Source organism: Pan troglodytes, chromosome 18 (assembly GCF_028858775.2).
Source record: "Pan troglodytes isolate AG18354 chromosome 18, NHGRI_mPanTro3-v2.0_pri, whole genome shotgun sequence".
Classification (NCBI taxonomy): domain Eukaryota; kingdom Metazoa; phylum Chordata; class Mammalia; order Primates; family Hominidae; genus Pan; species Pan troglodytes.
This window is the reverse complement of record NC_072416.2, coordinates 19,067,366-20,220,798: the sequence shown is the minus strand read 5'-3', so window position 1 is coordinate 20,220,798 and position 1,153,433 is coordinate 19,067,366. Positions and strand designations below refer to the sequence as shown.

General features: G+C 43.6%; 2 protein-coding genes and 1 long non-coding RNA gene across 4 annotated transcripts; 2 read left to right on the top strand and 1 right to left on the bottom strand.

Annotated features, from left to right (window-relative positions):
* The first annotated feature begins 243,714 nt into the window (after positions 1–243,714).
* XYLT1 (xylosyltransferase 1) lies at positions 243,715–610,853 on the top strand. 2 transcript variants are annotated; one of them, XM_009430383.5, is made up of 12 exons: positions 243,715–244,148; positions 357,252–357,290; positions 453,923–454,433; positions 512,710–512,882; positions 514,952–515,154; positions 554,517–554,597; positions 571,953–572,169; positions 574,771–574,947; positions 578,502–578,764; positions 585,310–585,505; positions 595,218–595,551; positions 604,190–610,853. In XM_009430383.5, exons 1-12 carry the CDS (start codon positions 243,789–243,791, stop codon positions 604,510–604,512), a joined length of 2,877 nt encoding a protein of 958 aa, XP_009428658.3. In that variant the 5' UTR covers positions 243,715–243,788; the 3' UTR covers positions 604,513–610,853.
* LOC104002540 (uncharacterized) lies at positions 574,925–968,240 on the bottom strand. The gene is made up of 4 exons (XR_001710243.3): positions 968,143–968,240; positions 688,342–688,423; positions 578,687–578,771; positions 574,925–575,060 (listed from the first exon to the last, which is right to left on the bottom strand). It is a non-coding gene; the product is annotated as an uncharacterized LOC104002540 (long non-coding RNA).
* LOC100614392 (SREBP regulating gene protein-like) lies at positions 760,760–761,663 on the top strand. The gene is made up of 3 exons (XM_016928949.2): positions 760,760–760,834; positions 760,987–761,169; positions 761,481–761,663. Exons 1-3 carry the CDS (start codon positions 760,760–760,762, stop codon positions 761,661–761,663), a joined length of 441 nt encoding a protein of 146 aa, XP_016784438.2.
* Positions 968,241–1,153,433: the final 185,193 nt, after the last annotated feature.

Genomic DNA, 1,153,433 nt, shown 5'->3' with positions numbered 1-1,153,433 from the left:
AAATACAAAAAAGAGGAAACATTTCTATTTCACCAAAGAAATGAAAGGAAGAAAGAACATTTGACCAATTAGCTAGAATCTAGAAAGGGGAACCCTCAAGAGATGTAGAAGAGCAGACAACATAAATTAAGATGACAGAAAGAAAACTAACACACAGTGATTACAGTAAATATAAATAACTTAATTTCTTCTATTAAAAGACAAACACTGTTAGGATTTTTAACAGGGAAATTTAACTATATGTTGCTTAGGAGACCATAGGGAAAAGTCAGAAAGAAACCTTGAAAGAAAGATATAAATGTTGAATTAGATTGGCAACTATCTTTTCTAAGGAAGAATTTTCTTTGCTTAAAGATAAAATGTCCCACTATTTTTTATTCTTGCTCTATTAAAATACTCTTGTTTTATGAAATGTTAACCTTAGGTCACTTGCTAAATTATTTTGAAATTTTCACTCTTGTAAAAAATTCTCAAAGTCTAGCCTCAGGGACATTAGGGCTAGAATAATACATCAAGCTCATGTCAGGAATTCCAAAAATAATAAAGCCTAGTAGTCCAGGGTCATAATTACATTTAGTCATTTTTTTCATATTATTCTATATCTTTTTAATATTACAAAATCAAACTTAGCAGTTGGAAGAAATTCAAATGATTGAATGTTATGAAGAACACATAACTCCTCTCTCTCACACACACACACCCAGACACACACACACACACACACACATTGCTACCAATTAACTCTTCAAATATTGAAATGTGTGGAGAATCAGCTCTTCCTACCAAACACTTCAAATATCCTTTTCCCTTTCTGCAAAGACTTCTTGATACATTTGCTCCAATCCATCTATTTTTCCTGAGGGCCTAGATTCGGGATGTTCTGCCTGTCTCCTCTGACAAAAATCCATATTTGAAACAATAATTCAGTGCAATACCCTAGAATGCCAAAGCTCAAATATCTGCCTCATCTAATGACTTCATTTCATAGATGAGAAAACCTAAATTTAGAGGAATAAAGAGGCTTGCTCCACGTCATGCTGTTAGTTTGTGGCAGGACTTGGACTTGAACCTAAGTGTAGAGCTCTTTATTTTGTTTGTTTCAGGTGATAGAGAACCAACCCTGACTGGGTCTTAATTCCTATAAATGAAAGTTTGAGGACCAGAACTAGGTTCAGGTGAGGCCTGACCAAGGTGTTCAAACTATGTAATCAGAATGATGTCTCTCTTCATCTGCCAGAATACTTTCCTCTGTGTTGGCTTCGTTCTCAGACTCCGTGGGATGGCAAGTTTAATTCTAGATTCAATACAGCTGTGGAGAACCTGTACCTCCGATCCTTTAACCGTGACGTGTATTTATATCTCATTGGTTCAACTTGAATCATGTGACCATCCCTGAACCAATCACTATAACCACAGTAGTGCATGCTAGGATGGGTTTGGTTGGAGCCACATGCCCATCCCTAGAATAGGAAATGAATTCAACTCCACCCAAAGGATATGAACGAAGAGTCAGAGAGAAGTGATTACATGAAGGAAAACATGGACACCCTAAACAGGAAAAGGATGAATGTCAGCTAAGTGGCCCAGTCAACTCTCCTTCCTCCTGGTCTGGTAAGTTAACAATGCACAACCATTAACATGTGTTAATTCATCCTTTATTAAAGAAAACAACTGTTACTGAATCTAGTCACCCTATTTCAGGGGCAGGAACAGCCAGGCAAGAGAACTCGGAGTTTGTTGTTGTTGTTGTTTTTGAGCGCTGCCTGAAGGGCAGTAGTGAAGGATCACAACACTAAAGCTATCGTTCATTATTCTGTCATCCTCTAAATCATCCAAATCAGGAAAGGCAGCAGCTGTCTGGAATGACAATCCTTTGATAAATTGAAGCCTCCCAGGTTGCCGAGCACTCACCTTGTTTCAATCATTGGTTGTGTAAAATCAATGGAGAATATGGAACCTGAGATAGTAATATTCTCAATTCTATACACATTCAAAATTGGCTACCAGAGTATTAAATTCAGGCAGCTGCTGATGCCTCTAGCTGCTGCTGATTACAAGATAGTCTTTAACTTGTGCTGGTCCATTAGAGGACAATAAATCAGAAGGGTAGAGAGAGGTAACCCAAACTCTCTTGAACTTTGGGATGTAGTGGGAAATACCATCAAGATAATATTCTCAGCTCTATATACTTTCAAAATTGACTTGCCAGAGTATCAGTCAAATTCAGACAGCTGCCAGTCCTGCAGATGTTGCTTATGGAATCATGTTTAAGTCTTGATGGTAGACTTTAGGAAGATATGTAAGAATGGTGATGCAAGATATCCCAGCGTCTCTTGGACCTGGGATTGTAGTGGAAGACCTCTATAGTTTGTGACTTCTTAACAGTGATGAGGTGGTTCTTCTGGGGAAACGAAATACCCTCCCTTTCAAATTCCTTATTTTTTTTTCCTAATTACAGTCATGTGTCTTTCTTTCGATTTTGTAGCTTGTATTTTCTAAAGTTTTATGTTAATTGATAAATATATAATGGGGTACAATGTGATGTGTCAATACATGTATGCATTGTGGAATGATCAAAAAATACAATCATGTACTTTGAATGAACTTGAAAATTATAGCATCTTGCCTACAGAACATACAGCCCAGGACTGGACAATCTTAAATTTCTGTTCCTCCCTCTCACAGTGATTGGACCCAAGCTAGGCCAATCAGAAACTTATCCTGGAATTTTTATATGGCGAGCTGATAGAAAAAAAAACTCTTTTCTTCTTTCTTTTTTTTTCTTTTTTTGAGACTGAGCCTCACTCTATTGCCCAGGCTGGAGTGCAGTGGCACAATCTAGGCTCACTGCAATCTCCACCTTCTGGGTTCAAGCGATTCTCCTGCCTTAGCCTCCTGAGTAGCTGGAATTACAGGCACCTGCCACCATGCCCAGCTAGTTTTTGTATTTTTAGTAGAGACGGGGTTTCACCATGTTGGCCAGGCTGGTGTCAAACTCCTGACCTCAGATGATCTGTCCGCCTCGGTCTCCCGAAGTGCTGGGATTAGAGATGTGAGCCACTGTGCCCGGCCTATCTTTTTTCTTTAAATGTGAGGTTGTATATATTGGATCCCATGGATAATTATTTGTTGGTGATTGTGGGGTGGGGAAGGAATGGAAGAATAAGACCAAGAGAGAAAGAAAAAGCACAGTGCCAAGCACACAGTTGATACTCAGTACTTTTGCCATGGATATTTTGTAAATGAATAACACATTCTCATTGCAGGAAATAATCTGGAAATTACAGGTGGAAAAATGTCATCCATAGTCCCATCATCCAGGCAGCTGCTCTATGGCAATCAAATCTTCTCCCAATATTAATTGAACTTCAACATCAGGCAATAAATCCTGATCAAGAAAAGGGTTTTTAAGGCCAAATTCTTGTACCTAAATAACAGGGCTCTTCTGACAAAGAGAACAAGTCATAGTGAACTAAATTGCCAATGTGAATTGCCTGAATGGTATTTTACGTAGAGTCCCCAGCTATGTCCAAGTTAATGAGGCTTAGTTTTCTGAAGTGACGACCCCTCTAATCCCAACCCCAGCTCCCACCCCTACCCTTACTTCTGCCACCCAGGTGAAAATTTGAGTGTTCTCATTGTTAATGATTGTTGCCTGAAACATGTTGAGACTTTGAAATCTGTGAATTCAAGGCTTTAGTCAGTTAAGGAAAGTCATCTTCTGTTGTATCTCTGATTACTGTTTCTGTAGCATTTCTGGCTCTCTGACATGTTAACATATAGGCATATAAAAAACAAACTCTCTGCATGCACTGCTACAATGGCTAATAATCATTGAAATATGTTTCTCAGGAATAGTTCACATTATAAGATTTTCTGTTCACCATCTACTCTCATCCTTGTCATCTTTTTTGTCTTTTCTCTCTCTCTTTTTTTTTTTTTTTTTTGATACACGGTCTCATTCTCGTCGCACAGCCTAGGGTGCAATGGCTTGATCACACCTCACTGCAGCCTCGACTTCCCAGGCTCAGGTGATTCTCCCACCTCAGCCTCCCTAGGAGCTGAGACTACAGGCCATGCATCACCACGCCTGGCTAATTTTTTGTAGTTTTAGTAGAGACATGACTTCTCCATGTTGCCCAGGCTGGTCTTGAACTTCTGGGCCTAAGCGATATGTGCACCTCAGCCCCTCAAAGTGCTGGATTATAGGCATGAGCCACTGTTTGGGCCTTTTATGTCATTTTGTCAGTTTCTTACAGTTTGTCTCCAACATTTCTGATCTCATTTCTCCACATTGTCAATCCTGGTTGTTGCAACATTAAATGTGTTTTTTAATTTTACTATTGCACTTCTAAATTTCCGTATTTTCTAACTACACAAACTCCATTTTTATCACATTCTGTGTTTCAGCTTAACCTAGTGTCTCTCTTGATGTTTTGCTCCTGTTTCATAATGACTGTTTGTCAAATAGTTTTATATATTTGCTTTTCTTTTATAATAAACCACATTGAGAAAACTCCACTATTTTCTTCCAAGTGTTCATGGTGGCATTTTCTTTTCTGTGTCCTGCCGTGGTTTTTTATGGGCTCATTGTGAATGGCTTTGCTTTTCTTGCACTCGAACATGGAGGCAGTGATCCGAATTTAGTGGTCGCAAACAGAAAGAATGTGTGGATTTTTTATAGATTATTTCTCTCTACTTGGGTGCTGTTGAATCAATTTTCCAGAAAAATGTTTTTTATCTAGCTTGGCTATACTGAAGGTTCTAGCATCATTTACTCCACTAGTTCTTAAACATTACTGTTACTAGAATCACCTGATGTGGGAGATTGGCCGGAGTGGTAGGAAAAACTATAGGGAAAGGATGCAAACCTTCTGAAAGGTCAGAAGGTTCTGCAAATCCCCGGGGGAGAATAGCTAAAGGCAGCTGTTCTATAATCCTGAGACAGAGGGCAAGAAGTAGGTACAACGGAGTGTGGGGGAATTTATCTTAAACAAGCTTGTTTACTTATGTTGACCAGGAACTGACTTTTGATTATTTGTGTGATGTTCCCTGAAAGGGGAACAATAAATGTTAATTACCTACAGGTTTTGTGGGCTCCAGGTTTTCAGCAATGTGCCTGCACTGAATAAAAGCAAGTAGCTCCAGCTTCTCAGGGCTGCTCTCTGGCCACTAGAGCCAGGCAGTCACCTAGCTGCTCTTACACTGCATACCTGTGTCTGAGTACTCGTTTCATCCATGGGCTGGGTTATGCAGGACAGACTTGGAAACCTGGGAGGTGTTTTAAACTAGAATGCTAGTCTTTATCCAGAGAGTTTCTGATTGACCAGGTCTGGGGTGAGGCCTGAGGATTTACATTGCTAACAACTTCCCAGGTGATACTAATGCTGCCATTGCAGGGACCATACTTTGAGAGCCACTGTTCTGTTTACATTTCTGACCTTCTGAAAAGTTGAAACAATAAGCATAAGAAGAAAATAGAGTTTGCAGCATGTACTGCTACAATGACTCTATCTGGCTGAGAGTGTGGTGTGTGTGTGTGTGTGTGTGTGTGTGTGTGTGTGTGTGTGTAGACACATCTCTTAGGATTAAGAATGCTGCTCCTCCTACCTTCTGGCCAGTACTTTTCTCCAAGTTAGATTATTTGATTGGATGTAAAAGAATGTTATTGATGATAGCAAAGACTTGGAACTAACCCAATGATAGACTGGATAAAGAAAATGTGGCACATATACACCATGGAATACTATGCAGCCATAAAAAAGAATGAGTTCATGTCCTTTACAGGAACATGGATGAAGCTAGAAACCATCATTCTCAGCAAACTAACACAGGAACACGAAACCAAACACCACATGTTCTCACTCATAAGTAGGAGTTGAACAATAAGAACACATGGACACAGGGGAACATCACACACCGGGGCCTGTGGGGGTGGGTGGGGGGGTGGGGGCGTATAGCGGAGGGAGAGCATTAGGCCAAATAACTAATGCATGTGGGGCTTAAAACCTTGATGATAGGTTGATGGGTGCATCAAACCACCATGGCACATGTATACCGATGTAACAAACCTGCATGTTCTGCACATGTATGCCAGAACTTAAAATAAAACAAAAAGAATGCTATTGATGGATGTGGCCTAGACAACACTAAATCAAGTGTCGATTCTGAAGAGTAACAGTTTCTTTCTGCTTGGCAAGTACCTTACATGTCTGAGACAGTGGTAAGGTTGTCGAAGAGATGTGTGCAGGAGATACAAGAGGCTGTAGGGAGAGTGAGTGTCCTACAGTATGTCTAGTGAGACATTTACATGCCCATTTTCAGTTTTTATCCATCAGTCTTGTTAGTGGAAGCTTCTCCCTGATTTTGATAGTAGGTGCATACTGAGTCCCTGTGGAGTGGAATAGCCAAACCAGATTTTTCCCTTCTTTAGCTAAAGAAGCTGCCAGCTGCTCTTCATTCTGGTGGGGAAAGAAGGTCAATTGAGAGCAGCTGTCTATGCTCTTTAATAAGCAGATATAAGCTGAGCAGACCTAGATTTGGAAACTATTATAATGAGATCTTCGATTTGACATAGAGGCCCTACCTACACACTTCTCTTTGTCTGCAAAGGGGAGAAGGGCGCTTTGCATATAGAGGCCAGGGGTTTTCTAAGAAGAAGACGCTAACATTCCCACAATACTTGATCCCGATTATTTTACTTAAGACGTTCTACTAAGAGGGCTGGAGGGTACCTAACTAAGAGTCAGTGGAAGAGCAGAGTAATGGGATAATCATAATGAAAGTAATTATAAGCATAGAGAGAAACTAGACCAATGGTCTCTTTTTGGCACTGATCCATAAAAACATAGCAAATGGTGGTTCTGGGCATCTAAGATACATAGACCTTAGGAAGACTTCTCATCTTGTATGTCTGCAGTTAGCTTATGGCAGGAAGCAGCTGTGTGTTAGCTAAGTGCTAAGGTCGAAAGCATCTAGGTTTCAACCTATGAGAAGGCTTCAAATATGTGGATAGGGCTATCCCCCCGTGGCCTGTTTTTCACCAATGCTACAGTTAGTAGACTCTAAACCAAGCCATTCTGGGGGTGCCCGAGGATCTCTACATTTCTAATTTCTCATACTAGTAGACCAAGAGGTGGCCCAAGTGAAACTAGTCCCAACCCAAGGAAGTTTAAACTTGCATGAAATGGGACTGTGCCCAATCATGACTACTACAATCTTTCTCATTTTCTAGAATACAAGATAAGGGAAGTTGTATGCGTGTACATAAGTTTGTGTTTTTCTTATTACAGAATATGCCAAGTGTTCAAGTTGTAGTCTATTATTAAAACTTAACAGTTTTTAGTAAACTTTTGTAATCTATAGGGCATGTTCCATAGGGGTTATTGGCTTTCGACTTGAAAACCAATACAGTGTCTGCAAACATGTAAACAAACTTGCCTGTGGGATAACTTTTTGCACTATGGTTAGACTATATTGGGTGGTGTGTGTAAATGGTTAAGTGAGGGAATCAAAACACTTTTAACCTGAAGGACTGGGCTTATTTAGATTTGGAATCCTCCTAATCAGCACACTGTCAAATAATTGTTTTTTCTAAGAAAAGATTTTTGCCTAGTACCTATGACTTCTAGAGGACCAATGGCTTCTCCTAAGCTAGCATACTTTGGACATCACCTACAAGACCAGCCTCTACTAAGCAACTAACTTCCCTTGCAATGGTCCATACACTGAAATCGCTCTAAATTGAACCTGGGCTTCTTCATACCAAGAAGGTGGTAATCACATTTTTAGATGCATCAAGAGGAAAGGATTGGGACTTTTGAGAGATACAGATTTGATTTTTGGACTGGCCCACTAATAGCAGTGTGTGAGACCTTGAAACCAGCAACGGTGTTGGAGCCATCTCCTCCTACCAGATTGAGGGAGCTGACTATGCATATAACTTCCCAAATCCAAGCTCAGTGATGTCATGGTAGTAGCTTGAAATCAGGCTTTGTATGGGTGCTTTCTCCATAGAAATTGGCAAATGCTACAGAATCTTGGCTTTTTGTTTCAGAGATCCATCTGTTAAAACATTTATTAGGACACCACTGCCTTGAATATTGTGATATGGGGCCAGACAGGAATTAAGGACTCTGCAGTTAAATTTATGTTTTATTCCTCTCTCCTCTCCTTATCTCTTTTTCTTCCTTCCTACCTTCTCCCTCCTTTCCTCTTCTTTCCTTCTTGTGGTAATTTTAATGAGATGCATTACAGGCCTGCAGAAATTAAATTAAAATCTGAAGTCTTTCCCTCTTTAAAGTTTTCCCCCTTGCCATCTTCAGAGACTAAGCCTTCAGAATGATCTTTATTCTATTGTTACTAATGAAGTCAGCTGTAGGGCTAACTGTAAATCTTTTGAAGGTAATTTTTTTCTGACTTCTTTTATGTTCTTCTCTTTGTAGCTAGTATTCTGCCATTTCAGTCTGACATGTCTAGATGAGGGGTTTCATTGTTTGTTTTGCTTTTCTTCCTGCTGGATATTTATTGGGCTCCTTGACTCTGTGTTTACTCTCCTGTAATCATTCTGAAAAATTCTCATGATATCATCATAGGTTTGCTTTTCTTCATTCTTTCTGCCTTCACCTGCTTGAATTCTGATTATAAATACGTTAGAATTCCCTGGTCTGTTTGGGTCATCTCTCAACTGCTGCTTCATAATTTCTTTCGACTTGTCTTCCAGTTCCCCGATTCTTCTACATTTGTATCTAATCTGAAGTTAAACCTGCTCATTGACTTTTTTAAACCATTTATATATGTTTTATCTTTAGATTTTTGATTTCTTGTCATCTATTTAATAGTCTTCTGTTTAATGAAGGCTGTCTGAAGCCTGTATTTTATTTCATTAAATGTCATAATTATAGTCCTAAGGCAAAACACAGATACAGAAAAACACACAAGTCAATTGTATGGCTTAATGAATTTTTATAAAGTGAACATTACAGCTGGGCACGGTGGTTCTTGCCTGTAATCCCGGCACTTTGCGGGGCCAAGGTGGATGGATCACAAGGTCAAGAGATGGAGGCCATCCTGGCCAACATGGTGAAAACCCATCTCTACTAAAAATACAAAAATTAGCCAGGCATGGTGGTACACACCTGTTAACCCAGCTACTCTGGAGGCTGAGAGAGGAGAATTGCTTGAACCCAGGAGGCGGAGGTTGCAGTGAGCCGAGATCACACCACTGCACTCCCGTCTGGGCAGCAGAGCAAGACTCCATCTTAAAAATAATAACAACAACAAATAAATAAAAATGTAGTTTCAAATTGTTTTTTTTTTTAAATTTAAGGAATATTTTCTTGAAATAGCATTTTTAGGATTTCTTCTGTTCCCTTGCTTTGGTTTTCATCTGCACAAATTCCTGCTATCCCTGTGTTCAGCCTCTGTTGCCTGTTTTCAGTATTTCTTAATCTCTCAGCCTTTTTTCTGTTTCTTTTTAATTTTTACTTTTAAAATTGTAACATATTTATTTATTGGTGGTTGCAAAATGTTGATTGTCTTATTTTCTTTCAATGGCTGTGGTAACAAATTGCCACAAACCTAGCTATTTAAAATGACACAAATTTATTCTTAGAGTTCTATAGGCCCAAGGTCCCAAGTGGGTTCATTGGGCTGAAACTAAGGAGTTAGCTCCCTTAAGAGTCTCCAGGGAATAATTTGTTTTCTTACCTTTTCCAGAGTTGGGAATTGGATTCCTTGGCTCATAGCCCCTTCACCCATCTTCAAAGGCAGCAATTTAGCATCTTCAGATTTCTCTGTGCTTTCACTACTGTTTTGTCTTTCGTCTCTCTGATTCCCTCCTATAAGGAACCCTGAGATTACATCTAGCCCATCAAGATCACCTCCCTATCTCAGGATTCTTAGTCACACCTGCAAAATCCCTTTTGCTGCCATATAAAATAGCATTCATAGGTCTAGGGATTAATATTTGGACAATTCAGGGGGCTCTTATTCAGCCTAACACGATGATGTTCTGATGCTATGATTTGTGTTTCACTTATCAGTCAAGCACTTTGACAGAGGCCGTTTATTTCGTTTACTATGTGATTACCCAGTATGTTCACATGAAAAATGCAGAATATGTGCTTATTTTTCTTTATTTACCAGTTTTCAATATAATGAATTGGTTTCTTGTCATCCCCAAAAGGTATCAGCTTTTTTTTGTTGTTTGTTTGTTCTTTTTACAAATTGCATTATGAACTCATAGGCTTCAACATACTGGAATTTTAATTCACTACCCCTTATTATCTTTGTTGAAGTTCAACTTCTCCCATCTTTGCCAATGCAAGCCTGTTTGAGTTTGCTACTGGGCCTTTTCTATGTGACCCTTGTGGTCTTTGACAGCTCTAATCCTGTCTGGAATTATACTGTATTCCAGGCTAGTCCTGTATATTTCTGATCCCACACTTGGAATCAGCTATTTCTCCAAGAAGCCCTGGTGTCTTTTAGATGAATGGTATTTCAAGACCATAACTTGGGCACTTAGGGATATTCATTGCTGTTGAGTTGGTTGTTGTCTCTAGAAGTTTTTAAGAAACAAATTATAACATAATATACAAAATATCTCATGGATTCATATTGATATTTCTAATTCTAAGTCAAGATTTCTGAGGTTTTATTTTAAACCTCATTTCTATTATATCAATAAGTACTCTTCCATTCCAAGAAACTTAGTTTTCAAGGACCTAGAGGATGATAAAATTATAATTCCTCATTTTATCCAATTTTACGTATATAACAGTCCCTGAATAGTAATAATATAATAATAATCATATCATCTCCATTATGATTACTTAAAACACTTAAAAATTTTTTGGTGTATGTTCTTCTTATCCCCTTCTTTTTTTCAAGTTCATTGAGCTAAAATTTAGGGTAACAGCAAAGTTATCCATTTCAGGTACACAGATCTACGAATTTTGACCAACCTATATAGTCTCACTATTCTCTTTTTTTTTTTTTTTTTTTTTTTTTCTGAGACGGAGTCTCGCTCTGTCGCCCGGGCTGGAGTGCAGTGGCGCAATCTCAGCTCACTGCAAGCTCTGCCTCCCGGGTTCACGCCATTCTCCTGCCTCAGCCTCCTGAGTAGCTGGGACTACAGGCGCCTGCCACCACGCCTGGCTAATTCTTTTTTTAATTTATTTTTTATTTTTAGTAGAGATGGGGTTTCACTGTGCTAGCCAGGATGGTCTCGATCTCCTGACCTCATGATCTGCCCGCCTCGGCCTCTCAAAGTGCTGGGATTGCAGGCGTGAGCCACCGTGCCCGGCCTAGTCTCATCATTCTTAATAGCTGTACTATATACACATTGCCAGAGCATATAGCCTTTCATAATATTTCCTTCCCCTCTTTGTTTTCATTTTGTCTTAATTCTATTTACCTTAATTGATTTTTATTTGATGCTCATTAGCAATCATTATGTTATTTACCCTTAAGTTATTTTGATTGTCTAAAACTCATTCTACAGTAGATTACTCAGGAAGGGCTTAGAAAAACAGTATTTCTTGAGTTCTTGAGCTGTGATAAGTTTGTCTCTGCCTTTTGTACTTGAAAATCAATTTCTGCTGGATATAAAATCCTTGATGCTCTCTTCCTTTGAGTATCTTATATATATTACTCAATTTTCTTCTGGCATAAAGTATGGCTTTCAATGCCTGATACTCATCTAATTTTCTTTCCCTTAAAAGTTACATGTTCTTTTCTGCAAGATGCTGAAAGAATATTTTAAGTCCCATATTATATTAGGATATGTCTAAATATTAATTATTCCAGGTCAATATTCTCATGTTTGCACTGTGTACTTTAAAAATGTAGCTTCAAATAATTTCTTTTTAATTTTAGGAATGTTTTCTTGAAATATCATTTTTAGGGTTTCTTCTGTCCCTTTGCTTTGGTTTTCATCTACACAAATTCCTGCTATCCATCTGTTCGATCTCCATTGCCTATTTTCAATGCTTGTTACTCTCTTTTTTCCCCTCTACATTTCTTTTTAAAATTTATTTTATTTTTAAAAACTATGTTAAAGTATACAAAACATAAAATTTACCCTCACCATTTTTAAGTGTACAATTCAGTAGTATTAAATACATAATGTGCATCCATCACCAGGATCCATCTCCAGGACTTCTTTGATCTTGCAAAAGTGAAACTCTGTACCCATTAAGCAATACTTCATTTCCTACTCCTCTCAGGCCCTGGCAACCTCTATTCTACCTTCTGCTTCTCTGAATTTGACTACTCTAAGTACCTCACGTGAGTCAAGTAATACAATATTTGTTCTTTTGTGATTGGCTTATTTCACTTAACGTGATGTCCTCAAGTCTCATCCATGTTGTAGCATGTGTCAGAATTTCATTTTTTTTAAGGCTGAAGAATATGTCATTGTATATATACTGTGCTTTTTACATTATTTATTTATTCACTTATTTATTTTTGAGACAGAGTTTCACTCTTGCCGCCCAGGCCGGAGTACAATGGTGCCATCTTGGCTCACTGCAGCCTCTGCCTCCCAGGTTCAAGCGATTGTCCTGCCTCAGCCTCCCGAGTAGCTGGGATTACAGGCATGCGCCACCATGCCCGGCTAATTTTTTGTACTTAGTAGAGACAGGGTTTTGCCATGTTGGTCAGGCTGGTCTCGAGCACCTGGCCTCAGGTGATCCACCTGCTTTGGCCTCCCAAAGTGTTGGAATTACAGGCATGACATGATGGACATGTGGGTTGCTTCTACCTTTTGTCTATTGCAAATGATGCTGCTATAAACATGGGTGTACAAATATCTGTGTTCTTCATTTCTTTTTGTCTTCTTAATATTTCCTCCTCTCCACTCTCTAGGCATTGTTTCTTTGGTTCTTTCTAGTTGGCTACCTTGGGGTTCACTTTTTTCCAAGTCCATCATATTTTGCTTTTATAACTTCCTTCTTTCCCATGTTCTACAGATATCAATACTGTGTGGGCCTTGTATCTGTTAGTGGTCTGTCCCCACCCTCTTGTAATTTGGGGTTCTTGGTTGTTTAGATGTTGGCCACGTGTTTTTAGTTTTTCTATATAACTGCTCTGCTTTCGGGTAGGGGTTGAAAGAGATTGAAACACGAAGTTGCCATTGCTCCCATCTTCCAAGAATCTCCCGTGGTTGTTTCTCTATGTCTCTTATGCTCTGCTCATTGTGCCTTTTGTCCTTGTGTGCTTAAATATTTATTACCATGTGCTGCTTATTTTCCTTGGATTTTTATATGTGATCATCCCTTGAGGACTGGGGGGAATTCACCTTCTTCTGAGAGCATTTTCCTTTGCCTCTACTGGACACCTGGGGCAGAGTCTGCAAATGTGTTAAACTCGTTCACAACAAACAACAGTTTGTTGGACCCTGTGGGTGGCTCATTTTGGGCTGTAACCCCCGTGGTTATGTCTTTTTAGAGAAGGTGTTTTCCTCCTTGCTCTGCTTGTTGTGAAACAAAATTTTCTTATAGACTCTGGGGCTTGGGACCTATGTCTGGTTCATCCTCACACTGATATTATAACCCTTGGGGTCCCATATTTGGTAGAATCTTGCATTTAACTTCCCACTTTGGGAAGGCTTTAGGCTTGGTAATAAGTCACTTGTTCCCCCATGAAGTCTAAGTTCATCAGATTTGGGAAATACTTTCAGGACGAAAGTGGATCAGCACTCTGTTTATCTTTCTGAGTTCCTGCTTTTCCTTAGATTTAGGCCTGATAATTTCTAACTATCGGCATTTTTAGTTGTTTTCAGGGGGATGGTAGGTCATCCATTTGATTAGAAATGGAAGTCCAAATGATCTTTTAATATGTAGGTTTTTGTAGAAATATTGTCCCTCTATGCAGTCATAAGAATGGCTCCTCTTTCTTTCAATTAGATATCAGGCACCAGGCTGGGTGAGGCTGGGAATCTCACCCAGGTTGGTGCCCAGACCTAGTCTGGGCATCCAAGGGCATCTAAGATGGCTCAAGGAAGCCAGATACAGTCCCAGAACCCGGATAAGATCTACATCCATGGCCAGCCCTGTTGGAACAGTCCTTCCTTACCTTTCTCTCACACAATATAACCTATATCCTGGCTACAGGAGACTCAGGCTCAATATCTGAGCTGATACTAAATGAATTTTTCTTGGTTGATAAATCTTGGACAGGACAAGGGTTCTGGAAAAGACTGCCTAGGTTTGGATCTTGGCTTCCCTGCTTACAGTATTATGACCTTAGCCATGTAACTTCATCTCTCAAAGTCACTTTTCCTATTTTCAAGGGAGATCTAAAAATAGTACATATGTTATTGGAATGTTTGAAGGATTGTCTGTGATAAAGTATTTAACACAATGCCTGGCACATTTATAATCCCTCAGTAAAAATAGCTATTTTAATATGCTCAAAATGAAGGTGTTGTGGCTTTTCTTTTCTCCAATTGCTTTTTCTTCTGTTGAGCCCTACCCAATCATCCCTCATACCTTCATACCATCTCTTTGGTTTATCACAGTTACTCTTTGCCATAGTAGAAATTTGGAATCAAAGTTTTAAGCGTTGAGATGGGAAAACAATTTGGTACCACGAGGAAAGAGAATTTTCTGAGTGAATGGAGGAGGAAGACTGATGGAGCAATAGAAGCTACAGTACAGGGACCAAGTTCTGTTGCATCCATAAAAATATTGGCGCCGAAAAGAGAGGGAAAAGATAAGGCTGAAATGAGGGGTGGAGGAGAAAGATGGAAGTGGACAAGTCCGGTGCATTTGAGAGACTGAGCCACTGGTTGACTAACGCTGGAGTATTTACTGTGCTATTGATTGCAAGAATTCTGCAAACAGTAGGATTGAGTAGACTTCAGGGAACTGACCCCTGAGTATCTGGGTTTTCAGAGTTCGTGAAATTTGCTTTTGGCTGCTGTCTCTTCTTTTCACTTTACCATCAAGAGACACAGAGCACTTTGGGTAGCGCTGCTGTGATTGTCCTGAACAACACAAGCTTTTCTGAACTTCTCCCACTACATCCCCAACAAAACTCATCTCTCTTGAGATCCATTCTTCCTGCATTTTCTCTGCCTTGCTAATCTGACAAATATATCCATTCTAAAATATGGTGGTGAGCTGATGGATTCATTTCTTCTCCATCTAGGAACATTCTAATGAGAGTTTCCTGGAAAGTTCCTCGTTGCTTTAACACAAGGATAACATATTGATTCTGTCCAGTATGCCAACTCCAATCTAGTGCTGGTGAAAATGTGGAGAAACTGGATCACTCCTATATTGCTGGTGGGATTATAAAATGGCACATCCACTCTGGAAAACAATTTGACAGTTTCCTAAAAAAGTAAACGTGCCACTACCTTACAACCCAGCAATGGTACACCCGGGCATTTGTCCCAGATAAATGAAAGCAGGTTTGTAGAAAAACCTGTGCACAAATGTTTATTGCACTTTTTTTCTTAATATCCCCATGCTGGAAACAACTCAGATGTCCTTCAGTGGGTGAATGGATGAAATGTGACACAGCTGGATGGGCACGGTGGTTCACGCCTGTAATCCCAGCACTTCGGGGGGCTGAGGTGGGCAGATCACTTAAGGTCAGGAGTTCGAGACCATCCTGGTCAACATGGTGAAAATCCGTCTCTGCTTAAAATACAAAAATTAGCTGGATGTGGTGGTATGCACCTGTAATCCCAGCTACTCCGGAAGGCTGAGGCAGGAGAATCACTTGAATGAGGGAGGTGAAGGTTGCAGTGAGCTGAGATCACACTACTGCCACTGTACTCCAGCCTGGGTGACAGAATAAGACCTGTCTCAAAAAAAAAAAAAAAAAAAAAAGGAAAAGAGAAGAAAGAAATGTGGCACATCCATATCATGGAATACTACTAAGTGATAAAAGGAACAAACTATTGACGCATGCAACAATCCAAATGAATCTCCAGAGAACTGTGTTCAGGGAAAAAATGCAGTCTCAAAAGGTTACATACCATATGATTTCATTTATATACCATTTTTGAAATGGAAAAGTCATTGAAACGGGGAACAGATGAGTGGCAGCCAGGGGCTAAGGAGGGAATTGGGGTAGGAAGTGTGAGTGGCTCTACAAGCACAATATGAGGGATCCTTGTGATGGAAATGTTCTGTATCTTGACTATATTAATGTCAATTTCCTGGTTGTGCTATTGTGCTGTAGTGCAATACGTTGCCATTAGGGGAAAATGGATAAATGGTACATGGGGTTTCTCTATTATTACTTACAACTTCATGTGAATCTACACTTATCTAAAAATAACAAGTTTAATTTCAAAAAGTGCTAATATCCTTGAAATACTCTGATTGGCACAAGGCTAAAGCTATTTCAGTGTTTGCTGTTATTAGTAGTGACAGTATATTAATTTGTTGGCCTTTTAGGTTTCCAGCTTCATGGATGATAGGAGGTGAAATCTCTACCCCTGTGGGTTGAAAGTGAGGCAGTGGTTAGGCGGGTCAGCCCCTGCAGAAGCACCTAGAAGAAGCCTTTCTGACCTCTTGAACTTCCCTGTCTCAGTGTCAGGGAGAGCTCCTTCTTGGCCTCCAGAGGACTTTACACACTGTTACAAACTAATTTTAGCTTTCTCAGAAAGACACAGATCTCTAAGATGCCAGTTCTTCCCAGGAGCTGCTGTTTGAATCCTGCAGCTACAGGACTTACCTAGCTTTGGAGAAACAAGTCTCCTCCCCAGTTCTCTCTGGAGGGATTTAAGCAGAACCCATGGCCTCATTTGCTTCCACCTGCACATGGATGACATCAAGGTTAGACCTGTGATTGGAGGAGAAAGATGTCTCATTCATGTTGCCATGCTTTCCAGATGCCCCACAGTACTTTCTTTCTTGGGAATGTCACTAGGATACTGTATGTCCAGTATCTCTCAGCTTTCTCTCTGGAATATCAGTATGGCACCACATCCCAGAACCCTCCATTGCCCTCCCTCTGGAATGCCATTAGAATATTCCCAGGTTTCCCTTTGGCCCTCTGTCTGAAGGCCCTCGTGCCTCAGTGATGTTTGCATTTGGGCTAGTGGTTATCAGCGAGGGATGATGCCATCCCCTAGGGAGTGGGATGTTTGAAAACAGTCCCAGACTATTCACAATTGCAAAGACATAGAATCAACCCAAATGCCCATCAGTGATAGACTGGATAAAGAAAATGTGGTACATATACACCGTGGAATACTATGCAGCCATAAAAAGGAATGAGATCATGTCCTTTGCGGGGACTTGGATGGAGCCAGAAGCCATCATCCTCAGCAAACTAACGCAGGAACAGAAAACCAAACACTGCATGTTCTCACTCATAAATGGGAGCTGGACAATGAGAACACATGGAAACAGGGAGGGGAACAACACACACTGGGGCCTGCCGTGGGGCAGGGAGGGAGAGCATCACGATAAATAGCTAATATATGTGGGGCTTAATATCTAGGTGATGGGTTGATAGATGCAGCAAAACACGATGGCACATGTTTACCTATGTAATAAGCCTGCACATCCTGCACGTGTCCCAGAACTTAAAACAGTGCCAGATATTCGGTTGTCAACATGAAAAGCCACTGCCTCTGCCACAGTGTGTCTGGCACATAGAAAACAGTATTTTCCTTCTCCTGCTCCTTGGCATTCCTGCATGGAGTGTTTTCCTCTAGCTTTTATCTTCGTTGTAACCACACTACAACATGATTTTAAAAGCCATGAAGTCTAAACATGCATGACGGAATGTAGTGTTGACATCAAGAAAAACTTCTAACGAAGGTGATCCAGCACCTATTTAATGATAAGCATCATTGTTGCCATGCTTCAGGGTAATTAGGCACACATTGCATATGCTGCATGCTCTTCACATAAATGAAAGCAATTACTCTCTCCAAATGCCAGGCTAAGTACTCCTAGAGTTAAGGGAATGCCGGCTGGGAAGAAGAAATTGGGACTCAACAAAGCCTCCATTCTTGCTGGAGGAAGGCATTTCCCTTCCTGGTCTCCATCTGGGTCTGATTCTCACATTCCTCAAACTCATACCAGAACTAACACCAACACAGGGGACTCAACTGTTAACTGTCCTATATATCCTACACTTATACTTGCCTTAAGAACCATCTTAAAATTCAGATTCTTACCCAGTTTAGCCTGGCCTATCTCCAAAATTAGCAAGATTTTATTCTGGTAACGGAAAATTGCTCACATGTGTGGGTTTCCAGCTATAAGTATTTCCCACATTCAGCCCCGGGAACTTGCTCTTCTTCTAAAGTGGTTGGAAAGGACAGTTTAAGCAGATACGAATTCACTCCCACAAGACACTGAAAGGTAGTTTGTCTCTGGAGCTGGAGAGATTTGGGTTCATCTTTTAGCTCTGTCACCTAACGCTTCTGTAATTTGAACATGTAACTTACCTCCAAGGCCATTAACTCTCAAATGTGGACATACTCATCTCGCTAAGTTTGTTTTGAAATTTAAAATCATACATATTCAGCTCCTGGTACCTATTAGACACTTGGTAGCTATGAACTATAATGATCACAATTCAGACAGAAGTAGAGAGATGACAGCCAAAGCTCCATGATCATTGCTGACATGTGTAAACTTGATGTCCGCTGGGGTTACCTTGTCCCTTGAAATTTAAGTGAAATTGACTCTACCTTTACTCCATATATGGTGGGAGAGCCAGAGTCTCTTCCCATCCCTCAAGGACTCTCAGCAGTATGGTGCAGACCAGCTTCTATGAATTAGGCTTCTCGGATCACTCTGCATTTGTGTTTCTCCTTTTGTGAATTAGATCAGTTTTGGGGTCACTTGGCTGTTTTGCAAGCACTGGCCTGAGTCAAGGTTATATTTGTCAGATTGGTGGTAAAGCTTTAAGGCAACAGAAGAGATTTGTGTGATAACCTCCCTAAAACCTAAACTGGAATATTAGACATCCTTGTCAAAAAAAAAAAAAAAAAAAGCCCTCTGACCACCTTGCCATCAGGAACTTATCACTCTACAGGTGCCATCTTCCTGTTACTTAGTTCCCTTTTCATTTCTCATTCCTCTCCTCTTATCTCAGCCTAACCATCCTCCACCTGCCTCCTACCAAATTCCTGTTAACCAGAGAGAAACTCTACCTATAAAGCCATCTTCTTCCATGAGGGGTCTTTCTGCACATAAAGTAGCCCATCAAAGCATTTTCCTAATCAAGCTTGGTTCCTAAGAGGGTCTTTGATGCCAATCTGTTGAAATAACTATTCCACAATATGTAGAAATTCAGAAGCACAAAAATCTTAGGACTCTGGATCAGGGTTGCCATATATGGTTTTGCAGGTCGTGCACTGAACAAAGATGTCTGGCCAAGAAGGTAAGTAGTGGCCCAAAAGGTAGCTGGTTCTCTACTCCCCAAGCCATGTACCCTTTGATATTAGGTACATCCAGAAGGGTAGTTATTCCTGTGTTAGCCACTGAGATGGGAATAGCTTTTTCTAATTTTCTACTAGGCAGTGGGGGAGTGGTGATGGTGGTACTTTCTTCTAATTTATCTGTCCAGAGGAAGCACAGTTTTCTAATTCTCACAAAGGTGTTGTATGTGCTAACAGTGGCCTTTTTTTGCTGGAAGTCAGTGCATTTGCAATGAAACTGGGTATATCAAAGCTCTGAGTTGAAGCAACACAGTGTCAGTAACTGAGTGCGAGCAGCAGTGAGGCTGTGTCATTTTCAGGGAAAGACATCTGCAGTTTCCCTGGAGCTGTCATTGGGAGGTATTATTTGCATATTAAACAAATATTTAAGATTAGCCATGCAGCAAACAATCAAAAGTGACATCACAAACATCACTCCCTCAAGCAACAGCGGAGACGAAAATATCCCTCTAGGTGTGCTCATCTGGATGGCAGTGGTGTGATTTGAGCCGGAATCAGTTTCTTTGACAGGTGGACTTTTCAGGTAAGAAAGAAAAAATTAGAAAACAGTAGAATAGGATAGGGACTTTATATCCCCAATCTCAGAAAGCTATTTTGAGGGCTAAATACTTTTAGAATAGTGGCTGGCCACTGTAAAAGCTCAATAATATTAGCTGCAACTATTATTCCCAGGATGACAGCCGAAATATTTACAAACTGACCCATCAGAATAGACAACACCTATACACAATCGGGTTTTCTGACCCTATTTTTCTCCCTTGATCAAAACGTATTATTGAAATAATAGCCCAATGTCTTTTGAGCAGGTTAAGAGCTTTACACATTTTATTATATCGTATTATTTATTGTGAGTCCTTTATCCAGTAGGGAATACCATTACACCCACCTTACAGATGAGAAAACTGAGGCAAAAAAGGTAAAGTAAGTTGGCTAAAGGTCACATTGCACGTGGTAGAACTCAGACGAGAGCTCATGTCTTTGACCACTGTGCTATACTGTTTCTTTCTTTCTTTCTAGGCATGGTGTAAGAAGATACTCATCTTCTTTGATTTCACAGGAAAGCCCTTTTTCTTTTTTTTTTTTGAGATGAAGTTTTGCTCTTGTCACCCAGGCTGCAGTGCAGTGGTGCGATCTCGGCTCACTGCAACCTCTGCCTCCCGGGTTCGAGCGATTTTCCAGCCTCAGCCTCCCGAGTAGCTGGCATTACGGGTGCCCACTGCCACGCTCAACTAATTTTTTTGTATTTTTAGTAGAGACAGGGTTTTGCCATGTTGGCCAGGATGGTCTCGAACTCCTGGCCTGGAAAGCCCTTTTGATGATGTAGTCATTGTACCTGGATAAGTAACATTTTTTAACCACTTTATGTTCTTTTCCTATTTTTCACTTGTTCCACCATTGTCATAGGATTTTTATAGTTGGGAAAAGAGTGATAAATAAATTAAATGTTAGTAAAATTTAAAGAAGAAAATAAATGAAAGCCTTCTACCCAACCCATGAGACTATTGATTTATGTCATTAATTAGAATGCTCTCTTAGGCATGAACACTGCATATCCATTAGCTCATTTCTTTTTCACGGTGTGCCAGGAGGGAAGGGGGTTCATGTCTGTATTTAAATGAGGTTAAACATCCCCCACGGGAGTGGATGCAAGATGCAAGGAGCGTACTGACGAGCAGACTCGGTGCTAGAGCCCCTGGTCCTCCAGAGCCTCCATCATTCATGCTCTCTGTGTTCAGAAGAACCTGCCTATGTAGACAGAGCAGCAGCACCCCGTTTTTGTGATGTGAGGTGCCTGTTTATTTTTTCTCCAACTGCAGCAATGTTTATTTTTAATTAGTGAATATAAGAATGATGTCGGGTGCTTGTTTAAAATGTAAATTCTCGCCCTGAGAAATATTGACTTATTTGAAATAGGGTGGGTCCCAGGAGTCTTGCTTCCTATAATGCATCTTAGAAAGTTCAGTTAGAGTTTTCCTTTTGGTTTGTTTTGGATGAGGAATGGGGAGATACAGACTTACTATCTTTTCTATGTCAGGTCTGAGCTAAGCATTTCAGAAATATTTTCTCAAATAATCCTCACAAACGTCATCATTAGAACCATTTTACAGGTGAGTAAAGTGAGCCTCAAAGATTAAGCCAGTGTCAGAGCCAGAGTACTGACCCAGACCTGCCAAACTGCAAAGCCTACCCTCTTGCCCGGCATGTTAACAGTCATTTCCAAGTTGAAGTCACTGAAGACTTTTGCTAATGTACCTATTCCCAGACTCAGCCTAAAATCATCGAATTTGAATCTGAATGTAGGACATAGAATCTGATTTTTTATCAAGTGTCCCAGGTGGCATCAGATGCACAGACAAGCTTACTCCCAATGCTTTGGTTCCAGAAGGGCTGTTGCTCAGCTGGTGAGCACTAACACAGTCATCTAACTTAGTTACAGATTGAAATACCTCCATTCTGATTGGTAAATACCTGCTCTCCCATCTCTCTAGTGCCCCCTTCACCTCCTGTATCATCCCAGCCACTCACCCAAGATTTTCCGGTATCTTGCACATAGAATGCTGTTGCCTGGGTCACTGAGTCTGCAGGGGTCTGCTCCAGTGCTGGAAGCCATTGTTTGTTCTGATTTGTGGGTGTTATGACATACATGTTGCCAAGGATTTTAAATAGCACACTGGGTATGGGTGCATCTTCCTCATTAGATTGCCCACCCTAGACAACAGGAAACTTGACTTATGTGTCTTTGCAGTGCAAATGAGGCCCTAGACAGAGTTAAATGTTCATTAAATTTAGGGTTTTTTTTTTCTTTTTTTTGCACGATGACTGTGATTTTTGTTCTCACTGCATTGTAACGCGGGCCTGCATAGAAGGGGCTATGGCAGAGGATGGGGGTGGCGTGGGGAGAATGAGGGGAGTAGGACCCAGAGCTGATTCCTGGAGGCTGCATATCAGGGTGGACCTGGGACATTCAGGACAGAATAAGGTCTCCCTCTAAACTTTCAGGGATATTGGAAGACGAAAAAGCAGCGAAAAGGCTGAAAGAGAAAATGGGGTACTTGGCAGACAACAGATCCTCAAAGAGACATTTGCTCAGTGTTAGGTGAGTGAACATAACGAGAGAATTGCAATTGGGCACATTTTTCATATAATCTACAGAGAAGAAAGGGACCTGTGGGTAGAAGTATGTCAGTTTCAATTCCACTGTAGCCTGAGCAGGTGGAAAAGACATCAGATTCTCAGGAAGGAACCCATTAAGCCAAATAAACGTCACAGTAGCCAAACATTATTGGCTCCCTGACTTCCACAGATAACTCTGGAGATGGTTATTTCCTTAGCTGAGGAATCATGGCCAGATATTTTCAATGTAAATGAGTTTTGCAACCTCTAACATGTTTGAGGAAAAGAAATATTTTGACACTCCATTCCAATAATAGATAATGCAGAATAATCTCTTGGGTAAATCAGCAATGTGGAACAATTTGCTTTGTCATCAAAAAGCTGTTTTTTCTCTCCCAACCCTTGCCTTTTGTTTCAGAATATTATCTCCCATACTACTCTTGGCGCTTCGCAAACATACTAAGAAATTTAGGATAATATAGTGTACATGCATTTGTAGCAGAGAGTTGTGTTTCTGCCCTGCTGGCATGTCCACCGACTTCCTTGGCACCAGTCAGGTTCACTGATCAGAGTGTTGCAGTGGAATCTGAGGATGCCTATCTAATTAACCCCTGATTATGGCAAAATGAGGTTTATAATAGAGGAGAGTGTGCCAAGACTACATTTGGGAGACATGGAGGAAAAATGAAAAGTAAAATTGTAACCAAGCCAACTCAGAGCATGAGAAAGAAATCAGGACAGAATGCAAGCGGACGACCAGACGACTCCCTGCAGCTCAGGGCCAGGATTTCCAAGTTGAGGTCAACTTTGAAAATAAATTCTCCAACCTGGCCATCCCCTGCAAGCTCCTACCCATCCAAGAGCTTCCTGGCAGGAAAATGAATGCAGTATCAGTTCTTTCCTGGAGGGATGATTCCCAAGGCAACTGTGGGGAGTCGGGGAAGCCCCTGGTCCCCAAGGAAAAGCAACAGTGGTAGAGACAGGGAGTTGAAGCCCTACATCTCTGCTTCTTCAGTTACTGTTTCCACTCCCCAGTGGAAAAACTAAAAGGTATGAACCATTTTGGCAAGGAAGGTTTTCCATTCTTTGTTGCAAAAATGAGCTGTTTTCATGTCCTTTCCACAGCAGTGGCCTGTTGCTTGAGAATGAAGTCACAGGGCTTGCAGATGTCTTTGAAACAACATAAAGAGATTTCTTAACACAGAGAGCCACACCTAAGTGCCCAGAGAAACTGATGTCAGGGAGATACTAACTAAAACAACAACAACAACAACAACAACAACAACAACAACACAGAACCCTCTCTTGTTTTATTCCCAGTTCCCCAAAATACCATGGTTTTCTATCTTGAAATGAGCAGAGAATTTGTTGTTTGGAAGATCTGGGTTTAAATCCCAGCTCCATCCCTCCTTGCTGAGTGATGCTGGGCTAATCTCTGACTTTATCTGAGTCTCAGCGGTGAAATGGGGATGGCTATTTCTGATCAGTGCTGCTCCAGAGGTCTCAGATCAGAAGGGAGAATGGGCTTCTCCCCAGTTGTACCTTATACTTTATCATCTGCCCCTGAAATAGCTCTGAAAATATCCAAAGCTCAAAAATCCCCTAAGACAAGGTAGTTTGTACACTTTTAGCACATGCAAGAAATGTGCACTCTAAGAAGGAGAAGGTAGACATCAAGCGGTCCCATCCATGGTCAAAGAATTTCTCCTGCTGGCATTTTATCTAGCAACACATCTGCCCCCCGTTATTCCTTGATTCTAAAACAAAAGCCTCCATGTATATCAATAAATGCACACAATTCCTGAAGGGAAAAGAGAAAAAGTTACAACATCCTGTGTCTGACAGCAGTTGGCCCAGGTGTCCTGACACTTCATCATCATCATGGTCATCATCATAATTATTTATTATTAATGTTTTGATTTAAAAAATATGCCTCCACCTTGCTTTTGGCTAAAAACTGTTGCAAACTTTCAGAGCAAAGAAACGTATTGATCTTCACAAAAAGTTCCATTCTTCAATGAACACAGAATGAACGTGAACATATTTTATATTTTCACAGTGAATTTTATAAGAGAAGTCACCAGAACAATACAGCATCATGCTGATTAAATGAGAGAGCCTAAAATAGTGGTTTTTACACCTGGCTACACATTAGAAACAACTGGAGAGCTTAACAAAAATTTAAAAAAGTCCAGGCATATACACCATGGAATACTATGCAGCCATAAAAAATGATGAGTTCATATCCTTTGTAGGGACATGGATGAAATTGGAAACCATCATTCTCAGTAAACTATCACAAGAACAAAAAACCAAACACCGCATATTCTCACTCATAGGTGGGAATTGAACAATGAGATCACATGGACACAGGAAGGGGAATATCATACTCTGGGGACTGTGGTGGGGAGGGGGGAGGGGGGAGGGATAGCATTGGGAGATATACCTAATGCTAGATGACGAGTTAGTGGGTGCAGCGCACCAGCATGGCACATGTATACGTATGTAACTAACCTGCACAATGTGCACATGTACCCTAAAACTTAAAGTATAATAAAAAAAAAAAAAAAAAAAAAAAGTCCAGGCACTTCCTCTACCTTGAGATCCTGATTTAATTAGTCTGGGGAGGGCCCCAGGCATCTGTGATATTACAGCTTCTAAGATGATTCTAACATCCAGACAGGGTTGAGAGTTACTGCTCTAAAACAGTATCTGGTGGGTTTTTTTTTTTTAAGGTGTCAGATGTTGACATTTATTATATGTGAAGCTCTGATATCCAGCAAAAGCTAAGTATAATGCCCTGAGCCCCAAGGAATATTGGGTATAATTTCAGATTCAGACAGCCCGACATAGGTAGTAAAGATCATTTAACTGAGAAAGTTGTGCATGCAGATTTGCTGAGATAATCTGGGTGAATTAGCTCGGCAAATCTGCATTCACAACTTCCTGACATAAATGATGGGCCATCTACCTTTGTTCATGGCTGCATTCTCTGGTGGCCAAGAAAAGACTAGAAAGGCTCCTTCAAGAAGCAAGAGGTGAAATTGACAAGGAAACACAATCCTTCTGAATCACTGCATGCTTCCTTTAAAACTTGACCCTGACATAGCCCAACAGAACACAAATTTAATCATCTCTTGGGCTGGCTATGTTAGATCCACAGTAAGGCGATCTGAGGATCCTTACTCAGGAAGAAACCTAAGTCTCAATCTATAACCTCTACCATTGCATCTTTACTAGTTTATAACTGGCCTGAACACAATTTCAATTGAATCTTGAGTAATTTTTCCCACTGAGCTACCTTAGAAATAGCCATGGCCCATCTAGTGATGTCCATCAAGACCTGGGAAAAGCATCCCCGCCTCCCCCTATTCTCCTCTGCCATTCTCTCATATACCTCATCACCTTGACGGGTACTTCCCCAGTCTCCTTCTCCAATGCCAAGGACACTGCCTCACACCTTGCTTCCTTCTTTAGGGTAGACCCTTATATCACTGTAAAACAAACTCTGTTTTTCTTTTGGGCCTGTATGATATGGTTTGAATGTGTGTCCCCCCTAAATTTCATGTGGAGATGAGACCTCCAGTGTTGGAGGTGGGGCCTCATGGGAGGTATTGGGTCATGGGGGTGGATCCCTCATGAATGGGTTGGTGCCATCCTTGCAGTAATGAGTGAGTTCTTGCCCTGTTAGTTCATATGGGAGCTGGTTGTTTAAGAGCCTGGAGGCTTCTCCTTTCTCCCTTGCTCCCTCCCTTGCTATGTGACCCACCTGCTCCCTCTTCCCTTCCACTATGAGTAAAAGCTTCCTGTCACCTCACTAGAAGCAGATGCTGGTGTCATACTTGTATAGTCTGTGGACCTGTGAGTCAAATAAACCTCTTACCCAGGCTCAGGCTGGATGCAGTAGCTCACGCCTGTAATCCCAGCACTTTGAGAGGCCAGGGTGGGCAGATCACTTGAGGTCAGGAGTTTGAGACCAGCCTGGCCATGACAGCGAAACCCTGTCTCTACTAAAAGTAGAAAAATTAGCCAGGTATGGTGGTGCATACCTGCAGTCTCAGCTCCTTGGGAGACTGAAGCTGGAGAATCGGTTGAACCTGGGAGGCGGAGTTTACAGTAAGACGAGATTGTGCCACTGCACTCCAGCCTGGTTGACAGAGCGACTCTGTCTCAAAAATAAATAAATTAATTAAATTAAATACATTACCCAGTCTCAGACATTCCTTTATAGCAATTCAAAATGGACTAATGCACTAGAGTAGATTTAGTTGTTAGTCTTAATTACTTCCTCTCCTAGGATAGTATCAGGACTAAATCTACCTTCCTTGCCATATCCTCATATACGGCACACAGTGTCCGATGTCTTTGAGGTTGGCCATATGAGTTGGTTTTGGTCAACCAAACTCATATGGTTTGGTTGGTTGAAATACGCTAGTATAAACTTGCTTTTGTCAATGCTGTTACATAAGCCTGCCCTGGCTTTCCTGCTGGTCCGAAGAGGATGAGAGGTATGTAGAATGGATCTGAACCCAGTTTGCTGCTTCGAGCAGAGCATAGCCTAGATGTGCTGAACCCCAGCTGGCCCACAAATCTGTGAACAAGAAATGAATGTTTGTGGTTGGATGCTACTGAGTCTTGGCATGGTTTCTTACCTAGCATTACTATGACAATGACTATCTAGTACAGTACCCCTCTATCTAAGTGCATAGCCTTTAACCATCAGACTTTTCTTTAGTTGATACATTAAAAAAATCATCCTTTGGTGCCCTCTCATTGTTTAGTCTCCATTCTGAGCTGGTATCTTCAGCCCTTCCGCTCCACTGGCTGACATGTCCACATCTTCTTGCCCTCTGATCCTTGACTGTTGATGGCCTTATCTTGCTCTGTGGAAATGGTGCTCTTGGCTGCCTCTCTGATTCTAACTCCAGTCCTCTTCAAGCATGAATTGTATTTGGTCTGTTGTCTGCTTTGCTGGCATGAGTTAGGCATCTTTTGTGAATACTGTGACTCTACAACTCTCAGAGCCCCAAAGGCAGATCCTGACCGGGACTCACCAGTTCCTATGAATGGATCCAAATTCATTTCCATTTTCCCAACTTTGTCTTAAGCACACAGTGGAGAAGCAGTACAATCTACTGGTGAGAGCACAGACTCAGGAACCAAGGTGTATGAAGTTAAGCTAGCATTTCCATTTCATCACCTGTAAACTGGGTATGGAAATGAGGATTAATTCATGGAGATCACTTAACACAGCCTGGCACGTAGCAAGAACTATGAAAGTTTTTGCTATTAGCATCATCATCATCACACTACACTTCCCTCAAACCGCTGCATTCTACATCCAGTTCTCTCAATATCCTACCCTGTGACCACATAAAACACATGGATATTCAACCAAGAATTCGTTTAAGCAAATCATTGAAAAAATAATTTTCCCTGAAATGTAAATGGTGGCTTCATACTTTAATGCCACACTTCTCAATCTAAAGTATGCATATCCCTATAGTATATATATGTGTAATCCTGTGCTAGCAAGTTCTAGGAAGCCATGGAACAAATATGGTGCAAAGTTCTAGAATGTTCATTTTGCTTGGCAATAAGTTATTAGAAACACTACTTTTGTCTAGTGGGGTTAAAAATGTTTTACTTTATTAGTTTGAGGAGAATCTCTCTTAGGGAAGAAATTACCTATCTTTTACCCAAAGGCTTGATTAGCCTTGGAATGGAAAGTAAGGCCCCTGAGCTTAAGAGTCAAGACAAATATAAAAGTTAAGGATCTTTTTGGTTCCAAGTGATTGAAAACCCAACTCAAATGGGCCTTAAAAACAAAGGAGATTTATTCATACTTGTACCTAAACCCTGGAAGATCTGGTCAGGTAAAGCTTCATCTAGTAGCTCAAGTGATTTTACCACAGACCTAGGTTGTTGTCTATTCTGTTTATGTTCTATGGATTTGGCTTCATTCTTGGGTTCTGGTGGTTTCTTTCCCTTCAGCTCTTAGCTCTCTTCCTGTGATAATAAAATGGATAAAGTTGTTCCTATCTTATAATACATTGTCCAGAGAAATCTCATAGTTCTCTTTTAATATTTTCAACTACAATTTTGAGATTTCCTCTCTCTCATTGGCCCAAATTGGGTCATGTGCTCAACTCCACAGCAATCACTGTGGCCAGAGAGCTGGAACCCACTGATTGGCTTAAGCTTGCAGAGCCAATTCCTGTAACTGGAGAATGGAGTTAAATCTACCCAAACAATAGGACTGGGAATGGAAGAGGGATATAACGACCAATGAAAGATCAGCATGCTCTTGATGGGAGAAAAGGACATGGAGGTTTGGGTGGGAACCTGCAATTATCTAGTAATCCAATGAAAGAGATGACTAAACAGCTTGCAGAAGATGAAGGGAATTAGTTTTTGTACCTGATAAGGAGAAGAACAATTACCACCAATGAGGTGTGAAAGCATGTATGTATATCAAAGGACATTTACTATTCAATATGTTTATGTTGGTGTAATATAAACTCTTGTGGGAGACTGGTAAATGCTTAACAACTGGGTCTCTGGGGAAACATATTTAAGTTTCTTAGAAACTTTACTGACCTAAAGAATATGTAACAAACAGTTTATAATAATAAATTTTACCGTATTCTTTGTCATATAGCCAGCTGATACTTACAGAACACTTTCTTGGTTTTTGCAGAATTCTTATATGTATAACTGATCTAAGATTGCAATTCAACCATCACTTGATAAAATCAGGCTACAAATCTTGAATACAAGTGTAGTTTCAACATGAATGTTGGTTAATGTTTTATATTAATGAATAAGATACAAGGGAAACAAAGAAAACATATATTAGAACTTCACTCATTTGTCAATGATGTGGATGACTTCTTTGCTGAGTCAGCAAGAAGTTTTTAAATGCTGAAAAAATGTCTTCAGTTTTTATACTATTGACAATGCAGTGGCTATAGACATGACACATTTAAGCTTAATGGACATTATTAACATATCATCCATTAATTTTTAGGTCCAGGCAATCAGCAGAGCAATAAATCAAGCCTAGATTTGTAGCATTTGCCAATTTCTGTGATGTAAATACTCTTGCTATGGCCAATCTCAAGTTACCCATGTATAATCACTAAACACAGAATTGGGTAGAGATGGGCAATAGCAACACATGTAATTGTATTTCTACTACACAAATACAGTAGATACAAATAACTTCAAGGGCATAGGTAAGAATAAAATGTAGTAAAACAGCTAGTAAGTGATGAGCTTCTAATACTTACTACCTTTATTAATTGTACAACTTAATTACAACCTTATATAATATTTAATCATGGTTTTGCTTAACAACTGGATTGCAAAATTCCTAAAAATTTAATGGGTGGCTCTCATGGCCCTGTATTAGCCAGATCCAGCACATCACTGCCCCTCACCCATGCATTTCTCCCCAAAATACTCTTTATGAGAATGTACTGTATAAAACAATACCTTATGAGAATGGATTTTAGTGGAAATCAAATGCAGGCTCACTTTATGTGCATGAAAAATTAGAGATGATACCCATGAAATGGTGAAAGGATCTAGAAATAGAACAAACAAATAGTTCTGCATGGCTGGGAAGGCCTCAGGAAACTTATAATCTTGGCAGAAGGGGAAGCAAACATATCCTTCTTCACATGGTGACAGGAGAGTGAAGTGTCGAGCAAAGGGAGAAAAGCCCCTTGTAAAAACCATCAAATCTCATGAGAACGCACTATCGCGAGAACAGCATGGGAGTTACTGCCCCTATGATTCAATTACCTCCCACCAGGTCCCTCCCGTGACACGTGGGGATTATGGAAACTGTAATTCAAGATGAGATTTGGGTGGGGACACAGCCAAACCATATCAGGATATAAGTACTCACACGTTCAACCCCACCAGGGATTTGTAGAAATCTTGGGAAAGACTGTATATGTCCTCTGACTATAGCGTGGGCTGTTCTAGGCAATGTAACAGATACACACATACACACAATTGTACATACACATATATACACACAGATATATATGTATGAATATGTATAAGAGTATCTGTATATGCGTGTATATACATCTATTTGTATATATGTCACTGTTAGAATGGAATCCAAAATTATATCAATTTTTAAGACCAACGAAAAGATTCCAGAGAAATTCCCCTTTAGGAAGCCACCTTGGCTAAAATCTCCAGTTTCTTGGGAGTATGTCTCCTTCTCTGCTATTTGGAATACCTAGTGTGTTCCCCTTCCCTGAAAATTAGTGTTTTGCAGCTAGTCTTACTATTTTAATCAGATGACTCCTGGGCCTTGCTAGTCATCAGAATCTCCCTGAGGGCTTTGAAAAATACAAATTCCAGGATCCCACTCATAGAGGTTCTGATTCAGTAGATCTAGGACTGAGATGAGAATCTGAATTCTAAACACCTTACCCAGGTGGCCCAGCCATGTTGGTAGAAGAACTGCTGGGCAGGTCCAGGGTCCAGCTTTGAGGTGGAGTTCTGCCCTGCATCGTGTTACCCGGTGGTAGGTCACATCTCCTCCTCGGATAGTTTACCTTTCAAGCTCTGACCTTCAGGTCAGTAATGTGCGTCTTGTAGGGTAAGAGGACCTCTCACTCTCTGAGTGGGAAGGTTCTTTCCATCTTCACATCATCACAGCCCGGTCTGCATGGCTGGATTCCATTTGACAGGGAGAAAGAATTGAACTCCCTTTTTGCAGTGAGATGTCCTGATTGGAATAAGCTTTTTAATTTTTTTCTCTAACAAGGAAAACATTGGCTCAATTTGCCTGAACCAAAGGGGCTCTGTGAGTCAGATTTTATTCCAGATAGAAAAAAAAAACTGGGTGTGAACTTATAAATCAGTTAAAAAAATGATTAATCTGCCTCACGGGATACACCATACTCTGACTGAATGCAGGGAGGGTAAGAGAGCCCCAAGCATCTAATTTAACACCTGCAAATTCCCAAGAAAGATTATACCATGGAAAGAAGACATATTGAGGATTTTAAGAAAAGGTTTAATAAAAAAAATGTAAAAGCAAAGGCCATAAAATTCAAATGAGGCTCATTCCCCAGGTTATAACAAGCTCTGTGCTCAGACCTTGTTAATAGCTTTTTTTTAAAAAAAAAATTTATTGTAGCTTCTATTTTTTCTGTCAATGTAATTAGAGCTTAATTAATTCTCCCTAAAGGGGAAAAAGAGGACAAAATGGTATTTGATCTGAGACATGTACAACGGGCAAAGTAATTAGGATCAGCAAGTTACCTTCTGTTACTTTTTTTCCTCGTTAGCTCTTCTGGGAGGAAGACAGCTCTGGACAGAGACTCCCTGTGTCTCCCCGTGGATCAGAGATTTGGCAGTGTCAGGACAGCCATTAGGGCGAAAAGATTTTATTTACATAGAGACCACAAAATAAAAGAAAAAAAAAGAAAAGAAATCATAGCTGTCAGAGTGCTGCATCAATTCTCTGGTGATAATGAGATAATAATAGTTAAGTTTTGAGTGTGAAATACAGTGCAGATTACCAGAAGCATAACTCACATAGGATTGCAGAAAGAACTTAGCCATGGACTAGGATGCCAACTCTAGCACTGATGCTGTGTGACTTCCACAGACCTCTCTGGGCGTAGTTTCTTCATCTGAAAAGGAAAATAGCAATACTGCCTAATTGAAATGTTGGTTTTAAGAAGTAAATGAGGTCATGAAACAAAAAGCACCAGGTATAAATGGTAGTATATAGTTTTTTGCCCTGGTTTCACAATATAGTTTAGTGGAATTAATCTAGAACAGTTCCAAATTTTAGGATCGATTGCCTTCAGCTTGCATGGCAATGACTTATTATACCAAGACTGTTAATGTGACCTCCTGTGGCTCCATAGGCTCAGGAGAAGCCACTGGCAGTACAGGTATACTGCCTAATTAGAGAAAAAATAATGTGCTCAAGAATGTCAGTCAATTCACATGCTAGGGGCCAGCGGACTGAATCCAGGCACCGGTTGGACCCACTGCGTGGCAGAAACTGATCTGGGTTGGGGTGAGAGTCAGAAGAGGATAGAGAGACAGACATTTGGCTTCCAAAAGCAAGCAAGCAAGCCCCCCATGACTCCAGCATCATGTCAAGACCTCCAAGATCATGGTGACAAACAAAGATCTCTTCCTCCAATCCCCCAACATGCTCTGGGATGAAAATCTGGAGTCAGGACTGAAATCAGTTTCTTGCTTCCTGGCCTATGCGTGGTGGGTACCTCTGCATGAAGTGTTGACCTCACCTGCTTCATTGAATTAATCCCTCCTTTTTCTTCCACATTTCTGCTCTCTGAGCAAGTCACTTTGTTATCAACCTCCTCCCCCCCCCCCGATATATTAAATCTAGGCCATCTGTTTGTTATAAGCTCTTGTATGCCCCTGTAGCACTTTTTAAATAGGAAAGTTTATTTAATTAAGGTCTGTAAGCTCTACTGGGGCAGGGATTGGTTTGTTGCTGTTGTTGCTATTTAGTGAGTTGGTTTTGTTTACCTCCACATCCTCCATTTCCAGTGTAATTTTGTTGAATGGTTAAACAAATCAGAAGATGGAAAGAGAGAATAGGAAAGAAAGGGCTGAATCAGCAATGAGAAAAGAGTTTAAGGAGCTGAGATTATTCATTACTTTCTTCCTCTTCTACTTGCCCCTACCTACTCCCATTGAGACCCTGTCTACTTTATTCCTTACATATTTCCCAGTTCTCCAGGGAGATTTCTGAGATTCTCCACCTCCTTATTCAGATCGAGGTCTTTTTTCTGAAAGATCAATGGACTTTTTTTGGAATTCACCAAAGAAGATGCTGAGGCTAGAATTTTACTCTTCATCATCATTTGAAAACATATCCCAGATTGGTAAGGTTCACATATATCTTCATGGCCCCTCCCATGGCCTAACTATGCCTCAGTTCAGCGATCAGATGATCAGTTGAGGTGGGCTTAGAGAAAGGGAGAGAGAAAAGAATCACAGTTACTAGATTAGCTTCTTGGCTTGCATGGTTTGTGTCCTCCACCTTATCCTTCTGTAAAAAGACAACTTTTCCTCTGTTGATAGCTGCTAATTCTTGTTGATGACTCACTAATTTGTTGTTGTTGTTTGGATGCAGTGCACTAACAGAGATTGAACAAATAGCACGCAGACAGTTGTCTTTTTTTTTTTTTTTTTTTTTTTTTTTAGGCTGAGTCTCGCTGTGACACCCAGGCTGGAGTGCAATGACATGATCTCGGCTCACTGCACCCTCCGCCTCCCAGGTTCAAGTGATTCTCCTGCCCCAGCCTCCCAAGTAGCTGGGACTACAGGCACGTGCCACCACGTCCAGCTGATTTTTGTATTTTTAGTAGAGACAGGGTTTCACCATGTTGGCCAGGCTGGTCTCAAACTCCTGACCTCAAGTGATCTGCCCACCTCAGCCTCCCAAAGTGCTGGGATTACAAGTGTGAGCCACCATGCCCAGCCCAGTTGTGTCTTATGAACTATCTTTAAAATTTATTTTGAACATCATCAATTCTTCATTCAAACAAGATAAAATAACATTAATACGATTTAGTTTGAAAACATCTAAAACCAACAAGAACAGAACCAGACACAATATATGCAATGACAAAATAGTCAATAAAAATTGTCCATGAGGAAGCCCGAATGTTGGGCCTACAAGGCAAACACTGTAAATAAGCTATCTTGAGTATGTTCAAAGAACTGAAGAAAACCATGCCTAAAGAAATAAAGGAAAATATGAAAGTAGGATCTCACTACAGAGAGAATATCAATAAAGAAAGATCAATATAAAGAATTAAAATTCTTGAGCTGAAAGTAACTGTAACTGAAATGAAATATTCAAAAAGAAGTCAATAGCACATTTGAGCAGACAGAAGGAATAGTCAGTAAACTCAAATACAGTAATAGTATTAATAGTTTAAATGGGACTATCCAGTCTGAGGAACAGAAAGAAAAAGGAATGAAAAAAAAGAAAGAAAAAAGACTTAGAAACCTGTGGAACACCATCAAATATACCAACATGCACATACTGATAACCCAGAAGGAGAGAGAGAGAGAGATGCAGAAGGAACGTTTAAATGTATCATGTTCTTAATTCACACATTGTATGAAAAACATACATTTACATCCTTCCACGTCCTGGAGATTTGGTGAACTCCAGCTAGGATAAACACAAAGAGATACACACATAAAACATTATCAAACTGTTAAAAGACAAAAACAAAGAGAATCTTGAAAGTAACAAGAGAGAAGTGACTCATCACATACAAGGGATTCTCAATTAGATTAACAGCTTATTTCTCACCCGAAACCATGTAGTCCAGAAGGCAGTGAGGTGACATTTGAAAATACAAAAAAGAATGTCAACCAAGACTTTTACATCCAGCAAAACTGTCCTTTAAAAATGAAGGAGAAATGAAGACATTCCAAGATGTACAAAAACTGATAGACTTTGTCACTAGCAGATCTGTCCTACAAGAAATACTAAAGGGAATCTTTCGGGTTGAAATTAAACACATTAAGCAGTAACTCAAATCCACATGAAGAAATAAAGAATGCTGATAAAAGTAACTACATAGGTAAATATAAAAGACAATATAAATGTGTTTTTGTTTGTCAGCCTTATTTTCTCATATCTGATTTACAACTTTATATAGCAATAATTATAAATCTGTATTAACAGGTATAGAAAGCATAAAGATGTAATTAGTATGATAACACAGCAAAGAAAGTGAACCAAACTATATAGGAGCAAAAGTTTTATGTGCTATTATAATACATTGAGGTTAATCTAAACTATATTATTATAAATTAAGATATTGATTATAATCTCCAAGACAGCCACTAAGAAAATAACTAAAATGCATGTAGGTATATGTTTATGTGTTTGTGTTTGTGTGTGTGCAGCGGTGGGGGGTGTGTAAAGAAATGACAAGGGAAATAAAATATCGTGCTAGAAAATAACGATTTCATGTGAGACAGTAATGGAGGAAATTTAAAAATAAAAGACATAAGCCACATAAAAAACAAATATCAGAACGGTAGGCATAAATCTTACTATAGCAATAATTACATTAAAAGGAAATATTAATATTAAAAAGCAGAGATTGGAAGAATAGATTTTTTAAAGAGCATTATCCAACTATATGCTGAGAATAAGATACATACTTGAATTCAAAGACATGGTATGTTGAAAATAAAAGAATGGAAAAAGATATGCTTTGCAAATGTGATCAAAAGATAGCTGGAATGATTATGCTAATATTAGACAAAATAGACTTAAGGCAAAAAATTGTTACTAGAGACAAAAATATTTTATAATGATAAATGGGTCTATCCATCAAGAAGATATAAAAGTTGCAATACATATATACCTAACAACAGAGACCCCAGAAATATATTTTAAAACTAATAGAACTGAAAAGAGAAATTGACAGTTCAGCAATAATAGTTGAAGAATTCAATACCCACTTTAAATAATGGACAGGGCAATTACACAAACAATCAATAAGAAAACAGAAGACTTGAACAATACTAGTAGATAGTATAGAATGTTCCACCCCACAGCAACAGAATGCACATTTTCCTTAAGTGCAGATGAAACATTCTCCAAGATAGACCATATGTTAGGCAACAAAACAAGTCTCAATAAATTTAAAATGATTGAAATAATACAAAATGTTTTCTGACTACCATAGAATGCAGTTGGAAATCATTAACAGGGAGAAATTTAGAAATTTTATAATACTTGGAATTTTAAAATATACTCCTAAAACAACCAAAGAAGAAATCACAAAGGAGATTAGAAAATACGTTAAGATGAGTGAAAATAAAACCACAATGTGCCAAAACTTATGGGATAAACCTAAATCAGTGCTCAGAGAGGAATATATGGTATGAACAGCTATTCTTGAAAAAAAAGGGTGTTGTTCAAGAGGAGAAGAGGATGTCCAGTTAAAAGCCTAACCTTCCACCTTAAAAAGCTAGAGAAAAAAGGAGTGTCGGGGTAGAATTCAAGGAGTTTCAGGGCTGTCCATGACAGTAACACACAGGCTTTATAAGGTGGTGCTTTGACAGAATTGCCTAGGAGAGGAAGTTGCTGGCAGCATGAGACATTCCCGAGGTTTAATCCTAGGAGGCCACCATTCTAAAGGAAATGGGGGCAAGGTTACTTCTAGGGAAGAAGGGGGTTGGGGAGAAAGGGTTTACATATGTAGGTAACATCCTCAGTATTATAGCGGGGCGTCTTTACATCTGAAAGCTCCCAAGAGCAGTAGCAGCTTGGAGTCTTATAACTACAAGGCTTTATCTTATCCATTGCTAGCAGATGTAGGTATTAATTTGCTAAGGCTGCCATCAGAAAACACCACAGACTGAACAGCTTAAAAAACAGAAATGGGCCGGTCGCGGTGGCTCACGCCTGTAATCCCAGCACGTTGGGAGGCTGAGGCGGGTGGATCATGAGGTCAGGAGATCGAGACTATCCTGGCTAACACGGTGAAACCCCATCTCTACTAAAAAATACAAAAAATTAGCCGGGCGTGGTGGTGGGCGCCTGTAATCCCAGCTACTCTGGAGGCTTAGTCAGGCGAATGGCGTGAACCCGGGAGGCGGAGCTTGCAGTGAGCCGAGATGGCGCCACTGCACTCCAGCCGGGACAACACAGCGAGACTCCGTCTCAAACAAAACAAAACAAAACAAACAAACGAAACACAGAAATGTATTTCCCAGAGGTTCTCGAAGCTAGAAGTCCAAGATCAAGATGTTAGCAAGTTTGGTTTCTTCTGAGGCCTCACTCTTTGCTGGGCAAATGGCTGCCTTCTCACCATGTCCTCACATAGTCATTCCTTAGCCTGTTCTGTCTGTATCTTAGTCTTCTTTTCTTATAAGGATGACGGACATATTGGATTAGAGTAGAGTTTACCCTATGACTTTATTTTACCTTAATCACCACTTTAAAGGTGTGATCTCCAAATACACTTGCATTCTGAGGTATTAGGGGTTAGGACTTAAATATATGAATTTTGGGAGGACATAAATTAGCCAATACCAATGCAAAATGAGATTTCATAGGGCATGCAAAGCAAACAGACCCTAAATAGCTACAAAGCTATTTGTTTGGGCTATTTTTAAAACAAATGGCTACGTAAAAATTTGAGTTTGATGCTGGAGGGGTTTTGAGCTAACAGGTCTCAGCCTGTAGTGAAGAAACAAACAACCTAGGGGCTAATATGCAGAGGCCATCTGTGGCTCATTCATTTGACAAAGAGCAAACTAAACCTAAAAAAGCAGAAGGAGAAAAATAGCAAAGATGAGAGTATAAATAAATAACACAGAGCATAACAAAAACAGTAGAGAAAGTCAATAAATCAAAAATTGATTTTTGGAAAGATTAAAAAAATTGGCAAGCCTTAACTTTGACTGACCGAGGAAAAAGGGGGTAGACTCAAATTGCTGAAATCAGGAATGAAACAGGGAACATTACTACTGAGTTTACAGAAATAAAAAGAATTCAAATATTGTGAACATATGTATGACAACAGATTAGATAATCTATGTAAAATCTACAGATTCCTTTTTTTAAAATACAAAAATGAACCAGGTATGGTGGCAGGAGCCTATAATCCCAGATACTTGGGATGCTGAGGCTTATAAAAAAAAATCCTACAAATTAAATCCTGGGACCAGGTGGTATAGTTTGGGACTACATCACTCTGATATCTACTTCCTCATTACATCTCCTTCTCTAAATCTACCGTTCTTTCTCCCTCTTATAAAAGACACTTGTGATTACATTGAGCCCATCATGATGAACATTCTCAATCACATCTACAATGTTGCTTTTGCCATGTAAGATAACACATTCACAGTTTACAGAGTTTAGGACATATACTTTTGGGGGTCATAATTCTACCTACCACACTCTCCAAAATGATCTAAAGATTTCATTCAATTCTCACTGATACAGACAGGAGACAGAGGTAGAAGAGGACAGTTCCCCGGCAAAGGCCCCACCCTCAAGCCTGGAAACCTGTGGCCCTAAATGGGAACAGGCATTCTTATTTTTGTACCCAAATGTTGCCTCTTGGCCCACCATACCCCTCTATCCCATACCCGCATAAACCCCAAACCCCAGGCTCCAAGCACAGATGAGCAAATGAACAGAAGAGCAGAAGAACAGAAGAGAAGGAGAGAAGAAAAGGAATGTCTGAACATCAAGAGGAGTTCAGCTGGGGATGGTCAGAGAGGAGATCGGCTGCTGGACAGCCAATGTGCAGGGGAAGATCATCTTCTCCATCCCCTTTCCAGCTCCCCATCCATCCCACTGAGAGCCACCCCCATCACTCAATAAAACCCCTGCATTCACCATCCTTCGAGTCCTTGTGTGACCTGATTTTTCCTGGATGCTGGACAAGAGCTCGGGATACAGAAAACTGTCGCACTGGCCCTCTGCCCTCGTGAAAAGGCAGAGGGTCCACTGAGCTGTTTAACACCTACACCATCCGCGGATGGCAAAGCTAAAAGAGTGCACTATAACACATGCCCACTTGGGCTTTGGGAGTTGTAGGCACCCACTCCTAGATGCTACCATGGGGCCAAAGCCCAGAAGTGCTCACCCCAGCTCCTGCACCTGCCTGTCTGCATACTCCCCCTCCCATAAGGGGTTTGAACAGAGGTGGTGGCTGAAAAGACGAGTCACACCCCTGTCACAGGTCCTGAGATGGGGCGGGGGTCAGGGAACTCCCCCATTTCATTATCACTATACCAGTGGGATTTTTTTTTCAGAAATTGACAAGATAATTAGAAATTTTATATGGCCCAGAATAACCAAAACAATCTTGAAAGAGGAAAGTTGGACTTAACACTTCTTAACTTCAAAACTTGCTTCAGAGCTATAGTAATCAAGACAATGTGGTACTGGCATAAGGCTAAACATATAGATCAATGGAATGGAATTGACAGTCCCAAAATAAACTCTTTTTTTTTTTAGATGAAGTCTCGCTCTGTCACCCCAGGCTGCAGTGTAGATCTCAGCTCACTGCAAGCTCTGCCTCCTGGGTTCACACCTTTCTCCTGCCTCAGCCTCCTGAGTAGCTAGGACTACAGGTGCCTGCCACCATGCCTGGCTTTTTTTTTTTTTTTTTTTTTGTATTTTTAGTAGAGACGGGGTTTCACAGTGTTAGCCAGGATGATCTCGATCTCCTGACCTTGTGATCTGCCCACCTCGGCCTTCCGAAGTGCTGGGATTACAGGCATGAGCCACTGCACCCAGCCTCAAAATAAACTCTTACATTTATAGTCAACTTACTTTTTGATAAAGGTGCCAAAATAATTTAATGGGAAAAGAACAGTCTTTTCAACGAATGATGTTGGACAATTTGATACTCACAGGTAAAAGAATAAATTTTGCATACCATATGCAAAAATTAAGATCTGTTATCAACCTAAATACGGGAGTTAATATAAAACTCCTAGGAAATATATAGGCGTATATCTTTGTAACATGTGGTAGGCAAAGCCTTCTTAGATATGACACCAAAAAAAAAAAAGATGAGTGACAGAATAGATAAATTGAACTTCATCAAAGCTAAAAACTTTTGTGCTTTAAAAAAGACCATCGAAATGGGTAAAAGGCAAACCACAAAATGGGAGATAATGTTTACAAATTCTGTATCAGATAAGGACTTTGTATCCAGAATGTATAATAAAAAGAAATCTTTTGACTCAACAATTAAAGCAACTCAATTCAAGAATGGAGAAAGGATTTGAGTAGGCATTTCTTCAAAAAAGATAAATGGCCAATAAGCACACAAGAAGTTGTTCATTATCATTAATCATTAAGGAAACTCAAAACTAAGCTATAATGGAATATTACTTCACACCTGTTATGATGACTGTTTTTTAAAAGACAGACAATAACAAATGTTGGTGAGAATGTAGAGAAATTAGAACCTTAATTACTGATGGAATTGTAAAATGGTGCAGGAACTTTGGAAAGCAGTTTGATAATTTCTCAAGCTGTTAAACGTGGCTTTATATGACAGCATTTCTACTCCTAGGTACATATCCAAGAGATCTGAAAACATATGTACACACAAAAATGTGTACATAAATGTGTATAGCAACATTATTCACACTACTTAAAAAATTGAAACAACCTAAATGTTCATCAACTTATGAATTAAAAAAGTAAAATGTGACCTATCTATACAAAAAGGAATATTAAGGAATGCAAATAAAAAATAAAAGGAATACAAAAAGGAAAGGCATGAAGCACTGATACATGCTATACCACAGATGAACGTTGAAAACATTATGCTAAGTAAAAGAATACTGTCACAAAAACTCACATATTTTATGATTCCATTAATGTAAAATATCCAGAATAGGCAAATCCAAAGAGACAAAATGTAGAATAGTGGTTGCCAGAGGGGATAAGGGGAAAAGAAGAATAACTGCATAATGGGTATGGGATTTCTTTGGGGGATGAGAAAAATGCCTTGAAATTAGATAGTAGTGATGTTGAGCAAGTCTGAATTTAATAAAACCCACTGAATTGTACACTTAAAAAACTGAATTTGATAGTATGTGAGTTATATCTCAATAAAACTTATTTTATAAAAAATGAAGTTGTAAAATACTCTTAAGGAATAAGGTTGTAGATGTGTGGCATTATTTCTGAGGCCTCTGTTCTGTTCCGTTGGTCTATATATCTGTTTTGGTACCAGTACCATGCTGTATTGGTTACTGTTGCCTTGTAATATGGTTTGAAGTCAGGTAGCATGATGCCTCCAGCTTTGTTCTTTTTGCTGAGGATTGTCTTGGCTATATGGGCTCTTTTTTGGTTCTATATAAAATTTAAAGTAGTTTTTTCCTAATTCTGTGAAGAAAGTCAATGGTATCTTGAGGATAGCATTGAATCTATAAATTGCTTTGGGCAGTATGGCCATTTTCATGATATTGATTCTTCCTATCCATGAGCATGGAATGTGTTTCCATTTGTTTGTGTCCTCTCTTATTTCTTTGAGCAGTGGTTTGTAGTTCTCCTTGAAGAGGTCCTTCACATCTCTTGGGAGTTGTAGTCCTAGGTATTTTATTCCCTTTATAACAATTGTGAATCGGAGTTCACTTATGATTTGGCTCTGTATTTTATTCTCTTTATAGCAATTATGAGACAGAGTTCACTTATGATTTGGCTCTGTTTGTCTATTATTGGTGTATAGGAATGCTTGTGATTTTTGCACATTGATTTTGTATCCTGTGACTTTGCTGAAGTTGCTTATCAGCTTAAGGAGATTTTGGACTGAGACGATGGGGTTTTCTAAACATACAATCATGTCATCTGCAAACAGAGACAATTAGACTTCCTCTCTTCCTATTGAATACCCTTTATTTCTTTCTCTTGCCTGATTGCCCTGGCCAGAACTTCTAATACTATGTTGAATAGGAGTGGTGAGAGAGGTCATCCTTGTCTTGTTCTGGTTTTCAAAGGGAATGCTTCCAGGTTTTGCCCATTCAGTATGATATTGGCTGTGGGTTTGTCATAAATAGCACTTATTATTTTGAGATACATTCCATCAATACCTAGTTTATTGAGAGTTTTTAGCATGAAGGGCTGTTGAATTTTGTCGAAGGCCTTTTCTGCATCTATTGAGATAATCATGTGGTTTTTGTCATTGGTTCTGTGTATGTGATGGATTATGTTTATTGATTTGCACGTATGTTGAACATCTGATCTTTGACAAACCTGACAAAAACAAGCAATGGAGAAAGGATTCCCTATTTAATAAATGGTGTTGGGAAAACTGGCAGACCATATGCAGAAAACTGAAACTGGACCCCTTCTTTACACCTTATACAAAAATTAACTCTAGATGGATTAAAGACTTAAACGTAAGACCTAAAATCATAAAAACCCTAGAAGAAAACCTAGGCAATGCCATTCAGGACATAGGCATGGGCAAAGACTTTGTGACTAAAACACCAAAAACAATGGCAAGAAAAGCCAAAATTGACAAATGGGATCTAATTAAGGAGCTTCTACACAGCAAAAGAAACTATCACCAGAGTGAACAGGCAACCAACAGAATGGGAGAAAATTTTTGCAATCTATCCATCTGACAAAGGGCTAATATCTAGAATCTACAAGGAACTTAAACAAATTTACAAAAAAAAAAAAAAAACAACCCCACCAAAAAGTGGCTGAAGGATATAAATAGACACTTCTCAAAAGAAGACATTTATGCAGCCAACAAACATATGAATAAAAGCTCATCATCACTGGTCATTAGAGAAATGCAAATCAAAACCACAGTGAGATACCATCTCACACCAGTTAGAATGGTGATCATTAAAAGGTCAGGAAACAACAGATGCTGGAGAGGATGTGAAGAAATAGGAACGCTTTTACACAGTTGGTGGGAGTGTAAATTAGTTCAACCATTGTGGAAGACAGTGTGGCTATTCCTCAAGGATCTAGAACCAGAAATGCCATCTGACCCAGCAATCCCATTACTGGGTATATACCCAAAGGATTATAAATCATTCCACTATAAAGACATGTGCACACGTATGTTTATTGTGACACTATTCACAATAGCAAAGACTTGGAACCAACCCAAATGTCCATCAATGATAGACTGGATAAAGAAAATGTGGCACATACACACCATGGAAAACTATGCAACTATAAAAAAGGATGAGTTCATGTCCTTTGCAGGGACATGGATGAAGCTGGAAATTATCATTCTCAGCAAACTAACACAGGAACAGAAAACCAAACACCACATGTTCTCACTCCTAAGTGGGAATTGAACAATGAGAACACATGGACACAGGGAGGGGAACATCACACACTGGGGCCTGTTGGTGGGTGGGGGGTTAGGAGAGGGATAGCATTAGGAGAAATACCTAACGTAGATGACGGGTTGTTGGGTGCAGCAAACCACAATGGCATGTGTATATCTATGTAACAAACCTGCATGCTGCATATATACCCCAGAACTTAATTTAAAAAATTAAAAAAGGAATAGAAGGAAAGAGAAACAAATAACAAATAGGTCTAATGAAAAACAAATAGCAAGATGAGACATTAACTACATTAATAATCATATTAAATGGTCTGATCATCCTTATTAAAAGGCAGCAATGTCAATGTGGATATTTTCAAAAACAAGACCTAACCATCTGCTGCCTGCAAGAAGTGCCCTTTAGATGTAAATACACAAATAGGTTAAACATAAAAGGATAGAAATAGATATGCCATGCATATACTTTTTATAAAAGGCTGGAGTGGTTATATTAATATCAGAGAAAGTAGATTTCACAGCAAGGAATAAAGAAGGTTCCTTAATAAGGGGATCAATTACTTGGAGCTTGAAAATGCATGAAACAAAAACCAATAGAAATGCAAAAAGAAAGTATTTTACAATTATAGTCAGAAATTTCAAACTCTTGTCTCAGTAATGGACAGAAAAGTCAATGGAAAATCAGCAAGGATATAGAAGACTTCAGTAATACTATTAACCATCTTCACTGAATTAACATTTGTAAAACACTCCCTTCCACAGCAGTGGAATATACATTCTTTTCAGTGTGTTTTGAATGTCTCCACAGAACACTTATCAGTATAGACTATATCCTGGGCCAGAATACAAAAGCCAAAATACAAGCACCAATATAGTTAAAAGGATTCAAGTCATCCAAACTGTTTTCTGACTATAATGGAATTAAATGAGAAATCAATGACTGAAAGATCCCTGGAAAAAAACAAATATTTGGAAACTTAATTGCGTCATTCTAAATAACCCATAGGTCAAAGAAGAAATCAAAAGGGAAAATGATACCTTTAAGTGAATGTACATGAAAATACAACAAAAGGTGTCCATTGTCATTAAAGCAGTACTTAGGGAGATATTTGTAGTACTAAATGCCTACCTTAGAAAATTATAAATGTATCAAAACAATGACCTCAGTTTCCATCTTAGAAAAATAGAAAGTGAAAAGCAAGGTAAACTGAAAGCATACTAATTCAAAATAAGCAGAAGAATAGATATAATAAATATCAGAGCAGAACCAAAAGAAATAGAAAAAAAGCAAATAGCTGATTCTTTGAGATCAAACAATTGATAAACATCTAGCCCTACTGATCAGAAAAAAAGAAGGAAGACACAAATACCAATATCAAAAATGAGACAGGTAATCTCATTACGGATTCTACAGATATTTAAAAGGATACTTGGGTGAATATTATAAACTTTGTGTCTATAAATTCATTGACAATTGAAATTGATAAATCCCTTGAAAGATGTAACGATGAAACCTCACTTAAGTGAAGTAAATCACCGGAATAGTGCTGTAGCCATTAAAGAAAATTGAATCGTAGCTTAAAAACTTTCCACAAAGAAAATTTTTGGCTCAGATGGCTTCACTGGTGAATTCTTCTACACATTTTAAAAATAATTAACAGCAGGCCGGGCGTGGTGGCTCACGCCTGTAACCCCAGCACTTTGGGAGGCCAAGGTGGGCGGATCACGAGGTCAGGAGATCGAGACCATCCTGGCTAACAGTGAAACCCCATCTCTACTAAAAATTAAAAAAATGAGCCGGGCATGGTGGTGGGCACCTGTAATCCCAGCTACTGGGGAGGCTGAGGCAGGAGATAGGTGTGAACCCAGGAGGTGGAGATTGTAGTGAGCCGAGATGGCGGCACTGCACTCCAGCCTGGGCAACAGAGCAAGACTCCGTCTCAACAAAAATAATAATAATAATAATAATAATAATAATAAACAGCATTTCTGCACAAACTCTTCCAGAAATTTGAAAAGGAAAACACATTTCCCAATTTCTTGTATGAGTCCAGTATTTTTCTGATACCAAAACCGATAAAAGACATTACAAAAAAAATAAACTGGAGTGGAATTTAGGTCACTCTTATAATAAAGTGTGAAAATGCAAATATGGAGGATTCATCTGAAAAAAAAAAAAACGACAGGGTTTACAAGGGATCATTTGATCAGCCAAATCTCGGTTCCAAATTCTTTCTCTGCCACCTTACCAGCTGTGTGATCTTGGGCAAGTGATTTTACCTCTCTTTCTCTCGATTTCCTTATCTATAAAATTGATGTAATAACCTTGGGCTGAGAGTTAGGGTGAAGATTAAATTAGATAATATATTTGCAGTGCCCTTAAATAGTGCCTGGGACATAATGGGTAATCCAATAACTATTAACTGTAACAAGATAATATTCTCGTTAAGATAAAAAAGACTTTTGCCTTTTGTGGTGTGAATACATGTTTGTACTCAGTTATTTTTCGATCAATGAAGCAATTTTAAAATTATTATTTTTCTTTGCATTTAAAGGAAGAATTATCCTTTATAACTACATATGAGGCTTACCTCTTAAGAAGCATTGGCCTTTTCTCTCTCTCTCTCTCTTTTTTCTGTCATAGGAAGAAGCAGGATTTTTCTGCTCCAATCCAGCATAAAAATTCCCTTTGGCCATCTGTTTTTTGGCTTGAGGACCTGACTTGCCCATATAGCAGTCACTCAGTACAAGCTGAGATAGAGTCCCAAGAAGTCTTGTTCACTGCTATCTACTGTAGGTTTCTCCAAGCCCCTGTGGCTTACAGCCTTACTTAAGGTAAAGCTCTACTTAAGGTAAAGCTTTACATGGCTGCAACTAGAGCCTTGCCCTCCCCATGGCCTGGAAGACATTATAAAAATCAAGAAATGACCCTGAGTGCTGATCCTTGTTTATGCTTCGCACTCAAGTTACCAATACACCAAAGTGCAAATCACAGCAAAGCATTCAGAACTGGTTTGGAGCCCTCACTTTCAGGCCCTTTAAGTTCAGGCTTCAGTAATCAGTGAAAGGCAATCTCCCCTCACTCCTCCTGTCCTCAGCAGGAGCGTCCTGCTTATTATTTTTGCTGCATGGGCAGGCAATAGGATGGGAGAAGGAAGACTTGCTGTGTGCGAGGGCAGACAAGACCAGAGGAAGCCCTTGTGTTTGAAGCTTTGGAAGCACAAAGACAGACCCTGCCTGTTTATTAATGTGCTGCAATAATAGTCCCAAATCTCCTACGGAGAGGATCAAGTAAATTGGTAGGGAAAGAGACTAAACTTATTGCAATGTTTTTTCCTGCTCTTTGGCCCTAAGTCAGGATTTCTTAACAGAAGCGTTAGTGTTGATTTGGACCAGATAATTCTCTTTTGTAGTCAGGGCGGTGGTCTGTGCATTGTAAGATGAATGTTTAGCTGTATCTCTGGTCTCTACCTGCTAGAAGCCAGCATCAATCCCCTTCCCAAGTTGCCACAACCAAAACACCTTCAAGCATAGCCAAATATCCCTGGGGAGGTGGGGGAAGCCCTTGGGGATTGAAAACCACTGACCTATGCAGATCATGGGGGTAAAGATATTTCTCACTGGAGCCACTCTATCTTTTACTTTGAAAAAAAGGAGAGGACAATAAATCCCTACAGCTCACACAGCAAAGCAGTGGGAGATGAGAGGGGAGAAATGGGTTTGTAAATGAGGCTTGGGTACACAATTATCTCTTCTGAATGATTAGATATTGTCCAAGTAGGAAATAAAGCACCAACTTATCTAGCTGAAAAGTAAAGATTTGTTTTACAGGGGTCTCTGGTAAGAGCTGAGTTGGAGGACAAAGATGATGGAACAGTATTTCCAAATATCCTATAAACCTCCTCCCCACAAATGAAGGAGGACCAGGAAAGCAACACAGCCCTGGCAGACACAAGGCAGGTAGGACGAAAAGGAAGTGCCCACAGATGTATATCAGTGCTGAAGGTACTGCTCGCACCTCTGGTAAGTAGGACCTTGTATGGTCAAAGGGCAGCACCTCTTTCCTTGCTAGCAAAACTAGGAAGGGGCTCTGTTAAAAAAATAAAATAAAATAAAATAAAAAACCAAGTTGGAGAAAGGAGACAGAGACAGAGTCCCTACCTCCTCAATAGTAGTCATCAGGGATTTGTGAAGGAACAAAAGCAGGAGCTGAAACCTAGCAAATTCATGCCTGAAAGGGTGAAAATATACAACTGTGGTGTGCTGAACAAGGCCCTCCCAGAGATGCCTATGTCCTAATGCCCAGAACCTGTGAATATGTTACTTTAAAAGCCAAATGAGACTTTGCAGATGTGATAAAGTTAAGAATCCCGAGATGGGGAGATTATCCTGGATTACCCTGTGTGCCTGATGTAATCACAGGCTGCCTTTTTTTTTTTTTTTTCTTTTTGAGATTGAGTTTCACTCTTCTTGCCCAGGCTGGAGTGCAATGACATGATCTTGGCTCAGTGCAACCTCCACCTCCTGGGTTCAAGCGATTCTCCTGCCTCAGCCTTCCGAGTAGCTGGGATTACAGGTGCATGCCACCACACCTGGCTAATTTTTTGTATCTTTAGTAGAGACAGGGTTTTGCCATGTTGGCCAGACTGGTCTCGAACTCCTGACCTCAAGCTATCCACCCACCTCGGCCTCCCGAAATGCTGGGATTACAGTCATAGACTTCTTAAGAGAGGGATGCGGGAAAAGTCAGTTAGACAGAAGGCAGTGTAACAACAGAAGGAGAGGGGGAAAGGGAATAATCTGAAGATCCTGTGTTGCTGGCTTTGAAGATGGAGAAAGGGCGTTGTGAGAAAAAAGATGGTGGCAGCCTCTGGAAATGGGAATGGGCAAGGGACTAGAATCCCCCCCAGAATCCTCAGGGGGAACGCAGCCTCACAGACCCATTTTAGACCTCTGACCTGCACTTCTCTAAGCTAATACATTTGTGTTGTTATAAGCCAGTAAGTTTGTTACAATGTGTTACAGAAGCCATAGGAAACAAGCAGGGGGCCCTACAGAGTCTTGCCATTCAGGGTTAGACACCCAGCTTTTAGACCAGGTTGATCACCACGTAGCTGGGGCCCTCCCATCATTTCTGAATCACATTTTCCTAGTCTGTAAATTAGCCAATCACTAGGTACCTCCTGCTCTGACCAATATATTCTGCTCTTTCATCGCTCAGAAAACACCTAGTCGGATTGCTGGAGTGACAGAAAAAAACAAGCGCTATATATAGTGTCAGCCTCTGCCTTTATGGTATGATTTTTTTTTTTAAATCTGATATTTGTCCCTGGTTCCTGACACAGAGCTCCTTCAAATGCCTTTGGAATTTCTTACGTGTTAGGAGTATATTTTGTTATTCAAAATGAGTCCCTTTTTACTAAACCTGAGTTTATCCTAAAGAGGTGACTCATGGTGGACCCTAATTAGTTTTGAAGGAGAAGTTGGCCATGCCAGAAAGACTAAGTGCATGATTAGAGGACTGGAATTTTCCGCCCCAACCTGTGGCTAGGGGTGGGGAGGTGGAGATGATTGAGTTCAGTCATGTGGCCCATGGTTGAATCAATCATGCCTATATAATGAAAGCTCAACAAAAACTCTGGGCAATGAGGCTCTGAGAGCTTTCTGGTTGGTAAGTGTACTGATGTGCTGGCAGGGAGGTGTGTTCTGACTCTTTTTTTTTTTTTTTGAGACAGAATCTTGCTCTGTCACCCAAACTGGAGTATAGTGGCACAATGTTGGCTCACTTCAACCTCCACCTCCCAGGTTCAAGCAATTCTCCTGCCTCAGCCTACCAAGTAGCTAGAATTACAGGTGCCAATTCCAATTACAGGTGGAATTACCACCATGCCAAGTTAACTTTTTCTGTTTTTAGTAGAGACGGGGTTTCACCACTTTGGCCAGGCTGGTCTCAAACTCCCGACCTCAAGTGATCCGCCCACCTTGGCCTCCCAAAGTGCTGGGATTACAGGCGCCAGCCACCATGCCTGGCCGCATCATCACTCTCTAACCTCTCGATGGGTTCTTCCTGCCCACTGCACAGGCAAACCCAATTCACTGAGACCGCAGCATCACAATAAATAAAGCATTTAGCTAACATGAGGCCGGTCATGCCCCTGGGGGATGGAGTTATTACAAATCAAGCTCCCTGAAAATTCAGAGACTGGGATTTTTCAAGGATAATTCTGGCAGGAACGGGGCCAGGAAGTGAGGAGTGCTGATTGGTTGGGTCAGGGATAAAATCATACATAGTCAAAGCTGTCTTCTTGTGCTGAGTTGGTTACTGGGTAGAGGCCACAGGACTGGTTGGCAGGTCTGGTAGAGTCCTTGGTTATCAGAAATGCAAAAACCTGAAAAGACATCTCAAAAGGCCAATCTTAGGGTCGACAATAGTGATCTTATCTGCAGGAGTAACTAGGGAATTGAAAATCGTATGACCTCCAGAATAATGGCTGGTAATCATTTATGTCTATATCTCAGCAGAATTCAGGCTCTTTTCAACCTCCTCACTTGGTCATTTTCATTAGCTTTAGAAAGATGATTTATTTTGGGGAAAGGGCTATTATCATTTTAACTATAGACTCAATGTCTCCCAAACTTAGCTTGATCCAAGCCCAGGAATTATTAAAGGCAGTTGCGAGGTTAAAGGCAACATGAAGGTTGATTAGCTCAGATCTCTTTTACTGTCATAATTTTCTCACCATTATAATTTTTGCAAAGGCAGTTTCAACTCCACAGCACAGAAACACCTTTATCAGGAGCCTTCCAAACCTTGCCACTCTATATATTACTTCACCCGGTTTGTATTCTTTATAATAAAAGACCAATTGTAAGTATAGCACGTTCTGAGTTCTTCCAGCTATTCTAGTGTGGGGACCATAAGCTCTTGGCCCCTAAAGGTTCACTGAAAAATCACTGACATGAGACAGATTGATTAATAGGAGAAAAGGCATACAGATGTGCTTAATGTGTATACACAGGAGGCTTCAGAATGAAGACCTAACCCAACAATAAGTTACAGAAGCTTGAGATTACAGAAAGAATGTGGACTTAGAGCATGGCCAAAAACAGGCTTAGTGGCAAGACAGGTTTACGGGAGGAAGAGAGGAAGAGGCTTGGCTAGCAAAGGTGGCCTTGTTATGTGGAGGAGGCCTCCCTCCAGGAGAATAGATGGTAAAAATTTCTTTTTCGACTTTTTTTTCAAGTTAAAGTTTTTTCTTTTTCCTTTTCTTTCTCTCTCTCTCTCTTTTTTTTTTTTTTTTTTTTTTTGAGACAGAGTCTTACTGTGTTTTTCAGGCTGGTCTTGTACTCCTGGCCTCCAGTTATCCTCCCACCTCGGCCTCCCAAAGTATTAGGATTACAGGTGTCAGCCGCCATGCCCAACTCTTTTTAGACATTTTTTTTCCTTGAGACAGAGTCTTGCTCTGTTGCCCAGGCTGGAGTGCAGTGGTGTGATCTAGGCTCACTGCAACCTCTGCCTCCTGGGTTCAGGCGATTCTCCTGCTTCAGCCTCCTGAGTAGCTGGGATTACAGGCATGTGCCACCATGCCTGACTAATTTTTGGGGGTTTGTTTTGTTTGTTTGTTTGTTTGTTTTTAGTAGAGACAGGGTTTCACCATGTTGGCCAGGGTGGTCTCAAACTCCTGACCTTGTGATCAGCCTTTCTAGTCTTTTAAAGGTGTCAGACTCAGTCTCTCCTACATCTTGGAAAGGTATAGAAAAGACCTGGCTACATTAATGGAGATTCTCTACAGATGCAAATTTACCCCCACCTCAATCTGCTAGCTCTGAGAAAGCCATTTCAAAATATGTCAGAGAAATATATTTCAGGGTAAAATATTTTAATTTGCTTCAGTAGCAAATTGTGAACCTGAAAGGGGGTCATGGGAATCCCCAAATTTATGGCCGCATTGGCCAAGCAGAAGTGTAGATGGCCCCTGGGGCTTGCGGCAGCATCTGAAGTGCAGGCAGGTTTGTGGTGCTGAGCCCCCTAACGTGTGAAGTTGGACATTAATTTCAGGTAATTAGTGTCAGAAATGAAATGAATTCTTGGGCACCCGGTTGGTATTGGGTTGTGACCCTTAGCTGGTTGTGTGGCCTTGGGGACATCTCCACGGAGCCCAGCTTTTCTCGTCTAAGTGAGTAGATTAGTGGCATTCATGGTTTTTAGCAGTAGAAGCCTTTGTTATATCTTAATATTAATGTTAATAATATCTTACCCCTAAACCTGATATATATAATAAATGATAGCAAATTTCAGGCCGTGAATCCCTTTCAAGCCTTCCTTCTCCTTCCTCTGAGATACCTTTGTGAAGACCTAGGGCCCTATTAGCGATTGGAAAGCCACTGACCCAGGTGATCTGAGATCCCCTCCCCTCTCAGAAAATTCTCTTATGTGTTCCCAAAATCTAATAGAGATCAGATTTCCCCAAAGCCCTGAAGGTCTCTTTAGAGACCCCTCACTCCCTCAAGCAGCTATAAGGGGAACCAGCGATTTAGTCAGCATGCCTGTTAGCTCAGTTGGAAAGGAGCCCTCATGCTTGCAAAAGTTCCCAGCCTGGGATCCAAGGTCAAACGTGTGGTCGCACAGCCCAGCTCTTTACTATCAGAAATAAAATAAATTCCCACTCCTCTCTCTTCTCCCACACAAGGCAGCAGGATGCTCAGGCCCTATCTCTGGTAATATCAGGTTTATAAGAACAGTTTCTCACTTTTATTCATTTGAGAATTGAATTAGCTTTCACATTTGCCTTCACAGCTTCAAAGAACATCTCCCAGCCATCATTTACCACGCTATTAAATTGAGGAGCATCTTGTTGGTACATCTGATAATTTGCTTCTGAGTGATGTTTGTGTTGTTGCTAAGCATTTTAGCCAGCAACAATGATGTTACGAATGTGTAGCTGGGCCTTTTAACTACCAACTCAAAAGAGATTTCGACAACTGGATGGAACACGGTAATGAAGAGACTAGATTACTTTAAAAGTTATTATGTTTCAATAGGGCAAACTGGATTCAATATAAGATACTCCCAGCTCTGGCCCAAGTAACATCTTTAGTTTCTCACATGAAACTAGGTAAAATCTGACGTGGAGGCAACTGGAAATTGTCAAGTCCCAGCATATTAAGTAGGTTTAGGATTGTTACCATGAACTTCTCCATTTAGTTCAACCTTATAGGCAAGACCTGCCAGGAGTGATAGAATAGAGGGTGAACGCCTAGGGGTTAGACCCGAAAGACTGAGGGTTCAAATTCCAGCTCTGCTACTTGGGCAAATTCCATATTTCTCAGTTTCTGCTCCTGGAAAATCAGGAAATGTACTTCCCCTCCTACTGCTGACACGTTTCATGACCCATTTCTCCTCTCTCATCTCCTGCATAAAATGATTTTTCAGTGAACCTTTAGGGAACCAAGAACTTACGGCCCCCACACTAGAATAACTGGCAGAACTCAGAAAGTACCATACTTATAATTACTGTCTTATTATAAAGGATACAAATGAACAACTGGATGAAGTGATAGGTAGAGGGGCAAGGTTTGCAAGGGTCCTGATAAAGGTGTTTCTGTGCTGTGGAGTTGAAACTGCCTTTGCAAAAATTATAATGGTGAGAAAGTTATGACAATGAAAGAGATCTGACCTAACCAACTTTCATGTTGCCTTTAACCTCCCAACTGCCTTTAATAATTCCTGGGCTTGGACCAAGCTAAGCTTGGGAGACATTGAGTCTATAGTTAAAATGATAATAGCCCTTTCTCCCAAAATAAATCATCTTTGTAAACCTAATGAAAGACCACCAGGTGAGGAGGTTGAGAAGAGCCTGAATTCTACTAAGGTAAACATTATAGTAAGAATAGGGTTGTGGAAGGGATTATCTTAGATTTCTCAACCTTGGCACTTTTGACATTTGGGGCTGGACCATTATTTGTTGTTGGGGGCTGTCCTGTGTATTATGGGATGTTTACTGGAATCCTTGGCCTCTACCCTCCCCACCTAGATACCAGCAGCAAACCCCTTCCAGGATGACAATCAAAATAGTGTCTAGACATTGTCAAATATTTCCTAGGGGGCAAAATCAGCCCTGATTGAGAACTACTAGTTTAGAAAATGTTTCCAAAGCTCTTAGATGGTGCCTGGTGCACCATAAGGGCTCAGTAGCTGGTAACTGTTAAGATTTTTTTGTTTTGTTTTGAGACAGAGTCTCGCTCTGTTGCCCAGGCTGGAATGCAGTGGCGTGATCTCGGCTCACTGCAAGCTCCACCTCCCGGGTTCGCACCATTCTCCTGCCTCAGCCTCCCGAGTAGCTGGGACTACAGGCGCCCGCCACTGCACCCGGCTAATTTTTTTGTATTTTTAATAGAGACGGGGTTTCACTGGGGTCTCGATCTCCTGACCTCGTGATCCTCTCGCCTCGGCTTCCCAAAGTGCTGGGATTACAGGCGTGAGCCACCGCGCCCAGCCAAGATTTTTTTAAATGCCTGTGAAGAGCCTGCGCTACTCTCTGTATTACTGGGTTGAGTGTGCTGTTCTTGAGCTTCTGCTATCCTTGGTGGACCAGGAGACTCTGTGACCCAGCTCTGGAGAACGTCAAAGGAGATGTGAATTCTGGTGGCCTTTGTGGGACCTGACAGCCTGAGCTTTCTGTTCTTCAGACTCACAATGCGAAAGTCATTGTAGCCACTATTTGCTGAGAGGAGGATCCCTCCGTGGACAAGTGAGGTTGGCCCACACAATGTGTCTTTCATCAGTCCATTTATTTAACAAACATTTACCAAGTGTCTGTTATATACCAGGTTCTGTGCTGGGCATCTGTAATATGAAGAATAAGCCCTGGTGTCTGCTTTCTAGATGTTACAGGGTGACTGGGAGCTTACCTGTAAGCAAAGATGCTTACGACCCAGAACTACTACAGAAAAGAAAAGAATTTGGTCATTAGATACAACCTGGAATGTCAGAGAAAGAGTCCTCGATGAGGCCTCAGTTTTGACAATTTAGGACCTGGTGTTTCCCTTCCAAAACTGGTTGCGAGGATCTAGCTCATATTCAGGCTCTTCACTTTTCAAATGAAAAAAGCTCAAGGACAAAGAAGAGATAACTCTGTTCAAGGAAGACCCATAAATTTATACCAGATTTGAGGTTTCCTAATACCGTACGTCTCCATTTGCAGGCCCGTCAATACAATACAAAAGTGACCTTGGTCAGCTAAATGTTTTATTCTGCAGGAGAAAAGCAGTGTTTTCTCAATATCTAGTAGAGATTCTGGCCTTTGTGTGTGTGTGTGTGTGCACGCACGTGCAATTGCACATATATGTGCATGTGTGTATGTGTGTCACTATTGAGAGATTGGGATGATCTGTCTGCAATTTGTCTGTGCATTGCTGAATATTTCAAGGAGAATAGATCTCTGAACAGGAGGAATCATTAGTGTGAAGTGGTCTGCAAGCTCCTGCCCACTATTAAGTGGGACTGAGCACCTCTCCGGCCAAGGCGTTGATGGAAGACTATGAGTGGATGTGTCTGTGCTTTAGAGATGTGTCAGTGGCCGGGCACGGTGGCTCACACCTGTAATCCCAACACTTTGGGAGGCTGAGGCGGGTGGATTACCTGAGGTCAGGAGTTCAAGACCAGCCTGGCTAACATGGTGAAACTGCGTTTCTACTAAAAATACAAAAAATTAACCAGGCATGGTGGCATGTGCCTATAATCCCAGCTACTCAGGAGGCTGAGGCAGGAGAATCGCTTGAACCCAGGAGGCGGAGGTTGCAGTGAGCCGAGCTTGCGCCATTGTGCTCCAGCCTGGGCAACAAAAGCAAAACTCCATCTCAAAAAAAAAAAAAAAAAAAAAAAAGAAAAAAAAGAAAAAGAAAAAAGAAATGTGTCAGCAGTAGGAGGGGGGAACTTTGATTCACACTAAACTCAGAAAATGGCAGGAAGTACTTCAGTAAGTATTTGAATGAATGAATGAATAAGGAGGAGAAGAATAAGTGAGTAAAATTCAAGACCAGAGAGTCCTCCTGTGACCACCCCCAGGAGAGAGGTGTAGCGTTCACCCATTGTTTTGTCTCTCCAACCTGGCTCTTTTTCTGGAAATTCCTCCTCCACCTGCAAATCTGTTTGGTTTTCTTTTGAGGGACAATTTTCTCAAGTAGTCTACATCTCTAGCCAATATCAATTGGTCCATGAGTAGGTATCTGACCCAGAATGGGTCACCACGCTGCACTGGAAACAGGTGACTGGCCCAAGAATGGGCACCTGACCCAAGCTAAGCCAACAAGTCCCTCCATCAGGACTTCTGGGCTAAGCATCAAGGGAGTAAACTCAATATCCCTCTGAGGACTGACATCATAAATAGAAAACTCAGAAGCTACTGGGATCAGAAGAGACACTTTTTTTTTCTTCTGTATAGCCAAAGACCATTTGTAATGAGAGAGATTTAAAAAAAAAGAAAGAAAGAAACAGACAATTGCTACAAGAAATGGAAAAGAATGCCAGTATGTCTGAGTCTTTGGTTTTATAGTTCCTGAGCCCCACCTGCATTCCTGCCCTTTTTTGGTTTGGTCATTCCATTCTTGCATGAGATTCCTCCATGCCCTTATAATTCTCTTTTTCCTTAGCTATTTTAATTTGCCTGTCGCTTGCAATCTGAAGAGTCCTGGCTAAACAAACAGACCCGGAGTCAGGGCAAGTTAATTTCTTTTGCATGATTTGTCACTTCTTTAGGCGATATTAGGCAGGCAAACACCACCATATTGTAAATCATAAACACAAGGCCCTTGGTCTGTAATAAAGCACCATTCTCCTTCAAATGCATTCACTATACCTCCAGAAGGGAAATAGATCAGAAGTTGCTTCATAACAAAGATGCCAATATTATAGAAGCTCAAGATGGGGAATTTACTGGAGAGAGGAGCAGTCTATTGACCTGCTACAAATGTTCTGGCTGTGCTGTTATTCAAATATTTCTATTGCCTGGAGTCCTGCATTTTTTTCTGTATCCTATAAACATCCATCATAAGCAAATGGGAGAGCCTTTCAACTAAACCTTCCCCACATGCACCATTTTGAATTAATGCTACATCGTGGACATGGCTGTTCATGGTGCAGTTTTTTTGTAGCAGCAAATAGCTTAAGCTGGTGATTAATCTATATAGTTTAGATACCTTCATTCAAAGGGAGAAGAACACCAGTCCTTATTCACTGCTGATATGGTTAGGCTTTGTGTCCTCACCCAAATCTCATCTTAAATTGTAACCCCCAGGTGTTTAGGGAAAGACTTGATGGAACGTGATTGGATCACAGGGGCAGTTTCCCCTATGCTATTCTCATGATAGTGAGTGAGTTCCCTTGAGATCTGATGGTTTTATAAGGCAGTTTTCCCTGCTCTTGCTCACACTCTCTCCTGCCTCCATGTGAAGAACGTCCTTGCTTCTCCATCACCTTCCACCATGATTGTAAGTTTCCTGTGGCCTCCCCAGCCATGTGGAACTATGAGTGAATTTAAACCTCTTTTCTTATAAATTTCCCAGCCTAGGATATTTATAGCGGTGTGAAAACGGATGAATACAATGGCCAACCACTTTTCTAGGCACTGTCCAAGTATTGTTTGTTACTTGATTATCACAAACACATAGGGAGATAGTGGCATTGCCGTTTTGTAAAGGAGGAAACTGAGGCTCAGAGTTGTTAGGGAAATTATCTAGCTGGTCAGTGGTTGGGAAAGGATTGGAAGTCAGATTAGACTGGCTACACAGCCCGTATTCTTTTCTTGTTGAGTTTCTTCAGGGACACAGAGACCAACTAGGAGAATTTCTTGACTTCCTAGAGTTTAAAGGAGTACTGATTGATTTACCCAGGTTCTCCTTACTGAAGCACAGGCACCTGCAGGCAGGCAGGGATCCATGCACAATATGCAGGGCCTGGAATGATGCACAGCTCTTTCCACTCTCTTCCCAACATGGGGACCTTGTGCCCAGAAAGTAAACACTTTTGTAAAATGGGAGAAAATGTTCAAAGCCTTCTTGTCCCTAACTCTGGTCACTGGCTGCCTCTCTGCATTGCTGCTCATGTCACATTTCTCTTTCCAACTCAGGTGGCGTTAAAGCCTTGGAAACATTTTGCCAGCTTCTCTCTTCATCCACGTTTCTATTTTATATTTCACAGCCAAAAGGAGATCTGAAAAAAATGCAAATCTGGATGATGCTTCTACTTTGCTTAAAACCCTTCTCTCTGTGGGTTATTTCGACTCTTAACGGAAAGTCTAGAATCCTGAATAGGGCTTACGAGGCACTCCACCATCCTCCTGGGCTTCTCTTGCTCATCTGTCACTATTTCACTTTGCTCTTGACCCTCCCCTATCCATTTCTCTTTTCCTAGTTCCCGTACCTCCCTCCCTCACTCTTCCAGCCCACCCCCTCCCTGCTGGGAGGTATGCTAACTTATAGCTGCTTCCCTCTGAGAAGTGTTTTCTGAACCCTGAGACCAGGGGAGGCACCTGCTCCAGCCCGTGGAACCTTCTGCTTCTCCCTTACTGATACGACATTAGTAACTGTTTTTCACTGTCTGCCTTAGTTACTAAACTAAGAATGACAGGGACAAGGCTGTGTCCCCAAAAGGCAGTCTCTGCACTTGTCAGGGAGTATAATCACCAGGTTATCTTGCTGTAGGGAATCTTTGGTGTTTGTTGTTTCACTTTTATTCTCACCACTCTCAATTATTTCATATAATGCAGTTTATTCCCAGGTCTTTCCACCCTGGTTTATTTTGTGCTGGGTAACACACTCGACTTCTTAAAACACTGCTTTGAACTTGAAGCATCCTTGCTCTGAAATTTTTGTTGGCTTTGCATTGCTTACCCCAGCTACAACAAAATGATATTCAAAGCTCTTCAAATGTGCTCGCAACTTAGGCCTCCAGCTTTCATAACCAGGTTCTTTTTGTGAGTCCTCGTCTAACGAGAAACATTGGTTTTCCCTTCTTTGGCTTCAATTCCTTTTCTTTCCTCCTTCTTTCTCTCCCTTCTTCCCCTTTTTGCCTTTCTTCGCTGCATCTCCTCCTTTCTCATCTCACCCCCTCACTCTCTCCATCCCTCCCTTATATTCATTCAACAAAGCTTCCAACCATGGATGCCTGCTTCTGAGATTACCAACCCTAGCTGCAAAAGAGATGTACTTAGGAAGTTTTCTGCTTTGTTTGTTTTTCCTTTGGACGCCTGGGCTTCAATCTCCCCACTCCATCTTTCTCAGAGATTCCTATTTATTTGATAGAGGGTCAGACCATGCAGCAGAATGTTTTTAAAGTTCTCTTGTGATTCTACAGTGCAGCTGGAGTTGAGAGCCTCAGGTCTACGTTTATCAGGCGTTGGACTGATTTCTTTCCTCATGGACTTTATAGTATAGATTATACAGCAGTGGCCGGGTGCAGTGGCTCATACCCTGTAATCTCAGCACTTTGGGAGACCAAGGTGGATGGATCACATGAAGTGAGAGTTCAAGACCAGCCTGGCCAACATCGTGAAACCACTTCTCTGCTAAAAATACAAAAGATCAGCCTAGCATGGTGGTGGATGCCTGTAATCCCAGGAGGCTGAGGCAGGAGAATCACTTGAACCTGAAAGGCAGAGGTTACAGTGAGCTGAGATCTTGCCACTGCACTCCAGCCTGGGTGACAGAGCGAGACTCTGTCTCAAAAAAAGAAAAAAATTATACAGCAGTAGTTTTCAAGGTGGGAGAAGCAATGTTACTCACCTACCCAGGGAGATGTTTGGGAAACATCCAGAGGCATTTTTGCTTGTCACTGCTGGGGGAGGGTGTGCTACTAGCATCTAGGGGATAGAAGCGAGGGCTGATGCTAGACATCCTACAATGTGCAGGAGAGTCCCCCCTATGCACCCCACATTCCCCCCATACAAAACAAAAAAAAAATGACGTGGTCCAAAATGTCAATAGAGTCAAGATTAAGAAACATTGTTGTAGAGGAAAGCATCATAATGAAATAATCACACAAATATTTATTCACTGACTGAAATAAAAGCAATAAAGAAAAATACAGGGTGACAGTATGCGTGCTTCACAAGGAAATTTGAACTTCCCTAGGTGAAATCACCTTCCCTATGGGGGTATCTGCAAGAAGGGCACCAACAAATCACACTGCAAAGGGACCAGGGATAGGAGGAGCATTTCTGGCAGTCTCCATGGTGAATCTGAAGCTTTGGAGAATTTGTAGAACTTAGAGAAGAGCAGATGGGCTGGCGTGACAAAGAAGGGAGGATGCTGGAAAATAATTTTAATCTTGATCATCAGAGCAATGGGAAACTCACTGAGAAGCAGGGGGGGCATAATTCTCACCAAATTTGCATTTGCCAAATATCCCTCTGGTTGACAAGTGGAAATTGGATTGGCATAGAGCAAGCGTGGATGTCCCAGAAGTTTGAGAGAGACATTAGACTCGGCTGGCAGTGAGAAAGCTGGGGAGAAATAGATGCAAGAGATATTTAGGGGTAAGTTTGATCATCTCTATGCATACCTCATACTTGTCAGCCTCTAAATGTTTGGTGACACCATTTTTTTTTTTTTTTTTTTTTGAGACAGATTCTCACTCATTCACCCAGGCTGGAGTACAGTGGTGTGATCTCGGCTCACTGCAACTTCCGCCTCCTGGGTTCAAGCAATTCTCCTGCCTCAGCCTGCTGAGTAGCTGGGATTACAGGCACGTGCCACCATGCCCGCCTCATTTTTCTATTTTTAGTGGAGACGGGGTTTCACCATGTTTGTCAGGCTGGTCTTGAACTCCTGACCTTGTGATCCACCCGCCTCGGCTTCCCAGAGTGCTGGGATTACAGGCGTGAGCCACTGCCCCTGGCCTGATGACACCATTCTGTGACTGGAACTATTCTCCCTATTTCAAATCCTCACCATTCTGTAATCACCACACAAAGTTAATACCACCAGAAACTTCCCTGGTGACCAGCCAGTATCACAGCCTTTGAAATCCTGGGGTTCTATATCCCCCTGAAACAAGCTCTTTCTTGTGATGTATAATTTACATATATTGGCTTTATCTTCCCTCCAAAATGGTAAAGGGCTGGACCACTGAAATCTATCTTACTCATTTTTATTCCCCTGCCTCCCCGTCACATACACATAGCACTTTGGACACATTTTTCTAAATATTTAGTCTGTTTGGTGACAAAAACCAGAAACCTGCTCAGACTAACTTAAAACACGGGTTTCTTTGAAGTGGGGCCTGGACATGGTAGATGTTCCTGCTCTTTGCCTGCCAGCATTCGTTCTCTGCTAACAGCATCCAGCTGTCCCCTTTGAACAGTGTTCCTTTGCTTTCTCTTAGTCTGCATGGCTGGGTGGGGCCTCACTCACTCCCCAGTGAGTTCTAAGGGTGGATTGACCAGAGGACCATAGTGTCTTGGTTCATAGGTAGATAGATGATCCAAACCATCCAGTGAGCCTCAGCCTCCCAGTTTTTCTAAACCTGCTTGGAACGTGGGGTGTTTTCTCCATTGCTGTTACAAAGCCAGAACTTCTGGGAGCTTTTGGTGAGCCCCCGACTTGGAGAATGAAGCCAACTCAGAGGAAAGCAGGCAGAAGAGATAGAGGAGAACCGTGAGGACATGGTCTGGGCACCTGCAGCCATTTGTGCCTGGTCTTTGCAGCTCTGTCAGCCATTCAACTCCCTTGGGACTTAACTAGTTTGAGTTATGTGGATTTTTCTGGCACTTGGAACCAGAAGCAACCCAACAAATACTGTAGGCAGCCTTCAGAATTCAGGGGCAGGAATTTCAGCCACATCTCCCAGGAGCCTGGAATTGGGAATTCAGAGGCCAGGAGCACATGGCCATCTTAGGGGTATGTCTCCTTCTGCCTTTCTGCATGCACGTCTGCTTCTTTCCTCTCTCTCTCTGCATATCGGCCATGTCCGGTTGAGCTGGGCAAGCCTCAGAATTGTCCGGTTTCTCAGTCAAGGGCCCAACAGCAACTGTGTGGAGCTCCTGGACCATATTCTGCATCCCCAAGTGATACCTTGGTTCTCCCAACTCAGATTTCAATTTTGTTTCTATCCTTGGCCCAACCTATGGGCAAGAAGTAGAACCAAAGGCTCATTATACACTCAGCAGGCTCTATGGAAGCCCTTTCAGAAATGGGTTGTGGGGCCCAGCATATGAAGTGATGAACATGCCAGTTACATAACTGACTCCTATTCACCATTAATAAGTACAGATGGAAATCATACGGAGTGGCATCCACTTCAGCTTCAGAGCTCCAGCCAAGCCCCTGGTGGGAAGAGAATATTAGGTAACCATTCCTGCAAAAGGGAGAGCTGTGTTCAGACGCTTTTTTTTTTTTTTTTTGGTGACGGAGTCTCACTCTGTCACCCAGGCTGGAGTGCAATGGCATGGTCTCGGCTCCCTGCAATCTCCACCTCCTGGGTTCAAGCAATTATCCCACCTCAGCTTCCCGAGTAGCTGGGACTACATGCGCATGCCACCACACCTGGCTAATTTTTGTATTTTTAGTAGAGACAGAGTTTCACTTTGTTGGCCAGGCTGGTCTCTAACTCCTGACCTCGTGATCCACGTGCCTCGGCCTCCCAAAGTGCTGGGATTACAGGCATGAGCCACCGTGCCCGGCCCTCTTGACACTTTTATTGTTTTCTGTGGGCTGAAATTATGACTCCATAGTAAAATCTAATTACATCTTCCCTTTGCCTTATCTGAGATACACAGCATAAAGTCTCTCCCCTATCGGTCTGTGGACATCAGCACCCCAAGCCAAGTAGGATTCCTCATCACGGTGCTCTGACCAGGGTCTATAATCCTGTCCACATCCTTCCTGTTGGAAATGCTGTTTCGCTTTGCTCTTGGCCATCACCACCATTCAGTCCTCCCCACCATTCAGCCCGGGTGTTGCTCAGTTTCATTATCTGAAAGGAAAGCTAATAATTATACCTACGTTGCAATGGGCTTGATGTAAGTTTTAATTAGAAAGTTATTTGGAGCCCTGGGCATATAGTAGCCCCTCTGTAAATGTAAATACTCTACCCCTACATCCCTTTTCTTACTAATACTTCATGATTCTACCTTGATTTGACTGATCACTGGGAACATTATCGAGGTTTAGCTGGGACAAAATATGATGCCAGGATTTTACTCTCCTTTTGAATGGAGAATTTTGCTTGTCTTCTTTTTTCTTTATCCCTGGAGGCTCTCTGGGGGTCTAGCACATGAGGACCAAATTTTTCTTTCCAAGTCTGCTTCAAAGACTGCCGAAGAATCTCGATGGAGGGATAGAGGACCCGGGATGAATTGCTAGTCTCTAAAGTCAATACCTGTTCAGAGGCTACCCTGAAAGTGAATGATTATTGGTGGGGATAGCTTGCCGAAATGGGCTGATGAATTGGGGCCCATACAGTCACAATAAAGATTGCAATGCTGTTAGGAGACCAGATTAGATTTTTCTGGACTGCAATAGGCTGCAATCATCTTGTTATGTCACTTTGTTTATTGTTTTGGGGGCCCGACTTATTTTCTCGGTGCAGGTACATTCAAAATAACTGCTGTGACGATTCAAATCATTTGGGTAGAAGACATTTAATCCCACTGGTGTTCCCCCATTAATTAGCAGCTGCCCTAGGGGAATGGTTACCTAGTATTGTTCAGGAATGCTTTATCATGGCGGGAATTTCCTACCCAGTAAATTGCTAATGAAAATGTCATTTTCCTGCTGAGTTTACCTGACATACTATTTATCTTTCCACTGCCATTAGAGATAGAATTACTGTCAGATTTACTACAAAAAAAAAATGGAATTGATTTTTAATTAGGATTTCTAGAACTAAAGGTTAAAGATGGGTTAAAGAAATGGAGCTGTGGTTTTCTCTTAAGTATCCCCAAGATTGGTGGCCACTGCTTAGTATAGTTAGAAGCCAGAGCTGTCATTTGCAGTAAGCATGCCTCACAGTTAACCCTTCTTACTTTCGTTTGGAACAAGAATGTGGACAAATGCCTGCCCATCCGTGCCTCCATCCCTTTTGCAAGCCAGGAGTGTCATAGTGTCAAAATAGAACAGATTGCTTTGGTTTGTGTAACAAGGGTCGCTAAAATTGCAATCTTACCTTCACAGGCGACTCAGGGAGTACTCTGATAACCTCATGCAGGCATTTCATATACAGGCAATTATAGGGAGATAGATAAGGGTGTCCAGAAGAATCATAACTTCCCTTTGCCTGATTTATAAGCTATATCCTTATTTTTTCATAGTACCATTTATAATATCAGCACCATCTAGACAGATGTCTATGGGAGTTGGTTTCTCCAAAGCATATGCTGGTGCCTGGCTGGCATGGGACACAGTTTATTGGAGGCAAACTCCTTGGAAGAACCCCTCCAAGGAGAGGTTATGAGCTCAGGTTCTGGGGTCAGGCTTGGGTCTGAGTCCCAGCTCTACCACTCATGAGCTGTGTGATAGTGGGCAAGTGGCTCACCCTCTCTGAGCTCTGATTTCCTCTTCATAAATACAGGGTAACAATGGTTCTTATGCTATAGTATCGTTGCCAGCAGCAAATGAACTGAATCTTGTAAACGGATTAAAACTGGACCTGACATATAGCACTCAGTAAATACTAATTATCGTTAGAAAGGCAGATTATGGGGGACTCTGCTCATGATTTATTCACCCAAATGTCTGTTAGTTTGTATGATATTGCTAGACACCCACCCCTAATGCTACCTTCAGCTATAGACTCCATGGTATTGGTCAGGGTAGGGAAAGGTATTTTCACTGACTGTTCTTCTGTCTTGCTTTCTTGTCCACATGGCCAGTATCTGCCTTTCCTTTCTCATGCTGGTGTTCCATCTGCATGAAGCCTGGGCTCCCCATTATGCCTTCCCTTAGTCCCCAGCCTAGGACATTGAAGATGAGAGATGGAAGAAGACAAGGAAGATCCACCAGCCTCAGAATCATGAGTTGGAAAGTACTGACGTCCTGGCACAGCAGGAATACCAGAAAGGTCTCTGAGCAGCCGTTTAGCTTGCTTCCCATAGGCAGCCACCACGTGCCCCTCCTGGTAAGTTCTTTATACCTTAAAAGAGATTATTGAAAAGAAAGACATGAGTGTCTCAAAGTGGTATTTTGGTACTAAAGGATGTCTTAAAATAGCAGCCCTACGTTTTCCACTGGGGCAGAAAGGAGAGAGAGAACATGAAGCCTGGAAAAACCAAAATGATCACAGAGCATTATCTTCCCTTGATGGGTAAGAAGGCTCTCTGCGAGAAGCAGCCGTGCACTTCGACTGATGGGCTCCTGCGGGAAGAAAGGAGCCTCCTGATTATGTGAAGGTGGGAAAAGCCCTCTCTAAGGATGGCAGCAGTGACACCCAGCTGGCTGGAGTCCATTTAGGCTGGCGGAAGAGGAGAAGGAGGATAGGTCCGTGTTGTTCCTTTGCAAACCTGATCTGAGACCCAGAAGACAATCAACTGACTGGCTGTAAGTGACCAGGTGACAGCTGCTTCCTTGTTCACGAGCCTCTTCTTCTACATGCTCTGTCTTTTCAGACACATATGCTGAGTTCCACCAAAGAATCCCTGACTCACAAGCCTTCAAGGCCAATGCACATAACACAGGTTCTCTGGGGGATACTGAGGAGATGTGTTACAGGGTACACTCCATTGTAAGCAACTTAAAATCTATGCTAGGCGGGGCATGGCAGCTCACACCCGTAATCTCAGTACTTTGGGAGGCTGAGGCAGGTGGATGACTTGAGCCCAGGGGTTCAAGACAAATGTGGGCAACAAAGTGAGACCCCTGTCTCTACCAAAAAAATATAAAAAATAGGCCGGGTGTGGTGGCTCATGCCTGTAATCCCAGCACTTTGGGAGGCTGAGGCAGGCAGATCACCAGACGTCAGGAGTTCAAGACCAGCCTGGCCAACATGGTGAAACCCTGTCTCTACAAAAATTAGCCAGGCATGGTGATAGGCGCCTGTAATCCCAGCTACTCGGGAGGCTGAGGCAGGAGAATTGCTTAAACCCAGGAGGCAGAGGTTGCAGGAGCCGAGATTGTGCCACTGCACTCTAGCCTGGGTGACAGAGCAAGACTCCATCTCAAAAAAAAAAAAAAAAAAAAAAAAAAATAGCTGAGTGTGGCAGTGTATGCCTGTGGTCCTAGCTACATAGGAGGCTAAGGCGGGAGAATTGCTTGAGCTCAGGAGGTTGTGGCTGCAGTGAGCCAAGATCTCACCATTGCACTCCAGCGTGGGTGACTGCGCAAGACCCTATCTTAGAAAAAAAAAAAAATCCATGTTAGTCATGTCTGTTCTCCAAATTCCAACTCTGAGGGCTTCTTTGTCTTTCCTTCTACCTAAAGGATCAGCCAACTTTTCTTATATGGCCATACATGATAAATACTTTAGCCTTTGCAAGCCAAGAGCTAAAATTTAAGAAATTAGATAGGTACCCAGGCCTGGTGCAGTGGCTCATGCCTGTAATCCCAGCACTTTGGGAGGCCAAGGCTGGTCGATCACCTGAGGTCAGGAGTTCAAGACAAGCCTGGCCAACATGGTGAAACCCTATCTCTACTAAAAATACAGAAAATTAGCCAGGCATGGTAGTGCATGCCTGTAGTCCCAGCTACTCGGGAGGCAGAGGCAGGGGAATCGCTTGAACCCGGGAGGTAGAGGTTGCAGTGAGCTGAGATCATGCCACTGCGCTCCAGCCCGGGTGACAGAGCACGACCTTATCTCAAAAAAAAAAAAAAAAAAAAAAAAAAGGAAATGATATATATACTCATATGACCATCTAAAATGTAATAATTTTTTTAAAATGCAAAAATTTTTCATAGTTCAGGGGTGTTACAAAAAGAGCTGGATTGAGCCAGTGGATATAGCTTGCCTACATCAGTCCTACATAATCCTCAAAGTTCTGACTCCCCATTTTGCCCTGATATATGCAAAGCACTCAGATCCTTCAGCTGTGCTCCAGTTAGTATCCTTGAGCCCAACCCAGTTCACAAAAACAGACAGATGCCACAACAAGCTCTTCAGGGGTTCTCAATGGTTAACAGAGGCAAACTTGCTTGAAAATGATCAGGGTTATGGATAGCTATTGTTTTTCCTGTCATATGAGGGAAGATTAGGGACACTGGTGGAAAGGGACCAGCATCTCAGGGTTTCTGCCCATGAGTCAGTGAAATGAGGTCATGTTTCAGAGTAATGGTAATGCCTCTTGGTCTGTTCTGAGGGGAACTGGTCCGGTGATTTGTGGAAGAGAATGAAACCCGTTACTGCTATATCCGTGTTTATGTCCAGCTGCACTACAAGGTATGTACCTACATCGGGTAAGATAAGGCGTCTTAATGCTGGACTTATTTTTCTTCAGAAACCTTCCAAGACAAATCACCCAGCTACCAAACTACACAGAAGTCTGGATTTCTTTAGACACAGCTCTCAGCGGCAACTCAGTTATCATTTCTTTATTCATTTGTTCAACAAAAGTTTATTAGACATTTACCATTTTCAGAGATAAAATATGCAGCTAATAAATGGAGCTCTCATCTAGATAGGGAGAAAAATTGCATAAATGGACAAATACAAAACAGTCTCATGAGTGTGGAGATAAACATCTACTCAGACTAAAATGGGAATGTATGGGAGCGATACCTCCCTAGACTGAGAAGGATAGGAAGATTTTTTTTTTTTTTGAGACAGATTCTCACTCTGTCACTCAGGCTGCAGTGCAGTGGCACAATCTCAGCTCACTGCAACTTCTGCCTCCCGGGTTCCAGCAATTCTCCTGCCTCAGCCTCCCAAGTTGCTGGGATTATGGGTGCATGCCACCACACCTAGCTGATTTTTGTATTTTAATACAGACAGGGTTTCACCATGTTTGCCAGGCTGGTCTCGAACTCTTGACCTCAGGTGATCTGCCCACCTCAGCATCCCAGAGTGCTGGAATTACAGGCGTGAGCCACCATGCCCAAGCAGGAAGACTTTCAAAAAAGGGGCAATTAGTATAGGTAGCCCAAAAGGCAGGGATGGGGAGAGGTATTTGGGACAAAGACAAAGTCCCAGTAGAACCCGGTATGTAAGAGAACTAAAAATGTCTGGGATAGAAGGACTGTTCGGAGGGAATGCATCTACGTGTGTGAGTGTGTGTGTGTGTGTGTGTGTGTGTGTGTTGGGCACAATACTGGAGCAATGGCAGAAAATTAGGCTGACCAGCTAGGCAGCAGGAAGAAAATGAAAGGTCATTTCTCCTTTTCTTAGTGTTCATTCTTTATGCTTAAAACAACGGGAAGCCATTGGGAAACAAACACAAGAATGATGTGCTCAGATTTGTGTTTTTAAGAAATGAAAAATGCACAAGTCCTGTTGCTCTTTTATGGCCCCAGGGGTCTCTAGAAAGAACTTCAGACTCCTGAGCCTGCATTCAAGTCCCTTTGCAAACTGGCCCTTCTTGGCCTTTCCTGTTTCCCTTGTTTTGGGGAAAATATATGGAAAATGTTTAAAAATGTAAAACCGTTCACGCAAGGGTGTTACAAAAAGAGCTGGATTGAGCCACTGGACTATAGCTTGCCAACTTCTGTGCTACATAATCCTCAAAGGGTTTTTTTTTTTTTTTTGAGACGGAGTCTCGCTCTGTCGCCCAGGCTAGAGTGCAGTGGTGCAATCTCGGCTTGCTGCAACCTACGCCTCCCAGGTTCAATCTATTCTCTGGCCTCAGCCTCCCAAGTAGCTTGGGATTACAGGTGCACACCACGACACCCAGCTAATTTTTGCATTTTTAGTAGATGCGGGGGTTTTGCCATGTTGGCCATCCTGGTCTCGAACTCCTGACCTCAGGTGATCCGCCTGCCTCGGCCTCACAAAGTGCTGGGATTACAGGTGTGAGCCACCATGCCCAGCCTCAAAGTTCTGATTCCCCATTTTTCCCTGATATATACAAAGCACTCAGATCCTTCAGCTCTGCCTCTGTTTGTATCCTCGAGCCCATGCACCCTCCTCTGCCATGCACCCCACACACCAGTCATTCTGGACCATTTACTTTTTCCCTCAGTAGGTCATTCATTTTTGTCTTTGTGATCTATTGCTGCGTTACACATGCCCCAAAGCTCAGCAGCTTAAAACACAAATATTTATTATCTCACTCAGTTTCCGAGCATCAGGAATCCAAGAGTGGTTTAGCTGGGTGGCTGTGGCTCTGGGTTTCACATGAGATTGCAGTTAAGACATCAGCCAGCTGGGGATGTCACTTATCTGAAGGTTCAACTGGGGACCAAGACTGGAGGCACTTCTCCCATGACAGTTTACTCCGTAGCAACAGATTGTGTAGCTTGGCTCCTCACTGGCTGTAGGCAAGAGGCCTCAGTTCCTCACCATGTAGAGTTTTAGGTCTGTTTATATATTCTCATGATGTGGGAGTTAACTTCCCCTAGAACCAGCAATTCAAGAGAGAGGACAAAGAGAAGGCCAAAATGCCTTCTATGGCCTAATCGTGTGTGTACCTTTTGTGTCTGCCATATTCCATTAGTTAGAAGCAAGTCACTAAGTTCCCTCAATACTCAATAGGGTAGGAATTGGGCTCCAACTCTATAAAAGGAGAGTATCAGAGATTTTGTGGACGTATTTTAAAAGCACACATACTTAGAATGTTGATGCCCATTTGCTTAAGCCAGTGGTTTTCAACTGGGGGCAATTTTGCCCTTTTCCCCTCAGGGACATTCAGCAACATCTGAAGACATTTTTGACTGTTCCAAGTGGAGTAGAGTGTGTTACTGGCATCCGGTGACTAAAGGCCAGGGGATGCTGCCAAACATCCTACAATGCACAGGGTGGCCCCTTGCCCCCAGCAAAGAATGATCCAGCTCAAATATCAATGATGCCGATGCTGAGAAGCCCTGGTCTAAGCTGCTAGTAGCTGTGTGACTTTGGGGAAATGAATTACTCTTTCTAAACTTAGTTCCCTCAGTTGTAAAATGAAGACACCATATAATCCACCTGGTAGGAAATAAGATAAAGCATGTAAAGCACTTAGACAATCATTCAAAGGAATACCTACCCTGTGCTAGGCCATGTCTATGCTAGATACAGGGGACTTGGAAATGAACTAGGCAGGCACAGGCCCTGACCTCACAGCATTTTGCATTTGGAGAATTAATCATAGCATCAGTCTGAGTTTTTGTTTTAATTTATCATGTATAGGTCATTGTTCCATTTGCCTGTGAAAGTCACAAAAACAACAATGTCTGGCCTACCTCAGTGTTTAGCAGCGTGCTTGGTACTAACAAGATAATCAATGCTTGTTGAATTGAATTTCACCTGCTCACTCCTTAAGATGAATACTTTTTGTGTCATTTTGGGGTACTCAAGATTGTACAACGTACAGTCTATTTAGTGACAGCTTTCAATTTTGCTGAAAGGACTTGGGGAAGAGCACTCTATTCAATGTATTCTTCAATTGTGAGATAAATCCTAATGTGAGAAATGTTATAATTTGAAAAACGAATATGCATAGTAAAATTGAAGAAATATAGTAACATCATTTGTTTGTATCTTAGTCTACTAATTTTGAGCAAAAGAAGGCAGTGTTCTAATTCCTCTGTTATTTTCCCACAGATATGGCTTTGGTATCAATGTATTAGTTTTCTATTGCTGCTGCAGCTAGTTACCTCCACCTAAGTGGCTCAAGCAACACAAATGTATTAGCCTGACAGTCATGAAGCTTAGAAGTCCAGTAAAAATCTTACTAGGCTAAAGGCAAGGTGTTGACAGGGCTGCTGCACTTCTGGAGGTTCTAGGGAATAATGTTTCCTGGCCTTCTCCAGCTTCTAGAGGGCACCAGCATTCTTTGGCTTGTGGACCCATCCTCCTTCCAGCAATGGAAAGTCAGTGCTCCTTCCAGAAATGGAAAGTAAAGTTCTTTGCACATTGCATCACCCTGACCTGCCATAATCTCATCTCCATCTGACTTGCCTTTTCTGTCTCCTCCTTCTACTTTTAAGGATCCTTGTGATTACATCAGACCCATCTGAATAATCTCTGTTTTCAGGTCAGCTGATTAGCAATTTAATTTTATCTGCAACTTTAATTCCCCCTTTTCCAGGCCACCCAATGTATTTTCAGGTCCTAGGGATTCAAACATGGACATCTTTAAGATGGGATGGTGGGGAGGACATTGTTCTGCCTACCATGGCCTGTGATAGCAAAGGAACCACAATATCCCACTAGACTTGTAAGGTAATCCAAAATACATCTTGTAACATAGGGAAGGTTGAACATGAGTTACGTTATCTAGCTGGAAGGATGAATTCCAGCCACTGCTTTGAAATGGTAAGATCCAGAGACACTGTATTTCCATGCTTCCTGTCACTGGGTGAAGTGAGACTCAATCACTTTCTGCATAAGCAAATGGAACCTTTAAACCTCAATTTGGCTACTCCACCATTCCAACATAACATTGCTCAGTGCCGTGAAACATGACTCTTCAAAAATCTATTATGTGACAAGCTGGGTGGTTTATGACACAAATATTGTATTTTACACACTTCGTTTGCAGTTAAATTATTGAACATCTGACAACACAGGCCATGTTCTGCTTCTTAGTGCAAATCCATTAGAGGGTTTTTTTTTTTTTTTTGGTTGTTGCTGTTAAATTAGGGCTTTAACATTTCTAGATGTGAAGAGTGAATTTATTCCACAATGATTAAAAATCATTTTGTAATTAGATTTGAATGAATAGGGAGTTATTGGAAAAGCCAGGCCTAACATTCAGCTTCTGAAGGAACAAGCCCAGTGCTCACATTTTGATGGTATTTTCTGTTGTGCCACTTGGCTGTTTCATAATAAATGAAATTAAAGGTCAAAGGGGGAAAAGACCAATGAGAATTGAGACCAGGAAGATAAATCTCCAGAAAGATTTTAATTTTCATTTTCATTCTGAGATAGATCAAGCTTTGGATTTTTAAAACCTTGGCTTGTCCCATCCTCTCGGTGATTAGACTATTTATTGCCTACAACAGAGGTCATAACACTGAAGTCCATTAGGCCTAGGCAGTTAATGGGAATGAGAGAAATGAGCTTAGTGTATGAGGGAGGGGTGGGGACTGTGGAAAATTGGAGAGCATATGCCCTCTCTAAATGTGTAGCTGCTACTCAGCTCCAGTGGATTTTTCTGAAAGGGAATGGGAGCCCAGTCTTGGCAAATTTCCCAACTTTTCACAAGAAACCAAAATTTTGGATTTCTACGTAAAATCTTCAGATTTCAAAATATAGGCTATTATACAGAATTTAAAAAAGAAAATTACTTGGGTTAAAGAAAACACGTATACAGTCCCAAAGTAGCTCAGAGGCCATTCATTTGAGATTGATTTCTAGGCTCCAGTGTTGCCAAACACACTGTTTGCAGAAGGTCTTCCAATGCTACAAACTTTGAAGGAAGCACTACCGTCTAAGGGTGGTACCATGAGGTGTGGTTCGCAGAATAGACTCTTAAACAGTCTATAAACAGAAATGCCTGCTTCTGCATCTATTAATGGTTAATGACCTTAGGCAAATTACTTAACATCTCTGTCTCCATATTGGTTTCTTCTTCCTATAAAATGTGAACACTATCTATCTCATAAGGTTATTTTGAAGATGTAAAATCACTTTCTGTTTGATTCCAGTGGCTACTGGATATAGGAAATGCTTGTGGTCTTGTTACTGATAAAGAAATTAAGGCAACTCATATTTGGAGTTCAGATGACTTTGCCCAAGGTCAAATAGTAAATGTGGTTCTGTACGTTGCCTGGTTATTGGTGAAAGTGTCGATGACTATCTCATAATTGGTATAAAAGGGGGGAAAAATGAGGTTCATGAGTTGGGTGCTAAGATGCTCAAGGCTTATTTCATTAATACTTGATAAATATGCCACATGAATACTGAGAAATGTCATGCGCTTCTGACTCAGCGGAATGGCTTATTTTCTCATTGTTGGAGCTTGGAGCAAGATTAAAAACACAATCATGTCACTACAATGGCTCCCTATTGCCCTTGGGCTGAATCCTGATTATTTAGTATAGCTTTAGGGTTCTTCATGTCTGGTCTTTCCTTAACACTTCCTGCCTTATGTTATTTGTCCCAATTCTACTGATCTCTCTCCATTCCAGAATGTATCATGTCCTCCATTACTTCTGCAAATCGCACATTATTCCCTTTGCCTGAAACACTTCCATTTTAATTGATAGTTTGTTTATTTATTGGATCTCAGGAGCATAAGTTGAGCTAGTCAAATTTCCTAGCCTATGGTGCATCATCATATATGGTCAATTATTGTCTTGTTTTACTATTCATTTATTTCTTCCTCTATATACCTAGTCCCCATTTCATTTCTCTTCCCCTAGGGGAACCCTTTCTCATGTGTTAGACATGTGTTTGTAAATATTATAAAATATGCAGAGTTACTTTGATGGTGAGTGTTTTTAATTAACATAAATAGCACTGTGTTGGAAACCCCATTCTGAGGCTTTCTTCATTCCGCATTGTTTGACGATCTATCCAAATTGCTTTCTGTATAATTTGCTTTCTATAAAATTGCTTGTGACTTCCTTGTGCTGTTTGATTTTCTATAATGTGCATCTGTCACACTTTACTTAGCCAATCCCCTAATGATGGACACCTGAGTCGCCTGCAACTTCTTGATGCTACAAAGAAAGTTGATGCCTTAAATTCATCCTTTTATGAGTATGTGAGCATTCCCCTAGGGTATATACCTAGGAGAGAGATTAATAGGCAGTAAGGCACACACATACTTATGTTGACCAAGACTCACCAGATAACTTTTCCAAATGGTGTTGCCAGTTTACATTCGCACCAGTAAGAAAGGAGAGCTTACAGCTTCATGCTTCTTGGCATTTGCCATCTTTCTACTGTTTTGTCATTCTGATGGGTAGGAAGTAGTGCCTTGTTATAATTTGCTTTTCTCTGGTTATTAAAGAGGTTGAGCATCTCTTCATAGGTCATAGAGCCATTTAGGTTTCTCCATATCTGAATCATCTGATGATGATTTTTTTTGTATCTTTCCATTGGGTTTACTCTGTTTTCTTCCTAATTTAGAGGAGTTCTTTGTATATTCTAGATAGCTATCCCTTGTTGCTTCTGGATGTTGTAGATGTCAAGTAGGATCTGCCATGTGCAGACCTTCCTTTTCTTTGTCTGGCTAATTTCAACTCATTCTTTGGCATCAGCCTAGATATCCTTTCCTCTGTGAAGCATTGGACAGGCTCCCTGGATTCTGTTACCCACCTTTGGTACATTCTTACTGGCACCTGTACTTTGCCTGTTATTGTATCTATCATATCATCTGTTTGAGTCCTAGTTTCCCCAGAGTGATTTTGGGCTCCCTGAGGCTGTCACATCTTGTTCAGTGTAACATCTCCAGCTCCTATTTCAGGGCTTAGAATAAATAATTGGAACAAATATTTCTTGAAACAATGAGAAGTAAACTCATTTGTTAAATACTTCTTATGCACTGGACCTGACATATGTGCATTATAGGGAACAATCTATTCAACCAGCCCAAGGACTGCGCAAGAGAGGACTTGTTATCCCCATTTTACAGATGAGAAAACAGAGATGAAGTGTGGAATGGGCAGAAGGAGGGATAGGCGACCACAAACAAAAGCTGGTTCCCTCAGTCATTCTACATATAAACCCCATAGCCCAAGCTACCAAATTAGAGTTTTAAAAGTTCTTGCTGAAAGACATGGAATCAACCAAAATGCCCATCCGTGATAGACTGGATAAAGAAAATGTGGTACATATACACCATGGAATACTATGATGCAACCATAAAAAGGAATGATATCATGTCCCTTGCAGGAACATGGATGAAGCTGGAAGCCATTATCCTCAACAAACTAATGGAGGAACAGAAAACCAAACACTGCATGTTCTCACTTATAAGTAGGAGCTGAACAATGAGAACACATGGACACAGGGAGAGGAGTAACGTACACTGGGGCCTGTTGGGGGAGGGTGGAGGTGGGAGAGGGAGAGCATTAGGAAAAAGAGCTAATGCATGCTGGGCCTAATACCTAGCTGATGGGTTGATAGGTGCAACAAACCACCATGGCACATGTTTACCTAGGTAACAAACCTGCACATCCTGTACATGCATGCACCCTGGAACTTAAAAAATTTAATTTAATTAAAAAAAAGTTCTTGCCAAAAGCATAATCATTCACTTGCCCTCAAATATTTCTTTTATTCTTAACATGGCTACAAGAATCTGATGTCTCTGCTCTTGCCTCTCCAGCCTCATCTCCCCCACCTCCTCCTCTTTCTGAGTTTCAGGAGTACCAGTTTTCCTACAGTTCCTCAAATACTCCTGCCTCTCTTCAGAGGAACAATTCTCAGCCCCCAGTGCAAATATCAATCACCTAGGGATCTTGTTAAAAATTAGGACTCTTCATTAGGAAAGGGCAAATCAAAACCACAATGAGATGCCATCTCACACTAGTCAGAAAGGCTATTATTAAAAAGTGAAAAAACAGCAAATGGTGGCGAGGCTGCAGAGAAAAGGGAATGCTTGTACACTGTTGGTGGGAACGTAAATCAATTCAGCCACCATGGAAAGCAGTTTGAAGATTGCTCAAAGAACTTAAAATAGAACTACCATTTGACCCAGCAATCCCACTACTAGTTATATACTCAAAGGAATATAAATCGTTCTACAGAAAAGACACATGCATTTCCATGTTCATAGCAGCACTATACATAATAGCAAAGATGTAGAATCTACGTAGGTGCCCTTCAACAGGGGACTGGATAAATAAAATATGGTACATATACACCATGGAATACTACATAGTATATAGTATATATACACCATGCATATGGTACATATACACCATATATGTACATATACACCATATATGTACATATACACCGTGGTGTACATATGCACCATGTACATATACACCATGGAATACTACATAGTCATAAAGAAGAATGAAATATCTTTTGCAGCAACATGGATATAGCTGGAGGCCATTATCCTAAGCCAATTAATGCAGGGACAGAAAACCAAACACTACATGTTCTCACTTGTAAGTGGGAGCTAAAAATTGGGTACACATGGACATAAAGATGGCAACAGTAGACACTGGGAGCTACTAGAGAGGGGAGAGAAGGAGGGCAAGGGTTGAAAAACTAACCATTGGGTACTATGGTCACTACCTAGGTGATGAAATAATTTATACCAGAAATCTCAGTATCATCCAATATATTCCTATGTAACAAACCTGCACATGTTCTCCCTGAATCTAAAATAAAAGTCGAAAGTATTTTTTAAAATTTTTAAGATTTTAGGCCAGGTGTGGTGGCTCACGCCTGTAATCCTAGCACTTTGGGAGGCCGAGGTGGGTGGATCACCTGAGGTTAGGAGTTTGAGACCAGCCTGGCCAACATGGTGAAACCCCGTCTCTACTAAAAATACAAAAATTAGCTGGGCGTGGTGGCACACATCTGTCACCCCAGCTACTCGGGAGTCTGAGGCAGGAGAATCACTTGAACCCAGGAGGTGGAGGCTGCAGTGAGCCAGGATTGCACCACTGCACTACAGCCTGGGTGACACGCAGTGAGACTCCACCTAAAAAAAAAATATATATATATATTACATCTGAGGCAGGGCTTGAGCATCTGCACGTCTAATGAGTTCCCAGACATTGCTGATGCTGCTGGTCTGCAGATCCCCCTGGGCACCCAGGGTTTAGAACACTCCTCCAGCAACCCTCCCCTCCCCACTAACTGCTCATGCTTCTGAGCTCAGCTTAAATATCACTGTATCAAGGAACTCTTCCCTAACCCAGAGTGTACTAGGAAATAGGTCCTCATTTCACTTCCTCCTTGCTTTTTGAAGCGCCTAACACCATCATATCCATGAGTCACCAGATGAATTCTTTAATGTCTGTGTCCCCAACTAAAATATAAGGTCCATGAAGGAAGGATTCACCAGTGATTACACTGTACCTGACCCTGATGTGCACATAGTAGGAGCTCAGTATGTGTTGAATGAAAGAAGGACTGAATGGGGATGACTACCTGGACATATTTGATTTACAGACCCCATGTGATGTGGTTTGGCTCTGTGTCCCCACCCAAACCTCATCTTGAATTTAGCTCCCATAATTCCCACGTGTTGTGGAAGGGACCCAGGGGGAGATGATTGAATCATGGGAGTAGTTTCCCCCATGCTGTTCTCGTGGTAGTGAGTAAGTCTCAGGAGATCTGATGGTTTCATAAGGGGTTTCTCCTTTCGCTTGGCTCTCATTGTTCTCTCTTGCTGCTGCCATGTAAAACGTGCCTTTCGCCTTCCACTGTGATTGTGAGACCTCCCCAGCCACGTGGAACTGTGAGTCCATTAAACCTCTTTTTCTTCATAAATTACCCAGCATGTTTTTATCAGCAGCGTGAAAACAGACTAATACACCCATGACAATCGACTTTTAACCTCTTTGGTGCCACAGATCCCTTTGAGAATTTGAGGGAGGCTCTCCCCAGAAAATCCTCCCCCAGAACATAGGAGCATATAAACAAAACATTGCCTAACGATTTCAGGAGGTGAAGAATCGCTGCCTTGTATAAATATAATTATAATGCATCTCCTCCTTCCACAAGCACCAGGAACTCAGGAGGTGAAAAATCGCTGCCTTGTATAAATATAATTATAATGCATCTCCTCCTTCCACAAGCACCAGGAACTCATGAGGTCTTCCCTTCCTCCCTTTCATTTCAGTGTCATCTGTTGTCAGTTGCAAGGGGGCAGGGACTCTTAGTAGTTAGCAGCAATTTCACCTCTAACTCACTCGCTGCATAGGCAGCATCAAAGAGCAGGTAAAGGTGGCCTGAACAAGGCAGGAGTGTGTGTGTATGTTGATGGGAAGGGACTCAGCCCTGCAAAATCAACAAACCAACCAGCCAGCCCTAGGTGAATCCAGACCTGACATGAGCTAGCCATGAAACTGGTCTAATCTTTAATTCAGAGGCCCTGGCAAATGAATCTGATCACAAAACATGTCAGAAACCTATCTCTCTCACCATCTTTCTGTGTCCCTATGTCTCGAGACAGATATGTCTCATTTTACAGACTTCTGTGAACTGTAGTGACAGAGGCACCTGCTTTCACACCCTGCTCAACAAATGTTATTGCTTTTCAGACCTGTGGGCAAGAGAGTTAACTGCCCTGCACCTCAGCTTCCTCACCTGTGAAATGGGCCCTGAGAGAGTATCCTCTGTAGCCTGAGCATATATTTTCAGTCTTGAAATAGCAACTTCCATTTTCATTGTTCTTGCTTTTGAAGCAGAAGTTTCCCCACCCCTATTTTACAAGCCCACCTATAAAAAAAGCCAGTTTAGAGGGGCTTGATTTGCCCTTTTAGACCGATTATCTAATCGTCCTGCTCATTTCTCTCCTCTCAGGCTTCTGGGGATATAGTACATTAAAGTCTGTTATTGGCACAGCTGTTTATTTGTAACCAGGGACATTTTATTCTTTTCCAACTTGTACAAACCTGGACTTGGCTTCCATCACAGCCAGACCTAGAAATTATAATGCATTACCAGGTGGGTATTCATTTCCTGGTATTATTCTAAAAGACTTCTGGGGCTCAAGAGATTTTGAGCAGTGAATTTGAGGAAGACACCCTGTGTAGGTAATATTTAAGAGTTTTTTTTTTTGAGCCTTTATATTCTTTTAGAGGTTCAATTATTTACCACGCTAGCTTCAGGTGGAGAGTAATTTGAATATCACCCTCTGTGAGGGAAGGGTGGAGGAGGAGAAGGCAGCCATTTGCAAATCACACAAGCCAGGCTTGGCTTTGGTGAATGCCACCAAGATGCAGAAATGTAGGCTTGCATTATATTCCCTGTTATAGTTTATTGATTGTTTTCAAAAATGTACACAGGTAATACATCCCTGTTGTTAGAAGTGATATGCAGAATTCAAAGCCAGATTGGCAGGGAGTCTAAGCCTTAGGCTGGAGTTGGAATCTGGAGACCACTGGGAAGCCAAGGTATTAAACCTTTATTTGCTAGACCATGGGGATGCCTGGAGTAAGGGGTTGAACCTAGGGAAGGGCCTAGAATAATCAGAATAGTGGGGGACAGTCTTTCCCAGCTGGTGTGAAAATACTTTAGTGTTCTGGCAATGACTAGAGCCCCAAGGTTGCCTAACTGCAGGCTATCAGCTGTATTAGCACCCTTTCAATAGTAAGAGTATGATGATGAAGCTTACCAGGCACAGCTCTAAGTACTTTACATGATGAACTCATCTAATTGCCCCAGTAATTTTCTCAGTTGACAGATGAGGAGACCGAGACACAGAGAGGTTAATTAGCTTGCAGAGCTAACAACTGAATGAGAGAATTGAATCCAAGTAGGCTGGCCTTAGAAACTTCATTCTCAGTACCATGAACTAAGCTAAGCTAAGTCTGTTACTCTGTACTTTTTGTTATTGCTTTGCGATTGTGGGTTATTTTTTGCATTTTACTTACTATCAAATCATTGCTGTTCTTCCATGACAGTACACATAGATCTGACTTATTCCTCTAAATGACCACATCAGTTATCTCAAATATTTATCCTATTTTATTAATGCTTATTGCTTTTAATTTATTCTAAATATTTGTTGAGAATGTCTCCAGTTTTCTTCTCTGTCTCTGTCTCCGTCTCTCTCTGTCCCCGTCTCTCTCTCTCTCTCTCTCTCTCTCTGAGTCTGCCTCCGCTCCATCTTGCTTTTCCTTTCCTTTTCTCTCCTTGGAAGGGGGCACCATAAACAATGCTACAATATGCATACATGTCCTTGTACAAATAAACCTCTGTATAGCTTTTATTTCTCCTGTACCTGCTTCAAAAAAGGGAATTGCTGGCTTAATGATAAGAATCTTTTGAATTTTAATACATATTGCATTAATTATGTTGCAAAATAAATTTGCAGTTTCAGCCATTTGTTGTTGTGATGGCCATTTCTCCACATCCGTCAGGTTCCAACCCAAGCTGAGATCAAGGGGAGTTGGTGGACAGGTGGTGGGTAGTTGAAAGACCACTCGAGTTGGAGGGAGCTTTAGGCAGGTGACAGATGGCTTTATTATGCGACCCCCCTCTCACAGTGTTAGTGATGTATTTATGCACCTCACGAACAAAAGTGGCTCAGAGTCAGGTGATGAGCCCACCCATAACATGGCTCCATAACTGTGATTATGTAATGCACGGGATTGTGAGCCTGCACTCCAATTCCACTGTGTCATGCTGTGCCGCATGTTTACCTTAGCCTACTCTTGACTGCACCACGGCCATTTCCCTTGCAACATCCTCACCAGCACAGGAGATTATTAATTTTTTAAACATTTTACCACACTAATGGGAGAAAAATGGTGCCATATAGGTGCCTTAGTTTCCATTTTTCCACTCATCAGTGGATTGGGGTAAGTGTTTTCATGGCTTCCCATTAATGTATTACTGGGTCATATATTTTCTCCAATTTTAAGCTGGGTTATCTTCTTCCTTCAGTTTTTAGGAGCCCTTTAGTTATTAGGAATATTAACAGTTTGAGCACCATATGTACTGCAGATGTTCCATCCCAGTCTGTCATTGTCTCTTGTTTTTATTTGGTCTTTGGTCGAACAGCTCTCTTTTATTTATTTATTTATTTTTGAGACCTAGTTTCTCTCTTGTTGCAGAGGCTGGAGTGCAATGGTGTGATCTTGGCTCACCACAACCTCTGCCTCCCTGGTTCAAGCGATTTTCCTGCCTTAGCCTCCTGAGTAGCTGGGATTACAGGCACCCGCCACCACACACAGTTAATTTTGTATTTTTAATGGAGACAGGGTTTCTCCATGTGGGTCAGGCTGGTCTCGAACTCCTGACCTCAGGTTGTCCACCCGTCTCAGCCTCCCAAAGTGCTGGGCTTACAGGTGTGAGCCACCATGCCCAGCCAGTCTAACAGATCTTAAAATACATTGTTTGTAATCAGTTTTCTTTTTCTTTTCTCTTTTCTTTTCTTTTCTTTCTTTCTTTCCTTCTTTCTTTTTCTTCCTTCCTTCTTTCCTTCCTCTTTTCTTTCTTTCCTTTTCTTTTCTTTCTCTTTCTTCCTAACTTCTTTTTTTCTTTTTTTTCTTTTTTTGAGACAAGGTGTCACTCTGTCAGCCAGGCTGGAGTGTAGTGGCACGATCTTGGCTCACTGCAGCCTTGACCTCCCAGGCTCAGGTGATCCTCTCACCTCAGCCTCCCAAGTAGCTGGGACTATAGGTGTGCACCACCACACCTGGCTAATTTTTGTATTTTTAGTAGAGAAGGGGTTTCACCATTTTGGCCAGGCTGATCTCAAACTCCTGGACTCAAGTTATCGGCCTGTCTTAGCCTCCCAAAATTACAGGTGTTAGCCACCACACCCAACCTGTTTGTAATCAGTTTGTGAACCATTTATTTCATAGCTTCTGGACTTTCTGTCTAGATTAGGAAGGTCTTCCCCCATCCTGGTCCTTTAAGATCTGTTCAACCAAAGACCATATAAAAACAACTCTTTATATATAGAGCCTCTTATTTGCTTTCCTATTTCTTGTATACATTTACATATTTAATCTATTCAGAATTGATTTTTGTATCTGATTGATGTACAGATCCATGTTTTCCTCCCAATGGAGAGCCAAATGGACCAGTTCTGTTGATTAAATAAACCATAGCCTTCCCCATGGGTGGAGATGCTACAGTTGGCTCTGAGTAGAGAATAATAGGACTGAGTTCATTCTAAGAAAGTCAGAGTCAAACCATGACAAAGGCCTCCTGATTCGCTCCTCATTCCGCTCCTTGACCACTTGGGTCTCTTGGAGAAACACTTTTTACAGCCACCTCCTCCTCTTAAAAAAAAAAAGAAATAGCAGGCAGTGTCCAAACTGAGAACTAAAGAAAAGGAGGCAGTGTCAGCTCAACAAAAGGATGCGCTACTCCACCCACTGAAATACACACAATTTGGTCCAGATCATGAAGGCTGGGCCGTTGAGCTGGCCTCTGCTAAGGAGAAAGCCCAAAAATCAAATCACATCCTGGATCACACACCAACCTGGTGAAGGGCAGCAGATCCGCACAGAGCTTGATTTATGCAGTCAGTTCCTGCCTGCTGTTTGAAATAGGCATTGACAGCTAAAAACTCATGCACAAATAAGCTGGCAGCATCTTCTGCTTTACGTGGGAACTAATATAAGCAAAAACTTTGGTGACTTACTTCTAGACACGTCTCAGCATGCAGATATGTGTATAAAAGTTGAGCCGAAGGCTAAAAGTGCTTGGTATTTGCCAACTGAGCTGGAAAGCTGGAAAACTAGTCTAGCCACTTCTTTTCTTTTCCTTTTTTTTTTCTTGCCTTCTCTTTTCTCGTTCCTTTCTTCCTCCCTCCATCCTTTCCTTCTTTTCTTCCTTCCTCCCTTTTTCCGTCCTCTGTCTGCTTCCTTTTCTCCTTCTCCATTTCTCTCCATTTGTGAGATGATACCAAGATGATCCCACAGAGGGACTCATCTCCAAGGCAGAACATCCACATCCTGGCCTGTGTTTGATCAACGCTTGAAGAGGCTGTAAATACTCTTGCTTCTCATTTAAATTTGTATCGATCTCCCAAACGGGAAACGGGCAACCAAAATAAATTATATAAATAGAGTTAATCAGGATGGAGCCTGTGCACAAGAGGAATCTGGTGCTGGCACGACGGATTTTGCTGATGTGGAAAAGCTGCCAGATGAAATATGTATGCTTTGGAGGAAGGAAAATAAACAAAAGCTGGTCCCTGAGAAGTCAGAATTACCGAGAAGTGAACCAGGGTCTCCTTGAGCAGAATTGCTCTATGGCTGGCAAGACCCAGAGGTGGGAACACACGGTTCATTAATGGCTGCCTCCTTCTTGGAAATAGGCTACAGAAATCTTATATGGGTAAGGGAAGATCTGCTTATAATAGGTATAGGGGCTCTTTTTCAAATCAACCAATTTCAAGCTAAATAATGCATGACTCAAGGAAAAAAAAAAAACAGTAGGAAGCTCAAGTGGTATTACTCTTTTTGATTTGTGCCTTGTAGCAGACACCTGAAGTTTTTCTTTGTTTTGTTTTTGTGGGTTTTTTTCTTTTTTTTCTTTTTTCTGAGATGGAATCTTGCTCTTGTTGCCCAGGTGGGAGTGCAATGGCGCGACCTCGGCTCACTGCAACTGCCTCCTGGTTCAAGCCTCCCGGTTCTCCTCCCCCAGCCTCCCAAGTAGCTGGGATTACAGGCACCTGCCATGATGCCCGACTAATTTTTTGTATTTTTAGTAGAGGGAGGTTTCACCATGCTGGCCAGGCTAGTCTCGAACTCCTGATCTCAGATGATCCACCCACCTTGGCCTCCCAAAGTGCTGGGATTACAGGTGTGAGCCACTGCACCCCGCCCACCTGTAGCTTTTGTCTGATTTCTTTCGATTGTGACTTAAGGAACCATGAGAAGGGAGGTGGACATGTGATACAGGTTGACCCCACTTCCATTCCCCACCTCCCAGAAATTGGTTCATGGGTAGATTAAATCTAGTCCATGTAGATGTTTTGTTTTGGCAACACTGTTTTTGTTTGTTTGCTCAGGTGATTTAGTAAGCAATTGGGATATTTTACATAAAATCATGGATTTCTGGCTTCTGTTTAAAAATCAGATGATCAGGTAGCTCTGAGCTGACCCTCCCTTGTGGCAACAGTGAGCTGGAATTGAACAGCGGCTCTTCCCTCCAGAAGGATGTGAGCTTTCCAGTTTGCCAAATTCCCCTCCCAGCTCTTATTGTTCTCTTTCTTCATTCCTACATATATTTGAGTTTCTAACCTGGTCTAAGACAGCAGTTTTCTAATTTCATTGCACACCATATAATAATAATGATGAAGACCCCAGACACTGGCCCAGAAAAAAAAAAAAAATATATATATATATATATATATAGAGAGAGAGAGAGAGAGAGAGGGAGGGAGAAAAAGAGTCTCCAAAAAATTATATATATATATATATATATATATATATATATATATGGAGAGAGAGAATCTCAAAAAAATTATACATATATATATATATATATATATATAGTTTTTTGGTTTTTTTTTTTGATACGGAGTCGCTCTGTCACCCAGGCTGGAGTGCAATGGCACGATCTCAGCTTACAACCTCTGCCTCCCAGGTTCAAGCGATTCTCCTCCCTCAGCCTCCTCAGGTAGCTGAGACTAGAGGCGTGTACCACCACACCCGGCTAATTTTTGTGTTTTTTAGTAGAGGCGGGGTTTTGCCATGTTGGCCAGTCTGGTCTCAAACTCCTGACCTCAGGTGATCCGCCTGCCTTGGCCTGCCAAAGTGCTGGGATCACAGGCATGAGCTACCTCCCCTGGCCCAGAATAGTTGTTTATAAATGGGGAAAGTAGGGTTCTGATAAAGGAAGTTGCCTAAAGTCATACAGCAATTTTGTAGAATATATTGGAAAAGAACCCGGTATATATTTATATTAACTTTTAGGAGCTGACAACACTTCTTCCATTTCCTGCCAGGGAAGGGCTAGTTCCCAAGGATGCCTGCAAAGGTAATATTCTACGATGTAACCCATTAAAGGTGATAATGTTGGGGATTGCAGGTCTTATAGGTGATAGATATTTTTAGACAGCAGGACTGAATGTTCTCTCTCAAATTGCTTTTCACAAGTGGATGCCAACTTCTCTTATGACCGGGGTTGAAGGCTGGCTATAAAAAAACATTTTTTGCCTGATTATTAAAAAGGATACACCAACATCCCCCAGCCTTTCTGAAGTGTATGTGATTTATAAGCTTCCAAATGGGGGAAGAAACTGACTTTATTTATTCATTGGCTTACCTATCCTACATTTTCTGAACATTCACTGTGTGCCATGTACTATGCCAACTTTCAGAGACACAAAGATTGGTCGCTGAAGCTCTTCCTTGAGCCACAAGTTATAATGTTGACACAAAGGAGAGATGACTTCACCAAGGAGGTGTCCCCTGTTGGGTAGAAGTCAAGAGTCAGCAGCTAGCACCTAAGAGCTCAGGCCCACTTTGGTAGGCCTTTAACATTTTAAAAGTTACGATGGAGTATACCATATTTAAAAAATATTTCAGATAAAATTTCAGATTTTCAGCTTCTCCTGAAAAGTAGTGGATATGAAAACACTGAACCCACATCCTTTCATGGCAACAATTAGATATTGCTGGGTGATATAGCTGCCCCTCACAGAGAGGGCGTGTGCTCACCAGTTTGTCCCATTCCTCACCACTCCCTATCACTTTACTCATGGCTCTGATCGTAAAGTGATGCAACCTGCCTCTCTCTTCTAGGGCTCTGAATCTGATCTAGCGTTTCAAATAATACAAGATGGTCATAGGGAGGAGGTGGAGGAAAATGTGTGGGCAGAGGCATCGAGGTGGGAACTGTGGAATATATTCAGAGAACTGCAAGTAGCTTCATGCGGCAGGCAGATGCTTACAAAGTGGGACAGAAGGTAGGTGGATACAAAACTGGCCAGATTGCACAAGGAAGGTCCTGTGAATCAGGAAGAGGACTTTGTCCTGAATCCTGGGGGCAAGGGGAAGCCTTGGGATTCTTAGCAGGGGACTGTTGTGATGGCATTTGTGTTTCTTTTCTCTTTTTTTTTGAGACGGAGTCTCACTCTGTTGCCCAGGCTGGAGTGCAGCCACGCAATCTCTGCTGACTGCAACCTCTACCTCCCTGGTTCAAGTGATTCTCCTGCCTCAACCTCCCGAGTAGCTGGGACTACAGGCACACGCCATCATGCCTGGCTGATTTTTATATTTTTAGTAGAGACAAGATTTCACCATGTTGGCTAGGCTGGTCTCAAACTCCTGGCCTCAAATGATCCACCTGGCTCAGCCTCCCAACGTGCTTGGATTACAGGCGTGAGCCACTGACATTTATGTTTTGGAAAGACCACTGTGCAATCATGGAGAAAATAAAACTGGCGGAGGCAGTGAAGGAGGCTGGGAGACCACTAGAACAGCTGTGTTGTACAGGTCCAGGATACAGATGAGGGATCCAGTAATCTTTAATTTACACTCAGTGTAGGCACTTGGCAAATGTTTGTTAATGATTTGGGGATGAGGGATAAAGTCTCAAGGGTCCCTTAAACCTTGAGTCAACCAAGAGTCACCCAAATGGCCCCCTAGATTTCCTGTGGCCAAAGTTAAGCACATGATCATAGGGAGGGCCAAACTGAGTACTTTCTGTAAATGCTTTTTGACAAAGTACATTGGAATTTAGACTTTCTTAGTAGTAATTACATTATAATGCCCCAGGTGCCCCCAGGGTGTACTCAGAGAATTAATGGGCCTCCCAGTCTCATTTACTTCTTAGGGTCCCAGGGTCTCCTGCCATAAATGAGCATTCCTAGTGCACTGAATGAGGCCCTGGAGGACTAGAAGAGTGATTACTTCTCTCAAAGGTGAGCTGGAGGTGAATATCTGCCCCTGGAGGATGTCTTTGGCCCATTGATTGGGAATTACTGTGGTGACCGAGGCAGAAGACACTTCAAATGCAAAGAACATTGTTCCAAGCAAACGAGGGAACCCAGCAATTACTTCCACTCAAAAGTTGGTAATGAATAGGCACGTTATGTATTCATTAATTAAAGGTAGGCAAACAAGCAACCAAAGAGGAAGCTCTCTGGCCATACTTTTAATGAATCTGTCCCATTTCCGAGTGAAATGTGGGCTGTGCAGATGAAATGCTGAACTTGGGAGATATATTACCCATTCAGGAAGCCATCCTTCCTGCCTTAATTAAAGAAAATCAACTGCTCTCGCTTGCAGTGGATGATGATGGAAATCAAACTGGGGGACTTAAATACAGACTTCCCAGGAAGGCTGGGCTGGGCTGGGCTGGATTTGATTCACAGAAGCCTGGCAACCTCATGAGTCTATCTGAAATATTATTCCTTGGGTGTCCAGAAAGTCTATGGCACCAGCAGCAACCAAGACATTTCAGGGAATCGAAGTCATTACAGGACATCAAATTCTTTTTGATGAAACTTTGGTGATTCATTCATTCAGATTTTTTAATTTTTTCATATGCTTACTCATTCATCTACTCTGTAAGCATGTATTGAGTGCCTACTATGTGCAAGTACTATGCCATGGATATTAAATGCTAAGTAAAAATAAAGATTGTCTCAGTTCTATTACTCTTAAATTATAATAGAAGAGATGTTTATTAAGTAGATAATCACACACACATATTTATATATAATTATAAATTGTGATAAGAACTCAGGGAAAAATAAAAGATGCTATGCAAACATGTAATAAGGAGCTCTGAACTAGCCTTAGAAGATTAAGGTAGATATACCTGGGGCATTGACTCTTTGGCTGGAGTTCTAAGGAAGTGAGGCATTAACTGGGTGAGGAAAAGGAGGAAGGGAAGAAGGTAGCACAAGGCAGAGAGGGGAATCAGCAAGTGCCAATATCCAAAAATGGAAGCCGAAGAAAATGCCCCTTGGATAGGTTTTTATCTCACTTTCATATACCAAGTAATGGGACTCTCTTGATAATTAAATCAGGAGACACCTGTGGGCTGAAAACTGTCATGATGACATTAGCCTTGGTGCGAGTGTGTTGGTTTAGATGCTGAGTAGACTGATGGACCCTCTAACTTCATCCTATTAACCTTTTAAAAGAAGAATTGAGGCCGGGCGCGGTGGCTCACGCCTGTAATCCCAGCACTTTGGGAGGCCGAGGCGGGCGGATCACGAGGTCAGGAGATCGAGACCATCCTGGCTAACACGGTGAAACCCCGTCTCTACTAAAAATACAAAAAATTAGCCGGGCGTGGTAGCGGGCGCCTGTAGTCCCAGCTACTCGGGAGGCTGAGGCAGGAGAATGGCGTGAACCCGGGAGGCGGAGCTTGCAGTGAGCCGAGATCGCGCCACTGAACTCCAGCCTGGGTGACAGAGCGAGACTCCGTCTCAAAAAAAAAAAAAAAAGAAGAATTGAGCTTTCCACTTGAAACCCTTTCATGCTGAAGGAGCATGATCTTTTTATCTACTGTCATTTCAGCACCTACTGCCAGGTAGGCTGCCTCTACCTTTACTGTATCCACAAGGAAACTGAGGCACAGTGAGTTAAGTGACCCACCCAAATCACACAGCTTACAAGCAGCAAGGCCAGGTTTTATTCACATAATCAGTCTCCAGAGTCCATACCCTCCTTGTTGCCACACTCATGGAGGGAGTAGGCACGCGAGTGCGCTCGTCTCTGCGAACTGAGCTGTGTGACCTGGGGTGAGTCACTTAGCCTCATTGTGACTCAGTTTCCTTATCTAGAAATTGGGTGTGATAATAGGCCTACTTAGATCAGAGGACTATAATAAGGAACAGACATATGGAAGGCTCTTGGAACATTGTCTTAGAGGAGGGGTAACATATGTGCTTACTATTGTGAGTACTTAAGGAATGCCTCTCATTCCCATTTCAGGGGAAGGGGCAAGAAAGAAAGTTTGCGTGTTTGACACCAAGGTAGGTGGATGGATGAGTATGTGTGTATGTGTGTGTGTGTGTGTGTGCTCTGTGTTAGGCACAACTGACAGATAAACACTCATGAGACAGAAATGTAAAAGCCGTGTAACTCAAGTCATTGTCTTTGGTCGTGTCTAATGCAGGGGTCTGTGAGAAACAGTTTTGTAAACTGTTTTGTAAACAGTGTGGCTGGAGCCCAGAAGACTCATATTACTGTCACAGGACTGACAGGTGTATAAGCCTTCTGTGCAGTAACAGACTAAAAATCTGAGACAGCAGGGTTTGCAGCAGAGAAAGTGTTTAATGTTCACAGGGCAACCAGGCAAGGAGACAGGGACCCTCCAATTCACTTCCCTGAGGAGTTCTGGGCTGGGGCTTTTAAGGAGACCATCAGGCAAGGGGCTGGAAAATTGGAGTTGTTGATTAGTGGGGGTAAAATGGATGAAACCATCAAGATATGGAAACTGCATTCTTTGGTGAGTTAGCTTCTTGTGAAGTCCTTCAGAGCAGCTGATGTCAGTAGTTTCACTGGTGTGTAGGACCTGAAAGAATATCTCAAATGAAAAACATAACATTTCACAATGAATGATTTGTTATTTGTAGAGCAGTTAAGGGGAGCTATTAGGTTGGTGCAAAAGTAATCACGGTTTTTGCCATTACTTTTTTTTTTTTTTTGAGACGGAGTCTTTGTTGCCCAGGCTGGAGTGCAGTGGCACAATCTTAGCTCACTGCAACCTCCACCTCCCGGGCTCAAGTGATTCTCTTGCCTCAGCCTCCCGAGTAACTGGGACTACAGGTGCATGCCACAATGCCTGGCTAATTTTTGTATTTTTAGTAGAGGCGGGGCTTTGCTATATTGGCCAGGCTGGTCTTGAACTCCTGACCTCAAGTGATCCACCTGCCTCAGCCTCCCAAGGTGCTGGGATTACAGGCATGAGCCACTGCACCTGGCCTCACCATTACTTATAATGGCAAAACTGAGATTACTTTTGCACCAACCGAATATAACCTTGTCACAGGGTCTATGTGATTCTGAGGCAATAGGCACCAAACAGCTGTGAGGAAGCAGATCAGAGAGCAAGCTCCCTAATGATTAATGCTGAATGTGCTGTAAGCTCCCTCCTTTCTTCCCTAATTAATTGTATAAACTTTAGAAGGGCAGTTTCAATGTTTCAGTAGGATTCTGCTGGTGGCATCTGGGCAGCAGCTTGGGACTGTGTCTTCAGTAAGAATGAGTGTTCCTGAAAGATGGTGATCCTTAACTCTTCATCTCTTCAGCAGCCCCACTCACTTTTCAGGCTTAGTGAATCCTGGTGTGCTGAGTTCCAAATTGAGTATAGACTTCTTCCCGCCGCCATGCTTATGCCTAAGCTGTTCTTTATGCTGAGAAACCCCCCTTTTTCTCTTGTTTCCTCTCTCATCCACAGACATCAGGCAACCTATTCAACTTCCAAGACTTGGTTTATGCATCATGCCCTTAAAAAGTATCTCCTGGACTCGTCTTCCACCCCATCCTCATAAAGTCAGCCATTTCCTTCTTTATTCCTGACTGAAATGTATGCACAGCTCTGTGTTGCCACCTGTAATGCTGTATTGTCTTATTAAATGTATAAGTCTGTCTCCCCAATTTATTTATTTATTTTGTCTTTTGAGACGGAGTTTTGCTCTTGTCACCCAGGCTGGAGTGCAGTGGTGTGATCTCGGCTCACTGCAACCTCTGCCTCCCAGGTTCAAGTGATTCTTCTGCCTCAGCCTCCCAAATAGGTGGGATTACAGGTGCCCATCACCAGGCCCAGCTAATTTTTAGGAAAACCCTACATAGCAGAGCCCTGTGTGTCTCTTGGGTGCTCACCATCTAGCACAGTGCTCAACATGCAGTTGGTACTTTATAAATGTTCATTAAACTAATGAACAAATGAAAAAAATGTGCAAGTCTGTCTTGCCATCCCTTGAATAGGAAAGAAATAAACTACTAAAAATAACTGTTTGGAAATGAGATGCGTAGTTTCTTCAAAAGTTTGTTCATGGAATGCAATTCTGATACAGGCAACCAACCTATTGGATGGATCTTGAGAGAATTATGCTGAGTGGAAAAAGCCAATCTCAAAAGGTCACATACTATGCAATTCCATTCATAGAACATTACTGAAATGGCAACATTATGGATATGGGGAATAGTTTAGTGGTTACCAGGGGTTAGGGAGCAGCATGGAGGTAGCAGTGGATATAAAAGTAGCAGGAAAGATCCTTGCAGTGACACTGTTCCATACCTTGACTGTGATGATCAGTGACTCTATACATGGCAAAACTGGTGAGATCTGACTGAGGTTAGATTCTATCAACATCAATTTCCACATTGCGATATTGTACTGTAGGTATGCAAGATGTTACCATTGTGAGAATGTGAGTGAAGGGCATATGACATATCTCTGTATTATTTTTTACAACTGCATGTGAATCTACAATTATCTCAAAATAAAGAGAAATTGCACACATACACACACACATACACACATACACAATGAGATCCTACTACACACCCACCCGAATGCTAAAATTAAAAAGACTGACAACATCAAGTGCTGGCAAGGATATGGAGCAAGTAGGATGTTTATGTACTGTTACTGGGAATATACATTGGTATAAACCCTTTGGGAAAATGTTGGGCAGCTTCCACCAAGGCTAAAACTGTACACATCTTATGATCCATTTCCATTCCCAGGGACACAACCCAACAGAAAAACATCTGATTACCAAAAGACACGTATTAGATTTTCTATGGCAATGCATTTCATGATAGCTCCAAACTTAAAGGTGCCAAATGCCCATCAGCTGTGGAATGGATAAATTAGTTGTGGCATATTTCCATTGTCTTGGTCAGTTTTGCATGCCATACCAAAATATCATAGGCTGGGTGATCTATCTTTTCTTTTCTTTCTCTTTTTTTTTTTTTTTTTTTTTTTTTTGTTTCAAGGTCTCTCTCTGTTGCCCAGGCTGGAATGCAGTGGTGCAATCTCAGCTCACTGCAGCTTCAACCTCCCAGGTGCAAAAGATTCTCTTGCCTCAGCCCCCGGAATAGCTGGGATTACAGGCCCATGCCATCATGCCTGGCTAATTTTTGTATCTTTAGCAAAGACAGGTTTTCACCATGTTTGCCAGGCTGGTCTTGATCTCCTGACCTCAAGCTATACTCTTGCCTCAGCCTCCCAAAGTGGTGGGATTACAGGCGTGAACCTCTGCGCCCAGTCTGGGTGGTTTCAATAACAAATATTTATTTCTCACAGTTCTGAAGGCTGGAAAGTCCAAGATCAAGGTGCCAGCTAATTTGTTGCCTGGTGAGGGCCCTCTTCCTGGTTTGCTGGTTTGCAGACAGCTGTCTTCTCATATGTCCACATGGCCTGTATTTGGTGCATATACAAGCAGAGAGAGAGAAAAAGAGATTGATCTCATGTCTCTTCCTCATTTCATAAGGGCATTAGTCCCATCATAAGAGCCTCACCCTCATGGCTTCTTCAAATCCAAATTGCCTCTCAAAGGCACCATTTCCAAATACCATCACATTGCTAATTAGGGATTCAATCAGTGAGTTTTGGGGGAAAACAAACATTCAGTCCATGGCACCCATGATGGAACACCGTATAGCAATGAGAATGAACAAGCTGAAAGTACATGCATCAGTACAGATGGAGTTCAGAATTCTAATGTTGAATGGAAGAATACGGTCACGAAAGGAGACACCCTGTATAATCCCAAAAGCAAAACTACTATGTGCTGTTAGAAGTCAGGACAGTGTCCTGAATGGTAATGCCTAGGTTTCCTTCTAGGGTTTTTATGGTTTTAGGTCTAACGTTTAAATCTTTAATCCATCTTGAATTGATTTTTGTATAAGGTGTAAGGAAGGGATCCAGTTTCAGCTTTCTACATATGGCTAGCCAGTTTTCCCAGCACCATTTATTAAATAGGGAATCCTTTCCCCATTGCTTGTTTTTCTCAGGTTTGTCAAAGATCAGATAGTTGCAGATATGCGGCGTTATTTCTGCTAGGCATTACCATTCAGGACATAGGCATGGGCAAGGACTTCATGTCCAAAACACCAAAAGCAATGGCAACAAAAGACAAAATTGACAAATGGGATCTAATTAAACTAAAGAGCTTCTGCACAGCAAAAGAAACTACCATCAGAGTGAACAGGCAACCTACAAAATGGGAGAAAATTTTCGCAACCTACTCATCTGACAAAGGGCTAATATCCAGAATTTACAATGAACTCAAACAAATTTACAAGAAAAAAACAAACAACCCCATCAAAAAGTGGGCCAAGGACATGAACAGACACTTCTCAAAAGAAGACATTTATGCAGCCAAAAAACACATGAAAAAATGCTCCTCATCACTGGCCATCAGAGAAATGCAAATCAAAACCACAATGAGATACCATCTCACACCAGTTAGAATGGCAATCATTAAAAAAGTCAGGAAACAACAGGTGCTGGAGAGGATGTGGAGAAATAGGAACACTTTTACACTGTTGATGGGACTGTAAACTAGTTCAACCATTGTGGAAGTCAGTGTGGCGATTCCTCAGGGATCTAGAACTAGAAATACCATTTGACCCAGCCATCCCATTACTGGGTATATACCCAAATGACTATAAATCATGCTGCTATAAAGACACATGCACACGTATGTTTATTGCGGCATTATTCACAATAGCAAAGACTTGGAACCAACCCAAATGTCCAACAATGATAGACTGGATTAAGAAAATGTGGCACATATACACCATGGAATACTAAGCAGCCATAAAAAATGATGAGTTCATGTCCTTTGTAGGGACATGGATGAAACTGGAAATCATCATTCTCAGTAAACTATCGCAAGAACAAAAAACCAAACACCGCATATTCTCACTCATAGGTGGGAATTGAACAATGAGATCACATGGACACAGGAAGGGGAATATCACACTCTGGGGACTGTGGTGGGGTGGGGGGAGGGGGGAGGGATAGCATTGGGAGATATACCTAATGCTAGATGATAAGTTGGTGGGTGCAGCGCACCAGCATGGCACATGTATACATATGTAACTAACCTGCACAATGTGCATGTGTACCCTAAAACTTAAAGTATATAAAAAAAAAAAAGTCAGGACAGTGGTTATATTTGGAGGATAATGATTGGAAAGTGGCGGGTACAGGATTTCTGGGGTTATGTTATTGTGTTTCTTGATTGAGGTTTTGGTTTTGCAGGTGATTGCAAATTTGTAAAAATGTATCTAACTGTTTAATTAGGATTTCTGCACTTTTGGGCATATAGATTATTATATTTCAATTAAAAAATTAAAAGGAAAACAAGTCCATTCATTTTGCTCTTTAGTCAGCATTTATTAGGTGCCTTCTCAGTTCTAGACACTAATCTAGGCTCTGGGGAGACCCATAAAGATAAAGCAGACCTGTCCTGGGAGACCCACAGTCTATGGGGAAATCACTTATTTTATTTTTCTTTCTCCTTCTCTTGTAAAGAGTTCTAAGTAGCAGTAGATAAGATCAGGAGAAACTTTTCTCTTAGTGATGGTTATGATTTTAATTAGTTATCGAACTAAAAGAACTTGCATAAGAGGTACTTTTCCTTGTCTTTACAGCAGAGCAGCAGAGATTTCTTTTTTATAAAATACTTATTGAACTCCAAACCTTGAGCCACAGCATTCCTCAGATGAATCCTTTTAAGACTTCCTCAAACTAATGTTCAATGAAGAGAAGAAAAAATAGTCAAATGTAATTGCTGTAAAAGAAGAAAAGAAACCTTATTAGGAAACCTACCACTGCCGTCAGTAATTCAAAAACGAAAATGTTCAAGTGAGAAAAATATTTGCATTGCTTCACACAGAAATAGCTGAGAGAAAATTCTCCCTCTGTGTTTGCGGACCTCGGACCTGAGTGAATGGACCCCCCAGGACAGATTACCCCCATCTATTTAAATGAAGGACAGTTCATGGCTTTTGCCACAATTCTGTGAAAACAGTGTTTTTTTATTTTTATTTTTTGGTCATTCTATCTATAGTAATCCTGTAATTTGCAAAACACAGAAGGCATTAAAGCGTGGATAATATCACCTTCCCATGCCAAAAATGGAAAAGAGAATTAATGAGATCAATAAAGCTACTCTCACAGGAAAAATAGAAACACAGATGGGAAATGGTAGCTGAGTTGGCAAGCCTTCGAGCTTGGGGAACTATTTGCAGCCATGTCTTAAAGCCAGGTCTGCTCCATGGAAGCCGTTAGCCGACCTCACCTCCACACCTCCAGCAGAGCCCCACATTGACTGTGCTCAGAGTTCTGGCCAGAATGGGAAATCAATCAGTGGGTCAGCAGGTATTGATGGAGCACCTCCATATGCTTGGCACCAGGTGAGCATCAAGGTGATGCAAAGAATTGTGAAATATTGCCTATTTATCAAAGAGCTTATGGTCTACTTTGAAAGAAGTTCAGACGCCCTCGCCGTTCTCATACCACCACTTAAGCAAACATGAGGTATGGGGCTAGACATCTGACCAGTACTTAAAAGTGGTATTAAAGTTGTCCCAGCCTCCTAGTGAATTGAACACACAGGATAGGGAGATAGGAGTTATAGTCATGGAGAAAGGAAATACATGTATCCTACTACATGCATTAAGTCCCTAAACAACCATTAGAAAGACAAACATAATTATACCCAGTGTTCAGATGGAAACACTGAGGATCCAAGGGTAATACCCAGTTTTCCCAACATCCTACAGCAGGTGGTGAAACCAAATTGGATTGTACTTAATTCGTATCCTGTACTTTCTCACCCCAGCAGTGTTTCTTGTACAAGAAGTGTTGCCGCTCACAAGAGGCAAACCCATGAAGGAAACTGATTGGACATTTTACGTTGTGTAGACATGTGTTTATGTTAATATTCACAAGAAAAAGATCCATAACTTGTGTAGAAAAGCCTTGGTTTCACAGATGTTATTGCTTTCAGGTGAGGCTAAAGTATTTGAATTTAAAAGAATGGAATTTTTGGCTGGGCGCAGTGGCTCACACCTGTAATCCCAGCACTTTGGGAGGCCAAGGCGGGTGGATCACCTGAGGTCAGGAGTTCGAGACCAGCCTGGCCAACATGGCGAAGCTTCATCTCTACTAAAAATATAAAAATCAGCTGGGTGTGGTGGTGGGCACCTGTAATCCTAGCTACTTGGGAGGCTGAGGCAGGAGAATCGCTTGAACCCAGGAGGCGGAGGTTGCAGTGAGCTGAGATCGCGCCATTGCTCTCCAGCGTGGGTGACAAGAGTGAAACTCCATCTCAATAAATAAATAAAATGGAATTTTTAATTGCAAAGATATGGAACCAACCTAAGTGCCCATCAGCCAACAAGTGGATAAAGAAAATATGATATATACACAGCAGAGAATACTACTGAGCCATAAAAAAGAATGAAATAATATCATTTGCAGCAACTTGGATGGAGCTGGAGGACATTATTCTAAGTGAAGTAACTCAGGAATGGAAAACGAAATATAGTATGTTCTCACTTATAAGTGGGAACTAAGCTGTGTGGACTCAAAGGCACAAGAATAATATAATGGACTTTGGGGACTCAAGAGGGGAAGGTAAGGTGGGGGTGTGAGGGATAAAAGACCACATATTGGGTACAGGGTACCCTGCTCTGGTGACAGGTGCACTAAAATCTCAGAAATCACCACTAAAGAACTTATCAATGGAACCAAAAACCATCTGTCCCCCCAAAACTATTGAAATTTAAAATAATTTTTAATGCAGTTTTTTAAAGAGTACTATTAAGTGAATCATTATGCAGGTAAAAAGTGTTTACAGGAAAAAAAAAAAACCACTGAAGTTGGGACAGTTTTGCACCATAGAAAGCAACTCTGCCTATCATAGAGATACTTGAGAATGTCATGTGGAAGCCTAGACAGGTGAGGAAATTGGAGGATTGATCATTCCTGCCTGCGGCAGAGAGGGATGCTGGATTGCGGCAAGGTAGGGTTAGAGGATGTCCATGGTGTAGAGTTGGAAGAACACCAGAAGAGAGGAGGTGCCACATCCAGAGGGTCTGGTTAGTACCTATATCAAAAAACAAAAGCTGGCCAGGCGTGGTTGATCATGCCTGTAATCCCAGCACTTTGGGAGGCTGAGGCAGGTGGATCACCTGAGGTCAGGAGTTTGAGACCAGCCTGACCAACATGGTGAAACCCTGTGTCTACTAAAAATACAAAATTAGCCGGGCCTGGTGGCACATGACTGTAGTCCCAGCTACTCGGGAGCCTGAGGCATAAGAATCACTGGAACCTGGGAGCAGAGGTTGCTTTGAGACCAAGATGTGCCACCGCACTCCAGCCTGGGTAACAAAGACTCCATGTCAAAACAAAACACACACACACATACACACCACACACACACACACACACACGCTCAAGATTTTCCCTGCCAAGTTGAGGAGACAAATAAATACACATGATTTTTGAGAACTTAAAGCCAAGGAACATTAGAGTGTCACTGGACCAGGAGTGAGCAGGGACACCTGGGCCATTCACTGGGGACAGTCTAGTGACTGCTCCCCTTGAGGAGCCTGGCAGCTGATTTAAAGGGCAAGGGCAGGGGAGATGCAGCCAGGCAGCAGCAGATGCGTGCGGGCTTCCCAAGGCAGATTCTAATTTCTCCCTGGGCAGAGCAATGGCTCCTGGTGTGTCTCTGCCTCTTAGGATTTCGTACTTTGAAGTCACAGGGAAAGGAGGGGACAGGAAAAGTGAAAGGAGAGAGAAGGGAAGGTCAGAAGAAGAAAAGAATGGTGGGAAGGAAGGGAAAAGGGGGAGTAGAGAAGGAAGGAAAGGGGGAAGTATGGAGGGGTAAGAGAAGGAAGGAGAAAGGAAGAAAAGTAAGGAAAGAATAGAGCTGGGAGGTGAGAAAGGAGAGAGGAAAGAAGAAAAGGAGAGAAAAAGGAAGGAGGGAAGGAAGGAGACAGAGGAGGAGAAAAGAAGGGAGGGCAGGAGGATTTAGCCTGGGCAGGTCTGCCTCACCTCTTCAATATTCACTTTCAATATGCTTTCTCCCTTCTCTTCCCCATCACCACCTCTGAGATTAGCTTCTCATCGGCACTTCCATGTTTCCTTCCCACTAATTTTCTTTTTGATATTTTAATTTATTGCATTTTCATTGGGACCTCTTTCCCTTTAAGGCATTGTAATTAATGGCCCAGTCTAATTTCCTCTGAGACAACATTCTTAATTGCCGTAATTCTCACTTATGTCTTTTAGGCATCCCTGTTGGTGTTGATTCATTTGCATTTGCATTCTCAAACTCTTCAATTATAAATACGCCGTCAACACAGGGCGACGGTTTTCCTTCCATCCGCCACAATGATGCGTGGTATGTGGAAGCTTCAGGGGTTCTGTCTACCTTTTAAAGTCTCATTTATAATTGAAAAGCCTCTCAGTCTTGATGCGTACAGGGATTTTTATGACTTCTGCAAAGAGGTTGGGTTGCTTTTTTTTTTTTGTAAAGTAAATACTGTCTTTTAATAACCTTTTTCAGGGGTGAGTTTAAAGTCACTTTTGTTTTCCTTTAAAAAAATTTTTTTAAGCCGTGTTAACAGAATATGACCTGGGCAGTCAACACAGAGGTGCCCAGGATGACCCAGAGGTAATGGTGAAGCTCCCTTCTTTACCCAAGAAACTAACACTGGTGCAATGCTATTGACGAGCACAGCCTTCCCCGAACCCTAACCCTGGAAACCACTGATTTGTATAATTTTTGGCATGTCGCTGTAACTTTGACGTTTTGAGAATGTTATATAAAGAGTGCCCTTGTACTTTTGATTGTAGTTTTTGGATGTGCCTGTTTTCCCTGTATGACTACTTATTTTCAAGTATCTTTAAGCCTACTTTTACATTATATATCATATCATTATATTTTACTTTTTTCACAAACCATGTTACTCTCCTTCCTTTAAAGGAATCTACAAAATAGTTGGGGGAAGCGAGACCAAGAAAAACTGAAAAGCAAGAAGGCAATCCTTGAAATCTCTAAAAAGGGTTTCCAATCCTTGCAGCCTTTGCTGTTCAGTATTTCAAAGACACAGGAAAGAGGTTTGATCATAGCAGGAGTAAACTCAGCAGTTTCAACCATAAACTGTGTGGCCACAGGTGATTTATTTCACCTCTCTTAGCCTCGCCTTATTTATAAAATGGGGATGATAATAGTGACTTCATAGGGTTGATTAACAGGATTAAGTCAGTAAGAATAGGTAACAGGGCCTGGCACACATGTACCATCTATGTATTTGCTGCTGTTACAATCCTCCTCCTCATAATCCTCCTCCTCATCCTCACTGTCCTCCTCCCCATCCTCACTGTCCTCCTCCCCATCTTTCTCATTCTCATCGTTCTTCTGCTCTTCCTCCTTCCCTTCCTCCTCCTCATCTTCATCCTCTTCCTCAACTCCTTTTCTTCCTCTCTCTTCTCCCCCCTTTTCTCCTCCTTTCCTGTATGATTGGAGGCTGGGGCAGCTATGTTTTTCACTTCCTATTGGTTAAATTCCCAAGTTGTCAATATTAGTTTGATAAGGTTCAGCTGCAAATAACCGAAAACCCTCAATGGCCATGGCTTGGACTCTCAAAGGCTTACTGTCCCATGAAAAGCAGTGCAGAGGTACATTGCCCAAAGCAGATATTGTAGTTTCTACCCCTCTTGTTGTCTCCTCTGGCATAACTGAGCCCACAGCAACTCCATCTTCAAGATAGCTTCATGGTCAAACACAGTTGTTAAAGTTCTGGTCATCACGGTTACTTTATTGACAGCAGGAAGGAAGGAAAAAGAGGGAAAATCCCCCAAAAGATAGTTCTCACCCCAATCAGCTTCCTTTAAGAATATTCCTTGAAAAGCCACACAACACTTCCATAAAGGTCAGAATTTAGTCAACACTGTCCTACCTTACTACAGTGAAGGCTGGGGATATAGACCTTTAGTTAGATGTATTGCTTCTCTGAATAAAATCAGGGCTCTGTTACCAAGAAAAAAGGGGAGAATGGAGATTGGACAGGCAATTTACATACCTATCAAGATCTCAGGAGTCTGAATATTGGAGTGAAAGACATTCTCCAAAACACTGGTTGTAGTTGGGACTCATGGGAAGAGGCCATGCTTTATACATATAAGATATGTTATTAATCCCATGAGAATATTTGGAATGATTGGATTCATTAGATTTTGAAGTTGAAATGGCCCAAAGCACAATGTTTCCCCACAAGCATTGGTTGAAAATATGTACACATTTGCATCGCAGATTTCTTGCAAACTGTACTTACATGAATGAGATGGGAATGTGTTTATGTGTAAACATTGTTCAGTCTGTGATTGGGGTGAGACCCTTTCTGGAGGAACGGCAGACATTTCATTATTCCTAGAGTATTTGTCTAAGCTGAGATCTAATGGTTTTGCAACAGGAGGGAAGGAAAATATTCCGGAATAAATGGCAAATGCAAAGGCCAATGGACTAGAGATGGAATGAGCAAAACATTCAGTAAATCTGAAAAATGTGGATGGGAAGGTATGCAGAGTCTACATCGTGCAGAGTCTTGTTCTACCACTAAGAAAGTGACTTTTTGGAGTGATTCATACAGTGGTTACAGGTGCTTTAATAGGCTGTAGGTGGGGAGGCATCTTTAGTAAAATGACATTTAATTCATCTCACATTACCACAATAAAATAATATTAAATTTTCAGTTGGATAACTTTAAAGCTGGAGAAGAAGCAATGTGTGTGTGCACGTGTGTGTATATGTGTGTGTGTGTGTTTGTGTTGGAGTTGGGTGAAGAATGAATGAAAAATGAAACATCCTACCACGTGTTTTGAGTCACTCAATCTATGATCATGGTATATAGCTCTCCATTTATTTAATGTCCTTTAATTTCAGGAATGTTTTATATTAATAGGTCAATTTAAAACTTTCATGTATGTTTTGTTAAATTTATTTCTAAGTATTATATGTTTTTTGAGGCTAAGTGAAAATTTTAACTTCATTTTCCGGTTGTTTACTGCTAGTATATAAAATCATAACTGATTTTTGTGATATTAATTGTGTATCTTGGGACCTTGCTAAAATGCTTTATTATTTGCAGTAGTTGCTTTCTAGAATCCTTAATATTTTCTACATAAACACTCATGACATCTGCAAATAGAAGCAGTTTTATGTCTAGCATTCAACTTTATGTCTTTTATGTCCCTTCCTTGACTTATTGAAATGACTATAACCTCTATTACAATGTCACATAAAAGTGGTAAGATGGCCTTGCCTTTTTCCTGATCTTTATTGGAAAAGTGTTCAGTCTTTCAGCATTAAGTGTGATGTTTAGCCATAGGTTTCCCATAGATATCTTTTACCAACTTGATTAAGTTCTGTTATATTCCTAATTTGTGGAGAGTTTTTATTCATGAATGTGTGTTGAATTTTGATAAATGCTTTCTGAGTCTATTAAAATGATTATATGATTCTTATCCTCCTTCTGTTAATATGGTGAATTACCAACCTTACATTCCTGGGATAAGCTCTACTTGTTCATGACATATTATTATCTTTTATATATTATTGGATTTAGTTTGTGAACAATTTGTTAAGCATTTTTTTATTTTGAGAAGTATTCATAAATTATATTGATCTGTAATTATGATTTTTTTGTGATACCTTTGGCAAGTGTTGGTATAAGGGTTTTGCTGTCTTCATAAAACTAGTTGGAAAGTGTTCTATCCTTAATTTTCATATAAAGTTTATATAAGATTGTTATTATTCTTTCCTTAAATGCGTAATAGAAGTCACTAGTGAAATATCTGGGCCTCGAGTTTTCTTTGTGAGGATGTTTTTGAAAACCAACTCAATCTCTTTATTAGATTTAGGATCATTCAGATTTTCTGTTTCATCTTGTGTCAATTTTGGTGAGTTTTATTTTTCAAAGAATGTCACCATTTCATATAGATTATTGAATATGTTGTCAATTATTCCTAATGTTTTCTTCTTAAACTTTTAATGTCTGTAGGATCTGTAGTTACAATGTCTCCTTCACTCCTGATATTGGTATTTTGTGTTTTCTCTTTTTTGTTTCAGCAATCTGAGAGTTAATCAATTTTGTGGGTCATTTCAAAGAACCAACTTTTGCTTTTATCTGTTTGCTTTTTTATTTCTTTATATCAGCTCTTATTTTTTGCATCAATTTCTTCTATTTATTTTTGCTTTAATTTACTTATCACTTTCTAGACTCTTAAAGTTAACCATATGTTTGGAAAGTCTAAATCCATCCTACACATTTTTATCTGGACTGAAGTGTTCTTGGAAGCTACCATCACACTGTCTGCTTTATCTTCCTTCTGCTCCTCATTCATTTCCTCATTCACCCTTTAATTCATTGCATTATTCAGACCTCTGTTCTACCTAAAAGCATCTCCTGTCACTTTCTATACCTTTTACCCTCCTTTATTTGTTCTTCATAACAGTATTACTACTTAGCATCATATTGCATATTTGTTTGTTATTTATTCATTGTTTTTCTTTGACACTACAATTAAATTTCAATTTGAGTAGGAAGCTTGCTCTTTTTCAACACTGTGTCTGCAAAATTAGGCACATATTATATACACAATATATGTTGAATATATTTGAAAATATTTGTCAAATCATTAAATCAATCCATTCAGCCCATATTTATTACCATCGATAATGGCTAAAGAACATACGCAGCTGAATCAAATGTCTTGTCTGTGGGAAAGTAGCCATTCTCTCACCATAAAGATTATACTTAATTTGTTCGTACAGTCTTCCAAGAACTGAATGCATATTATCTCATTACATCTCATAACAACTTTGCAGGATTAGAGCTATTGCTACCTTCATTTGTAGCTGAGAAAACTGAACTCCCGTGGAGTCAAATGATTATCAGAGGTCACACAACCAGTAAGTTAGGAAAGCAGGATCTAACCTCTAATGCCATAGCGTGAGTGCTAAACCACTAGTTTAGCACCAATACTAGTTTATGTTACCATTTTCCCCATTTTATGGGATATTTTACACAGTACTGCTTTGGAAGACCAGTGACAATTGTCGCTATAGGGAGGGAAAGTATTGCCCCAGCCACAGCACTTCCTTCTCATCTAACACCCCCTCCCCAACTTTATCAATGTAAAGCACACCTCCAGAAAATTTTATGTATCTCTGAATTTCTGTTCAGAAAATGGGGCTGTCTATAAATTTCTGGCCATAAAATGAACAATGATTAGGCAGATAAATTTGAATTCCCAGATAAATTCTAGATAAATTTATCTACATTTTAGAATTTCAGTAATAATTTTTGCCCTGCCAGATCCTTGGGTCGAGGTTGGAATATATCCAATATCCCTAATAAATGGCACCAAGTCTAATCCCCCAGAGCCAAATGGATCTGGTCACAACTTGGACTAAGCATTCAGGTGGAGAAGGTTAGCTAGGGTACTCAGAATGAGAAGACAAGGGAAGGGAGTTCACAGAAAGGACAAAGAGGCTGATTGACATCCAATAAGCCACCTATCTCTGCCATTTTTACCTTCTAAGTATTTCTCAAGTCTATTATCTCCTTTTCATCTCTGTGTGTAATGATAGCCCCTTACAATTTCTACACCAAGCCCAATGTCATCCTTCTAAAATGCAAAGCTGACCACACTACCGTTTTGATCAGAAAGCTTCAGTGGCTTCCAACTGCCCTTAGGACGGGTTGCAAACTCCTTGGCATTGTTACAGGAAAGGGGCGCTGATCCAGACCCCAAGAGAAGGTTCTTGGATCTTGTAAAAGAAATAATTCAGGGAGAGTCCATAGAGCAAAGCAAAAGCAAGTTTATTAGGAAAATAAAGGAATAAGAGAATGGCTACTCCATAAAGCAGCCCTCGAGGGCTGCTGGTTGCCCATTTTTATGGTTATTTCTTGATGATATGCTAACCAAGGGGTGAATTATCCATGTCTCCCCTTTTAGACCATATAGGGTGACTTCCTGACCTTGAGATGGCATTTGTAAACTGTCATGGAGCTGGTGGGAGTGTAGCAGTGAGGATGACCAGAGGTCTCATCACCATCTTGGTTGATGGTCTTATCACCATCTTGGTTTTGGTAGGTTTTGGCTGGCTGCTTTACTGAGACCTGTTTTATCAACAAGGTCTTTATGACCTGTTTTTTTTTTTTTTTTTTTTTTTTTTTTTTGAGATGGAGTCTCACTCCGTCACCCAGGCTGGAGTGCAGTGGCACGATCTTGGCTCACTGCAACCTCCGCCTCCCAGGTTCAAGCAATTCTCATGTCTCAGTCTCCCAGAGTAGCTGGGATTACAGGCATGAGCCACGAGGCCCAGCTAATTTTTGTATTTTTAGTAGAATTAGGGTTTTGCCATGTTGACCAGACTGGTCTCAAACTTCTGACCTCAGGTGATCTACCCACCTTGGCCTCCCAGAGAGCTGGGATTACAGGTGTGAGCTACCACGCCCGGCCATGACCTGTATCTTGTGCTGACCTCCTCCCTCATTCTGTGACTTAGAATGCCTAACCATCTGGGAAAGCAGCCCAGTAGGTCTCAGCCTCATTTTACCTAGCCCCTATTCAAGATAGAGTTGCTCTGGTTCAAAAACCTCTAACACACTCAGCCACCTAGCCCCTCCATTTTTACCTTCTAATATTTCTCAAATCTATCCTCTCCATCTCTGTGTATGATAGCCCCCCACAATTTCCACACCTAGCCCAAAGGCATTGTTCTAAAATGCAAAGCTGACCACCCTACCCTTTTAATCAAAAAGCTTCAGTGGCTTCCAGTTGCCCTTAGGACAAGGTATAAACTCCTTGGCATAGTGTAAAATCCCTTCTGTGACTTAACTTCTGCCTCACTTTACAGCCTTATCTTACTGTGCATGTGATTTTTCACCATTTATGAACCCCAGGCTATCTTTATTCACACTAACCCTTCTGCTTGCAATGTTCTTTACTCCTTATCATTGGGGATATCTCCTATTCATCTTAAAGATTGTTTGGGACCACTTTTCCAGCTACATATAAAAAACAGTGAAGTTTTTGTCAGAGGCATTCGAACCAGAACGACTCCATCTTGAATGAGGGCTAGGAAAATAAGGCTGGGAATTGCCAGGCTGCATTCCCAGGAAGTTAGGTATTCCTAGTCTCTGGATGTTTACAGTTAAGGGAGCAGATTGAGAACCTTTACTAAACAGACCCAGAGTCAGGAATGCCGTGATATCCTGATATCTTGAAAAGAGAAGTGTTACCAGAAAGGGGTCCCCAGTTCAGACCCCAAGAGAGGGTTTTTGGATCTGGCCCAAGAGGGAATTCAGGGCAAGTCCCTAGAGCAAATTTGAAAGCAAGTTTATTAAGAAAGTAAAGGAATAAGAGAATGGCTACTCCATAGAGCAGCCCCCCCGAAGGCTGCTGGTTGCCCATTTTTATGGTTATTTCTTGATGATATGCTAAACAAGGGGTGGATTATTCATGCCTCCCCTTTCTAGACCATATGGGATAACTTCCTGATGTTGCCATGGCATTTGTAAACTGTCATGGCGCTGGTGGAGTGTAGCAGTGAGGATGCGCAGAGGTCACTCTCGTTGCTATCTTGGTTTTGGTGGGTTTTGGCTGGTTTCTTTACTGCAATCTGTTTTGTCAGCAAGGTGTTTATGACCTGTATCTTGTGCCAACCTCCTATCTCATTCTGTGACTTAGAATGCCTTAACCATCTGGGAATGCAGCCCAATAGGTCTCCGCCTTATTTTATGCAGCCTCTATTCAAGATAGAGTTGCTCCGGTTCAAACGCCTCTGACAGAAGCCTTCCTAATTTTGCTTCAGAGATAATAATATTGATTCTTGCAATATATAGTAATTAGGAAAATTAACCCTTTATCACAAACCCTTGTAATAGAGCACATCTCCCTGTGGTTTTGTTGTTGTTATCCTATATATAAGCAAGCGTTGTACCCAGGGTGGCCACGTCTCTCCTTTTACTTTCAGGAATGCCCTCCTGTGTTGATGGAGTAGCTATTCTTTCACTCTTTTACTTTCTTAATAAATTACTTTCACTTTGTACTGTGGACTTGCCCCAAATTCTTTCTTGCCCGAGATTCAAGAACCCTCTCTTGGGGTCTGGATTAGGACCGCTTTCCAGTAACGTTTTTACCAAATCTATATCCTTTCCTCCTGAGCACTGAATCTGACTGTATTTTCCGGCCTTATACTTAGATATGGCCATGTAAGACTTCCGGTCAGTGGAATGCAAGAGGAAGCATTGAGTGCCACTTCTAATCCTAGCCCTTTAAACTTCCCAGTGGCTCTCTTTTCCTTTTGTTGACGAAGAGTCAAACTGTAAAATATTTGAAAGGATTTATTCTGAGTCACATATGAGAGACCAATGGCCCAGGCACAGCCCTCAGGTGATCCCAAGAACATCTGCCCAAGGTGGTCAGGCTACATCTTGGTTTTGTACCTTTTAGGGATACATAAGGAGTTAATCAATACATGTGAGATATACATTGGTACAGTCCAGAAAGGGGGGACAACTGGAAATGCTGGGGGTAATAAGGTAGGAGTTGGTGCTCCCAAGTGATAGGTAGATTAAAAGATTTTCTGATTGGCAATTCATTGAAAATGTTATTATCAATAGACAGGAATGTGTGAGCTGGGCACTGTGACTCAAGCCTGTAATCCCAGCGCTTTGGGACACCAAGGTGGGCAGGTCACTTGAGGTCAGGAGTCTGAAAGCAGCCTGGCCAACATGGTGAAACCCTGTCTCTACTACAAATACAAAACTTAGCTGGGTGTGGTGGCACATGCCTGCAGTCCCAGCTACTCAGGAGCCTGAGGTGGGAGAATCCCTTGAACCCAGGAGGCAGAGGTTGCAGTGAGCTGAGATTGCACCAGTGCTGTCCAGCCCGGATGACAGAGTGAGACTCTGTCTCAAAGTAAGGAAGGAAAGAAGAAAGGGAAGGAGGGAGGGAGGGAGGAAGAAGGAAAGGAAGGAAGGAAGGAAGGAAGGAAGGAAGGAAGGAAGGAAGGAAGCAAGCAAGCAAACTAGGTAGCTAGCTGGCTGTGGGTTATCATAAGGGATTGTGGAGACCAACATTATATCAGACAGATGAAGCCACTGGGTATAAGGCTTCAGAAAGAATAGATTGTAAATGTTTCTTACCAGACTTAAAGAGTCTGTTCCATCAGTAATTGCAAAAGGGAGGAAGCTGTACTGAGGCATGTCCCAATCCCACTTCTCATTGTGGCCTGAACTTGATTTTCAGGTTAACTTGACCCTTGGCCTAGAGGAGGGGTCTCTTCAGGTGGTTGGGGGGCCTTAGAATTTTAATTTTGTTTTGTACTCTATTCATTAAGTGGGGGTGAGGCCTCAGAAGATGATAAGAGACCCAGGATGGGAGAAGCTTCAGTTCTCAAATAGCAGCTTGGGACAGACACCCTCTATCATCTCAGATCTGATGTGATCTTTGTGAAGAAAAAGCAAACACACACACACACACACACACACACACACACACATATGCATTTTTCTACTGTGTTACAGCCATTGAGATTTGGAGATTTATTTGTTATAGCAGCTAACCACACCTAAATAGTACATGCCACCAGGCTGGATTGATTTTAATTCAATTCAATTCAGCAACTAATTATTAAATATCTGAATGCCAGGCATGGGGCTAGGCAGCAAAGTTACAGCACAGCATAGCATAAATACACTTCCCATCCTCATAGAGCTTTCAGGCTAGGGGCGTGTTGTACTGCTTCTGGAATCTCACAGCATTCTATGCTTTTTCTACCTTATGATAGACACACTTTATCATCACTGTGCATTTATTTGCCTGTCTACTGCTATGAAAATTCGAGCTGCTTGAGAGTAGGTAATATGTCTTAATTGCGTTTTTAGCTCCATCGTGCCTGAAACACAGTAAATGTCTAATGAATAAATACACTGCCTGCTGTTCTCACGTTGAGCTGCTTTAGCCCTGGTCAGTTGGGAAGGTCCCTGCTCTGTGTCCTTTTGGTAACCTGTGGCTTTGCTGATGCCTTCCAGTAACACGTAGTGTTCTCTTCACCAGCAAGATGGATTCATGGAATCCTAAGGGAAATTTTATGCCTCACTCAATGACTCCCCTCTCCAATGAGAAAATAAAATATTTGGCAATTTTCTCCATTGTCCTCCTACTTTCCTCCGAATTGGGCTGCAGTTTGCAGTGTTTCTCCTGCTCAGAAATGATGAATGCCCTTTAAACCAACACAGTGTTATTTGCAAATGAACTTAAAGGGGAACAAAATTGCACGGGGCCGAAGCAGGCCCCATCAACAGCTTGGAAAAACACATTCTTCAAGGTATCAGGCAAAAGGAATTTATCCAATTTAATTTTCAGGTAGGTCTATAAAATTAATAAGTATTCTGACTGAAAAGCATAATTAAACCAACAGTGAAGGTAAATGAGGAAGGGAAGTATCGTGCTATGACTGCAATATTGTTTTGCAACCGAATGGCCCATACCAAGAAAACAAATTATTAATGCAGCCTTATTTCTTGAGAATATTCTGAGAAACAGGGAAGCTCTTGCCGCTCTGCACAGTCATCTTCTTGGGAATGTATGAGCCAAGAGAAGCAGGCTCAGCTGGAACAAGTGGCAGTTTTCACAGTACTGAAGTCAAGAGGTAGCTGCCATTTTTCACACTCAGAAGGTGGTTGTTTGAATAAAACCCAATCCCACCTTCCACCCTCTGTCAGACACTGTTGGTTGTCTACTAAATAGTCAGCCCTCCTGCCTGACAGAATCTCAATCTCATTTGGGGCAGGGCGGGGACAGGGTACAATACGCAAGCCCTAGAATGAGAATCATGATCGATCTGAGCCATTCATAGCACTCCTGTTTCCCCTTGCTTGATCCCTAATTTTCCAACTCCCCCTGTGGTTAAGGATGGCCACATAGGACTATTTAACCAGTGAAACAGCAGCAGCTATCTGCTGGAGATCTTTGGGAAATATTTCCTTCCTAATATAAGGAGAAAGAAATGATATAATCCTTTCTTAATGTCCTGAATTTCCCTCCTTACCTTCTCCTTCTTGTCTTTGAATATAGTCATGATGCCTGGAGCAACAGCAGCCACTGTGTAACTATGAGACAAGAAGCATGAGTATAAAAAGCCCATATGCTAAAAATGGAAGTCCATATTGGAATGGAACTGGGTCTTTAGGGACAAAATCAAGTTGCTGAACGAACCTTGGGGTGTCTGCCTCCAGTCTTCTTGTTAGTAAGATAAGAGATTGTTTAGACTACCATTGATCGCAATTCTATAACTTACAGCCACGCATAATCCTAACTAAATAGCATCCCCAAATTCAGTGTGTCTACAGTATCTCTGGCCGCCATCCCCCCTCAAGCATAGTCTTGCTGTATTGCCCAGACTGGACTTCAACTCTTAAGCTCGAGCAATCCTCCCACTTTCGCTGGGACAACGGGCACATACTGCTGTGCCCAACTTTGGAAAAAGATTTTTTATGTTTATCCCAAGTGCAATGAGAAGCAGCTGAAGGGTTTTGAGAAGATGGAGGTGACAGTGATGTATGTCTTTATATATTAAGAAGGTCACTTTTGGCTCAGATGAGAAGATATTATAAGGAAACAAGAATGGAGTGTGAGGGATGAGTTAAGTGTCTGTTTCAATAAATGATAGCATCTTGCGTTGGGGTGCTGTCAATGGGGCTGAGAGGAATGGGAAGATTGGGGGGAGTTTTAGGAGTTAAATTTGCACAATTGGGTGATGAGCTGGATGTGGCGGAGCAGACAAGTCAGGGTTGCAGGCGCACAGAGCTGTCTCCACCTTCCTGCTCCTGTCTCGCTGCCTCTTGACGTCCCTTGGGGCATCAGGCCAGGAGCATCTGCCTTTGAACAGCTGCCAGAATTCTCATCCCAAGCAAACCTGCTTGTGGGAACAAGGTCAAATAAGGGTTTTCCTTCTAGGAAAATCAATGAAACTCATAAACCAGAAGAAAAAATATTAACCCTGCCTACCTTTCTTCGCACACACCTGTCCCTGCAAAAAAAGCTGCATGTGACATTTCCCAATAATTACATCATATGATTGAGAGGAGATGCAAGAGATCATTTAATTCTCCGAAGCCTGTTTCCCCTGGAAGGTGCGCCTCAGCTTCTTCTCAGGCCCCCCACTGGAGTGAGGTTTGTGCAAATTACCATAACCTCCTGCTGGAAGGCGTGCATCTTTGTTTTTGTGGTTTCTTTCATCTGACCCAGGCTCAGGCAGGACTTCCTGCCATGAACTCTCAGAGCCTCTGCACCTTACAGCACTTATCAGTCAGCAATTAAATAATTCATTATGTAAGTAGCTGTTTAATGTCCCATTAGGATGAGGGAAAATGCGTGGTTTTATTCAGTATGCTTTCAAATTTCAGATTCGTTTAACAGCACGAAATTAACTCACCCTCAGGGGATGATCCAGACATCTGACCATCTCCTCCATCTCTGTTTGTGCTTATGAAGTGCATTCCAGACCCCAGACAGTACCTCTGGCCCACTGGCTCAGAGGAAATTCTTCTATCACAAATCTCAGCTCTAATGCTTGTAAGCTCTGTGACTTTGATCCAGTTAACTGCCCTCTTCATGTCTCTGTTTCTTCTTTCTTAGAATTAAGGCAATGCCACCCACCATAAGATAGTAGTTAGGACCCTGGAGTCAGAGCGGCTCAGGTTCAAATCCCACGTCTGCCAATTCTTTGCTATGTGACTTCGAGAAGGCGACTTAACCTTTCTGAGTCTGTGCCTCCTTCTCTAAATTGAGAATTGTATGTATCTTATATGGCTGCTGTGAAAATTGGATGATGCATTTTTAAAGTAGCCTCAAACTTGGCATTTATTAGCTGCTCAATAACTGTTCAGTGTTATCATGATTATGGCTGGTTTATCACCACGCATAATTGTTTTAAGGAAAGCACTTCAGTACATTAAATAGATGTTCAAATGACAACATCATCAACAGGAGGGACAGTGACTAATACTGAATGCTTACTCTGTGCCAGACACGTTCCCAGTGGTTTACTTAGGTTGACTCTTTCCACTCTCACAGCAGTCTTGAAAGGGGCTGTTAATAGTATCCCCATTTTAATATAAGTACACTGAAATAACTCAGTAAATATTAGATAATAATACTATCAACAAATATTGGATCAGCATTTACTATCTGCCAGATACTATGCTCAGCCTTGAGAATACAAACATTCTTTCCTTCTAGAAATTCATAGACCAACAGAAGAGGTAGATAAACATGTAACTAACTTAACGTGCTATGCTCACAGTATGAATAAAATCTTATGCAAATATTGAGTGAATAAGCAACTTTTTCTGAGGCACTAGAGAGGATTAAATCTAATGTATAGAAAAAAAACTGCAAACTTGAAAGCACACCAAAAAGGAAAATATTTTCACTAGCAATTAAACATAGTGCCTCATCTATCTACCCAGCTGAGAAACAGCATGCCTCAGGTGTGAGGGGAAGAGGGCCAGCCTAGGTCCATGCTATTACCATTGTCACTGCCTTGGTTGGTTCAGTAAAAAGGCATGAGATGGCCCATATTAGTTCATGCATGAATGTGGGATGATCTGACTAATTATGTGCTCATTATGAAGTGGCGGCTTCATGTGCTAACAGTGGATCCTGTGGTGTTTTTAAAGTAAAGAAGCAGTTTTATGAGAAGCCAACCACTTCATTCATTCATTCATTCATTCACTCAAATTTTTTTTTCTTTTTTCTTTTTTTTTTTTTTTTTGAGGTGGAGTCTCACTCTGTCGCCCAGACTGGAGTGCAGTGGCACGATCTCAGCTCACTGCAACCTCAGCCTCCCGGGCTCAAGTGATTCTCCTGCCTCAGCCTCCTGAGTAGGTGGGATTACAGGCATCCACAACCACGCGTGGCTAATTTTTGAATTTTTAGTAGAGACGGAGTTTTGCCGTGGTCTCGAACTCTTGACCTCAAGTGATCCACCTGCCTCAGCCTCCCAAAGTGTTGGGATTACAGGCGTCAGCCACTGCACCCGGCCCCTCAACAGATATTTACTGAGTGTCCAACTCTAGGTCCTAGTGCTACATCAGTCTACAATCTAGGCAAAGTCTGTGCCATCATAACACTTATATTCCAACACAAGGGGAAGGACCATAAATGAATAAAACAAGTACATGTTTGGTGTATGTAATGCTGATGAGTGCTTTCAAGAAAAATAAAGCAGGATAACTGGGAAAGATGAGAGCCGGGATGGAGAGTGGAATTATTTTACATAGGGTGGTTAAGGGAAGCTTCACTCATAGGATTTTATTTTACCAAAAACTGGAAGAGGCCAGGCCCAGTGGCTCACGCCTGTAGTCCCAGCACTTTGGGTGGCTGAGGCAGGTGGATCCCTTGAGGTCAGGAGTTCGAGACTAGCCTGGCCAACATGGCGAAACCTCGCCTCTACTAAAAAAAAAAATACAAAAATTAGCTGGGCATGGTGCATGCCTATAATTCCAGCTACTCAGGAGGCTAAGGCAGGAGAATCGCTTGGAGCCGGGAGGCGGAGATTGCAGTGAGCCAAGGTTGTGCCACTGCACTCCAGCCTGGGCGACAGAGGGACACTCTGTCTCAAAAAAAACTGGAAGGATATGAAGGGGAATGAAGGGCATGCGGGAAGAGTGTTCCCACAGAGGAGCAGCATGGGCGAAGGCCCTGGAGTCGGAACTGGCTTGGTGAATTTGAAGAATTACTAGAGGCAAAGTAGCTGGAGCTAGTTGAGTAACGTCAGAGAGGTAATAGGGTTATATGATTCTCGAAGTCCGTGGTCAGAAGACTGAATTTTACTCTTGGTGAAAAGAAAAGGTTTTTGGAGAGTTTGGAACAGAGGACCTCACAGATTGTATCACTTATTTATTTATTTATTTATTTACTTATTTATTTAGAGATAGGGTCTTGCTCTGTTGTCCAGGCTGGAGTGCAATGGTATAATCACAGCTCACTGTAGCCTTGGATTCCTGGGCTCAGGTGATCCTTTTCCTCAGTCTCCCTGGTAGCTGGGACTACAGGCTTGTGCTGCTATGCCTGGCTAATTTTTTGTATTTTTTAAAAATAGAGATAGGGTCTTACTATGTTACCTGTGTTGGTCTTGAACTCCTAGACTCAAGCAATCCTCCTGCCTCAGCCTCCCTAGTAGCCAGGACTATAGGCATGCGCTACCATGCCTGGCTTATTTTTTATATTTTTTAAAAATAAAGATGGAGTCTTGCCATGTTGCCCTGGCAGGTCTTGAACTTCTGGGCTCAAGTGATCATCCTACCTTGGCCTCCCAAAATGCTGAGATAACCGCTGTGAGCCAGCATTCCTGGGCTTTTGTTTTTGAAAGATTACTCTGGCTGCCATGCTGAGAGTAGACTTTAGGGAGGTGTAAGAGGAGGAGGGGGATAATTAAGAAGCTACTGCAATCATTTAGGTGAGGGGTGAGGGAGGCCTCTCCCAAGGTGGTAGCCCTGAGGTGGCAAGAAGCAGAGGTGGGGCGTGGATCGGTTTTGAAAGCAGAGCTGACAAGACTTGCTGATAGTTTGGATGTAGGTGAGACAGTGAAAGGAAAGAGTCAGACTCCAAGTTCTTTGGCCTGCACACCCCCAGGAGGATGGAGCCCCATTTACTGAAATGGGTGAGACTGCAGTTGGACAAGTGTGATGGGGGGTACTGAGACCCATTTGGACACATTTAGGATGAGATAACTGCTTTGATCTGAATGTTTGGGTTTCCCCAGAATTAAGAGGTTGAAATCTTCATCTCTATGGTTTTAGGAGGTGGAGCCTTTGGAGGTGGTAATAACAGTGGCTTTTGGTGAATAGAATGACTGTCTTTATAAAAGAGACCCCAGAGAGATCTCTTGTCCCTTCTACCATGTGAGGGCACAGCAAGAAGCCACGATTGGTAAACCAGGAAGTGAACCCTCTCCAGACACCATACACCTGGATCTTGGACCTCACAACCTCCAGAATTGTGAGCAATAAATTTCTGTTGTTCATAAGTAACCCAGTTAATGATATTTTGCGGTAGCAGCTCTAATGGATTGAGAGAGCTGCCTGCAAGACTCTCAGGCCAGGCACGGTGGCTCACGCCTGTAATCCCAGCACTTTGGGAGGCTGAGGAGGGCAGATCTCCTGAGGCCGGGAGCTCAAGACCAGCCTGGCCAACATGGCGAAACCCCCGTCTGTACTAAAAATGCGAAAAAAAAAAAAAAAAAATTAGCCGGGTGTGGTGGCGGGCGCCTGTAATCCCAGCTACTTGGGAGGCTGAGGCAGGAGAATCTCTTGAACTCAGGCTGCAGAGGCTTCAGTGAGTCAAGATTGCACCACTGCACTCCAGCCTGGGCAACAAGAACAAAACTATGTCTCAAGAAAAGTAACAACAACAAAAAAAACAAACAAAAAAAAGACTTTCATGCTGAGCTGCTCTTCAATGGGAATTTCTGGAGAGAGTTCCAGAAAGTTGGGACTCATTAGCATATAAGCAAATACATTTGAACCCAGGAGACTAGAAGCTAGAGTGGAAGGAAGGAATGCAGACGTTGAAGAGAAGGGGCCTGAGGAATTGGTCCTTGTGTCACTCCAATATTGAACATAGAGGTTTCTACCCTGATCTGCCAATAGAAGTCAGGAAGATCATAAACTCAGAGAGGAAAAATAAAATGTGTCTTCATTCTCACGAACATCTAACTGAAATTTGGCATGCCCCTCAATTACGAGTGAGGGAATAAACCACAGCAGTGGTGATGTCGCTGGTACTGTGTCCCCAGTAGAAACCACAAGTAATTATCATATTACAAGTGCTGCAGGTATTTCAAGATATCATTTACCCTTATTGCTATTTCATAATTATGAAGTCTTTACATATGCCATTGGATCTTTTTATTTAATGTGTTAATAAAAAAGCTCATTCATAACCACTTCACACGTTTGTTTTATTAAATATTTTGATAACTATTTTTCAATGTAATTAGTTTCTTTGAAATGCAACGTAGTTCATGTATTTTTGAAAATATGTTATTCTGAGAAGGTATCCACGAGCTCCATCTGACTGCCAAAGGGGTCCAAGCCACAACAGAAGGTTAGGACCCCTAGTTTAAAGGTTGAAGTAGCAATGAAGGAGGTGGTGATGCGGCTGTCTTCTATACTGATTCCACAAACCTGGCATCTCTCCCTGCCTTCACCCTTTCTCCCTTTTAAGCACGTCGTATTTGCCCGATCTTGTGCTCAGTGTAACTTGGAATCTAAAATGAGCAAGCCAGAGCCTCTCCCTCCAATGACCCTGTTGTCCAAAAGGGGCGCCAGTATCCAAACAGGTATCAAACATATCACAGATTCTTGCAACCTATAAAAAGTACTCAGCCACACTGCACAAGTTCCGAAAACTATCCTTGGGTCGCATTCAAGTGCAAGTTTTTGCAGCTGGAGAGCAGAAAATTGACACTGCCTTTGTATTCTTTTACGGTTTTCTTTCTTTGAGAAGTATTGGACTCAGAGAGGAGATCTCTTTAGAGAGCAGGTTCTGCCTGCGTTGATTCCATCACAAGAGAAACACGTCCCTCAAAGAACATATTACGCCTTGAAAGGCCGCTCTCAGACAACAAGTTCCTTTCTTCTGGTGACACCATCTGTTTTCTTGTGGCCCACTCAAATCCTCCCAGTTCCAGGCTAGAGTTTGGGGGGAGGGGGAGGGGACCGACAGCAGGAGCTATTATATTTTGTTTTTTCAGGGTTTCCATCAAAAACCTCATAGGGGCCATCTATTCCACTGCTCTTCTTAGAACAGAATATACAGATCTGCATCTGGGGCCCCATCACCTGGGGCCTTCTATCTCACTGGTACCATTTTGGGATGTAACAAATGGTTGGATAGATTTGTTTGGCTCACACCCACTGTCTTGAAGCAACAGTCAGGCAGGTAGAGAATTTCAGAGCATCAGACATGACCTAAAAGGAAACAAAAAGAGTCGGAAGGCATCATCCTGCCTGAATTGCTAGGGAAAGACTTCATATCTCATTTTCATAGTCTCCATTAGAAATACAGAAAAGGATTTACTGAAAAAAAATGTGCATCTATTAATGGGCTTTAGGAAACGTTCTGGACCATCCCTTTACTAATAAGTGCAGCTCCATTTTTTCCCCATTGGTAAAATAGGGAAAATATTCCCTACCTAATTAAAGAATGTATATATATGAGGTGGGAATTTTACTATGAATTTGCCTTCGTAGGGAGGGGACTATCTTTTTTTTAGGAGAAATATTTTAACAAGTGGTTTTGGGTTAAAGGGCAAGTGTGGAAGGCATGAGTCTACAGAAGCTCTAGTGACTGAAGACTTGGTGAAACTTCTTTGTTTAGATGTGGACAAGAATTAGATAAGAAATAGACATATCCTTTCATAAATAATGGGAACTTAATTTTAATAAACTTGGAGTGGGAAAGACCTTTCTAATCATTCAGTTATTCAACACATATCTGCAAGTGTCAGGTCCTGGGACACCTGGAGGCACCCCTATTTGTCTTCCAGATGGCTTCTCATAAATATAGATGGGGGTTTAGAGCATATACAGAAACGTTTGCAAAAACAAGACTTTAAGATCACTAAGGGACTCTCAGCGTGGTGGCTGACAGCAAAGGCTTTGCCATCCGCTAGACCCACCTAGGTTCCAATCTCAGTTCTCCTATTTACCATTCATGGAATACTGGTCAAGTTACTAAGTTCTCTGGGCCTCTGTGACCCACCAAGTTGTTATAAGAACTAAATGATAATGATATAGAACACTTAGCATAACACAGCCTTATAATATGTACTTCACAATGATAGCTGTCATTATTAAATAAGACATCTACGTTCTTAAATAAAACCTTCCTTCCTATATTTGTTCCCAAAGAACGTGATTTGCAAAAGTGCATTTTTATAATAAGCTGGTCTTATTAGTAAAATTCAGCCTTCAAAAATGCTGTATTCTCTGTTTCCCTAGAATAAGAGATATCATTGTGTTCATCTGTCACCCTCTCATTCAATCAGAAAGTCATGCATGTTGGGGACAGTTTGTGACAACTGGGGTTGTGGGTAGAGGCTGGGACACTGCTAAACATTCTACAGTGTACACAACAGCTCTCACAACAAAAAATTCTCTGGCCTGAAATGTCAATAGCGTCCAGGTTGGGAAACCCTGGTCTGGAAGGAGTTAGCATTACTCTGATCTATGCATACTCTCATTCATTCATGTTTGCATCCATTCATTCATTCAAATAGTTGTTGAGGCCAAACCATGTGTCAAACACTCTTGTAGGTATTGGAAATAGGGTGGCTAACAAGAGGGACATGATCCCTGTTCTCATGGAGATTGCATTTTAGCTGAGGAGACAGAGATGAAGTAATTACACAAATAATTACTTATTGATTACAGTACAGGTCACCAAGGAGCATGTGATGAAGTGAGAATGTGTGATAACAGGAATGATCCAAGCATGAGAGCTGGACAAGACTGCTCTCTGAAAGTGGTGTTCAGGCTGACACTTGAAGGATTTTGCAAGATTTTTAAAAAAATTTTTTATTATACTTTAAGTTCTGGGATACATGTGCAGAATGTGCAGATTTGTTACGTAGGTATACACATGCCATGGTGGTTTGCTGCACCCATCAACCCGTCACCTACATTAGGTATTTTTCCTAATGCTATCCCTCCCCTAGCCCCCCACCCCTTGACAGGCCCCTGTGTGTGATATTCCCCTCGCTGTGTCCATGTGTTCTCATTGTTCAACTCCCACTTATGAGTGAGAACATGCGGTGTTTGGTTTTCTGTTCTTATGTTAGTTTGCTGAGAATGATGGTTTCCAGGTTCATCCATGTCCTTGCAAAGGACATGAACTCATCCTTTTTTATGGCTGCATAGTATTCCAAGGTGTATATGTGCCACATTTTCTTTATCCAGCCTATCATTGATGGGCATTTGTGTTGGTTCCAAGTCTTTGCTTTTGTGAACAGGATTTTGCAAGATTTTAACCCATGACGTTGGTGCTCTGATAATTCTGTGTTGGATCACTGAACGTAGCAGTCACCTGGCATTGCTATTTGTGAAAATCATAGAGAGGCTGAATAGCATGGCAGTTAAGGACATAAATTCTGGAGCCAAATTGTCTTGGTTTGTAACTATCTTGGGTGACTTCTCTGCCTCAGTTTTCTCATCCATAAAATGAGGATAAAAATAATGCCTGCCTCTTTGGCTTGTGGTGAAGACTAAGTGAGTTAAATAATGCAGTGAAATAATGTAAAACACTCATAAAGCAAACACTACATAAGTATTAGTAATTATTAGAGTTAATATTTCTATTAGGAATGAAGGGGAATGTTTTCTCAACTAGAATCTGTTCCATGTGCCCAGGAAATGGTGAGAACTCACACAGCAAAAATGGGCTGGTTAATGCACACCATCACATTTTCTGTTGATTTTGGCCATCTTTGTTTGAAAGTGACAGCATTTGAGACTAGAAATTGAGTTACAATCTCCTTACAAAAGTAAACAGCCAGTGAGAAAGTGTCCCTCTTGTTTGCTACTCTATTTCCAACACCTAAAAGAGTGTTTGACAATAGTTTGACCTCAACAACTATTTGCTTAAAGCATGCATGAATGAATGAGAGTGTGCATAGATCAGAGTAATGCTAACTCTTTCTAGACCGAGGTTTCTCAAGGTTTCTTTGGCATCTTGTCAAATAAAGACAAAGATGCAAAGTACAATTGCTATTCATATGCTGGTATTTTTGGCCTCACCTCCGTAGCCTTGATTCTTTAAATCCCTGGTAAACACATCCAAATCCTCTCTTCTAAGGAGCTTCCACTCCGTAGAAAAGAGGTGAAAATGTTATTTTTATAGCTAGGATAAAAATACTTCTTAGGTGATTCTGGTTTTTCTTTTTTTAAGAAAAACACCTTAATAATAAGCTTCCAAAATGTAAGGACAATAATACAAAGAATTAGGTGACCAGGGATGTACCCCAGAAAATTTGGCTTGGGAGAAATAGGGAGAGGAATAGGGAAAAGTCATAGGAAAGCATCCTGCAAAAGGGGCAGGAATGGTCAATTAAAAAAAATCATAAATAGAAATAGCTGAAGGATTTTTAAGATCACGTGTGCCTAAAAATCAATTTTCAAGTTGTGGGCTGGGTAGAAGTCGTTCATCACCTCAAATCTTCCTTTAAGACTGTTTCATACCTAAGTAAATGCCTTTTGTAAATTCTGGACTCAGAAAATTGAAAAAAAGTTTCTGACATCCATATCTCTGTTGGCATCCCCAGAGTGAAGTTTTGGCGAAATTAACAATAAATTAGAATTAGAGGTAATTATAAGAATATAAGATGCTGAAATCAGCAGAAATGTTGGAGCAGAGATTAAATTTTCCAGCTGAGTATGAAACTGGGGGCTTGAGTCGATTTTAAGAGAACAGAAGAGTGTTCACAGCTGACTTGTGGATCACATGACCTGATCTTTATAATGTTTCCTGTGGCAGTGCACAGATCCAGCATCTTTAGATGGAGCTTCTTCTCACTGGAGGATCTAGGCTTATAGACCATTTTTATGATCCGAACAGATATAGATAAAAAAGACAGTGTAAGAAGTCATTCAGTTCTCAAAACAAAGCAAACAAAAACATTAAAATCACAAACTAAAAGATTATAAAAGAGTCTAGCTAACCTAAAAAATAAGAAAAAAACTGTCTTACAGACTAAAACAAAGAAATCAATAAAAAGGTTAAAATGTGGATATTGTAGTGATTTAAGATTCACTGTCTTTTAGGTTAGAAAGGTGTATTTAAACTTATACTTGCTTCCCCAAAGTCGCTAGCATGAGCTTTGTCCTGTTTTGGGATGTAGTAAAGTGGGTTTTAGAAACAGTCCTTGGAAGTGTCTTTTGCTTGAGCTGATCCACGCTGGACTCTACCTCTTCCTGAGTTGGGAAGAGAAGGAAACAAGAAAAAAAAAGCTAATTAAAAATGCAAGTACTTTTGCATGTTTAACATGACTTGATTCAATCATCAAATATTGAAATTCTGGGCTGGGCATGGTGGCTCACACCTGTAATGCCAGCACTTTGGGAGGCCGAGGTGGGTGAAATGCTTGAACCCAGGAGGTTGAGACCAACCTGGGCAACATAGTGAGAACCCATCTGTAAAAAAAAAAAAAAAAAAAAAAAAAAAAATTAAAAAATTAGCCTAGTATCGTGGCACATGGCTGTGGTCCCAGCTACTTGGGAGGCTGAGGCAGGAGGATCACCTGAGCCTTGGGAAGTTGAGGCTGCAGTGAGCCATGATCCTGCCACTGCATTCCAGCCTTGGGGACAGAGTGAGACCCTGTCTCAAAAAAAAAAAAAAAGAAAAGAAAAGAAAAGAAAAAAAGTTGACCTTCTCTAGAAAGAGCATGGAAGATTAATTCTGGCTAAACTGGGTTTGGTTTCTGGGTCTTTGTGATCATTGGCAAACTGCTTGGCTTCCCAGACCCTCGGTGTCCTCATCTGTCAAGTGGGCATAATAGTACCTACCTTACAGGTTGCTGGAAATACAAAATGAGATCAAAAGTGTGTGTGTGTGTGTGTGTGTGCTTCTGTGTGTATATTCTCATTATTTGCTATAATTAGGTTCAATAATGTCTCCACAACCACTGAGTTATTAAATACTGAACCATTACTCCTGGGGGGAAATATAGGTTTGGTTCTTTTGAGCCTCCAGTCATGACATTTCCATCAACTGATCAATACATAACTTTGTTTTATATATTTCTGTGTAAAGACACCTTATTTAATATATATTGATTCATTAACATTGAATGCACAGCCAACAGCACTATACTTCATGCCTGAACGAAGCTTATCTAACAAATGTATATTTTTCTCCGTAAACCACATCACAAAGTGCAACACTTTGCATCTTTGTTTGACATGGTACCAAACAAAGAAACCTTGAGAAACCTTGGTCTTGAAGGAGTTAACATTACTGTTATCTATGCAAACTCTCATTCATTCAGAATTTTTGAGCTTAGGAACTCTAGATAGCCCTTTAACACTAGGCTTGGGGACCATTTTAAACAGCAAAAACCACCAGCAAAAGGCACAAAAGTATGAAAAGCATAGCACTAAGTAAACTTCAAGATGCCTACTTATTTATAGTATGAGAGTAGAACTGAGAAAGCAGATTCTGGCCTTGTTGGGTCTCAGGTGGGATAAACACAATGGGTAACAACTTTTTTGCAACTCTGCACATGCCTGGGAATGACTGCAAAAGCACAGCAGGTACTGATTTTGGGATTACAAATAAATTTTTGTGAATAGGAAAAATCACCAATACAGTATCTGCAAATAATGAGAATCAACTGGAAACAAATACATGTATATACACAAATATGTGCTTGGAACCAAATAAATGTCTAGTTTCTCTCCTTTTCTATTTTTCAGTTATGTGCTAGACATTCTAGAGAAACCAAGGAAGTTTAAGACAGGCAATCTAGAATCTCAGTTTGTCAACAACAACAAATTCTGTCAAGTTGCAAGATATGAAATCAACATACAAAAATCAGTTGCATTTCTAGAGACTAACAGTGAACTCCCTGAAAAAGAAATAAAACAATCCTATTTACAATAGCATCAAAAACAATACAATACTTAGGGATAAATTTAACCAAGAAGGTAAAACATCTGTATGCTGAAAACTATAAGACATAGATGAAAGAAATTGAAGAAGACACAAATAAATGGAATGATATCTTGTGTTCATGGAGCAGAAGAATTAATATTATTAAAATGTTCATATTACCCAAAGTAATTTATAGAGTCAATGAAATCCTAGCAAAATTCCAATAGCATTTTTTCATGTAATTTTTAAAAAAAATCTTAAAATTTGTTTGGAGCCACAGACAACTCTGAATAACCAAAGAAATCTTGAGAAAGAAGAACAAAGTTGGAAGCATCCACTTCCTGATTTCAACATATATTACCTAACTACAGTAAGCAAAACAGTATGGTGCTGGCATAAAAACAGACCTAGAGACCAATGGAATGGAAACAAGAGCCCAGGACCGGGCGCGGTGGCTCACTCCTGTCATCTCAGCACTTTGGAAGGCCGAGGTGGGCGGATCACGAGATCGGGAGATTGAGACCACCCTGGCCAACATGGTGAAATGCTGTCTCTACTAAAAATACAAAAATTAGCTGGGTGTGGTGGCACATGCCTGTAATCCCAGCTACTCAGGAGGCTGAGGGACAAGAATCGCTTGAACCCAGGAGGCAGAGGTTGCAGTAAGCCGAGATCATGCCACTGCACTCCAGCCTGGTCACAGAGCAAGACTCTGTCTCAAAAAAAAAAAAAAAAAAAAGAAAAGAAAAAAGAAAAACAAGAGTCCAGTAATAAACCTATGCACAAATAGTCGATTAATATTGGACGAATCTGCCAAAAATACACAACTAGGAAAGATAGTTCTCTTCAATAAATGGTGTTGCAAAAACAGAAGATCCCTATGAAAAAAAGAACAAAACTAAGTACCCTATCTTCCATCACTCACAAAAATTAACTCTAAATGGATTAAATACTTAAAACCTTAAGCTGTAAAACTTCTGAAAGAAAACATAGGGGAAAGCCTTCTTGACACTGATCTTGGCAATGATGTTTTGGATGTAACGCTAAAAGCACAGGCAACAAAAGCAAAAACAAGTAGGGCTACATCAAACTAAAAATCTTCTGCACAGCGGAAGAAACAATCAATAAAATTAAAAGATAATTTATGGAATGGGAGAAAGTATTTGCAAACCATATATCTGGTAAGGGGTAAATTTCTGAAATATATAAGGAATTCATACAACTGAATGGCGAAAACCAAAACCAGACAAACAAAAATCCAATTAAAAAATGAGCCAAGGGTTTTTAGAGACTTTTTCCAAAGAAAACATACAACTGGTCAACAGATACATGGAAAAGGTGCCCAACATCTCTGATCACCAAGGAACTACAAATCAATACGGCAATGAGATGTCATCTTACACCTGTTAGAATAGCTATTATCAAAAAAAAAAAAAAAAAAAAAGAGATAGCAAGAGTTGGTGAGGATGTGGAGAAAAGGGAACCCTTGGGTACTGTTGGTGGGAATGTAAATTGGTAGAGTCATTATGGAAAATGGAGGTTTCTCAAAAATTAAAAATAACCATATGATCCAGAAATCCAACTACTGGGAATTTACTCAAAGGAAAGAAAATCCATCGCTGATGGAGCTATCTGTACTCCCATGTTCTCTGCAGCATTATTCACAATAGTCAAGACATACAAACAGCCTCAGTGCCCGTCAGTGGGTGTTACTCAGCCATAAAAAAAAGAAGGAAATTCTGCCATTTGCAACAACATGGATGAAACTTGAGGGCATTATGCTAAGTGAAATAAGTCAGAGAAAGATAAATACTGTATGATCTCAGTTACATGTGGGATCAAAAATAGCCAAACTCAGAAACCGAGAGTAGAAGAGTGGTTGGCAGGAATCGGGGGAGAAGAAAACAGGGAGATGTTGGTCAAAGGGTACAAAGTTTTAGTTAAAAGATGAATAAGTTCTGGGGATTTCATGTACAGCATGGTGACTATAGTTAACAACACCGTATCGTATGCTTGAAATTTGCTTAAGGGGTAGATCTTAAATGTTCTTGCCAAAGAAAAAAAATGTAAGTGAGGTGACAGCTGTGTTAACTATCTTAATTGTGATAATCATTTCACAATGTATATCAAATCATTGTACCAAACACCTAAACTTATACAATTGTATTTGTCAACTATACTCACTAATGGAAAATTAATTAATTGATTGATTACAAATAAAAGACCCTGTGAAAATGGTTGACATATGAGTGTACTGCCTGTGGTCAGCTCCTCTTATATAGACACTCAACTACCTTCTATGCAAAATAAAGGTAATAATAAGAACTACCTCATATACCTCACAGAGTTGTGAATCACAACATGAAAAGCACAGAGAACAGGACCTCACTAAGCAAGGTCTCAGTAAATACCAGCCATTAGTAATAATCACAACAAGGACAATGGTGATGATATCTCTAGCAATTAATGCAATCAATGGTGACGGTGTTCCCTTACTTCCAGGTCTGAAAATAGCAACACCCGTGGATGCTTAGACTCCAGCAGGGCAGTCATATTTCCTGAGCCCCCATAAGGAGCCAGGAGTCATGCCAGCTCTTTTTAAGCATCATTTCATGACCTTTGTTCTTTCCTCCAGGCTTTCTCAATGTCAGCCCTCCTGACATTTGGGAAACAAAGAATTCTTTATTGTGGGTCTGTCCTGTGCATTGTAGGGTGTTCAGCGACATCCCTGGCCTCTCCTCTCTAGATGCCAGTAGCAACCCCTCCACCCCCATCTCCGCAGTAATCAACAATATCTCCAGACATGACAGAATGTCCCTGGGAAAGTCTCCTCCAGTCAAGAGTCTCCGGTCTTGACAAAGTTGATGTTCTTTTGCCTCTTCTGCAGATGAAGCAAATGAGGATTAGTGAACCTCGCAACCTGCCCCCTTACTAGGAAGTAAATTTATAACTACAACTTCTTTTGCATCCCAGGGTTGGGTTATCATGAATTACTGATTTCTGTGCCTTTCCCCTGAGCTTTTGAAATTCTCTGTTGGATGACTACAGGGCTGCCAAGAAGTTTCTATGAGAGAGCTCCCTGCCTCTCCAACTCTTCCAGCACGCTGACAGCCCCATGGAGGGTCACTAAGCTCTGTGGTTACCAAGTCTACCTGCCTCTGTCTGTTCCCAGCTTGCTGACCGTGACTTTTTGACTTCATTCAACAGTGGCTGTGTTCATTTCCCAGACTGTGGAATCTCTACCCTGCAGAGGCCACCAGTGATCAGGGGTTGATTTATTCACAGATGACATTTTTCTTCCCTTGCATCCAGAGGACTCAGACAGACAATAGACAGACAGCCTCCTTGCAGTTCCCCCAGGCTGGCTGGCAGAATCTTTCCCTTTCCTCTGCAATGGATGGGACAGCTCTTGGAGATGCCAGACCAATGACTTTCAATCTGACCTGATCCAATGGCTGTTTTTCTAGTAAACAATTTGTAATATCTTCCTTACTGTTTTGAAATGAAAATCACAGCTAATAGAACCTACTTGTAACTATTTAAAAATGCCATGTTATATTAAAAATTGAAAACTAATTTATTATCATATGTATTTTTCATCCGCCAGAGACCCATGGTTCCTAACTCACATACGCAGTATCAGGGCATCAGGGCGAGTAACTGCTGAGGCACAATGAGACTTAATGGAATAATAAAATGCATGAACCTGAGTGTAGAATCACCACAGCTGTGACAACTACAAACACAGGCGGAAATGGGGGCGGATAGGGTGATGCAAACACCAGGACCGGTGTTGCCATGGGTAACGTGATTTTCCAAGACGGTGAACCACTCTCGCTGTGGTCCCAAACATATAAAGTACCAGCTTGCCTTGATTTTCATCGTATTGAAATTTCTGAAAATTTTAGTGTGTATTAAAAGTGAAAAAAAAAAAAAGTCTTACGTTTATGTGTAGAAGAGTTCACCTAGATAGCAATAGGCTTAGAGTAATGAATGGATTTTTTTGCCTATGCAAATTCTCAGCGGGCATTTGAACTCTGCACAGGCTGGCAGGAGTTTTTTGTTTGAGTCAGACTGCCCTGGGCATTACCAGATGTCTGGTATCCTGGCTCCTACCAACTAAATGCTACTGGTGCCTCCTGCCATCATGATAACAGAAACATAAAAAACACGCCCACCCCCACCTCCCCAAATGTCCCCCTAGGAGGCAGTACTGTTAATGGAAAGGGCTCCCAATCAAGACCCCAAGAGAGAGTTCTTGGATCTCACGCAAGAAAGAATTCAGTGGGAGTCCACAGAGTAAAGTGAAAGCAAGTTTATTAGAAAAGTAAAGAAACAAAAGAATGGCTACTTCATAGGCAGAGCAGTGGTATGGGCTGCGTGACTGAGTATACTGACAGTTCTCTCTTGATTATGTGCTAAACAAGGAGTAGATTATTCATGTGTCTTCTGGGAAAGGGGTGTGGAGTTCCCAGAACTGAGGGTTCCTCCCCTTTTTAGACCACATAGGGTAACTTCTGGACATTGCCATGACGTCTGTAAGCTGTCGTGGCACTGGTGGGAGTGTCTCTTAGCATGCTAATGCATTCGAATTAGCATATAATGAGCAGGGAGGATGCCCAAATGTCACTTTCATCACCACCTTGGTTTTGGTGGCTTTGGGCTGGCTTCTTTACTGCGTCTTGTTTTGTCAACGGGGCCTTTGTGACCTGTATCTTGCGCAGATCTTCCATCTCACCCTGTGACTAAGAATGCCTAACCTCCTGGTCATGCAACCCAGTAAGTCTCAGTCTTATTTTACCCAGCCCCTATTCAAGATGGGTTCACTCTGGTTCAAATGCCTCTGACAGTACTAACCTAAGGAGAGCCACTGCTCTAGATTTTAGGGAGAGTTGCCCCAGTTCTCTGCCTTTTGCGAGCCTGAATTCACTTCCCGTTTCTGTGTTTGAACCCCATACTGCAGTCTCCTGGCCCATAATCAGATCTCTGAAACTTACATACCACCCCTACAGCCTGGCTGTCATCTCTGGCCCCTGAGGAGTTCCTTCACTGACTTTCAGGCTTTTCTGTTTTTTTTTGTTTTGTTTTTTGAGACAGAGTTTTGCTCTTGTTGCCCAGGCTGGAGTGCCATGGCACGAGTTTGGCTCACTGCAACCTCCGCTTCCTGAGTTCAAGCCATTCTCCTGCCTCAGTCTCCCAAGTAGCTGGGATTACAGGCATGTACCACCACCACTGGCTAATTTTTTGTATTTAGTAGAGGCAGGGTTTCACCAGGTTGGTCAGGCTGGTCTCAAACTCCTGACCTTAGGTGATCCACCCATCTCAGCCTCCCAAAATGCTGGGATTACAGATGTGAGCCACTACATCCAGCCTTTGCTGGGTATTTTGATGGGTTTACAATGTCATGTCCATCTATGGTTGTAGCAGGAGGGGGTGCTGTTTTCCTCAGTTTAGCCTGATAACTTGCTAAAATCCTGGGTGCTTCTGTTTTCTCTCCCTCTCACTATAACACTGCCCCCAGGATGATGCGGTTCAAATCTGTCCATCAGAACAGCACCCTGTACTTCCACTGTGCATTGACCCAAAACTGATGCTGTGGTTTCTCAGGTCTGTCACTTATGGTCATCTCTCCCCATCTTAAGACAATGTCTGTTCCAGATTTTTCATCATAACAGGCCATGGTTCCTAACTTGCATCTGGAGTATTAGGGCATGTTTCTAGAAAGGTCTCAGCCATGGCCTCACACTCTCCAGGACCAGCCTCCCTCCCAGGACAACCTAAGCCTTAGTCTCCTCTTGTGTCCCAAGTCCAGCTGTCTCTTCCACTGCGGTGAGTCCCCCTCTGTTGTCCCTCATGGTTTGTGCTGCCGGCTGACCTCAGTCACAGCCACATGAGTCAGCAGAGATATCGGATAACCTTGAACCTCAACAATGAATGGGGTCAGCATCTCAATTCCTTTCTCCCCAGAAAGGGACTCAGCCCCCTGTGTAAATGTGCCCTCCATTCCCCGCAATGAATAACCCTCTGTAATAGTTACCTATTGCTGCTGTTAACAAATTAAAAACTTACTGCAAATGTGGTGGCTTCAAGCAAACCTCTTCTCTTACTGTTCTGAAGGTCAGAAGTCCCAAATGAATCTAAAGTCAAGGTATTGGTAGGTCTGGCTCCTTCTGGAAGCTCTAGGGGAAGATCTGCCTCCCTGCCCTCTCCAGCTGCTAGAAGCTATCCTCAATCCTTGGCTCATGGCTACACATCACATCACCATTCCCCCTCCTGTTTCCATGGTCACTTCACCTTGTTCCTCCTCTGACCATCTTGGCTTCCTCTTACAAGGACCCTTGTGATAACATTTAGAGCCAACCCAGATAATTCAAGATAATCTCTCTCTCTCTCTCTCTCTGGATCCTTAACTTAATCACAGCTGCAAAGTCCTCTTTTCCATATAAGAGAACAGTCACTGGATCTACGGATTAGAACTTGGATATCTTTGGGGATGAGATCAAAGAAGGGTCATTAATCAGCGTACTACACCCTCTATCACTTTATAATAGTGCATAGCAGTGTTGAGCTTATCAAACTAAAGGAGAAAAATGTTTGTGTTCTGCTGCATGCACCCTTTCTTCATACCTAGTGGCGCCTCCTTGGATTACATTCATGAGACTAAAGAGATCATTGAATTGGTTTTTAGTGATTCAGAGATTTCTCCTCTAACAGGACATAGAAAAAGCTGACAATGTTTAATTAGAAATTTCTTTTCCTATATTAGTGAAATTAAAATGATGTGTTTTACCTGAATCCTGCTAAGAAAGTACAGAATTCTAATGATAAATGGAAAACATACTGTACATACACTCTATGCCAAGTCCTTTATGTGCTTTATCTCATTGGATCCTCTTCAAAGACCTTTTGATGGGTGCCATTATTCTCCCTATTTTCTGGATGAGCTACCTGAGGCTCAGACAGCCTAAGTGACTTGCTCAAGGTTCCTCAGTTAGTAAGAATCAAACCCAAGATTTGGAGCCAAACATTCATATTCCAAAGCCAAACATTCAGATTCCAGAGCCGAACATTCAGATTCCAGAGCCTGTGCTTCTAACAATTGCAGATTATTCTGCTGCCCAGATCTTGCACTAACTTGCTGTGTGATATTGAGTAAGCCACTTTTTGCCTCTGGATGTTGGTCAAAGCAGGAGCATTGAGGTAGTCTGGATTTCTCAACCTCAGCACTACCGACATTTTGGAGCCGACAATTTTCTGTTGAGGAGGCCTGTCCTGTCCATTGTAGGGTGTTCAGCGGCATCCCTGGCCTCTACCCACTAGCTGCCAGTAGTGACCTTCCCCGCTCCACCCAGTTGTAATAAACATAAATGTCTCCAGACATTGCCAAATGTCTCTTGTGGGTGCAAAATTCCCCCTTGTTGAGAACCACTGAACTAAGTAATCCATCAGCACTTGCCAAACCTAGAATATTCTGGGATTTCTTTCACTCTTACTTTGGCTTCAAGTTAGGTGATTGCTTTATATTCAAGAAACTCTCTGGGCAGGCAAGAGTTCAAATGCAATGTGTGAGCTAACCAGTCTTATAAATTATCACAAATGTATGTCAGTGGTAAGTACCTCCATTGCATCACTAATAACATGGGCTGAGGACAATATTACCACTCAAAGTGCACCGTCATGCATTTCTCAGTTTCTCCTCGCATGAGGTAAGAGAATAAACAGTTTGTTTAGGGGTTTAAACAAAAGCTGTTGCTTTTTTACTTTGAGCGAAAGGAGAAATCTCCTAAAATAGAAATAGAGTCTTCTCACCCTCCATTGCTACCACATTCTGCAAGATCTTCCAGGGAGCCTATTTAGGCACAGTGGACAAAAGGGCTGGTCGTCAGTGCTGGTTTTTCTTGTTCTTTCTCTCTGTGATCTCAAGACTGTGAGTTTGCCTCTTAGCTTCCATTTTTCTATCACATTATTATACAGGAACTCCTCAGCCCAAATACTTCTAAATGGTATATAGATGTTGTTTTCATCTTATTTGACATTATCTACCATTTAAATTAAGTTTTTTTGTAATGACTAAAGTCAGGAAAAACATAGACAAATACCTTATGCTCTATTCCAACTCTACCTACAAGTTATATGATTCTGGGCAAGAGGCTTAATATCTCTGAGCCTCAGTTTCATCATCTGTAAAATGGGAACAGTGATACTTATGAATTGCCATAAAAATTACATTCAATCATGTATGTTCAGCACCTAGACAGTGCTTGGCATGTAATTGTTGTTCCCTTCTGACAGTGACTTGTCAATAGGCAAGTGAGTGACTTTGGGCTTTGCCTTTAGTTTCTTGCAGTCACTATTGTCTTCAGCTGTGATGTACATGAGATGATTTAAATCCATACTGAGAAAGAGGTGGAATAATCAGCCCCTGAATGATGAACATCTGACTACATATAATTACTTTGGGAAGCACAACTCTTGAAGATGGAGTCATCCAAGCTTTAAGCAGGAACATGTGTCCTTCTGACTTGGGCACAGCGTGAGAAGCTTCACACATGCACACAAAACAGACACACACACACACTGTTCACATGCACATAGACTTCAAAGATCAGATCCATTGAGCCGTCAAACTCTTGAATCAGCGGAAAGAGCAGGGCTAATATATCACGGGATTAAGTTGGAAGAGTTAGCATTCAAAAAAATCTCTGGCTGCTGTTAAATGTTTAATGACCAGCTTTTGAGTTAGTGGCTGCTCTCACTTCCTATGTCAGTTAGTTTTTGCTAGATGACACTGTGTAACAAGCATCCCCAAAATTTCAGCAGCTTATAACAACTTAGGTTTATTTCTCTATCTCATCATATGCTGGTAGTCACAGCTCAGCTGCAGTTCTGCTCCATACATCTTCTGATTCCAGGATCCAGATTGAAGCAACTTCCCCTATCAAAGATATGGCATTCATGGGTCAGAGGGAAAGAGAAAGAGGGCTGATAAAAACATACAATTATAAAACTTCTGCTTGAACTTGGTTTGCAGTACATTGACTCATATGCCATTGGCTAAAACAAGTCACAGGGACAAACCTGACATCAGTGGGTCAAAAAGTCTACTCCCCCCTCAGAAAGCAGCCCAAGCCCCAGTACAATAGTGGAGAGTTGTATGATTCTCTTACAGAAAGAACTGGTGAATACTTGGGAGCATACCTCCAATGGTGGGCAAGTTATACTTTAAGCATTCCCAGGCCTCCTATGATTTCAAACTCATTTTCAATCTTTAGAAGACAGGCCAAGTTAAAGGCTTCTCATACACACTTTGGGGGTGCCGAAGTTCAAAGTTCCTCTTGGAGGTTCTTAGGGTCCATGGGCTCCAACTAAGCCTTGTCTAATGGATTTCCAACAGATACTCCCCTAAATGCATTTAGTTAGACCAGGAATCTATTTATGAGAACAGTAATCCATGGTAATTCATCCCTTTCAGGCATCTTTGTGGCTTTTAGGTATTTTCAGCTGAGAAAATCACAATTTCTGTCCAGAATTGCTATAGCTATGATAGAGCTCCCATAAATAAAAGCTGAAAGGATACAGAAAATGAGATACGTATGCACCTTTGAGGGGTGGGCCCTTAGGGAATACAGAAATGCTATTACCAGATGATGAAAAGGATAGTGAACAGCCAAAAGTACAAGAGTTTAAAGAAAATCAGTTCTTCCATTTGGTGTCTGAGGTCTCCTCCACACCTGACATATTGCAGGTCTAAGTTCAGAAGTCACCTTCTCCATCCAGACTTCAAATCAATTGCAGCATCATTTTCTAAGTATTATTCTGTTCTTCACATGACTCATCCTCTCCGCTGCCGCTTGGAAGTAAGTTCCCAAGCTGTCCTCCTTTAATTCTTCTATTTAAGCCTAGGGCCCTTTTATTCCTATTCACCAGCACCCCCCAAATCCTATCACTCATATTCTTAGTCTTCTGATTTCCCATTTTTTCTCAGACTCTGCCTTGGAAAAAAAGTGCTGTCTTGGATGTCTCCTCTCTTTGCATGTCTAGGCAAGTATTCTATAACATTCTTGCAGCATCAGTATGAATACAGACAATGCCTTGTTGTAGGCTTACATTGATGTACGTACATTGATATGGTTTGGCTTTGTGTCCCCACCCAAATCTCATGTTGAATTGTGATTCACAGTGTTGGAGGTGGGGCCTGGTGGGAGGTGATTGTATCATGGGGGTGGTTTCTAATGGCTTAGCATCATCCCTCTAGTGCTGTCTCATGATGGAGTTCTCACGAGATCTGTTGTTTGAAAGTGTGTAGCACTTCCCCTTTCTCTCTCTCTCTTCTGCCGGCCATGTGAATATGTGCCTACTTCCCTTTACTGTCTGCCATGATTATAAGTTTCCTGAGGCCTCCTTAGAACCAGAAGCCTGTACACCTTGCAGAATCATGAGCTAATTAAATACCTTTTCTTTGTAAATTACCCAGTCTCAGGTATGTCTTTATAGCACTGTGAGAATGAACTAATATACACACCAAAGGAAAAAAAGCTCACCCATCTTCTTTGTTATCACAAATAACAATAACGTTAGCTATTTATTGAGTATCCTATAATGTTCTAGGCACTGTGCTTCATCATATTCATTTATTATATGCAGACATGAGTACAGGAGAAAATATATTATTACCCCAGTTGAAGAGATGAACTAGTGGAGGCTCAGAAAGGTGGAGTGACTTTCCCAAGGTCACAGAAGCTAATAACTGGTAGAGGAGGAAGTCAAACTCAGTTTTACCCAACCTCAGTGTCCAGGTCTTCCTGCTACATTATACTTCCTTCCCCCAAATACTTTATGAAGCAAGCAGTGTGACATGCATGCCACATTGGGCCTGAACAATGCCCATTAAGTAGAACTCACACCTACCTTGTTCTTACTGCACACTTCGATCCACTCAACAGACTGAAGAATGGAAAGGAAGACACTTATTCCTCTCCAGACAATAAATCATTGGCTTTCTATCTGTCACCAGCTTGATTTTCCAAAGATTTGTTTTTGTCAGTTTAATGAATTATTGGATCACCTGGAAATTGCTCAGAATTAACCTGTGGCTGACATTAATGGATCTGCAACACAAGTGTCGAGATCTCTCTAACCAGTCCAATCCATCCTTTTATGAGGAGGCCAGCTACCTGGCACAAGAAGATTCATTTATTTTGAGGCTGCATCTGCCCGTTTCTGCAGCGGTGGTGCACAGGCCCCAGGACAAGTCTGTCCAGAGCAAAAATGGCTGCCTCTACACCAGAGGACCTGGGTGGGCACTGCAAGCTGCCTCAGCCCTGCCTGTGTGGGCAGGTGAGAATCATAATAAATCTTACAATTTGCGATGTTCTCCTTGGTTCTTTTGGAAGCAAGCTTTGAGCTTCTTTTTTAAGATGCATCCTCATGATCCATGAGTCCTCTTAGCTCTAACCCTAAACATATTCTAAATCTAAACAGTTCTCTCTGTCTCTGCTGTTATCAGGCTAGTCAAGCTACTTCCACGTCTTGCCTAAATAACTGCAGTAACCTCCTCCTTATTCTCCATGCTCCCGTCCTCACCTTCCAATTATTCAATCTTCATAGAGCAGTTAGAGTGATCATATTAAATATGATAATGACAACCTCCACTTTGCCTAGAATTTCTCAGTGGCTTACCATTTTACCTGGAATAAAATCCCACAGTCTTCCACATCCTGGCCCCTGCCTCCCTCCCTCGCAGTCTCATCTGGTATTGAGCTCCAGGCTCTCAGTAGCATCAATTAAGCAATTAATAGCCTTCTTTCTGTTCCTCCTATATTCCACACTCATTTTTTATTTTGTTTTGCTCATAGCTCTATCCACAGCACATATGACAGAGCATGGCATACATCAAGTAATTAATATATAGTGATTTATTAATTGGTTATTTTCAAGGTCCTAATAACAATGTGGAGAATTGGGAGATGGAAGGATGCTGATTACTGTGAGTGGTTTTTAAACAAAGTCTACCTGTTGGCAATTACATGGTTCCTGTGCTCCCCTACCACCTACTTAAGCTCTGGTTTTCAATTTCCAACTTATCTGTCAGTTGACTCTCTAGACCAAGGATTGGCATCCTTCTTTCACTAAGGTCTAGATAGTAAAACAATGTAGGCTTTGAGGCCATTGGATCACTGTTGCAGCTACTCAACACTGCCCTTGTAGTGCAAGAGCAGCCAGAGACACTACCTAAAGTTATGGGCCTAATGTGAGCCAGTGAAACTTTATTTACCTGTGGCATGCTGGATCTGGCACACTAGTTGTAGTTTGCTAAGTCCTGCTTTAGACTATACATTTCTTGAATACCCTAATACATAGTTGGCCACCACTTACTCAGGGCCCGTTGAAGAAGGTCCATTGTGGTAGAAAGAAGAGTTTACCCACTGCTATGAAAATCGAGAAAGCCACAGCCTTTCATTTCTGGGACCAGTTTCTGGCATCATGAATACTAGAATCAGGTCAGTATGGCACTGTGGCTTCCCCTACTGACAAACTGTGCAAACTTAGACGTGGTACCAAATCATTCTGTGCAGCAATCTTTTCTTCTACAAAATGGGACTAAGTGATCTCTTGGGGTTGTTTTAAAGAGCAAAGAAGGTAACAAAAGTGAACCCAGATGAAATGAGAACCACCCAGCACACACATACAGGCATATGCACATGCATACACACCCTACAAAAACAATTTTGATCATCTGTTTAATTAACAACCAGACTTTTTCCTCTCCTGAGGGTTGTTTACAATCTAGGGGCACCACCATTGAATTGCTCAGGCCAATAGGAAACATTTCTTTGTGATGCTATTTTGGGTAAGAGGAGAGTGAATAATGAAGCCACTGGCAAAAAGAAAAGATTTGAGGATTAAAAACAAGAAGTTTTAAAGGAGATGTTTATGTTGCGTGGTGTGTGATGTAAAACCTCCTTTCAGTACCATAAGATTGCAGTACAATATCCATTTCTTATTATTACATTGGGGAATTTGTGTGTCTTCAGTGGAGGGTAATCTTCTGAAGCGGTGAATCCTCCTTTATGTTAGGTATGAGCTGAGAACAAAGGCTTCTTTGCCTGGTACAAAGGCTTCTTTTCCTGGAGCTTAGAGGACTCAAGGATGGTAAGGATGCATCCTAACACCTACTAGGTGTTCAGTAAATGATAGTTCCATCCTCATTCTACTTTAATAATTTCATCTTTACAAAAAAAATAAATCTCAGCAATTCAGACTCAGTGCCAAAAATCAGTAAATCCCAGGTACTGGATGTTTACTAAAGGAAGAGAATAATTCAAATGAGGCTTGTCCTGTAGAGATCCCTCAAGGATACACAAAAATGGCTCACAGTTAGCATATTCATTCTTATTATATAAATGGATTCTACTAAAGTGCTGCTTAAAAGCAATTTGGTTATAAGCAGTTTAAGCATTCTCTTTGCAACCTTTTCCCCACTGTGTTCACAGCATCTTTGAGAAAATTTTCCCAAGAGCAGGGGAAACTAGAGATGAGCCCTTGCCTGAATTGTCACAAACTACAAATGAGTAATTGTCCTAGCACTCCTTGGGAGAGAGAAATGAACTTTGAGTTTAAAAACCTGGTTTCCAATTGTCATTTTTCCATTTGTTAGCTGTATGATCACGAATAGCTCTGTTCTTCTTTCCTGTTTCAGTATCCTAAATAAATGGAAAAACATCCTGTATTCATGGGCTGGAAGACTTAATAATATTAAGATGTCAATATACCAAAAGAAATGTATAGCTCTTCCTGGCATTGTCTGATAACTGAACTGTGATTCAACTCCTGAATGAAGGTGCTCTAAGAAGTTATTGTCCTCATTGTTACTACTACCCTAATTCTGGAATAAGCAAACACACCCACACACACATGCATGCACACATATACACATTTATCTTTATTTTTCCTTTTTTTGCTAGTGCTTTTGGTATCATGTCTAAGAATCCATTGCCAAATCCAAAATCGTAAAGATTTACCTCTGTTTTCTTCCATGAGTTTTATGATTTTAGCTTTTGAATCTAGGTCATTGATCTATTTTGAGTTCATTCTTCATATGGTGTGAGGTAGGGATCCAAATTCATTTTTGTGCATGTGGAAATTCAGTTGTTCCCTCACCAACTGAGACTATTTTTTCCTCCACTGAATGACTGAGCAAACTTAGCACACTTGCCAAAAGTCAATTGGAGATATATATATATATATAGGAGATATATATATATATAGGAGAGAGATATATATATATAGGAGAGATATATATATAGGAGATACATATAGGAGATATATATATAGGAGATATATATATAGGAGATATATATATAGGAGATATATATATAGGAGATATATATATAGGAGATATATATATAGGAGATATATATATAGGAGATACATATATAGGAGATATATATAAATAATAGAAATATATGTATATATCTGGACTCTCATTTTTATTCCACTTTTCTATATGTTTATCCTTATGTCAGTATCATGCTGTTTTGATTACTATGGATTTGTAGTAAGTTTTGAAACAGGAAAGTGTGAGTTCTTCAACTTTTTTCTTCTTTTTTTAAGATTGTTTTAGTTACTCAGGGTCTCTTGTAATCCCATGTGGATTTGAGGACTAGCTTTTCCATTTCCACAGAAAAAAAGAGGCCATTGCAATTTTAATAGGCATTGCATTCAATCTGTATATTACTTTCGGTGTATTGACAGTTTAACAATATTGCATCTTCCAATCCATGAACACCGGATGTTCTTCCATTTATTTAAGTCTTCTTTAATTTATTTCTGCAATGTTTTGAGTTTTCAGTGTACAAGTCCTTTACTTCCTTGGATAAATTTGTTGCCAGGCATTTTATTCTTTTAGATGCTGTTGTAAATGAGATTGCTCCCTTAATTTCCTTTTTGGATTGTTCATTACAGGTGTGTAGAAACATAACTGGGTTTTGTATGTTTATCTTGTAACTTGCAACTTTGCTGAATTGTTCATTAGCTCTAATGGCTTTTTTATAGATTCTTTGGGATTTTCTATATATAGGATCATGCCGTCTGTGAACAGAGATAGTTCTACTTCTTACTTTCCAATTTAGATGCCTTTTATTTCTTTTTCTTGTTTAATTACGCTGGATAGAATTTCCAGTGCAGTGTTGAATACCATTGGTGAAAGGAGGCATTCTTGTCTTGTTCCTGATCTTAGGGGGAAAGCTTTTAGTCTTTCACCTTTAGGTGCAATGTCAGCTGTGGGTTTTTTAAAATAAATGTCCTTTATCATGTTGAGGAAGTTCCCTTCTATGCTATCTTTTCTGAGTATTTTTATCCTGAAAGGGTGTTGTATTTCTTCAAATGCCCTTTTTTATATCAATTGAGATGATTGTATATTTTTTGTTTATTTTATTAATGTGACATATTAGATTGATTGATTTTCTTATGTTGAACCACCCTTGCATTCCTAGAATAAATCCCACTTGGTTATGACATATCATCCTTTTAATATGCTGTTGGATTCAATTTCCTGGTATTTGTTGATTTAAAACAATATTTTTGATAAAAGTCAAATCCTCCAAAAATCCACTGTAACGATAATAATGGATATTAGCCTTCTCTTTCCTGCCTACATATAATTTGTCTTTATAGTATTATCACTAGACTTTCACTGTGATGATATATTTGCTGCACGGAGGGTAGCTTAGCTAAATAATGAGATTCTGCATCTTTAAATGTGTGTGTGTGTGTGTGTGTGTGTGTGTGTGTGGTGCGCACGCTTTGGAGTCAGAGCTTTGGAGTCTGAGCTTTGGAGTCAGCAAGATCTGCATTCAGCTCCCAGCTCTGTCACACACCATCTGTGGGAACCTGGACAATGTCTTAGCTTTCCTGAGCTCCAGTTTGATCACAGGAATAATTTAATCTCTAGCTCTCAGAGCTGTTAAGAAAAAAAGAGCAGACGAGACACTGTATGTAAAACACTTAGCACACTTCCTAGCATAAAACAGTCTTGATCAAAAGAGCAAATCGCTGAGCTATTGGTATTATTTAGATTTGACAAATTACAAATATGTTTTGTTCATGCGTTTTTTTTCCAGGCAGTTAGTTTTGCTGGGAAGAAACTGCTCAGTTAATACGAGCCTGTGGTGGTGGCTGTGTGGTTGTATCTATCCAGCCAGATGTACTGTGAAAACAGTTTCATCAGCTAACCAGATGTGTTCACAGTGAAGACTGAAGGGTTTTTATCCAGATGCTGGTGCAGTTCCTCGGGGCTCAGTGATTTCCTTACTTTCAACTTTACCAGCCCAGAGAGGGTTTCCTCTTCCTGACCCAGCCTGGCTCCCCCTCCATGGTCTCCCTTCCTGGCTGAAAGGAGTATGCGATTCTGCATTCAGTCACTAGATGGCGTTTGACTGTTTCCAAGAAGGGAGCTTGACTGAGTGGGTGCCCTCAATCAGAGGCTGCTGAAATTTAAGGTCAGGAATTTCAGCCACAGCCTAAAGTCGTGGCCAGATTACAGACCAGTAGGAAGAGAAACTGCTCGTGCTGCTGCTTCGTTTATTTCTCTTCTTTTTCTCGAGAAATGATGCTATGGTGAGGGTAGAGTCACCAAAAATTTTCAAAATACTGATATAGAGTGATTTCAGTATCCATCTATGCGAAAGAAAAAGCTATCTCCTATTCCAGGAATGATGTGGCAACCTTACAAACTAAAGCATGCTCAAACAATCACCATGACAAAAGTTCATCATAGAGGGTGGGACTGCCTGCTGGTTAACAACACCTCTCTGCAGTCGGACTGTCTCCACTGATATCCAGAGGTTTCTACTGGTGACCTACCAGCTGTGTGATCTTGGGCAAGGTGCTTAATCTCTCTGTGCCTCAGTTCCCTTATCTATAAAATGTAAAAATAATAAAACCTAGCTGTGGGCTTTGGGGAAGAATAGGTGAGACCATGTACAGAACTCTGAGAATAGCGCCTGGCACATGGTAAGTCCTCAATAAGAGACAGCTATTATTCATTTAGCCAACATTTATGAGGGGTCAGAACAGTACCCTCTGCCAGGAGTGGTTGTGAGAAGGAAATGAGATAACACAGGCCAAGCGCTTAGAATGTTGCTTGGGACACAGAAAGAGCTCCATCAAGGTGTGCTATCAAAATATTAAGAAGAAAAAGATTACAGGCTGGGCACAGTGGCTCACACCTATAATCCCAACACTTTGGGAGGCTGAGGTGGGCAGATCACTTGAGGTCAGGAGTTTGAGACCATCCTGGCCAACATGGTGAAACCCTGTCTCTAGTAAAAATATAAAAATTAGCCGGGCATAGTGGTGCGTAACTGTAATCCCAGCTATTCGGGAGGCTGAGGCAGGAGAATGGCTTGAACCCAGGAGGTGGAGGTTGCAGTGAGTCAAGATCGCACCACTGCACTCCAGCCTGGGCAACAGAGGGAGACTCTGTCTCAAAAAATTAAAAAATTAGGAAGAAAAAGATTTCAGGCTGGGCATGGTGGCTCACTCCTCTAATCCCAACACTTTGGGAGGCTGAGGTGGGAGGATCACTTGAGCCCAGGAGTTTGAGACCAGCCTGATGAGACTCCATCTCTATAAAGAAATCATAATCATAATCATACAAATATTAGCTGGATGTGATGGCACACGTCTGTTGTCCCAGCTACTTGGGAGGCTGAGGTAAGAGGACCCCTTGAACCTGGGAGAGAGAGGTTGCTGTGAGCTATGATTGCACCACTGCACTCCAGCTTGGGCAACAGAGCAAGACCCTGTTTCAAAAACAGAAAAGAAAAGTTTACAAAATACTGACGTAGAGTATGATTCCATATTTAAATTAAAATATGTGAAGAGATGGAGGAGTGGTATGTGATCTCTTTTTCCTCTTTCTCCTTCACCTCTGCCGCTAATCTGAAGAAGCTTAAATACATACAGTAATGACAGATTCCACCCTGGGGCATTAGAGTGAGCATTTTGCTGGATGAGTGAGAAGGTTCAAGGCCCCCGACAAAAAAAGAGTTTCCTGGTGATGGGATGCCATGCACCTTCACAGCCTGTGCTGGATCATGACCTTTACTAATGACCCAGGTCTCCTGGAGAAGGGGTCTTAACACTTACAGGGTCATGGTGACTTTTGCAGTCTGAGGAAGCCCAAGGACCCCCTTCTTAAAATGATGTTTCTAAATGCATGTGAAATAGACTACATCCGATTTTACAAAAGAAGTCTGTAATCTAATATAAACTATCTGTGGTTACCATAGGTGCAAAGTCATTAATATTGCTACTGTCAATTTTGCTTATATTCATAATTAACTGAAACGCTGCATTTGAGGTGGAAATTAGTTAAAACTGATATGCACATTTTCCCCATCCAAGTCACACAGCCCTGAATTTTATGCACAGGTCTTCTGGGTCAGGGAGCCCCGGGTAAAGAACCTTGGTAGGACAAAAACATAGTATTCCTACCACCTTAGGCATGCTGGCTGAGTACTGGAGATTGTGCTGTTTATTTCAGGAACAACAGACGTTCCATTATGCTCCTTAAAATCTAAGTGAATTGATTCAGAACAAATAGCTTCTCACCTTTTTTTAATTATGAGATTGAGGAAAACTACAACTGCACCTTATGTTGAGGGAAAAAATCCATCTAGCTGACATTGGAGGGTATCAACAGCTGACTTTTTTTTCCTAATACAGCTATTCAATATAAAGCAAATTGGTTTAGATGATCAATGGGAAAGAATACTGTTTTAGGGCTTAACGGGAACAATTTCTCCTTCCCTTAAAAAGTTATCAATTCACAACTGGATTGATGTGCCTCTTATAAACCAGTTTGAAAGTAGTGTCACATTGCTTTTCATTTAAAAAATAAAATAAAAACCTTTCCTGAAACTTTAGGTCCCATGTGTGTATGTGCGTATGTGTGTGTGTACACATGTATGCATATATGCACATTTTATCCCAGAATTCCAAGACTAAGATAAATCATTCCATACTGGATAGAGAAAGCCTTTTTGAGATTGTTTCCAGCAAGAAACAGCTAGAACAGGGGGAGAATACAACAGGCTAGAGAGAGAAAGAAGGTAAAAAGATACCTTCTCCCTGGCTCCCTTGAAACAAATGTGTTTTCTTATTTATCTTCCTTTGTGAGATCAGTTATGGTAATTTTGTACTATCAGGGGAACTGCCCTTAGAACATTTATCCCAGTTTCAAGGATTTCAAGGATCAAAAAAATAAAAAGGATTATAGAATGTTCCTCCTTTGATTTTTCCCCACCTATGATCACCTTTTGCTTCTCAAAGCAGAGCCCAGAATATACTCATTTCCCAGCATACCCGCAGCACATGCCCAATGCAAACACTTCTCCTTAAAAGAATCTCTATAATAATCCTTAGCTAACAATTTGATAAAGTAAGGGCATATCAGAACAGCCTGGTCTAAGGTTGAGCTATGATCATTTCAACACAAAACCAAGCCAAGAGTTTGATTGGTCAAAACAGCCAATTCTAAGGAAAGAAAAAGGAAAAGAACTACCTATTAGGGTAAAGAATCCACATCTCATCCCTTAAGCAGAAGCTGTTGGTGCCTTTCAGTGTTATCTTCCAGGACAGTCTAAACAACATGGAAAGCTTCACTGAATTTAGATCAAGAAATTTTGTTTACAGGTGTTTGATTCATATGTGTCTATAGTTGTGTGTGTGTTTACATGTTTATTTCTTACATTGTATGTGTTTGCTTTTGCAGATCTGTGTGTTATATTTGGGTATGTGTTAATGTGTTTATATGGTGGATATACCAATTATGCATTGTGGGTTAAATGACAGGCTAGATACTACTTCTTCTACTGGACTCCAGGATTATGCTTTGCGTGATGTTGAACAAATGCCATCAAAGAAAACTCAGTCATTCTTAGTTGACTCAAGGGCCCTTGATGTAGAGAAAGCCCTGGAGAGGGAAAGCTGAACCCGTGAATCTGTGGAACTTCCTGACCACAAAGTTGAGCTAAAAGAGTTGCAAAAACAAAAATGTTCTTTTACTATTCTCCCAAGCAAGACTATCTAATGGGGTTGAATGCAAATTGGAATGATTTAAGATAAAACTGGACACATGTTGTTGGGTGAATGAATACAAAATGGAAGACTATTGGAAACATAGCTATAAAGGCTGATCCATGTCAGGCTGGGCAGGGCCTTGAATGCCAGGTTGATGCAAATGGCCCTGGGGCACCATCTGTGGCTTTGGTCAAGCTGCCACCTAACAGGAGGCAGGCATCCCATCCCCAGGGAGCTCCTGGCACCGGCTTCCTTGTAAACGAGTGTGGGCCTATTATAACAGGTACAGGGTGGGGTGGGGGGTCCTTATGGAAATGAAACCGAGTTAACTTTAGCCCCAATTCTCCATAGATTGCCCAACTTAGACTATGCCACACTTTCAGCTTTTCAAATTGCCAAATGCACATTTCTGTTTATTACTTTATCAGTTCATTTAACACATGTTTGTGATGGGCCTGCCATATCCCAGGCTCTGTCCTAGGCACTGGGGATTGAGTACAGAATGGAATAGACCAAAGCTCTGCCTTCATGGAGCATTCATTGTAATTAGAGACAGACAGATAAGGCACAAGATAAACCAGTAACTTATATACTGCATTCAGTAGGAATAAATGCTTAGGCGGGAAGAAAGTAAAGTAGACCAGGGAGCTAGGAAGCCATGGGCAGTTTAAAAATGTAGGGCTGCCAGGGAAGGTAATTTTCGAGGTGAGATCTGAGGATGTGCATGTATCTGCAGGAGGAGAATTTCAAGCAGAGGAAACAGTAAGTTCAGAGACCCTGAGGTGGGAGACTGTCTGCTATGTTCAAGGGATTATGAGGAGGCCAGAGGGGTTGGAATGGAGGGAACGTTGGGGAGGTGAGGTCAGAAAGGTGATGAAGGGGTTGGGTCATGCAGGGTCATGGAGATCACACCCAAGGCATTGGTTCTCTTTCTGAATGCTGCGAAGAGTGCGCTATAGGGGCTCAGAAACAAAGCTTACCTCCTTCAAACCAGCATCTGGACTTGCATCAACAAAATAAAGACACAGTTGCTGGCATGTTTTAGAAGAGATGCTCAGAGCCAATCGTGGGTGGCAATCACACTGACAAGCTGTAGCAGTGAGCTGGGCTCCCTATTTAATTTCCAGACGGCCTGGATTCAGGGCCTCTTAAAAGGCAGAAGCCAGTTGGTTGCAATCTCTCATCACATTAGAGACTCTGAGGTCCACGTTCAATATCTGCAAGCACTTCCTTTCCCCAGAGGATGGATTTAACATCCACTGTCGATGGAATCCACCAGGCACTGAGAACCCAGAGGGAATGACCAAAAACATCCAAAACTTTGTTTTGAGGGAAGCAGTGAGACGCAGGCTCCCCTTCATCCTACCCTGGTCTGGCTTCATTTCAAACACATATGGATTTAAAAGGAAATTGAAACCACATGCAACAGATGAGTAACTGACATTGAACACCTAGAATGGATTTTGCACAATTCATTGATATATTTCAGTCCCTTAGATCCAATAACTGTTCTTCCTTCCATCCCTTTCCTTTTAATTCTCCTTCTCCTCTCTCTTCTAAGTATTCATTCTATAGGCAAAGAGAGAGAGCATTTTTTGCTTTGTAGCTTTGTTTTGGTTTGGTTTGGTTTTTGAGTTTTTGGCTCACCTGGCAGTTGACCTGCAGCAAGGCTGGAGCCTCCCTCTTCTCACTGACACTGCTTGGATTATCCTCCAAATTCATCCCACTGTGGCTTCTCATTCCGGCCATCCTCTCCCTTGCCAGGATGCAGAAATTTCTTGCCATCTTTCACAATTACAGGCTCACGTCTGCTGGAGTCCCTACAAAAGAGAGAATAAGTGGGACCACTGTGTCTCCCTCCAGGAGGAGTTATAATTTGGCACAGAGGATTTTTATCTTTATTCTGCAAATTGCCTTGAAAGAAATGTCAATTAAAGAAAGGCTGTTTGCTAATAAAGCCCCACAGTATGGAGCAGGCTGATTCCAGCCACAACTTGCTTGCCATGCTCAACTGCTATTTGAAGAAAAATACTTCTTGCATCGGAAGTGGGTTTTATCATGGTGTATAACAAACATCTAGAAACCCAGAATTAATTCAGTTTGGCATTACTTGAAAGAAATCTGGTTTGAGATGATCCAAGAGCAGTTATGGGTTTGGACTAACCAAACCTGGAGGGTTAGATTTGAGGGGAAAGTAAGGTTGTCCTCGCCAATAATATCTTCTTTATCACCCTAATACCATGATAATTTTCTTTGCTCCTTGATCTCAGAGTGCAAATATATTTATATCTTATTTTTCTTTTCTTTTCTTTTCTTTTTTTTTTTTGATACAGTCTTGCTCTGTCACCCAGGCTGGAGTGCAGTGGCATGATCTCAGCCCACTGAAACCTCCACCTTCCAGGTTCAAGCAATTCTCCTGCCGCAGCCTCCCATGTAGCTGGGATTATTGGTATGCCAATAGGCCAGGCTAATTTTTTTGTATTTTTAGTAGAGACGGTTTCACCATGTTGGCCATGCTGGTCTCGAACTCCTGACCTCATGATCTGCCCGCTTCTGCCTCCCAAAGTGCTCGGATTACAGGCATGAGCCACAGCGCCTGGCCTCATGTTTGTTTTCAATTAAACATTTGAACATTCTTACCAGTGAGATGTTGATACACCATTTAGGACCATCCTCAGTGGTCCTCACACTTAAAGGGCTTATGTAGTCTAAAGGGAACCAGGTGTCTTCAACAATGAGCAGAGAGTACTAGAGTGTGATTGCGCTGTCATTGCTATTGCTTCTTGCAGCCACATGACATCGCTGTTGAAGACTGGTTCTGTGCAGTTCCACCACACTCCCCTTTGTAACCTAAATCCCAACAGAAGTTGCACTTCCTTGGGGTCCAGCATACCCAACAGTGTTTTGTCCTTGACCTTGCAAGATTTTAACTCTAGTACTCCTGCAATCAGTCATTGTTCTCTGGAACACGAGTATGGTATTAGGGTATCTGTGCCTGCTAGAGCTTTCTACATCAGCCAAAATATACCCAAAATATCTCTTCTCTGTGAAAGCATAGAATCTATTGTTGAGCTGAGTACTATAATTATCCTAGGTCTAGAACACAGCTAGGACTCCCTTGTTCTTTCATCTTATTTCAGGCGTCTTGTTGCCCTTCCCTGCCTCTTTGGTTTGGTCAGACCCCCTGGTCAAACTGAGCACAACTTGTTAACTTTACCAAGTTCTTCTCAGGGAGAAGAAATGGCAGAGATTTGCTTCCTGTTGAATATCAATCCCACAGACTTACACTTAAGTCACAGAAGCATCCTGGGCCCAACGGAAAAACTACATCTCCCAGCTCCCCTTGCAATAGGAACAGCTAATGAGATGGGAGTGGAGGCCATTCTATGGGGTTTGGGAAATGTCTGTTGGCATCTTCTTTTTGCTTCCATCTGGAGGCCAGACTTAGGCTGGCAACCTTTACCAGGAAGTGACCTTAAGGGTAGAAAGCATGAGGTAAGTATATTGGAATGGAAAGATAAGAAGGGTTTGGGTCCCTGGTGGACAAGGAGCTACTGTATTGTCTCTGGACTGCCTTTAATTCATCTTTTAGCCAGACTTCTCAAACTTTCTTGTGCACATGAGTCATCCAAGGATCTTGTTAAAAATGCAGATTCTGTTTTACTAGGTCTGGGGTGGAGCCTGGGTGTCTGCATTTCTCATAGAATTCCAGGTAAGGGTTACCAGATAAAATACAGAACAGCCAGTTAAATTGGAATTTCAAATAAACAGCAAATAATTTTTTAGAAAAAATATGTTCTAAGTATTGCACGAGGCACACTTCTGCTTGAAAATGTCGGCGTAAGTAGGACCCAGTTATTGCTCGGTGAGCCAGCAGGTGAGCTTCCTTTTAGGTGTGGCAAAAATGCATAGCAGCAGGGCCTTAGAGTACATTGGAGCTGGTGAATTTCCAGTGGTTGGAGTTTTTTAGTATAGGTGATAAGGAAAGAAAAAATGTCACTCAGTCTGAGTCAGGCTTTAAAAAAACGAGTCAATGGAAAAGAAAGGAAAAGTTGCATGAGAGACTTGGGCTCCAAATAAGATGCACAGCAGGTGGCTGAGCAGTGGCTGGGGCATTGGTCCAACTAGGACAGAGACTCTCTCTGCATCTTGGGGTTGGTTTTTATCCTGTCTTTGCTTCTGTCTGCCTATAAGGCCTGTTCTACTCACTGTGAACCAGCTTCTCCTTTTCCCACTCCTCAGTTTCTGATCTTGTATATTTGCAGATTGCCTGTGGTTTTGCCATTACACCAGCCCCAGTCCCAGTTCTCCTGTAATCACTGGAGCAATAAGGTGTCATAACTGAAGGCATGGACTCTGGTTTCACATGCAGGTGCTCCACTGTTGGCACAACCATGGAGAATTCATCCTCCTTTCTGTGCGTCAGCTTTCTTGCCTGTAAAATGGGGAGACGATATCCTGCGTAGGAGTGCTGTGAGCTTGAAATAAGGTGATATATGCAACGGTCTTAGAACAGGGCCGGCACAATGTCAGCACTAAATAAGTGCTAGCTGTTATCACAGCATAGCTTCTGACTTCAAGTTCCCGCAGTCTCTGAGAGTCTTAATTTGAAACCTCGGGGGGAGAAGGATCTGGTTGGTTCAGCTCTGTAAGGCTGCCAGGGCACAGGCTGTGAGGAGGATAATGATGTCTTTGAGAAGAGAAGGGAGACTTTGGTGTGGTGGGATCCCAAAGAACTTACAGCTGACCTTTAAACAATGCAGAGATTAGGGATGCAAACCCCATACACAGTTGAAATTTGACATGTAACTTTTTGACTCCTCAGAGTCTTAACTATTAATAGCCTACTGTTGACTAGAAGCCTTACCAATAACATAGTCAATTAATACATACTTTATATGTTACATGTATTATATACTGTATGCTTATAATAAAGTAAGCTAGAAAAAAGAATTTATTAAGAAACTCATAAGTAAAATATATTTACTACTCATTAAATGGAAGTGGATCATCATAAAGGTTTTCAGCCTTGTCATCTTCACGTTAAATCAAAGAGCAGGAAGAAGAAGAGGAGTTGGTCCTGCTGTCTTGGGTGGCAGAAGTGGAAGAGGTGGAGGAGATGGAAGGGAAGGCAGAAGAGGCAGGCACACTTGGTGTAAATTTTATTGAAAAAATTCAAGTATAAATGGACATGAACTTCAAGCACACACTCCAAGCCTGTGTTGTTCCAGAGTCAACTGTATTTGGGAACAGCACCCTAGAGAGATGCCACTGAGCATTTTGAAGAACACATAGTCCATTTCCAGGTGAGAAGGGGTAAGATCATTCCAGGCAGAGGGAAGACTTCCAAGCGAAGGTAATGAAAAGTGTCAAAGAGCTTGCTGTCCTCTTGGAGTTTCAAGATAGCCCAGAAGTATAGAGGTGCAACGAGAAGAGGATCAGAATGAGAAAAGGGTGAGAAGTCAATAGGCAAGATGAAGAAAACCTTCTATTGCCAAACTCGGGAGCTTTAACTTCAATCTGTGAGCTAGTGATCCCAGGCTGCAGCCCAGGAACCTCACAAGATCCCTGATTCTTGATCAGAGGTCTGTGAGTTCATATTGAGGACTTTTCTTAGAAAACTTCTGCACACATGGTGAGTGACTTAGGACAAGTCAACATAACCTCTCTCAGCCTCAGTTTTCTCATCTGTCGTATGGCATTAATACTAGTGCTGGCCTTACAGAGTTGTGAGGATGGAATAAGTTATCACAAGCCAAGTTCTTAGAACAGTGCCTGGCACATAGTAGTTGCTCAACAAATGCTAATTATTGTTATATTCTTTTTATTTCATTGATAGTTTTTAAATTAATGTAGGCATTTTTAGTTTATCTAGGTGGCCTATTTATAACCTGACACTGCAATGCAATTTCAATGCCCATGCTTGCATGTTTATTTATGATACCATTGGTGCGAATTAGTATGTCTTTCAGCATCATGGGTTAATGGGAAAAGATCGGAGGTGGATTTGATCTACAGAGGGTGATTTTGTATCAAGTAAGGTTCAAAGAGTGTCAGGTCATGGTGTTCAAACAAACATATACCAGCTGGGTCCCGAGTAAGGATCTAAGCCATGTGGGGACCAGAGCATGAAGAAGCAACTCCATGAGAAATAACCCACTTTGCTGCAGCCAACCCAAGGCCATAATCACTCTGCGAGCAGCATTTTAGTTTTGGCAAAACAAACTCATCTGTCCCATTAAATGAATGTTGTTCCTTTGAATTTGATTGGTTCTATAGTCTTATCGTTTTAATTTATAAGTGTGGTTTTACCATTGTATAAAAGCTATTAGCATACAAAGTTTATGCCGAGTTTTATGTTGGCACATACTTAAGCAACAGTATAGTAAAAATAACTGAAGTCAATACCAGGAGTCTGCAATTTGTATTACTATTATTAGTCACATTTGAGAATATGATGGCGGGAGGGTTTAAGTTGGGGCGTGGCATGATTTCGTATTTCAGAAAGCTCTGGCATAGGTGTGGGGAAGATAGAAAGATGGGAGCAAGAGCTGTTGTCTCAGCACATGTTTCTGTAAGAAACCAACAACCTCGTGGAATTAACAATACATTATTTTTTCTGAATCTCTGTATAGGGAGTAGAGTTAGCAACTGTCATGGGTTGCCTGGGACCAGGGATGGCTTCATGAGTGTGTAACTTGTGCAGACACATAGGTCCATAGGTCCCCATGGTCAAAAGGGCACCTTATTTGGTTTAACACCCTGTTGTCACAATCTTGAAAATCTTCATCATTTTTGAAGAAGGTCCCTGCATTTTAATTTTGCACTGGACCCTGCAAATTATGTAGTCAGTCCTTCCTGGACTGAGGAATATCCCAAGACATGGGACATTCAGTGCTAAACTGAGACAGTCTCAGGCAAACTGGGATGATTGGTCACCCTAACTGCCATGCAGGGCCCAGGGCATGAAAAGAACTGGTTATCTTAATAGGATATCTGGCGGTTTTACTCCCAAGTTCCTGGCCACTCCCAGAGGGGGCACCTGGCAAAGGGTTTGTGCTGAAGCCCTAGGCCTAAACAATGTGCCCAGGCCAGGCTCAGGGTGCTGGCCTTGACAGGGTGTCAGAGATGAAGGCTAGGCAGTTTCTAACGGGACTGCTTCCTGCAGAGGTGGGGCTAGAGACACCTGGGGAAGCAGCCGAAAGTCATTTTGCCTTGAGAAGGAGCCAGCAGGATTGGGGTGGCGATGGCGTGGCTCTTCATAAATTGTTGTGACGCACGGAAGTAAACAGTATCGGGACACGTCCCCTGGCAGGTTTGCTTTCTCCAAGCATGAGACATTCACAGAAATTCCCCGCCTACCTTGAGAAGTCAAAGTTGCTGCTTCATCTGCAGGAAAACCCCAAGCAAGAGAAGGGCCTGGTACCTTCCTAGCCAGCTCTCAAGTTCAACCCGGATTTACAGCCTGCTGCTTATTATTTCAATGAAATTATAATGGAAATAATTCAATTTCAATTATTTCAATGATAGGCAGGTCAATTCCAGGTCATGGATGAGGTCAGTTCCAGATCATGGATGAGGCAAGGAAGAGGAGGAAAAAAGTAGCTGATCTGTTAGTTTCAAGGGGCAAGATCCAAGGAAGCTCCAATGAACAGAGATGCCAGGGTCATGGGAAGCAACAGACATAGAAGCCCCAGGCCAACTACTTCTCTGTCATTGCAACGAAAATGCGTTGCCTTTCCCGAAAGATCCTCTTAGCCCCGCCATGTGAGCCAGAGTCAGTTATCTTCTGAGGTTAGACCAGTCTCTAAAATGGGGATGGGCAACTTGATCCAAGAAATGCTGGATGAAAACTGTGAGAATTTCTACTGAATTTTACTTTCTTTAATCTCATGCTTTCAGTCTCTTTCTTTGGCTTGTGCATTATCATATGAAGAGTATATAATTCAATGTTTAAATATAAAATCAGTCTAATACTGGGGTGCCCATTCACTTTTTTGGAGGGAGGTGTTCATGATCGAAAATATTTGGAGACCCTTGGCTCAGAGGCTTTAAGCCTTGAAAGCGAAAGGGGCTTCTCAAGCTGTTTTTTCCTCCCCACAATTCAGCAGACCATGTGCACTGACTATGCGTCAGACATTGCGTAAGTACAGTGAAGAGCCACACACGTGACCTGCATCCCCCCCCATCCCCCCAGGGAATCTCCAATTGCAAAAATATTTATTAAGCACTTTGTATGCACTTCCTGGTCTCTTGCATGTCCAATCCGATGTATGAGACCAGGACATGCATACAAGGTACTTAATAAATATTTTTGCATAAGATATTGAGGGTGGAGTTTGAAAGATAGGTGAGGAGTTATTGGAAATATACAGAGTGAGAAAGGCATTTTAGGCAAAAGAAAGAATTTGAGTGAAAAATATGGAAAAAATAGTATTTACTATGTGGTTTAGAGAAAAACTTGAGTAATGTGAATGAAGTTGAGGTGGTTTGAATGGCAGATGACTTAGTGAGGAGTGGAGGGAAGATAAAGGAGGAAAGGTATGTTATTGCCTAGAACAGTGCCTGGAGCATGTTGGTGTTTAATAAATATTTGCTGAATGAATGAGGAAGGAGATGAATTAAATGTGACCGTAAATGCCAGGCTAAGGAATTTAAATTTAACTCTAGAAAATGAATAGACATAATAGTAATACTAGCTAGCATTTCTTTCTTTTTTCTTTTTTTTTCTGAGACAGTGTCTCACTTTGTCACCCAGGCTGGAGTGCAGTGGTGTGATCATAGTTCACTGCAGCCTTGAACTCCTGGGTTCAAGCAATCCTCCTGCCTCAGCCTCTTAAGTAGCTGGGACTACAGGCACATAACACCGCATCCAGCTAATTTTTTAAAAATGTTTTTGTAGGGACGGAGTGTCACTATGTTGCTCAAGCTGGTCTCAAATTCCTGGCCTCAGGCAATCCCTCTACCTTGGCCTCCCAAAGTGCTGAGATTACAGGCATGAGCCACTGCGCCCAGCCACATTTATTATCTTAACTAGTCTTGAAAATGGAGGTGATCTGCCCAGACCTTCAATTTGAGAAAGTAGGGCGATGGTGCATATCTTGGGTTAGAGTGGAGGGACACTGAAGTCCAACACAGTCTCTGCTCCAGTGGAATTAAATTCCATTGTTGGAGACAGTCAAAGAAACATAAATGCGCAGAAAAAGAAGAAAATATAATACACGATCAGGGCTATGAAGGAGAAAACATCGTCCTATGAGATATATAAATATTAGGAATCTATCAAGAATGGGAAGGTTTCCCTGAAGAAATCATTGTTAGGGCAAGAATGGAAGATTTAGAATAAGTTTTCCAGGCAAAGAGTGAGGGAAGGCACTTTTGAGGCAGAGGGACAAGCTGATGCAGATGCCCTGAATTGACAAGGTTTTGGCAAACTGGAGAAACCAAACCAAAATAAAACAACAACAAGACTTATGTGTGGGAACCTTGTGAGTCATATGGGGAGAGTGGCCCAGGTTGAGGCAGGAAGCAGGCAGGGACCAGTTGGGCCAGGCCTGGAAGGTCTTGCCAGAGGTTTTGACTTTTATCCAAAGAACAGGTAGAAGTTATGGCAAGGGCTAATCAAGGGATTGGCAAACTTCTATTTATCCTAGATCCCATCTAAGCACATGTGTGCAGATGGCATGTAAGTGTGTGTGTCTACATGGTTTGTACCTGGACCACAGGCCTGCTTATCTTTCTTTCCTTAGGAGAGTCAGATGATGTGATTTTGTTTGCCAGGAAGAAAACACTAGAGTAAAAGTGGATACACAATATTGATTCATTTTTATTCTCACTTAAGAAGCAATTGAGAGATAGGTGGCTTGAGATTATTCAACAGGTCAGCAATAGCTTCTTAATTATTCTCTTGGTCCTTTCCTCATGGTTACAAGGTGGCTGCCACAGCTCCAAACATCACATTCTTGCATGACAACATGCAAAGCAGAAAGAGAGATGGCAGCTTTCTTGCATCTCTCCCTTTTTACCAACAGGGGGTGTATTTCCCAGAAACCCCTCAGCAGATTTTCCCTTTATGGAGATGAGGTTACCGGCCATGCCATGGGGAGGCTGGGAAAATGAGTAGCCCCCTTTTCGGACTTCTATTATAGGAGACAGTCCCTGCTAACATGGAATCATTAAGCAGGCAAACAAGAGTGCCTGCCATGCCAGCTTCCTCTTTTTTTTTTTTGCCCAGGCTGGAGTACAGTAGCATGATCTCAGCTCACTGCAACCTCCGCCTCCCAGGTTCAAGTGATTCTCCTGCCTCAGCCTACCGAGTACCTGGGACTACAGGCGCCTGCCACCACGCCTGGCTAATTTTTGTATTTTTAGTAGTGACAGGGTTTCACCATGTTGACCAGGCTGGTCTCGAACTCCTGACCTCAGGTGACTGGCCCGCCTCGGCCTCCCAAAGTGTTGGGATTACAGGCATGAGCCACCGTGCCCGGCCCCATGCCAGCTTCTTGATGGGATGGTTACTTTCTCTGATCTTTCTGAGACTTTCTGATTGAGTCAATGAAAGGAAGTTTCTCTTTTTTGCACTGAAGCCGTGCAGAAACCAAACTATACTCTGAGAGGCAGGCAACATGAACAATTTGAAAGAAGGTATCCGGGGTGTTGGTAAGGCTGTAATCAGGGAAGGAAGGAAGCAAGGAAGGGTTACTCAACATTGCGTTTCACCTCTTCCCAACTTGCACAAGGGAGATAATTACCCTGTTTTTGGACAGCTCACCGTAGGGGAAAGAGCACTGAGCCAGGAGTTGCAAGGCTTATGTACATGTCCAGCTCCATCCTTAACCAGCTGGGTGTCCTTAGGCAAGGTACCACTTTTTTATAAATGAAACATTTCTGTTAAGAAGAAAAAAGTACAAAATAATATAGCAAACCCCCTCCCCTCTTAAGAAAAGCATCACAGGAACCATGGAGACCCCTAAGTCACTCCCCTAAAGTAGCATCCAATCCCTTCTACCACAATTTTGAATTTGGTATGTGTGATTTCTTGAATGTGAGCACTTTGTAATGACATAGTTGTATCCTTAAATAAAGCACAGTAGTGCTTTGTGTTTGTTTTTGCTTTTGTTTTGAGATGGGGGCTCGCTCTGTTGCCCAGGCTGGAGTACAGTGGTGTCATCTCAGCTCACTGCAGTCTTGATCTCCTGGGCTCAATCGATCCTCCCACTTCAGCCTTCTGAGCAGTTGGGACCACAGGCATGCACCACCATGCCCGGCTAATTTTTTTTGTATTTTTTGTAGAGGCAGGGTTTCACCGTGTAGCCCAGGCTGGTCTCAAACCCCTGGGTTCAAACGATTTGCCTGCGTCAGCCTCCCAAAGTGTGGGAATTACAGGCATGAGCCACCACTCCCAACCATAGCAGTGTTTTGCATATTTGTAAACCTTGATATAAAATGGTATTACACTAAGGAATTTTCTGGCAATTTGTTTTTTCCTTCACACTTATTGCAGGTGATATGTGCACCTCTAGTTCATTCATATTTATGGCCACACTATTTCAGTGTTTAAATGTTTCAATTTATTTACCCTTTCTCCCCCAATAGACACGTGGGGTTGCTGCCATTTGTTTTGCTATTACAAACAGATACTTGTTTATACCTTTCCCTGCATGCATTATAAGAGACTCTCTGGGGTCTCTCCGTGGGATAACTGCTGTGTGGGAAAAGCATGACATTTTGAGTGAAACACATGAGGTCTGGAGTCCAGTTCTATCACCCTCCAGCTTGGTGACTCTGATGGTTAATATTGTCAACTTGATTGGATTGAAGGATGCAAAGTATTGTTCCTGGGTGTGCCTGTGAGGGTGCTGCCAAAGGAGATGTGAGTCACTGGACTGGGAAAGGCAGACCCACCCTCAATCTGGGAGGGCACCATCTAATCAGCTGCCAGCGCGGCCAGAATAAAAGCAGGTTGAAGAACATGGAGAGAATAGACTGGCTGAGTCTCCCAGCCTCCAACTTTCTCCCTTTCTGGATGCTTCCTGCCCTGGAACATCGGATTCCAGGTTCTTCAGCTGTGGGACTCTTGGACCTTTGACCACTGACTGAAGGCTGCACTGTGGGCTTCCCTCCTTTTGTTGTTTTGGAGCTTGGACTGGCTTCCTTGCTCCTCAGCTTGCAGATGGCCTATTGTGAGAGCGCACCTGGTGATTGTGTGAGTCAATACTCCTTAATCAACTCCCCTTTATATATACATCTATCCTGTTAGTTCGGTCCCATTAGAGAACCCTGACTAATACAGTAACTACGGGTGAGTCTTCCAACTGTTCTCTGTCCTGTGTTCTGCATATGTAAACTAGGGAATAATGATGCTTCTGTCGTTATGATAATAGCCATTGTGAAAATCAAAATAAATCATGTCCATCAAATGCTAATGGAAAATCTGAGCACATAATAGGTTCTCAGGCAGCATTTCCCCCTTCTACTTTTCCCTCCATTCTTCTCAGTCTAATTATTTATTAAATTGTGACTCTATTCTTCATGGATCAAAGAGGATAATGTAATAGGTAAAGGCTTGTGAAATTACTGTGTTTATCAAACAAAACCAATCGAATATGCATGCTACCACACAATTCAACATGATATATAAAAGTGCTTTGGAAAGTGAAAACCAACCCTCATTCTTTCATTCATTCATTTATTCACTCATCAGATATTTTCTGAGGACCTATTTTGCATCTAACACTGGACCATCACGAGGTTGAATGAACAGGCACAGACAGAGACTCCCTCTTCATGCAAATTGTCAATTAACCAGAGGGAAAAGTAGTGAGCAATTAGCATTGCAACTAAGTGCAAAGTGTGATAAGTGAGAGGAAGGAAAATAATAGCAAATAATAATCTTAGCACTGTGTATCCTGCACTGAAATCATTTTAATCCTCACAACATATGAGATAGGGACTATTATTATGTGGATCAGAGTCCTGGTAGGTAGCAGATGACACGGTCTGAGCCATTACTGAGGCTAGTGCAGCGAAGGGACGATTTACAAAGGTGTGGGCAGGACCCAAGGAAACCAACAAGGGACAGTGAAGCACCGAGGCGCTGGCCACATCAGGGAGCTGTTACCACCCTTGGTGCTGAAGGAACACCGGAGGGACGCTTTCATTAAAAGTAATGGCCAAAGGCCAGGCACGGTGGCTCACGCCTGTAATCCCAGCACTTTGGGAGGCCGAGGCGGGTGGATCATCTGAGGTCAGGAGTTCCAGACCAGGCTGGCCAACATGCGAAACCCCATCTCTACTAAAAATACAAAAATTAGCCGAGTGCATCCTGGGTGCCTGTAGTCCCAGCTACTCGAGAGGCAGGAGAATCACTTGAACCCAGGAGGCAGAGGTTGCAGTGAGCTGAGATCACACCACTGCACTCCAGCCTGGGCGACAGAGTGAAACCCTTTCTCAAAAAAAATAAATAAAGTAATGGCAAAGACCACAATTACCTTTGCACCAACCTAATAGAGCCAAGAACACAGCTGTCCATCAGAAAGCTTGAAAAGAGGAACTCAGCGCCACCCAACAGGTAAGCATGTAAGCCCAGGGGATCAATCAACAGTCCCATCTCCTCTCTGCCTGCCTCTCATTGACTGAATCCAGACAGAGGACATGAGAACCAACTGATCAGCCAAAGGAATGTAGAACATGGTAGAAAAGTTGACCAAATAGAGCACATTCCGCACAATTGTTACCCCACTTACAAAGGAGGAAGCTGAGGCACAGAGGAAACGAAAGAAAGTATCACGATAAAAGACCAGGTGCAGTGGCTCACGCCTGTAATCCCAGCGCTTTGGGAGGCCCAGGCAGGCAGATCACTTGAGGCCAGGAGTTTAAGACCAGCCTGGCCAACATGGTGAAAACCTATCTCTACTAAAACTACAAAAAGTAGCTGGGCACGGTGCTACTCATGAGGCTGAGGCACGAGAATCGCTTGAACCTGGGAGGCGGAGGTTGCAGTAAGCCAAGATTGCACCACTGCACTCCAGCCTGGGCAGCAGGGCAAGACTCTGTCTCTAAATAAATAAGTAAATAAAAGGTAAAAGACAATGAGGCAGCGACAACCTCTTGATATTATGATATTACGAGATCTAGGAGGGCTTCCTGGGGAGGTGAGTTGGACAGCAAGAAGGGAACCAGCAGAAGGAAGAATGTTCTGGAGAGAAGGATTTGCCTGTGTCAAGGTCCCACGTAAGGAAAGTTCCAGGTGTGTTGGAGAAAGGAAAATAAGGTTAGAGTGGCTGCAGTGCCAGAGCAAGTTGGAGAGAGGCGCGTGAAAAAGAAAGCACTTATTATTCCAATGGGTAGAATCTGTGCCCCCGGGAGAGTGGCTGGGATGCTCCTCAGGGCTTGGCCCCCTAATCCTGGTTCCCATTCCCAGGAGGCAGACTCCAGGCTGCTTTCTCCTCATCAGGTCTCCCCACCTGTGCCTAGAGTGGCCGCTTCACAGCTGAAGGGTCTTGGCAGGATGCCCCGACCGGATGAACCGGCTGGACTTGCTGCTGGGCCTGGAGGCCCCCGCAACTCTGCCGTCAGTCCTGTGAATGATGAGGACGGCCTAATGGTGTGGAATGTGTTTAAAATGCAATCCAGGTGCCAGTCCTATTCTGCATGCATTACATTAGGGAGACTCCATCCTCGGCCGAACAGGACTTCCGTATCCACAAGGGCACCACTGACAGTGAGATGGCACTGAAATTGACTTTGGAGGGCTGGTGAGAAGGAGCAGACGGAAGGGAAGGAAGGGCACCTCTACTCTGGGTGCCAGGGGATCACTCCAGGTCTCAAAAACTCTGCTGTTCCAAGCTCCTGCCCACGCCCGCAAGGAGTGATGAACACCTGTGTGGAAAGAACAACGTCTTCTAGCTGGGTTTGCAGGCTGGAACCTGGGTAGGGGCATTATATAATTTACATATATGTTTGTAATAACGTTTACCTCATTGATAAAGTGATTTATGCCAAGTGCAGAAACTTGAAGTTTACTGAAAACTACAAATAAAACATTACTCACTATGAGTGATGAGATATTCCAGCTGTCTCTCCTTTCCTTCCTTCCTTCCTCCCTCCTTTCCTTCCTTCCTCCCTCCTTCCTTACTTCCTTCCTTCATTCCTTCCTTCCTTCCTTCCCTCCCTCCTTCCTTCCTCTGTCCTTCCTTCCTTCCTCCCTCCTTTCCTTCCAGTTTTTTCTCCCTCCTTCCTCTCCCCATCTTATTATCCACCTCTATCAACCCATCTATTTATACATGTATCTAATCACAAACAGCTAATTATGGAGTTAGCACACATTGAGCACTTAATTCAATAAATGATTCTAAGTACGTTAACTCATTTCATCCTCACAAAAGCCCTTTGAGTTAGGCATTTTAATGATTCTCATCTTAAGATGGTGAAACTGAGGCACTGAGTGTTTCTTTAATTTGCCAGAAGTTATCATATAGCTAGTAAGTGAGAGAGTGAAGATTTGAACATAGGAAGCCTGGCTCCAGACAAAGGCTGAAAGAATAGTATAGTATAATGACCATCTGCATATCTTTTGCCTTAGATTCAAAATTGTTGACACAGCAATTTCTGCTCTCTCAGGAGCTCTCTCTCTCTACACACACACACACACACACACACACACACACACACAATGTTCTTCTGAACCATTTGAAAGTAAATTTCGTATATCATGATGCTTCATCCCTAATAACTCAGCATGCATCTCCTAAGAATAATACATTCTCCTAAAATTCTGTAGTCTGCTGTTCCTCCATTCTTAACAATAATTTACCCTGCCATTTGACACACCCATCCTGGATCAATTTTTGGAGGGATGTAGTGGTAGTAGCAGTAATAAATGATAATAATAGTATCAATAAGAACTATTGGTTGAAAGTCTACTGTGCCAGGTACACTGCTGGACACTTAGTCAACAATGTCTTTGATTCATGGCAATTCCAAGAGGTAAGTGTAATCTTCCCAATGTTCCACATGGGGAAACTGAGTCAGAGCCATTCAGAACAAGTTCAAGATCATGCAGCTAAAAGTAGCAGAGCTGGCATTCAGACTTCAGGCTGAAATGGATTTCTTGAAATGCCCAGGGATCACTGTTGGGCTGGAGAGTCTTTGCTTGTGAAAGGACTTTGTCACAGGGAGAATGTCCCAGTGTTCCCCGACTCATCGCCTGTCCAAACCAGCTTCGTCTAATTCACATTTGAATAAATCCCCATCAGCAGCACTTAGAGCAGCATGGTGCTGCTGCTTCAGCTGACAGATCATGAAAAGCCACTATTTTCCAGGAAGTGGGAACAAGTACGATCAAATCCGTCCCTTTTGAGGCCACCGCAACTGGAATCTAGTTCTATGCTGCCATTCTTATTGTTATTACACAGTTAAGTCACACAGGCAATAAGTGTGTTATATATTAATACCATATTTCATTAGTTTTATCAATGTAATTGGCTTTAATTTTGCGTTTCAATGTAAATGCTTATAATTGAGGCATGCATTCCTTAGTCCCAGTGTCTGTTGTTTGCTGTTGCTCATATGTTTCAGATAAATTCCTCCCTCTCATGGCATTTGCATTCTCAACCCTTAATAACTGCAGAGAGCCCCACCTTCATTCAGCTTCTTTTTAGCTAATGACCAGTTAAGCCCTCAGGGAATGGTGGGTCATAGATGCTGGGGCCACTGGGGGAGACTCAGGAGACTGAGCAGGAAAATAATCCCTTACAAGAAAAGAGAAAGAAAGGAAAGCCCACTTTTGCAGAAAGTAACTGTCTTCAGCTGAGGATTCTCTACTTCTCACCCTGATTACTGAAACCTGCATGAAGGTAAATTTCAATCCCACCTTCCACTTCTCTCTCTTCCACCTTGAAAATTCAGCTCTTTCTGACAGCTGGCAGATGCAAATATCAGACACCCCTCTGCCTCCATGGATTCGTCTGGAAAGTTCTCTGTCACTGCCCCAAGGCCACTCAGAGCTGACTCAGTTTCCCTCCTGCAGTATCTTTTTCATTTTCTCTGACCATGAATGTAATATTTTTCAGGTCCTATTTGCTGTTTGTTTGTTGTTCTTTTCCTCGCCCCAAGCCCATTCGCTTGTTCCTGGTTGGTGGAGGGAAAGCCAGTCTTTCTGACAGCTGGGTAGAACTAAATAGATCACAATCCATAATGCGACCCTACAGTAAATAGTTGTATTGCTCTGAGCGATGGTGATATGGTTTGGCTCTGTCCCCACCCAAATCTCATTTCAAATTGTAACCCCCACAAATCAAGAGGGGGACTGGTGATCCCCACGTGTCAAGGGAGGGAGGTGACTGGATCACAGGGGCAATCTCCCACATGCCGTTCTCATAATAGTGAGTGAGGTCTCATGAGATCTGATGGTTTTATAAGAGTTTGGAAGTTAGTCCTTTGTGCTTCTTCCTCTCTCTCCAGCCGCCTTGTGAAGAAAGTGCCTGTTTCCTCTTCTGCCATGATTGTAAGTTTCCTGAGGCCTCCTGAACCATGCAGAACTGAGTCAGTTAAACCTCTTTCCTTTATAAATGACCCAGTCTCAGAGAAGTTCTTTATAGCAGTGTGAAAACGGACTAACACAGATGGCATCTCTCAGAATGAGTTATAATGTTGGCTGAGGTATTCACAGGGCATATTGGTGTACCGAGCTCCTGCTCTGCAAGTTGTAGTCCACAGGGAGCATTCAGAGCCAAAATACGGTATTTTGCAAAGTTCAATAAGAGATACTTGTGCAGAGTTCTAATGAAAGATTCTTTCTAAGGCTTGCATGGGGCAGGGAGCTTTGAAGATGATAATAATTGCAATAACAGTGAAAGCTACCATTTACTGAGCTCTTGCTGTATGCCAGCACTGTGCTAAGAAGTTGATGTACATAGCTCATTTAACCCTTACGGTGGGTCTCTGAGATGCAGGTACTGTTATTCTGGTTTCAAAAATGAGAAAATTGAGACTCAGAGAGGCTAAGTTATTTATTCCAACCCCAAAGTTTCCAATTCAGTATTTTTCTTGTGGCGGGGGTAAGGCAGGGGACATCCGAAAATGTGCAGTTCTAGCAAGTTTCCTGACGAAGCTGCTGGTCTCGGGGTGCTTTTGAGAACCGCATCTCAGGGTGCTTTTGAGAACCACATCCCGGGGTGCTTTTGAGAAACACAGAGTTACTAAGCGACTGTTTGAGGCTGGTGTTTCACCTGTTCACCTATGTTGAACCTCATCGCAGCCTAGCCAGCTAAGCTTCGTCACCCTCATTTAAAATCTGAGGTCCAGGCTGGGCGCGGTGGTTCACGCCTGTAATCCCAGCACTTTGGGAGGCCGAGGTGGGTGGATCAACTAAGGTCAGGAGTTTGAGACCAGTCTGGCCAACATGGTGAAACCCCATCTCTACTAAAAATACAAAAATTAGCCAAGTGTAGTGTCAGGCACATGTAATCTCAGCTACTCCGGGAGGCTGAGGCACGAGAATCACTTGAACCCGGACGTGGAGGTTGCAGTTAGCCGAGATCATGCCATTGCACTCCAACCTGGGCAACAGAGTGAGACTCTGTCTCAAAAAACTAAAATAATAAAATCTGACACCCAGAGGAGGGAAACAGGGTTCTCAGAAACACAGGTATGTCTGGCTTCGCATCTACTCTGTATAATAAACTGCAGCCACCTTCTCAACAAAAAAGCTTTCATGAACCCAGGGACACAGAGGGCTTCAAAAATGAATTTATAGAGAGGATTCTTGGACATGGCTTTTAAAACTAGTGGGTTAAATAGAGAATCCTGGTTGAGGTTGGCCTGTTCCTCTTGGCTGTCCCAGGGTTATTGCAAGAGCATGAGTCAAGCCTTAGAGTCATTTCTGATGCTTCACATTCCGGTCTGGTATTTTTCCAGGTACAGCTAGAGAGGAAGGTCTTGGACACTTACTTCTACCTGTGTACTTATGGTCTATGGCTCCATGTGCCCCAGGCCGTGAAATGATAACCCTGTCCCTTTCCTAGCGCTGTAAATGGCCCTCTGGTGGACTGAAAGAGTTAATGCAGTTCCCAAAAGCTTTAACGTGGGAAGCACAGAGATTTAGAACAGCCTCTGCGCGTTGAGAACATCTCAGTCCTGGCTGTGTGTGCATTGGAATCACCTGAAGCAGGTGAAAACACCTATGGCCAGCCTGAATGCCAGAGCTTCTTATGCACTTGGACCGGGAAAATCTAGCCTCCTAAGCATCCTTTATTAAAAAGCATTCCAGGTGAATTCTAAGATCGGCCAGGGGTGATCTGAGAACTGAGGGGGGATGAATCAGAAACTCCTAGAGAGCTTGTGAAAACACAAATTTCAGAGCTCCTCCCTGCAATTCTGATTCACTGGTCTGGGGGATCCAGAGAATGAGCATTTCTAGCAAATTCCCAGGTGATGCTGACGCTGCTGTCTGTGACCACACAAGGATGCTCATTCAAGTCACTTCAAAGAACCAAACTTGGGCCTCTCCAAGTCATGCAGCCAGGGACTGGCACATCCAGGAGGGGAACTCAGGTCTTTTCACTTTGACCTGATTTGCTTTGCTGCTCAGTGTAGAATCTCCTTTTTTTTTTTTTTTTTTTTTTTTTTGAGATGGAGTTTCGCTCTTCATTGTCCAGGCTGGAGTGCTATTGCACTATCTATCTCAGCTCACCGCAACCTCCGCCTCCCGGGTTCAAGCGATTCTCCTGCCTCAGCCTCCCATGTAACTGGGATTACAGGCATGTGCCACCATGCCTGGCTAATTTTTTGTATTTTTTTTTTTTAGCAGAGACGCGGTTTCACCATGTTGGCCGGGCTGGTCTCGAACTCCTGACCTTCGGTGATCCTCCCACCTCGGCCTCCCAAAGTGCAGGATTACAGGCATCAGCCACCGCTCCTGGCCCCAGAATCCACATTCTTCTGTTCCGCAGACATTAATTAAAGACCAAATAATCACTTGGGGCTATTCTAGGTGCTTAGAGAATTCGGATGAGAAAGACAGACACATTTCCTGTCCCCTCAGCTTATGGTTTAGTGTAGTGGTCTCAACCAGGAGCAATTTCATATCTGCCCATACCCAGGGACACTAGGCCATGTCTGGAGACATTTTTGATAGTCACAACTAGGGGTTGAGGAGGGCTGCTGCCATCATCTAGTGCGTAGAGGCCAGGGGTGGTGCTGAACATCACAGAGTGCACAGGATGGCCCCCCACAACCAAGAATAATCTGGCCCCAAATGTCGATAGATCAGTAGTGCTGAGGCTGAGAAACCCTGGTGGTGGCGATAAGACACACACAAATATGTAATTACAATACACAGGGGGAGATGTCTATGATGGAGGAAGTTGAGGATGCTCTTGGCTCCAGAGGAAGGCTATGGCATCTGGAAGGATTCCAGGCAGAGGTCACATCTAAGCTAAATACCAAAAGATGAGTCAAATAAGAAAGCAAAGAATTAGGGACAGAAAGAGTAATCCTGACAACGGAAACCACATATGCAAAGAGGAAAAAAAAAAAGCACCTTTGAAGAGTAGGGCTGGCCGGGGGCAGTGGCTCAGGCCTGTAATCCCAGCACTTTGGGAGGCTGGGGCGGGCAGATCACCTGAGGTCAGGAGTTCGAGACCAGCCTGGCCAACATGGCAAAACCCTGTCTCTACTAAAATACAAAAATTAGCCAACCATGGTGGTGGGTGCCTATAATCCCAGCTACTTGGGAGGCTGAGGCAGGAGAATCACTTGAACTTAGGAGGTGGAGGTTGCAGTGAGCCGAGATCGTACCATTGCACTCCATCCTGGGTGACAAGAGTGAAACTCCGTCTCCAAAAAACAAAACAAACAAACAAAAAGTAATACAAATGACCAATCTCTGCCAGGCACACGGGCTTGCACCAACCACCATCTCAGCACCGTGCAGTCATTAATGCGTCTATGGTCACAGCTACATTACAGGGCAAGTACTTCTATGATTCCCATGTTATCGATGTGGCCACTGAGGCCCAAAGAGGTCACATGACTTGCCCCAGGTCACACAGCTGATGAATGGTGGAGCTAGAGTTAGAAGCAGGCACCCTGGCTGCTAGAGTCCATAGCCTCTATCATGCTGCTCCATGCAGATCATAATTCACTGTGGTGGGTACATGAAGGAAAGGGAGTTGCGGGTGGATGGAGGAATTTGGGGCCAGAGAAGTAGGTGAAGGACCGGCAGACAGGGCCATGCCAGCCACCTAAGTGGCTTAGGCATATCTTAATGGCAGTGGGAAGTCATTGAAGGACTTAGTTGAGAAAGGGACAGAATTTAGATATTTGGAAAATAGCAGAGGTCAAGGAAGAGCTCAGATTATGAGTGAATCCAGGTCGAGAAGCCTTTTAAATTCACTATCCTTGAGGAAACATGGGTTGGTTCCCTTTGTATTCCAGGGAAAGGTGTGAGATTCTAGGTTTCTTAAAAAATCTCCCTGGACATCCCTCCAACCTCTCTCCCAGCAAGAGTCAGCAGGTCACCCATCAGCTGGGGACAAAATTAGAACAAAGTAGGAAAAAGTGAGCATCATCGCTGCATTTCAGAGGGAGTCTTCTCTGTGGCCAGCCCCTGAGTATTATTTAGCCAGCTCGGTATAGTTAGCTTTAAAATAACAGAATTGTTTAGTAGCAGAAAAATACAGTTATTAGCTCTGATTATAGGGGAATCCGATTGAGCCACGAATGTGATCTGCCTGTTTTGTTCCTAACTGGTAATTTCAAACGGCCTCCTTTCCCCAAATTTTAGGAAAGGAGGAACCCAAACCTTGCGAGCTGCTCCGCATTGTTTATCTGTTATTTTTAAACAAATCAAACGGAAATTGATCTGCCTTGTTGGGAACGCAGTTGCTGCCAAATGGCCTGGCTCTCCTACAGGTTTTTGTGGGAACACCATCAGTTAGCCGTGATCGCTTCAATTGTGAATAATCAGGGAACTAATTACGGGCCTCGTGGAGTGTCCTCACCAGCAGGTAACATAATTCACTGCTAAGTGGGGTGAAAATGAGCCTTCCATGCTTTGGAGCAGGAAGTCATTTACCTTGCTGGACATTTTGACACTTCTCTGTTTCATGCATCCCAGAAGGAAGGAAGCTGGGGTCTGGTGAGCTTCAACTTTGCGGACAGCCCAGCCCATCTACCCATCCCTTCTCCTTCTTGGCAAATACTTATCAAGGACCTAAGTTGTCACACACTTCCAGACGGAGCCTACAGCCTAGCAGGTATCCTAGATAGTAAGTAACTTTAAAAGATCATTTTTGTTGTTTTGTTCTGTTTTTGACAGAGTCTACGTCTGTCACCCAGACTGGAGTGCAGTGGGGCCATCTGGCTCACTGCAACCTCCACCTCCCAGGTTCGAGTGATTCTCCTGCCTCAGTAGCTCCTGAGTAGCTAGGACTGCAGGCGCGTGCCACCACGCCTGGGTAATTTTTTGTATTTTTAGTGGAGACAGGGTTTCGCTTTGTTAGCCAGGATGGTCTTAATCTCCTGACCTCAAGTGATCCGCCCGCCTCGGCCTCCCAAAGTGCTGGGATTACAGGTGTGAGCCAGTGTACCCAGCCAGCATCCATTCCTTTTTTTTTGAGAAGGAGTTTTGTTCTGTCAACCAGGCTGGAGTGTACTGGTGTGATCTTGGCTCACTGCAACCTCCTCCCACTGAGTTCAAGCTATTCTCCTGCCTCAGCCTCCCGAGTAGCTGGGATTACAGGTGCCCGCCACCACGCCCATCTAATTCTTGTATTTTTAGTGGAGATGGGGTTTCCCCATGTTGGTCAGGCTGGTCTCAAACCCCTAACCTCAGGTGACCCACCTTCCTCAGCCTCCCAAAGTGCTGGGATTACAGGCGTGAGCCACCATGCCCGTCCCAACATCTGCTTTTAAATAGAGATAAATTGCCATTGTTGAACCAAACCAGGTCATGCGGCAAAAAGAGTCAAGATTCAAGGAATTAAAAGTCTGTCTTAGCCCAGCACAAGTTAGCTTTGTGGTTACAAACATGGCCTGGGGAGGGAGGCAGTATGGGTTCAAGACCCAGTTCCAGTACTGTCTAACTGTCTGAGCATGGGTCAGGTAGCGTGTTTCCTAAGGGTTAGTTTATTTTTCTCTAGAAGGGAAAAGAACCAGCACTTTCTTATGTTTTGGGGAAGATTGAATAAGACTGTCTATCCACACATGGCTGAATTCCTGATTTGTGGTGGTGGCGGTTATAAGCTGAGCAGGTTTGGGCAAGTCAGGACGTTCCAAAGCCTCAGGTATGAATGGTCCTGACCTTCCAGCTGGACTGCTTAGATAATCAAATGGGCCAGTGTGCATGAAAACCTCTTTACAGCTGCAACAGGCAACACAAAGCACTGTTGCTCCATGTGTGTGTGAAGACGTGGTGCGGAAGCTCTCCTGCTCACAAAGGGGAGGTTTTATGATTTAAAACAGACTTGCTTTCTAGGCTGCTGCCACATCTTTTGGGATAATGAGTGATATCCTGGGAAACTGGAGTTGGACCCTTTTTGCCTACATTCATAAAGCAGGTTGAATAAAATAATTGTTATGGCCAGGTGCAGTGGCTCATGCCTGTAATCCCAGCGCTTTGGGAGGCCAAGGCGGGCAGATTACAAGGCCAGGAGATCGAGACCATCCTGGCCAACATGGTGAAACCCCGTCTCTACTAAACATACAAAAATTAGCTGGGCCTGATGGCGTGTGCCTATAATCCCAGCTGCTCGGGAGGCTGAGGCAGGAGAATCTTCACCCAGGAGGTGAAGTTGCAGTGAGCTGAGATCGTGCCACTGCACTCCAGCCTGGTGACAGAGCGAGACTCTGTCTCAAAAAATAATAATAGTAATTGTTGCATTCAGGTGAGCAACTGATGAGTAGACCACTTTGAACTGGTTTTGTTCCAAAATGTGGTCAAATCTGCATGAACCGGAATGCCCGGGGGAAATTCTGATCCATCGACTCTTCTGGTTATGTGAAGTTTTTCTTTTTGCTCTTGCCCTTGTGTTTGAAAGGATTTTCAGAGAACTTGAGTCCACCGTCTTTTTCTGTCAGAAGCAACTAGCAGGGAGCGGAAGATTGGGTGAGTTTGGAAGGTACCCAGCATCACAGTGCTCAGGCTGATGGCTGCTGTCACCACACACGGCAGGACAAGGACACACAGCAGATTGCTTGTTCAGTGTGACAAAGATGGACCCGGAGACATTTGTACATTTACAAAATGTAATAGTGTGTAGCCAGTAAAAACAGTGTTAGATGGCAAGTGAGGCTGTTATGAGTTACACCGAGACTCCCCCATCAAAAAAAAAGATATGTCCTCTGGGTGTGGTGCCTCACACCTATAATCCCAGCACTTTGAGAGGCTGAGGTGGGCGGATCACAAAGTCAGCAGTTCAAGACCAGCCTGACCAACATGGTGAAACCCCTTCTCTACTAAAAAAAAAAAAAAAAAAAAAAAAATTTGCCAGGCCTCGTGGTGTGTGTCTGTAGCCCCAGCTACTCAGGGGGCTGAGGCAGAATTGCCTGAACCCGGCAGGTGGAGGTTGCAGTGAGCTGAGATCGTGCCACTGCACTCCAGCCTGGACGACAAGGCGAGACTCCATCTCAAAAAAAAAAAAAAAAAGTCGAAGTTGTGATCAGTTAATTTTGAAAGTGTATTTTGCCAAGGTTGAGGACATGCCCGTGACACAGCCTCAGGCAGTCCTGAGGACATGTGCCCAGGCTGGTCGGGGCACAGCTTGGTTTTATACATTTTAGGGAGACGTGAGACATCAGTCAATATATGTAAGAAGTACGTTGGTTCTGTCCAGAAAGGCGGGGAGAAAGGGACAACTCAAATCAGGGAGGGGGCTTCCAGGTCACAGGTAGGTGAGAGACAAATGGTTGCATCCTTTCGAGTTTCTGATAAGCCTTTCCAAAGGAGGCAATCAGAATATGTATCTATCTCAGTGAGCACAGAGATGACTTTGAATAAAATGGGAGGCAGGTTTGCCCTCAGCAGTTTCCAGCTTGAATTTTCCTTTTAGCTTAGCGATTTTGGGGGCCCAAGATACTTTCCTTTCACAAAGTCCTAACCCCTAGTACTTCAAAATGTGACCTTCCTTGGAAATAGGGTGGCTGCAGATGTTTAGTGAAGATGAGATTTTTCTGGAGTAAGGTGGGCGCCTAGTCCAATATGAAAGGTGTATTAGGGTTCTCTTAGAGGGACAGAACTAATAGGATATGTGTATATATATATATATACTTGATGGACATTTGGGTTGTTTCCACCTTTTGGCCTTTATAACTAGTGCTGTCATGAACATTTTTGTAAGAGTATTTGTTTGAACACTTGTTTTCAATTCCTTTGGGCATCTACTTGGGAGCAGAATTGCGAGGCTCTGTGATCATTCTTTAACTTTTTGAGATATATATATACATACACACACACACATATATACACACACATATATATACACATACAAATATATATAAAGGAGAGTTTATTAAATATTAACTTGCACAATCACAAGGTCCCACAATAGGCCGCCTGCAGGCTGAGGAGCAAGGAGAGCCAGTCTGAGTCCCCAAACTGAAGAACCTGGAGTCTGATGCTCGATGGCAGGAAGCATCCAGCACAGGAGAAAGATGTAGGCTGGGAGGCTGGACCAGTCTCTCCTTTTCAAGTTTTTCTGACTACTTTGTACTCCCTGGAAGCTGATAGATTGTACCCACCAGATTAAGGGTGGGTCTGCCTTCCCCAGCCCCTTGACTCAAATGTTAATCTTTTTTGGCAGCACCCACACAGACACACCAGGGTTAATACTTTATATCCCTCAACCTAATCAAGTTGATATGCAGCATGAACCATCACAAAAGGTGTCCCATGGGAAGACAACCATGTGAGGACAGAGCCACAGGGAGAATGTCAAGTGACAAAGGCTGAAACTGGGGTTATGCAACTGTAAGCCAAGGGGCACCAAAGATTACCAGTGACCACCAGAAGCCAGAAAGAGGCCAGGAAGGATTCTCCTATGGGATTTAGAAGGAACGTGGCCCTGCAAGCACCTTGATTTTGGACTTCTAGCCTCTAAACCTATAATACATGTCTATTGTTTTAAGCCATTCACTTTGTTTTGGCAGCCCTTGGAAGAAAACACAGAGGCTGTTGATGCTGTATTTCCAACTAAAAAAGCAACTAATAAAGCAGTGTGCAGGCTATGATCCCATTTATAGAAAAGTCATGATTATGTAATTTTAAATGACAGATCATACAATAAAATAGTAACAGTTATCACTAGATGAAAAAATTGCAGGTTTAAATTTTTGTTCATTTTTTAAGTCTGTTTCCTCACTCTTCAAAATAAATAGATGATAAGTATAATAGGAGAAACAGGTCATGTTTTTGCAAGAGAAATAATTGCACCTGGAAATATGTTCCCCACATAAACATCTTATACCAACAAATGGCATATGGAATTTGCTTCCTAAGGGCTCAGCCTTCAAACGTTCTTTCTCATCCAGATGTGCTCAGACCATGGCTCTGTACTCAGAAAGAAGCAAAGGAAGGGGAATTTATACACTCTCCTTTTTATAATCAGTATCTCCCCAGTACCATCAGGATGTAATCTACATATGATCTGTCATGACTTAGCCTCCACTGGTATCTCGAGTCTCATTTTCTACTCATAGTGACCCCAGTGGTCAGCTGTCACCACGCCTGCCTACAACCCCTCCACGCACATACCCATGTAGTATTCTGCCTCATTCCTGAAGGGCTCTTGTGGCTTCCCACGTGAAACTCTGCAGTGTCATGCCTTGTGCCTTCACTCACCCTGTTTTCTTTGCTAAGAGTACACTTCCCAGCCAAGTCCCAGGCATCCTTATATCTTCAGCTTAAATACCAATTCCTCCAAGAAGCCCCCCTTGGAGGGCTTACCTCTGCCTTTATTAGACTTTGTCAAGTCCTCCACCCTTACTGTCTTGGCATCTGTGTATCTGCTGTCCTATCCTGGTCACAATTGTCAGCTTTCTTCTCTCCATCCACCACTGTAGTATCAGCTCCAACGAGGGAAGGAAACATTCAGTGGTCATCCCTGCACCCAGATTGACTGGGCCTGGTATACAGTAGCAGCTCAATAAGTGTCTGTTTCAATTCGCCATTGCAAAAATATGGAACCAGCCCAAATGCCCATCAATCAACAAGTGGATAAATAAATTGTGATATAGAAAGAAATTGTGATATATATACAAGCCATGGAATACTACTCAGCTGTAAAAATGAATGAAATGATGGTATTCACAGCAACCTGGATGGGATTGGAGACCATTATTCTAAGTGAAGTAACTCAGGAATGGAAAACCAAACATTGTATGTTCTCACTCATAAGTGGGAGCTAAGCTATGAGGATGCAAAGGCATAATAATGATACAATGAATTTTGGGGACTCAGGGAAAGGGTGTTGGGGGTGAGGGATAAAAGGCTACACATTGGGTACAGTGCACACTGCTTGGGTAATGGGTGCACCAAAATCTCAGAAATCACCACTGAAGTATTTATTCATGTAACCAAACACTACCTGTTCGCCAAAAATCTATTGAAAAAATTGTAAAAGGTGCCTGTTGAATTGCACAGAAGCCCATGTGATCGAAGGCAATAGGATTGTTGGACTGTGTTATTTAGATGATACATCTTTCGATTTCTGCTTTTGCTCCCTCCAGTCCATCTTCCATATTCCAAAGTAATCATTATAACTTAAATAAGATGAAGCTAGCCCCAGGTTAAAACCCTTACATAAAACCTCATTACTGTTAGAATAAAATTCAAATGTTTGGTCATGGCCTATAGGCCTGCAATGAAAATCCCTAACTTCAGCTCATTAAGTGCTAAAATATTTGTTAATTGATGAAATGGATGGATGGTTGGATGGATGGACGGACGGATGGATGGATGGATGGATGGACGGACAGACGGATGGATGGACGGATGGATGGATGGATGGATAGAAGGAAAGATGGATAGGAAGATGAATGGATGGACAGACAAACTGATATATCGATGGATTGATGGGTGGATGGGTGGATAGATGGATGAATGAAGGGATGACTTCTTCCTTTCATGTAAGTGTAAATTTATAGAGAGTATAGCTTGGGCATTCATTTGTCTCTCCTTAGAGAAGTGCTTCAGAAACATTCTATAGCAGGAGAAAAGTAGAAAGCACATTTGATTTTTGTTTTTGCCGTTACCTCTTTTTTTTGTTGTTTTTTTTTGAGACAGTCTCACTTTGTCGTCAGGCTAGGGTGCAGTGGCACGATTTCGGCTCACTGCAACCTCTGCCTCCTGGGTTCAAGCGATTCTCCTGCCCCAGTTTCCTGAGTAGCTGGGACTACAGGCACGTGCCACCACATCCAGCTAATTTTTGTATTTTTAGTAGAGACGGGGTTTCACCATGTTGGCCAGGATGGTCTCTATCTCTTGACCTCGTGATCCGCCTGCCACAGCCTCCCAAAGTGCTGGGATTACAGGCGTGAGCCACCACGCCCTACTTGCCATTATCCTCTTTTTGCAAGCATTTTGCTACTCTGGGACTGAGTTTCCCCACCTTCTCACAGGGAAAGGATTGAAGCCAGATGATTCAACAAAGTTCACCAGAAATTCTTCCCTAGCTAATGACCCTTAGCCAGCCACATTTTGTCACTGGATGCCTCTCCCACCTCCTGTCTCTTCTTTCTTTCCTCCATACTAAGGGAAATTCTGGAATACCATTAAAACTTGATTTTCCTGGACTTTGGTTTTAATTGACAGATGACTTCAGGGTTTCATTTTCCTCCCAGATACCCATCAAAGTGTCTTCCTAAACAAAGCCAATTTGGGCCCCAAGAGAGGTTTTCAAGCTAGCTGGCAAGGAAATTTTCTTTTTTCTTCCTTTTTTTTTTTTTTTTTTTTGAGATGGAGTGGTCTGCCTGGCCTGGATGTTTTATATAAATGGCATCATACCATATATGACTTTGTGTCTGAGATCTTTCCATTAGCAGACTGTTGTCAAGGTTCACCCACATTGAAGCATGTATCAGTTTATCATTCCTTTTTATGGCAGAATAATATTCCATTGTATCGATATACCATATTTTCTTTATCCATTCGTCTGTTGATGGACATTTGGGTTGTTTCCACCTTTTGGCCTTTATAACTAGTGCTGTCATGAACATTTTTGTAAGAGTATTTGTTTGAACACTTGTTTTCAATTCCTTTGGGCATCTACTTGGGAGCAGAATTGCTAGGCTCTGTGATCATTCTTTAGCTTTTAGGGAAACTGCTGAAATATTTTCCACACTGGCTGCTCCGTTTTACATTCCTACGTAGTGCCATTGCCTGGGGAGGAGGTGACAATGGTTGAGATTTCATCTGCAGAAGTAGACGGGGGAATGTCAATGGAAGCAGATAGATGCACGATTGTTTAAAGAATCACCTGACCAGAGAACTTCTACATGTGGTAAAATTCTAAATATTGGAAAAAAATTGTACAAAGACAGCTGTGGTCTGATTTTGAAGTGAAAGATAGTGGGGAGATTTGAGTCCTGGGGATGGGAACAATTTTTTGGACAGTCTTTGCTCAATTGTTGGTATGTTTTATGGAGTAATAAAATTTCCATTATCATACAAAATTAGCTTGGCCTGGTGGTGCACGCCTGTAATCCCAGCACTTTGGGAGGTCGAGGTGGGTGGGTCACTTGAGCTCAGGAGTTCAAGACTAGCCTGGGCAACATGGCAAAACCCATCTCTACAAAAAAATTATCCAGACATGGTGGTGCATGCTGGGAGACAGAGGTTGCAGTAAACCATCATCATGCCACTGCACTCCAGCCTGGGCAACAGAATGAGACCCTGTCTCAAAAATAAATAATTAACTTTAAAAGCACCCCAAATACGGAAATCCATAGAGAAGGAAAGCAGATTAGTTGTTGGTTGGGGCACAGGGAATGGGGGGTGACTGGCTACGAATACAGAGTCTCCTTTTGGGCTGATGAAAATATCCTGGAACAAGAGAGGGGGTAGCTGCACAACACTGGGAATGAGCTAAAGCCCACTGAATTGTCTACTTCAGCACGGTTAATTTTATGTTATGTGAATTTTACATCAATTTGTTTTTGTTGGGTTTTTTTGTTTTTTGTTTTTTTGTTTTTTGTTTTTTTTTAGATAGAGTCTCACTCTGTTGCCCAGGCTGGAGTGCAATGGCACAATTTCAGCTCATTGCAACTTCCACCTCCCAGATTCAAGTGATTCTCCTGCATCAGCCTCCTGAGTAGCTGGAATTACAGGTGCCCACCACCATGCTCAGCTAATTTTTTTGTATTTTTAGTAGAGATGGGGTTTTGCCGTATTGGCCAGGCTGGTCTAGAACTCCTGACCACAAGTGATTCCCCTGCCTCAGCCTCCAAAAGTGCTGGTATTATAGGCATGAGCCACCATTCCCAGCCCTACATCGATTTTTAAAAATCCAAATCAGTATATGTTCCCTGGTTGTAACTCTCCAGTGGCTTCCCCTGATATCTGAGTTCAAATATTTGTACGAGTTTCTGACCTGTCAGGGAAGTTTCCAGGATCCAGCTCCTGTCTACCTCACATTATGGGCTCTTGTCGCATCCACCTTTAATCACCATGCTGGCATCCAACTGGCCCACCACATGCCTGCCTCCCAACCTTTGTTCTTGTTCTTCCTCCTGCCTGCAAAGCTCTGCCCCAGTCCTTGCATGGTTTTCTCCCATGGGTCATCAATATCTCCTCAGTGTCGCCCCCGGTGGAGTTCCTCTTTGACCATTTCACCAACAATGCCTGTTGACCCTTCACCTCATTACTCTTTATAATTTTCCTATTAACTCTTATTATCGGAAATAATCTTATTAATCTCCATTTTTGTAAGTTGAAGTGATATTCATATTACCAAAAATAACTATTTTCAGTGTACAATTCAGTGGCATTGAGTCCATTCACAATTTTGCACACTCACCACTGCTATCTAGTTACAAGACACTTTCATCATTCCAAAAGAAAACCCCATACCCATGACACAGTCTCTCCTCATCCCCGCTCCATCAAGCTCCCAGCACCCACCAATCTGCTTGCTGACTCTACAGATTTACCTATTCTGAATATTTTCATATAAATGGAATTATATAATACATGACCTTTTACATCCAACTTCTTTCACTTAGCATGATGTTTTCAAGGTTCATGCATCTTGTAGCATGTGTCAGAATGCTGTTCCTGTTCATGGCCAAATAATATTCCATTGTAGGGATATACAGCATTTTGCTCATCTGTTCATCTACTGATGGATATTTGAATTCCTTCCACCTTGTGGGCTATTGTGAATAATTCCGCTGTGAACATGTGTATACCATTTGTTTGAGTATCTGTTTTCAGTACTTTGAAGAATGGAGTTGCTGGGTCATATAGTAATTTGGTTTAACTTTTTAAGAAACCACAGATGTGTTTTCCACAGAGGCTGAACCATTTTACATTTTGGCTGTATTTTTAATATATTCCCCTCTAGCATCCAAATTTTGTTTACTGCTCTAGTCTCAGCATCCAGAAGACCAGCCAGCACCCAGTAGGTCCTCAGTAAATACTTCTAAAACAAAAATAGTAGTAGACATAGGGCCAGGCGCAGTGGCTCATGCCTGTAATCCCAGCACTTCGGGAGGCCGAGGCAGGCGGATCACCTGAGTTCGGGAGTTCAAAACCAGCCTGACCAACATGGAGAAACCCAGTCTTTACTAAAAAAAATACAAAATTAGCCGGGCGTGGTGGCACATGCCTGTAATCCCAGCTACTAGGGAGGCTGAGGCAGGAGAATCGCTTGAACCTGGGAGGTGGAGGTTGTGGTGAGCCGATATCACGCCACTGCACTCCAGCCTGGGCACCAAGAGCAAAACTCCGTCTCAACAACAACAACCAAAGTAGACATAGCTCTCAGGCTTATATAACTAAACGAGAATAGCAGTCTGCAGTTCAAAGCAACAGCCCTTTCGCAAGCAGCCTTTACCTGCAACAATATCCTCCCAGTGTAACTTAGGTTAGGCAAAGTTCACTCCCAAGACTCTTTCAAAATATCTCACTTCCTGGAAGGAAATCAGATTTATAGGGAGATGGTTTTGGCCAAACTGCAAGTCTGGGGACTCAAGAGAGAAGCTTGGCAGGGGTGTGGACATATCCCGTGAACGCATGGCCATGATGACCCGTGCCTAGCTCCACGGAGCCCCCGCCCCACTTTGCCTTCTTTTGTCCACCTATTCCAGGAAAGGACGACTGTATCCACTTTGGCGTTAAAGCCATGGCAATCTGAAATGTCTCCAAGGTGATATTCACCCTCAGGAACCTAATCTCCTGGTGGGTGAGAACAGACTTAATAACTCCAGGACCAGAAGCCTGAGCTAATAAGTGCTTTGTGAATCTGGCGAGGAAACAGATCACTTAGTCCAATTATGTTCAAATATGTAGTAAGTTATATCAGTGGTAATGGGTTCAGTATGACAACTTGAGCAGAAACAAAGAGATAGACATTTTATGATTAGATATTTACTCTGTCTCCATTTCTCTTGGCAGCCCTGCTCTTCTGCCTGCACACATGTGCATATGCATTCACCCCTTAAATGGAACCATGTGATGGTTTATTCTTCAGAGAGGCCATGAAAAGAATATGGATGCTTTGAAGTCAAACAGAACTGCGTTAGGATCCCAGCTCTCTTCCCCTAATTAGCTGTGTGACCTCAAGCAGCTTACTGTACCTCTAGGAACCTCAGTTTCTTTACTTATAAAATGGGAACCTCAGGCCAGGCATGGTGGCTCATACCTGTAATCTCAGCACTTTGGGAGGCTGAGGTGGGAGGATCATTTAAGGTCAGGAGTTTGAGACCAGCCTGGCCAACATGGTGAAACTCCGTCTCTACTGAAAATACAAAAATTAGCCGGGCATGGTGGACACACCTGTAATCCCAGCTACTCGGGAGGCTGAGTTAGGAGAATCGCTTAAACCCGAGAAATTACAGTAAGCTGAGATCACACCACTGCACTCCAGCCTGGGCGACAGAGCAAAAATCCATCTCAAATAATAATAATACATTAAAAATGGGAACCTCAATAATATTTGTGCCACTCACCATGACTGGCATGACACATGTAAGGTGCATGCCTACCATCTGGAGACTAACTAAGCCTCTTTTCTTTCCCCAAAGAAGCCTACTTGGCAGTCAGAGGAGAGGGCCCAAGGTTGAGCATGATTTTACATTTTTGGAGTGTCGTGGTAGCCATGTCCTGGGAGAGCCATCTCCTTGGAAATCGGGTCAATTGCATGTGTTTGGTGATAATCAAAAATCACAAAGAACAACATGTAACCCAGTAGTCTTTGAAATACCCATTAGCACAAACCGTTAAGGAAAAAGCAAAGATAGCTGCGGCATAATTCAGCACTCGATTTCAGGCTGACATGGTTTAATCTAGCTTTTAAATTTTTAATTATGTTAATCTAATTTTAGACATTAATGAGATTGTGGTACACAGCATTTATTTCCATTTCAGGCTGTTTTCTTTCCTCTTCAGTTACCCACTCTTTCAAATAGTTCAGGTCACTGGAGCCAGCCAGCTTTCTCGGCATGATGGGAGTTGCTTTTCAGTGTACATCTGCCTGGTTACTCAAAGTGTGGTCCATGGACCAGCACAGGCATCTCCTGGGGACCCGTTAGCAATGCAAAATCTTAGCCCCACTCTAGATCTATAATTTGCACTTTTAAAAGATCCTCCAGTGACTGTTTTTGAGCACAAAAAGTTGTGACAAGTGTGCCATTCAAGGACCCTCTAGATACCATGTGATGTTTCAGTGAACATAGCTGGTCCAGGGGTCCTTGGGCTGTGATGGGCTCCAAACCTAGACAAAACCACCCAGCATCCCTCCAGAGTTTTGGCAATTGTTTTGTTCCCCCCACCCCCCACTTCAATACCTGGCTTGGGGACAAGAGAGAACACACCATCCTGAGAAATCTAAAGCCCAGAGTAAAACATCAGTCATTGGTTGGATCTTTCACTGTCAACAGTAGCAGCCACAGCTAAAGGGGCCCTTATAAGAAGCACAGCTCACTGTTGCTCCATGTTGACTTTATGCTGTGTCTCATTCTCAGTACTTTACACATAGCAGCTCATTCAATCCTTACAGCATCCCTGGGATGTACCATTATTAGTCCCATTTCACAGATGAGGAAACTGAGGCTCACAAGTGTGGGTGACTTTCCCAAGATCTCAGCTAGTCAGTCTTAGAAACCAGGAGTCTGAGTTAGAGTCTGAGCTTTGATCAGTTGACCTCAACCAAAATGAGACCCTGATTCCTTTATTTGCAAATATTTACCTACAAAATGCCAGGCCTTTGAGAGGCACTGGGGAGAGAATGATGAACAGAGACAGAGACTTTACCCTTGGGGAGCTTACAGTCTAGTAGGGAAGAAGGACATTAACCAGACCATCACATACACACATACAAGTGTCCTTACAAATGGGGACAATGCTATAGGAAAGGGATACAGAGAGTGCTAAGAATGGCCAGCAGGCAGGAGGATCTGCCTGGGATGGTGTTGGGAAGGCCTCCCTAGATCTTCGAGCTCAGGACTTTGAGCTCAGGGCTCATGGCATTATTAGCTAACAGTGGGGCATGTTAGCTAGTATTGCTGGAACATTCCAGAAATGAAGGAAAACATTTGAAAATACCCTAAGGGAGGGGGTCAATAGGATGTTTGGGGCATCTGAAAGAAGGGGTCCAGGGTGTGAGGGGCTGGATTCAGGTGATCCACAGGGGCCTTGAGAATTCCCTCTCTCCGTCTTTGGACTCTACCTTCCCAGGTTGGCTCATCTCCAGTGAGTTCTGTTCTTTTTTTTTGTTTTGAGGCAGGGTCTTTCGCTGTGTTGCCAGGGCTAGAATACAGTGGCACAATCATAGCTCACTGCAGCCTCAACCTCCTGGGCTCAAGCAATCCTCCTGTCTCAGCCTTCAGAGTAGGCAGGACTACAGAAATGTGTCCTGTGAACAGCTGATTTTTAAAATTTTTGTAGAGATGGGAGTCTTGCTATGTTTTCTAGGCTGGTCTCAAACTCCTGGGTTCAAGTTGTCCTCCAGCCTCAGCCTCCCATAGTGCTGGGATTACAGGCACGATGAGGTCTTTTCATATGAAGGCAAAGATGACCCCTGCCGTCTCTGATCTTTTATTGCCTTATTACCAACTAAAGGGAGGAGGGTCTTTTCTAATTGTTCTAAGGTCTTTCTAAGAAGGATTCCCAGTGGCTGTGCCTATCCCTGGATCAATCACTCCAGCCAGCAGGAGCTAATGCTAAGGTTCACCAGACCAGGGGACCACCTCTGGAGCCCAAGGCATCTTAGGCTCCTTAGCAAGAGTCTGAATGGTGGACTTTTCAGACATCATGGGCATGAGGGCATTGGAGAGAGGGGAGCCCTACAGCTGGCTTCTTGGTACCCTTCAACATTTCCTTTGTAGCCATTCTTTACTCCGTTCCTATGGTCAGGGTCTACTGAGTCATTCTTAGAGGAATTTAAGAGGCATTATAAAGAAGCACTATAAAATGCCCTTGGTTATTTAAAAAATATTGTATTAAATGTAAACTTTTATCATAGAACCCACGCTGGTTTTAGAAATGTCCCATGATAAGGGCAGCATCTTAGAATCAATAAGATGGTACTGAGTGCTCTCTCGGGCCTGAGGTCTTGGATGAGGCACCTGGGAAATGTTGAGTAATGAATTCTCATCTGATTTTCCCAGAGTTGCTATCTACCACTTCCTCAGTCCCAGCATTGTTTCTAATAATCATTAATAAGGATATATTGATTGCCTACAGAGGATGGGATTCTGTATCTTGCGGTGGAGGAGAGAAAAGGGAAACAGACAGACAGAAACAGGGACTGACAGAGACATGTAACTAGAGAGGGCAGGAAACCACAAATTCATACAGAGTAGGCTTACAAAATAGTTAAGGGAAATACTCAAACACAAGTGTAAATTATTATTATTATTATTATTTTTTTTGAGACGGAGTCTCGCTCTGTCGCCCAGGCTGGAGTGCATTGGCAGGATCTCCGCTCACTGCAAGCTCTGCCTCCCGGGTTCACGCCATTCTCCTGCCTCAGCCTCCCGAGTAGCTGGGACTACAGGCGCCCGCCACCACGCCTCGCTAACTTTTTTTTGTATTTTTAGTAGAGACGGGGTTTCACCGTGCTAGCCAGAATGGTGTCGACCTCCTGACTTCGTGATCCGCCCGCCTCGGCCTCCCAAAGTGCTGGGATTACAGGCGTGAGCCACCGTACCCGGCCCACAAGTGTAAAATTAATTGAGATTCCATTTGTAATGGGATAGGGTTCTTGGGTCAAAAGGCAAGATGCACTTTGACCTGGAATCCTAGGAACTGTGCTGGCCTCCTTACTATGCCTGAGAAGGAGAGGAATGGCCGGGGAACGGGGGGAGTTTGAGATGGAGAAGGGGCCCTCTTCTGGGAGCTTTCTCTTCCCCACTGAAACACTGCAGACAAACTGCAGCCAGCATCCGCCTCCAGAAGGAACGGCCGTGGCCCACACACGTGGCATCTGCAACCAACTCACACGTCTACCCCCGTGCTGTTGTTGATAAGACGTTTACAAATTCAGTGAGAGAAAAATGTGGTCATTTATACCGCAGCGTTGTAAAGCTTGACATTAGTGGAGCTATTGGAGCCCATGAATCACAGAAGGAGGTAAAAATTCAAATGGATATAAATGTCCATTAATAGTGGAAAAGTTAAATAAATTACACTTCATCCACATCGTGGAATAATGGGAAGCTATTATAAAAATGAGATAGACCTCTATGGAGTGCCACAGAAATCTCCTAGAAATGCTCAAGTTAAAATAAAAAAAGCAAATTGCAGAACAATGCATAGAGTCTGATTCCATTTATTTATGGTAGAAAAAAATACCTGTGCCTGCAAATGCGCTGATGAAGGATCTATGCCAAGCAAGACCAGTGATTACCTCCTGGGAGGAACTAGTGTGAATGGGATCGAGATTCCCACATTTTCTTTATGTATTTATATTCTTTATATATTTCCTGTTAGAGCCTTTTTCCATGAAAATAAAAATATATATAAATTGCATCACTAACAATGAAAGTTAGTGATTTGGGGCCAGGCACAGTGGTTCTGTCTTTAATCCCAGCACTTTGGGAGGCCGAGGTGGGCAGATCACTTGAGGTCAGGAGTTCGAGACCAGCCTGGCCAACATGGTGAAACCCCGTCTCTACTAAAACTACAACAATTAGCCAGGTCTGGTGGTGTGTGCCTGTAGTCTCAGCTACTAGGGAGGCTAAGGCAAGAGAATCGCCTGAAGCCGGGAGGTGGAGGTTGCAGTGAGCCAAGATAGTGCCACTGCACTCCAGCCTGGGTGACAGAGGGAGACTCTATCTCAAAGAAAAAGAAAAAGTTAGTGATTCTTGGAAAATGGGGGAAAAAAGTCACTTAATTTCCCTTTGACCTCATTACTCATGTTCTCACCCCAGCAGCGGCAGGGGTCCTCTGGCTCTGACCACAGTGGTATATCAGTGGCTTTTCTGCCACCCTGCCTTTGCCCAGCTAGAATACGCTCATCTCCATCACTCTCCATGCATAACGTTGTTTTCATGCAGGTGCAAGCAGTGACAGTAAGTCCCGTTCATGGGACGATTAGGCTTCATTCAGAACAAAGGCTTGAAGAAGGTGAGGAATTTGGAGAAGCAGCTTTCCGGAGAAGAGTATTGCATGGAGAGGGAATAGCTGGAGTGAGGGCCTGGTGGTAGGGCCATGACTGGTGCATTTAGTGAACATTCAAGGAACATCAAGGCAGGTGGGAGGTGAGAGCTGGGTAAGGGAGAGAATGAGGTGGGAGGAGGGGTGGGAACCAGATCACCTAGGATCATGTAGGGACTTTGCTCCATTGCAGGGACTTTGGCTTTTCTTTCTTTTTTTTTTTTTTTTTTAGATGGAGTCTCGCTCTATCGCCAGGCTGGAGTGCGGTGGTGCGATCTTGGCTCATGGCAACCTCTGCCTCCTGGGTTCAAGCGATTCTCCTGCCTCAGCCTCCTGAGTAGCTGTGACTACAGGTGCGCCACCATGCCCAGCTAATTTTTGTATTTTTAGTAGAGACGGGGTTTCACCATGTTGGCCAGGATGGTCTCAATCTCCTGACCTCGTGATCTGCCCACCTCAGCCTCCTAAAGTGCTGGGATTACAGGCGTGAGCCACTGCATCCAGCCAGGACTTTGGCTTTTGCCTTGAATTCCGTGGTGCCCTGGAGGGCTCTGAGCAGAGAAGCAACATAAACTGGGGGTCTCTGGGTTCTAACAGGGTGGCTCTGGTGGCTGAGTTGAGAAGATAGCAGAGTGGTGGGGGGGGTGCTTGAAACCTGGGGGAGCAGTTAGGAGGCCATTGTAGTCCCACATGGCTGGGGCCCAGGTGATAGAGGTGGAGAAAAATGGAAAGAATAGGATTCTGGATACATTTGGAGGTGGAACCCCCTCCCAAGACCCCTCCCCATTTCCTCCACCCCCAACCTCTTTGTTCTTCCTGCCACAAACAATCCAGGTCAAGAGGGAGCCACCATCAGTGTCTCATGCCTAAGCTCAGGACATCTCAGGAGCCTCTACTCAGTTGTTTCTTGAAGTGCTCTCCATTTATTAATGCCAGCTGCTCCCACCTCTCAGGGCATGAAAGCAGGTCCATTAAGCTCAGATTGGCAACCTGAGACTGGGTGGAAGGGGACCACAGGACAGAAATGACAGCAGCAGCAGCAGCAGCAGAAAGCAAGCTATTCCATGAGAAGGATCTCTTCTCCCAGTCCTCTCCTGCTGCTATTTTTGGAAAAGCTTCCTCTCTTGAATCCCACATACACCCCCTTAAAGTCCTGGGAGACTTACCTGGCTCCCTCTTCTCATTCAGGCAGGAATCTGGGTTGTTCTTTTTTAAGGCAGTTAATATATTCTTATTTTCATGTGTTCATTCATCTGGCAAATATTTTCTAAGGGCCAGGTATTCCGATAAGCAATGAAGATACACAGTGGGCCTAATCAGTGCAGTCCCTGACTACACAGAGCCTAAACTCCAGTAGAAGAGGCAGACATAAAATAACTAATCAATCCCATAAGCTGTAGAATGTTGTTGGGGTCAAGAGGCAGCAGAGGCTTACAGTGCAGACTACGGAACTAGACCCTTTGCAGAGTGATCTTGGGCAAGTTACCTAGCCTCTCTGTGCCCCAGTTTTCTCATTTGTGGAACAAGAGAGACTAAGAATGCCTATTCCATAGCTTTGTTTTGTTTTGTTTTGTTTTTTTGAGACAGGGTCTCACTCTGTCACCCAGGCTGGAAAGCAGTGGCACGATCTCAGCTCACTGCCATCTCCACCTCCGTGTTCAAGTGATTCTTCCACCTCAGCCTCCCCAGTAGCTGGGACCATAGGCATGCACCATTACACCCAGCTAATTTTTTGTATTTTTTGGTAGAGAAGGGGTTTCACTATGTTGGCCAGGCTGGTCTCGATCTCCTGAGCTCAAGTGATCCTCTTGATCACTTAAGTGCTGGGATTACAGGTGTGAGTCACTATGCCTGGCCCATTTGTTGATGGATTAAAAAAATTCACATGTACAAAGCTCTTATGAAAATATCCAGCACGTAGGAAATATCATGTGGGTGTTAGCTACTATTATAAGCATTTAATTCAGACTGTGTTAGTTCCATAAAGGGAACATATAGGGGATGTAGAGCGCCAGAGAAAGTTACAAATGTAGGGCGTGGAGAGCAGTCTCTCCATGGAGGTGAAATTAACGTGAGACCTGAGAGAGGAGGAGGAGCTAGGTATGCAAAAGTGTAGGACGAGAGGGTGCAGGGAAAAGTGTTCAAAGTAGAGGGAAGGGTATGAGCAGAGATTACAAAGGGTGCAGCAAAAGAGGCTGGCCCTTTGGAGAAGTGCAGAAGGGTACATGGAGCCCCATGAGCCAGCAGGCCATGTGGTCCTTCCCCGAGACTTAGACATCAAGAAGCAGAAGACAGTGCACCGACCTGAAATAGCCAATGGCCAGTTGAATGCCCCAGAGGATTCTGACTTGGATCTTTGTCAAGTGGTCCTTCCATAGATTGAGTCTTCGTGAGTCACCACATGTTTTTGGCCTCTTTTCCTGGCCAATCATTTCCCCTGGGAATTTGGAGTTGGACTTGGTTGTTCTTGCCAGTTTTTTGGGGGCACTAGTACTGAGAGGACATAAATAAAAATGGGGTGGCCACCTTTGGGTCTTTGGGTTGTGGGCAAGAGAGGCAGAAAAGGCCACTCTGCAAAAGAAGAAACGAAGCGAACTAGCTGAAAGCACCAGAGCAGAGAGAGGGAAGAGTTGCCTTGGACCCTAATAGGTCCAGTTTCTGATTCTAGACCCTGTGAGCCCAACTATACTATCTGTCTGTGTGCTCCAGGAAATACGCTTGAATACTTCCAATAAAGCTTGGACTGATTTGAGTCAGTTTCTTGGGCTTGCAACCAAACACCCCTAAGAAACCCGTTAATTTCCTTGACCATTCCATGAAATGTCAAGACAGGAGCCGTTACACTGTTGAACTTCCCAGGTCTGGGTGGTGGACACAAAATTTCACAAATGGTGTAGAATCTTCCACTTGCATGAACCCTTTCAGGTAGGAAATTCTCATCAGCAAACATGGGTGCATTCCAATAAAGAAGAAAGCCCAGCTCAATATGTTAGCCCTTTGTACATAGGTCTGTACACATAGCAGTAGTTTAGGTGGTTTATCTTTAGAATGTCTGCATATCTGAGCATCTAGGTGAAATGTGACTCGAACATTTGAAGGCACATAGATCCCTTGGACACAGTAAGGGCAGATCTATCCACAAAGTGGCACTTAAGGATTTTTTAAAAACGTACGTTCTTGATTGATTCACTGGGAAACTAATAATAGTCAATATTTATTGATTAATTATTACATGTTAGAAGTCATGTTGAGTGCTTGACATGAATGAACTTATTCAATTATCCTTACAGTCCTGTGAAATAGCTATTATTATCCCTATTTGCAGATTTAAAAACTGAGACACTGAAAGATTAAAGAACTTACCCAAGGGCATTTGCTAGCAAATGACAGCACTGGAGTTAAAACTTCACGATCCAGGCTGTGCGCGGTGGTTCATGCCTGTAATCCCAGCACTTTGGGAGGCCGAGGCGGGCGGATCACGAGGTCAGGGGATCGAGACCATCCTGGCTAACATGGTGAAACCCCGTCTCTACTAAAAACACAAAAAATTAGCCGGATGTGGTGGCGGGCGCCTGTAGTCCCAGCTACTCGGGAGGCTGAGGCAGGAGAATGGCGTGAACCCAGGAGGTGGAGCTTGCAGTGAGCCGAAATTGCCCCACTGCACTTCAGCCTGTGAGACAGAGCAAGATTCTGTCTCAAAAAAAAAAAAAAAAAAAAATTCACAATCCATATAGCTGGTTCTGTAGCTGATTTCTATAGCGTCATGTTTCTGACAGTTACTATTTTCTTCCTCTGAGATGCTATAATAGAAAGTCTCTGTCCCCACCTTCTCTGCCACCAGCTCACTCTCCCACCACCCCCAAATATCTGACTAGATATGGCATATCTACCAAAAGTCATTATTGGCACGTGGGGTGGTATAGCCACTAGGAAAATAATTCATCAAGGAGATAAAAATGATAGTTGGCATTTATTTAGTACCTAATGCATGCCAGGCTATTCCTTTTGTGTTCATTATTTCATTTAATCATCATCCCTATGAGGAAGATAGATCTCCCCCATTTTGCAGATGATAAAACTCAGACTTAAAAAGATTGTGTGATGGCTAGGCATGGTGGCTCATGCCTGTAATCCCAGCAGTTTGGGAGGCCAAGGCCAGCAGATCACAAGGTCAGAAGTTTGAGACCAGCCTGACCAACATGGTGAAACCCCGTCTCTACTAAAAATATAAAAATTAGCCAGGCGTGGTGGCGCGCACCTGTAATCCCAGCTACTCAGGAGGCTGAGGCAGAAGAACCACTTGAACCCCAGAAGCGGAGGTTGCAGTGAGCCGACATTGCACCACTGCACTCCAGCCTGGGCGACAGAGTGAGACTCCATCACACACACAAAAAAATAAAAAGTAAAAAAAGATTCTGTGACTTAGCCAGCCAGGGTTGCAGAGCTCAGTGATATTTGATTCAACTGGAAATTTTTGGAATATCACAGTCATTCAACCTCATCTCATAACCCTTCACCTATGGTATCCTCATCCATAGGGGGCAGTGCAGAGCAGAAAGAGAATGGCAGGTGTCACTGATGCCCAAACAAACCAGAAATGCAAGAACAGGCGAGACATTGTCCTAGGGACTCCCAGACATGGTGGGGGAGTGATAGTGTTGAGCTTTATTTAGGTGGAGATTGAAATTACTGGCATTATAGTTAGAATGGAGCCAGAGAAATATGGCACCATGTCTAGGAGGATCATTGAATTTTGTCACCTTCTGGTCCATTAAACTCTGATTACACACCCATCAAAACAGTACAGCTTTATAAACCAAAAATTCATGGAGCACCTATCACGTGCCAGACACTGTGGAGTACAGCACATGCACTAAGAGACAATACGTCCACAGATTTAACTGAATTCAAGATGATGCTATTTAGATAAGAGGGATGACAATAGTGGCAAAGGAATATAAGATGTCTTCACATATTCACATACACCAATACTAAGCTAAGAGCTTTACTGAATCTATTTAATCCTCACAAAACAGACAAAAAAAAACAAGGCAGGCATTAATATCCTTCAAAGATGAGGAAACTGAGGCTCAGATAGGTTTTTTAAAAATCCTCAAAATAACACAGATGATAAGCAGTAGTATCAGTTTTCAGGTTTCTACCCATATCTCTCTGGCTCTGAAGCACATGGGTGTAACCACCGTGAGATATTGCTTCTTGTGTTTGTCATATTGTCGTTTTCTTGCTCATAATAGGCTCCAAGTATTCATGGAAAGTTTCCCGTGAGATTTCCTTTCTCACCCCCACGCACCGACACCACTGGTGCAAGACAGCTTAGGAGACACCACTGTCCTTCCTGAAGTTTTCTAAAGGCTCATGCATGTTCTGTAGGTTTCTATGGGTGAGTTTGCTCTGGTTTTTATTTTCTAACAAAGCCATAAATAGTTGATGTGGCGAGGCTGACCACCCAGCCAGCTTCCCTCCACTCTTTGTGGTGGGTTTCACATCGCAATCTCTTAGGGCCAGAAGACATGTTTTAACCTAAAAGAAAATGTCTCAACCACAGAGCTTCTGACATGGGAGGTCCATTCCTTTACTACGAGGCAGGAGTCAAAGTGAGCAGACGGGAAGGCAGAGAGTTGTGCATGTCAGCTGGAACCAAAGTCTCACACTTATGCCCCCAAGCAGGGCTGCATTCCAGACATCTTGTCCTCTTTGGTGGCCAGGAATAGAGAGATAGGGTGGGGTCCATGTCAAGCTTCTGTTTGACAAAAAACAAACCAATTCAGGCTGGTATCAACGAAAAGGAAAAAAAAAGTATTAGAAGTTGTTAGTGGCCAGGAGCGGTGGCTTACGCCTATAATCCCAGCACTTTGGGAGGCCGAGACGGGTGGATCATGAAGTCAGGAGATCAAGACCATCCTGGCTAACACAGTGAAACCCCATCTCTACTAAAAATACAAAAACTTAGCCGGGCATGGTGGCAGGTGCCTGTAGTCCTAGATACTTGGGAGGCAGAGGCAGGAGAATCGCTTGAACCTGGGAGGCCGAGGTTGCAGTGAGCCAAGATCACACCACTGCACTCCAGCCTGGGTGACAGAGCAAGACTCCATCTCAAAAAAAAAAAAAAAAAAAAAAAAGGTATCAGTTAGCTCATAAGATCTCTAGGAGGTGGCATAGGGGGTGGGACGGTGGCCTCCAAAAAGATATGACCATGTCCTAATCCCTGAAATCTGTAAATGTGGCTTTATTTGGCAAATGGGGTCTTTATAGATGGAAATATTTTAAAGGCCTTGAGATGAGGAAATCATTCTGGATTATCCACGTGAACCCTAAATCCAATGACAAGTATCCTTCTAAGAGTGAAGCAGAAGTCATTGTATGAAACAGACACTTGCGCATGCATGTTTATAGCAGCACAGTTCACAATTGCAAAAATATAAAACCAGCCTAAATGCCCATCAACCAACAAGTGGATAAAGAAAATGTGGTATACATAGATACTGTGGAATACTACTCAGCCATAAAGAGGGACAAAATAATGGCACTCACTGGCACCAATGGCAATCTGGATGGAGTTAGAGACCATTATTTTAAGTGAAGTAACTCGCGAATGGAAAACCAAATATTGTATGTTCTTACTCATAAGTGGGAGCTAAGCTATGAGGATGCAAAAGCATAGAAATGATACAGTAGACTTTGGGGACTTGGGGGTACATGGGGAGGGAGGTGAGGGATAAAAGACTACACAGTGGTTACAGTTACACTACTCAGGTGCACAAAAATCTCAGAAATCACTACTTAAGAACTTTTCTTTCTCTTTCTCTCTTTTTTTTTTTTTGGAGACAGAGTCTTGCTCTGTCACCCAGGCTAGGGTGCACTGGCCCAATTTCAGCTTACTGCAACCTCTGCCTCCCGGGTTTCAAGCGATTCTAGTGCCTCAGCCTCCTGAGTAGCTGTGATTACAGGTGCATGCAACCATGCCTGGATAATTTTTTTTTTTTTTTGTATTTTTAGTAGAGACAGGGTTTCACCATGTTGGCCAGGCTGGTCTTGAACTCTTCCCCTCAAGTGATCTGCCCACCTCAGCCTCCCAAAGTACTGAGATTACAGGCATGAACCACCACACCCAGCCCACCACTAAAGAACTTTTCCATGCAACCAAACACTACCTGTTTCCCCAAAACTATTGAAATAACAGTAAATATTTTAAAAAATAAATAAAAATGAGATTTTTTAAAAAGTGAAACAGAAAGAGTCTTAATACCATCAGAAGAGAAGACACAGAGAAGAGAAGGAAGCCTGACCATGCAGGTAGCAATGAGAGTGATGCAGCCAGAATTCAAGGAATGCCAGCAGCCACCAGCAGATGAAGAAGCAAAGAAGGAATTCTCCCCTAGAGCCTCCAGAGGGAAAGCCACCATTGAGGGAAATGCCAGCTTCCATGGTGAAGGCTGGAGCAGGCAAGCTGATTGGTGGAAATGAGGTCACGTGCTTTTACCCTAGCTGCAAGGGAAGCTGGGAAAAGTGGTATCAGCTTCTGTAAAGAAAGGTGGGACAGAGACCAGGAGGATTCCCTCAGCATAGGTAGGTTCTGGGCAGTCAAAAATGAGGAGAGATGTTCTCTAGAGGTGGCTAGCAGAGCACATCTTCATTCTGCACTCTGACTCCTCCTATTAGTTGGAAATAACAGGGAATCCCCCACTTCTCCAAGTCTAAGCAGCTCTGCAGCCACCTTGCTGGGTGAGCCAGGTCTCAGGTGTCTTGCTCCTGTGTTTCATGAACTATCGGTTTTGCTTGCCCAATTCCATTACCGTAGCAGCTGGGTTTTAGTTTTGGTTTTGTTTTTTTCTGAGTTAACTATTCTTTCGTTGTCAGTGCTTGCATCCTGTTGAAGGCTGCTCAGCAACGCAGGCTGTGTTACATGATGTGGCCTCACTACTCTCCCCAGTATCTCTCCACTGCTCCCTGGGCTTCAGCCGCACTCATTTCCCCCACTGCTTCTGGAATATTCCAGGTACCCTGCTCATCAGGGCTGTCGCTCACTTGCTCCCTTCTGCCTGGAATACACCTCCCTTCCACCTGCTATGACTTACTGCCTCATTTGATTCAGCTCTATGCCCAAATGTCACCTCTTCCAAATGACTTTTCCCAGCTGCTTGATCTAAAACAGTAGCCCCTTCTCATCACTCTTCATCTTTTACCTGCTTTACTATAAAAGCATTTATCACTAGCTAGTACGAATTATGCATTTATTCGCTTATTTTTTTATTGGGCACTTTCCTCCCGCTAGAACACAAGTTCCATGAAAAGAGAAATCTTTATATTTTGCTTGCTGCTGTATCCCTAGTGTCTAGAATAATTCTTGAAATGCAGGAGTTGTTCCGCATGTACTAGTGGAATGCATAAATTATATTGTCACTAATAGTTTAAATATTTCCCCTTTTTAACTAGGATTTAGTCATTTCTAGAAAATGATTCTTTCCATCATTCTGCCTGTCTTCCAGAGCCTAGCAGAGTGCCAAACGCATAATGGGCCACAGGGAATATTTATGGGAGGGATGAATGAATGGGTGAGCGCATTTAGACTCTTGTTAAAACCAAACACTTGGCAATAAAATGCAAGATTCTCAAGTTGCAATTTCTTCTAATGGTATTTCCCAACTTTAAGCTGGCATCCAATACAATCATTTCTGTCTTTCTAGAGCTGTACTCACACATATAGACAGCTTATATGGTTTTGTACACATGGAATCTTATTCTAGTAAGGAGTGATAAACATTTGTCTACTTTGTATGTTTATTCATTAGCACAATCTCTTCCCCTCCACCAGACAAGAACTGATGTTGAACACCATTCTGTGGAACAGATAAACAGGGATGGTTTTGGCTGGGGGCCCCAGTCATTGTCCACATCACCTACCCTTGCGTCATCACAGCTGTAAGCTCTGGGTCTCTCTAGCAGCTTTGGAAACACCTGTATTGAGAAGAACAAGGAGTGTGTTTGTCTCTTTCAGATTCCACACAAATACCCCTTATTCCCTTTCTCTTCTTTTGTTGGCAATGAAGATTCTAGGGGTGTGTCCAGGCTCAGACAGCCTCACGGGAGGTTGCAAGCCTGGGTAGGGGAATGTGAGCAGAACAACCAAGACAGCCTAGATGGAGATTTCTGTCCTCATGGTTTAATTCCCTGTATTTCCTTTTGGCTCAATCTTGGGCAATTAAAGGAAGAGGCTTCATTATATGTGTGTGTGTGTGTGTGTGTGTGTGTCTGTGTGCCTGTATGTTTATTTTTATATGTATATATATAATTTATATATATAATGTGCTGTGTACTATGTACTATATTACACATTGTATATACTGTGCCATGTACTATTAGGTTGGCACAAAAGCAATTACAGTTTTGCCACTTTTATGAGAAAAAAATGCAATTACTTTCACACCAACCCAGTATATTAGAGCATTATGTGGATCTCCACACATTGGATGGTAGGGATGAGTATCATACCTATTTTACAGATGGAGGAATGAAAGTTTCGAGAGATGATCGTATTTACCTAGGACCGCAAAGAGACAGAGACCTTGAAACTAGATTTGACTGTCAACCTCTACCTACAGAGGAAAGGAGGAGTGATCACTTCTTTCACAATCCATTGGTGTTTTTCACCAATTGCTTTTGAGAGTTCCAAGATCCATGGCCGGCAGCAGACCTCTCAGCCTCATTGGGTGCCTAGGGGCACTCTGGCAGGTCCCTGGGAAATGGTGCCCCAGCCTCTTGATTTATTGAGATTGCAGCTCGGCTGATGGCTGGCCAGCATGAAGTGCATGCTGATGAGGAGGTGCCGTGGGCCACGTGGGCCTTGGAGGCTGCTCTGCCTGGGAAGTGGCTTTTTTTTTTTCTGTCTCATGATGGATGGTGCTGGGACCTAGCCAGACAGTGTCAATCAATCCACAATTCCTGGGGACCTGCTCTGAGTCAGGCACTGTGCTAGGTGCTGGGGATACCACAGGTTGTATGACAGCCAAGCCTTGCCAGGCCAGCAAATCGAAGGCTAGTTTTAAGCCCCAACTGCCCCTTTGCTAGATCTCTTCATACAGTGCATATAAGGGCAGCCCTGGTCCCTATTCTCATGGAGCTCCATCGAAAGGTGGAAAAATACACAAGCCTACTGAATATGTCATTTTATAAGTATGATAAGGAGGGCATGGGACTGTATAGATAAAGGAAACTGAGCCAAGTTGGGCAGCATCAGGAAAATCTCTCTAGAAATAATGTTTGCGCAACAATCAGAAAGATGAACAGGAGTAAATAATGTGGGTTGTGTGGATGTAGAAGGGGAGACACATGGGCAGAGGCTGGAATCCAAGCTGTGGGAAGAACTTGTGGGACGCTGCAGTGTGATACTCAAGGTCCTAAGAGAAGTCTAGTGCAGTGGGGGCCCAGTGAGCAGAGTGGAGCGGTGTGTAACCCGAATAAGACCAGGCCACCTATAGTCCAGTCTTCATAAGACATTGTGCCAGAGAGAAACAAAACCCAGAGCAGAGCTAGGAGGGGTGACATGTGTCTTTCCTGGATAACTCTTAACAATACCAGACTAGGGACTCAGCAGTCAAATCTCCAAAAATTCTTCATCAGCCATTTCTTCCCCAGAGTCCTAAGAGCTGCTGTGGAGGAAACAAGGCTTTGACTGTAAATGGAGGATGGAGGAGGAAGGATGTCTGCATGATTCTCCTCTTTTTTGTTTTCATTATATCTTGAGTATTTTACCAACAAATCAGACCTTTCTTGGTCTTTCAGGATCAATCTACTAATAACCCTCACGGAGTCTACATGACAGATTCATTTCTCACCACTTCCTCTTTTCCCCATTGTTTGCAACTATAGCAATGACAGATTAATTTTAAGTGTTCTTTTCTAACCTTTCTCATTAACTTGACATTGAAGGGAGGGTGCTCAGATCAATGTCCCTTCCCTAAGTTCTGGTTTTCCTCTCCTTCCTGCAGAAGATGAGGGAACTATATACACAGGGCCTTGGCGACTGTGTTATACAGATTGGACTTTTTCTTAAAAACAATAGAAAACCAATACAGGTTTGTATTTTTATTTTATTTTATTTCGAGAAGAAGTTTCGCTCTTGTTGCCCTGGCTGGAGTGCAGGGGCGTGATCTCGGCTCACTGCAACCTCCGCCTCCTGGGTTCAAGCAATTCTCCTGCCTCAGCCTCCCAAGTAGCAGGGATCACAGGCACACACCACCATGCCCGGCCAATTTTTGTATTTTTAGTAGAGACAGGGTTTCACCATGTTGGCCAGACTGGTCTCAAACTCCTGATCTCAAGTGATCCCCCCGCCTCGGCCTCCCAAAGTGCTGGGATTACAGGTGTGAGCCACTGCGCCTGACCCAGTGTTTTTAAATGTTAAATAAAAACCTGTTTCTTTTTTTATACATTTTTATTATATATTGAGAAATGATAGGTGCATATATTTATAGGGTACAAGGTGGTGTTATGGGTTTTTATGGTTTTTGTTTTGTTTTGTTTAGAGACAGTGTCTCGGTCTGCCCCCAAGGCTGGAGTGCAGTGGCACATTCATAGCTCACTGCAGCCTCAAACTCCTGGGCTCAACCAATCCTTCTGCCTCAGCCTCCCAAGGAGCTGGCACTACAGGCATGCAACACCATGCCTGGCTAATTTTTTTTTTTTTTTGTAGAGATAGGGTCTCACTGTGTTGCCCAGGCTGACCTTGAACTCCTGGCTTCAAGCAATCCTCCCATCTCGGCCTCCAAAATTGCTGGGATTACAGATGTGAGCCACTGTGCTTGGCCTGATTTTTTCATACAGTGTGGAATTATTTTAAACAGAGAAGAAATGTGATCACATTTGTGATTCTAAATGAGAATATTTCACCTTTCTCAACTCAGCATGAACTTTCCCCCAAGTCCAGCAGAAACTGTCTTTCCTAACACAGCCGACATCACTTCTCCTAAGTGGACACTGTCACGTGCTTGGCCCCTTGCTCTCTACCAGGTTTTTCAAGCTCAGCACTATTGACAGTCTGGACCTGTTCATTCCATCATGTGGCAAGCCATCCTGTGCACTGCAGGAGGCTTAGCAGCATCCCTGGCCTGCACGCATTAAATGCCAGTAGTAGCCCTCTCACTGTGACAACCAAAAATGTTGTTTTTTTTTTTGTGAGGCAAAGTCTCACTCTGTCTCCAGGGTGGAGTGCAGTGGCACGATCTCAGCTCACTGCAACCTCCACCTCCCGGGTTCAAGCAATTCTCCTGCGTCAGCCTCCCAAGTAACTGAGACTACAGGCGCACGCCACCATGCCCACCTAATTTTTTTGGTATTTTTAGTAGAGACGGGGTTTCACCATGTTGGCCAGGCTGGTCTCAATCTCTTGACCTTGTGATCCGCCTGCCTCGGCCTCCCAAATTGCTGGGATTATAGGCGTGAGCCACTGCTCCCAGCCTCAGAAATGTCTTTGTTTTGCCAAATTGCCCCGTTGAGAAGCACTGCTGCATGGTTTAATATTCATATTGTTTCTTACCATATCACTTACAATACCATATTCTTCTTACCATGATCATGTAAATGACATCTGTCCAGTATACGCAGAAGGCTTGGTGTCTGTGGATATTGACATCTGGGCCCTCTATTTATGCCCTTGAGAATTTGTGTCTTTAATCAATAAAATTCAAGGTTCTTGCTCACCCTTCAATCACATTCTGAGCATCTTGTCGAGCCCTGTCCTGTCTGCCTGGCTGGCCTCCCCTTTGTTTGAATGGACTGCCTTTTCCCATAGCCTTGTGGGCACCATTCAGAATGCTGTGGTTATATAAAGGCTTGGCCAAAGAGGGCACTGGGTAGCCACGACAAAACAAACACCTATTCCTGTGCTTGGAACGGGTGAGGTCTTTTATGACTTGCTGGAGACGTCTCCTAAATTGTTTGAAATCTTTTTTCAAAACGGACTCCTATATTGTTTGATTTTTTTTGCAAAATTGACCTTGAACAGAAATAAACTTTGGATGACAAGCGAGAAAATTCATGTTTCTAAAGCAGAAAGTCATCCTGAGAGCTTTCTGAAAGGACATCTATTGTGTTCACCAGGGGAAAAGGAAGTTCAGGCGTACCCCTGTCTGACTATGTGATTCATCTCACAACCGTAACAAAAAAAAAAAAAAGGCACCAGGCTCGGGATGCTGTATTTCCAAGCTCCGTGTGCTCGCTAATTTCTCTTCAGAAGAAGAGCAGGTGGCCTGGCTGCCACAAAGTACCTAGGAGGGAACTTGTTGGAGTTCAGTTCATTGGAACAGAAATGACAGAATGTCAATTTACCTCCTAACTGCATGTCATCGTCAGGAATCAAATAAGCAATTACATGAAGCTAAATTGAATTCATTTCAGATTCAGATGGACAGCCTGCCCCTAGGTTGCTCCACTGGGGGGAAACAGCCTTTCTAACTGCATATATAACAGCAACCCGTGGGTGGTGGGTTTCTGAGCTATGCAACCTCCATCCTCCTTAGGGCCAGCCTGGCTGAAATTGTCACTGACAGCTTCCCACCTGGAATTTCCATGTCCACCCTCCACATCCCTTGCCTACCCCAAGCCTAGAGACGTGAAACGTGGCAGGAAGGTGCCTCTAATGGTGGAATTTTAGGCATCAGTGTGTGGGGATATGTCCATATAAGATCAATCCCTTTCATCAGTGACTTCTCCTAGGGGCTCCATAGAGCATCTTTTCAATGGGTCCAGCCAGATAATATGGTGATCTTTGAAGTCAAATAAAAGAGGAAGAGGATGAAAGAAAGGCTCGTTTAAAAAAAAGAAAAGTTACTAGATGACACAATGGATTAGCTTATTTAATTCTAAAAGTAACTCTCTGAAATAGGTGTTATTATGTCTCTCCATATTTTCAAAATCTTAGAGATGGTGCTTACCTTATATTCATGTTCTCACTTATGTTTCCTGGCCTTCCTGGATATTAGTCTGGGGCCATGAGACTCATTCTGGTGAATGGACTGTAAGCAGAAATGATAGGTGTCACTTTCTGGCCAAGGTAGTTAAGAGGTCTCCCCCTTGTTTCTCTTCTCCTATTGCCACAAACATGCAGGCCACAAGGTCGTCATGGTGCAGTACTGAGATGGAAGATAGTAATGTTAATTGCACTCATATGTTAAAGAGTTTTTAGAAGGCTGATACTTGCATCTTCTCCAATATCCTGCCAAGTTCTCTTCCAGCCTCTTCTTGCACACTCTTAGTGATAAGAAACTTGCCACCTCCTCAGTGTCTTATTTTTAAATTTTTAATTTTTATTTATTTATTTTTGTTTAAATTTATTTTTTTGAGACAGGGTCTCGCTTTGTTTCCCAGGCTGGAGTGCAGTGGCACGATCTCGGCTCACTGCAAAGTCCGCCTCCCGGGTTCAAGCGATTCTCATGCCTCAGCCTCCCCAGTAGCTAGGATTACAGGTGTGTGCCACCAAACCTGGCTAATTTTTGTATTTTTTAGGAGAGACGGGGGTCCACCATGTTGGCCAGGCTGGTTTCAAACTCCTGACCTCAAGTGATCCGCCTGCCTCTGCCTCGCAAAGTGCTGGGATTACAGGCGTGAGCCACCATGCCCGGCCTTCCTCAGCATCTTACACATGGTTGATCTCAGTGTCTAGCAGTCCTCATCCTGTCCTTGGGAGCCACACAGATCAACTAGTGTCAAGTAGTATCCTTGCTCTTAAACCAAACACCTTTCTCAGTGTTTGCACATAGGTTACCTGTCCTGCATAACTTTTCCTTTTGCCAAGCTTAGTTTTTTAAGTTGTTCCTTTCGTTTGGTTGGTGTTGAGTTCCCTTGCCTCTTATATTACAAACAGGAAAACAGATGCCCACAGAAGGCAAATGGCATGCAAAGCACTAACTGTTCCTTCATGGCAGAACCTGGCACTGCACTGTCTAAGCTTCACAAGGGAGAAGATTGGTATCTGGTTTGCTCACTGTTGTATCTCAGAGCAGTGCCTGGCACATAGTATATGCTTAATTAATATTTGTTGAGCAAATGAATGAACCCAAGAGTCCCAACTCCCATTATTTTACAATGTAAAGAAATAGTCAATCATAAATTTTAGGCTGAATCTATATCTTAGAACTGGTGGGCACAAAACACTACAATAACACAGCTATAATTCAAATAAGGCATTTATCAAATAGTATGGGCTTATAAGACATCTAAACTTGGCGCCTGTAGTCTCAGCTAATCGGGAGGCTGAGGCAGGAGAATGGCGTGAACCCGGGAGGCAGAGCTTGCAGTGAGCTAAGATTGCGCCACTGCACTCCAGCCTGGGCGACAGAGCGAGACTCCCTCTCAAAAAAGAAACAAAAACAAAAACAAAAAAACAAACAAAAAACAGCTATACGTGACCCAAAAAAATCACATATATGTAGAAATTACTAAAGATGGAGGTGAAGACACGTTTGACCACTCCCCCGCCCGTTCCCACACCTTCAAACTTTGTTGACCTCTACTTAAGCATTTTTCATGGCAACTGTTTCAGACGCCCTGCATCCTCATTCTCTCCACAAATATTGTGATAATTTCTAAAGCCTTATTAAGACGCCGATCCTTGGGGCATATTTCAGTAGTTTGGGTAATAACTTTATGGATTAGGGCACAGAGCCATAAAAAATGGACCTGGCTTTGACATTAAAATTGTTGTTTGCATTCATTTCTGAGATGTAGCTTTATAGTGAAAGTAAACTTATTTCCTGAAAAGATAGATATGATACTGAGATGAAAATGAATACTGATTAATAAAACTACAGATAAGTATACTCTTGCATAAAATGCCATTGCATTTAGGCAATAATTTACATACATCTGCCTTGCCAGCAATCTCCTATTCCCCACCTGTTGAAGCAACATCTTCCTGAGAAACCTTTAGTTGTGGGGACTGGGTGCAGAGTCCAGCTCTGGCATTAGCTGTTGTGATTCACCTTTTCACAATGTGTATAAATCAAGAATAAGGCTAAATTCATTTATTCATTTACTTTTAACAAAGGAGTTTTAGAACTCCTAAGATATGCCATGCTCTGAACATATAATTGCTTTCTACAATAAAGGGGCAGGCAGGCAGTCACTAGGTAGCTAGTTATCTGAGTGGCTAGGTGGTTGAGTGGATGGATAGATATCTAGATAGGTGAGTGTATGGACGGATGAGTGGATGAATGGATAGATATGTAGATAGGTCGGGGGATGGATGGATAGACAAACACACAGATGGATGGACGAACACACAGATGGATGAATGGCCAGATAGAAAAGATGATGAAGAGTCTGCATTTTCAGGATCACCTGGCTTCATTCAGTAAGCCTCACTCTCTATCCATATGTCTTACATTAGTCTGGCCCTATCCTTGGCCAGTGGACCCATCGTGGCCAATCAGACCATTGAGATGGATTCATGGTTAGGCAGAGCCCATCAGCTCTAATTCCAAATCTGGAGCAAGCATGGCCTAGAGGGAAGCAACTCTTTCCTACTGGACTTAAATTTGGGAGGGTGTAAGCCTGGCTCTGCTGGCTGGGTGGTGGGTGCACACACACAGAGCACACCTGGCTTGGGAGTGAAGCCACCAGAGAGGAAAGCAGAATGGAGTAAATGGAAAAGTAGGGTACCAATGACATGGCTTAAACATCTGAATTCTGCCATGCCTAATGCTAACACCTCAGCTTTTGAATTCTTGTGAGACTTTGTACCTTCAATTTTATTTTTCTTTCAGAGTTTGCAACCACAAGGGCTCTAAATAAAACAGATACCTAAGCCAGAAAAGGATTATTTTGTCCTGTGCTGTAGAGGATCTAGAATGAAACCAAGCACAGCTTCCCACTCACTACCTCCACCATGAACACCAGCAGCCTGGGAGCCACGTGTGTTCTGCCTAAACTTTGGGACACAGACCACCACCTAATTTTAGATTGAACAATCTGAAAACTACCTCCATGGAACTACTTCCCAAAGATACCCCAATATTTGCATTTTAGTGGCCCACAAGCAATGCTAAGTTTTTAATCAATGGCCTTCTATTCCATCAAATAGGGGAGCTGGGTTTTTGAGAATGTCCTCCCTCCCAGCCAAGGAACTCAATAAAACTGTTTTCACTATGAATGAACCAAAAGAATGTGGCGAGTAAAACATGTTTATTTTCCCCAAAGCAGTGCTTGCATATAAAAGGTTGCTCAACATTGTTCTTGATAAATGATATCCTCTGAGGGTTCTTCCAGCTTTAAACTTTGTGACTGCATGCAAAGATCAGTGAGAAACTTCTCTTAGAAGCACCATGTAATCTCGCCCTAGCTCAGCACTATGCCTGGCACAAAGGAGGTTCTCCGTGTGTATCTGGTGAATAATGAATGAATAAATTTAGACCTAACCATAACCTTCATCCCCTAACTGCTCAGAAGGGACCCCAGTAGAGAGTAACTTTAAGAGGCAATTAGATTCTAGAGGTATCACATAAAGAAACAATCACATAGTCAGAATTTTCCTTAAAAGTCCTCTTAAGTCACCCATGCTTTGAAGAAGCAGATAGTCTCTCAATGTGTCCAACACAGTCCGTTTTCCATCTATCTTGAACAAACCACTGTGTTTTGGGAAGAGCATCTGATGAAGAGGTTGATTTGTGTTTAAGGGATCATACTGAATAAAAACAGCTGTCTGGCACCTAGCAAGAGTAGATGCTCATAGTATGAGGGACAAAAGAGCAAAGGAAGGGATCTCTAGAATCAGATTTTCTCAGGCTAAGAGTGGGAGGGTGGATGAAATAAACTATATGATTGGAAACTTTCATCCTCACCTTCCCCTGCCTCCTTCTCCATCTTCATCCCCTCCCTCTCTCCCCACTCTCTCTTTCTCTTGTTCTTGCATCTGCTCACCTCATATCGTATAATTTAAATTACTAACACATGCTTCTGATGCCACTGTATTGTATCCCTAAACCTTCACAGGCCAATGAACGTCCCAGGTAAAAGTCACAAAAAAAGAGATCTCTCTCCATCCTCTGATACCCATCCCAGCACAGAACCTTCTATGGCTGATAGAATTCTTTGCACTCATTCTCTCTCCATATTCAGATGATCTTGAGGAAGCAGAAAGATCAGAGGAAAATGCTTCCAGCAAACTTCGCATTAGATTCTAAAACCCTATGATTCATTCCTTTTCCATCCAAATAAAATCCCTGTCTTTACAGTAAAGGTGATGAATGGAAACGGCATCCTCAGAGGTTTATATACATCTTGCGGACTTTTTCATTTCCTCCTTTCTCTTCTTTCCGTCTTCTTTTCATTTTTGCAGTGCAACAAAGTTTCACAATGAAGGATTTTATAGAAAATCCATGTCTGGGGATTTATTTGAGCCTTTGTCATAAATTATGGCAACATAGAACCTGGCTGTTGCTATACAATTCCACATATTTCAACAAGGTGATTACGATAAAGTCCACGACTCCCTTCAGCTGGAGTAGGGCTTTTGAGTGTGCAGCTGCTGTCCCAGATATGAGGGACACAAATGTGGATACAAAGGCTTCCTTTGATGAGTTGGCAAAGCTGAGTTTTGGAAAGGAAGGCAGTCTTTTTCCCCCCAAAGAATACTATGTTGAAATAGAATTGTCTTTTTAAAGCCCAGATCAGCATCTATGGAGCATGAAGATGACAGCATCCAAGACTAAAGCGTTTCCCTGGATGAGAAATGACCTCGTCCCTTGATTCATCTTTGCAGTTAATATAATGACCTTTAAAATCGAGTTGCTGAGAATTGAACAAAGTTAAAAAAAAAAAATCAAACAAGAAAGCCCAGAAAGATGATAAGGGATTGTTTAAATCCCTGCTAAGCAGGCACTGTGCCACCTATGACCTACCACATAAACCAGAGGAGTAGGCCAGCCACTTTGCTCACCACGTCTGGATAAAAATCTAATGCGAGAATTAAGGATCACTTTGATGATCAGTTTCCATTCTGAGCCCAATCTCTGTGGCCCGTCCAACCTTAGAATCAGTCTCTGCCAAAGTCATTGGGGATGCTCAGTGGTCCAGCTGACCATCTCAGGAAGGCTGGGGTCGGTGGTGGAGGGGTGTCCAAAAGTCTCACATTCATCTTTAAATCTGCCCCAGAGCTGGTGGCTCTGACTTTGGGCAGGGTAACTTAATGTCTCCTTTCTTTTAGTATAAAAACCCCAACATTTTTCTCCAAGAAAATGCCCATTCTTCATTGCACATGGTCTTAATGAGAATGTCAATCAAAACATTCTGCCCTTCCTTTGCCTTGGATGGTAAATGATTCATACTGAGTCAATTAGATACCATCGCACAGAAATGTAAACTTTGGATGGAGTGATTTAAGGGCAGTACATAGTTGGAGCTGATTTCTCCTGACAGTGGGATTCGCAGCAAGGGACCCCCTCCTCCCTGTTTGGGTTCAAAGTGCTTTAATTCCTTACTGCTCAGCCCTAAAAAGAAATGAATTAATGGCATTTGCAGCAACCTAGATGAGATTGGAGACTATTATTCTAAGTGAAGTAACTCAGGAATGGAAAATCAAACATTGTATGTTCTCCCTCACAAGTAGGAGCTAAGCTATGAGGATGCAAAGGTATAAGAATGACACAGTGGACTTCGGGGACTTGGGGAAAGGGTGGGAAGAGGGCGAGGGATAAAAGACTACAAATTGGGTGCAGTGTATACTGCTTGGGTGATGGCTGCACAAAAATCTCACAAACCACCACTAAACTTACTCATGTAACCAAATACCACCTGTTCCCCAATAACCTATGTAAATAAAAAATAATTATAATAAATGTTCATAAAGTCAAAAAAAAAAAAAAAAACCCCAAAACCCAAAGTGCTTTAGTTCCTGTCCTTGCTGGGGCTGGGTTCTGTACTTCTCCTTGGATTCTGGGTGCTTCCCCATGCATACCCTAGTAAGTTCAATTTTTTTTTTTACTTAAGTGAGCCTGAGTTGGCCTCTGATGTTGGCAAGCATAGAACCAACTGACACAAGTAGCTTAGTGCTTTGCTACTCAAGGTGTGATCACAGACTAATTGTGTCACATGAGAGATTATGACAAATGCAGTATCTTGGGTTTCACCCTAGATCTACTAGATCAGAATCTGCTTTTTTTTTTTTTTGGAGGCAGAGTCTTACTCTGTCACTCAGGCTGGAGTCCATCTCAGCTCACTGCAACTTCCGGCTCCTGGGTTCAAGCAATTCTCATGCCTCAGCCTCCCAAGTAGCTTGGACTATCGGCATGCACCACCATGCCCAGCTACTTTTTGTATTTTTAGTAGAGACGAGGTTTCACCATGTTGGCCAGGCTGGTCTCAACCTCGTGACCTCAAGTGATCTGCCCACCTCAGCCTCCCACAGTGCTGGGACTATAGGCATGAGCCACCGTGCCTGGCTCAGAATCAGCATTTTCACATGGTTCCCAGGTGATTCCTATGCATGTCCAGGTATGGGAAGCCCTGGTTTAATAGAGAACCATGTGGACTCTGGATTGGAAAAAGCTGCACCTTTATCCTCAGTCTATTTCTTCCCTGGGTCGTCCTCATTTCTTCACCTCCTAAACAATGATACTTTCTCTGCTTCATTAGTTTATTTATTCCTTCACTCACCAAATATTTATTGACCCAAAAACGCCGCTAACAACTGGAGGTAGAGGGTTAAATGAATTGTGAGTTTTTCCCTCGAAACGGTGACAGCCTAACAGAGGAGAAAAAGATGGAAACATCTGCAAACACTGCATACTCCAGTTTTCTCAATTTTTTTTTTTTTTTTTTTTTCTGAGATGGAGTCTTGCTGTGTCGCGCAGACTGGAGAGCAATGGTGCGATCTCGGCTCACTGCAACCTCTGCCTCCCAGGTTCAAGTGATTCTCCTGCCTCAGCCTCCCGAGTAGCTGGGATTACAGGCGCCCACCACCATGCCTGGCTAATTTTCATATTTTTAGTAGAGACGGGGTTTTGCCATGTTGGCCAGGCTTGTCTCAAACTCTTGGCCTCAAGCAAACCACCTGCCTCAGCCTTCCGAAGTGCTGGGATTACGGATGTGAGCCACTGCACCCGGCCTCTCAATTTTAATATAGTGATAGTAATAGTACCTACTTCATCAGGTTTGCTAAGGGTTGACTTTTTACAAATCCATGTTAAAATGAAGCACAGTGGCTACACATAATAACTGATCAGTAAGTGTTAGATATTATTAGTAAGTATTTCAAGCACCAAGACTGAGAGATGTAATTCTATTGGCATACATTTCTTAAGTGCTTACAGTTGACCAGGTGTGGGTCTAAAATCTTGATATATATCATTTAACTCTTAGATCAACCATAGGAGGTAAGTATTATCAATATCCCCATTTGAGAGAAAAGGAGGCGCATGAGGTACCATCTGTAGCACAGGTTAGAGGTGAGAGTGATCAATGCTCTTTGTGTTTTGGGGGTGGGGGCATATACAGAAGAAGGAGCACTTAATCCAGATTATGAATGATGAAGAGTACATCAGGTAAACAGAGGCACCACAGAGAGGGAACAGCAGGTGCAAAGGATGAAGGTATGAGGAGTGAATAAATAGGATGAGATATGTGGCTGGATAAGAAATGTCACACCAGCTGGGTGCAGTGGCTCACACCTTAATCCCAGCACTTTGGAAGGCCAAAATGAGAGGATAATTTGAGCCCAGGAATTTGAGACCAGCCTGTGCAACATAGCAAGACCCTGTCTGTAAAAAAAAAATTTTTTTTTAATTAGCCAAGCATGGTAGTTGTGTGCCTGTAGTCCCAGCTACTCGGGAGTCTGGCATTCTAGGCTGCAGTGAGCTATGATTGAGTCACTGTGCTCCAGCCTGGGCAACTGAATAAGACCCTGTCTCAAAAAAAAAAAAAAAAAAAAAAAAAAAAAGCTATCCAGATGCATTGTATCTTGACTCGGAAATACCAGCTCATGGGGCGTAATGAGCATTCCTTGCACACATACATAGTCTGAGAATTTGAGCTGGGCCTTCAGCAACACCACTCATTTCCAACGGGCAAGTCATTTAAGAGGTTGTTGCCTCCTACCTGGAAAAAGACAGGAAGTCTGGGAAAATAGAGACAATAACTAATGCTTTTGCCTCTCCCCTCTAGGGGTACACAGACATAAATGGTCTCATCTGGACAGAGAACTCTGAACATTTTTTGATCGACAGCTCTGAACAGATGCATGAACCACACGGTTTAAGTCAAGGTGCCGGGGTGAGGTGCTCCACTCTGCTCTGTCTTTAGCCTGTGAATGGCTCAGACTCTTGGGCTGTTCCTGGCTTAGCTTGGTTTCCATGGCGCTGCACAGAGCTTGGCGTGACAGCAGGTACTCCAAACATGCCTGAACAAGTTGTTACCTCCATCCATTAGATGATGCCATTGGTTCAATTCAACTTTGACTAGAACTTGCGGGTCTTTTCGATTCCAACAGGTAACATTGTATCTGCAGAAGGCTGGATCTTCTTTGTCAGGTTTCAACACTACTGTCACCTTCTCCAAACGTCTCTCCTAACCATTTGATCAAAAGAATCTTTGCATACCCCAGTCAACGGCTACTATCCTCTCTACTTTATTTTCTTCACAGGTTTTAGTATCTGAAACTGTCCCCCCAGGGTTGACAAGCATTGCATGCCAGGTTCTGTACATAAATGTAGCTATAATTAAGCATTAATCAGGCTGGACTTTGACTCAATTTGTTTTTGTTAAAAGTCATGTAGCACTGGATACTAACCATTTGCATTCCCATTGTTCCTACAGAGGGATTTCTGACATTAGCGTCATGAGATTGTTTAAGACTTGATTTGCATCCCCTTCATTCATATAGATAAGGTCTCTGACATTAGAATCATAAGGCTTTGGTTAAAGATGTTTTTCAGACCCTGAATTCCAGCAACTTGTTAGAAGATCCCCCACAGAGGAAAGGGATCAGCAAGGGAATACGGCTCCTTTTCTGTTTTGCTTTTTTGAAACAGGGTCTCCCTCTGTTGCCCAGGCTGGGGTGCAGTGGTGCCATCACAGCTCACTGCAGCCTGGACCTCCTGGGCTCAAAGGATCCACCTGCCTCCACCCCTCACAGTGCTGGGATTACAGCCATGAGCCACCATGCTCCGCCAGAATACAGCTTCTTCATCTCCTTGTACCATGACTTCATCCTGCACTTTTCCACTCATCAGTGATCTCCACACATCAGCCCACTCCAAAACCCTTAAAAACCCTAAGCCCAAACTTCTCAGGGAAATGGATTTAAGGTTTCTTCCCATCTCCTCATTCATTGACCCTATGATTAAACCTCTTTCTCTGCTGCAACCCAGTGTCTCAGCATATTGACTTGTTGCATGCATCAGCCAATGAACCTACTACAGTTACATCTGTACTTCCTCACCAGTGTATTTATTTACTTGTGTATTGTCAGTCTGCTCCCATAAAATGTAAGCTCTGAGAATCTTTGTCTCCTTCATCATAATATTCACAATACCTTGAACAGTGTCTGGGACACTGCAATTGGGCAAAAAAAAGTGAATAAAGAAATGGCTGAGGCCAGGCGTGGTAGCTCACACCCGTAATCCTAGCACTTTGGGGGGCCGAGGAGGTGGATCACGAGGTCAAGAGATTGAGACCATCCTGGCCAACATGGTGAAACCCCATCTCTACTAAAAATACAAAAATTAGCCGGGTGTGGTGGCAGGTGCCTGTAGTCCCAGCTACTTGGGAGGCTGAGGCAGGAGAATCACTTGAACCCAGGAGGCAGAGGTTGCAGTGAGCCGAGATCGCACCACTGCACTGCAGCCTGGCAACAGAGCGAGACTCCATCTCAAAAAAAAAAAATAATAAATAAATAAATAAAATAAATAAATAAATAAAAGAGCTGTTCTTTCTAACCATAATTTTTACACATGTACCTCATTTCATGAAGGTGAAATAAATGAAAATCTGGTATTATATTCTTATATAATGTAAAAGATTCTTCCACTTGAAATTCCACAAAAGAATTCTACAGCCAGCTCAATGAGGGCATGAAGAGACAATGTCACCCACTGTCTTTCAGGAGCATGACAGGTAGAAAGGAAGTGTGCAGTGACTTTGTAAACTACCTAGACATCTGTCCCAGATTGGGTCCTCTGGAAGACATTGAATTAGAATCTGGGTACAAGTGTTTATTCGGGAATAGTACCTAGGAAAAAAGGATAAAGCAGTTTGGGAATAAGTAAGTCATGTAAGGTGTTGTTGCCTCCTTTCTAGAAAAAGACAGAAAATCTGGGGAAAGAGAGACTGTAACTGTATTTTATAACAGGAAAAACCTCGTGGAACCTGGCAGGGAGCTCTGGAGCAAGTACTGGATTATATCAGAATGACCCAAGTGGGGCCGAAGTACCCAGGCCTTAGTTTATACCCCTGTTTCACTAAGTCACAGGCTGAGGTTGCCTCAAGAAAGGCGTGACCTGGGGCAGCAAATCTTTGCAGCTGAGAAAGACCATGAAGGAACTGACAGCCGACAGCCACCTGCAAACCACATTTTCTAGAGCTGGGCAGCAAGTCTATTCCTTGAAGGGTCATCAAGACAGGGCACTCCTGGGCACTTCAACGTTGTGAATTTCAAGCTCAAACTAAGGCTCTCAGAAGGCTGGCTACCGGGTGTCCACTGAGTTCCTGCTGTCTTCTAAGATGTGCCACAAATAGTCCAATTCCTAAATTAGAAGTCACGTCCTGTAAGTGCTTGCTGACTTGGCAGTAGCAACACTGACATAATTTCACAAATAATGATGTTATCTGAGGCAAAAGTTGCATTAGATCAATTACCACTCTATTTCAGTGCCATCTGAGTAGCTCTCAGTGTTTATTTCAGTTCACCTATTTTTAAACCAAAGCTCTCAGGCTTCTGAACCACAACCATGAGCATACCTTCCTTTTCCAGTCCTTGACAGCAACTGGCTCTCATTTTGAACTAAAAAGAATGATGTGGATATCCTCCCCTCCCCATTTCTCTTCTCAATTTCCTTACTTTGTATACTTTAATTGGAGGAGGAGGAGTGGTTGTTCTGCTATGAGGAGAGTCAAAAGCTTAAGGTTCAAAATAAATAAATAAAGGCAGGGGATATTATTATTTCAGGAGAATGGAAGATTAGCTTAAACTGTAACAGGAGAAAGGTTGTGTTTGATTGAGGAATATTTTCCTGTTGGAGAAAGATGTCAGATGCAGGTGGAGCTGGACTATTAGGAAAAATCATTAAACTTGAGATGCATGCCCATGTGACTGGTGTTACAGGTTGAACTGTGTTCAAATTTAGATAAAGTTCTAACCCCTGGCACCTCAGAATGTGTCCTTATTTGCAGACAGGTCTTTACAGAGGTAATCAAGTTAAAGCAAGGTCATCAGGGTGGATCCTAAACCAATAAGACTGGTGTCCTTATAAAAAGGGGAAATCTGAACAGAAACAGACTTGCACAGAGGGAAGACAGTGTGAAGAGACAAGGAGAATATGGCCATTGTTATGAGCTGAATGTTTGTGCCTCCTCCCACAAATTCAGATGTGGACACAGTTGGATGCCTGCATCCCCAGTTTGATGGTATTAGAAGGTGAGGTCTTTGAGATAATTAGGTTTAGATGAGGTCATGAAAGTGAATCCCTCATGATGGGATTCGTGCCGTCATACAAAGAGGACAAGGGAGGGAGATATTTCTTTCCCTCCACAAGCACCCATGAAGGAAAGGCCATGTCCAAAGACACAGCAAGAAGGTGGCTGTCTTCAAGCCAGGGAGCAAGCCCTCACCAGACAATGAATCTGCCCATGCCTCAATCTTGGACTTCCCAGCCTCCAGAACCACAAGAAATAATTGCTTTGTTTATAAGCCATCCAGGCTACAGTATTTGGTTATAGCAGCCCAAACAGACTAAAACAGCAATCTACATGATGAGGAGAGAAGCCTGGAAATAGATTCTTCCCTTATAGCCCTCAGTGGAGACCAATCCTGCTGATGCCTTGATTTGGACATCTGGTCTCCAGAACTGTGAGATAATGAATTTCTGTTGTGTAAGCCACCCAGCTTGTGGGACTTTGTTACAGCAGTTGTAGCAAACTAACCCAGCTGGATTAGATCAGGAGAAGACTAAGTGATCCTTATGAACTGTCCTCCCTCCAGGGTGGAGGATTAGCTGACTCTCCTAAAGCAGAGAAATCTGGAGGCCATAGCCCTGCTGAGGAGACTCAAGAGGAGGTGAGGAAAACGTTCCCTCTCCTGCCTTCTTTCTTGTTTTGTTTTTTTGTTTGTTTGTTTTCTTTTTTTTGAGACAGAGTCTTGCTCTGTTGCCCAGGCTGGAGTGCAGTGGTACAATCTCAGTTCACTGCAACATCTACCTCCCAAGTTCAAGTATTCTCCTGCCTCAGTCTCCCCAGTAGCTGGGACTACAGGTACACGCCACCACACCCACCTAATTTTTGTATTTTTAGTAGAGACAACCAGGGTTTCACCATATTGGCCAGGCTGGTCTCAAACTCCTGGGCTCAAGTGATCTGCCCGCCTCGGCCTCCCAAAGTGCTGGAATTCTAGGCATGAGCCACCGTGTCTGGTCCCCTGCTGCCTTCTAACATCATCTTCATCTTTTCCCTGTCTACCCTCTGATTTCTCCCAGAGTCTCTTAAGCAGTGGATGTGCTGGTGGTGACATGGGGCTCCCTACATTTCAGTGTCCTTGTGTATCAAATGGGAGTTATAAAATAATTTCTGTAAAGAAGTGGTGAGAGGAATCCATGGGATGACACATGGGAACGGCAGGCGCAGAGCAAGTGTTCCACTAACTGAAGCCATAACCACCCTTAGTGTGGAAGGCAAGAACTTCACATTATACTTAATCATTATATGAATCACTGTAATTAATGATTATAAATTATATGTAATGGGTGACTAATTATTATTATTGGCAAATGAAAGCTCTCTGCATCTCTCTGTCACTTGTGGGATGTGTGATGAATCACAGAAGCCTGGGTTCAAAGCCTGGCTTTGCGGATTTACAGGCGGTAAGACCTGGGTAAGATGCTTTAGGAGTCTGAGAGGTGGAGGTGTTAAACAGAGGGTCAAAAAGTTGCTGAAAAGCTTTCCAAGGGGACAGTGAAACAGACCAGTCCTGATGAGAGAGGAATAAATGGGGAAAAAGTACAGGAGACACAAGCTGGGTGGTTTTAAAATATCTGGGTTACTTTGGTGAAGAAGCAAGAGCTTTGATTATTTTCTTTGCTATGTGCCTCCATAGTTGGTTAGTGTTGAAGATGGAGCCCTTAGTCCCTAGTACCAAGTACAGCATCCGAGATACAGTACCAAGATCCTTACCTCTTACCTTGTTGGAGATAAAACCATCTTCAAACCTACAGGGGCCAGGAAGTACGCCAACATTTGTTATCATAGTAGTTTGTTGTTGTTGTTTGTTGTTTGTTTTTGAGACAGGGTCTCGCTCTGTCACTCAGGCTGGAGTGCAGTAGTGCAATCTCTGCTCACTCATCCTCCACCTCCTGGGTTCAAGCAGTTCTCCTGCCTCAGCCTTCCAACTAACTGGGATTACAGGCGCCCACCACCACAGCCCACTAATTTTTGTACTTTTAGTAGGACGGGGTTTTGCTATGTTGGCCAGGCTGGTCTTGAGTGATCCACCCGCCTTGGCCTCCCAAAGTGCTAGGATTACAGGTGTGAGCCACCATGCCCAGTCTTGTTGTTGTTTTGAGCCCTACTCTGTCAGAAACTTTGTTAACCACCTTGGATATGTTGTGTATATTGTTAACAATTTCATATGTGGAAGTCAAATATTAGATGAATCTCTAAAATTAAAATGTTTTATTTGGGAGGAAAGATTGCAATTCAGAGCATATATGCAGACCAGGTGGTCTTCAGTACATCCAAAGAACAAAGAGAAGTTTAGAGGCATTTTAGAAAAGGAGAAATGTTACATATTGTTCTTTGAGAAACTTCATTGGCAAGGGTAAGGCTGTGGGAGCTGGCAAACTCTATTTGGTGAGTGATGGCAGTGGGCAAAACTTGTCTTAAGGTCACAGCAGGTTTTTCCAGTAGCCGTTAGATAAAACTGGCTTCAGGTTCCAGCAGGCAGTTCCAGCAGCCAGGCTTTCCGAGAATTACTTTCTGGAAGCCATGTAATGTGGTCTGACTGCTTTTTCCTCCTCCTGGCCTCTTGACTCTGTTTTAGTTGGCTATAACAAGAATGACCCAATTCTAAGACCAACTTTCACACAGAATGCAGACTGGAATGTTAACTTAGAGATAAGGAAACCTAGGCTTAGACAGGTAGAGTAACTTGCTCAGGGTCTCACAGCTCGTAAGTAGCAGAGGCAGGACTCAAATCCAGATGGTTGTGTTACCAGTGGAGAGTGTCCAGGTTCTTGGCGTCTTGATCAAAGAATTAAATGAAATGCACAAAGCAAGGAAAGAATGAAGCAACAAAAGCAGAATTTATCGAAGACTAAAGTACACTCCACAGAGTGGGGGTGGGCCAGAGCACAGGAACTCAAGAGCCCCGTTACAGAATTTTTGGAGGCTTAAATACCCCCCAAAATTTCCATTGGTTACTAGGTGTATGCCTTATGTAAATGAAGAGGATGGAGGAAACTTACAAAGTCATTTATTTGGCTTACGCCCTGTGTAAATGGAGAAGATATTTCCCGTCACAGCTGAAGTGTTTCCATTTGATTTAGTTCTAGGAAGTCCTTACGTTCCTGGTCTCCAAACCCTATTCTCCTGCCTCTGTTGGAATGCATGTGGGGGCTCAGGGAACCCCTGTATTAGTTGACTAGGGATTCCATAACTTCCACAGACTTAAACGACGGAAATTGACTTTCTCACAGTTTTGGAGGCTAAAAGTCCAAGATGGTGGTGAGAGCAGGGTTGGTTTCACCCGAGGCCTCTCTTCCTAGCTTGCAGTTGGCCCCCTTCTCACCATGTTCTCACATGCTTTTCCTCTGCGTGTGTCCCTGCTGGCCCATGTCCACATTTCTGCTTAGAAGGACACCAGTCGGACTGAATGAAGACCCACCCTAATGGCCGCATTTTAACCTAATTACCTATTTGAACGTCATCTCTCCAAATACAGGCATGATCTGAGATACTGAGAACCCTCAATTAGGCAAGGACTTGAAGGTATGACTTTCTGGGAAACACAATTCAACCCATAACGAGCCCCATACCGGTATTTCCTCAGGTATGAGACACATACCATCGTTGAAGCATGATGGCGCCAGGTATAACCTGACAATAACAGTGATGACTTATATCCAGATAAAGTGATTCCCTTTTCAAACCTCTTTCAGTTACTCTGACCGCACCACGAAGAACATCTTGGCTCGGTGCTAAGGACTTTTAACACTTCTCCAAAGCTAACAAGTCTCCCCTTTGAACAAAGACAGCTGTCTAGCTAACTAACTAAATTTAATAGCCTTGGTTGTTTGTTTTTGTTGTTGCTGTTTTAGTCTTGTTTATTTTTATTGCATTTCTTTTTCTTTCTTTCTTTCTTTCTTTTTTTTTTTTTTTTTTTTTGGAGATAGAGTCTCCCTCTGTTGCCCAGGCTGGAGTGCAATGGCATAATCTCTGCTCACTGCAGCCTTGGGCTCCCGGGTTCAAGTGATTCTCCTGCCTCAGCCTCCTGAGTAGCTGACTACAGGTGCCCACCACCATGCCCAGCTAATTTTCGTGTTTTTAGTAGAGACAGAGTTTTGCCATGTTGTCAGGCTGCTCTCGAACTCCCGACCTCAAGTGATCCACCCGCCTCGGCCTTCCAGAGTGCTGGGATTGCAGGTGTGAGTCACTGTGCCCAGCTGCATTTATTTTTCTAGTGATCTAGTCAGGGTATGGAAAAGCAGACTTTTCATTTCAGATACTGATATAAAGTTTCCCTTTTATTTATTTATTGAGACGGAGTCTCCTCTCTTGCTAGGCTGGAGTGAAGTGACATGATGTCAGCTCACTACAACCTCTGCTTCCAGGGTTCAAGCGATTCTCTTGCCTTAGCCTCCCAAGTAGCTGGGATTACAGGCATGCACCACCATGCCCGGGTAATTTTTTTATTGTTAGCAGAGATGGGGTTTCACCATGTTGGCCAGTCTGGTCTTGAATTTCTGACCTCAAATGATCCACCCCCCCTCGGCCTCCCAAAGTGCTGGGATTACAGGCGTGAGCCACTGTGCCTGGCTGCATTTATTTTTCTAGTGATCTGGTCAGGGTAAGGAAAAGCAACCTTTTCGTTTAAATAAATATGTTTTGTAAAAGACTGAGTTCATTAAAGCAGCAAAAGTAGTGAGCAAATCAGAGAGAGTGGTCCATGGATGTGACAGCCTGGGTCGATGGTCCTACGATGATGGGAGGTAGGGAGATACTGCAGCCACAGGCACTGCTGAAACGAAGAATCCATAGGTCAGAGGCTGAAGAGAAAATTCCTTGCAAGGACAAAAAACCAAACACCGCATGTTCTCACTCATAGGTGGGAACTAAACAATGAGAACACTTGGACACAGGAAAGGGGACATCACACACCGGGGCCTGTTGTGGGGTGGGGGGAGGGGGGGAGGGATAGCATTAGGAGATATACCTAATGTAAATGACGAGTTAATGGGTGCAGCACACCAACATGGCACATGTATACATATGTAACAAACCTGCACGTTGTGCACATGTACCCTAAAACTTAAAGTATAATAAAAAATATAAATAAAATAAAATAAAATAAGAAAAGAAACTTCCTGAGGGATGTCCCAGCTGGGGATTGCATGGGGGATCTCAGGCTAAGATTTAGGTGTTTTGTTTTGTTTTGTTTTATTTTGTTTGTTTGTTTGTTTTTTGAGACAGGGTCTTGCTCTGCTGCTCAGGCTGGAGTGCAGTGGTCCAACCATAGCTCACTGTATCCTCGAACTCCTGGCCACAAGTGATCTTCCTGCGTTAGCTCCCCAAGTAGCTGGGACTACAAGTGGGAGCCACCACACCCGGCTAATTTTTTAACTTTTTGTAGAGGCAGGGTCTTACTTTGTGTCAAGGCTGGTCTCAAACTCCTGGCCTCAAGCGATCCTCCCGCCTATGCCTCCCAAAAAGTTGGGATTAGAGGTTATGAGCCAGCACGCCCAGCCTGGAGTTTCAAGTTGATGCTGTCAAGTTGATTAACTATTTCCTACTTGAGGGGTGGTGCCTACCTCAGGAATCCCTTCATTTTCAACCCCTATCCCCTTTTCTCCCTCTCCACCCAAGACAAGTTAAGAGTTTGCCAGTTTCAACAGAGCCTTTCTTTTTCTTAAGCCATCCTGTTGATTAGCACTAGGATATTGACTTTGGTGGTTTATCACTGTTCACCTTTTCCTTCCCATAAGCTTTTTGGCAGATACTTAGTGAGACAGACTTTGTTTGATTCCAATGCGAGCTCCATCATTTAGTCACTGTCAGTACTTGAATGGCATTTCACGAACTCCCTGGGCCTCAGTCTCCTCATCTGTAAAATGGGATTAATAATAAACACCCAGTGAGGATCAAATGGAAAATAATTTCTAAAGCTCCTGGCCCCTGTAAGCACTCAATAAATGGTAGCTATTATTAGCTTCCTCCAAGGCAGAGAAATGTAAATGTGTACCTGCCAAGGATTCTGGGAGTATAGCCAAAATCACCCCACCTCACACATAAAATTTCTTCCAAGCCTTAAATTTGAGATTCTACTCTGTAATATACCCACATTTGTTTTAATGTAAAAATAATGCTTTAAATTACCATCAAGGACAATTAGTGCTCCAGGAAAATGGGCTTTAAGTATTCTCTGTCTGCCATGGACCCATCATTCCCTTGGTTATATATAGTTTAAGCTCTGAAAAGCATGAAAAATTGCATCCCTTTAACTCAGTGGCTCTCAACAAAGGGTGATTTTGCCACAGGGGACATTTACAAAATATCTGAAGACATTTTTGGTTGTCACAACTGTGGGAGGTGGTGCTACAGGCATCTAGTGGGTCGAGGCCAGAGATGTTGCTAAACACCCTTCAAGACATTGGACAGTCCCCAACGCAAAAAAAGTATCCAGGCTGGGCGCAGTGGCTCATGATCCTAATCTCCGCACTTTGGGAGGTCAAGGCGGGCAGATCACTTGAGGTGAGGATTTGGAGACCAGCCTGACCAACATGGCAAAACCTTGTCTCTACTAAAAACGCAAAAATTAGCCGAGTGTGATGGTATGCACCTGTAATCCCAGCTACCCAGGAAGCTGAGGCATGAGAATTGCTTGAATCCAGGAGGCAGCAGAGGTTGCAGTGAGCTGAGATCGCACCACTGCACTCCAGCCTGAGCAACAGGGCAAAATTCTGTCTAAAAAAAAAACAACAAAAGTATCCAGCTCTAAATATCAGTAGGCTGAAGTTGAGAAATCCTAGAGGTACTCAAAAGCCTTTGTTGTTACAGTAGTTTGTTCATTCTCTCATCTTTGTCTCTATCCTCTGATTCTTCTTTCTTTTCTTTTCTTTTCTTTGTGATTCTCTGCAGGCTTCTCTCCCTACCTTTCATGTCCTCTCTGTGTCTCTTGTTCCCTTGCCTCCTTTCCTCTCCCTTTCTCTCTCTGTCTCTCTTTATGAATCTCTCTGGTGTTCCTGCTTTCTGTTTTTTATTCCCTTTCTCCTTTCCTTAGCTCTGGTTCTCTTCCCTTTTCTTTTCTTTTTTTTTTTTTTTCTCTCCCCATCTCAGGTCTGTCTTCAACTTTCCCCTGGTCTCTCTCTTTCTTATCTCTCTCCCTGGCATCTTTCTTCTTTCTCTATTTTTGTTTTTTGTTTGTTTGCTTGTTTTTGAGATGGAGTCCCACTCTGTCGCCCAGGCTGGAGTGCAATGGCATGATCTCAGGTCACTGAAACCTCCACCTCCCGTGTTCAAGCAATTCTCCTGCCTCAGCCTCCCAAGTAGCTGGGATTACAGGCATGTGCCACCATATCCCGCTAATTTTTGTATGTTTAGTAGAGACAGGGTTTAACCATGTTGGCCAGGCTGGTCTCCAACTCCTGACCTCAAGTGATCCACCTGCCTCAGCCTCCCAAACTGTTGGGATTACAGGCCATTTTGGGGTATTTTGCCTGTAAGTGTGGAGTAATGGAATGCAGCAACTACAGACAAGCTGTCTTTAGAAATACTACTTTAAAAGGTGTGTGGAGGGGCCAGGCACGGTGGCTCATGCCTGTAATCTCAGCACTTGGGGAGGCTGAGATGGGTGGATCACTTGAGCATAGGAAATTGAGACCAGCCTGGGCCACATAGGAAAACCCTGTCTCTAAAAAAAATTAGCTGGACGTGGTGGTACACACCTATGGTCCCAGCTACTCGGGAGGTGGAGACAGGAGTATTGCTTGAGCCCAAGAGGTGGACGTTGCAGTGAGCCAAGATCATGCCACTGCACTCCAGCCTGCGTAATAGAGTGAGGTTTTGTCTCAGAAAGAAAAAGAAAAAAAAAAAAACGAAAAACTCCAGCCTGCATAATAGAGTGAGACACTGTCTGAAAAAGAAAAAAATAAACGAAAAACTCCAGCCTGCATAATAGAGTGAGACACTGTCTCAAAAAGAAAAAAAAAAAAAAAAAAAAGGAAAAAAAAGGTAAAACTGAAAAAGGCCAGGGAATGGATTCTCTTTACTTTTCTTTTTCTTTTTTAAATAGTTTTTCAAAATGTGTATGAAGGAAGAGATTGTGGCAACAGGAGGCATTTATACTACCCTATCATCCATACCCCTTTGGATGGAACAAACCAGGGACCCAGGGCCAATCAGACAGCAAATGCTGTCCTGGGCTTGCTTCAGCCCAGCAGTGGTCTGGGGTGATAGACTGCTCCATGGAGAGATGACTGCAGTGACCTGAGCCAGACCTTAGGGAAACCAGGGTGAGGACATCTGGAGTCATCCAACTTCTTTGCTGGTGCTCAGCTATGTGTTTCTAGCACTTGTCACCCTTTTCCCCACTCCCAAGCAGTTTTGTATCCTCAACCATCTAGCTAAGATCTTACCTGCAGTATTAGGGTTCTCCAGAGAACCAGACCAATAGGATATGCATACACACGGAAGGAAATTTATGATGAGCCATTGACTCGCTTGATGATGGAGGTGGCTGAGTCCAAATCTGTGGGCTGGCAGGTGGGGGATTCAGGAGAGGATGATACAGGTGAAGTTGCAGGCGGCCTGCTGGAGAATTCTTTCTTGCTTGTAGAGGCCCAGACTTTTGCTCTATTCAGGCCTTCAACTGATTAGATGAGGCCCAGCCACAATATGACGAACAATCATCGTTCCTCAATGTAAATGTTCATCTCATCCAGAAGCGTTCTTCCAGTTGATGCATGAAATTAACCATCATACCTGCTAATGGGTGGTGAGATAAATCATGGTCCCTTAATCCTACCCTGACATATGATTATCATGTATGACCATCTCAAGCCGGCATTCTACAAATGCTGTGGCTGTTGCTATTACTATTGGCGGTAGAGGAAGGTGAGTGGTAGAAGGAAGAATAGGGGGTCAGGGCCCAGCCAGTCTGAGGTTTGTCCCACTGTACAGCATGCTGTCTCAAGAACAGGGGTTGGCTGCCTATGTTTGTGAATACGTTTCACTGAAACACGGCTTTTCACTTACATATTGTCTATGGCTGCTTTTATTCCACAACAGCAGAGATGAGTAGTTGCAGCAGAGATGGTATGGCCTACACATATTTACTATGGGGGCCTTTACAGAACACATTTGCCAACCTTGTCTCAAGAGCACAGACTCTGGAGTAAGACTGCCTGACTTCCAATCCCCATTTCTCTGTTTCCTGGCTGTGTGATCTGAACAAGGCACTTAACTTCTCCGTGCCTTCATTTTCTCATCTGTATATTGGAAATAACAATTATACATACATATATAGGTAGATATCTGAGAAGTGCTACTAACAGTGCCTGTCTCATTAAGTGCTCCATAGATATTGGCTGTCAGTATGAAATTAGCAGATGTTTGCTTTCCTGAAGGTATATGAAGGTTGACGGGACCAATTTGGCTGGAGAAGCCACTGGCTGGGGGGATTTTACTTGTGTTTTTATTTCTTGGAAGGTGTTGGTCAGAGGGAGCATTTTCCCTAAGAAGGAAAAAGAAGGGAGACTTTTTAAAAAATCCTGCATGTGGCATTCTAAATGGGGAATATTCAGAGGGGATTAGGAGGAAGTTTTATGTCCACAGGACCCTGTCAGCCTCTGCTCCATCTCTCAAGAAAACTGTACTAAAATCTGCCATTTATCAATGCTTTTAAGGGTGAGTCTGAGTGTCGAGGGTTGGGGGATGCTGTTACAGTCTCCAAGGTGGGCACGGGATGACCACAAGAACAGCCCCCAGAAGCTGATGTCACAGTTTTATGTGTGCAGTCCTCTGGAAGTGGACTGGACCTCTGGGCTCAAGGGATTCACCTGCCTCTGCCTCCCAAAGTGTGGGACATGACTCAGGGACACTTGCAGTCCTCTGGGGACTTTGGACATAGATAATCCCTGAGGATTCGAGGGAATAAACTTTTTTTTTTTTGAGGGAGAGTCTCGCTCTGTTGCCCAGGCTAGAGTGCAATGGCACAATCTCAGCTCACTGTAACTTCCGTCTCCTGGGTTCAAGCTATTCCTCTGCCTCAGTCTCCCAAGTAGCTGGGACTGCAGGTGCCCGCCACCATGCCTGGCTAATTTTTTGTATTTTTTAGGAGAGACAGGGTTTCGCCATGTTGGCCAGGCTGGTCTCAAACTCCTGACCTCAGGTGATCCTCCCGCCTCAGCCTCCCAAAGTGCTGGGGATTACAGGCAGGAGCCATTGAGCCCGGCCTTGAGGGAATACACTTCTAATGGTGGAGTTTGAGACACTACCACAGGCAATAGTGAGCAGCCCTGGGGACTACTAATCCTAACCAATGCCCTCACAGCAAATTTCTACTTTTCCTTCCATGGCTGGCCCAGGATGTCAGAAGGATGGATGTCATTGCCCATGTGGCCATTCTACACCAGAATCACAAGCAGCTGACCATGGGTTAAATGGAGTTGGCAGATGCATTTCATTTGGCCCAAACAAGCAATGTTTTTAAAAACAGAGCCAGCTGTTAAACAGCTAAGGATTTTGCACACAAAAATAAATGCTAATGGCTTCCTTCTCTTGAGACTCTGAGAGATTGGGCAACAGTGAGCCTGCATTCCCGCAGGACAGTAATAAGCTGGAGTGGGGCAGCCTGTGCTCTCCAGGTCACCAAAGTCCCCAGTGCTGCCTTTTCTCCTATAGCTGGCCCCTTCCATTAGCTTCGGTTACCTGCTGGAACCCTGGAGGCTTGAGTGGGCAAGTCCTGGCTACACATTTACTGGAAGCACCAGCAGAGATAGACAGGGCATCTACAAACAGCCTACTCTGCAGCTGGTAGATTCTAAGATAAGGCTCTTATAGATTCTGAAATCATGGGAAAGTAGGGCTGAAAGAATCCTTTGCAGGGCAAGAATCCAAGTTCTTCAACTCCTCGTGTGTGTGTTTGTGCATATGTGCGTGCATGTGCACATGTGTGTATGGGCAGGGAGACAGAGATAAGAGAGAAAGTTATTTTTTCTCTTACAGGCAAATTTTTCTTTTTTTTCTTTCTTTTCTTTTTTTTGGAGGCAGGGTCTTGGTCTGTCCCCTAGGCTGGAGTGCAGTGACACAATCAAGGTTCACTGCAGCCTCAACATCCTGGGGTCAAGCCATCCTCCTACCTCAGGCTCCTGAGTAGTTGGGATTATAGGCACATGCCATCCCACCCAGCTAATTTTTGTATTTTGTGTAGAGATAGGGTTTTACCATGTTGCCCCGGCTGGTCTCGAACTACTGAGCTCAAGTGCTCTGCCCACCTCAGCCTATTTTTTTCTTTTTTTGAGACAGAGTCTTGTTCTGTCACCCAGGCTGGAGTGCAGTGGTGTGATCATGGCCTTGACTGCCCAGGCTCAATCAGTTCTCCTGCCTCAGCCTGCTGAGCAGCTGGGACCACAGGTGCATGCCACCACACCTGGCTAATTTTTTTATTTTTTATAGAGATGGGGGTCACGCCATATTGCCCAGGCTGGTCTTGGACTCCTGGGCTCAAGGGATCTACCCGCCTCTGCCTCCCAAAGTGCTGGGATTACAGTCATGAGCCACTACTCCTGGCCCTTGTTTTCTAATCTAATATTTTTATTAGTCCAAAGAATATAAATTTTCATCACCACAACCTCTACCTCCTGGAATTATTCAAAAGGAAGCTTCTATCCTTCCCTTCACCTTGTCCCTGTCTTTTCTACAAGAGTGGAGAAATCACGTATCTGATAAGAAAAGATTGGAAAGATGAAATCTCAGGGTGGAGGGCATCAGTCCCTTGGACTTTCTTTTGGAGCTCTGGGCTTGTCCCTGGATGAGGGTGTCATACGTGGCATCAGCATGCCTGGGTCAGGGCTTGGTGCTGGCCTTGTAGAGACAGGAGTAGACGTGCACTTCTTTCTGTCTCTACTCCTGGGGCCCAGACTAGCTCCTTTGCAGCTGCTCTTCTGCTGTTTCCCTTTAACGGATTTGAGGATCCAGGCTCAGGGGTATGTATCAGGGAGCCACACTGTGGTTGTGGGTATAAGCCTTACCTTCCGGCCTGGCATTACCAACAATAAAGCTGGTATTTTGGCCAGTCATTTGTTGTTATGCTTATTCCTCGATTTGTTCACAATGCAAAAGAAAAAAAAATGGGTGCTCCTGAGTAGCACGTGACAGGGATCCCCAGAGGGACAATAGTCAAAATTCTACTCTATGGGTTGGTCCAGAATCAAGGAGCAGAAACAGCTTGGAGAAATTGACCTTCAGCAGGAGGCTGAAGTCTGTTTTGTGTGAGATGATGTGGACCACATCCCACATCCCACATCTTATTTGCATTTATCAGTGGTTGTTTCTGCAGATGGTTAGTCATGAGCCAATTATGCCTTGTGCATGGGGAATTTTAACCACTTTACCCAACAGACACAAAGTCTGTGTGACAGGAGGCTTCAGTTTCCTGGAAGATGGCTCTCCTGGAGACACAAGGTGGTTGACCTGTTGACCAGCTCTTCTGCTCTAGTTGCCTTCCATTAATGTTGTGTCAATTTCATTAACATGTACAAGGTTTGGGGAAAGTATAAAGGGATTGGCAAGCCTGAGAAGAAACCGAGATCCCTTTGTACATCAGTCACTCCCAAAGACTGACCCTCTTCAGCTTCTGAAACCATCAGAAACTATTTGATCCCATTCATTTCCATGCTTAGGTTGATGGTTTAATGGGCTTCAAAGCCTCTTAACCCACAGCTTGCTGCCTGCTAGTCCTTTGTATGCAAAAGATTCCTTCAAAATACATTCACTCAAAAGCTTGTATATGCAAATGCATCCTGGGGAAGATGAGATTCCACAGTGATCAGGGGGTGTCTCTTCATTGCCAGTTGCATTATAGTCATTGTTTGTTTCATCTAGAACATTCCCACCTCCCATATGGAGAAGTCACTTGCTAGAAGTTACTTGCCTATCCCCCTCCTTTTTTTTTTCATTTCTACAGTGTTATCCATTTGGAGAGGGACTTTCTTATTTACACAGAAGACCACATATTGTATGATTCCATTTATATAAAATGTCCAGAAAAGGCAAATCCATAGAGACAAAGTAGATTAATGGTTTCCTGGGGCTGGGAGTGAAAATGTGAAGTAACTGTAAATGGGTATGTGGGATCCTACTGGGTGATGAAAATGTCCTGAAAATAGATGATGTTGGATGGTTACACAACTCTGTAAATTTGCCAAAAGTTGTTAAATTATACACTTAAAATTGGTAAATGTTATGATCTATAATTTGCACCTCAGTCAAGTTGTTTTTTTTGACACATTTATTGAGATATAATTCACATTCCATACCATTCACCAATTTAAAGTAAGTAATTCAATTTTTTAAATTATACTTTAAGTTCTAGGATACATGTACACAACATGCAGTTTTGATACATAGGTATACATGTGCCATGTTGGTTTGCTGCACCCATCAACTCATCAAGTTGTTTATTTAAAAGAGAGAAGCGCCAGGTGTGGTGGCTCATGCCTGTAATCACAGCACTTTGGGAGGCTGAGTGGGAAGATCACTTGAACCCAGGAGGTGAAACCAGCCTGGGCAACATAGTGAGATCCCATCTCTATAAAAAAAATTTTTAAAATTAGCTGGGCTTGGCAGCATGCACCTGCAGTCCCAGCTTCTTGGGAGGCTGAGCTGGGAGGATCGCTTGATCCCAAGAGGTCGAGGTTACTGTGAGCTGAGATTGCACTACCACACCTCTGCCTGGGCAACTGAGCAAGATCCTGTTTACAAAAAATAAACAAAAATTGAAAATTGAAATTAAAAAGAAAGTGAAGGTAGACTTTGGCAGTTGTTGCTGCACACATTTCCTAGGCCCTCATGTTTCTACATAGGCTCACTGGCTTTGGCCTCCAGTCCTAGGGTTCTTTGCCTACGGGTACTTTCTGGCCACCAGCACCCACTCTCTCCACATGTGTGGCAGACTTGAAGTGCCAAGGAATTCATGTTCTGTGAGAGCAGATCTCAACCAATAACTACTAAGAAAGGGTGTATAAATACTTCAGCTCCCTTGTTTTGGGGTTACATTTAGTACATTGTTACCCAGAGTTCTCCAAGAAATATTGGACTCCAGTTTCCCATAGAGTAAGTTGCTTGATGAGATAAATTCCCTTCTCTTCCCTGTCTCACTCTCCAGTCCTCTTCTGGTCCTTCCTGAGATCTCTACTCAAATATATAACTTCCACTGAAATTATTGTCCTGAAATATGTGTCCTTTCCTCTAGGGAAGACCTACTGGAAACTAGCCAGAACTGGAAGTTGATTAAACAGTTTAAATTGAAGTTAAGCCATAGACTTTGAGGTCTGATGGCCTGGGCTGAAGTTTCAGCCCTACCTTACTAGCTCTGTGACTTTGACTAAGTTTCTTGACTGTAAAGTTTCATATTTTTCATGTGTCTAATCAGGATAATGATGTTACCTCTGTCACAGAGATAGTGTGAGGATGCAACACCATAGTGCAGCTGGAGCCCTTAGCAGAGGAATTGGCACTTAGTAAATTTGTAATTATATGTAATTTTATGAGATCATGACTGCTCCACCAAATAATCACAGACATTTGAACCACACTGAAAAACAGGGTCAGTTGAATTTGCTGGAGCTCATCCATAGAGTGTGCAGTTGTATCCAGGATCAAAATGCTCTGATGTTGCTGCTTGGATGATATGAGTACCACCTTCTTTGAAGGACACTAGTGCTTGTCTGTATGGGAGTGGGCAGAAAATGAAAATGGGTTGGGCGCAGTGGCTCACGCCTGTAATCCCAGCACTTTGGGAAGCTGAGGCGGGCAGATCACGAGGTCAGGGGTTCGAGACCAACCTGGCCAACATGGTGAGATCCCATCTCTACTAAAAATAAAAAATAAAAAAGTAGCCAGGCATGGTGGCACACACCTGTAATCCCAGCTACTCCAGAGGCTGAGGCAGGAGAATTGCTTAAACCCGGGAGGCGGAGGTTGCAGTGAGCCGAGATCATGCCACTGCACTCCAGCCTGGGCGACAGAGCAAGACTCTGTCTCAGAAAAAAAAAAAAAAATTAGAGAAAGTGGAAATGACTGTGCCTCCTTTTGTCTTGATGAACAAACTGGATTGAATACTTCTCCAAAGGGACCTATTTAACTCAGGTAATTATCAAAAATTAGTAGAATTAATTTTATAACCTTCTGAAAAGAAGGGGACACTGTCTTATCTTACTTGGTTCCATATCAAGCCTGGGTTTCTCATTGGATGGAAGAGTGATTCTGCTGTGTCTGATTGTGAGACTTCAAAAAGTTATTTTGCTTCTCTTCACCTAGGTCCTTATCTGTAAAAAGGAGATAAGGATGCTTACCTTGAAGGGATTTCCTAAAAATGACATGACTCAGTATATGTAAAGAGAACTGTGCAAGGTCTAGAATGTAGTAGATTGCTAACAAACATGTCTCTATTTCCCCCTCTGTTAGTGCTTCTCCAGTGATGTTAACTTGGATAGAAGTTTGGTTCCTTTAACTTGTAAGGAAAGAGAGTGTGTGTCAAGGCTTAAGTGACAGTCATTAACCTGGCAGAAAAATATCCGGCCAGCATGGCATATATACCACCATTTCCCTTTCTGCAAGAATGGGAGACATTACTAATCGATTATTGCTCTTTTCACTTGAGTTTGGACCCTGTCCCAGAATCTTTTCCAGGAGAGCATTTGAGAGCACCACTATCAACCCATCAAATTAGGCATACAGGATGAAAGTTATTTGCCAACCCCTAGTGTAAGCTTAAAAATAATGGAGTTTAGTGCAAGCTCTGCTTCTCAATAAATATTTAATAAATGGATGACTAAAGGATAAATGCAGTGAGGATATTTAATGCTGCTATCATCTGTGTCTTCATCAGACAATCTTGTTCAAAGATCAAGCCCAAATTCCTCCAAGTTCCTCCTCCCAAAAATGTGTATCTTCCTTTAGTAGTAGAAGGCTTTGGAGGATACTTGGAATGCTCCAAATTTAGGTACAAAGGAGCCTTCTCTAGAACTATCCTTGGGTTCTACATCCGTAGATTCAACCAAACACAAATCAAAAATATTCAGGAAAAATTGATAACAATATAACAAAAAATAATGCAAGTGAAAAAATACAGTATAACAACTATTTACATAGCATTTATATTTTATTAAGTATCGTAAGTAATCTAGAGATGATTTAAAGTATACTGGCAGATGTACCTAAGTTACATGCAGATACTATGGCATTTTATATAAGGGGTGTGAGCACCTGTAGATTTTAGTATTGGAGGGAGGGGGCTGGAACCAATCCCCCACAGACACCGAGGATGATTATATATGGATATATTGTCATCTTTGGAGGTTCAAACTCCATTGGTGATAACATTTTTATCCAGTGCTGGCTGCACAGAAACTTCTTGGAAGTATAAGTTATCTGAAGAGCTTATTCTGGTGATGAAGGAGAAATCCTTAATTGGTAGGACATAGCCGACTATTTTCTGACCAGGAGGCGCATCTCAAAACTGTATGTCAGGGGGCTTCAACAGAGCTGTAATGCCAAGCCTGATGGTGATCTCCTTAGGAAATTGGTTTTAGCCATAGTAATGACTGCCCTTTTAAAGCAAAAAGACCAGCATCTGACACCAAGTCTGCAGCTGCAAGCATCCCATGCTGTTAATCACTGCAAGATTGATTCCTGGTCCAATGTTTGCTTTTTGCTATTGTAAACTTAAAAGTATTAGTTATGTTTATGCAATTATGAAAACCAAATTTATTTATTATAAGTGCAGAAAATTTGAAAGAAGAAAGGAAAATCCTCCATAGTTTCACCACCGAAAGACGGTCAGTATTAAAGCCTGGGGCATTTCTGTCATCATTTTAATGCATATTTTAATATAATTATGTTTACATATCACATATAAAGAGTTTAGCTCCTGATTTTTTTTGTTTAACTTGATGACATGGCATTTCTCCATGTTTTTGCAAACTCTTCATGAACATTTTAGTTATATAAATATTCTAATTAGTGGATATGCCATAATTTACTTAACCATTAGACAATATTGTTGAAAGTTAGATTGTTTCAGATGTTTTGCTATTGCAAAGATGCTATGATGACTATCTTTGCATATAAGATATGATGACTATTTTTGTGTGTACAGGAATGTTTCCTTGAATTAGATTCTGATCTTTCTCTGTTTCTGAAATATAAAATATATAAAGTATATGCAACTTAAGTATAGAGCTCAGCTGATTTTTACACATGTATACACCAGTGTACCACCACCCAAACCAAGGTTATATATCATTTCCAGCACCCCCAAACAGTTCCTTCTATGTTTTATTGATTGATTGATTGAGACAGGGTTTCTTTCTGTTGCCCAGGCTGGAGTACAGTGGTGCAATCATGGCTCACTACAGCCTCAACCTCCTAAGCTCTAGCAATCCTCCTGCCTCAGCCTCCTGAACAGATGGGGCAACAGATGTTAGCTCAGCTATTTTTTTTTTTTTTTTTTTTTTTGGAGAGACTGGGTCTTGTTAGGTTGCCCAGGCTGGAATGACATGATTTTTAAACAAACACATAACAGCCTACAGAAAAATACATCTCTTTCTTTGGCCTAAAAAATTAGCAGTGTCTTATCTGACCCAGAACCCCATCACTGTGTTAGATTATAGCAGTATGAATGATAGCTTCCTTGAGCACCACTGTGACATCTCAGCATGCTGGGTGTCCCTCCCAAAGCAAGCTTTTCAGAGCTGTTTCCACTGCCTGTAAAAGGAACCGTTGTTGGTGGGGGGCGGTGCGATGCCAACACCACAAATGGAATGGAGTCCTCTTCCCCCGCCGCATCCTAGGTATACTGATGAGAAAGTTTAAAGATAGCACCTATTTTCCTCCCAGTATATAAATGACTTTGGCAATAGCCAGCAATTTTCTGTCTCTCTAACAATTTTGGAACTTTTACATGACAACTTACCATGGATAATACTGTGAATTTTAAAGTAAAATGTCCATATATGCAAATATATCCATATAAATAAAAGGTAATAATGAATACAAATAAATACATCTCATAAGACTCCTCTCATCCTTTCTCTACTCTAATCCTAATCACTACCACCACCACTACCACCATCAGTTTTGTTGAGGTCCTACTCTGTGCTAAGGATTATCTGTTATTGACACACATCACTTCACTTCATTCTCACAACAACCCTCTCCCCATTTTACAGATAGGGAAACTGAGGCCATGTGCCACACAAGGAGTAAGTTTTAGAACTGAGATTTGAACCCAGCGTGGTCTGCCCCCAGAGCTGGCATATTTCATCACCATGTGTACCTTTGCTAAGCTAGTCACATGCCCCTTTGAAGTTTTAGGTGATGGCAGTTTACTGATCTCCCATTTCAATTTTTGACAATTGACCTATTTGAAGTGGTATGTACCCATTCACACACAAACACACAAAATCTGTACTTGATACTCTTGGTGGAATACGACATCCTATGCTTTGCATAGTTAATAAATGTAACTGTAGTGGCATTAATATTTTCATGGCTTTATGGAGATATAATTTACATACCATAAAACTCACCTGCTTTAGTGTATTTATAGAGTCATGCAACCATTACCACAACCTAATTTTATTTAGGTCATTTCCATCACCCCCAAAACAAACAACGTACCCATGGCAACCATTAATCTACTTTCTGCCTCAATAGGTTTGCCTCTTCCGGACATTTCATATAAATAAAATCATACAGCATGTGGTCCTTTTGTGTCTGGCTTCTCTCCTGAGCATAATGATGTTTTAAAGACTTGCCACATGGTGGTGTGAATCAGTACTTCATTCCTTTACTTTGCTGAATGGTAGTCCAGTCTCCACTGTGCTACACTACACTATGCTATACATCTTAGCACAGGTCACTATGCTACACATCTTTCTCATGCTTCCTCAGTTGATAGGGCTCACGTTGTTCAAAATCGTCTTCTCCTTTCTGACGCCTCTCATAACCTCCACTGCCTCCTTTCATAGTATATTCCAAAAGTGCTGCTTTTTTTTTTTCTGTCACCTCTGAATTCTTCATTGTTTTTTTTCGGTTACATGAATAGTTCTCTAGTGGTGATTTCTGAGATTTTGTTGCACCCATCACCTGAGCAGAGTACCCTGTACCCAATGTGTAGTCTTTTTCTTTTTCTTTTTTTTTTTTTTGAGACAAAGTCTCGCTCTTGTCACGCAGGCTGGAGTGCAATGGTGTGATCTCAGCTCACTGCAACCTCTGCCTTCTGGGTTCAAGAAATTGTCCTGCCTCAGCCTCCCAAGTAGCTGGGATTACAAGCACATGCCACCATGCCCGGCTAATTCTTGTATTTTTAGTAGAGACGGGGTTTCACCATGTTGGCCAGGCTTGTCTTGAACTCCTGACCTCAGGTGATCCGCCTGTGTCAGCCTTCCAAAGTGCTGGGATTACAGGCATGAGCCAATGTGCCTGGCCCCAAAGTGTAGTCTTTTATCCCTCACTCTGCCCCCACCATTTCCCTGGAGTCCCCAAAATCCAATGTATCATTCTTATGCCTTTGCATCCTCAGAGCTTAGCTCCCACTTAAGAGTGAGAGCATATAACGTTCGGTTTTCTATTCTTGAGTTACTTCACTTAGAATAATGGTCTCCAATTCCATCCAGATTGCTGCAAATGCCTTTATTTTGTTCCTTTTTATCACAGAGTAGTATTCCCTGGGGAGTGTGTGTGTGTGTGTGTGTGTGTGTGTGTGTGTGTGTATGTCTATGCCACATTTTCTTTATTCATTTGTTGATTAAACCAAATATTTTTATTTTTTAAAATAAAAAACCCCATTGTTGTTTTATTTACATTAAGATTTTACTCCATCTAGATTAACACAAATTTTTTTTAATGTTTTTAAATTTTTTTTTTTTGAGACCGAGTCTCACTCTATTGCCCATGCTGGAGTGCAGTGGTGCAATCTCAGCTCACCGCAACCTCCACCTCTCGGGTTCAAGCAATTCTCTTGCCTCAGCTTCCCAAGTAGCTGTGATTACAGGCATGTACCACCATGCCCAGCTAATTTTGTTGTGTTTTTAGTAGAGACGGGGTTTCATCATGGTGTCCAGGATGGTCTGGAACTCCTGACCTCAGGCGATCCACCCACCTCAGCCTCCCAAAGTGCTGGGATTACAGACGTGAGCCACCATGCCCAGCCTGGATTTTTTTTTTAATATATGGTATATTATAGGAGTCCGACATTATTTTCTTCCAGTGGAAAATCAGTTGGGCTAGCAACATACTTCAGATAAACCATATTTCCCTACCAGATTCAAATATTGTCTTTGAGTTCTGTTATATTGATCTATTTATTTCTAAACTAGCAGCATATTTATTTGTTTATAGTTGACTTTATGGTATATTCTGATATATGTTAAGGCAAGTATATGTCTGCCTTGTGTACATATATGAGTGTATGTTTGTATTTATTTCCATTTGGTCATTCAAGTGTATTCCTTCGTCTATTTGTTTAATCCTATCTCCCTTTTCCCCTCCACCCACCATTAAAAGCAAGCTGTTGATACTTTATTGATATTGGAACTTGAAGTTAATTTTATTGATTTTTGTAAGATTTATATTTTATATCAACTTGCCCATGCAAGACTTAGCATTTATTTTCATTTGTGTGGATCGTGTTTTATGAAATTCAATGAGATTTTTGGGCATTATTTTACAAATAGTTTTCTTATAATTCCCAAGTCTTTTTTCTTAAGTGGTCCCAAGTTATTTTATAGTTCATGCTATTGTAACTAGAATATTTTTCCATCTAATTTCCCGCCATATCTATTTCAAGGTTCTTATTGCTGGTATAGAGAAAGGTTATTAATATTTGTATAATTCTACTGTTTCCAGTTCCTTTACAAATGCTTATTGATTGTAGTAGGGTTTTTGTTTGTTCGTTTGTTTTTTACTAGAGTCTATTAGGTTTCTTTAGTATATGTCATGATAAATTTTAGGTTACCCTTGAATGGATTAAGGAAGGCCTAGAGAACTGATAAAGCATTGCTTTTGGAATGTCTATGAAGGTGCTTCCAGAGGAGGCTGGCATGTGAGTCAGTAGATTCACTGGGGAGTATCTACCCTCCAAGTGTGCAGGCACCATCCAATCAGTGGGGAGCACAGGTGGAAAAAAATATGAGAAAGGAAAGAATTTCCTCTCCTTTTATTGGAGAAATGGACAGTCTCTCCTGGAGAAGGTAACACTCTCCTCCTCTCCTTCTGATATGGTTTGGCTGTGTCCCCAACCAAATCTCACCTAGAATTGTAATAATCCAGATGTGTCAAGGGTGGGGCCAGGTGGAGATAATTGAATCATGGGGGTGGTGTCCCCCATACTGTTCTCATGGTAGTGAATAAGTCCATGAAATATGATGCTTTTATAAATTGGAGTTCCCCTGCACAAGCTCTTTCTTGCCTGCTGCTGTGTAAGACGTGATTTGCCCTTCCTTGCCTTCACCATGATTGTGAGGCCTCCCCAGCCATGTGGAACTGTGAATCCATTAAACCCCTTTCCTTTATAAATTACTCAGTCTCAGGTATGTCATTATTAGCAGCATGAGAACAGACTAATATACCTCCTCTCCTCTCTCTCTCTCATGGAGGTGGGCCACTTTCCTCCTGCCCTTCAACATCAGAACTCCAGGGTGTCTGGCCTTGGGACTTCACAACTTACTCAATGCCCCTTTCGTTTCAGGCCTTTGGCCTTGGACTGAGTTATACCACTGGCTTTTCTGACACTGAGGCTTTGGACTTGAACGGAGCCAGGCTACTGGCATCCTAGGCTTTCCGGCCTACAGACAGCCTGTTCTGAGACTTAGCCTCCATTATCATCGGAGCTAATGCCTCTAATAAAGCCCCATCTCATATATCTATATCCATATCTATCTATATTTATATCCTATTGGTTTGGTATCTATGTAGAACTCTAACATAGTATACAAGCAAACCAACAGCAAAAAGAGAGTTTTAGTTTTTTTTTTGCAATACTTACAGATTATTTTGTTTTCTTATCTTAATGCATTTACAAGAACTTTTAAATGCATTAAGATTTAATTTTTGCCATTTTGAGTAATTTTTTGTTCGTTAGCCTGCATTATACTTAATTTCCTTCTATTAATGGTTTACTTGGTGATTTCTTAAGAATGACTCCCAAGTGTAATCAAATGGTTTCTCAGCTTCATCTTTAATAGAGTAATGGAACTGGTGGATTATGTTGATACCTTACCTGATTCAACCCAGACTTAAATTCCTGGAATAAACTGCTTGGTCATAACACATTATTCCTTTGATGCTGGTAGTTTATTCAAAAGATTCATTTTTTTTCATAAGTAAAGTTAACTTATAGTTTTCTTTCCTGGTGCTATCTTTACCAGAACTGAGGGGTTTTTTTGTTTTGTTTTTTGTTTTTGTTTTTTAATTGAAAAGCTCTGCATTCCTTTCTATGGCAGGGGCTAGCAACCTTGTGATAAAGGAAAAACTTCAGGCAAATTAAATTTAAAGGAGTTTAATTGATCCATGGACGACTGGTGAATTGGGCAGCCTTCCCAGCCAGGGTAGGCTCAGAGACTCCAGCACAGCCAGGGGATGGAAGAAGGTTTGTGGACAGAAAAAGACAAGTGATGTACAGAAGATGGAAGTGAGGTACAGAAACAGCTGGATTGGTTACAGCTCGTGTTTGCCTTATTTGAACATGGTTCAAACAGTTGGCTACATTTGATTGGCCAAAACTCAGTGATTGTCACAAGCGGAGGCTATGGTCTGGTTACACCTCCACTTGCTATAGTTCAGCAGATACAGAAAAACCTTTAGGCCAAACTTGAATACATAAGAAGACAGCTTTAGGCTACACTTGATTTAACATTTGGCTTGCACATTTGTATCACCTGGAGAACTGTTTCAAGATGCTGATAGCTGGCACAGCCCACACCAGTTGAATAGATATTTCTTGGGGTGGGATTTGGACATCATTAGTTTTAAAAATCTCACTGGGTGACTCCACCATGCAGTCAAGTCTGAGAACAACTGTGTACAACTTGGAATAAGTAACATTGGAGCAATCCTTTTTATTACACATGAGGTTATATACAACTCAGCTTTGAACCTCTCTGATCTGGTAAATTTTCCATCTCTTTCTGGTCATCGGTTTCTCCAAGTTTTCTGCCTTGTCTTGGGCCATTTTTAATGTTTATTTTTTTCCCAAGAAATTAGCCACTTAATCCAGGTTATCAAATGTATTGGCATAGAATTGCACGTGATATTCTCTTCAATTTTCCTTTACTTCTGTGATTTTGGCTAAGTTTTCTTTTTGACATAGCTATACTTTTATTTTTATTTATTTATTTTTTTTCTAAATCAGACTTGCCAGGGGTTTAATCTGGTGTTTCAAAAAATGAGTTTTTGAGTTGATTTTTTACTTTCTGCTGTTGTTTGTGCTTTCCATTTCATTACATTCAGTTTCTGTCATTATTATTTTTTATGGAGAATTTCTTTTGTTTTCTTATTGTAACCTCTGGGCTCATACATTTCTTCATTGTCTTATTAGTCATTCTTTATAATGAAGGTTTTGCAGTCTATTAATTTTCCTCTGACTATAGCTTTTGTTGTATTCTGTTGATTTTGTGATATTCTCTTATTTATTGCTCTTCTAAAAAAGATTAAATTCCATTATCTAGGGTGGTGTTTCTCACTTTTTAAGTTATTAAAACAAATAAAATAAAATATTTAAAATATTGGATTATGATTAGGGAGAATCTGGCTTGAGAAAAATCTTTTTTATTTTATTTGTTGAGGTTTACTTTATGTTTAGGTATATGACAGATTCCGTGGATATTAGAAGATAATATTTACTTTCTGTTAAGGTAAGTGTTTCTCTATGTATCTATTAAATTGAGTTTGTAGGTTGCAGTGTGCAATTTCTCTATGTCCTTACTGATTTTTCTTTCTATTTATCTACCTGCTATGGAAAAGAAGCATATTGATTTCTTCAAATATATATGTATTTCTTTTATCAAGTTCTCATTGTTTTTCTAACAGTTTTCAGATCTTGTATTTGATGTTACTATGTGCTGAGTGCTACTTCGAGTGCTTTTTAACATTAATTCATATATTTAAGCCCCCTGACAATCGCAGGAGGAGGGTACCGTGTTCCCCCAGTTTTGCAGATGAAAAAGAAAGGAGAAAATGAAACAATGTCTCCAACACACCAGAGTTAGTAAGAAGTACATGGGAGATTCAAACCCAAGTGGTTTGGGTCCAGGGTCTTGTTCCCCCACTGTTGCCCTGCCTCCGACATCAACAGCACACTTGGTGTCTCCCCTTCTTGCCAGTGGCTTTTTCATTACATGGTTAACATAGGTTCTCATTTCTTCTTCTTCCTCTTTTTTGCTTTTTTTTTTTTTTTTTAGAGACCCTCTGTTGCGCAGGCTGGAGTTCAGTGGCATGATCATGTCTCACTGCAGCCTCGACCTCCCAGGCTCAAGCAGTCCTCCCAATTTAGCCTCCTGAGTAGCAGGATTGCAGGTGCGCAGCCACCACACCCAGCTAGAATGAGTTCATGTTCTTTGCAGGGACATGAATGAAGTTGGAAACCATCATCCTCAGCAAACTAATATAGGAACAGAAAACCAAGCACCACATGTTCTCACTCATAAGTGGGAGTTGAACAACGAGAACACATGGACACAGGGAGGGGAACATCACACACCCGGGCCTATCGGGGGTGGAGGGAAAGGGGAGGCAGAGCATTAAGACAAATACATAATGCATGCGGGGCTTGAAACCTAGATGTTGGGTTGATAGGTACATCAAACCACCATGGCACATGTATACCTATGTAACAAACCTGCATGTTCAGCACATGTATCCCAGGACTTAAAGTAAAATTTTTTAAAAAAGAAAAAAAATTAATTTTTTGTAGAGACAGGGTCTTACTGTGTTGCCCAGGCTGGTCTTGAACCCCTGGGCTCAAGCCATACTTCCACCTCAGCCTCCTGTTGTGCTGGGATTACAGGTGTGAGCCACCACACCGGATCCTTCTCTGTCTTCTTATGTGACCCCTTTCCTGTAACTCCAGTCATTGGGCCCCAGGTGAGTCAGGATAATCAATGCTGTTTTCTGCAATGTCTTTGGACTCTGACTTCAACTTCAATTCATCAACAAACATTAATCAAGCTCTTACCATGTGCCAAGCACTAAGCAGTAAGCAAAGCAGACAAAACCTTGCCCTCATGGGCTTTATAATCTAATGGGGTCAGACAGACAGACAACAATAAATAGAATAAGTGAACAAGGTGGTCAGTGCTCGGAGACCAATAAAACAAAGTCAAGGCAATTGGGGGTGCTGGCTGAGGCACTGTGATTCCACTGCGATAGTTGGGAAAGGCTTAAATGAGAATGTTACTGGCGATGAATTCATACGGGTCTGCAGCAACCTCAATTCTTGCCTCCATGGAAGAAAGCATTCAACTGAGGGGCATAAGGCAGAAGGAGAGACTGAGCAAGTTTCAGAGCAGCAGTGAAAGTTTATTAAAAAGTGTTAGAGGCTGGGTACGGTGGCTCACGCCTGTAATCATAGCACTTTGAGAGGCCGAGGCGGGCAAATCATGAGGTCAGGAGTTTGAGACCAGCCTGGCCAACATGGTGAAACCCCATCTCTACTAAAAATACAAAATATTAGCTGGGCGTAGTGGCGGGCGCCTGTAATTTTAGCTACTCAGGAGGCTGAGACAGGAGAATCGCTTGAACCTGGGAGGCAGAGGTTGCAGTGAGCTGAGATCATGCCACTGCACTCCAACCTGGTGACAGAGAGACTCAGTCTCAAAAAAAAAAAAAAAAAAAAAAGTGTTAGAGCAGGAATGGCTGGGCGTGGTGTCTCACGCCTGTAATCCCCGCACTTTGGGAGGCCAAAGCAGGTGGATCACCTGAGGTCAGGAGTTTGAGACCAGCCTGGCCAACATGGTGAAACTCCGTCTCTACTAAAAATACAAAATTAGCTGAGTGTGGTGGTGCATGCCTGTAATTCTAGCTACTTGGGAGGCTGAGGCAGGAGAATCACTTAGAACCCAGGAAGGGAAGGTTGCAGTGAGCCAAGATCAAGCCACTGCACTCCAGCCTGGGCGACAACAGAGCGAGACTCCAACTCAACAACAACAACAACAAAAGCATTAGAGCAGGAATGAAACAAAAAACGGTACACTTGGAAGAGGACCAAGCAGGCGACTTGAGAGATAAAGTGCACTGTTTGACCTTTGACTTGGGGTCATACACTGGCATGCTTCTGGGGTCTTGCGTCCCTTCTCCCCTGATTCTTCCCTTGGGGCGGGATGTTACCTGGAGCAGTGGCCTGGAGAGAAGCATGCTGAGTGTGCTTCCTGGAGTTGTACGCATGCTCAGTTAAAGCGCTCTTCCCTTACCAGTCAAATGTCCCCAGGAGGTCATATACCAGTTAAACTCTGCCATTTTGCCTCTTAGTGTGCATGCTTGAACCTACTTGCCCAACTCTTGAGATCTTATCGGGAAGCTGCTGATCACCAGTTTCAGGTATTTCTGTTCATTGGGAAACTGCCTTTCCCTGGTGCTGACTGCAACCAATTATTATTTTAGAGAGACAGTTAACAGCCGCCTGACCATGGTTGCCTGACATTCCTAGTGGTGGGGGAGGAGCCCTCTCCTGCCCTGTTCATGTCTGACTAGCTAACTACTGTAACTAGAAGATGACGCCTTCTTCAGAAGCTTGAAAAAGGCAGGGAGACAAGGTAAGGGAGGGAGACAGGCAGATATCTGGGTGCACAGCATTCCAGACATAATGAAAAACCAGGGCAATGCCGCCAGGTGAACACCTGCCTGGCATATTTAAGAAACTGAAAGGAAACCAGGGTGATGGAAGGGTGTGAGGAAAGGGCAGGAAAATAGCTTGTGCAGGTGAGAGAGATGCTGGGGGCTGGATGGTGGGGGCCATGCAGGCTCTTATAGGAACACTGGCTTTATTTCTAAGAGAAATGAGGATCCCCTTGATGTTGCTGTTAACTAATGAATGACAACACTGCAGGTAAGTTTAATCAGGTTTTCTCTGGCTGCTGTGGAGAGAACAGAGCAAGGCTGGAGGCAGGGCTGTGAATTAGGAGGTGACTGCGGAATCAAGGGAGAGACAGTGTGGCTTGGACCTAAGTGATGGCCATGGGGACAGGGAGATGTAATCTGATTTGGGAAATATTTTGAACATGAAGCCAACAGGATTTGCTGATGAATTGGGTGCGTATTACGAGCAAAAGACAGGAGCTGTGATGACTGAAAGCTCTTGATATGGAAAAGCTTTTGGTGGCATGAGCTGGGAAGGAAGTTCAAGAATTCCATTTTGGATATGATAAGTTTAATACTGTTAGGAAATAATTCTCCATGGGCTGTTTGTATTTCTGCACATTGTGGCTTTCTATTCTGGATGACTTTTTTTTTTTTTTTTTTTTTGGAGACAGGGTCTGACTCTGTCACCTTGGCTGGAATGCAGTGGTGCAATCTTGGCTCACTGTAACCTCCACCTTCCAGGCTCAAGCCATCCTCTCACCTCAGCCTCCTGAGTATTTAGGACTACGGGCACAGCCACCACTTCCAGTTAATTTTTTTTTTTTCTTTGAGATGGAGTCTCTCTCTGTTGCCCAGGCTGGAGTGCAGTGGGGCAATCTCGGCTCACTACAACCTCCAACTCCTGGGTTCAGGTGATTCTCCTGCCTCAGCCTCCCAGGTAGCTGGGATTACAGGCATCCGCCACCAAGCCCGACTACTTTTTTTGTATTTTTTTCTAGAGACGGGGTTTTGCCATGTTGACCAGGCTGGTCTTGAACTCTTGGTCTCAGGTGATCCATCCGCCTCGGCCTCCCAAAGTGCTGGGATTACAGGTGTGAGCCACCATGCCTGGCCACAGCTAATTTTTGTATTTATTGTAGAGATGGGGTTTCTCCATGTTGCTTAGGCTGATGTTGAACTCCTGGGCTCAAGTGATCGGCCTGCCTTGGCCTCCTAAAGTGCTGGCATTACAGGCATGAGCCACCATGCCTGGCCTCCGGATGACCTTTTCAAGACATCAAAAGGCATATAAACTTCATATTTGTATTGTGAACAGCCTTAGTAGGCAGAGATAGTGTCTCCCTTCTGGGCAGAGGGCAGATTTGTTTGCTATTCAGGCTAATAAAGATAATGTCTCCCTCTGGGGCAAAGGTTGAGCAGATTTGCTTGCAGCTCATTATAAAATACAGGGTTTTTCAAAACTCCAGGTTTCTCAGTCATGTGTAGAGCATCTGCCTTGACCCCCTCTGTACCACCCCAGAGACTTGGTGGGGGATGCAGGGAGGGAACTGATGGAAACATGAAGCTCATGCTGCCTGCTATGAGGTGGGTAATAGGATCTTTTGTCTCTGATCCAGGAGTCTCATGTCTTCTGCTGGAATTCATGAAGCTATGGCAGAATACCTTGTTAGTTTGCAAGTAGGGTCAAATCCCCAGCCCCTTTTTCAGTTCTTGACAGAGATGTCTATTAGACATCCAAGTGGCGATGCTGGGTGAGCAACTGAGTGCATGAACTTGGAGTTTGGGGAGGAGTACAGGCTGGAAATATAAACACGTGAATTAGAGGATTTCTTTACAGCCATGCATCTGGATGGTGGAGAAGAAAAGTTATGGAATTAAAGCCTGGGAAAAGCCAGCACAGAAAATTGGGGTAAGGAAGGGGAGAGGACAGCTGGAAGAGAAGGGATTAACCAAAGAGGCTGAGAAGGAACAGCTGTGAGATAGGAGAGAACCCAGAGAGCAGCATCCTGGAAGCCAAATAAATAAATAAGGAGGAAGGAAGGGACAACTGTGACCTTTGTTGCATTAGGCTAAGTAACTATTGAATCTGGTAATGAGGTCACTGATGAGCTTAAGAGTAGCTTGTGTGTGTGTGTGTGTGTGTGTGTGTGTGTGTGTGTGTTAGAAGGGCTTAGGAGAAGATGGAAAGGGAAGAATTGGAGATACGGTGAGCTAGACAATGCTTTTGAGGAGTTTTCCTGCAAAAGAAAGAGAAACACGAGATCGAAGCTATAGAGGGCTGTGGGGCCAGGAGAGAACTTTTTTTATTTTATGGTTTTGGAGATTGAGTTTCGCTTTTGTTGCCCAGGCTGGAGTGCAATGGTGCAATCTCAGCTCAGCCGAATCTCAGCTCACCGCAACCTCCGCCTCCTAGGTTCAAGCAGTTCTCCTGCCTCAGCCTCCCAAGTAGCTGGGATTACAGGCATGTGCCACCATGCCCAGCTAATTTTGTACTTTTAGTAGAGACAGGGTTTCACCATGTTGATCAGGCTGGTGTCAAATTCCTGACCTCAGGTGATCCGCCCGCCTCAGCCTCCCAAAGTGCGTGATTACAGGCATGAGCCACCACGCCTGGTCAGAACTTTTGTTTTTAACCAGAGAAATACCAGGGAATTCAAATGCTAGAGGAAATGCTGCTCTCAGGAGGAAGAACTGATGATAAAGGAAGGAGAAAATGGAAGTGTTGGAGTGATGTCCGCAGATAGGTAAGACAAGGGGGGGTCTCTTTGGCAGATGGAGGAGTGGGTCTCAACCTGGAGCCTAGAAAGTTCATTCACAAAAACAGTCCGCGACACCGATGTAGAAAAGTGGGGAAATTAAATGGCAGGAGCTTGGTGGGAAGCTTCCTTCCCCCTCCCTTGTCAACCTGGGAAGCAAGGTCCTCAGGCAAGTGGGGAAGGAGGAAAGTCAGAGGCAGGAGGGGAGAGAGAGCTGGTGGCTTCATGCCTGGGAGAGTGACAAGACCAGCAAAATGCAGCGAATGAGACAGCATTGAGGACCCGCTTGCGGCTCATGGCCTTAGAGGGAGAACCTGTCCCTTTATGGAGGCTGTACAGTGTGGCACTCAGGAGCTGTGGCAGTTATGCTTCTTACCATGTGGACGGCATTGTTCTGCCAGGAGGGAGAATTAATCAAGCAGGCAGAAGGAAGCAGAGCAAGAGATAAAGAGGGTGACTTCTGTGTTTGGGTCCCTGGTTCCAGCTCTTCCCAAATCCCACTTCTATCCCTGAGCTTCTTTCAGTTAGACTGTTTCATTCTATCAGACACGTCATTGTACCAGCTATAGACACAGAAACCCAGCCTGAGTGGCTCCAACTAATATGGGGCTCATTCTTGGGTGTGAAGAAAAGTCTAAGGATGGGCCGGAGACAGCAGAGCACCAGGAACCCAAGCTGCTTCTTTCTTTCTGGCTCACCACCTGTAGTACTGGCCTCTGTCCTCATGGTCACAAGATGGCTGCTGGAGCTCCAGCTATCCTTTCTACATTCCAGTCCAAAAGAATGGGAATGATGGCTGGGCACCATGGCTCATGCCTGTAATCCTAACAGTTTGGGAAGTCGAGGTGGGCAGATTGCTTGAGCTCAGAAGTTAGAGATCAGACTGAGCAACAGGGCGAGACCCCCATCTCTACTAAAAATACAAAAACTAGATGTGGTATCATGTGCCTGTGTCCCAGCTACTTGGGGGGCTGAGGCAGGAGAATTGCTTGGGCTTGGGAGGTCGAGGCTGCAGTGAGCCGAGATTGCACCACTGCACTCCAGCTGGGGTGACAGAGTGAGACCCTGTCTGAAGTTAAGAATAGAAAAAAAAACAATGGGAATGGCAAGGCACAAAGGGCACTCAATCCCAACTTATTTAGGATCTTCCCTCCCACCCCAAAGGATTTCCTGGGAGCTCTACCAATTGTATCTGCTGTCTTCTTTCTGATCACTCCTAACTTACAGGAAGGCTAAGAACCGTTGCTTTTGGTTTGGGCTCATTGTCACCCCAACTAAAAGCAGAATTCTTGACCAAACAGGAAAGGAAGAATGGGTATTTGAGAAGCAGCTAACAGACTCTGGCATATCAAACAGGCTTCCAGTGAACTTCTGTTTTCCTTGTGGAATAGAGTTCTTAGAGGGCAGGTGCAAGGAGAGCCTTGTAAGGGAAGCACAGAGGCTGTGAGTCCTCAGAAGGTCAAAGTGCTGGGACAAAACAAAGTCAGATCATCTCTTAAGCAATGTAGTGCTTTCTGATTTTCTTCCCTCCTCCCCATCTCCCACTCCCGCCCCCAACACCGTACACTTAGCCCTTGTGGAATAGAATTCTTAGGGGTTCAGGTAAAAGAGATTTGAGAGACACAGAGAGAAATAGCAATAGGTGCAGGATGGGTTGACATTGGGGTGCAGAGAAAAAGCTACAAACAAGATGGGAGAGGTGATTTGGGGACTACGGGGCTCAGCCTGCTGACTTAAAGATACGGGGGCTAAATAGAAACATCTGTGGCATACAGAACCTTTGAGAGGGGTGAGGAGGGTAAAGTTAAGAAATTAAAAAAGTATTTGGACCAAAAATATTTGAGATCTAATACATTAGTTGCTCTCAATTCTTCTTTGGTGAGATGGATATTTTTAACTCTTTTCTTTTTTGGTGAACTTTTTCCTAACCCATTCCATAGCTCCCATCATGACCATGCAAATAGTTATTACTAATCACTTTAAGAAAATCCAAAATGCCCAAAGAATGACAATGAATTTAGCATCATTTATATATCACACATCTGAAAAATGGATCTACAGTTATTTGTTCAGTCAGTAGATGATGCTTGATGCATAAATGGAGTAAGAGTTGTTAAACAGTCACATTTCTTGAGAAGGTTATCAACACCCCAGTGTCATTGTCTGGGTAAGGTCTGCCCTGACCAGCCTGTTTCCCCTTGTCCTATTTTAGTCACTCTAGCAAGTCAGCTTCCTTTTCTTTTTCTTTCTTTCTTTTTTAGAGACAGGGTCTTTATCTGACACCCAGGCTGGAGTGCAGTGGTGCAATCTCGCTCACTGTAGTCTTGAACTTCTGGGCTCAAAGAATCAAGTAGCTAGGACTACAGGTGAGCACTACCACCCCTAATTTTTAAATTATTTTTCTTTGTAGGAAAGAGGCCTGGCTATGTTGCCCAAGCTGGTCTCAAAGTCCTGGACTCAAGCAATCCTCCCGCCTCGCCTCAGCCTCCCAAAGTGCTGGGATTATAGGCGTGAGCCACCATGCTCAGCCTCTTTTTATTTTTTTCATAGCATTTATCACTCTCTGATATTACTTGTTTATATATTTGTTTATCTTGACCTGTCTGCCTCCTTAGAATGCAAGCTTGATGACAGGAGGGACTTTCTGTGTCTTATCCGTGGATGAATTCCCATGAATCCCTGGCATGAACACTGTCCTAAGTATTGAATCAATTCTCAACAAATATTTGGTGAATATGATTTGTTGAAGTCCTCAATATACGGCTTGGCACCTAGTAAGTGCTCAATAAATGTTCGCTCTTATTGCCATCATCGTCATCATTGTCATCCTTGTCATTGCCACAGTCATAAATAAGCCTATGGCCCCAGGGGTTAGATTAGGCACCCATAACACATATAATCAACTTTTTTTTTTTTTTTTTTTTAAGATGGAGTCTTGCTTTGTCGCCCAGGCTGGAGTGCAGTGGCACAATCTTGGCTCATTGCGACCACTACCTTCCAAGTATCTGGGACTACAGGCATGCACCATCATCCCTGGCTAATTTTTGTCATTTTAGTAGAGACGGGGTTTCGTCATGTTGGCCAGGCTGGTCTCAAACTCCTGGCCTCAAGTGATCCACCTGCCTCGGCCTCCCAAAGTGCTGAAATTACAAGGCATGAGACACCACGCCCAGCCCACAATCAACATTTAAAGAAAAAAAATGTCTGCCAGTGTAGTCTGAGACTTGGACTGCGTCCCCTTTTCAAACATCAGAGCCTTGCAAGGGTAGCATAGAGGCTGTGAGTCCTCAGAAGGTCAAAGTGCTGAGACAAAACAAATTCAGATCATCTCTTAAGCAATGTGGTGCTTTCTGATTTTCTTTTCTCTTTCCCATCTCCCACTCCTGCCCCAACACCCTACTCTTGCAAATTGATGTGATTTTCTTCTGCACACATGATAGGTGCCCTCTCCACATAGGACCTCGCTTTCCTTTGCTGTCTCCAGATTTTTTTTTACGGGAAACTCTGCAGTCAGAGGAATGTTATTTACTACCTAGAGCTCCCTCTGCTGATGCATTGGGTAGATGATTAGCCTGGAAGCCTGCGGATTTCAGCAGAAGCACAGCTGGGCTCCTGGCAGGGTTTGTCACCTGCCTATGCCTGTGGTCTGATCAGAGGCTGTTTCTTTCTCTTGCACTAGGGAAAGAGTACAGGTGATGCCTGTCTGTCTATGACCTCGCATGCTGTGAGTGGGGCTCCAGGGACGTTCGAGGTCCTGGCTCCTCTGACCTCCACGTGGAATCCTTGCGCTTGCAAATGCTTATTGGAGAGACTCTGGGATTCCTAGTGGGCTGGGAGGGTGTTCAGCGTACCACTCACTGACACTCAGAAACAGGTGACCCACCTGTTCATGATTTCTGTCTCAATGCAGAAGTGAAACGTAGGGGGAATTTTTTAATTTTTCAAGAGGAAAATTTGTAGAGTCTGGGTGTAAACAGGCTCTAATAAACCAAAAAGAAATAAATGCATGATCGAAATTTTAAAAAAGAATGTATTTGGCTAAATTTAACTCTTAGGCTGAAGTTTATTTAAATGCAGAAGGCATATCCAGCCCTAGCTCTCTGGCACCTGGGGCAGGAGCATTGAGGCAAGGGGAGAACATTGCTTTACAGACCACCCTGCCAATGCAACCAGGCTAATATTCCTTCAACACTGCGATTGGCTGGTGCTATCATTTTGTATAAACTGTATGACACTCTGCTATATACACTGCCCCATTTCCCTGCCTCCAGCCCCCCAGCCTTAAAACATACGTATTATTTTTCTTCACTACTTACAGTTGAGAGTATCGAGGTTTGGTGACATTAACTAACCTGCTTAACATCACACAACTAACAAGTTGCCGAGATGGTGTTTGAACTTGGGTTCCTTGAACTTGTAAGCATGGGGTTCCAACCTGCCAGCATCCCAGGCTCATTCCTACCTGCCCCATACATAGATCAGTGTTCATTCCACCCCCAAAATGTATTCAGTGCCCTGCACTGTGCAAAGCACCAGAAAAAGTAGAGATGAATGAGACTTGGTCCTAACCCTTGGGGGTATGTGCAATCTTCTATCAAAGTCGAGGATGAGGTTTTAGTGCTACTTTCTCCAGGCAGCCCTGGATACCTTTGGACACTCATAATTGGCAGTGCCCTACTGTTACTAATAAAAACTAATAAAAAATAAATAAAAATTAATAAATAAAATAAAAATTAATAATAAAAAATTAGTGGGTGTGGTGACGTGCACCTGTAGTCCCAGCTACTTGAGAGGCTGAGGCCAAACAATTGCTTGAGCCTGGGAGTTTGAGGCTGCAGTGAGCCATGATTGTGCCACTGCACTCCAGTCTGGTCAACAGAGTGAGAACCTGTCTCAAATAAATGAAGAAAAATAAATAAAACACATATCATCTAACATTTACGGAGCACTTACTATGTGTCAGTCACTATAGGAAAAAGCCTTTCTTATGGATTATCTCATTGAATCCTTATAAGAAACTTATGAGAATGGCCCTTTTATCAGCCTCATTTTACAGATGAGAAAACCGAGGCCTTGAGGTAAACAACTGATACTTAAAATCCGAGTCAAAAAGTAGCAGAGCTGAGTAAACCTGGGAAATCTGACTCTTAACCATTTTGCACACTGACTCGGCTGTGGCTGCCCCCTCCTCTGACCCCATCCCGCGCCTGTCTTGTCCCCTGACCTCTTTTGACAGCTCCTTGAGAGAGAAGAACCCTTTCCCCCTGGCCTTCCACTTTCTCTCACAGCCCCGAGCTCAGTGCTGGGCACACCTAGGAGCTGAAAACTACTGATTAACTGATTTACTCCCCCCTTCACTGGAAAATGGCGATGAAACAAGATTTGGGGTGGAGGTGGGGAGGGAATCCCACAGATCAGTCTGGGGCTTCTTCAGAGCTCTGGCTCTTGGTCAAGTGAGATTAGGAACGATATTTTAAGAGCAGAGTTCCTTAGGAAATCTTCTACACGCCTATAGTTTGCTTTCCCAGCATGACGTCCGGCACATAATAGGGTCCAATACATCTTTGTTGAATGACTGAATGAGCTTTAAAAATTCTAAGGACTCTCACTGCTGTTGCTAGGGCTGCCGCTGGAGTCTCAGGCGGTGCTTTCGGCTCTGTCTTATACATCAAGCTCTGCCTGTCTCGCTTTTACACCACAGTGGAAGCCAAAGCCGGGGCCCCTTCGAATGCAAAGTAGCTGCTTTTGCTTGGTTTGGCTTAGAAGACATGATGCCCGACCCCTGCTCCCAGGGGTTCTGGCACTGCCCAAACCAACTGCGCCCCCTGGTACTGAGATACATGTGCACTGCAGATTCGTCAAAATTCACGCCCTTCTCCCACTCCAAGCCACCCGCTGTTCTGATCTCATCTTTGTCTCACCTCCTTACCCAAAGATTCTTGAGGTGCAGGAAGACAGCTCCAGTGACCCCAGAAGCTTGCCTTCCTATTCTTCGATCTCGGGTGATATTTCATCCTAAAACCATCACATAAGCTGTTTATGGCGTCCATAACCCGCCTGGAGCCTTTAAACCTCTTTCTTGCATGGCTTTTTATAAGTCTGAGATAAACAACTCTCTCTCCAGGGACTTGGAGCCCAGATCCTTAACCTCACTCCTTAAGCCCCTGGCCCCTGAGGGAGTGGAGCCAGAGGGTGGGCCCCAAAAGACTGTGGTTAAATGTGAGATGTGGAGGAAGCAGATAACATCATTGCTGCTAACGGGGAAAATGCGGCCAGAGACCTTGAAGCAAAGATGAGCCAGAGGGTAGGGTTGCCAAGAGGCTCCAGAGCAGCCTCTGCTGGGTTGAGAAGCTCTGCTGAGACACTAAGAGAGCGTTCTGGCAACAAGTGAAATCTTGGGGGCTGTCTCCTCCAACCCCTCATTTGGCACTAAAGAAATCTAAGTCCTGGGAGGGGAGGTGGCTTGGCCAAGGTCATATAACCTTGGGAGGCTGCGTGGAATAAATGATGGAATCTGTTCCCTGCACCTACTTCTTTCCCATCAGACCCTGATCTCTATAGGGCATCCAAGTTGTTACAGGGAGGCTGGCTTCACCCCAATGGCGGAGGTGAAATATGGGATCTTGGCCAAGTTGATCGGCATTTTCTAACTTCCTGGCCACACTGATTGGTCTCGGAGTGACCCAGAACTTAAGACTGGTCTAATCAGAAAAAAAATCTCCGAACCTTTGAGGAAAATCCTGGGAAATACTGACCCTCCTTTCCCTGGGCTAGAAATGAACACAGGATACAAAGTGGTCGCAGCAGCTGAGGCCAGGCATCGTGTGACATCAAGAGGGAATAAGGTAGACTCCATGGAAAGCAGAGAGGAGAGATGGAAAGAAAAGGAATCCCAGGTGATAATTGTGAGTTGCTAGATCAAACCTCACCTGAAGCCTTTCCTCTGCAATGTTCAGCTACATGATCCAGTAAAGTATATTTTTCAGACAGACCGGGCTGGGCACAGTGGCTGATGCCTGTAATCCCAGCACTTTGGGAGGCTGAGGCAGGCAGATCACCTGAGGTCAGGAGTTTGAGATCAGCCTGGCCAACATGGTGAAACCTCGTCTGTACTAAAAACAAAAATTAGCTGGGCGTGGTGGCACATGCCTGTAATCCCAGCTACTCAGGAGGCTGAGGCATGAGAATTACTTGAACCCAAGAGGCAGAGGTTGGAGTGAGCTGAGATCACACCACTGCACTCCAGGCTGGGTGATGGAGTGAGACTGTGTCCAAAAAAAAAAAAAAAAAAAAAGATAGACTAAGTCTTATTACTGTTAGTAATAGATGTTATTGCTTGTAAACAAAATATCCCCAACTGATAAACAGATGACTGGTGGCCCTAGAAACTTGCCTCTGGTCTTTTACTCCTGGTTAGGGGTGCTGGGCCCAAAGGGAAGGCCTCTATGCCAGGCTACATGCCTGGCTAAGCTTTAGATACAACTAAGGTTGATTGGTTTGGAGTTTAGAACCCCCACTAGCATACATTTTATGCTTTTCTTGTTCAGGCAAGTGGACTGGCTAATTACATGGGTTCAGAAAGCATTTTCTTGGCGCTTACTCCCATCCTGCCCTCATGAACCCTTAGCATTTTTGCACATCTCTATAGCAATGCTTATCTCACCATATATATATATATAATATTATATATATTTACATATAAATATATATATTATATGTATTTTATATATTATATATTATATACATTATATGTACATATATAAATATATTATATAATATATTTATTATATACATTATATATAATATATAATATATATTACATATATATAAAAAAATATATATTTATATATATGTTTTTTAGATGGAGTCTTGCTCTGTCACCCAGGCTGGAGTGCAGTGGTGTGATCTCGGCTCACTGCAGCCTCTGCCTCCTGGGTTCAAGCGATTCTCCTGCCTCAGCCTCCTGAGTAGCTGGGATCAGGGGTGTGTGCCACCATGCCTGGCTAATTTTTGTATTTTTAGTAGAGACGGGGTTTCACCATGTTGGCAAGGCTGATCTCGAACTTCTGACCTCAGGTGATCCTCCTGTCTTGGCCTCCCAAAGTGCTGCGATTACAGGCATGAGCCACCGCGCCCAGGCCTATCTCACCATATTTTAATGATTAACATCCACATCAGGCTTCTCTAGACCTCAGGCTTGCTGAAGATGAGATTAAACCTCATTCACCTTTGGATGTGTGCACCTGGCCCAGTGTCTGACACAAGCTTTGTATTCACGGATGCTTGTGGAGTGGATGAAACAATCTCTTCCCACTCCCTGCCTCATTGTCTGATGAGCCTTCATTACACTCCACTTTCTTCCCTTTGTAAATTAGGATGAGGTGAAAAAGCACAGCAGACAAGATGCGAAGCATTCACGCCAAGTCCTCGATTCACAAACTGATTTGATCTGCTGTTGTATTCCCAGAGTGCTAGGTCCCGTATGGGACACCAACGCCATCCCATATGCTCACTGTTCTGCGCTGCTGTGTATAAAGCCCTGGGCAAGAGGACAAGGGAGGGAAAAACCGGAAAGACTGAGTCAGAGAAGGCTCGGGATGAAATTTGAGTCCATTGGGATCATTCTGCCTAAACGACAGAGGAGAAAGCTTGGGCTCAGGGAGGAGTCCTCCTCCTCCTGGCTCAAGGTCACCGGGACAGACCAGTCAGGATGGGAAAGAACTCCACTTTCAAGAGCAAGACCTGTTTCCCCAGGACCTGGGCCCTGTGCAGACAGGAAGGCGGACTTCAGGATGGATGGAGAAAAGGACACGCTGGGAGGCTGCGGGGCCAGCCTTTGGGGCTTGCATCCTGCGAAGGTTGAGTAACTCCACGGGTCTCCCTTTTGCCGCTATACCACTTGCCAACTGGGTTTGGAGTCTCTTGGCTTGTGAGTCCTCAGGGACCAGAGAAGTGACTCAGTGAACACTTAGTACATCGTTGGCACCGGGGATTGTGTGTGATTCAGGAGTCACTCACAGAGCTTGTGCTGATTAACTCCAGAAACTCACCCAAAGCCTCCTCCCCACCGCTTCAAGCCCAGGATGAAGGGATCAGACTGTGGCTCTGACACTCCTGAAGTGTTTCTCACGTGTCCACCTGCCAACCGGTCTGGTACCGACAGAAGATCCCTGGACCGCGAACTCCGGGGCTAGGAGCTTCCTCCACGCACTGCCTCCTTCCAGCGGCCCACAGGGAAAACAGGACCTCGGGACCCCCTCTCTTCCTGACCTCCCCTGGATTCTGAGCGGGCCCACCCTCAACCAAAGGTCCCCTGTTTCGCGGCCCCTGCCTCTCTTTTTCCGCCTTGGGAATTGTCCCCCTCGCCCCCCATCCTACTCCCACTACGTCCTGGGGGGTGTCTGTCTTCTCTGATCGCCCCCACCCCCTTCCTTTCCCTCCTCCTTTTCCTCCCTCGGCTCCTCCCCCAGGCCCCGCCCTCTCCGCCTCGGCCCGCGTCCCCCCGGCCCCTTCCCCATCACCCTCCCCTCCAGCGGGGACAGGGGTGTGGGGAGGGGGCGCCGCGCGGGCCAGGCGCCCGCCCCTCCCTGCGCGCCCCGTCCCCGAGCGCGCGCCCGGCGCCCCCCTCCGCGGCCTCCCCGCTCCCGCCTCCCCGCCTTCTCCTCCTCCTGGTGACGTCCGGGTCCCTGCCCGTCTGAAAACTCCGCGCCGCGGCGGTGGAGGCGGCGGCGGCGGCGGCAGCGGCGGCGGAGGAGGAGGAGGAGCAGCGGCGAGCCGAGGCGGCGGCGGCGGCGGCGGCCCGAGCGGGAGCCCGAGCGGCAGCCGGCGGCCGCGGGAGCCGCGGGGAGCGCGGGGGCGGCCCGGAGCGTGCCGGGGTCCCCGCGCCTCGCTCGCCGGCCGCGCTCCGAAGATGGTGGCGGCGCCGTGCGCCCGGAGGCTGGCCCGGCGCTCGCACTCGGCGCTGCTCGCGGCGCTCACGGTGCTGCTGCTGCAGACGCTGGTCGTGTGGAATTTCAGCAGCCTCGACTCCGGGGCCGGGGAGCGCCGCGGGGGCGCAGCGGTCGGCGGCGGGGAGCAGCCGCCCCCGGCCCCGCGCCGGGAGCGCCGGGACCTGCCCGCCGAGCCGGCTGCAGCCCGAGGAGGAGGAGGAGGCGGCGGCGGCGGCGGAGGAGGAGGACGGGGGCCCCAGGCGCGGGCGCGGGGAGGCGGCCCCGGAGAACCGCGGGGACAGCAGCCGGCCAGCCGGGGGGCGCTGCCCGCCCGGGCTCTGGTAAGATGCCCTTTCGGCTCGCGCCCCGCGGCGAGGGAGGGAGGAAGGCAGCCCGACCCCACGCCCCCCTAGCCCTTGAACTCGGTCATCAGACTGGGACTCTGCAAGCCTACCGACTCCACATCGCCTCTTGCCCCGGGAAGCCGGGTGGGGTCCCTGCCAAGGCTCAGGGGTCGTGGGCTGCCCCTTTCAGAGTCTGAGCACGGACCCCTTGGGGTCTGGGGGAAGTTATCTCCAGCGGGGGCGCTTTGGGGGTTACCGGAGCCTGGCTGGGTTCCTGTTCCCCATCACTCTTGCTGGGGACCCCAGCTGACTTGCTCCGTGCGTGTAGGTCTTGGTGACTCGCTCCCTGCCTGAGTGAGTGGATCGCCCCGGATCCTCAGTCGCTGTTCCTGGGCGGTTGTCGCAGCAGCATCTCTTTGGTTTTTGCCGAGCTGGGTGCAGGCAGTTGAGCCCTCTGTTCGTCCTGGCCTGCGATGAGGGCTGAGCTGGGCGTCCCAAGTCCCCGACCATGCCCCTGAATCAATACTCAGTCCGAGGTGTCTGGTCTTACTTTGGGTCTTCTGTTTCTCTTCTCTGGATGTTTGAGCCTTCCGTCTTCACCTTCTCTGTCTCTAACCTTGCCATCTCCCGTGCCCTCTGTGACTTTATCTCCTCCCCATCTCCAGTTTCAGGGCATGGCTCCTTCTCCTAGCTGGTTGTCTCTGTCTTTCTGTCTTGTTGCGGCCGGTTCAGGTCACCAGCTGTGTGTCCGACCACACCGTCAGGGCTTCCACTCCTATGGGATTACTTTGCCCTTCGTGGGTGTGAACAGTCAGGGCTCTGAAACTGTTTCTTCCGCAGATCTGGGGCCATCTGGGTGGCTGGGTGGGGAACTGACTTGTCTTCCTACCCTGTCCCTAACTTCTCCAGGGATACCTTTCCCACCTTCTCTGGGCTGCCTTGCCCAGCCTACTGAGCTAGGAGCAGGAGCACATGGGGCAGGAGGCCGGAGTCCCCAGTTCAGAGCCAAAGTCTCAGTTCCCCAGGGGCGTGAGTTCTGCCTTAGGGCATAGCCAAATGTGTTGTGTGTCTGTCTGTTTCTTCATCACACTACTTGTCTGCAAGGATTTGCCTAGCCGCTAAAGGATATTAGACACCAGGGGGATGGTTTCAGGATCCTGAAGACTGAATGCATATTTCTATCATTTGTCACTTTGGAAGTCCTCACTGAAGACTGCCTTAGTACACAGCGTGATGCTTTCTGAGCTGCTAAACTTCTTCGGAGTCTGTGCGACCCTTTCTGCCGGAGTGCAGCTCTTCATGCCTGAGAGCTGAGCCAGTCCCAAGACGTGATGTGATGGCATTTCACGTTGCTGTGTGGGTAGCAGGGAGAAGTCTTTCCCTCATTTGCGGGGAGAATAGTGGCGTGAGCTGCCTGACGGAGAACCAGAACATTCCTAGTGTCCTGCGATCTCTTCTTTACAGAGAGGGGTACTCTGAAACGCTGCCTTTGAACTGTTGGAGTTGATAGTGATGGGTTCCCGCAGAAATGCAATTAGAAGTTCTTTGTGCATCCAGAGCCCAGGAGGTGGGGTGGGAGGGTTGTGGGTCGTGTCCTGCTGGTCCAGTGTAGGAACGTGTAGGGGAGACATGGTGGGGGAAGCCTGGGGCTTACTGTATCATTTGCATCTGGGGGTCAGAGTGGGTTCAGGAGGTACCTTTAGGATGCACGTAGCACCTGTTGAAACAAATGAAGAGAAGGAAGGAGGCAGGGCTAGCTGATTTCTTCATAGGTCCCCGGCATTGTGAGCATCCACCCCCAGCCCCTCTCTGTGTGCTCGGCTCAGTGTTTTACTCTCTCACACCCAGCTCAGCCTCTGAGAGATCTGCGGTTGGGGAGGTAGGTGGGAACACACTATTTTCCTTTTTACTTCCTTTTGGAATTGCAGTTCCAGCAGCGGAGGTGCTTTGCTTTTCTGAAACTCTGCTTCCAACTGCAAGTTCAGTTACTCTCCCCAAATCTGCATGTCCTAATGTCTCAATTTCTTTACCTTCCAAGATGGACATTTATGTATTTTTTTTTTCTTTTGGTTCTCTTCTCTTCTTGGTAGCTGTCTACCATGCTGTTGACTGTTGTCTCTTGGGGCTTTGTATTTTATTTCATTTGCTTGTCTCCTTTCTTTCCTCTCCCCCCACACCTACTCCATGGCCTGCTAAATCCTGAAATCACAGTACAGACAGGCTGGCTGGAGCCCGGGGTCTGTCCTACTCTGACTGTGCCCACCCAGTTCCTGCCCTTCCATGGAGCTCCAGGAGACCAGAAGGGGGCAGGCTGTTCCCAAAGTCTGGTATAGCTGGAGCTTGGGTTGCAGGCAAGGAGAGGACCAGACCTTTTCGCAAGCAATAGAGGCCGTTGAAGTGTGCAGTTTGTTTCCAGACCCTGCCGAGGCTGCCAGGATGATGCTTTGGAGGGAGATTCAGGAGTGGGACATTTAAAGAAACAAATCCCCGTGATTTTCCAGATGGCTCTTGTAGAGAGCTGGTTAGACACATGCTTAGAAGAAGATGCTTTAGCTCAGTGCTCTGTTGCAGGTGGGGATGGGGTGGGTGGACAGCCTTGGCTCTTGCACGTAGAGGGAACCTGTGTCCTGGGTTGCTGGTGGGTGTGTTGCAGAGAGTGTCAGGCAGGCATTGTGTATAGGGCATTTCCTAAGCCAGATCTTCCTCCTTCCTGATGCCCACAGCCTCAGAGCATTTGTCCTTTTTATGTTTGGGGAGCTGCGCTTCGGTGGAAGGCCCTGATTGTATTTTTGGTGCACTTAAGAAGCCAAGAGGAAACACCCCGTTTCTCAAGTAGACAGAGTCAGAGGGCATGTCCATAAAAGATTTGCAAGCTCTCCTTTTCCTCTCAGCCTCTTTCAAAGCTCTTAAATATTAGAATTATTGGGTGGATTGCAGCTGTTTTGTGGCTGACACTGATTCCTTCACTGGGTCTCCAGTAAGCTGTGGATTTTACTGTCATCTCAGAATTTAAGAAACAGATGGACTCCCTTATAAAGGGAGGAAAAATATTGGGAGAGCTGTCACAAGGATCAGCCTACAGGTTCTGAATAGATTTTGGAGAAAATGAAAGAGAGCTGCATGTGTTAATGTAATGAATGTTTATTTTCTTTCCCTTAGTGACTCTCTTCTTGAAGTCCCCACATTTATTGCTCGTGTTCTTAGATAAACTGTTACTCAGTAAGTTTCATTTAAGAAATATAATTTTTTATTACCCTTCCTACCCCCCGCCTGCCGCCCTACATAAGCATACAAAGTAGAATGGGGTTTCTGTATTATCCGACCCCTTTGAAATGTTGATTTTTCGGCAGAAATTCCTCATGCTTCACATTACTCAGATAACTCAGGACTCTTTTAGACATCAGCAGTGACTTTGAAAGATCGGTTCACTGGCTTTAGATCACCTCTGCTTCTAACAGCCTTGGAGGTATAGCTTTTCTTCCTATCCAGATGTTCTGAGACCACAGAAAACAGGGTATGTTATTGATGGTTCGTTTTTTTTTTTTTTTTTCGCACTTTCAATGGAGTTTTGTTTTGTTTGAGCGACGCATTACACTTTGTATACAGAAATATGCATCATCGAATAATATTTATCTTACTGCAAATGTTGCCATCTGTTTATCATGGAAAGTGTTAAAATAGATAAATAAAAGTAGAAATAATCTACATAGATATAGATATGTTTGTAATATGAATTCTAATATATCTATGTATTCACTTTCCTTCCGGTCTTTTCATACTTTAGACGTTCTCTTCAGTTTATCAATTCATTTTTTAAAAATCTTCCAGAAGGTTGGGTGGTCAAAGGCTTGCTATTTTTCACCTAGGAAGCCAGCCATGGCATAAGTTCTTATTTACTGGTGACTGTTCAAGTTTGATTCATGGTTTTAATAGAAGAGGAAATTTGGTGGCTTGAGTTAAAGCAGAGCTTTGACATCATCGCTTCATTGTGTATGTGTGTGTGTATCCTCAGAAAGCAAAGATATCCTTAGGGATATCTCTGAAATAAGAGTCTGCCCCCCACACCCTGCTCCAGGCTGTTTATGATCCATAAGGTCATAAATCCATCTATATGAGTGTTTCAGTGCAGAAGAACTTAACACGCACACCTGTTGGACTGCACAGGTGAGGTTGAGAGTCTCTATCTTTTGACCAGTGCTACCTTAAGAGCTGCCACTTATGATCTCTCTCTTTCCTTTTCCTTTGCATTTCCCCATTTCTGCGGACCCAGATCCCCATCTACCAGAAACAAAGAGAAAATGCCTTGGGGAAAATAAAAAATAACTAAAAAACAAACTCGATCTTAACAAAACCTGCATTCTAAGGAAGAGGTGTGGGAACAGGAGAAAACGTCCCAAGAAGTATGTGCGAGGCCCCGGCACCAATGAAAGAGGCCTCTGTTGAGTACCCTCAGGCCTGACATACCTGGGTTCACCTCCTGGCTCGGCCCTTTCTCATGCCCCTAATCTTGGGCAAGTCACTGTAATTTCGGTCCTCTGTGAATCTGAGCTACCTCATAGGGCTGTATGAGGATGAAATGTAGCAATATATGTGAACTCATGTGGGCCTGTTCCTTAATCAGTGTTCAAAAATGAGCTGTTCTTAAAAGGAAATTCTTGGTATGTTTGAAAATAAGGAATTTCTTGCAGTTATTCATTTTCTCATACAGTGTAGGGTGCGAGTAAATCCAAGGCAGTAGAATGAATATAGCTGTTTCTGTGTGAGCAGGACGGAATGTGGTAGAGGAAGGAGTACTGACATTTATTGAGTGCCTGCTGTATGCCAGGTGTCATTTAGGTATTTTGCATACGTTAGGTTATTAAATGCTCACCCCCCCCAAAAAAAAACACAAAAAATTTCCAGGAAGGAAGACGGTATTACACAACTGATAAAAAGTTAAAACTAAAGACACCCAACTAGAAATCGCTGGTCTTATGATGGCTTGTTACGTGGCAGGAATAATGGAGGGATTTGTAAATGTTACCTTACTGTCTTACTGATTTCTCCCAACTTTGTGGGATAAGACTTTTGCTGTCCCCAGGAGGAAACTGAAGCTCAAAGAAGTGAAGCTGCTTGCTCATGAAGTTCACAGAGCTGGGGAGTAGCAGAACTGAGATCCAAACCCAGGCCTGCCCCTTTCCAAAGATGCCACCTTTCCGAGTTGCGTTCCTTTTGCATGGTTTGTTGAAAAACCCTAAATGCAACCATGCACTCCCAAAAATCTTTTTTTTTTTTTTTGGAGACAGCATCTTGCTCTGTCACCCAGGCTGGAGTGCAGTGGCGTGATCTCGGCTCACTGCAACCTCCGCCTCCTGGGTTCAAGCAATTCTTGTGCCTCAGCCTCCTGAGTAGCTGGGATTACAGGCGTGCACCACCACGCCTGGCTAATTTTTGTATTTTAGTAGAGATAGGGTTTCACCATGTTGGCCAGGCTGCTCTCGAACTCCTGGCCTCGTGATCTGCCCGCCTCGGCCTCCCAAAATGCTGGGACTACAGGCCTGAGCCACTTTGCCCAGCCCCAAAAATCTTTATTCTACTTTTCTCACTTCTTGTTGCAGATTCCTAAAAAGTTACCAACCCTAGAAAAGAAGCAGACATGGAATTTATATTGAATCAGACCCCTAACTCATGATGCAAATACAAGGGTAGTAATAATGATAATAATAATAATAATAATAATGACTGCATGGCAGTTATGATGTGTTAGGTGGTTTTAAAAATGGATATATAATAGTTTGACATATTTTGGGGTACATGTGATATTTTGATAGGTTCATATAATGTGTAATGATTAACTTAAAGTATTTGGAATATTCATTACCTCCAACATTTATCTTTACTTTTTTGTCAGAGACACTGAAATTCTTCTCTTCTAGCTCTTTTTTTTTTTTTTTGAGACAGTTTTGCTCTGTTGCCCAGCCTGGAGTGCAGTGGCGCAATCTTGACTCACTGCTACCTCCGCCTCTCAGGTTCAAGCAATTCTCCTGCCTCAGCCTCCTGATTAGCTGGGATTACAGGCACCCGCCACCACACCTGGCTAATTCTGTTTGTATTTTTAGTAGAGATGGGGTTTTGCCGTGTTGGCCAGGCTGGTCTTAAACTCCTGGCCTCAGGTGATCCGCCTGCCTTGGCCTCCCAAAGTGCTGGGATTAATAGATGTGAGCCACTGTGCCCAGGTCTTCTAGCTATTTTGAAATATACAATAGATTATTGTTAACGATAATCACCCTACTGGACTACCAAACACTAGAGCTTATTCCTTCTATCTAACTGGATTTTTATCCTTCCAATCAACATCTTCCTCTCTACTCCCCTAATCACCTATCTACTCTCTATCTTCTTGTCATCTACTTTTTTTAGCTCCTACATAGGAGTGAGAACATGTGATATTTGTCTCTAAGTGCCTGGCTTATTTCAGTTAGTATGATGGCCTCCGGTTTATTCATGTTGCTGCAAATGACAGGATTTCACTTTTCAACAGCTGGCTAATATTCCACTGTGTGTGTATACCACATTTTCTTTATCCATTCATCCACCGATGGGCACTTAACTTGATTTCATATCTTGGCTATTGTGAAGAATGTTGCAGTAAGCATGGGAGTGCAGATAGCTCTTGGATTTATTGATTTCCTTTCCTTTGGATAATTAATCCTTTCCTGTGTAGACACTGTAGTGGGATTGCCAGATCACATGGTAGTTCTGTTTTTAGCTTGTGAAGAACCTTCATACTCTTCTCCATAGTGGCTGTACTAATTTACATTCCCACCAACGGTGTATGAGTGTTCCGTTTTCTCACGTCCTCACCAGCGTCTGTTATTTTTTGTCTTCTTGATAAAAGCCCTTTCAGGTGGGGTGAGATGATATCTCACTGTGCTTTTGACTCACAGTTCCCTGGTGATTAGTGATGCTGCGCATTTTTTTATATATCCATTGGCGATTCGTATGTCTTCTTTTGAGAAATATCTGTTCAGCTCTTTTGCCTGTTTAAAAAATTGGACCACTTGTTTTTTTGCTGTTGAGTTGTTTGAGTTCTTTATATATTTTGGTTATTAATCCCTTGTCAGATGGGTAGTTTGCAAATATTTTCTTCCATTCTGTAGATTATTTAATTTGTTGATTGTTTGCCGTGCAGAAGCTTTGTAGCTTGATGTGATCCTGTTTGTCTGTTTTTGCTTTTGTTGCCTGTGCTTTTGTGGTCTTACCCAAAAAAAATTCTTGCTCAAGTTCCTGAAGTGTCTCCCCAATGTTTTTTTCTCTAGTCGTCTCATAGTCTCGGGTCTTAGATTTAAGTCTTTAATCTATTTTGATTTGGTTTTTGTGTATGGTGAGTGATGGGGCCTAGTTTCATTCTTAAGTTTATCCATAGGTAATGGTTATCCCGTTTTTCCAGCACTACTTATTGAAGACTTTCCTTTCCCCAGCGTCTGTTGTTGATGCCTTTGTCAAAAATGAGTTGATATAAAAGTGTGGGTTTATTTCTGGGTTCTCTATTCTGTTTGCCAGGCACTGTTCTAAACCCTTTTTGTGCATGAACTCATTTAATCCTTCAAGCTGTGTACTATTATATTTTCAACAGTCAAGAATTGAAGTTGAAATTGGCTAGAGAGAGGAGTCTTGAATTCAGCTCTCTCTAACCAAGGGAGAAGGGGAGGAGGGGGCAAGAGGATATTGTTCAGGGTTCTTTGGCCGGGGACAATGGCCTTTCTTTCAACCACAACAGACTTCCTGCTGCTCCATTCCTTCAGACCGCTCTGTGGTTGGCCCACTGAGGAACCCACCACTTGTACCTGAGAGCCTGGGTCTGCAGCACGCTGGAGAGTTACCTCAATAAACATGCAGTGCGGATCATCTTGCGCACACTTCCTTCCGCCTGCAACAGAAACTACCCGTTTGCCCGCAGATGCTCATCAGATGGTGCCCATGTGCTCTCTGGGTTCGGTTGCCCCCTTCCCGATTGGAAGCCAGAGGCATCACAAAGAAGATGGGTGTGGGGTGGGGTGTCACCTTAGCCCTGAACCTGGACACTGGCATTATTAGTGTCAGGAACTGCAAACCCAGACACCCTGCCAGATGAGGAAGGGGTGGGACCCATTCTCAAGCTCTGTGTGTGTGGACGAGGGTGTCTCATCTTTCAGGGCCACCTAGGGGCAATGAATGGATTTGTCCTGTCCCAGGCCTAGTTTGTCCCAGCCAGGTGACTACTGCTTATCTGGACATCTAATCCAGGCTAATGTGTCAGTGGATGCTAATGAGGTAATGTGGTGAGAGGCATTTGTTTCTCCTCCCAGGGCACGCTTTGCCATAATTTTTGGCCACAAGATGTGTGGTTTCAGTTTAAGATGAGTTTGTGGGGCAGAGAGGTTGATGCAAATGTTCCCTACCCAGGAGGCACAAACATTGCAACTGTGGTGATGATGAGGTGCATTCATCGAATGCACCAAACACTGTGGAAGGACTAAAAAGACATGCTTTTATTGAATTCTTATAACATCTGGCAAGTTAAGAGCTATTATTTTCATTTCTGTTTTACTGATTGAAATAATGAAAACTAAGGCAATAAGTTGGATGAAAATTAAGCAGATGTGAAGTGTCCAAACTAGAAATTGAAGTTGGGTGGTGTCTCCAAAGGCTGTGTTCTTAGTCTACCCAGTTCAGAGTCAGTAAGTCCGTTGACTCTAGCCCTTCATTCTCCCCCTGCCTCCAACCATTTATGCATGCATTTGTCCACCCATCCATCCATCCATCCATCAGTCCATTCATCTGTTTGTCTGAGCATCCATCCATCCATCTATCCATCCATTCATCCATCCTCTGTCCATTCATCCATCCATCTGTCCATCCATTTACCCATCGATCCATTCATCCACCTATCTACCCATCCTCCACTCCTGCAGTTAGAAGGTACCAGTCCCTGTGTCCAGCACTGGAACTACCTTGGTGAACAGGACCAATGTGCCTCCTGCCCTCCAGGAGGACCAGTCTAGCAGGCAAGAGTTAGAGCCCGTGCTGATAAGTGGCCGATCTCTAGGGAGATCACTCTCACATCCTATCCTGGTTCATTGCCTATACCCTTTCCCATGGTGACCTCTTGAACACACAAGGGAGGTGTCCTCTGAGAAGGTCAGGGCAAGGAGTAAGTAGTATGATTCAGAACCCTGGGAGCCCTGAGGTCTCTGCCATCCCAGAACTGTCCATGAGGCCTGGGCTGCTCTGCTCATGGGGCCCAAGCTCTTCTTCTTGTAGCTCATGAAACAACCCTGGAAATGATCCAGGGGAGCAGATGGGCAGATGCTGTGGGGCCTGGGAGGCAGGTCATGTGATGTTGAGGAAGAAGACAGTGGTCTGACATCATCGGTGGTATGGCACTTTGCCTCTCTGGAGCTCAGTCTCCTTGTCTGAAGCACAGGGGCCATGATGGCACCTACCTGGCAGGGCTTGATGGTGAGGCACAGCTCTGGGTCATGGTCAGTGCTCTGCTCTGCCACCTGATGCAGACACATCATAGGAGATGTTTGCTAGAGCCAGGAGGACTTTCAAATCCATGGCCCGTGGGTGGGTTTGATTTTGTCCACATGGTGTGTTAGAATAAATAGGCCCTGGAATTTAAAGATTAGGATATGCCGTGAGATAGTGTAGATTTTTGGAATTCTTTTAAAAGTCATAAGATCCGGCAATACAGGGTCCACGGTGCTTGCTTGGTGTTAAACAGCCAAGCTGAGGAATGGTGATACTGCAGACCCACTGGGTCCCCAAGAGTCCTCCTAAGATCTCTCCTGTCACCTGTGCCACCTGGCTGGCCCCTCTTGGCTGTTGAGTTTGCAGCCCATTTGGAAGACCTCCGTGTTCACTATGAAGACATAAAAATGAGCATCTGTGGTTACCCTATTCCCATGTGGCTTATTCACTGCACTTATTTGCCTCTCACTGCCTGTGCCTTGCCCTGGCATGATGGAGTCTCCCTCCCCGCCTAGCTGGTGGTGGAGACCCAGAATATGCAAATTCTTATAAGCATGAGGCCATCCTGAAGGCAAATGTCCCCGACAGAAATAGAATCATGCATTCCGCAATTTGATAAACCTGTTTCCCCTCTGCAGGGAGTGTGAGTGACAGCCTCCTTTGAGTCATCTGCCCCTCACTCTGTGTTTCCCGTGACCTTGTCCCCCAATAACACGCATTGGGAAGTTGGGAGTCTTTAGAGACAAGGGGGAGGTGGAAAAGTAGAACATTCCTGAGCACCTTGGCTTGGTCCCAACGCTGTCAGGGACGGACCGTGACTTTCATCTCTGTGTCTTTTTGGCACTTCATCAGATGATGCTAATAAGCCTGCCTCCCTCCCCGGGTTGTGAGGATTAAGTTTGATAAACAGATGAGAAAGTGCTTTGAAGCTCAGAAAGCCCCATGTGAATGGAAGACGGGGCTCATGTCTTCAAGCAGCACAATGTGGGAGTGTTCAGACGGGGTTGTCTGCGTTCCTTCCTCACAGCGTCTTGTAACCCGTGGGGGACAGGGAGAGAATGAATGAGTGAAATCCACTGGAAATTTCCCACCTACTCATCCATTCATTCATCAGATACTGGTTGGGGTCTGCTGTGTGCCAGGCCTTATGCACAGCGGGGGGAAAGACAGATGTGACCCTGCCCTCATGCTCTTTATGGTTTGGGGGCAGGATGACCTCCCAATAAAAACAAACAAGAACATTGCAAAAAATCAGATTGTTACAAATGCAGCGAAGGAAACCATTAGGGAGCTGAACGAAAAGAAAGAGCTGTGGATAAGCATTTGTTTTGGATGGGTGGATTTATTTTACTTATTCAGGGGTAAGGATTTATTTTGGATCATGCCTTTTGCCATAGTAGTCCTAAACGAGCCCCAGGAATCCAAAATATGGTATAGACACCAATCGTGATGCACCAGTGGTTGGAGGTGCTGCAAGGGCAGATATTCTGTAAAAACTCTTTATAAAAAGTTACTATTCATATCTGTACAACATTTATTCACTTCTTAAATTTATTTGTTAATTTATTGAGACAGGGACTCCTTACGTCACCCCGGCTAGAATGCAGTGGTTTGATCTCAGCTCACTGCAACCTTGACCTTGCAGGCTCAAGCAGTCCTCCCACCTCAGCCCCCTGAGTAGGTGGGACTACAGGTGCGTGCCACCATGCCCGGCTAATTTTTGTATTTTTTGAAGAGGTGGGGTTTTGCTATGTTGCCCAGGCTGGTCTGGAACTCCTGGGATCAAGTGATCCTCCCACCTCAGCCTCCCAAACTGCTGGGATTACAGGCGTGAGCCACCACGTCTGGCTCACTTCTTAAATATTGCCTGCGTTCTTTTAGTTGCTTTTTTCCCAACAAAACCATATGATACAAACATTACTCTAAATATACAAGTTGATGAATTCTCACAAACTGAACACATCCGAGTATCCTAGACCAGGAATCATAGCACCGACAACATCCCAGATGCACTCTCTTCTTCTTGGGTGAATATTTAAAGAAATTATTAATCGCTGTATATTTCTTTAAATGTATATTCTGGAAAATGCAGAAATATAACCAGCCAATCAAAACGGCAGCTTCAACACTCTTCTCGTTTAACATGCAGGTAAAGTGGCATTTAAGTAAGAAGAAGTGGGTTAACAAAATGAAAACACATAAGCAAACTCTAACTGGATTTCAAATCCTGATTGCAGCTTGGTTGGTTAATGACGATCAAGGAAGTGCTGAGATGGCCAAGGTTTGGTCAATGTCAACTTAACCAGTTTGAAGAGTCTTTGCTCCTCTGGTAAACAGCTGTGCTGTTTTGTTCTGAAGTTCAAGTGGAAAGGATTAAAGTTAGATGTTAGGAGGAACTGTGCTCTGGGTCCCTTGGAAAGGAATTCCCCATTGGAGGCCCTCTCTGATGTCTGCATTGCTCCCACAGTTCTGGAAAGTAATGGCCCCAGAGCTCCCCATGCCTGTCTTCTGTGACTGAGTTCTGGACATTTCATGTGCGTCTTTTGGATTCACTGTGCATTTGCTTCACGTTGAGTATTTGTACTCTATTCCTTCAAGTGTTGGACATGAAATTAGCATGATGAATGGGTCCGCAAATGGGCCAGTAATGACTACATTAACTTAACCCTGAACCAAGACTCTCCTATTCAGAACCAGGGTAACAGAACCGCAGTACAACGTTAGCAGCAATTCAAAAGGGCAACGGAGACAACTAATCATTTCATAATGAGCGAGGGGAGAAGCAATTAAAGCCGGGAGCCCAAGGACGGCATGATAATTTTGCAGAGTCTCAGCTCTCAACCAGACTCACGTTCATAAAATAAACAAATGTTTTTGGTAATGGAAAGCTAATGTATACATTATTTAAGGATAGTATTAAAACCAGATTAGATGGATCAAGTAATACAACAGTTACCTCATTAAGCATCCTTTCTTTGGGGATGTGAAAAAGTTATTCTTTTTTTTCTTCTTCTTTTTTCCTTTTGAAATGGGGCTTTATTAATTAGAGATGTAATGGGAAATCTTATTTTTTTCCCCAGACTAGTGGCTGTTTTCTGTTTATTTTTTAATGGAGGACTATGCTTTGCAGATGTTCTCTTTGAAATAAAAGCCTATTCATTGTCTCTCTTTTGCACTTTCTTTTATCCCAGCTCAAAAGGGGCAGCTGTTATGAAAGACACTGAGAACCCCGTTTGCTTGTCATCAAGTATTGCAGATGATTCTGTTGTGGATGTAAAATGCTCTTATTGCCTGCTTTTTCTTGTAATCCTATTGAGGGATAGTTTTCAAATTGTGACGTCTGATTTTCTCTTGTTTAGCAGGTGAGTTAAAGACAGAAAGCAGGGAGAGATGTTAAGCTAAACGTCTCCTAAGGAAGGATGTTCAGTGAAAGACTGGGTGGTTTGGAAATGGGTAGAAGTTAGGTTATTCATTCTTCTTTGGCCTGGAGGCTGACTGCTGTTTGGCTTTCTTTTAGAATTAAAGCAAACAAAAAACGCACAACAGCAACATTTGGAGGAAACTGACTGTTTATTGGAGTGAGCAGGCAGATACAGCCCTCCAATGAAGGTGGGTGCTAGAAAGCAGCGATGGGAAATACGTAAGCCAGAAGGAAACCTAGAGCTTTGTGAGTCAGGTGTGGGCTCCAGATGGAATAATGACAGCATAGGGTCCTCTTCCTCCTTTCTTAAAGAAAAGGTAAATTTTAAAAATCAAAACTTGAATTAGTAGCCAAAATCAATGATTTCCAATCCAAATCAAATTTAGAGTGCCTATTAAGAAATTCGAAATTCTGGTCTTCATTCCCAGAGGTAACCATTTGAGTGAGGGGGGATGTGGCTGCCTCCTGTACACGGGCCCACCAGGTCACTTTGCTTGTCTGTGTTACCCACAAGATGGCTGTTGGGGTTTGAGTTTGCAACTTTCAGAATGATAATAATAATAATTGCTATTATCTATTAGATGTCACTACGTGGCAGGCACTGTGCTGTACTGAGCAGCGTCTCCTAGATTATCATTTTAATCATTATATCAGCCTTATGATGTGGCTGCTGATAGTATTCCCATCTACAGATGAGGAAATTGAGGCATAGAGAGGGTAAGAAATCACCTGCAGTCACAGAGCAGACTTGGAATTTCAGCTCAGCCAGCGTGACTCAGGAGCCTGTGTGTCAAATGCCATGCATGTGCCGCACAGAAAGATGTAACAACTTCCATTAGGTTTTCTTCAGAAGGACACTGCCAGAAAGTTGGTACTGTTGCCGGGCGTGGTGGCACATGCCTGTAATCCCAGCGCTTTGGGAGGCCTAGGTGGGAAGATCGCTGGAGCCCAGGAGTTCAAGACCAGCCTGGGCAACATAGTGGGACCTCGTCTTTACAAAAACATAAAACAATCAATCAGCTGGGCATGGTAGCATGCCTGTAGTTCCAGCTACTTGGGAGGCTGAGGTGGGAGGATCACTTGACCCTGGGAGGTTGAGGCTGCTGTGAGCCGTGATGGCACCACTGCACTCCAGCCTGGGTGACCGAGCAAGATCCTGTCTCCAAAAAAAAAAAAAAAAAAAAAAGGTTTGTACTGTTTGCCCGCTGCAAAGATGGAACCACTGACACCCAGCAGTGAGTGAACTGAATTGCCCAAGATCAAACCACCACATAGAATGCACAGAGTGACTTATTGCCTGTAAAAAAAAGTCGAGTGTGAAACTGACTGTGGACATGGACATCTAGGAAGCTGAAAGTCTGGCTCTGGTAGAAGTACCCTCACCCTGATTCCCATCCTCTGTGTGCACAGAGTGAAGCTGGGGTGACGGCCTCCACCTTCCATCCATAGTCTTGCAGCAGAGAGGTAGCACCTGACACGTAATATTTTGATAAGTTGCTGATTTGTATTAAAATAATAATTACAGTGATAATTACAAGCATGGATTTCACTGAGACTCAGCTGCTGACGGTGAGAAAAAATAATTAATTGCATATTCTCTGGAAATCAAATGGAAGCCAGACCTGGCCTTTTTCCTTTGTGAGAGTCCAGCGCAGGTTTTGCTGTAGGTTGAAGGCCATGTATTTTGCCAGATGCTGTTTATGTTAATAGTATTGATGGCAGATTTCCATGCGAGGAGTCGCTGGTAATTGGGTGAACATCATCTTTATGCGCAGACGCTGCAGAAAATAGCCTGGCCGGATTCTGATGGTAGCACCATCCCTTAAACCATGAAACAAACTCCACCCTGGAAGTAAACACAATAATAGAGGAAAACAATTTAAATCTACCTTTTATTATTTATTTCTTTATTTCTTTATTTAGAGATGGAGTCTCACTGTTGCCTAGGCTGGTCTCGGACTTCTGACCTCAAGTGATTCGCCCACCTAGGCCTCCCAGAGTGCTGGGATTACAGGTGTGAGCTGCTGTGCCCAGCCATTATTATTTAATATTCTTAAGTACTCTAGCATTGGTGGGTACCTGGCCATCATGAAGAAGTCATAGCTAATTTAATTTGATTGCTCTCGTTCTCTTTATACTTCTGTTTTTGAAGCTGATTGAATTGTAAGCTACTTTATTATAAAAACTTGCTAAACTTCTCTTGAAGTAGAACATGCATGAGAAAGAATGCAGAAATCATGAATAAACAGCTCCAGAAAGGGATCACGCCCAACTAACCAGCACCCGAATTCAGAGCCCACCAGGCCCCGGGATCCCGGCCATGTCCACTCTGACCCCTTGCCTGCAAGGATAGGGTCTCTATCGTGACTTCTAACCCCACCAGGTACTTTTGCCTCTTTTTAGAAATGGAATCATACAGTCTGTACTCTTTTGTGCCTGGTTCGTTTTGGTTAACATTGCGTCTGGGAGTTTTATCTCTATCCAGGGTTGGCGAACCCCAGCTTGCAAGCCAAATCTGGTCCTTTGCCTGTTTTCATATGGCCTGTGAGCTAAGGATGGATTTTATGTTTTTAAATAGTTGCGGGGCGGGGGGGGGGGGGGGGGGAGGAAAGAATGATATTTTGTGACGCGTGAAAATTATATGAAATTCAAATTTGTGTCCACAAATTGACTGGGCATGGTGGCTCATGCCTGTAATCCCAGCACTTTGTGGGGCCGAGGTGGGTGGGTCACTTGGGGCCAGAAGTTTGCTACCAGCCTGACCAACATGGTTGAAACCCCATCTCTACTAAAAGGTACAAAAAATAGCTGGGTGTGGTGGTTGATGCCTGTAATCCCAGCTACTCAGGTGGCTGAGGCAGGAGAATCACTTGAACCCGGGAGGCAGAGATTGCATTGAGCCAAGATTGTGCCACTGTACTTCAGCCTGGATGACAGAGTAACACTGTGTCTCAAAAAAAAAAAATTGCAACCATAAATAAAGCTTTATTGGAACACAGCCATGTCCATTTCATTTATATATCAGCTATGGCCGCTTTTGTGCTATGACAGCACAATTGAGTAGTTGCAACAAAGACTGTATGGGCCCTAAGCCTAAAACATTTACTATCTGGCCTGTTACCAAAAAGTTTGCTAACCCTATATCTATATTGGTTCACAGAGTTGTAATTGTTCATTTGCATTATTTCATTGTGGAATATACCACAATTTACATATCCATTCTGTTTATGGGCATTTGGGAAGTTCCCAGTTTGGGGCCATTATAAATAGTGCTGCTGTGAACATTCTTGGGCATCTCTTTCGGCAAACATATGCACACATTTCTGTTGAGTATATACCTAGGAGCGGAATTAATTTAACTACCTTTTTTTTTTTTTTACCAATTGATTTGACAATTATATTTTAATTTGGAAGTCTTACCTTTCAGAGTAGGAAGTAAAGCACAGTAATACTTTCAAATGCTGAAACTCTGTAACAAGGCTTATTTTCATAATTAGTCTTGCAAAATTCAGAGTCCGTAGAAACAGTTTCTTAATTGTCCATTGTTCTTCCATTCTTAGTCCCTTCTAGGCTGTTGGGAACAAGCCCGATGTCAACTGCTTTAGTTGCTTTTGGGAATGGTGCCATCATTTAATTTCTTATACCAAAGCCATATTGTCCACAGCGCTCTTATCTTTATTCAGCAAAACAGGTTTGGCAGAATTAGGTGTTTTTTTTCTAGACGTCACTTTTTGCTTTGATTGACTTCTGTTTATCTCTGGCTTTCTGGTTTTCTTGCTGGGAAGCAGATGAATATAGCCCTGTGTCCCCAATAAGATCTCTAGCCTGCAGTAGCGTGTGTCATTTTACATTGAAACTCTGTGCTGAAATATCCCTTTGGGGACTGCATATGCTGTACACGGCCACAGCATCGGAGCACGGAGACTTCCCCGGCGGTGCTGCCTCAGTGTGCGTTGTCAGCATTGTTTAGAAATGCAGGATCCTGCGTCAGTTTCTGAATGCCGGTCACTTCCCATTTGCTGCTCCACTTTTTGGACACTAGCACTGACAGGGTTGGAAGAGTAACATTAGGATACCCTAGGATCCACCCATCTTTCAGGTTTGCTTGGTGCTGGCTGAAAAATGACTTAATATCCTTTCTGGGGCTTGTCAAAGAGTCCTGTCCGTTCTTCTCCTAAGCCAACCCACTTTACCAGGAGTAAAGCCCTAGCTGTTGTAGGAGCCTGTCTTCTGATTCTGCCTGGTGCGATGAACAAACTTAAGGAATGTCACAAGAGAAGAAGGTCAGCTGCTGTTTTAGTATTACTTTTGGAATGAAATTTGAATTTAGTGCAGAAAGGATTTGTGGACTTGAAACCCTTGGGCTCAGCTAAAATCTTTTCTATGTGACTCAGGATCTGGAAGCCTCAGTTTTCGTCTTTAAAATAGGGCTGCAAAGCTGCAATGCTATTGTGGTTATGATTCCAGGGTGTGGCATTCCCAGATGTGAGAAACTTAACCCTTAAATTCTGGTAGTTTGCCTCCTTTCCCTTTAGCTTAATAGGTTGTCTTTTTCTGTTGGAATATTTACTTTTGTTAAGGTAAGACTAGAATTGTAAGTATTCATTGAAACTCTTTACAAAGGTGTGTGTGTGTATGTGTGTGTGTGTGTATTCTAGGGGAAGAACTTCTCTTTTTAAAGACTACTTTCTAGATGTTCTAACATGTGCTAATTACAACTGATAATTAACTTGGTCTAAAAAGAATCTTAATAGATTTCAAAAGTAGAAATCTTCCAGGCTTCCTTCATAAAACAATAAGATATATTGAAAATTAGCCTCTAAAAGACAATCGCATAGAAATTTAAACAATCAAAACTCTTCTAAGTAATTCTTAGATCAATGAATAGATTAAATTTGACATTTCAGATTACATATTGATTAGCGAAAATGAAAATACTTCATATCAAAACTTGAGATAAGGTTAAAACTGTGCCCAGAGGAAAACTGGTAGTCTATTTTAAAAGCACTTTAGGTTTTGACATTAAATATGAAAGAGTAAAATAATTAAAATAAAAGTCCATTAAAAAATAATTGAGGCTGGGATGGTCTCGAACTCCTTGGCCTCAAGCCACCCTCCTGCCTTGGCCTCTCAAAGTTTTGGGATTATAGGTGTGAGCCATGGTGCCAGGCCTGAGACCCTGTTACTAACAAAAAAAAAAAAAAAAAAAAGAAAAAAAAGAAAAAAACTGAGAATCAAACAAAAGAAAGTAGGAAAGGGACATTAAGAAAAATAAAGGCAGAAATTGACAAAACAGAATGCAAACACGATAGTATTAATTCATGAGATCCTTTAATGACCCAACCATACAAAGTGCTAATTTCGTTCCTCTTAGGGTTAGAATCTATGAATAGGCTGTAGGTTCCTTAATTCTCAATGCTTGCTCAATGCTTCTCTTATAGCAATTGAGTAAGGGAACCTGTCAGTAGCAGGAGGCACCACTGGTTTCATGTTATTAGGATGGGCGGGTTAGGGGAAGTTATCACTTAGCCTGCCCACATCAAAGCACAGCACACTTCATGTACCTTTTTTCTGCTGATCAATTTCCTCTCATTTTTAAGAATAGTTAAGAATGGCAGAGTAGCTTATCATTTTGTAGAATACCTGTAGTGTCCTGCAGGTTCCCAGTGAACTTTCTCCCCAGTTTTCATGCCTTACTGTGTCTTGTAAAGCCAGGGTTTTCCTCATTACTGAGTGCCTTGAGCTCTGGGGAGCAGGTCCCTGGGGTGACGGGCAAGAGTCTTCTATCTCACTAAGCTCAAGGCTACTCCACAGCAGAAATGGGAAGCCGACCTTGTTGGTTTGGAATTGACTTTGATGTCCTCTCAGCAACAGCCATTGATAATCTACTGTGTGTCACATAGTAGAAGTTTTCTATGAGTGCATTGCTTTACAGATGTACCCAGGATGTTTGCAGATACTTATTCTTTCACTCAACAGATTTTACCAAGAGCCTACTAGGTGCCAGTCACTGCACGGGAGCTGGGGTTGGAGCAGTGGACAAAACGGGGTCCCTGACTTCCTGCAGCTCAGGTTCCGATGGAGGGGACAGTGAGTCAGGGAGAAGGGGAGGGTCATCTGGGAAGGCTTTTCCAACAAGGTGACATTTAAGATGAAACAAAGAGAAGATAGTCCGGCATGGATTGCGGGGAGAGGAGGTAAACAATGTGGTCATTATGACAAGGACATGAAAGTCATTTGGGAAGAAGGACAGGAACAAGGGCCTGCAGGGGCTTTCAGGCCACCGTCAACTGTTTTCTGGGGTGAGGTTCCCAACAGCCCTGCTAATGGGTTCATCATCTCTGTTTTATTAAAAACCTAGAAAAGTTGACTGGTTTAGAAATTACAAGATTTGGAGGTGGAACTTGAACACTTGCAAAAAGTTGATCACTTTCTTTGAAGACAAAAATCACTCTGTCCAACAACCTTCCCAGAGTCCCTCTGCAGTTATTATCACTCCACCTCCAATGAAAGAACATTTGTCCTTTGCATGCAATGGCTTTTTCGATTCCCCACCTGCCCCTGCAGAATGATGATGTCCCCAACTCGGAACTTCTCTCCCTCATCTCCATGTCAAAACTTACCTGTCTTTGGTCCTGTCCTAAGGTGTTTGATTTTGAGGGTGGTGGTGTCTTACACTCCCCTCAGCTTGGTAACACTGATCTAGAGAGATGGCAGATGGGGGCTGCCTGACCTGGCAGCAGTGTCTGTCTGTGATGGCGGGCTGTGCTGTGCTGGAATGTCTTAGTCTGTTTACGACGCAAGACAAAGTGATCTCGACTTTCAGGAGTCAGGATACCTGGATTCCAGAACCTGTTCTGTGTCTCGCTTGGTGTGGCTTTGGGCTGCCTGCCTTTCAGGTTCTCTGTTTCCCCGTCTTTAAAATGGTCTGAGGGATTCTGGGTCCCTTGTGCTCTGAACTTTTAGGTCTCTTGTGGTTACCTGTGCCCTGATTGCACATGTCTCTTCTTCCAGCCGTGTGTGTGACCCACGTGTCCTTTCCCACTTCCATGTGTACGTGGCTGTTTTGGTGTGATTGTCTGCAGAAAAGAGTCCTTTCCTCCCAGTACCTCCCACTTCTACCTAATAATAAACTCTAGAATCCTTCTCACCTTTTTGTTTGTTTGTTTGTTTGTTTTTGAGACGGAGTCTCGCTCTGTTGCCCAGATTGGAGTGCAGTGGCGCAATCTCAGCTCACTGCAACCTCTGCCTCCTGGGTTCAAGCGATTCTCCTGCCTCAGCCTCCTGAGTAGCTGGGATTACAGGCGCCTGCCACCATGCCTGGCTAATTTTTGTATTTTTAGTACAGGTGGGGTTTCACCATGTTGGCCAGGCTGGTCTTGAACTCCTGACCTCAAGTGATCTGCCTGCCTCCACCTCCCAAAGTGCTGGATTACAGGTGTGAGCCACCACTCCTGGTCCTTCTCACCTTTTATTAGTAACTGCCATCACCATCATAGCTGGTCTTGGATTCATTAACTCCATCAGGTTATTCCCAGTGGTGGAAACAGTGAATGGCACACAATAGGTGCTCAGTAAATATTTTTGTTTCCTTCAGAAATTGCCTGAAAGATCAGATGACATGTCTTAAAAGTGAGAGCTATGGAACCCCACTTTAAGATGACATTTTAAGATCCAAAGGCCAAAGATATTCTAGAACAAGGAATCGTGCCTTGTTCCATGGGTTCTTGTCAGCTCCTCACCCATACTGATGGCACCTTAAGGTCCACCTGTGTTCTTAGTAGTTGATGCATAGTCCTGTTGATGATGATAAATAATAGTAATTAGCAGCTACCATTTATTAAGCACATACTACATGTTAAGCATTTTATATTTAATGCTTCCAACACCTAGTGTTGTCAGCATTGTCAGAGTCACTGTTTTATGGACAGAGGAAGTGAGGCACAGAGAGGGGAAGTAACTCTCGCAAGGTTGCACAGCTCCCCACAAGCCCGTGTGCATAACCACCACGTCACTTGATGCTAAGTCCCGTTGATGGGACTGAAGACCAGCCAGACAGGGGAGGCGCCCTCTTCCAGGTGCTGGGCCTGCCCCATCCCCGCAGCCCATAGGGGAAGTGTCCACAGCTGCAGGCCTGGCAGACATCCAATCTTCTACCCTCTCCAGGGGCTGCTGTTCTCCATGCCGGTGGAATTGCTGAGATCCTGCAGACAGCAGTGAGAAGCTGGCTGCTGTCGTCAGAGCCTTTCCCCAGGATGGGGCTGCAGATTTGGCCCCAGCCCTCCTTTGGCCTGCTCAGCTGGCCTGGGGCAGCAGGAGAGAGTGGAAGAGAGGCATGAACTTGCTTTCATCAGAGGGAGCCCAGGGCATGCTCTGTGGGTTCAGAGGAACTTCCTTGGGCGTGTGGGTGAGACCAGGCATGGCATGACACTTATATGCCACTTCCTGCTCCACCAAAACGTCCCTCTTTGTCTCAGTTGGTGGAATGAAGTGCAATGCAGTAGAGAAGCACAGGGACTTGGCGCCAGGGTGCCGGAGTTCGCAGCCTGGCTCTGCCACCCAGCAGCTGTGTGACTGAAGTCTTTGTGCCTCAGCTCCTTCATCTGTAAAATGGGGATGATGATGAACCCACTTCAAAGGGTTGTCAGGAGAAATAAATGAGTTAATACATGCACTTCATTTAGCACAGTGTCTGGGCGTGTATTAAGCACCATAACATGCTGTTGCTGCTGCTTCCTCCTCCTCTTCCTCTGCCCTCCTCCTCCTGAACCCTCCTCCCCCTCCCCCTCTTCCTCCTCCCCCCTCCGCCTCCCCTCATCCTCATCTTCCATTATTATTATTACTGTTGATTCTTGTAGGAGGAGGAGGAATTGGATGAGGGAGATTTGCCCGGTCAACTCTGCCTCTTCCTCTCCCTCCTTCCTCTGGAGCTGTGTGGGGACTAGATTGTGTTGCTGGCTGTGTGGCCTGAGGTCAGTCACATAGCTTCTCTGTATGCATTTTCCCACCTAAAATGAATACAGCAATTGTAATAATGATAATAATGATAATATGCTTCATTTTAAGATGCACATTTTTTACTGTGTCGCCCAGGCTCACAGCCATTTTATTTTATTTTATTTTTGAGACAGAGTCTTGCTCTGTCTGTGCCCAAGCTGGAGTACAGTGGCGCAATCTCGGCTCACTGCAACCTCCGCCTCCCGGGTTCAAGCAATTCTGCCTCAGCCTCCCAAGTAGCTGGGATTTTAGGCATGTGCCATCACGCCTGGCTAATTTTTGTATTTTTAGTAGAGGTGGGGTTTCACCATGTTGGCCAGGCTGGTCTTGAACTCCTGACCTCAAGTGATCCATCCGCCTTGGCCTCCCAGAGTGGTGGGATTACAGGTGTGAGCCACCACATCTGGCCAAAGATGCACATTTTTAATATTTAGTAAATAGCATTTCTGAAATCTGGGATGAATTTTACAATTGATGTGTATGATTCCTTAATGTTTCAGCACACACCCTTTTGCCCCCAAACTGTTATTCAATCAATGATGCATGTCACAAGCGACAGGGTCTTACAATGAAGCACAGAGGCCACAGTGTCCACAATGTGCCAAGCAAGGTACTGGGTGTTTTTTAAATGCCTCATTTTTTAAAACTCTTACTGCAGCCCCAGAAGTAGGTACTCATATTCTCCCATTTTACAAATGTGGACATTAGAGGGTGAAAAAGTGGCTTTCGTGGAAGGTCGCTTGTTCACACAGCAGAGCTGCTATCCAACCACCCTCCATGGGTCTTACGACATAGGCTGAAACTCTTTTTCCAAGAGCATCCCATAAGCACCTCTCTCCTTCTCCCTGGGATGTAGGAATATGTTCCTAAAGACAGCTTCAAGCTTCTAGGATGGAAATGCTAGTGGTAGTCTTAAAATATGAGCCCCTGCCAAGTTCCAAATGTCTTTGACCCATGAACTCAGCAGCAGGACGGCATGTCTGGGAGACCCTCCCAAGTCATGCTTTGTGCAGGACACAGTGTTTTCGGAGCTTAAAGCGTTTTATAAAATAATGTGGGATTTGTCCCAGAGCCTGGCACAGGGTCTAGAATGCTTGAGTCCTGTTTTCCACTTGGATTAAACTAAGGTCAGACATTCTGCCCCAAGCCTGAAATGTATCACGTGGGCTGGGAGCAGCCCCTGGCTGTCAGGTCCCTCCCAGGCTACAGGCACCCAGGGGACTTCCCATCTGTCTCTCTGTCCTGTGTTGAGAGTGATAGTGGTTGGTGGGCATTGGGAGGGTCTTAGGGAAGAGAGGAAACAAATAGCAGGCCGCCTGACAGTTTAGAGCAGGGCTGTTGGGCAGAGTCCAGAAATTATCTTGCTAACAGTGACAGTCTATGAGTTTGTGGGGAAGCGAGGTCGTGAATAATTGATTGCTGCTGACTGAGTTGTGAAAACCATTTTCGGAGATTCGAACGTGGAGGCTCTCCGAAGGAGGGAGGGATGGAGGGGAAGAGGGGGTGGGTGGGAGAGTAGACAGGGATGAGAGCGTCCTCTTCCCTTGAGTCCAGAGGTCCCTCTTGGGCTCCCCTGGGTCTGGTTCAGCCAGTTTGGCTGCAGTCCCCCACACTTGAAAATGGCCTTGGCTGACCCTGGGCCCTGAGAAGGGAGCAGCGGGTGGCCTCAGCTCTGGTTGGGTTGGGCTGTTCCTCACTGAGGGTTGGTTGAGTCTCCAGGCTGAGTGGGAGTCCCCAGACTGTCACCAGTTCAGAGCAAATCTTTTGAGTCTTTAGAAGGAGTTCCTTGTAATGCAGACGATGGGGTCTTCGCCTACCTCCTTCCAGCCTGATCACCTGCAGAATCGAGGGAAGACATGGGTGTTTCTGAAAGCAGGTCTCACTCCCAAGACTGGGAGGGGCACTGTGTTTTCTGAATGTGACACTCTGGGGCTTGTTAAGCCATTTTTTTTTTCCTAGAAGAGGCAGCATCACCTGTTGATGAAAACCAAGAGCCTGGGTTTGAATCCTGGATTCACTCCTTCCTAATTGGATGAGCTTGGAGCAGTCAGGTTCCCTCTCTCTGCCTCAGTGTGCCATCTGTAAAGTGAGGATGACAGTGGTCCCTAATCTGAAAGGTTATTGTGAAGAGTCAATAAGTGAGCATTTAAAGATGAAGTACATAAATACATCTATATATCTGTGAGACTGCTGTTGTCTCACTTAGTCATCTTTATTTATTTATGTATTTATTTTTGAAACTGTGGAGCATGGCTTGATGAGCAGCTCACAGAGGCTGGATTTCTCCCTCAGCTGGACACCTTTGTGCAGTGCCCAGCCTGCACAACTGTGCTTGGCAGCCCTTTATAGGATGTCACCTATATTAAATAGCAGGTGGTTGCTCTCCAAAGAAATCTTGCTCTCTCATTTTCAAGCCTGACGAGCTTTTCTAGATCTCTCATATCTATAGGTGCTCACCCAAGCCTACTGTTTGACTGACCACCGTGGCCCGAGCCTGAGTTTCCAGCTGGGAGTTGGAATAGACTCTTGAGCATCCCTCGAGAGGCAGGGTGCAACACATCACCACAAGGCCTGGTGCCTCCTGAAGAGCAGTCTCCCTGCTAGTGTCCAAACTTTGTAAGAGTTCCCCCTCTTTATCCCATTAAAAATAAACACCGTTTTCTTCACTCACTTCAGCTGCTGAATGGTGCCCCGGAGAACAAGCGCTTGTGTTTCCTCCTGTGGGCTCCAAAGGGAGAGGAATAAACAAACTATAAACAGCTGTTTCTCCGCTGGTGACGGGATTCAGACAATAGACCCTCCACGCGTGTTAATCAGCTGCCTTTTCTGAGGCGAGTTTGCATTGAGGCCACAGAGGAGCCTCCATGCTGGGGCGGCACTGGGTGGAACTTCCTGAGCCAGTAGTGAGAGTCGCTCAAAAGAGCCCAGCCCAGGCCTCCACGCAGCCCAGGTGAGCCCGGGGCCTCTCTAGACAGATGTTCTGGCAGCTGCCAGGAAGGGCTCCCAGCCTTCCTTTCTGGTGACTTCTTGAGAGAGGCCCTTGGGCAGAAGAGTGGCCTCCAGCCGACTCACTCTATGTGATCACCTCTTTCTTTAACAATGGATGGTGCTCACTCAAATGCCATTCATCTGACAAATATTAATATTTATTGAGCAGCCTCTACGTGCCAGGCACTGGGCTAGGTTCTTGGGACGTATCAGTGAACAAGTGTGGCTGATGCCTGTAATCCCAGCACTTTGGGAGGCTGAGGCAGGAAGATCTCTTGAGCTCAGGCTCCTTGAGACCAGCCTGGGTAACATAGTGAAACCCTGTCTTTCCAAAAATCAAACAATTAGCCTGGCATGTTGGTGCCTGTGGTCCTAGCTACTTGGGAGGATGAGGTGAGAGGATTGTTTGAGTCCTGGAGGCGAAGGTTGTAGTGAGCTGAGATCGTGCTACTGCACTTCAGTCTGGGTGATAGAGTGAGACCCCGTCTCAAAAAACAAATGGTGTCCTCCCTTCATCCATTCACTCTTCTAACCCATTTTTATTTTACCAAATATTTAGTGAGCACCTGCTATGCTCCAGGTGCCATAGCTAGGTTCTAGGGACACATCAATGAACATTTGAAAGTGCATGTCTGCCCTTTATCCATTCATTCCCTCAGTCTGTATTTTGACAAGTACTCATTGAGCACCTACTATGTGCCAGGCACTGCACTAGGTTCTTGCGACACATCTGTGAACATTTGAAAATATATGCCTGTCCTTCATCCATTCATTCCTTCCAATAGTATTTATTTTAACAAATATTTATTGAGCATCTACTATGTGCAGCATGCTCTCCTAGGCACCTACAATAAAATGGTGAGCTGGGCATGGTGTCTTGTGCCTGTAGTCCCAGCACTTTGGAGGCCAAGGTGGGAGGATCACTTGAGACCAGGAATTCCAGACCAGCCTGGGCAACATAGTGAGACTCTGTCTCTATTAAAAAAAAAAAAAAAAAAAAGAAGTTAGCTGGACATGGTGGCATGTGTCTGTAGTCCCAACTTCTTGGGAGGTTGAGGCAGGAAGATCACTGAAGCCCAGGAGTTTGAGGTTACAGTGAGCTGTGATCACCATTGCAACCTGGGTGACAGAGTGAGAACCTGTCTCAAAAAGACAAAAAAAGTAGTGAACAAGATAGAAAAGGTCCCTATACTCCAGTACTGAGGGTTAGACTGTAAATTATAAACATATAAATAGGATTAGTTTAGCAATTAGTGGTCTTCTAAAAACCACTGTGTATTGGTGACTATGGTGGGCTGAGACTTGTTTGGCTGGGATGACCAGGGAAGGCCTCCTTGAGGAGGTGATATTTGCACTTACACCTAAACATGAAGAGGAAACATTATGAGGACCTCTGAGGAAACAGATTTCCAGCCAGGAGGCACAGAAAATGTGAAGGCTGGAGGAAGCTTGGGATTCAAAGAGTTGATGAACGGCCAGTGTGCCTGGTGGTCATTGAGTGAGGGGAGCCTGGTGGGGGAAAGGAAGAGGGGTCAGTGGGTGAAAATGTGGGGAGCTTTGAGATTGAGACCAAAGCAAGGAGTTTGGATTTTATTGAGAGTGTCATGGAAAAGTATTGGGAGCTCAAAGCAGGAAAAGGATCAGCTTTGAGCTTTCAAAAAGAAAACCCTCTAGTCTAGATATGATGACAAAGTGCAAAGCAGTTTAGATTGGATCCTGGAACAGAAAGAGGTGTGTATTTATATAATGTCCCACTCCTGCTAGATAGGTTAAGACCCATGGGGTTAGGTGATTAGTTGTATCACTACGTTTCTAATGCCTGTCATGTAGCAGGAACTTAATATATGCTGTATTAGTCCATTCTCACACTTCTACAAAGGTACCACCTGAGGCTGGATAATTTATAAACAAAAGAGGTTTAATTGACTCACAGTTCCGCATAGCTGGAGAGGCCTCAGAAAACTTACAATCATGGTGGAAGGCAAAGAGGAAGGCAGGCACATCTTACATGGTGGCTGGAGAGAGAGACAATGCAGGGGAAACTGTCAGTTTTAAACCATCAGATCTCGTGAGAACTCGCTCACTATCATGAGAACAGCATGGGGGAAATCACTCCTATGATCCAATCACTTCCCACCAGGTCCCTCCCTCGACACGGGGATTACAGTTTGAGATGAGATTTGGGTGGGGACACAGAGCCAAACCATATCAGATACTATATCATGTATGTTTATATTTTATATCATACTATATATACATACTATAAAATGATGATAATATAGGTAGCAAGTACTTACTGAGCATTTACTATTTGTCAGGCACATGCCAATTCCTTTGCTTCAATTAACTTTTAATCTCTGCCACCCTGTGAGGTAACTACAATTTTCATACTTATTTTACAAAAGCATTTAAGACCCTTGCCTGAGGTCACAGAGTTGAGTCGAGATTTGCACCCAAGCGGTCTGCTCCAATGCGTCCAGTCCTCAAATGCTGAGCTAACTCTGCCTCTCATAGAGTGAATGCAGAATGAATCAATAATTTGTATCATCTTTGCTGATTAAAGTAACACACGTTCACCGAGAAACATTTAGGAGATGAATATGTGACGAAGAAAATCCAAATCCCCTATATTGCCACTCTCAGTTTAGTTTTGGAAGAAGGTTAAGCCATGAAGTTGCTAATTTGAGTAGGAATAAGGCGATCTTGTTTTTGTCTTTCCTCCAAAAGAATGAGGATGCAGAAAGCTGGGCTCAGGAGATGGGGAAGAGGGAAGAGAGCTGCAAAGGCTTATTGGAGGATGCTCTGCAGTTCTTCCCAGCATCCCCTGGGGTGGTCCTTGCCCCCTCTCTCAAGGCGGGGGAATCCATGGGCTCATTGAGAATCCAGAGCTGTGGAACCTCCAGGGTCTAAAAATGCTCCAGGCAGCCTGTGGCAGTGATAAGTCTGCAGAGAGTTGAGGCTCCTCAACTTAAATATGTGGGGCAATATGTGGTGTTAATCTCATTCAGAACCGCCCTCACAGACACCCCAGAAGAATGACCAAATATCTGGGCACCCCATAACCCAGTCAAGTTGACACCTAAAGTTAACCATCATGGAGGTGGGGGGTAGGTGGGCAAAAATCACTTTAACACTTTTGATTCTGATCTGCCATGAGTTGTAAGCTCTGCACTATCAATTTGATAACAGCTTTTTTAGTCAGGGTTCTCCAGAGAAACAACCAACGGGATGTATATGAGACACACGCATACAGTTTCATTATAAGGAATTGGCTCATACAAGTATGATGGCTGAGAAGTCCCAAGGCCTGTGGTGGCAAGCTGGGTCCCAGGAGGGCCAGAGTGTTGTTCCAGTCTGAAAACCAGCAGTCTCAAGATCTGGGAAGGGCCAATGTTTTCATCTGAACTCAAAGGCAGGAAAAGACAGGTTTCCCAGCTCAAGAAGCCAGGCAGAGGAGCTCACCATACATGGGGGTGGATCAGCCACCAGTGCAAATGTTAATCTCAACCAGAAATATCCTCAAAGACACCCCAGAAGAATGTCTGACTGAGTATCTGGGTACTCTGTGGCCACGTCAAGTTGATACATAAAATTAACCATCACAGAAGGGGATGGCAAAAATAACTTTAACGCTTTGACGTTTAAGCTCTGGAAGCTCATTTTTGGGTCACGTGTGGAGGGTTATTGTAGAGAGCTGGATCTTTATCCTCCTTTTGATAATGATCCTATCTTTATCCTCAGCCATTATCTGACACTTAGTGTTGCTGAGGATTTCCTGAGGGAGACTTAATCTTATTCAAGATCTGTTCTTGCGATTGCTCCTTAGAGTACGTGCTATTTAAAAAAATCATCCAAGAATTTGACATTTAAGGCAGGACTTTAAGGAATTAAAACAAGAGTCCAAAGTCCCAATTCCCTTGAGGCCAGGAGAAGTAAGTTGGTACTCTAGGACAGGTGCAGGGCGATAGGGAATGGTGAGGACTTTGGTGGACAGAAGAGCAGAGGCAGTGGACTGTTGCTTCTTGGCTCCACTGCCTGTGACTGTAAGAGAATCAGGCCCAGGGTTATCCATTCTTTCAGGTATTAAAAGCAGCAGGAAATTTCCTTTTTTTTTAGTGCAATATTTAATAAATATTAACAACTAATTCAGTTTTGTGTTTTTTTCAGTAACACCCTGTGTGGCCAAACAAAACATTTCAGTGAGCTGGATTTATCATAAAGGTCTCTATATAACCACTTATGAATTAAATTATGATAGTGATAATAACAATAAATGATAATTTTTCCTGTCGTCCCAGCTACTCAAGAGGCTGAGGCAGGAGAATCGCTTGAACCTGGGAGGCGTTCTGTCGCCCAGGCTGGAGTGCGGAGGCATGAGCTGAGGCACTCCAGCCTGGGTGACAAAGCAAGAATACATCTCAGAAAAATAAATGATAATTTTGACAAAATATGTAACATTTGTTTGTTTTATTGTGTGCCTGGCACTACTCTGAGTCCTTAACTATATTATCTCATTCAGCCATCAGAACATAGGTAGGCACTGGTTATGCCCGTTTTACAGATGAGGGTCGGTACCATGCTCACAGCCACGCCATTAGTAAGTGTTGGAACTTAGCTTTTCTCATTCAGCCACCTTTGCTTTAGATTTCTATGCAGTGCTGACTCCCCTGACCCAAAGTGTGAAACTTAGCCCTGCTGGACCTCTCCAGCCTGGGTTATTATAGATCGTAGCAGACAGCAGTAGTCCATGGAGGATATTACACTAGGAAGCTTATATTTTATTTAGGCAACCATAAACCATGCTAATCACATTCAAATACAAATGCATCTATTCCTTTCATTGACATGTGAAGTGGAACTTAGTATCCAGATTCTGCAGATGAACAGATAAGATTCCATTTCTATTTCAAGGCCACACAGTTCATTAGGGGCAGAGGGGGCACTGGAACTCAGGTCTGCAGGCCTCTAAGGCTCATGGTCTGCTACTTGTTCATGTAATTAAGATCAAAGAATGAGAAAGAGCTGATAGAAATGGCTGACATTGAATGCAGTTGTGCTGACTGTAATTACGTGTGTATGTGTACATGAAATTCTCATCCAGGAAGTCATTCTGATACTTACCACTTATTGTTTGCCTGTATGGGTGAGCAAGCAGCGTGCTCTGGTTCAGTGCATCTCTTGAATCTTTGCTTTCTCAATGAATATGTGTTAATTAGAAAATGTTAGGAAGGTTATCAGTCCATTCTGCATTCATGCTGACGGCCAGATCTTTGGTCTCATCTGAAAGTTCTACTGGGGAGGATTTGCTTCCAAATTCACTTACGTAGTTGTTAGCTGGCCTCAGTTTTGCATGGGCTGTTGCACCAAGGGCCCCAGTTCCTTCCTTGCTGGCTGTTAGCTGGAAGCCTCTTATAGGTCCTAACCATGGGTAAGCTCACAACATGACAGTTGGATTCCCCAAAAGCCAAGGATCTAAGAGAGAATATGGGAGAGACAGCACCTAAGATGCACCTAATACGCTGCAGTCTTTTTATAACCAAACCTTGAATGTGGAATACCATCACTTCTGTATTTTTTCTGTTTATTAGAAGTGAGTGACTAAATCTGGCTCACATTCGGGATGGATTTGGGTGGGAGTGGGGATACTGGAGTGGGTATCCTTGGGGCCATCTTAGGAGCTGCCTACTACAGGTACCTTGGCACAATTTAAATGACATTGAATCTTATAGGAAGTGGTTGAGTCAAAGAGGAAGTCTTGGTTTGTTGTTAGCACATCTTTATCACCTTTCTAAAACTTGTCAGTTTCCCTTTTTAACAATGGAAAGCAGACATTCAGAACCTACTACTACAGTGTTTTCTAGCCGGATTACAACAGTACCATTCCTCCTTTCTTTTCACATTATCTTCTGTTTAGGGCTTGTGTCAACTCATTTTTCATTTGGGATGCAGGTATAAGTTTCTCTTTTAAATATATTCAAATAAACATTGCATAAATAATAGCACACGATATATGCAGATATGGCAAAATTATGTAGGTCTTTGGAAGGATGACTGTAATTTAGGGAGCCACTCTTTTCCACTATCCAACAAGAAGTGACTGTTTCTCTGGGAGTGGCTGGTTTTATCTGGTTTCTGATGAGGTTCTAGAGGGTAGCAAAAAATCTTTCACCCATCTGTCTGTCAACTTTGTTTGGGGATAACTGGAACTCTGTGTGACGAATTCTGAGGCTGCATCTGAGTTTAAAGGCAAAGTTCTGCAATCAACTAGCCATGTCCACCATGGATGCAGGAGGAAGAAATTGTGCCACGTATGCCATGTGCCTGCCATACTTGATCTAAATCATTGCTTCACTAACATTTAGCCACTATGATGATGACAATGATTTGATAACAGCTTAAATTTCTGTATTTACCAGGCATTGCACTCATCCTTATGACAACTCTTTAATTTCAATGATCAGATCTAATTTATAGATGAGAAAACAGACATGGAGGTGTACTGACTCATACAAGATCACCTAGTAAGTGAGCTGTTGAGCTTGGATGCTGATATGGTTTGGCTCTGTGTCCCCACCCAAATCTCATGTTGAATTGTAATTCCCAATGTTGAGGGAGGGGCCTGGTGGGAGGTGATTGGATCATGGCGGCGGACTTTCCCCTTACTGTTCTCGTGATAATGAGTGAGTTCTCCTGAGATCTGATGGTTTCGAAGTGTGTAGCACCTCCCCCTTCACTCTCTCTCTCCTGCCACCATATGCTTGCTTCCCCTTCACCTTCTGCCATGATTGTAAGTCTTCTGAAGCCTCCTAGCCATGCGTCCTGTACAGCCTGTGGAACTGAGTCAATTAAATCTCTTTTCTTCATAAATTATCCAGTCTCAAGTTGTTCTTTCTAGGGATGCGGGAATGAACTGATACAGATGTGAATGCCGGTAGTCTGATTCAGGCACCCATGCTATCAGTGTCTACCTTACATACAGTCGAGTATCTGACAGTCCTCCACTCTTACGTAGCGTATGTTTAATCTGGCCTCCACTTAACATTTACCTTGGCCATAGTTGCCCCAATGAGGACATCAGTGTCCCATACAATAGGCTTTTTTGGTGAAGTACAAGAGTAGTGGTCATTCATGCTATCTCTTACCTTCACAATTACCATATTGAATGAAATAATGGCTATAAAAATGCTATGGGTTGGGTCAGCCACCAAACCAAAGTTAGGGGAGAGCGCTATTAACATCATCTTCTTCCTGTTTTCCTCTGCGATTAGGTTTGTCTCACAGATGCCTGATCTCATCTGTGGGGAAATTCTAGAATTGCAGACCTTTTTAAATATTCTCCCTCTCTGGCCATTAAGGGCCCCTTAGTGGTTTTGGAAACCAGTGCTCCTTCCTTCTACCCAGTGGGAAAGGTTTTCGTCTTTTCCATTTCTTTAATCCTTTCTCTCTTCCTGAATGTTCCATTCGCATTTGATGTGAGGATTTTTCTTCTTCTGATAGTTTGTAATTTTGGTTCCTCTGCAAACCTCAAGAATTCTGTTGGTAAGTATGTATGATCCCGTCCAGAAAGGCTGACTGCACCGTGCGGCAACCAGTATTCAGCCTCTTTGCTGCAAATACTGCTCAGTATGATTTAGCTTTGAGGACATGATGCTGGAGTTCAGGAAAGTGAACTTCACTGTATTTTTTAAACTTGCCAGATTTGTGTTCCTAAACACTTTGGAGAGCTCCTCCTGCCTCCCAGAACAATTTTCTGTAATTGGTGCATGGGGAGAGGTATTTTGAAGGAGCAATCTGATTCCTCCTTCCCTCTCTTCTCTTTATCTAAACAACCGCTCCACGAACAGTAGGCTGTTAGTCTTGTTGGACCAGGTGATAGCTGTGCAGGGTGGCGTTTCAAGAGAGATATAACTCTGAGCGTTGCAATGTGGATACAAGTGCATTCCAAGCAGATGTGGGTGACATCGTGCACATTGGCTTCACGTGGGACCATTTCCTGGAGCGGCTCCAATAAACATTTGGTACAGATAAAGATTGCTTGTCCCCAAATGCCTTCTTGGCTTCTGTGGAGCCAAATACGATTGGAGGCGGAGGACGCCGGGTTTGAAAAGTGGGTTTCTGTGGCCACATGTGGGAGTTTAGCCCAAGGGAATGGTATTAAAGTGGGAAGCCGGCAGCTTGTACCCTACACGGGCCCAGATGGTTCCGGATCTCTTGCCTTCATGTCTGAGATGTCTGGATTTTGGCAAGCATCGTTTTTTTTCTTTTTTCCTTATCATAAACTTTGGTGTTCTTTGAGTAAAGTGTTCCAAATGTAGTCTAAGGACTGAGAGCCTCAGACAGATGGCCTGAGTTTAGAGCTCGGCTTCACTCAGTTTTCAGATCTGTAAAATGGGACCCATACTGTTTACCTGCCACAGAAGGTTCTCATGAGGATTCAATGAGCTAATGCAGGTGGATCATTTCGCACAGGTCTGGCCCGCAGGAAGGACTCAAGAGGGTCAGCAATTACTATTGTTATCATCACCCATTTCACATGCATGGCCGTGTGGACTTTCTCTCTGGGAAACACATATGTTACCCAGTGAATGGAATAAGTCTTCACTTCTCTCACGCCTGTGTAAGCCAAACAGTTCCAGAAGACCTTGCTCTTCTGTATTGTCAGCGTAACAGAAATGCTAGTTTAATAAAAAGGAAAGCACCAGTGGAGATGTAAATTGTGTTTCTGAACTGTTATGTAATTCTCCACTGCATCTCATTTAATCATATTGTATTGAGGTCATGTCTTAGCTCTCTGGTCATTTGAAGTAGATTCCCTTTTGGACTTCTATCCCTAACTCTAAAAAATTCCTCAGGGTAAATTTCTGCTTTCCATTTTTATAGAATGACCTCGTTCCCAACCCGTAGCTTAAAAGCTGAATGTGATTGCAGTAGCTTTAAATAAGATGATCAAATTCAGTTTCACCAATGCTGCCTGGGCCCATACTATGTGCCATCCACGCCCCTACTATGTGCCAGCCACGGTGGTAGTGCTGAGATCAGACCACAGCAAACTCCTGAAAGCAAGGCGATATCATGGCAATGAGTGGGGACTCTGGAGCCAGACAGCCTTGGTTCAAATCCCTTTACCCCTTCCTGTCTGTATGACCTTGGGCAAGTCACTTCATCTCTCTGGGCCTTGACATGCTCATCTCTTAGACCGTGTAATTGTCTTTTCTCACACTGCTAATAAAGACATACCCGAGACTGAGTAATTTATAAAGGAAAGAGATTTAATTGACTCGAAGTTCTAACATGGCTGGGGAGGCCGCACAATCATGGCAGAAGGCGAACGAGGAGCAAAGTCATGTCTTACTTGATGGCAGGTAAGAGAGCATGTGCAGGGGAACTCCCATTTATTAAACCATCAGATCTCATGAGACTTATTCCCTACCGTGAGAACAGGATGGGGGAAACGGCCCCCATGATTCAGTTATCTCCACCTGGCCCTGCCCTTGGCATGTGGGGATTATTACAATTCAAGGTGAGATTTGGGTGGGGACACAGCCAAACCATATCAGTGGAGACATTACTACTACTTCCTGCCTTTAGTTGGAAGTAAATAAAGTCATGCATTCTTCATGCCTCCTATAGTACATACAAATTCTTCAGTAACTGCACAACATCTACCCCAGCTGCTCACGGGTGATGTAAGATGAAAATAAAGTCAATGAGAGAATCCTTGGAGGATTCATCCCTGGAGAGAGGGCACCAGGTCTTTAGTATACCAGGTTCCCTGTGGCCACCTGCTGGAGCCTGGCACATAGTAGGAACTTTGTAGATGTCGGTTGAATCAATGAAGACTCCTTAGACTTTTTTTTTTCCTTCTCATCAGGAAGCATTTACCTTCACAAGCTCTGAGGCCCAACTTAGATGTAACCAAACCCACAGCCACCTTCAGGCAGGGACAGAGCCTGAAATAGCCCAAAGGGCCCTCATCACGTACACTTCTTCGTTTACTGCAGCTGCCGTTGCCTTTTTTAAAAACTTGCTTGTGTCGTAGAAGAAAGTGACCAGATACTGGATTGCTGGGTTCTTGTAGGGGGTGAGGGGACAGTGTGCCTTGGTAAAAGAAGGTTCCAGAAGGCCAGATGGCTTTCCTTTAGCTTTATGTGGGGCTCTGAGGCCCGCTGTCAGCCCCTTTCCTTGCATTTCTGCTTTGGAGTCTATTTATGTGAAAAGTCAGTGAATGGAGAGTTCTGTGCGTGCTTCCAGGACAGATCCCAGGAGGAAGGAAATGGTTCTTAATGTACTGACACTTCAGCCTGGTGTAACCCCTGACTCTTGCATATGGTGCGTGCCACGCCGGACCTGAACCATGTACGCGGAAGGCATCTTACAGGCATCTCTGCCTTGTTGCCTGGGAAGTAAGTGGCCTGTCCAGCCCTGCCAAGAAAGAGCCAGCTAGGAAAGATGAACTAAGGTGTGTGCCATGAGTGCGTGGGCCAAGCGTCACTGAGCACCTCCTGTGAGCTAAGCATGCTTTCTTCTTTCATCTGCATTAAAACTCCACACCTGTGTTGTTGGGATTGCTAATTCCATTCTTCTTCCTCTTTTTTTTTTTTTTTTTCTTAGAGACAGGGTCTCGCTCTGTTGCCCAAGCTAGAGTGCAGTGGTGCAGTCATAGCTCACTATAGCCCTGAACTCCTGAACTTAAGAGACCCTCCCACATCAGTCTCCCTAGTAGCTGGGGCTACAGATGTGTGCTACCACACCAGGCTAATTTTGTAATTATCATTATTATTTTTGTAGAAATGGGGTCTTGCTATGTTACCCAGGCTGGTCTCGAACTCCTGGCCTCAAGTGATCCTTCTGCCTTGGCCTCCCCAAGTTTTGGGATTACAGGCATGAGCCATTGTGCCTGGCCCCATTGTTTTTTTAAATGATTAACTTGAGGGTTACAGAGAACTGGCTTATTCAGGGTTGCTAAGCCTGATCTGTTTTGTTTATAGCTCACTTTTCTTAATAATTGTTTTGTTTTCAGAAATTACAAGTAATGCATCTTCATCATTGCATACTTAGGAAAGACAGAAAGGCATTGTGTGGATAACAGACTTTCTCTGGCTGTTGCCAGAAGGAAGAGGGATGTGGAGCGAGGTGGTTCCTGGAAGGAAATCCTGTAATTTACTAGCAGGTGATGACACGCTTGTCACCATCTTCTTTGTGGATGGGACATGCTTCATTCTGGCCATTCCCAGAACTTTTCCCAAAACATCATTTGACATTGATGATGATGGAGACAATCTGCAAAGGTTGGTTCCAGGGCAGAGGCGGGAGTTTCTGAGCCAGAGTGGGTCATTCCCATGCTGTCCACTTAGATAAAGCCCTGGCTTAGAAAACCCCAAACACACTAAAGTGGATACTGTAATGGGATTTATGCAATACTCTATTAAGGGCAAACCCAGTCCTATAAATACATGTCCGAAATTCAATCTGCCAAATGAAACGTTAAAGGCGCCAAATGGATTTCTCGAAAGGATCAGAGCTAAGATGTAGTTTGCCTGCTCTTGATAAGCTTATCCAGCCTTGCTACTAGGAATGAAGGAAAAAAAAGCGGGGGTGGGGGAACACAGTTAAGGATTTTACTGTATTCTCCAGTATCTTAGATATTTTCTTTTTCAATGAAAGGGGAGAAGGAGATTATCAGGCCTCTGGCTGTGAAGCTAGTGTTCCTGATTCAAATACCTTTGAGGCTATAGAGGAAATGCTATTAAGTCCCTCGCTGGAGCCCAAATTCCATTCTTCAGACCCCAAAGCCTCCTAGGCGGGGTTCCTTCTGTACCTGGTAGGCTCAACTACCCAGCACCCAGATGACCAGGGTCATGGCTGGACCCACTTGTGGGCCATCCCAAGTCCTAGTTTCTAGCCCCAAGTTCTGTCTTTGACCCTGAGCTGGCTGCTACCATCATGCGTGTTTGTGGATTCTGAAGTGGGCTGGGGAAAGACGGCCACTGCAGACACTGTGGATCATTCTAGGCAACCCTTCCCGACCGTGCTTCCTTACTTTTTATGATTCTCCCATCTGCTGGAAATATTGTTTTTCCCAAAAAGGGGATGTTGCAATAGCTCAACATTTCTTAAGATTTTCTTTCTCCATCTGGAGGCAAGCCAAAGGTATATCACTAGAGTTTTCATTTCCTTCCAAGCACATGGGAGTTTTTTCTGCCATCAGAGTGTGACCTCAAAAGAGTCACTTTTCGGGGTGACAGCATGGTTCAAAAGACATGGCTTGTTGGGTGGGCACGGGAGTTTTGGGCGTGGCTGCGTGTGGGGCGAGGTGAATTTGGCTCTCCACTTAGCAAGTTTTCTCTTCCTTTTTTTTTCTAACACAGCTGATGGGCTGAGCCGTTGTCATCATTACCGTCACTCCTGATTCCCATCCTCCTCAGGGCTTAGGTCTTTGGAAGCTTCTGGGCTGGGATTGGGTTGGGATTGGAGGCTGTGGATTTGGAGGCATCTTCGAGGGCACTGCGCGTCTCTGCCCGAGTGATGCTCTGACCACAGATGAATTCATCGTTCACTGTAAAAATCAAATATGTGGCCCTTGCGTGTTTTTTTTTTTCCTCTTTTGACAAGACAATTGATGTGCCATCTCCAGCGTATCTGCTTGGGTCGGAAGACTTGCTTTAGCCTCCTCTAGAACAACTAGCGTGTCTTTGGGTTTATTGCAGTCTACAGGATCTCTATGTTATTTAAGAACTAGAGAGGTGAGAGATGAAAAAGGGAAAGATATAATGGGAACCATTTTTTTAAACAACTTTATTGAGATGTGATTTACATACTGTAAAATTTACACATTTCAAGGGTTCTATGCAATAATTTTTAGTAAACTTACTGAACTGTGCAACCAACACCATAATCTAGTTTTAGGACATTTTCATAACCCTGATAAGACTCCTTATGCCAATCGAAGTCCATTTCCAGGCACCCGCTAATCTGCTGTCTCTATAGATCTGCCTATTCTGGATATTTTATATAAATGGAAGCATGCAGTATGTGGTTTTTGCACTGGCTATCACGTGATGTTTTTGAGGTCTATATGTGTAGTCGTGTATTGCTGAATAGTATTCCACTGTAAGGATATACGGCATGTTATTTACTAATTCACTGGCTGATGGACACTGGGTTTTTTCTGCTTTTGGGGCTGTTGTGAATTAACGCTGCTATGAGCATTTGCATAGAAGTCTGGGTGTGGACATATGTTTTCATTTCTCTTGGGTAGATTCCTGGGAGCAGGATTCCTGGGTCACATGGCAAATTTATATTTAACTTTTTAAGAAATCGTTGAAGTGTCTTCCAAAGTGGCTGTGCCATTCTGCATTCCTGCCAGCAGTGTTTGAGTGGAACCAGCCATTTTTTTTTATCTTCTTATAAACTGGATGGTGAAGAGGTTTATTAAATACCGCTGTGTGTGAAATACAACCATTGGTATCTGCCTGTGGGCAACAGACCCTCACTGGGGCCTTGATAACACACAGGAAAAGCCTCCACACCGGTTTCACATTAGTTCCCCCAGCAAAATTCAGAGCTTCCAGACCCCAGAAGGATCCGCAGCCGTGGCTGCTTCTCCCTTCCACCCTCCAGTCTTGCTAGCCACACACCCCTGCAGTCCATCTCCTTCCAAAAAGGATTCGCTTTTATAAAAAATGCTCTGTGTCACGCTGTTGCTAATTTAGCAACTTTATTGGACAACGTGATTTACCATCCATGGCCTGCCTTCAAATGGATTCGTTTACCTGCATTGATCGCTATATGTCCGTGTTAACTGCCACCAGAAAATGCACAGCGGTGGTTAAAAACGGTGTAGCATTTTGCTTTCTGATAATGATAGTTAACTCCATCCTTGATCACCAATGACATGGTATTCCCCTTCTGAAGATACACTTAAATTGCATAACTCTGTTCCTTGGTGATGAGAAAATAAATTACTTTTCTATACTGTGTTCTGCTAAGTGCTTCTTAAATTTGGGTTCTTTAGTAGGTTTTCCTTCTTTTCTTTTCTGGGGGTGCTCTTTTGCTTCTCAAAGTGGGGTCCTTGGACACGCAGCGTCAGCATCCCCTGGGGACTTGTTAGGAATGCAGAATCTCAAGCCCCACTCCCGACCTTCTGAGTCAGAATTTGCATTTTCACAAGATTCCCAGGCGATGGATGTGCACGTGAAGTTTGAGAAGCGCCGCTCTAAGCCATAGGTCAGCAAAATAAGGCCTTGAAGGACACATCCAGTCAGCTCAGTGTTTATATAAATAAAGCTTTATTGGAACACAGCCACGCCCACTCGTGTATGTGTTGTTTTTTGTGGCTACTCAGCATTCCACTGCAGAGCTGAGTAGCTGCCACAGAGACTTTATGGGCTGCAGAGCCAAAAATGTGTATTCCTGGATCTTTACAGAAAATGCTTGCCCACCTCTGCTCTGGAGATTTTATTTACTTATACATATTTTAAATTACTAGCTTTTTCATGTTTAGCTTTTCTCATTTTGCATTTATTATACATTTTGGGTCATTCTACATTTCTTTTTTCAGCTAAGTTATGAGTGCTGTTCAGCCCCAGTTTACTTTAGATACTATCTCTTAGAATGAGATAATGAAAATTAAAAGAAGCTCAGGCTTCAGGTTCTGGTCTACAAACTAAAAGGTTTTGAGGATCCCTGAGGTGGCTGGTTAGCTCTGTTTTTATGTCATTTTATTTTTTGCAAGCAAGGGGGTTCATGGATTGTGAATCTGGAAGACCATATGTAAACATTCACAAATTAGGGTGGGGAAAAAAAGAATTCCTTTGTCAGATCATAGGGTCTGGTTAGGTTGGGAAAATACAGGGAGAGGAGCCATGGGAGGCACCCTGGAAAGGGAAGCAGGCAAGACTGGGGGCCCCTCCAGGAATGGGCCTGCACTTGGTTTAATGTTCTGCTGCCGCCATCTTGAAATTTATAATTTTTGAACAAGGCACCTGTATTAGTTTGGTTCTCCAGGGAAACAGAACCATGTACAGGCTGAGTGTCTCTTAACCAAAATGCTTAGGACCAGAATCTTTGTGCATTCTGGATCTTTTCAGATTTGGGATATTTTGTGTTATACTTACTGGTTGAGCACCCGTAATCTGAAATTCTGAAATCCAAAATGTTCCAGTGAGCGTTTCATTTGAGCATCATGGTGGTACTCAAAACGTTCTAGATTCTGGAGCATTTCAGATGATTGGGTTAGGGATGCTCAACCTGTGTATTATAATCCCAGCACTTTGGGAGGCTGAAGTGGGCAGATCACTTGAGGTCAGGAGTTCAAGACCAGCCTGGCCAACATGGTGAAACCCAGTCTCTACTAAAAATACAAAAATTAGCTGAGCGCGGTGGTGGGCACCTGTAATCCCAGCTACTTGGGGGGCTGAGGCAGGAGAATCACTTGAACCTGGGAGGCAGAGGTTGCAGTGAGCCAAGATCACACCACTGCACTCCAGCCTGGGCGACCGAGCAAGACTCTGTCTCAAAAAAAAAAAAAAAAAAAAAAAAAATTATTATGGGAATTGGCTCCCATGATTATGGAGTTTGGGAAGTCCCTGCAGCTACTCTCTGCAAGCTGGAGACCCAGGAAAGCTGGTCATGAAATCCAGTCCCAGGCCAAGGGTCTGAGAATCAAGGGAGCCAATAATGTAAATCCCGGTCTGAGCTGGAGAAGGTGAGATGGATGTCTCAGCTCACGCAGTAATGCAAGAAAAATACATTTCTTTCTCTCCCTCTTTGTGGGCCCTCCATCTACTGGCTGATAACCACCCACATTGGAAAGGGCCATGTACTTTACTGAGTTCACCAGTTCAAATGTTAATCTCATCCAGAAACACCTTCACAGATGCACCCAGAAGTCATGTTTAATTTGGGCACCCCGTGGCCCAATCAAGTTAACACAGAAAAGTAACCATCCTCGCTGCCACTTTTGTTTGACCTGAGGCCCTGCAACTTAATGTAGCCATTTCTGGAAGATGGTGATTGGAACAAAAGAACTTAAGAATTCGCCATCCCTGGAGGTGACAGCAACATACTTGCCGTTGAGTTAACCTGCGGCAGAATTACTTTGGGCCAGTGATTTTATTGCTGTCGCATTTCTCATCAGCAGTTCAACAGGTTTCTTGGCTGTCTTTCTCTTACCTTACTCTGTTTGTGGCAAGGGAAGAAAGACCGTTTTTAATGATTTCTTGAATTAAGCAGTTAGAGACTTAAGCCTGCTTGGGCAGAGGGGGTTTCAAAGTGAATTTCGGATTATCTCCAGTTAAGGATGGTGTTTGATCCTCACAACCTGAAGGTAATTACTTTCAGGGGATGTATGTTGCTCCTTTCCCCCTGCAGAGGTAGAGTGAGAAATGCTGCTTTTCAAAGACGGGTGCTTCCTAAAGAAATTGGGCTCCCATCCCCTTTAGGTTTGAGGTCCCTGAGTCTTTTGAACAGTTGGGGTTTTTAGGCCACAGGTCCCTGTGGAAGCTTCCCAATGGCCCTGCATCCTCCTGATCCCTATGGGGAGGCATTTCATCCATTGACCCTGCAGGTAGCTGATTGAGTCTGAAATAGCAGCCTCCCAGCCCAGCAGGGACCAGAGTAAAGGAACATTTGCTGTAATTTCTTTCCTCCTCCCTCTCTGAAAGATTGTTAATCAGGAACCTTTTGGAAACAAAAAATAAAAGGAAAGCAAGAAAAAAGAGACCTAGTTTGGTGAACCCAGTGGAAAACTACCACACGGCCGAAAGCTTCCCGAAACCCCTGGCTGCAAGGGGATGTCAGTTGGTGAGTGGGCTGCGGCTGCAGATGTCTCAAAAGCTCAGACACATTGATGACAAGAGATGCTTTTAGCACTTTCGGAGAGACCAAAGGACTTTTGATGATCATCATTATGACTGTAAATAATTATGCATTTGTAATCAGAGCTGTGACCATTTATTGAGCATCTAGCATGGGTCAGGTCCTGGGCCAAGTCAGGTGCATCTCTTAATTCTCTCAACAGCCCCTCAGCCTGGCTCATTTTATAGACAGGAGTCTGAGGCTCTCAGATTTAACATGGTCAAGAGCACACAGCTGGAAAGTGACAGGGTCAGGTGTAAGCTCTGCCGCCAGAGCTTGTGCTGCACCCTCAAGCTGTCCTCTGTCCTCACTGTCCTGGTCAAAAGCTACTCCAGTCCTGGTGCAGTGGCTCATGCCTTTAATCCCAGCACTTTGGGAGGCTGAGGCGGGCAGATCATCTGAGGCCAGGAGTTCAAGACCAGCCTGGCCAACATGGCGAACCTCTGGCTCTAGTAAAAATACAAAAACTAGCTGTGCGTGATGGTGTGTGCCTGTAATCCCAGCTACTCAGGAGGGTGAGAATCGCTTGAACCTGGGAGGCAGAGGTTGCAGTGAGCCGAAATCACACCACTGCACTTCAGCCTGGGCGACAGAGTGAGAAGCTGTCTCAAAAAAATAAAAAATAAAAAGGTCCTCCAAACCCCGCCTCTCCGGTAGTACTGTCAGAAGTTAGGTGTGGATTGAAATTAATGAGGTTCCTATAGGTTTGAACTCTAAACAGTTGTTTCCCAGAGTGTGGCTGAGATGATTTGAGGTGGTAGACAGGTGAACGTTTAAAAAAAAAAAAAACCTTTTTGTATTTAAGTGAAATGTATGTAGCTGGCTTATTAAACCTGTGATTTTAAAGTGAACTAATGGTTCCTTTTAAAACACGAATGTAAGAGAAGAAACAGTGAGTCTTTTAAATACAAAAAAGAGTGTGGGTAGGATACATGCGGATGCTGATTCAGCTGTTGTAGAAGCATCTTCTGTGCACATTTGGGCAACCTTGTGTTGGGGATGTGGGGTGACGCATTTGAAAAGCAGAACTTGAAGCTGGGAGTGATGGGTCACACCTGTAATCCCAGCGCTTTGGGAGGCCAAGATGGGAGGATCACTTGAGTTTGAGACCAGCAAGGAGAACATAGTGAGGGTCTGTGTCTACAAAAAATAAGAAATCAGCCAGGTGCGGCGGTGCACACTTGTAGTCCCAGCTACTCAGGAGGCTGAGGTGGGAAGATTGCTTAAGCCTGGGAGGCTGCCGTGAGGCGAGATCGCACCACTGCACTCCAACCTAGGTGGCAGAGCCAGACTCTGTCTCAGAAAAACCAAACAACAACAAAAGGCAGAGCTTGACTTGGAGATGTTGTTCGTGGTGGCAAAGAAGTCTTGAGCCAAGCGTCAACATTTTAGACTTCCTCATTCATGATGGTGGTGCTATCGTCCCTTCTCTTCCGTGGACACGATTTCACCACTTGCTGCCCAAATCCCAGATACCTTCGCTGCCTTTCAGAATTATTCATGAGTGTTAGCAGGAAGCCCTTTCCACAGCTTGTGAGATTCCCCATCACATGGGCTCTGCCTACCATGATGCCTGATTTTGTATCATTCACCACCTAATTACTCCCAAGCCACACTCTTCTTTCTCTGTCTCTATCCTGCCTCAGGGCCCTTGCACTTGTTCCTTCTTCTATCTGGGATGCTTTACCCTATATTTTTGCGTGGCTGACACCTTCTTAGTATTCTGGTCTTCACTCAAATGTCATCTTTTTACAGTGGCCTTCCCTTTTCACCCTACTTAAAGTTTTTCCTCTCTCCTTAGTCATATGAGAGGTCTGTGAATGTTTTCTGTAAAGGGCCAGACAGGAAATATTGTAGGCTTATGGGCCATAGGGTCTCTGTTAAACCTACTCAGCTCTGCCATTGTTGGGCAAAAGCAGTCAGAGGCAATAACTTAGTGGGCGTGTCTATGTGTCAATAAAACTTTATTTACAGAAACGGGTGGTAGACTGGATCTGACTCACTGGTCAAAGTTTGCTAATCTCTGCTCTATGCTATTGCCTTGTTTTGTTTATTTATTTATTTATTTTTTTGAGATGGAGTCTCACTCACACTTTTTCCCAGGCTAGAGTACAGTGGTGAGATCTCAGCTCACTGCAACCTCTGCCTCCCGGGTTCAAGCAGTTCTCATGCCTCAGCCTCCTGAGTAGCTGGGATTACAGGTGTGCACCACCATGCCTGGCTACTTTTTGTATTTTTAGTAGAGTCAGGGTGTCACCATGTTGGCCAGGCTGGTCTTGAACTCCTGACCTCAGGTGATCCATCTGCCTAGGCCTCCCAAAGTGGTGGGATTACAGGTATGAGCCACCGTGCCCGGCCGTAATGCTATTGCCTTGTTTTATTGTTGTCATAAATTTATCACTATCTAAAATAATCTTGTTTATTTGTATGTAACTTTTTCTCCCCGTATCTAGAACATAAACCCCATGAGGACAGGAATCTGTCCTTTCTTCTTCTTTAATGTGGTATCTTCAGTCCCTAGCATTTAGTATGTGCTCCATGAATATTTGTTAAACAAATAGATACTGTCATTAATGGGATTCCTGAATTTATTCATTCTCCAGACATGCATTGCTCACTTACTTTGTTCCTTACAAAACATTGGAAACAGATCTCGTGGCAAAATACACGTATAGACATGGAAGTGGTCATGGTACCACATGATGTGCTAAACGAGGTAGGAGGTGGCACAGGGTGGCGGGACATTAATTTTCTGGAAGTTACAGGTGGCTTCTTGGAGGGAACGCCATCTGAGCTGAGTTTGAAGGATGTATTTAAGGTATTTGGTAGGCAGGAAGGAGCAGGAAGGGCATTCAGGACTCAGGGAACAGCCTGGGCAAGGCACAGAGGCAGGAACCAGCCTGGCTGTGTGCTGGGGGAAAGAAAACCATTCAGGGTGGAATAAATAAGCCCAGGTGTAGCAGGAGGTGGAATGAACAGCAGCAGGAAGTTGGAGACCCTATTGGATTACTTTCCTATGAACAATTAACAAAGGGCCTTTCCTGAAATATGGGCTTGGGTGCCATGTGTTTAAATGTGAGCTTTGGTTTCTGGGAAGCAAAATGTTACATTGCTACCTAGAAGTGTAAGAAGAATTCTTTGTCCATGGGTCTGGTGAAAGCTAATACACCTTCTTGGTTGATTTAGCCTCAACTATCTAGAGTGGGTCGACATTTGGAAGGGAGCTGCGTGGTGTCCTATATAATTGGTAGGTCCAAGAAAAATGGTTTCTTGGCTCTTAAAATATATAGACGATGTTAATGAGCAGCCTTCTGGGTCTCACCCTACAATGCATCTAAATGCCATCAGTTGTCAGTGGGGAGTTAAGCACACAGCAAAGGGCAGCATCTGGCTACGGAAGGAAGTTGGGGGAATTGCAAGCGCTGAGTAAAATTTTATTGAGGTGGGCCAGCCCTGCTGTTTACGAGGTGCTTCAAGGGAAATCATGACCTGCAAAGCTAAAGACCGTTCCTCCTTACCACCCTGGTGATGGGAACCGTCCCCAAGACTGCAGGGAGTCCACCTCCAACTTCTAAGGCTTGGCCAAACCCTAATGAGGCTGGAGCCAAGTTCAAGGGTGGAGGCTGATGCCACAGGAGGTTACAGGAGAGGGAAACAGATGCTGATTCAGCACCTAAAATGTGCCGGGTGGTGGTGATGTCTGTACCTACCATGTGGTACAGTGTCGGGGTGTGTGTCCACGTATCTTTTTTTTTTTTTTTTTTTTTTGAGATGGAGTCTTGCTCTGTCACCCAGGCTGGAGTGCCGTGGTGCAATCTCAGCTCACTGCAACCTCTGCCTCCCGGGTTCAAGCAATTCTCCTGCCTCAGCCTCCCGAGTAGCTGGGATTACAGGCACCTACCACTACAGCCAGCTACTTTTTGTATTTTTAGTAAAGACGGGGTTTCAGCGTGTTGACCAGGATGGTCTGTAACTCCTGACCTCGTGATCCGCCTGCCTCGGCCTCCCAAAGTGCTGGGATCACGGCATGAGCCACCGCGCCTGGCTGTGTCCACATATCTTATTTTCTTGGTGTTTCTACAGCATCCACATAACACTCCCCGCTCATGGTTTATTTACTTCATATTTTTCTTTGCATCCACTCACTTTTTACTTAGCTCAACCTAAGCTATAATGTCCATAAAGTCATGGTCTTCATGAAGCCTATCGTCTTCTAATACATCAGCAGAAATACATAAGTATTGGAATTTGTAATGAAAGGTTTGTTCATGAACCGAATGGAATAACTTGTGGGTGCCATTTGTAGCCTACTTGGCCTTATCTTGTTCAGTTCTCTCAGGTTTGCTAGAAGGTGTCCTTGCTTTCATTTGACAGGTGAGGAAGTAGAGAAGTTTAGACAGTCACTTAACATCACACAGCTAAGAAGTGGCAGAGTCTGGATTGGGACACAGATCTTTTTGGGTTTTAAAGCCCAAGTTATTTGCATCAGCTTTTCAGAAGAAGTAAAGGGTGGATGATGACCGAGTGTCTCCTGGGTTGGATGGACAGATTGAGAGCTTGTAAGAACAGGCATAAATGGTTAGATGAGGCCAATAGGACTTCCTGCCCCTTCTTGGGAGGCAGAGATGACTTTGGCCACTGTCCTATAGGTTCCCATGGATTTTGCTATAGGACTTGCTTATACTATGAGAATTGTTCCTGGGGCACCACTGCTGTGGCATGATGAGCCTGTAGTCATCTCATGAAATAACAGTAATCCTTTGGGAGGCCGCGGCAGGGAGATCACCAGGTCAAGGGATCGAGACCATCCTGGCCAACATGGTAAAACCCCGTCTCTACTAAAAATACAAAAATTAGCTGGGCATGGTGGCATGCACCTGTAGTCCCAGCCACTCAGGAGACTGAAGCAGGAGAATCGCTTGAACCTGGGAGGCAGAGGTTGCAGTGAGCTAAGATTGAGATTGCACCAATGCACTCCAGCCTGGTGACAGAGTGAGACTCCGTCTCAAAAAAAAAAAAAAAAAAAAAAAGAGAAAAAAGAAAGAAATAACAGTAATCAATATTGACTCCTGCACAAAAGCCCAGGGGAGCGAGGTTGTAGGGAGGACAGCACATGGGATTGTCCCCACAGAGCCACTGCACAGTCCCAAGGTTGACAGGGGGCCCCTCCTTTGTATCGCAGGCTGATTGGTATTAGCCCTCAAGGAAGTGCCCTTGAGGAAAAAACAATCGCCTTAATGGGTTCTGAATGAGCCTTACTGCCAGCCATTGTTGGAAGGCCACAGGGAGGAGACTCAGCTGCCCCTGAGGAGTGGCAGTGATGGCCCAGTGCAGAGCTGATCCTGTGTTTTGGGGCAGTTTCACATGAGATGAAACATCAGGCGCTGCTGGGGAGGCCTGCCGAGAAGGGCGGCCCCACTGGGCAGTGAAAGCACCCACTCCAGTTTAAGGGTGGAATCTTGGGGCAGAGGAAGAAGGGACCAGATAAAGTTGGCAAGCCCAGCGAGGTGTCCAGGATATTAGCAGGGAAGAAAAACCTCCTTTGGCAACGATAATCACATTGTTCCGTCAAATTCTTAAGTCATCATTATTGAAGGTCCCACATTTGGATGACTGTGCTTCGACGTACTGCTAGTCTGTATGGGGACTTTGCAGGGCTAAAAAAGTCAGCCTTCTAACAGAAGACCAGAGCTCACCGATGCAGGGCTTGGTGAGCAAAGCACTGCTTGGATTTCAGCCCCTACTTGCCACTTTGCGGTACACAAGTCATACAACTATTTGCAGTGACCCCAAGGAAGATCTAACTTGTGTTTCAATAAAAAATATCTGTGAGGCCAGGCACGGTGACTCACACCTGTAATCCCAGTACTTTGGGAGGCCGAGGTAGGCGGATCACCTGAAGTCAGGAGGTCAGGAGTTCTAGACCAGCCTTGCCAACATGGTGAAACCCCGTCTCTACTAAAAATACAAAAATTAGTTGGGCGTGGTGTTGCATGCCTTTAATGCCAGCTACTTGGGAGGCTGACAGGAGAATCGCTTGAACCCAGGAGGCGGAGGCTGCAGTGAGCCAAGATCGCACTACTGCACTCCAGCCTGGGTGACAGAGTAAGACTCTGTCTCCAAAAAAAAATAATAAAGTAAAATCTCTGGGCCAGGCACAGTGGTGCATACCTGTAATCCTAGCACTTTGAGAGACCAAAGTGGGAGGATCACTTGAGTCCAGGGGTTTGAGACCAGCTTGGGCAACATAGTAAAACCTCATCTCTATGAAAAATTTTAAAAAACTAGCTGGGCATAGTGGCACACACCTGTAGTCGCAGCCACTCAGGAGGCTAAGGTGGGAGGATGACTTGATCCCAGGAGGCTGAGGCTGTAGTGATCTATGATCATGTTACTGCATTCCAGCCTGGGCGACAGAGCGAGACCCCACCTCTACAAAGATTAAAAAGTTAGCCAGACATCATGGTGAAACCCCGTCTCTACTAAAAATACAAAAAATTAGCCGGGTGTGGTGGTGGGCACCTGTAGTCCCAGCTACTCGGGAGGCTGAGGCAGGAGAATGGCGTGAACCTGGGAGGCAGAGCTTCCGGTGAGTGGAGATCATGCCATTGCACTCCAGCCTGGGCGACAAAGCAAGACTCCGTCTCAAAAAAAAAGTTAGCCAGACACGTAGACCTAACTACTTGGAAGGCTGAGGTGGGAACATTGCTTCAGCCCAAGAGTTCAAGGCTGCAGTGAGCCAAGATTGCACCACTGCATTCTGGCCTGGGTGATTGAGTGAGACTCGGTCTTGAAAAAAAAAATGTTAACAGTTCTCTGGTATTCCATAATAAACTATCTGAAAACTGAGTGGCTTAAAACATTAATTTTGTTTTGTTCCTAATTTTGTGGATCAGGACCTTAGGAAGGGCTCTGCTGGGAGGTTTGTCTCAGCTCCATGTGTTGTCCACTGGGGCTGGAGGATCCACTTCTAAGACTTTATCGTCCATCTGTCTGGTGCTTTGTTCCTCCTTGACCCCTCTGTCTGTTTCTCTCCAGGTAGCATCAAGCATCTTCCTGTGGCTTGATTGTCTCACAGCTGGATGGCCTCAGGGTAGTGTCACTTCTGATGTGGTGGCTGGCCTCCAACAGGCAGGAAGGTGGAAGCTGCCATAAAGTTAAGGGCTACACTTAAAACCGGCACAGCATCACTCCTGCCGTATTCTGTTGCTCAAAGCAGTCACAGGGCCTGTCCAGATTCTAAGGACGGGAAAAATAAGTCCCACCTCTTGAAGGGATGGGGGTGGCAAAGTCACCTTGCAGAAGAGCATATGGGATAGGAAATATAGCTGTGGTCATCTTTGGAAAATGCAGTCTGTCACTCCTTAATTGGCAGGGATTTTTCAGGAGCCTCGTAGTGATTCTCCTATCTTAGACTGCCTTAGAATCCCATAAAAAGAATAATGACAGACAAAGCACAGGCATGTTCTCCTAAGATCGAAATATATGTCTGAGTCTTGATTTTCCATGGCTTCTCCATGGAGTCCTAATGATTGAGCTGTAAGGTTACTCTAATAAGGTAAACAAGCTGGCGGAGTAGAAATAATCCCAACACAAGTCACAGCTGTGGCAGAAGGGAAGCCGATATTAATACATGCATACCTGTGGTGGTGCAAGAGTGGTTGACTCGTGTTTGGTGTTTGGTGTGGGCCCAAAGACAAGAGGATCTAGCTTGGACCAACTCATCTCCCATCCAAGCATTAGAAATCTGAAGTGTGTTTTATTGAGTCCAGCAACAAAGATTCAGTTGCTGAAATGGAGACAGATTCAGACAGTAAGGTGATGTTTTTGGTTGGAATTTTCTTCAAAGCTAAGCCCTGGGGTCATTATTGGGCATTAGTCTCCCTTTAAAAATATGGTGTAATAAATGACATGCACACACATTCAATAGAAAGAACATTTGCACCCTTGGCAAAAAAAAATCTGAATAATTAGCCTAGTACATTTTTTTGGATAGTGCTAAACTTCACAAAGAATAATAGGAAGAGAGGTTGCATATTAATTATATTTGGAGAGGAGTTGCCTTGTTCTCTTGAAGTGTTCCAGATAGAAGAAGGCTTGGATAGCAACCGAGTCCTGGCTACTTAGCTATGACTATGAGCAGGTACCTACCCTGCGTCTCCCTTTATTCACCTATAAAATGAAAAAAATTACCTAACCCTGGGACTCTTTTAGGTATGAAACAATGCAATACAGTTTTTAAAAATTGCTTTGTGAGTTCAGAAGTTCTTTACCTATTGAGCCATTATTGCTAATAATAATTAGCGTAGCACGTTTCTGTTGCCTAAGAATTAACATTAGCCATTACTTCCTGGCTCATTTAAAAATATAATTTATAGGGTCTATCATTTCTTGAAAATACGAAATTAAAAAATTATGTGTATAACTCTAGCATTACCTAGGGTTTGGGCACAAGCTATAATTTGGGCACTTGTGGCTTATATACACATTAATTAAATTATTTTTGCTAGTTTCGGATAACGTGGGTAGCACTTTCTAAGATGAAAGGCTTGATCCTACAAAGACAAAAGAGTAAGCCATTAGATGATATTTTGCTGCTTTGAATAAACTTCACCCAGTCATTGAGCCCTATTGAATGGACTAACAGTAATGAGTGGATTACTCTCCTTCCAATAGATTTTGGATTCATTATTTATCAACAAATAGTTCTTTGAGGTCCAGTGAGGGGAAATTATCCTTGCTATGAGTGACCCAGTGGTTTCCTAACTCCTGTCTCATGGAATGTTGCTGCCTTCATGAACTAGCCAAGGTCATTCCATACTCAAATCAAAGGAAGCAGGCTCCCTCTCTTTCAATTTACAGAAGGAAAAAGAGGTCCATGGATTAACTTTTCCCTATATTAAGTGTTTTTTGTTTTGTTTTGTTTTACTGTAACTTTTTCTTATATTTTAGAAATCTGAACCCATTTCAGCATGTGAAAATGCAGTGAAAGATGTTGTCTAAAATGCAAAATTAAAGTACCAAGAGTCATTTCAGTCAAAGGCATTGCCTGTTTCATTGAGTTTACAAACTGCGTGGCTACTGCTAAATTGAAAGGCCACTGTATTATGCTGTGTACCAGGGATGGGCGAATCTGGCCCACTGCCTGTTTTTGTAAATAAAGCTTTATTGGAACACAGCTATGCCCATTCATTTACCTATTGTCTATAGCTCATGCTGTAACTGCATAGAGGGCATAGAGACCCCTGAGCTATGTCAATGAGTGTAATGACATAAGAGCAGTCTATCTTTTTTTGTTTTTGTTTTTGAGACAGGATCTTGTTCTGTTGCCCAGGCTGGAGCGCAGTGGTACCATCCTGGCTCTCTGCAGCCTCAACCTCCAGGTCTCAAGCGAGCCTCCCACCTCAGACTCCCGACTAGCTGGGACTACAGGCATTCACCACCATGGATGGCTTCATGAACTAGCCAAGGTCATTCCATACTCAAATCAAAGGAAGCAGGCTCCCTCTCTTTCAATTTACAGAAGGAAAAAGAGGTCCGTGGATTAACTTTTCCCTATACTGCGTGCTTACTGCTAAATTGAAAGACCACTGTATTATGCTGTGTACTAGGGATGGGCGAATCTGGCCCACTGCCTGTTTTTGTAAATAAAGCTTTATTGGAACACAGCTATACCCATTCATTTAGATATCGCCTACAGCAGCGCTCATGCTATAACTGCAGAGAGGGCATAGAGACCCCTGTGCTGTCAATGAGTGTAATGACATAAGAACAGCCTTTTTATTTATTTATTTATTTTTTGAGACAGGATCTTGCTCTGTCACCCAGGCTGGAGTGCAGTGGTACCATCATGGCTCTCTGCAGCCTCAATGTCCAGGTCTCAAGCGAGCCTCCCACCTCAGACTCCCAACTAGCTGGGACTACATGCATTCACCACCATGGATGGCTTATTTTTGTATTTTTTGTAGAGACGGGGTTTTGCCATATTGCCCAGGCTGGTCTCAAACTCCTAGGCTCAAGCAGTCTACCCACCTTAGCCTCCAAAAGTGCTAGGATTATAGGTGTAAGCTACCACACCCAGCCTCAAGCTACTTTTTTTTTTTAACTCTGAACTTTTTTCCAGGCATGACAAGCAACCAAAGCTGCCATTTTGTTGTGACATGGCTCAGTCTGAATATTGTATTCTTCCTCCCAAACCTGCATCAAATATGATAGGCTGGAAATAAAATGGTTTTATTGTTTTTAAGGGAGCATTAGGCTATGGTTAAAAAGAAAAGAGAGGAGGAACTTGGAGTTATATAAACGGGTATAAATCCAGCCTCCACCTTAATCTTTTCACACACTACATTCTTTGTCTAATCCATAAATAATATATTTATTAAGCATCTAGTCCTAGCTGCTGCCTAAGGTGTGTACAAGCTGAACAACTGTTCATTATGCTGGATCTTACAGGGTTCTGATCATCTACTGCTGTGTAACAAATAGTTCTCTAACTTAATGACTAAAACAGTGCTTTAGTATTGTCTCTCAAGGTTTTGTGGGCTGACTAGACGTGGCTGGATGGTTCTTTCTTGGATTTCTGCATATGTTACTGACACATATGGAGTGGGCTGTGATCATCTGAAGGTTTGGCTGTGGTGGTTGCTCAAGGTGTCTCATGCACGTGCCTGGCAGTTGGTGAGGGTTGTTGGGGGGAGCTCAGCTGGAGCTGTTGGCTGCATCAGACATGGTCTATCCTGTGTGTCTTGGGCTTCTTGCCACATGGTGGCTGGGTTCCAAGAGGGAGTTTCCCCAGAGTAAATATTCTAAGAGGTCCAGCAGGAGCTGCAAAGGTATGTATGTTATCATTGAGGCTTAGAATTCCCAGAACATCACTTTCACTGCATTCAGTTGGTCAGCTGAGTCAGTAAGGCCATCTTGGCTTCAAGAGGAGGGGAATAAGACACTACCTTTCGATAAGGGCATGTCAAAGAATTTGAAGCCATCTTGAATCTGACGCATATGCCTACGGTGGTGAACTAGCACACACCGGCTTCTTTGTTAAATTGTAACTTTGAAGAGTCCTGATGCAGAAGCAGCAGTCTTGATGCTAAGAGAGCTTTTGTTAGAGTAGTTTGGCCTGGAAAAAGCCCAGAGGAGGCTCTGGGAGATGAGCAAGCAGGAATGGGAAGGTTAAGTCGCGTTAACCAGGTGAAGAAGGGAGGTCAGAGTAATCCAGGCACAGGAAACAACCTGTGCCAAGGTCCTGGGGCAGGACTGCAAAAGGATCCAGACTAGACTAGAGCTGAGAGAATGAGGGAATTGTGATGGAAACTAAGGGTTAGTAGCCGAATAATGAAGACCAAATTTCCCAAGCTTCTAAACTTCATTTTTCTCCCATGTAAAATAGGATAATATTTACTATACGAGGCTGTTGTGAGGATAAGAGAGTCAGTAGAGCCTTGCACAGTGATGTTTTCTTTTCTCCTGGAAATGACTGTGAGTCAATGGAAAAAGCATACCACCTGACTTCTTTTTGGTGTCCCTATCTTACTCATGACCTCCTTCCTCCAGGGTCAAAACTGAGCTTACAAAGTTATGCCTTCAAACTTGCAAGCTATCCATAAAGCCTTACCAAACTGTTAAGTGTAGTCCTGGGACTTGTGAAGGGTCCAAAACGGATCTAAACCATTGCCTGGTTATTATTTGATTATTAAAGCAACACCAGCCACCTCGTTAGCGCTTGTGGGTACTCTAGCAGCACCAAGGTTAAACGTCTCTGCTGGCTGTCCGTGCTCATTTGCATGGCTTCCTCCTCTCCCCCACATCTCCGATAGTTAATGCACATGCTCACTCTCACTTCCTTGTTCAAAGAGATGTTTCACCACGGTGCAGATGCTTGCCCCTGGCAACCCCTGGTGGAGGCAGCCGCTGAGAATTCCGTAAATCTGTCCTGCTCTCCCGCAGAACTCAGAATCTAAATTCTAGCATTCCAGGAGCTGGGGAGGGTAAAGGCTGTTGACATTGACATGCCAGCAGGAGCCGCAGCTCCTCCAGGGTCATTTTGAAAGCCAGAGTCTGCCGATGTGCGTGGCAGCCTCCTAGCTGCACAGGCTGATTGTGATAGGGATGTGCCCACTGGACCCCACAGTCCCCTCCTTTCTCAGTCCCTCCCAGGTACCCTCTGTGCTTTCGCATCTCAGGCCCCGTGTGAGGAACCAGGACACATGGCCTTTCATAGGGAGCTCACAGTCTGCTGAGCTAGGGAGTTTATACTTTTCCCCAAATAATTCCCCCAAATGAGTGGGGCCCATCCTCTCCACTAATGAGGTCGTGGCAAGGCCAGTTTCTGTTCCATAAGCACAGGCTTCTTTTTGTCCCTGAAATAGCATCGCCGTGGAGTCTCACAGTTTATCCCGGAAGGGATGTGGGGTGCATTATCTGGCAATGTCTGGAGACATTTTTGGTTGGCAGGACAGGGCGGGAGCTGTATAGGCATTTAGTGGGTACAGACCAGGGGTGCCACTAAACATCTTATTCTACAGAGTGCAGGACAGCGCCACAGCAAACAGTGATCCAGCCCAAATTGTCGGGAGGGCCGAGCTTGGTAGGACCTCTGCTCTCCTCTCATTGCCTGCTTTTCTCTTGTCACTGTGTCACTGCCATACTGACTTTCTGGTAGTTCCTCAAACATACCCAGTCCTGTCCCATTTGGGGACCTTCATGCTTGCTGTTCCTTCCAGAATGTTCTTCCCCATAGAAGCTGTCTGTGATTCTTGATCCATGATCAGGGATCCATTTGATTCCATGATTACACCCTTTATTCAACACTTCCCGTGTGTCTGACACACTGCATGCACAGCAAATGGAATCTCGTATTCCTGCTCACCACAGCAGCTTCTCCTTTTCCTCCATAGCTCTCATCCCCATCTGAACTCTCCATTTATTTCTGTGGGTTTTTTTTTTTGAGACAGAGTCTCACTCTGTAGCCCAAGCTGGAGTGCAATGGTGCTATCTCAGCTCACTGCAACCTCTGCCTCCCGGACTCAAGCGATTCTCCTGCCACAGCCTCCTGAATAGCTGGGACTACAGTCACGTGCCACCACACCCAGCTAATTTTTTGTATTTTTTAGTAGAGATGGGGTTTCACCATGTTGCCCAGGGTGGTCTTGAACTCCTGAGCTTAGGCAATCCGCCCGCCTCGGCCTCCCAAAGTGGTGGGATTACAGGTGTGAGCCACCGCGCCCGGCCTCCATTTATTTCTGAGATTACCCCTCAATGACTTCTTTCCTGCTGCCTGTAGGATTCATAAAGACTCGGATTCCAGCAGTGTTGCTCACTGCTGTGTTCTCAACTCCTGCACCAGCTCTTCGCATACAGTAGGCACTCAATATATATGTGTTGCAGTGGAGAGGGGGGGATCAGAAATGGGGGAGATTGAAAGTAGGGAGAGGAGAGGAGAGTTTTTGGAGTCAGAAATCCTGGCTGCACGCACCAATTCCAGCTTTGTGTTTTGGGGGAAACCTGCTTAACCTCTCTGAACCTCAGTTTTCCCTTCTGCAAAATGGGAATGAACATCATTCCACCCCTGTGAGGGTGGTTTTTGGTGTTTATACCTCAGGCTGTGGGTGCTGTGTGTCAGACACGCGGGAAGTGCTGAATAAAGGGTGTGATCGTTTTTCTCTGCGGGGGGTCTGGAGTTCTGATTCCCTTGGAGAAGGCAGAGCGAGGAATCATCGCAGTTACCGTCCACACAGTGCTCATCACATGCCCGCCCAGTTGGGTATTCATGCGCTTTAATCTCACAGCATCTTGTGTTGTCCTGGTCCCTGTTCCATAACTGAGCAAACGGCAGTTCAGGGTGGTGAGGGGCTGCGCTGGTACACACAGTGAGGAGGTGGTGGCAGGGGTGACCTTCAAGCAAACCCAGGCTGCCTGGCTCCATAGCCTTAACCAGGACACTCGCCACTCCTCTAAGATTTGTTTTTCATCTCCCTTTGCAGAAATGCCCTTTTGCTCATTTCTCATTATGTGTGTCAGGGCTTCCTGTGGGTGCCCAGTGGAGTGTGGGAGGAAGCAGAGAAAGCAAGGCGCTTACAAGGAGACTCATCCACGGGTCCGTCTCGTTTTGTGCCTGGGTCTTAATTTATAAAGATGTCTGATAGCCAGGCATAGTGGTGTGCACCTGTGGTCCCAGCCACTCCAGAGGCTAAAGCTGGAGGATTGCTTGAGCCCAGGAGGTCGAGACTGTAGTGAGCTATGGTTGTGCCAGTGTACTCTGGCCTGGGTGATAGAGCAAGACCCTGTCTCTAAAAAATAAATACAAATAAATGAAGCCCACCAAATAAATAAATAAGTAAATAAAGGTGTCTGGGTGACAACACAGCGAGGTCAAATAAATAGAAATAAAGCCCACCAAATAAATAAATAGAGATGTCTGGGTGACATCACAGTGAGGTCAATGCCCTTGAAAGTTTAGTGTGACTCAGTTTCCCTAGAAAGAAGAGGCACAGCATGCTTGCAGGGCCACAGCAGGAGGCCCTGGTTTTTTGGTTTGGAGGCAGAAGACAGGAGTAAGGAGAAAATCTAGGCCAGAACCTTTACTGGGGTTCCCACAGGAAAGGTGAGGCAAGGCAGGGCAAACAGTTTGGGATTGACCGGCTTGAATAATTTCAGGAGGGCTTTGGGCTCTAGAGGGGTCTCTAGCTGCCTGCTACCTGGCCCCAGGATGGTTTAGGGCGGGGGAAAATTGGCTTGGTGTGTGAGAGTTAGATATGGTGATGGCTGAGGGGGTATAGACTCTGGGTTTGTTGGTTTGCATGTGAGAGGCTTGCTCCTGGTTGAGCCCTTTGCTATCTCTAAGAACGGGCTAGAACTGGGAGGGGATGTCTTTACCCAGGTCTATAAAACCCCTAATGCTAGAGCATCTACAATACAGAAAATCTGTCATCTCAGCACTTTGGGAGGCTAAGGCAGGTGGATGGCTTAAGCCCAGGAGTTCAAGACCGGCCTGAGCAACATGGCGAAACCCCATCTCTACAAAAAATACAAAAATTAGCCAGGCATGGTGGTGAGCACCTGTAGTCCCAGCTACTCCGAACACTGAGGTTGATTGAACCCAAGAGGTTGAGGCTGCAGTGAGCTGAGATCGCACCACGCACCACTGCATTCTAGCCTGGGTGACAGAGTGAGACCCTGTCTCAAAAAAAAAAAAAAGATGACAAAAAATAAGAAAGTGTAGTTGAAGTAATTAGCCATGTGATGAATGGATGGCAAATAGACAAATGCATTATCTATGAAAACACACAGAACACCCCCTTCCTTGCTCACGTGTGGGCACCCAGCATGACTGCTTAGAGTCCTTGAAGGGTGTGAAGCCAGCCCAGTGTCCCCTCAGTGCACAGTGTGTGGCATTGATGCATGCCTGTATACCATCATCAGATATGTTACTTCTTTTTTGAGTACCAGGTCCCGGGGGCACAAATAGGATGACTGTGGCCATACCTCTCTTTGGGCTGTATTCATTGACTGCCTACTGCGTGTCAGGCACCAGCCTGGGCACTGAGCATACAATGGTGAGAAATTAGACATAGTTTTTGACCTCATCCAGCTTGTGGTCTGGACTAGTCTTGAGGAAAAGGTGGGGAGTGTGGCTATATGTATTATCTCTCCAGACACACTTGGCCTATATTGGTCGCAGAAGTCAGAGGCTCAGCAGATATGAGCATTGTGAACATGGGCTGGACTGCAAATCAGGTTCAGGATTTGACCAGTTACACATTCTTCTGACTCTCCCCAGCAGTGCTGCCATTAGGAAAACATCTCGGAAAGGAATTAAGCACTATAACTGTAGATACACCCTTATTGAAGTATTCCTCGTTTGGGAAAGTAAATCTCTGTTAGGTCTCCTTGGGACTCAGTCAGTTGGGCTGCCTTCCAAGATGGTGGATGGTGATCCACTGGGAGACCTAGTATAAGAAACTGTCCTGTTTCCACTGGGAAATCAGGAAAAGAACTTTGATGTCTTAGAATCTTTAGAGCCTCTTTGCCTCTTTTCTTCCCCACCCCCACACCCCCAAATGCTTCAAAGTAAGACTATTTCCCCTCCCCCCGCCCAATCCTTGGTGTTTGGTTTGAATTTGGTTACCACGGTATTTAATCTGTTTACATGAGTTTTATTTTGGCCTCTAACTACAGAATGAAGAATGTGGTAGAGTCTAGGCTGAGTTAAGCCCAGAATTCTGGAATCCTTGGTATGTGTGTGGGGTTTGTGTGTGTTTGTGTACGTGTGTGTGCGCCAGGACCCCCTCACGTGGACCTGGTGCTGTGTGCCAGGTTCTGCCCTGTATACCTCTGCACCCCCAGGAGTGCTATTCACCTAGTTTCTCGTGTGAATCATGCACATGGACCTGGGCTGCACGGTGGCTGTGAGAACAAACTGCACCTCACCAGGATCTTCAACCCCAGCAGCTGTGTGGAGCATTTTTGGGGGCCATTTTGGGGCTCAGAGAAGGAGTTGCGGGTATACTTCTTACACATGCCCTTCAAATCAAGTTGATATGAGGTTCTGGACACTTGCTAATTAAAACATGAATATTGCAATGTGGAAGATCTTGTTCCCCCTTTTATGCCCCCTCTTGCCCCACCAAGAAGTTTAAATGGGCTTTCTGAAAATGTGCCCAGAGAAAGACAACATCCTTTTCACCTTAGGCCTCCGGGCCACCTAGTGATTGACAGCCGGATTGTGAGTCAGCAGTAGAATTTGCGAGTTAGCAGCTGAATTAACTGTGTCCATCAGTCAGTAAGGTAACTCTGTTGCTCATCAGAGGCCTTCAGGGCACCAGAGTTTCTTCTTGGACAGTTTCCGGAGCCCCTGACTGTGGTTTAAAACCAGGTAGGCATCTGGTCATTCTTCCACGATGAAGGTGAAGCCGAATGTACCACAACTGCTCTTGTTGAACTACAACTATTAAGAGATCAGAGGTCCCAGAAAAGTCACCCTCTTGATCAGTGACCCCCAAACTCAGAGGCAACCAAGGGGTGTTTTCAGCTGCTGTTTGAAAGTGATTGTTCTCAATTCATTGTTATGAGGCCCCATTGTCACAGCCAAAAGACTTCTTCAAAAAATAATAAACTGCCTATTCGTTGGGAGAAATGACAGAGAATACTGTCTAAGCAATTTTTTTTAGTGACTGGGCATTTTTTTAGCAGCCCAAGGTGATAGTAGCAGCATTCCTTGCAGAATGACACAATACAATGAAATGTAGATATAATTAATTAATTAGGGAGCAAATTGTATTAAGTAGGTAGCTCTTTGCTTTAATGGCAGCTTATGAAGAAACTACCACTATGAAGGGGGTTATAATGTTATTTTAGCTTTTATTATCAACATCAACAATAGCAACTGATACTTTTGTACAAACTCATATTACAAGTACTATGTTCAGTCCTTGGTTTAAATTGACTTCTGTAAGTTTCACAACTGGCCCATGAGGTGGGTGCTGTTATGAATAATATTCTCAGATGGGAGTTGAATAATTTGCCCAAGGTCTTCCAGTAAGTAAGGGCTGGGTAGCAGGGTTCAGACCCAGGCAGGCAGGTTCGAGGGCCCCGGTTCTTTACTGCTGGATGTGTTAACACACCTGTTTATTAGACCATTGACAGCAATCTGTAAAATATGCAAGAAGCCTGGTGCTAATGAAAGTAATGGCAGGCTGCTGGGCATGGTGGCTCACGCCTGTAATCCCAGCACTTTGGGAGGCTGAGGTGGACAGATGGCTTGAGGTCAAGAGTTTGAGACCAGCCTGGCCAACATGGTGAAACCCTGTCTCTACTAAAAATACAAAATTAGCCAGGCATGCTGATATACGCCTGCCATCCAAACTATTCAGGAGGCTGAGGCAGGATAATCGCTTGAACCTAGGAGGCAGAGGTTGCAGTGAGCCAAGATCACACCACTCCAGCTTGGGCCGCAGAGTGAGATTCCATCTCAAAAAAAAAAAAAAAAAAGTAATGACAGGTGATATGGTTTGGCTGTGTCCCCACCCAGATCTCATCTTGAATTGTAACTCCCACAATTCCCATATGTCGTGGGAGGAACCCAGTGGGAGGTGATTGAATCATGGGGGTGAGTCTTTCCTGCGCTGTTCTCATGATAGTGAATGAGTCTCATGAGATCTGATGGTTTTGAAAAGGGAAATTTCCCGCACAAGCTCTCTCTTCCCTTGTCTGCTGCCATGTGAGATGTGCTTTTCCTCTTCTGCCATGGTTGTGAGGCCTCTCCAGCCACATGGAACTGTGAGACCATAAAACCTCTTTTTGTAAATTGCCCAGTCTCGGATGTGTCTTTATCAGCAACGTGAAAACAATCTATTACAACAGGCAGTGGAGAATCAAAGCTTAACGTACCCGCTTTTCTCTCTATGCACTTATGGCTCTAATACACCTTTTGTATCAATACTTTTGGATTTCCTGAAAGAGCAAGTTATGTGGGGAAACCAGCCTGGTACAGAATCCATTCTGGTAAAAGGGGCAGCCAGCAGCGGTCAAGGATTTGGGTCTGTGCCTGGTGGTGGCAGTGTGAACTCATTAGCAGCAGGGACAGGGTCTGTGCTGGTCAGTGTCCGTGTGGTTGGGACATGATCACCCACAGCAGAGCCTCCACATTTGGCTTTGGTTGTCCAAGCATCCTATACATCATCTGGCATTATTCAGGACATTCTTTTTATGCCTGAACTGGGCAGCATGGAGTCTTTTGTTTGCAACCATAAAACTCGGTCATACACACACCCTAAAAATGTGTCTCAGCTAGGTGTGGTGGCTGACACCTGTAATCCCAGCACTTTGGGAGGGCAAGGCAGGTGGATCACTTGAGGTCAGGAGTTCGAGACCAGCATGGCCAACATGGTGAAACCCCATCTCTACTAAACATACAAAAATTAGTCGGACGTGGTGGCGGGCACCTGTATTCCCAGCTACTCAGGAGGTTGAGGCAGGAGAACCACATGAACCCGATAGGCAGAGGTTGCAGTGAGCCGAGATCACGTCACTGCACTCCAGCCTTGGCAACAGAGTGAGACTCCATCTAAAAAAAAAAAAAAAAAAATTGTCTCAATACTTCAAAACCAACTTGGGTAATGTTAATGGACTTTCTTTCTCAAATGTGTGGCCACCCCCATCTTTTCTCCTGGCAAAAGGAACTAGGAAGATCGCTGTGGTTCAAGATCAATATTATGCACATCATTGCTGAAATATGCACATCATTGCTGATTGGCTTATGCATGAGGAGCCTGGAGGAACTGTCGAGAAATAGCAGGTCCAAGCTGCTAGGACTTCTGTGTTCTTGGGTCTAATGTGTTTATTTCAATTCCTCCTTGCCTTCAAACTGCCGGCCTCTCTCAAATCCCTTCTTATTTTCTGCTTTCCAGTAAACTTCAAAATAGAACTGAATTGCAAGTTGGAGCTTGACCTGTTACTCTTTCTAGCGTCGAAGGAGGAGGTTCTGGTACACTTTGGCAGCTTCCTGCTCCTCCTGTTCACTTTTAGAAGGTGGCTCTGAAGAAGGTCTTTGTAATTTGCATCTTTTTTCCCCTGACTAAGGCCTTCTTCAGTTTTGACACGTGTCATTATGGGCACATTGTTTGGACCAGTTTCTAGAGCCTCATTTGGGTTCTCAACGCTGTGTAAATCTGGCCTTTGCACTCAGAACAGACCTGGGAATGTCACACAAAGTCCTTCTGATGCCACCCCCACCAATATCTAACACTCGTTACTCTTTTGTTTTGTTTTGTTTTGTTTTTTGAGATGGAGTTTCACTCTTGTTGCCCGGGCTGGAGTGTAATGGTGTGATCTCTTGGGTCACCGCAACCTCAGCCTTCTGGGTTCAAGCGATTCTCCTGCCTCAGCCTCCTGAGTAGTTGGGATTATAGGCCTGTGCCAGCACGCCCAGCTAATTTTTGTATTTTTATTACAGATGGGGTTTCTCCATGTTGGTCAGGCTGGTCTCAAACTCCTGACTTCAGGTGATCTGCCGGCCCTGGCCTCCAAAAGTGCTGGGATTATCGGCCTAAGCCACCATCTCCGGCCTATTCTTTTAGCAGCTAGAAGCACATCAACCAAGGATATTGTGGTGCTAGGCAATAAGGTTTGAATACACTGGAGGAATTTTTCCAGTTTGAAGCTGGAACTAGTTAGGAAATTTAGGAGTGAGCAATTGTTAAGTATCCAAGCACAAAACTCAGGAGTGAGTCTGAGCCATGAGAAAGCTGATATTGACTTTAGAAGATCAATATTGTGATATTCCCAGGGCTTTGCCTCTGAGATTTCATGAGAATTTATAATATGTTCACACTCAATGATTGCTTACCAAGCGTATGTCACTGCACTTACTTAGCATGCACTTTGAAAAGCAAAACATCATTTATTCCTTAAAAAGAACTTGGTGTTGTGCCCATTTTCCAGGGCAGGTGATTGAGGCTCTGAGAGGCTATCATCGTATATTTTGTATTACTATAAAGGAATATCTGATGCTGGGTAGTTTATAAAGAAAGAAAGTTTATTTGGTTTATGATTCTGATGGCTGGTAAGTTCAAGATTAGGCATCTGCATCTGGCGAGGGCCTCCGACAGCTGCACTCACAGTGGAAGGTGAAGGGGAGTTGGCATGTGCAGATATTACAGGTAAGCAAGAAAGCAAGAGAGAGGGAGGGGAAGGCCAGGCTGTTTGTAAACATCCAGCTCTTGCAGAACTAATAGAAGGAGGGTATTGATCTATTCATGAGGGATCCACCCTCAAGACCCAAACACCTCCCATTAGACCCCACCTCCAACACTGGGGATCAAATTTCAACATGCAGTTTGGAGGGGACACACATCTAAGCCATAGCAGAGGCCAAGTTACTTGCTCAGGGGCACATAGCCAGAAGGTAGAAGGCCCTGGGTTAGAATGCAGACCTGCCTGAATCCCAAGGCCATACTCTTCCTTGAACACCATGCAGTGGTTATTTTAGTAGGGGTCATACAGATGGGTGGGGAGCAGGCAGAGAAATAAACAAAGAGACTGAGTGCTGCTGTCTCATGCCTATAATCCCAGCACATGGGAGGCTGAGCAGGAGGATCAGTTGAGCCCAGGAACGCATGTCCATACTGGGCAACATAGCAAGACCCCATCTCTATAAAATATATAGAGGATTTATAATGTGTCCACATTTAGTGATTGCTAACCAAGCGTATGTCACTGGGCTTAGCAGGCACTTTGAAAAGCAAAATATCTCTTATTCCTTAAAAAATAACGCTGTGTTATACCCCTTATATATATACACATATATATAAATTTTTAAAATAAGAATAAATAGGCTGGACGCAGTGGCTCCCGCCTGTAATCCTAGCACTTTGGGAGGCCGAGGCAGGCAGATCACCTGAGGCCAGGAGTTCAAGACTGCTGGCCAACATGGCGAAACCCCATCTCTCCTAAAAATATAAAAACTAGCTGGGGTGGTGGCAGGGGTCTATAATCCCAGCTACTTGGGAGGCTGAGGCAGGAGAATCGCTTGAACTCCGGAGGCAGAGGTTGCAGTGAGCCGAGATTGCGTCACTGCATTCCAGCCTGGGTGACAGAGCAAGACTCTGTCTCAAAAAAATTAAATTAAAAAATAAAAATAAATAAAAGCAGCAGCAAAAGGTTTCAAATTAAAAGGGTGACTTTCGAAAGACCATATGACCCTGTGGGAAGAGACATACTATGTTCTTATGTTTTATTTTTCTGTTGCATACCACACCCAACCCAGGGCCTCATATATTCTAAGCACATAGAATAATTTGTTGAAGGAACATTGAGTGAACAAGGAAAAGAAATGGCCGTTTCTTCTTTTGTTTTTTCTTTTGAATGAACCCTTTAGCTGTTCAGCATCTTCCTCCTTGTTTAAATGGGCGTTGTGGTCCCTTTTGACCCCCAGCTTCTGAGGCCTGCTGGGGAAGGTTGGCGTGAACACAGCTTCTCTTCCCCAGGGCCTCCTGGTCTCCACTTGTCTTCCCATCTGCTTTCCAGATGATCAAATGACTCATCAGCTCCCTGCAGCCTTCCCAAACCTGCTTTTTGTCTTCTCCGCTCTCTTTCCCAATTTCTTAGGCAGGACTCTTCTGGCTGTGAGTGACGGAAACCAACTTAGTCTAGTTTAGGCCCCATGGGGGAGCTTACTGGCTCCCAGATGGTGATTCACAGGAACCCTGGGAGAGACCTCACTGGAGCACAGAGAGGGGAAGCAGTGTGCTCTAAGTCACACAGCTGTTCATTATGGGGAGGGTTGGGAGAGCTTGAGAATTTTGAGAACAAGCTACATGCAGGTGGTGACTATTTATTTGACTAATGTACTCCCAGTGCCTAAAACAATAACACTCATCATATAGTAGGTGCTCAGTAATATTTGTTGAATGAGCATGTGAATGCATGAATAGTGGAGTCTCTTATTTTTATAAAATAGAGTCTCACTCTGTTGCCCAGGCTAGACTGCAGTGGTGCAATCTCAGCCCATTGCAGCCTCCACCTCCCAGGTTCAAGCGATTCTCCTGCCTCAGCCTTCCAAATAGCTGGGATTACAGGCATGCACCACCACGCCTGGCTAATTTTTGTATTTTTAGTAGAAGTGGGTTTTCTCCATGTTGGCCATGCTGGTCTCAAACTCCCGACCTCAAGTGATCCACCCACCTCGGCCTCCCAAAGTGCTGGGATTTCAGGCGTGAGTCACCAGTCCCAGCTGAATAGTGAAATCTTAAAGTTTTCATCCCCCCTCTGTATGGATAGGAAGTAACTGAGGGCAGGGAGGGGAAATGGAGGAATTCTTTACATCACTGTGCCCTTCTTTTCACTCTCATCATGCATCAGGGGCCCCAGGGCCTGGCTTCTGCTAGCTTCAACCCTGGGTTCTCTTCCTACCTTGAGGTTGTCTCAGCCTCTGCAGGTGACAGACAGCCTGCCTGCCCCAGCCTCAGCCTGGACATCTCCCGGCTCACGAGGGCACCACAGTGAATGGGCGTCATTCAGTTCTTGCATCAGACTGGCTCGGCTGACCACAGCAAGCTACGGCCCCCGAGGAAGATGCCAGGAGCCGGGTTTGCTGCCAAGGGCTCCCTGCTGCTGTCCCTGTGATTTCAACTCCCCAGGGCTCCCAGTGGGTGAGAACAAGGGCTGGCTGTGGCAGAGTTCTCGTCTTTGGGTGGGGTATGTGGCGAATGGAAAGTCAGCCGCTCCGGCCTCGTGGCTTGGCTGCTGCGAGCACGGATGCTTTATAAAGTGACTTTTCAAGGCCTTCTCCCTCCACTGGGCCTTGGCAGCCACGCTGTTTCTCCAGAACTGAGCCGGCCTTGTGTCTGTTGGGAAGAAAGACATGAAAATGAGGGCTGGAGCGGACGCAGGGCCCCGATTCCAGGAGAAACAGGGCATCATGTTGTGCTGCTGCCTGGGGCAGAGCTGACAAGCGCCACATTCATTCCTCAGCAGGAGTTGGCTCCCTTTGTGGTATCAAATGCCCCCTCTGCACAGCCGCGACATTGATCAGCAATGTCAGCTGTGTAGAGAGGTGGCGCGGGGTGGCGAGGCCGTTTGATTAACCAGGGGCCCTCTAAATGCTGTTTTTCTAATCTGAGTCATCCCTCCAGAAAGTTATGTGCTTGTGTGTGGCAATATTACAAGTGTATGTTGTATTCTGTGTGGAGGGCACCTCTCAGAGGTGTGCAAAGAGGCAGCCCTTATTTGAAGAAGAGGGGCAGATGCACGTGGTTGCAGCTCTCTGCACACGTTTATGCCTGTATTTCTATCCCTATGCTATGTTTGCATGCCTTTTGTGAATGTACACAACTCTGAATGTTTTTCTTTTTAAATTTTTATTTTTTAGAGACAGGGTCTCAATATATTGCCCAAACTGGTCTTGAACTGCTGACCTCAAGTCGTCTTCCCGCCTCAGCCTCCCGAGTTGTTGGAATTACAGGCAACTGCCCCTGTGCCTGGCCAACTCTGACTGTTACTTGTGCATCTGTTGTTGCATGCATGAGTGGGTGCGTGTCTTCCTAAGACAGAGAGGCTTCCTGGATTCGAATCATGGCTTTGCTTCTTATGCACCATGTGATGAATTCCCATCAGCCTTGGTTTTCTCACCTGTATAATGGGGATGATCATGGTTCTCACCTCACAGGAGAGTCTTGGAGGTTAAATGGGGCAACATCTGGCTCCAGGTCAGTTGTTGACGTGTGTCAGTTACTGTGGCTGTTACGGTTTTGACTTTGCAGGCTTGCTAGTATGTCTGTGTGACCTGCTCCACGCCCTCATCCTCAGCTGTAGCAGGAATTGTGTTGGTGTTTTCTCTTGCTTTCTGAACAAAGGATCCAGTGCTCTGAGTTCTGAGGAGGAAAAGGGACAGGATCTGAGACTCTTTTGGTTTCATCAGGGGCTGCTCAGCTCGCTGTGTCCCACCTGGATGGGGGAGGAGTATCCGACCCTTCCTGGGCCCTGAGTCCCTCCCGGGTCACTCAGGCTTGTCACACCTCCTCCCTGAGCCCCCCCCAACCACACATAGACACACACACATACAGTCGTGCACATTGAATCTGTCTGACGTTGCTGCGGTTTCCCAGGAGGGGTTTAAATAATTCTCTGTGGCTGTGGTCTGAACTGCACAGAGAGAATCTCGTTGTCCCTAACCTGCTAGTGGATGGCTCCCACCTGGCCTGACCTCTGGCTCCAAAAGGCAAGTCCAGCGTTTCAAGCTGCTCTTCTAGCCCTTACGAACCTGAGGTCTTGGAGGACGGCTCTCAATGGAGAATTGTGTCTGGAGAAGAGACAAGGGTGAGGTATTCCCAGATGGGCATTGAGGAAAGGGCCTTTTGCCTCTCCTGCTGTGAACAGCTTTCATGGCTCTTCTTCTGCAGTAGAGTGGTGATACAGTTTGGCTATGTTCACACCCAAGTCTCTTCTTGAATTGTAGCTGCCATGATTCCCCCACGTGTTGTGGGAGGGACCCGGTGGGAGGTTATTGAATCATGGGGGCAGGTCTTTCTGGTGCTGTTTTTGTGATAGTGAGTGACTCTCATGAGATCTGATAGTTTTATAAAGGGGAGTTTCCCTACACAAGCTCTCTCATTCTCTCTTGTTTGTTGCCATGTAAGACGTGACTTTCACCTTCTGCCATGATTGTGAGGCCTCGCCAGCCACGTGGAACTGTGAGTCCATTAAACCTTTTTTTCTTGATAAATTACCCAGTCTCTGGTATGTCTTTATCAGCAGCGTGAAAACAGACTAATCCAGGTGTTAAAATCGCGGGCCCTGGCGGAAGATTTGTAGGTTCAAAGCCAAGTTTTGCCGCTTACTGGTTGTATGACTTGGGCAAGACACCTGCCCTTTCTGAGCATGTCTCCTCATCTGTCAAATGGCTATAGCTGCATCCAAGGCTGGATATGAGGATTAAAGGGAGTTATTCCCATAAAATCCATAGAGTGATCCCTGGCTTGCAGGAAGCGTTGGTAAGTGTTAGCTGTGGCTGGCTTATTACCATCAGTTACTTGTTTGTCTCTGTGTATCGTCTTCATATTTGAGGTCCTCACTCTGGAAGCTGGGATGATGGTCATTCCGCACAGGCCTTTGATGTCATAAGCACTTGGTGAATATTTTGTGATTCATTTATCTATTAATTCATCAGAAAATAGGGTATATCCATCCTGGGCAACAGAGTGAGACCCTGTCTCTACAAAAAATTTTTAAAATAGCCAAGTGTGGTGGAAGTTGCCTGTAGTTCCAGCTTTCCAGGAAGCTGAAGCAGGATTGCTTGAGCCCAGGAGGTTGAGGTTTCAGTGAGCTGTGATCATGCCACTGCAGTCCAGCCTGGGTGACAGAGTAAGACCCTATCTCTTAAAAAAAAAAAGAAAAGAAAAGAAAAAAAAAGGATATAGTAAAACAAACACCCATGTATGTAGAATAAGACAAGCTCAATATCAAGAGAGCTTAATGATGGGCATTTTCACCTTCCATTTAGGTGTTTGCCATGGAGACAAGAGAGAGAGCTTCTTTTTGTCCATGTCTTAAAGGAGGAAATGTATGCTCCAACAGCCCCCAAATAAAGCCCTCATAGGTTTGAATCCTATTTTTTCCACAAGCAGTTTATTTTGTATTTTCTCATGTTGTAAACTATCTTTTAAAAAACATTATCCATAACCCACCATTCCAACCCAACTGCAATTTTCACATCTTCAGTTTCTTTCTGTATTTATCTATACCCATTGTTTTTAAACTGTGTACACTTCATCTTGTTCATATTCACTTAATAGTGCTTTGTAAACCCTTTTTTTTTTGTTTTTGTTTTTGAGACAAGGTCTCCGTTGCCCAGGCTGGAGTACAGTGGGGCAATGACGGCTCACTGCAGCCTTGACCTCACCGGCTCAAGGGACCCTTGTGCCTCAGTCTCCTGGGTGGCTGGGACTACAGGTGTGCACCACCATGCCCGGCTAACTTTGTGTGTGTGTGTGTGTGTGTGTGTGTGTGTGTGTTTGTAGAAACAGGGCTTTGCTATGTTGTCCAGGCTGGTCTCCAACTCCTAGGCTCAAGCTATTCACCTGCCTCAGCCTCCCGAAGTGTTGGGATTACAGGCGTGAGCCACCACACTCAGCCTAGAAACACTTTTAAAGCTTTTCTGTCATCTCTCTGCTGATCCTGCTAATTAGCGCATAATTCACCACTGAGTTGATGCCCCTTATTTAATGTCAGCATTGCTCAATTGTTGAACATTTAGATTTTTGTTGATATTCTAAATAAATAATGTTGTAAATATCTTTGGGCCTATGGCTTTTATTTTATTTTCTAATTATTTCTGTAATAATTTTTTAAGCAGGAGCTGACTGGCCAAGAAACATTCCATAAATGTTTAGTGCTCCTAAATGTTGTGGAAGTTGATATAATAATAATAATAATAACCATAGCCACTAACCCTTCATTGAACAACTAGGCCAGGCATTATCTGAGTGCTTAGCATACATTTTAAAATTTACCCCTCCCAGCTCCTTGAGGTGGGGATGATGTTATTCCCATTTTACAGATATAGGAACAGAGACAAAGAGAGGTTAAATTACCTGCCCGGGAACATAGAAAAGGATGTTGAAGAAGCCATCCCTTTCCTCAAAAAACTCAGTTGCAGAACACTACACATAGTTACATCGGTAAGCTCAAAGTTGCCCTGGCCAGTTCTTGTGCCATTTCCACAACTTCAGCTTGCAAATACTAAATATGTGCACATAAGTATATCTCTCTGTATAAATTTAGGCAGAGATTGAACTCGCAGGAAGTCCGTCTGGCTTTTCTGGAAGACTCTCCCACCCCGGGTGGCTCCATTCCCAGCAACCTCAAGGCAGAATGGTGGAAGTTTTGGAAATCGATCTGAAGTCCGTTTCCCTTGCTTCCTCGTCCCTTTTCCTTTGTAACATCCTCCAGCCCAAGGGCCCAGTGTCCCTATGTGCTATCATCTCCCTTGCAAGCTTTCCAGCCATGATCTCTGAAAAAACTCATCCACACTGAGCTGGAGCTGATTGGAATTCATTCCAGGGAGAGTTGCATTTTGTCAAACACTAATGTTAAAGAATTGACTCTGAAGAATAGATTGTAGACAGGTGTGTGTGTGTGTGTGTGTGTGTGTGTGTGTGTATGAAAGAGAGAGTGAGACAGAGAGACAGAGGAGAGAGAGCTGGATTATGTCATCCCCCTGGCTGTTACTTCTGTTTTTCTTCCCCTTTTTTCCTCTTCCCAGTATAGGGTTACTACTTTCCCAATATAGGGTTGATTCCCGCTCGTCCTTCAAACTTCAGATCAGGTGTCCCCTCCTCCGGCTGGCCTTCCTCACTCTAACTCCACACCTTGTTTCTTTCACTCGTGGCTTTCATTACAAGCTGACTTTGAAGGTTGATGGGTTGATTCATTGCCTGTGTCTCCTCCTAAACTGCAAGTTAGTTAGTTCCTTCCTTCCTTCCTTCCTTCCTTCCTTCCTTCCTTCCTTCCTTCCTTCCTTCCTCCCTTCCTCCCTCCCTCCCTCCCTCCCTCCCTCTCTCCCTCTCTTTCTTTTTTTTTGAGATGGAGTCTCTTTCTGTCACCCAGGCTGGAGTGTGATGGCATGATCTCAGCTCACTGTAACCTCCGCCTCCCAGGTTCAAGCGATTCTCATGCCTCAGCCTCCTAAGTAGCTGGGATTACAGGCGCGTGCCACCACTCCCAGCTAATTTTTGTATTTTTAGTAGAGACAGGGTTTTACCATGTTGGCTAGCTGGTCTCAAACTCCTGACCTCAAATAATCTGCCCACCTTGGCCTCCCAAAGTGCTGGGATTACAGGTGTGAGCCATGGCGCCCAGCCCCTAAACTGCAAGTTCTTTGGGGACAGTAGGTACTATAATTTGTGTTAGTCACTGAGGTACCTAGAATCTAGCATAGTGCCAGGCACAGGGTCAGCTGCACCCACTGTTTGTTGATTGAATGCTTGATGTGTCTCCCAGCATTCCTTTCACTGTCAGCCCCTGTCCTTCCTGTCTACCTGGCCGAAGACCGAGAAAGCTGCTGTTGCCAGGAGAGAGTTTGAAGCTGTGATTTCCTTGTTGCCAAATAAATGAGAAGCCCGGTGAGGGCCAGTTGGCCTGATGGCTGCTGTTGGAGAAGAAGTCCGCTGGCTGGATCCTTAGTGATTGTGTTGAAAACACAGCCACTCTATTTTGTTTTCCTTTCCCAAAGAAATATTTGCTTTATCTCTGGCAGTGTGTACTTTATTATAACAGAGCTGGAGGATGTTGACCTGAGAAGTAAAAAAACATGGTTTCCAAAGAGACTCTGTCAATGGCTTAAAATTAATAAACATGCAGCTGTGGGTGGTGGTGGGGGCTGGAGTGGGGGGCGAGGGCCGGAGGACAGGGGTGCAGAAGTGATTAAACTGCTCCCATTTTGCCATGGGGATGACACCGCTTTTCTTTTAGTGGCAGGTTAAGGGGATGAAAATCTGAATTGGCGTATCTTTAAACAAGTTATTACTTCAGCTGTGAGATAATTTGTTGAGAAAATGCCATTATTTTTCCAATATAGGTCCTTCGGACTGTGCAACCGGGGCGTGATGCTGGCAGCTGCGGTTGCATGTAGATGCTAAAGCATCATGGAGCGGGAGAATGAACTTCAGGTTAAAGCCTGTTTATTCTTAAATAAATTGAGTTTTCTGTTTTCCACGGTGTAATGAGGAGGGAGCAGGGCTTCCCTCCTGCTCTCAGTGCTGGAGGCCTGGAGTTGTCCACACCCCTTCCCTCGATGCTTAGGATCCTTCCAACAGCACCAGAACCTCTGGGGACTCTCATTCTGCCCAGAAAGGCCAGGGAGAACCCAGGTCTTTACCCTTTGTGGGGAGGAGCCTCGAGGATGGCCTTGAGCATCTCAGCCTCCGTTGCCATGCTTCCCAGTGACTTTGAGGATGTCATCTGTTATGGGTTGAATTATGTCCCGTCTCCTGCCCCCAGATTCATATGTTGAAGTCCTGATTTCCAGTACGTTGGAAGTTGACCTTGTTTGGAAAGACGGTCATTGCAGATGTAATTTGCAAAGATGCAGTCATACTAGAAGCGGGGGGGGGGGGTCCCTAAGCCAATATGACTGGTGTCCTTATAAAAAGGGGGCATTTTAATTAGCCAGGTGTGGCGGCATGCACCTGTAATCCCAGCTACTCAGGAGGCTGAGGCAGGAGAATCACCTGAACCTGGGAGGTAGAGGTTGCAATGAGCTGAGATCGAGCCACTGCACTCCAGCCTGGGTGACAGAGCAAGACTCTGTCAAAAACAAAACAAAACAAAACAAAAAAACAGTGGGGGGGGGCGGGGACATTTGGACATAGCCATGCACACAGGGAGGACACTTTGTGAAGGCGAAGGCAGAGAGGGGCATGATGTATCTACAAGCGAAGGAACATTCGAGATTCCCGGCAGACCACCAGAAGCCAGGAGAGGGGCATGGAACATTCTCACAGGCTTCAAAAGGAACCAACCCTACCAACATCTTGATCTTAGATTTCTAGGCTCCAGAAATGGGAGGCAATACATTTTGATTGTTTAAGCCATTTAGTGGTGCTTTGTTATGGCAGCTGGCAAGAAACGAATACATCATCCAAGGGCCATGGTTCACCCATCATCTACTCCCCGAAAAAAATCACTCATACTCACTCAAATCCACGTCTCCACCTGTGCCCTGAGTAAGTCCTTAAATCTGCCATGTAGGCCACCGAAGTTTCAGCTGTCTCTGCCCTTTAGTCTTGCAGAAACACGGTCGGTCTTACGTTGTTACTTTACAGGTAACACCCTCCCTGTGACATTCTAAGCCCCAGATGGGGAGCTGGGCCTCTTTCTGTGTCTTGATTCCAGCAGGCACTTAAGCAGTGCTTGTTGGATTCAGTAGATTTGCCCACTCTGACTCCTGAGATAGACTAGATGTACTTCTAGTCCTTATCTTTCTGGAGTTTTAGCCTCTTGCCTTGTCAGTCCTTTGGTGACCGTATGCCACTCAATATTTACGTGGCCTCCGTGGATCCAAGGTCTGCATTTTCCAATCTGGACTCGTATATGTGAAAGAGCTGTTCATGAGATCAGCAGTTTGAGCCAGCCTGACCAACATGGTGAAACCCCGTCTCTACTAATAATACAAAAATTAGCCGGGAATGGTGGTGCATGCCTGTAATCCCAGCTACTCAGGAGGCTGAGGCAGGAGAATCGCTTGAACCCGGGAGGCGGAGGTTGCAGTGAGCCGAGATCGCACCACTGCACTCCAGCCTGGGCAATACACTGTCTCAAAAAAAAAAAAAAAAGAGCTATTCAAACTATGGAGTGCCCTAGTAAAATCGTAGCAATGACTCATTCCGCTGTTTGTATGTCTGAAGAGGGACAGTGAGCTAGACTCAAAGGCTCAGGTTCCGGTCCAGCTTTATCATTCACCAGATGGCTATCCCTAGGAAAGTCACTTGACCTCTCTGAACTTTAGTTTTCTCAGCTTGCCTTGTCTGCCTGGGTTGGCAGGGAACCAAGAATGTGTGTGAGAGGCCTTTGATAGCATCAGAGCAGAGGCTGTAGACATAGAGTAAAGGGGGGAATGAAAAGGTTCTCATGGTGATCTGGAGAACAGGTGCCCCAGCAAAAGGGGTCTCCATGGGAAGGATGGGCCCAGGGTTGCCAGATCGTCAGAGTTTTTAATAGAAGCCGGAAAGGCGGTTTATTATGATGTATCCCAGCCATCCAATGTTGTCTCGGGTGTTTTTAAGCACCACAGGTTCATATCAAATTAGATTGCAGACTGTTTCTGGGCCCATGAGCCACCGTTCTGTGATGCCTGCTGTAGGATTTGATTCAGATAGAGGTCGATGGCAATGCTTATTTCCTTTCTGTTACCCAAACCTGCCGATCCAAGCATCCTCCTCAATAACTCTGAAATGCAAGAGTCAATATTAACCAAGGAAAATTTACGTTGTCACCCTCCAGGAAGCCTTCCCTGATCACATCCCTCCTGAATTGAATTGGATCAGAGGTTGGCCAGCCTTTTCTTAAAGGAGCAGATAAGAGGTATTTTAGATGTTGAGGGCCCTTCAGTCTCCTTGGCAACTACTGAACTGTGCCTCTGCAGCCGGAAAGCAGCCAGAGATAACATGTAAACAAATGAACGTGGCTGTGTGCCAATAAAACTTTATTTGCGAAAATAGGCCACGAGCTGAATCTGGCTATGGGATGGTAATCATTTCCTGATACTCTAGTTAGATACTTTTTTTTTTGAGGTGGAGTCCCACTCCGACCAGGCCGGAGTGCAGTGGCCTGATCTTGGCTCACTGCAACCTGCACCTCCTGGGTTCAAGCCATTCTCCTGCCTCAGATTCCCGAGTAGCTGGGATTACAGGTACCTGCCACCACGCCCGGCTAATTTTTTGTATTTGTAGTAGAGATAGGGTTTCACTGTTTGGCCAGGCTGGTCTCAAACTCCTGACCTCAAGTGATCTGCCCGCCTCGGCCTCCCAAAGTGTTGGGATTATAGGCGTGAGCCACCGCGCCCAGCCTAGATAGCTTTTTTATGTACTACCCTAACACCCTGAATTTAGCCCCTTATCAGCAGTCTACTACCACAACTAAGAATAAACACATTTATTGAGCACTTACTGTGTGCCAGGAGCTGTTCCAACCCCTTCATTTATCTTTACTCATTTCTCACAGTGAGTTTGTGTGGAAGGTCCTGCTGCTATCCCCATTTCACAGATGAGAAGACTGAATCGCAGAAAGGTTAAGCAACATGCCCAAGGTCACCCAGCTGAGCTTTCAGACTCAGAAGCAAATAACACTTTGCTTCTATGGCTCACCCAGCAGATATTTCACGTCATCTCTGTATTTCCTTGATGCCCAGCGCAGGGACTGGCTGTAAGGTTGTGCCCAGGAGTCACTGCATGAGTGACAGGCATTATTTCCGGTTTTGCAAACCTGTACAGGAGGGGTGTAGATACAAACGTTGCATTGTAACCCTTTCTAAATAGACTCAGAGAGTCTGCCTGGGACAAACTTTCCCAAGCCAGACGCCTTTGTTTTTCATGCGTCGAGAATTTGGCAGCTCTGGCTTGGACTTGCATAGGGCTACTTTTAAACATCTGGTTCTCTTAGCAGCCCTAAAATCCAACAGCACCCATAACAACTTTCATCTCTCTGCCGTGGCGCCTTGTGAAACATCACAGCCCCCCTTGGCTGATTGTAGGAATGGTGAACAGAGTCTGCTGTTCACCAACCAACAGATGAGAGTGACAGAGAGGACACTACATCTGAGTCCTTCCCCGAAGGGTCCCTGAAGAATTCCATGTCAATATGGTAAATTGATTCCGATTTGAAAAGCCCTTCACAGATTTCACTGTATTTAAAGGAGTCCCCGATGAGAATCCTTTATATTGTGAATGATCTCCTGGTAATTGATCTGCTTTAGAAGTTTGACTTCAGTTTAACAGGGGCACCTGTGTTGTTCTGTACTTCTGTGAGCAGAGCTCAAAGTATTATAATGAGCAAGAATAATTATTATGATTATTTATAGGGAGTCATTGTGATGTGCCAGGCACTTGTGACATGTGCTTTGTTTTATGTGATTATTTTTATTTTTTTAGAGATAAGGTTTCGCTGTGCTGCCCAGGCTGGAGTGCAGTGGTGCGATCGTGGCTCACTGCAGCCTTGAATTCTTGGGCTCAAGTAATCTTTCTGCCTCAGCCTCCCAAGTAGCTGGGACTACAGGAATGCACCACCCTTCCATTTTTTAATATGTAAGAGATTGCTGTGGGTGGGGGGTGATATGATTTGGCTCTGTGTCCCCATCCAACTCTCATCTCGAATTGTAATCTCCATGTGCCAAAGGAGGGACTTGGTGGGAGGTGATTGGATGAGGGGGGAGGTTTTCCCCATGCTGTTCTCATGATAGTGAGTGAGTTCTCATGAGATCTGATGCTTTAAAAGTGTTTGGCAGTTCCCCCTTCACTCTCATTCTCTCCTGCTGCTGTATAAGATGTGCCTTGCCCCTCTTCCTCTTCTGCCACGATTGTAAGTTTCCTGAGGCCTCCCCAGCCCATGCGGAACTGTGAGTGAGTTAAACCTCTTTTCTTTATAAATTACCCAGCCTCAGGTAGTTCTTGATAGCAGTGTGAAAATGGACTAATACAGAGGGGATGGGCAGGGATCTCACTCTCTTGCTCAGGCTGGTGTTGAACTCCTGTCCTCAAGCGATCTTCCTGCCTTGGCCTCCCAAAGTGTTGAGATTACAGGCATGAGCTACCATGCCCAGCCCAACAAATGCTTTATATACTCTGTTTCATTTGTCCTTTTCAACTCCTCTAAGGGGTAGGTGCTGACCTTTTGCCTATAGGTAAACTGAGTCATAGAGAGGTTAAATTGTGTGCCCAAGGTCACATAGCTGGTCAGTAGCACTGCTGGGATTCAAACCCAGGAGGTCTAGCTCCAGGGCCAGAGCTCTTCCCACCCTCCTCTGTTGTTTTCTCTAAGCGTGGTGGCTTTATCTATCTCCAGAAATGCTGTCCTCCTCCATGGTCTGACATGGAAGCTCAGGTGCTTCTTGCACAGTGGGTGAAGTTGTGCTGTATGTCAGTGAGGAGGGACTGCTGCCTCCAGGGCACTCCGCCCAGATGCTCCCTATTGGAATCACTGGGCCATATCAGCTCCTCTGAGAGAGCAGAAGGAAAAAGCTGGCAGGGTTGGACTTGGTGGATTGTGTGGAGACCACCGCTGCCTCCCATGGAGAAGAGACCTCCATGAAGGCAGAGTAGAAATCTGTTCTCCGTGAACTGCAATGATGATCGCTGCTGTGGTGGGTGACATGAGCCACCCCTGTACCGTCCAGTGAGGTGGCCAGCAGGCACATGGGGCTATATCAGGAGCCCTGGAAATGTGGCTAGAGCAGTGAGAAATTGAAGTTTTACTTTTATTTCATTTTCATTAATTTAAAACCTGATACCTGATTCAGTTATTAAATATATTTGGAACTACTTGGGTCTGAGAATTTACTTCTTCATTTGACATTTAAAAAAAAATCAATTGGCCGAGCGTGGTGGGTCACGCCTGTAATCCCAGCACTTTGGGAGGCTTAGGTGGGTGGATCATGAGGTCAGGAGATCGAGACCATCCTGGCTAACATGGTGAAACTCCGTCTCTACTAAAAATAGAAAAAATTAGCCAGGCACGGTGGCGGGCGCCTGTAGTCCGAGCTACTTGGGAGGCTGAGGCCGGAGAATGGTGTGAACCTGGGAGGCGGAGCTTGCAGTGAGCCAAGATGGCACCACTGCACTCTAGCCTGGGCGACAGAGCAAGGCTCCATCTCAAAAAAAAAAATAATAATAATAATAAATTAATTAATTCTTTTGAGATGGGGTCTCCCTATGTTTCCCAGGCTGGTCTTGAACTCCTGGGCTTAAACAGTCCTCCCACCTTAGCCTCCAAAAGCACTAGGGTTACAGATGTGAGCCACCACACCCAGACTCATATGACATTTTTCTGAACTCTAAAGATGTAGCATGTATTGCTGATGAACATTTAGCATCTACATTGAGATATGACAGCATGATCTCATCAGTGGGAGTGGGAGCTAAATATGTGTACACACAGGCATTGAGTGTGGAATGAGATAGATACTAGAGACTGTGAAGAGTGGGAGGGTGGTTGGGGGGGATGATGAGAATTACTTCATGGGTATAATGTACACCGTTTGGATGATGGTATACACTAAAAGCCCACACTTCACCACTCCACAGTTTATCCATGTAACAGAATTGCTCCTGCACCCCTTACATTTATAGAAATAAAAAATAAATACATTGAGGTATGCCATCATGTAAAATACACACCATCACCTTCAGATCCACCTGCTCACATCATGTGCTACAGTTGTGGTTTCTTCTGCAAACCAAAGTGTCTGCCATAGGCCTCAATCAGTTTAGAGGTTTCTTTTGCCAAGGTTGAGGACATCCCCAGGAAAAAGGGATGAAAGTCGCTGGAGGATCTGGCCTGTCCTTTTTCCAAAGAGGGCTTTAAGGACTCTGTATTTAAAGGGGAAAAAGTGGGCAGGAGGGGAAGGAGGAAAGAAAGAAAAGAGGGAAGGTAGGGAGTGAGGTGAGAGGTCACATTCTTATGAGGCTTTGATTAACTCTCACTGAATCCACATCTTGCATTTGAAAGGAGGGGGTAGGGGAACAGTCACTTATGTATTTGTCTCAAGCTCAGTAAATCTGTATTTTACATGGGATAAAGTAAACATAAAGTGGAGGGAAACGTCAAATATACATTTGTCTTGGGGTGGGCAGGGGGACGATTTCTAGTCTTGTCTTTGTCCCATACCTCTGAAGATAAGCTGTTAATTTACATTGTCAAGGCGAGGGAGGCCACCTGGAGAGATATGTGGCCTTCTGTCTTGCAGCTGTCTGTTTAGGAACAAAGGGAAAGGCAGTGTTTTGCATGACTCAGTTTCCAAGCATAACTCTCCCATTTGGCATAGTGAATTTGGGGTCCTGAGAGAGAAGGGGTTTCCTTTCTCCTTCCGATGGTCGTTTATTCATTCAATAAATATTTTTTAGGAGTACCAGCTAGTGTGCACGATGAGGATGCAGCAGTGAATAAGACACAGAGATCAAACAGACCAAAAAAAGTAGAACCTATTAACATGGCAAATGTTATACATGGGATTAAAATAGGAGGATGTGTTGAAGAGGGTGGTCCCAAGAGAGCCCTGAGGGAGGTGACATTTGGCCCTAGACCTCAATGACCAGGAAGCCATGTGAAAACTTGGATGAAAAGCCTCCCAGGCAGAGGGAAATGGCCTTGAGGCGGCAGAGAGAATGGAATGTTCTAGAAACCTTTGGCCATCAGTGCTGGAGCGCAGAGGAAGAAGGAAGCATGGTGTCAGATGAGCTTGAGGAACAGGCAGGGGTAAGATCCTATAGGGCTTTATGATCAAGGAGAGAAGTTTAGATTTTATTTCCAGGGAGATGGGGAAGTCATGTAGGATTTACAAATTGCTATGTTGTATGTTCTTTGGTTTATGATTTTATAAGGGTGCCTGTATTAGTCATTTCTCATGCTGCTAAATAAAGACATTGAGACTGGGTAATTTATAAATGAAAGAGGTTTAACTGACTCAACGTTCCACATGGCTGTGGAGGCCTCGCAGTCATGACGGAAGGCAAATGAGGAGCAAAGGCCCATCTTACGTAGAGGCAGGCAACAGAGAATAAGAGCCAAGTGAAAGGGGGAACCACCCCTTATAAAACCATCAGATCTCGTGAGACTTACTACCATGAGAACAGTATGGGGGGAAACTACCCCCATGACTCAGTTATTTCTCACTGGGTCCCTCCCACCACATGTGGGAATTATGGGAGCTACAATTCAAGATGACTTTTGGGTGGGGACACAGCCAAGCCCTATCAATGCCTCTGATGGCTGCTGGAAGAAGAAAGGACCCTGGGAGTAAAGGGATGTTGGGATCCAAGATGACTGGGACTTGGGTTAGCATAGTGGTGGTCAAGGTCAGAAGTGGACAGTTTGTAATTGCCCAGTGGGTTTATTTTGCTCACTGTCCAGATAGGGCTGATTTTATCAAAACAGGGGAATTGCAATAGAGAGAGTTTAATTCATGCAGAACTGGCTGAATGGGAGACTGGAGTTTTATGATTCAAATCAGTCTCTCTGGAAATTTTGAGGCTAGTGTTTTTCAAGAATAGTTTGGCGGACAAAGTTATGGGTGCTGCTGGTTGGTTGGGGATGCAATCACAGGGGTGGGTGGAAAATGGTCCTCTTCTGGGGAGGACACAGTACTGGTTGGTGGGTCTGGGTCAAGCCATCATAGTCAGAAATGTAAAAATCTTCCCGTAGTCCATATCAAGTGTTAAATAAAAGAAATGCAAAAACCTGAAAAGACATCTCAAAAGGCCAATCTTAGGTTCTACAAGAGTGATGTTATCTGCAGGAGGAATCAGGGAAGTTGCAAATCTTGTGACCTCAGGAATAATGGCTGGGAATCCTTTACACTAGCAGAATTCAGGTTTTTTGTTTGTTTGTTTTTGTTTTTTTCTTTTGAGAAGGAGTCTCGCTCTGTCGCCCATGCTGGAGTGCATTGGGGTGATCTTGTCTCACTGCAACCTCTATCTCCCAGGTTCAAGCGATTCTCCTGCCTCAGCCTCTGGAGTAGCTGGGATTACAGTCACGCACCACCATGCCTAGCTAATTTTTTGTATTTTTAGTAGAGACGGGAGTTTCGTCATGTTGCCCAGGCTGGTTTTGAACTCTTGAGCTCAGGCAATCCACCAATCTCAGGCTCCCAAAGTGTTGGGATCACAGGCGTAAGCCACTGCCCCTGGCCAAGGCTCCTTTTAATCCTTGTAACCTAATGGACCTACATTAGCTTTAGAAAGGTTGTTTAGTTTTGGGGAAGGACTGTTATCTTTTAAAGTATAAACTAAATGTCTCTGAAAGTTAGCTTGACCCAAGCCCAGGAATGATCATGAGCGGTTTGGAGGTAAAGGCAAGATGGGGGTTGGTTAGATCAGACCTCTTTCACTGTCATAATTTTCTCACTGTTACCGTTTTTGCAAAGGCAGTTTCAAGTTCTGGACAGACTCTGTTGACTTACCAGTGAATTGGAGATGTGTTGGCCACAGGGGCCTGAAGGATAAAGAGGCATTGAAGGTGCCTCCTCCATGCCTGGCTTGTACAGTAGAGTGGGTGGTTTTGCTTTCGACTTAGGCACCTTCTTACCACTCCCCACCCCGAAGTATTAATTTCATTCCTGCTGTGTCTGCCTCGTTCTTGCTGGCAGCTTATTCATGTACATACAGCCGCAGCTTTATTGGATAGGCCGTTTTGAGTGGGGAAAGAGGAATTTGTTCTCTTTTGGTTCGGCTCAGGGCCCTATATTCCTTGTACTCGCCTCCCCCTGTTGAGTTTGTTTCTGCTAATGGAAATGATGTTCGGATTAAGAACAGATCTCTTAAACCTAGAGTTGACTTCCCTGACGTTTTATTCCCCTCTCCTGCTGCTTTGTGAGGAGATGCTGAAGATGCTGAAGAGATGGGCGGGGGGTGAAGTGATTATTTAATTGTGTGCGAATGAGGAGTGGTAACTAAAGCAGGTACAGGGCACGACCTGAATCCTGCAGGAGCCACACCTGACACGATTCCCTTCCCTGACTTCAGGCTCTAAATGAATTTCTACTTGACTAAAAATACCTCAAGAGCTGGGTGGCAGCTTAAGCTGTCGGTAAATTTAAAACAGGTTTGCATGCCACTGATTATAGCAGAGGATAAAAAGTTAGTGGAGAATTTTGTTTAACTCCTGGTTCTCCATCCTGTCTTGAAGCCTACACCCTTTGATTCTTGGATGGATTGCAGTGGTGGGCTGTATATTTCACTTTATTTTTCTTTGAACTTCTCAATCACCAGGGACTATGTTGGATGTGTTTTAGGCTGAAGACCTGTCTTGCTTAAGAGAAGATGATGTAAAAATGGCCTGGGGCTGATTAGACAGAAAGTCCAGTGTGAGTCAGAAGTGTTCTATGCCTGGCTGGCTAAACAGATCCACTCCGGGGCTGCATATTTATTTGCGAGACACCTCCAGAATGTCTGTACTCCTTTCTCAACCTTCTGCCTCTTACAATGATTGTTCTATACTATCCTGCAGGTAAACCATAATTAAACAAAAATAGTAGCCAGGTGTGGTGGCGTGTACCTGTAGTCCTCGCTACTCAGGAGGCTGAGGTGGGAGGATCTCTTGAGCCCGGGAGTTTGAGGCTGAAGTGAGCCAGGATCGTGCCACTGCACTCCAGCCTGAGTGGCAGGGTGAAACCCTATCTCTAAGAAAAATAAAAATGATAAAAACTCAATTTGTTAAAGGCTTTCTATGCATTGGCACATTGAATCTACACAGCCACTTTCTTGGGGATCAACAATGCTGAATTTTACTTGAGCCCTGTGCTCCTGCAAAAGAACAAAGGTTAAAGGAATCCACTCACCTGTTTGTGTTGCAGAAAATGCCTCGCTGCAAAGAACCAGTGTTCCCCACATGACTTAGCTACAACTCGTGGATACCCTTTTGTTTCCCCAGGACAGGGCTAGACCCAGACCCTGCATATTCCCATTTGTTACCTTATAAAGGATGACCTGGCTGCTCATTCCCACTGATCAATCAGAACAACATGCTTGATCACCAGACTTTGGATCAGACTCTCTTCTTCCTCCAGGTGCTTTTGCCTTGACCCACACTGAGCGTGAGCCAGCACACAGCCCCTCCTGAGAAAAGGCTGGCATCAGGGTAAAACATTCTCTGATCTACTCTCTGATCATACCATCCTTTCTTCCCCAAACCTGCTTTTGTTTCTCCTTTTTGTTAAAAGAAAACTCCTTTTTGCCTAGCCTTTGAGATGCTTCAGGATCCTTAAGATCTTATGGTAAAGCACCCTCCGTAGTGTGATTTTTCCTTTCTGCCCTTCGCAATAATCCTTTCCAGTGATGTTTCTCCTTACTTAATCCGGATTAGTTTTTTCTTTAACTGTTCATATTAAGTATGATGGTCTCCATTTTGCAGAGGAAGAAGTTGGGGCTCAGGGAGGTGGTGACAGGCAGAATGGGGAGCTCTGGTCTGTCTGAACCCAGAGACCGTGCTGCCTGTTCATGAATTGTAGACTTTATCTGAACTCTCTCTGGTCCTCTACATGCTTATCATCTAATCAGAGATACAGACAGTCACTCACAGTGGGTTTGACTTACAACTTTACGTTGGTGCAAAGCGATGTATCTTCAGCAGAAGCCTTACTTCGAATTTTGAGTTTTGATCTTTTCTCAGGCTAGCGATGTATTTGGATAGTGTGTTTTGTGTTTTAGCATCCTGTCATGTCTGCAAAACGTCCGTGTACAGTATTCAACACTTCATTAAAAACTAGGCTTCGTATTAGATGATTTTGCCTAATTGTAGGCTAATGTCAGTGTTCTGAGCATGTTTAAGGCAGGGTTGGCCAAGCTGTGATATTCGGTAGGTTAGGTGCATTAAATGCATTTTCAACTTAGGCTATTTTCAGCTTACAGTGGGTTTATTGGATCTAACCCATTATAAGTCACGAGCATCAGTCTAAGATACTGAGTCATGGTTTGTGTAGCATCTTTGTTTTATAGCTCTGGGAAAAGAGAAACTCATGCAATATCACTGTTTTTTAAGCACTTGTGTATTCCTCTGAATACAATCTTCAGGAGGAGAAAAATCTTGGTGTCTACAGCAGAAATAGGCATGCCAAAGTTGAGCTTCCAGCCTACGTGGTTAGGAAAGGTTCTTGGACCGGGCAAGACTGGAGCTGCTCCAAAGAGAAGGGGTTCCATGTGGAAGTTGCAGGACTCACATATAGGGTATTATTGGTTAGAGATGCATGGGGGTGGGAGAGTCCAGGGAGGGGGTAGCAGCGGTTCCCTTGCCTGCCAGGCAGCCAATGGCACCTTCTTCTCTGGGCAGTGGTGAGCCACTGCAGGTCTTTGGGCAGGAGAATGTCATAATGACAATGATGATAATAATGATCACGCTGATAATAGCCTGTGCCTCAGGTTTTTATAGCTCCTCTCCCAAGGTGCCCTTCTCCGGAAAGCTGGGAGTGCTTCACAGATGTTACCTAATTAATCACTAGTGCTTCCCTGCTGAGGGAGGTGGGGGGTGGCTAATATCCCCATTTTTCAAAGGAGGAAAACCAGGCAATGGGAAGCTCTCAGGTAGTCTAGTGAAGCAGTGTGGGTGCTGGCAGAGACCCTGCAACAGTTGTTCTTTCTCTCTTTGCCTCCAGACCCACAGCCCACCTTTCGGGAATAGAGTGGCCTAGGACACATTGGTTTGTGCATAGGGAGGTACAGATAAGAGGGTCTATGCATGAAGGATGGAGGAGAGGAATCCATACACTGAGTGTTTAGAGATGCTTGAATATGGACACCTGGGGGTCAGATGAGGTCACTCCTGGCTTTGGGCACACCCTAGACCTTGATATCCCCTTCTTCTGCTCCCTCAAAGGTGTCTCTTGGGGCATTTATCATCCTCCTCTGAGTCTGTTGACCTCCGTGGCTGTTCTGTGCCCTCTTTGAGACAAGGATCTTACCTTTTATAATCCAACCTCAGTGCCAGGTTCATGCGCTTTGGCTTGACTATTAAATTTGCCATCTTTTGACATGGGTGAGTCACTTCCCCTCTCTTAGCCTCAGTTTCTTCATCTGTAAAAGGATGATGACAACTACACCTGCCTTATTGGGTTACTGTGAAGATTAGATGAGGTAATGCATGTTATATGCTCAACAGTGCCTGGGACATTTAATAAATTATCAGTGCTCTTATAATAGGGGCTTAAAAATATGAACACTGGATTACTGCTCTAAACTGGTTCGTGGATACAGGCATACCTTCTTGAATGCAATTGACATGCAACGGAAATACTGAGTAGGAATCAGCTTCCTTGAAATGGAATCATTTCTCCTGTTGATGTGTATTGTAATTTTAAAGAAAATATATGCGCTTTTTCATTTCTGCCTGGGTGTAGTCAAGCTTTTGTTCCAAGTTCCTGAGCCCCTCCACCTCTCCATCAAGTATCTAGTAATCCATAAACAAGGCTTAAGCTGCTATTTAAAGCAACTCTGCTGTTAATCCCTTTGTAAAAGCAAATCCTTTGGGAATGTGAATAACCTCCCCCCCTCCAGCTCTTTCCTTTTGAGCTTATTGTGTAAATTCAGGTTTTTCCTATTTTATTTCTTTTAAGGTAGTGTTATCCATGACTGAGAGTCAGAGATTCAGAACTGGAAGATGGATGGAATCTTAGAGTGCCTGGCCCAACATCTTCATTTAAAAGATGGGAGATGAGGACCTGGCGAAGGGGGTGCTTTTCACATTTGGGTAGCAGTAAAACTCAGGCTTAGCCCATGTCTCCAAAAGTGTTTCTCAGCTGTTACATAAGTGATTTTTTTAATTGTCATGTATTTATTTAAAGCGATACCGGTTTCCCCCCCTAAATAATACCAATACAAGCAGTATTCATATCGTGTTGGCTCTGTGGCAGGCACTATTGGAAGCACTTGCCGTAAATTAACTTTACATGTTTTAAGTCATTTACCCTTGAACCACCTCTGTATTCAGTAGGCGCTATTGTTAGTGCTGTTTTGCAGATGAAGTGCAGTTAGCCCACATCTATTTCCACTGTTAGTTGAGTAAATAAATTCATTCCTAGAAATCTTAATTTCTCCTTCTGTAGTGTTTCCTTGGATTTAGAATCAATTTCATAGACTGTTGTTAACTCACTTGTCCAGGGTCACACTGCTCATAGGTGACTGTCAACTCCAGAGCTCATCAATTACAGGTGTCTCTCTATTGACTAAATGCATGGCCGTAAAGCTTTATTTTAAAAAGAGATCTATTTCACTACAAGATGAGAGTTGGTTGAAGAAAATACTGAGTTACTGGATTGGGTGGTACAGAAATATGGCAAAAACCGTGAAACTAGTGCATGGGCATTGGAAGTTTGGAAACGTTACGGAATACCATGTATTGTGTCAAAAATGCATTTGCAAATTTTCAGGAAGGGCTCGTTGGGTGCCAAGGGCTATGTGAGGTGCCAGAAACAGACAAGTAGCTGGAAACAGACCAAATCAGACAAGGCTACTTTCTTCGTACAGCATATAATATAGCTGAAAAGAGCACATAAGAGAACAAATAAGATATTACAGCCTCTGGCAAATATTCCAGGGAGGCCAACAGTGGAGTACATAGGTGTGTGTGTGTGTGTGTGTGTGTATATATATATATGTGTGTTTATGTGTGTTATGGGGACGGGGCAGGCAGCGGGGGCCTCTATTTACTAGGTTCAGTTGTCACATCTACGAAGAGGTGACACTTCCAATAAGACATAAAGGTGAGTGACATGGACAGGTTTGTCTCTTCATTGGATCATGTCTTTCTGCTCCGTCATCTCCTCTTTGGGAGTAAATGCAGAGAACTGTCAGGCTGTGAGCAGCTTTTACCTCCTTCAAGGACTCTGCAGTCACCTAAAATCAGGAATTCCTCCAGGCCCGATGCTGGGAATAGGACAGCACTAACTGTCGCCCCTCTGTCAGGTGTAGATTGAGAAGTGCTTCCACCAGCGATTGATTTTTTGCTTTCTCCATGAGAGAGGCAGCAACAACAGGGTTAGTTTATTACTAAACGGAATGATTAATTCATCTGTATCTTTACATACCGGTGCTGTCAAAGAGAAGTCAGATGAGTTTGGAATGCGGATTTTTACTCACCCTCGGAGCTGCTCCCTGCTTTTAGCTAACAGCTTTGCTAAATAAAACAGCCTATTTCTGGCCAACTTCTTTCCCTAGGACAGGAGTTGCAAAGTTAGATGTTTTCTGGGCAGGGTTGGTAATGAGAACAAGTGTCCTGGCCACATGGGGACTGGGCACTCCCACACCGCATCTGAAGTAGACAGTGCCTCTCAGATTCAGTCAATTCAAAGTATGAACCCAGTGAGGCCAAATCTAATTTTTCAAAGAAGGTTAGACATCCAGAATTTGAATGCACAGTCTTCCTGAGCTTTGAACATTGGCGGCTAATTGAAAAATTTAAAAACACTTTGCAGTTCAAAACAAAATATATGAGAGTCAGATTCAGCTAGGGAGGTGATCAGTGGGTGACCTCTTTTCTGAGGGCCCCTGAAAACCGGGTCTGGCCAGCCGAGAGATAGAATGGGCCCAGGGTCTCTCAGAACTTGGTGGGACTAAAGGAGAAGAAATTGGCAAAACCACCTACTTACCTGGGATTGGTTGTACAGCATCAACTCCTACCTGCTCATTTGCTTTCATTCTGATCCTTTGGGCCCAGGGCTGGAACTGCTTTATAGAAGCCCAGGTTCTATGCCAAGTGTTTTACATACATTATTAGCCCAGGTGATCCTCCCAGCAACCCCCAGAGGCCGATCCTAATGTTATTGTCATCTTATGGAGAGAAACTGGAAAGCTTTAAGAGGTTAAAACTTCACTTAGGGGCCGGCGCGGTGGCTCATGCCTATAATCCCAGCACTTTGGGAGGCGGAGGCAGGCAGATCACCTGAGGTCAGGAGGGCGAGACCAGCCTAGCCCACATGGCGAAACCCTGTCTCTACTAAAAATACAAAAATTAGCCAGGCGTGGTGGCGGGCACCTATAATCCCAGCTACTCGAGAGGCTGAGACAGGAGAATCACTTGAACTTGGGAGGCAGAGGTTACAGTGAGTCGAGATCTTGCCATTGCACTCTGGCCTGGGCAACAAGAGTGAAACTCCATCTCAAAAAAAAAAAAAAAAAAAAAAAAGAAAATTCCACTTTGGGTCACACAGCTATTATAGAAAGTAGCTGAGTTGGAAAACACACCCTGGCCTGTTTCCAGTGCCCAAGACATTGAGGGATACTCACTAGTCTCTTCCTTTGACATAAGCCAGTTCTTGATTCAGCTCTTAAAATGTAAATGTTCCTTTTGTTGAAATCATTCATCTTATCATTGCCATTGCAAGTCAACAGTTGCCGAGCCAGGACCCTATGTCAGACACCCTGTTTGCCTCTGGGAAAACAAGTGGATAAGACCCAGCCCCTGCCACAAGGAATCTTGAATGTTACAGTGGAGTGAGGAAGATGGGTACTTAGAGAGAAGTAATTACAGGATAGAGTCGTGGTGGCAGTGACCGCAACCAGCTAGCTGAGGAGGGAGTGGTCTACTTATCTTCGGAGGTCAGGAAAGGTTTCCAATAAAACGTCTTGAATTGGGAAGGATAAATATGAATCCTCCAGATGGGCAAGAGAAGAAGGGATTCCTGGCAGAGAGAATGGGCCGTGCAAAATGAGGAGGAAGATGTGAAGCTGCTGTGCATGTCCTGTGTTTGTGGCTAGTGACGGTGGTTTAGAAGGAACGGTCTGTCCCTGCGCTTGGGATTGTGACTGTGTCTTTCTCACTCTCTCCATGGGAAGCCTGGCTTTTCTCCTCCCACCAAAAGGAAAGCCTCTGCCTGCAGCTTGTTGGAAGTGAGTACGTGGGTCTCAGGACAGGCGGCATGGTGTGACTCTGTCTTGAGAGGTGGGACTGGGTAGTTGTTTGAAATTTGTCCTCTGCAGTCAAACCTCCTGGGTTCAAATCCCAGCTTTGCCAGTGACTGTGACCTTGAGTATGTTGCTTCATTTCTCTGTACCTCAGTTTCCTCACCTGGGTAATGGGGATGGGAGTTACTCCTTCTTGCGGTCTCTAGGAAGTAATGCACTAAAGTGTCTTGCACGAGACGTCTGGGATAGTGAGTGCCAGTATGGGGACCGTTATCTGGAGTATGGGGACTGTTATCTGGAGCATGTGTGTTGTGGTCCACATGGCCCTCAGTATACTGGTTGACTCAAACGTAGATAAGGGGGCATTCAGAGGCAGTTACACTGGCTCCTCTGTAGGGCCAAGTTCATCTCCCATGTGCTGTGCTGGTTGCACTCTTGGCTGGCCTGCCCCGAGTCCTGAGATGCCAACCTTTGTGCTGTGCTTTGATCTCCAGGCTGTGCTCTGCTGACACAGTGACACTGTGCAATCCACTCTGTGTGGGGTCCCATTAACACTGAAATTCAGTAATATTAAATAGAATTAGAAATGCAATTCCACATTTGTAACAGCCACATTTCAAGTGGTGGGCAGCCACGTGTGGCTAGTGAGTTCCACTGGGGTCAGTACAGAGACTGTTTCTATCATCACAGAAAGTTCTATGGGGCAGCAGTGCCTTGGACAATTCCTGGGACCTTAAAATGCCTCTTGCTGAAATGGGCCCACCGTGGAGCTCTCCATGTACCTGTGATGATGTGCAGTGATACTTTCCACCCCAGAAAGATGGAGAGGCCCAAATACCGGCATCTCCATTTGCCCCTTCTTGCAGCCTTTTGGCCCAAAGTGGCTTCTCTCACTATGAATCTGGCCAAGAGAGTGCCCAGCACATAGTGGGTGTCCAATGACAATTGAGGGAGGGGGCACAGCACAGTGGGTAAGAGCATGGACTCTGGAATCATCCCTGCCCTCATCCCAATTCTGGAAGGTGGCCTCTCTGTGCCTCAGTATTGTCATCTGTTCAATGGGGGAAAATACCAACGGATGCTTCATGGGCTTGCAGTGAGGATTAACTGAGATAAAGTTGAAGTGCACTGTTAGCCCACATCTATTGCCACTGTTAGTTGAGTAAATAAATTCATTCCTAGAAATCTTAATTTCTCCTTCTGTAGTGTTTCCTTGGATTTAGAATCAATTTCATAGACTGTCAGAGCTAAAACGTTAGACATTTTCTATTAATAATTCAATCTCCATTTATTTTATTAAGATATTGCAACCAGGCACAGTGGCTCACACCTGTATTCCCAGCACTTTGGGAGGCTGAGGTGGGTGGATCATTTGAGGTCAGGAGTTCAAGACCAGCCTGGCCAACATAGTGAAACCCCGTCTCTATTAAAAATACAAAAATTAGCCAGGCATGGTGGTGCATGCCTGTAATCCCAGCTCAGGAGGCTGAGGCAGGAGAATTGCTTGAAACTGGGAGGCAGAGGTTGCAGTGAGCCGAGATCATGCCACTGCGCTCCAGCTTGGGTGACAGAGCGAGACTCCATTTCAAAAAAAAAAAAAAAAAGGTGTTGCCTTTTATTTGTTCTTTTTTTTCTTTTTTGGTTGAATAGCATGAAATAAATAAAATTGTCCAGCTTTATTGAAATGTAATTAGCTTGTGATAAATTATGCATATTCAAAGTGTAAAATTTGATGAGTTTTGATATCTGTAACCACCTGTAACATCATCACCCCAAATTATTGGATATAATGAACATCACCCCCAGGATTTTCTTATTTCTCTTTACAATAACTACCTCCCTCTTCCCCAAACCCCATCCACAGGCAAACAACTGATGAGCTTTCTCTCACTCTAGATTTGTTTACATTTTCTGAGTTTCAAACATTAGCGATTAATTGAAAAGTTCTAAAACGCTTTGCAGGCCAAAACAAACAAAAAAAGAAACAACAACAACAAAGTATAGCTCCTCATTGTCCACTCTCACCCCCAGCCCCTGGAAACTGCCATTCTTCTTTCTGTGTCTATGATTTTGACTACGCTAAGTACCTCCTATAAGTGGAATCACACAGTATTTGTCCTTTTGTAACTGGCTGGTTTCTCTTAGCATAAATAATGTCTTTGAGGTTTGTCCCTGTTGCAGAATGTGTCAGAATTTCCTTCCTTTTTAAGGCTGACTAGTCCATGGTACATGTATATTGCATTTGGTTTATCCACGCAGATCTTCCAGGAGGGACACTAGGCTAGCTTTCCCCTTTTAGCTACTATGAGTAATGCTGCTTTGAACATAGATATGCCAATAGCTGTTCAAGCCCCTGCTTTTCACTAGGTTGTGAACCCAGAGGAGGAATTGCTGGATTATATAGCATTGGACATCTAATTTTTCTATGTTTAATTTTTTGAGAAGCCACCTTATTATCCCTCCATCTGTGAATGACACTTGCTTTTTAAATATAAGGAGTATAAGCATGTGATAACAAAATTCCCCCATGAGAAAAGGATATAAAATAGGAGACTTCTCCTTCTTTTCCAGTCTCTGTCTTTAAAGGAATCATTGCTAATAATTTCTTGTATATCCTTCCATGGGATATACAACCACTTTGCAGAGTTACTGAGAGTCAACTGCTTCGTCTGCTAAATGGGCACATCTTGCTCCAACCGCCTCTTTTTATTTTTATTTATTTGTTTATTTATTTATTTAGAGACAGATTCTGGGTCTGTCGCCCAGGCTGGAGTTCAGTGGCATGATCTCAGCTCACTGCAACCTCCGCTTCCTGGGTTCAGGCGATTCTTCTGCCTCAGCCTCCCGAATAGCTGGGATTACAGGTGTGCACCACCATGCCTAGCTAATTTTTGTGTTTTTAGTAGAGATGGGGTTTCACCATGTTGGCCAGGCTGGTCTCGAACTCCCGACCTCAAGTGATCCGCCTGCCTTGGCCTCCCAAAGTGCTGGGATTACAGGTGTGAGGCACTGCTCCCAGCCCTCCAACCACCTCTTTGCATTGTTGCCAGAAACAAAGGAAAATGCAGACAAAAGTGCATATTTCTTCCAGAACTATCAGAGGCCAGCAGGTCTTCCTACAGAATTCAGCCTAAACAGTCTTTCAAATACAAATACAAATGATGGTCTTTGGAAAGACCAGTATTTTCAAAAGTGTCTTGAGAGTGAATGTCTGGCTCTCTGGAGGTAAGGGGTGTGTGTGTGTGTGTGTGTGTGTGTGTGTGTGTGTGTGTGTGTGTGTGTGAGAGATATCCTTCATTTCATAGATGTGGAGACTCAAAGCTTGCCCTGGCTTTCTGTCATTCCCTAGGATAACATGAGGCCCAGAAGACACCAAGATTCAGAATTCACAGCAGTGCCTCTGTACAGATCACTGTCCTCTACCCCCAGCTACCCCACAACATGCCCAGTGGCCTGGCTGGGCTGGATCCTGCTCCCACCCACCGCAACTTGTCTAATTTCTCTCCCGCATCCTCCGGGGGCCAGGTTCCCATTTTCATGCCATTCCAGTTTGCTGAAAAGCCCTAGGGTGTCTCTGCCCCCAGGCAGGCTGGGCTGGCCTCACAGAGGTTTTCCATCTCTTAGTCAGCCTCCCTGATTTAAAGCCGCCTGTCAGATGTTGGAGATTAAGTTAGAAATCAGCCATTTGCACTGAGTTTTGGAGAAGCTGCTGCCAAATGGGAACTCCTGAGTCTTTTCTTCTATATATAGTCTTTAGGGTGAGCTAACTGAAGTTAGCAGGGTTTATTTTAGGAGGTGTCTCCTTGGAGCGGAGTGTGGTGGGTTGGGCTGCCTGCCCGGGGAGCATTTGAAAGATTGCTTAGGCTGACATCCTGCAGGAAGATCTGCTGGCCTCTGACAACTCTGGAAGAAATATGCACTTTTTTCCTGCCTTTTCCTTTGTTTCTGGCAGCAAAGCAAAGGAGTGGTTGAAGGGCTATGTGCCCATTTAGCAGACAAAGCTGTTGAATCTCAGTAACTTTGCAAAGTGGTTGTGATAAAGCGGAGGTAAGACAGGTCCTCTCATTCCTTGTTTTGTATTCCTTGTGGTAAAAGTTAAATTCCTTGAAATACTCTGTCTATGAAGAAATACTAAGAAAGTAGGGGATGGAGTGGGTTTTAATCTGAGCTTAGGAGAATATGGTATAAAGAGCTTGGACTTGAGAGTCATTCCTAGGTTCTAACCCCAGCTCAGCCTCTTACTGGTTCTGCAGCACTAGGCCAGTTACTTTTCTGCCTCAGCCTCAGTTTTCCTGGCTGTGAACTGGTCATAATTTGCCTTACAGTGTTGTCGTGACGGTGAAAACATGAGTTACAAAGAGTTAAGGCCGGTGAAGTACCTGGCACCTAATACGTGCTTCATAAATGGCAGTTATTGCTTTATTTGAAGAAAAGGAAACTTTTAGCAACGTATTCCTAGAAATTACCTCAATTAGAAGGAGACATCTTGCTAGAATACTAACTAGGATTTTAGGTTAAATTATGCAGTCATATATTAAAAGATCCACCTTTTGGGAAATATCCATTGACTGGTGACCTGGCAGAAGGAAACCTCAGGCTCATTTCTCTGCAAGGTCCTGGCCTCTTTGAGTAAGTCCGATAGACATAATCAAGATGACAGTGTATATTATTTAAAAGGTGATTATATTAAAGCATTTTTTGGTGAAAAAAAAGTCTTGGAACAAATAAATACCTATTTGGTATGGGAACTGCAGTCTCTTCTTCTCTCTCACACACACCCATGCATATTGTCCCTTCAACATTCGTGCCATTTGTTGTGTTTAATTATAGGGGAAGTGCAATCCTCTCCAAAGTTGCCTGCTAGTTAATTGCTGACGTTTCATTCTCTGAACATTTACTGAGAATAAGCTCTGCCCCATGCCTAGTGGAGGAAACCCCCGTGACATTTGAGTACTGTAGACAGGTTTGACCTATTCCAATTCAACAAGAGAGACAGAAACAAGGGAGAAAAAGAGCAATGCAGATCATCTGGGTATCTTCTTTGTCCTCCAAAGCCTCAGTTCTTCCCTTTGTACAATGAGCACAGCTGGATTTAATGGGCTCCAGGTTCTTTGCTGCTCTTTGAGGCTGAAACTCAGGGGAGGTAAAGAAATTCTTTTGCTTGTTCTGAACCCCAGTGGGCTGATACAGAGCTGCTTGTACACCCTCCCCTTTCTAGGTGAGATGGTTCCAGCGTGAATGGGGACGCTCCAGTGCTTGAAACTCACAGGCATCACGTGGTTAAGCTAGAAATAGAAAATAAGTCATGTCTGGGTTTGGAGGACTCCCTGACTATTCTGGTTATGTTTGGAACAGAGCATTTATGAGAGGCTGAACTGAATGGATGGGATCATAGCTTCCATTCCATGGAAGGCAGGGTCGTCCAGCTTTCCTGATGGGAATGTGTTTGTTGGGCAGGGGTGGGGTTGGGGTGATAAGCTTCTTGGGGAGTGGGCTAAATAAGCCATTCTTAAAGCCCTTCCCCTGAGAATAGAGCAGGCTGGCTGTCCCGCCGAACAAAGAGCCTGGACGTCTTGAACCACTGCAGTGATGGGAAGATTTTGCCATCCAGACAATGGGAACTCTATCGCCATGTCTAGCTGAGGACAGGGGGTTGGTGTCTGGCTTCATGAGGTCCCAACAGGTCTGTTTGATGGGCAGGTTAACAACATAGGCACTAGAACCAGGTCCTTCTTCCTGGCTGGGGGATCTTGGGTGAGTTATTAGTTAATCTGAGCCTTGACTATTCCATCTATAAAAACAAGACCCAGAATAGTACCTAATTTTGTGTGTGTGTGTGTGTGTGTGGGGCAGAGTCTCACTCTGTCACCTAGGCTGGAGTGCAGTGGTGCGATCTTGGCTCACTACACCCTCCATCTTCCGGGTTCAAGCAATTCTCCTGCCTCAGCCTCCTGAGGAGCTGAGATTACAGGCATGTGCCACCATGCCCGGCTAATTTTTGTATTTTTAGAAGAAATGGTGTTTCACCATATTGGCCAGGCTGGTCTCGAACTTCTGACCTAAAGTGAGCTGCCTGCTTTGGCCTCCCACAGTGCTGGGATTACAGGTGTGAGCCACCGTACCCGGCTGGGCTTCCTTCACTGATATCCACCTGTTCTCCAGGAATCACCTCCTCCCTGGCAGTTACAACTGGGTGAAAAAGAATTTAAAATCCTCATTCTTTTACAGGGGAGCAGAAGACGAAAGAGTGTGTCTTTCCCTTTGTCTCCCACTATACCCTCTGTGTAGCTCCATCATAGCAATTGTTTTAGACGGTTAAAATAAAAACAATTTGGAGAGTGGTGGGAGGAGGAAGAGGCAATGATTTATTTGGCATTTGCCGTGTACTTGACTCCCATTGTCTCACTAATTCCTCATAACGACTATATCATGTACATACTGTTACTGTATTATTATCCTCATTTTATAAATGAGGAAACTGAATTACATAGATTAAATAAATTGCTTGAGATCCCACCTAGTAGTTGCCAAAACCCTGGGCCCCTAATCCCTATGAAACGCTTCCCTGTGCTAATTATTGTCATCTCTGACACGCGGCTAGCTTGTGCGCTCCTTAGGTTGGGTGCATTTTTTTTTTTTTCTTTTGAGACAGAGTCTCGCTCTGTCACACAGGTGGGAGTGCTGTGGTGCGACCTTGGCTCACTGCAACCTCCACCTCTCGGATCCAAGTGATTCTCCTGCCTCAGCCTCCCAAGTAGCTGGGACTACAGGCATGTACCATTACACCTGGCTAATTTTTGTATTTTTAATAGAGACAGGGTTTCACCACGTTGGCCAGGCTGGTCTCAAACTCCTGACTCAAATGATCCGCCCACCTCGGCCTCCCAAAGTGCTGGGATTACAGGTGTGAGCCACCACACCTGGCCTGGTTGGGTGCATTTCTTGTTCATTCGTCATTTGGTCCCTTTTTTTTTTTTTTGAAACAGAGTTTTGCTCTTGTTGCTCATGCTGGAATACAATGGCACAATCTCGGCTCACTGCAACCTCCGCCTCCCAGGTTCAAGCGATTCTCCTGCCTCAGCTTTCTAAGTAGCTGGGATTACAGGTGCAAGCCATGATGCCCAGCTAATATTTGTGTTTTCAGTGGAGATGGGGTTTCACCATCTTGGTCAGGCCAGTCTTGAACTCCTGACCTCAAGTGATCCTCCTGCCTTGGCCTCTCAAAGTGTTGGGATTATAGGCGTGAGCCACTGTGCCCAGCCAGGTCCCTATTCTTTAACAGAAAAGACAAGTCACCAAATCTGTTTTAGGCCCTTCAGATGCAGCTGTGAGCAAAAGAGACATCACCCATCCTCTTGAGCACTGGCTTCTAGTTTGAGTGGCTGATACCCTGAAGAAGGGTCTGGAAGGACACAACCTGCAAGCTTGGCTGGCTGTGGTTGGCCTACCTCTGTCCTCTTAGGTCGGGGTTTCTCAGCCCCACGCTATAGATGTTTGGGGCTGGATAAAGGATCAGCTGACCTGTGCATTGTAGGATATGGAGCGCCATCCCTGTCTCTACCCTCTAGGTGCCAGTACACGCTCCCTTTCAAGTTATGACAAATAAACGTGTCTCTAGACAGTGTCAAATGTTCCCTGGGGGACAAAACCACCCCCCTGGTTGAGAACCACTGCCACCAGGTCGTGAAAGCACAGTGGGATGGGCCCCTCTAAGCCCTAGGGCAACACTGGCTGTGATCCACAGTCCCACTTCCTTCTCTGTAAAGTGGTTTGATACACAGGTCAGGGTTTATTAACAGTATAGGCTCTGACACAAGCAAAAACACTCAGTGATTAATGCTAATGGTAATGGTGGTGCAGTGATGACCGTCCCTTTTCAACATTGCCACCTCCCCCTGCACATACATCGTAGGGACACCAGTGGCTCCAGCCGTTCAAGTCTGGGTCTTTGCCTGTGGTGCCCCCAGGGCATGGTAGTGAAAGGCCCGGCTCCTGAAGCCACCTTTATCTGAAGCATGGAAATGTGGTTCCAGGCTGCCTGTCCCAACAGCAGACCCATCCACCTGGCCAGTGGGGATTGATCTGATGGGCACGAGGGCCCAGGAGCATGTTCTGGGCCTCTCTGGATCATGGACTGCTCTTGAGCACTGAACTTGACCAGCCTTATCACATCTGACTGTATTTCCCTTTTTGTAATTCACCAGAGAGCCTTGTAAATCAGCAGCCACTTGCAATTCCTGCTTTGTGGTGGCTGTAAGACTCAGAGCAACTTGTTTTTCCAGACCTCTCGTCTAATCTTTTCTGTGTGTGTGTGTGTGTGTGTGTGTGTGTTTTAAATGTTATCTTGAACAAGAAACAGCTAAAATTTTATTTTTTTTTTGCATTGCAACAGGGTTTTTGCCCAGGGGTCTGTTGGATGGGCCGGTTAACAATACAGGCACTAAAGCCAGGTCCCTCTTGGCTGGGGGATTTTGGGTGAGTTATTAGCTAATCTTAGCTTTGAATTTTCCATCTATAAAACAAGACCCAGAATAGTATGTACTTCATAGAGATGTTGTGAGGATTAATTAATGCTTATAATGCTTCTAAATGGGCTTAAAGCACTACCTAGTCCATAGTAAGTGCCTAAGAAATGTTATTATAGGATTTGAAGTTGCACGGATTGGAACTTGAATCTTGGTCTCTGCCCCTTACCTGCTGTGTGACGTTAACAAGTGTCTCTACCTCTCTGAGCCTGTGTCTGCCTTATATTAATAACTGTGGTTGTTGCAGGTTGAGCCACCAATGTGTCCTAGTTGGTCTGGGATATGCCTGATTTTTAGTGCTGAACGTCCCATATCCTCAGTCCCAGGCAAGCTGGGATGCTTGGTCACACTGGTTATGGGGTTGAAATAAACCATAGCACCTAGCACATTGTAGGTGTGAGTAAATGGAAACATGCCAGAAGTAGTCTGTCCCATTTGGTTATGTGTGGGAGGTGGTGGGGGGATGTTTTAGCTGCTCATTTGTTTCAGCCTACAAATACTCATGCCATTTTCCTCAGCCATAGAACTCTTGCAAATTGATGTTTTCTAACCTAGATTGATTTTTTTTTGTCCTTCTATTTTAGACAGAAAAAAGATTTTTTTTTGACTTTCATGTTACAAGATATCACCTCTTGTTTTTTTTTTCTGTCTGTAATAATACTGAGGGTTGAATAATTAGTATGGCATGGTAGTAGCAACATAATGTATAATGTCTTAGACCGTGTAGGTTATATCATGATCCCTAAAAATGGGGAATAGGAATTATTTGAGACTTATTTTGAAAATCTTCAGTGTGCTGATTCACTGAGTTGGTTTTCAGAAGTACCTTTGGATCTGATTATGTAAAAGCCAAATATTATAATCTAGGGAGTAGGACTGAAGGCTGATCCTGATGAAGATTCCAATCAATCTACACAGGAACTTTGGCAGTGACTCCCTGTTGCTCTTTGGATAAGACTCAAGCTCCTTCCTAGCACCCAAAGGGACTCCCTGACCTGGTGGCCCCTACACCAAATCCTACCACTTTATCATATGCTACTCACCTTCTCAATGTTGATTCTAGATTCAGACTTCCTTTCTTTGTGTCCTCAAAATTATGAGTGCCTTCCCACCACAGAGCCTTTATTCATGCTTCTCCTTCTGCCTAAAATGCTTGTCCTCTCCTCTACCTTGGACAAGTTGATTCTCACTCATTCTTTGGCAGCCAGTTTAATTCTCCCTTTCTGAAAGAACCTTTCTGATCTTCTCTCCTGGATGAAGTTCCTGTGTTTTCTGTCCCTACCTTCTCCCCTTTGGCAGCATTTATCACAAATCTAACTAAATCACCAATTTTGCGATCAGTTGTTTGATATAAGATGATGGAATCAATACTGCCTGTAGCTATCTTGTTAAAGATACCTTATGTGTCCATTGAAAAGGAGACAGTTGTTGAATTTTATAGGTATTACGAGAGGCTGGAGAATAGTGTTCACGAGCAGTGTTCTCAAGCTGGATCTCCTGAATTTGGTCAAATTCTAACTCCGACACTGTGCAGCTGTGTGACTTTGGGCACATGGCATAACCTCTCTGAACCCAGGTCCCTCATCTGTAAATAGAGGCTAATAGGAGTCCATTCCTTGAGGGCAGTTGTCAGAATTAAGTGAGTAAAATATGTCAGTGCCTGGCACATACTGTATGTTGGTGTTGATGGTAACAACCATTATTATGAGTTCTACAGCTAGTAAAAATAATAGTATTCATCATCTTGAGAAATTCCGCCAGCTGGCTTAAAAGCGTGTTGCTAGAGAGAATGAAACACGTGTACTACATGGTAACTTTGTTTTATTCACAAGTTTTGTGGCTGTAGAATTGTCTGAAGCCTCAGTTTCCTCATCTATAAAATGGGGCCAGCATTATCTTCCCCACAGAGTTGGTGTGAGCCTTCAAAAAGCAGCCTCTCAAGCCTAGGTTGAGGCACATAGTAGGTGCCTGATGAACGTCAGTGGCCCGAGCACTGTAGACGCTGATTACTGGTTTCTCAGACGCCACAACTTGGGATGCCAGAGCTTTTGCTTGGGATCTGAGAAGCTGGACTGTGAATATGGATTCCAACAACAGCCCTTCAGAGAGCATTCTGCTTCTCTGTGATTTAAAACGAAACAAAACAGGAAATAATATTGGATGATCCAAGGTGCTGGTTTTATATGGCCGCTAATGAGATAGCAGGGCAAGTAACTGGAGAATGTATTGCTAACAGGCACAATAAATATAGCTATGATTATATATTAGCAGCCCTCAAATGGCCCATAATGCAGTGAGTACATGTGAGGTCAAGAACGTGTTAGAAAACAGATGTTTGTTGTTAGTCCTTACAGACCACACTTTTTAAAAGAAATACGTATTTGATGATTATTATGATCAGACATTGTTGTAAGTGCTTTACAGATATTCAGTGAATCCTAATAACAGGCCTGGGAAGTAGGTATATGTCATTATTATTCCTACTTCGCATATGAGGAAACTGAGGCACCAAGATCTCAAGTAATTTGCTCAAGTTCAAACGGAAAATAATTGAGCCGGCATTTGTACACAGAGACTCTGGTACAAGTTTCCATGTTCTTAGCCACTATTCTATGCTGAAGTCACACGGAAGAAGATAATGGAAACGGATAATTGAATGCAAAATACCCACTTTCTCTTAAAAATGGGCCAGACCAGCTGTCCTTGGTCCTGAATTCGACAGGCCTTTCCATTAATGGAACTTGTACTTGAACGTTAGCATTGGGAGAGTTGTAGTCCTCACACTGATGGAAGCTATCTAATGTATTCTGTCTGCCATTGACACTGTGCCCCTCTAACACCCTTTCCCCTAAACTGATTTTCTTTTACCATGTTGGAATGTGAGTAGTTTACTGTACCTGCTGAAAGCAAGGTCTTAATTAGCCTTAATTTTTGAAGTCTGCAGCTGTAAACTGTGTTGAAAAGATTGAAAAGATTAGTGCACTAGTAATAAGATAATTGTCCCTGAGAAATGCTGTTAGCATGTAAACACAGTTAGCATGTGAAATCAGAACAACTGTAATATTTCCCTCGTTTGGTGTTTAAAGATGCTCCTGCGTGAATAATTATAACTAAATGCAAAGTGCAGAGATGGGATGCTGCATGTTTTTCCTGTTATTCTTTCCTGCTTCTATCCCAGCTCAGAAATAAAACTCTGCTTAGTGGAATCTTGTCTGAAGCTAGCCTCCCCTCCCCCGCAGCCTTTGAAATTAGTACCAAGAGTGGGGCAACTTAGAACAGAGGGAATTCCAAAATTAGGGATACTCGGCAAACAAAATCTACAGATCCCATAGCAACTGTTTTTGGGGGGATGTTGAATGAAAGAGACCACACATGCATACCTGTATGTGCATGTGGATGCTCACATATGTGTGTGTACACACATGCATATTCACACACATACACTCACTCTCTCTTTCTTTCTCTCTGTCTTTTAATAAACAGAGCTGGAGAAAACTAGCCATGGCTGTACACAGCAGAAGCAGATGTGATAAACCTCATTTTACCTTTTTAGACCTAGAAAGGTTGCAGTAAAATATGCTGCACCTGCCACCACATGAGGTCCTTCCTTCCTTCTGTGGAGTTTTTGCATCCTTTGATAAGTTGGAACATACTTTAATTTTATGAAATTAGTATGTATAGTACCTTCCTAACAGACCATAGCTCATCAGATATGCTGCATATCCTATAAAGACTAACCTTTCTGCTTCCTCATCTCAGACATTAGCCAATCAGTAGGTTGAGCTTGTCTCCTTCTGCTGTGTCATTTATACCCCAAACTCTTCTTTATAGGGAGGACTTGCCTTGACTTACAGTCAGGAAAACATCCTACAGCTCAGAAGTTGGCTGAGTTCTCAGCATACATCTCTCAGATTCCACCTATAACATGAATTGGGTTTCTGTTGATTTTGGTTCAGCAAGAATTTACCAAGTGCTTTCTATGTGGCAGTCTTAGGACTTCATTAAGCATAAAAACAAAGAAGATAGTCCCTGGTCCTGGGGAAGTGGGACAAGTTGTCAAAAGTATGTAGCAGGGGCTGATGAGAAGACAGGACTCTCACCCCTATCCATGGGAGTCAACTTTGCTCTCTGCCTTGTATTCCTGGGTGTGCGTTCATAGGTGCTTCTTGAGTTAAATTATTCTTGGACTTTGCAGCCATGTTACTTTACAAGCAGTCTATGGTTCATATCCCGTCCTTCTCTCTAACCTCAGGTCCTCCAGCTGAAAGTGCTGGGCTTAGCTTAGGATCCACTAAACCAGAGATTACAAACACCAATGCCCACAGCAGCCACACTGGCAGCCGTAAGTGAAGGACATGTGTCTGGGGCGGGGACTGTGGCAAGCAGGAGGGCCTGTGACCCTTCTAAGAGAGATAGCTGCTTCCCAGTGCCAGAAAGGCAGTCCCTTAGGAAAATGCTGGGTTTGTGTAGCTAGGTCTTCTGATTTTTCCAAAAAATGCCAGAACTTTGCAGTTTTATGGGAAACCTCCTGAATATGAAGTATTGGCATCCTATGTAGGTTTTTGTTGTTCTTTTTAAAACATTGTGCAGGCTGAACAAACTATGCCTGAGCTGAATACTGCTTGTAGATTCCAGTTTCTGTTGGCCACCTCTGCAGTCAGCCCATGAAGATCGTGTTCTCAAAGTGCTGGCTAAACAGAGGCCACTGCTGAGTCACTAGGGTTGCTTCCCACCACTTCATGAACGTGTTCAGTGTGAGACCACACACTTTACCTTGCATCTTGTTTCTCCAGCTCTTTCTCATCCTGCCCTCCCCGCAGATGTCTCAATGAAGTCCCTGGGAAAGTAACACTTACTCTCCTGAATACAGCCTACAGTTCCACCAAGTGTGGCAGGCATGTGAGCGAGGGTCCCCCAACCCCGCCCCACCGCAGAAAGCGTAGAAATGAAAGCGAATCGTTGTAAGCTTTGGATCCGCCAAATGGGACTTAGCACAGCGTCGTCTCCTGCGTGTTGATTATCAACTTGCTTGGGGGATCTCAGGCTCTTGCCTGACCTTGGCATGAGGTCTGGCAAATTTGGCTTTCTGGGTGTAGAATTGATCGTTTCAGAAACAAAGCCATTGAGACAGAGTTGAGGAGAGTCCTCTATTCACGGATGAAAGGAGCTCATTGTACAAAATTGGTGTGTCCTGGACCCTCTTCCTCTGGCCCCCTCCTGTTGTTCCCTTCCCCCACAGCTGGGGCTTTGTAAGGGTCTCGCAGGATGTTCTATCCCAGGCCATACTTTCTTCCCATCTTCCTGTCTCTGAGGCTGCCCTGAACAGAAGGAGAGCTGGGCTTGGAGCCCCTGTGCACGTTTTTGGCTCCTCGGGCCAACTCTGTTGTCGTGGGTGATGAGAGCACTTCCTTCCGAGAGAGCTAGGAGAAAAACAGCCAGGCTGTTCACAGGCAGCTGCCCAAGGCGGCTGTGCAGGAAGAGAAAACAGTGGGTGCTAAGAACCTCTTCCTGTTCTGCCTTCTGCACGGGCACCTCCCTTCTGGGTCACGGCCCTGAAAAGTCAAGACTGTTGAGCTAGAGGAAGATGGTCCTGTGTGTATTAACCTCAGTGCTCAACTTACTGATGGATTATTTGAGTTTTTCTGTTTCTGCTGTGAAGTCACGGGATCCCGAATTTTTCTTCTTGAGGTTGGCGGGTGAGGGTTGGAGTCATGTTCATGGGGTAACATGGTACCTTCCTTTGTAGGGGAGGGGTAAGGTATGGTGGTGAACAGATAGGGAGGTCATAAACTTAGATGCTTTCAGGGCTCAGCCCAGGTGGGCAGGGTGGGGTTGTGGCAAACGGAAGGGGATGTGCCTGCCTTAAGTGGACCTGCCTACCCAGTGGGTCAGATCTTTCCACATTTCACGAAAAGCCACAAATCAGAATACCATGATTTCACCCTAAATTTTAAATGCTGGCACCTAATTTTAAAAAATGTATTGTTCAAAAATTAGCCGGGCTTAGTAGCATGTGCCTGTAATCCCAGCTCCTCAGGAGGCTGAGGCAGGAGAATCGCTTGAACCCGGGAGGTGGAGGTTGCAGTGAGCCAAGATCACGCCACTGCACTCTAGCTTGCGTGACAAGCAAAACTCCATCTAAAAAAAAAAAAAAAAAAAAAGAAGTATTTTTGTGCACCATGCAGATCACACCATACCACATCCAAGCATTTTGGTTACCTTTTTTTCTTTTTTTTTTAAACTTCTCTGAAGATATTAAGGTTAAATGGGCCTGGCTCTGTGGCTTTCAACCAAGTCTTTGAAACTCTCTGAGCCTCAGTTTCCTCCTATATAAATTAGGAACAGTACTACAGGGTATTCATAATCGAGGAACAAGGAAATACGTAACGTCATCAAGAGAAAAAGCAAACTGGGCACACTGACTCTTGCCAGCAATTCCAGCAATTCGGGAGGCCAAGGCAGTAGGATCACTTGAGACCAGGAGTTCAAGACCAGCCTGGGCAACATAGGAAGACCCCATCTCTACAAAAAATGAAATATTAGCCAGGCGTGGTGGCACAGGCCTGTAGTCCCAGCTACTTGGGAGGGTAAGGTGGAAGGATTGCTTGAGCCCAGAAGTTCAAGGCTGTGGTGAGCCATGATTACATCACTGCACTCCAATCTGGGCAGCAGAGCAAGACCCTGTCGTTTTTATTTTTAAAGTAAAAACCAAAAAAAAAAAAAAATCTATCTTTCCAGTCTTTATGGCCTTCTGGGAACAGCCACTTCGTGAGGATAGAATGTGGGTTTATTGAAGTAATGCTCATAAATGGTGAATTATGGTATCTCATAAGGACTTAACCAATGTTAGCGGTCTACTGGGCACTGTCATCAAGGCCGTCATCATCATTGTCACTATCGTTTCATTAAGAAATATTAGAGGAGGTTGAGGGGACAGGCTGCAGGCAGAGTCCCTCCCCTGCTGAAGCTTTCTGACTCCATCCTGACTCTAAATGTAGAAGGCCCATCCGTCCCCTGCAGGGCCACCTTCCAGCCAGGTGTTCTCATCATCTCTCTTCTGTCCTAGGAAGGCAGCTCTACATCCTGAGCTGTAGCCTGGGACTGCAAAGCTCTCCACTCCCCACCTCCTGGGATCGTTTTTTCCGCCCCCCGTGGTTTGTGTCGGCAGTTCTGTGTGGCCTCTTGGAGTCATTCCAGACGCGAAGCACTGCTGAATCACAGTTTTCCTGTATCTTCGACAATAGATGTCCTGGTCAGAGGCTCTTGTGAAGGAGCAAAAGAGGAGGAAGTGAAGAAAAGCAGGGAGGGATGTGCATAGAAATTTATTTTGGCAAAATGGGATGAACTCCAGATTTGGTATCAAAAAACTGACGTTCTACACTGAATTTTAATCCAAACTGTGTGTGGCCCTTAGGAAATAGGCCTTTCCTCCTGGATCTCCCATGCCTCACCAAACAGTGATGGGTTTGATTCAGGTCAGGGACGGACATCTAGGGAAACTGGAATCTATTAATAATATCTGCTCCTCGGGCCGTATTGAGAATTTGAGGCCAGGTGGACTGCTTAGTAACAGCTGCCTCGGGCAACTTATTGTGAATTCGCTGCATAACTGGTCTACACCTCTAAGTGCTTTTCTTGAACTCACGATTTTGGATTCTGGAGCTCAAATATGAACTATTTTCCTGTGGAACAGAGATCTCACCCAGCAGTCCCAGAAGTCACATAGTATCATTGGAACTCCAGACAATGTCTGTGGGACACTTGGCAGTATTGGTTCCAGTTGGGCCACCTGCCATCTTGGTGACCACAGCAAGTGGGTGCAAAATTGATAGGTGCTGCGGCCTGTGCCTGGAAAAAGCTAATTATCGGGATGAATTATAGATGTGGCGTGTGTTCCCAGCTCCAGGAGGATGTGTGTTCAAACACAGCCTGGGTGGCCACCTTTAGAAAGATTTGCAGCATGGTAGGATTTAGCCAGCACTTCCTGTCTGGGCCATGTCGGGTAAAGGCTGCCTTCTTGGCACGTGGCAGGTCTTGTTTATGGTCTGAGATGCCTCTGAGCTGTGAAAAGCAAAACACTGTAAAGTGTCGCCAATTGTCTTCTAAGAGGAACTAACATTGGTGGCCCACCCACTCTGTCAGGACTGAGCCGGGCTCTGGTGGAACATCTCAGTCAGTGCTCCACAATGAGTGTGAGAGGATCATGGTGATTATTATTACCATTAACCACTGGAGAAAGCAAAGTAGTCAACCTGAAGACTCGCAGCAAGGAAATGAGAACATCTAGTATGAGGAGCATCTGATCCAATTCAGTGCTCCTTATGGCTTCTTAGTGCCAGATGCTGATAGAACCAGGAACTGTGGTTTAATGATTCCAGTTCAAGATGTGGTTGTTCCACTGGGAAGCAGGGTAGCTTAGTGGTCCAAAAGGATGCCCTGTTTCAAATCCTGGCTTCACCACCCACTAATGAATGAGTTTGAAAAAATTACTTCTCCTTTGAGCCTCAATTACACCATCTGTAAAATGGGGCTTTTGATGCCTGCCTCCTGGAGTTGTTGTAAGGTTGGTTTGTTTGTTTTAAGACACGGTCCCAGTCTGTCACCCAGGCTGGAGTGCAGTGGCACGATCTTGGCTCATTGCAGCCTCTGCCCCCAGGGTTCAAGCTGTTCTTGTGCCTCAGCCTCCCGGGTAGCTGGGACTACAGGTATGCACCAACACGCCCAGCTAAGTTTTATATTTTTAGTAGAGATGGGGTTTCACCATATTGGTCAGGCCAGTCTCGACCTCCTGACCGCAAGTGATCCGCCAGCCTTGGCCTCCACGGATTACAGGCGTGAGCCACAACACCCAGCCAGTTGTAAGACTTAAATAAGATAGTATTTACAAACCCCTTACAGTAATACCTGGCATTCAGTGTGAGAACAGTGTTAGCTGGTATTTTGATTATTGTCAATATTGACTAGCTATGTGACCTTAGGCAATTTGCATTAATATGGGGGTGATAAATTCTGTTGCTTGTAGTAGCCAGGCCAGCTACTCAGTCTGGAGCTGTTTTCTTGCAAGAATACACATCCAGTGTTGCTAAATCTTCTGTTCTTAAAGGAGACGTGAGAAATCTAGATTTGCATGTGAAGTATCCTGGTTTTAAAACATTGGCAATGATTTCAAGTATTTCATCAAGGCTGCAGGCCAGAAAAAAAAAAAAAAGAGCAAACCAGCTTGAAGCATCCACAGGCCACCAGTTGGGCATTCTTGTCTTAACACTCTGTAGCTCAAGCCTCTAATCTTTTCAGGTAGGTTTCTTCAAAACCTTCTAATTCTAAGATGGTAATTCTGTGTACTTTTTAAAGAATTACAAAACCTCTTGAGGCACACACAGAACAAAGTATTAAATACAGGACTTTAGATTTTTGATAACCATTTGTGCTCAAGGATACACATACCAAGCTGGAGAAGCATTAAGATAATTCCCAAGTTTCCATGAGTCTGTGGTTTCTCTATCTTCCAAGGCTGTGGGTGATGAATTGCCATCTCCAAGGGCCTAAGCTTCATTTTAAGGTTCTACTGCTCATTTCTGGGGCCTGGGCTAAAAAAATATTGAATGAAAGTAGGATAGCAGAAAGACCAGCTTTTTAAGCTTTTAATACAAAAGAGAGAAAGAGAGCGCGCAATACACCCAGTTTTAACTGCCAACGTTTCTGTAAAACATTGAGAATCCCCTTGTTCTCTCTGTGGGGTTTCTGTTTTCTCCCCTGAGCCCTATTTGAAGGTGAGTTCACATTTTCCAACAAGGTGAGGGCTGTGTGATTCTGGCCTGCATTCACATTCCAAATGCAGTCTTTTTTAGAGAACAAGGACACCTCTGTATCACTGGCATCCCTCCCTCATCACCCCACGCCGCCTGCCCTGCACGTGCCCAGCCTTCGTCTTAGGAGCCAGTGTGAAATCCCATGGGGACATCTGAAGAGAAAGCCCCGTTATGCAACACCTTGGTTGCTGCAATGAGACCCTAAGAAGAAGGAGTTGAAAAAGAGTCCCACTTCCCTGAGGAGGAAATGCTGGAAAGTGGAGGGTGGTAGCCAGGTTTTTTAGGGCAAGGCAAATCTCTTCACCAAAGTGGGGAGAAGGGAACACTTTGCACCCGTCCTGGAAATTTCTTGGGGGTGCAGAGCGTGAACACCAACGCTCTTAAGAGTTTCACGCATGCATCCAACACTTGATGGCTGGCTGGGGATCAGAGGCAGGAATCGTATTCTTTGTCAGTTTGGAAGCTTTTTCAGTCTTGCATTACACATGGTAGAGTTTAGGTATCATGTAGAGTCTCTCCGGTTCAGCGTACGTAAGAATCCCCCAAGGGTGTTTCATAAAAATGTAGATTCCTTGGACCCTTGCCCAGAGATTCTGATTCAGTAAGTTCATACTTTTGATTAACACCAGGATATTGGTTAAAGGACTAGTTTCTGGCAACTTACAAACTTGCTTACTGCTCCTGGCTCCATTCCTGATTAGCCCTGTGTTTTTGAGCAAATTATTCTCTGAGAGTATCAGTTATCTGATCTATAAAATGGGGATCATGATACCTCCCTTGGCAGCGTTGCAGGAATTTCGTGTGCTTGGCATAAAGTAAGCATTCAAAACGAATTAGCTAAATTTGCTCATTTCACTGCCGTCACGTGACATAGGTTGCACTCGTATCTACGGTAACTTGCAGTTCAGAAGACTTGTGGTTTAGTAGGGTTGAGTATAGAGGGATATGTCTCAGCCTTTGTAAGCCTGGAGGAAGAAATCAAAGAGAAGATCATTTTTGAGGTTGTAACTATGTACAGTATTTATTTTTATTTAATGTTCACGACAGCTCATGATGTCAGTGGTATGCTGTGTTCAAGACAAAGAGGAGACTATCTTAGGGTTTCCTGGGGCAGTCTGGGTTTATACCTGTTAAGCTTGTATAATTATTAATAGTGTCCCTTACAAAAAGGTCCCAGAAAATCTGTTTTCCACTTTGTTACAGTAGCTCTGTTGGCAAGTATAATCCTACCTGTTTACGTGGGGGTCAGTGAGAAAAATAAAGCTCACAGAAGCTAAGGACTTTGCCCAAGGTCGCAAGTGGTGCTAGGTGGTTGTTATGGACTGAATTGTACCCCCACCCTAATTTCATGTGTTGAAACCCTTCCTCCCCCAATACCTCAAAATGTGACTATTTGGAGATAAGGCCTTTACCGAGGTGATTGCATTAAATTAATGGGGCCCTCATCCAATCTGACTGGTTTGTTTATAAGAAAAGGAAATTTGAGCCAGGCCTGGTGGCTCATGCCTTTAATCCCAGCCCTTTGGGAGGGTGAGGCAGGCAGATCACCTGAGGTCAGGAGTTCGAGACCAGCCTGGCCAACACGGCAAAAGCCCATCTCTACTAAAAATACAAAAATTAGCCTGGCATGATGGTGCACAGCTGTAATCCCGGCACTTTGGGAGGCTGAAGCAGGTGGATCACTTGAGGTCAGGAGTTCAAGACCAGCCTGGCTAACATGGTGAAACCCCATCTCTACTAAAAATATTCTAAAAAATTAGCTGGGTGTGGTGGCAACCACTTGTAATCCCAGCTACTCGGGAGGCTGAGGCAGGGGAATCGCTTGAACCCAGGAGGCGGAGGTTGCAGTGAGCTTGGATTGTGCCACTGCACTGCAGTCTGGGCCACAGAATGAGACTCCATTTCTGCCCCCCCAAAAAGAAGAGGAAATTTTGACACATAGATACCAGGGATGCATAGAGAAAAGGCTGTGTGAGGAAACAGTGAGAAGGCCACCATCTCTACAGGCTAGGAGGAGAATCAGACCTCAGAAGCCAGACCTGCAGACACCTTGACCTTGGACTTTCAACCTCCAGAACTGTGAAAGGATAAATCTCTGTTGTTTAAGCCACCTCACCTGTGTATTATTATAGCAGCCCTAGCAAATGAATACAGTGGTTATGTATGGTTTGAACTCTGGGGCGACCCCTAAACCTGCCCTCTTTTCCCACTGAACAATTCATCTTTGTCCTGCACTACTAGGCCTGCAGCTAAGTGACAGTGTCCCTTTAGGTTTCTGGCTGGTCATTCAGACTTGGCTAGAGCTGGACATTCTCCAGCAGGCTCGAGTCATGAGTGAGTTTTCATTCGCTGTGATCTGCAATCCCAAGAAGAGTTTCTTAGATTTTCCAAGTTATCTGGTGGTTGGATGATGAGTGACAGTGAGACACCATCTTTTGATGGTGGAAGATTCCCAGTTCTGGCCTTAATTAGAGGGCTCTTGGCGGAGAGAAAGCACCAAGCCAGCCTTCTGAAGTGTTCCCTGGGAGCGTCTGTGGAAGAAGGTAGCATGTAAATGTCCATTGTCTATGTTGTTGATTTGGTGGGCTTCACGGAGATACCTGGCTCTGAAGGCGTGAGTTCCAGTGTCATTATCTCTACACCAATGTCATTGCCTAACACCAAAGAACAAGCACTGTCTTCTGAATGTCCTCAAAGCAAAGGAAGAGAACATGCTTTCCAATGGCTGAGGCTTAGCTCAGGGCTCAGAATCCGCCAGGAGAGCCAGATAGGTTTGATGTATGTGTGGAATGATAACGAACAAAGTCCTCCTCCTCTCTCTACTTTCTTTGTTGGGGCTTAATTGCTTGTTAAAATTAAGCCTTTGGCCTTGAGCCTGGCTTCTTGGTCTTACAAGCAAGACTTTTGAGGTGTAGACAAGTTTCATTGCTCTAAGACCTGTAATCAGGCTCCTGCCTCTTATTTAAACAGTTACCTTTGGGAATAGCAGTGTACACAGAGTCACTTTAAACTCATTTCTGTCTCCCTCGTGGTGCCTGCCACGCATAGAGCTAGCTACTGAATCGGAACTTAGTAAACACGTGTGGATTAATTTAGCTAACTTTACACGGTTCCTTGCTGTGGCAAAGTGACTGTTTTGTTTCTAGTCATGATATGTGTGCTAATTTCTATCAACCATGTCCACTACCTTTTAAAAAAAGACAGATGGTAAAAAAAAAAGATTACGGTATTTGTTAAGGTGGTACTGCTTATTTGCTATGAGTATTCTTGATTTTGATAGACACTATCCAAAAATTGTAGGATTATTTTGCCTAAAGTAATAATATATTTTCCAGCAGAGCTCTTGTGAAAGAGTGGAACCCAGTGTACTCCAGTGTAAGATGCTGGGATCAAATCCAGGCTTTCAACAGCATCTGTGTGACTCGGACAGGTTACCAGTCTCTCTGGTCATCAGTTTCTCCATCTCTATACTAATGATAGTGATAATGATAGTATCTACCTCTTAGGGTTATTACAGGGAGGGGTAAACGAAATGATACACGCATAGAAGTTAAGCCCAGTGCCTGGAACATAGTGAGAACTTAACAAATGTCATTTATTGCTAGTATTCAACTGTTCAGAACCTCAGTCAAGTAATATGCCCATAGGACAAAGTTAAGAATAAACCAAAGGAATGAAAACTGTATGTATTTTCAGGCAAAAGGATTCTGAGTAATCATTTCCTGTCATGTTGTGTTGGTATCTAAATAATAAATTCAGAAGGACTGGTATATTGGGCACACAGGATTGAAGGCTAATTCAGAGGCATGCAAGATCCTGATGGTCACTTATTTCCTTGCTTGATGTAATAATAGAGCTAGCACACAGGGCCTGGCACCTAGGAGGCCCTCTATAAATGATCGCTGTTAGCTGTAGTAATTTCAGGTTCCTGGGATGCATTTGTAGACTTAGAGAAAGAGCATGTATTATTTAGGTTCTGAGTCTGTGAGTGTTTGTGACAACACTTTTTGATCTATCGAGGTCAGTGTTTAGAAAGTATATCAGTTACTGCCACAATAATGCTGTATAACAAATGACTTCAAAACTCAGTGGCTTGAAACAACAAGCATATATTTTCTCTGTGTTGGCAGGGGGTGGGCTGATCTAGGCTGGGCGTGGCTGCACGCTGTAGATTGTGTACAGGTTTGTTTCACGTGTCTGGCATCCTCCTTGGACCAGCAAGGTACTGGGGACATGATCTCTTGTGGCAATGGCAAAAACACAGTAGGCCACACTTGATCACCTAAGCATATTTCAAGCTTCTGCTTATGCCACATCTACTAACCTCCCATTGGGCAAAGCAGTCAAATGGGCAAACCCAAGCTTAAGGGCTGGAGAAGCACACAGTAAAGAACTGTCGAGTCACATGACCAGAGGGCATGGATCTGGGAGCTGTGACGAATGAGGGCCACCAATTCAGTGCACCTGGTTCCCCATTTGACTTCCCCAACTGAGCCATTGCAATAGATGATAGGAAAGGGCTTTCCTTGTTGTAGGCGGTTCCATGGTTACTGGTACCGGCATTAAGATTCTAAAAGCACTCCACTGTAGCATGCACGCACATTGCAAATTCCCCTTTGGTCTCCAGGAGGCTTTCCTCTGATGGACAGGAATTTACTCTACTGTAAACCAAAGAGTCCCAATTTAGACAGATAGGATGGATTAGGCAGACAGCATCATTGACCTGGTTCCACTTCGTTAGCCTTTCCAATTAAGGAGGATGTTGCTGAAAGCGAGACCTCACAGATATATAGTCATACCTTGAATCCTCTGGACTGAGGCTCTTTAGGGAGAGTCTTCCATTTCCAGTGCGCGCAGAGGGAGGAGAGCATAATGATGCTGGCAAGTGAAACCCAAGTATTAATGATGTGGCCCCTTGTGAGGACTTTATCTTCTTCCCGGTTAGTTAATGAAGATGCTAAATAGATAGCATTTGTGCTTTTGCTTTCCAGAATCTTCTTAATCTTGGATCCCTGACCATGCACTGATAAGGTCTCTGATTTTGGAACATCAAATAGAGAGCTGATGCTTCACTGTGTCTAGAGATCAGGCTTTTGATTTTGTCAACACAGTTGACAGATTTCCTGTGACTTCCCAAGGAAAGTCTTGTCCATTGGAGCTGCTTTTAGGGGTCAGGATGGCATTCTCCCCTCTTCAACCTCTTGGAGATTCTAAGCAATGAAGCATTAAGTCTCAGACAATAGCCAAATGGTCTGTGAAGTACAGCTTAATTAATCTGGGCATGCACCCAACACCCCAGTCTGGTGCTTTGCTAGCACTTGGCTTGGAGATTGAGGCTAATTTTGAGGCTGAGATGCAGCTTCTTATCTTATAATCAAAATCGAGGTGGTAAGATCTGAATGGACAGACAGACAGACACAGACTACTCTGACCTGAACAGCAGATGTTGCATGCTCTCGCCCACTAAGCACGTACCAGGTCTGACTCATGCTGCCACCCACAGACCAGGAGGATGGTCTTGCTTCCCAAAGACAAAAATGGGTCCTGCCCCAACACAGGGAAACAGGAAGTACAGAGTAGACTCCTTCTGCATGCGAGTGATACAAAACCTGCCTGATCAAAAGAAAGTTGCTCTGTGAATGTCGGGTTTTACCAATCCTAGCTGCCACTTCTTCACCCCTGGGAAGGAATCAGTAAGGATTTGAAGAGACAGGCCCAAAACAGCTCCTTCATGACTTCCCCAGATTCCTTTATAGGTCAAGGCTGCAATGTGGGGAGACGGGGAGAACATGTTCCCCTCCATGTTTTCTTGGGTATGAGGAAGACTCAATGCCTGGGGGAATGTGAGAATTAGAGTGGGATGTTCTCTTGGCAGTTTCCTTTCAGTTACACCAATGGAGAATTACTGGGAGTTGGACTCAGAATTGGAGTTGGGGGACGACGAATTCCTCTTCCTAAAGGACAGAGCTGAGCAGGGCTCACCATATTTCTGAGATCGTGCCTCTTACACTCCTCAGAATTGGGCATCATTACAAAGATACCGTAGAACAGTCATCAAGACAGTGAATGGCAGCTCACCTAGAGAAGGGGTTTAGAAAGTTCCAATTTCCCTGCATTTCCTTCTTGCTCACAGTATGGGACAATGGGCTGGTGCTAATTTGCATGGCTTCCTAAAACCCCGTGGTGGAAAATCTGCTAAGACAAAGCAAAGCTTCAAACTGGATGTGTACTTCAGGGCCCTAAAATCATGCCCATTCTCTATCAGAGGAAGCTTGAGGTTGTTTTTCCCAGAATTATAAATCCAAGATGATTAAGTTCAGAGCAGACGTGGTATAGACAGAAATAGCCTTCATGTGCTGGGTTTCCTGTTTTCTTTGGAAACCACTCACTGGACACCACCAACTCCTCCCATCAGTCTTTTCCTCCTCCTGTACCCTCCCTGTCTCTCCTCCAACCCAAAGGGTTCATGCTTAATGACCCGAGACAGTACCACCAAGCATTCCCAGTCAATCGGCTTTTGTAGAGAGTGAATGAATAGGACATTTCTCTGGCCTTCTCTATCCTAAAAAAAGACCTTCCCCAGACCATGGAATGTGCTCCTCAAACCAGAAATTAAGCTGCTCGCTCTCATTCCTTCCCTTGTTCTTTCCAAGATCAGACACAAATTGATGATGGCCTTGTTCCTAGTCAGGACTTTATATTCTTTCTGGTTTATTCCTAATCCTCTTACGGAGCCAAACTCTCCTTATAGAGGGTTTGGATACACGTTGAGCTCTTTGGCAAGGGTGCCTTGTTTCTTTTTTCTTTACATTTTGTTGTTTTGTGTGATCTCCATGTGGGCATTTCCTTCATAAAAACTTGAGTCTCTTTCATCACTTGTGCGTGAGAGGAAGTGTTGGGGCGGCCTGCAGACTGGGCCAAGCTGTCCTGATGTCTCTGTAGAATGGAGGACACAGGTTGGGCTGCCCTCCCCGTGGGGTGGCTTGACCACTGGGGAAATCAAGCTTTGTTTGAAAATGATGCTGGGAGCTTGGCGTGGTGGCTCATGCTTATAATCCCAGCACTTTGGGTGGCCGAAGTGGGAGGATCATTGAGGCCAAAGTGTTGGAGAACAGCCTGGGAAACATAGCAAGACCCCATCTCTACAAAAATAAATTTTTTTAAAAAGCCTGGCATGATAGTGCATGCCTGTAGTCATAGCTACTTGGGAGGCTGAGGTGGGAGGATCACTTGAGCCCTGGAGGTCGAGGCTGCAGTGAGTGAGCTATGATCATGCCACTGCTCTCCAGCCTGGGCAACAAAGCGAGACCCTGTCTCTTAAAAAAAAAAAAAAAAAAAGGAAAGAAAGAAAATGATGCTGGGGTAGTAAGTTAACTTTTTTTCACTCCTCACGTGCATTTTCTCCTTTCATCCCACAGGATCCACACCCAAGTCCGCTCATCACCCTGGAGACTCAGGTAAGTATCTTTCCTGTCTTGGCCACTTATCTCAGCCTTGGTATTCCAGCTCTCGAGGGGACTTGTCCCGTGGCTCTGAAAGGCTGGACAGGCCCATGGCTGCCCCTTGTCCCATTTGGATGTGTGTGTGCCTGCACATGTATGTATACACACTGGCATATAGTGTACATGTGTGTGCAATGGTGTGGGTGTGCATGGGCGCACATTCGCACCCAGGTGTCCGATGCCCCTCCCACCTGTGGCAAGAACCATAATCATTTCTTTTGAGTTTTCGTCTGTCCTTTGCTCCTGCCCAACCATCATGCGGAGGTTCATGCAAAGGAGAGAGGAGACAGGAGAGCCATGAAGTGGGAAGATGCTACTCTTTGATGCCTGAACTTGGAGGACTTTTATTCCTTGGCAGTGAGGGCAGCATATGGAAGGAAGTTGCATCCTTTCATCTGCTTGTGTGTTAGGCCATTCTGAGGAATTGTGATTGCAGTGGCGTTTCCGTGTGGGGAGGAGGATGACCAGCGGGTCTTGTAAGGGAGGGCGCAGCCCTGACTCTGCTTTCTGCCTTCCTGGGAGCTAGGACAGTGCAGCACCTTGAGTATAGGCCTTGGAGTTCAGCAGAGCCAGGTGGAATTCCACCTCTGTGTCTTCTAACCCTGCAGTGTTAATGGGGCCACATAATGTCTAAGCCAGTGTCTTCCCATCTGAAACGTCATCCCAGTGATAGTGCCCACCTTGCAGAGTTGTGGTTGAGGGTCACAGGAAATGATGTTTATAAAGTCCGGGGTACGTGCTAAGTGCTTGTGAGTGGTAGCGTTTTTTTTGAGACCAAGTCTCTGTTGCCCAGGCTGGAGTGCAGTGGCACGATCTCGGCTTACTGCAAGCTCTGCCTCCCGGGTTCACGCCATTCTTCTGTCTCAGACTCCCCAGCAGCTGGGACTACAGGCGCACGCTGCCACGCCCGGCTAATTTTTTAATATTTTTTCTAGAGACGGGGTTTCACCGTGTTAGCCAGGATGGTCTTGATCTCCTGACCTTGTGATCCGCCCACCTTGGCCTCCCAAAGTGCTGGGATTACAGGCATGAGCCACTGCGTCCGGCAAGTGGTAGCTTTTTAAACTAATAGAACTGTTACCTTTCCTGCTGGATCTGAAGGGGACGTTTCTTATCTTTGGATTAATCATTTCCTTAGCTCTTTGGGTTTGGCTGACAGTAAAGAGAGAAGATAGACAGGACAGGCCTCATTCAGAGCCCCACAGTGAATAGCTTGCAAGTGTCAGACACAGTCAAACCTGTTCGAACCTTTCAAGCTGAATGACAGCTCAGCGATTTCAAGGGTTTCTGGAGTGGACTGGAAAAGACCACCTGCTCCCCTGGCCTTTGCCTCCTCCACCTTGGGTCCTTGCCCTCTCCTTGGCATCTCTGCTTGGGTTCTCCTAAGAGGAATGAGGAGACCTTCCTTGCTTCCTCCCTGATGGGGAAGGCCAGCAGATCTTCACAGTTTCCTTGTGCTTTTCTGTCCTTGCATTCTCTGGCACACAGGTATAGCCACGGGGGCCCCAGGGCTGACCAGGCGCCAGGGCCGGCAGGGAAGTATAGAAGGTGCAGCTTTGAGGAGGAAAAGGATTCGGTTTCCTCTGCCTGTTTGGCTGTCCTCTGGCTTGGTTTTGTCTGTCCTTATCACCTTGACCACATTTGCCTTATGTAAATTTCATCTATTCTATAAAGTCACCTAAAAATACATTTTTCCTTAACATAACTCACTTTGCTTTCAGAAATAGACTTACCTTAATCTAATGGTTCTAAACCAGGGGGTGGTTTTGATTCCCAGTGGTTATTTGGCAACGTCTGAAGACATTTGGTGGTGGTCTCATCTGGTTGGGGGGTTTACAACTGGCATCTAGTAGGTGGAGACCCAGGTTGCTGTTAAATATCCTACAACACACAGGCCAGCTCCCCACTGGAAAGAATTATCTGGTCCTGGGCCTGGCACGGTGGCTAACGCCTGTATCCCAGCACTTTGGGGGGCTGAGGTAGGCAGATCACTTGAGGCTAGGAGTTCGAGACCAGCCTGGCCAACATGGTGAAACCCCATCTCTACTGGAAAAAAATACAAAACATAGCCAGGCATGGTAGTATGTGCCTGTAATCCCAGCTACTTGGGAGGCTGAGGCAGGAGAATCACATGGACCCAGGAGGTAGAGGCTGCAGTGAGCCAAGATTGAGCTACTGCACTCCAGCCTGGGTGACAGAGTGAGACTCGGTCTCAAAAAAGAATGATCCAGCCCTAAATACTAATGGTGTTGAGATTGAGAAACACTGTCTCAAGCAATAATACTCATGGAACCACAAGTTTGAAGGGCTAGTTATATATTTTTTTGCACAACATTAAAATAAATATTAAACTGTGAAAATATTGTTCCTGTAGGCACCCTCTGATGTCACCTAAACTTCCTATCAGAGATGTATGTGCTACCCTTTGGGAAACATGTCTCTACCCAGTCTACCCCATGGACTATGAGAGAACTTCCAGGGTGTGTTTTTAAAATGATGGTCCTTCTTTTCCTTATCCTTCCCCAGAAGGATACCCTATTAAACTTATGAAAACCCATGGGCAAACATCTGTGTCCGGAACTCTGGAAGTCAAATCTTATCTCCTGGGAGTGGAACAGCAGAATCCCTGGATGGTTCTGTCTTTGACGTTCCTGTATCCTTCACTCTGGACACCACCCCATCAGCCCTTCAAAACCCTCATGGGAAAGAGGAGTTGTAGACCAGTGGCTTTGGCCAGCACCTGAGGCTTCCAGCAGCAGCTCCTTACACAGTGGCGACTCTTAAAGTCCAATCTGTTAGCCCAAGGGACCTGAACCTCCATCTGCAACCAACAATGGCACAAGGTAGACTCTCAGCATTTGTGCTATGCCATTGGGGAAGGGCTTCAATTTGTCTGCAAACATTGCTCCATCAGTCTCATTTGGTTCCCTGTCTTTGGGGAGCCTGGGAATATTGTTCTCGCTCCCCGAGTTCTGATTTTCCATGTTAAAGAGATGTTGGAACCCAACCAAAGTGCAAATGTTTCTTTGTGACTGTTGGCACAAGCCCGTGGCCAGATCTGACTTTGTGCTGGCCTCAGCCCATTGTGAGGTGAATGATGGGATCCTGTTCAGCTGCCTGCAGGCAGGTCAGACAAGGGGGTCAGGTCCCTTTCTGGCAGGAAGTAGTGCCTCAAATGTTACCCATATGCCATGAACAAGATGGCAGATGTGGCCAAGCTTGGAAGAATTAACTCTGCAGAGGTTAGGTGACAGATGTACCCTGAGCCCTGGGTCAGTTCCCACTTTTCTCCCTGTGCACTTGGCTTCTAAGGACAGCATCGCCTGCTCCGTCTTGAGCCCAGCTGTCACAGGTTAGCCTGCCTGTTAGATTTCACTGAGAGCTGTGTCCTTGCACAATGCATCAGCCGCTTTGCTTGTCCAAGACCTGGCCTGCATTAGAACACGGCTGTGCGGGGGCCCTTTCCTTCACGCATCCCTCTCTCCCTCGTGTGAATTGCAAGGGTCCTCAGCCATCGCTTGGTTAATCTGTCCCTGTGCAGCTGTTCTGAGTTGGGGGAGATGGATTGATTGGCTGCTGAGGACTCCTCTAATGCTCTTTACCATTAGCACAGCAGAGCTTTGCATCTGTTGGCATCAGCAGGACTCTCTGCTTAACGGCCAGATTAATAGAATGAGGAAGCCGAGGAAGGTTTAAATCCCCGGTGTCAGCTTCCCCACTCAGCAGGCTGCCCCTGGGGAGGCACCAAGGAAGGCCTGACTTGCAGTGGTGAATGCTCCTCTGGTCTCCAGATGGTGATTGCCAGCGAATCAGGTGACCTAGAAATGAAAAAAAAAAAATAAAAAAGGAGTTCAGTGAGTGGCTGGGTGGCATTATTCTTATCCTCATTCTTACTAACATTTACCATTTGCCAAGAACTGACTTCTCTCATTTTATCCTCAAATGCCATAGTTACACAGGTGTTTGTGTGATACCCGATTTCCACATGAGGTACCTAAGGGTCAGAGAGGCTAAGTAACTTGCCCAGGGTCACACAGGAAGCAGATAGTGTTGATGCACATTAGACTCAGGGTTGCATGACATCAGAATCTTATCTTCTCAACTGCTTTCCTATTTTGCAAGAAAATAAAGTTGCCTTGACTAGTAGAAAGATTTGCTAACATTCAGGCAAAGCTGGAGAAATGGGCTTGGTATATGCAATCCAACGTCCATAGATAGACAGACGGACAGATAGACAGTGCTTAGCACAACTATCCACAGATGTACTTAGATATATGGGTAGAGAGATGCATGATGGGTAGATGGATAGAAAGATTCAATGCTTTGCGCAGTGAGTTATCTTTGACAGTTTGTCAGAGGACTTGGGGGTAAAATGGTTTAAGCAATGGACCCGAATGAAAATTTATTTTAAAAGAACAAAAGCAAAACATGTCCCTGCGCATCAGTAGTGTTTTGATACATTGGAATCCTTATTACTTTATTCTTTCTTTCTCATCGATCCCCAAGACAGTTGATCGTTTCTGAATCCACTCCAACTGGCAGGGTCTCTTGCCATTTAATTCTAGTGTCTCTGCCTCCTCCTGCCCTCACTCCCCCCACCCTCAACAGACTCTCTGTCAATTAGCTAATAGCCGCCACTCAAACACTGAGATACGTTGGGAGATATAATAAAGGAGCTCTTTTGCAGAGTCGAGATTTGTCAATCTGGGTATTTGTGAACTGAGCTAGAGTTAGATGGAAGCAGGTCTTCGTTTATGCTGAGATCCCCCTCAGGACCTGGAGATCAAAGGCATCAGGAGGAAAACTCCCAACTTCTGGGTTTTCAAAACCAACCAGATACTTGAATTTCTTTGATCAGCTAACTTGGGGTAGAGGGAAGGGAATGACATTCACATGATTTAAAGATGATGCTGGGGCCATGATGATTGTGAACAGGGCTCCTGTAGCAAATGAGTAGTGATATGAATGGAAGTTAATACTTGAGAAATTGTATCTATGTAAAGGGATTCATCTATGTCCTTATTCCGTAAATCACTATTGGGCCATGTGGAGACAAGGCCTTGTGCTAACTGTGAAAGATACAGCAGAGAAAAACAGAAGTTTCCTTGCCTAGAAAGCATCCATTCTAGGAGAGTCAGATGAAAAAGGTACAAATAGATATTAATAAATGCATCCGTAACTTCAGATAGTAATAAGTGGATGGAAATAAGACAAACATGTTTGTAAGAGAGTGACTGGGTAGAGTGGAGGTGGTTGTAAAATCTCCCAGGTAGTGGGGGAATCTGAGCTGGAGAGATGAGGTTTGAGCTTCTGAGCCCAGGAGGTGAGATGTGCTGAAGAGCTTACTGTTAAAAGTTAACCTTGCAAAAAGACCCAATGACAGAGTTCTGAATTTTTTGCATAGTATGTCTGGGTTCCTATAAAAATAATGCCAGTTATTCTTAGATTCAATTAAGGCATTTGCTCCTTCAGTGCTTTTGTGTCATTATAATGTCAAGATGAATAAAGAATTACTTTATCAGGCAGGGGAGAAAGAAAAGGACTAAGGAGGTAGGAGAGAAGGAGAGAGGCTTAAATTCAGGGCCATCCAGTCAAACTAATGTCTGATGTGAGCATTTGGCAGGCTGAAGGAACTTTAGATCTTAGCAATGTTATGCTGAGCTGGGGGCTGATGTCTGAAATTTGGCTAATAGCTAATTAGCTGACTGATGTTCAGCTGAACTTAAACTTAAGTATAAGCCAGTAGTTCTCAACTAGGTCAATTTTAACCCCAAGGAGACATCTGACAATCACCTGAGACTTTTTCCTTTTCTTTTTGAGAGAGTCTTGCTCTGTCACTCTGTCAACCAGGCTGGAAGTACAGTGACTCCATCTCGGTTCACTGCAGCTTCAACCTCCTGGGCTCCCACCTCAGCCTCCCAAGTAGTTGGGACTACAGGTGTATGCTAATTTTTGTAATTTTTATAGAGGTAGGATTTTGCTATGTTGCCCCGGCTGGTCTTGAACTTCTGGGCTCAAGCAATCCGCCCGCCTCAGCCTCGCAAAATGCTGGAATTACAGGCATGAGCCACTGTACCTGGCCCAACATTTGTGATTATTATAACTTCGGGGTGAAGGATGCTACTAGCATCTGGTGGGTAGAGATCAGGGATGCTACTAAACATCCCATAATGCACAGGAAAGCACCCCCCCCCCCCAAAAAAAAGCCTCAAATGTCAGTAGTGGCAAGGTTAGGAAACCCTGGAGTAACTTTGTTTGTTCTGAGGACAGTTTATTTTACAAAGACACTTCCAGCCATACAATTGCAACTTCCTTGTTTGTTCTCTTGTTTATGTTCAAACATCACCCTTTCTGGTTTAAGTTCAGATTTTAACCAGCTGTAGGCTGTGGTTGTGACACATTCATCTTATTCATTTACTTATTTATTTTTTTTGAGACAGAGTCTTGCTCTGTCACCCAGGCTGGAATGCAATGGTGTGATCTTGGCTCACTGCAACCTCTGCCTCCCAGGTTCAAGCAATTCTCCTGCCTCAGTCTCCTGAGTAGCTGGGATTACAGGCATGTGACACCACACCTGGCTAATTTTTGTATTTTTAGTGGAAATGGAGTTTCACCATGTCGGCCAGGCTGTTCTCGAACTCATGACCTCGTGATCCATCCATCTTGGCCTCCAAAAGTGCTGGGATTACAGGCATGAGCCACATGCCTGGCCGACACATTTATCTTCTAATGTGTCCAGACCTGCATTGACATGACTGACTCTGGGTACACAATGACCCATGATACACAGGAACATGTACATCATGTGTTTAAAAACTGCGTTCTGTTGGATCATTATGGGAGAAGAAACCTCATCAGGAGATGGTTTCCTAAGAGATTTATGGCTTACTAGTGCAAAGAATGTGCAGAGTTAAAAAAAAAATTTTTTTTCTTAATCCAGCTACTTGGCTGGGGTTTGGAGAGGGGTTTGCCAAGGTCTCTGGACTGATGGAGAAGATCTTTCAAATATCTTGATATTTAGGCCTGGTTCTTCTTTCAGGGATAGACCACAGGCTTGTTTGTGCAAACTTCTTTCTTGTGAAGCTCTTCCCCTCTCCCGGGATTAACACAATTGCTGTCTCCTCTCCGTTCTTCCGGCTCTGGGCTTCGATTAACCTTTTCCTCCACAGAGAGCAGTTTTTGGAGTAATCGGGAAGCTTCTGAATGGCTCTTACCTGAGTCTCCAGCCCATTAATTCTTATGGTGCCCAGCATCTGTTGAGAGGATGGTGAGACTAAATTGCTTCTCAGCCCATATGTTTTTTTCCCCCGTCAGCCTCCTTATGGGAGAAGAACCTCTCTGGGGCAGAGAAGGCTAGTTTGGGGAGGGACCAGATTGCTTTACTATAATCTTTTCCTCTGGCTGTGATTTGCTGCCTCTCTAGTTAGCCCTGGTGGGGCAGGGAGGTGACCAGCCAGACCACTGCCTGGGCAGAGACTTGGCTCAACGGACAGGGAGTCTGGACTTGGAGCATGGAGTCATTCTCAGAGAGGATCTGCGGTCTCCTGGCCATGGGATCTTCTCTAGTCTGTATGACTCAGGGTGAATGATGTGATACAACATTCCGCAAATAGCCAGCAAGTTCCCCAAAGTGCAGCCACATGCACCATTTCAAAAAACAGATCGTGTTGAGATCACCATTCCCCCCTTCTTGTAGGGAGTGGACTTCACTGAAGACATTGAAAGTTTGAATTTAAGCCCTTAACTCAGAACACTTAAAATGATCACTCTTGGCTGGGCACGGTGGCTCACGCCTGTAATCCCACCACTTTGGGAGGCCGAGGCAGGCGGATCACGAGGTCAGGAGATCGAGACCATTCTGGCTAACACAGTGAAACCCCGTCTCTACTAAAAATACAAAAAAATTAGCCGGGTGTGGTGGCGGGCGCCTGTAGTCCCAGCTATTCGGGAGGCTGAGGCAGGAGAATGACGTGAACCCAGGAGGCGGAGCTTGCAGTGAGCTGAGATTGCACCACTGCACTCCAGCCTGGGCAACAGAGCGAGACTCCGTCTAAAAAAAAAAGATCACTCTTGTCAATAATGATTACATACACTGAATAGATGTTTAATTGAGATGGGAACTGTACATTGGACATGCATTCATAAATTTAGCACTTTTATGTAACATGAATTAAGCATTTATACTGCATGCGAGTCCCTCTTCTAAATTAAGTTCTTTACATAGATTTGCTCATTTGCATTTCACAACTATCTCGTATGGGAAGTATTACTGTCATCCCCGTTTTACAGATGAGAAACTGAGGCGCAAAGAGGTTAAGTTACTTGCCCAACAGGTAGCAAAGGCAGCAAGATTTGAACCTAGCAGTTTAGCTTTCATATATTGGGAAATAACCCTGGGAGTTACTAACCTTAACCCCATTTTACAGAGGAGCCCGCTAAAGCCAGAGAGACCAAGTTTCCTTTTAAAAGTTGTACAGTCAGTAGGTGATAGAACCTAAACTAGAGCCAGGTGACAAATGAAATCCGTCTCCTTCCCTGCTATGTTACAAGATAGATAGAGATAGCAATAAGATATAGAAGGAGATTAGAGATTAGATATAGACAGATTTGACACAAAGAATTGACATAGAGATTTGATATCTATTTATTGATACAGAGATTTGATATGTATTAGATGTGGATATAGATTAGATCTCGCTTGCTATAGATCACTCACTTGGCAATCCAGAGCACATGGGCTTGGAAACATCTGTCCATACAGAGTGGATTCTAGGATGAGTAGCTGAAGCCCCAGGCTGTGGCAGGGTTTGCCCTGCAGACGGTGAGCACAGCAGTGGCACCTTGAGGAGGCCATACTCACATTTCCCTTCCAGCACACGCATCTTCTCTCAGGGCACCCCCACCGCCATTCACTTCAAGCACTGAGGCAGAAGCCCGTGGTGCTGCCACTGAGCGACAAGGCAGTGTGGCTGGTTTTGCATTGACTTACGAGCCGGAGGCTCAGCGAGGAGGCATCACTAACATTTGGCATAAATAGCACACGCACCAAGATCTTTGAAGCTGAAGCGATCTTCTCCATGGGGTTTTGGGGCAGGGCTCTGCATACTGCGGAGCTTAAAAGAGAAGGTTTCGTTGCTAGAATGTTCAGGCTGGGTTTGCAGGTTCTAGTTAATGGGATCATTCAATGAAGAAAATTGCTTTCACAAAAGATAGCAGCACGAGGGAGGTCCAGGTGTATGAGGGATGTAAAAATCCGTAGACAAGGCCCAAACTTGGGGAACGTGAGAGCTGGAGGGGTGATTGCATGTTTTCTATGTGCCTAGGATGTTGCTCAACACTTTATATGCGTGACCTCGTTTCCTCATAACAACATCCCTTGGGGAAGGTGCTCTCAAACCCTTCCTTTGCAAGTGAAGACACTGAGGCATGGAGAGGCTCAGTCCCTGGTCCAAGGCCACAGAGTTCAGGAGTGGCATTGAGAGGGCCCACACTTAGGCCTCCCTCTTCTGCAGTGCTGGCTGTGACTCCCATACCTTAGGGCCTGTTGGGTTCCATCTTTATACTTGACATGGAAGGAAACCAGGATCCAGAGCTGCTGAACAATTTGCCCAGTCGTTCAGCAGCTCAGTAGCAAACCAGGATTCCTCTGCTGCTCAGGGATAGTGGGAGGTGGAGGCTCAGCGTGGAAGATCCACAGCCCCGCACGCCCTCTTTGTGCCTCCTCCTGCTGTCTCCATGTTGGGTGTTAGCAAGATGAAACATGTTGGGTGTCTTCTTCCCCCGCAACCCCCAGCCCCAGATCCACTCTCCACCCCTCTCCTTTCTTCTCTGGGCCTCCAGAGGCTGACCTTGATGGGTTTCATCAGCAAGGACTTCTCTTTGCTTTGGCCAAGTAGAGGAACTGGTAGGAGATAGGAAGGTGGGAAGAGATGAGATGAGGGTTTCCATGGGTTGGCTGTGTCTGTACCCCTAGCAAGGCCACAGCTGCTGTGGGGCTGCCCTCTCCCGTGGCTGCAGCTACTGTCTCCGTGGTCCAGGAACACCACTCCCTCCCCTTCAGGCCCCAGGGTGGTGACAGCTCCTGGCTGTGGCCAGCCCTGGTGCATAGCACCTCCCTTGTTAGTTTTCCTTATAAAGAATCTCTTTGTACAGTCTCTTCGGTTTGGAGAGTAACATCTCTTTCCTTCAGGGACCCTGACCGGGCCCCCGCCTCGCTGGCTCAGCACTGCCAATGGGACTTGCCATGGGGAGTCACTGTCATCTTGTGTCATGTTTTGATTAAAGGAGAGGGTCTTCCAGTGGAGGAGAGGTCCCAGAATGGAGACCATGGGACAGTGAAGCTCTTGAAACTGAATGCCCAACGGTGGATTGTACGAGCCCTTTTTTTAGAGAGAAGATCATAGCTGTCATTCTATTTGTGAAAACTGTCCCCCAAAACTGAGCCAAAAATAAACATTCTAAACAGTCTCATGCTAAATAAAGCACCGGAGAAGCCACATGTGTGAGAAGAGATGCCCCAGGCAGGGTCAGCTTGGAGTATTCTCATTCATTCATACTCCTCTGTCTGTCCCAAGTTGGTAAAGGCATTCTTCAGTGGGGAGGGACTAAGGCCTAGGGCATGGTGGGGTGGGGAGAGGCGGGGGACAGGCCTTCAGCTCCTTCCGGTAGCCCCCAGAGCAGACAGACAGACAGAGAAGACAGGTTATTTCTGCCTGCAAGCAAGGCCTTCACAAAATCACTTTTTCTTGGTTCTCGGTCACACCTCCAGGAAATGTTAACTGTCCTAGTATTTGAATCTAATTTCTTAGAAATGCCGCCACCTCTGGTTTGTACCTCTGAGAGCCAACAGGGAGGGCCAGCGCGTAGCTGCTTCTCCAGACCAGGTGGTCCTGCAGGAGGGAGTAGCAGTGGGGCTGCCCCGGCTCCCCCCTCAATGTGATCTTCCCCGCTGCCTTCAACTGCCTTTCTGAAAAAGAGTATCTTATTAATAATAACCCCGTTCTCATTTTCTTCTGGGAACTGTAGCTCATTTTTTCCACTGAACAAAAGAGAACTGGGTGGAAAACTGAAGTTAGCTGTGGTGCAGGTGCCAGATGGGTGGGGTCGAGGACAGAAATGCAGTTTTACTGTCCTGAGAAGGAAAAACCCAGCCAGCTCAATGCTAGAAGAAGGAACTTCCAGCTATAAAACGGGCTCAAAGAGAGTTCTTGCTCAGATGACCAGTCTCCACGTTCACTGGCCCAGTTAGAATCAGGCACCAGTTACGGGAGCAGGAGGTGACTTTCTCATTTCATGGCCCTGGACTCAAAGTTGTGCCATGGGCCTCCTCGTGGCCATCTCTGACCTGCACATGGGTTGCCTTTGGCCTCAGGAAGATTTTTAAATTTTTTAAATTTTTAGAGAGGGGAAGAGCGGGGTTGGAAGATTTTTGAAAAACTGGTAGGTAAAACCACTCTGAGCTGCTGGATGTCCGTGACTGGTGACCACCAGCTGCCCCTTTGCATGGGGCCTCGGGATGGGGTCACTGGTTCATAGAAGTCCCTACCTGGCCTGCTGCGTTCATTCACCTCAGTGACAGTCCCCTGGGTATTGTTTGTCCTGTCCCCTGCACACTCAGGACTCTGGATCCTCCTAGGGTCTCACCTGCAAAGTGGACAAGGGCAGTCTGGACCTGGTAACCCCAAGCAGCCCCTTGGGGAGGTGAGAACGGCCCTCGTGGGGGCAGGTCATGGTCTATGCAGCAGACCCCCTGGCTCACCACTCAGCTGCTGTGAGACCTTCCACACGCCAGCGATCCCTCTGTGCCTCAGTTTCTTTAAAAAATGGTCAGAGTAGGCCGGGCTCGGTGGCTCACGCCTGTAATCCCAGCACTCTGGGAGGCCAAGGCAGGTGGATCACCTGGGGTCAGGTGTTCAAGACCAGCCTGACCAACATGGCGAGACCCCCGTCTTTACTAAAAATACAAAAATTAGCCACGTGTGGTGGCACACGCCTATAATCCCAGCTACTCGGGAGGCTGAGGCAGGAGAATCGCTTGAACCCAGGAAATGGAGGTTGCAGTGAGCCGAGATCAAGCCACTGTACTCCACCATGGGTGACAGAGCGAGACTCTCTCTCAAAAATAATAATAATAAATAAAAACGGTTGAAGTAACAGCAGTAGCCACCTCCTAGACTTGTTGGGATGATCAGATGGCTTAACGTGCATTAAGCAACAGAACAGTGCCTGGCACCTAAGCACTTAGTATTACTTTCATAGTCCTACGTTTGAATCCCAACTCTTTCACTTGCTCAGTGCATCACCTTTGAGAAAGGCTTTTAGCTTTTGAGCTTCAGCTTCCCAACTAGTTAAAGCAGCCATGAGGACTGCTAAGAGGATAAGCTGGAGACACCCTCTTGTCACTTGTGAATGCAAGCTGCGTCACCCCCTGCCTTTTCTCTCTTGTGGAAGTAGCAGGCTTGGGGAGCAGAGGCTCTCCAGCCTCTGTGCCTCCATGCACTGCCTCCTGCATCCCTGTGCCACAAAGAGGGCAGAGACGTTGGCATTCTCTGCAGGGATTTGCTTTGTGCCCTCTCTGGAATGTTCCTCCTCCTCTGTTTAGGTAGCTGGTTTCCTCTTTGCAGAGAGGGAAGCAGCACCAGTTGAAATACCAGGATGTTTTTGGCAGCCAAACTAGGTGCTTGTCTCATGAGCAAGCTGGGACATTTTTTGCCTGCGTGCAGTTCAGAGATGAACTGTTTCGTCACCACATGAGTGAAGCCCAGAACTGCCTGGATGCTGAGTGGTCAGAGTAGCAGAGGCTGAGACATCTTCTAAGGAAATAAAAACGGGCCAACAGCTGGCCCCTTGGGTCTCACCTCTGCCACCCACAGGCTGAGGAAGCTCCTTTTCTGGCCCGGGGTGTGTTCAGACATGGCCAGGTAGTGGACTTGCCTGTGTTAGGCCGGGCGCAGTGGCTCACGCCTATGTATAATCCTAGAACTTGGGGAGGCTGAGGCAGGCAGATCACTTGAGGCCAGGAGTTTGAGACCAGCCTGGCCAACATGGTGAAACACCGTCTCTACGAAAAATATAAAAATTAGCCAAGCGTGGTGGCGCATGATTGTAGTCCCAGCTACTCGGGAGGCTGAGGCAGGAGAATCACTTGAATCCGGGAGGCAGAGGTTGCAGTGAGCCAAGATCACCACACTGCACTCCAGCTTGGGTGACAGAGACCTGTCTCAAAAAAAAAAAAAGAATCCTTAGACAGTTGGCTGCGAAGACACATCTCAAAAGCCCCAAGGTGTACCAGATCTTATCAACCCCATTCTTTTGCCTCCAGCCTCACTACAGTGCTTAAGGGACTCCCTTCCCCAGGGCAACCTTGTTTACCCTGTGGACTGACTAACCTGGGGGCACTACTGACATTTGGGACAGGATTATTCTTTTTTTTTTTTTTTTGAGATGGAGTCTCCTTCTGTCACCCAGGATGGAGTGCAGTGGCGTGATCTCGGCTCACTGCAAGCTCCACCTCCCGGGTTCTTGCCATTCTCCTGCCTCAGCCTCCTGAGTAGCTGGGACTACAGGCGCCCGCCACCACGCCCGGCTAATTTTTTTTTTTTGTATTTTTTAGTAGAGACGGGGTTTCACCGTGTTAGCCAGGATGGTCTCAATCTCCTGACCTTGTGATCTGCCCGCCTTGGCCTCCCAAAGTGCTGGGATTACAGGCACCCGGCCTGGGACAGGATTATTCTTTGTTGTGAGGCTGTTCTCTGCATTGTAGAATGTTTAGCAGCATCTCTGGCATGTACACACTAGATTTTAATGACACTCCCTCCTCCAGTTGTCTCACAAATGTCTCTGGACATTGCCAAATATCTCTGGGGAGCAAAATCACCCCTGAGCTGAAAACCACGGTCCTAACCAAGTATGGGATGCAGAGAATGTGTAAAAATCAACACCCGTTGACTGTAATGAAACGGAGCTGGTGACGTTTAGGTGAAGTCTGCTGGTTGAACGCCTCCCTGTAAATGTCATTGGGCTTTAATTTTTTGCTTCCAAGTGACCTCATGTGAGCTGGAGTTACAAACAAGATAGCATGTGCCAAGTGTTTCACTGTGGGTGTGATGAGGTACAGAAGAACGCTCTCTTGATTCCTCTTCTCATTTAAAAAGCCAAGCACACTGGGTATGGTGGCTCATGCCTATAATGCCAACACTTTGGGAAGCCAAGGTGGAAGGATTGCTTGAGGCCAGGAGTTTGAGACTAGCCCGAACAATATAACAAGACCATCTCTACAAAAAAATAAAACATAATCTGGGCGTAGTGGCCCGTGCTTTTAGTCCCAGCTACTCGGGAGGCTGAGGTGGGAGGATCACTTGAGGCCAGGAGATGGAGGTTGCAGTGAGCTGTGATTGTGCTACTGCACTCCAGCCTGGGTGATAGAGCGAGATCCTGTCTCAAATTATTCTTTTTTTTTCATTTTAAAACTAAAACGCCAGCACAACCTTGAGGCACAAAAGGATGTAGGGCCTCCAGCTCACATCTGGGGGATGGAGACCCCAAGCCCACCTATGCCTGAGTCGCTGTTGATGCAGCAGGCACTGGGTGCCGTGAAGCAAGAGGAGTTCGTGGCACAATCCCGGAGGCCTGTCCCCTGAAAGACCGCAGGGAGACGGTTTTCAGATCTGCAGTAGTTTGGCTGTCACAGGAGATTGTGGGTTTGCCTGACACCCGAAAATAGTCTGTGGCTTCAGGGGCTGACGTTGTAACATGTTCAACCCTTGCTGGCATTTACTCCCTGGACTCTGTGAAAGGGTCCTGTGTGCAGAGCAGCTGCCTGAGACAACCAGGCTGCTGTGTGCCATGTTGGCCGTGAGGTGTTTACGTGTTAGTTTCTTGTTGGGTGTTCCACCCTGTTCTCTGCGGGCAGCTGTGACTGGAAACATGTTTTTTCGAAATTTATGTTTTGTTTTTATAAACATTTTTCTTTAGGGACTTGAAGTTTTTTTCTGGATTTGTTTTTCATCATCGCAATTATCAATAGCATATCATATTATCATGTGATAATATTGATCAGTGTATTCAATAAATATGTGTTGAGTGCCTACTACGTTCTGGATACTGTTTTAGGGGCTGGAGATACAACAGCCAACATGACAGAAATTCTTACTCTTCTGAGCACACATTCTATACAGGTAGTAAATGAGAAATGCATGTGTTTTTTTTGAGACAGGGTCTCTCTCTGTCGCCCAGGCTGGAGTGCAATGGTGCGATCTCTGCTCACTGCAACCTCCGCCTCCCGGGTTCCAGCGATTCTCCTCCCTCAGCCTCTTGGGTAGCTGGGATTACAGGCACGCGCCACCTCGCCCAACTAATTTTTGTACTTTTAGTAGAGATGGGGTTTCACCATGTTGGCCCGACTGGTCTCGAACTCCCAACCTCATGGGATCTGCCTGTCTCGGCCTCCCAAAGTGCTGGGATTACAGGCATGAGCCGCCATGCCCAACTGAGAAATGCATGTTGATATGTCATGTCAGATGGCGATGAGAGCATGGGAGAGCAAAGCAGGGGAGGACTGTGGGCTAGGTAAGGCCAGTTGGAGATAGGTTGCCCTTTTCCTTTGGTGGAGACAATTCCATGCAGCAGTGTTTGAGCAAAGATCTCAAAAGCATGAGTGGTGGAGCTCTGTAGAAAGAGGAAGGAACAGGAGCAGCCAGGGCAAAGGCCCTGAGATAGAATGTGGTTGGTATGTTGGTTGCCAGCAGAGCCTGGTGTGGCTAGAACAGCATGAGTAAGGGAGAGAGGGGCGGTAGAGGTGAAGCTAGATCATTAGAACCTTGGGAAACTTAGAGGGGTCCTTGCTTCGCTCCACACTGGGAAGTCTTCAGAGGATTTTAAACAGAGGAATGACATGGCCTTGCCTTGGAAAATGGGATTGGTGGCTGCCCTGCTGAAAATGTACTGTAATGGGTCAAGGGCAAGAACAGGGAGATGGGTGAGGGGGAAGGATGTTGTAATCTGTTAGGGGACATGCAGGGGTGGTTTGGACCAGAGTGTTAATAGTGAAAGCCAAAAGAAGTAGTTGATACCTACTCCGTGTACACAAAAATTAAAAATGAAATAGTTTGATGCTGGATGTGTTCTGAAAGGAGATAGAGCATACGGGACCTACAGAGGATTAATGCAATACAAGCACATGATGAAAACAATTAAACGATTCAAAAGCACATCACTTCCTATACCTATTCTTCAGAGATAACTGCTGTTAATTTTTTTTTTTTGCTACTACTTCCAGATTTTTCCTTTGCATTTTAACTTGTATTATGTCGGTGCACAAGTTATTGAAGTTTTTGCCATTTAAAAGTAATGGCAAGAACTGCAATTACTTTGTGCACCAACTTAATATGTGTACATGAGTGTATTCATGTGCATATTGGCAGGAACCTGTTTCCTTGAAATGGAACCTCATATTTTATGATACGTATTTTCTGAAACATATTTTATGGTAACTTGCTTTTCCTCTCTATCTTATCACTCATCTCCTGTCAGCACATATCATTCTTCCTCGTTATTTTTAACTTTTCTATTTTGTCCAGTTCTGTTTTCAGCACCTGTCACAGTCTCTGGGATGTAGTAGCTGTTCAATAAAGATTAATTAAATGCACTAAATATTTCATCATCTATTTCACTGATTTCCTGTTGGTAGACATTTAGATTGTTTTTTTCCCCCTATTTTAAACTATGCTGCCTTTAGCCATTCTTGTAAATACACCTTTGCTCGATTGGGTATGTACCTCTGTAGGGTAAGTGACTAGATTTAACATCACTGGCTCAAAGGGTGTGTGCATTTTAAATTTTATATTGTCCTGTGAGGAGGTTTCTTCACATCTCCGGTCAAAGCCTTACGTGGTTTCCTGTTTCCTCTTTGAAAGGCACTGGTGATTGTCAATCTTTATAATCTTCGACAAACCAATGAGTAAAAACAGTATCTTGCTGCCTTGATTTGAATTTTAGATATGAGTGGATTTAAGCATTTTTTTACATGGGGTATTTGTGAATTCCATAGCTCCATTTTTCAGGATTCTGGGTCCTAATGTTCTGATTGTCTGCCTCCTTGGAGGAAATGTTGGATAATGATGGCTAAAAATTGTTGAGCATTTACTATGTGCAAGCCCCTGTGCTAAGTGCAGTGCATGGATTAACTCAGTCTTCCCATAAGGAAGATTCTCTTTAATCTCCCCATAAACCTGTGTAAGTGAGGTATGGTTGTTATGCCCTCTTTCAAATAGCAAAACTGAGGCACAGAGAGGAAAGGGTTAACTGAGTCACCCAAGGTCATATAGAGAGTGAGTGGGGAGCTGGTCTTTGGACCTACGCAGAACTCTTAACTACCATTCTGTGCAATTTGTGTAATTGGTAATGGTGGCGATTGTTCTTTAAGATTTAACCATTCTGTGATACCTCGAAAGCAGAAAACCAAAATGTTCCTGGGTAAGGAAATGATCTGAACACAGGCATGGCGCTCTGCCTGAGCTTGGGGCCCCAGCCCATGTGGTGGCAGCTGGAGACAGAGCTCTGTGTTCAGCCTGTGAAAGACAGCTGAGCTGCAGGCACATTCTGTGACATGCCCACGGCCATACAAGGAAATAGTATCACCTCTTTCCACAGTGAGTCACTTTTCCTTCTTAGGGAGTCTCCAGTTGAGCTGCAGAACTGGATCTGGGAAACCAACTGCAGAGGTGTCAACTGTTAGAACTGTAGATTGAATCAGATGGATGGATATATGTTGGATGGAGGGATGGGTGGATGGATAGAGGGATGAGTGGATACAGGATGGGTGGGTGGATGGGTGGGCAGATGGATAGAGAGGTGAGTGGGTAGATAAATGAGTGGATAATAGATGGGTGGACGAATGGGTGGATGGATAGAGGGATGGGTGGATGGATAGAGGGATGGGTGGACAAGGGGTGATGGATGCATCATGGATGGATGTATGATGGAGGGATAGATGATGGATGGAGGATGGATGAATGGATGGATAGGTGATGGATGGATGATGATGGATACACAGATGGAAGGGAGAAAAGAGGGAAGGAGGGAAGGAAGGAAGAAGGAAGGAGGGAAAAAAGGATAGATAGATAGATAAAATATCTCAGTTCATTTTTTAAAAATTCCTATTGTATACTAACCACTGCTTTAGGTGCTGGGGATTGGAAGATGAAGGACCTGGTGCCCTGCCACCAGTGAGCTCACTGTCTATAGCAGGATAGTGTCACCTTCTCTGTGTTGTAAATCCCTTCGGAATCTGGTCAAAATTATGCTCCCCTTCTCTGAATATTTTCAAATGCAAAAAAATGCAGAGGATTAAAAAGGAAAGTGGTTATATTGAAGTACAGCTCTCAAAGTATATATAAAAATCAGAAAACTATGGAGTAATAATACATTTGCTTCTTTATTAACACATTAAAGTAGATTTGGCATCAGGTCTAATAACTACCCTAATTTTGAAGTAATGACAATTATAAACAATATTTGGAGACATCTGCCACCAAAGCAATGTGACATGAAAATATCTGCAATTTCTGTTGGTGTCAAAGTCTCGGGTGTTGCTAATACCACTGCAGTCTGTTGCCTGTATTCATAATTGAAGGGCATGCTAAATTTCAGTTAGAGTTAGTGAAAATAATTATGAATATGTACAAGTTCATCAGCGGGTATGTACAAGTTCGAAGACCCCCAGAATTCTCTCTCCATAGATCCCCAAACTCACAGATTCCAGAAAAATGACTCTGGGCTAGATGGAGAGAGAAATCATAGCAAGATGTTCATCACAGGGTATATACTCACAGAGTCAAGTGGTGCACAGGATTCCACATTATTTAAATGATTTGTGTCACCATCTTTCTCTCTCTTTTTTCCCTCCTGACTGTTTATAGTTGAATTTTTGTAAGATAGATTTCTGATGTTTCTCCCTTGCGGAGTGTTATCAGTTCTGTGATCATGTAGGAGTGGGCAGTATAACCTAGAACACTCCTGGAAGGCTTCCTGGAGGAGCTGTTGCCCACAGCATGACCTTAACGGGTGAATGATAATCCCAGCACTTTGGGAGGCCGAAGTGGGTGGATCACCTGAAGTCAGGAGTTTAAGACCAGCCTGACCAATATGGTGAAACCCCGTCTCTACTAAAAATGCAAAAATTAGTTAGTTGTGGTGGTGGGCACCTGTAGTCCCAGCTACTTTGGAACCTGAGACAGGAGAATTGCTTGAACTAACTGCACTACAGCCTGGGCAACAGAGCAAGACTCCGTCCCAAAAAAAAGGGTGAATGTGAGCAGGCCACGAATGACCAGGATAAGGGGACACGAAAGACCATTCCCGACAGAGAACAGAGATGAAAATATTGAGCCTTGTCAGAAAATCACAAGAAATACAATATTCATGGAGCACAAGGCTCCTCTTCCTTTATAAAGTCTTTCCAGCCAGCCCGGCAAAGCGTAGGTTTCAACTTCTCCTTTGTTGCAGCCTTTTCCAAAGTGTCAGATGTAAAAGAGAGGAGCAGGCCTTGGCAGGGGATGGGACTGATAAGGCAGGCACAGGCCCAGGTACTGTAGACCACATCAGGGAGCTTCAGATGTATCGTGTAGGTAATGGGGAGCCACTGAAGATGTTTGAAGAGCAGAAGAGCATGGTCCAAGATCAGTTTGAGATGATCACTCTGGCTGCTTCGTGGGGAATGGATTGCAGAAGTGAGCCTAGAGGCAGGGAATCAGAAAAGGGGACATTCAGTTCAGGGGAGTTATGATAAAGGCCTGAACTGGGACAGGGACAGTGGGAAAGGAAAGGAGGGGACAGATTTGAGGGCCATTAAAATGTAGAACAGGGGCCGGGTGCGGTGGCTCACGCCTGTAATCCCAGCACTTTGGGAGGCCGAGGTGGGTGAGGTCAGGAGTTCAAGACCAGCCTGGCCAACATGGCGAAACCCCATTTCTACTAAAAATACAAAAATTAGCCGGACGTGGTGGTGCATGCCTGTAATCACAGCTACTCGGGAGGCTGAGAAGAATCACTTGAACCCCGGAGACAGAAGCTGGAGTGAGCCGAGACGGCGTCACTGCGCTCCAGCCTGGGTGACAGAGCAAGACTGTCTCACAAAAAAAAAAAAAAAAAAAAAAAAAAATGTGGAACAGACAAAGTAGGACTCAGGAAAAAATAAGATCGGGAATGTGTGAATAGGGCAAGTTTGGAGAGAAGAAGGAATTCTCGGAGACAAGGGTTTGTGGTCCCACAACCTCTTGTGAGGTTTTTAAGGAGCAGGTGGCTAGGGAGAGATCTAAGGAACCTCCCACACCATTTTCCCAGGTGACCAAGGTAGGCTTCCCTGGATTTAGCAACCTGAAGTCCTGCACCCAAGGAGCTTGGGCTGAATTGCAATGCTGCAAGTTCAATTAAAGGTTCTCAGGAGGCTGGGCATGGTGGCTCACGCCTGTAATCCTAGCACTTTGGGAGGCTGAGGCTGGCCAATCGCTTGAGCCCTAGAGTTTGAGACCAGCCTGGGCAATGCAGTGAGACCCCCTCTCATCTCTATAAAAAATTAGCTGGGTGTGGTGGCATGTGCTTATAGTTCCAGCTACTTGGGAGGCTGAAGTGGGAGGCTGGCTTGAGCCCAGGAGGTGGAGGCTACAATGAGCCATGATTGCACCACTGCACTTTAGCCTGGGTGACAGATTAAGACCCTGTCTCAAAGAAAAAAGATTCTCAGGAAGTCAGTGTTACCACCTTTGCAGACCACTGTCTCCCTGCACTGAACAAAGGCAAAAAATTGTGAGAATTTAACCACTTAAAAAAACCCAAAAAAACCACCCTGTACTTTGTAGGGATTTATATGCCTTTCTGGGGCTGAATAATATTTTTTTGTTCAGAGCCACAGTTGGGGTTACATACGATCTTACAAAATGCTATGATAGTGTCCACCAAATATTGTGTTGCAGAATATATGCCTTTCTTTTCCAAGGGCTTTTAAAAAAATGGTCACTGGCTTGTGCAGGCCAGGGAGCCCTACTGCACTTCATCTGAGAAAGTGGGTGAGCATTTTTTCTAGGACTGCTTGACACGATCAGGGTTTCTGGGCCCTGAAGAGGCAGCCCCTGGCAGGGAGCAAGGCCAGTCGGACACACATAAGAAAGTCCTTGTGTTTGGGGATGTCAGCTCGGCTGGGGTAGAAGCCATGGTGGCCCTTCCCTGTGGGATTCGGACGGGCTGGACTTGCCCCAACCAATGTAGAAGTTGACTTTCTGCAAGGTATGTGTGTCTCTTTGATGGCCTGGGGTGAGCCTAGGAGGAGGAGGTTTTCTCTCTCACACACATGCATGCACACCCACACCTGCATCTGTACACGCATCCATATCCACATCCATACCCACACCCGCAACCACACAGTAGTGAAGGACGGGGCCCCAGAGTCAACATCTTCTCACTGGCCTTTGCCTGCCTGCTGCTTTTTGGCTTCTTTCCTCTCCATCTCCCCTGACCGTGGACAGCTGCATTCAGAACTCACCATCATGGAGGAAATGGGATATTTTATTTCCCTGACAGAAAACAGAATCAGATGACAGTATTGGGAAACACTGGGGAACCGCCGTGGGGGCTTGGATCTGTTGTTTTTCTTGTTAACTAGGAGTTACAAAAACACTATTGTTGCAGACCTTGCTTTGAAAGTATTTCCAAAGTGTGTTAGTCCATGTTAAATCCATGGCACGGAACTGGATGTGCTTCGGTGATTTAATCAGGTAGGTATCAGTTTCCTCTCTGCCTTCCACGCTCTGCCCTCCATCCACCTCCGCACGTTTCTCCATGCTGTGCACACACCGGGGACACCTTTCCTCTTCTTCCTTTACAAAGTCTTGCCAGCCAGCCAGGCAAAGCGTAGGTCTCAACTTCTCTGTTGCAGCCTTTTCCAAAGTGTCACATGCAAACTGGTGACTCACAAGATGATTTTAAGCCATAACTCCACAGACTTTATAGAAATTAATAGCTCTCTGTTTATTTTTCTAGTTACCTTCCATTTATAGCAAATTATACTAGTTTTTCCACTAATTTAGGGGTAATGTTTCCCTTTTAAATTAAGCCATTGAAGTAAAAATATAGATGAGCTGATTTAAAGAGCCCTGAAAAATAAATAAAACAACAGACATTACATGGATAGGGCAAAAAATGGAAAAGTTACTCAATGAATGATTTTTTTTTTTTTTTTTTTTTTTAGATGGAGTTTTGCTCTCGTTGCCCAGGCTAGAGTGCAATGACGCTATCTCGGCTCACTGCAACTTCTGCCTTCCGGGTTCAAGCGATTCTCCTGCCTCACCCTCCTGAGTAGCTGTGATTGATTACAGGCGCCCGCCACCATGCCCCGCTAATTTTGTATTTTTCGTAGAGATATGGTTTCTCCATGTTGGTCAGGGTGGTCCCGAACTCCTGACCTCAGGTGATCTGCCTGCCTTGGCCTCCCGAAGTGCTGGGATTACACTCGATGAATGATTTTAAAATGGGAAGGCTTCCTGTGTTCTGGGCTGCGCTCTTCTGCAGTTCCTGTGGGAGCATGTGGATAGTAATTCATTCATTTTTCTGATCTCGGTTTTCTCACCAATAAAAGGGGTGCCTCATATGTTGGTTAACCCTTGTTCCAGGTGGCCAGTAGGTAGTTTTTTTTTGTTTGTTATTGTTTTTTTGAGACAGAGTCTCACTCTGTCGCCTAGGCTGGGTGCAGTGGCACAATCTCAGCTCACTGCAACGTCCCCGCGTTCAGTTGAGTCTTGTGCCTCAGCCTCCTGAGTAGCTGGGATTAGAGGCACCCGCCACCATGCCCGGCTGATTTTTGTATTTTTGAGTAGACATGGGGTTATGCCATGTTGGCCAGGCTCGTTTCGAACTCCTGGCTTCAAGCAATCCACCCACCTCAGCCTCCTAGAGTGCTGGGATTATAGGTGTGAACCACCACGCCTGGCCCAGTAGCTAGTTTTTATTGGACCCATAAATAGTTGATCTTTTTTTTGTTTTTGTTTTTTGAGATGGAGTCTCGCTCTGTCGCCCAGGCTGGAATGCAGTGGCGTGATCTCAGCTCACTGCAAGCTCCGCCTCCTAGGTTCACGCCATTCTCCTGCCTCAGCCTCCCGAGTAGCTGGGACTACAGGCACCTGCCACCACGCCTGGCTAATTTTTTGTATTTTTAGTAGAGACGGGATTTCACCATGTTAGCCAGGATAATAGTAGATCTTTTTTTAAATGTGTACTTCTCACTGTCCTTGCTAGACTGCAAGGTCCCCTCGGGGAGGGACTTTGTAGGCACTATTAAATGCTACACCTACACATTCCTGGGTGGTTAGTAGAAAAATGGCCTTTTCAAATAATTTCCTTTTTTTTTTGGTCTGAAGTGTGAATTCATCATTTAGGTGGAAGGTATGGAGAAGGCTTGCATATTGCAAATCAGACAAAGAGGTAATTAATGGGGTGGAGGTCATGGCAGGTGGCTCTTACTGCAGTCACTTTCCTGTGAAGAAAGGCCCTGGCTGTAGAGAAGGGACTTGGCAGTCTGTACTCCAGGAAGTCATAGACCCGTGTAAGCCCAAGACCAGTTTGTCAATCATGAGGCACTGTTGGGAGGAAACACTTAGCACGCAGTTACTCACTAGTGACCAATTTGTTTTAAACCCCCGGCCTAAGTTGTTTATGCTGCTGAGTAAGTTACAGGCAACAGAAATGTATTGCTCACAGTTCTGAAAGCTGGGAAGTCCAAGATCAAGGTGCCAGCAGGTTTGGGGTCTGGTGAGGGTTGCTCTCTGCTTCCGGAGATGGTGCCTTGTCACTGTATTATTTGTAGGGGATGAACTCTGTGACCTCACATCGTGAAAGGGATGGAAGGGCAAAAGGGATTTACTTAGTTCTCTCCATACCTTTTGTAAGGGACTAACCCCATGCATGATAGCGGAACTCTTCTGGCCTGATCACCTCCTAAAGGACCCACCACTTAATACTCTTCCCTTGGGGATTAAATTTCAACATGAGGCCGGGCGTGTGGCTCACAGTTTTAATCCCAGCACTTTGGGAGGCCAAGGTGGGCGATCACTTGAAGTCAGGAGTTTGAGACCAGTCTGGCTAACATGGTGAAACCCCATCTCTACTAAAAATACAAAAATCAGCCAGGCATGGTGGTACATGCCTGTAATCCCAGTTACTTGGGAGGCCGGGGCAGGAGAATTGCTTGAACTCGGGAGGCGGAGGTTGCAGTGAGCCCAGATGGCTCCACTGCACTCCAGCCTGGGCGGCAGAGTGAGACTTCATCTCAAAAAAAAAAAAATTAAATTAATTAATTAATTAATTAATTTCAACATGAATTTTGGAGGTGACATGGACGTTGAAACCCTAGCAACCCTCCAGAATCATCATTCTAAACAATCACTTCACACTTTAGCTCCAGATCTGTGCTGTCCCATATGGTAGCCATCAGCCACACAGGGTTACTGAGCACTTGAAATGCAGCCAGTTCCAACTGAGCTGTGCTCTAGGAAAAACTTAGCCCAAACAAAAGAATATAAAACATCTCCTTAATGCTTTTTCATATTTGTTTAGATATGATACTTTTTCCATATGGTTCACACGATGAAATGACAATATTTGGGATGTATTTGGTTAAATCAAATAGATTAATCAATTTCTTTTTACTTTTTTAAAAAACACAGCTACTAGAAAATTTGAAGTTGTACATGTGTCTTGAATGAGGATGAAGGAAATGGACCTGGGTCAGAGTTGAGCCAGAGAAAAGCCCGGAACACAGTTTTTTTTTCCATTTTAAATTGTGATTTTCTCAGTTCCTGGCCTCAGTCTCCTGAGAGGGAAGAAAAAAAAAAAAGATTTGAGTTAATTGATGGTTCTGGTTAGTTGGGCTCAGTTAATCAGGGTTCTGCCTCTAATTGCCTGTGCCATCACCTCTTCCTGGGTTTGCAAACACTCTGCCCTTGTTACCCACTGCTCATGCCCTCTCTGGATTCTGCTTGAGCTACACACGGAAAGGCGGAGGTTGCAGAATTCGGAGCTCCTGCGGACAGACAGGTGGAAGAGTGACAATGGAATGATGGAGTATCTACTGGATGACTATAAATGGCCAGTCTAGGAATGAACTTGAGGTTTAGTTATCTGAAGGCCAGAGTCCTTGGCTCCTGTCTCTTCCAAAACTGACCAGTGTCCACCTGTGGGGAGGTGTGTTGCAAGCTGACCTCTAGAGAGGGACTTTGGAATATCATTCTGTGGATATTGTAATAGTCCCACTTTGCTCAGGAAGCCGTGTGTGTGTGTGTGTGTATGTGTGTGATGGACTCTGGCTCTGTCACCCAGGCTGGAGCGCAGTGGCACGATCTTGGCTCACTGCAATCTCCGCTTCCCGGGTCCAAGTGATTCTTCTGCCTCAGCCTCCTGAGTAGCTGGGATTACAGGAGCACACCACCACGCCCGGCTAATTTTTGTATTTTTAGTAGAGTCAGGGTTTCCCCATGCTGGCCAGGCTGGTCTCAAACTCCTGACCTCAAGTGATCTGCCCGCTTCAGCCTTCCAAAGTGCTGGGATTATAGGCATGAGCCACTATACCCAGCCTGGTGTGTGTTTTGATCGCCTCCCCTTCACCCCATGGTTGAAGTAGATTCCCACCCTATGGGGATAACATCCAAAGCTGGACAGACCAGATGGACAGCAGTTTATGTGTCACGTACAGTCAGCCCCAGGGAAGCAGATGCTGTGCACCATGCAGGGCCACACGGTTGTATCTGGGGACAGGGTGAACATCCAGGGGCCATGGGATGCAGGCTATGCAGAAGCAAGAAGATGCAATAATTCCTGTGTCCCACAAGGGGATATGATTGTCTTGTTTAAATAATCCCAGAGGCTGGCAGGGAACAGAAACCCACTCTCCAGGGATAGGCAGGCACTGTACCTGGTCTTGCTGAGACAAAAGAGGCTTTCTGGCTAGAGGATCTTATTTGAGGAAGCAAAGTAGTCAGGGAAACTTACATTCAAGCCATATGAGATGCTCTTGGCTTTCCCCAGGTGTCAAGGCAGCACATAATATTAATTTTAGGCCTTATACCACAGTGTGGTGGGGAAAAGTGGACAGTGGAATTCTATCTTCGTTTGAGTCCTGGCTGTGGACTCAATCTGAGATATGTCATTCACCTGGTCAATCCTCAGTGTGCCCATCAATAAAATGGGCTCGTTAACATCTACCATATGTGTGTGTGTATCTGTCTGTCATCAACATATACAGACCCACCACACATTTATCCTCTCAAAAAGGGTGGTTTAATCCCTCCCTTCTTTAAACAACAGCAGTACAACCGCAACCAAATCAGAAAGAGTGCTGAATGGAAAACATGTGTGTCTGTTGAGCAAACTCAGTTCTTCAAGCCAAAGGCTACATCTGGCCTTCCATGTACTATTTCCACAGACTAAATGAGGATTGGTTTTGCATGGCCAGAGGCAGACATTGGCTCATTCTCTTTCAGGGCCAAGGAGCCAGGCTGTTAGTTGATGTCATGCTGAGAGGACATGGCCTCCACCCTTGTTCTGACGCCACTGTCCAAGTTCCGAGGACTTTACCTTGGCGTGGTGAAGGCAACTGCCTGGGATTGAGGCCGGCATGGTCAAGGCAGCCCTGAGAAGGCCTTGTGTGCTGTAGCTTGAGTCATCTCCCCGTCCTCCAGAGTTGGGTCGTTGCCTTCTTGGCTTTAGAGGCGGCCTCGCCTGTGCACAGAGCCAAGGGGCTGTGGGGACTCGGAGGAGATATCAGGAAAGGCTGGCAGTGCCCAGTGGCTGCCTGCTCTGCCCAGGGGAATGGCCAGGACCTGGTTGAGCATAAGCCCTCCCTTTGTGCAGGGCAGTGGAACATCTGTCAGCTCTTTCCTTCCAAATGCACGGACCATCTTTGTTCAAAGGTAGAACCTCATCTCAGCAATTCAAGGGCAGTAGTCCCTGAAACTCCTCAGGTGCTCAAACGCCACCTGATATGTGCATTGAGGATATCACTGCCCCTTGCTCCTCTACATCTTAAGTAGGGACATTTTCTTTTCCTTTTTTTTTTTTTTTCCCCGAGAGGGAGTCTTGCTTTGTCCCTCACGCTGGAGTGCAATGGCGCGATCTTGGCTCATTACTACCTCCGCCTCCTGGGTTCAAGCGATTCTCCTGCCTCAGCCTCCCGAGTAGCTGGGATTACAGGCATGCATCACCATATCCAGCTAATTTTTATTTTTTTTGTATTTTTAGTAGAGATGGGGTTTTGCCCTGTTGGCCAGGCTGGTCTCGAACTCCTGACCTTAGGGGATCTGCCTGCCTCGGCCTCCCAAAGTGCTAGGATTACAGGTGTGAGCCACCATGCCTGGCCCAGTAGGGACATTTTCTATGGCACCGCTAGCCTGGGTCACCTTATGGGACCCTGGAGTCACAGCCCAGGGAGTGAAATGATGCGGGTCTTTGATATGTATGGGTGGTGGTGGTCTGGAATCCAGTAAACAGCCAGCAGAATTTCATCATCTGAGGTCTGGATCAACCTGTTCTGCTCCTTCTGGGGTTTGAGTGGATGTAGAGAGAGAATTGCAAGGACCTTGGGGAGCCCAACCCAGTTTATCAGCTGTTTGCACTTATTTGTTTATACGCACGAGTGTGTTGTATATTCATAAATGAACACACAGTTTTGTAATGAGCAAGTGCTTTGTGTCAGATATGGCTCCTGCCCATGTGGAGCTGACAGGTGTGTGTGTGTGTGTGTGTGTGTGTGTGTGTGTGTGTATCTACCTCCATATGTGGTGCATATAGATTTGTCACTAAGCAGAGCTGTGACCATTTATTGAGCATCCTGGGGCTATGAATACAGTTCTCATTTAACTCTCACCATCACATTGGTTCATTCAACAGCTATTGATGGAACATGTACTATGGGCTAGGTGTTAGACGCTCAACATTTTGAGGTAGAAACTTCTGGAACCTATCCTATTTTTAGCCTCATTTCATAAATGAGGAAACCCAGACTGTGTGGTCAGGTACCTTGCCTGGGGATACACAATCTGTATGTCACCAAGGTGGGATCCAAGCCTGGTGCCCCTCCCTGTGATGGTTAACTGCCTCTTTTGTGTCCATGTGTAGATTTCCAAGTGGGCATGTCTACAAACTCACGGGTGTCCATGTTTGTGCAAGTAACAGACCTGGAGGCACAGGTTGCTGGTTTGGAGCACGTAATTCCCTACCCTGGCTGGAGTACTATTTCCATGAGTGTTTATTTCCTTATCAGTAGAGCAGATAGTGATGTCTGTCTACCAGCCTTGTGGAATATGAGAGGGGAAAAGGGTGGGGCAATGAGATCATGTTGGAGAAAGGCCATTTTTGACTGAAAAGAACCATGTGGATGAAGACCCGTATAGATAAAGAACTAAGAAAACCAGCAAGATGAAAAGATTTACTATTGGCATAAGGACGTTAACATGTATCAAATATCTACTATGTTTTCCAATTGATGTTTACAGTTACGCAGCAATGTATTATATCCCCCCATGGTAAAAGAGGGAAACTGAGTCTCATGGTTACAGAGTGGTGGATTGAAATAATTTGAATCCAGATCCCGCCCTGTCCAGAGCCCATGTTCCTTGTGGCAGACCAGGGCTTGATAAACTACGGCTCATGGGCTAAATGCTGCCAGCCATCTGTTTTTGTAAGTGGAGTTTTATTGGAACACAGCCTCGCCCATTTGTTAGGTACTTGTCTATGTCTGTTTTGAGCTACAGCGGCAGAGCTGAGCCGTTGTGAGAGAGATCACGTGGCCTGCTAAACTGAAAATCTTAACTGTCTGACCCTTTACTGAAAAAGTTTGCAAACCACTGTTCTAAGAAGGCCTGTGATAAGGATGGATTTTTAAAAGCAGTACATAGAAATGCTACAAAATGTGAACATGCACACACGCATACCTCCAGCAAAACTTCAGCCATCTGGAGCGTTTTGGAGGCTTTGGGAGCCTCATTTATGGAGAGTTAAGCTTTACTTTTAAGGAATTTTTCTAAACTCTATCACCCATTTATTTTCCTGCCTTCTCAAATAGAGTACGCTGGATGTGTGTGAAGCCTTCCTTGAAGAATCCACCCATCATTTCAAGCACTAGGTTTTAGATTCTGCTAAAAGCACTGATGGTTGCGCACGGGCATCAAAAATGCTGTAGCTCTTCACTCAGTGACCCTGGAGTCCCTTTAAAAAATAAAAATCTGCCTCTTTTTTGATAATTTTTTTCTGCTCTTGCATTTCTTGCCTAGTGTTATTTATCACACCTTCTTCTTCTTTTTTTTTTTTTTTTGAGAAGGAGTCTTGCTCAGTCACCCAAGCTGGAGTGCAGTGGCACAATCTCAGCTCACTGCAACCTCCACCTCCTGGGCTCAAGCGATTCTCCTGCCTCCGCCTCCCAAGTATCTGGGATTGCAGATGTGCGCCACCATGCCTGGCTAATTTTTTTGTATTTTTAGTAGAGACGGGGTTTTGCCATGTTGCTTAGGCTGGTCTCAAACTGCTGACCTCAGGTGATCTGCCCACATCAGCCTCCCAAAGTGCTGGCATTACAGGTTTGAGCCACTGCACCCGGCCTATCATGGCTTTTAATATGCCTAATTGTGACAATCAGCTGGCCCTGCCTCTCAACCCTAGAAATAATCTCATTCATTAGAAATGAATACAGAGAAAAATAGGCTCTGGTGGTAAACCCGGGGCACCTGTCTATCCCTACTATTCTAGGCTGTTCTGTACAGCCGAGCTCTGTGAAAGGGAGGTTACGTGGTCTGTGGTTGTTTACTCCTGCAATTAATTCAAAGGAGGGAGGTGGACTCAATTTCTCCCTCCATGATGGTCCTCTCCTCCCAGTGTTCAGATTAACGATAGTCAAGGCAACATCAAGTCCTTGAAGCAGATGAGTGTGGCTGGAGCCTCACACTTTGCAAATACCTGATCTTATCCTCCAGTTATGCTTCAGTAGCCAGAGCTGGCTGTTAGTTACTTTAATCTTGATCACAGATGTTACCACAGAAAAGGTTGACTGAGTTTGGCTCACCGCGATGGAATTTAAGACGAGGAAAATGCAGACTTGCCTGTGAAATCCAAGCACAATTGCCTATTCCAAGACGTAGTTATAAAATAGAAGCTGATTGTGATCAATTATGAAAAGGCAGTTGTTGGCCAGGTGTGGTGGCTCACACCTGTAATCCCAGCACTTTGGGAGGCCGAGGCGGGGGGGATCACGAGGTCAGGAGATTGAGACCATCCTGGCTAACACGGTGAAACTCCGTCTCTACTAAAAATACAAAAAATTAGCCGGGCATGGTGGTGGGTGCCTGTAGTCCCAGCTACTCCAGAGGCTGAGGCAAGAGAATGGCGTGAACCCGGGGGGCGGAGCTTGCAGTGAGCCAAGATGGCGCCACTGCACTCCAGCCTGGGAAACAGAGCGAGACTCTATCTCAAAAAAAAAAAAAAAAAAAGAAAAGAAAAGGAAGTTGTTGCTCGTTTTTAATCATTCAACCCGAGTATGGCTGTTTTTGTTGACAGGTGTTTTATCTACTTTGTGAATAATTCTTAAATATACATGCTTGGCCTCTCAAACACTTTTTAAAAAATAATTTAAAACGTTTAGTTGGAATATAAAGGTTGAATGTATTCAATGTGTTCAAGGTGTGATGATTTGATATACACATACATTGTGTGATGATGACATTACACAAATGAATGAACACATCATTCCCCAGCCGTGCTGTCCATTAGCTCCTCAGAACTTGTCTATTGTATAACTGAGAATTTTTTATTTTGGTTGGTGGTGTTTGTCCTTGGCCTTCTGCCATCAGCAGGGTCGGCTTCATGGACATGCGGCCTGTGCAGTCACACACAGCTCCATGGCTCTGCACTTGTTTGCATTTCTGTTGTCAGCATCCTAAGATTCTTAATTAATTTTGCATAAGAGGTCCTGTGTTTTTTTTTTTGTTGTTGTGTTTTTGTTTTTTTTGTTTTTTTTTTTGTTTTTTTTTTTGTTTTTGAGATGGAGTCTCACTCTGTCACCCGGGCTGGAGTGCAGTGGCGCGATCTCGGCTCACTGCAAGCTCCGCCTCCCCGGTTCACGCCATTCTCCTGCCCCAGTCTCCCAAGTAGCTGGGACTACAGGTGCCTGCCACCACGCCCGGCTAATTTTTTTGTATTTTTTAATAGATAAGGGGTTTCGCCGTTTTAGCCAGGATGGTCTCGATCTCCTGACCTTGTGATCCGCCCGCCTCGGCCTCCCAAAGTGCTGGGATTACAGGCGTGAGCCACCGTGCCAGGCCGAGGTCCTGTGTTTTTATTTTGCCTTGGGTCTCATGACTTAGGGGGTCTATTCCAGCCATCATGGAATAAGAGCATGGAATACCAAAGGCAAAAGGAGCTTAGAGGTCAACCTTTCAAAATTCTTTATTTTAAAGGTGGGAGAACTGAGGCCAAAAAGAGGGAGTTACTTGCCCAAGATCACAGGAGGATGGATAAAAGAATGGTTACCACGGGATGGGGGAGAGGAAAATGGGGAGGCATTTTCCAATTGGTATAAAGTTTCAGTTCTGCAAGACGAGTAAGTTGTGGAGATCTGCTGGACAGCATAGCACCTGTAGTTAACAATACTGCATTGTATACTTAAAAATTTATTAAGAGAGTAGATCTCATGTTAATGTTCTTGCCACCAAAAAAGGGGGACACAAGGAGACTTTTAGAGGTGACGGATATGTCTGTTACCTTGATTGTGGTGATGGTGTCACGAGTCTGTGCATGTATCCAGACTCTTCAAAATGCATACATTAAGTACATGCACTTTTTTTTGTATGTCAGTTATACCTCAGTAAAGCTGTTTGAAAACAATCAGGATAATGGATGGCAGATTCAGACAAGCGGAACACGGATCTCAGGTCCCTCCTGAACATAGGGGCTTTCCCCTGCATAGACATGATGCTTCCTGCCCAGTTCATGCTTAGAAATGATGAGCTAATTTAATAATCATCTAACAGTTAATACTTATGAATTTAAATTTCTCATTATTCTCTTTCTCCCAGTACACATAGACACAGAGTAAGTAGCTAGATTAGGGTAAGACTCTCAAAAATGCTAGCAATTTCTCTGAATTAAATGTTTGAATGGAATTTTTTCCCCACTCATAAGGCAATATATTCCCACGGTTGGAAATTTGGAAAATGACCAAGAAGGAAAAAATAAAATCGCCATGCCAGCTTTTTGTATGTTTTTTTCCAGTCTTCTTTTCCGTGTATGTGTATTTTCTACATAATTGATTTCAACCTCTATTTATGTGAACCTTTTAGATCCCATTTAATATTAGATTAAATTATACGAAATTGCTGTTTTCATTGGTCAGGAAAGGGTCAATATTGGCAATTTGATGATCAAATTGCAAAAGCATCTTCTAAAATCAGAGTATTCTTTTTGTTTTGAGACAGAGTCTCGCTCTGTCACCCAGGCTAGAGGGCAGTGGCACCATCTTGGCTCACTGCAACCTCCACCACCCTGCTTCAAGCAATTCCCCTGTCTTAGCCTCCCAAGTAGCTGGGATTACAGGCGCATGCCACCTATGCCCAGCTAATTTTTTTGTATTTTTAGTAGAGACAGGGTTTCACCATGTTGGCCAGACTGGTCTCGAACTCCTGACCTCAGGCAATCTGCCCACCTCAGCCTCCCAAAGTGCTGGGATTACAGGCATGAGCCACCGTGCCCGGCACCCCCGCCCAGAGTACTCTTTTCAAACATCATATATATTGGCTGCATATTTTTTTTTCCATGAGGCTACATGCAGTTACATAGCGTTTTTTGAACCACATAATAGATACTTATAAATAAATAACATCCATAATTATATATAAATAGCTATAACTCGTGTTATGATAAAGCATCGTCTTTCTTTGCCTTCATAAATGGAATATTCATTTAAAAATAACTTTCATGAGTATTTTATAACAAAGCTTGAAAAAAAGAGAAGAAAGATCGGTGAAATCATTATTCCGAAATAAAATCTTTGATGCATGTCTTTCCGGTCTTTGTTTTCTACATTTATGTGTGTCTGAAAGCCTACATTTGTTCACTAAAAACATGTGGTGCACATTAAATAGAATCCTATGAATCTGATTATGTTTATTCCCAATGACCGTGGGGGATCTTTTCAAAAAGGACTACTCAGAGTGTTGTCGGTCCATGGACCAGTGCCATCCCCAGGGTTTCTCACTGTGTGCACGAAGACGCGCTCAGAAACGAAGGACAAGCTTTCAGCAGCCTTTATAGTAACCGGACATGGCATGGCACCTAGGCAAGTCAATCTTTTATTTTTAATGCTTCTTTTTTTGTTTTGTTGTACAAAATTAGCACCCTGCAGTAGACTGGGCATACAAAGGCCTTTCTCCACAGCTGGTTTGAGAAGCACTGCTGTGGAACGTGACCATCATACCTGGCCACCGCAAAGGGACAGGCGCTGGCTCCTAGGTCCTCACCGCATGTGTCATGCTGGGCTCTGAAAATCCCTGTGTCTGCTTTCTTGTGGTATTTTTTTCTTTTTCTGTCCCTTCTTGCTGCTCCCAGTGAGCCTGTCTCTAGTGTTACCATTTTCTCCCCTTTCTCTTCTGTCCTTTTCTTTTTCCCTTGACCTTTTTCTTTTTATTTCTCACTTTTTTCCCTTGTTGTCTCTGGATTGGCAAGGTGGAGAGAGAATTAGCAATCCCCATGACCATGCTTGTTAAGATGAGTTGGGAAGCATGTGTGCATGGGACCTGAGCTGGGGTCTCAGAGTGTGCCTGTCTAAAACAAATGAGCTTTCTACCCAGCTGTTGTGACATCTCTTCCCATAGCTTGAGAACGAGTCTGTTTCATACTTTAGTAGATACGGGTTGCATTTTAGATCTGAAGTTGGCCAGCTCTGAATAAGTTAAATGTTTTAAAGCTACATATGATGCTTTTAGTATTATCTGCGCTTCGGAACTTTCTGTGTCTCTGCCATCTGCTCTTGACCTAGAATCGAGAGCAGTCTGATCAGACCTGCGCATATTCATTTGGGGACTTGAGCACTACCTGATCTTTTTTTTTCAAAAGGAGAAAAAGCCCAGAGAAAGCAGCTACACGCTGGTGATGTCCTGTTGCCAGTGAACAGGAGCAAGTGGCAGTAAGCTCTGGAGTGATTCCTCAGGCCCCATCAACCTAATGTCCCCTGGGCTACATGTACAAGTCCAGAGCTGGGAATAAAGTGAACCGTGATGACGAAATAACTGGCTTTAGTTAAATAATTTGTTGTTTACCGCTTCTCTGTTTATGAATCAGTTAAAAGCCCTTTTAAGTGAAATTGGATAGACTACAAAGTGTTGGTTTCATGTGTTTTATTTGCAGTTTAATCAGCGTGATCCAGCTGCTGGAGTGGGGAGAGTGGAGCCGGGGTTTTAATTATCCCTGCTTTGCCCGAGTTAGGAATTCCCAATGGTGCTGTCTGCACGAAGATGCCAAAAACCGCATTGTTCTTTAATTAGCTGTTGTAATTGTTTTAGTCTAATCTCCGTGATTAGCAGCAGCATTAAATACAGCAGGAAGAATAGGCCTGTCCTCTACGTACTGCCCCAGTAAACAGAGCCTTTCTCCCTTCTGGAGAGGGATATCATAGAAAATCAATTAGAACTCAACCAGTGTTGATTGGAAAATGATAAAGACCAGCCACCATGAAGCAGAGATGGCTTTGAGGAGTTGGTTTATGGCCTCCATGGCCAGCTTGCCTGGAGAGCTCTGCAGCCCTGACCTGCCATGGAGGTATTTGGCTAGGACCTGCCGGATGGCCCTGTCCCTCTCTGGGGATGAGGAAATGGACCAGATTGGCACCAGCTGCTGTTTTGCCTTTAGGTTCTCTGTTTCATGCATTCAGCCACAAGCTTTCATCAAGCACCCCTTTTGTGCCAAACATCATGCCAGGGGCCTGGAGATACAGCACTGCACAAGGCAGAGACAGTTCCTGTCTGCATGGAGTCTATAGTCTATAGGAGGAGACTGATGGTCACCAAACACTTGCACAAGTGTTGGGTTCTTTTAAAGTGTGAAATGCTATGAAGGGGAGCTAGGAGAGAGTTTAACGGAGATAACTCATCTGGTCAGTGAGTTGGCAGGGCTAGGAGGGTGTCCTAGACAATGGAAATATAAACTGAGATCCAATGAGTAAAAAAGAGTTAGCAGGGCAAAGAGGCCAGAGTGAAGACATATACATCATCAGGAGCAGCATGTGCAGAGGTCCTGAGGCAGGCTGGAATTCGATCCTTTCTGCTCATTGCTTTATTAGAGGCAGGAGAGTATGGTGGGAGTGAGCCAGATTCTGGATCTAAACCCCTTGTTAAAACCCCATCTCAGCTGCATGAAATTCTTCAAAGGACACTGCAGCACTCTGTCTCAGCGTCCCAGGATGTAAAATGGAGATGATGATGATGACGATGATGATTATATTATCTCGTTCATGGGAATGAATTAAGTTTCTACTTGTCGGGTCTTCAGAGCACTGTCTGGTAGGTACTGTGAGGCTTAGGAGGTGTGAGCTGGCATCATTAATCTGTTGGGGTAGCCTTCTCTTTGAAGTTTAACAGCATAGGCTAAACTCTAAATCTGTCATGTACAAGTCTTGTGACTTTGGCCTAGTTACCTAACCTTGCTGTCCCCGCTGTCTTATGCATGAAGCGAAAACACAATCAAAGAACTCAGGGTTGCCATGTGAGTTAAGTAAGATATCTCAGGGGTTCCGTTCTGTTGTAAGCCATTGTTTGGTGCTCAGAAAGTAGTGGCTATTGTCATTATTCGTGAAACATCTGCTTGGCATGTGTTTGGTGTTGAAACTCAGGGATGATAAGTTCCCTTCACTACTTCTTCTTTCCTTCCCATTGTTAGCAAGGCTGTGCTGTCCTCCCCAAGTTCACAGAAAAGATTGCTCTGCAGCAGGGTTTGCCACCCTTGGCACCATACCATTTGGGGCTGGATAAGTCATTTTTTGTGTGCAGGGGTTCCCAGGTACTGTAGGATGTTTAGAAGCATCTCTGGTCTCCACCGACTAGATTCCAATAGCACCCCATCCCTGGAACCACAATGTCTATGGACATTGCCATATGTCCCCTACAGGGCAAAATTGCCCCCGGTTGAGAACCACTGCTCTAAGGAGAACAGAACAGATAGCTGGGTGTGGTGGCTCATGCCTGTAATCCCAGCACTTCGGGAGTCTGACGCGGGGAGATCACTTGAGGTCAGGAGTTCGAGACCAGCCTGTCCAACATGGTGAAAGAAGGAGCTGCTGTCAGATCAAATGGAGTGGGCTATGTTATGTAGGATGGCCAGGGAAGACTGAGGGTTGAATGAGGAGCTAGTCCCAGAAGAGCCAGAAGAAAGGCTGTTCTGGGCAGAAAGAAAAGAGCATGCGAACTGCCTGGCGCTTAGCATGGTTGAAGACTCCAAGAATTCCAGTGGGGAGGGGAGCTGTGAAAAGGGGATGGGAGAAGGTGGAGAGGTACGAAGGGGCCAGATGACATAGGCCATTATTTCCATTCAGTGGGGAAACTAAGGCCCAGAAATGGGGTGAGGGGTGCCTCAAATGTCAGAGCTGGAATTCAAATTCAGGCTTGGTATCTTGATATGAGATGTTCCTGGGCGGGGTGTGGTGGCTCACGCCTGTAATCCCAGCACTTTGGGAGGCCGAGATGGGAGGATCACTTGAGGCCAGGAGTTCAAGACCAGCCTGGCCAATATGGTGAAACTGCCTGTACTAAAAATACAAAAACTAGCTGGGCCTGGTGGTGCTTGCCTGTAATCCTACCTATTTGGGAGGCTGAGTCATGAGAATCACTTGAATCCGGGAGGCAGAGGTTGCAGTGAGCCACGATTGCGCCACTGCACTCCAGCCTGGGTGATAGAGATTTCGTTTCCAAAAAAAAAAAAAAAAAAGAAATTCCTGAATGGTCTCTGTTTCACACTCTCTGACCCATTCTTTGATCAGCCTGTGTTCTGATGCGGAATTTGGGAAATAGAATAAAGACAGGACCCTTCCTGTCATGCTCTTAGAATCTCTCAGGCAAGGTACCGTGCTGCACCTTGAACATGGTAGGCATTGAACAAATGTTTCAAGATCATTTATTATAAGTTCCAGGCATTCTGATAGATATTTTTCATGTATTTCTTTCTGTGGCCTTGAAAGTAAGCCCTTCCCAATAAATGTACAGTCATTGCCTCCATTTTACATACTTGAAAACTGAGGCTTAAAAAGTGGAGGTAGCTCATTCAAGTTCACCCAGCAAGAGAATAAGGAGAGGCCAGGCATGGTGGCTCATGCTTGTAATCCCAGCACTTTGGAAGGCGGAGGCGGGCAGATCACCTGAGGTTAGGAGTTTGAGACCAGCCAGGCCAACATGGTGAAACCCTGTCTCTACTAAAAATACAAAAATTACCCCGGCATGGTGGCACATGCCTGTAATCCCAGCTATTCGAGAGGATGAGGCAGGAGAATCGCTTGAACCCAGGAAGCAGAGGTTGCAGGGAGCTGAGATCGTGCCACTGCCCTCCAGCCTGGGCGAGAGTGAGACTCATCTGAAGAAAAAAAAAAAAAAAGAGTAAGCAGATCCCAGGATGGAACCACATGGAGTTCTTGTCATCATAATCCTTGCTTTTCCCACTATAGTTTTCTGGTTTTTCTCTGCATCGTCTTGAGTGTCTGGAAGTTCATTATATACATCTGTAGACTCAGTTAACAAATTCATGGAACCAGGTTCTGAATTCCAGTAGTGGTTCGGATCTGCATAACTGACCCCAGGATTGCATGACGTTGCATTTTGCTAAAGCACAAACATCATCTTTGCACGCGGGAAACAGGCCTTCAGCTGGTTGGAGAACCAAGCCAGGACCTTCTACCCTGCAGGAGGAAAGCAGGAAGGATTCATTGGTGTGGGAGCCTTGGTAATACTTAGGAAGTGATTTACAAAACAAAACACAATCTTGGCCTTGTGATGAAATGTACTCCTCCCCCGAAAAGCCATGTGCTGGTGTTGACTTTGGAAGTCTAGCTGTTTGAACAGGAGCTGCTGATTCGGCAGAGTGTCCTGTGATGAGGCTGTGTAGCTCAGTGGTTAAGAGCCCCGGCTTTGGAGTGAGATCAAGTAAACCCAGGGTCCAGTTCCCATTCTCTCTTTCACTTCTTCCTTGAGTATTTATTCAGCCTCCGCTGTGTGTTGGTATCACGTCAGGCATTAGATATACTGGGAATCTGGAAATCTGAAAATCCAAGGTCTCAGCTTCACCGACCTTAGCAAGAAGACACAGATGATAAACACATAAGGAAATACATAAGAACGCTTCAAACAAGTGAAAAGGTGCTGTGATAATGGTTAAACAGGGTGACAAGACGGGTAATAACTGGTGTGGGGTAGGTAATTAAGTGATCCCAGCTTTGAGCAATGGGAATAAACTAGACAGATATTCAAGGATGCAGGGAAAAGCATTCCAGGCAGAGGAATAGCATGTGCAAATGCCCTGAGGCAGGAATGAGCTCGCCCTGGTGGCTGAAACATATTGATGAGTGAGAGGAAGAGAGGGGACATTACAGAGGTGGGCAGTAGCTAGATCCTGTAGGACATCATAGGCTATGATAAGGAGCTTGGATTTTATTCTGATTACAAAAGGAAACGTGATTTAACATGTGAGGGTAAAGAGATACTGCATACCATAAATACTAGCTCCTGATGCCTTTTTTTTTTTTTTTTTTTTTTTTTTTTTTGAGATGGCGTCTCCCACTGTGGCCCAGGCTGGAGTGCAGTGGTGCAATTATGGCTCACCACAAACTCGATCTCCTGGGCTCAAGCCATCCTCCCACCTCAGCCTCCCAGGTACCTGGGACAGACACGTGCTACCATACCCAGCTAAGTTTTGTATTTTGTGTAGTGACGAGTTACTACTCTGTTACCCAGGCTGGTCTTGAACTCCTGGGCTCAAACCACCCTCCCACCTAGGCCTCCCAAAGTGCTGAGATGACAGGCATGAGCCACTGCGCCTCATCTGATGCCATTATTTATTGTGGTTAATTTTAATTTGGGCATTCATTTACCAGTCTTCCAGGGCATCCGTCAAGAATGTCAAAGGTTGCCTCACCTCTCTAATTGTAAATGACCCAAAGAGAAGTTACAGTCAAGGAACCATGAAGAAATGGCAGGAGGCAAACACCTAGATGGGGAAACTGATCACAGTTTATTGCTGCAACATTGAGAGCTCCATAAAATCTGCCTGGGGTTTCAAAGTGAGCTCTTTCAGGTAACAGGGTCTGTGTAAAATTAGCTTTACCACCAAATCCTGCTGTCTGAGCCAGCCAAGCAGAAGTAAAACAGAGCCTCAAGAGCAGGGATCCTGGCTGGGTGCTGTGGCTCACGCCTGTAATCCCAGCACTTTGGGAGGCTGAGGCAGGAGGATCACTTGAGGCCAGGAGTTCAAGACCAACCTGGACAACATAGTGAAACCTTGTCTCTACAAAAGTTAACAAAATCATCCAGGCATGGTGGCACGTGCCTGTAGTCCCAACTACTTGGGAGGCTGAGGTGGGAGAATCACTTGAGCCCAGGAGGTAGAGGCTGCAGTGAGCAGAGATCACACCACAGCACTCCAGCCGGGGCGACAGAGAGAGACTGTCTCAAAAATAAATAAATAAATAAATAAAAAGCAGGGGGTCCTAACTCTTGTTTCATCTCTCTGAATTCCCCAAATCTGCATGGAGGGGGAGGCATGGTGGTTTTTCTCCCCATCTCCACTGTTGGGCGAAACTCTGTAAATACATGCTGCCAATAACCTACAGTCCCCAGGATGACATGTGTAAATATCTCTTCTCCATGTGGTGTTCAAAGACTGAGTCAATAAGCTTAATTTCCTGTGGATTCCACTGTTTGGTTCCACAGCCTAGAAAATTGATCAGATAAAAGCTGTGCGCTTCGGGGAGAATAGTTTGTGTTGTGAGTGGTGAAAGGTGGAGGCAGTGTGGCCAACCAGGTGGGGGCTATTTCCTAGTGCCCCTTTGCTGTTGTACTCTGTTGGGATCTGACCCAGGTGCGGCTGCAATTTCCTAAGCTTCTCCTGGCGTCTTCTAGGGACTTTACAGATCATCTTCATGTTCTCGTTGGCCCTTTGTCAAAGCGCTAAGATCTTGGTTTAATGCAGTGGTAAGGACCTCCTACCAGGGACTTGCCGAGGCATGATCAGGGCAAGGTCATCTAATTTGAGTTCAGAGAAACTGGGTATAGGGTCAAAGGGCCTAGCCTTGGAGTCAAACTTGAGATCTACCACCAGGTGACCTTGGGCAAGTTGCCTGAGCCTCTCTGAGCTTCCGTTTTCTAACCTGAAGCTAATTCTGTGTCTGCCTCATGGGGTCCATTTGTTCGCCATAATTTATTAAGCACCTACTTTGTGCCAAGTCTTATGCTATGGGGCTGGAGGAAATGCAATGGGAATAGACTTATCTTTGACTTCCTAGAATAATAGACATCCTGGTAGAGAGACGGGACAAAACCAACCAACCAACACATAGGTACAGTGTTACAATAACGATCTGCTGTGACTAGTGCTGAGATAGAAGCAGAAGATTCTAGAATTGAGAGTTAGGGGAGCGAGAATTCTCTACTTGTGATAGGGGTTTGGGAAATGGCCCTTCAGGAAACTGACATTTCAGCTGAGATGCAAAGGATGAGGCTGGGGAGAAGGACATGCCAGTAGGGGGAAGAACATGTGCAAATGCACAAGGTGACAAAGAGCATCCACAAGGCAGGAGATAGATGGAGACCAGGGTAGCTGGAGGGAGGGAAAGAGAAATGAGTTTGGGTTGAATGGAGAGGCAGGTTCAGGACATGCTGAGCTTTGTAAGTCAGTCCTAGGAAGGAGAATGGATTTTCTCCTAAGGACTTGCCTGGCTTTTTTCTGTAGTCTCTAAATCTTCCTCCCTCCTTCTGCCTTTTCCCCAGGTGGGCCATCCCCAGCATAGCTCCCAGAGCTGCTCTTTTAAATCATGAGTCAGATGAAGTCTTGACTCTGCGAATAACCCACCACGTGGCTCCTCATGCCTCTTTCAGTATAAGCCAAGGCCTGACCTTGGCCCACCAGGCTGCATTTGACCTGGGTACCTCTCACCTCTCTACTTTATCACCTCCTGCCACCTACACACCTGCCTGACAAACTCGTACCAGGACCGAACTTTTCTCTTTTTCTTTGGCTAAGCTTCTAGCTGTCAAGTTGTATATGAGTTATATAATACAAAGCATCCCTTTTTGCTTTGGCCACCAGGGAGCTCAGAGCCTCATCTAATGTTAATCATAATTATTCTGTTAGCTTTTGTTTGTCAAGTTTCTCCTCTATCACTTTGATTATTGATTTTTCTCTCACTAGTGTAGTGGTTTTCTTGTTTCTGTGTCTTTCATCACAGGCCTTTCTTTCCTGGAATGGGAGGGGATAGATAATAATTTGGTTTCGCATGTTGCTCTCAGCTGATTGTGCCTACATTTTCACCCAGTATGTGTTCTCTTGGATAGCAGATGGATGGATGGCTGCCATTCGTGGAGGAGCAATTGGTGGGAGTCAGAGAGGTACTTCTCGTGCTCCAAGGGAAGCCTGTAGTGCATATTCTAGGACCTGGAATCTAGTGGTTTCTAGAGGGCTCTAAAAAAATGACTGACTCGGCAACGTGCAGCGGGGTGGGCTGACTGAGCACTTTTCCTCCCTCTCTGCAGCACCCCAAGGGTGTTGTTTTGTGGGTGATGAGTGGGCCTGGGGAGGCTCCTGAAGTCAGGGCCCACCAGGTTCCCTGCTGGGGAGCCAGTGACGTGTTAACTTAAGGGCCACACACAAGGGGCCTGTTGCTTCTAATCTTTCTCTAGGATCTCCTGATCTTGAGATTTTGGAGCTCCTGAAATGATTTCTGGACAAGAGTCGACTTTAGAATTCAAAGCTAGTAACTAGTGAGTCGACAAGTTTGGTTTGGCCTGCAGAGTGTCTTAAAACAATTGAGTTCTAATGTTCTTTTGGCTGGACAGACCCTCTCCAGTGTCCTGACCCTCCCAGGGTGGATTGATTTATCACTGATGACCTTGACACATGGCTGAGGCCTGGCCTGTCTGAGGCAACTGCATTTTGAATCTCTGGACAGAATAGAAATAAAAGCCCCTTAATTATATCCCCTTATTCCCATTCTCCCTGTAGGTTCATAGTTTGGGCTGGATCCTTCCAGCCTAATCCACACTTCTCAGCTGAGGATACTGAGTCTTGGAGAGGTTAACAGATGAGGCTGTTTCTTGGGTCCTAACCACAGTCGCTCCATGTCTGGGCAGAACCACTCCCAATGCTATCATGGATTCCTATGAACTTTTTTTTTTTTTTTAATGGTTTGGATGTTTTCCCCTCTAATGAAAGGAAACCTTTTCTTGCCTAAGTTACACAGACAGCATTATAGCAGCATCAATGCTGTTGAAGGAAAGAATTCACCCACAGTCCCACGGATCTGGCTAGAAACCAAGCTGTGTGCATGGGTCTAAGCAGTCCCTGTCCACATGCATAGATCATCTCCACATATTTCTAAGCACAGGGAACATTCCCTTCCAAGGAGCCCAACACTCCATAAAAGTCAGCAGGAAAGGGGGGCCTTGTCTGGTAGGTCGCTGGCTGCCAAGGCTGGCTTGTGTGGGAGGCCTTTTTTGGTGGTGTTACAGCCTTACTGGATGTCCTGTCTGTCCCCTTCTCTCTCCCTCCTCCAGCCCCAGCAGCCAGGGGCCTGGAGGTTGGCGGAGGGCTGAGCAGCCCAGCTTCCTGCTTCCTGGCCTCACAAGCAGGCCTCTGTGAAGTTGCCAGGGCTCCAGGGGCAGGGGCTGAGGCTCAGAACTGCAGATTTTTGTCTAGTTCTGGTGTTGGCAGGCAGCCCAGGCCAGTCCCGAGAACATCACCAGACCAGAAACCTGAGAGCAGATGAGGCAGACAGGCACACCTTTGAGCTGGGATAGAGACTATCCAGGAGCCGACAAGGCTGGGGATCTGTGGCCATGGCCCTGGGCGGACGTGCCCTCTCTCCCAGCTTCCCTGCTCAGCCCCGGCCAGGGGGAGCTTTTCCAAGAGGACCTGGTTCTTCAGGATGGGTCTGGAACCTACATTTGACACCTAGAAGTCCTTTTCAAATATGAGTACCCTCAGAAACATCTCTGATCCATGAGTGAGTTTGCACTAGTTACCAGAACTTGCCGGAGAAGTAACACTGCATAGTAGCTTAGAGCTAGATTCCCTGAATTCGAGCTCCTTGGACAAGTCACTTTATTCTGTCTTTATTCTGTCTGTGCTTCAGTTTTCCCATCTGCAAAATGGGATAATAGGATTGTTGTGAAGATTAAACAGTAAATAGAATCACGGATACACACATGAGTATGTTGAAAATGGGTGAAAACAAAAACAAAATCTGCAGTCCAGTTAACAGTATTGTACTGATGTGAATTGTCTGGTTTTAATATTGCACTGCAGTTACATAAGATGTCACCATTGGGGGAAGCTGGGTGAGGGAGTGCAGAACTCTGCTATCTTGGCAACCTCCTGTGAGTCTATAATTATTATTTTTTTAAGTTAGAAAGAAAAACATGTTAATGCGGGTAAGGCCCTGAGACAAGACCCCATACATGGTAAGCACTACAGGAATGCCAGCCCTGATGATCATGAGGATTTCAGGGATGTTTCATTGAGTCCTTCACAGTACTATGCCAGCAGGGATCTTACAGGTAACAGGAGGCAGAACTTCTGTGATCTCCAGGCCCCACCCTTCCCCTGGATCTCCCTCCCACCTGGCCTGAGCTCTGGGCACAGCGGATGAGTCAGCCCCTGGGCGTGCCTGGCTTCACGCCTGCTTCATTTGGCTTGGGCAGTGCTGTGTGTCTAGAATGCCCCTCTTCCTCTTGTCTGTCAGCAAGCTCTTTTTCATCCTCCAGCTCACACCTTGACTCTTCTAGAAGGCCTTTCTGGGCCTCAGACCTCTGCTTAAACCCCCATTGATATGGTTTGGTTGTGTCCCCACCCAAATCTCATCTTGAATTGTAGCTCCTATAATTCCCTCCCTCCATGGAGGGATCCAGTGGGAGATAACTGAATCATCGGGGCAGTTTCCCCTATATTGTTCTCATTGTAGTGAATAAGTCTCATGAGATCTGATGGTTTTACAAGAGGAAACCCCTTTTGCTTGGCTCTCATTTTCCTTTTGCCTGCTGCCACGTAAGACGTGCCTTTTGCCTTCCACCATGATTGTGCGGCCTCCCCAGCCACTTGGAACTGTGAGTTCATTAAACTTATTTTTCTTGATAAATTACCCAGTCTCGGGCATGCCTTTATCAGCAGTGTGAAAACAGACTAATACAACAAGGGGGAAAGGAAACTTTTTACTGCCTAAATTGCACAAACAGCATGAAATCAGCGTCAACGTTGTTGAAGAAGGAAGGAATTCACCCACAGTCCCATGGATCTGGCTGGAAACTAAGCTGTGTGCCTGGGTCTGAGCAGTAGGGAAGCTGTTCTGGAAGCGTGGTCCTGAACCAACAGCAGCTGCGTCACATGGGAAATGGAAAGAAACGCACCTTCACCTGCCACCCCCAGACTCTTGGAATCACATACTGGGGGTGAAGGCAGGGCTCTAGCAATCTGTAGTTTAACAAATCTTCCAGATGATTCTGATGAGCAGGCTACTGAAGCCCATGAGCAGCCCATGAGGCTGCTCACATGAACCAGAGGACCTAGTTAAGATGCAGGTTCTAATTCAGCCCATCTGAGGTGGGGCCTGGGAGTCTGCATTTCTAACCAGCTCCTGAGTGCTGATACTGCTGGGCTCCTTGAGGCCAAGGTCCACATCTTCTACTCTGATGTAACCCCTTCTGCTACTGTGACAATAAGAGCTTGGTGACTTGCTGTTACAGTTCAAACACCGGGTAAATTTGCAGCAGGTGATTATCCTGGGCTGAAGGCAAGGAAGGGAGCCCCATCTTCATCAAGTTTGGGGCTGGAAACAAGATGCGTGTGAGCTGGAAAGGAGGCAGAAGGAAGTTCACCTTTTCCTCCGTGCTCTGACACCATGCTGTGTTTTATTCTAATGGTGTCTGGGAATGGAGCTGTGGGACATGACCCCTGAAAGAAGCCCTCTTTGTCTATACTCGGAACAAAGCTCTCTCTTCCTTCTCCCCTTTATTATTATTATTTTTGAGATGGAGTCTTGCTCTGTCATCCAGGCTAGAGTGCAGTGGCACGATCTCGGCTCACTGCAACCTCTGCCTCCTAGGTTCAAGTGATTCTCCTGCCTCAGCCTCCCTAGTAGCTAGGATTTCAGGTGTGTGCCACCACGCCTGGCTAATTTTTGTATTTTTAGTAGAGATGGGGTTTCGCCATGTTAGCCAGGCTGGTCTTGAACTCATGACCTCATGATCCACCTGCCCTGGCCTCCCAAAGTGCTGAGATTACAGGCATGAGCCACTGCGCTGGGCCTGCCTTTTCCCCATTTATGCACTTACTTATTCCACAGATGTTTACTGACCCTGAGTAGGAGGAGGGCACGTTATTGAGCAGAAGATGCAATTCCTGCTCTCAGGCCACATCACTATCTGGTGGGGACAGATGCCAGTCACTGAGTGGGACTGTGATAAGTGAAACGGGATTAAATTCCCAGTGTACGGAGACTGTATGACTGTGAGTCTTGACCCAAAGGGAACAGGAGCCTTTCCCCGGGGAAGTGACATTTAAGCTGAAAGGAAGAAGTGTAAATGGAATGAAGATTAATTTAGCAAGAGGAAGTGGCATGTGCAAAGGTCCTGGTGTGAGTGAAAACCTGGTAATGGCTAAAGATACTGCCCAGAAGCAAGAGGGGAAAAGTAGGGCTGGAGGGAAGTGAATGAACCCAAGGGAGACTGAGGAATCAGGAAAGGATTTTAGCTGGGGAGGAAAAGGAAGGTGTTCAAGAAGTGTGCGGGCATTTTGTTGCAGCTCATTCCTGAAATCAGGTCCCAGAAGTTTCAATCTGATCCCATCTTTACAGGGATGATGTGTTCCCACTCCCAGCCTCCAAATTCAGCTGCCTTTGAGCACACACGGCATCTCTTCCCTGCCACCCCTGGCCCCTGGGGCCCCTACCCCCGTGACCTATGCATTTTATTTCACTCCCCACATAGCCTTTCTTACCATCCACCAAAAGGTTAAGTTCACAAGCAAGAAGCATGATTTTTCCACCACTAAGCCCAGAACCACAAGCACACATCTTAACCCTGTTAATCTTCTTGACTGCAATGGCTCATTCGCAAAATAAAGGCATTAAACCATTTGGGACAAGAAGTGCTTCCAAAGAATCCCTTTGAAGGCAGAGGAATGAGATGCAGGTTCAGGGTTGTGGATATTTACGGCCATATCCACGTGAAATCTGCAGCGCTGGAAAAATAGGTTCTTGGAAAATTTCCCCTCTTAACAAGGCACAGCACAGACAGTACACTCTAGGAACACCCTCCTGTTTCAGAGAAACCAAGCTGATGCATGTCCATGAAGAGCCTCCCTCCCACCCGTTCATTATGGCTGAAGCAGCCCAGGCAAGCCAGAGGGCTTGCCCTACCCAGGTATGGGGTGGTCAGCGTTGATCCCTCTCCCCTCCATCCCTGCCTTCTTTCAACAAGTATTTGCTGAGTGAGGACCCACGGTGTGTCAGACACTATTTTAAACTCGCAACTCTCAACTGGGGGTAATTAGGCCCCCCCAAGGGACATTTGGCAATGTCCAGAGACATTTTTTTAGTTGTTACAACTACGGGGGACGGATGCTACTGGCATCTAGTGGGTAGAGCCAAGGATGCTGCTCAACATCCTACACTGCATAGGACAGCACTCACCCAAGACGGAATGATCCAGCCCAAAATGTCAGCAGTGTCAAGGTTGAGAAACTGTGTTGTAGACCCTTGCGTGTCTCTGAGCCGCCTTCCCACCTCTCCTACTTTGCATTAGGCACATATCTTTCTAGCTCTCTCTGATTGCTAGGCTCTGGGCTAGACGTTTGTTTTTCCTTGAACCCTTATTTTTTTTATTTTTATTTTTTGCTTTTGCTCACGTTTACATTCATCTTTTGATCTTTTGTCTCCATCAACCAAGATGTATATGGTATCTGCTATTTTGTGCCAGACACTGCGCTAAATGCTCTTACTTCTAATCCTCATGACAATTAGAGGAGATAGATGTTATTTTCCTTGCAGAAAATAATAAATTTCATTTATTGGGCATCTACCATGTGTCAGGTACTGGGAAACCTATTGATTTCTAATCTTCATAGCAACTCTGACTAAATTAGGTTTTCTAATCCCATTTACCCTGAAACTGGGTCTTGGAGAAGAGTAGGGTATTGTTCAAGTTCACATGCCAAGGAAGTTCTAAAGAAGCTAGGGATTGTGGTGGTCTTTGGGTAGGAAAGCAAGTGTGGACCGAACCAGCTTGCAAGGGTGCAAATACAGTTTCCGTCTTTGAACCCAAACCACCCTAGAGAAAGGAGGAGAGAAGTGACCGTTCTTTGTAGATAGAGCCGTATCTTCACCTTACAGGGAGGTGGGTGAGGAGAGGAAAGGTTCTAAGGAGAAGGGAAGTAATCTCTTCATTCAGGGCCTGTCCTGTGCCTGGTGTTGGACTCTGTCCTTATTTAATCATCTCAGCACTTCTCCAAGTAACTTTTAAAGCAGGCGTAGTCAACTTGGGCGTGCTTTTGAGGCCCAAAGGGAGAAATCAGTTCCCTAAGAGCTGCTAACTTAAGTGGCAGGGTCCAGGGTGGAGCTCAGGTCTCCTGGTCTCTCACCCAACAGAAAGCTTACTGGCACCATCTTGGGAGGCTGGGGTTGTGGGATGTGTCTACAGGAACTGGACATACTTTTCAATTCTCCGTGCCCCTTTGCCATGTTACGAAGCCTTCAAGCTCTCTCACTCTGCTTTGGTTCATTGTAGATCTTGAGAAATGCCAACTGATTGACTGATGGACACACTGAGGGTATATGCCGCCACCAGCATACACTGCAGATCATGGAGAGTGGGGAATGGATCTGCAGTCCATAGAATACCCAATAGCAAGTCTCTCTGACTATTTTTGAGCCTCTTTATTTTAGAGACTTCCAGGCATCAGTCCCTCTGCAGACCCCAGCAGAGGAAGGTGGTGCACCTTTAACCCTTCACTGCCCTCTCCTTAGAGGCTGTGCTTACCCCTGCTGGGTTTTCTCTCCATGGGCAATTGCCCAGTTGAATTCCATTTATAGACTCTGCCTCCTGGGGTGCAGGAAGGCCCTGGGTATGGAAGCATTCCAAGCCCCGATCAATCCCTTCTTTTATTCAGGGGCAAAGTTACAAATGGGCCAGAGTCATTGGAAAGATTTTCCAGCTCACTGTGCAGAGAAGCCCTCTTATGAAAGATGTATTGATGAATCCCCTTGTACCAGGATGTTACTGGCCTCTGCAAGGCAGGAAATAAGTATCTGCTGGCTCTCTCTCTGCCATAAAAACTCTCTTTCAGATCAGATTTCCTCTGCACCCAAGCACATTTGATTTAAATCATTTCACTGCAAAATATAAATAAAATAGAGATGACTCCTGTAATGAAAAAGAGAAACACCTCAGTAATACAGTTTTGGCTTCCAGAAAATAAGGCATTAAAACTGCAGACTCGGCCAGGCGTGGTGGCTCATGCCTATAATCCCAACACTTTGGGAGGCCGAAGCGGGCCGATCACGAGGTCAGGAGTTCGAGACCAGCCTGACCAGCATGGTGAAACCTCATCTCTACTAAAATATAAAAATTACTGGGCGTGGTGGTCTACACCTATAATCCCAGCTACTCAGGAGGCTGAGGCAGGAGAATCACTTGAACCCGGGAGGTGGAGGTTGCAGTGACCTGAGATCATGTCATTGCACTCCAGCCTGGGCAGTAGAGTGAGACTCCGTCTCAACAACAACAACAACAACAACAACAACAACAACAAAAAAAAAAACCCCACAAAACTGCAGGCTCATATAACTACCAGATTCTCAGGTCCATTTATTTCAGGTAGCACAAGTGAGTAACCGCCAGTACGTGCACCTCTACAGAGACTACACTCCCAAGTTCAGGCTTCAGCTCTGACTTACTCTAGCTGTGTGACCTTGGGCAAGTCACTCTGCCTCTCTGGGCCTCAGATTCTTCCTCTGCATAGTGAAGGGGCTGGAAGAGATGCCTCTAATACCCTTTTGACTTCATGAATGTAAGGACATTCAAGACTAGGAAACTCAAAATTCCCAAGGGGATATATTTCTAGGAATTTGGATGTTTAATCTTACCAAAGGATTCATGTCCTCATGAATGGGGTACCTTAAAGTTGTGACTTTTCATGTATATAAAAAGATTTTAAGAAATTTATTCATATCCAGTTTTTTGGAAGTCAGTCTGCTGCATAAAGTGAAACACACATGTATAGAGGAATTGTATCTTACTTAGACTTAGAGGGAATATATATATATATATATCTTTTGTGACAGTCTCACTCTGTCACCCAGGCTAGAGTGCAGTGGTGTGATCTCAGCTCACTGCAGCCCTTGCCTCCTGGGTTCAAGCCATTCTCCTGCCTCAGCCTCCAGAGTAGCTTGGACTATACACATTCGTGCCGCCTGCCTCGGCCTCCCAGAGCGCTGGGATTACAGGCGTGAGCCACTGTGCCTGGCTGACCTTAAAGCTTCAAAGTCAGTATATAGGGTGAAAATGGTGTGTAGCTCAAATTTTTCTCCTCTCATTTATTATCTGTCTCTTGTTCTCTCTCTCCCAATGTTCTCGCTCCTATTCTCTTGTTCTTTTTCCCTCTCCCAACCGCTTATATTTGCATTCTCCCAATCTGAATACACACAGACTGTGGCTCCTAAGAGAAGAAAGCACTTGATAAGTTACCCTGAAATTTCCACATACAGAGGGAGGGTAAAGAGCTTCGGCAGTCCTTTGGCACCCAGAGGCTCTCTGGGTTGGCTTTTTAATCCTGTCTCCTTTTCAGGGGTACCTCCTTCTGTTTGGGTCAGGGAAGGGACATCACAGCAGTTCTCAGCAGGTTCTCAGAGGGTACTGTGCCTTCCTATCCTTAGCCAGAGGAGTGAGAGGATGAGTCAGACTCAGGTTAGAAGAAAGAAGTGACTGCCCCCACAGGGACTGCCCACCACGGCGGTGTCGGGGGAAGGGGAATCTGAACACAGGACTGACTGTTTCTAACATGTGTGGGCTCTTTTCATGTGGAAATAAAGTTCTCCGGAAGTCAGAGTCTGGGGTTTGCCGAGTCCTTATAGTTACAAATGCTTAGTCGAGCAATACTTCGTCTGTTTAATGCTGTTAAGAAAGAAGGTATTCACGTCTATAATCCCAGCACTTTGGGAGGCGGTGGTGGAGGGATCATGAGGTCAGGAGATCGAGACCACCCTGGCCAACATGGTGAAACCCTGTCTCTACTAAAAATACAAAAGTTAGCTGGGCGTGGTGGTGCATGCCTGTAATCCTAGCTACTCGGGAGGCTGAGGCAGAAGAATCGCTTGAACCCAGGAGGCGGAGGTTGCAGTGAGCCGAGATCGCACCACTGCACTACAGCCTGGGTGACAGACTGAGACTCCATCTCAAAAAAAAAAAAAAAAAAAAAAAGAAGAAGGTATTCTCTATTATATGTAAATATTAAGAAAACTAAAGCTGCATACACATACACACACACTCCATTCTGCTGTTCACTCTTATCCAGAGGACATTTTGTTTTGGAAACTAGATAGGGAAAGTAGTGAGATTAGTTACTGTAGTCTTAGGCTCCCATTGGGCACATGAACTGGAATCTAAGTTGGAGAATGACTCCCATCCAGTCCTGGGTGGTCAAGACAAGGGGGCATCCTGATTTGGGGAACTGGGATGGCTTTGCAGTCAGCACTTTGCTGAACCCCTGTCGCCTCCTTTGTACAATAGGGAGATGATGCAGGCTCATCATCAGGAGTTAGTGAAATTAAACATGACCCCCGGCCCACAGTGGGCACCCTGCATCACTGAGTGGTGCTATAAACGTGCAGGGACTTCCAGATCATTCCTGTGCCATCTGGAAGCTGTCACCCTTTCTTTTCTGGGCCTATAGCTGCAATCTTGGTGAGTTTGCCAAGAAACTTAGCATTGAAATGTCATAGGGTAGTGTTAAATTTTACTATCCAAACCCAAGGCCTCATCTGTGCCAAGTTGGGGGATATACAAATGAATAGATATATTTATCTTGAATGCTTTGAGAGTATTCAGAGAAAATAGGTTACCTTCCCAAGCAGCCTTACTCACCATGGGCAAAGAAGTAACTGGTAGTGGTTTAACTGGTCCAGCAACTTTGGTCAGAGCCTGTTTGGTTCCCATGACTTTTTGTGGGAAAAAAAAATCTTAACTGTGGATTTACCAGGTTGTTGACATATGACGCTTTTGGACGTAGGCTTACAGCAGGTTTAGGGCCAAGAAAACATGTCAGCTATTCCAAAGGAGCTGAGCTTGAAGAACTAGCTGAAATAAAACATGTTACAATCACTTTAACACCCTCCCCTGCGCGGTCCAAATCCCTGCAGCATTTTTTTGCAGCATGCTTATACCATCCACATACAGCATTTCTGTGACTGGAGGACAGTATTGTGTTGGCAACAGCTTTGGGGAGGAAGGAGGGGGAAAAAAAGACACACTGACAGAGACAGTTATCTTTGCACCTGCCCTTACCTGTGCCTGAAGCCAGAATTCCAGCACATCTGCTCCTCACCTGCCTCTGGTCTTTGATCAAAGGTCATTTTGGGAGGAATGCTATCCCAGCCATTGCTCTGAAAATTGCAAACTGCTGCTCTCCTCTGTTCCTCTGATCTACTTTTTTTTCCCTTCACCACGACGGTTATTACCAACTGACAGACTTTAAGGTGTTACTGCCTTCTTACCTTCCAACATAAGCATAAATTATGCCTTCTTACCTTCCAACGTTAGCATAAATTGATGTCTTATGAACTATCATATATATCTGCATGCACCTATACACACACACACACGCACATGTATATACACACATGCATTGCTCACATATGTATTTTGTTCCTGTATCTTGTGTGTCTGCCACATCGTTTGCTCTTAACAAATACAAATTAATAAATCATATGTACATAGTGTTTATAAGATAAGCCTCAGTTCCAGAAATGTCAAAATGATGGGAAAAAAAATCTTCATCTGAAAAATCAGGAGAATGTGGTCAAATGCCTGGATTATCTAGATTGAGGTCCCATTGATCAACTAATAATACCTGTTTCTAGAATCAGAGTGAAAAGGCTGAATGTGTTTTAAAGACAGACATGTGGCGTGAAATGATTCCTCCTCTTACTCCCAGCCATTGTAATATCATTAATAATGAAAATGTAAAAGGATTGTAGGTGTCTGTGTTCTGGGCTTATTTCTTAGAGCTTTTCCTAGAACCCTCACAATGGCCCTCTTATGCCAGTTTTATGGCAGAGAAAACTGGGGACTCACGGGGGCATCAACATGTCTCTTTGTTTATTGGAAACATTTTTATATGCTCACAAATAATATGCAACAGCAACAGTAATAGCAGCTAAAGCAGAAGTGTGCAAACTGTCTGTAGAGGACCAGATAGATTAGTAAATATCTGAGCCTTTGCTGGCCACATGGGCTCTGTCACCGCTAAGCAGTTCTGCCAGGGTGGCTGTACAGTAGCTGTAGATAATATGCAAATGAACGGGAGTGGTTGTGTACCAATAAAACTTTGGTTCGCAAAAGAGGATTGCAGGCCAGATTTGGTCTTAAAGCTGTAGTTTGCCAACCCCTGAACTAAATATGATTTCCACGAGGGCAGGAACCACGTCATTATTTTTTGCATCATTGTATCTCATGCAGGGAGCCCAATTCTTTGCACATGGTAGTTCTTGAATCAATGAATGAGTAGACCAAGGAATCAGTGGGTGGTCTGTCTTTCAAGATCCATCACGACTGAAGCTCCAGTCCTCCCCTTTCCTTTCCCATGTACTCCCCTTCCCTACCCATACTGCCAACCCTACCCCAGCTTATCCCCTTGCGTTAAGCTCACGGTCACATGTGCGCTCACTTGCTAGCTCTCTCTTGCTTTCTCTTTTCTCTCCCCCTCACCCATTCTAGACCCAAGGTCAACCCCTTCCTTCCCTAGCCTTCCTCAAAAGCCTTGGGGGATTGAGTAACCCGTTATTGTGCCAGTGGTGGCTTTTTTCTGGAACCTTTTGAAGTTCTGTGGTTTGTTGATTCATCTCTTTACACCTATCCCTATTTCAGGAAGGGTTTATGGCAGTCTGCATGGGCGTACTAAACAAAACAAGACTGCAAAAATTAAAACTGAGACAAAGAAAGGAAACACAACCATAGGACCATCATACCTTGGAGCTGGAATAGGTATTAACACCTACACCATGGTGGGGAACTGGAGATTTGACAAAGAGCTTTCTGGCTGCCATCAAGGAAAACAAATCTGTCCCTTCCACTGCCCTGTATCCAAATAATTGACACAGGCCATTGCTCATGGCAGGTGGATCTGTTCTCAGTGCTCAGTTCAGATGGAAATTTCTCCAGAGGGCCTCACAAGAGGAGGAAGAGGAAGGACCAGCAGGCTTTGCAGCTTGCTAACAGCAGACAGGATGAGGTATTCATGGCTGTCTGCTACGATGGTGTCCCCTGGTCTAGACTCGACACCTTATGCTTATACTCAGCAGAGTAAGGACACATCCTGGTACCTGGGCCTGGGTTGACCTCGACATGTATTTTATTATTATTATTATTAGTAGTAGTAGTAGTAGTAGTATTTTGAGATAGAGTCTTGCTCTGTTGCCCAGGCTGGAGTGCAGTGGCACAATCTTGGCTCACTGCAACATCCACCTGGTGGGTTCAAGCAATTCTCCCATCTTAGCCTCCTGAGTAGCTAGGGTGTATGCCACCACGCCTGGCTAATTTTTGCATTTTTAGTAGAGACGGGGTTTCACCATGTTGGCCAGATTGGTCTTGAACTTCTGACCTCAAATGATCCGCCCACCTTGGCCTCCCAAAGTGCTGAGATTACAGGCATGAGCCACTGTGCCGAGCCCTGACATGTATTTTAGGGAAGCTACCAGAACAAACAGACCATGTGGTCTCCAAGCACCACTGGAGCATAAAGAGGAAGCTCTTAGTCTGAGAGAGAGACCAGGTGAAAATTGCAGCTCAGATGCTGACCTCTGGCCTAGTCTTTCCACTTTTGTAAACCTCCGAGTCTTCATCTAAGAAGTGAGAGTTGATATTAGCATTCGCCACCTGTTGTTGCGGTGGAGTCTGATGAAACGCCTTCGCATTGTGGCCTTTGCATCTATTATTGTATTTAAACTTGGCAGCGACATTGCAAGGTAAATGTCACCCCATCTGCTTCACGCTGTTCTGAGTACTTTAGCTCAGTATCACTCAAGCATTAGTTTCTTTCATTATCACCCTCCCAAGAAGAAAAATTTAATTTAATATAAATTCTCCCTTGTGAGAGAAATTAAATATTGTGGGAAAAGATTTTATCAGATAGGGTTGAGCTTTGGGGGACGGCTGACCATTGCAATATCTAAGACTATTATTATTATTTTGAGACAGAGTTGTGTTCTGTTGCCCAGGCTGGAGTACAGTGGTGCAATCTTGGCTCACTGCAACCACTGCCTCCTGAGTTCAAGGGATTTTCGTGCCTCAGCTTCCTGAGTAGCTGGGATTATAGGCGCCCGCCACCATGCCTGGCTAATTTTATATTTGTAGTAGAGACAGAGTTTCACCATGTTGGCCAGGCTGGTCTCAAACTCCCAACCTCAACTAATCCACCCGCCTCAGCCTCCCGAAGTGCTGGGATTATAAGTATGAGCCACTGTGCCTGGCCTAAGATTTTTTTTTCTCACACACATATACTCCCCCAAATTTTGCTTGCTTGGTGGGGGTGACAATCATCCCTATTGAGAATATGTGCTTTAGATATACAAACTAACTCCTATTAAAGCTCTAGTTGAGAGAGAAAGGAACGGAGGCCCAGAGAGGTAAAGTAACATACCCAGAGTTGCACAGCTAATGAGAAAGGATCTGAATTGTCTTATGGATTGCTCTAGACGGTGCTTAAAGCACAGTCTAACTTATAGCAGCAAACTGTACGTGTTATTTTGTGTCTTGCTTTTGTCGCTTACCTATCTAGCTCATCGATTGTTCTGGTTCAGTATATATATCATGGCCCCCATTCTTTTTAATAGCTGCATTAGGCTGGGCGCGGTGGTTCACATCTGTAACTCCAGCACTTTGGGAGGCTAAGGTGGGCAGTCATCTGAGCCCAGGAGTTCCAGACCAGCGTGGCCAAGGTGGTGATGAAACCCCGTCACTACTAAAAACATGAAAATTAGCCAGGTATGGTGGCAGGTGCCTGTAACCCCAGCCACTCGGGAGGCTAAGGCAGGAGAATCACTTGAACCCAGGAGGCAGCAGTTTCAGTGAGCCGAGATCGTGCCGCTGCACTCCAGCCTGGGTAACAGAACAAGACTCCATCTCAAAAAAAAAAAAAAGAAAAAGAAAGAAAGAAATAGCTGCATTATTTTGCATTTGCATTCACATAGCATGGTTTATTTAACCATACCATAACTGCTGAGGCTGAAGTGGTTTCTAGTCTTTGGCAATTAAAAACTCGCCATAGCAATCCTCCCTACACGCATATCATTTTGCTTAAATGCAAGTTAAATGTGAAGGTTACATGCCTAGAAATGAAGTCTGTGCACACTTCTTAAAAGATAGCATTTTGTCAGAGGCACAAAAATATCTCCACAAAGCTAAGATTCTTACGGAGCCATCCAAGGTCAGTTTTCACCATGTTCTTAACAGCTAAGCCACTCTTTTGACCCCCAAATTCCTCCCGACCTGGTTATTGATTTAGCTGTGGGCTCCCCACCCCCGCCACCTTTTATGCCTTTGGTCACCAGATTATCCTCTTGTCATCTGGTATTTCCCTACCAGGCTTCCCACAGTTTATTTTTGAACTTCAGTTCTCATCTCATTAACAGAAAGCCTAGGCGGCCAGATTCCATTCCTGCTGCCGGGGTCAGTGCTTTGAAACAGGGTCGTTAATAAAGCAGCATCATAGCTTATCCTGGGTCCTTCATGTCCACCAGGATGGGGGAAAAGCAGAATCCTTCCTGTGTCCCTCGTCTTTCTGAAACTTTTCTCTAAGAACTTGAACCAGTCTCATTCTGCAGACCTTCCTGGGCCTTCATTATATAAGAGCTATGTTCTGGCAGTTAGGGAAATCTAGCATGAGTGGCCCCCATTCAATTCTGCAGGGGACAAAAAGCCTCTCTTCACCTAAAGCTTGCTGGTAAGTCTCTATGGCAGAGTCAAGGCTAAGTCAACTCCCACATATGGCGACCTCAGCTAGAGAAGCGAGGTGGAAAGGACGCTAGCAATTCAGAGGGTGTCTTTAGCCCCTGTGCAGCAGCGTCGTCTGTAATTAAAGCTGGCTGCACTATTAATATCATCTGAGTAATTAAACTCAATGGTGTTTGGCAATAGTTTGTTCTGGAAGTTCCTTGAGGAAGAGCGGGTTAACGGGATGGAGAGGGCTGCATGGTATTTTGTGCAAATGGAATCTTTCGGCCTCCTTTATCTGGTCCTGAAGCCTGCTGGGGCTTACTGCCACCCCCTCTTCATTCTGTTATTTCCCCCAATTCACATTTGCTGATGAAACATGGTGGCCAGGTTGATAAAGGCATGGAGCTGGATGCTCTGGTGGTGGTGGGTTAACCACGTGCATTTCCCGTCTGCCTTAAGTGCAGTAGGTGCCCAGAAATGGATTTAATGCATCCAGGCGTTCATTCCACAAATATTTACCCAATGCCTGTCATGTGCCAGGATTTGTGCATACTGAAGGGACATAAAAAAGTAGCTTGCGTTCTAGTTGGAAGATTCAGACAATAGGCAAATACATAATATTATATATAAATAGAATATATTCAGACAATAAGCAAATATATATTATACATATTAATAATAGACATTGTAGATTATAATTATAATCTTTAATAGCCCAGAGAGTGATATGTGGCCTGAGGAGCAACATAATTAGAGGAATGGGGAATGCCTATGGGGCAGGGGGTGGTGGCTCTCATAGGGCATGTCCTCTGACAAGTTGCTTGAGGAGTGAACCATGAGGATATCCAGACGGATATTTTTCCTGGCCTGGAGAACAGCAAGTGCAAAGGCCCTGAGGCAAGTGACAGCATTTGCATTAGGAAGCAGCAGCTGACGGTCTATGAAGAGCAGCACAGGAGGTCAGAGCTGAAGGACCTTCAGTGGAGCCCCTTCCCTGCCGGGTGAAGACTGAGGCCAGAGAGGGGAGAGCTGACTGTCCCAACTCAATCTCGCACAGCAGCAGGTAGACCAGTTTTTCAGGACTCCCACCTCCCATCCTTACGCTTCATAGAGACTTTAAGGGACCTCAGAGCAGCAGGAAAGGTGCTAAGCAACCCCGTTCAACTCTGCAGTCCTCCACTCGATAGCAGTGTGGTATAAATGACGTCAGCTCCTTGAGCCTCATCTTCCTTATCTGTAAAATGGGAACAATGAGGGCACTCGCCACCAGGCGTGCTGTGAAGATGAGATGAGATCTCCTGGGCTGTGCGTGTGGCATGGGGTGGCTGTGCAGGGAACGTTAGTTATGGGCCAAGGTTTTTTGGTCCTGAAACTGGACACACTATACCTCCAGCCCATTCCCTCGCCCCCACTAGATGTGACACCATCCGTCTCCTCATGGCTGTCACCTGACGGAACCGATTTTACACTCATTTTGACTTGTTTTGTAAGGGAGGGTCTGGTTTTCTCTTGGAGACAAAAATTTTGGCAAGTGAGACCTTACAGGATGTGCTCCAGTTTCCTCATCTGTAGAATGGAGCCGTGATAGCTCTTAACACTGGCTCCCTCGGCAGTAATAATTTTTTTTTTTTTTGAGACGGAGTCTCGCTCGTCGCCCAGGCTGGAGTGCAGTGGCGCGATCTCGGCTCACTGCAAGCTCCACCTCCCGGGTTCATGCCATTCTCCTGCCTCAGCCTCCCGAGTAGCTGGGACTACAGGCACACACCACCACGCCCGGCTAATGTTTTGTATTTTTAGTAGAGACGGGGTTTCACCGTGTTAGCCAGGATGGTCTCGATCTCCTGACCTCATGATCTGCCCGCCTCGACCTCCCAAAGTGGTGGGATTACAGGTGTGAGCCACTGCGCCCGGCCTTTTGTTTTGTTTTATAGAGACAAGGTCTCACTCTGTCGCCTAGGTTGGAGCACAGTGGCATGATCATGGCTCACTGCAGCCTCGACCTCCTAGGCTCAAGTGATCCTCCCACCTCAGCCTCCTGAGTAGTGAGGACTATAGGCATGGGCCCCCATACCAAGCTAAGTTTTTTTTTTTTCATTTTCTTTAGAGATGGGGTCCTCACTTGTTCTCCAGGCTGGTCTTGAACCCCTGGCCTCAAGTGATCTTGCCTTGGCTTCCTAGAGTGCTGGGATTACAGGCGTTCTCCATGATACCCAGCTAAGTTTTTTACTTTTTCTAGAGATACCGTCGGTGGGGGCGGGTCTCACTTTGTTGCCCAGGCTGTTCTCGAACTCCTGGCCTCAAGTGATCCTCCTGCCTTGGCTTCCTGGAGTGCTGGGATTATAGGCGTGAGCCACTGCACCCGTGCTGATATATATTATAAGGACCCAGCATGGCAGTACACATGAGAAGTTAAAAGTGCTCTGTGTTGGGTGGTGTTACTAATAAAACATGGATTTGGAGGCAGATGGAAAGGGGATTCATTTCCCTGACTCAAGCAAGTGCTTTATCCTTTGAGACCTCTGCATTTTCATATTAAAATGGAATATCCAATACTGCATTGAGTTGTTACGAGAATTCGATAAACATAAATCTAAAGCATTGAGCACAATGTCTAGCTCACAAGAGTCACTAAATAGTACTTCTGCTTCCTCCTCTCCATTCATTTCCACTCTTCTACCAAAAGAAACTCGGAAAGTCATTCCTGATTATTTGTATTTGATTCCATTTTACAGATAAGGAAATTGAGACTCAAAGACCTTAGACTCTAACACAGTCAGGAAGTGGAGGAGCGGGGATTTAAACCCCGGTGGTTTGTGTCAGTCTGGAGAACATCCCCTTTGCCCTCGCTAATATCGAAGTTCACCCTGGATTCTTAATGCTTTGATTTGACTGATCCCTGAGCTGATGGAGAAAAGCCAGATTCTTGCAGCGTGTCCTTCTCTGTCTTTGGTGTAAGCCAGAGGTCAGCCGAGCCCTGGAGAAATCGGATTTGTCCCCAGTTGGCCCCGGGCTCTGCGCTCCTGCCCATCAGAGCCCAGACACCCCTGCTGGCATTGATGTCAGATTCACCTCGCAGTTTTATTCTCAGAGCCTCTCTGGTATCTTGCACGTCTAATTTCTTGTCCCCTGGGGCCTTGGCTAATTAGCCTTTGATTATTCACAAACAGAGAGGCAGGAACAGGGAATCGGGTCCTCTGCTTTAATCACCCACACAAAATTTAGGCAAGGCTGTAGGTTTCTGGAAGGAGCAGGGCTAGGATTTGGAGATTAGAGGTGAAAGCACTAAAAAAATCACCCACGAAGCCCCAGCCCCCTCTCTGCAATCTTTACATGGGGATAAACAGGCGCTGAGCCTGCCTCCTGTGGTACCCCAACACCCCCAGGCCTTGCTAAACATGGTTTGGTTTAGGTTTGTTTTGTTTTGTTTTGTTCTGTTCCCTTGGACTGCTCCCTAGCCACCTCCATGTTACCGCAGCTTTCCAAGAAGTCACTTTTGTTGTCACTAGGCCAGAAGACAGTTGGCATCCTTTTAGGTCCCACATAAAATAGGACATTTCAAAACCAGGAGTTCCACTGTGTGCTTTTGGCACAGGGAGGAAAAAAAAAAAAAAGGTGTCTTTTCTTTCTTCCTTACTCTATGAATGCGAGAAATGGTTTGGAGGAAGATGAAACACCTCCAGATTTACAGTCTGTGTTATCATCAGTGCAGGCACAGAGGGGGTTCATTCATTCACCAAATAATCCCAGCTCATTCAGAGCAAAAGCCAGAGGCCTTACAGTGGTCTAGATTTGAACCTGTTGACATGTGGGGCCAGATCATTCTTAGTTGTGGAGGGTCGTCCTGTGCATTACAGGATATTAAGCAGCATCTCTGGACTCTACCCACTAGTTGCTGGTAGCATTACCCTTCCCCAAGTGTGACAACAAAAATGTCTCCAGACATAGCAAGATGTCCCCTGTGGGTCAAGTTGACCCAGTTAAGAACTATAGCTCTTGGGTCGGGTGTGGTGGCTCACGCCTGTAATCCCAGGACTTTGGGAGGTCAAAGTGGGCAGATCACCTGAGGTCAGGAGTTCGAGACCAGCCCGGCCAACCTGGTGAAACCCCATCTCTACTAAAAATACAAAAATTGTCTGGGCATGGCAGCACGCACCTGTAATCCCGGCTACTCTGGAAGCTGAGGTGGGAGAATTGCTTGAACCTGGGAGATGGAGGTTGCAGTGAGCCGAGATCGTACCACTGCACTCCAGCCTGTGTGACAGGGCAAGAATCTGTCTCCAAAAACAAAACAAAACAAAAAAAAAAAAAACAAAAACATGGCTCTATAATGCTTTATTGATCTATCCTCCATTTCTTCCTGACCTAAGCTTCTGTTTTTCATCTTTTACTTCCTCCACCCTGGCTTCTTTCCTGGTCTCCACCAGCAACGTGAGGCTTGCTGTCACCTCAGGGCCTTTGCACAGCAGTTTCCCTGTCCCTGAAATACTTTTTCCCAGTTAGCCAAGCAGCATGCTCACTTACCCACTGGGAGTCTTTGCTTATACCTCACCTTTTCAGTCTAAAGCCTGCCTTGACCACCTTATTAAGAAATGCACCCATTGCATCATCCTAACCACTGACTTCTCTCTTCTACCCTATTCTGTGCACTATTTGTTATATCTGTCATCTTTCTGTGTCCCTGTGCTAGAATAAAGTTCTGTGAAGGCAAGGGTTTTGTTGCCATTCTTCGTAGATGCCTCCCAAGCCCTTGGATGTTACTTCTTTTATGGAATTGTCGTCTAGTACCTTCTGTATACCTACACCATGCACTGTCTGGACACCAGGAATAAGGGTGCTTGTACCTGCCCCAAAGGACCCTAGAACTGTCATTTTCAGATCCTTCTTGCCCAGAGCTGGAGGGTAAGTTTTGTTCCTGATGCTAAGGGAAAGATACCCTTGCAGATTCCTAGGTGGGGGAAAGATAAGGTCCTCACCCAGGGCAGCAGGGTGCAGGGCTGAGTTTGGGGAGGAAGGCAATTTTGTCTCCTAGGTCAGCCTTGAGGGTGGCTGCGATTCTCCTGGGTGCTGTCCCCTAAAAGCCCTTACAACACAGCCTCTCAACTGGCTCCATTGGTATTCAGGCCGCCCCATGCTCTGAATAAACATCTCCCTGCCACCCTCCCTTACACAGCAGCTCTTGCTTGTGGCATGAGAGTGGCGGAAAGGCGATAAAAATAGTGTTTAGTTATGCGCACTCTGCTTATTTTGTACTTTCGAGCAGTAACATGTCCTCTGACGGTGTCGGGCTGGCCAGCAAAGCCCATCATTTCTCCCTCATGTGGAGCAGCCTAGAAACAGCCTGAGAGATGCCTGGTCCTTGGACAGGTGTCGCCACCTGTCCGCGGTACCCAGAAGTTGGCCACTGGCTTTTCCAGAAACCTCCCTTTCCCTTCCCCACTCTGCTTTGTCAGAAAGCCCTGAGCAGAGACAGGACCAAATTTCGAGGCTCTGCTGAGCAGGGGACCCCTGCAGAGGAACAGTTGCTTAGCCTTGTAACTGCTCCTGCATTCTCAGCACAGTCGCCCAGGGCATTCCTAATGCCTCAGGAACACCTTATTTTACAGGTGAGGACAGTGAGGCCCAGAGTGGTTAAGCAACTTGTTCAAGATTGCACAGCCGTGGAGCTGGGATCTGGACCCATTCTTCTCTGACCCCAGAGCCTGTACTCAGAGCATGAACCCCTCCTGTCTTCTGCTCTGCGTTGTTTAGATGCATTTCCCCAAGATGCGTCCAGGGTTTCTTGCCTGCAACTGCTGGGCAATGACCTTTCTGAACAGTAAACATTGGGCACTAGTGGTGCCTCTTAAGAGAGAGATTCTGGCCGGGCATGGTGGCTCACGCCTGTAACCCCAGCACTTTGGGCATCCGAGGAGGGAGGATCACTTGAGCTCACGAGTTCAAGACCAGCTTGGGCAACGTGGTAAGACCTTGTCGCTACCAAAAATACAAACAATTAGCTGGGTGTGGTGATGGGTGCCTATAATCCCAGCTACTCAGGAGGCTGAGACAGGAGAATCACTTGAAGCCAAGAGGCAGAGGTTACAGTGAGCCAGGATTGTGCCGCTGCACTACAGAAGGAGACTCAGTCTCAAAAAAAAAAAAAAAAAAAAAGGAGGGAGAAAATATTTATGTTAAAAACTACCCAAGCCTCTGGTTTGGGTACATAGCTTTACACCTCCAAAGTGTCACGTTATTTAATTGGTACCACTGTCCCTGGGGAACTTCAGTGGCTATGCTAAGTGGAAGTTCCATTAGGGAGATGCTCCCAGGTCAGCAGAATGAAAATTAAATACCACTTGTTGGGTGTTAAACAGAGGTTTTGGGTGTGTTTGGTGGAGGTAAACTCGGGGATGCTACGATACCCTGTCCTGCAGTCACCTCTCCTCCCCTCCCAACCTTCCAGGACCCCTAGGCAGCAGTGGGGGTAGCAGACAGAGAATCAACTTCCCAATCTTCTAGCACAGAGTTCCGGTAAAAAGTCTTCTTGGAAGTGCCCGCTTTGCGGGTTAGCTAAAGTAGGACCTCCACTCTCTTTGCTTGTAGCTGCAGGTGGGAATTTTGGCTCTGAAATGCTCCCATGCCTGCAGGGAGCCCAACTCAGCTTACAATTCCATTGCATAGAGCTGCCCAGCATGTGCCAGAGTCCTGGTTCCTGAGGCTCCCACACAGTGACCCTGCCCACTGTGGCCCCCTTAGTGCTCAGGGCTGAGATGAATTGGATGAACGTCTCATCCCTGACCGTGGGACTGGGCAAAAGTGTGGAGAGATGTGAGGAAGTGGCTTCTGTATACCCATGTGCCCCACTTTGTGCAGGAAAGTGTTTCTGAAAGACCGTGTGTGGGCCAACAGGGATGATGTCAACACAAATGTGCTTTTCTCATTCACTTCAACTTTAATGCCAGGGATTTCTCTGCTTCATTTCCCATTGCTATTCTGGTGGTATCGTCTCCTACCAAAGTGGTTTTAAACTTCTCCTTCATCGCCAGTCTGTTCAGGTGACGCTCAGTAAATAAACACTTGACTATACCAGAGCTGTACAGGGATCCACATCAGCCAGCCTCTCTGAATTTCAGGGGCTTTTGTGAAGAGCCCTGCACAGCAGGTCATTTTGGATACACAGATCAGCTCAGCAAATATAGAGATGGAACTGATATGTGAGAAACAGAACACAATCAAGAGATAATAACACGAAAAAAATAGAGATGGGAGAGTTTTTTTTGTGAAATGAGGAATCTCGTCTGTGACACAGATTCAAATAACTAATTGTGTTTCCCTCTTTGCATTGCCTGCTAGGAAGCTCAAAGACAATTCATATATCTCACATGTCTCATAAGCTCAGAGACAGAGGTCATATCTCTCATAAAACCTATGGTATTTTTTTAAATGCTTCTGGTGGCAAATTGAATTTCCCATCATGTATATATAATATGTATAATATTTAGAACCTTTCAAAAAACATATATATAGACACACACAGATATATGTGTGTGTGTGTGTGTGTGTGTATGGTTTAGTGGGCACCACCATGCCCGGCTAGCTGGCTAATTATTTATGGGTTTTTTTGTAGAGACGATGTTTTGCCATGTTGCCCAGGCTGGTCTTGAACTCCTGGGGTCAAGAGATCCACAGGTCTCGGCCTCCCTAAGTGCTAGGATTACAGGTGTCAGCTACCGCGCCTGGCCATCCTATCATATTCTTTTCTCTTGATTCCCTTCCTTACCACACCTCGTCCCCACACTGTGTTTTATCTGTTTAATTTTTGGTCAGTGGAACAGTGTCTTTTGTTTAAGCCTTTTTGGAACACGGCCTTTTTGTAACACCGAACAGCAGGAATAAATAGCTATTGCGATAAAATACAATTTCCAGGTCTTTTTGTATATGTCTTTCACTTAAGCCAGTAGCTTTGATTCCTGTACCCCTTCTCAGCACATTCCAAGTGTGAGGTCCTCAGCAGCGTATTTGACCTTCAGAGCTTTAGGAAAACACAGCTCAGGGGCCTCAGAGGATTTCTGGCCTTAGAACAGACAGAGGCTGGGAAAATTGAGGTGGGTGTGTTCCACCCCACCCAAATCCAAACCCCTCTATTGGTTCTGGGCTGGACACACAGGATCTGTTGTTCATACTTGACTGTGCCACTACCAGGTGGGTAACAGTGGGCAGGACCCCTGGGCCTCAGTTTCGACATCTGTGTAATGGGAAATAACCTCAGCCTGCCAGCCTCACAGGTCCCACATCTTACATGTGCTGCTCATTGAATGAAAGTTCTTTTAAAATGAGACAATTAGGCCAGGCACAATGGCTCACACCCACACCCAGCAGTTTGAGAGGCCAAAGCAGGAAGATCGCTTGGGTCCAGGAGTTCAAGACCAGCCCTGTGGCAACATGGCAAAACCTCTTCTCTACAAAAAAGTCATAAATAGCCAGTTAGCTGGGTGTGGTGGTGCCCACTAAATCATATATAAACCCAGTCGCTGCCAAAAAAAAGTTAACCAGGTGTGGTGGTGTGCACCTGCAGTCCTTGCTACTCAGAAGGCTAAAGTGGTTGGATCCCTTGAGCCTGGGAGGCTGAGGATGCAGTGAGATATGATTGCGCCATTGCACTCCAGCCTGGGTGACAGAGACCGTGTCTCAAAAATAAATAAATGAATAAAATAAGACAATTGTCAGGTGGCCTGAGGAGGATCAGGATTTGGTGGCAGAGCCAGGGTGTTGATCCACCCCGGGACATTGTAACCACCTCTATCTGATCACCCAAATTAATAGGATCATTTACCAAGTCAGTTATTTTGTCATGTTTCAGATAGGCCCTGAAGTCAGATGAGCTGGCTGTGAATCTCAGCTCTGCCCTTCACTAGCTGTGGGCCTTGGACTTTGGCCTCAGTCTCTTCATCTTTATAATGGAGATAATTATGTTAGTAGCGATTATTCCACATCTAACACAGAGAAAGCCCATGTCATTTGCAGACATTTACAAGTGCATGCTCCATGGTAGGCTTTTGACACCTCCTTGGGTCGATTCAACAGTTTGGGGAGCTAAGAGTACAGTAGGGGATTCTGAACACAGGATCTGCTGGTACTTCCATGCGGTTGAAGGCCCCTGCCTGTAAGGCATCTCCTTCCACTTTGTTCTTGGCTCCAAGAGTCATGGCAGCCTCCAGAAATAGCTTCATCCATGCCAGGTCCCGGGACTGAGGTTGGTGGTTCTTGGAAATAGAATTTAACCATAATGAAACGTGAGATGGACCTTCCGCTGCCTTTGGTGCTTTAGACTTTTAAAATTAAAGTCAGTCCAGATAGACGTCTTTAGTTTTACTTAGAAAGTTGTTAAAAATTATGGAAAGTTTGACACTAACCCTAACTTTCCTTGGTTGAAATTTTGAAGATGTGGCTTTCAGCCTCTAAACTGGATGAGCTGCTTTGCTAAACATTCAAGTCTACCTCTTTTTCTTTTTCTTTTAACTGAGGAGAAAGTAGCCAAGTTCAGAGTCTACTTTGATTGCCAACACGGTTCGATATTCTAAGTAGGACAGCTAAGAGGCAAAAAGAACAAGAAAGAGATGGAAAAAATGAAATCTATTATAACATTTTATTTTTTGGATGAGATAGATATCCTTAAAATGGAAAATCACTGGGATTTCATTTGCTTCAAGCCGAATTTTTGTTCTCTGCAGAAAGTCATCGTCATCTTCCTTTCTTGCTTCTTACAGAGAGGTTGCCCCAGAGACGGGGTGTGTGGGATCATGAAACAGCTCTTAGACTTTCCTCTGCATCACTCTGGGTTTGGGGTTTTGTTTTGTTTGCATGTTTGCGTTTGTTTTGTTTTCATTTTGGTTTTTTGCAAACTTTTTTTTGGAGCCAGTCAAATTTTCCTAGGTACAGAACTGAAACTTTTATTTTTAATATTCTGAATAGGAGTCATTTGCATTCTCAACTGTCACCCTGATGATGTTGGGTCTTGGATTTGGAATGCAATCAGAACTTTTTAAATTCCCATACCTAGGGAATCCAGAGAGATATCAACCTAACATTGGGAAAACACATCAGTCAAACTGATTTCTGGAAATGACATAGATTTATGAAATCAGGGAGTTGAGACACACTTACGCTGGGGAAACAAAGCCTCTTGAGTTGAGAGGTACTTGTCACATGTCTCAGGGTAGAACATAAACATGGCAGAAGACAATTGCGGGATTTTATGTGGAAATTCTAGAGGAGGGAAAGAGGGAGGCGACAGACAGAGAAAGGGGAAAAAAGCTGGCACAAATGGTGATGATACAGAGAAGCAATCTAGAGCAGGAGGTAGCAAACTGCCATTCACAGGCCAAATCTGGCCCTCCACCTGTTTTTAGAAATAAAGTTTTATTGGAACACAGCACACCATTCATTTACATACGCCCTATGACTGGTTTCACTCTACAATGGCAGGGTTGAGAGGTTGAGGCAGAGACTGTATGGCTTACAAAGCCTAAAATATTTATTAGCCAGTCCTTTACAGAAAATGATTTCTTGACCCTAGGTATAGATCATCATGGATGAAAACTCTTACAATGGTGTAGAATCCCAGCTCCATCTCTTATCAGCTGGGTTGCCTTAGACAAGTGACTTTATGTCTCTGAGGCTCAGGTTTTTTAAAAAAAATCTATTTATTGTATTCTTGGGATGTTTTAACAAATCACCTCAACACTCAGTGGGGTAAAACGGTAAGAAATTTTTATTTGTTACTGTTCAAGAGTCTTTGGGTGAGCTAGATGGTTCTTCTGGTCTCAGTGGTGGTTCTCCTGATCTCAGTTGGGCTGTCATGTCTGGAGATTGGCTGCCTCTAAGCTGGTCTAGGATTATCTCAACTGAGAGGAAAGTCATTTGGACTCGCCTCCAGGTGGTCTCTCATCCTCCAGTAGAGAGCAAATGGCAGTGACAGGGTTCCAAGACAGAGAAGCCGAACTTAGGGTCACCTCTGCTACCTTCTTTTGGCCAAAGCAGGTCGCATGACCTCCCCATATTCAAGGTATGGACAAGTCATCTCAACCTCTTGGGAGAAGCAGCAGGGCACATTGCCAAGGGCAAGCATACAGCAGGCCATTGCTTGGGACCGTCAGTGCAGTCAGTCTACAATAAGCATAATAAGACAAGCCCCAAGAAGAACAAAAGAATCACACACAATCCCTGACAGGTAGGAGGTAAGTAAGAAATCCCAGCTGCCGTTACTCTTGCCATGAGTGAAACTGTATAGCTAAGTTATACACCAAGGGTTTTGCTGGCAATTGATTTATCTTGTAGCCTCTCTGCTTGGACACTGCACTATTTTTATATTGGAGAAGGGAGGAGTAACTGTTACCGGCCCCCACTTGAAGAATTATGTCTAGGTGGGGCCCAGTGGCTCACACCTGTAATCCCAGCAGTTTAGGAGGCCGAAGCGGGAGGATGGCTTGAGCTCAGGAGTTTGAGACCAGCCTGGGCAACATAGTAGGACCTCATCTCTACTAAAAATAAATAAATAAATTAGCTGGTGGTGTATGCCTGTAGTCTCAGTTACTCGGGAGGCTGAGGTGGGAGATCACTTGAGCCTCACTTGAGGTGGCAGTGAGCTACGATTATGCTGCTGCACTCCAGCTGGCCAACAGAGCCAGATCCTGTCTCGAAAAAAAAAAGAAGAAGAATTATGCCTAATAGAGTTCCTGGCATGTCTTAAACTCTCACTTAGTATTAATCTTTTTTCCTAAGTGATTGGTAAATGTTAAGCTCCTGGTATTATTATTTCTGCTGCCAGTTGGAACTACCAGTCCTCTACCCCTTCTTTAGATGCCCAGCGTCTGTCTGTCTGTCTTTCTTTTGCCTCCCCTGCTCCTCACTTGACTTCTGTCTTAGGGACATTCAGCAGAGATTTGCTGTCTTCTTCTCCAGGAGCCCCACACAGTGGGCCCTTAATGCAAAGTGACATCTGAACGGAGTCCAGGGCCCTGGGAGGGCTCCCCAGAGGCAAGCTTTTGGCTGAAGCAGCCTCCAACAGAGTCCTCAGAATGGCTAAATTGCAGCCTGACAGTGCAGATCAGGAAAGGTCACTGTGTGAAGTGGCTGCCTGATTGGGGTGGGGAGATTTGGCCACACGCGGTACCGGCTGCAAGGATTCGACAAATTGTCTCATGGTGCAGAGTTACCTTCTGTGAGCCTGGAGTTTTTTCTGAGACTGTGATGAAGTAGCCACAGCCCCAGGAGGTGGGAGGAGTGTGATCTAGAGGGATCCGTCTACGTTCTGAGCGTTTGCCTGCTTGAGGATACTGCACTGAGCGTTAATTGAGCAGCCTTGGATTGGGTTGATTCTTGAACTGGGTTAAAAAAAAAAAAAGAGGGGGAGTGGTGTCTGAGTGGGTGATGGAGCATCTACATGATGAAAAACTAGATCCACGCCAGGCCTGGGTTGGAATCTCAGTTCTGCCTATTTTTAGCTGGCTGCAGTGTTTCTGCGTATGCTTGTTCAGGATATAACTACAGGAGGGAGTTAAGTAGGAGCCAAAATTCACCTACACTCTGGTCATCAAGGCATACTGTAGACTCAGGGCTGCAATTACCCAGAGTAAGGGGAATCTTTTTTATTATTCTCATAAAGCTGCAGGATCAGTGAATGATTGTGGCCTTGGCTGGGTGGTGTTTGGTGGGTTTGACCTCCCCAAACACCTGAACAGAATTCAGGGTTTGAACTCTGAACGTAAGTTTCCTCATCTGTAAAACTGGAATGAAAACAGTCCCCATCTCATAAGTTTGCTTAAAGCAGAAGACATGGGGAAATGCTTAGAGCAGTGTAAGGACACAATCAACTTTGGCTATACTTTGTGGTGAAGGTGGCAGATTACCTGGGTTCAAGTCCCCGTCTTCCATTGCTTGCTGGAAAACCTTACAATGGGGATGGGGATGATGATGAGGATGATGATGATGATGATGACGATACCTACCCATGGGGATTGTTGTGAGGATTCAAGAAGCTAATATACGTAATGTGCCTAAGTGTGGCTAGCTAATGAATATTAGCTAAGCCAGTTTTACATACAATTTTAGTGCTGTGTTGATCAAGGATCCACATGGGTGACAGATTGACCTGGGCTAAGAAAGTGACAGTGCAGATCCGTGGATACTTGAAGGTGAATGGTTTGGGATCACAAGGAGAGTGGCCTTTATATTGGTGAGTCAGTCCATGGTTTGACCAAAACCCTGAGAACATTCTTGGATGTATTAATTTCTCTAATTTCCATCTGCCATCCCCTTCCATGATGATTTATTCCATACCTCCCTCCCCAGCCTCCCACCCACTCCTCCCACATATTGCTCAGTCTCTGTTTACCCCTTCAAGTAAGTGTGGTGGAGAAGGGTCTTGATTTATGAGCTTACATGAGCCTGGTTCAAATTCCAGTCCTACCAATTACTAGTGCCGGAACCTTGGGCAAATGTCCTAGCCTTTTTGAGTCTAAGTATGTTTGGAGTAATAATAGATCCTCTATAACAGGTTTATTGTGAGGGTCAGAGAAGATCATGAAAGTTAGTGATTAGCAGAGAGGCACGTGGGCCCAGACCCCCACTGTGTTAGCTGCTGTTTATGTTGGTATTGGCATAACACACTCTCTCTCTGTCTCTGTCTCTGTCTCTGTCTCTCTGTCTCTCTCTCTTTCTCTCTCTCACTCACACACACATGGACACACACACACACACACACACACACACACAGAGATACACCAGGTTTGGGGCTAGACCCTTGGGGGTTATAAACTTGAATAAGTTCTGCTCCTCAGAAGGACACATTTTTAGGGGGCTATACCCATGTTAACAAGCAATTCAGGTGGAAAGTTCTGTAGTGGAGTTGGTAAAAGTGTTCTGTAGGCATAGAGGAGGAGGAGAAAGGCTGGTGAAGGAGACAGAGGCAGGGGTCATTTGAATGCAAGCCAGGGTGAGGGGTGAAGGGCTTGGCATTCCTGGCTGAAACATCAGCAGAAAGCAGGGCCCCCGGGCATGAGGGTGAAATTTGCAGCCAGGCCTAAATGCTGATTCTTGGTCTGGGCACATGCACAGTGCCCATTGTCCCACAACCTTTGGTTCTGAGACAGTCATGGGGCAGGAAGGATCAAAGCCCTAGATCAGGTGGGAAATGCCAGAGTCATTAATTCTGCTACCAGATCTCTCCAGAATAATGCTGGAGATCCCCTGAGAGCAGATCGAGAAGCATCTAGCGCAAGTTCCCAGGGCTTCCGGGATGCTTTAAATTACACACTTTATCCTGGTTTACCAGACTCATTTGAATTCTGATTTAAAGCCATTTGCTGGTGTGAGATCATCACTACCATGGGGTCCTGGGTGATTCTAGTCACCCAAGCTTGCAGCCAGGAACTTCTAAGTAAATTCCCATCACTTGTGCATTTTCCCTCATCCCTCCCCAACAACACCCCGGAGAGAAGAGGCTGGAGCAGCACCCAGGCAATGCATTCTGATCTCAGTCTGGACTTGGCCAGGGCTGCATCCACCTTTGTTTCTGCCCCTGCTTCCTCTCTCTGCATCTGTGAGCAGTGGGTGAGTGGGCTCTTCCAGGATCCATCAGTCAGATCTGGCATGCTCTCCTGCTTAAGCCCCCAGTGGCTCCCCAGTGCACTTAGAATGAGATATGGACTTCTCTCCTCTCTGTGGACCCAGGTTCAGCCCCATCTTGCTTTCCTGTGCTGTATGAGTATATTCTCCATATCACAGCCGCATCTTCCTCTTCCTGCTGCTAGACTGGTCCTAGACCATTTCTGCCTTGAGAGCTTTGCTTTTTAAATTTTTAATTTTTAGAGACAGAGTCCCACTCCGTCACTCAGGCTGTAGTATAGTGGTGTAGTCGTAGCTCACTGCAGCCTCGAACTCCTGGGCTCAAGTGATCCCCCTGCCTCAGCCTCTCAAGTAGCTGGGACTACAGGTGCACAGCACCATCCCCAGCTGTGAGAGTTTTGCTTTTACCATTCCTGCTGCCTGGTACCTTTTGCCCGGTATGTGTTTGGAGAAGCTCCATCTTACCATTGGGCCACCCAAATGCTACCTCCTCAGAGAGTTCCTACCTGACCCCATCTGAAATGCCATCCACTGCCTCTCTCCTGTCTTATCTTTCTTTAAAGTACTCATCCCCAGGTCATATCATATTGGACAACTATTATTTCTCTATTATCTCTCCCCCTGTAGAATGTAAGTTCCATTAGAGCAGGAGCTGAATCTGTTTTGTTCACTACTGAGCACCTAGCACAATGTATGTTGCCTAGAAGGTGCTCCAGTGTTAGTGGGATGAATGAATGAATGAGAAATAGAAGTAATAATAAAAAAATAGTAGCTGCTCCTCAGTAAGTGCTTGCTAAGTACCGGTTGCTGTGCTGAACACTTAACCTGCATTTCTTAACATTTGATCTTCGCCACAGGACTGTTGAGGGAGGAAGGTGCTGTTTCTTTCCATTTAATAGATGAAGAAACTGAGGCTTAGAAATGTCAGAAGTAACTTGCCCAAGGTCACGTGGATTTTAAGGGATAATGCTGAGGTTTAGCTCAGAACTCAAGCTCTGCTCTATGTTGAGCTGGAACTGTGAGGACCAGGGGACCTTCCCTCTGTGTTTATTCTCTGACTGGGCGGGTGTATAGTGGTAGTGCGGATAACAGTATCACAGCTGGATACTTAGAAAGAAGGTGAAGTTGGTGACACTTTATGAGAGTCCTAATTCATGGTTGTCAAATGGAAATATCATTGAAGAAATACTGTTCACAGACGTCACCATCACACCCCGCCCCTGTGTGATAATAGTGATGGGGCTGCATGTCCCAAGACACGTGAAGTATCCTAAGACAGAAGACAGGGTTCTGCAGTGGCCCTGCTGCCCTTGATTAAGGAAATGAGTTGTGGTTGCGTTGGAAGTCCCAAGGGGCAAAGCCGTTGGAGCCCTTTATACATTTCAAATTGGGTCTTTCATTGTTGTCATTTCAAAGGCAAAATCTGAAAATTCTACTTAGTTGTTATTACTGAGCGGGAAGGATGCTGAGGCAGGATTTCCAAGACTCTAGAATGTCAAGTGAGAATCTGACTGTCATGGCAGGCGAGGAGTGTGCGCGTGTGTGCCTGTGTGTGCACATGCGTGTGTGTGTACACAAAGACCTGGACTTTGCTGTGTTTGGCATCTTTCTTCACATTCTGTACCCTTCCTCTGGGATGTGAAGAGACGGCTGGCCAGCTTCCCTTTGTGTCTTTTTGAGTGACTGTGACTGCCCCCGGCCTTCAGAGTTTGAGCTCCTGACAGATATTAAAGAACAATTCACTTATTACAGCTAAACAGAAGAGCATATGGAAAAAGCAAACTGTATTAACATCTGCTGCCTGGGCTCCATCTGCTCCCGTTGGCTTGGCTTTGCCTCCAGACGTGCCAGCCTGTCAGTTTTCCAGGGCTGGCTCCTTCTTCCTTCCAAGCGAGGACGGGATGTGCCCCTTCATTTCCATCCACTCGTGCTGGATGACTGGGAATTTCTTAGGCGTTCTGGAAATGTGGGTCTATGCATGCAATATGTGAAGTTTGGAGGTGATGAGCCCTGGATTTTATGCTCTGAACGAGCTGCTTACTAGCTGTGTGACTTGGGGCGGGTGACTTATTGCTGTGTGTCAGTTTCATTGTCTGTGAAATGGGGTTAGCAATAGTAGCTATATCTAAGGATCCTTTCAAGGATGAAATAGTGTAATGCATGTTAATCCCTTACAACAGTGGCATATAGTAAGTATGCAGTAAATATTCTTGCTTTCAATAAAAATATTCATACACACACCCCATCCTGTGTTATAACTGTTTTCCACAATTTTACACTTCGTCCCTAAAATAGCTCACTGGACTCCATATAAAACCAGGTCTTGCAGCCCCTGGGAGGTTCTCATTTTCACAGTTACACCATGAAAGACCCAGCTCCTTCTCTCCTTAAAGAAACCCAAGCTGGGGGTTCCCAGTGCATCAATTAATGGCAGAAATGCCGGTGCCCTTCCTAGAACTGGGCCAACTCAGGGCAAGCCAGCCTTGTCTGCATTTAGCCTGCAGCCTCACCCTCCCACCTGAGCCGATTTTTGCCTCCAGCTAGCAAGGCAAACCAAATGTTGTTATTTTAGTATGTGGTCACCTGTCGGAAATAATTTCTAAAAATGTTTTTCCTCTTTCTCCCCCTGCTCACTTGCTCCCTGAAGCAGCCACATCTTTAGAGCAAATAGACAGCTGTCAGCGCCCCCGCCATTCAAAAGGGCATTGTAGTACAGTTGTTCGTGGCTACTTACTGGCTAGGGGGTAGGGAAGTGGGGGGCTGGGGTGAGGGTCTTCAGTAAGGTATTTTATTCCCTGTGCCTCAGTTTCCCCATTTTAGAAATAGGAGTGCTGACTGTGTTTGCCCCCTAGGGCTGCCATGAAGTTTAAAAGGACTAGACCATGCAGGGTGCTTGGAACAGTTCCTAGCATACAGTAAGTGCTGCACTTAGTACTACCATCATGATTTGGACGTAGAAAGTGGAGTTGCCTGGAGAGCTCTGGCCGGGAAGACAGCCAGATTAAGGCTGGGTGAGGGGAAGTATAGCTCACCCTGGATCTCTTCATCCATCCCCATTCTGGGAGACTGAGAGAGGAGGGAGGGGAGTGACATTCCCCTGTAATGGAATCTCAGGTATGGCCCATAGAACCGTAGAACCCTACAGCATCCATGTGATAAGGGACCAGAGGGACTGACCCAGGTCCATGTGTTTCCAAGAAGTGTTTGTGGCCCACGGTGGCACCCAAGATGATTTGCGGGGATTCTGTGGATATTAAATAACTTTGAATCATCCAGGGAGGAAATGATTGCCTTTCCAGTGCTCCTGCAATCTCTTGGATTAAACCAATGAGAAAGTCTCAGCACGGTGCTGATGTCCTTAACACCTTGCCAACACTTACACATTTCCCTGTGCAACAGACAAAGGACTCTCTGGGGTCAGAGCCTTAGCCAGGCAACTCGGTCTAGCCAGGGTTCCATAGCATTGTTCCTTTTTCCATTTGTTTGAATTTTAGGAATCACGACCATCATTTTTTTTTTAACAACATAAATGTTTATGTTTAAATGTGAGCCAAGTAAAATTACCCAGTGAAGGGAGGAAGTGTTAGGAAGTACTGCCCTCACCCAGCACACTCAGTTTACAGATGGTGGGAGCAGGGTCCGCAGAGTACCATGGAGCCAAGTAGTGTCACAACCCCGGGTGTGGCCAGGCACTGGAACTCCGATGCCTGCCTCCAGCTCTGGTACCTGTCCTTCCACCACTCCCCTGGACGCTGCATGGAGCCAAGCAGAGTCACAACCCTGGGTGTGACCAGGCACTGGGGCTCTGATGCCTGCCTCCAGCTCTAGTACCTGTCCTTCAGCCGCTCCCCTGGATGCTGCAGGCCAGCCTATCAGATGCTTCCTTCACCTGGCCTCTGAGCAGGAGTGACCTTGATTCACAGCAGGTACCCAAAGCTGAAAGAGGGGCCAAATCCAGTTGCTTACCCCTCGCTGTCTGGGGGCTTTTAGAAATTGTGATTCCCAGGCCCCAGCCCCAACCCACTAAACCAGTATCTCCCGTGTGGGCACCTGGGCATCTGCATTTTGTGAAGGCTCCCAGATTAGTCCAATGGGAAGGCAAGGCTGAGAATTGGTGAACTAAATGCTGTCATTCCTTCTGCATCATGTTACCTGAGGGAAGAAGAATTGAGAAGAGAGAAAATAAAAGGAGAGAGGAGATGGGAGTAGAAATGCTAATATTGAATGACACAAGCAAACGCAAAGGAGATATTTACAGCACGGTGCCCTTTTGTCAAACTTACAGATACACAAAATAACACTATACATTGTATGTGAACACATACGTATTAACTAAAAATATAAATACATGAATGTGAAGGATAGAAGTGGCCTCTGGGTTGAGAGATGGTGGTTGAAAGCTGGGAGGAACTTCTCAGTTGTCTCTGCAAAGTCTAATTTCTTTAAAGAATTGAATAAAACATAACAAAATTGGCACATGGAAGGGCACTGTATTATTTTTCTGTACATTTTAATACGTTTTGAATTATTTCATAAATCTAGATTGTATTGGAATTTTTTATATCTGGCACATATTTGTATTAGGAAAATATTGAAGTATGTTTCAGAAAATAAGACAAAATCTGACCACCTCCATTCTTCAGAAGATGAATAGCTTTTTATTTATTTATTTTTTTGACACAGAGTGTTGCTCTGTCACCCAGGCTGGAGTGCAGTGGCACCATCTTGGCCCACTGCAACCTCTTCCTCCTGGGTTCAAGCGATTCACCCACCTCAGCCTCCCGAGTATCTGGGATTACAGGTGCTGCCACCATGCCTGGCTAATTTTTGTAGCTTTATTAGAGACGAGGTTTTGCCATGTTGTCCAGGCTGGTCTCGAACTCCTGACCTCAAGTCATCTGCCCGCCTTGGCCTCCCAAAATGCTGGGATTATAGGCATGAGCCACCACGCCCAGCCTGGATAGCTTTTTAGATACCCCTGACCATGGGCAGGATGTTGATTGCAGAATGATGGAGAGGTGGTTGAGAGAGGGGAGAGGGACAAACAGAGGGACAGAAAGAGGACAGACCTAGAGGAGGAGACAGGCTGACATCCCTGGAGGTCTGCATCTTGCTGAGGTCCTCGTCAGTGCCACGGAAGATTGTGCTGGGCAGAGGGCGGGGTGCCCAAGGTGTCCTCTGCCTGACTGCTTGAGGACTTGCAGGGTCCTGTTGTCCCCTAACTGCTGCTGTGGCCACATTTTGCCTTGGCTGTAATTAATATGCAGAGGAGGAGGCCTAGCCTGACTCTCGTGGTCTTCTTTGGCCATCTTGACAGAAGCCATCAATGACCCAGAGATGGATGAAGCCAGATGCTGAAGAAGCTGACCCCTCAGCCCACTCTCTGCACCAATAGTTAGCCCACAGTGTATCCAAAATGACACACTTGTTGAAGACGCCCTCGATAAATTGTCAGCCAATTTTCTAGTGTTTCACTCCTAAGAAGGGCAGCTCACTTCCAGCCTGGGGCTTGAAGGGGCTGTGTTGGAGAGGGAATATTAGCTTGGCTCCCAGGTCTGGTGCTATGGCTTAAATCCCTGATCTGTGTGGCCTTAAGGAAGTGTCTTCACCTCTCTGAGCCTCCGTTTACTCAAATGTTGAAAAAGGACATACTACTGTTAATGATAATACTAGTAACAGCTACGATTTGTGTTCCAGGCCTTGTCCTAAGTGTTTTCCCAACATTGACTTAATTCTCATTTCAACTCCATGAGCTGGCTACAGCTGGGAAACCTGCCCAAGGTCACACAGCTTCAAAATGGCACGGCTAAGTTGAGAACCCAGGTAGTCTGGCTTTAGCATTCATGCTCCTGATCACAGAGCCGTGCTGCCTCTTGAGAGGGCTGTGAAGAGGATTAAATTTAAAAAGGCACAGGAAATGCTGTCCCAGTAGCGACGCTGAAAGGTGCCTTAGGGAGGGAGAGACTGTATCATGAAATCCTTGAATGCCTGGTGTCACCCAGGATTCTCCTGGTCTCAGGAGGTGTGTAGAGGTAATAGGCAAATTTCGCTTCTCTTCCTAAAGCCCAACCAGGAAGGAAATGTTCACAGTCAGCCTTGGTTGCCCATTCTAAGTTTGGACACTTGCAGAGCTCAGGAGGATCTTCCCTGTGCATAGATGAGGCTGTAAAGTGAAGAGTACAAGCTTCAGAATCAGACCTGGGATGGATCCCAGCCTTGCCCCTTGCTTCCTGGGCGACTTTGCCTGAGTCATGTAACCCCCTTTCGGTGCCACAGTTTACTTTTCTATCTCATCGGATAATATCTCCACCAAAGATAAGAGGATGAAACAAGAGAATCGTGCAAAATCTTGGGTAAACAGTAGATGCTGTTATATGGAGCTTGTCTCTGATGGGATGATGTGAAGCCAACAGATGATGAAGTGGAGCTCCATGAAGCTCCACTTTTCCCATGAAGCTGGGAAAGTTAGCAGAAAGTTGCATGATGGCAATGACTTTGATTTAGTAGACAGTGTGGAAGTGCCAGTCTCGCCTTGTCAAACTCCTCTGAAGTGAAAAGCCTTAATGGGAATACCCCTTAAAGGAAGAGGTAGTGACCCACCCACCAGCGGCAATGAAGAAGAACTTCTCGGAGATGCGTCCTGACTGTCCAAAGGGAAGCAGCCCGGCTTCAGTATCAAGGTGCAGCTGCCGGCTTGCTCTCTGCAAAGTTCACAGAAAGAGCCATCTAGTGGCCTGAACAACTGCGGTCCACCGGGTCTCTTGGAACCACCTTGTGTTGGGTGTTTCATGGGTCCTTTGAGGACTAAAGGGAGTTCGGTGTCTGAATCCAGCCAGACTTCAGAAGTCTGGGCACGGCTGGCTGGTCATACCCGAAAAGGTGCCACTACTGCTCAGCCCCTTGAATAAGGAACTTCTCCAGTAGCCAACTGTCTACCCGAACTAGATGCCTCATGTTGGCAGGGAGGCGTCTCACTCTGTCAATCATGGCAGGAGGGGCAGGAGGAGGAGGAAACAAAGCTTTTACCTGTCAGCCAGGCAGCCGGCCTCTCTTGCTGGTTGCTCCTCTCACTTCCAAAACTCTCCTGGGTGGGACAACTCTGGCTCATAAACCTGCTGAGATAACCGCTGTGAGCCTCAGTTCCCACATCTGGGAACAGTGGGTAATACAAAAGAACAAAATCAGGTCCTTTGCAGCAACATGGATGCAGCTGGAGGCCAAATCCTAAGCAAATTAATGACGCAGGAACAGAAGACTACATACCACATGTTCTCTCTTGGAATTAGGATCTAAACATTGAGTACACGTGAACATAAAGATGAAAACAGTAGGTTGAACCCGGGGGCTCACCCCTGTAATCCCAGCACTTTGGGAGGCCGAGGCAGGTGGTTCATCTGAGGTCAGGAGTTCGAGAACAGCCTGGCCTACATGGTGAAACCCCGTCTCTACTAAATATACAAAAATTAGCTGGGTGTGGTGGTGCATGCCTGTAATCCCAGCTACTCAGGAGGCTGAGGCAAGAGAATCTCTTGAACCCCGGAGGCAGAGGTTGCAGTGATTGGAGATCGCGCCACTGCACTCCAGCCTGGATGACAGAGACTTTGTCTGGAAAAACAAAAAGCAAAAAGGTGGTGACAGTAGACACCGAGAACTTCTAGAGGGGGACAAGGGTTAGAAAACTAACCATTGGGTACTACGCTCACTACCTGGGTGAAGTGGTCAATCATACTCCATACTTCAGCATCACACAATACACACATGCAACTAACCTGCACAGGGATCCCCAGAATCTAAAATAAAAGTTGAAATTATAAAAATAAAATAGATAAAAATAGATAACAGATGCCCAACATTGTGATAGAATCTGTTTATTGAGTTGTTGGTAGGATGGTTGTCTGTCTCATGCTATTAAAATATAAGCTCGATAGGAGCAGGCATCTGTCTGTCTTATTCACAGACATGTCCCCAGCACCTAAGGTGTACTTGGCACTCAGTAAATATCTGTGAATGAATGTATGAAAAGTCATTGTAGGAGTTTGCATGAAATGATGTGGGTAACCGCTACCTTTTATTAACTGCTAACTATTCTGAACTGTGTCTTTGCACTGGTTAAGTCAGCGTATCTTTTTAGCCCTGCGAGGTTTCGATATTATAGATATTTTACGTAGGAGGAAAGCAAGGTTCAGAGAGGGTAAACGACTTTCCCTAGGTCACACAGCTGGGAAGTGGTAGAGCTGGATTTCAAATCCTCAAGAGTGACTCCAGGGCATACATTTATAACAACTTCATCGGACGGTGCCCATCGTGTCCTGGTAGCATATCATGATCACCATGATTTCCATGGCCTACTTCTTGCTCTGAACAGTTGGAGAACTGGACATTGGATACACTGCCTCCAAAGGGAGTGACCAGAGTTTCCTTCTGGATGATGACAGTGCACGCGAAAGTTGGTAGTGATGAGGTTTTTGCATATCCACCCTGAAACTTGGTAGAAAATGTCAGGGCCCATTGAAGTATATGGCCAAGAGGGGTACATTCCATCTTGTGAACAGCAGCTCTCAGTCCAGGCTGCAGAAATCATTTTCCAAAAGCTTGAGCGTAGGCACTGCTGTCACTTTGATTCCTGTGGCCTTCCAATCGACACTGGATGTCCTGCAGGCCATGCCAACCTCAGGCATAAACAGGAAGTGCCAGTGGGGCACCCGCAGCTTACAGAGAGCAGACCTTCAAGATGGCAGCCTCCTTCAGGAACTTGGCCAATGAAAACTTGCTCGGAAGCCCCTGTCCCCAGTAGGTTGGGCCAAGGCAAACACATGCTCATAAAGGAGATTTAGGGGGTGACAGCAGCATATTCATTTGTACCTCTGCATAGTAAAAATAATTTATTAGCAGCTGCTGGGGAAGCTCAGTTCTGAAATCACATGGATGGCAATATTAGGAGCCTATTTCTTTCTCTCTCTCCCCACCCCAAATGGCTCCGGCTTTCAGATGATAGAAATTAACTGGGTTTGTGTGTGTGTATGTGCATCTATATTTATTTATTTACAGGCGCCTCTCCTTATTTATGTCTCTGGCTCCGTGAGCATTTCCATTTCTTTAGAGGCCCTGCGGTAATGAGCTTACAAGTGAACCATTCATTACCCGCTGTGGCAGGGTGTGTGGGGGGGATAGGGCCCACACAGGCAAAGGATGAGTTTGAAAACTGGGTGTTTTTCAACAGCAGGAGACCCATTTGTCTCCTTAAGTGCCCCGTCCCAGAGGACCTGGATCAGAGAATGTTGGGGAGGAAGGATGATGGTTAGGACAAGAGGGCTTCCTGGGAGTTGAATCAAGAGAGACAGAGAAGGTGTATAGGGAAATAAAACCAGGGGACAAATAGAATATTGTGGTTTGGGGCTTTCAGGAGTCAGGCGCGTGGCACCAACCTAGAAATGAATCTCAAATAACAGAGGTAGAGAATGAATCACAGGCAGCCAGGCAAGAGGACTTTACACCAGGAACTCAGGCTTTTCAGATAACTCTCTTACTTCTGGACTCCTCCCGTCCCCACCCCAGGCCAAAGATCAGCTCACTTAGTGATTGCTTTCTTCCAGGGCCTTTGGTGGAAGCGGTGTTTCCTCCTGGGGGGGACTTTAGAAACCTGTGGGGCACTGAGCCAAGGGTAGTTGTTAACAGCCCACAGGAGTAACAATGTAAGTTTATAACCATGCTGTGTGATTTGAGGCAAGTTACTTAACCTCTCTATGCCTCCATACTTTCACCTGTGAAATGTGGATACTAATTGCACCTACCCAATACAGTTGTTCTGGGGTTTTTTGTTTGTTGATGTGTTTGTTTATTTTTGAGATGGAGTCTCCCTCTGTTGCTCAGGCTGGAGTGCAGTGGCGCAATATTGGCTCACTACAACCCCCACCTCCCGGGTCCAAGCGTTTTTCCTCCCTCAGCCTCCCGAGTAGCTGGGATTACAGGCGCACACCACCACGCCCAGCTAATTTTTGTATTTTCAGTAGAGACAGGGTTTCACCATGTTGGCCAGGCTACTCTTGAACTCCTGGGCTCAAGTAATTCCCCCGCCTCAGCCTCCCAAAGTGCTGGGATTTCAGATGTGAGCCACCGTGCCCGGCCCTGCTCTGAGAGTTTTAAAGATAATCTATATAAAGTGTGTAGCTCGGTCATTACAGTAAATGTTCACTAAGTGTTAGCTGGATTCGTTGTTATTATAAAAGGAGTTGGGCTGGTCCTCTCACCACACCTTTGCACATGCTTTGCCCTTGCCTGGAAAGCCCTTTTTTCCTTTGTCTGTCTTGCTCCTTTCTTCTGAAGATGAGGCTGGAAAACTGCTTTCTCTGTGAAGTCTCCTCCATTCTCCTTGGACCCCAGACCATGTGAGGCTCCACACCCTTGATGAAATTCAAATCCTGAGCACAGCCATCCCTACACTCCCTTTTGGTCCTATATTAAAATAACTTATATACATACTTACTTTCCTCTCTTTTCTCAGAATTCCACCAACAGCAGGAAGCATACTTTAGTTCCCCTTCCTATATCCTTTTCCCCTGCCTCATCTGTCAGGGAGTGGACACCCAAATAACATTTGTGGAATGAATAAACCTGTAATTTTAACCCTGGCAGACCCAGCCCTGCTCAATGTCACAAATCTTTTAAAACATTCCTTTCACCCAACCAGAAATGAAATCCAGCCTTATTCTATCCTACTTAAACACCCACAACTCTAAAAAAGATCAATAGACTGCTAAAATAGTATGAAGAAGAAATATATGACAGCAATTTATAAACAGATAATATGTTTTATTATTTAAATGATGATGCCTGTAATCCCAGCACTTTGGGAGGCTGAGGCAGGTGGATCACTTGAGGTCAGGAGTTCCAGACCAGCCTGGCCAACATGGTGAAACGCTGTCTCTACTAAAAATACAAAAATTAGCCAGGCATGGTGACGTGCACCTGTAATTCCAGCTACTTGGGAGGCTGAGGCAGGAGAATCACTTGAACCCCGGAGGCAGAGGTTGCAGTGAGCCGAGATCATGCTACCGCACTCCAGCCTGGACGACAGATCAAGACCCTGTCTCCAAAATAAATGAATGACTGACTGACTGACCGAATGAGTGATGGGTGCAACAACATTAGCACTTCTCAATTTTTTTTTTTTTTGAGACAGATTCTCACTGTGACGCCTAGGCTGGAGTGCAGTGGCATGATCTTGGCTCACTGCAACCTCTGCCTCCCGGGTTCAAGCGATCCTTCTGCCTCAGCCTCCCGAGTAGGTGGGATTACAGGCACCCACCACTACAACTGGCTAATTTTGATATTTTCAGTAGAGACAGGGTTTCATCATGTTAGCCAGGCTGGCCTCGAACTCCTGAACTCCAGTGATCTGCCCACCTCGGACTTCCAAAGTGCTGGGATTACAGGCATGAGCCACCATGCCTGGCGTACTTCTCAATTTTTGATGTGCAGACGAATTGCTTGGGGATGCTGTTAATGTGCAGACCCTGATTCCTGTGGTCCAGGCTGGGGCCTGAGATTCTGCACGTCTAACACGTTCCCAGGTGATGCAGATGTTGCTGGCCGATGGTCCACACTTCGGTTGCAAGGGGCTGGAGGATACGTGAAGAGGTCAGCTACTGCGTATTGAGTCAGTGAGAATTCAGTAGTTACAAATGCAGGTGGGGAATGGATGTGTGTGTTGGTGACTCACAGCCACAGCTTGTGTGGCCTTTGATGATGTAATTTGCTGAAACTGTGGTCAAACTAAGTGATATAAAATCTCTTCTTGAGTGAAACAGTAGTTACTTTCCTAGAAAATTCAGCTATGTTAAAACCATTCATAATAATGTTGTATCATATGTAAATCTAAGTTAGGCTCCTGGCCTGGATAATTATAAATGAGTTGTTTACGCACAGGACATCTGGGGACATTCAGAAGATGTGCAGGATGCAGGACAGCTCTTCATTGTCCAGCCATGAGTGTTCCCCTGTCCTGCTGGGTTTCTGATGTTCTCCCACCCACTCATTGCCAACAGCATCCCCCAATCATTGTGATAACTGGAAATGCCACCACACGCTTCCAGAACACTTCATTAGCGACAATGCCACCTCCATCAAACACTCTGGAATACAAGGATTTTTTGGGGTTCTGAGATCTCCAAGGCAAAGCTCAGGAGGTAGAAGGCCTCCCGGAAGAGCCTGTGTCATTGGTGGGAAGCAGTGTCACCGCGTGCAGACATGCCAGAGGGCTAAGGGGACACTGGCCGGGCCGGACAGAGCAGATGCCCCTTCTGGAGACCATGGGACCGCTACTTAGCCTCAAGACAACTGTCATGCATAGAAATCTAAGCTCAGTGTTGTCAGGTCCCTGATGTTTCCAGAAGGGGCAGAAATCCAAAGTTTTAGATGAAATCTCTAGATTTTGAAATGTGGGCCGAGATTAAGTTAAACAAATGAAAACAGTCTACAGAGTGAACCAGACACCTGTGTGCCTGAAGGAGCCATCGGTCCCGGTTGTGGCTTCTGGCTTAAATTAAGAGACATGGCCGGGTGCAGTGGCTCAAAGCCTGTAATCTTAGCACTTTGGGAGGCCAAGGGAGGCAGATCACTTGAGGTCAGGAGTTCGAGACCAGCCTGGCCAACATGGTGAAACCGCGTCTCTACTAAAAGTACAAAAAATTAGCCGGGCATGGTGATGCGCATCTGTAATCCCAGCTACTTGGGAGGCTGAGGTGGGAGGATTTGTTGAACCTCGGAGGCCGAGGTTGCAGTGAGCCAAGATCGTGCCACTGCACTCCAGCCTGGGTGACAAAGCGAGACTCTGTCTCAAAAAAAAAACCAAAAAACCAACAACAAAAAATAAATTAAAAGACATGCCATCAACTCAAAGACTATCCACTGCCCAAATGAATGTGTCCCTCCTCTTCTGTGTCATCCTTCCCTAGCGGGAACCCTAACTTCTCCCGCTTTGCTCATGCAGCTGCCATTTCTCCCTGGTCACCCCAGCCAGCCTCCTCCCTCTGTCCCCTCGGGAATACCCTTCCTTGGTTAACTCTGGCCCTTTCTCCAGCCAGCTCTCTTCATACCAACCTCTCTCCTATTCTGACTGCTCTGGCTGGATGCCAGGGTCTGTTTCTGTTGGAAAATGAGGGAAAGGCTGTTTCTGAATGGGAACAGGATTTGAGCAGCTGAGATCGGCCAGCATGGGCCCTTGAGCCCTGGTTCCCAGCAGGGGTCGGGGGTGGGAAGGTGATTTTGCCCCACTCCTACTCCAGGAGACATTTGACAATGGTCTGGAGACATTTTTGGTTGTAACAAGGGCACATTACTGGGGTCTAGTGGGTAAAGGTCACAGATGCTGCTAGATACCCTGCAATGCACAAGATAGCCCCTAAAACAAAGAGTTATCCAGCCCCAAATGTCAACAGCGCTGTCCTTGAGAAACCCTGCCTGAGAGGTACGCAGAAGGCTTTATTATTAAAGCAAGACTGGGTTGTTCACATTCTCTCTCTGTGCCTATCTGTGTGTGTGTCTCCCTCTCTGTCTCTCTCTCTGTGTCTCTTGCTCTGTGTCTCTCTCTGTATCTTTCTCTCTGTGTCTCTCTCTTTGTCTCTCTGTGTCTCTCTCTCTCTGTGTCTTTCTCTGTGTCTCTCTCTCTCTGTGTCTCTACCACACCCCCTTTCTCTCTGGATCTTTGGGTATTGTGGCCATAACTGTGGAATAACGCAATGGAATGCTGCAATTAATTAGAGGCAAACTGTGTTCAAATAGTAACGAAGAAGAGGCCAGCCTTCGGGACACTTAAAAACAAACAAACAAACAAACAAACAAAAAACAGTTAGGAGGCCTCTCTCCATAGAAAAGCTCTTCTGTGTGTGAGGCATTTTGTTCCAAAACAGACATGGTTGTTGTCATTTCTGGAAGGCTCTGCTCTCTCTCCCTCTGTCCTTGGGTCTGACTTTGCAACCTCATGTTGTCTCTGGAGTCTGACTCCCGTGCGTCACTTCTGACCCTGCCTCTTACCCACCGAGTGACCTTGGGCAAGCCTGGCTCAGCCTCACTGGCCCCATTTGAAGGGGCATTCATTTTTTCTGCGGAGAGCCAGATGTTGGCTTTTCTGGGCATGTAGTCTCTGTCATAGCTACTCAACTCTGCCGTCCTAGCACAAAATCACCACCTTCAGTGTGTGCACGAATGGGCATGGCTGTGTTCTGGAAGAACTTTATTGACAAAAGCAGGTGGTAGGGTGTTTTGCTGACCCCTGACCTACTTTTTGAGATAATTTTGAGGAATGAATAGCGATGCCAAGCCACGGGCTTAGCTCCGTGCCTGGTAGGTAATCAGCACATAGTAAACAATAGCTGATGTTTGTTTCTTCTTCTCGTTCCATTTTCTCTTGCATTTCCTTCCTTTTCGTCTTTTTCTCCTCTGCCATTATTTCGCCCTCTGCTGTGTATCTCTGTACCACACGGCTGTCTCTTATGCTGATAGGGAAAGAGCCAGGAGATGCCAGTTCAGATCTTTCCCTGCCACCTGCCTGCAGTCCCTTGGGTGCTCTGAGCGCTGTGACTGTCACTGTCATGTCCCCCTGATGGGGTTGGGAAGAGGGGAGTGGGTTAAGTCAGGGGCTGGGCTCTGAGCACGCTTTGTTGGGCTCTTTGGTTTTTACCCCAAGGACTTAGCCTTGCAGGCTTGAGGTCCAGGCTAGGTGGCCTTGGGCTGCGTCAAACATAAACAAAGCCAGACCCTATGAAAGGGGTAAGGGCACATTTAATCAGTAATGCCTGTTGCAATAGGAAAAGCATCCAGCATGGAACTGAACTCAACTTGGATTTGTTCAGAGGTGACTGGGTGTTTTAAAGAGAGAAGGAAGCAGAGTGCGGTGGCCCACGCCTGTAATCCCAGCACTTTGGGAGGCCAAGGCAGGTGGATCACGAGGTCAGGAGTTCGAGACCAGCCTGACCAACATGGTGAAATCCCATCTCTACTAAAAATACAAAAAAAAATTAGCTGGGCATTGTGGCACACGCCTGTAATTCCAGCTACTCAGGAGGCTGAGGCAGGAGAATTGCTTGAACCCGGGAGGCGGAGGTTGCACTGAGCAGAGATCATGCCATTGCACTCCAGCCTAGGCAACAGAGGGAGACTCCATCTCAAAATAATGATAATAATAATAATAATAATAATAATAAAGGGAGAAGGAGAGAGGTGGGAGGGAGGGAAGGGAGATGAGCTCAGTGGACTCAGGGAAGTGAAGAATTACCAAAAGCAGGAAGGGAGGGTTGGTCTATGTGTGACTCAAATGGGTTTGCTAACTGCTGTTTTTGAAGTTTGGCTCCTGCTCTCTTACAGAGGCTGGGAGATGATGCCCTGTCTAGAGGTGTTAGCTGGAACAAACAGTAAATTATTTTGGCAGGCTTGAGTTTTCTAAAGCAGTCACTTTAAGCAGGAGCTGGAGTCATCCCAGGGATGTGGCCTTGAGCTGTGAGAAACTATGTTAGTGTTTCAGGCCAGGCGTGGTAGCTCACGCTTGTAATCTCAGCACTTTAGGAAGCCAAGGATTGCCTGAGCCTAGGAGTTTGAGACCAGCCTAGGCAACATAGCAAGGTCCTGTCTCTACAAAAAATTTAAAAAGCTGGGTATAGTGGTGAAAGCCTGTGTAGTCCCAGCTACTCAGGAGGCTGAGGCAGGAGGATCGCTTGAGCTCAGGAGGTTGAGGCTGCAGTGAGTCGTGATCATACCACTGTACTCCAGCCTGGGGAACAAAATGAGACCCTGTCTCAAAAAATAAATAAATAAAAAAGAAAGAAAGAAAGAAAAAGAAAAACAATGTTAGCGTTTCATTCAAGTCTTTATAGGTAAAGGTGAGAGGCCCAGTAGAAAAAGGGGGCAGAGGAGGCTGACTAGAGTTTGATCAAGGACTAACTCTTGACAGCAGGTCATTCTTCCTCCCTGAGGATGATTCAGGACTTGAGGGGCCTGGGTTCCTCTCTCTGTAGGAAAGTATTTATCGGCCGGGCGCAGTGGCTCACGCCTGTAATTCCAGCACTTTGGGAGGCCAAGGCAGGCAGATCACCTGAAGTCAGGAGTTTGAGACCAGCCTGGCCAACATGGTGAAACCCTGTCTGTACTAAAAATACAAAAATTAGTCGGGCGTGGTGGCGGGCACCTGTAATCCCTGCTACTTGGGAAGCTGAGACAAGAGAATAGCTTGAACCCGGGAAGCGGAGGTTGCGGTGAGCCGAGATTGCACCACTGTACTCCAGCCTGGGCAACAAAGAGCGAAACTCCGTCTCAAAAAAAAAAAAAAAAGTATTTATCACTCAACTTCGATTTCTGTCTGTTCTGTGTGTGTGTATTGTGTATGGAAGTAAAATACAAATCTAAAGGCTTGGCATGTAGCAAAACAGCCTACATAAAAGAATCCTAAACTTTTAATTTTAAGAATCAGTAAATATTTCTGATTGTACTTATGTATTATGTCAGTAGTTCTCAAACTTGGTCTCAGGATTGCTGTATAGTCTCAAACATTATTGAGGAACCCCAAAGAGCTTTGGCTTAGGTAGGTGCTATCAATTATTTCCTATATAGTAATATTTAAACTAAGGCATTCTTAAAATGTTTATTAATTCACTTAAAAACAGTCATAATAACCTATTACTTGTGTATATAAAATATATTTATGAAAAGTATGCATATTTTTCCCCAACGAAAACAAATTTAGGAAGAAGGGAGGCACTGTTTTACATTTTTTGCAAATCTCTGTAACACCTGGCTTAATAGAAGACAGCTAGATTCTCACATTTGCTTCTGATTTCTGATGCAGTATGACGTGCAGTGGAGTTTCTGGAAAACTCCACTGTACACTCATGAGAGAGTAAGCGAGAAAGGAAAATAATGTCCTTATATTATCGTGAAAATAGTTTGTCATTAAAGATCCCCTGAGAAGGCCTCAGGGACCCCCAGCAGTTCCCAGACCACACTTTAAGAACCACTTTAAGTCACCGTTGCAATCATTAATTCTATTTTAATAAATTATACCTAATATTTATTAAGTTCTAGGTATTAAGCTAAGTGTTTTAAATTCATTGACTCTTAATTCTCATAACAGCCTCATTAGATTGGGTACTCATTATTGTCCCCATTTTACAGAGAAGGAAACTGAGGTAGACAAAGTTAGGCACTGTGCCCTGGGCCACACAGTGAGCAAAGGCCAGGGTCCAGATTTCAACCCACTGTGCCTCAACACTCTGCCTTTCCAAAAAGACTCAGTCTTGGCCAGGCGTGGTGGCTCACGCCTGTAATCCCAGCACTTTGGGAGGCTGAGGCGGGCGGATCATGAGGTCAGGAGATCGAGACCATCCTGGCTAACATGGTGAAACCCCGTCTCTACTAAAAAATACAAAAAATATTAGCCGGGCTTGGTGGCAGGCGCCTGTAGTCCCAGCTACTCGGGAGGCTGAGGCAGGAGAATGGCGTGAACCCGGGAGGCGGAGCTTGTGATGAGCCGTGATCGCACCACTGCACTCCAGCCTGGGCGACAGAGCGAGACTCCGTCTCAAACAAACAAACAAAAGACTCAGACTTGCTCATCAAGTGACAAGGCGCTAGCTTAAAATATCATCCTGCTGCCACTTGAGTGCTTAACATGTATCAAGCCTCTCACCCAATGTTGTTTTGTTAAATAGAATTATATGTGCATGACATATTAGTTAATCCCCACCTTACATTTGCAAAGTAGGTCTTCTTACCCCCTTCTTTTGTAGATGAGAAAAATGAGGCTCTGAGAGGTTAAACCTCTTGCCCTCCGTCTCAGAGTTAAGGAGCAGAGACTGGATTCCAACCCAGCCCTATCAGTCTCACTCCTTCCTGCCTCACCCTGTGCTGTTTTGCATCCCATTAACATGATGCTACATTGCAAAGGGCTTTTTACTTAGGGTTCTGTTAAAGCAGGGCCTGCCTGCGTCCAGCGTGGTCCACGGGTTTCTAAGTGCTGGCCAGCCACCTTTTGTGCATGCAGATGAGCTGGGCGAGGGGCCTCTGTTAGGTCTATTTGCATTGGCAGCCTGGGTAATTGCATGTCCTAATTGGTACAGCCACACACACTGTGCTTCCACCGTTCACCTACCCTGGCACGGAGGTCCTTTTGGAAGCAGGTGCAGGCCTCTCCCCGTTTGTCCCTCCCAGTGGCCTTGGTAGCCTTGGTGATTGGAACGAAGCCTCGGACACTGAGTTCAACACCAAATAACTACCCAGCCGGCTGTGCGTGCACATGGCACAAAAGGAAGCCGTAAACTGGTCACGATGAGCAGGTGGGCCGGGCGCCCTCATGTGTGAGCAGTGCACCTGGCTGGGATTTCCCTTTGGCCCTGTCCCTATTCCTAATAGCTGTGGAGAGGCAGTGGGGTATTGAAAGGCATGATCTCCAGACCTAGACAGCCTGGGTTCAAATCCTGGCTCCTCTGTTTCCTAGGTGTGTGGATTTAGTCATTTAACCTCCCTGAACCTTAATGTTCCAATCTGAAAAATGGGTAGAAAATATAGCGTCTTCTTTATCAGCTCATCATGGAGATTAAATGAGTTAGTACGTGCAACAGGCTTGGAACGGAACCTAAGACATACGTGTTTCTTAAGCACTTTGGACGTGTCAGGCACTATCTTCTATGCTTGATCGATTCAGTCCCTGGGAGGTAGGTGCCATCTTCGGCTCTCTGGGATGGATGAGGAAACTGAGGCAAAGAGAGGCGAAATGTTCTGTCCCAGCTTGAAGAACCCCAGCAAATGGAGAAGGGAGGAATCAAACTCACTTCTTCCTGAGTCCAGACCTCTGAATCTCAGTGTGCTACTATAGACGATAATAGAGGGATAGGGCTGCAGACGGGATACCCTTTGAAGCTTCCATTTTGTCCTCAGTTCCTGGTCTCTTAAGGTCCATCGAATTGTTTTAATGAGCTGAAGTGGCAGAATTTTGTTCATTGAATATATTGATTAATAACTAACTCAGAATGGTTAGTAACACACATTCGGGACACATCATTTTACAGATAAGAAAATTGGACATCGGCTAATGCAATACTAGTACCCAGGTCTTCTCCATCCCTACCTGGTGCTCTTTCTACATAAACAATAAGAGCAAAGGTGGATAGTTTAAAAATCACAGCAACCCACCCCCACCCCTCAGAAATGGGAGCAAGGGGCCAGGATTCAGTAGACTAAGTATTGATTCATCCTGAACCAAGAGAACCTGGGAAAAATGGAAACAGACCCACGTGTTTTGCAGCAGCAGCGTGGGTCAGGTAACCTGCTTCTCGGAGCCATATTATGTTTAGCATATTTCTACCTGATTGAAATTGACTCTAAACATGCCCAAGGTTGAATGGGAATGGAGGACATTATTGCATTTAATTATTTCTCCAGAATAAAAATGGATTCTAGCAGCAGCTTAGAGGTAAGGCAACAGCAGAGCAATTAGAGTTTTGGAGCTTGCACGCAAACATTTGAATGTGCAATCATTGTAATAAGTACATTAAAATAAAGTAAGTCAAAGGGTTGCATTAGCATAAATAACTCAAGGTGAGAGAGTTGGATTGATTAAGAGTAGAGAAGATGATGCCAGTTGATCACAATTGCGAAATAATAACCCATCTGTCCTCTAGGCAGAGACTGTCAGGGGAGAGAGAGTGTTAATTGGTAGAGTTCCCCAGTCTGGTTTACTGCTCATTCTTCTTCCAGCTTTGTGTGGTGGGCATGTTCTAGTAGTTTTACATACACTCTTCCTCACTGAATTACCCAAGAGGTGATGTGTTGTTTGTTTGTTTTGAGACAGAGTCTCGCTCTGTCACCCAGGCTGCAGTGCAGTGGCACGATCTTGGCTCACTGCAACCTCCATCTCCTGGGTTCAAGCGATTCTCCTGCCTCAGCCTCCTGAGTAGCTGGGACTACAGGTGCGTGCCACCACGCCCAGCTAATTTTTTGTATTTTTAGTAGAGACGGGGTTTCACAGTGTTAGCCAGGATGGTCTCGATCTCCTGACTTCATGATCCGACCGCCTCAGCCTCCCAAAGTGCTGGGATTACAGGTGTGAGCCACTGTGCCCGGCCTGAGATGGATATTATTATCATCCCCATGGATACCAAGGTGTTATCATCCCAATGTTTTAAATGAGGAAACTGAGACACGGAGAGTTTGAATCACTTCATTACTAGCAGTGTAGCCTCGGTCAAGTGATTTAACCTCTCTCTGCGTTAGTTTCCTCCTCTTAAGGAGTACTAATACTGTCTGTTTTGGTGAGTTTTCAAGAAGATTCAAAGGACACAGAGCATGGGCCACTTGGGTGCTGGGCATATGATGGTTATTTTTTATGGGTCTGCCTGGAGACCTCCCAAGATTGGTTTTGTGAAGGGAAGGGATCCTGGGTTTGGCTTTCTGGATCTTGAGTCTCCACAGAAAGGACAGAAAAGCCAAAATCTGTTTGCCCCTTGGCAGTCAGATGAAGAGTTAGGGGGAACATGAAGTGATATGTCATGTCCATCCTTGGATGGCTGGATAAAGAAAATGTGGCATATACACACAATGGATGTTAGCCTTCAAAAAGAAGAAAATCCTGCAACATACAGCAACATGGATGAACTCTGAGGACATTATGCTAACTGAAAGAAACCAGTCACAGAAGGACAGACAGTACACGTATTTATTCCGCTTCTATCAGCTATCGAAAATAGTCCGAATCCTAGAACCAGAGAGTGAAATAGTAGTTGCCAGGAGTTGGGGGATTGGGGAGGAGCATGGGGAGTTGCTGATGGACAGGCATAACATCTCAATCATGCATGCACAATGAAGAAGCCATAGAGACCTGCTGTGCAGTACTATAGCCAACAATATAGTAGTACATGCAACAATATACAACAATTTGCTGTATGTTGCATATAGTACTATATTGTTGACTATAGTTGCATAGTCAACAATAATACACACTTAAAAATTGGTTCAGAGGGTAGATCTCATGTTAAGTGTTCTTATCACAGTAGTCCCAGTACTTTTGGAGGTCGATGTGGGTGGATCACCTGAGGTCAGGAGTTCGAGACCAGCCTGGCCAACATGGTGAAAACCCGTCTCTACTAAAAATACAAAAATTAGCCGGGCATGGTGGCACATGCCTGTAATCCCAGCTACTCAGTAGGCTGAGGCAGGAGAATCACTTGAACCTGGGAGGCGGAGGTTACAGTGAGCCAAGATGGCGCTGTTGCACTCCAGCCTAGGTGACAAGAGTGAAACTCCATCTCAAAAAAGAAAAGAAAAGAAAAAAATGAATTGGAGGGGGGAAGCCAGAGAGAATGCCGCAGTCACTATAGAAAATGACAATGACTCTGAGGGACAGAAATTCTCAGGCCTCCAATTCTCGCTGACTGCGCCTCTCTCTGACTTTTCTGGAAGCGATCTAGTATCTGTGAGCCCTTTTGTTCCAGAAGACAAAATATTTTCCTTCCCTCTTATACTCAAATCTTTTGGGTTCCCATGGCAGCTGAGTAGCATCTGGGGCCAGGCAGAAGTTCACAGGGCCACCACAAGCTAATCATTGCCATTGTGGTGGCCTGTCTTGAGTAGAGAGCGGGTATTAATCGTGAGTCCCATCAGAATCAATGGTGGTGCCTCTTCCTGATATTACACGTTAGCCAGAGGAATTGGCCATTCTCTGATTGTCAGATTAGCTTCATTGGCCGTGGGGGGTGGAGGGAGATGATCGCAGTGTTTTCTATCTGGTTTTGCTTGGCAAAGTTCAGCCAGAAAGTGATGGAGAACAGGAGCTTTTGAAATGGGGGTTTGTGGAGGTTTTCTGTTGTGTGGCAGGGAAACTTGCTGATAACAAGGAAAGAGAAGGGCCCCAGAATGACACTTAGGATATGTCTGAAGAGAGAAAACGAAGATGTCCATCAGGGCAGTAGCTCTTCTGGCTTACTCCCTGCCCTTTAGACATTTCTAGAAACTTCTAGAAAATGGGCTTAGGGACAGAATTTAAATATATGTTCTTGGAGCATGGGAGTCGTCAATAGATTTTTCTGTCTGTTGGAGGGAGAAAAAAATTGGCTCCTGTACCTGACTCGGCTCAAAGGAAGAAAGGAGATCAGGTTAGCTCCTGGATTAATCGGGACGAGTTAGACCATGCTACAGTAACACAGATCCCCTAAATCTCAGTGACTCAAAGCAGCAGGGGTCAATTTCTGCACACTGAGGGTTGGTGGAGTCTCTACTCCACATGGGCCTCACTCAGGGATGCATGACCTCCACCAGCAGGAGTGTGGCTGGATATTGTGGTATCCAGGGAATGACACCTTATGGGTTCCAGTCACTGCTCTTGGCCATAGCATGTTTCCTGTCTGTGCCTAATATGCAAGGGATAGGGACGTACAATCCTAACACATGCCTAGAAGGAATGGAACAGAAATGATTTTTCATAGCTTTATTGAATGCCACCCCTGCCCCATCAGCTCCATCCCGACAGACGCTAATATGAGCAAAGACGGTGATACCCATTATTCCACTGCAGGGGAACTGAATGCTTCTTGATTTACTTCTCAGCAAAACACAAGAGGCGTGATACAATAGCAGGTTTTAGAATCAGGCAGATGCAAGTTCACTGCCTCCCCAACATGAATTTGTGCAAATTACTCAACATCCCCAACCTTATTTTCCACCCTTTTCTGTAAGGTGGGCGAACAGTAGTGCCTACGTTGGAAATTATTTCCAGGAGTTAAGTGAGGTACTGCATCCAAGGGCTTAGCATGGCACCTAGCATGTGATCCATAGTGAAGAATGTATCACAACAAGCGTTGGCTCCTCGTTCTATAAAATGGCAAGATAAATACATCCAATTGTCAGTACCCTATAAGTAATGCCTGTGAATAACTTACTGTGGTGCCTGGCTCATGGTAAGAGCTCAGAAAATGCGCCTGAGAGGCTGCTTGGGACTCTTCAAGGGCCTCTGGATAGAAAAAAAGGGAAAAGAGGAACATCAGCAGGTTTTGTTTAGGTTACAAGAATAAAGATGTACTCTAGGTACCAACTGAAGGGGATTTTTTTGTAGGTATCTGTGGAGAATAAGAAAGACCAGAAGCAGAAGGCCCTCATTTATAGGTCAGGATATAAAAGCAGTTCCTGTGTACAACCAGTAGCCGCCCTGTGACCCAATATGGACTGGTCAGCTGTTTTTTTCTTGGTTCTTTCTCCTTCTTCCTACCTTGTTACCTCCCAGCTCCCACAGCCTCAAACTCCACGTGCTTCGTGGCTGCTGCTTACTGTCTCCCTATGACTTCCTGCAACACTATAGGCCACTAGCCAGCCTGAAGATTGCAATTTGGAGGTCACACACCTCTAGCAGATTCATTTAGCTGGGTGGGAGGGGCCAGATCTTGTGGTTCAGTGTCAGCTTGCAGTACTTAAGGGTTTTGGGTGATGGGTGTAATAAGGATCATACAATTTCTTGGAAGTGGATCGTGTCCCTGGTAGCACAGAGTGTGGGGTGTGTGATCTGCCTGGTTTGAATTCCAGCTTCACTGCCAACTAGCTGGGTGACCCTGGGCAAGTCACTTGTTCATGGGTGCTTAGTTTCCCATCTGCAAAATGAAAGTCATAGCAGTACTCAGCTTACAGAATGGCCACAAGGTGTCTTAGTGTCAGAGCCTCCAACGAATAGGAGAAATTCGTGCTTACTGCTAGGAGCAATGGAGCAGAGGCTAGAGGGGCATCTTTTTTTTTTTTTTTTTTTTTTTTTGAGACACAGTTTCACTCTCCCCCCAGGCTGGAATACATTGGTGCAATCTCAGCTCACTGCAACCTCTGCCTCCCAGGTTCAAGCAATTCTCCTGCCTCAGATTTCTGAGTTAGCTGAGACTACAGGTGTGCACCACCACCTCTAGCTATTTTTTTTGTGTGTGTGTTATTAGTAGAGATGGGGTTTTGCCATGTTGACCAGGCTGGTCTCAAACTCCTGACCTCAAGTGATCCACCTGCCTCGGCCTCCCAAAGTACTGGGATTACAGGCGTGAGCCACCACGCCCAGTCCTAGGGGCACCTTCTTTTCCAGGCCATCACTAAGTCGTATATGGATGGTGAGGACAGAAGCAACTAACCCAGTCCCAGAGGAGGAGGCCTTTTAACTCACACTCCAGCAGAGCAGGGGTCTGCATACATTTTCTTAAAGGGCTGGATAGAAATATTTTAGGCTTTTCAGACCAGAAAGTTTCTATTGCAACTATTCATTCTGCTATTGTATCAGGAAAGCAGCCATGGACAATACACAAATGGACAGGTATGGCTGTGTTTCAATAAAACTTTAGTTATAAAAAACACAGGCAGTTGTTTGCTGACCTGCTGGGGTGGGAGCCTTGCTGAGGGTCAGCTGCTCTTGGGTACCCCTGCAGATCCGCTGTTCAGGCCCCGACACCTTTTTCCTTGGGAACTGGTAAGAGGCATATTTCAGCCCTCCTTAAAAGGAGGACTAGCAGGGATGCCGCCCATTGCCCCTGTGTTTCCATAGCAAAAAGGGCAGCTATATGGAGCCATTACTGTTCTCTGTGGCTTCAGAGGTCAGGGGCCATGTTGTAGGACACTGGATACGCTTTCAGATTAAGGCCTTGGGAATGAGCTTTAAGCAGAAGCAACATGTTACAGAAACAATTTGGGGCATTGGTTGAATGATGCATTTGATCATTCGACTGATCAAAGTAACCAGGACCCATTTACCCATGGAGGAGCTGAGTTTGGGGTCCAGCCCTTCTGGAAACATCCATGCCATGCGTGGTCTCCAGAATGACTCCTGATCTTTGTCTTGACCCCAAATGACTTCATCACTTCTGTTCCATGTACACACATGAAGAGCCAAACTCAAGCACAAGAGTGTCACAAGTTTGCTTTGCTCCAGGACTTAGTGTAAAGTTTATTCTACAAGGGCTGCATTCCTCTAAAAAAAAAAAAAAATTGCGGCTGGTTTCTTTCCCACAGAATTTACAACTGCTCGGTCTGATTTCTCTTATGGGCATAGATATATGAGCATGTCCTAAAGGCAATGGAATGTATATAATATCCTACCAATATTTTTCCCTTTATAACTTTATTATATCGTTTCCAGCCCTTAAGTAAACCATCACAGCACTTTCAGCTGGAATTTAAACGGGACGCTGGAACAAAATGTTTGTTACCCAGTGGCAAAGACAGTCAAGGAAAGAAACTGACTTGAAAAGGTGTGGTTAATAAGAAGCATTGAGAATCGTAGTCATGGCACTTTAGAGCTTGAAAAAGCCTTGGTTTCTGGTTGGAACATCTCCTATTTCCAGATGGGGAAACTGAGGTCCAGAGAGAGCCATCTTACCAGAGGTTAAACCAGTAGCAAAAGTAGGATGTGAAACTATGGCCCCGGCTTCCAAGTCCGTATGACTCACTCTTCAAAGGCCAGTTTGCTTAGCATGATCTCTCAGTCAAGTTTCTCTTCTGTTTCTCTCCCCTCTTCTCCAGGATGGCTACTTTTCTCATCGGCCGAAAGAGAAAGTGCGAACAGACAGCAACAACGAGAACTCTGTCCCCAAAGACTTTGAGAATGTCGACAACAGCAACTTCGCACCCAGGACTCAAAAGCAGAAGCACCAGCCTGAGTTGGCGAAGAAGCCACCGAGTAGACAGAAGGACCTTTTGAAAAGGAAGCTGGAACAGCAGGAGAAAGGAAAAGGACATACATTCCCTGGGAAAGGCCCCGGTGAGGTGCTGCCTCCCGGGGACAGAGCTGCAGCCAACAGCAGCCACGGGAAGGATGTGTCCAGACCGCCTCATGCCAGGAAAACTGGGGGCAGCTCCCCCGAGACCAAGTATGACCAGCCCCCTAAGTGTGACATCTCAGGCAAGGAGGCCATCTCTGCCCTGTCCCGTGCCAAGTCCAAGCACTGCCGCCAGGAGATTGGGGAGACTTACTGCCGCCACAAGTTAGGGCTGCTGATGCCTGAGAAGGTGACTCGGTTCTGCCCCCTCGAGGGTAAGTTCCAACCCCGCTGGCTCAGAGAGGGAGGGATCTCCTGGCCACTTCCTCCTCCTGCCCAGCCCCATTCTGCTCACCTTCTCAGACCTTCTGAGAAAGGCCACCCTGTCTTCCAAACCCCAGATGAGCACACGAGATCTTATGTGTTCTAGTACTCCCTGAATGTTGAAGTCTTGTATCAGAAAAATTTTGCAAAATCAGATTACCTTTTGTAGGTGCTTTAACCCATCGCCTTTATGGCAAAGGATGAAATTATAGTGAAATCGGGAGCTGATGTGATGTTGGCAGGAGCCAAGGGAGCTGTATTGATATGGTTTCGTTTCTCTTTCAATAGAATATTGGGATTAGAATTGACATGAATATTATTGTAATTGATTATGATTTGAGAGGTTTCTAATTGGTTGCATTAACTTCAGAGGCTCTGTAACTTTCCATTTTCCTCCATCAAAAGTTTCTTTCCCTCTTCTCTTCTTTTTCTTCCTCATATGTTTCCTGTTTCCCTCCTTCTTTCCTTCTCATTCCTTTATTTTCTTTCTTCCTTTTTCCTCCCTTCCTTCCTCATTTTCTTCCTGGTTTGTTTCTCCCTTTCCTTTTCTTCCCTCTTCTCATTCCCTTCCTTATTTTCCTCTCTTCCCCCTTCCTTCTTTCCTATTTCCTTTCTTCCTTATTTTAATTTTCTTTCTCTCTCCTTTCCTCTTTTCTTCCTTCCCTTCTACATTCCTTCCTGCTTTCTTCCCTCTTCTTTCCTAATTTTTCTCTCCTCCCTCCCTCCTTTCTTCTTTTCTTTTCCTTCCTTCCTTCCTTCCTTCCTTCTTTCCACATTTCCTTGCTCTTTCCTTTTCCCCTCCCTCTTTCCCTTCACTGGCACTCTTTTATGTGTGGATGACCTGATGATAAACCAGCTCTCTTGCTGAGACATGGAGGGGTCCGAGCTCTGATCCAGAAATTCACAGGCAGAGTGGAGGGGCCATCTGAAGATGGGGAGTCCAGTTTCACTAGCGCATGTGTAATCGTGCCATTGATGTGTATTTCTTGGTAGTGATTTTCACCTTCTCTAGTGCCCTTGGAAGGGGAATGACAGCAGCCACAGGTGGCTGCTGAGGCTTCGCTGTGTGCTAGACACCGCACCAGGCTCTGTGCAGTCCATTTGTTTATCACATCCATCACTCTCTGAGGCTGATGCTGATGTCATGAGCCCAATTTTTTTCAGATGAGAGATGTAAAATCCCTCTCCCAAGGTCACATGGCCTTTAAATGATCTTACAAGCTTACTGTTATGGCAGGAAATTTCGGACCCACTCAGAGTAGAGAGAACCCCAACGTACTGTCACCCAGCCACGTGGTCGCTGGTTATTGACTCGTGGTCACTGTTGTTTAGGGCAGGCCCCCTTCCCTCCTGCTAGCCCCTGCCACCATAGCTTACGATAATCCAGCCTCTGGGAACACTCTTAAATTTTACTTTTTTCCTTGGAGAAGATATTCTCAAAATGTTTGTGAATTCGTTTGCTCAGTGGTTTTCTCTGTGGAGAGGGCGGATGGCATCCAAAAGGCACCTTCCCACGAAGAGTTGGTGCCACTAGCAACAAACAGAGAGGAATGCATTTGAAATAAACGGGTGTGGATTTCATTCAAGCTCAGCTACCAGCTAACAGGGAGAGTCCTTTCTGCTCTCAGGGCCTAGATTTCTCCTCTGTCCAGGGAGCAGCTTGCATTCTAGGGGTCTTTTTGCTCCACCTTCCCTGGGAGCCTACTTCACTCTTTACTCCTGGCCATCCCTCCTTCTTATTGGGCCACACTGCAAGGCCAGCCCAGCTGTCCCTCACAAAGTGGCCAAAGGTTCACACTACCCCCTTGTTGGTTCTAAATCCAAATACCAACCCCTGCTTTTGTTATCTCCGAAGGGAAAAGACCCTTAAATGAGCACGGAGGCCAGCAAGGAGGCAACAGAGAGCTCTGGGGGCTCCGATGGGGTTGGGGGCATGTCAGAGTCGAGCTAGATGGAGTTTGGGGAGGTGTCAGGGTCAACAGATGCAGCTGGAAGGGATCCACTGAGGTGCTGCTCAATGTCAAGGCATAAAGTCAGAGAATCAAGCCAGCTGCAGAATTGGGGAGGAAGGGCTTTCCGTTCCACCAGCATCGGTGCATCCGGGAGCCATGCAAGGCTTTGCCTGGTGTCCTCCTGAGAAGGCAAATGCTCAATTCACCCAACTCTCTTGATGCAGAAAGGAAGTGCAGCAAGAGAATGGCTCCCCAGAAAAGTAGACTAAAAAGACCTCTTAAGAGAACTCTTCATTCGCTACTCTTTTTTTTTTTTTTTTTTCGAGACGGAGTCTCACGCTGTCATCAGGCTGGAGTGCAGTGGCATGAACTCGGCTCACTGCAACCTCCACCTCCCAGGTTCAAGCAGCTCCCTGCCTCAGCCTCCCAAAACTGGGATTACAGGCGCCCGCCATCACACCCAGCTAATTTTTGTATTTTTAGTAGAGACAGGGTTTCACCATCTTGGCCAGGCTGGTCTTGAACTCCTGACCTAGTGATCCACCCGCCTCGGCCCCCCAAAGTGCTGGGATTACAGGAGTGAGCCACCGTGCCCGGTGAGAACTCTTCATTCGATTCCCTGGACAGATAAGAACATGAGGCTCATAGAGGGGAAGAGACTTATGCCAGGTCCCCCAGTTAATTAGAGCTGTTTTTCATTTTCAATATGTGCCTCTGTGTTTACCACTGGTCACAGAATAGAGGATTTAGATCAAATAGGAGGTGGCCACATACACTCAGTGCACAGAAAGAGGGCTGGATGGATAGACAGCAAACCTTCCTTATGGCCCCCATCTGCAGGGACAGGGTGGCAGCAGGGACAACTTTAACAAGTGCATCTATATTATTTTAGTTTCTAGTAGCAAGCATGTGTCTGTGCAGTACTTTTGTTTTCTATCTGTTTTGTTTTGTTTTGTTTTGTTTTGTTTTTTTGAGACAGTCTCGCTCTGTCGCCCAGGCTGGAGTGCAGTGGTGCCATCTTAGATCACTGCAACCTTCAACTCTCAGGTTCAAGTGATTCTCCTGCCTCAGCCTCCAGAGTAGCTGAGATTATAGGTGCCTGCCACCTCGCCTGGATAATTTTTGTATTTTTAGTAGAGGTGGGGTTTCACCATGTTGGCCACGTTGGTCTCAAACGCCTGACCTCAAATGATCCACACACCTTGGCCTCTCAAAGTGCTGGGATTACAGGCATGAGCCACAGTGCCTGGCCTACACGATACTTTTAAATAGAAAGGTTTAGAAAGAAAAGCTTCCTTTCTGCCTTGCAGTTTCACCCTTGTCTAAGTGGTCCAGGTGGTTCCTGTCTATATTCTTGATTAGATTTGGCACACAGAGTGTAGCAATAATTAAGTGGAGTGCAACGTTTCCAGAATCTTTTGTTAACCTGTGCCTGGTGGAGAAGTTTTGGAGGCCTGAGTTGAATGCCATTCCATGAACGAAACACTGAGCTCTTTCTGTGTATCAGGGACAGCACATTTGTTCTGTGAAGGGCCAGATCTTAGGTATTTGAGGATTTGGGGGCCAGTCTTTGTCACAGGTATTCAAGTCTGCCATCTGTCATAGGGCAGAAGCAGCCAGAGACCACACATACACAAATGCACTATGTTCCCATTAAACCTAACTTATAAAAATAGGCTGGCTGGGCGTGGTGGTTCATGCCTGTAATCCCAGCACTTTGGGAGACTGAGGTAGGCAGATCATTTGAGATCAGGAGTTCGAGACCAGCCTGGCCAACATGGCGAAACCTCATCTCTACTAAAAATACAAAAAAATTAGCTGGGCATGGTGGTGTGCACCTGTAATCCCAGCTACTCTGGAGGCTGAGGCAGGAGAATTGCTTGGACCCAAGGGGCAGAGGTTGCAGTGAGCTGAGATCAAGCCACTGCCCTCCAGCCTGGGCAACAGAGCAAGACTCCATCTCAAAAAAAAAAAAAAGAAAAAGAAAAAAAGGAAAAAGAAGCCATGGGCCGGATTTGGCCCTTGGGCTTTTAGTTTTCTTATCCCTGCAAAATGCTGTTACTGTCTATAGTTGACCTTGAAGAATTCTGGGGTTAGGGGTGCCAACCTCCTTGCAGTCAAAAAATAGAGCACAACTTTTGACTCCCCCAAAACCTTAACTGATAATAGCCTGTGTTGACTGAAAGCTTACTGGTAACATAAACAGCTGATAAACACATATTTTATATGTTACTTCCATTATTTACTGTATTCTTATAATAAAGTAAGCTAGGCCAGGCACGGTGGCTCATGCCTGTAATTCCAGCACTTTGGGAGGCCGAGGCAGGTGGATCACCCGAGGTCATCAGTTCAAGACCAGCCTGGGCCACATGGTGAAACCCTGTCTCTACTGAAAATACAAAACTTAGCCGGGTGTGGTGGCGCATGCGTGTAAACCCAGCTACTCGGGAGGCTGAGGCAGGAGAATCGCTTAAGCTTGGGAGGTGGAAGCTGCAGTGAGCTGAGATTGTGCCATTGCACTCCAGCCTAGGCAACAGAGCGAGACTCTGTCAAAAAAAAATTGTAAATAAATAAATAAATGTAAGTAAGCTAGAGAAAAGAAGTTAAGAAAATCATAAGGAGGAGAAAGTGTATTTACTGTTCATTAAGTGGAAGTGGATCATCATAAAGGCCTTCATCCTTGTCTTTATGTTGAGTTGAGGAAAAGGAGGAGAAGAAGGAGGAGAGGTTGGTATTATTGCTGTCTCAGGGATGGAGGAGGGAAGAAAATCTGTTTATAAATGGACCCGTGTAGTTCAAACCTGTGTTGTTCAAGGGTCACCTGTGCTAATATATGCAACACTGCCTTGTCACACCGTGTCCCCACACCAGCCCTACGGGCTGAGTCTATTGTGAACCCTTTTTGTCAGTGAGGAAATCGAGGCTCAAGGAAGGGGGAGTCCTTGGCCAGAAACACATGGCCAGCAGATGACAGAGCTGGTACTGGAACTCATGTTACAGAGCCTGTATCCTTTTCCATAAGCCTGTCCCTCTTGGGGCGGCAAAAGGGTCACTTTATCTCACATTGTCAAGCCCCAGAGGTGTTCTTCCACCTGTAGGCTGTCTCTCTCTCTCTGGTGCCAGGAGAGTGAGTTGCAAGGGAGAAGAAGGCAGGACATTATTGGGAAACCAGGGGTTTTGATGCTGTCAGTGGTTAAGAGCCTGGGGTGGTGGAGGCAGACCACGTGGATCTGAATCCCAGATGTCCCGTGCACAAGCTGTAGGACTTTGGGCAAGTTGCTTGACCGCTCTGTGCCTCAGTTTCTCCATCTGTAAAGGGGAGATGAGCATCATCACACTTAGCTTAGAGGGTTTCCAAGGGCCTAGTACACAGCTAAGAACTGTGCCTGGTAGTGCTAATGTACATTGCATCCCTATTTGCTTTATGACTGCTCCACAGTGTTCAAAAAAATCAAAACCTCAGCGTCTTAGGCCAGGGGTTCCTGCACTTCTCCTGGTCATGCTGAGGTTATCTCCGGATGGCTTTGCAGTGTGAGTTTGCCGGAGTTTGTCCTGAGGCCTTTACTGCACTGGCCAGGATAGCGCACCCTCCCAGGACCTGTGAGCTGGTTAATAAGATTGGCCTTTAAAAGCCATTGCACACCCAGCCTCAGCGACGCTTTAATTTCCTACACCACAGACTCCCCCTTTTGCAATAAATTTACTGTGAATAGACTAATTGCAAAATAACCCTAATTGGGTAGTTATCAATGAACAACTTCCCATGGAACAAAGCGGCTTACAATTAATAGCATTTAAGCCATAAACTATTCTTCTGCAGAAAGCTAAGATGTAATTACACCCCATACGGGGATTGTGTTCCCTTTCTGGAAACCATGACACCCGGATTTCCCTCTGCTTAGGAGGGATTTGAGCTTCAGCCCAGTGGTCCTTTTATTTCTTTGCTAAATGAGGAGATGGAGACAGGGGTGGAGGGAAATTTAATATTTGAGTAAATATTCATATACATATGTGCATACACACAGATGGATGCCCTGTGTTTCTCATTTTGCTTTACGCAACATCACCTAAACTTCAGCCAAGAGTGTGCTGGAAGTTGAATATAATTAAGGAAACAATTCCTCATGGCTGCAAGTCTGAAAAATTCAGGGGAAGAGAAGTAGATTTTAAATGTTGACTTTGGTACAGCGCCCCCACTCCTCCTGTCCCTCACGCTCTCTGTCCCCTCACCCCACCACCACTCAGGGAAAATGTCGAGTCCAGAAGCCTAGGAGATGGTTTGCTCTCTGTGAGACATTCCTTGCTCTCGTGACTTTTCTCCTTTACTTTCCAAAGAAAAGGGATTTAGAAGGAAGCCCCAGCTCCATCCCTTTTCGGTGACAGCTGTTTTCACGAGGGGAAGAGGGGTTCCTCTGGCTGTCCACTGGCAACCGTGCAGAGGGAGATGCAGTGAGGTGTGAGGAAGGGACTCTGCTGCATCACCCCCAGGGATGGCCTCAGAGAAATTTGTTTTTAGCCACACACCCTAGGGTCTCTGGTCATTCAACTGGAACCCCTAGTGTTTCAGGGGAATGAACCAGGTCAGATTGAAAGTCAAGGACAGCTTGGGCAATGGGATTTAATTCCTGGCTCTGCCGTTACTCGTGACATAACCCTAACCGCTCAGTGACTCAGTCTGCATAGTAAAATGGACACAAAAACTCATCTTCTATCTTTATAGGGTGGTTGGCTGAAATGAGACAATGCATATAAAATGCTGAGTGCATTGGGGAAGTTAAGTGGATGTGCTTGGCTTGTTAGTATTACCACAATTACTTTTTTTTCTGCAATTACTTTTGCACCAACCTAATCGTCGCGATGGAGGAGTTGTCTAAATGAAGGGGCGACAAGAAGAGGAAAGGAGAGGAGAGGAAAGGGTTTCTTTGATGGTGTCAGCCATTGTGCAGCCACGTCTTGCTGGATCTGCTCTTCAGACACAGCCCCAGTAGCTTCCAGTCCTCCCCAGCCCCCTCCCTGTCCCCACAACTCCCACTCACCCCACTTTGGCTGTTACCTCTTGCCTCTGGAGATCCCACCCTGAATGCGCTTCCTCTGGGAAGCCTTCCAGGACCACCTCTTCCCCAGAAGCCCTGGTTGCAGGGAACACATGGATCCTGGGTGAAGGGTGCATCTCTGCCCCTTTCATTGTCAAAGCATCTTTTCCAATAAAGGCTGTTTCACCTGTGACCCATAGGAGGCAATCTGTGCCAGCTGCCAGGTGACACAGCTTTTTCTGCCTCATTACATTTTGAACACCTGCATGTCAGGAAGCGCCCTCCGTGCAGTGGCCCTCACAGCCACCAGCCTCTCTGTCTTGAGTTAAAATGTCCCAAGAAAGGCCCTGCTGGCTCCTTGCGTTGCTCCTGCATTTCTTCCCCTTTGCTGGGTCTGGTTAAGCCACCACATAGATGCTGTAAGTGACCTGTGGGTCTGCACTCTAGACATCCAGGTGAAGAATTAGAAATGAAAAATGTGAGAAGTTCCAGGGAAGATGATGGACTGGGAGCGGGGTGGGCTGGACTTGAGTGGGGAACCCCGGTCTGGGCATCTGAGTGAAGTCGGCAGTTCTCCAATGGGTGATGGGCAAAGGAAATTGCACATGACTGGGGAAGCTGGCACAGGTGTTAGGGATGAGGATGAACAGAAGGGGATTCTTTGTGGCAGCAACAAACCCTCTTTACCCATCAGCCTTTGCAGGAATGGATTTTTGGATATGGGGATTTTGGGGGGAAGGCTGGCCACTCGCTGCAGAGAGAGACTGGCAGATGATACTGCCAGCTGCTTAAGGGCAGTCTCTTCTACATCCCTCCTGCCCTGGGGGCAGTGGGGTAACTACACAGCGTGAGTAGCCAGCTTCTAGAAAGCGTAGCTGACAGCCGCAGTGGAGGGAAAATAGAACTGGGGATGTCACAAGTGGTCCCAGGTAAATACCTCAGTTTCCCCATTTGTCAGCCAGAGATACTACTTTCTCCCAGATCCTTTGCTGTATCACCAATGATGAGAAAATGAGGGAATAGCTGTGAAAAGTTAAAAGGTACCACGCTAATGAGGGTGATGTGATGAAGCCACATTGACCAGGAACAGCTTGGCCAAGTGGGTGGGGTTGACGGGCTTTCCCAAGGCGGCCCTTGCAGTTCCAACTGGGCCCTTTGGCATCTCCTTCTGAGGAGCCCAGGAAGGAAGAGGTATCCAGTAACAGTTCATTGGAGTTGGACAAAACTAGTCCCAAAGGTCTTCCTTGGGCTTGCTAGGGAAAGGCAAGAGACTGGCAAATCCAGAGAAAATCAGAAGACCCATTCATTGGTCAGCCACCACATTCAAGGCTATGCTCCAGGACAGGGCCTCACACACACAGTTTCTATAAAAGGCCAGACCATAAATATTTGGGACTTTATAAAATGCATGGTCTCTGTCTCAGCTACTCAACTTTACCATTGTAGCGTGAAAGCTGCCATAAACAACACATCAACAAATGACCATTGTGGGCATGCTTCAGTTCAAGTCATTTATGGTCACCGAAATGTGGGTTTCACATAATTTTCACTTGTTGTGAAATGCTGTTCTACTTCTGATTTGTTTTCTACCCACTTAAGATGTAAAACCATTCTTAGCTCAAGGGCCATGCCAAAATAGATAGCTACAGGCTGTGGTTTGCCAATCCTTGTTCTAGGACCTGGGGTTAGAGCTGTGAACAAGAGCAGAGAACACCTTGTGCCACTTGAGTACCATGTCCATTGGTTCTGGAAATCAATTGTGCATCTAGATGGCTGTACCCTCATGGAGCTTCTACCTGAATAGGAGAGACCAGAGGTGACAAGTGAATAGCCACATCTGCAATCTGATGTCTAGATGTGACTCTATGATTTATTTGAAGACGTTGAGCAGGATGAGAGGACAGGTGAGGTGGGGAACCATTTAGATAGGTGCCTACAGGCTGTGTGTGGTGGCTCATGCCTGTGATCTCAGCACTTTGGGAGGCCAAGGTGGGTGCATTGCTTGATGCCAGGAGTTTGAGACCAGCCTGGCCGCCATGGAGAAACACCATCTCTACTAAAACAAAACAAAACAAAAGTTAGCCAGGTGTGGTGGCACATGTCTGTAATCCTGGCTACTCAAGAGGCTAAGGCATGAGAATTGCTTCAACTCAGGAGGTCGAGGTTGCAGTGAGCTGAGATCACACCACTGCACTCCAACCTGGGTGGCACAGCAAGACTTTATCTCAAAACAAACAAACAAACAAACAAACTACATAGGTGCCTAGAGAAGGAACAGAAATAGATTTGGTCTCATTGTGGAAGAACTTGCTAAGAATTAAGCTGCTTGCAAATGGAACAGTTCCTAGTCTTTGGATATGCTGAATTCCTTTATTCATTTAATATTTATTGAGAGGCTGCTTTGTGCCTGACATTGGTTTAGATGGTGGGGAAAGACATGCCAGGGGCCTGATCGTACTCATCTTTGAATATCTCGTGCTTGGCACATCATAAGCCTCAGTCTTGCCCTCACTGGGAAAGAAGATAACGTGGTTGTTTTTAGCCTCAGTGGCTCAACCTCCCTTCACACTGGGGTCTCTACAGAGGCCTGTGTGCACCAAGCAAAGCAATGGAAATGGGCATCTAGAATCTCTGTGGAGGTGGTATTCTGAGCATGGCATCCACCACCTGGGACCTGAAACTGTTTGTCACCAGCTCCCTTCAATATACCCTCATTCAACAATTAGTCATCGAGCATCCCCTGTCTATGCCAGGAACTAGTTTGGATGGATTCATTTGGGAGGAAAGCAGATAGAATCCCCGTCCTCAGGGAGCTTGTGGCCTGTTAAAGGTGGGTAGGGAAACACAGGGGTAAACGATCATTAAAATGTGCATGTAGGCCAGGTGCGGTGGCTCATGCCTGTAATCACAGCACTTTGGGAGGCAGGTGGATCGCTTGAGGTCAGGAGTTTGATACCAGCCTAGCCAACATGGTGAAACCCCATCTCTCCTAAAAATACAAAAATTACCTGGGTCCCAGCTACTCAGGAGGCTAAGGCATGAGAATTGCTTTAGCCCGGGAGGAGGAGGTTGAGTGAGCTGAGATTGCACCATTGCACTCCAGCCTGGATGACAGAGCGAGACTCCATCTCAAAAAAAAAAAAAAAAATTCACATGTAAAATTGCAACAGCAATTCTGGGGAGATGCATAGTTGTGTTTTGTAGTTGAGCTAAGAGATGAAGGGTGGTAAAAGTTAACTAGAGGAAAAGCTGGAGGGGGACATTCCAGGTCAAGGGAGTATCGTGTGCAAAGGCCCTCGGGTAGGAAGAGGTGTTGATAGTTTAAAACACACACAAGACCAACAGGGGAGCTCTTGCTATAAGCAAAAAGGTCAGTCTGCTCGTAGGCCAAGTTGTAATTCCTAAAAGTGCTAGGTTTAGAGGATCTGTGTCTTTGCTTTGAGCAAGGAGAATGGAGGTAGAGGCATCTCTCAGTACTGAACTGAAATTGCCAGAGACCTGAGGGGAAGGTAGGCCCCCCTGTATTAGTCTGTTCTCATGCTGCTGATAAAGACTTACTTGAGACTGGGTAATTTATAAAGAAAAATAGGTTTAATGGACTCACAGTTCCATGTGGCCGAGGAGGCCTCAAAATCATGGCGGAAGGCAAAAGACATCTTATAGTGTGGCAGGCAAGAGAAAGAGCTTGTGCAGGGAGATTCCTCTTTATAAAACCATCTGATCTCATGAGACTTATTCACTATCACGAGAACAGAAAGGGAAAAACTCACCCCCGTGATTCAGTTACCTCCTACCAGGTTCCTCCCATGACACATGGGAATTATGGGAGCTACAATTTAAGATTTGGGTGGGGACACAGCCAAACTATATCAGCCCCAAAGGTAGGGGTCTGGCAGGCTGGGACTGGGGGGCAGGTCTCACATCCTCTCTCTACAGAATCATGCTTCTTCCACTTTTGAGCCCTGAACGAGAGGTCATCTTGGATCAGGAAAGCAACCCCTGCCCCCAAGTTCTTAGCCCTGGATTTAGGGTACACATCCTTGGGAGGTCTTTCCTCCTCTTACAGTGCTATTTCTCATGACATCCAAGCCATGGAAGGAAATCCTCAGTGCCTCCAGCAATGTCATAGACTCAGTGTCCTGGGCTGTTTCACTATCATTGACCTGACCCTGGATTAGGAGAAGCCTTTGAACCAAACTCAAAAGACTTGCGGCCCCTCTGCCACTTTATCGGCTGCGAAAGCCTTGAACAAGGCATTTGTGTTCTCTGAGCCTCACGTCTTTCCTATAAAACAGATTGCACAAGGGCCTCCCCTGCCTCCTCAGGTTGCTGAATAAAATAATGTATTTGAGTGTACTTTCATTAATCCATCGGTCTAGCCAGCAAATATTTACCAAGCACCTGTTACAAGTCAGCCATAGGCCACCTCTCGATTGGCAGCTCTTGTGGTTCTGGGAGCCTGCAGGTGGGCATGGGAGACTCGCTTCCATGGCAGGGTGGTTTGTGATGATTTTCTTGGCTTTCCACGAATTCTTGCCCAGTAGCTGCCCCAGAACAAGGCAGAGAATGGAGATTCGAAGAGCACATAGAATTCTTGCTCCATGAGAGGCTTGCTCCCTTGGGCACAACTGATTGTGTGTCTGCCACCCAGGGCCCCCAAGACAGAGACTTACTGCAAGAAGGAAGGAGCCCAGACATGGCCCTTGAATGAATGAATGAATGAGTGAATGAATGAATGAAATAAGCCCTAGAGTGAAAGGACTAGCTATCTCTCCTTTCTGCATAAGTCAACAAAACTAGCTGGCCTTTTCTCATCTCTCAAATTACTTGGCAGTCCAGGGCTAGGAATTCATATCAATGCCACTTCCTCCTGGAAGCCTTCTGTGATGCTGTCTCCCCACACTGCACCTCTCCAAGTCTGTGTGAGGTGCTTAAGCTGTGTGCCCCCAAACCACCTTGCCTGTTCCCTGCTGGGGTACATGTCACAGGATAGCGTGGTTGCTGGAGTGCTCTGTAGCCCACAGTGAGCCACAAGGGCTGAGTCCCCTTAATTCTGTTGGGGACCCTTAGTTGAGACTGGCTGCTATAGCATATCCTGAGTCTCCACCACTGGATCTCCAGCCCCTGCCTGCACGGGGCTAGGACATGAGAACCCACATTTCTTAGGCACTTCCTGAATGCCAGGTGTGGAGGCGAGCACTTTGCATGTGTGATCTCATCGCGACTCCTGCACAGCCCTGGAGAAGGGATGTTCTCTAGTTCCATTGAACAGATGAAGAAACTTAACCTCAGAGAGGTTAAGTAGCTTGCCCAGGGTCACATTTGCAAGTGACAGACCTTAGACTCAAACCCATTTCTGCCTAACTTCAAAACCCACACCTTAACTTGTCTGCTCTGTGGTACCCTTAGTAAATGTGGAACCAGATGTGTTAAATGACTGATCTAGCTTCTCCAGAGATAAAGGAAAATGCACTGCATGTTAATCAACACCTTTCTCTAGCTATTGATATTTGTTACTCACCTTCTCTGCAGCCAGAAAGAACAGGGAGCTAAGGTCTCTGTACAAGACACTGCTCTTAAATAATAACACTTAACCTCTACGTAGGGATTGTTAAATGCCAAGGGCTATCCTAAGAAGGTTTAGCTACATTAACTCATTTATTCCTCATAACAACTTTGTATTCAAAGAAGTTGAGACACAGAAAACTTACCCAGAATTACACATTTCACCAGTAGCAGAGCCAGGCTCTGAGCTCAGAGACTTTGGTTCCAGTGGCGTGGCAAGGGGCTTAACCACTGCACTTTGGTGTCTGTAGGAGCAGCTGCATTCAGGCTGAAGCAAGCCCTTTGCAGCTTACATTTGCTCCTTGTGCTCAATCTGTCTGTTGCAAAGAGACCCACCCACACAGTCAGATAATTCACCTGCTTTTGGAGGCGGGGGCGCTGATCCCATCCAAGACATTAAGGACTTCTGTTTGAAGTCAGTTCATTGCCTGGGGTGAGAAATAGCCAGCCGCGGTTACCTCCCATTTCTCTGCCAGTTTCTAGTTGCTGTGGTATATTTGTGTTAGTGTAAAAATGACAAAGCAATAATTTTTCATTGTATCCTTCAGTCACCCATGAGAGATTGGATTTAGGTCACAATTTATTACCCCGTGGAATTGAATTCAATTTTTAACACCATGTCAGCCATTCTGGTGTTAGAGCCTTTTAATGGCTGTGAAATTTATACAATGATAAAGTAATTTAAAACATATGTAGGAAGAACATCAGACAAATTGATGTGTATAGAACCCTCTGATAAAAATTGAACAGGAGATAAACACGGAAAATGGTGATTGATTAAGAGACGATTGAAATAGTGCTTGCTTTGATAAACTCTTAATGGCGAAATTAGTAAACTAATTTATTCTTCGCAATTTTGAGGAGGGTTTATGTTGCCCTAAATCAGAATCGAGCTGAGCCACAAAGCACAAATTAATAGCTCACCTCCAAGTGTGGCATGGATAGAGTGAGAAACCTTTCAGAGGAACTGGGAGGCTGCCAAGAGCCAGTCCCCGGTGATATTTGCAGCGACCAAAGCGAAAAGATGGTGAGAAGGCAGGGAAAGGAGAATTCTCCTCACGATTTTTAAGAATTTGCCCAAATAATGCAGAAAGGATGCTTGTTAAAATCTAATTCCTCTAGTCAAGGCTGTATACATTCTCATTATTTTAAAATACTGAAACATTGCAGATAAGGGGAAAATCCATCCTGATCCGTCAGTCCCATCTGAGCAGTGGCACTTGTGTGTACATTTTTGTTTTTCTTTAGATATCTAAACTCAACACATGTCAAAAAAAAGAGTGTGGTTTTGTGACAAGAGATTCATAAATCATATGAAACTGATGTATAAATCTGAAACTTGTAAAAAATATATTAATAGTATCTGGCTGTGGGATGAAAGAATTCACAAGTTACATGATTTTTTTGTTGTTGTTGCACATGTCCAGGTCTGAGGTCTGTTTCCTTGCCTGGAGCTAGAGACCTAAGTTATTTCTTTATAGTAGCTGACCATATAACTCTGGGTATGGATACACCACCGTGTAATTGGTCATTCCCCTATTGAGGGACATTTAGGTTGTTGCCAGTTTTTTACTATACTAAGTGACTGTTTTCTCAGATCTCTCAAAGATGTACATAACTAGTACCATTCTGGATACATCAGAGAAAAGCTAATTTGCTACCTACAATGGATGCCCCAGGACATTTGAGCTTAATTCTCTTGGGGATCCTGAGTTGAGACTGGCTGCTACAGAGCATCTGAAGAATGGAATTGGCAGGTCAAACAGCTTGCCCATTTTAAATTGTGATAGACAGCATCAAACTGCCCTGTAAAAAGCCTGTATTGGTTATAACAGTATATCCTGTATTGGTCACCAACAGGACCTTGACAGTCTCTAAAACATCCTCATCTTCCATCCTGCATTCTGCCTGGGATCCCTCTTCAGGTTTCACGTTAGTAACATCTCTCGTGCCTAGTCCTCCGAGATCCCAGCAATTTTCTTTTGTGGTCAAGGACAGTGCTTGCCGGCCATACTTGGGCTTGTGTTGGCAACAGACCGCCCAAGGCCCCACCCCCAGGGATTCTGACCCAGGTCGAGGACAGAACCTGAGAAATCACACTTCTGCCAGAGGCTGCTGCCCTCCAGAACTACACTTTGAGAAGCCCGGACCTGGGAGAACATCCTGTTCCCCCTAGTTCTGCCCTTTCCCTGATTCAGTGGTTTGCAACCAATGCCACTGAGCCCCTCGGGACGTCTGGACATGCCTAGAGACATTTGGTTGTCTCGACTGGGAAAGGGGGTACTACTGGCATCTAAAGCGTAGAGACGAAGGATACTGCTCAGCATCCTGCAATGCACAGGACATCCCCACAATAATTTTCCAGTCCAAAATGTCCATGGTGCCGTGGCCAAGCATGGTGGGAGACCTGGGCATCTGCTTCTCTCCATGGGGCAAGTTCACATTCGGTATGGACACATTGGCATCCACAGTCTCACTCCTGGGTGTGAAAAGCCTCCCCCTCACCCCTCTGACTTTCTCAGCCCTTGATGACCCTTTGCCTCCTGAAGACCCCTCTCCCCAGCCTGAAGAGCCCATAATGAGACACCTCACATTGATTGCTGACCGTTGCCGCTCCTTGTGCTAAGCACATAGAACTGTGCTTAGCAGTGAAAGCTTGAGTCGCTCGGCTTGGGTTTGAATTTTAGCTGTGCCCCTCCCTCACTCGGGACCTTGTGCAAGGGACTTCACTGCTCTGTTGCTTGATCTTTAATCTATAGAATGGGGATGATGGTTGGTATCTGGTTTGCCCAGGACAATCCCGATCTGTGCCTGTCATCCTGGTATAGTTAGTAATGGAGCCCCTTTTTCCTCTCAAGAGTTCTCCAGTCTCACTCTAACCTGACGAGGATTCTCCTATAGAGTGAGACTGGATGATTTGTTTCAGATAATTCATTTGACCTTTAGGGAGCCATGCATGGGTTTTGAGCAAGACAGTGCTGTGATCTCATTTAGACTTTAACAAAGGGATTGGCAAGCTTTTCATAAACTGACCATAATAAGTTATCTGGTCACCCTAATGATGATAGTCTTAATAGTTCTCACCTTGTAGGGCTGTTGTGAGGATAGAATGAGAGGATCTGTGTGAATTATTAAAGCAGAGGCTGTCTCTAGAAAGTGCTCAATAAAAGTTAGCTCTTCTGGGTGTGTACCTAGAAGAATTGAAGGCAGAGTCTTAAAGAGACATTTGTACACCTTTGTTTATAGGAGCATTATTCAGAGTAGTCAAAAGGTGGAGGCAACACAGGCGTCCATGAACAGATGAAAGGATAAACAAAATGTGGTCTACACATACAGTGGAATACTAGCCAGCCTTAAAAAGGGAGAAGACCCTATTGCATGCTGCAACATGGATGCACCTGGGGGACTTCACGCTAAGTGAAATAAGCCAGTCACCATAGATCAGATGCTGTGTGATTCCCCCTTACACAAGGTATCTAGAGTAATTAAATTCCTAGAGACAGGAGTAGGATGGTGAGACCTAGGGGCTTGAGGGAGACAGAAACAGGGATTTGTTTTTTAATGGCCGTAGAATTTCAATTCTGCAAAATGAAAAAGTTGTGGAGATTGGTTGCACAACAATATGAATATACTTAACACTATTGTGCACTTAAAATGATTAAGACGGTAAATTTTATGTTGTGTGTTTTACCATTTTTTAAAAATAGCTCTTCTGAAACATGCATTGCCTCATTTAAATCTTGCTCTAAATTGGTGAAGTAGGCTTCTTCATTCTCCCATTTCACAGATGACAATTCTCCTGCAGAGTGAGGCTAGATGATTTGTTCCAGATAAGTCATTTGACCTTTACTCTAGGGTCGTAGGGAGCCCTGGATGGGTCTTGAGCAAGACGGTAGCACAATCTGATTTACACTTTAACATAGGGATTGACAAACTTTCTGTAAAAGGCTAGATAATAAATAGTTCAGGTTTTGCAGAGTAGAAGGTCTCTGTCCTAACTACTCTACTCAATGTGTAGATAGTGCATAAATGAATAGGCATGTCTGTGCTCTGATAAAATGTTGTTTACAAAATGGATGGCTGGGTTTGGCCCAAGACCATAATTCGCCAACCCCTGCTCATATGGTTTGGCCGTGTCCCCACCCAAATCTCATCTTGAATTGTACTCCCCACAATTCCCATGTGTCATGGGAGGGACCTAGTGGGAGGTAATTGAATCACGGGGGTGGGTCTTTCTTTTGCTGTTCTTATGATGGTGAATAAGTCCCAGGAGATCTGATGGTTTTATAAAGAGGAGTTCCCCAGCTGAAGTTATCTCTTGCCTGCGGCCATGTAGGACGTGCCTTTCACCTTCTACCATACTTGTGAGGTCTTCCCCGCCACGTGGAACTGTGAGTCCATTAAACCTCTTTTTCTTTATAAATTACCCACTCTCGGGTATGACTCTATCAACAGTGTGAAAGACTAATACTCCTGCTTTGGAGAGCTCCCTGGCTGCTCTCACCTTCCAACTCCAGCATGTGGAGAAGACAGTTCCAGAAGATAGGCTAGTTAACTGCCTCTTCCCCACACTGTATCCCCTAAAAGTCAACCGTTTCATAACCTGGGAGTAAGAGACTCGTAAGGAAGCAGCAAGTTCCCAGGGGTGCCCCATCAGTTCCAACGTCAATGCTGCCTCTTGTCCTCCCTCTCCTCATTGTTGCATTGATTGTGCAACCCATCTCCAGAACTTTTTCGTTTTGCAAAACTGAAATTTTATGGCCATTAAAAACCAAATCTCCATGCACTCACGCACTCACACTGAAAGCTCCCAAGAAGGAGGGCCCTGGCAAGGTGACCTGGAGGCCCAGCGAAGCCACGGCAGTGGGCCAGGCATGAAGAAACTGTAGTCTCTACTCCTGATGCTGGCTTGACAGCGCTGTTTGTTTCAAGACTTTATTAGCATTGCAGTGAGGGACCTGGAGAATTTAGAGGTGCTGTTGCCACTGTTTTCTCAGCCTAAACCTCAAAGGGCAATTAACCTGGTTATCCAGGCCTCCCTCTCTCCCCTTGTTTATTGCCGTGATCACAGGAACTGCACCATTAGGTGCATGGAACGCTCTCAAGGAATTTAAGTGTAATTTAAAAGGCTCTATGGGGAGGACCCCAGTGGCTGATTAATAATGCATTTGTAGAGCAATAAAGACTCCAGCAGATCAGCGGAGCTCAGCCTCCAGACTTTACTTATGCGTCTGGAATCCTGTGAGGTTTCTCTCCGGGGTGGCAGAGGGGTGTCTACACCGGGGTTCTCTGACTCCAAAAACATGGAATAGGTTCCTGTGACATGTGGAATACTGGAAATGGTCCTGTCCAGATGGTCAAGGACATGGGCTTCTAATCATTGGGGTTCTAGAGTTGAATCCTGGGTCTACCAACAGCTATGGAACGTTGGGCACATCACCTAAACTTCTGTGTGCCTCATTTTTCCCCGTCTCTAAAATGGGGCTAATGATAGTATCTATCCAACAGGTTCTCCTAAATGGAATGATGTGTAATACATAATAAAGTACCTGGTGCTTGTAGAGTAGGTGCTTGTTCAGTGCTAATTATCTTATTACTATCCTCATCATTAAAGAAAGCATTATTTCCTTCTGGAAAGCTCAGGCCACTGAGGCTGGTTCAGGCTTGGTCCTGAAGAGCTTGAAAAAGGTTAGTTCTCATTCTCACATTTCAGCCAGCAGCAAGACCTTCCAATTCTACATCCTGAATATCACCGCTGGGTCCATTTCTCTCTCTGTCTCTTCTGCAACATCCCTGTCATGTAGATTGTGGCAATATATTCCTAACTTACCTGCTCACATCTGCGTCTCATACCCGCTCCCTGCCTCTCCCAAGTGAATCTTCATTCTGCATCTAGAGTGTGCTTCTTAAGATGTACTTGGAACTGTGTGGCTCGTCTGCTGAAGACTTGCCAAGGACTTCCCCCATTGCAAGTGAGTGAGACCTTCAGGACTCACTGCAGTCTGGCCTACCTCCTTCTTCAGCCTTATCTCCCTTCATTCTCATCCGTTCTCCCTGTTCCTGCATCCCCTAGAGAAAGCAGACTGTAGCTGAAGGCTTCCCCACATGCTAGTCTTCCTGTCCAGACCCCTGTTCTCATGCCTCTCCCAGCAATTCATGCAGTTCCTTGGATCTGAGTTTAAACCCAGTTATGCTTTCTCAGGCAAAACTTTTCTTTTATAGCATTTATTCCAGTTTATTAATATGCATGTATTTGTGTAGTTTGTTTAGCATCCCTTTTCCAAATTAAACTAAAAGATCCAGGAGGGCAGGTTCTAAATATTTTTTTTCACTACTTACACCACCTGGTACTAAGTAGATACACTGGATGGATAAATGGAGGGATGAATGAGAAGATGGGTGGATATATGGAAAGATGGGTTGAGTGGATGAAAACATGGATGGGATGAGTCAATTAATGGATGGATAAAAAGATAAGTGAATTGGACAGACAGATGAAAGGATGAATGAATGGACTGGCTGAGCGAGTGGGTGGTTGGTGGATGGATGGATGGACAGGCTGGGTGGGTGGATGGATGGAAGGACAGACAGATTCGGTGGGTGGATGGATGGATGGGTGGATGGATGAATGGATGAATGGACTAGGATCATGGATGGATGGGCTGGGCGGGTGAGTGGATGGATAAATGAGATGGATGGATGGATGGATGGATGGACGGACTAGGTGAGTGGATGGATGGATGGACTGGGTGGATGAGTGGATGGATGAATGGGATTGATGGATGGATGGATGGATGAATAGATGGACTGGGTGGGTGGATGGATGGATGATGGATGGATGGATGGATGGATGAATGGACTGGATGAGTAGATGGATGGATGGATCATGGATGGATGGACTGGGTGGGTGAGTGGATGGATGAATGGGATGGATGGATGGATGGATGGATGGATAGATGGACTGGGTGGGTGGATGGATGGATGATGGATGGATGGATGGATGAATGGACTGGATGAGTGGATGGATGGTTGGATCATGGATGGACGGACTGGGTGGGTGAGTGGATGGATGAATGAGATGAATGGATGGATGGATGGATGGATGGATGGATGACAGGGGTCCAAGTCTGCAAGTGAAGAGTCCAGTAAGCATGCCTTTGGGGTAGTCTAGGCAAGAAATGACAATAGGTTCAATTAAGAAAGAAGAAAAGTTGGATTTGAAAACAATTCAGGAGGCCAATTTGGCAGAACTTGGCAGTCTGTTGGCTGTAGAGATAAGGCTGGGGAGGAATCGAAGAGCACACCTGGGTTGTTCATTAGAGGACCTGATTGGTGTTGCTATCACTGACTGAAATGGAGAAATTACTGCATCTAGAAAATGAGCAGATGACTGCCCTACCTCACTATCATGAGATATCTCACCCCATTGTGAGATCACGTAAACTCTTCGACTTATTTGGAAAAGTTGATAGAAGTGGGAGAAACTGAAAAGGATGGAGTCCAGCTCCACTGGTGCCATTGAAACTGAAAGAACAGCTTTGCAAAAGTCCTAAAGTTGCCACACACTTGGCATGACTAAGAGCCAGAAGGCGGAAGGGATAGCTGAAGTTTAGTTAGCAATAAGAAGCATAGATGCTGAAGACAAAGAGGAGGGCAGGGATCTGGTCATGCAGGACCTTGTAGGCCATGAAAGGGAATTTAGAATTTTCCCTTATTGGGGTCCAACAGCATCACAAAACCTGATTTCTCTAAGACAGGGGTCCTGGGTCCAAAGACAGCTGCCAATCTGCTTTTGTAAAAACACTACCATGCCCATTCATTTATGCATCATCTGTGGCTACTTTTCAACCTCAAGGGCAGAGCTGAGTGGTTGCAACAGAAACTGTGCAGCTCCAAAAGCCTAAACTATTAGGTTGGTGCAAAAGTAATTGCAGTTTTGGCCATCACTTTCAATAGCAAAAACCGCAATTACTTTTGCACCAACCTAATATTTACAGTCTAACTCTTTACAGAAGAAGTTTGCTGACTCCTGTTCTAAGACAAAAGCTGAAAATTCCTGCCTGCTATTTCCTGTGTGTATTTGAACATTTTACAGATTTGCCATTGTCTTCAAAAAGGTTTAATGGGAATAAATTACAGATTTAACAAGGAATAACTGCAACTTGTTTCTCCAGGGTTTCATTTGACTTTTAGGGATGGGGTGGATGAATGGAAAGGCCAGGGGAAAAAGTGCTCTGACTTCAGCTCATGATAAAAATCCCCCAGCCTGTGTGCCAGGTACAACTGCCCTCACCGAAAGGATGCTAAGTGAAGGTAGAATGGCCTGACATGTACCAGATGCTTTACAAATGTTTGCTGAACAGCTAATGCATGAACAATGACCTTCAGAGGGATTTGGAGCCGGCCTCACACCTGGACCATTTTAATACTGACTTGGAAATAAGGACAGACACTTACCAGCCTGCTGCTGACTTTTACCTGGGCTCTCAGCTAACTTGCTTGGAATGGACTGAACCCCCAGTGTCACCCAAGTGACCCGAGAGGAACTCCTGCATTTTGCCAGCAGATGGCATCCAGCAACGATATCCCATGGTCTCCCAGGAAGCAGAACTAGGCCCAGATGAATATTGGAGCATCCTGTAGAAACGCTGGTAAGAAATGCTGATGAATCCATCTCCGGATTCTAATTACACTGCTGCGTCTCTCAGGAAGGAAGAGACCTTTTGCCACAGGCACACTTCACTAATCTGAAACCCAACACAGACTCAGTTTAATTACATGTGCACTTCCTGGAGTCATGAGAAAGGTTCTGAAAAACCAGTTCACTGCCTGTCAGGACGAAGGGCATTGATCTTAAACCTCCAACCAGTATCTTCAACCAAGACACATTGCTGAGTGTGGGAAGGCAGAGGAGAGGGCAGGAGTCACCCCAAGGGAGGCCAACTTGTGGGGTGAGAAAAGTCCATTTGGAAAAAAAAATTAATAGTTTCTCTAATGTATTTTTGAACTTCTTCCTGGAATGAGAATGGGGAAAAAATACTGAAAAACACAGATCTCCTTCTGGAGCCCTTCAAATAATAATAATATAATAATTGGGATTGTAAGTTGAATACCAGTATTTCTACTTTATGGACATTAAAGTTTGAGAAGCACCAAACTTCGTATATTACACATCCTTAGAATCTTTCATCTTTTAAATCCCCAAACAAGACTCACCTGAACATTGTTCTTTACGTTACTTTCTGCATTGAACAGCCACCTACATGCCAATTATACCTAAATCAAGCCTCTCTTCAGAATTTCAGTATCCTATACTCAATTGCTAAGTAGATATTATGGATTGCATTGTATCCCCCAAAATAAGTTGAATTCCTAAGCCCCAGGACTTGTGAATGTGGCCTTATTTGGAAATAGGGTCTTTGCAAATTATCAAGTTAAAATGAGGTCATTAGAGTGTGCCCTAATCCAACATGACTGTGTCCGTATAAAAAGAGGACGTTCAGACCCAGAGATAGACATGCACACTAGAAGAATGCCAACAGAACACGGACGTAGAGACAGGTGATGCATCTCAAGGCCAAGGAACATGAATTACCGGCAATTCCCTAGGAGCCAGAGGAAAGGCATGGAATACATTCTTCCTTCTCAGCCCTCAGAAGAAACGAACCCTGCCAACGCCTGGATCTCGGACCTCCAGCCTCCGGCACTATGAGACAATAAGTTTCTGCTGTTTAAGCCCCCCAGCTGTGTGACTTTGTTAGGGCAGCCCCGGGAAACTACAATGGGCATCACCAGTCCGATGTCCCACTGAGGTCACAATCCCACATCAGTTTTTCCACACTGTCCCCTCAACCAAGTCCAGCCTTTTTTTTTTTTTTTTTTGTACTCTCCATTTCAATTGTGATACTGACACTCCTTAGTCCCTCTAACAAAAAATTCAGGTGTCTTCTTTGATTCCTGATAGCCATTTAGACTCGTAAAGGAAGAAGAGGTGAGGTGGTAAGACCCTACACATGCTCACTTTCACTCTTAGCATGGAGACTAAAGGCAGCAAGATGCCAGGCCCAGGCTAGATGCTTGAATTTTCTGAATTAGTTGCTAATAATTAAAAATCAGATACTTGTATTTAAATTTCAAGATCTCCAGCTTCCCTCAAGATAAATGGAAAGATCTGGCAACCTTAAGCCTTCAGGGCCACACATGGCCATGCTGATCTGTTGATGAAAAAGGCATCTCCAGACCAGCCTGACCAATATGGTGAAACCCCGTCTCTACTAAAAATACAAAAATTAGCTGGGTGTGGTGGCGCACTCCTGTAGTCCCAGCTACTCAGGAGGCTGAGGCAGGAGAATTGCTTGAACCCGGGAGATAGAAGTTGCAATGAGCAGCAGTTGGGCCACTGCACCCCAACCTGAGCTACAGAGCGAGACTCTGTCTCAATAATAATAATAATAACAATGATTAAGTAATAGAGAGTGATGTATGTGATTAAAAGGCTAGGGATGGTTGCCCTTAGAACCTGGGTTTGGACTAAAGCTGTTACTTGGAGGACACTCAAGGTGCAAATTTACCAACACGTCAGATTTTCTGTAAACAGATGCAGGCACTAGGCAAACGTTTTTTAAGCCAGAAAGCTATATCAAGAGAGACACAGTCCTTAAAGGAACTGCAAAGAAAGCATTTGTCATAATTCCCCACTCAGTATCCTGAATGCATAATTTCTACCATGACTCAGCGCGTCTTTGGGGACTGAGAAACAAACAGTCCCTTTCGTGTGTACAAGAAATACTGAGAGGCATTGAGACGGGGCCCTTCGAGTTTGAAGTCTGCCACTGCCTCTTTCCAGCTGTGTGACCTTTGGCCAGGTTAGCTGACCTCTCTGAACCCCATTTGTAAATGGGGATACTAGTACGTCCTTTTGCAGGATGAGTGAGAGGACTGGAGAGAAGAGCTCACCCAGCACCATGCTCAGCACATTCAGCACATAGTAGGTCTCCAAAAAAAAAAAAAAAAGATGATAATGATGATGATTTGGCTGTTAGTGGTTCCAGGCCACTTTCAACACGTCTCAACTTGTGTATGACTTGAACAGCTTTGTCTGACTTGTGTGAGATAAGGGAGCTTTTCCCTCTGAAATCCAGAACTACATTTAATCAGGCATCAGTAACCTCCATTCCCAAACTGAATTGGAACAAGCTACTTTTCACACTAAAACAAAGCGAGGAATAAAATAGAGAAAGATGACTCCACTTTTTTTTTTTTTCAGGAAGTTTTCCCATTTTCTCATAATGAGAGATGATTAAAATAACCAGGAGACAAATGACACCAAATTAATAAAAGTGTAGATCAAATGATCCTCCATTACCTATTTTGCTCAATTGCAGTTGAAGAATGCATTGATTAAACTGCCGCAGACCATTATGGTCGTATTCATTACTATAGCATAATCTATTTTATTATGATAGGATAATAACTAACACAGTCTTGCAGACAGACGTTTCTCTGTGGGCTAAGTAATCATTTACTGTGGATGTGCACCAAGGAATGCTGGGTTCACTTTGCTCAGGGTAGACTTGAACCTTAGGGTTGCAGAGAAGATGGTTTATTTATTTATTTATTTTATCACATGGCTCAGTTTGCTGGATTCCCACACGGGAGGGTTCTTTGAGTGCTGCTGTGAAATCTATAATGATCCCAGAGAGATTTTAGAAAAGTAAAAAAAAAAACAAAAAAGTAGTCAATGAGCTTAGTTTCTTGTTGTTGTTTTTATCTACTCTCTACCCACTAGCTGATTTGATTGATTTCTTATGTGCTTATTTATCCATTATTTATTTATCAGGTATTTATTCATTATTCATTAGGCAAACGGGTGATAGCTGTGCAGAACTTAGTATCTCAAGACTTAGCGTTGATCAGAGCCTCATCGGAAACGCAAAGATGTAACTGAACAGTTAAGCGGGGATAAAGGTAGGCCCAGAGGTTTGCAAGAGCTGAAATGGAGGGATGATTTTGCCACTTGGGAGTGAAACATCTAGAGTTGGAAGTGGTGATGACTTGGGTGCAGAAGGCAGGCTTTCTGCAATTGAATCCAGGCTCTGTCACTCACAAGCTAGGCATTCTTGGGCAAATCACTGCATCCCTCCAGTCTAAGGTTTTTCCTCTGCAAAATGGGCGTGGCAGCAGTACCCGCCTCACTGTTGACACAGGTACCAGTTATGAGAATCACTCCATAAGTGTGTCTTAGGTCCGGTCTTCTTGAATCCTTCAGTATGGAGGAGCCATGTCATTAGCATCCTTTGCTTGGCCCATGAGGAAACTAGGACTTAGGGAGAGCAAGTAACCTTGCCTGAAATCACCCAGCTACGCAAAATCAGAGCCAAGATGTGAAGCCAAGTCTGCCGCACCCCCAAGCACGTGCGCTTAACCAGGATGAAGTTGGCATTTCATACACTGGTGGTATTTATAGCAAGCGTCACAAAATACCCCAAGGGGCCAGGCAGGATGTCAATGCCTGGAGTAGGCAGGTAGAAGCTGCCACTCACTTAGCTCCACGATAGTGTAAAGCCCCAGGCTCCCTTGCCTTGAGAACTGCAGGCCCAGGCTTGCTTGCTCGCTCTTCCAATTATTATTCTTTTTGTAAGAAATCTGAGTTTTAATCTGAAATCTCTTGATTTAACTGACAACTATTTTAATTTAAAACAAAGCAGCACAACAGAGTGTGAGCCCAAGAAAAGCTGTCTGCAGGCTGGGCAGGCCCAGGAGCTGGCAGCCTGCAATCTCTGCTTTGAAGCAGGGCGCGTCTGCAGGCCACTTAGTATGCGCAGAGCCCTGCACCACACCTTCCTACTTAAATTTCTGCTCTGAGGACTTTTGCTCGCTTCTGCAGTCAGAAGTCTCCGTCACTAGCTTGCAGCGGGAAACCAGGCTGCTTCCTTTCCAGGCCCTCCTTTTGCTTTGCTCAGCACTGGCATCCATCACTCACTGTTTTCAAGCAGGATGGGCAGTGCCTGGCCTGCAATGAAACTTGTCTTCTGGTGCCACCTCCCATTTTCTGAGTGTTTTGAGGCTGGGCATGAGTTTGCCTTGAGGTCTCCTTGAAGCCGGCAGGGGATGCAAAATTCTCGTCGAGTTGCTTTCTGTTGTTATTTTTCCTGTGGGGTTGGGGAGAGGCTTGTTGGAAAGTTCTGGTGCCCCATAATCCACCCTATTTGATGTCAACATGCATTTATTAAATGGCCCCTCTTTGTATGTGGCAGGTGAAGGGAAGGTGCCCCCTGAAGAGCAGAGGAGACAAGTCCTGATAGTGTATGTCAGAGAGTGATATGGTGGAGGCATTAAAAAAATATGACACAAAAGAGGAAGAATTATGCCCAAAGGGGGCAATCAGTGAAAACGTCATAGTCTTTGAGATAAATAAGTAGGCGAGGATATAATTTCACCAGGTCAAGAAGGACAGCCCAAATAGAGAGTACAATACCACCATCACCACCGCTGCCAACATTATCACCAACACCATGACGAAGGCCGCCACCTCATATCATCACCATCTTCATCACTACCACCATTGCCAACACTACTATCACCTCTACCACTGCCGCCCCCGTCAGAATCACCATCACCACCACCTTATTATCTCTTTCACCACCATCCTGTTATCCCCATCACCAACACTGTCATCGCCTTCACAGTCATCACAGCTATCACCATCACCTCCACCACCATCACTGCCAACACCACCGCCATCTTCATCATCATCAGTCAATCAATAATCAACATTACTGAGAACATACCATAAAGCCCTTTGCAAGTTTTATCTAATTTGAGATTCAGAACTTTTTGACATGGGCAATATATATATATACACACACACACACACACAGACACACATACACAAACACAGTCATGCACTGTATGTTTCAGTGTTTCAGTTAACGGTGGACTGCATATACAATGGTGGTCCCATAAGAGTATAATATCTATTATAGATATAGATATTATAATCTTATTATAATAGATTATAATAATAATCGATTATATATATCATATATCATATATAATCGAATATGAAGGTGTATATATAATACATATTATATATTTTATATATAATACATATATATTATATATAATACGTATTATATATTTTATATATTATATATTTTATATATATTATACATTTTATATATAATATATATAATATATAAAATATATAATCGATTATAATCTATTATCTATTGTATATTATAATATATATAATTATAATCGATTATATATAATAGATTATTATAATAAGATATTATAATAAGATTATAATATCTTACGGGACCACCATTGTATGTGCAGTCCATCATTGACTTTTCAGCCCTATTATAGGGGCTGAAAAATTCCTATGGACTAACATTGTAGTCATAACATCATAGTTTTTTTTTTAAAAATTGAGTGTGGCCTAAGTGTACAGTGTTTATAAAGTCTACAGTAATGTCCTACACCTTCATATTCACCCACGACTTACTGACTCACCCAGAGCAACTACCAGTTCTGCAAGCTCCATTCATAAGTATCTTATATAGGTGTACCATTTTTATCTTTTATACCATATTGTTACTGTACCTTTTCTATGTTTAGATATGCTTAGATGCACAAATACTTAAAATTGTGTTAAAGTTGCCTACAGTATTGAGTACAGTATGATGCTGTCCAGGTTCGTAGCCTAGGAGCATATAACCTAGGTATGTGGTAAGCCATCCCATCTAGGTTTGTGTAACTGCGCTCTGTGATAGTCTCACAGCGACAAAATCTCCTAACAATCCACTCCTCGGAATGTATCCCATCGTTGTGATGCATGACTGTACCCTCACTTAAAGGTAAGGAAATTGAGGCTTAGAGAAATGAAGGCATTTATTAAGGTCACACAGCTCAGTTGATGTGGCTCCAAATTCCAAGCCAGCTACCTGACTCCAGAGCCAACACTGTTATCCACTGCACCCCACTGCCCCCTCCACTGCCTGTGGGGAGAAAGGCCCTGTAGGATGTGTGAAGTGCTTAGGACACTCTAGAACATGGTAAATGCTCAATAAATTGTGAGATACTGCAGCTTACTTCAGAAGAATGATAGTGATTATTGCCTAAACAAAGGATTTCTGTATTCAAATACATTAGGAAATGGTGGATTAAACAAATGCAAAGCAAGTTTTTATTTGGCTGCAGACCTTGTCAGAGCCTTTCAAGGGCAAATGCACATTGGAAATCTCCAAGAAGCAATGCGTGAACTGTTTCCTTCTGAACACATTCAAGACTAGAGTTCCTTGAGAGGCACAGGTCATGAGATAAACGATCAAGAGCGTCAAAGTGGGGTTCTGTTAGCTCAGGGTTTTTCAACTGTGGTCCTGTTGACACTTTGGGCTGGATCATTCTTTATTGTCAGGAGCTATCCTGTGCCCCTTGGATGCCTTTAGCCTCGACTTACTAGGTGCCAGTAGTACAGGGTCACCCAGTTGTGGCAATGAAAAATGTCTCCAGATATTGATAAATGTATCTGGGGGGCTATATCACTTCCAGTTGAGGGCCACTGAGTTAGCTTATTTAAAGCATAGAGAAGAGAATAGGCCTGAAATGCCTACATTTAAGGGACCGGAGGGTGAAAGAAAAGGCTATCACGGAGCCAAGGGAAGTGATGAAAGGTGCTCAGATGACCTTGGAAGGGCAGGACCAGGGCTGCCAAAAGAGCAGGGCATTCCAAAAAGAGGAGGCGGCCTCCAGCTGTCGGAAGCTCTGGAAGAAAAACAGAATGGGTGAAGACAAGCCTTTGGATTTTCTCATCAGCTTCCTTTGGAAAACAACTCCAGTTGACTGACAGACAGCAGGCAGATTTCAGGGTGCAGAGCAGGACCATCTACTGCTCACGGAAGGCTTAGAGTGGCCAATACCAGGAAATGCTGTTAAAATGGGGACATCGGAACTAGCCCAGGAAGGATGGAGGCCAGCATAGTGGACAGGCAGCAATGCAAGGGAGAAAGTGAATCAGTCAAGCTTCAGACGAGGAGGTGGACAGGGACAGGATCAAGAGCATGATCCTGTGATCGTGGGAAGGACAGTTGGGCACATTCCTCTCACAGCCCTGGTGGGTTTGGCTCTCTGTTTTATTTCCCTACGGCCACCATAACAAATCGCCTCACCCATGGTGGCTTAAAACAGCATGAATTTATTCTCTCGTCCTAGAGAATGAGAGTTCTGGAGGTCAGAAGTCCACACTCAAGGCCTGAGCGGGGTTGGTTGGTTCTAGAGGATCTGGAGAAGCATCCATGGCTCTCTCCTAGGTTCCAGTTGCTGCTGGCGTTCCTTGGTGTTTCTTGGCTTGTAGATGCACCAGTGCAGTCCCTGCCTCCATCAGCACATGACCTTCCTGCGTGTCTTCACATGGCCTTAGGAGAAGATGAGTCATTGGATTTCTAGCCCATTCTAACCCAGTATGAACTCATCTTAATTTAACTAATTATATCTGCAGAGACTGTATTTCTAAATAAGATCACATTCTGAGATTCTGAGTGGACATGATTTTGGAGGGATGCCGTTTAAGCCAGTACACTCACATACAGCTTATTTTTTTACAAATGTGAATTTGTAACCATTTTAAAATTGGGATAATGCCCATAAGAATACGTATTTCTGGAGTCTTCTGGAAAACCAGAAGACTGAGCAACTTGGAATGCATTCCCCATGGTAAAATGATTGGCGCTGAGAATGGATCACCTCTGTTAGGGTGAATGGGCTTGTTCTAATTTGCCTCGGCCCCCACCCGGCCTACTTCTGTCATTGACCTTGCATGGGTAGCCCAGTGTGGCCTGGAATTTGAGATCCCAGCATAAGCCATAAGGCTGGGGCCTAGCCCAGCACTTGGAGTAGACTCCATACTCTCTAGTTTCCTCGTGGTCTCATAGAGATCAGAGGCATCACCTCCTCTCAGATGTTGTTTGTGATCTAGGTGTAACTACAGTCACATTCATCCGGTCCACATAAGCCCACAGCTGGGGTCACATGCACAAGGAGGATGGAGGCAAACCAGCCCTCACATGGACATGCGGGCCAGGACTGGCCCGGGCTACAGTTCAGGAGGCCTTTTGCACATTTTTTGCAAGTCAGTTCTGGAATCTCACCTCAGAAGGGCATGGTGCCAGAGGCGAATGACACTAACTTGAGAAACCAAACAGATCTGTACAAAAAATACAAAAATTAGCCGGGCTTGGTGGCACGCATTGGTAATCCCAGCTACTTGGGAGGCTGAGGCAGGAGAATTGCTTGAGCCTGGGAGGTGGAGGCTGCAGTGAGCCGAGATTGTGCCACTGCACTCCAGCCTGGGCAAAAGAGTGAGACTGTGTCTCAAAAAATAAAAATAAAAGGAAATCAAACAGATCTGGATTTGAATCCCAGCTGTAACTCGAGCTGTGTGGCCTGAGACAAATGCCTTAACCTCTCTGAGTCACAGTTTTCTCATCCTTAGAATGAGGATACAATCTACTCTGCCCAAGGGTGTTTTGGGCCAGGTTTGTAAAATGCCAGGTATGAAGTGGGCCCTCAGTAAGTAGCCATCATGTAAAAATGATTGTTGTTCCTATTGTCAGATGAGTTCCAGCCACCAGACAGACAGTTGTCACACACAGGTCCGGAGGAGCAAAATGGATGGAGAGAAGGGGAGATGAAGCTGCCTCCAATCAGGAGCCTTCTCCAATCACAAGCCTCCTCCAATCACAAGCCTCCTCCAATCACAAGCCTCGCTGATGAGGACATGGAGCTTCTAAGTCCCCTATTGGCTGCTTGAGACAGGACATATTCTAAACAGCAGTCACCTCCTCCCCTCAGCCCCCAACCCCATCACCGTTCTGTGCTCATTTTGTATGCACCACTCCGTGTTTAGGTGACACCTTATTAAACAAGGTTTGCCTGTGACCAGGCAAGTCACAATGAAGTCAGGAATTAAGATATAGCTTCCTGCATCGCCTAATTGGATTACAAGGATCATATGAATTCTGTGTTGACTATGAAATGTGCAGAGGATTATTCAGTAATGACTTTCTTCTGTCGTCCTTCACTAATCCTGTCAATCGGGAATGGCTTTAGATTAGGAAAGAATCCCACTGGAAGGAGCTGTCTTTCTCATTTACAGTTGGGCTTCCCCAGGGGCTGGAGAAGCAGGGTCACTGTAGCTCACTTACTGGCCAGTGAAGACAGCTGCCATATCTAAGCAATGACTCTATTCCTCATCACTGGTCTGGGTTCCTGATCCAAACCTACAACAGTCAATGGACATTTCTACCTTGGGGTTCCACGAGCTATGGGTCTGAAAAATAACCTACCATCCTTCTGCCTCCAAAATCTCCTGAACTTTTTTCCTAGGTGAATAACCCCGTTATTCCCCAAGTTGCCCAAACCAAAAATCCAAGAGTCTCTGTTATTTCTACTCCCTTAAATCCACAAAGTCGCTATCATTTCTAGGTCCTAAATACCTTGTATCTGTCTCCTCCTCCCCAGCATCCTGCTCTGCCCTTTGGGCATGTATTGTCTCTGTCTGGTAGTATTACAGTCACTTCCCAACTCTTTCCCCTGCTCCATTTCTGCCTCTGTCTTCTCTTCAAAAACAAAAACAAAAAAACATGGCTTCCAGAGTGAGCTTTAAAAAATGTTCTTCTCCTCACATCACTCCCCTGATGAAAACCCTCATCAAACAAGGAAATACATTGCAGCTTGAGTCTCGTCTACCTTCCTGGGCCAAAGCAGACATTGCTAATCAATCACTGCATTGCGTCCTGCAAGGCAGGATTTGGACTCAGCTTTGCTATGAGTTCATTGGGTTGACAAGAGAGATGAGAACTATTTGACATCTCAGGATCCTTCCTCATCTGCCCTCTGCCTGCCAGCCTTGTTCCTGCTGCTCCTCCTCCCTTACCTGCATTGTAGAATTCACCTCCCAGCCGTCCTGAGCTCGGGGGAGTTCTGAGTGACTCATACCACCATACCTTTGCACATGCAGTTGCCTCTGTGTGGAATGCCTTTCCCCAAGTGTGTCTGCCTGGAAAACTTTTACTTTACTCAGGTGCCATCCTGTCCATGAAGTCTCGAAATTTAGGTATTTTTCTCCAAGCCCCCATTGCCGCATGCCCAGATGTTCATTTTAGGGAGCACCCCCTTGCACTGACGTTGTTGGTTAGCATGCCTGGGACAGAGATAAGGCGTATGCATCTTCACACCCCTGGTACCTGCCATGGCTCCACTGTGCTCAGGAGCTGTTTGTAAACAATCAAATGGGTGATGGAATAAATAGCATCTGTCTTACTGAATGCTTGCTTTATGCCAGACACCAGGCTAAGCACTCTATCTGCATCATTGTATCCCAGCCTCACAATCTCTCTGTAAGGTAGGCATGGGAGTTTTTTTGCACATGTGGAAACTGAGGCTCAAAGCAATGAAGTCATTTGCTCAAGGCCACACAGTGATGGACCCAGGTCTATCTAAAGTAGTATTTTTTTTTCCAGGGACATTTGGCAATATCTGGAAACTTTATTTTTATTTTTTGAGACAGGGTTTCACTCTGTCATCCAGGCTGGAGTACAGTGGTGTGATCTCGGCTCACTGCAATCTCTGCCTCCTGGGCTCAAGCCATCCTTCCACCTCAGCCTCCTGAGTAGCTGGCACTACCACCACCACCACACCTGGCTAATTTTTGTATTTTAGTAGAGACAGGGTTTCGCCACGTTGGCCAGGCTTGTCTCAAACACCTGACCTCAGGTGATCTGCCCGCCTCAGCCTCCCAAAGTGCTGGGATTACAGGTGTGAGCCACTGTGCCTGCTGGAAACATTTTTAATGGTCACAACTAAAGAAAGGATGCTCCTGGCATTTAGTGGATCGAGTCCAGAGATGCTCCTGGGCACTGCACAATGCACAGGACAGCTTGCTGTCACCTCCAATAGAGAATTATCCAGCCCATAGTGCTAGTAGTGCTATAGTACAAGGGTACTATGGCCCTGAGGCTTTGCATGTAACGGTGGCCTTGAATGTCCCTACGGTATGTGGCTCTGTAACTGCTGCTGGTGTTTCATTGGTTTCAATTGCTCAGAGTCACAAGCTGCACAAATACATTCAGAAGGTGCTGCCTTCCCTTTGGTTGTGTCAAGAAGGGCAGAGAGAATAGGGACATAGGTCCAGATATGCCTTCTACTAAATCTTGGGACTTCATCATTTAACCATAATAGCCTCCAAGGATAATAGTTCTCAGTGCAAGCCGTCTCCCCCATTCTGTCCATCCTGGAGGGGTCCCCTTCAAACCCACTACCTCATGCAAATTTCCAGCAGCTGAAATGAATACATGCAGATATTTTTTTAAAATTTTTTGCAGATGTTCTTAGGGGTAAGGTAAATATGTAATTTACAAAAATCCAAAGAACTTATGATCCGAATCTGCTTAAGCCACATGAAGTCAACAGAGGGTTAACAGCACCCAATTTGTTTTCATCAAGAAATTTGAACTTTGGTCGTAGAATGCAACTTAGCTGCGATTCTACATTATTTATGATTCACGGGGCATTGTAACTTACCACAGTCTCTGAGTAATCTTTTTAAGCCTGCCAAAAGAACCGGTGTTAATTGCTTACACTGGAACATATTTGCTGTTGGAAATGTCACACCATAATTATATCCCATTTCGCTGTCTAACAAGTAATATACTAAAAGAAAATTGGGTTTTTTTTTCCTCCTTCTTGTGATGTGTAAAACCATTACTGAAACGCTTCAAGCAGCACGCAGGTGGCAAGTTTCTGGACTTGTCAAGAAGTTAGGCAGAAAACTTTCTGGGTTTGCTGATGGTAATACAAGCCAGACCAGCAGGGTCTGCTTGGTGGACTTTGTAACCTGAGCTCATGCTCAGAAAGCCCCATGTTAGATTTTATGCTTTGCTTTCACCGTCTTGACACTCTTAATATTTTTTGAACAAGGGGCCTTGCATTTTCATCTGTAGTGAGCCCTGCAAATTATGGAGTGGGTCCTAAAAAGGAGGAGGAAAGGGAGAGAGACATGGCCCATGGAGACTGGGATTAAAGATCAGGAAACAGTTGACGTTTCAGGACATGATGAGAATTTCAGAGACACAGACCAATTATAAATGAGAAAGAGCGTGTGTGTGTGTGTGTGTGTGTGTGTGTAAAATAAGAATTGGTGGCTTACGAGGTCACACAGGACAAAATGTCTAATCAGATGACTCTTCCTGGAAGACTAATACTATATTTGGTAGGCCGAGCATCTGTTAAACCAGGGACTGGCAAATGATAGCCCACAAGCCAAATCCAGCCCACCACCTGTTGTGTAAGTTAAGTTTTATTGGAACACAGCCACACTCATTTGTTTTGGTCTCGTCTGTGGCTGCCTTCTCTCTACAGTGGCAGAGTTGAGAAGCTGCAACAGAGAACCATATGGCCCACAAAGCCCAAAGTGTTTACTGTCTGTCCTCTTATAGAAAATAAAATATTTAAGATTCCTGTCTTAAAATCTAGGGAGAGCCTCATGCACCTCGCTACAAGAGAGGCTGAGAAGTGTTGAAGAAATGTTGATAAGTGTCACATTCTCATTTGTAATTGTGTATAACAGAGGGGAAAATGGATGTTGATGGATGGTTAGCTGTCTCTGGCATACCCCTTTTGCAGATTTGGAAGCTGAGGAGGCTTCAAGAGTTCATGAAGCCATTTGCCCAAGACCCCAGATCAAATAAGTGACAGAGCCAGGACACAGAGGGAAGCCTGACTTGAAAGTATAAAGCACGTGCTTTCTAAATTGTGATAGCTTCCCTGCATCTGCTAACAAGTGCACGTACACTGAGTAATCTTTTGCACAGATACACTGATAAGACTGCAAAATAAGACTGTGAAAGAAAACAAGCCAAATCACAGATGGCTCTTGCCCCCAAAGGGTGATTAGGCATGCACGTGCCTGGTCTTCATGGAAGGCAGATGCTGCTAAAAGTGTTTGTTGGGTCATTCATTTGTTCATGTAAGAAATGTATGGAAAGTTTAGGCTTTCTAAATGGTTCACCTTCACCCATCTCAATGCCTTGCTTTTCCTCCTGTCCGTCTTGTCGCTGATAGAATGTGGTCAACAATGAGAACATCTGTACAACAGCTCCTAGATGACCAATATACCACAGCCTTCAATTAAAATATGTCAGGTTACCTTCCTCAGTATTTCCTTTCCATTTTCCACTTTGGGAAATTGAAGCTCAAAGGTTCTGGTAGCTTCTCTAGATAACAGAGCTAGCGAGGTCTGGTCCTAGAATTTGAACCCAAGCCTTTCTGCCTTCAATAACCAGGTATAGAATCACTATATTAGTTAGGGGAACATCAGCTGCTGTAACAGTCAAACGTAGCAATGTTTGTTTGCGTTGAGGTCACACAGGGCAAACTGTCTAATCAGATAACTCTTTCTGGAAGACTAGTACTTTATTTGGTAGATAGAGCTTCTCTTCAACCAGAGATGGGTAAACTGTAGCCAGTGGGCTGAATCCAGCCCACCACCTGTTTTGTAAGTCAAATTTTATTGGAACACAGCCACCAGTGTATAATGTCTCTAACATGAAGATGGTTGATGTCTTCATCCTCTGCCATCCAAAATAGATGTTCCTGATTGACTCCCCTCCATGTTGTAATTCAGGGATCCAGGCCCTTTCCGTCTGACTCCACTATCTTCACTATCTTCAACACACAGCATCCAAGGTCACCGTGCTTTTCTGCACCCAGACAGTGGAGAGGGAAATAGCACAGAGAAGCATGCACAGGTGTCCATGGGTAAGCCTAGAAGTTGTGTGCATCACATTTCTATTTTATTGGCTAAAGCACAGCCTCTTGGCAAGACCTGACTGCAAACGATGTGAAGTAGGTTGTAGTGAGTGCCATGAATAAAGAAGACATGGTTTTGACCAAGAGCCTCAACCACTCTGATTGCCCTACTGCTCTGCCCAGAGTTGCTTCCCTTTCCTTTGGGTTATTTCCAGCCCCCTGGCCCCTGTGAAATACATGTGACCACGTGGCTCTGTTCCTGCAAAAGGGTCACCTTCCCCAATGCTGGGAACACATCTCCAGGAAGCATTCCTCTGTGAGTGCGACTGTGCATCTGACAGGGATACGGGGCACAGCGGGAGGCAAGGTTAGTAATTTAGTTGTTATTGGCTGACAGGTTAGTCTTAGAATATGTTCCCTGCAATTCAAGGCTTGCACGAAAGAGACAGAGAGAGGCACTTAACAAATGTCAGCCTTTCTTTTTTTTTTTTTCCTGGCGCAGTTGCCTCACACTGACCCTGAAGCATTTGAGGGGTGTCTCTGTGTGAGTTCATCAGCGCCTAGTCCCAGCCCCCCCTTGGTGTTCTTGATTCCTCTTCCCTGTGAGGTTTCCCTGAGTGTGGTTCACGAAGAGCGGCCATCACAGTTGCCAGAGGGCCCCTGAAAATACTGAAATACTGCCAGGGTGGTGATCTGGAGGGAGGAATGCAGGATTCTTTTTTTTTTTTTTGAGACAGAGTTTTGCTCTGTCACCCAGGCTAGAGTGCTGTGGCACGATCTCGGCTCACTGCAATCTCTGCCTCCCGGGTTCAATTGATTCTCATGCCTCAGCCTCCCAAGTAGCTGGGATTATGGGTGTACACCACTGTGCCCATCTAATTTTTATATTTTTAGTAGAGACGGGGTTTCGTCATTTTGGCCAGGCTGATCTTGAACTCGTGACGTCAAGTGATCCACCCGCCTCCACCTCCCAAAGTGCTGGGATTACAGGCGTAAGCCACTGCACCCGGTCTAGATTCTGCATTTTAATAAGCTCCTCAGACAATCTTTTTCAGGATCACGGGTTTCAAGCAGTTTCTCAACCTTGGCATTTGACATTTTGAACCAGATAATCCCTTCTGTGGGGTCCGTCCCGTACATGGTGGGATGTTTAGCGGCATCCCTGGCTTCCACCTCCTAGGTGCCAGTAGCATTCTTTCTTCCAGTTGTGACAAATAAAAATGTCTCCAGACATTGCTAGATGTCCTCAGGGAGACAAAATTGTCCCTGGTCAAGAAGTGCTGGCTTAGGGCATAATTTAGTATGTTTCTGTGACATAAAATATAAATGTTCCTCTAGGACCCATGTTCTTCTCTCCATTACTAACTCCCAGGTATCTGGGTGGGGTCCTAGGATTCAGTCTCCCTCAGAGGAACGTGAGTGGAAATGATGGTTACTTCTTGGCCAAGCCAGTTGACGGGGTGTGAATTTGTCATGCCAATCGCTGTCCCCTCTGTGCACTGCAAGAGAAGGGTGCTAAGGAGTGGGATTGTGTAGTTGAAGCAATTTGGATCCTCAAGTCACCTCTTGGAGGACGGCCCTGGAGGAGAGCTGCTCAAGCTGCATAGGAGCAGGAAATAAGGCTTTGTTGGGTTCAAGCCACTGCGATTTTGGGATCCATGTGTTGAGCCCAGCATTGCCCTGGCTCATACTGGATTTTAGTGCTCTATGTAAAGCACAAAGGAACTGTCAACTTCCTCTCTTATAAGTCATCTGAAACTTGTTCTTTTTATTTTTTCTTGGAGACAAGGTCTCACTCTGTTGCCCAGGTTAGAGTACAGTGGCGTGATCATAGCTCACTGCAGCCTTAACCTCCCAGGCTCAAGCGATCCTCCTGCCTCAGCCTCCCGAAGAGCTGGGACAACAGGTGCACCCCACCACACTCTGCTTAAAACATATTCTTAATACATTTAAGGCAGGTTGGAGTAATGGCTTTGGAAGCAGGTTAGTCTGGGTTCAGATCCCAGCTTGGCCACTAGCTGTGTGATCTTGGTTATGCTATATAACCTCTCTGAGTCTCAACCTGCTCTTCCTTGGCAAAAGTGGGATAATGATGGCATCTGTCTCAGTGTTTTGAGATGATGAACTGGAAAAATTGCCACCAACCAACCAACCAACCGAAAACACTCTTGATACCATGCCCGGCATATAGTAAGTGCTTAACAAAATGCTGGCTTTTGTCAATATATTTCTGGCAGGGTCAGTGTGTATGCATTGTTTCTTGGGTTAGCATTTTTAGTAGAGACCTGTTTTTTGCCAATCAATCAGCTTCCCGTAGCTTTATTGACTATAGGACATGGTTCTGTGAATATTGAAAAGGAGTGATGGCTGCCGGAGAGGGACAAGGACCCCAAACAATATGTTAGGAGGTGATGATTATTAACACAGAGGCAAGGAAATGTTGCCACCATGAAGCCGTAAGGGTGGAAAACATGGCCAAGGAGTGTCTGGATCACTCACTCATTCTGCATTTATTGCCCTAGTGCCTATTTTGTGCCAAGGGACAGAGATAAAACAGAAAGCCAATCTTTCCACATTTTCATGTACCTCCAATACTACACAATCTGTTGCTTTTAAGAAAAGGACATAAACAAGCAAAGGCGCACTTTCTGCCCAGGGTGAGATCTCAGTCATAGTTGGAGAGACAAGCAAATGATTTTATCTGCCCAGGCAAACAAGCCCAGGAAGAGCATCAGAAGTTAACACAGGCCGAACGTGGTGGCTCACACCTGTTATCCCAATACTTTGAGAGGCCGAGGCGGGTGAATCACCTGAGATCAGGAGTTTGAGACCAGCCTGGCCAACATGGTGAAATCCCATCTCTACTAAAGATATAAAAAGTAGCCGAGTGTGGTGGCACACACCTGTAATCCCAGCTACTCGGGAGGCTGAGGCAGGAGAATCGCTTGAACCCAGGAGGCAGAGGTTGCAGTGAGCCGAGATTGCAGCATTGCACTCCAGCCTGGGGGACAGAGTGAGACTACGTCTCAAAAACAAACAAAAAAAAGTTAACACAGACATTGACCTGAGTTCCCCAAATTTATCCAGACTGCCTCCAATCCCAGCTACCCACTGCTTCTCTCAAGTGTGTTATATGAGAACGCCTAGGTGGCCTGGCCTGGGTGACAGCTTGCTCAGATTTCAATTGTGCTCATATTTTTTTTTTAAATGGCAGTTTCAACAAATCCTACCCACTGATGCATTGTTTAACCAAATGTCATTTCTCTGCCTTTCTCATTTAAGTATCATCTGTTAGGTTTACACATTGGTACACCCATGAAATTAACATTACATGTGTTTCCTTTTGGAGCTGACTAAATTTAATTTAATTTAAATTGTTTTCACTGTCAGTGGCCTTCCCAAGCTGTGGTAGCACACGTTTTGTCTCCTTAAAGGCTTATCTTAACTGCATCCTGTCAAAAAATCCTAGGACCCACCCACTTTCCCCTGCAGTTCTCTGGTCTAGGGGCCAGCCCATGTTTAAAATGAGCTTCCTCTGTCAGTTCATTCAGAGAGGTTCTTATTTAGAAATGTTTATTCTCCTGCCTCAGCCTCCCAAGTAGCTGGGACTACAGGCATGCACCACCACGCCCTGCTAATTTTTTTGTATTTTTAGTAGAGACGGAGTTTCACCATGTTGATCAGGCTGGTCTCGAACTCCTGACCTCAAATGATCCGCCCGCCTCGGCCTCCCAAAATGCTGGAATTACAGGCGTGAGCCACTGCACAGGAGAATCACTTGAACCCAGAGGCAGAGGTTGCAGTGAGCCAAGATCGCACCACTGCACTCCAGCCTGGGTGACAGTGAGACTCCATCTCAAAAAGAGAAAGAAAGAAAAGAAAAGTATTCTCAGGAGCCCCCTGGCTTAAATGAAGCTTCCAAGCCATCGTTGAGAAATCAGGGTCTCTCTGGTCTTCTAGGTAGGTCGAAGAGTGATAGGTGAACCAAGACAAGAGCTCTCAAACCAATGTTAGGGAACTTGACTCGATTAATACAAGCACCAAGACAGCATAATGGTTATCGCCTCAGTGATGCTGTAATGGTAAAAGACAAGACGTAGCGTTCATTCATTTCACATTTATTTAGAGATTCACCGATCATGTCCATCTGGTCCAGTGTGCAGCCCTGCAGTGTGTCACCCAGTAGCAGGCATTTGATAATTATTTCTCTTTTTTTTTCTTTTTCTTTTTTTTTTTTTTTTTTTGAGACAAAGTCTTGCTTAGTCGCCCAGGCTGGAGCACAGTGGTACGACCTCAGCACACTGCAGCCTCCACCTCCTGGTTCAAGCAATTCTTGTGCCTCAGCCTCCTGAGTAGCTGGGATTATAGGCATGTGCCACCATGCCCAGCTAATTTTTGTATTTTTAGTAGATACAGGGTTTTACCATGTTGGCCAGGATGGTCTTGAACTCTTGACCTCAGGTGATCCACCCACCTTGGCCTCCAAAAGTGCTGGGATTACAGGCATGAGCCACCACGCCCTGCTGATAATTATTTCTCAAATAAGTGATAAGTCCATCCTGTCCACTGCTGTCTTCCCCCTCCACCTCACACCCTGCCCCCTGCCACTGCCCCAGGGTATAGCACACTCACAGGCATTTATAATTATTCATCAAATGAACAAATGACTTTGTGCTGGCCCATGCTTGGGAGGTATTTCAAAGTTTTTACAGCGATCTCAGGCTGTGGCCGTGGAGGATCTTCTAGTCACTCCCAGGAAGAAACATGACAAAGAGACCTTACATGTTGTAGGAGAGAAATTGAATGAGCTTGGAATATGCAGGTGGCTTAGACTTGGAGGGAGATGGGGGCCGGAGTAATAGCAAAATAACAATTTCCACATATTTGAGGGGTTGGTTTGCCAGAGAAGCAGCAGCACTATCTTTGAAGACCAAATTAGGACCTATGGATGAAAGCTTCGAGCAGGCACATTTAGGAAGAGATAGCTCACAATCACTGCTGAGCACAAGCCCTGCTATGTAAGGCACTGAGCCTTCCATCTTTGGAGGCATCTAAGAAAAAATACCCAGTGGCCCTGAATTACTTACTCAGTAAGTTCTTGTCATTACCCTACAGAAGTCTTAAAAATACAGAAAAGCACCAAAGGAAAGTAAAAAAAACAAAAGTCCGCCCTACTCCCCTCTCCCCACCCCTGAGTTTGCTTTTTCGCTTTGTTTTTTTTTTTCTTTTTTTTTTTTTTGGTGTTTTGCCTTTTTTTGAGAGGAAGCCTCGCTCTGTCACTAGGCTGGAGCGCAGTGGTGTGATTTTGGCTCACTGCAACCTCCAGCCCCTGGGTTCAAGCAGTTCTCCTGCCTCAGCCTCCCGAGTAGCTGAAACTACAGGCGCGCACCACCATGCCTGGCTAATTTTTGTATTTTTAGTAGAGATGAGGTTTCACCATGTTGGCCAGGCTGGTCTCGAACACCTGACCTTGTGATCCACCTCTCAAAGTGCTGGGATTACAGGCGTGAACAGCTGCACCTGGACCCCCAACGTTTTTTGTCTTTTTTTTTTTATTATTATTATTATTCAAAATAAGACCCTCCCTGCCTTGACACCTTGACACCTGGTCTTCCTTCCTTCCAAAGTGACATCTCTTCACCTGGCTCACTCTTCATGTTTCACAGCTCAGCTTCACCGTGGCTTCTTTGGAAAGGTCTATAGACCTGGTTTGCATCAGATCACCTGGCCCCATCTCTCTCCTCCCCTGGCCGCCTATACTTTTCATTCATTGCATCCAACACCTTTTGTAAAATATGTTGATCTGTTTTCTCCAACCAGCATCCACTGGACTGTCAGCTCCTTGAATACAGATTCAACATTGGTTTTGTTCATTTGGGCATTCTCAGTGCCTGGCAGCGTAGCTGCTCTGCGAACATTTGAGAAGGGAAGGAGGAGGGTGGGAGGAAGGAGAGAATGCCTGTATTCACTGACAGTGAAAAGATGTCAGGAGTACATTACTGAAAACAGAATGCATATGACAAAGCAGAACATACATGATTATATATAACGTGAGTGCATAAAACTATTTGCAAAATGTTCACTGAACGTTTGTTAACAATGGTGATATTTTGGCACTAATATCTGGGGTTTTTTTTACTTCATATTGTTCTGTATGCTTGAATTTTCTACAGTAAGTATTATCTTTGTAGACAGAGAAATCCAAGAAACAATCAGAAGCACCTAAGAAGTGAAGCTAGAACAGAGTTCGAAACGAGCTCCTCCTTGGTTTTCTCCCAGGAACTGCAGCTCCCCAAGTGGTGTGGTCTCCTTGTCTGTGTATCAGAGCCCCGGCCTGAGGCTGAGCCCAGCTCACACCATTGCAGGGAGAGGGATCTATTAAGATCCCAGTGCATTTGAGGTGCTCGTTGTTACCCACTGTTGTGAACCCTGTTGCATGTGTGTTTCTATGTCCATTTATTCAACAGGAATTTACTGTATGTTCCAAGTGCTCCTGGCATTGTCACCAGACACTCTCCTAGGCCAAGTAAATGAAACACCATCCCTGCCCTCTAGGAGCAAAACCAAATGTTGTGTTGACTATTGCTGCTCATTGCTGTTGTGATCAACCAGAGATTTCATTAGCAGTAGGCTTGACGAAGAGGACCACTGTGCTTAGAGACGTAGTCCTTATATTTCAAGAGGCAGGATGACAGAGTATCCTGGAATCAGTTCGCTTGGACTCACATCCTAGCTCCATTACTTGCTAGCATTTGATCATGGGCAGATTACACTCTTTCTGTCTGCCTCAGTTTCCCCATGTGTAAAATGAGAATGATAGCAGGACCTCATAGGTTTGCTGCAAGAACTCAATGAGATGATATGTGTACAGGGCTTGGCCGAGTGACCAGCGCAAAGTAAATCCTACCCACAGGAGCTTTGATAATTATTCCTGTCTGCATTATGTGACGTGACAGCATTAATGTGACAAATGGGAAACGATTTGGAGAAATGTCCCTTTTTTAAAAGAAGGCACCTGCAGAACATATTTATGGTTTATGATCAGGAGGCAGCGTTAATGGCCCATAATGTGATTACTATGAGGATTTTTATTAGGAAAATTCCAACCAATTTGGCATTAATTAATGTACTGTTAACTTTAGAGTGTTACTCACTTAATCCTTGGAGAGTTGGAGAAAATAAACCTGTTGTCAAAACCCTTCCTCTGAGAAGTAAATAAGAGTTGTTCCCTCCTCGAGAGGCTCCATTTGTAATAAAAATAGATGAGTCGCTGTGTTTTTCCATGGCAGTATTTATTGAGCCTGCGAGTCCCTTCAAGAGAGGAGAAAGGAGGGCAGAGATGAAAATGTCAAGCGACAGGAAGGCTCGTAGGAGAACTTGCACACAGCAGCCTCTGGGTCAAGAGGGCAGGGAGTACAGATAGAGCAGGCTTTCTGGACACACCAAGCACAGAGTGCAGGATATGGGGGCCCCTGCCTGTCTTTCCACCCCATGAAGCAAGGCATCCCACACCACCCCATCTGGGAATTTCAAAATGTGTCCTGCCTGCCACCCACTCCTCAACCATGGATAACAAGCCTGATGAAAGGGCTTGTTACTCTCTTCAATTGCAGTCCTTAAGGTGGTACCCAAGACCCTGTGTGATGCCTCTGCTGTCGGCCCATCCTCATCTTCTGCACTTCCTCTTGGCCTCAGTTCCAGCCACACTGGCCTTCCTGTATGTCTTCTCCTTACCATACTATCATTCGTGACAGGCCCTTTGCATATGCTGTTCCCTCCACTTAGGGACACTTTTCCCTCTTCTCTTACCTAGTTAACTCCTCACTCAACCTGTCAATTGTAGCCTAAGAGGCACATCCCTGGCCTCCTTGAGTTGTATATTAGTCTGCCTGGGCTATCATTTAAAAAAAATTACCATAGACCAGGTGACTTAAAAAACAAATATTTGTCTCCATTTTGGAAGCTATGAATCTGAGATCAGGGTGCCAGCATGGTTGGGTTCTAGTGAGGGCCCTCTTCCTGGCTTGCAGATGGCTGACTTCTCACTGTGACCTCATGTGGCAGAGAAATAGCAAGCTCTCCAGTGTCTCTTCTAAGAGCAAAAATCCCCTAAATTCAAGGCTCCACCCTTAGGACTTCATTTAACCTTTTTGTTTGTTTGTTTGTTTCAGAGGCAGTCTTGTTTTGCCACCCGTGCTGGAGTGCAGTGGTGCAACGTCTGCCTCCTGGGTTCAAGTGATTCTCCTGCCTCAGCCTCCTGAGTAGCTGGGATTACAGGTGCCTACCACCATGCCTGGCTAATTTTTGTATTTTTAATAGAGACAAGGTTTTACCATACTGGCCAGGCTGGTCTTCAACTCCTGACTTCAAGTGACCCACCCACTTCGGCCTCCCAAAGTGCTGGGATTACAGGCATGAGCCGCCACACTCGGCCCAACTTCATTTAACTTTAATCACCTCCTTAAAGGCCACATCTCCAATACGGTCACAGGAGGGGCTAGGCCTTCAACATATTAATTGTCAGGGGACACAATTCAGTCCTAGCAAATCCTGTCTTTGGAAAAGGAAAGGATACCTCAGCATCGAGAAACAGAAGCAGAGGTTTCGTGAGATTAAACAACATTTTGGCTTCACAGAAAGGGTGATTGGAGGAGCATAGAGGGAAATGAGGTTGGAAAGAGGAGAAGAGAAAATGTAGTCATTTGCAAATCATTATTTAAGGCAATAATAATGATGGCCACCATTTCATTTTCTGCATACCACATACTGGTCCTGGAGATATTTATGTGTTTATTATCTGTCTTCTTTCTCAGGAGAGGCTGCTTCTCATAAGCAAAAGCTCTTGTGGCGTGTGCATGAGTCTATTTTTCACTCCCAGAATGGTGCCTGCCTGGCATATCATAGACATTCGTTCCAGTTACTTCTGCTGGGTAGCAAACCCCCCCAAACTTAGTGGCGTAAAACACCATCACTTGTTATGCTCTTGGATTCTATGGATCAGGAGTTTGGAAAGAGCACATAGGAGACAGGGGAAAGACATAATGCCCCAGGTTCAGAGCTACTGCTCTGTACTAGGCACTTCTCTGAGCATAATTCCATCCATCAGTTCCTCCCTATGAAGGAGGGTCAATATGTATCCCTATTTTACTGATGATGAGCTAGAATCTTTGAGAGGTTATATAGCTTGCCCGACCTCCCAGAGTTAATGGGGGAAGAGCCATGGTTTGAATGCAGATCTGTCCGATTTCAAAATGAAACTTCTTTCCACTCTGCTGTGTAGCCTTTCCAGAGTGGCTACCTGTGTTTGCCAAAAAGTGGGAGGCCATCTTGGCAGGGAGCCTTCTGCCTCCCAGGGAGATGAGTGGTTCTCGAGCCATGCTGGTCCCCTAGGGGGCATTGGGAAATGCAAGTGAGGAGAGGCTGTTATGGGGACTAGGGATTTCAAATGCCCTGTAATCATGGGATAATACCACTCAAAGAATTGTCTCTTCCCAAGTGACAGTAGTCCCTGTTGAGAAATACTGCTTGAGAAGGGAGGAGGATCTGTGAAATATTGATCTGTGCTGAAACCCTCTGAAAGGTTGCTCAAATGGCTAGGCACGGCAGCTCATGGCTGTAATCCCAGCACTTTGGGAGGCTGAGGCGGGCGAATCACAAGGTCAGGGGTTCAAGACCAGCCTGGCCAACATAGTGAAACCCTGTCTCTACTAAAAATACAAAAAATTAGCCGGGCATGGGGGTGGGCACCTGTAATCCCAGGTACTCGGGAGGCTGAGACAGGAGAATCGCTTGAACCCAGGAAGCGGAGGTTGCAGTGAGCAGAGACTTCACTACTGCACTCCAGCCTGGGCGACAGTGCGAGACTCAGTCTCAAAAAAAAAAAAAGAAAAGAAAAGAAAAGAAAGGTTGTTCCAATACAATAGAAGCTCAGAGGTTAAAAGTCCCCATTTTAGTGTCTGACAGATGGAGGGTTGAATCCCAGTTCTGCAGCATATTAGCTGACCAGGTCAGGTAACTACTCAGAGTCTTAATTTCCTTATCTGTAAAATGGGAATAGTCAGAATGCCTCCCTCAAAGGTCTGCTGTGAGGAGTAAATGAGGTAAGGTCTTGTATTGGTTCATTCTCCCATTGCTATAAAGAAATACCTGAGTGGATAATTTATAAAGAAAGGAGGTTTAATTGGCTCTCAGTTCTGTGAGCTGTACAGGAAACATCAAGGCTTCTGCTTCTGAGGAGGCCCCAGGAAACTTACAATTGTGGTGGAAGGTAAAGGGGGGATGTAGGTATGTCTTACAGGGCCGGAACAAGAGCAAGACAGGGGAGGTGCCACACACTTTTAAACACGCAGATCTCTAGAGAACAGCATCAAAGGAATGGTGCTAACCCATTCATGAAGGATCCACCCCCATGATCCAGTCACCTCCCACCAGGCCCCACCTCCAACACTGTGGATTACAATTCAACATGAGATTTGGTTGGGGACACAGATCCAAACCATATCAAGTCTGTTAGAAAATGCTCAGCCCAGGACCTGGCACACAGTGGCCACGTTGCTATTATCATAATAGCTGTTTCATCCTTGATGCACAGAAAAGGTAACATCAGCAGGATGGATAAGAGCTTGCAGGCCACAGCGCAGCGTTTTCACAGATGATATGTTACAGGCCAAGTGACTGGGACCCAGCGAATTGCAGTGAAATGTACCATACACCATCAATATCTATCCCACCAGTTTCCATTTATTGAGCAGTACATCATTAGAATATCCCAGGGCTCTGAACAATAAAATCAATAAGACGGTTCAGTCATGGGCTGTTCTTTAATAACTCCAGACTTGAATGGGGTGGGGGGAAGTCAGTGAGCAGGAAAATGTCCTGAGTGCTTGGTCGGGGGTGGAGGGAGACATTTTCTCAGAGTGGGAGAAAAATAATGAATGAGGTAGCCTTCAGTCTCTGGTGGAGTGAGTGGCCATGAGCATTTGAGGCAACAGCCAAAGATATGTTTGGGTAAAATTCTTTCCACCTCGAGAGATGCGTTTTTTAAAAGATGGTTGAAAAGAAAAGAAAAGGTGTCCAAAATGTGGTTCTCAACCCTGACTGCATGTCAGAATCACAGGGGGAGTTTCAAAAGAGTCCCAATACTTGCACCCACCAAACTAATTAAATTAGAATTTATTGGGGTGGGGCCGAGGCATGAAGATGTTTTTCTAAAAAAAAGATGTTCAGATGATTTTAATGTGCAGCCAGGGTTAAGAACCACTGGCCTAGGCAAACATGAGCCTGTATCACAATCACCTGGAGAGCTTCTTACAACACAGAGTCCTTGTCTCCCACACCCAGAGTTTCTGATTCAGAAGGTTTGGGGTTGGGGCTGAAACTTACATTTCTAACAAATTCCCAGGTGTTGCTGATGCTGCTCATCAGAGACCACATCTGGAGAGCTTGTCCTAGAGCAGTGGTTCTCAACTGGGAGCAATTTTGCCTCTCCACGCCCTACCCCCCACCAGGGGGACACACATCAATGAATGGAGACATTTTAGGTTTTGTCACAACTAGGTGAGTGCTACTGGCACCTAGTGGGTAGATCCAGCGATGCTGCTAAACATCCTACAGGGCTCAGGACAGTCCCCTCCACAACAAGGAATTATCTGGCCTCAAATATCAATAGTGCCAAGGTTGAGAAATCTTGCTCTAGGGGAGACGATAGTTTTGAAGCCATTCTGAGAACATGAGGCTTTGGTTCCCATCAAGCTTAGCATGGGAGCCTGAGTGAAGATGAGGATGCCAGATTCTTGCTAGCCAAAGCCTGGTCATAGAGCATGGTATCTGACGTCAGAACAGTGCTTATCCTAACTTCTTCTCCACCTCTTGGCTCTGTGACCTTGGGCAAGTTCCTCACCCTCTCTGAGCCTGGGATGATTATCTATAAATGGGGATAATTTTCATTTGCAGCATTGTTACAAGAGGTAAAAGCCTCATGAGTGAAAGAACCACATGAATGTCAAGTACTCAACAAATTAGAGTAAGAATCAAAAGGACAGTGTTTCTCCACAGACCTCTGTCTCTCTAGCAGGGAGGTGCTGTCCCAAAAGCCCACCCCAGGAGACTCCTGACAAACCCTCCTGGGCCCCTAAAGCAAGTGGGAGCCCTAATCCAGGAAGATCAAACATTGTCTGGACCTTTGGGTCCTTGCAGGATGGATGGGGCTGCTTGAGTATCCCCCTGCCCTTGGCCTTTACCTCCTCTCATTTGTTTAACAAACTCAGCACATCCTAGTTTGGAAGCAGAGCTCATGGAGTCTAATTAACATTCCCCAAGCTTCCTTCGCATCCCTCCAGCCTTCACAATTCTGCCATATCCACATTCCACCTGCCGTATTATTCTTGTAGTATTTTTGCTGCAATAGACTCGCCTTTATTTTTATGTAAGCACATTTTATTTTAAAAGTAATTTTGCATCATGGCCATAAGTGGAAATCTTGCTGTCACTTGCCATGAGGAGACAGCAACAATGCGAAGAAATCAGTGAAACAAAAACAATGGCATTCAGTGCTAGCCGGGCACTCCTGTTACCTGCTGGAGATGCCAGTTCTGGGGGCAGGATTCTGCTTTTTGGAAAAGGAAGTTCAGTAGGGGAGTGCTGCTGAAGATTTGTTTGCATTGACCTGAGAGTTTGCTGGTAGGGTATTCAGGAGAGGTGGGTAAGAATTGAAAAAAGATTCACAGTCCCCCCGACTCAATGCCATTGGATGTCCTGAGTGAGCAGCATGTGAATCCTCTCTTGGGTAACTCTGACATCTCATTTAAGAACACACTGGGCAAGGTGGCTCACACCTGTAATCCCAGCACTGGGAGGCTGAAGGGGGAAGATCACTTGAGCCCAGGAGTTCAAGACCAACCTGGGCAACATAGGGAGACCTTATCTCTACAAATAATTTTTTTTTTTTTTTTAAGATGGAGTCTCGTTTTGTCACCCAGGCTGGAGTGCAATGGTGTGATCTTGGCTCACTGCAACCTCCGCCTCCTGGGTTCAAGCAATTCTCCTGCCTCAGCCTCCTGAGTAGCTGGGATTACAGGCGTGCACCACCATGCCCAGCTAATTTTTGCATTTTTAGTAGAGACAGGGTTTCACCATATTGGTCAGGCTGGTCTCAAACTCTTGACCTTGTTATCCACCTGCTTTTGCATTTTTAGTAGAAACGGGGTTTCACCATGTTGGTCAGGCTGGTCTCAAACTCTTGACCTTGTGATCCACCCACCTCAGCCTCCCAAAGTGCTGGGATTACAGGCGTGAGCCACCGCGGCCAGCCTACAGATAATTTTTCTTAAAAAATTAGATGGACATGGGATGCATGCCTCTGGTCCCAGCTACTCTGGAGGCTGAAGAGGGAGGATCATTTGAGCTCATGAGTTTGAGACCAGCCTGAGCAGCATAGGGAGACCCGGTCTCTACAAATATATATTTAATTAGCCAGGTGTGGTGGTGCATGCCTCTAGTCCCAGCTACTCAGCAGGCTAAGGTAGGAGGATCTCTTGAGCCTGGAGTTTGAGACTGCAGTGAGCCATGATCACACCACTGCACTCCAGCCTGGGCAACAGAGTGAGATCCCATCTTAAGAATTTAAAAAAGACAAAAACAAAACCACGATCGCTATAGTCCTCAGGATCGGGTCCCTGTTAAACACTCTCCAGCCATGTGATTAGTTACAAGTTCAAGTGTGATGGGCGAGGTCCCCGGAGTCACACCACATGAACTCCTCCACAATCAGGCTGTATGGCCTTATTTTGCCTCATTTATAGCTGTGCTTACAGCATCACTTAGAGGTGAGTTCTCTTTGACGGATGAGGAAACTGAGGCATGAGAGGCAAAGTGACCTCCTAATAAATGGTAGGGCCGGGATGCAGACCCAGGCTAAGCCCTTCTGTGGAATAGCTGAGTTAGGAAGTACAGGATGGGCTCCTAAGAACAAAACATTACAATGGGTGACTTTATGATCCACCAATTCCATTTCTGGGAATATACTCCAAAGAATTGAAACAGTGACTCAAACAGGTACTTGTACACCCATGTTCATAGCAGTATTATTCATAACAGCCAAAAAGTGAAAGCCACTCAAGGGCCCATTGACAGATGAGTGGATCAATTGTGCTATATGCATACAGTGGAGTATTACTCGCCCTGAAAAAGGAATGAAATTCTGACATAGGCTACGACGTGGACAAACCAGGAGGGCACTGCGCCAAGTGAAAGGAGCCAGACACAAAAGGAAGAATAATGTCTGATGTCACTTACATGAGGTTCCTAATCAAATTCATAGAGGCAGAAAGTAGAATGGGGCTTTCCAGGAGCTGAAGGAGGGGAGAGTGGGAAGTTATTGTTCAATGGATAGAAAGTTTCAGTTTTGCAAGATGAAAAGAGTTCTGGAGATGGATGGTGATAATAGTGGCACAACAGTGTAAGTATATTTATTATACTAAACTGTAAACTTAAAAATGCTTAAAATAGGCCAGATGTGTCTCATGCCTGTAATCCCAGCACTTTGGGAGGCCAAGGTGGGCTGATCACCTGAGGTCAAGAGTTTGAGACCAGCCTGGCCAACATGGCAAAACCCCATCTCTACTAAAAATACAAAAAAATTAGCCGGGCGTGGTGGTGGGCACCTGTAGTCTCAGCTCCTCAGGAGGCTGAGGCAGGAGAATTGCTTGAACCCGGGAGGTGGAGGTTGCAGTGAGCCGAGATCGTGCCACGGCACTCCAGCCTGGGTGACAGAGTGAGATTCCATCTCAAACAAAAAAAGGCTAAAATAGTAAATTATATGTTATCCATGTAGAGCATCCTTAATTCAAAAATCCAAAATCCGAAGTACTCCGAAATCCAGAACATTTTGGGCACATAATGCTACAAGCGGAAAATTCTATACATAAATGCTTAATGCAAGTTTGATTAATGCACACAATTATTTAAAATATTGTATAAGATTACCTTCAGGCTATGTGTATAAAGTGTATATGAAACAGAAATGGATTTTGTGTTTAGGTTTGGGTCCCTTCCCCAAAATATCTCATTACATATACACAAATACTTCAAAATCTGAAAAAATTCAAAATTGGAAACACTTCTGGTTCCAGGCATTTCACGTAAGGGATACTCAGCATGTATTATCTTGGACTACAACTTTTTTTTTTTTTTAAAGAGAAGTGCAGGATGTTCAGAGGGGCTGTGACAGGGAACTCAAAGAAGGGATGGGGGCCAGGCACAGTAGCTCACACCTATAACACCAGCACTTTGGGAGGCTAAGGAAGGGAGGATTGCTTGAGCCCAGGAGTTTGAGACCAGCCTGGACAGCATAGCAAGGCACTGTCTCTACCAAACATTTCAAAATTAGCCCACATGGTGGTGGTCACCTGTAGTCCCAGCTACTTGGGAGGCTGAGGTGTGAGGATCCCTTGAGCCCAGAAATTTGAGGTGGCAGTGACCTATGATCATGCCACTGCACTCCAGCCTGGGTTACAAAGCAAGACTCAATCTCTGAAAAAGAAAAAGAAAAAAAAGTAATTAAAAATATTTTTTAAATGAAGGGATGGGGAAGAGAGTCAGGGAGGGCTTCCCAAGGAAGGGTCATTTCTCCTGAGACCTGACAGGTGCTGGCCTGGCCACCTTCATCCTTGGACCTCTGTTCTTTCAGCTCCCCTCTGTGGACCCCATGACCCCCAGTTCACATCCCCTCCACCCCTCTCTTCTCATTAAGCTGGGTGGGAGGGGACCTGGTGGCCCCGCATGAGCAGCAGCTGCAGTGCAGAGCAGTCTGGGCCGTTGACTGACTCCTCCCAGCGGGGCTTGGTGCTGCTGAGCAAGGGTCCACAGACCACCCAAAAGCCTCAAGGAAAAGTGGGGGTGCCTAGCCTCCAGCCAGTTTGCTGGATGAGAGGAGACAGCCATGGGCAACCTCTCAGGCCTGAGTCTTCAACTTTGCCCCCCCATCCCCACCACCGGGACCCTGTATGTGGATGAAGCTGTCTGGCTAAATCTGTCAGTCAGAAATCATTCATTGAGGCCTCTGCCCCAAACTTAGCTCTGTACCAGGTCCAGGGGCAAGGCTGGCATCCTACAAGAGATAAGAGCATGACCTTGGCTCATAGGGAACGAACTGACAGGTATCAAGAGAACCAACCTGGGCTAGGCGCTGTGGCTCACGCCTGTAATCCCAGCACTATGGGAGGCTGAGACAGTTAGATCACCTAAGGTCAGGAGTTCGAGACCAGCCCAGCCAACACGGTGAAACCCTGTCTCTATCAAAAATACAAAAAATTTAGCCAGGCGTGGTGGCAGGTGCCTATAATCCCAGCTACTCAGGAGGCTGAGGCAGGAGAATTGCTTGAACCTGGGAGGCAGATGTTGCAGTGAGCCAAGATTGCACCATTGCACTCCAGCCTAGGTGACAAGAGTGAAACTCTGTCTCAAAAAAAAAAAAAAAAAAAAAAAAAAAAAGAAAGAAAAGAAAACCAACCTGACTCTCAAGGGAGTACAGTTCTCTATGTGGCAATGCTAACTCCTGGATGGGGTTAGAATTCCAGATGATTCAGAAATTTCCAGAAATATCCAGAAATTTCATCTCCCTCATTTGGGTTTTTCCAAAATAGGGGTTTTGGAGTCTGGCACACCCAAGTGGTGGTTTCCATTCTCGCACCAACTCCTAACATGGCACCTGCCTCCCGAGACCTTGGGACAATTAAATAATGAGATCACATTTGACTGGTGCTTAGGCCATAATGAGTGTTTGTTTATTTCTGATTTATTTATTTTTAGAGACAGGGTCTCACTCTGTCACCCAGGCCAGAGTGCAGTGACACCATCGTAGCTCACTGCAGCCTCGAACTCCTGGACTCAAGCAGTCCTTCTGCCTCAGCCTCCAGGGTAGCTGGAATTACAGACGCAAGCCACCATGATAAGTATTTGACGCAAGCATGATAAGTATTTGACATGCATCTGATAGCGTTACTAGTCTTTGAGATTCTACAGGACCAAGGAAAGAAATTGACTTGCCCAGGCCCCCGTGGCTGGTTCACAGCAGAAGCAGGAATTTGAATCCACCTCGTTGCTCTTTATCCAGTATGCTTGTCGCCACACAGCACCGCCTTTTCTAAACCCATCGAGAGCAGGGGATTCTTTCTGGGCACCAGACAGCTCCCAAGTTTAATCACCAGAAAACCTCTTTTAAAATTTCCCACTAGGATAAAGGCATCTCCCACCCAGATCTAACAAAGAACCTTGAGCGTGCAGGTTTTCTCCCCCAGTAAGACGAATCCCGCTCCTCTGCAACGCGCCTGCTGCCGCTGTGAAACGTTTCCTCATCTGTGATCATGAATCACCCTGGAACCCAGCGGGGTCAGAGATGGACCTCTCTTCCCACTTTGTAAATGAAGAACTGACAATCAGAGAGGGGCGGTGTCTTTCCTAAATCCACACAGTGCAAGGTTGCATTCTACACCCCAGCTCTGAATCCCAGTCACACCTTCCCAGGCAGCATAGAAGCTGGGCTCCAGCTGGGAGCTTCCTAACCCAAGCCTCATTTGCATACAACCTTGTTTCCATGTCTCTGTGTTCCCAAGACCCAACTAACCCTCTTAGTTGGAAGTAAGTCAGAAAGTGCCCCTTGCAGCAGCCGGAAGCAGCCCTTTCAGGGTATAAATAGAATCGAGGGCTTTGTTGGTAGAATAACTATTCCAGTCAAGCAGCTCCTTCACATTTGTTATTAATTGTGGTCTGGGCAGACGCTGCAGAGGGAAATTCCGGTTGTAGATGTTTATTTGCAAGCAGCAGGCTCTAGAGTACACACAGCCCTGGGAGTCAGTGCAGCTTTGAGGTAGAACTCTGGAGCTGGGCCTGTTGGTTAAATCCTGATCATCGTGGATGAGCAGCCACATAGAAATGATGGCTATGACAGTATAATTTATTGAGGATTTACTAGATGCCAGGCACTGTGCTCTCTCTCCTGGATGTGAATGTCCATGTTGGGTGGATTCTGTGATTATACATACCCATTTTACAGATCAGCACACTAAGGCTTGGAGAGATTGCATAGCAGGTCCAAGGTCATTCACATCTGCCTGACCACAGGTCATGTTCTAAACCCCTGCACCTTGCTTTCTCCTCCCAAATCATTATTGCAGGACACTGCTAACATGATCTTTGCCAGCACCACAACAGTGGAACAGCATGTTGACCCTTGCAAAGCACCTTCATCTCTGCTATGTCTTTGGAGCCCAAGGATTACATAGTCCTCGTTTGACCCACAATGCTGCTAAGAAATAGGGAATTTGAGTAACAGAACTAACACCGCACAGCTATCTACTGGGGGAGCTCTCCGGGACCCCCCATCATCCTCAGCCTTCACACCTGCACTGCAAAAATATACTTGATATTCTCTCTCGATAAACCTGGCTTGTTAACATTCATCTGAAGTCAGCTTCTCCTGCTGCCTCTAATCACTCTGATTTTTCCACTTATTTTCTGTTTTGTGCCATGGGAATCTGATTACATTGTTAAATTCTTTTTTTTTTTTTTTTTTTTTTTGGAGCTGGGCACTGTTTGGGTTTTGGTCTTTCAAAGAGTTCCGTGTTCATAAAGACCCACATAGCTCTGACCACATGTCATTGTTATATCTGTCCTGCAGCTGAAAGCTGACACATTTCCTCTAGGGACGGATTTTCCTCTTTTTGAAATGAGGACAGTTTGAGCATGGTGACCATGACAGGGCTCTGGGATCACAGACTCACTCCATTCTCAGCTCAGCTACTTTATAACTGGGACCTCTCCAAGCCTCAGCTTCCTTGTGTCTACAATAGAAAGATAATAGCTCTGTTTTCATAGCAGTTTTGATAGAAATGAATAAAATCTTTCACAGAAATTGCTTAACACATAGTAGGCACTCAGTAAATGGTTGATCTTTCTCCTGACTCGCTGTCTTCCCCCTCTGCCCCCCATCCCCATCTCTATTTCTCCTTCTCTGCATGTCTCCTTCTTTAGATATTTTTGTTCCTTCCCACCCACCCCTTCCCCAGAATAGCTGTACTCAGAAGAGCTCTGGGTTTTTTGCTCCCCATTCTCTTTGCAGCTCCCCAGACTAACTGTCTGACCCAAAGATGACTTTATATTTAAGCCAAGGGAGCTCTCTTGCTGGAGTGATTTGTCTTTGATTTCACAGGACTCCTCCCTTTCTCCAAAAGAAAAGCATCCATGTCTGTGTCTGTCTGTAAATCTGTTCTGCCTTTTAAAACCCTAAAGAGAAGTTGTAAAAGACCTCAGCATCAACATCCAAGCCCTTTTTAAAGACCAGCATAGAGTCCTTACACCTATCCTCTATATCCCAAATCTCCACTTCTGCAGAGAGCAAGTGGAAATATCAGGGCTGGCTTTGGACTCGGCAACACTCAGCTTCCCCTCCCACCTCTGTCCTCACTCACTGTGTGACCTGGGAAATGTGCTGACCTCTCTGAGCCTCAGAGGATGATAATGCATTCTTCCCAGGGTCAAATAACAATGGATGCATAGGAGGCACTTAAGAAACACCAGCTCCTCTGGATCAGAGCAGCCACTCTTCTTCAGAACACATTCATTAATTTGCTCATTCAAAAACTATGGCAAAAGATGTTCATGGCTACAGGGAAAAGCAAGGGTTAATCTCAAAGGCCCCATACACCTTAAGTGGATGGATGGTGTTTGGGATGATAAGCTCTTGGAGGCTTTGCTGGATGCATAGTTGGAGGGTTTGCTGTATGCTTGGATGGATGAATGGTTAGATATGGATGAGTGGACAGATGAGTAGTTAGATTTGGATGGATGAATAAATGGATGTATGGATGAATGGGTGGAGCAATGGATGAATGGACTTGGATGGATGAATAAATGCATGAACGAATGGGTGGATGGGTGGAGGGATGGATGAGTGGGTGGATGGATGGACAGATAAGTGGTTGGATTTGGATGGATGAATAAATGGATGAATGGGTGGATGGGTGGAGGGATGGATGAATGGGTGGGTAGATGGATGGACAGATTAGTGGTTGGATTTGGATGGACAAATAAATGGATGAATGGGTGCAATGGTGGATGGATGAATGGATGAGTGGTTGGATTTCGATCGATGAATAAATTAATGGGTGGATGGGTGGAGGGATAGATGGATGGATGAAAAGATACAGCCTTATTAGTCACCTAGAATCAGCATCTCATCTAATACAGAAATACTGGAATACCTATGTTAGTCCTTAAATGCATGCCTACCTGCCTGCGATAACTAACTTACAAAGTATTTGGTTAGCAACAAGCAACTAAAAGCAATTGTTATAAACTTTTCCTTCCAAACTCTAGGTATGATCATGTGGTGTGTATTAGTGGTTCAGGGCATGATCTTTGGAATCAGACCTGTGTTTGAATCTCAGCTTAACTAATTAAAGCAGTGTGACCTTGAGCCAATCCCTTGGCCTCTTCTAAGCTGTGGTTTCCTCATTTGGAAAGCGGGGATAATAGCATTACTTTGTAGGATCATTACGAGGATTAAATTATCTAATGAATGTCAAGGGCTGGTCAATGCTCAATAAAAGGTATTGTTATTTTACTGATCCCAAATGTGCCTTCCTGTAACTTTTGTTTCACCGAGAACCAGATGTGTGTCAGATACTGTTCAAGTGTTGCAGATTCTGTGGTAAACAAGGCCAAAATAGCCCCTCATCTCTTGGAGCTAATGTTCTAGTGGTGTGTTCAGATAATAAGCAAGTAAACAGATAAACAATTGCAGACAGTGTTACATGCTATGCAGAAAGTTGAAATCGGATGAGGTGAAAGAGAGTAAAAGAGGTGCGGGTGAGGTGAAAGAGAGTAAAAGAGGTGGTGGTGAGTCCCCTTTTTGGACTGTGAACTAATGACAAGAAGATGCAGCCATGCAGAGATCTGGGGAGAGGGTGTTCCAGATCACAAGAAGCCAGGGAGAAGGTCCTAAGGCAGAAATGAGCTTGTTCGAGGAAGAGAAAGAAGGCCAGGGGACAAGATGGAATGTGAGACCCACCAATTGAGGGCAGAGAGATCTGAGTAGTTAGATCACACCAGCCGTAGAGGCTGTGTAGTGTGATTTGGACATTATCTATGTCACTCTTGTCCTGTCTCCTGGAACTACGTAGAAAAAGCCTCATTCATTCAGCAACCATTCAGCCTTCTGATGACAGCTTAGACTCCCGATGTCGTAATCCCCCAGCCCCACAGTCTCCATCTCAGTTCTCCCGGTTTAGATGCTAGGACACTTGCAGCTACTACCCTGACAATGTCCTGGGTCCCATAAACCCAGAACTCTTAAGAAATTGGGTTGGACCCAAGTGAAATCAGGCTGAGGAAAGCTGGGAGATTTCTAGTTGGGATTGTAATATACTAAACTAGGAAGCTGTGTTTTTATCTGAAGCAAGAGAAAGAAAGAGAGGAGTCTTTGGGGCTGATTTTCGCAATAAAATATGTCTGGGATTATTTATCCAAGTGGATGTGGTATAGGATTTGGATTTAAAAGCACATGATAGATGACAGTGGGTGATCTGTAGCCTTACTGATGCAGGAGCTCAAGGCAGGCCACAAGCACCTGGACCCTCATCCCCCCTTGGCAACGTACTCCACATTAGTTTTCTTCTCGGGCAACCTCTCTCCATGTGGGAACAGAAAGGCTCATAGAATCTTCTAGTCTCCTAAGACAGAAAAAGAACCTCTCACCGGGCACGGTGGCTCACGTCTGTAATCCCAGCACTTTGGGAGGCCAAGGTGGGCAGATCACCTGAGGTCAGGAGTTCCGAGACCAGCCTGGCCAACATGATGAAACCCCATCTCTACTAAAAACACAAAAATTAGCTAGGCATGGTGTTGCGTGCCTGTAATCTCAGCTACTCAGGAGGCTCAGGCAGGAAAATCACTTGAACCTGAGAGGTGGAGTTTGCAATGAGCCAAGATCGCACCACTGCACTGCAGCCTGGGCAACGGAACAAGACTCCGTCTCAAAAAAAAAAAAAAAAAGATAACCTCTCTTATGTAGTAGTTCTAACAAAAGTCTAGCATTCTGTCTTATTGGTTAATTAACTTGGTTGAGTCATATGTTCATCTCTAAACAATACTGTGGCTATGGAGAATCAGCGTTCCCATTGGCCAGGCCTAAGCTGTAGGTCCACCCCTGAAATTGATGATGAAGTTAGGTCTTCCCCACCCATATGGACTGAGAATAGAGGAGAGGAGGATGATGCCACAAAAGGTATTGGATGATGAAGTTTCAGTCATGCAAGACAAGTAAATTTAAAGATCCTGCTGTACAACATTGTATTAATAGGCAGCAGTACTGTAGTGTACACTTAAACATTTATTAAGAGGGGAGATTTCATGCTATCTGTTCTTACCACCGTTAAAACAAACAATATATTGGATGCTATTAGAAGAAGGGAGAAGGAATTCTGGACAGGCAAAAACAACACATGTATCTTACGTTCACTAACTCGAAATTAACTGCTTCTTCCTCTGTCATTCAGAGATACATCTCTTATAGCTCTCACCTCCTCCTGCCTTGTTCAGTAGCTTAATATGTGTCCATGTGTCTCTTCCAGCATTTTTAAGCTCCTCAGAATGGAAACTATGTCGTAACAACCCCAGGGTCCCCTAACCCCTTTTGTGCCTGACAGTGTGAGAATCTAAGATGTGCTTTGTGGCATTGAATTATGTTTTAAGGCCCAATTTGATGACTGTGCCCCTAAAATAGTCCCCAAAAGAAGCACCAGAGAAACTTCCCACCCCTGCAAAGGATGGCAGAGCCTCACTTTCTCCTCTCTGTTCTCTTGGGTTTTCCCCAGGTAAAGCCAACAAGAACGTGCAGTGGGACGAGGACTCCGTGGAGTACATGCCAGCCAACCCGGTCAGAATCGCCTTTGTCCTGGTGGTCCACGGCCGTGCCTCTCGGCAGTTGCAGCGCATGTTCAAGGCCATCTACCACAAAGACCACTTCTACTACATCCACGTGGACAAGGTGAGAGGCCTCTGCGATCACCCCTTGCTGGGCTTCCTTCAGGGTCTGTCCGTCCCTCCCTGATACCCTCCTTCTGCATTGCTAGTCCAGGCTGCCTGCTTTCAGAAAAGGCTTGGAAGCTGACCAGCTGCCTCTCCACAGAGCGTGTGGCCCTAGAGTGCTGTCTCTATGTGTGTGTTGGTTTCAAAGTTTCCAGCTGTGACTTACAATTTTGTCCATAAATGATAAATGCTGTTTTTGGGTTTTTTTTTTTTCTTTTTTTTTGATGGAATGTCACTCAGTCACCAGGCTGGAGTGCAGTGGCATGATCTCCGCTCACTGCAACCTCTGCCTCCTGGATTCAAGCAATTTTCCTGCCTCAGCCTCCCAAGTAGCTGGGACTACAGGTGCATGCCACCACACCCGGCTAATTTTTGTATTTTTAGTAGAGACAAGGTTTCACCATGTTGGCCAGGATGGTCTCGATCTCTTGACCTCATGATCTGCCCGCCTCAGCCTCCCAAAGTGCTGGGATTACAGGTGTGAGCCACCGTGCCCGGCCCATAAATGCTGTTTCTTACCACTCCCCTCTACCCAGTGCCCTCTGCCTGCCTCTCACATACTTTGTGGGAATAGCTTACCTTTATTAGTCCATTTTCATGCTGCTAATAAAGACATACCTGAGACTGAGTAATTTATAAAGAAAGACGTTTAATGGACTCACAGTTCTAAGTGGCTGGGGAAGCCTCACGATCATGGTGGAAGGCAAAAGGCACGTCTTACATGGCGGCAGCAAGAGAGAAAAATGAGAGCCAAGCAAAAGAAGTTTCCCGGTGTGAAACCATCAGATCGCATGAGACTTATTCACTACCACGAGAACAGTATGGCAGAAACCACCCCCGTGATTCAGTTATCTCCCACTGGATCCCTCCCATAACACATGGGAATTATGGGAGCTACAATTCAAGATTAGATTTGGGTGGGGACACAGCCAAACCATATCACTATCCCAGGAGTGCATACACTTTTTCTATGGAAGGCAAGATAGTACATATTTTAGGTGTTGCAGGGCACATACTCTCTGTCACAGCTACTCAGCACCGCCCTTGTGCTAAAGCAGCCAAGGAGAACATGTCAACAAATGAGCATGGCTGTGTACCAATAAAACTTTATTAACAAAAACCTGCATCAGCTCTGCTGACTCCCGAGCTACCTTGTCCCTGAGGTTTCTATTGATGACACAATTATGCCTTTAGTCAAGAAGGCAAAGGGGGAAGTCTTGTCCAAAAGGTCGGCTTCTAGCAGACCTGTGAGAGGATAATGGAGGAGCAATGAGTAGGAGTGGGGACAGAAAACAAAAATTCTGCCTCCAAAATATACATGGGTTTAGATGGAGCCATATTTCCCAGCTTGTCTTCCTCAGACCCCATGCAGCTGTCATGTATAAGAATGCAAAGTTGGCCAGGTGCAGTGGCTCATGCCTGTAATCCCAGCACTTTGGGAGACTAAGGTGGGCGGATCACCTGAGGTCAGGAGTTCCAGACCAGCCTGTCCAACATGGTGAAGCCCCATCTCTACTAAAAATAACAAGACTTAGCTGGGTGTGGTGGTGCATACTTGTAATCCCAGCTACTTGGGAAGCTGAGGCAGGAGAATTGCTTGAACTTGGGTGGTGGAGGTTGCAGTGAGCTGAGATGGCACCACTTTGCTCTAGCCCGGGTGACGGAGCGAGGTTCTGTCTAAGTAAATAAATAAAGCAAGACTCCATCTCAAAATAAAATAAAATAAGATAAAATTTAAAAAATGTGAAGTCCCAGGCACCACCAGCCCAAGCCTAGTGAACCATTAGCTCAGAAGTGCGGCCAGTGAATCTGCATTTCAAATAGCTAATTTGAAATGTAAAAAATAATACAAGTTTGAATTGCAGTACAGAAAGACACTCCAGTCCAGGATCATTTACTTGGCAAAGGCCAGTGTGCTCAGAAGTGCCCAACCAGGAGGGAAGACACAGAGAGGGGACAGGGGTGAGGGGCATGCCTGGGTATTTTCTAGGCCACTGACTGTCATCACCCTTTCTCTCCTGGGAAAAGCGCTCTAATTACCTGCATCGGCAAGTGCTCCAGGTCTCCAGGCAGTACAGCAACGTCCGCGTCACCCCCTGGAGAATGGCCACCATCTGGGGAGGAGCCAGCCTCCTGTCCACCTACCTGCAGAGCATGCGGGACCTCCTGGAGATGACCGACTGGCCCTGGGACTTCTTCATCAACCTGAGTGCGGCCGACTACCCCATCAGGTAAGGCAGCCAAGGGCCCCAAGCCAGTCTTGTCTGACGTCCTGCTCTGGCTGGTCATGGCTGGGAACTCACGAGGCAGAAGGAGACTGATGCATAGTCTCCACAGGATCGCTCAGGATAGGATTCTGATTGGACCTGAGAATCATTGATTCATTCACTCATTCATTCATGCATTCAACAGATACAGACTGAGCACGTCGTTTTCCCAGCTCTATTAGCTGATATACCAGTGCACTAAACAGACGGAAACTCCAACCCACGTGGAGCTTTATATTAGGGTTCTCTAGAGGGACAGAACTAACAGGATAGATGTATATATAAAGAGGAGTTTATTAAGGAGTATTGACTCACACAATCACAAGGCGAGGTCTCACGATAGGCCATCTGCAAGCTGAGGAGCAAGGAAGCCAGTCTGATTCTCAAAACCTCAAAAGTAGGGAAGCCCACAGTGCAGTCTTCAGTCTGTGGTCAAAGGCCCAAAGATCCCAAAGCTGAAGAACTTGGAGTCTGATGTTCAAAGGCAGGAAGCATCCAGCATGGGAGACTCAGCCAGCGTATTCCTTCCACGTTCTGCCTGCTTTTATTCTGGCCATGCTGGCAGCTGATTAGATTATGCCCACCCAGATTGAGAGTGGGTCTGCCTTTCCCAGTCCACTGACTCAAATGTTAATCTCCTTTGGCAACACCCTCACAGACATGGCCAGAAACAGTACTTTGCATCCTTCAGTCCAATCAAGTTGACACTCAATAGTAACCATCACAAGCTTCCATTCAAGTAGGGAGACAAACAACAAAATAAGTTACATGATATCTTAGAAAAATAAAGTAAAGGGCAAAAGTAGGGGACAGTTGTAATTTTACCAACGGTGGCCTGGAAGGTTTTCACGGATAAGAACAGAAGAAGATCAAAAAGAGAGTCACGCCTACAGAGAAAGTGGTCCAGGCAGGGGCAAAGGCAGGGGCTGAGCCCAGAGGTGGGTCCATGCCTGGCCTGTGCGAGGAACAGCAGGGTTCAGTGGAGCTGTAACAGAGTAAGTGAGGGGTAGCATAACAAGAGAGATAAAGTCAGAGAGTAATTTGAGGCCAGATCGTGGTGATCCTAGAATTTGGCTGTTAGTCTAAGCAAGAGGGAAGCCACTGGCATGATACTTTGAATGATATTCTGAACGGTATATATATATATATATATATATATATATATATATATATATATATATATATATATATATATATTTTGGAGACAGAGTCTCGCTCTGTCACCCAGGCTGGAGTGCAGTGGTGTGATCTTAGCTCACTGCAGCCTCCACCCACCAGGTTCAAGTGATTCTCCTACCTCAACCTCTGAAGTAGCATAGAGATGGTGTTTCACCATGTTGGTCTCAAACTCCTGGCCCCAGGTGATCCGCCTGCCTTGGCCTCCCAAAGTGCTGGGATTATAGGTGTGAGCCATCGTGCCAGGCTGTTATTTTCTCTTGAGAGGGCAGCTTTTTCCTTTGACTGTGTTTTCCATCTGGATTCGCTGACAAGGGTGAAAAGGAAAGTGGATGGGGGTGAAGAGGGGGATCTTCCTCCCTCTGATGGCATGAGGCCATAGGGTTCAGCATTCCCAGGAGACCTAGATGAAGGGGTCCTAAAAAAATAAAACTTTTATTAAGGCAACTTTCAAACATGCACAAGAGTACCAAGAGAATAGTGTAATGAACTCCCACGTGGATGTCACCCAGGTTAATTCATGGCCATTGTTCTTGTATCTGGACTTTCATCCTCTTCCCCCAACAGTGGGTTATTTTGAAAGAAATATAAGATATCACAGAATTGTATCTATAAATATTTCAGTATATATCTAGAAAAGATAAGATCTCTTTTTTAAGACAGCATCACAATGATGCTTATACCTAAAATATTAGCAGGCATGTTTTAATGGCATCAAATATCTAGGTCACATATTCCCAAGAGTTTGAGTTTTGAATCAGAACCCAAACAAGGTACAAGCATGGAAGGAAGACCTCTCTTTAAAGCTAGAAGCGGCTGCTTTCTTCTTCACAGCTTGGTCACTGGGGGTCTTCTTCATTCCTAGGCTTGGGGGCATCCCACCATCTGCTGGGAGACCCTAGACTGCAGAAGGTACTGGGGAGGCACAATCTCTGGTCAGTTTGAACGGAACCTGAGAAAAATGACAGGCACTAGAAAGACAACTGTTTTCTTTTGTCCATAAGACAGAGGGATAAACGGGAATGGTTATAGAACATTGCTGGTAGAGTTTTACTTACCACAATTTTGTTCATTTGTTCAACAAACATTTACTGAGCAACTACCGTGCTACATTCTAAGTAGTGCATTTTGTGAACAAAAGCGATGCAGCTTCCTGTACTTCTCCCCTGCTCATGGAATGTGTATCCTAGCTGAGAAGGTGGAGTTAGATGATCACGCCAAAGACACATCATGCAAGGTGTGAACAAGCCATAAAGTAAGGAAGATGTGGGCCGGGTGCAGTGGCTCACGCCTGTAATCCCAGCACTTTGAGAGGCCAAGGCAGGTGGATCACAAGGTCAGGAGTTCAAGACCAGCCTGGCCAAGATGGTGAAACCCCATCTCTACTAAAAATACAAAAATGAGCCAGGCATGGTGGTGTGTGCCTGTAATCCCCCCTACTTGGGAGGCTGAGGCAGGAGAATCACTTGAACCCGGGAGGTGGAGGTTGTAGTGAGCCGATATCGCGCCACTGTACTCCAGCCTGGCGACACAGCAAGACTCCATCTCAAAAAACAAAAAACAAACAAACAAACAAAAAAAGATGTGGGTGTGGAGAAAAACTCGAGGGCCATAATCAGGAGATCAGAAAGGCCTCTGAATATTCAGCTTTGAACCGAGACCTAGAAGACAAGAAGGGATCCATTGGGAGGGAAATAAGAAAGAGATCCGTCTATACTGGGGTTCCTAGCAGTGGCACTGCCGATGTTTGGGGATGGATAATTCTTTGCTGTGGGTGCCATCCTGTGCATTGCAGGATGCGTAGCAGCATCTCTGGCCTCTACCCACTAGATGCCAGGAACACACCCTGCCCACTTTTGCCAACCACAGATGTCTCCAGACATTGACTCGTGACCTCTGGGAGCTAAAATTGCCTCCACTTAAGAATCACCGTTTCTTATAGAGGGAACAGCCTGGGCACAATGTAGTACAGAAACAAACTTGTTGTGTTTGAGAAATTTAAACAATGGATAGAGTATAATAAAAGAATGAGGAGAAGTGAGTTTAGACAAGTACATGGCAAGGAGGGGTTAGAACATTCCCTCTCCATCTTCCATGAAGGGACTGAGTTTGGAAATGTCCCAAAATGCTGAGCATAGCAGCTAGTGTGGCAGACACTTGTTTCAACCCTTACAACAAACCTGTTTTACAGAGGGGCAAACTGAGGCCCAATGTCATGTGATGAATGCATGGCGGAGTGGGGATTAGAACCAGTTTCGTCTGGTTGCAAAGTTGGTATTCCTTCTGGCTTTTAGTCGGCCTCTTAGGGAAATCAGCAGAACTGGACTGGCAGGATGGCCCCAGGCCACCTTGAAAGCACAGAAGGAAACAGTCCCACCCCATGAGCTTGTGGCGGGGTGGAGTAGTGGCTGGACTGCCTGCAGCAGGGATGTCCAGGATGGTCCTGGGAGGACCCCCGTTGTCTGTTCCTGAGTCTTAGGGGCTATGCTCAAAGTTCCCACATTCTTCCTTCTCTGGATTCCCAGTGGAGGCCTCAGAGGTCATGCCAGCCTAGGTTGGGGGCCCGCATTAAGCCCAAGACCACTTGAGGCCAGGTAGGCATGCGCATTGCTGCCCCCTAGAGGCCACTGTTGGCTTGCTTTGCATGGCCACTTCCCCTAAAGAGTCCAGCTCTGCTCAGCACCCGGGAGGGTGAGTGCCTGCACTCTTGTCAAACTGCTTAGGGCTGGAATCCGAGTTCTGCCACTTAGCTAGCAGCGTGACCGCGGGCAAGTAAATCCAATTTCTGTGAAATCAGGATATAATAATAGAACCTAGCAGCCTGCTGGACACTTGGAAGGTGCTCCATGAATGTCAGCCATTTATACGTAAGCTACATCCAAGGTCTCATCTTGTATCTCTGAGAGGCCCAGAAATCCTTTCTCAGGCCATGCGTGCAACCTATTTTGGGGTTCAGAGAAGAGAGTTGTCTTATTTGTGGCTTTTTTGCTTTAGTGCCCCAGGTCACTCTGTGTCTCTTGGCCTTTCTCATCATCTTCCTCTACTTCACTGATCTCATTTCCATGGTGCCTCCCACGAATTCCTTTGCCCACTCTTCTTTGCCAGCCTCATAGCCAGAGGCACTTTATGCATGAAGCACTGCTGGTTCCTCTTGCTGTTGTTTTCATGAAGTTGCCCTACACAAAAACATATGAATTTTGCAGATGAATGGTTTCATCCTGGGCAATGCTGATAGGTTTTCAGTTTCCATCTGCCGCCCCATCTGTAGCTTCCAAAACCACTACTTCTCCCATCCCAGAAAGAATGAGCAAACTTAGGAGTCTTCTCAAAGGGGCGGTAGTGCCCAAGTCAGGCACTTCTAAGAGGCACTGAAAACTTGGGGGATACTTAAGGGTCCAGCCAGCCCGACGTGGCCACTGTGAGCTGCTCTGTGATTTGACGTCACCTCCCTGTGTCCCCTGCACAACTCTCACTGTAGGGGGTGGGGGGGCGAGCAGATTCTTCCTCTCTTAGATATTAAAAATGCACTGGTCTTTACTGGTCACTAGCCTTGTTTAGGCCCTGGACGCAGACATCCTGGTTTCAGATTCTGCCCCACCACCAACTGGGCATGTGGATCGGCACAAGTTGCTTCAACTTTCTGCATCTCAAATTCTCCACCTTAAAATAAACACAATATTAGTGCCTATTTCAGAGGGTTCTTAGGAAGTTTCAATGAAATCTTGCATGATAAGGACCTACCACAGCGTCTAATGACAGAAAGTGGTTGATAAATCCCAAATTACTCCATGGCTATAAGTAACTGTGGGACTTGAGTTACTTTCCCTTTTCTCTTTGATAGTTAAAAGAGTAGCAAAGTATTTCTTGAACTCACATCTCTGTCAAAAGAGGGAAAAGTGGGCCAAGCACAGTGGCACACAACTGTAATCCCAGGACTTTGGGAGGCCAAGGCAGGCGGATCACTTGAGGTTAGGGGTTCGAGACCAGCCTGGCCAACATGATGAAACCCCAACTCTACTAAAAATACAAAAATTAGCCAGGCATGGTTGTGCACACCTGTAACCCCAGCTACTCATGAGGCTGAGGCATGAGAATCACTTGAACTCGGGAGGCAGAGGCTGCAATGAGCCGAGATCTTACCACTGCGCTCCAGCCTGGGTGACAGACTGAGACTCTGTCTCAAAAAAAAAAAAAAAAAAAATGGTGGGAAAAGCAAAGATAGACGTGAGACTGTTTCAAGAAAAACAGAATAGATCCAATTCACTTGCGGACATGAAGAATATTCCTGAACTTGGCATATGCAAGCTGAGAGTGTTTAGAGACTCTAGGTGCTCCTGCTCTGCTGTTGACATGACTTCCTGGTCCACGTAGGCTCCGGTTGGAGCTGGTTGTGTACCCAGCACGTGGATGAAAGTGGAAAATGGATACTTTCAAACTCTGAGGCCCTGCTAGGTCTTGAATCCTCAAAAGGTATGATGGTTTTATTCGTATGTTCTATTTACCGAGGCAAGGAATTATACCTGGCCTACTTTAGATTGGCTGCAGGAAGAGATGAAGCCAATAGCACTTTGCCCTGTTTCTTGGTTTGGACTTGTAGTAAGAGACCTTGGCTGGGTGTGGTGGCTCATGCCTGTAATGCCACCAGCACTTTGGGAGGCCAAGGTGGGTGGATCACCTGAGGTCAGGAGTTTGAGACCAGCCTGGCCGATATGGTAAAACCCCATCTCTACTAAAAATACAAAAAGTAGCTGGGTGTGGTGGTGGGCGCCTGTAATCCCAGCTACTTGGGAGGCTGAGACAGGAGAATCACTTGAACCCAGGAGGCAGAGGTGGTAGAGAGCTGAGATCATGACATTGCACTCCAGCCCGGGCAGCAGGAGTGAAACTCCATCTAAAAAAAAAAAAAAAAAAGAGAGAGAGAGAGAGAGAGACCTCACGCCTCACACTGTGTCTTTTCCTAAGTCCAGTGTCTTGGGGCAAATCAGATGTAAAGAGAGGAGGGTTGAGTATGTCCTTGGCCCCTCCCGGGGTTCACATTCAGTCTGTGGTGTGTACACACATGTTTGCACATGTGGGGCAGTGTATGTATACAGAAACCAGGCAGGGGAAACCATGTTGACATTTTCCTGCTACTTCTGCCTCTTGGGTATCCACATCAACAAAGTCCAAACTATCAGGGCCCACCACATGGACATGTAAGTTACATTAACTGCAGATCCAAATGTCTGTCTTGAGATACTACTAGAGCCGCAGGCTGAGAACATGAGAGAGCTGCTCCATGGCGCCTCAGTAGGAAACACCAGCTGGTAAAGGCAGGAACAGGTGGCCAGGGCTTCTCTACAGTCTCCCGAAGACCAGAGTTTATATGGGACCAATTGAGCAAGACTAACCCCCAGACTAACAGAGCAGACACTTACTGCACACCTACTGTGTGCTGGGCCCTCTTCAGGGCCCTTTACCACATATTTCTTCTTAATCCCATCCCCCAAAACACAACTGCTACTTGGTAAGTAAGTTTAGAGAAATTAGTATTAACACAGAGCAGAGGAAGCTTTGCAGGGAAGTCAAGCCCTTGATAATGTTCAGGACAGATCCCAGTCACTCTGGGATTTGAAATGAAGATGAGCAGTATGGAAGTCCAAGCATCCATGTACAGTCGCTGCATCTGCGTACAGATCACATCCCTTTAGTCTGCTAAAGTGGAACCCGAATAGGGCAAAGAATTCCTGTAGTTAAGACCACACAGCAACCACAGCAAATGTATATGTAGCACTTCGTACATTCCTAGCATTATTCTAAGTGCTTTACAATTCAGGGATGTCTGAGGGAGAGAATACAGTTATGGCTCCTCAGTTTCTTTTCTTGGTTGGGCCAGTAAAGCCCCTTCCTCATCCCTCTTTTCTGCTTATCACTAGAGACAGAAACTAAAAACCATGGCTTCAGGCTGCTAAAAGCCTAAAACAAAAAAACAAAACAGAACAACCAAATAAGGCAGGGTTGGACAAGCTTGTTTACATCGTTTTGACAACAACTCTGAAGTATGCACTCTTGATATCCCCATTTTTCAGATGAAGAAACTGAGGCACAGAGATGTTAAGAAACTTGACCCCAAGGCTACAGCCAGTAAACTGTAGAATCATGATCCTTTTTTTTGAAACTGAGGTGAAATTTATATAACATAAAATTAACCATCCCATTACTGGGTGTATACCTAAAGGATTATAAATCATGCTGCTTTAAAGACACATGCACATGTATATTTATTGTGGCACTGTTCACAAGAGCAAAGACTTGGAACCAACCCAAATGTCCATCAATGATAGACTGGATTAAGAAAATGTGGCACATATACACCATGGAATACTATGCAGCCATAAAAAAGGATGAGTTCATGTCCTTTGTAGGGACATGGATGAAGGTGGAAACCATCATCCTCGGCAAACTATCACAAGGACAAAAAACCGAACACCACATGTTCTCACTCATAGGTGGGAACTGAACAATGAGAACACTTGGACACAGGGTGGGGAACATCACACACCGGGGACTGTTGTGGGGTGGGGGGAGGGGGGAGGGATAGCATTAGGAGATATACCTAATGTAAATGACAAGTTAATGGATGCAGCACACCAACATGGCACATGTATACATATGTAACAAACCTGCATGTTGTGCACATGTACCTGAAAACTTAAAGTATAATAATAAAAAGAGACTGAGGTGAAATTTATATAACATAAAATTAACCACTTTGAATTGTTGAATGGCGTTCGGTACATTCACAGTGTCAGGCAACTGTACCCTCTCTAATCCTAAACATTTTCATCATCCCAAAAGAAAACCCTGTACCCATTAAGCAGTCACTTCCCAGAAACCTCTCCCCAGTCTCTGGCAACCACTAATCTCCTTTCTGTATCTATGGACTTGATTTGCCTCTTCTTGACATTTTTATTTATTTATTTTGAGATGGAGCCTCCCCTCTTGTTGCCCAGGCTGGAGTGCAATGGCACGATCTTGGCTCACTGCAACCTCTGCCTCCCAAGTTCAAGAGATTCTCCTGGCTCTGCCTCCCAAGTAGCTGTAATTACAGGCATGCACCACCACATCTGGCTAATTTTGTATTTTTAGTAGAGATGGGGTTTCACCATGTTGGTCAGTCTGGTCTCGGACTCCTGACCTCATGTGATCTACCCACCTCAGCCTCCCAAAGTGCCGAGATTACAGGTGTAAGCCACTATGCCCAGCCTATTCTGGACATTTTATATGAATGCAGTTACATAGTATATGACATTTGGTGACCTGCTTATTTCACTTAGCTTAATATTGTTGAGGTTCATCTGCATCGTAGCATGTGGCAGTACTTCATTCCTTTTGATGGCTGATATTCTATCATGTTGATATACTTGTACCACAGTCTGTTTATCCAATTATCAGTCAATATACTCAGCATTCTGAAGCTTCCCAAAGCCCCTGTCTCCTGGCCATGTTGTATCTGCACTGTATGCCCTGAATTGAGGACCTCATCTGGTTTAAGAAGATGCAGCTCCATCATATGGGACTCTGCCCAGCAGTGGTGCTGGAGGACTCTTGTTAAGCAAGCCCTGGTGACTATTTGGCCATGGGGGGTTGTAGATCTGAGCATATTGGCCTGATGGCCTTTCCCATTCACACCGGATCTTCTCTACCCATGCTAGCCCCTGGAACTCAGCTGAACGGGAAAGAAACTTCAGTGATTCTCATTGTCCAGGGAAGATTCAGGTTGAAGATGGAAATGTGGAGGAGTAGAGTGTGAGGTCCAAGCTTCCCTTTTTCCCTTCTTCCTTCTCTCAACACCAAGCCCCTTCTGATGACAATCTTGGGGTGCTTTGAGGAGGAAAGTGCTTAGGTCAGCCCAGTGAAGATACTTCTCTACTCCCACAGATGAGTTCAGGAGACAGAGCTCCTTCTGACTTTACCCATTCACCCAAAAAAATATTGAGCACCTACTATGTGTTGGACACTGTGCTAAGCAGCAAGTACTCAAAGGTGAGGAAAAACATATCCAGCCCTGCCCTCATCGTAGTGGTCAAGGGTACAGGCTGGAGCCAGTCCACCTGGGTCCAAATCGCAGCTTCTTTATTTACTAGCTGTGTGAAGTTGCACACAGCAGTCCCTGTGCTTCAGTTACTTCATCTGTAAAATGGGCATAATAATGGCACCACCCCATAGGGTTGCTTTGAGGGCTAAGTGAGTCCATATATGTGAAGTGCTTAGCACACAGTGAGGGTTATCCATGTGATAGCCATGGTTATTAATAGAGGAAGGAGACAGACATTAATCACAGAGATCACAGGAATGCACATATGACAAAGTCAGGCAAGCATTGTGAAAAAAAGGAATGAAGGATCTATGAGCACTTTGCAAAGGAATCTCACATGGACTGAGGGCCCGGATGGCTTCCCTGAGGAGGCAGCCTGTGAACTGAGATGTAGATGCTGGGTAGGAGTGTAGGAGAAGTGTGAGGAGGTTCCAAGCAGGCATCCCAGGAAGAGGGGGTAGCTTGGGACCCTGGCATATCTGAGGATCTGAAAGAAGGCAACTATGGGTGAAACATAAGAGGCGAGGGTTTGCCTTCTTACAAATGAGGTGGGTCGAGGCAAGCCCATGTGGGCACTTGAGATGTCCTGTTGGGTCATTAAAGCCTCAGTCTGTGAGCGGTGAGGTTTTAGGGGAGAGTGACAATATTTGCCACATTGAGAGATCGTACCGGCTGCCGTGGGAGAATAGTTGGGAGTGGGGCCCAAATGGGAGTGGGGAGGCCAGATCACAAGCAGTTGCTTCCACTGACCCCAGAGCCACATCCACAGAGCCCCCTATTCTCCAAACCTCCAGGCAGAAGCAGGTGTCTTAGAAGGAAGCCATAAGGAGCTTCCTGAACCCAAGCAGCCATGAAGTCTTTTAGTCACACAGAGCCAGGCAGCCACCTTCTGTTTGGGGACCAGGACCCCACACCTGTGCAAAACAGCCTTGTTCAGGAGACTCAGAGGATTTCAACAGGAGCTGGAGCAGAGAACAGAGAAGCAAGCGTGAGAGGCAAGGATCTTAGGAAAGCGGGTCAGAAAAAAGCCAATCATAAGCCAAGAGGGGCGCAGCCAGAGGATTAGAGGAAGAATGTGGGTTGAGTGAATGTGAGAAAGAATATGGGTGGAGACCCCTCTTTGTCTTTTGTTCTTTTTTTTTTTTAAGTGATAAAATATGGTGAGAATGATAAAATAAGTGAGAATTGCTTGAACCTGGGAGGCGGAGGTTACAGTGGACTGAGATCACGCCATTGTACTCCAGCCTGGGCAACAAGACCAAAACTCCATCCCAAAAAGAAAATAAGAAGAAAGAAAAGAAAAGTGATAAAATACACTTAAAATAAAATTGACCTTTTTAATCTTTCTTTTTTTTTTTTTTTTTTTTTGAGACAGGGTTTGGCTCTGTCACCCAGGCTAGAGTACAGTGGTGAGATCTTGGCTCACTCTAACCTTTGCCTCCCAGGTTCAAGTGATTCTCATCCCTCAGCCTCCCAAGTAGCGAGGATTACAGGTGTGCACCACCACATCTGGCTAATTTTTTTTTTTTTTTTTTTTTTGAAACTGAGTCTTGCTCTGTCACCCAGGCTGGAGTGCAGTGGCGTGATCTCGGCTCATTGCAAGCTCCGCCTCCCTGGTTCAAGGGAATCTCCTGCTTCAGCCTCCCGAGTAGCTGGGATTACAGGCACGTGCCACCATGCCCGGCTAATTTTTTTGTCTTTTTAGTAGAGACAGGGTTTTGCCTTGTTGGCCAGGCTGGTCTCGAACTCCTGGCCTCAAGTGATCTGCCCACCTCAGCCTCCCAAAGTCCTGGGATTACAGGCATGAGCCACCACACCTGGCCTGATCCTGATTCTTCTACATTTTAGAAGAATCCAAAATGTCTCCCTATCCTATATCAGTCACCCTTCTGGTTCCCCCATTTCTCTGAATAGGACCACCCTCCTCCTGAGCACCTGCAGCTGGAAGCCTGTGTGCCCCCTTCCTTGCTGCTCCATCTGCACCTTGCGTATTCTCGTTCTAACCCTGACACCTCTCCGTGTTCATCCCCATCTGTGATGCCCTTCATCCCCACCCAGGTCAGACCCTCTTCACCTCACACCTGCAATATTAGCACAGGTGTGCTCTGACGGGGACTCCAAGGTCTCCCAGGAGAAGACAGGCTGAGCCAGACTCTTAAAACAGGATAGAGCTGCTTCTCAAGGCCATTTCCTGAGCACCCGTCATGCGTCAGGCTATGGGTGTTCCGCAGGGAGCAGGACAGACACCATCCCTGCCACAAGGAGCTTGGCATCTCACTATGTGCTTCTCGGCCGGGTCAAATCAAGGTTCTGTGTGATTCTCAGAAATTCAGAGTTCAGCAGGCGCAGTGGCTCATGCCTATCCCAGCACTTTGAGAGGCCGAGGTGGGAGGATCACTTGATCCCAGGAGTTCAAGACCAGCTTGGGCAACAAAGCAAGACCCCCATTTCTAAAAAAAAAAAAAAAAAAAAAAAAATTAACCAGGTGTGGTGGTGCACCCCTGTAACGCCAGATACTTGGGAGGCTCAAAATAAAAGAAAGAAATCGGCCGGGCATGGTGGCTCACGTCTGTAATCCCAGCCCTTTGGGAGGCCAAGGCAGGCAGATCACCTGAGGTCAGGAGTTTGAGACCAGCCTGACCAACATGGTGAAACCCTGTCTTTACTAAAAATACAAAATTAGCTGGGTATGGTGGCACATGCCTGTAATCCCAGCTACTCGGGAGGCTGAAGCAGGAGAATCGCTTGAACCCAGGAGATGGAGGTTGCAGTGAGCCGAGATCGCGCCACTGCACTCCAGCCTGGGCAGCAAGAGTGAAATTCCGTCTTAAAAAATAAAAATAAAAAAGAAATCTAGAGTTCCGTTCCAGATCAACTGAATGTAAATTCCTTGTGGATGCCAAGAATCAATTTCTCTCTCTCTCTGTGTGTATATATATATTTGAGATAGAGTCTTCACTCTGTCACCCAGGCTGGAGTGTGGTACAATCTCAGCTCATTACAACTTCCACCTCCCAGTTCAAGTGATTCTCCTGCTTCAGCCTCCCAAGTAGCTGGGATTACAGGCACTCTCCACCACATCTGGCTGATTTTTGTATTTTTAGTAGAGACAAGGTTTCACCTTGTTGTCTAAGCTGACCTCAAACTCATGACCTCAAGTGATCTGCGCACCTCAGCCTCCCAAAGTGCTAGGATTACAGGTGTGAGCCACTGCACCCAGCCAAGAATCTATATATTTTTAAAGTGTCCAGCACCCTGCGGGTGATTGTACTAGTGAGAATTGAAATCCACTGGTCCAGGGAGAGAGAGAGACATCTTTCACATAGTTAGAAAAATAAATAGAAGCTACATGCTGTGTTGGAAAATGTTAGCCTCAGTACTTCGTGGGAAAGCATACTTGGTGGCCCAACACTCAGATATTTGGGTGTGACCATCTCCCCTGCATTCTGCTTTCTCAGCATCCAAACCACTTTTGTTCTTTGGGACGTTCAGAGACACACACTCTGCTTCCTGAGACCCCAAAGTTCCTGGGTTCGAAACCATCCAACAAAACCTCCACCCAGATAATGTGTGAGTTTGAAAGGGTGTATCTGCTCGGACTGTTGTTCACAAGGAGACTGGAAAAACATGCCAGTAATTATGCCGTTAACAGTTTTGTTTGCCTCTAGTCACAAAATAAACATATCCTCAGCCCTGTTATTTTTCAGGTTGATGGAGCACACACTCCTGCTTTTGCAGAAATGCAGTTTGCTTCCCTCTTGCCAGTTGTCCTGGGTCTCCTGAGCTGTATTTTAGGCTGGTCAGCTCTTTAAGACTTCTTAAGGCCAGAAGTGACCTAGACCATCTGCTGGACAAACAGAGTGAGCCTAGAGTTCTTGGAGATCTCATGAAAACCAAGGTTCTGCAGAAAGCCAAGAGTGGTCTGTGGGCTTAGGACCTTCTGGGAAGGATGTGGTGGAAGACAAGAATTGAAGTGACTGCTTCACCCAAGGGATGCCGTCATTTGGCTTAAATAACTTTTAGTTGTATTGTTTGTTTGCTTGCTATTTTGTTTGCTCTCTCTTTCTTTCACAACTGAAAAAAAAAAATTCAGAGTCCTGGGGAAAAATGTGATAGTTCTCTCTTGAGTCGTGTATCCCTTCTTTGGCTAGCAGAGAATAGAGCACTTGGCCATTCATCCATTCATTAAATAAATGCTCATTGAGATTCTGCTAGATATTAGGCAATGCTCTAGACCAGCACTGTCCAGTGGAGCTTTTGGGGGTGATGGAAATGTTCTATAAGCACCATCCTGTATGGTAGCCGTTAGCCACAGGTGGCCATTGAGAGCTTGAAACATGCCTTGTGGGACTGAGGAACTAAATTTTCAATTTGATATGATTTTAATTTAAAGTTAAATTAAAACTCTGCCCTCATGAACCTTACATCGATGCCATGGGGTACAAACACTTCCACTAGAGAGAATTATACTACTGTTACCAGAAGAAAAGAGAGTCCAGGCTAAATAGTACAGAAATAAATGTGGTCTCTGTCCTCTGCCAGTTTGATATTCTCACCAGATCCCAGCTTGACCACACAATGAATTTTGCAATGTATTTTCTTCCGAATCCCTCCCTCTCCAGATCTCACAATTCTCCTTCCTCTTGGCAGCGGCTGTCTATGTGTCTGTGGATGGGACGTTTCCAACCCTGGCATCTTCCTGCCCAGTGCATTGAGCATTTTTGCTTATTGGCAAAAAAAAAAAAAAGAAAAAAAAAGCCGTCTTTTATGTGACTTTTTCTCCGGTGGCCAAGAGTATGGATGGTATCCATGCTGGGATGCTCCAAGTGCATCCTGGGAATTTGGATGTGAGCCCGGGGTGGTCTACAATGTGGGTGGTCTTTATTGTAGAGTCTATTATTCTTCCCTTGGCTGTTCCTTACATCTAACTGCAGGTGAAGATTCTTTTCAAGGGCAATCTGGAGGAACCGCATGTATTAAAAGTGGGATAAGGGAGGAGCGTTTCTACCCTTTTAAAAATTGATGAGGGCAAAGATTTGACTGAGTATAGGATCCAAGCGACAGGGTTAAGGTCTGATCATTAGGCACACAGACGGACTCTGTGGATTATTCTTATTATCATTCAAGTATTTTCTCTCCCTTGCTCCCACCCTGAGTCATTGTCCAGCATGGTCAATAGTAGCCACTCAAAGTAGATGCCTGGGAAAGCCTTTTAAGACCTGCCATACTCCAGTAGCTAATCATATTTGCTGACATTTCTTGACTACTTACTGTGCATGGGATTCTAGGCCAAGTGATTTCCATGCATTATCTCATGTAATTCTCACAACAATCCCAGAAGGTAGATAGTGTTACTGCATCGCAGTATGAAGAAACCAAGGCTGTGAGAAGTAAAGGGATTTTCTCAGTGTCTCACAACTGGTGGGGGTTGGAGCCAGGATTTAAATGCATGCTTCTTTCATCATGGGGAGTAGGGGCAGAGAGGAAAGGACCTGAGTTTTTTTGCCAACAGGTCATAATTTCACCTGCTGGATAGTTCTGGGGTGAAGCTCTCTCACTCATTTCTTCCCCATCTAAATCCTTGGTTTCTGTATCTGGATGAGAATCCAGGAGGCAGAGTTGTCCACGTATCAAGAGATGAGCAGGGTACATCAGAACCTGAGATCCAGAGTGACCTAATGTTTAGCCAACTGCCAAGTTGCCCCCACTTTCTGCTTTAGTCCCCATGGCATCCCAGTAAGATGACATATAGAACAGCACCAGGACTCAGAGTGTTCAAGTGACTTGCCCAACGTCACATGACTTGATCGTGGCCAAGCTGGGATTTGAATTCAGGCTTAGCTGACCCTGAAGTTCACCATGCTTTATGCAGTGTGTTGTGTAAGTGGTTGACCCCAGGGAGGGAAAGCCGATCACCCAAGGATGCCAACACTACGATGTGGCTGCCAAAGCCAGTGTAGACCCATCTCCAGATGGTCTCTTTCTTTCTCTAATGGAATATCCAAGCTTTACTGACTGTGTGCTCTAAGCATAGACCTAGGAACCATCTGTCCTGCGTTAGCAAGGACAACCCCAACCTTCAAATTCCTTTGTAATCCTGTTCCCATTGGACCTCAGACTCTCCATATCTCTACCCTAACTGGCTATCTGGTGGTGCCCAGTGGAATTCTCATTCATTTAAATATTAGCCTAATGCAAGCATAATTAGAAAGGAATGGCTTCTGTCCCTCCCCCCACCCCACCCCCCACATATGCCTAATTGTTTCAAAGCAAAATCAAAGCAAACTCAAAGCAATGCTGGCATATTCTACACCATCAAGTCATTCCACTACGATGTAGAAGAGGCCATGCAATATCAGCCTGACCTGGATTTGAATCCTGTTGCTATAGATTGAACCGTGCCCCACTAAAATTTATATGTCGAAGCTCTAACCCTTGTACTTGGAGATAGGGCCTATAAGGAGGTAATTAAGGTTAAATGAGATCATAAGCATGGAGCCCTGATCCTATAGAAGGAGTGTCCTTCTTTATAAGAGACACCAGAGAGCTCGCTCTCTCTTTCTCTGCCATGTAAGGACAGAGCAAGAAGGTGGCCTTCTGCAAGCCAGGAAGAGAGGCCTCACCAGCATCTAATTGACAGGCACTTTGGACTTCCCAGTCTCCAGAACTGTGAGAAAATAAATCTCCATTGTTTAACCCACCCAGTTATGGTGTCTTGTTATAGCAGCCTGTGCAGACCAAGGTACCTGTCCTCATCCCCTGTATGAGAGCTATATGCTCTCAAGCAACAAATCCAACCTTTGTGAGTCTCCTTTTTCTCACCTGTAGGAGGGCATGACCATGCTACCCATCAGGGAGCAGTAAAAGGAAGAATAGCCAGGTGGGACTCCAGGTACTGCTTTATTTCAAGCTGTTTGATGACAGCTAGGTCAGAGCATGGTGGCTCAGGTCTGGCAGCTCCATGTGACCTCCTCTCCACCTTCTCACCATCAAAACATTGGGACCAGGATGCTTGGTCATACTGATGGATACAAAGCAAGGAGAGATGGTTGAATCCACCAGGGAGACCTTAGCTTACTGTACCCACCCCGTTGCATCAAGTGGTTGGTGTAACTCATCGTGGCCCCAAGAGGCTTAAGTACCACCCAGGCCTGAGGCAAGAAACATTAAAAAAAAAAAGAAGTGCGATTCATTTGGGAGGAGGAAGGGTTCACAGAACAGTTATCTAGCCCACTAATAACCATGTCTCAAGCAATCTCTCCAGCACTAAGTAATCCTACCCTCAGTTCCTCCTCCCTTTGGGTAAATGTAGGAGAGAGATGGGCAGAGGAGAGCCTGCTATGGGCAGCAGGCTAGAGTGCCCTCCCCAGAGTACTTTCCTCATAGGATTGTTAGAAACATGAAAGATGGTGGAACACAGGACCTAATCCAGAATTGGGCATTTTTTAACAAGGAAATTTTTGATGATAATGGTAGTGATGACAATGATAATTAATAATCCTGTATAGTTATTAATTCTGGACAAAAACATGGTCTGGCCTTTTGTGTGGTCACTTTCCTTATTCTCTCCTTCTTTCTTCCTCTTGTATTTTATGTCTCTATTCCTTGTACTAATACAGAAATGCAGATTGGGCAGGGGGCACCTGCCTTTGAGGAAGTCTGATCGTGATGAGAGTGAGGAAGGTAGTTGCCTTGAGCTGAGCCTTCTTTGCCTGTAGTCGGGCCCCCATATTCCCTCCCTGCTGCAAGGCTGTTTGAAGACAGCCCTAGTGTTTATTGGCCTTCTCTACCCCAATGAGGTGAAACAACATATTCCATTTCTCAAGTCCATTTCTCCACTTACTTTGAAAAATCAAGTCCATTTCTCCAGTTACTTTTTGAATGCAACTGCAATCTACCTGAAATTTCAAGTGGGAAACTTCCTTCCAATTCCCAGCCTCACCAACCCTCACCCCATCCCCATGCTCAAGTGGCCTGCCTCTGACCCTCCCCTGGTGGCCCCAGGCAATGTCAGAAAGTGATTTGGACATCTGGGCAGGTCAGCTTCCTAGGAAATCATCATGGAACAGAAGCCAACGCAGAGAGCAAAGTCTTCATGGTTCATGAGACTCCCCTGCTGCCTCCTCCCACTCCCACTCAGCTTAGGTGAAGCAGGCCCATGCAGGTCAGATGGAGTGTCTCTAGAACCTGGAATCTAGTCTTGGCCCACTGCCTATAAGACCAGTTAATCCCAAAGTGGAGAATGGGAAGGGGAAGGCCATTTGGTAGTACTGGCCAGTTTTCCCATGGTGGGGGGTGAAGGGGAATCCCACAGTGGTGGTTGTTCCCTTATGGAGAAGGAATGAAAAACTGTGCCCCTAAAAGCCATCACCCGTCTCCTGTGTCCTTTCTCCTCCAGGGAGGGATTCTCCTCAGTGCAATTTAATTGTATTCATCAGTCAACATTACTTGGCAAACCGAGCCAGGGGCACAAACATTGCCACCCTTTCTCAGTCTAATCATGCCCTTCAGGATGCCGGAATCTGGTTTAAGGCCAAGCAGAAACAATTTTTGATTACAGAGTCAATCTTTGTTTAAAAGTTTGCCACCCTGGGGAAGTTTCTAACAAGTTACTTTAAACAATGCATTCTCTGGACACCTACAGCTAAATAGTCCCATTAATCCAAATTGCTTTGCTGGGTTGTGGTGCAACCATTCAGGAATTGGGGCAGTGTCTCAGACAGGCTTCATGACAGTGATGGCTGCAGTACCAAGGGGGCACTGCTTTGTCATGAACTGAGCGACCGGGAGATGGCCCCACCCCTGAGAGTTCCCTGCCACTGAGTTTCTGCAGGTACTAAGTGCTTCTTCTATGTTCTCCTTTAATCTCTCAGCCATCTGGTGAGATGGGACCTTCATTGTCCCCATTTGCAAGAGAAGGGACTTGAGCAGATGCTCAGCTACCCAGAAGTGGAGCTCAGTGGAGCTTAAACCCACCCATGTCCTTAACAATGAGTCAGGACTTCCCAAGTATGGCCTGTGGGCCGCTTGCAGTATGTAAGATGATTTAAAGAGAAATGCAGGCGAGTCTTTGAAAATGTCCATGTTTATCTATATTAACACATAGAAGGGAATAGGAACATGTTCAGCCCAGATTTTGGAAGCTGAAGTTTCCTTAAAAATAAAAAAATAAATAAATAAATAAAATGAAAGTTGATTTAAATGAGAAAATATTAACAAGGCAACAATACAAGGGGTAAGTGGCTCTTCAGTCATTTGGCAAGTACTTATTGAGTGCCTGGTGTACTCCAGCCATTTTGCTGGGGGTTGGGAATATGGCAGTAAAGAAAGCAAGCACTGTTGTGCATCCTCCATGCTCATTAGAGCAAGAGACAGTAGATAAGTGAGCGGGTCATATATCAGGTAGAAATGAGTACCAGGAAAACTATTGCATGGAAAGAGGATAGGGTGGGTCAGGAAGACACTTCGATTAGATGGATATGCCAGAAAGTTATGAGGAAGATTGTGAATGACCCAAAAAAGAGAGTTATCAGGTGAGGGATCAACAAACTTCTTTTCTAGCTTTTATTTGAGGTTCAGGGGTACATGTGCAGGTTTGTTACATAGGTAAATTGTGTGTCCTGGGGGTTTGGTGTACAAATTATTGCATCATTCAGGTGATAAATGGAGTACCTGATAGATAGTTTTTCCATCCTCACCCTCCCTGCCTCCTCAAGGAGACCCTGGTGTCTACCGTTCCCTTCTTCGTTTCCGTGTGTACTCAATGTTTAGCTCCCCCTTACAAGCGAGAGTATGTGTTTGGTTTTCTCTTCCTTTGTTAGTTCACTTAGGATAAAAGCCTCCAGCTCCGTTCATTCAACAAACTTTTTTTTTTTTTTTTTGAGACAGGGTCTCATTCTGTCACCCTGGCTGGAGTGCAGTGGCACAGTCACGGCTCACTGAAGCCCTGACCTCCCGGGCTCAAGTGGTCCTCCCATCTCAGCCTCCTGAGTAGCTGGGATTACAGGCTCATGTCACCACACTTGGATAATTTTTGTATTTTTGTAGAGACAGGGTTTTGCCGTGTTTCCCAGGCTAGTCTCAAACTCCTGGGCTCAAGCCATCTGCCTGCCTTGAGCTCGCAAAGTTCTGGGATTACAGGCATGAGCCACCACGCCCAGCCTCAAAAGTTTTTAATAAAAGGCCAGATAGTAAATATTTTAGGTTTTGTGGTATATATATGTCTCTCAGGATGACGAAACTCTGCCGTTGTAATACTAAGGCAGCCATAGACAGTATGTAAATGAATGGGTATGACTGTGTTCCAGTAAAATTTTCTTTCTAAAAACAGGTGGCAGGCAATAGTTTGCACTTGATCATTCCGCCAGATCTCCCATGTTTCAGATCATGGCCTTGCCCAGAACACGTATATCTCAGCCCTTTCAAATTTAGTGCCAACCCACTCACCCATCTTCCTAGGTATGGCCTTTGCTTCACTATCTTAGATGATTCTGTCAACCCAGGTGGGGTTGAATCTGAATCACCTCAAGTGCTTCAGACTTCAGGACCCTGGATAGAGAATGAGTGATGGAGATCCCCAAGGCCTTCTGGTCCACCTCCCCTAGGCCTTGACCTGGATTTCTACCCAGTCCTGGGTAGCTGAACCCCTTATTAAACAGCAGGCTCCCTTTATTTTATGTTCCCCTAACCTACTTCGTGTGCCATTTCTGACCTTGAGCTGGTAAGGAGCACATGAAACACAGCTCACCCATCAGTGTTGCCTGACCAGGGGCGGCTGAGAGGAGACAGGCAGTTTGCACACAGACAGTCCTCCATGGCTATCCAGCCCCGCAGAGTTCCTGCCAGCCAGAGCATACCGTGTTTTCTTACCACCCAGCCTTCTCTGCCTAAACGCAGGATAAATACCTGGTCCTCATTAGCACCGTAATTCACCCTGCACCACCTTCCTCAATCTGAATCAAAAAGGTTAATGTCATTGAATCCTGAGACTCATTGATTTCAGCACTTACCCCAGGTTTCTGCTCCCCCGCTAAAAGCACAGAGCTCATTTATCTTTCCTTGGTTGACCAGGCAAGTTGCTGACTAATGCCTTAATGCCAGCTAATTCTCAAAGATTTCCCAGAGTGACTGGACATGTGTTCCTCTAGTACTTTCTATAAATCCAGTTGATCTTGTGTGTCTGGTTTTCTACTGACTCACTGCCTGGGTGTGTCTGGGCTCCCCTCCTGTAATTTATCTTGGAAGTCTGTCTCAGGTTGCAATGTTAGTTCAGGAAGAGAGAGATTTTTAACCAAGGTGATGTCCACAAAATACATTTTAATGAACTATCAGCTGTAGGGCCTCACTGTGAATTTGTTCATTCATTCATACATTCTAGTCAGTCAACAGATGCTTGTTGGAAACCTACTGTGTGCCAGACATTTGCCAGGACCTGGGGTTACAGACACCAATAGAACCATTAACATCGCTGCCTTTGAGGAATATACAGAGTAAGCCATCAAATAATGACATCTTCATGACATTGTCAGGAAAGAAATTTGCATGCATATAATGCAGGAAACAGACATGCATATCACCCCTTCTCTTCTAAAGGACCAGGGAAAGCTTCCCTGGAGAAGTACCCATCCCATAACCATGTCTCAAGCAATCTCACTGGCACTAAGTAATCCTACCATCAGTTCCCCCTCCTTTTACATAAAACTAAGAAGGAGATGGGCAGCAGGCTGGAGTGCCCTCTGCCCAGTGGTTTCCTGAAAGTTGAAAGAAGAGGAGGAATTAACTGGGTGAAAAAAAAGGGGGCGGTGAACATTGTAAGCAGCAGGGGCTGCATGCACAAAGGCACTGAGGCAGGAGAAAACATGGCTTCTGTGGTAAATGAAAAGAGGCTTATGTGGATAGAGTGTGGCAAGGGGATAAGCCAATAGAATGAGGCCAGAGAGGCAGGTGGGGGCCAGACCGTGTGGGACCTTTAGAGCCAGGTTAAGGAGTCCAAGCTTATCCTATAAGCAATGGGCAGCCTTTGAAAAGTTTTCTATTAGAAAATGCCATGATGAGATTGGTTCAGTTTATAATCAGTTGCTTGGCAGTGGGAAAAAGAAAGTTAAAAAAAAAAAAAAAAGTAGAAGACTGTACCAGCCTGCTGGAGGAGGGGAAACATGATAGCTAGTATTTTTTGCTAGTAGATATGTACATTATAGCTCAGGTAATTACTTTCCACCATGCTAAATGCCTCCTGTTGCTTTGTTGCTATTATTTTCTCTTGGTGTTGAGCTTTTCTGCAGCATACCTTATTCTTAGGCTTCGTGGCCCTGGGTTTCCTGGAGAGACCCTGTAAGCTGGATCTGGAACTGGACCTACAAACCTCCTTCTGCTAGTCGGCAGGAATTTTCCAGGGCTCAGGCCCTCAGGCCAGTGTAGCAAAGCGGTTGAAAGTGTGCACTTGAGGAGGCAGCAGAGCCTGAGTTCAATTTTCAGCTGTTCTGTTTACTGGCCACATGACCCTGGGCACGTTGCTCAACCTATCTCTGCCTCAGTTTTCTCATCTGTAAAATGGGAACCATCACCCGCCTCAGCCTTTACTGTAAGGATGAAGCTGTGAAATGTGTAGCACCTTGCCTGACCCAGAGAAAGAGCTCGAGAAATGATGACAGTGATGGTGACCCAAGCTGCGCAGGCGACAGTTCCACAAGTGGAGAGATGACATCTGTTTTGCTCACCACTGTGTCTTATTCCTGGTACAGTGCCTGGCACATAGTGAGAGCTCAGTAAGTACTTACTGAAGTAAGGCATGAAGGAGCAAATGAGTGCTCAGTGTTTGTCCCATATAACACCACTGTGGCTGCAGTGGCTGTGGTTCTTTATTTCTAAGTGCCAGGAGAGTCACTGATATTTTACTGCATTTTTTTTGCATTCCCCATTTATTAAAAACATCTCTGGGCTTATTCCTAGATTGAGGACCAGTGGAGGGGTTTTGTCTTTACTTATGTCTTTTCACCTAGAGGCATTTTCAGATTTCACCACCATGAAAACAGAAAACATTCCAAAGAGCTGGAGAGTTTATTTCAAAAGGACAGTGAGCCGTGGTAGGTACTCATGAATCCTAAGGTTGGCTCAGCTGCTTCTCCACGTAAAGTGGAGGTGCCTGCACAAATATCAAGGATCTGTGTCTGGGAGCCTGGCAGGCCAGAGGGACATTCACATATCACACCTGTCTGGCTACATGCTGGCTTCCACGCAGCCTGGGGGAAGGTCTGGATCCCATGAAGTCACTTGATGTCACGGAGCAGATATCTAGTCTGTTCCCATTTTCCATGAGAGAGGACAGGGAGGTAAGTTCTGCAGGTGTCCACATTCCTTCCCGGCTCCATGACCACGCCTGCGGGCTCCAGTGGTGATGCATGTGGACTCTGAGGTCAAATGACCTGGGTGCAAATCCCTGTTTCCGTTACCTGTGGGCTGTCTAACCTAGGCCAAGTCACTTAACCTCTCTGTTCATCTTCCTCTGTAAAATGGGTGATAATGATAATATGTACATCATGATGATGTTGGGAAGGCAAACTGAGCCGATACGTAACAAGTGCCTCAGCAAGCAACTCTTATATCCTATACTTATTATTATTATGATCATCATGATTATTAGACAAGTTGCCCAAGTTTTGAGAAGTTTGTTCCATTGTAAAATGGAGCTACTGCTGCCTATTTTAGGGGGGTTGTGAGGATTAGGTGGATAGCGTATATAAAATAGGTATGATACACCAAACATGGTTATTATTGTAGCTGTTGTTTTATTTCTCAGTTTGAAATTTTGGGGTTTAACTGGCATATTTTTATTGTGGCATAAAAATAAAAACATAAATAATAACATTAAAATATGTTGGCCGGATGTGGTGGCACACACCTGTAATCCCAGCAATTTGGGAGGCCAAAGAGGGCGGTAACTTGAGGTCAAGAATTCGAGACCAGCCTGGCCAACATGATGAAAGCCTGTCTCCACTAAAAATACAAAAAAATAGCCAGATGTGGTGGTGCATGTCTGTAATCCCAGCTACTTGAGAGGCTGAGGCAGGAGAATCTTCAACCCAGGAGGTGGAGGTTGCAGTGAGCGGAGATCGCACCACTGCACTCTACCCTGGGCAACAGAGTGAGGCTTCATCTCAAAAAACAAGTTATATTTAATATGCCAAAAATAATATACAATTGAAATTAGTGGCACTTAATACATTCACAATGGTATATGAGCATAATCACTATCTAGTTATAAGCATTTTAGTTACCCCAGAAGGAAAACCTGTACCCATTAAGTAGTCACTCCTCATTCCCCTCTGACCCCCAACCCCTGGCAACCCCCAGTCTGCTTTCTGTTTCTGTGGATTTGCCAACTCTGAATATTTCATATAAATGGAATCATACAACATGTGGGTATTTCACGTCTGGCTTCTTTCACTTAGCATTATGTTTTCAAGGTTCATCTGCATTGTAGCTTGTATCAGTACTTCATCTCTTTCTATGGCTGACTAATATCCCATTGTCTGGATAGACCTCATTTGGCTTTATCCATTCAGCAGGTGATGGACATTTGGGCTGTTACTACTTTGGGCTATTGTGAGTAGTGCTGCCATGAATAGCCTGGCCAAGTTTTGTTTGAACACCTGTTTTCCATTCTTTTCAGTATTACAATGACTCTTAACATATGTGGTTCAGCTACTTTAGAGAAAAAGGGAAGAAGTAATAAAGTAGAAAAACAGAGGAATTTCAGCTTCTGTAGATGTATATCTTTCTTTTGTGTTTATTTATTTATTTTTTTGGCCACCCTCTGGAGGACCAGCCAGGGAACAACCACAGAGAGATTGGTCTTGGTTTGGTCTCCAACTCTTGGGTTCGTCAACATCCCAAGGACCACAGCTTCCCTGGGAAAACCTTTGATGACTGCACATTGCAGCCTGAGGAAGCCTGCCACCCTTCTCCCTCACTCAGAGCCAAATACAAAACAAGGGCTACCAGATAATCAAGCGATTACTATGTGGCAGGCGCTGGATTGAGTCTTCCACATCCATGATCTCATCAAATCTTTGCCCAACTCAGACAAGGAAACTGAGGCTCAGAAGGATAAAGAAACCTGCAAGGTGGTACCACAAGGACTAAGGAGCAGAGATGAGCTTTAAACCTATTTCACCTTTTGCCGAATGATGTTTCTGCAGAACAGCAGCACGTCAAGCTATCACTCAGTTGGGCTCATCTCAGCTGGACCTGCTGATGTATCTGCCTTAGCTTGAAAGGAATTCTATCCGAGTTTGTGAATTCCATTCCAGAAACCTGGCACAGACTCGGAGATTGCATTCAACCTTTGTCCCTGTGTGCATTGAGCAACTATAATATGCCAGACGTGGTGCTAGCCAAGCCTCGCTCAACTGAGGTTCCTCATTTGAGCCACAAAACACAGGAAGTGGGCAGAGTGCCTGTGTTCTTGATTCTAGCAAGGATGGTATGTGACTAGTATGCTCTTAATGCATAGAGGGAAGCTAATCCAGGATGTACGTGGATGCCACGGAACACCAAAGCTCCATTCTCAGGGGGATTTTGTCTTCATCTTCACTGTTTCTCCAGCATCTGAAACAGCACGTGACTCATAGTAGCTGTAACATAAATGTTTGCTGAGTGAGTACATGGAGGTAGTGTGGCGTGCACAAATCTGCCTTCATCTGCTACACGTCCTGTTTGACAATTTATAATACGATCCTGTTTTTACAATGCAGCCATTTAAATACTCAGAGACCTGGCACTGAAAATAATTCATCAGCGAGCAATGAACTTGTGTCAGCATCTTCCCGGCAGAGTTTATGTGATCAGATCCCAGATGACATTTGTTACTAATTTGGTTTTTTTTGTTTGTTTGTTTGTTTGTTTGTTAGTAAAGCACTGTATCAGTCACCATAGGAGCGCAGAAGGAGCAGGACTAAGGTATTGCCCCTGAGTAAATACCTCTCTGGGAAAAGAAAGAAATATCTGTAAATGAATAGCTTTTACCCAAGAAGCAGGAGGTATGAGCTCATGTACAGTCAAATAAAACCCGGGCTTAAATGTCCTCAATGAAATGGGCCGATACAACTCAAAGTGATACCCAGCTGTTGAAAAAGCAGAATTCATGTCTCAAGTCAGAAATGAACACAGTCGGCCAGGTGCGGTGGCTCACGCCTGTTATCCCAGCACTTTGGGAGGCTGAGGCAGGCGGATCACCTGAGGTCAGGAGTTTGAGACCAGCCTGGCCAACATGGCAAAACCCCATCTCTACTAAAAAGTACAAAAATTAGCCAGATCTGGTGGTGGACGCTTGTAATCCCAGCTACTCAGGAGGCTGAGGCAGGATAATCGCTTGAACCTGGGAAGCAGAGGTTGCAGTGAGCCGAGATCATGCCACTGCACTCCAGCCTGGGCGACAAGAGCGAGACTCCGTCTCAAAAAAAAAAAAAGAAATGAACACAGTCTTTGGCACATAGGAAGATGCTCAGCAAATGCTTATGGCAGGGCCTGACTTGTTGAAGAATTGGGAAATTGTATTTACCAGGAAAGCTAATAGAGCTTGCAGGATCTTAGAGTTATGAAAGAGCACAAAACATTCAGAAAACTTCAAGTAATTCCAAAGATTGAGTAGGCAGGATGCAGGAAGAGAAAGGAAAGAAAAGGAGAAAGGAAAAGGAAAGAGAAATGGAAGAGGGAGAGGAAAAAAAAGGGAGAGAGGAGGGAAGGAAGGAGGGAAAAAAAAGAAATTTAATTCACAGCTGCAAGAGTAACATAGTTAATACTTACTAAGTATTTACTGTACACCAAGTACCCATGCTAACAGGTTAACCTGATATCATTCCTTCTAACCCCAAAACAACTCCACAAGGCATGTCATATTGCGATTCCTGTTATTATAAAGGCAACAGTGCTGTTCAGAAAAATTGTCATCCGCCCAAGATTGGGCAGTTAGTGAGGGCAGAGCTCAGCCAGTTCTGCTATTGAGTAAGATGCCAGCCTCCTTCCTCTCCCAAAAGAGAACTGGAAGTTAAACTGGCCATTTTTTAAATGATTTTTGAACACTTGTTTTTAGGCTACTAAACCATTTTTGCACAATTGAAATTTTACCCAGTAGAGGGGTGGAAGTGAATCCTCAGTAAGGAAACCTCAACTGAGGTGTCTTGAGGCCCCAGCTGCCCAGCCCCAACCTGGGGTTCCCCCAGATGCAGCTTAAAAACCGATGATCTATGTGATAACGTCTCATTTAAATCATTTCTGAAGTTTTCTTTGCCTAGGAACTGACAAGTTACTTCAAGGCCTGTGTCCTCTGTTTAAAAAGAAAAAATCTGCTTAAAAATCCTTTTGAAATTTCTCATCAGCCCTCTGAGATAAACAAGTAACCTTGGAAATCTGTGGGTAAAGAGTCTACTGGACGCAGCATGTCCTGATCCTCCAGAATCTATCTCTGTGTTGCAGAAACCACAGTGTTTGTTTTTCCATGGCGTGTATGACTTCTTGCCTGTGTTGCAGTGCATTTTGACCTTGTTCCAATACAGACAGGCAGGTGAATGTGGCAAGCTGCCCAAGGAGAATGAGATGCTTGGTGACACTATCAACTGTCCTTCAAGCTCAATCTCACCTTGGAGCTGAAATCCAAACTGACCCAGTCCCAAAGTTCTGGGAGTTAGAGATCCTTGCTGTATCCTACTCCTGGCACAGTGCAGACTCTAGTCCTGGAGAATTCATGATAATAAAAATAATAACAATAATAAGATCTGACATTCTAGCATTCTGTGGGCTAGGTTACCTAAGCTGTACTAGATCTCTCTTGTTTTCACTGGCTCAACACTCATTACCTGACTTCTGATACCAGTTTCTGTATCAGCTAGAATTTTGTAGTTGCAAGCAACAGATTATTCCCTCTTATTTCATTACATCTTCAACTCTATAAGGTAAATAGTGTTATTATCCTCAATTTTAAAAATGACAAAATTGAGCATCAACTAGCTAAAAATGACCTGCCCAAGGCCACACAGCCAATAAGTAGTAGAACTAGGACTCAAACCTACATTTCTCTGATGTCAGATCTGCATTATTTTAACCACTGCAAATTCTGATACATTAGTGTAGGTGCATTAGGAAGACCTATGTGGTGAAATGGAAATGGACAAATTAGTATTATAGGTCATGGTGATTATTTGAATAAACCCAGGGCAGGATGAATGGTGAAAAAGGTATCTGTTCTCAGCCATAAGCACAAAGAGAAAGGTCAGCGTGTCAGTACAGTTCAGTGCCATTCAATGGTTATTTATACTCCAGCCCTTCCCAGTGGAACTGACATTGAGCTGGCTTTTGCAAAGGCAAGCAGGAGTTTTCTAGGCAAAGGTGTAGGAAGGATGTTTCTGGCATTAGGGATGGTATGGACAAAAGCCCTCATTCTGTCCTGCAACACAGTTGTGCTGAGCAGTTTCCATGAGCTACAGTGAAATGGGCCTGGGGACCCAAAGAGAAATAGGCATAAGGCTGATGGAACCTGTCATGTTCCTGGCCTCTGTGCTGGACAGTTGGGGAACATAGATGACCCAGATAAAGTTCTTGTCCTCAGGTAGCTTACAGTCAAGCAACTTGAACATACATAACTTAAATTTTTGCTAGGAACCACAAGTGTGTAAGAATTGAAATGTCACAGCTTGGTAGGAAACTAGCAAGGGGTGGACATGCCTTTCCCTCTGCATTTCTAGCGAAGAATATAGAAACTTCTTTCCAAGGACCTCCAGTTACTGTGCACCTGCTATGCACCAGGCACTGCATGTACCATACCCACAACACACAAGTAACTCATAGACCATTGTTAAATGCTCCCATTTGGCAGATTAGAAAACCAAGGCTCAGTGAGCCTGAGGAACTTGCTCAAAATCAAACGGCAAGAAAGTGGCAAGGATCAGAGAGAAACTACTGTAAACACCTCTCTGAAAACAGCTTTCCTTGTAGCCGTGTCTTGGCTTTCCTACTTAAATTGCATTTACTTTTAAGATTCAATCTTTCGATGCCCTCTGAAGTGGACCTCCCCTGGTTCCCTGAAGACCAAATCAAATAACTGGCTGTAATCAATCATTGTATGGGAATGCAGAATTTGGTTAACTAAATGTTGTGCACATTTGAGATGCCTCATGGCATGTGAGGACAAGCAGACTTAAGAGAATCAAAATACAGTTAAATAGACTTCATGTACATATGTGCACACACACGATCCCCACCCTCCCCGCCCGCCCCCCAACCCACCAAGCAGAATGTCAGTTTAGTTCATTCATGATTCCGGTGGCGTCCTGGGTTCCTGCGTGGCCCCTGGGTGCTGATTCTTGTCAGTTACCTTTCCATTACAGCCGTCTGAAGGAAGGGCTGGTGTGTTAAGAGTTCTCATTGATAGAACATCAGATAAACTGCCTCTTAGAAAGGCATATGTATGTTTAAAATGAAAAATGTGTTTCTTACAAATGTCCTGTGAAAGCACTGAGGCTTTGTGAAATGGTTTGCCGGTCCATTCAAATACAATGAGTGTGTTGTAATGCCACATCATTTTTGTCAGTACAAAAAGGTAAATCCAATTAAAACTGATTGGGTTGTATCAACCAGGTAGTTCTCCAGTTTGCTGCCTGCCTTTGTAGAAGGAGGTACTGTCCCCCTGGTGTCCCCAGCATACTTTTTGTAGCCTCCCCTGAATGCTCGTGCTTCAATTCATCTGCTGTCTCACTTCATATCACAGGGACCTACCTATATGTCTGCATCCCCCAGTGTTCTGTGCGTTCCTTGAGGACAGGTGCCACAACCATCTTACCCACTCCTGTCCCAGGCGTTTGTCACAGGGCCTGACCTATTGAAGAAGTGGAAGTCATATTTTTCCCAGGAGACCAAACAGTGCTTGCACAGTCTTAGAGTTATGAAAGAACACAGAACATTTAGAAAACTTCAAGTAATTCCAAAGATTGAGTAGGCAGTGCCGGGTCACAAACAACCTTGCATGCTTTGCCAAGGGGTAAGGACATTGTCCTTCAGATGATGGAGAGCCGCTGAAGGTACTGAGTCAAAGGGTGACATGGTCAGACTCATGTTTTAGGAAGATCCTGCAGCTGCTTCCTGGAGGACGAGGTAGAGAGGAGCCTGGAGGCCGGGCCGGCATTTTATCCAGTTCACTTTTCCTCAGTTGCTCATGGTGGCTGGAATTATGCCTGTGGAGTCCAGGAAAACATACTCTTTAGCATTTTTCATACCTTTTCCTCCGTATCTTAGCAAAATAAGTCTCTGTACATTTGGACTACTTTTTAAACTTAAAAAAAAAAGTCACCTTTTATTTTAGATTCAGTGGGTATGTGTGCAGGTTTGCTCCAGGGGTATATTGTGTGATGCTGAGGTTTTGGGTATGAAGGCCCCCATTACCTAGGTAAGTGAGCATTGTACCCACTAGGTTATTTTTCAGCCTTTGCCCTCCTCCTCTTCCCTCTCTAGTAGTCCCCAGTGTTTGTTCCCATTTTCATGTCCGTGAGAACCCAATTTTTAGCTCCCACTTATAAGTGAGAACATGTGGTATTTAGCTTTCTGTTCCTCTGTTAATTCACTTAGGACAGTGGCCTCCATCTGCATCCATATTGCAGCAAAGGACATGATTTTGTTCTTTTGATGGCTGCACAGTGTTCCATGGTGTATATGTACCGCATCTTCCTTATCCAGTTCACCATTAACGGGCACCTATATCGATCCCATGTCTTTACTATTGTTAATAGTGCTTCAGTGAACATACAAGTGCATGTGCTTTGACTGCATTTGAATCAGGGATTTGCCTTTTTTCCAGTTCTTTTGCTCTTGTCTCTTCTTCGGCGAGTCCCGAACTTGGCCTTTATTCACTGTTGGTCTGCAACCCTGGACTTCCCTGATTTTTCCAGTGGGTGAGAAGATGTCAATAAGGTCCTTGCATAAACCGTCTGGAGTGTGGAGGAGAGAGCACTGGCAGTGTCTCCTCCTCCCCCAGATAAGCCCTGGGGAAAGATGGTTTAGAATCCGTTCACGAGATGGAAGGATGGGTTAGAATCCGTTCACGAGATGGAAGGATGGGTTAGAATCCGTTCACGAGATGGAAGGATGGGTTAGAATCCGTTCACGAGATGGAAGGATGGGTTAGAATCCGTTCACGAGATGGAAGGATGGGTTAGAATCCGTTCACGAGATGGAAGGATGGGTTAGAATCCGTTCACGAGATGGAAGGATGGGTAAGAATCCGTTCACGAGATGGAAGGATGGGTTAGAATCCGTTCACGAGATGAAGGATGGGTTAGAATCCGTTCACGAGATGGAAGGATGGATTAGAATCCGTTCACGAGATGGAAGGATGGATTAGAATCCCTTCACGAGATGAAGGATGGGTTAGAATCCGTTCACGAGATGGAGGGATGGGTTAGAATCCGTTCACGAGATGAAGGATGGGTTAGAATCCATTCACGAGATGAAGGATGGGTTAGAATCCATTCACGAGATGGAAAGATGGGTTAGAATCCATTCATGAGGCAGGGGGAGGAGGAAACTTGCTGGACTTCAGATTTTACAGGAGCACAGGAAAAAGACATACACCCTGAACAGAGGTTCTACCTGTATCAATTCCTGTTGTGCGACTCGCACTCAACAACAGTCCCTTTGAAGGGAAGTAGGAGGCTTCAGAAGGCAGCTGCAGTTTCCTGTTTATTTCCTGCCTCTGTCTACAGAAATGGATCACATTCCTGAAGCTTATTCACCACGGGGAAAGCGGGATTGAAAACAGCTCAGGCTCTGGCCCTGGGGCACTGAGGTCTGCATCTCCCCTCCACCACTCATAAGACCTGGCACAAGCTGTGAAGGCTCTTCCAGTCCTAGTTTATTCATCCGCAAATGAGTACCTCCTGGATGTGTATTGTAAAATTAAGGAGGACGAGCACTTAACACTTGGTGAGCAACAAAGGGAAATCTTTCTGCAATTGTTATTATGAAGCATTTTCTCATGAGTACCCTGACTCTGGGATTCCTTCCCCCAAATCACCCCCCAGTTCATTGGGCAAAGACGTAGGGAGGAGCATTCCTGGCAGAGGGTATGGAATGGGCAGAGATGTGGATACAGAAGTGGATGATGGGCCAGGCACAGGGCCTCATGTCTGTGGTCCCAGCACTTTGGAGGCTGAGGCAGGCAGATCACCTGAGGTCAGGACCAGCCTGGCCAACATGACGAAACCCCATCTCTACTAAAAATACCAAAAAAAAAAAAAAAAAAAGTAGCTGGACATTGTGGTGCACGCCTATAATTCCAGCTACTCAAGAGGCTGAAGCAGGAGAATCTCTCGAACCCAGGAGGTGGAGGTTACTGTAAGCGGAGATCGTGCCACTGCACTCCAGCATGGGTGACAGAGCGAGACTCTACCTCAAAAAAAAAAAAAAGTGAATGATGGACTGAGCCCTTCCCATGGGGCAGGTACTGTCTGTGCTGAGCATAGAAGCCACAGAGATGAACCCTGCATACCGGGCCTCTACTTGGGCTTGCATTAAGCAGTGAATACTTACTTAGCACCTTCTATGTGTCAGGTCCTGGAGGAACAGATCGGAATTGGACTCAACGCCTGCTCATCCCAGGACTACAGCCATGGTCCTGAAAAGCACTGTCCGAGGTGCTGCCCCATAGTCCAGATGCTGGTTCTGTTGGCAGACAGATGAGCACCAGCTGCAGCAGCTGCTCCAGGCATGGGAGAGGATGGTTCTGCCCTGACCCCGTTGCTTGACAGAAGGTCCTTTCCATCTCCATGTGAGCCTCCTTTGTTTTCCAGGGTCCGCTGGTGGTTGGTCCTTTGGGGAACCCAGAAGTCCCCTGCTTAACCCCACCAGCCTGCTGGAGGAGCCAAGAGCCTGCCAGCTCTGCAAGACATCCCAACTCCATCACCTTTGCAATTTCCTTCTTCCTCCCCATGCTCCTGGCAGCCACAGGCTTGGTTTCTGTGCAATGATGTGAGTCTTGGGCAATTCTTAGAGAAGTCTCATTCCGTGTAGTTTGCCTTCTGAAATTAAAGACTGAAAAATAATCCTAGAGTGAACAATTCCATATCTGCAAATTTGATCCTACAGAAACCTATCATGCCCACATGTGAAAAGATAGTTATGCAAGGGTGTTCAATGGAGCAGTAGTTGTAAGGGGGAGAAAATGGAAATGACCTAAGTGTCCATCACTAGGGCATTGGCTATGCCCATTCTTTTTGTTTGTTTGTTTTTTGAGACAGAGTTTCACTCTTGTCACCCAGGCTGGAGTGCAGTGGCACAGTCTCGGCTCACTGCAACCTCCGCCTCCCAGATTCAAGCAATTCTCGTGCCTCAGCCTCCCGAGTAGCTGGGATTACAGGCGCCCACTACCATGCCTGGCTAATTTTTTTTTTTTTGTATTTTTAGTAGAGACCAGGTTTCACCATGTTGGCCAGGATGGTCTCAATCTCTTGACCTCATGATCCGCCTGCCTTGGCCTCCCAAAGTGCTGAGATTACAGGCATGAGCCACCATGCCCAGCTGGCTACGCCCATTCTATAGGATCCTGTGCAACCGTTAAAAGGATGAAGTCTGCCTGTACGTGCTGATGAGTGAGAGAAGCAGCATAGGTCATTACACAAAAATCCATGTATATACATGTTCCCGTTTATATAATAACAAATGGATATAAATATAATAGCATCTACCTCTTAGGGTTGTCATGAGGATTAAGTGAGTTAATAGATGCAAATACCACATAGGAGGCATTCAAGTGTTAGATGATGATGATGTTGCTATTGCTGGTATTTCAGTCTTTATCTTGCTGTGATCTAAGCTTTCATAATGATTTTAAAGGCATAGGAAAGGGTTACAATAGGCCCTGCCATTATCTTGTTTTCTATACATTGGGTTGATCACAGGAGGGTGAGATTTTTGCCTCTGTGGAGTGTGCAGTTCTCCTGTGGTTACACAGCCCTCAATGGAGCCATGTGCCTGGGGTCACCAGCTCATCTTCATTTGCTCAGGACCATCCAGTTTTAAAACTAAAAGTCCTGTGTTGTGGGAACTCCCTCAGTCCTGGGCAAACCAGGACAGTTGACCTCTTCCATATGTGCCTCTGGTAGCCCAGTTGATTTAAGAAGTATACAGACACGTGGTCGTTAATGTTTTTAATGTGTAACAGGAAAAAAAATAACATACAGGTGGTACATGAGAGAGTATTATTCAGCCTTAAAAAGGAAAGAAATTCTAAGGTATGATACAATATGGATGAGCCTTGAGGACATGGTGCTAGTTAAATAAGTCAGCCAGCAAAACACAAATCCTGTACAATTCCACTTATGTCAGGTACCTAGAATAGTTAAAATAGCAGAGAGGAAGTAGAATGGGGGTTGCCAGGGGCTATAGAAGAGAAAAATAGAGAATTATTATTTAACAGGTAGAGAGTGTCAGTTTTGCAAGATGAAAAGAGTTCTGAAGATGGATATTGGTGATGGTTGCACAACAATGTGAATCCATCCAGTACCACTGAACTGTACACTGAAAAATGGTTAAGATGGTCTACAGACATACCACCCTGAACACACCCAACCTCGTCTGATCTCAGAAAAATGGTTAAGATGGCAAGACTCTGTCTCCAAAAAAAAAAAAAAAATTTGTGACATCAAATATCACAAACATTGGTGCATAAGATAAAGCTAAAGTAGAATTTAAATTAAATAGACATATGAAATAACTTAAAGATTATGGGTACACTAGAAGCAGAAGTTGGGGAGACACTGTTGTAGTCTATTCTCAGCTTAGGTTGAAAGCGCCTCAACCCTCAACTTCCTCAACTTGCCTGACTTCACAGTCCCTCATGCACCAGCATAGTCTTTCTTTCTTTTTTTTTTTTTTCTTTTTTTTTTTTTTTTTGAGACAGAGTTTCGCTCTTGTTTTCCAGGTGGGAGTACAGTGGCGCGATCTCTCCTCACTGCAACCTCCACCTCCTGGGTTCAAGCGATTCTCCTGCCTCAGCCTGGGATCACAGGCGCATGCCACCACACCTGGCTAATTTTTGTATTTTTAGTAGAGAAGGGGTTTCACCATGTTGGTCAGGCTGGTCTCTAACTCCTGACCTCAAATGATCCACCCGCCTTGGCCTCCCACAGTGCTGGGATTACAGGCATGCCTGGCCTCCCCATAGTCTTTCATGTGCGTTTCTGCCCCACAATGGGTCGTTCATTGCAGTCCAGGAGGACTTACTCCAGTGTCCCCTGGGCTCTGTGCACACCTGGCAGCATCAGAGGTTTGAAATCCTGAATCCTGACATTCACAAAATCCTGCGTATAACTTTGGCTTTAGTCCTGTCACCTCACCGTTGGGCTGTGAGCACCTCTGGCAGAGTCCTTGACAGTATCCTGCAGTCGGGAAGGGGTTCTGGGGCATGAGTGCCAGGTGGGCACCGGGAGCCTAGAGGGGTGCAGTTGGCTTTGTGTTGGGCTCCTTCCTAGTGGAAGCTGAGCAGGCTTCATCTCTTGTCACATGCCACCAGCAAACAGGCATTGTGTGCCTCTGTGTGCCCAGGGCACCTTTTCCATACAGCCTGGGCTCCTGGGTGCTATGGGAACCTGAGAACTCTGCCCTCTCTTCCTTCATATCTTCATGTCCAGAGCTGTTATATAGATAAGACACACACACAATGGTGCCATGGCCCTCTGGGAGCCAGTCCCTAAGTCGTCATGACACCAGCTGGGAAGGGACCTTGGACAAATCCCCAGGAAGGGGCCTTGGACATCTCTTAAACTATGCTCTGCAGAACATTCCATGGGTCTTATGCACAGAAAGCCTTCCAAGTTCAAATCAGGTTGGGTCTTTACACTGTTTTCCACAGTTCAAGGTGTCTTAAGCTTCTGATGTTCAAGATGGTAATAATAATGCTATTATATAATAGCTGACATTTATCAGGGGATTACTATATGCCAAGTACTGTGGCACAGGTATTAGGTGCATTGTTTTTATTTAATACTCTCAAGACCTAAGGCTTATTGAAATGAAAGTAATTCATTCATAGTCCGGGCTCTCCAGAAGAAACCATGAGGAGCAGATAAAGATGGAAAGCAGAGAATTAACTACTCATAGTCATACATGACTTACAGCAATGCTTCTGAAATTTTAAAGAGCACATGCATCATCTGGAATCTTGTTTGAAAACACATTTTTGCTCAATAGATATTGGGTGAGCTCTGTTGCTCAATAGGTATTGGGTGGGGCCTGAAGTATGGCATTTCTAATAGCAGTGGGCTGCAGACCAGGCTATGAAGAGGAAGACATTATCGCGCCTGTATTTTTTTTCTTCTGCACTTGAAATGGAATACATTCATTCATTCATTCACTCACTCATTCATTCACTATCATTTGTAGAGGCCGTCTCGTAGTAGAGAACACAAGCTGTGACATTTGTCCCCAGGTTCCAGTTCTGGTTCTGCACTTTACTAAATGGATGATTTATCTAAGTCTCGGTTGCCCGTCCGTAAAATGAGAGTGAAGTGAAATTCCTTTTTTTTTTTTTGAGACAGAGTCTCACTCTTTCACCCAGGCTGGAGTGGAGTGGAGCGATCTGTGTTCACTGCAGCCTCCACTTCCCAAGTTCAAGCAATTCTCCAGCCTCAGCCTCCTGATAGCTGGGACTACAGGTGTACATGCCCACACCTGGCTAATTTGTTTGTATTTTTAGTAGAGACAGGGTTTCATCATGTTGGCCGGGCTGGTCTCGAACTCCTGACCTCAAGTGACCCACCTGCCTCGGCCTCCCCAAGTGCTGGAATTACAGGCATGAGCTACCACACCCAGCCAAAATTTACATTTTTTAGCATCATTGTGACTATCAAATGCAATAAAATGTGGCAAAAGTCTTTCCCCATGGCCTAGGGCATGGTGCACATTTAGTAAATGGCTGGGACTTGGGAGATTATTGTATTACTCATTTTTTTATTCATTTCGAACAAGATTCTTATATGGCTCCCAGTAAGTTTATTTTAACATTTATTTCTTACTTATTTCAGCAGAGACTTCCCAGTGACTCCCATGGTGGTAGCAACAGGCCCCAGTTATCCTCAGGAGCAGAGGAACTGGCATAGACCAGGAGACATGATTTCTAATCATTTCAGCAAAAAGTAGGAGGAAATTGATGACGAGACAGATACAAGAGATGAACTATGGGAACCATTTGGCAAATGACTTCACCAGAAAAAGAGAGTGAGAAATGTGTGTGAGTGGAAGAGAGAGAGAGAGAGAGAGAGAGAGCGCGCGAGAAACTGGAACGGGGTAAAATGTCAACAGATCGCAAGCTGTTAATTATCTGGAGAGAACTAAATATTATGTAGGCAATTATCGACAGGCGTCTGAAAGCAACAATAGGAGAATTTGGTCCTCAGCCAAATTCCATCTCCCTTTGGAGAAAGACTGGGAGGATGGGCTTTAGCATTCAGAGCAAGCATTTCCCACAGAGGGAGAGCGAGGGGCCCGAGCCCCTAGGAAGGGGGGTAGGCAGGGGTCCCCCCGCCCCACCCTTCCAGACAATCCATCAGGATCCTTTGCCAAGCACACAGCGCTTGGCTTTGAAAGGCGGCTTTGCCCAAAAGCTCTGGGCCTGGAAACCTCAGCCCCCTCCTCATCCACCCTCCCTCCCCCAAGATGTCATCTTTTGAGACGATTTCACGTGGAAGCATCGCTAAGTAAATTCGCTAAATGCCTATTCATCCCCGTCAGATGGGGACTCGGTGAAGCGGTAAATGTGAAAATGGCCCCAGCTCACAGCCCTGAAAGGCGCTTTCTGGGATTGCCAAATGGAACTGCAGCCGCTGACCCTGGGAGGCCTGAGGCTTCACGAGAAGGGGGCCCAGGATCCCCGGCCCGGCCCCTTCAATCCTCCCACTAAGGGTGTCTGAGAGACCTTATTTATTATTCTAACTGCCGGGGACCCATTCAGAGGTTAACTTGTCTCGTATTCATCAGGACAACAATAATGAACTGTTGCGGAGAGTGGTGAGGGGGTTGGTAAATAAGAGCTGTTAAAACGCAGTTGGAATGGGCCTCTTTATGGTTTGGAGAGAAACATTGCTTAAATTTTTTTTTATAGGCCGATTTAGTTTCCACTTCTCCCAGTGACTTATTAAAGAGGCTCTGTCCCCACAAACTACAGGTAACAGAGTCGGAGGCACCAGTGGACTTTACCTTGGCATGCACGATGGGGTTTAACCACGCGGGAGATGCACCATTGTAGGGACACGTGGGGTTAGCCCTTTGCGAGCATCCCCTGGGTTCACCTCTGTGCCCATCAGCAAGGTTTAGCTTTCCGTGTGTGTGCTGTATTCAACTCCCTGCAGACACACGGGGTGTTTCTGGTGCCTGCCGCTGCTAGAATGGCTGGTTTTGAATTGGTGTTTATTTCAGTAATAGGATGGGACATGAGCAGCGCTCATTTTCACTGCTGCCTCTCTTAACTGCTTTGTGCCCCCTCCGCTGGAATTATGAGTTGGTCAACATGAGTCATCCAGTGAGAGAACAGGGGCTTGGAGTGGCAAGACTGCAGAGGCGCAGGGAAATGAAGGAGGGGGTGAGCAGTAGGGGCAGCTCAGACCAAAGAGTTGGGAGGCAGAGCAGGACGACGTGCATTGATTGTGCCCCTACTGTGTGCCCTTTAAATCCACCCAGTTGTCCATTCAGTATATATGCTTGATGGGCCTACTAGGTGCTGGGCATGTTTAATTTTCAACCTAGGTGCATTCAGAGAAAGCTGCCATTCAGTGAGGTTAAATGACATCCTTGGACACACAGCTGACTCAGTCATGGAGCTGGGATCTGTCCCCAGATCTTTCTGTTTCTGCCCAAGCATTGCTTTCTAAGGCACTGTCCTGCTTCTCGAAGGTCTAGCTTCTATTATAAACCCAGAGATGTTTTTTTATCTTTCTGCTCTCTTCTCTGTTCCTCCCATTTGAAACAATAGTTAACGCTTTCCTTTGAAGTAAAAATTCCGAAGCAGAGAAGGCTGGTGATAAAGGAGCTGTCACATCAGCACCATTTACCTGTTGGGGTTTATTCAGCAGAAGAGGCGACTGCGTTTCTGGCAGATGGAGACCCGTGTGACTGCCTTTTAAAATACTGTCACAGCTTTATGCGCAAGCTGATTAGCTGTGATTACACTGCTAGTGCTGAGATTGATGGCGATAAATTTGGGATAACAATGCTGGCAACGATGTCACTCGTTTGTATTGGACTTCATATTTTTTAAAGCTCTCTCAATCAGTAGCCCCGTGGTTATCGAGGACTTGGTATCCGTCCACTCATTGATGCATTCATTGCTCAAAGTGCATTTGAAGGAGTCAGTTTGAACACACATCACTTTGATTCATTTGTTTATTCAACAAATATTAATATAGCTCTTACTGTATGCCAGTGTTGAACAAATTCAGCTGGGCTCTGTCCTCGTGGAACTTACATTCTAATGTAAGCAAGGTCAGTGCTTTCAGCTGGTGATACAAGAGTGAAGTATTATAAACAGAGTGATGTAATAAAGGTGGGGAGAGAGCGGGAGGCAGGTACTACTTTAGGTTAAGTGGTCAGAAAAGGTCTCTCTAAAGAGGTGGTATTTGAAAGGACACCTGATGACAAGGCCAAGCCAGCAATACTGGGAGAAATTTCCCAGGCAAGCAAATGCAAAGGTCCTGAGGTTGCTGTGCATTTAGCTTTGGGCTGACTTGCTGTTTGCCAAGCCCAGTGCCAGGCACTGGAGATTCCCAAACATGTGGAGCACCACACTTGCCCTCACAGAGTCTCCAGTATATTGGAGTATAGAGGAGAGAAATGCACAAACAGCCCATTTTAACATAGTGTGATAGAGTCAGTGATGGTGACATAAAAATGGCGATATAAAGAGGATGCCTTATCAGCCTGTGTGCAAGTGATCAGAGAAGGTGCTTCAAGCAGACTGACATAATTGGTGAAACTTGCTTTCTGTGACAAAGACAGTACCCACGGTGTCTGGCCTGACTCTCCCCTTGGTTTGTTTCCACAGGACAAATGACCAGTTGGTGGCGTTTCTCTCCCGATACCGAGATATGAATTTCTTGAAGTCACACGGCCGGGACAATGCAAGGTAGCACCTCAACCCCTACCCCTGTACAAAATGGAAATGAAAATCTGAGTGATCATTTGGGGAATTTTCTAGGCTGGTTTCATGCAGCCACAGAAAGGTTGAGGGTGGGAGAAAGGCTTGGCACCAGCTGTCCTTCGCCGTGTCTGCGTGGGATCTGAAGTAGTCCCTTCTGTCAGCCAAGGACAAGATAACCATAGATGTTTCTCATGGTGTGACAGCCCTTTTGATTACTTCCCCCAAGGACTTCCACAAGTCCAATATCTCATTGCAGCAACCCTTTCAGTAGGGCACCCACGGTTAATTCTCATTTTATTGATGGGAAGACTGAGGCCCATAATGTAAGCAACGTCCCCAGATCGTTCATTCAGTCAGCCAGTCATTCAAATACTTAACAAGCATGGGCGTGTGCCAGTTGCTGTTCTAGCCGCAAACAAGACCAAGTCCTTCCTCTCAGGGACTTGACCTGTAGTGGAAAAGAGTGTCATACCAGCATGGACTTGAACCCAGGGGTCCTGATCCCAGCCCCATGTCCTCCTCACTCCCTCACTGGTGTCCAACACATCAGCAGGGGTTGGAGGCACCCAGAACCCCAACCCAGATCCCTCACACCTCTCTCGCTTAAAATGAACAATGTCAAAAAAATAGCATCTCTACAGTTCAGCATTGAGCTGAGCCCAAGTCTCCATGATGGTCCATCAACTGGAAGGGATACAGTATTGAGCGCCCCCTGTAGGTGACATCACGTGATGGGATTCCTCATTCCAATAGAAAATACCATTAAAGGCCAGGCGCAGTGGCTCATGCCTGTAATCCCAGCGCTTTGGGAGGCCGAGGCGGGCAGATCATGAGGTCAGGAGTTTGAGACCAGCCTGACCAACATGGTAAACCCTGTCTCTACTAAAAATACAAAAATTAGCCGGGTGTGGTGGCACATGCCTGTAATTCCAGCTACGCAGGAGGCTGAGACAGGAGAATCACTTGAACCTGGGAGGCAGAGGTTGCAATGAACCAAGATTGCACCACTGCACTCCACCCTGGGCAAGAGAGTGAGACTCCATCTAAAAAAGAAAACAAAAAAAGAAAACACCATTAAACACCAGTCCAGGGTGGCTCTGACATCCTGGGGTCTTGTTCTAGCATTGAACCTGGCAGTGCTTGGGATCATTTCAGCTTGTTAACGTGCATGGTTTAGCTCTCAGAGTGTTTTGTTTTGTCTTGTTTTCATTCAGGTGCTTCATTTGAAAATTAATAGCCCCATTTAAAAACAGCAGTATTTCCTATGAAAATCCAGATTTCTAGCCAGTCTTAAAAAATCTGAAGGTCCATTAAGTCTGTGCCTGAATTTTCTCATGGCAGTTATTTCCTGGATCTTAGGTCGCTTGGTCCTTGCCTGTCCCCGTTCCCCAACCTGGCCCCCCACCACATCTCCGTTTGTAATCTCTGCTTTAAATCTTCACTGCCGTTGTTGGTGGGAGTGTCATTTTGGCTGGCTCTGTGACAGTTTACCCAGTTATCCACAGCATGGGAGGAACAAAAGCAAGCAGGTAGCTCCGTCTCCTGAGCTTTAAAGAAGTAATCTGGCCAGGTGCGGTGACTCAAGGCCTGTAATCCCAGCACTTTGGGAGGGTGAGGCGGGCGGATCACCTGAGGTCTGGAGTTCGAGGCCAGCCTGGCCAACATGGTGAAACCCCATTTCTACTAAAAATACAAAAATTAGCCGGGTGTGGTGGTGCACATCTATAATCCCAGCTACTTGGGAGGCTGAGGCAGGAGAATCGCTTGATCCTGGGAGTCGGAGGTTGCAGTGAGTGGAGATTGTACCACTGCACTCCAGCCTGGGTGACGACAGAGGGAGACTCCGTCTCAAAATAGAAAAAAAAAAAAAAAAAAGTAACCCTAGAATCCTTGTGTTGTATCATTTTTCTAAATTGAAACTTTGATTTCATTCTGCTATTTATGGATTGTTCCTGCCCCTACTCACAGCCTACCTTCTTTACATTAAAAAGGAGGCCTCTTTCTGCAACACCCGAACTTGAAGATGCTCTGTAAATTAGCACAGATTAGTTTACTACGCTCAGGCCACTAAGAGTACAGAGGCCTGGCTGGATGAGTAAGAAGAATCACGGCCACTGTGTATTGTGTTCCTACTAAGTGGGCCCTTTTTGTATAGGATCCATATTTGTTTTCACAGCCACTCAATGCAGCTATAAGAATTATTCTCCCCATTTGTCAAGCTTCTGGAGTTTACCTGATTTTTCTGAAGATCACACAGCTGGTTAAATGCTAGAATTTGAACCCAAGTTTTTCTGGCCCCATAGCTGCAGGAGCAAAGTGGGGCTGGGCAAGGATTCCATGGAGGTGGTTAATTGTCAGAAGTGGCTCAGACATTGGTATTCCTCGCCCTCAGGTAGAGAAGGAAAAACCCTTCTTCTTCTCCAGGTAGCAGCTAATAGGTGATTTGTGCAAAGTTGTGTCTCGAGAAAGGAGCCCATTGTAAATGTATCAACTTGTGTGTGAATTACATCCACCCTAGTATTAACTATTTCAGCCTAGTCAGGATTTATTCTCTGAGCACTATTTGTCAGGCACTGTGCTAGGAACTGAGTATAGCACAAGTTAAAAGCAGGGACTGTGAGGTTACACCTTCTGGTTTGGAATTCTGATCTACTGTGTTCTAGCTGTGTTGCATTGGACGAGTGACTTAACCTCTCTGAGCTGGTTTCATAATATTATATGAAAATATTAATAGACCTATACTCATTCATTGAGAAGATTAAATGAGATGCTGCATGTACAGCATTTGGCATAGTAAATGTTTATGATGATGGTAATGGTGATGGTGATGATTATGTCATTGTTATGATAAGCATAGAACTAAATTGTTGCTGGTAGGAGAAAGAAATAGATGGAGAATGGGCCTGAATTTTGCCTCTAGGTGCCTGAGTACATTTTGTATAATTGATGTGCATCCGTAATTGACAGGTGGTACCCAAATGTCTTGGGACAACATAAAGAAGTCTCAGGCTAAGGAAATGCTTCTTACACCTCCCTCCAAGACCCTAAAACCCAAAGGCCTCTTGACAGAATAGCTCACAAGTTCCAACTCTTGAGTGTGAGTCCCCAGCTGGGATTTTCTCATTTACAGGAAGTTAGGGCAGTGATTCAGCATTAATTTAATAGTAAAACAAGCCAATGTCCCATTCACTGGCCACTTCCCTCTTTGTTAGCTGTGGCCTCACCTGCTGCATGAATAAGCCTACCTATAGCCCATCATCCATGGTCCCTCCCAAGTGACCAGAGCTGGGCATGGCTTGCTCAAGTTCTTTCACTGGTGATGTGTTAGGGAGAACTCTTTTGGTGGGAAATGACAGAAACCCAGCTCAAACTAGCTTAAGGGTAAAGAACATTACCAGATCAGGTAACTAAAACATTAGGGCTGACTTCAGGTATGGCTAAATCAAGCTGTGCAAATTATATCATCAAGCCCAGACTCTCTATTAGTTCTGTTTTTCTGTGTGTATGTTTAATTTTCTGGCACTGGGTGGGGATTATTGGCAATATATTAGCCTCCTTTTATAGATAAGGGAACTGAGACTCAAAAAGATGAAGTTCCTTGCTCAAACTCACAGCACTAGGGCAGCGGGGAGGACTCACACCCAAGTGAGTGTTCACAGAGTCCAAGCTCATAATTCTCACGTGATGAAGCCTCTCTGTGTTCTAGGCCTGCTTTCTTCCAATGCACTGGTGACTTTGAGGCAGCTACTCTGCTTCTCTTGACTTCATTTTCTCCCTTTGAAAAACAAGGGGGTTGCATGAGAAAGTCTCCAAATTCCCTTCCCATTCTGGTATTTCATGTGTCCAGACCAGCCCTGGTAAAAGAGGAGGTGACGGAGGCAGAGATCTTGAAAGACAGAGAGATGGGGATGAACAAAGGCAAGCAGTGAAATACAGAATAGGCCACGGGGTGCCTCGGTTTTTAATTCCACGTAGCTCCTAATAGCAATGTTGACCTTCTGTCTTCATCTCCAACCTTTAGCAGCCAATTTGGACTTCTGGCTCCCACTGTGAAGAGATGGCATAAAGGCAAACTAGTATTCTAATAGCTGCCAAATTGGTCCTGATTGTTTCTGTTATTAGATGAAGGGGAGGGTTGTGTTCACTGTTTCTCCATGCTTTCCTCCAAAAGTAAAGTCACTAGATACATTGCAAGACAGGTAGCACAATTGTCATTTTCCCAGGCAGCCTCGGCGGGGCTTGCAGAAGCAGGTGGCCGCATGTTTACTCTCAGCCTGAATAATCAGGTATTGGGAAACGTCCCTACAAGTCCCTGGCCTTGGCTCAGGGAGCATCAGAGAAGTTTTTCAAATCTCTGAAACCTGTTCAAGTCTCAGTGTGTGGGGACCGGCCTCTTCCAGGGAGCTGGAAAGTGAAAATCGGAGTTTCTCTGAGACTTTTCCTTCCCTGGTTGATCTAATTTCTCCACTTCATCCAGGGTCACCAGGGCCCCCATGGTAGCCCTGGGACACAGTGTGTGAAGTGCCAGAGCATAGATGCTGGAGTCCAGCCACCTGGGTCGAAATGCCAGCTCTTCTATACCACAGCCATGGGATGTCAGCAAATGGCTTCAACAGGCCATGCTTCCGTTTCTCCATCTTTATAAAATTCAAATAATGATCATGGGATTGGGGAGATGGAGCATCCTCACTGGCTACAGGAAGGCCCCAAGCTGGGCGCATTCCAGGACATTTTCTCATTTCACCTTCATTTAGCAGGTGTTACCCCATTTCAGAAATGAATACAGCTGAGGTTTGAGAGTCGCTTTACCTTACTCAAGGCCCTACAGCTAGTGAACGACAGAGCTGAGATGGAACCTGGTTCCATCTGACTTTAAGACCTGTGTTCTTTTATTACTCCATAGTGACTGCATTTGAGAGGACCTGCAGGTTGATGCTCTCGAGGTGTGCAGATGAAAGAAAATCCTGCTGAATGTAAATAGAATTATCTTTCTGCATGGGTGAGGGTAGGTCCTTCCCCTACTTCCGAGGGTCAGCATTTTGCAAAGTGTGTTTATGTGCCACCAGGACATGGGGGATTCTTTTGGGTCCTTTATAAGTGGGCATGCTATGAAAGTTAGGTATTGATCTTATGTGTATCAACAAATTTATAAAATTAGCTGCTCCAACCATGACTTATGGATATTATGCTTCGAATAAGGCTACATTGAAAGAAAACAGTTGAAGCTATTTAAAGTTAGCTTAGAGGCCGGGCACAGTGGCTCACACCTGTAATCCCAGCATCCTGGGAGGCTGATGTAGGAGGATCGCTTAAGGCCAGGAGTTTGAGGCTTGCACCACTGCATTGCAGCCTGGGTGACAAAGCGAGATCATGTCTCTAAAAATAATAAAGGTGGCTTAGAGCAGAATATTAAGGGGCCTCTTGTATAGGATGCTACATAAAGCACATAGCATAGCAGTTAAGAATCCAGGCTCTGGAGCCAGACTGTCAAGATTCACGGGCCAACTCTAATACCCACTCACAGTGTGTGACCTTGGGTAAGTTACGTGAGTTACCTGTGTATCAGTTTTCTCATCTGTAACATGGGAATGATGATAATCATACCAATCCCATAGAGTTGTTGCAAGAATTAATATATGGAAAAGCCCCTGGGGACAGTTAGTTGCGCCTATTAAGTTGATGATGATCACAATGGTGGTGGTAGTAGTGGTGATAATGATGGTGTTGTTGATATGAGAAGAATCTTGATGATAATATACACATAATTAAGATGTTACAAAAATGTTCAATAACTCTTATGTTCAATAACTCTCATGTCCACTGGGGACATGGGAGATTCTTTTGGGCCCTTTATAAGTGGGCATGTGATGAAAGTTAGGTATTGACCTTATATGTATCGACAACAATTTATAAAATTAGCCACTCCAACCCATGATTTATGGGTATTATGCTTAAAGTAAGGCAAAGCATAGTAAGAGAAACAGCTATCATTTCAAATATAAGAAAGCCAGGCAGGTAGATTCCAGCCCCAGGTCAGAAGTGGTATAGAGAAGTTTCTCTCTCTTCTCTGGTCTGAACCCCATCTTCCAGAGGCAGCATTCTCCTATTGGAGGCCGGGATGGCATCTGAGCTGCCTCCCTAGCTCCCCTTTTCTGACATTGAACTAATCATCAGACCCAAACCTCCTTTGATGTATAAACAAGCAAATGTTTAAACAAAAGTTGGCAAATCAGTCGAGAGCCTGGCCAGGAACCTCCTCCAGGCAAATCCGCATTCGGGAAGGCCTTTGGTGCCAGCTTGCTTATTGAGAGAAGAGCTCTGTTTCTGGCTAACTTGTAGCTCCATGATTGATGCGAGGAGATCATTAATATCTCATCTCCAATAGGGAAAGCAGATTGCATTTCTCTTTTGCTTTCCTTAAACCCAACCGATGCGTTCATGACTGTTTGCATGTTCACTTTATTTAATCCAATTATAGCAGCCACGTCAAAATAAAGTCTGGCATTATGTAGGCACCCACACAAAACTGCACACACATACCTCCCTGGGCCTCAGCGTGTGTTTTTAGGTCATCTTTAGAACTCTTCTTCTTTCCAAACAATACACAAAGAAGTTAGACAAAAGACTAGAGGGGAAGTACATTCCCAGTGTCATCTCTGAAAGGTAGAGTATGATTTTTGTTTTCTTTGCATTTTTTTACGTTCCAAACCATCTATCAAGGCTATGCATTCCTTTTATAATCAGAAAAAAGGCAGTAAACAATGTTTTCAAAAATACATGAAATGTGGAAAACCAATTAGCCCTCAACAGACCTTTAGACGCTTGGTGATGTAAGCTGATTCAGAGACGTGAGCCCTGTGAAGAATGTGAGCCACCAAGCCCAGGTACTCCAGCCTCAGGATTCAGGCCACTGACTCTGCATTTCCACTTGAGCTTCTTTTTCTTCCCTCCTTGGGAAATATAAGAAAGCCAGGCAGGTAGATTCCAGCCCCAGGTCAGAAGTGGTATAGAGAAGTTTCTCTCTCTTCTCTGGCCTGAACCCCATCTGCCAGAGGCAGCATTCTCCTATTGGAGGCCGGGATGGCATCTGAGCTGCCTCCCTAGCTCCCCTTTTCTGACATTGAACTAATCATCATCCTTGAATGTCAAACCTAAGTCAGCTTTCTCCACACAGGGCAGCAATAATAACTGGTACATGTGCCACTGATTATCCTAAGCACCTTACAGATATTCACTCTTTCTACAACAACCCCATGACGTAAGTGCGATCATCATCGTGCCCATTTTCCAGATGGGGACACTGAGGCTGGAAAGATTAAATAACACACAGCTCATAGGTGGCGAGACAGACTTGAAGCCAAGCAGAGTGACTCCAAAGTTGGGGTTCTTTTTATTTTTCTTTTTGAGACAGAGTCTCGCTCCATCACCCAGGCTGGAGTGCAATCTCAGCTCACTCCAACCTCCACCTGCAAGGTACAAGCGATTCTCGTGTCTCAGTCTCCCAGGTAGCTGGGATTACAGGCATGTGCCACCATGCCTAGCTAATTTTTGTAGTTTCAGTAGAGATGGGGTTTTGCCATGTTGTCCAGGCTGGTCTCAAACTCTTGAGCTCAAGTGATCCGCCTGCCTCGGCCTCCCAAAGTGCTGGGATTACAGGCGTGAGCCACCACGCCCAGCCTGAAGTCAGGGTGCTTAACCACCATGCTGCACTGACTCCCTAAGGGTGCTGACTGCGGAGTTTCCCTCCATAACCAAGCCACGTGGACTTGTGGGTGGTATGTCCCTTCCACCAATCAGATCAAGTCGGCCCCTATGAAGTGAGGTTCTGAAGCTGAGGACTTCCCTGTAGCTTCCTTTGGCAGCCACAGGGCCCTTGCACTTTCAATTTTCTGTCACTCATAAAGGCCTTCCCCATAACTCCTTAGAGGACTGATTCCTTCTCTTTGAGCTTGCATGCCACCTGCTCCTCAGTGAAGCCTTCCCCAATGATCTCCACTAATTAAGTCCCTGTCTCTTTATTTTCTATCATTACCCCCATATTTGTTCCTATATAGCATGTAATTTTATATTTGTGTTTCATATTTCTCGATGTCTACTTACTTATTAGAACCTTGTGGCTAGAGTGTGGAAGGCAGAGCCTGACACTAAGGCTTGATTTCCCTCATTGCCACTCACCAGCTGTGTGGGTCTTGGGAAATTTACTTAACCTTTCTGTGTCTCTGTTCCTTCATTTGTAAAATGAGCCCTCATGGGGTTGCAGTGAATTCTAAACAGAAGAATATATATTAAGTGCATAGAACAGAGCCTAGAATGTAGTATATGCTCAATAAATGGTAGCTGTTATTATTTACGCCTTTTGTCTTGCCTAGAAGAGAGAGAAGGGCGGGGTGATGTCCATCTTATTTAAAACCATTTTCTCAGTGCATAGAGCAGAGCTTGGAATATCGAAGGTGCTCTCTAGTGCTGCTAAAGGAATGAATTCCTCAAGCATTCTTGATCTTCCAGCTACTGTAGGATAGAGGAATGACAATTGACTCCAGCTCAGGCCCAGAAGGGGCACAGCCTACCCTGGGCCTGAGAGAAATGGCTAGCAGGGGCCCTGAGGAACTGCCAAATTTCAAAATTAGGGAGCTGAATCCTCGCGAGCTCATCCAGAGCTTGGACAGAATTAGAAGGATGGCCAGGACACTTGTCACCTTCATGCCACAACCATGGCTATTGCACAACTAAAACAAGGACTTCTGTCCTTGGTGCTGAAATATCATTGCTCTGCCAGACTAAAGGATTTCTTCTTAGCTGTGGAGGTGTCCTATGTACCTGTCTACCAAATCCCAGAAGAGAGAATAGGACAGATAGAAATTCACCCTGATAAAGGAAAAAAACATAAAGCATCGTAATGGACATTATGGAGCCCTTACTATGTGCTAAGCCCTCCCTGTATACAATCTCATTTGAATCATCACACCAGCTCTGTGAATTAGCTATTATGATCACCATTTCCCCTGTGAGAAACCAAAGTACCACATGATTAAAGTTGCCTAAGGTTAGTAGAAGACACAAGACTTGGGCCAAGTAATCTGGTTCCAGGACTCAAAATCTTGCCCCTGCATCCCAGTAGAATAATATTTAGCTGTGACTTTGTGCCAGTAGAGAAAAATCTCAGGCAGCTAAACTGCCCTTTCCTGAGAACCTAGGAAGAGATGTGTGAGCCTGTTCACATAGCTGACTGATTTCATGCATTGTGGGTCTATATGATTTATTCCATGACTTTATTTTTTAACTAAAATCCTTAGGTTGTACTTATGCTGAAGGAGTAATCTAGATTCAATGACAGATTACCAGACAGGAAAACAGAAAAGGGGGAGATTTTATTTTTTCTAGGCATTGTGACTTTGGATGTATCATTTGTACTTCCATTCTCAGGTTTTTTTTTTAAATTTGTAGCATTAGCGATATTAGCCTCTTGTGAAGATTTCTTCTTGCTCAGACATGCTGTAAACTTGAAGAGCAGAGTTATTCCTTCTGAAACTTACAGTGGGACAGCTTAATTCTGGAATAATTCCATACTTGATGAATATACCAAGATTGTAGCCAATGAATTAACTGAATTGAGAAACTTCTTTGTCATCCACCTTTCTGACATTATTTCCAAAAGCCACAGATGTTTTTTTTAACTGACTTCTTCTCCCATGGGGGAGAATCAGGACTTCTTCCCACCCTCTGTCTGATTTACTTTGATGCTCAGCTGAGTAGATTTGGTCCCTGGGATGTCCCAATAGGATCATATTTAGCTGTGACTTTTCCTGTAGTGTGCTAATAGGTAAAAATATCAGGAAGGTGAACTGCCCCTTCCTCATAGCCTAGGAAGTAAAACTGAATGCAAATGATTTCATATTTGACCTCAGGTAGAAGACAGATATCTTCCAGAGGTCTGGCAGAAAGATTCTTCCAAAGCCAACAATAAGCCCTTTTCTTTTGATTCTCTCTCATTTCTGGGCATTGTCTTTTTCAAGCATTAGAAGATCACAGATCCATTCTTTCTATCTTTTTGGTGGTACTATGGTGAATCAGGGCATCAAAGATGGCAGAGTAGTTAAGAGCTTGCATTGGATCCAGCTAGACCTGCATTTAAATTCAAGACTTCTGGCTGTGTGACCTTGGGAAAGTTACATAGCTTTTCTGAGCTTCAATTTTCTTTTCTGTTAAATGTGTGTTAGAAGGATCCCATACCTAGTTAACGAAAGTCTGTGACTGCCTGATTGCCCAACAGGTGTGGCTGTTACCCTTCTCTTTATTAATTTTTTCAGTAAATATTTATTAAGCACCAGTTGTATGGTAGGCACCGATGTAAGCAGTAGGGATACAGCAGTGAACAAAAATAGACAAAAATCTCTGCCATCTTGCAGCTTACATCTAGTGAGTGGAAATAGACAACAGACTAAATAAATACCTTGTATATTGTGTTAGAAAGTGAAAAGTCCTGTGGAGAAATAAAAAGCATGAAAGGAGGATTGAGGATGCCAGGCATGGGGGAGGGATGTCATCCTTAGGTAAGAAGGGATTGATGGTTGAGTCGGTTCATTGCTTGGGTGAACAGCGCTTACTAAACACTTTGCAAGGCCCTGTGAGAAGCATCATCCATCACACTTTGCAGCTGATTCAGGAGGCTGTCAAGACACAGGTGTCATGGGGCTTATCTTACAGATGAGGAAACTGGCATTCAGAGAGGTTAAGCCAGCCCCACATCTCATAGCCTGTGAATGCAGAGGCAGGATTAGTACCTAGATCACCCAATGTCTGTTTGCTGTAGTGTCACCTGTTGCCCCAGTTGCCCCAGGTAACCTACTCAATGGGAAATGAAAAGGAAGAGCGTATCATTGGTCACCTTTTGTATATGGGGCTTATTGCTACAGATCTGTGCTTCACGCCTCAGGTGAGAGAGCCATGCGCCCCTTGTTGGTGAGCCATATTTTATAAAAAGTCACTCAGGTGTTCACTGACTTACCTTGCCTTCCAATTTTACCTTTTCAAGTTATGGTAAAGAAAGGGAAGAAAAGATGCAAATCCCTGCCCAAACAGCTGACGCCTCTCCCCTGGTAGATACCTTGTTGCTGGGCCTCTGCCACCATCTCCTAGTCCAAGACTTAAGTCCCCATTCACCCCTGTGACTCCAGAAACTTTTCTGAGACCTAGGGAATTGGTTGTCTCCATTTACTCTTAGTTAACCAAAGCATGCGTTTGCAGCATATCAATTTTTGAATGCGATAAATACAGCAACCCATCTCCCAATCCCATGAATATTTCATTTTGGAGATGACTGCATAAATATTGTATTTGAATATTATGGTCCGGGACATCACATTAAAATTGCAAGACGATGCTATTATCCCATATAATGGAACATGAAATTAAAAACTGGAAAGAAAAATTTTGCTAGTCCTCTCACCTGTATTTCTTCTCTGTCTCTCTCTCATGGTTAGTCTGGTAACCATGTAAGTTTGAATACAAATTATCTAAAATTGAAAGTTTCAAGCATGGTTAAGTGCATCGACTGGACATTTTTGTATAATTAGCACTAGCCAGAGTCAAGGCAGGGTTTTATTTTCCTAAACTCAGGGGCTTCCTTTGATGACCCAGTTAGAGCTCAGTTACATTTCAGTGGGTTAATACTGTATTACAAAAAATCTTCGCTGAGTTCCTTCCCAGCAAGAACATGACTTTGCTAATGAGCTTGGATTATCTGTCTTCCATTGTCTGTCTGACCCCTATAGGGATTTAACTTCACAACCCAGACCTAGCCCAATTTTGTATTTTACCAAGGGGGAAACTGAGACACAGAGAGGACTGCTCTCTAGCAAGAACATGGCTTTGCTAATGAGCTCAGATTTTGCATGTGGAAAGATGTGTTAGAGAAAGAGCAAGACCCGTGACATAGGACAGCTGGGTCTTTTGATTGGTTCTACCCTTGTGTTGAGTCCTCTGTGTGTCCTTAGAAAAGTTGCCAGTCTTCTCTGGGCTCCCGTGTATCCATATGAGATGTATTGCTTGCCCCATGCCCTTTTCCTGAGTATAACAATGTGACTTATAGAATATCAAAGCTGGAGAGTACCTTGGGAATTACTTAACCCAGGATTATTGTGACTGGACCGATGGCTTATGGGCTGGATTCATCCTAGAGAGATGTTTTATTCAACCAGAAGTGCTTTTTTATTTTAAAGGAGTGGAAGTGCATTTCAGAATGTGTGTTCTTCACTTCTCTGCTAATTTCATCAGTCCTTGTTTTTTCGTATTCAGGCTGCTTCACACGCTTGCATTATCTGTCTGACCGCCCTGTAGGGATCTAACTTTACAACCCATATCTAGACCAACTTTGTATTTTACCAAGAAAGAAACTGAGACTCAGAGAGGACTCCTTAACATTTTGAAGTCACCCAGCTGGTGACAGGTAAAACCACACTGCCCCACAGATGAAAAGCACATTTCAGCCGAATTAAGTCTGTTCCCTGCCAGCGTTACCGTCATCGCCATTTCATTACACCATCATCCATTTTGTGATGACTTAGATGTATTATGTCATTATCTTCCATAGTAGCCAATGTCTAGAGGTGGGTTTTCTGCTCATGCAGAAAAGAAATGCTAAGAATGCAGGTTTACTAATGAGGTTTCAAGTAATTCCCTTCAGTGAATGTCAGTGGATTTGTGGGAAGCCCGGTGAGAGGGAATTCTTTCTGGAATTCAGCGTGACTGCCAGGGCAGGACCATCTTCAGCTTCCAAACCCTGAAGTCTCCTCATCACAGTAGACTTTTCTTGAGCAGCTGACCTGCACTGTCCTAGGACCTGGAAGGGAGGCACAAAGTCCGGAGCCAAAGTGTGTTGTAGTGAGAATAAAGGCTACCTGCGAGGAGACAGGTAACTCCAGTCTGAAGACAGAGTAACGAGGTCTGTTGCAGAAATGCAGACAGCTCTAGAACTCTGAGCAGACTGGCTCAGTGGAAGAGGAAGCATTTTTGTGCCACAGCCCTGGCTACCTGCCCTGTCTGGAGCCTAAGAACCTCCCCACACATCATGGTTGTGATGAAGTTGAAATCATTCAGGCATGTATTAGGACTTTTTCAAATGTAAGTGAGGAATCTCATCTCAAAAATGCCTTAAGCACATAACACACAAGTCTGGGAGAGGGTCAGGCACAGTGAGATCCAGAATCTCAAGTGAACCCATCAAGCGCTTGGCACTGTGTCTTTCTGTCTCCTATTTCCAGTTTGCTCCATTGTCAGACAACCTCTATATTCATGGTGATGAGATGGCTACCAGCAGCCCTAGGCTCACATCCTCCCTGCCAGAAATCTCATAGAAAAGCCCCTGCTTCTCAGTAACTCCAGCAACAATCCAAGACCTAGTCTCAGACCCAGCTTGCATTGCTGGCCCATCCCTGAACTGATTATGGAGGCCAGACAGATGGGATGCTCTGATCCATCCTGGGTCATGTTCCCACCCCTGGTGCTAGGGTGAGGATACAGACCCAAGTAAACTGAGATTTAAGGATGAGTCCAAAGTAAAGCAAAATGTGGTTCCCAGAAAAATCATAAATGGATGCTGAGCAGGCAAAAACAAGGCATGGAGCACCGATACCTGCTGCAGCATGGATGAACCTGGAAAACATTATGCGAAGCAAAAGATGCAGACACAAAAGGCCATATATTGTATGACTGCCTTTATATGAAATATCTAGAATTGGTAAATCCATAGAGGCAGAAGACAGACTGATGGTTATCAGGGGCTAGCATGAATGGGGAGTGGCTGTGTAATGTGTATGGGGTTTTCTTTTGGGGGCTGATGAAATGTTTTGAAGCTAGGCAGAGGTGACAGTTGGACAACATTGTTAATGAACTAATTCCACTAAACTGTACACCTTAAATGCTTAATTTTAAACCACTGCTGTTATAGCAGAGCCCCTGATCCCCCTCCAGTCTGCATGGAGCCTGCATGGAGTAGGCACTCGGTGCTGCCTGTAGCAATCCACATAGCGCCTTTGTGGAAAATAGAAAAGGCAGCTCTTCCTCGAGACACTTAGATCCCCTTCATCATCAAATCATTTCTTGGTCTCTTGTTATTTTACATCGTGTGGATGTTATCTTTATTAAAAACGTATGACCTTTTCAATCTGTGTCATCTGCCCAAAGCAATCTCCCAATTAAGCCAAACTGGTCTGCTCCCCAGATCTCTGATGAGTCTGTTTTCTGTCTAGAATGTCCATTTTTCTCTCCTCCCTGCACCCCTCCTAGCCTTACTCAAGCCCTGCCTCATCCATGACGCCATCCCTGACCACCAACCAAGTCCACAGTATGCTGGCTTTTCAGCCTTGCCCTAGTCCCCATTTTTCCAGAAGTTCCTCGAAACTCATTTAACCTATGGTTACATGTGCCTGTATCATATTTACTCAGTCAGACTATGAGTTCCTAGAAGATAAAGCCTGTTGTTTATAGTGTTTCATGTCTTTCACTGTACCCGCCACAAGGCTGGGGTTGTGGTAGGTGCTGGACATGTATTTGCCTATTGATGGATTGAGTATCTATCCATTCTTTGAATACTCACTAAGTACTTACTGTGTGCCAGGCACAGAGTGATGAGTAAAAACAAGAACAACCCTAGCTCACATGAAGCTTGTAGTCTACTGGAAAGGGTAGACAGTAATCACAGAATCACAGAAATGTGCTATGGCAAGTTGCTGAGTTCATACACCTGTAAATATGGGTTAATAAAAGTACTGTCTCTGGGGTTTTCATGAGAATTAAAGTAGATAATCCATATAAAGCCCTTGGAATGATAATGCTCATATGTTTTCATTGCCATGGTGATGGTGGTAGTGATAATGGGGATGAAGATGGTGGTGATACTGAAATTGGTGACGATGGTGGTGATGATGACAATGGTGGTGATGACAGTGGTGATAATGAAAATTGTGATGATGGTAATGGCAATGATGGTGGAAGAAATTACAGTGTTGTAAGACTGTCAGGACTGAGAGAGTAGCTTTTGGTCTGCAATCTAATCGATGAATTGAAGTTCACTCAGGGAGCACTGAAGGGGAGAGGAAGAAGACAATCATTCCCAGCACATACAGAGTCCATGACCGAAGGCACATGTGTAGGGAAACTGTGGTGGTGTGGAGAAGCATTCATACAATAGAGTTATTTATAAGGGCTTGAAAAATCCAGAGTCCTGGTCGTGTGTAAGGGCCAGCAGCCTGAAGGAGCAGAAAGATCCCTGAGTTCAACTCTAGACTGTAAGCTCCCATCTAGATAACTAGCTCCTTAGGAGGCAGAGCTCGTCCTTACTTCTCCTTGACCTCTACCATGGGCCAGCACAGTACCTGGCACATAATACGTGAAAATGGTGATAGTGGTGCTGATAATGAAGATGGAGATGATGATGATGGTGGCAGTGACAGTGATGATAATGAAAATGGTGATGATGGTAATGGCAATGATGGTTATGTGTGCAATGAATGCTAATTGCTAATGGACTGAGCGTTTGGCCCAAAAGCCTTGGTTCTAGCTCTGACCACCCTCCCAACACGCCCACGTCACCAGCTCTGGGACCTGAACAGCTTTGGTTTCTGCATCTGCAAAATAGGAAATGCCAACTCTGCCCAGCCTGCCTTGCAAAATTCTAAACAAGATGATTATATGTATATAGTTACTAGAGTAGGAGTTATTAATCTAGGGTTCATGGGAAAAATTCAGGGGAGGTTCGTGATTTTGGATGAGAAGAAAATGCTATCTTTTTTAATGGAATTCTAACTGAAATCTAGCTAAAGGTAGGTAACAAATCACAGTAGTATTAGCAGTAACTGACTCGGTCACCAGTAGGAATCATCTATTTTCCTATCACATTATAGTTGGTGCAGATACCTCTAAATATCATTTATGCTCACCACTACTTCAAAATTTCAGGAGTTAGGCCAGGCGCAATGGCTCACACCTATAATCCCAGCACTCTGTGAGGCCAAGGTGGGTGGATCACCTGAGGTCAGGAGTTCAAGGCCAGCCTGGCCAACATGGTGAAACCCCATCTCTACTAAAAATACAAAAAAAAAAAAAAAATTAGCTGGGCGAGGTGGTGTGTGCCTGTAATCCCAGCTACTCAGGAGGCTGAGGCAGGAGAATCACTTGAACCCAGGAAGCAGAGGTTACTGTGAGCCAAGATCATGCCACTGCACTCCAGCCTGAGCTACCGAGTGAGACCCTGTCTCAAAAAAAAAAAAAAAAAAAAAAAAATTACAGGATTTAATAGACCTGCCATGATATCTTGTTATTTAATGTATTAATAAAGAAACACACGTAGTACCATACATTCAGTGTTTTAAAATGTATTTTGTAATCCAGGCCCCATGCAGTAGCTCACACCTATAATCCCAGCACTTTGAGAGGCCAAGGTGGGAGGATTGCTTGAGGCCAGGAGTTTTACGCCAGCCTAAGCAACATCGTGAGACCCTGTCTCTACAAAAAAATTTAAGCAGCAGCCAGACATGGTGGTGCATGCCTGTAATCCCAGTGCTTTGGGAGCCTGAAGCCAGAAGTTCAAGACCAGTCTAGGCAACATAGTAAGATCCCATCTCTACAAAAATAATTTTAAAAATCAGCCAAACATGGTGATGCATGCCTGTAGTCCTAGCTACTCAGGAGCTGGAGGCAGGAGGGTCACATGAGCCCAGGAGTTTGAGGCTGCGGGGAGCTAGGATCACACTAGTGCTCTCCAGCCTAGGCAACGGAACACGACCCTGTCTCAAAAAATAAAAATTTTAAAAATGTTGTAATCCTGTATATAATGTGTGAGTCAAGAAGCACAGGCATTACTTTATATCAGAACTTTGGTGGATTTTTATTTTTCACTGTTTCATAACCCTGTATATTTTGTTGTATGCATTGAAGATTACTATTCTGAGACAAGGGTCCATGGTCTGCATTCACTAAACTGCCAAGACCTCTATGGCATAAGGAAGTTGTTGCCAAAGTTCTCTAGAGAAGGAGTAGCTGTAGCAGATGATCACTGTCATCTGACTGTGCTGGGTAAGTCCCCTGGGCTCTCTAAGCCTCAGTGCCCTCATATGAAAGTTGGGGGTCAAATAGTACCTGCATCATAGGGGTAAATACAGTGACATGCCTCACTTGTGGGGATCAAGTGATAAACTCCACGCAGAGCCCTGGAGCAGTACCTGGCACACAACAGGCACTCAATAATTGCCGTCATCGCTATGATTGTGTTGTTTTATTTGGACTCTGGCTGGAGTTCTGTCTTTCAGGACACCTCTGGGCTAAGGGCAGCTTTCTCCCTCCCAGGTTCATTCGGAAGCAGGGCCTGGATCGGCTCTTCCTGGAGTGCGACGCTCACATGTGGCGCCTGGGAGATCGGCGGATCCCAGAGGGCATTGCTGTGGATGGCGGTTCGGACTGGTTCCTGCTGAACCGGAGGTTTGTAGAATATGTGACCTTCTCCACAGACGATCTGGTGACCAAGATGAAACAGTTCTACTCCTACACCCTGCTTCCTGCTGAGGTGAGTATCTGGGAAAATTTTCCCAAGAAAGATAGGGGCTTGTTCTAGCCTTTGTGGCAAAGCAGATGCTGAATTTTTGCAAAGAGATTCTGGGTCCACCTACATTGTCCTCTACACACCCAGACATCCTTGCTGTCTTAGCAGGATGCCTGGTCTCCCTCCAGTCTGCACAGAGGCTGCGTGGAGTAGACACACGGTGCTACCACCAGCAGTCCACACAGTGTCTTTGTGCAAAATAGAAAAGGCAGCTCTTCCTCAAGATACTTGGCTTTCATTGGTCATAAAAATCACATGATACACAGATTTTGTTAGAACAAGAACCTTATGGCTATTTTCCAGAAAACTGTTATTTAAAAAACCCTTCTGATATCCACAATGCTGATGGCACCCCTAAAAGGTATGTAGTGTGTAACCTGCACAACTGTATATGCTGACCCTTTCAGGACACACCCACATCAACTTTTTTTTTTTTTTTTTTTTTTGAGACAGTCTTCCTCTGTCATCCAGGCTGGACTGCAGTGGCACAGTCTCTGCTCACTGCAACCTCCACCTCCAGAGTTCAAGCAATTCTGCTGCCTCAGCCTCCTGAGTAGCTGGGATTATAGGTGCCCACCACCACACCCAGCTAATTTTTGTATTTTTAGTAGAGATGGGGTTTTGCCATGTTGGCCAGGCTGGTCTTGAACTCCTGGCCTCAAGTGGTCCTCCTGCCTCAGCCTCTCAAAGTGCTGGGATTGCAGGCATGAGCCACCATGCCCGGCCGCCACATCAACTTTTGACGCATCCTTCACAATGACCAATCATGTAATGACCACCTTTTTACACCAAGCATGCCTTTTCTCATGTTGAACATTGCTCTTTTATTCCCTGAAGAAAAGGGTGTTGGTTTCATAAGTCATCCTCCATTAATCCAGAGTATTCTAAAACAGTCCCAGCCCCATCTAGAAGTGGGGAGGGGATCCAGTTCTGAAGGATTGTCACTGACATTCCCTTAGCTGCCTGCCGGTCAGAGCTGGGTTGAGGGATTCCAGATTCATCTTCCTGACCTCCAGGTTGATTGCACCCTCATTTCCAATCCAGCTTGAGAACAGTGCAGAGCTGGTTCCGTTTCTATTGAGTCTATGGCATTTCTCATGAATGGTCCCTTGTTCCTTCCCGGGACCACATAGGTTATGTGTGTTTCTGCAGGCCACACTCCCAGTACATCTCTCACCTGTGTCTGGGGCAGTGCCAGGCTCCGGGGAGGGCTGACTGCCCCCATCACCCAGAGGGATGATGAGCTTGTCATCACTGGGCCAGGTTTTACTATTCTGCACACATGTTAAGTAATCAGCTTTTAATCCTATTTCAGCAAAAATCACCTCTTCTCTCAATTCTGATAACCTCCTCATCCATTATATTGCAGGTAATTTCTGTATCATTATGAAAGGACACAGGGCAATCAGTAATTGGGTACATTTTCCCACTGCTTGTTGGAGAATGTATGCCTCCCTGGGCTTGTAGGCAATTCAAGCTTAAAATCCAGGTTCATGGGCATGTCATTTAGTGTCACAGGAAGGTCAGCAGGGGGTGGTGGGTGGAGCCTCATTTACCCACCCATCCATTTAGAAGGGATTGTTTGGGAGTTTGGCTATTTTTAATCAAGACGCCCACCACGATACTGGTGACCAAAGCTCCGTGTGTGTGCTTTCTCTGCCCCTCCCTGGCCCCAGCACACACAAGCACATATACTCCAGGGTCTCTGTTCAGTCCCACCTCCTGCATCTCTGCCTTCCCTCCCTTCTCCCAGACCACTTCAAGAGGACTGGTTTAGAAGAAATCAGAAGGCTGTGCCCATAAACTTGTAACGGGCAGACACAGATTCCCCAACAGCTTCCCTTAGGGAGAGAGAACAGGAAGGAAATATATTTGCCTGGGACTGTCTATTATAGAAATCTTTCTCTCTCTCACTCTCTGGCAGTCTCTCAAGTACTCCAGTGATTGTTTCTCCTCTAGTTTTTCTTTTCAGATCCAACATGGCCTCTTTCTCAGATCCCTTAAAGCAGTTGGCCAAGAATCCTGGGATTAGGGAGAAAATATGAAAATATGGCACCTGGTTCAGTACCATGGACAGCAAGCAGCCCCACCCACTCCCTTCCCTATGTTGCCGTCCCGCGACGCAGGAAGCCCTGGGTCTAATGCAACCATCAATCTGGTCTCCCTACCCCAGGGGTGAAATTCCAGCACACTAGTCAGACTTGAATCCCTTTGATTTGTCTGTTGGACAGAGCATCCGCCTGCGCTCTGAGTTGGACCACATGGGCAGCTGACCTCAAATGCATGCAGAGAACATAAGAGTCCCTTGACAGTCGGGTAGTTGTGTTATACATTTTTGCATTGCTAGGAAGGAAAATCTGAGGCTTGGTAATTTATAAAGAAAAGAGGTTTATTTGGCTTGCGGTTCAGGAAGCTGCCCAGCTTCTGATGAGATGCCACATTCTTTTATTCTTTTAAACAACCAGTTCTTACATGAACTCAGAGCAAGGGTTCACCATTTCCCACCCCAGTTCATCTGTGGGAGGCTGGGAGAGGTCTCAGGCTGGGTCCCTCTCTCCCCTGCAGTCCTTCTTCCATACAGTCCTGGAGAACAGCCCCCACTGCGACACCATGGTGGACAACAACCTGCGCATCACCAACTGGAATCGCAAGCTGGGCTGCAAGTGCCAGTACAAGCACATCGTGGACTGGTGCGGCTGCTCCCCCAATGACTTCAAGCCGCAGGACTTCCACCGCTTCCAGGTGAGACTTTCTCATGGTCTTCCAGCCTCCTAAGTGATGCCTTCCCAACAAACCTCTGCAGAAATCCAAGGCCAGACCTGCAGGTCATCTTATCACATGGTGCCCAAACCTGGCTGTTGATAATAATAGTTAACAGTATCAACAGTATCAACAATAGCCAGTGTTTATTGAGCACTTACTTCAGGGATGTTCTAACCACATTGACTTATTAACCCAAAAACAACAAATGACCTTTCATTATTATTCCATTTTAGGGATATGAAAACTGAGGCACAGAAAGGTTAAAAAAAACTTTCCAAAGGCCATACTCATATCGTCTTCTCTTTATTCCCTTTTCATCAGAATCTCCCAAAATATTTGTTAAATTTGTACCCAGGAATATGCTTTTAAGTATATATCTAGGGCTGAGCTTTTCAACCTCAGAACTCTTGCCATTGTGGCTGGATGATTCTCTGTTGGGACATGCTGTCCCGTGCATGGGTAGGATGCTTAGCAGCACCTCTGGTTGAGAACCCCTCATCGGTGATATCGACGAATTTGTATTTTTAATGAATTGCACTTTTCTGAGGAGCAGCCAGGTTTGGAAACCACTGTGTTCTGTGTACTTGAAGGAGTAAGAAGAGGTAGAACGTTATCCCCTTTACAGCTGTCTCTGGGCAGCCTAACAATTTACAGTTCTGGGGAAGGGCAGAGCAGGAGGGTGGGGAATGCTCATCCACTTACCACGAGCCCTGAGAGTGCTTGGCTCCAAGATGGGCACCCCTTCCTGCTCTGCTCCCTCCAAGCCAGCATGGTGGCTTCTTCCTCCAGCCCTCCCCCCACCTAGCAGCAGAGAGCACAAATATGAATGCCACTGAATGGTTAAGCGAATCACTCTGAGGTCACTAGAGCCACCGTGTAGAGATGGTATGCTACTTCCCAAACCACTAACACAGGAAGGCAGGGACACAATGCCAGGCTCATAACCCAGCCAAGGTGCCCTTGATGTGGAGCGGGATGCTGTTTGTTTGTGTTTGATCTCCTCTGTGCCGGGCTGTGTGGGCATTGGCTTTACTGGGGCAGACATCACTTTTATTGTTCAGGTAAGGAAACGAAGGCATGGAGGGGTGTTCCAAGTGGGGTTTTTTCCAGCAGTCCCTGCTGCCTTCCTGGTTTTGTGCCTGTATGAATGCAGAGTACACTGCAGGTTTTCTGTCATTCATATTCCCCTTAAGGTTCCCACACAGCAGCTCCAGCCACCTTAAGCTGGCAGACAGGGAGCTGCCTAAACTCACATCTTCCCTGCAGAAAGGATATGCTGAGCCGAAAGAGGGTTGCAGGGGAATGTTTGTTTGACCTATTCAGTGAATTCCCATGTTTGGATAGGACCCGTCCCTCACTGCCCTAATCGCAGAGAATCAATCTTCATCACTTAGAGCACAAAACCTCCATGTGCTGATTCCCAGAGCCCTGCACTCCCCCAGGCACAAGCAGCTGTATCCTAGCCTGGCATCCTGGGGACATTGTAGCCTCTGACAAGGAGTGCCTCATGTGTTCACAACAAGCAGAGGAGATTAAGAATATCCCCCAAGATCTAGAGTCAAGACACTGCTGCCTGTAAGGAACTCAGAGTTCTTGCGCGAAGAACTTGGAGAGAAAGAATAATATGGTAACGTGCCCTGTTTGTTAGAAGATCCAGCTATGGTCAGAATCGCAGGCAGAGAAAGGAGTTTGTTCTGCCCCTAGATGGGTTCCTGGTAAGAAGGGGCTAGTGATAATAATCAAATAGCAGCCTACACTATGTGCTAGACACTATGCTAGTAACCCATTTTAAGGATGCTGAGGCCCAGAGAGTTTGAGTAACTTGACCTGCACAGCTAGACAGTAGCCAAATGAGGATTTGAATTCAGGTGGTCTAACTCTCTACAGTGCTAAGCTGTGCTCCCCACCACAGAGAGGTTTCCTGAAGCAGATTGGCAATGAGATGTTTAGAATAACACCAAGGGTACTTAATGATCAGGGGGCTTCCCAGTTTACTCAGTTGCCTCAGTCCTGGAGTGATACAGTAGAAAGGGCTTGGATTTTGGAGTCATGCATTTGGGCTTCAAATCTTACAATGGTGTGAGTCTGTACATATCGCTTTGCCTCTCTGAGCTCAGTTTTCTCATCTGTAAAATGGGAATCATAATACCTGCCTTGCCAAGTTACAGGGAAAATTAGAGGTAATGACATAAGTAAGTCCATTGCCCTGTGTATTGTGTGTGGTCAGTAGTTGTTGCTGCTATTAATCTACCACCATGAAAACAGTGCTGGACCCAAATTTAGGTCAATAATAACACTAATAAGCTCCTCAAGGGAGAGACCTGTGTTTTATTTGTCTCTGCAGCCCTACACAAGGGGTCAGCAAACTCTACCCCTGGGGGTCAAAGTCAGCTCACTGCCTGCTTCTATAAATGAAGTTTAGTTGGAACACAGCCATACCTATTTATTTAGTCTCTTGTTCTTGTCTGTGGCTGCTTTTATGCTATAAAAGCGAAGTTGAAGGTTTCAAAGCTATTTTATTTTAAATATTTACTGTCTGGCCTTTTACTGAATATAAAGTATAACACCTGGTAGATTACAGGTGCTTAGTATTTCTTTAACCCTGGACCCTGACTCTTCCTCCCATCTCTGGGCCTGTTTCCTTGAGAGTTTGGTTGCTATCAGTGGTCCTGAAACACTGAATCATAATCACCTGGGAATTTTTTTTTTTTTTTTTTTTTGAGCTACACTCCAGAGCTATTGACTCAGTAGGTCCTTTTTCTCTGAGACAGAGTCTTGTTCTGTCACCCAGGCTGGAGTGCAGCAGCAGTCTCGGCTCACTGCAACCTCCACCTCCTAGGTTCAAGTGATTCTCCTGTCTCAGCCCCCTGAGCAGCTGGGACTACAGGTGTGTGCCTGGCCTGGAATCTGAATTTTTCAAAGTCCCAGAGATTCTGATCCCTTGTGAGTCTGCAAGTTGGCTGAAATACCAAAGAGGCAATAGGGCGTGGTGGAGACTGCAGTGAGCAGAAGAACCTAGGTGCTGTCTAAAGGAACAGCCACTACCCTTCAGCTTTAACCAGTTGTTACCATGTGGAGTGTGGGCCTGGGGTTGCCAGATCTATTGCTGTTTAAAGAGAAGCCAAAAGAATTTCCGTGAACTCTTTCATGTTTTAAATATGGCTAGCTAAAATACATCTGCAGGCTGTATTTGCCCTAGATTACTAGCCTGTGACCTGTACCTAAATGATGTCTGAGATCCATCCCAGCTATTACCATCTAAAATTATTTAGTTTATTTAACAGACATCTAAATGATGCTTACTAAGTGCCTATCATTGCTTTAGATGTTCTGCACAGATTAACTCATTTAGTCCTCCTCACCCCCGTATTATAACCCATTTTACAGATGTTGAACACAGAGGTGCAAAAAGTATCAGAGCTAATTCGGGTCCAGCAGAGCTTTGCTTCTAACCACAGGATATGCCCTTAGGTTCCCCCCAACCCCCAGCACTCGCTGATGTGGCTTTTCTATTTTTAATCCCATGAGTACAGCAGACAGCCCGGCCTACCTTCTTTGCCCGCAAGTTTGAAGCCGTGGTGAATCAGGAAATCATTGGGCAGCTGGACTATTACCTGTACGGGAACTACCCTGCAGGTACCCCGGGCCTGCGCTCCTACTGGGAGAATGTCTACGATGAGCCTGACGGCATCCACAGCCTGAGCGACGTGACACTCACCTTGTACCACTCCTTTGCCCGCCTGGGTCTTCGACGGGCCGAGACGTCCCTGCACACGGATGGGGAGAACAGCTGCCGGTGAGCCCTATATGGGATGCAGAGAGGAGAGCTGAGAAGCAGGAGGAGGCTCAGGGTACAGAGTGGGGGGGTCCTTCTTCCTCTTTAGGGATCTGCAATGCAATGCCACCCTATGCTTTCTCTCTTCCTTTGCCCAAAACTCATCTAACGCCACCCTCCTAGCGTGCGTGGCATTTCCAATCCAAGCTGTGCTTTACTTTCTCAGATACCAGATATCCTATGTACCCAATGATTTTACTCATTCTTCATGCTACATATATATACTTTACTTTAGAAGGAAGCTTTTTGTCACCATATCATATGTAGCATTTGTCTTAAGTGGAAGGTACAAAACTTTTTTTGATGGAAAATGTCAAAGATGTACAACATAGAACAGTGGAACCCCATGTTCCCGTCACCCAGCCCCGGCAGTTTCCAACTCGGGGCTGATCTTGTTTCATTTTCATCTTCACCCACCTTCCGCCTCCTCCCGGATCAGTTTGAAGTCAATCCCAGACATCCTATCATTTCAGCCATCAATATTTTAATAATGTATCTCTGAAAAATAACTCTTTTAAAAACATTCACCATAATGTCATCACACCTAAAAATATCACAAAGAAAATTAATAGGCAGAACTATCGTTGAAACTTCTCAACCACCCCTTACAATTGTCTCATCTACCACTAACTGCCAACACTTCAGGAAAGAGTGTTCTAGAAGATGAGGGGGAGGTAGGAAAATAATTCAACATAATCCCTTCTCCTCTCATCTCTTTCCCTAAGCCAGTCAAGACTTTCACGTTGTGTACCCTTTCTTTTGTTCTGAAGCAATATGCATTTTGGATATTTACATAATTGCAACAAGAATTGGGTATCCTGTTTTCTTCCCTTGGCATTATACTATTAGCCCCCATTTCTCCACGCTGCTCAGTAGCTTCCGCAATGATAATGCCTCTAGTATTCCACTGAGCAGAAGTTCTAGAGTTTGCTTAATCTGGCCCTTCACTATTGCCATTGTCAGTAATGTACCGTTGTAAATAATGTTCTGATGAATATCTTTTCTCAGAAAGCCCTTTTTTTCCATTCTCTCTTTTGATTATTTCCTTAGGATAGATTCCCAGAAGTGCCTCTAATCACTCTCCTTCTTTTTCTTGTTCATTTAACAACATAGCATCTTTTTTTTTTTTTAGCGTCAGTCTCTGACGGGGCTGGGGGGAAAGAAGATTGTTCACTAACTCTCTGAAAACACAGGCAGGTTTCCCACCTGGTGTCTCATCCCTGGCCAGCAAGGTTTCTGCAGGGCTGTGACACTGTCCCATCACCTCCTCACATCCCTCGGCTTCTCTCTCCATAAAGTTTCTGATTTAGTTTAAAGGGAGACTAGTGTGGGTTAGGAACCCAGGACCTGCAGTTTAAACTCTGCTTACAAGCTATTGACCTTGGGCAACTCATTCATCTCTCTGAGCTTCGGTTTCCTCATCTGTGAAATGAGAAGAGTAATACTCATCATTTTTGTATCATAAGGTGTTGTAAAGTGTAAAGGAGATAATCATCAAAAACTACCTGATGAGTTAGTTATACAGTGTTTTTTTGAGACAGAGTCTTACTCTGTCGCCCAAGCTGGAGTGATATCTGCAACCTCCACCTCCCAGGTTCAAGCGATTCTTCTGCCTCAGCCTCCTGAGTAGCTGAGACTATAGGCATGTACCAGCACACCCAGCTAATTTTTGTATTTTTAGTAGAGACAGGATTTCACCAGGTTGGCCAGGCTGGTTTCGAACTCCTGACCTCAGGTAATCCTCCCACTTCAGCCTCCCTAAGTGCTGAGATTACAGGCATGAGCCATTGCGCCCAGCCTTGTTATTCCCATTTTAACAGCATTTTATGTACTAACTGCTCAGGGTTCAGGTCATTGCTGGTATCTTAGTTGCCAGTTGCCATTATGATGCAGCCAACAGTGAACCTACTGTGTGTGATGGTAACAATTCCTTGTTCTCTCCCTGTGTTTTCTTTGCTCACTGCCTCCCACTGCACAGCCACCCCTTCTCATTCTCAAGTCAACAAAGCCATCCAAGGACCACCTCCTCTATGACACTTATTAAGATAGCTCACCCCACACCCACCGTCTCCCAAGCTGAAAGTAGTTCAGGGACTTCACCTTCAGCATGTGCGGTATCTTGGCTCAAGGTCACCAGGGAGTCTCTCTCCCTCCACTGCTAGTCTGGAAGCAGAATCCCTGCATGTATCCCCAGTAGACAGTGCAGTGCCTGCCACTTGGAAGGCAAATGTCGTTCCATAATAATTACAGTTGCAGGCTTCCTAGAATGTATAAGGTAAATGATCTTACAGGAAATTCCAAAAGACACCCCCAATTTATCTAGGGTTGTTGAAAGTTTCTCCTAGTACTCATTTTGGAATGAAGTGAGCCGTCACGTTGCCTCGAGCCAGGAATCCTCTGGTATCCACCTCGTTTTTTATTGTAATGGAACTGTGGTGCCTTGCTGGGGGCAAAGCCGATGTATTTATGAATAGGAGCCTGAAAATAAATCAGGACAAAAGACCCTTATCCCAAAAGGCAGAAGAGAATGGATTCCTAGCCCCAGGGCATGTGGGGAAACAGCAAGTGAAAACTTTAACAGTCTCGTTTTATCTGGGTATTTTAGGCAAATTGTGCCTTTCCAGTCTATAATATAACCTTTCATTAAATAATGTTTATTGATTTTTTTTTCTCATTATAAACTAACACATGTGCATTGCAGAAGTTTCTGAAATGGCAGGTTGAGAGAATCAGAGTAAAGTTTGCATATAATCTACCATCCAGAAATAAGGATGTCAGCATTTTATTGCAGGTCCCCAAATGCCCTCCGGGGCAGGCATGAAGCACTAGAATCACTCAGTGTGCCCCCTGCAGGGTGGGCTGACCATGGGAACCTGGAGGTCCATGGAGCTGAACCCCAATACATTCCGTGGGAATGCAGACAGAGTTGCCAACCAAATCTCCTAATTTTTTTTAGTGCTCATCGTATTTAAATAAGAAAGAAAAACACCTTTGGGCCAAACGAATACTTCGGTTGCATTCCTGTAGATGATGATTGATTGTGCGGCATCTTGATTATTTCTCTGTTATTTCTCTGTTTTGAGACATTAACAGTTTTCATTACTAACATACCAAATACAGTCAGGATGAGGCATCAGAGGGCTTTGTGCTCACTCCTTGGTTACAGGGACTGTAGATGTAACTTGAGGTTCAAGAGAAAATCCTTCTAGAATTTTCACTCCTTCAATAAGTACTGATTGAGTAGCTATCATGTGTCAGCCTGTGTGTTAGGCACGGAGAATTCAGCCTTGATCCAGGCGGACCAGGCCTGTGAACTCAAAGCCCTCCCATTCTAGTGTGCAGACAGACAGTACCTAAGCACAAGTAAACCAGAATATAAGATCAATAAGGGTAAATGCTGTGCAAAAAATGAAGATAAAGTCATGGGAGAGTGACAAGTCAGAGGCAGCAATGAGGAAGGAAGTGGTGGATTAGGGTAGCAGGAAACAAAAGGGGGCTAGAGAAAGCGGCAGGGCTTTGTGGACCAGGTAAGGAGTTTGGATTTTACTGAAAGCATGAAGCAAAGTGCTTGTGGCATTTAAGTGAGGGACGATGGACGTGGCTGCTATGGGAACAGGTTATAGTGGGCAAAAGTAAGAGAGGGTGACAATTAAGGAAGCTCCTGCAGAGGCCCAGGTATAAAAGCATGGTGGCTTTGACCAGGATTCTGGCAGTGTGTAAGGAGAATAGAGGATGGAAGGGGCCAGGTGTGATGGCTGACACCTGTAATCCCAGCTACTCGGGAGGCTGAGTCAGGGAGAATTGCTTGAACCTGGGAGGCAGAGGTTGCAGTGAGCCAGTTTCACGACACTGCACTCTAGCCTGGGTGACAGAGACTCCATCTCAAAAAATATAAAGAAGGTGAAGGGAGGCAAGTAATCAAAGATTGACTTCTAAATTTTTTTGACTGCTGCTTTCTGGAAACACTCTCTTCCTTTAACTCCCATAACAACAAATTCTCCTGCTTCACCCACCTCACAGAACACACACTGGCAGTGCTTTGTCTATTGTCATGATAACACTGTGAAACAAACAACTCCCAAATCAGTGTTTTGAAACAATATGCATTCATGTAATGCTCAAGTTCGCAGATCAGCTGGACAGTTTTCCCAGTATGGGCAGGCCTTGCTCCCCTATCTGCAGCCAACTGCAAGTTGGGAGGTGGCTCTGTGGTCCTTGGCTGGGAATAGTTGCCTGAGCCTAGGATGGCTTCAGCTGGGACAACTGGCGTAGCTCTGCTGTTTCAAATGTCTCCTTCTCCAGCAAGCTAGCCCAGGCATGCTCTCATGGTGACCTCAAAAGAGCAAGAAAGCAAACAGAAATGTGCAAGGCATCTTGAGGCCCTGGCTCAGAACTGACGTGACAGCCCTTCTACCACTTTCTGTTGTCCAAAGAAAGAAGATTCCAGAGGTAGAAAAATAGGTTCTGCCTCCCAGGTACAAGGAAACTTGCAAAGTCACATGGAAGAAAGCATAAGATAAAGGAGATGGGAGATTTGGGACATTAATGCAGGTGACCACTGGCTCTTTCATGACTATCTTTGCTGTCCAATACGGTAGCCACAAGTGGCTACTTCAGTGTAAATTAACTAAAACTAAATACAATTTAAAATTCAGTTCCTCAGTCACATTGGCCATATTTCAAGGGCTGAACAGTCACACTTTGCTAGTGGGTTGGGAGATAGCTGCCCCAAAGTCTCACAAATCATCACTAAAGAACTTTACTCATGCAACCAAACACCACCTGTTCCCCAAAATCCTATGGAAATAAAAAGCTTTTGGCCTGACGCAGTGGCTGACACCTGTAATCCCAGCACTTTGGGAGGCCGAGGCGGGCGGATCACTTGAGGTCAGGAGTGAGTTTGAGACCAGCCTGGCCAACATGGTGAAACCCCATCTGTACTAAAAATACAAAAATTAGCCGGGCGTGGTGGCTGATGCCTGTAATCCCAGCTACTCAGGAGGCTGAGTCAGGAGAATCGCTTGAACCCAGGAGGCAGAGGTTGCAGTGAGCCAAGATCACGCCACTGCACTCCAGCCTGGGCAACGGAGTGAGACTCTGCCTCAAAAATAAATAAATAAAATATTTCTGTCATTGCAGGAGGTTTTATGTGATAGCCCTGCCTAGATGTTGCTGCAGTGGTAGAATGACAGCACAGTCGCTGGACTTTCCACTCCCAAAGTCCAGATTTAAAACAGGTTTGCATGAACGGTGAATGCCCAACAAACCATCTGAAGACTGTTCAAGTTTTTTGTTTTTGTTTTTTTTTTCTATGCTCCCTGGAAGGCATCCCAGTAACAAGGCAATGATTTCAGGAGATGTGTGAACACAGGAAGGCAGCTTCCCTAACTGTTATAATTGGACATAAAGACTTAAAACTCCAGATCAGGACCAGAGGGAAGGCTGCGTTTAGCTGAGCAGGGACAATGATTTGTGAAATGCTATTATGAAGGACCCACAAGCGCCTTATAAAGCTGTGCAATTTACACATTGCAGAAGCGGCAGCTTTTTATCTGACAAGTAGGAAATATACCAAACTGGGCTCCTCCGAGGTACTCCTTTTTTGCCGTCTGCTTCCCCCTTTTCGCCAGACATCTCTGCTTCGCTTCCCTGCCCCTTTCAGCCAGCAAGCTTTTGTGGATCAAAGACGTGCATTTTAAAACAACAAACCCCTTTTGCATGTATGTGCATGTGTGTTTATCTCAGATTGGCAATCATGGTTAAAGATGATAACCAGTGTAAGTGGTAAGGACTGTGAGAGAATAAATCAGTACTTCTGAAACAGTTAAGCTGCAGACACGAAGAGCCTCAGACATTTAAACAGAGAGAGAGAGAGACGAATGAAAGGTTTTGCTCAAATATGTTGAATGCAGCATTGTTTAGAGAAGCAAAAAATTAGAGTTATCATCCAGTGCTAGGGAACTTGCTCTATCAAATCTGGTATTAACTATGATGAAACACACCGAGCATCAACACATACAAAATCGTGTCTTCAGAGACTTTTCAAAGATGTGATAATCCTCAGGAAATACTATACAATGAAGACAGAATAATAGCTAGGATAGATAGATGCCAACTATGTAGTATTTATGCAAATAGATGCATAGGAAATAAGGCCGAAGGGAAATCCATCAATATGAGTGTTCACACACCATTTTCACTGCCCGGTACCAAGCACCAGAGGACTCAATATCTGTGAATTGACATTATGTATGGGAAGAGGCATGGAAAGTAGTCATTTTACTTTCTTTGTTGTACTTTCCTACAGTCAGCATGTTTTTCATTCATAATCAGCAGGAGAAAAAAGTATTCATAGTCATTGAGATCATAGATACAGAGGACGCAAGGAAAATAGGCATTGTGCACAATGGGGACTGCTTTAGGAACAAACCTAGCTTGGTGGGTGGGGAGCCTCACTGTGATCCTACACACCTTGGGCCCTAATGCATGAGCGCCTGTGTTTTCAGATACTACCCAATGGGCCACCCAGCATCTGTGCACCTCTACTTCCTTGCTGACCGCTTCCAGGGCTTTCTGATCAAGCATCATGCTACCAATCTGGCTGTGAGCAAACTAGAGACTCTGGAGACCTGGGTGATGCCGAAAAAAGTCTTCAAGATCGCAAGCCCACCCAGTGACTTTGGGAGGCTTCAGTTTTCCGAGGTAAGAGGCCAGGTCTTGTCACATTTCATTGTATTTTGCATTTCCCTCAGCCAGATTCTACTCCACTATCTGACACTTCTAGTTGGAGATGGAGGAGAAGAGGACTTGGAGATCCCTAAAGATAAGCTAACCCTGTGCCCAGAGAAGGTTCTCCGGCCCCAGTCACTGGCACCAGCATCTTAAACAGGGGAGGATCAAACCAACTGGAACACAGATGTATTTTTTAGGGTAGAATTTCTGCTCCTCTGAATTTTTCCAGTGATGACTCCTAAACCAATGTCAGTAATATTAGTCCCATTTTACCGAATGGAGAACTGAGGCTTATAGAGATCCAAAGATTTTCTGGATTGCTAGGAAGTGGGAGAGCTCAAAATTCAACCTAGGTCTCTTTGGCCACAAATCCTACGCTTAGTTGTGGTTTTGTCTCCACAGTTTTTAGCACACCTGGATTCGCTCAAGGGAAGTACCAGATCAATCACTGAATATATGATTAGATGAGTAGATGAATGATGGATTGAAGGAAGGATGGATGGACAGATGGGTCACATAGCTAGCTTTGTTTTTGATCATTCTGATCTAAATCCAAATGATACACCTTCAGAGAAACCTTCCCTGGCACCCACTTAAGCTGCTGCAATAGCTACATTCTCCACCCAACCCTTCCCTATTTTAATACTTTTTCTTAGCATTTACTATCTAAAATTATCTTGTTGCTTTATCTGGTCACTCATTGATTGATTGTTCACAAGAGAGCTGGAACTGTGTCTCCCTCTTCACTGCGGTATCCCCAGCACACACAGAGTATGTAGTCTTTGTAGATGCTGAGTAAGACTTTTGAATGAATGAATGAGTGTACTTGGGTCGTGGTGCAGGAAGGAAGGGGAAGCATGATCAAGCCTGGTGCGTGTTATTCACACAAAACTGCAGCACCTGGTTTCTGCCTTCCTCACATCCCTAAGTGCTAAGGACGTGATTTGTCACAATGGTTCTGACTGCTGGATTAGGGACCAAGAGTCTGATTGTAGACTATGGTACATCTTGAGGGGCTAAGAGTATGTTGGGGAGGGGGGAGTCCCACCCTCTTATATTTTCCTTGACAGTCCTTCTCTAGCTTCTGTGGCCCTGCCTAACGAATGTATGTATCCCCATGACAAACAGGCACCAGTGAGAGTTTCTTGTTAAGCCACTGTTTTCAATTAAGACTCCCAGTGGATTTGCTGGATGTGAGCAGCCAAGGGAGCCCATTCCATAAATTACTGGCATCAGGGGGCAATTAGATACTGCCCCAGTTGGATTCTGTGCTAGGGGCCTGAGCAGCCAATTGACAACATTAATGTCCCATTAAAGAGATGAATGCCTGGTGTCTGGGCTCTCCCTGTTTATCAGCCTGCTGTTGGGTGACTGGGTACTTCTGGCAGTGACAAATGATGTTGGCCGCTCCATGGCTAGTGCTTTTGGGGGGGTGGTCCTCACTACACAGGTCTGGTACCCTTGGAGTGAGAACCATCAAAATCACTGGCAAAAATAACAGCATGTGATGCAGAGAGCCCTAACTTGTATTTTGAATTTTTTCTAAAGTCTTAATTTTAGTGGCAAATGAACAGAAGGGCAAGGAAGAACTACAGGACCACTCTGTGGGCTATTTAGGATCTCCTTGGTGTTAGCACTATCCCAGGGCCTTGTATAGTGCCTGGCTCACAGCAGGTGGCTGAACAGCTCAGATACAGTTCTCCAATCCATGGGAATCTCATGCTGTTGACTTGGAAATAAAAGATGCTCATTCTTTCTGCAGGTAGTCACCAAGTGCCTACAGTGTGCCAGGTTCAGGAGGGATTGTGGTGAACCAAACAAACCAGGCCCCTGTGGTCATGGAATTGCATTCCAATGAGACAGCCAGCCAATGAGTGAGCAAATAGATAAACAAAAACAAACAAACAGCTCAGCTAATGACAGGTATTCTAGAGAAAACTTCATTCATGTGATTGCTGGGGACTCAGGACATTGATGGGGATAACCTTCAATAGAATGATTGATTCATCTAGGAAGGCTTTTCTAAGGAGATCACTGCAGAGCTAAAGCCTGTAAAAGAGCCAGTCCTTGGGAGATCTGGAGCATTCCGAGCAGAGAGAAGAGCATATACAAAGGCCCTTAGGCACTGGGAATGAGCTAGGAGTACTCGAGTTGCAGTGAGACCAAGGTACTGGGTGCAGCAAGTGAGAAGGAAACTGGTAGGAAAGAGGCCTCAGGGAGTAGTCTTGCAGGCCCTGGAAAGATGTTCAGGTTGTATTTTAAATGCAATGGAAAGATAGAGGGAAAATGGCGGATAGGAGGCAAGACAAACTTGCAGCTTCCACTCGGATGCACAGAGCAGCGTATGGAGCCCCACATCATGAACTTTTGCTCCAAGAACTACTGCAGAAACATGCCAGGAAAGCCAAGAGAATCCATAGAGCCTTTGAAGGAGGTAGATTGCCCCTGCAGGCACTGTGGGACAGCCAAGGAATTGTGAATCGGCTTGCTTTAACATCCCCAAAAGATCACACTAGCTCACCAGCAATGGATTCAAATCAAGAAGAAATCTCTGAATTACCAGAAAAACAATTAAGAAGTTCGACTATTAAGCCAATTAAGGAGGCACCAGAGAAAGGTGAAGTCCAACTTAAAAAAAATGATATAGGATACGAATGGAAAAATCTCCAGTGAAATATAGCCTAAATAGAACACAATCACAACTTCTGAAAATGAAAGACACACTTACAAAATTGCAAAATGCACTGGAAAGTCTCAGCAATCGAATCAAACGAGTAAAAGAAAGAACTTCAGAACTTGAAGACAAGGCTTTCAAATTAACTCACTCCAACAAACACAAAAAAGAATTTTTTAAAAAATGAACAAAGCCTTCAAGAAGTTTGGGGGTATGTTAAACAACCAAACTTAAGAATAATTGGTGTTCCTGAGGAAGAAGAGAAATCTAAAAGTTTGAATAATGGAATAATTGAGGAAAACTTCCCCAGCCTTGCTAGAGATCTAGACATCTAAATACAAGAAATTCAAAGAACACCTGGGAAATTCATTGCAAAAAGATCATGCCTAGGCACATAGTCATCAAGTTATCTAAAGTCAAGACAAAGGAAATAACCTTAAGAGGCAAAAGCATCAGGTAACCTACAAAGGAAAGCCCATCAGATTAACAGCAGATTTCTCACAGCAGAAACACTACAAGCCAGAAGGGTCCTGTCTTTAGCCTCCTTAAACAAAACAATTAGCAGCCATGCATCGTGTATCCAGTGAAACTAAGCTTCATAAATGAAAGATACAGTTTTTTCAGAAAAATGCTAAGATAATTCACCACTACCAAGCCAGCACTACAAGAACTGCTAAAAGGAGCTGTAAATCTTGAAACAAATCCTCAAAATAAACCAAAATAGAATCTCTTTAAAGCATAAATCTCACAGGTCCTGCAAAACAACACAATGAAACAAACCAAGGTATTCAGGCAACAAATAGTATGATGAATAGAATAGTACCTCACATCTCAATACTAATGTTGAATGTAAATGGCCTAAAAGCTTCACCTAAAAGATACAGAACGGATAAGAATTCACCAACCAAGTGTCTGCTGTCTTCAAGAGACTTGCCTGGCACCTAAGGACTCACATGAACTTAAGGTAAAAAGGTGAAAAAAGATACTCCATGCAAATGGACACCAAAAGTGAGCAGGAGTAGCAATTCTTACCAGACAAAACAAAACTTTAAAGCAACAGCAATGAAAAAAGACAAAGAGGGACATTATATAATGATAAAAGGACTAGTCCAACAGGAAAACACCACAATCTAAATATACATGCACTAACACTGGGGCTCCCAAAACAATACTACTAGACCTAAGAAATGAGATGGACAGCAACACAGTAATATTGGCACAGTTCATCAAGACAGAAAGTCAATAAAGAAACAATGGACTTATGCTATACCCTACAACAAATGGACTTAACAGGTACTTACAGAACATTTTACCCAACGACTGCAGAATATACATGCTGTTCATCAGCACATGGAACATTCTCCAAGATAGACCATATGATAGGCCACAAAACAAGTCTCAACAATTTTAAGAAAATCAAAATTACAGCACATACTCTCTCAGACCACAGTGGAATAAAATTGGAAATTAACTCCAAAAGGAAGCCCCAAATTCATGCAAATACATGGAAACTAAATAACTTGCTCCTGAATTCAACACTTCTGGGATACAGCAAAGCCAGTGCTAAGTGCAAAGTTCATAGCATTAAATGCCCACATCAAAAAGTCTGAAAGAGCCCAAATAGACAATCTAAGGTCACACCTTAATGAGCTAGAGAAACAAGAACAAACCCAAACCCACCAAGGAGAGGTGAAAGACCTCTACAAGGAAAACTGCAAAACACTGCTGCAAGAAGTCATAGATGACACAAGCAAATGTCATGCTCATGGATGGGTAGAATCAATATTGTGACCATGACCATACTGCCAAAAGCAATCTACAAATTCAATGCAATTCCCATCAGAATACCACCATCATTCTTCACAGAACTAGAAAAAGCAATCCTAAAATTCATATGGAACTAAAAAAGAGCCTGCCTAGCCAAAGCAAGACTAAGCAAAAAGAACAAATCTGGAGGCATTGCATTACCCAACCTTAAAGTATACTGTAAGGCCATAGTCACCAGAACAGCATGGTACTGGTATAAAAACAGGCATATAGAACAGTGGAACAGAATAGACAACCCAGAAATAAAGCCAAATACTTACTGATCTTCAACAAGGCACACAAAAACAAAGTGGGAAAAGAACACCCTATTCAACAAATGGTGCAGAAATAATTGGCAAGCCACGTGTAGAAGAATGAAACCAAATCCTCATCTCTCACCTTATACAATAATCAACTGAGGATGGATCAAAGACTTAAATCTAAGACATGAAACCATACAAATTCTAGAAGATAAAATTGGAAAAACCCCTCTAGACACTGGCTTAGGCAAAGACTTAATGACCAAGAACCCAAAAGCAAATGCAACAAAAACAAAGATAAATAGATAGGACTTAATTTTAAAAGTTTCTGCAAGGCAAAAGAAATAATCAGCAGAGTAAACAGACAACCCAGAGAGTGGAAGAAAATCTTTGCAATCTGTAGATCCAACAAAGGACTAATATCTAGAATCTACAAGGAACTCAAATCAACAAGAAAAAACAATCCCATCAAAAAGTGGGCTAAGGCCATGAATAGACCGTTCTCAAAAGAAGATAAACAAATGGCCAACGAACATATGAAAAAATGCTCAACATCACTAACAATCAGGAAAATGCAAATCAAAACCACAATGCAATACCACCTTACTCCTGCAAGAATGGCCATAACCAAAAAATAATAGATGTTGGCATGGATGTGGTGAAAAGGGAACGCTTTTATGCTGTTGGTGGGACTGTAAACTAGGACAACCACTATGGAAAACAATGTGGAGATTCCTTAAAGAACTACAAGTAGTTCTACCATTTGATCCAGCAATTCCACTATGGGCTATCTACCAGAGAAAAGTAAGTCATTATACAAAAAAGATTCTTGCACACGCATGTTTATAGCAGCACAATTCACAATTGCAAAAAATATGGAAGCAGCCCAAATGCCCATCAATGAGTGAATAAATTGTGTGTGTGTGTGCGTGCGCATATATATATATATATATACATATACCCCATGGAATACTACTCAGCCATAAAAAGGAACGAAACAATGGTATTTGCAGCAACCTGGATGGAATTGGAGACCATTATTCTAAGTGAAGTAATTCAGGAATGGAAAAGCAAACGTTGTATGTTCTCACTCATAAGTGGGAGCTAAGCTATGAGGAAATCAAGGCTTAAGAATGATACAGTGAGTTTGGGGACTCATGGGCAAGGGTTGGGGGATGTAGGGGAGGGGATATAGGGGATAAAAGACTACACATGGGGTGCAGTGTATACTGTTCAGGTGATGGGTGCACCAAAATCTCAGAAGTCACCACTAAAGAACTTACTCATGTAAGCAAACACCACCTGTTCCCCAAAAACCTATTGAAATATATACATATACATACACATTATAAACTCAAAAAATAAATAAACGCAATGGAAAGCCATTGGTTGGTTGGAAGCCAGGGAGCAGTATGTTAAGCTTGAATTTGAATATGTATTTGAATTTGGGTAATTGACCATTCTGCAGTGGATGGTGGTGGACTTCCACAATGAGGCCCCTTGAGAAGGTCTTGGAGGATGTGACAGCAGCAGGGCCCTAGCTCAGGCTGCCCCACACCTCACCCTTCAGGCTCCTCGGTTGAAAAACTAGATCCAGGTTGTTTGTCAGCTGCTCCAGAACTCTCCTGCCCAGGTTATCTTGGTTTTAGAACTCGATTTCAGGGAAGTGTTTATCCTCATTTCTTTGGAGGATCCAAGGGCAGTGTTCTGGAGGGTTCCCATCTTCCCCTAACTGGTGAAAAATCACCTCCTTAAATATGACCCTAAAGTAGTTTTGTGGCCATTCGACTATTTTGTTAGTATCTGTTGGAAACTAGTGCATGGAGGGAAGTCCGTGTATTCAGCCCCTACTCATTCAATATGTGTTCAAGATAGATTGATAGACAGGTGATACATAGATTGATTAACAGACAGATAGATGGGTGGATACATTAATAGGCAAACAGATGGATAGATGATTGATGGATACAATAGAGTTGACAGATTAATGTGACAGATTGATAGAGATAGATGATAAACACACATAAGTGGATGATCAATCTGTATAGATCATTGATCGATCAATAGACAATAGGTGCTCAATATATCTTTATTTTTAGATCTCTATAGAGATATATTGAGCACCTACTCTATGTTCAGCACTGTTTCAGACACTAGAGACATATTGGTGAGCATGCCATATACAGTCCCTGCCCTCTTAGAGTTGACGGTCTAGATCTGGAGAGAGAGAGACCTGTAAATTAAAAGATGCAGTACTGTGGGGGTCAGGAGAAAAGCTATGATGATCAAATGCTTAGAGATGTACCTCAGTGGTGCCTCTATCCAGGAAAGACTTATGAGTAGAGGTGATGCCTGAGCCAAAATCTAGATTAGAAGTTTGAGGTGGCCTGGAGGACGCGGGGAAAGGTAGACCGGTCCAGAGAACAGGCGGATCATGGCCAGAAGATCAAGAGGAAACACAGAGCCCTTCAGGATGAGGTGCTGGGAGTAACCCAGGGTGGCCTGGAGCAAGCAGCAAGTGGAAGAGAGGGAGAGGAATAGAGATGACAGAAGTGAAGCCGGAGCCAGACCAGAAAGGTCTCCAGGACAGGTGAGCAACTGGACTTAGAAACCAAGAGTTGCTGAAAGGGGCTGTAAGCAGGAAAATAGAAATCGGGTTTCTTTAGAAAAACCTCTTAAGACCTTGAAGCTTGAACTGAATCCTGTTGATCATTCATTTATTCCTTCAATAAACAGTATCCTTTTAATTCCTACTGTGTTCCGGGCACTATGCTAGGCACCGGTGGGTCCCAGAAGGTGCTGGTCCCTGCTGATCCACAGGGTAGTAGAAAAATACCAAGATTTCATAAGTCTGGGAGGGATGGCAGACCCCACAGGAACATCAGAGCAGTAACTACCTCTTTTACTCTCAGGATGCTTTCTTAGTCCTAATCTTTAGTCTCTGGCCTGATGAAAACTGAAAGCAAGACACATGCCAGTGAGTGTACACAGATGGCAGCCACCCCTGGTAGGCAGTAGGGATTTGGTTTATGTGTGTTGGGTGAATGAATGACTGAGAGAGTGAATGAATTCATGAATGGAAGGCAATATGTAGCACAGTGGATGAGAATGCAGCCTCTGGGGTTGGACTTCATGGGTTCCCATGCTGGCTCTGCCCCCTCTGACCATAGCGAGTTATCTCACTTCTCTGAGACTCAGTTTCCACATCTGTAAAGTAAAGATAATGACAAGGGTCTCCCCTTTATGGATTTGGGAGTATCAAATGAATGGACATGTCTGCCTGGCACACTGTAATCCCTCAGCAAATATTAGCAGTGAAGCTCTGTACGCTGGGTAAAGAATGGACTGACATAGTACCTCTTGCAAGAACAATGAGAAGCTAGATCAGCTCCTATTTCCCCTGCACATAGGAAATCTCAGAATGTAGGTATGTGTATCCACACCCGACCTTCAGGCACACACACATTAGAGATGCTAATTATGGGAAGACAGCAGAGGCAGTGCAAGCCTCATACTGTACCCGTTATTTGCCCCAACATGCCCACATGCTGTGTCCTCAAAACCACTAAATTAATCCACCTGGGGGAGATCTTTTTTTCAAATTAGATGACCCTTAATTTAATTTGATTTGAAATAGCAACAAAGGTCTTGTCAGGAATCTCCCTAGTTCATTCAGTTTTTGGTCAAGCCATTCACCCATTCATTCAACAAACATTACTCGAGCACCTGCTGTGTACTAAGCATGGTAGTAGGCACCAAGAAAGAGCAGAGAACCAGCCAGGTAAAACCCCTGTTCACACAGAGCTTATATTACAGCTGGAGGAGATAAAGAATAAATACATCAACAGACAACTCTGAGATAGTGCTTATCACCACTGGTAGGAAGAAAATAAAGCAGTAGGGAATGACACAGATTGACTGAAGGTCCATTTGAAATTTGGGGGCGGGGGTGGTCAGGTAAAGACTCTGTGAGGCAGCTTTAGACATAAGGGGCTGGCTGTGCAAGAAAGGAGTATTCCACACAGGGCAGATGGTGCAGGAAAGCTGAGCTGGGAATGAGCCTGCCTTGACTGAGGTGGCTAAAACAAGGCATCCTGGAGAAAGATGGGGAGGGGGTCATGGAGATGGAGGATGGGGTGAGCTCAGACTCTGAGTGCACTAAGAAGCCTGGGGGCAGCAGTAAAAGGACATTTTACAAGGCCTTTCTGACTACAGGATATAGAAGAAATTGCAGGTGGCACAAGTGGAAGGAGGGAAGCCCACCAGAGAGGATTGCTGTGGGTCACAGCCACACACACCCCCAGCTGGCTGGCAGGAAGGAAGGATCGCAGGATGACTCTCATGCTTACGGTCCAGATCTAGGTGCCTTGGGAAAGCCAAAGCTGTCTCTTCCTAGGAAACCTATTTGAACCCCTGTAGATGACAGGCAATGCTGAGGGTCTCTAGCTTATGATAGAGCAGCTGTAAAAACATGACCTCTATTCTTGTTCAGAACCATTGCACCAAGTGGAGGTGTGTGATTTAGAAAACCAAGGATGGAATTGGAAACCCGCTGTACCTGTTGAGTGGCAGGGTGTATGTTTCTGTGGAATGGCCTGCAAGCAAGACATGCATTCATTCATTCATTCATTCATTCGTTCATTCATTCACTCATTCAGCTCATGTGTGGTTTTCTTTTCAAAGCACATGCCATACACCAGGCACAGGAGGCCTGGTGGTTTAATAAAAGGACCACAGGCCTTTTGATCCTTCAGACTGAGTCCAGATGCCAGATCTTCTGCTTACAAGCTGTGCAACCTTGAGCAGGTGACTTAGTTGGAGCCTCAGTTTCTTCATCTGTAAAATGGGTATATGAAAGCTAACAAAGGGGATCCTAGACCTTTCTGAGACCTAGCCCCCTAGTTCAGGCCCAGTGACTTCAGAATTCACTCCCCTGTTTCAGGTCGGCACTGACTGGGATGCCAAGGAGAGGCTATTCCGCAACTTTGGGGGTCTTCTGGGGCCCATGGATGAGCCGGTGGGTATGCAGAAGTGGGGGAAGGGACCTAATGTGACCGTGACCGTCATTTGGGTGGATCCCGTCAACGTCATCGCAGCCACCTACGACATCCTCATTGAGTCCACTGCCGAATTCACACACTACAAGCCCCCTTTGAACTTGCCCCTGAGGCCTGGGGTCTGGACAGTGAAAATTCTCCACCACTGGGTGCCAGTTGCAGAGACCAAATTCCTCGTTGCGCCTCTGACCTTCTCGAACAGGCAGCCCATCAAACCTGGTAAGTACTCCCAGTGTCTATGTGGGAGAAATACTCCTTCCCTGGGGACCTTGAGGGTCTTTGGTGTTGGTATGCAGCACTGCTCAGACATATAGGGTAAGCAGCGGCCTCACACAACAGCACTCCTTGCTCCCAATACTTTTCTCTGCGTTTCCCTAGAGAAACCATCTAATGTCCTACCTGCACACAGAGATGATGTCATCTGTCTAGGTATTAGGTAGCTATTTGTTAGACGCTCCCCCACTCAACTTCCAGAAGGCCTAGATCATATTGAAGACAAGATGGGAAATAAACCCAGGCAGGTATTAAGGATCAGCAAATCTTGTTTACTATTTTAAAAAAATCAAAACAGGAAATTCTGTTCATCAAAAATATGATACACTAGGTGGAAAAGATGAACCACATAATAGTAGAAGATATTTGCTACATTTTTTTAAAGTACTCATCTTCAGAATTTATAAAGAAATGCTATTAATCAGAAGTTGGCCAATCCAGCCCACTACCTGTTTTTGTAAATAAAGTTTTATTGGAACACAGTCACCATGCTCATTCATGTACATGTTGCCTGCTTCTGCTTTAGAGCTACAGTGGCAGAACTGAATAGTTGTGACAGAGACTGCATGGCCCACAAAGCCAAAGATACTATCTGGCTCTTTACAAAAAAAAAAAAAAAAAAAAGACCACCAACCCTGCTATAAAAGAGAGGAAAAAAATGGAGGAGAGAACATGAATGGCCCCTCACACACGCAAAAACATGTTCAGCCTCATTAAAAATGGGAGAAATGAAAATTGAAAGCAAAGAGAGGTTCCACTTCACACCCATCATATTGGGAAATGCGTGACAGTTAGATAAGAACCTGTGTTACTAAGGCTGAGAGCAATAGGCATTCATGCAGTGCTAGTGGGAGGGTGAAGTGCTAAGACGAGTTTAGAAAATGTTTTAGTATCTCCTAGTAAAGCTGAACATACAGACACCCTACCACAGACGTCTCACCCCAAGGTATAGGCCCTAGAGACATGTGCAGAAATGCTCACATGAGAATTATTCTTAATAGCACAAAACCAGAAACAGTCTGATTGCCTGACACTGGAAAGGAGAAACAATTGGCTGGCTGTTCATACAATGGAGTACTATGCAGCCGTGAATAGCAGTAAAGCATGGGCATGTGTTGGCTTGGATGAGTCCCTAAAACATAGTGTTGAGGGGGAAATATCACAGATAAATCATAATTATGATGTATTTATGTCAAGTTCAAAAACAGGCAAAGTCAACAATATCTTATTTCAGGAGTCGTATGTCAAAGGCAGCTGTTAGGAAATGAAACATGAAATTAACATGAAATTCAGGTCAGGGTTTCCATCCCCATGGAGAACAGGGACTGGGATGTCAGTTCCTATCCTGCCTGACTTTTTTCTTTGTCCATTGAAAGGGTTTACTTTTATACTTCTATTTCCCCCGCCCCTTTTCACCTCCTTTTATTAAGGGGAAAGTCTTTCTCCCTGCTCACATCCTACCTCTAGAGAAACCACTGCCAACAGTCTGGTGTGAATCCTTTTAGAAGTTTTTCCATACTTTTAAAGCATAAACATAATACACATCATAAATCACAAAACCTTCGCTATTTTTTAAAAATGAAATAATACATTATGTACTGTAAGATTGCTTTTTTTTTTTTTTTTTTTTTTTTACTTTCTAAGTCAGTATATATAAAGCTACCAGCTACATGATATTCCACTGGGTTAAGGAACCACAATCTATCTGTTCCCCTATTGGTGGACACATAAGTTTCTGTTGTTGCTGCTGCTGATGATGATGTTACTGATAATACTGCAAGGAAAAGTCTTTTTTTTTTTTTTTTTTTTTTTTAAATATAACAGAGGTTGGCTGGGTGCCATGGCTTACACCTGTAATCCCAGCACTTTGGGAGGCCAAGGCAGGCGGATCACTTGACACCAGGAGTTCGAGACCAGCCTGACCAGCCTGGCCAACATGGTGAAACCCCATCTACTAAAAATACAAAAATTAGCAGAGGGTGGTGGCCGGCACCTATAGTCCCAGCTACTTGGGAGGCTGAGGCACGAGAATCGCTTGAACCTGTGAGGCAGAGGTTGCAGTGAGCCGAAATCATGCCACTGCACTCCACTTGGGTGACAGAGCGAGGTTCTGTCTCAAAAAAAAAAAAAAGAATTTAGGTCAGGCTCTTGCCTAGGCTGGAGTGCAGTCATGCAATCATAGCTCACTGCAGCCTCGAGCTCCTGGGCTCAAGTAATTCTCTCACCTCAGCCTCCTAAGTAGCTGAGACTACACGAGTGTGCCACCATGCCCGGCTTTTTTTTTTTTTTTTTAACTATTTTTGTGGTTGTGTGGTCTGTGTGGTCCTGGCTGGTCTCAAACTCCTGGATCTAAACCAACCCTCCCACCTTGGCCACCCAAAGAGCTGGGATTACAGGCATGAGCCACCCACCACACCCAGCCCCAACAAGGAAGAGTCTTAAACATAAAATTGTATGTGCCCAGCCGGGTGCGGTGGTCACACCTGTAATCCCAGCACACTGGGAGGCCGAGGCGGGTGGATCACGACGTCAGGAGATTGAGACCATCCTGGCTAACACAGTGAAACCCTGTCTCTACTAAAAATATAAAAAATTAGCTGGGCGTGGTGGTGGGCGCCTGTAGTCCCAGCTACTCGGGAGGCTGAGGCAGGAGAATGGCGTGAACCCGGGAAGCGGAGCTTGCAGTGAACTGAGATCACGCCACTGCACTCCAGCCTGGGTGACAAAGCGAGACTCTGTCTCAAAAAACAACAACAAAAACAAAAAAGCAAAAAAAAAAATTGTATGTTCCCATGCAGCTACATCCATAACACAAACTCCTAGAAACAGGATTTCTGGGTCTCTCTGTATTTGGAATTATTCATGTCCATCTCTAACAGATCACAAACTCAAAAGCCAGAAATGCATTACAGCCTCTTAGCTTTGAAGAGTTCTGGATTGGGTGCCTTTTAGCCAATGATGCAAGGGGATGGGGACACAGCGTGGGGAGGAGGTGCCTTGAGTCCTAGCAAAGGGAGTTGTTTGGGAAAAACTCTCAAACCACTTTTCCTCTGCTCTCACACTGCCATGATCAACACAGAAGATTTCTGTGACAGCAAAATACGTGGGGAAATTTTCCCCGTCAGCAAGCAAGCAATCAGTTCTGCAGCAGACACCAGCTGGGTGTCCCCCAATTCAGTTCCAACACTCTCCACCCCAGAGGTAGCATCAGACACCACAGAGTGAGGGCTCAGTGCCATAAGACCACCCCCTTCTGCCCGCTAATCACAAGTCTGGGCCTCTGGAACTTCTGACCAAATGGTTTCAAACTGGGGTTCCCACAACCCCCTCTTTGGGCTCAATTACTCTGCTAGAGCAGCTCACAGAACTCAGGGAAACACTTATGTCTATTGGTTTGTTATGAAACATATTTTAAAGGATGCAGATAAACAGCCAAATGAAGCTATACAGAGGGCAAGGTCCAGAGGAGTCCTGAGTGCAGGAGCTTCTGTCCCCATGGCATTGGGGTGCCCACCCTCCCAACAGGTGGATGAATCTGTCCCCATGGCATTGGGGTGCACCACCCTCCCGGCAGGTGGATGAGTCTGTCCCCATGGCATAGGGATGCCCACCCTCCTAGCAGGTGGATGAATCTGTCCGCATGGCATTGGGGTGCACCACCCTCCTGGCAGGTGGATGAGTCTGTCCCCATGGCATTGGGGTGCCCACCGTCCCGGCAGGTGGATGAGTTCTTCCTCACCTTCCTGTGAAGATGCTACCATGTATTCAGCTCTCCAGAAGCTCCTTGAACCCTGTCCTTTGGGCCTTTTATGAAGACTTCATTGGTTACCCATGACTGAAGCATGACAACTGTGTCAAAATGTGATTGGACAAAAAGGGTCTGACCTAACTCAGCAAGCCCTGTCTGTTCAGATTCTCCTTGGCCTCTCTGTGCAGTAATTCCTTCCTCCAGGGAGTGCGTCAGGGCCCTCTCTGGAATGAGAGTCCTATCACCCACAATCTGATTAGACTCTGGCATTAGGCAGGAGAAGGGGGACAGGAGGAGGCCAGAGCGAGAGAGAGATTCTATTTGCTGAGTCCTAAAGTGCCCAACATTGTAAGAAAAGACTGTAAGAAGGGTTACAGGAGTTCTGAGCCAAGAACCGTGGACAAAAACCACTATCATGGCCGGGTGCAGTGGCTCACGCCTGTAATCCCAGCACTTTGGGAGGCTGAGGTGGACGGATTACTCAAGGTCAGGAGTTCAAGACCAGCCTGGCCAATGTGGTGAAACCCTGTCTCTCCTAAAAGTACAAAAAATTAGCCAGGCATGGTGACGGGTGCCTGAAATCCCAGCTACTCAGGAGGCTGAGGCATGAGAATCGCTTGAACCTGGGAGGTGGAGGTTGCAGTGAGCCAAGATCACGCCACTGCACTCCAGCCTGGGTGACAGAGCGAGACTCTATCTCCAAAACAATAAATAAATAGGCCAGACACCGTGGCTCACGCCTGTAATCCCAGCACTTTGGGAGGCTGAGGTGGGCGGATCACCTGAGCTCGGGAGTTCAAGACCAGCCTGACCAACGTGGAGAAACCCCGTCTCTACTAAAAATACAAAATTAGCCGGGTGTGGTGACGTGTGCCTGTGATCCCAGCTACTCGGGAGGCTGAGACAGGAGAATTGCTTGAACCCAGGAGGTGGAGGTTGCAGTGAGCTGAGATCATGCCATTGCACTCCAGCCTGGCAACAAGAGCGAGACTCCGTCTCAAAAAAAAAAAATCAATCAATCCTCTATCATAGGAGTCTCGAAGTAAACGCTCAGCTTCTGCTGTCTTTGTGCAGAGCAAGCAGAAAGATAGAGACCTCATGTTTTCTTGAGCTGGAAGCCTGCTCCTTCTTCCCCATGAACCAGGCAAAAGACAGCCCCTCCAGAGCTGACCAGGCCCAATCCCTCCCCCTTAGAGGTCTTAGGTTCCTTCTTGATCAAGTTCACATCTTTACCATCTCTAACGATGTCCAATGCCAGACATGGAGGAGAGGGGAGTAAATGGCTGTGTCTTCCCTGCTTCAGGTACACCTGTTGGACAGAATGAAGCAGTGCTCCTGAACACACCCCCACGCCAGTGGAGTAGCCTGGGGGCCATTCATGGGGTCCTGATTTTTCCAGTGTTTTCTTCTAGGGTTTCTAAGGAAGGCAGGGCTCTCCCTACACATGCCCAGGATGACCCAGGAGTCATTTTACCCCCACCGAGAGCAGCCCTCCTGTCCTTGGTAATTGTATTTGTTAGCGATGTTCCAATGAATGACAGTGAACACGAAGGTGGGAGCAATGCAATTTGTAAAATGATTCATCAAGAGTAATTTTCTATTGATGCGTCCCTGGTAATCGCAAGAAATCCGATGAGGTGGAATTGAGGAAAATTTAATTATAGAGACGAGCATCGCAAGCTAATATTGTAATAGCGTTTCCCACATTAACCTCATTTCTCATAAGGGTTTTTTGCATCAACCACAATATTTGGCTCCCAGCGTTCGCATGTTTGTTAGCTGCTCTTTTCCCTTTGAATGTCCTGCCTTTTGTCAGTTTCGGTATCTCCTCATTCTTCACTTTCTCACTCTGCAGAATAGAGGCGCTAAGGGGCTCTGATAGAGAAATTAGGGCCCGCACCAAAGACAGCAGGCTCTGTTCTCCTGGCAGGTGGGGCTGAAGCTGCCCACCCTACCCTGTATTAGAGAAAGATGGGTTAGGACCAGACTTCCAAACACTGTGGCTCCTAACTACCGTGGGAGAAAGCAGCTTTGCTAAACCCCTTGCAAGACAGAGTATGTGCTCAATGACTGCTCACCTCCTTCCTCCCACTTGTGCCCATCCAAACCACAGAACCCAACCCTTTTGCTTCCTGGGGCATTGGGAGTTGAAGGAATGGCGATCTTGTCTGTGTTAGTCAAGGCAAATTTTGAATTCATCTACTATTCTCACTGCTTTTAGAAGGGTAAGCATATGGTCTTTTTTCCTTCTTCTTGCCTACTCTGGACACTTGTTAATTATCCAGGCTGTCCTGGGTGCCTTTGGTGGTGGCAGCTGCTGTCAGGCAAACAGGAAGCACTGTCTTCTGAACATTGCATTATCTTGGAAGGTTTCTTGTAATCCTAGCTATCTTAGCTCTCGCAAAGCCTGATTTGGTAAAGCGCAACTCACCAGACTCATTGGCCAGCCTTTTTAAAAATATTTATGTGCTTCTACTGAGCAATAAAACAAGCAATGAATGTGAACGTCTTCAAAATATTAGAAATAGCATCTATTAGAAATAATAGAAGTGTTTAGCTTCTTTCCTTCACCCCAAATTGCTATACTTCCTGATTCCTCATCGTGCAGCCGTGGGAGGTAGTAGTAGTCACTCTTACGTACATGTTACTGTTTAACCCATTTATGCCTGAGGTTGCAATTTTTTAAATTTTTTTTTTGAGATGAAGTCTCACTCTGTCGACCAGGCTGGAGTGCAATGGTGTGATCTCGGCTCAGTGAAACCTCCGCCTCCCAGGTTCAAACGATTCTCCTGCCTCACCCTCCCGAGTACCTGGGATTACAGGCATCAGCCACCACGCCCGGCTTATTTTTGTATTTTTAGTAGAGACGGGGTTTCACCATGTTGGCCAGGCTGGTCTCGAACTCCTGACCTCAGGTGATCCACCTGCCTCAGCCTCACAAAGTGCTGGGATTACAGGTGTGAGCCATCGTGCCTGGCCCAATTGTTTGAATTTTTGCATGAGTGAAAAATCAGACCTTGGTGATGACCTTGAGCAGTAGAGTATCAGGGTGAGTGATAAGCACTGCCTTTGGAGTCAGTCGGTCCTGGATTTAACCCCAGATCTGTCTCTAACTCCAGCTGCCTCTCTTTCCCCATCTGTAAAGTAGGGATGATAAAACCAGCCCCCTAGTTTTTTAGGTGTGTGAGGATTATGGACTAATACCAACAGTAATAATCCTAGCTGTATTTGTCTGTTCTCATGCTGCTAATAATGACCTGAGGCTGGGTAATTTATAAAAGTAAGAAGTTTAATGGACTCACAGTTTCACATGGTCAGGGAGGCCTCACCATCATGATGGAAGGCAAAGGAGAAGCAAAGGCACATCTTACATGGTGGCAGGCCAGAGCGCCTGTGCAAGGACACTCCCCTTTAAAAAACCATGAGATCTCATGAGACTTATTCACTATCACAAGAACAGCATGGCAAAAACTCACCATGATTCAATTACTTCCCACCAGGTCCCTCCCACAACACGTGGGGATTCTGGGAGCTACAATTCAAGGTGAGATTTGGGTGGGGACACGGCCAAACCGTATCACTAGCTAAGCTTTTCCTAGCACTTAGTATATGCCAGGTGTCATTTGTAAATACTTTATATGAGTCAGCACACTTAAGCCTCACAAAGTGAGAAGGAAGGCATTAGTACTTTACCCATTTTATTGATGAAGAAACTGAGGTATAAGGCATGGAGGTCAGAAGTCACACACCTGGTATGTTGGACGTGGGGATGCAAAACCAGACAGCATGACTGCAGTACCTGGGCTCTTGTGTGAAGTGCTTCACAAAGTGACTGGCACATAGGAGGGGCCCAGCAAGGCAGCACTGTTATGAGAGCTAGTTTGACCTCCCACCCCACCTCACCCGGGTCCAAGCTTCATGCTTTCAGAGTGATTGTTCTGTGGTCAGTTCATGCACCCTTAGGCTTCTAGGAAGCAGAAATCCAACTTATGCAGAGTACAAGGTGGACGCTCAGCAGCTGAGATCTGGACTTCCCAAACAGACCTGGGTACAGGTCACTGTCACTCTCCAACCCAGGAGTCAGCAAAATTTTTCTGTAAAGGGCTAGATATATTTTCAGCTTGTTGGGTAAAATACAGTCTGTCTCAAATACTCAGCTCTGGTAGCACAAAAGCAGCCACAGACAATATGCAAATAAATGGGCACAGCCATGTTCCAATAAAACTTTATTTACAAACACAGGTGGTGGGCCACATTTGGCCCAAGGACTGCAGTTTGCCAACCCTCTTGTCTCAATACCCTGTTTTTTTGCCTTCATGACACTTATCACTGCCTGAAATAACCTTATTTATCTACTTATTTCTTTGTTGTTGTTCTCCCTCCACTGGATCTTAACCTTCCTATCTGGTTTGCTCCACCACCTAGAATAGATCCTGGTACCTAATAGGTACTTAATATGTCTTTATCAAATGAGACAGTGCCTTGCAGATCATGGGTGTTTGGTAAATATGTGTTGACTGAATGCCTGGCACAATGTAGGTGCTTAAAAATATATATTGGCTGAATCAGTGTCTGCACTATCAAAGATGCTCTATAAACATGTGTTGAATGAATAAAGGCATGCACCGTGCCCTGTACAAAGCGGGCTCTGTCCTTACGGGCTCAGTTTTCTCAGCTGTGAAATGGGACTGCTAAAAGAACTTCCTCATGAGATTGTCATGTGAATTAAATGAGGCGATGCATGGCGCCCAGTGCAGCACCAGGCACAGGGTAAGTATGAATAGGCATCCTATTGGTGGCTCTTCTAATCCTGAAATTGTTCCCTTTGGCTTTCAGAGGAGGCATTGAAGCTGCACAATGGGCCCCTCCGCAATGCCTACATGGAGCAGAGCTTCCAGAGCCTGAACCCCGTCCTCAGCCTGCCCATCAGCCCCGCCCAGGTGGAACAGGCACGGAGGAACGCAGCCTCCACGGGCACAGCGCTGGAGGGATGGCTGGACTCGTTGGTGGGCGGGATGTGGACTGCCATGGACATCTGTGCCACGGGCCCCACAGCCTGCCCGGTCATGCAGACCTGCAGCCAGACGGCCTGGAGCTCCTTCAGCCCTGACCCCAAGTCGGAGCTGGGGGCAGTCAAACCTGATGGCCGGCTCAGGTAGCACTGGGCACAAGGAGTGGGCCACAGCAGGATCTCAACGGGAAAGCAGCCAGAGGGGTTGTGGGGCCTGAACCCCGGCCTCCCACCCTGGGGGAGGCCCTCTGTGAATGGGTCTCTCCTGGCCATAGAATGATGGAAAGGGAAGGTCAGCAGGTCAAAGCAGGATCAGCCAACAACCTGCCTTTGGCAAGCTGCGGGTGGGATGGCTCAGTCCCTGCACTGTGACTGTCTCACCTCTTCTGGTTGATCCTCAAGTCCTACAGGTTCCTTGTCTTCCCCTTCCAGTGACCCACCCCTGACCCCAGACGTGTGATTTTCAGACTTTTATTTCGAGCAGCAGAACTTCGTTTATGGAGCACAGTCATAAGTGGAGGTTCAGGGTGCTGACGAAATCCAAGCTGCTCTGGTTGAAGCTGCCAAGTGCGAGGTTCCCTCCCAAAGCTCAGCCCTCTGGGCGGTCCCCTTGCCCAGGGTATCTCCTACGGTACCTCTTCAGAACCCAAGGGCTCTGCAAATGCCAGTTTGACAAGCACTGCCCAGACCAACCATGGGTTCAAACTCCAGCCCCGCCCTTTGGTTCATTTTTCTGCTCCTCTTGGCTGGGGGACTCTGGTGCCAGCCTTGAAAGTCATGGTCGTGGGCCCTTTCCCATGGAGGCTGCAGCCTTAGGAGAGCTCTGAGCCTCTCAGCAGCCCTCCTTGGGTTGAACTATTCTCCTTAGTAACTAGGTAAGTGGGAAAGCCTTTTGATGTGGCATGGCCAAGGTCCAGCCACAAGTGCAACTGCCACCTGTCCAGGGGTCTGGGCCTCCTTCCCTCAAGGCTGCCACACAAAGTAGCAGAAATAGGATGATGTTTGTGAGCACCAGACTCAAGACCATGACCTTCTTTGATCCTTGAAAATGGGAACTTTGACAGCCATGACCATGAAACTCACAAGGCAACGCGATGAAACTAAACTCACAAAGCAATGCTTGGAGCAAAACTCCTGAGCTAGACAGCACAGCAGCACCCATCCCCTGCCAGAGCCCTTCCGTTCTGAGGTCAGACACACAAAACCTTTGTCAATTGCACACCGGTGCTGTTGGGAGTGACCAAACCACATGAACCAGACTTTTCCCGTCCAGGAAATAGCATTTCAGATTTGGTTTTTAATTTCATGCCCTTCGGCCACAGGCTCAATGGGACATGCAACATAAAAATGGGAAGGTTATTTAAACAACAAAAAACAGTATGATTTAAGTGTTGAGTTACCAGAAACCCAAAAGGTTTCCTTGCCACGAGCCCCCTGGAGTGTCATCCCTGTTCACCAGGAGAGCTCTTCGCAGGAGGCCTCCCTTGCTCCTGTAATCCCACCTCCCCTGAATGGTGGGATTCCCTTGGAAAAAGGTCTCACCCCTGGTAGCCATCTGCCCTTCCCGTGGAGAGCCAGTCCTGACACTTCTCTCCAGCGTGGGTTTGAAGGGGCTGCCCTTCGCTTTGTGTGACTTGTCCTAATCCTAGCCAGATGTGTTGCCCCATCCCAAGCCTCGCAAGGCAGGGTGTCCTGTTGGCAATGGAGGACGTAGAGAAGGGACACTTTAGATATTTATTATTTACATATTTTAGTCGATGACTAATTAGTAGGTGCTGTTTTTGCAGCTTGTCAATTATGTTACCTTACTAACTGAAGCTGCCTTTATTCACAAAAGGCCCCTTTTCCCATCTTTTCCCACCCCCTGGTGTCTCTCTCTCTCTCGGTTTTTCTTTCTCTGCGTCTACCCCCCATCCTCCTCATCCTCAGAGTAAAGCAGGGGCATTGAACACCATGCAAAGAAAGCTCCAACCCGCATCTTCCACTGGCTTTGAGTGGGGTGCCTTGGGGACCGTTGGAGCCTTGTTTTTTCCTTATGCAGAGTGTCAGCCTCACTCTCCCTCGGATTCCAAGAGTATTGGAATTCCTGAGCCTCCCATCCTCCCCCTACTCACCCCCCGTCACAGGCACAAGGAGGTGACAGGCAGAAAACGTGGAGGGTGAGTGGGGAATGTGCTAGCTGCAGAGCGTTTGGGCCATTCCTGCTTGCTCCGTGGTTGCCTTCCCATGGCCCATCTAATTATGGGCATCCATGCGACCTTAACAGAAGGAAACAGGCTCCTTTGAGAGAGATCCATCTTAGGAAGAGGGTCGTCAGATCCAGGCAGCAGAGTCCGGGAGATAGCCATTCTCAACAGCGATTCTAGGGATCTCAGGGTACTTTTCTCAGAAAGCCCCTATGATCTCTTTTACAGACTCTATGGTGGCCACGCGCTGGATGCCACATCCTCTTTCTGCCCCCGGCCTCTGCCTCTGGCCAGGGTTTCCCTGGGGCTGCCGAAGCCACTTCGGGAGCTTCCCTTTCACCCTCCTTGCTGGGCCACCAGTGCTTTGTGTTCGCAGCGTTATTTGCAGTGGCTTTGGGGACTCAGCAGTGGCAAGTCCCTGTGCACAATGTGAACCTGCAGACTTCAAGATGGGGCCCCTCCTGCACCCACTAACATGTCTGCCTTTTTTTGTTTTTATCCTGGAACAAGTGGAGAAATGGCAGAGCTGGCTGACTCTGGGGACCCTTCCCTTTTTCCCATGGCTTCATTTCTTCCTCACCACAACTAATTCGGGGAGCTGAGAAGTCACACAGGGTATTCCTCTCCCTCCTCTGATGTTATTAATTAATAGACCAGAGAATAAGGTTGCAGATATTACATTTGTTGTGTTTTTGTGTGTGTTTTTTAAGGAAAATCCCAAACAAAGCCCAGCATGATTTGAGAAAAGAGGATGTTTTCCCAGGGAAAATAATTTTTTTTAACCTGCCTGAGAATGATTTATTTATTTGTTGGAGGCCGTTGGTCAGACAGCCTGGAGCTTGGGCTGTGGAAGATTTCAAAAGCATAGGGCTGTGGTCTCTGGAAACCTATTACAGCCTGCAGCTGTGAGCTGAGCCAGTGACGAGGTCCCTGGAAACTCAGGAAGGCTGAAAGGTGGGCCTTGGGGTATTGGTTTGTGGAGAAGGAAGCATTCTTTAGGCTGCGGCACTCCGTATAGTTTCCCACCCACCGAGTGACATTCAGGCAGAAATTGAGCTCAGGAGACAGCCAGCCTTCCCACATCCCACTTCACTTCCCGGTCCACGCGTAAAGCAGTGTGTCTCCAAGGAGGCAGTGAGCAATTCCCAAGGTCCCCGTGTTGTGAGAAGCGCACTGCTTTCTCCCAGGGGAAAAAAAGGCTTTCCTGGTGAGATCATGAGTCCTTCTGGCTTCATTTCTCATTGTGGGTTTAACTTCTAAAATGCAAATGGAGTTTAGAGAGGATGAGCAGAACCACAGGACCCGCCCGCATCTCTCACTCACTGCAATTGCTTCTACTCTGGGTACAAGTTGGGTGTCTGAAGACCATGTTTCCCTCTGGTTCTCTAGTTTGCAGATAACACAGAAGACACTGGCTAGAACCTTAAGCTTTCTGCCAAAAAGATGCAGAGAGCAGGGCAGTAGTTACTGGCAGTGGGGTGTGAATAAAGAGTCCTTTCACAACCAAGTTCACTGAGGATTTGGAGCACCAGCTTCCCAGCAGTATCGAGGGGTGGAGAGGTGTACATTCAGGTGGAGGGGTACATCTAGGGGTGGAGAGGTGTACATTCTAGAAACAGCTGTTAACACACTCCACTTTAAAGACAGCAAGCTAGACCTGCAGGATCAAAGCCACACACTGTGGTAGGGGTTACAAATGTTTATGGGGCCCAGGATACTAGCATAGATGCGTGAAATGGTTGGTGTGAGGCAAAAGGGCATGGTGGGGGCAAGGATGGGGACTGTGGTCTTACTGGCATGCACATGACCTACCCAGAATGAGCAGCTGCTACTCAGCCCCAACCTGTCATTGTTTGTAAAAATGTAAGCACAGTGTAGTGGAATCTTCCAATTTGGAAGGGAAGCCGGAAATCCAGATTTAATGGAAAAAATCTGATTTTTCAACGTCGGGTTTTTTGTTTGTTTGTTTTTGTTTTTTTTAACAGATAGTGGGCAAAGAAAAATTCCACTGTTCCACGTGTACACTGCCAGCAACCTCTGCTCTCTGGAGAGGTGGTTTAAAGTGAGATTATGCATTGCCCTGGTAGAAGAGGAAAAAAGCCAGCATCAGGTCAGGGCAAAAATAACAGCTCATGTTGAACTCTGAATGGGGACCTCTTGCTAAGTCATTCCACTCCTCAAGAGACCATTCCACCAAGGGGGGATGGATCATTCAGCTCTCCTGGTCCCAAGATTGTGCTGAAGGGAAGAAGGAATAGAATCTGGAGATCTGGACTGCTGCCCCTTAGATATGCAGAGGTCCACATCTGCCTGGGGCTACAGCTTGTGGGACTCCATCAAACCAGGCCGAAATGGCAAAGACAGTCTAGGAGGAGGAGGAGGAGGAGGTAGGGTGTGAAACAGCCAGGCTCTCTCCAAATCCCAAGTGTTGACACAGCCATCTTGTCCCATCCCTGGAAGCCTCTTTGGAAACCACATAGAGCTGTGCTGGCTCACGGGATGTCCTGTTTGCTTCTGCCTCAGTTACCTTACTTTGCCCATGGGTCTACCACAGGCGCTACCTCATTGTGTCTGCTGAGAAGTTTACCTGGGAGGGGGGAACAAAGTTGTCCAAATCTGCTTGAGCTGAATGTATGATCTATGCAAATTCTCTCTCTCCTCTCTCTCTTCCTCTCTGGCTCTCTTAGAAGTTTTCTTGTTTTGTTTTGTTTTGTGTTTACCTTGCAAACAAGATACTGTATAGGACCCTCTTAAGATGGAGGAGGGCTTTCTTGCGCCACCTGTGTCTACCCCTCACGTTGTCTTTGGCTCTGGTCTTGCCAGGCTTATGCAGGGAGAAAGTGGCCTCTCTTCCCTCTCCACTTGGCTGGGAATATTCCAACTGCCTCTGCCTACAGATACCACCAGAAAGCGGGTTCTGCACCTTGTCATCCCCCTCCCTAACGTCATCTACTCCATCCCTCATGTTCCTCCAACTTGCTTCTCCCATCCCTCCTTCAAAAACAAAACAAAACAAAAAAAAGCCTTAGGTTTCTCCTTTTTGAAATGTGGCCTTAACATTATTTTTGGGAAGCTGATCATCCATCCTTTCCCTCCCATCTCCACCAACATCAGAGAAGACAGCATCGTGAAGCTTCTGTGGCAGCCTCCTAAGGAAGGGGCTGCCAATCTGTAGTTTGCAGATGCTATAGAAATTGCTTACAAATGTCGTCTTTAAGAAAAATGTTCTTATATTTTTCCTATGGGCAAAATGAAGGCTTGGGTGCTCACCTAAAGCTCAGCCAACTCCTGAAGCACTCTCTCAGAGCGTACTGCTGCTGTAATGGGCTGGCTTAATTATCGGCAGAGTGCTTGAAAAGGCTTTGCAAACCTCCCCTGCCCCCAAGACTGGGTGACTTTATATGTACTTCATTCAAGGGTAAATCAGGAGACGTTCTCCATGTATCTCTTCGTCCTTCCTGCCTGGAAAGTGATAGCACTAAATATTCCCAGCAGATGGGTAGTGTTCTCAAAGGGATCACCCTTTCCCTACCTTCAGACTCTATTCTTTACCCTTCCATTGCTCCAGTGCTGATGGAGGCCAAAGACAACCCCAGGGTTTTCATAGGAAATTCACTGGAATTGTGCGCAATTGTCTTTGTAGTCCTTTTGCCTTTTTTTTTTTTTTTTAATATTATGTTGTCAATAGCATTTGTTTGGGTATTTGTTTTAGAGGCCTCACTCTAAGTTATTACCGTCCCCTTCATTGTTTTCAAAGACATGTGGTGATATAGTTTTTAAAAATAACTATTTTGTTATAGATCATAATATGCATAAAACTGTACAGAAATATTTTGTAATGTGTTGATTTTAAAAAAAAGAATCTGTAAATAAAGTTTTAAAAAAAGAATCCAAATGGCACACGCTGAAATATGTAGATATTTTGCTATTTATTTAAAGGAGTATTTTAAGAGATATTGAACTATCTGAAATTGACCAGTAATCAAAGTTCCAATCATCTGAATGCTTTTCCTTGAGGTAGAATGTGATTCTCAGAAATGACTGCATTACCTGCCCTTTTTTGCACCTTTTCTGTCTTTTTATTTTGCAAAACAACAACAACAACAAAATTGTGCCTTAGCTGTATTTTTTTGTCTAGGGGAGTTTGTTTCTGTCTGACAAAGCAACATTTTTTGCAGAAAACAGTGGATGTATTAAATACTGTATCATACCAAAAACACTGCAGGTGTATATAGATGCTTTCTGTCATACTGTGTTTTCAGATGCAGAATTTTAAAATTAAAAAAATACTGCCTTTATGGAACAGTGACTATATGTGGCTTCTTTTCAGCAACATTGTGCATCTTTACACAATCTCATATTCTCTTCTGTCATCTGCATGGTGAAGATAGGATGACTATATAATTTATCATCCAAACTGGGATACTTTTGAGAGTTAAAGGAAGCACCACGTGGATGGGATGCTGAGACTGCAGGCATAAATGGCCTATCCTGGGAAACCCTGGGTGTGTGGACACATTTCCCTCATAAAAACTGCTGTCATCTTCTAACTGGATTATAGCAACAACCTCCTATAAGTACCTCCTGGTTGAGGCAGAAGTGTATGATTTTTAAACCCGTACTGAGTAGAGAATAACAAGAAGGGACTGCCATGGAAAGTTGCAGTTTCCTATACCCAACTGGTTGGTTGGTTGGCAAACCTGTTTTCCTTTCCTCTTTACCACAGAGACTACATTTCCCAGACTGCCTTGCTCTTAGCTGTGACCATGTGACCAGGCCAATGGAACAGCTAGACTGCATCTTCCAGACTGCCTTGCTCTTAGCCATGGCCATGTGACTGACTCAGGCCAATGGAATGTAGGTAGAATAGGTACATGGCACCTCTAGCCCTGATCCCTAAAACCTCCCACTGGAGTCTCTCCTCTCTCAATCTTTCCCTGTTTGCCAGCTCAGATGTTTTGAATCACCTTGATTTTGTACATTCATCCAATTGGCCTATTCAGGTGGTCTTTTTGGAAACTTTGCACAGCCTCTACCTTAAAGGAAGGCAGAGCCACAGTTTGGAAGGTAACTGAGCCCCTGCATAGCCACATAAAAGAATGCTTGACCAGAGTCACCCCTATTGACTATGACATGAAAAGAAATAAATATGTATTTTGTTATGCCCCTGAGACTTTCAATTACAGCAGGCTAGCCTTACCTTAACGAATCCAATCAGAAATGGAAATTCAAATGTTTCTTTGGGAAAATCCACATTTTGGTTCCTTCACTCAGTAGGTAAAGTAGAGAGCCAGACAGGTGAAGGAATTTGCCTGAAGCTACCCATGGTCATCAGGGTCAAGTCTAGAACCAAAGTTTCCCATCTTCCAATGAGACTTTCATAAGTCACTGGGAAGACCAGTTCCTCCACCCCTGAGGCTGGCTCACTATTATGTATCTATGTGGTTTCTGAGGGCTATGCCAGGGGTTGGGAGCCTAGATGCCTGGGTTGTAAAGATGCTTCTAATTCACCCTTCAAAATCCTTAAAGGAAGACAGGCACTGAGACACAGATAGGATTTTAGCAGCTAGAACAAAATAGGCTAGATATCTCCCCATTAGACACACAGAGGAGCAAATATATGGGGAGCTGTGTCAGCTTCAGCCTCCTTGAGCTTGGCTCAGGAGAGATGGTGACTGACTCCATATTTAGACAGATGGATGGACCCAAGATTCATTTGTCAAAACCTCTTTCCAGCCTGATCTTACAGCCAACTTCCCTTTCCTCTGCCCGGAGATAATTCCTCAAAAAATGAGTTCAGTTGCAAGGGAAGAATAAATTTCTAAAATCTGCGTAGGAGTAAGGATCACAGTTATCTTATTCACTGTGGTACCTCCAGTATTTAGCACAGTGAGGCCAGCATATGGGCACTCAGTGACTATTCAGTGAACGGACAAGTGAATGAGACCATATATCTTAATTAATTAACAATATGGGCATGGGGCCATTTGTCCAAGATTCTGTCTTTAAAACCATCATTTGATGGATAGTATTTGTCAAAATATGGGTCATTGTAAAGTAAGCTGTGATTTTTTACCTTCAATAATGAGGTTTCTGGGCCTACTGAAGGGTCAGTTGGAATTTCTTTCCTGCTTATTTACTGGGTTTAAGTTCATTAAATTCGTGATTTTAAGAGTTTTTTTTTTCTTTAAGGGGAATGCTTTTTGAAGCAGTGTACCTTAAACCTCCACATATATATATATATTTAAAAAAAAAAAAGACTTAAAAATGGGTGATTAGGAGGGGTGCCCTGGGTGAAGTGAGAGTAGAAAGCTTTGTCTCAGCAAATGCACCCACCCCTACCAGCCCGCCTCTTTCATGGCTCCATGGGATATGTAGATGACCATGCTTTGAAAGTCACACCACACCGATGTTGAAAACATCTAGGCTTTTTGTATGGTTGGCTTTGAGGCCTTGCTGCCAAGGTGCTGAAAGTTGAGTTCTAGGCTGGGTCTCTGAGCGTGAGACCAAACCAAGAATAATTCAGTCCACCTGGTGTTGGCAAGTTGTAAGGGTGGAAACTTAGAGCTGGGGCAAAAAGGAGGTATGGCTGGCTTGACATATTTTGGAGACTCTTGATCCTGTGCATTCATAGTTAGTTCATTTGTTCCACTGTTCTGCCTGGAAACGTCATCAGCCCTAACCCTGACAGGGAGTACTGGCCTGAGAACCAAGAGGCCCAGGCCCTTCACAGCTTTGGTTGTGCCACTGATTTGCTGTGTGATCATGGCGAGTCTCTCTTCCATGATGAGTCTCAGCCCCCTCAACTGCCAAATAAATGGGAGAATGGGGCCTATTGATACCTGGGGTCCATTCAAGTTCAGACGTGTAAGTGTATAGTCCAATTGCCACCCAGCACCAAATACAGAACATGTTAAGGTGCCAGCTCCATGCAAGAAAATGTTCCCAAGATGTGATTGTTGATGTTCACATCTATGTTAGTCAAGGTTCTTTCACTTTCAAGTAACAGTAACCCAATTCACAGAAGTGTAATCAGAAGGGGAATGTATTAAGTTATGAAACGTTAGAAGACAACAATTAAAACGCAAATTACAAGAACTAGGACAGCACTCAGGGGACTCAAGAACTGAAACTGGAGCCCCAATACTCACAGCCCTCTCTTCCTCCATTTTTGCTGGCCTTTGTTTGATACTATCTCCTACAGACAGCTAATTCCACATGGTAAATAAAGAAGGCCCCAGAAGTTCCTGCTGCTTGTCCTTTGAACTCCGTAACACAAAAATATCAACGTCCTTTGTCCTCACTGCCAAAAGGGCTGGCTCTAACTCTGGACCTATCACTCAGATCAGGCAAACAAGGCACTACGATTGGCTGAACCTGGATAGTACGCTGACCCCTGCGACCAGGGGATTGGACGGTAAACTGTGATTGGCAGCCCCATCCCCATTACATGATAGGAGTAGAAGAGAAATGGATCCCCGGCGGGAGAGGATGGTATCGAACAGACAAAAACAACAGATGTCCATTCACTGCCACAGCCAACTGCAGGCCCAGGTGGCTTCTCTGCTTGCCAGTCCAATTCGTTTCTGCTCCTCAAGTGCCCAAATTTTCTCCTCCCAGTTCCTCTATACCTCCCTAAGGAGAAGGACTCTGGGCCTATCTTAAGCAAATCATTTTAAATAAATATCACATGGATGGTGCAGATGATTTCACCCTCACTTAATTAGCTGTGGAGTGTTTATGCTTATGGAACATGATGGATTGCTCCTTGTAGCCTGGGCCCAGGACACTTTAAAAAGGCCCTTGTAACAGCCCTTTGCTAATGATGGTGGATGATTTTAACTTGCTGCAGGAAGCAAGGCCTGTGTACCTGCCATGAAGAGCGGCATCTCTCTCCACGTTTCTGGAGCATCAGTATTCCAGGCTCCACACTGAGCTCTCCACTGCCCCGTCCCCTTAGCAGGCCCACAGAATGCTCATGCTAGCCAACGCATCCATGATATGGTGTTTGTGGCTTGCTGAGTCGATGCGTTAAGCTTCTAAACATGGAGCTGATGAGAATAGCAATGGCTAACCCTGTGTTAGAAAGCACTGGTAATGGACGGGCTATTAGGCATCAGAGCAGATTAGGTGAGACTCCAGAAAAACACCGGGAATATTTTCCAAATTACACATCCAGACTGATCCACCTACTGCCAATTTTCAATTGCCTCTGACCAAAATAAGAACCCCTCCCCCAACCTAAGGGTCAGATAATCCTGTGTCCAAACATTCGTTTTTTTATCATGGATTAGCTAAGTCAGATTTGAGACAAGTTCCCTAATCTCTCTGGGCCTCAGATTCCATATATATATGTATATATATGTGTATATATATGTGTATATGTGTATATATGTGTGTATATATATGTATATATGTATATATGTGTGTATATGTGTATATATGTGTGTATATGTGTATATATGTGTTTACATATGTGTATATGTGTGTATATATGTGTATATATGTGTGTATATATGTGTATATGTGTGTATATGTGTGTATATATGTGTATATATGTGTGTGTATATGTGTATATATGTGTGTATATATGTATATATGTGTGTATATATGTATATGTGTGTATATATGTATATATGTGTGTATATATGTATATATGTGTGTATATATGTGTATATATGTATATATATGTGTATATATATACACACACATACATATATATACACATATATATATATACACACATATGTATATATATATTGGGGATAATAATTACCTATAAAGCTGCTGGGAGAATTCTAAAAAGACAAAGCCTGTGAAATAGATAGCCTAGTATCTGCATACAGAAAGAGCTCAGTAAATATCAGTTATTCTCGCCTTCTCACTCCAAAGGTGAAAGTTCCTTGAAGGCAAGGACAGTGTCTATATTCTCGGCACACATTACATGCCTTGACAATGTAAGATGTTGTGCCAGTGTTTGATGAATGAATGAATGAGTGTGTGAACTGGACTGCTGCTACATCCATAATTTCCTCAGGGGCGTTCCATTTAGTCTGGCCTCCACATTTGCTATTGCAGACTGGATATCTTCCTTAAGACTCCATTTGCGACAAAGTGGCATCACCTTGACTTCAGAGATTTAAATGAGATTTTTTCAAAACACCCCAAACTGAGGGAGACACAGTATTGCCCCCCAATCTCTTTGGAGGGTCTTGGGGAGTCAACTTCAGCTACAACCCCGGGTCTCATTTCCACTGAATTGGTTCATTTTACAGATCACCCCTTTATTCTGCAAGTTCTTTTTTTTTTTTTTTTCTCCTTTCTGCACTGTATGACCTCTCCCTAATAAGTACCCTGGTCCCTTTATTCCTCAAAATACAATTGTAGAGCTATGTAGAAAGCAGATTCTATCAAGGCATTCAGATAAAGGATTGCGTAAGATTTCAAATGATTTAGAATATTACATACCCCCATTCTCAGAAGTTTTAGAAATCTCTCAATGGCCACCTGCCTGGGCAATTTCCAGCTTCCAGACACGTTTCCATCTCCCTCTCTTTATTCCCTGCCTGTTCTGTCTGCTCTCCTGCACCTCCCAAGACACTCTGTTATCACTTTTCACCTTGCTGACTCTTTGCAGACCAGCCCCCCTCATGACTTCACATTCCACACCTAAAAAATACTGGAAAGCTAAGTTCTCTCGTAAGTTCCAAGCTTCTATGTTCTTACCTGAGAGGAGATCTGGTGCCAGCTATGACGACAATTACTACAAAACACTCTCCCTCTCCACCCCAATTACTCGGATTTAATACAATCCCTGGCTTCCATGCAGTGTCTGAGCATTTTGGCTCTATTCCCTAGGTGGTGCTTTTAAAAAATTTTTTCTAAAACCTTTGGGGCCTCCTTCACCACCAAGAAATTATTTTAGCATCACTGGCCTCAGTCTCATTCTATCATCAGCATCTGCTAATTTAATCAAGAATGAGTTGTGAGCAGGGAGGTTGCAGGTATCCAAAGATGAAACTGGATGAATTCCAGGAGCAAGAATTTCTCAGAACTAAGAACACTGACATTGCAGGGTTGGGTCCAATAAAGTACACTTCTTCCTGCCAATTTCATTTTTCAACCTTGACTATTCATGGTTTGGATCAGCAGATAGTAATATCACCTTTGTCATCAAGGAGCCTAGGATTTATTAATCTAATATGGGTATCGGCCCAAACTTGGCTTCAAAGAAACAGGAGAAGAGCAAACAGGGACATTAGAAATATAGAGCCCTGGGTTTTGGTGCGGTCGCATGAGATGCATCAGGCGCTTGATGTCCCTGAGTCCCGGTGCCTCAGCTGCCCAGTGCCCATGTTCATAAGAAGGCAACAAATTCTTCTCCTCTACAGAAGGATTTTGCAAACAATTTGGCAAGTTCCAAATGATTCTGATTGCAAATACCTGAAGGACTGGGCAAGGGAAGAATTCAGAAGAAACAAAACTGCCACCGAAGAGGATACAATCCGGATGATGATTACTCAAGGCAATATGCAGCTCAAGGAGTTAGAAAGAACACTTGCTTTAGCAAAATCTTAACTATAGCATTATTCTGAAGGATTTTCAAAGTCTCCATGTATTTTGTTTCATTTAGGATTGACAGTGGACAACACAAAGCCCAGTCTTACTATTTGTATGTACAGTATTTGGTGATAGAGAGCAAAGGAAAACACATCAAAACAGTTGCCTTAACACTGAAAAACATACCCTGCATTTTGAAAATGTTTATGGATGTCTCAGCAGTTTTTTAAAGAAGAAAAAACCACTAACAAATGGCCAGTAGATGCTGGACACAATCATTAGGGAAGTGTAAATCAAAACTACTATGAGGCCGGGCACAGTGGCTCACGCTTGTGGTCTCAGTACTTTGGGAGGCCAAGGTAGGTGGATCACTTGAGGTCAGGAGTTCAAGACCAGCCTGGCCAACATGGTGAAACCTTATCTCTACTAAAAATACAAAAATTAGCCTGGCGTGGTGGTGCATGCCTGTGGTCCCGCCTACTGGGGAGGCTGAGGCAGGAGAGTCACTTAAGCAGAGGAGGTGGAGGTTGCAGTGAGCTGAGATCGTGCCACTGCACTTCAGCCTGGGTGACAGAGTGAGACTCTGTCTCAAAAAAACAAAAACAAAAACAAAAAACAAAAAACAAAACAAACTCTGAGATTCACATTCACTAGAATGGCTGTAGTTAAAAAGAGAAATAATAATAACTGTTGGTAAAGATGTACAAAAATTGTGGGTGGGAATGTAAAATGGTGTAGCAACTTCAGAAAACAGACTGTCAGTTCCTCGAAAGATGAAACAGCTGCTGTATGATTTAGCAATTCTACCCCATGCCCATAGCCATTATTTGGCACTAAAAAGAAACAAAGGACTGATATATGCTAAACATGGATAAACCTTGAAAACATTAAGTGAAAAAAAGCCAGTCACAAAATATCACATGATGATTCCATTCATATGAAATGTCCAGAATAAGCAGAAAGATTAGTGGTTGCCTAGGCTGGCTGTAGGTAGACTGGAGTAACTGCTAATGGGTGTAGGGTTCCTTTTCAGGGTGATGAAAATATCCTACAGTTAGCTTGTAGTGTAGGCTGCACAACTCTGAATATACTCAAATCCACTGAATCATACATTTTAAATGTAAGGTATGAATTGTATCTCAATAAAGCTGTTATTAAAAAAAAAAAAAAAAAAACTCTGAGGTGTAGGACTGAAAGTACACTGACACCAGGAGATACCCTGGAACTTTCTCGAAAAATCCTGCATTATCCCTGAGGGTTGTTCAGGTATGTTCTTCACATATGTCATAGTTTGATAGAGGACTCATCAAAAAGATCACTACTTGGAATCTAGATCTTTGTTGGAAAGGGAAGAGAAAGAGAAGCTTAATGAGCACATTGAAGTACTTAACAGAAAGAAGAGGGAAGACTTCTGGATGAAACCTCTGTGTGTACCTTAACATTCACGTGGAAATAGTAAAAATAAGATTCTGGGTGCAGTTCTCCTCCAATGACAGGAAAAAAAAACAGAGAATTTGAAGAATACGTTAGAGACAAATACATTACAACCAAAGTTGACTTCAGGGGACTTTTGAAGGAGATCAAATTTATAACAAATAATTTAGTGAAAGATGTGAAAGTGAAAGCTTGTGGAAGATGCTGGAACATCCATCCTGAAAATTGAAGTCTTCTGTTCGTCAACAGAACAGCTAAGAAGCTAATCTAAGAATGACCAGCACCTGAAAGATGTAGACAACATTTTGCAGAATGATAAATGGTATTCAGTACTGGACTGTGCCTGAGGAGAGGCATCAACTGAATGTGGATGTTGATGACCTGGACTGTCAGGGTCCACCTCTACCTCCCAGAGCCTCAGAGCCCACAAGACAAAGTAAGTCTGAATACTGTTCCATGGGGGTAATCTACTAATTCAAAATGCTTGCCTGTGCCAATTTTCAGGTTTTTATGTAGATAAGTATTAGTTAACCTGTTGCAAAATGATCTGACAAATAGGAGAAGCGTTTGTGATGTTTATGAACAGAGAACACTTTGGAAATATTTTTGTGTGACATGATTGATATATACAGGCTATCTCTAGTAAATTTAACTTGAAACTCAAAATCATCCTTTTATGGGTATAGAAGGCAGTGATTTAATGATGCTCTTCCTAACAGTGGTGTGCATGGAAGGTTTTCATTAAAGAGCATTATATGGTTTGCATTTGCAAGATGCAACTAGCACAGACTCCAAGAAAACCTAAGTGTTTTTTTTTTTTTTTTTTGGTTTTTTTTGCTCGTTTGTTTGTGTTTTAAAGCAGGTAAGGCTGGGCACAGTGGCTTACACAGGTAATCCACATATTTCGGGAGGCTGAGGTGGGAGGATTGCTTGAGCCCAGGTGTTTGAGAACAGCCTGGGCAGCATAGTGGGACCATGCCTCTATAAAACATTAAAAAATTAGCTGGGCAAGGTAGTGTGTGCCTGTAATTCCAGCTACTCAGGAGGCGGAGGTGAGAGGATTGCATTTAACCCAGGAGGTTGAGGCTGCAGTGAGCCATGAACACGTCACTGCACTTCAGCCTGGGAACAGAGCAAGACCCTCCCTTCCCTCCCACATCACCCCCTGCCCACCCCCAGAAAAAAGTAAAACACTGAAAATTGAATAATCTGTCAGAGGCGAAAATTACTGTAATGGACATGCTTTTACATCATCTCTAAAGAACAATTTAATTTGTTCACTTACATGCTTTGCTTATACCCTCTGAATTACAGGCCAATCTCATTGGTTAACCTAAGGGATTTATTTAGCAGTTTCCTCTAAGGTACGGAGCCACAGTCATTATGAAGTTGGTCTGAATCAAACTGCCAGTGATTTTTATGAAGGAATGAAAAAAAAAGAAAAAAAATCTGCTGGTGAAACACACTATATTTATCATGAAGAAATCTTTGTCAGTACTCTGGATTAGATAACAAATTATTTTCTGGATGTTTCCTGAAAACTGTACTTCTGTTTAAATGTTAAACTTTTGTTCCTAAAGTTTAAGATGTTTGAATGTCAGTTTATGTATTTGAACCACAATAAACTGATTTATAGTAAAAAAACAAACAACAACAACAAAAAACAGAAAAACAAATATAGAGCCCTAACTACACCCTAACTCAAAGTCTGACCTTTAACCAGATATCTAAATTCAAGTTCTCTTCCTTTGTCATGTGCATAATACTAGCTACCTGGAGGCAACATTGGTAATGCAAATTGAACGAGCACTAACCAACTAACTTGAGTTTGAGTTCTGACCTTCCTACTTATTGGTTGTATGAATTTCAGGCAGTCACTCAACTTGCTGTAAAACAACTTTTTCATTTCTTTAAAAATAAAAAAAGACAGGTCATCTTATCTAGTTGTTGAGAACCACTAGTTTAATCTTACATGAACCCTTACCTTTATTAGTGAAGGGTTCATCTAAGATTAAACTAGTGGCTCTCAACCATGGCCACACAGTAGCATCACCTGGGAAGGTTTTAAACATTCTGATGCCCAACTTACACTCTAGACCCATTAAATCAGAATCTCTGGAGGTGGAACCCAGGCATCAGTAGGTGTTCTGTTGTTTGTTTTGAGACTGAGTCTTGCTCTGTTGTCCAGGCTGGAGCTCAATGGTGTGATCTTAGCTCACTGCCTCCTGGGTTTGAGCGATTCTTCCCACTCAGCCTCCTGAGTAGCCGGGATTACAGGCACCCACCATCATGCCCGGCTAATTTTTGTATTTTTGTAGAGACAGGGTTTCACCATGTTGATCAGGCTGTTCTTTCAGGTGATCCTCCCGCCTCGGCATCCCAAAGTGCTGGGATTACAGGCGTGAGCCACTGCGCCCTGCCGGCATCAGTAATTTTTAAAGCTCACAGGGGTTTCCAATGTGCAGTTACAGCTGAGCACCACTAGACTAAATGGATGTGAAACCTTTCCCCAAACATTGGGGATTATTATTATTACCCTACGCTTACATTGGCCCTTCATGTGATAAGAAGACAATGCCCCACTTGAGATGACAGATTTCTCTCTCTCTCTCTCTCTCTCTCTCTCTCACACACACACACACACACACACACACACACACACACACACGCCTCACCTTGGTAAAATCAGAACAGCAAGGATGAAGGTGAGATTCAGGGTATGAACAGAAAACATCTGGATTTGCTCAATTTTCTCTAAAATATGAGCCTTAGAATCACATATCTCAAGAACTGGGAGGAATAGTACAAATACGTTTCATAGTCTAACCCTTTTCCTCCAGCAAAAGTAGTGCTTCAACCACAGCAGACAGTCTGGGCTCATGAGTTCTCTGAGGTGTAGATGGGGACTCCATCACCTGCCACCACTCAACCCCAGCTTTCTTTCAGATCCCCCCCAAGCAGTTGACTCAGCCTCCCTCCACCCTTGCTCATGCTATGCAACCCCTTGGCATATACATGAGTGGCCCCCACCCAGCTCTACCTTCCAGAGCCAAATGACAATGTGCTGCCTACTTGGAAGGCTTCCTATATCACACAGACCCTTCCTTGACTGTCCTTCACTGACATCTCTTCAATCAATCAGGGCTGCTGGAGGGAAAGCGAGCCCAGTATACTGCAGGTTTGCCCATGACTAGGCTGACACTACTTCATGGCCAGCCTTGGGCTGCCCTACTGGGGGGAAGTGTGTCTTCCCAGTTGGGTTATGAAGCTTATCTACAAATGGGATCATATCTTCTAAACCCTAACCCACTCAAAGTGTGCTCCATGGAGCACAGCATCAGCATCCCCTTGGAGCTTGTTAGGAAAACAGTCTCGGGCTGTACCCCAGACCTACTGAATCAGAATCCTCATTTTAGCAAGACACCTGGGTGATTTGCAGGGATGCCAATTAATGTTTGAGAAGCACTGATCTATACCTTTCAGGCATCTAGAACAGGTGATTGATTCACCAAATAAGTGGTTACTCAACAGTATTTAAGGAACTGTGACAGAATTTAGAAATATTCTAAATATTGTGAAAGGAAGTAAGTCTTCATCCTTGAAGAACTCATGGTCAAAGAGATAGACAATGACAACTCAGTGTGCTAACAGCTAATTTAGGGGTAAGCGCAGGAACTGTAAGGACAGGATACAAGGGTCACTAATGTTCACCAATTCTCTGAAACTCCTTCTTTCAATGGGTAGAGCATAGTTTTCTTCCCCCTTAAATGTGAGATGGATTGACTGGAATTGCTTCTAACAAATAGATTACGATAGAAGTGTGTGACTTCAGAGGCCAGGGCATACAAGGCATTGCATAGCTTCCCCCAACTCTTTCTTGAATTGATAATTCTGGGGTGTATTAGTCTGCTCTCACACTGCTAATAAAGACATACCCAAAACTGGGTAATTTATAAAGGAAGGGGGTTTAATGGACTCACAGCTCCACACGGCTGGGGAGGACTCACAATCATGGCAGAAGACAAAGGAAGAGCAAAGGGACACCTTACATGGCAGCAGGCAAGAGAAAGCTTGTGCAGGGGAACTCCCCTTTATAAAACCATCAGATCGGCGAGGCGCGGTGGCTCATATGTGTAATCCCAGCACTTTGGGAGGCTGAGGCGGGCGGATCACCTGAGGTCAGGAGTTTGAGACCAGCCTAGCCAACATGGCAAAACCCTGTCTCTACTAAAAATATAAAAATTAGCTGGGCGTGGTGGCACACACCTGTAATCCCAGCTACTTGGGAGACTGAGTCAGGAGAATCATTTGAACCTAGGAGGCAGAATTGGCAGTGAGCTGAGATCATGCCACCGCACTATGGCCTGAGTGACAGAGTGAGACTTCATCTCAGGAAAAAAAAAAAAATCAGATCTCATGAGACTTATTCACTGCCACAAGAACAGTATGGGGGAAACTGTCCCCATGATTCAATTACCTCCCACTAGGTCCCTCCCATGACATGTGGCAATTATGGGAGCTACAATTGGAGATGAGATTTGGGTGGGGACACACAAACCTTATCACGGGAGAAGTCAACTGTCAGGCTGTAAGGGCATTAAATAGTCCTATGAAGAGGCCCACAAGATGAGGAACTGAGGCCCTCTGTCAAAACCCATGGGAATGTGCCATCTTCAAGGCAGACCCTCCAGCCCCAGTCAAGCTTTCAGATGACAGCAGCTCTGGCCAACACCATGACTACAACTCATGAGAGACCTTGATCCAGAAGCATCCAACTAAACCACTCCTGAATTCCTGACCCACAGAAAATGTGAAATGTTTGTTGTTTTAAGGTGTTAAGTTTGGGGTGATTTGTTAAGCAGCAGTAGAAAGCTAACACAGGTACCTAACCACATCCTGAAGAAACAAGGAAGGCCTCCCACTAAAGGAAGTCATCTCTAATCTAGGACCTGAAGGGCATATGGAAGCTAGTCAGGCAATACAGGTAGGAAAGAATGTTCCAGAGAGGGCAAAGGCCTGCTAGAGATTATGTGACACTTCGCAGGAATTAAAAGTGATTTAGACACTAGAGGAAGAATAGTGATAGATGATGCTGGAAAGGCTTCCAGGGATCAGGTTTTGCAGGCCCTCAGGGGCTATAAAGGAAAGCCTTGACTACCTTGAGGACTATGTGGGATTTTCATCAGCATGAGAGTGACATGGACAGATTCACACTTTGAAACATTTATTCTGGTATCTTGGGAAGAACAGGCTGAAAGAGAGGCAAGATGAAACATGGGGAGACCAGAGACCAGGCTACTAAAACAGTCCAGGTAAGAGATTACAGTAATCTGGACTACAGTGAGGCTTCTATAAACACGATGTGCTTATTTATTGCTTGGAGATGTGACTGCACAGCTGACTGGAGTGTCTTCTGTTTCCATATATGCATATTTACTCTCAGTTGCTGACTGGCTCTGCACCTGTTATCTCAAGTAGGACTTAGAGGTGAAAGGTAAAGTGGTAAAAAAGAGGATTTGTATCAGGACACTGGCCAGCACCCCTACTATCCCCCAGAAACTGAGCCTGTGAAGCGATTAAAAGTCTGGATCTTAGAGGGAGCTCCAAGGAAAACTAAATCCAAAATGCCTCATCTGGGAGGTGAGGACAGTAAAGTCTCCACCCATGCCTCCTCACTCTCAAAAGATGATATTTTCTCTGTCCAGAATAGACAAATCTATATATAAAGTAGATTTGTGGTTGTCTAGGACTGGAGGTAGGGTATGGGGTATAGGAGGGTGATAACTAAAGATTGCTGAGTTTCTTTTTGGAGTGATGAAAATGTTATAAAATTGACTGTGGTGATAATTACACAACTCAATATACCAAAACCCACTGATTTGTATATTTTCAATGGATGAATTCTATGGTATATGAATTATATCTCAACAAAGCATTTTTAAAATATGTGTTTATCTCATATTTAATCAATATACAAGTATCAGATGGAAATGCTGCTTGACATTATATATTTACTTCATTATTGTCTACCAACCTCAGGTAGAATGTAAGCTTAATGTGGATGGAACTTTGCCTGTTTTATTCACCACTGGTACCCCTGAGTCCAAAACAGAGCCCGGCATATAATAGGTGCTCAAAAAAGATTCCTTGAATGAATGAGCATTTTGACCAAATCATCTGAAGCAAATCCTCTTTGGAAAAAGCATCCTTCCTCCTTTCAAAGATCTGTGTTCCATAAAAGTAGCTTGGAGCAAGCTGCCACACGTAACCTATGATATCGACATCCATGCAGAAACTTAATTCCCAGCAGCTGTGGGATCCAAACATCACACTGGTGGGCTCCTCTTCCATTTGACACCATCCATTTTAAGCTAGCGGAGTCAGCACCAATTAGTACTCGTTAATCTAATTTTCATGAAACTGGATAAGCAGACACAGAAGTTCACAGAGTAGAACAAATTGCTCAAAACCAGAGCGAAATACCTCTTCTAGCTTCTTAGCCTCGTAAGGTATAAGGAGCGCTTCCGACAGCAATTGGAAAGCAGGTAGCAGTTCATGGTCACCTTGTATACAGACTTACTGTCTTATCAGAGGCTTAAGCAATGGGAGGTCACATAATAACAGGCCCTGTTAGGCTGGTGGGGAGCCAGAACACAATAAATGAATTATGGCACCCCTTCCAGTTATATGTATTCTGATGCCTGTTCACAAACACGCGTTCTTTCATTTAGCCTTGAGATGTGAGTAGGAATGGATTCATCTATCCAATGGGTGAGGGCATGAAGGCAAAGGGTGTTGGATGACTCATTTATGAACCCAGAGTTAGCGCAAGAGTCCTTGTAGCAAACTTGCTAAGCCCATGAATTTTAAAATCAGACCCAAGTTTGAATGCTAATTTTGCCACTATTCTCTGGCCTTAGGCTGATAAGTGAATGTCTCCAAGCCCCAGTTTCCTCATCTGCAAATTTAGCAGCATCTACAAATTAACTAGATAATGCATATAAAGCGTTTATCACAGGGCTGGCAAAAAATATATATATATATATGTTCTTGATAAATGTTAGCTTAAAAAAAAAAAACTATCCAGGCTGTTTCTGTCGTATGTTTTGTGAAAAACTTCAATGTACCATGTTTTCCTAATAAATAACCATCTTGGCTGGGCACGGTGGCTCACACCTGTAATCCCAACACTTTGGGAGGCTAAGGCAGGAGGATCACTTGAGGTCAGGTCAGGAATTTGAGACCAGCCTGGGCAACATACTAAGACCCTGTCTCTACAAAAAAAAAAAAAAAAATTAAAAATTAGCCAGGCACGGTGGTGCACGCTTGTACTCCCAGCAATTCGGGAGGCTGAGGTGGGAGGATCATTTGAGCCCAGGCGTTTGAAGGTACAGAGAGATATGAACACACCACTGCACTCCAGCCTGGGCAACAGAGCCAGACCGTGTCTCAAATAAATGAATAAATAAATAACGATCGGCCGCAGTGGCTCACGCCTGTAATCCCAGCACTTTGGGAGGCCAACGCAGGCTAATCACCTGAGGTCAGGAGTTCGAGACCAGCCTGGCCAACATGGTGAAACCCCATCTCTACTAAAAATACAAAAATTAGCCGGGCATGGTGGTACATGCCGATAATCCTAGCTACTCTGAAGGCTGAGGCAGGAGAATTGCTTGAAATCAGGAGGCAGAGGTTGCAGTGAGCCAAGATCGTGCCACTGCACTCCAGCCTGGGCAACAGAGTGAAACTCCATCTCATAAATAAATAAATAACAATCATGAGCCTTCACATTCCTTTCCCAGTCCCTCCTGAATGAACCTCAGCTTAGATGGTAAGGTCTGTATTAAATCTAGAATGCGTGGCATCTATTCATTCAGTGCAGCTTTGTTAAGCACCTACTATATGCCAGGTCGTGGGCTAGGTGCTCACTGTAATTTTAGAAATAAAAGGCTCTATGCCTACATTCAAGGGGCTTGTAATATTGGATAATATAAGATGAAGGTACAGACACAAAAGGGAGTAAGAAAATGTCAAGTGATGTAATTTCCTGATGCTGACCTGCCCTCATACCTCCCCAGTTACAAATTCTCTAGTCTATTCCATCCTCAACCCTTCCCCCATGGCTCCAGAAAAGCTCACGTTAGCCTAATTTTGCAAACATAAGTCTTCGTAGTTGAGGAGTGCTGGGGTGTATTTATTCAATTTCCCAACTATATAATATTTACTCAGTGCCTACTATGTGTCAGGCACTTTATACTAAGTTCAAAATGGTAACATAACAAATATGGTCCCATTTCTCGAGGTGCTTAGAAACTGGATAGATGAGAGCTGATAATATAATAAGCTTGTAAATAAATATAAAATTGCAACTAGGAAGCAGTGAATGAGAGAATATAATGCTATAAGAATGTATAATCAGGGCACGGGAACTTGTCAGGGAGGTAAGAGAAGTCTTCATGAGAAATAGAGGCTGAATCTGAGCTTTGATACATGGTGAAGGCTTAAATAGCATGCAGGGAAGGGAAGAGCTTCTAGAGTGGAGACAGTCACATGAGCAAAGGCCCTAGTGTGGGAAGAGCCCTGTGCACATGAGGGGCAGAGGAGACACAGCAGCTGGACCACAGGGATGGGAGATAGTGGAAGATGGTGTTACAGTAGACAAGAACCAGACAGTGGTGGACTTGGAAGCCTTGTTAGGATTCTTAGCCACAAAACAATGGGCTACCAGCAAAGATTTGACTGGTGTTGGGGGGTGCTGGGAGGTGATAAGATAACCCTATTGGTGTCTTAAAGTGTAAATGAGCTAAGGAGGCTGGGGGGACAAAAGCAGATTGAGCACGAAGGGACAGCGGTTGGTGTGGAAGTTGGAGAGAAGGGCAGATCATGCATTACCCTGCAGGCCAGGACTCGGAGCTGGCACTGAAGTCTGTGTTTAGTGAAAAGACTGAACTCTACTGTGCAGAGGACAGGTGGAAGTGAGCAACCCTCCATAGGAATGAGGTGAACAGTTATTCAGCTACCGTGATTGACCAAGTGGGACTTGATTGACAGGATGGGAGAGGAGGAAAGAAGAGATACAGTGGGAATGGGGAGAAATGGTAAAATTCAAGAGCTGCTTAAGACACTGCAGGATTTCCAGACAACTTGCTTGCACCATAGATGTCTCCAGGAATACATATACGCAGGGCAGTGAGAAACCGGGCAAGTTAAGTTACCTTCCTAGTAGTCAGGAGCTGTCCTTGGAAGAGGTTGACCTGGAAAGGTGCCCTTAGGCAGAGATGGCTGCTCTGGCCTCGACATGATACCCTGTAAGGCATGGTTCTTTTTCCAAGGAATCAAGTCACGTGGCTGCTCTCAACAGAATTCTTTAGAGAGAAAGTCTTGCTGTTTGTTATTCCATTGAGGAATCTTGGGCTGAGCTTTGTAGTTGTGGAGTCATCAATAAAATCAGGCAAGAATTCCAAAGGCACCAAGCATGAGCCTGCATTCCTTCAGGTTAGTGAAGATTTCCCTGTTGTAACCACTTCTTCGGTAAGCCTTGGAGATGTTTTTGGAATGAGCCACAATTCTCAAAGGCAATGCAAAGAGTTCCTGTGGAGTAAGATTCTATTTTCAATTTCAAATAGTCCCCAAGTCCCTTCTGCTTTTCAGCACAAGAAAATATGCCTCTAAGAAACAAAATGTTGGAAAATGCTATTATTTCTACTGAAATTAAAGTCTTAGATTCATTTCCTTTCTAGAGAAATGCAGTAGATTAATTTTCCTCCCTGAGAAAGGTGTTCCTCTAAATGTGGGATTCTCAACTGAAGACAATTCCTCCCCCGCCGCCACCCCACTACCCATGGGACACTTAGCAATGTTTGGAGACATATTTGGTTGTCACGGCTTGGGAGTACTATGGGAATCTAGTGAACAGAAGCTAGGGATGCTGTCAACATCCTATAATTCACAGGACAACCCCTCCTACACACACAAAGAATCATATGACCAGGTATGATAGTAGTGCTGAAGCTAAGAAATTTTGCTCTAAACCTCATCTACATCTGCCTTTATTATGGCACTTGGCATGTTGAATATAGAAATAATATTATTCATATCCTTCAGGTAGTGTCAGATGAAAGAATGAATGGGTGGATGGATGAATGGACAGGTGGATGAGTAAGTAATTCAGAATTAGCCAGATGAATAAATAAGTAGATGAATAACAACATTAATTAGTGAATAAATTAAATAAAAGCTAACATGTACTTAGCATTTACAACCTTTGTGCACCATGTTAAGGCCTTCACTTGGGATTGTGTTTCAAGTCTTGCTCAGTGGTCACATTTTCAGTGAGATCTTCCAGGATGCTGTCATTAATACCATCAGCTTTTCTATCTCCCTCCATAGTGTTATCCTTGCATATATGAGCAGGGAATTTTTGCCTGTTACATTTACTTCAGTGCCTTCAGCACCAAGGACAGTACTGGACACATAGGGAACCCCAACCTTGAATATTTGTTACATTAATAACGTGCCTTAATACTTTCAGTGAGCCAATGAGAAGGGTACATTTTTTTGTTCGTGCATAACAAAATGAAGAAACTGAAGCCCAGAAATATAATGTAATTTGTCCAAGGACATGCAGCTGTTGAGTGGCAGAGCCAGGATTCCTTCTGACCCTAAAGAACACTCTTAACTGTCAAGTAACATTGCCTCTTTTAAGAATGAATGAGTGCAGGTCAGTTGCCTTAAAGACTTTACTTGACTAAGTTGAAGTTCTAAGCACAACACAACTAGTCCCTAGCCTATCTCCCCAACTCTCAACTCCTTTCCTTCCTAAGGTGAAGCAATGATTGAACAAGGATTGCTGAGCTTTGGCAAGGAAGAAAAGGTATGCCTCCACTAGGCTGGCTCTCTTAGAGGCAGGCCAGACTCAGAGGAATGTGCTAAAGGAGTGATGGACTCCAGTCTCTTTGTTTCAGCTTACAAACTTCAATTGGTTGCTAAGAGACTGTACAAAAGGAGGCCCATTAGAAGCCCTCAGAACCCACATGCAGTTACATAATACCAGGCCCTTTCTTTATACAAATGCAAATAGTGCAAGTGCAAGCCCTGCCTGCAATCTGTGCTGCATGTGATAAGGTGATTTCTGTTCGGGTCCCAAGAAATCCTGTCTCATGGGGGATGGGCTGGAGGAACCAAACAGTATGGGAGGGTTCTTCCTTCAGTGCCATTTCCAAAGGACTTAAATATTAACATGCAATCCAATCCCCACTCCACAATAATCAGATTTTACACAACCAGGACCCACACTAATTAATTCAGTGATCCTGTGGTATTATTTCCAACATTGCATTTTTGGCATTTCCAGTCCATAAGCAGGGAGACCACTTATTTTATGGCCCCGACTGCTGGGAAACTATGACGTCTTCTATGCAGGCTAAGTGTCTCTCACTCCTGGAACTATTTCCTTCTTTGTGCTTATCAAACCTAATTCAAACAAGGGGGCCACTAAAGGGAAATAAGAAACTTCAGAGAAGCCCTATTTGCTCCACAAGCTACCTTTGGTTGGAATCTCCTGGTCTGGAAAAGAACATGATTCCTGATCAGCACAGAAAGACAGGCTTTACGAGTCACCATTCAAAATGACAAAAGAGGTGTAGCAAGGAAAACTAATCCATAGCTACCTAACCTACAACAATCAAAGGACCTGACATTCAACATATTTTATTCCACAGATATTTATAGAATCCCTACCACATGCTAAACATATTCAAGAAGATGAAGATTTAATGGTGAACCAGAGAGACAATATCCTCCTCCTCTTAAAGTTTACATTAAGCCAAGAGATAACAAGTATGTAAATGAGACAGGAGGTCAGTAGGACTAGTTTCACAAGATACAGGTCACAAGGACCCCGCGGATAAAACAGGATGCACTACAGAAGCTGGCCAAAACCCACCAATACCAAGATGGTGATGAAAGAAAGAAATGTGATGAAAGTGACCTCTGGTCATCCTCACTGCTCATTATACAGTAATTAAAATGCATTAGCATACCAAAGAAAACTCCCACCAGCGCCATGACAGTTTTCAAATGCCCCGGCAACATCTGGAAGTTACCCTATATGGTCTGAAAGGGGGAGGAACCCTCAATTCCAGCAATTTCCTGCTTTTTCAGAGGTGCTCTAACCAGAGTGACTCCATCTTGAATAGGGGCTAGGTAAAATGAGAATGAGACCTGCTGGGCTGCATTCCCAGGAGGTTAGGCATTCTTAGTCACAAGATGAGATAGGAGGTCAGCAGGACTGGTATCACAAGATACACGTCATAAAGACCCTGCTGATAAAACAGCATACAGTAAAGAAGCCAGCCAACACTTGCCAAATCCAAGATGGAGACAAAAGTGACCTCTGGTCGTCCCCACTGCTTATACGTGAATTAGAATGCATTAGCATGCTAAAAGACACTCCCACCAGCACTACGACAGCTTACAAATGCCATGACGATGTCTAGAAGTTACCCTAAGTAGTCTGAAAAGGGGAGGAACCCTCAGTTCTAGGAATTCCCTGGTCCTTTCACAAAACTCATGAATAATCCACCCTTTGTTTAGCATATAATCAAGAAATAACCATAAGTATACTCAGTTGAGCAGCCCATATCACTGCTCTGCCTGTGGAGTAGCCATCCTTTTGTGCCTTTACTTTCTTAATAAACTTGCTTTCACTTAACTATCTACTGGCTCTTGAATTCCTTCCTGTGTGAAGCCAAGAGCCCATGTGGTCTTCTGGACTGAACCCCAATTTTGGGGTTTGACCTGTGACATAAATAAAAATATCAGCTAACGACAAGGGCTATGGAGATAATAAAGCATGGTGATATAGAGAGGGTGTGAATGATAAACAGGAAGGGTGACCACATCTCAATTCATCCAGGACTATCCTGCTTTAAACCCACCGTCCTGGCTGAATTGGAGTAAAAGTCCCCTTCTACCCCTTATAAGTGCTCCAGGTTGAATAATAAATTATATGATCACCTTACAAGTGACTATAGCAGGATGCCTGTCACTCTATAGCTACATGAGACTATAGGTAGGTGGGCAGAGAAGGCCTGAGGAGGTAACAATTTTGCTAAGGCAGAATATGACAATAAACCAGCCACAGGAGGATCCAAAGGAAAGTCCTCCTAGGCTGAAAGAACTTGTAAATGAAAAATAAAATTCTAAGCCCCCCAACCATCTGAACAGATCCCTCCTCTTGGCCAAGGGCAATCCAAAGTTAACTTGAAAAACTAGTTCAGGCCATGATGGAAAGGCCAGTTGGAACTCAGGAAAAGCTGACCAGCATTAACATCAACACCGACCTTAAGTCTGATAAGAAACATTTACAATCTATTCTCCCAGAAGCCTGCTACCTGGAAGCTTCATCTGCACGATACAGCTTTGGTCTCCGCAACCCATTATTGTACCCCAGACATTCCTTTGTATTTAGATAATAACTCTTTCAACCAATTGCCAATCAGAAAATCTTTAAGTCTATCTATGACTGGGAAACCTCTGCTTCGAGTTGTCCCACCTTTCCAGATAGAACAAATGTGCATCTTACATGTATTGATTGATGTCTCATGTCTCCCTAAAATCTATGAATGCAACCTGTATCCTGACTACCTTGGGCACATGTCATCAAGATCTCCTGAGGCTGTGTCACAGCGTGTCCTTAACCTTGGCAAAATAAACTTTCTAAATTGATTGAGACTTGTCTCAGATAATTCTGGGTTCACAAATCCAAGTTCAAAGTCTGGAGGGAGAAATGAGTCTCTTACAGAGGAGCAGTGTAGCAGGAACGTGATGAAGAAAAGGAAAAGCACAAGATGAGATTGTAGATATGGGCAGGGATCTGATCACACGAAATCATGAAAATTTGGGTACAGAGTCTAAATTTATTTCTAAGAGGCATGGGGAGCCGCTGGTAGTTTTAAAGAAAGAAGTGACAAAAGTTCAATTTTTAAAAGATGACTATTGCAGCATTATTTATAATAGCAAAGACTTGAAACCAACCCAAATGCCCATCAATGATAGACTGGATAAAGAAAATGTGGCACATATATACCATGGAATACTATGCAGCCATAAAAAGAATGAGTTCATGTCCTTTGCAGGGACACAGACGAAGCTGGAAACCATCATTCTCAGCAAACTAACACAGGAACAGAAAGCCAAACACTTCATGTTCTCACTCATAAGTGGGAGTTGAACAATGAGAACACATGGACACAGGGAGGGGAACATCACATACCAGGGCCTGTCGGGGGTGGGGGGAAAGGGGAGGGAGAACATTGAGACAAACACCTAATGCATATGGGGCTTAAAACTTAGATGATGGGTTGATAGGTGCAGCAAACCACCACGGCACATATATACCTATGTAACAAACCTGCACATAATGCACTTAAATTAAAAACAAACCTGCACATTCAGAACGTAAATTTAAAAAAAAATTAAGATGACTCAGCTGCAATGAAGAAAATGGATTTTAAAAAGCCATGAGTCAAAATAGAAAGATCAATTAGGATGTAATTGCCACAGCCAAGATAATGGAAGGTGGAGGAGGAAAGTGGATGTTGGTGGTGGTAGAGATCAGGAAACAGAAATGGACTCAGACTTTTTTTTAGATAGAGCTCACTGCACTTACCAATGAGTTAGATGCACAGAGCATAAGCAAAAGAGAAGAATCCTAAGTTTTGGCTGGGGCAACTTTTGGACTAGGATGCTTGGAGCCCAAGAGTTGAGTGAAGATGAGATTTCCTGCACAGATTTAACATGAAGCTAGATCGACAGTTTACTGAGGGCTTGTTATTAGCCAGGCACTGCAATGAGCATTGTACACCTGAATCTTATTTAATCCTCACAATTCTCCTAAGGGAAAATACTAGTGTTGCCTCTATTTTACAGGTAAAGGAAAAGGTCAGTTTAATTTCTACACAAGTGATCGAATCTTAATTTTTGCATGAGTGATTAAGTTGTGGTTCAAGGATGAGTGGCAGGATTTGTGTAACATTGAGTCCTAGAGGAAATAGAGCAGAATGTCATGGGGAACAAAAGGAACCTCATTTCACTGAGATCTAAGATTTTTGCTTTGAAGTGATTGATTGCCTTTAATAAACATTTAAGTGGTTAGAAGTAATCATGGGAACTCTTGCAAGACAATACTTTGGAGAAAGTTGAGGAGAGAGGAATAGTCCTTAACTGTACCTTCCTTTAAGACTCTAAAGAACAGGAAACCTAGTCTAAAGTCTCAAATAAGGAATTGAAAGAAACTTAGAAGATAATATAATTCAGGAAAATGGCTTGGAATGAATGGTTCTGACTCCTCCAGGCTGGGGCTGGGATCACAGGACTGAATAGAAATTTTTTTTCCCGAAGAACCTTAAATTCTAACTTGAGCCAAATGTTTTCCCTTTGAAATTCCAAGTCCTACGAAAATCCCCCCAACTCTGAAGCAGACAGAACACTGATGTGGGAAAAGACTTACATGGACCCATTGCATGAAATAAATCCCACTTGCCACCGGCGAGATCTAATGTCCTGGAGTGTCTACTTTGCCCAGATGGGACTGCCTGTTGCAAACCCAACTGCCAATCTCACCTTCGGAAAGGCTGGCTTTAATCCAAATGCATCATGACCAGTCCAGTCTTTCATGACAGCAACATCATTTCTCCCAGGGGCTGTTTTCCCCCACCATCTGGCAGGAAATTATTTTATTAGCTGAAATACAATGAAGGTTGGGCTTAGGGAGAAGAGGAAAGTGTCCACTGTGGTCTCAGGAAACAAGGGGAGGCTGAATGCTTACTCTGAGACAAATCCTATTAGCAATAACATGGATCCGTGGAAAGATTCCGTTCAACAACTCTGAGGACAGACAGAAATGTGACAGGAGAGACATGCCGAATCTGTCAGGTTTGATGATTAAAAAAAAATGAATTCTTTTTCAATTTTCTAGATGTGGGATCAGTGCCACCATTCTCATTTACTTTTAGCCTCAACGAGAGAGAGGGAGGCGGGAGAGAAAAAAGCCGAGAGCTTGTCAAAGACTGCCCAAAGCAGAGGATGGTTTTCTCTTTGGTTGCTTTATTATTATTATTATTATTATTATTATTATTTAAATATAGCTGTGGTCTCAGCAGGGAAGATCCTACCTCCCCAGGAGGCGTTTTAGAAACGTATGAGGTTGGTTTTTGTTGCCAAAATGGAAGGAGGGGGTCACTACAGGCATTTAGAGGGTCAGGTCCGTGTGGTAGAGAGGACAACCTCAGCCCATGCAGAATTGCCCCATATCCTAGTTAACTTTCAAATGCCATTCTGGACACTCAGGTAGATGAAAAACATACTTATAAACTCAATTTTTCCCATAAACACAAAGTTATTTTTCACGGTCTTAATTTACAATGAAACTTCTAGGTCTGGGATTCAATTGTAAATTTCACTTTGTTATTCAGAACCTGACGAGCTGTTGCGCATCAATTCAGAAAACAACACCACTGCTGGCAAAGCCACATATGGTACTATAGTTATCAATAAAACACATCCGCATCAGTGGGCTTCTGTGGCTCTCCCATTTATGGTGATTCCCAATATAGGTACAAGCATCTACCTACCTCAGCATGTCTTCTATATTCATGGCCAAGTATTTGCATACTAAAATACTTATTTTATATAAATTGCTTTCCTTCCACCTCCTTTATAATACCATTAGAGCATTAAATTTTTATGAAATTATGTGTGTCTGTGAGTTATATAATCTATGAATTTTATTTCAGGATACTAAAGAGATGTCACAAAATATTAATTTACCTGTATCAAAATATCATATGCACCACATAAATATGTTCAATTATGATCCACAATAATTTATTTTATTATTTATTTTTTTTTTGAGATGGAGTCTCACTCTGTCACCCAGGCTGGAGTGCAGTGGCACCATCTCGGCTCACTGCAACCTCCTTCCCCCGAGTTCAAGTGATTCTCTCGCCTCAGCCTCCCAAGTAATTGGGATTACAGGTGCCTGCCACTGCAACCAGCTAATTTTTTTGTACTTTTAGTAGAGACAGGGTTTCACCATGTTGGCCAGACTAGTCTTGAACTCCTGACCTCATGATCCACCCGCCTCAGCCTCCTAAAGTGCTGGGATTTACAGGTGTGAGCCACCGCGCCCAGCCACAATAATTTAAAATAAACCATTTAATAAATATCAAAAGGAAAAGAAGACATTGTGCCTGAAAGTGTTGAAAATCATAAAAATATCACAAAACATTAATAAAGGACATTGTTGAAGAAAAAAAAATCACCCTAATAACCTATTTCTAGCTTTTCAATATTCCCTCCCAGTATTCTCCCGCACACATGACCACTTTTGAATAGTCACAATTTTAGTTCACATTGTCATATTAACCATTCACACCCACCCTTTGAAAAAACCCATTTTGCGGATGGGAAAACCAAGGCTCAGAGAAGTTATGCATCTTCAGAGAATTTGTGAGTAGCTGAGCCAGGTTCTTACTCTAACTTTCACTCCAAAGTGGGCTGCTCCCCAACCAAAGTCCTTTTTCACAATCACTAGCTTTTGCTGGTATACCAATGACCCTTGGACAATAATGACAAGAACCAACAGTTTTGGAGAAAGAGAAGATGGAGAAGGATATGGCAAAGAGACAGAGGAGAAGTAGAAAAAAGAGAAGAGGGAGAGGAAAGAGGTGGATGATGGGGGGTGGAGAAGGTAAAGGGGGAAGGGAAGAGAAAGAGAAGAAAGGGAGTGATGGAGAGGAAGGAGATGAGTAAGGAAAATGGAGGGGAGGAGACGGAGGGAGAGGATGAAATGGCAAGTTGGGCAGGGAAGGGAAGGACCCAAGACGTGGAATCTCGTTCTGGCACTGCTATTTTAGTGACCATAAGCAAGTCCATTCTCTCTGTGGCTGCTTTTCCATTTGGGGGATTGAGAATCTAAATGTCTGCCCAACCAATTGCACAGGTTACAGTAAGGCCAATCAGTGCAAAAGATAGGAGAGCATTCTGGAAAAGTTCAAAGGCCTAATACAAAAACAGAAATGGGGCATGTTGTAGCTTCCGTACAGATACCTTCTAGCTGGAGCCTTCAGCCCTTGGAGCTCGTGTGTGTGTGTGTGTGTATGTTTGTGTGTGTCCAACGTGTACCTTCTCTCCTGTCCCCAACCACACAGAGGTCATTTCAGAGGAAGTGACTGAAATCCACATCTCACCAAGCAACGCGTAGGCTAGCATTTCTCCCCAGTTCACTTTCATTGCTGTGCTATGAGACAGCCCTGGCCAGATGAGGGAGATGTATGAAGCATTTGTCATTGAGGTCCATTGAATTTTATTAGCAATTTTCTCCTTTGTTAGCAATTTCACATTGCATATTAGCATTTGTTTTCATATCATATTAGCATTCATCACAAAAGGCTAATCCCATTAGCACTTTTCACATTGTATTAGAGAAAACAAATAATCGCATGGTGCCAATGCGTCATTGCAACAAGGATGGCCTTTTCATCTGCTGCTTTTCTGTTTATTCCAGATCTGCCCCACCCCTCTGCAGAGCTGCCTACAAATCGGGGAAAACTCACAGATTCTGACTCTATGAACCATCTGAGCTATTCCAGAATTGGGATTTGCCTTTCCAAAAATTTCCATTCATTCGTGAATGTAGTCAATATTTATGGAGCATATACCTGTACTAGCTGTTTCACTAAATGCTAGGGACACATATCAAACAAGACTGTGAAAAATGGGCAAATAATGTTTTCTGCAACTTTCGGGAATATATAAATAAATTGCAAGAGATTGTTTAAACAAACTTTTTTAGAGCACTTTATAGTTGTTCAATTGTCAACAGCATTGACGTGCCAATTTCAACGCTTTTTTTTCTATCATGATCTGTTCATTATAGCAGGTTAAAAAAAGGTTTTTGTTTTTGTTTGTTTGTTTGTTTATGAGATGGAGTCTCACTCTGTTGCCCAGGCTGGAGTTCAATGGCGCGATCTCGGCTCACTGCAACCTCCACCTCCCAGGTTCAAGAGATTCCTCTGCCTCAGCCTCCCAAGTAGCTGGGGCTACAGGAATGGGCCATAACACCCAACCAATTTTTGTATTTTTAGTAGAGATGGGGTTCACCACATTGGCCCGGCTGGTCTCGAACTGCTGACCTCAAGTGATCCACCCACTTTGGCCTCCCTAAGTGCTGGGATTACAAGCGTGAGCCACTGCACCTGGCTTAAAGGTTTCTTAATAGTTACTGCACTAGGCTGGGCGTAGTGGCTCACGCCTGTAATCCCAACACTTTGGGAGGCCGAGGCGGGTGGATCATGAGTCAGGAGATCGAGACTGTACTGGCTGGCTAACACGGTGAAATCCCATCTCTACTAAAAATACAAAAAATTAGCCAGGCATGGTGGCGGGGGCCTGTAGGCCCAGCTACTTGGGAGGCTGAGGCAGGAGAATGGCATGAACCCGGGAGGCAGAGCTTGCAGTGAGCTGAGATCGCACCACTGCACTCCAGCCTGGGCGACACAGCGAGACTCCGTCTCAAAAAAACAAACAAACAAAAAAAGTTACTACACTAGAACTCTAGGGCAACATTCTGTTAGCTTAGTTAGAATGTCTGGTTGGACCTAAAAGAAATAACGTATTTCATAATTCAATATATTTCATAATTCAAAATTTTCCTTAATCTTGATTTGTTTCTGAACAAGTGAGGTGTTTTCAAGATTTTGAGGTTTACAAACGTAGATCTTCAGCGCATGCAAAGAAATTGTTTTTATTAATTTTAAAAATGCCTATTTTTCAGATCATTCTCAAAGTAAAACTGACCACCTCTTATCTAATTAATCTCACAGATTGCTTATTAGGTTCAGATACTGGGATTATCAGCATTTCTGGTAAATCCCTCATTTTCCAAAGGAACAACTTTTGGAAACTTGATCTTTAGTCCTAGGTACCATCTGCAAGTCCCCACAGCTAGGCAGATGACACGTGAAGATGGGGGAAAAGACTTTGTAAACTGTAAAGCTCTCTGCAAATGTGTAAGACTGTGATTCTGAAGCAAGCTGAAAACTCATGCTCAGGGAAAGCATGAAAAGGGAGAAGAGATCTTAAATATTTTAGTGTCAAGGAAATCTTCGGTTGTCTGGTGAAGCCTAGGGATCTCATCTCAGAAAAAGTAGGTTTTTACTATGCACAAAGTAAAATGCATAGTAACTCAGAAAAAAACCAATTATATTGAACTACAGTTATCACAATATTTTTAAGTTGTGATAAACTAATATATGAGGTTCTTTTAAAAATTTATCATTAAAACTATCTTTAAAAATTCATCATGGAAAACATCCAACATAAACAGAATAAATAGAATAGTATAATGAACCTATACACCCATTTCCCACCTTCCACGATCATCAATATCCTACCATTCTTTAAGATGTTGAAATCTCCAATATATGCAAAATTTACATTTACAATACAAATTTGCCCTAGTGTTCTAGTGCAGTAACTGTTAAGAAACCTTTAGAAGATCTGCTATAATAAACAGATTATGATGGAAAAAAGCATTGAAATTGGCATAACAATACTGTTGATGATTGAACAACTATAAAGTGCTCTAAAAAAAGTGTTTAAACATGGCCTTGCAATTTATTTATAGATTCCTGAAACTTGCAGAAAACATCATTTGCCCTTTTTTCATTGTCTTCAATGTAGGGAAAATTTACATGCGAGTCTGCAGTTCTGAACTGAACAATTTTGACAAATGGATATGGTTCTGTAACTCACACTTCTAAAGAAATGGGAAATCTTTCCATCCCCCCAGAAGACTCCTTGTTTCGTTTCTTGCCAAGTGTGCTCCCTCATTAATTTACTAAATAACAAGAACTAATGGTGTGTCTGAAATTAGTGTGAATTTGAAGAAGTGATGAGCATTAATACTATTTTGAGATGTCTCTAGCGACTGTAAAGAGATAACTACTTTTTGTTATCTGTTGATAACAAAATCACAGGTAAATGCTGCTACCACTGGGGTTTGTTGGTTAAATTTATCACATGTGCCAGGTACACTGCTGAGCACTTTGCATATATGTAACTCTGGAAATTACTGATAACTATGTGCACCACTCCCCATTTTAAAAAATGTGGAAACTGGGGTCAAATTAAGTAATAAGCCCCAGCTCACCGAGCTCATGGGCAGTGCTGCTATTAGGATAGAAACCTAAGAAAGAATTTAGAACACCTGGACTCTGATTTGGACTCAGCCATTAGCTATGTGATCACAGTGAGATCCTTCTCTCAGTGTCTGCATTTTTGACTGCCAAAATAGAATTCATAACACCTCCCTTCTAGAGTCATCATGATGATCCTGATGCTCACTAAAGAGTCTGGTAATTTAGAATTCAACAGAAATTGTCTCCAACTCCCAACCAGAATATGACTGGAGCCCCACATCTCTCCGAGGTTCCCTAGAGGGACAGGAAGAGGGGACCTGTGTCTTTCCTCATCACATGTGGCTCCAACTTCCTGGTTTCACTGACACTGTTGGAATGGGGGCTGGGGACTGGAAGAGATTTACTGGAAACTTTAATCGAGGCCTGTTGCCCAAGGAGTAGCCAAAGAAGAGGGTGTACGTGTAGTTTATTTCCTGTAACTTTCTTTTCCTACAACTCAACTGTAGTTTGGGGCAAGGTTCTCAATGGGATAGGTTGAGAGTTAACCCTATGACCTAGAGTTGTTGGTGGCAAGTTCTGAAAGTCTTGGTGTTTAACAAGTTCCTCAGGTGATTTTGATGTACAGACATCTTCTGTGAAATATTTAGAATGGTTTTGGCATGTGTTAGAATTTCTTGCAGGCTTCTCAATGTCTAGCACAGGGCTTTAGAGTTCCCAGTAAGTTATTTTGAGATGGGATGTTTTGTTCACTGATGTAGCCCCAGTGCAGTGCCTGGGACATAGTATGTGCTCAATAATAATTATTATTTTGCTTCAATCGAATGACTGTCCTCTTTGAAGAACTTTATAAAGAGATCACTCATTATTTAAACACAGACAAAGGTAAAGACAAGCTTGGTTCACAGAGATCATGAAGTTGATGATGATGATGATAGACAGTTACTGAACTAGAATGATTTTGGGGCCCCAATTCTTTACCTCTCTTTGTATTCACACCCTTACTATAAAAATTTGCAATTACTTCAACAAAAGGGAGGGTATGCTTTCCCAGTTCTTGACTTTGGGCTCAACTTCGTGACTTGCTTTGGCCAATGGGATATTAGCAGATATGACATGGGATAGATTTGAAATGCACTTATATGGTTGGGCATACCCTCTAGTGACTAACATCATCACCATGAGAAGCACTTTCCCTTCAGCCTGAGTCCCAGAATAATCACAGAGTCATCCTATCCTGGAGCAAAGTAGATGCTTATTCACTGCATGCCACTAAGATTGTGTGGGTATTTGTTATGCAGCACTGACCAACTCATGATGGTGATGGCAGTGACTTTAATAAATATATCCACCTCCATTTTTACGGAGTAAGTTTTAGTAACATAGAGGAGACACAAACTACAAGGGTCCTGGGTTATGAGGTCTGACTTGGCTTAAATCCAGGCTCTACAACTTACTGTGAGATTAGGACTCGTCATCCCAATGTCCTCATCTCTAAAATAAGAATAGTGTTTATCGTATAATGTAGAGATGAAGAATACATGAGACGATGCCTATTGGGTGCCTGATGCAGAGTAAGCACTCAACAAAACCAGAAAGCAGGGAGGGAGGGAGGGAAAAAAGGAAGGAGGGAGGGAAGGGGGGGAAAGCAAAGAGGGAGGGAGGTAAAAAAGGAAGAAGGGAGGGAGGAAGAAAGGAAGGGCCAACAAGAGAAAAGGGGAGGGGAGGGGAGTGGAGGGGAGGGGAAGAGAGGGGAGGAAAGGGGAGGGGAAGGGAGGGGAGGGGATGGGAGGAAAGGGGAGGGGAGGGGAGGGGACAGGAGGAGAGGGGATGGGAGGAGAGGGGAGGGGAGGAGAGGGGAGGGGAGGGGACAGGAGGAGAGGGGAGGGGAGGAGAGGGGAGGAGAGGGGAGGGGAGGGGAGGGGAGGAGCGGGGAGGGGAGGAGCGGGGAGGGGAGGAGCAGGGAGGGGAGGGGAGGAGCAGGGAGGGGAGGGGAGGAGCAGGGAGGGGAGGGGAGGAGTGGGGAGGGGAGGAGCAGGGAGGGGAGGGGAGGAGCGGGGAGGGGAGGAGCAGGGAGGGGAGGACCAGGGAGGGGAGGGGAGGAGCGGGGAGGGGAGGAGCGGGGAGGGGATGGGAGGAAAGGGGAGGGGAGGGGACAGGATGAGAGGGAACGGGAGGAGAGGGGAGGGGAGGGGACGGGAGGGGAGGGGAGGGGACGGGAGGAGAGGGGAGGGGAGGGGATGGGAGGAGAGGGGAGGGGAGGGGACGGGAGGGGAGGAGCGGGGAGGGGAGGGGAGGAGCAGGGAGGGGAGGGGAGGAGCAGGGAGGGGAGGAGCAGGGAGGGGAGGAGTGGGGAGAGGAGGGGAAGAGCGGGGAGGGGAGGGGAAGAGGAGGGAGGGGAGGGGAAGAGCGGGGAGGGGAGGGGAAGAGTGGGGAGGGGAGGGGAGGAGAACAGCTGGGAGAGGACGGGAGGAGCAGGGAAGGGAGGGGAGGAGTGGGGAGGGGAGGAGCGGGGAGGGGAGGGGAGGAGAGGGGAGGGGAGGAACGGGGAGGAGCGTGGAGGGGAGGAGCGGGGAGAGGAGGGGAGAGGAGGGGAGAGGAGGGGAGAGGAGGGGAGAGGAGAGGAGAGGGGAGAGGAGAGAGGAGAGGGGAGGGGAGGGAAGGGCAGAGGAGAGGAAAGAGGGGAGAAAAGAAAACATTTTTATGCAAACAGAAAGTTCACCTGCAATTGAGGGCAAAAGTTCACAGCTCACACTTCACCTCCTCTCAGCTCTGTTCACCCACCCTAGACTCTAAGAAGAATGCCATGCCTTTCTCCCTGCGCCTCCCGAGGCACCCAGCATTTCCAGGAGTCCCACGCCAGGTGTTTCATGCTTTCACAAGGCTCTCTTCCTTTAAAACCTGTTGCCACAGGAATAGAGCTTCCGTACTCACAGTACTGGCAAAAGACCGGCAGAAAGAATAAAGAGGGGAGAAATCCACCCTCCTGTATTCTCGCTGGGAAATTACCCTTAGCCTTTGATATATTAAAATTGAAGAGCTGTAAATGCCGGTTGCCATGGCGACGTTTTTGCATGCCATCCTGCGATTGGTGGCGTAAGTTCACTTTCCTTGGGGTGTTGCAGCCTAATTAGCTGTTATTTTTGTCAGTGTGGAGGAACAGCCCACACTTGGGGTTTTTGGCGGTGATTGCAGCCCCTGCAGACTCAGTTAATTTTCACAGACTACAAAGAGAGAAATGACTGGGCCCCAGTCAAATTTATAGTCTCGGAAAAGTTGCCAATGTTTAACCAAGAGTCAGAGAAAATGTTAGAGTACTCCTCAACTACTCTGGCAATTTCGGGGTCTCTAGCAATCGCAAAACTTATTGGGGTTGGATTGGGGATAAAATAAGCAGTAGGGCCCGGCACAGTGGCTCACGCCTGTAATCCCAGCATTTGGGGAGGCTGAGGTGGGCGAATCACAAGGTCAGGAGTTCAAGATCAGCCTGACCAACATGATGAAACCCTGTCTCTACTAAAAATACAAAAATTAGCCAGGCATGGTGGTGAGCGCCTGTAGTCCCAGCTATTCAGGAGGCTGAGGCAAGAGAATCACTTGAACCCGGGAGGCGGAGGTTGCAGTGAGCTGAGATCACACCACTGCGCTCCAGCCTGGGCAATAGAATGAGACTCTGTACCAAAACAAATAAATAAAATAAAATAAGCAGTAGTTAACCCAACCCCAGCTCAGTCCTTTGTTCCTGGTTCCAGCTACCTCTGCCTCTCCCGCCAGACATGCGAGCACTTGTGAGTCTGTCCTCGCTGGAATGTTTAGCGTTGCACCGCCATCTCCTAGATGTGGGTACTACACACTAACAGTATTCAAGCAAGGCTAGCAGGGACATGTGAACGCCATTTATTTGATCCAGTTCTCTCTCTCCACACCCAAAGATGACATAATTATGCCAGCCCACTTGGTAGATCCAGCCAATTCCCTAAAGACCTCCAGGAAAGGAATTCCATGTTGCCACAAGCCTGAAAACCAGAAAGCTGTCTTGCTGCAATTCAAACCAATTTGTTTGCAATTTTGATTATTAGATGGTCTGAAGTTAACTTTGTATTATAATATGAATTGTTCAACTCAAATTCTTTCTCAATTTTTTTTTTTAATTATCTACCATGTGTTTTTGAGAACTGAAGGATTCCTTCTCTCTGGGAAAGAGAGAAGCAGATTTTGCTTTGCTAATAATTTGGGTTTCATTTTTATGACTAAGCTAAGCCCTTCCTGAGGGACTGGTAGTGGGGAGAAACTGACGTGTGTGTGTGTGTGCGTGCGTGTGTGTGTGTGTTGAGGGCTCAAGAACATAGAGGATATGGTAGAAACTTGAGGTTAATTTAAAAAGAGGGGAAAAGTAGAAAAAACACTGGATAAAGGCACCCTAGATGCCTTGAACCTAATCCGAAAAAGCTGTCTTCAGAGGTATAGTGGGCACTGTAAAATCTCTCTTTATCACTCTGCTTCTCTGTGTACCCTTCTTTTGTTTGAAGATTTACCCACGTTGTGGCAGAAGCTTAAAACTTTCTTTCCTAGAAGCTTTTGCAGAGAGGGCAGAGGCGTGTGGCCTAGGGTCCACCATTCAGTCGTATCTGTGTGAGACTTTTCCTCTAGTTCCCACACAGAATCTATCCCAGAGATAGGAGCAGTAGGAATGTCCAGCTTCCAGAGATAACAAAGGCAGAGATCCCTGCAATAGCATCCCATACCCAGTGCTGGTTCCCAGAATGCAGTTCCTGGCCCAAGATATCAGTAGTGGGAATTCCACCAGCACAGGGCTTCAGCGATGTCCCTGAATCCACGGCCTCTAAGCCAGGTTTCTCTGGAGATTCTCTGAGTGTCTGCAACAAATATCCTTTAGTAAGAATCTATGTGTGTGTGTGTGTGTGTGTGTGTGTGTACAAGCATGCATGTGTGTGTGTATGAGAGAGAATAGAGAGATTACCAGTGGTTATGGTTTTAAGTAGATGAAACCAGCCCAAGGAGTTCCCTAGAAAGAGAATACACATCAGTTCCCTCATGACCCAGGGTTCCAGCTCTTATCCAAGAGACCACGTTTGGGATTATTTTTGACTTCATAACCAACCAAGTGTTATTCTGCCACCATGACTCAAACTAACAGTTAAACTGAATTTGATGAAGGCTTGCTTCTTGGAGATAAGGATTTTCTGGCATTCCTGGAACTTGAGTTTAGCCTTGAGTTGGGTTCAATTATATGCTTCTTGTCCCAGACTTGATGACTTGACTGATTGGACCCAAGGCTCTCCCAGCACCCTGCATGTCTGTCTGTGTCTATCAGCTCTTGCAGGAGGCAGATTCTGTTGATGTGTATGGTGAAAGAGGGATGGAATAATGCACTCGATGGGAATGCCCCACCATCATACTTTGCCCATTGTGAGTAACTTGAGCGTAGACAACTTTCAGCTTCAGAGGAGAGCTGCTCATGTGTGTCAGCCACACACAGGCACAGAGACAGAACACACCCTTCTGCTGTCTTCCAACTGAGATCTAAGATGCAGCAGATGACTTGGCAGAAATGGAACTTGGGTCTTCTTTTTTCTTTTTTTTTTTTTTTTTTTTGAGATGGAGTTTCACTCTTGTTGCCCTGGCTGGAGTACAATGGCACAATCTCGCTCACTGCAACCTCTGCCTCCCAGGTTCAAGCGATTCTCTTGCCTCAGCCTCTTGAGTAGCTGGGGTTACAGGTGCCCACCACCACTATGCCCAGCTAATTTTTGTATTTTTAGTACAGATGGGGTTTCACCATGTTGGCCAGGCTGGTCTCGAACTCCTGAGCTCAGGTGATCCACCTGCCTCAACCTCCCGAAGTGCTGGGATTACAGACATGAGCCACCGTACCCGGCCTGGGACTTGGGTCTTCTTAAAGCATCAGTAACACTGGACAAGGTCATAACCCATAGTGGTAATAGGCTCTGTGGTAGCCCAAAGGGAAGCTGTAAGCAACTCATTTCCTCATTAAACTAGCAAGTGATTACTGTTGCTGCCAGCTAAGAACACTAACTGATGCAGAAGGGCTTAGCTGCCTGTTTTTGTAAATAAAGTTTTATTGAAACACATGCTCATTCATTTGCATTATGTGTATAGCTGCTTTTGCATGACAACGAAAGAGTAGTTGCTCCAGGAGCCTAAAATATTCACTTTCAGGCTCTGTATTAGTCCATTTTGCATTGCTATAAAGGAATACCTGAGGCTGGGCCATTTATAAAGAAAAGAGGTGTATTCGGCTCATGGTTCTGCAGGCTGTATAAGAAGCCTGGCACCAGCCTCTGCTTCTGGTGAGGCCTCAGGAAGCTTTTACCATGCAGGAAGGCAAAGAGGGAACAGGCAAGTCATATGGTGAGACAGAGAGCAAGAGAGGGAGAGGAGGGGTGCCATGCTCTTTTTAACAATCAGATCTTTCATGAACTAATAGAGTTAGAACTCACTCAATGCAGGGACTACACCACGCCATTCATGAGGGACCCCTATGACCAAAACACCTCCCACTAGGTCCCACCTACAACACTGGGGATCGCATTTCAAAATGAGGAGACAAATATACAACAGGCTCTTTACAGAGAAAGTTTGTTGAACCCTGGTCTAGGGCATTGCCACTCAAAGTGTGGTCCCAAGCATAGCAACGGCAGCATGTAGAAGCTTATCAGAAGCGCAATGGGTCACACTCCATCCCAGATGTACTGAATCAGAATCTCTTTGGGGAGTGGGGGTGAGAAGTGTGTGCATTAACAAGCTCTCTAGGTGATACATAAGCACACTCATGTTTGAGAAGCCCTGGGTTAGAAAGTGTGTCCTTCATACTGTATGGGAATCTGTCAACTTAGAGAAAACATGATGTTTCTAGGTTTTGCCTGAAACTACCCAAAACAAATCTAGTTCTTGCTTCCCTAATGGTCCCCAAGGGACCTGAAGGTGCTTCTTTTTCTTGGAGAGTCTTTACATTCTCCCTGATAAATAGACTCCCACAAAGGTTCTCCATCCATCCCTCCATCACTTTAATCTGGTTTCCTAAGATAGATACTTCAGTTTATCAGTGTTCCTCTCACTGGTGTTGCCTGAACTCTAAACCATAAAATACTTTTGCAGGACCACCGTTACGGCACTGTCTGGTGGTAAGTAAGTAGCAGAGTGCTTAACTACTGGGACCTCAGAATCAGACCGGTGGATTTATACCCTGGCCTTGCCCTATTAGAGGCATGTGACCTTGGCCAAGTTACTTAATCTCTTCCAGCCTATAAAAGGAGCATAATAATAACATCCCCATTCATGGGACCATTATGAGAGTTAAATGAGATAATGCACAAGCATCTAGCTCTTGATAAATGTTCAAAGAGTGTTATTATTATTAACCAGTGGCCCATCACAAACATTAAGCCTGTTTAGTTACAGCTTTGTGGCAGCCAAAAAGGATGCAGTAAATGGTAGGCTGCCTTTGTACACAAGCCTTGTCTATGGTCATACCATCATGAAGGAAACCATCAGTTCTCTGTGCGCCCAGAAGGCTGTTTCCTTTCTATGACCAAGTTTTCACTCATAATTACCTTTCCCTGGTTGTCATTCAGCATTTCAGTTCCATTTGACAGCTCAACAATTATTAAGTGCCTACTGTGTGTCAGGCACCACACCAAGCACCAGGTGGAGGTAACCAGGGGACTTTATTCTTGAGACTGTCTCAGTGTAGAGCAATGGTTAGAAAAGGGGCCTTTGTAAAAACAACAACGGGTCAGGTGCGGTGGCTCACGCCTGTAATCCCAGCACTTTGGGAGGCCAAGGTGGGTGGATCACCTGAGGTCAGGATTTCGAGACCAGCCTGGCCCATATGGTGAAACCCCGTCTTTCCTACAAGTACAAAAATTACCCAGGCATGGTGGCAGGCACCTGTAATCCCAGCTACTCGGGAGGCTGAGACAGAAGAATTGCTTGAACCCAGGAGGCAGAGGTTGCAGTGAGTGGAGATCACACCACTGCACTCCACCCTGGGGGACAGAGTGAGACTCCACCTCAAAACAAAACAAAAAAAAACCCCAAAACAACAAGGTCTTATGGAAAAATGCAGAAATGGGTGACGAATGACAGAACGCTCTGGTGGAAACCAGGAGAGAGTGTGAGCTCTACCCATTGAGCTTCCTTCTGAACCCCAACCTCATTCTTTGCAGAGAATCCTGAGGAACTCTCCCACAGCCGTAAGTATCTGTAGGACAAAAGTGGAAGACCACTGCTCTATGGTCTGCAGGGTATGGGATGTGGGAATAAGACAGGACTGTTTTTTATTTTTTTTATTTTTTAAACAGAGTCTTCCTCTGTCGCCCAGGCTGGAGTGCAGTGGTGCGATCTCGGCTTACTGCAACCTCTGCCTCCCGGGTTCAAACGATTCTCCTGCTTCAGCCTCCTGGGTAGCTGGGATTATAGATGCCTGCCACCAAGAACTGGGCTTTTAAAGCATTTCTTCCTAAGTGTTCTCTCTCTTGAGTTGAAGGGAACCCTTTCGGATTCTTCTCCACTTCTGTGTTTCTGTTTGTGAGCAAACTTACCTGAAAGGATTCTTTTGTATTTCCCTCCTTTTAATTTTTTAGAGACAAGGTCTTGCTCTGTCATCCAGGCTAGGGCACAGTGGCACAATCACAGCTCACTTCAGGCTTTAACTCCTGAAGACAAATAATCCTCCTGCCTCAGTCTCTCCAGTAGCTGGGACAACAAGCACCACCACATCTGGCTTTTTTTTTTTTTTTTTTTTGGAGAGATGGGGTCTCACTATATTGCTCAGGCTGGTCTCAAACTCCTGGCCTCCGAAAGTACTGGGATTACAGGTGTGAGCCACCACACCTGGCCTGTTTTTCTCTTGTCTTCCATTCCCTTCTGTGTCTCTTCCTAATACATTCTCCTACAACCCCCAGAGCCCAGAGGAGTTGAGAGGCAGGGAAGCTTCACAAGTCCAGTGGACATGTGTTGGGGGCATTTCTTCCCGCTTCCGCTCACAACACCTTAGTCATCCTGAGAAGTACCGGGACCTTTCTCCTATTCTCAGACTACCATATTCAGATGGTGGTAACTTCGTTCACAACTCCAGGAAGGGGCATGTGACTACCTGGCCAATCAGAGCACCCCACATCCCCTGCCTCGGCTCAGTGATTGGTTTAGTTATGGGGAGGTGCTCCATTCAGAGATGGGACTACGGGGAGATAAGCAGAAGCTTTTCTGGGGGGCTGGAGTGGTGAGGGTACAAGCCTGACTGTCCCAGACTGTGGTGCAGAAGGGATCTACGTCCCGGACAAGCACATCCTCTGGGCTTTGTCACCACCTCATCCCACAGGGTGGGAGGCAGCTGGAGGAAGCCAGGGAACCTGACTGTCCAGTTCCAAGCAAGGTCCTTCACCAGGGTTCCACTCGATCAATATTTGTACAAACATTCTTAAAAAGACATGCCTCCTTAGCATTAAATATATCCAGTTTAGGAATGACAGGAGTGGCCTCTGAAGTCAAGCAGAACTGGTTTCCACTACTCCCGCCTCTGCCATCACAGGCTCTGTGAATTCAGGCAAGTCACTTTATGTCTTAGAGCCTCAGTTTTATCATCAGCAAATCAGGGTAGCATTTTTGTCATAGGTTGTTGTGAGAATTTAATGAGGTCATGAAAGTAATGTGCTTTACCATAACACCTGGTACTTAGTAAACATTTTAAAATACATTATTAGCTAAGAAAGAAAAGAAATAGAGAGAGAAGAGAAGAGAAGAGAGAGATCAAAAGTAGATATCCAGGCTCTAGTACAGTATGAATTTTCCACAGGCTTTTGGTGAATGCTGTAGTAGGTAGGAGAATGTGCAGCCAGTTTATTCTAGCATTTAGAAAGAAAAGGGATTGGGAGATGGGGGACAGTGATGACAGAAATACAGAACTTTAAGAAATGGCTTAAGACCTAGTCTTAAAAGAGCTGCCATTCCTTGACAGTAGCCATTTTATGCTTGACTGTCAGCTTTGACAAGCTGGAAGAGGCCAGTCTTTGCAGCCAGGCAGACAGTGCTGCTATCATATTATCATGCTATAAATTAGCATTTCAACATGAAACCGGTATTGAAATGCAGCTGAAATCAATTCTACCACTCCCTCTTCAGCCTTGTCTTGCAGTTACTGCCCTCTGATTCTTATTGAGCAACCAATGAACCCAACTGGCCTACACTCCATTTTTGTTGTCAGCAGGAGAAAAAAATAGGGAGGATTCTGTTGATTCTCAAATAATAACTCAAAACAATGGTATTGCTTGTGCCAGTGACTGGCTTTTTGTTGTTGCCGCTGTTGTTTTATTCTTGGTCATTGTTATTGGCTTCTATAGTAGACTCAAACGGTGTCTGAAATCTCACCCCCTTTTATTTCTCCTCTGCTTTGAAGGGAACCGCTATGCACAGCCCACCAGTGGGAGACCCCCTCCTTCCCCTATCATTTTATGCTACATTACAACAGAAGTTGCATGACTCCAAAGGATGCTTTTGACTTTAAAGTTCTTGTGATCTATTTGTGCAATACACATGTTAAATTAGAAATTCATTTGTCACTCCCAGATAATAATGTTCAGAATGGCACTTCCTGCATGAATCATTATCTTCGGCCTGGAGTTGTTCTAATTATGAATATGCATGAACCCATAGAGAGGGGAAGAGAGACTTGCACAACCTGTTTCGTGGAGGAGCTTCAGATGGTTCAGCTTAATGTTCTGAGTTCGGGCTTCCAGAGCCAAGCCCAGTGTCTGCCTCACCACCCACAGCTCCTCCAGTCTTCCCAGAACACCTGCTTTCTGTTGACAGCAAGTGCCCTGTGACAGCAGGGAGCCCACGCAGTCAGAAATACGCCACTGCTTGTCCATTCATGGGATGTAAGGTAGACTCTGGGATGTAGAAGAGGGTCAGGAGGCAGCGGAAATGGAAGTGGCCTCACAGTGTCCTTCAGAAATTCCAGCTGGAGAACGGAGAAACCATGTGGAGATGCCTGCTGGCTCTGCCTTCAGGAAGCAGAAATTAGAATAAGCAGTCTAAAGAGTGATTAATTTCAAAGAGACAAATGTTTAAGCTGGCTGTGGTTATGGTGACTGAAGAAGGCTATTCCCATATGAGTGGCTGAATGTCAAATAAAGGAAAAGTGAGAACGTGTCGCTGTAACCGGAGCTTCCCTGGAATGCCATGACGGCTTGGCCACACCTGGATGATGTCATGGACGTAGGTCCCTTTCACAAAATGTAGGGTCCAGTCTTTAAGGCAGAATTTGTTTCCTGCTGTAAAGAATGATTCTTCAGAATATCTCATTCTCTTTGGATGGGTTTCATATTAGATCAAGGAATCTAGATGCTAACGCTCTCCTGTAGCCCTCTGCCACAAGATCATATTTGTTTATTAGCTACTCTGATCCAGGCACAGTGCCAGATATCATTACTCAAAGAAGATGATGTTCTTGCAATATATGAATGCCTCCCCTCCCCAGTCAGAGAATCCATTGCTTTGGGAAGGATTGGGATAGTTGCAGCAGAAACACAAAGATAATGGAGCAATGTCTACTTTTTGATTTCCAAAATAGGCTGTCAATGTCATCATGAGACAATAGTCCAGGCTTTCTTGAGAGAGAAAGGTGTATTTCTAAATTCTAAAGCAACCCTTAGAGTTCTGAGCATAGAGACTTTCTACAAGGTGTAGGATAGAGATGATATAGAAGAAGGTGATAGGTCCTACCTGTTACAAAGAAGATAAGTAGTTCCAACCCTGGGTAAGGGGTGGGAGTCCAAAGGGGGAAAACCACAGGAGAAAGAAATTTTGAGGCTGGGCACAGCGGCTGTCACTTGTAATCCCAGCACTTTGGGGGCTGAGGCGGGTGGATCACCTGAGGTCAGGAGTTCAAGAACAGCCTAGCCAACATGGCAAAACCACGTCTCTACTAAAAATACAAAAAAATTAGCTGGGCATGGTGGCATGTGCCTGTAGTCCCAGCTACTTGGAAGGCTGAGACACAAGAATTGCTTGAACCTAGGAGGCGGAGGTTGCATTGAGCCAAGATCACGCCACTGCACTCCAGCCTGGGTGACAGAGTAAGACTCCGATTAAAAAAAAAAAGAAAGACATTTTGAGAAAGAAAGATGAAGATACTGCTGGGTCCCTCAACCTGAAGTTGGAAACCCCAAATGGTATGACAGAAAGCTGGAATCCAAAAAGAAACTCCTTGCAACATTCCCCAAGCTGGTATGGAATGGCACTGGTCAGACAGCCATGGCTGAGGGACCTCACTGAGTCCCACCTGCTACAGCCTGGTACAGAAAGCCAGGGCTGTCACATACAGCCACATAGGATATGTCCTGCACAACCCTGGACTCCACCACAAAGACCAAAGGCCAGCAAACTTTTTCTGCAAAGGGCCAGACAGTAAATATTTCAGCCTTGCGGGCTATATAACCTTTGTCACCACGATCAACTCTGCCACTGTACTGCAAAAGCAGCCATAGACAATATGTAACTGAGTGGGTGTAGTTCTGTTCCAATAAAACTTTATTTACAAAGTCATGTGAGAAGCAACCTTTGGGCCAATGTTTGCCAACCCCAGACATACGTTAGGATGTTATGGTGTCTCCCCAACATAGCCATCCTGCAGAAAAACCTAACAAGATTCCCTGCCTCCTTCCTTTTAGAGGGGCTCAGAATTTCTGAGAGAATTGATATAGAGCAGAAGAGGCCTGGCTTAGGGTGAGGAGATCACAGAATGAGGTAACCTTAGTACCAGAGCCAATGGCAGAGATCTATAATGTCAGCAGGGGCGATCAGTAACATGCTCAAAAAATATCAGGAAGGAGCAGTTTCTCTGCAGTGGACACCAGTGCAGGGCACTTAGGGTCAAACTGAGACTCAGAATTCTGCAGCAGAGGCCAGAAAGGACGATGTCCAGCACACGGACAGAAACAAACTGTTTTACGAGCTCAGATGTCACCTTCAAGAGACAAAGGAGAAAGAGACCTAGAGAAAGGAAATAATCCTGTGAAAGAATTTGAATGTTTGATTCTTTGCCAAGAATAAATTTACAATGGAAAAAATTATGTAAAACCAGTTTCTCTTGTATATCTGTCCCAGGCAGCAGCAGGAATGGAAACTTAGGGCAAGACAAGATATGTGATGGAAAATTAAAGAAGTCACACAGACCCCTGTTCATCTGATGTCTAGTGAGGATATTCCAAATCTCCTACATGTGGGGGCTAGTCTAGGGCTTCAAGGGATCCCAGTGCAGTGTATTCCTGCCAGGAAAGGCTAGAACTCTGGCCTTTTTGTGCAAGGCCAATGCTTTTTTATAAGAAGTTTTTATGGTGGTAAAAATATCCTACAAGCTGTACCATATCCTACAACCTGTAGGATAGAGATGATATCGAAGAAGGATATAGGTCCTCCCCTCTTTTCCCTGTAGGAGGCCGCAGGGGAAAACCACAAGGGAGAGGAAAAAACACATAAAATATAGTTTACCGGCATAACCATTGAAGTATTAAATACCTTAATTTAATTAACCATTAAATGGTTAATTTAATTAACCATTGTACAGTTCAGAAGTATTAAATACCTTAATAGGCTAGGCGCGGTGGCTCAGGCCTGTAATCCCAGAACTTTGGGAGGCCAAGGCTTGAGCCCAGGAATTCAAGACCAGCCTAGTCAACATGGCGAAAACCTGTCACTACTAAAAATATAAAAATTATCCAGGTGTGGTGGTGCATGCCTGTAATCCCAGCTACATGGGGGGGCTGAGGTGGGAGGATCACTGGAGCCTGAGAGGTTGAGGCTGCAGTGAGCCGAGACTGTACCACTGCACTCCAGCCTGGGAGACAGAGCAAGGCCCTGTCTTAAAAAAAAAAAAAAAAAAGAATGCATTAATTTAATAATATGCAGCCATCATACCATCCATCTCACTAACTCTCTTCATCTTGTAAAACTAAGAAAAACTCTACACCTGTTAAAAAGTAACTCCCCATTTCCCCTTCCCCAAGCCCCTGGAAACCATCATTCTGCTTTCTATCTGTCTGCATGTAACTGTTCTAAGTATTTCATGTATGTGAACTCATACAGCATTTGTTCTCTGATGACTGGCCTATTTCCCTTAGCATAATGTCCTCAGGGTTTATTCATGTTGTAGCGTTGTGTGAGAAGTTCCTTCCTGGCTGGGCATGGTGGCTTATGCCTGTAATCCCAGCACTTTGGGAGGTTGAGCCAAGAGGATTGCTTGAACCCAGGAGTTCAAGACCAGCCTGAGCAACATAGTGACACCTCATCTCTACAAACAAACAAACAAACAAACTTTTTGTTTTAAAGTTACCCAGGCATGCACCCATAGTCACAGCTACTTGGGAGGCTGAGGAGGGAGGATTGGTTGACCTTGGGAGCTGAAAGCTGCAGAAAGCTATGATCGTACCACTGCACTCCAGCCTAGGTGACAGAGTGAGACTCTGTCTTCAAAAAATAAGAAAGAAAGAAAAAGAAGTTCCTTCTTTTTAAAGGCAGACTAATATTCCCTTGTATGTGTATACTACATTTTGTTTATCTGTTCATACATCCAGGGACACTTAGGTTGCTTCCAAGCTTTAGCTCTTGTAAATAAGGCTGCTGCTTTTCAGAGCAGCAGGCATCACTACACTGGAGAAGGCCACAGTTGTCATGTTTGGCATCATGACGGTCTTTACTACATGTACTGGCCTGGAATGTTCTATTTTGCGTTTTCATTTTTCCATGGCAAGCCCTGGAGTGGCACTCGGTCTAACTGGAGAGAGAAATGAATAGAGATTATTAGAGTCCAAGATGGGAAGAAGCCCATCAGAAATACTATAAAATGTCATGTGGGTTCAAAGGGAGCACATAGGAGGAGAAACTCCATTTGCCAGGTGAAATTAGGTTTCAAGACAGAAGGAGCATTCTTTCCTTTTTTTTTTTTTTTTTTTTTTGAGACAAAGTTTTGCTCTTGATGCCCAGGCTTGAGTGCAATGGCAGAGTCTTGGCTCACTGCAACCTCTGCCTCCCAGGTTCAAGTGATTCTCCTGCCTCAGCCTCCCAAGTAACTGGGATTACAGGTGTGTGCCACCACGCCCGGCTAATTTTGTATTTTTAGTAGAGACGGGGTTTCTTTATGTTAGTCAGGCTGGTCTTGAACTCCTGAACTCAAGTGATCCGCCCGCCTCAGCCTCCCAAAGTGCTGGGATTATAGGCGTGAGCCACCGCGCCTGGCTCACGTTTGTTTGTTAGAAATGCAGAATCTCACGTCTCACCCCAGACCTGCTAAATCAGAATCATCTTAATCAGTTCCCCAGGGGTTCTGGCAAAACAAAAATGAGACTGGAACTCTACAATGAGGTAAAGAGCCTGGTGCTCTTGGGCTGCTAAAAAGCTTCAATAACCCAGATGGAAGCAGCTGAAAGGCCACTGAGCCACGCCTATCAGGGCTGCCAGAGCCCGAGCTTATCACAACCTTTTCAGGACATAATCAAACTAAGAGTCCCCTGAGGTACCAATGCACAAACTATGGAAATCAGATTTTCCTCTAAATCAAACCTTACAAAGTGTTTAAAATAGACTTAGAAATGCCAGAGAATCCCAGCTGCTAAGAAAAATGATAAAATACCAAGCCAAAGAGGAAGCTGTCAAAGGGAGAACAAGATCTAAAATAGACACACTCAAGAACAAGAGACAGAAAGAGATTGAGGGATGGCGAACAGGAGAGATAGCCGAGGCAGGTGGATTGCTTGAGCTCAGGAATTTGAGACCAGCCTGGGCAACATGGAGAAACCGTGTCTCTACAAAAACATAGAAAAAAATTAGCCAGGGCCAGGTGCGGTGGCTCATGCCTGTAATCCCAGCACTTTGCAATGCCGAGACAGGCGGATCATGAGGTCACGAGATCGAGACTGTCCTGGCTAACACGGTGAAACCCCGTCTGTACTAAAAATACAAAGAAATTAGCCGGGCATGGTGGCAGGTGCCTGGAGTCCCAGCTACTGGGGAGGCTGAGGCAGGAGAATAGCGTGAACCCAGGAGGCGGAGCTTGCAGTGAGCCGAGATCGCGCCACTGCACTCCAGGCTGGGCGACAGAGCGAGACTCCGTCTCAAAAAAAAAAAAAAAAAAAGAAAAAAGAAAAAATTAGCCAGGCGTGGTGGTGCGTACCTGTGGGCCCAGCTACTCAGGAGGCTGAGATAGGAAGACTACTTGAGCCCAAGAGGCAGAGGTTGCAGTGAACAGAGATTGTGCCACTGCACTCTAGCATGGGCAACAGAGCCAGAGCCTGTCTCAAAAAAGTGTCCCTCTCCATTTCCATGCCAATGGAAGACATCACTAATCAATCAAAGCATTCTTTCCTACTAATCCCAAATGTGACCTCAGAATCTTTTTAAACACCAATATAACATAGACTGGTTTTTAACACCAATGTAACAGACTCTGCCACTCAGAGTTGGCTGATTGATTTCCATCATGCAGACCCGAACACAAACTAGTAAAATTGATCATCTTGGGTGTAAAATAATATTTTTACACGCTATACAAATTCACGAATTCATGAACAGGTCCCTAGGGGAGCGATGCCAGCAAGATGGCAGAACAGAACTTTCTGGTTCTCATCCCCTCACAGAAACATCAGTTTAAACAACAATCTATGCATAAAAATACCTTCACAAGAGCTAAGAGATTCAAGTGAGAGATTACAGCACCTAGGTGTAGCACAGAAATAAGAAAAAAAAAATGCACTGAAGAAGGTAATAAGGACAGTTTCACATTATCCACACCACCCCTTCCCAACCCCAGCACAGCGCAGAGACACGTGTGCTCCCTGTGGGGGAAGGAGAGTGAAGTGAACATGTGAATTCACCACAGACCCAAGCATCAGGCCTGTGCCAGTGAAACCTGGCACCAGGTCAGCCCCATGGCCTTGAGCCCCAGGCCAGTACCCATAGATCAAGCCTCCAGGCCCACCCCAGCACCAGGTCAGCCCTTATAATCCCATGGATCTAGGCCTACCTACCGTGGCAGACTCAGGCTCCAGGCTTGCCCCAGCCTGGGGACCAAGCCCTAGTTCCAGAGAATCCCCTATAGTTCCAAGCTCTAGGATGACTGCCACAGACCCGGGACTCAGGCCTGCCCCTGTAGACTCAGCCTCCAGGCCTACCTCAGCACTATGTTGGCTCCCACAGCCCAAGGCACCAGGCCAGCACCTGCAGGCCCAGCCTCCAGGCTGACCACTCCAGACCTAGGCTCTTGGCCCACCTAGCACTAGGCTAGCCCCTTATAAATCCAACCTCTATGACTGCTCCTGATGGCCCAGGACCCAGGCCCACCACTGTGGGCTCAGCCTCCAGGCCCATCCCAGGCTCCAGGCTTGTCTCCAGAGCCCCAGGCTCCAAGAGACTCAAGGTTCAGACCCACTCCAGTAGACATCAGTGCTCCCAGCCCACCTGAGGATTCCAGCAGCAGGCAACCCATGAACCCTGCAAGATGGCCTGACCAGAGTCTCTAAACAGGCTAACTGGTAAAGTGCTTTCTCTGCCAAAGCCTGTCCTTAAAACACTGAAAGTGGTATCTACCTCTTCAAATGTGCAGATACTAATGCAACACTACAGGATTACGTGTAATTGGAGAAACATACCATCACCAGAGAAACAAAATAAAGGACCAGTAGCCAACCCTAAAAAAATGAAGATCTCCAAATTGCCTGACAAACAATAAAAAATAATCATCTTAAAGAAGCTCAGTGAGCTACAGAAGAACACAGATAGACAGCTATGTCAAATCAGGAAAATAATTCATGAACAAAGTGAGAAGTTCAGTAAATAGATAAAAATAGAACCAAACAGAAATTTTTGAGTAAGAACGCAATGATTGAGCTGAAAACTTTCAGAGAGCTTCAACATCCACTTGGCTAAGCAGAAGAAGAATTAGCTCAAAGACAGGTCCTTTGGAATTACCCAGTTAAGGTGACAAAAAGAATGAAACTGAGGGAAAATGAGGAAGAAAACCTACAGGACTATGGACACCATTAAGCGAGCCAATATATGCATGATGAGAGTTTCAGAAGGAGAAGAAAAAGAAAAAAAAGGGCAAAAAGCTTATTTAAATAAATAATGACAGAAAACTTCCTATATCTGGATGAAGAGGAACATGAACATCCAGATCCATGAAGCCCAAAGAACTCTAAGTAGGTTCACTATAAAGATATGTTCATTGAGACACATTATAATAAAATTCTCAAAAGTCAAAGAGACAATTTGAAAGTCGCAAGAGAAAAGCAACTGATCACACATACAAGGGCACCTCCCTAAAACTTTAAGGATACTCCTCAGCAGAAACCTTGCAGGCAAGGAGAGAATGAGATGATATTACCCTAAGTGCTGGGAAAAAAAAAAAAAAAAGAACTATCGACCAAGAATGTATACCCAGCAAAGTCATCATTCCAAAATGAAGGCAAAAGGCAAGATAAAGACTTTCCCAGACAAACAAAAGCTGTGGGGACTCAGCACCACTAGATCTGCTTTACAAAAAAAAACCCTAAAAGAAGTTCTTCAAGTTGAAAGAAAAGGATGTTAACAATATGAAAATATAGGAAAGTATAAAATTCACTGCAAAGGTAAGAATATAGTCAAATTTAGAATACTCTAAAACTGTAATGGTGGTCCATAAATAATTTCTGACTCTGCTATAAAAGTTAAAAGACAGAAGTATTAAAAATATAGGTACAATAATTTGTTAATGGATACATGATACATAAAAGATGTAAATTGTGACATCAATGACACAAATATGGGGGAAGGAGAAGTTAAACAGTAGATATTTATGTATATAGTTGAAATTAAGTAGTTATCAGCTTCAAATAGACTATTATAACTACAAGATGTTTATGTAAGCCTCATAACAACCACAAAGAAAAAATATGTAGGGTATACACAAAAGATAAAGAGAAAATAATCAAAGCATACCTCTACAAAACAAAAACAAAAACAAAAAACAGAAAGAAAGATAGCAAGAGGGGAAGGATGAGACAAAAGAAATACAAAATAGAGAACAATTAACAAGATGGTCGTAGTAAGTCCTTACCTATGAATTATTACTTTAAATGTAAATGAGTTAAATTCTCTAATCAAATGACAGAGTGACTGAATGGAGTAAAAAGCCAAAACCCATCTACATGCTGCCTACTAGAGATTTGCTTTAGCTTTAAGTACACATATAAGCTGAAAATTATGGGATGTAAAGAGATATTCTATAAGCTGTAATAAATAAAATATAATAGTAATCAAAAAAGCAGAGATATGTACATCAGGAAAAAAAATAGATGTTTAAGTCCAAAACTGTGACAGAGATAGAAAAGGTCATTAAATAATGATGAAAGAGTCAATTCACTTAAGAAGATATAATAAGTTTAAATATATATGTGCTAAACAATGGAACACCTAATTATATAATGCAAATATTAACACAACTAAAGGGAGAAGCAGACAGCAATACAAAAGTAATAGGACAGGGGGCCCCACATTCCCCATGGACATGTGAGCTGGCGGGGGGATCTGCCCAGGGAATAGGCAGAGTCAGGGCTTCAGCCACCAGAGAACCCAGAAATGTAGTTCTGGCAGAGTGCAGCCACAGACACGCATACCCCAGTGCTCCCCATCTCCCTCCAAGAGGTTCTAGCCCCAGTTGACCACCAGGCCAGAAGAGAGCAGGGTCAGCCTTCCCACAGGACTGGGGAACATCTGTTCTATAAGCCTTCCTGCCCACTAGCCTTTCCCAGGACTCCTGCCTGCCTGCCCCACAGGACCATGGGCACAGCACAGGCTGCATAGCACAGCCTCCACTGCCCAGCCTGAGTGCTTTGCTCCACCTGAACACTTTCCCAGCAACCTGGGAGCACTTCGAATCCACCACCACAGTTGGGCCATCCTGATATCTCAGCCATGGTACACAGCTTATGAGTGTTGAGCTGAGATCTGTGGCCAGCACTTGAGTGGGAGAGGAGCCCCCACACTCAGAGCATTGAGAATGGCAAAATGTCCAAGTTCATGGGCCAGCAAGGGAGTGAGGCATACCTCCCTCTATAGGGCCAGTCCAGAAAGAATGTGGCCTGTCTCTCTGCCACAGCCTCTGCCCAAGGGAGCCCTGCAGCCCTGAACACCTAACAAAATAAATATGGGTGTGGAGCCAGTGATAAGAGGGGAATCCTCGAAGGCCTAGGAGTGGATCTGGTGAGGAGGTCATCTCTCCCCACCTCCCTTTGCCATGGCAGAGCATGCCTGCAAACGTGAGGAAATATAAAAGAGCCACGTGGCTAAGACCCTACCTGCTGGCCATTACTTTTAAGCACCATCTACTGGATCATGGCTCAAACTACATTGCCAAAAATTATTTGGCTAATACCCCTGTGAAACCAAGCACAGGCATTCACCCACAAATAAAGATCCTGTACAGAGTCTTGGCCCTCTAAAAACATCCAGAAATGAGCCCAACTGAAAATACTCAACTTACACCACAGTTGAAGGAACACCAGCCCTCCCAGATCAGTGCAAGAATCAGTGCAAGAACTCTACCAATTCAAAAAGCCAGTGTCCCCTTACTTCCAAATGAGCCCCCTAGCTCCTCAGCAAAGCTTCTTAACCACTATTAAATGACTGAATGACAGACATATAATTCAGAATATAGATGGCAAGGAAGTTCATCAAGATTCAGAAGCAAGTTGAAACTCAATCCAAAGAATCCAGTAAAATAATCCAAGAGCTGAAAGATAAAATAGCCATTTTAAGAAAGAACCAAACTAAACTTCTGGAATTGAAAAGTTGACTGCAAGAATTTCTTAATTTAGTTGAAGGCATTAATAGTAGAATAGACCAAGCTGAGGAAAGAATCTCAGAGCTCAAACAGGTTTTTCAAATTAACTCAGTCAGACAAAAATAAAGAAAAAGGAATTTTAAAAAAATAAACAAAACCTCCAAGAAATATGGGATTAGGTAAACAGACCAAACTTATAACTCGTTGGCATTCCTGAGTGAGGAAAGAGAGTAGGCAACTTGAAAAATATATTCGAAGATATAGTCCACAAAAAAAATCTCTAATCTCACTAGAGAGATTGACGTTCAAATTCAAGAAATACAGAGAACCCTGGCTAGATACTACAAAAGATGCCCCTCCCCATGACACACAGTCATCAGAGTCACCAAGATAAATGCAAAAAAAAAAAAAAAAATCTTAAAGGCAGCTAGAGAAAGATCAGATCATGTACAAAGGGAGCCCTATCAGGCTAGCAATAGACAGACCTCTCAGCAGAAAACGTATAAGCCAGAAAATATTGGGAGCCTATTTTCAACATCCTTAAAGGAAAGAAATTCCAACCAAAAATTTCATGTCCTGCCAAACTGAGTTTCATAATCAAAGGAGACACAGAATCCTTCTCAGACAAGCAAATGCTGAGGGAATTGGTTACAATTAGACAAGCATTACAAGAGTTCCTTAAAAAAGTGCTAAACATGGAATCCAAGCAATGGCACCTGCTCCTACAAAAACACACTTACGCACATATCCCATAGATACTATAAAGCAACTACACAAACAAGTCCACATAATAACCAGCTAACAACACAATGACAGGATCAAAGTCTCATGTATCAATAATAGCCCTGAATGTAAATGTACTTAATGCCCCACTTAAGACATAAAGTGGCAAGCTGCATACAAAGACAAGAGCCAACTCTCTCCTGTCTTCAGGAGACCCATCTCACATGAAGGGACATAAACAGGCTTAAAGTAAAGGGACCAAAAAAAAAAAAAAATCTACCATGCAAGTTGAAAATAAAAAGAGCAGGTTTCTATTCTTACATCAGATAAAACAGACTTTAAACAAACAACTATTAAGAAGGACAAAGAGACAAAATCAATCTACAAAAATCAGTAGCATCTACCCACCAATAATGTTCAAGCTGATAGTCAAATGAAAAACATAATCCCACTTATGATAGCCACACACAAAAAATGGAAATACCTAGGAATACAGCTAACCAAGGGGGTGAAAGATCTCTACAAGAACTACGAAACACTGTTGAAAGAAACCAGAGATGGAATACCAATCTGTGCTTATGGATTGGAAGACTCGATATTGTTAAAATGGCCACACTGCCCAAAGCAGTTTATAGATTCAATGCTATTTATATGAAACTACCAATGTTCTTTTCATGGAATTAGAAAAAAAGTATTCCAAAATTCATATGGAACCAATAAAGAGACCAAATAGCCCAAACGATCCAAAGCAAAAAGAACAAAGCCAGACGTATCACACTTCTAATTATTCCATAAGGCCACAGTAACCAAAACAGCATGGTACTGGTGAAAAAAAAACAAGCACATAAACCAATGGAACAGAATAGAGAACCCAGAAATAAAGCCGCATGCCTACAACCATCTAATCTTTGACAAAGTCGACAAAAACAAGCAACAGGGCAAGGACTTTCTACTATTCAGTAAACGGTACTGGGATAAGTGGCTAGCCATATGCAAATGAATGAAACTGGAACGCTACTTTTTACCGTATACAAAAATTAACTCAAGATGGATTAAAGATTTAAAGGTAAGACCTCAAATTATAAAAATTCTAAAAGAAAACCTAGGGAATACCCTTCTCAATATCAGTCTTGACAAAGAATTTTTGGCTAAGTCCCTGAAAGCAATTCCAACAACAACAACAACAACAACAACAACAACAACAAACAAAGTTGGCAAGTGGGGCCTGATTAAACTAAAAAGTTTCTGCCCAGCAAAAGAAACTATCAACAAAGTAAATAGACAATCTACAGCATTGGAGAAAATACTAGCAAACTATGCATCTGACAAAAGTCTAACATCCAGAATCTAAAAGGACCTTAAACAAACCAACAAGCAAAAACCAAATAACCACATTAAAAAGTAGGCAAAGGACATGAACACTTTTCAAAAGAAGACAGACGACATACAAGCGGCCAATAAACACGAAAAAATGCTCATCATCACTAATCATCAGAGAAATGCAAATCAATAACCTCTCACACGAGTCAGAATGGCTATTAAAAAATCAAATAACACATGCTGGTGAGACTGTGGAGAAAAGGAAATGCTTATACACTGTTGATGAGAATGTAAATTAGCTCAGCTACTGTGGAAAGCAGTTTGGAGGTTTCTCAAAGAATTTAAAACAGAGCTATCACTTGACCTAACAATGCCATTACTGGGTATATACTCAAAGAAAAATAAATCTTCCCACCAAAAAGACACATAAACTCATTTCTTCCACACAGTGCTATTCACAATAGCAATGGCATGGAATCCATCTAGATGCCCATGAATGGTGTATTGGATGAAAAAATGTGATACACATACACCATGGAATACTACACAGCCACAAACAAGGATGAAATCATGTTCTTTGTAGCAGCATGGATGCTTCTGGAGACCATAATCCTAACAATTAACATGGGAACAGAAAACCAAATACCACACTGTAGGAACTAAACATTGGGTACCTATGGACATAAAGATGAGAACAATAGACACTGCTGACTACTAAAGTTGGGAGGAAGAAAGGGGTTGTGAGTTGAAAAACTACCTATTGTTATCTAGAAAACCCCATCGTCTCAGCCCAAAATCTCCTTAAGCTGATAGGCAACTTCAGCAAAGTCTCAGGATACAAAATCAATGTGCAAAAATCACAAACATTCTTATACACCAAAAACAGACAAACAGAGAGCCAAATCATGCGTGAACTCCCATTCACAATTGCTTCAAAGAGAATAAAATACCTAGGAATCCAACTTACAAGGGACGTGAAGGACCTCTTCAGGGAGAACTACAAACCACTGCTCAATGAAATAAAAGAGGACACAAACAAATGGAAGAACATTCCATGCTCATGGGTAGGAAGAATCAATATCATGAAAATGGCCATACTGCCCAAGGTAATTTATAGATTCAATGCCATCCCCATCAAGCTACCAATGACTTTCTTCACAGAATTGGAAAAAACTACTTTAAAGTTCATATGGAACCAACAAAGAGCCTGCATTGCCAAGTCAATCCTAAGCCAAAAGAACAAAGCTGGAGGCATCACGCTACCTAACTTCAAACTATACTACAAGGCTACGGTAACCAAAACAGCATGGTACTGGTACCAAAACAGAGATATAGACCAATGGAACAGAACAGAGCCCTCAGAAATAACGCCGCATATCTACAACCATCTGATCTTGGACAAACCTGACAGAAACAAGAAATGGGGAAAGGATTCCCTATTTAATAAATGGTGCTGGGAAAACTGGCTAGCCATATGTAGAAAGCTGAAACTGGATCCCTTCCTTACACCTTGTACAAAAATTAATTCAAGATGGATTAAAGACTTAAATGTTAGACCTAAAGCCATAAAAAACCTAGAAGAAAACCTAGGCAATACCATTCAGGACATAGGCATGGGCAAGGACTTCATGTCTAAAACACCAAAAGCAATGGCAACAAAAGCCAAAATTGACAAATGGGATCTAATTAAACTAAGGAGCTTCTGCACAGCAAAAGAAACTATCATCAGAGTGAACAGGCAACCTACAGAATGGGAGAAAATTTTCGCAATCTACTCATCTGACAAAGGGCTAATATCCAGAATCTACAATGAACTCAAACAAATTTACAAGAAAAAAACAAACAACCCCATCAAAAAGTGGGTGAAGGACATGAACAGACACTTCGCAAAAGAAGACATTTATGCAGCCAACAGACACATGAAAAAATGCTCATCATCACTGGCCATCAGAGAAATGCAAATCAAAACCACAATGAGATACCATCTCACACCAGTTAGAATGGCCATCATTAAAAAGTCAGGAAACAACAGGTGCTGGAGAGGATGTGGAGAAATAGGAACACTTTTACACTGTTGGTGGGACTGTAAACTAGTTCAACCACTGTGGAAGTCAGTGTGGTGGTTCCTCAGGGATCTAAAACTAGAAATACCATTTGACCCAGCGATCCCATTACTGGGTATATACCCAAAGGATTATAAATCATGCTGCTATGAAGACACATGCACACATATGTTTATTGCAGCACTATTCACAATAGCAAAGACTTGGAACCAACCCAAATGTCCAACAGTGATAGACTGGATTAAGAAAATGTGGCACATATACACCATGGAATACTATGCAGCCATAAAAAATGATGAGTTCATGTCCTTTGTAGGGACATGGATGAAACTGGAAACCATCATTCTCAGCAAACTATCACAAGGACAAAAAACCAAACATTGCACGTTCTCACTCATAGGTGGGAATTGAACAATGAGAACACATGGACACAGGAAGGGGAACATCATACACCGGGGCCTATTGTGGGGTGGGGGGAGGGGGAGGGATGGCATTAGGAGATATACCTAATGCTAAATGACGAGTTAATGGGTGCAGCACACCAACATGGCACATGTATACATATGTAACTAAACTGCATGCTGTGCACATGTACCCTAAAACTTAAAGTATAATAACAAAAAAAAGAAAAAAGAAAAACTACCTATTGTGTAGTATGCTAGCTACCTGGGTGATAGGATCTATCCCCTAAACCTCAGCATCATGCACTATATCTACGTAACAAACCAAACTAAACAAACAAAGGTAGTAGGAGACTTCAATAACTCACTTTCAACAATAAATTATTCACACAGAAAAATCAATAAGAAAATAACAGACAAACACTATAAACCAAATGGACCTAACAGACAAGAAGAGCCTACCATCAAACAGCAACAGAATAAATATTCTTAAGTGAACACCAAACATTCTCCAGAATGGGAGGATTACGCCACAAAACAAATCTTAATAAATTTGAGAAGACTGAAATCATATCAAGCATCTTTTCTAATTACAGTGGTATAAAATTAGAAACCCGTAACAAGAGGAAAATAGGGAAATTCACAAATACTGACAAATTAAATGACATGCTCCTAAACAATCAATGAGTCAAAGAAGAAATCAAGAGAGAAATCAAAACATAACTTGAGACAAATGAAACAGAAATACAACATACCATAACTTATGGAATGCAGCAAAAACAGTTCTAAAAGTTTATAGTGCTAAATACCTACATTAAGGAAAAAAAGATCTCAAGTAAACAACCTGACAACCAACCTTCATACCCCAAAGAACTAGAAAAGAAGAAAAACTAAGCCCAAAGTCAGTGGAAAGACGGTAGAAAACAATAGAAAATATCAATGAAACTAAGAGTTGTTTTTTTTTAAATAAACTAAATTGAGAAACTAAGAAAAAAGGAACTCAAAGTTATAAACAAAAGAGATGTTACAGCTGATATAGAAATATAAAGCATCATAAGAGATACTATGAATGATTGGATAACCTAGAAGAAATGAATGCATTTCTAGATGCATACAACCCACCAAGACTGAATTATGAATAGAAAATATGAACACACCAATAATCAGTAAGGAGATTAAATCAATTATCAAAAAGTTCCCAACAAAGAAAAACCCAAGACATTCACTGGTGAATTCTACCAAACATTTAAAGCATAATTAACAACACATTTTCTTTTTTTTTTTTTTAATTAAAGAACAGGAAACACTTTCAAACTCATTTTACAAGACTGACATTACCCGGATACCATAGCCAGAAAAGTACACTACAAGAATGGAAGAGTATAGATCAACATGCTTTAGGAACATAGATAAAATCCTCAACAAAATACTAGCCAACTGAATTCAACAGCACATGAAAAGGATTATACACCATCATCAATTAGGATTTATCTCAGGATGCAAGAATAGTTTAACATATGCAAATCAGTAAGTATTCTACACTGCATTAGTAGAATAAAGTATAAAAATCATATAATCATCTCCACAGATGCAGAAAAGGCATTTGAAAAAATTCAACGTAATTTCCTAACTACAAACTCTCAACAAATTAGGTATAGGAAGAATGTACCTCAGCATAATAATGTCCCACAGATAACATTATACTCAATGGTGAACTGGTGAACAGCTGAAAGCTTTTTCTCTGAGACAAGGAATAAGACAAGAGTGTCCTTTTTTTTTTTTTTTTTTTTTTTGGGACAGAGTCTTGCTCTGTCGCCCAGGCTGGAGGGCAGTGGTGTGATCTCGGCTCACTGCAAGAATGTCCACTCTTGACACTTCTGTTCAATATAGTACTGGAAGTCCTAGCCCAACCAATTAGGCAAAAGAAAGGAATACAAGGCACCGAAGTTGGAAAAGAAGAAATAAAATTATCTTTGTTTGCAGATAACATAATCTTATGAAGTCCTAAAACTCCATCACAAAATTGTCAGAACTAATTAATGAAGTAATGTTGCAGGATACAAAATCAATATACAAAATCAATAGTGTGTCTATACACTAATAAATAATCCAAAAACATTTTTAAAAGTCCATTTACAATTGCTACAAAAAAATGAAACACTTAGAAATAAGTTTTGCCAAGGAGGTAAAAGATTTGTACACTAAAAACTGTAGAACTGTGATGAAAGAAATTGAAGAAGATGCAAATAAATGAAAAGATAGTCTGTGTTTATGTATTGGAAGAATTAATATTGTGAAAATGTTCATAATACCCAAAGTTATCTATAGACTAAATGCCATCCCTATGAAAATGTCATTGACATTTGTCACAGAAATAGAAAAAAAAATCCTAAAATTTGGTATGGAATCATCAAAGACTCCAAATAGCTACCACAATCTTGAGCAGCCACCACAGTCTTCGGCAAGAAGAACAAAGCTGAAAGCATCACACAACCTGATTTCAAACCATACTGCAAAGCTATCTTAATCAAAACAGCATGGTACTGGCACAAAAACAGATATATAGACCAATGGAATAGAAGAAAGAGCCCATAAAAACCCACATGTTTATGGTCAATTTGTCTGCAACCAAGATGCCAAGAACATACAAGGGAAAGGTCTGTCTCTTCAATAGATAGTGTTGAAAAAAATTAGATATCCACATGCAGATGAATGAAATTGGATTCTTATCTCACACAACATGCAAAAATCAACTAAAATTAATTAAAGATTGAAACATAACACCTGAACCTATAAACCACAGGAAGAAAACACAGGAAAAGAGCCTCTTGACATTGGTCCAGGCAATGATATTTTGGATATGACTCCAAAAGCAACAATAGGCATATCAGATTGTATCAAACTAAAAAGCTTATGCACAGCAAATAAAACAATCAACAGAATGAAAACACAATCTATATAAAGGGTGAAAATATTTTCAAACCATACATCTGATGAGAGGATAATATGCAAGATGTTTAAGGAACTCAAACAATTCAATAGCAATACAACAACCCAATTTTAAAATGGGCAAAAGACTTGAAAAGATGTTTCTCAAAAAATAACACATAAGTGGCTGACGGGTATATGAAAAAATGCTCAACATCACCAATCATCAGGAAAATGTAAATCAAAACCACAATGAGATAGATTACCCCGTATTTGTTAGAATGGCTATTATCAACAAGACAAAAGATATCAAGTGTTGACAAGAATGTGGAGAAAAGGAACCCTTGTATACTGTTGATGGGAATGTAAATTAGTACAGCCATTATGGAGATTCCTCAAAAAATTAAAAATAGAACTACCATATGATCCTGCAATCCCACTTCTAGTCTTCTAGTTAGCATATGCCCAAAGGAAATGAAATTGAAGAGATATCTATATTCCTATGTTCATTGCAGCAATATTCACAATAGTCAAGATACGGAATCAACTGAAGTGTCTATTAATGGGTGAATACCACATTTTCTTTATCCATTGACCCACGGATAGACATGTATAAACGTGTATGTGTGTATACACACACACACACACACACACACACAAACAATGGAATACTATTTAGACTTAAAAAAAGAAATTCTGTCACTTGCAACAACATAAATGGGCCTGGATATTATAATAAGTGAAATAAGTCAGGCACAGAAAGACAGACACTGCATTGTCTCACTCACATGTGGAATCTAAAAATGTCAAACTCGGAAACAAAGGGTAGAAGCAAAGCAATGGTGGTTGCCAGGGGCTTGGGGTGGGGTGGAGGTGGGAGAATAGGGAAATGTTGGTCAAAGGATACAAAATTTCAGTTAAACAGAATGAATATATTCTGGAGACCTAATGTAGAGCATAGCGACTATAGTTAATAATGTATTGTATACTTGAAAGTTCTAAAAGAATAAATCTTAAATGTTCTCACCACCAAAATATTAAGTATGTGAGGTGATTTTATATATATATAAATATATATAGTATATATATACACTAGTATATATACTAGTATATATACACTATATATACACTACTATAGTATATATACTAGTATATATACACTATATATACACTACTATAGTATATATACTAGTATATATATACACTATAGTATACATATACACTATATTTATATATACACTACTATAGTATATATAAATATATAGTGTATAATAAATATATAGTATATATAGTGTATATATACACTATATATAATGTATATGTATATTATATATAATATATAGTATATGTATATTATATACAATATATAGTATATATTTTTATATAATATATAGTATATATAGTGTATATATATAGTGTGTATATATACTAGTGTATATGTATATTATATATATTTTTTATTTATGGTATATTTTTAATATAATATATAGTATATATCCTATATATAAATACATAGTATATAGTATATATACACTATATATAAATATATATAGTATATATACACTATATATAAATATATATAGTATATATACACTATATATAAATATATAGTATATATACACTATATATAAATATATATAGTATATATACACTATATATAAATATATATGGTATATATAAATACTATATATATTTGTATATATAAATACTATATATATTTATATATAGTAAACATATACTATGTGTGTGTATATATCTACATATATAGTACAATAGCAAAGACACAGAATCAACCTAATACCCATCAATATAGACTGGATAAAGAAAACGTGGTACATATACACCATGGAATACTATGTAGCTGTAAAAAGAATGAGACCATGTCCATTGCAGGAACATGGATGGAGCTAGAGGCAATTATCCTTAGCAAACTACACACACACACACAATGTAAATATATATATACACATGTATATATGTGTATATACATGTGTGTATATGTATAAGTATATATACACACATATATATACACATATATACTATATATACAAGTATGTATATACTATATATACTTATATACTACATATACTTGTATATATAGTATATACTGCATATACTTGTATATATAGTATATACTGCATATACTTGTATATATACTATATACTGCATATACTTGTATATATAGTATATACTGCATATACTTGTATATATAGTATATACTGCATATACTTGTATATGTAGATATACTGCATATACTTGTATATGTAGATATACTGCATATACTTGTATATGTAGATATACTGCATATACTTGTATATGTAGATATACTGCATATACTTGTATATGTAGATATACTGCATATACTTGTATATGTAGATATACTGCATATACTTGTATATGTAGATATACTGCATATACTTGTATATGTAGATATACTGCATATACTTGTATATGTAGATATACTGCATATACTTGTATATGTAGATATACTGCATATACTTGTATATGTAGATATACTGCATATACTTGTATATGTAGTATATCTGCATATACTTGTATATGTAGTATATACTGCATATACTTGTATATGTAGTATATACTGCATATACTTGTATATATAGTATATACTATATAGTGTATATATACTATATATACACTATATATACATGTATATGTGCATATATACATATTGTGTATATATATGTGTATATGTGTGTATATATGTATACATATACACACATATATATATAGTTTAACTTTTAAGTTTGGGGCAAATGTGCAGTTTTGTTACATAGGTAAATATGTGTCATGGGGGTCTGTTGTACAGATCATTTCATCACCCAGGTATTAAGCCTAGTATCCATTAGTTGTTTTTCCTGATCCTCTTCCTCCTCCCACCCTCCACCCTCTGACAGGCCCCACTGTGTGTTGTTCCCCTATACGTGTCCATGTATTCTCACCATTAAGCTCCCACTTATAAGTGAGAACATGTGGTATATGGTTCTCTGTTCCTGCATTAGTTTGCTAAGGATAATTGCCTCCAGCTCTATCCATGTTTCTGCAGTGGACATCATCTCATTCTTTTTACGGCTACATAATATTCCATGGTGTATATGTACCACGTTTTCTTTATCCAGTCTATATTGATGGGCATTTAGGTTGATTCCGTGTCTTTGCTATTGTAAATAGTGCCGCAACGCACATATGTGTGTATGTGTCTTTATGACAGAACGATTTCTATTCCTTTGGCTATATACCCAGTAATGGGATTGCTGGGTCAAATGGTATTTCCATTTTTAGGTCTTTGAGGAGACGGATATATTAATTAGCTTGATTGTGGTAATCATTACACAATGTATACATCTATTAAAATATCACATTGTGATCCATAATGTATACAATATTTTTAATTATATTTAAATAAACCTGGAAAAAAGTCATGAACACATTCACATATTCATGTTTATAATGTTATCAATAATATCAATTCACATGCAAAATGCTTTTTATCTGCTTTCTCAGTTAATCCTCATACAACCCCAGGGGTTTGGTACTATCATCCCCATTTTATGGTTAAGAAAACTAAGGTTCAGAGAGATCAAGTGACTGCTCACGGTGAGTAAATAGAATGAAAATTTAAAGCCTTGTTTGTCTGATGTCAAGATCAATATTCTTAACAATTATGCTATACATAATGAATAAAAATCTTCAGTAGGAAAAACAATTAGTAAGTTTCATGGTCTCCTGTGTAAATCTTTTTTTTTTGAGGTGGAGTCTCGCTCTGTCAACCAGGCTGGAGTGCAATGGCACCATCTCGGCTCACTGCAACCTCTGCCTCCCAGGTTCAAACAATTTTCCTGCCTCAGCCTCCCAAATAGCTGGGATTACAGGCGTGTACCACCATGCCCAGCTAATTTTTGTATTTTTAGTAGAGACAGGGTTTTGCCATATTGGCCAGGCTGGTCTCGAACTCCCGACGTTAGGTGATCCAACTGCCTCAGCCTCCGAAAGTGCTGTGATTACAGGCATGAGCCATCACGCCTGGCCTAGACTTCTTTTTGATGCTGTTATATACCATTGTTGTTGTTCATCCTTTCAGTGTGTATCCACCTTTGAACCAAGACACAGGACTTCACCCATTTTATAACTTTGTCGTCATAACAGTTATCAATTACTGAGAGCTTGCCATGTGCCCGATACTGTGCTAAATATATGTGGATTATGTCATTTAATCCTCAGTATAACCCTACAGAAAAGGCAAATTATCCACTTAACAGACGTGGAAACAGGTTTAGAGAGCATTCAAAATCTGCTTGAGCCTGCACAGCTGCTAAGAGCCAGGATTTGAATCCAGACCATTTGATTCCACATCCTGCATCCCTATTCTCCACATAGCACCTCCAGTTGGTCCCCAGCATAGCTCTCGCCCTCACGTAGCCATCAACATGCAGTAGAAGAGACATAACACATTCCATAATACATATAAACCAGAGTTTATTTTTACTTCCTGATAAAATTGTTCCCCAGCACTGACTTAGCAAAACGTTGCTTTTTAAAAATCCCATCTTTTTGCCTTAGCTAAACTAATTGCCATTCTTTGTCTCTAATTTTCAAATTCCCATTTTCCACTTCAAATCTACCATCTAAGTCTATGTTGACAAGAAGAGACCTCAATAGCTGCTAGAAGTCAGCCTTTTCTATCTGCTGTTCTCTCTCCACCTGTTAGGTGATAGGAGCCATCACAGCCTGATAATTTAAGCTGCATGGTTCCACGCCATTCAGCTTCTGTAAAACTACACTCTTCTCTACCCCAGCAATATAATAGTTTTGTTCTTTCCAGGGGGTTTCATTTGGCCATGGGAACAAACTGAAGGCAGAAGTGGAGATCACAGCAACCCAGACATCATGAAAGGCCATCTGTGGAATTTGCAGAGATGAGTAGATTGGGCTTCTTCTGGAGTACCTCGCTGCTTTGCACTAAATGCCATGGTTTATGAAGTTATCAAATAAGGAAACTATGATGTCTCCTTTCCCCTAGGCTGCTGGGATGGCAGTGAAATTGCTCCCTAGGTTCTGCTGATCTTGTGCAAAGAGGCAATACAGCAGAGGGGTTACCAGCATGGACTCTGAAGCCAGACCACCTAGGTCCAAATCCAGCTTTGCCCTTTCCTAGCTGTGTGACCTTGGGAAGGTTGGCCAACGTCTCTGGGCTTCACATTCCTCATCTGTGACATAGGGATAAAGAACTTTCTGTGTAGAGAAGTTTTAACAGTTTCTGCCAGAATGAAAGCACCATGTGAGCACTTGTTAGAAATATGAGCCATATTAATACACAGGTTGATGGAATATGTCAGAAGTATAGATGCTGAGGGGTTGACAAGAGCTTCAAAAAGCAGTAGACTGCTCTCTACCATGACAGCTTAGGAACTTGTGGAGTCTAGGGGTCCTTTAATCTCCCTTAGGATATACCTCCTTTTTTGCCTTCCCATGTCCTCTTTCTTAACTTGAATGACAAAGATGAATAATAAGAATGTTGAGTCACATGCATACACATGAACATGACCGATCACATCATGAACACATACAAAAATACATATTTATAATAACTATTGATATCAATAATTACAATTGTGTAATTATAATAATATCAGCATCCTTTTTTAATAGCATATTATATCTCAGGCATCGGGACAGGTCACTGCCTATATTCCTTCCTCCTCCAAGCAGGCAAGCTTCATATTAGTGTCTCCACTTGCTGGGGAAGTTTGAGGAAATTAAGGAACATGCTCAGGGTCACAAGGGCAAATAGCCAAACTGGGATTTGAAACTTTGAACCCAAATCCCGAGCTCCCCTTTGCAGGCACTCTCTTAGTTTGGGTTTCCTTGAAAGCAAAGTCTGCAACATGGGTGTGGAGACAGGTAATGTTTTGGAGGCGACTTTTTAAGAGCCAGGAGTGAAAAACAGAGGGGCGCAATCCTGCAAAGATCCTCTGTAATGCAGGTACATGCCACATAGCATGTGCTGCAGATTCACCCCAGCAAGGGGTAGGACCTTGGGACATTTATCCACCCACACCCACTGGTTGAGGGACAGGTGCCCCGGGAACATCCTCTCCTGCTCACAGCCAGGCTGTTCTGCACATGGACTAAACTTCCTTGCTCCAAGAAAGCCCAGGGATAGAAAAGCTGGGATATACACAGGTATATGTATCAGAGGTGTATATACCTGTATATAGCTCAGAGGTGAGACACCTGGAGCATGCTTGAAGTTGTCCACTTCTGAAATTAGATGAGCCAAAGGGATGTACTCCAGGCACACACACAAAAGTCTATTAATGGCACCCTCTCATGGCCTCACTGAATTCCACGTACCTCTGTATGGTAGTGTGCGCTCTCTGAGGGGACGAGGCACACATTCCTTTGGCTTCTAGCAATGACCGGTGAGGAAACCGGGAAAGATATGATCACCTTCAACTGTCCATTGAGGAAGTGGAGGTGTCTGAATGTGAACACACCCTTTTCCCATCTGTAACTTTGGGCAAGTTATTTTAATTCTTTGTGTTTCCATTTTCTCCTCTGTCCATTCTTCATATTTACTGAGCACCTCTCTGTGCCAGGCACTGTTGTAGGTGCTGCAGAATACAGTCTTGAACAAAATGCGGAGAAAAATCCCGTCCTTCACTGAGCTTACTTTTCATCAGATGAAGATGGATGAAACACAGAAGATATAAAGAAAATGGGCTAGTGGGCGTGGTGGCTCATACCTGTAATCCCAGTGCTGTGGGAGGCTGAGGTAGGAGGATTGCTTGAGGCCGGGAGTTTGAGACCAGCATGGGAAACATTGCTAGTCCCCGTCTTCACAGAAAAATTTAAAAATTATCCTGACATGGTGGCTTGAGTCTATAGTCCCAGCTACTCAGGAGGCTGAGGCATGAGGATCACATGAGCCCAGGAATTTGAGGCTACAGTGAGCTATGATCAGCACTCCAGCCTGGGTAACAGAGTAAGACCTTCTCTCAAAAAAAAAAAAAAAAGGAAGAAAAGGAAAATGAAATGTTTGGAAGTAAAAGGCTGTGAATTAAAGTATAGAAGGAGAATGTAGTGCATGTGGGGCAGGAGGGAGAGACGGCAATCTGTGTTAAAGTGATTAGGAAAAGCCTCCCTGGGAAGGAGGCATTGGAAGCATGTGGCTATCTGAGAAAAAGACTTTCTAGACAGAGGAAACAGCAAGTACAAAGGCCTCAGGGTGGGATTCCGCCTAATGTGTTCCAGGAATATCAAGAAGGCCGTGTGGCTGATGTGGACCCAGCAGTGGATATGAGTGAGAGCTGTTGAATGGTGAGTAGCGTTGCATGGGGACTCCAAATGTCACCGTGAGTGGGAGGTGAGTGGGATATGAGTGGGAGGGTTTTGAGCAGGGAAGTGACATGATGTGACATATTTTCATGGCATCATTCTGGCTGTTAAGAACAGACTGGCAAGGGGAGTGGGCAGGAGCAGTACCATGGAGAGCAGTCAGGAGACTATTGTAGTAATGAGGGGAACTTGGAGGCTTGGACTAGGGTGGTGTTGATGGAGGGGGTGGGAAGTGATGGCTTTTGTAAAATGTGCATGCTTTCCAGACCTTAGACATATGATCTCATATGATTTTCACAAAGACTCACATCTGTTGGGGATTCTCTCCCATTTTTACAAAAGAACGGGAAGCTGAGACCATGCCCTGAGTTGACATGGTCAGCATGTGGTCAGACCAAGCTGAGGGCTCAGGTCTTCTGAATCTTAACCCAGAGATCCTTCTGCTGCATTTCAGCCATTCGGTGTCATCATCTGTGAAGACGACTTCTTAAGGACAGGGCTTCCTCAATACTCTCTACTGCAAGACCCCCATTTCCAAAACTAATCGCAACTTGAGAATGAAAATGTCCCTAGCAAATACGTGGGGAAAAAAAGAAGAAAGAAAGAAAAAAGGAAGAGAGAAGCAGAGGGTAGCCACCCAAAATTCCAAAGCTCTGCAGGCACGGATCAATTCTTTAGGGTTATTTTTCCCCTTTACTTGGGTTGTAAGTGGAAACTTAATTAAACATGTGACTCAATTCAAAGAGGGGCATGGAGGATGTGACACTTTAAAAATATCACAGTGTTGGGCTTGGCAATGATTCTGAGAAAATGCCTCCCTGAGACTTCAGACATCTGCATGCAGGATGATATGCAGGGAGACTTCGGCAAGAAGGAATTATATTATAAAATATGTCATCATGTATAATGGTAATAAAACGTACTTATCCAGCCCTGACCTCCCCTGGTAGCTTCAGCTCTGTATATCCAGCTGTCTGCATACTTGCGTCTTCACTGGGATTAAAAATTAGCATCTCAAACCTGTAAGTCCAAAACAACCTCCCAAACCTGTTCCTTCTGACATCTTTCCAACGCAATAAACACCACCGCCACCTACTCAGTGCCTCGAGCTAAAATCCTAGGAGTCATCCTTGATTTCTCATTCCCCCTCACCCCTGGGATCTGATGTCTTTAAGTGCTGTCTGCTCTACCTTCAAAACATATTTCTAACCTGTCCGTTTCTCTCCACCTCCACTGATAAAATGCTAACCTCATCGTCACCATCTCTTGCATGAGTGACTGCAACAGCCTTCTGATTTTTTTTGACTCTCTTTAATCCACAATGCAACCAGCATGAGTTTTTTAAAATGTGAAATGTAAAACTGAACAGGGGGTGCGTCTTATTTCAACGTGCTCGAAAGGCTTCCTAGTATTCTTAGAACAAAAGACAAACTCTTTATGTGGCTTCTGAGATCTTGCATGATCCAGCTGCTAACTTCTCTAATCTCTGCACGTGCCAACTCCCATCCTTACAGCGTTCGAGCCACTTAGTCTCTTTTCTGATCCCTGAATACAAGAAGTTCTTTCCCTCCTCTGGACTTTGCAGTTACTCTTTCCTCTTTCTGAAATGCTCTCTGGTCAGCTCTTCTCACCACCTGTTCCTTGTCTTCCCTGAGCTTTCAGCCCAAATATGCCCTCACTGAAAAGACTCTTTCATAACCCTGTCTCAGGGTTTCTCAATCTCAGCAGTATTGACATTTGAGACCAGATCATTCTTTGCACTGGGGGGCTGTTCTGTGCACTGTAGGGTGTTTAGCAACATCCCTGGCTTCTACCTACTAGATGCCAGTAGCACTTGCCTCCAAGCTGTGACCATCAAAAATGTCTCTTGACATTGCCAAATGTCCGCTGGGTGACGGTGGGGCAGGTCACTTACAGTTAAGAAACCATTCCCCATCTAAAGCGTCCTTGACAGCTTCCCTTTATCTCTTAGCCTATGTGCTTCCTTTGTATATTTACTATTCTCTGCAATTAACTTTTGTATTATTATGTGTTGTATAAGAACAAGACGTAATACGAATGTAACCTCCATAAGCATAGGAATTTTGAGAATCTTATTTATAGTCTGTCTTCCTAGGACCTAAGAGAGTTCCTGGCCTGTGGAAGGTATCCAATAGATATTCATTGAATGAATGAGAGTTGATATTCATTGCCATGAGCCGAGCTTTGTGCTCAGCACCATTCATGTGTTAGTTCCATTTAAGTCAGCTAATGAGGTAGGTAACACTATTATCTTATCTGCATTTTCAGGTATGGACAAGTGAGATTCAGAGAGAGAGTAATTTGTGAAGCAACTAAGGGATATCAGTTGAGCTCTGTGACTCCCATAACCCCTTTGATGAAAATATCAACCAAACCTAGAAGCTTTGAATTCTTGACTCTTCTCCCTTCATTTTTATATCCTACCAGTGCTTCAGTCTCATTATTTATACCTCATAAACACTACCCTAAGTTCTGTTCAGCCCCTCCTCTCCATCCTGTTACCATTGAATTCATCAAGGTCCTCATCAATTCATGGCTGGTAGTAGGAACAACCCCCTAAATCTGGTCTGTACACTACTACCCTCTACCCACTCTTTCCCATCTCTATATGACAACAATGTTCATTTGTCTGTCAGGTCAGGTCATGCGCTGGTTTTGAAAGTGTGTTCGCTTCCTGATACCTACAAGATAAAGTCCAAACTATGTAATGCGGCCTTTGGTATATGATTTGATCTCTCTTAGCTTCGCTTTCCTATCTATGAGAACGGGAATATGAGAATAGCATTTTCAGAGCAGCTTTTAGGATTCAATGGGACAAGCTTACAAGGGATGCTCAATGGCATTGATTTCCTTTCCTTCCCTTTCTTTACAATTGGAACCTAATTCTCCAACTTCATCTCCCATCAATCTCCCATCCCCTCCCCTCCTCCTCTCCTTAGTGAATTCCTGTTTATCCTTCAAGCTGCAATTCAAATGTCCCTGCCATGGTCAAGCCTTCCCCAACCTTTCCTGGCAGGGTTGATGAACCCTGGTCTGGAGTCTCAGAACTCCACTCTAGCATTTAACATGCTGTGCCTTTAAACATTGAGTAGTCAGTATTTGTTTACACATCTTCCTTCTCTGTTAGACTAAGGGCATTTACACATTTCTGAATCCCTAGTGCTAAGCAAGGAGACTAACACATAGTTTGTGCTCAATAAATGATTATACGTAGGAAGATTGCAACACAATTTTAGAATTGCACAGACCTCGGTTTCAATGATGACTCTACCCCTAATTTGTCAGACAACCGTAAGCAATTTGTTTTCCTTCTGGGACTTGGTTTTCTTTCTGTTAAAAAATAAAGACAGTTTTATCTTCTTAAGCAGATATAATTAGATAATTAAGGTAAAGTATCTTGCATAGGCCAGATGCATGGTTATCATTCCATAAATGACAGCCTATTATTATCCAAATTTATTAATTACTGCACTTAAGTAAATGAGGTTCTACTTCAGGAATCAGTAAAGCTAAAATATTGACACTTGAAAATTTTTGGAAATACCACAAAGCACTATATAAAATGAGCCTAACAAAGGCCCAGAACAATAATTGTGATAGATTGGTAGAAAATGAGATTGGAGAAGTCAGGGAAGACTTCCTGAAAGAGGTGGCATGATAGATTGTCTCTGAAGATTCCTTCCCTCCTTGCCAAAGGATGAAATCCATTTTTTTCTCCCAGTGAAATCTGGGCTGGCCCAGTAACTTGTCAATAGAATGCAATGCAAGTGACTTGTGTCAGTAATAACCTTTATGAGTCCTGGCAGCTCCCACTGTTGCTCTTAGAAGGACCCACCATGCTGTAAAGATGCATGGGCTTGACTACTAACATATGAACTATCACATGGAGAGAGGGAGGTCATGTGAAGAGGCACCAAGTCCCCAGAAATGTGAGAGAAGTTTCTTGGACTTCCAAACCCAGTCCAGGCAATCAAGAAGGCAGCCAAGTAAGAGACTTCAGCCAATGTCACATGGAGTGGAAGAACCACCCTGCTGAACCCTGCCCCCACTGCTGACCCACAAAAGCTCAAGACATAATAAATCATTGTTTTAAGCCACTAAATTTGGGGATTTTCTGTTTAAAAGCAATAGTTAAAAGAAATACATAAGAATTTGAGTATGGGTGGGGCTGACACAGGCAGACACAGTGAAAAAAATCTTTCCAAATAGAGAAACCCACTGTCATGAATGAGGAGTTAATCTTAATGATTGCCTCAGGCTTTCCTTCCAGGCTTTCAACCTTCACTTGTCTCCCTTTACTTGCTACACCCCAACCATGGTGAATTTTTCTCAGGCTATCTTTGAACTCCCAGGCTTTGCTTGTACTTTTCCTATTGCCTCACTTTTTTCTGGTCCTCTTTGATAGCCTAATTTTTAGCTGTCTTTCAGATCTCAAGTGCTGTTTCATTTGTCATGCCCACTATTCTAGCATATATCACTGTGTTGCTCTTCTTAGTCTAATGTCTTTATTTCTCTATTGTGATGAGTGATTAATTAATTAATGGAGGGAAGGGAAAGCACTTCCTTACTGTAGAATGCAAACTAATTAACGAAGGAGCAATGGAATTAGAAAGTTATTTGCAACCATCATAGTAATAATTGATTCAGGCAACTATCATCAATAGATGCTGAAATAAGTGCATGAAAGTTTGATGAAGTACAGTATACTTACACAGCCTCAGAGTATATCCCCTAAAATTATTTATTAATTACAAGGGGATGAAAGTAATTTTACAGTGAAGAAGTTTAGCATATATTACTTTGACAAAGTGATTAAAGTCAACATCAATAGTGACAGAACAAACCAACGTCATGTACTGAGAAGAACACACTATCACTTATATAATAATTCACCAAAAATGTATAACCTGAATCTCATCAGGAAACAGCCAATAAGCCAAAATTACAGTAATTCTTATGCTCTTCATAACATGTGAATATCCTGAAAGACGACAAGAGACAGGAAACATTCCATATTAAAGAAGACTACAGAGGCATGAAAACTAAATGTAATACATGATCCTGCATTAAATCCAGAGCACGAAAAAAATGCTACAAAAACATTATAGGAACATTTGGAAAAATTTTAATAAGATCTATAGGTTACATAATTATATCATATGAGTGGTGAGTTTTTCTGATTTTGATTACTATACTGTGTTTATTTAAGAGATAGTTCTTGGTACACACACTCTGAAACATTTAGTCGTAAATGAGGCATGATATCTGAAACTTACCTCATATTTTAAAAAAGCAGTATATGCACGCCTACAGAGAGAAAATAAAGCAAATGTGGAAAATGATGAACAGTTGATGTATATGGGTGAAGAGCATACAATTTTGTACTAGTCTCGCAACTTGCCTATAAGTTTGAAATTATTTCCAAATGAAAAGTTGAAAAAATAAAATATCAGCTATCTGGTGGATAACCCACAATATGACTACACACCCACCATATTGTTTAAAATGAACAAAATCAATGATACCAAACATTGGTGAGAATGTAGATCAACTGGAATTATTTTTCATTGTTGGAGGGAGTGTAAATTTTACAACCACTTGGGAACACTGACAGTGTCTACTAAAGTTAAACAGATCCATAACTTGTGACTCAGTAATTTCATGCTTAAATATATGCCTATAAAAATGTATACATATACAAATTCTCCAAAATATATGCATTAGATATACTATAGCATTACTATATTTCATAGCCCAAAATCAGAAACAACACACATGTCCACCAAAAGTAGAATGGATAAAAATTGTGACATATTCCCAAAATAGAACACTATACAGCAATTAAAAATGAATTATATCTGCTGACTACAACAGAGAATGAATCTCATGAAAAATATCAGGAAAAGGAAATTAGACAAAAATAGTGCATCGTGTTTGACTCCATTTATATAAAGTTCAAAAATAGGTAAAACTAACCTGCAATTGTTACAAGTCAGGAGAGTGGTTACCCCTTGCGGGGAAGGATTTAGTGGCAGGAAAGAGCTGTGAACGTGCTCTTAGGAGTTTTGCCAATGCTTTGTTTGTTGATCTGGATGCTGGTGACTCAGATGTGTCAATTTCTGAAAACCCCTTGAGCTTTATACTTATGACACAGGCACTTTTCTGTATGTATGTCATTCTTCAGTAAAATGTTTACATTAATAAAGAGAAAAGGATAATGATAACAACGCCCAATAGCATGAACAGGACACTGTTGTATTTTCCATGGAGTGATTCAGATTGGTCATGAGATGTAGCTGCTATTGCTACACATGGAGAAACTGAGGTTCAAAGACGTTGAACAACTTCCCAAGGGTCACGCAGCCCAGAAGCGGCTAAGTAGAACTCAAATCTAGGCTTTTCAGTTGCCTGCGGAGTCTGTGTTCTTAGGTGCTGTGTTCCACTGTGTCCTAATGAAGAGGCCTTTGGAGTAGAGAAGACCTTCTCCATTCCTTCATCAAAAGGCCTTCTGAATAAACCCAGGATGTTAGAAATTATGCAAATAAGCTTAAAAAAATCAGAGACTCTGCTAATAAAGATGGAGAGAGGAATACGGTGCCAAACTGCAATGGGATAATGAGGCTGATCTTAATGCCACTTCTCAGTCCTTGTTTGCAAAATTAAGATCTAAGAGGGGGAGGAAAAGAAAACCACCCCAACCATAAAAGGCACGGTAGATACCCATGAGATAAAATGGTTGAAGAACTGCTAATGATCCAATTAGGAAATGCAATATAGCTCAGTAAGCCCTATTCCTGTTATCACAGAAACCAAGCTTTGTAGTATATTCACTGCTGCAGGAGAAAGTGTAAGGAGAAATTAATGGTTTGATTCTAATTTTTTTTTTTTTTTTTTTTTTTTTTTTTTTACCAGTGGCAGATACGTTTTTGAATTATTAATCTGTGTTTTCTTTGCTGTATGTTTGGTCTTCCATCTCAAAAGAGATCTTAGGGATTTTTGCCATAGCAATTTGCAGAGGATTCACAAGATAAAGACATGAACTGGATTTATCAGACCAAGGAAGGGGAAACTAGCAGGAAGAGGCAGGATTTCCACCCCTAGAAATGGAAAGGGGGTTGCAGTTGGGAAGTGAGTGTCTTGCAAACAGTGGGAACTTTGGCCTTTATGAAGGAGCAGCACCCAAGAAATTTAGATATCAAAGGAGAAGCTATCAAGTACCCCTCTGAAAGCAGGACCCCAGGGTAAGGGGACAGCAACCCCACAAAAGGGTCTTGGGCTCCAATCTTAAAATAGAAGAAGAGGGTCACATGGTTTCAGGTAGTATGCACATCAACAGAAAGTCCTATCTCAAGGATTCAATTCAATAACTACTATAATAAACAAACTCTAGGGGTAGGGAAGCCTCAGTATTGACCAAAATTGTTTTTATTTTAAGCAACCTAACTGCTTGAGGGTTTGGGGTGAAGTTTACTAGAAATAAGGAAAATAAAGAAAAAATATTTCTTCCAACTCTGAGACTGAGGACTTGGATGCATGTCTCCTACATGCAAAATGGGTGGAAATTAACCCACATGGACTCCGAAAAAGCATTTTGCATTGAGAAAAATTACTTCAATGGAAAGAACATTATCCCCTTTGTTCTTCCCACTGCCTGCTTAATAATTCCTGAAGCTCCAGTCTGCTGTGACAAGCAAGGCTGGATTTGACTACGCATTCCCCTTTTTTGACCTTGGGGTCCCATTGCTCATGAATTCCTGACGTTAAATATTTCGGTCAGGCAGGGCTGTTTCAAGAAGACTTCAAGTTTTAACAAAACTGAATTAAATATTCAACCAAGAGTATCTCCCTTCTGTGAGTAAAGATATGATTGAAACTTATGTGGTGATTGCTATTATCATCACATGCTATGAGCCAGGTATATAAAGCCAGGATATTTAAGTTTGTCTAGAAGCCAACTGTTACTGTTACCAGGGGCAGGACAGAACCACTCAAATATGGAATTGGGTAAAATATGAGAATCATCATGGAAGCTGGAACCATTAGCCCAGATGCGTAGAAGGCTTGCAGCGATGATAATTACACATCATTAGTGCATTTGCAGAATGAGATCTTTTCCTCCAGCAGGAAAGGAAAATCCACCAGTGTAGGTGAACAAAAATCATCATGGTACAATCCATCACCGTCTGGGCTCTGAGAAAAGTGCATTCTTTCCAGGTAATTTTTTTCTGCAGGTATGAGGATACTGGAACCTTCAGTGGAGGGTAATTGGCTAACAGAGAAAATAGCTGTTGTCTGGAGACTAGAGAAGGCTGCACAAGCAGAGTGCCAAAAGTGGTGAGCAGAAGATGTCTCGATTAAAAATAAGAAGTGTTAAGTGTTGGATGGGAACATCATTTGCAAATCTTTGCTCCTATGAAGCCCTTGTACCGGTGGGAGAAGTGAAGGAATTTGGAACTGCATGGCACAGTTTCTCTGGAATTTATGGCTAGACATATTTGTGTGAATGATCTCAGCAGCCCCAATCAATGTAAATACAACATTTAAAATACTGAAATTGCATCATCAATCACAAAAGGAACAGAACTAGTTGGTGAAAAGGTGAGGCCTTTGAGGGCTATGGGATTATGTTCACAATGTGTTGGTTAAGATTGGGTGTTCTAGACAGGCAAGACTTGAATGCCAGCTCCTTCTTTAATTGATGACATTTGTTGAATAAATGACTCAAAACCTGAATTTACTCCAGTTAGCACTCAGTGCTATCATTTGTGCAACGTGGTATCAAAGTGAAGTCTCCTTTAGCCTAGGTTCCAAAGTGACTGATGAGAAAACTCCAAATAGTCAGTGTTAGAAATACAGAAGGAGTAAGAAATGAATTTCCATTATGCCAAACCACTGAGATTTGGGAGCTGCTTGTTACCACAACACAACACAGCTCATACTGACTGATACAACCCAAAAATTGTTTCATCTCACTAAGCCTCTGCTTTTTCAATTATACAATAATGATCTCCCTCAAAAGATTATTGTGAGGGTTCTATTAGATATTCCTGTAAAACCACATGGGATTGTGCCTGACATATAGTACATGCTGCAAATGTTAGCTATTCTTACTGAGGAGTATGTAGCCTTCTAGTTAGTTTGTGGCTCTGTCAATGTGAAAAACACCAAGACTAAAAGAAAGGTATAGATATAAGAAAGCAAATATAAATGTACCCTAAGCCTCACCAGCCCGAGGGACAAATGAGGTCAGGAACAGTAATAATTCTCATTTTTTTAGCTCCTGGCTTTAAATGTAAATTCCAGGACCTCCGGACCCACCTTAACATTTCACATGGTCCCTTGTGAAAACAGCTCTGTTGGCTTCTCCCTACAGTCCTCCGTGATGAAAAGTTCAGAAATAAGTTCATGGGACCAGGTGTGGGGTAGACATTACAATAGCAGCTAAGGTTTATTGAACACTTACTCTGTGCAAGGCAAGTTGCTAAGTCCCTTTACATACATTACCATGTTGAACTCTTAATTACCACCATAGGAGCTTGGTTATAATTGTGCTCATTCTGTAGATACATAAACAAGGCCCCTCAAATCTAGTTAACCTCCCTCAATATTACAAAGATAGAAAGTGGGACTAAGAATGTCTGTCCCCAAAGCCAGCAGTCATTATAACTATGTCATTCTCCCCAAGGCCTCATTTATAAACCACCTTCTCAATTGCCCCTTACAACTATCATCATCATGAAAATCAACTCATTCAACTTGATGCTTGTTGAGCCCATAAGACATGCTCAGATGCCTTGAATCCAAGTGGGAGTCAAAATTAGACCCAAAATGAGCCATTACATCCCCGTGACATAAATCACCGTATTCATAAAAAATGGAGAAATTACAAATGAGCCTAGAGCCCAATGGCTTGCACCAAATCTGAAAGATGCCATTTTAAAAAAGAAAGTTAATAGACTTAGAGCAGTCTACTGGGTAGAGAGGCCATTAATATAAGATAAATAATAGTAGTGGGTTGGAAGCAAAGAAGTTCATAAATTCTCACTTGCTTATTAAGGGTGGTATCCTTTGGATTCCCATTTATAATGTATATGACTGCATATAAATGAATTATAAATGTATGTTTTGCTTAAATACCAAGCACTGGCTGCTATTCTTCCCTGATGCAGAAAAATTAAGTTACAAAGGAATGAGTTAAGATTGTTTACCATCCTATTATGAAACAGAATACCTCATAGCTGGAAGGGTACTTAGGGATCAACTATCTGTTCCAACTCCATCCCTTTGCATATGAGAAAACTTCTAGTTTAGGCCACACAGGGATTTCCAGTGATTTAAAATTCAAACACACTAGTGGAGCACAAACACATTTTAATTTACTCCCCACCACTGACAGCTCTAATCAAGGCATGAGCCTTCTGTTCAAAGCCAACAACTGATCAGCCTTCATGATGAATGGACACAGAATCCTAATTCATACTGATTCTGGCTTCAGGCCTTTGCTTGTATTTCAGTCCTGAACTTACACCATTATTATCCATATTACAAAATAGTAGTGATTAGTTTCCATCTGCAGCTGGAACACTGATTGGCCTATCTTTTCAGGGGCATTTATTTAAGGTCACTTAAAACCATTACACTTGTATACGTTGATCCTGGATAAACAGAATAACTATGGTCTAGGGTAAGGATGATGAAAGAAGCCATAAATAAGTTTAGGGAAATCCCAGAGCAGGGGAGCCACTGCTACAGTTCCCAGGAGTCTGTACGATTTGTAGAGAAGTTCTTTGACCTACATGGTACTCAAGCCACAAAGTAGAAATGGCCATGGGGATTTTCTGGGTGGGGAAAACTGAGGGCAGCCTTGCAGATCCTCATGCCAGTGTGGTGTGGAGAGAGCAGCCGGAAGCACCTAAGTTTCCACGAAGGGCACAGAAGTGGCCGTGAGAACCAGAGGACCAAAACATTCTCACATTTGGGGATTAGGGATGTGGATGTATTGACCCCAAAACAGAAGGCTACTACAGAACCACGATCAATCAGCAGTGGTAGAAACAAAGGGACACATAGCTACACTAGGTGGGGACAGGTTAACAACAGATGATACTTCCCAAAGTCTGGCATGCCTTAATACTAAAGCCTGCACCTCACACCAGGAACTTTAAACACAGTGGGAAAGACAGAGAGAAATGCAAAGAGGAGAAAGTTGGGTCAACTGAGCAGTATCCACAAGAGACTGAGTTTTAAACCAGAAGTGATTACATTTTCTCTAATTCAATTTTGCAGTGGAAGTGGGTGCTTAAGAGTAAAATGAAATTCAGTTACAGAAAAATAAAATTCTGTTTTCCCTTATCTGAGTTTTCTGATTGGGAAAACATCTGCATCATAAAATAAGTTCTTGATACAGTGCTGGGCTTCATAAGTGATCAGTAACTTTTCGCTGCTGCAGCTACAGTTGCTGTTGTCCTTGTTATTGCTGTTATTATGCTGTGAGCTCCTGGAAGCAGGTACAGTATTTTTTGTTTGTTTCTGTCTTTCCAATGTTTATCACAGAATAGGTTCCTCAGCACATATTTGCTGACTGGACACCCGAATTTACCACCACACCCCCTTCCCCCGCTAGCACTCAATGCTATTATTCATGCAACCTGGAGCCAAAGTGACGTCTCCTTTAGACTAGGTTCCTAAGTGACTGATGAGAGAGCTCCAACAACCAGGGTTAGAAATAGAATGTGAGTAAGAAACAAATTTCCATCATGCTAAACCACTGAGATTTGGGGGCTGCGTGTGGTAACCACAGCACATCCTGTCTGATACAAACTAAAATTGAAATGTACTTGAGAAGAATTACCTAGTCTGTAGCATACTGTTTTACCTCCTTTATGTCATTGAATTTTTACTCTCTGTATTTTATAGTCAATGAATCTGAAATTCCATGTTATTAAATCATGTGTCTAAAGTCACAGTCAGTAAGGGACAGGGCCATCTGAGTCCAGAATTCTAGAATTTTCCATTACACTAGACCGCCCCCAGATGAAGACTTTTTTTTTTTTTTTTTTGAGATGGAGTCTCACTTTGTCACCCAAGCTGGAGTGCAGTGGAGTGATCTCTGCTCACTGCAACCTCTGCCTCCTGGGTTCAAGCAATTCTCCTGCATCAGCCTCCCAAGTACCTGGGATTACGGGCGTGCACCATCACACCCAGATAATTTTTGTGTTTTTAGTGGAGGCGGGGTTTCACCATGCTGGCCAGACCAGTCTCGAACTCCTGACCTCAGGTGATCCACCCACCCCTGCCTCCCAAAGTGCTGGGATTACAGGCATGAGCCACTGCGCCTGGCCCTAAATGAAGATTTTCTTTATACCTACTTCTCTAATATACATTTTACTTTGAATATAATAGGAGATAGCTACTTGATCTATATTACTTTCCACTTTTCCAAACAGAATTAAAGTAAGTAAGATTTAAGGTAGGGGAGAAGCAAAGCTGGATGGCAGTTCGGAGAAATCCAGGGTGAAAATGAAAAACCATGATCTTAAACTTTGGTGTACATGTCCCCAGTAGGAACAGCAACATATATACAATATGGCAGAAAGTACAACATGGCGGAAAACTCTGACGGAGAAAATAAGCATCCAGTTTTCCTGTAGGCTGGGATGGAATAAAAAAGAATAATAGACGTATTGGCAAGGATGTAGAGTGACTGGAACTCCCACACAATGCTAATGGGAATATAAAATACAGAGTAACTCAATTACTCTGGAACACAATTTGCCAGTTCCCAATAAAATTAAATAAGACCCCAGTTTCAATCTTAGAGTTATACCCAAGAGAAACGAGTATGTATTATATTAGGCCATTTTTCACATTGCCATAAAGAACTTCCCAGAGACTGGATAATGTATAAAGGAAAGAGGTTTAATTGACTTACGGTTCTGCATTGCTGGGAAGGCCTCAGGAAACTTACAATCACGGTGGAAGGCGAAGGAGAAGCAGGCACGTCCTTAACAAGGCTGCAGGAGAGAGAGCAGGGGAAATCGTCACATCACCATCAGATCTTGCGAGAACTCACTATCACTAGAACAGCATGGGGGAAACCACCCCTGTGATCCAATCACCTCCCTCCCACTAAGTCCCTCCCCTGAAATATGTGGATTACAATTTGAGATGAGATTTGAGTGGGGACACAGCCAAACCATCTCATGGATGCCCACAAAAACATTTGTACAAGAATGCTCATAGAAACTTTATTCTTACTAGTCCCAAACTGGAAACAATGCAAAGGTCTATAAAAAGGAAAAGAGACAATTGCTGTATGCAAATACAATGTAATACGAAACATTAATACAAATAGAATGAAATGTGGTAAAACCAAATAACATGGATGATTTTCAAAAACATTTTGGGCAAAAAAAGCTAGAAACAAAAGAGTACCTTTTGGATCATGCCATTTATATGAATGGCAAAAACAGGAAAGCTAAGCTACAGTGATTGAGATCAGACAGTGGTTACATCCAACAGTGGGGTAACTGTAATAGGTCATGAGGGATTTTTCTAAGGTAATGAAAATGTTCTATGACTAGATCTGGATGGTGGTTACCTAAGGCATATACCTGTATACAAATCCATTGATCTGTATACTTAGGATTTGTGCATTTTAGTGTATATAAGCTATACCTCAACAAAATAAGAAAAATAGTTTAAAGAGAATGATAAAAATGTTATCTACATCTCAAGATGGCAAGCACGGCTGTAGGATCTTGCAGGTTTGGGCACTCCTACTCTGCCACAGGGGGCTTGGCTCTGGAGTCTGAATACAGAACTGACCCACTCCTAGGATGATACATCCGCAAGACTAGCGTGGGTATTCTGCAAGGGGTGGAAACCTTGGTAATAAATATTTGTCAATGGAAACAATGACTGCTGCAGGCCTGTGCAGTGTGTGTGTGATACTAGAGCATCGGTGTGGATACCTATGGCTGAATCTGTGGTCCATGGAGATGAGACTTCAAGAGACACCTCTGAGCCATCCAGAACAGAAAACAAAAGCACCTTCAATAATGATACCCACAGGGCCGGGCACGGTAGCTAACACCTGTAATCCCCTCACTTTGGGAGGCAGAGGCAGACAGATTGCTTGAGCTCAGGAGTTCGTGATCAGCCTGGGCAACATGGTAAAACCCTGTCTCTAACAAAAATAAATAAATAAAATAACGTAGCAAGGCGTGGTGGCACACATCTGTGGTCTCAGCTACTCAGGATGCTGAGGAGAGAGGATCTCTTGAGCTCAGGGGACAGAGGTTGCAGTGAGCCAAGAATGCGCCTCTGCACTCCAGCCTGGCTGACAAGAGCGAGACCCCATCTCAAAAATAATAATAATAGGGGCCTGTCGTGGGGTGGGGGCATGGGGGAGGGATAGCATTAGGAGAAATACCTAATGTAAATGACGAGTTAATGGGTGCAGCAAACCAACACGGCACATGTATACATATGTAACAAACCTGCACGCTGTGCACATGTATCCTAGAACTTAAAGTATAATAAAATAAATAAAAATAAATAATAATAATAACACCACCCACAGAAAACACAGGACCCATCTGGGCTTCATTTTTCCCAAAAACTCACAAGTCCTAAGATACTTGTATAACCTCAAGAAGGGACAAGGATCTCTTAAAAATGACTACATTGAATTTCTTCTCCTCAAATTATGAAGTCTAAGGTAGAGAACCAGGTTCAGTGTTTATTACGTGTTCCTAAGCATTATGAATACTAAGGTCATTTTTTGTTTTTAAACACACGGCCCTTGCAAATGCTACCTGCCAGAAGGGGGAAAGCAAATTTAACTTCCTCATACCCAAACCCTCAGCTTTCTCAGCCAGCCTCACCCACTTGCGGCTGTATAACCCAGGGAAGGTAACCTTCTCTCCCTGGGACTCAGTATTCTCAACTGCAAAATGGGGATGACAGCTCTTCCTCACAGAACGGTTTTGAGGATTAAATATCAAAACCTTTTGAGGATTAAATATCAAAGTATGTGTCATCCAGAAAGCCCCATGCAGACCAACTACTGGTTGACTCAACTCACTTTCCAGCTGTTTGCTCAGAGATAGGGGACACAGAGACACGATTAAGTGTGAAGACAGGTCCATTTTCAGAGATAAACTTGCTGAGGCCCGCAGCTGGAAGCCCAAATTCACTTACTGACACTGCGGCTACTCAGATGCAGCCAGGTAGAAACAGATGCAATGACCCAGCAAATTTGAGAGGTGGGGAGACCATCAGGGGACATTAGAGGAAAGAAAGGAACAGCTTGAGCAGATTTCTGAGGGTGGCTGTCTTAGAGGTTGAATTTGCCAGGCTGCCCGAGATAAAGTTTTCTTGCACTTTCTTCCCCATGAAGTAAACATGTGCGCGCGCACACACGCACACAATTTCAGAGCATGGAGACAGGTGGAATATCAAAAAATCTAGTTTTCAACCTTGTTTCTCATGGGCAGCCAGATTTCTCCCTTTCTCACTGCCCCCTCCTGCCCTAACTAGAAACATTCATCCCCTCTCACGATTCTCTGTGTGTCAGATTTCCCCATATAACAAAAGCAAATCAGGAGGCCCGCTAAGCAGTCTGGTCTGTGAAAGCCTCAGGAGAAAAACCGTGAGAGCAGGTGTGGTCCTAGCCTGCCCCTAGCCCACCACACAACACCGGTTGTCACTTCATTTCTCCCCAGCCTCTGTTTCTCCATTGGCAAAACCAGAGTTTGAAGCAATTACTCACTCCCATTAGAAATTTGTGATTTCCAATTTTATAAATTATTAAACAGTGGGATGCTGGCAGATAGTTACTTAAAAGACCAAATAAAAGGACATTTTCAATTCATCATTCAACAAACATTCTTCAAACTACAAATTGAGAATGCAGTGACAAGGCAAGACATGTCTCTTTTCCTCAAGGAAGTTACACTCTAGTGATGAACAATGAACAGAACAAGGAAATTAACACTGAAGAGGTCAGCCTGCTAGTCTCGTGAGATACACACAGTGAACACACACAGGAAGGGTATTTATAAGGACTGGAGGGCAGGAAGGCTTCCCAAAGGATGAGATGCTTCAACTGGGACCTTTTTAAACATTTTCCTCATTGTAAACATATTGATAAATAAAAAGAACATGAGGCTGGGTACAGTGGCTCATGCCTGTAATCCCAGCACTTTGGAAGGCAAAGACAGATGGATTACTTGAGGTCAGGAGTTCGAGACCAGCCTGGCCAACATGGTAAAACCCTGTCTCTACTAGAAATACAAAAATTAGCCAGGTGTGGTGGTACATGCCTGTAATCCCAGCTACTTGGGAGGCTGAGGCAGGAGAATCGCTTGAACTCGGGAGACGGAAGTTGCAGTGAGCCATCGTGCCATGGCGCTGGGCAACAAGAACGAAACTCTGTCTCAAAAAACAAAACAAAACAAAACAAACAAACAAAAAGGAAATGAAAATTACCCATAGTCCCACCCCTCTGAAACAACCCCCCTTGCACACATTGATATATAATTCTTCCAGTCTTCTGTATGATATACGTGTACGGACACCTTTTTAAAAAGATGGATTTATATAATTTTTAATTTTTCACTTAATACATTGCAAACGTCTTCTGAAGAAATTAAGTCACTTTAATAACCTTCATACTATTCTATTGAACAAATATGCCATCATTTGTTTAATGAAGATTATAAATAGGTTGTTTACAATTTTCTTTGCTACTATATGCACCATTGAGATGAATAGATTGGTAGCTCACCCATAGTCCTCTTTATTTTCTCTTAAGGGATTCCTAGTGAAATCACTGAGTCAAAATCATGCATAGTAGACCCCCTTTTCCACAGGGCGGTGGTGGAGTGTATACTTTCCAATACCCCCATGGGATGGCTGGAAATAAGGATGGTACCAAGCCCTATACATACTATGTTTTTTTCCTATCTATACACACCTATGATAAAATTTATTTTATAAATTAGGCACAATAAAAGATTAGCAAAAAATAAAACATTATGACAATATACAGCAATAAAAGTTACGTGAATGTGATCTCTCTCTCTCTCTCAAAATATTTTATTGGACTGTCTATATGTAACTTAAACCCCAGACATCCAAACCATTAATAAAGGGGGATACTGTATCTTTTTAAAGGCTTTTGATACATAGGGCCACATTTTCTCCTAGAAAGTTTTGTTGATTTTCAATTCCACCAGAATTATATGAATGTGCAAATTCCCCTACATTCTCCCCATCAACAGATATTATTTATTTTTATGTACCAGTTACACTTAGTTTTTGCTTTCCAAAATTGCCTGTTGTGGCTGGGCACAGTGGCTCACACCTGTAATCCCAGCATTTTGGGAGGCCAAGGTGGGTAGATCACTTGAGGTCAGGAGTTTGAGAACAGCCTGGTCAACATGGTGAAACCTGTTTCTAGAAAAAATACAAAAATTAACCTGGCATGCTGGCAGGTGCCTATAATCCCAGCTACTTGGGAGACTGAGGCACGAGAATTGCTTGAACCCAGGAGGCAGAGGTTGCAGTGAGTGGAGATCACGCGCCTGCACTCCAGCCTGGACAACAGAGCAAGACTCAGTCTCAAATAAAATAAAATACCTGTTTTTTCTTTCTGTATGAATTTGAAATATCCCTTTACATATTAAGGATATTGTAATTCTGGTCCATTTTATATGTTGCAGATATTTTCCTAGTTTTTCATTTATGTAAGATTTTAAAAACTGTTTTAATTACAGAAGAATCTGGTTAAAGTTTCCACCTTCAGTTCCATGTAAGAAATATTCATTCCTACCATTGGATATTTAAAATAGTCCCCAATTTTATCCTAGTGCTCTACAGTTTAGTTTTAAGATATTTAAATCTTTATACAGATTAGTTGTGCCTGGGATACAATGGAGATGATAAAAGGTAGATTTCAATTTTTGCTCTTATCAAGTTTTACTATACTGGTCTTTGGATTTCTTATGGTGAGCAAGTGTTACTTTTGTAATTTAGGCAATTATGAAAAAAGAACCATCTATTGGGCTTTTATTATGGAATCTGATGGAAATTAATTTTCGCTGATTTTCCAAATGTTTACTTAGATGTCTCATCACCTATCATTAACTTGGAGCTGAGACTGGAGGATGCTTAGGAGATGCCCAGGTGAGGAAAAGGAGGACAGTCCAACTGGGGCAGGTAGTATGTCCAGAGAGGGTCAAAAATAGCCAGTGCAGGGGCCAAGCATGGTGGCTCATGCCTGTAATCCCAGCACTTTGGGAGGCTGAAGTAGGCAGATCACCTGAGGTCAGAAATTCGAGACCAGCCTGGCCAACATAGTGAAACCCCATCTCTACTAAAAATATAAAAATTAGCTGGACATGGTGGTGCACACCTGTAATTGCAGTTATTCAGGAGGCTGAGGCAGGAGAACCACTTGAGGCAGGAGGTGGAGGTTGCAGTGAACTGAGATCACGCCACTGCACTCCACCCTGGGTGACAGAGTGAGACTCTCTCAAAAAAAAGAAAAAAAATAGCCAGTACGTTCCAGGAATTTCACACTGATTCATGCGACTTGGAGTAAAAGGTGCAAATAGAGTCCTCTTAATATTTGAGGAGATTCTGGAAGGACAAATTTTTAAAATTCAAAATTCAAATATTAATGTTATCAAAGATTTCCACCATCTATAATTCAAAACTATTAATACTAAACTTTTAGTATATTTGTCTTCTTTTACTTAAAGAAATAAAAGGTGTCAGAGAAAGTTGAAGTTCCCTCTGACCATCATTTCTCATTCTACTCTCTCTTCCTCAGAGATAGCCACGCTTCATAAGTTTAGTATGTTCACACTTAGAGTCCAACAAATCATACGAGCAAATGTGTGTGTGTGCGTGTGTGTGTGTGTATTAAGATTAGATTTGACTGCAAGTGAAAAAACCCCAAAACAGAGAGAAGAGAGGTTTAAAAGATAAATATTTATTTCTTTTGCATATAAGAGTCTTCATAGGTAGTCTATACCTGATGTGGCCTCATTATTATGTTAGGAACCCAACTTTCTTTGATTTTTTAGGTCCTCCATTCCTGGAGTCTATTTCTGAATTTACCTCATGGTCCAATATGGCTGTTATAGCTCCTGCTATCACATTCACATCCCAACCCACAGAAAGGATTAAAGAAATTTAGAAGGATTAAAGAAATAGGAGGAGGATAGGAAGATGGTGTGGGTTGAACTGTGTTCCCGCAAAAAATATGTTAAAGTCCTAACCCCACCCCCCCTGATTTTCAAATGTGGCCTTATTTGAAAATAAGGTCTTTGCAGGTGTGATCAAGTTAAGATACTGGTTTAGGGTGGGTCCTGATCCAGTGTGACGCGTGTCCTTATAAGAAGAGGAGAGACCCAGAATCGGACACATGTGAGAGGATGCAATCTGAAGACAGGGGCAGATAGTGGATGTATCTGTAGCCAGGGAGGGCCAAAGATCACCAGCAACACAAGGAGGTGGGAGCAAGGCACATAATCTATTCTTCTCTAGAGCCCCCAGAGAGCACTGACTTCAGACTTCTAAAGCCTCCAGAGCTGTCAGAGAATAAATTTCTGTTGTTTAAAGCCACCTAGTTTACAGCTGTTTGCTACAGTAGTGTTACCCGAAAAACACCGGGGTTCATTCCCCTGACAAGTAACAAATGACTCTCCACAAGGAAGCAGGTTTTGATCAATGGGAGTTTTATTACTTGGCTCAAGTAAGGACGACACTGGGAGGATTCTCCAAAGCAGTGTCTCTCAGAGGGAAAGTGACGAGGGTTTTATGGGATGATAGCGAGGAGAGAGGGTACACGTCATCCCACGTAGATGTACAGACACAGTGAGTCATCATGCCAGCACATAGTTTGCATGTTACGGTAATGAAGCTATAGCTTTTCCCAGGGTAGAGACTTGAGCATGGTAATAAGGAACGTTCACTTGGGTTCATCACCTGTCAGGAGCTGGTTTAAACTGACAAGATGACCTCTTTCTACCCAGGGCTGGGGAAGAACAGGCTGCAGGGCAGGAAGCTGTAAAACAGCCTGATTGCTCAAATGGATTAAATTCCTACAATCCCTGGAGACTCCTCCTGTCTGCTTACAGTAGCCCTGGGAAACAAACACAGAAAGAAAAAAGGGGGAAAGACAGGTAGGAGGAGGAAGTGACAGAGTTAAAAGGTTTTCCTCAGCTGTCACTTAGGGAAGGTTTCCAGAACTGCTGAACACACCTCACACCCTGTTGAACATAGCTTAAACATGGGCACACCTAGCTGCAAGGAAATCTTTATTCTGGAGTTCCACATACCCAGCTAAAATTTTTATGACACTGGGGGAAGAATAGTGCTTTTAAAAATTTATATATAAATGGCATCAACTGTAGTTCCTTCGTAATTTTTTTCTCACTCCTTTGAGGGATTTGTCCAAGTTGCAAACACGTAATTTTAATTTGCTATATTTAAGAGCTATTTTACCATGTATGTTTACCACCATTCACCTCTGAGTGATGGTTACATTTTTAATTTTTTTTCTCTTACAAACAGAACTGCAATAAATGTTGCATCATCTCTTTGAGCACATGTGGGAGGATCTCCCTAAAATGTGTCCCTGTAGGTGATAGCATATAATCATTTCCCATTTTAAAAGAATTTCCAGGCCGGGTGTGGTGGCTCATGCCTGTAATCCCAACACTTTGGGAGGCCAATGGGGGGCGGATCACTTGAGGTCTGGAGTTCGAGACCATTCTGGCCAACATGGTGAAACCCCATCTCTACTAAAGATAGAAAAATTAGCTGGGTATGGTGGAGCATGCCTGTAATTCCAGCTACTTGGGAGACTGAAGCAGGAGAATTACTTGAACAAAGGAGGCAGAGGTTGCAGTGAGCCTAGACTGCACCACTACACTCCAGCCTGGGTGACAGAGTGAGACTCCATCAATCAATCAATAAATAAATAGTATTTCCAAATTGTTCTTCCAGGTGGTTGTGACAATGTATACCCTCTCTTGCAGTGTAGCCTATCTTAGTGCCAACACCTGATATGATTAAACTTTTTAACTTTTTTCATAAGTACAGGTAAAAATAAAATGGTATCAATTGTAAATTTTTATTGAACCACACTGAGCTATAATTTACATATAATGTAAATACATATAATGTACCCATTTTAAGTGCACAGTTGAATAAGACTTGACAAATGTATACCCCCATGTAAATACGACCACAATCAACACATAGAACGTATCTATCACATAAAATAATTCTTTGATGTGTTGTAGAACAGCTTTAAGTCAATAGATTGGAAGATTTAGATAAAATGGAAGTTTTTCCCTAAAAATGACCTAGCAAAACTGACATAAGAAACAGAAAACCCGAATACTCCAATAGCTAATAAATTAAATCTAGGGTGTTCCTCAAAAAAACTAAAAATAGAACTACCCTATGATCTAGGAATCTCACTGTTAGATATATACCCAAGAGAAAGGAAATCAGTGTATCAAAGAAATACCTGCACTCCCGTGTTTACTGCAGCACTAGTCACAGTAGCCACGATCTAGAAGAATCTAAGTGTCCACCAACAGAGGAATGGATAAAGAAAATTTGGTACACATACACAATGGAGTACTATTCCTCCATAAAAGAGAATGAGATCCTGCCATTTGCAACAACATGGATGAAACTGGAGGTCATTCTGTTCATTGAAATAAGCCAGGCACAGAAAGACAAGCTTCCCATGTTCTCACTTATTTGTGGGAGCTAAAAAGAAAAACAATTGAACTTGTGGAGATAGAGAGTTGGACCGTGGTTATCAGAGGCTAGTGGTTGGGGGGATGGTTAATGGGTACAGAGTTCAACAGAATAAGATCTGTATTTGATAGCACATCGGGATGACTACAGTCAATAATTTACTGTACATTTTAAAATAACTAAAAGAGTATAACTGGATTGTTTGTAACACAAAGAAAGGATAAATACTTGAGGTGATGGACACTCCATTTACCCTGACATGATTATCACACATCATATGCCTGTATCAAAATATCTTGTATACCCCAAAATACATATGCATACTATTGACCCACAAAAATTACAAATTAAAAAAAGAAATTAAATCTGTAATTATAATTCATCCCTTCTCTCAGTCCCTCCACACCACACACACACACAACCACCCCAGGCCTACGTGTTTTTACCAGTGAATTATTTTGAATACTTAGGGAAGAAAGAACCAATCTAACAAAATCTTCAGATTAATCAGTCAATTCAATGCAGTCTCCATCAAAATCCCAGCAGGATTTTTTTGTTGTGGAAAATGACCGCATCATGCTAAATGGCATGTGGAATTGTGAAGGGTCACTAGAGTAAAGATAATTTGGAACAAGAACAAAGTTGGAGGGAGGCTGTCAGTGGTGCTAGAAATGCTTTATATCTTGGTCAGGTGGTAGTTGCATGGTAATAATCACTTTGTAAAAATTCACTGAGCTGCTCACTTAAGATTTATGCACTTGTCTGAATGTTACCTATTAACAAAGACGTTTACAAAACAAAACTACCTCCAAAAACCAAACCCTCTACTGGCCAGGAGCAATGGTTCTCCGGGAAGTCTCTCTTGTTTATACTTAGTACTTTCGTAGGATATAGCACAATGGTTCAAAATATGAGAAGCTGTTTTTGCCTGCTATGAATTTCATATATCTTAAAATATATGTAAACTAAATACATAAAAAATATATAAACATATACATGTAAAATATACATGTAAATATGTATGTGTAAATGTTTCTAATATATATGTAAAATATATAATACATAAAATATATATGTAAAATATATATAATGTAAAAATATGTGTAATACATTATATATACATATATAAAATACACACACATATATATTAGGGGCCAGGCGTGGTGGCTCACACCTGTAGTCCCAGCACTTCGGCATGTTGCTTGAGCCTAGGAGTTCGAGACCAGCCTGTGCAGCATGATGAAATCCCTTCTCTATAAAAAAATACAAGTATTAGCTGGGCATGGTGGAGTATGCCTACAGTACCAGCTTCTTGGGAGGCTGGGGTAGGAGGATCACTTGAGCCCAGGGAGATCAAAGCTGCAGTGAGTTGTGATTGTGCCACTGTACTCCCACCTGGGTGGCAGAGTGAGACCCTCTCTTCAAAAAAAAAAAAAAAAAAGTTAGAGCTGGAATCAGACAGATCCAGCTTCAAATTTGGCTGTGCTGCTTGGAATAAATTGATACAAATGGGTACAACATCTTTGGAAAATGAGTTGGCAATCTCCAGCAACTAAACATACGTCCAGCCTGTGACCCAGCAATAAAGCTGCTAGACATATACTCAATATAAATGGCATCTATGTAATAGTCACAAACATCAAACAACCCAAGTTCAAAGGACTGACCATCTTTGGGTGTGTTGCTTTACTTTTCACATGTGTACAATGGACCTAATGACATTCACAGAAAACTCAGAGTTTTCACAGCCAATGAAGAAAGCACTTAAGATTTTTTAAATAAGTGCTCAATTTTTAAATAAATATGTTGTCGATCACATTACTGGGCATATACCCAAAGGAATATACGTTGTTCTGCCATAAAGACACATGCACATGTATGTCCATCACGGCACTATTCACAATAGCAAAGACATGGAATCCACCTAAATGCCCATCAACGGTAGACTGGATAAAGAAAATGTGGTAATTATACAGCCTGGAATACTACACAGCCATAAAAAAGAATTAGATTATGTCCTTTGCTGCAACATGGAGGAAGCCGGAGGCTTTTATCCTAAGTGAACTAACTCAGGAACAGAAAATCTAATGTCGCATGTTCTCACTTATAAGTGGGAGCTAAACATTGAGTATATATGGACACAAAGAAGGGAACAGCAGGCACCAGGGCCTACTTGAGCAGGGAGGGAAGGAGGAGGGTGAGCGTCAAAAAACTACTTATTGGGTACTGTGCTCATTACAAGAGTGATGAAATAATCTGGACACCAAACCCCAATGACATGCAATTTACCTTTATAACAAACCTGCACATGTACCCCTAAACCTAAAATAAAAGTTAAAAGTAAATAAAGATGTTGTTATTCATACCCTAATAAAGTATAAAATGCTTCTCCCACCACTCATAATACCAGAATTCCTTCTGATGTCCACATTAAAGTTATATTTACCGGCCGGACGCGGTGGCTCACGCCTGTAATCCCAGCGCTTTGGGAGGCCGAGGCGGGTGGATCACGAGGTCAGGAGATTGAGACCATCCTGGCTAACACGGTGAAACCCCGTCTCTACTAAAAAATACCAAAAAAATTAGCCGGGTGTGGTGGCGGGCGCCTGTAGTCCCAGCTACTCGGGAGGCTGAGGCAGGAGAATGGCGTGAACCCGGGAGGCGGAGCTTGCAGTGAGCCAAGACCGCGCCACTGCACTCCAGCCTGGGCGACAGAGCAAGACTCCGTCTCAAAAAAAAAAAAAAAAAAAATTATATTTACCAATTGAGACTACTAGAGTAGGAAATGTTACTTCATCTGAGAAATCTCAATCCACCTCTGCACAAAGGGTGTTGATGGGCTCAACGGAGGGGTGTGGGTGTTGAAATCCATCACAGCCCTTCCAGGGGCGAGAGCTTGCGCACTTATCCCTGAGTCTGAGGTCATGTAACCCCTGCCAGTTCAGCCGGGACTTAAAACCGTAACTAATGCTCCTCTCTCTTCTCTCCTCTCCGCAAGATCATCAGCCGTCGAAGCACCGCCTCTACTGAGTTCACTCCATCTGGAATCCTCTGGGGAAAGAAACATGGATTGCGTACACAGCAGAATTAGCCTTTTGTATTTCATTGTGTGTCTGTTGAGGCGGCGGTGAACCAGATGTGGTTTTCGGCAGACATAACTTCAAAAGCCGGAAACACACTTATCAGGAAACTGCAGAACATGAGGCAGCCGGCAACAGTCAAGGTCACTGACAGGTGACGTGGCCAATAAAGGGAGATTAAAAGCCATGACTTGTCTGACACGGGCCCATTTGATACTTACCAATGGCAGGATACGGAACATTGCCTACTCTTGATGGGAAGTCATTGAACATAGTGTAATTTCTTAGAAAGTGAATCCCTGTCATTTTTCTCTACGAAAAAAAAAAAAAAAAGGAAGGAAATAAAATAAAATCCAGGTAGCTCTCTGCTGACGACCTAAATGTGTTTATTTACTGAATACCATTTACCATTGGCCAGATTTTTCTGCCAAGCATTCTCTTATTGGATCCTCAGTACAACCAAACGTGTTCTCAAATTAATAATTATCCTGCTTTTACAGTAGGGAGAAGTGAGACTCAGAGGATTTGTGGTAAACTTTCCAAGCTAGTCAGTGACCAGCCAGGACTGTAACCCAGAGATTATGTTATAATGCTTACGCATGGTGACAGCGCCTTACTCTAGGTGAAGGAATGACATCCAGATGGCATTGTTTTCTGGCAACACGGACAACTGGAATGCAAAGCAAACCCTACCTAATTTTTGGACACCATACTTTCTGCAGCCAAAAAAACAAGAAATGCATACTCTAAAGAACGGCTGGAAACGTTTATTTGCATGCCGGGCGGCGATGCCAGAGTCCCCTGATTCTGCACTACGTGGCCTAGGGAAGATTTTCATAAATCAAGCGTTCTTCTATCCCAAATAACATTTTATGCATGCCAAGGAATCTCACTATTTAAAAAAGCTCATTCACAAAGCCTCCTTCTGCTTTTCACCCACCCATGTATTATTTAGTGTAGGTTTAAAAAAAAAACACAACAGCTTGAAATTCAGGTTTAAACCAGTGGGAGCATCTACTAAGAACAAACCAAATTAAGAAGAAATGATTCTTCAAATATTTGGTATACTAAATAAGCTTGGCCCAGAGGTAAGCTGTGGTCACCTCTTCCTTTGCATTTTAAATAAATTTGGCCTGAGCTTATATCCCACATCCTATGAGTTGAACATCTTGCCGAGACTTTTGCAGATTCCTCAGGGTTCCTGTTTCTTTTGATTATTTCTGCCTCCAAGTTCCTGCTCCCGTTTCTCTCTGTCTCACATTTATTCTCTTCTCTCTGCACTGCATGGACCCAGAGAAAAACTCAGCCTCTTTCTCTGACATTCCCCACACCGCCTGCCCAATATATTTGTCATTGTCAGTACTTTGGGGTGACCCAGAAAGGTTCTATCACAGCAACACCAGTGCCTTAAAATTGTATATTAGATATCTCAGGTCTGCTCGACTCCAAAATCTCAACCTCTACTTCCTACCTCCTCAACTGGGAGGATAAGCTCTGCTCCAGCCATTACAGCCCCTTGTGATTCCTCCATCACGCCAAGCTTGTTTCTGCTTAGGGGCCTGTGGACTTGCCAGACGGCTGTCTCTCAGCCTCAAGACACATTCACTCATTTCCCCCACGTCTCTGCACAATGTCACCCTATAACACGAGCCTTCCTGATCATCCTTCATTAGAACACCTTGGTCTCCCTTCTCCTTTGTCTCCCTAGCTCTCATCAACACGTGAAATATTGCATATTTTCTTGCATTTTTTTTCTGTCTCTCCTACCAGAACTCATGCTCCATGAGGGTGGCAGTTTTGCCTGTTTTGTTTTCTCCAGTACCTCCAGAATCTAGAATAGAGGCATGCATACCCAGAGGAATATTGATGCATTTTATTGACTGAGTCAGAAGATCACTAAAGAGACTTTCCATCTGGAGTACTATTCAGTCATGAAAAAGAATGAGGTCCTGTCATTTGCAACAACATAGATGGAACTGGAGGTCATTATGTTAAGTGAAATAAGCCAGGCACAGAAACACAAACTGCATGTTCTCATTTATTTGTGGGATCTAAAAATAAAAACAATGAACTTATGGAGATAGAGAGTAGAAGGATGGTTAACAGAGGCTGGAAAGAATAGTGGGGGGACAGGGAGAATGTTAATGAGAACAAAGAAATACCTAGAAATAAATAAGGCCAGGCATGGTGGTTCGTGCCTATAATCCTAGCATTTCAGGAGGCCACGGCGGGCAGATTGACTGAGCTCAGGAGTTTGAGACCAGCCTGGACAACATGGCGAAACCCCATCTCTACTAAAAATATAAAAAATTAGCCAAACATGGTGGTGCATGCCTGAAATCCCAGCTACTTGGGAGGCTGAAGCACAAGAATTGCTTGAACTCAGGAGGCAGAGGCTACAGTGAGCCCAGATCGTGCCACTGCACCCCAGCCTGGGTGACAGAGCGAGACTGTCTCCAAAAAAAAAAAAAGAATAAGACCTACTATTTGATACCACACAGGGTGACTATAGTCAATAACTTAATTGTACATTTTTAAATAACTAAAGGAGTTTAATTGGATTGTTTCTAACACAGAGGATAAATGCTTCAGGGGATGGATACTCCATTCTCCATGATTTGATTATTTCACATTGCATGGCTGTATCAAAATATTAATTTTTTTTGAGACGGAGTTTCACTCTTTCGCCCAGGGTGCAGTGCAGTGGCGCAATCTTGGCTCATCGCAACCTCTGCCTCCTGGGTTCAAACAATTCTCCTTCCTCAGCCTCCTGAGTAGCTGGGATTACAGGCATGCACCACCATGCCCGGCTAATTTTTGTATTTTTATTAGAGGTGGCGTTTCCCCAGGTTCATCAGGCTGGTCTCAAACTCCTGACCTCAGGTGATCTGCCTGCCTCGGCCTCCCCAAGTGCTGGGATTACAGGCATGAGAAATTTAAAATTTTCTAATAGCTATAATAAAAAGTGAAAAAACAGGTAAAATTAATTTTAGTAGCATATTTTATTTTTAAATACTTCAAATATTAGCATTTCAACCTGTAACCAATCTAAAAATTATTAATGAGATATTGTACTGTTTTCTTTGGTTCTAAGTCTCTGGAATCCAGCATGTCTTTGACACTTACAGCACGTCTCATTCTGGACCAGCCACACTTCCAGTGCTCAGCAGTCACGTGGCTCATGACCACCAAATAGCACAGGGCAGGTCTAGCAAGATTCACACACACTGTTAGATACAGGGGACTGATCTTTGGCTGGTGTAGTTATGACATTTTTCCTTTCTTGTGCATACTTTACTGAATTTTCTGAGTTTTTTATAAAACAAAGCTGATCATCAGTAAAGCAATAATGCTATTTACAAGTGGGGGAGAAAAAATAATAAAATAAAAAAGAAATAATAATAAATAAAAAAGAAAATTTTAAATTACATATGTGGCTTGTGTTATGTTTTTGTTGTGCAAAATCTCAGAAAAGCTGAGATGTCCTGGCTTCTCTCTTTCCTCATTTACACATATATATACACATATGTAGTCTTTTTTTAAAAAGGGACACATTACATATATTGTTTTATGGACCTGCCACTTTTATAACCTGCAGACACATTTTTTACATGTCAGTAAACTAAGATTCTCTTTTTGAGACTGGATCTCACTCTATCGCCGAGGCTGGAGTGCAGTGGTGCCATCCTAGCTCATTGCAGCCTCGACCTCCCAGGCTCAAATAATCCTCCCTCCTCAGCCTCCCAAGTAGCTGGCACTACAGGCACGTGCAACCATGTCCAGCTAATTTTGTTTATTCTTGTAGAGATGGGGTCTCACTATGTTTCCCAGGCTGGTCTTGAACTCCTGGACTCAAGCTATCCACCTGCCTTGGCCTCACAACTCATTTTTGATGGTGTTACAGTATAATACTAAATAAATGCATCAGGATTTATTTAACATATAATTGAACATTGTTGAGCCATTTCCTTTTTTCTTTCCTCTTTCCTGCTTTTTTACTGGTGTATAAAACCCTGTGACAACTTGTATTAAAAGATACCACATGGAAAAAGTCCCTGCTTGACAGTTCTGAAGAGAGCAGTGGTTCTCAGAGCATGGTGTTCAAGCTCCGATAACGGACAGATTGCCTCCTCAAGTGGGTCCCTGACCCCCGTGTGGCCTGTCTGGGAGACACCTCCCAGTAGGGGCTGACAGACACCTCATACAGGCAGGTACCCCTCTGGGATGAAGCTTCCAGAGGAAGGATCAGGCAAAAAGATTTGCTGTTCTGCAGCCTCCGCTGGTGATACCTAGGCAAACACAGTCTGGAGTGGACCTCAAGCAAACTCCAACAGACCTGTAGCTGAGGGGCCTGACTGTTAGAAGGAAAACTAACAAACAGAAAGGAATAGCATCAACATCAACAAAAGGACATCCACACCAAAACCCCATCCATAGGTCACCAACATCAAAGACCAAAGGTAGATAAAACCACAAAGATGGGGAGAAACCAGAGCAGAAAGGCTGAAAATTCCAAAAGCCAGAACACCTCTTCTCCTCCAAAGAACACTACTCCTTGCCAGCAAGGGATCAAAACTGGATGGAGAATGAGTTTGACGAGGTGACAGAAGTAGGCTTCAGAAGGTCAATAATAACAAACTTCTCCGAGATAAAGGAGCATGTTCTAACCCATCGCAAGGAAGCTAAAAACCTTGAAAAAAGGTTAGACGTATGGCTAACTAGAATAACCAGTGTAGAGAAGAGCTTAAATGACCTGATGGAGCTGAAAACCACAGCACGAGAACTTCGGGGAGCATACACGAGCTTCAGTAGCTGATTCCATCAAGTGGAAGACAGGATACAAGTGATTGAAGATCAAATTAATGAAATAAAGTAAGAAGACAAGATTAGAGAAAAAAGAATGAAAAGAAATGAACAAAGCCTCTAAGAAATATGGGGCTATGTGAAAAGACCAAATCTAAGTTTGACTGGCGTACATGAAAGTGACAGGGAGAATGGAACCAAGTTGGAAAACATTCTTTAGGATATTATCCAGGAGAACTTCCCCAACCTAGCAAGGCAGGCCAACATTGAAATTCAGGAAATACAAACAACACCACAAAATACTCCTCAAGAAGAGCAACCCCAAGACACATAATTGTCAGATTCGCCAAGGTTGAAAAGAAGGAAAAAGTGTTAAGGGCAGCCAGAGAGAAAGGTTGGGTTACCCGCAAAGGGACGCCCATCAGACTAACAGCAGATCTCTCTGCAGAAACCCTACAAGCCAGAAGAGAGTGGGGGCCAATATTCAACACTCTTAAAGAATTTTCAACCCAGAATTTCATATCCAGCCAAACTAAGCTTTATAAATGGAAGAGAAATAAAATCCTGTACAGACAAGCAAATGCTGAGAGATTCTGTCACCAGCAGGCCTGCCTCACAAGAGCTCCTGAGGGAAGCACTAAATATGGAAAAGAACAACCAGCATGAGCCACTGTGAAAACATGCCAAATTGTAAAGACAATTGACACTATGAAGAATCTGCATAAGTTAACGGGCAAAATAACCAGCTAGCATCATAATGACAGGATCAAATTCATACATAACAATATTAACCTTATATGTAAACGAGCTAAATACCCCAATGAAAAAACACAGACTGGCAAATTGGATAAAGAGTCAAGACCTATCAGTGTGCTGTATTCAGGAGATCCATTTCACGTGAAAAGACAAACCTAGGCTCAAAATAAAGGGATGGAGGAAGATCTACCAAGCAAATGGAAACAAAAAAAGAAGCAGGGGTTGCAATCCTGGTCTCTGATAAAACAGACTTTAAACCAACAAAGATCAAAAGAGATAAAGAAGGCCACTACATAATGGTAAAGGGATCAATTCAGCAAGAAGAGCTAACTATCCTAAATATATATGCACTCAATACAGGAACACCCAGATTCATAAAGTAAGTTCTTAGAGACCTACAAAGAGACTTAGACTCCCAAACACTAATAACAGGAGACTTTAACACTCCACTGTCAATATTAGACAGATCAACAAGACAGAAAATTAACAAGGATATCCAGGACTTGAATTCAGCTCCAGACCAAGTGGACATAATAGACATCCACAGAACTCTCCACCCCAAATCAATAGAATATACATTCTTCTCAGCACCACAACACACTTATTCTAAAATTGACCACATAATTGGAAGTAAAACACTCCTCAGCAAATGTAAAACACCAAAAATCACAACAAACTGTCTCTCAGACCACAGTGCAATCAAATTAGAACTCAGGATTAAGAAATTCACTCAAAACTGCACAACTACATGGAAACTGAACAACCTGATCTTTAATGACTACTGGGTATATAACAAAATGAAGGCAGAAATAAAGATGTTCTTTGAAACCAATGAGAACAAAGACACAAACTACCAGAACCTCTGGGACACATTTAAAGCAGTGTGTAGAGGGACATTCATAGCACTAAATGCCCATAAGAGAAAGCAGGAAAGATCTAAAATTGACATGCTAACATCACAATTAAAAGAACTAGAGAAGCAAGAGCAAACAAATTCAAAAGCTAGCAGAAGACAAGAAATAACTAAGATGAGAGCAGAACTGAAGGAGATAGAAACACAAAAAACTCTTCAAAAAATCAATGAATCCAGGAGATGGTTTTTTGAAAAGTTCAACAAAACAGACCACTAGCAAGACTAATAAAGAAGAAAAGAGAGAAGAATCAAATAGATGCAATAAAAAATGATAAATGAGGTATCACCACCGATCCCACAGAAATACAAACTACCATCAGAGAATTCTATAAACACCTCTATGAAAATAAACTAGAAAATCTAGAGGAAATGCATAAATTCCTGGACACACACACCCTCCCAAGACTAAACCAGGAAGAAGTTGTATCTCTGAATAGACCAATAACAGGTTCTGAAATGGAGGCAATAATTAATAGCCTACCACCCAAAAAAAGTCCAGGACCAGATGGATTCACAGCCAAATTCTACCAGAGGTACAAAGAAGAGCTGCTATCATTCTGTCTGAAACTATTCCAATCAATGGAAAAAGAGGGAATCCTCCCTAACTCATTTTATGAGGCCAGCATCATTGTGATACCAAAGCCTGGCAGAGACAAAACAAAAAAAGAGGATTTTAGGCCAATATCCCTGATGAATATCGATGCGAAAATCCTCAATAAAATACTGGCAAACTGAATCCAGCAGCACATCAAAAAGCTTATCCACCATGATCAACTCAGCTTCATCCCTGGGATGCAAGGCTTGTTCAATATACACAAATCGATAAACGTAATCCATCACATAAACAGAATGAAAGACAAAAGCCACATGATTATCTCAATAGAGCAGAAAAGGCCTTCAACAAAATTCAACAGCCTTTCATGCTAAAAACTCTCAATAAACTAGGTATTGATGGAATGTATCTCAAAATAATAAGAACTATTTATGACAAACCCACAGCCAATATCATAATGAATGGGAAAAAACTGGAAGCATTCCCTTTGAAAACTGGCACAAGACAAGGATGCCCTCTCTCACCACTCCTATTCAACATAGTGTTGGAAGTTCTGGCCAGGGCAATCAGGCAAGAGAAAGAAATAAAGGATATTCAGTTAGGAAAAGAGGAAGTCAAATTGTCTCTGTTTGCAGATGACGTGATTATATACTTAGAAAACCCATTGTCTCAGCTCAAAATCTCCTTAAGCTGATAAGCGACTTCAGCAAAGTCTCAAGATACAAAATCAATGTGCAAAAATCACAAGCAGTCCTATACACCAATAACAGACAGCCAAATCTGAGTGAACTGCCATTCACAATTGCTATAAAGAGAATAAAATACCTAGGAATCCAACTTACAAGGGATGTGAAGGACCTCTTCAAGAAGAACTACAAACCACTGCTCAAGGAAATAAGAGAGGACACAAACAAATGGAAAACATTCCATGCTCATGGATAGGTAGAACCAATATCATGAAAATGGCCATACTGCCTAAGGTAATTTATAGATTCAATGCTATTCCCCTCAAGCTACCACTGACTTTCTTCACAGAACTGGAAAAAAACTACTTTAAATTTCATATGGAACCAAAAAAGAGCCCACATAGCCAAGACAATCCTAAGCAAAAAGAACAAAGCTGGAGGCATCATGCTACCTGACTTCAAACTATACTACAGGGCTACAGTAAACAAAACAGCATGGTACTGGTACCAAAACAGATATATAGACGTATGGAACAGAACAGAGGCCTCAGATAACACCACACACCTACAACCATCTGATCTTTGACAAATCTGACAAAAACAAGAAATGGGGAAAGGATTCCCTATTTAATAAATGGTGCTGGGAAAACTGGTTAGCCATATGTAGAAAGCTGAAACTGGATCCCTTCCTTATACCTTACGCAAAAATTAATTCAAGATGGATTAAAGACTTAAATGTAAGACCGAAAACCATAAAAATCCTAGAAGAAAACCTAGGCAATACCATCCAGGACATAGGCATGGGCAAAGACTTCATGACTAAAACACCAAAAGCAATGGCAACAAAAGCCAAAATAGACAAATGGGATCTAATTTAACTAAAGAGCTTCTGCACAGCAAAAGACACTATCATCAGAGTGAACAGGCAACCTACAGAATGGGAGAGAATTTTTGCAATCTATCCATCTGACAAAGGGCTAATATCCAGAATCTACAAAGAATTTAAACAAATTTACAAGAAAAAAACAACCCCATCAAAAAATGGGCAAAGGATATGAACAGGCCCTTCTCAAAAGATGACATTTATGCAGCCAACAGACATATGAAAAAATTCTCATCATCACTGGTCATCAGAGAAATGCAAATCAAAACCACAATGAGATAGCATCTCATGCCAGTTAGAATGGTGATCATTAAAAAGTCAGGAAACAACAGATGCTGGAGAGGATGTGGAGAAATAGGAACGCTTTTACACTGTTGGTGGGAGTGTAAATTAGTTCAACCATTGTGGAAGACAGTGCGGTGATGCCTCAAGGATCTAAAACTAGAAATAACCATTTGACCCAGCAATCCCATTACTGGGTATATACCCAAAGGACTATAAATCATTCTACTATAAAGACACATGCACACATATGTTTATTGTGGCACTGTTCACAATAGCAAAGACTTGGAACCAACCCAAACATCTATCAATGATAGACTGGATTAAGAAAATGTGGCACATATACACCATGGCATACTATGCAACCATAAAAAATGATCAGTTCATGTCCTTTGTAGGGACATGGATGAAACTGGAAACCATCATTCTCAGCAAACTATCGCAAGGACAAAAAACCAAACATTGCATGTTCTCACTCCTAAGTGGGAATTGAACAATGAGAACGCATGGACACAGGAAGGGGAACATCACACACTGGGGACTGTTGTGGGGTGGGGGAGGGGGGAGGGATAGCATTAGGAGCTATACCTAATGCTAATGACACGTTAATGGGTGCAGCACACCAACATGGTACATGTATACATATGTAACAAACCTGCACGTTGTGCACATGTACCCTAAAACTTGAAGTATAATAATAAAACAAAACAATAAAAAAAAAGAAAAAAAGAAAATGTGGCACATATACACCATGAAATACCATGCAGCCATAAAAAAGGATGAGTTCACGTCCTTAGTAGGGACATGGATGAAGCTGTAAACCATCATTCTCAGCAAAATATCACAAGAACAGAAAACCAAACACCACATGTTCTCACTCATAAGTGGGAGTTGAACAATGAGAACACATGGACACAGTGAGGGGAACATCACACACTGGGGCCTATTGGGGTGTGGGGAACTGGGGGAGGGATAGCATTAGGAGAAATACCTAATGTAAATGACGAGGTGATGGTTGCACCAAACCAACATGGCACATGTATACCTATGAAACAAACTTGCATGTTGTGCACGTGTACCCTAGAACTTAAAAAAAAAAGAAAAGAAAAAAAAAAAGAAACCCTGTGTACCTGTTATTTCTCTAGGATAAATTCCTAAAATATATTTAGAGCTCATGGAAACCAAATAAGTCACAGCTCCTCAGACCAGCAACTTTATGAACTTTGGATGCTGTTAGGTGGAACTGCAGGACGATTTTAGCAGCCTTTGACAAATCTCTTTGAGGCTTTAATACACTTTGTGCTAGAACACAGGAGATGAATGGTCTAATACAGAGGCTGTGGAGACAGACAAGCCAAGTTCCAATTCTGGTTCTTTGTCATTTCTAATGATGTGACTTCAGGCCACTTTTTTGACCTGAGCCTCAGTCTCCATATCTAAAAAATGGGAGCACTAACTATACAGCCCTCCTAAAGTTACTCTTAGGATTGAGTGAAATGCTGTGTAAAATTGTTCAGCACAGTGCCTGGCTCTTGGTAAAACCTCAGGAAATGTGGTTATTAACATTTTTGAGATCTGGTTTGGATATGTCAATCAATATACACATACATGCAGATTTCTGCATTTTTGTCATACTCACCCTCTCTCAATGACTTTTTTTTCAAACAGAGATCTATTTGCTAAAATAAATTGAAATGGGTAAAGAATATGAGGCACAATTTATACTAGATATATCTGCAATTACTAACTCTGAATTAAACATATCCCTTCATGAATAATGAAGCAGAAATAGGCCAAAGGAAAAATGAGATAAGATCTTAAATCCATGTATTTTTAATTGCTTCATTATCTAAAATTTGCTATGAATAGCAGTGGATACAGTTTGCTGTTTAAAGCACAAAAAGAAATAAGAATTTCCAGCCAAATCACAAAAGGCTATCAAAAATTAATTTTGTGTGCTATGATCACTGAAAATGTAAGTGATTTTGAGGCAGAGTGACATTTTAAAATGCCATTTATATGCTAATAATAAATGAGTCTTTTTTTCATTTTGATGCAAAATAAATTTTATTTTCATTTTAATGAACTGTAATGAATTATAAGCATTCTCTTTTTATCTTTAAGTAAAAGTTTGGGACAGATAGCAGAAGGTTGGCAGAGACAGGCAAGATGTCTAAGAGGAAGTGAAAATGGAACCTGTCCTATCAGCTGCTACTGACCTCCTAAGCTGGATGAGATCCTTTGCAGCTGAGGTGGTTGTCTCTTGGATTTTAGAAATTCACAAAAGTTGGGTTTACCCCAAAGACGGCGAACTATCAATTCATGCCATCTTAGAGAATGATATCTATGAACCACATTGAATTGATCACCCTTTTTCTCTTACACTGGATGACATTCTTATTCTAGAAACTAAAATCAGCAATGCAATTCTTCACATCCTTCAGGCTCTAAAGGATATTTTTCGATAATAATGCTTATTTTCTTTTTGAGATGGAGTCTCACTCTGTCGCCCAGGCTGGAGTGCAGTGGAATAATGCTTATTCTTTATTGAAGTCTTACTCCACGTCAGCCATTTTTCTATGTTTCATATCCATTCTTTTATCTAACCTTTATGACAGCCCTAAGAAGTTGGGACTATTACAATCCCTGCTTTATAGATGAGAAACTTGAAACCAGAGAGGGTAGGCAATTTCCCTTTGATTTCACAGTCAATGAAGTTTAGATCTGAATTCATATCTATGACTTAAGTGCTATAATATTTAACTTATGTCCACTGTCAACTCTTTTTTGGAAAAGAGGAAACAGAAGGATGTCAGCTTTTACTTTAAAAAAAAAAATTGCTAATGGTGACATTTCAGGCATCAGCTAGAAAAACATCACATCAGGGGCCGGGCATGGCGGCTCACACCTGTAATCTCAGCACTTTGCGAGGCTGAGGTGGGCAAATCACTTGAGGCCAGGAGTTTGAGACCAGCCAGGACAACATGGTGAAACACCATTTTTACTAAAAACACAAATATTAGCCAGGCAAGGTGACACATGTGTATAATCTCAGCTACTTGGGAGGCTGAGGCAGAAAAATCACTTGAACCCAGGAGGCAGAGGCTGCAGTGAGCCGAGATCACACCACTGCACTCCAGCCTGGATGACAGAGTGAGACTAAATAAATAAACAATAAATAAATAACATACATACACTTTAGGGAAGTCAGAAAGAAGGACTTTGGGTGTTATTGTCCACTCTGTTCAGGTACCTGCCGGACACCTCGCCCATATCCAGGCTAGGTTTAAAGCCCAGTTAGTCATTTTATTAGATCTGAAAGGATGCATGCTTGAGACATCTGGGTATGTTTGCCAGGGCTTTGGTGAAAAAACACCCAGAGCTCTGCTGAGCAGAGAGGCCTTTGGTTTTTTATGGAAGGTTTTTTATTCTCTGAAGCCTGCCTTCTTTGAAGTGAGAAGCCAGAACTTTCCAAATTCATTTCTGTGTTATCCTCATCTCTTACTCTTAGGTCTTGGGTTGCCTTTTCCTGACTTGGTTGTTGATGTTAATTCTCTTTAACCAGGGTCTCTTTAAATGGGAGCTAGTGAGTTATGGAGCAGTAATTCACCCTTCAGATCTAGTGGACTCAAGGCCACAGGCCAGCCCCTATTAAACAGAAAGGTCTGAATTATTATCCTGTAATTCACCCACTGGTAGCATCTTAATTCAATTATACTATGCCCCTGAATGAAGATTAAAAGAAATAGAAAAAAAAAAAAGGTTCTGGATCTTTTTTTTGTTACAATCTAGAGTAATTTTCAGTGCCAAAGAGTTCTTCCTTTAAAGTAATTAGGAAGCAAATTAAAAAGGAAGATTAAAGAAGACAGCCCCTTATCACTGGTAAGGCTGCACTGTAGACAATCAACTGTATTTCAACCAATGGAAACTTGGCAGGAATTACAGCAATACAAGTATCTTCTCTTTGACCAAATCCTTTTGATTTATATCTTGCCGCCCCTTTTATTTTAGAATTCTTCTTCTAGTAAGCTTAAGTTAAAACTAGTTCTAAATTCTGTTATAATCTGCCCAATATTACCCTAGACATTGCATAATAAATGCAGATGGGATTGGGCATGGTTCATGCCTGTAATCTGAGCACTTTCAGATGCCAAGGTAGGGGGATCACTTAAGGCTGGGAGTTTGAGGCCAGCCTGGGCAACAGAGTGAGACCCTATCTCTACAAAAAAAATTTGAACTAGTTGGTTGTGCTGGCATGCACCTGTAGTTCCAGCTACTTGGGAGGCTGAGGCAGAAGGCTGACTCAAGCCCAGGCGTTTGAGGTTGCAGTGAGCTGTGATTGGATCATACCACTGCTATCCAGTCTGGGCAACAGCAAGGAACCTCTGTCTAAAAATTTAATTGAATGCAGATGGATAAACTTGATGACATGACTAGCCTAGTTCAAAAAGATGCAAACATAACGCAAGTTAAACAAAAACCAAAGAATTTGAGGTTTCCTTGTGTCTTAGTTTGGGTTCTCTCAGGAGAAGACCCTAAGACAAGCATTTGTAGTTGATGTGAGAGGTGAAAGTAGTGAGATAAAAAAGGGAAAGAAGTCAATGTACAGTGTTATCAATCAAGCTACTCCTGTGGGCAACGAGGGCTGCAAAGCTCTGGTGAATGGTATAGAACAGGCACTTAAGGGCAGTGAGGGAGCTGGGTATTGATACACCAACTCCCATAGGTCATAGGTTAAGAGCCATTGAGGACGGCCAACTTTGTCTTTGCTGTCTTCTTGCCTTTCATGAGTCTAGAGAACTCTCAGATGGCTAATTGACTTTGTCCCACTCCACCTATAGGGATATGGCCAAAAACTACAAAACACTTTTCTCAAGTTCAGAAACACTCAACCTCAGCTTTCTCTAGAGTCTTTACATTGTTAAGAAAATAATCTGCCAAACTATATCTGTCTTTTTAAAAACTCTATCTAAAGATGGGGCCTCATTTTGTTGCCCAGGCTGGTCTCAAACCCCTGGCTTCAAGGAATCCTCCCATCTGAGCCTCCCAAAGCACTGGGATTACAGGCACGAGCCACAATTTCCGGGCCTTTTTTTAAAAACTTTTTTTTTTTTTGAGATGGAGTCTCATTCCGTCGCCCAGGCTGGAGTGCAGTGGCATGATCGCGGCTCACTACAGCCTCCACCTCCCAGGTTCAAACAATTCTTTTGCCTCAGCCTCCTGAGTAGCTGGGATTACAGGCATGCACCACTACTCCTGGCTGAGTTTTGTATTTTTAGTAGAGATAGGGTTTCACCATGTTGGTTAGGCTGGTCTCAAACTTGTGACTTCAAGTGATCCACCCACCTCAGCCTCCCAAACTGCTGGGATTACAGCCATGAGCCGCTACGCCCAGCCTAAACATATTTTAAGTTTGTTTTATCTGAAAAATGACACTGGTATTTTGATAGGGATTACATCAATCTAGAGATTGCTTTGGGCACTATGGTCATTTAATGGCATTAATTCTTCTGATCCATGAGTATGGAATGTTCTTCCATTTGTTTGTGTCACCTAGGATTTCTTTCATCGGTCTTTTAGAGTTTTTCTTGCAGAGATCTTTCACCTCCTTGGTTAAATATAGTGCTAGGTATTTTATATATTTTTATAGCTATTGTAATGGGGATTGTCTTCTTGATTTGGTTCTTAGCTCAACGGTTGTTGGTGCGTAGAATTGCTACTGATTTTTGTATCCTAAAACTTTACTACATTCATTCCAACCTATATCTATAGTCAGCAGTAATAGATCAAATAGTAATAGATCAAAGCTCAGAATGTAGAGTCACAGGCTCAAATTCTGGGTATGCACTCATTTGTCATGTGATTATGAAGAGTCAGCTCTCTCATCTGCAAAATGGGTCCCAGGGTGTTTTAAGAAACGCATGAGGTAACGATAAGGCCCTTCCCTTACGATGCTGTGCACACAAATGGCCATTATGATACTGATGAGGATGACGAGGCTTTGGTTTAGGGGCAGGAAAACCACTATTCCTGAGTTGGGCAGACCTTGAATCCACCATCCCTTCTTTCTTCACCCAGTCCATTTTTAACTTTCTGGACTGAGTTACTCTCACATGCAAAACCCAGATAGTTCCCAGAACCTAACTAGAGATCACCATCTGATAACCCACACACTACATCTACACTACATAAATGTCAAAGAATTCCCATTCAGTGTATTAAAGCAGATAGAGTTCTTTAAAAATCCAGAGTTTGACCAGGGGTGGTGGCTTACGCCTATAATCCCAGCAGTTTGGGAGGCTATGGTGGGTGGATCACTTGAGGTCAGGAGTTCAAGACCAGCCTAGCTAACATGGCGAAACCTCATCTCTACCAAAAATACAAAAATTAGTCAGGCGTGGTGGCACATGGCTGTAATTCCAGCTACTCAGGAGGCTGAGGCAGGAGAATCACTTCAACCCAGCAGGTGGAGGTTGCAGTGAGCCGACATCATGCCACTGCACTCCAGCCTGGGTGACAGAGCGAGACTCCATCTCAAAAAAAAAAAAAAAAATCTCAGATTTCTAGTCCTATTAAAATGTCAAAGAAAAAGTCTTGCCCTACTGGTCCCAGTTGCCATTCTGCCATATTGGCTGGACCTGAGGACTAGATGTCTCCTCTAGTCTAGGTGAGCTGCCTCCAGTCTGCCCCAGTTACCACCACCTTCTATTTTGATGACCCAGTTCACATTTTCCCAGTACCTCCCAGGGCTTTGTGGGGATTTTTTAGTTTATGACTAATGTTCTAGTTCATTGCACCAAAAACAGTTGCTTTAGACATACCCTTGCACAACAATAAAAGTCTATCCAAAATTATTTATCTTTCAAATCATTTTAATGAGGAAAAGACTAATGAAATGTGATTTGCATAATCAGCTGTGAATACAGTATGCAAAAGGGTGAATATTGCTGCTGCTCAGAACATATCAGCGGAGCTGTTCCATTTAGAATAGGAAATTGTGCTCTGCTGGCCAGAATTAGAGAACCAGGCTGGGCGGGCATTGGACTAAAGTACTGATCAGGCGCAAACCCACCATCGTGAAGAGCGCAACCCACAGAGGTGAGATAAGGAAGGCACTGCATTTTCATCTAATAGCCCTGTAATTGGCTGATCTCCATCTGACTCCTATGAACAGGGCAGGCGTCTTTTACACCTGGACTGGCTACAAACATGGAAGTGAGTGGCTGTGGATAGTGATTACTTAATGAGGAGGAGTGTTAGGCGTGTGGTGGAAAATCACTTCTGCTGCAGCATAAAGGAAATGGGTGGGCATTTTGGGAGGCGTGGAGGGAAGAGGACCGTAGTGGAGCTTCTGGCCCATCTGATCCTTTCCTGGAATTGCTGACCTCATCAACAGTTTCCATTCACAGCTATGTTCTATTTAGCGCAGGGTTATCTACCTAAGGCACAATTGATGTTTCCAGCCAAATCATGCTTCTTTGCAAGGCGGGGGGAGTGGGGCTATCCTGTGCGAGGCAGGATTTATTATACTTTTTTATTTTTTATTTTATTTTTTTGAGACGGAGTCTCACTGTCACCCAGGCTGGAGTGCAGTGGCGCGATCTCGGCTCACTGCACGCTCTGCCTCCTGGGTTCAAGCAATTCTCCTGCCTCAGCCTCCCGAGTAGCTGGAGTTACAGGCACCTGCCACCATGGCCAGCTAATTTTTTTTTTTTTTTTTGTATTTTTAGTAGAGACAGGGTTTCTCCATGTTGACTGGGCTGCTCTCAAACTCTTGACCTCAGGTGATCCACCCACCTTGGCCTCCCAAAGTGCTGGGATTTACAGGTGTGAGCCACTGCACCCGGCCGCAAGGCTGGATTTCAGCAGCATCCTTGGCCTCTATCCACTAGGTGCCAGTAGCATCTGCTTCCCGGTTGTGACAGCCACACATATCTCCAGATGTTCTGTGGGAGGCAAAATTGCCTGCAGTAGTGAACTACTGATTTTAGCCTATGCAGTGTTTAATTATTTTTTCATATTAGTAGACTTCCTTCAAAAATTAAGAGATACCACTTTAAAATCCTGATTTCCAGCCTCTAAGTTTGAATGAGTTGGCAATACTGAGTTCAGCTCATTCTCTCTGCATCTTGGCCTATTACCCCTCTAACCTCATCTCCTGTACCCCTTCCCCTGCTAACTCCTAGCCTTCAGTCACACTAGTTCCTCTCCAAGTGTGGTGCAACCCCAGGGGCCTTTGCACCTGCTGTTCCATCTGCAGAGAAAGTTATTCCCAGATATTTGCATGGATTGCTCCTCTCTTCCTTCAGGTCTTCACCCAAGTAGCACCTTCTTGGTAGGGACTTCTCTGGTCACTCCACCTACAACTTCAACACCTCTCTCCACAAAATTTCCTGTTCCCATTCCCAATTTTTTTTTTCTCATAGCAGGCTGTATAACCATCTTGTCTTTACTGAAGATTTTGATGTTTTGTCCATTGTGGATATTTTTGCATTATGTTTTAAAAATTGCATTAAAAATTGCATTAAAGTTATAAATTGCATTAAATTATTTATCCTAATTACTCCAGTTTTTTGCACTGCCTTAAATTTTGCACCCAGTCAGTGCCTCATGTGTATCACCCTAGACCTGGCCCCATTATGTATGTTTACTTCTCTTGCTTGTTATTTCTCTACGTCTAGCACGATGTAAGACTCTTGAAGACAAGGATATTTTTTTAATCTCCTTTGTATACTGCATTCTTCCTAGCACCTAGGTTATTGTCTGGTATATAGTATGCATGGAATAAGTACTTGATGAATGAAATTTCTGCACAGCAATATTTGACAAAAGCTAACCCTCAGCATCCTGACTTTATTCCCAAATTCTTTCATTCATTCATTTTACAAACAGAAGACACTTCTTATATGCCAGGCCCTGTGCCAGGTTCCAGGAAGGAAGAGGTGAGTTCCTTCTGCTCTGAAGCTTCGAGTTGGATACAGCCAATTATAATGCAGAGAAATTAAGTGTCTTGATGTGGAGAAACAGAAGGGCTGCCCAGAGCAGGGGATCCTGACCCAGTCTCAGGCAGGGGTATCAGCTTGCTGGAGCTGCCATTAAAATAGCACAGACTGTGTGGCTTAAAGAGAAAATCACTTTCAGTTCTGGAGACTGAAAGTCCAAGGTCAAGGTGTCTGCAGGTTGGTTGTTTCTGGGGTCTCTCTCCTTGGCTTGCACATGGCTGTTTTCTTGCTGTGTCCCCTACGGACTTTCCTCTATGCATGTGCACCCCTAGTGTCTCTCTTCTTATAAGGACAACAGTCATATTGGATTAGGGCCCATGCTAATGACCCCATTTTAACTTGCCTCCTTAAAGACTAACTCCAAATGTAGTCATATTCTGAGATATTGGGGATTAGGACCTTAATATATGAATTTTGGGGAGACACTATTTTGCCGATAGCGGTGGGGGTAGATATCACAGAAGGCTTCCATGAGAAATACACACTCAACCTCAATGGAACAAAAGCTTTTCCCATCAATCAAAGGAGACGCAGTCCATATTCACAAAATCATCTATTCTACAAATGTCTATTGAGGATCCATTAGCTGCAAATCACTCTTCTAAGCCCTAGGCATACAGCAGTGAGCAGCAAGACAGAGGCAAGCATAAAAAATAACCGATTCCAAAATTGCCATTTAGGTACTATTATGATAAGTTCTCTGAAGAAAACATAAGCAATGTGGAAAGGGGTTCAGTTCATTTCCTCTCAAAAGAATTGAGAATGGGGGAACCCAACTTTAGATTGGAAATCAGTGAGACTTTCCTGAAGAGGTGACGTTTAAGCCATATAAAAAGAGTTGGCTAGGCAAATAATAGGAAGGAGAAATGGCATTCCAGGCATAGCTACAGCCCATGCTAAGCTCCTGGGGTGGGAATCAACAAGAAGTTAAAAGCAAGTCAGTGTAGCTGGATCACAGAGTACAAGCTGAGATGGAGACGTGATGGAAATGGAAAGGCAGAGGACAGATCACATGTGACCCTGGGAATACGTCCAACACCCTCAACTTCATCCATGGAGAGTAAGAATGGAAACCATCTATTAATGCCTCACTCTCTGCCTGGACACTGAGAACAAAAACAGCACCTTTCTAGGCCGGGCGCGGTGGCTCACGCCTGTAATCCCAGCACTTTGGGAGGCCCAGGCAGGCGGATCACAAGGTCAGGAGATCGAGACCATCCTGGTTAACATGGTGAAACCCCATCTCTACTAAAAACACAAAAAATTAGCTGGGCGTGGTGGTGGGCGCCTGTAGTCCCAGCTACTTCGGAAGCTGAGGCAGGAGAATGGCATGAACCCGGGAGGCGGAGCTTGCAGTGAGCCAAGATCGCGCCACTGCACTCCAGCCTGGGCAACAGAGTGAGACTCCGTCTCAAAAAAAAGAAAAAAAAAAAACAGCACTTTTCTGTCCCCATGAACATGACTTCGTGCTATTCCTCTGTCTTCATTAGCACGACTTTCTTTTTCCATCAATCATCTGCCAGGTAGAGGAATTGGTGTTCATTTTAAGAATCTGCAAAAGATCTATCAGCTCCTCCATGGAATACATCAACAATTGATACTCTAAACATCTTTAATCCCTTTTTTCAAAATCTACATCTTGGTGTGTCCACCAATCCTGGGTTGTTACGACAAGCTCTCTACCGGATCCTTCATCAAGCCCCCACTTTGGAAGACCCTGTCTTCCGTTGAGCTTCCGATTCTCATTAAATTCTCACCTTGGCCGGGCGCGGTGGCTCACGCCTGTAATCCCAGCACTCTGGGAGGCCAAGGCAGGCAGATCACAAGGTCAGGAGATCGAGACCATCCTGGCTAACACAGTGAAACCCCGTCTCTACTAAAAAATACAAAAAATTAGCCAGGCGTGGTGGCGGGCGCCTGTAGTCCCAGCTGCTCCGGAGACTGAGGCAGGAGAATGGCGTGAACCCGGGAGGCGGAGCTTGCAGTGAGCCGAGATTGTGCCACTGCACTCCAGCCCGGGCTACATACAGAGCGAGACTCCGTCCCAGAAAAAAAAAAAAAAAAAAATCTGACCTTACCGTCCCTACTGAGGCACGAGGTGGTGTCCTTTTTTTTACTGCAGTAAGCAATAAACTCATAGCTTTATCTTATCAACAGGTTGTGTTGTGATATTAGGGGATGCTTGGGACTGGAGCCACAGAAGGAATTTGAACAGGAGACTGATAAACACATATAAGAAGTCAGATACGGAGTGAAGTCCAGAGAACATCTAGAGATACAACCCTGCTTGCAAGTAGCGTTGGGTTTTTACAGTCATTACCTTCTAGCTCTCTAGACAATTGGGAAAAAGCACACAGAGCCAGCGGAGGGATGAAAGAAACAAAAACCATACAGGAAGCTGCCGTAAGGGGAAGGAAACCCATGAACAATACCCACATTCCCATTTTCATTTCTCTCCAGCAGGAGCCAGGCTCTGAATTCTTTAAAGATGTTTTTAAGTTGCTATCTTAACACATACACTGGAGATTGCACAGGTTTTAGTTTTGTCTTTAATCAAGTAAAATTACACCATAATTTTGTTTAGTCATTAAGATGTTCTATAGTAAATCTTGTCAACAAGAGCCATTTTAAAGGGTTTTAATCAGTCTTAGTGGATCTTGAACAAGGTAGAGTTACGATATTTGCAACAAGGCAAGTGAGGTGTGAGATGCCCAAGACAGGCAGACAAAGCCTCCTGCTTCTGTTATGCTGCAAGCAGTTTCCGCTCTGCTGGCTTTTCCTGCCTTTCAGACTTGCCAGGTTTCACATCCATCACCGTGTCAAACTTAGCTTATACATAAAGTTGTTTCAGGGGTCTTAAATGTACGTGTCTGGGCCAGGCACGGTGGCTCACGCTTGTAATCCCAGAACTTCAGGAGGCCAAGGAGAGCAGATCACAAGGTCAGGAGTTTGAGACTAGCCTGACCAACATGGTGAAACCCCATCTCTACTAAAAATACAAAAATTAGCCGGGCGTGGTGGCACATGCCTGTGATCCCAGCTACTCAGGAGGCTGAGGCAAGAGAATTGCTTGAACCCGGGAGGCAGAGGTTAGAGGTTGCAGTGAGCTGAGATCGCACCATTGCACTCCAGCCTAGGTGACAGAATGAGGCTCTGTCTCCAAAAAAAAAAAAAAAGTACATATCTGTGTATGGATGGGAAGATGAAGACAGGACTCTGTGAATGGTTGGTATTACCGCCATAGTAGGCAGTTGCTTTTTTTTTTTTGGATTTTATTTGAGACAGGGTCTCTCTGTTGCCAAGTCTGGAGTGCAGTGGCTCAACCCTGGCCCAATGCAGCTGTGAACTCCTGGGCTCAAGTAATCCTCCCACCTTAGCCTCCTAAGTAATGGGGATCACAGGCGTGAGCCACCGCACCTAATTTTTAATTTTTTGTACAGACAGGGTCTCATTATGCTGCCCAGGCTAGTCTCGAACTCCTGGCCTCAAGGGATCCTTCAATCTCAGCCTCCCAAAGTGCTAGGACCACAAGTGTGAACCACTGAACCCAGTCTCAATTTAATTTGTAAAAAAAATCATGCCCTAAATGTCTTTGTCCTTCAGAAGAGGCTACAGTTCAAGGAAACCTTTTCAAGATGAAAGACTACTGAGAAGAGGATAGCCCAGAATGCATTGCCGGAGGTAAAACGTGAAGGTTTTCCTTAGATTGAACCCAGCCCAGCCTTCTCTCTTGAATTCTACAACTTCAGACGTCCGTTCACATTTGTATCTGTTGCCAGCAAATAACAGAAATCCCAGCTCAAACGGTTTAAAATGATAAGGAAAGTGTTTATCCAATTGTCACCAGAATCTTCAAATGAACATATCTAGGTAAGTCCCCTAGAGAGAGCCTGTATCATGTACAGTGGTAGAGAGGGTGGATTCTGGCAGTCTGCCTGGATTTGATATCCTGGCTCTGTCTCTTGTTAATTGTGGAGACTTGGAAAAACATGTTAGCCCCTTTGGTGCCTCCATCTGTAAAATAAGGATAATGCTGGTCCCTCCTTCATAAGATCGCTGTAAGGATTATATGAGCGGATGGTTGAAACCTGCTTAGAATGGTGCCTGGTGCACATAGTGAGTTCCACAGGTGTTTGATTTGCCTCAACCTCCAGAGTAGCTGGGATTCTAGGCGTGCACCACCACGACTGGCTAATTTTTTGTATTTTTGGTACAGGTGGGGTTTTGCTATGTTGGCCAGGCTAGTCTTGAACTGCTGACCTCAAATGATCTGCCTGCCTCGGCCTTCCAAAGTGCTGGGATTACAGGTGTGAGCCACTGTGCCTGGCTAGTGTTTGAGTCTTATTTACCGTTTTAAAGCCCCTCTACACCCAAACCTGGTCTTCCTCCTGAATTTCCCATCCCAGCAAACTGATCATTCTCTATCCAAGACCTGAGACCAAGCTGGGCTACATCCCCCAGTGCCCTGTACTTCTTTCCTATAATATTTATGACAATGCCAATTTAAAATAATTATTTGGATATCATTAGTTTAATGTCTGTCTGCCTCTTCCACTTGACTCTAAGCTCTAAGACCACTGAGATTTTGTGTAGTTTTCTTCAATGACTGGCACACAGCATTGAATGAATGAATGAGTGAATGGATACATGAAAGAGCTCTATTAGAAATTTTAAAGAAGTTACAAAAATTGAAATCCATGATGATATGAAAGAAAAATAATTTTGCTGCTCGGCTTGATGACATAGCAGAAGAAGGTAAAGACGGATTGTGTGGGCAGCTAGGAATACCTTTGTCTAGACTGCCTGACTTTTTCTTTAGGATGGTGTGAAAACTGCCTAAAAATGTAATTTGGAGCTGTGGGCTGTATTACAGGAATTTTTTTTTTTTTTTTGAGACAGAGTCACTCTGTGGCCCAGGCTGGAGTGCAGTGGTGCCATCTTGGCTCACTGCAACCTCCACCAAGTGATTCTCCTGCCTCAGCCTCCCGAGTAGCTGGCACTACAGGCGCCCGCCACCACACCTGGCTAATTTTTCTGTTTTTAGTAGAGACGGGGTTTTGCCATATTGGCCAGGCTGGTCTTGAACTCCTGACTTCAGGTGATTCACCTGCCTCAGCCTTCCAAAGTGCTGGGATTATAGCTGGGAGCCACTGTACCCGGCTGGTATGAGGTATTTCTACCTATCTTCCAGGGAGAGTTTAAAGATGGGAAATTGGCTGTTTCCAAGAAGAGAAAGGTTTCCTAGACAAAGTTGCTCAAACGTTTCTGAGTCTTCAAGCACCCAACTTTCTCAAGCCCAGGCTCCGATCTCCAGCTACCTTTTGGGTATCCAACTGGATGTTCTTCAGCTCCTCAAACAAATCAAGACAAAAATTGAGCTCATTGGTTTCTCCCCTAAACCTCTTCTTGTGTTTATGCCATTAACATCCACCTAGTCACTTGGCCCTAAACAAGGAAGTCATTCTTGGTTCCTCCCTCTTTCTCAACCTCTTCTTGCAGAGGTGATATTAGATTGGAAGCAGTAACTAGAGCTCTTCATAAAATATCTAGATGGGAGGTAGGGGGAGTTTGCCCCAAAGAGAGGGCCCCCTGTATGGGTTCCCTTCTCTGCCAGACAGAAAACCCAGTGCTCATGGGCAGGAATCTGGTCCTGTGCTCCAAACCTGGTCATCCGTCTGGGTTTCCTGTTGCAGAAAATGGCATCACTCTACCCAGACACCGAGACCAGACTGGGCTATATGTCTCAGTGCCCTGTACTTCTTTCTTATAATATTTATGCCAAACATGGCCAGGCACAGTGGCTCACGCCTGTAATCCCAGCATTTTGGGAGGCCGAGGTGGGTGGATCACTTGAGGTCAGGAGTTCAAGACCAGCCTGGCCAACATAGTGAAACCTCATTTCTACTAAAAATACAGAAATTAGCCAGGCGTGATGGTGGGTGCCTGTAATCCCAGCTACTCAGGAGGCTGAGGTAGGATAATCACTTGAACTCTGCAGGCAGAGGTTGCAGTGAGCCTAGATCATGCTACTGCATTCCAGCCTGGGTGACAGAGCGAGACTCCATCTCTCAAAAAATAAGTAACAGTGTTTATGCCAAATGCAATTTTAAATAATTATTTGGATATCATTACTTTAATGTCTATCTTCCTCTCCCATTTTACTCTAAAGCTCTGAGACCACTGAGATTTTATGTAGCTTGTATGAGGGCTCCTTGTATGAGATGCTTTCTCTGCCAGACAGAACACCCTACACTCATGGGCAGAGATCCAGGCAAGAGAACAGCATCATGAAAACAGGCACAGCACTGAAGATATCCTGGCTCAATTAAGATCCTTTCCATTTGCTTATGGAAATTGAAAGACATTCCAGTTCTGGATTGTATTTCCTTCTTCTCTGCTGGAACAGGCTACACAGAGACGCCCTCATCATCGACTTTTCTCTGTCACATCTTCCGCTGCATCCCAGGGTGATCCGACTTGTAAAAACACTGATCCACACCCACATCATTAATGCACATGCCATGAGGGCAGAAAGGGGCCAGTTTATCTGTGTGGAAGACCAAAGCCTCCAGCATTCAGGAATCTGAGGAGATTCAGGGAGCCCCTTATGTTGTGCCAAGCACACGACTGTGGGATGAAGACCCATCTTTTAGCCACGGCTCATCAAGTCTGAGCTTCTGAGACACAGAAGCACTACTTCCTTGTCTCTCTTTGACTCTAGCCCCTTTTGCTTTGGCTACAGTGAGCTTTCTCTCACTTCCCCTAGCATGCTGTACTCATCTCCAGCCCGGGGCTTTACACCATGTTTCTTCTACCGGGAATGTTCACCTGGTTAGGGCCACTCTCCCTGCAGATCTCAGCTCTAACATTACTTCCTCCTGAGGCTTCACTGACCTTTCCAACAAGCTCTAGTCCCCTCCCATGTGCTTTCAAAGGCTTATGTACCTCAGGTGTCAGTTTAAATGTATTTGTGTGATTATTTTACCAATGCCTCTCTCCCCCACTAGACTCCAAGTTTCTTGGGACAGGGAACTTATTAATGTATCCCAGACTCTAACATAGCATCTGGCACATAGAGGCACCCCTTACATTTTTTGTTTAATGAATGAATTATTTAATGACAGGCAATTCACTAAGCACTGGACACCCCCAGATGAATCAGATACACAAAATCTTTTCTCAGGAAGCTCACAAACCAGTCAAGGCAATGACAGAAACAAAAAGCTACAACAGTGCCATTAGAGCTTACAGGCAAGAGGAGGGGATTTCTCATTTTTTTTTTCATAGAGGGAACTGGAAAAAGAAGAAACAGCAGATGAGCTGAATCTTGATGGATAATGAGGAAGAGAGAATGACCCAGAAGATTAAGAAAAGATACAAGGATGGGAAGATGCTGAAAGTTAAAAATCAAGGGAAAGTAACTAGGCATGGTGGCTGGCACCTGTAATCCCAGCACTCTGGGAGGCTGAGGTGGGTGGATCACCTGAGGTCAGGAGTTCAAGACCAGCCTGACCAACATGCTGAAACCCTATATCTACTAAAAAAAAATATATATATATACGTGTATATATATATATACACACACACACACACGTGTGTGTGTGTATATATATATATACACGTGTGTGTATATATATATACACACACACGTGTATATATATATATAAGCTAGGCATGGTGGTAGGTGCCTGTAATCCCAGCTACTCAGGAGGCTGAGGCAGGAGAATCACTTGAATCCAGGAGGTGGAGGTTGCAGTGAGCCGAGATCGCACCATTGCACTCCAGCCTTGGTGACAGAGCAAGACACTCTGTCTTAAAATAAAATAAAAAATAAAATAAAATAAAAATCAAGGGAAAGTTTTCATGTGCTGTCAACAGTCATCCTGGCCACCCTGAATGTTCCCAAGGGGACTGGATATGGAAGGTTTGCAGGAAAACATCAGAGCACCATTTTATCAACAGCTTGACCTGGTGACCCCAGTGCAGAGCTCTGACATGGCTCAGTTGGAGCTTACTGCAAGGGTCTGGAGGCCCCACCTCAGCCCAAATCCTGCACTTGGATCCCCACTACCTTCTATGCGGCTGCAAGATGCCCTCACACTCAATGATCTTCACGCTCAGGCTTTTCGTGGCCAGGGTACAATAAGGACCTTAGTTTGGGAGCTGGCCAGATGGTGTAGGAGAAAAACCAGAGAGGGAGGGGAATGAAAAGGGTTAGGTCTGAGCTTTTTATGAACATCACTGAAACTGACCCAATAGTCACCTAGTTTTTTTTGGATAAACACAGAAATTGATCCTTCTGTTCTTAAAGCTTGAAACTTACATTTGTTGTTTTCTGAGACAGGGTCTCACTCTGTCACCCAGGCTGGAGTGCAGTGGCGCAATCTCAGCTCACTGCAACCTCTGCCTCCCAGGTTCAAGCGAGAGGTGGGATTTGCCATGTTGGCCAGGCTGGTATCAAACTCCTGACCTCAGGTGATCCACCCACCTTGGCCCCCCAAAGTGCTGAGATTACTGGCATGAGCCACCAGGCCCCACCCTTACATTTCTTTTATCTGAGTTTCTTCCTCAGGAAAAGACCTTCAGGCCTCTTTTTAAAAAACTATCAAAGAACTGAAACTCACCAGATCACCACATTCAGACAGCAAAATGTGGGATCCCTCATTCATGAGATTGCTTCCTTGCCCCTCACTATACCTGCTTTTTCACACATTGTTACATTTCTTCCCTGCTATATAAACCCCCTAGTTTTCGTTGGTCAGGGAGATGGGTTTGAGAATTAGTTCCCATCTCCTTGGCGCCGGATCAGAGCTTTCGTCCTTAGCAACACTGGTCATCTCAGTGATGGGCTTTCTGTGTGGTGAGCAACAGGGCCCAGACCAAACCCCCAGTGTTTCAGTAGCATCGCCACCCACTGGTAAACAATGTCTCAAACAAACCTAGCTGGCATTCCGTTCCCTCCAAAAGCAGTGAAGAAAGGAATAGGTACAGAGGGTAAGAGAAGGCAGATAGGTATAGGAAGACAAGAAGAGAAAGGTACTATTCCCTCCATCCCTGACATAGGGGAAATAACGGGGCATGGAGTTAATCTGTTTCTTCTGCCTGATGCAACTTTCCCTTTTGACTTAACTTTTTTGAGACGGAGTCTAGCTTTGTCCTCCAGGCTGGAGTGCAGTGGTGGGATCTTGGCTCACTGTAATCTCCACCTCCCAGGTTCAAGCGATTCTTGTGCCTCAGCCTCTTGAGTAGCTGGGATTACAGAAACCCACCACCACACCCAGCTAATTTTTGTATTTTTAGTAGAGACAGGGTTTCACCAAGTTGGCCAGGCTGGTCTTGAACTTCTGACCTCAGGTGATCTGCCCCCCCCTCAGCCTCCCAAAGTGCTAGGATTACAGGTGTGAGGCACCACACCCAGCCAATTAACTCTTATTCAAACCTCAAAAGCAAGCACAGGCCAGGTATAATTTGAAGTAGCTCATCAGACCTCTGTGAGGGTCTTCTTACTAAAGACTGTCTCCTCCCAGGGCTTATATCCTGAGGTTTCTGGGCTAAGACAAAGAGCTGTTGCCCTTTACTTCTCCTTTGCCCATGGGTACAGGCAGCACTTCATTATATTGAAGAAAATATAGCACCCAGGGTGAGACTTGGAGCTGGCCCATTTCAAACTGTAGCAGTTTTTATTATTTTGATTTTAGATTCAGGGGGTACACGTACAAGTTTGTTACATGGGTATATTGTGCAAGGCTGAGGTTTGGGCCTCTATTAATCCCATCACCCAGATAGTGAACATAGTACCTAATAAGTTTTTCAGGCTTTGCCCCCCTCTTTTCCTCCTTTTGGAGTCACCAGTGTCTATTCTCATTTTTATTTCTGTGGGTACCCAAGATTTAGCTCCCACTTATAAGTCAGAACATGCATTATTTTGTGTTTTCCGTTTGTGTTATTTCATTCAGGAGAATGGCCTCCAGCTGTATTTATGTTACTGCAAAGAATATGATTTTGTTCTTTTTCATGGCTGCATAGTATTCCATGATGTATATGTACCACATTTTCTTTATCCAGTCTACCACTGATGGGCACCTGGGTTGATTCCTGCCTTTGGTATTGTGAATACTGCAGCAGCAGATTGTATACAATCAGTCTGCAGGCCCCTCTGTCCTGCCTATTTCTGCCTCAAACTCACTGGCCCTTCAACACTGAAACCCACTACACAAGTTAGGGTCTCGAAGCTGGTTAGTTTCCTATGCAGCCCAGATTCAGCCCTTTTTCTTACTCCTCCCCCAACCTGCTAGTCCACCCTTGTCCTTTGTTCAAGCTTATGTTTGCTTGTTTCCCCATCTTTAGCCATAACCATGCTTTCAGCATCTTTGACACAAGGAGTTGAGCCTTATTTATCTGTATATTATCTCCCATGGCATGAAACTGTTTCCAGATCATTATTTTGCACAATGTAGTGAAGCCCTAATTCTGCTAAAGTTGAGGGACCTTGGGAAAGTTGCTTAACCTGAGATTTCATTGTCTGGCCTCTCTAAAGGGGTGATAATGGTCTCATCTCATAGGGCCATTGTAAGAATGAAATGCATTATATGTGCAAAGGCCCAGCTTATGGTTAAAGCACAAAAAGTATTAGCTATTATTAGGCACTCAATCCATGTGTTTATCAAATGAAATAATTAGCAGATCTCCCTTTTATGAGCTCTGTTTGGCAGCAAATGGATAATGAGTAAATGTTGAGGCTAGGATGGGGAAGGAGAGGGGAAGGCAGAGAGAAGCCCCCAGGTTTCCTTTACCCTAGCCTATTAAGAAAACCTGTCGACTTAGGTTTGGGATTTAGAATAACAGCAGTGAGCAGAAAGATAAACAGGGACATGTCAGTCTTCTCTGAAATCTAGGGCATTAGCTCATTTCCTCTTTAAAATAAAATAGGTCAGCTAAGTGAAATTGTATGCTCAAAGATATGCTGTGTGTATATCTAAGTGTGAATGCATGAGAGAAAAAGCAAGAGATCTAGCCAGGAAGCTTAGAAGGGGAGGGTGCCCTGTACCTGCATCCTTATAACAAGGGTCTCCTTGTTGGATTTCACACTATTCATATCTCCTCACATGGGAATTACAGCCATTCAGCAGGTGAATCGTCTGCTATGGTTTTCTTCTCTCCCCACCGCCACCCCCAGTAGAGCATCCTGGTTGAGAAATAGAGTCAGAAATCTGGCTTCACACCCCAGTTCTGTCACTCATTGGGTGATATTAAACAATTTACCATAATGTTTGAGCCTCAAGATCTTCATCTGAACAATGGAGTTAATATTCCTCACACTGGTTGGCAGGTTTTTTTTTTTTTTTTTTTGGAGACAGAGTCTCCCTCTGTCGCCCAGGCTGGAGCACAGTGGCGCCATCTTGGCTCACTGCAACCTCCACCTCCGGGATTCAGGCGATTCTCCTGCCTCAGCTCCCAAGTAGCTGGGATTACAGGCGCGTGCCATCACGCCCGCCTAATTTCTGTATTTTTAGTAGAGACGGGGTTTTCACCATGTTGGCCAGGCTGGTCTTGAACTCCCGACCTCAGGTGATCTGCCCGCCTCGGCCTCCCAACGTGCTGGGATTACAGGCGCAAGCCACCGCGCCTGGCCGGCATTTGTATTAAGTGACTTCACACATATAAACTGATGTGCACTCAGGAGGTGCTAAAAATAAAACGGCGACTGCTGGTAGCCGCGGCAGTAAGAGCAGTAACCATCACGGTAGTGGTAGTAATACCAAAAGTAGTGGTGGCAATAATAGTAATAGTAGCAGCAGCAGCAATACTAAAGGTAGTAATAGTAGTAACGTAGCGACAGTCAGAGTAATAAAATAGAAGCAGCAGCAACAGTAGTTATCATGGTAGTAATGGAGATAGTAGTACGAAGGGTTACTGGATCGAGTTGTCCAGGTTCTTGGCGTATTGAACAACACAGACAGTAACAAAAGAACGAAGCAATGGAGGACAACGCAGCAGAATGGAGTGATGAAAGCACAGATTTATTGAAGACAGCTCACAGAGTGGGAGGGGGCTTGAGCAAGCGGCTCAAGAGCCTCGGAGTTTTCATGAAGCCAGAGCCCAGCAACACCCCTCGGTCCCTTTAGAGGCCTCCAGTTGGCTACACCCCATGAAGGCTTGGCCTGCCACCAATCAGAGGCTGAAGTGGAGACCTGGCCCGCAGTCAATCAGGGCCTGAAGTAGCTTGTATTCCAACAGCCTTAGCAACCGCTTGAGTTATTTGGGAGATAAAAGATGGGCTGTTATTACTTTGGAGACTTTGTGGTGGAGGCTTTGGGGTAATCCAAACCAGGAGATGATTTCCTTCAAGAGAACCTTTATAACCTCCTTAGCCTTCTCTGTTCTGTTAGGGTAGGCTTCAACCCAGCCAGCAAAGGCGTCTATTGGTACTAGCGAAAACTCGTCTGAATATTGTTTCCCATAGTGATCTGGCCTAAGGAGGGCCTATTTGTTGCTGATGCCTCTGACCCTAGGGGGTCAGGCATCTCTGAGGATGTTTTTCCTCCGTAGGCAATGGAATGGTCTATGATTCCCTTGGTCAACGGATGCAACGCTCAGCTCTTTGCGTCTCACCAAGTGAAATAAGCTTCTTCGGCCTGAAACTCATGAAACAAGGAATCTTGCAATGTACTGTGAAATTATTATGGGGTTTATCCCTACAAACAATGGAAAATTCCGCGCTCTTATGCATAAAGAATTCATACATGAAATGAGAGTCCCTCGCCCCACTCAGAGAAGAGGAATATTAAAAAGTCCCAAAATATTGTCTTACCTCCTGACTGGTTCGCCAAAATATGTTATCAGAAGGTCCTAATCGTGAGTTGTCCAGGTTCTTGGCGTATTGGACAAAGAATTGAACAAAATGCCACACGATGGGCAGAGATATTGAAGACAACTCACAGAGAGCAGGCTCGAGCAAGCAACTCAAGTGCCTGCTTACTGCAATCCTCCCAAGAGTTTTTATAAAGCCAAAAGAACTTGGCAACACCCCTAGGTGCCTTTTAGAGGTCTCCAGTTGGTTACACCCTTTGAAGGACTGGCCCGTGACCAATGGGAAGCTGAAGTGGCTTGTTATCATGGGAGCAAGGATGTGGCCTATGTGCTGCACCTGCTGTTTTTTTTGCTTATGCAAACTGGCTGGACCTGCTGTTCTTTTGCTTATGTGAACTGGCTGCACCTGTTGAACCTCCGTTACCCTAATTCCCTGTTCTCCCACCACAAGAGTAATATTTTTTACTCTCTTCTAGTTTATCCTCTCGCTCATAAGTTTCTACCACCTGAGACCATCTTAGGAACCCCTGATGATCTTCTAAGTAATTCAGTGCACAACAGGGACCTAGTTAAAATGTGTGATCTTCCCAGAAGTGTTTGAACCTGAGCGACTCCATCTTGAATAGGCGCTGGGTAAAACAAGGCTGAGACCTACTGGATTACATTCCCAGGAGGTTAGGCATTCTTAGCCACAGGACGAGATAGGAGGTCGGCAGGACTGGTATCACAAGATACAGGTCATAAAGACCCTGCTGATAAAACAAGATCCAATAAAGAAGCTGGCCAAAACCCACCAAAACCAAGATGGCAACAAAAGTGACCTCAGGTCATCCTCGTTGCTCATTACACACTAATTAGAATGCATTTGCATGCTAAAAGACACTCCCACCAGTGTCATGGCAGTTTACAAAAGCCATGCAATGTTTAGAAGTTACCCTATGTCGTCTAAAAAGGGAGGAAACCCCACTTCCATGAATTTCCTGTCCCTTTCCTGCAAAACTCATGAATAATCCACCACTTGTTTAGTATATAATCAAGACATTACCATTCGTATACTCAGTTGAATAGCCCATGTCACTATTCTGCCTATGCAGTAGCCATTCTCTTGGTTCTTTAATTACTTACTTACTTTTTTTTTTTTTTGAGACAGAGTTTCACTTTTGTTGCCCAGGCTGGGGTGCAATGGTGGATCCCGGCTCACCGCAACCTCTGCCTCCCAGCTTCAAGCAATTCTCCTGCCTCAGCCTCCTGAGTAGCTGGGATTACAAACACCTGCCACCATGCTTGGCTAATTTTAGTATTTTTAGTAGAGACAGGGTTTCACCATGTTGACCAGGCTGGTCTCGAACTCCTGACCTCAAGTGATCCACCCTCCTCAGTCTCCCAAAATGCTGGGATTACAGGTGTGAGCCACCGCACCCAACCTGTTCTATACTTTCTTAATAAAATTTCTTTCACTTCACTCTATGGACTTGCCCCAAATTCCTTCTTGTGTGAGATCCAAGAACCCTTTGTCGGAATCTGGATCGGGACCCCTTTGTGGTAACAATAGAGCACCTTATCACAACTGAGCTTCACGTTGAGGAAACAAAGGAATGTTGCTTTATTGCGTGTTTGTACCTGGGTTTATCTTAAAAACAGGTTAAGGCGGGCTGTGTGCAGTGGCTCACGCCTGTACTCCCAGCACTTTGGGAGGCCAAGGCAGTTGGGTCATCTGAGGTCGGAAGTTCGAGACCAGCCTGACCAACATGGAGAAACCCCATCTCTACTAAAAGTAACAAAATTAGCCAGGCACAGTGGTGCATGCCTGTAATCCCAGCTACTCAGGAGGCTGAGGCAGGAGAATCGCTTGAGCCCAGGAGGTGGACGTTTCGGTGAAGGGGGCTCGCACTATCGCACTCCGGCCTGGGCAACAAGAGCGAAACTCCGTCTCAAAACAAACAAATAAACAAACAAAAAAACCAGGTTGAGTCTGGTTAAAAAATAAAAATAAAAAAAAATTCTTCCATGGGCTGGTAACCTATTTGCAAGTTTGTCTTAAACACCATATTGTCGCATCATCCTCTAAAGGGTGGCAATGACCTTGGCAGTGCATATGTGTTAGAGTAAATCAAACCCTAGAAAGGCAGGAGTGTTGAGTTCTTGAGCTTGAGATCCTCACTGGCGGGCTCTAACTCCAGCCAAGCATATCCACTCTGGCAAGATGATAAAACACTTCAAAAAATGCCCGCTGTACAACTGGGATCCCAAATCATTTTCTTTGCCCACTGATTCTTTGTTCAAACTTCCAGGGAAACTAATTTGAAAAAAGGTCAGTGTTTTAAAGGGAGGAGCTTATATTTCCTGCACATTCTGTTTAAGCTGTTTGAAGACAATAAAGAGCATCAGGAGTTTTGAAGCCGCCTCCTTTCCACCAAAATTACTTTCAGTATGAAAACCACTTGTGACCTCAGACCCAAACCTCTTTGGAAGTCTCTCCTATATGTCATTGGGAGAATACGGCTAGCAGGCGGGTTCTGGGGGCACTGCTGTCTAAACGAAGATCACACTGGTGATTTCTGGGTGTATGCAAATCTTGCCATTTGCTAACCCTGCAGAGTTGACTTTATCCCCTACAGACACTGGTGGCAAAGTGTGAGCAGATCTGGAGGCTGCAAAACGTCTTGTGTCTAAAGTCTGTGTTTGTTTTTTGTTTGTTTGTTTTTTCCTCCAACTAGAATTCACAGAGAAGTTGCTGGAAAGAATGAGCAATATAAAGTGATTTTGTAATGCCTTCATCAAGTCCAAGTTGTAAGCCTGTGCTTGGGTTCAAAGACTACTGCCTGTCTGTCTCGATCAGAAGTGGTTCCGCCAAAGGCTTCTTAATTCCCTCTGGGAGCCATCCAAACAGGATGACCCCATATCCAGGAATGAGCACACCCGTGTCCCCAGAGTCTCTCCCCAGATCAGAGCTTACCTCCACTGGAATTCCTGTTCCTCTGACACCCTGAATCCTGAACCCAGAATGTAAAAACGGTAGGGCATGCCTATGTGTGTATGTAAATGTATTACTTTAACAAAAATGAAAAATAGACTGGTGTGGTGGCTCACAACTGTAATCCCAGCACTTTGGGAGGCCGAGGCGGGTGGATCACTTGAGGCCAGGAGTTCAAGACCAGCCTGGCCAACATGTCTCTAACAAAAAATACAAAAATTAGCCAGGCGTGTTGGCATGTGCCTGTAATCCCAGCTACTTGGGAGGCTGAGACAGAAGAATCACTTGAACCTGGGAGGCAGAGGTTACAGTGAGCCGAGATCCTGCCATTGCACTCCAGCAAGACAGAGTCTTGCTCTGTCGCCCCCCTCCCCCCAAAAAAGTAATAATGTTTGTTGTCAAAAATAGAAAACGTAGAAAAATGTAAAGAACATGCAAAGTACTTAGAATGTCACAATCCTGAGATAATCACCATTCCTGTTCCTCTGAATTTCCTTACAAACTTATTATTGCATTTTTAAAGAATTGATGGTCATAAAATATTATGCTTTTCTTATTTTACATATTTCATCTAATATTATACCATAAGAACGTTGTCAAGTCATTAAAATGGTTTAAAACATGATTTTAACATCTGCATTATAGTCCATTAAATAGATTTACAATAATTTACTCAATCAGTCCCTTATGATTAGACATTTAAGTTCTGTCCAATTTTTTACTTTAATTTTTTTAAGTACCACAATGAACATTTTTGTACATAAACCTTTTTCCTCATCTCTATTTCCTTAAAAGTGAAATTACTGGATCAACAATGAGAAAAACAGAAACAATGAATGAGCAAAAAGCAGTAGAATTGTTATATGAACTTTAAAAACCCCTGCATAATTGTTATAGGTTGTTTAAACACCACATTTAAAATATCTTTCTTAAGATGTTCTCTACCCTGGGGCAAGTCACATCTGCCAACTTTTAGGCAAAATAGCTAGACTGCATTTGGAAAGGAATGCTTATTTAGACGATGACTTCTGCATTGAGAGATTACTGAAAATAGTTAACGTCATTAAATGATTTGCCCTGTGGCTTCCTCAGCCTTTTTTCTTGTAGATTACCCCCAGAGAACATCACTGTCTTGTCCACACTTAGTGACAGAGCTGAGACTAGAATCTTGTACTTCTTCCTGATTTCCAGTCTCGTGCACACCATAGTGTCACTTGATTTGAATAGATGAGTAAACACTTAACTCTTTTTTTTTCTTTTTTCTTTTTTCTTTTTTTTGAGATGGAGTCTCGCTCTTTCGCCCAGGCTGGAGTGCAGTGGTGCGATCTCGGCTCACTGCAAGCTCCGCCTCCCGGGTTCACGCCATTCTCCTGCCTCAGCCTCCCGAGTAGCTGGGACTACAGGCGCCCGCCACCACGCCCGGCTAATTTTTTGTATTTTTAGTAGAGACGGGGTTTCACCGTGTTAGCCAGGATGCTCTCGATCTCCTGACCTCGTGATCCATCCGCCTCGGCCTCCGAAAGTGCTGGGATTACAGGCGTGAGCCACTGCACCTGGCCAACACTTTACTCTTTTAACTTTTCTTTTAGATTCAGGGGCACATGTGCAGTTTTGTTATATAGGTAAACTCATGTCACAGGGGATTACTGTACACATTATTTGGTCACCCAGGTACTAAGCCTGATATGCAATAGTTATTTTTTCTTATCTTCTCCCTCCCCTAACCCTTCACCCTCAAGTAGGCCTAGTGTCTATTCTTTCCCTCTGTGTGTCCTTGTGTTCTCATCATTTAGCTCCCACTTATACGTGAGAACATGTGGTATTTGGTTTTCTGTTGCCACATCACTTGCTAAGGATAATGGCCTCCAGCTCCATCCATGTTCCTGCAAAGAGCATAATCTCATTCTTTTTTATAGCTGCATAATATTCTGTGGTGGATATGTACCACATTTTCTTTATCCAGTCTACCATTGATGGGCATTTAGGTTGATTCCACGTCTTTGCTATTGTGACTAGTGCTGCAATGAACATATATGTGCCTGTGTCTCTATGACAGAACCATTTCTATTACTTTGGGTATATACCCGGTAGTGGCATTTCTGGGTCAAATGGTAGTTCTGCTTTTAGCTCTTTGAGGAATTACCACACTGCTTTCCACAAGGGTTGAACTAATTTACACTCCCCCTAACAGTGTATAAGCGTTCCCTTTTCTCTGCAACCAATACTTAACTCCTTAATTATCTTGACTGGTCATTGACATTTAAAGATGAGTCAATATCAATACACATTTCACCTTCAGCCAAAGAGTTTCTGGAGAACTTGAATAAAAAGTACATGATTTTCTGAAAGGAAAAATGAGTCACTGGTGGAACAAATCTATGATTTTGTCAAATAGAAGGAAAAGAAAGAACTCAATCTTTACTTGGATTGTAGAAAATAAGGTCAATTCAAAAGATTTGAGATATGAATACGAAAGAGAGAAAACTGTATGTTTCTTGGGTACCTTTTGTGTATATAAGTGGTCTCAGATTCTTTACCTCTTCTTACTTTGCATGGTAGGTGACATTATTTTTCCCCAAATCTCTCTTGTGTCTTATGCTAAATGGACTATACTTCTCTGCCCCACTAGTATTGGTTTTGACGATGTGACTTGCTTTGGCCAATAGTATGTAGGAAAAGGTGTCAAAGTGTGGGTTAGAGTTTACAACGTAAGAGGCATCCTGTGTTTCTTCTCTTTTTTTTCTTTTTTGAGATGGAGTCTTGCCTTGTCACCCAGGCTGCAGTGCAGTGGCGCGATCTCAGCTCACTGCAACCTCCGCCTCCCGGGTTCAAGTGATTCTTCTGCCTCAGCCTCCCAAGTAGCTGGAACTATAGGCATGCACCACCTTACCTGGCTCATTTTTGTATTTTTAGTAGAGACGGGGTTTCACCATGTTGGCCAGGCGAGTCTCGAACTCCTGACCTCAGGTGATCCACCCTTCTCGGCCTCCCAAAGTGCTGGGATTACAGGGATGCGCCACCGTGCCCAGCCATGTTTCTGATTGCTGTTCTGGCACCACTGTCATTGCCCATGAAAGAGCACACCCCAGGTGGTACACAGGGAGTAGACCTAAACCCAATTTGCAGGCTGAAGCTGAGCTGTCTTGACTAACCCACAGGCCTATGAGCAAAAATAAACAAGTAGGTAAATTTATATGACAAATATACTATTTAACTAATATTGTTATAAACCAATGAAATTCTGAGGTTATTTGTCACACAGCATTGATGCAGCAATAACTGACTAATACATGTTAACTGACATTTTTTTATCTGCTCACAATCTGTGCCTTAGCACCCTCCTCAAAGAGAGCTTAATCTTACACAAAGAAATGATAGCGACTTCTTAAATTATAATTAACAGACTATATGATAACCTGTTGTTGCATTTATAGTCATTCGTAGCTTAATGACAAGAATACATTCTGGAAAATGCATCATTAGGCAGTTTTGTCAATGTGTAAACATCACAGAGTATACTTACATGGGCCTGGAAGGTATAGCCTACTACATACCTAAACTATATAGTATAGCCTATTGCTCCTGGGCTGCAGACCTGTACAGCATATTACTGTACTGAATACTGCAGGCAATTGTAACACAGTGATAAGCATTTGTTTACCTAAACATAGAAAAGCTATAGTAAAAATACAGTATAAAAGATTAAAAAGGTACACCCCAACAGGGTACTTACCACGAATGGAGCCTATAGCACTGGAAGTTGCTCTGGGTGAGTCAGTGAGTGGTGAGTGAATGTGAAGGCCTAGGACATTACTGTACACTACTGTAGACTTGATAAACACTGTACACTTGAGTTATACTACATTTATTTTTTAAAAAGTTATTTCTAGCTGCTCATGGTGGCTCATGCCTGTGAGCACTTTGGGAGGCTGAAGCGGGTGAATTTCTTTAGTCCCAGAGTTCGAGACCAGCCTGGCCAACATGGCAAAACCCCATCTCTACAAAAAATACAAAAATTAGCCAGGCATGGTGGTGCATGCCTGTAATCCCAGCTGCTTGGAAGGCTGAGGCAGGGGGATTGTTTGAGCCTGGGATGCAGAGGTTGCAGTGAGCTGAGATCACACCGTTGCACTCCAGCTTGGGTGACAAAGTGAGACATTGTCTCAAAAGAAAAAAAATTATTACCTCAATAACAAATTAATCTTAGCTTACTGTAACTTTTTACTTTATAAACTAATTTTTTTAACTTTTTGACTCTTGTAATAACACCTAGCTTAAAACATAAACACATTGTACAGTTGTATAAAAATATCTCCTTATTCTGTATTTTTTTTCTACTTTTAAAATGTATTTTTTAACTCTTTTTAAACTTTTGTGTTAAAAATTAAGGCACAAAGAGAAGCATTAGCCTGGGCCTACCCTGGGTCAGGATCATCACAATCACTGCCTTCCACCTCCATATCTTGTCCCACTGGAAGGTCTTCAGGGGCAATAACAGGCATGTGTTCATCTCCATGACATGGAGACCTGCTGTCTCCTACGACAACAATGCCTTCTTCTGGAATACCTCTTGCAGCACCTACCTGAGGCTGTTTTACAGTTTTGTTTTTTTTTTAATACATAGGAGTATATTCTAAAATAACCATAAAAGTATAGGATGATAAATACATAAACCAGTAACATTGTCTTTTACTATCATCATCAAGTACTCTGTACTGTACGTAATTGTATGTGCTAGACTTTTATAAAAGTGGCAGCAAAGTAGGTTTATTAACACTAGCATCACCACAAACATGTGAGTAATGTGTTGCATTACCATGGCTATGTATGATATCACTAGGTGATAGGAACTTTTCAGCCCCATTTTTTTTTTTTCTTTTTCTTTTTGAGATGGAGTCTCAGCTCTGTTGCCCAGGCTGGAGTGCAGTGGTGCAATCTTGGCTCACTCTACAACCTCTGCTTCCCAGATTCAAGCAATTGTCCCGCCTCAGCCTCTCAAGTAGCTGGGACAAGCATGTGCCCACCACCCCTGGCTAATTTTTGTATATTTAGTAGAGACAGGGTTTTGCCATTGTTGGCCAGGCTGGTCTCGAACTCCTGACCTCAAGCGATCTGCCCACCTCAGCCTCCCAAACTGCTGGGATTACAGGCTTGGCCACTACACCCGGCCTTTTCAGCCCCATTATAATCTTGTGGGACCACCGTTGTACATGTGGTCCATCACTGACTGAAATGTTGTTATGCTGTCCATGACTATAATTCTCACAACAGAAAATAAAGTCCAGAGAGGTAATACAACTTGTATAACATCATACATTGACTAAAAGGTAGGGCTGGGGCTTGAACTCTAGTCAAATCAATTAATAAGACACCCCCATGCATACAGAACTACAAAGAGTAGTCATATAAATAGTCTAATAAAATTAAGGTGCTGAGATGTTGACAACAGATACACTCTGAAGACAACTGCCAGTTGAAATGGAAAACAAGGAGAATCACATCAATGTGGTCAGAAAATGTCACTGGATTTTCATTGGTAGTCATTTCTTACATTCCTCTGTATTTGGGGAGGAATCTGACATGTCAATGTTATTTGAAAAGCAAACCTTGCATTTCCTAGGGAAATTCTTCCCCTGTGATATCGGGTACAGTTCTGTGGCCACATAAAATGTCGCGGTAAACAACTCAATATATATTTCAAACGTTAATTGTCTTCCCAGACCTTGGAATTTCTCACTGAGCTCACTCACAAGTTTTATTGAGGGCATAAAATTTATTGTGTTGACATACCCTCTGAAGTGCTGGATTCATCAAGGCCAAAGCAAGCCTGGATGACATTATGGAGACTGAGTCCAAATTTTTTTACTGAAAGTTTTGTTCTATGCTTCTTTTTTCACATCACAACCCCAATTAAGTGGCTGGAAGGGAAAAAAATGCCAACGCTTTTTAAAAGAAATGCAATGATCCTTTTCCAGGCACATTCACACAGAACCGTAATGAAGCTGCATTATCTATTCTAAAGAAGTCTGGGGCCCCAGCAACCAGACTAAATGATGAGAGTCTGTGTTTGAAATGTCTCGGTGTGACAATCCAGTGTTAGAGGGGCCCCTGGAGATCCTCAGATAAAAGGAGTTTGCTATGGGACTTTTTTATTTGTTTAAAGAGAAGTTCATTGTGACATGATGTCTTCAACTGATAATTGTTCAACATTTTGCTTCTCAGAGGCTTTGCTTGCAACTCACATGTTAACATGCTTGGCGAAGAGAATATCTTAAAATATAGAAGATCCCAACACAGAGAGAAAGGCCCAGCCTCCTGTGAAGGGCTTAGCAAAGAAAACAGCGAGATGAAAAAAGGAACAGGATGCTTTCGGAATATATTTTAGACAGCAAGATTTTGACAACAAATACCACGCAAGGGGTTATGAAAACACCAATGAAGAAATGAAGGACAGGAGTCATCCCACAGTTTTACTCCCTCATTTACTCCAATCCAAATATTTATTAAGAACTCCGAAGCCAAGCTGCCTGGGTTCAAATCCTGCCTCCTCCATCTACACATGACATCACTTTGGGCAACTTAATTCTTCTCTGCCTCAGTTTCACATCTACGAAATAACGATTATAATAATACATTTATTATAGGATTGTTCGAAAGATAAAGGAAGTGAGTGAACATACAATGCTTAACTACATGCTGGGCACGGGCTTACAGTATATGAATTATTACAAGTATGCAAGTTTCCTTGTGGATCTTACGTTTTAGTGATGGAAATGATCCACTAAATGTACATGTATGACCCAGTGTGAAAAGGCCTTGGGATGCCTATTTTATCTAAGGAAGAGTATTTTCCTGGATACCATGGCCATCTGCCCCACTCAGTAGAGAGAGGCAAACTCATACAGACCCATAGATGATCATTCCAGTTTGACTGTGTAGTAGTTATCTATTGCTGTGTAGCAAATTACCCCAAAATGTAATGGTGTAAAATACAAACATTTATTATCTCACTATTTCTGTGGGTCTGAAACCTTAGGAGCAGCTTGGCTGGGTGCCTCTGGCTCAAGGCCACTTAGGCAGTTGCAGTTGTCAGGGCCAAAATTTCGCTTGAGGACACAACTTGAGAGAATTCACTTTCAAAGCCACGCAGGTAGATTTGGGCAGGCCACAGGCCTCTGTTCCTGCCACGTGGGTCTCTTCACAGACCTGCCTCATGACATGGAATCTGGCTTCACCTGGAGTGAGTGATCTAAGAGAAAGTAAGACAGGGAATACCTAAGGTAGAAGCCACGGTCATTTTATGATGTAAACGTTGAAGTGACAGCTCATCCCTTCCGCCATTTTTTTTTTTTTTTGAGATGGAGTTTTACTCTTGTTGCCCAGGTTGGAGTGCAATGGCATGATCTTGACTCACTGCAACATCTGCCTCCTGGGTTCAAGTGATTCTCCTGCCTCATCCTCCCGAGTAGCTGGGATTACAGGCACCCACCACTACACCCAGCTAATTTTTGTATTTTTAGTAGAAACGGGGTTTCACTATGTCGGCCAGGCTGATCTCAAACTCCTGACCTCAGGTGATCCACTCGCCTCGGCCTCCCAAACTGCTGGGATTACAGACGTGAGCCACCACACCTGACCTCCCTTCTGCCATATTTCATTTGCAAGAAGTAAGCCAATAAATCCAGCCCACACTCAAGGTGTAGGGATTCCATGGAGCATGAATATCAGGATGTAGGAATTCTTGAGGGGCTCTCTTACTGTGTCTACTGTGGTCTGTTGGATCATTTCAGGCAATTTGGAAGAGATTTGGCAAAAAAGCACAGAAAGCAAGGAAGTTAAAAATTCTACTGTCCATTGTTTTTATCACAAGCCACCAAGCTAACACCAAAAAGAGGGAGAGAAGCCAATCAATCCATTCAAGTGTCTACTCAAATGCCATCTTTTCAAAGAAGCCTCCTTTGGCTACTTTATTAGGGTTTCCTCTCTTCCCATTGCCCATTATCTGATCTTGTTCTTGTTTTCATCCTTACATAGTATCTATTTACTTGTTTATTGTATTTTCCCACCCACTATATTGCAACCTTCACGAAGGCAGGGACCTTGTCCATCTCGAATCTCAGCACGCAACAGACATTTATCAAATGACTACTGGACTCTCTATATAAACAAGAGGCACATCTGATATACAGCCCCTAAAATGTGGTTGGAAAGACCAGGGTAGAAACAGGAAACAGTAAGAAGTAAGTATTTGCCATGATTTCTGTCTTTAATTGCAATCTGGTTAGAAGACCGAAGAAGCCAGAAAGCTCTCAGTGAAGAAAACAAAGCTGATCAGGGATTCACAGGGTTGTGGATTTGGTAAAGCAGAGAGATGAGTTCTATTTAAAGGAGGAAAGAGTGACAGTAGCAGTTGGATAGGTAAGGAAGGATCAGGTTCAAGCTTAGAAAGCTAAGCAGGGCACATGCAACAAGCTGAAAGCCAATCCCAATTCCTTCCCAGTAGCCCGGCCAACTGATACACTGAGGCCATGTGTCTCCATGCACCACTCAAACAGCTGAGCAAAAGCATTGATATTGCCAGGGTTTTTCCAAGAGTCTCCAAAATGTCCCCAAATGAGAAACACTGCCTCTCTCACAAAACTAGATATGTGTCCCTTTAGAAGAATTTGCTGCCAACTTGTCTTTCCAGCATAAGTGAACATCTTTGAGGATCACCTAATTCCCTTTATTCTGATGTTGTGCTTACCCAGCAACCTGTTGAGGAGTGATTGACAGCCCAGGGATTTCTACAATGATCCAGCTTGAGCCAAGTGCCCATCACTGAACCAGTCTCTTGGGGCCAGGGCAATGGTGTTCCCTGATTGGCCAGCCAAAGACATGTGACTGCCCTGTTGTCATGGAGTGAGGTCAGTCACAGACACAACAAAGTCACATAATCTAGAAACTGAAGGAAGATGGTGCTCCCAATTAAAACTGGGATGACTTTGTCCAGAGATGTTGAAGGATCCTGGGAAGATAAAAAACAGATGTTCACATAACATCCTGAACCACCCTAAGCAAATCGCATTGCATTTCTAAGTACAGTTCTCTGTATCACAGTCCCTTAAGAGGAATTTTCACACACTCAGACTGTGTGAAAGAACAGAGATTGTTTAAACTAGATGTCAGGGAAGGAACCTCACTGTGTGTGAACCACCTAAAAAACACGCCATAAAGAAAGATAAATAGGCCAAACGTGATGGCTCACGCCTGTGATCCCAGCACTTTGGGAGACTGAGGCAGGCAGACCACTTGAGCCTAGGCATTCAAGACCAGGCTGGGCAACATAGTGAGACCCCGTCTCTACAAAAAAAAACAAAAATTAGCCAGGCGTGATGGCACGTGACTGTAATCCGAGCTATTCAGGAGGCTGAGGTAGGAGGATCACTTGAGCCTGGGAGGTCAAGGCTGTTAGTGAGCCATGATTTTACCACTGCACTCCAACCTGGGCAACAGAGGAAGACCCTGTCTCAAAAAACAAGAAAGAAAGAAAAATAGTATTATTTACTGTATCTCTCTAAAGAGTAGGCTCAGGGATATAGTAGGCACTCAACAGATGTTTGTTATAAATGGCAGAAATCCATGAGAAAGAGGGACCTCTAACAAATTAAGAGACTTAGAAGCATTTATGTGCTAATGTACATAAATGTAAGTCCTCATTTCTCCTGGATAAATAATTAGAAATGAGATGGCAGGATTATATGTAGGAATATGTATCAGTTTGCTGTTGATGCTGTAACAAATTACCACAAACTTAATGGCTTAAAACAATACAAATTTACTATGCTACAGTTGTAAAGGTCAGAAATTTGGAATTCATTTTGCTGGGCTGCAATCAAGGCATAGGCAGACCTGTATTCCTTTTGAAAGCTCTAGAGAAGACTCATTCTCTTGTCTTTTCCAGCTTCTAGAAGCCACCTGCATTCCTGGCTCATGGCCCCTTTTCCTCATCAAAGTCAACAATGTAGCATCTTCATATTTCTTTCTCTGGCCCTCCTGCCATCCTCTTATAAGAATATTTATAATTACATTGGACCACACAGATAATCCACATAATCTTCCCATCTCAAAATCTTTAACTTAATCACAACTGCAATGTCCCTTTTTGTTTGTTTGTTTGTTTTTGAGACAGGGTCTCGCTCTGTTGCCCAGGCTGGAATGCAGTGGTGCCGTCTTGGCTCACTGCAACCTCCACCTTCTGGGTTCAAGCGATTTCCCCTGCCTCACCCTCCCGAGTAGCTGGGACTACAGGCACATCCCATCATGCCCGGCTAATTTTTGTATTTGTAGTAGAGACGGGGTTTCACCATGTTGGCCAGGCTGGTCTCGAACTCCTGACCTCAGGTGATCCGCCCACCTCAGCTTCCCAAAGTGCTGGAATTACAGGCGTGAGCCACCGTGCCCAGCTCCTTTTTCTATGTAATATATTCACAGGTTGCAGGGATTAGCACATGCACTTCTTTGGGAGGTGGGACATTATTCTGCCTACCACAGTGTTTATTTAACTCTGAGAAACTGCCGAACTGGTCTCCAAAGTAGCTGTATCATTTTACACCCCCACCAGCAGTATATGAGAGGTCCCATTGCTCCTCATCTTTCCAATATCTGGTATGGTCAGTTTTGTTTTTTGTTGTTTTGTTTGTTTGTTTTTTGAGACAAGGTCTCACTCTGTTACCCAGGCTAGAGTGCAGTGGCACAATCTCTGCTCACTGCAGCCTCAACCTCCCAAGCTCAAGTGATCTTCCCACCTCAGCCTCCCAAGTAGCTGGGACTACAGGTGTGCACCACCGTGCTGGGCTAATCTTGTTTGCTTTTTGTAGAGACAAGGTCTCACTGTGCTGCCCAGGTTCATCTCGAATTCCTGGGCTTAAACGATCCTCCCACCTCAGCCTCCCAAAGTGCTGGGATTTGAGGCATGAACCGCTGTGCCCGACACAGCTTTTTATATTGTAGCCATTTTAATAGTGGTATCTTATTTCTGGTTTTATTTTGCATTTTCCCAAAGTAAAGATGCTAAGTATATTTTCATGTGCTTATTTGCCATCTGTATATCTTCTTCGGTGAAGTAGCTGTTTAAATCTTTTGCCCATTTTTAATTAGGTTGTTCAATTTCTTCTCATTGAATTTTGAGGGTTCTTTATATACTCTGGATATAAGTCTTTTGTTAGATCTATGCTTTGCAAAATTTTCTTCCAGTCTCTGGCTTATTTTTTTTCATTCTTCTAACAGCCTTACTTATAATAGCAAAAAACTGGGAATGATCCAAATATTCACCAACAGATGAACAGATAAATTGTGGTATATCCATCCAACAGAATGTTACTCAACAATACAAAGGAATAAGCTATCTATACCCAACAACATGGATTAATCTCAAACTAATTATAATTATAAAAGAAGGTCAGATAAAAATCAGTACCTGTTATATGATTCCATTTATATAAAATTCTAGAAAGTATAAACTAATCTAAAATGACAGAAAGCAAATTACTGACAGCATGGGGCTAGCAGGTAGGTGAGGTGAGGTGGGGAGAGGTGGGAAGGAGGAATTTCAAAAGGCTACAGAGAAACTTTTGGGGTGATGGAAATGTTATCTTGATCGTGTTGATGGTTTCATGGTTATAAACATAAGGCAAAGCCTATCAAATTGTACACTTTAAATACTGTGTGCCAAATTACACTTCAATAAACCTATTATTTAAAAAGAAGACTTAAGAGATTTACTGACTAAATGCACTGCCCAGATCTTATTTTGATCTGGGTTGAAAGAAATTAACAATCAAAGAACATGAGTCAGGGAAGTTTAGACACGGGCTGAATATTAATGATTTTAAGGAATTACTGTTAATTTTAAAATCAGGTCACCTTAAAATGTTTTAGTCCTTATCCCTCAGAGATGTGTATGGAAGTATTTGCTGATAGAGTAATATGCGATCTGAGATTTCCTTTCAAAGAATCTATGCAGGGTGGCAGGTGGAGATGAGACAAGATTGGCCACGCGCTGATAATGGTCAGTACTGGGTGATGGGCACCTAGAGGGTCATCACACTGTTCTCTCTAACTTTATGTATATCCCCAAACTTCCATCCTATAAAGTTGAAATGTTTAAATTTCTTTCCAAAGTGTTTGTTGGATGAGTGATACAAGAAGGCATATTTTGACTCAATACATGATTGATGCTTTCTAAAAACAGCACCTTTCTGAAAGCAGAATAATCTGCCTTAGGATGCAGTCTGTTGGCTGGAGTTAAAAAAGGAAAGATTCAGATGCCAGAGGACCATTGATGAGGAATGATACAGGCACAGTCGATGATCTATGGCCTGTAGGTCAAGTCCAGCCCTCCTACTGCTAGCTAAGAATGTTTTCTTACATTTTTAAATAGCTGGGAAAAAATTGTTAAGAATATTTTCTGACAGGTAAAAACTATACACAATTTCATTTCAGGGTTCATAAAGTTTAATTGGAACACAACCACATCCATTCATTTACTGATAGTCTCTGGCTGCTTTCGTGTTAGAACAACAGAGTTGAGAAGGCGCCACAGACACCGTGTGACCCAGAGACTAAACTATGCACTGTCTGGCTCATTACCGAAAAAGTCTGCTGATTTCTGATATAGGAGATCACCTTGACCCCTGAAGGTGTTTTCCTAAATAGACTCCACTCCAGAGAAAAAAATGGTGAGTGGAAAAAGCCAGATATGAATGAATCTAGCTTTCAGCTCTGTCTCTGTCTGTAATAGGGACCCCAAGGATGATGGGAAGATGTTACGCTCAATTCATCATGATAAACACTTGGTCATTCCTGGGAACAGAGTGAGTTGAGGGTGGGAAGCTGAGTTTACCCTCCAGCCTCAGGGTTCAGTATCTCCTTGTGGACGTTGTTAGAGCCAACAGATATGTTTCAAGAGCAAGGTGCAATACTTAACCCTCACCTCTGTCTGGACCACTTGTGTGTTTGCTCACTTGTTTATTACCTGTCTCCCCCACTAGAACACAAACTCCACATGGACAGGGACTTGGTCTGTCCTGTTCACTGCCATCTTGCATGTCTGGAGCAGTGCCTTGCACATAGTAAGTTCTTCATCAATGCAGACGGAGGGAATAAATTGACTGTGAAGGAAGCCTCAACAAATCAAGAATGAGTGAAAGTCATGGCACTGAATCTCAGAGATTAAAAGTAGTTTTTTTTTCTTGCACAAGGAGAACTATCTTTATTCTCAATTGAGGCTTCTTCATACATGTCTAAATACAGCACCTAGAAATAGTGCAATATTAGTATTGAGGGAATTTTGCCTATCTAGATTTCTGTGCAAATCAGAAGTTCAGCTCCTGTTCTAGAAGGCAGCCACTGCTCAGAGTTCTGCTGCATAATATACACACACTTCTCCTCTTCGTGACAAAGAGTAATGTGCCCTGATTTGCTGTGTGACCCTGGGCAGGTGACTCACCCTCTCTGTTCTTCACATCTGTAAAAATAGGGGAGCTTCATGCGGTTACTGTGAAGATCAAATGAGATAATATATGTGAGATGACTAAGAACAGTGTCTGTCACCAAAACAATCTGGATTTCTCCCCTGTCCTCAGTGATACAATCCTTCTCCACCTTCAGTATAAAAAAAAAAGCTTTGGGCTCACATCAGTTTTATTCACAATAGCTAAAATGTGGAAGCAAACAAAGTGTCCATCAACAGACACATGGATAAACAAAATGTCATCTATCCATACAATGGAATATAAATCAGCCATAAAACGGAATGAAATTATGACACAGGCTACGGCATGTAGAAACCTTGAAAACATTATGCTAAGAGAAAGAAGCCAGATACAAAAGACCACAGATCACATAACTTCATTCATATGAAATATCTAGAATCGGCAAATTCATAGACACAGAGAAAAGATGGGAGGTTACCAGGGGCTGAGGAGAGGAAAGAATGTGTGGAATGACTGCTTAACTGGTTCAGGGCTTCCGTTTGGGGTGGCAAAAATTTTGAAATTGATGGTGGTGATGAACGGGTTTGCACGACATTGTGAAGATACTTAATGCCATTGAATCGTACATTTTTAAATGGTTGAAATGGCAAATTTTATATGTGTTTTGCTACAAGAAAAAAAAAGGCTTTGGAGACTGAAGTGCTATGGAAGCATAAAATGCTGATTCAAGGAATTAAAGCCAGAATTCCTGCACTGGAATCCTAATTCTGCTAACTTTGTAACTTTGGGCAACCCTTGATCATCCTATGCCTCAGTTTCCTCATCTGAAAAGGGGGAAGGAAACACACTTTTATCTCCCACCTGTTGTAAGTATTAAAAGAGTTCATTAATGTGAGCACTTAGAAGCATGCCTGCATATAGTAAGTGCTCAATAAATCCTAGTTAGTAGTAATAAGGCTACTACTGGTAAGTGATTCTATCCACACATACCCTTAGAACAGGGTTTCTCAACGTCCACACTATTGACATTTGGGGCCAGGTAATTCCCTGTTGTGGGGGACTGTCCTGTGCAATGCAAGACATTGAGCAGCAACCCTGGCCTCTACCCATTAGACGCCAGTAGCACATAATTTCTCCACAAAGTCGTGACAATCAAAAACGTCTCCAGACATTGCCAAATCTCCCTTGAAAAGCAAAATTGCCCCTGCTTAAAAACCACCATCTTACTGACACCATATTGCAAAATTGCAAGGGGCCTTAGCTATTACCTGCTCTCATGACTTCCACGTTCTTTTGACCATATTCCATGACCTATCACACCTGTAAATAGTGTATGCTACACATTTATCATACATATCATATGTATCAAAAGTTTACAACATTTACCCTTACTATGTGCACTGCAATGTATCCTGATATTTTCTTTGCTTTGTTTTGCTTTCTTTCTTTTTTTTTGAGATGGAGTCTTGCTCTGTTGCCCAGGCTGGAATGTGCAGTGGCACAATCTCTGCTCACTGCAACCTCCACCTCCTAGATTCAAGCGATTCTCCTGCCTCAGCCTCCTGGGTAGCTGGGATTACAGGTATACGCCACCACACCTGGCTAATTTTTTTGTATTTTTGGTAGATGGGATTTCGCCATTCTGCCCAGGCTGGTCTCGATCTCCTGACCTCAGTAGATCCACCCGCCTTGGCCTCCCAATGTGCTGGGGTTACAGGTATGAGCTACCGTTCCTGGCCTGCATCCTGACAGTTTCAATTCCATTGTGTTGCATTCTATTTCTTTTTGAAAAACAAGAATACTACTTATGACCCTTCAAATTGATTTCATGATCCATTTACAGGTCACAACCTACAGGTTGAAAGATACTGATGTGGTCAACTTTATAAAGAAATGTTCAGGCATTTCAGACCAACGCTTAGCCCCCAGCACAGCTCAGCCTGCCCATGAACATTTCACACTGACCCTCACTGGCTCTCCAGCTTCCAGAATGGGCTGGCATTCCATGAAGTGCAGGGGAAATGGGGATCCCAAACCTCAAAATGGACATAAGTTTGAAATATTGAGGGGAAAAATTTAATCCCAAAGGATAGAATCAGCCCTGAATTGATTCTATATTAAAAAGCATTCTCCCTCTCCCTCTCCCTCTCATTCTGTTTGTTTTTGTTGTTGTTGTTGTTGTTGGTTTTTTAAAGAGAGGGTCTCACTCTGTCACCTACGTTGATGTGCAGCTGCAATCTGCATGATCATAGCTCAATGTCGCCTCGAACTCCTGGGCTCAAGTGATCCTCCTGCCTCAGCCTCCTGAGTAGGTGGGAGTACTGGCATGCATTACCATGTGTGGCTTGACTTTTTATTTTTTTGTAGACATGGAGTCTCCTTATGTTGCCCTGGCTGGTCTCAAACTCCTAGGCTCAAGCGATCCTCCCACCTCAGCCCCCCAAGTAGCTGGGACTGCAGGTGCACCCCACCATGCCTGGTTAATTTTTAATTTGTAGAGAGAGGGTCTCGCTATGCTGCCCAGACAGATCTCGAACTTCTGGTCTTAAATGATCCTTCTGCCTCAGTATCCCAAAATGCTGGGATTACAGATTACAGGCTACCACACCTGACCCTCATTCTGTTTTTGTTCATAGCAAGCAGCAGTTTGAAAGGAGCTGTGCCTATTTCCTAGAGGCAGGACTCAGCCCTACCCCCAGCGACCTGCCTTTACTAGCCCCTCAGAAATTTAACACCCAGATACACCACCCAGAGATCAGTCAAATCTGGCCCTGAGTGGGGTTGGGAGTTGTTGGAAGAGGAGATTTTAGATGCAATCAACCAATCCATTCTTTATAATCTACTATTAAAGAAATGAGAGAGGGCAGCTGCAAGGACCTTTTCAAAGAGGAGAAATATTCCCTAGTTTAAAATTTAAAAGGCTGAATCATAAAATCCTTTCAAAAAAAAAACACTCTGTATAATGCTTTTTTCACCCCAAAAGTTACTCACCTGAGGATAATGGTGAATAATAACAGCTGACATTTCCTGCGTGCTTGCTACAGGCAAGGCTCTGTGTGAAATCCTTTATATGATTACTTGATCGTCATAATTACTTTAGGAGACAGCTGGTATTGTTACCACCCCCATTTTGTAGGTGGGGGATACTGAAACTCGGAGAGCCAAATGATGGGCCTTAAACAGCATGGCTCCAGAGTAACAGCACTGAGAGTTAAACCCAATAGGGTTGCCAGACATAGCAAGTAAAAATACAGGATGCCTCTGACATGGAACTTATACTAAAAAATTATTTGTTGTTTCTGTGAAATGCAACTTTAACTGAGCGTATTTTACCTGGCAACCCTAAGCTCAAGTTGTTTGAATGCAGAGTCCTTGTTCTAAGCCAATTGGCTGGTGGTTCTCAATGTGTGGTACCTGGACCATCAGCGTCACCATCGCATGAGAAATTGCCAGAAATGCAGGTTCTCAAGCTCCACCCTAAACTTACTGAGTCAGAAACTCTGTGGTTGGGGTCCCACAATCTGGATTTTTTTTTTTTTTTAGATGGAATCTTGCTCTGTCTCCCAGGCTGGAGTGCAGTGGAGTGACCCTGGCTCACTGCAACCTCCGGTTCCCGGGTTCAAGAGATTCTCCTACCTCACCCTCCCAAGTAGCTGGGATTATATGTACCCACCATCACGCCCAGCTAATTTTTAAATTTTTATTAGAGACTAGGTTTCACCATGTTGGCTAGACTGATCTCGAACTCCTGACCTCAAGTGATCCGCCTGCCTTGGCCTCCGAAAGTGCTGGAATTACAGGTGTGAGTCACTGCGCCTGGCCAATCTGGGTTTTAAGAAACCTCCCAAGTGATTCCAATGCATGCTCAAGTTTAAGCATCACTGCAGAATGTTGCCCTACCCACCACAGTATTCTAAGGGAAGTGGGGATGCAGGCAAGCTTAAAATTGGGCCCCCAAATCTGAGTCTTAAGGTTTTTCCATGACCCCTTATCTCTTTTTTTATCTTCTCTTTCACTCAGTGAAGTCCTGCATACATCAACCCCCAATTCTCCGTAAAACTCCTAACAATATACTTCACTAAAAACACACCCAAGTGTCTGGCACTTTCTCATGGACCTTCATTCATTCATTCCTTCATCCATCCATCCATCCATCCATCCATCCATCCACCCATCCATCCATCCATCCATTCCTGCAAACAATCATTCCACACAACTTTATTAAGTGCCTATGATGGTTAATTTTATGTGTCAACTTGATCAGGCCAAGTGGTGCCCAGATAGCTGGTAAAACATTATTTCTGGATGTGTCTGTGACAGTGTTTCTGGAAGAGATTAGCATTTGAATCAGTAGACTGAGCAAAGATGATTACTATCACCAATGTGGGTGGGTAGTATCCGATCTGTTGAGAACAAAAAGACAGAGGAAGAGTGAATTTGCTCTCTCTGCTTGAGCTGGGGCATCCATCTTCTCCTGCCCTCAGACATAAGCACCCCTGGTTCTTGGGGCTTGAGACTCGGACTGGAACCACACCACTGGCTTTCCTGGTTCTTTGGCTTGCAGATGGTATATCATGGGACTTCTCATCCCTCATAATCAGGTAAGCCAATCCTTACAATACATTTCTTCCTACACTTTTTTCTTTTATAAATTTCATTTCTTCTGGTTCTCTGAAGAGGTGCGGCTAATACAGTGCCCATGATGGGGCAGGCACTGTGCTGAGTCCTAAGCACAGTTTACTTTGTATTAAAGTTGCTTATTTAAACGTACCTATTTCCTGCACCAAATTAAGAGCCCTTGGGAGGATGGGGAAGAGGAGTCTTTAATTTCTTGAGTCCCTAGTTCTTAGCCAAGGCAAGCTTAAAATTGGGCCCCCAAGCCAAGGGTCATAAAATGTGTAATAGGATTGAATGGGAAAAAACTGAAAAGAATTCTCACGCCTCTTTCATTTTTAATTCAAAGTCCTCCAGGTCTGAGAATGCTGCCTGTCCTTCCTCTTCCCCAAGGAAAAACATAAAAACGGTCTCATTAATTCTCCTGCACATGTTTGACAACTCAGTTGTCCCCCGGCCATGATGTTAAGTGGGTTTCTCTGTTTGTGGTTAAGCAGGGAAGAGGGTTATTCAGGTTTCATGCCAAGAGTTCACCAGTTTTTCTTCCTGTCACTCAAAACAACCATCTTTGCTTGCCCACTGAATAAGGATAGAGAATTGGCATAGTGAAGAGATGTAATTGTAGATGGGATTTTTACAGCTACAAGACACACACACACACACACACACAAATGTCATTAGTCTTACAATTTGCCAAGGGCCAATCACAAGCCTTTGGTCAAGAAAAAGATTCTAGGAAATGATGTCAAAATCCCTCTTACAGAGAAAACACATCTGTCAGGACCCAGGGCTGTCAGACAAATTGGCAAAGCAGAGAATGGAAGTTACCACCAACCAGGGTTGGAGCCAATGCTGTTGTTGGATAGGCAGGAGGGACAGGCATGAGGAGTGAGGACACTGTGAAAATGGCCTCTAGCCTGGAACATTCTTCACACACCCCACTTTGCAGATCTCGGTTTAAATGTCACTCCTCCCAACCAGGTCAGATCCTCACCCTTAGCCCTCACACACCGCCACCATCCGAACAAAGTCTTAGTTGCACCAGGAATTGGTGCAGGCGTCTCCACTGGAATGTAAGTGCCATTAGGACAGAAAGCTTGTCCTACCTATTTACTCATTGTTGCCTTCTCTGTTTCTAGTGCAGTGTGTGGCCCAGTAGATGTTCAATAATTATTTGTTGTAAGGGACAATGGAATGAATCCCAGCCCCACACCTGCTAGAGGTGCGACCTTGGGCAAATGACTCAATGTCTCTCTTTAAGCCTCAGTTTCCTTATCGACACAATAGGGATAAAAACAGTACCTGCCGGACACGGTGGCTCACGCCTGTAATCCCAGCACTTTGCAAGGCCGAGGCGGGCAGATCACAAGATCAGGAGATTGAGACCATCCTGGCTAACACGGTGAAACCCTGTCTCTACTAAAAATACAAAAAATTAGCCGGGTGTGGTGGCAGGCGCCTGTAGTCCCAGCTACTGGGGAGGCTGAGGCAGGAGAATGGCTTGAACCTGGGAGGTGGAGCTTGCAGTGAGCCGAGATCGTGCCACTGCACTCCAGCCTGGGCCACACAGAGAGACTCCATCTCAAAAACAAAACAAAACAAAACAAAACAAACAAAGAAACAAAAAAACAGCACCTGCCTCTTATTAGGGTTTCTGTCTATTAGAATGAGATATGTGTGTAAGATAAACACAGGCCAGGCGCAGTGGCTCACGCCTGTAATCCCAGCACTTTGGGAGGCCAAGGTGGGTGGATCACCTGAGGTCAGGAGTTTGAGACTGGTCTGGCCAACATGGCAAAACCCCATCTCTACTAAAAATACAAAAATTAGCTGGGTGTGGTGGTGTGCGTCTGTAGTCCCAGCTACTTGGGAGGCTGAGGCAGGAGAATCACTTGAACCTGGGAGGCAGAGGTTGCAGTGAGCCAAGATTGTACCACTGTACTCCAGCCTGGGCGATAGAATAAGACTCTGTCTCAAAAAGCAAAAAAAAAAAAAAAAAAAAGATAAACACAGTGGCTTGGCACACAATAGACATTTGATAAAGGTCAGTTGCTGTGACTATTAGCTGTATCTCTCACCCAATGTGAAAAAGCAAGGTTATGTAAAGGATGGTGGTCGGGCACGGTGGCTCACGCCTGTAATCCCAGCACTTTGGGAGGCTGAAGTGGGCGGATCATCTGAGGTCAGGAGTTCAAGACCAGCCTGGCCAACATGGTGAAACACCATCTCTACTAAAAATAAAAAAAAGTTTTTTTAAATTAAAAAAAATTAGCCAGGCATGTTGGCACTTGCCTGTAGTTTCAGCTACCCAGGAGGCTGAGGCATGAGAATTACTTGAACCCAGGAGGCAGAGGCGGAGGCTGCTGTGAGCTGAAATTGCGCCACTGCACTCCAGCCTGGAAGACAGACGGAGACCTTGTCTCTATCAATCAATCAATCAACCAATGGTTACCAGAGGCTGGGAAGGGTTGTGTGCGGGGGCATGGTTAATGGGTACCCCCCCAAAAAAGAATGAATAAAATCTACTCTTTGATAACACAACAGGGTGACTATAGTCAATAATAACTTAATTGTACTTTTTAAAATAACTAAAAGAGTATAACTGGATTGTTTGTAACAGGAAGGATCAATGCTTGAGGGGATGGATACCCCATTCTCCATCATGTGATTTTCACACACTGCATGCCTGTATCAAAACATCTTGTGTACTCCATAAATATATACACCTATGTACCCACAAAATATAAAAATAATTTTTTAATTAAAAAATAAGAATAAAAAGAAATTCCACAACAGAAAAAAGCCAGGTTATACAGCAACTAGAACATTGCCTGGGACATAGTGAGTGCTCAATAAATCTGCATTAAATACATGTAGTACCTTTTACATGCCTCCTTCCCGCTAATCCTAATAATTGATGCTAAGTCATCAATAGTCTTTTCTTCCCACTTCATAGAAGAAGCAGAGGCTCAGGGAGACTGAAACTTGCTCAAATCACCCAGTGATTTGAGAAGCGGCAGATCCAGAATTTGATCCCATTTGTTTAAGCATGACACCGGACTGCCAACCCAAGCTCTCTGTCCTCTCTAAGCCTTGGTTTGCTTATCTGAAAACTAAAATAAAATAAACAAACACAAGGAGAACCTTAGCCTTGTGGGTCTCAGAGACACCCCACAGAGCAACCATTCCCTGAGAACAGTGGGTGAAGTTCTTCCAAATCCATTTGGCTTCAGCACATGCAGTTGGGCGAACTGTTTACATTTTAAGTGCTCATTTTCACGGCATGAAAATGTAGCTGGGCTCCGTGAGGCTTCCTTTCATGCCTTAAGACCAAATCAAGGCCAATGGGCTGAAAGAAGAGGGAGAAAAGAAAGTCTGATGGGCTCTATCCTTATTTTTAGGTGCAGCCATCTCTTGATTGAGACAAACAATCAGTCTCCCAGCCTGTTTCCTGGAGCAGCTTAACATCTCTTGGTGCTTTAATTTCCCACCACCTTGTTCCTGAAGTACTCGACTTTTCCTTCACAGATGTTAGGTCTGTTCTTTGCACCTGTCAGCAGGTGTGATGCTCTCCTGATTCCCCGAGGTCTCTCTGCTTCATTACTCTTCTTTTCTCTGTTAGCATCCCCCAACCAGTGCAAACTTGAAACATAAATGTTTCCTATCCCAGAATGTAATTAAATCTCTTTAGCCTATATTTTGAAACAACACACATTTGGGGATGTGAGCATGGTAACCAGCTTAATGGGTCCTAGAGTCTGTGTGTCTATTTCTATTTGTGACTGACATTCCCATACCGCTATCAAAATTAGTAGCCATCAGTCAAGCAGAAAGTTATTGTCAGTGAGTGCTAAACAAACCCCAACTTCAAGTGAAATTGAGGTTTTTCAATAATGAATGTCTGAGCAATTTAACTAATCGCTATATTCAGCCTAGCTGAGCTTTTTTTCCCCCTCATACATAAGCAAACAGAAATCTGGAAAGTTATGAGTCTGGTGCAAGCAAATTAATCCTTAGCTAGAAATTTAACCTGGGAAGAAATCCTGTTTCTTTTAAACTATATGCTTGTTTCTATTTCTTTCAACCTGTGTCATGTAGAGTTCTATACCAGGAATTTAGACTGAAGCTGAAGATGAAAAGAAAGCAGTTAAGGAAAAGAAAGAAGCCACCCATCTATCCTATTTGGCAATTTCTAAAATTATCACCCTTATTCTACTGTCCTAGAAAGTGCTTTTCTCACATTATAATATACCTGTTGGCCTCTGTCCATTTTAACACGTATATTTGCAGCAGACAAAAAGGTAAGGTTTCCCCTTAGATCAGAGAAAGCTATCATTTGGGGAATGCAGTGATTGAAGTTTGAATATTATAAAATGTTCAACACAGCCTGCACTGGGGCAGGTATTCTCCATGGACAATGACGGGTTTTTGCTTATAATTTTACAAATACATCAGCCCTTTTCCTATGAGATTATAAATAGAAAGAAGTTCAAATGAATTGTCCAATAAGGCTGGGAAAAGCAGCAGAAAAATATTCTCAGGATTACATGTAAAAAGGAGTACAATATAACAGAAGAACTGGCCCATGATCAGAATTCAAGACTTAATGTTTCTTAAAATATAAGAGAAGCACATGGATTGGGATATATCACAGTGCAGAGATTTCAAATATGAGCTTTGGCACCAGGCAAACCTGAGCTGAGTCCAGACTCTGCCTTTTATTGGTTTTGCTGGAGCAAATTACTTACTAATAATTGATGCTAAGTCATCAATAGTCTTTTCTTCCCACTTCATAGAAGAAGCAGAGGCTCAGGGAGACTGAAACTTGCTCAAATCACCCAGTGATTTGAGAAGCGGCAGATCCAGAATTTGAGCCCATTTGTTTAAGCATGACAAGGGCCATTTGTTTTTTGGCCCTTAGTTTTCACATCTGGGAAATGGGCATAATCACTGTAATTAACTAATAGGATTATTCAGATAATTTAATGAGATAATGCATGTAAAGTGCTTCACCCAGGACCCAGCCCATACAGCACTGCAATACATGTCACTATTATTATCAATATTAATGTACAGGATAGTTCCACATGTCATTGTTGTCATGATTGTTTTGACTATATTTATTACTCTTAATGATATAGGTTGGTCTCTGGGGTAAGGATTTTGAAGCCTCATAGCTTTATTAGAATATTGCCAAGACAGTCACTGAAGCAGGGCTATGAGAAAAAGCCTTTTTTTCTTTATTTTTAATATACAGACTCAGCCAAGAAGAAAAAGCCTTTTTTCCCCCACAGAATACTAAACATAATTCTGTGAAATAGATGTGAGATTGTAGAGGAATTTGAAAGGTATTTGTTCAACAGTAATTTTTAAATAACATGTTGTTATTACAAAAATAATGCATTTTCCTCATCTACAAAAATTTAAAGAATGCTAAATTGCATGCTCCACTCACATCCCCTAAAATCCCTTTACCATTTCTTCACATCTCTTCCTCAACATTGGTAAGCTTTTGCTCCCAATGGCCTGCACCTGTGGCTTTGCCTTGAAGGCCTGCCTTCAGGCTACTGGAGCAGCTGCATTCATCATGTCTGGGATTTTTACATCCCCGTCCAGGGTGGCCTTTAACCAATGACTGCTGAGTGAAGGAGTTTGAAAGCCCAGCTTCCTTGCCTTGGGTTAGAATAAACCTAAGGTGTAATTTACACTTAGAATTTCTCTGTGAGATCAGGCTGAAGTTATCCTCTATGGCAGGGGTCCCCACCTTTTTGGCATCAGGGACCACGTTTGTGGAAGACAATTTTTCCATGGATGGTGGGGACATGGTTTTGGGATGATTCACGTGCATTACATTTATTGTGCACTTTATTTCTATTATTACTACATTGTAATATATAATGAAATAATTGTACAACTCGCCATAATGTAGAATCAGTGGGAGCCCTGAGCTTGTTTGTCCTTCACTAGAAAATCACATCTGGAGGTGATGGGAGGCAGTGACAGATCATCAGGCATTAGATTCTCATAAGGAGCTCACAGCCTAGATCCCTCACATGTGCAGTTCACAGTAGGATTTGTGATCCTATGAGAATCTAATGCTGCCACTGATCCAACGGGAGGTGGAGTTTAAGCAGCAATGTAAGCAATGGGAAGTGGCTGTAAATACAGATGGAGCTTTACTCGTTCACCCACCACTCATCTCCTGCTGTGCAGCCCAGCTCCTAATAGTCCATGGACAGGTATTGGTCCCTTAGGCCAGTTGGGGACCCCTGCTGTATGGGACTTGGCCTAAAATTGCATGCTGGCTTTGCTTCCTATCCTTTTCTGTCCTGTTTCTCCCACTCCCTTACCAGTTTCTCCTGGAAGCACTCCCTTAATAAATCTGTTGTGGCCAGCGTGGTGGTTCACGCCTGTAATCTCAGCACTTTGGGAGGCCGAAGCAGGTGGATCACAAGGTCAGGAGATTGAGACCATCCTGGCCAATGTGGTGAACCCCGTCTCTACTAAAAATACAAAAAATTAGCCAGGTATGGTGGTGCGCGCCTGTAATCCCAGGTACTCAGAAGGCTAAGGCAGGAGAATCACTTGAACCCAGGAGGCAGAGGTTGCAGTGAGTTGAGATCGCACCACTGCACTCCAGCCTGGCAACAGAGCAAGACTCCATCTCAAAAAATAAATAAATTAATTAATTAATAAAAAATAAATCTGTTGCACGTGAATCCTTCTCTTAGGACCTGCTTTTGGAAAGCCAGACCTAATATAACGACGATTAGTAATAGCATCTACCCTTCCAGAGTGTGTGTGGGTATATGTGTGTGTGTGTGTGTGTGTGTGTGTGTGTGTGTTTGGATATTTTATGATCTCCAAATCTGACAATTGTGAAATTGCATAGTACATATAATGGTGTTTTTTTTTTCAAATTTAAATACTTATCATCTTTTCATGTCTACAAATAGGCTTCAACACGTGTTTCTAACAGCCAACGGGTATCCCATTGTATGGTTGCACCATAATTTAGCCAGTGCCACTCAAACTTTTTTTGTTGTTCATTGCTATGCTAACAATGTGGGTTGAACATCTTTGCAGGAAAATTTCTGTGCAAGTCCATTTGTTATTACTCTACCTGAAAACATAATTCCTGGGTCAAACAGTAACCCATATCCAAGTGTTGTGATTCTTATTCCCAAATGCCCTCCAAAAAGGTCGGGCCAATTCATACCCTTGCCAGCACTATTCTTGGTCTCCATCCCTACCCTTCCTCCATTTGTAATATTAAAGATTGGTGGGCATGAGCTCTGAGGAGGACTGTGGCTTAGATGATGAACTTTGGTCTTCAAAATAGCTTGAGTGCTACTTCCTCTGTGTTAACCAATCTAAGACTTACCCACATTTTAATTTTCATCTCATGTGAATTAAACCAACTTTTCTTGGAAGAAAAGTTTCTTTCTGATTGCAAAACTTACTGCAAAGCTACAGTAATCAAAACAGTGTAGTACTGGTATAAGGACAGACATCTACACCAAAGGAATACAATAAGGACCCTAGAAATAAACTCTTACATATATGGCCTAATGATTTTTAATAGGGGAAAAGGGTCATCTTTTCAGTAAATGGTGCTGGTAAAACTAGATATTCACATACAAAAAAATAAAGTTGGCTCCTTTATACTATTTACAAAATGTAGCTCAAAATGGATCAAAGACCTAAATATAAGAGCTAACACTACAAACCTCTTAGAAGAAAACATATAGGAAAATTTTTATGGCATTGTATTTGGCAATAATGTCTGAAATATGATAGCAAAAGCACAAAGGCAACAAAGCACAAAAGCACAGGCAACAAAGAAAAAATACATGAATTGGACTTCATCAAATTATAATTTTTTTGGATCGAAGGACATTATCAAAAGAGTGAAAAGACAACCCACCAAATGAGAGGAAATATTTGCAAATCATATACCTGATAAGAATTAATATTCAGAATATGTAAAGAACTCCTATAACTTAACAGCAACAAAAAAACAAACAGCACAGTTCAAAAATGAACAAAGGACTTGAATAGACATTTCTCCAGAGAAGATACACAAATGGCCAATCAGCTCAACATCATTCATCATTAAGGAAACACAACTCAAAACCACAATGTGGACCAGGCAGGGTGGTTCACACCTGTAATCCCAGCATTTTGGGAGGCTGAGGTGGGTGGATCACAAGGTCAAGAGATCAAGACCATCCTGGCCAACATGGTGAAACCCTGTCTCTACTAAAAATAAAAAATTAGCTGGGTGTGGTGGCAGGCACCTATGATCCCAGCTACTCAGGAGGCTGAGGCAGGAGAATCACTTGAACCCGGGAGGCAGAGGTTGCAGTGAGACAAGGTCGCACCACTGCACTCTAGCCTGGTGACAGAGTGACACTCCTCTCAAAAAAATAATAATAATTTAAAAACAAAACAAAACAAAACAAAACAAACCACAATGGGATACCACTTCACACCAATTAGGACGGCTACCAAAGAAAGAAAGGAACATGCCTTGGAATATCATTCATCATAAAAAGGAATTAAATTCTGATATATGGGGTAAGAAAAATAAACCTGGGACTCGGCCATGGGCCACGGGGTCAGTGCCTGCTTCAAGGGATGGGGCTGCGGGGTGTGTAGGAGCCTCGGGCCTGCCATGTTCCACAACACGGGATGGTGAACCAGGAGGCCACGGTTTAGCACCGATGTCTGCGGAGGATGTGGGTGCTCGCCCTGGTCTTTGGGCTGTCACTCATCTACTTCCTCAGGAGCACCTTCAAGCAGGAGGAGAGGACAGTGAAAGAGAGGAATCTCCTCTAGGTTCAAGACCATGATCGGCCCATTCCGTGTAAAGTGCAGTTTAACTCGGGCAATGGCAGTCACCCCAGCAATCAGTGCCACCACTCCATTTGAGGGGAGCACCACATCATAGAGGAACTATGTTTGTGAGAGGAAGGATTTGCTGGTGGATGGCTGCTGCAACGTCAACGACCCTAGCACAAAGCAATACTGCTGCCATGGCTGCTGGCCCAGTGGCTGCTGCAACATCAACATCCCTGGAACAAAGCAATACTGCTGCCATGGCTGCTGGCCCAACTGCTGCTGCAACATCAATGTCCCTAGCACAAAGCAATACTGCTGCCACAGCTGCTGGCCCAACCGCTGCTGGCCCAGCAGCTGCTGCAACATCAACATCCCTGGAACAAAGTAATACTGCTGTGATGGCTGCTGGCCCAGCAGCTGCTGTAACACCAATGGCCCCAGCACAAAGCAATACTGCTGTGATGGCTGCTCACCCAGGGGCTGCTGCAACATCAACGTCCCTGGAACAAAGCAGTACTGCTGCGATGGCTGCTGGCCCAGCGGCTGCTGTAACATCAATGTCTCTGGCACAAAGCAATACTGCTGTGATGGCTGCTGGTCCAGCGGCTGCTGCCCAACAAGCAGCTTCTCTTGGAGTGCTTCCCCAGTCGGGCAGCTGTGGCTTTCCAGAACCTCTTCATGGCAGTCGAAGAACACTTTGAGTTGTGCCTGGCCACATGCAGGACCTCATCTCAGAGCATGCAACATGAGAATACCTACCAGGACTCCATAGCAAAGTCTTGCTAAGTAGAAAGCCCACCCAAACTCTTCCCTGCATGACAGGTACAGGGTACTTGCTCCAGCTTGGTCAAAGAGGCCCCACCAAAGAACTTGCCTCCTAAGGCCTGGCTTCAGCGTGAGGAAACCTTGGCTTTGACATCTTCTCATGTTCACTCACTCACCACCTGGGCTTACCAGATGCAAATCTTCTGCAAAGCAGCGTGGACCCTCTACCTGATCCCATTCGGGAAAGATGAAACCTCAGGCTGGGCTCAGGGAGTGGCTTTCTTGGACCACTCAACCCTGGGACTGCACAAGGACCTGTGACTTGTGTTGTCAGGGGGCTGGTGTCACTTTCAGGTTTTTTTTTTTTTTTTTTTTTTTTGGAGACAGAGTCTAGCTCTGTTGCCCAGGCTGGAGTGCAGTGGCGCGATCTGGGCTCACTGCAACCTCTGCCTCCCGGGTTCAACCCATTCTCCTGCCTCAGCCTCCTGAGTAGCTGGGATTACAGGCACCTGCTAATTTTTGTAATTTTAGTAGAGACAGGGTTTCACTGTGTTGGCCACACTGGTCTTGAACTCCTGACCTCGTGATCCACCCACCTCAGCCTCCCAGAGTGCTGGGATTACAGGCATGAGCCAACGCAGCTGGCCATGACTTCCAGTTTTGATTATAATTTTGTAAAATTATTTATTGGATTCCTTTGGAGTAGCAGGAAAATTACAGTGTTTTATGTTGGAAAATACCTTGCCATTCTAGTTGAATATGTTCAAGGAGATTATTTCTGTTGTTGTTGTTTTGTGTTCTTGAGTTTCCTGAGTTAAATCATCCCTTCACCCAGAAAACATGGTTTGTCTTTTAGGACGTGGATGTTCTCTAGGCAGTTATTTTTGTTTTTATTTCAACAGTATCAAGAGTAGCCCTGAACATAGCCTCCTAACCATATCCTGGCACCTAAAATTATCTAAAAACTCAGACACTCTTCTATTCTAATCTAACTGCAAGATTTCTAGCAGCTGGCACCCCGTGCCTGCCCTCTGGTTCTTTTCTAGAGGGGATTGAATGTGTTCATATACCCTGTGGGAGAGCACTGTTTTAGCAGAAATGTACTTCTCATCCTGGAGGAATTTGTTCTCATTTCTTTTGCCACTTAAAATTAACTGTGGGCTGCTTAGCCTCAGGTACCATGGGAGCTTCAGAAAGGTCAGAGGCAAACTCCTCCCCTGTTCTGTCAATAGAAACCCAATGTTAAGGCAATTTCTAAACAGAGATGCACTTAGCAGCTTGCTATGTAAAAAAAAAAAAAAAAAAAAAAAAAAAAGAAGGCCAGGCGGGCGTGGTGGCTCATGCCTGTAACCCCAGCACTTCGGGAGGCAGACACGGGCAGATCACCTGAGGTGAGGAGTTTGAGGCCAGCCTGGCCAACATGGCAAAACCCCACCTCTACTAAAATACAAAAATTAGCCAGGCGTGGTGGTGCACATCTGTAATCCTAGCTACTTGGAAGGCTGAGGTAGGAGCATTGCTTGAACTTGGGAGGCGGAGAGTTGCAGTGAGCCGAGATCGTGACACTGCACCCCAGCCTGGGTGACAAAGCCAGATTCCTTCTCAAAAAAGGAAAAAAAAAAAAAAAAGAAATAAAATCCTTTACAGACGAGCAAATGCTGAGAGATTTTGTCACTACCAGGCCTGTCTTACAAGAGCTCCAGAAGGAAGCACTAAACATGGAAAGGAACAACCAGTACGAGCCACTGCAAAAACATACCAAATGGTAAAGACCATTGACACTACGAAGACACTGAATGAATTAACGGGCAAAATAACCAGCTAGCATCATAATGACAGGATCAGATTCACACATAACGATATTAACCTTAAATGTAAACAGGCTAAATGTCCCAATTAAAAGACATAGACTGGCAAATTGGATGAAGAATCAAGACTGATCAGCGTGCTATATTCAGGAGATTCCTCTCACATGCAAAGGCACACATAGGCTCAAAATAAAGGCTCAAAATAAAAGGATAGAGGAATGTTTACCAAGCAAATGGAAAGCAAAAAACAAAAAACAAAAAAGCAGGGGTTGCAATCCTTGTCTCTGATAAAACAGACTTCAAACCAGGAAAGATCAAAAGAGACAAAGAAGGCCATTACATAATGGTAAAGGGACCAATGCAACAAGAAGAGCTAACTATCCTAAATATATAAGCACCCAATACAGGAGCACCGAGATTCATAAAGCAAGTTCTTAGAGACCTACATTGAGACTTAGACTCCCACACAGTAATAGTGGGAGACTTTAACACCGCACTGTCAATATTAGACAGATCAATGAGACAGAAAATTAACAAAGATACTCAGGTCTTGAACTCAGCTCTGGACCAAGCAGACCAAATAGACATCTATAGAACTCCCCACCTAAATCAGCAGAACATACATTCTTCTCAGCACCACATCACAGTTATTCCAAAACTGACCACATAATTGGAAGTAAAGCACTCCTCAGCAAATGCAAACAAACAGAAATCATAACAAACTGTCTCTCAGACCACAGTGCAATCAAATTACAACTCAGGATTAAGAAACTCACTCAAAACTTCACAACCACATGGAAACTGAACAACCTGCCCCTGAATGACTGATGGGTAAATAATAAAATTAAGGCAGAAATAAATAAGTTCTTTGAAACCAATGAGAACAAAGATATAATGTACCAGAATCTCTGGGACACAGCTAAAGCAGTGTTTAGAGTGAAATTCATAGCACTAAATGCCCACAAGAGAAAGCAGGAAAGATCTAAAATCAACACCCTAACATCACAATTAAAAGAACTATAGAAGCAAGAGCAAACAAATTCAAAAGCTAGCAGAAGACAAGAAATAACTAAGATCAGAGAAGAACTGAAAGAGATAGAGACACAAAAAACCCTTCAAAAAATCAATGAACCCAGGAGTTGTTTTTTCTATAAAAGATCAACAAAATAGATAGACCACTAGCAAGACTAATAAAGAAGAAAAGAGAGAAGAATCAAATAGACACAATAAAAAAGGATAAAGAGGATATCACCACTGATCCCACAGAAATACAAACTACCATCAGAGAATAATATAAACACCTCTACACAAATGAACTAGAAAATCTAGAAGAAATGGATAAATTCCTAGATACATACACCCTCCCAAGTCTAAACCAGGCAGAAGTCAAATCCCTGAATAGACCAATAGCAAGTTCTGAAATCGAGGCAGTAATTAATACCCTACCAGCCAAAAAAAGTCCAGGACCTGACGGATTCACAGCCGAATTCTACCAGAGGTACAAAGAGGAGCTGGTACCATTCCTTCTGAAATTATTCCAATCAATAGAAAAAGAGGGAATCCTCCCTAACTCATTTTATGAGGCCAGCATCATCCTGATACCAAAACCTGGCAGAGACACAACAAAAAAAGAAAATTTCAGGCCAATATCCTTGAAGAACATTGATGCAAAAATCCTCAATAAAAGACTGGCAAACTAAATCCAGCAGCACATCACAAAGCTTATCCACCACGATCAAGTTGGCTTCATCACTGGGATGCAAGGCTGATTCAACATATGCATTCAATAAACGTAATCCATCACATAAACAGAACCAATGACGAAATCCACATATGTATTTCAATAGATGCAGAAAAGGCCTTCGATAAAATTCAACACCCCTTCATGCTAAAAACCATCAATAAACTATGTATTGATGGAACGTATATCAAAACAATAAGAGCTATTTATGACAAGCCCACAGCCAATATCGTACTGAATGGGAAAAAACTGGAAGCATTCCCTTTGAAAACCAGCACAAGACAAGGATGCCCTCTCTCATCACTCCTATTCAACATAGTATTGGAAGTTCTGGCCAGGGCAATCAGGCAAGAGAAAGAAATAAAGTGTATTCAAATAGGAAGAGAGGAAGTTAAATTGTCTCTGTTTGCAGATGACATGATTCCATATTTAGAAAACCCCATTGTCTCAGCCCAAAATCTCCTTAAGCTGATAAGCAACTTCAGCAAAGTCTCAGGATACAAAGCCAATGTGCAAAAATCACAAGCATTCCTATACACCAATAACAGACAAAAAGAGAGCCAAATCATGAGTGAACTCCCATTCACAATTGCTACAAAGAGAATAAAATGCCTAGGAATCCATCTTACAAGGGATGTGAAGAACCTCTTCAAGGAGAACTACAAACCACTGCCCAAGGAAATAAGAGAGGACACAAACAAATTGAGAAACAATCCATGCTAATTGATAGGAAGAATCAATATCGTGAAAATGGCCATACTGCCCAAAGCAATTTATAGATTCAATGCTATCCCCATGAAGCTACCATGGACTTTCTTCACAGAATTTTAAAAAAACTAAATTTCATATGGAACCAAAAAAAGAGGCTGCATAGCCAAGACAATCCTAAGCAAAAAGAACAAACCTGGAGGTATCACGCTACCTGACTTCAAACTATACTACAAGGCTACAGTAACCAAAACAGCATGGTACTGGTACCAAAACAGATATATAGACCAATGGAACAGAGCAGAGGCCTCAGAAATAACACCACACATCTACAACCATTGGATCTTTGACAAACCTGACAAAAACAAGCAATGAGGAAAGGATTCCCTATTTAATAAATGGTGTTGTGAAAACTGGCTAGCCATATGCAGAAAACTGAGACTGGACCCCTTCCTTACACCTTACACAAAAATTAACTCAAGATGGATTAAAGACTTAAACATAAGACCTAAAACCACAAAAACCCTAGAAGAAAACCTAGGCAATATCATTCAGGACATAGTCATGAGCAAAGACTTCATGATAAAAACACCAAAAGCAATGGCAACAAAAGCCAAAATTGACAAATAGGATCTAATTAAACTAAAGAACTTCTGCACAGCAAAAGACACTATCATCAGAGTGAACAGGCAACCTACAGAATGGGAGAAAATTTTTGCAATCTACCCATCTGACGAAGGTCTAATATCCAGAATCTACAAGAACTAAAATTCACAACAACCCCACCAAAAAGTGAGTGAAGGATATAAACAGACACTTCTCAAAAGAAGATATCTATGTAGCCAACAGACACATGAAAAAATGCTCATCGTCACTGGTCAACAGAGAAATGCAAATCAAAGCCACAATGCGATACCATCTCATTCCAGTTAGAATGGCCATCATTAAAAAGTCAGGAAACAACAGATGCTGGAGAGGATGTGGAGAAATAGGAACGCTTTTACACTGAGTATAAGGTAGTTCAACCATTGTGGAAGGCAGTGTGGTGATTCCTCAAGGATCTAGAACTAGAAATACCATTTGACCCAGCAATCCCATTACTGGGTATATACCCAAAGGATTATAAATCATTCTACTATACAGACACATGCACACACATGTTTATTACAGCACTGTTCACAATAGCAAAGACTTGGAACCAACCCAAATGTCCATCATTGATAGACCAGATAAAGAAAATGTGGCACATATTCACCATGGAATACTATGCAGCCATAAAAAACAATGAGTTCATGTCCTTCACAGGGACATGGATGAAGCTGTAAACCATCATTCTCAGCAAACTAACACAGGAACAGAAAACCTAACACCGCATGTTCTCACTCATAAGAGGGAGTTGAACAATGAGAACACATGGACACAGGGAGGGGAATATCACACATCGGGGCCTGTCGGGAGGTAGGGGGCTAGGGGAGGGATAGCATTATGAGAAATACCTAATGTAGATGACGGGTTGATGGGTGCAGCAAACCACCATGGCATGTGTATACCTATGTAACAAAACTGTATGTTCTGCACATGGATCCCAGAACTTAAAGTATAATAATAATAACAATAAAAGGCTGGGCACAGTGGCTCATGTCTGTAATCCCAGCACTTTGGCAGGCCGAGGTGGGCAGATCACCTGAGGTCAGGAGTTCGAGGCCAGCCTGGCCAACACGGCAAAACCCCATCTCTACTAAAAATACAAAATTAGCCGGGCATGGTGCTGTGCACCTGTAATCCCAGCTACTCAGGAGGCTGAGGCAGGAGAATCGCTTGAACCCAGGAGCCAGAGGTTGCAGTGAGCCAAGATGGAGCCATTGCACTCCAGCCTGGGCAACAAGAGTGAAACTCTGTCTCAAAAAAAAAAAACAAAAACAAACAAACAAAATTAGCCAGGCGTGGTGGCACATGCCTGTAATCCCAGCTACTTGGGAGGCTGAGGCAGTAGAATTGCTTGAACCTGGGAGGCGGAGGTTGCAGTGAGCTGAGATCGTGCCATTGCACTCCAGCCTGAGAGACAAAGCCAGATTCCATCTCATAAAAAAAAAAAAAAAAAAAAAAAAGGAGGAGGAAGAACCTTGGAGACGTTATGCTAAGAGCAAGAGGTCAGACACAAAAGAACAAATACTGTATGACTCCACTTGTATAAGATACCCAGAATAGGCAAATTCACAGAGACAGAAAATAGAAGTTACCAGGGATTAGGGGAAGAGAGGAATGGAAAGATACTGTTCAATAGGCACAGAATTTCTGTTTAGGAAGATGGAAAGTTCTGGAAATAGTGTGATAATTGCACAACATTGTAATGTACTTAATGCTGACTTGTACACTTAAAAATGGTTAAAATGGTCAATTATGTGTTGTATATATTTTGCCACATTGAAAAAATTGCAAAATAGGTCAGGTGTTGTGGCTCATACTTGTAATCCCAGCACTTTCAGAGGCCAAGGCAGGCAGATCACTTGAGGCCAGGAGTTTGAGACCAGACTGGCCAACATGGTGAAACCTTGTCTCTACTAAAATTACAAAAATTAGCTGGGCATGGTGGCACATGTCTGTAATCCCAGCTACTCAGGTGGCTGAGGCAGGAAAATCGCTTGAAACCGGGGGGCGGAGGTTGCAGTGAGCCAAGATCGTACCACTGCCCTCCAGCCTGGGATACAGAGCAAGACCTTGTCTCAGAAAAAAAAAAAAAAAAAAAAAAAGAAGTTAAAAACAACAGCAAAATGAATGTTCTTTCCCTGATGACTGAGAAAGAAAAGATACACTTCCTCTCCTATACTCAACATGACATTCAGAGTTGACAATAGGAAAAAAAACTTTAAGAGGCATTATAGCATAATAGTTCAGAGGACTGGACTTTGCATTTTGACAGCCTGGGTTCAAATTCCAGCTCCATCCCTTACTTGCTGCATGACTGTGGACAACTGACAAAGCTTTCCAAGCAGGTCACCTGAAGTCATCTGTAAAATGGCAAGAAGAATAGTTTCTACCTCATGGTGTTTTCTAGGTATTAAATGGGACAAGGCTTTTGACATGTTTAGTACAGTGTCTAGTATGAGGTTTAAAAACGCACAAATAATATATAACTCTGGTTATTGCAGTGGTTGAATGTTATTGTCATTATTACCTAAAGTACTTAGGACACTTTGATTTTCTTGATTACTTATCTTGATTGCATTTCATATCATTAAGAGACAGGCTGGAGGAAATTAATCAAGGGGCATTTCCAACTCTGAAATGGGGAAATCCGATCTTTGTCCCTTTAAGAAAATACTTTCTAATTATGGAATTTATGGTGTTCCTGGCGGTTTTTGATCACTTTCAAATGCATTTGGGTGCCATCAATTTGGCCCTCTTTATTCTCATCAATTTAATTAATTTAGAGAAAACAATTCTTTAAAGGAGGGAGAACTCAGCAAAGGCTTGCTCCTGGTGACAAACCCATCTCAAACAGCAGAGGAAGCCAAAATGCTCTGGCCCAAATGTCCTCTCCTCCAGGTTCATGGCGGCTGTAAACCCCATGCTGGGTGAGCGGGCTCATTCTTCATGGGATCCACTCCAGTATCTACACAAGGGGCTGCCATTGGCTGAATGTCAGCCCCTGGCTGAGTAATGGTGTATTTCTGATGTGCTGACTCCCTGCAAGGCCCTTTCCTTCAGCTAATTGTGCAGCAGGTTTACTCTGAAGGACTCTGAAGGCAGGCTCAGCATTTTCCTTCAGATGAATTAGCTTCTTCTTGGTCATGGCTGAGAGACTTGACTTGCTCAGAGCTTCTGCAATGGAGTTGGGAACGCTAGAAGACCAAAGACCCTCATGCTAATCTGACCTTGCCATTAATTTCTACGACTTTGGGGAAACCTAATCTTTGTTCCAATAAAACAATACTTACTAATTATAGAATTTAACTCTCAACCTGTAATTTCCTGAAGGGTGAAAGGTCTGTTTTACTGGATGGTAGAAGTCAGATATACTTGGGCATCTAGAAAAGCATAAATATATACACACAAATTTAAGTGTTGTGATTTGCCTGCTTTAGGGAGAGAATATTGATGTAATCAAAGATTCATGAGCATATTTGAGTTGTAAGGTTTCTTAGAAATTCAAACAGTTAATTTTACAAGTGGGAAAACTGAGGATCAGAAAGACTGAGTTTTCCAAAGCAGGGACAAAGCTAGGCTTAGACTCCAGCTTCACCACTTGGAGTCAGAGTTCCATAATGTGCTATGTGATGTGCCTCCTCCAATTATCTTTCATAGATTTGTTGGCTCCCACAGTCACTCTTGCTCACATTGTTCCAAGCACATCATCCTCCTTGCTGTTACTCTACCATGCCTTAGGGCATTGTGCCAAATACTCTACTTGGGACTGTAAACAGGAACACGTGAAAAGCCAAAAGAAGCCCTCAGAAGTTAACGCACATGCGTTAGTAAAAAGGATGGAAGATGAGACTGACAAATTTTTCCAGAAGAGAGCAAAAAGACAAAGGGATGCAAAAGAAGCCCTCAGAAGCTAATGCACAAATGAATGCGTTAGTAAAAAGGTTGGAAGATGAGTAAAAGTAAAAAGGTTGGAAGATGAGACTGACAAATTTTTCCAAAAGAGAGCAAAAAGACAAAGGGATGCGAAATAAGAGAGAAGAATTTTGTTTAAAAAATAGTGAACTGACATCTGAATAACAAGAGTTTTAGAAAGAGAAAACAAGAAAAAAAAAATGGAGAGGAGAAAATTATCCATTAGATAACTCAAGAAAATTCTCCAGAATCGAAGAGCGTGTGTTCCCAGGTTCAAAAGACCAGCACCATGACCAAGGTACACTGAGGCACATTGCTGTGGCATTTTCAAAATCCAGGATCAAAGAAATTTTACACATTTACCAAGAGAAAAAGCAGATTATATGCAAAGAGTCAGAATCAGAGTGGCTTTAGACTTCTCAGCAGCAATTCTAGAAGCTAGAAGACAGGGGAGTCACGTCTTCAAAATTTTGAGGAAAGCGATTTCTGTGAAAAGAAAATAAATCTTGAGACTCCAAAATCACTAAGCTAAAGGGAGAAGTCAAGCTTGGACCTGCTTAGGGCAAACCTGCTTCCCATTCTATTCAAAGTCACCCTTCTACTCACTGAGATAAATGCTTATCTGATTGTCTCCTTTGGAAAGGCTAATCAGAAACTCAAAAGAATGCAACCTTTTGTCTGTTATCTACCTATGACCTGGAAGTCCCCTCCCCACTTTGAGTCATCCTGCCTTTCTGGACCCAACCAGCTTTCAACATTTTTTTTTTTTTTTTTTTGAGATGGTCTTTCGCTCTTGTTGCCCAGGCTGGAGTGCAATGGCACGATCTCGGCTCACTGCAACCTCCGCCTCCCGGATTCAAGTGATTCTCCTGCCTCAGCCTCCCCAGTAGCTGGGATTACAGGCATGCACCACCCCGCTCGACTAATTTTTTTTCTTGTAGTTAGTAGAGATGGGGTTTCACCATGTTAGTCAAGCTGGTCTTGAACTCCTGACCTCAGGTGATCCACCCGCCTCGGCCTCCTGAAGTGCCGGGATTACAGGCGTGCGCCACCGCGCCTGGCCCACGTTCATCTTACATATATTGATTGATGTCTCATGTCTCCCTAAAATGTACAAAAACCAGGCTGTGCCCTGGGCACCTTGGGCACCTGTCATCAGGACCTACTGAGGCTGAGGTGTCATGGGCATACGTCCTTAACCTTTTTTTGCTAAAGTTTATTTTAGCAAAATAAACTTTCTAAATTGACTGGGACCTGTCTCAAATATTTGAGGTTTATATTTCCAACCTAGGATTCTATAGCCAACACCTATATGCAACATCTCCAATAATAATAATAAGCCCTTTTTCAGAAGGCTAGTAAAAGAAGTACTCAACGAAATTGAGGGGATAAACCAAGAACATAGAACATATGGTTCTTTGAGAAATAGGATCTCCACTACAGAGGATGGACAGAGGGGATTGCCCAGAATGAGTTTGCTCCCCTGGTGTAGGGAGCAGAGAGCAGGCTTGAAGCCCCAGGATCTTCATATTCCTGGAAAGTAGAATTAATAGCTTTGTGATACAGAGGGATACAATCAGAGGAGAGTTACAGAACTAGCCAAAAATTGGAGACTGAACCAGGGTTGAGATCATACAAAACGTTAAGCAAATTTTTAAAAGGCAACTATTATTAACTTCATGGAAAACAAAAAGTTGTGCAGTAAAGGAAAAAAATATCACAGAACATGATGCAACTGTGGAAGGCATTTGGCATGGTCATGACACAGGGAAATAACGAATATTCAACTATCAAAAATCATTGCAAAAGACTCAGACAGGAAGTGTGTGCGTTGTGGGTAGAGGTCGTGGAGGCAGGGAGGGAGGGGCAAGAAAGCGAAATTCTCATTTTCCTTGAAGAAAAAAAACAACAGTTAATACCTGAATATGAGAAATCAAGACATCACATTATAAACATGCCATTTAAGTATCCGAAGGTACCAAAAGAATCAGCTACAAGAGACAACAGTGGTTGCCTCTGAAGGGAGATAAATGGAAGGAAATGAGGAGAAGCAAGTTATTGCTCTTTATAACAAGCTTTTTAGAACCTTGGCTCTTTAAAGTAGGTGCATGTATAATTTTGGTCATATGTATGTTTATGTATGTGAAGATATATAAACATATGCAAAATAATATGTGTGTATATGTATATGCATGTATGTATGTGTGTGTATGCATGTGTATATATATTCAATCAATGGGCGTACATAGTATAGGAAATTTTGGAAGTTCTCTGAGCGACACTGGACATGGTAGCCATCAGAAAAACTAAGCTTGTTGGATAATGAGACATGGTTAGCAAAGCTTGACACTTGAAGGCACAGCCTGTAACATAGACTAGGTAGATGTCGTTTAGTTCTGGATCTTTTGCCCACAAAGCCTTGGTATGCAAAAACCTGCAAGGCACAGCTAAGATGTTAGGGCATGGTATAAATACCCTAGATACTTTAGAGGAGTCTTATGGGTAGAGGTAGTTTGGGCTCCCTCCTCTAAACATCCCTTGTTGTTAAATGTGTATCAAACACTCTGGAGCATGAAAACACAGGTAAACTGAGTCCTAATTGGTACATTTGCCGTCTTGTATTTTTGCTTTCCTTATGAAGGTGTTAACTGGGGAGAGTTGTGAGGCTTCTTAACCAAGGCACTTTAAAAAAAAAAAAAGAAAGAAAGAAAGAAAGAAAAAAAGAAAGAAAGATGGAAAAACAAAACCCATTACAAAATAGTAATGGTCGTCTTGTTAGGTAGCAGAATCATCAAAGTGTATATTCTTCCTTATTTCCTATAGATGTGTTTTTAAATTGGGGCACACTTTTAAAAAAAATCCTAATATGCTTACTTTCTTTTATTTCTGACTAATTCTTTTCTTACTGAAACTAACATATTATTTCAGATAACTCTACGTTCTATCTTCTGTATACATAATCCATACCCTGTGTACAACATGGTTGCCAGGGAGACCTGTCTTTAAATTGATCAGCAAACAAGTTTTAGAGGGTTGGCTTTAAAACACAAACTTACAAAGTGACTCCAAAGCCTCAGTTTAAGAGAAAATGTGCCAAGAAGTCTCACTTCGAGAAACACTTGTTCTGCAACACCCAGATAAATGTTAGATAACGGACAACATTTCAGGACTTCTCAAACGTTGCCACAGAATTCCCCTCCCTGGCCACCATCTTGTAGGACTGTGGGAGTCCTCAGCATTCATTCAGAAACTACATTCTTGCTTCATATTCAGCACCACAGCAATAAAATTAACGGGTTGAGCATTTTCTCCTTAATAAGTGCTGCAGATATAAATGTCTCAGCCATTTGTCTTTCAGTGGGGGTTAAAAAAAACAACAAAACAAACACTCCTACTATAGCATTGCATTCTCCCGTTTTGGTTAACATTATCATTTAAATTGCATCTCCCCATGTTTCTAGATTAAGGAAGAGGGGCTGTTAGAATAGGTTACACTTTGCTTTTTCATTCAGGAGACTGTTTAGAGCCTCAAATCAATTCCAACTGACTTTCTAAAATGCGTTGGGGGAAAAATACATTGTGATAAATAGTATTTGCAATGGAAATACCAAGAAGGAAAAAGAGACGTTTCTGTTCGCTTCAGCAAGAAGCCATTCAATTTGTGGACTATGCCTGTCCCTTGTTTTATTTTCCTTCCACTGGAAGGAATTTTAACCATTTCACTGCTATTAACCCATTCCAAAGTGGGCATGGGAAAATGCCGTATGTCAGAGGCTTGCTGTCTTATCAAAAAATCTAGCTCCTCAGGCTGTGTAACTGTGTAACTTGGGGCAAGTCACCGAATGTCTTTCTACATCTCTATTTCCTCAACCGTAAAATGCATGTAATAATGAGACTTACTTTAGGGAGTTAAGAGCAGGACTTTTCAAACTCTTATAATCTGCAATAAGATACACACTTCACATTGAAACCCAATACTCACACGCACACAAATACATACACACCTATATCCATATGCATATATGGTTTTACATACACGCACATCTGAAATTAAAATTTCACCAAATAGAAGTTATCCATATTAGAGGTGATGCATTCACATAGTTTTTATTCTTTTTCTTTTCTTTTGAGACAGAGCCTCACTTTGTCACCCAGGCTGGAGTGCAGTGGGGCAATCTCGGCTCCCTGCAGGCTCGCCTCCTAGGTTCAAGGGATTCCCCTGCCTCAGCCTCCTGAGTAGCTGGGATTACAAGCATATGCCACCAGGGCTGGCTAATCTTTTAGTACTTTTAGTAGAGACAGGGTTTCACCATATTGGCCAGGCTGGTCTCAAAACTCCTGACCTCAAGTGATCCACCCGCCTCAGCCTCCCAAAGTGCTGGGATTGCAGGTGTGAGCCACCATGCCCAGCCACATAGTTTTTATTCTATTTCATGTTTTTTAAAAATGAGTTTTGCAACCATCTACATTGATTCTGTGACTAAATAGATCACAGTATGAAGTCTGAGAAACACTGATTTAAAGTAGGCGTTAGCAAACTATGGCCAACAGCCGAAATCTGGCCAAATGACTGTTATTGTAAATAAAGTTTTATTGGAACAAGTCATACTTAGTTATTTGCCTATAGTCTATGACTGCTTTCTCAATACAATCAAACTTGGGCAGTTTCAACAAAGACCGGTCCCCAGAACTACAATATTATCTAGCCCTTTAAGAAAATGTTTGCCAACTGTGGCGTAGAGGATTCAATGTTATGTGTCCAATGTAAAGTCTTTAACACAATGCCTGGGGTATCAAGAGGCTTTAATAAATACCTTGTCTAGTATTATTGTAGGTGGTGTTATTGCTACTACTACTCTAGTTAAAGCTAAGTAGCTGTGGGAGGAGTTTTCTCATCAAACAAAGATGACAAACAGGCTTAGCTCAAAAAATATAAAGCAGATAGAGGATAGTTAGAAAGAATGTACAAGACCTACTATGTGAGCACAAAGGGGTGACAATAGACAATAACTTAATTTTACATTTTAAAATAACTAAAAGAGTATAATTGGGTTGTTTGTAACACAAAGGATAAATGCTTGAGGGGATGGATACCCCATTCTCCATGATTTGATTATTTCACATTGCCTGTCTGTATCAAAACATCCCATGTACCCCATAAATGTATACACCTACTATGTACCCACAAAACTTAAAAATAAAGAAAAGAATCAGATAGAGGGATAACAGAAACATTCAACCTCTTTTTTCCCAAGTTTGAGATACGTGTATCAGACCAGCCAATTCCCCAAATTGGCATTATCAGCCTCCTCACTGCCAGGCAAACCAGCTGAAAAAGAGAGGTTAGAGCACATTGAAGCTTTTAAACCCTTTCTGATCCCTCCTCTGAAGGTGCCCTGTTCTTCTTCCTGTAGTCATTAGAGAATAAATCTCTGATAAGCAAAGTAAATTAGATGCAGTGACATTCTGCTAATTGAGTCGTCTCCTCTGCTTGACTGGGCTGGGCTGTTAATTACCAACTAATCTTATCGATATAAGATATTCTAACTGGCAGATCAAGGCTCCTGGAGAAAGGGGTAGGGGCCCCAGTTTGCCCCCAAAGTCTCTCATTGGTCAAAGTGGATATCAAACCTTCCGATCCTACCCGAAACGGTCTGAATGCTGAGGCAAGAGAGTTTAGAAGGAGGACAAGACTGTCGCTCAAGAATCATGTAGGGGAAGCAGAGGGAAATGGCAAACCTCCAAATAAATGTTAAGGCAAAGTAAGAAAGGGCCAAGATTACAGATCATGCATTATTAAAGCTGCATTCTGACCTCTCTACATCTCGATCAAATTTTCTTTCAGTGAAGCACAGGGGCTTACAGAGAGATAAAAAGACTTTAAAATATAAATTAAGTCCTATTTATTTCACCACCCTGAGCCAAGAATGCTGGGTTCTGTCTGAATGTGTTGCCCAGAAAGACTGAATAGGTTGGCTTTCAGCTAGATGAATGTCTGTGATTTGCTGACATCTGGCAGAGGGGGTCCTGGAGCCAATCAAATCAAAGGCCCCCCACCGCTACCAACACAGAAAACATTAGGTTCTGTGTGGGAATCTCTGCCCCCACTTCTTTTCAGAATTACCCTGATAACCATTAGTTAATCTTCCAAAGAGCCTAAATCAGTGTGTGGAAAATTAGAGGGATGGAGTTTTTGCTTCATTTGCCGACAGCCTTCTCAAAGGCTCCTACACACCAATTTTATGACAGGTCCCAGTTGTAAGAATTTCAGTTGTAAAGGAGGATGAGCCCATCAGATTGGCAAAAGGTAAATTAATGGATAGTACCCAGTATTGGCAAGGGTACAGGCAAACAGGGAGTCTCAATGGCTGTTGGTGGGAATGGAAATTGAAAGAGCATCTCTTCTGGAGGGTTTTGGAGTGTGGGATGAGGGGTTTGTGATATTAAGATCTAAACTGCACATACCTTTTGATTCAGCAATCCTACTTCTAGGATACTAGTAATAACAGCAAATTCTTTTTTAGTATTCCACAATTTATCAATTTTTACACTTGATAGACATTTGGGCTATTTCTGGGTTTTCACTGTTACCATAGTTTTGCCTTTTCCAATATGTCATATAGTTAGAATCATCCCATATGCAGCCTTTTCAGATTGGCTTCTTTCTCTTAGTAATAAGCATTTAAGGTTCCTCCGTATCTTCTCATGGCTCAATGGCTCATTTCTTTTTAAAGCTGAATAATACTCCACTGTCTGGAGGCTTCACAGTTTACCAAACTTAAAGGCATCTTGGCTGCTTCCAAGTTTTGGCAATTACCAATAAAGCTGCTTTAGACATTTATGTGCAGGTTTTTGTGTGGCCCATTTACTTTTTAAAGTAGTGTGTTTTGTGTACATACACATGTGTGTTTAAATCTCAAAAAGATCACACTATGAGCTGTTTGACCTCTGGAGAAAAAAACTGGAATCTAGTACAAAAGGAATGTGAAGAATAACTTACTTTTTATTCTTTATAGCTGTGTGTCATTTTAATGTTTTTATGTTGAACATATATTCATGAACTTATTTAAATAATTAAAGAGTTAAAAACTGGAAAGCCTAAGATAAAATAAAAATAAAATCATATCATGCAAAGTCCATAGGGTAAGCCATATATATATATATATATATATATATATATATATATTTTTTTTTTTTTTTTTTTTTTTTTTGAGATGGAATCTCACTCTGTCGCCCAGTCTGGAGTGCAGTGGCATGATCTTGGCTCACTACAACCTCCACCCCCCTGGTTCAAACAATTCTCCTGCCTCAGCCTCCTGAGTAGCTGGGATTACAGATGCCTGCCACCATTGCCCCACTAATTTTTGTATTTTTAGTAGAGACAGGGTTTCACCATGTTGGCCAGGCTGGTCTTGAACTCCTGACCTCAGGTGATCCGCCAGCCTCTGCCTCCCAAAGTACTGGGATTACAGGTGTAAGCCATGCATCCAGCCCAATCCTCATTTTTCTTTGTATTGGTGAACTGGCCTACATACTAAAATTTATCTGTAACCCCAAAATCAATGTTTCCGGCATTTTCACAGTTATTCACAGACATGCATATGTGCAGAGCACAAAAAGTTGAGTCATTTAAGATGCACTTCTAAGCCTGTCAAACAAGGCAACACCCTGACTACTTGTTTTAGCTCGCACACAGTGAACAATCATCCTTTTTTTTTTTTTTTTTTAGACAGAGTTTCACTCTTGTCACCCAGGCTGGAGTGCAGTGGCATGACCTCAGCTCACTGCAACCTCTGCCTCCCGGGTTCAAGTGATTCTCCTGCCTCAGCCTCCAGAGTAGCTGGGATTACAGGTGGCCGCCACCATGCCCAGCTAATTTTTGTATTTTTAATAGAGACGGGGTTTCACCATGTTGGCCAGGTTGGTCTCGAACTCCTGACCTCACGTGATCTACCCACCTCAGCCTCCCAAAGTGCTGGGATTACAGGCGTGAGCCACCGCGCCTGGCCACAAGTGTTCTTTTTATGGGGTCTAGTTAGTGACGCATTTTTGTGCTTTCTTTCTCTTTTTGGTACCTTCAGTGTTTAAAGTGACACTCTCCTCCAACCCCCCAAGCATAGAGTGGAAGTGCTCTCTAGTGTCCCTTAATGCAAAAAGGCTATGAGATGCCTTTCAGAGAAAATATGTATGTTAGATAAGCTTTGTTCAGGTGTGAATTATATTGCTGTTGGCTCTGAGTTCAATGTTTATGAATCAAAAACATGTATATATTAAATAAGTTGTCTCTAAACAGAAACACACATAAAATGAGGTTATGTATTGATTGGCTGAAAAAATGTTGCAACCAGAGGCTCCCAGGAACCTAACCTTGTATTTCCTCTAAGAGCTGTATTTTGGTATTTGCTATTTCAGTGTTCGTTGTGGCTTTATGGAACATAACTACCATGAATAATAAAAATGGGACCGGGCGCGGTGGCTCACGCCTGTAATCCCAGCACTTTGGGAGGCCAAGGCGGGCAGATCACAAGGTCAGGAGATCGAGACCATCCTGGCTAACCCGGTGAAAACCCGTCTCTACTAAAAATACAAAAAAATTAGCCAGGCGTGGTGGTGGGGGCCTGTAGTCCCAGCTACTCGGGAGGCTGAGGCGGGAGAATGGCGTGAACCCGGGAGGCGGAGCTTGCGGTGTGCCGAGATCGCGCCACTGCATTCTGGGCAACAGAGCGAGACTCCATCTCAAAAAAAAAAATAAAGAAAAATAAAAAATAAAAACGGACTGAGCTTTGCCAAATGGGTGGGCAGTAAACTTGTACACAAATCCTGGCGATGGTTGTAACAATCATTATAATCACATAAACCAGGGATCAGCAAACCACGACTTCTGGGTCACTTCTTTTTTTTGTCAATAAAGTTTTATTGAAACATACACACGCCTGTGGCTGCTTTCATCCTAAAACCGCAGATTTGAGTAGCTGCAACAGGAACCATATGGGTCTCAAAACTTAAAATATTTCTATCTGGCCCTTTTTAGAAAAACGTTGCCAGTCCCCGAATTATAAACACTCACCATTTACCTAGCATTTATTATGCCAGGTGCAATGCAGGCTACTATGCGTGTTTCTACTCTGTGTAATAACTACCTCTAAGTATGTGTCAAGCACTCATATATGATGTTGTATTTAGTCCTCATTTCTGCAACCCTGAAAGGCGGCTATTCCATCCCCATTTTACACCTGAGGAAACTGAGGCTCAGAAAGGTGACAGTCACCTGCTCACATTCACACGAACTAGAGAACTGGAGCCAAGTCTGGCTTGTTCCAAAGCCCACACGCTTGCCCTGTGGAAGAAACACAGAAAAGACAGGTGCATGTAGCCAAATAACATTTTTTAAGTGAAAGGCTATGGCCTTACGTCTTAGAGATTGAAAGAGAGCCTGAATGGGACAAGGAGAGAGAGAAAAAGAAAGACCAGGGCTTAATGTGTACAGTGATAAACCCTCTCACCCCATGGAAAAATGGGCACCAACAAACAAGTGAGGGAGTTCAGTGCTCACACAAAGGAGTGTCCATTTCAGCTAGAGGAAGATCAGACACTGCCCAGGCTCCACCCAGAGCCCCTCATCACTTTCTCTCATCATGCAGTTGGCCAGTTTCTGACTGTCAGCATGCAGACCCTCCCACCAAGGGCTTTCCAACTGTTTAGCCTATGCACGCAGGGGGCGCTGATGCCTCTGTAGCAGCCTCCAGCCAAGGATACCAGGGATTGGAACATCAGTACCCCAGCTTTCTCATCCTTCTGGTGGCAAGACCCTGAAGCATGTCTCCAAGTGGCTCCTAGAGGTTCCCAGTGAGACCAAGACCTGGTTATCCACAGGAGTAACCAGCTCAACAACACACCCTGTCCTGGCTGCTATACTTCCTCGCTTCACCCTCCCTGCCTCACTCCCTTACTGGTGCTTCCTGGGATCCCTTCCCACATAAAATACTTGTACATAAATCCTTGTCTCAGGTTCTGCTTCTGGGGAAGCAGCCTCTAATCCATCAGCTATCAGTCATGGGTGGCAATGTAATATATGGAGGTATTTATTACAGTTCTGTTCACATTCTAATGAACAAGTTGGCCTCGTTAAGACAAATGTAGAACATTACTTTAATCTCTCCTTTCATCCTTCTTTAAGCCTCTTGTCATGTTCAGTTCACATACTGCCATATACAACAATGTGAAGAGGGTAGCAGAGTAGAAAATGGAAAGAATCCACATCCAATCTGGATCTACTAACCACCAGATTTCTCGTTCTTTATCCAGTGTTAGTTGAGTCTTTTACTTGCCACCAAATGTACCCCTACTGACACCAGCTTTAAGATGCTTTATAAAATCAACAGACAATGCCTCAGTGGTATTTCTGCCAAAAATGCATAACTTGCATACAGGATGAAGAAACAGCAGAAAAATCCAAATTCAGAATAATTTAACAAAGTAACTGGCTTGTGCTCTTCAAAAATGCCAAGGCCAAGAAACACAAAGAAAGAATGAAGAACTGTTTCAGAGTAATGGAAATTAAAAAGACAAAACACGTAAATAGCATTTGTGATCCTAGATTGGATCCTGGGCTGGATTGAAAAAAAAGAACTTGACATTTGATGAAGTTTGAAAATATACTATGGAATAGATAATAGTAATATATCAATGTTACATTTCCTGACTTTGAAAACTGAACTGTGGTTATGTAAAACGATGACCTTGTTCTTAGGAAATACACACTCAAGTATCCAGAAATACATATACAAAGGCACTCTCAAATACTTCAGAAATACACCGAGAGAGGGAGGGAGGGCTAGGAACTGACAGAGTCAATGGAGCAACATAAACCATGGTTGAATCTGGATAAAGGCTATAATCAAAGTTCTTTATATTATTCTTAAAACTGTTCTGTAAATTTGAAATTATATCAAAATTTAAAGTCACCAAAATATTAGGCACCATAAGCATTTATATTTGTTAGGTAAAACCTCACCTTGCTTCTGCTCTTTCTCCCTCACTTCGACTACCAGCAGGAAGGTAGAAAAGAGCAAAACAGAAAAACCAGATTGAGGGGATAGAGGGAACATGGATTGAGGAGAAACTGTTAGGTGAGAAAATGCCATTGTTTTTCCTTGGTCTTACAGTCCTCTCCCCAAAAATGATGTGATTTTGAAGGAGTCACCCCAGAGAGTTCAAATATTATCAAATTAAAAAAATAATTAGTTGAGTGTATATCTGATGTTGAGTCCTGTTCTAACTGCTTCATGTATATTAACGCATTTAATTTAATTTTAACCAATTTCATCAATCAACATATAATTCTTAGTTATTGCAGATATTTCTAAATGTAATTAAGCTAATCATTTAATGTATATTAATAGATATCAATCTATTAGTGACATGTAATCATTTATTATGCATTAATAAAAGTTAATGTCTTAGACCTCATAATATTTAATTGTTTAATTCCCAAAAGTGAAGCCTCAGGGTTTGGTTTGCTTGTTGTTGTTAAGTTTTGTGAAAGCCAATAGTTGATGAAAATAAAAACTAACATTTAATGAATGCTTAGCATGTGCCAGGACTAATTCCAAGCATTTGGCATGCACTTTCTCGTGATTAGATTAATGCTTCCAGCAGCCCTGGAAATCAGTACCATCATTAGCCCCCATTTCACACTTGAAGAGGTTGAGAAATTTGTTCAAGTTCACGGAGAAGCTATGCAACAGAAATGGATTCAAATACAGGCTGCTGTGCTTTAGAACCAGCAAAGGGTTGATATTGAAAATGTCATTCAACGATGAAAGGGACGAGTGGGTTGAGGGTTAATCAGAACAGGTGTGGTTGACTGCAGGACCCAGCTCTCATTTTGTACCCTTTTTTTGTGCCTTCGGTAAGCAATACTACATACCCAAAAATAACCCAAAAAATTTCCAAGAGAGCAAAACAACTGCCTTTTCCTCAAAATCCACCACAAATCACAAAGTAATTCCCACGGGACTAACACAGGGTCGCTGCCAGCAGGTCATTTTAAGAAATGAAGAACCAAAAGACAAGAATAGAATGAGAACAGGTAAAAGTAGACCTCATTCTTCTAAGCTTCATTCTGGAATCTTCTCCAGTTCAGAATCCCAAATTATGAGCCCACACGCCTGAATGTCAGCAACTCCAAAGAGCAGCTTATTTAAATTCTCTCGTACTTGGCTTGTTACTCTCGTGTTATGTGTATTTAAATCAGCTTCAAAAAACACCTTAATCTTTATGATTCGTAGGAACTTCCCAGGGCTTGCAGCAAATGGCATCAAACATCCTATCTGCTGAACGAGCGTCTACGTTGGTGGAGTCTTAGCAAACTCCACGGGTTCCCAAGGCCTTTGGATAAAATGTGGCTAAAGATTAAAGCATAGGTTTGTGACCAACGTCTTTCACAAAAGGACCTCAAAAACACTGTAGTGATGCTGAAAAAGCGCAGTGCACATGTTTAGAATGGATATTTCATTTCAAGGTAGCGTTTTGTTTTCTTTCCATTCTGCTGGAATTTGTTTTTATTATGTATCCTTTGGCTTCACACTTGCAAAGGAGTTTCTTATCTCATCCTATGTCATACTTTTCCCCCTCCCTCTCCACTGCTCTCTCTTCTCCCTCTCCCTCTGTTACCTCCCCTGACTCTACTGCCATTTTTTTTGTAAAGAACTATTGAACCTCAAAGAGATTTCCATCCCAGGAAACTTTCCACTCTTTCTGATGTTGAAGATAAAATGAACTGCGTGTGATAAGCGCTAACAGTCAAAAACGAACATAAATACCCAAGAAGTGAAAAAGGGATTTTCCATTTTTATGAGTTTCCAGCTTCCTTGATGTGCTTTGTGGGCCTGGCTTATACCACCTTGGCCTAGATTCTTGCAGCAGCAGCCCAAATAGCAGGACTAAGATTTGGATGACGCAATTGGCAACTGGAGCACAAAATTGAAGGAGAGGGTTACTCTCAGGGCCGTGCAAGTGCAGTGCCCTAGGAACCTCACTTGTCTCACCCTAGTCCCAGCCCTGCCACACACTCCCCCTACCTCCATCCTTAGCGCCTTCTCTTCTCTCTCTCCTCAATAGCCAGAGTGAGCATTTTAGAGGATAAATCTGATCTTATCACTCCCTGGGCAAAGCCCTCTGATAACTCACCAGTGCCCTTAGGATGAAAGCTGCACTCCCTGGCAGCCTGGTAGATCTAACTCTTGCTCAACTCACCCCCTCCCGTACCACTGCCCTCATCCACTGCCACCACCACAGTTCTGAACACCTCCCAGCTCCTGAAGCGCTGTCCAATTCGGGTTTCATAACCACCGCCTCCTCTTTCTCGAACAGTCCCCCTCCTGTTTTAAAGCTAATTCCAACTATTTTTCAGACCTCCCAGGGGAAGATTCAGCACAGTAGATTAGGAGAGGGATTGAATTACAGCTACAGCTCAACTTTGAGTCCATCTCTGCCACTTACTGTCCTGACCTTGAGTGAGTTACCTTATATCTCTGGGCTTCAGTTTCCCCATATGAATATGGGTGGTGAGAGGTTTGCTTTAGGAATTGACAATTGGTATGAGGATTTTAAAAGGTGAGTCATGTAATATTGTAAGATCTGTGCTTGACACATGGCTAGCACTGTATGTATTAGATATTCTGATGCCATCTCCATCAGTGTTTTCTGTAAGCCCCTAGGTACCCTTCTTCAGCACCTCTGTAGCATCCGCTCTTAATTGACATATGCAATTAAGCATATGATCAATTGCTAATATGATCATCTGCTCAAGTGTGTATTCCCCTCTGGACTAGAAATCTAAAGGCTGGGACTGGGTCTTTCTGTTGACTGCTATCCTGCAACCATACTGCCTAGCATAGAGTAGGTGCTCAATAAATAGTGTTGAATGCATGTGCTAATAATACAAGGGACACAGCCACAGGAACAATACTCAACCTGGCTCCAAGACAAGCAACTAAAGATTTAGAAGAACCCACAATTGCTCTGCAAGCAGAGTTCACTGCTGGATTTAGAAACCTCACCAAATATTAATTCAGCTCAATGTGAACTGATTACATGTCAGGTATTATGCAATGCAATGGAAAAGATAATGATGCATAAATTCGAGTTCTTGCCCTTTTGAGTGAGGTCAAAGAAAGGTTAGGAAGATGCCTGAAACTCTTAGTTGCCATCTTTTCCTGCTGAAAGGAAAGGCCTTGCTGGCCTCCAATGCACAGGTTCAAGAGTACAATGTCTTAAATCAGACATACCTGGGCTCAAATCCCACAGCTGCATCACTTGCAAAGCATGTGGCCTCAAGCAAGTTACCTAACTTCCCTGAGCTTCAGGACTGTCATCTAAGAAAGGCAAATGAAAATGGTACTGATCTCAAAGGTTGTTTGTGCAGAGGAAGTGAGAAGAACCACATGTCACCTAGGCACAAAGTCTGGCAAATAGAAAATATGCACCAAATTTTCATTGTTACTATTATTGTCATTTTCAGCCCCACTATTGGACTAGTTTCATGGACCTTATTTTTTCCTAATCTTTTCTATGAGTTTTCTCACTGCTTCAACTTAAAGTTGGAAAAATACACATTCGAGACTTAGCCACTTGGCAGCATGAGGCAAAGCTAATTTTCGTAACTAGAAGAGTGTTGGAACACTTTTATTTCAAACCAATTCCAACATGGCAGAAATCCAGGCCAGGTCCAGGCTATTGTTATTTTCCTTTAGCTGTTTTTGGATGGATTCTAAGACTCCACATCTTAGAATGACCTGTGGCTCATGGCCCTGTGATAGCCCCATGGAAATGACTTTGCTGTTTTTGGTGGATTTTGAGGAAGTTCAAACAGTTGTTTTGCTCTCTCAGAAAGCGTTTTCTTCCTTCTGGGTATGTAGTATTACTTACCTAAGGCACAAAAAAGGGTACAAAAAAAGAATAATATATACGACTCATCTCCTATGCCACCTCTCATTGATTGTTGGTGGGTACCTAGAGCATTGTCTTAAAAATTCTAATGCAGCTTTAGGGTTCAGTGGGAAAGAGTATATTGATTAGTAATGTCTGCCCTGGGCATGCAGTGGGTGAGTACCATAACAGAACATTCCCAGATTAAAAGCACTTTTTCCTGAGGCCTGGAAGACTATATTTCCTCTCCATATTCCCTATGCTATTTATTTCTCTCTATTTTATCTTACTGTCAGATTCCACTGCAGTATGGTATTTCAGAAATAACGTTGTTATTGGTTCAAATTGATTTATGTCCATTTGAGCTGCAGAATACTTCCAGGATGATTCACAGAAGAAGAAAACCCTCTGGGTACAATTTCAATAGGAGTCATACATTTACAGTGACATCAATAGGCACCTCTCCCATTCAGAGCATCCCTTTTCAAAATTAAGGTACTTAAAGCAAAGAAATTTCCAATTAGAGTAAAAGTAATAATAACAGCTAAATCTGTTGCACAAGTACTATGTGCCAGACATTGTGTTGTCCCAATAACTCTTTCACCTTTAAGAATGATATATTCTACTGGGTGTGGTGGCTTATGCCTATAATCCCAGCACTTTGAGAGGTTGAAGTGTGTGGATAGCTTGAGCCCAAGATTTTGAGATCAGCCTGGGCAACATAGCAAAACCCCACAACTACAAAAAATACCAAAAAAAAAAAATTAGCCAGGCATGGTGGGGTACACCTGTAGTCCCAGCTACTAAGGAGGCTGAGGTGGGAGTATTGCTTCAGCTCAGGAGGTTGAGACTGCAGTGAGCTATGTTGTGCCGTTGCATTCCAGCCTGGGCAACAACAGAGTGAGACCCTGTCTCAAAAAAAAAAAAAAAAAAAAAAGTGACATATTTCAATGTTAAAATCTTGATAAATGTTCAGTCTACATTATGCTTATGTGAGAACTATCTATCACTTGTATGTATCTTTGAAATGTTCTTAAACAGAAACGTTTAAAGACACAAGGCCAGATTTAACTTATCTGTGAGAGTCTAGTCCTCGGTAGTCTTAAAAATCTCCCCCATTTGTGGGGATGAGAACCATTGTGCCAAGCACTCAGCATATTTTGTTTCACTTTGTCCTCACAACTACATGAAGATATGTGCATTATTGTCCATCCACATTTTACTGATGAAATTGATGTGAAATGACTAGCCCCAAATCCCACAGCTGGTAAGTGGCTGAGCCATAGTTCAACTCAGACAGTACTGAACCCTGAGCCTGGGCTCTTAACCTCCTGTGCTAAGTTAAGTATAACATTTATTTTAAAATGTGGTAAGATACACATGACATAAAATGTACCATTTTAACCATTTTTAGTATACAGTTCAGGGGCATTAAATACTTTTGCATAGTTGTACAACCATCACAGCCATCCATCTCCAGAACATTTTTATCATCCTCAGCTATAACTCTATGCTTATTAATCAATCATTCCCATACCTCCCTCTCCCTAGGCCCCAGAAACCACCATTCTACTTTCTATCTATGTGGATTTGACTGTAATAGGTACCTCACATAAGTGGAATCACACACAATTTATCATTTTATGTCTGGCTTATTTCACTTAGCATAATGTCCTCAAGGTTCATCCATGCTGTGGCACGTGTCAGAATTTCCTCCCTTTTTAAAGTTGAATAATAAATATAATTTTTCCAAGTTTCATGACATGAGGATGTGGCAATAAATAAAACATGATTTCTGCTATTAGCCAATGATATCACAGCCTGCTAGAGTAAACAGACAACAATATGTTAAGGGCCCCAGACAAGGCACAAACACACCTCTGTGGAAGCTTCTGGTAGAAGAGGTCACAAGGTCGCGTCATGTTATCCATGATTATCCATGTGAACCCAGACCCCTAACTGTCTGGGTAAAAATCCCACTCCACCACCTTTTTGCTGTGATCTACTGGGCAAGTTATTTTTCTCTTCTGAGGCTCAGCTTCTCCTGTAAAATGGGAGTAAAAGAATAGCTAGCCCTAAGTTATAATCAGGCCTTAAATGAATTCATTTATGGAAAGCACTTAGAACAGACACATTGTAAGTGGTCAATAAATAATATTAATTAAAGTAATAACTTCTTTCTGGAGCAGTCTATTGGAAATATACTTCAATTTTGGAGGAAAAAGAGGAATTCTGTAAAGCAAGGTTGCCAGACCAAATACAGAATGCCTAGTTCAATTTGAATTTCAGATAAACAATGCATGATTTTTTAGTACAAGTATGTCCCAAATATTAGATACTACTAGCCGAATACTAATAAAAGGCAAGGTTCTGGGTGACTATGCATTTGATACCTTAGAACATTGTAGTCAAATTAGTAAGTATAATAAGATTCGCTAGCTGCTCTCAACTGAGCTGGAGAAAGTGGGGAAAGAAAAGAATAAGCTCAGAGTTTTAAATTCTCAGCTCAAAATACTGCATAAATTACTTGAAAGCTTCTGTGTCTGCCCCGGGCGGGGCGGGGTGGGGAATGAACCCTTATCTCTTGTATCTCCTGCAGGGCTGAGATTGCTGAAAAGTGACCCAGAGTCTCATCTTGAGAATAGCAGAACTACAATGGAAATTGAATTCACAGCCTCACAGGGTATTTGCTGTTAAAGTGAGGGTTTGGATTAGGAGAGAATGAGATCCTGAAATTTTGAATGGGGATGTACGGGCAGATCCCAATGAAGCTGGGTACACTGAACCCATACATTGTGCTAAGTCTTTTTGCCAGTAGAAACAGCCCTTCATCCTCCTTTCCTCCTATATCAGTTCATTCTCAACTGCTATAAAGAACTGCCCAAGACTGGGTAATTTATAAAGAAAAGAGGTTTAATTGACTCACAGTTCTGCATGGCTAGGGAAGCCTCAGGAAACTTACAATCATGGCAGAAGGGGAAGAGACACATCTTACATGGTGGCAGGTGGGAGAGAGTGAGTGAGTGTGTGAAGGAGGAACAGTCAGACACTTATAAAACCATCAGATCTCATGAGAACTCACTCACTGTCATAAGAACAGCATGGGGGACACTGACCCCATGATCCAATCATCTCCCACCAGGTCTCTCCCTCAACACATGGGGATTACAATTCAAGATGTGGTTTGGGTGGGGACACAAAGCCTAAGCATATCGCCTCCCTGCAGTTTGAGGTTAACCCTGTTTTGCTTGCAGCATCTGTAATGGCCTCCTCTGAGGTAGTTATCTTTTGAGACAGTGCTGATTCTTCTTCGGAACCCACTCCCACCACCCCTCTTTGCTTCTGGACCTATAACTAGACTCAAGTCCCAGCAGGCCCCAAAGTTTGAAGTACAAAGAATGACCTTATGGTTGGGGGCAGGGTGCTACACTCCAAAAGAAATGCATGACTTTTCCAGTGTATACAGACATAAATCTAGGGAATATATGTGGGAATGGATATCAAGGGTGTGGGATAATAGTGGAAGGAACATAAAGTTGGATTGGGCTGAATTTACTGATATGGGCCCACTAAGCAGAAAATCTGGATCTCATGTTGCAGCTCCTCGAGTTAAGAGTTTTAACAGTGTGGCTGTTTGGTTGGCTGAAACATGGAGCAAAAGGGGTCCTGCACTAAATGAAGTTGAAATACCAGAACTGCATTGTTATTCTGTAAAGGAAGGTAGAAGAAGGTGCCCAAAGGCTTAGAGAGATTGGAATTGGAATGTTAGAGTGAATTTGTCATGTAAAACCTGCTCATTCACCCTGGTAGTTTCACTACAACTGTGAGAAATAAATTTGTGAGGGGAGCCCAGCATCTCTGAAGAGTTCTGGGGTCATTTTTATCTGAATGTCAGAAATTACAATGAGAAATGCTGCTACTAAGCTGGGATTCTAAATGCAATGGGAATAATTGGATCCTGGAGCAGGGGACAAATGACAGCACTTAATCACCAAAGGCAACGTGGGTGTGGTTACAGTCATGGACAGGGGGTCAAAACAGGAATCATGAGTCTGAGTCACAGAGATCACAGCATTGGCTGGTTGATCATGCAGCAGCTAAAAAAGAAATAGATGGGCAATCTACTAAATTCGTATGTGATCTGTATATACAGAAGAGTTCTAGGCTGAGTGAACAGAAGTCTAACTGGAATCACCAAAACAGAGTCCTTGCCCTTCGATTAATTCCTAAACTTGAGTCAGTTTACAGAACCAGAATCCTTTGAATGAAAGGGAGGCTGAGTCCCCTTGAGGAAGGACCATGCTATACTGCCCAAAGTGTATATTGCTAATCTTTCTTCAGCCTTCCCCAAAGGGACCAAGGCGTTCTTATCAGGGTGACTATGCATTAGGAAAAAGGAAATAATCAGAACTTTGAGTGATTACTGGACACTGGCTCTGAATTGACACCAATTCCTGGGAACCCCAAACATCACTGTGGGCCACTAGTCAGAGGAAGAGCTTATGGAGGTCAGTCAAGCAATGGCGTTTTAGCTCAGATCCATCTCACAGTGAGTACAGTGGGTCCCCAAATCCATCCTGTGGTTAGTTCCCTGGTTCCAGGAGGCATCTTAGAACAGATACATTTAACAAGTGGCAGAATCTCTTAAAAATTATTTGTTATTTATATGAAATTCAAATTGAACTGGGCACTCTGTGTTTTGTGCTGTTGTTGTTGTTTTTGCTAAATCTGGCAATCCTACTTTCAGGAAACACCAAGTGGAAAAACCACCGTGTGAGCAACAGCTTAGAGGACAGGAGAGTGAGGGTTTATTAAGAAGACTGTGAGTATCCTGAGTTGGATGGTAAAATCCAAGGGCCAGAGGACATGAAATTCAGTGAGCTGAGGGACTTTGCAAGACTCTGGAAATTTTCCTTTTTTAAAAGAGCCAGTTTGTCCCTAGCCAAAACAACCACCCAAAACAAAACAAAAGCCTTTCAGTCCTTCCTCAGCTGATTAATTTGTAGGACATTATTTTTATGAGGTTTGTAATTATAAAATAAATTGTCTGGAAGTGATGACTTAAACTGCCCATTGGCAGAATGGAATATTCACATGAAAGAAGTGTAATTTTTCTGTGAGCTGAGGCAATAGCCTCTCCCTTTATGAATGTGCTGCTTGGACTATGTGCCTGAGGGCAGGAAGAGTTTAAAATGCTTAAAGTAGTCTGGAATTGGTTGTTAAAGAGCTCATTGAAAATGTGTGAAAGGGTTTGGCTTTCCCTAAGGCCCCAGGTTGCATCTTCTCTAACAAGGGTCATTTAATGCCCTGAGGCTGTCCTGCCCAACCTTGGGGGCAATTACAACCACCTGGAAATCACTTTAAAACTCCAAGTCCCCTACCTAATAGCAGGGATTCTAACTTAAATGAACTGGAGTAAGACCTCAGCATCAGAATATATTAAAATCTCTTCCAAGTGATTCTAATTTGCAGTTAGGGGTGAGAACCACCACCCTCAGGACTCTATCTTTAGGTACCAAAAATCGCCCAAAGCAGTCATTGTAAAATGATGGGGGCTCCTGAGCTTCAATCACAGGAGGTTTGGTTTCTCTTTCTTTCTTTCTTTTCCTTCCTTCCATCCTTCCTTCCTTCCTTCTTTCCTTTCTTTCTTTTCCTTTTTTATTTATTTATTTTTTTTGACAGTCTTGCTCTGTCACCCAGGCTGGAGTGCAATGGCACGATCTTGGCTCACTGCAACCTCTACCTCCCAGGTTCAAGCAATTCTCCTGCCTCAGCCTCCCAAGTAGCTGGGATTACAGGTGCATGTCACCATGCCCGGCTAATTTTTGTATTTTTAGTAGAGGCGGGGTTTCACTATGTTGGTCAGGCTGCTCTCAAACTCCTGACCTCAGGTCATCCACCTGTCTCAGCCTCCCAAAGTGCTGAGATTACAGGCCTGAGCCACCGCACCTGGCCACAGAGGTTTATTGTTTCTAAAGCTGGGTAACTGGAGGGGGTGTCTTCCTTGCCTTTTTGAAGGACTAGCAGGCACTTAGGACCCGAGAAGGCTGGGAGAGCTTCCCAATCTCTTTTACCCCACCCTGTTCACATCATGAGGGTACAAACGTGGGGTATGGAGATATAGGAGAGAAGATGGGTTTGAACACCTTTGTCCCAGGTAAATCAGCACCTTATAGCAGAGAATTAGACTTCATCCCATCAAGTGGAGAGAACCCTAGAGCAGCATGATCCTTATTAATCCATATAGATAAAGCTGCATTGACTAGTTTAAGAGTAATTCCTCACACACTCACATTACACCACGGGGAGGGCTAATCACAGGGTAGTTTGGTGCTATGAATCAATAGACCTAAAAATGTACACACCTTTTGTTGCAGCCGTTCCACTTGGAGCAATGTTTCCCAAAGCAAAAATCAGCTAACTGCATAAAGATACATGTATGAGGATGTTAGAGCAATGAAAATAACTGAAAAACTGAAAATCGTTTATGTGTTTATTACAAGGGAATTAAGTCATGCCGAAATATTCATACAATAAAACATTAGGCAGTCATTTAAAAGGATCATGTGGTTTTTTCTAACATAGAAAAAAATGGTCCCAATTTATCGTTAAATGAAAATGTTCCTAATCTATTGCTAAATGAAAAAAATTACAAAACCTTCCTAAATGCACACAGCATTTTGTATAGTATGTCTCTCTTTTGCTGTCATTCGGAAGCATATTAGGGGTGAAAAGAATCCATCCTGTTCTCTCAGATTAGATCTAGTATAATCTTTTTGTGTAAGAAGAAAAAGTATTCCAGGAACAGTAGCTCACGCCTGCAATCCCACACTTTGGGAGGCTGAGGGATGCAGATAACTTTAGCCCAGGAGTTGAGACCAGCCTGGGCAACATAGCAAGACCCCCATCTCTACCAAAAACAAAATACAAAAATAAGCTGGGCATGGTGGCTTGCTCCTGTAGTCCCAGCTACTTGGGAGGCTGAGGTGGGAGGATTGCTTGAGCCTAGGAGGTCAAGGCTGTGGCTAGCCCTGATTGCACCACTGCACTCCAGCCTAGGTGACAAAGCGAACCCACCTCAAAAAAAAAGAAGAAAAGAAAAAAGAAAAAGTACACTTAGAGCAGAGGAAAGATAATGGGAAAGAAATAGACACGACAATGGGAAAGAAATAGATCTGGCTTTGGTGGTGGTTTTACATAGGACTGTTGAATTTAGCTTTGTTCTTGTTCTGCTTTTGCTCATCTGCCTTTCTCAAGTTCTTCTATAATAAATATGGTGTTCTTAAATAACCCAGACCACTTTAAAGATAGTGATGTGAAGCTGCCAAAGCTTCATGTGAAGTGTGAAGATAGATCTTGCTTTTCACAGCTCCCCACCCGAGAGCCACACACCCTCAAAGATGCTCCAGGGACTTTGTAAAAGGCTGCAGTGTGGATCCTAAGGAATAACTGCTCTATTAGGGCTGTGCATTTTCCTCCCTTTGCTGTATTTCTAACCTCTTAACCCCATGCTCAATGTTTAGTGAGGAAATGTTGCAATTCCTCCATGGACTATCTTGCTCTGTTTTGATCTTTTCCTGTGCTCTGTCTTCCATCGCCCCTTAGGCGATGGTGATGGTGATGGCTTTGGGATAGTCCATCACGCTTACTACGCAGATCATCTCTAGCGTTGCTTTTTTGCTTTTTTTTTTTTTTTTAATCTCCTGGTTTTTTACGTTTTCACCCAATTTGGGTTATTCTTCCCTTCCTCCCTCTCTGTCACTACTCAAATCATTTCCCAGACCCTTCCCCTTTGCATATTAATAGGGAGAGCTCAGGGTGACTGCATTTTTTGTCATTGCCCCTGCCCCTTCTGAACCCTAAACTTAGCAGTCTCCATCTTGCTGCATCTTAGAATCATCTGGAAGAGCTTCTCAAACATAATGCCAGGGTCTTAGGCCCAGAGAGTCTATTCTATTTGATCTACAGTGGAGAGTGTTTTAAGCTCTTTCTCCAAGTGATTCAATGCACAATCAGGGCTGAGAAACCCTACCTTAGCCCCTGTGATCTGCACAGCATCATCTGCAGCTTTGAAATGAGTAACCTGGGATAAAACTGCCTCTATAGAGGGGCCCCACTAGGCTACTATGCTTCATGCTCAGGTAGTCCTCATTACCAAACCCACCGCCCCAAATCAACCCTTACAACTAAAAGTGCTGCTCTTACAAAGGCCACTATCCAGATTAGGAGGCCGATGAAATTTCCAGCTGACTTGTTCCTGAATTGACTCATGTATTTTCCTTCCTAAATGCATGAAACATTCAGTATGTCTCTCTCTTGCTGTCATTCAGAAGCATATTGGGGTGACAAGAATCCATCCTGTTCTCCTAGAACACTCACCAAGTTCTGCCAGGTTCATTCACGCTTTCCTCTCCTCTTTTTTTTTTTTTTTTTTTTTTTGAGACAGAGTCTCGCTGTGTCACCAGGCTGGGTGCAGTGGCACCATCTCAGCTCACTGCAACCTCTGCCTCCCAGGTTCAAGTGATTCTCCTGCCTTAGCCTCCCAAGTAGCTAGGAGTACAGGCGCACACCACCACGCCTAGCTAATTTTTGTATTTTTAGTAGAGACAGGGTTTCACCATGCTGGCCAGGATGGTCTCGATCTCTTGACCTCATGATCCACCTGGCTCAGCCTCCCAGAGTGCTGGGATTACAGGCATGAGCCACCATGCCTGGCCCTTTCTTCTCCTCTTCTACCCAGGACCTTATCACCCTATGCCTGGGTGAGTCCCAGAGCCTCCTAACCACCTCTCTTCACTGCTTGCACCATGCAAGCCATCTTGGGTGCCACAGCTATAGGGATCCTTCTAGATTCTTCTTGTCCTGACCATGTCATTCCTCTGTGTCAAAATCTTCAGTAACCCCTGTCTGACTTACAACACTGTCAATAAGTTAATGATTACAAAGTTAATGTTTATGGTTACACACTTTTTTGAGATCTTATTCAGTGCCAGACATGACGCTAAGCACAACCTCATTTTTAAATGTTTTATTATGAAGATTTTCAAACATATAAAAAAAGCAGTAAGACTAGTACAGCCTTCACTTTCTTCTCAATAATTCTAAAATCCACAGATCTCTGAAATCCAGATGTTTTTCATATATTTGGTGCTAAAACTCATTGGGTGGCAAAATCTGACCAAATTAAGTGTGGAATTATTTAGATTTTTATTTACTCCACTTAGTATAAATATCCAAACATATCATAGCAGACATAATATGTTTGATTATGGGATGCCACCCAGACCCCCACTAAGTGTGTGATGTAATAAATAGTACATGCGCCTGAATGTTTTTCTAAAATCTAGAAACATCTGAATTCAAAAGCATATTTGATTCCCAGGATTTTTGGATAAGAAATTGTGCACCCGCACAACAAGCACGTATAATATGTGTATATATGTGTATATATACACATACGTATATATGTGTATATATACACATACGTATATATATACGTATATATATACACATACGTATATATATACGTATATATATACACATACGTATATATGTATATATATACACATACACATATATATACACATATATACACATATATACACATACGTATATATACACATATATATATGTGCTCATTGTGCGGGTGCACAATTCCTTATTACACAGCTGTAATAAAAGCAATTATTCCTTGGGACCCAAGCTACAGCCTTTTAGAGTCTCTGGAGCATCTTTGAGGGTGTGTGGCTCTTGGGTGGGGAGCTGTGAAAAGCAGGAACTATCTTCACGCTTCTCACAAAGCCCTGACAGCTTCACATCATTATCTTTAAAGTGGTCTGGTTATTTAAGAACACCACATTTATTATAGAAGAACTTGAGGATACAGATAAGCAAAGGCAGAACAAATGTCTCTCTCTCTCTCTCTCTCTCTATATATATATATATATACACACATGGAAAACTTAGATTCAGAAATGGTTAGCATCTTAATATTTTTGCTTTTCCATCAATATATAGGTATAGATGGATAGCAGAGATACGGTTGTGGCTAATTTATATACATGTGCACATCAAATCCCTGGAACATGTGAATGAATGTCACCTTATTTGGAAAAGAGATCTTTGCAGATTTTTTTTTTTTTTCTTGAGATGGAGTCTTGCTCTGTCGCCCAGGCTGGAGTGCAATGGTGTGATCTCGGCTCACTACAACCTCCACCTCCCAGTTTCAAGCTATTCTCTTGCTTCAGCCTCCTGAAGTAGCTAGGACTGAGTAGCTAGGACTACAGGTGCACGCCACCACACCCAGTTAATTTTTGTATTTGTAGTAGAGGCAGGATTTCCCCATGTTGGCCAGGATGGTCTTGATCTTCTGACCTCATGATCCACGCACCTCGGCCTTCCAAAGTGCAGGGCTTACAGGCGTGAGTCACCACACCTAGCCATCTTTGCAGATTTAATTGAGCTAAGAATCTTAAGGTGAGGAGATCATCCTGGATTATCTGGGCAGACCCTAAATCCAATGATAAGTGTCCTCATAAGAGACACAGAGGAGAGACACACAGAAGAAGAAGAGGGTATGTGCAGACAGAGGCAGAAATTAGAATGATGTGGCCACTAGCCAAGGAAGACTAGGAACACCAATAGCCATCAGAAGTGGAAGCAGCAAGGAAAGATTCTCCCCTCAAGCCTCCAGATGGAATGCAGCCCTACTGACACCTGCTTTCAGACTTCCGGCCTCCAGCACTGTGAAAAGAATAAATTTCTGCTGGTTTAAGCCACTGACTTCATGGTAATTTGTTTCGGTAGCCAAAGCAAACTAATATAGATTTAAATATAGGGATAGATGTAAATGTAGACATAGATAGAGATAAACATAGACTGAATCACTTAAAAAGTACTTAAAGTCTGGGCACGGTGGCTCATGCCTACAATCCCGGCACTTTGGGAGGTCAAGGCAGGAGGATCACTTGAGGCCAGGAGTTCGAGGCCAGCCTGGGCAAAACTCCATCTCTACAAAAATTTATTTTTAAAATAGCCAGGCGTGGTGGTAAAAAGTGAGGCAGGATTGCTTCAGCCCAAAAGTTCGAGGCTGCAGTGAGTCATGATCAAGCCACTGCATTCCAGCCTGGGAGACAGATCCTCTTTCAAAAAAATAAAAATAAAATATAAAAGTACTTAAAGTCCTCACAATACCCTACTCCTAAATCCTTTGGTGTATGCACCTTATTTAACCCTCCCAGAATTCTATGGGATACTTTATTGTGCCCATTGCAGAGGCCAGACAATAGAGGCCCATAGAAAGCACCTCCAATTCCACTTCTTGCCACTCCCAGAGTCAGATTCAAAGCAAGGGGATTGCCCCTATCCTGCCACAGAATCTGCCAGTGAGCATTCCAGATGGAGAACTTAGGGAAGTCCAAAATCCCAGCAGGAAGAAGGGACCGAGGGTAGGCAGCAGCCCCAGCACTTTGAAAGGCAGACGTTATTCCAAGCCTTTTTGGCAGGGAAGCATTTAGTAAACACAGGGAAACTGGGCTTCTGAGCCATGCTGAAGCCGACACGGAGAGGTTCACTGACTATGGGAAGGGAGCCTGCTCTATGATTTCAATGCTTTCAACGGAGTCAGCCAGGGTCAGTCAAAGAGATGACAGAGCTGGGAATGCCTCCTCAGCAGAAACGTCTGTGTTTGTCTGAGCAAGATGACACAGGCAAATACCGCCACCAGGTCAGTGGCACCAAGGTGGGAACTGGCTGGGGAACTAACAAGCTCATAAATTGGAAATGAATTAGACTATCAGATGGCAGAGGCAGGACAAACACAGCCACCCACTGGAGTCTTTGCCATAACTCAGGGAAAGCTTCACATTTTCCCCAGGAAAAGGCCATATGAAGAGCAAACCAAATCAGAATGCTCATTTAGGGGAGAATTTATGGTTTCATTAGACAAGTGCCCTACAAGGCTGACTCAGGGACCTTGGAGGAGAGGACACACCATCAGTCTTTCAACCCACAAAGAAGGGCTTCCTGGGTGAAAAGACCCTTCTGGTGTTCTCAAGATCAGGGCTCAGAAAAGTTTGCCAAGGGGTGGTCTGGGAGATGCCTCTGGAAGCTTCTTGGGAAAAGCAGGGAGAAGTCAGGCCAAGCAGATCCTCCCCAATCACACGTCTTCCCCAGTGTAACTGGAGCCATGTGTTGGTTTATATAAGGGAGTCTGGACCATTTCATTTAATAAAAGGAGTCTTGCTGTTAAATAAAAAAAGGAAGGCCCTGTAGAATGTCTTTCAGTCAAGCCACTGCATTGAGCAGCAAGATTCATTCCATGGTGATAAATGAACACTTACTATGTGCCAGGCACTGGCAATAAATTATGAGCCAAACATGCATGATGCTTGATTGGACTATTGGAGTTGACTCTCCAACAGACAGACATTAGAAAGAATGAATTCACCGATAAATACATGATTATAAGTTGTGATACGTTTAATATCTCATGCCTGTAATCCCAGCACTTTGGGATGCAGAGGCGGGAGGATCACTTGAGGTCAGGAGTTTGAGACCAGCCTGGCCAACATGGTGAAACCCTGTCTCTACTAAAAGTGTTTTAAAAATTAGCCGGGCATGGTGGTGGGCGCCTGAAATCCCAGCTACTTGGGAGGCTGAGGCAGAATTGCTTGAACTCAGGAGGTGGAGGTTTCAGTGAGCCGAGATGGCACCACTGCACTCCAGCCTGGGCAACAGAGCTAGACTCTGTTTTAAAAAAAAAAAAATCCTGTATGGAAAAGGGGTAATATGAGGCAGAATAGCAGCAGGGAAGGGGCAAAGTGGTCAGAGAAGGTTGCTCAGAATTGTCGTTTAAATTGAAACCAGAAGTTCAGTGTGAATTAGTGGGAGAAAGAAAATGGATTTGCAAGGAGGCCTGGATATTTTCTAAAATATAAATTACCATTTTCCCTGACCAACTACTCCATGTGTAGAGGGAGAAAGGTAGTGCTTCTGAAATAAACATCCCACATTATTTGAGTTTTTTTGCTACCAATTGGGCTGATTTTCCATATACCTAGTGCCAACATCCTGGGTAACATCAGATGCAGCGGACGACTCAGAGATGATGACCCTGAGCATGATACTGGCACAGAGCAGCTTCCAGGAACCTGAAGCCACTCATGCATGCATCCATTCCGTTGTTCAACAGCACTTGCTATTGACTTACTATGGCCCAGGAGCCAGGCTAGAGCTGGAGGAGTGCAAAGAGGGAGAAGTGAACTTAGCTCCTACACAGCTTAATACAAAGTAGACAATGGGTAGTGTAAGAGGGGCCACAGGGTACACGTAAGGAACCCAAGTGAGAGACTACAAGCCATGGATACCTTGTGGCACGTGCTTGAGAAGATGGACTGTGTGTCAGGCTACCTGGGTCTGATGCCTGGCTCTGCTCTTACCAGCTGTTTTACCTTGTATGAGTGGCTTAGCCTCTCTGTGCCTCAGTTTCCTCCCTTCTAAAACAGTACCTCCTGGGGTTATTAGGAAGGTTGTAAAATCTGATACCTAGTAAGAGCTACAGAACTGTTTGATAGATTGTAGCCAAATGAAAATAATGTCTTAATTTAAATGTAGGAAGTAAAAACAACTATGTTTAAATAAATATGTATTTACCAAAGTTGAGAAAAGTTAGAATTTTATCAGATTTGTGTAAGAGTGTGCTTGGGTGTGTATGTACGTGTGTGTAAAGCCACCCAATTTGTGTTCCTTCTCCCCAGAACCCCTTCCCTGCCTATTATCATGAATTTAATACATATTTTTCTAATGTCTTTATAATCTATTACCTATATATAATCTATAAACTATATTCAGTTTATGTAGTATATTTAGTATTGATAAGGACAGAATCATGTCATATATATCATTTTGGAACTTGATTTTTTTCAACCAACATTATATTTCAAGATCCTTCCATGCTGACACACATCTAGTTTATTTTAACAGCTGTCTAGCATACCACTGTGTGAGTCTACAATAATGCCATTATCCATTCTCCTCCTGATAGACATTCGGGTTGTTTCCAGTTTTTCACATTTACAAATGCTACTGCAATAACAGCCTTTGACCATATTCCTCATGAACATGTTTAAGAGCTTCTGAACTCACACTTGGACATGTACTTGCAAGTGGCATTGGCAGGTCAAAGGGACAGTTCCTTCTTCAGTTTGACCCCATAGTGCCAAATTGCTCTCTGCAGTGGTCACACCAATTGCTACTCCCATCAGCAAGCAGTATGTATTAAACGGTTAAACTTGCATCCTTTCAGCCTGGAAATAACTGTGTTCCAAGACTCTTCCAAGGACACATGGATCTGTCTTAGTCTCTGTCTTCATCACGCCTTTGCAAGATAGATCCAGGGGGGCTCCAGTCACAGGAGACAACCAAGGCAGAGGGGAGCTTAGAGGATTCCCTACAGTTGCCAGGGGTCTTTGGATGGGAATCAGGGCATCCTGCGCTCTACCAAATATGCTGACCTTTAGACCAGTGGTTTCTTAGCTGTGTTCCTGATAGCAGCAGGGTTCTGTGGTGTTGTCAGGGTTAAAGGGAGGGGGTCATGGAAAATAAGATGGAAAGAGAGGGGGCTGCAGAACGCCAGGCCGCCTGTCCCCATCTTAGCCCAAGCAGCTCTGCTCTAGCCTGTCTGTCTGCTGAGATTTTATTTAGGGGAGGCAGGGAGATGAGGAAGGGACCACTACTTTTAAAAAATAGGGATGGAACTGTGGTTTTTTAAAGTATGTGGTTCAAGTTCTACTGGTAAGATGATTTCGGGTGGCACATTTTCATTACTTTGTATTTCTTCTAACAGTTGTATATGTATTCATATGCAGGAAAACATATAACTAGGAGAACATCAACCATGTGATTCCTTGGATATGATATTCTTTTTTAATAACAGATGATTTTTTTTCCGAGCAATTTTATTTTACAGAAAAAGTGGAAAGAACAAAGAATTCCCATATATCCTCTTCTGCTTCCCCTCATAGTTTCCCTTATTATTTATATTTTGCATTAGTGTAGTACTAATCGTTAGTGTAGTAGTAATCATTATAATCAATGAGCCAATATGGACACATTCGTATTAACTAAAGTGAATAGTTTACATCCCGGTTCTCTCTTGGTGTTGTACATTCTAAGGATTTTGACAAATGTTGACGACATGTATCTACCATTACAGTATTATATAGAGCAGTTTCACTGCCCTAAACATCCTCTGTGCTCCACCTAACTCATCCCTCCATCCACCCACGCCCAGCAACCACTAATCTTTTACCTTCCCCCATAGTTTTGCCTTTTCCAGAATGTGCTAGAGCTGGAATCATACTAGACATACCTTTTTCAGATTGGCTTCTTTCACCTATCAATATGCATTTATGGTTCCTCCATGTCTTTTCACAGCTTGTTAGCTCATTTCTTTTATTGCTGGATAATATTCCATTGTCTGGGTGTACCATAGGCATGCATTTATCTATTACTGAAGGGGACATCTTGGTTTGTTCCAAGTATCTTAGTCTGTTTTGGCTGCTATAACAAAAATACCATAAACTGGGTGGCTTATAAGCAACAGATATTGATTTCCCACAGTTGTAGAGACTGGGAGGTGCAAGATCAAAGCACTGGCTTCAGTGTCTGGTAAGTGCCCATTCCTCAAAGACAGCACCTTCTGGCTGCATCCTCACTTGGTGTAAGGGACAAACAAGCTCCCTTGGGCCTTTCTATAAGAGCACTAATCCCACTCATGAGGGCTCCACCCTCATGATCTAGTCACCTCCCCAAAGCTCCACCCCTTTCACTTTGGGGGACTAGGATTTCAACATATGAAATTTCGGGGATAAAAAACATTTACATCATAGCACCAAGTTTTGGCAGTTATGAATAAAGCTGCTATAAACATTTATATGCAGGTTTTTGTTTGGACATAACTTTTCAACTCATGTGGGTAAATACCAAGGAGTGAGATTGCTGAATCATATGGTAAGAGTATGTTAGTTTTGTAAGAAAGTGTCAAACTGTCTTGCAAAGTGGCTGTACCATTTTGCACTCCCACCAGCAGTAAATGAGAGTTCCTGTTGCTCCAAATTCTCTTCGGCATTTGGCATTGTCCATGTTTTGGATTATAGCCATTCTAATAGGTGTGAAGTGGTATCTCACTGTTATTGTAATTTGCAATTCTCCAATGATATATGATGTTGAGTATCTTTTCATATGCTAATTTGCCATCTGTATATCTTTGGTGAGGTGTCTGTTCAGGTATTTTTCCTATTTTTAATTTGGGTTCTTTGTTTTCTTATAACTGGATTTTAAGAGTTATTTGTATATATTTTAGATACCAGACCTTTCTTAGATGTGTGTTTTCAATTATTGCCTCCAAGTCTGTGGCTTGTTGGATAGTCTTTTCAGGTTGAAGCTATGTTTACAAAAAATGGGTCAATTTAAAGAAAAACATGAAAATGTGTCCCTGTAAGAAAGTAAGTACAGATGGTAGTTGAATATAGCAAAAATCTTAAAGGCAGTGAACAAATGAATACAATTCAGGAAACACTCCTTTGGGCTAAGGTCTCTCCCTCTCTCTTCCTCGCCCCCCCCCCCCACATACACACATACACAGACACACACACACACACCACCCCTTGCACACACAGAACACATCCAATCACACCTCCCAGGAATATTTTTGTCTCAACAGGTAACATTTCAGACACAGTTTACCTAGCACAGGTAGATTACTATTTCCAAAGCTTGCACATTCAGGGAGCTCATTATTCCAAGCCTGTAAGAAATTATTTTCACCAAAAACCACATACAAAACACACAAACACATACAGAGACGTAAATCAGAACTTAAGTTTTAAGCCCAGGAACTGATAGCTCCATTCAAAAATGGAATGCTTTAGATGAACTGGACTCTCACTCGTATGCAAAGTGCATTCCTCAGGACTGTAAACTCTTGGGTTTTACACCATCTTTCCCTTTGCTAATTCAGAGGCCAGAAAAGTGCATTCCCTTGTGTGTTAGTCCATTTTCATATGCTACGAAGAAATACTTAAGACAGGGTAATTTATAAAGAAAAAGGTTTAATGGATTCACAATTCCACATGACTGGGGAGGCCTCACAATCATGGCAGAAGGTGAAGGAGGAGCAAAGGCACATCTTACATGGCAGCAGGCAAGAGCCCGTGTGCAGGAGAACTGCTCTTTATAAAACCATCAGATCTCATGAGACTTATTCACTATCACAAGAACAGCATGGGACAAACCCGCTTTCATGATTGAATTACCTCCCACTGGGTCCCTCCCATGACATGTGGGGATTATGGGAACTACAATTCAAGATGAGATTTGGGTGAGGACACAGCAAAACCATATCATCCTGACATCTTTCAGAAAACCTTAAAGCTTCTGAACCACAGCAGAACAAATGGCATGTGCTAAAGCCAGAGGCAGAAAGAAGATGGGTGTGCTCAATGGCCTGTGAGAAGGCAGGTGGCTGGACCATCTTGGGGCTTAATGAGGAGTGGGATGAGGCCAGGGAGGTGGGCAAGGAGCAGTCATAAGGAACCTTGAAAGCTACCTTAAGGATTTTTGAAACCAATGAGAAGGTCAAGGTGTAGTGCCAGGGGGTGACATAATGACATTTGGCTTTTAGATTAAAAATGGAGGTAGTTTCCCTTCACCATGTATTCCTAGAGTTGCATAATATCCTTAGGTGATTTCAGTGTTAGAAGATTGGGTCACTTGAGGTTGCTATAGTTGTTTGTCAGAGAACTGAGAGTGAGGGAGGTATGTAGCAGGCTATCAAGAAAAAAGTAAGCCTCTAGTGCCAGAGTTGGGCTAGTTGGAGCCTTTTGTTTCTCAAAAACACAATGCCTACCTCTCTTTCTTATGTGTGAGGTGTATGTGTAGATTGTTGTATTATCTTGGCCATTTTCTAGTGCCTACAGTGGGAACATAGCCCTGCCAACACTTTGTTCTTGGATTTTGAGCCTCCAGAACTCAAAGTACCTTTCTGTTTGTACTTGAATACAATTGAGGAAACATCCTTTAGGTTAAAAGCAAGACTCTAGTAACAGAGTTGGGCTAGTCTCACAAACTGGGGGGCTTAAACCACAGAAATGTACTGTCTTACATTTCTGTTGAAATGTGATCCTATCTTCCATCTGGCTGCTTTCTTGAAGGTATCACTTTGCCAAGACACACACACACACACCAGTACATTTCTGCTGTTTAAGTCCCCCAGTTTGTGGGACTTTGTAATGGCAGACCTAGCAGATTTATACAGTGACAACAAACCACATTACTATTTGCAGTACCTAGGACTTTGTCACCAATAGAAATCAGGGATATTTTCATAACACGTTGCAGGTGTTACAGATATTTCAAAATATCATTTATGCTCATCAGTACTTTGAAATCACAGTTGTTATGAAACCCACTGCTAAATCATGTTCTTTAATGTGTTAATAAAAGGGCACAAAAGTTATAATATCACAACTTTTAAAAAGATTTTCAGAACTGCATTTCAAAATATTTTCTTCATAACCTTACATATTTTGTTATTCATTTAAAAACAGTATTCTGAGGAGGGGTCCATAGGACCACCAAAGGAGTCCAGAGCACAGAATGGGTTTAAAAGCCCTGAGTTAAGCAAAAGGAAAATACATAAAAGCATATTGCCATGCCTGACATCCCTTCACAATCCAGGACAGAGATTCAGGATAAAGTGGTGGGAGGTGTGTATTGAGGGGATTGCTTTTCCAGTTAGAGATTATCATGGAATTAAAAGTGCTGTGAAAATTTGTTATAATCCATGAAAACCCAAGTGCAAAGACCTACCTCCCTCCATCCACTCACCCACCCTCTCACACTAAAATATAAGCACCCAAGGGCAGGAGATTTGTATATTTCACTTCTGTGTTCCCAGGGTAAATTTAAGCCATACTTAGCACATCACTGGTGCTCAATAGGTATTTGTGGAATGAAGGAATGAGTGAATGAACAAATAAAGAAAATGCATGCTAGAAATATACAAATAGGGCCAACATGAAAGTAGAGAAACAGCCAGAGATCTAAATTGGCCTCTGTGGGTACCACGTCTGGCTTCCTGAGGATAAGGTCAATGAATGAAAGGCTTCTCTTCAGGGTGATCCTATCTTCCACTTGGCTACTTTCCTGAAGGTATCACTTTGCCCAGCCACACACACACACACACACACACACGCACATGCATGCATGCATGCACGCACGCGCACACACACACACACGCATGCACATATACAAACACACAAAATTATTATCCTCCCAAGGGAGGAACCGGAACTTTGTTGAATTCTGTGTGCACATCTTTGACAGATGCCTCGAGAAGCCACAGGGACTGCTCAAGGCTGTGTCTGTCCACTAGCAAGTTTGGTAAACTGCAGCAGAGCAACTGAGCTGGAAAGCAAACTTTGCACAAAGTTGGCCATGGACACATCACTGGGCAAACGGAAGACCCTAGCAGGAAATCCAGGTGTTCAGGGCAGATTCCAGAGGATTTATGATGCTTGGGACCACCCAAGACAGACCCCAAGGTGGAGGACCTGAGTTGTGCCAGGAGACTTGAACAGATCTCTGCTCCAAATGTCCCCTTTCTCATCCACAAACACTGCCTCCTACGTCTTCAAGGCCCAGGGGACACTGAAGATGGCTTTCAGGCAGATGACTCAGTGAGTCATGTGCCCCTTCGAATAGCAAAAATTCACATTGCTTTCACATTACTGCCTCCTCTTCCCATGACAAACTTCCACTTTTGACACATCTGAGGGGTCTCTAGGTGGGTAGCTGTGAATGGCCCAGACACCAAAGCCAAGAGGCACAATAGATAAAATCTGCCTTCAAAACCTGGAGGAGAGAGAATCAAGAGGATTTGAAGTCTGCAGAGTATTATTCCCATCTGCCGGGTAGGCAGGAGGAGCCAGTCGAAAACTGCCAAGGGCTGCACAGTCACTAGAATGTGGGTTGGCCTGAGACAGAAAATCCAAGTGTGACCCATTGGTCAATGAGTGAATGGCTTCCCTCTTCAGGGTGATCCTATCTTCCATTTGGCTACTTTCTTGAAGGTACCACTTTGCCCAGACACACGCACACACACACACACGTGTGCACGTACATGCACATGCATGCATGCAGGTACACACACACACATACACACACACACAAATTATTAGCAAAAAACTCCTCTCTGGGGATTTACACAGCAGCTGAAGCACAACAGAGCTGTCCTAGAAATGAGGAGAGAAGAACATGAGCTGACCCTCGCACCCCCTGGGTTATCTCTTCCCAGTCAGTGGTTGCCATAGCAAAACTTGTTCTGCAAAGTGGTAAAGAAAGAGAGAACTGAATGTAGACCAGCACCTTTCTGCAGCAGCACCTCAGAGCTGAGATAAAGAACAGGAAAATGTGGATGCTGCCACAACTGAGATGACAGCAAATCTATTCAATTGAGGACCCTTCGTTGGAGGATAAACTTCGGCAGAAATTTGTACAGTCTTTGGATTTCCTCACTGTTTGTTTATATCCACTACCCAAATAGACGATTTGGGAATTACTGTGGGCTGAATTTTGTTTCCCACTTCTGCCAAAATTCCCCTAGCACCTCACATGTGACTGTATTTGAGATGAGGTCCTTAAAGAGGTAAATAAGTAAAAATGAGGTCACTAGGGTGGACACTATGACTAGTGTCCTTATAATAAGAGGAACTTAGGACACAGATGTACTCAGAGGGAATACCATGTGAGAACACAGCGAGATGACAGCCAAGTAGGGCAGCCTCAGAAGGAACCGATCCTGCTACTACCTTGATCTCAGACGTCACGGAGTGAGACGCCTCCAGAATGAGAAATACATTTTTGTTGTTTCAGCTACCCAGTCTGTGTCAATTTGTTAAGAAGCCCTAGGAGACTCACACAGGTACTCCACAGCCAAGAGTGTGAACACTGTCCAATCAGTGGAATCATCCCTTCAAAAGAGTCCCAAGCCAGAGGGCTTCCTACCCTTGCCTGGGAGTCTCCAGCCAATTTTGTAATTTCTCAGTTATAGTGTCTAGAGGTAAGACCTCAATTCCCCTACTCTAATTTCAACTTTGAGATTGAGTGGAAATCTAATTTAAACCTGACTTTCTTAAGATCTGCTGTCATCCAGAATGTCTTATTCCATATGCAGTTCCCAGAGATGCTTCAGATGCTGGGGATTGAAGGACTGGATGAAATGAAAAGGGACCAGGAATAAACAGCCCTTTGCACTTATCCACACTGAGCTGTAAAGGCTTTCACCACATGACATTTCCACTCTCTGAGCAATCCTGGGAGACACTGAGGGACAGTTGCAGCTGTTCCCATTCTACAGATGAGAAAATTAAGGCATTAGGAAATGGAGCAGCCTAAGACATTGTTTTCCAGCCCCAGTGGTGGGCATACTTTGGTGCTGCTTGCATATATCTTTGGGGTGTGTGTGTGTGTGTGTGTGTATGAGTGTGTGTGTGTGAGAGAGAAAGAGAGACAGAAGGAGAGAGGGAGAGGGAGAGAGAGGGAGAGAGGGAGAGAGAGGGAGAGAGAAGGAAAGAGGGAGAGAGAGGGAGAGAGGGAGAGAGGGAGGGAGGGAGGGAGAGAGGGAGGGAGGCAGAGAGAGCAAGAGAGTGAGTACATATGCTTGGGCCCTAGTGAGTGCACGTGCTTATGTTAAAATAGCCACCAAACTGGTGTCCTCATTTCCAACCTTGACCCCCTCCAATGTCCCTTCCACACTGCCCCAGAGGAAGTTTCTATAGGTTATATCTATATTATTATTCCCATATTAAACTTCCTATATTAAATTCCCATATTAAAACTTTCTATATTATTCCTATATCCCTATATTATTCCCATATTAAAACTTCCCAGTGACTCCAGCACACACTGCTCTTAGGATGTCTGAAATGCTAAGCATGACCTAGAAGGCCCTAAAATGCTTGACCCCAGCTTTTCACTCTGGTGCCATCACCCTCCAATCACCATTCCCACTTTCCTCCTGAAACATTCCTCTCCTTTGTACCCGTTTCACCTGGCTGGTGCTTTTCCATGTGCTTAGCTTAAGCAAAACTTCTTCCAGGAAGTGCTCCTCAATCCCACCAGCTGACTTCAATGTTCCTACGTGGGTCCCTACTGCAACCTCTGCCTCTCTGCATCTTGTGCTGTATTATCATCACTGGCTTGTCATCCCCCACTAGATTATAAACTAGGTAAGAATAGAGGCTGTGTCTTATTCTTCATTCTGTCCCCAAGGCTGAGTCTAGTGCATGGCACATAGTAGATGCTCATTGAATCACAGTTTAAATGAATGTTGAATAGAGGTCAGATATGTGTACATGTGGAGCAAGAGAACAAGGTGTCATCTTTCTCTTATGTTTAGGCATTTTCATGAATGTAGCCCATAATGATGTTAAAAAATAATACACCATGACCTTAAGTCAAGCAGAGGTTGACCTTAAATCAACCATCAGACAGAGGAACTAGAATTCCAGACTTTAGTAAAGTGATTATTTGCCTTCACTGGCCTCTAGATGGGAGAAAGGATTTGCCTTGACATTATACGATTCGCCTCGACATTATCCCTTTCTGTTCTGAGTTTTCATGGTCTGTCAGTGAAATTCAGTGAAAGACAGAGAAGGAGAGTTTGCATAAAAGAAGCTCAACTTTAACTGAGCCCCTCTGGGAAACTGTGTTCTTAACTATAATACTCAGCCCAAAGATATAAACTGAGAGTTACCAACCAACCATCCATCCATCCATCCCACATATATTTGTAACGTATCTTTCATGTCCCAGGCATTGTGCTGTGCTGTGGGGAGATAATGGTGGCCAAGCCATTATCATCCTTGTCCTCGTGGAGTTGACCTGACAGGGGAGATTGACAGCAAACAAATGCAAACCCACCATTTTGTTCTGCACTTGGATGGCCTTGTCCTAGTCCTTAGCCAGAAAGAGCATAATCTGATCACCACACTTAAAACGTCCAGGTTTCTTTACTTTCCCCCACTGGATTCCCTCAAATGGGTACCTGGGATTGTGCCTTCTTCTGGCTGCCTGCCATCTTCTCTTAGTTGCCTCTCTGCTGTCTCCTCAAGGCCTTGACTCCATCCTTTCAGCTCCCTACATGGTCAAAGGCATGGTTTTGTTATTCCTGTCTTCATCCTGAAAGAAAAATGGCAGATACCTTTCTTCTTGGTAATTCTCTTAACTTCATCAGAATGAACTAGACACTAGACAAGCAAACTTCTTGCTGATACTGATTGGCTCTCATAGCATAATTGCAATGATGTATTATGCTAAAGACTCCCTTTCCTATAAGAGATGAGAATGAAAAGGAGCTATGGGAATATCAAGGAGGGCTCTTTGCCCAGAACTGGGGACATCAGGGAAGGATCACAGAGGAAATATCTCTGATTCAATCTGTAACTCTATCTTCCTTCAGAAGAGCTAACAAAGTACTTTCCTCTTTTTGTTGTTGTTGGTTCTATATGTGGTAGAAGGTGAAGGGACATGTATTAGTTCGTTTCCACACTGCTATAAAGAACTATCTGAGACTGGGTAATTTATAAAGAAAAGAGGTTTAATTGACTCACAGTTCCTCATGGTGTGGAGAGGCCTCAGGAAACTTTCAATTATGGCGGAAGATGAAGGGGAAACAAGGCATGTCTTACATAGTGGCAGGAGGAAGAGAGTGAAGAGGGAAGTGCCACACTTTTAAACCATCAGATGATCTCGTGAGCACTCACTATCACAAGAACAACATGTGGGAAACCGTCCCCATAATCCAATCACCTCCCCACCTTGACACATGGGGACTACAATTGGAGATGAGATTTTCGTGGGGACACAGAAACAAAACACATCAGGACATCTCTATCAATTAGGATATAATTGGCTGCAAATAAGAAAATCCATCCCAAACCTGACTTAGAATATAAGGGCCAAAAAGTAATAGCAAACAATATAGGCAACATATTGGTTCACAAATATGAAGAACACAGAAGGTAACAGATTTTAGGCATAATTTGATCAAGACTCTCGTTCTGTTTGTCTATCATTGTACCTTTTTTTTTTTTACTTCCTTATGTCAGCTTCATTCTCAGCCGGGTTTCCTTCATCACAGGAAGATGATATTCACAGTTCCAAGTTTCACATGCACACGCTATAGTTTCCATAGCAAAAGAGCATGTCTTTGACTCAGCAATCTCTGCAAGTATCCTAAGATTCCTTCTGACTGGGCAAGCTTAGGTCACAAACCTGTCCCAGAATCACTCACTGTAGCTGAGGGAATAAAATGTTATTATTGGTTTATCCTAGGTCATATGCTCCACCCTGTGCAGGCTTTCTAGAACTGAATGAAACCACTAATAGAAATTGGGGCTACTGCCCTGCCCAGTCAGCCAGCCTACTCCCAGACCAAGAGCTGGCTCAGAGGTGGTCCCATCGCACAAAGAAAGCCCCACACAGCCACCTGGCATGCTACACCCATACCTACCCTGAGAGCCAGCCCAGTGGTAGGCCCACTCTCCAAGAGAGCCCACTACACAGCCTGTCAACCCACCACACCTGCAGATACCTGGCCCAACAACCACCTCTATGCCCTAGGCCCCAGAAATATTATGTTACCATTGTCACAAACTCCCATAGCCAAGGCCCCTGACACAATTGCAGACATTGCAGACAAAGGTTATAGCTAAATAATCTGTATGGAGATCATATGACTCAGTCCACTTAGAACCAAAACCAGTGCACCATTCCCAACTGATACCCTAGGGCCCTTCTACAGGGAAAAGCCTCATTCTATAAAAGTTATTCCATAAAATTGAAAAAAGTAACTGTTCCACAAAGTGTGTAGATATCAACATAGGGACACAAGAAAAAGGAAATAAACGTGACACCCTCAAAGAAACAATAAGCCTCCAGTAACAGACGCCAAAGAAAAGGATATTTATGAAATGCCTGAAAAGGAATTCAAAATAATAATCTTAAAGAAATTCAAGAATATACCAAATAATACAAATAATTCAATAAAACAAAAAAAATTATGATCTGAATGAGGAATTTAACAAAGAAATAGATGTTTTAAAAGAACCAGGGCTGGGTGCAGTGGCTTATGCCTGTAATCCCAACACTTTGAGAGGCTGAGGCAGGAGGACCACTTGTGGTCAGGAGTTCAAGACCAAATTGGGCAACATAGTGAAACAATATCTCTATTAAAAAATTTTTTAAATTAATTGGGTGTAGTGATGCACACCTGTAGTCCCAGCTACTCAGGATGCTGAGGTGGGAGGATTGCTTGAGCCCTAAAGATTGAGGTTGCAGTGAGCCATGATTGCACCACTGCATTCAAGCCTGGGCAACAAAGTGAGACTCTGTCTCAAAAAAGAAAGAACGAAACAGAAATCTTGGAGCTGAAACAAATAATCCCATTTAAAAATGAGCAAAAAGATCTGAATAGACATTTCCTAAAAGAAGACATACAAATGGCCAATGGGTATAGGAAAAAATGTTCAGCATCACTAATCATCAGGGAAATGCAAATCAAAACCACAGTGAGGTATCATCTTACCCCAGTTAGTATTGCTTTTATCAAAAAGACAAAAAAAGACAACAAATGCTGGTACAGAGACAGAGAAAAGGAAATTTACTCTGTGGATGAGAATGTAAATTAACATATTCATTATGGAAAACTGTATGGATGTTTCTCAAAAAATGAATAGAACTACCATTTGATCCAGCAGTCCCACTACTGGGTATTTATCCAAATAAAAGAAAATCAGTATATCAAAGGGTTACCTCCACCCTCATGTTTATTGCAGCACCATTTATAATAGTCAAGATATGGAATCAACCAAAGTGTTGAACAATGGATGATTAGGTAAAGAAAATGTGGTATGTATACACAATGGAATACTATTCAGCCATAAAAAAGAATGAAATTCTATTATTTACAGCAACATGGATGAAACCAATGGTCATTATGTTAAGTGAATTAAGCTAGGTACAGAAAGACAAATATCACATTTTCTCACTATATGTGAGAGCTTGAAATGTTAATTTTGTGGAGGGAGAGAGTAGAATAGTTACCAGAGGCCAGAAAGGGTGGGAGGTAGGTGAAGAAAGGTTGGTTAATGGGTACAAAAATACAGTTACATAGAAGAAATAAGTTCTAGTGTTTGATAGAACAGTAGAGTGACTATAGTTAACAATATATTGTATATTCAAAATATTGTATATATATTATATATTTAAAAGTAGCTAGAAGATTTGAAATGTCCCCAACACAAAGAGATAAGAAGTGTTTAAGGTGATGGATATCCTAAATACCTTGAATTGATCACTACACATTGTATGAATTTATCAAAATACTGCATATCCCGTAAATATTTACAAATGGTTTTAATCGATAAAAAAAGAGGGAACAGAATCTTGGAGCTGAAGAATTTGAAATATTCCCAATACAAAGAAATAATAAATGTTTAAGGTAATGGGTATATTAAATATCCTGAATTGGTTATTACACACTGTATTCAATTATCAAAATACCACACATACCCTATAAATATGTAAATATTGTGTACCAATAAAAATAGAGGAAAAAAATCTTGGAACTGAAGAATTCAATGAATGAAATAAAAATAACTGAAGGCTTCAACAACACACTAGATCAAGCAGAAGAAAGAATTTCTAAACTTGAAGACAGGTGTTTAGAAATAACCCAGTCAGAGAAAAAAAAGTTAAAAAGAATGAAGAAGCCTACAAGACTTATGAGACACCATTAAGTGAAGTATATCCTGCAAAGCTCTCCTTTAGAAATAAACGAGAAGTAGAGACCTTCCCAGATAAGCAAAAACTGAGAGAATTCATCACAAATAGACAGGTGTTACAAAGTAGAGACCTTCCCAGATAGGCAAAAACTGAGAGAATTCATCACAAATAGACAGGTGTTACAAAAAAAATGCTTAAGAGAGTACTACAATTGGAAACAAAAGGACGATAATTACTATTATGAAAACATATGAAAGTATAAAACTCACCAGTATAGGTAAACCCATACTCATACTCAGAATACCCCAATGCTGTAATGGTGCTGTGTAAATCTTTAAATCCTCTAGTATGATGGTTTAAAGTCAAAAAGGTCAAAAACGTGAACAACTACAATTGGTGGCTAAGGAACACACAAAAGACCAACATTAAGGCTAACAACATACAAATTGTGTGTGTGGGTGTGTGTGTGTGGGTGTATGAAGTCTGGAGGATTCTTTTTTTTTTGGAGACAGAGTCTCACTCTGTCACCCAGGACAGAGTACAGTGGTGCAATCTTGGCTCACTGCAACATCCGCCTCCCAGGTTCAAGTGATTCTCCTGCCTCAGCCTCCTGAGTAGCTGGGATTACAGGTGTACACCACCATGCCCAGCTAATTTTTTTGTTTTTAGTAGAGATGGGGTTTCACCATATTGGTCAGGCTGCTCTCAATCTGCCCACATTGGCCTCCCAAAGTGCTGGAATTACAGGCGTAAGTCACCGTGCCTGGCCCTCTGGAGGATTTTTATGTGACCAAAATTAAGTTGTTATCAGCTTAAAATAGCCTATTATAACTATAAGACTCTTTATTTTAGCCCCATGGTAACCACAAAGAAACAAATTACAGTAGATACACAAATGAGAAAGAAAAAGAAAACAAAGCTTAGTGCCACAGAAAATCACCACACCACAGAGGAAAACAAGAGAGAAATAAAAGCACAAAAGATCCATAAAACAACCAGAAAATTATCAACAAAATGGCAGGAGTAAGTCCTTACTTATCAATAACAATCTTTAATGTAAATGAATTAAATGCTGCAATTAAAAGATATACAGTGGCTGAATAGATTTTAAAAAACAAGAACTAATTATATGTTGCCTGCAAGAGACCTACCCCAACATTACAGACAGACTGAAAGTGAGGGATAGAAAAAATGCAAACAGAAACCAAAAGTGAGCAGGAGTGACTATACTTTTATCAGATAAAATAGACTTTAAGTCAAAAACAATAAAAAGAAATAAAGAAGGCCATTATATAATGATAGACAGATCAATTCAACAAGATGATATCATAAGTATAAATATATATGCACCCAACAGTGAAGCACCCAAATATGTAAAGCAAATATTATTAGATCTAAAGAGAGATAGACTGCAATACAATAATAGTAGGGGACTTTACACCTCAGTTTTAATAATGAAGAGATTACCCAGACAGAAAATCAACAGAGAAACTTTGGACTTAAACAACACTATAGACCAAATGGACCTAACAGACATTTACAGAATATTCCATTAAACAGTTACAGTATACTCATTCTTCCCAATTGCACATGGAACATTCTCCAGAATAAATCATATGTTAGACCACAAAACAGGTCTTAACAAATTTAAGAAGACAGAGATTATATCATGTATCATTTTGGACCATGATAGTATAAAGCTAGAAATCAACAACAAGAGAACCTTGGAAACCTTACAAATACGTGAAAAATTAAACAACGTGCTCCTAAATAACCAATACGTCAATGAAGAAACTAAAAGGAAAATTTAAAAATTATTTGAGATAAATAAAAATGGAAACACATCATACCAAAACTTTTGGAATACAGCAAAAGCAGTCCTAAGATGGAATTTCATAGCAATAAACACCTAATATATCTATCTATCTATCTAATAAATTCTTATTAGATTTCTAATAAAGAATGTAACCATGCACTTCCAGGATCTAAAAAACTAAGAACTAAACCCAAAATGGTAGAAGGAAGGAAATAATAAGTCTCAGAGCAAAAATAAATGAAGTGGAGAAAAAAAGAAAACTCAAAAAAATTAACAAAAGAAGAGTTGGCTTTTTGAAAAGATAGTCAAAATCAACAAATCCTTAGTGAGACTAACTTAAAAAAAAAGAGAAAATATCCTAATAAATAAAATCAGAGATGGAAATGGAGACATTACAACTAATATTACAGAAATACAAAGGATCATAGAGGCTATTATGAACAACTATATATCAAAAAAGTTGAGGGCATAGAAGAAATAGATAAATTCCTGGACACACACAACCTACCAAGATTAAATTATAAAGAAATAGAAAATCTAAACAGATCAATATTGAGTGAGGAAATGGAATCAATAATAAAATGTCTGCCATTGGAAAAAAGCCCAGGACCTATTGAGGCTAGCATTACCCTGGTTCCAATATAAGGTAGACACAAGAACAAAAAGGAAAACTACAGGCCAGTATCCTTGGTAAATACAGATGCAAAAATTCTCAACAAGATGCTATCAAACCAAATTCAACAGAAAATTAAAAAGATCATTCACTGTGACTAAGTGGGATTTATCCCAGGGATGTAAGAATGATTCAGCATATGCAAGTTAATAAACATGATATGCCATATTAACAAAAAGACAGAAACCATATGATCACTTCAGCAGATGCAGAAAGAGCATTTGACAACTTTCAACATTTCTTTATGGTAACAACTGTCAACACATTTGTTACAGAAGTTATGTACCTCCACACCATAAAGGCCAGATATTACAAACTCACAGCTAAGAACATATTGAACAGGAAAAGCTGAAAACTTTTTATCTAAGATCAGGAACAAGACAAAGATATTCCTTTCATCAATCCTATTCAATATTGTACTAGAAGTCCTAGCCAGAGCAATTAGGCAAGAAAAAAAAATAGAAATCATGCAAATTGAAAAACATGAAGTCAAATTGTTCCTGTTTGCAGACAACATGATCTTATATACAGAAAACCCTAAAGACTCCACCAGAAAATTATTATAGCTGATCAATGAATTCAGCAAATTTGCAAGATACAAAATCAATACATAAAAATTAGTAGCATTTCTATATGCTAACAGCAAACTATCTGAAAAAGAAATTAAAAAACTCATGTATCATAGCTACAAAAATGTAAGATACCTAGGAATAAACTTAACCAAGGAGATGAAAGATCTCCACACTGAAACTATAAAATATTGATGAAAAAAATCAATTAAGGCACAAATAAATGGAAAGACATCCCATGTCCAAGTATTGGGTTTTTTAATTTTTAAAAAAATTTTTCTTAAATTCCTGCACAAAAAGTACAATGTCCAAGTATTGGAAGAATTAATATTGTTAAAATCACCATACTACCTAAAGTGATCTACAGATTTAATATAATCCCTATCAAAAGAACAGTGACATTTTTCACAAACATAGAAAAATCAATCCTAAAATTCATATGGAACCACAAAAGACTACAAATAGCCAAAGCAATCCTGAGCAAAAAGAACAAAGCTGGAGACATCACGCTACTCAACTTCAAAATACACTACAAAGCTATAGTAACCAAAACAGCCTGTTACAGGCACAAAAACAGATGCATAGACCAATGAAACAGAACAGAGAACTCAGAAACAAATTCGTGCACCTACAGCCAACTGATTTTCAGCAAAGTTACCAAGAACACACACTGGGAAAAAGACCATCTCTTCAACAAATGTTGCAAGGAAAATTGGATATTCACATGTAAAATAATAAGACTAGACCCCTTCGTCACACCATATACAAAAATGAATTCAAAATGGATTAAAGGCCTAAATGTAAAACCCAAACCTATGAAACTACCAGAAGAAAACATACGGGGAAATGCTTTATGACATTGGGCTGGGCAAATAATTTTTAATAAGACCTCAAAAGCACAGGCAACAAAAGGAAAAGTAGACAGATGGGATTACATCAAAATAAAAAGCTTCAGCACATCAAAGGAAACAATAAACAGAGTGAAGAAACAACCTACAGAATGGGAGAAAATATTTGCAAATTAGACATCTGACACTAATATCCAGAATACATAAGGAACTTAAACAACTCAACAACAACAATAACAAAAAACTTTATTTTAAAACGGGCAAAAGACCTTACGAGACATTTCTCCAAAGGAAACATGGAAATGACTAGCAGTTACATGAAAAGATGCTCAACATCACTAATAATTGGGGAAATGGCAATCAAAACTGCAGTGAGATATCACCTCACTCCAGTTAGACTAGATATTATCAAAAAGACAGATAAAAACAAATGTTGGTGAGATGCACAGAAAAAGGAACGTCTACACATTGTTGGTGGGAATGTAAAGTAGTACAGCCACTATGGAAAACAGTATGGATGTTCCTCCGAAAGTTAAAAACAGAACTACTATATGATTCGGCCATCCTACTATGGAGTATCTATCCAAAGGAAATGAAATTAGCATGTTGAAAAGATACCTACACTCCCATATTTATTGCAGCACTATTACAATAACCAATATATGAAATCCACCCAAGTGTCCTACAGTAGATGAATGGATAAAGAAAATCTGATATATATACACTATTTAATACTATTGAACCATAAAAAAGACGAAATTTTGTCATTTTTTGACAATATGGACCTGGAGAACATCATGTTAAGTGAAATAAGCCAGCCATGAAAAAACAAATACCATATGATCTCACTCATATGTGGAATCTAAAAAAAAACAGAGACGCTATTACAGAAGCAAAGAATAGAACAATGGTTAATAGAGACTGGGGAGGGAATGCGAGAGGGGATGATAGGGTGAGGTTGATCAACTGGTACAAAGTTACCTTAGATAGGAGAAATGAGTCTGGTGTTCCTTTGCACAGTTGGGTGAGGATAATTAAAAGTAAGGTATTTTGTAGATTACCAAATAGCTGGAAGAGAGGCTTGTAATTGTCCTCACCACAAAGAAATTATAAATGCACAAGGTGATTGACACACTAAATACCCTGATTTGATCATTATACAATACATATGCATCAAAATATCAAATTATACGCCACAAATATGTACAATACAATGTGTCAATTTTAAAAGGCATCTAATTTGGTGACAGAATTCCCCCAAAAAGAAATTGGGGGCCACTGAAAGGGAGGATAGGGTAATGAATGGCAGGGTAGCATCTGTGTTTGTTAGAATTAGGTTCAACTGTAAGTGACAGAGACCCAAACTAGCAATCGCTTAAACTTAGAAAATTTTTTCTCCCTGTCACGAAAAGTCTATTAAGGTAGTTGAAAGCTAGTATGGTTTATGATAGCATCATAGACCCGAGCTCCTTCTATCTGTTTCTTCTACTGCAAATTCCATGTCCATCTCATTGCCAAGACGGCTGCCCCAGCCATTACATCTGCAATCCAACCAGCAGAAAGGGAAAAGCAAAGGAGAAGAGCATACCCATTCCTTTTAAAGAAACAACCCCAAAGTTGTACGTAAAACTTCCTACTTATATCTCATTGGCCAAAACTTAGACACATGGCCACACTTTGCTGCAAGCAAGGATGGGAAACATAGTCTTGATTCTAGGCAACAATTAATATATGCTCCATGAAAAAATCATTTTACTTTGGAAGAAGGAAGATTGGATATAGAGGGACAACTGATAGTCCCTTGCTCAGCATCCTTGGGTACTGGAGGTAACCCCTCCCCAGATTTCACAGAACTCCCTGGCATGAGTGACTGCATCAAGAAGTTACCATACTTCATTCCAAGACTTTGAGGACTCATTGGGGAATTACATGAGTCGTCAAATGTGAAAATTGGAGAACTGCTGACCCTTCTTTAAAGCCCCAATACCCTTTTGTTATCTCCCTTTCTCCTCCTTTTTTTTTTTTTTTTTTTTTTTTTTTTGAGATGGAGTCTCACTCTGTCGCCCAGGCTGGAGTGCAGTGGTGTGATCTCGGCTCACTGCTACCTCCGCCTCCCAGGTTGAAACTGGGATTCTCCTGCCTCAGCCTTCTGAGTAGCTGCGATTACAGGTGCCTGCCACTATGCCCGGCTAATTTTTGTATTTTTAGTAGAGACAGGGTTTCACCATGTTGGCCAGAGGGTCTCGAATTCCTGACCTCAAGTGATCCGCCCACCTCGGCCTCCCAAAGTGCTGACATTACAGGCATGAGCCACCATGCCAAGCCCACCCCCCGCGCCCCACCCCCTGCTTTTTTTTTTTTACACCATATTATTTGTAGCTTGAGCAGCAACTAGTCTAATGAAAAGCTCACTAACTTTGGTTCAGAAAACCTGGGTCTGAATCTTGAATAAGCCACTTACTAGCTATTTAAAGCATTTAAGCTATCTGTGCCTCATTTTCTCATCTGTGGAATGGCGGCGGGGCCGGGGGAGGGGGGCGGGGCGGGGGGGGGGGCGGGAATTTTACGGTCTCATGGGATTGTGTTAAAGACTAAGTGGTAGCTCATAGTAAGGGCTCAATAAATGGTAGCTACTATTATCATCAGGCTTCTCTGTCCTGGAGGTCATTGCAGCTGCCTTCTGCATAATCACCCAATAAGTGGAGTTTATTAAATGAGCCTCCATTCTAGGGCTAAGCCACATGGTTTTCAAATAATCAATATGTTAAGCCACCCAGCATAAGCAGACAGGCTATAAATCAAATTGGATTCAAAGTCTGTTACAGATAAAAGGGACCTTCATATAAGTTGATTTGTCATTTTTCTGTTTATTGCTGTTATCATTATTGCTAATAACAATGGCAAGAGCTGTCATTTATTAAATGTCCTTGTGGCCGGGCGCGGTGGTCACGCCTGTAATCCCAGCACTTTGGGAGGCCGAGGTGGGCGGATCACGAGGTCAGGAAATCGAGACAATCCTGGCTAACATGGTGAAACCCCGTCTCTACTAAAAAAACAAAAAATTAGCTGGGCGCGGTGGCGGGCACCTGTAGTCCCAGCTACTCGGGAGGCTGAGACAGGAGAATGGCGTGAACCCAGGAGGCGGAGCTTGCAGTGAGCCAAGATCATGCCACTGCACTCCAGCCTGGGCGACAGAGCGAGACTCCTTCTCAAAAAATAAATAAATAGATAAATAAATAAATAAAAATGTCCTTGCTGTGCCAGGCACTGTGCTTTTTAAACTTCACAGTGGTCCCATGATGTAAGTTTTTTCATTCTCCTTTAACAGATGAGGAAACTGAGTACAGAAGGGATAAGTGATTTGCCACAAGTCACCCAGAGCCAGCCTGGTACTCAGATCCGAGTCTAAAGCATTTGTGTTTGTTAGAATTAGGTTCAGCTGTAAGTAACAGAGACCCAAACTAGCAATGGCTTAAACTGAGATAGAAATTTCATATGAATCATATAGTAGTTCTGTTTTTAATTTTCTGAGGAACATCCATACTGTTTTCCATGGTGGCTGTGCTATTTTACATTCCCACCAACAATGTGTAGACATTCCTTTTCTCTGCTTCTTATTGTTTATTTACTTTTTTATAATTTTTATGTTTAAAAATCCCCAAAAACCATAAAAGAAAAGAATCACCCATTTTTACACCACTTTTCTTCTTTTGAAGTCTCTAATGAAAGAAAAAGTGAAAACACCCCCCAGCTCTTCTACACTCTTCCCCAGAGATAACCACTGTTAGCAGATTGTTTTTCATGCTTATGCAGTTTAATATTCTTTAAATTGTCATTTTTACTCTTTTGCAAACAAGTCATTTCAAACAGGAGGAGTTAAAATGACTATGTTAAAACTTCCAGGGAAAAACGACTTTCATTCTATATATGCTGGCTTCTGTAGCTTTCATTTACTCGTTCATTCATTCGTTCACTCATTCAACAAATATTAACCAAGTACCCCATACTTGCCAAGAACGAGTTAGGTACCGAGAATACAAAAATTAAGAAAATTCAGTTCCTCTGTTGGAGAAGTCACCAGTCTAAAGGGTGGTGACTTCACCCATCATTGCACAAAATGAAAAGACCTACAATCAAGATCAAGAGCAAAAATGAGAGAAAGGTCCAGGCAAGGAGATGCTTGAGTTCAGAATTAGGGGAGGCATTCACTACACAGACAAGAAGCCATGCTATTTCAACCAGAGGCCAGTAGGGTAGAGCCCAGAGGTGTCTTGTGTGGCTAGAACATCATGGAAGGAAGTGCAAAATTGATGGAGATGAGGCTGGAAAGGTCACTTGGGCCTTGAATAAGATTCTTAAGTCTTTGCAGTGCATCTGACATTCCTAACTGCTACAAAGCCTCTTGTTCTAGAAGGAAAATAGATGTTCCACTTGTGAAAATGTTATTCTAGAGGAAAGACAGGTGTTCAACTTGTGAAAAGAGAGAAGTTCCATTTTAAAATCCATCATCAGGAATACTACTTGGCAACTTACAAAATGAAATAGTGATATGATACATGCTATAGCATGAATGAACCTTGAAAACATGCTAGGCAAAAGAACCCACTCACGAAAGAACCTGTGTCATTTTCTTTCATTTATATGAAATGTCCAGAATAGGCAAATCTAGAGAGACAGAAAGTAGATTAGTGGTTGCCTAGGGGTGGAGGGGGTCGGAGGAAATGGGGAGTGACTGCTAATGGGAGTAGGACTTGGGGAGGGAGGAGAAAATGTTCTAAAATTGATGATGATGGTTACACAACTCTGAATATACTGGAACCACTGAATTGTACACTTTAAATGGTTGAATTGTATGGTATGTGAAATATATCTCAAGAGAGTGACTCAAAAGAAGGCTTAGCAGAATTTTTAAAAATCCCTCCATCACTAGAAATAATACACTTCTGAAAACTGCCACAAATAAGTATGTGTTCAAGACAGGCTTTTGTTGTCATTATTTCTTTTCCATTACCATCCTTTGAAAAATACAGAATATTTTGAATGCAGGTTACCTTGAAAGTTCATTGGTCAGTCAACAGCCCAGGTCTATTTGTTTTCTCCCATGTTTAATCCAGAGGTTGCTAGAGGACAGGGACTCTCAAACTCTCATCCTTGAACCACCTCCATCAGAATCACCTGCATTGTGGGTTATCAATGCAGATTCCCAGACACCACCAAGGCCTAGTAAATCAGAATCTCTGGATGTGGATCCCAGGGATTGGCACTTTAATTTTGATACATACCAATGTTTGAAGACCTCTGCTCCAGACTATGACGCCTGGCTTATAATTTCTTCCATTTCGTGATGTTGGCCCCACCCCGGTTTCCAAGTCTGAGCTGATCCTAAATAGACCCAGATCATCGAACACATCAAGACACCCCGTGCAGAAGAAGCTTTGCAAAGAGATATGAAAATAAATGCAATCTGTGTATGACTGTAGCAGTGACTGAGTGTTCACAGAACATGTTAAGGACAGAAGGAAGTGGACGGCCAGGAAATTTAGGGCCAAAATCTGATTAGCTGAATGACCTCAAATCTAACTTCTCTGACCTCAGCACATGGGCTAGATTGTCTAAGAGCATGTCACTCCACCTATCTCCCACCTTCTGGATTTTTCCAATCTATGGCGCATCCTTCTGACTGCTGTGACTATGACCTTGCTGTCTCTCCTGAAACTCAGTCACCTCCTATATAAAATGATGTGTTTGATCCCAATTGTCTTGGGATTCTCTCCAGGCTCTGACATTATATAATACAGGATCCAATGACTCTTGAGCAAAATTAGAAAGGCTTCTACCATGGCTTTGACACCCAGAATTTAAAAAAAGAGGGGCTGTGCATGGTGGCTCATGCCTGTAATCCCAGCACTTTGGGAAACCAAGCTGGGAGGATTGCTTGAGTCCAGGAGTATGAGACCAGCCTGGGCAACATAGCAAGACCTTGTCTCTACAAAAAATTAAAAAGCAATTAGCTGAGCAAGGTGGTATTCATCCATAGCCCCAACTATTTGGGAGGCTAAGGTGAGAGGATCGCTTGAGCCCAGGAGGTTAAGGCTGCAGTGAGCCAAGATAACACTGCTGCACTTCAGCCTGGGCAACAGAGCAAGACCTTCTTTTGAAATAACAAAAACAAGCAAACAAAACAAAACAAAAACAAAGAGGGCTATCACCAGCATCTTCAAAATTCACTTTATTGAGATATCACTTACATATGATAAAATGCACCCATTTAAGTGTATGTTTTGGTGAGTTTTGACACCAAACTCTGAGATCCGTTCACAGTATTACATGGGTATGGATGGGAAGCCTTATTTTTTTATTTTTTGACAGCTTTGTCTTCATGGACCTGGGAAACAGAGCACAAGCATCGCTTCCCAGGAAATCCCTTTCCCCACCCTGACCAGGTCCAGCCTATCATTTACCCTCAAACACCACGTACCCCTTGCCTTTGTAGCCCCTCACCACTGGTTGTGACTTCCCCAAGGCTGCTCAAGAGTCCCCCCAGATAATCTCAGGTTTGTGAGTGTTTCCCACTTCCCTGGATGCTGCTGAACCATTTATAACTTCCTGGCCCCCTTGGTTTTTATAGGGTGGTCAGTTTATCAGTACCTCATAATGGCTCCTTGCTGAGGCACTCTCATGGCTATATTCACATTCCAAGTTCTGGCTTTGACGATTTACGTAGCAGCTGAGATTCACCTGCTAAATGGAAGGCCCGTCACTCAGGCTCATTCTCCAACTGTTACGGGATGGAAATGCTTGACTGTGAGTTGTCCAGGTTCTTGGTGCATTGAACAAAGAATCAAACAAAACATACAAACAAAGCAACAACAAAAAAAACAAAACAATGAAAGCACAGATTTATTGAAGCAAAAGTATACTCTACAGAGTGGGAGCAGGCTTGAACAAGCAGCTCAAACGCTCCCATTATAATGTTGTTTAGGGTTCTTATTAAGCTAAAAGAATTTGGTAACACCCACTTGGCGCCCTTTAGAGGGCTCCAGTTGGTTACATCCTATGAAGGATTGGCCCAAGAACCAATCAGAGGCTGAAGTGGAGATGGCTCATGACCAATCAGAGGCTGAAGTGGAGACTTGTCCTGTGGTCAATCAGAGGCTGAAGTGGAAATTTCCATGTTGTTATTTCAGAGTGAGGATGTGGCCTGTATGCTGCCCAGTCTTGCCTAGAACTGGCTGCACCTGCTGTTGTTTTGCTTATGCCTTAACCTTTGGTTATCCTCATTCCCTATTCTCCTACTTCTCAAGCAGAGGGTTTCAAATACATGGACCCAAGTAAATCAATGACCTTCTATCTCTCCTTTTCCTGTATCTTGCGGACTAGAAGATGTTGATGCTTACAGAGTGGAAATACACAGTCTATGGCTGGAGACTGGTCTTTACGGCCTTAGAATTGTTCCCCTGGAAGGTCAGTTCAAGCTGTTACCCTGCATATTCAGAAGGGATCCCCTTCCAATTGTTCCAGTTGTCATTTGACATGTATTTATGTGACTGTTTGGCTGCTGTCTCTTTCCCCCATAACTCGTGAGTCTCAGAGACAGGAACCGTGTCTGTTTGGTCTCTGCACTCCATCCCTGATGTCTAGAACTCTGCCTAATATGCAGGAGATGACCAATTAGTATGAGTTGACAAAACTACAGAAAGGGAAGAAAGAAGTCAAGAAGTAGGCCAGATGCGGTGGCTCACGCCTGTAATCCCAACAATTTAGAGGCCGAGGCAGGTGGATCACCTGAGGTCAGGAGTTCGAGACCAGCCTGACCAACATGGTAAAACCCCATGTCTACTAAAAACACAAAAAATTAGTTGAGTGTGGTGGTGCACACCTAATCCCAGCTACTCAGGAGGCTGAGGCAGGAGACTCACTTGAACCCAGGAGGCAGAGGTTACAGTGAGCTGAGATTGCACCATTGCACTCCAGCCTGGGCAACAAGAGCAAAACTCCATCTCAAAAAAAAAAAATCAAGAAGTAAAGGAAGGGAGGCAAAATAAAAAAAGAAAAAAAAAGGAAAAAGGAAAAGGGAGAGAGAGAACTGCAGATCACATCATAGGGATTGCTCCCATAACACTTGTAACAAGGTAAAATCTGATTCGACAGGACATGAGGCACGCTTGTACTCACATTGTTGTGGGCTGAATTGTGTCCCCCGACTCCTAAAAAATATGTTCAAGTCCTAGCCTCTGGTATCTTTAAATGTGACCTTCATTGGAAATAGGGTATTTGCAAATGTAACTGAGCTAAGATGAGGTTATACCATAAATCCAATATCATTGCCATCCTTACAAGAAGAGAAGAAACACAGAGACACATAGGGAGAATTCCATGTGATGACAGAGGCGAGCCCTGGAGTGATGCTTTTACCAGCCAAGAAACACCAGGGATAACCAGCAATACCAGAAACTATGAAGAGGCAAAAAATGATGAATCTCTAGAGCCACCAGAGAGAGCCTAGCCTTGCTGGCACCTTTATTTTGAACTGCTAGCCTCCAGAAATATGAGATACGAAATTTCTGTGGTTGTGTTAAACTTGCACCACCATGCAAGTTTGTGGTGATTTGTTATGGCAACCCTAGGAAATAAATACGGACTCCCATCCTATGGGATTGTGATTGCCTGTTTGCTGGTCTCTTTCCCTTGCAAAAGGCAGGGGCTGTGACTCGTGCATCTCGGTAACCCCAGTACTAGCATACTGTGGTGCATGGTAGAGATTTGTTGCTTGGTCTCCATCCACTGAGTAGATAGAAGAGAAAGAGGTGGCGGTGGCTCCGAGTGACCTCCTGGGCCTTGTTAACACCAGTGGTTGCATCTTGTCCACAGGAAACTGCAGCCTCAACAATGCCCTGGCTGCCCATAACCAGGTGCAATTCCACTTTCCCAGAAAATGAGACTGAAGAAATGACCCTAAGTAGTTGTACCCCAGGGAGGATTGTGAGTTTAAAAACAAACTCACTTCCTTTCTGCTAAATTATTGCCCACCTCCCACCACCCCAACTACTCCTTAGCTACAGAAAGCCTCACCACCAATCTACTCCTCTGTCCAATCAAATTCTTCATGTTGACAACGACCAGAATGGCTTATTAAGGACCAGGTTTGCAGGTGACTGCGCCATGCTGAGAATCGCTGTTCATTTTTAGAAAATAAACTCCAATTAGCTATCTCAGTTGTTTATTTCATTTCCTGGCTATGCATTTCCACTTGTAGGGCTGTTGCTGCTGCTCCTGACACCATCTCTGGGAACCTCAAACCTGGAGACCCTGGGAAAATGTCCATGTGGGCTTTCTTCATAACCTATAGAGGGAACTTTGCATGCTATAGAGGAGATCTGAGCCTGAAGGACACATTGACGCACTCATTACCCCTTATGTATCAGGCACTAGGCTACTCCCTTTACATACTTGTGAGATGTGGGCTACTGGTCCCATTTTATGGATGAAGAAACTGAGGCTCAAAGAGTTTAAGGATTTTTCATCTCAGAAAATGTCACCATTTTCCCTTCAGTTGCTCAAGCCAGAACACTGAGAATCCTTCTTAACTCCCTTCTACTCATAACTGATTATTTTCCTTTGGCCTACAAATTAGGTCTCGAATCCACATGAATCCCTTTATCCCTACAGCCACTGCCCTGGTCTAGGCCACGGTCACTCAACAAGCATTACTGATTGTCTGGTATGTACCAATCTCTATTCCAAGAAACTGGGATGCTCAAAGAAACAAAACTGACAAAGATCTCAGCCTTCAAGAAGCCTTCATTCTGGCCATCGCTTTAGGTCACTGCTCTATCCTCCAACTTCTTCTCCTCCCACACAAACCATTCTCCAAAATTCAGTCAATTTTTCCAAAATAAAAACTCAATCATGTAATTCCCTCTTTAAAATTGTCTACGAGGCTCCCATTACTTTGAGGATACAGGTCTATTCTCCTTAATACGGTTTTGAATCCCTTTCATAACCCGGCCCTCACTAGCTCTCCAGTTGCTCTCCACTCCCAGCTCTCACCATTTCCCTCTCTACCCCACACTCCACTAAAAGAAAAAAGAAAAAAAACAAAAACAAAAAAACGGCCGGGCGCAGTGGCTCACGCCTGTAATCCCACCACTTTGGGAGGCCGAGGCGGGTGGATCATGAGGTCAGGAGTTTGAGAACAGCCTGGCCAACATAGTGAAACGCTGTCTCTACTAAAAATACAAAAAATTAGCCGGGTGTGGTGGTGGGCGCCTGTAGTCCTAGCTACTCGGGAGGCTGAGGTAGGAGAATCGCTTGAACTCAGGGGTGGAGTTTGCAGCAGGCCGAGATCGCGCCACTGCACACCAGCCAGGACAACAGTGAGAGACTCCGTCTCCAAAAAAAACAAAAGAAAAGAAAGAAGGAAACTACACGCAGACACACACAGAGTAGAAACTTCCAGATGAACTTTTCTCAATTTATTTAGAGTTTAAGGCACTCCACTGTCTCTAGCTCTCTGGCCTCCATATATGAGGTTCTCTCTGCCCAGCAAAGGTTCCCTTCCTCCATCTCCTATTCAGCCTTCACTTTCAGCTTAGGCTTAGCGCCACTGGGAAGCCTTCCCTGACTTCTACCCTGTCCAGACCACAGTAGTGGCTTCTGCAAATGATCTCATAAAAATGGGTCTTCCCATATCCTCGCTTGGGTCACACTTTGTCAGGGCTGTCTTTGCCAGTAGATTGTACTCTTTGAAGGCAGGGAGGGGATAGTGTATGCCCTGTTCATCACTGTATCCACGGCACCAAAGGAATATCGCTGTACTAGCTTTTGAAATGAATAAATGAATGTTGAAGAAAGAACAGGTCTCAGTTTCATAGCTAGCAAGTAGCCAGAATGGGATTTGACTTCAAACGCCTGCTCTTAACCATGTCATAAGCCACTGTAGGGTAAATGCACCTGACAGCAATAACTAAAGCACACCCTTAGAATGACTCTGTATGGCAGATGCACCTGAATGTGCATTCAGAGCTAGGTAATCAGGAGTGGCCAACCTGGAGATTTTTTCCTGGTCTATGAAGAGCATCTGAGTTCCTGGCCTGTCCCATGAAACATATGTTGCACAGGGGATTGAAACTCTAAGTTTTGGATTAAATGAAAGTTGCCAGGTGGAGGTCATTAAGGGGAGGCTGCTAAGTGAAAATGCTATATAAACTGCATGCTGTTTTTTTGTTTTTGTTTTCAGATAGAGTCTCACTGTGTCACCCAGGCGGGATTGCAGTGGTGTGATTTCAGCTCACTGCAACCTCTGCCTCTCGGGTTCAAGCAAATCTCGTGCCTCAGCCTCCCGAGTAACTAGGATTACAGGCATGTGCCCCCACACCTGGCTAATTTTTGCATTTTTTATGGAGACAGGGTTTCACCATGTTGGTCAGGCTGGTCTCAAACTCCTGACCTCAGGTGATCCACCTACCTTGGCCTTCCAAAGTGCTGGGATTACAGGTATAAGCCACCGCACCCGGCCAAAACTACATGCTGTTTGTAAGCAATTGAGGTTTTCTTGCCCAGCCCACCACCATCGCATTCTCTCCCATGTATGTTGCCCCTAATCAAACCCCATGTCTTTCTTTTCTTTTCTTTTCTTTTCTTGTGAGACAGAGTCTCACTCTGTTACCCAGGCTGGAGTGCAGTGGCGTGATCTCAGCTCACTGCAACCTCCACCTCCCGGGTTCAAGCGATTCTCCTGCCTCAGCCTCCCGAGTGGCTGGGACTATAAGCATGCACCACCACACTGGACTAATTTTTGTATTTTTAGTAGAGACAATGTTTCACCACGTTGTCCAGGCTGGTCTCGAACTCCTGACCTCAGGTGATCCACCCCCCTCAGCTTCCCAAAGTGCTGGGATTACAGGCGTGAGCCACTGCAGCCAGCTACTCCATGTCTTATTTACTGGCTCCGGGTCTCTTCTTCAGCCTCTTGAACCTGGTGCCTCCCTAATGAGGTTAATAGGGGTTTAGCACAACACCCACTGTGAGGGATGTTGTTAGCCGTGGGTCAAGCGAGCTTTGGGAATAATTTACCATTACTTGTCACAAATCTTCCTGATGAGAAGCAGAGCTTAGGCTAAGCAGACAGGAAAGAGGATGAAATACAAGATGTAGTGTGAGTGCTTCATCATCTTAGTTCTTAGGACTGATCGACTTCTGCGTTGGTTATCAAGGGAATGACAAGAACGCAGAATATCCAAACTGGGATACATTTTAGACATTGCCTTGCCTTTCAGCCCCATTAGAAAAATAAAAATTGAGGTTAGAATCCGAGTTTCCTGGACACCACATTCCATGTTTATGCCATGGGCATTACTGTAACGGGGTTGTGGGGAGGGAGGTCTAAGGGCCTAGTTATCATTAAATGGTTCAAAAGTCAAAAAAAAATCTAAATCTGCTTCTATCCATCAGGGCTGTAGCTATGGAGGAGAGATTCTTCCAACTAGATGGAAAATCCCTTTCCAATAAGGCAAGATGAATATTGCCTTATTGGAAAAGAATCATTGAGCACAGGAACCAACGTGGGTCATTCCAGGAAAACTATCCAAGTAGCTGGGATTACAGGCATGTGACCCCACACCCGGCTAATTTTTGTATTTTTAATGGAGACAGGGTTTCACCATGTTTGTCAGGCTGGTCTCAAACTCATGACCTCAGGTGATCCACCTACCTCGGCCTTCCAGAGTGCTGGGATTACAGGCGTGAGCCATCATGCCCAGCTAAAACTACATGCTGTTTGCAAGCAGTTGAGGTTTTCCTGCACAGCCCACCACCACTGCATTCTCTCCCTTGTGTAGCCCCTAATCAAACCCAATATCTTTTTTTCACCCAGGCTGGAGTGCAGTGGCGCGATCTCAGCTCACTGCAACCTTAGCCATCCTCCAGTGAAGGAATGAGAGAAGGAAAAGGGAAACTTAACCAACTTGCAGAGCTCCTTACGTCCATCTGCACTGGGAGGAAATGGGGAGAAAGGGGCTGGTGGGAAGATTGTGTCAGCTCCATCATACTGTGTGCCAGTGTGCTGAGCATATCACATGCCTTATCCCATTGAATTCTCACAACTGTCCAATGGGACACATGCTAGTAGGTGCTGAGCTGGGACTTGATCTGACTTCAAGGCTGGCATTCATAAACAACAGATTCTGTGGACTCTTGGTCATTAGAGTAGTTGGCCAAGAACTGGGTGAACACTCATTAAATACTGCCTGGTTCAGAACTACGTTATCTTTCCTACCCAAGGGAAGCCCCCAGCCAAACTAAGAATGACCTCTAAGGTCCTTCAGAGGACCCCATGACATGGACAAGGATCATGAAAGAAAGTGCTTAGGCACAGACCTTATACATTCTAGAAAGTTCTTGTCCATTGGGAACAGCAAAGACAGCTGCTAAGCATTGATCATATATATGCCAAGCACTGTGCTTTCCATAGATCCCCTCAAATTGTATGGGGTTGACCCCTGGAGATCATTATGATCTCCATCTTCATTTTCTCTACACCATTTTCAAAGAGATAAGTTAATGTGTCCAATGTCAGACAGATGGTTCGGGTCAGAGGCAGGATCCAAACCTAGGTCTGTCTGCCTCTAATTCTGCTGCCCTTACCTGTGATGGATGCCAAGTGGCTACAGCATTACTGCCAGCCAAATGGCACCACCTGGGAAAAATGCAGTGGGTTGAGGTCAAGAGTCCTCACTTCTATGTCTTGACTTTATCTGTCAGAAAGCACTTGCCTCCCATGATGATTTGAAGGTAAAATCAGGTAATCTCGAAAAACATTGGAAATGTGCACTGTGTAAATGCAGGCTCTTTGCTCTACTTTGAATTATGATTATTCATTGTCCTTGGAAGGAAACGAAGGAGGAAGATACAATTTGTTGCTAAGCCCCCAGCTGGAGAAAGACATCTTGGACTAGAATTGTAGGGCAGAGGAGGGATGTTCATTCCCCTTCCTTAGTTGGAGACCTCTTGCTTTCATTTGCATAAAAGCAGATCCCTGAAAAGCAAATTGCAGCCACTAATACCATTGGCTGACTCTTGACCTGGAGTGAACTCACCTGGAGTGACCTGGAGTTGAATGGGCTCTTCTCTTTCTGAGCCCTCACCCCCATGCACCCTCAGAATCCTTGGTTGGATTAAAATTGTAGAGACAGTAAAATTCAGTAGCTGTTTCTGTGATATCTAAAGACCAAATATCAGCTCATTTCTCACAGCAAGAGTTCCCCACCCAGAGATTTAAAAGAGCTGATGTACTTTTCTTCGGGGGGTGGGGATGGGGGTGTTGAGATGGAATCTAGCTCTGTTGCCCAGGCTGGAGTGCAGTAATGAGATCTCAGCTCACTGCACCCTCCGCCTTCTGGGTTCAAGCAATTCTCCTGCCTCAGCCTCCTGAGTAGCTGGGACTACAGGTGTGCATCACCATGCCTGGCTAATTCTTGTATTTTTAGTAGAGACGAGGTTTCACCATATTGGAAAGCCTGGTCTCAAACTCCTGGTCTCAAGTGATCCTCCCATCTTGGTCTCCCAAAGTGCAAGAGCTGATGTATTTAAATCCCTGACATAGAGACTTGTATAATGTCAACATTCTAGAAATGGTGATGTGGGGATAGAGACAGCCCACATTGAGATGGTGGTTAAGGACCTCATTTTTTTGAAGATGAACAGGCCCAGCAGTACATTTCCTATTTGTGTGGACACTGGACATGTTTTTAACCTTTCTGAGCTTGTTTCCTCTTCTGTAAAACCTACCTCAAAGTGTCGTTATGAGAACGAAATGAGTGACCACGCCGAGCACCTGGTAAGCACTTATATTGGTCTGCTCAGATCTCTATAGCAAAATACCACAGGATGGGCGCCTTAAACAACAGACATTTGTTTTCTCCAGTTATGGTGGCTAGAAGTTCAAGATCAAGGTGCCAGCAAATTCAACTTCTGGTGAGATCACTCTTCCTGGCTTGCAGATGGCTGCTTTCTTGTTCCATCCTCACACAGCCTTTCCTCTGCGTAAGGAGAAAAACAGAGTGCTGGTGCCTTTCTCTTCTTACAAGGGCATCAGCTCTATTGGATTTGGGCCTCACCTTAATTGCCTTCTTAAGGTTCCTATCTCCAAATAGGGCTTCAACATTTGAATTTTGAGGAGACACAACTCAGGCCATGATAGAGTTCAAACAGTGGTCACTATTAGATGCAGTCCATCAAGTGGTAGAAGTCGCTAGAACTAAAGCATAGATGGAGAAAGTTGATTGCATCTGTTGCTCTTCGCCACCTGCCCCTTTCCCTGTTCCCACTCCAGCATGCACACAAGACCTCCAGGCCCCAGGGAGCAACTGCGGTTACCTCTTCTGGGCATCCTGCTTTCTCCCCAAAGGATGAGGAAGTTGGTTGACTTCTAATTACTCAGATCCTCAGTGTTGCTGTCCCTACTGCTATGGATATGATCTCTCCTTTCCTGATCCTTTCTGAACTTTTTTTTTAAGTTCTGGGGTACATGTGCAGGATGTGTATGTTTGTTACATAGGTAAAAGTGTGCCTGTGTGGTTTGCTGCACCTATCAACTCATCACCTAGGTATTAAACCCAGGTGCATTAGCTATTTCCCTGGGACTAAAGTGAAAGGACACCCTTCATTCACAGAACCACTTGGAAATTGACTTGCCTGCTCCTAGCACTGGATGGTTTTGCCAAAAACAAAACATTTGGCAAGTGGCAGGTGGGGCAACTGAGGTTTCCTAGCCAATATCAGGGAAATTGGGACCCTAAAGATCCAGAGATTCTGTAAGATTCTTCAAGAGAAAAAAAATGATTGTGTTGAGTTTCTATTGACAGTTTTATTAATACAGTAACAAGTAATATTTATTTATTCATTCATTTTTCAAACTTTTATTTTCGGTTCAGACGTACATGTGCAGGTTGGTTCTATAGGTAAACTTGTGCCACTAGGGTTTGTGATTTCATCACCCAGGTACTAAGCCTAGTACCCAATAGTTATTTTTTCTGCTCCTCTCCCTCCTCTCATCCTCCACCCTCAAATAGGCCCCAGTGTCTGTGCGCCTGTTGTTACCCTCTTGGTGTCTGAGTAACAACTAATTCGTATTGAGCATTTACTATGTACTATCTACTAAACAGTGCTGAGAGCATTGTATGGATTATCTCATTTCATCCTCACAATAGTTCCATGGCAGCGGCTTTCGGTGAGGGGAGGGAGGAGGGATTGCGCCTCCCAGGGGACACTGGCAGTGTCTGGAGACGATTTTTGTTGCCATAATGGGGTGGGGGGAGAGTGCTACTGGCATCTAGTGGGTAGAAGCTAACGATGCTGCTAAACACCCTACAATGCCCAGGGCAGCCCCTCACCATGAAGAATGTCCAGGCCCCAAATGTTGATAATGCCAAGATTAAGAAACCCTGCTATACCAGACAGCTACTTTGATATTGGCACCATTTTACAGGTAAAGACACTGAGTATCAGAGAAATTAAGCTATCAGCTTCACATTACAGACCAAACAGCATTTTCACCGAAGTGCGATGGATTTCAGAGCCCATTCTTCACCACACAGCTATAAACAATCATGATTCTGCATCAAAGTTAAGGTCCTCTCTTCATTAGAGTCACTGGTGTCCCTGACACTGAAACTATGTATGAATGTCCACGCTTCATTACAGCCAGCCTGGCTGGAACAACTAGGCAATGTGCTGACACTAGGAACCAACCCACGCTTCATTCCAAATCACCCTTAAGCTGTCAGAAGTTACCTTTCACAAGCGAAAAAGAAAAGAAGCCCTGATTCATGAATTTGCCAACTGCTTTTCCCCCCAGCTGCAGCTAACATAGGTATTTCCAGCTATAGATTATATTGAATTGCTGGGACTGAAAAAAAAAAAAAGAAAAGAAAATCAGCTTCAGGTGCAGGTCTAAAGAGAGAATGAGCTTGAGAAGGAGGAGAATGATTCGCCCTTCCTTTCCATATTCATCCTCACACTTTGGATCAAAAAGTAATTGCCAATTGTTGTCATGTTAAGAGAGAGGTAACTGTGTAGGTCAAGCTCTCTGATTTCTTATTCAGGGAAATTTTCCATTCCCCAAACTCTCATCTAAAAGCCCAAGCCTCAGAAAGCTGTGCTGCCTGAAGGGGCCCAGAGAACACAAATGATTTTCTTTAAAGACTCCTTTGTCCATCAGAAAGCAAGCGATTCGATCAGACTAATTATTTCCCAACAAAGACATAAGGTTTCCTTTTAGCGCCTGCTCACTTCTTGTTATCAAAGGAGTATTTTTTTTAAAATGTATCTTGGACAAGGAAGATCAAAAGAGAAGCATGTGTCCGGAGCGAATAATATTTTTTCACTTTATTTCCAGTTGAATTTGCTTAAATCTCTCATATTTTACTACTCGTCATTACTGAAAACTTTCACCTTGAGTTATGGAGGGTGAGGGAAAAGAAGGCACTCCAATGAAATGCTGGGTAGCAGAGGATGAAAAAAGACAAAGACAGGCCTGGGGTGACTGATGAATAAAGGGAATAAGAAAGAGGCGACTGTTTTATCTCAATAATGTTATCAATACCCACGTCTGTATTAGAGGCATGGTGGGACTGTGTGCAAGGGGAAAGGGATCGTTCCAAAGGAAAATCAATGTTTAGATTAAAATGGGTTTATGAAGTTATGTCAAGTGAGCTTCTTTTATCTCTCACCCCAGGATTACACTAAGGTGCCCCCGCACGTTGTAAGCTACCCAGTCTTTTTTTCCAGCACACTTGAGTGTGGCAGCTTAGCCGTGGGAAAACGAGAAGTGCCCTTTTGAAGAGGGTGATGCAAAAATTAAAATAGCCCCGATGAAAGCCAACATTGATGGAGTTTTCTTTGCCAGTCTGTTAAGCTCCTAGTATGCAGCAGTTCATTTTGTTCTCACAATAACCTTGTGAGGTGCCTTATTACTGTCTTTATTTTACAGAGGGAGAAACTGAGGCAGAGTTGTAGGTGGAGATATAAGCTTGGGCACATCTGAAAGTGCGGGCTGCCTGGGTTCAGGTTCTGACCCAGAATTGCTAGCTTTGTAATCTTGACACAGGTTGAGTTTCTGAGCTCCAATTTTCATCATTCAAGAACAATGATGAGGATGAGGATAACGATGATATGATGATGATGATGATGATGATGATGATGATGATGATGCCTGGCTAAATGTCATAGGTTGTCTGGGGGATAAGTTGAGATAATCCAAGGAAAGTCGTTAGCACCTTGCAGGGCAAAGAGTAGCTATAATATCTGTAAATGTGAGCTATCTTTATGACACATATTTGGTGCTGATGATCAAGTCACTACCTTAGTACTCTGGGAAATGTAGACTCTGGCACCATGAAAAGACCTTTATGTTTGAGCAGATACAGCTTCATACCCAGGCACAGCTCCTGTGTGACCCTGAACAACTCACTTGACCTCTCTGAGCTTCATGTATGGGAAGAGCCTAGTCGAATCGTGGCCATGTGTTAGGTATTTCGTAATCACTGTTTAATAAATAAAAGGCATCTTTTCTTCCTCTCTTTTTAAATCTTAGGATTCCACAAGACTCTCTTTTTTCTCTGTCAGCCTCATACTCCCCTCAGACTCTCCTATCCCCAAGCCAACTCTGAACAAGCTCTGGCAGGGAATTCATTTGGAGTTCTGTGTTTGTTCTTTGCCACAAGCCCCCAGAAGTATGTTGACTGGTCACAACAACCCTCCCAACTAATGCCCCCTGTGTTGGCTCCAGTCCCAGGATCCTGCCTCAGTTTCCCTATCAAATCTACTCTCCCATTGGGATCAGGGTCTGCCCCTGTAATGTTGAATCTCTGACCAAAACCTTAGTTTTGGTAGCCTTCTAACTTTGGAAGCTGGACTCTGTCCCCTCTTCCATGTGCCCCAGTCATTAGCCAAAGTTCTGTTTCAAGTCTACAAACCAATGTTACCACCCACTAGATGCTTTCGAGTCATACAGACATGAGTTGAAATCCTAGCCATGGCAGACCAAGTCACTCCAGCTTTCTAAGCCTCAGCTCCCTTACATGTAAAATGGATATAATAAGATACAGAACTCATCAGGTTGTTGAGAGAATTAAATACAACAGTGTAGGTAAGTCATTTAGTACAGTATCTGGTTCACAACAAATTTTTTGTTATACTTTAAGTTTTAGGGTACATGTGCACAATGTGCAGGTTAGTTACATATGTATACATGTGCCATGCTGGTGTGCTGCACCCATTAACTCGTCATTTAGCATTAGGTATATCTCCTAATGCTATCCCTCCCCCCTCCCCACAACAGTCCCCAGAGTGTGATGTTCCCCTTCCTGTGTCCATGTGTTCTCATTGTTCAATTCCCAACTATGAGTGAGAACAGGTTCACAACAAATTTTTAATAAAAGATAGTGACTTCCTATAGATACTTGTCATAATTCTGCCCCCAAACCCCTACTTTGATCAGAGCCCTCCAACATCATCTCGAGTAGGGTAGAATCCAAATTCACCAGATCCCTTTTGTACTAGTTAGTTCCCCCACACCTAGTTCTTTACACACCTAATGTACACCCTTCCTATCAACCCTTTTCAGAGGTTCTTGCATAACCTAGTGAAGTTCCACATTTTATATCACAATGTCACCCAGGTTCTTAGGAGTTCCTCTAGTATGATTGTGTGACTTAAAGGCTACTTGGAACTTCTCAGTTACCAAACTATTGCTTGATTAGGAAGACAAGTGAGTTTGGCATGCAAGACACCCTCAGATGCACATTCTCCCAGATGTGGTCAACACCACATTATTCCCTTCTAATTTACAGAATATCCTGGCTTTTTACAGTTCCCTACTGAAACACGGTACCTCTCTGAACTCTTTAAATTACAAATGACTTAATTTAGTTTAAACAAACAAATAAAGGAAATACATTGGCTTACATCAAAGATGCAGAGTGCAGACTGGCTTTAAACAAAAATTGATCCAGGGTCCAGGAGTTGTCATCAAGAGTCTGCCTCCATCTCTCAGTTCTGTTTTCTTTCATATTGGCTTATATGGTTTGGCTGTGTCCCCACCTGAATCTCATCTCGAATTGTAGCTCCCTTAATTCCCATGTGTCATGGGAGGGACCCAGTGGGAGGTAATTGAATCATGGGTGCAGGTCTTTCCTGTGTTGTTCTCGTAAGTCTCACGAGATCTGATAGTTTTATGAAGGGGAGTTTCCCTGCACACGCTCTCCTGCCTTCCACCATGTACGACGTGACTTTGCTCCTCATTTGCCTTCTGCCATGATTGTGAGGCCTCCCCAGACATGTGGAACTTTGAGTCCATTAAACCTCTTTCCTTTATAAATTACCCCATCTCAGGTATGTCTTTATTAGCAGCATGAGAACAGACTATAATACAGCTTCATTCTTTGGCAAGCTCTCCCCTTTTCATAGTAAAGATGGTCACAGGCAGCTCTGGGTAATATTTCTGCCAGGTCAGCATCCCAGTAGAAAGAGAACCCTCTTTCCCAGTGGTTCTATCTAAAGTCTCAAAACTGAGTCTCTTGGCTCTGATTGGGTCACATGGCTATCCCTTGCCCAATCACTATGGCCAGAAAGATAATAGATATTGATTGGTCAGTTCTATATCACATGCCCACCCTAGAGCTGGAGGGAGAGACAAAAAACTTAGGTTGAGTGTGTAAAGGGTCATTCCCTCAGAGGTGCATGGGGCATCTTATTTGAAGAAAAGAGAATGGATGATGAATAAAAACATCATCCATTTTCCATCATCTGTGCTTATAGTAGCCTTACTAAGAAAGACTCCAAGCATGGAATCTAGCTAGATTCAGCTCTACTCAAGGAATGTTTCCATGGATCAATCAGAGACAAAGCCTATGACTTCACTTGGCATTATTCTCACCAGCAAAATCCCCTTCTTCTTTCAGCTGTCAATCCTCCACCTCCACTGCAACACACACCTTGCTGCTGTTGACACCCTGTGACTTGCTTCCCACAGATGGGTGTCTGCGTTTAAGAGCATGCATTATTGTCATTGAAATAACAGGATGCTAAAACCTTTATAAATTGATATGCCAGAAAAGAGGGAGGCAAAAATGAATGCTAAGTTTCTTCGCATAATACTCTGTGGGATGTGTTTTTCCCCCTAAGAATATTTTAGCATTAATTAAGATAAACAATGATATATGCTGAAAGACAATTGAATCTGTTCTCGGTTAAAAATGGCTTCGTTGTGTAAAAATAGTACCCAAATTATAGCATATAAAGATGCAGGGGGAAAAATACTGTAAACCTATAACATGATTAAAATAGAAATGCAAACCAGTAATGATGAGACCTTGAACAAATCTGGGGGAAGAAGAGAAAGATGGGAAAGTAGCAAGGCACGTCATCATGCTTAATTTATTCACCTCCCTCTGGGAACTTCTTTACTGTGTTTCTCTTTAATAATAACTACTATTTATCATGGCATCGTTAGCATACGTTTTCAATAAAATTGGTTTTGTTATTACCATTTTATAAGTGAGGAACTGAGCTTTGGAGAGTTTAAGTCAAGGTCACACTGGTAGAAATAGCAGAACCAGGTTTTGAACCAGGTTAGGTTAAGCCTCCAGCATAACACTTTCCACCTGTCTAGGCTGCCCCACTGTTCCCTGGGTCTCCCCTCTAAAAATCCTCTTCAAGTCAGAATGAGAATCAAGGAAAGAGCTCACACATATCATACTTAAGACGTGCCAAGCACTGTTCCAAGCTTTTCCTAAGTATTAGCTTATTTCATCCTCACAATATTGGGGGATTGTTATATTATTATTCCCATTTGACAGATGTGGAGAGTTAAGTAGTTTGTCCAAGGCCAGACAGCTGGTGGAAGCTGTAATTCAAGGCAGGCAGGTGGGCCGGCTTCAGAGTTCATGCTGCGATGTTGTTCTATTTCCTTTGGAGAGCCATTTGTGACATCTAAGGGTGACTCCTCCTGCCCCATTTTCCCCAGAGTTCCTGCAGGGGTGAATACCTACAGCACATATCTGGTGTGGTCTTTATTTTAGCAGGGGATGTTTTTATGTCTTCGTGTGGCAACTGTCTGATAACCCTGCAAATTCCTTGAGAGTCAGGAGTTTCCAGAATTCTTCCCATCTCCCACAGTTCCTAGTCAATGTTTTGCACATGATGGGTGCTCAGCACATGTTTGATGGGGAGGCTGATGGAGACCAGTTAATTTTGCTTCCCTCCATGGCTGCAGGATGCATGGTGAAAGCTGAGAAGTCATTGTCCTTGGGCAGGCAAGGATGATGGACAGCACTCCACAAAGCCCCTCTGATCTGGAGGAGTAATTCAAAGCTGTGTCAGAGCTTCTTCTGGGGTGCAAATTTATTCATTCATCCATTGCCTCACCCATTCACTCACTCACTCACATACTCAACCCTTCATTTACTCATTCCCTTACTTATTTATGCATTCACCCAGCACTTACTGAGTGGCTGTTCCATGCCAGATGCTCCACTTGATCCTGGGGATAAAACCGTTCATGCAGCCCATCTCTACTCATCTGAATGGACAGAAGAATGATCGAAGAGTGGCTCCCAGTATAGTCAGGACATTAGGACAGCAGCACCACTCACTGCTACAGCCTCCAAGCCCTGCAAACTCAAAGAAGTAGCAGGAAGGACCATCCATGTCTCTGAGTTTGCTCATGATCAGATGCTAAATTCTCAGTATATTCCACGTATGTGGCTTGCAGCCCTTGCTGCAATGTTTTGGTTGAAAAGCAGCAGGTTGAAAATCTTTCTCTCTCTCTCTCTTCCTCTCTATCATTTTTGTACCTCTTAAATCTGCGTTGGCTTTTCTTTCAAGGAGAAGACAGAGTGAGCATCTTCTCAGCTATCTCTGGCTTCTCCAAGCGTGGTTCTTTTTGTCTCCACAATGACAAGATCTTTATTGAATTTTGAGAATTATACTTATTTTCTTTAAACTATTTATTAGGTGCCTACTGTGTGTCAGTAAATTTAAATGTGTTATCTTTAAGATAGGTCCTGTTATTGCCTGCTTAAAAGTGGGAAAATACATGAAGCTTGAGAAAATGATTTGAACAATTTAGATAACTATAAGGAAACTCAATAATCCAAATGTTACTATTATTTATCTTGAGTTTCTTCATACATATCTGTACCATTTGAGTTGGTGGTAATCTTTTCATACACACATACGCATTCACACACGTATGTATACATATGAATATCACATAAATGGAATTGCCACAAATGCTTTTTTATTGTGCATACTTTTTAAGTTTCTATTCCTCCCACTTATTTTCTCTCCCCAGGTAAATAGTGTTAGGAAGCAAAGTGTATCTTTTCATACTTTTTGCCCATGCTCATGCAACTGTATGCAAACGTGCAAATGTCTATGTTAATAATGGGGGCTGGGCATCATTTGTTCTACAAAAAGGAATTTTGTAGCATCTTTGTCTACATCTCGCTGGTGTTGTAAACCAGAAGCCCCCTCCGAATGAACTGGCATAGATTTAATGCATTCGTTTTAAAGGCTACATAATAATTCATGCATGGGACACTTCCATCATTTACCCATTCACCTGCCATGGGGAATTCTTATTTTGTCATTGGAAAGCTTCAGGCATACAACTTCTGGCTCTCTCTGTTCTCCCAGTCTGGGGAATCTTTTTACTAGTCTGGTGGTGGGGAAGACTTAATAACTCTCTCTTTTCTGTGCCCCTTGGAAGATTCTTTGTTCTTTCTCCTGCTGTCATAGTCTTCCTCCTGATAGAATGAATATAGATTGGCTTAGCTGAGTGAGGAGAAAACAAAGGCAGTAAGAATGGGAAAAAAAGCTGAGGGGAAAATCATGTTAATATTTCAAAAATATTCTTCCACCACATACTTACTTTTATGGCACTTTACAGTTTACAAAGCCCTTCTCATATTGTATTCAAAATGCAGGTCAGGTGTGGTGGCTCATAATTATAATCCTAGAACTTTGGGAGGCAGAGGTGGGAGGATCACCTGAGGTCAGGAGTTCTGGTCTCGAGACCAGCCTGGACAACATAGCAAGACCCCATCTCTACAAAAAATAAAAAATTAGCCAGGTGGTGTGGTGTGCCTATAGTCCCAGCTACTAGGATGGCTGAGATGGGAAGATGGCTTGACCCTAGGAAGTCAAGGCTGCAGTAAGCTGTGATTGTGCCACTGCACTCCAGCCTGGGTGACAGAGTGAGATCCCATCTCTTAAAAAAAAATGCACTCACTTGGCCGTTACTACTTCCCACATCCTGAGCTGTCACTTGGCCAGGAAGCCTTCTCTAGTCTAACAAGCAGGCCTGAGCACCTCTTCTCTGACAACCTACCTCCCATATAAAAAAAAGTGTTTTGGAAAACAAATGAGTAAAATTGATATTCTTTAGGGGATACCTTTTTTGTTGTGAAAATTTTCAAAGTTTTACACAAATAGAGACAATCGTATTAAAATGCTCACATATCCATCACTGAGAAGCTTTACCAGGATAACTCTGAATCCACTCTAACTTATTTTTGAAAATAAAAACTCGTTACAAATTCCAGCTAATTTTAGGTATTTGCAACATACCTCTTATTGGAACTTGCAGCAGTGTTTTGTAAAATTCCTGCTACTGAGGAATGCTTGAGCTATGTTTTGGGAGCTGAGGGAGAGTAGGTAGTTATGGTTGGGTCACCCACATCTATCCAGTCCCTCTTCTTGCAACAGCACTACCTCCTTTTCACCTGAGATTAACCCTTCCCCTACTTTTAACCCAAGTGATTCGAGTGGGGCTTCCTCTCCTGCAGAGGTGGGGCGGGGGTACTTTTTTTTGGAGACAGAGTCTCGCTGTGTCACCCAGACTGGAGTACAGTGGCGTGATCCCAGCTCACTGAAACATCCTCCTCCCAAGTTCAAGCGATTCTCCTGCCTCAGCCTCCCAAGTACCTGGAATTACAGGTGCCCACCACTATGCCCGGCTAATTTTTGTATTTTTAGTAGAGATAGGTTATCACCATGTTGGCCAGGCTGGTCTCAAACTCCTGACCTCAAGTGACCTGTCTGCCTCGGCCTCCAAAAGTGCTGGGTTTACAGGCATGAGCCACCACACCTCGTTGGGGGGAACATTTGATCTAGTCCCAAATCAGGAGAATCACCCTTCCGAAGCTAGTGACACACACTACTGAGATTGCTGAAACAGAAGTTGGTTCTCTGTTTTACTGAAGTTGAAGCTTTAGAGGATATAAGCTTAGCATCTCTGGCAACTATTTCATCATCAGGAGGAAAGACCCTGCTAAAAAATAGAGTCAAGGAAAAGGAACTCAGAACTGAGAGATGGCAAGAAACTGAGTCCCAATCAAATCAAAGGAGTCCTTATACCCAGCAATGCCTACAATTAGATAAGCCAACGGATACCCTTTTTGGCCTGAGTCAGTCTGAGCTGGGTTTTCTATTTCTTGCTGCTCATGAGTCCTGATACTCGTAAGTCAGGGTGGCAAAGAAAACATTAACCAGGAATCAGAGAGGGTGAAGAGAAGGCCATCTAAACATGCACTGGGAATGTGGATCCCATGCTAATGGCTGCGGTTTTGCCAGGACTTAGTAGTTTGCAGGTTGGGTCTGGGTTCTACGAATTAGGTGGATGTAAATAGCAAAGCAGAGACCGCCTGACTCCTAGTCTGTTGCTTTTTCTGCCAAACCCTATTACAAAAGACATCTCTGTAGATCCAAGGTGGGAAAGCATTCTTCATGGGGAAGATTCCAACACAGCAGCATTATATATTTCCCTTCAATTTCATCATCACTAAGGCAACTCTTCCAGGCAATAGTCTTTCCTTATCTTCTTCTATCTCTACTAATCTGTATTCCCTGGAAAGTCCTGGGAGAGCAACTGACAGAACCCAGCTATGATGGTTAATATTGAGTGTCAACTTGATTGGATTGAAGGATGCGAAATACTGTTCCTGGATGTGTCTGTGAGGGTGTTGCCAAAGGAGATTAACATTTGAGTCAGTGGACTGGGAGAGGCAGACCCACCCTCAATCTGGATGGGCACCATCTAATCAGCTGTGAGTGTGGCCAGAATAAAAGCAGGCAGAACATGGAAAGAATAGACAGGTTTAGTCTTCTGGCCTCCATCTTTCTCCCGAGCTGGATGTTTCCTGCCCTTGAACATCAGACTCCACGTCCTTCAGCTTTGGGACTCAAGACTGGCTTCCTTGCTCCTCAGCTTGCAGACAACCTACTGTAAGACCTCACTTTGTGATTGCGTGAGTAAATACTCCTTAATAAACTCCCCTTTATGTATACATCTCTCCTATTAGTTCTGTCCCTCTCGAGAACCCTAATACACCAGCACTACACACACCTCTGCCAAGCCAAGAAAAAAATGATACAGGGATGTATTCTGCTATTTGGGCTCCCTTGTTGTCATCCTGTATGGCAATTAAGGTAGAGTTCCCATGGTAGCTGAATTCCAATTACCCCTCCACAGTGGGGTCCAAGACATTTGTTATCTGACGAGAGAGATGTAACTGACTATATGATGTCTGAGTTCAGCTGCAAACTGCCGGGTGGTCATTTTGGTGTATTATAGCACGGCATGGAGGATGAGGAGCAAACCCTTTAATTACTTTCAGAAACTGACAGCCAAAGCCAAACTCTAATTTCCCTCCATGAAACAGGTCAGTTGGGTGTATCCCTAGAATGCAGGAATATGCGCCTCAAATGGGACGTGGGGCTGAAGAACTAAGGTCGGTATAGTGACTGACTTGGCATTTCTCACATCCAGCAAAAGTCATGTTGCCCCCCGGCTGTCATCCTCTGCTCTGCACCTCTTCATCTTCCTTCTGTTAGATAAGAGCACAACCTTCCAGGTAAGGGAGTCACTGTCCTTTCTCTGCCAAGCAAGAGGGGCAAGCCAGTGCCGTGACTGAAATTTGAACTGTGCTGTCTGCCCGTTGGTGAAGACTTGACAGAGGGCTATGGGAAAACGGGAACCGTGGTCATCTTAAGAACCCACTCAGTGACAGGACTGGGCTTTGTCACTCCCGCTCCCAGGAATTTCCAGGGAATCCAGATGCATGCAACCACTCTGGCACTAGTGCCTAATGGCACTGCTTTTTTTGTTTTGTTTTGTTTTGTTTTGGGGGGGGCGGAGTCTCTCTCTGTTGCCCAGGCTGGAGTATAATGGCACGATCTTGGCTCACTGCAATCTCTGCCTCCTGGGTTCAAGTGATTCTCCTGCCCCAGCCTCCCAAGTAGGTGGGACTACAGGTGGGTGCCAGCATGCCCAGCTAATTTTTGTATTTTTAGTAGAGACAGGGTTTCACCATGTTGGCCAGGATGGTCTCGATCTCTTGACCTCATGATCCACCTGCCTCAGCCTCCCAAAGTGCTGGGGTTACAGGTGTGAGCCACCACGCCTAGCTATGGCACTGCTGTATTTCTACAGGTAAACCCTGTAGATCACTTTTCCTGTAGAGTAGTTAGAAAGCAGTGTTAATTAGAGTCACCACAGCTTACCACTACTAAGGTATATTTTGCTCTAATATGGGTTTTTCTATATAAAATAAAACAGAAAAGTTAAATATAACCCTCAATGAGTGTTCTTAACCAAGGAGCACATGCAATTGAAGGCATGATTCAAAGAAATATACTCTGTTACTATTTTTTCACTTTCTGCTTGTTTTTGTTTTTTTTTTTTTTGAGGCAGGATCTGTCACCCAGGCTGGAGTGCAGTGGTGTGATCGTAGCTCTCTGCAGCCTCAACCCCCCCACGCTCAAGTGATCCTCCTGCCTCAGCCTCCCAGGTAACTGGAACTAAAGGCACATGCCACCATTCCCAGCTAATTTTTTAAAACATTTTTTGTAGAGATGGAGGTCTCACTATGTTGCCCAGGCTGATCTGGAACTCCTGGGCTTAAGTGATCCTCCTGCCTCGGCCTCCCAAAGTGCTGGAATTACAAGTGTGAGTCACTGCAACCAGCCTGTTTTGTAACTGGTCCTTAAATACCATCAGTCCTCTTCTGACTGGTCCTTAAATACTATCAATCCCTCTTACTCCAATGCAGCTCGTACCAGTTGCCTGTTAAAATTCCATCTTAGTGATTAATGCATGTGAATACGCTTTATAAATTCTAATGCATCACATAAATGTAAAATGTAAATATACAACCGACTCGTCTCTTGGTCCTGTTGAACATAGAGTTTCACACTTCCAGGAATGGCCCCCTTGTGTCTTTTTGCATTTCTCATCAGATGGAAGCTTGGCTCCTTGCAATGCCTTTAAATCACCTTTTACCCAGATACACAACAGTGAGATCATGCTTAACAGTGTGGAACTGCAAAATCCACGCTTCTCAGAATTGTAACTACCAAAAAACACATTGAAACCAGCATAATAAGGTTTTTAAATAGACAAAAAGCACTTCCAGTTTTCATCTAGTTCTCAAAGTAGTACCAGACGGGTGTCACGAAAGATAGAAATGGATTGCTCCAGCCTGGGTGACAGAGCGAGACTCCATCTCAAAAAAAAAAAAAAAAAAAGAAGAAGAAGAAATGGATCACTCCAGCTAGCTACGTTGTGCAAGGGTCAGAAGGAAGAGAGACCCCCTGGTTATTTACAGGGATGGAGAGTTATCATAATGGTACGTGGGAAGGAAAGCTGGTGTAAGAATATGCACGTAAGTGACATTCCTATCTTGGGTTCCAGAACTCTCAATAAAATAAGGCGTGTAGAGTTTTTTAAATAAAGGGTAATGTTGCCCAGAGATGTTCAGCAGAATGCCTGTTCCTCTCTTTATTTATATCACAAGTTTATGTGGAAAGACATTTACCTTTGAAATCATTGACTGCACTCTCTCCTCCATATCATTCTCATTACTCCTCACTCTCTTTCCTTTCCCTGACTGCAGCAGCAACTCGATTTAACAGCATTTATTTACTTAATAAAGGGGCTGAAGAAAAGCAAAGGAAAAGGCTTTAAATTTCAAATGCCTCATATTGTGAGTTTCCAAACGTGAGCTTTTGAGCTTCAAAAGCCCACGGCTAAAAGGAATTAGGGCATAAATTCTGCAAAATATAGAAAAATTGCTATTGGGTAGAGACAAGTTCCCACCTCCCTGAACTTTTCCCAGACTGAAAGCATTTCTTGTGTCTGGGAGAAGGAAAGGGGGAAAGAGCAAAGGACTATGGAAGGGAAAAAAGTCAGCTGGGCATGGAATGAAGGAAGTACACACACCTGCAGTGAATCTTAGAGAGGTATGGAGACTTCGCAGTGGCTTGATCACAGCTCACTGCAGCCTCAACCTCCCAGACTCAAGGGATCCTCCTGCCTCAGCATGCCCCAAATGTCTCCTGGAACAAAAGCTCTTGTGACTTAGGCCAGGAACTTCCTGGAAGCCCAGCTAGCTCCCATTAACATTGAACTCCTTCCCTCCTTATTAACGAGTTAAGGATGCCAGGGAATAAAAACACAAGTTGGGATCATTTTTCTTAAAAGACTCATTCCCGAACCTCAGCATGTACCAGAAGGCTCGTTAAAACATAGATTGCTAGGAGACACGCCCAGAGTTTCTAGTTTCATGGGTCTGCGGTGTGGCCCAAGAATCTGCATTTCTAACATGTTCCCAAGTGATACTGATGCTTTTCCTCTAGGGACCCCATGTTGAGACCCACAACTTTAAATAGAAAGTTTTTTTTTTTTTAAAAAAAGACAGGGTTCTTCAGAAAGGTGATGTAACTTAATCAAGGTCACACAGCTCAAAAAGGGTGGAGGCAAAAATAAAATCTGAGTCCTCTCAGTGTCCATGCAGTTCTTTCTCCAGTCCATCTTACTGCTGAGGTTAGACCTCAGATGTCTGCTGCCAGATAGGGTGGGCTGCATGTGCCCAGGTGGCAGCAGAAACCCTGATCCAACCAGCAGTTAACCCTGAGGCTGTGGTGACCAGTCCTAAGCACATGGGGAATTATGGATGCTGGGCAGAGGCTGTGCTCCACGGGAGTGCAAACCGCTCTTCCAAGGGATAACGGACCCCTGCTGCTCCGGTTATTTAAGTTATGTGTTATAGCTCTCAAGGGACGGATTTGTCTTGGTTTTACTCACTTCTCTAGCACCAGTTTTGCCCACTTAGTGCTTTTAAGCTTTATATATCATTATCACATTCTCTGTTCTCCGATCACAGACAGTTTAGCTCTTATTGCTTTAATTTCGCTCCTGGAGGTCTTGTCAGGGGACGACAGGAAAAGTGAATGGTCCTTTGTAAGAGAGAGAATGGGGACTGGGACCCCTAGCATTAGAGAAGAGAATGTTAGGAGCAAACTCCTAGCAAAGGTGAGAGGTGCCCTCCTTTTTCTTCATCTTTTTTTTTTTTTTTTTTTTTTTTTTTTTTTTTTTTGAGACGGAGTCTCGCTCTGTCGCCCAGGCTGGAGTGCAGTGACGCAATCTTGGCTCACTGCAAGCTCCGCCTCCCGGGTTCAAGCCATTATCCTGCCTCAGCCTCCCGAGTAGCTGGGACTACAGGCGCCCGCCACCACGCCTGGCTAATTTTTTGTATTTTTAGTAGAGATGGAGTTTCACCGTGTTAGCCAGGACGGTCTCGATCTCCTGACCTCATGATCCGTCCGCCTCGGCCCCCCAAAGTGCTGGGATTACAGGCGTGAGCCACTGCGCCTGGCCTCTTCATCTCCTTTTTTGCACAAAGCAGCACAGTGAGGCAGAAGAACAAGGGCTTTGCAACTCTGATCTCAGCTATCGACTTCTGAGCTGACAACAAGAATATTAATAGTACCAACAGCTAATACTTTTTGGGGGGGGATGAGGTCTTACTCTGTTACCCAAGCTGGAGTTATCCAGTGGTGCAATCATAGCTCACTGCAGCCTCTAACTCCGGGATTCAAGCTATCCTCCTACCTCAGCATCCCAAGTAGTTGGCACTACCAGTGGGAGCCACCATGCCCGGCTACTTTATTTTCTGTAGAGACAGGGTCTTGCTATGTTGCCCAGGCTGGTCTCAAATTCCTGGGCTCAAATTATCCTCCCACCTCTGCCTCCTGAGTAGCTGGGACTACAGGTACCTGCCACAATAGGCAGCTAAATTTTTTTTATTTTTTAGAGATGGGGTCTGGCTATGTTGCCCAGACTGGTCTCAAACTCCTAGCCTCAAGCAATCCTCCTGCCTTGGCCTCCCAAAGTGCTTGGATTATAGGTGTCAGCCACCACACCCGGCTGCTGCTTTCACCCTCCATTCATGTACACTCTCCACCTGAGCAATTTTTCTATATTTTGTAGAATTTACCCACTCTCCAAGGTTCACTCTCCAAGCACCTCCCATTCGTCATTACACTGAAATTCTCTCAGCAGCTCTAGGAAGTAGATACTGTTGCTTCTCCATTTTGCAGTTGAGAAAACTGAGACTCAGAGCCATAAAGAGACTATCCAGCTAACATGTGGCAGAATTGGGGGGACTAGAACCTGAGACTGTTCGTCTTTAACATTCCAGACTCTTAAGCTCTCTGCTGAGCTACCTCCCTAGGGAACACCCTCATCTTTGGTAAAAATGCCGAATGAAATCCATTTCCATCCCCCCAAAAAAAGTATTAGCTGTTGGTACTATTAATATTCTTGTTGTCAGCTCAGAAGTTGATAGCTGGGATCAGAGTTGCAAAGCCCTTGTTCTTCTGCCTCACTGTGCTGCTTTGTGCAAAAAAGGAGATGAAGAGGCCAGGCGCAGTGGCTCACGCCTGTAATCCCAGCACTTTGGGGGGCCGAGGCGGACGGATCATGAGGTCAGGAGATCGAGACCGTCCTGGCTAACACGGTGAAACCCCATCTCTACTAAAAATATAAAAAATTAGCCAGGCGTGGTGGCGGGTGCCTGTAGTCCCAGCTACTCGGGAGGCTGAGGCAGGAGAACGGCATGGTCCAGCATCGGCCAGCCCCCTGGCTTCCTCCACCAGGTCTATCTTCTGTATCTCAGCACTGATGAAGACCATTTCCTCAAATCTACACACAGAGAATTGTACTCAAAGCTTGGAAAGGCCTCAATGTCACTGGTCCCATGGTCTTCACAAGTGGTCCTCAAAACCAAGAGGGTCCTAGAGATGTCTTCAGAGCCACTTTGGAGAAGAGGGGGAGACCAAGTATGAGTAGGGCTCCAACCTGCTCCCCCTGCTTCCCACTGTGCCCCAAAACACACACAACAACTGCTTCTATGAAAATGACTCACATTTATCAATTATATGTGCTGAACTTCAACATAAGATTTTACTTGAAGGGTTCAAGAAAATTAAAAGAAAAAAATAGTTGTAAACCTCAGATTGTGTACAGCCCTCCTAATTTACAGGTGGGAAATAGGTAATTCATGTGTCTCCACAGCTGGGACACTTTGGGGATCTTTGGGTGACTTACAGAAGGCAGAAACCTAATGTCTGGCCCCGAGACTTTTAGGACCCCCCGTTGACGCTTGCCATCTCCTTGGAATAAGTGGCAGAAAATGTTCTGGTCCAAATCTGACTCAAACAACTGTCACAGTTTTGACCCCAGCTATCAACTTGCAAGCTGACAACAAGAATAGAAATAGCACTAAGAGATAACACTTATTTAGAAACAGGATGTCTCTCTGTTGCCCAGGCTGGAGTATGGTAAATACATAGTGCTTCAAAAGTCAGATCAAGACTGGGTGCAGTGGCCAAGGCTGTAGGATCATTTGAACCTAGGAGTCTGAGACCAGCCTGGGCAACACAGCGAGGCCCTATCTTTACAAAGTAAAAAATAAAATTATCCAGGTGGGGTGGTCCATGCCTGTAGCCTGAGCTACTCAGGAGGCTGAGCCAGGAGGATTGCTTGAGCCCAGGAGTTCAAGGCTGCAGTGAGCCATGATCGTGCTACTGCACTCCAACCTGGGAGAGAGAGCAAAGCAAGACCCTGTCTCAGAAGAAGGAGGAGAAGAAGAAGGATTATCTCCCTTCTCACTCCCCCTTCCACATCCCAAACCATTACCACAAATGCTGACACTGACATGACAAGTGAGGGGTGACTGGAGGAGAGTCGTATGAGAGTCAACAGCACTGTTACATTTGATTTTTTATTTCTGACGGAGGCTTTCCATTTTCCAGCTAGGCTATCATGAGCCATCTTAGAGGTCCAGACCACACACCGAAAATTCTAAACATACTTCCTAATTCCACCTTTCCCAATCTGTAGGGTTGTGGGTGGCAGGGGAAGGGGTAGGGAGGAGGGAGGCAGAGGGCACCTTCTGTTTCTGTCTGATTGCCCTTTTCCACTCTACGTGGGAATGGCAGAGGTGCCAATCAAACGATACCACCTATCTATTAGCAGAGCAGGTGACATAAGGAAAGCCAATGAGGTTCTTCCACCCTGGTCTTCAAATCTGGAGCACAAATTACATGAGGATGAAAGGTGCTTAGGACTCTGTCACCCTTGACAGCATTCTGGAAGGAGAGCCACAAATCCCTCCTGCCAAGATCCCTGGAGCAGCTCTGACTCCTGATGTTGCTGAAGGCTGTGTATTCATCAGCTTCCTGGTGTCCTCACCAATGCCCTTTCGCTATTGTTTAAGTCAGAGTTGATTACTGTAACTTGTCCTGATAAAAGTGAATAAAATTAACCTTTAGCAAACTTGTCTCCAGATAGATCTTGCCCAGCTCCATTAATTGGGTATCAAAGGATGCAGTTATGCACATCTTGATTCATTTAAAGCTATCGGACTTAAGAAAATGTCAGCTATTAACAAAGGAAGCAAATCTTGAGATGTTTCCCATTCCCCTTGGAATTCACCGTTGAGTCTTAATTTCAAGACCTTGCATATTAGCTAGCTATTGTTGCATAATGAACCACCCTGAAATTCAGTGGGTTAAACAGTAAGAATCTGGAGCTAGGCATGGTGGCTCACGCCTTAATTCCAGCCCTTAGGGAGGCCAAGGTGGGCGGATCACGAAGTCAGGAGTTCAAGTGAAAGCCTGTCTCTACTAAAAATACAAAAATTAGCTGGGCATGGTGGTGGGTGCCTGTAATCTCAGCTACTCAGGAGGCAGGTTGCAGTGAGCCAAGATCGTGCCACTGCACTCCAGCCTGGGTAAAAGAGCGAAACTCCATCTCAAAGGAAAAAAAAAAAAAAAAAGTATGAATCTGTTATTTCCCAGGAAACTATGGATTACCTGGGTGGGTTTTCTTATCTCAGCTAGGGTCTGCAGTCCATGGTCCTCGGTCAGTAGATAGTTTTACTCTAGGCTGGGCTGTATCTTGCAATTTTTAGCAATTGTATTTTTAGCATAGACAGGGTAGGGCAGTTTGCCTGTTGTACACGTGGTGTCTCATCCTCCAGCAGATTAGCCCAGGCTCACGCACACAGGAGAGCAGGGCTCAGAAGGAGACAACAGAACTGTGCAGAGCCTCTGAGGCCTAGACTTGGTGCTACCAATTCTGCAGATTCTGCTGAACAAAGCAAGACACAGGCTAGCTGTGATTCAAAGAGTGAGGAACAGACTCCATGTCTTGATAGCAGGAGCTGCAAAGTGATATTGCAATGGCCAGGGGGGACGTGGAGGAGAATTTGGGCTATTTTTGCCAGCAATCTACCATACCATGTAAAATTTGTCACGTAGATTGATAAAATAGTCACCCGGAGATGTTTAGTTACTTGTGCAAAGTCACACGTTGTTTTAGAGCCGGGCTTCCTCACCTCAGGACTATTGACATGTTAGACAGGATCATTATGTGCTTGGTGGGAGGGGGTGGTCCTGTGCATTGTAGGATGTTTTGCCGCATCCCTGGCCTTTACCCAGGAGATGCTAATATAACCCGCCCCCAACTTATGACAACCAAATATGTCTCCAGATATTACCTAATGTCCCCTGGGGTGCAACCTCCTCTACCCCCAGACTGGTCTAGAGCCAGGAATTCTACATTCCCCTCCACCCAATACTGGACTCTTCTTGAGAAAATAATTCTCAACAGAATTCAAACTGAGAAGCGGGTACAATTATCACCACAGTTTAGAGGAGACAAGACCAGCTCCCTCTCTCTCCTCTCTATCCTTCTTTATTTGTTCTGTCTGGTTCTCCATGCATCTGAACCTAAACTGTCTTAAAAGGTTCCCCCCAACCTCTACACTTCACACGTGGTACCCCAAGCTTCCCTCCCTCCCTGTCTCCACCACTCACTCACATTGCCAATCCGATCTAGTTCCCGGTAACAGGAAACATTCACCCTACAAGATATTAGTAGGCCCGTTTTCAATCTCAGTTAACTTTTACAGCAGTTTCTCCCATTTGCCGGGTGCCCTGGCTGAATGTGAAAGCATTTGCTGTTTCCTTCACTGGATATTTTTCATCCCATGTCAATTAGCATGATGAAGGGAATCTAATAATGATGTATGGGCTGTGCTGGTGCGGCCGGCGCCAATGGCCCTGCAAGCAGGGTGGATTGTTAAGTGCAGCTCAGCCTCAGGCCTGACCTGCCCTGGATGCCCCAGGACCTGAGTTCCCCAGGTTTCTTGACGGTGCCCAATGATTCACTTCTAGATGCAATTTGACATCCTCCCATCCCAAAAACAAACAAAAAACAACAACAAAAGACAAGAAGAACTTTTGTATCCAAACAGGTCAGAGCTAATAGAGGTTGAGAGATCATTCTATCCAACCTCCTATACATAAACCAACTTGACCCCAGAAAGGTCAATAGGCTTGTCCAAAGTCAGCCAGTGAATTAAGACCTAATCCAAATGTAAAATTTGGATTTTCTGACTCCCAGCTCAATAATTTTTTATACTTTGTTTTCTGCTTTCAAAACACATACTTTTTTTTCTTTCTAGCCTCTATTTTCCTAGCCACCGTCTCTTTTTTCTTTTTTTTTCTTTTTTTTTTTTTTTTTGGTTGAGATGTAATCTCACTCTGTTGCCCAGGCTGGAGTGCAGTGGTGTGATCTCAGCTCACTGCAGCCTCCACCTCCTGGGTTCAAGCAATTCTCCTGCCTCAGCCTCCCAAGTAGCTGGGATTACAGGTATGCCCCACCACGCCTGTCTAATTTTTGTATTTTTAGTAGAGACAGAGTTTCACCATGTTGCCAGGCTGGTCTCGAACTCCTGGCCTCAAGTGATCCACCCAACTGGGCCTCCCCAAAGTGCTGGGATTACAGGTGTGAGCTACCATGCCAGGTCCCCAAGCCACCTTATTCTTAATTGAGACTTAACAGGTATTGAGGGCTTTACAGAAAGAGAACTCTGGGTTACAGGACTCAGTCTCTTCCTGCAGGGATCTCATGATCTAATTTGGGGACGGGGGAGGAGGAGAAAACAGGTGCAAACATAACCAACACACATGTCAGAACTTGTTCAGTCCAAGAGCCACTACAGGTTCACTCCATGTCACAGTGTCGGCATGACTTTTGCCCTCTGCAGGTGTCACTGGAAACAAAATCAATTCATCTTCAGCCCTAGGCCAGAGGGATGGTACGAACCAGGGCCCAGGATTGGAACATTGAGCATTAATTTCTGCAGCCTGCCCTGGGGACAGGAAATTCTGATAAATTCAGAAGCAGCGACATCTGGTGGTCCTGTGGGAGAGCAAGCGCGCCTCCCCGGACGAAATTTTCCCAGAGCCTCCTCAGATAGTTTCTGGCTAAAAAGTGAGCTGGCTCCATAGAATGACCCTATTCATGTAACATGGAAATACTAGATAGAGTTGCAGAGAAATGTATAATGATATTTCAAGGAAAAGGTTCAGCAACATGTTAAAAGAGGTATCTCTGAGTGATTTATTTCAACTGATAAAGTATTTTGTACTTCGTACTGCTTTGTATCATTTCATGTTTTAAAGCAATGAACATACATCTTTTTAACCAATAAAAACAATAAAAAATTATAGTCATTTTGGAAGGGAAGAAATTAATGGACAGATCCTAAGGGCGTCTCAATCCAGAATAAATTATTAAGCTACTCTTTTGTGCTGGCTAACTTTTGCACAGGAATAAAAGCAGGTCAAAATGAAACTTACAGGGTAGCCTTGAAGAGGATAAACAAGACAGAGACATCACACGAGGACAAGAATAATAGCCAGATCAGTAAATATAAAAACACCTTATTGATGGATACCCCATTTACCTTGATGTGTTTATTCCACATTACATGCCTGTATCAAAATATCTCACGTACCCCATATATATATACACCTACTATGTACTCACAAAAATTAAAAAATAAAAATAAACGCCTTATGAAATGCCAAGTAATTTACAAAGTACTTTAATGATCCTGTAACTTGTAAGACGCTTATACCCATGGCGTGGAGAGATGCCCACAAATCCTGTTCTCGTCTCTGTTTGAGCCAGGCTTAAGCTATATCAACTACTGCAATAATAATAAAACTAAAATTGATTGAATAGTTTCAATGTCAGGCACTGTGCCAAGAGCACTCTGTGCGTTATCCCATTTCATCTTCACAACAACCCCGTGGAGTCAGTAATATTATGATCCATTAATAGATGGTGTTACTGAAACTCAGACAGCTGACATCTCACCCATTAACTCATAAGACCCATGAGACTAAACATAATATCATATTTGGCTGTACATCCCCGGTACCCATATGGTGATTCCTGGGTGGATGAATGGATGTATACACGGTGTGTTGGGAAAGGCACAAAACCATGAGGGTAAAAAAATGAAATTTCTGTTGAAATGAGCCTTTACTGAGCACCTGCAATGTACCACACAGGCTGGTAGGTGCAGAGTTAAAAGATGTGTAAGAACAAGTCCCATGGTGTTGCATTCATTGAGAAAGAGACCCTAGACAAGGGTCACTTTTATGCCGGGGATCTGAATTCTATTATTATTATTGTCATTATATCATTAGGATCACAATATAAAACAGAGGAAATGTTCATTTGGCACAATTGGAAGAGTTTGTTACTAATTTCAAAGCTGGAAATGTGAAGTTTGGTGATGCTCAAACATGAGCGTGCTTCAGAATCACCTAGACCTAGAGATCTGGTCAAAATGCAGACTGCGGAATCAACCCAAATGTCCATCAATGATAGACTAGATCAAGAAATTGTGGTACATATACACCATGGAATACTATGCAGCCATAAAAAGGAATGAGATTATATCCTTTGCAGGGACATGGATGGAGCTGGAAGCCATTATCCTCAGCAAACTAATGCAGGAACAGAAAACCAAACACTGTATGTTCTCAGCTAGAAGTGGGAGCTGGACAATGAGAACACATGGACACAGGGAGGGGAACAACACACACTGGGGCCTGTCAGGGGTGGGCTAGGGGAAGGGAAAGCATTAGGAAAAATAGGGAATGCATGCTAGGCTTAATACCTAGGTGATGGGTTGACAGGTGCAGCAAACCACCATGGTACATGTATACCAATGTAACAAAAACTGCACATCCTGCACATGTACCCCAGAACTTAAAATAAAAATAAAAATTAAAAACAGATGCAGACTGCTGGGCCCCACCCCTAATTTCAAGCTCAGAAGGGCTGGGAGGTAGCCCCAAGTCTGCAATTTTAATGTGTTTCCAGGTGATGCCAATCTCCCGCAAGGGAACCACTGCAAGGGTGAGAGCAGTCACCCGAGGCCAGCAGCAGTGGAGGAGCTGCCACTGCCTCCAAGCTTGGGGGAACAAGGACAGGGAATAGTTGCCAAGACCTGGAAAGAGGGAGTCGTGTAGGTACAGAAGGCCACTAGAAAGGAGCAGGCTTTTGGTGGAGGAACACAATCCGGCTGAGACCACATTTAGGGGATGAACACTGCAGCCTCCCACTCCTGCCTCACTCCTCCCTCCTCTCTCCTTTCTCCTCCTAATTGGTCAAACCCAGCCAGAGGTGATGACGTTCCAATGACTCAATCTGCCATGGAAGGAACAAGGTGGAGGTGGGTGAAGAGCACATCCAGGGGATGGATGGAACATAATTGACCCACATGTGTTGAATTTAAAGTATCAGTAGGGGTTGGGCACAGTGACTCACACCTGTAATCCCAGTGCTTTGGAGTGGGGTCCCTCTTTGGCGGGCCGACGCAGGATGATTGCTTGAGGCCAGAAGTTGCAGACCAGCCTGGGCAACATAGTGAGACCTCGTCTCTAATTTACAACTTAGCTGGGTATGGTGCTAAGTGTTCCAAGCGCTAATAATAGTATGCCTGCAGTTCCAGCTCCTTGGGAGGCTGAAGCAGGAGGATCACTTGAGCCCAGGACTTCGAGGCTGCAGTGAGCTATGACCACACCACTGGACTCCAGCCTGAGTGACAGAGTGAGACCTCATCTCAAAAAAATAATCAGGGCCAGGCGAGGTGGCTCACACCCGTAAGCCCAGCACTTTGGGAGGCCAATGTGGGCGTACTACCTGAGGTCAGGAGTTTGGTACTAGCCTGGCCAACATGCCAAAACCCCATCTCTACTAAAAATACTAAAATTAGCCGGGCATGGTGGTGGGCTCCTGTAATCCCAGCTACTTAGGAGGCTGAGGCAGGAGAATTGCTTGAGCCTGTGAGGCGGAGGTTTCATTGAGCCACAATCATGCCACTGCACTCCAGCCTGGGTGACAGAGTGAGACTTCATCTCAACAACAACAAAAAATTAAAAAAAATAACTAAATAAATAATCCGTGGGATACTCAAGAGGAGATGCTGAAAAGGAAGCAGCATAAGCTGGAGCTCAGAGAAGAAATCCCAGTGACCAAGAATGCAGCCTGTCAGGTCTGCAATGCTGGGGACCCGGCCAAGATGCCCAAAGATTCAGTGGTGGGTGCAAGGAGAGAAGAGAGATTCCAAGTCTCGATCACAGTATTTGAGAAGCCTGGCCAAAGAGACACTTTGTAGAGGGCAGGACAACCAGGGAGAAGAACTGAGATGATGATGAGGTTCAGGGAAGAAACTGGGAGGGTGGGATAGAAAGATAACTTGATACAGCTCAACCACCACCCCCAACCAAAAAAAAAGGTCAAGAAGAAGCAGGAAACTGCTAAGTCAATATCAAATGTCAATATCAAATGTGGCTCAACACAGGCAGCTGCCCCAGGGAAGTTCCATCCACATGCTCAGACAGCCTGACTCACCCACTCGACAGACAACTCCCTCTGGAATTGAGACACCCTCTTCTTGTGCCTTTGATTTCACGATTCCCCCTCCCACTCCCGTTCAGTTCCACAAAGCTTCATCCAGAATCTGTTTGCCAACTGCCAGTTGTGAAGTGCAGTACGGCATGATGTTTTTAAATCTGGGAGAATTTGGAGAACTTTATGAGAATGCCTCAGAAAATTGGGATCACCAAGGAGGTCCTCCCCCTCTTAAATATTGTTTTTCATAAGCCTTCTGGTGCCTCAAATTTCACCATTAAAGATTCATTCCTTTGGCTTAAGGCTTTAATCCTCTATTAAATGTAAATCTCACTGACAAGCCGATAGTGTTTGGGGAATGAGGTCATACATTAAGCCTTATCTATCACTGACACCTCAATGAGAGCAAGTTGACAGTCTTTTCAAGAGCCAGGTTTAATAGGGGAGAAGGGAGATAAATGTAAAGATATGGAGAAACTTAGCAGCAAAGGGAGAGATACTCAAGGGGATAGGATCGGAAACCAATGTTTATTGAGGCATTATGCTACTAAGAAAAAGAAAAATAGCTACCTTTTACTGACTGCTTAAATGTGTCAGGTTCCATGCTGTGTTTTTTACATATGGGGGCATCATTTACTGAGATACCTGTTTGTGTTTGTTCTTGTTGCTGAAGGATGCTCAAAAGATCAAGAGGGATTTTCCCTGCCTCATCTGAAAAACAAGTAAACAACCCTTGTGCTCTGAGACTGTTCTTCTTTATATCCCATTGGTTAGGGTGCTCTTAGGCAATAAAATATCCAAAGAAAAGTGGCTTAAACAGTGGGGAAAATGTCTCATCTCATCTCCCATCAGAAGGAGTCTGGAGGGAGGAGGCTCCTGGGTAAGTGATGTCATTAAGGACTTGGGCTCTCTTGGGTTTGGTCATGCTCAGCAGATAACCTTGGTCCTTGAGATTCTTCCCTTTGATGCTCAATTGTCATGACATTGGACCAAACAAGAGGGGTTTTCCCCACTCTGTGTCTTGTCTTATAAACAAAGACTCAGTCTCCTACCAACTCACCATTCTGATATCTTTTAGGATATGACCATCATGTGCTTGGTCCAAGATGGCAGCAGCTGCATAGGAGACAGCAAGATGGAAGAAGAAAAGAACATCAAAGGGCAGGTATGTCCCTTAAAGAAGGCTCCCAGCAGCTGCCACCCACACTTTCTACCTAAATCTCTTTGTCCAGAACTCAACCACATGGCTATCCCTAGCTATGAGGCAGGCTGCAAAATGTTAGCCTTATTCTAGGCATTTCCTGTGTAGCTAAACATTCTGTTGGTGTGAGTGAAGAAGAAACTGGCTACTGAGGACAACTAGAGTCAATATTAACTCAGTAGAAACTATGAGACTTCCAGGACATAAGACTCATCCCAGCTTTGTTTAGGAAACATAAGCTCATTCATGAGGAAGGAAAATAGATCGGGGAGACAGTTGGGGTTTGGGGTGCCTGGAGGCAGGTAAAGCCTTGGCATCCCATAACAGTGAAGAGTGTGGAGGTTTGGGGTTTTCACAGGTGATTAGAACTGGGCTGTCTTTGAACACAGATCTCAGGGATACCAGGGTGGCTGGATACAGTGCCAAGACTTGGACAGCACTGGCAAAATTCCATGTGGTCAAACTTCTGGCTAGAAGAAAATACAATGGTCTTGAGGAACAGCCCTGGGTCTGTCGAGAGAACAAAGGCTGAGAAAGCAAGCAGGACAAACTCATGAGTATCATGGAGCAGAAAGAGCAGCAGGAACTCTGGTGACTCCAAGGACTGAGGTCCAGGCCCCTCCCTCATGTTTTTTCCTTTTTTTTTTTTTTTTTTTTTTGAGATGCAGTCTTGCTCTGTCACCCAGACTGCAGTTTAGTGGCACAATCTCAGCTCATTGCAGCCTCCACCTCCGGGGTTCAAGCAATTCTCATGCCTCAGCCTCCCGAGCAGTTGCAACTACAGGCTCGCACCACCACGCCCGGCTAATTTTTGTATTTTTAGTAGAGATGGGGTTTCACCATGTTAGCCAGGCTGGTCTTGAACTCCTGACCTCAAGCGATCCACTCACCTTGGCTTCCCAAAGTACTGGGATTATAGCCATGAGCCACTGCACCTGGCCCCCTCCCTAATTTTTAAATCCCAAATAAGGGATTTAAAAGACCATTTATATCTTTGGGGATTGGTAGGGAATGCTCCTAAAGAAATCTGTGATTTATTTTCTCAACACTGTAGTTCTTGAGAGCCTACAGCCAGATTTACTCTGATTAAAACAAGTAAAGTGGACGAGCATGGTGGCTCACACCTGTAATCCCAGCACTTTGGGAAGCTGAAGTGGGAGGATCACTTGAGATCAGGAGTTTGAGACTAGCCTGATCAACAAAGCAAGACCTGGTCTCTACTAAAAATAAAAAATTAGCTGGGCATGGTGGTGCGAACCTATAGTCCTAGCTACTTGGGAGGCTGAGGTGAGAGCACTGCTCGAGCCCAAGAGTTTGGGGCTGTAGTGAGCTAGGATCACACCACTGCACTCCAGCCTGGGTGTCCCTAAAATGTATGTATGTAAAAATACGTAAATAAATAAATCAATAAAATGAGTGAAGTATTTTGGCCTTTCTTGCATCAGGACGCTGTGAAGAAATTCACAGCCACTCATTTCCATTGTGATTGCAGTCAGGGCAGTCCTGTGAGGCTGCTGTTATCTTCCGCACATTACAGATGAGGAAGCTGAGATTCCAAGAAGTTAAATTACTTGTACCAGGCTTGGCTGGCCAGAGAGAGTCATATCTCTACTCCAAAGCCAATCCCATCACTCTGGTACACATTGAAAAAAAAGGAAGAGTAAACTCGCACAGAGGAAACTTACCAACTCCACAATACTGCCCACAGCCAGCCAGATCCTGTCTAGAAGGAGGCATGCATGGAGTGGAGACACCATCTTAGACATACTTGCATGTTCTCATTTACAAGTGGGAGCTAAACGCTGGATACTCATGGACATAAAGGTGGAAATAATAGACACTGGGGGACTACTAGAGGGGAAGGGGAGAAGGGCAAGGGTTGAAAAACTAACTACTGGGTATGATGCTGAGTACCTGGGTGACTGGATCATGTGTATCACACCCAGCATCAGGCAATATATCCATGTAGCAAACCTGCGTGTGTGCCACCTAAATCTAAAATAAAAGTTGAAATTATAAAAGCAAAAAAGATCAGCAAGTCAGGCCCCAACCAGTCCTGGACCCACCAAGGTGTAGTATTATTAGTGCCAAGAGCTGTTGTATAGAGCTCACCTCTATATATATAGTCCTTCTGAAGGTCCTTTCTCCATAGAGAAAGGTGCCCCATAGGCAGGAACATAAACCTGTTGAACCTCACTCAACACTTGGCAAGAGGGAAACACTCTGGGAAAGACAGCTTGGGAACAACCATTCCCTTTTCCAACCTAAGGTTATCAAACTGGCTATTTGGGCATATTCCAAAGGTGTGATCATGAAGGGATCATTGAAATGTGCCTAGATGGGGATACATTCACTTTAGATTCTGTAGCAGAAAGGGTTCCCTTGTTCTGAACAATCTAACACCTTGGAAATGACAGTAATGAGACTTAAGCTGCCAGACTGCTTATGTAACCTGTGTATTCACATAGCAAAAACAGCAATATTATGTAAATCAGTCAAGTGGCACCACAGAAGGCATATGACACATCCATGTCATTTTCCCAAATCAATGGATTTTTACACTGTTGCATGGAAGTACAGACAGTCCATCTTCCCAGTCTCTGAACCCAAGCGCCAGATTCCACCCTACCCTAGGGTGAGGCAGGAGATGCTCCACACTTTTTAAACTTTCCACACCTTTCTCTCTGAGGAGTCTCCAAATATGCAATCTGAGCCTCTCCCAGTATTCCTGGTGCCTCTCACGCCCAGAAGCCAACAGCCAGATTTTCATTGTTTTAGAATTTTCAGACTCCAGGTCCTTGGAAGTGGTGAGAAACATTGACCAAAATGACAAGTGTGAATAATGTCATGTGTTGGCCTAAAGCAAAATGTACAGTTCATCTCTGACAAGTGTTAAGAATCCCTGGATGAGGATTTGTGTGCTAACCTCGCTCTTGGCTTCATTTTGTCTTTCCAGTTTTCAAGCACAGCCAGCTTCGCTTTCCCCATTTACTTCTATTTATTATGGCATGATCACTTTTTGTATAAGCCAACTTCAGTTCTTTCTAGAATACAGTGGCATGAAAATAAACTCTATAGTTGCTTTCTGTTGGCAGTGCCACTGTATACTCAGATACCTAAACTAGAAAGATAGAAATCATCCATCTCTACTCCCTTTCATCACCCCAGTTCTATCACCCAATATTATTATTCTCATACCTAGATATTTATCAAACCCATCCCTAATTCTCCATCCCTGCTGCCACTGAATGAAAAAGCATTTTTTTTTTTTTGATGGAGTCTCATACTGTCGCCTGGGCTGGAGTGCAGTGGTGTGATCTTAGCTCACTACAACCTCCTTCTCCTGGGTTCAAGTGATTTCTCCAGCCTCAGCCTCCCAAGTAACTGGGATTACAGGTGCCCACCACCATGCCCAGCTAATTATTATTTTTTTTTTTGTATTTTTAGTAGAGATGGACTTTCACTATGTTGGCCAGGCTGGTCTCAAACTCCTGACTTCGTGATCCGCCTACCTCGACCTCCCCAAGTGCTAGGATTGCAAGCGTGAGCCACCATGCCCAGCCGAAAAAGCATTTTAATAGTTCTCCATCTCCTGTCTTGCCCTATTTCAATCCATCTTCACTTTTGATGTTGGTGTGATCCACCCAAAATTCAGATCCATCACGTCCTTCTCTGCTTTGAATTCCCCTGTGGCCCCTTCTCCCCTACAGCAATGTTTTTCAGTCTTCTAGTAAGCTGTGACGGGCAGCACAAGTAATACGTGACCAAAAAAACACAAAATACCGATGTTCGTGAGTGGTTCTCCTTTGTATGTATAAATTTGAAGAGGCTGGAGTGGAATGGGACAGGCATTGTTTGTCTAAGTGATCTCCCCTTCCAAGGTGCATTAGGGCTGCCAAAACAAAATATCACAGACTATGTGACTTGAATAACAGAAATTAATTTTCTTGCAGTTGAAGAACCTGGACATCTGAGATCAACGTGTCAGTAGGGTTGCTTTCTTCTGAGGCCTCTTTCCTTGGTTTGGAGATGACCATCTTCTGGTATTGTCATGTCATCCTCTCTCTGTATGTGTCTGTGTCCAAATATCCTCTTCTTATAAGGACACCAGTCATGTTGGATTAGGGCCCACCCCAGTGACTTCATTTTAACTTAACTATCTCTGTAAAAACCCTATCTCCAAATATCATCACATTCTGAAATTCTGGTGAGTAGGACTTCAACACATAAAATTTTGGGGGGCATAGGGACACAATTCATTCCATAACACAGAGAGTATCTTATGATTAACAATGTAAATCCTGCAAGGCACGCTGGCATAGCCTGTAGTCCAAGTTACTTGGGAGGCTAAGGTGGGAGGATCACTTAAGCCCTGGAATTCAAGTCCAGCTGGGGCAACAATAGCGATAGTGAGACCCTGGCTGTTAAAAAAAAAGAAAAAGAAAACGCAATTCTTGCCCACCCACTCATAGTCCCTCAGAAATAATAATGATTCCTGTTGGCTGGAGACAAGCTCCGATCATCTTATGTAATAGAAGAATGTAGGCTGGGCACAGTGGCTCGCACCCATAGTCCCAGTACTTTGGGAAGCCAAGGTTAGGAGGATCACTTGAGCCCAGGAGTTCAAGACCAGCCTGGGCAACATAATAGGACCCTATCTCTACAAAAAATTTAAAATTAGCTGAGTGTGGTGCTGCACTCCTATAGTCTCAGATACTCAAGAGGCTAAGGAGGGGAGATTGCTTGAGTCCAGAAATTCGAGGCTGCAGTGAGCCATGATTGTGCCACTGCACTTCAGCCTGGGTGACAGAGTGAGACCCTATTCCAAAGTGAATAAGTTAATAAAATAAAAATAAATAAAAGGATACAGAGTAGAGGAAGAGACAGGAGAGCTTCACAGGGCTGTGCGGAGGGAGGAATGCCCTGGAGAAATATAAGAATAGTGAGAGGATGGGAAATAAAAGAGGAGCTTCATGAGGTTGCTGTGAACTTAGGTTTTCGTCTCCTTCATCGTCTTTGAGAAACATAAACAAAGTACTTTTGCTTCCCATTTGGGTGTTATGTTTTAAAAAACTCAGCAAGGCAAGTAGAGAGTATATAATCAAAATAACTCTTGAATCCCTTCCAGTGCCCATTAAATACAATACAGACATTCCTTGGTATTCACGGGGAATTGGTTTCAGGACTCCCCATAGATACCAGAACTGGTGGATGCTCAAGTTCCCGATATAAAACAGTGTCGTATTTGCATACAACCTACACACATCCACCCATATACTTTAAGTCATCTCTGATTACTTATAATACCTAATAGAATGTCACTGCTATGAAATAGTTGTTATGTTGCATTGCTTAGGAAATGACAAGAAACAAAGTCTGTACATGTTCAGTAACACAATTTTTTTCCATGTAGTTTCGATCCACAGTTGGTTGAATCCATGGATGTGGAACCCACAGATACACAGAGTCAACTGCATATGCTGGGTTTTTCATATGGCCAGCCAGGCCAGTCTGTCTCCCAGCAAAAATTGATCACTCACTGGTTCTTTGGTGAACCGTTTATCTTGTGTTTAGCACCCAGGTTGTATGAAAAACACATATTTCTAAACACTAGACTCCCATTTGGCTCCAAGAGATACTCAGGTTATGAAAGCCACATGGGAGACCAAGGCTGATGATGGGGCATGAACGTCAGTCCTCCTGTCTCATGCTCTCTTATACCATGAGTAGAGGACAGAATTGGCTGGGCCAGTTACACTTTCTCCCTTGCATGTCCCATCTCCTGCTTTTTCCATTCTTTAATCAGCATAAAGAATTGAATTAGGGCCGGGTACAGTGGCTCATGCCTGTAATCCCAGCACTTTGGGAGGCTGAGGCAGGTGGATCACCTGAGGTTAGGAGTTTGAGACCAGCCTGGCTAACATGGCAAAACCCCGTCTCTACTAAAAATACAAAAATTAGTCAGGCATGGTGGCGCACACCTGTAGTCCCAGCTACTTGGGAGGCAGAGGAAGGAAAATCGCTTGAGCCTGGGAGGTGGAGGTTGCAGTGAGCTGAGATTGTGCCACTGCACTGCAGCCTCGGTGACAGAGGGAGACTCCATCTCAAAAAAAAAAAAAAAGAAAAAAAAAGAAAAGAAATTAAATTAGGTTAAACCAAAATGTATAAATGATTCAACTCTACAGTAAAAAGTTTGATACTTTTTACAGTAAAAAGTAAGATACTTAAACATTATATCTGTTGGTAGATTGCATTTCTTTTACCTCAACTCCTCTCCAAGCTCCAATGCTGATGGATCCAGGCTTTTTAAGGACCGCGGAAACCTCATCTCTTTCACACTCACTGGATAGAAAAAACGGGTTGCTGATACAGCCAATGAGCTGGTAATCATGCAGAAGCCTAGGCACACCCAAGAGAAGTTATTACAGGGTGAAATGCTATCTGTGGGTGTCTGGCCATGGGAAAAACAAGTTAATCTATGGGATAAATTACAAGTCTTTTAGAGAACAAACAGGTTTCACCAGGTTCTGTCTACCTCTTCAACCACTAACGCATGACATAATTTCTGCTCCAGAAACACCACTTATCATGGCACACATACGTACCTTTTTATTTCACATCTCTATTTATTTGATCACATGGTCTGGCCACCTTATCTAACACCAATTCATACTAATGTTTTCACCGAGGTGTATCTCCTCCAGGAACCCTTCCTCTATGAGTTAGATTGGAAAGATTTCTTTTATCATGGTACTTACTACACTGTATTATAAATATCTGCTTATAGGTGGGACCTGCTTTGATGTGGGAGTGACTTTGGACCAGGGGCTGCTTTTTTTTTTTTCTTTTTGAGACAGGGTCTCGTTCTGTCACCTAGGCTGGAGTGCAGTGGTGCAATCTCAGCTCACTGCTACCTCCACCTCCCGGGTTCAAGCAATTCTCCTGCCTCAGTCTCCTGAGTAGCTAGGATTACAAGTGCACGCCACCATGCCCAGCTAATTTTTGTATTTTTAGTAGAGACGGGGTTTCACCGTGTTGGTCAGGCTGGTCTCGAACTCCCAACCTCGTGATCCGCCCACCTTGGCCTCCCAGAGTGCTGGGATTATAGGTGTGAGCCACCGCACCTGGCCAGGGCTGCATTTTATTAATTCATTTTAGTATCCCTAACACAGAATCCAGTGTGTGGAAAATGCTGGAATCTAGCCAATTGCCCAAACTTCCTTCCTCTGGGATTTTAACCAGTTGGTCCCAGACATAAAGATCACATGAAAATCTAAGTAAAGTGTCATCTTTATCCCTAGTTGGGCAGGGGCCAGTAACAATGCAAAGTTTCTGATTAACTGCATTGACAAGTGTGGCTTAGGCTTAGAGTCAAGCCTGGGCTTCCTACCTCCTCCCCATCAAAACCTTAACAGTCAGGCTGAAAGAGGTACTGAGAGAAAGAAGTTTTGTTACCAGCATTATCAGCAGAAAGAGCTGATGCTGATAAACGATGAAACCAGCCAATGTTTGACTTTTTCTAGAAAGACCACGAGTTGTTTTTTCTTATGATAAAACCCGTAAGGATTACAAAATGTACTGCAGAGAAATAGGCTTCAGCAAAAATGAAGTGCAGTCATTTCCTGAGACACTTGGACAAAATTGCAGGGGGGAGTCAAAGTAAAGCTTTGATGGTCCATATTATCCATCAAATGTATTTCTAGCAAATACCAACAAATTCTGTGGCTACTGGAGGTCACTGTGTCAGCTGTCCCGCTTCACTCCACCTAAAGATACAGCTAAGAAAACCATAAAGGGAAAGAGTGATAGAATGAGGATCCCACCATCTGCCTAAGGGCTTACATGTGACTTCGGAAACTGGCATAAAGAGGAAGGCGAGGGCCAGACGTGGTGACTCATGCCTGTAATCCCAGCACTTTGGGAGGCCGAGATGGGAGGATCATTTGAGGTCAAGAGTTCAAGACCAGCCTGGCTAAAATGGCGAAACCCTGTCTCCACCCAAAATACAAAAATTAGCCAGGTATGGTGGTGCACACCTGTAATCCAAGGTACTCAAGAGGCTGAGACAGGAGAATCAGTTTACTGATTCTCCAGGAAACGGAGGTTGCAGTTAGCTGAGATCGTGCCACTGCATTCCAGCCCAAGCGACCAAGTGAGGCTCCATCTCAAAAAAAAAAAAAAAAGAGGAAGGCAAGGTGATGTCATGGAGTGAATTCACTAGAAAAATATAAAAACATCTATTAAAAATGTTTTAAGTTACACTAAAAGCAATGGCAACAAAAGCCAAAATTGACAAATGGGATCTAATTAAACTAAAGAGCTTCTGCACAGCAAAAGAAACTGCCATCAGAGTGAACAGGCAACATACAAAAATGGGAGAAAATTTTTGCAATCTATCCATCCGACAAAGGTCTAATATCCAGAATCTACAGAGAACTCAAACAAATTTGCAAGAAAAAAATCAACCCCATCAAAAAGCGGGCAAAGGATATGAACAGACACTTTTCAAAAGAAGACATTTATGCAGCCAACAGACACATGAAAAAATGCTCATCATCACTGGCCATCAGAGAAATGCAAATCAAAACCACAATGAGATACCATCTCACACCACTTAGAATGGCCATCATTAAAAAGTCAGGAAACAACAGATGCTGGAGAGGATGTGGAGAAATAGGAATACTTTTACACTGTTGGTGGGAGTGTAAACTAGTTCAACCATTGTGGAAGACAGTGTGGTGATTCCTCAAGGATCTAGAACTAGAAATACCACTTGACCCAGCCATCCCATTACTGGGTATATACCCAAAGGATTATAAATCATGCTACTATAAACACACATGCACACGTATGTTTATTGTGGCACTATTCACAATAGCAAAGACTTGGAACCAACCCAAATGTCCATCAATAATAGACTGTATTAAGAAAATGTGGCATATAAACACCATGGAATACTATGCAGTCATAAAAAAGGATGAGTTCATGTCCTTTGTAGGGACATGGATGAAGCTGGAAACCATCATTCTGAGCAAACTATCACAAGGACAGAAAACCAAACACTGCATGTTCTCACTCATAGGTGGGAATTGAACAATGAGAACACTTGAACACAGGGCAGGGAACACCACACACTGGGGCCTGTCATGGGGTGGGGGGATGGGGGAGGGAAAGCATTAGGAGAAATACCTAATGTAAATGACGAATTAATGGGTGCAGCAAACCAACATGTCACATGTATTACCTATGTAACAAACCTGCACATTGTGCACATATACCCTAGAACTTAAAGTATAATAATTAAAAATAAATAAATAAAAATGTTTTAAGTTATGCCCTTTCACAGTCTATAAGGATACTTTTCTGAGAGAAAGAAATACGAAAGACTCTTCTATATAAGAAAAGATGCTAGCTTACTCACAAAGGAGAAATGCCACTTAAAACCATAATGAGGCCATTTCTGCCTTATCAGAGTGCCAAGAATTGTAAAGTTTGATCATACCCTGTGTAGGAGGACAAAGCTCTTTTATACATTATTGATTGAGGAACAAATTGGTATGATCTCTGTGATGAGAAATTTGTCGATAGCTATCAGAATTATAAAAGCACATAACTTTTGACCCAGCAAATTTCCTTCTAGAAATTTATTCTACAGTATAACTGCATAGGAGCAAAATGACTGTATTGCTCAAGGTTCTCCAGAGGAAGAGAATCAATAGAGTATATATAGGCAAAGATTTATTATGGGAATTAGCTTACATGATTGTGGTGGCTGAGAGGTCCCATGATCTGCCATCTGCAAGCTGAAGAACCCAGGAAGCCAGTGATGTCATTCAGTCCAAGTCCGAAGACCAAGAACTGGGGAGGCCACTGGTGTAAGTCCCAGAGCCTGTAGCCCTGAGAACCAGGAGCTCCAGTCTCCAAGGGTGGGAGATGAATGTAGCAGCTCAACAAGACAGAGAACTCACCCTTTTTCAGCCTTTTTCTTCTATCTGGGCCTTCAGCGGATTACGCCATGCCCACCCACATTGCTGAGGGCCATCTTCTTTACTCAGTCTGCTGATGCAAACACTAATCTCTTTTGGAAATGTTTTAGCAGATGTACTGCAAAACAATGTTTGACCAGCTATCTAGGCATCCCTTAGCCCAGTTAACAAATAAAATTAACCATCACAATGACATATGCACAGTGCTATTCATTGCAGCATTGCTAATATTGAAGCATTGCTAATATAAAAGCAAAAGAAATAAAGTAACTTAAATTTACATCAAAATGGTCTACACTTAAATAATCCCTATAGCGGATTTTAAGTTATCCATGCAGTGGACTATTATGTAGCAGTGGAAAAGAATTAAGCTTAATTATAGGTACTGAGATGGAAGCTTTTCAGCATGTATTATAGTGGTAGGGGAAAAAAGGAAATTACAGAAGAAAATGTATACTACCACTTATGTAAAAATGCATGTACATATTTAAGTAAATGCAGAGTAAAAGGTATGGTTGCCAGAAGTGCCACAGTATTTCTTGAAGGCAAGCTATTCAATGAATATGATTCATATCAATGAATATGATTATTACATGGGTGCTCCCTCTGGGTAGTGATGTTAGAAAATCGCCCTTGGCAAATATTCCTATAATCACAGACAATTTAGGAGCTGGTAGAGGTTTTGGAAAATATCAAGCCCAACCCCTTACTCTACAGATGAGTAAACTGAGGCCCAGGTTGTTTAATCCTAGAGTCTGAATAGGAGTCCACATCCTTCCCAACATGACAAAAATCACAAACTAACAAGGCTTCAGTCTTCATTTAAAATGTAACCTTTGTGAGCTGAGATCATGCCACTGCACTCCTGCCTGGGTGACAGAATGAGATCCTGTCTCCAAAAAAAAAAAAAAAAAGCAAGAAAAAAAACAAATTTACCTTTATTACAATTGCTACATGTTCTTAGATGTCTTCCCATCTGTCCCAACTGCACCACAACCCTAAGGAAACATTTTCCTGTGCTAAATACAAGTGAGAGAAGGAAATTCATTTTACAAAGGTAAAGGCTGCTTGAGAAATCAAGTGTGGTCTTTTTAATAGTGGAGGGTGATGCACCATCAGCTTAGTTCCTATTCATTTGTGGTGCTTATTAGAGTGTCTGAAAATATAAGCTGAGTAATTGGAGCATTAGAATTGATTAATTGAAGTAGGCTTTTGGTGTAAATACACCTGGTGAAATTTTTCAAGGTGGGATTGAATTCTCTGCTAAAGGCTTGGAAAAATTCACGTCTCTGAACGTGGGAATAGAAATGAGGTGCGGTTTTCAAATATGGCTGCAAATTCTTTGATGCTCCTGCCATCAAAAGGTGGGGTCTGTGTCTCCTCCCCTAGAATATGGGTGGATTTATGACTGCCTCAATTTATAAAGTTTGGCAGAAGGAGTGCTATGTGACTTCTGAGGGTAAGTCATAAAAAGTCAAGGTCATGGAGGGGCAGGATCCCTCACAAATGGCTTGGTACCCTCCCCACAGTAATGAATGAGTTCTCACTCTATTAGTTCACACAAGAGCTGGCTGTTTAAAAAGAGAGTGGCACCTCCTTCTCTCTCTCTCTCTCGTTCTCTCTCACTATGGGACACACCTGCTCCCCTTCTTCCACCATGACTGGAAGCTCCCTAAAGCCCTCACTACAAGCAGATGCCAGCACCATGCTTCCTGTGCAGCCTACAGAACCAAGAACCAAATAAAGCTCTTTTCTTCATAAATTGCCCAGTTTCAGGTATTCCTGCAACACAAAATGAACTAAGAGAAGGGTGTTAGTCTTACAGAGGCTGTTGGACTAGAGCCTTTCTCAACTGGGAGATTTTGCCCCAGAGGACATTTGGCCGTGTCTCAGGACACTTGTTTGTCACAACTGGGGACTGCTACTGACATATAGTAGGTAGAGAACAGGCAGGCTGCCAAACATTCTAAAATGCACCGGACATTCTCCCTACAACCAACTGTCAAACCCAAAATGTCGGCAGTGCCAAGGTTGAGCCACCCTGGACCAGGGGAAGCACAGCTGTGGGACACTCTGCAAATTCCCAGGAGCAAATAACCAGACTAAAGGACCTATCCCAATGCCAAGGTCCAGAAGTGGCTCCTAGGGAAGCCCGTCCAGCCTTGTGTTGGGTCTTCACTCTGTCTGTGCTCTAAGCCATTACCTGGTAATTGACTGGTCCCCAAATGAGGATGGCCTCCAGGACATGGGCAAGCTGCAGAAGGCAGGGGTAGGGACAGGCCAAGACACATTAATACATTCTGAACCAAGAACACAGGCTTCTCTATTACAAGAGAAAACAAAGGTGTTGTAGAAAAGTTTTCTGAGCAAGGTTTGTGGAGAGAGGGGTGGTAGAAGACAGCAGTAATGATGGGACTAAGCCCATGTATCCATCACCCTTGAAAAGCATTAAAGCAAAAGCAACTCCAACCACTTGCTAATGATTGCGATTATTTGGCTGCCTGTGAGACGGTTTAAGACATGATTTGTGAATTTAAATTTTAATTAAGGCAGAAGCCCTTGGGGGCCTCTGGAGTTCAAACATTAAAAAGAAAAATCCACCACTGGGGAAGAAGAAGGCTCACAGGGCCCCACAGCCTGGAGGATGAAAGAAAGCCTGAAAGAAAGCCCAAGTCTGAGGCCACTGATGGGCATTGAGATCAAGGGTCAGGGCTGGACAACTCAGTGGAACTATTCACTTTAGTGCTGTAGAAAGTTCCTTACATAGAATAATAAAAATAAGAAAAGCATCCAAGTTTCTCAACATTTTCTTCAGTTCCAAGTCTTAAAAATGTGCCACTCCTCCCACTTCACTAACTCTGGACCCAGCATCAGAATTCCTGGGATATTGTCTCACCCCACCCTCCATCACCAATACCCTCAGGTGACCCTGAACACTCCAGTGGTCATGCTGAGTCTTGGTTTCCCCATGTAGAACTGATAATGCCACCCCTGGTTACTTCATAACTCCATCTCCATTCTAAGGGAGATGAATGAATGCACCTTGGAAGAGGTGGACTCTCTGGTAGGTTTACCTCACCTGATTCCCCCTGAGGTGTAGCAAAAGCACCCATTTACTTCTCAAAGTTGCTATGGCAAAGAAAATAACACACAACCTGAGAGAGAAGCATAGCCCTGGACCAAAAAAAAAAAAAAAAAAAGCAGGCAACATTCATTTTTAGGCAGCTCAAACTTCACTGGATCCTGGTGACATGGGGTCAAGTGCTAAATCCACTGCAGTTTTTTCAAAATTCTTTGTAGTAAAAAACAAATAACATTAAATTTACCATCTTCCACCATTTTTTAATGTACCGTTCAGTAGTGTTAGGTGTAAGTCGCTTTGTCATGCAACAGATCTATAAAACTTTTTCATCTGGCCAGGCACAGTGGCTCATGCCTGTAACCCCAGCACTTTGGGAGGCCGGCGGATCACTTGAGGTCAGAAGTTCGAGAGCAGTCTGGCCAACATGGCAAAACCTCATCTCTGCTAAAATCACAAAAACTAGCCGGGCCTGGGGGCATACATCTGTAATCCCAGCTACTCAGGAGGCTGAGGCAGGAGAATCCCTTGAACCCAGGAGGTGGAGGTTGCAATGAGGTGAGATTGTTCCACTGCATTCCAGCTTGGGCTACAGAGCAAGACTCCGTCTCAAAAAACAAACAAAAAAGAACACCACAGACTTGCATCTTACAAAACAGAAACTCTATACCCATTAAACACTAATTCCCCCTCCCCTCTCCTTTCCCCCAGCCCTTACCAACCATCTTTCTACTTCCTATGATTTTGACTACTTGAGATACTTCTTTGATCAGAATCATAGAGTATTTGTCCTTTTGTGACTGGCTTATTTCACTTAGTGGAGTGTCCTTGAGTTTCACCCAAGTTGCAGCATATAGCAAGATTTCCTTCTTTTTTAAGGCTGAGTGATATTCATTGTATGTATAGACCACATTTTCTGCATTCATTCATCCATCAGTGGACATTTGACTTCACATCTTGGCTATTACAAATAGTTGGGTAATGTACACTGGAGTGCTAAGATTTCTTTGAGATCCTGCTTATTTTTTTTTTCATGTATATCCAAAAGTGGGGTTGTGAAATAATATTGTAATTCCATTTTTTTTGAGAAAATTCCATACAATTTTCCATAATGCCTATGCCATTTTACAGTCCCATTTATAGTACACGAAGATTCTAACTTCTTGGCCTCCTCGCCAACACTTGTTATTTTCTTTTCTTTTGATGGTGACTATCTAATGAGCATGATGTCATGTGGACAATTTTGAGAAATTCACACATCCCCCTTGGGTCAAGACAAGGGAAATCATTTGAATTAGTTTAGACAACCTTCCATAGTGTTTCCAGCTCTTAAAAAAATTCAGCAAATCAGTCTCTGTGTCCCCACACCAAATAAGATCACGAATATGAACAAAGAATCTTCGTCAATTGGGAAGGGCTAGACAGCTGAAAAAGAGCACATCATGTAAAGGCTAAAGGAGGGGACTTGGTTGGTCAGGCTGCCTAGATTTGATGCTCATACCCGCCCACTGCAAGCTATGTGAGACACCATCCATTTTCTTACCTAATGCGGGTGATAATTATCACTCACTCCCCCCACCCCCAGAGGGTTAATGAGAAGACCAAAACAGATCACAGGAGTTAAGAAATCTGAACCAAGTGGAAGGGTGTTTGTTCCTTGCTAACAGGCAAAGCCAATGCTATTTGTTCCACTAACAAGTGAGGCCATAGGAGTTTCTCAACAAGGGCCAACTCCTTACGGTCTAAGGGAGACACCGAATCACAGAAAAGGGACAGATGTTGGCATCAGACAAACTTGGGTGTGTTTGAATCTTGATTCAGCCTCCTAGTAACTGTGGAATTTTAACAAGTTCTTCAGTCTCGATGAGCTTCATTCAGTTTACTCGGCTGGAACATAAAGATATTTTAAAATGACTTTTCAGGATTGTTGCATTGCATAGAATGTACCCACCTGCCATGTAACAGGTGTTCAATGAATGATAACTATTCTTTCTGTGTTGCTATCCTTTTCGAAGAAACACTGTTCCTTTCTGAAGGTAATAACATAGGCCAAGGGCCACCCAAATTAGGGGGAAGAGGAAGAGGTGGGAGAAAGGGGGAAGATGACTGAGTTTTCTATTCACAAATACTCCTTTTCCAGAAACAAGCCATTTATCAAAGTATTGGAGTCTCATTTACTGTCAAAATGCAACGGCTAATTACACTTGAAGAACAATTGACTACAAGAGCAAAAAAGACAGGGCCTGTTCAATTAATGGGAAAAGAAAGGGGGTCTCTAGCACACAATATTTTGGACATCAGATTGGAATGGTTTAATTAGCCATTGCTAGGGACTCTGATTGTCCGTTGTCATAGAAGCCATTAGTCATCTGTAGCTTTTAAGCATCTCATTTCAATTCTCTTATTCAACACTTTCTTAGTACCTGTTACATGTCAAGCACTGTACTCAACATTAGTGATACAGCAAAGTCTAGTGGAAGACAGATGGCTTGAGCCTCTGCATTAGTCAGGGTTTTTTAGAAAAACAAAACAAATAGGATATATAGAGATACATAGGAAGATTTATTATGGCCTCCAGCTCCATCCATGTCCCTGCAAAGGACATGATCTCATTCTTTTTTATGGCTGCATAGTATTCCATGGTGTATATGTACCACATTTTCTTTATCCAGTCTATCATTGATGGGCATTTAGGTTGATTTCATGTCTTTGCTATTGTAAATAGTGCTGCAATAAACACGTGTGTGGAAGTGTTTTTATAATAGAATGGTTTATATTCCTTTGGGTACATACCCAGTAATGGGATTGCTGGGTCAAATAGTATTTCTGTCTTTAGGTCTTGGAGGAATCACCATACTGTCTTCCACAATGGCTAGACTAATTTATGCTCCCACCAACAGTGTATAAGTGTTCCTTTTTTTTTTTCTTTTTCTTTTTTTTTTTTTTTTTTTTTTGAGATGGAGTCTCACACTGTCACCCAGGCTGGAGTGCAGTGGCGTGATCTTGGCTCACTGTAAGCTCCGCCTCCCAGGTTCATGCCATTCTCCTGCCTCAGCCTCCCAAGTAGCTGGGACTACAGGCTCCCGCCACCATGCCTGGCTAATTTATTGTATTTTTAGTAGAGACGGAGTTTCACTGTGTTAGCCAGGATGGTCTCGATCTCCTGACCTCATGATCCTACCACCTCGGCCTCCCAAAGTGCTGGGATTACAGGCATGAGCCACCGCGCCAGACCATTCCTTTTTCTCCACAACCTTGCCAGCATTTATTATTTTTTTACCTTTTAATAATAGCCATTCTGACTGGTTTAGATGGTATCTCATTGCAGTTTTGATTTGCATTTCTCTAATGATCAGTGAGTGCCATTACCCTTAGCAAACTAACACAGGAACAGAAAATTAAATACCGCATGCTCTCACTTATAAGTGGGAGCTAAATAATGAGAACACATAGGTACATAGAAGGGAACAACACACACTGGGGCCTTTTGGAGGGTGGAGGGTGGGAGGAGGGAGAGGATCATGAAAAATAACTAATGGGTACTAGGCTTCATTCCTGGGTGATGAAATGATTTGTATAGAAAACCCCCATGACACACATGTACCGATGTAACAAACCCGCACTTGTACACCTGAGCTTAAAATAAAAGTTAAAAAAAGAAAGATATGAGACATTGGTTTACCTCATTATGGAGTCTGAGAAGTCCCACAATCTACCATCTTCAAACTGTAGAATCAGGAAAGCTGGGGTGTAATTCCAGTGTAAGTCCAAAGTCCTGAGAACCAGGAGAACAATGATGTGCATCCCAGTTTGAGTCTGAAGGCTCAAGAACCTGGAACTCTGATGTCTCAAGGGCAGGAGAGGATGGATGTCTCAGCTCAAGCAGAGAAAACAAACTCACCCTTTCTCTGCCTTTGGTTTTTATTCAGGTTCTCAGTGGACTGAATGATACCAACCCACATTCAGTAGAGTGATCATCTTTACTCACTCTACTGACTCAAATAGTAACCTCTTCCAGAAACACTCTCACAGACACACCCAGAAATAATGTTTTACCAGCTATCTGGGCACCACTTAGCCCCGTCAAGTTGACATATAAAATTAGTCATCACACCCCCTTATCGGCATCTCAGATTTGTTATGTCTTCAAAGAGCTCTCATTTTATCCAACCTCATGCTCCTCTGCCAGTTTTCACATTTCAGTAAAAGGCCTCTGCATCTGCCCAGTTGCTCATGGCAAAAACCATCCTTGCTTTCAAAGTCATCCTTGATTTATCTCTGCTAGAACTCATCTTCAATAGATCAACAAGTCCCGTTTGTTTTATCACCAAAGTAGGTCTTGACTTCCACTCTTCTGTAAGCACATGGCCATTACCCTAGTCTAAGGCACCTGCTTTTGTCTAGGTTATTGCAAAAGCCTCCTTACAAAAAAAAAAAAAAAAAAAAAAGTGAACTTTTTGTGTCTATCCCTGCTTCCCATTGTAATACACACAACATCTAGGGTTGTCTTTTGAAGTGGTAAATCATGTTGTGCTATTCCTCTGCTTAAAATCCTTTAATATATTTTCATTGCTCTTAGATAGAGCCTAGAGTTACTAAAATAGCCTACAAGTTTTCACATGTTCTATCCACACCCACTCCTATAACCTCATCTCAGACCACACTCCTGATTGTTGGCTAAGACTTAGGCCCCTCAAGCACTTTCTTGCCTCCAAGCCTGTGCCCTTGTTCTCATTGCACTTACTCTTTCCCTCATCCATTCCCAAGCCTAGTTCTTTCTCATCTTTCAGGCCTCAATTGAAACATCACTTCTTCAAAGAGGTGGTCCTGACCTCACGATCCAAGTGACCTCTCCCAGTTACTCTCCAGCCCATCACCTTATTTATTTCTTCCACAGCACTCACCCCATTGGTAACCGCCTGACTCATGTGAGTTTGTTGGATGCCATAATCCCCCCTAGTCAATTGGTATCATGACGGCAGGGGCTTTGTCACTCTTGTTCACAGTTGCATTCCCCGTGCCTTGCATGGTGCCTGGCACATAGTAAACTGTCAACCAATATTAATTAACTAAGTGAATGAAGGGGATAATGTGCAGGACAGCATAGGAGCTAAAAAAAAATGTAAAAAAAGATACATGTGCACGTATGTTCACTGCAGCACTATTCACAGTAGCAAAGACATGGAATCAACCCAAATGCCCGTCAATGATAGACTGGATCAAGAAAACGTGGTACATATACACCATGGAATACTATGCAGCCATAAAAAGGAATGAGATCATGTCCTTTGCAGGGACATGGATGGAACTGGAAGGCTTTATCCTCAGCAAGCTAACTCAGGAACAGAAAACCAAACACTGCATGTTCTCACTTATAAGTGGGAGCTGAACAATGAGAACACATGGACACAGGGAGGGTAACAACACACACTGGGGCCTGTTGGGGGGGTGGGGTGGGGGGAGGGAGAGCATTAGGAAAAAGAGCTAATGCATGCTGGGCTTAATACCTAGGTGATGGATTGATAGGTGCAACAAACCACCATGGCACATGTTTATCTATGTAACAAACCTGCACAACCTGCAAACATACCCCAGAACTTAAAATAAAAATAAAAATAAATTTTTAAAAAAAGATAATGTAAAAAACTCCAACTTCCTTCCTCTAAAGAACATTGTACAATGGTGTTTTTAGGAAAAATAAAATAGCTTCACCAGAAACGCACATATCAGATAGGAGATGATACTCACACAAGAACAGAGGCAGGGAGCCCTCACTGCAGAAGCAAGACTCTGAAACCCAAAGAGGAGGAGAGAGAGAGGCTTGAGAACCTAGAGAAAATGTAGCAGAGGGAAAAACCAAAGAAAATGAAAACAGTCTTCATGCCAGTAGTGTGTAAACTCCAGAAAGAGAGCTTTCAATGAAGAGATGCTGTGAGCCAGGCTCATGATGTTGAATAGCAGTTTTCTAGATTAACAAGAGGAGTAAATCAAAATCAGGATGAGGGGTAAAGGACTTATGGATTGGAGCATAAAATGCGTTATAGCCACAAAGAATGGTTGAACATGCCACAAAAGCACACAGCCACTGAGAAACAATGTGGAATATCCAGCTAATTCCAGCATAGTCCAGTGACTCATTAATAGAGGATGGAGGAAAGACGGCCAGGATGATCCCAAATCTCAGTGAAATCAAAGCAAGAGTCAACTCTCCAATACCTGGGAGTGGGTGATTCATAGTTAAATCATCAGAGAATCCTGGGATACTCAATGGGGCTTACATTGTAGGAGGCGATGAGTAATATTTTCTGGACCCTAGTGTTGGGAAAAAAGAAGTCCATTATTCTGCTGAGCCCTCAGAGAAAATGAAGGATCACCTCCTCTATAAACAAAGAATTGATTATAGAAGCTTGGCTTTCCTCCTCCCATCCTTCTGAGACTTATAATCAATTCTTATTTAGTTCTCACCTACTTAGCAAATCCCAGCAGAGACTGGAGCATGTCCCAAGTCCTGCTTCCATATTGACCTGGTTAATATTCAAACTGGCTGCTCTTAGATGAGTAAATATTGAACCCAGGGCCAGCTGTAGGTGGGGAGGGAGTAGCAGGAACTGAATGTTTAAGGTGACATTAGAAGAATGGCATTTTATCCTTATAAGTGTGGAAGGACTTTACCCAAGAAAGTGGCCTAGATATGATGAGAGGAAGTGGCTCTGGCCATGGTGCAGTGCATGGATTAGAGGGAAAGAGGCTGTAGGCAAAATACCTGGGAAATGAAGTGTGAAAAGAAGTGGGAAATTTGAGGCATGTTTGGTAAGTACTGATAAGGAAAGAGTTTGGTTGATATTGGATGTAACAAGCAGAGATGAGGGAGAATCTGGAATGACACCCACATATTAAGCTTACATCACTGGGTGAATGTGGTTATTCATTAACATCGGTAACACTAAAAGAATAAGTGGATTCAGGAAACATCAGTTTTCACATTTCTTCTTGGACATTCATCACTGCAAGAGTTTCTCCACTCTCCAGTGGTGGACTGTATCACTTGCTCACAATGACTTGCACCCTATCCACTCTAGCCATGCTTCCCATCCCTGCCCTATTGCCATTGGGCTTGGCAGCCAAGGGACGTGTTTTGACTGATGGAATGTGAACAGATATGACAATCACCATATCCAATCAGTAGCTATAAATGAACTCCTGAAATTTCGTTCTGTGCTCTTCAGCCTCTGTCATCTATCATGAGAGTAGCATGCCGCCAAGAGTGGCTGCTCCTTGAGAATACAAGAGGAGAGAGCTCAGCCCAGCCCAGGAGAGCCATGGGTGACCTTTGGCACAGATATAATATAAGCTAGAAACCTACAGCTCTTGGATTTAGGAATTGTTTTTTGCTGCAGCTGATTATGATACTTCCAAAATCTTAGTTAACCCAGGAAGTGACTTACCATCTCTGAATTCCTTATTCCATCATTGGGGAAGTTGAACTAAATGACTCCAAACTCCTTCTTGGTTCAAAAGTGTTTGTTTTTTTAAAGACTGTGTTGCTGTTCTATGATATAATGTTGTTTGGGTGTTCAAGCAATTTTTTTTTTCTTTCCAAAGATACAGATAAATAAGACAACTTCAACTTAGCCAGACTCTAGCCTGGCAGTTAACAGTACCAAACTAGGACAAGGCCAAAGTGCAAAGACCTGAGGTGGTTTAAGCTGCTGCAGCAGAACTTGTATTCTGAAGACCCTGAGATTAAAAAAAAAAAAAAAAAAAAAAAATCTATAAAGCACAAACGGGCCGCATTCAGCTGCTCCGGTTATTTATATGAGCATTTCCCGATTCAAATTGCATGCTCAAATCAAATTTCCCTGGTTTATGCCTTCTTCAGCAATTACTTAAGGACAGTTTACCTCTCTCTGGAGGAACACAGCAGAAAGGCCTATAGACAAAATCTCTTTGACTCAGGGAGAGATAAACGCACTCTAGGCCTGGTGTTGCAGAAGTCACTTTGCCTACGGAGGCGAACGCAGATGAGCCTCCTGGCTGTTTTTCAGCTCAGCTGATAGGAACGCATTCTCCAAGGAGGAGGGGGAGGCCTACAGAAATTGATGGAGAGAGGTTAAGCCTTGGGGATGGGGAGGAAGAAACTACCTTCCCTTTATGGAGTTTCTTTTGTGGGGCTGCTGTGGTTTGGATGTGGTTAGTCTCCCTCAACTCACATTGAAATTTGATCCGCCGTGGGGCAGTATCAGGAAGTGGGGCCTAATGGGAGGTGTTTGTTCACGGGGATGGATCTCCTGTGAATAGATTAATGTCTCTCTCAAGAATGAGTAAGCTCCTAATCTCTCAGGAATGGATTAGCTCATCTGAGAGTGGGTTGTTAAAAAGAGCCTGGCCTCCTTGGTTTCTCTCTCTTGCTTTCTCTCTCACCATGTAATCTCTTTGCATACACCCACTCCCCCTCCACTTTCCACCATGAGTTGAAGCAGTCTGAAGCCCTCACCAGATGCAGATGCCTAATTTTAGACTTTCCAGCCACCAGGATCATAAGCCAAATAATCATCTTTTCTTTATAAATTGCCCAATCTCAGATATTCCATTATAGCAACACAAGGTGGACTAAGACAGAGGGTAGCAGGTCAACAGCTGAAAGCTGCTCCCACTCCAGTGAGATTGAGAAAAGTCAAAGGTACACAGGGAACACATAATCATTTTTGTACCAAAAAGTTTCTGGACCCTCCAAGATTCACCTTAACCAAGATGAACCTATCACAAAACAATGCAACATTCAAAACCTATGTTCAGTGTGGCATCAGCTTGCCTTTAATTCACTTTTCCCCATTTGGGAGGATTCCCTCATCTGCCATCAAAGAAGCATCATTTGTTCATTTATTTTCTCATTGATTAATTTCCTTAGTCACTAATTCTCCTTTATATTTCCTTCTTCATTCAGTTGTTCAACTTGATGGTCCTTCTCTTGATTTGACTGCCTGACATCTGCTACTTTTTCTTTTAATAACAGCTTCCTGGCTTTATTCTGGGAGACAGCGCTCCACTGTTCCCACCACATATGGTAGAGGTGAAGGTGCCCCATAATCCATTTCCTCCTCTCTAGAATCAGATGCACAACACTGACCTGACCAAACAGAATGCCATATTGTCATGGCCAGAGTGATTGGTTTGAGGATAGATGGACATATGGCCCAAGCCTACCCAAGGGAACCCTCCCTGGAACTTTTGGCAGAATTATTAGAAAAAAAAAAAAGAAAAAAAATCCAATAACTCATTGTGAATTAAATAAATCAAGCCAGGAAGGATTAACACAGATAAAATATCCCTAGTTACTAAAACATATTAAGGAAAAAAGAGTCAAAGTAGTTACTTCTGAATCTACCACTTACTAACTTGGAAGACCTTGGACAAATCATCTCAATGAATATGTCTTTGTAGTCATGATAATGACTGTTCTTTGTGGGTAAGCGTCTGTGAACAGGTCCCACCCACTCTCCTATCCAGGAGGCTGGAAGTAAAGAACTTTAAGATGATGGAGTTGCTGCTGGGTGTGGTGGGTCACACCTGTAATCCCAGCACACTGGAAGGCCAAGGTGAGTGGATCACCTGAGGTCAGAAGTTCGAGACCAGGCTGGCCAACATGGCAAAACCCTGTCTCTACTAAAAATAAAAAAAAAATTAAAAAACACCTAGCTGGGCGTGGTGGTGGGCGCCTGTAATCCCAGCTACTTGGGAGGCTGAGGCAGGAGAATTTCTTGAACCCAAGAGGCAGAGCTTGCAGTGAGCCGAGATCACGCCACTGCACTCCAGCCTGGGCAATGGAGCGAGACTCTGTCTCAAAAAAAAAAAAAAAAAAAGACGGAGTTACACAATGGAAACATCCCAGATCCCCGAGTCACTGTTCAAGGAGAAAAGCCAAGGAGACTCCTAAACCACCTCTGACTTTGAGGTGAAAGAGACATATGTCTTTGTTACATTAAATTAGAAATGTGGCAATTTGGTTTACTGCTGCACAGCAAGTCTAACTAATATAACAAACATAGGTTCAATTATTCACGGATACCTGAAAGGTAACACAGATACCATGGCTTTATGACATGAAGCCATTTTGTCAAGACATGACTTTGAATGGTGCCTTCTGCCAAGACATGACTTTGAATGGGCAGGTGTCTAGCAACAGAGGAAGCAGATGCTCTTTCTGCTGACCAGCATCTTATTTCCAAGATGCTCCAGTGGTTTGTGAGAACAAGAATATTTGAAATTGGGATTGGTCCTATAGTCCACCATGAGTATGTGGTGATTATAAAATAATCTCAATGTGCCACTGGGAAAAGATAAGGACCAACAATTCAACCATGGAAATGGGTAAATGTGGACAAACCACCTAAGATAATGGCATGCTGAAAAGAGGGCAGCAGAGATGAGTCAGATTTAAGACGCTGTAAAAATCGAGAAAGAGAAGATAAATTCAATAACAGGAATGGCAGTATCTGCTGCAATGGAGGAAATTAAGGCATAGTGACTGAAATCATAAGCTTTGGAATCAGTTTAATGCAACAAGGATTAAATGCAAACATTTAATGCAATAGTGTTTGAATTCCATTTCTGCTACTGACTAGCTGTGTAATCTTGAGCAAGTCACTTTATCTCTCAGCCTGAATTTTCTCATCTGAAATATAAGGATTAAGAGAGTCCTTACCCTGCCTCATGGAGTACTGAAAGGATGAAACTAAACGATCCATGTAAAGTGCTTAGTACACAGTAAGAGCTCAATAAATTATCATAATGATTGTGGCATTGTAAAAGAAAGCATGAACAAAGAGGTATATCTGGAAGAGATGAAGAAATTAAAAGGAGAAAGAGGGTGGTAAGGTCATTAGGGTGGGAGCCAAGCGCCACAACCAATGAATGAAAGGGCAGAAACAAAGAATCAGCACCACCATTTAGCACTTTATTTTATTGTCTTTGAATTATGATAGCTTTGATTTGGCTAACTGCAAAAAGTACAGGTTTAAACTGGACTTGCCTTTAGTTAAAATAAAGGCAAATAAATTTTTAAAACATAAATGCTATATTTCACAAGAAATCAGTTGTTATTATCAATTACATATTCAGTTTTTTAAAGGAAGATGACTATTAAACCACATAGCATTTGGGGGACATTAAAGGAAATTTTCTTCCTCTGTAGAGCATTGTACAATGATGTTTTTATGAAAAATAAAATATCTTCACCAGAAATAAAAGCGTATATCAGATGGGAGATGATATTTAGACAAGAACAGAGGCAGGGAGCCCTCACTGCACAAGCAAGACTCTGAAATCCACAGAGGAGGAGAGAGAGAGGCATGAGAATCTAGAGACAATGTAGCAGAGGGAAAAAACAAAGAAAATGACAACAGTCTTCATGCCAGTAGTGTGTGAACTCCCGAAAGAGAAGAAGTCCAGGAGGGGGTAAAGAATAGAGACAGAGATGAGAGGGGAAAGTAAAACACAGGAAGTCAAAGGAGGAGAGCTGAGTCCAAAGGAAGCTTTGAAAGGTTGACTGAAACACAGAGATGTAGGAGAAGCACAGCTTAAAGCAGAAACAAGCACTAGAAATAGCTTAAATACACAGAACAGGAGAATTTTTAATGATTGCATGGGTTTCTGAATTCCCAAAAGCTCTGGAAACCAAAGTTTTTAAAATTAAGGTTGGCACAGATTCATTTGGCAACAAAACTTGACCAGAAGTGAAATGAGGCTATTTATGTCCTTTATTTATCTCACATCCCACCTAGCATGAACATCCACATATTTAACGGCAGTAATGCACTGACCAGGAAGTGCTACTGCAGACCCCACTGAAAGTGGGATGTTGTGGAATGTATAGTTTATGCTCCACATTACCTTTCTAATTTCCATAACATTCTGAATTTTAAAACACGTGTCCCCAAGGGTTTCCAATCAAGGATTGCGAGCTTCTATTAGAAGATACAAAGCTGGGTACAGTGGCTCATCTTTGTAATCCCAGCTCTTCAGGAGACTGGAGGATTGCCTGAGGTCAGACGTTCAAGACCAGCCTGCACAACCAAGACCTCATCTCTACAAAATAAAAACTTAGCTAGGCATGATGGTGCACATCTGCAGTCCCAGCACCTCAAGGGCTGAGAGTCCTGAACCCTCAAGGGCTGATGCAGGAGGATTCGCTTGAGCCCAGGAGTTCGAGGCTGCAATGCGTTATGATCACAGCACTGCACTTCAGCCTGGGAGACAGAGAAAGAGATCCGATCTCTAAAAAACAAAGATGACAATGACGATGATGATGATGAAGACAATGATGACACAGGACTGGACTGAAAAGAGATACTTGTTTCTAATGAAGTTAACAAAACGTGCCATTTCTTGAGTATATAGCACTTACAATACCAAGTGCTATAGACACAATATTTCATTTAATCCTCACACTGTATCAGATTTCATTTTATTTATTTATTTATTTATTTTGTAGACACTGCAAGTGAGGTTTGGAGAATTGAAGTAATTCGCACCCCCACATCCTGTTTATACAAAGCTGGCAAGAGGCAGAGTTTAGGATTTGAACCCAGCTATGTGACTTTAGAGCATGAACACCTACTAGGTCATGCTGCTGAAACCATGCCCCACAGGATTAAAGAAACCGGTGACTAACAGAAATCTTGAGCTTATCTTGCAGGAATAAGATACAGTTTGCTGGCCGGGCGTGGTGGCTCACACCTGTAATCCCAGTACTTTGGGAGGCCAAGGCAGGAGGATCAGGAAGTCAGATCGAGACCATCCTGGCTAACACGGTGAAACCCCGTCTCTACTAAAAATACAAAAAATTAGCCAGGCGTGGTGGCAGGCGCCTGTAGTTCCAGCTACTCGGGAGGCTGAGGCAGGAGAATAGCCTGAACCCGGGAGGTGGAGCTTGCAGTGAGCCAAGATGGCGCCACTGCACTCCAGCCTGGGCAGGCGACAGAGCAAAACTCCGTCTCAAAAAAAAAAAAAAAAAAAAGATACAGTTTGCTACAATACCCCCTAGCTTACAAAACTGACCGAAACAGATTGGAACCAATATGGCTGACTGGAGCCTGCACAGAACAAACTTGCTCACCCAATGAGTAATCTTTCGATGTCACAGCCCAAATTTTCACCACATGTTTCATACCAACTCCCTCCAAATTTGCACATGCAACTCATGAAGAAGTGTCAAGAGACGATGGCATGTCCAAGGGACTTTCTAAACATCCCTTCCTTTCAGCCAATCACCGTCCAGCCCTAAAACCCCACCCCTAACATCGCTCCCCTAAATCTGCAGCTGTAAGGCCAGTACGGGGAGACAGACTTGAGCATGACTTTGTCTCTCTGCTTGGCCACCTGGCAATAAACCTTTCTTGCTACAAAAATCTGGTGCTTTGGTGTTTGGCTTTCAGTTGCATAGGCAAAGGGACCTACTTTAGTTCAATGACACTACCTCCCCATTAGCTGCAAGGAAAGAACAGACGTAAGGGTTCTCACCCCATATGCCCTCACCCCATAAGCCATTCCCAGATATGATTTTATATAATCTTCATAGTAATTCAATGAAGTCATATGATTATTGTCCATCTAAGGAGTTGAACAATTTGTCCAGAGTCTCATTATTAACTGGTCAGACATCAAACAATTTTTCTCCCCGATTGTAGTGATTTCAAAAGAGATTGTATGAGAGTCTTGTTTAAAAGAAGAGAAAGTACAAAGTCGAGGAAATCACTGCCTTTAGAATAAACATTCTGGCCGGGCGCAGTGGCTCACGCCTGTAATCCAAGCTCTTTGGGAAGCCAAGGCAGGCAGATCACGAGGTCAAGAGATCAAGACCATCCTGGCCAACATGGTGAAACCCTGTCTCTACTAAAAATACAAAAATTAGCTGGGTGTGGTCGAGTGTACCTATAGTCCCAGCTACTTGGGAGGCTGAGGCAGGAGAATTGCTTGAACCCAGGAGGCAGAAGTTGCAGTAAGCTGAGATCACGCCACTGCACACCAGCCTGGTGACAAAGCGAAACTATCTCAAAAAAAAAAAAAAGAAGAAGAAGAAGAATAAACATTCCACACAATGGGCCCAGCACAATGGCTCAGGCCTGTAATCCCAGCACTTTGGGAAGCCAAGGTGGGCAGATCACTTGAGGTCAGGTGTTTGAGACAGCCTGGCCTACATGGTGAAAACCCATCTCTATTAAAAATACAAAAACTAGCTGGGTGTGCTGGCAGGCACCTGTAATCCCAGCTACTCAGGAGGCTGAGGCAGGAGAATCCCTTGAACCTGGGAGGAGGGAGGTGGAATTTGCAGTGAGCCAAGATCATCCCACTGCACTCCAGTCTGAGCAGCAGAGCAAGACCTTGTCTCAAAAAAAAAAAAAGAAGAAGAAGTTTATGGCAGTTGTGGTGCCAAGGTTGGTTTTGGAGTGGGGAATAGTTTGTTCCCCCATAATCTCCATTAGCAAATCTCCCATCCCTTGATATGGACAACTGATGTTTTCTCATTCTTAGGTAAGGAAATGTCCCTTTAGCCCAAACCTCCCTTCCAACTCAACTCCTAAGTTCATCCTTTTTAGAGATTCTGAAATTAGGTAACAAAAATACAAAAGCTAAAAATTATATCATAATTAGGAGAAACTGTTCAGAAGGGTAAAATATATAACCAAAGAGAATGAGGGAATAAAACAGATGATAGTAAAATAGTGAAAATTCAACAAAGAATTGATACACGAAATCTGTGAACATTCTATCAAATGTGATGAAGGAAGAGAATCTGAAAACACTTCATAATTTTGCAAAACCATGCGAGACTCAAATGAACAGGAGATGATTCGGAGTCACAAGAGCTAGGTGTGTGTCTTGCCTTCATCCTGCCATAGTTTGATCTCTAACTTCTGTGAATTTAATTAAATACTTACTGTTTCTAGCAACCAAACAGCCCTTAGCTCTACAGTATATGGTGTCAGTGTATAGGTGTGTGTATACAACATGTAGAAGGAAATACTGTGAACTTTTATGCTGTATTGGTATTTCTAACCAGGCAATAGGTGGAACATTTTGAACATGTTTTTGAACATGTTTATCTGCCTGAATACTCCAAAACAACACATTTGCTTTGTGCTCTAAATATAGCAACATCCACTTCCTTCTCCACATGTTTGCTAAGGCAAAATATTTTGTCTGTAAAGATATGCCATTTCCAATGTTTTGAACACTTCCTTTGGTTTCAACAGTTTGGCGACAGTGTTTTTAAGGATTTAATGTAGGTATCACTCAGGATAAGGTTGTTGAGGGTAGGACAACAAACACACCTAATGTCACTCATTTAAAACAACAAATTTCAGCCATTCTTGTGAGATTAAAAAAAATAATAAAACAAAAGTTTATTTCTTGCTCAAGGTTCATCCTATAGTTTGGTCGGGGAGGCTGAAGTAATCAACACATACGACTGGATGTCACAGTAACCAAGCAGGCAGATGAGCAATTCAAAAGTGTGGTCTCAGAAGGGAACTCACTTCCAATACCTGAAAGGTTAGAAAGGGCAGGGTGAGGGGGGAAAGACACAGGGACAAGAACAACTGGAACGTGTCTAAATGGTAACTTACCAGTAACTAGAGTCTCTCAAATTACAGTGAGCAAGGATGAACTTGGAAATATTTATTTTGTGTATAATTCTAAAGTCCAAACTCAAGGTGAAAGAAATATCACTTTCTTTATAAAACCAGCCCAATTATCCCATAGAACTGATATTTATGGTTCTTTAAATAAATGTAGAAATTGACATTCCCAGTCTTAAAACTTGAGAAACTTCCATTTACCTTATCTGAGTTCCTTTCTCAGGAAACTGACCATGAGGTAGTATCAAGAAACTGAAACTTACCAGGTCACTGCAATGAGACACCAGATCACTCATCTGTCATGATTGCCTAACCAACCAACTGCTATCAATTCCTCTCTAATTCATATTTTCCCACACTACTTCCTGTTGACTATGACTCTTCCTTACCCCCTCCCTAGTTCCTATTTTCCCACATATAGTTACATTTATTCCCTACTGTATAAACCCCAAATTTTATTCAGATGGGGTGATGGATTTGGGATTTCTCTCCTGTCTCCTGGGTGACATCACCCATATTAAAAAATCTTCCCTTGTAATGCTTATTGTCTCTATGATTGGCTTGCTGTGCAGCAAACAACTGGATCTTGGGCAAACCCCTGGTGTTTGATAACATAATTCTGGTGCTATGACTCAGATTGCATTAGTCAAAGTCCCTCTGGCTTTGAGCCACCATCCCTATGAACTTGCATGAAGTTTAGCCTCAGTTACTCTGTCAGATGCAGAGTAAATAGAGTTTCATGTCACAGTAGGCAATAGAAAGTGTCTACCCAAACCTCAGTCCACTTGGCTGTCACCAGTGTATACTCTGCTTCAGTCTACATGGTGACTTCAATCCAAGTGGTTCTGCAGTGTATAGGTCATGCTTGGGGCCTAGAGATCCTTGGCGGACCCAGGCCCCCCAGTCTTCCTGGGGGCAGCTTTCCCTTGAGATCTTGCCACCTTCCAGGAACATTCCCAGAGAGCAAGGCTCAGTCTCCATCACTCTCTGAACATACAGACTCCTTTCCCTCTCAGTCTCAAGGAACCTCTCCTCCTCCCTCTCTGCTCCTACAAAGCTCCTCTTCCCTCTGAGATAGCTAGCATCAATGGACAGAGATATCTACCAAAGATAGGAAACCCCATCACCTTTAGACTGCTTCTGTTTATGACAGCTAAAAATACTGAACAACGAGATGAAAGAGCAAGACACAAGTATATTGGGAGGAAAGCACTTCAAAAGGAGGAAACAGAAGGACAGACACCCTGAGGTGGGGGTAGAGGCCAGTGTGCCTTCAATGGTGTGAGTAAAGAAAGGATTGGTAGAAGACAAGAACCAATTAGTGACTGAGTCCAAACCACGCAAAAAAGAGATAATCCCAAAAATAATGACTACCATTTATACAGTGCTTACTAACTACATGTTGGGACCATTCTAACTTCTCATAACAACTCTATAGGGTGGCAGTAATATTCTCTCCATTTCACAGATGAGAAAATTGAGAATCAGATGGTATGATCAATTGCTTGAACAAGTGGCAAAATCAGGACTCACACTCAGGCAGATGACTCCAGAATCTGAACACTTAAATACTGTACAATACTGCCCATCTTTTTTGCCCAGGCAAAAAGTCAGAAAAATGCAGAGAGAATCAAGAGTGAGAAGATAAGCCACAGAATGAGAGAAAAGATTTGCAAAAGACATATCTCATAAAGGTCTAGCATCTAAAATATGCAAAAAATCCTTAAAACTCAAAAATAAGACAACAACCAACCCAATTTAAAATGGGCAAAAGACCTGAACAGGCACCTCACAAAGATATACAGATAGCAAATAAGCATAAGAAAAGATGCTCACCATCATATGTTATTAGGAAGCTGCAAATTCGGACAACCATGACACATCACTACACACCTATTAGAATGGCCAAAATCCAAAACACTGAAAACACCAAATGCTGGTGAGGATGCGGAGCAACAGGAATTTTCATTCATTGCTAACGGGAATGCAAAATGGTACAGGCACTTTGGAAGACACTTTGGAGGTTTCTTACAAAACTAAACATACCCTTACAATATGATCCAGAAATTGCACTCTTTGGTATATTTACTCAAATGGATTGAAAACTTAACATCCACACAAAAACCCACACAGAGATGTTTATAGCCTCTTCCTTCATAATTGCCAAAACTTGGAAGCAACCAAGACGCCCTTCAGTAGGTGAATGGATAATCTATGTACATCCAGAGAACTCAATGTTATTCAGTATTAAAAAGAAATGAGCTATCAAGTCATAAAAAGCATGGAGGAATGTTAAATGCATATTACTAAGCAAAACAAGCCAACCTGAAAAGGCTGTATTCTATATGATTCCAGCTCTATGATATTCTGGAAAAATCAAAATGATGGAGACAGTAAAAGGATCAGGGATTGCCAGAGGTTGAGGGGAGGGAGGGAGATGGAACAGTTGGATCCCAGAGGAATTTTAGGACAGTGAAACTACTCTGTATGTTGTTATAATGGTAGATACATGTCATTAAGCATTTGTCAAAACCCATTGAATGAACAACAGCAAGAGTGAACCCTAATGTAAACTTGGTGTTTGGATGATAATGATGTGTCAATGTAGATTTATCAATTATAACAAATGTACCATTCTGTGGGGATGTTGATAATAAGGGAGGCTATGCATGTGAGGGAGCAGGGGGTATGTGAGAAGTCTCTATTATCTCCCACTCAGTTCTGCTGCAAACCTAAAGGTGCCTTAAAAAATAAAGTATGTTTAAAACAATAATAACAATTTAAAAGAGGAGATAAGGAAGAACCTGGCTGCCTGGTGGCAGGAGAAAAAGATAAAATATGGGGAGAGAGATGTTGATTCATTTTGTAAAAATCTTTCTACATAAGGGTGCATGCATTTATTTATCAAATATTTATTGTGTGCCATGCTGGGTACTACTTTATTATTTATTATTATTATTTTTTTTTTGAGACAGAGTCTCGCTCTGTTGCCCAGGCTGGAGTACAGTGGTGCGATCTCGGCTTACTGCAACCTCCACCTCCCGGGTTCAAGCGATTCTCCTGCCTCAGCCTCCCAAGTAGCTGGGATTATAGGCACGTGCCACCATGCCTGGCTAATTTTTGTATTTTTAGTAGAGACAGGGTTTCGCCATGTTGCCAGGCTAGTCATGAACTCCTTACCTTGTGATCTGCCTGCCTCAGCCTCCTAAAGTCCCGGGATTACAGGCGTGCGCCACCACGCCCAGCCAAGTGCTGGGTACTATTATCAATAATGGTGATAAATTAGGAAAGAAAACAGACAAGATTCCTACTAGAATGAACATATATCCCACTCACTCTGAGCAATGTCTCATTCAAAACTTTCAGAAGGAGAACGTAATGGGTCTAATTAATCATAGTCCTATGTAGAGATGGACTCTTACATGAGGCTAACTCATTGGCTACTTTTAGCTCAAGTGCCAGTCCCTGTCCAATCACCTATGGCCAGGTGGAAGGTTCACATAACACCAAATATGAAACAAATATGAGGTTCACATGAAACCTCAACAGGAGGGTCCAGGGGGATATGTGGACACAGAGGCACTTCAAGTCTTGGAGACGCCACTCCTGGAACATTGTAATCGTAAAATTCAGTCTCAGTTTAAAATAATCAACAGTTACTCTACTCAGATTCCTAAAGGAGCTATCTGACAGGAGCTCAAGGAGAAACATTAAATTTGAGGAGAAAAAAACCCCAGACAAAGAAACCTATAGTTACACAGAATTGGAACAACCAACCCTGCAATTAGATTCAAGTTTCCTTACATCCAAGAGAAGCCTCTGTTAGCACTGGTTATGAGAGAGGCAATTCGGCCCAATCTCCAGCTTTCGGTAACATCTGCTGCCTTTGTGTGAAGTATTGTGATTTTGTACAAGTGAAAAGTATAAACAGACCTCTAAAAAGGTTCCATTAATAAAGGAAATCAAAAGGCAAAGGAAATTTGTATCTGATTCCCTGGTTCTGATTTACTGGGCATCAGTGAACAAACAAGGCTCTTTGATGGTGAGCGGAGGGTGATACTTTGAAATTGCTTTGCCCCTCCGCCCCATCAGATCCCAAAAGGACTGTTTTTCTGGACAGGGGATTTGAGTGGCTCATGTTTCTGGCTGAATGATAATATTCTTGTTATTTTTTGGCTAGTGGAATTGGGTTTGGTTTGACCAGCTAAGACTCCAAACAGTTTGTGTCACTAACAGTTTCTTAGCATAACTGGAATTCTTCCCTTCCATCTGTTGCTGGTTGACTATTTTATTATTGTCCATGATGTCATTATTTTTGCTGCTGTTGATTTGGCATAAACTAACACCATTCCCTCCACACCACGTGTGGCTTATGCAACACACTAAAAAACACAGCTTGGAGAGCTTGACTGATGGACATGCCTGAATGTGAACCACTAAGTCTGCTTTTCAGCAGTGGCTTCATGGCACATCCTCTCCTTGTGCCTCCCCTTCCTAAATGTAATGCAGGGCCTTCTGAGCTTTGAGCACAAGGCAGAAAAATCCAGAGGTCCACTGATCCTTTTTGTAAATTTCTCATGAGCTTTGAGACATGAGAAGCTATACTGGTCTATGTTGGCTTGAGTCTTCATGGGAGAAGAGAAATTGGCACTTGGCTGAGAGGTTCTGGGCACAAGAAGAACTGCTTTGGGAGCCTGGCACCCAAGTTCCATGTACGCAAGGCAGAGGGACTTCCTTGCCATTGCAGCAGAGGGGCACAACAGCAGCACAATGCACGGACCACGGCACATTTGTAAAAGAGCCCATGCGCCCATCAGAGTGGCAGGGAATCAGGGTTGTTGTGGAAGACTGCAGCAGAAGTACAGCAGAGAGTTGTCATCCTTAAGTGGTTTGCAGGAGACACATTTCAAAAACAAACAAACAAAAAAGTCTTCAGTGAAAAAAACCTAAGAGTTAGCACACATTCTAGCACACGTGAGACATCTCTGCAGGACTCCTGAAAACACTGGGGTCCACCAGGAAGAGGCAAAAGCTATGAGCCTGTATGGTCTGAACATTTGTCTCAAAATGACCCCATTTATACCAAGAAGCTGGTGAGATCTGGGATATTTGGCATACCTAAAGGGATTTGGGTTACTCCCAATAAATAATCAATATTTGTTACAAAGAATAGGGGTAAGAAAATACAGAAGACAAAACCTGTTTCATCATATCACTATTCTTCCAAGATCCAGCCCTACTAAGGTGCCTTGGGTCCTCCTAACCCTATGTTTCTATTTTACAACAAAAATTGTCTTCTGTCCAGAAAGGAGTGTGAAAATCCAATCATAAACATTTGCCAACTCAGTGCTGAAAAGTTAACCTGCTCCAAGTATAGAATTTCTGGCACAATCTTGGAAGAAGAAGGCTGGAAAACTTGACTTCAAGACGTCACATCAGGCTGCCTGGGCAAAATTAAGCAGACTCTGAATTATCCAACCTGCTTTTAGCATCCTCCAGCTATCCCAGCCCGGGCCCTGGGACTCCTGGGTTTAATGAAGCAAGTCCTATGGCTGACAGTCTTGCTATGGGCCACAACTGGGTCCCTGAATGCCAACACTGTCCTGGAGTAGGTGAAGGACTCTGTTTCAGGAGGACTGGGAACAGCAGGAGTATGCATCACTGTTGACAGCCCAAATGCAATGTACAAAGGTTTGACATTAATGAAACTAAATTCTTCAGGATAAGAAAATCAGCCAGATGCCAACTAGTAGGTGGGAAACATAAGTTCTCACCACCCTAGAAGCATTAAATTAAGGTTGAGAGGCTGAACTTGGAATGCCAGCCAAGGCACCATCCTAGGAGGCTGAATTTGGAAATCAATTAAGGGGAAGGAAAGGATGGGAGCCCAGCCATATCCTTGCTGCAGCAGGGAGAGAGCAGAGTTTGACTGACGGTGCTATATTGAGCCCCCGTAGCATATGTGTCTCCATGTCTGTTTTCACTTCATGGAGGAAAATTGCTAGAGAGGAAAGAAAGTCCTAGACTAAGCAGAAAAAAAACTAACTGTTCACAAGGAAACTTCAGAGGGTTTGAGAAGCATGAATGGCAGTCTGGCCAACAGCAGAAGGATTGCTCTTGTTCAGGAGGGGCTGTGACTATGTATTGATCCACCTACACTCTTGGGACACTTCCTTGGTGTCTAATACTTTGAGATCGGGTGACATAACAAGAGGAATTCCTTGTGGAGCAGAGAGGAAATGGTTCTGCTATTTGGAGATCAGCTTCAGAACATTTTCAGATCTGTGCTCCTAACAACTGGGCTAGCAGGCCTTAAATAAGAAAAATTTGGAGTACAGGAATTCTCTTCTGGACTCCGGGAAGCTGGCAAGGCATCATAGCTATGGTCAAGAATCCAGGGTGCTCAAAGGCTCTGCTGTGCTGCCACCCCATCTGAGCAAAGCCTCAGGCCATTCCTGCACATGGTTTCCATGTTCCATGTCATAGGACCTGAAACCAGTATTGCATCTGATTGCACCAGGAATTAGCAACAGAGGCAAATACAGACATCCATTGGATGGAGCAGGGAAGACCAAGAGCCATGGAGGTGGTCCCATGGGCTGCTGTATTCTGAAAAGGGATTATTCCATCAGCAGAGGATGTTGTGGGGTACCACCCAGACCTCCCCTCAGGACTGAGGCTCACATTCCCCTAGCTGGTGGGAGTACTGGTAGCCAACAGATGTCAGCTCAGTCCATCTCTGAAAATCACCCTCAGTGAAAGAAAGCCACCTCACCTGCAGTCATACCCCCCACTAAGGGCAGCTCATATCCAATAACAGACCAGTGTCAGAAATATTAAGACCCGACCCTCTTGCTTGAAGGGGATAAATCTGAACACAATTCCAGCTCCAAAGCATCCCCATGGTATTGGCTGAGGCCTCTGTTGAGACTGCGTCAAAGTCCAACATCTCTTCCGCCCAGTCCCATTGTCTGCACTCCACCCATAATGCTGATCCCAAAAGCTCTCCCTCAAAAAAGTCCCTGCAGGCAAATCTACACCTGAGAGCCTGTTTCCAGGAAACCCAACCTAAGATGCCATTCAATCTGATCTTTTCTCCTAGGAAGGTTGACTTGATGAAGATATTCGGTTGGTGCAAAATTAATCGCGGTTTCTGCCATTACTTTTAATGGCAGAAACCGCGATTAGTTTTGCACCATCTAAGAGAGAGCGAGAGAGAGAGAATGTTGGAAGTAGTGAGGCACTCAGAGAAAGCAGGAAACAGAAGGCCACAATACAACAGAAGACCCAAGGAAACAGAAGCTGTGAATATGCAGGAACGAAGATCTGGAGGTAAAGGGAGGTCAGTGCAGCAAGTAGGCAAAGCTGCATCATGAAAATAGCATGACGACTAGATGAGAATGTATTAACCGTACTCCACAGACAGCGACAATTGGAGGTTTACAAAAATTTTTCAAACCTCAGCAGACCCACACACACAATTTTTTTAACCTCCAATTATGGTAAGATACCTGTAACATAAAATTCACTACTGCAACAATTTTTAAGTGTGTAGTTCTGTTGGAGCTTTTGCTCTCTTTACTTCATGAGGCACAACAAACCGGTGCCTGAAGCACCTGGAGGGAGTACCTATTTCTGAAAATCCCCAAGCCAATGCATAGGGGATAAGAGCAGACGCACTGAAGTTAAGCAGACCTACTGAGGTCTAATTCCCTACTGGGTTTAAATCCTCATTCTGCACCTTTCTACCCATGTGACTTTGGGCAAATGATTAGAACTGACAAGCCTCACTATTCACAATAGCAAAGACATGGAATTGACCTAAGTGCCCATCAATGACAGACTGGATAAGGAAAATGTGGTACCCATACACCATGGAATACTATGCAGCCATAAAAAGGAACGGTATCATGTCCTTTGCAGGGACACAGATGCAGCTGGAGGCCATTATCCTTAGCAAACTAACACAGGAACAGAAAGCCAAATCCTGCATATTCTTACTTATCAAGTGGCAGCTCAATTATGAGAACACATAACACATAGAGGGAAATCACACACACTGGGGCCTTTTGGAGGATGAGGAATGGGAGGAGGGGGAGGATCAGGAAAAATAACTAATGGGTACCAGACATAATACCTGGGTGGTGAATAACCAGTACAAGAAACACCCATGACACAAGTTCACCTATGTAACAAACCTGCACGTGTACTCCCGAACTTAAACATAAAAGTTAAAAGACAAACAAAAAGAACCAGCCAGGTATGGTAGCTCACACCTGTAAACATAGCCCTTTGGGAGGCTGAGGCGGGAGGATTGCGTGAGGCCAAGAGCTCAAGACCAACCTGGCAAACACAGTAAGACTCCATGTCTAATTTTAAAAAATAATAAAATTATTGTATTAAAAAAATTGACAAGCCCCGATGTCTTCATCTGTATAATGGTGGTGGGAGGCGGGGGCAGGATGGCACAGTGACTAAGAAACACAGCCAGACAGGTCAGACTCTGGTATATACAGAAACAGAATCCTGGGGAAGTTTCTTCACCTCCCTGAGCCTGTTAGATCACCTGCAAAAGTGGAAGATAATAGAACCTTCCTCATAGCATTACACAGGGATAAATGAGGTCATCCTTACAACATTCCTAGCATGGTAGCTACTGTATTTTCAGTAGCTTCAACTCTGGTTAAAATGCCCAGAGTGGTATTAGGAAATTGGCTTTGGATTTTTAAATTGTTTCTTTAGTGGAAAGGAATAAGGTCAAGACTTACATCCCTAGGGACAGCACAGAATCCTCTTATCGCTTCCAGAAAAAAAGACACCACCCTCCATGTGTGAAAAAGCCATGGTACAAATCAAGCTCTGTCCTCCCACTGTCCCTCCTGTTCAGCTGCAGTGGCTGGAAGCCAAGTCCAGGATTTAGATGGAAGCTTCCGCCTGAGCTTCCCAGCAGGGACTCCCCATGGTCCCAGATTTTGGAGCAATAAATAAGGCTCAGAGGCAACAGACCTAGAAGGGGCAGCCGTCTGGCAGAGCGGCGGGGCAGTGGGGACTAATGGGCCGCCGTGGGGGTCTGAGTCTGTATTTCTGCCCCTGTCATAACAAACAGAGCCACGAATGCCAGGAAAAGTCTTCTCTGTGTCCTAGTCCTCCTCCCTTCCATCTGCCCCAATGGCCTTTCTCCTAATTTTTCTTTCTTCTTCACCAGCCCTTTGCGGTTCTATTCCCCATATCACTGGCTACATCACCTGCCAGCCTCTCCTGTACCCCTATACCCCTGTATCAGTCATTCTGTCTCTCCTTTCCTCTTTCTCTCTCCCCTCTTCCTCTCTCTCCCTTCCTCTCTCTCCCCTCTTCTCTACCTCCTCCCTCTCCCTTTATCTTCTCTTGCTTCTCTCTTCATCTCTCTTCTTTCTCTCCTTCTCTTCCTCTATCCTCCTTCTCTCCCTCTCCGTCTCTCTACCCCTCTCTCCGCTTCTCTTCCTCCCTTTCTTTCTCCCCCTCTACCCCCTCTCTCCCCTCCTCCTCTCTCTCTTCCTCTCTTTCTCTCCCTCCCTCTCTCCACCCCTCCATCTTTTTTTTTTTTTTTTTTGAGACAGAGTCTCACTCTGTTGCCGAGGCTGGAGTGCAGTGGCGTGATCTCGGCTCACCACAACCTCCGCCGCCTGGGTTCAAGCGATTCTCCTGCCTCAGCCTCCCGAGTAGCTGAGACTACAGGCATCTGCCACCATGTCCAGCTAATTTTTGTATTTTTAATAGAGACGGGGTTTCCCTATGTTGGCCAGGCTGATCTCGAACTCCTGACCTCGTGATCCACCCGTCTCATCCTCCCAAAGTGCTGGGATTACAGGTGTGAGCCACAGCACCCCGCCAACACCCCGCCCTCTCTTACTGTTCCTGTTTCTTTCACTCTGCCTTTCTTTGCTTTTCCCTGTCATCCTCACTGGTGTTTTTCTCTTGTTCCTTCTTCATCTCTCTTGAGCTCCATCTGACTATCTTTCTTAACTCTGCATCTCTGGGTCTTTCTGCCTCTGGCTCTGTTGCTCAGTTCTCTATGTAGCTCTTTGTCTCTTTGGCTTTACCTCTTGGTCTTTCTCTCATTTGCCTCTGTGTGTCTCTCTTTCAGGTCAGGAAAGAGGACAGGTGAGTGCTCTGGTCTGGTACATCCCCATATGCCTCTGAGTCTTTCACCACATCCAGGGCCGACTCAGCTACCTGGCACCTGGGCCTGCTGGAGTGCTCAGTGAGGGAAAAGGCACCTGAAGATCTGCCTGCTGAGTGGGCTCAACCCCCAGGCCAGTCTGTCCCAGACAGTGGCCACTTCCCTCTGCCGTCATTGTCAGAATAGACAGCATAAGAGTTTGAGAGGTGGCCAAGCCCTTAGTCTACCCACCCCAGCCAGGTGAGCAAAAGAGGGAGACGGAGCCCTGCAGCACTGGGATCCTACTGGGGTTTTGCAGTTTGCCGTTCTCCATGAGCTGGGCTGCTGCTTCTTGACTAGCAGTGAGAGGTGCAGGAAAAAGGAACTTAATTTACACAGAGACCTAGGAATCAGGAGTCAGGCTACTTCACCAACCCGCTCGCTGCGTGACCTCATGAAAGTCTCTTGCCTTCTCTGGTTTTCAATCTCTTGTCTGTAAAATGAGGCTCTCTAGCCTTATCGCTAGCAAATATTTAAGAACATGGATCTGGGACAGTCACCCCCAGGTCCCTCCAGGGCAGACAATGAACCAGGATGCCTCTGTACAGTCTCGTCAGCTATTAACATGTTGAAATAATTCTACTGGTTAGAGTTATTTCCCTGAACTCCCAGAGTCACTCCCATCACTCTGGGCCCTCCTTCTAATCCCTACGGATTAGGAACTAACTCTTAATATCTGGCAGGGCCAAGGGTGTTCTAGACCTTTCATTGCCATTGCTTCTCAGGTTGTTAAAAAAATAAAATAAAATAAGACCGAGTTTCACTCTGTTACCCAGACTGGAGTGCAGTGGTGCAATCTCGGCTCACTGCAACCTCCACCTCCTGGGTTCAAGCAATTCTCCTGCCTCAGCCTCCCAAGTAGCTGGAATCACAGGCATGCACCACCATGTCCACCTAATTTTTGTATTTTTGTAGAGATGGGGTTTCACCATGTTGGCCAGACTGGTCTCGAACTCCTTGCCTCAAGAGATCCACCTGCCTCAGCCTCCCAAAGTGCTGGGATTACAGGCATGACCCACCATGCCTGGTCTAAAAAAAATTTTTTTTTTAGTATCATCCCTGTTTCTACCACTCTATACCTTCAGGATAACAACAGATTTGATCTCTTAGCATTGCTGTCATATTAAATGAAGTGATACATATAAAGCCTTTAGCACAGTGCTGGGCACACAGCAAGTACTGAGTAAGCGGCAGCTAATATTATTAGGATACAAATAAAGAAAGATTGTCCAGCCTAATAGAAGTGATCATGATTTGAAAAAGTAATGACAACAAGTACTTCCAGTAATGCTAATACTTAGTGGGTACTTGCTCTGTGCCAGGTGCTATTTTAAGTACTTCAAATGTAGTAACTCTTTTAATCTTCATATCAAACCTTGAAGTAGATACTATTATTATGCCTATTTTACTCAAAAGCAAGAGAACAATTCTGAAGAGATGAGACCCCAGAAGAGAAGCAGACTGTGACCCTAAACACTATAGGTCAATGCAACATCCTGGAATTTGACTAGTTGTTATGGAATGACTTGTGTCTAACCCTCAAAAGATTCATATGTTGAATTCTTAATCCTTAGTACCTCAGAATGTAACCATATTTAGAGATAGGCTCTTTACAGGGTTATTTTTATGATGTCATTAGGATGGGCCCTAATCTGATATGACTAGTGTTTTTTTGTTTGTTTTTGTTGTTGTTGTTGTTGTTGTTTTTGAGACAGTCTTGCCCTGTTGCCCAGGCTGGAGTTCAGTGTCACAATCTCAGCTCACTGCAACCTCTGCATCCCAGGCTCAAGCAATTCTCCTGCCTCAGCCTCCCAAGTAGCTGGGATTATAGGCACACAGCACTATACCTGGTGGGGTTTTTTGCTGTTGTTTTTTGTTTTTTAGTAGAGACAGGGTTTCACTGTGTTGGCCAGGTGGCCTCAAATTCCTGAGCTCAAGTGATCCACCTGCCTCAGCCTCCCAAAGTGCTGGGATTACAGGCATGAGCCACCACACCCGGCCGACTGGTGTCTTGATAAGAAGAGGAAATTTGGACACAAACAAACAGAGAGATGATGACGTGAGGGCATGGGGGAAGACGGCCACCTACAAGTCAAAGAGGGAAGCTGGGAACAGACCTTTCCCTCATGGCCCTCAGAAGGAACCAACCCTGCTGACGCCTTGACCTTGGACTTCTGGCCTCCAAAATTGTGAATAAATAACTTTATTTGGCTTACCCAAGGTTGTGGTACTAGGATACTAACATGCCAGCCAAAAGCACGTCTCATCCATCTCCAAGGAACAGGAGGAAAGAAGAAAGAAACTTTGTCTTCTTTCTCTAAGGGACCAACCCCTGGTATGCTCTTTGGCCTCTTCAGTTTGGCACTGAGACCCTTCACCTTAGCCCGTACACCATCCAAGCAGAAAGACCTCCTGGCACAGTCTAGCATTGTAAATTTTGACCACGAATATTACTTCCACCCGTAGCCACTTCGTTTAAGTCTGTTAGCATTTAGTATGTAGAATACTCAAGCCTGTATTTCATCAACAAGTATTTATAGAACCTCTACCCTGGCCCAGGCACTGCATTTTAAGGAAAAGTGTATGCTTAGTTTCATTTAACAGCCTACAGTAGACATTACTAATGTTGACTGATATCCAATTCTTTTTCTTTTTCTTTTCTTTTTTTTTTTTTTTTTTTTTGAGACAGGGTCTTACTCTGTCATCCAGGCTGGAATGCAGGGGTATGATATGATCATAGCTCATTGAAGCCTCAAACTTCTGGGCTCAAGCAGTCCTCCCACCTCAACCTCCAGAGTAGCTGGAACTACAAGTACATGTCACTGTGCCCAGCTTCTTTTTTTTTTTTTCGTAGAGACAGGGTCTTGCTTTGTCACTCAGGCTGGTCTTGAACTCCTGGGCTCAAGTGATTTTCCACCTTGGCCTCCCAAAGCACTGGGATTACAGGCATAAGACACTGTGCCTGGCCCCTCTCCTTTTAGACACACAGGAGACTAGCCTGACTTGTATCTAGAAGAGGTCATATGGCTAATTCTGACCAATGGGCTTTGAGTAGAAATGACCTGTATCACCTCCAAATTCAAGCACTTAATTGCTGATAGGAGACCCTTCAGGCCCACTTAGCTTATTAGGAGAGTCATAGGGCCACCATGAACCTGACTTTCATCAGATTGCCACATGAGCAAGAAATAAACTTATTTTAAATTACTAAAATCAGCTGTGGTTTGATTCAGGAGCATAACTTACTCTGAAAAGTCAGCATCTTAATGAAGACAACAACCTATAAATATTTTATTTCTTATATGACATGTGGTTTGATTGTTGAGGGTGTTTGGGATTTTGTTGTTTGGATTTTTTTTTTTTTTTTTTTTTTTTTTTGCAGTTTTTCTTTGGGGGAGACTACATTTACTCAGTTGTTACTATGTACCAGCCACTGTACTTTATATTCATTGTCTCAGTGAATCCCCTATGGGAAAGAATTTTTCCATTTATTCAGTCATTCCATAAATATTTATTGAGTGCCAACCAGGAGCTAGGCACTGAGAATAAATGGGGAAGGAGATAGATATGGTTGTCCCTAACCTCATGGTGCTTACAGCGCAGTGTGATACAGGGAGTTGGGGAAGACGTAATCAAATAATCTAATTAAAAAGTGTACCCATGCAAGCTGTAACCGGGTCTCTGGGAGAATAAACACAGTCCTGTGAGCATGCATAACAAGAGTCCAACCTGGGCTGAGGTTGAGGGTGACATATTAAGGAAAGCATCCCAGAATAAAGGTCTGAAGAATGAAGTAGGATAAGCCTAGGCTAATAGCATTGTTATTCCCTTTACTGTTGAGAAAACTAATTTCCCTACAATGCAGTCTATAACAAGCAGAGCTAGGGTTTAAACCAAGGTCTATCTAAATCCAAAGTCAATTCCCTAAACCACTGTACTATAGATGTATCTTTGTACTCAGAGGTAACTGAATTGTTCAGTATTTAAGATAATTATTCAGATATTCAAGCATTACCCTCATCAGAGGATACTTTAGTCTCAGTATTTTAAGTAATATCTGGAATTGTTGGGTTTGAGTTGTCTTCTAAACTGCCCAGCCACATGAGTATGTAGATATATTTTCAATGTTTGAATAAATATATATGGGGTGGAGTCAAATATGCCATTGCCTAAGTCATTTTAAAAAGACATAGAGCCAGTTGTGGTAGCTCACACCTTTAATCCCAGCACTTTGGGAGGATAAGGCAGGCTAATCGCTTGAGCCCAACAGTTTGAAACCAGTCTGGGCAACTCAGTAGGTCCCCGTCTCTATAAAAAATGCAAAAATTAGCCGGGTGTGGTGGCACGCACCTGTAGTCCCAGTTACTCAGGAGGCTGAGGTGGGAGGATCTCTTGAGCCCAGGAGGTCAAGGCTGCAGTGAGCTGTGATCACACCACTGCATTCCAGCTGGGGCAACACTGCGAGACCCTGTCTAAAAAATAAAAATAAAAAAAGACAGAAAATGTAAATAACTGAAAGTAGCATCAGCTAAACCAGCAATAAAAACAGCAATTAGAATCAATTTTCAAGCCACAATCAAAAAACTCCGCCCCACATCCCACACATCTCTTCAAAACAGATGATAAGTTAATTCCCAGCTCCTTTCAATTCATATTGTGTGTTCTCCAAAGGAATTCTACAGCACAGCATATAAGTATGGATAATTGCACCATGCTTATGAAGCATTTTGGAAGTTAAAAATTGCGGTTGGAGGAACAGGGCAGTTGCTAGAAAAGATACGAAGGCAGAAGTTGTAAAATGGAAGAAAAAGATGAAAACTGGAAATCAAGATTCTCCCCGTTGCCAATCCCAGTTTTTTTAGACTCTGATTAAGCTAGTAGACATTTTCATTGAATTCTTTTTTTTTTTTTTTTAAACAAAAAGCACAAAGTCAAAAACCTTGAGCATAAATGTTTATCAGTTAGGGGTCTTTGGTTGCAATCAACAGCAACTGACTAAAACAGAAAAGGAATTTATTAAAAGGAGCTCATTAGTGGGGAGACTGAAGAACTAGGATTTAAACAGACAGATGCTCCTGGTAGAAGAAATTGTTCATTATTATCTCCTAAGTTCTCCCCCATCCCTCAACAACTGGATTGAATCAACAGCCATGGAATCTTGTAACTGTATCCTTCTATGCAAAATTCCATATCCTAGATCGCATGCCTGTCCCTGGTCTAGTCCAGAAGGTTGATAGGAACCATGGATTATTAATCCACTAAGACTGCATTTTAGGGAGAGATAATTCCCCCAAAAGGCAGATTGGGTTTCTTAGGAAGGGGGAATAGAAAACAGGCAGCTGAGAGTGAGAGTGAGGGGAAGGGGAAGGGGAAGGGGAAGGGGAACGGGGAAGGGGAACGGGGAAGGGGAACGGGGAAGGGGAACGGGGAAGGGGAACGGGGAAGGGGGAAGGGGGAAGCAGGAAGGGAAGATAAATGCCTCTACTTCCATCTGCCACTACATTTTACACTGAGTCTGATGAAATGGAGACTCAGAGGTTCAGCAGGTCTCCTGCAGAGCCAGAATTCAACCCCAGGTAAATACAGAGCACTTCCCACTACTCCGCACTGACACTCATACGATATGCTCCTAGAAAACTGTTGCGCTCTCTCTTTCTCTAAAACTCAAATGTAAATACAGGACATCTGTTTTATTATATATGCCAAGTGGCAGAAACACAGCAGTAGGCAAGGTATTCATAGGCTTCCCCATAGAACTCACAGTGTGACATTTTGGCCAGGAAGCCTCTTATAGGAAACACACAAGACCTCTCCAACATATGGATGGCATGAGGAGGTTATAAGGTGGAGCCTTCCCTCTGCTATGTCCACGTCATCCATGACCCTCTCTCTCCCAAACTAACCATCTCAGTCAAACTAAACTCATATAGAAATCATTCCACATTGTACCCATAATCATTCTGTCTTCCCTTTCCCACCAGCTTGTGTCATGAATTCCACCTGTCCTCTGCATTGCACAGCATGACCTCTTATATATCCGGAACACAGAAGCACCTCATATGAGTAAGGAAAGCAAGCACTTTGTATTCCATAAGGAATGGGGGGCATGGTGAATTGGTCTTGCCTTTCAGGAAGGCAATTTGCAACCTTGTATCGAGAATGTTAATGTTCACATCCTCTTGCCCCACCATTCCAATTCCAAAAATCTGTCCTAAGGAAACAATGAATTATGTCAATGCTCAAAGCAGCATTATTTATGAAACTACAAATCAGCAACACCCTAAATGTAGAAGTATGTAAGGAAATCATAACTGTCGCTAACATGGAGACTTACAGGTATTGTGCTGATCCTATTTGTGATGACCAGAAAAATGCGCCTCATAGACTTCCAGCTACAGAGAGTATAATTGACCAAAATCCCAAGAGCTTCCTGAAAATCTATTATTGCATTTGCACAGAGGCCATGCGTCCCATGGACTGCATCCAACTAACATCAGAGAACAGCAGGAATACCAGGACAAGCCCCTTTCCTGGGAGGTGAGAGACTCCTCTAACAGCCAAGTTTGGTTCAAGAACTCCCTGGTGGTCTTGTGAACCTTCCTTACACAGCATGACAGTCTAGGACACTTCCACCCAACCTTTGTCCCTCTCTCCTTCACTTGGGGGTCAGACTTGCACTGTGGTCTGATGTCTCCTCCAACCTTCTCTAGCTCCCTCACCATTTTCTTTCAAAGGCATTTTCCATAATGAAATCCATGCATATTTGACCTTGTCTTGGTGTCTGCTTCTCAGAGGACTGGGACTAACACAAGCGAGGCCAGGAGTGGTGCAAGAAAACAAGCGGTAACATGGGAATTTAAGACTGGCTCACCCACTGCCCAGCAGATGAAGATGGTGTCCTGACTGGTAGATGGAACATGGTTAGTCCTTGACCAAAGGTGGTGGCTCGGTTGCTAAAAATTTTGCTGGGACATAGAAGAATATCCCAGCGGGAGGAAATGCTGTATCAAATGTAGTGATATAAGCAATTGGAAAATATGGAGCCAACCATGCTTCAAAGTCAGGAGAGTTGGCTGGTTACTACCTAGTGGTATTGATGCCCTGCAGAAAAATACTGACAGACTGAAGGCTATTATCAAACAATTAATGGTAAAGTGAGGCCCAGAGAGCCTCTGTGGTAGCTAGCAAAAAAAAAAAAAAAAAAAGAAAGAAAAAGAAAAAAAAACAAACTGTGTTCTCTAATGGAAGGGCAGAATGAGCTGAAAGGCAGACTGATGACCTGATTGTTATAGTTGCAGCACTTCAGAGATGTTTGAGTGCTCAACCAAGGTAGGCCTGTTATTTAAAGGTCAGGGTTCTAGTGGGAAAAACTTGAGATTTTAAAATATGAGACAGAGACATCTGGATGGATGCTGCTGAGAATACAGATTCTGCAACACTGCCCTGCCTGCTCTGCCTCCATACTCTCTGGGTTTGTACAGGTAGCTGGCTCTTCCCTAGTAGGAGCTCCACTGTGCTGAAAGATGCTTTAGAAGCCTCTACCTGGCAAGGCAACAGCTAACCCCTTCAAAAGCCTCCCTTAACTTCTCTCCTGGATACCAGGCCAATAACCAGGGCTAAATCCCAGGAAAACCCAGCTGGAGACATGCTGGCCTGGTAAAAGAGAAAAGAGTCTATACATCTAAAGAATGTAAATAGTTATGTAGCATGTGCAGGACCATGTTGCTTCCCCAAGATTACCCCCAGTCAATGTCCAAGCATGGCAGGGATCCCAAGACAGACTGGTTTCCTAGAAGACATTTAATTACTGTGATTAATAAGAATATAGAGATTGAGATGCAGATGGGGATAGAGATGGAGATGGAGAGACATAATGTAAATTCAACCTTCTGTATAATTCACATTTACATGCACACATACGAAAAAGTACAGGAATCCAAAAGAAATTACTGAAAATCCACAAAAGACATTTTTAAGAATGTTTGTTTTTTATTCATAATAGCTAAAAACTGAAAACAACTCAACATTCATCAATGGATAAGTAATAGTATAAAAGATAATGAAATACTATACATCAATGAAAAAGACTATAGCTATATGAAACAAGCTAGGTGAATCTTGCAAATATAATATTGAGTGAGAGAAGCCAGACCTACAGAGGATATTCTGTAGGAGTCCATTTATATTAAGTTTAAAAATCATCAAATCTATTGTGAGAAGAACCAGAATAATAGTACCTTGTACTACGAGGGAGGCAGAGAGGTGAGTACTGACTAGAAAACAGCATGAAGGAAGGAAATTTACTGGAAATGTTCATTATCTTCATCTAGGTGGTGGTTACATGGAGATATAGATAGAAATTCATTTTAAGTTGGATACTTAAAATTTGTGTACTTTATCACATTATTATACTTCAGAAGTTTAAAACGAAATAAAAAGAAGAAAATACACCAAAATGTTAACTGGCTATCTCTTGTTGATGGAATTAAGGAGAACTTAAAATTTCTTCATTGCAATTTTCTGCATTTTCCTAATTTTCTGCAAAGAGGATATTTGTCAGAAAGCAGAAACAATAAAAGTTACTCTTTAGAAGGGACATACATCATGAAGTGATGTGCCAACTTCACTTGCTGCCAGCTGCCAGGTACTTTGCATGCAAAGCCAGTATCATAAAACGTCTGGGCCACAGAAATATTATTCTTTGTCCTGGTTTTGACCACTTCATCACAATCCTAAAGCAATAACAGCATTGACAATATCATTGAGTAACTCTCCCTACAGTAATATTCTCTAGAAATTAAAACTCGAGTCTGTAATTTGGAATCCAGAAGCCATGGTACTTTAAGTATTTAGCCCTACTCTGTATTGTTTCTTGAAAATTCCCAACAATGTCTCAAATCAAACCACAATTATAGACCTTTAAACATAAAGCCATTATTATGTCTGGGCAAATGCCTTGATTCCACTTGCATTTTAATAGTTGTTTTCTGATATTGAAGTTACTAATGTTTTTGTCGATCCTTAATGACTATTCTTAGCAAACAAATTTTGTGCCTTACAATTAGTGATTTTCTTCATAATTATGGCTTTTTACAATTTTCATATGAGATGACAAAAAATTCATGTTTTGCCCAAGAACCAGCTTATTAGTTAATGAAAATGTGTCTAATAGCAGCCTTTTAGATACCCTGTCAGAATCAAAAGCAGCATTCAGAGAAGAGAGAGGTTGCTTTCATATTAACATTCAAAATTAATTTCTGGGTAGGGGTTGGAAATGAGACGTAGGAGGCATAATTTCTTCCAAAAAGATTAAAATATATATTCTTTCTGAAGTCCATGGAACTTGTTAAATCAATCAATCTCTCTTTCTCTCTCTCACTCTCTCTCTCTGTTTTTCCTTGTTGTGTGTCCTTTCCTTTGCCTCTGCTCTGTACCCATCCCCTGGGATTTAAACTGAAGAATAAGAAAGGACTAATCTCTGGAGTTAGTATCTCGTGATTTCAGTATTTCTCTAAAATCAACCCTCAGGGTACCTAATTCCTCAGGTAGAGTTCGACTATTTAAGTTCACTTCTACTCTCCACCACTCCTCCTCCAAACTGTCCTCCCAAGTGTATTTGGTGAGCTACTTTCACTGGCAAGGACACGCTGACCTAAGACAACTCTCCTACCTGTTCTTTGATTTTTGAACCATAAATACGGCATGCTGGGAACAGAATCCAATATCATCCCGCAAACAAGCATCCCTATTTTCTCTGGCAGATGCAGTCTGGTTCACTTGGCTGGGTTTGCTAATAATATGAAAGGAAAGTGAACTTCATCAAAAAGTAGTAACTCATTTTTCTTATCCAGTAAAACCCATAAAAGATTTAGGCACAGCCCAAACAATTTACATCTTAAATATTCATGCCCTAGTCCCAGCCCCCAAAATGACATTTAAATTGTGTCTGGGGAATTTGTTGTGAGCTAACTGCCATGGCCCACTTTGGAGCGCTTCAAAGACTAGGAGAGAGAGAGAGACAGAGGAATATTCAGACCTGTTTTCCATTTCAGAGATTTACGAGGTAGCAAATGAAATTCGCTCCTGCTCTCAGATGCTCCCCTGGGAAAGGATACATTCTCTGAATCTAGTAAATAAGGAGCTCAATATCAGCAAAGACTATGGTGGATGAAATTAATGTTCAAGTGATCCTGGAGTTTCTCAGACAGGTTCTTTTGAGGCCAAGTTTCTCAATCTCAGTACTATTGGCATTTGGGGCTGCATCATTCTTTATTGTAGGGGACTATTCTGTGCACTGTAGGATGTTTAGCAGCATCCCTGACCTCTACAAACTAGATGCCAGGACTACCTTCTCCCTAGTTGCGACAACCAAAAATGTCTCCAGAAATTGCCACATGCCCCCTTGGTGGGGAGGGACAGGGATGAGGATCTCCTTTGGTTGAGAACTAGTATTTCAAAGGCAAATAAGTCTTATCCCTGCTTCATCCTAAACTTTAATGAGTTTATCTATTTTTTTTTTTTTTTTGCCTTTGGACTTATTGACAAATAACATGCACACAGAAAAGTGCATGAATTATAAGTACTCAGCTCAAGGAATTGTAATCTGGATATTCTTATACTACCAGAACCCAACTCAAGAAACAGAACATCGCCAGCTCTCCAGACACTCACTGTGAACCTCCTTCCCTCCTTCCACCTATGGGCACAGGTGAGAGGTTGGAGTGGGTGAGTACAGATGCCAGAATGTGGGGAGATGAGATTATGGGAGTCAGTGTGAATTCCCTTCTGGTTCCTTTATTTCTCTGAAAGAGCAAAGAAACATGGTCATCAGCTGAGAGTAAGAATGGGAAGGAGATGGGGTTTGAGAAGAAAAGAGACATGTAAAATAGGTGTTGAAGAAAGTGAGAGATGCTATAGAAAACATTATGGAGATTCCTTCTCCCTCAAAAAATTTGAGCTACCATACAATCCAGCAATCCCACTATTGAGTATTTATCCAAAAGAATTGAAATCAGGATCTCAAAGAGATATTAACACTCCAATGTATACTGCAGCCCTACTCGCAATAGCCAAGATGTGGAGACAACCTAAATGTCCCCTGATGTATGAATGGATAAAGAAAATGTGGTATATACATACACTTAAAAACAAATGGCCAGGTGCGGTGGCTCAAGCTTGTAATCCCCGCACTTTGGGAGGCCGAGGTGGATGGATCACAAGGTCAGGAGATCAAGACCATCCTGGCTAGCACAGTGAAACCCCATCTCTACTAAAAATATAAAAAATTAGCTGGGCATAGTGGTGGGCACCTGTAGTCCCAGCTACTCAGGAGGCTGAGGTAGGAGAATGGCGTGAACCCGGAAGGCGGAGGTTGCAGTGAGCTGAGATCGCGCCACTGCACTCCAGCCTGGGCGACAGAGTGAGACTCCATCTCGAAAAATAAATAAATAAATAAAAACAAGGAAATTCTGCAATATCCAATATGGATGAATCATAAGGATATTTTGCTTAGTGAAATAAGCCAGTCACAAAAAGACAAATATTGCATGAGTGTAGGTGCAGATATATCATATTGTTTATGGCAGGAAATTAGAGTAGTCAAATGCATAGAGACATTAAGTAGAATGGTAGTTGCCAGGGGCTGGAGGAAGGGGGAAAGAGGAAGCTGCTAACCAATAAAGTCTCAATCATGCAGGACAAATACGTTCTAGAGATCTGCTGAACTTTGTGCCAATCATTAACAATGCTGTATTGTACACCTAGACAGTTCCTAAGAGGGTAGATCTTGTGTTAAACATTCTCACCACAATAAAATAAATTTTTAAAGAAACGAAAAAGGAAGATGCAGAATGAATGGGCTAGGAAAGTGCAGTGTGATCTCCTGGCAGTGTTAAGGGGTCATTCGAGGTTCCTGGCAAGGTCGGAGTAGTTTTGTATGTTTCTCCAGCCGTGTTCAGTTTCTCAAGGGCAGGTACAGAGTAGGCAGAGAGATGAATTTAACCGGGATTGTGACCATGCCAAGCAAACAATGCAAGAGAGGGACACAGGAATCACGAGTGTGGACAAGGGGATGGTGATAGTAATTGGCAATGGCTTAGAGTTGGGAAAGGTGGTGAGAGAAGACATCAAGGGGGTGGATACAGGAGATCAATGGTTTAGAACTCCACATAAATAATCACAGGTGGAAAGAAGAGCATAAATCTTTAACTCTTGGCTCCACCACTTCCAAGCTGCGGGGCTTTGGGCAAGCTATTAAACCTCCCTAATCCCTCACTTATTAAAGCACCATCATAAAAGAACCTGCCTCCTAGAGTGATCTGGTAAGGACCAAATGAGATCACATTGTTCAGATGCTTAGAACAGTAGTTCTCCAAGCATGGTGCCTGGACCACCAGCATCAGCATCACCCCAAAATGTGTTAGAAAGACACATCCTCAGGCTCTTCCCCAGACACATTCTAAATCAGAAACTGTGGGGGTCTTATTATTTTAATTATCATTTTCATTATCATCATAATTATTGTGCAATAGCTCTCTAGTACAACTGTTGATTACAATAATAAATATTTATTATACTTAATAAGTTTTCAGGCAATAAACTAAGCATTTTGCATGCATTATTTCAGCTAATCCTATCAATAATCTCTGAGGCAGATTTTGTTATTATTCCCAATATACAGATGATTAAACTGAGGTTCCTATAAATTGAGCACTTTGCTGAAGGTCACACAAGCAGTAAGTGGCAAGATTAGGATTCAAATTCAAGGTTTGCAGCAGTCCTGAAAATTAATATTTCTCTTTCAAACTTGAGTGTTAGTCTTTTCAATCACGGGAAAAAAGTAAACTGTTAACAATAACAAGAATGTCATTGAAAATTTTTTGAAAAAAATTTAAATGGCATTGAGCTTGATAACCAAGTACAGTGGCATTTAGACAGCCCTATTATCTATTATAATAATATTAAGGCCTCCAATAAATCACCCAAGAACTTAATTACAAGGTAACTTTCACAGTATCTTACCTGGATACCAAAATCATACAATTTACAATTTTTTAAATAAAGTAACCAATCAAATTTAATATATATGAAAAGCCACTCAACTTCTGCAACAAATTAAAGCAATAAAGTTCAAAGCAACACATATCATTTTTCACTTAACAAAGATAAAATGCCAAAATAGCAGGGGTGGGCTTGTAGAAAACATTTCATTGGATAGCAACATCTATCAAAATCCCTTGTCATGGTAATTTCAGTTCAAGACCAAAATTACAGAATTCTAGAACTTAAAGGGACTTCATTATCAATGTACAGATTAATTCTATCATTTTCTAAATGACAAAAACAATGAGGCACAAGAAGCTACCCAAGATCACACAACCAAACATTGATAAATATCTTTTATTTTTTCTCTAGATTGTCCCTATAATATATGGTTCAGGAGCTCTAGCCCTGCATTTAAAATATCCTATCTTCAGGAAGAGTCCAATATTCTTAATTCCTACATTTTTATGTAACATGTTTACCAACACTTCATTATCCCACGACTATTGAAGGAAATACTGATTCACCAATTGGGTTGACCGAGAGTATAATGTCAGAATTGAACAAGTTGCCTTTAAAACCCATGACTTGTGCTCATTACTTTTAGGTAAAAAGTCATTTTCATATATAACAAGCTAAACTTACATGGTAAAATGTACATGGTACTTTGTTGTTCTCTAAAATATAAGCTTCTGAGATACAGTAATCCTGTCTTTGTCTCTTCCTTCAGCACCTCAGACAGTGCTCACCACCTAGTAAGGGCTCAATGAATTCAATCATTAACTGAAAAGAAATAAACTAGCCACCCATAATACCTATTGTTTCAAGAAGAGTTAGGAATTTGAAATATTTTTTAAAAATTCATGAGTTACTCCATACATCAAAAGTATTCACGAAAGACTGGGCATGGTGGCTCACACCTGTAATCTCAGCACTTTGGGAGGCCAAGGTGGGCAGATCACTTGAGGCCAGGAGTTCGAGACCAGCCTGGCCAACACAGTAAAACCCAGTCTGTACTAAAAATACAAAAAAAAAAAAAAATAGCTGGCCATGGTGGTGCATGCCTGTAGTCCCAGATGCTCAGGAGGCTGAGGCACAAGAATCACTTGAGCCCAGGAGGCAGAGGTTGTAGTGAGTGGAGACAGCACCACCACACTCCAGCCTGGGTGACAGAAAGAGACTCTGTGTCAAAAAAAAGTAAAAGAAAAAAATAAAATTTTTAAAAGTATTCATGAAAAATAGGATGTAAGACAACACAGTTCACCTAAAGTGAATGTCAAGTGGCTCTAATCCCTGGGCTCTGGAAATTCACAACCTGGCTCACAGCATCTATTCCCTGAGCCACTCACTCTTTCCACATATACCAGCCAGCTTTGCCTCCCTGTGGGGATGTCTTTGGGCTCAGTCCAGCTGCCCACCAAATCCCATGGCTCAAATTGAGGAGCCTATATATTTTGTCCTTTAGTAAGAAAGTCAACTTTTACCAAGAAAAGTTCATTCTACTCATGTGGGAAGTACCACTGGAAATCCACTTTGTTGTCTCCTAGGTATTAGGAGGAAGAAAATGGAAATAGATGTCTTTTTGATATTTTAGGGGATGGCCATACCCCAGCAGTCAGATTTTCCTTCTTAAGACAGGAAAGAACCAAGTCTCTGTTTCTAAGAGATCATAAGAACATAAATGAGCACAGCTCAATGCACTGTTAGTAAAGGCACAACCATTATCCCTTTGTTTCCAATCTGCTAGACCTCTCTCTTTATGATGCCCCTAGCACCAAAAATCTACTTCAGTCACATGCAAGCCATATAAGCACCATCTAAGAGAAGTTAAGGGCAGTCTAATGGAAACTCCCTTGAGCTGAGTCCCAGATATGCCTCTTACTAGCTGTGTGACCTTTAGCATATCACTTCACTTCTGTAAGCCTTCACTTCCTCTGTGGCAAAACAAAGATAATATGAGTACCCACCTTATAGGACTACGGTAAGCCCTACGTGAGATGACATGTGCAAATGCTCAATAAATTGCCATTCTTATTGACACTACTCTAGTCAGTCAACTATGAACATTGTCCTCACTGCTCTTGTTCAACCCCATGCTGATGTATTTGATCACATTTTCCTCTTTTTCCTTGAGGGCCTTCTTCTCCATAGCAACACACTGTTGGTAAAGGCACAACCATCACCCCTTTATTTCTAATCCGCTGGTCCTATCTCCTTATGATGCTTCCAGCACCAAAAAACTATTTCAGTCACATGCAATCTATCCAAGCACCATCTAAGAGAAGTTAAGGGCAGTCTAGTAGAAATTCCCTTGAGTTCAGTCCATGGCACATCACTGACTCCATGGTTTCAAGCTTTACAGAATCCTTCTCTAACCACCTCAATGAATAATAAGAATGTCAGCTCATATTTACTGAGGGCTTACTATGTACATGGCACTTGCTAAACATGTGCTGTCTTAAATCCTCACACACCCCTGCAACGTACCTTCCATTGTGAACTCCATTTTATAGATGTAAACACTGATCCTCAGACGGTGAAGTGGTTTTCCCAAGATCACACCAGTAATAAGTAATGGAGCTACGATTCATACCCAGGCAGTCTGCCTCCAGAGCCTTATATCCAATCCAGTCCTCTACAACCTTCTCTCTTCTTTCAGATATCTATATATAACACACCTGAGCCTCACTGTTTTCTAAGTTTCCATACAGGCCAATATTCAATCTTGAACTGAACTACTTGGTCCTTGAATGCAGAGTCATCTTTCCTGTCCTGGGGTCTAGCCTAGCACTAGTCTGATCCCACATACCTATTAAGTCCTTCTTAAACAACTCAAACTACTTCATCCTGTCTTGCCAGCAGCCACAAGTTAAGCAAACTACAATCATTGAAGACGACCTCATTTCTCACCACTCTCCCGTACTCGCTGTCTCTCTCTAGTCCCACCACACTTGGCCTTGTTGCTCTTCCTAAAACATACTGGGAATTCTCCACTTGCTGAGTTTGCTTCCCGTAATGTTCTTCCCACAGATATCTACATGGTTCACTCTCTTGCCTCTTCAAGTCTTTGCTCAAAATTCTTCTGTTGCAGAAAGCCTTCTCTGACCTCCCTATTTTAAATAGAAACCTCCTCCATTTCTTCTCTGCTTTTGCTATCTCTTTCCTTTGCTTAATTTCTTCATTAAACTTATCACCTTCCAATATACTATATACGTTCCTTTTTGTTGTTTCTTAAGTCTATTTCTCCCCACTAGACTATAAACTAGTAAAAAAGCCAGGTTTGGGACTTTTATTCCCGTACTTTTTCTACAGACCATATTAAACACCTATTCCTCGTTCCTCATGGCAGGGATTTTTGTCTGTTTTGTTCAGATATCTCCCCAGCACCCAGACTATGACCTGCAATATAGTAGATATTCAATACATATGTGTCAAGGATCTCTGTCTCTTGATTGACTTTGCCTCTTTCCACAGCAGAAATTCTGCAAAGAAAGACATGATTTTTCTTTTGCTTTCTGGGTCCTTCAAGTAGCCCAAAGAAATAGCCCTTTCCTTCCACCAACCCAGAAGGTGTCATTTCATCTTGCCCAAAGCCTGGGCAAAATTCAGGCTTTCCACTGCTTACATAGGCCAAGAATAATATCTAACAGGGAGGCGGAGGCCAAGTGGTCTTCACCAAGGAAGATAGAGATCAGTGGGGAAAAAAAGAGCCAGGTTCAACCTGAATTACATAATTTGCTCTTCCAAGGTAGGAGCCCATTTCTCCAAAAGAAAAAGTCTGGAAAATGGCAGGACTATGGTCTGAGAAATATTATCCCAACAGGAGCAAGTCTCCATCAGCGATTACCTCTCCCAGCTTTACCAGCTGTTGAACAGGGACAAAAGACCAAAGCCTGCAGACCACATCTGACTGTAGCTTGCACTTGGGCTTTCTAAGTTTAAAGCAGTGTGCTGTATTTTTTTCAGACAACCATAAAAGTGCCTTTCATTTGCAGCATGGTGCCTATTTCACCTCTGAGTTGTCTAAAGCTTTAGAAACCTCTCCCTGCCATCAATGTCCCCAAGGTTCGTGAAGGGTGAATATAGTCTAACTCAAAAGGACATCTTCATCCTCATGAGAAAAGAGACTCTGATACCCAGTGACCTGCTGTAATTGATGACTCCAGAGACTCCCCTTCACTCTCCACCCTGGCAGAATCAGGGCTTGGCATTTAACAGGGTATAGAAAAAAAGGAAAACTGGAATGGGAGCCCCAGCCCTGGTTCTTTTACTACCTCATCATTAGACCTTTGGCAAATCAACTCCTGAGCATTTATTATTGTGTAAGGAGAAAGAAATAGTGTCAGATAAAGACAGAACCAGAAGTCAAGCCCTGCACTACAAGCCTGTGATCTTAACCTCTACATTACATTGCTTCCCCAATTCATCTTTATAGCCCATTTCTCCCTTTCCCCTCTAAAATGTTAGTTTTTCTTCTCTCAGAAACTTTTCTTTCAAGTTACATGAATGATTTTGGCAAAACAGCACATTTTCTTCTTTCATATCATCTGAAATACTCACAGTTTGCTACTGTGCATTATGCTTCTGATTAAAAAAAAAGACAAGTGTAAACATTATGTCTTCCAGGACTCAATTTATACAAATTACCTAGTAGATGAAGGCAATGCCCAAGAAGCCATTGTGTCTGGAGGAGAGTAAGACAATGTAAACATAAGAAAATAGCCCAAGCACAGCTCAAAAAGCTCTAAAAACTGGGATGTAGCGACAAGGGGGTGGGTGGTGCACACTGTGAAACATTCTCCTCTTGTACAATGTCACTATTTTCTGGTTTAATTAGAATCAGATAGTGTGCAATATAATCACCTGATAACAAAATTCCGTCAAACATGGAAGAGTAATATTCAAGTGACTGAAGCATGAACATAATTCACCTCAAGCAAGGGAGAGAAATTGTATTAGCAAATGCCGCCAGATCCACTAATTAATTTGCTATATTATGCATGACAGGAAACAGTGTAGAACAGAAAAAAGCTTGATTTTTCTGAGTTAGGGAGGTAGTGATGGACGTGCTTCCCCATAATTTATTTCTGCAATAGGTTCATTATTTGATTAAGGATTGGCTAAAAGGGATTCCACAGGGTAGAATGAAAGCGCAGCAATGAGCTGGTGGAGTCGATGTACTTATCTAGTTAGCAGATGTCAGAATCACTCTGCTTCACCACTTGCTATCTTCATTTAGAGAGCTTCTTTCTCCACTGAAGCGATCGTCTGTACCCTGCTTTTCTACAAACCCAAGAAATGGGCAAATTAGCAGAAATGTCCCTTGGCCAATTCATCAGTACGAATTGATTGAGTCTTCAACTCGATTATGTTTCCTTGTCTCCCATTAATTACTGGATTTCTAATAAAGGCAAATAATACCAGTTTTTTTAATTTTAATTAGTTAACTTTTCATTGACAAATAAAACTGTATACATTTATGATGTACAAGATGATGTTTTGAAATATGTACACACTGGAATGGCTACATTGAGCTAATTATCATATGCATTACCTCACATACTTACTATTTTCTGTAGTGAGAACACTTAAAATCTAATCTCTTAGCAATTTTTAAGAATAGAATATATTGTTATTAACTACAGTCACCATATTGTATAATATATCTCTTTAACTCATTCCTCTTGAGATTTTGTTTCCTTTGGCCAACATCTCCCCAACAGTCATCCCTTTGTAACTACCATTCTACTTTTTGCTTCTATAAATTCTACTTTTTAAGATTCCATATATAAGTAAGATCATGTTTTATTTGACTTTCTGTGCCTGGCTTCTATCACTTAACATAATGTCCTCCAGATTCACCTATGTTGTTCCAAATGGCAGCATTTTCTTCTTTAAGGTTGAGTAGTATTCCATTGTGTATACAAAACCACATTTCCTTTATCTATTTATCTATTAATGGATACTTAGGTTGATTCTGTATCTTGGCTGTTGTGAATAATGCTGCAATGAACATGAGAGTGCAGATATCTCTTCAACATACTGATTTCATTTCCTTTGGGTATATACCCAGTAGGGAGATTGCTAGATCATATGGTAGTTCCATTTTTAATTTTTTTGTGGAAACTCCATTCTGGTTTCTATAATGGCTGTACTAATTTATATTCCCACCAACAGCATACAAGGGTCCCAATGTCTCCACATCCTCAATAGCATGTGTTATCTTTCATCTTTTTAAAAATAGCCACTTTAAATAGATAATATCCAACAGGTAACAGGTTTGTGTTATCTTACCTTGAAGGCACAAACCCCTCACGACGTTGAAAATGTAATTACATCCTTCAACTTACATACTGATAACAATTTGGATTAAGATCATTAATGTATGCCTTCAAATTATGTATCTATAGCCTGTCCACATAGTGATTAAGATGTTAAGTTTCAAATTCAGATGGACCTGGGCTCAAATCTTAGCTCTGCCACTGCATAATCTTGGTCAGATCACTTAGTCTCTCTGAGCTTCAATTTTCTCATCTGTACACTGGTGGTATAATGATTGTATCTACCATGTTAATGAGACAGTACTCATCAAGGGATTTGTTGAATAACTGGCCATTTTGTCAGTCTGCCACATTGCTGGTTCTGCTGCTTGAGATCTAGGTGGCAGTGCCATAGGCTGGGCATAGCTGACCTCTACTAGAGACCCCACTGGCACTGGCACTCTTCAGAATGGAATAACCTCTTCCCCTCTGTTTGCCACAGCTCAGCAGAGACCATTTGGAGAATCACAGAAGATTCAGATGTAACAAAAAGAAAGCACATCAATAATAATTCCCAGCTAGTAAGATGTTGTATTTTAACCCAACATTAATAATGATAATAAATGTAAATGGTCTAAATACACATTAAAAGACAGAGATTGACAGATTGAATTTTAAAAAGCGAGACCCAACTATAGGCTGCCTACACGGAACCTACTTTAAATATAAAGATATAAATACATTAAAAGTAAAAGAATGAAACTACAAATACCATGGAAATGCTATCCAAAACCATGTATTTATTTAAAATAATAGTTTCAAAACACAACAAAATGAAATCTGGAGTGGTTATATTAGTATCAAAGTAGACATCAGAGCAAGAAATATTACCAAAGGGACTTTATATAATGATAAAGGAATCAATTCACCAAAAAGACATAACCATTGAAAATACATATGTACTTAATACACGAGCTTCAAGACACATGAGGCAAAAAAGTTATGGAACTAAAAAAATAGACATTTGCACTTGGAGACTTCACAGTTTGTCTCTTAGTAATTGACAGAAGAAATAGAAAATCAGCAAGGATATACAACACTATGAACCAACTTTATCTAATTGACATTTACAGAATGTTCCACTCAACAACAACAGAATACACATTCTATTGAAGTTCACATGAACCATTCAGCAAGATATTCTGGGCCATAAAACAACTTTAACAAATTTAAAATACTGAAATAATACAAAGTATATTCTGCGACCATGTGAGATTAAATTACAAACCAATAATATAAACATATCTAGAAAATATCAAAATACTTGGAAATTAAGCAACATAGTTCTAAACAACCCGTGGATTAAATAGGGAGTTACAATGAAAATTAGGAAATATTTTGAATTTAATAAAAAAGAAATTTTGACATATCAAGGTTTGTGAAACACAGATAAACAATGTTTACAGGGAACTCTGTATCATTAAATACTTATGTCTGAAAATAAGAAAGGTCTCAAATCGTAGCCTAAGCCTCCACCTTAAAAAACTAGAAAAAAAAGTAAAAGAAATAAAATCCAAGTCAGGCAAAAGAAAGTAAATAATAAAGATAAGAGTAGAACAATAAAGTTGAAATGAGAAAAACACTTGAGGAAAAAAAATGGTGCATTAAAAGATCAATTTTCCAGCTTCATCCATGTCCCTGCAAAGGACATGAACTCATCCTTTTTTACAGCTACATAGTATTCCGTGGTGTATATGTGCCACATTTTCTTTATCTAGTTTATCATTGATGGGCATTTGGGTTGGTTCCAAGTCTTTGCTATTGTGAATTGTGCTGCAATAAACATATGTGTGCATGTGTCTTTACAGAATGATTTATAATCCTTTGGGTATATACCCAGTAATGGAAACCATCATTGTCAGTAAACTAACACAGGAACAGAAAACCAAACACTGCATGTTCTCCCTTGTAAGTGGGAGTTGAACAAGGGGAACACATGGACACAGGGAGGGGAACATCACACAATGGGGCCTGTCAGGGGTTGGGGGGCTGGGGGAGGGATAGCATTAGGAGAAATACCTAATGTAGATGACGGGTTGATGGGTGCAGCAAACCACCATGGCATGTGTATACCTATGTAACAAACCTGCACATTCTGCACTTGTATCCCAGAACTTAAAGTATAATTTAAAAAATCAATAATTTTAATAAGCTGTCAGCCAGACTGATTGAGAGGAAACAAATTATCAAAAGCAAGAATTTAAGAGATGACACCACTATAGATAATGCAGACATTAAGATAGAACAAGAGAATATTATGAACGACTTTATGCCAATAAATTCAACCACTTAGACAAATCACTTGAAAAACATAAGCTTCCAAAGCACACTCAAGAAGAAATAGAAAATCAATACACAAAAATCAATTGTATTCTATATATCAGCAATGAACAATCTGAAAATGAAATTAAGAAGACAATTCTGTTCACAATAGCATCAAAAGGAATAAAATAGGAATAAATTTAACAAAAGAAGTGCAAGACTTGTAAACTGAAAACTACAAAAATTACTGACAAAAATGTAAAAGGACCTAAATAAATTGATAGATATTCCATGTTCATGGATTGAAAGACTCAATATTATTTTTAGCAATTCTTCTCAAGTTGATCTATAGATTCAAGACCACTCCTATAAAAATCTCAGCAGGCTTTTTCCAGAAAGCTAATACTAAAATGTATGTAAAAAAGCAAAGAATCCAGAAATAGACAAAACGGCTTTGAAAAAAAGAAAGCTGGAGGACCTATATTTCTAATTTTGAATTTACATTTACAATAGCATCAAAAGACATGAAACGTTTAGAAAAAAATATGTGCAAGATCTGTGTGGTGAAAACTACAAAGACAGATAAAATAAATTAAAGATGACCTAAATAGAAACCTATTATGTGTTCATGGACTGAAATATTCAATATTGTTAAGTTGCCAATTCTCCCTAATTCAATGCAATTCCATCAAACCCTCAGAAAGTTTTTTTTTGTAGAAACCAACAATCTGATTCTAAATTTTAAATAGAAAGGCAACAGAAACAGAATTCAAAAATAATTCTGAAAAAGATGAACAACGTTGAAGAACTCATACTACATGATTTCAGGATTGGCTATAAAGCTACCGTAATTAAGACTACATAGTATAGATGAAGAAAAAAACCCATAGATCAATGGAACAGAATAGAGTTCAGAAATAGACCCACACAAATATGGTCAGCTTATTTTTCAGAAAGGTGCAAAAGCAATTCAATTATACTGAAATAATTATTGAACATCTTTCATAGTCTGTTTTATGCTGCTGTAACAGAATACCTGAGACTGAGTAGTTTATTTAAAAACAAGGCTTATTTCTCACAGTTCTGGAAGCTGGGAAGTCTAAGATGAAGGGGCCTACATCTGGCAGTGCCTTCCTGCTGCATCATCCTGTGGCCGAAGGCAGAAGGACAAAAGAGCAGGCACAAAAAGGGGAGGAAAGGGGGCTAAACCCACCCTTTTATCAGGAACCCACTCCCACAATAACAAACCCACTCTCACAATGACAGCATTAGTCCATTCATGAGAGCAGAGCCCACATGACCTGATCACGTTTTTTGTTTTTTTTTTTCTTTAGAGACAGGGTCTCACTCTGTCACCCAGTTTGGAGTGTGGTGATGCAATTGCAGCTCCCTGCAGCCTAGAATTCCTGGGCTCAAGAGATCCTCTTACTTCAGCTTCCTGAATAGCTAAGACTGCAGGAGTATACCACCCTGCCTGGTAATTTTTGTTTTGTTTTGTTTTGCTTTGCTTTGTCGAGATGGGATCTTGAACTTCCGGCCTCAAGCTATTCACCACCTGGGCTTCTCAAAGCACTGGGATTACAGGTGTGAGCCACTACACCTAGCCTCTTAATGATCTTTTAAGTTCCCATCTCTCAACACTGTTGCATTAGGGATTTAGTTTTCAACACATGAACTCTGGGGGACACATTCAAATCACAGCAGCATCCATAAGCAAAATAATGAGCTTCAACCTATACATCACATAATCTGCAATAATTACATCAAAAGGGATCATAGACCCAAATATAGACCTAAAATTATAACATTTCTAGAAAAAAGTGGAGAAAATCTCTCTAATCTTGGATTAAGCAAAGGTATTTTAGATATGACACATAATTCATGAATTTTTAAAAATTGATCAATTTGACTAGGCCAAAATGTAAAATCTCTGCTCTTCAAAAGACATTGTTAAGAGAATGAAAAGGCAAGCCACAGACTGGGAAAAAATGTATTCAAAATACATACCTGATATCTGGACTTATATACAGAATATACAAAGGACACTTAAATTTCAATAATAAGAAACAAGCAACTCAAAAAATGGACACACAATTTGAACACACACATTACCGAAGAAAGCAGATGAATTGCAAATTAGCACCCAAAAAGAAGCTCAGCACCATTAGTTATTAATAAAACCAGAATGAAACACCACTACTCACCTATCAGAATGCCCTCCTTAAAAACTGACAATATCGTATGTTGTTAAGAGGGTAAAGTAACCATAACTCTCATGCATGTGAATGGGAATGCAAAATGTCACAGCCACTTTAACATTTTGGCAATTTCTTATAGAGCCTAGCATACACTTACCATATGATTCAGCATCCTCACTCCCAGACATTTACCAAATGACATTAAAATGTATGTTTACACAAAATTTTGTATGCAAGTCTTCTGGCAGCTTTTTCACAATCACTCCAAACTTGGAAACAACCTAAATATCCTTTAGCTGGTGAATGGATAAACAAACAGCAGCATACCTATACCATGGACTACTACTAAGTAATAAAAAGGAAGAAGCTATCCATATACACAACGATTTGTATGAATCTCAAATGCTAAGTGAAAGGAGGCCACATGCTGTATGATTCCTTTTAAATGACATTCTGCAAAAGGCAAACTAGAGCGGCAAAAAACAGATCAATGGTTGCCATAGGCAGGGAGAAGACAAAGGGGTGGACTTCAAAGACACACAAGACAATTTAAGGGATAATTGAAATATTCTATATCTTAACTGTGGTAGTGAAACATGATTATTTGTCAAATTTTACAAAAAAAGAAAGTTGAAGGCCTAACACTTCCCAATTCCAAAATTTACTACCTCTACTATAGCACCAAAAAGTATAAAATATTACATGTCTTTAAAAGGTCGAATTTTACTGTATGTGAATTACATCTCAAAAAATGGGTGAAGTTTACTGTACGAAACTATACTTCGGTATTTTTTTAATGGAATGTCCATTTCTCATCTTATAAAGTAGTATATAGAACCATGTCTGGCTCCTGTTAGATGCTTAATAAATATTTGTGGAAGGGATAGTCATTCTTATTAGAACTGGTTTTTCATCATTGTAGCGGTAGTTATTTTTGTCTTCTAGGCACCTCACTTTTCCTCCCTCTGGGAGAAGATCCCACCTCCATAGCCACAGTGGACAGATCACTAATGAGTACATGACTCAATTCTGGACAATCTTTCCTCAGGTCTTTTTCCCCAGCAGAACCTGGTGAGAAAATCCCTTTTTCCTTTCCGGACATAAAATGTGTGCCAGGTCAGTCTGATATAATGCCTCTTCCTCCTATGCAGAAAAGCTGGTCCCCAAGCCTGAAGCTAACACGAGAGAAGGAAGCAAAATGAGAAACAGCAAGAAACAATGGATGGTTTTGAGTCCGTGGACCCAGTTGTCCTGAGACCAGATCTACCCTTACCCCTTCGTAGATTTGTTTACATGAATCAGTAAATACCCCCCCCCCTTTTTTTAAATAAAACTAGTTTCTAGTTTACTAGTTTCTGGTTTATCATCTAACAGGTGATAGTAACAATAGCAGTAATAATAATAGCCAACATTTATCAAATGTGTATTCTCTGCCAGGCACATTAATTACTTCATTTAATAACCCTCACCACAATCCTATGAATTAGGCATTTCTTTTACCAAAATTGTATAGGCGAGAAAATTGAGGAAACATAAAGAGGTCAAGTAATTTGTCAAAGGTCACACAGTACATTTATCTACACAGCACAGATACTGTCTTAATTCATGTTTTGTTGCTGTAACAGAATACCTGAAGCTGGGGAATTTATAAAGTAAAAAGGTTGTTTTGGCTCACAGCTCTGCAGGCTGGGAAGTTAAAGAAGCATGGTGCCGGCATCTGCTTCTGGTGAGGGCTTTTGCACCACAACACAATATGGCAGAAGGTGAAAAAGGAAACAGACACGTGCAAAGACGGAAAACATGAGGGGTGTCCTTGCTTTATAACAATCCACACTCAAGGGAACTAATCCAGTCTCACCAAAGCCAGCCCCCACTCACTATTGCAGTACCAGCACCAAGCCATGCATGAAGGATCCACCCCATGACCCAAACGCTTTCCACTAGGCCCCACCTCCCAATACCTCTACACTGGGAATCAAATTTCAACATGAGTTTCAGGGGGAAAAAAAATACACCCAGGCTGGGTGCAGTGGCTTACCGCTGTAATCCCAGCACTTTAGGAGGCTGAGGAAGATGGATCACATGAGGTCAGGAGTTCGAGACTAGCCTGGCCAACATGGTGAAACTCTGTCTCTAATAAAATTACAAAAATTGTCCGGGTGTGGTGTTGCATGCCTGTAATCCCAGCTACTCGGGAGGCTGAGGCTGGAGAATCACTTGAACCCGGCAGGCCAAAGTTGCAGAGAGCCGAGATCGCGCCATTGCACTCCAGCCTAGGTGACAGATGGAGACCCCTTCTCAAAAAACAAACAAACAACAACAAACACATCCAAACCATAGCATATACCATTTACTTCCTATACTTTAAGCTGTTTATGGGGAAAATGCTGAACTCTAAAACTGGTTTAAAGAAGTGGATCTCCAGTATGGCTGCACATCAGAATAACCCAGGACACTTTAAATAAAATCCCATTGGTCAGCCTGCACCCCAGGACCAAGAAAATCAAAATATCTCGGTTAGGACCCAAGCATCAGTACTTTTCTAACGCTCCCAAGTTGATTCCGATGTATGATCAGTGTTGACAACCCCTGATTCAAAGATGTAGATGTCATAACCACTGATGGCACCTCCTGCATCCTCCTATCCTCATCATAACAGAGAGTATAATAATGCACTTGGCCCTCCACAGACAATTTCCAGAATTAAATTGGCGTTTGAGTTAAAAACACTTTCAAGGCAGAAAAATAAGGCTTTTGTGCAGGCGTTTCTTAGGAGAAAAAAAAGGAAGGTTTCCCATGTTGATTTTTATAGTGTTATTTGGGCCACAAAGGGAGTTAGTCAGAACAGGACAGCCCTAAACCTTATTGAGCCCCAGTGGTATATGCCTCTTGCCAATATAGCCAGCTATCAAAACAAGAGAGACACAGGAAGCATATTGTGCTGAGCCTCGGTGGTACCGTAATTACCGCACACTTGGGTTTTAACACCTAAACCCTGGCTCTTACTTAACAGCAATAATAATAACAAATGTCACCCAGACAGTGGGGCATTCTGCTATGTTTTAATCCCATTTTCAGAGAGTGTCTATAAGGATAAGGGCTTTTTATTTGGGGCAGACTTGCAGAAAGATAAAATTTGGGGTCTGTCACTGCATTTATCCACCAGTCTGTCATTGGGTTGTAAGGAACTAATTCATCACTCTAATATTTTTCCTTTGTCCTGCAAAGAGAGTTGCTTCTGAGGCTCTCAATGTGGCCCTTTAACAGAAATAAAGCTATCCTTTTCCCAGCAAAGAGTTTCATTGTATTCTCTTGATGAGGCTGAGCTGTTTTATATTCTAGCCCATACGACAGAAAGGATGGCAGAGCTGAAAACATTAGTTTGCACCTGCTGAAAGGTTTGGATTCATTCTGCCAAGTAGATATGACTTTGCACTTATCCTTCTAGCTTTAGGACTCCAGGACCAATTCTAGCCCTTTTGAAGAAGCAGCCCCACCCCCAGGCCACGCTCTGTAAAGATCTTTTCATATGTTAAATTTTTGTGCATGGGTAGGTGGATGTTAGCAATCCCATGTGGTGGTTAAGAAGATGAGATTTGAACCCAGGTAGGCTTGGGTTCTGTGTTAGTCTGCTTGGAATGCCATAATAAAATTCCACAACTTGAGGGGCTTAAACAACAGAAATTAATTTTTTCACAGTTCTAGAGGCAAGAAGTGCAAGATCAAGGTGCTGGAAAATTAAGTTTCTAATGTGATCTCTCTTCCTCCCTTGCGGATGTCTGCCTTCTTGCTGAGTGTATGACCTTTTCTTTGTGTGTGCAAGGAAAGAGAGAGAACTCGGGTGTCTCCTCCTCTTCTTGTAAGGTCACCAGTCCTACTGGATTAGGGCCCCACCATAATGGCATCATTTAATGTTGATTAAGTCTATGAAGGTAATCTCTTCAAATACAGTCACATTGGGGGTTAGGGTTTTAACATATGAATTTTGGGGGAACACGATTCAGTCCTAAACAGTTTCATCCCAGCTCCGCCACTGACTGTCTGTGTAACTCTGGCAAAGTCATTCAAAAAGAGATAATAGTATCTCTTTCCTAGGGTGATTTGGATGACTGAACGAGATGATGCTTGCAAAGATATTAGTACAGTGCTTCCCATCTGGTAAGCACTAAAAAACAGCAATTTTTAGTTAGTTTAGCAACAGAAGTTCAAGCAACACTCAACTAAGTAAAGTGGTGAAGTGAATTAGGTTGTATTTCAAAGGCCGTCTCTTTCCTTTCCAGGTAACCTAGCTGCCCCGAGCCCACTCCCAAACCCCTTGCAAGCCCAGGTGTATTAGTCCATTTTCATGCGGCTGATAAAGACATACCCAAGACTGGTAAGAAAAAAAGGTTTAACTGGACTTACAGTGGCACCTGGCTGGGAAGGCCTCAGAATCATGACAGGAGGTGAAAGGTACTTCTTATATGATGGTAGCAAGAGAAAATGGGGAAGATGCAAAAGCAGAAACCCCTGATAAAACCATCAGATCTTGTGAGACTTATTCCCTATCATGAGAATAGCAAGGGAAAGATGGGTCCCCATGATTCAATTACCTTTCCCTGGGTCCCTCCCACAACACATAGGAATTCTGGGAGATACAGTTCAAGTTGAGATTTGGGTGGGGGCACAGCCAAACCATATCACCAGGTTTTCTTCTCCAGGCTGAAACTAATGTTGGCATCTACTCCATCCGTTCTTTTGCCACCAGAGCTCATATTTCCTTGGAGACTTCATGGACTTGGAAGTCAGCCACACCTGAGTTCAAATCCCAGCTCTGCTGCTTATTAGTTGTGTGACATTACACGAGGCACTTATCCTCTCTTAGTCAATTCAAGATGCCATAACAAAATACCATAAACGTATGGCTTAAACATTAGACACTGATTTCTCAGTTATGGAGGCTGAAAATCTGAGATCAAGGTGCCAAAGTGAGCCTGGTGAGGGCTCTCTTCCTGTCTTACAGACAGCTGCCTTATCACTGTGTCCTCACGTGGTGTAGAGAGAAAGCTCTGGTCTCTTCCTCTTCCTATAAGGACACTAATCTCATTGTTTGGGCCTTACCCTCATGATATCATCTTAACCTAATTACTGCTGAAAAGCCCCACCTCCAAAAACCATCACACTGGGGGCTAGGGCTTCAACGTATGAGTTTTTCAGGGACACTAACATTGATTCCTTAACACTCCGAGTCTGTCTTCATGAAGATTCTTTCAGTTACAAGTGACAGAATACCCAGATCAAAGATTGGATTAAGCATGAAATGGGATGTGTGGATCAACAAACCAAAAAGTCCAGGAATATTCTAGTGCTGGGCATGTCTGGATTCAGATGTTCATGTTGTAACAACTGAAACCACCCTTTCTTTTTCCACCTCTGTTTCCTTGGTGTTGGTTTTATTCTCACGTAGGCAAAGACTGCCCCTGTCTCCTCTAGGCTCATTCTGCTTTCTTAGCCCCACTAAGTCAGAAAAGGCACATTCCTACATCTCCTACAAAAGTCCCAAGTCTGGCTCTCAGTGGCCTCATATGTCTACTCCTGAACCAATCCCAGTGGCCAATGGTGTAGATTATTTAGATTAGTCAGTTCTCAGACACAAGAGCCAGGGAGGATCGGTCCCACATCAGCTGTATTAGTCCATCCTCACATTGCTATATTTAAAAAAAAAATACCTGAGACTGCGTAATTTATAAGAATAGAAGTTTAATTGGCTCACAGTTCTCCAGGTAGTACAGGAAGCATAACACCAGCATCTACTTCTGGAGAGGCCTCAGGAAACTTCCAATCATGGCGGAGGGCAGAGAGGGATCTTGAAGGTCACATGGGGAAAGGAGGAGCAAGAGAAGAAGGGGGAGGTACTACACACTTAAACAACTAAATCTCACAAGAACTCACTATTGTGAGGACAGCACCAACGGGATGGTGCTAAACCATCATGTGACACCTGCCCTCATGTTCCAATCACCTCCCACCAGGTCCCACCTCCAACATCGGGGATTACGTTTCAATATGAGATTTGGGCAGGAACACAAATCCCAACTATATTGTGAGCTATATGCTAATGACAAAAGAAGGGGGAAGGAGAATGTTGGATAAGGGAAAACAGCAGAGCCCCAATACCCACTAAAGGGCCTCAATTTCTTCATCTGCAAAGTGGGGAAATAATACGGAACTTTTAGGACTGCTGTGAAAACAGAAATAAATAATATGTGTTTATACTGAATGTCACTACCTGGGACTAAATTATTTATTACACACACACACATACACAAATACCCCTATATTGCAATATTCCAATTCCATAAGGATCTGCCCTTGACGATGGTTCCCCCTACTGTGGCAATCATACAGTGCCTGTGGTAACCCACTATAGAACTGATCAGTAGAAAGCATTGTTCAGGCACACTGGCCCTCCTGAGGCAAGATGTTAATTAGTGAGACCTCAGCACGGATGAGTAACTCTTCCAAAGAGACATCTTCACGGTCTCCCTAGAGGAGAAAGCAATGCCCCCTAAATGCTTTGAATGAGGGAGCCACTAGGTTCTCAGGAATTTCCCCACTGAAATGCAAATGGTTTAGGAAAGGCTTTATCTTAAACACCAGCTAATAGCTCAGTTATCACTTAGCAGAGCAGCAGGGATTATCTGGAATGGGGCCTGATAGGGACTCTGGAAGGGGGAGGAAAAGGAAGACATATGAGGCGATAGCAGAGGAAGGGGAGACTGACTAACTGATCTGAGTTTTTCCAGCTCATTGTTTCTACACACCTCCCTCCCAAATGTGGGCTAATGAGCCGCTTAAAAGAATAACAGCAGCTGCAATTTAAAGATCATTCTAGATCAGGCACGGTGGCTCACACCTGTAGTCCCAACACTTTGGGAGGCTGAGGTGGGCAGATCACGAGGTCAGGAGTTCGAGACCAGCCTGGCCAACACAGTGAAACCCCGTCTCTACTAAAAATACAAAAAATTAGCCGGGCGTGGTGGCGGGCACCTGTAATCCCAGCCACTCAGGAAGCTGAGGCAGGAGAATGGCTCCGGGAGGCGGAGGTTGCAGTGAGCCGAGATCGCGTCATTGCACTCCAGCCTGGGTGACAGAGCAAGACTCGGTCTCAAAAAATAAAATAAAATACAATAAAATAAATAAAGAATAGAATGCTATATGTGCCAGGCTCAGTGCTGGGCACTTCACAAGCATTATTTTATTTAATACCAGCTCCCATTGTATCATAGCTGTTTGCTTTTTTTTTTTTTTTCTTTTTTTTTTTGAGACAATCTCGCTCTGTCACCCAGACTGGAATACAGTGACGTGATCTCAGCTCTCTGCAACCTCCGCTTCCTGGGTTCAAGCAATTCTCCTGCCGTAGCCTCAGGAGTAGCTGGGATTATAGGTGCACACCACCACGCCTGGCTAATTTTTGTATTTTTAGTAGAGGCAGGGTTTCACCATGTTGGCCAGGCTGTTCTCAAAATCCTCACCTCAAGTGATCCACCCACCTTGGCCTCCCAAAGGGCTGGGATTACAGGCGTGAGCCATCACACCTGGCCAGCTGTTTTCTCTTAAGCAAGTTATATCAGCTCAATGAAACCACATTTCTTTTTTAGCCAAAACATGTAACAATCAGGGCCTGACATGTATTGAGTATTTACCATACACCAAATGTGGTTATATATAATATATATTATATATAACCACAATATATATCTTATTAATATATAACATATATATTATAATATATAATATATATGTTATATATAATATATGTTATATATTATAATATATAATATATATGTTATATATTATAATATATAATATATATGTTATATATTATGTATTATATATTATATACAATATATATTATATAATATATATTATATATTAATAAGATATTAATAAGAAGAAGATAATAATAGCACCACCATTACTAGAACATTCAACAAACGTATTTTCATTTTGGGAAACAAAAATAATAAACTATCATGTACTATCTACATCTGTATAACTTAAAGGTATTTAAAAGCAAGTAACAGAAACCTACCCTAACACATGCAAACAAGAACTAAATATTTATTGAAGGGATATTTGGAAGGTCATAGAAATGAAGGGGAGTTTGAAAGTAGAGACTCATGAACAGACTCAGAAGTAAGTGGCTTTGCATAAATCACCTCCACCCTTGTGTATCTCAGCTCAAGAATCAGATTCCCAGGAGAGAGAGCGCTTGGATTGACCAGATTGGGTTACAGACCCAGCTCTGCAGCCTGGGGTAGAGTTTCATAGATGGCAGGCCCATAGAGTCATGCTGCACAGGTGAGGGGCAGTTCACCAAAGGAAGTGATGCTGAGCAAACAGAAACAACCAGTGACAAATCTAGACACTCCCCCCAGCACCAGGACTCCTTCTAAGAATGCCAAAGCCTGGTGGGAGGTAACCTCCTCATCTAAGCTTTAAGATCTTTCACCAGAACATCTTCCAGCCAGGCACAAAGGACTCAAATCACAGCAGTAACGTTATACTCAGTCAAGAGCTTGAAGCGCCTCTGACCCTTCTTGAGATTCAAGGCCAGAGCTAGATAAGGACCTTCAAGGTATTTAAGCAGCTTCCCAAGGTGCGGCACCCAGAAGAAAATGCTAACTGGATTTATGGGGCACATTATTGATAAACCCAATGACCATGTGTCAGAATTCAGTATGAATTCTGATGGGGAAGCAAATGGCACTAAAGTCGTTGTATTAATTAGACAGACCCTGAACCTGATTTACGTGTTAAGTGCAAATTCCTCCCAGGAGCACCCGGGATGACAGCTCTAAACTACCTCTTCTGACTTTGCTGTTTGACTCCTTCCTCCTCTGTGTCTGAAAGAATTCACTAGTCAGTACAGCCTTTGCAATGGCATCATTGCCTGTTATACCTGTGCTAAAAGGCTGGATCTACAGATATACCAGGGACAAAACACACCCAGGACTATTGCCTTTGAAATGGGACATTGTCACCACTGGACATTGTTAAAACACTTTGGAAGGAGGTATCATTTCCTCTGCCTTTACATGAAACCTGCTTTCAAGATATAACAAGTCATTTATGTGTTTATTCTTCTATTACTTGTGACCCAAAAGAAACAGACTGTCTGCTAGGCATTCTGGTGACAAAAATATGTAAGATTGTAGCTTTCACCCTTAAGGCTCTCACAGCCTAGTGGGGATTGAGCATATGAGAAAATGTACCAAAGAAGGAGTGAAAAGACTTAGGTTCTTATCACAACTGGACTGCTTAGCTATCTATTCAAATTTCAGCATATCACAAACCCTCTTTGATCCTCAGTTACCTCACCTGAAAGAGACAGATGAGAGTAAATCCGTATCTTCACTAGAGAGGAAAAGGAATTGCATTCTGTATTAAAAGGCCATTAGGAAGCTCAAAGAATCTACAGAACACAGTATTATGCAATGCACTACACTCTACAAAGCCAGTATAATTCCCACGTTCGTGTTCACTATCATACATTTCTTAAGCCTCAATTATTTGCAGGCTCAGGACAAAGACTTTAGGTCTGAATCCACTATGATGTTTTAGAGTGCAAATAAAAGACATTCTTACTCGAACTAACTAAACTGGCTAGGCACAGTGGTTCATGCTAGGAATCCCAATGCTTCAGGAGGCTGAGGCAGGAGGATTGCTTAAGATCAGGAATGCCAGACCAGCCTGGGCAACAGAATGAGACTCCTGTCTCTACAAAATAAAAATTAAAAATTGCCCAGGCATGGTGACTCCTGCCCGTAGTCCCAGTCACTCAGGAGGCTGAGGCAGGAGGATCGCTTGAGCCCAAGAGTTGAAAGTTGCAGTCAGCTATGATGACACCACTGCACTCAAGCCTGGGTGACAGAGCAAGACTCTGTCTCAAAAAACAAAACAAAACAAAAAAAACAACTGACTAAATCAAAAAGAGCATTATTTATCATAATAGAACATTGAAAGGGGAAGGTGTCTTCATTGGTTGATGCAGCAGCTCAATGCTGACATCAGAAACCCAGAATTTCTCTGCTCATGGCACCCTGTCTCTATTTCCACAATGTGGGCTTCATCTTAAGGCTGGCTTCCCTCACTGATATAAGGTGACTGCCAGCAGAAACTAGGGCATGGGCCTCTTTAACTCACATACAGTCAAAGAGGAAAACTGGATGTCAAAGAGGAAAACTGGATGTCCTTCTCCAGAAGCGGTCATCAAGTTCCTCCTAGAATCTCACTGGCACAGACTGGCATGGGCTTAACCCATCCCTGAGCCAATCACTGACAAGGGTGATGGGCTTACCATGACTGGCATGGGTAAACCACAGGACAGGAATGGATGTGTGGAGTTCCTGGCACTTCCTGTCCTCAAGGAGTTTACATTCTAAAGATGAAAAACCAAAAGTGTCTTTGAAAAGGGGATGCTTGGAAGGATAAATTTTTCTTTTTAATTTTTCTTAATCTGTGTACCTGCTCTCTGTATCCATCTGAAAGGACAAATTTTGGAAATGGACTTCAAATGAAGAAAAGAGTATTTTGTGGGGGAATGGTGTTGCTGTTTGACAAACTTATCAGATCTTCACTAGAGAAGAAAAGGACCTGCATTCTGAGTACTTTTGTGTGCCAATCATAGTATTCATTACTAGTTTGTGATCTCATTTTATCTTCTCACCATACCTAGAATACCAGTAGGATAAGCATCATTCCCATTGTATAAGTTTGATAAATGTGTTCAAAGTGACACAGTTAATGGTGGAGACAGACCAGAACCCACATGAGAATGATTCCACAACCATGTTATTTCCAGCATATCATGACGACTCCTAAAGACATTTGGAGAGTGTCCCTCTTTGCTTTTCCCCCACTTATAATAGTTACAAAAATAAGAGTAAGTACCATTTATTAAGTACTCACTATGTGCCAGGCATGGAACAGAGTGCTTAAAACATGATAACAACTATATCTATATATGTAGTTATATATAGATATAGTTGCTATATCTATATATATATAAAACTATATAGTTATATGTAGTTATATAACTATATATGATTTTATACTTAGATATATAATTACATAACTATATATAGTTAGATGTAGTTATATATCTATAGATAGATATGTAGTTACAGATATATAGATATGTAGTTATAGATATATAGATATAACTATATTGTTAGGATTATATATATATACACCTATTTTTATATATACATATAGTCAGACACATAGTTATAAAACTATATACAGTTATATAGTTATAGTTATGTAACTAGTTATAGTCATATAACTATATATAGTTATAGTTATATAACTATATATAGTTATATAACTATATGTAGTTGCTATCATGTTTACATATATATAGTTAGATCATTTTTTAAACACTCTGTTATATATATAACATATCAAGAAATTAACCTAAAAATGAATGCACTAGAACTTCATGGAGAAAAGTAAAGCTCTTATAAAGAACATTTTTAAAAACCTCAATAAGTTAAGACAAACACCGTACTCATGAATAGGATAACTTAACATTGTAAGAATATTAATTTCTCCCAACATTAATCCATGGATTTAATGCAGTTCCAATCAAGATTCCAGTGGGGGAGGTTCCAAGATGGCCGTATACGAACAGCTCCAGTCTGCAGCTCCCAGCATGAGTGATGCAGAAGACAGGTGATTTCTGCATTTCCAACTGGGGTACCGGGTTCATCTCACTGGGGCTTGTCAGACAGTGGGTGCAGCCCACGGAGCAGGGTGGGGCATCGCCTCACCCGGGAAGGACAAGGGGTCGGGGAACTCCCTTTCCTAGCAAAGGGAAGTTGTGACAGATGGTACCTGGAAATTTGGGACACTCCCACCCTAATACTGCGCTTTTCTAACGGCCTTAGCAAATGGCACACCAGGAGGTTGTGCACATGTACCCTAGAACTTAAAGTATGATAAAAAATAAAAAATAAAGATTCCAGCACAATTTGAGGACTTTGACAAATATTAAAATGTATGTAAAAATATAAAAAGCATGAATATCTAAGGTAGTTTTGAAAAATTGGAGAAGGATTCATTATACTAAATACCATGACCTATTACTAAGCCATAATAATTTCAAAAACTGGTACACGGAGCCCAGGAAGCTAAGGTCCACTGGCTTGAAATTCTCACTGCCAGCACAGCAGTCTGAGCTCAACGTGCAATGCTCGAGCTTGGTGGGGGAAGGGGCGTCCACCATTGCTGAGGATTGAGTAGGTGATTTTACCTTCACAGTGTAAACAAAGCTGCTGGGAAGCTTGAACTGGGCAGAGCCCACCGCAGCTAAGCAAGGCCACTGTGGCCAGACTGTCTCTCTAGATTCCTCCTCTCTGGGAAGGGCATCTCTGAAAAAAAAGGCAGCAGCCCCAGTCAAGGACTTACAGATAAAACCCCCATCTCCCTGGGACAGAGCACCTGGGAGAAGGGGCAGCTATGGGTACAGCTTCAGCAGACTTAAACGTCCTGGCCTGATGGCTCTGAAGAGAGCAGTGGATCTCCCAGCACAGCATTTGGGCTCTGATAAGGGTCAGACTGCCCCCTCAAGTTGTTCCCTGACACCCACAGATCCTGAAATGGGAGACATCTCCCAGTAGGAGCCAACAGACACCTCATGCAGGAGAGCTCTGGCTGCCACCTGGTGGGTGCCGCTCTAGGAGGAAGTTTCCAGAGGAAGGAATAGGCAACAATCTTTGCTGTTCTGCAGCCTCCGCTGCTGATACCCAGGCAAACAGGGTTTGGAGTGGACCTCCAGCAAACTCCAGTATACCTGCAGCAGAGGGTCCTGACTGTTAGAAGGAAAACTAACAAACAGAAAGGAATAGTATCAACATCAACAAAAAGGATGTCTACTCAGAGACCCCATCTGAAAGTCACCAACATCAAAGACCAAAGGTAAATAAATCCATGAAGATGGGGAGAAACCAGCATAAAAAGACCGAAAATTCCAAAAACCAGAACATCTCTTCTCTTCAAAGGATCAATAGCTGAGTTGATCAAGTGGAAGAAAGGATATCAGATATTGAAGATCAACTTAATGAGATAAAGCGAGAAGGCAAGATTAGAGAAAAAGGAATGAAAAGAAACAAAGAAAGCCTCCGAGAAATATGAGACTATGTGAAAAGACCAAATCTAAGTTTGATTGGTGTACCTAAAAGTGATGGGGAGAATGGAACCAACTTGGAAAACATTCTTCAGGATATTATCCAGGAGAACTTCCCCAACCTAGCAGGACAGGCCAACATTCAATTCAGGAAATACAGAGAACACCACAAAGATACTCCTCGAGAAGAGCAACCCCAAGACACATAATTGTCAGATTCGCCAAGGTTGAAAAGAAGGAAAAAATGTTAAGGGCAGCCAGACAGAAAGGTCGAGTTACCCACAAAGGGAAGCCCATCAGACCAATAGCAGATCTCTTGGCAGAAACCCTACAAGCCAGAAGAGAGTGGGGGCCAATATGCAACATTCTTAAAGAAAAGAATTTTCAACCCAGAATTTCATATCCAGTTAAACTAAGTTTCGTAAGCAAAGGAGAAATAAAATCCTTTACAGACAAGCAAATGCTGAGAGATTTTGTCACCACCAGGCCTGCCTTACAACAGCTCCTGAAAGAAGCAGTAAACATGGAAAGGAACAACCGGTACCAGCCACTGCAAAAACATACCAAATTGTAAAGACCATTGCCACTGTGAAGAAACTCCATCACCTAATGGGCAAAATAACCAGCTAGCATCATAAAGGCGGGATCAAATTCACATATAACAATATTAACCTTAAATGTGAATGGGCAAAATGCCCCAATTAAAAGACACAGACTGGCAAATTGGATAAAGAGTCAAAACCCATTGGTGTGCTGTATTCAGGAGACCCATCTCACGTGCAAGACACACATAGGCTCAAAATAAAGGGATGGAGGAATACTTACCAATCAAATGGAAAGCAAAAATAAAAAGCAGGGGTTACAATCCTAGTCTCTGATAAAACAGACTTTAAACCAACAGAGATCAAAAGAGATAAAGAAGGCCATTACATAATGGTAAAGGGATCAATGCAACAAGAAAAGCTAACTATCCTAAATATATATGCATCCAATACAGGAGCACCCAGATTCATAAAGCAAGTTCTTACAGACCTACAAAGAGACTTAGACTCCCACAAAATAATAGTAGGAGACTTTATCACTCCACTGTCAATATTAGACAGATCAATGAGACAGAAAATTAACAAGGATATCCAGGACTTGAGCTCAGCTCTGGACCAAGCAGACCTAATAGACATCTAGAGAACTCTCCACCACAAATCAACAGAATATAAATTCTTCTCAGCACCACATCACACTTATTCTCAAATTGACCACATAATTGGAAGTAAAACATTCCTCAGCAAATGCAAAAGAACAGAAAACAAACAGTCTCTCAGATCACAGTGTAATCAAATTAGATCTCAGGATTAAGAAACTCAGTCAAAACCACACAACTACATGGAAACTGAACAACCTGCTCCTAAATGACTACTGGGTAAAAAACGAAATTAAGGCAGAAATAAAGATGTTCTTTGAAACCAATGAGAACAAACACACAACGTACCAGAATCTCTGGGACACATTTAAAGCAGTGTTTAAAGCGAAATTTATAGCACTAAATGCCCACAAGAGAAAGCAGGAAAGATCTAAAATCAACACCCTAATGTCACTATTAAAAGAACTAGAGAAGCAAGGGCAAACACATTCAAAAGCTAGCAGAAGACAATAAATAACTAAGATCAGAGCAGACCTGAAGGAGAGAGAGACACGAAAAACCCTTCAAAAAAAAAAAAAATCATTGAATCCAGGAGCGGGATTTTTTAAAAGATCAACAAACTAGACCATTAGCCAGACTAATACAGAAAAGAGAGAAAAATCAAATAGACACAATAAAAAATGATAAAGGGGATAGCACCACCGCTCCAATGGAAATACAAACTACCATCAGATAATACTATAAACACCTCTATGCAAATAAACTAGAAAATCTAGAACAAAATGGATAAATTCCTGGATACATATACCCTCCAAAGACTGAACCAGGAAGAAGTTGAATCTCTGAATAGACCAATCACAGGTTCCAAAATTGAGACAGTAATTTCTAGCCTACCAACCAAAAACAAGTCCAGGACCAGATGGATTCACAGCCAAATTCTACCAGAGGTACAAAGAGGAGCTGGTACCATTCCTTCTGAAACTATTGCAAACAATAGAAAAAGAGGGAATCCTCCCATATCGTTTATGAGGCCAGCATCATCCTGATATAAAAACCTGACAGAGACAACAAGGAAAGAAAATTTCACGTCAATATCCCTGATGAACATCGATGCAAAGATCCTCAATAAAATACTGGGAAACCAAATCCAGCAGCACATCAAAAAGCTTATCCACCATGATCAAGCTGGCTTCATCCCGGGGATGCAAAGCTGGTTCAACACAGGCAAATCGATAAACATAATCCATCACATAAGCAGAACCAGTGATAAAAATCCCATGATTATCTCAATAGATGCAGAAAAGGCCTTTGACAAAATTCAACACCCCTTCATGCTAAAAACTGTCAATAAACTAGGTACTAATGGAACGTATCTCAGAATCATAAGAGCTATTTATGACAAGCCCACAGCCACTATCATACTGAATGGGCAAAAACTGGAAGCATTCCCTTTGAAAACCGGCACAAGACAAGGATGTCCTCTCTCACCACTCCTATTCAACATAGTGTTGAAAGTTCTGGCCAGGGCAATCAGGCAAGAGAAAGAAATAAAGGGTATCCAATCAGGAAAAGAGGAAGTAAATTGTCTGTTTGCAAATGACATGATTGTATATTTAGAAAACCCCATCCATCATCTCAGCCCAAAATCTCCTTAAGCTGATAAGCAACTTCAACAAAGTCTTAGGATACAAAACCAATGTGCAAAAATCACAAGCATTCCTATACACCAAGAACAGACAAACAGAGAGCCAAATCAAGAGTGAACTCCCATTCACAATTGCTACAAAGAGAATAAAATACCTAGGAATCCAACTTACAAGGGATATGAAGGACCTCTTCAAGGAGAACTACTAACCACTGCTCAACGAAAAAGACAGGACACAAACAAATGGAAAAACATTCCATGCTCATGGATAGAAAGAAACAATATCGTGAAAATGGCCATACTGCCCAAAGTAATGGATAGATTTATTGCTATCCCCATCAAGCTACCATTGACTTTCTTCACGGAATTGGAAAAAAACTACTTTAAATTTCATATGGAACCAAAAAAGAGCCTGCAGAGCCAAGACAATCCTAAGCAAAAGTACAAAGCTGGAGGCATCATGCTACCTGACTTCAAATTATACTACAAGGCTACAGTAACCAAAACAGCATGGTACTGGTACCAAAACAGGTATATAGACCAATGGAACAGAACAGAGGCCTCAGAAATAACACCACACATCTACAACCATCTGATCTTTGACAAATCTGACAAAAGCAATGGGGAAAGGATTCCCTATTTTATAAATGGCGTTGAGATAACTGGCTACCATACGCAGAAGGCTGAAACTGGATCCCTTCCTTACACCTTATACAAAAATTAACTCAAGATAGATTAGAGACTTTAACATAAGACCTAAAACCATAAAAACCCTAGAAGAAAAGCTAAGCAATACCATTCAGGACATAGGCATGGGCAAAGACTTCATGACTAAAACACCAAAAGCAATGGCAAAAAAAGCCAAAATTGACAAATGGGATCTAATTAAACTAAAGAGTTTATGCACAGCAAAAGAAACTATCATCAGAGTGAACAGGCAACCTACAGAATGGGAGACAATTTTGCAATCTATCCATCTGATGAAGGGCTAATATCCAGAATCTAGGAAGAACTTAAACAAATTTACAAGAAAAACACAAACAACCCCATCAAAAAGTAGGCGAAGGATATGAACAGACTCTTCTCAAAAGAAGGCATGTATGTGGCCAAGAAACATATGAAAAAATGCTCATCATCACTGGTCATCAGAGAAATGCAAATCAAAACCACAATGAGATACCATCCCATGCCAGTTAGAATGGCGATTAAAAAGTCAGCAAACAACAGATGCTAGAGAGGATGTGGAGAAATAGCAACACTTTTACACTGTTGGTGGGAGTGTAAATTAGTTCAACCATTGTGAAAGACAGTGTGGCAACTCCTCAAGGATCTAGAACTAGAAATACCATTTGACCCAGCAATCCTATTACTGGGGATATACCCAAAGAATTATAAGTCATTCTACTATAAAGACACACGCACACATATGTTTATTGCAGCACTGTTCACAATAGCAAAGACTTGGAACCAACCCAAATGCCCATCAATGATAAACTGGATAAAGAAAATTTGGCACATGTACACCATGGACTACTATGTGGCCATAAAAAAAGATGAGTTCATGTCCTTTGCAGGGACATGGATGAAGCTGGAAACCATCATTCTCTGCAAACTAACACAAGAACAGAAAGCCAAACACCGCGTGTTCTCACTCATAAGTGGGAGTTGAACAATGAGAACACATGGACACAGGGAGGGGAACATCACACACCAGGGCCTGTCAGTGGGGCTAGGGGAGGGATAGCATTAGGAGAAATACCTAATTTAGACGACAGGCTGATGGGTGCAGCAAACCACCATGACACGTGTATACCTATGTAACAAACCTGCACATTCTGCGCATATACCCCAGAACTTGAAGTATAATAATAAAAAACTGTGCTACAGTCTTAGGAACAGCTAAATAGATCATTGAAGCAGTATAGAGATTCCAGAAACATCCCCACATACATAGGAGACATGGTGTCTTAACCCAGTTGGGAAAGAATAAATAACTTGGTAGGTTTGGGGAAGGATGGTTTACTGTATGACAAGGATTAAATTGGATTTTTTCCTTTACATCTGAATGTGAAAGGTAAATCATAAAAGTAATCAAACAAAATGTAGGAAATATCTTTGTGACTTTAGAATTGAGCAGGTTCTTGAGCAAGACTTAAAAGAACAAGCCATAACGGGAAAAGATGAAGTGTTTGACAAGATTACAATTGGGGTTTCTACTCAGAAAAGGACATCATCTACACGTTTAACACGTTGGTAGACTGTGAGAAGATATTTTCAGTGTGTAAAATGAAACTGGCATTAATATTGAGAGAAACTCCTGAAAATAGCAAGAAAATTTCAGGAAACCCAATAGAAAAAAATGGGCAAAGCCTATGAAAATAAAATTAATAGAAGAGGAAACGCTAATGGCTAATAAGCATATGAAGAGATACTCAACATCAGTAATAATCAGAGAAAAGCAAATCAAAACAACAATGATATGCCACTTTACAGCCATCAGATTGGTAAAAATTACAATGCCAGAGAACATCAAGTGCTAGTAAAAAGTGTAAACCAAGCAGCCATTCTAAGTAACAATTTCTCAGTACTCAGTGCAATTAACTATTCATCTACCCAACAATCCCATATCTGGATATATACGTGCACTAGAGAAATTTGCACAAGGCCATTAACAACACATGCATTAGGATGTCCACCATAGTTTTGCTTGTGACAACACAGACTTTGATGTTCCTATACGATAACCACTCAAGGAATGGATAAGCCAATTGTGTTTTATGCATACATTGACTTTAGGACACAATCAGAAATTAACTAGATTTATATAGAGCAACATGAAGGGATTTCAAAAATATGGTGTTGAGTGGAGGGAAAGAAGGTTTTTGGCCCCAAATTATTTATGTAAATTAATCAGAAACACATTTTAAAACTCTTTCACCAACTATGAAACTCTTACCAACACGCTCTACCACCTCTGTTCACAAAACTCTGCACATGTTCAACATGGTGTCATGTAACAAAAAGTGCAAGCACATTAATTTCCCTCACATCTGAGTTTTCTTAGAATCTAAGACGATCACTGATATAGACTTATTTTTAGCTGACTAGCAACACCTGACCAAGCAAAACAACAACTTGAGCTCAACAATTTCACAGATTTTAATGAAAAACAAAGCCTAAACAAAAAGTTTCTTGCAGCCCATCTTTTTGCATGATACAGCAACTTGTACCATACACCACCTATTCCTGAATAAGTTGCGTAGTTTTCAATGCCAAGTATACAGTTATGTAAGAGCCAAAATCTATATAAACTCATATTACATTTTGCTTCACTTTAACAAAACTCCTCAGGCAAATTTGACTTCCAAAGTTATTTTATAGCAAAAAAATGCAGTCTTGGAATTTCCTAAGAACCAAGTGTTGGTAGCCCTAGACAATGCCTGGCACATTATGTATGCTTGGTTAATGTTAAGCAGATGGGTAGATGGATGGATAGATGAATAGGTGGGTGTGTGGATGGATGAATGGATAGATTGGTAGGTGGATGGATCAAAGAGTAGGTATATGAATGGTGGATATAGGGTAAATTGATGAATGGATGGTGGATAGATGGATAGATGGATGGATGGTGGGTGGGTGAATGGGTAAATGGATTGATGGGTGAATTGATGGATGGGTGAAGTGTATGGATGGTGGATAGATTGCTAAGTAGATGGATGGGTGGGTGGATGGATAATTGATAGATGGATGGTAGATAGATTGGTGAGTAGATGGATGGGTGGATGGATAGGTGGGTGTATGGATGGTGGATAGATGGGTAAGTGGATGGATGAATGGATGGACAATAGATAGATGAGTAGGTGGATGGATGGACAGATGGACAGATGAGTAGGTAGATGGACAGATGTATTAATGGATAGATGGATGGAAGAATGGATGAATGGATGGATGACAAATGGATGGATAGGTGGATGGATGGGAGGTTGGGTGAACATATGGGTGAATTCCATGTATTCTTGTCTTCATGGCTGGGAATTTTAACTAATAACACAACCTAGATGCTTCCATGAGTATATCAGGGTGACTATCATATTTCACCCCTCATCCTCCCCCCAAAAAATTTTTTTGAAAACTTTACTACTACTTTAAGCTGGTATTTTCTGTTAACTTTCAGGAAACTTATTAATCTGCCAATGACTACTCCAAAAGTACAAGCAGCCCGGAGGATGACAGCAGTGTGACTTAGGTCAACAACTATCCTAGAGACTCTGAAGACTTTGGACACTGCTTCTTGTTCTTTGTTCCCTTGCATTTTTGCTTGGTCTTGGTGTTGGGAGGAAAGATGAAGAGAAAACTCATCATTAGCTTAACAGAATCTCAGTGCTTTCAGATAGAGTGAGCTGCACCAGATCCTGGCCTCGGCTCTCATGTTCTGAAGTGCTCCAGGAAATGTGTTTCCTTGAGGCGCTCTATAGAGATACCAGTCCATCTAGCTGGGTCCCAGGTGCTGCCTCTACTTACCCACCTTGCTGCCTCTCTCTATACATTGAGCTCGACTGCCTTCCACTACAGTGCTCCTTACAATGGGCAAAGTCTCCAGGATTCCGTATCAAATGTGTTCATGACATAGACAAGGACTCAAGAGAGCAGAAACTAAGAAGTGAAAAATTGCAACTTACATTCCAAAACAATCAGTTTAATTTCCATAAAAGATTTCCCCACTGGATCATTTTCACTTGAGCTTTGTCCAGCGACATTAAACAATGTTCTGCCTGCTTACATGTTATAAGGAGCTCAAATACAGATGCAGTAACATAGATGTAGTTTTTCATAAAAATGTCTGTGCTGTTTTCTTCATGATAGCCCAGCCTGGTAGGGCCTTCATTAAGAAAGGTGGTAAATTACTTCCATGTTTCCACATAAACTACCTATATTAGAATGCCGAAAAATAACAAAAACCCTCCTCTTTAGCTTAGAGAATATCTTTCTCAATTCTCTTGGAAATTTCTGGATTATATTTCATGAATTCTACTTCCTGGCCTTGGGTAATTTGCTTAACTTTCTTAAGCCTAAATTTGCTCATGTGTAAAATGGAAAGAAAATACTCACCTTCTGACATTGCTATAAAGATTCTTTAATTCTGTAAACAGTTTTTGAGAACCTGCTCTATGCAAGGTTCTAAAGTGAAGATCGGGATCCAGACATAACACAGAGTGCACAAGATCAGGAAGCTCACAGGTGAGAGGGATGCACAGACCAACAAGACAATACTGTAAGTACACTACTCACCATAGCAGAGACACAGACTCAACCTAGATGCCTATCAACAGGACAATCCAGCAAGTGCGCTGCTCACAATAGCAGAGACACGTAGATGCTCATCAATGAGACAATACAGTAAGTGCACTAGTCACAATAGCAGAGACATAGAATCAGCCTAGATGCCCATCAACAGTGGACTGGATAAAGAAAATGTGGCACATATATACCATGGAATACTACACAGCAATAAAAAAAGAATAAAATCATATCCTTTGCAGCAACATAGATGGAGCTGGAGGCCATTCTCCTAAGCCAATTAACACAGGAACAAAAAATGAAATACTACATGCTTGCTTTTTTTTTTTTTTTTTTTGAGACGGAGTCTCGCTCTGATGCCCAGGCTGGAGTGCAGTGGCACGATCTCGGCTCACTGCAACCTCCACCTCCTGGGTTTAAGCAATTCTCCTGCCTCAGCCTCTGGAGTAGCTGGGATTACAGGCACCTGCCACCACGCCCAGCTAATTTTTATACTTTGTAGAGACAGGGTTTCACCATGTTGGCCAGGCTGGTCTCGAACTCCTGACCTCAGGTTATCTGCCTGCCTCGGCCTCCCAAAGTGCCGAGATTACAGGCATGAGCCACCGCACCTGGCCTTAATACCGCATATTCTAACTAATAAGTGAGAGCCAGACATTGAGTACACATGAACATGAAGAAAGGAACAATAGACACTGGGGCCTGCTTGAGGGAGGAGGGTGGGAAAAGGGTGAAGCTTGAAAAACTACCTATTGGGTATTATGCCAATTATCTGTGTGGCACAATTATCTGTGCACCAAACGTCTGCAACATGCAATTTACCCATGTAACAAACCTGCACATGTACCCTTTGAATGTAAAATAAAAATTGGGAAAAAAAATACAGTAAGTGCTAATGTCGGAGGTAAGAAAATTGGGTTCAGAGTCATTGAGTTGAAATCTTGCTTTTGCCATTTCCTCATTGTATGATACAAAGAAAATAACCTAGAGCCTCAGCTTCTATATGGAGATAATAATGCCTTTCTATTGTTTTTATAAGGATTAAATTAGATGTTGCTTGATAAGGCACTTAACACAGTGTCTTGCACATGGAATGCCTTACGTGTTATGGAAAACACAAGATGATATGACACAAATGAACCAAGCACAGTATCTGATAAGCAGTAGGAGCACTGTGAATGTTAGACCACATATCCCTGTCCACATCATCTCTTCCCCCACATATAAGGTCATTACCTAATTCAAGTAAGGCAAGGCAAGACCTAGAAATGGACCTGAGATGCCGGGAACGGTGGCTCACACCTGTAATCCCAACACTTTGGGAGACCGAGGCGGGGGGATCACCTGAGGTTGGGAGTTTAAGACCAGCCTGACCAACATGGAATAACCCCGTCTCCACTAAAAATATACAGTTAGCCAGGCGTGGTGGCGCATGCCTGTAATCCCAGCTACTCGGGAGGCTGCGGAAGGAGAATTGCTTGAACCAGGGAGGCAGAGGTTGCGGTGAGCCACAATCGCACCATTGCACTCCAGTCTGGGCAACAAGAGCGAAACTCTGTCTCAAAAAAAAAAAAAAGAAGAAAGAAAGAAAAGAAGAGAAAAAGGAAAAAAAAAAGAAAAAGAAAAGAAAAAGAAATGGACCTGAGATCTTAGAGATACAAAGCTGGGAGAAAATTCCAGTAGCTAGCTGCCTACAAACCTCAGGCTGGACTCTCTCTGGTGCAGAGAGAGGTATTAGTGCATTCATAAGGATCTACTGATCTACTGGTACAAGGTAGGGGGAGGACAAGGCACAGCAGAGGTAAATGCCATATCCTCAGAGCATGGATATAGGGCAACCATGATGAATGCTACAAATGAGAATCCTTGACGAGACTGGGCTGAGACCCTCTGATGAACTGTGGACTGGAGCTGTCACTCCAGCCTGAACACAGTCTATTATACAGTGGTGACCAGCAATAACAGACGGGGAGAGGACTGATATTTTATTATGGACATGGGTATTGCTGGCGCTGACCACACTCTCCCATACATAAGACTTTACTGAAACTTGGAAAACATAAGTATTTAGGACTTTCTTCGAGGTAAGTGCCAGAAACCCAAGTAAAACGGACTCAGGCAAAAAATGAAAATGTATTAGCCTGCCTAATTGAAGGGTAAGACTTCAGGCATGGCTAAACACTGGTATCCAAGTGACATGATCAGGAACCTCCCTTCATTTCTCAGTGTTTTCCCTTGTTTGACTTCAAGAATGCCCTTTTTTGGCCAGGCATGGTGGCTCACGCCTGTAATGTCAACACTTTGGGAGGCTTAAGTGGGAGGATCAGTTGAGCCCAAAAGTTTGAGGTTAGACTGGCTAACATAGTGAGACCCCATCTCTAGAGAAAATTAAAAAAAAAAATAGCTGGGCATGGTGTCACATGCCTGTGGTCCCAACTGCTTGGGAGGTGACGAGGGAGGATAGCTTGAGTATGGGAGGTTGAGGGAGCAGTGAGCTATGATCATACCCCTGTACTCCAGCCTAGGTGACACAGCAAGACCCTGTCTCAAAAAAGGAAAAAAAAATTTAGTTAGCCAGGCATGGTAGCACATACCTGTAGCTCCAGCACTCAGGGGGCTAAGGCAGGAGGATCTCTGCAGCCTAGGAGTTCGAGGTTGCCGTGAGCCATGATTGCACTACAGCACTCCAGCCTGGGTGACAGAGTGAGACCCTGTCTCAGAAAAAATAAAAATAAACATTAAAAAAAACCTTTCCCCGGAAAGCAAAGATAACCAGAAGCAGGTTTATCGCTTGTTCTTTCAGGAATTCCAATCAAAAAAAAAATTATCTTTTCCAATAGTTGTAGCAAAGGTCCCAGAATTGTAATTGGTTCTGGTTGGCCCAATTTGATGTTTTTGATTGGTCAGGTCTGGGTCTTTTGCCCACCCCTAGCACCAGGAATAAATCAGGCCCATCTGAGCCACCTGCCTTGGGAGTAGGGGAAGGGATCCTCCTAGGGAAATAGGGGTGTTATTATTCAGAGAGATCATTAACCTGTGGACAGATAAGAACTCCAGATATCAACAACACTTCCCTATCACTCTTTTTCTAGGCATCCACAGCACATCTGAAGAAATATTCAGAAGTTAACTAATCTCAGATGATTTCAGCAGGAGTAAAGAAGAGAAACAGACTCAGAAATGCCATTACAACAGTTAATTTTGTCAAATTTATCACCCTGATTGATCACGCAGCATTAACCTCAAGAACGCCAAGCCAAGTTTTTTTGACAAATGTGAGCCAAGGTTTCCGAAAAACTAGCAGATATGACTGTGACTTACAAAATGGAAAAAGTAAACAAGAAACACAATTTGATATGATTTAATAAAAGATTTGTTTCCACCACTTCTCCTGGGAACCTCAGCACATTTTCTTTCCACTGACAGTTATTATCTCTACCTTTATTGAACAAAGACACCCGGAACACAGCTGCTGAGGATCAGTAAAGAAAATCATTCTTTTATTAATAAGACTGTTATTAGCAGGAAAAAAAAATCCATGTTTGGGAGTTTGCACTGAAGTTACAGGCCATTTTGAAGAAATATGGCTGACTAGTGCCAACATTATTTCAGGCAATTTCATGATCAAATGTCTTATTAGGTTGTTTAAAATTTTTATAGAGATTGTAAATCAGAACTATTTTCTATTTGCCCTAAATATTTAGGTGCTACAGGGAAAGCAGATCAAATTAAAGGGTACTGTGCACATTTTTTTACTGGGAACTCCCAGGGATATAAATCATTTCGCCTGCAGCATGGAGTTCTTCAGTACACATGCTTGTGGAAACATTCCACGCTCCTCCAGCACGCTCATTAAAGTGATGATTTGGGTTGCAACAACAGTGCCAAGTACTTCCTGTGTTCAACTGGGGACCATGTGGCAAGACCCAAAGCTTCCCCAGAGATCCTATGGGAATAAGTTTTTTGAGCCACCATATTCCATTATTTCAGCCTAAAATAACACCATGGGACAAGAATCAGAAGACAGAGGAGCAGACAAATGTGTGTAGACACGCTGGAAGGAATCTTTCTTTTTAGAAACAGGGTCAATATCTATTAAACTTTAAGATGTGTATCTCTTGACCTGGCAGTTTCTGTATTTGAGTTTTAACCTACTGATATACCCATGCATGTGAATAAAGTATCTTCCTGCATGTAACAGGATATTTAATGTAACCTTGATTATAGTTGCAAATGCTGGGAAACGATCCAAATGTCTTTCAATATGGCACTGATTAAATAAATTACGGCACAGTCTCACAATGAAAAACAAATGTAGCCATTAAACAGAATGAAATGGGTCTAGCTAAATTGAAATAGGACTACCTCTAAGATATGTTGTTAAATAGAAAAAAAAGAAAGTGCAGAGGAACAAGTATGATACCATTTTGTATTTTTTAACATATGCAAGCGTGATTGTGCCCACACAGAATACCTTTGAAAATAAACTCAGTATTTGCCTCAGTGGATAAAAACAAGAACCAGCCTTATTTTCACTGTTATATCTTTTGGTACCACTTTTTGAACTTTTTACCATATGTGCATATGTAACTTTCTAAATAAATTTTGTAAAAAAGAGAAATATGGCTCATTGCAATAAATCTAACAAGATAAAAGATTTGTTGAAGAAAATAATAAAACTATTCAGACATGAGCGTTCTTGAAAAATGGAGAAATACATTATTTCCTTTTATGGTAAGGAATGGTAAGTAAGCTGGGTGGTATGGTAAGCTGGATATTGTTCCCGACTCTTCATTCCCTCTCTTAACAGAATTATACATCTTTGCACCTTTGCAATCTTCCCACTGTGAGTGGAACATACATCCTGACCCACTGATATCAGTCTTGCTAATGCCAATAGTGTTAGTAAATGTGATGCAAGTCAAAGCTTTATATGTGCCTCTGTGGTCTGGTTTGGCCCCTTGCACTTCTGCCATCCACCCTGAGAAGTACAAATCTTGGGGATCCATTGGTCCCAGAATAAAAAGATATATAGTGCAGACCCAGACCAACCCACAGCCTGGAGTCAAGCCGAGCCAACAGAGCCCAGCAGAACCACAGCCTATGCACAGACCTGTGAAGGAAAAAATATTTTTTTGTTGTAAGCAAGATTTGGGGGGGATGCTTGTTATGCAACCTTGTTGTAGCAATATCTGACAGATACATATGGGAAAACTACATTATTTCCTTTGGCTCTATTCCACCTCCACTAGGAAAATATTCCTGATTAACCTCATTCCACACCAGATTGTGATCTCTTCAATGACAGGAAGTGTGTGTTATTCATCCCTGTGTTCCTAGACTTCTGCACAGGGCCTAACAGAATTTCTAGAAAACAAAAAATTCTGACTACTGTGCCTAAAGTAGCCATCTCCACCCAACAGTTAATCTCTGCCACATCACAGAGTTTATTTAGTTAAGACCATGCATAACAATCAATAATCATCTTTCTATTTTGCTATGTTTCCCTCATACACAGTGTAAACTTCCTAGAAGAAATGAATCAATGAGTGGGGGAAAAATGAATATATGACTTTCTTACTCTGATTTGCATAAGTACTCATACATTTTTGTCTACCACCCTCTCCAAACTTCTCAGTCTGCCTTTCAAAAGCTGGTCCCAAATGGTTCCCAATTTGATCACCCACTGCTCCCCTTAGGCATATGTAGTTATTCACCATTGCCCACCCATTAACCACACTTTTTCTTTCTCTGCAACATTAGTGTTATATTCCCTATGTCATAGATGCCCTTCTCTACCATCCCTGCTTGTTTAAATCCTGACCATCTGTATTCTTTTGCAATAGGTTCAGCTATGAGTAACTGCAAAACTCAAAACAATGACCTAAACAAAATTTATTAATTTCTGTTGTTTAGTAAATTTAGAAGTACCAGAATAGAACTGGAAAGGTAATCAGTGGTTTTAGAGGAACAAGACCCTCCCAGCTTATTGCTCTGCCAGGTGTGTCTTCCATTCCTAAACTTACTTCATGATCCAAGATGGCTGCTGGAGCTCCAGCTATTACATACCCATTCCAGGCAACATAAAGGAAAAAAGGTGGAAGAAGAGCATACCTTCTCCCTGGAAGGAAATTCCCCAGAAATTACACACACCGTTTTTGTATGTAGAAACTTAGTCACATGGATACACTCAGCTGCATAGGAAACTGTACTAGTTAGTTTTGCTAAATCACAAACCACTATTCGGCAGCTTTAAACAATAAGCATTCATTTAGCACATGATTCTGCAGGCTGGCAATGTGCGCTGGGTCTATCTGGGCAAATGTTGTGCTCTTGATTGGGCCCATCTCAGGTACCAGCAGTTAGCTGCCTGGTTGGTCGGGTGCTGACTGGTCCTTACCTGGGCTGTCTCCTCTCCATGTGGCATCCCATCCTCCCAAAGGCTAGCTGGGGCTGGTTCACATGGTGGTTGGGCAGGATTCCAAGAGATTGAGTGGAAGTGTGCAAGTTATCTTGAGATTTAGGCTCAGAACTGGCACACTGTCACCTCCATCACACTGTATTAGCCAAAGCAAGTCACAAGACTGGCCTGGATTCAAGGGTGGGGAAATAGACACTAATAGGAGAAGCTACAATGTCACATTGCAAAGGGGTGTGCCTATAGAGAGGAGAATAATTGTGGCCATTTTTGAATCACTATTTCACAGAACTCTAGTCTTAATTCTGAGGGACAGCTTGCATTTTCTGTGACACCAACTTTTAAAGCCCAGTTCAAAATGAACTTTCTCCTCCAGGAAGCCTTCCTTGACTATTGAGCTAGAATTCTGACCACCAAATATTTTTACCCATTTGTTCTGTGGCCTTTGCATAGCTACACATGGAGAGACACTGTCCCATCAGTGATGGTTCGGGATGACAGAAGGTGAGCCCTTCGCCATCCTCAGAAGCCACCAAGAACTTAGACCCCATCTTCACCAAGATACGAACATTTCTGTTGAAACAAGTGCCCTTATGATTTAAAAGTAATAGACCCCTTGTTTCAATGGCAAGAGTATGAAATTGTTACTTTTGCTTTCAGCAAGCCCACAAGAGGCATGAAGAATCCATGTGACCCAAAAGTAAGAGGTCAAATACAGAGATCTGGAAGGAATCCCTTAGCATCCAGAGCCTGAATAGATATACACATTCTTCATCAGAGAAGATGTCAGAACTAGTCCATGTGTACATTGGCATTTTCCTTTCTCCCTTTGTAATTTTTCCTCCTCTCGGTATGACTGAAATATAAATCAGTAGCCTAGAGTCCTTCTGGTTAACAAGGTTCTCATTTGGGAGGTTGCAGCCTAGGATGCTATTAAAAACAGAAAGAAAGGCTTCTTCTATAAACATTTCCTGCCAGCTGCTGAGAACTGGGGAGGAGGGAGAGCACAGGGGTGACAGCACAAAACAGGACCATTAGGGGAAGAAATCTGCAAAAGAGGAAGAATTCTTGGTCCACGTCCCTGGCAGAAGGATCCATGAATAGAAGTCCAAAGTGCAAAAGAAAACCTCTGGGAAGAAAGGAGGAGGGGCAGGAGAGCCTTCCACTGATCCAAACAGGCCACTGCCATCCGAAGGGAGGCAGGAGGACAAAATCCCTGCCTGCAGATGCTTCCAAATGTTTAAGACAAAATACCAGGACATTAAAAGTTGGAGGAGGGGTGGTCTTGGCATCTTCCCTCAACTCCTACAAGAATAAGAGTTTGCATTTGTTGAGTGATCACTGTGTGCTGGCCCACATTAATCATTTTTTTAATTTTTTAGAAGCTGTATATATTTAGGGGATATAGGTGCAGATTTCTTAACCGCATACATTTCATTATGATGAGATCTAGGTTTTTAGTGTATCCATCACCCAAACAGTGAACATTGTACCCAAGAGGTAATTTTTCAACCCTCACTCCCCTCCTACCTTCCCACCTTTTTTAGTCTCCAGTGTCTGTTATTTTACTCTGTATGTCTGTGTGTACCCATTGTTTAGCTCCCACTTATAAATGAGCACATGCAGTATTTGACTTCCTGTTTCTGAGTTATTTCACATAGGATAATGGCCTTCAGTTCATCCATGTTGCTGCAAAAGACATGGTTTCATTTTTATATGCATTAATTATCTCAATTAAGGCCGTAAGGTTGGAGCTATTAACCCCATCTTCACCATGAGCCTGGTGATGCTCACAATTTTCCCAAAGCCCCTTGGTTAATAAGTGGAAGAGGTAGAGTTCAAATCAGTTTCTCTGACTGCATAGGCCAGACTCCTGGACCTCTGCACCATCCTGGTCTTTGACACCATGATAGAGTAAAAGAGGAGATGTTTCAGAACCTACCATAGAATCATCTATGTTCAAGATTGCCCATGGGATGAGACTGTTAATGGACACAGTCTCTCATTGAAGAGCTCCTGAACTTTGTGAAGACAGTTGAGTGTTTACAAATAAGAATGAAGCAACAACAACAATAATAAATTGAGTCATTGTGTTGTGTTAGGTACTGTGCTAACCATCTAGATTATCTCACTTAATGCACTGATGTAAGAATTATTGTCCCCATTTCACAGATGAGAAAATAGAAGCTCAGAGAAGGTAAGTCACATGGCCAGGATCTCACAGTCAAGGAGTAGCAGAGTTAGAATTCAAACCCAGGTCTGAGACCAAAGAGCAGGCTCTTTGTTTATTGTTCTGAGGTGCCTCCTTAAGTGGGCAACTTGGTCACTCATTGCTTCATTCACCCTTCAGATATAGACTACTACTCACTGTGTTTGGAAAATTTTTTAATTTCTAAAATTGAGATGGGGGACTAGAAAGAAACCCATTGTGTTTTTGTTTGACTGAGGGACACAAACCTTTTATTTGTAAAAAATTTAATAACTGCAAAGCACAAAAAAGCTAAGTGCAATAAAATGAGATATACCTGTAATCAGTTTTTTTATAAGCTAATTTCAGAAGTGACAGCCCATCAGGACAGCCATATTGCATTCACTACAAGTGAGTCAGTAAGTCCAGCCCATGCTAAGGGGAGGGTATTACACAAAGGCATGAATACTAGGAGACAGGGATCACTGGGGTCCCTCATAGAGGCTGCCTGCCACATTGTACCTTTCATAAGATCACAAATACCTTTCAGTCATCCTATCACCTAATCTCTTAACATGCAACCTGCTTTCTCAATGAAAATCATGGTATAAATTGAGTTCTCCATCATTCTCAAGACTATGAAATCAAGGTAGAGCCCTGGTTTTCAAGCTTTTTGATGACAAAGATTTCTTCAAATAAAATCTTCCTCAAGGTGAATGGACATACTCATTGTTTTGTACTATAAAACAGAATACTTCTCAAGGTGAGAAAATAGAAAAACATGACTGATACACACAATAAAGAGCACAGATGAATAACCAAAGCATTATTCTAAGCAAAAGAAGCCAGGAGCACATACTGTATGATTTCATTCATATGAAACTCCTAGAAAGAAAAATCTAATGTATTGGGATAGAAAGTAGTTCAGTGGGCCAGGCCTGGTGGCTCATGCCTGTAATCCCAGAACTTTGGGAGGTTGAGCCAGGTGGATTGCTTGACCCCAGGAGTTCGAGACCAGCCTGGACAACATGGAGAAACCCCATCTCTTTGAAAAATACAACAAATTAGCCAGGCATGGTGGTATGTGCCTGTAGTCCCAGCTACTCAGGAGGCTGAGGTGGGAGAATTGCTTGAGCCCAGGAGGCAGAGGCTGCAGTGAGCAAAGACCATGCCACTGCACTCTAGTCTGGGTAACTGACAGACACCTCAGGGAGGGGAAGGGGAAAAAGGAGAGGAAGGGGAAGGGGAGGTTAAGTTCAGTGGTTGCCTGGAGTTGGGGTGGAGATTAAGGATTAACTGGGAAGAGGAGCAAGGAGCCCCACCCAACTCTTACTTAATCCCCACTGTTGGAGGTGGGGCCTCCTGGGAGGTATTGGGATCATGGGGGCGGATCTCTCATGAATGGTTTAGCACCATCCCTTTGGTGCTGTTCTTGTGATAGTGAGTGAGTTTACACGACACATGATCATTTACAGGTATGTGGCACCTCCACACCTACTGATATGCCTCCTCCCCCTTGCCTTCCACCATGATTACAAGCTTGAGGCCTCCCTAGAAGCTGATGCTGGAGCTATGCTTCCAGTACAGCCTGCAGAACCATAAGCCAAATAAACCTCTTCTCTTATAAATTACCCAGTCTCAGCTATTTCATTACAGCAATGCCAGAACAGCCTAATACATCATCACGAAAGCTTCTTTGCCTAAGACTTGCAGAGATAGATATGTCCTATCAGGCCCTCCTCAGCCCAACCTCTAACACCCACAGAAAACCCTGAAAAGTGAGAACCCAGTGAACATCCTGAACATCCTCTGATGGCTGTGAAAAGTTAGTGCACTTCTGCTGTTATTGACACCTGATAACTCATTAAAACCAGACTAATCATCAACAAGCAGCAGGTTTCTTTCACACTCAAAGCATACCAGCTCCATTCTGAAATGATGGCTAAATTAACCGCAGAGAAGCAGCCAATAACCTCCTCCTCTCACCCTGTTCACTCTTTGGGCTAATAAGTGTCTTCTTCATCAGCTGCCTTGGATAAAAAACAAATGACTGGGTTATACATTTTCTTGTACTTGATACATAAGCCTTTCTGCAGAATATGATAACAACGTAAATAATAAAGATGGCCATTGCTTATTGAATCATTTACTGTGTGTTGTGTCTTTTGTACAGCATATAACACTATATGCTGTGGCCTCTATATATACTAGAGTTATAACCCTCACCCTGAGCCGATTTAACTTTATCAATATGAAAATGGATACAAAGAATGTAATCTAGTCACCCAATGTCATGCAGCTAATGTGGTGTCTCAGGTCCCTCTATTCCAAGCCCCAGGTTTAGAGTGAGACTAACTGGACCTGACCATCAGGAAAAATTAATAAACAAATAAGGACTTCCCTGCTGAGATACCCCAGGATAATTTGTACAAGTCTCCAAAGCCTAGCACACTGGCTGGCACATAGTAGGTGCTCAATAAAATCTTGTGATACGAGAAAACCAGAACTCCTCATGCACTGTTTTGTCGGTTACAAAATGTGACCCCGGACAGAGCATCATGATTTGATTAGAGTAAGCGGACTTGTTTTCAACTCCACAGGTAGTCAAATGGGGAGAGTGGGCATCAGAAAATATATAGGTGTATATAAGATAATCCATCTTTCAAAGGAGGCTGAATGGCAGCTCAAAGGCATAGAGAGAACCTAGGGCAAGGTTATCCAACCTGTGGCCCAAGACAGCTTTGAATGGGGCTCAACATAAATTCATCAACTTTCTTAGCTCATCAGCTGTCCTCGGTGTTAGCGTATTCTATGTGTGGCCCAAGACAATTCTTCTTCTTCCAATGTGGCCCAGGAAAGCCAAAAGACTGGACACCTCTGACCTGGGAAAAAAGTACATTTTCTCCCCAGTGTCACAAAGGGATGTCATAACAAAATATTCTAAAATCAGAAAGGACCAAAAAAAATTGGGTAACTATCCAAAATGAAATAAATTCATGAAATTATGAAATATTAGTCATGGTTTGATTTATTCTGCAGCTATATAACATCACTCCATCAACAACACAGAAACAAAAAAGTTCTCTCAAAAATGAATAATGGATATGTTCAATCAATCATGGCATAACCAGGGAATGGAATGCTTTGAAGCTATTAAAAAGTGTAATTGGCCAGGCGCAATGGCTCACGCCTATAATCCCAGCAACGTGGGAGGCTGAGGCAGGTGGATCACTTGTGCCTAGGAGTTCGAGACCAGCCTGGCCAACATGGCAAAACTCTGTCTCTACTAAAAATACAAAAAGTTAGCGGGCATGGTGGTACCTGCCTATGGTCTCAGCTACTCAGGAGGCTGAAACGGGAAGATCACTTGAACCTGAGAGGCAGAGGTTGCAGTGAGCGAGATTGCACCACCGCACTCCAGCCTGGGCAACAGAGCAAGACCTTGTCTAAAAAAAATAAAAAGAAAAAAATTAAGTAAACAATGTAATCAACACATATTTAAGGAGTTTTAATAACTAAATGAATAAAGTCAGTAACACAACAGAAGATGAAGTATAATACCACTTTGCATAAAGTATAAACTGATAAGAAAAATAATCTGGAAGGATGCGGAATAGAGAAATGTACAGTTTTTTCTAGATGGTCAGCTTATGGGTGATTTTTTAAATTTTAATTAGCATATCTGTGTTTTGAATTTTTATATAGTAAATGTGAATTGATTGCTGAATTTAAACTAAATAAGGGCTGGGCACAGTGGCTCATGCCTGTAATCCTAGCACTTTGGGAGGCCGAGGTGGATGGATCACAAGGTCAAGAGATCAAGACCATCCTGGCCAACATGGTGAAAACCATCTCTACTAAAAATACAAAAATTAGCCAGGCGTGGTGGCGTGCACACGTAGTCCCAGCTTCTCGGAAGGCTGAGGCAGGATAATCGCTGGAACCCAGGAGGCAGAGGTTGCAGTGAGTGGAGATCGCACCACTGCACTCCAACCTGGCGAAAGAGTGAGATTCCGTCTTAAAAAGAAAAGAAAAAAAAAAAAAACTAAATAAAACCTGTTGTAATGGTGGCGTTTAAACAGAGACCTAAGGAGAAGTCAGTCAGAGCCTAAAGTGGTCCCAGGAAAGGAATAAGGAACTGGAAATTCAACCAGGCTTGGCAATTAGCAAAGGATCTGAGACAATTTAGGTGGAAATTCGAAACAGCTAAAAAATGAAGAAGGGGCTTTTTAAGACCTCACACTACTATGGTTCACAATAATGCCTCTCAAAACTCTGTCATAACTATTTTTCAATATGTCAAAGTAAATGTCATCTCTAGTTATCTAAAAACATCTTGATGCCTGATACCTACTAGAAAAAACAGCCCGAGTTTATCCACAGTTTTCAGTTCCTGTGTCATTTCAGTTTTCTGGCGAGGAACTTTTCTTACTATATTGGCTCTCAGGTAACTCTCTAACTAGACAATTCCATCTCCCCAAAGACTATCATGGAAAAAGAACATGCCTGGAAGTTGAGAGAGGCAGCCCAGCTCTGCTATTCAGGCTGTGTGACCTTGGGCAAATCTCTCACCATGGTCTCAGTGGGTTGATCTATGGAGCCCAAGCAATAGGATTCTCTCCCCCAGGAATTTCAAACTTGGAATCCGAGATTGGAAAGTGAGACACATTAATGGTAGAACTCAAGAAAGGTAGGGGCTGGGGGCCGTGGCTCACGCCTCTAATCCCAGAACTTCGGGAGGCCAAGGTAGGAGGATTACTTGAGGCCAAGAGTTCAAGACCAGCTTGGGCAACAGAGCGAGACCCTGTCTCTACAAAAAGCAAATTAAAAATTAGCCAGGCATGGTGGCATGGTGGCATTAGCTACTTGGGAGGCTGAGGCAGCAGGATCGCTTGAGCCCAGGAGGTCAAGGATACAGTGAGCTATGATGGTGCCACCAGATTCTGGTCTGGGTGATGGAGTAAAACCGTGTCTCTAAAAAAAATTTTTTAAGAGAGGTAGATCATGAATTCCATCTGCTGCTAGGCTTCCAAAACTCTGTAGTATTTTCCTTCCTATGCAAACTCCTCTCTCAGTGAGAGCATCTGTTATCCTAACAATCAAGAATTTATTTTCCTTACATTAATCAGAGTCAGTTTCTATTACATGGAACCAGGCAACACTTAGCTACTGTGGCTTAGATAGAAGGAAGTCCTTCCTGCCAGCATGAAAGGAATTGGTCAGTCAGGCAAAGGAGTCTGACCCAAAGGGAAAAGCTGCCACAAAGAGTGACTTTCATCCTTGGGCTAAGAAGCAGGGGCCCAATGGGGCAAGTTGTCACATTCAATAAGGATTCTCGGTCAGCCTAACCATGCTCTCCAAGCATCCAGGCATGAATCCCCACAGGGCAAGGCAGCAGAGAGGAGCAACAGTGAGCATGATGGGTTATCTATTCTCCCAGCTCCCCACAGCCCGCTGACTGCACTCAGCTGAGTGCCGGCACCAACTTCTTGCATCTGAGTTTTTGCAGCTGCTGTTGGAATCTCTCTAACACAGAGCTTCTTAACTGGGAACCATTTTGCTCCCCAAGGAGAATCTGACAATGTCTGTGGACATTTTTGGTGATCACAAATTGGGAATGGGAGCTGGGAAGCGTGGTTCATGCCTGTAATCCCAGCACTTTGGGAGGCCAAGGCAGGTGGATCACTTGAGGTCAGGAGTTTGAGACCAGCCTGGCCAACATGGCGAAATTGCATCTCTACAAAAAATACAAAAATTGGTTTGGCAGCCAAGATGGCCAAATAGGAACAGCTCCGGTCTACAGCTCCCAGCATGAGCGACGCAGAAGATGGGTGATTTCTGCATTTCCATCTGAGGTACTGGGTTCATCTCACTAGGGAGTGCCAGACAGTGGGCGCAGGTCAGTGGGTGCATGCACTGTGCATGAGCCGAAGCAGGGCGAGGCATTGCCTCACTCAGGAAGTGCAAGGGATCAGGGAGTTCCCTTTCCTAGTCAAAGAAAGGGGTGACACACGGCACCTGGAAAATCGGGTCACTCCCACCCTAATACTGTGCTTTTCCAACGGGCTTAAAAAATGGCACACCAGGAGATTATATCCCACACATGGCTTGGAGGGTCCTACGCCCACGGTGTCTCGCTGATTGCTAGCACAGCGGTCTGAGATCAAACTGCAAGGCGGCAGTGAGGCTGGGGGAGGGGCACCCACCATTGCCCAGGCTTGCTTAGGTAAACAAAGCAGCTGGGAAGCTCGAACTGGGTGGAGCCCACCACAGCTCAAGAAGGCCTGCCTGCCTCTGTAGGCTCCACCTCTGGGGGCAGGGCACAGACAAACAAAAAGACAGCAGTAACCTCTGCAGACTTAAATGTCCCTCTCTGACAGCTTTGAAGAGAGCAGTGGTTCTCCCAGCATGCAGCTGAAGATCTGAGAATGGGCAGACTGCCTCAAGTAGGTCCCTGACCCCTGACCCCCGAGCAGCCTAACTGGGAGGCACCCCCCAATAGGGCCAGACTGACACCTCACACAGCCAGGTACTCCTCTGAGACAAAACTTCCAGAGGAACAATCAGACAGCAGCATTCGCGGTTCATGAAAATCCACTGTTCTGCAGCCACCGTTGCTGATACCCAGGCAAACAGGGTCTGGAGTGGACCTCTAGCAAACTCCAACAGACCTGCAGCTGAGGGTCCTGTCTGGTAGAAGGAAAGCTAACAAACAGAAAGGACATCCACACCAAAAACCCATCTGTACATCACCATCATCAAAGACCAAAAGTAGATAAAATCACAAAGATGGGGAAAAAACAGAGCAGAAAAACTGGAAACTCTAAAAACAGAGCGCCTCTCCTCCTCCAAAGGAATGCAATTCCTCACCAGCAATTGAACAAAGCTGGACGGAGAATGACTTTGACGAGTTGTGAGAAGAAGGCTTCAGACGATCCAACTACTCCGAGCTACAGGAGGAAATTCAAAGCAAAGGCAAAGAAGTTAAAAACTTTGAAAAAAATTTAGACGAATGTTTAACTAGAAAAACCAATAGAGAGAAGTGCTTAAAGGAGATGATGGAGCTGAAAGCCAAGGCTCAAGAACTACGTGAAGAATGCAGAAGCCTCAGGAGCCAATGCGATCAACTGGAAGAAAGGGTATCAGTGATGGAAGATGAAATGAATGAAATGAAGAGAGAAGGGAAGTTTAGAGAAAAAGGAATAAAAAGAAACGAACAAAGCCTCCAAGAAATATGGGACTATGTGAAAAGACCAAATCTACGTCTGATTGGTGTACCTGAAAGTGACGGGGAGAATGGAACCAAGGTGGAAAACACTCTGCAGGATATTATCCAGGAGAACTTCCCCAATCTAGCAAGGCAGGCCAACATTCAGATTCAGGAAATACAGAGAATGCCACAAAGATACTCCTCGAGAAGAGCAACTCTAAGACACATAATTGTCAGATTCACCAAAGTTGAAATGAAGCAAAAAAATGTTAAGGGCAGCCAGAGAGAAAGGTTGAGTTACCCACAAAGGGAAGCCCATCAGACTAACAGCTGATCTCTTGGCAGAAACTCTACAAGCCAGAAGAGAGTGGGGGCCAATATTCAACATTCTTAAAGAAAAGAATTTTCAACCCAGAATTTCATATCCAGCCAAACTAAGCTTCATAAGTGAAGGAGAAATAAAATACTTTACAGACAAGCAAATGCTGAGAGATTTTGTCACCACCAGGCCTGCCCTAAAAGAGTTCCTGAAGCACTAAACATGGAAACGAACAACCAGTACCAGCTACTGCAAAATCATGCCAAACTGTAAAGACCATCGAGGCTAGGAAGAAACTGCATCAACTAATGAGCAAAATAACCAGCTAACATCATAATGACAGGATCAAATTCACACATAACGATATTAACTTTAAATGTAAATGGACTAAATGCTCCAATTAAAAGACACAGACTGGCAAATTGGATAGAGAGTCAAGACCCATCAGTGTGCTGTATTCAGGAAACCATCTCACATGCAGAGACACACATAGGCTCAAAATAAAAGGATGGAGGAAGATCTACCAAGCAAACGGAAAACAAAAAACGGCAGGGGTTGCAATCTTAGTCTCTGATAAAACAGACTTTAAACCAACAAAGATCAAAGGAGACAAAGAAGGCCATTACATAATGGTAAAGGGATCAATTCAACAAGAAGAGCTAACTATCCTAAATATATATGCACCCAATACAGGAGCACCCAGATTCATAAAGCAAGTCCTGAGTGATCTACAAAGAGACTTAGACTCCCACACAATAATAATGGGAGACTTTAACACACCACTGTCAACATTAGACAGATCAATGAGACAGAAAGTTAACAAGGATACCCAGGAATTGAACTCAGCTCTGCACCAAGCAGACCTAATAGACATCTACAGAACTCTCCACCCCAAATCAACAGAATATACATTTTTTTCAGCACCACACCACACCTATTCCAAAATTGACCACATAGTTGGAAGTAAAGCTCTCCTCAGCAAATGTAAAAGAACAGAAATTATAACAAACTGTCTCTCAGACCACAGTGCAATCAAACTAGAACTGAAGATTAAGAAACTCACTCAAAACCGCTCAACTACATGGAAACTGAACAACCTGCTCCTGAATGACTACTGGGTACATAACAAAATGAAGGCAGAAATAAAGATGTTCTTTGAAACCAAAGAGAACAAAGACACAACATACAAGAATCCCTGGGACACATTCAAAGCAGTGTGTAGAGGGAAATTTATAGCACTAAATGCCCACAAGAGAAAGCAGGAAAGATCCAAAATTGACACCCTAACATCACAATTAAAAGAACTAGAAAAGCAAGAGCAAACACATTCAAAAGCTAGCAGAAGGCAAGAAATAACTAAAATCAGAGCAGAACTGAAGGAAATAGAGACACAAAAAACCCTTCAAAAAATTAATGAATCCAGGAGCTGGTTTTTTGAAAGGATCAACAAAATTGATAGACCACTAGCAAGACTAATAAAGAAGAAAAGAGAGAAGAATCAAATAGATGCAATAAAAAATGATAAAGGGAATAACACCACTGATCCCACAGAAATACAAACTACCATCAGAGAATACTACAAACACCTCTACACAAATAAACTAGAAAATCTAGAAGAAATGGATAAATTCCTCAACACATACACCCTTCAAAGACTAAACCAGGAAGAAGTTGAATATCTGAATAGACCAATAACAGGCTCTGAAATTGTGGCAATAATCAATAGCTTACCAACCAAAAAGAGTCCAGGACCAGATGGATTCACAGCCAAATTCTACCAGAGGTACAAGGAGGAACTGGTACCATTCCTTCTGAAACTATTCCAATCAACAGAAAAAGAGGGAATCCTCCCTAACTCATTTTATGAGGCCAGCATCATCCTGATACCAAAACCTGGCAGAGACACAACCAAAAAAGAGAATTTTAGACCAATATCCTTGATGAACATTGATGCAAAAATTCTCAGTAAAATACTGGCAAACAGAATCCAGCAGCACATCAAAAAGCTTATCCAACATGATCAAGTGGGCTTCATCCCTGGGATGCAAGGCTGGTTCAATATACGCAAATCAATAAATGGAATCCAGCATATAAACAGAACCAAAGACAAAAACCACTTGATTATCTCAATAGATGCAGAAAAGGCCTTTGACAAAATTCAACAGCCCTTCATGCTAAAAACTCTCAATAAATTAGGTATTGATGGGACGTATCTCAAAATAATAAGAGCTATCTATGACAAACCCACAGCCAATATCATACTGAATGGGAAAAAACTGGAAGCATTCCCTTTGAAAACTGGCACAAGACAGGGATGCCCGCTCTCACCACTCCTATTCAACATAGTGTTGGAAGTTCTGGCCAGGGCAATTAGGCAGGAGAAGGAAATAAAGGGAATTCGATTAGGAAAAGAGGAAGTCAAATTATCCCTGTTTGCAGATGACATGATTGTATATCTAGAAAACCCCATTGTCTCAGCCCAAAATCTCCTTAAGCTGATAAGCAACTTCAGCAAAGTCTCAGGATACAAAATCACTGTACAAAAATCACAAGCATTCTTATACACCAATAACAGACAAACAGAGAGCCAAATCATGAGTGAACTCCCATTCACAATTGCTTCAAAGAGAATAAAATACCTAGGAATCCAACTTACTAGGGACGTGAAGGACCTCTTCAAGGAGAACTACAAACCACTGCTCAATGAAATAAAAGAGGATACAAAGAAATGGAAGAACATTCCATGCTCATGGGTAGGAAGAATCAATATCATGAAAATGGCCATACTGCCCAAGGTAATTTATAGATTCAATGCCATCCCCATCAAGCTACCAATGACTTTCTTCATTGGAAGAAACTACAATTGGAAGAATTGGAAAAAACTACTTTAAAGTTCATATGGAACCAAAAAAGAGCCCACATCGCCAAGTCAATCCTAAGCCAAAAGAACAAAGCTGGAGGCATCATGCTACCTGACTTCAAACTATACTACAAGGCTACAGTAACCAAAACAGCATGGTACTGGTACCAAAACAGAGATATAGATCAATGGAACAGAACAGAGCCCTCAGAAATAATGCCGCATATCTACAACCATCTGATCTTTGACAAACCTGAGAAAAACCAGCAATGGGGAAAGGATTCCCTATTTAATACATGGGGCTGGGAAAACTGGCTAGCCATATGTAGAAAGTTGAAACTGGATCCCTTCCTTACACCTTCTACAAAAATTAATTCAAGATGGATTAAAGACTTAAATGTTAGACCTAAAACCATAAAAACCCTAGAAGGAAACCTAGGCATTACCATTCAGGACATAGGCATGGGCAAGGACTTCATGTCTAAAACACCAAAAGCAATGGCAACAAAAGCCAAAATTGACAAATGGGATCTAATTAAACTAAAGAGCTTCTGCACAGCAAAAGAAACTACAATCAGAGTGAACAGGCAACCTACAGAATGGGAGAAAATTTTTGCAACCTACTCATCTGACAAAGGGCTAATATCCAGAATCTACAATGAACTCAAACAAATTTACAAGAAAAAAACAAACAACCCCATCAAAAAGTGGGCGAAGGACATGAACAGACACTTCTCAAAAGAAGACATTTATGCAGCCAAAAAACACATGAAAAAATGCTCACCATCACTGGCCATCAGAGAAATGCAAATCAAAACCACAATGAGATACCATCTCACACCAGTTAGAATGGCAATCATTGAAAAGTCAGAAAACAACAGGTGCTGGAGAGGATGTGGAGAAATAGGAACACTTTTACACTGTTGGTGGGACTGTAAACTAGTTCAACCATTGTGGAAGTCAGTGTGGCGATTCCTCAGGGATCTAGAACTAGAAATACCATTTGACCCAGCCATCCCATTACTGGGTATATACCCAAAGGACTATAAATCATGCTGTTATAAAGACACATGCACACGTATGTTTATTGCGGCACTATTCACAATAGCAAAGACTTGTAACCAACCCAAATGTCCAATAATGATAGACTGAATTAAGAAAATGTGGCACATATACACCATGGAATACTATGCAGCCATAAAAAATGATGAGTTAATGTCCTTTCTAGGGACATGGATGAAATTGGAAATCATCATTCTCAGTAAACTATCGCAAGAACAAAAAACCAAACACCACATATTCTCACTTATAGGTGGGAATTGAACAATGAGAACACATGGACACAGGAAGGGGAACATCACACTCTGGGGACTGTTGTGGGGTTGGGGGAGGGGGGAGGGATAGCATTAGGAGATATACCTAATGCTAAATGACGAGTTAATGGGTGCAGCACACCAGCATGGCACATGTATACATATGTAACTAACCTGCACATTGTGCACATGTACCCTAAAACTTAAAGTATAATAATAATAAAATAAAAAGTAAAAATTTTTTTAAAAAATACAAAAATTAGCCAGGCGTAGTGGCAGGCACCTGTAATCCCAGCTACTTGGGAGATTGAGGCAGGACAATTGCTTGAACTCCGGAAGCAGAAGTTGCAATGGGCCGAGACCACACCACTGCACTCCAGCCTGGGTGACAGAGGGCGACTCCATCTCAAAAAAAAAAAAGAAAAGAAAAAAAGTGGGGGGTGGGGGTAATGGGGTGTTACTGGCATCCAGTAGGTAGAGACCAGGTGTAACCATTTCTTATTGTAACTGTAAAAACTTGCCATGAATTTAGTGGTTTCATTTTTATTTTTTTATTTTGAGACAGGGTCTTGCCCTGTCACCCAGGCTGGAGTGCAGTGGCACCATCATAGCTCACTGTAGCCATGACCTCCTAGGCTCAAGCCATCCTCCCATCTTAGCCTCCTAAGTTGCTACAACTACAGGTCATGCCACCATACCCAGCTAATTGTTATTTTTTGGAGACATGGGGCCCAGGCTGGTCTCTAACTCCTAGGCTCATGCAATACTCCTGCCTCAGCCTCCCAAAGCACTGGGATCACAGGCATGAGCCACCACACCCAGCCAATTAAGTGGTTTTAAACAACTCAAATTTATTCTTGTAATTCTAGAGGTCAGAAGACAAAAATGAGTCCACAGGGCTGCATGTCTTCTGGAGGCTCTAGGGGAGAATCTATTCCCCACCTTTCCCAGCTTCTAGAGGCTGCCTGCATTCCTTGGCTCATGGCTCCTTCCTCCATCTTCAAAGCAACAGGGTAACATCTTCTCTTCCCACTCTCGTTCTATCATCATGTCACATCATCTTCTAAGGACCCTTGCAATTACCTGAGTCTCACCTGAATAACTCAGAATAATCTCATCTCAAGATCTTTCATTTCAATCACATCTGTGAGAGTTTTCTCTTGCTTTGTTTTCATTTGGATTTTGCCATCTTAATGTAATATATTCACAGATTCTAGGAGTTGAGATATGAACATCTTTGAGGAGAGGGGGCATTGTTCTGTCTACCACACCAGGTAGACATCCTGCAGCCCGCACAACAAAGGATCATCCAGCTTAAAATGTCAGGAGTACAGAGGTTGAGAAGCCTGCATGCTCTGATACTACCAGATTTCCCACAGACCCTAATTCAATGCCACTGCTTAATGTGCATGACAACTGCAGACCCCCATTCCTTGATACCATCCATCCAAAACACTCCCTACAATGTTTTTTAAATATGTGTGAGTGTTATTCAGTCCAAGTAAGTGACAGAAATCCTGTTTCCCTAAAAAGTTTGATAACAGGAAAAAACAGTCATTTATTAGGCTTGACATGATTCTTGTGACTTCTAAGTTTGGGGCTTCAGGTGTTTGAAAGTTACTCAGAAGCCAGGCACGGTGGCTCACACCTGTAATCCCAGCACTTTGGGAGGCCAAGGTGGGCGGATCACTTGAGGTCAGGAGTTCGATACCAGCCTGACCAACATGGTGAAACCCTGTCTCTACTCAAAAAATACAAAAATCAGCTGGGAGTGGTGGTGCACGCCTGTAGTCCCAGCTACTAGGGAGGCTGAGGCAGGAGACTAGCTTGAACCTGGGAGGCCGAGCTTGCAGTGAGCCTAGATCATGCCACTGCACTCCAGCCTGGGCAACAGAGCAAGACTCTGTCTCAAAAAAAAAAAATTTTTTTTTTACTCAGAAGGGAGAAAATGAACTCCTCAAACTTTGGGACAGAAAATGGGAAGTAAAAGCAGAGAAAAGCTATCACCAACCCGGTGCCTTATACCTGCCCATTTTCTGCTTCGACTTCCTGGGAGTAAAAGTCGTTAGGAAGGGAAGGTGAATTAGTATTGATTATACATGCACCAAAAGACAAACACTGGGCTGTATGCCTTACGTATGTGACTCTTCCAGGTTGGTGTCATCATTCCCTCGTTAACGTAAGTGGTAAAGTGAATGGAGACACCAAAGAGGTGTAATATAACTTCTTTAATGAAATAAACCAGGAGGCAGCAAACGTTTTCTGTAAACCATCAGTTAGTAAATATTTGAGGCTCTTTTGACCATGTGGGCTCTGTTGCAATCACTTAACTCTGCCCTTGTAGGGCCAAAGCAATCATTGATGCTATGTAAATGAACGGGTGTATGAGGCTGTTCCAATAAAACTTTATTTACAAAAAGAGGCAGAGACCAGATTTGGCCCTGGAGCTATAGTTTGCTGCCCCCTGAAATATATTTTTTTAATTCCCAAAATAGCCTTCATCAGCAAATATTTCCCAAGCACCTACTATATGTCAATATACAACTGAACAGCCCAGAAACCACAAAGATGAATAAAGAAACCAATAAAAGTCCGGGTGCAGTGGCTTACTCCTGTAATCCCAGCACTTTGGGAGACCAAGGCAGTGGATCACCTGAGGTTAGGAGTTCGAGACCAGCCTGTCCAATGCAATGAAACCCCATCTCTACTAAAAATACAAAAATCAGCCAGGCATGGTGGCGGGTGCCTGTAATCCCAGCTACTCAGGAGGCTGAGGCAGGAGAATCGCTTGAACCCAGGAGACAGAAGTTGCAGTGAGCCTAGATCACACCACTGCACTCCAGCCGGGGTGACAGAGCAAGACTCCACCTCAATTAAAAAAAAAAAAAAAAGCCAATAAAAATAAAACAGTTCAAATGCCACCACCCAGAAATAACCACTATAAACATTTGGTATTTATCATGAATGATTTTTTTAAACTCTATGAACATATATTTTCAAGACAAAAATAAGATGATTGCATACATAATTTTTATGACCTAATTTCAAAATAAATCCAAGACTGCTTTCTCTGTCACCAACTGTAAATGTAGATTTAACATTTAATATTTCATGACTATGCAACGATTTGCATGTAGCAGGATTTGCTGAATGACCTCCCTATTGATAGACAGTGAGACTGTCTCCTTTTTATCACCAATAGCATTTACCCAGTTTCCTCCTCTGCCCCCTTCTCCTCCCACTCCCAACCTCCCGCCCTCTTTCTGGCATACCTTACATTGCTCTTGGGAATATAAGTCAGCACAATCTTCCTAAAAACAGTTTAACAATGTGACCCAGAAATTCTAGGTCTAAGACAAGAGGGCAAAGATAGAGATGTAAAGATGTTCTTGGTAGCATTGCTTAGAATGGTGGAAGAGGGAGGATAGTCTCACTGTCCATCCACAAGGAGTCATTTCACAAACCCTGCTACATGTAAATCATTGCCGTAGTTAAATGTTAAATGTTAAATCTACATTTACAGTTAGTAACAGAGAAAGAAGTCTTGGATATATTTTGAAATCAGGTCAGAAAAATTATGTGTACAATAATCTTATTTTTATCTTAAAAATATGTGCTTATGGAGTTTTTAAAAAAAAAATTCACGATAATACCAAGTGTTTATGGTGGTTACTTCTGGGTGGTGGAATTTGAACTTTTACTGGCTTCTTAGTCTTTGTAGCTTCTGTTTCTGTGCTGTTCAGTTCTACACTGACACATAGTAGGTGCTGGGGAAATATTTGCCGATAAGGTGAACACAACACTCCAGCATCAGGGGTTTCATGTGGCTATAAGGAAGGTATTTCTACCACGATGCTTGGCAAACACAGGAAAGGATCATTAAAGTCGCATCTGGAATCCCCTTTTCTGAAGGTGTTTTTTTAAAGAATAGAATTATCTTATGATCTTGAAATGACAAAGGTTTTTCTTAGTATGTCACAAATCCAGGAGACCAAGTATGTCACAAATCCAGGAGACCCCCCCCCCCAAAAAAAAAAATTTGATTACATAAAAGTTTTTTAAAAAACAGAGCTGCAGAACCAAAACCACCCTAAGCAAAGTCAAAATACAAAAGAAAACCCAGGAAATAATGTTTGTGAAGCATGGCGTGGAAAATGGCTAATTCCCCTAATGTATAAAATCAATAAGCAAAAGAGCAGATTCATACAAAAATGGACAAAAGATAAGAACAGTTTGTAAGAAAAGAAACACAAGTGATTCTTGGGCAAATGAAAACATGCTCTGTGTTATTCAGAGTAAGATAAATGCAAATTAAAACTATGCTGAGATATCAATTTTCACCTATCAGATTGGCAAAATTAAAAAGAACTCAATAATACGTGGTGCTTGATGCCACTATGGGAACTCAAACATTCCTTGAGGGGTAGGTGTAAATTTTTTACAACTTCTATGGAGAAAAGTGTGTCATTTGACCCAACTATTACACTTTTAGAAATTTATCCCACAGACATTTGCACAGGAGCAAATTGCACCGGTATCAGATTATCGATTATAGTTTTTTTAAATAATAGAAGAAGAGTAGAAATAACCCAAACATCCATCAGTAGGAGGTTGCTTAAACAAATTATAGGGTACTACATGGTGTACTCTGCCACTCAGAAAAGAAAATAAGAAAGTTAACTGTGTACTCATAAGGAAGGATCTCCAAGATATGTATTTAAGAGAAAGGTGAAAAAAGCAAATAACGGAGAAGCATTTTTCATATTAAAAAATAAAAGGAGATGATATGTGAATATCATATATATATTATATATAGTGTGGATATGTATATACATAAACTATACACACTATATATACACATATACATATACACACTATATATAGTATATATATGTGTATATATACACATATACATATACACACTATATGTAGTATATATATACACATATACACACTATAGTATATATACATATACACACTATATATAGTGTGTATATATACACACTATATATAGTATATATATACACATATACACACTATATATAGTGTGTGTGTATATATGTATATACACCATACACACATACATTTTGCTTATGTATGCACAGGATATTTCTAGAAGAATACCAAAGAAATTGGTTCATTTGTTGCTTCAGGGATAGAGGTAGGGGGAAGGTGGTAAATGGAAAAAGGGAGACATTTCACTGTTTATCCTTTTGTATTTTTTGGAATTTGGACCATGTAAAAGTATTACCTATTCAAAACATTAATGGGTCAGGCATGGTGGCTCACACTTGTAATCCCAGCACTTTGGGAGGCTGAGGCAGGCGGATCACTTGAGGCCAGGAGTTTGAGAAACCCTATCTCTATTAAGAATACAAAATTATTGGGGCATGGTGGTGCACACCTGTAATCCCAGCTACTCAGGAGGCTGAAGTACGAGAATCGCTTGAACCTGGGAGGCAGAGGTTGCAGTGAGCTGAGACTGTGCCACTGCATTCCAGCCTGGGCAACAGACTGAGACTCTGTCTCGAAGAGGGAAAACAACAACAAAAAAACCATTAACAGAGGATCCTTCCTACTTCAGAGCTTCCTATACACTGTTTCCACTGCTGGAGGTGTTCTGATGTTGACTGACTTACACACACACACGCTCCTCCTGGAAGTATTTTATCCTTCAGATCTCTGTTCAAATGCTACTTCCTCCAGGAAGTCTTACCTATCACCTCCACCTCCTCCACAGAAAGGGAGCTGTTATACCCATTCATGGTACCTTGTGAGATTTATCACAATGGGTATCAATTAATAATTAACATGTGTCTTCCTTGCTGGAGGTACCAGAGGGACTAGTCTGCCAATGAACCCCAGGCACCAAGTCCAGCATATGCCACAGAAGACACGCATCTCAGAGACTTTCTTCTGTTGGAAGGGAGGGAAGAAAATAGGAAGAAATAACCACAGTTACACTCCCAGCATGAGCCAGACAGTGGTCTATGCGCTTTATGCAGATTAGCACATTAAATTCTCACAAGAGAGTTGTGATTCTTGCACACATGAAAAAAACAGGCTCAGAGAGACCAAGCAACCTGCCTAAGATTCCCAGGCAGAGGCATGATTCAAACCAGGCAGGCTGGTTCCAGAGCCTATGCTCTTGGCTCCTAGAAGGGAAAACAGAAGAAAGGGAAGAAGAGGAGAGAGGGAAGAAGAGAGGAGGTTGCTCACAATATCAGGAGGATGCATTTTTCTGCTGTCTCCAGTTCAGTATCTCACAAGACCAGCAAGCCTTCCAGTCTGGGAAGTTATAAGAACATCATTGTATTACTCCATTTTCATACTGCTGTAAAGAACTGCCTGAGACTGTGTAATTTATAAAGGAAAGAGGTTTAATTGACTTACAGTTCAGCATGGCTGGGGAGGCCTCAGGAAACTTACAATTGTGGCAGAAAGCGAAGAGGAAAACAATGCATCTTCTTTACAAGGCAGCAGGAAGGAGAAATGCCGAGCAAAGAGGGAAGCGTTCCTTATAAAACCATCAGATCTCGTGAGAACTCACTGTCATGAAAACAGCGTGGGGGAAACTGCCCCCATGATTTAATTATCTCCACCTGGTCTCTCCCTTGACATGTGGGGATTATAGGGACTGTAATTCAAGATGAGATTTGGGTGGGGACACAAAGCCTAATCATATCAACCATTAATGGGGATTCTGTAATGTATATGAAACACTTGCAGACTGACACTACTGGACCTCAACAAAGAGACAGCAGACTTGAAGTATGACAGCTGTCTTATCTAGAGGAGCAGGTAATATGCATTGTAGATAAATACACTATCTGATGTGGGTTAATAGGCTTCACTGAATTAACGATGACAATAATTACAGCGACAAGCAACAGCAGCAGGGACTCTAATTGAGGATAATTCAAGCACACGGCAAGATCGGAAGTTTTGACTTTAGGACTGTGGAAACTTCCCTGAGATTGGAGATTTATTATTTCTATTATTTTAAATCAACAATATCCACCATTGGCAAGGTGCAGTGTCTCACACCTATAATCCCAGCACGTTGGGAGGCTGAGGCGGGCAGATCACTTGAAGTCAGGAGTTCAAGACGGGCCTAGTCTGTTTAGTAAAGATGGTTAAACCTTGTCTCTACTAAAAATACAAAAATTAGCTGGGTGTGGTGGCAGCTGCTTGTAATCCCAGCTACTCGGGAGGCTGAGTCAGGAGAATCACTTGAACCTGGGAGGCGGAGTTTGCAGTGGGCTGAGATCATGCCACTGCACTCCAGCCTGGGTGACTGAGCAAGACTCCATCTCAAAAAACAAAAACAAAACAGTATCCATATCTACCATAGCATGTCTGAGCTCTCTGCAAGTCAATGGGAAGTTATCCACAGGACAGGATTTCCTTACTTTTATTTGTTAATAAGAGAAATGGAAGGGAATGGGAAATCAGAAAAGCAGAGGCATACCAATTTTTGCCATTTCTCCTCACATATAATTTGTTCCTCATCTTAAAGGCTTGGACAGGATGCTGAAAAGTATAAGAGAATGGGGATTACATTCAGGTAATCACAACAGCAATAATAATAGTTATTATTTATTGAACCTTTACCTCCAAACAGCATCTAAAGTAAGCACTATTTATACCTTAGCCCACGGAATTCCCAAACTAATTTTGTAGAGTGGTAACAAATGTGTTTGCCCATTTTATGGGTAAGACAACTGAGGCTCTGAGAAGTAAAGTGATTTGCCTAAGCTAGGAAAATGCAGAAGTTAAGAAATGAAAGCATTAGAATAATACCCAAGAAGGGGTCATTTCTGAAGGAGGAGATGGATTCATGAACAAACAAGCAGGCAGGCCAATATGTAATTTGTTGATAAGCATGAATATATTTAATTAAATAAGGATCTACTGGATACCTGTCACAAGCCCAGTGCAAGGTCCTTGTGGCAGATGGTTTTTTTCCAAAGGTGGCCATAGTGATATCTCCCATACCACATGCTGTGATAATGTGACCTTTTATTTCTCGTGTTGAGTGATGAAGTCCATGATCCCTCCCCTTTTAACCTTAGAAACTGCCTCAATCATTAAGATTACAGCAGAAAATATGCCATTTGATTTCCAGGGCTAGAACATAAAAAGCATATGCACTTCCTCCTTGTTTTCTTGAGCTACTCACTGTTGGACCCCAGCTACTATGTTGTGAGGAAGTCCAATTAGCCCACCTGAAGAGACCACCTAGGGAGGCCACATGCAGACGTTTTGGCTAACTGGCTAGCTGAGGTCTCAGCTAACAGTGAGTATGAAATACAGGCATGTGACAGAAGATTCCTCTAGATGCCTTTAGTCCCCAGCCATCAAGTCACCCTCAACTTTTGAGTTTTCCCAGCTGAGTCCCCAGACATCATGAGGCAGAGCAAGCCACTCTCTCTGGTCTGATTCTTGACCTACGGGATCTGTGAGTGTAATAAAATTGTGGCTTATAGCACTAAAAATTGGTGTGATTTGTTACCCAGTAATAGCAACTGGAAGAGCCCTCATATATTTTTAATACAAAAAAAAAAGTGTGTGAAACAGGACCTGCCCTTCTGTTTAATTTGGAAAACAAGACTTCTATAACAATGTTATTTAAAAAATGTATCTTATAATAGCCAAAAGGTGGAAATAATCCAAATGTCTGTAAACAGATAAATAAACAAAATGGGGTCTATCCATATGATGGAATGTTATTCAGCCATAAAAAGAAATGAAGTACTGATATATTCTACGACAGAAATGTAGAAATTAGAAATTAGAAAACACTGTGTTTCGTGAAAGAACCAAGACACAAAAGGCCACATATTGTATGACTCCATGTGTATCAAATACCCAGAATGGGCAAATCCATAGAGACAGAAAGTAAATTAGTGGCTGCCAGAGGCTGGGGGACAGGAGTGAAAGAGTGGCTGCTTAATGGTAGAAGGTCTGGGGTTGGAGGGTGATGAAAACATCCTAGAATTAGACAGTGGTGATAGTTGAAAAATCTTGAGAATACACTAAAACCACTAAATTATACACTTTTAAATGGTGAGTTTTATAAGACATGAATTATATCCCAATGTAAAAAAAAAGCAATGTGCCATATTAGGACCTTCTGTGAGGGTGGAAACTCATCAGCTTTGGGGTCAAGTAGATCTGGGTTGTTGTCCAGGGACTACCAGTGCCTAATTGTATGGACTTGAGCAAGTTTCTCAGTACCCAAGGGCTCAGATTATCCATCTGTGAAATGGGAATAATAAGACTCACTTTGCAAGGCTGCTGTCAGGATTAATGATTGTCTTTATCAAAGATGGTAACAGAAACTCACTCGAGCAGCATAAGCCAAAACAAGCATTTTATGAAAGGAATCAGGGACATTTTACAGAAGCCCAGGTCACTAAGAACAATTTGGCCACATAAGAAACTTGAACCAGGAATTTAAAATATATCAAAAGCCGAGGTTGATATTCTTTCTGGCATATATGTAGTGAACAGAGAAATTTCTTTCAAATTATTCATTCGTGGAAAATCAAGATTTGGCATTGCATTTTAAAGTTAATCCATTAGAGTCACTTAGTTATTTGCAAAATAACATTTTGGTAAGGGAGAATTTATTTGAATATCAAATAAGAAAAGGTTCAATACCCTACCTGGTAGAGCTGGAAAACAGTTGATGATCACAGGCTTGGAACACAAAATCAACCTCCTGTAACAAATTTAGTTTATGACCTTAAAAGGAAAAATGGACTTTTCTACAATAAACATTCAAACAAACATGGTTCAAACAAACATGGTTTCCAATAATAAATGTTTTTAAATCTCAAGGTCATAATAAATCAGTCCTGGGACTCTTAAAGCAAACTTTTTTATAGTATAGGAAAGTGCTTTCCTATTTTATAATCAAAATTAGAAGGAAACTAGACTCTATGTTGACAAGAGACAAACTTACACATAGACTTTAAGTTAATTCTTTAGGGTAGTTGCCTTAATAGCCATTGACCTTCTTTATTAGTCTGAAGGAGTAATTCTCAGCTCTAGCTACACATTGAAATCACTGAGTACCTTTTTAAAAATACCAATGTCACCGGCCGGGCCCAGTGGCTCACATCTGCAATCCCAGCACTTTGGGAGGCCAAGGCGGGTGGATCACTTGAGCCCAGGAATTCGAGACCAACCTGGGGAACATAGTGAGACTCTGTCTCTCCAAAAAATTCAAAAAATTAGCCAGGCATGGTGGCACATGCTTGTAGTCCCAGCTACTTGGGAGGCTGAGGACAGGTGGTTGTAAACTTCTATTTCTCATGTTGAGTGATGAAGTCTATGATCCCTTCCACTTGAACCTTAGCAACTGCCTCAATCATTAAGATTAAGATTACAGCAGAAAAGATGCTATTTGACTTCCAGGGCTAGAGCATAAAAAATCATAGGCATGTCCTCCTTGCTTTCTGGAGCCGCTCACTCTTGCACACCAGCCACCATGTAGTGAGGAAGTCCAACCAGCCCATGTGAAGAGAACACCTGGGGAGGCCACATGCATACATTTTGGCTAACTGGCTGGCTGAGGTCCCAGCTAACGGTGAGTATTAGAAGGATCGCATGAGCCTGGGAGGTCAAGGCTGCAGCGAGCCGTGTTCGTGCCACTGCACTCCAGCCTGGGCAACAGACTGACCCTGTCTCAAAAAATAAAATTAAATTAAAAGCAAATAAAATACTAATGTCCTGATCCCACTCAAAAAGTCTGATTTAATCCGTATGAAGTAGGGCCTGGCACGTTTGACGAACAAGCAAGGAGGCAGGAATGGCTGCAGCGGAGTAAGCAATGGCGAGAGGGACGGGAGATGAGGCCATTGAGGCTAGGGCATGTGTGTCCTGGCATGCCAACGTGAGGGCTTGGGATTTTCATCTAAAGAAATGAGGAGCCATCACGGGGACCACTTGGCTAAAGTAGCAAAAAACCAACTCAAATCAGTCCAAGAAAAGTGGGAAGTTATTGGCTTTTCTAAGTCTAAATGGAGCTGATTTAAAGCTCAACATTATATTATGTCTCTCTCTTTCTCTCCCCCCCTTCAATGTCCCTCTCCCTCTCCCTCTCAATGACTTTCCATCTTTTGGCTCGTTCTCCCTATAGACAAGATTTCTCCTCATGGTATAGGAGACAGCCCCTGGCAGTCCCTGACTCACTTCTTTCAGCCCCATTATTCAAAAGCCAAGACCCTGTCTCTCACAGCTCTGTATTAAAGAACAAAAAAAAATTCTGAGTAGGTGATTGGCTTAGCTAAGGTCACGTGCCCGTAGCTGGACCAATCCACATGGCCAGGATGTTGGGGAACTCTGATTGGCCTGGTCACTTGCCCAGTCCTTCTACAGGAGTGAGGGAGAAGGCAGGATGCTGGGACTGGAAATTATCAGGACTGATGTGGGTAAAAGAAAGTGAGGCCGGGTGCAGTGGCTTACATCTGTAATCCCAGCATTTTGGAAGGCTGAGGTGGGTGGATTATCTGAGGTCAGGGGTTCGAGACCAGCCTGACCAACATGGTGAAACCCCATCTCTACTAAAAATACAAAATTAGCTGGGTGTGGTAGCACACACCTGTAGTCCCAGCTACTTGGGAGGCTAAGACAGCAGAATCGCTTGAACCCGGGAGGTGGAGGTTGCAGTAAGCCGAGATTGCGCCACTGCACTCCAGCCTGGGCAACAAGAGTGAAACTCCATCTCAAAAGAAAAGAAAAGAAGAGAGAGAGAGAAAGAAAGAGAAAGAGAGAAAGAAAGAGAGAGAGAGAGAAAGAAAGAAAGAAAGAAAGAAAGAGAAAGAAAAAGAATAGAAAAGAGAGAGGAGATGCTCAACAGTCAAAACAATCCAGGTTTACGGCATGGTGGTGTAAAATTCTACTCTTGCTTTGCCCATTTGATTCACCCATGTGTGTGATGGGCCGTAGAGGACTAGTAACACTTTTTTTCTTTATTCTTATCCCTCTACTAACTCGGGCAGACCAGATAGAACACTTAGAGCTCCATAGAACCTTCTCTTCCTCTCTCTTCTCTCTTCTTTTCTCCTTTCTTCACTCCTTCTCTCTCTCACCCCAGTTTATTCTCCTGTCTTTGAATATTGCCTTTCTGAGCTAAAAGAAGAACTACCATCAACCCAGCAATCCCATTACTGGGTGTATACCCAGACGAATATAAAGCATTTTACCATAAAGACACATACACGTGAATGTTCACTGCAGCACTGTTCACGATAGCAAAGACATGGAATCAACCTAAATGCCTGTCAATGACAGACTGGATAAAGAAAATGTGGTACATATACACCATGGAATATTATGCAGCCATAAAAAAGAGCAAGATCATGGCTTTTGTGGGAACATGGATGGAGCTGGAGCCTATCATCCTCAGCAAACTAACGCAGGAACAGAAAACCAAACACCACATGTTCTTACATATAAGTGGGAGCTAAATGATAAGAACTTACGAACAGAAAGAAGGAAATAACAGACACTGGAGTCTACTTGAGGGGGGAGGGTGAGAGGAGGAAGAGAAGCAGAAAAGATATCTATTGGGGACTGAGCTTAATACCTGGGTGATGTAATGATATGTACAACAAACCTCTGTGACACATCTTTATGTAACAAACTTTCACATGTATCCTCAAACCTAAAATAAAAAAAATTTTAATAATAAAAAATTAAGAATTAAAAAAGATCACCTTTCTCTACTTTTCTGCTTTTCTTTCCAACAAACATTCAAACAAATATGGTTTCCTATAACATTTTTTTAACCTCAAGGTTCTAAGTCAACAGAGCAGAAAGTGGTCACTCAAGGACGCTTGACATCACTTCCCAGTCTACATATCCAACCCTGAATGACAAATATTGGTGTCCAATTTCAAAATTCCAGGAGAAACAATACAATTGTCCTGGCTTGGTTCAGGGAACCAAGGTCCCAAGGTCTTACAGTCCACCGTTTTTTTCATCACAGGTACAAAGGCAAACTCTGATAAACTAAGCAGAGAAACATATAGTTCTATTGAATCATTGGTAGTCGATAGTATACCAACTGCTGGCCAGATACCAGGCTAAAAGTTTTTTCATGCTTTTTTTTTTTTTTTTTTTTTTTTTTTTGAGACAGAGTCTTGCTCTGGTGCTCAGGCTAGAGTGCAGTGGCGCGATCTCGGCTCACTGCAACCTCCGTCTCCCAGGTTCAAGCAATTCTCCTGCCTCAGCCTCCTGAGTAGCTGGGATTACAGGCATGCACCACCACACCTGGCTAATTTTTTTATTTTTAGTAGAGATGGGGTTTCACCATGTTGGTCAGGCTGGTCTCAAACTCCTGACTTCAGATAATCCACCCACCTCGGCCTCCCAAAGTGCTGGGATTACAGGTGTGAGCCACCGCACCCGGCCTCATGCATTATTTCATTGGTGCATCATAATTGCCCTATAAGTTAGGCACTATTATTACCCCCATTTTACAGATGAGGGAGTCGAGGCTAGGGTGGTCAAGTGAACTTGCTCAAGGTCACACAACTAAAATGATTTTCTGAATAACGAGCACTTGTTCTTTTTTTTAAGAGACAGGGTCTCGCTATGTTGCCCAGGCTGGTCTCGAACTCTCGGACTCAAGCAATACTCCTGCCTCGGCTTCCCAAAGTGCTGGGTTTACTGGCGTGAGCCACCACGCCTGACCTCAAGATCATTTGTTCTTAACCACCATACTCTACTGCCACTTACCACACCATGGTGCTGTGATTATCCCCGCAAAAGATAGGAGGCTAATGTAATAAATGCTCTCAATTGTGTGAACACACTGGACTACCTTACTTTACATGAGAAAAGTACTGGAAGGAGCAAATCCAAAGCTAGTGATAAAGAGGAAAGCAGCCCCTGACAGCAGGGAACTGGCCTGGTACTGACAGGTCAATCTCGGTGTTTTCCTAAACATAAACAATTTCACAGAGCATCAATGTTAGACAAAGCCACTCTGTAGTCATGATGAATCAGGACAGAAAGAAGACTCCATAATCACACGTGAACACAGACAAAACAGGAACATTGTTCAAGCCACAAAATGCCAAACATGACCTTCTCCTGGTGAATGCGAGTAACTAGTGTTCTTCACCAATCATAGTTTTAGCCTCGCTCTAGTCTGCTTTCCCTCCCTTCCTTATAGATAAAATTTATTGAGAGAGTCAATGGTAAAATTGCCTCTTTCAAGCTGCACCCATGCCAGTGCACATCCCAGCTTGCTTGGACTCTCCCCAAAATCACACAACCAAAGTCCAATTCTATAATGAGTCCTTTCCAACACCTTCCATGGTTCCCCATGTGTGTGTCCTCTCTTGCTGCAATGAACATGAAACACAACTTGTTCAATATGGGTGTGTTCCTGGAGGTCTTTGGCTGGAGGGCATCAATACTGTTCGCTTGTCAGGGGCCTGTTCTGACAGACTCAAGACTGCTCTCTCTCCCTTGACCAAAGAGCTTGAAAACGAAAGTCCTTGGTCCTAGAAGGCAGCGCAATGCACACAGAATTCCAGTAACCAGAGACATCCGCTAAACCTCCCCTCCACACATACACACATAAGGAAAGTAGAGAGGGCCATTTCTGCATCTTGCTCTACAGCAGAGTGACCCCAACACCATAGAATGGATGGAACCCAGTGAGATGCACCCAAGGTGCCACACCGCATTCCTGCTTGAAGTTGCTCCAATTCTTTCCCAACCCCAAAGTTCTTCTCTGTCACTCTGAGCTATACAATTGTAGGCCCATAACAGTTGGACAGCTGAGAAAAAAACTCAAGGCTCAATTTCATGCTTCCTGTAAGACTGCAGTGAAGTTCAAGTTTTCCATAAATGTAACAAACCTTCACAGATTGAAAAGGAAATGGTTTCCCTTATCCTCTTGTCCTCAATCTAGTTGCATGGGACTGACTCAGCATCTCAGGGGGGTGAAAATCAAGGATCATTGTTTCTTAAAGCACCCCCGAGTGACTCTCCTGTGCAGCCAGGGTTGAGAATCACTACTCTAGTCGTTCAACTGATCGTTGCTGGGCACGCACTGGGTTCCATGAACTGTGTTGTATGCTGGAGACGCTCTGGCAAATAACACAGATGCAATTCCTGTCCTTGAGAGTCTACACTCTAGGGGAGAGAAAAGCAACAAATAAACAAAGAAACGTCTAATTATACATTGTGGTAAGTGCAATAAAGAAAATTTACAGTGTGTTAGGGTAGAGAACAACAGGCAGACCTCTTTAGGTAAGAAACGAATTAAAAGCTTCACTAAAGGGGTGAAATGAAGCTGAGAGTGGAGGAATAAGAGGGAATGAGCATTGAGGAAGGGAAGTAAGACTGTTCTAGAGGCTGGTTGTGGTGGCTCATGCCTGTAATCCCAGCACTTTGGGAAGCCAAGGTAGGAGGATCTCCTGAGCCCAGGAATTTGAGACCAGCCCGAGCAACATAGCAAGACCCTGTCTCTACAAAATAAGTTAGCTGGGAGGCCGAGGCAGGTGGATCACGAGGTCAGGAGATGGATACCATCCTGGCTAACATGGTGAAACCCATCTCTACTAAAAATACAAAAAATTAGCCAGGTATAGTGGCACATGTCTGTAGTCCCAGCTACTCAGGAGGCTGACGCAGGAGAATAGCTTGAACCCAGGAGGCAGAGGTTACAGTGAGCAGAGATCACGCCACTGCACTCCAGCCTGGGCAACAAAGCAAGACTCCGTCTCAAAAAAAAAAAAAAATTAGCTGGGAGTGGTGGCACATGCCTGTAGTCCTAGCTCGTCAGGAGGCTGAGGTAGGAGAATCACTTGAGCCCAGGGAGGTTGAGGCTGCAGTGAGCTATGATCACGTCACTGCACTCCAGCGTGAGTGACAGAGTAAGACTCTGTCTCAAAACAAGAAGAAAAAAATGTTCTAGGCAGAAAAAAAACACACATGCAAAGGCCCTAAGATGGAAGAGTATTTGCAAAGAAGTGAAAGGAGGCTGCCATGGCTTAGGTGAGCCAGGAGCAAGTGGCAGGCATCTGCTTCCTCGAGCTGCCACACAAAGTGCCACTGGCAGGGTGGCTTAAAATGACTGAAATGTATTTTCTTGCAGTTCAAAGGCTAGAAGTTGAAGATCAAGGTGTCAGCAGGCTTGGTTCCTTCTGAGGGCTGCGAGACAAGGATCTGTTCTGGGCTGCTCTCCTTGGTTTGTAGAATGCTGACTTTTCCCTGCATCTTCACGTGGTCTGCCTTCTGCATGTGTCTGTGTATTCCTTTCTTATAAGGTTGCCAGTCATCGGATTAAGGCCCAGTCAAATGAAATCATTTTAACATAAGTACCTCCACAGAGGCCCCATCTCCAAAGAAGGTAGCATTTGAAAGGAAACAATGAGGGTTAGGACTTAGAATTTGGAGGGGGTTAGGGTGAGGGATACATAATTCAGCCCACAGCATCATAGTAGGGGGATTTGGAACTTATTTAAAGTGGAATAGGATTGGAGGGTTTTAAATGAGATGGCATGTCTGATTTAAATGAATGCTCTGGGCCAGGTGCAGTGGCTCATGCCTGTAACCCCAGCACTTTGGGAGGCCAAGGTGGGTGGATCACTTGAGGCCAGGAGTTTGAGACCAGCCTAACCAACATGGTGAAACCCTGTCTCCACTAAATATACAAAAATTAGCTGGGTGTGGTGGCGCACACCTGTAATCCCAGCTACTAAGGAGGCTGGGGCATGAGAATAGTTTGAACCTGGGAGGCGGAGGTTGCAGTGGGCTGAGATCGCACCACTGCACTCCAGCCTGGGTGACAGAGCAAATGCTCTGGCTATTGTGTTGGTAGCAGATTGGAGGAAAACAAGAGTGGGAGGGTGAGACCTCTGAGCAAGTTACTTATGTTCAGATAGCAGTCCTGTCCTTTACTTGTTATGTGACCCTGGGCACGTTACTTGACCTTTCTGAGACTCAGTCTCCCCGTCTGTAAAATTGGAATAATTATAATACCTCACACACACATTTGTTGAATTAATGAATCGTCCGTGTTTAGTATATACTAACTGCAAATGCTAGATAAATGTTAAATATTATTATATTTTAGCCATCTTAGGAAGAGACAGCAGTGCCCGTGATAGGCAGCCTCTAAGTGGCTTCCAACCCTCTCATTCTCGTATTTATGCCCTTGTGGAACCTCCTCCCTAGAGTGTGGGCTGAACCTGATGACTTGCTTCTAAGGAATAGAACTGGCAAAAGTGGTGAGATGTCACTTCCAAGATCAGGTTATCATATTAGGCAGCTCAGGCTGCCAAAACAAAATACCACAGACTGGGAGATTAAACAACAGGCACTTATTTTCTCACAGTTCTGGAGGGTGGAAGTCCAAGATCAAGGTAGGACAGCAGGGTTGGTTTCTGGTGAGGGCTCTCTTCCTGCCTTGCAGACGGCCACCTTCTCACTGTGTTCTCACATGGTCTTTCCTATCATGTTTCTTCCTCTTCTTGTAAGGACACAGGTCCTATCAGATTAGGGCCCCACCCTTATAACCTGGTTTATTTTAAGTATCTCTGAAAGGGCCCTGTCTCCAAATACAGGCACATTGGGAGTGAGAACTTCAACATGTGGATTTGGGAGATTGGGAGAGGGCTGCAATTCTGTCCATAACCATTAAAAAAACAAAAAACCAAAAACAAACAAAAAAAAAAACCTGTGAGTTCTGTCTTCTTTCTCTATGTAGATATAGACATATAGATAGATAAAGATAAAGGCAGAGATAGAGATATTTTCTCACAAGCTTGCTTTGATGGAACAAACTTCCCTGTTGTCAGGGAGAACCATCTAGCAGGAAACAGGGCAGCTTCTGGCCAGCAGCCAGCAATGAAAGGAGGCCCTCAGCCCAACAACTCTCAAGGAACTGAATTCTGCCAATGACCACATGAGCCTGGAAGCAGAGCCTCCCCAAGTTGAATCTTGAGATAACTGCAGCCTTGGGGGCACCGTGATTGCAGCCTGTGAGAGCCTCTGAGTAGAGGTCCCAGTTAAGCTGTACCTGGATGCCTGACCCCTAGAAACTGCGTGTTGTTTTAAGCTACTAAGTTTTTGGGTGCTTTGTTATGCCATAATCAAAAACAAATACATTAGCTAGACATGGTGGCATGCACCTGTAGTCCCAGCTATTTGGGAAGCTGAGGAAGGAGAATCACTTGAGTCCAGGAGTTCAAGGTAAGCCTGGACAGCAAAGTGAGACCCCATCTCTATTGAAAAGAGAGAGGAAAGGTAGGCAGGCAGGCACAAAGGGAGGGGAGGGGAGGGGAGGGAAGGGAAGGGAAGGGAAGGGAAGGGGAGAAAAAATTTTAAAAAGTGAGTAGTTCGCCCAAATTCACACAGTAAATGGCAGAGCCAAGAAAAATAAAATTAAAAAATGATAACAGGTCAGGCATGTTGGCTCTCGCCTGTAGCTCCAGTACTTCGGGAGGCCAAGGAAGGAGGATCTCTTGTGCCCAAAAGTTCGAGACCAACCTGGGCAACACAGGGAGATCTCCATGTCTACAAAAAATTTTAAAAATTAGCAAGGCATGGTGGCATGCACCTGTAGTCCCGGCTACTTGGGAGGCTGAAGTGGGAGGATCGCTTGAGCCTGGGAGGTCAAGGTTGCAATGAGCTATGATTATGCCACTTGCACTCCAGCCTGGGCAACAGAGCGGGACACTGTCTCAAATGAAGAAAAAAAAAGAAAAAAAATGATGATAATAATATTAAGGAAACACAGAAACAAAGAATCCTACCAAGTCTCTTGGATTCCAGAACCAATGTTAAAAAAATCATGAAACCAAAGTAAACTACTGCTATCCTGAAACAATGATAAATAATCCACAGATCATAAAATCAGAGCATGTACATTAATATAATTGTATGTCCCTTAGACTGAAGTTCTATCAAAGCTTAATGACCAAACAAATTAGCTATTGGCATTATTTTGCCTCCACTAAAACCTAAGCAGTAGCAGAAGTACAGATCCACAATTCTAAAAACTTCATCATGTGGGCTCCTTTTATAATAGCAGGTGGTTGTGGTTTTCTTGTTTCTTGTTTCCTTTTCTCTATCCTTTGGGGGAGCCATCTGTAAGTGTTTGGTTTCAAGTTTCAAAAACAATCTCCATGACCTTGAACAATGGGTTAAAAGGGTTGTCCACATGTGAACGGAAAAAAGGAACAAGTTATAGAAAAACATTCCAGGCTGGGCATGGTGGCTCACGCCTGTAATCCCAGCACTTTGGGAGGCTGAGGCGGGTGGATCACCCGAGGTCAGGAGTTCGAGACCAGCCTGGCCAATGTGGCGAAACCCCCGCCTCTACTAAAAATACAAAAAATTAGCTGGACATGGTGGTGGGTGCCTGTAATCCTAGCTACTAGGAGGGCTGAGACAGGGGAATCACTTGAACCCGGGAGGCGGAGGTTGCAGTGAGCTGAGATCGCACCATTGCCCTCCAGCCTGGGCGACAAGAGCGAAACTCTGTCTCAGAAAAAAACAAAAACAAACAACAAAAAAGAAAAAACAAAGAACATTCCAAAAGAAATTTCTTCTGACCATTTTCTTAGGAAACATCAGTGCTGCAAATTAATCCTTCCATCCAAAGTCCTGTCTTCTAACATTTTACATCTGTATATGTGCTTTACATAGTTGTTGAATTGCTCTCATATTCAGTATGTCTTGGTATTTCAATGCCTCCATTTCCTTCTCTATAAAAAAATTTTTAAAAAATTTTAAAAAAGAAGCAATAAAGTGCTTATTCCAGTACCTGGGCTGCTTGAATGATAGCACTGTTGTTAATCATATTCAACATTCATTCATTCAACAAACACCTAGGTAGCAGCATGAGAGCCAGTTTTCTATCAATTCATGGTCCTAAAATGGAGGATCCAGAATTTCCATGTATAGCAGCAGCAACCTAGCTAGAAATAGAAGACAAGGCTGTCATCTGGAAGTGGTGATGGGGAAGGGCAGCTGACAGATGCTTAAGAAGGCTTAAACCATCCTGCTGCTGCTGTTGCTTGGTCTTTTCAGAAAAGGAAAGCATTGGTTGGGTGCCCTGGCTTACATTTGTAATCTCAACACTTCAAGAGGCCGAGGCAGGAGGATCCACTGAGGCCAGAGTTCGAGATCAGCCTGAGCAAAATAGTAAAAGCTTGGGTCTAAAAAAAAAATTTTTTTTCTTAAATTAGCCAGGTATGGTAGAATGTACCTATAGTCCCAGCTACTCCAGAGGCTGAGGTCAGAGGATCACTTGAGCCTAGGAGTTCAAGGCTGCAGTATGGTGGAATCATGCCAGTGCACTCCAGCCTGGGTGACAGTGAAAGACTAAAAAATAGAAGGAAAAAAGTAAAGACAAGCACTGTTACCACCATTCGATTGATAAGAAATTTGAGGCTCGCATAGCTCCAGCGACTTCTCTCAAAATTACAAGACTAGGGGCCGGGTGTGGTGGCTCATGCTTGTAATCCCAGCACTTTAGGAGGCCCAGGCAGGTGGATCACAAGGTCAGGAGATCGAGACCATCCTGGCTAACACAGTGAAACCCCGTCTCTACTAAAAAAAAATACAAAAAATTAGCCGGGCATGGTGGCATGCAGCTGTAGTCCCAGCTACTCGGGAGGCTGAGGCAGGAGAATCGCTTGAACCCGGGAGGCGGAGGTTGCAGTGAGTTGAGATCGCGCCACTGCACTCCAGCCTGGGTGGCAGAGCAAGACTCCGTCTCAGAAAAAGAAAAAAGAAAAAACAAATTACAAGACTAGGATATGGAAAATCAGACCCCCTAGAAGGCACTGAGCTGCCTTGGGGCAGAGACTTTGTTCGAAGGGTTTAACACTCTATCTCCAAGGCATAGACACAGTGCCCAACACACAGCAGGTCTTAGGCAGGTTCTGCAGGAGCAAAGCCTGAAACAGGGACTTATGCCCTGCTTTATTGAGGGAGTGTTCTTGTTACCGGAAAGGGGTCCCAATCTAGACCCCAAGAAAGCATTCTTGGATCTCATGCAAGACAGAATTCAGGGCGAGTCCACAGAGTAAAGTAAAAGCAAGTTTATTTAAAAAGAAAAGGAATAAAAGAATGGCTGCTCCATGGGCAGAGCAGCCCCAAGGGCTGCTAGTTGGCTATTTTTATGGTTATTTCTTAATCATATGCTAAACCAGGGATGGATTATTCATGAGTTTGCTAGGAAAGGGGCCAGGAATTCCTGGAACTGAGGGTTCCTCTTCCTCTTAGAGCATATAGGGTAATTTCTGGACGTTGCCATGGCATTTGTAAACTGTCATGGCACTAGTGGGAGTGTCTTTTAGCATGCTAATGCATTATAATTAGCATATAATTAGCAGCAAGGATAACAAGAGGTCACTATCGTCACCATGTTGGTTTGGGTGGGTTTTGACTGGCTTCTTTATTGAATCCCGTTTTATCAGCAGGGTCTTTTATTTATTTATTTTTGAGACAGAGTCTCACTCTGTCGCCCGGGCTGGAGTGCAGTGGCATGATCTCTGCTCACTGCAACCTCCGCCTCCCTCATTCAAGTGATTCTCTTGCCTCAGCCTCCCAAAGAGCTGGGATTACAGGCGCTCGCCACCACGCCCAGCTGATTTTTGTATTTTTAGTAGAGATGGGGTTTCACCATGTTGGTCACGCTAGTATTGAACTAGCTGGTCTTGAACTGCTGACCTCAGGTGATACACCCACCTCAGCCTCCCAAAGTGCTGGGATTACAGGTGGAAGCCGCAGCGCCCGGCCATCGGCAGGGTCTTTATGACTCGTATCTTGTCCTGCTGACCTCCAACCTCTTCCTGTGACTAAGGATACCTAACTTCCTGGGAATGCGGCCCAGCAAATCTCAGCTTCATTTCACCCAGCTCATATTAAGATGGAGTCACTCTCGTTTGAACACTTCTGACACCCTCAGGAGAAAGGGAGTGAGGGAAGTGAGATAGAAAAGGAAAGTATATAGATTCAGCAGAAGCCTATTCTCAGACCAACTCCACAAGGAGCTCTGGGGCATGAAGCCATCACAGAATTATCCAGCCTGTATCAAGGGGCCAGCTTTACATATGGCCTCTCCATTGGCAGGGGGCTGCCCCTGGGGAGGGTGCAAAATGTAACCTCCCAGGCATTCCTCAGCACCATCAGCTGAGCACAATTCCCTGGCAGCTGCCTTAGACTCCTAAGTGGGATCCAGGTGGGAAACCAATCGTATCCGGGACAATGATCAATAAATATTTGTTGGATGAATGACTCATAACTAGAACACAATTCTCTACTCTCTATATATCTTTTCTCTATACCCAAGAGAGGACTTTCAACCCACAAACATTTTACAGTCATCATCTCTAATTCAGAGACCTTGCCCAGCACAACTAAACAGCCTGGCAAGAGTCACATCTGACCGTGTTTAATTACCACTTTGGAGGAGGAAGGACACACTGTTGAGGTTTTAAGCTACAGACTAATACTTTCACCCATCATCCAAGGCCACCACAAATTAACGGTTGCATTGGGTTTTTGTCTGACGGCTGGACAAAGCCAATTCATGTCAAGGGACCTGAGACATAACATAAAAAGTCCCCTAGAATTTTATCTCCTGGAGAGGGTATTTGCTTCTCACATTCTTGTACCGCCCCTGGGCGGAGAACTCAGCCTAGGGACTAATATACCTTTCACAGAAAATCGGTGTTAAAGCGGGAATGTGTAGTACAATCATTCCTGGCAAGAGAAATCAAGCCAGGTCTTTCCACCTTTTTTCTTTTAGTTACACCCATTCTCCATTCAGCTCTCAAATGTCCTGCCATTCTGGTAGAGCTGCTAGCAGCCCTCATCCACCACTACTCCGTTCTTGCTCTTCATCTCACAAACAAAAGCAGCCCATATGAGGGAAAGAGAATTTGGCAAGAGAAGGGTTACAACGTGATCCTTTCCAAAAAAGGAGAGATCCATCCCCTCTCCACCCTGCTGCCAGAGTGAGCTCCTGCTAATATGCTGATGTTAAGATCCTGTTTAAAACCCTTCAATCTTTGGACAACACGTGCAATCTTTCATAGGGCTCACAAGGTTTGATGTAGGAGGGTTTACACCTGCTCTCCCTCCAGCCACATTGACTTTCTTTCAGTTCCTCCAGCCTGCCACAGGATCTTTGCATATGCTGAATGCACTCACCTCCAGCTACTTCTTCAGATCAGAGCTTAAATGTTATATCTTGAGCTCCCTGTCCCACTCAGATCTGCTCTGGTTGTCACAGCACATTTTCTTCACGGCACGTCACAGTTACTATCGTTTTATGTGGGTGTTCTCCAGCACAGGTGCACCAGAAGAAAGCTCTTAGTTTGATGATTATCAAATAGCTAGCTCTACTTCTCAGTTAGTTCCTGGCATGGAGGGAATAAAGGATACACTCTCTCATTTTAGAGATGAGGAAATTGAGCTGGATAGGAAACAATATTTATCTGAGGTCACATGGTTTGTTGGTTAATTGGCTGATTTTTTTTAAAGACAAGATTAGCTATTTTCTCCTGAAATATTCAACCCTTTTGCAAACATCCTTTGTTACCACCTCAGCTCTAAGGACTGCTGTCTTCCTGATTTACTGCTGGCCAGGGAAGAGTGTCCTGGAACTCGGTGAAGAACCACATAGAAACCTCATAAGGAGGTGGGGCGTGGTGGCTCACGCCTGTAATCCCAGCACTTTAGGAGGCTGAGGCAGGTGGATCACATGAGGTCAGGAGCTCGAGACTAGCCTGGCCAACATGGCGAAACCCCGTCTCTACTAAAAATACAAAAAAATTAGCCGGCGTGATGGCGTGCGCCTGTAGTCCCAGCTACTTGGGAGGCAGAGGCACGGGAATCGCTTGAACCTGGGTGGCAAAGGTTGCAGTGAGCCGAGATCATGCCACTGCACTCCAGCCTGGGTGACAGAGCGAGACTCCATCTCAGTTAAAAAAAAAGAAGAAAGAAAGAAAAAGAAACCTCCATAAGGGCTCTGTAGACCTTGCTGTTTTCATCACCAATCTCTTCTAGAAGTGCCTTCCTCAAACTCCTGAAACTATCAAATTTCCCATCCACGCTCTCCCCCGGCATCACCTCAAAGCTTATCTTTAAATCATATAAAATAAAACAATTTATCAACATCATATTAATGCCTAGCCTTTATTCAGCACTGACTGTAATGTGCCAAGCCCCATGCTGAGCATGTTACACATCTTAATCCATGAGCTCCTGTGCTCACCAAGGCAGGCCGGGCAGAGGCCATTCTCTGGGGGAAGGGGAGGGCACAGCATCTTGCCTGAGGTCACACAGCTGCTGAGTGGCAGCTCCTGGCTTTACACCCAGCTTGGTCTGACGTGAAAGTCCATGGACTACCCCATCATGTTACTCTGAGGTGATCAGTTCCAGACTGGGACAGAGTCCTTTATCCTCTCAGCCACAGGACTTGGTCCCTGGCTCCATAACAGTCTTCCAGAATGTACATGGGCCTTCATGAGCCAAGACATCTGCATAGAGCAAGCATCAAGCTCGTATACAGGAAAAGGGGGCAATGCAAAGTCTGATAGACTCCATGTCCTTGTTGAATATCTCTCCACATTGACACAAAATCACATAAAGAGAATGTGTTCTGGGCCAGGCACGGTGGCTCGCACCTGTAATCTGGCACTTTGGAAGGCCGAGGCAGGCGGATCACTTGAGGTCAGGAGTTTGAGACCAGCCTGGCCAACATGGTGAAACCCGGTGTCTACTAAAAATACAAAAATTAGTTGGGCATAGTGGTGGGCACTTGTAATCCCAGCTACTCGGGAGGCTGAGCCAGGAGAATGGCATGAACCGGGGAGGCAGAGGTTGCAGTGAGCCAAGATCACACCACTGCACTCCAGCCTGGGCAACAGAGTGAGACTCCATCTCAAAAACAAAAACAAAAACAATAACAAACAAAAAAAAAGATGAGTTCCACTGCTTGTGATTGTAGATGATTTTGTTCTTTGCTTCTTGTGTTTTTCAGTTTCTGATAATGCACATATTAACTTTTTTAAATGAAGGTTATTTAAAAAGAAAAGAAAATGAGCCCCAAACAAAGGGTACACATGGACATATAGAGCGGAATAATAGACTAGACACTGGAGACTCCAAAAGGTAGGAGAGCGGGAGGGGAATGAGAAGTGAAAAATTACCTATTGGGTAAAATGTTCACTATTCGGGTGATGTTTACCCTAAAATCCCAGAATAGGCATATAAGAAATCTTCGCTTGTACCCCCTAAATCTATAATTTTTTTTTTTTTTGAGACAGTCTCACTCTGTTGCCCAGGCTGGAGTGCAGTGGTACGACCTCGGCTCACTGCAACCTCTGCCTCCCGGGTTCCAGCGATTCTCCTGGCTCAGCCTCCCGAGTAGCTGGGATTACAGGCACCTGCCACCACGCCCAGCTAATTTTTGTATTTTTGGCAGAGACAGGGTTTCACTGTGTTGGCCAGAATGGTCTCAAACTCCTGACCTCAGGTGATCTGCCCATCTCGGCCTTATAAAAAATTTTTAAATATATTTTTAAAAAAGAAAATGAGCTCCCTCTGTAACCAGCACTCCAATCATCAAAAACAGTTGGCTTTTTGACTGCCTGGCATTCAATCCAGCTTCTCCTTTCCATGGCAGTGCCCACTTTCTTTTTTGAAGCTTAAAAAAAAATGTAATGGGTGCAGTGGCTCATGCCTGTAAGCCCAACACTTTGGGAGGCAGAGGCGAGTGGATCACATGAGGTCAGGAGTTCGAGACCAGCCTGGCCAACATGGTGAAACCCCCTCTCTACTAAAAATACAACAATTCGCCGGGCACAGTGGCACAGGCCTGTAATCCCAGCTACTCTGGAGGCTGAGGCAGGAGAATAGCTTGAACCTGGGAGGCAGAGGTTGCACTGAGCCAAGATCATGCCATTGCACTCCAGCCTGGCCAACAAGAGTGAAACTTCGTCTCAAAAAAAAAAAAATTAGCTGGGCATGTCAGCTCGGGAGGCTGACGTGGGAGGATTGCTTGAGCCCAGGAGTTCGAGGTTGCAGTGCATCATGACTGCACCCCAGAATTCCAGCCTGGATGACAGAGTGAAACCCTGCCTCAAAAAAAAAAAATTCAAAACAAAAGACAAAAACAAAAATCAAAATGCAGATCTGGATTCTGTAGGTCCCTGAGGGGGACCTGAGCCTCTGCTTTTCTTACGAGCTCCCAGGCTGGTGCTGGTGCTGCCGGCCCAGGCACTACACTTTAAGTAGCAAGTGTCTAGCAAGGCATACAGTGGTTCCAGGGCTCTCTAAGCACAAAAGCCGCTCGCGCATCACCCTCACAGGGCCAGGCCCCCATGCAGGACAGATGCTGCTTTGGGTCAGTTTGCTCAGAACATCTGGGCCTTCCTACAATCACAAGTCACCCCCTGTCTCCCCACTCAGATAGGAAGAGGTGTTCCCAGGGGCACAGAAGGAAACATACTGTCACTCAGGGCCACCCCAGATGCTCCCTCAGCCTGAGATCGAGTCAGTCTGAGACCCCCTGAGCCAAGTTGCTCCCACTCACCCCTCCTTGTCCAGAGCCCAACCCCTGTGCACTGAGCCTCCTCTCAAAATAAACTCACAGAGCCCCCCACCCCCACTTTCCATTGCACCTGAGGCAATTATTACTTGTCAAAAACAAGAACTGCCAGCTGTGCGTAGCATTCAGCTTGCTGTTCTTAAAATGCCTTATAATCATTTCCCTCGGAGAAGAATTCTCCAGCCCCACAATGGTTCTGCACAGCCAATCACAGTGTAGTCCCGGACCTGTGTTTTGATAAGACAGTCTGACACTGTCAGTCAGAGGGATTCAAGACTCTTGCTGCAGGGAGGAGGGAGAGAGGAAGAAAAGAGGAGAGAGAGAGAGAGAAAGCGTATGCCTCCTCTCCCTCTGGAAGTGCAGCTGACTGCAGAGTCTCCCAGGAGCCTGTCCCTGCAGAGGCCTTGACAAATGTCAACAGACAGGACGAGATTTCTGCCTCTCCAATACCTGTAGGCCCCAGCCCACCCCAGCTATACTCACACTCATTTCTTGTCTGTCTTTCAAGCTCCATTCAGAGAGAATGGAGACGTCTTCTTGGTCTAAATTAAAGTTGGAGCCTGGCTGGGTGCGGTGGCTCACGCCTGTCATCTCAAAACTTTGGGAGGCTGAGGTGGGCAGATCACAAGTTCAGGAGATCGAGACCATCCTGGCTAACATGGTGAAACCCCATCTCTATTAAAAATACAAAAAATTAGCCCAGCATGGTGGCGGGCGCCTGTAGTCCCAGCTACTCGGGAGGCTGAGGCAGGAGAATCCCTTGATCTCGGGAGGTGGAAGTTGCAGTGAGCCGAGATCACACCACTGCACTGCAGCCTGGGTGACAGAGTGAGACTCTGTCTCAAAAACAAACAAACAAAAAAAAAAAAAAGTTGAAGCCAAGAGGGAAAAGTTGGAGGGCACTTGGAGGAACAGGGAGGCCCTCTATGGCAGCCAACCTGCAAGACGGTCCCAATTATTCTTGCCTCCAGGTATTCATCCCCTTGTGTGGCATCCCCCACCATGCACAGACCAGGGCTAGTCTGCATCATGAATAGAATAGGATTGTACTTGCTCTCTCGCTCGCTCTCTCTCTCGGGAACCAGCTGCCATGTTGCAGAGACATTCAGGCCATCAATGGCGAGGTTCACATGGGAAGGAACAGCCCCCATGTGAAGGAACTTCGGAGCAGAGTCTCCTCTGGTTGAGTCCCAGTGTGACAGCAGCTCTAGCCAACAGCCTGACTGCAGCCTCATGAGAGATCCTGAGTCAGAACCACCCAGCTAAGCTGCTCCTGGGTTCCTGACCCGTAGAAGCTGTGAGAGAATAGGTATTTATTGTTTTCAGCTACTACATTTGGGGTAACTTTTAACACAACAATAGATGATGAATACACTATCCCAAATCAATCCACAAATTTGGTGTCCCCACAAGTGTGGGGTGTGTCTTTCAATTTTTTGAGACAGGGTCTCGCTCTGTCACACAGACTGGAGTGTAGTAGCACAGTTACAGCTCACTGAAACCTCAACCTCCTGGGCTCAAGCAATCTTCCCACCTCACCCTCCCCAGTAGCTGGGACCACAGATTTGCACCATCGCAGCTGGCTGATTTTTTAATTTTTGTAGAGACTAGATCTCATTGTGTTGCCCAGGTTGGTCTCAACCTCCTGGGCTCAAGTAATACTCCCGCCTAGGCCTCTAAACATGCTGGAATTACAGGCATGAGCCAATGTGCCCAGCAAGTATGGGGTCTTTCTATGGCAAGATGTGGTGCCCATCACTGTGAGAGACAAAGATAATATTATTAATAATAATAGGCCTGTAATGGTGCCTCACACCTGTACTCCCACCTACTCAGGAGGCTAAAGTGGGAGGATTGCTTGACCCCAGGAGGTTGAGGCTGCAGTGAGCCATGATCACACCACTGCACTCCAGCCTGGGCAACACAGCAAGACGCTATTCCTAATAATAATAACAATAATAATAATATCTAACATTTGAATAGACCTTACTTGGAGCCAGGCATCACTCTAAGCATATTGCATGCATGAACTCATTTAATCCTATAGCCATCTATTATTATTCCTGTCATGCTCATCAGCCAGAAGCCACCAGAAACACACCTGTAGTTGAACAGAAATGGGTTTAGTAACCTGTTGCAACAAGGAAGACCACACACCATGGGGAGTGGGAGCTGTGTCCTAGTAAGAGTGTGTTGGGGCGCTTCTGGTTAGCTGGCAGAAAGCAGTGTTAATTCCATGGCTGGGCATCATCACAATTTTTATGTAGGAGGCAGGAGGAATAGAGTGGGGCTAAAGCTGTCACTGGAAAAGCAGCAGTAACTGCATGTGTCAGTCAGAAGAAGAGGATGCGTTTGGCCATTTTTTTGTGGTTTGCCCACTGCTCATACTTTCATGCTCAGATAGGATTCATTACAGACTGTCTTGTTTTTGTCTTGTTTCATCATGGTCAGCATGACATCTTCCAGTGTGACCGTCCTATGAAATTGCTTAAGTAGGGAACACCACAGCCTAGCCGTAATACCAGGCCAGCTACTAGCTGACAACGATCAAGACTGGGCTCCCGGCCGGGCACAGTGGCTCACGCCTGTAATCCCAGCACTTTGGGAGCTCCACGTGGGCGGATCACTTGAGGTCAGGAGTTCAAGACCAGCCTGGCCAACATGGTGAAACCACATCTCTACTAAAAGTGCAAAAATTAGCCGGGCATGGTGGCACAAGACTGTAATCCCAGCTACTCAGGAGGCTGAGGCACGAGAATCGCTTGAACCCAGGAGGTGGAGGTGGTAGTGAGCCAAGATCGCGCCACTGCATGATCCACCCTGAGCAACAGAGCCAGATTCTGTCTCAAAAATAAAATAAAATAAAGACTGGGCTTTCCTTTTCTTATCCCCATTTTATAGATGGAAAATCTGAGGCCAAAATAAGTTCAGTAGTTATGTTGCCAAGCCTGGGCGGAACTGTAGAGCTTCTCAGACTGTCAGTGCTGCAGGGCCAGCTTTGCTTTGTCTTCTTTTGTTTGCCAATCCATCGTGGGCCAATACATTCATAAAATACAATAAAAGCAAATTACTAGAATAACGATCATGCATTCAGATGTTTTAGGAATGTTAAATTGCTATCCTTCTAAACAGGTACCCTCAAGTTCTGTCTTATCTGGTCTCAGACAAGGAACAGTTCTCAGGCCATTACTGACCACAGACCACACTTTGGGCAGCTTTAGAAGTTGTCTGATCAAGAGTTTTCCAGGTTGGGCATGATAGCTCACACCTCTAATCCCATCACTTTTGGGAGGCCGAGGCAGGCAGATCACTTGAGGTCAGGAGTTCGAGACCAGCCTGGCCAACAATGTGAAACCACATCTCTACTAAAAATGCAAAAATTAGCTGGACATGGTGGCAGGTGTCCGTAATCCCAGCTACTTGGGAGGCTGGAGAATCGCTTGAACCTGGGAGGCAGAGGTTGCAGTGAGCCAAGATCGTGCCACTGCACTCCAGCCTGAGTGACAGAGACTGTCCAAAAAAAAAAAAAGAGGTTTCCAAACTTCATGCATTGGTACATCTTCATTTTTGTTATTTCTATTGAACACCTCTACTATTATTTACTTAATATTATCTTGAAATATCCTCATCTCATATCACCTCACACCCATTATGATGGCCACAATTAAAAAAAAAAACAGAAAATAACAAGTGTTGGCGAGGACGTGAAGAATTGGAACTTTTGTGCACAGTTGGTGGGAATGAAAATGGTGCAGTTGCTACAGGAAAACGGTATGGAAACTCCTCAAAAAGTTAAAAATAGAAATATCATATGATCCAGAAATTCCATTTCTGGGTATATATCCCAAAAATTTGAAAGCGGGATTTCAAAGAAATATTTGCACATCCATGTTCATTGCAGGGTTATTCACAATAATCAAGAGGTGAAAGCAACCCAAATGCCCATTGGCAAATGAAGGGATAACGAAAATCTGATATCTACGTACAATGGAATGTTATTCAGCCTTTAAAAAGAGGGATATTTGGCCAGGCACAGTGGCTCATGCCTGTAATCCCAGCACTTTGGGAGGCTGAGGCGGGCCAATTGCTGGAGCTCAGGAGTTTGAGACCAGCCTGGGCAACATGGCGAGACCATGTGTTGCATCATTTACAAACATTTATAGCTACAAAAGCTTCAGAGATCTTGTATCTCAATGTACAAACAAACTGCCAAATGCCAAAAAAAAAAAAAAACAAAGCCAGGCATGGTGGTGTGTGCCTATAGTACCAGCTACTCAGGAGGCTGAGGTGGGAGTATCACTTGAGTCGAGGGAGCAGAAGTTGCAGTGAACCGAGATGATGCCACTGCACTCCAGCCTGGGTGACAGCATGAGACCCTGCCTTTAAAAAAATAAAAATAAAAAGAGAGAGAGAGGGAAATCCTGTGGCGTGCTGCACCATAGACAAACCTCGATGACTTTATGTGATAAGCCAGTCACAAAAGGACAAATACCGAACAATTCCACTCCATTGAGGTATCTAAAGTAGTCAAACTCCTAGAAACAGAAAGTAGAATCGTGGTTGCCAAGGGCTGGAGGTATTTAGTGTTTAATGGGTCTAGAGTTTCCGTTTTGCAAGATGAAATACTTCTACAGATCTATTGCACAACGTGAATACACTTAACACAACTGAACTGTACATTATAAAATGGTGAAGATGGTAAGTACAATGTCATGTCCTTTTCAGCACAATTATAAAAAGAAGAAAAGTCCTCATCCTAGGCAATAATAACCCATATTATGTATTAAGATGGCTAGTTCTATATGTTTTCTTTTATTTTTTGAAGAGATAGGGTCTTGCTATATTGCCCAGGCTGGTCCGGAACACCTGGGCTCAAGCAATTCTCCCACCTCAGCCTCCCAAAGTGCTAGGATTACAGGTGTGAGCCATCACACCCAGCTGAGTTCTATATATTTTCTTATCTGCATTAACATAAATGTTTAATTGTTAAATAATAAAATGTTTTTTTCCATGAACGACCGAAAATCGTTTTGTGTAAACATTGATCTTTGAACCTCCTGTTTCTTCAATGCCTATCATCTGAGGCCTGACAAGAGAAGGGACTTAGAACCACTCCCAGCCTTCAAGGAGCTTGCAATTACGCTGAAGGGTGAAGACACTCTCCCCCCAGAAGGAAGGCGGGAAAATCTTAAAAGAAATCTATCTGTTCCTTGAAGGCCAGCTCTGTGTGTTCAGTGCTCTCTCCCAAGTCCCTAGCACATGCCTTGCCCACAGTGGGGTCTCAACAGGTATTTGCTAGAGTCTATCAAATTAAGAGAAACACAAAACAGGCCCGGTGCAGTGGCTCACACCTGGAATCCTAGCACTTTGAGAGGCCGAGGCGGGTGGACTGCTTGAGCTCAGGAGTTTGAGACTAGCCTGGGCAACATGGTGAAACCCCATCTCTACAAAAAATTACAAAAATTAGTTGGGCGTGGTGACTCATGCCTGTAGTCCCTGCCACTTAGTGGGCTGAGGCGGGAGGATTGCTTGAGCCCGGGAAGCGGAGGTTGCAGCCAGCTCTGATCGTGCCACTGCACTTCAGCCTGGGTGACAGAGTGAGACTTTGTCTCCAAAAAAAAAAAAAAAAAAAAAAGAGAGAGAGAGAGAAATACTAAATAAGCAGCACAAACCAATGGGGTACTAGCCCAGGGCTCCCAACTTGAGGTTTGTGGATAGAATTCAGAGGGTCCATAAACCTGCCTCATTTTCTCTGATTGCTAACTAAAATTTAGCATTTCCTTCTATTATAAATGGAGGCAAAAAAATCACAGTAGTATTTGCAATATCTGTGATTTTTGTCACCAATATAAATCACGATATTTTCATATCTCATTACAATCATAGCAGACATCTCATTATATTGTACGTGTGCATCACTAATTGGAATTACATAGTTATTAGACTCACCACTAAATCTTGTTATTTGATGCATTAGTAAAGATTCACATATTACTATGACACAAATTTGGTGAGTTTTTTTATATTTTGATAACCATATTTTAGTATAATTGGTTTCCTTTGTAATTCTATGCACTTTATTTTTTGTATAGATAAATAATTTAAACAATATTACAAAGAACAATCAATCAAATCTAGTATAGAATATTTCATAGCCTAAATAACCTTTTCCCAAAACTGAATGGACCAAAAATAAAAAGTGCTAATGGTTAAATATTGTTTTGGAGTTAGAAAGACTTATATATATAAAAAAGGAAATATGTGAATTTTGGGCCTTAATTTAAACAAACAAACTGCCAAAGGGAATCTTTAAGGCAATAGGGAAAATTTGAATGTAATTAGTATGATGATACTTAAGCTATAGTTGTCTAATATGAAGATTACTAAGTAGAAGAAGTTATATAATATGTTTACTAGCAGATTTATAATTGTAAACATATTTACCTATAGGTTGAGATAAACGTCTGACACCAAGAAGATCTCAGTTTAAATAAAATAAGGGCATGCAATAATACTTAAAAAAAAAGTAAGTTATATTGAGAACAAGTTGTTATTCAGTTTGAGTTGAATAGAAGATCAATATTAGTAGACATATTTAGGTTTGTTGCCCAGAAAGCTAATGTAATCACCCGTTAATAAACATATCTTCTCCAAAAAAAAAAAAAAAAAAGGATATTGTTCTCAGAAGGTCATAGACTCTGCCAGATGCCAAAAGGGTACATGGTACCAAAAAGAGGTCAGGATCCAGTGTGGGGTTAATTCAGTGGGTAACTGACTGGGTCTAAGAAGAAACAGACTGAACCAAGGACAAGCCCACTGTCACCACCTTTTAGGAGGGAAACACTAACTTACCATCGGAAAGAACGGTGAATTCACTGGCTAACATTTGTGTGCAGAAATCCCCTGACAACCGCAGGATTCAATGTTCCTAAAAACATATGCTCATTGGCAAGATCGAGGTCTCAGAGGAAATTTAGTGTTGAGCACTAAGTGATCTCACATCTGCTGGGTTCAAAGCATGGACTCTGGAGCCAGACAGACTCTCTCTGTTTGTATCCAAGCTCCACCAGTTAGGACCTGTGTGAATTTGGATGAGTTATTTCCCCTCGATGTATCTCAGTTTCCTTGTCTGTAAAACAGGAACCAAAGAGCCTAGTTGTGGCTGGCAGAATAATGTCCCTTCAGAGATGTCTGTGTCCTAATTCCTGGAACCTATGAATATGTTAGATTCTACAGCAAAAGGGAATCAAAGTTGCAGATGGAATCAATGTTGACCTTAAAACCAGGAGGTTGTGCAGGTAGAACCAATGTAATCAAAAGGGTCCTTAAGTGTGGAAGAGGGAGGAAGAAGAGAATCAGAGAGAGATTTAAAGATGTTATGCTAGTAGCTCTGAATATGGAGAAAGAGGCCACAAGCCAAGGACTGCAGGTGGTCTCTAGAATTTGGAAGAGGCAAAGGTTCTCCCCAGAGCCTCCAGAAATAATGGAGCCCTGTCAATCCCATGTCAATGCTGTGTCAAGGCACAGCACAGAATGAGTGAGTAAATGAATGCTATAACTGTGTGCATAGCTCCATAGACCTAGAAAATCAACTGCATTCTTGGTAAGAGGCATATACACATCCATATATCTGGATCACACGTTTGCAGTCTTTCTCATCAAATCATGGACCAACGGAGCTGCACATCCCAGGCCAATAGAGCTCTATAGCCCATTTCTTTCAAGAGAAGAGTAGCTCCCTGTGAACTTTCATTGGACACCTGAGCTCTTGACTCACAATAATTGGTCACAAGAAGGTCTCTGTGCAAATCAGATATGGTGGGACTCAAAATGTCTGTGGTCACAGATCCAAATGCACTACTCCGTTATTTAGAAGGCCCTCAATACCCACCTAACTAACCCTATGCCAGGGTCTAATCAAAGAACCGGGTACTGCATTGAAAGTTGGGATTTGGACTGGTCTATTGGAAAAGAAGGGTTTTCAGATAGATGCTTCACTCTGTATTTCAGCTTCATCAGCTATGGGCCGGAAAATGGTTATAGTGTCCTGGAGACTAATGAACGTGGATTTGAATCTCTGCTTCTCCTTTATTAGCTGTCTGACCTTAGCTAAGTGATATCACTTCTATGATCCTCGGTGGCATTTATATAATCGGAATAACAATAATGATATCTACCTTGTAGATTTGTTGTGAAAATTAAATGAGATGATAGAAATAAATGTTTCATCTAGTGCCTGGCATAGAGCAAATGTAATAAAATTTATCTATTACTACTACTGCTGCTGCTACTGCTACCACTATCTTCTGATCTTGGAAGAGTCACTTAATTCCTCCAATTCTCAGTAGACTCTTCTCTAAAAAGAAATAACAATGTCCTAGATCCACAGAAAGTCTGGTGCTTCTCTCCCTTATTTTCTTTAGTTCTCTGCTCAGATACCACTTTTGCAAAGAGACCTTCCCTGACCAGTGTCCCCCTCCCACATAAAATAGTCCACACTCTCTCCATCTCATTACTCAGCTTGGTTTTTCCTCCTAGGACATATCCGCCTGATTTGTACTTACCTGTTTAATGTCTGTCTTGTCTTCCTTGTCAGAAAGTCAGCCCCAAGAGAGAAGAGGCTTTGTCCATTGTGTTCAATGCTTATTCCTGGGGCCCAGAACAATGTCTGGCATATAAAGACACTCAATGAATATTTCTTGTGGAATGAATGAATGAATGAATGAAATTAGGTAACTTGGGACCATAACTATCCAGTCCCTGAATTGCTGTTCAATAGATATTAGCTTCCTTCCTTCCCTCCTTCCTTCCTTCCATCCTTCCAAGGCCAGAAAAAAGAACAATAAGTGAGAGAAAAACGCCTATCGGCCTCTTTTTTCACTGCTTCTCCTCCAAGCATCATGCAAACAATCAAAACAAAAACGCAGCAGCAGGTGCCAAGAAGTCAGGTGCATCCTTCATCCCCAGTCAGTCTTTCCTGGCTCTGAAATGTTTGCAGGAGCAAGGTGCCCCCGAGGCTCACTGCTTTAAATGAGTCCAGGCAGGATTTAGACAGCTGCTCTGTAACCCCAATAAACGATGTCTGTCTAACTTTACGTAGGGGCACTGAGGGTTAGGGTTGTATGGCTCTTGGGGTCTCTGAAGTAGAAAGTCAATGGGTTTGATGTATGGCCCCATTTATGGCACCTGAAACAGAACATCCATTACCAGGTCGGCTACCATCAAACCTCTCCTAATATAACAATACAAACCATCTCTGAGCCTTGAAAACCTCTTTACAAAGCCAGTGGTCAAAGAGTAGAACCGTCTTTTTCAACAGCAATCAGTGAAGATGATCATGTCACTCTCCTGTGGCCAACCCTCCCCTGGCTTCTGATCGCACTAGGAATGAAGTGCAAACTCTTCTCCCAGGATCTCACCAGGTCAGCACAGCCTGGCCTCACGTGTCTCTTCACCGTCTCAGACCATTCTCCTGTCTTGCTCCACTCCAACTGCATTCATCTCTGTGTTCCCAGGCACGTGCCACCACACCTGGCTAATTTTTTTTTTTTTCTTCTTGGTGGAAACAGATTCTCAACATGCTGCTCAGGCTGATCTCAAATTCCTGGTCTCAAGTGATCCTCCTGCCTCAGCCTCCCAAAGTGCAAGGATTAAAGGCGTGAGCCACTGTGCCCAGCTGCATTTTATTTTATTTTATTTTACTTTATTATTATTTTTGAGATGGAGTTTCACTCTTGTTGCCCATGCTGTGGTACAATCTCGGCTCACCACAACCTCCACCTCCCGAGTTCAAGTGATTCTCCTGCCTCAGCCTCCTGAGTAGCTGGGATTACAGGCATGCGCCACCACGCCCGGCTAATTTTTTATTTTTAATGAGACAGGGTTTCTCCATGTTGGTCAGGCTGGTCTCAAACTTCCAACCTCAGGTGATCTGCCCACCTCGGCCTCCCAAAATGCTGAGATTATAGGCATGAGCCACCATGCCCAGCCTGCATTTCATTTTTCTAAGACAAAAATATTCTGGAGATGGATGGTGGTGATGGTTGCCCAACAATATGAATGCACTTAATACCACTGAACTGTACGCTTAAAAGTGGTTCCAATGGTAAATATTATATTATTTGTGTTTTACCACAATAAAAATGTGTTTTAAAAAAGGAAGAAATTCTGAAACATGTTACAACATGGATGAAACTTAAAGATATTATGCTGAGTGAAATAAGCCAGTTACAAAAAGACAAATATCATATGATTCCACTTATATGAGGTATCTAGAGCAGCTGAATTCATAGAGAAAGAGAATAGAACAGTGGTTGCCCAGGGATGGGGAAATGGAGGCATGGGGAACTGGTGTTTAATAAGGACAGAGTTTCAGTTTGAGATGATGAGAAGGTTCTGAAGATGGATGGTGGTGATGGTTGCCCAACAATGTGAATGTACTTAATGCCACTTAATTGTACACTTAAAATTGTACACTTAAAAATGGTTAAAATGGGCCTGGTGCAGTGGCTCATGCCTGTAATGCCAGCACTCTGGGAGGCCGAGGTGGACGGATCATGAGGTCAGGAGATTGTGACCATCCTGGCCAACATGCTGAAACCCCATCTCTACTAAAAATACAAAAATTAGCTGGGCATGGTGGCGCATGCCTGTAATCCAAGCTACTCAGGAGGCTGAGGCAGGAGAATTGCTTGAAACCGGGAGGTGGAGTTTGCAGTGAGTCAAGATGGCACCACTGCACTCCAGCCTGGCAACAGAGTGAGACTCCATCTCAAAAAAAAAAAAAAAAAAAAAAAAAAAGGTTAAAATGGTAAGTTTTATATTACCCTATATTTTTATCACGATTAAAAAAAAAAATCACACTATCCCAGGCTGGACACAGTGGCTCATGCCTGTAATCCCAGCACTTTGGGAGGTTTGGGAGGTCAAGACAGATGGGTCATTTAAGGCCAGGAGTTCAAGACCAGCCTGACCAACATAACAAAACACCATCTCTACTAAAAATCTTTTAAAAAGCTAGTCAGATGTGGTGGTGCACACCTGTAGTCCCAGCTATTCAGGAGGATGAAGCACGAGAATTGCTTGAACCTAGGAGGCAGAGGTTACAGTGAGCTGAGATTGTACCACTGCACTCCAACCTGGACAACACAGCGAGAGACTCTGTCTCAAAAAAAAATTTTTTTAATCATGTTACCTAGCCCGGGCAACACAGTGAGACCTGTCTCTACAGAAAAATAAAACAATTCGCTAAATGTATGCTACTCTCAGCTACTCAGGAGTTTGAAGTGAGAGGATTGCTGGAGCATGGGAGGCAGAGGTGGCAGTGAGCCAAGTACCTCTGCACTCCAGCCTGGGCGACAGAGTGAGATCCTACCTCAAAAATAAAAATCGCAGTACAAAAACAATTTTAAGAGGAGGGGTGTAGAGTATTTTATCCAAAGGCATGAGATAAACTAGCTCATTGATCCATTTTCTTTCTTTGTCCTGGGCGATCTCTGAGCCTCACCTAGTAAGAGTTAATATTTATGCCAGGCACCATTATAAGCACTTCGCCAGTGCTTCCTTCATTTAATCCTCTCTACCGTCCTACAAGATGGGGAACCTAATCATCTCCATTTAAAGGATGAGAAAACAGAGGCCCAGAGAGGTTTCGTGACTTAACCTACAAAGTCTGACTCCAGAGTCTAGGCAATTTTCCAGACCACTTTTCCCACAAGACTTGACCTCACCCTTTGATATTCAAAATAGGCTCCTCAGATCTACATAAAATATTCTAAATTATCAGGAATGTATAAGTCAGGTTAAGGAGAATAAACTTTTTTTTCTGTATTCACCCCATCTTTGTTGAAAAAGTGCTGTTACTGGCTTCAAGGCCTGCAGGCTACATTGCTTAACACAGGTGTACTAAGTTAAAGTTCAGCAAACTTCTGTAAAACTCCATAAAAATTAATCTTTGAGGCTTTAGGGGCAGATGGCGTATGTTGCAACTACTTGACTCTGCCGTTGTAGCACAGAAGCAGTCATAGACGAGAAGTAAATGAATGGCCTTGACTGTGTGCCAATAAAACTTTATTTACAACAACAGGCACTGGGTTTGGTGGCTCCTAAAAGGGTTAAACACAGAATTGCCATATGACCCGGCAACTCCACTCTTAGGCATGGGCCGAAAATAATTACAAATAGGAGTTCAAACAAAAACTTGTACACAAATGTTCACAGCAGCCCTATTTATAGTAGCTAAAAGGTGGAGACAATCCAAAGATCAATCAACTGAAAAATGGATGCACAAAATGTGGCATATGCATCCAATGGAATAGTATTCAGCCATGAATAGGAAGTATGGACGCATACTGCCAGGTGGATAAACCTGGAGAACAATATGCTAAATGAAAGAAGCAGACACAAAAGGCAACGTAGGCCGGGCATGGTGGCTCACGCCTGTGATCCCAGCACTTTGGGAGGTTGAGTCGGGTGGATCACCTGAGGTCAGGAGTTCAAGACCAGCCTGACCAACATGGCAAAACCCTGCCTCTACTAAAAATACAAAAATTAGCTAGGTGTGGTGGCGCATGCCTGTAATCCCCACTACTGGGGAGGCTAAGGCAGGAGAATCACTTAACCCAGGAGGCAGAGGTTGCAGTGAGCCGAGATCGCACCACTGCACTCCAGCCTGGGCGACGGAGCGAGACTCCGTCTCAAAAAATAAGTAAATGAATAAAAGACCATGCAATGCATGACTCTCCATTGATATAAATTGTCCAGAATAGGCAAATCCACAGACACAGAAGGTAGCTTGGTGGTTGCCGAGGACTGAGGAGAAGAAAATTGAGAACAACTGCTCAACAGTTATGGGCTTTCTTTTTGGAGTGATGAAAATGTTCTGGAACTAAGTAGATGTGATGGTTACAGAATATTGGAAATGTGGCCAGGCATGGTGGCGCACACCTACAATCCCAGCATTTTGGGAGGCCGAAGCAGGTGGATTGCTTGAGCCCAGGAGTTCAAGACCAGCCTGGGCCACATGGTAAAACCCTGACTCTACAAAATACTCTACTAAAAGGTGAAGACAATCCACCTTTGTTCAAAATAAAATAAAATAAAATATAAATAAATAATACAAAAATTAGTTGGGAGTGGTGACACATGCCTATAGGCCCAGCTACTCAGGAGGCTAAGGTGGGAGGATCGCTTGAGCCCAGGATGTCGAGGCTGTAGTGAGCCGAGATCACATTACTGCATTCCAATCTGGGTGACAGAGTGAAATTGTCTCAAAAAAAAAAAAAAGTGAATGTCCTAAATGCCACTGAATTGTATGTTTTTAAATGGTTAACTTTACGTTGTGTGAATTTTCTCTCAATTTTAAAAAATGTTTTAAAAAAACAGGTGGCTGATTGCTTTTGGCACACAGACCAAAGTTTGTTGCCCCCTATTCTAAGCCAAACAGCCAAGAAGGGGAGAAACAGAAGCATACTATGACCTATATGTAAAATATTCAAAGCCATTCATTTACCAGTGCTTGGGGAAGAAGCGCGTATCGTATGCAGTCTTATACCTCCCTGAAATTAACATTAGGCACCACCCTTGGACCTGAGAAGATAGGAAAGCTCCTAGGACTCAGTGCCCACACTGAAGCCTGAATCAGGGAGGAGAGGGCATTTCATTTACAGCACATGCTATAGCTTGAGGTGAGGTGGCACAGTCTCTCTGCAAAACCAAAACAAGTTTAATACGATCAGACTGCAGAAGGAGATGGAGTGAGGAGAGATAAAGCCAGATGAGGAAATAAGGGTCATGGCATTAAGACATGATAAGAAATCTGGATTTTATCCTGAGCGCAATGGAAAGCCTATCAAGGTTTTTCAGCAAAGGAGGTGGAAAGCCAGACTTGCTTTTTAGAAACATGATTCTCAGTGTATCCAGATAATGGATTGGGAGAGAGAGATGCTAGAAACCAGGAGAGGTTTTGCAGAAAATCTTGAGTGGCTTACGGTGCACAAATAAAGCTTCAAGACAACTCAGGAAAGTTGGCCTAAGGCAGGAGGCTCGCTTGAACCCAGAAGTCTGAGGCAGCAGTGAGCCATGATAGTACCAGTGCACTCCAGTCTGGATGTCAGAGCAAGACGCTGCCTCTAAAAAAACTTTAAAAATTAAAAATTAAAAAAGTTGGCCTATTGAAGGTTTTCCACCTGACAGACTCCTCTTTCAAACAGGAGAATAAAGAAACTTCTTTATTTTTCCAAAAAAAAAAAAAAAAAATCCAATAAGGACCTCATAAGGGGTCCAGCTGCCAAGCATAGGAGTTGAGCAGAGCAAAAATGACAGGGAAATAAAACATAAAATAAGAATCTATTTCACACTTTTAACTGAGGCCAATAGATAGAAAAGAGCTTGCAGTTTTCCATGAATAACAACTGATGCAGGCAATAATGCTAATTATTATTATTACGTATGTTAATAATGATATTCAATTGAACTGCTTAAACAGAGGATGCCTTGGAGGGCAAAGATAGTCTAAGGAATTCCATTATGAAAATTTCATTTTCAGCCCATAGCCTCCTTAATATCACTAATTAATATTCTTTCCCTAAACAAATGCGGGTGGAGGAGGTTGGCAGAGTACAGAAGTAGCACTTATCACAGGAAACGGTAGAGAATAAACAGGATAAAAGGACTGAGGTCACATTTGTGATTATTATCATAATAAAATGCTTCTGAGGAACGACTTGGCAAAACTTACCTGCACCATATGCCTGGCAGATTAGCAGCTTCAAAACAATCGCAAAATTAAAACAAGTCTTAGGTTCAGTTGCTGAGTTTAAACATTAGGAAAACACTTATTTTCCTCCAGTAACCAACACATGGCAGGTTTTTGTATTCTGGGTTTTGGGGATTTGGTTTTGGTTTTGTTTTTTCATTAGCTTGGTTTTGATTGTATGTTTGCTTTACATGCTGGCATTTAATTCTGTAACCAGGTTTCCTCTGTCTCGTTCACAATCTTTTTCAAATATACACCTGAGAGCAGCGGATTCCTGGTGCCGCTGAGGCAGTGACTCACAGGAGTTAAAAGTGTGAGCTCTAGAGTCTGTGGAATGTGTTCAACTTCTGATTCTGCTCTTTAACCAGCTATGGGCTTAATCGCTCCATGCTTCCATTTCCTCATCTATAAAATGGGTATGACAGGACCATCTAACCTTGTAGAATTTTAAAGGATAATTGTGCTGAGACAATTTAGCCTGGCACTTGACATACATTTCAGTAAGTGGTAGTTATTATGGAATTATTATGCTGCATCCCTTCCCCTGCCCACATTGACAAATAACCCACACTAAATCAGATCCTACACCTAGACCACTGGCTTTCAACAAATGTGTTTTTTGTATATGAAAGAATACATGATCCTGGCAACTATTCTGGTCACTTCAAATCCTCACCCAGCTTTTGGAACCATCTTACTTTCACTAGTGTAAATGATAAGTGGGTGGTCCTGTGTGTCAATCATGTAAGTCCCATGTCACAGAGAGAGAGAGAGAGAGAGAGAGGGAGAGAGAGAGAGATTAAATCTCTGGAAAGGGACAAAGATGGAACAGAGCCTCAGACCATTAACCTGGAGAGCAGGGGTCAGAGGGAAGGGAAAATGTCAATCATTTCTTAAGTGTGCTCTGGGAAGAAAGTTTAAAATATAGATAGTAAAGGATTCTTCGGGGCTTTAGGGCAACAGTAAATGTTGCCATTCATTACTAATAATAACCATTATAATAACCACCACCCATCACGTGTTTACTATGTGCCAGGTATTTCTTTGGCTTAGTGCTTTAAATACATTATCTCATTTAATCCTCATGACAGTACTATCAGGTCTAGATTTATTATATTCTCTATCTTATTTTAAGGAAATTGGAAGCCTAGAGATGATGAGTAATTTTCCCAGATTATCCGCCTGGGTGTCTGGTTCTAAAAACCCAAGTATTTAACCACTATGCTATATCACTTCTCAAGTAAATAGAGACCTTTAGACAAACATCGTGAGAGTATCACCTATATTAGTTTCCTAGGACTTCTATAAAAACAAAGACCACAAATTAGGTGACTTGAACAACAGAAATGTATTGTTTCACAGTTCTAGAGGCTAGGAATCTGAGATCAAAGTGCTGGCAGGGTAGGTTCCTTTTTTTTTTTTTTTTTTTTGAGATGGAGTCTCATTCTGTCACCCAGGCTGGAGTGCAATGGTGTGATCTCACTGCAACCTCCACCTCCCAGGTTCAAGCGATTCTCCTGCCTCAGCCTCCCAAGTAGCTGGGATTACAGGTGCGTGCCACCACGCCCGGCTAATTTTGTATTTTTAGTAGAGACATGGTTTCACCATGTTGGCCAGGCTGGTCTTGAGCTGACCTCAGGTCATCCGCCTGCCTTGGCCTCCCAAAGTGCTGAGATTACAGGCGCGAGCCACAGCGCCCGGCCGGATAGTTTCCTTCTGTGGGCTGTGAGAAAGAATCCGTCCCGTGCCTCTCTCATAGCTTTGGTGGTTTGTTGGCAATTTGGGGCATTTCTTGGCTTCTAGACCTCTGCCTTAATCTCCATGTGGAGTTCCTTTGTGTGCGTCTGTCTCCAAATTCCCTCTTTTAATGAAGACAACAATCATATTGAATTAGGGCCCTAGCCTACTCCAGTACAACCTCATCTTCACTAATTATATCCCCAAGAAACCTATTTTCAAAGAAGGTCACATTCTGAGGTACTGGGGGATAGAATTTCAACATACAAATTTGGGTAGATATAATTCAACCCATAACCTCACTCATAACCATTTGTCTCTGCTCATTATTCCTTCATCTTCCAACCCAGGGGCACAGGGGAGGGGGCAGGGAGGAGCCCAGGGTCTCCACACACGCACTTGCTGCAAGACATAACTCTTCATTTCAAACCCCACAGTGCCATTTGTCCTACATGAGAGAGGAGAATTGAAAAGGGATACAGTGCAAAAGATGTCAAACCCAAGATAAATGTTTCCTCAGATGCAATGACTTCCAGAGATTTGGAGTCGTAAGTTTTTGAAAAATGGACACATGAGGAACAAAGGTTGAGTTTTCTGAAATCATTGATAACCCCCAAGACAACACCCAGCTTTCTCCCATGATTATAAATGGGGGGATTTGAAATGGAACTTCTATTGTGTGGCTTTCAAAGCCCACGATGGCCCAGGAGTAGTGAATCATTTCTAAGGTAAAGCACTTCCTCTGAACTCAGGGGAAGCAGAAGTAGGCAGATAAGAAATGGTAATGCAGGAGGCAGATTTATGAACAACCTGAAATGTGAACATTGTTTTTTTATATTCCATAAGATGGACCAGTCCTGTGGCCCATGTGGGAGTATAAGATTAAACACCAAAAATAAAATGTCTTAGCATTTCCCAAATTCACACAGGCAATGTCACATAGGCCCCTCCCCAGTAAACAATAGACATGATGTAAAATGCAGATTCTTTTGTCTGGCAATGAACATAAGCAGATGAACATTTGTTCATTCTTTCAACAATTGCTTCCTGAGTGACTGTCATATGCTGGGCTCTGTCCCAGGTGCTGAAAATAAATATCTCGAGTAGGGTTTACAGATTAGGTGGATACCAAACTCTGAATAATTAAATCATAGCTCTACAAAGGAATTCAGGGCAGTCATTTATGCAGACAGAAGAATGGAAAGGGAGATACAGGAAAGTGCATCTTGTGTATTTCTATCAGGTGTTATCTAATGAATTCCTCACAGCATCCTTTCAAGATGGTGTCTTTCCTGCAAACCATTATTATTAATCTCATTGTTACCATTCTGTGGCAACCCTCAGTGACTGAATTTCTCCTCTTTTGGTCTAGCATATATACCACTAGGAACTATCATTTTGCTTTTGAGCTCCTCCTATCTAGCTGAAGACAAAGTTATTCAAGGAAGAAGCTAGCTCCCTGCCTTGGAGAAACAGTCTTGAAGAAACCATAGATGTATGAAAAGACTATTTCCATTAACAAAGGGAATAAGATCAGGAAATATTTTTGATCTTACTATATGACCTAAACATATATCCCAGAGAAATTTTTTAAAAAGTACTCAAACAAATACTTGTACATGAATGATCCTGGTAGCTCTATTCACAATAGCCAAAAGATGGAAAGAGCTCAAATGTCCATAAATGGAAGACTGGATAAATACATTGTGGTATAATACATACATACAATTAACTATTACTTAGCCATAAGAAACTAATATATGCTACAATGGGGATGAACCTCAAAAGTATTATAAGTGTAAGAAGACATAAAAGATGTATAATTCCATGTATATGAAATATCCAGAATAGGTATATCCACAAATGCAGAAAGCAGGTTGGTAGTTCCCCTTTCTGGGGAAAGAGAAAAATGAAGAGTAACTGTTTAATGGGTACAGGTTTTTATTTGGGGGTGATGAAGCTATTTTGGAAAAAGGCAGAGGTGGTCGTATAACACTGTGAATGTACTAAATGCCACTAATTTGTTCACCATAAAATGATCAATTTTGTCATGTGAATTTAACCTCTATAACACAGGGTACTTCAAAAAATAGACCTTCAATAAATGTTTGTTGAATGAATGAACAATAAACAAAGGAATGTATGTGGTCTTGGCAAACGGCTCATACTGAAAGGTGGTCTATGAAAAGAGTCTTTGTAAGTGGAGATGGTGTTGACCAGCAGAGTCTAAAATGATTCTTAGTGGCCTTGGCTCGGTTTTATTATTCTGTTCATGGAGAACAGGAATCAGAGCCTAGGGTTCTATCCGGGAGGAAAAAAATCTTCCTGTCTTGGAATTTTCAGAACCTAGTGTCTTCCTACATAGCAAAAGACATTTCTGGCTGCCAGGAGGGAGTAAAGCCAGTGGGAGTTAGTCCCATCTGCCTGCAGAGAGGCAGAAACATTATCTGTCTAAATTCTTCTTCATCAGAAAGTCTTATGGTTGGGGGCGTTTCCCAGCTCTCACTGTGACCTAGCCTTAGGACCACATTAAAGAGCACTACCATGCCGCAGAGAGGGGGTTGGAAGGAGGAGACTGGCTGCCAGACTGAAACTAAATTAAAAATAAAGCTCCCCTTATTAAATTCATAATTATTGTGAAGCTGTGAAATCTTATTTTAAACCTCTGGCTCCTTTCTTTGTCCAGAGTAGAGGCTGCCTGCTTCTGAATCCCTATTTTGCTTTATGGACAATTTCTTTTTAGCATTCTGAGCATTTAACCTTGAAAAATAGTGTTGTTTTGCTGCTATATTTTCTGATTGTTAGTCTCCAGGCATCTCCATGGCATCTTTATAAATCTGCAGGAGCTGGTAAATATTTCTTGCCGACCAGCAGCTGAAATCTGAAAATACCAGCTCACTTTTTAGCTGTCAGGCAATTAATGTAATTCAAAGGAAACGAAAGGTGTGGGCAACTGGGACTGCTTTTAATAACAGGAGGGTTCCTGGCTCAGGCTTAGAAACACAAGAGAGAAGAATCAATAAAAGACTAACAGAAAGGGTAGAAGAGGGTATGGAGTTCTCTAGAAACATTTTGTCAGCATCCTGGCAATGCTGCAAATCTGTGCCAAGAGAAACTGATAAATGCAGCTACTGATGATCGACTTGGAGATGAGTCAAACTTCGAGGCCTGGGCCAGGGCATCCACTGGCCTAAAGGGTGCCTTTGTGTAAAATGGGAAACGATACCCCATCTGGGTAGGTGAATTAGGAGAAAGTGCTCCCTGAGTATAGATGCAGCCCCACGCCAAGGCACACAGCTTGGTGGGCAGAGTGCTACTGGATTTCAACCTTCTTCCTCCAAATTTATTCTTATGGCCAGCAGCCTTCGTGCAGCACACAAACTGAACAGCTGTGTGTAACATCGCTATCCAGATCAATTCCCACTTCCCTGTTTCTTGGATAATATTGGTTTTCCATTCTTCCCTGCTAAGTCAGGAATCAACTACATTTGGGGTCCAAATCACCTTTGGACCCCAAAGGTGATTTAAGTGTAATTGGATTCATAGGAGGAGTTAGACTATGGAGAAGGAGGAGGAGCTCTCACATATGGCAATGCTATTTTGTTTCTCAAAGACAACAGGCTAGAAAAGGAAAAAGTCTTTCCTTCTAGTGAGGTATAGACTGGTCACTAAAGAAATACAATTTTCCAAGCATGGGAATGATAATTCTATCAATATCTGCCACTTTTCATATACTTCTTTTTTTTTTTAATATACATGGAGTCTCGCTCTGTTTCCCAGGCTGGAGTGCACTGGCACAATCTTGGCTCACTGCAAACTCTGCCTCCTGAGTTCAAGTGATTCTCCTGCCTCAGCCTCCCAAGTAGCTGGGATTACAGGCGTGCGCCACCATACCCGGCTAATTTTTGTATTTTTAGTAGAGACGGGGTTTCACCATGTTAGCTAGGTTGGTCTCAAACTTCTGACCTTGGGTGATCCGCCTGCCTCAGCCTCCCAAAGTCCTGGGATTGAAGGCATGAGCCACCGTGCCCAGCTCATATACTTCTTACATGGCAGTCAAGGTTACACAATGCATAGAGCACCAATCATATTCTACTTTATATAAATAATGCCTCTCCTGACTACATGGATTACAATGTCATTGCTGCCCCCGGAGTTGTGCAATATGGCAACCTTGAGTCCCATAGGCAGTGCATCGGGGAGGCCTACAGAGTATATTAGGGTACATGGATGAACCTACTTCCCAAGAGAAAGCAAGATTTCAAAACCCAGTTGACCAAAATAAATACAAAATCATCAAATGTATTTTGATATATCAACAAATGTTTAGCAAACAAAAAGTCCATCTATAATAATATTTTTAAATCAAATATCCAGGAGTAAATCTAGCAAAATATGTGCAAGACTGCTTCATGGAAAACTCTAAGATATTATTGATAAAAATGTTTAAACACCTAAGTAAATGAAGGGATAAACCAAGGTCCTGGACTGGGGGACTCCGACTCCATGCTGTAGTAGCACTGTAGTAATATTAATTGTCTGCAAACTGATCTACAGATTTAACACAACTCCAATCAAATTCCCAGCCTGTGCTGTTTGTTTGTTTTGGAAATTAGAAGCTGATTTTTAAATTTATATGTAAAGGCAGAGTCAAGACTAGCCAAGACAATCTTAGAGAATGACAAAGTAGAAGGAAACGCTCTACCAGGTATTAAGACTTATTACAATGATAGACATTAAGAAAGTGGTACTTGTGGCTGGGCATGGTGGCTCATGCCTGTAATCCCAGCACTTTGGGAAGCCGAGACAGGCAGATCACCTGAGGCCAGGAGTTCGAGACCAGCCTGGCCAACATGGTGAGACATGCAAAAATTAGCTGGGCGTGGTGGCGTGTGCCTGTAATCCCAGCTACTCGGGAGGCTGAAGCAGGGGAATCACTTGAACCCAAAAGGCGGAGGTTGTAGTGAGCGGAGATCGTGCCACCGCACTCTAACCTGGGCAACAGGGCGAGATTCCAACTCAAAAAAAAAAAAAAAGAAAGAAAGAAAAGAAAAAGATAGTGGTGTTGGCTTGAAAACAGACAAACGATGGAAGATAATTGAGTCCAGAAATAGACCTTTGCATCTATTAACATGTGATTTATGATAAAATGGCAGAACAGTGAAGAAATAAGTCTTTTCAATAAAATGGTGCTGGGTCAACTGGATAAAACGTGGTAAAAAAACAAAACTTGAGCCCTTCTTCACATCATACCTAAAAACAAATCCCAACTGGTGTGTAGGTTTAGATGTAGAAGGTAAAATAAGCTTCCAGATGATAACATCGGAGTGTATCTATCTTCATTACTTTAAGGAGGAAAAGATTTCTTGGACAAGCCACAGAGAGTACTAATCATAAAGCAAACAACTGATAAACTTTTAATTTTAAAATTAAACTTTTGAAATTAAGAACATTTGTGTATTTAAAAAAAAAAACCACACTATTACAAAAGTGAAAAGGGCCAGGGATGGTGACTCACGCCTGTAATCCCAGCTACTTGGGAGGCTGAAGCAGGAGTATTGCTTGAGGCCAGGAGTTTAAGGCCAGCCTAGGAAACATAGCAAGACCCCCATCTCTACAAAAATAAAAATTAAAAACTAGCCAGGTGCGGTGGCACATGCCTGTAGTCCCAGCTACTCAGGAGGCTGAGTTGGGAGGATTGCTTGAGCCCAGGAGTTCAAGGTTGCAGTAAGCTATAATCACACCACTGCGTTCTGGCCTAGATGACAAAGCAAGACCCCCTTCTCTTATTTAAAAAAAAAAAAAAAAGTGAAAAGGTAAGCCTTATAGTGTGAAGAGATAATTGCAACATGTAAATGAAAAGGGACTCATACCAGAGTACAAAATAATTTCTAAATCAAAACAAAAAACTACAGAAAAATGAAAAAAAGACTTGAACAGACAACAGATACTTCACAAAACAAGGATAACTAAATTGCCAATAGGCAGATAAAAAGGTGTTCAACCTCATTAGTCTTTGGCAAATGTAAAATAAAATCATTATCAGATGCCACTACATACCCACTAGAATGGCTAAAATTTTAAAAAGACTAACACTATCAAGCACTGAGAGCAATGTAGAGGAACTAGAACTCCCATTATGCTTCTAGTGGGAGTTTAAATTAACACAAGCACTTTAGAAAACTGTTTAGCAGCATCTACTACATTTGAACATATGCTAATTCTATGACTCAGAAATTTATATTCTAGATGTATATCCAACTATATTTACATATAGCCAAAAATTAAATATAAAATTTTTCATAGCAACACTTTAAATAATAGTCAAAAAACTGGAAATAATATAAATATACAACAATAAAATGAAAAAATAAATGGTAGTATAGTCATATGATGGAATACTACACAGCAATGAAAACTGACTATGGCTACATGCAAATACCTGGATGAATCTCATAACCATGTACAAAATAAGCAAAGACAAGTTGATTCATATTTCTTGATTCCATTTATATTGTTTTTAAAGTGGTAAAAACTAATATCTGTGTTAAAACTCAGCATAGAAGTTACTTTTTGAGAAAAGAGGACACTATGGCATTTTTGAGATGCTGGTTATGCAAGCATGTTCATATTGTGATAATATATTGAGCCATATCCTTACAGCTTGTGCACTTTTCTTTAAATAGATTATATTTTACTTAAGTGTTTTTTAAAAAGATGTTTAAACCCATTTCAAAGGCCATATCTGGGAAGCCTTCCCAGAACATGCAGATAGATTTAATTACTCCCTCATTGATATCTTGGACTTATTTAGGTTGTTATACTTCGAACAGTCTATTATAATTTGTGTTCCTCCATGCAGTTCTTCCCTGTTACACATGAAATTCTTGAGTTAAGAGCAATATGGATATTTATTGGGATGTTTGGTTGCCATTGTTTGTTTGCATTGTTTTTTGCCCACAGCATCATATGTTTTCCCATTCCAACAGAGCCCTAGTTTTTCTTTGAGAATTCATTCCTCTACATATAAGGTCTGTGTGATTTGAGTGAGGCTCTATTCCTAGTCACACAGGTAGAGGAGGTGACCCAGGTCCAAGACAATCACTGTGTATCACATGATATATTAGTCTATTCTCACACGGCTACAAATGAATACCTGAGACTAGCTAATTTATAAAGAAAAGAAGTTTAATTGGCTCACAGTTCTGCAGGCTGTACAGGAAGCATAGCAGCTTCTGCTTCTTGGGAAACCTCAGGAAACATTCAATCATGGCGGAAGGGGAAGGGGAAGCTGGTATGTCTTATGTGGCTAGATATAGAGAAAAGATGGGAAGGTGCCACACAATTTTAAATGACCAGATCTCATAATAACTCACTCACTCTCATGAGAGAAGCACCAAGGAGATGGTACTAAATGATTATGAAGGACCATCCCCATGATCCAATCCCCTTACACTTGGCCCCACCTCCAACATTGGGATTACAATTGAACATGAGATTTGGGTGGCGCACAGATCCAAACCATATCACATGACCTAAACTGATCTAATCAGACTGAAATTCATTCTGGATTAGAATCAATTTCAGGATTTTTGTGGAAAATACCAAGCCACAGATGCTCATCTTTCACTGAGCATGAAACTGAAAAATGAGGTTTCAGGAGCTACTGTCAGACACCTTGAAACCATGAGAAAGAGTCTTCCTGAAAATGGAGCCAACACTGAGGAAAAGTCAGGATAGAAAGCCCCGAAAGAAACCCATGCTTGTTTGGTCAACCGTGTTTCACCAATGTGTGAGGTGGCCAGACGCAGTGGTTCACACCTGTAATCCCAGCACTTTGGGAGGCCAAGGCAGCCAGATCACTTGAGGCCAGGAGTTCGATACCAGCCTGGCCAACAAGGCAAAACCCCATCTCTACTAAAAATACAAAAATCAGCCAGATGTGGTGGTATGCACCTGTAGTCCCAGCTATTTGGGAGGCTGAGGTGGGAGGATTGCTTGAACCTGGGAGGCGGAGGTTGCAGTGAACTGAAACAATGCCACTGCACTCCAGCCTGGGTGACAGAGCAAGACTCTGTCTCAAAACAAAAACAAATGTGTGAGGCAATTTAGTAGAGAAAGGATTGTCTTTTCAAAAATGGTGATGAATTGGGTAACTATTTGCAAAAAAAAATGAACTAAACCTCAACAAACATCTTATATAAAAATTAAACTCTAAGTGGATTAAAAAGCTAAATGTAAAACCTAAATCTATAAAATTTCTAGAAGAAAACATAGAATAAAATTTTATGACCATGATTTAGGCAAAGATTTATTAGTTAGAACATGAAAAGCATCATCCATAAAAGAGAGAATGGATAAGTTGGACTTCATCAACATTTTACACTTCTGCTCCTCAAAAGACACTGTTAACATATTAAAAGGCAAGCCACCTTTTAAAAATGCAAGCCACTGGGATAAAAGTATTTGCAAAATACCTATCTGATAAAGGATTTACATCTGGAATATATTTTTAAAACTCTCAAAGCCCAATAATGAAACAATGATACAATTTTTATCTAATGTTATTTTATGTCTCTGGAGCTCTATGTTCATTTACATGTTTTAGATTTTTTTTTAACAAGTTCGACTTTTATTTTAGATTCAGGGAGTATATGTGCAAGTTTGTTACATGGGTATCTTGTTTAATGCTGAGGTTTAGGGTACAACTGATCCCGTCACCAAGGTAGTAAGCATAGTACCCAATAGTTTTTCAACACTCACCTTCCTCCCTCCCCCACCCAGTAGTCCCCAGTGTTTATTGTTGCCATCTTTACGTCCATGACTACCCAATGTTTAGTTCTTACATATGAGTGAGAATATGTGGTATTTGGTCTTCTGTTCCTGCATTAATTTGCTTAGAGTAATGGCCAGCCACATCCATGTTGCTGCAAAGGACATGATTTCATTCTTTTTTATGGCTGTGTAGGTTTTTTTAAAATAGGCCTCAGTTTCTAGTTATTATTGTTTCTACTTGCTCAAACAACTTATGAGGGTTCTATCTAAGAATAACATTTATCCCCTGTTAGATTTTTCCTGCTTTCTCTTGCGGGCATTTAGTGGTATAAATTTCCCTCTACACGCTGCTTTAAATGTGTCTCAGAGATTCTGGTACATTGTGTCTTTGTTCTCATTGGTTTCAAAGAACATCTTTATTTCTGTCTTCATTTAGTTATTTACCCAGTAGTCATTCAGGAGCAGGTTGTTCAGTTTCCATGTAGTTGTGCGGTTCTGAGTGAGTTTCTTAATCCTAAGTTCTAATTTGATTGCACTGTGTCTGAGAGATAGTTTGTTGTGATTTCTGTTCTTTTACATTTGCTGAGGAGTGCTTTACTTCCAATTATGTGGTCAATTTTAGAATAAGTGGGATGTGATACTGAGAAGAATGTATATTCTGTTGATTTGGGGTGGAGAGTTCTGGAGATGTCTATTAGGTCTGCTTGGTGCAGAGCTGAGTTAAAGTCCTGGATATCCTTGTTAACCTTCTGTCTCGTTGATGTGTCTAATATTGACAGCAGGGTGTTAAAGTCTCCCATGACACCCTAACATCACAACTAAAAGAACTAGAGAAGCAAGAGCAAACAAATTCAAAAGCTAGCAGAAGGCAAGAAATAACTAAGATCAGAGCAGAACTGAAAGAGATAGAGACACAAAAAAACCCTTCAAAAAAATCAAAGATTCCAGGAGCTGGTTTTTTGAAAAGATCAACAAAATTGATAGACCACTAGCAAGACTAATAAAGAAGAAAAGAGAGAAGAATCAAATAGACACAATAAAAAATGATAAAGGGGATATCACCACCGATCCCACAGAAATACAAACTACCATCAGAGAATACTATAAACAACCCCACGCAAATAAACTAGAAAATCTAGAAGAAATGGATAAATTCCTGGACACATACACCCTTCCAAGGCTAAACCAGGAAGAAGCTGAATATCTGAATAGACCAATAACAGGTTCTGAAATTGAGGCAATAATTAATAGTTTACCAACCAAAAACAGTCCAGGACCAGACAGATTCACAGCCAATTTCTACCAAAGGTACAAAGAGGAACTGGTACCATTCCTTCTGAAACTATTCCAATCAATAGAAAAAGAGGGAATCCTCCCTAACTCATTTTATGAAGCCAGCATCAACCTGATACCAAAGCCTGACAGAGACACAACAAAAAAAAGAGAATTTTAGACCAATATCCCTGATGAACATTGATGCAGAAATCCTCAATAAAATACTGGCAAACCAAATCCAGCAGCACATCAAAAAGCTTATCCACCATGATCAAGTCGGCTTCAACCCTGGGATGCAAGGCTGGTTCAACATACGCAAATCAATAAACATAATCCATCACATAAACAGAACCAATGACAAAAACCACATGATTATCTCAATAGATGCAGAAAAGGCCTTTGACAAAATTCAACAGCCCTTCATGCTAAAACCTCTCAATAAACTAGGTGTTGATGGGACATATCTCAAAATAATAAGAGCTATTTATGACAAACCCACAGCCAATATCATACTGAATGGGCAAAACCTGGAAGCATTCCCTTTGAAAACTGGCACAAGACAGGGATGCCCTCTCTCACCACTCCTATTCAACACAGTATTGGAAGTTCTGGCCAGGGCAATCAGGCAACAGAAAGAAATAAAGGGTATTCAATTAGGAAAAGAGGAAGTCAAATTGACCCTGTTTGCAGATGACATGATTGTATATTTAAAAAACCCCATCGTCTCAGCCCAAAATCTCCTTAAGCTGATAAGCAACTTCAGCAAAATCTCAGGATACAAAATCAATGTGCAAAAATCATAAGCATTCCTGTACACCAAGAACGGAAAGAGAGCCAAATCATGAGTGAACTCCCATTCACAATTGCTTCAAAGAGAATAAAATACCTAGGAATCCAACTTACAAGGGATGTGAAGGACCTCTTTAAGGAGAACTACAAACCACTGCTCAATGAAATAAAAGAGGACACAAACAAATGAAAGAATATTCCATGCTCATGGATAGGAAGAATCAATATCGTGAAAATAGCCATACTGCCCAAGGTAATTTATAGATTCAATGCCATCCCCATCAAGCTACAAATGACTTTCTTCATAGAAGTGGAAAAAACTACTTTAAAGTTCATATGGAACCAAAAAAGAGCCTTTAGAGCCAAGACAATCCTAAGCAAAAAGAACAAAGCTGAAGGCATCACACACCTGACTTTACACTACAAGGTTATATAACCAAAACAGCATGGTACTGGTACCAAAACAGAGATATAGACCAATGGAACAGAACAGAGTCCTCAGAAATAACACCACACATCTATAACCATCTGATCTTTGATAAACCTGACAAAAACAAGAAATGGGGAAAGGATTCCCTATTTAATACATGGTGCTGGGAAAACTGGCTAGCCATGTTTGGAAAGCTGAAACTGGATCCCTTCCTTACGCCTTATACAAAAATTAATTCGAGATGGATTAAAGACTTAAATGTTAGACCTAAAACCATGAAAACCCTAGAAGAAAACCTAGACAATACCATTCAGGACATAGGCACGGGCAAGGACTTTATGACTAAAACACCAAAAGCAATGGCAACAAAAGCCAAAATAGACAAATGGGATCTAATTAAAGAGCTTCTGCACAGCAAAAGAAACTACCATCAGAGTGAACAGACAACCTACAGAATGGGAGAAAATTTTTGCCATCTACCCATCTGACAAAGGGCTAATATCCAGAATCTACAAAGAACTCACACAAATTTACAAGAAAAAAACAAACAACCCCATTAAAAAGTAGGCAAAGGATATGAACAGACACTTCTCAAAGGAAAACATTTATGCAGCCAACAGACACATGAAAAAATGCTCATCATCACTGGCCATCAGAGAAATGTAAATCAAAACCACAATGAAATACCATCTCATGCCAGTTAAAATGGTGATCATTAAAAAGTCAGGAAACAACAGATGCTGGAGAGGATGTGGAAAAATAGGAATACTTTTACACTGTTGGTGGGAGTGCAAACTAGTTCAACCATTGTGGAAGACAGTGTGGCGATTCCTCAAGGATCTAGAACTAGAAATACCATTTGGCCCAGCAATCCCATTACTAGGTATATACCCAAAGGATTATAAATCATACTGCTATAAAGACACATACATATGTATGTTTATTGCGGCACTATTCACAATAGCAAAGACTTGGAACCAACCCAAATGTCCATCAGTCTTGACTGGATTAAGAAAATGTGGCACATATACACCATGGAACACTTTGCAGCCATAAAAAAGGATGAGTTCATGTCCTTTGCAGGGACATGGATGAAGGTGGAAACCATCATTCTCAGCAAACTATCACAAAGACAGAAAACCAAACACTGCACGTTCTCACTCATAGGTGGGAATCGGACAATGAGAACACTTGGACACAGGGCGAGGAACATCACACACCGGGACCTGTCAGGGGCTGGGGGACTGGGGGAGGGATAGCATTAGGAGAAATACCTAATGTAAATGACGAGTTGATGGGTGCAGCAAACCAACATGGCACATATATACCTATGTATCAAACCTGCACATTGTGCACATGTACCCTAGAACTTAAAGTATAACAATAATTTTAAAAAAGAATAACATTTATCCTCAAAATAGGTAAGTACACAATTATTAAAATGGGAAAAGATTTGCATGGACACTTCCCCAAGGAGGACATACAGATAGCACATAAACACATAAGGATGACTGACATCATTAGTTATCAGGAAAATGTAACTTAAAAGTACCTTGAGATAGCACCGCACACCTATTAGAATAGCTAAAATAAACCTTAAAAGGTGAGTGAGAACAAGTACTGGTGAGAATAGGAAGTAACTTGTATTTTATTTTACTTATTTTATTTTATTTTATTTTATTTTATTTTATTTTATTTTATTTTATTTTATTTTTAGTAGAGATAGGGTTTCACTGTGTTGACCAGGCTAGTCTCAAACTCCTGGCCACAGGTGATCCACCCACCTCTACCTCCCAAAGTGCTGGGATTACAGGGGTGAGCCACTGTGCCCAGCCCTGGTACAACCCATTTTGGAAAACAAATTGGTAGTTTCTTATAAAATTAAATACATATTTACTGTATCACTAAGCAACTTCCCTACTAGGTGTTTACCAGAACAATGAAAACTTACATTCACACACACACAAATAAAAAACCTATGCACAGATGTTTCTAGTAGTTTTATTCACAGTTGCCAAAAATGGTAACAAATCAAATGGCCTGCAATTGGTTAATAGGTTTTAAAAATCATTGTACATCTGTACAATGGGCTACTCAGTGATAAAAAGAAATCAGAGATGCGATTACACAGATGAATCCTACACAAAGGCAGGATAGTGAGTAACAGAGGCCAGACACATAATCTTATGAGTACGTCTAGACTACTTAATTCCATTTAAAAGATATTCTGAAAAAGGCAAAACTACAGGTACTGAAAAGAGATGAGTGGTTGTCAGGAGCTGAGGGTAGCAGGAGAAGTTGACTACAAAGGGACAAGAAAAAAATTAGGGAGGGGGGATTGTGGAAATGTTCTATATCCCGATTATGTTGGTGAGTACACAACTGCACATGTTTGTCAAAACTCACTAAACTGTGTACGAAAAGGGTACCATACCCAAGTTACGTCTCAATAACCTTAACCAAAAAAGTAAACAAATAAAATATTTTGCTTAAGCCCTGAACCCAGCTACACCTGAAGTGAAATTTACTCTTGGAGTTTTCAGCTGTATAAGCTAATACATTCTCTCTTTCCTTAACCACTTGAGTTGGATTTTCTGTTGCTTGTCACTAAAAGAGTCCCAACTGTTACACGGGTTCGGTTTACCCAATGTTATAGCCCAGCATCTAGATTTAATGAGGATGAATGGTCTCCCTACAGTTTAAACTTCTCAGAAACCAGAGTTTGTAGTTAGGAATAGCAACGGTATGATATATGCACACGTTGTCCCTCCTCTTCGGCCCATGATACTCAATGATCACAACATCCTTCAGAGTAAATTCAGCTTCAGAGATCTTCTTATCAAGACAGTGTACTTTCTCTCATTACTACTCCACTGAAATCATTACTTCTCTCTTCCTGTAGCAGGTAGACTCTAAGATGTCCCCCAATCATCCTCTCCTCTTCACCTTCGTATCTTTGCATGTTTCCTCTTTTTTTTGGTATGGACAGGACCTGTGACCTACTTCTAATCAATAGAATATGTCAACGATGATGGGCTGTCACTTCTATAATTAAGTTATGTAAGATTGTAACTTCCAGCCGGGCACAGTGCCTCACGCCTGTAATCCCAGCACTTTGGGAGGCCAGGGCGGGTGGATCATGAGGTCAGGAAATCGAGACCATCCTGGCTAACACGATGAAACCCTGTCTCTACTAAAAATACAAAAATAAAATTAGCTGGGCTTGGTGGCAGGCCCCTGTAGTCCCAGCTACTCGGGAGGCTGAGGCAGGAGAATGGCGCGAACCCAGGAAGTGGAGCTTGCACTCCATTTGCCGAGATCGCGCCACTGCACTCCAGCCTGGGCGACAGAGCAAGACTCCGTCTCCAGAAAAAAAAAAAAAAAAAAAAAGGTTGTAACTTCCATCTTGCTAGCAGACTCTATTGTCTTCTTGGCTTGCATGGTTTGATGAAGCAAGCTGACATACTAGAGAGGCCTCCATGCCAAGGAACTGAGGGTAGCCTCCAGCCAACAGCCAGCTAAGAACTGAGGGCCTCACTACAACAACCCTTGAGGAACTGAACCCTACTAACAGCCATGGGAACTTGGAAGGGGGTTCATCCCCAGTAGAACCTTCAAATTAAACCTCAGCCAGGTTGACAACCTTAATTGCAGCCTTATCCAAAGACTCTTGACACAGAACACCTAACTAAATTGTGCCTACATTTTTGATCATGGAAATTGTGAGACAACAAATGTGTTTTGTGTTAAGCTGATAAGTTTGGGTGTGATTATCGTGTAGCAACAGATAACTAATACACATCCCCATCATAAACTATTCCAAAAGATGTAGGTAACTATGCACCTCACAGAGAGAATGTTTCATGGCATTTTCTTGACTGTACACATATCTGACAATGATTAAATCTCAATCTGCTAACCTCCCTGCAGCCTCAAAGTTTTGCCCTAATTAACTGTGGACTGATTTTCTCAAATGAAAGCAAGTCATCTTCAAGCACATTTTCTTTTCTTTCTGCTTATTTTTTGATACCCTAATAAAGCAAGCTAATCTTGGAAGCTAAGTGGATAATTCTCATCTTATAGATTAAAATTAATTGAGTTGCAGGGAGAGATAAAAGCTTGTCCTTTTATTTGGATGTTCTGGCAAGTTGTACCAGGAATGCCATGGTAACCAAAACTACATTACAGAATTTTTTCTCTTAATCCCACTGTTTAGGTAGAAAATTTTCCATCTCTATTTTCCCTCTTTTAGAAAATTGTAAATAAAAAGAAACTGAGTTAGCTGGGATGGAAAAGTAAAGCTGGTTTTTGCCTAATCATCCTCATTACTTCACACACCACAGCTCTTTCCTCTGGCTACTTCTTCACATTAAGCATTTGACTAATGGCTTCTGTTTCATGTAGAAGAGCATTTATTGCTCTGGTATTTCCCTTTAACACTTCAGCTGGGGATATCATAGAGCAGAGATTTGCAACCACAACCCATGGGCCAAATCTGGCCCACCACATATTTTATAAATAAAATTTTATTAAAACACAGTCACATCCATTCATTTGCACGCTGTCTATGGCTGCTTCCACACTGTAATGGGAGAGTTGAGTGGTGGTAACAGACAGATGGCCAACAAAACCCAGAATAATTTACTATCAGGCCCTTTGTGGAAAGCATTTGCTGACACTTATCATTAAAAAAAAAAATTGAGAAGCTTCAGAGAGTGAACATCCTTTGGCTACAGGGCATTGCAAGGAACATGAACAGGGATCAGAAGTATATTCTAGGTCTAGCCCTATATAACCCTGCATTAGTCAGTTCTCTGTGCTTCGGTTTACCCATCAAAATCTCAGTAAGTGGACTAGATCAGGTTTCTTCTGGTTTTGAGTAATATATCAACTCAAACAACCTGGGGTATTTTATTCATGTGAATAGCCCAACTATTTTCATCTGAAATCTTATTATTTTGTTTTTCTTTTCTTGGTTTACCGTGCTAGACAGCTTAAACATGATATTACCAACTTAGAGTCTAAATTCACCATGTCTTCAAAGAAAATAAGAACTAATTCCTATTTGATTGGGCTTTGAGACTAAATGGGACATTAACATTTAGTACAAATGAACCAGAAGAAAGAAGGGAGTTTGTGTAGAGTAACTTTAATTATCACAATCATCATCGTCACATATATTGCACCTAAAATGTTCCAGGTACTGTTCTAAGTGCTTTAAATATTTTAATTCCTTTATACTCTCACAAAAACCTTATGAAATAGGTACTATTATTAATCCCATTTTACAGATAGGGAAGCTGAGGTACAGAGATGTTAAGTAACTTATCCAAGGTCAAGAAGCTGGTAAGTAGCAGAGCCGGGATTCAAACCCCATGCAGTCTGGCTCCAGAGTCCTTTCTATTAACTGACATCCCATATAAAAGAAAGAACATTCCTAGCCTTGACAACATGTCTTCAGCAAAAGCAAAAGAAAGAGAACAGTTTCTCCATCTGCCCCACCCCTTCCAGTCTAAAACAGTATTCCCCAGGTCTATGGGCAGGAGAGCAGATGAGAAAGAGATCCAAGAGTTAGGAATTATGGCTGAACTAAAAGCAACTTCCCTTAGATTTTTGTTTCTTGAGCTCAGACTTCCATCTGCTGGGGGCAGTTTTCACATACCCCAGAGCTGTGTAGCTTACAGATGGTCTCAGTCAAGACACTCCATCAGCTGTCTATCCAGCAATTGTCCATCTATGTCCAAAATTTTGCTCAGTCTGTCTGAACCAAATGTAGAAACAGTCCCTTGACACTTAAAGGGTAGAAGTGGGGGAGGAAGCCTCTGAACTGTATTTCTGAAAGGCTGAATGGAGACAGTTTGAGGGCACACTCTTCCAAGTTGGGCCACGGGTCTATGCAAGCCAGAACCTCAGCAAAAATGAGAATTTACTGAAGAATACTGAGGAACACAAGAAACTCGAGTCCTGAGTTGAATTACAAGTTTTGGGGACTTTAGCGGCAGGAATGCATTCTTACAATATTCAGTGAGCATCTACTGTGTACTGAGCACTGTGTGAACACTGGAAATCCTGAGATGACTAATACTTTTATAATTCCCAAAATAGCAATGCTCCCTCACCCCTAAGCCTTTGCATAGCCTTGTCTCTCTTCCTGGAGTTCCTTCCCCCGACTCCTTCATCTGGCCAAATCCTCACAGTCATGACATTGCTGGGCCTTGCCTCCTCCAGGGGGGCCACGTTGAGGCTGGAATTGTGAACACTTGGTAGCCTTATGTTCTTTCGTGAGTTATAGTTTCTCCTTAGCTCAGGCTTTTCAATGGTAAAATGGGAATCCTCACAGATGCATCTAAGGTCATTTGGAAGACTAAACGAAAGCATTATGTAAGGTTTTACCTCAGTGCCTCGTTCTTTAATTGCTCCCACATTGTCTTGAAATCTCCCTTCCAGACCAGGGGCTGTGTCTAATTCACTTCTGTATCCACAGATCCTATCACAGGGTCTGACTCTTAATACATGTTTGATGAAGGAAGAGAGGGAGAGATGCTACTCTTGACTCAAAGTTTTCCCAGTATAAAGGGAAAGACGGATATGTACACAAAGAATGAGAGCCCAGTATGAAAAATGCTATAAAAGAAACATTAAAAAGAGCCTCACAGAATCAAAGAAGAAAGGGCCATCGAGGCTGGTGATCTTGAGAAATACTTCGCAAAGGTAATAGCTGGTTGAGGACTAAGAGCTTGCCAAGCATAGCAGCAGGCAGATTAGAGCATTCTAGGCAAGGAGAATTGTACACTTCATTCCCGAGCACAAGGATTAAATTCTTACAGGGAATGGTAGGTTGGAATAAAAATAAGTGAAAGAGATAGAATAAGGAATATATATCCTTAACATAAAAATGAGTTACAAGGACAAAGATAATGTATGTAAATGTGTGACTATTTTACCTTTAGTAAATAACAGAGAAAAAAGTGGAGAACAAAAAGAGGCCATCAGTGATTTTTACATGTCTTAAATTAGCAGCAATCAGTACTATACAACCCATTTTCTATTTACTGCCTCGAGACGGCAGGAAATTTTTCAGGCTCTCCCTCTGCTTCATCTGCAATAAGAAGCTCACAAATTTGTTTTGCTTTGTTGCAAATAACATGTATGCTAAGAGGCATTTTTCCTCCCTATAACTGTACAGCCATCTAAATGGGTCTTTTCTGATTTTACGACTTGAATATGTTAACATGCACCCCTCAGGGTCCCCCTTGTATCCCAGAAACAGCACGCTTGTAAAACCTTATTCATGTGATATCCTTAATAGCTGCTGACATTTATTAAGTGTTTAAGATGTGCCAGGCATGGTGCTAAGTGTCTTAGAACTCTTCCAGCCTGTAATCCCCGAGCCTCCCTGTGAAAATACAAGCATCTTAAGAATGCCCCCTACTCTGGCATTTACCTTCAGATGACCGATGAGGAAAGTGAGGATCAGAAACATGAACTTATCCTAGGCCAGCCCACTAGCAAGTGATAGAGGCAGCACTTGAACTCAGGGCTGCCTGATTCCAGACAAAAAGCCTTCAACCATAAAGCTATGCTGCCAATTCCACTTGGCCCGGGTGAGTAGCTCTGTCTCCAGTCTCCTCAATACTCAGATTCTAGAGCCTTAGCTGTCCAGGTGATAACTTCAGGCCGGTTAATACCTGGGGCACTCAGCACCTGTGACACACAGAGTTCGGGAACCTCCTCCTATAGACAGGGGTTTCAGTGCCAAAGCTCTCTCAGGCATCAGTTTGTTTTCCGCCTCCAAGGCTCATTGCAGAAATATCTGCTTCTGCTTCACTATCCTCCTTACCCCTCTTTTCCACTCAAAACCTCCAATTTCCTCTTCTCCAATTACACCCAACAGAGGGGAGTCACATTTACCTAGAACCAAAATTCCTCTTCTTCCAAGAAAATGTTCAGTGCCTTTGTTATTTTACAACATGGACATTCATGTCTGCTGTGGCCTAAGAGAAGCAGAGTTGCAATAATCTCTGGGTGGTGTCATGTAGTTGACCCTCTTAATAACAGCATTTTTAAGCAGTTACTGTGTCTGAACTGTGCTTAGTGCTTTGTTGGCATTAGCACCTGGAACTCTCCCAACTACTGTAGGCTGTAGGTATTCTTAGAGCCCCATCTTACAGGTGAGGAAACTAAGGCACAGTCATACAGCAAGCAAAAGGCAAGGAGTGAAAAGTAGCAGAGTAATTGGAGAATACGAATAAAACAATGCTATTCTCCCCCGCGAGTCGGTGCTGAGCAGATAGCCTCTACTTGAGCAGGTCTTCAAAACATGAGCCAGCCTTGGGGAAACAGGCACTCTCGTTTATTGCTAGTGGAATCGCAGAAGGCTACTATCACCATGGAGGATAATTTGGCAACATCTATCAGAATTACATATGCATGAAAAGTTGACCCAGAAATTCCATTTCTAGAAATTTATCCTAAATATATGTAAAAGTATATGCACGTGCCTCATGCAAGTACAAGTTTATTCCTTACAATGTGTTTGGCCTAAGAAATAGTTGGAAAAAATCCAATGTCCCTCTATAGCAGATTGGTTAAATAAAGTATGGTACAACCTACAACAGGTAGTATGGGGCTGGAAATAAAGAATGAGGGAGCTCTCTATGTGCTGATTTGGAATAATCTCCAGGATATATTGGAAAATAAGAAACAAAAGCAAAAGACCCACGGCTCAAAACTGTGTGAAATGAGTCAAAATTAGTATTTGCTGATATATACAAAGAAACCCTGAACAGGTACATAAAAATGATCATGACGTCAGTGATTACTTCTGGGGACGGGGCACTGTAGGCCAAAAAAGACAGAGAAAGAAGGAAGGGTTTTCGCTGTATTTTTTTTTTTTTTTTTTACTTTTTACTTTTTGAGCAATGTGAATGTATTATCTATATTCCAAAAATATAGACCAGGTGCAGTGGCTCATGCCTTGTAATCCCAACACTTTAGGAGGCCAAGGCAGGAGGGTTGCTTCAGGCCAGGAGTTTGAGACCAGCCTGGGCAATAGAGCAAGACCCCATCTCTACAAAAAAATCAAAAATTAGCCAGTCATGGTGGTATGTGTCTGTCGTCCTAGCTACTCAGGAGGCTGAGGTGGGAGGATTGCTTGAGCTCAAGAGTTCGAGGCTGCAGTAAGTGATAATTGCACCACTAAACTCCTGCCTGGATCATGAGCAAGAGCTTTAAGTAGCTTTTAAGTAGCTTTACAACCCCCTCCAAATGCTGATATTACTGAAATGTAAACGACTATGCTAATAGCAGCTGCATCTTAATAATTGATGATCTGTTTGCTTAACATTCAGTTATTACTTGACGTAAGAAGTCTCTAGTGCAAAATATTCTCTGCTAATAGCCCAAATAAAATTGATCACATGAGGTGAATGGTTTGTTTTTCACTTTTCCTATTCAAACACCACCGTGTGTGCTGAGTTCTTTATCCGTAGATAAGAATATTTCAGAATATGTACCTGTGACAATGCTTTTGGCCCACAGATGAAAACTGTCTGTTAGGAAAATAATGCTTGCATCCTCAAATAAAATGGAAAAGCCTAACTCATAAAAGTTTCAACCCTTAGGATTATTCACAGAATGGTCAAATCAGAAGTTGAGAAAACACCATTTAGATAAGAAATATGGAGAGAAGTTTCCACAGGCATCCAAAGGGATGGTTTATGCACTCCGAGATGCTATCCAGGTGTTTCAGTCCTGAAATTCTTCCCTGAACCTCTGTCTCCCCACATACATCTGCAAGGCCACACTTAGACCTGAGCAACAGGGGCTCCTGTCCTGGGCCACTCAGTCACCTGGGACCTGGACCTAGCCCTGACAAAACGCATTGATTACTCCAAACACCCACCCTAATACATAACACCATTCAGGCCCCAGAGAAGCACTGCCTCCCAGATCTTGATCTCTGTCCTCAAAACAAAAAGCAACTGTGCCCAAACACCTTGAAGGTTCGTGTGCAGTACTACAGCCCAAAGGAGAGATGGGCACTGCTCTGGTGTGCAGGGGTCACAAAAGCACTTAGGAAAGAAAAGGACAAATTAACTTGTCAAATATTTCCTCTCAAATAGAATGGGTAATAGATTCTTGCAGAGCAGAGCATCATTTCTCCATAGTGCTGACTGCCTGTTTCTTGCTTCTCTTTGGGTTCTAATTTGTGGTTCTAGAATCAGTATGGCATTTTTGACAGTTGCATATTACGGCCACGGAAAATGCTGCAGTAGAAACAATTCATGGCCAGGTGCGGTGGCTCACGCCTGTAATCCCAGCAATTTGGGAGGCCGAGGCTGGAGGATTGTTTGAGCCCAGGAGTTCAAGAACAGTTTGGGCAACATGATGAAATTCCATCTCTACAAAAATGCAAAAATTAACCAGGCGTGGTGGTGCACACCTGTAGTCTCAGCTACTCAGGAGGCTAAGGCAGAAGGATTGATAGAGCTCAGGGGGTCAAGACTGCAATGAGCCATGATTGTGCCACTGCACTTCAGCCTTGGCAACAGAATGATGCCCTGTTTCAAAAAAAATGTACTCTAAATTATGTATATTCATAAATCTGGCCATAATACTGACTGACTCTTGAAACTGACAACTGAACAGACATAGAAAACTAGAATTATGAATAGTTTTTAAATAAAAATATGTAATAAGATCTAAATCAAATTTCAAAAATTAAATTTCAACTTTCATTTTTTTAAATGTTTAATATTTAATTGTTAATACTAACATAATTTTCATTGTACCTTTTAATTGTAATAAATAATTTCAAATACCTAAAGAAAAAATGATGTTTTGAAAACATATATGAAAAATAACTTTAATTTTTCCATTTTATCTTTACTATGATATACTTTCTTGGTGAAAATATATCCAAATAGTTTTAATCCAATAATATTTTATTTTGTAATCACTAAATCATTGCTGTCAATAGAAGCAAATTGGTAGAACTCTTGATTATAAAAACATTATTGGCTGGGCACAGTGGCTCATGCCTGTAGTCCCAGCAACTTGGGAGGCCAAGGCGGGAGGATCACTGGAGGTCAGGAGTTTGAGACCAGCCTGGCCAACATGGTGAAATGCCATATCTACTCAAAATACAAAAACTAGCCAGGCATGGTGGCTTGCACCTGTAATTCCAGCTACTCTGAAGGCTGAGGCAGGAGAATCACTTGAACCCAAGAGGCAGAGGTTGCAGTGAGCCGAGATCATGCCAGCCTGGGCGACAGAGTGAGACTCGGTCTCAAAAGCAACATTATTAGTGACTTTGATAAAATTAAAGCCAGAGAAAGAAATTTTATGAAATATCTAATTTGTGAATTATATGTGTCTTTTTTCTTTTATTCATCCAAACATTGCCAGCCAGTCCACCAATAGAATATCCAAAAATAACAGGGGTTTAATTGAGTGGTGTTTGATATTGTGTCAACTTCCAGTAACATTAGAGCTAAACCTTAGCTCTATTGTATGTTCTAATCTTATCATTATGGAGTTTTGCCAAGGTAAGAAGATATGACATATATTGGTTTATGCTTAAATGTGTAAACATACAGTACAGAAGCCTCCATTTTGTTGTTGTTGTTGTTGTTTGTTTCTTTGTTTGTTTGTTTGAGATAGGGTCCCGCTCTGTCGTATAGGCTGGAGTGCAGTGGTGCAATTCGGCTCAGTGTAGCCTCAACCTCCCAGGCTCAAGAGATCTTCCCACCTCAACCTCCCAAGTAGCTGGGACCACGGGCATGTGCCACAATGCCCAGCTAATTTTGTTTATTTTTTATAGAGCCAAGGTCTCACTTTGTTGCCGAGGCTGGTCTTGAACTCCTGGGCTCAAGCAATCCTCCCACCTCAACCTCCCAAAGTGCTGGGATTACGGGCATGAGACACCGTGCCTGGACAGATTGTACACTTTAAATGAGTAAATTGCATGGTATGTGAATTACATCACAATGCTGTAGGAAAAGAGAGAGAGAGAGAAAGAAACAAACATCCGCAGGAGAAGCAAGGATAATCAAATGATTTTGTCTTTGTCGTAGGTGGGGGGGCCGCCCAACTTTGTCCTTGGCCTGATTCCCCGCTGGCTGTCTGCCTCCTGATGTCAGAACTCCCCATCCTGGGAAGAGGGGAAAAAACTCCACTCTAACCTCACCACAATTTAACAGAGAATTAAACTGAAATATGTGTGTGAGCATTAAACCTAGCCCAGCACATCGTCTCCCGCAGATTAAAAAGAGCCAGCGAAAATGAAATATTGTTCTCTAAGCAAATATGTAATCTTCATAGACACCATCTTATTAAAGTTTGAGAAGCCATGCCTTGAGGGTAAGCCCACCTATCGATTTACAGGCCTGGCTGGAATTCCTGCTATTAGGTCTCTCATATTTGTTTTGCTCCCTGTCTTGATGCCAGCACTGTCTACCTCCACCTCCCCACTCCCAAAGCTGGCCCCCTGTAACTCTCTAAAATCTCCCTCCTTGGACTGGGGGTGGGGACCACTTTCCCTGCCAACGTCAGGCCTGTGCGTATTAACGGGGCCGTGCGCTTGGATTTGATGGAAGTGGCAGCTTAGACACATAAGCTCCTCATATACAGATGAATAATCACAGATAAAAACTACTTTCAAATATGATTAGGCTCTAACAGAGACAGAGGCCAGAGGGAACGCGGCTCTCAAAAAGCAAGGAGCTACCGGCATCCGAAGCCCAGAATAGGAGATTAAGGCCTCTACAAGAACCCCTGGGACTTTCCTAGGGAAAATATTACAGTGATTCGCAGCATCCTCTGCTCCTCCTCTCTTTCCTAGGGACACCGTCTCCCCGTCCTGAAGCTTTGTGCTATTTCTTTCCGTGGGCTGTCATTTGCCTCTGGGAACAGGACAGCTCTTCCTGCTGTGACTTCTCGACTCTTTAATCCAGGTCGCCTGTCACTGAAACGCATGTTGAAATCCAGCAGGGTTTTTATTTACCATGCTTTCTTCTTACAGATGATAACATGTTTCTTTACTGACAGGCGTTGCTTGTTGCCTGTGTCCCCACTGTATCCCAACCCCATGATAACAGCTAAAACACGAGAACTATGTACCAGCTACTTCAAGCCCTTTCAAAATATTAGCTTAGTAAACCTTCATCATAATGATATGAGCTACAAACTATCATTATCCCATTTTACAGATGGGGAAATTAAGCCACAGAGAGGATAAGGAATTTGCCCAGTGCCACACAGCTAGGGAGTAGCAAAGTTGGGATTTGAACCCAGACATCCTGGCACTAGGAGGCCCAATCCTTAACCATGAAGCCATAGAGTCTCTCAATAATGACTATGTCTCGTATGTCAACTACATGTTAGGCCCTGTTGTAAGAGATTTGTTGCATTAACACATTGAATCCTCTCAAAAAGTTGATGAGGTAGATATATTTATTATCCCCATTTCACAGATGAGGATACTGAGGCTCCCCCAGAAGAGCAGGAATTTTGCATTGTCTGCCTCTATTCTGTTTCTGGACTGATGAATAGCAGTTCCTTAAATACTAGAGTGAATGTCCTCCCATGAACCACTACCCTTTTCCCAGGAGCTTCTCAGGACATTTATTTATAGCTAACCTATTTTGGGAAAAGATTTGAGGCATGTAGGGTTCTAATTCTGGCTCTGTCACTTATGAGCTGTGTGACTTTGGGCAAGTCACTCAACCTCTCTGGGCCTCACTTTGCTCAGTTTAGACCAGGGATAATAATAAAGCCCACATCAAGGAGCTGGAGTGAGGATTCAATGAGATAGATCAGGTAAGGTGTTTAGCATCTGTGTGGCACAGAACAGGTATAAATACTGGCTGCCTTTACTGTTACTACTGTCAGAGCTATTGTTTACCACTGCTACAGGCCAAAATGAGTTTTAAAGGGGTGAAAAAATACAATAAGGGGAAATAAGGGAACTAAGTTCTTGAAATTCTTTCTGAACTGGTGCTAGGGTTCCCATCCTCCTGGTTTTCCTACCTAACCAGCTGCCCCTTCTGTGTCTCCTAATGCCTTTCCCAATCCTAGGTCTTCTCTATCTAAGGGATCTTATTCCTTCTTGTGATTTAATCAGCTATAGACCAATAACTCTCAACTATCTCCAGGCTTGTACCTCCTACACCTGCCTACTCCATGTCACCGAGATGTCTAACAGGCATCTCACACGGGGCATGTATCCATCATAATACAGTTGTTGAGGCTTCTTTCATAAACCAAGGCCTCTGAGGGTCTTCCCCCAACATGGCTCCCACCCACAGATTATTCAGCCTCGAGACCTTGGAGTCATCCTCAACTCCTCTCTTTCCTTCCCATCCACATACAATTCAAACCCTGGGAGCTCTACCTTCAAAAGTATATGCCAGCTGCAACCACTTCTCACCCCTTCTGCTGACACCACATCATTTCTTGCATCAGATGACTTTGGAAGTCCCCTTGCTGGTCTCTCTCTTCCACTGTGACCACCCCACTGCCAACCTACTCCTGCCACAGTAGCAGGCAGAATCATGTTAAAATAGAAACCATCTTACCTCCTTTCCATTCCAAAGACTGTCGTGGTTTCCCCCCACACTTAGGATAAAATCCTAGCTCCTCATCAGGACCTACAAAGCCCAACATGCCCTGGGTCTGTCATCTCTGACCATTCTCCTCCTCTGTCCAGCAACCGAGATCTTCTTGCTGTCTCTGAAGCAAGCCACAGGGACTGCACTGTCCCCTCCCTCTGCCTGCAACACCCTTCCCCACGCTTTCTTCCTGGTGGCTTCGTCTCATCATTCTTCTCTTTGCTCAATTGTACTTTCTTGGGGAAGATGATTCTTACATGAATCAATTATTATTAGTATTAGTATCATTTGAAACAAAGTCTTACCCTGTCACCCAGGCTGGAGTACAGCAGCACGATCTTGGATCACTGCAACCTCCACCACCTGGGCTTGAGCGATCCTTCTGCCTCAGCCTCCTGAGTAGCTGGAACCACAGGTGTGCACCACCATGCCTACCTAATTTTTTTTATTTTTAGTAAAGACGGGTTTCACCATGTTGCCCAGGCTGGTCATGAATCAATTATTACAATGGGGCTTGAAACATGATTTTTATTTTATTATTTTCTTTTAGAGACGGGGTCTCTCTCTGTTGCCCAAGCCAGAATGCGGTAGCACGATCACAGCTCACTGCAGCCTCAGCCTCCCCAGGTTCAAGCGATCCTCCCTCCTCAGCCTCCCAAATAGCTGGGACTATAGGTGTGTGCTACTATGCCTGGATAATATTTTTTATTAGTAGTAGTAATGAGGGTCTCACTATGTTTCCTAGGCTGGTCTTGAACTTCTAGGATCAAGTGATCCATCCACTTCAGTCTCCCAAAGTGCTGGGATTACAGGCATGAGCCACCACTCCTGGCCATGATTTTTAATTCTACCGATCCTTTTACAAGGATTAGTTAGCTCCCTAACTAAGAGCTTTCCTCCTTCACTTCTCCCTTTCTCTTTAGACACACTATTGACTCATGGGTTTTTATTTCTCCAGTGTGCGACATTCAGTTACATCCTTTTTACCAATGCTCAAATTGTCCCTAATTTAACCTGACCATTCTATTTAAAAGAGCAGCCCCTAGGCTTCAACTCAGTCATTCAGCATTCCAGCACCCAGTTTAATTATTTTTCATGGAACACATCATCATGTCTGAAATGATATTATTCATTTACTTCTTTATTGTCTGTCTCTAGTCAAGTATTCATTCATTTATAGTAAGCTTCATGTGGCCAAAGATATTGTCAGTCTCACTCACTGTGATATTCCCAGAATCCAGAATCATGCCTGTTACAGAGCAGGAATTCAATAAATATGAAGCAAAATTAAGATGAAACCAAGAATAATGCCCCTAGATCAGGGACTGGCCAACTCCATCCCACAGCCCCAATCTGGCTCGCCTCCTATTGTAATTTTTTTTTTTTTTTGAGATGAAGTCTCGCTCTGTCACCCAGACTGGGATGCAGTGGCGTGACCTAAGTTCACTGCAACCTCCATCTCCTGGATTCAAGCGATTCTCCTGCCTCTGCCTCCTGAGTAGTTGGGATTACAGGTGCATGCTACCATGCCCGGCTAATTTTTGTATTGTTAGTAGAGATGGGGTTTCACCATGTTGCCCAGGCTGGTCTTGAACTCCTGACCTCAACTGATCTGCCCTCCTCAGCCTCCCAAAGTGCTGGGATTACAGGCATGAGCCACTGCACCTGGCCTGTTGTAAATAAATTTTTATTGGAACAAAGCTCTGTCCATTCACTTAGGTATTTTCCCTGGCTGCCTTCACTACCACAACCAACTTGAATAATTCCGTGAGAGAATGTATGGCCCACAAAGCTAAAAATATTTACTATCTGGCCATTTCCAGAAAAAGCTTGCCAATTCCTGGTCTAGATCATTCCCAGTGCTAAATAGGGCTGACCCTTCAGGATCCTATTAGCATAGGGTCCCATTGGAGCCATTCAACAAGTCATTATTCACACACTTATTCAACAGATATTTATTGAGCACCTACTATGTGCTGGGCACTGTGCTAGGTGTTTTGGATATTTACAGGGATGAACAAAATTAGGCAGGCTTCTTGCCCTTATGGAGCTCAGCTTCTAGGGAGGGTAGGGGAGACTAATATAATAACCACATTAAAAATGAAAAATTTCAGGTGTGATGAGCCCTTACAAAAAGAACCTTATGTGGTACTTTGAGAACATTTGACAGCAGTATTTTGCCCAAACTGGGATGGGGAGGACAGTCTAGGAAGACACCTTTCAGGATAGGACCCCCTAGTGAATACCAGAAGTGTGAGAAGGAGTTAGCCGGGTGAGGCAGAGAGTGATGTGCTCCAGGCAAGGATAGGACAGAGGGAGCACGGTGCACTCCATGCAGTGAAAGATGGCCAGCATGGCTGACCTGCAACAGGAAAGAGGAGAATGTCCAAGATGACTCCAGGGAGGTGGCCAGGGCCACAGCATGCAGGGCCTTGAGAGCACCTAAGAGCAGGTGCATAATGTCCTGCTCTCAGGGCAGATGATGCTTGAGTGGGGGCTCAAATGATGAGAAAGAGCCACACAAAGGAAGACCACAGAGAGGCGTGTTCCAGACAGAGGGAGAAGCCTGCATATTGTGCACTAATTCCAGAGGGGAAATGTACCTTTGCAATGGAGAGGTCTGGTGTTATGTCCCTAGCCAAGGGCTCAAACTTGGCATCACCAAGTGGGGAGCAAAGAAATACATGTTTCCTGGCATGACGCAATGTGAAAGATATGGCATCACCTTGAAGGATTCTTGCCAGAAATGTTTCACCCCAATCAAATCAAGCCTCTGAAACTAATCTTCAGGACAGAAGAAATATAGGGGAGAGAGGAACAAGTTCAATAACACCAAGAGGAAACTTCGGACAAATCCAAAGGTGGGACATTCTACAAGACATCTGGCTGAGATTTTTCAAAAGTCAATGCCACATGCTTCAACTTTAAAAGGAAGGATTTTAAGCCAATTTCATTTAAAAGGGGAAGTGAGTTTGGTGTTATCCTGTGGACCAAATCTGGCCCACTACCTGTTTTTGTAAATAATGTTTTATTGGAATACAGCCATGTTCACTTGTTTACTTACTGTCCATGGCTGCTTTTGTATGAAAAGAGCAGAGTTAAGTGACTACAACAGAGATGATATGGCCTGCAAAGCCAAAAATATTTGCTACCCGGCCCTTTCTAGAAAATGATTACCAAACTTTGTTATAGATTTAGACTAAAAACACCTAGTGACCAAATGCAGTGTGTAAGCCTTGATTATATCTGGGTTCAAGAAGAAAGCTATAAAAATATTTTTGGGCCAATGAGGAAAGCATGAATGTGGACTATATATTAAATAATATCAGGCTCTATTGTTCATTTTCTCAGGTGTGAAATGGTATTATGATTATGTAGTAGAAGTTCCTGTTCTTAGACAATGCACACTATTATTTAAGAGTGAAGTACCATGTAATCTACTTTCAGGTGGTTATATACATACACATGCATGCACACATGGCAGGTGGCATCCTCAGTTACCCCTCAACTCATGCCAATATTTCCAAAATATGACATGCACACTGCTGGTACTTCCTGGGCTGTTTTTAGGTGGCAGAAGACAGGTTTTATTTTATTTTTATTTTTTTCATTTACTAAAACCAAAGAAAACTTTAATATTAGGCTGGGCACGATGGCTCACACCTGTAATCCCAGTACTTTGAGAGGCCAAAGCAGGCAGATCATTTGAGGTCAGGTGTTCGAGACTAGCCTGGCCAACATGGTGAAACCCCATCTCTACTAAAAACATGAAAAAAATAGCCAGGCATGGTGGCACACACCTGTAATCCCAGCACTTTAGGAGGCTGAGGCAGGCGGATCATGAGGTCAGGAGTTCAAGACCAGTCTGGCCAACATAGTGAAACCCCAACTCTACTAAAAAATACAAAAAATTAGCCAGGTGTGGTGGTGTGGGACTGTAATCCCAGCTACTCGGGAGGCTGAGGCAGGAGAATCGCGTGAACCCAGAAGGCAGAGGTTGTAGCGAGCCAAGATCACACTATTGCACTTCAGCCCAGGCAACAGTGTGAGACTCCCTCTCAAAAAAAAAAAAACAAAAACAAAAAAAAACCCTTTATTATTAATTGCTAAAAGAGTAGATTTTAAATGTCTTCAACCCTCCAAAACTAAGTATGTGAGGTAATGAATTTTTTTTAACTTTTACTTTAAATTCAGGGGTATAAGTGCAGGTTTGTTACATAGGTAAACTTGTGTCACGGGTGTTTGACTATTTCATCACCCAGTACCTAGTACTCATTAGTTATTTCTCCTGATCCTCTCCCTCCTCCCACCCTCCACCCTCTGAAAGGGCGTGTTGTTCCCTTCTATGTGTCCATGTGTTCTCATCATTTAGCTCCCACGTATAAATGAGAACATGTGACAGCTTTCATTTTAATAGTTATGTATTTATTCTTCTGATTACTTTCCACTTCTGATAAGTGATACTGGCTTCCCACTTATTGTAGGAATATAAGGTCTTCATTTCAAATAAATATATTTAAGTTTAAAGCAATATGAGCCAACTAAAAAGGAAATATGAAGCAGACACTTTTATAAGGCAAGGCAACAACCAAGAAAGGCTGAATTTGGATAACCACTTTGCCTTCAAAGCATTGATCATAGTCCATGATTACTTTGTTTTTTGTTTTTTTGTTTCTTAGAGACAGGATCTCACTCTGTCACCCAGGCTGGAGTGCAGTGGCGTAATCATAGTTCACTGCAGCCTCAACCTCCTGGGCTCAAGCTATTTTCCCACCCCAGCCTCCCAAATAGCTGGGACTTCAGGGATATGCCACCACCATGCCTGGCTAATTTTTTCTGTTGGGTAGAGACGGGGTCTCTCTATGTTTCCCAGGCTGGTCTCAAACTCCTGGCCTTGAGCCATCCTCCCGCCTCCACCTCCCAAAGTGCTGGGATTACAAGCACGAGCCATCGCACCCAGCCAAAGATTACCTTGTTTTAATAAACAAAAACAACACCTGTTTACTGTCCATTCTTCTCTCATTGGATTGCAAGCTAAACAGGCTCCTTGATGCTCTCATGTGATGTCACATACCAGCATAGTGCCCAGCATACAACAGGCAATCAATACATGTCTGAAGGCAGAGTGATGAAAGTACCATCCCCAACCAGAATCCCTACCATCTGACCAAGAAACAACTATTTGCAGGTAGGGTAAGAATTACTCATTTCCCTCCAATCACAGGATACATAATGACAGTTGATTCCTGAAACACAAGATAATCCTAATAACTATGCACATTTTAACATTTCTAAATAAAAGTTCAAGCTGGCTGGGTAGGGCGGCTCATGCCTGTAATCCTAGCATTTTGGGAGGCTGATCACTTGAGCTCAGGAGTTCAAGACCAGCCTGGACAACATGGTGAAGCTTCATCTTTATTAAAAATACAAAAAACTTAGCAGGATATGGTGGCACATGCCCGTAGTAACAGCTACTCAGGAGGCTGAGGTGGGAGGATCGCTTCAGCCTGGGAGGCTGAGGTTGTGATGAGTTGAGATTGCGCCACTGCACTCCAGCCTGGGTGACGGAGTTAGACTCTATCTCCAAAAAAAAACAAAACAAAACAAAACAAAAAAACAATCTGACAAATTACTGAATAAGACATATGAGGGCTCTGTGAGACTTTCTACATAGAGACATTTGCAGATCCAAAAAAAGCATCTTGTCTAAGGCTACCTGGCTGCATTTCTGAATGAGAGGTTACCATTCCTGCATTTTTCTTTCAGGACATATAATCTCTGCATATATAAAGGACCCATCCCTGCCCCATGCTCCTGGGGCAGCCAAGATTCCAGAGGGGAGCTAAAACACGTCTACTGCTGACTTCGAGGTCAAACTCTCCCAGGTAAATGCAGACCACTAGGAAAGATGAGGACCACTAGGAAATGCCGGTGGATTTCATTTTTTTCTGGCATCGTCATGAGCCTAGAGATCCAGACTGCTTCCGACACTCCATTCTTTTATGTTTAGTTTCCTCTTCTATTTTCTTTACCAATGCAAACTTTTGAAGAAGATATTGCTTTGGGGAGGTTTATAACAGCTGCAAAGATCTCTATTAACCATCCTTTATCGGTGAGATAAAGACCAGCTGTTTCACTAATTGCCCTTAACTGCTTGGGCTTGGTTATTAATGAATGCCCTCGCCTTGAGTTCAAACAGCTTAATTAGCTAAAGTTAAGTGTTCCCAATAAATTTACTAACCTATGATAAGCTTTCCTTTAATAGGAAATGTGCAGTTCTTAATTAAATAGAATAATTTACAACTCCACGTCTATTATAAGTAATGGTTGCCCAGTTACCATGTTACCTAATTAGGTGACAGTGAAGTTTCTCCAAAGGGGAACGGAGGGTACAGTTGAACATGCCCTTGGACAAACCAATTTGTTAGCAGCTCAACAGTAGCGGAGCTATGGGCAGCCTCTGGCACTGGCATCTGGGTTGGAATGTCCTCTCTGCCACGCAGAAGGGTCCGGCTGCCTCATCTGTAAAATGGAAACTAACTCCCTGAGGGGCCTCTCGGGAGTAGATTGGATAGCATTTGCAATCATTTAAATGAAGAATAAAAAGACAAGTTAATACTCCCGTTTAATACCTCTAGGGGCTAGGCCTGGTATATCATGCCTGTAATCCCAGCACTTTGGAAGGCTGAGGCAGGAGGATCACTCGAAGCCAGGAGTTTCAGCCTGCACAACATAGTGAAACCACACGTCTAGAAAAAAAAAAGAATTATCTAGCAGTGGTGGCGCACACCTGTAGTCCTAGCTACTCGGGAGGCTGAGGCAGGAGGATTGCTTGATACCACGAGATCAAGGTTGCAGTGAGCTATGAGTGCACCACTGCACTCCAGCCTGGGGACAGAGAGAGACCCTGCCTCTTATACACACACACACACACACACACACACTCTCTCTCTCTCTCTCACACACACACACAACTCTAGGGTCACATTTCTTTTATTCTATCTTATTTTTTTAGAGACAGGGTCTTACTCTGTCACTCAGACTGAAGTGCAGTGGCATGATCTCAGCTCACTGCAGCCTCAAACTCCCAGAGTCAAGCCATCCTCCACCTCAGCCCCCCAAGTAGCTGGGACTACAGGTGTGCGCCACCACGCCCAGCTAATTTTTTGTATTTTCTTAGAGACGGGGTTTTGCCATGTTGCCCAGGCTGGTCTCGACCTCCTGAGTCCAGGCAATTCACCTGCTTCAGCCTCCCAAAGTGCTGGGATACAGGTGTGATCCACCATGCCCGGCGGGTCACATTTATATAGGCAAAATTATTCCAAGAGGAGATTAGTCTGGATAACACACACAAAAACAAACTGCTCCAGCATAATCTGGAGAAGGCATCCAGCAAACCCAGATCGGGGAACTTTCTACAGGATACCTGGCCAGCGCACCTCAACTGTCAAAGCCATAAAACGTAGGCTGGGCGCGGTGGCTCATGCCTGTAATCCCAGCACTTTGGGAGGCCAAAGCAGGCAGATCACCTGAGGTCAGGAGTTCAAGACTAGCCTGGCCAACATGGCAAAACCCTGTCTCTACTAAAAAAAAATATAAAAATTAGCCGTGCATGGTGATGCATGCCTGTAATCCCAGCTACTCAGGAGGCCGAGGCAGGAGAATTGCTTGAACCCGGGAGGCGGAGGTTGCAGTGAGCCGAGATCACACCACTGCACTCCAGCCCGGGTGACAGAACAAGACACCATCTCAAAAAAAAAAAGCTATAAAAAATAATGAAAAACTGTCACAGACGAGAGATGACTGAGGATTCATGCCAACAAAATGCAGTGTGGCACCCTGGATTGGATCGTAAAACAGAAACAGAACATGAATGGAAAAGTGAAAGCCATATAAACTCTGGAGGTTAGTTACAAGCAATGCGCCAGTGCCCATCTCTGAGTTTAGACAAAAGTACCATGGCGATGTAAGGTGTTAGCAGAGGGGGAAACTGTGGTGGGGGTCAGGGGAGGATTTTAGCAGTCAGGTTAAGCAGGTCATACTTTGAATTTTGCCATGGTTGAGGACTACATTTAATCCAGGCAGAGTGATTTCAATAGTTCATCTGAAAGGATATCAGCTATTATGAGGTTGGTTATTATTATCTGTCTAATGGATAAAACCTTATTAGACCTAGAAGAATAAAAAATTATTTGCTCAAAGTCACATCACTGGCCACGTGCAGTGGCTCACATCTGTAATCCCAGCACTTTGGGAGGCTAAGATAGGAGGATCACCTGAGCCCATGAATTCAAGACCAGCCTGGTCAACATGGACCCAGTCACTACAAAAAATACAAAAAAAAAAAAAACAGCCAGGTGTGTTGGTGCATGCCTGTAGTCCCAGTTGCTCAAGAGGCTGAGGTGGGAGGATCAGTTGAGCCCAGGAGGTTGAGACTGCAGTGAGCTGTGATCGCACCACTGCACTCCAGCCTGAGAGACAGAGTGAGACCCTGTCTCAAAAAAAATAAAAAATAAATAAATAAATAAAATCACATCACTATTATAAGTATCATTTGCATATCATAATAAATTCCACCATCACATATTTGGGCCGAGCCTTGAACATTTTCAAAAAAAGCTTTCACATCATCCAGTGAAATTATCACACAAGCTGTATTAGTCCATTTTCATACTGCTATAAAGAACGGCCCGAGACTGGGTAATTTATAAAGGAAAGAGGTTTAATTGACTCACAGTTCAGCATGGCTGGGGAGGCCTCAGGAAACTTACAATCATGACGGAAAGCAAAAAGGAAGCAAGGCACCTTCTTCACAAGGTGGCAGGAAGGAGAAGTCCTGAGCGAAGGGGGGAAAAGAGCCCCTTATAAAGCCATCAGATCTCGTGAGAACTCACTCACTATCATGAGAACAGCAAGGAGGAAACCACCCCCATGATTCAATTACCTCCACCTGGTCTCTCCCTTGATATGTGGGGATTATGGGGATTACAATTCAAGATGAGATTTGATTTAGGTGGGGACACAAAGCCTAACCATATTACAAGCCCTGGAACAACAATAAGATGGAATTTTGATCTCCATTTATCTGATGAAGCCCAGGTAATTTGGGGTTTTTTCTTCCTCTCTTTTGGCTTAATCCATTCTCCCTCCACATCAGACCACCCTTCCTCTTTCTGTTAATCCTCATTGACAATTTAGAATACATCCTTCCAAATTTGTCTCTATACTCATAAATCACACACAAATATATGTATTCACACACAGTATATAACACATAGGCATTTGTCATTTTATGCACGCTTCCGCAGCTCCCATTTCCTCATTCGGCAATATGCCATGGAAATCCCTCCAAGGCATCTGGTATTGCTCTAATTCATCGTTTTTTAATAGCTGCAGAAAATTCCATGGTGTGGATGTCCTGTAATTTGTTCAATCATTAATGGGCATTCACTCGTTTCTCCCTCTTTGGCTACTACAAACAGTGCTGCAATAAACATCCTTTCTACAAACATCCTTATGTACCATGGCCTTTATGTCTACGAGATAGAGTCCCAGGATGGGGATTACCGGGTCAAAGAGTATATGTATTTCTCTTTAACTATTTTTAAAAGAGCAAAGCAAGAGAACAGGGTAGTAGATACCTCTAGAGAAAGGCGGAGAAGGCAGAGAAAGTGGACTAGAGAGAAGCTTGCAGGTGGCTTCAACAGTATTGGTGACGACCGCATTCTTAGGTTGGAAATGGGTTCATTTTATCATTATTCTATATAATTTATGTGTATGTTATTACCTATATTATTTGCTATATATCCAGTCCTATATAATTTCCAAAAATCTATATATTTTATTTTAATAAATGTGGCCAAAACACAGCTGAAATAATTCTCATTCCCATCAACAATATAGGTGAGATTGGTCTTTTCCATTTTTTTTCCCAGCCTGAGAGGGATATCTCACTGTTACTTTAATTTACATATCTCTGACACTGGTGAGTTTGAACATCTTTAATAAATGTATCATTCATTTCAATGAAATAAGTGACATTTTAAATCATCTACAAACCCTTTCCCATTAAGTAAAAAGGGGAAGGCTGATCTTCACTCCTTTTCATCTTACCCCTCTAAAAGATAAAGCTCAGAGTTTTTAAATGCCACAACAACAAAAAATCAACATGAATTGGTTCTCTTTTATCTAAAGTTCAAGATGCCATGACGTCAAAATGCATGATGACATGTGCTCTCCTCAGGGAAATCCCCAACTGGAACCTCAAATCCCCTAAAATTCTGGGCACAAATGTTTCTTTCCTATGGGAATCAATGAGACTAGGAGGTCATGGCCGTTGGCAAGGTGACTGTGTCTTTTTCAGAATAAGAGGCTACCTGGACGCATTGTGGGAGAACATGCAACCTTGCCCCTATCTAGCCTGGCTGGTCTCCTACCCTCCCCTTTTCTCTTCCCTCCCTTACAGGTCCTTACCCTGACCTGTAAGTTGACATTTTGACGAAACTGGAATCAAGCTCAACTCCTGTCTCTGCTCCTTCCTTTTCTCACTTTACAGCACACCACAGACATGTCTTTGGAAAAATAGCCAGAGATCTAATTTGTTTTTAATAGCCACATAACATCACATAGTATAGCTATATCAAATTTTATCCAGTCATTTGCTGTTGACAGACAGTCAGGTCACTTCCAAAATGCTCTGGTTTTCATTTTTGCAAACAGCGTGGTAATATATTTTCTTGTATGTGCATCTTTTATCATTCTAGATCAGATTCTTCCCCCTTCAACTATATATATTTAATCTTTTCACCGTACCTTCTTCGATACCAAATGTATCAACTTTTTTTTTAGCTGGTTGGTTGGTTGGTTGAGTTTCTTTGGACCAAATTTAAGGGGTTGAGAATGAAAAGGGGAACTTCATTGTAGTACTAGCTTCCTTATCTATCTTCTACATAACAATCACTTGTAATTTTATAGCCAGAACATAATTTGTATAGTTTCCCCTCCTTCTGATCAACTGATTTAGTTGTTCTTTTTCTTCCATTCTGAAATTAGCTATTACAGAGCCATAATATAATTTTTTAAATTTCAAATTCTCTTTAAACAATTGATTTCTTGTTGCTATTTGTAGGCAAGAAGTTGAATCTGATATGAACCCTGCCAGAAATTAATTTACAGTGTTAGAGAAGGATTATGACATATATAAATGAGTACAATTTTAAAAAGGTAAATATCACAGTGTAAATACAAACTCATGGGATTCAGAGATAAGGGAGATCTCATTTTAGACAGAGAGATATAAAGGCAACTGGAAAGACTTGGCTTTGGAGTTAGTTAGGCCTTGGGACACTGGTCCAATTTTGACATATGGAAATAGATGGAAGGAAAAGAATTAGAAAAGAACGGAGCAACAATGTATCTTTATGTGATATTATGATTTATAATAAGAAATATATATATCTTTATCTCCAGTTCCTGGAAGATAGTGCCTGAATCCCTTGCAATTTCCTGGGCAATAGAGATGTTAGGAGCATCTTTTGTTCCAATATTTGGTCTTTAACCCTGGTTCCTGCCACAGAGTTCCTAATCCCTCGGAATTTTCTGAGTGATGGGAGCATCTCTTGTTCTACTATGGGAACTCTCAATGAGGCTTCTGGGTGGGGGCTGGTCACCAGAAAGACCAAGCCAAGAATAGAAGCTTGGAACTTTCATCCCCACTCCCATCCTCTGAGAAGGGGAGAGAGGCTGGAAATTGACTTAATAATCAATCATATCTATGTGATAAAGCCTCCATAAAAATCAAGGGGTTTGAGGAGCTTCTAGGTTTCTGAACACATGGAGGGTGTCTTACCCATAGAGGATGTATTAGTTCATTTTTACACTGCTAATAAAGACATACCCAAAACTGGGTAATTTATAAAGGAAAGAGGTTTAGTTGACTCACAATTCCACATGGCTGGGGAGGCATCACACTCATGGCGGAAGGCAAAGGAAGAGCAAAGGCACATTCTTACATGGCGGCAGGCAAGAAAGCAGGTGCGGGGGAACTCTCTTTTATAAAACCATCAGATCTCATGAGACTTATTCCCTATCACAAAAACAGCATGGGAAAAACCTGCCCCCATGGTTCAATTACCTCCCACCAGGTCCTTCCCACAACACGTGGGGATTACGGGAGCTACAATTCATGATGAGATTTGGGTGGGGACACAGCCACACTATATCAGAAGACATGGAATCTCCACAGCCCCTCTCCCCATACCTTGCCCTGTGCCTCATCTCTTTTCATCTGGCTGTTCATCTGTATCCTTTGTAATATCCCTTATAATAAATGGGTAAACATTAAGTATGGTGATTTCCTGAGTTCTGTGAGCCACTCTAGCAAATCATTAGGGAGAGGGTGGTGGGAACCCCTAATTTATAGCCAGTTGGTCAGTTCCAGAGGCCCAGACTTGCTATTGGCATCTGAGGTGGAAGCAGACTTGTGGGACTGAGTCCTTATCTTGTGGGATCTGACTCCAAGTATATAATGTCAGAATTGAACTGAATTAGAGGATACCCAGTTGGTACCCATGGGAGTACTGACATGTAAGGAAAACCCCACCCATATGGTCACAGAAGTGCATTGAGTTGAGTAAGTGTAGTAGGAAAAAACAGTCAATTTGCTTTTTTTTTTTTCCTACTACACACTTTCCTTTTTAAATTTCTGGCCAGGAATAAAATGAAATAACCAAGAATTACAAATATTCATTGATTATGGGTGACTGCTGTTGAAATGCATGCAGGGTAGGACATACTCCATGAATACATTACAAATGCATTCATGTCTTCATTTTCTGAGATATCAGTCATTTCATAATGACAGGGAGATAAAATAAGGCATGACTCTGCTGGGTGTGGTGGCTCATACCTGTAATCTCAGCACTTTGGGAGGCTGAGGCAGGAGGATCACTTGAGTCCGAGAGTTCAAGACCAGCCTTAGCAACATGGCGAAACCCTGTCTCTACAAAAACACAAAAATTAGTCAGGCGTGGTGGCACACGCCTGTAGTCTCAACTACTCTGGAGGCTGTGGTGGGAGAATCGCTTGAGCTCGGGAGGTGGAGGTTGTAGTGAGCCAAGATTGCGCCACTGCACTCCAGCCTGGGTGACAGAGTGAGACCCCACGTCAAACAATAATAATAATAATAATAATAATAATAATAAGGCATGACTCATTTTCTTGGTCTAGCTAGATTACAGCGTTACACAAAAGTAAAATTAGTGTAATATTAAAAGAATCAAGAAAAAAGCTAAAACTTGTTTCAATGAACTTCATTCATTCAATAAATACTAGATATTTTACGTACAAGAGGCAACATGGTGAGAGAGACAGCAAAACCACCACACAGAATGAGGTTTATAGCCCAATGGGGAGCGTGGGAAAGCTTACAGAGCAATAAAATTAAAGTTTGTCACCACATCCCAGTCTTCATTTCTCACTATTATTCTCCAGGAACCATGGCTCCTTGGAGAAATGGCTGTTTGTGGTCTGGAACAGAGAAAATACAAGATGAGCCTGCAGCATCTTGTAGTGACGAAAAGTAAAGACGTGCTTTAAAAAAACGAGGGGACGGCCAGGCACAGTGGCTTACACCCGTCATCCCAGCACTTTAGGAGGCCAAGGCAGGTGGATCACTTGAGGTCAGGAGTTCAAGACCAGCCTAGTCTCTTTAGTAGAGATGGTGAAACCCTGTCTCTACTAAAAATACAAAAATTAGCTGGGTGTGGTGGCAGACACCTGTAACCCAGCTACCCGGGAAACTGAGGCAGGAGAATTGCTTGAACCTGGGAGGCGGAGTTTGCAGTGAGCCGAGATCACACCACTGCACTCCAGCCTGGGTGACAGAGCAAGACTCTGTCTCAAACAAACAAAAAAAAAAAAAAAAAAAAAAAAGGAAGGGACGGCTTATCACAGGAATGCGGGGCCCAAAACTCACTATGATTAAAGCTGGAACAATTTGAGCAACAAAATAAATAACACAGTATAAGGTTAAAACCCAAAGTGTAAAATAAATGATTGATTGAATAAATAAATATACTGGGGTAAAAGAGGCAAGTCTTCCTAACAAAGAACTCTAAATAATATCTGTAGACACCCCACACTTACCGATTCCACTCCTTTTGAGTGTAAGCGGGTCTTAGTAACTGGCTTCCAATAAATATGGAGTATAGCTTGAGTCTAGAAAAGGGAAATAGGACCAGGTGCAGTGGCTCATGCCTGTAATCCCAGCATTTTGGGAGGCTGAGGCAGAGGACAGCTTGAAGCCAGGAGTTTCAGACCAGCTTGGGCAACATAGCAAGACCTTGTCTCTACAAAAAGTAAAAATAAAAAAATTAGCTGGGCATCCTAGTGCACACCTATAGTCCTAACTACTGAGGAGGCTGAGGAGACAGGATTGCTTGAGCCTAAAGGTCAAGGCTGCAGCCCAGAAGGGCTTCCAGCCATGGCCTTCCTGGCTCTTTTTTCCTTGGGATGGGAGGCCAGGGAAGGTAAAAATAACGGATAATGTTGCTAGAATCACACCAGTGCACTCCAGCCTGGGTGACAGAGTGAGACCATGTCAAAGAAAAGAAAAGGAAAAGAAAGAGAGAAGGAGAGAGAGAGAGAGAAAGAGAGACAGAAAGGAAGAAAGAAAGAAAGAGAGAGGGAGAGACGGAGAGAGAGAAGGAAAGAAGACAGAAAAGAAAGAAAGAGGAAAGAAAGAAGAAAGAAAGAAAGAAAGAGAGAGGGAGAGAGAGAGGGAGAGATGGAGAGAGAGAAGGAAAGAAGACAGAAAAGAAAGAAAGAGGAAAGAAAGAAGAAAGAAAGAAAGAAAAGAAAGAAAGGAAAGAAAGTGGGAGGGAGGGAGGGAGGGAAGAAAGGAAGGAAAGAAAGAAGGAAAGAAGGAAGGAAGGAAGGAAGGGGACAGTGGAGAGGCCTGGCAGACACTGCTTTAATTCCACAATCAAGGTCAGCATCAGTGAGAGGCCATGTTGATAGCATGTACCTCTGTGCAATTCCTCCTAAAAATCCATTATTCCAGTCTAAATCACGAGGAAAAACTTTATACAACCCAAACTGAGCAACATTCAACAAAATACCTGACCAGTCCTCCTCAGAATGGTCAAGTTCATGAAAAACAAGGAAAGACTGAAAAGCTGTCACAGACCAGAGGAGGCTGAGGCCTGAGACTAAATGCAGCGGAATCTCTCGCACAGGGTCCCAGAACAGAAAAGGAGCATTCGTGGAAAAACTAGAAAAATAAGGTCTGGAGTTTTGTATAAAAAAAAACACATAAAAAATAAAGTTGAGTAGGTGCTATTTTTAAAAAGTACAAGGTGCAATGTGTCTGCTAAAAATTCAAATAATAAAAGTTAATTGACTTTTATTATTATTTTATATTTATTGTGTTTTTAACCAAAAAATGAGCTTTGTACTATATGCACATTAAGGCTGGGCGCAGTGGCTCTCACCTGTAATCCCAGCACTTTGGGAGGCCAAGGCACGCAGATCACTTGAGATCAGGAGCTCAAGATCAGCCTGGACAACATGACAAAACCCTGTCTCTACTAAAAATACAAAAATTAGCTGGGCGAGGTGGCGTGGTGGCGTGGTGGCATGGTGGCATGGTGGTGGTGGTGCACTGCAGCCTGGGTAACAGAGCAAGACTGTCTCATGACAAAAAAGGACCAGTTAAACAATACAGGAAGATACAGAGACAAACTTAACCCTTCCGCTGCCCACCATTATTCTCCAGCCAGTCCTCTCCTAGATAAGCAGTTTGTGTTGTTTTCTACAATCTCTTTGTGTTTATGTGAGAAACACAGAATATATATAGGAGCTTTTCCTCTTTTTTCACATTTTAACTATAAAAGTATTATCTTACTACTCATTGCTCTGCAACTGGCTTCTTTCATGCAAAAATATATTTTAACACTGTATCATAAATATCTTCCCAGCACAATGTATATAAATTGAACCTGCTCTTTCTTTAAATCAACTTTGCTGGGATAAAATTTATACAGAATAAAATGCACCCATTTGAAGCATACACTTATTATGTATGCACAGATGTGTAGACCTGGATAACCACCAGCACATAACTTATTATTTTTAAAATCAAAGTCATCAATCATCTTGCCAAATCTAGTGAAATTTCCTGGCTCTTCTTTCTTTGGGGTAGGAAGCCAGGGAAGGTAGAAATAACTGGATAATGTTGGAGAATGACCATTGCAAGACTTTGCTCCTCACATCCCAGGTGCATATTCCAAGAAAATTCTGATTCCCCGGGAAAATTCTCCATGCTTGGCATAGTGCTGGAGCCATGTGACTTTGGAAAGGTCTGAGGGAGGCATTTAGGCAGAGACTCAGCTGGGGAAATCACTGGGGGGCCCTGCACCAACAGACAGGCGCCCAGAGCTGAGGAGGAATGGCAGCGGGGCCTGCTGAGTTAAGCAGAGGCCAGAGACATCACCTTCTGGAGGCTCCCTCTACCACTGCTCCACGGGCAAGCCTGCTAGATACCCAGAAACAAGACAAAAGTGCTACACTGCCCAGGATTTACTTTTAAAGATGCCAAGGAGGGGGCTGGGCATGGTGGTTCATGCCTGTAATCCCAGCACTCTGGGAGGTCAAGGCAGGTAGATCACTTGAGGTCAGGAGTTCGAGACTAGCCTGGCCAACATAGCGAAACCCTATCTCTACTAAAAATACTAAAATTAGCCAGGCATGATGGTGCACACCTGTAGTCCCAGCTACTCAGGAGCCTGAGGCACGAGAATTGCTTGAACCTGGGAGGTGGATGTTGCTGTGAGCCGAGGTTTTGCCACTGCACTCCAGCCTGGGCAACAGAGCGAGACCTTGTCTCAATCAATCAATCAATAAAATAAAATAAAAATAAAGATGCCAAGGAGAAAGTGTGAACCACAGACTTCCTCCCAAGCTGTCCCTTGAACCTAGGCACCATCTGTAGAAGCAAGACAGAAAAGGAAGGAATAGCCCCACAAGAGAGTTGAATGTTTAAACCAGCTGAATATTTACCTGAAAAAAAAAATTGTTTTATGGGAGGGTAAAATGGGACCACTCAAAACTTTAAGAGACTGAGACATCTCTAATTGGCAAGTTTAGCTGTTTTCCTTGTTCCTTGGCAGGACAGGGACCTCTCAGGAACTTTGATTTGGTTAGATTGGGACTTTGCAATAGAATTATACTTTCAGATTATACTTTCAAATTTTCTAGTTGCCACATTTAAAAAACCAAAAGCTGGCCAGTGGCTCGTCTGTAATTCCAGCACTTTGGGAGGCCAAGGTAGGTGGATCACTTGAGGTCAGAAGTTCCAGACCAGCCTGGCCAACATGGTGAAACCCTGTCTCTACTAAAAATACAAAAATTAGCTAGGCATGGTGGTGCACACCTGTAATCCCAGCTACTCGGGAGGCTGAGGCAGGAGAATCACTTAAACCCGGGAGGCGGAGGTTGCATTGAGCTGAGATTGTGCCATTGCACTCCAGCCTGGGCGACAGAGTGAGACCCGTCTCGAAATTAATTAATTAATTAATTAAATAGCAAAAACTATAGGACCCAGCAATCCCACTCCTAGATATATACCCAAGAGAAATCAAAACACATGTCCACACTAAAACTTGTACATGCATGTTTACATCAGGATTATTCCCCAGAGCCAAAAAGAGAAAACAAACCAAATGTTCATCAACAAAATGTAGCATATAATAGAACATTATTCAGCAGTCAAAAAGAACAAAGTACCTATATATGCTACAACAGAGATGAACCTTGAACACATTATGCTAAGTGAGAGAAGACAAATGTAAAAAACCAAATATTACAGTATATGATTCCATTTCTGTGAAGTGTTCAGAATAGGCAAATCCAAGAAGACAAAGATTAGTGTTTGCTTAAGGCTGGAAGGGTTGGAGAATAATTAGAACTGAGAAGAGTATGGGGCTTTTTTGGGAGATGATAAAAATGTTCTAAAATTGATTGCAGAGATAATCACACAACTCTTTGAATATACTAAAAATGATCAAATTGTACATTTTCAATGTTACGTGAATGTCTCAATGGAGCTGTAATTTTAAAAAGCAAAAAGATACATACAGCATTAATTTATAATATTTTAAGTCAATGTATTCAAAACGTTATTTCGACATAGTATCAAGAATTTAAAATTATTTTTGAGATAGTTACATTCTTTTCTTAAAATCTAGTGTGCATTTTACGTTTGCAACACATCTCCATACAGATGCTAAATTTTCATTGGAAATACTTACTATATAGTTAGATTTCATAAAATTTACCATTGAAAGAGTAAATTCATACGCACAAGTTGTTCCAAAAATATTTTAAAGTCTTCCAACAGCTGAATTGAGTAGTGTTAGTGAGGTAGTTTCTAGATATAGCTGTAGATATAAATGGGTAAATATAGTTATTCAGCACAGATACATACGCAGAGTATGGTATGTTAAAATTTAACTCCTACTGTGAAAATGGAGGTCATTACGTTAAGTGAAATAAGCCAGGCACAGAAAGACAAATATCACATGTTCTTACTCATATCTGGGAGCTGAAAAGTTGATCTCATGGAGGTAGAGAGTAGAATGATAGATACTGAAGGTTGGGAAGAGTGTGTGGGCGGAGGTAATGAAGAGAGGCTGGTTAATGGGGACAGACATACAGTTAGATGGAAAAAATCAGTACTGCAGTTCAACAGCATGGCAGGGTGACTGCAGTTAACAACGATGTGTTCTATACTTCAAAATGGCTGGAAGAGAGGATTTGAGATGTTCCCAAAACAAAGGAATGATAAATGCTCAAGATAATGGATATCCTAAATACCCTGATTTGGTCATTACACATGTGAGACATGTAACAAAATATCTCATGTGTCCCATAAATATGTAAAAATATTATGTATCCATTTAAAAATTAATCTCTACTATATACACCAAAAACAAAACTAAATTCCTCATATGGCCTCAAAACCCTACAACATCTGCCCTCACCTCGCTCTCTAATCTCACATCATATCACTCTCCTTTTCTTCCACAATGCTCTAGCCATACTGGTCTTTATAATCCTCATTCACTCCTGCCCCAGGGCCTTTGCACTTGCTATTCCCTCTTCCCAGAACACCTTCCACCAAGATCTTCTCATACTTGGCTCCTTCCCATCATTCTGGTCTCTGCTCAGGAGTCACCATCCTCAGAGAGTTCCCTGTCTTGTTCAGTGTGGTCTCCATCCATCACTCTTTAACCCATTATTCTCTTTTTTTGTTGCATGTATCACCAGTTGAGTTTATTGGATTGTCTCCTTGTGGTTACATTTTTGGCAAGAATATTGCACAGGCATTGTATGAGGAAGCATATGATGATCAGCTTGATTACTCAGCTAAGATGGTGCCCACATATTTCTCCACTCTGAAGGTGCCTTACTATGAAATAATAAGTTATCTGTGGGCAAATATTTCAAGACTGGTACCATACCCTTCCCAGCAATATTCCATATTCCATCTTACACTGTCACCCAGGCTGGGGTGCAGTGGCATAATCATAGCTCACTGCAGCCTCAAACTCCTGGGCTTAAGAGATTCTTTTGCCTCAGCCCCCAAGGACATGGGACTATAGGTACACACTATCGTGCCCAGCTAATTCTTTTTTTTAAATTTTTTGTAGAGACAAGCTCAGGCTGGTCTCGAACTCCTGGCCTCCAATGATCCTCCTGCCTCAGCCTCCCAAAGCGCTGGGATTACAGGCATAAGCCACTGCACCCAACAAGAGTTTGAGAGTCTAAGTCTAATTCCTTCTGCATTTATTAGTTGACATTCTTCAGTAAATAAGCTCATTCCCTTCTCTCTCCCTTGTCTTTTTTTTAATATCAGTATAAATTCAGGGATTCCATGTGTTGTTTTCCATTTCTGTCATTATTAATTTCCATGCTTAGATTATCACAGATTTGGAAAGCCCAATCTGAATATTTTGACCCTGATTTTCAAGGTGGACTCCCTTCAAGCTGGCTCCTATATCATTGCGACATGCCCCTGTCATTTTTTCTTACCACTCCATACATTCTGATGAGAAAAAAAAATTTAGGTGTACCTTGTAGTTTTCCTGCCCCAGCCCTGGAATCAGCCATTTCTCCAATGGCTAACTATTAATGCACAATGGTATTTAAGAACCAAGATTTGTCACACCTGTAATCCCAGCACTTTGGGAGGCCAAGGCAGGCAGATCACGAGGTCAAGAGATCAAGATCATCCTGGCCAACATGGTGAAACCCTGTCTCTACTAAAAATACAAAAATTAGCTGGGCATGGTGGTGGGCACCTGTAGTCCCAGCTACTCGGGAGGCTGAGGCAAGATAATCACTTGAACCCAGAAGGCAGAGGTTGCAGTGAGCCGAGATCACACCACTGCACTCCAGCCTGGCAACAGAGTGAAACTCCACCTCAAAAAAAAAAAAAAAAAGAACCAATATCTGAGCATTAGGCGTGCCCATTCCTACTGGTATGCCATGCACCAAGGAAACAAATGCACTCGTAACAAACAGGGCCTGGGAAGTCAGGTCCAGGCAACTGTGACATCAACAGGATTCAATATTGAAATTAAGTCTTATTCTCCGAGTGGAGAAGACATTTTTGGTTTTAGTTGCCCAGCATCGAATCATTCTTCTGGTAACAGCACCCCTTTTTTCCTTTTGGAGAACTACCTCTCCCTTCTGTGAAGAGACATGGCGAACTGTAAATTAAGGTATCCTGACCCTCTCCCCATATCCAAAAGGGAGGCACTATTTTTCTAAATCAGACAGGTGCCTGATGTAGGGATGGAGTGAGACAGGTATGAGGATAAGGGGGTTTGACCACATATCCAGAATTGACAAAGCCAAGTGCCCTTCAAGGTGAAACTGAACGCCCCTTTCCAAGGTCTGTTGGCTTCTCATTTGGTGCAAGGCTTTATCTCACACAGCTAAAACTTCCCTGTCTTTGTAGAAAAATTCTAACACAACAGAGCCCATCTTGAATTTCTTTCCCCAGGACTGGTTGTTTCGTTCATCCTTTCCAATTCATAGAATTCAGTTGTTTTGACAAATGTCTAGATAGCTAACAATATATTTTCATCTCCTTCGAAATCCTCACAACAGATATGCTGCTTGTAAATCTGCGAGGGTTTTTTTTCTGAGGAAAATCTTCTAAAACTTTGCTCATCTCGTGTCAATCCCTGCAGGGTTTCTTTATTTGCCTGCTTGCTGGTTTAGTGGGGAGAAAATAAAAAAGGCTGAAATCCTAATTTTCACACCTTCAAAATGCATAAGCACTGTCTACCTTTCATTTTTCTTTCTTTGAATTTTTTCCCTCTTTAAGTCCTTGTTTTCTTTCTTCTCCAGCACATGGGTGTTAGGCAAAATGGCAGATATAGGTGAAAAGATGGAAGAGAGGGAAGAGAAGGGAAGGGAAGGGAAGGGAAGGGAAGGGAAGGGAAGGGGAGGGAAGGGGAGGGGAGGGGAGGGGAGGGGAAAGGAAAGGAGGGGAAGGGAAGGGAGGGAAGAGGAGGGGAGGGAAGGGAAGGGAAGGATGAAGGAAAGGAGAAAGGGGAGGGGGGCAGGAGAAAGGGAGGGAGGGAGGGAGAGAAAAATCAAAGAAAAATTCTTAACACTCCCCAATGCTTCATAATGCAAGAACACAATAAAATATTTTGCATCTTTCAATGCCTGGGTTTTCTGAGTCATCCAACACTCTGCCATTGGACTTGTTTATATCAAAAGGAGTTAATCGTCATGTAATGCCATTGTTCTGGGGGAGAGGAAGACACAGAGAGGCAAAAATGATGAATGCCACTTGTATCTCTAAATGAGTAATGGGATTTGAACTCAATACGAACTTTGGGAATAAACGTGGTAAACGTGGTTATTTCAGGGTTACAGGAGAGACCAACAAGCAAAGTCTGAGGGCTTCTTTGCCTGCCCTGCCCTTATAAATCTGAACTTATAGGACAAGATGGGTGGAAGTTGAGTCTCAGGTGATGAGTTCAGCTATGTATGGAAAGAAATAAAGCAGCATAGGGAGGAGATGGTCTGTAAAAATTATAATTGGTTTTTCTGAAGTTTGGAGCAATAGAGGTACAATCAAGGGCCTTGCTTAATTTCCCACTCACTAAAGGCACTTTTAGCTCATCAAACATTTACTGAGGGTCAGTGCTATCTGGGAAGGCAAAAATAATGCAGCTCTCAAGTTTTTGCTCATAAACAAGCAAGGGAAATGGCAACCTATCCCCTCACAAATCTAATAGTTTAGGTTTGTGTTGTACAATGTTTATAACCAATGGTACACTACAAACTCTTCTAGGTGCACTGCCAAGTTTGGGTCCTTGTGCAAACGTTAGTGTTTGGGTTTTTTCATTTGTTTGTTTGTTTCTACAGCTGCGGGTACTTACTGCTAGTGATTGTTGTATGACTTCCGATGAGTTGCATGGGTCATGTGAGACTGCAGGAGGTGGAGTCTAGTTGAGACAAGTAAATACAAGTGTAGCAAAACATCAAGAGAGCCACCAGAAAAGACCATGTTTCCTACATTCTTGCTACTAAATGTGATACCTGCAGCATGGGTATGACCTGGGAGTTTGAGGAAAATGCAGAATCAATCTCCAGTCCTGCGTCAGACCCAGTGAATCAGAAACTGCACTTTAGCAAGGTCCTTGCATGTAAAAAGAGAGGCAGTATCTTCCAGTATAGAAACCCTTTCTCATATGGATGTATAAGAGATCTTCGTCAGGGCATTAAACAGCCCAATTGACATCCAAGGCTCAGCCAAATGATTTGTAGATAAAATGTAATATTTGTATTACATTAATATATAATAATATAATTTACATTTATAATGTATTTTGTATAACATTAATATATAATAAAAATAATATATATAAAAAATATAACCTCTTCTAGTGCCTTGCTATGGTTTCTAACATGAGAGAGAACAGGCGCACATTCAGATAGCTGAGAGTTACGGTTTACCCAACGCTCCCCTTATATCACCACCTTTGAGACTTGCCACATCCCTACAAGGCAAGTGGTACAGGCTCTAGTGCCACATCCATTTTACAGATGGAGAAACTGAGGTTCTCAGAGGTGAAGAACCGGCCCAAAGTCACATGACTCTAATGAGATCCCACTGGGACTTGAACACTGATTGCCTGGACCAGGAAAAGAGAATTCTTTTCCAGCTGACTCTGAACCAGTGTAATAAAGACCAGGCTGGTTGTCTGACTGAAAAGAAACGGGGTTGGGAGGATGAGGTGGGAGGATCGCTTGAGGCCAGGAGTTCAAGACCAATCTGGGCAATACGACGAGACCCCATCTCTACAGAAAATTAAAATACAAAAAATAGCCAGGCACGATGGCTCACGCCTGGAGTCTCAGCTACGTGCAGGTTGAGGTAGGAGGATTACTTGAGTCCAGGAGTTAGAGGGTGCAGTGAGGTAGGATTGCACCACTGTGCTCCAGCCTGGACAACAGGGCAAGACCACATCTCTGGAGGGGAAAAAAAAGGAAAAGAAATGTTCTTAGCAGCGCAGTGACCTATGCTGGTAAGAAAGCAGGATTTCTCTAATGGGGAGCTGGACAAAGTAGATAAGCTGACATAATGCAGGAAGCTTCAGATACCAGATCCTGAGTGTGGAGCTCCATGAAGAATCCACCTTCACATTCATCACCTTCCTAGGTACCTGGTGGGTGAGACGAAGTCATCAGACCATCCCACTGAGGCCTAGAAACCATCCAGGATAACGCACCTCCCTTAAATCTAGGACAGGTGCCTTCTTTTGACAATAATGGCCTTTTCTCTCCTCAGCAGGGTGACTGAACTCTTTCTTCATCTCTAGGAGGGACTGAAAAAAAAAAAAAAACAGATTTAGGGCTTCTTGCTGATATAAACCAACTTGACGGAAAACCCATTGTTCAGCCTTGTTTACTCAGCCACCTGCTAACCCGATTGTGGTCACTTAGGGAGAAGTTCCCCACAGAGAAACTGAAGAGCTTTGCTTAAAGTAATCAACAGAGACCTTGGGGGCTCCTACAGACTTCAGGAGCACAGTTTTAGCAACTGTGCCTAGGAACCTTTTTCCTTTGGTCCTAATCACTCCTCCTGACATCATCTATAAAACCGCGGAGCCTGACGGGCTTCAGTAAAAGGGTCCATGTGGATTCTGTCATCTGGGGCAAGACTGGAGGATTCAGGGCACTGTGTAGGTAGGTCACCGTTTTGTGGTGACTTGAACACTGACTGCAAGTGTAATGCAGCTTCACCCTTTTCTCACCTTCCTCCTGGGGCCACTAACTTCATGGGGAAGTCCAGGGTAGGAGAGCAAGAAGCAGAATTCCTGGGTTGGTGCCCAGTTAACTCAATATGTCACTAGCTTATTTTGGCCTATCCTCAGGGCAAATTAGAAAGCAAAAGTCTCAAGGGACGTCTTGGTGTTGATTACCTGACACCCAAGCATTGACAAGCTATGTTCAATGCATTATGCTACTACTAATAATAATAATAGGCCAGGCACAGTGGCTCATGCCTGTAATCCCAGCACTTTGGGAGGCCGAGGTGGGTGGATCACCTGAGGTCAGGGGTTCGAAACCAGCCTGGCCAACATGGCGAAACCCTGTTTCTACTAAAAATACAAAATTAGCCGGACGTGGTGGCACATGCCTGTAATCCCAGCTACTCAGGAGGTTGAGGCAGGAGAATCACTTGAACCTGGGAGGTGGAGTTTGCAGTGAACCAAAATTGTGCCATTGCACTCCAGCCTGGTCAACAAGAGTGAAACTCTGTCTCAAAAATGATAATAATAATAATAATAATAAATATAATTTAAGAGCCCTCCTGGGCTTGCAGAATTAAGGTTGGCCAGTGTCTTTCTCATACACAGAAGCAGACAATTTTGCATCATTCTGTTCCTCCTGTTCACCCCAATATCAATTATGTCCTATGCTCATGTTTCAGAAACCAGTGGTATCAGCAAAGCAGAAACCACTCTAGATATTTCAAACCAAGGAGTTAGGTATAAGGTTTGGAGATGGATGGAAGAGCAATTGGAAAAGTGGGTGGGTCTGAGGAGCAAAAAGAGGACGTGATAACTGTAGATCAAAAACTGCTAATGGGCTGGGTGCTGTGGCTCATGCCTATAATCCCAGCACTTTGGGGGGCCAAGGCAGGATCGCTTAAGCCCAGGAGTTCAAGACCAGCCTGGGCAACATGGGGCAACCCCATTTCTATAAAAATAATAATAATAATTTGTTTAAAAAAATAAAAATAATAAATTTTTAGAAGCTGCTAATGCTCCTAGGCTGGAACCCATGAGCCTCCATCTAACATTGTGCCATTGAAGACACTGCTGATAAATCAGCTCTGAATTTATCAGAGGGGCCACCTCCACCAGGGCTAGTTCTGCTAAGTGCCGCCTCTGCCTAGAATACTGGAATCTGGAATCACCCCACCTCTGTTCCTGCTGTAACTACAGAAATCTCCCTCAAATATCCAGAAAGGATCACGGCTGGGATTCAAGCCCAGTATTGTGATTCTAGAACTCACATGCTTAATCACTACAATAGGACAAACAAACAAAAGATTTTAATGTAAGTATAACTGATAGCTTCAAAGAGCTAAGAGCAGATAATGTATTCTATAAATAAGACCAATCTGACATGGACAAGAACCACACCTAGTTGCAACAGGATGCAATTTCAGTGAGAACAGAGTATTCTAAAAAGTTCCTAAGAGAAAAAAAAAAAAAAACCTCACTAAGGGATGAAGTATCAGATCGGTAGCGTATTTCTCGTTGGTAACACTGGATGCTAGAAGGCCACACAGGCGTTTTCAACTCAGAGACTTTCTGAAAGAGCGTACTTTGTTGTTGTTGTTGTTGTTGGTTTGGTTTTGGTTTTGGTTTTGGTTTTGAGATGAAGTATCGCTCTGTCATCCAGGCTGGAGTGCAGTGGCGTGATCTCAGCTCACTGCAGCATCCGCCTCCCAGGTTCAAGCGATTTTCCTGCCTCAGCCTCCCGAATAGCTGGGAGTACAGGCGTGCACCACCATGCTCGGCTATTTTTTATATTTTTAGTAGAGACGGGGTTTTGCCATGTTGGCCAGGCTGATCTCAAACTCCTGACCTCAGGTGATCTGCCAGCCTCAGCCTCCCAAAGTGCTGGGATTACAGACGTGAGTCACCGCACCTGGCCAGAAAGAGTATACTTTGGAAAAACAGACAAAATCTAAAATTTTTTTCGATAATATTCTGAGAGGGGAGTAGGGAAGGTGGGAAAGGGTTGATTACCTGTTGTGTACTATATTCATTGTTTGGGTGATGGGTTCAATAGAAGCTAAAACTCCAGCATTATGTAATATGCCCACATAATAAACCTGCACATGTACCCCCTGAATCTACAATAAAAATAAATAAGTACATAAATAACATTCTGAAGCTAAAGTTCCAGATCATTTCAACGTAGGAAATAGCAGCAGATGGCTAAGGTAGAGAAGTGAAAACATGCTGCTTGTTCTTTTGCTCCGGATGAAATCCTAATTAACTCTATACTTTGAAAGAATAGTATGTTTCATAATGTGTTTAAAATGTCAAAGATAATTGCCAAAGAGACAGAACTAGCATGCATTACTTCCAAACCACTGAAGAAAAAAAATGCATCAAGAAAAACATAACCAATGTAACAGGGGGGAAAAAAAGCAGGAAAGAAAAAGAACAAATTTTAAAACAGGGTAAATGAACATTTCTCAAAAGAAAACATACAAATGGACAACAGGGATATGAAAAAAATATTCAATGTCACTAATCACAAGGGAAATGCAAAGCAAAACCATTACGAGATATTTCACCCCAGTTAAAATGGCTATTATCAATGAGACAAAAAATAACATGCTGGTGAGAATGTGGAGAAAGGGGAACACTAGTGCATTGCTGGTGGGAATGTCAATTAGTACAGCCATTATGGAAAACAGTACAGAGATTTCTCAGAAAACTAAAAATAGATCTACCATATAATCCAGCAATTCCATGCTGGGTATATATCCAAAAAAAGGAAATCAATATGTAGAAAAGATACCTGCACACCCATGTTTATTGTAGCACTAATCATAATAGCCAGCATATGGAATCAAACTAAGTGTTCGTCAATGGATGAAGAAAGAAAATGTAGTATATGCCGGGCGTGGTGGCTCATGCCTGTAATCCCAGCACTTTGGGAGGCCGAAGTGTGCAGATCACCTGAGGTCAGGAGTTCGAGATCAGCCTGAACAACACGGAGAAACCCCGTCTGTACTAAAAATACAAAATTAGCCGGGCATGATGGCGCATGCCTGTAATCCCAGCTACTCAGGAGGCTGGGACAAGAGAATCACTTCAACCCGGGAGGCGGAGGTTGCAGTAAGCCGAGATTGCGCCATTGCACTCCAGCCTGGGCAGCAAGAGTGAAACTCTGTCTCAAAAAAAAAAAAAAAAAAAGAAAACAAAACAAAATATAATATATATACACAATGGAATATCCAGTTAGCCATAAAAAGGAATGAAATTCTGTCATTTGCAGTAACACCAATGAAACTGGAGGATGTTAAGTGAAATAAGCCAGGCATAGAAAGATAAATATTGCATGTTCTCACTAATACGTAGGACCTTAAAAAGTTCATCTCATAAAAGTAGAATAGAAGTATGGTTACCAGAGGGTGGGGGGGTGAGTGAGGGGTGAAGAGAGGTTGGTTAATGGGTACAAAAATACAGTTAGATAGAAGGAAAAGTTCTAGAGTTCAACAGCACAGTAGGGTGACTATAGTTAACAATAATTTATTGTACATACCCAAATAGCCAGAAGAGAATATTTGAAATGCTCCCAACACAAAGTATTGATAAATGTCTGAGGTGATGAATATCCTAATTGCCCTGATTTGAAAAGTACACATTGTATGTACGTATCAAAATATCACATGTACCTCACACATGTGATATTTTGCATAATTGATGCATAATAATATACAATTATTATGCATCAATTTTTAAAACATGGTAAATTGGAATTTGAAATATCAGGAGTAAATTCAAACTTATCAATAGGCACAATAAACATAAATGGGTTAAATTTCTCTAATAAAAGACAGTGCCTTTCAGTTTGGAGTGCTTCTTTTAAAAAAAATCCAGTTAAATACTGTAGACAAGACTATGCAATACAATAAACAACAAATAAAACAAGACAACATAGAAACATTGAAAACAAAAATGTATATCACAAAAATTCTAACAAAAAGAAAGCAGCAGATGCAAAAGAAAAGTAAAAACAAATTTCCCTATAATCATTATCTGTTGTCACTCCAGAGAAGTAGGCATAAAATTGGTTAATGGGAGTTGGCAAGATAAGTCAGTTAAGTATTTAAGAGACTCATTTCTAAATTTGATATGGTGGTGGTGGTGGTGAGTCTGTGGGTGGTGGAACACGTCCATGACCAGACCTAGACAGTAGCAACAGCCATCAATGTCTGTCACTAATCTCCTGTGGATTTTAGATCTAACACAAAGATTGCATATGGCTCATTCTGGAGGGATGACCAGAAGTGACAAGCTGAAGGTCCTCACCCTGAAAGTGGAGGCATCTCTGTCTTCTGAGAAACTTAGATCACAGGACATGAGCCATAGATAGGCATAAAACCTGGAGGTATAAAACTTTCAGGCCTTCGCTTATGCTGTTTTCTCTGCTTAGATGACCTCGCACTGCACTCATTTCCACCTGTCAAAATCCTCCTTATCCTTTAAGACCACCTTTTTCATGAAGCTGAATTTTACCCTTACCACCAGAGTGGTTTCCCACAGTACTCATTTTGTGTCTCTCTCCAGACATTCACTGTACTCTCTATTATAGATTGCTTTATATTTCTGTGTATCTCTTTATATAGGCTCTTTAAAGATGCATTAGTCAGCTATTGCCGCATAACAAACAACTAATATTTCAGTTGTTTACAATGACAAACACTTCTGAAAACTCTCAGCGATCAGTAGGATGACTGCAATTTAACTGATCTAGGCAGGGATCAGATGGGCAGGTCTACTTCATGCTGTGGGAAACCTGCACTTAGCTTTAGGCTGTGTGTTAAATTCAGGTCTGCCTCACATATCTTTGCTGTGACTCTCAGACTAAAGAAGAAACCGCTATGCAGAGTGTGTTCTTCTCATAGTGGATCAGGAGAACACAAGAACATGAACCACAGCACAAAAAGCACATGTGAGGCATCTGTTTACATCATATCTGATTCATGTTCCTTGGCCATAAGTCACATGGGCAAACCCAACACCATGGGGTGGTGCTATAGTTTGGATATTTGTCCCCACCCAAATCTCATGTTGAATTGCAACCCCCAGTGCTGAAGGTGGGGCCTGGTGGAGTTAGTTTGGGTCATGGGGGCAGATCCCTCATGATTTGGTGCTGTCTTCACGATAGTGAGTGAGTTTTCATGAGATCTGGTCATTTAAAAGTGTGTGGGCTATGCACGGTGGCTCACGCCTGTAATCCCAGCACTCTGGGAGGCCGAGGCGGGCAGATCACAAGGTCAGGAGATCGAGACCAGCCTGACCAACATGGTGAAACCCTGTCTCTACTAAAAATACAAAATTAGCTGGGCGTGGCAGTGCGCACCTGTAATCCCAGCTACTCGGGGGGCTGAGGCAGGAGAATTGCTTGAATCCGGAAAGCGGAGGTTGCAGTGAGCCAAGATTGCACCACTGCACTCCAGCCTGGTGCTGGAGCGAGACTCTGTCTCAAAAAAAAAAAAAAAAAAAAAGTGTGTAGCATCTTACCCACACTCTCTCTCTTGCTCCTGCTTTTGCCATGTGACGTGCCTGCTGCCTCTTCACTTCTGCCATGAGTAAAAGCTCCCTGCGGCTTCCCCAGAAGCCAAGCAGATGCCAGCTCTATGCTTGTACAGCCTGCACAACTGTGAGCCAATTAAACCTCTTTTCTTTATAAATTATCCAGTCTCTACTATTTCTTTTTTTTTGAGATGGAGTCTTGCTCTGTCACCCAGGCTAGAGTGCAGTGGCGCAGTCTCGGTTCACTGCAAGCTCTGCCTCCCGGGTTCACGCCATTCTCCTGCCTCAGCCTCCCAAGTAGCTGGGACTACAGGTGCCCGCCACCATGCCTGGCTAACTTTTTGTATTTTTAGTAGAGACAGGGTTTCACCCTGTTAGCCAGAATGGTCTCGATCTCCTGACCTCGTGATCCGCCTGCCTCAGCCTCCCAAAGTGCTGAGATTACAGGCGTGAGCCACCACGCGAGGCCTCTGGTATTTCTTTATAGCAATGCAAGAAGAGCCTAATATGGGTGGGGAAATATGCTCTGTCCATCTGGTACACTGAAAGGTCATATGGTAGAAAAATTGTGATCACTAACCGATCTAACCAGGCTATGTGGCTCAAGCCTGTAACCCCAGCACTTTGGTAGCCTGAGGCAGGAAGATTGCTTGAGCTCAGCAGTTTGAGACCAGTCTTTGCAACACAGTGAGACCTTGTCTCTACAAAGAAAAAAAAAAGTGTAAGTTAGCCAGGCATGGTGGCACATGCCATGATCCCAGCTACTCAGGAGGCTGAGATAGGAGGATCACTTGAGCCCAGAATGTTGAGGCTGCAGTGAGCCATGATTGCACCACTGCACTCCAGCCTGGGCAACAGAGTGAGACTCTGTCTCAAAAATAATAATAATAATAATAATAATAACCCAATCTACCATAAAAGGCAGAAAACAAGCCATATCCTTTCATCTCTCTATTCCTACCATTTAGTACCACGACCAGCATAGAATAAACATCAAGCAATAATTGTTAAAATGAATTGATTATTCACAGCATGGAGTAACATGAGACATACACATAATGCAGTGGTTAAGAACTTGGACGTCAGAGTCACGAAGACCTGAGTTCAATGTAAAATGACAAAGCCTCTTTGAAAAGTTTGGCAGTTTCTTGTAAAGTTTAACATGAGCTTACCATAAAACCCAGCAATTCCACTTCTAGGAAACTACCCAGATGAAATGAAAACATCCGACCATACAGAAACCTACACATGAATGTGCATAGCAGAACTCTTTATAGCAGCCAAGAAATAGAAATAATCCAAATGCTCATCAACTGGTAAAATGAATAAATAAAATGAGGTATACCCAAACATATTCAGGAATAAAAAGGAATGAACTATGTTGTTGTCGTTGTTGTTTTTATTGAGGCAGAGTCTTACTCTGTCACCCAGGCTGGAGTGCAGTGGCATAATCTTGGCTTACTGTAACCTCTGCCTCCTGGGTTCAAGTGATTCTCCTGCCTCAGCCCCCTGAGTAGCTGGGATTACAGGTGTGTTCCCCACGCCCGGCTACTTTTTGAATTTTTAGTAGAGACAGGGTTTTCCCATGTTGTCCAGGCTGGTCTTGAACTCCTGACCTCAAGTGATCCACTCATCTCAGCCTCCCAAAGGGCTGAGATTACAGGCGTGAACTGCCACGCCCAGCCAGGAATGAACTGTTAATATACAAAACAACATAGTTATCTCACCATAAGCAAAAGAAGCCAAATGAAAAGACTACATATTGTGTGATTCTATTTATATGAAATGTCCGGAATAGGTAAATTTATAGAGACACAGGCCCAGGCACAGTTGTCAACTGAAGCTACAGATGGGAATGAGGATTGACGGCAAATCAGCACCAGGGGTCATTCTGGACACCATGGAAAGGTTCTAAGACTGTATTGTCATGATAATTACACAACTTTTAAAATTTACTAAAAATATTAGCTGGGCATGGTAGCCCATGCCTGTAGTCTTAACTACTCAGGACGCTGAGGTAGGAGGATGGCTTAAGCCCAGGAGTTCAAGACTACAGTGAGCTACGGTTATGCCACTCTCCTCCAGCCTGGCCAACAGAGCAAGACCCTGTCTCTTTACAAAATAATAAGTGGGCCAGGCATGGTGGCTCACGCCTGTAATCCCGGCACTTTGAGAAGCCGAGGCTGGCGGATCACCTGAGGTAGGGAGTTCGAGTCCAGCCTGACCAACATGGAGAAACCCCGTCTCTACTAAAAATACAAAAATTAGCCAGGCGTGGTGGTGCATGCCTGTAATCCCAGCTACTCAGGAGGCTGAGGCAGGAGAATCACTTGAACCCGGGAGGCGGAGGTTGCAGTGAGCCAAGATCACGCCATTGCACTCCAGCCTGGGCAACAAAAGTGAAACTCCATCTCAAAAGAATAAAATAAAATAAAATAAGTGGCTCATGCCTGTTATCCCAGCACTTTGGGAGGCCAAGGTGGGTGGGTCATCTGAGGTCAAGAGCTCAAGACCAGCCTGGCCAACATGGTGAAACCCCATCTCTACTAAAAATACAAACATTAGCCAGGCAAGGTGGCATGTGCCTATAGTCCCAGCTACTCAGGAGGCTGAAGCAGGAGAATCGCTTGAACCTGGGAGGCAGAGGTTGCAGGGAGCCGAGACTGCACCACTGCAGTCAAGCCTGGGCCACAGAATGAGACTCCATCTCAAATAAATAAATAAATGAAATGAAATGAAATGAAATAAATTTACTAAAAATCATTGACATGCACATCCAAATGGGTGAATTTTAATAAATTAAAGAAGAATCTGTGTTCAGAACTTGGCTGTACCATTTAGTATCCATGTGGTCTAGAGCAACTTATACAGTGACATAACCTCTGTGAGCCTCAATTTCTCTGTCTGCGAAATGGAGATGAAACAGAGGCCTGCTGAAGAGTAGATGAGATAATGCAGGTTGTTTCCCCAGCACAGGGCTTGAGAGGTGTCTGAGGAGTTCTTAGGGACTCTCTAGCACCCTGTGCTTTTAGGGAAATCGTTTCCACCCAAGTCCCTCCTACGTCCAAGGTCCAACCCTTGTTTTTATTTAAGTTGCTGGTTCCCATATTCCCTTAGGACTATGTTGTTCTCTGCCTTGTCCCCAAATCCCTAGTGCAAGAATATATATATATATATACATATATTTTTTTTTTGAGATGGAGTCTCGCTCTTTCACCCAGGCTGGAGTGCAGTGGCACAATCTTGGCTCACTGCAACCTCTACCTCCCAGGTTCAAGGGATTCTCCTGCCTCAGACTCCCAAGTAGCTGGGATTACAGGCTTCTGCCACCACACGCAGCTAATATTTTCTATTTTTAGTAGAGATGGGGTTTCACCATGTTGGCCAGGCTGGTCTTGAGCTCCTGACCTCAGGTGATCCACCCGCCTCGGCCTCCCAGAGTGCTGGATTACAGATATGAGCCAACATGCCTGGCCTCCCTGATGCAAGAATTACTCAGACTTTTTCTAGGCCAGAATAAGAGTAGGTCAACCTCGTCCAATCCACAGCTCCAGAAATTGAGGCATTTCCAGAATACTGTACAGAGATGAGAGGCCCTGGCCAAACAAACACATTACCTTTCCACTTTGTATTTTACTTCTCTTTCTTAACAACAAAAAAAAAAAAACAAAAACAGAAACAGAAACAAAAAAACCTTGGCTTGGCAGTTCTAAGCTAGGGCTGACAGATTCTATAAGAAGACCCAGAAAACATCTCAGCCTTTGCAATGAACCTTCAGGGAACAAGTGGCCAGTGAGAAGGTGATTCACTTTGATGATAGCTTCCTGATGAGGGCCGGAACCAGCTGGAGGGTTGGTCAATTTACGACTTCATAGAAGACTCAATAAAAGTCATAAATAAAAGGGCACGTGGGTGTGAGTGCACTTCACAGTGTTGGGAGGCCCCATACGACAGAACACAAGACCGATAATTCTGATTTGGCTCAAGGTTTATCACCTACGCAGTGAAAGGTGCAGACCCCATATGCCTGGACTGCTTCTCTCCCAGTGGAAATAGATTGAGCCTATGGACTAGGGGGGCCATTTCTCAGATTCCTCAGGCCTTGGATCTGTGGGTAGTGCAGGGTGAGGAATGGCTGCCTTCTCTAATAAAATAAATCTTGGTGCCTCCAAGGTTGACCCTGGATAAGGACACTTCTGGGAGTACACAAGGGATGCCTCCCCTTCCAAACTGCCTGCCCCTCCACCGTTCAATCCCAGAGCTGAGCGCTTAGTCTTCTAATCACCTTAGAATAGGTCTCATGTTGTGCTTTCATTCATTCATTTAATAACACTACTATTATTATCAATATTAATAAAGCTGATTCTGAGTTCACCTCCTCTCCTGCAGTAATACAAACTTCAAGGCATTCTGTGATAGTGAGAGTTAAATGAGACAGAGTTGAAAAAAAAAAAAACAACTTAGCACCTGCGGGGCACATAGTTAAGCTCCATAAATGGTAGCTATATCATTTCTGACTATCAAAACCTTTTCTTGGTCTTGCATGGCAGCTCAATCCTGTCATCCCAGGACTTTGAGAGGCCGAGGGAGGAGGATTGCTTGAAGCCAGGAGTTTGAGACCAGCCTAGGCAATATAGCAAAACCACAGCTCTTAAAAAAAAAAAAAAAAAGAAAGAAAGAAAACAGGGCCGGGCTCGGTGGCTCATGCCTGTAATCCCAGCACTTTGGGAGGCCAAGGGGAACAGATCATGAGGTCAGGAGTTTGAGACCAGCCTGACCAACATGGTGAAACCCCGTCTCTACTAAAAATACAAAAATTATCCAGGTGTGGTGGCACATGCCTGTAATCCCAGCTACTCAGGAGGCTGAGACAGAGGAATTGCTTAAACCCAGGAGGCGGAGGTTGCAGTGAAACAAGATCATGCCATTGCACTCCAGCCTTGGTGACAGAGAGAGACTCTGTCTCAAAAAAAAAAAAAAACTTTTTTTTCTGGCGGGGGTCGGTGGGGCAAAGTCTTGTTCTCTCACCCAGGCTGGAGTGCAATGGTGTGATCTCAGCTCACTGAAACTTTTGACTCCTGGATTCAAGCAATCCTCCCACTTCAGCCTCCCGAGTAGCTGGGACTACAGGCTTGCGCCACCACACCTGGCTAATTTTTGTATTTTTAGTAGAGATGGAGTTTCACCATGTTGGCCAGGTTGGTTTCAAACCCCTGACCTCAGGTGATCCACCTGCCTTAGACTCCCAAAGTGCTGGATTAGAGGCATGAGCCACCTTGCCCAGCCTTAAAAAAACCTTTTCTCATGAAAGGATTTAAAACTCACACAGCACTGTCTATAATAACAAAATGAATAGTAATAATTATTACCATTATTTACCTATTTTGTGCCATACACTAAGTGCTCTGGGGCCTTTCAGAGAATGTAAAAATGCTAAATATATATATATATATCCAGAGAGTATATGGTAAATGCTAAGTATGTATGTATGGCAAGATACGTTAAGAAGACACAAGTGATAGGAGGTGTTATTTTTGTTAGGATGATCAGGAATGTCCCCCCAGATAAAGCAACATTTGCAGAGAGTCCTGAATGGAGTGAACAAGAGGGCCATGCAGATATCTTGGAGGAAAGACATTCCCGGGCAAGGAAACAGCAAGTGCAAAGGCCACAAGGTGGGATTGAGTGTGGAGTGTTTGAAAGCTGAACTGTCACCAGTGCAGGAGCAGAGCGGGCAAGGCAGAGCAGGGGAGTGATCCAGGCAAAGGTACATTTCAGGAGAAATTGACAGTAAGGAGTTCGGATTTTATGCTACATGTGTTGGAAAAACCAATGAAGGGTTTTCAGCTAGGTAACATGATCCGATTTACTCCCTTTAAAGATTGGCCGGGCACAGTGGCACATACCTGTAATCCCAGCACTTTGGGAGGCCAAGGCAGGAGGATTGTTTGAGCTCAGGAGTTCAAGATCAGCCTGACCAACATGGCAAAACCCTGTCTCCACAATAATAATAATAATAATAATAAAGTAAAAAAAAAAATACAAAAATTAGTTGTGGTCCCAGCTACTCAGGAGGCTGAGGTGGGAGAATCATCTGAGCCCAAGGCTGGGCGCAGTGGCTCACGCCTGTAATCCCAGCACTTTGGGAGGCCAAGGCGGGTGAATTATGAGGTCAGGAGATCGAGACCATCCTGGCTAACATGGTGAAACCCCGTCTCTACTAAAAATACAAAAAATTAGCCAGGCGTGGTGGCGGGTGCCTGTAGTCCCAGCTACTCAGGAGGCTGAGGCAGGAGAATGGCGTGAACCAGGGAGGCGGAGCTTGCAGTGAGCTGAGATCGTGCCACTGCACTCCAGCCTGGGGACAGAGCAAGACTCTGTCCCAAAAAAAAAAAAGAATCATCTGAGCCCAGAAATGTTGAGGCTGCAGTGAGCTGCAATTGTGCCACTGCACTCCAGCCTGGATGACAGTGAGATCCTGTCTCAAAAAAAATAAAAATAAAAATAAAGATCACACAGGCTACTACGTGAAGAGTGGATTATAAAGAGGTGAAGGAGGAAGCAGGGAGAGTAGTTAAGAGACTATTGTAGTTGTCTAGACAGGTGGGGGGAGCTGGCATGGGGTGATGGGGCTCAGAAAAGAGTGGATGTATCCAGGCCATGCTTTAGAGCCAGGATCAGTAGAGGCAGCCAGAGTGTTAGATGTAGGGTGAGTGCAGAGCAGGAGGGAGGAAAAGAGTTTCAATGTGTCAGTGGTGACTCCCAGCCCTTTGGTGGCCCTCCTGAGAGGAGGATGGCCCGTTAACCGAATGACAAAGGCAACAAGAAGTAGTTGAGGAAAAAACAGTAAAATAAAATATTAAGAGTCAGGGCCAGGCATGGTGACTCACGCCTGTAATCCCAGTACTTTGGGAGGCTGAGGTGGGTGGATCACCTGAGGTCAGGAGTTCGAGACCAGCCTGGCCAACATGGCGAACACCAGTCTCTACCAAAAATACAAAAATTAGCCGAGCATGGTGGCACATGCCTGTAATCCCAGCTACTTGGGAGGCTGAGGCAGGAGAATTGCTTGAACATGGAAAGTGGAGGTTGCAATGAGCCAAGATCACGCCACTGCACTCCAGCCTGGGTGACAAAGTGAGACTCCATCTCAAATCCCAGCACTTTGGAAGGCCAAGGCGGGTGGATCACGAGGTCAGGAGATCAAGACCATCCTGGCTAACATGGTGAAACTCTGTCTCTACTAAAAATACAAAAAATTAGCCGGGCATGGTGGCAGGTGCCTGTAGTTCCAGCTACTCAGGAGGCTGAGGAAGGAGAATGGCGTGAACCCAGGAGGCAGAACTTGCAGTGAGCCAAGATCACGCCACTGCAGTCCAGCATGGGTGACAGAGCAAGACTCCGTCTCAAAAAAAAAAAAAAGAAAGAAAGAAAAGTTAAGAGTCAGGTAGTGAATCAAGCAGATGATAGAAAAAAAGAGACTCAGGGTCATACCATAAACCTTATCAGTCATCTATATCTCTATATGAATAATAACATCTTTTATTAATCATGGCTTTTCAATTCACAAGAAACTTTCATCTCTACTATATTATATTGGTATATTACATAATATATAATATAAGATATAGTTTAGAGGAAAGTTGCTTGTATATATAGCATATATTACATAGTATACTATATTATATATAGTGTATATAGTACATATATTATAGTTTGTGTTATATGGTATATATATCATATATACTATAGAATACTATATGATATATAGTATTTGTTATGTACACTATAAAATACAAACATGGTATAATATGTGTATGTGCCATTATGTTACATAGTACTATGTTAGAGCATATATCATTGTACTCACGTTTATATGCTATAGTATTATATTTATTATAAAATATTTAATACTTAGTATACTATATTAGATACATGCTATATAATATATATATAACATATTGTATTAATCCGTTTTCATGCTGCTGATAAAGACATACCTGAGATTGGGCAATTTACAAAAGAAAGAGGTTTATTACTCCCCAGCCACGTGGAACTGTGGCTGGGAAGGCCTCACAAGCATGGCAGAAGATGAAAGGCATGTCTCACATGGCAGCAGACAAGAGAAGAGAGCTTGTACAGGGAAATTCCCGTCTATATAACCATCAGATCTCATGAGACTTATTCACTATCACAAAAACAGCACAGGAAAGACCCACTCCCATGATTCAATTATCTCCCACTAGGTTCCACCCACAACATGTGGGAATTGTGGGATTTACAATTCAAGATAAGATTTGGGTGGGGACACAGCCAAACCATATCATATATTATATAGTATATGTCATATACACCATGTAGTGTGTATATATAATATAATATGCTGTGTGAAGTTCATATAGATGAGTTTCTTATATAATATTATGTGTTACATATTAACACATATAAACATATATATGATACAAATATTATGCTAAGAATTTCTAAATTATATCTAATTTAATTCTCCCCACCAGAACCACCCCATAGTGCATATTTTATCATGGTCGTCTTTCCACAGATAGGGAAATTGAGGCTCTGATAGGTCAAGGACTTTGCCCAAGGTCACAAGGCTGATGAGGAACAAAACCTGAACTCTTCATCTGCCACAAAGGGGCACTTGGATGGAGACGTTCAAGTGCCAGTTACACCAGTACAGCTGCTGGAATCCAGGTGTTGCTTCTGTTAAGTCTATGGAAAGAAATGCCCAATTTTACTGTGACTTTTCACTTCTGAACTCTCTTGTCTGTAGTGAAAGAGATTTCCAATTTAGGTTTCTGTGCATTGATTATGTTGCAGAGTTAAACCCTCTTCCTGGGAGAAAAGAAAAAAAAGGAAATTATTAAAATTGAGCCTGAAAAAGAAATAACTAGCACACAGACAGCAAAGATGGAGTTGAAGCCTTCAAAGATGGAAATTACAAAATAGCCTACATTCCTAAAATGTAGATTTCTCCTATCCAGGTTCTTCAAAAGCTCCAGATGCTTGAAGGAAAATACCTCTAAATAGATGTTGGCTCCTGATTTTCTCTCATTACCTGTGAGAACTCGCCCTTCTAAGCTGCACATTTCTCTTATCTTCTCCTATTCTCCATCACACAAGCTGCCTAGAGCTGATATTTCTTCATTGTTCATCTCTCTAAATTGCACAGTTTCCTAAAGCATTGCCCAGTGCCTTTGGTTTGTCAAGATGTTGCACATTCTGTGATATTGGCTAGAATAGGGAGATGGGGAGAGGGTGAGGAAGCAAATGAAAAGAGCCTAAGTCTTGTCCCCAGAGACCAGGAAAATGAGCATTTGCTCAGATGAGCTAATAGAGGGTGGGCTGCACAAATGTTAAAGATGGTGCAATGCCTTTTTCTAGGAGAACATCGTAGTCTCTTGGAATTGGCTTCATTCTCCTCCACCTACACAAATAGAGAGTTACCAGCTCCTGGGAGTGAAAGAAATCAGGAGCCAACACTTATTGAGCACCTACTAACTATATACCAAGCACAACACTTATTGAGCACCTACTATATACCTAGCATAATGCTTATTGAGCATCTACTGGGTACCAAGCGCACATTTCCCTAAACCTCACAGCAACCCTCAAAGAGGGATAGTCTCATTTCCTTCTATAGATGAGAGTAATAGGAGATTGTGGCCAGTGCAGTGGCTCATGCCTATAATCCCAGCACTTTGGGAGGCTGAGGTGAGAGAATTGCTTGAGTCCAGGAGTTCTACAACAGCCTGGGCAACATAGCAAGACTTCATCTCTACAAAAAATAAACAAATAATTAGCCGGGTATGATTGCACACACTTGTTGTCCCAGATACTTGGGAGGTTGAGGTGGGAGAATGCTTGAGCCTGGAAGGTCAAGACTGCAGTGAGCTATGATCAAGCCACTGCACTCCAACCTGGGTGACAGCAAGACCCCATCTTTTTGGAAAAAAAAAAAAAAACAGTAATAGGAGATGACTCACACTGCTATAAAGAAATACTCAAGTGATCCACTTTCCTCAAGCCTCCCAAAGTGCTGGGATTACAGGAGTACGACACCAGACTGGCCAACATAGCAAAAACCCCTCTCTACTAAAGATACAGAAAAATTAGCCAGGCGTGGTGGCACATGCCTGTAATACCAGCTATTCGGGAGGCTGAGGCAGGATAATTGCTTGAACCTGGGAGGCAGAGGCTGCAGTGAGCTGAGACCATACTGCTGCACTCCAGTCTGGGCAACACAGCAAGACTCTGTCTCACAAAAAAGAAAAAAGGAAAGAAAGCCTCAAGACTGTGTAATTTATAAAGGAAAGAGGTTTAATTGACTCACAGTTCTGCACGGCTGGGGAGGCCTCAGGAAACTTACAATCATGGGGGAAGGGGAAGTAGGCACGTCTTACATGGTGGCAGGCCAGAGAGAATGAGCAGGACCAGGGAAACTGCCCTATAATATCATCACATTTCATGAGCACTCAATCAGTATCACGAGAACAGCATGGGGGAAACTGCCCCCATGATTCAATGACCTCCACTTGGTCCCTCCCTCCATACATAGGGATTATGGGGATTCCAATTTGAGATAAGACTCGGGTGGGGACACAGGGCCAAAACATATTGTCATGCTACCAGGGATTTTGTCTGTCTCATTTGCCCATATCAGCAGCAAAGGGCCTAGCACCTAGGAGGTGCTCAGAAAACATTTGGTGAATTAATTAATAAGGAAGCTAAGAATCACAGATGTATGGCACATAGTTTCAGTAAAGAACAAGACATTGGAATTGGGGTGACCTGGGTTGCAGCCCCAGCTTTGTTATTTACCTGCTGTGTAATCTCTAAACTTCATCCACAAAGTGGATGTAACAATGGAACCTATCTCCTGAAGTCTGAGGGAGGATGAAGTGAGATAACACTAACAAAAGCATTTGGCAACCAAGACCTCAATAAATGCTAGCTATCCTTCTTATAGTTTCCACACATAGCCAAGTCCACATCTGAATTTAATTCATGGAAGAAGAGGAAGAAGAGGAAAAAGAAGAAGGAGGAGGAGGAGGAGGAGGAGGAGGAGGAGGAGGAGGAGAGGAGATGGGGGGAGGGGGGAGGGAGAGGGGGAGGAGGTAGAGGAAGAAGAGAAGATTGCGGTGATCTCAGGAGTAAGTATCAATGGAAAAAAAGATCCTGGCTTGAAAGCATGTAGAAGACTTGCGAGCAGATGGAAACAACCCAGTCAGGGCCGGACGTGATGGCTCACACCTGTAGTCCCAGCACTTTGGGAGGCCGAGGCAGGTGGATTGCTTGAGGCCAGGAGTTTGAGACCAGCCTGGCCAACATAACAAAACCCCATCTATACTGAAAATACAAAAAATAAAAATTAAAATTAACTGGGTGTGGTGGCACACACCTGTAGTCTCAGCTACTCAGGAGGCTGAGGCACAAGAATCGCTTGAACCCGGGAGGCAGAGGTTGCAATGAGCCAAGATTGCACTACTGCACTCCAGCCTGGGTGACAAGAGAGAGACTCTGTCAAAAAAGAAAGGAAGGGAAGGGGAGGGGAGGGAAGGGCAGGGAAGGGAAGGGAGAAAGAGAAAGAAAGAAAGAGAGAGAAGAGAAGAGAAGAGAAGGAGGAAGGAAACAACCCAGTTGGTGCCCAATATATTCTTACTGAATTATATCAGTCTCTATAAATGCCGCCAACTGTCTTAAACATTCCAGACTTCTCCTTTTCCTACTCCGGCTAAGTGGAGTTAGATGTTATATTCTTCCCTCCACTCTACACTTTGGGAGTGGCTTTTCAAGTTTTGCATTCAATCTCTTTAAGGACACTCCACATTTATCATATCCAAAATGTCTGGATTGAATGTTCCTCAGATCCAGTGGTTCTCAAAGTGTAGTTCCCAGACCAGCAGCACCAGCATCAGAATCACCCAGGTACTTATTACACACGCAAATCTTATTTTGGATATGGTGGCTCATGCCTGTAATCCCAACACTTTGAGAGGCCAAGGCAGGTGGATTGCTTGAGCCCAGGAGTTTGAGACCAGCCTGGGCAACATAGAGAGACTCATCTCTACAAAAAATACAAAAATTAGCTAGGCGTGGTGGCACATGCCTGTAGTCCCAGCTACTAGGGAGGCTGAGTGGGGAGGATGGCTTGAGCCCAAGAGGTCGAGGATGCAGTGAGCCAAGATTGCACCACTGCACTCCAGCCTGAGTGACAGAGCGAGACCCTGTCTCAAAAAAAAAAAAAAAAAAAAAAAAAAAAGCAGATCCCTAGACCTTACCCTAGACCTCCTGAACAAGAAATTCTGGGGGAATGGATCCCAGCGATTTGCATTTTAACAAGCCCTCCACGTGGTTCTGAGGTATGGGAAAGTTTTGAGAACTGCAGTTCTAACAAAAAGGCAAACAGGGCAATCAAAAGCCGTTTTCTCTGCTTAGTCCCTGAGTGGTTTCCTGGTTGGTTGGTTGATTTGAGCTGGAGTCTTGCTCTGTCACTCAGGCTGGAATGTAGTGGGGCGACCTCAGCTCACAGCAACCTCTGCCTCCCAGGTTCAAGTGATTCTCCTGTCTCTGCCTCCCAAGTAGCTGGGACTACAGGCGCGTGCCACCACACCCGGCTAATTTTTGTATTTTTAGTAGAGATGGGTTTTCACCATATTGGCCAGGCTGGTCTCGAACTCCTGACCTCGTGATCCACCTGCCTTGGCCTCCCAAAGTGCTGAGATTACAGGAGTGAGCCACTGCGCCTGGCCCGGTTTCCTGGTTTTGAATTGGGAAGAGTGAGATGAAAACAGGACTCCCTGCAGAACAAATGGCTTCTCCAACAAATTGTAATGGAATTTTACATGAGAGGAGCCAGAAAACTGCTGCTCAATTAGTCAGCCAAAAAATATGGAGTACCTACTATATTTCAGGTGCTGTGCAAAGTGCTGGGGGAACCATGGTGAACAAGACCTATGCATCCAGCTCTTCAGGATTGAACACTGGGTGCCAGCAGACTGCATTTCACACACATCAAACTGGCAAAGATAAAAAGTCTGACAAAACCAAATGTCGGAGAAACTGGAATTCTCATGTACTGCAGGTAAGAGTGTAAATTGGTACAACTGTTCTGCAGAGCAACTTGGTGAAATTGAGTAAAGTTGAAGAAGGATAACCCCCACAGCCCAGCAATTCCACTCCTAGGTACATACCCTAGACCAGGAGAAGCTCTATCAGTTTGCACAAGGAGAAATGTACAGGAATATATATATATCTGAGATGGAGTTTTGCTCTTGTTGCCCAGGCTGGAGTGCAGTGGTGTGATCTTAGCTTATCGCAACCTCCACCTCCCAGGTTCAAGAGATTCTCCTGCCTCAGTCTCCCAAGTAGCTGGGATTACAGGCATGCGCCACCACACCTGGCTAATTTTGTATTTTTAGTAGAGATGGGGTTTCTCCATGTTGATTAGGCTGTCTCAAACTCCCTACCTCAGGTGATCTGCCCACCTCGGCCTCCCAAAGTGCTGGGATTACAGGCATGAGCCACCATGCCTGGCCTGTACAGGAATATTTACTACAGCACTGTTTGTAATAGAAAAATAGAAACAGGTCAGGTGCGGTGGCTCAGGCCTATAATCCCAGCAGTTTGGGAGGCCAAGGTGGGTGGATTGCTTGAGCTCAGGAGTTGGAGCCCAGCCTGGACAATATGGTGAAACCCCATCTCTACAAAAAATACAAATATTAGCCAGGCATAGCGGTGCAAGCCTGTTATAATCCCAGCTACTCAAGAAGGCTGGCGTGGGAAGATCGCTTGAGCCTGGGGGGTCGAGGCTGCAGTGAGCCATGATCACACCACTGCACTCCAGCCTGGGTGACAAAGTAAGACCCTGTCTCCAAAAAAAAGAAAGAAGAAAAAGAGGGAGAGAAAGAAAGAGAGAAAAAGAAAGAGAAAGAGAAAGGAAGGAAGGAAGGAAAGAAGGAAGGGGAGGAGAGGGAGATGGAGGGGAGGGGAGGGGAGGGAAGGGAAAGGGAAGGGAAGAGAAGGGAAGGGAAGGGAAGGGAAGGGAAGGGAAGGGAAGGGAAGGGAAGGGAAGGGAAAGGAAGGGAAGGGAGACGGCCAGGCTCAGTGGCTCACGACTATAATCCCAGCACTTTGGGAGGCCAAGGTGGGCGGATCACCAGAGGTCAGGAGTTCAAGACCACCCTGGCCAGCATGGCAAAACCCCATCTCTACTAAATATACAAAAATTAGCCAAGTGTGGTGGTGGGTGCTGTAGTCACAGCTACTCGGGAGGCTGAGGCACGAGAGTCACTTGAACCCAGGAGGTGGAGTTTGCAGTGAGCCGAGATGGCGCCATTGCACTCCAGCCGGGCAAAAGAGCGAGACTCTGTCTCAAGAAAAAAAAAAAGGAACCTAAATGTCCATCTGCAGAATAGATAGATTAATTATGATTGAGTTCTACCATGGATGCTAGTACTAACAGATTAACACTAACAATAGTAGAAAATAAATGAAACATAACCTGTATCAACATTAATACTTTGCAAAATCGGCCAGGCCAAGTGGCTCACGCCTGTAATCCCAGCACTTTGGGAGGCCAAGGCGGGCAGATCACCTGAGGTCGGGAGTTTGAGACCAGCCTAACCAACGTGGAGAAACCCCATCTCTACCAAAAATACAAAATTAGCCGGGCATGGTGGCGCCTGCCTGTAATCCCAGCTACCCAGGAGGTTGAGGCAGGAGAATCACTTGAACCTGGGAGGCGGAGGTTGCAGTGAGCTGAAATCACACCATTGCACTCCAGCCTGGGCAACAAGAGTGAATGAAACTCTGTCTCAAAAATAAATAAATAAATAAAAATAAAAATAAATTGCAAAATCATAACAATGAACCAAAAAGCAAGCCATGAGAACAATACATACAGTGGTAGTCTATTTAAAGTGTTTAAATATGCAACATAATGTTATATGTTGATAATGGATAACATATATTCAATAAGAATACAAAATAGGCATGAAATATAAGACACAACTGCAGGATAGAGATCCCATTGGGAAGGAAGGAAGAGAATGGAGCACGAGATTAAGAAGGGTCCACAGAAGGACTTGATTGTCTTTGTTATATTTTTTAAACTGAGTGACGGGTAAATGGTTGTTCACTGTACTGGTCTTTATAGTTTTTTGTGTGCCTGAAATAGTTCAGAATAAAATTATTTTAGGTCACTTTTTTTCTGGATTTTTTTTCTTATTTCTTTTAAGGAAAGCAACACTAGAGAATAAAATTATTTTAAATAAGCCACTTTGAGTAATTAATGTAAAATTACAAATGTGCAAAGCACTGCAAAGAGGGACTACAGGGTATCATAAGAGGAGATCTGACAAATTATTCTTCCTCTATCTCAACCCTCCCCTTAATCTGGCTTCTTAAAAGTCTTACTATTAACCCCAGCCAATTATAAGTTATTTTAGGTCAGGTGTGGTGGCTCACACCTGTAATCCCAGCACTTTGGGAGGCCGAGGCAGGCAGATTGCTTGAGACCAGGAGTTCAATCCCAGCCTGGACAACATGGAGAAACCCTGTCTCTACTAAAAATACAGAAATTAGCTGGGCGTGGTTGCATGCACTCGTAATCCCAGCTATTCAGGAGACTGAGGCATGAAAATCGCTTGAACCCAGGAGGTGGAGGTGCAGTGAGCCAAGATCATGCTACTGTACTCCAGCCTGGGTGATAGAGTGACTCTGTTTCAAAAAAAAAAAAAAATTATTTAAAAAAAGTTATTTTATTTTTGTTTGTCCATATTCTCTAATTTTTCTACCCAGAAGATATGCCACTTATATTTCAAAATATCTAAATGATATTTTTAAACAAGGCAATCAAAATCAGCTTACAAAAGTTTGCATAGGATATCTCAATGTTCTATGTATCTAGTATATGCTTATAAGTATAGCTAAATAAGGGGAGGGGAATTCTGGGAGGATTTACATTAAGAAGTCAACAGTCATTATTTCTAGATGGTGCAAGTATTGGAAACTTGTTATCTGCTTCTTTTGTTTTTGTTTTGTTTTGTTTTTTGAGACAGAGTCTTGCTCTGTCGCCCAGGCTGGAGTGCAGTGGTGCAATCTCGGCTCACTGCAAGCTCCGCCTCCCGGGTTCACACCATTCTCCTGCCTCAGCCTCCCGAGTAGCTGGGACTACAGGCGCCCGCCACCACACCCAGCTAATTTTTTTGTATTTTTAGTAGAGACAGGGTTTCACCATGTTAGCCAGGATGGTCTCGATCTCCTGACCTCGTGATCCGACCACCTCAGCCTCCCAAAGTGCTGGGATTACAGGCGTGACCACCGCACCTGACCTCTTTTTTTTTTTTTTTTTTGAGATGAAGTTTTGTTCTTGTTACCCAGGCTGGAGTGCAATGGTGTCATCTTGGCTCACAGCAACCTCTGCCTCCCAGGTTCAAGCAATTCTCCTGCCTCAGTCTCCCGAGTAGCTGGGACGTGCCACCACGCCCAGCTAAATATATATATATATATATATATATATATGGTTAGTAGAGACAGGGTTTCTCCATGTTGGTCAGGCTGGTCTCGAACTCCCGACCTCAGGTGATCCGCCCACCTCAGCCTCCCAAAGTGCTGGGATTACAGATGTTATATGCTTCTTATATAGCAATATCCATTGTTTTCATCAATTCATTTCCTTCTCCTCTTTCTTTTGGAACAGAATCACCACTTCCTGTGGAGGACCTATTTAAGTGGACAATTCCTTGATTTCATCTCCCCTGGCCATTGACTCACTGATCTGGCCAATCAGAGCACCTCATCCCCAACCACAGGGATTGGTTCAAGGATGCACAGGTGGTACATCCCCAACCACAGGGACTGGTTCAAGGATGCACACGTGGTACATCTTCAGCCAATCAAGTCCCTCCCTGAGACTTTCCTATCTGAGCACTGGGAAGAGACTCTTCCTTTCTAGTAGCGTTGTTCAGTTGGTGGAGAGTAATCTGGAATTGATAATGTCTACCTTTTCCACCATCTGGAGAAGGCCTATTCATGAAATAGAGACAGAGCAAGCAAGACGGCATTCCACTAATAACGTTTGAGCCCTGGATACAGCCATGCCTGATCCACCTCTGTGACAGCCTTGTTCTGTGGGCCAATATATTCTCTTGAATCATCTAAACCAGTTTGCAATTGATTTCTGACACTTTCAGCTGAATGAGTTCTGACTTTTTATATTTTTTCTGTTAGCTTGACTATATTCATCGCTCATGACTTCTGACTTTTACACTTTCATTTTGTTCCCATCTATTTTCTATATTTTCCACAATGAGCTTGTATCACACGTAGAATATGTCTCAGGCTCTCTTTTTTTAAGCAATAAAAGAAATGGCAGATTAGCATTTGTCTGCAGAGGGCTGGCTCACAGACACTTTTCACCTAAGGTATAGGTTGGGCCTGCCTAATCTGGGGGACACCATGGGTTGCCTCTGGCTCCTCTGAGGTCCCCAGGCCTGACTCACTGCTTCCAAACTAAAGACTTTACTCTCCCAAATCAAGAGCACTGCCAAAGACACCTTTGCTGGTTTCCCCCCCTCACACCCCTTGGTCCCTGCTTTAAAGTGGTAATTAGCATAGGGCTGGGTGTCTTTTTCCCTGTGGGAGAAACATTCCTTAACAGTGTGAAGTGGAACAGAGTGTGGGTGGCCTTAACAAGGAGCTAAGGAAGCTTATGTAAGTGGCATTATTATATATGATTATATCACCGGTATAAGAGAAACTCATTCCTGTCTGGGTGTTATACCCATCATATTGTTTTAGGCTTAAGTGGAATGAAATGATGAGGAAAAACCATGAGAGCCTCCAGCAACCCAAGGTTGTTCTTGCTCCTTCTCTCAACCCCAGAATAACATCAACACTTACTCAGCCTTACTATGTTCCAGACACTGTCCTAAACTCCTTCTGTATATTAAATCCTCATTGAAATTTCATGAGGGGAGAATCATTATTATCCCCATTTTACAGATGGAAAAACTGAGTTACCAGGAGATTTCATAATTTGCCCAAGATCTCATGGCTGGCAAGTGGGAGAGCCAAGATCCCAACCCATGCCATCCAATCCCGATGTCCACATTCAAAACCTCTCAGAAAAGACAACACTGAAGCTGTGCACAAAACCAAAAATCAACCAGCCAGGTCTCTCCATGTCGTCAAATACACAACAAATTTATTAATGGGTTTTGGGGGGTGGGAAAATCAACCTCACTGGGGTTTTTGGGGTGGTTTTGGGTTGGGTTTGTGTGTTTTTTTTTTTTTTTTTTTTGAGACGGAGTGCTAGGATTACAGGCATGAGCCACCACGCCCAGCTATTTTTCAAACCATTTTAGATGGTTCATGTGCTTTCTAGTTTACCATAGTCCCCACCACTCTCTAATGTCTTACACTTGGCCCACATCACTCATTTACAGGGAATCTGACTGAATTAGCAGCCTCTGATGCAGGGAATGGTTGATAACAAAAGGAGAAGAAAACTTTCTTGTTGGCTTCGAAAGAATAACTGGGTAATCATAATAGTTAAAATATGTTGAGTATTTATGCCAGATCTTGTACCAAGTGTTTTACACACCTTGTCTCATTTGATTGTAGTAACAATCCCATGAGAGGTTAAGTGATGCGTGGCCACAAGAATGCACCTGCCACCGACCTCCAGCTATGGGGAACATAAGAGAGCAAGGGCCCAGCTAGATTTAAAATCCATCTCACCCATCAATAGTGTATGGCAGCAGAGAAACTAAGGCAGCTCATTCCTAGAAAACACAGGCGCCCTTGACAACTGACTTTGGAAACCCCAATTTTCTTTAGACCGCACAGCACGGACAGTTCCACCAACATTCTCTCTTCTCCTCCCTTGGAGTCAGGCTTCATCACTGTCTAACTCCTTTCACACAAGGGTTTCCCCTAACAAAACCCTTGCATGTTAGGCCAGGTGCGGTGGCTCACGCCTGTAATCCCAGCACTTTGGGAGGCCAAGGCGGGTGAATCATGAGGTCAGGAGATCGAGACCATCCTGGCTAACACGGTGAAACCACGTCTCTACTAAAAATACAAAAAAATTAGCTGGGCATGGTGGCAGGCACCTGTAGTCCCAGCTACTCAGGAGGCTGAGGCAGGAGAATGGCATGAACCCGGGAGGTGGAGCTTGCAGTGAGCTGAGATCGTGCCACTGCACTCCAGCCTGGGCGACAGAGTGAGACTCCGTCTCAAAAAAAAAAAACCTTGCATGTTGAGTCTCAAAGCAAGCTCTGCTTCTCGGAGGACCCAGACTGACACAAGGAGATTTCCTAAGGCCTCACACCAAGCAAGGATAGAACCAGGATTGGAACTGAGGCCACAAGCCAGAACTCTGAACCACTACCTCAAAATTTTCTTGTCCATGGATTCTTATTTTCTCAAACTTCTTGGTCCAGAACACCAGAACACCTGGAGATTTCCATCTGGATCCAAGAGTGAACCAAAGGCAAAAGGGACAGTTTTTTGTTTTTGTTGTTTTGGCTGGGTTAATAGCTTTATAACTTTTTTTTTTTTAGACAGTGAGTCTCCCTCTGTCACCCAGGCTGGAGTGCAGTGGTACTATCTTGGCTTGCTGCAACTTCCACCTCCCTGGTTCAAGTGATCCTCCTCCCTCAGCCTCCCAAGTAGCTGGGATTACAGGCACATGCCACCACACCCGGCTAATTTTTGTATTTTTAGTAGAAACGGGGCTTCACCATGTTGACCAGGCTGGTCTCCAACTCCTGACCTCAGGTGATCCGCCCACCTCGGCCTCCCAAAGTGCTGGCATTACAAATGTGAGCCACCACGCCCAGCCTGATAGCCTTGACACCTCAAAATATCTAGCAAAGACAAACATAAAACCCAGATAAAAATGTATGTTGCCAATTCTGAAGACATTTCTATTTGTATTTACCAATAATTTTAAAGCTAGCTAGTTTCATAAAGATTAACTTAAGTCACGTGAACTTGAAAATTGCTTGGACTTATTAAGTTATGAGCACTCTCTTACTTATAAGCCAATGTGGTAGGCACAACATATAACAGTAAGTCTACATACAAATAAACACATTTAGACATGTATACACGCACACAAATGAAGATCCAAATGGCTTTTACCTTGGAACTCTAGCCATGAGATAGCAATACAAGCTCGCCGGTTTTACATGGTTACACTCTGTTTGCCCCAATAGGTAATCCAATGAAGGCTGTGAACCAAAATTTTGGGGTAAAGCAGTTTCCATGCCAGTTTGATTTTTAAATTCCAAAGAAAACCGGGGCCAAACAGCACCAAAAGAGAGCACCACATGCTAACCAGGCCTGACCCTGCTTAGAACAGCAGCACAAAAGCTTGGATACATACAACACCATCCCACTTTCCCATTCAACAACAAACTCCAGATTCCAAGCAATATTGGGGACAAACTATTGCAAAAGAATATCAAGCATTTCCTCCTTAGATTATTGGGGTCAAATTGATACCAGTGGTTGAGGATGCAGCCAAGTGGGGGATCAGGTAGCATAGATGGAGTCTTTCCCATTATTGTCACCTGGCTGGAACGCCAAAATATGTTACCAGTGGAGGGTGTCCATGTTCTTGGCAGTTTGAACAAAGACTCAGACAAAACATACAAAGCAATGAAAGAGTAAATCAATGAAAGCACAGATTTGCCAGATGCGGTGGCTCACGTCTGTAATTCCAGCACTTTGGGAGGCTGAGGCAGGTGGATCACGAGGTCAGGAGATCAAGACCATCCTGGCTAACACGGTGAAACCCCGTCTCTACTAAAATACAAAAAATTAGCCGGGCATGGTGGTGAGCGCCTGTAGTCCCAACTACTCGGGAGGCTGAGGCAGGAGAATGGCATGAACCCTGGAGGTGGAGCTTGCAGTGAGCCGAGATTGCACCACTGCACTCCAGCCTGAGCAACAGAGCGAGACTCCATCTCAAAAAACAAACAAACAAACAAAAAGAAAGCACAGATTTATTGAAGCAAAAGTACACTCCACAGAGTGGGAGTGGGCTCAAGCAAGCAGCTCAAGAGCCAAGAGGGAGAGTTTTGAACCCCCAAAGCCAGGCACAATATTCATTCCTAGATCCTAGTAGGCTCCACAGCAATCAGGAAAGTGCATCGGCTGCCCAGAGCACAAGAAGGAAACACAGGTAACTGACAAGCGGACATATGTCTATGATTCTCCTTTCCTATAGTCCTGCAGAAAAGTCAGCCCCTCCCCCAGGACTGGGGCAACACAAGGCCATGAACAATAACAGAGAGCACTTGACTAGGAGTCTGGGGATGCACCCAGCCTGCCCCACAAAGATGAAGCAGATAGCAGGGTGAAGAGCTTTGTAGTCCATGAAGTATTTTCATGTCCACTATCACACTATTGGATTCTTTTGTCCACTATCACACTATTGGATTCTTTTTTTTTTTTTTTCTGAGATGGAGTCTTGCTCTGTCGCCCAGGCTGGAATGCAATGGCCTGATCTCGGGCCTGATCTCACTGAAACCTCTGCCTCCCGGGTTCAAGCAATTCTCCTGCCTCAGCCTCCCAAGTAGCTGGGATTACAGGCATGTGCCACCACACTCAACTAATTTTTGTATTTTTAGTAGAGACGGGGTTTCTCCATATTGGCCAGGCTGGTCTTGAACTCGTGACTTCAAGTGATCCACCTGTCACGGCCTCCCAAAGTGCTGGGATTACAGGCATGAGCCACTGCGCCCAGCCTGCTCTACACTTTGAGGCCTGCTTTCTGTTAGCTCAAATAAAGAAAAGTCTTAGAAACATACTAGTATCAAATTGAGCTATTCTCCTTGGTGTAAGCAGATTAAAAGGGAACTGAAATGAGATTGATAGTTTCACTTCAAAATGCATCCCAGACCAGAGCTCTTCCTAACCTCAGCAGGGGTACCACCTTACTGCAAGTCCCCATTATCTCTCTCCTAGCTTTTAGCTACTCAAAATGTGGTCCAGGACCAGCAGCACTGGCATCACCTGGGAGCTAGTCAGAGATGCAGACTCCAGACGCAGACTCCAGGGGCAGGAGGCTGAGTTTTAACAACCGCTGCATGAAATTCTCATGCATGGTTAAAATTGAGAACCACTGCCCTAGATTACAACAACCTTCTAAGGGGTCTACATGATTCTATTCTGCCCACTACCCGGCATCCACCAACATGCCTTAGAGGTAAGAGGCAGGACTCAACTCCAGAGGCGGGGCTCAGACACCAGACCAAATTGAAGACTAGCTATAAAACAGGGCCCCTCTTCCTCCCCCTCCCCTCCCCCTCCCCCCCTCCCCTCCCCCTCCCCTCCCCCTCCCCCTCACCCTCCCTCTCCCATCTCCCTCTCCCCTCTCCGTCTCCCACTTTCCACGGTCTCCCTCTGATGCCGAGCCGAGGCTGGACTGTACTGCCGCCATCTCTGCTCACTGCAACCTCCCTGCCTGATTCTCCTGCCTCAGCCTGCTGAGTGCCTGGGATTGCAGGCGCACACCGCCACGCCTGACTGGTTTTTGTATTTTTTGGTGGAGACGGGGTTTCGCCATGTTGGCCGGGCTGGTCTCCAGCTCCTGACCGCGAGTGATCTGCCAGCCTCGGCCTCCCGAGGTGCCGGGATTGCAGATGGAGTCTCGCTCACTCAGTGCTCAGTGTTGCCCAGGCTGAAGTGCAGTGGTGTGATCTCAGCTCACTACAACCTCCACCTCCCAGCCGCCTGCCTTGGCCTCCCAAAGTGCCGAGATTGCAGCCTCTGCCTGGCCACCACCCCGTCTGGGAAGTGAGGAGTGTCTCTGCCCGGCCGCCCAGTCTGGGAAGTGAGGAGCGCCTCTTCCCGGCCGCCATCCCATCTAGGAAGTGAGGAGCGTCTCTGCCCGGCCACCCATCGTCTGAGATGTGGGGAGTGCCTCTGCCCCACCGCCCCGTCTGGGATGTGAGGAGCGCCTCTGACCAGCCGCGACCCCATCTGGGAGGTGAGGAGCGTCTCTGCGCGGCCGCCCCGTCTGAGAAGTGAGGAGCCCCTCCGCCCAGCAGCCGCCCCGTCTGGGAAGTGAGGAGCCCCTCCACCCGGCCGCCACCCCGTCTGGGAGGTGTACCCAGCAGCTCACTGGGAGTGGGCCATGGTGATGATGGCGGTTTTGTCAAGTAGAAAAGGGAGAAATGTGGGGAAAAGAAAGAGAGATCAGATTGTTGCTGTGTCTGTGTAGAAAGAAGTAGACATAGGAGACTCCATTTTGTTCTGTACTAAGAAAAATTCTTCTGCCTTGGGATGCTGTTAATCTATAACCTTACCCCCAACCCCGTGCTCTCTGAAACATGTGCTGTATCCACTCAGGGTTAACTGGATTAAGGGCGGTACAAGATGTGCTTTTGTTAAACAGATGCTTGAAGGCAGCATGCTCCTTAAGAGTCATCACCACTCCCTAATCTCAACTACCCAGGGACACAAACACTGCGGAAGGCCGCAGGGCCCTCTGCCTAGGAAAACCAGAGACCCTTGTTCACATGTTTATCTGCTGACCTTCCCTCCACTATTGTCCTATGACCCTGCCAAATCCCCCTCTCCAAGAAACACCCAAGAATGATCAATAAATACTTAAAAAAAAAAAAAAAAAAAAAAACGGGGCCAAAGTGGAAGCAGCTTTCCAACAGACACTCTCACCAGCATGGCATGTCAGTTTACCATTGCCATGGCAACACCCAGGAGTTATGCCCCTTTCCATGGCAATAACCCAACAACCCGGAAGTTACCACCTTTTTTCTAGAAATGTCTGCATAAATCCCCCCTTAATTTGCATATCATTAAAAGTGGGTATAAATATGACTGCAGAACTGCCTCTGAGCTGCTACTCTGGGCACACTGCCTATGGGGTAGCCCTGCTCTGTGAGGAGCAGTCCCTCTGCTGCTGCTGTGCACTGCTGCTTCAATAAAAGTGTCTAGGCCAGGCATGGTGGCTCACACCTGTAATCCCAGCACTTTGGGAGGGGGTGGATCACCTAAGGTCAGGAGTTCAAAACCAACCTGGCCAACATGGTGAAACCCTGTCTTTACTAAAAATACAAAAAAATATTAGCCAGACATGGTGGTGGGTGCCTGTAATCCCAGCTACTCTGGAGGCTGAGGCAGGACAATCATTTGAACCCAGGAGGCAGAGGTTGGAATGAGCAGAGATCTTGCCACTGCACTCCAGCACAGGTGACAAGACTGAAAACTGTCTCAAAAAAATAAAAGTGTCTACCACCACCGCTCACCCTGGAATTCTTTCCTGGGTGAAGCCAAGAACCCTCCCAAGCTAAGCCCCAACTTTGGGGCTTACTTGTCCTGCATCACCTTCTCCACACAGCAGCCAGAGTCGTCTTTCTAAAAGCATAAATTTTACCATGTTGCTTCCCTGCTTAACCTCCATAGGCTTTCACTGGATTTAAAATAAAATCCAAACTTCTTCCTTTCCCTGCAAGAGTCAAGAGTTTCCCTCTCTGAAATCTATATCTTACCACCATCCTCCTTCATGCTGTGCCCCAGACACTCCAGCCTTGTGCAAGTCCCTCACATTGCCCCAGGAACACTCCTTCCTCCGGGCCTTTGCAGGTATTGTTCTGTCTGCCTGGAAACCTACTCAGCCAGCATTCCCATCGTTCACTCCCTCATTGCATTGAGTCCCTAACCAAATCCTACCTCCTCAGAGGACAAGACCCTGACCACTCCCATCACAAGGATGCCCCTCTTAGTGTGACCAGCTCATCCCAGTTTGTCCAGGGCTGCCCCAGCCTTAAAACTGAATGTCCCCAGCAAACTGGTGGTTGTCCACCCTGCAGTCCCCTCCACTCTCTGTGACATTGCCCTACTTTGTCCCCCATCATGTAGCATCTTCATATCTGTTCTTATTTGCTCTCCTGCTCCCTCACTAGAATTGGAACCCCATGAAGGGCAAGGAGTTCAAGATGTTCTGTTCACTGCTGTATTCCTGGCACCTAGAACAGTGCCTGGCATATAACTGGCACCTAATTCATATGATCGACAAAAATATCAAAAGAATGAGCATCGTGGCCTATTTAACCTATTGCTCACAGTTTAGTTGTTTCTCCTGTTTGGCAGCAATGCATAAGGCTCTCTCCAGATTTAAAATTATTTCCTTGGGCTAGATTGCCAAAAATTGATTTATTGGGCCAATGAGGATGCCCATGTTGAAGGTTTTGCTACCCAGTGTCAAACTGTTTCCCAAAATAATCAGATTTCCAATTCCCACTGCCAGGGTTCTTGCACCTATTTCATTCCACCAAGGCCAAAGCCAGGATTCTCATTTGCAGAATCTTTATGAGGTGAAAATATAATGGTTTGTTGTTTTAATTTGCATTTCTTTGATTACTAGTTAGGCTGACTTTTCCCATGTGCTTAGCTAATTGCATTTTCTCTTTAGTGAGTTGACTGTTCACACCCCTTTGCTTGTTTTTCTACCCAGATTCAGGGACTTGTCTTAGTGATTTGTTTGAATTCTTTGAAACATAATTATGTTAGCCCTTTCCCTTCACACATTGAAGACTTCATTCTATGCATTTTCTGGTCTCTTGTCAATTGTGTCCCTTCCATATTTCCTTACACCTTTTTACATGTTTACACCTCATTTTGCACTTCTCTTTTCACTTATCTCTTTTAGTTTTGTTTTGTTTTGTTTTTTTGGTTTTTTTTAGAAACACAAGGTCTTGTTCTGTCACCCAAGCTGGAGTGGCACCATCAAAGCTCACTGCAGCCTCAAACTTCAAACTGCTGGGCATAAGCAATCCTCCCACCTCAGCCTCCCAAATAGCTGGGACTGCAGCTGTGCGCCACCACATCAGGCTAATTTTTTGTTTTTATTTTTGCAGAAACAGGGTCTCCCTATGTTGCCCATGGTGGTCTCAAACTCCTGGCCTCAAGTGATCCACCTGCCTCAGCCTCAAAAAGTGCTGGGATTACAAGCATGAGCCACTGTGCCTGGCCCAGATTTTCTTTCATAGTCAGTTATTGAACAGGTGCTTAGAGAAACTGTCTTATGGTTTTCCATCTCATTCAGAGGAAGACATTTTTATCACAATCATCTATAAGGCCTTTCATGACCTCTCCCTTGCCCCCACCCATAGGACCTCTTTGACCTCAGTTCCTGTCTTTCTGCCCCTGGATCTCCCTGCTGTGACCTTTCTGGCCTCCCCGCTGGTCCTCAAACACAGACACTCATTGCACTCTCTCCTCAGAGCCTTTGCACTAACATTTCCTCTCCCTGGAAGGTTCTCTCCCCAGGTGTCTATCCGTCACTTCCTTCAGGTCCCTACTCAAAAGTCACATCAATAAGTTCTTCTGGGAAGGCGTGGTGGCTTGTGCCTGTAATCCCAACACTTTGGGACGCTGAGGCAGGAGTATCACTTGGGCCTAGGAGGTTGAGACAAGCCTGAGCAACATAGCAAGACCCTGTCTCTACAAAAAAAGAAAATAGCCGGGTGTGATGGCACACACCTGTAGTCCCAGCTACTCAGGAGGCTGAAGTGGGAAGTTCACTTGAGCCCACAGTTCAAGGATACAGTGAGCTATGATTGCACCACTGCCCTCCAGCCTGGGTGACAGAGTGAGACCCTGTCTCTAAAAACAAATAAATAAATAAGCTATTTCCTGGCCACCTTATCTAAAATCTCTGTCCCTGTGGTAGACAGAATAATTCACAACTACCCCCTCCCCAAATATGTCCACATGCTGATACCCAGAACCTGTGAATGTTACTTTACATGGTAAAAAGGAGGTTGCAGATGTGATTAAAGTAAGGATTTTGAGATGAGGAGATTATCTAGATTATCTGTATGGCTCAATCTAATTGCAAAGGCTCTTATAAAAGGGAAGCAAGAGGGTCAGAGACTGACGAGTGATGTAGATCAGAATGACGTAGGGCCATGATCCAAGGAATGCAGGAAGCCTCTAGAAACCAGAAAAGGCAAGGAAATGGTTTCTCCCCTAGAGCTTCCCGAAGAAATACAGCCTTGCTGATCCATTTTAGAGTTCTGACCTCCAGAACTATAAGATAACACATATGGGTTGTTTAAAGCCCCTAGATTCATGCTGTAATTTGTTATAGCAGAAAAAACTAGGAAACCAATATCCCTAACATCCCCTCATCCTCCTTCTCTGCTTTGTTTATCCTTAGCTTTCACAGCTCTCTAAGTTCCTATAATATTATCTATTTCTTTTTTACTTTTTCCTACCGCAGTAGAATCTCAGCTCCACGAGGGCAGGGGCTTTTGTCTGTTTTGTTCACTGTTATATCTCCAGTACCTTGGACAGTGCTTGGCACACTTAGGTGCTCACTGTGCTGAGTGAATGGATAAAGGAAGGAGAATGAAGGAACCTTTTGCTTTCTTTTTATTTCGAGATGGAGTCTTGCTCTGTCACCCAGGCTGGAGTGCAGTGGCGTAATCTCAGCTCACTACAACCTCCACCTCTTGGGTTCAAGCGATTCTCCTGCCTCAGCCTCTGGAATAGCTGGGATTACAGGTGCCTGCCACTACGTTCCACTAATTTGTTAATTAGTGGGGTGTGGTGGTGCATGCCTGTAGTCCCAGCTACTCAGGAGGCTGAGGCAGGAGGGCCACTTGAGCCCACAAGGTTGAGGCTGTGGTGAACTATGATTGTGCCACTGTACTCCAGCCTGGGCAAGAGAGTAAGAGCCTGTCTTTAAAAAAGGAGAGAACTAGCTGGGCGCAGTGGCTCATGCCTGTTACCCCAGCACTTTGGGAGGCTGAAGTGGGAAGATCACCTGAGGTCAGGAGTTCGAGACTAGCCTGGCCAACATGGTGAAACCCCGTCTCTACTAAAAATACAAAAATTAGCTGAGCATGGTGGCGGGTGCCTATAATCCCAGCTACTCGGGAGGCTGAGGCAAGAGAATCCCTTGAACCTGGGAAGCAAAGATTGCAGTGAGCCGAGATCAGGCAATTGCACTCCAGCCTGGGCGACAAGAGCTAGACTCCCCATCTCAAAAAATAAATAAATAAATAAAAATAAAAAATGAAAAAGGAGAGAACTGAACTGACATTGTTGAATACCTATTGTGTGCCAACACTACACTTCAGATATTCAATCTCACTGGAACTTCGCAACTAGTCTGCAAGATGGGCATTATCGCCACCCACTGCTCCACTGCCCTGAACTGCCCTTCCCTGATTAGGGAAGCCAGTTTCCCTACTGGGAGTGAGAAATGGCTAACAGAAACCCTTTGGGAAAACCCCACTATGCATTTCAGTTACCTTCAAAGACATCCACCTGGGAGGCTGTCTGCTGGCTCTTCCTGCTCACTTTTCTTCTCCCTGACCTCCTTCTTTCCCTCCCACTCTCTCCTCCTCTCCTTTGCCCTCTCTTTCCCCCTTCTCATCCTTTTCCAGGAAATCCTGGAGCCACTTTGCCAGTCTGTTCAGATCCTGCCAAAGTCTTGTCTCAGAGATTTTTTAACACAGGAAAATCTGTGTTTTCCCCCACAGGAATGGGTGATGGCAGATGGCTGCACAGATCCACTCTGAAAAGGGGAGGGCCACCTCCCACAGGCCCCGCCACGTCTAGACTCCAGCTTCCTGAGACATGAATCAGAGGAACTCAGCAATGGAACTCCCAGAAAAATCCATCTGATAACTTCAGCTTTCAAGATGTTCTTGCAGAAGATGGGGACAGAGCTCTGGACTTACCCAAATACCGTGGTAGAAAGTCTAAAAGACTGGGTTCACAGGGCTAGGCATGGTGGCTCACAACTGTAATCCCAACATTTTGGGAGACAGAGGTGGGAGGATCACTTTGCCACAGGAGTTTGAGGCCAGCTAGGCAATATAGTGAGACCCCCATCTCTACAATAAAAATCTAAAAATTAGCCAGGCATGGTTGTGGGCACCTGTAGTCCCAGCTCCTCAGGAGGCTGAGGCAGGAGAATCGCTTAAGCCTAGGGTGTTGAGGCTGCAGTGAGCTATGATCACACCACTGCATCCCAGCCTGGGTGACAGAGCAAGACCCTGATATACATACATACATATATATATATATATATAGAGAGAGAGAGAGAGAGAGAGAGACTGGGTTCACATCCTGACCCCAGCTCATAACTTCATGACTTCAGGCAAGTTGCTTAATTGCTCTGAGTCCAATTTCTTCATCTGTAAAATGAATGTAATGATTCTTTCTGGAAAGGTCACCATAAGGATTAATAAAAACATCACTAGCACCATGTCTTGCATACAGTAAATGCTCAATAAGTGGTAACAATAATCAGTGATCTGTCAACTCCTTGAGGTCAAGGACCGTGGCTGAGAATGTCTCATTCCCAGCCTGTATTAGTCAGGGTTCTCTAGAGGGACAGAACTAATAGGATATATGTGTATATGAAAGGGAGTGTATTAAGGAGAATTGACTCACACAATCACAAGGTAAAGTCCCACGATAGGCCATCTGCAAGTTGAGGAGCAAGGAAGCCAGTAGTGGATCAGTCCAAGTCCCAACACCTCAAAAGTGGGGAAGCAGATGGTGCAGCCTTCAGTCTGTGGCCTAAGGTCCGAGAGCCCCTGGCAAACACTGGTGTAGGTCTAAGAGTCCAAAAACTGAAGACTTTGAGTCTTATGTTGGGCAGGAAGCATCCAGCATGGGAGAAAGATGAAGGCCAGAAGACTCAGCAAGTCAAGTCCTTCCATGTTCATCTTCCTGCTTTTATTCTGGCCATGCTGGCAGCTGATTAGATGGTATCCACCCAGATTGAGGGTGGGTCTGCCTTTCCCAGTCCATTGACTCAAATGTTCATCTCCTTTGGCAACACCCTGACAGACACCCAGGAACAACACTTTGCATCCTTCAATCCAATCAAGTTGACACTCAGTATTAACCATCACACAGCCCCATCCCCAGTGCTCAGAGTTTTGTAGATTCTGAATAAGTATTGGTAATATATACACATTCATCTTTTTCTTTAAATACATATAATGATGCTGAGCTCCCTCCAGACAAATGAGAACTGATGTGTTGCTTCTTAGGTGCCAGGACCGGGATGAGGGAGAGGCAAGTGAGACATTCTCCCCAGGAGCAAAATTTAAGGAGGCACCAAACACCCAGTCATCAAGATAAATAACACTTGGATGCAATATGTTTAAAAATGAAAAAGAATGAAAAAATTAATGCAAAATTAATGCAAAAATACCCATGATAAACAAATATCACAGTCTTCAGGAAATTATTGGTATTACTAACTTTTCTTTGGCCCCTGGCACCAGAGTGCCAGGCATCATTGAAGTGCTTTTAAAATACAAACTCATTCTTTTTTCTTCTTCTTCTTTTAAGACAGGGTCTCACTACATCACCCAGGTTGGAGTGCAGTGGCTCACTGCAGCCTCAAACTCCTGAGCTAAGTGATCCTCCCACCTCGGCCTCCTGAGGAGCTGGGACTACAGGTGGATTCCACCATGCCCAGTTAAGTTTCTTTTTTTTTTTTTTTGAGATGGAGTCTCTCACTCTGTCACCCAGGCTACAGTGCAATGGCATGGTCTCGGCTCACTGCAACCTCTGCCTCCCAGGTTCAAGTGATTCTCCTGCCTCAGCCTCCTAAGTAGCTGGGACTACAGGCACGTGCCACCACACCCGGTTAATTTTTCGGCTAATTTTTCGGCTAATTTTTGTATTTTTAGTAGAGACGGGTTTCACTATGTTGGCCTGGCTGGTCTCAAACTCCTGACCTTGTGATCCACCTTCCTCGGCCTCCCAAAGTGCTGGGATTGCAGGCATGAGCCACTCGACCTGGCAACTTTTTTTTTTTTTTTTGTGGAGACGGGATCTCACTATGTTGCCCGGGCTGATCTCAAACTCCTGGCCTCAAGTGATCCTCCTGCCTTAGCTTCCCAAAGTGCTGGAATCACAGGTATGAGCCACTGCACCCACCCATTCCATCCTTATAACAAGGCTGCGATGTAGCCATTTTTTCAGATGAGGAAAGGGAGGCCCAGGGAAGTGAGATAACTTGCCCAAGGTCATTCAGCTTGTAAGTGGCAGAGCTTGGACTTGAACCCAGGCAGTCTTCATTCAGAGTCCAGGTTCCTAACCACTCTCCTGTGGCCGTGTGTGATATATCTCTGCCCAAAGGGTCCTGTGTCAGTACATCCTAGGCTCTGACCAAAGCTTTGGTGTTTGAGCAGTACCCTCGTCCTTTCATTCAAATTGCAGACATGCAGGGGCCCCTGCCATGCTCCAGCCCCTGGGCTGGACTCTGCAGACAGAGAAATAGCTACAAAACAGCAGCTGTTCTCAGACGCGCCAGTGTCTCACATGACAAGTGTCGGGCTCCTGTCGACTGCTCTCAGAGACCTGGACAAGTGGTCTGTGAGGCTAGAGGAGGACATGACTAATTCTGCTTTAGCCAGGAGGTCCCTTGAAATTCAGAGGAGCTTTCCGGCTTCCCCATTCTGTGACAACTGACGCACTTTTGAGAGATGAGTAAGAGGTTGTCAGCCAGAGAAGACAAAACAGTGCTGTCCCCATTTGACAAAGACGGAAACTCAGCTCCAAGGCACACCACTTAAGTGTGCGTCGAGTGACACTGTGACGACCTCTCCATGTTTACTTCCAGTTCACTGTGGGTGGCTAACTGGCCCTCAACTCTTCGATCAAGACCCTGAATGAACGGCACAAAATGATGCATAAGAGCATTAAGTCAGAGAGCTATGAACCCAGTCCACACTCAGCACTTTTTAAACTGGGTGACCTGAAGCAAGCCACATAGTCTCTCTGAGCCTGTTTCTTCATCAGTATAATAGGGACAGGGATGCTGACCCCACAATCGTTGTGGGGATTAAATAAAATAAAGTACTTAGCACAGTTCCAGAGAAATGGAAAGCACTCAATATGTGGTAAATACACATTTATCACAAATACACAAAAACCCATTAGTTTCAAAAATGGGTTGCAAGCCAGGCACGGTAGCTAAAGTCCCATCTCCTCAAGAGGCTGAAGAGAGAGGATCACTTGAGCCCAGAAGTTTGAGTCCAGCCTAGGCAACACGGCGAAACATAGTCTCAAACAAAAAAAAAAAAAAAAAAGGAAAAAAATGGGTTGCAATGTAACCTGTGCTTATACAACAGTCCAGCAACTCAGTCCCTTGATGAGAAAGTGAAATTGCCTGTTGGATGTAAGGAGCAGTAAGCTCGTTGAGAAATTCAAGCACAAATATGGCATTCACCTGAAAAGCTAAGGCAGCTAAGGTCGCACATTAGAATCACCTGTGCGCACTCCCAGGGAGTCTGTTTTCATTGGACTGGAGGAGGCTCAACTGCATTGTTTTGTAAAGTTTTCCCAGGCGATTCCATAGGCAGCCAGGGGTGAGAGCGCCCCAGAGAATGGGAGGGAAGCAATTACTCTGGGGCAGAGGTTCTGACAGAGGGCAGGAGCCGGTAATGACCTGGTAACAGATTTATGGATGTCCACTTGAACTAATGCTCATCACAACACCTTCCTGTTTCATGCATTTCTTTTTCCTTTTTTTTTTTTTTAATTTGAGACAGAATCTTGCTCTGTCGCCCAGGCTGGAGTGCAGTGGCGTGATCTCAGTTCACTATAACCTCTGCCTTCCAGGTTCAAGCAATTCTCCCTGCCTCAGCCTCTTGAGTAGTGGGGATTACAGGCGCCCACCACCATGCCCAGCTAACTTTTGTATTTTTTAGTAGAGACGGGGTTTCGCCATGTTGGCCAGGCTGGTCTCAAACTCCTGACCTCAGGTGATCCACCCACCTCAGCCTCCCAAACTGCTGGGATTACAGGCATGAGCCATCGCGCATGGCCAAAAGGGCTCTTTTTTTTTTTTTTTTTTAAATAAAACCTCCCTATCACCTAGGAAATGAATCATTCCTTAATATCTGCAAATGTTCAAATTTCAAATTATCTCATAGATAACTTCTTAACTCTCTCAGGATTTAAATAAGGTCTGCATATTGGCATTTGGCTTCTTTGTCTTCTAAGTCTCATATGTATGTTCAATTTCAGTGCCTCTCACACATCAATATGCATATGAATTCCTGATGATCTGGTTAAAATGCAGATTCTAACTGAGTAGGTCTGGGGTGGGGCTGGAGTTCTGTATCTCTGACACATTCCCAGCAGATGATGCTGTGATGCTGGTGCATGGACCATACCCTAAACAGCATAATTCTACTTCATGATAAACGAAAATCTTTTTTTTTTTTTTTTTTTTTTTTGAGATGGAAACTCACTCTGTTGCCCAGGCTGGAGTGCAATGGTGTGATCTCAGCTCACTGCAACCTCTGCCTCCCGGATTCAAATGATGATCGTGCCTCAGCCTTCTGAGTAGCTGGGATTACAGGCATACACCACCATGCCAAGCTAATTTTGTATTTTTAGTAGAGACAGGGGTTTCTCCATGTTGACCAGGCTAGTCTGGAACTCCTGACCTCAAGTGATCTGCCAGCCTCGGCCTCCCAAAGTGCTGGGATTATAGGAGCAAGCTGCCATGCCTGGCCCACAGTAAAAGAAAATCTTCTATTAAAAAAAGGAATGTTGACATCTTGTGGTGGTAGGGGGCCAGCTTGGTATAAAATCCTGGAAGGCAAGCTGCTGCTGGCTGGGAAGGGGCCTTGCCTTCCCCTGAATTGCAGTTGCTAATCACACCTGCTATGGGTATTTAAATGTAAAAGGCAACACCTGACCCTCCAGAATTGGTACCTGACACCCTGGCCACTCGAGAGTTTATCCCTGCAGGGTCTGGCCATCCCAAAACCAGAGGCCCCCTTGTCAAGATCCTCAGAACCTCTGGAAGTGCATTGATTTGTTCAGTTTCTGGCAGGCAGACAGAAACACAAGCTGCAGAAATAAGGCAGTTACCTTTTCTCGCAGTTATAGGTTTAATTAAAAAGCCTCATGCTGCCGGATTCCAAGCACCCTCCACTGATCTGCGAGACCTATTGATTGCCTAGCTCTCCCTGAGAGACATAGCAGAGAGAAGACTTTATCTTCCTTTAATCAGACCTGCTTCCTTCCAATCTGGCTCCAACAGGGCTGCTGAGTTCTTGTGTAGAACGCTTCCATGGCCCCACCTTCATCCAGCCCCGAATACAGTGCGTAGAGCCAGCATCAGCTACAGAGAGCTGTGATCTGTGCTCGCAGTGTAGCAGGAGAGATGGCATCATCATCATCATCACCGTGGCCAGCACAAATGGAACATACACCACGTACCAGGTGCCGAGCTGATACTTCAAATACATTCTCTCGTCTTATGCATCAATATTGTTCATTTCTGTCTGTATTATCACCTAATTGCCCTATTTAATGTCACCTGCACCAGGCATTTGTTCCCTTTCATATCACCTGTACTATTTTCTTCATTGCCTTTAGTATTATCTGAAACCGTTATTTACTTATCTGCCTCATTATTCATTGTCTCTGCCCCCGAACTGTAAACTCCAGAGGGGCAAGGATTTTGCCCTTCTCATTCGGTCCAGCATCCTGGCACCGAAAATGGCCCTGAGCACATCAAAAGTTCTCTATAAATGTGTGTTGAATTTGATTTGTCACATTTACTCTTCCCAGCACCCTAGGAGCTCACTGTCTTACACGCATTTTACAGTTGAGGACACTGAGACTCAGGAAAGAAAAGGAATTTACCCAAATGCACCCACACAGGAAGCTATAGAGCAGAGATTGAAACCCATGTCTAGCCTGGGATGGTGGTTTATGCCTGTAATCCCAGCACTTTGGGAGTCTGAGGCAGAAAGATCACCTGAGCTCAGGAGCTCAAGACCAGCCTGGACAACACAGTGAGACTTCGTCTCTACAAAATAAAAATTTTTAAAAAGCCACAAAAAAGCAGGGCACAATGGCTCACACCTGTAATCCTAGCACTTTGGGAGGCCAAGGAGCGGGGGGGGGGGGGAAATATCACCTGAGGTCAGGAGTTCGAGACCAGCCTGACCAACATGGTGAAACCCTGTCTCTACTAAAAATGCACAAATTAGCTGAGCGTGGTAGCACATGCTGTAATCCCAGCTACTTAGGAGGCTGAAGCAGGAGAATCGCCTGAACTCGGGAGGTGGAGGTTACGGTGAACCGAGATCATGCCACTGCACTCCAGCCTGAACGACAAGCAAGACTCCGTCAAAAAAAAAAAAAAAAAAAAAAAAAAAAAAAAAAAAAAAAACTCACAATAAAGAAAGAAACCCAAGTCTATATAACTCTAGCAAGGGCCAGTAACCTGCGGTCAATGAACTCAATGAACTCGGAAGAAAAAATAGACCTCTTAATTTTACTAACATCAAACTGCAATGTAGCAATTCTTTCCATTATGAGCATAGGCAGCAAACTGCCGTCGTGTCAACAGAACCTGTAACTTTGTCACCAACAGGAATCACAGATATTTTCATGTCCTGTTACATTTGTTGCAAAGATGTTGGAATATCATTTACACTCATCACTGCTTTAAATTGCAATCGTAATAATGTTGCCAACCCACCATCAGATCGCCTTATTTGGTGTGTTAATAAAGAGGCATGGGTATTGCTATATCACAGTTTGGCTTTGTAATATTTTTGTAATAATTTTGTAATATTTATATCAGCTGTATTTCCATATAATCAGTTGTCTTCACAAGCCTTTGGATTTCATATTTAGAAACATTGCTCAGAGGCTGGGAGCAGTGGCTCACACCTGTAATCCCAGTGCTCTGGGAGGCCAAGGCAGGCAGATCACTTGAGGCCAGGAGTTCAAGACCAGCCTGGCCAACATGGTGAAACCCTATCTCTACTGAAAAACACAAAAATTAGCTGGGCGTGGTGGTGCATGCCTATAGTCCCAGCTACTTGGGAGACTGAGGCAGGAGAAGCACTTGAACCTGGGAGGCGGAGGTCAGTGAGCCGAGATGAAGCCACTGCACTCCAGCCTAGGTGACAGAGGGACACAGGGACACTCCGTCTCTAAAAAAAAAAAAAAAAAAAAAAAAAAAGGCCGGGCGAGGTGGCTCACACCTGTAATCCCAGCATTTTGGGAGGCCAAGGCGGGTGGATCACCTGAGGTCAGGTGTCTGAGACCAGCCTGGCCAGCATGGTGAAACCCTATCACTACTAAAAATACAAAAATTAGCCGGGCGTGGTGGCAGGCACCTGTAATCCCAGCTACTCAGGAGACTAAGGCAGGATAATCACTTGAACCCAGGATGTAGAGGTTGCAGTTAGCCAAGATCATGCCACTGCACTCCAGCCTCAGTGACAGAGCGAGACTCTGTCTCAAACAAAAAATGAAAGAAAAGAAAAGAAAGAAAAGAGAAGAAAAAGAAACATTGCTCTGAGAAGGGTAATAGGCTTCCCCAGATACCAACAGGGCCCACAGTGCAGAAAATATTCAGGACTGGGCTCTAAAGCCCATGCTCAGACCACAGGCTGCAAATAACGTGTGGCTCAGACAGAAGAGAAACATGAAAATGACCGCAGGTGAGTTTCCAGCTCTCCTCCCTCCAAGGGCAGGGATGCTGAGGCTCAGTGTGGGGATGTGACCTGGGAGGACACATAGCAAGGTAGAACCTGGGTCTGAACTGGACTCCGAATTGTCCCATTAGCAGCCTGGCACCTTTTCAGCTGCACCAAGCTGCCACCTAAGGACACAAAGCATTCCAAGCTCAGATGTTTGTGGGCTGTAGCCCATGGTGATGAGCCACTTGGAGGCAGTTTGTGCAGTGGAGAAGGCTCTGGTTCACTGACCTGCAGTGACTGGTAGTCACTTGTTCACACAAAACAGTCATTATTCGCTCACACACTGCCAGCAGGATGTAGATCAGTTCAGTCACCTTGAAAGGCAATTGGGCAGAGCCTGGTAAAACACGGGGTTGGGTTCTTCTTTTGGCCCAGTCATTGCAACACCAACATCCCCAATGTACACCCCAGAACAGCAGGTCTCAACCCTGAATGCACATTTCGAAGCATCCTGGAGCTTCTAAAACTGCCGACGCCTACCCTGAACCCTTCAACTAAGAATTTGGGGAAAGGCAGAGTTGGTGTGATTGTAAAAAAAAAAAAGTTCAGGTGATTCTGTCTGCAGCCAAGCTGAGAACTACTGGCCTCAGGAAACACTTCACGGTAGTACACAGAGGCCTACGCGGCGCACGCACTGAAGTGCTATTTTCAATAGCAAGGCAGTAGACGCAACACAAATGCCAATCAACACAGAAACAGCTTGAGAAAACAAAAGGCAATTAATAACATAGTGAGATGCTATGCAGAAGGCAGGAGGAATTAACTAGCTCTCTATGTATCAGCGAGGATTGGTCTCAGAAACACAGTGTTGAGTGAAAAAAATTCAAGTTGCAAACTATACACATAGCGTGCTATATCTTGAGGTTTTCAGAACAAAACTAAAGATGCATACAAATGGATGCAGAAGTATTTGAAGGTCCTTAAGGATACACGATGTTCATAAAAACAAGGGCTGGCCGAGCGTGATGGCTCACACCTGTAATCCCAGCACTTTGGGAGGCCAAGGCAGAAGGATCACTTGAGGCCAGGAGTTCAAAACCAGCCTGACCATCATGGTGAAACCCTGTCTCTACTAAAAATACAAAAAATTTAGCCAGTCATGGTGGCACATGCCTGTAATCCCAGCTACTCAGGAGGCTGAGGCAGGAGAATTGCTTGAACCCAGGAGGCGGAGGTTGCAGTAAGTTGGTATCATGCCACTGCACTTCAGCCTGGGAGACAGAGCAAGACTCTGTCTCAAAAAAATAAAATAAAATAAAATAAAAAAGCGACAAGGTGCAGGAACTTGGTGTGATCACTAAAAGGACTTGAGTTTTCTGGGGTTTTTTTTGTTGTTTTTTTTTTTTTTGAGATAGGATCTCACTCTGTTGCCCAGGTTGGAGTGCAGTGGTGCAATCATGGCTCACTGCAGCCTCGAACTCCTGGGCTCCAGCCATCCTCCCACCTCAGCCTCCCAAGTAGCTGGGACTAGAGGCATGCACCACTAAACCTGGCCCACTTTTGCATTTTTTTAAAAAAGCAAAATATGTATATTTTTTACAGAAGGAATTAAAATTGATTATAAACATTAGTATTTTTTTAAAATCCCAGTGCTTTCTATGTATTATTATACTAGGCTGAGGAGAAATGAACTGGAATGGAAGACTTCAAGAGAGATACAGTCCAGAGGAGGATAAAGACAATGCTACCAGGATACAGCATTTTAGTTGGTGATGAGAAAGAGCTGCAGAAGATCTAAGAAGCAGCTCCTAGGCCAGGTGCGGTGGCTCATGCCTGTAATCCCAGCACTTTGGGAGGCCGAGGTGGGCAGATCACTTGAGCCCAGGAGTTTGAGACCAGACTGTGCAACGTGGCAAAACCTCCATCTCTGCAAAAAATACAAAAAATTAGCTGGGCACAGTGGCATGCACTCACTGCACACAGTGGCATCCAGCTCTTCAGGAGGCTAGGGTGGGAGGATCACTTGAGCCCAGGAGGTTGAGGCTGCAGTGAGCCACGATCACACTACTGCACTCCAGCCTGGGTGACAGAATGAGACCCTGTCTCAAAAAGAAAGAGAGAGAGAGGGGAAAGAAGGAGGAGGAGGGAGGGGAGGGGAGGGAGGCAGGGGAGGGGAGGGAGGGAGGGGGAGAGAGAGAGGGAGAGGAGAGAGAAAGAAAGAGGATGGAAGGAAGGAAGGAAGGAAAGAAGGAAGGAAGGAAGGAAGGGAGGGAGGGAGGGGAAGAAAGGGAGGGAGGGAGGGGAAGAAAGCATCCCATGCACAGGAAATAATAAGGTCAAAATCCTAGAGTGCAAAATGAGGGCAGCAGCCCCACGGCATTCTTAGGTCACTGGTCCTTCCTTTTGCCCGGAGAAAATGGTGAACGGTGAGGCTGAGAAGTGCGCAGGGGCCGGATGGTTGTGGGATGTCTTGAGCCATGTTAAGGATTTTGGTCTTGATCCTCAAGGGAATGGGACCACTGAAGTGTGTTATGCAGGGAACTGTCACCATTACATGTATGCTTCTGGGTAGAGGCAAAGGGAAGGGAATAAGAGACAGAGCAGAAGCTAAGCAGCATCTGTGGTCACCAGGTGAAAGCAGGGGGTGGCAGTGGGAGTGGAGAGAAGTGGACAGAGCTGACAGATGCTTTAGAGGCAAAACTGACACACTTGGTGACAGGTTCAAAGTGAGGAGTAAGTAACGAGTCCAAGAAGATACCCCTCAACTAGGCACTTCTGGCCCCCAGGGGTCCAGCCAGACCTCTGGTGGTCCAAGCCCAGGTCTGCATCCCTCTAGATTGTCTCCGGTCCAGAACAAAACTCTGGCTAAACAATGAGCCTTCCACATGCCTGTAATCCCAGCATGTTGGGAGGCCAAGGTGGGAGGATCGCTTGAGCTCAGGAGTGTGAGACTAGCCTGGGCAACATAGTGAGACCCCCGTCTCTACAAAAATTAAAAAAATCAGCCAGGCATGGTGGCACACGCCTGTAGTCCCACCTACCTGGGAGAATGAGATGGAAGGATAGCTTGAGCCTGAGAGGTCAAGGCTAGAGTGAGCCGTGAGCACGCCACTGCACTCCAAGTCTGGGTGACAGCGTGAGACCCTGTCTCAACAAAAAAAGAATGAGCTTTTCAGTCGGGTGCAGTGGCTCACACCTGCATTCCCCACTACTTGGGAGACTGAAGTGGAAGGATCACTTAAGCCCAGGAGTTTGAGACCAGCCTGGGCAACATAGCGCAGAAAAACATCATCTCTTAAAAAAAAAAAAAAAAATTTAAAGGGATGGAGCCTTTCGGTAAGGAGGGTCATCTGAGTTCCAGCACATCTCAAAACAAAAATCAAAATGATACCCTTGGCTCACCACATCCAAGTCTCTTGTGCCCCAAAAGTCATTATCCTGTTATGGCGCCCAGTGACAATTAGTGAGAAATTGTATGGACAGCTCCCGATTAGATGTAACACCCCTGACACGCAGCATCGTGAATCAATTACTCTGAGTAACTCAAGTCTAACACTCTGACACTCCGCCCCCCAGGAAAGTGCCTCCTTCTTTCCACATACACTTCTTTCTTCCCAATGAATAAATTGAGAGCTGTTTGTTTACAGAGACAAGGTTATTTTCATTCGTGACTGAAGAAGCAGCTCTGCTCACCCTGTTAGCTGTGAGTCACAGTTGATTCCCTCAAGGATGGGACTGAGTTGGGATGAAGGGCCCCAACCTCCCCAGGTATTGGTCCCAGTCATTGCCCAAGGAGTGGACTGTCTTACCCTGGGTCCTGGGGACCCACGAAGCCAGAGCTCCTCAGAACAGGGCTCCCAACATAGCTCCAGGGAGTGAACCCCCATCCTTCATTCAAGAGCAAATCCTGACCGCCTGCTCCATACCAGGCTCGGTTCTGGAAACCCCCGTCCACATGGAGGAGGGAGATACACAAGAAACAGAGGTATGTAGCATGAAGATGATGAGAAGTTCTGTGGGGAAAAAAAAAAAAAGCAAAGACATGAAGAGGCATTCCTGGGGGGGATGGGATAGAGGGAGCATTGCAAATGTAAATGGCATCATCAAGGATGTCTGGCTGAGAAGGTCACATTTGAGAAAAGTCTCAGCCGGGCGCTGTGGCGCATGCCTGTAATCACAGCACTTTGGGAGGCTGAGGCAGGCAGATCACTTGAGGCCAGGAATTTGAAACTAGCCTGGCCAACATGGCAAAACCCCATCTCTACTAAAAATACAAATATTAGCCGGGCATGGTGGCATGTGCCTGTAACCCCTGCTACTCAGGAGGCTGAGGCAGAAGGATCACTTGAACCCAAGAGATGGAGGTTGCAGTGAGGCAAGATCACACCACTGAACTCCAGCCTGGGCAACAGAGTGAGACTCCATCTCCAAAAAAAAAAAGACAGAGAGAGAGAGAAGCCTGAAGGCAGTAAGGGAGCAAGTCGTGAGGATGTCTGGGAAGGGCAAGGGAGAGAGCAAAGGCAAGTGTCCTGGGGCAGGAATGGCCAGCGTTTTGGAGCCGCAGCCAGGGGACCAGTGAGGCTGGGGAAGAATGAGCTAAGGCAGGAACAACAGGAGATGAGGTCAGAGAGGCCACAGGGTGGGGTAGCAGGGGAGGGAGGGCAGAGGGCCTGGGGCCTTTTAGGACATTGAGAAAACTTTGGCTTTGACGCTGAAAGAATTTAAAAGATCAGCCTGGCAAGGTGGCTCCTGCCTGTAATCCCAGCATTTTGGGAGGCCGAGGTAGGAGGATTGCTTGAGGCCAGGAGTTCAAGACCAGCCTAAGTGAGACCCCATCTCTACACTTTTTTTTTTTTAACTTAGCCTGGTATAGTGGCTTGTGCCTGTAGTCCCAGCTGCTCAAGAGGCTGAGGCAGGAGGACTGCTTGAGCCTGGGAGGTCGAGGCTGCAGTGAGCTATGATCACACCACTGTACTCCAGCCTGGGTGATAGAGCAAGACCCTGTCTCAAAAAAAGAAAAGAAATCACTCCAGTGCTATTGCTGCTGATGATAATTATAATGACAGTTGTGATGGGCTTTGCTGCTGTCATGCTGGAGTTTTGGTCTGCTTTTCTTTTTTTATGCCAGTCCAACATCTCATCTCTTCCTCTTTTACCCTGGCGGCTCCTCTGGGAGTTCCCCATTATGAACACCACAATGAGGGGATGGTGGCCTCCTCTTCCACTAGGAAACCCTCAGTGGGCTGGGTGCGGTGGCTCACGCCTGTAATCTCAACACTTTGAGAGGCCGAGACGGGTGGATCACTTAAGGTCAGGAGTTCAACACCAGCCTGGTCATCATGGTGAAACCCCGTCTCTACTAAAAATACAACAATTAGCCAAGCATGGTAGCACGCACCTGTAATCATAGCTACTGGGGAGGCTGAGGCAGGAGAATCACTTGAATCCGGGAGGTGGAGGTTGCAGTGAGCTGAGATCACACCACTGCACTCCAGCCTGCGTGACAGAGCGAGACTCTGTCTCAGAAAAAAGAAAATGGAAACCCTAAGTGGCCAGGCCTCCCTGCACCCCAGCCTGAAGGTCATGTGGCTTGGTTGAACCAATGAGTTGCTCTCCTCAGACTCTGCATCACGAGGGGTGATCCCAGCAAGGGGCCACAGGAGGTCCTATCCACATGGTGGCCATGGGGGTTTTAGGACCAGATTGCTCCTGCCAGGGGCCTTTTCTGTGACTGCCGCTGCTCAGATCTTCAGAGCCTCCTTGGCCCCCACTCATTTCCCCAGCCTGGATCCCCCAGCTTCCTGGTGGGTTTGTGGACCCCTAGAGTTTTCCAATAATTTCCGTTTTTGCTCAAGGCAACTAAGTTTTCTTTTTCTGAGATGGAGTTTTGCTGTGTCACCCAGGCTGGAGTACAATGGTGCAATCTCAGCTTACCCAAACTCTGCCTCCCAGGTTCAAGCGATTCTCCTGCCTCAGCCTCCTGAGTAGCTGAGATTACAGGCACATGCCACCACACCCGGTTAATTTTTGTAGTTTTAGTAGAGACAGGGTTTCACCGTGTTGGCCGGGCTGGTCTCAAACTCCTGACCTCAGGTGATCCACCCACCTCGGCCTCCCAAAGTGCTGGGATTACAGGCGTGAGCCACCATGTCTGGCCTGCAGCCAGGTTTTCTGTTACTTGCAACCAAGAGCCACTCTTGATGCAATAATGAAGACAGCCAGGCAGGTGCTAATGACAGCTCCCAAATCCAGCTGTCTGGCCCAGGCTGCTCTGCTGGACTCCAGGCATGGACATCTACCTGCTGACCCCACATCTCCTCCAAAGCTTACATTTCTCACGCTCAATGTGTCCGCCATACTCCTGATACTCCCTTCTCAATCGGTGGCAACCTCATTCTTTAAGGTGCTGAAGCCAAAAACCACAGGTCACCCATTATTTCTCTTCTTCTCTCTCTCACCCCATCTGCACTCCTTTCAAAATACATCCAGAATCTAATAACCTCGTCACACCTCTTACTACCACTTTAGTCCAAGCCACCACCACACTTACCTGGATGACTATATGGTAGCCACCAAATTCACCTTCCTGCTTCTGACTCCCCAATCCTACCCCTACCTTCATACTATTCTCAACACCACAGCCAGAGAGAGCCTGTAGAAAGCTACATCCAGTGAAGCCACTTGGGATGGTCAATTTGATGTGTCAGTTTGACTGGGCCACGGGCCGCCCAGAATTTTTTTTTTTTTTTTTTTTTTTTTTTTTTGAGACAAGGTCTTGCTCTGTCGCTCAGGCTGGAGTGCGGTGGCACAGTCAGTCATGGCCCACTGCAGCCTCAACCTCCCTGAGCTCAGACGATCCTTCCACCTTAGCCTCCTGAGTAGCTGGTACCACATGTGGTGCCATCATACCAGCTAATTTTTGTATATTTTTTTTATAGATACAGGGTTTTGCCATGTTGCCCAGGCTGGTCTCAAACTCCTGGCCTCAAGTGATCCACGCATTTTGGCTTTCCAGAGTGCAGGGACTACAGGTGTGAGCCACCATGCCTGGCCCCCAGATATTTTTGTTCAAACATTATTGTGAGTGTGTGTCTGTAAGGGTGTTCCTGGGTGAGATTCACATTTGAACTGCAGGCTGAATAGAGCAAGTCGCCCTCCCTAATGTGGGTGGGCCCCATCCAATCCGTTGAAGGCCCATATAGAACAAAAAGGCACAGTACAAGAGAACTCCTGCTGCCTGCCTGCTTGGGCTGGGACACTGTGTTTTTCCAGCCTGAGACTTGAACTGAAACATTGGCTTTTCCTGCATCTCAAGTCTGCTCGCGTTAGGACCAGAACTTATGTCATTGGCTCTCCTGGGAACTCACAGGGTCTTTGGGCCTCACACTGGAGCTAAATCATCAGTTCTCCTGGGTCTCCTGTTTGCCAGCTGCCGATCTTGGGACTTCTCAGCCTCCATAATCATGCGAGCCAATTCATTATAATAAATCTCTGTAAAGAAATTAATATAGGCCGGGCGTGGTGGCTCATGCCTGTAATCCCAGCACTTGGGAAGGATGAGGCGGGTGGAACACCTGAGGTCAGGAGTTCGAGACCAGGCTGGCCAACATGGTGAAACCCCGTCTCAAGTACAAAAACTAGCCAGGTGTGGTGGCAGGCACATGTAATCCCAGCTACTTGGGATGCTGAAGCATGAGAATCACTTGAACCCAGGAGGTGGAGGTTGCAGTAGGCCGAGATCGCGCCACTGCACTCCAGCCTGGGTGAAAGAGCGAAACTCAATCTCAAAATTAATTAATTAATTAATGTAGACATGTGTATATCCTGTTGGTTCCCTTTCTCTGGAGAACCCTAATATGCCACTCCTCTGCTCAAACTCCTGCACTGGCTCCCCTCTGACCCAGAAAAAAAGCCAAAATCCTTCTCACAGCCTCCAAAGACCCTGCAGACTCTAACCCACCCGTCATTACCTCTTTGCCTTCATCTCCGACAACCTGCTCCCTTCTGTACTGGGCTTCAGGCACACTGGCACTCACTCTGTTTCTTGAACCCCAAGCACGCTCTGGCCTAAGAGCCTTTGCACTGACTGTCCCTTCTCCCCGGCATTCTCCTCTCCCAGAGATCTACACGGCTGGTTGCGTAATTCCTGCCAATATTTATTCAACAGTCAGCTTCTCAATGAGCCCTTCCCAGGCCACCCTTTCTGAAATATTAATCTCCCCACCCACCCCAACACTGAATAGTATGTCTTTCCTACTTTTCTGTTTAGCATGCTCTGTGTTGATCTTATCTGTCTCACTTCCTGTCTCTTTTTTTTTTTTTTTTTTGAGATGGAGTTTTACTCTGTCGCCCAAGCTGGAGTGTGGTGGCTTGATCTCAGCTCACTGCAACCTCCACCTCTCGGGTTCAAGCGATTTCCCTGCCTCAGCCCCCCGAGTAGCTAGGATTACAGGTGCATGCCACCATGCCTGGCTAATTTTTGTATTTTTAGTAGAGATTGGGTTTCACCATGTTGGCCAGGCTGTTCTCAAACTCCTGACCTCAGGTGATCAGCCCACCTCAGCCTCCCGAAGTGCTGGGATTATAGGCATGAGCCACCCTGCCCAGCTACTTCCTGTCTCTTCTGCCAGAATGTGGGTTCCTAAAAACCAAAGACTGGGGCTTGTTCAATTCCAGCTGTATCCCCAAAGTAATGCCTGACACAGACTTAGCACTCCATAAATATGTGTGGAATTTAGCCATTCATCCATTTACTCATTTATTGCACACCTACTCTGGGCTAGGCACACAAGTAATTTTACAACAACATAGCAAGGGAGGTCTTATCATTGCTAGTTTAGATAAGGAAACTTAGATTCAAAGAGAAGGGTGCTACCCCAGGTTATCCACCCAGAAATTGCCAGAGCCAAGAGGGACACTTGCATAGCTCCAAACCACTCCTTCTGTCTTTTGTTTTCTTATCTTTTGTAAGGATGGAGTCTCGCTATGTTGCTCAGGCTGGTCTCAAACTCCTGGGCTCAAGCAATCCACCCAAAGTGATCCTCCCAAAGTGTTGGGATTACAGGTGTGAGCCCCTCACCCAGCCCAGCTTTTTTTTTTTTTTCTTTTTTTGAGACGGAGTCTCGCTCTGTCACCCAGGCTGGAGTGCAGTGGTGCAATCTCGCCTCACTGCAACCTCTGCCTCCTGGGTTCAAGCCATTCTCCTGCCTCAGCCTCCCAAGTAGCTGGGATTACAAGCGCCCGTCACCACGCCCAGCTAATTTTTGTACTTTTAGTAGAGACGGGCTTCACCATTGGTGAAGGCCGGTCAGGTTGGTCTCGAACTCCTGGCCTCTATTGATCTGCCCACCCCAGCCTCCCAAAGTGCTGGGATTACAGGCATGAGCCACCATGCCCGGCCTGGCTTTCCTTCTTTCTGTGTAGTCCCATGAAGTAAGATCTGAATTGAGATGGAGTCCTGCTGGCAGTAACTGGCTATGAGGCCCCAGCTGTCATGTACACTCTCTGTTCTTCAGGAAACAGGACACGGTGGCCAAACCACCACCAGGTCCCCTTCTCTCCATATCGTGAAAACCTGGCGCCATCCTGTGGCTGCTCATCAGCTCAACTCAAGGTCCTCTGACCCACTCCACATGAATGTAAAACCTTTCTCTGGGGAATATCACTCAGCTTCGGTGACTTCCAGCCTCACTCTGCAAATCCCTGCTTCCTTTGCAAAGTCTGCATTCGTCTCTGTTTTAATAAGAAAAACCTGACCTCTTTCTGATTTTCTGTTGAAAGAGAAATTGCTGGTACTTTCCAACTACTAACCAAAATCTAGAGTTTCCTGTGGTCCCACCGAAGCACCACTTCCCTTCTCCCACCTACCCCGCCTACTCCTTCATACAAGCTGGCAGATGGGCACCCACAGCCAGGGTCCTCTCCCCCAACCAGCCTTGGGCCCGCATCTGAGTTTGGTGGTAGCCCCTGCCACTTCCTCACCCCATGGCTCCATGGGACCCAGGACCAGCTTGCAGCCCCATGATTCGGGCTCCTCTCTCTGGGGTGCTCCTCTCCCACCACTTCCCTTCTTCTAGACCAGGTATGTGGGGCTGGATGAGTCCTCTACAGAAAAGAGCCCAGCACCAGGTCAGACATACATGGGTTCAAATCTCAGTTCTGACCCAGTTAGCTGTATGGCCTCAAGCTAGACACTTAACCTCTCTGAGCTGCCTTTTCTTGTTTTTTTTTGTTGTTGTTGTTTGTTTTTTTTTTTGAGATGGAGTCTTGCTCTGTCGTCCACGCTGGAGTAGTGGTGAGATCTTGACTCACTGCAACCTCCATCTCCTGGGTTCAAGCAATTCTCCTGCCTCAGCCTCCTGAGTAGCTGGGATTACAGGCGCATGCCACCACATCCAGCTAATTTTTGTATTTTTAGTAGAAACGGGATTTCACCATGTTGGCCAGGTTAATCTCAAACTCCTGACCTCAGGTGATCCACCTGCCTCAGCCTCCCAAAGTGATGGGATTACAGACATGAGCCACTGCGCCTGGCCAACAATAATAAATTTTAAAAACAAAGAATATGATATGCTGCAGGTCAGAAATATCCTACTAGGAGCCAAAGCTCTAGAGGCAGAAAAGTCAGGAGTTGACAGAAATCCGAGGGAAGACTTGAGATGCCTCAGGAATGGGATAGAGGAGGAGGAGGAGGACAGGACGGTGGGGAAATTTTTATTGAAATGAGAAGGGGCAAAAGGGGCCCCAGATGACATCTGCTTTATATTCGGAAGTAAAGGAGTGAATAATAATATTGAGAATGGGATGCTAGTAATGGATGCTACAGACAGGTGCAGAAATCTGTAGTACCAGCTGGAGAGATAAAAGCAAACTTGACACTCAACAAAAGGCAGTACCGGTTATTCTCCATGTGTGATATATATCAGTGTGTATGTATGTGTGTGCATAGATATGTGTGTTTGTGTATATGCATTTAGCACAGGTGCTCAAAAATATTTATTGGATGGATGAGTGGATTGGTGGATGGATGAATGAACCCATGGACGGATGGGTGGGTGGATGGATGGATGGATGGATGGATGGATGGATGGATGGGTGGGTGGATGGGTGGATGGATGGATAGATGGGTGGTTGGATGAATGCGTGGATGGATGGATGGATGGGTAGATGGATGGGTAGATGGATGGGTGGGTGGGTGGATGGGTGGATGGGTGGTTGGATGAATGCGTGGATGGATGGATGGATGGATGGATGGATGGATGGATGGATGGATGGGTAGATGGATGGATGGGTGGGTGGATGGGTGGATGGGTGGTTGGATGAATGCGTGGATGGATGGATGGATGGATGGATGGATGGATGGATGGATAGATGGGTGGTTGGATGAATGCGTGGATGGATGGATGGATGGGTAGATGGATGGGTAGATGGATGGGTGGGTGGGTGGGTGGGTGGATGGGTGGATGGGTGGTTGGATGAATGCGTGGATGGATGGATGGATGGATGGATGGATGGATGGGTGGATGGGTGGATGGGTGGATGGGTGGTTGGATGAATGCGTGGATGGATGGATGGATGGATGGATGGATGGATGGGTAGATGGATGGGTGGGTGGGTAGATGGATGGGTGGGTGGGTGGATGGGTGGATGGGTGGTTGGATGAATGCGTGGATGGATGGATGGATGGATGGGTAGATGGATGGGTGGGTGGGTGGATGGGTGGATGGGTGAGTGGGTGGGTGAATGGAGAGTAGGTGGATGGATGGAGGGTAGTTGGGTAGATAGGTGGGTAGGTGGATGGAGAGATAGGCGGATGAGGTACACCAACTCTTCCTGTCCTTCAGCCTCAAATCAACTCTCTTTTGCCTCAAGACTGGCAACACTTCTACTTTCCCTCCTCCTCCCTCCGGCGTCCTCCTCTTCCCCACGGCAGGTAAATGCTGTACCCCAGCTCCAGTCTGGGCTTGCGCTCAGGGACCAATATTCCAGGACATTTGCAGTCCTACCCTGCCACCTACAGGGAGCTCTGTGGTACTGCAGAGAGGAGCCCCCATTTGACTTCGATTCAGGGCAGCGTCACGTATCTCACCCTATTCAGAAAGAGAAAGGGTAGCGCTCAGAGTGTTTGGCAAGGAGTGGGCAAAGCCCTCGGGGAACTGGGGGCTGGTTTCGGCTTAGAATCTTCTTTCAAAGGGTGAAAACATTGGGCTAATTCAGGTAGGGAGAGCTCAGAGCTGTTAGGTAGGGAAGGCAGGCACATCAGGGAGAGCGGGGGAGGGAAGGGGAGGGAAGGGGAGGGAGCGACCAGGAGGCGCGAAAGAGCACCCGCCTGGAGTTCACGTCCCCACTCCCCTTTCACCCCTGACCTCCCGTGCGACCTGGAACTGCTCACTTCTCCCCTCTCTAGACCTCACTTTGTTCAACTGAAACACAGGCCAGAAGATTCCTTTTTTTATTTTTTGAGACAGAGTTTCACTCTTGTCCCCCAGGCTAGAGTGCAGTGGCACGATCTTGGCTCACTGCAACCTCCGCCTCCTGGGTTCAAGCGATTCTCCTGCCTCAGCCTCCCGAGTAGCTGGGATTACAGGCGCCCGTCACCATGCCCGGCTGATTTTTGTATTGTTTTAGTAGAGACGGGGTTTCACCACGTTTGAAACTCCTGACCTCAGGTGATCCACCCACTCCGGCCTCCCAAAGTGCTGGGATTACAGGCGTGAGCCCCCGCACCAGGCCAGAAGATTCCTTTAAATCATTCACCAAGCTTTTCCACTTAGGTGCTGGCTTATGTCACTTCACAACAGACCTGTGAGGTGTGGGTCTAGTTAGAGTTATTACTTTAACAAGATAAAAATATCTGTAGGAAGGCTACAGTTGGCCCTCTGCCTCTGTGAGTTCCGCATCTATGGATTCAACCAACCGAGAATTAAAAAAATATTCAGGAAGGCTGGGCACAGTGGCTCATGCCTGTAATCCCAGCACTTTGGCAGGCTGAGGCAGGAGGATCACTTGAGGCCAGAAGATCAAGACCAGCCTGAGCAACGTAGCAAGGCCCCGTCTCTATAAAATATATATTTTTTTTAATCGACAACAAAAACCATCTGTACTAAACACATACAGACTCCTTTTCTTGTCATGATTCCCTAAACAATGCAGTATAGCAACTACTTACACGGCATTTACATTGTATTCATTTTTATGAGTAATCTAGAGATAATCTAATGTATACAGGAGGGCCAGGCATGGTGGCTCATGCCTGTAATCCCAGCACTTTGGGAGGTCGCGGTGGGCAGAACACTTGAGGTCAGGAGTTCAAGACCAGCCTGACCAACATGGTGAAACCCCATCTCTACTAAAAATACAAAAAGTAGCCGGGCGTGGTGGCACACACCTGTAGTTCCAGCTACTCAAGAGGCTGAGGCATGAGAATCGCTTGAACCTAGCTGAGGCGGAGGTTGCAGTGAGCCAAGATTGCGCTACTGCACGCCAGTCTGGGTGACAGAGGGAGACTCCATCTCAAAAATAATAATAATAAATAAAAATAAAGTATACAGCAGGATGTGCATAGTTAAATGCAAAGACTACATCATTTTATATCAGGGACTTGAGCTTCTATGGGGTTTGGTATCCATGGAAAGTCCTGGAACCAATCCCCCATGGATACCAAGGGATGACTATTCGGAAACTCTCAGAAAGAAAACAGAGTTGAATAAACTGGCCTTAGAAAACACAGGAGCCGGCCAGGCATGGTGGCTCACGCTTGTAATCCTAGCACTTTCGGAGGCCAAGGTGGTCAGATCACCTGAGGTCAGGAGTTCGAGACCAGCCTGGCCAAAAATGGCAAAACTCCGTCTCTATTAAAAATACAAAAATGAGCTGGGCATAGTGGCGCATGCCTGTAATCCCAGCTACTCAGGAGGCTGAGGCAGGAGAATCACTTGAACCCAGGAGGCGGAGGTTGCAGTGAGCCAAGATTGTGCCCCTGCACTCCAGCCTGGGTGACAGAGCTAGACTCCGTCTCTAAAAACAAAGAAAACACAGGAGCCTGGACAGCTTAGAATATCCCAGAACCCAGGAACTCTCTCAGGGTTTCCACCTCCTGACCTAAAGGCAAATTTCTACAATGAGGCTCTGACGGGCCCGGCCTGGATTATGTGGCCACCTTAGAGGTAGAATCCTGTTACTGGCAGATGCAAATAAAGGCTGGTATCCCCAAAAAAGGGATGCTAAGCAGCCCAAAGCAAGTATACAAGGTAACATATATGTTAATTAGCTTGATTTAGCCATTCCATGCTGTATACATATATCAAAATATCATATATACATATAATTTTTATTTGTAATTCAAAAGTAAAATGAGTCTCTTGTAGACAGAATATAATTGGATCTTGTTTTCTCAACCCATTCAACTTGTATATTTAGCTGTCCCCATTTCACAGGCAAGAAAACTGAGTCTCAGAGGAGTTTGATATGGGTAGTGTGTCAGTCAGATTCTTGTAAGTTGGCCAGAAAGAGAAATATTCTCAGTTTACATTATGAAAGCTGGAAGGCCAAAGTCTCACCACCCAATCAGGGCTGCCAGAGGCTGGAACATCTTCAGGTTACACTCATCACTGACAGCAGCTCTGTAATTCAGGGGACCATCCTAGCTCTGCCCTCTAGGCTCCACCAAGATGGTGATGCAGCATCTCCGGGTCTTGGCCTATTCCTCTGCTATCTCCATGCTACTCTCTATCTCATAGTTTCTGCTGACTTGTGGCTCTTGCCACGACTCAAGTTTCTGCTGACTCATAATTCCTGTCAATTCATGGCTCCTATTCACCCATAGCTTCTGCTGACTCAAAGCTTCCTCTTATAACTTTCCTTCTCTGTGTTTCTGTTTCTGCCCCCAATACTGACTACTAATCCTTTCTCTGTGTCTCGTATTCAGATTCTTCAAAAGAAAGCAACTGAATTTTTCAGTTGGTCCTCAATATCCCTATTTGTTGGATTTTTCACCTTAGGTTTGGTGTCCACTCCTGTCCAATTAGCTGAATCCTGCACATGTAAGTTGCAAAATGGGGTTTATCAGTGTGAATAACCTCTCAGAAGGGGCAGCAATGCAAATGCAATGGGATCCTTCGAACCAAGTAGGACCAAGATTTTGAGTCAAGGTTCTCTGGTTGCAAGTGTTTCCCACCTGAGTATCTGGGTTGCCCTATCCCACAGGATCAAAAAATAATAATTAACACTGACTGTCAAGCACCTTCCTAGCCTTACACAGACTATCTCAACTAATCCTGACCCCAGTCCCAGGAGGCGGCCTCTTTAATTGTGCCCATTTCACAGAAATGAAAACTCATTTAGAAAACGTAAATAACAGGCTCAAAGTTATACTTCTACTAAGTAAATTATCTATCAATAATTACTTTAAGTATAAATGAATTAAATTCCCCAATTAGAAGACATAGAGTAGGTGAATAGGTTGAAAAAACAAGATCCAACTATACTCTGTCTACAAGAGATTCGCTTTACTTTTTGTTATAAATAAAAATTATAAGCCGGGCACGATGGCTCACGCCTATAATCCCAGCACTTTGGGAGGCCGAGGTGGGCGGATCACCTGAGGTCAGGAGTTCGAGACCAGCCTGACCAGCATGGATAAACCCCATCTCTACTAAAAATACAAAATTAGCTGGGCATGGTGGTGCATGCCTGTAATCCCAGCTACTAGGGAGGCTGAAGCAGGAGAATCGCTTGAACCCAGGAGGCGGAGGTTGCAGTGAGCTGAGATCGTGCCATTGCACTCCAGCCTGGGCAACAAGAGTGAAACTCTGTTTCAAAAAATAATAATAATTATATTTATGGTGTACATGTTTTTTGATATACGCATACAGTGTGGAATGGCTAAATAAAGCTAATTAACATATATGCTACCTTGTATATGGATCATTTTTGTGATTAGAACACTTTTATTAACTAGTCACAATAGACCTCTTGAACTGTTTCCTCCTGGCTAATTGAAATTTTTTATCTTTTGACCAATGTCTCCCCAACCCTCTTACAGACACCCTCACCTTGCTTCTGGTAACCACCATTCTACTCTCTACTTCAATGAGTTCAACTTTTTTAGATTCCACATATAAGTGAGATCATGTGGTATTTGTCTTTCTGTGCCTGATTTATTTCACTTAACATAATGTCTTCCAGGTTCATCCACGTTGTCACCAATAACAGGACTTCCTTCTTTGTTTCCTTAATTTTATGGAAATGGGTTAAGGCTGAAGAGTATATATACCACATTGGTGTATGTGTATCACATTTTCTTTATCTACTCATCCACTGATGGACACTTAGGTTGATTCTATACCTTGTCTATTGTGAATAATATTGCAGTGAACATGGGAGTGCAGATATCTCTTCAACACACTGACTCCGTTTCCTTTATTTATTTTATTTATTTTTAATTTTTTTTTTTTTTTTTTTTGAGACAGAGTCTCACTCTGTCACCCAGACTGGAGTGCAATGGCACAATCTCGGCTCACTGCAACCTCTACCTCCAGGGTTCAAGCTATTCTTGTTCCTCAGCCTCCCGAGTAGCTGGGATTATGGGCGCGTGCCACCACGCCCAGCTAATTTTTGTATTTTTAGTAGAGAAGAGGTTTCATCATGTTCACCAGGCTGCTCTCAAACTCCTAACCTCAGGTGATCCACCCGCCTCAGCCTCCCAAAGTGCTGGGATTACAGGCGGGAGCCACTGCATCTGGCCCAGAATGGCTATTTTCAAAGAAGCAAAAAGATAACAAATGCTGGCCAAGACGTAGAGATCTTTCACTGTACTTCTGACAAAAAAAGGGTTGTTATTTGTGTGTGTGTGTGATTTTTCTTCCCTGAGCAGCCCAGGCAGAGCACACTGGGCCCCGTGCACTGTCCTGTTACCTTCACATTTTGTCTCCACTGACTCCAGGCCCAACCCCTACTAGAGCTGCAGCTGTGCCTGTGCCCAAAGTCAACAGACTGAAGAGCAGAAAGAGGGAGTGGACTCTTACCCCATGGCTGGCGGACATTAAGATTTATCTCTAGGCCAGGCGCAGTGGCTCACACCTGTAAGCCCAGCACTTTGGGAGGCCAAGGCAGGCAGATCACCTGAGGTCACGAGTTCGAGACCAGCCTGGCCGACATGGTAAAACCTCCCATTTACTAAAAATATTTTTTAAATTAGCCATTTACTAAAATATTTTTTAAATTAGGTGTGGTGGTGCATGCCTGTAGTCCAAGCTTCTTGGAAGGCTGAGATAGGAGAATAGCTTGAACCTGGAAGGCAGAGGTTGTAGTGAGTGGAGATTGCACCACTGCACACCAGCCTGCGCAACAGAGCGAGACTCCGTCTCGAAAAAAAAAAAAAGAAAGAAAGAAAGATTCATCTCTAGCTTGCAAAGCCAAAGTCTGCCAACTGCCATTGAGAAGCCCCTAATCCATGAATGAGGGGCTTTAGCTTCCTTCATAGCCAGACAAAGACAGAGGAAACAGAAGAGAGGAGACGGATCAACTACCCAGAGAAGCCAGAAAACCCTCTGCCAGGGAAAATACCACTTGTAAAAATAAGAGGATTATTTGGCTGTGAAATTTGCTTAATAATTGAATAGAAAACTTATTTTGATTCCCCAGGAAAAACCCAGACATTAAGTAATGTAAATTCCTGTTCAGCCAGGAGCCAAATAAGCAGAAAATATGAATTACTAGAGTCCTCCCCAATGCCAGACCCACATTCTATTTCACAGGAAATAAACAAAGAAAAAAATTTTCTGACATGGGGATTTTTCTCTAACCAGCAAACTGTCAGAATGGGTTGGGGAGGGAACTGCCGGCATTTTCCCATCCTCCTTCCCCTCTCTCTCTCTGTACCACAGCCCCTCAGAATCACTCACAGAGGACTAATCATATTCCTTGTGTCCATTTGTGAATCACTTGGATCCTCCAAGGGCTGGCAGAGGAGTGGCTCATGACCAGTCAATGTCATGAATAAGTGATCAATGTCCCAGTAGGGGGAAGCCATCAAGAAGCTGAGAATGGGCCAGGCGCGGTGGCTCACACCTGTAATCCCAGCACATTGGGAGGCCGAGGCGGGCAGATCACCTGAGGTCAGGAGTTCAAAACCAGCCTGGCCAACATGGTGAAACCCCGTCTCTACTAAAAATACAAAAATTAGCTGGGCATGGTGGCAGGCACCTGTAATCCCAGCTACTCAGGAGGCTGAGCCACGACAATCGCCTGAACGTGGGAGGTCAAACTGACACATACAAAAACAGGCACTCACCATAAATTGCATTGTTAGCATGGACTAGCTAGCTCAGCCTGAGGCCATAGGTAAACAAAGACACTCTTATTAGGCAGAATGTTCCAAAGACTTGGCGGTTATCTCCCAGGAGCCAGTCAAGGGCCACAGCTTTCTTTGGAATGTGCAGGATTTGAACTCCCCAGACCGGCTGAGTCAACTCCTTACTGCATGGGGACCATATAGAGATGAGAAAGATGCCATATTCTTTCACTTCTGGGTAGCAGAGTCAACAAATGGATGAGGCTGAACGAAGACAGTCAGGTAGAACCAGAAACCACCTCCACCTGCACCCCTGCATAGGACCTAAAAAAATGTCATAGGACCATGACAACTTTTTTGAGACAGGGTCTCAGTCTGCCACCCAGGATGAAGAGCAGTGGTGCAATCATAGCTCACTGCAGCCTCAACCTCCTGCGCTAATGCTATCCTCCCATCTCAGCCTCCCAAGTAGCTGGGGGCATGGACCACATCTGGCTAATTTTTTGACTTTTTTTTTTTTTTTTTTTTGGAGAGACGGGGTCTCACTTTGTTGCCCAGGCCGGTCTCTAACTCCTGGGCTCATCAGGAGTTAGATGATCACCCAGATGAACAACAGGGACCTCATCCCTCCCCAGGGGTCCTGGGGTAGGACCCTCAGCAGATGAGAGGAGTAGCTCTCCTGGCCCATACCCATGCCCTGTTGTGGTGTTTATAAGCCTCTCATAGGTCAGGTTTCTAGAGAGACAAGCTGCGGGATGGAGATCTGGGTGCAGGGGGTTTACTGGGAGGAGCACCTGCCGGAAAGCAAGGAAGCAGCATTGGGCAGAGAGGGGAGTGGCACTGGGGAACAGTCGCCAGGACCCCTGAGACACCCCCTGTGATGGTTAATACTGAGTGTCAACTTAATTGGATTGAAGGATACAAAGTATTGTTTCTGGATGTGTCTGTGAGGGTGTTGCCAAAAAAGATTAATATTTGAGTCAGCGGACTAGGAAAAGCAGACCCAGCCTCAATCTGGGTGGGCACCATCTAATCAGCTGCCAGCATAGCTAGAATATAAGCAGGCAGAGCAGCATGGAAGGGCTTGACTGGCTGAGTCTTCCAGCCTTCATCTTTCTCTCGTGCTGGATGCTTCCTGCCCTCGAACGTCGGACTCTGAGTTCTTCAGCTTTGGGACTCTTGGACCTTTGACCACAGACTGAAGTCTGCACTGCTAGCATCCCTACTTTTGAGGCTTTGGGATTTGGACTGGCTTCCTTGCTCCTCAGCTTGCAGATGGCCTATTGTGAGAGCTCACCTGGTGATCGTGTGAGTCAATACTCCTTAATAAACTCCGCTTTTTATATACATCTATCCTATTAGTTCTGTCCCTCTAGAGAATGCTGACTAATACACTCCCATATGGAGGGGCAAGGGACAGAGCCTTTGTAACCCTCCAGGATTATGGGATGCCTAGGAGGGGAGGAGGATTTCCCAGCACTAGGTGGCTTCCTACAGGTGCCTTCTTGCCAGAGGCAGGACTTTGCTATGAGCTGTTAGCAGCCAGGTCTCCCAGCAGCTGGGGGGAGAGAGGGCCTCAGTGGTCCTGCACAGAGGTCTGAGTGGTGCAGCACCCACAGCGAAGCCAGTGACCAAAGTGGAAAGACAAAGATATGAAAATCTTTCAACTAATTAAGATTTAAAACTCAGATTGATGTGAGAATCCTGAATTGACTGTTTACCAAAAACACTAGGTTTTAAATGAGAAGGATCTGGGTTTACATTGACTTGGCAAGACTGAGTGTCCTATCACTGGAGTGACAAGGGAGGCTGGTGGGGATGGATCAGGGAAAAGAAGCAAAGTATGGAACAAAGAAGTTTAGAATAAAGAAAGTGGCCAAGGCTGGGTTCCACAGTTCACACCTGTAATCCCAGGGTGGCCAAGGCAGGAAGATTGCTTGAGCCCAGAAGTTCAAGGCTGCAGTGAGCTATGATCATGCCACTGCACTCCAGCCTGGGTAACAAAGCAAGAAAAAAAAAAGCAAGAAATGAAGGGAGGGATGGAGGAAGGAAGGAAGGGAGGGAGGGAGGGAAAGAGAGAGAGAAAGAGGAAAGAAAGAAAAAGAAAGAAGAAGAAAGAAAGAAGAAAGAAAGAAAGAAAGAGAGAGAGAAAGAGAGAGAGAAAGAAAGAAAGAAAGAAAGAAAGAAAGAAAGAAAGAAAGAAAGAAAGAAAGAAAGAAAGAGGCATCAAACCTCACAGGTTGAGGTAACTGTAAATACATGGTAGTTTATCCCTGAGCACAAAATCTCAATGGCACAGTCAAAGCCCCAAAGAAGTAAGAAACAAACATCATTTCCACCTTTTGGGCCTGAAGAAGCAGGTACATTAGAGAAGGGCAGCCACAATATCTGTGAACAGTCATTAAGCTCTCAGACACAGCATCCCACCTTCACCAATCTGATCTCCTTGAGGGGGGTGATGCTCCCTCCAAGATAACAAAGAAAACCTGGCCAGGCACGGTGGCCCACATCTGTAATCCCAGCATTTTGGAAGGCTGAGGCAGGAGGATTGCTAGAGCCCAGGAGTTCAAGACCAGCCTGGGCAACATAGTGAGACCCCCATCTCTTAATAAAATAAGAAAAAAGAAAAGAAAACCTTCCTTTTACATGAAGGCATCATACTTTAAATATACACCCTATCTGCCCAGGAGGCTCACCTCTAGATTTGCATCCTACTGATGAACACACACCAAGATGGACATACAAGCATAAAGTGTGGAGAATGACAGAAAATATCCTGAATGTCCACCATGAGGGAACTGATTAATTTATACACATCTGTATACTGGAATACTACACAGCTGATAAAAAGAATAAGGAATGTCTATATGGACTGCTATGCAAAAACCTCAAAGATATATTGTTGAATGAAGTCAAGATGCAGTGTAATATGTACAACGGGCTATCATTTATAAAACTGGGAGGAGACATATATACATGTATTTTTCTATATAAAGATTGTATCTCTGGAAAGTTTCAAGAGAAGCCAGCAACACTTGTGACCTTGGAGAAGAAGAACTGGTGGTTGGGATGGAAAACAAACTTAATTTTCACTGTATACTTTTTCTGGTACTGTTTAATTTTTTTTTTTTTTACCATATGCACACATTTCCTATTCAAAAGAGAATTTTTTTTAACTGGAAACAATGAAAAATCTTATAAGCATACAAACTAAATTAATTAGCCATCCCTATAGCTTCAACATGCATTTCAATTTGCAAGCACCCTGGCCTCCAAGATTGATTGATTGGCTGTAAATTGAGAACCTCAGCAATTTCCTTTCACACGGACAGATGTTGACATTGTTCCTGTGATTTTTCACAGATGTTTGCCTTCCAGCATCTTTAAAATCGAGTTTTCTGTCAATTTGGAAATCCCAAATTTCTCATATCAAATCGAGATGACAGGAAAATCAAAACCGTTATCACGTTTTGAAAGAGTTTATGGATGGCAAATGACACTGGGAAGGGAGATGTTTAAGGAGCAGCCGACGTCTCTTAACCCTTTCTCATCTCTTCCTGCCTCAGTTTACCTAAGCCAGCAAAAGGGGAAATTTGATTCAATATACAGACAAGGGCTTTAGAGTCTGCGTAGCTGTGCGATCTCACTTTGGCTCCAACTCTCTAGCTGTGATACTTTGAACCAGTTCATTAATTTGCCCAGCCTCCTCTCTCTCATCTGTAAAACGGGGATAATATCCCCAGCCTTGCAGTGTGATTTTACAATTCACTGATGCAAAAATGGAAAATGCATGGCATTTAGCACCCCCTAAATTTTTTTTCCTTTTTTTTCCCTTTCCCTCCTCCTTCACCAATCCTCCAAGCAGCTTTTCTTCCTTCTTCACGTCCACATTTTGCTCATGAGATTCCAAGATTTACCCACTGAAGCTCTCATGAGATTCCCAGATTTACCCATTGTTGAGAAATCAGACAGAAACATCCCCCACCCCCTAGAATTCTCCTGACCTGTGTCCCTTCCCCTTAGGACTCTGCTCTCCCTCAGTGACAACAGGCAGGAATATGATCTACTCATACAAACCAAACCTCTGCTGTTTGTACATCTTAGCTAATGATGCCCAACACGCAGCCAACATTTACTAAGTCAGGCTCTTGAGAGCCACTTCATCTGCATGACACCACAAAATCCTCTCAGCAACAAAAAGGCACTATTATTATTTCTGTTTTAGAGATGTGGAAATGAGCACCAGAGGTAGATGTAACTTGTCAGATATCTAGGTGGTAGATCTGGAAATCAAAGAACCCTGAACCCCAACCACAGACACATCTTCAGTTCAGGCTGGGTCTCTACGCTTTGTTATTTTTAACGGGGCATTACGCTCCCTGGATGGCTATGATGCTGCGGTTAACTCTGCTCTTGTGGATGAATGCAATTATCTGGGGAGCTCGCACTTATAAGATGTACAGCTATGGGCAACCTAAGGCACATCGTGGAGTCTTAATTTCCTCATCTGTCAAATGAGAATAGCAAAGATGGCAGGGAGGGATTAAGGAGCATTTTTGGAAAAGGAAGTGCTATGAAATGAATGTTTGTGCCTCCACCCCCAAACTGATATGTCGAAGCCGACACCCTAATTACCAGTGTTACGGTATTTGGGTATTTGAAGATGGGGCTTTGGTGATTATGTTTGGATGAGATCATAAGCGTAAGGTCCTGGTGATGCGATGTGTCCATATTAGAAGAGACACCAGAGATACCTTTCTCTCTCTCTCACTCTTGCTTGATCTCTCCCTCTCTCTCTTGCACTCTCTCTCATGCTTGCGTGCTCTCTCTCTCTCCCCTGTGAGGATACAACAAGAAGGCTTCCAACTGAAAGCCACAAAGAGGGCCCTCACTGGAGAACCGAATCACCCAGCACCTTGATCTTCGAATTCCCAGCCCCCAGAATAGTGAACAATAAATGTCTCCTGTTTAAGCCACGTAATATGTGGTATTTTGTATGGCAGCCTGAGCAGACTGCGACAGTAGATGGTTGGTCCTTCCTCCAACCAATAATAGATGGCTTGTCCTTTCCATCGCCCACCCTGGGCAAGGCAAACAGGACAGTGAAGGCAAGCACATCTCACAGACACCAGCATTCATGTGCTAATGAGGCTCACTACTAGTATTGGAAAGATGGGAAGTCAAACAGAATTATGTCCTTGCGAACATACAATAACTTGGAAAATTTTATTGAAAGAATTAAGTTTGCATACACACAAAAATGAGTGAAGAGTTTTTTGTTCCATTGAATCATTTAGAGGACATCTAAGAGAACACAAGTTTGAAATCTTATTATATTTTGTATAATGATACATAATAATTTCCATGATAAAGCTGATGTGTATTGAGGAGATCATATGTGCCAAGCACTCACTGTGTGTTAAGCATATTCTATTCATTGTACCATTTAATCCTCAAAATATGATCACCGCCTGTATTGATTGGGGTCTTCCAGAGAAACAGAACCAATGTCTAAACAGAGAGAGAGATTTCATGCAATTATGGGGGCTAACACGTGCTGTCATCTGCAGGGTGAGGCAGCAAACTGGAGACCCCAGAGAACTGATGGTGTTAGTTCCAGTCCTAAGGCCAGCAGGCTCGAAACCCGGAAAGAGCAGTGTTTCAGTCTGAGTACAAAGGCAGAAAAAAGCCAATGGTGCAGTTTAAAAACCTTCAGGCAGGAGGAATTCTCTCTTACTTCGGAAAGGACCGACTTTTATTCTATTCAGGTCTTCCGTGGATTGGATGAAGTCCACCCACATTAGGAGGGGCAACTGCTTTCCTCAATCTGCCAATTTAAATGACAATCATCCCAAAATGCCCTCACCAACACACCCAAAATGATGTTTAGGCAAATAGCTGTGCACCCTGTATCCCTAAGAGTTAACACATAAAACCTACCATCCCATCACTCTTTCCAAATAGAAAAAGTGAGGCTCAGAGAGGTTAAGTCACTTCCCCAAAGTCACAGAGCTTCTTATAAGTGGTGGAGGGTTTGACTGAGGACCCATGCTCTATTGTAATCATAGAAAATCCTAGTGGAATTTTCCAATAGAATAAAATGCCTGCCCAGCCGCAGCCAAACGTTCCATAGACAATGTCTCTGGGCCTTTTGTGGCAGAAAAACCAACATAAGGAAAAGAAGGCTGGAGATGCCAGTTTTATCAAACTCCCATAAGGTAAAGGGAAATATCTTTCTGGAGAAAGGAGACTAAAGGAGAAAATTAACAGCCACTTTTCAGGGAGAGAGAAAGAGCGGGGACCCAGCCCCTCTGAGACTGTGGGCTGGGTGTGGCCTGAGCTGATTGGCAGCTCCACTGTAACTATACTGGAAAGGAATGACTCTACCAAAACTGAGCTAAAGCAGAGTTTGAAGCATTTTTAAAAACTCTGCCCAGGCCAGGCATGGTGGCTCATGCCTGTAATCTCAGCACTTTGGGAAGCTGAGGCGGGCAGATCATTTGAGATCAGGAGTTCAAGACCAGCCTGGACAACATGGTGAAACCTCATCTCTACTAAAAATACAAAAATTAGCTGGGTGTGGTGGTGCACACCTGTAATCCCAGCACTTTGGGAGGCCAAGACAGGTGAATCACCTGAGGTGGGGAGTTTGAGACCAGCCAGGCCAACATGGTGAAATCCCATCTCTACTAAAAACACAAAAATTAGCTGAACATGGTGGTGGACACCTGTAATCCCAGCTACTTGGGAGGCTGAGGCAGGAGAATCACTTGAATCCAAGAGGCAGAGGTTGCGGTGAGCCAAGACTGCGCCACTGCACTCCAGCCTGGGTGACAGAGCGAGACTCCATCCAAAAAAAAAAAAAAAAAAAAATTCTCAGACAACAAGCAGTGATACAAGAGGTAAAAGGCATCTGGCTTTACGCTGCAAACAAAAGGGAAACAGGAAGTGAGAAAGCAGTTGGCCTCTAAGAAGCATCCATTTATTTTACCCTGCCAGGTGCCTACAAGGTGATGGTTTTGCCTCCCAAATATAATCAGGAGCCCAATCTCTGCATTCAGAGAAGTATATTTCAGCAACCCATAAGTAATCCAAAAGCAGTTCCCCACACACCAGCTCAAACAGTGTTACAGGGCAGGCATTCTTGGTGCCATCAGATCCAATGTCCCATGTTTTAAACAACAATTGTAAAGCCCTCTTTTTTTTTTTTGAGACGGGGTCTCACTCTATAGTCCAGGCTGGAAGGCAGTGGTGGGATCTTGGCTCATTGCAACCTCCACCTCCTGAGTTCAAGCGATTCTCGTGCCTCAGCCTCCCGAGTAGCTGGGATTACAGATGCGTGCCACCATGCCCGGTACATTTTTTTTTTTTTTTTTTTTTGTATTTTTGGTAGAGACAGGGTTTCACCATGTTGGCCAGGCTGGTCTCGAACTCCTGACCTCAAATGATCCACCAGCCTCAGCCTCCCAAAGTGCTGGGATTATAGGCGTGAGCCACCATGCCCAGCTGAAAAGCTCTCTTTTCTATCCTGAAAAAAAAAAAATGTGCTGATCCTATAACCCATCTACTCTTCTAACCAATCACAATTGTGCCCTAATTATAATAAAAAGGAGAAATGAAATGATGAGGATTTCTAATGAAATAATATATAGAGAAATGATATGGGTTTCCACCAGGAAAGACGGAGCAAAGCAGACAAGTGCTCACACACATGTGTGTAGAATAACCAGTGACAGTCACAAACACAGACAGCGTGGTGTGTTGTCGCATCGGCTTTACTGAGAGTGCCATGTTCTTCAAAAGAGTGGCTCTTTCTTGATAAATTCCCGTACCAAACAGAGTCAAATCTTCTCTTGATTTACACCATAGCTGCTGCATTCTTGGAAACATCAGTGTTCATTCAACAGTTACATGTAAAGTAGAACATGTAAACATATAAAATAGAATAGGCAGATAAAATAGAAGGTTGGACCGGGCGTGGTGGCTCACACCTGTAATCCTAGCACTTTGGGAGGCCAAGGTGGGCCGATCACAAGATCGAGAGAGCAAGACCATCCTGGCCAACAGGGTGAAACCCCGTCTCTACTAAAAATACAAAAATTAGCTGGACGTGGTAGTACCCGCCTGTAGTCCCAGCTACTCCGGAGGCTGAGGCAGGAGAATCGCTGGAACCGGGGAGGCAGAGGTTGCAGTGAGCTGAGATGGCACCACTGCACTCCAGCCTGGGTGACAGAGTGAGATTCTGTTTCAAAAAAAAAATAGAACAAGGTTATAGACTCTGATAATCATGGTTCTTCTAACCCATATGAATTTGGGATCTACACATATATATATTCAAAAAACTGCCCCACACCGTAATGACTCCCCCATCCCTATCATTAGGGCAACCAAAAGCTCTCTGCAGATTTAAAACACACACACACAAACACACACACACACACAAACACACACACACGGGACAATTCAGTCCCCAGTGAGAACCTCTGTAATAAAAGGTCCAATTCCTAACCCGCAATAATATTCTTTTTTTTTTTTTGAGACAGAGTCTCGCTGTCGCCCAGGCTGGAGTGCAGTGGTGCGATCTCAGCTCACTGCAAGCTCCGCCTCCCAGGTTCATGCCATTCTCCTGCCTCAGCCTCCCGAGTAGCTGGGACTACAGGCATCCGCCACCATGGCCGGCTTTTTTGTATTTTTAGTAGAGACGGGGTTTCACTGTGTTAGCCAGGATGGTCTCGATCTCCTGACCTCGTGATCCGCCCGCCTCAGCCTCCAAAGTGCTGGGATTACAGGCGTGAGCCACCACGCCTGGCCCACAATAATATTCTTAAAGTCCCCTTTCCTGCCTCCTCAGTTCTCCCACAATTCCCAGTGTCCCCGGAACAAACCCCAAGAGATTTCTCTGCCCTTCCCCCAACCCCCAGGCAGAGACGTCTTCCAACTCTTCCCCAGCACTGTAACTCTCCACTCTGGTCAAGAGGACTCCACCTTGGGGAAAGAATGTTTGTACCGGGCACCAAACTAGACTTTGGAGATACACTAGTTCTTAGTATCTGCTAGTATCTGCTAGTGTGATAATTAAGGTAATTATTTAGACCAGGAATCTGCAAAATACAGCCTGAAGGCCAAATCCGAGCTGCCTGTTTTCCTATGGCCTGAAAGCTAAGAATGGTTCTTACATTTTATTATTATTATTATTATTATTATTATTATTATTATTATTTTGAGATGGAGTCTCACTCTGTTGCCCAGGCTGGAGTGCAGTGGCACCATCTCAGCTCACTGCAACATCTGCCTGCCAGGTTCAAGCGATTCTACTGCCTCAGCCTCCTGAGTAGCTGGAATTACAGGCACCTACCACCACACCTGGCTAATTTTTGTATTTTTAGTAGAGACAGGGCTTTACCATGTTGTCCAGGCTGGTCTCGAACTCCTGACCTCAGGTCATCCGCCCACCTCAGCCTCCCAAAGTACTGGGATTACAGGCATGAGCCACTGCGCCCAGCTAGTTCTTACATTTTAAATAGTTAGTGGGAAAAAGACAAAAGGAATAATACGTCATTACATGAAAATTATATGAAATTCCAATTTCAGAGTTTATAAATAAAGTGTTGTCTGTGGCTGCTTTTGCACTACAACGGCAGGGTTGCATGGTTGCAAGAGAGCACATGGCCCCCAAAGCCTCAAATAATCCGCTATCTGGGCCTTTACAGTAAGGTTGTCAGCCCCTGGCTTAGGCACTAAACAAGTGCTTTCAAGCACCTACTATATGCCAGACACTAAGGTAATAGAGAGGGGAGACAATCAACAAGAGGCATTCTTTCTCAAAAGTTTTAGGCTGGGCACAGTGGCTCAAGCCTATAATCCCAGTACTTTGGGAGGTCGCGGCAGGAGGGTCAATTGAATACAGGAGTCCAAGACCAGCCTAGGCAACATAGTAAGACCCCGTCTCCTTAAAAAATGCAAAAAAAAAAATTAGTTGAGCATGGCAGTGTGTGCCTGTAGTCCCAGGTAGTTGGGAGGCTGAGGTGGGAGGATCACTTGAGCCCAGGAGGTCAAGGCTGCAGCAAGCCTAGCCATGATGGTGCAACGGCACTGCAGCCTGGGAGACAGAGTGAGACCCTGTCTCAAATAAATTAATTAATTAATTAATTACTTTAATTAAAAGCATGTTATTCAGAATCACATAGACTTGGGCTCAGCTCTTCAGCCATAAGCATGTTTCTTTTCTCTTTTTCTTTTTTTTTTTTTTTGTTGAGACAGAGCCTTGCTCTGTTACCCAGGTTGGAGTGCAGTGGCACGATCTTGGCTGACTGTAACCTCCACCTCGTGAGGTCAAGCGATTCTCCTACCTCAGCTTCCTGAGTAGCTGGGATTACAGGCACGTGCCACGACGCTCGGCTAATATTTGTTTTTCTTTTTTTTTTTTTTTTTTTTTTGATACAGAGTTTCGCTCTTTTTGCCCAGGCTGGAGTGCAGTGGTGCAATCTCAGCTCACTGCAACCTCCTGCCTTCCGGGTTCAAGCGATTCTCCTGTCTCAGCTTCCCGAGTAGCTGGGATTACAGGCGCACGCCACCACACCTGGCCTAATGTTTGTATTTTTAGTAGAGACAGGGTTTCACCATGTTGGCCAGGCTGGTCTCGAATGCTGGACCTCGTGATCTGCCAGCCTCGGCCTCCCAAAGTGCTGGGATTACAAGCGTGAGCCACTGTGCCCAGCCCATGAGCATGTTTCTTGACCTCAGTTTCCCCTTCTGTAAAGCATGGTGTGGATTGTTCACCTCGCATGGGCATGTGACTATCAAATGAGACATCCTGTGCATGAGCCTCAGACAAAGAAAGGAGATCAGCAAGTAATATTTCCTTTCTAGTTCATCCTCTCTTCCCATGTATGCCAAGAAAGCAGGCGAGATTGAGTGAGGGAGGTCACATCCTCTTTGTCTAAATGTTTTCTTGTTAGAGAACATCTTTCTTCTTAACATCCCTTCCTACATAAAGAATCTCCGTCAGAGGAATATTAAAAGGCCCTAACCTACAGTTAGATGGAAGGCGAGACTCCGATCTCACAGCTGAATCACTTTATCTACCTCTCTACCCATCTAATGTTACCCCCTTCAAAAATAATAATAATAATATGAAAGTTGGGAAGTGGAAAACCATCCTCTGGAGTTTTCAAAAACTAATTCCGTTGTAATCATAGAAGACTGAAGGCAGGATTCATGACACATTTCTCTTCCTCCTGGGCAGATGAATCTACGATTTGTATTTGATTTTAAATGTGATTCTCCTGCATCTTCAGTGGGTTTGATTGATAGAGCACATGAGGCCACTCAGTAAAATGATACAGTGGAGATCAAAGCCTGAAAGATAATTTTTGCCAAAATGTCTGCAGCCGACAGTGAGTTATAAGCCTTTGTCTCCCACTTTACGGAACACAATTTTATTTAAAGCCGAAATCTGTCACTTTGGTATTGTTTATTGAAATGCATCCCATACCACGGTCCCGTGAAGAACAATGTCAAGTCAAAAGGTAAAAAAATCCAATGGTTACAAACAGCCCAGGACCAAATAAAGGAAGGAGAATGCTTCCAATCTGCATAAATATTACCCACCAGTGATGCATTTGGGGCAAGAAATGAAGTCATTCATCTGCAAAGTAAATATCTGGCATTGTCAGAGGTGCCTGACACAGCCCCACAAACCCAGTGAGTTCTGTTCCATTCAGCAGCTCACACGTCTCTATTTGATAACTTTGCTTTATTTATGGATCCACAATGAGAGTCATAACTGGGCTTTTATCTTTGCACAACTTTTTTACTTTATTTTTTGAGACAGGGTCTCACTCTGTCACCCAGGCTGGAAGTGCAGTGGTGTGATCACAGCTCACTGCAGCCTCGACCTCCTGTGCCCAAGCAATCCTCCCACCTCAGCCTCCCAAGTAGATGGGATTACAGAAATGCACTTCCACACCTTGCTAATTTATATTAATTTTTGTAGAGACGGGCTCTCCCTAGGTTGCTCAGGCTGGTCTTGAACTCCTGGGCTCAAGTGATCCTCCCACCTAGGCCTTCCAAGTAGCTGGGACTACAGATGCACACCACCATACCCAGCTAATTTTTAAATTTTTTATAGAAAAGGAGTCTCACTATGTTGCCCAGGCTAGTCTCAAACTCCTGGCCTCAAGACATTCTCCCACCTTGGCCTCCCAAATTGCTGAGATTACAGGTGTGAGCCACTGTGCCCAGCTTGCACAGCTTTTTTAAACCTTTTTTTTTTTTTTGCATTCATTCACGCTTTTCATACATCATGATTGAGGATCTACCCTGCAGACGGTATGGAGTTATCTAGAAGTCAGGAAGGCAGAGAACTAAGACCTTTGGTTAAAATATCTGGGGTTGAGCTCAGTGTTTCCTGCTCTCCAGCTATGTGATCTTGATCGGGTCTCTTCACGTGTCTGAACCTCAGTTTCCCCACTGCAAAGTGGAGAGCAAATGAGACCATGGACTTGGAAATGCTTCATACATTTCTGAGTGCCTCACAGATATGAAGCCCAAAGATAGCACCATTGTAGGCTCTGTCAGGACAATGAGGCCAAAGTTGTCACTGATGCCATAAAGTTGTCTCTACAGCGAAAGGTCCCTGGAATTAGCAGGAGGCTTTTGTGGAGCAAATGCCTCCTTTTCTGCGTAGAAAGTGAGATGCCTCAATCACTCTGCCTAGATGCCTCTAGATGCCTCAATTCCTCTGCCACCAACAGACTCTGTGACATTGGGTCACTTTTGAGATTCCTGGGTCTGCCTACTTCACCAGAATGTCATGTTCTGGAACCTTCTCAGTCTCCAACCTCATCACTCACAAGCTTTTCTTATGCTTTGATAGATGCTACAATTGCTTGTCAAAAAAAGAGCCTCTCTTCTCCTTTGCTAAGAGAACCATAATTTTTAAAGTATTGAACAGTCACATGCTTTAGGAGAAGTGGCCCTTCTGAGCCTCAAGGAGTGAATCTTGACTGACCTAAACTAATCATAGTAATACTGACCCCCTGTCTAGTGATTGCTTACGAATAGGCATGTGACCCATTGTCACCAATGAGAGTTGATGGAAATTTCCTCCTTGCTGTCAACATTGGACACAAGGAAGACACATTTTCTCCTCTGACCTTTGGACATTGAACGTTATTGTGTTAGGATGTGATGTATGGCGCTGTGGCACCCATTTTGTGATCATTAGAGGAAAAGACTGGAATTAAGCCCTTGCTCTGTAAGTCAGAGCAGAAAGATGGCAAGAGCCCAGGTCTTTGATGATACAACTGAACTACTGAATAAACCAACCCTAGACTCACCTACCCCCAAATTCCTTTTAATGTGAGAGAATAATGTCCCATCTTGTTTAAGCAATTTCAGGTTGCCATTACTTACTAATGAATATATTTGGATTTCAAGTTGTTATTTCCTTGCATGGAATGCTTCTGACACAATTCACCCTTGCTAGCCTCAAGGGTGGTGGCCGAACTGGGGAGGGTCCAAGAGGAATTGCAAAAAACAGAGCTGCAAGGAGCAGCCTTATCTCTGACCGCTGTGGTGAGCCCTCCACTTTGTATACCCTCCCTCAACCGTGTGACTCTGGATCAGCCAATCAGGTGATCTCTCTTGGCACCTTGACTCATGATGCAAGAACACAGGCCCTATTGGGTTTCCATGAATTCTCTGCAGGGAGAGCAGGGGTCCCCAGATCAGCCTATCCCTAACACATGCCCTTGGAGGAGTTGCCGCTATAAAGCTATCTGGAGTCACCTTGTGTGGGGTGTTTTCCAAGGCTGGGCCTTCAGCAATGCCCTCGGCATGTTCTCTTTCTTTGGTAAGAGTCAGTTTCTGGGGTGAACAACTGAGAACTCAGAGACATAGACAAGAAATCATGTCTCATTCTTAAAAGCCTCAGCACAAGTCCTGGCATAGAGTAAGTGTTGATGGGAGGTTGGATGAATGAATAAAGGAGTGAGAAAGTTAATTGCTTCCCTTCTCTGGGCTGCTGTATCAATCAAGGTTGTGGCAGGAAATACATAGTAAACTCAAATGGGGTAACTAAAAAGAGTTTAGCAAAGGGCTATATATAGCTGTATAAGTGGGATTAAAAAAAAACAAAAACAAAAAGGAAGGTTGCAGTAGCCCTAACTAGCAGCAGTGAGGAGCCATTTCTACCCCTAGACCTGGAGGGGAAATAGTTATGGAACCCAAGGAGAGTAGCCACAGTCTTCAGGGAAAGACAGCTGCCTGGCAGGAGCTTCCAACTTATGGCAACCCAACAGGAAGGAGCCACAGAAATAAATATCTGAATCCCTCTCTCCTCCCACCTTCTAGTATTCTATGATCCCCACCCCATTGGCCAAACCCAAGCAGCCAAAAGAGGATGGGAGACCCCATGTGATGTAGTCCATAGAAGTCAGCCTCCTGGGGTACAAAGCAGGAAATGGGGGTGGACAGTGGATGTAAAGGAGCAAATACAAAATATCCAGCACAGATATTGCTATGGTTTGCATGTGTTCCCCAAAGTTCAAGTGCTGGAAACTTAATCCCTGATGCAACTGTGTTGAGAGGTGAGGCCTTCAAGAGGTGTTTGGATCATGGGGACATCATCTTTCTGAATGGATTAATGCCTTTATCATGGGAGCAGGTTGGTTTTCACAGGAGTAGGTGCTCTCTCTCACCCTCTCTCTCACCCATGTGATGCCTTCAGTCACACCATGATGCAGCAAGAAGGCCTTCACCAGATGTAAGCTCTCAACCTCGGACTTCCCAGCCTCCAGAACTGTGAGCCAAGTAAACTTCTATTCATTGTAAATTACCTGGTCTGTGGTATTCTGTTATAGCAGCACAAAATGGACTAAGACAGATAGTATCTAGTGATAGGATAGACTACAAGAATCTCTTTCACCCAGATCCTGCAGCCACAAAAGGGCCAATGCTCTTTGGAGAGTTTATCTCACCCAAGCAGCCACCAGCATCATCAGCAAACAGCAATGTTCCTCTACATGCTTGTGTGTTTCCTTCATTGCTACAAGTTTCCACCATTGTTTTGCTCATAAGAGAAACCATTCTCCAAAGCCCAGAGTAATTATAGAGCCCAGAAGTCTTGGGGCTTTCTGAATTTGAAGCAGATTCAGCCTCAAGAGAGCCAAGAAGTCATATCAATGCCAGGAATCTGGACCCCAGGCAGACAGCGTGGATAACCTACCCCAACAGAGGGGCAGGCTCTCTTCCTTTCACCCAAAAAAATAGCAAACACATTTATTGATCACCGTGGGCCCTTTCCTTCCACCTGGAGGTTAGCAGGAACTTTCAAAGGTTTAGTGTCATCCATATCCCATTGTCTTCTTCATGCACAGAAAAGAGAAACTTCTGCATCTCTGGGCAGGAGACATGGACTCACACTCCCCTTATTCTGAATTTTTGCCCACTAAGCCATTTCACAGGAAGTTAGCCATGGTTTGTGGATTTTTAAATGCTTCTGGGAGGAGAAGGATTTACTAGTGATAAGAAAAAAAATGCAAATGTTTCACTGATGAGATATGCATGTAAAGTGCTTGATATAATGCCTGACATGGAAAAACACTCAATAAATGTTAGTCATCAGTATTTATATCATCATTCCTTTTAATACACGCCATCGACTGGGTGCAGTGGCTCACGCCTGTTATCCCAGCACTTTGGGAAGCAGAGGCGAGAGGATCACTTGAGCCCAGGAGTTTGAGATGAGCCTGGGCAACATAAGAAGACCCCATCTCTATAAAAGAATCTTTAAAAATTACCTAGGTATGGTGGCATGTGCATACAGTCCCAGCTACTCAGGAGGCTGGGGTGGGAGGATCAATTGAACCCAGGAGGTCAAAATGAGGCTGCAGTGAGCCATGATAGTACAACAAAATAGTTAGAAAGAATGTATAAGGCCAGGCGCGGTGGCTTACTCCTGTAATCCCAACACTTTGGGAGGCCAAGGTGGGTGGATCACGAGGTCAGGACTTCGAGACCAGACTGGTCAATGTGGTGAAACCCCGTCTGTACTAAAAACTACAAAAGTTAGCCGGGCGTGGTGACAGGCGCCTGTAGTCCCAGCTACCCAGGAGGCTGAGGCAGGAGAATTCCTGGAACCTGGGAGGCAGAGGTTGCAGTGAGCCAAGATCGCACCACTGCACTCCAGCCTGGGTGACAGAACAAGACTCCATCTCAAAAAAAAAAAAAAGAATGAATAAGACCTACTATTTGCTAGCACAATGGGGTGACTATAATCAAAAACAATTTAATCGTACTTTTTAGAATAACTAAAAGAGAATAATTAGATTGTAACACAAAGGAAAACGCTTGAGATGATGGATACCCCATTTAGCCTGATGTGATAATTACACATTGCACGCCTATAATATCTCACGTAACCCATAAATATATACACCTACGATGTAGTCACAAAAACTAAAACTAAATATAAAACAACAAGCATTTATCATCTAATTGTCTGGATTTGGAACCCACAAGCCAACTCAGCTAAGTGCTCTGGCTTAGGGTCTCCAATGAGGCTGCAGGTAAGTTGTCAGCCAGGACTGCAGTCATCTGAGCGTTTCTGGGGCTGAAGACTAGGCTTCCAGGCTCACTGTGTGGTTGTCTCTATTCCTTACTGGCTCTTAGACAGAAACCTCAATTCCTCACCACGTGGGCCTCTCCGTAAAGTGCCTTAGTGTCCTCAAAACATGGCAGCTGGCTTCCTCCAAAGCGACTGATCCAAGAAAGAGAGAGAAAGAGCCAACAATGGAAGCTGCAGTCTTTCATGACGTAATCGCGGAAGTGACATAAGATCACTTCTGCGGCATTGGTCACACACAAGCCCCAACATGGATCTTTCCAGCGTGGGAGGGGACTAAACAAGGGTGTGAATGGCAGCAGGCAGGGATTGTTGCGGGCCATCTTGAAAACTGGTTCCCTCAGAGGAGAGCTGGAAGGCTGGGGACAAGGACACAAGAGAGGCTTTTTTATTTTTTTATTTTTTTGAGACCGAGTCTGGCTCTCGTTGCCCAGGCTGAAGTGCAATGGCGCGATCTCAGCTCACTGCAACCTCCGCCTCCTGGGTTCCAGGAATTCTCCTGCCTCAGCCTCAGCAGGGTTCCCCAAGGGTACCTGTTGGCCTAGTTTGAGACTCTTGGCTCTGTTAGTGGGAGTCTCACACTATGCTCCAGGCTGCTGATTGTTCTGAGGGATTTCTCTCTCTTTCTTTCTAACACTAAGAAATAGGAACTTGGCCTCCCAGAGTGCTGGGATTACAGGCGTGAGCCACCGCGCCTGGCCTGTCTGTAATCTTTAAAAGTAATAGCATATTAGCTCTGAGGGTCGGTTGGATTTTCTTTTTTAAACAGTTGGCAGTCATTTGTAGCCAAGTCAGATGAAAATGGTAGGTGATCAAGCTCATTACAATTTTTATTGAAATAAAATTTATCTTTAGTAACGAGATTTATTTTTTGTGTGTGACTCCGGAGGGCAGTTTGCCCAGAGCAGTGGTTTTCAAACTCTTAACAAACTATCCCTGAGAGGAAAAGAGAATGAATTCATACTCTGTGGAGTGTAGCCCAAAATAACCTCTGCAAGGGTGAAATTTTCTTTGAAGTCTTATTTTACCTTAGGTATTTGTGAACTCTGCGTTCTATTTTGTGCCACACGTGTTTTAAATTACTATTACTCTACTAAAGTTTATTCATCCTCCAGGAAGATGATGATGTTTGTACTGTAGTTTTTTATGTCCCAGGGATACAGCAGGGTTCCCCAGGGGTACATGTTGGCCTAGTTTGAGACTCTTGGCTCAGTTAGTGGGAGTCTCAAACTATGCTCCAGGCTGCTGATTGTTCTGAGGGATTTCTCTTTCTTTCTAACACTAAGAAATAGGAAATACAGTTTTCAGTTTAAAAATAACATAATTAAAAAGTGTAGAAAAGTCTCTCTTGGCCGGGCACGGTGGCTCACGCCTGTAATCCCAGCACTTTGGAAGGCCGAGGCGGGCGGATCACGAGGTCAGGAGTTCGAGACCAGCCTCACCAATATGGCAAAATCCCATCTCTACTAAAAATACAAAAATTAGCTGGGTGTGGAGGCCGGCGGCTGTAATCCCAGCTACTCGGGAGGCTGAGGCAGGAGAATCGCTTGAACCCAGGAGGCGGAGGTTGCAGTGAGCTGAGAATGCACTACTGCACTCCAGCCTGGGTGACAGAGCAAGACTGTCTCCAAAAAAAAAAAAAATTACAGGCAAAAGAGGTTGCCCATGTTCTCATCATTGGCAGCAGCAGCATCAAAATATGGCACCCACTCCAGTGATGCCTTTCCAGAAGGAGCAACACTCATGTGAAACCACCAGCTTTGCTTTGTTTTTGTTGTTGTTGTTTTTTCAGAGAGAGTCTCACTCTGTTGCTCAGGCTGGAGTGCAGTGGTGGGATCATAGCTCACTGCAGCCTTGAACTCCTGGGCTCAAGCGATCCTCCTGCTTCAGCCTCCCCAGTAGCTGTGGCTACAGGTGCACACCAGCACGCCTTGCTAATTCAAAGAAAGAAAAAAAAGAAAAGAATTGTAGAGATGGGGTCACGCTATATTGCCCAGGCTGGTCTCAAACTTCTGACCTCAAGTGATCCTCCTGCCTTGGCCTCCCAAAGTGGCAGGATTACAGGCATAATCCAGCCATTGTCCCTGGCCTGGCTTTTTTTTTTTTTTTTTAATGTAGCTCATGACCACAAACGGAGTTTGGTTTCCTTGCTCTCTCTTTTTCCCATTTGGTACTTTTCTTTCTCTTCCATGCACTCCCCTTCAAACCAAAAGTGAATCTTGTTATTTCTTGAAAAATATGTAGATGTTGAAGGGATGAAAAACCTGAACTCTAACGTCTGACTATCTGAACCCAAATTCTAGCTGCCCCACTCAGTTGCTGTGTGACTGTGAGTAAGTTCTTACCCTCTCTGAGCCTGTTTCTTCACTTGGAAAATAAAAGTATACATATATACAGCTGTTAGCCAGAACTCAGCCTAGGGTAACCTTTCAATAAATATCAGCATCATCAAGGAAATCGCTTGACAAATTAATTTTCATTAAGCAATGAGGGTCTATAACAATGATGACTTCTGACCAACCAGCCCAATGGCTGACAAAGGACTGATAACACTTTACATTTTTATAATTTCCCTAGATTTCAAATTCTCCATAAGGAGCAAGTACAGTTTTTATAATCAGACATAGAACTCGCGTTCACTCTGCTCATCCTGACCCTAGCCACTGGCCACCAATTTCTGGGTTGGCTGCTCCAACCTGAGAGCATAGCTACTGGAATCAGAGGCAGAGGAGCTCCTCTTGCGTTTCGTTGCTGGTTTCCCTTGGTTTTGCAAAAATAAATAAATAATAAAATAGGGATACACCCTTAAGACAGCAGGTAACTTCCTAAGCTAAGATGAACACGAGGAAATTTAAATGTCTTTCCCCGGTTCAAATCCCCTACCCTCTCCCATCTGCCTACCCTGGGCTCCAACACTCGGGAGAAAGACCATAAGTCATTCAGATGATGCTTTGGAGCTGGACAATCAATCATGATCAAAAACGGGGCATGGGAGCCCTGCTAACGTGGAGTGATGGGAGAAAATCAGGCTGAATTAGAGAAGGGTACATTCTGGAGTGTGTTTTACAACCCCATTAGTTCTAAGCACATAAGGATTTCAAATCAAGGAGCATCCACACACACACAAACTCTTGGATTACTTAAGAGATAAGGCGGATCCAAAATTAGCATATAGATCAGAGGCATGCAGTTGAGTGCTGCCAAAGTGGGCTATAAATGCTTGGGGGAAAATAAATCAGTTGTTTTTCTGAAGAAAGCTTTACAACATTCCAAAATCTTGTCCAGGAAGTGTGAACTCTAAGTCCAATGGACTGAACTGTGTCCCCTCAAAATTGATATGTTGAAGCCTTAACTTCCATTATGATGGTATTAGGAGGGGGGCTTTTTTGGAAGACTATTAGTTTAGATGAGATCATGAGGATGAGGTCTTCGTGATGGAATTAGCATCCTTACAAGAAAAGACACCAGACGGCTTGCTCTCTTGCTCTGTCTCTCCTCTTCCCTCCCTCCCTCTCTCTCTCCCTCTCTACCTCTGCTCCCCCCACCCCCCACTTCCTCCCTCATGTGAGAATGCAGAGAGAAAGCAGCTTTCTGCAAGCCAGGAGGAGGGTCCGCTGGGAACTACATCAGCCAGATTGTGGCACTTCTCAGCCTCCAAAACTGTGAGAAATAGATTTCTGTTGCTTAAGCCATCCAGTTTATACTATTTTGTTATTGCAGCCTGATATGGTTCGGATTTGTGTCCTGACCCAAATCTTGTGTCGAATCGTAATCCCCAGTGTTGGAGGAGGGGCCTGGGGGAGGGGGATTGGATCATGGGGACAGACTTCCCCCTTGCTGTTCTCATGACAGTGAGTGAGTTCTCACAAGATCTGGTTGTTTAAAAGTGTGTAGCACTTTCGCCTTTGCTCTTTTCCTCCTACTCCAGCCATGTAGGACATGCCAGCTTCCCTTTCACCTTCTGCCATGATTGTAAGTTTCCTGAGGCTTCCTCAGCTATGCTTCCTGTACAGCCTGCAAAACTGTGAGCCAATTAAACCTCTTTTCTTTATAAATTACCCAGTCTCAGGTATTTCTTTATAACAATGCAAGAAGAGACTAATACACAGCCCAAACTAACTAAGACAAACCCACTCTGACCCATTCTGACACCCAAACTAACTCCTGGTTTGAACCCTTCACTATTGTGTCACCTTGGGGCAAGTCACCCAACTTCTCCAAATGTTTGTTTCCCACCAGGAAGATGGAAATGACAGTACCTCTCCTTCCTACCCCGCAAGCCTATCAGGAGGATCAAAAGGGACATGGCAAGCAAATACTTTCTAAACGGTAAAGTGCTGTGCAAACGCAAAACAGCATTACTCTCTTTTTATGGAGTTATTTATACTCTACCTGGTTACAGCAGAGGATTTATGGTAGATGTCAGTAAGACTCTTTATTTTGAATTTTAAGAGAGAAATAAGAATCTTTGTTATCTGTAGAGAAACAAATATAATTTCCATGGGGCACTAATATAATATAATATAATATAATATAATATAATATAATATAAATATACCTTACCGAATAAACCCTTTGCTCAGACGTAGTGAAAAGATAAATCCCCCTTCAACCTAATGAAGTTTCAGTCGCTCACATATTCTGAATTTGCCGAACAGAAATGCGATCAGGTGCCTACTAAGTGCAGTACCCAGCACGATGTCTAGCATTGAAACATACAGTGTATACACCAGCACCTCCACCAAACCCATATCCAGCATGCAAAACACACCCTTTTCAAGTCAGAAGCACATAGATAGATTTTTTGGAGTTCAAAAGGTCTTAATGCAAACTGGCTCCAATTCCTTTTTTTTTTTTAATCTTTGAAACATTGGTTAAGTCTTCGCAGAGCTATCATTTTGCACACATGGAAACTGTAGACCACCCATCCTTCAAGTGTCTTGGGGTAATTAGAGATACTGAAGGTTAAGGACCTAGCATACTACTAATAGATTTTCAACAAATGGTAGCTACTGTTGTTTCTCATCATTGCAGATTTTAGAGTGCCAATTATCAGAGCACTTCAGATAAAACCCCTACCCTTCTTAAGGCAAAAAACAACGGCATTAACTTTTTTTTAAATTAACCTAAGTTCCCATTATGTTTAGAGAAGAGATCACAATGATAAATGCTTGCCCTGTCTCTCTTTTTTAAAAATTTACTGTTCTTACATGTGACATATACTGTGGTACTTAGTGTCACCCTACAAAGAATAAATTTAAATTGAAGAAACAGAAACATAGGAGAGTCCTTGTTTGGGTTTAATTTGTATTTGACTACAATAAAATTCTATCCTGGAAGCTAGAGTCGTAAAACTAAAAGTCAGGAAGGAAAAGAATGGCTAATTAAGCTCTGAAACTAAAAGCTCTTTCTTTATTGCTATTTCTTTAAGTCCTAACAATTGGTCAGGCACAGGGGCTTAGCTGTGCCATTCTAGTTAATGGTCGGTTACAAATTTCCACCATAAACTCATCTTCCTTCTAGCAACTTAAATCTCAGGCACTGGGATGTAATAAGGAGAGAAAGCTCTTAGGCCCAGGGCAATCTCTCTCTCAATCCCAATCTCCCTTCCCCTCATCCCTATCCCACCACAATAACTGTTAGTAAGAGCTTTTGGTTGCATGCCCAGAAATCTAACTCTAGCTAAATTAATCAAGAAACGAATATACTGGTTTATCCAGCTGAGGTCATTTACGGAAAGGGAATGCTAAGGTTTGAATGTGTCTCCTCCAAAATTCATGTTGGAACTTAATCCTCATTGCAGTGGTATTAAGAGGTGGGGCTTTTTAGAAAGTGATTCAGTCAGGAGAGCTTGGCCCTTAAGGAATGAATTCATGCCTTATAAAGGGGTAGAGGGAACTAACTTAGGCCCTTTTGCCCTTCCACCTTCCACATATGAGGATACAGCATTCATGCCCTCCAGAGGACACAAGGCACCACCTTAGAAGCAAGGAACAGAGCCCCTTACCAGACACAAAATGTGCCTGTGCCTTGATCCTGGACTCCTCAGCCTCCAGAACGGTGAGAAATAAGTTTCTGTCCTTTATAAGTTATCTAGTCTTGGCTATTTTGTTACAGCAGCAAAAACAGACTAAGACAGGAAGAGAAAAGAACCAGAGCCCCAGGGACTAGAAACAGGACTCACCGCCTCAAAGTACATGTATACTCTCTCTCTCTCTCTCTCTCTCTCTCTCTCTCTCTCTCTCTCTCTCTCTCTCTCTCTCTCTCTCCATTTCTCTTCACTGTTTGTCTTTGCTCAGCCTTATTCTCCATCTCTCTCCATGTGGGAGGGCAAGTAGAGGCTGGCACCTCCAGATATATATCCTCTCTGTTCAAGAACCACAATAAATTAATCCCCAGGGAAGATTCTGATGCCTGTGCCACTCCAAGGTCCAACACTGCTGGGTGGATAGAGCCTGATGTTTGACCAGATATGTGCCACTTACCAACCATAGCAGACACTGGCAATGGCCACCCATGTCCCTTGGACCCTCCCCATCCCATACAAGCTGAAGGCATCCCTCTGCAAGCACCTGCAACTCCCCACCTGAAGGCCTTTTCTCGGCCTCGGCGAGACAGGCCAGAAGTTCAAGGATGTCAAAGTCCCTGAGAGCATCCCTTGGTCAATGTCAGATGAGTGATGAAAGATAAATATCTCAGTTTTCTCAACACTCAGGCGGGACACTTTGAGGTGTGTTCCATGCTATCAACCAAAGCCCACCAAAAGGACCAAGCCCCGGCTGCCCATAGAAGTAACTTACTCATTACCTTGCTCTATTCTGGTTTAGATTTCCTTGTCTCATTTTGCCCTGTGATGGTTAATTTTATGTGTCAACCTGACTGGGACGCTGAGTGCCCAGATAATTGGTAAAACATTATTCTGGGTGTTCCTGTGAAGGTGTTTTCAGACGAGATTAACATTTAAATGGGTAGACTGAGGAAAGCAGGTTGCACTCCAGATGTGCGTGGTCCTCATCCAATCAGTTGAAGCTCTAAATAGAACAAAAGGCCAACCCTTGCCTGAGTCAGAGAGATCTCCTCCTGCCTGAGGGCCTTCAAACTGAAACGTCAAAATTTTCCTGCCTTTAGACTCAAACTGAAACACGGCTCTTTCTGGATCTCAAGCCTGCTGGTTTTCAGACTGGAACTACACCATTGGGTCTCCTGGGTCTCCAGCTTACTGACTCATCCTGCAGATCTTAGGACTTGTCAGCCTCCATAATTGCATACACACACACACACACACACACACACACATATAAAAGTGCATATAGATACATATATGTATGTGTACGTATATATACACATACACACATATATGTGTGTGGGTGTGTGTGTATATATATGTATGTGTGTGTGTGTATATATATGTGTATATATATACACATATATATATACATATATGTGTATATATATATATATACACACACATATATATATACATATATATATAAAGACCATAGGGAAGTCTCTAAGCCAAAGCTGGGGACAGGGGAATCCTGTGTCTCCTGGGGAGGGGTCTGCTTTAGTGTCCCTGCCATGCTCAGTCATTAGCCAGGAGCACCTCATGGAAGGAAGCATATGGATTCCCCATATGCTTATATATGTGTGTGTGTGCATGTGTGTATATGTATATGCATATGTGTGTGTGTGTATGTGTGTGTGCTATTCTATTGGTTCTACTTCTCTAAAGAACCCTGACTAATACACTCCCATTCTCCTACTGGTGCTTCCCAGAGTCACCCTACAAATAAACCATTACATGGAAATCCTCATCACAGGATCTGCCTCTGGGAAAACCCAGCCTAAGACATCCATGACTTTCATAGGAGAAGAAAGAGCTCTAGAATTGGCAGCCTTACTGAACCATGTGGAAGAGGAAAGGAGAGCACCTAAACAAAAGGGTATTAACCAATTAAAATAACCTAAACCCACACTTGTCCAAATTGCTGAGCAAGTGGGATGGGATGAAACAACTTTCAACCAGTGTCCAAATATTGCTGTGACTCCTAGACTGGCTGGACACAAAGGCAGTGTCCACCAGCTCTAAACATCCATCTCAACTAAGATTTCTCCAGGAAGGCTAGAACTGACACCCTCTGCTTAGGTTCTCAGTGACTTCACCCAGCCAGCAAAGGAGCTCTTAGGAAGGCAGACAAGCCCTGAAGTCTGTCTGCTCAGACTCCAGCTACCTGCTCTATTCCTGCTTTATCAACCTCTAGCTTAGTCGCTCAATCTCCAGCTTTGCTCCTTCCCATTAGATTCTATGGCTGAACCTGACTTCCACAGTTCATTTCTCAGATGAATTTAAGGCAAGGGTTGCAAACTTAAATGCACACATGGGCAGACAAGTAACACAAATGAGTGAACAGTACAGATTAGGGCAACTGGGTCTGGTGGAGACTGTGGCAAACTAGAGAGCACACACACACACTAGAGAGTGCATTTGTGGAATGGACTCCCAATGTTGCCAAACTGCCACTATTTTTTAAAGAGAAGCAGGAAATCCAGGGGTTTTTAAAGATGTAAAATACACAGTTTGTTGAATGCTGGCAACTGATTTTTTTTTTTTTTTTGAGACAAGAGTCTCACTCTGTTGCCCAGGCTGGAGTGCAGTGGCATGATCTCAGCTCACTGCAGCCTCCTCCTCCCACGTTCAAGAAATTCTCCTGCCTCAGCCTCCTAAGTAGCTGGGATTACAGGGGTGCACCACCATACCCAGCTAATTTTTGTATTTTTAGTAGAGACGAGGTTTCCCCTTGTTGGCCAGGCTGGTCTCCAGCTCCTAATCACAAGTGATCTGCCTGCCTTGGCCTCCCAGAATGCTGGGGTTACAGGTGTGAGCCACAGCACCCAGCCCTGATTTTTTTTTAATGTAAATACTGTATGAACCCAGACAAATGTTCTGCCAGGCCAGTGCTGCATGGCTCACCACATGCTGGCCCTGAGAATGGGCCTCATCGACCTCCCTCTACAGGGAGTGTAATTAACCAGGGCCCCAGCTGCTGTGCTGGGGAATCCATATGCTTCCTTCCATGAGGTGCTCCTGGCTAATGACTGAGCATGGCAGGGACACTAAAGCAGACCCCTCCCCGGGAGACACAGGATTCCCCTGTCCCCAGCTTTGGCTTAGGGACTTCCCTATGGTGTTTGCACCCTAACCTTTTTCTCCTCTCTCTTTTACTCAGAGTCAGACTTGCATTACCGTCTCAGGTTCTCCCAGCTTTATGTGGCACCTTCTTTGCTTTCTCTCAAGGGCATTTCCCTTAATAAAAATCACATATGTGTAATCCTGTATGGGAGTTTGTTTCTCAGAACTGGGCTGACACACCATCTTGCAAACTCTGCTTTCGGCATTCAGCTCACACTTACTTACACCCTCCAAACTCCAACTATTTAGGGCTAATTCCATTCCAGCTCCCACCCCTTGAATCCCTTGCCCCATCCCCCCGCTTCCTCCTCCCATTCTGCTTTCCTGGAAACAGCATTTCCACTTACTTTTGAACAATGGTCCTTCCTTCACTGTTCATTCATGGAGTTCAGATAGCACCATCTTCTAAAGCTAGGGCTGAGCACATGATCAGGACTGACTAATCACCCTCTTCTACTTCCTTAGCCACAATAATTCATTCAGAGATGGGCACCTGACTCTTACAATGCAATGAGAGTCAGCTTCTTATGCCAGTGCTTTTGGCAAAGGTAAGTTCATTTTCCCCTGGGATTACTAAGCTGGTAGGAGGTAAGTCAGCAGCTGCTGATGGCATAAGAAAAGGGCCTGATAATGAAGCCAACATGGATGAAAAGAGAGCTGAGAAGTAGAGATCAGACAGATTTCAAAGCATATCATTTAAGCATCTGGATCCAGCCATACTTGAAGTCCAGTCTATCTGTGGGCTTTGAAGTTGCATGGAACAATAGCAAGATGTAGCTGAGAGAGTTTTGGCTAATATACCACCTCACCTCTCATTCAGTTTCATGGAATATAACAGACATTGCCAACTAAAATTTACAAACAGCATTGATATAAAAGCTCCGCCATTTAAAAAAGGAAACTTTCTTATTCTTTCACTGTGTGGCCTTGGGAAATTTCTAATCCGTTCTGAACTTCAGCTTTTTTCCCTCTCAAATGTAGCAAATACAACATAACTTGCTTGCCATGGAGGGAAATCAGATGCCCTTATCTAGGAAAGTAAAGATAGAGGTATAAAACATTGTTATTTCAAAAAAAAAAAAATCCAGCACATAAGTCTAGGAGCATTGAACAAGGGTCAGATTGCATGGATTCAGATTCCAGCTCCATTACTAACTGGCTGTGTGACCTAGGACAACTCAATTGACCTCTCTGGCCCTCAGTTTCCTTATCAGTAAGATAGAAACTCCAATCATATCTATTGCACGGGATAGTTGTAGAAATTAATAGATACATAAGTGCTTAGTGCAACATGTGGCACTCAAAATATGTGTGGTATGATTGTTATTGACACAATGGTTGACCCATGAATGATTGTGATGCCAACCCCCTCACAGTTGGAAATCCACCTATAACTTTTGACTGCCCCAAAACGTAGCTACTAATAGCCTATTGTTGACCAGAAGTCTTACCAATAACACAAACAATATACACATATGTTGTATTTTATATGATTATACACTGTATTCTTACAATAAAATAAGCTAGAGAAAACAATATATGATTAAGAAAATCATAAGGAAGACAAAATGTATTTATTATTCATTAAGTGGAAGTGGATCATCATAAACGTCTTCATCCTCATTGTCTTCACATTGAGGAGACTGAGGAAGAGGAGGAAGAGGAGGAATTGGTTTCGCCGTCTCAGAGGTGGCAAAAACAGAAAAAAATCCATGTATAAGTGGACCCATGCGGTTCAAATCCATGTTGTTCAAGGGCCAACTGTATTTATATTACAATAAATGCTGTTAATGTTGTCACTGTTGACCCTTCTATTCCATTCCCAACATCACTTCCTACGCCCAGTGGAAAATTCCATCTTAAAATCCCCCAGCCCAAGCCCTCTTCAGTAGACTCAGATAGATGGCTTGTCAAGGGCATGACTTAACTTCTCCAAACACAACCAGCCCAGTTTCAACTGCCATTTGGGGAACTTTCCCAATTACCACATTTCCGCACATCAAGTATGAATTACTTTAATTGCCCCAGAAGAACGCACTGTTGAAACATTTGACTTGCCCAGAACTAATTGTCTGTCAAAAAGATATTTTGCAGCCAAGCTGATCTCTTAATTGGACATCTAATTTAACTGAAAACCTTTTTCCCTGCTTATTTTATGCTTTCTTCTCCTGTTTTTGCCAAATTCTGGATGCTGGGCACTGCTTTCAGAAATAATTTATCTTGTTATTTTCTATTATAAAAGTAATACATGTTCATTATAGAAAAACTGAAAAAAAAAAATTCCAAATGAAGAAAAACAGTTGATCCTAGACTCATTGCCCAGAGAAAGACTATGAACATTTTAGCAAGTCTCCCTTCCAAGTTTTCCTGGAATAGATGTTTCTACATAGTTAATAAAAACATATATTCAATTTTTGCAGCTTTTTGTTCCACTTTACATTTTAAGTTGAACGTTTACACTTCCCATTCCAAGATCTTCAGAAACATGTTTAGAAACAGAAGAATATCCCAACAACGGTCTGTTTAACCTCTTCCCCTAATGCTGAACTATTGTTGCTTTAAGAATACATTTTCTGTGTGTGTTTCAGATGTAGTTTCCTTAGGAAAGATTCTCTATGCTGTGCAACAATTCCCCATGTGTCTCTTACATTTCTGCACATCTTGTGTCAGCTTTTGTTCTAGACCGTCTTTATAAGGATGTTTGTATAGCTAATAGCATTGGAAGATAGGGCTAATATAGTAGAAGACAGATTTATTTGCTGATTAGGATTATAACGATAATATCTCCGGACCAGGCACAGTGGCTCATGCCTGTAATCCCACCAATTTGTGAGGCTGAGGCAGGCAGATGACCTGAGGTTGGGAGTTCGAGACCAGCCTGGTCAATATGGTGAAACTGCCATCTCTACTACAAACACTTAAAAAATTAGCTGGGTGTGGTCGTGGGCGCCTGTAATCCCAGCTACTTGGGAGACAGGTGGGAGAATTGCTTGAACCCAAGAGGCAGGGGTTGCAATGAGCTAAGATCATTCCACTGCACTCCAACATGGGTGTGACAGAGCAAGATTCTACCTCAAAAAAACAAAACAAAACAAAAAAAACAAGAAGATGAAGAAAAAGAAAAAGAAAGGATTATAATGACAATGTCTCCCTCCATCCAGGGTAAAGGTTGAAAAGACCAAGATTCCTAAACTTGGGGTTCCTCAGGTGTGATGCAAATCCACTGCAGGCACAGATTCTACCTGGATCCATCCGTGTATTACTCATTTCTCACAATGCTAATAAAACCATACCCAAGGCTGGGTGTGGTGTCTCACACCTGTAATCCTAACACCTTGGGAGGCCGAGGTGGGCAGATTGCCTGAGCTCAGGAGTTTGAGACCAGCCTGGGCAACATGGTGAAACCTCATCTCTACTAAAATACAAAAAATTAGCCAGGTATTGTGGTGCACACCTATAATCCTAGCTACTCAGGAGGCTGAGGTGGGAGAATCGCTTGAACCCGGGAGGTGGAGGTTGCAGTGAGCCAAGAATGCGCCACTGCACTCCAGCCTGGGCGACAGAGTGAGACTCTGTCTCAAAAAAAGAAAAGAAGAAGGCTAGGCATGGCTGTAATCTCAGCACTTTGGGATGCTGAGGTGGGCAGATCACCTGAGGTCAGGAGTTCAAGACCAGCCTGACCAACATGGAGAAACCCCATCTCTACTAAATATACAAAATTAGCTGGGTGTGGTGGTGCATGCCTGTAATCCCAGCTACTCAGGAGGCTGAGGCAGGACAATTGCTTGAACCTGGGAGGCAGAGGTTGGGGTGAGCTGAGATCCTGCCATTGCACTCCAGCCTGGGTGACAGAGCGAGACACCATCTCAAAAAAACAAACAAACAAACAAACAAACAAACAAAAAACAGGGGCAGACACTGTCAACACCAAAAGTCATCCTCTTGTCTTAATTCTTCTTGCTAACAGAACCCCAGTTCTTTCAAGGGTCCCTATCTCAGAAGTTGGGCTCAGTCCCTAGAGGGGGTGGGCAGGCAAACCAGGTCTAGTTAATGAGCTATTTGAGGGAGGGGGCCCTCTGGGGGTAGAAGGTTAATAAAAAGTTTGGTTATTTTATTTTTATGCTTTTATTTTTTTAGAGACAGGACCTTGCTCTGTTGCCGAGGCTAGAGTACAGTGCCACAATCATAGCTCACTGCAGCCTCGAACTCCTGGGCTAAAGGAAGGTGGGGACTAGAAGATGGATAAGCACTCCACACTTGTTAGCTATCTATTATTGCTGTTAGCACTGTCATTATCAGTATTTTTTTTTTTTTTTTTTTGATGGAGTCTCGCTCTGTCACCCAGGCTGGAGTACAGTGGTGCACTCTCGGCTCACTGCAACCTCCGCCTCCCAGGTTCAAGCAATTCTCCTGCCTCAGCCTCCCAAGTAGCTGGGAGTACAGGCGCCTGCCACCACACCCGGCTAATTTTTGTATTTTTAGTAGAGACAGGGTTTCACCATATTGGCCAGGCTGGTCTCAAACTCCTGACCTTGTGATCCGCCCGCCTCGGCCTCCCAAAGTGCTGGGATTACAGGCGTGAGCCACCACGCCCAGCCCTTTTTGTTTTGTTTTTTTTTGAAACAGGGTCTCGCTCTGTCACACAGGCTGGAGTGCAGTGGTGCAATCTTGGCTCACTGCAACCTCCACCTCCCAGGTTCAAGCAATTCTCCTGCCTCAGCCTCTCGAGTAGCTGGGAGTACAGGCACGTGCCGCCACGCCCAGCTAATTTTTGCATTTTTAGTAGAGATGGGGTTTCTCCATGTTGGCCAGGCTGGTCTCGAACTCCTGACCTCAGGTGATCTTCCCGCCTCGGCCTCCCAAAGTGCTGGAATTACAGGCGTAAGCCACCATGCACGGCCCTTTATCAGTATTATTATTATTAACTTTTACTAAGGAAAGAGGGAGGCCCTTGGCCAGGCCCTAGGATTGCTGGCCTTCCAGGGAGTGTGTTACCCAGGGAAGTGGCATAAAATTACAGAATTGGGAAGCTAAGAGGTAGCTCTAGACATCACACCTCTAACCTTTTTGATATTCTCTTGCTCCATCTACAAATGGCATTTAGAACTTTTGTTCTTAAAGAGTCACAAATCACGTGCAGGAAGCTTGAAACCAGTCCTGTTACCTTCCTATGCTCTGATGCCACCTGGGAATTTGAGCTGGTGTTTCGGGTAAGAGAACAGCTTATAACCAGGCTTTTCAGGACAATGAAGACTGCCTTTCAGTGGGAAGATGAACAATCTGCCTAAGTCATAAGAATGATACAATGGACTTTGGGGACTTGGGGGGAAGAGTGGAAGGGGGTCGAGGGATAAAAGGCTACAAATATGGGGCAGCGTATAGTGCTCAGATCATGGGTGCACCAATATCTCACAAATCACCACTAAAGAACTTAGTCATGTAACCAAATACCACTTGTACCCCAATAACTTATGGGGAAAAAAATCTACCCAAAGAATAAAACTAAATCGAGACTTTAAAAGTGAGACATTAAGGAAGTTGACTCTTAGCTGACCTGGACACAGGCCTATCATGGTAAGTGCTGCAGGTGAACAAACAGCAGCAATTTGACCCTTCTTCCTTATACATCAAATTCCTTTTTTAAAAAAATTATTTTTGAGACAGAGTCTCGCTCTGTTGCCCAGGCTGGAGTGCAGTGGCATGATCTCGGCTCACTGCAACCTCTGCCTCCCGGGTTCAAGCCATTCTCCTGCCTCAGCCTCCCGAGCAGCTGGGATTATAGGCACCCACCAGCACGTCCGGCTAATTTTTGTATTTTTAGTAGAGATGGAGTTTCGCCATGTTGGCCAGGCTGGTCTTGAACTCCTGACTTCAGGTGATCCACCCACTTTGGCCTCCCAAAGTGCTGGGATTAGAGACATGAGCCACTGCACCTGGCCCAAATTTCATTTTTTTTTTTTAGACAGAGACAGTGTCTTGCTCTGTCACCCAGGCTGCAATCAGTGGCGTGATCATAGCTCACTGCAGCCTCAAACTCCTGGGCTCAAGAGATCCTCCTGCCTCAGCCTCCTGAGTAGCTGGGACTACAGGTACATGCCACCACGTCCGACTACTATTTTTATTTTTTGTAAAGATGGGGTCTCATTATGTTGCCCAGGCTGGCCTCAAATTCCTGGGCTCAAGCCATCCTCCCACCTCAGCCTCCCAAATTGCTGGGATTACAGATGTGAGCCACCACACCCAGCCCAAATTCCAATTTCCTAAAGAATCTGGGGCTCTCTGTGTTTTAAGACTATTAGGCTCTCCCCAGTTTCAGGGGATGAATCTTGAGCAGTCTGATGGAGGGCTGGCAAACCATTGCCTAAACCCGGCCCACCACCTGCTTTTGTATGGCTCAGGAGCTGGAAATGGCTTTTATATTTTTAAGTAGTTAGAAAAGATCAAAAGTGTAATAATACCTCCTAACACATAAAAATTAGATGAAATTCAAATCTCAGTCTCCATAAATAAACCCATTCACTTATTTATTATCATCTATAGCTGCTTTCACACTGCAACAGCAGAACAGAGTGGTTGCTACAGAAACTGTGTGGCCACAAGCCTGAAATATTTATTCTCTGGCACTTCAGAGGAAAAGATCTTAGGAAGCCAGAGGTTCTCAAAGTCAGTGTCCATCAGAAACCCCCGGAGGGCACGTTTAAACATAGACTATGGGCCAGGCGCAGTGGCTCACGCCTGTAATTCTAACACTTTGGGAGGCCGAGAGTTTGAGACCAGAGCATTGTTTAAGCCAAGAGTTTGAGACCAGACTGGACAACATAGCAAGACCCTGTCTCTACAAAAAATAAAAAAAATAGCTGGGTGTGGGGGTGCACACCTGTAGTCCTGGCTACATGGGAGGCTGAGGCAGGAGGATCGCTCGAGCCCAGGAGTTGGAGGCTGCAATGCGCTATGATAGTGTCACTGTACTCCTGCCTGGGCAACAGAGACCCCGATTCTAGTAAATAAATAAATAAAAACATAGATCTCACCCCAGAGTTTCTGATTTAGTAGGTCTGAGCTGGGGTCTGAGAATTTGCAGTTCTTAAAATTGCCTAGACATGGCAGATGCTGCTGGCCTGGGGATCTCACTTTAAGAACCACTGGTCTAAGGCAACCTTGGTAATTCCATTCCCCTTGCCAGCAACTGGCTTAGAAAAGGGCACGTGATACATTTCTGACCAATGAGATGAAGGAGAAGTCAGCTGGCAGCTTCTGAGAAAATGAGAAAATGATCATAAAAAGGGACAGATGGGCTGGGCGTGGTGGCTCACATCTGTAACCCTAGTGCTTTGGGAGGTTGAGGCAAGAGGATCACTTGAGGCCCAGAGTTCGAGACCAGCCTGGGCAACAGAGGGAGACCTCATCTCTAGAAAAAACTCTAAAGTTAGCTGGGTATGGTAGCATGCACCTATAGTCCCAGCTACTCAGGAAACTGAAGGAGGATCACTTCAGCCTAGAAGTTCAAGGCTGCAGCGAGCTATGATTGCACCACTACACTCCAGTCTGGGTGACAGAGCAAGACCCTGTCTCAAAAACAAGCGGGGAACAAGTGGAAGAAGGCTCTCTTCTCTCTTGTCCATATTATCTGGAGACCATGATGGGGTGTGGCTGAGGGCAAGAGCCAGCTGCTAAGAATGGAATAGTGGAAAAGTGGAAGGAAACAAGGCCCACCATTCCACAATGGAGCCACTGAATCAATTAACCACATGGCCCCCTGCAGAGAAACAATAACTTCCATTAGCATCTACACCACTTCCAGTTGGGTTCTCAGTGATTTGAAGCCAAACACAACCTACCTGGCAACCCTACAACTTCACCCCTCACCACTGTTTGGACACTACCAAACTTAGGCCATGATGATTAAGGCCAGGCATGAGCTCCACCCTCCCTGCCACCCTATGAGGAATAAAGCAGATATGGGGAAGGTGAAAGGGCATGATTTAGGGATCCATAAAGCCCCAGATTGGAGCCTTAGTTCTACAACTCAATAATGGTGGGCTAGAGCTCTATGCACCCCATACTCTAGGATGGGGACTCATACCTGCATGGTTGACTAGTGCAGTCATGTCTGTGCATCTGAGCAGTTATTTTCTTCTCTGGACCATTATTAACCATCAGAGCTAGCATTTGTCCCCAGGTCCCGGGCACTGTGCAAGTCTTCACCTACATTATCCTACTACCTCATAAGATAGTTTGGATGTGTGTCCCCTCCAAACCTCATGTTGAAATGTGATCCCCAATGTTGGAGGCGGGGCTTGGCGAGAGGTATTTGGGTGGTGGGAGCAGATCCCTCATGAATAGCTTGGTGCCCTCCCTGAGTAATGAGTGAGTTCTCACTCTTTTAGTTCACGGCGAGGTCTGATTGTTAAAAAAGTGTTTGGCACCCTTCCTGTCTCTCTCTCACCCCTCTTCTCACCATGTGACACACCTGCTCCCCTTTCACCCTCCACAGTGAAGAAAAGCTTCCTGAGGTCTCACCAGAAGCAGATGCTGGCATCATGCTTCTTGTACAGTCTGCAGAACCGTGAGCTAAACAAACCTCTTTTCTTATAAATTACCCACCCTCAAGTATTCCTTTATGGCAACGCAAAACAGGCTAAGACACCTCAATGGACTAATACATAACAGCCCCATAAGGTGAGTGCCACCATCTCCCCCACCTTACAGATCAGGAAACAGGGGCTCTGAAAAACTGTGGCTCACTCAAGGTCATACAGCTTGTTAAGTGCAGAGATAGGATTCCAACTCAGAGGCATCTGGCTCAAGAACCCACGTGTCTGTGTTTCAGGTTGCAATGCTGAGGTTAAACAAGAGGATGTGTGCTAGGAGCCCCAGCACACCACAGGGGCTGGGAAACATTATTGCATCGAGTTTGAGTCCAACACATGGTCTCATTCCTCCCCCCACCACTCAGCCTAGAAAAAGGGTCGGAAGGTTGACTCCACTTTCAGAAGCTTGCCAGCTCCAGCCAGTCAGCCAGAGTGAAGCTGACAAGAGCAATGAGGGAAATACGGAAAGAGAAATCCAGATGTGGACAATGAGGCCGTGTCCCCTGAGAACTGTGGTGGCAGCGGGACTCAAAGGTCCAGGCCTGCTCAGTGTGGCTGCGGCTCGGGTTCCTGGGCCACAGGGCTGCCTTACCTGCCAGTTTCCGTGCCTGGCTGACTCCCCCCACCGCCCCTCTGGCTTCCACACCAGCCCACTGATGCCACCCCAGAGAACTCGGCTGTTGGCCTTGCTCCTCTAGAGGGCAGGTGGATGCGGTGAAACGGGCAGCGATTCCAGAGCCATCACAACTCCTGGCTGAAACCAAACATGACAGATTTACCACTGGGCAGGCTGCTCCATTTATTATTTAACGCTCGCAATAAATATTTGCATGACCCAGTGCTGGAGGGAACGCTCTGTGATAACTCACTGCATTTTCCTGCCAAACACCAGCACAATCGGATTCCGAAGCTGCAGCAGAGAATATTTTATGCTATTCTAAAAATCCAGGTGATGGCCCCTTGTTAGAAAACCTTTTCTCATCCATTTCCATAGAGGAAAAAAGGAGCAGGGAGACCTTAGCTCCGAGAAGCAACTAGAGGAGGAAGAGGAGGAGGAGGAAGATGCTGACAGGTGACATTTACTTAGCACCTACTGAGCGCCAGGCCCTAAGCTAAGGACTTCACACTCATTCATTCAACACCCCTCTCTAGAGGGTAGGGTTGCCAGACTTAACAAGTAAAAATATACGACACCCAATTCAATTTTAAATCCAGTGAAATAAGGAATGATTTTTTAAATACAAGTTATGTAACTGATGTAATACTGGAAAATTATTCAATGTTTATCTAAGGTTCAAATTTGGGTGCAGTGGCACGCGCTTATATTCCCAGCTACTTGGAAGGCTGAGGCAGGGAAATCACTTGAACCCGGGAGGCAGAAGTTGCAGTGAGCCAAGATCATGCCACGGCACTCCAGCCTGGGGGATAGAGTGAGACTCTGTCTCAAAAAAAAAAAAAAAAAAATGTAACTGGGCATCCTGTTTGTATCTGGTAACACTCCTTAAGGTTGGACTAACTATGCGAAGACACTGAATTTAAAAGGCTTTTCTTTTCATTTATTTTTTAAGAGACGTATCTGTGTAACTCAGGCTGCAGTGCAATGGCTATTCACAGGGATGATCAGGGCTCACTGCAGCCTCAAACTCCCAGGCTTAAGAGATGGTCCCACCTCAGCCTCCCAAGCAGCCGGGACTACAAGTACATGACACTGCGTCTGGTGTTCAGTGGTGCAATCACGGCTCACTGCAGCCTCGAACTCCTGGGCTCAAGCAATCCTCTTGCCTCAGCCACCAGATTAGCTAGAACTACGGGTATACAGCACCACGCCTCGCTACTTTTTTTTTTTTTTTTTTTTTTTTTTGTAGAGATGGGGTCTCAATGTGTTGCCCAGGCTGATCTCAAACTCCTGGTCTCAAGTGATCCTCCTACCTCAGTCTCCCAAAGCACTGGAATTACAGGCATGAGCCACCACGTCCAGCCTCTTTTTTTTCTTTAAGGAGGCTTATTTTTTAGTGTGGGTTAGGGAAGAGCCATGTGCGAAGTTGATTCTGGAGCAGAGATGTCAAAGATGAGAAAGAGCTACCCATAACAAAAAAATGGGGAGCAGGATTCCTGGCAAAGACCCCACAAGGACCCTGGGGCTGGAAACCACGCGGGGCATTGGAGGAGTCAAGGGAGGTGACACTTTTGGAGCTGAATAATGGAGAGGAAAGTGACAGGAGCAGACTGCACAGGGCCTTGGTCACAATGAAGGATTTGGATGCTATTCTAAGTTAAAGGGAAGGCATGGGAAAGCTTTTCAGCTGGAAGTGGCCAAACTGGGGACCGACTCTGGCTGTACGGATTTCTGAGCCTGGAGATGGCACAAAGGACCTGACATTGGCAGGAAAAGAAAAGAGGAGGAACAAGAACACGAGAAATTGCCTTAAAAGGGAGCTGGTCAGGTCTCGCCAGAAAAGTTCACGCAATAACAAACCTGCCGCCCACAACAGACATCTCCACATTTTCCCAGAGCTGTCCCCCAGCCAGGCGGCCGGAGTGAGGGGATGCCGATGGTGACAATGCTATCAATTTCCATTTTGCTTTTGCCAAATACAGAAAAGGACACTTCAAAGACTTTTAAAAATAACTTCCAAACAACTCAAGGGTGAAAAAAAAGAAAGAGGTAAAAAATTACAGTCTGCCTGCTTGAGAATAGCGATAATGAAAATAAGTAATAGAAATAAGAACAGCTGCTTTTGCACACGTTATGTCATCTGCTCCTTAGCACTCTATGAAGCAGGCAGAACAGGTCATGGTATCCCCATTTCATAGATAAGGAAACTGAGACCCAGAAACATAGGATACAACAGAGAGGAAATGATCAGGCGGGTGAGAAGCTATGTTTGTCTGGCCCCAAAGCCTGGGTTCCCCAAAGCCCTCTGCAGGCTGATATGAGCCTAACCCCAGCCCAGCTCCTGGCTCTCAGCCATCTCATCCTCCCAGCCCAGCTATGGGGAGCAAGATACCCCCTACCATGTCCCTTGCAGCCTTCCTCCCTCGCCTGCAGGGGCTTCCTGCCTGGAAAGCCTGTTCCTTTGCCCTTCTTCTCCAGAGGATTCACGTACCTCAGCACATGTTTGACGACAAAGTCACAGCACTGCAGGGACACCTCCCCTGGAGAGGAACACGATGGTAGAGTGGAAGGGGCACAGCTTTGCCATTAGAATGCCTGAGTTCAAATCCCAGCTCAATCACCAACTGGTTGGGTATCCTTAAGCTCTTCCAAGCAGTAGGGGATAATCCAATCCATCCCCACAGGATCCTGGTGGGGATTAAATGAGATGCTGTATGTAAAACATCAACACAGGGCCAGGTGCCATGACTCACACCTGTAACACCAGCACATTGGGAGGTGGAGGCAGGAGAATCGCTTGAAGCCAGGAGTTTGAGACTAACCTGGGCAACATAGCCAGACCCCTATCTATACAATAAAATGTCTTTTTAATTAGCTGGGTGTGATAGCCCATGCCTGTAATCCCAGCTACTTGGGAAGCTGAGAGAGGAAGATTGCTTAACCCCAGGAGTTCAAAGCTGTAGTGAGCTATGATCATGCCACTGAACTCCAGCCATGGTGACAGAACTAGACCCCAA

Coding starts and splice junctions, on each gene's coding strand:
- XYLT1 (XM_009430383.5), top strand. CDS start 243,789: ATGGTGGCGGCGCCGTGCGCCCGGAGGCTGGCCCGGCGCTCGCACTCG. Junction 572,170..574,770: donor ACACCCTGCTTCCTGCTGAG/GTGAGTATCTGG, acceptor TCTCCCCTGCAG/TCCTTCTTCCATACAGTCCT. Junction 574,948..578,501: donor AGGACTTCCACCGCTTCCAG/GTGAGACTTTCT, acceptor CCATGAGTACAG/CAGACAGCCCGGCCTACCTT.
- LOC100614392 (XM_016928949.2), top strand. CDS start 760,760: ATGTCTGCGGAGGATGTGGGTGCTCGCCCTGGTCTTTGGGCTGTCACT. Junction 760,835..760,986: donor TTCCTCAGGAGCACCTTCAA/GCAGGAGGAGAG, acceptor ACCACATCATAG/AGGAACTATGTTTGTGAGAG. Junction 761,170..761,480: donor ACTGCTGCTGCAACATCAAT/GTCCCTAGCACA, acceptor CTGCTGGTCCAG/CGGCTGCTGCCCAACAAGCA.